General features: G+C 33.2%; 36 protein-coding genes and 10 long non-coding RNA genes across 121 annotated transcripts; 26 read left to right on the forward strand and 20 right to left on the reverse strand.

Moving 5' to 3' along the window:
- Positions 1-28,213: 28,213 nt before the first annotated feature.
- On the reverse strand, positions 28,214-95,539 carry LOC149030854 (uncharacterized). Of its 2 annotated transcripts, XR_016178259.1 has the most exons (4): positions 94,822-95,539; positions 94,464-94,537; positions 82,491-82,716; positions 81,339-81,468 (listed from the first exon to the last, which is right to left on the reverse strand). It is a non-coding gene; the product is annotated as an uncharacterized LOC149030854 (long non-coding RNA). The 2 variants fall into 2 exon arrangements; XR_016178258.1 differs by lacking the exons at positions 81,339-81,468; positions 94,464-94,537; positions 94,822-95,539 and adding exons at positions 28,214-28,626; positions 64,712-64,894 and having other exon boundaries at positions 82,491-82,683.
- Positions 67,832-83,707, forward strand: LOC149030855 (uncharacterized). The gene is made up of 3 exons (XR_016178260.1): positions 67,832-68,197; positions 69,763-82,743; positions 82,812-83,707. It is a non-coding gene; the product is annotated as an uncharacterized LOC149030855 (long non-coding RNA).
- A 1,395-nt stretch (positions 95,540-96,934) lies between the features above and the next one.
- Positions 96,935-107,590, forward strand: Kr (krueppel). Its single transcript, XM_015331437.2, has 3 exons — positions 96,935-97,584; positions 100,104-100,815; positions 100,905-107,590. Exons 1-3 carry the CDS (start codon positions 97,545-97,547, stop codon positions 101,890-101,892), a joined length of 1,740 nt encoding a protein of 579 aa, XP_015186923.1. The 5' UTR covers positions 96,935-97,544; the 3' UTR covers positions 101,893-107,590.
- Positions 107,591-128,863: 21,273 nt separating this feature from the next.
- On the reverse strand, positions 128,864-133,027 carry CysRS (cysteine--tRNA ligase, cytoplasmic). The gene is given in 11 exon segments (XM_015331431.2): positions 128,864-129,280; positions 129,358-129,732; positions 129,810-130,018; positions 130,128-130,272; positions 130,361-130,479; positions 130,482-130,835; positions 131,408-131,618; positions 131,698-131,838; positions 131,915-132,257; positions 132,337-132,534; positions 132,663-133,027. Coding segments are annotated over 10 exon segments (2,208 nt in total). The 5' UTR covers positions 132,516-132,534; positions 132,663-133,027; the 3' UTR covers positions 128,864-129,148.
- Positions 133,028-134,820: 1,793 nt separating this feature from the next.
- eIF3m (eukaryotic translation initiation factor 3 subunit M) lies at positions 134,821-137,478 on the forward strand. Its single transcript, XM_015331440.2, has 8 exons — positions 134,821-134,944; positions 135,155-135,334; positions 135,414-135,508; positions 135,587-135,805; positions 135,882-136,150; positions 136,260-136,403; positions 136,688-136,889; positions 137,347-137,478. Exons 1-8 carry the CDS (start codon positions 134,900-134,902, stop codon positions 137,363-137,365), a joined length of 1,173 nt encoding a protein of 390 aa, XP_015186926.1. The 5' UTR covers positions 134,821-134,899; the 3' UTR covers positions 137,366-137,478.
- Positions 137,479-139,248: 1,770 nt separating this feature from the next.
- Positions 139,249-143,925, reverse strand: PRAS40 (Proline-rich Akt substrate 40 kDa). Of its 2 annotated transcripts, none has more exons than XM_015331438.2 (8): positions 142,587-143,925; positions 141,924-142,097; positions 141,338-141,461; positions 141,073-141,253; positions 140,782-140,989; positions 140,553-140,694; positions 140,295-140,449; positions 139,249-140,205 (listed from the first exon to the last, which is right to left on the reverse strand). In XM_015331438.2, the coding sequence occupies exons 1-8, from the start codon at positions 142,707-142,709 to the stop codon at positions 140,083-140,085; spliced, it is 1,230 nt and encodes a 409-aa protein (XP_015186924.1). In that variant the 5' UTR covers positions 142,710-143,925; the 3' UTR covers positions 139,249-140,082. The 2 variants fall into 2 exon arrangements, with proteins under 2 accessions (XP_015186924.1, XP_015186925.1); XM_015331439.2 differs by having other exon boundaries at positions 140,295-140,434; positions 142,587-143,908.
- Positions 143,926-144,247: 322 nt separating this feature from the next.
- Positions 144,248-147,149, reverse strand: eas (ethanolamine kinase 1). Of its 4 annotated transcripts, none has more exons than XM_089177924.1 (8): positions 146,886-147,149; positions 146,407-146,462; positions 146,039-146,179; positions 145,713-145,850; positions 145,387-145,652; positions 145,066-145,292; positions 144,760-144,982; positions 144,248-144,586 (listed from the first exon to the last, which is right to left on the reverse strand). In XM_089177924.1, the coding sequence occupies exons 3-8, from the start codon at positions 146,171-146,173 to the stop codon at positions 144,526-144,528; spliced, it is 1,050 nt and encodes a 349-aa protein (XP_089034050.1). In that variant the 5' UTR covers positions 146,174-146,179; positions 146,407-146,462; positions 146,886-147,149; the 3' UTR covers positions 144,248-144,525. The 4 variants fall into 4 exon arrangements, with proteins under 4 accessions (XP_089034050.1, XP_015186903.1, XP_089034049.1 ...); XM_015331417.2 differs by having other exon boundaries at positions 146,407-146,520; XM_089177923.1 differs by having other exon boundaries at positions 146,407-147,149.
- A 19-nt stretch (positions 147,150-147,168) lies between these two features.
- Positions 147,169-154,778, forward strand: Blm (Bloom syndrome helicase). Its single transcript, XM_089177926.1, is given in 19 exon segments — positions 147,169-147,370; positions 147,506-147,588; positions 147,658-147,870; positions 147,969-147,982; positions 147,985-148,106; positions 148,187-148,849; positions 148,944-149,472; positions 149,505-149,801; positions 149,868-149,978; positions 150,057-150,226; positions 150,340-150,561; positions 150,658-151,019; positions 151,117-151,375; positions 152,111-152,494; positions 152,581-152,731; positions 152,809-152,996; positions 153,058-153,382; positions 154,112-154,301; positions 154,408-154,778. Coding segments are annotated over 17 exon segments (4,179 nt in total). The 5' UTR covers positions 147,169-147,370; positions 147,506-147,588; positions 147,658-147,775; the 3' UTR covers positions 154,505-154,778.
- A 4,177-nt stretch (positions 154,779-158,955) lies between these two features.
- Positions 158,956-160,116, reverse strand: LOC149030856 (uncharacterized). Its single transcript, XM_089177609.1, has one exon. It carries the CDS (start codon positions 160,114-160,116, stop codon positions 158,956-158,958), a length of 1,161 nt encoding a protein of 386 aa, XP_089033735.1.
- Positions 160,117-164,538: 4,422 nt separating this feature from the next.
- On the forward strand, positions 164,539-171,109 carry LOC107071938 (RAB11-binding protein RELCH homolog). Of its 4 annotated transcripts, XM_015331409.2 has the most exons (17): positions 165,522-165,905; positions 166,175-166,375; positions 166,574-166,735; positions 166,830-167,176; positions 167,481-167,591; positions 167,672-167,916; positions 168,007-168,101; positions 168,210-168,317; positions 168,407-168,693; positions 168,758-169,085; positions 169,170-169,326; positions 169,407-169,530; positions 169,623-169,893; positions 169,968-170,103; positions 170,162-170,361; positions 170,512-170,773; positions 170,847-171,109. In XM_015331409.2, exons 1-17 carry the CDS (start codon positions 165,857-165,859, stop codon positions 170,992-170,994), a joined length of 3,231 nt encoding a protein of 1,076 aa, XP_015186895.1. In that variant the 5' UTR covers positions 165,522-165,856; the 3' UTR covers positions 170,995-171,109. The 4 variants fall into 4 exon arrangements, with proteins under 4 accessions (XP_089033910.1, XP_089033909.1, XP_015186895.1 ...); XM_089177784.1 differs by lacking the exon at positions 165,522-165,905 and adding an exon at positions 164,539-164,970 and having other exon boundaries at positions 168,007-168,317; XM_089177783.1 differs by lacking the exon at positions 165,522-165,905 and adding an exon at positions 165,264-165,402 and having other exon boundaries at positions 168,007-168,317.
- Positions 171,110-171,966: 857 nt separating this feature from the next.
- On the reverse strand, positions 171,967-191,155 carry LPCAT (lysophosphatidylcholine acyltransferase). 2 transcript variants are annotated; one of them, XM_015331398.2, is made up of 12 exons: positions 190,633-191,155; positions 190,522-190,566; positions 180,246-180,391; positions 177,238-177,455; positions 174,968-175,080; positions 174,734-174,888; positions 174,473-174,610; positions 174,240-174,365; positions 173,991-174,138; positions 173,799-173,897; positions 173,460-173,604; positions 171,967-173,309 (listed from the first exon to the last, which is right to left on the reverse strand). In XM_015331398.2, exons 1-12 carry the CDS (start codon positions 190,756-190,758, stop codon positions 173,221-173,223), a joined length of 1,548 nt encoding a protein of 515 aa, XP_015186884.1. In that variant the 5' UTR covers positions 190,759-191,155; the 3' UTR covers positions 171,967-173,220. The 2 variants fall into 2 exon arrangements, with proteins under 2 accessions (XP_015186884.1, XP_015186885.1); XM_015331399.2 differs by lacking the exon at positions 190,522-190,566 and having other exon boundaries at positions 190,633-191,150.
- A 281-nt stretch (positions 191,156-191,436) lies between these two features.
- LOC107071935 (uncharacterized) lies at positions 191,437-194,261 on the forward strand. Of its 4 annotated transcripts, XM_089177789.1 has the most exons (7): positions 191,437-191,574; positions 192,898-193,025; positions 193,133-193,333; positions 193,458-193,593; positions 193,707-193,864; positions 194,012-194,124; positions 194,199-194,261. In XM_089177789.1, exons 3-7 carry the CDS (start codon positions 193,188-193,190, stop codon positions 194,240-194,242), a joined length of 597 nt encoding a protein of 198 aa, XP_089033915.1. In that variant the 5' UTR covers positions 191,437-191,574; positions 192,898-193,025; positions 193,133-193,187; the 3' UTR covers positions 194,243-194,261. The 4 variants fall into 4 exon arrangements, with proteins under 4 accessions (XP_089033915.1, XP_089033912.1, XP_089033914.1 ...); XM_089177786.1 differs by having other exon boundaries at positions 194,012-194,261; XM_089177787.1 differs by lacking the exon at positions 191,437-191,574 and having other exon boundaries at positions 192,400-193,025; positions 194,012-194,261.
- Positions 194,262-194,777: 516 nt separating this feature from the next.
- LOC107071934 (sodium-dependent neutral amino acid transporter B(0)AT3) lies at positions 194,778-205,351 on the forward strand. 4 transcript variants are annotated; one of them, XM_015331394.2, is made up of 15 exons: positions 194,798-194,935; positions 195,130-195,286; positions 197,037-197,342; positions 197,474-197,669; positions 197,978-198,093; positions 198,204-198,311; positions 198,380-198,463; positions 198,572-198,733; positions 198,941-199,051; positions 199,127-199,328; positions 199,391-199,593; positions 200,258-200,459; positions 200,566-200,725; positions 200,798-201,061; positions 201,366-205,351. In XM_015331394.2, exons 3-15 carry the CDS (start codon positions 197,157-197,159, stop codon positions 201,559-201,561), a joined length of 2,190 nt encoding a protein of 729 aa, XP_015186880.1. In that variant the 5' UTR covers positions 194,798-194,935; positions 195,130-195,286; positions 197,037-197,156; the 3' UTR covers positions 201,562-205,351. The 4 variants fall into 4 exon arrangements, with proteins under 4 accessions (XP_015186881.1, XP_015186880.1, XP_089033911.1 ...); XM_089177785.1 differs by having other exon boundaries at positions 194,805-194,935; positions 195,089-195,286; XM_015331395.2 differs by lacking the exon at positions 195,130-195,286 and having other exon boundaries at positions 194,778-194,935.
- Positions 205,352-205,622: 271 nt separating this feature from the next.
- Positions 205,623-208,981, forward strand: Art7 (arginine methyltransferase 7). The gene is given in 10 exon segments (XM_015331420.2): positions 205,623-206,171; positions 206,244-206,281; positions 206,283-206,391; positions 206,700-206,921; positions 207,000-207,238; positions 207,315-207,444; positions 207,500-207,726; positions 207,804-208,356; positions 208,421-208,581; positions 208,659-208,981. Coding segments are annotated over 10 exon segments (2,118 nt in total). The 5' UTR covers positions 205,623-206,000; the 3' UTR covers positions 208,927-208,981.
- Positions 208,923-210,785, reverse strand: Dtwd2 (DTW domain containing 2). The gene is made up of 5 exons (XM_015331423.2): positions 210,175-210,785; positions 209,792-209,953; positions 209,553-209,733; positions 209,275-209,477; positions 208,923-209,172 (listed from the first exon to the last, which is right to left on the reverse strand). The coding sequence occupies exons 1-5, from the start codon at positions 210,258-210,260 to the stop codon at positions 209,046-209,048; spliced, it is 759 nt and encodes a 252-aa protein (XP_015186909.1). The 5' UTR covers positions 210,261-210,785; the 3' UTR covers positions 208,923-209,045.
- A 23,118-nt stretch (positions 210,786-233,903) lies between these two features.
- MESR6 (misexpression suppressor of ras 6) lies at positions 233,904-670,808 on the reverse strand. 12 transcript variants are annotated; one of them, XM_089177493.1, is made up of 9 exons: positions 670,374-670,808; positions 669,425-669,718; positions 630,917-631,280; positions 415,675-415,801; positions 380,883-381,080; positions 316,716-316,831; positions 238,907-239,125; positions 234,611-237,462; positions 234,040-234,478 (listed from the first exon to the last, which is right to left on the reverse strand). In XM_089177493.1, the coding sequence occupies exons 3-8, from the start codon at positions 630,955-630,957 to the stop codon at positions 237,336-237,338; spliced, it is 828 nt and encodes a 275-aa protein (XP_089033619.1). In that variant the 5' UTR covers positions 630,958-631,280; positions 669,425-669,718; positions 670,374-670,808; the 3' UTR covers positions 234,040-234,478; positions 234,611-237,335. The 12 variants fall into 12 exon arrangements, with proteins under 12 accessions (XP_089033611.1, XP_089033619.1, XP_089033618.1 ...); XM_089177492.1 differs by having other exon boundaries at positions 670,345-670,808; XM_089177491.1 differs by having other exon boundaries at positions 669,836-670,808.
- On the forward strand, positions 254,697-378,764 carry LOC149030857 (uncharacterized). Of its 11 annotated transcripts, none has more exons than XR_016178277.1 (5): positions 257,333-257,347; positions 257,429-270,394; positions 320,027-320,083; positions 349,087-349,138; positions 349,243-357,882. XR_016178277.1 is itself a non-coding variant. In XM_089177506.1 (4 exons), the coding sequence occupies exons 1-4, from the start codon at positions 343,888-343,890 to the stop codon at positions 378,436-378,438; spliced, it is 192 nt and encodes a 63-aa protein (XP_089033632.1). In that variant the 5' UTR covers positions 342,144-343,887; the 3' UTR covers positions 378,439-378,764. The 11 variants fall into 11 exon arrangements, 2 of the variants coding, with proteins under 2 accessions (XP_089033632.1, XP_089033631.1); XR_016178278.1 differs by having other exon boundaries at positions 257,429-269,282; positions 269,384-270,394; positions 349,087-357,882; XR_016178280.1 differs by having other exon boundaries at positions 257,429-269,282; positions 270,325-270,394; positions 349,087-357,882.
- Positions 437,908-442,330, forward strand: LOC149030858 (uncharacterized). Of its 2 annotated transcripts, XR_016178316.1 has the most exons (3): positions 437,908-441,296; positions 441,390-441,690; positions 441,830-442,330. It is a non-coding gene; the product is annotated as an uncharacterized LOC149030858 (long non-coding RNA). The 2 variants fall into 2 exon arrangements; XR_016178315.1 differs by having other exon boundaries at positions 437,908-441,690.
- LOC149030859 (uncharacterized) lies at positions 448,604-471,041 on the forward strand. Its single transcript, XR_016178283.1, has 9 exons — positions 448,604-448,884; positions 461,309-461,365; positions 461,885-462,133; positions 466,853-467,069; positions 467,235-467,510; positions 467,568-467,921; positions 468,015-468,151; positions 468,215-468,321; positions 468,455-471,041. It is a non-coding gene; the product is annotated as an uncharacterized LOC149030859 (long non-coding RNA).
- Positions 544,555-556,289, reverse strand: LOC149030860 (uncharacterized). 3 transcript variants are annotated; one of them, XM_089177500.1, is made up of 2 exons: positions 547,924-556,289; positions 544,555-546,683 (listed from the first exon to the last, which is right to left on the reverse strand). In XM_089177500.1, the coding sequence occupies exon 2, from the start codon at positions 546,016-546,018 to the stop codon at positions 545,173-545,175; it is 846 nt and encodes a 281-aa protein (XP_089033626.1). In that variant the 5' UTR covers positions 546,019-546,683; positions 547,924-556,289; the 3' UTR covers positions 544,555-545,172. The 3 variants fall into 3 exon arrangements, with proteins under 3 accessions (XP_089033626.1, XP_089033625.1, XP_089033624.1); XM_089177499.1 differs by having other exon boundaries at positions 547,534-556,289; XM_089177498.1 differs by having other exon boundaries at positions 544,555-546,447; positions 546,591-556,289.
- LOC149030861 (uncharacterized) lies at positions 553,997-570,041 on the forward strand. Its single transcript, XR_016178285.1, has 3 exons — positions 553,997-554,137; positions 554,236-554,372; positions 563,503-570,041. It is a non-coding gene; the product is annotated as an uncharacterized LOC149030861 (long non-coding RNA).
- On the reverse strand, positions 572,514-790,057 carry LOC107072771 (misexpression suppressor of ras 6). Of its 7 annotated transcripts, XR_016178273.1 has the most exons (5): positions 789,918-790,057; positions 789,232-789,377; positions 785,505-785,654; positions 594,874-595,500; positions 572,514-575,803 (listed from the first exon to the last, which is right to left on the reverse strand). XR_016178273.1 is itself a non-coding variant. In XM_089177503.1 (4 exons), exons 1-4 carry the CDS (start codon positions 789,975-789,977, stop codon positions 575,800-575,802), a joined length of 360 nt encoding a protein of 119 aa, XP_089033629.1. In that variant the 5' UTR covers positions 789,978-790,057; the 3' UTR covers positions 572,514-575,799. The 7 variants fall into 7 exon arrangements, 6 of the variants coding, with proteins under 6 accessions (XP_089033629.1, XP_015188451.1, XP_089033630.1 ...); XM_089177503.1 differs by lacking the exon at positions 594,874-595,500; XM_015332965.2 differs by lacking the exons at positions 572,514-575,803; positions 594,874-595,500 and adding an exon at positions 701,029-701,052.
- LOC149030862 (uncharacterized) lies at positions 634,558-658,583 on the forward strand. The gene is made up of 2 exons (XR_016178286.1): positions 634,558-644,027; positions 653,379-658,583. It is a non-coding gene; the product is annotated as an uncharacterized LOC149030862 (long non-coding RNA).
- LOC149030863 (uncharacterized) lies at positions 789,754-790,468 on the forward strand. The gene is made up of 2 exons (XR_016178284.1): positions 789,754-789,946; positions 790,013-790,468. It is a non-coding gene; the product is annotated as an uncharacterized LOC149030863 (long non-coding RNA).
- Positions 790,469-790,480: 12 nt separating this feature from the next.
- LOC107072760 (uncharacterized) lies at positions 790,481-797,689 on the reverse strand. 6 transcript variants are annotated; one of them, XM_089177482.1, is made up of 6 exons: positions 797,321-797,689; positions 794,722-794,912; positions 794,413-794,586; positions 794,146-794,347; positions 793,874-794,069; positions 790,481-793,761 (listed from the first exon to the last, which is right to left on the reverse strand). In XM_089177482.1, the coding sequence occupies exons 2-6, from the start codon at positions 794,906-794,908 to the stop codon at positions 790,930-790,932; spliced, it is 3,591 nt and encodes a 1,196-aa protein (XP_089033608.1). In that variant the 5' UTR covers positions 794,909-794,912; positions 797,321-797,689; the 3' UTR covers positions 790,481-790,929. The 6 variants fall into 6 exon arrangements, with proteins under 6 accessions (XP_089033608.1, XP_089033607.1, XP_089033606.1 ...); XM_089177481.1 differs by lacking the exon at positions 797,321-797,689 and adding an exon at positions 796,602-796,737; XM_089177480.1 differs by lacking the exon at positions 797,321-797,689 and adding an exon at positions 795,157-795,929.
- On the forward strand, positions 796,996-800,961 carry LOC107072778 (uncharacterized). 2 transcript variants are annotated; one of them, XM_089177484.1, is made up of 7 exons: positions 796,996-797,126; positions 798,580-798,705; positions 798,780-798,877; positions 799,005-799,176; positions 799,251-799,504; positions 799,572-800,112; positions 800,211-800,961. In XM_089177484.1, exons 2-7 carry the CDS (start codon positions 798,684-798,686, stop codon positions 800,651-800,653), a joined length of 1,530 nt encoding a protein of 509 aa, XP_089033610.1. In that variant the 5' UTR covers positions 796,996-797,126; positions 798,580-798,683; the 3' UTR covers positions 800,654-800,961. The 2 variants fall into 2 exon arrangements, with proteins under 2 accessions (XP_089033610.1, XP_015188461.1); XM_015332975.2 differs by lacking the exon at positions 796,996-797,126 and adding an exon at positions 798,066-798,488.
- Positions 800,962-801,829: 868 nt separating this feature from the next.
- Positions 801,830-805,637, forward strand: LOC107072772 (inactive double-stranded RNA-specific editase B2). Of its 3 annotated transcripts, none has more exons than XM_015332966.2 (6): positions 801,830-802,061; positions 802,551-802,600; positions 803,420-803,975; positions 804,244-804,413; positions 804,519-805,077; positions 805,184-805,637. In XM_015332966.2, the coding sequence occupies exons 1-6, from the start codon at positions 802,022-802,024 to the stop codon at positions 805,300-805,302; spliced, it is 1,494 nt and encodes a 497-aa protein (XP_015188452.1). In that variant the 5' UTR covers positions 801,830-802,021; the 3' UTR covers positions 805,303-805,637. The 3 variants fall into 3 exon arrangements, with proteins under 3 accessions (XP_015188452.1, XP_089033755.1, XP_015188453.1); XM_089177629.1 differs by having other exon boundaries at positions 803,585-803,975; XM_015332967.2 differs by having other exon boundaries at positions 801,831-802,061; positions 802,851-803,975.
- A 391-nt stretch (positions 805,638-806,028) lies between these two features.
- LOC107072774 (intraflagellar transport protein 22 homolog) lies at positions 806,029-807,062 on the forward strand. Its single transcript, XM_015332968.2, has 4 exons — positions 806,029-806,233; positions 806,375-806,544; positions 806,621-806,820; positions 806,893-807,062. The coding sequence occupies exons 1-4, from the start codon at positions 806,195-806,197 to the stop codon at positions 807,060-807,062; spliced, it is 579 nt and encodes a 192-aa protein (XP_015188454.1). The 5' UTR covers positions 806,029-806,194.
- Positions 807,063-807,209: 147 nt separating this feature from the next.
- Ppat-Dpck (Bifunctional Phosphopantetheine adenylyltransferase - Dephospho-CoA kinase) lies at positions 807,210-809,181 on the reverse strand. Its single transcript, XM_015332973.2, has 5 exons — positions 808,583-809,181; positions 808,159-808,502; positions 807,839-808,093; positions 807,571-807,753; positions 807,210-807,466 (listed from the first exon to the last, which is right to left on the reverse strand). Exons 1-5 carry the CDS (start codon positions 809,166-809,168, stop codon positions 807,263-807,265), a joined length of 1,572 nt encoding a protein of 523 aa, XP_015188459.1. The 5' UTR covers positions 809,169-809,181; the 3' UTR covers positions 807,210-807,262.
- Positions 809,182-809,188: 7 nt separating this feature from the next.
- LOC107072775 (uncharacterized) lies at positions 809,189-814,588 on the forward strand. Of its 4 annotated transcripts, none has more exons than XM_015332969.2 (6): positions 809,189-809,550; positions 811,797-812,275; positions 812,367-812,727; positions 812,809-813,056; positions 813,143-813,311; positions 813,420-814,588. In XM_015332969.2, exons 1-6 carry the CDS (start codon positions 809,450-809,452, stop codon positions 813,670-813,672), a joined length of 1,611 nt encoding a protein of 536 aa, XP_015188455.2. In that variant the 5' UTR covers positions 809,189-809,449; the 3' UTR covers positions 813,673-814,588. The 4 variants fall into 4 exon arrangements, with proteins under 4 accessions (XP_015188455.2, XP_015188457.2, XP_015188458.2 ...); XM_015332971.2 differs by having other exon boundaries at positions 811,797-812,265; positions 812,381-812,727; XM_015332972.2 differs by lacking the exon at positions 809,189-809,550 and adding an exon at positions 811,463-811,602.
- On the reverse strand, positions 809,610-811,550 carry LOC107072777 (uncharacterized). 3 transcript variants are annotated; one of them, XM_015332974.2, is made up of 5 exons: positions 810,712-810,857; positions 810,482-810,627; positions 810,235-810,391; positions 810,006-810,125; positions 809,614-809,894 (listed from the first exon to the last, which is right to left on the reverse strand). In XM_015332974.2, exons 1-5 carry the CDS (start codon positions 810,788-810,790, stop codon positions 809,755-809,757), a joined length of 642 nt encoding a protein of 213 aa, XP_015188460.2. In that variant the 5' UTR covers positions 810,791-810,857; the 3' UTR covers positions 809,614-809,754. The 3 variants fall into 3 exon arrangements, with proteins under 3 accessions (XP_089033758.1, XP_015188460.2, XP_089033759.1); XM_089177633.1 differs by lacking the exon at positions 810,712-810,857 and adding an exon at positions 811,439-811,550 and having other exon boundaries at positions 809,701-809,894; XM_089177632.1 differs by lacking the exon at positions 810,006-810,125 and having other exon boundaries at positions 809,610-809,894; positions 810,712-810,861.
- Positions 814,589-814,871: 283 nt separating the features above from the next.
- Positions 814,872-868,956, forward strand: LOC107072763 (uncharacterized). Of its 10 annotated transcripts, none has more exons than XM_015332945.2 (7): positions 815,292-815,433; positions 854,689-854,749; positions 856,346-856,417; positions 859,181-859,320; positions 860,728-860,795; positions 861,020-861,171; positions 865,008-868,956. In XM_015332945.2, exons 2-7 carry the CDS (start codon positions 854,693-854,695, stop codon positions 865,077-865,079), a joined length of 561 nt encoding a protein of 186 aa, XP_015188431.1. In that variant the 5' UTR covers positions 815,292-815,433; positions 854,689-854,692; the 3' UTR covers positions 865,080-868,956. The 10 variants fall into 10 exon arrangements, with proteins under 10 accessions (XP_015188428.1, XP_015188431.1, XP_015188436.1 ...); XM_089177635.1 differs by having other exon boundaries at positions 815,346-815,433; positions 854,689-854,777; XM_089177634.1 differs by lacking the exon at positions 815,292-815,433 and adding an exon at positions 843,173-843,310.
- Positions 815,452-821,310, forward strand: LOC149030864 (uncharacterized). The gene is made up of 2 exons (XR_016178332.1): positions 815,452-819,556; positions 819,654-821,310. It is a non-coding gene; the product is annotated as an uncharacterized LOC149030864 (long non-coding RNA).
- On the reverse strand, positions 820,821-827,879 carry LOC107072762 (neprilysin-21). Its single transcript, XM_015332940.2, has 18 exons — positions 827,745-827,879; positions 826,908-827,140; positions 826,661-826,822; positions 826,454-826,537; positions 826,086-826,300; positions 825,590-825,982; positions 825,392-825,490; positions 825,170-825,311; positions 824,853-824,979; positions 824,643-824,733; positions 824,387-824,563; positions 824,202-824,302; positions 824,074-824,138; positions 823,947-823,998; positions 823,809-823,876; positions 823,576-823,721; positions 823,316-823,486; positions 820,821-821,606 (listed from the first exon to the last, which is right to left on the reverse strand). The coding sequence occupies exons 1-18, from the start codon at positions 827,765-827,767 to the stop codon at positions 821,430-821,432; spliced, it is 2,526 nt and encodes an 841-aa protein (XP_015188426.2). The 5' UTR covers positions 827,768-827,879; the 3' UTR covers positions 820,821-821,429.
- LOC149030865 (uncharacterized) lies at positions 861,193-864,962 on the reverse strand. The gene is made up of 2 exons (XM_089177639.1): positions 863,437-864,962; positions 861,193-863,084 (listed from the first exon to the last, which is right to left on the reverse strand). Exon 1 carries the CDS (start codon positions 863,809-863,811, stop codon positions 863,443-863,445), a length of 369 nt encoding a protein of 122 aa, XP_089033765.1. The 5' UTR covers positions 863,812-864,962; the 3' UTR covers positions 861,193-863,084; positions 863,437-863,442.
- Positions 868,957-869,970: 1,014 nt separating the features above from the next.
- qm (geranylgeranyl pyrophosphate synthase quemao) lies at positions 869,971-872,818 on the reverse strand. The gene is given in 8 exon segments (XM_089177631.1): positions 869,971-870,601; positions 870,860-870,962; positions 871,061-871,200; positions 871,285-871,405; positions 871,501-871,645; positions 871,853-871,961; positions 871,964-872,006; positions 872,280-872,818. Coding segments are annotated over 8 exon segments (927 nt in total). The 5' UTR covers positions 872,340-872,818; the 3' UTR covers positions 869,971-870,395.
- Positions 872,819-873,092: 274 nt separating this feature from the next.
- LOC107072769 (uncharacterized) lies at positions 873,093-874,627 on the forward strand. Its single transcript, XR_001476646.2, has 5 exons — positions 873,093-873,107; positions 873,425-873,572; positions 873,701-873,808; positions 873,923-874,440; positions 874,520-874,627. It is a non-coding gene; the product is annotated as an uncharacterized LOC107072769 (long non-coding RNA).
- Positions 874,628-876,058: 1,431 nt separating this feature from the next.
- LOC107072767 (putative RNA polymerase II subunit B1 CTD phosphatase RPAP2) lies at positions 876,059-880,145 on the forward strand. The gene is made up of 6 exons (XM_089177641.1): positions 876,059-877,617; positions 877,780-877,894; positions 877,976-879,205; positions 879,288-879,457; positions 879,542-879,724; positions 879,820-880,145. The coding sequence occupies exons 1-6, from the start codon at positions 877,589-877,591 to the stop codon at positions 879,977-879,979; spliced, it is 1,887 nt and encodes a 628-aa protein (XP_089033767.1). The 5' UTR covers positions 876,059-877,588; the 3' UTR covers positions 879,980-880,145.
- LOC107072766 (negative elongation factor B) lies at positions 880,144-882,879 on the reverse strand. The gene is made up of 8 exons (XM_015332958.2): positions 882,634-882,879; positions 881,969-882,451; positions 881,722-881,889; positions 881,526-881,651; positions 881,172-881,441; positions 880,793-881,077; positions 880,519-880,719; positions 880,144-880,452 (listed from the first exon to the last, which is right to left on the reverse strand). Exons 1-8 carry the CDS (start codon positions 882,760-882,762, stop codon positions 880,291-880,293), a joined length of 1,824 nt encoding a protein of 607 aa, XP_015188444.2. The 5' UTR covers positions 882,763-882,879; the 3' UTR covers positions 880,144-880,290.
- Positions 882,880-883,683: 804 nt separating this feature from the next.
- Positions 883,684-887,592, forward strand: LOC107072768 (uncharacterized). Its single transcript, XR_016178331.1, has 3 exons — positions 883,684-883,766; positions 884,300-884,438; positions 884,613-887,592. It is a non-coding gene; the product is annotated as an uncharacterized LOC107072768 (long non-coding RNA).
- LOC149030866 (uncharacterized) lies at positions 887,589-889,434 on the reverse strand. 7 transcript variants are annotated; one of them, XM_089177640.1, is made up of 3 exons: positions 888,366-888,530; positions 887,957-888,022; positions 887,589-887,853 (listed from the first exon to the last, which is right to left on the reverse strand). In XM_089177640.1, exons 1-3 carry the CDS (start codon positions 888,378-888,380, stop codon positions 887,713-887,715), a joined length of 222 nt encoding a protein of 73 aa, XP_089033766.1. In that variant the 5' UTR covers positions 888,381-888,530; the 3' UTR covers positions 887,589-887,712. The 7 variants fall into 7 exon arrangements, 1 of the variants encoding a protein (XP_089033766.1); XR_016178330.1 differs by having other exon boundaries at positions 887,822-887,853; positions 888,366-889,434; XR_016178326.1 differs by having other exon boundaries at positions 887,822-887,853; positions 888,278-889,434.
- A 1,915-nt stretch (positions 889,435-891,349) lies between these two features.
- Positions 891,350-892,485, forward strand: LOC149030867 (uncharacterized). The gene is made up of 2 exons (XM_089177630.1): positions 891,350-892,133; positions 892,203-892,485. The coding sequence occupies exons 1-2, from the start codon at positions 891,352-891,354 to the stop codon at positions 892,480-892,482; spliced, it is 1,062 nt and encodes a 353-aa protein (XP_089033756.1). The 5' UTR covers positions 891,350-891,351; the 3' UTR covers positions 892,483-892,485.
- A 323-nt stretch (positions 892,486-892,808) lies between these two features.
- Positions 892,809-894,137, forward strand: LOC149030868 (uncharacterized). Its single transcript, XM_089177610.1, has one exon. It carries the CDS (start codon positions 892,809-892,811, stop codon positions 894,135-894,137), a length of 1,329 nt encoding a protein of 442 aa, XP_089033736.1.
- A 4,459-nt stretch (positions 894,138-898,596) lies between these two features.
- LOC107072770 (uncharacterized) lies at positions 898,597-902,317 on the reverse strand. The gene is made up of 2 exons (XM_015332962.2): positions 901,851-902,317; positions 898,597-901,781 (listed from the first exon to the last, which is right to left on the reverse strand). Exon 2 carries the CDS (start codon positions 901,173-901,175, stop codon positions 899,847-899,849), a length of 1,329 nt encoding a protein of 442 aa, XP_015188448.2. The 5' UTR covers positions 901,176-901,781; positions 901,851-902,317; the 3' UTR covers positions 898,597-899,846.
- LOC107072761 (uncharacterized) lies at positions 901,847-903,387 on the reverse strand. The gene is made up of 3 exons (XM_089177611.1): positions 903,304-903,387; positions 902,378-903,169; positions 901,847-902,269 (listed from the first exon to the last, which is right to left on the reverse strand). Exons 1-3 carry the CDS (start codon positions 903,385-903,387, stop codon positions 901,847-901,849), a joined length of 1,299 nt encoding a protein of 432 aa, XP_089033737.1.
- Positions 903,388-1,113,971: 210,584 nt separating this feature from the next.
- LOC107073777 (uncharacterized) lies at positions 1,113,972-1,118,216 on the forward strand. Of its 3 annotated transcripts, XM_089177549.1 has the most exons (3): positions 1,113,972-1,114,173; positions 1,114,515-1,115,349; positions 1,115,676-1,115,814. In XM_089177549.1, the coding sequence occupies exons 1-2, from the start codon at positions 1,114,155-1,114,157 to the stop codon at positions 1,115,345-1,115,347; spliced, it is 852 nt and encodes a 283-aa protein (XP_089033675.1). In that variant the 5' UTR covers positions 1,113,972-1,114,154; the 3' UTR covers positions 1,115,348-1,115,349; positions 1,115,676-1,115,814. The 3 variants fall into 3 exon arrangements, 2 of the variants coding, with proteins under 2 accessions (XP_089033675.1, XP_089033674.1); XR_016178303.1 differs by lacking the exon at positions 1,115,676-1,115,814 and having other exon boundaries at positions 1,113,972-1,114,419; positions 1,114,515-1,114,567; XM_089177548.1 differs by lacking the exon at positions 1,113,972-1,114,173 and having other exon boundaries at positions 1,115,035-1,115,349; positions 1,115,676-1,118,216.
- The last annotated feature ends 35,217 nt before the right edge of the window (positions 1,118,217-1,153,433 follow it).

Here is a 1,153,433-nt window from a genome sequence, read left to right on the forward strand (position 1 = left end):
CGTTAAAAAATAGTAAGCCACAAAGTCGGAAAAAATTTTTGATTTTCTGACAAAACCCCGGGTCTATTACATCATTTGATTATGAACGGCGTTTGTTTCATACAATTTAAATACCTATTCTAATTGATTATTCCGCAACGCCGTGCAAAGATCATGCAACAAGGGAGAAAAATCCAGGGTTAAAATCCACCTTTTTCCACGGGTCTGGGGGATGATCTGATACTACATAAAATTAATTTATTTTGAAAGTATTTTATGCATAGATAACATTTTTCCACATGCCGTAAATTTTTTTTGGTCCAAGGGTCTGTAGGAGGAAAAAAACTACAGAAAAATCCATGTAAAAAAATGTACTTTTGGGTGATATTTAGTAAGACATATTTTTGTACGGCACTTAGATAGCTTATTTTTATTTATAGCAATTTTCTATAAAAAATCAATTCCGTACAAATATAATAGTTCATATTCATAAAAAAGTAATAAAAATAATAAATATATATAATTTTCATTTTATGTTGTTTGCTTCGTAAAATAAACTCTCCTTAAAAATTCATATTAATCAAATAATAAATATTATTTATTAAATGAATGTTTTATTTATTAAAATACTTGTATATTTTTTAATTTACATTTTTAATACGTACATATAGTGTTCAGGAGGGTGGTACGAACGCGAAGTATACATACAATATAATATATACGCATATTGTATATGTATGTGTATGTGTATATTAGATAAACATATTACAAAAGCAAGCAATAAAAATTTTGTTGGTAGTGAAAGTGTATTAAATGCTGGACATGTGATTAAGTGTGGGCAAGTACCAAGTCGTGATTGTAATATTATAAGTATTTTAGCTTTTTGTTTACAAACTTCATATATTAAAGGAAATCCACATGAAATAACTGGTGGAATATTAAAAAATGGGCGAATAATTGGAATGAGTTGTTCATACAAGGCTGGTTTAAGTGGTATTTGTAAATATGTTGTTGCAGTATTGCAATATCATTAACTGTCACTAATTTAATTAATCCTCTACGTATTCTTTTTTTCGAGAATCTATTTGATCTACAGGACAAGCACATTCTTTGGATGATCCTAAAGGAAGATTTTGACTAGGAATACTTGTATTTTTTAAATAAGTTCGAGGTGAATCAATAGCTATAACAATACACAAAAACAATATAGGCATGAGTAAATTTATTGATTTAACAATTTATAATAACCAGAAAAAATAATTGTTGAAAATACTTACGTGAAGGTAAAAAACCTAATTTTTTCATCACAACAAGCTATGTTTGTACAACCAAATACACAGCAATAGACTTTACTTTTATTTTTTCTTGCTGGGAATTCCGTAACAAAAAAAAATTCTTTATAACAACTTTTTAGTTTAACAATACTAGTTATTTTCAATTGTACTTTCAATATTAAATAAGCAAGTCATAAAATTAAAAATATATATATTTCCACATAAATATTGTGTAGTTTAAGTCAACTATCAGCAATTTTATTGTTTACTCATAAAACATATGTGAAATTATTTAATACAATTGTAGTACTTTTTATTTTTTATTAATATTTCCTATATAAACAAATTATAACAATATTTGAAGTATATTTCATCAAAAATTATTGAAAAATGTTAATACTGAGTTTGATAGTTTTTATTTTTTAAATCTAATATTGACACACTGTTTTACTTTCAATAAAAGGCATAATGATTTTTACATATTATCAATTGTTTCCTTCAAAAATATGTTAATACCGTACAGTATTCTATGACGATAAAGTACCCCCTAAAACGGTAGTGTTATTTTTATTTGCCAAAAAATATGGTCTGCATTAAAATGAACGGCATGATTTTTTCCTAATTCATTGACCCTTATACTATTTAAAACCACAATAACATTTAGGAAATTGCTTTATGTTATTAATGTACGACAACTTAAACTTTTACAAAAATTGAAAAAATTTCATTTTTTGTTTTCTCTATAATTTTTTTAGAACAGTTTTTTTTTTATCGGCAATAATACAAAACAATTTTACTTACCAATATCATGTTAAAAAAAAGTTGCCGTACAGAGTCAAATGATTTTACAGCTGTAAAAATCAAATATACGATTAAATTAAGTTAATTATTGATATACATTCAAAAAACAACAATTTTTAGACGGCATTATTTTAATTAGTACTTCTGAGTGCTACAAAATAAACTGAAACTGATGCCGTTGTTTTTCAGATCATCCCCCAGACCCGTGGAAAAAGGTGGATTTTAACCCTGGATTTTTCTCCCTTGTTGCATGATTTTTGCACGGCGTTGCGGAATAATCAATTAGAATAGGTATTTAAATTGTATGAAACAAACGCCGTTCATAATCAAATGATGTAATAGACCCGGGGTTTTGTCAGAAAATCAAAAATTTTTTCCGACTTTGTGGCTTACTATTTTTTAACGGCACTACGTGTTTTCTCATTATTTTCGATGGATTTATAGGTGGTAAGAATGCCGTAAAAAATCATTTGATAAAAAAGCACCCGGTTATTTTGTGCTTTTTAATTCTCACCTGCACTCAGTTGGACAGCTTACAAGTCACGGCATAGTGTTAAAAATTATTATTTTGTGCCCTTTTATCGTCCAATACACGTTTCCTGCGGGATCATATGACCCATCGATATTTTAGGTCGGGCCTGTAGTCTATTTCTTTGTATATTTTAGAGTTTGCTATTAAGGAATATTAGGAGCATTGAAATCTCGTATTACTGATGGTCTAAAAAGCACGAAGTTCAATCTTACCATTCGTCTTAGAAGAAATCTGCATATTCCGTTGATAAGAAAAGATGCTACTATTACCGCATGTTGGTAAATCAGAAAATTTCGTTAATATCTGTTATATCTCCTCATGTTATAATAACATATTTTTTGTGTGGTATGTATTGTATGTTTAGTATAAAAAAATAAATATATTTATAAGGTTTATACTTATATAAACGATCTTTATAACGTAGAATTTTATAAATTAATGAGTCCGGTATTTAAATTTTTATATATTTTTTCCGTAATGGACACGTCACCAATTACAGCACACGTTGTAATAACTTAAGTAACTGTTAGATGGGGTTGAATATATAATATTGTTTATGATTATTTCATATTAAGAAATAATGGCGGTTTTTTTGTTGAAAGGATTATGATATATTTTAATTATTTTATTTAAATTCGAATTAAATATTTAATGAAATTCACTTACATAGAACCATTTCTGATTTGTATATTGAATATACTCTTAAAATTAGTCATATGCATAAGCAACGACTTTCTTTTTAAGAATTGTTTATTTCTATGTCGTTTCTGAATATCTATTACGGTTTATCAAAATGATTTTTTGCCATTTTGCGCCTTCCCCTTCTGTACCATGAAACCGTTTAAACGTAAGAATCTTAAGTTTTATTCGGGTGAGGGTTGCGGACGCGAAGGCAGTCGATATATTCTTATTTCCGTACAAAGCCTTTCAATTTCCCTGCAGAGTCTTTGATATTTTGCAAGGCGAGGGTTGCTTGCCCCGTACCTCTTGTATCGCCTTTTGACCAAGTCTCTCTACGATTTCGATCTCCTTTCCTTCTTCACTCTTTTATCATACCTTTTTTACTGTTACCAATCCGCCCTTTCTTTCGAACACAACGAATTTATGTAAGAAAAAACTTTAAGTTATGTAAGAAAATGTTATATAATTTAACAAGAAATAAATGTAGAATTTAAATTGTTTAACATCTAATATATTTACTATTTTATAAATTATTTATTGATAATAACAATTTTAATGATGATATCAAGGTTTATTATTTTTATTAATATAAAATTAAAATACATCTCTCTTCATTAAAAACACTTACAATAGAGTGTATTTTTCGAATGCAACTACTGTAAGTGCATATGATGCACATGCTCTAGTGAAAACAGATATAGTCAATGGACTCTGTTCGAGTCTTCTATGCAGTCACCTCTTACTTTCACAAGCATAAGCGGAAACGATAAATCGTCAATGGACACTTTAGTATGGGGACGCACGGATGCTCTAAGCCAAAATGAAAAAAATACAAAATAATATATATATATGTGAATTATAATAGTAGAAATCGATGAATTTCGTGTATAAATCGATGCACAAGAAAGCTGAGAAATGTTACGTCAACAAATTTGTCCTAATAACCCAGAATTAACAAAAGAATTTTCTTCAATGATAAACTATTAAGAGAGAAGTAAAGAAATGTCACTTTTCAAAAAGTAAGTGATTTTACGTAAAAGGAGAAAAATCATTTAGTATACTTCTTGAACATTTTGATGTTTAGTTGCGGATACTTTGCAATGATGCATCGTTGCTTCTATGAAGAGATCATTTTTAGAAAAGCATTATGTTTCCTACAATAAAATCACGAAACGTACGAAGATGACATTAGTTACGCATTAAACAATTTGTTCCGTTTAAACGAGCACGTTTTCTATTTGTAATCGTTCAAACCCTTTTTGATGTTCACCGCCAAATGGAGGCAGTTGCTCTTTTGAATTGAGCAACTACCAATGTAAGACTGGTCAAAATTCCAACATTTCTAATTGAATTAATTGAGTTAGTTACACATTATTATTTTATTGATTCAATAATAAATTATAATACTAAATCTTATAATCAAATTGATTTGATTAAATGTTTTTTTATATGTATGTATTTAATAACGTATGTAATTTTATTATATAAATATATAATCAGAAAAAATTTATAAAAAAAGAGAAATTTAAAAAAAAATTCATTTAAATTTATGAAACAAATCGATGTAGGTATAATACTTTAGAACCTAAAAACTTTTTCAAATAAATAAGAAAGTTGTATAAAAGTATAAAAGAACTCGGTAAATGTGGAAAACAGCGTGATATTTGGATAAAGGCTCTTACTTTACCGGTATCTTCAAAATTCTAAACACCCTTCACAATATCATCCTCTCGAGCTTTCATCGATCTCCGTATTATCCAAAATGTGATGACCAAAGTGAAAGGAGAAAGGAGACAGTCTGCGAATCATTTTCAACGGTAAGATGATTAATCGTAAAAGATGCAAATGATGAGTTAGCGTGCTAACGCCGTTGTTGGAAACGTAGATCTTTTTCTAGATGGTTTTAAAAGATGCCTTTTGACCGAAAAAATACTCGAAGAAAGGAAAAATATTGAAAAAGTGAAAAAGGAAACGGAGTTACATCGGATCAGAAAAAGTAGGCTGGAGTGACATTCGAGATAAATGTCCTTCTGGTGTTACACGAAGAGAAGGTCTTTAACAATCTATTTTTTTCTCTCAATGCCTTTTCTTCAAATCTACTCTAAGCCTTTAGGAGGCCTATGCGAATAGTGAATACGTTTTCACGCAAATTTTCCAGGGTGGTCTATAAAAAAGAAAAAGTAACATCTTTTTTATCATAAAATTTCTTTTCGTAGTTGTCATATTTTATTCCATTTTTATATGTTAGAGTTAAAGAGTTAATGAATAAGAATTGGCACCAACCAAATATAAAACATTAATTATGTCAGTGAAATACGTGTGTGGGTTGAAAAGTTTGAACCAGAACATAGAAATACTCTTTCTATTGCTCAAATTTACTTTCATTTAAAAAAACAAAACAAAAATTTTTGTTATTGAGCCCCATAACTTTTCAATCCATCTTTGTAAATGAAATAATTTAAAGATTAATGTTAATTCAAAGAATCTTTATTTTTCTAAAAAGTTGATCAGATATTTATGTACTTTGTATTAACATTAAGATTGTAAACAATTTTCTCTTCTTTATTAGCCGATACGGTTAGATGATATCGGTTTTAACTTAGAGAGAAATCGAGGATCATTAGATAAACGGTCGGTCAACCCCAAAAAGGGAATGCATCCTTGCAACTGTCCAGTTAACCCAAATCTTTGAAAACTAAAAATCTGACGGACCGAACGAAATTTTTAACAGATGGGACCGTTACATTATGAAACATAAATTTTCCTTTCTTGCCTGTAGAACCTTTTGTTGTAGAACTAGTTTCCTTTTAGATATTCTATTCATTTTGAAAAAAGAGTAGATTCATAGGGTAGACAAAGAATGTTCTGAGTTTAAGCCAGTGGGAATAATAAAGGCGAATAGATACATTCAATAATCTTATTTGTTTACCTGCTCAATATTACCTACCTAATATTACCTATTCGTTAGATTTTTTTATATTTTTTGCTTAAAAAAGCAAATATAAATAAATAATATATTGTACATCATTTAGTTAATATTATACATTATTTTTTTATTTATTTATAATTATAAAAGGTGTTTCATCTAAATGGGATCACATAAACATATCTTTTATTTACACTTATATGGAACAAATTTTAAAGAAAAAGTTATACTATTATAGGGGTAAATGTAATGGTAACAAGAATTTTTTCTCAAGATGATTTTTATTACGAAATTTCGAGTTATTGATGTTTTTTTAAAGGGTAACACCACTCTAGAGTCTTAAAAAAGCCTTTTTTTGGGAATTTTTTTTTGCGAACACCATATGAGGAATAGGATTTTTTTTTGAGAGTTGATTAATCATATATTGAACTGTGTAAACAAATATTTTTATTGATATTAGATACAAAATGGCGTCGATATTCGTGGCTGAATAAAACAAAAATGTAAATAAATGTATCCTGTTTAAGAGAGGATATCCTTATGGTTAACAATCATTTTTTAAATAGCATTAATTATAATCAATATTTATTAAAGATCGATAATTATTATTATTTTTCATGTTTTGAAAGAAAAAAAAGTAAACAAAAAATATTTCTATTTTTTTTCTTCAGACAATGTTCTACTTTTACCCTTTTACTATTTTTTAGGGTGCCAAGAGCAATATAAATTCTTTAGGTAACTGAGGAAACCTCAACCTATTATGAGTTTATGATAGGACACTTTTCGACCCGACTTATAGGTTTTTCTATATTTTGACGGCTGGTCGTGTGACAAAAGAAAAAAAGGACACGTCAAAAAGTAACGGTTATGAGACTAGTCAAAAGAAACAAGATTTTGTATACTTGGAATCAACCCAACGTATATTTGTAGAAACTTTGGACGATCGTCTAAAACGAAGGAAAATTTTAAACTATACCCATTTTAATGAGAATAAAAGTTGTGAATTTGTGATGTCATTCGATAAATTTGATGACATGATGCGTAAAGTACAACAAAGAGAAATAACATATAAATATCCGGTGGATAATTCCATTGACATTTGCCGCCAATGGATTAAACGACAAATTCATTTATTTGTATAAAAGTAAAATAGAGAGAGAAGAGATAGAAGGAAAAATTGGAGGTGCCTTCGAGACTTAGAAAAGGAGTTGTGGAGGATTTACACGAAGGTTAGAATGAACTTGAAGGCAAATGGATATAACTGAAGTTGGATGAACGTACGCTTCGACGAATCTTGTCTCCTTCTTTAGTACCAATGTTTGGACATACGGGAGGAAAAGGCTTGGACTTTCTTCCCTTTTTTGAAACGTATATAAACAGTCGTTTATCTTGTTCGACGAGCAATGTATTCAACCAACCGTTAGTTCTTTTCTTTTGCCTTGTGATTCCGCACAACATGCGTTTCCTTTGCGTTCTTTCCTTATTGAACTAAGCCAACCGATGCACAAAGCGTACAGGTATATTTAAACATGACTATTTCTTTTTCTATTTCTTATATACACTATCTTACCTACGAATCTGCAAACTCATGTAAGAGAAATCGAAACGACCTTAGCGTTGAATTTATTTCCTATATATTATAAAATTTGGATTTTAAGCTAACGCGTTAGAGATTTAATTCGTATCTATGATTTACACTTCGTGGAATACGTTTTAAAGCGTGTGCTTATTTGATGGACACGCGCGAACAATCTGTAGCACGCTTCTAAGCACGTCCGCCATATGTCCATAGATAACTCCGTTGTCATAATAGTTTGCGAAACCACTTTTCGTAATGATCGACCTAATCTTCTCCACGGCAAAGTTAAACGAGATCTCGATGACTCCTTGCGGAAATCGACGATTCCGGTATTCTTGAAATAGAAGATGTCTAAAGTTCTTAAAATATTTTTCTTAGTAAAGATTTTAAGTTTGGCAAATTAGAAGTTGATATTTTTTTAATATCTATATCTACTTATTAAACAAGAAGAAAAAAAGGATACATTTTATTATTGCTTCGAATGGGATGATTAAAAAAAGAAGGGAGAAGAAAACAAAAATACAAAGGAACGTTTGCGGAAGCTGTAGCTGTCATAAACGATCAACGTTAAGAACGAAGTACAATATTGGAGATTTTTCTTTCTCTCCAGTAGATGGCAGACTCGATTTTGATTGAATTCAAAAAAAGGTGGGAAAAAACTGAAGAGCGAAGGGCGCGGTACCTACTGATCAGGTTCAAATTGGTTTGCGTTCATTTCTACTTTTCCTCTTTCTCTCGGTGTGGTTCGCACGCGGTAACGTTACCGCTCTTTTGGTATCATGTTACTCGACGAATTTTTAAGTAGTTTGCGTAAGATCTGCAAAACTTTTGGTCGAGTTTCGACTGTCCGAGTGATCCTTTTTTTGTAAGGAAGAAACGCAGAAGAAGAAGACGAAGAAGAATAAAAGGTGAAGGAGGAGAAAAATCTCTCTTCTTTTCTTTAAGGAATAACAAAAATTCCTTGGAAACTTGGAAATAAAATTTGCTTTCTTCGATGCGTATCTTTTTTCTCTCCTTTTCTCTCTCTTTCTCTCCGTCTTTCTCTTTCTCTCTCTTCCCCTTTTCCTTTCCCTGTTTTTCTATATTCCAGGTGCACTATTTGAAAGATTTTTTTTGGTCGAATAAATGGAGAACCGAGAGAAGTAGCCGTAAAGGAGGAAAGATCGCGGGCCCCTTCTCGTCTTACTTTTTGGCGTCAATCGACGGCCATTCGCTTTCCTACAATCCTGACGTAACAATGGCGACTGCTCCTTTTGGAAAGTCGAGGAAACTCCTTCCGCCTACCCACTCCGTACACGGTTCTTTTATCTCCAACGGACATCTCTAATCTTCTATTCTCATTTTCGTTTTCTTATTCTTCATCTTCTTCTTCATATCTACATCTTTTTTTTTTTACTTCTTCTTTTTCTTCTCCTTTTTCTCTTCAGAGACGTTAAGATAAAATGCTTAAAAAAAAAAATAATAGGAGAGAATTTTACGTTGTTAGACGTTGTTACGTTATTTCTTGTAACTTATAAATGACAGTAGAGATCTCGTCATTTCCATAATTATCGTATAAAATAGAAAGAGGTGAAGGACTTTGAGGTACCTGAAAATTCTAGGTTCGTTGTAACAATTTTTTACGTTAATAATAGATCATTCGCAACTTGGTTTGCACGCATCGGATCGTCTACCCTATTCGAGCATAGCCTTTGTGAGAACAAAATTGCGTGATGATACCAACTGTCCAGGGTGACACGCATTATCGTAGCTCCCATGATGGTGAATTTACGATTTATAGTTGGTAAGGATTACATGCGTAAATAAAAAATGCTAGTGAGTCAGCATTATTTTAATTACCTTTTCTAACTTAATTTTAATGTAGAATTTAATAAAATAATAAAAATAAAAAGACAACTTTTTGTTCAAAAATTTAATAATTATCCTTAATATTTTCATGTCTTGATAAACAAACATCAAAAGCCGTTTTCATTTTCTACATTAGCAAAGACATTGATAATATGGAAAAAGAAATACCGTCGGCTTGGAGCAGGTCATTTGGCTTCTTCTTTGCATTTGTTACGAAAAACTGGACAATAGCGGCCTTACGATCTATTTGCTACAAACAGCTCTATTTCTTTGAGATTAAAGGATTAGGTGTAAGAAATACACGCGTAGGTAGCTGACAATAATGGAAGAACAATAGTGAGAGGTCTATAATCGGTGCACAGTATGCACTCTAAGAATGCTTAGTCTCCTAAACACGGATTGGAAAGAAAACCTTAGGCGACAACATCATACCCCCTCTTTTCTCTTTTCCTTTTCTGATATTGTGTCAATTTGCACGACCATGCTCTAGTAGACGAGCAGAAGAAGGGATTGTCGCTAGAAGCTTAATACCTTTTGCCCTCACCATAATACCCATCTAATAGCAGTAGCAGTAACAGTAGCAAGGATACCACCGACGCACACACAATATCTTTAGAGGCATTCTCTGCGGTCTAATTTGCGGCTGACTACGACTTAAAAGTTTTTGTAGTTTCGATACTGAAGTGTAAAATAGGATTTCACAAAGTCTTTCTCTATACACTCTTTGCAACTTTTTCGAATAGGTAAATATCTACGTATATGTATCCGTGCATCTGTGTAAATCCATTATTAAATATATATTGTATGTTATATTTTTTACAAAATTGTATTAACTAAAGAGTCATATTGGTTAAACATTATAATAAAATTGTAAAATAACAGGAAATTTAAAAGCAGTTTAGGCTTGGGTAAATACTTCGCTCTCGAAAATTTCGGGGTTGTGGAACTCGTGAACGGATGTCCGGTGATCGAAGGATCAAGTGGTCAATATCAAGAGGCGGCCCTAAAGAACAACATATCCAGAGATTCTCCTAAGAAGGTTTTCCCACATTCGTCTATCGTTTCGAGACTATTTTACGCTTCAGATCTTCCGTATGTTCTATGGGAAAATAATAATCTTCTACGTTTACATTTTTATTTACTACACTTTCATTAATCGAATAACCATTAAATAAATGAAGCAATAACGGGAGAACCGATAATGTTTCTCATTAGAGATAACGATCAATATGCATTACTCTTCGTGATGAAATCCATTATTGGTCTATCGTAATGACTTTCTTTCAACAAACTTTGACAAGTATTAGTGAAATTAATTCCAAATACATTTAAATTGTTACTGTGATAATTCACCATTAGCGAAAATCATTCGATCACTTAATGAATTAATGTACGAAAAATATAGAAAATAATATTAAAGATTTTAAATATACATTAGTAATTCTTTTATTAAAACAAAATCTGGTTAAATATTTTTTTTTGTTTTCTTTCAACGTTGCTTTGATTTTTCGAAGTTCATGTGTGTTTCCGACACGTGTAACGGATCCTCGTTTTTGTTGAAAAGCATAGACAGGAGCTTTTGAAGGGTCTACTCAGGGTGAACATTTCTTTAGTATAGAATACATAAAGGATAAAAAAGTGATGGTTAAAAATATATACATAAGTAAAAGACGTTCACGCACGAGACAGACAAGGGGACGAAGGGACCGTCCAGTTTTAGGGCGTTTTAACCGATGACGCGACGCGTGGATGTCGTGAAGGAAACAATGATGCTATATAACAGCCGTCTTCTTCCGTGTTTTATCCTTCGCTCGTTGACACATCGTTCCTTTCAAGGAAGCACTTTTTTCCCTATGGAAAACGAAGAGATCGGTGAAAGCAAAGACGAGGGTGTAAGCTAGCAGAGAAGTCAGGAGTAATTATCGATGCTAATTGCGTCTCAACGTCGAAAAGGGAAATTTTTTTGTTAAACAGACGTGTTTCAATGATTATACTAATTTATCTTTTATTCTATTGACACATATTATTTATTTTAAATATGTAGATATTATTATATAATATGATTATGATAAATTATGATTATTCTATAATATATGTAAATGAAACAATATATGCTTATATTAGTATTTTGAATAAAATACAGTAAATATACGTAGAGAGTATACGTAATATGTATATGCAAGCATAAATCTAACAGAACGATGATCAGAATGGCGCTCGTCGGCCATCGTGTACACGATATAATCCAGCGTACGTTACCCTTCGTGTAACTCATCCTCGTGGCGTGTTCATGCAGAGGGTTGCAGTTCGACCCCTCAACACCACACCCCCCAACAGACCTTGACCGGTCAGCGCCGCACGAGAGGTAAAGCTTTTTTCTTTTGCAGCTGTTAAACCCTTGACCTTAACAATTACACACTCCTAAAATTCACAATGCATTCGTTCTGTAACAACAAAGAATTACAAAAGATGACCATCATGCCTGTAAGATGAAAGAGAAAAAATTCTTATGTACGTTCTATCTTAGAATTATAAAAGTAACGTAGCTAAAAAAATTTATTATCTAAATCGTAGGACTTTAAAAAAAACACATGAATAACATAACATCGTTAATTGTTAATATTATCCTAATAATTTTATTAATACATTTCAATTAATTTCTTGAAAGGGTAAGACAATATAATTTTTTTCTAATCGATCGAGACAAACAAGTAAAGTTAATTAGTACACAGAGTTTCGTAGTTTTGTTATTCTCAACTTTAATGCCACACATCTACGGAAAAGTTAATTCCAGAGGGTGCGTCGAAAACGCGAATAAGATAACCAAACTCAAGTAGGAGATCTTCGTTCGCGTGGGCGTGTCTATGTTTACCCCTGTAACCGTCTGTTATAATTATCTCTGTTGTTTTTTCATTAAATTTCTATCAAACTTGTCCCAAGTGTTCCCTTTTTAATGGTAAAAGCGTTTTTATGCGTAACCAAAAGATAAAACACTCTCCTCCTATATCCTCCTTCCGCAAAAAGCCTTCAATTTATTTTTCATTTATACGATCTTATGTTAATCTAAACTTTTTATTTATTTTAACCAATGCCACAATATCTCTTTAGTTATAGATAAAATAGAATTTTGTATTTGTGACAAATTATTGATGTCACTTTTTATAACGTTGATCATCTATTAAAACCATTATAAATTAATGATTTGTAATTGTAAAATATTTATAATTTTTAATCGAATTATACATTAGAATATTTTTCTTAAGATCCTCTTTGCTTAAAACGATCAGAAGTTTAAATTATCGAAGAAACCTTAAAAGAGTATGGAATCTTATAGCAGTTATTTAGATCGTTATCTAAGTCGATGTTAGATGATACTGGAAGCACATTGTGTAAGTAGGTCACTGGCTTCTAGATTAATTTTACTAAATTTAGGAAAATGGCACGTGTCTTCCACGAATCGCAGAGATGGTGAACCTTACAGTATTTAGCACTTTTTTAATGTAAAAATTAAATATTATTTCAATTAATATAAAATAGAAATTATAGACTTAAAGGCAATTACCAAAAAAAAACGAAACAGAGCAATGTATGTGCATATAATGATTATCATTTCAGTTTTCTAACATAATGAGATGTCGCACGATACTGATAACGTTAAAAGTTGTAGTATTCGACGAGAAGTAAACGGGTAAGTAAACGATGGAAGAAGATTTGAGTTCGTATCCAGGGCAACCAGACCCCATTTTCGTCCTTCTTCTAACGTACTGAGAACGTTTCTGGATGTCTTCTTAAGTTGCTGGAACAAACTTCGACTCGGTAAAACAACGTGTAATACCCAGAGGGAAGTAAAAGCTTAGTGGAAAAAAGCAGATGAGAAAGAGAGAAGGAAAGAGAGAGTAATTTACTTATTATTTACTATATTAAATTTCCTATGTTAAAGAATTATTGTTAAACTGTTTGATCGGTTATACGATATTTTGATTTCATCGTTGTTTCGGTATCCTATAAGTTTCATCCCTTACCCTTTCAATACATTTATTTTTCTTTCTACACAAAATGACAATGAGAACAGAAAAAAAGAAGATAGAAAGAGAGATTTTAAGAAAATATAAATAAAGAAATGCACGTCGGTTTAAGAGCAAGTTCGTAAGTTTAATATCTTTGAAATTGGTTTCGGTAGAAAGTAAAGCGAAAAACATAATCGTGGGAGCAGCGAAGTTTTCTTCGACCAATAACGATTTGCGGCTGGACGATCTCCCACGCGTCACGACGAGATGAAAGACGAACGAAGGAGAGAATTCTTGAACATTCGGTGAGATACTTTTTCCAGAAGAACTTTTTTTCTCCTTTTATTTCTTTTTCCTCATCGTTTTAGTAATGGTGAGTTGTGTATACCCATACGCTAGGCTCGCGTAATGTTGCCGCAATTTTGTATAAGGCTTCAAAGGATCAAGATGGTAGGGTCCGCTTTTAGTATTACAATGAGCGATCGTTATGCGTATTCAAACTGCCCTACCTGGGTGTAGGGTGCAGTCAGACTCTATTGTTCACCTTCCGCTTTCGAGGAAAACGTCACCGATTGTGCAACGTCTAGCCTATGTTGTGTTCAAACTAGGATGAAATAGATGCCAATAAAAATGCGGAGGTGTTTCCTTCTTTCATCCCGGTAGATCCCCACTTTTTCTTTTTTTTCAAGACAATTTTCTTTGGATGAAACAATTAATGAAATAAGAAAATAGAAAAACCTATCTAGGTGAAAAAAAGAGAGAGGAAAAGAGGAATTGGATCGGACATGTGTGATCAAAGTCAAGACTTTCTCTTCCTATCTAATACTAAATGGATCTTCTCTACTTATTCTTTGACGAGATATGGTATACGGCTACGTGCTAGCATCGAGCACACACGACAAAACCGATGACTGATGGTGCTAACACCCTCCTCCTGACGAAAACTTTTGTTTATTCGCATCTCAGTCTCCATCGATCAATGGTCCTGGCCTTTCCGAAGACGTAAGCCATACCAGAAGAAGGGGAACGTCATGATGTCTCTACGATTCACCATCTTCCAACCTTTGATATCCAGTTACCGCCTTTTTTTTGCGTCGCTAGGATACCATATCTCGTTTCTTTCAACTCTAATAATTTTCTATGGTAAAACAAAAAGAAAAATTGACCATGTCATTTAATAAATTATTACGATTTTGATATTTATTTTCCTGATTTTCGTCAAGATACCAAGTACGCTTTTATCATCTATTTTAATTTTTTGGTTGAAGCATTGCGCACCTAGCTCTCGTATTTTGCTTGATAATGTAGACTTTAATAGTAAAGAAAGTAAGGGAAAAAAGCCATAGAAATACGGCACCGTGTCCGGTCTCCATCTCCTTTTCTTGCGATAATGGTGAACCGGAAAGGTGGTTCTTTCTCTTTCTTTCACTTTCCCTCGTAGATCGTAGGGCACCTAAACGCACGTTAGCTCGGTCGCTGTAAAGAACGATTTATTGATTAGTACGAGTTAGCCAATGGGGCATTGGTCAGTTGCACGAATGCTCCCCAGATACAACGACGTAAAGGTCCGGCGCAAAGAGTCGAAGGGGGTTGAGTTTGGAGAGTGGGTTGTAACTCCCATGGCATCGTCCGAGGGTCCCAAAGAGATGTACCTTATCTCATTCTCAGAAATTATGGTGGAACGAAGAAGGGCGAGTGTACTCTTTTTACGTGTTTTGCCGTCCATCGTTCTTTCTTTCTTTTCAGATCACAGCAAAGAATCTAATATTCTTTTTGATCTAACGAAGTAAATGATCTTTTCCACGCATTTGAAGTGCCCTTTCATCTGTTTGATTTTAGGATAAAAAAAATAAATCTTAAATTTCATTCAAAAATAAAGCTTCAAGATCCTCTGCTTCTTTTATTTTTAACATTAGATTTACGGGATCCATCAATTGGATGGATTCCGACCTCATGTGCAAAATGACAAAAATCATTAATATTATTTTACAACGATTTTTGTTGACTTTTATTAATTGAATGATACAATTATATATCCAAAACCATTTCTGTTTCAACTCTCTCATTTTTAAATTTTATCTCAAAATATATATACTTTTTTCCTTGGATATCCTCGTAGAAAATGGTATAAAAGAAGGTCCGTAAATCTATGATTAAATATTAATTAGATCCAGTTAATTTATTTTCCATATTTTCCAAGTACTTCTGAGCGTACATCAACTCAGTTTTCTCTTTATTCGCTAGATAAAAACCAGAAGAAAAGTTCGAAAGGAAGTTCTAAGAAAAAGCTGCGCAAATTACTGCTGTGAAACATAAAACTACGCCTGTAAGCGTTTTTAATTATTCAGAAGAAAGTAACACGAACCTTTTTAGGTGACTCCTTCTATGCGAGAATCAACGATCCCTCTTTGCACTTTGTTTCAAGAAAATTATTTTTACTGTGCAATTTTCGATTCATCTCTTTTCTTAAGACCAAAAATAAAAGAAAGAGAGAAAGAGAGAGAGAGACAGAGACAAAGTTGTAATATAGTTAGGTCGACATTAAGTATTTATTCTTTCATTAGCTTACCGTGGATGGGGAAAAAATAACTTGGAATACCGTTGATGAAGCTGTGTCATCGAGGTGTATAGCTCGATTTTCTAAAAACTTTGCACATTCGAGGGTGGCAGCAACCTCAATTAATATTATAAACATCGTAAAAAATAAAAAAACTTTCTAATAATATCTCTTATGCATCTATGTATTCGTCGTATGAGAAGTTTATACTGATCTAATTAACATTTTAATCTAATATCCAAATTTAAAAAGCTAATAGTATATTGTACATCAGTTTCCGTCTATATATTATACTTGCAATGTAATGATATTTAAAGCATAACATAAATCATAATATACATAAATCAAATTAATTATGTAAAAAAGGGCAGTCCTACCGGTGACAGATAATTAAAAAGCTTTTGAAAAGTCATGTTCTTTCGGCTCGTAAAAAGTCTTCCTTCTAACTAACTGATTTATATTGAGTCCTAGTGGGTGGCCCGATTAAGGTTTTCAGTTGCAGAAAGGAAAACTTTTTAATAGTCTCACTCATATATACGAATATTTAAGAAATCTTCAAAAGAACACTGATTGTGAGATTCTAAAGAATCTCGTGTCTGTCTCAAAGTCGTTAACATTTTTAATTACCGTGGTAAATCCTGCTATATATTTTTTCCTATTAAAAAAGACAAGCATATAAAAAATGGAGTAAAGAAGAAACAACTTTAGTGTTATAGTTCGTACATTTGTATGACTTTGTTATGGACTATTTGTATTTATTAAGAAAAAAATAATATTAATTAAATCAATTATTAGAAATAAAACGTAAAATGATTTTCTTTCCAAAACGACTTACCTAAAACAAAACACGTAGGTTTCTTCGTTGTTATCCTTTTTTTTCCTTCTCATCCTACTAGCTGTAACTTTGCAGCAGCAACAGGCTACGTGAGTTTTGTTTTCCTTTCTTTCTTCGCTCGAATTATCGAACATACTTTCTCATATAAAGGATATCTAAAAGAAAATCAATTGTGATTCAAAACATTACTAATAAAACTACATATAAGAATCAGATAAAAAAAAAATAAAAAGGAAATCGAATGAATCGAGAGACGTATTGTGAAATTTTCTACGACTGTACGAGGTTTTAGGTTAGATCGAATAAATCGAACGCCTGTAAGCCTGGGGCATATGTGCAACCCTCTTTTCTTCCTCCTCTCTACCTTCGTTGAATCTCGGTCCATCCTACGTTCTATCGTATTATGCAGAAAATGTCATTGTTGGATCTCAATGGTGCGAAGAGGTTAACGTCCAGAATCTAGATATATATAGTACATATAGTACATATAGTATATATATATAGTACATATATATATATTTTACATAACTTCCCCACCATGTGTTATGGATAGAAATAAGTTGTAAGGTACTTTGAGAGTTTCTGCCATTGAGATAAAGTATTAAACTTACAATTAGTTATGGAATTGCTATTAGAAATTCATTGCTTCGCTTTTTGATTTCATAAGGAAGGAAAGATTTGAGATAAGAAAACAAAGAAAAGGAAAGAAAGTAAATAGGACGGGCAGCACGTTTATTGAGATCTCGAGGATAGTATATATAGAATATAAGGCTAATACGTCACGATACTATTATTTTGTTTGTCTTAATATCCGTCTGATTTCGACAGTCCATGGTCTATCGTTTCTCGTTCACAATCTTCACGGAATAAGGATAGTGATCTAAAGTGAAAGAAGGACGGAGAAAATCTTTCTCGAGGCAAATACGAGGGATGATCGAGTGGTTCAAGAAGGATGCATCGAAAAAGACGAGGAGGACGTTCGTACGAAGAAACTTTTCACGGATGAGAACTCGTGTTTTTCCACCTTCATCCCCTTATTCATGTTCCACCCTCTCTTTTCTTTTTCTCTCTTTTTCTCTTCTTCTCTGTCTTTTAATGTGAAAATCCTGTAACGTGTTTACCAACGGGGTCCATAATACAAATATGACGAGAAGGTATGACGAAGAAACGTAAGTTAGATTATTTTACCGTGGGACGAATAATAATAATTAATTTTTTTGACGAAAGATGATGATGATCTATTAACACCTATGCGTTACAATTAAATACAGTTTCATATAAAGTGTATTTATATTTTATTAATTCAAATGTTTATCTAATATCTTTATTATTTCGCGCAAATCGGCTTTCTACAAAAAGGAAAACGGATTTCTTTGTCGGATATTTAGAAAGGATATTATTGTTAACGATATCGTAATAGTTGTGTGGAGAAAGAGAGTCGTTTGTAGTTTAAATATCAAATATCTTTTATGATTCGTTCAAATTTCTATCAATACCAAATCCGAAAACGATCGATCTTGGTACCGGATATTAAGGTATTTGGTGATAAAAGAAAGGATTTACCATTCTAAAGGTTACCTTTAAAATATTATTTTTTGATGGAGAATTCAAGTCAAGGATCGGAACGTTCCCTTTCAGAATGTAGATCGTTTTCTTTTACCCTTTGCCGTTATATGTAGGTACATCCTGTCCGAAATTTTCGATTCTGGAGCAAAGAGAGTAAATGTTATTGATCAAAGAACTCTCGTGAAAAACGAACGCAATGCAAGAGAAGCAGATATGTGAAGACAAGGATAAATGTATGCTAGACCGGAAGAGGGGGACAATAACGTTTTGACGATGTCGGAGCTTTGTCGCGAAGAACTAGAATGGAGAGGCGTTAACACGATACTTGGTCACTAAATGTTGTCGGACTGCTTTTGCTAAATTCTTGTCACATTCTTGGTACTTTATAGTTTTTTACATCTAGATGCGTGTCCTATGAAATATTAAAAACTTTTTTTTCCAACCACCCTTGAAATAATCCTTTTTTATAATCCCTATATCTTCTATGAAATTTGTCTGTCAATCTAATTTAAACTAAACGTAAAATTGTGTAAGGAAAGACAAATTGTTGCTATTAAAAGTAATATAATCATAATTATGATTTACACAGGCAATTAAAATGATACATGATCCATTACGTAAGTAGATTAAAATATATATTTTGGGTTATATAGTCAATTAAGAAACTTTATTAATACCTTAGTAAGTCCCTGTGAGATTTGTTTTTAATCTTGTTAAACAATTTCTTACCCGCATGAAGCTACTCTTTTCACTCTTTTGAAGACGAAGATTTTTCATGATGATGTCAATATCTGTCAAATAAAAAATTAAATTTATAAGTATGAAAATAATAAAATAAAATTGCTTTCCTCGATTAATTTCGAAAAAGTAATGTTAAATTCAAGGAAACGTGTATTATGATCAGTATGATTGTATATACATCGTGATCTGTATTCGATGATAATATATCGTATCTTCTGTGGTTATATAAAACTCAAAGCCGAGTGAATCTTTCGATTCCCACGCTTTTTATATAATATCTATGCATATATTACAGTCTTAGAATACGATTTAGGATATCGATCGATTTGAAAAGGTGCTTAGGTTACGTGTCCTTTTCCTATCTTTCGTCAACTATTTCCACCCTTTATCCTTCTCTTTTCGACATATTGTGAGAGTTGCTCTGGTTTACATAATTTTCCCAGAATCACGCTTTTCGAATATTCGAAAATCGCAATACTTGCCTAACCTATGTGTATGAAGGGTAGATAGAAAGTAAGAAAAAGAACTAAAGAAAGAGAAAGAGAATGAACGTGGACCCTTGTCGTTCCGTCCTTTAAAGGTTGAGCCGGTGAAATCGTATGGCTTTGTATGGAAATAAGAATAGCACCCTTGCACCAAAGCTCACACCGACACATAGCTTTTTCCTCCAGTATATCCGTATTCGGTCGCATCAAGGAACACGTTGGAAATTCGTATGTGAAGTTCAAAAGAGAGGTATGGAATAAGAAAGAAGTACAGAAGAGAGAATGGTTGAGAGAAGGCGAGTAAATGTGTAAGATAGGAGTATGTAAGAGACGAGAAAAGGAAGGGAAAGAAAGTGATTTCATAGATACAATTCGAATAGATATATTGCAAAAATATTTTTTCAACCAGAATTAAACGTATTATAGAGAAATCCTTCACAAAGGAAAAGAATTTGATACACTAATAATGATAATGTTTTATTTCAATGAATATGGACTAGAGATTTATAAACTGTAGTTTTTTCTTTTATTTTCTTTAAAATAAATAACTTGTTTTCACGTGAATTGCAAAGGTCACATTAATACGACAATTTTTCATTCGTGTATGATGGCGATGTCGGCCATGAAAAAAGAATACGAAGTAGGGTCAGAATTCATCCTACTCCTTTCTGAGATCCAATCTCATTAACCCTTCACTACCCAGAATTCAGAAAGAGGGTCGGTGTATCTAACGCCATCTCTGTAGCCATAGTAACCAACCCTTCTTTCATTCATTTTGCTCCCAGGTCCAATAGTCGCGACCCTACCTGCCGCATTGGATATCACGATGCAAGGTGTATAATACTTCGCCATTGCGGCAACATCATTTTCAGGAAGATCGAGCGGAATTTGATATAATCAAGGAGTAATTCGGTTATTTTTTATTATCACTGAATTTACCACAAAATACTTTCTATATGATAATGAATAATTCTGAAGACATTCATAAGTCTGTTGACTTCCTGAAAATTTGAAAAATTGATTTACACCAGTTGAGGATCCTAAGCTTATGAATATAAAAAAGGCTTTAAAAGTTTCCATGAGTTTAGATACATCAATTGTACAAAGGATCGTATAGTGAATGCATTAGTTGGACAATGCTTACAAGGAAACATTGAATCGATTTAAATAAATAAACTGCGATCTGATATGATGAGCGACAAATTTGGTCTGTCACAACAATCGTAGTGTGTCATCCTTCAAAAAGGGATTCAGACTTGATAGGTGATTCAAGTTTTGGAAATATTTAAGTGGATTGCTGATATTTTGAGAGATAGCATAAGCATCGCCATTCGTTTACCAGATTTGTACGTCGATGTACTTCTATTTATGAAAAGGGTTTCTTGTTAATCTATCTAAAGAAAAGAGCAAAAGGCTCGAATGTCGTTGGCAGGTACCCCGAAAAATGAAACCGAACACTAAAGAAATATGTAGCTAGTGGCACATGTATCAAGACATATTCATTTTAATGACAAAGTATTTTGGAAATCAAACAAAATAAATAGAAAACGTATCGATGACCTTAGGAAAAGTATTTTTTAAACTAAGAATAAAATCAACAATGAAAAAATTTAAATCTTAGCTGATAAAACCACATAAAAATCGAATAAATTCGCTTTAATTGAATTTGCTATTAGTCAGTGAATCACAAACGTAATTAGGGAAATTTCATCCTCTAATTATTGTTTACTTTTCTAACCTTTTACAAATTCAATGCTCTTTCCTGGGATCTAAGCACTTACAAATTTTCCTTTTGATTTACGTTTTCATAGACAAATTTCCTACGTATCTTTATTATCATAAATGTTTACTTCTTTTTCGAAAACAGAACAAATATTACATTTCTAAGAGTTAGTAATAACGAGAAATATCTATAAGGAGTTCCATACCGTTTCAAGGGTTTCAAGAAAATGATAAGAAGAAGATAATTGGACCGAGAGTTTCCCGGTGGAAGTGGCATTGACGTAAAGAAAGGGCAGAATCCCTTTCTCTCCCTAGCTTCTTGCTGCTGGCGAAAGAATCCAGACGAAGAACGCAACGATCGAGGAGAAAGTTTTATCCTTATTCCGACGCATTTTTGAAATCGAATTCATGCTCGAATCAACGTCTAGGATGGTCCAATTGGATGCCAATTAAAGTCGAAGGTAAAAGGAGGGTAGATTAAACGGCAAATAGAAGATGGGAAAAAAATAGTGGAAGGAAGAGAGGAAGAAAGAAAAAGAGAGATAGACATGAGACGAGAATAAAGAAGTAAAAAAAAAAGAAGAAGAAAAAAAGGGAAAAAAACGGACTCTCATTGGCATTCGCTGGAGAGCCGTATAAAAAATAGCCTCACCCCCAGCAAAGAACGTAACTTGGATTTCTCACGATCGGGTGAAACGAAAGATGGCGTGAAGGAGAAGGAGAAGATTGTGGAGAAAGAAGGAAGAAAAAAAAGGAAGAAGGAAGTGAAAGCCGCAAAAGAAAGGGGGAAGAAGGAAAGAAGACGGAAAGAAAGTCCAACTCCAGGAGCCCTTGGAAGAAGATAGAGCCCAGGCCGAGCTTTCGGGGCGAGCTCTTGGGCCGCTAGAGGGATGATGAATATAAAGGCAAGGCAAGCAGTTAGGGTGGATTCAACCCTCTCGGTTCGCGAGAGGTTCACGGAGAGCCCAAGGAAGAACTTCAGATCAATACTTTTTATGCGAGAACTACGGGGGAAAAAAGGTAGTGCGGGGGTTTGCGCGAGAGACTCGGGAGGGGTGGTTAGTTCAGACGAGTACGGTTCTCGCACGGAAAGGTGGAGACGTAACCAGAAGCCCAGCTCTTCTCTTTCTTTCTCTTTATCTTTCTTTTTCTTTATCTTTCTTTCTCTCTATCTTTCTTTCTCTCTCTTTTTTTCCTTACCCTTGTCCCTTCACCATTCAACCCTCTTTTTCTCTTTCCACGTGCCGCCGTAATCAGGAATATCATTAAACTCTCGCCTTCTTCCTTCGCGAGAGTATCCTACCCTCTCTCCTCACTCCATTCCGGCTTGTACTTTCCTCCTCTCTTACTACTTTTACTCTTCTTGTCTTCCTCCTACTCCTTCTGCTCATGTTTTTTCTTCTTCTTCTTCTCCTTCGAGTTCCTCTCCCTTAGTACCCTCTCCTCTCAGGGCAACACCGACACTCTGACAAGCCCCTCGTTACTCTCCCGCTAGCACAAAAATAAAAGGATGAGAGAAGAAGCTGAGAACACAATCTTAACGATTCGTCGAAGGCCGCTTTTGCTTCTACTTCTTCTTCTACTTCTACTTTTACTTATTTTTCTTATTTTTTTTTATTGTCGCATGTAAAAGTATGCCTGATACGAAAGAGTCCTACTTAAACGAAGAGAACACGCATTATATATGTTTTAATATTTACATGAGCACTTGATATTTATTTTGTTCGATGTACTAAGTAAACGAAAAGTCGAAGAATGTATTCTAGAACTTGACTCTTGACGGAATGACATTCGATTTTATCCGTTTTACAATACGACCTATTTCGTTTTTACAATTCTTAAATAATGAACATATGAATTGTTGCCCATTTTTTAGTCCGAAAAATATTAGCAATGGGTGGTAAAAAATGTTTAACAAAAATTTTTGTGTGGATATCCTTGTTTAAAAACGAAACTAAAACAATATTATGATTTTTAAGTTTTTTAAGTGTATAAAAAAGTAACTTTTGTTATTTTCTGTGAGATATTCACAATACAATTCTATTCGGAAATTTATCCAGATAAAAATAATCTTAAGGATTTTTATGATATCAGCTTTGTCGTAAATATTAAAAATTAGATAAAAATGCAACAATTATTTCAATAATTTTATGGAATACAGATGTCGAAAAGAATCACAGTCTATTCACGAATGATCAAAGGGGATAATTGACTTTATGTAATAATATTTAATAATTTAACAGCTCTGAAATATCTCTTTTTTTCTTTGAGTTAAATATTTGCCCTTGACTTTTTATTTCTATTTTAATTTTAAATTATATTATAAATAATTAATAATAATAATTAAAAATAAGACAGAATTATTATTAGAAAATTCTTAATTATTATTTTAAGATACCGTGCAAGTACGAAACTTGCACACAAACAATAAATATGAACAGTTTCCACTTAATTATATTTATCATTTTTAAATATATTTTTATTTTTTAATAAAAATTTTATATAAAATGTTTCACTTTAAGACATAAATTGTAATATTTACGACTAACAATAAACGTGAAATCTAACGTAATGCTGCACTCCCATTCCTTCCTCATCGGCAACGATTTATTCCGGTGAAAACAGGTAGATATGTGGAAACCCACATGGAAGATCGAAAACGAGCTCGCCACCCCCGAGCAACATTAGTGTTCAGTGTGATACCCACACGTATACCCGAAGTAGACCATAGAAATTCTGCAATATGTTATTGTTCAGCTTGAACGAGTATCTTAGAGAGCTACCCTACCCCTCAGCTATTGTCGTGGCTCTTACATATATTGACAACCCACAGTAGAAATTGGCGGGATATCTGAAATCTCGGATCTTTCCGGGACATGCATCTGCTCACGAGAGTCGTTTTTCCCTCCTTGAGCAAAAGCTGGAGTGGCTGAGCGTAAGGGATTAAATTCGTTTCCCGTTTCGATCATCAAGATGGACAATCGATATAATAACTATGCTCTATCGATTACGTTAATTAATCGTCTAACAATAAAAAAACCACTATTATACAATTTTCCTGTCTAATTAATTCTAATTGGTACGTTGAATGTGAACTTACAAATTTTATGAAACTTCATTTCTTGAATAATCGATTTTTGTGCTCGCGCCCATTCGAAGGTTCTATTAAAATTTCACGGACGTTAACGAGAAACGAACTCAGCACAATAGCATTTACGATAGACGGCAATCGTGGTCAGTCTCTTTGTTCTTTTATTTCTCTTTGGTGTACCAAGGAGCAAGTTAGCGTTTTAAAAATATGCTTTATTCGACTTCTTTGACTCCTTCCATGCACGTTGAATCTGAGACGAAGAAAGACAATGGTCGTTGAGTCGAAAGGAAAGAAATGGAAAGAGAAGAAAACTACTTCCTCCTGAATAAAGAAGAGGAATTCATACAAGCTTAAAATCGAAGTAAAAGAGAAGAGAAATATGATGAAGGTGGAATGAGAAGAGATTAAAAAGAAAAAAAGAAATTTTTCCAAGTATAATCTAACCGATAATACATAGATTGGCTTCCAAACTATTGGCTACCTGCCATCGAATATAACTGACTGTTTGACTGACTGGTTGATCAACAAGTCTCTTCTAGTCATTTGACAAGAAGAAGAATCAGTCATTATCCTTTGCTTCGAGTACAAATTTGCCGCAAGGGTTTCAGACTTTCAAGCTACGGAAGGATAATATGATTATCGTGTTAAAAACCATCTCAACTGTTTAACCTTCACTACTCCTTCTTTTCTCTTTGACCTTTTATTTTTGTCTCTATTACTATTGTCAGTTTCTGACATATCTCTTATTAGTATATTTTCTGCTACTTCGTATCTTTATTTTCTTTGAATAGGTACTACTGAGAACCTGTTATGAATACGATTTCTTTCTTCAAACTTTACCAAAAACTATTTCTATTTACTCTTATGACCAGGAAGTAACAAAAAAGTTAGCGCTTATAGGAGAAAAGATGAAGATACTTTGAATCTTGCAAAATTGTTCCGCACACTTTCGTGTGTCTATTTTATCTAGAAATATTCGAATACTAACGATAATACTTTTGAAATTAAATAGAAAATTAAATAAGATTAAAAAAGTCTCGGTGTTTTTTATACCTATTATTTAAGTTTTTTAATGAAAAATTGTTTGTATTGAAAATATTATTTGTAACTCTTCACGAGAAATGAAATTTATCGAGAGTCATAAAATATGTCCTAACACGTGGATAAAAGATCCTACGACACACGCTCTTATTTATTTCATCTTGTCACGCACGTCATTCCGATCTGCATTCACCCGCACGAACTTTAATCGCAGCTGCATCCACGAGCTTTGTTCGAATTTTTGAAAAAAGGCTCGCGCGTCACGATTTCTTCTTGTCTTGATAGTGAGATCCTTAGAAAAGAGATACGCATGCGAAGTACGTACGTCTTTTTATTCCGATGACGAATCGAGGTTCAAATCTATAGATCCATAGTCGACTTACTTTTCGTTTTAAACCGAATTGACAAGTCATTAATCGCTTTTTAATTTCGAGTACCTTACGAAATTTTATTGAAAAAAATCGACATCGTATAAATACAACAGCATATTAAATTAATAACAGCTGAACTTCAAATTTTAAATAATATAGCCCAACAGAATTTCTACTTTTCAATACAAGATGACTCAAAGAAAATAGAATTTCATCGATCTTCTATTCATTGTTTGATGCGAAACGCATTGGAATATGATGACTTTTTGGTAAATCACTTATCTTTTGACCATTGGAACCAATTATTCTATGCATTTAATCTCGTGGACTAGCACGCGCCATATGCCATAGGAAAAGTTGGAATAGTCAGTCAGTCAGTTAGTCGGCTTCCGTTTGGACTTGCCGCAAATGACTTAACATTTCATCGACCAGAAAAAATCGCGAAACCACCTTATAATAACGCCTTAGTTATGGTATATAGTATAGAAACAACATTCATCATTTATGGAATAATATTGAACTACTACCAATGACCAGGATTCGTGGATGGAAGGTATACTGCAAAAGGATCGTAATAGAAAGAAAGGGAGAGTATATAAGGGTGGTAGTTCCTTTTTTCTTTCTGCCTAATACACTCATACATACACACAAATACACATATCTTTTTTCGTCCCTTTTTCTATCTCGCTTAACGATGCGTTTTATGCCGGCGTTAAAACGCTTTCCGCAAAAACTACCTCTGTTTCATCTAAAGCCAAACGTCGGAAGAAATAGAAAGAGGTGGAGGAAGAGGAGGAGGAGGAGATCAAGGGGAAGGAGAACGAGAATGAGAAATAAAAAAAAGAAACAAAATATAGAAAGAGAGAAAGAGAAAGAAAAGAGGCGTAATGATGTTAGGCGAAATGATTTACAATCTTGCTCTGGTCGGTCTCCTTTCTTATTCTTTTTTCCAAGAGGTGAGAACCTTTGGCTAGTCACGTGGCAATATTTCCGCCTATTGTCTCTATCATTTTACCGCAGTCCCTCCGACGTGGTACGTTTGAGATAGAGACTGTTTCACCGAAATCCGGATGACCATGAAAAAAAAGAAATAAAGAAAAAAATACGAAGTTAGATTGAACGATCTACGATGTAAGAAAAAGAATTTGTAGTTGTTTGAAGGAAAGTTCTTTTTTTCGTTCTTTAAATCATCAATTTTAATCGATTATTTTATTTCAGTATATTAATATTTATAAAAATTGTTTTTCTATCATTGTATAACAGATAAAAGATTAATTACAATATAATTTGATTAAAATTGAAATAGTAATAAAATAGTAATAAAATAGTACAATAGTAATAAAATGCTACAAAATCGTTGTTTAATTGTTCTATATTTTATACAATTATTTTACATTTACCTGTATACATTTCCAGTCGATCTAACAACAAAATCAAAGATCTTCCTTAAGAATCTAAAGAGGCAGGTGAAGATATCCTCCAGCAATCTCGCGACTTCATATCCTTCGGTGCACATATAAAAGGATGTGCCGGCTGTTGCGCAAAGCCGTGTTCCAGGAAGGTACAAAAGTCCCATATATTAAGTGCAGTCCTTTCGTCCTCACGCGTAAAACGAAGAAGGAGTCGACGTATGCTAGAAATCTCGAGGGGGTGGCCGCTTAACAATGAAGACCCCTCTCGATGCGCATCAATATCTTTACGTCGAACGGCACATATTTTTTCACGATACAAATGACACCTTCTCTCTGTAACCGATACCTGTGAATCTTCTTCTCTTCTATCGAAATGATTCTTTTTTCTAAAAACGACTTTTTCACCCACTCGAAATACTGCGATTTACAAGAAGAAAGCAAGATTATTTCTTTTTTCATGACGATAAAAAATGTGACTTAGAGTGATGAATTTGTTATAAAATGTATACGTTAGAATATATTTCAAAGCTCTTCTTTGTGTGAAGGGTTCTAGAATAAACATTGATTTTTTACTTGTTGTATTAAATAAATCTTTTTTTACTTTTATTTTATTTCTTTTTTCCAACAACAAGGATTAAAAGTGTAAGAAAATTTTCTTTATTATATTATAAAAATTAATGATAATAATTCCAAACACGTTTGCAGGTGGTGACAACATTGTATTTTTTAGGTCAACATCTTGGTGCATTTCTTGGGGACCATAAAAGTGTTACGAGTGTGATTGTCAGCGGCGTCATAATCGAAGATTAATCGCTGCTGGAGACGGTAGGTACGGTGGGTGGAGATAGGGTGTTAGAGCTTATCGCTAAAGTAAAAAAATGCAGTGAAAAGAAAGGAAAAAGATGGTATGCCGGGTATGGGCAGCTCATTGGAGTCTTCGTCGCTCCGTTTTCCCTTTTATGCTGGGACAATTACTCAAAGATTAGAGCGAGAATTTGCGAGGTGAAGGCAAAAGACATAGGAGAAGAGAAGGAGGGTAGAGCAAAGAACGGGGACAATCTCACTCACTTGATCTTTACATTTACGATGGGGCCACCTCTCCCCTCCTTCTATTCACCGGTCATGATGAAATATCGTCGTCTTAGCTCGAAAAATCGTAAGGTAAGCCTGCTTCTTCCCTAGAAGAAGAAAGAAAGAGAGAAATACGAGGAAAAAGAAGAAACGTGGATGGTCTTGAGAGAAGACATCGCGCTAGGTCTCTATGAGATTGCAGTGTCTGGAAAAAGAGATTTCAAACCTGCGAGAAAATTAATACCTGCATCTAAAAAAGAAAAACAGCAAATAAGAGAAATAAAACTTTAAATTCATTTATAGTAAGTGTAATTAATTTAAAAAAAAATTAATCTGATAAATCTTATGAGTAATCTTCATCAATGTTTATCTGATCTTTGATCTTACTGCAATCTTAATATGAATGAATATTCTATTCCATATTTTGCTACTAAGTTAATTTTTTTTTAACTAATCAAATTTGAAGAAAAATTATTTCCTGAGACGGTTAGAATGAAAGGAAGTTTTCAATGGAGTGTAACTCTTCATGCCTACCGGATGTTCGCATGCTCGTAAGCTGAGACAGGTCTAATTTCTTTGACGACAGTCTTCGAAGTAAGCTAAAGAAAGAGAAGAAAAAAGCATGAGAAAGGAGAAGAGGAACGAAATAAGAGTGGGAAAGTACAGTGAATGGTCGAAACGCGAGAAAAGAGAGAAAAATGTCAAGGGTGTAAGCTTAAAAACTTGACCAAAAGAAAAATAAGATAGAGACCGATTTGGAAGGAGACAACGAGACAGGAAATGGAAGTCGGAAAGCGAAACCTTTCAGGGATGTTTCGCTATATGGATAAAAACTATACTTTTAATCTCAGCATAACTTTATAATACTTAAGAAGCATAGAAATGCAAACTATTCGCTTAAATATAAAAAGTACAAAATCATTTTATAATAAATAGTAATAGCAAAAGCAAGTCAAAATTTCTCTCTTTTTCGTACAAACACTGCTTCTCTTCCTCACATGTGTTAAGAAATAAATTTTACTTTTTGTTGACTGAAATTTGAAATTTAGAAAGTGTATCTTTGTATGAAGCCGAAATCCTTAAAAACGATGCAACATTATTCAAATAAAAATATATAGTAATGTATTTCTCTTTTTTGCACTTAAATCAAATTATCTATTTTATTATGAATAGTTTTTGTACATACAAAAATAAACACAGATCAGATTAAATAAATTGTGTACACGATTCAACTAATTTATCGGCTATGCTTCTGAATATATCGTAACATACATATGAACTTTTTTAAATCATAAAATCTATATATATGTCAAAATTCAGTGTCACATTGTATGAGCGTCTTTAGGCGCTCAACTATAGACGCTTCCCCTGAGTGAACAGCGCTAAAAGATGCTCTGCCAGAGTCGCTCGCCTTGAACATTTGTTTTGCATTTTGTTATAAACAACTTTACAATAATGGTCATTTAAGATTATTAAAGATCATTAAAAATGACTAAAATTGTTCTTATTAATATTACGGTTTGTGTTTATTATTATTTTGCCGTCCGCACGTACAAACTTCTATTATCGCGCTGGCTGTCGAGAGAGCAATTAACTTTTGAGCGCTGAGTAGAAAAAGGGTTAATGAGATTATTTTTATTTTGTGTGATTTTTATTGCTTATTTTTTATTTTTTATTGCTATTTTAAGGATTTATTGTTCAGAGATTTTCAAGGTCTTTAGGTTTTGTAAGTATTCAATAGATGGCGCTGTATTTCAATTCAATTATTTCAATTTATTTTACGTCACACATTTTTTTCAGATTTAAATATGATATAAATAACCTTGCTTTTTATATTTTTTCGTGTATTATTATTTATGTATTCTATTCTAATTGTGGTATTATTTTGTATGTTGTTATAATTTACTACAAAACTAGGTGCCCCTGGTCACGCGTTGCTGTGGCTTTGTTATAAAACGTTGATTTAATATAATTCTAAACTACTTAATGCAGTCAAATTAACACATTCGCGACCGGCATATTTTTTCTTTTTTTAATACTGTGTACCGGCAAAAATTATGAATTATTTAAATTTATATTTAAATAATAAAATATAATAATATAATAAAATATAATTATTTAAATATTATAAAAATTTATTTATATTAAATTTTTAAAAATTAAAAATGACGTGAATTTCACGTCAGCGATAATTAGGAATGGAACTTGAAAAGACGTGAATGTGTTAATATTCACTATTAATTTCGGAAAGTTAAAATTAGGTACAATATAACATAAAATTTTTAATTTTACATTTTATTCATTTTAGATTTGAGTATATGTAGTTACACAAAATTAAATATTAGAAATATTTAACACGTTAAGCGCCACGCCGAATTTCGATGCCTTTCTGTTCAAGCCACACTCGCCGCTTGCCGTTAGGCGAGCCAGAGTATAGACAGATGTCGGATAATGTAATTCGGGTTGAGGACCTTGGCTTGTTTTCGAATGTTTAAATCTCCACTTGCAGATAATTGCACTTAAAAGAATGACATTTTCTAATCGAAATATAAATATTGTTCATATATTTTATTTATATCCTTATATAGTCCCTTATATAGGAACAAAAGAAAGGTAGAGCGTAAAAAATTAGAAGATACTGCACCGAATGCTATAATTAGAATGTACGAATAATAGGACCAAAGACAGCTAAAACGTAACAACCTTTTGTAACCAATGTACACAAAAACCTCACCTTTGCTTATCTTGTTTTAATAAATAACACATTAATGTTTTTAAGTATTATATTCTTTTCCTTGAAGCATTGACCAGAAAAAACCGATATCGCATAATTTAAATGTTCAGTCTCACAAGTACGCAAGGACCGACACACGCGCCGCGATAGAAGAACGAAAAGTTTGCCGTCGGTCCCTGGGGACCGACGTGGCGCTTAGCGTGTTAATTAAATGGAAATAAAAATTGAACATAAATAATAAAAAATCAGACTAAGCCAAAATATGTATATATACCTGTATGGGATGCAACGTTGTGTCGAAATTTTAAAACAATTGATAAAGTATTTTTGAAGATTAGCTGTTAAATTATAATTTAATTTGAGATGTATAAAATATACAATTAAAAATTTTATGTTGTTTTGTGCCTAATTTAAAATCTCTGAAATTATTAGTAAATATTAATGTGACTGTATTGAACAGTTTAGTATTACATTAAATCAACGATTTATAACAAAGTCACAGCAACGCGTGGCTGAGACACCCTAATATACATATATATATATATATATAAAAGAAGAAAGACTTTTAAAAAAAAAAAAAGAAAAGATTCTATGATTTATAAATGAGAAAATAACAGTTCTTAAAAACCTTGACCTTACATCCATTTACAGGAAGGGAGAAAGTCGTATCTTTTCTCGCAGCGATAGCACTATTATCGCGTTGCCAAGACACGAGACACTGCAAAGGGGGTTCACCTATTCGAAGTCGGTAAAAATAAGCCTTTATTCCTGAGTACCATCCATTATGATCTCAGGTGACACCATTAGATGTTCTCACGTCTTCATACAAGATCTATTCTTTGTTAAGGTGTCTTGCATCAGACTCACATTCATGAGTCACTACCTACAAATTTTCCACAAACCCTCTTTAACCTCTCATCTCAATAAAAGATCTCCGATTGAATGTTGGTATTGAAGTCGAGACTGAATGAAAAGACTAAAATCGACTTGATTATTCTTTCACTTAGCTATTATTTAATGATCGTTTCTATTTCAATTATATCTTTCACGGCTTTCTTATTTTTTTCTTTCCTATTATAGTATTTGAATCATCGAAGCAGTACTTTAAAGGAAAAACTAAAAGTTGTCAGTCTGGGTAAATGGAATATACATACTTGGGAATTAAGCGTCACACAATTTCTCTATATTTAGTTATATTGTATTATATAACACTCTAAGCATATAACTAGGCATATAAATTAGTTATATACTAAGTATATAATATAAGATACACATAACTAGGTATATATAACACTAGATATATTGTATACTTGAGATAAAATAATATATCCAAATCCTAAATTTTCTTTGTCGACAGAAGTTTCCTTAAATAACTCTTCCTAATCAATTATTCATAGAATTAATTATCTTGTTGTGTCTTACACATAGTGTGTTTTTCAAATGAGGATAAGTAATGGAAGGTTGGAAAAGCGGGAAACTAAAAAAAAAAAAAAACAGTTGGTTATCGGGGTAAGCATTTAAAAGTATTTCCTAATCGTCTAATCGATGGTCAGTCTGAACGGTCAGGAGATGGTTGTCGTATCCCGAACATTAACGCGACAGTTGCGTAAGTACGTGGTGGTTCCGTCGGTCTGTCAATGGCTACTGGCAGCAGATGTTGCGATGCTGGGCATTCCTAGTTCAGTATATACACGCCAACGGCATTGACCTATGTTCGACCAAGCTTGTATTTCACGTCCACGCGTACACTATTTCCTCGGAGAACCCTCTTAAAATTCGAAATTTCTAACTCACCGGAAAGAGCGTGCCCACTTTTTCTCTCCTTTCCCTATTTTTTCCCTTTTTCCATCCTTTTTTTCATACTTTCTTTTTTATCTACTTCTACCTTTTTCTTTATATTATTAGCATCAGCGATTATACGAAACTACGAATTAATACTTTCTACATATCATATTTAGTAAAAATATTTTATAATGTAATATAAACAAATTAATCCAATATATAAATTTGTTATTTAAATAAAATCGATTTGTCTCATTTTTATTGTTCATTAAAACTCATTAGTTTGGCCGTCTACGAAAAAAAATTGTAAAGATCCCAATCGATTTACAATTTATTATTCGAATGACAAAGAAAAATAGCAATATTCCTGTAACCTGCCGAGTTAGAAATGATTTTCTTTTTTCAAATTGAATTCATTGGAAATTCGTTACAGAATGTTCAAAACCAATACGATAATGGCTTACACAAATGGAAATAAATATCGCTATAGTGGCATTTTTATACTGTAGGTATAAAATTGAAATGGTCCGTTCTAACCTTACAATGTATATCAAATGACAGATCTAGGAGTAAGGGTTACAAAGCTTCGAAGACTTGGTAAGAAACGATTGCCAATAAATCAAGGTACCATTTTAAATATCGCACGACCAGTGATAAAGTAGCTACCGTTCAGGATTATTTTCTTTTGAGTTTCTACAATGCCTAAACTTCTTCTTGGCTTCTACAAAGCCAAAGCCAAAGCCAAAGCCAAAGCCGTTCATCATTCGTCATTTATTGTAACCTACGTAGTTAACCCTTTTAATATGAGTGTCAAAAAATATTTGTATTCCGCTTATGATCAACTATAAACGTTCCGAAGCATGACGAGGACAAGAGCATACCAAAAATACGCACGTATCGTAATAAATTATCAAATAATTCTTTACCTACTTTTTTTACCTATTACTGTTTATAATTTAAAATAATCATTTTTTAATTTATTGTTTTATATTATTACTTGAAAAAATACTATGAAAATTTTTCATAAACCAAAAATCGATATTATTTTATTTATAAATATCTGCTTTTTTGCTACTAAATTCTCGCATTGTCAGATTTCAATTTGATTGGCTTTATCTCCATTATCACTTACGCGTAAATTTCTGAAGACTTCGACGCTCAGGGAGTTAATAAAAAGAAAAAGATAGTTTAATGCATCAATCTTACGTGATTCCATTGCAGCTAGTCATGGTCCTAATGTGATGTACATGATCGAAAAACATAAGTAAGTTGATCATGTGAAATATCAAATTATTATATGGAAAATAAATAAAATCTTTTATATGAATTTATGAAAAAGTATGTTAAAAGATATTTGTGAAAAAGAAATAATTGAACCGATGGTGTTGAAATAATTGCAACGTGAGCGGAAAGAGAGATGTATATATTTGTTTGATGTTGTAGTCGTTCGATGATGGTTCTGTCCACTCGACGTAGGCGGATTAAATGGGTGCGAGAAAAAGAGAAACGAGAAAGAGTCGGGGGACACCGCAGGGATGAAATCCTGATCGCATTTCACGAGCTGCCACCTTCGAATGTCGCGGCAGGTTCCATTAGCGCTACCTACGTTGGCTCTTCTCAAAAGAAAAACTTTCTTCCTCACAGCAACATTATAGAACCCTGCCAAAACACGATTCTTTCTCGGTTACTCGATCCTAGAAGCTGAGGCCACGAAGAACGCGCACGGATCAAAGGGGTTTCAGGAAGGTTTTCCAATGCGATTACGTCATAAAAGACACCCGAGATTTGAAGTCTACAACGAACATACACATACTTGTCGAACCACATCCTATCAAGAAAGAAGACCATCCGTTCGTTCTCGCTCGCTTGCTCGCCCAGCCACCTTTCAAGAAAGAATTCTTTTCTCTTTCTCATTTTTATCCTTCCTTCTATGTTTGAAAGGGTTTTCTAAAGATACGAGCATATCGTCTTGGAAGAAGTTTTCGACGATACTCGAAAGAAATTATCAAGAGGTTTTAGGTGTTTTGTTGCTGTTTATCAACTTACGATAAAACGCAAACAGAAATTAAATCATGCATGTGTTTAATAAAAGAAAATGTATAATGTGTTTAAAAAAAAATAGTCAAATAATTGAAACACAAAAAATATTAATATGTATATGTCTGTAATACGTAGTTTTGAAATATTGTAATAATTCCTCTTTAAATTATCATTGCAGTTAACAATTAAAAACCAATTCGAATTTGATTGAGAAAAATATCGATTATTGAAACTATTTCAAAAGAGTCTCAAAAATGGAATTCGTTCGAAGATCAGCTGCCAACCATAAATATCTTACATTAGCCCTTTCAATGTTGGGAACTATACTGACCATATAGGTCACTCTGAATTATTGCATCCCAAAGCTAAACTCTTTAAAGTACAGCTATCCTGTTGGCTTCATGGATGTTACTACCTCTTGAAAGATTTTCTAAAAGTTTTGTTGTCTGACATAAGTTATGAGGCCCGGTGCAACAGCTAGAATTGAACAACGGACTTCTAGCAAGTTGGACTATAGAATCTCAAATACAAAACCACAAGATCGGATGATCTGGCATTGCAATTCTCATTGGATTAATTTTAATATTCTGAATTTATACTCAATTCAATTTAATTAGAATTTGTATTAAAATAGAAGTATTTTTGAAAATGTGTCATTATTTTATTAAATCGAATATATTCATTAATTTATAGAAAAGAAATAGTATTGTTAGTTATTCTTGATATTATTAGAAAACCTTTGAAATAAGCATTTACCTTATACAGGGCGTCCCATATAATACTTTTCACTATTTTTCAAGTACTTGCGATAACTAGATAAAAAAATTGTTTACACAAAAGTTGATCTGTTTTTGATTGACTATACATTGTAATAAAAAAAAGCTTGAAAAAAAATTTTTTCTTTTTAATTTTTTTAAGGATTTTTAAGGCTTTATTTTTTTTAAATAGCACTCTATATTTTTGACCTTACAATATTATAGGTCGTATTAATACGAATTCAACGAACTAAACTTCAACGAACTTAACAAAAAAATTTTGATGGAACGTACGAACTGCAAAGTGTTAATAGCAATTGTTTCTTTGTTGTGAATGGTCAGCTGTTCGTAATAAAGTTTCTATTTATACAACATTTAAATGGAATCAGCTAGGTACACCAACTTTACGTCGATTTCCAAATAGCGTACGATTCAGTAAAACGGGAAAGAATGCTCGAAATTTTAATACGACAGGGGATACCAAGAAAACTGGTCAATCTGATTCAAGTTTGTCTAAAGGAAACTGGGGGTAAAATAAGAATAGGTAATCAAATGTCGGAAGCGTTTAGTATGCTTAGTGGGTTAAAACAGAGGGATGCATTGTCACCTCTTTTGTTCAATTTAGTACTGGAATTTGTTGTCAAAAAACTTCAAAAAAAATAAAGATGGTCTGCAGTTGAACGGGACAACGTAACTGTTGACATACGTGGACGATATTGCTTTGCTAGGGGACAATAAAGAGTCGTTAATTAATAACACGAAAATATTAGTAGATAGTACAACAGATCTGAGGTTAAAAATAAGCGCCAAAAAAAACCAAATATATGGTTACCGAGAGATTTCAAAATCTTCCTAATACTGGAATTTTTGTCGTCCGGGATAAACTTTTTGATCGGGTCAGCAACTTTAGATATTTAGGATCAATCATAAACCAGACGAACGATATTAACAAAGAACTTAAGAAAAAAATTAATTAAGGCAATGCATGCTTTTATTCGGTCAATAAATTACTCACTTCGCGATTGTTGTCTAGGCGCTTAAAAATCAGGATATATAGAACAATCATCCTACCGGTAGTACTTTATGGTAGCGAAACGTGGTCGCTTACGTTATGGGACGAAAAGAAATTTAGGCTTTTCGAAAACAGAGTTCTTCGTAAAATCTTCAGTGCAAAACGCAATGTGGAAACGGGCGAATGAAGAAAACTCCATAGCGTAGAAGAACATCGATTATACAACTAACTGAACATTATTAACGTCGTAAAATCATGCCGATTAAGATGGGCTGGTTACGTGGCGCTCATGGAGGAGGATCGAACGGAGAATAAAATACTGGTCGGTATACCGAATGAGAAAAGACTACTAGGTAGACCGAGACGTAGATGGCAGGACAATATTAGAAAGGATCTTAAAGAAATAGGCTATGAGAACCTGGAATGGAGGGGTTGTGCTCAAGGATGGAAACACTGGCAGGATTTGGTATTTGCGGCAATGAACTTTCGAGTTTCTAATGTCAATTAATAATAATAAGTAATAAACCATTAGCCCTTTGCGGTCCTATGTCGAGTGTGACTCGACATCGCTTTGTTTTCTGACGCGTAGTGTATCAAATTTCACTCGATTATCATAATCTTAATCTAAATAAGATAAAATAAGAGCTACATTGTTACAAGTCTGAAATTTTCCATGAATCTTGAATTTAAGGGCTTAGTTTTTAATTTTTTTCAAATCTACCGTAGCGTACAGTTGAAAGTCCTAGCACAACTAGAAAGCGTTTTCAAATCCTACATTTGTATAAAATAATTTTTTTTGTAAAAAAAATGGCTAAACGACAGAGTCAGCGTACGACAGTGCGTAATAATGAATTTAAAAGTAATGATAATAATTCTTTGAGCGACATAGAACAATTTTAAAGAATTAAATGGTATCATACAATGGTTAATTATAAGCTGTAAACAATAAAAAATAATACTTAAACAATTTTACAATTTTATTTTTTTTTATATATCTATTAATTCATAAGTACGTTACGTTAATAAGGTCTTGAATGTTTTCCAAAGTAAACGCTACCAAACGGATAAGCAACTGGCGGAATCTACGCGGACTTGCTGGAACGCACTTGCGTATTCCGCGCGGACCTACTAAAACGAAACGGTGAAGAGCGCTGGGACCGTAAAGGGTTAGTCAATGTTCCTGAATTGAACGTCATTTCGAGTATTTTAATAATAAATATTATCGCTCATTTCTATTCATTTCTTTGTTTTCAAGGCCATACAAAGGTTATGGTATGCTAGTTCGTTGAATTTGTATTAATACGGGCTATAATACTGTAAGATCAAAAATATAGGGTATCATTTAAAAAAATAAATGTAGCCTTAAAAACAATAAGAAAAAATCTTAAAAACATTTTTTTATTGCCGTTTATAGTCAATCAACAACAGATCAACTTTTATTTAAACTATTTTTTTGTCAGATTATAGGAGATACTTGAAAAATCGTGAATACAGTTATATGGTACTCTGTATATGTATATTACATGTATATATTTACAATGAGTAGTCAATGGATAGAAAAAGGTAAAGAAAGATTTCTTTAGAGAATATCGTTATGAAAAAAAAGCTCTAATCAACTTATTTACTCACGTCGTACTTATCGGATAGATATTATATTTGCATTGATAAGGACCACCAAAATCGAATCAGATGGAAATTTTCAAAGCGAACGCAACTTCTAATCTTCAAAAAGATAAAAAAAGAATTTTCCGAATTTATTTACTTAGGAAATAACTTTGTACCGACTCCCCCTCCATTAATATGTTGACTGCAGTGCAACGTCCGATAGTAGCAATATATTATTAAAGTAAATATTGATATACTGATAATTTTTTAATTAAGACTACTATTTTTGTAAGGGGTTGAAGAATATAATGATATACTTGCTTGTATTTACTTGATAAAAAGCAATCTTTATCATCAGAAAATTTTACTAAATAAATAGCTAACTTTATCCTAAAATAAGGAATTACAATATTTGCCGAGTTACTTCCCTAGTAGCACAAAATATTGAAAAATATTGAATACATATGTATTTAATATTAAAAAGACATTAAATCTCGTTGTTTCTATAATACCATTTAATTTACAGCACAAGTATTCAATAAAAACTCTATTGCCAATTTCCAGTAACATTTTATAAATAGTTTTTTGCAGTGATGAATTATAATCCGTTATTTGATCTGAAAAATAAACTACAAATTTCCAAAAGTTCTAATCTAATATTATTTTCGGACAGTTTAAAACAATTGATAATCACAAAAATGATCTATAGCGCCTCGGGGGATACCGGTGACTTTATCACAAATAATGCATTAAACACAATTATACAACTCTTTTTATAATCTGTAAAAAAAGTTTTAACAAAATACGCATCCTATAATACAAAATTCATGTTAGCGTGACAAGTAAATCATGTGAAAGTGCGTTGCAGTCAACTGATTTAAACTGATTATAAGAAAAATATTCTCATTGAAATATCTAATAATCATGTCAATATTATTAGTATTTTTTAATCTTTTTAATAGAAAGAATTATTTTTCTCGAAAAAATATACTACTGTAAAATGAATTTGTAGTAGATATATGAATCGAAAGAAATGTAATATTAGTATACGACACAATACGAAATTCTTGTCGTGGGTCGAAAATCCTTTTATTCACCTTCTCAGTAGAGATTTTTATCTTTGGTAAAAGCTGAACTCGTGTGGAATTACTATTGCGTTCTCCTTCCTCCTTCTCCTGCCCTATCGCGATGCCATGTCTTGAGAGTAGCTAGGAAAAAAATTTATCTCTATCTGTGAAAGCATTAAGCGTTGAAAGATGAAGTAAAAAGACAAAAAAAGAAAAAAAGAAAATTATTCAAAAAAATAAAAAATTACTTAAAAATTGACTATTTTTTTATTTTATCGATAAAAAAGAACAAATTTAGTAAATATCACCCGGTCGAATGCGTAGCTATTACATTGTCGATCGACAAATTCGAGCTCTAATTCTAATACCTTTCGAATTCTCAACACGACACACCCTATCAATGTACCATACAATTATCTATCCATCGGTTCTTAAGAACTTGTGAATGGCAAGGACGTTAATACAAGCTACAAATGAGACTCGTTGCCTTTGGACTATGATCATACGATTGAATGATTTTGAAAGCGAGAGATGATAGCGTACAGCGAGTTAACAAAACCCTCTCGCGTATTTTTTGAAATCGAAGAAGCAAAGGATTGAACAGATGGAGTGTGAGAAAGCAACGAAGCATGCTTGTCTCGTTTCAATCGGGGGGGAGAAAAAAAGATTAGAATCTTTCAAGACACTTCTATATCAACTTCAATCGTTTCTTTCTTATTGAAGCACCGTTGAATGGCGATAAAGATCTTTTTTCCAAATGGAATCTAATACAACAAAAAACAAACTCTGATTTCTGAAATTTTTTTACAGAAATAAGAAACCAGCATACAGCAAGAGCTAATAGCAAAAAATGTTCCTTTCCTGTATCGCACTTATTGTTCTCTAATCTTAACCTTTCGTCTAAAAAAGGGTATAGATGAACAGGTAAAGTAAGAAAGGGACAAATTCCAATATTATCTAAAATATGACCATGAAACTATGAGATAATAAAAGAACATAAAATATGCACAACCTAAACTATCTCGTCTTTAAGTGTTATTTCTTATCTTTTTTTCCTTAAGCGTAGAATCCCCAGACAATGTCATTTTTAAATAACCTTTTTTATATCTTCGTAAACGGAAATAGAAAACATTTTATGACAGAATGAAAACATTATTTATACTAGTTAATATAATAATTGTTCTATTATTTATTATATTATTCTACTAATTCTTCTTGATTGAGGTCATAATCTTCATTTAAAGATATCAAAAGTAAATTCTAAAAGCAGTAACCTACACTCGTCCCGATTTTAAAATTGAAAAATACATAAATAGGGCAATTAAAACGCACCCTTGCCACTACCAGGACTCTTTGATAAAGAGCAACCTCGAAAAACGAGAGGATAGAAAATAATTACTTTGACGTAATATTAGATAAAGCTACGGTCGTTTTAATTTTCCACCTATGGTTACGTCTAATGTTACCGCATCGTCAGCATAAAATTATAGCTTTATGGTACTTGTTATGTGTCGAGCGAGGAGTGCTTTACGACCATCGATTATTTCCTTTTAAAGGAAACTTTCGATAAAAGAAGAGACGGATTGTAACTGTATAATAAAAAACGAAGGATAGATGATTGATCGGTCGATATAGAATATGATTAATGACCCTTTAAATGTATTTTCATTTTGATAGGTAAATACCAGATCGTTCAGCAGTTTTATGGGTTAAGAATATATTTTAAAGGATCATAAACATAACGCAATTAGATTAAGTAGTTAATAATTTTTGTTTTAATGTTAGTAAAATAGCTTTTTTTATCATCGTGTTACAATAAATACGTGAATAAATTTTCTATCATGATATGAATCCACGTTCACAATTTTATATGAAAAATATTACAAAAATAATACTTTCGTTAATACAAATACGCAGAGTAATATCATTTTAAAGTATCTACTTTGCTTAAGTGATGCATTTTAAATACTTTATTTTTTTTTTTATTAACCAAAAAATATACAATTAATTTTCAGTGAGAATTATAAGTAACTTTTGCTGACGTGATACATAAACATAAATTTCAAATATGACATTACAATGATAAGTGTAAGCACACATCACTCTATTAACATAACAAAATTATTAATTATCCAAATCTTGTTTCTAAATCAGAAGGGTAGATTTTAACTATGCACTAAATTATCATTTCCCAGCAAATTTTTTGCTCTCTCTCCCTCTCTTTCTCTAGAGGGTTTAGATGTTTAGTTAAACAGAAGTTTTAGCGATCGCTGAAATTTGCAATCCCTTTTTTTATTGTAGGAATTCTTAAATCTTTATGAATTCTTTCATTAGTTACATACCAGAGTCTTGTACGAGCAGCTAAACCAATAGGACGTATTTGCTTATCTTCGGTCTCGAGTGTCGCTATGTATACACTAAGTTCAACATAAGTTCCTCTTACTGAACAGTAAGATCGTCAAAATAGGAAGTCCTATCTCTACTTTGACTTTTTTTCGGACACTGACTAAATTATTTATTCCATTTACATTGTGAATTTAGTATATAAAATGTATAAAGCAGAAAGGTGACTTACGACTTGCGAGCGTTACGACTGACTAGACCATCTAATAACGCCATGAATCCTATTTAACTTATAAAAAATATCGCTAACGGCAATAAATAAAGGGTGTTCCAAAATTAACATGAGATTTGAATTTGCCGCCATTTTTGCAGAAAATTGTTGGCAACCCTGAAAAAAGAACAAATTGACAGCTGAGTTTTCAACATTTTTACGTTTTTCAAGAAATAAAAATAGTATTGTTGAAAATGGTGAAAAAATGTGCTATAAAAATAATAATAATATAATATAATCTTATCAAACAATTAAAAAATGTTGTCTTAACTGTTGTTGGGACTAAAACTATTAGATTTGATACAATGAATGAAATTATTGATAAAGTCGCTAAAGAAAAAGCACTGCCTTTTGTAGGCTGCAAGAAACACCAATCAAAATTGATGAAAAAAATATTAAATTATTTTATTACTATCCGGAGTCACTTTCTTGCTAACCATATAAATAAAAAAAAAATAACAAAAAAAAATTAAAAACAAAAAATTACGTAAAATATCCAAACTTGTATAGTTCATGTCTATGTTATTTTCCAAACATATAAACTATTGTCAAGTATTTATAATTTATACAAATATATTCACTGTTTTGTTATAACAAAATTTTATGTACAGGTTATTTAATTATTTACTATTGGAGTTGTTATTCATTTTATACTTTTCTTAAATTTCCGTAAATTAATAAAATGGCAACAAGTATTGCAAAGTTGATTGACGAATAAAGTTTAATAATTTTTATTGATAACACATTATTTTATAATAGTGTTACGTCCCAGTGACGACTAACTTCGAACTTTGCTACGCTAATTATGCGAATATCCTACTTATAGTTCATTTATTAATTACTACTTTAGCTGTATTCGTATTTTGTAATATTTTATACATTGTGGTTTTCCTTACATATAAGTATATTTGTATTCTTAATTCTATTTTATAAACACCTTCATAAACGACCATCGATATTGGCATTCGTTAGTATATTGTAAATAGAATAGCAAGGATCAATTGTCGTTCATGATCGTAAATAAGTAAGTGATACTAAACTTTTGCAATCCTACAGTACCCACTTTCCTGCTGACTATTATTGAGATCACGCTTCAAAGATAGAACGCGCGTGTTTCGGGTTATTTGATTTTGATTATAGTGTTCAGCAGGGTGTTAATATTATATATGCTCTTGTTATTTTCCTGTGGACCTAGTTCGATGAAAAATAGTGGTAGCGGCTGTTTGGTATCGTACCTTGTTATATTGTTTATCGATCTTACTTTATGATCAAGTTTATTTTATTCTTTTATTATTTTGTCTGTGTTTGATTTTGGATGAAGTCCTCTAATAACGATTTTGTAACTCTTCTCACTTTTCTGTTGATACGTATGATATCCAGCGTCTTTGCTTTTTAATGCATTTATTACCTTTCTGAATGTTTCTGGCGTGGTAGTTTGAACTTTAACTTGATTGTCCTTGAGTTGTTTAATTATGTAATTATCCTGTCCAGCGGATTCATCTAATAACTCGAGCAGAGGGTCAATGATTTTCGCGTTTATGTATATACGTGGTGGTTTTACAACTGTTTCTTCTTTTATTTGTCTGCAATATTTTGTGGTTCTGTTAAATCGTCAAGTATATTATATTAATTTCTTATAGGTATGTCTTGCAACCATTTTTGTTGTAGTAGGAGCGGAAGAGTTGTTGTATGTTGTTCATTTATCTTTCGTTTTTTTGAGCTTTTGATTTTAGATGATTTGGCAGTCATCCATTCTTGTGAAGCTTCTGAGTCTGTTTTCATTTCGCTTTCTAAAGTTGGGTTTCTGTTATCAAAATTTATTAACCTCTTTTGTGTATGAAAATTAGAGTGATTTTGAATTGGTTCTATTGATGGTTGTTTAGTTTCGAGTTCAGCTATTTTTTTATTGTGTAGTTGTTGTCTTTATTTATGATTTTAAAGGTACATATTATTTTTCTTCATGGTCAATCCTTATTTACATGGGCTTGCACATGCGGTTGTCCGCGAAAGTGCACGGTATTACTGAAATAAAACGCGGCATGAGGCGCCCACCTTTTGAGATTATGTAGCTGCTTATGTTACGCACGAGAACACGACTCGCACGTACCACTCACGACAGAAGCCCGATCCCGACTGTGAAATTAAACGCTGCATCAACGAAATTCAGCCACAATTATGCAGAAAGGACATGAAAAATTTCGACAAAAGAGTGCGTATGTGCCAGCAAAACCATGGAGGCCATTTGCCCGATGTTTTATTCTATAAATAGCCTTATCCTATGTATTATATGATTCAATAAAGAAATAACAATTTAAAGATTAAAACCTGGGTTTTCTATTTAATTCAAATCTTGCGTTAATTTTGGGACACTATATACATATTTAAAAATAAGATAACCACAGCCAAAAGACCACAAACAAACGATTCAATAAATGTATAGAAGTTACAACGAATAAGGAAAAAAAATAACCCTACCTGTAGGCAACTCAGAGAAGTAGTATTGGCTGCAGAAAATACAGTTTTCTAACTCTTTCAATTCACTGGAAGAGGTAACAAAAATGAAAATTACAGGAGTAGAAAAGCCTTAAATTAGTAAACCACTACCAATCTACGTTATTAGCCAGTATAATAGAACCTTTTATCGAGCTTCTGAATTACACAGTAGATACCGAAAACTAGTATTTAAAACAAACAAAAATAAATCAAATCAAAATAAAAACCAATACCCTCAAGACATTTAAGAAAACAATACAAGCTCTAAGGTCAAAAAATGCAGCCCACCATAGATACCAATTAAAAACCGAAAAAAGCTACACAGCAGTTATAGAAAGAACTTTCAAAGCTAGGACACACACAAGGCAAGAACAGTAAAAAACACGATTAAATATGACACGACACAACCATTGCCGCTATTTATGGTAAAACTTGAATCTAAAAGTATAACAACAAATAATTTAATATTAAAAAATTCTAAATATTAGGTTGTCCTATAAGTTTATTTCCTTTTTCTAATACAAAATTAATGCACAATATTTACCGTTTAAGATATTATTTATTTTACTATATAAGAATCTTTCAGCTCTATTACCTTCTACCATCTAAAGAAGCCTTATTATGCCTGCGGTCTTCATTTTCCAGATTAAAATTCCCCCTATAAATAGTTATAGAGAATCATTCCCGTACACGGTACAAATTTTGTCGATAGTATTCTTTACACTATCATCTTTTTGGAAACAATTAGCATAACATGCAATAAATGTTGCCTTTCACTACCCATGTATAAGGCTGCACATGAAAATTTTAAAAGAGACTGTAGAGCAAACAAAACGTATTGTACAATAGCCCTGGGACGACTGAAACCAATGACATAGACAGCTAATAGATAAGGCCGTATGTTTGCACAAGCATACTAAGATAATGCAATTCACAGAGAAAAAACATTTCTATCTAAACATTTCATAGGAAAAAACTTTTGGAACAAACCAATATTAAAATAAATGTTGAATCATCACGCCATAAAAGAAAAATACCACAGTGCATAGGATATCAACAATACAGACATACTAAAAATTATTGCAATAGAACACCTTGGTGCGTAAAATGTGCATAATATCACTTATTAAACTAGCTGTCATGTTTAAAGTAAAACAGAATCAGTAAAATGCTATAATTGCAAACGAAACCACCCAGCAAGTTACAAAGGCTATGAGAAAAGAAAGCAGCTCTAAAGAAAACTTTTTTCATTTTTTCAAAGGAGAGTGTATCTGCAGAAAAATACACAACAAAAAATAAAAATTTCTAACTAAGGAAATGATACACGTACACTGTTCCAAACAATACGTGGAAAATTATAAATTTCACTGACTCGAGAAGCTACTCGTAGACAGCTGAAAATAAATACATACCTCCAAATACTATACGGAAAAAAAAGCTTTTAAAGTTCTGCTTCCTTTTTTATCCATATTATATTTTTTTAAATGTAAGTAATTATTAAGTGGCGCGTTAGCATAAGTAGTAACGTTCTCATGTCGGTGATTAGTTTTCGATCCTTTCTGCAGGAAATTTTTTTTTTATAAGTTTTCTCTATCCATAATTTAAAAAAAGTTTTTTTCAAAATATATAAAATTTCAACAGTAACAAAAAACAATCATATATAATCTAATCATTAACAATTTTTATATGTATAATATTAACCCTTAGCGGTCCTATGTCGAGTGTGACTCGACATCGCTTTGTTTTCTGACGCGTAGTGTATCAAATTTCACTCGATTATCATAATCTTAATCTAAATAAGATAAAATAAGAGCTACATTGTTACAAGTCTGAAATTTTCCATGAATCTTGAATTTAAGGGCTTAGTTTTTAATTTTTTTCAAATCTACCGTAGCGTACAGTTGAAAGTCCTAGCACAACTAGAAAGCGTTTTCAAATCCTACATTTGTATAAAATAATTTTTTTTGTAAAAAAAATGGCTAAACGACAGAGTCAGCGTACGACAGTGCGTAATAATGAATTTAAAAGTAATGATAATAATTCTTTGAGCGACATAGAACAATTTTAAAGAATTAAATGGTATCATACAATGGTTAATTATAAGCTGTAAACAATAAAAAATAATACTTAAACAATTTTACAATTTTATTTTTTTTTATATATCTATTAATTCATAAGTACGTTACGTTAATAAGGTCTTGAATATTTTCCAAAGTAAACGCTACCAATCGGATACGTGCTTTTAATCTAAGCCAGGGGTCGGTAACCTGCGGCTCTTTTGATGTGAAGTTGCTCTTAGTTCCATACACAAATATTATTTATTTTATCAAAAAAAAAAAAAAAAACATTTAAAAATCGTTCTGAATCGATTAACGAGGATTAGGCACCGATGAATAAATAGATAATTTTTTTTTTTATCAAAAAACTTTATTTATGTGAGTTCTATTTATTGTTAGCAAGAAAAAATTTTGTGGCTCTTTAATAACTTTGAAATTTTGTAAATTGTAATTTTTGACTCTTTCGACTTAAAAGGTTGCCGACCCCTGATCTAAGCTAATAAATTTATGCAGACTTGCTGGAATGCACTCGCGTATTCCGTGCAGACCAGCTTGAACGAAATGGTGAAGAGCGCTCGTACCGCAAAAGGGTTAAATATCATGGTTTCTAACAGATCAAATTTGCTTCCTTCGTTAACAAGAGTTTCACTATAGCAACGATGATAATAAAACCTTGACAAAAGCAAAAAACATGAGTTATTTATGGACATTGAAATTTTATATATTTTTATATACCTGTTAAAAAGTAAAATTGATAACTGTAATTCAAATAATCAATCTTCCTTTATTATTTGAGCAAGGTGTTAAAAAATTTATTGCTTCTAATTTTTTTGTAATAATTTTTATTCTATTTCTTGCATATAATTAAAAATTAAGAAATATGACAAAAAAATTTTTAAACGTGCAGATAGAAAAAACTTTATGGTTCAAAGATCGAACATCTATCATCGCGCCTAATCACCGGCGCGAGAAGCGAGAACGCTACTATTTACGCTAGCACACCACTTAATAAATAATTACATTAAAAAAAAATATAACATGGATATAAGAACAAGCAAAACAAAACTTTTTTCTCAAAATTGGCTGGCCAATGGATAAATATTTATCCATTATAATATATTTATAAATATTTTATCATGATAATATAATACTATCAAGATATACTACTGATATACCAAAGCTCATTAAGATCCGTTGATGCTTCAGTGTAATGTTTTTTTGTCAGTGAACAAACAGGTGCAGTTTTAGACGTTATGAATTTTTCTGATGACATATTTGTTATAATATTGATATTCATATAAAGTATTTAATTTAATTGCTAATATTATCATGCTGTTTTGAAAAGAGAAAACAATTTTTAATATTTTATTATTTTTTAATAAAAAATTTTAATATAGTGAACGTACATGTTAATGAAGTCGAGACTCATCAAAGTAAGATCCTTACCTTATGATCAAGCATGCAGAGAAGAGATTAAGTTAAGTTTTCTGCTCTCTACGATCGATCAAAGTGATCGTTAAACAATGAATTTAATTAGTTGTTTCCTTTCGTTATTGTACCTAAGTAAATAGATATTCTTCTTATTCATCTTGAAATAAGATATTTTTTTCCTCGTTGACCATTTTATTCTTATTTCTTCAAAAATATAAAAGCAACATTAATAACAAAAATAAAACTAGTCTAAATTTTTTAATTAAAAGGTATAATCATTAAACTAATTAAGATTCATGTTAAAAAGAATCACGTTAAATTTTAAGTATCATTTTTAATTGTTTTGTGTATCTATTATTCCATGTTAATTTTTATAATTTCTTCCATGTATTTCTCATGATGATAGGTTACATTACTATATGATATCATTCAACGACACGTGTTATCGAAATGGCTCATTTGCTCGCGGAAGTAAACACTGCCACGCCTCCAATTCGAGTGTACGCACATGTATGACGTCATATAGGGAGATGAAAATTAAATTAATACCATGATCTATCCCAAGAAATTATACGTGTCTTAGTTTGAATTCCATGGTGTAGATATGTGTATACATAATCATTAGTTCTTTATAATTGAATGTTTTTGTGAAATTTTAAGTATTTTATATTTTTTTATTGATAAAGAAAGAAAGAAAATAGAGAGATAAAGAATGAAAAAGACAGCAGAAATTCAAAATAAAAGTTGATGCAAAAACGACGGAATGGTTTACAATGCGGTCACAACAGGTTGCATAAAGTAAACACTAGGTTTGCCTATAGCAAAGAGCGGCTTGTCCTTTTCTTGCCGGTATAAACATTGGGATATCTTTCTAAAATTCTTAAAAGGATCCTAGTGATTTAGTCATAAAAATACTGAAAGGTCTACCAGCCAAAAGAAAAGGTTAGTCATAATAAAGCAATAAAAACATAAAAGAGATAATAATCATGTTCACAACTTTTGCTTATTCAGAACCTCTTGTTGACATTTAAATCTATTTAACAAGAATATCAAATAAAAATAAATTTTGTTAAAAAAAAATACATTATAAATAAAAAAAATGTATTCAAGTAATTTTTATCAAGTGTCAAAATGCCAACGAAATTTTTAGGTTCAAAAAGTGCAGACACGCATGGCGGATACAACCAAGAACTTACTGAATTGATCCAGAGCTTTTCCGTATTACGATCTCCCGAGAATATTTTGAAATGTATCCTTTTCCTGAGAAAATACGCAGTTAGACACGTCCGGAGATTGAAAATGACCGGATGGACGCAAGAGAGGATAAAAGCAGGTCCAGTGCCACATGACACTCAGAATTACACTCGCCATATGAAACTTTACTGTAGGTACGTTTGCGGTCAATTTTTCGAAATCTATTTTTAAAATACTTCGTTACATATATATATACAGGGTGATTCTTGTAACGGGGACCGGTAATAATTTTTTTTTAAGTAACAATAGAGAAAAATGATAAAGGAAAAAGTTATATGGCACACCAAATGTCAACTTTCTTTGATTTTACTTTTTTTTGAAAATGCATCGATGCACCCGCTAGAGGCAGTTACACTTTTTTTTTAAATGGAACTTTATATTTTTTTTTTACATTATTCGATTCCTTTTTTTATTCTGCGTTAAGAAGTATTAAGTGAAGGTCATCGAAATATCAATTGTTTGCGAGATATTTGATGTTTTATATCAGCAATGTATTTTATTACAATAAGTGTTCGAATGTTCCTCCATTGCATTCTAAACATTTTCTAATGCGCTTTTTTACATTTTTCATTACATTTTTTAATTGATATTGGAACAATACATTGTTATACGCTCCTTTAGACCATGTATGTTCATTGCGTCTATTGAATATTCCATTATTCGTAAAAGTGCATTCATCTGTTCATAAAATTCTTTCTGCAAAATTTTTCCTTCGTTTGTACTTGTCTAAGAAAAAATTGATAAAAACGCATTCTTTTAATATTATCTCCCACATATAAAGTGTGTCCTTTCGAATAACGATATGGATGTGTATTCACGTCCTTTTATAACAGTCGATGATTTAAAGGAGCGTATAACAATCTATTATTCCAATATCAATTCAAATCAATGTAATAAAATACATTACTGATATAAAACTTCAAATATTTCGTAAACTATTGACATTTCCATGGCCTTCACTTAATACTTTTTAACGCAGAATAAAAAAAGGAATCGAATAGTGTAAAAAAAATCTAGAATTCTATTTAAAAAAAAGTGTAACTGCCTCTAGCGGGTGCATCGATGCATTTTCAAAAAAAGTAAGGTCAAAGAAAGTTGACATTTGTTGTGCCATATAACTTTTTCCTTTATCATTTTTCTCTATTGTTACTTAAAAACAAGTTATTACTCGTCCCCGTTACAAGAATCACCCTGTATATATAACAAAGCTGCAGCAACACGTGGCTTGAGCACCTTGTTTTGTAATAAATTAGGATGGAATTCGTAAAATAATAATACACGAAAAAATAGAGAAAGTAAGTTTATGTTATAAATAAATCTGAAAAGAACGTGTGACTTGAAAAAAAATTGAAATAATTCCAAATAATAATTAAAATAATATTAGAATAATAATTAAACAAAGTTGACTAATAAATCTCGAAAATGACTCAACCTAGCAACAAAATACTGATGTCAAATTGTAGTCCTGAATTTTTCATGCATTTTTTCTCATCCACTTTTCTGCTATTATCACACTTTCTGAGCTATTTAGGTGGCAAGAGCTGGTGAATCACCCTGTATATGTGTAGATTATTTTATCTTCAAATTATTTACCGAACGAAAAAATTATTTTCCAAGAAACGTCTTTTTATAACAATATCTTTCATAAAGTTTCTTTATTTTTCTCTTTTATTTCTCCTTTAAATAGAACGAATTCGAGAGAAAACATAGTTTCTGCTCGCTTTAATATCTCATATTATAATACCCTTTGTCTAGAAAATATTAATTTCAAATCTTAAATGGCCTGAAGCGAACGCTAGCTATACAATCTAGAATAAAAGTAAACGAGATCTTTAATATCTACTTAATTGCAGTCTGTTCTCATTACATTCGATGAAAGCTTCTTCGTTTAAAATACACGTGCAATATCGTTCTTATACAGGACTTCGAACCTTCTCTTTTGCAAACCGATGTTGGAAATATCATATCTTTGCTTTGGAGAGTAGCCGTTCCGTATTTACACTTGCTACTCAATCTTGATTCTGAAGAAGGATCCTTCCTTCACAATATTCTTATCGCACTTGTGTATTTACGGATGTTTTATCGGAACATAGTGTGTATCAAGTTTTTATGGAATAACCTTCTCGTCGTGAAACAACCATTTCTATGTAAAAAAAAATAAACATTTATATTTATTATCGCTTCTGTTATTTTCTTATAGGTAAAAAAATCTTCAAAAATGATTAATATAGTAAATATTAACAAGATATGTAATCTTAAAAATAAAAAAAAAACAAGATTGTAAAAAATTATAAAAGTAAATACAAAAAATATTACAAGACAGAAAAGAACTTATTTACAAAAACATATATTTTCTGTGTAAAATTCGTTCGAAAATCTATAGCGAAGGATAGAAAAAATGTCATCTTTATTCCCACAGTCGAATAATACATCTCATGCGTCATCTTTCGATTTACCTGGAATAGACGCAGGTGAATGACAATACTATTGCGAAAATCGTGAGTCAAAATTACGAAGCATTACCGGAACGATAACCCCATACGAAACTCCCACGGTTGATTCCTATTCAAATAGGACCGAATGATCGAAAACGAAGAAACATCGAGGGATCATTGGAAGTGAGTTTGGAAAGGAGTGAGAGAAACTTTCGTCTATCCCACGCTTCGCGCTTACGGATGAAAAAATCCATCTAACGTTCAACAACCTATGCTATCCTTTCTCCTGAAAACTGCGCTTTTTCAAAGGATCCTGACCACTCCCTACCATTGGATAGGGGAATGCAGGTATACCACAGAATACCTATTCTAGTATATCGACGTTTACATAAGAGGGCGAACTTATTTAATGCTACGAGAAACGAAAAAAATATTACCTTCGAAAGAGTTGCGTTAAACCTTCGTTTCTTGTTGCAATAGAACGAGTTAAATCCGAGGAGAATACATAAATGGATCCGAGCACAATGTTTACTTAACATTTCTATCCAAATGGTCACTTAAACGTGAGAAATATTATGAAAAGTTCTTTCATAGAAAATACTTGTTTTCTTTATCAAGGCCAAGTAAATAAAAATTTTATTATTTTTATTATATACTTATATAATTAATCATTAAAAATTTAATCGAATTTCTGGCATAATCTACATATGTTCCAATAGTTATGAAAGTTAACAAATTGTAAGTCAAAAACTAACAAAAAATTTCATTAACAATTTATATTATAAAATAAATAATTTTGTTTTTTTATTACAAATAGAGGAATATATATATATATATATACAATCAATTCTCAGCCGAGAATTATAAGTAATAAAATAAATAAGTGAATAAATTTTTTACAAATTTGTTGACTTATTGCTAGTCTGCTTCTAAAAATTATCTATATAAATAACAATATCGTTATAGACAATTTTTTCAGATTATCCTCTTGACGTCCTGAAAAAAGAAAATATGATATGAACCGCACGAGTGGTGGCCAAAAGTTTGGGGATGTACGACAGACTGCATGCATCGTACCGGATGTGAATACGGTCCGCACGCAAGAATTTCCCCGAAAATAACGTGTCCATGTAACATCGCTTATAGCTCCTCTATGTTTTGCAACTCTAAGCGTGGGAAGATAGTCCACCCTACGCCGTTCTATATATTTCCACCCGTACCCCCACTTCTTTTTACCTGTTTAAGGGACTCGTCGAAGATGAAATAGTATCTAGACACCGGGGGGATGAAATTAGACGGCTTAGCATTCAGAATGGATGAGGGGCCTTTCGGACTGCTTTCGATAATTTTCTAAACTTAATTCCCTTTCGCTACTGACCCTTCGAGAAACTCCCTTCGTAAAGGGTGTATGATCATATTGTACGCTTTTCGATGCGCGCTAGTAATAGGATTTCTCTCTAATCTACGATATATCCTCTATCGATATTGCTAAATCGATATATATATATATATATATATATATATATATATATATATATATATATATATATATCCTTCGAAGGAATGTCCCTTAAAATGCTTCCTTACTCTCGATTTTCCGCTTCTACGATTCACCACTGTGCAAGAGAATTTACTATCGAGAAATAGGTATTACGAAAAATAAAAATAGATCAAGAAAGAGAGAGAGAAAGAGAGAGAGAAAGAGAAAGAGACAAAGAAAGAGAAAGAGAAAGAGAAAGAGAAAGAGAAAGAGAAAGAGAAAGAGAAAGAGAAAGAGAAAGAGAAAGAGAAAGAGAAAGAGAAAGAGAAAGAGAAAGAGAAAGAGAAAGAGGAAGAGGAAGAGAAAGAGAAAGGAAGAGAAAGAGAAAGAAAGAAAGAGAAAGAGAGAGAAAGAGAAAGAGAGAGAGAGATAGTTCTGTTATTAATAAAATTCTTGACGTTACTTCGATAAGCGATGAATAGTCGACAAACGTTTCGATGGTGACATCTATGATACATTCAAACTGTAACATCTCTATTCTAATCTCTTGTCCATATCTGTCAGCACGTTTTTCGATGATTCCAAGCGGAAAATCGACACCTACAAGAAGAAAGTGTACACCTACTAAAAAAGAGGGCGCTCCATTTTTAGAAATATCCCTAGAAAATATTCCATATTAAACCATTTCTTCTTCGCGAACAAATATGACGTTATCTCGAATCTCGGAACATCGCTAGCCTTGTTAGAAAAACGACTGGTTCATCTGGAACTTTCCGTTGAGTATTTGAAAAAGGACGACTTCCCACGACATCTACGTACAGGTAGAATTTTCTGGGTTCCTATAGGATTGTGTTTCACAATTAACAAATATAATATTACTCAACCTACGTCCGGCCGATGCTTGACCAATCTCACCCTCCTCTTCCTCATTTGATAAAGGAAGAGCGAGTAAAGTTTTTTATTTTTCAAGAATTCATCGGTCGCTTCTAGAAGGACGGAAGGGCATCGATTGCGCAAATACAAGAGATCTGTTCCTTTTTCGTTCTTATGAAAGGAAGCTCTTCGGTATCGAATTACTTGCCTGTGCAACGAATCTCGAGTCGTTTCTTACATACAAAAAAATTTCAATAATATTTTCTCTATAATTGCCCATAAATATAAAAATGGTCTAAGAAAAAATTAAAAAAAAAAATGAGTTTATCAGTTAGTTACATCACATTATTTTAAATTAAATTAATTCAATACAATTTTTACAATATTGTCAACAATGAATAGTTAGATAGTGATTGTTATTTCAATATTATATAAAATTCATTTAGTAATCAAATGTAATCCTAAATATCTCAAAATAAAACATACATGACTTTAGATACTTTCATATTTTTTGGCATACATGATTGTAGAAAAAAATTTAACGAAATATTATATTTGCAATATACACTAAGAGAAAATTAAATGAAAAATGAATGTGGGACGAACGCCTCCATGCCAAACTTGATAAGCATTCGTGAAAGGGAGCTGGTCGGTGAGCCCTGGATAGCTCAATTGGTTAAAAGAGCAGTCGCCCGGAAAGCGAAAGATCCGTGGCTCGAGTCCCGGTCCAGTCAGTCCAGCGGTCCAGTTTTTTTTCACGAATCTTACATGAATTATAAAAGGAATACGTTTAAATTCACTTCTGTAAATACGCGATTTCAATTAACGTGATTATTTGTTTGACAAGAAGAGGTAAAGTAAAAATTGAAAAATTAAATAGCATTAATAAAAAACCGTAAGATTGCGGTAAATCGACGAAATATTTATGTTCAGAATGTAGTAGGTCAATAAAAACTAGTAATATGAAAAATTTAATTGACTTTGCATATATTTACTTTACGTAGGATTATTAAATGCACTTAGTTTAAACTAATCTTCGAACACTTTAATAATAATCTATCTATTTTAAAATAACCAATATAACATAAGTTATGATAATGGAAACTATCTTTAATAATTTATTTTTTTATTTTTTTACTCATATTACAAGTAATTTTAATAAAAAATATTTCAATAAAAAAAATATTAACAATAATAATTTTTTTAATTTTAATAAAAAAAATTTTAATAATAATTTTTTTAATTTTAATAAAAATGATTTTAATACAAAAAAATGTTAATTAGAATATTTTTGCCAATTTTAATAACAAAAATGTTGTATTTATAATCTGATATAATTGTTTACTTAACCAAATATTTAAAGAAAATTATTTTGATATGAGAGTTCATATATCCTATATGAGAGTTGAAAAGTAAAATAAGAAAAGAAGTCAAAAAAATTCTATTTTGTTACAATGAGAAATATATCTAGCAAGTCAAGTACCTCCCGTGGAGCGAGAACAATAGTGGCTACTATGATTATATCATGTAACGAGTTAGTCTTATAAAAAAGCCACTACTCATGCGAATCTTTTAAACTTCACACCTTTTTCTTTTACAAGGTAATTTTCCTCGGTTTATTCACCTTCTATTTAAACTCCGAATGTTCTTTACGTTAGCACAAAGGCACTAATACCGTTTCACTTATTCTTTCGTTATTCTTTCAAGCCCTTTTCTTAAACCTTTTCAAGACTATTTTGAAAATTGATTTGTTATTTACCAATCCCTCTTTTCATTCAACTCTGTGTCGTCTATTGATTGGTCGAAAATGTAAAATGAAGGAATTATAAAAAAAAATCATCATATATATCTATTCAAAATAAATATTTTTTAAATAAAAATTAATTTAAATATGGATTTATTTATTTATTCGTAAGGATTTACGTAAGCAAATTAACAAATTTGGAGCCTAACATACACCTTTTTTCTATCAAACTCACTTTTATTTAAAAATTAAAGAAACAAAAATGAAGTTTTAAATATATGCATTATTCTGACAAAAATTTATAAAAACAAAATAATACTTGAAAATAAATTATCTACAATACAAAAATAAACTTATCGTTCAATATAATAGATAGATGTCTCTACATATTCTAAAACTAAATTGAAAAAATATCTCTTTTTGCCCAAGCCAATTAACAATATCTTAATGATTCATTTGAATAATGTTATTATTTCTATATATTTTACATTATTTTAAATTTTTTACAGAATTACAAAATATACTACGACGCCCTTTCAACTATCTTAACAAAACCGGAGCACACCAGGGCGCCGCAACGCAAAGCTTAGGAATCGTTGGGTTAGGTAGCTCGATGACTAGGATGCATCGTTTAACGATCCTTTTCTCAGATATTGCTCCAACAGTGAATTCTTTTTCCCATATCCAAAATAACCGCTAATCTTTAAACATTTTTCATGTCATGTCTTGGTTTTGTTCGACATCTCATGGGGCCTGACTTTACCTCGTGAGAGAGGCTTAAAGAGTTAGAAACTCTTAGTCGATCAAGCCGCACCCAAAATGCATTAGATCCTTTAATGGTTTTTTTTTCTTATTTTGATATCCTTTTGAATCTAGGGAAATCAACATTTCTATTGTTATTTTCTTTTTTATAGAAATTTCAATCAATCTTTACAAATTAGCTATAGATAAAATATACAGTGAGTAATTTTAATATTTCAACATTATAAAATATTTATTTTGTAGTATTATAATTTTTTCCTTTTATAAAATTTATACATAATTTAAAATATTTGATATATTTTATAAATCAACAATAATGTTTGATTTTAATATTCGAATACTTAAAAATGTAGCAATTTATCGTTAAGTTAATTTTATTTAATTGTATAATTATAAAATTATAGACAAAGAAATTTTATTATATTACAAAAAAAAAGTAAAAAAAAAATTATCATATGCTTTTCGAGCTTGTTTCATTGGTTGAAATTTAAAAAATCAATTGAGTAATACCTATACAAAAGAATTAAAAAAGTATTAATTGAGATAAATTTAATTAAGGAGCATTTTTGCAGGTTTTCATTACTTTCCTACTTTTAATTTGATATGAGTACTTTATTCATATGTTTTGTTTCTAGCTAAATACAATTTTTACGAATTTTTTTGAAAATTTAATTTTTTAACATTCGAAAAGATATTTCTAAACAGACAATCTCTGAAACTAATAACAATTATTTCAGACTGATGATTTCTTACGAAGGTTAAACCTTGGACCGTTTTTTTTTATTAGGGTCAATTGAAAAAAAATCCGCTCGATATTTAGAGTCAAAGAAGCTTTTATGTTGTCGTAAGACATATTTTTAAAATACAATAGCATAAAAAAATCGTAAAAGTCAAGTCTAATTTGAGCGTGACCTGAGCATTGTATAAAAAAAAAATTAAATAAACGCTACACGAGTTTTTTGAAACTTAAAAATGTATCGAAGTAAATTAGAAAGCGTCTAAAAAAGAACGATAGTGTTCGAGTTTTCTACATAGGTAAGTAAAAGAAAGTTCCAAGAAAAAGAACTGTCTTCGAAAAAGATAAAAAGGAAAGAAAGAAAAGAGAAACGACGTTTCAGTCCGATCGAGATAGAAAAGGAGATCTTTAAAAACGAACGTTTTTCTTTTCCTGCACTCATCGTTATCTCCTCGATAACTTTGAGAGAAGACTAGGGAACTGGTTATTTGCGGATTTTCGAAAAGAGTCCATCTCCGTCATGTAGGTGTAGAATAGAAGTAGGAAAAGTGACGAGAGCAAACAGGCAAATATTGTGCAGCCGTTGTCGCAATATTATCGTTCCGAAAGGCATGTGTGAGTCCACGCAGCAACCAGTCGAAGCGATACGCTTCTTTGTGTCTCTTCCTATTTGAGCTCGTCCTTTCCATTCTCATCTTCGTCCTCGTCCTCTTCCTCATTCTTTCCCCCTCTTTTTCTTCATCCTTTTCCTCTTCATTTCATCCGTCTTCTTTGGCGTTATGAGCCGTAGGCTTGCAAACAGATAACGCGAGAACCGAGTGGTTTAGCGTCTAGGTTTGTTTGATTTTGAGCTTACGTAGATATACCACGTGTGTAGCTCGTATTATAGAAACGCACGCTGCTTGTATAGGATCATGAAAAAAACTCAAGAAAAAGCGGAAAAAAAGAAGAAAACTTATCACACCTTCACATTTCTCGTTATAATTTTCTTTTACCAAATCGTCAATCAATTCGTAAACCGTATCTCTTCCAATGGTATATTTTTTCTTTTCTTCTTTTCTTCTTATCTTTTATGTCGGTATCCTTAAAAAAAAAAACTGAACCTTTGGATCTCGTTCGAGCGTGGAAAGTTTTAGCAATGCGACTTGATGTTATGTCATAGTAACTTTCTTCTTTTTGTTTTCTTTAACATGCGTAAAAATCTAGATCAAATGCGCCCAACATTTATTACTTAAGGAATGGTCCTCCGAATGATTTATGAGTTTTTGTACTATGTACGGTCAAAAACGTTCTTGACCACCCGTTGAATCAATGTTTGTCTGTGAATTAATACGTGAAAAATGCTGCAAGGTCAAAATATAGGTAGACGATTTTTAAAAACATAATACCGCTACTTTCTTCTTTACGTTTTCGGAAAGATTGAACTTTCTTTACTCCTATGTAGGATTTAAAAATATTTATGTAACTAAAAAATATTACTAATAAGACGTTCAATGATGAATAGATATTTTTTCCAAAATTACTTTGCGATTAACTTTCCACTAGAATATGACAGAAATCGTCGTTCTCATAAAACTGAGTAATATGGATTATATCGAAAGCAAATGTAATATCGTGTTACGATAGAAATATCTGAGAAGATGAGATTGACACGTGCGGTCTTTGAAAGGGTAGAAAACTCGTTGCAACTTACTTTGTAATATCTTCTTCATAACGATGTTGATAATCGGAAGAAAATATCATCAAGGGTAGAACACGAAATTTCATGACAAAAAAATTAATTACGCTTAACATTACAGTTAGGTCAGTTTTATCGAATCTGTGTTCTTAAATACTATAGAAATACAAAATAAAAGAAAACGTTATAGAAAACTAATAAAAAAACATCTTGACGTTTCGACGGTTTCGCTAGTCTGCCCTAAAGTAACCAAAAACAAAACTAAAGTAACAGAGCATCTAAATTCTGCGATTCTATCGAGAGACGATAGTCCTTTAGAAAAAATATAGAATTTAAATAATAAATAGGGCCTCCGACTGGAATAAAAGTTAACTTCTAACGGTACAGGTTCACATACAAATGGTTTCAACATATCTTTCTCTTGAAAACAAGAAAGAGCAAGAAAAGAATTTCTTTTCTTCTTACAATCTTAGACAAAAAATTTTTAAGAAGACAAGAAAACCGGAGAAAGTACCTATATGAAGTGTCTGGAAAATATAACAATAACTTTGAACGAAATCTAATAACATGAAGTAAAAATTGTTTATCATCGTATTATTAGATATTAAGTAAGTAAATTCACTATTGTTTTTATTATTTTATAATTAACTCTATATAAATATTATATTTATATCTTATCTTTTTATTATTCTCTTTACGCGTTTAAGTCACTTTTCCACTAACACCTTCACACACTTATTCGATATTATCGAAAAGGTCACATTTTTTACTGCGTCTGTGGAGTCAGCAGCACACGGAGTTTTTACCTTTTGTTTCTCTGGATGGGACCACTCATTCATATTACTAGCTGTGTCCACGTTATTTGACTTTAGTGATCGAACAAGAAGTAATAATCCAACAAAGCTAAGTCGTTTACTGTGTGTATTATATTTATATAAAATATAAGTAGTAAAATATAAATTTATCGAGAGAATACGAAACAAGAAAAATATCGAAAAGAATTCTGACATAATATAATATTATTCGCTGTAATATCATATTCGTACCTTTATAAAACTGGAAAAAAAGAATAAATTCCGTTCAAGTACTATACTCTTCATCGGGAATATGAACGTCATCGTCATAGAAAATCTCTTTACTCTTTTGAAAAATAATGGCTTATTCCCTTTACTAAGAGCTTCAATGATACTGTATATTATAGCATCGTTACATCACTATCCTGTATATCAAAAATGTTTTATGTGTTGGCGATCAATAGGAGTAAGAGAGAAGAAAAAAGTAAAGAAAAGAAATAGAAAAAAGCGAGACAAAAGAAAACGCGTATGGTTCTTGCTTTTTCTCCGCGACATTATGCGGTTTATGATCGACATATAGACGAAACAGTAGCCGTTATAAAGTGAGACATGATCCTTGTTACGACCTCGTAAAGAAACCTTTTAACGTGTCCACCTCGTACTTCGATTCGAAACGCAGCACAACTCGAACCATCGAAAACGCATAATACGCGTACTTGTTAGCCAATAGAAAGCTTTCAAAAACTGTAGAAAGATCTTCATTTTTGTTCGTAATTTAATCCATTTCTATTAATTTCCAATTATGCATTCTTTAATAATAAACGATACTATAAAAATTTTAAATCAAAGTTTCATATAAGATTATCTTAATTTAATGAAAATTGTTTAATTCTTAGATCTTATTTCAATTTGTACTAATTTATTTTATATTATTATAATCAATATCAGTTTATGATCTTTAAAAAAATGAAGCTTTAAAATGTTTGAATATAATTTTTGTTTAATACGGTATAATATATTGAATATGAAGCAGTGACAAAAATATGATTTTTCTGTTCATTCTTTCGTCTTCCTTTCTGGTCCTACACTTTGACGCGCTTGTCAAAATAATATTTGTCTACCTTCAGGAGGCTTCGACGAGGGCTTTGTCGCTTATACGTACCAATACTTAACCCACATAGCTTATGAGAGTTATGGATATTATGATTGTCATATTTTGTCAACTACTTTTTTCTGTAACAAAAGGGCTGCCACCGTGGAAGGTTGACAGAACCTAACGTTACATCGAGCATCCCTTTCTTATAATATCGGACTAGGATCAAACATAATATACTAGCACGTAGATGGAGTACAACAGTTGAAGCCGGAAGTTTTGATGGTTCTAAATTCGATATGTCATTCCACTATATGACATTGCAGTTTGTCAACCATCAAAATTTTTATCTTCTCACGAAGACCTTTTTTTCCATTTTCGATATGCTATTTGCAGCATTCGTTTTTGATTTTTGATTTCGCTGGGATTTTACGTTTTCAAAAGCGTCAAAAATCATGATTACAGTATCAACTAATATTAATGAGTTGAAAAATTTCGAGGGCTTGTAAGTAGACACGATAAATAAATAAAGTAAATATTCTGACAAAAATATATTTTCCAATCTATATATTTTTAATCGTAGTCCTATTTTCACGTGATCACGCACGCAGCAAGGATCATAAACTCCATCGCATGTTTCTTCGTTTATATCAAACATCGTAATGAACTGCAGCATTGAATCACATGAAAATAAAACAATAATTTATCGAACCCTACTGAAATTAGGCACATCGATTGCATGAGGGTGCAACCGACAATGATTACAACCCATACGATGGACGATTCAAAGTATTCTAGATCAAAAAGAAGAAATCTACTACTACTACTACTACTACTAATACTAAAATACATGATTTCTAATTGTTCATGAGTGTACATTATACCACTCAAAGAAAAGAAAAGAAAAGATGCGAAAAAAGACTGCTCAAAATAGGTGAATTGTATAGATAGAAACTATTGTGATGTTTGATAATATTGATTTGTTTAATGAGCTTCGAATACCTGCTGTAATTAAGAAAAAAATATCTATTCACTTTGATAACACAAGAAACAAACATAAAATGTTATACCTGTTACAAAATAAACCAAAAGATAAAAATAAAAAGGTAGATAAGAGAAAGTAAATTTTTGACTCAGCAGAAGAATCATATTCGTCCAGGTGGCAGGTGTGAATTAAGCGAAATATCTCTAAATATACATGAATCCACAAAGCAAAAGGCAAGCATTTCCGCGGAGGGCCAGACGCGTTGCAAGTCAAGCTGCTCGTGAGCAGCCAAGAATCCCCTTTTTTCACGCCCTCCGCCTCTCACGCGCCGATGAAAAATGTCTCGAATCATTATTTTTCTGGCCTTCGAAACCACCAGGATGGTCGTCGAGCAGCTAGCCGTTCATTCCTCTGTCTGTCCGTCCTTTCGTAAATACATTCGTTCGTCGTTTCGCCCTTTTCTCATCTCCCTTTTTCCAGCATCCAGACGAATCGACGGTGGTTGGTGTTGCGTTCGAGATGAAGGGAAAAACCGAAACCATCCCGACTAATAATTATTATCGACGGCAGGCGAGTGCGAGTGCGTGACTATGATAAATCTACTATGGCTACTCGGAATTTATTACGCGGCTGGCGCGAATGCGATTTCGCTCCCGCAGTAGTTATTCCTAGAAGTTCGAAAAGGAAAGTGCTTTTTGGAAGGGTGCCTATCGAGTACGATACGATGGGAGTCATCGGGGGTGGCCGTGGTATTCGACCAATCGAGTTCACCACACGGTAATAAAAATATTGGGGAAAAACATTGGCATGGCCGTCGGACTCTTTATGGCTGGTATACACATATGCGAGAGGATTTTCGACCATTTTCCGAAATCCACAAATGAAATCATGTTTTGATTCTTCTGTAGTTTGTTTTTCCAAAATAAAATACTTTAATTTAAAAAAAAGAAACATTATTTCGTAGACTTTATAACAAGATCATTTTCATCGTGTAATAAATGAGATATACTTGCTCAACTTTATCCTCGATAACAAGAATAATGGACTATATCTTTTTCTACCTCTTTTTTCTGTTTCCGTTCATGAAAGCTTTTAAGCAGTGACACTAAAGGAAAAATAACTACCGAACCAAAACACCGGACTTAGTCCAAGGATCTCACTTTGCAACGTGTCCACTAGAATGGCCCTCCTTAATCTTTTTCCCTCTTGGCATGTTACATTTTTGTCCAAGCTCCTTCTATTTAAAAAAAAAACCTGACTTTAGGAACCTACACATGATAGCATATATTATCCCCCTATGACTTTTTTTTTTGTTCATTGACACCCCCAGTTTTTTTCTTTCTTTTTTTCCTTGATCTTTCCCCTCCATTCCTTTCTCTATCTATACGAGAAGACCCCCTCCCTTGAAAAGCTTCAAAGATCGTGATTGCCTTGTCTTTACATTGGCATCAGACGCGTGCTCAACACGAGCTATAAGCTTGCCTTTTTTATATCATCCTTTTCCTATTTTTCTTCCGTTAAGCTTAGGAAAGGGGGTAAGAAAGAAAAAAAGAGAAAAATAGACAAAATATCCCGTTCTTCATTTTATCTAAATTATTTTCTTCTCATCCTCATCGCGTTCAGGATCTCAACAAGCGATCGTCAGGGGGCGAATTATACAAGAGAAGAAAGAAAGAAAAAAAAGAATTCACAATGAGACCCTATTATTACCGAGGTGGCTGGCTCAGGTAGATAAGTTCTCTTTTTAGACTTTAAAGATAAGAGTACTGTCTTAACATCGAACAAAAACTATACTACCTTCATCTTTTCATTTTGACTCAATTCTTAATGAAATGTTGTATAAAAATAGTTTTATTAAATACATTTGTTTTTTTATTTATAAAAAAAAAATATCCACTAATAAGAACGATGAAAGAAAACGAATTCTCGACTGTAATTGTCTTTAATGCCCCTAAGGATAAACGTCACTGGTGAAAGAGACGTTATTCTCGCATTACGAACCATGTTTTCGTGAATGAGTAATTTAATCCTATTTTCTAAGGTAGACAACAAAGAACCACCACCAGCATCACCACTAGCGTTGGCGTGCGCGGGTGTGCCCCGCGCAAAAGAGAAAGTATTAGCTACCAAAAGCCAGATGCTTCGGCGGCATTAAAAAACAGAAAGAAAAAAAAGAGACAGATTGAAAAAAATAATAGGAGGAAAGAAGGAGGAGAGAGAAGCGCGTGCCAGGATCGAACAACTAAAAATACTAGAACGCCCCTCGTGAAGAACAACCACGCCCGCTATAAATGTCTGGTCGAACACACCTTCCCAACTGAAAATATCTTAAATACCTTCGCTTCTCTAAGGACCCTCTTGTCTTTCGATTTACGCAATAAATAAGTGTCCTTGATTCCACTAATTAGTAAGGAACCGATTCATCGGTGCGGATCAGTGAACATAAGTCAAATATTTGTAGACGACTAAAAGAAGCTCTTTGCAATCTCTAATTAATGAAGAAAAATCGGATAAAGTTTGCCAGTATCTATGCAACTATAGATCGAAAAAATGAAAATAATTAATGGATTACTAATAATAAGATTTTGTCATATTATAATGTCCTATAATATCCCTATCTCTTATAAGAGAACCGTTAATAATCATTCTAAGTCAACTAATTTGTAAATGATTTAATAACCTTGTTTAATCGAATTTAAGTTATTTTTCAAAAAATCTATTAAAATGAAGAAGAAAAACAAAAAAATTTTATGAAAGAGTATACCTACGGAAAAGATCCTTCCGTTGATTTTATTTTTCACGTCATCGATTTCTCAGGTTAATCTTGATGAAGAAGAAACTCGTTCAAGCTATCGTTGGTCCAGTAATGGATTGAAGGGTAGCGTTCTTCCTCGTTATAAAGCCAGGAATGAATCCCCGCCTTCTGTCTTCTAGGCTCGTGCGATCGTCACCTATAAAAAAACATCCTCGATTCTCGTCGTCGACAGGAGGGCCAAAGAAGAAGAAGAAAAAGAAGAGATATACAAGAAGAGCACGTGCCGATGACACATTGTCTCCCTATTTTTCCCCTTCTTCTCCACATGTTACCTATCCCGTCGATGTCGGTTTACATATTTTTAACCATCTTTTTTTCTCGACCATCACCCCTTGGGCACGCTTTCAGCGCGAGTTCTCTACTTTTTATCGAGATCTTTCCGATGTGAATATATATATATATATATATATATATATATATATATATATATATATATATATATATATATATATATATATATATATATCTTTCTTTCTTTCCTTCGTGTTATCGTGTATCCTCTCTCTTTTTCTATGCTCCGCACCCCGAAAAGTGGATATTTTTGTACGAGCCAAACTGACGAAAAAAGCGCGGATTCGTTACACGAATCGCATCGAGGGTGCAAAACGACTGAAATTTAAACGCGAGAAGGTTACGAGAACGGGAGGGATAGAGAAGTGTGTCCGTGTATGTATATATGTGGAGAAAGAGAGAAAGAAAGAGTGAGAAAGAGGGAGAGAGAATGAATAGAAAGAAAATCCGGACTAAAACATGAAGAGTCGCGAAGGGAGAACGAAAACCGCGCATCTGCGTATGCCCATAGTAGAAAGAAAGAAAGAGAAAGAAAAAAAAATGAAAAAAGGAGGGGGCAAGAATGGGAAGGGGCAAGAGAGGGAGAGATTGCAGAAGACTCGATGAAAAAGGGGGAAACGAGTTACGTCGTCTTTCTCTCAAAAAAGTGGAAATTTGGCGAAAGCAGAACGAGAGAATGTAGAATGGGATTCGATATGTACCCTTATTATGCTTTCCACACATGCTAGTGAAAAAGAGAAAAAAAGAGGAAAAGATAAAATCAATATCTTGAATCCTTTTATCGAAAACATGTCATGCGAAGATCATAATTTATCTCTTCACGCTATAATTTGAATCGTCATAAACGAATCTCTTTTATCCTTTATTTTTTTATTGAAAAATTATATATTGCGAAGCTGAAAAGTATACATACGCATTATAAAAAAAAATAGTAATAAGTATTTTTATTATCGACAGACACTTCGTAAAGATAAGAAGAATATATTCTTAAGGTGTGGAAGATACATACTCTATTATAAAATTCTAGTAAAGGTTTCAACGTGAAAAATCGTTAATCCATGAACTATTATACTAACGCGTAGTACGTTATCCAGCAGCCAATCAAGTATCTGAGCAAGTCTCGAACTAAGTTTATGTGCCATAAAATAGGAATTGCTGCCAAGTCATAAGGGATAGTATCCTTCTGATATACATGTATATATGAAAGAGGGGAATAAGTTTGCTATAAGTGTTTCTAATGTTTCTCTGTGTGCCAAAATCAAGTCGCAATTGATTTGCGATCGAACTACGAAAGTGCAACAATACGAATCTAATGTCATTCGAGAGTGAAAATTTTTTTTAACAAGGAATCTTTTTTTTTAATTTACTATAGAATTGAATAAACAATTATCCTTTGTCTCTATTCAATCAATTAAATTCCACGTAGTGTCAACCCCTTTCTAAAATGTAATTCTGATTTCAGCCAATGACGATATAGCGGGATTGATGCTCGAATGGCAGTGTTGTGACAGGAGCAAGAATTGACCCCTCTTTCAATGAACGAAAGGGTGAATGAACGAGGTCAGACGTGAGTTCTTCGAGGGACTGTGTTGTGTAAGGGTTGAGATTGAACGATGGCGGTGTCGATTACAAAATGGCGGTAGATATAGCTTATCCAATTGAAGCTGAAATTTCTCTCTCTTTCTCTCTCTGTCTCTATCTTTCTCTAATTGTAAGCTATACCTTTTACAGTAGGAAGGATCGTATTTAATAATCGATTGAAGAAAAGGAAATAAATTGTCGGTGAAAGGAGATAACATTTTGTAATGCGTTTTATATTCCTCATAAGATTCTTTCTGTTTCCTGTCTTCTTCCGTTGTAGCGACACCCTCGCTTGATCTTAAAAGCAAGAAAAACAAAAAGAAAGATAAAAAAAGGGACAAGAGGAGGCTCTCTTTATTTTGCGACATGAATATTCTTAGAGGACTCGTAACTTGTTTCCTGTCATTTGAGAATCTATACGCTGGTCCGTTGGTGGCATAGCGCATAAATTTTCATAAAAACGAAAGGAACTAAGATGCAGTCTACCGCACATAATTCAGCGGAAACGTCCAACGGTGTGAGATAGGTGCGAACCAGGACCGTCTAATGAGACCCACCGGACTGTTTAGAATTCTCGATCTCGTCTCTTCCTAGGAAAATCGTACGACGCGATCTTTAGCAGCGTTCAGCGACTTTTAACTCCGTCAGATATCCGTTATAACGGCATTTTCTTGATTCTGAGAGACGCTTGTAAATTAACGCACGTACTATGAATCTAATGAAAATAACAAATTTGATTTTTCATCAAAAAAAGTCGATGTATCCCCTCAAACTAAAAACTATTATTACAAAAATGATTACAACAAAAGGAAAGAATAATAAAAAAATATATTAATCGGATTGCAAGATCGAGTAATTACGTTATAAAATTTGATGTTTATAAAGATAGAAAAATAAAGAAACTAATTCTCACCTCAGTCATGATTGGAGAAGGCATACGATAAGAAATAAATGTTAGTGAGTAGGATCAAGAAAGGGACACGTAGAAACGTTAAAGATAGGTTTTTCTGTTGCGGAGCAGAGAACGGTGTTGCACGCACGATCTCTCTCCCACAGACCTTTCCGAAATCATTACCAACAATGGCGATGGACAGACGGCCATTGAGCTTGGACAATGAGTAACGTTCGCAGCGGTAACGTCAGCCAACCCCAAACTTTCCACTCGCTCTCTTTCTCTCCTTCGTTTTCTCAGTGTCCTTATCCATCTATCTGTCTCCGTCCCTTAGTTCGTCCTCTCTCGGTTCGTCTCTTCCCGAAAGAAGAGGAGAGGGTGTGGAAGAAGGGACGATCGTGTGCAGATTGCACAACCGTCCGTCGCCAGCTGGCCAACCCCTTGACCCCGACACAAGGTGGACGATCTAGTCGATCGTAAAGAGTCGTACTATGCGTAACATGGCTCTACTCTTACCTCTTATATTAGTCGTGGACATCGAAGAGGGTTAAAGAAGAAAAGGCCAGCCGTTACCTTTTCGTCTCTCTGCTGACCGACTGGACTACCTTCGAATTGAGACTGGAACGTGGGTAAAAAGTTGAAGCACGAACCGGTGCGTGAAACTCCGATGGGCAGGTATATATAAATAGCTTTATTTTTAATTCACGTAGTTAATGCTTATGAAAAGGAAAGGTGATACAAAAAAAAATTAATACATCAGAGATAGATACGAGTCAAAAAGGAAATTTATATTTAAACTTACATAAGGTGACAAGGTTAAAAAGAACGTTAGTAAGATGAAAAAGAAACAGGGATTGGGACCTAAGTCGATTGTTCGGTAATATTTTTTATTAGAAAGAATACAAAATTCTATCAAATGTACAAATTTATATAACTGAAACCTGTAAATATATAAAAAAATATGAGTAACCTTATTAGAATTTTATGTTCCTCTTAGAGTGTTTTTTAATAGAATAAAATACGTTAAAAACCAGGCTCAAGGCAAATGTACATATCTTCAGGTGCATAAAGGTACTCTAGAGGAAGAAACGGATGGTACACAATCCGTGATAATGGTGGGCGGTCGACGAGTGCCTAGTAGCGGAAGTGGAGCAGCTGTACTCTGCTACACTTTTCCACAACTAAAGTTCCAGCAGTAGATATCCTCGACGTTCTACCGTTCTCTTATCGTCTTTCTCTCTCTCTCTCTCTCTGTCCTTTTTTACTTCTTTATAAGAAGCTTCTTATCAGGCTACCTCGAAAAAAAAGTTTCCACGCCGCGAGGAAGGAAGTAACATTGTGTTCCTTTTAAATTCATATAAATCCGAAATACATATTAAATAATGTACAATATCTAAGGAAGAATTTTATTTGAATATTTGTGTGTAAGTATGTATCTAGTCTTTTCGCTTAAATAGAAATCTAATCAATATATAAACACAATAGAACCCTGACGAACTCTTCTTTCTTCTTCTATTCAATAACATTCGTAGAATAAAATTCTATTTGATTTTTATTTTAAATTGCTATTTAACTAATCATCCGATCAAACGTTTGTTTAAGAAATTACAATACCTTGGCATTCGGAAAAAGTAGCTTAAAAAAAAATTTTTATTTGACGAAACTTTCAAGTTAAGCGTGTATACGCTTATATTGTGGAAAAAGCGTATGAGTTAAAAAGAAATAAATGAAGTATTTAGTCGTAAGAAGCCTATGATACTTTTCAGATAATAGTATAAAGAAGGTATGATGTAAATTTTATTAAAATCGGTTGAATTGTTCTCGAGATATAGTCTCTGCAAATTCGAAAAAAAAAACGTTCCACGAACGGCCTATATCTCTGCCATTTCTTATTATATTTAAATAATTTTTATATGAATATGTTCTTCAATGTATTTAGCGATAATAAAATAAAATTTATATACTTGAAAGTGGCGTCAAACAAAAATGTTTTTTTCCATGCTAGTTTTTCCGAGCGCCAAGGTGATGTAACCCCTTAAGAATCTTTTCTGTAGAATTTCGAGCCTTGTCGATAGCTTTACTGCTTTCACATTGCTCGCTATAATTCTTCCTTTCTTCTCTTTCTTTCGACAGAAGTTTTTTACCGGCTCCTATAAGAGACCTTTTTCCGGTGATACCTGAGCGCGTGCTAGGCGCGCTTCGGGTCTTCCAATCTCTCAAGTTTTTTCTTTTATTTTTAGGATTCTCGCTACTACCTGGGATCGTCGGAGAAACGAATTAATATATCGTGTAATGGATTAAACCAGGACCTACCCTACGACAATCGAACAACGTGTGGCACAACCCTCTCTTTTTCTATCGGCATCAAACCGATGTGTTTATACCTGCTTCCTTTCTCTCCGCGGGTGCACGAAGCACTTGGGTATAATCGACATGTAACCACCGTACACGAGTCAGAATGTTTAGGTCAAATATCTATCGTCGTACTATTGTACGAGAGGATCGATAGGGTTGTACCCCCTAAGAATTTATCCCCTTCAGATTTTTTTTCCGAAAGGATAATTTGAAAGCGATATGTCTTTCCACTCGATGAAAATTTATGTGTATTTTATAACTCCTGACCATAAATACTCCCTAAATAAAAGAGTCTATAACAAAGTGGAGTTTGATCCATATCACCAATAACTTATTTAACAAATATAAATATATGATACAATATTCAATCATTTTGATGTTATTCAACCCATTGTTGAGTGTTGATTACTCTCAGTGGAAGTAATTCGTGTGGATGTTTTGCGCTTGTCAATTACCATCGTTGAGAATGAAATACTTTTTTGCTAATGTAAACTTTTATATTATGTTAATTAAATAAAAAAAAAAGAATCTTAAGCACTAGGGAAGTCGAAACAATTGATAAACAAATATATACCTCCTAGTACACATAGGTAGCTTTCACTGAACGCAAATATATATATATAAAATATATTTTCAAATGTATAAATTAATTAAGAATATTATAAAATAAAAATAATTGATATTATACCTAATATTTAAATTACATATCTATTCTATTAAATGATCTGTAAACAAATGAATAATAAATATGACCTAACTATAATATAAATGCATTTAAAAGATCAGAGCGGAAATCAAACACCTGTACTATTTTCCGGCATTTTATTTATGCGTATACGAATAATACATTTTTATAACGTATATGCAATTATCTTATTAAACGTTGAGAAATAATAGAAAAAATGGAAAGAAAAGATCACGCCCAGCACAGTTGGACGCTCAACATTTATACGCTTTGTGGTAGGTAGTACAATCCCACGAAGAAGACTCAGGTCAGATCCACCTGCAAGAGTAGGGTCACAACCCTTCTGCCGTAGATCATAGGTCTTTCCTTTTTCTGTCTTTCAAAAATATATATATGTATGTTTGTGTGTATATACACGATGCACCTGATGCACATAGTTACACGCGTTTCTACTGATCTGAGGGTCGAACTCTTTTGAGAGGGTTAAAAAGGGTGAGAGACCCAAAATGATTGGTTCTAGGTAACCCTTCTTTCACATTTCATGTCCGTGTAAATTCGCAGGTATAACTCAAACACGTACAAACGTACATAGACACGCACATATACAAGAATGCAGACCGAGCCCTCGTACGTGCAAGCGCCATCGGCAAACAACCCTTTCGAGGTAGAGGCATTATGTCGTTAAAAGTTCGACACCGAACAAGGGAAAAAAGCGGTTCTTCGCATAACAGGTTGGGATCCGTGTTCTTTACAATTCCTTTCACGAGACTGCACAACACCACAATATAATTCTTTTTTCTTTTTTATTTATCTCCATCCTTTCTCGCATCAAGAATTTTTAAGACTGCCATATAATGTCTTTTTCAAACAATATGTAATTTAAACAAAAACCGCGCTTATTGTAACTTTTCGAACTGTTTATATCAATTTATAGATCGTTAAGAAATTCTAACATTTGTTAAAAAAAAATAGTGAATTTAGTAATAGCAGGTCTGTTCTTAAAATCAAAGCCAACCAGACTGAAAAATCGAAATTTGCTAAAAGCCAATAATTATCGATGCGCATTATGATGATCGTCGTCGGTTCTCTTGTAACCGGAAGTAGGATGGCGTTTTCGTCGGCGCCATGAGCAAAAGGGATGAAAGACTATGGGATACATGGACTCGATAATTAGCCGGTACGGAGTAATGAGAGGTCGCTTCTCGTTTCATTTTTCTGTAGTCTCGAGACGAGCAACCGTTGAGGAAAGAGAAAGAGAAAGAGAAAGAGAAAGAGAAAGAGAAAGAGAAAGAGAAAGAGAAAGAGAAAGAGAAAGAGAAAGAGAAAGAAAAAGAGAAAAGGAAAGGTTAGTAGTATAGATATATAGAAATAGAAAAAGATGGAAGAATGAAGGTACCATAAGCCCTTCAGAAAAGAAGGGAAAGGGAGAAAACATCCAACAGCTGAATAAGATTCTTGGAAAGCATTCTCCGAATAAGTTTTACCATCACGGTGGTCTCGAATCGATTTTTTCGATAAAACCGGCATTCCGCGCGAATGCATAGTCTTAAAGATTGTTACTTTTGATGGAAGATGCACCTGTGTTTGATCATCGATAGGTGATCTTTCGATGAAGTAATTTTTAGCGTGTAAATATTAAATGTGTTTATAGCTTCTTTCTGTAGAGAAAAACGTTCATGTTTAAGAAGCCTTACCAAAGGTCCTCTATACCAAAGGGCAACACAAGATTTATAGCCAAAGGTTTATGTGCCGAAAAGAACAAAATTAATACCAAAAGACATTTTCAAACGAAAGCTAATCTTATCTGTCTTTCTATTTTGTAATGAGCTCTATAATAGTTAATTAAATAGATACTTAAAGCTAGTTAATTAAAAACACATCAAAAGACTAATCTGTAAAAACATCGAAGACCATCATCGATATTGTAGACTTGGAATTGTAGGAAGAAGAACGTAGGCTATAGAAGGTGGTAGAAAAAGAAAAGGCAAGTGGGTGGGTGTAAAAGTTGAGAAAAGAGGGTGGAAAAAACCACACAAGTGTCGGAAAGTTCTTTCCCGGGCGCGTAATCTCGTTCGGGAAGCTTTCTAACTTCAAAGTCCGACGCGTAAGCCTTCTCCGAGTATGGAACGATCTCTTGCAAATAAAACTATCGAGAAAGAAACGCGAACCTCCTTCGATACTACGACTTCCTTGTTTTCACCTCGAGGGGCCGATTGATTTATAAAGAATTTCTTCTTTCCAAACTACTAACTTGTTTCCTTAGGTCAATAAACAAATTGCGTTAAGATTAGAAAAAGATACCATTTAAAAATTGGTTAACCATTAGTTAACATCAATCAATCTGACTAATATCATTCACGATCGTTGCGAAATGTAAGTAATATTAGAAAACTCGTTAGAAATTCATAAAAACTAGAAATTTTGATGAAAGCTATCATTAAGATAGTCTTACTAACGAGAAGAAGAGTTCAAACGATTTCACTGATAAAAAGTCAAAATAACGATGTCGTATAGAAGTCGAAAGCAATTAACCTTTCGTGAGACTTCTTTGAGCATTTGCGAAGAAAAGTAAGGAACATTGCTTAAATGACTTTAAAAAAGGAACGTATCAAACGAGAACTAATTAATCTTTTGGTTTCTTAGAATCACGTAGAAAGCACCGCCGTAAAATTAGCTAACACCAAGCGGTATATCCTGTTCGATCTTTTTAAATGAATAGGATGATGCTGCAACTATGATCTGCCACCTCGAAAGATTATAAAGAAATGTTAGTTCTCAGTGGGATCTCGAGTTTCATGAGTTCCGTGTTTTTCTTCAAGATTTCATATGCGGATTCATACGTGATCTACTCTTTGGTTTATACCGAAGATCCTAGTCTATTTAAAAATTTCTTTTATTTCATTTCGATGATAAAAACATTAGTATTGAATATATGACAATTTTTATTCATAAATTTATACATATATTTTTCGTAATAATGATGTAAAAATAAATAAAGGATGATTTACTTGAAGGGTAAAATGTTAATTTAATGTATACTTCACCTTTATGAAACAAAGCGAATAATTCTAAAATTACTTTAACAAAGTAATGAAAAGTCGGACCAAAGAAAAAGTATTATATATTTTTTCGAACAGTTACTTCTGTCGATCGCAAGAAAGTGACGACAGAAGCTGTAATTCTGAAAGATGAATTTCCTCATGGATGGAGCACAGTAGAGATTAACTCTTCCATCGCACGATGGGAACAAAGGAATCGTAGAAAGGTCTTAGGATGATGAAGGAAGATGAAAGGAAAGATGGGAAAACATAGCTCTCTTTCCCTCTTGATATCTATCTTTCTCATTCTATCTCTAATACCCAGCATACTCCAGGGATACCTACTTTATCCGTTTCTTCTGGAGAAGCAAAAGTTCGTACCCAGTTGCCGGAGATGCTTCGGCTATCGATCTTTCTCGCCCATCCGCGGTGAAGTCCCTCGCGAGGAATAATATGGATGTGTATCCCGCTTGATCCTCACGATATCCACCGGTCACGATCCTTGCTAAGAAAACTTTTATATCGAACGTTTTTCGTCGAAGGGGAAAAGAAAACGAGGAACTTTTTCGGCGCGCGAAACTTCAAAGAAACTTCTTCTACTTCAAATAATGTCGACGAGTTCATCGTTGAGATGGCAACATCAAATATTCTATGAATTCGGAGTCGGCTTTGTGTCAGAGTAAAGGCTCCTAGAAGAAAAACTCTCACTGCAGATAAATTTTTGATTTCAAATGTTTCCGCATGTATCGCCATATCCATTCTTTTCCGTTTGACCTTAATGGTTTTTATTCTTTCATCGAATTATCCCAGACACGTTTGACCGCTGACCTTAGGGTATTATGGTTATCGTGATTTTGGAGACACTTTATAACAATAAAAAAATCAGAAAGAAAAACCAATATATCTTTATCGATGAAGGATATATAAATAATAGTAAACGATAAATCAAAATTTAAACTTCCTTCTTCACATCTACTGATCCATCGATTAGATAATCATTCGATATCAAAAGTTATAAGAAAGAAGCTGAACAATAAAATAATCATTTTTACTAAAGATACAATATTACAATCGATATATTATTGGATAATGTGCTCGTGGAAGTAACTGGAGCAATAATTTCGGAAAATGAGGTATATTTGGTCTATCTTGCTCATAGGGCGTCTCTCAAGGCTTACGAATAACCCCCTTCTACGATCACCCCATCGTTCGAACGACCAACCCTACCTCTCTTCCCTCATGTTACGTCGTACGGGGTGTGCACTGCACAACTGACCAATAAGCTACCCCTCGCTTATGTCCACGCAGAGAGACTATACGATCGATAGTTACAATGTATCTCGTGCGCAACTTTCAGCGTAGTTGTTCTCCCTCTGCTACGGACACGTTATGCAGTTCGCTTTGCACGAAGTGTATGGAAAATAATACGTTTTTAAAAGTTCTACCTTGGACTCGCTTCGTACGGCGAAAAAACTTCAGAGAGAACAGAGAAAAAGAGAGAAAATATCCCATCAATCGTAACGCAAGTCTGTCGTCCGTTACTCGTAATATTTCCGATGTCCGACGTCCAACTAAATAATAAACAAACCGACATCGATATTCCGAGAACAGAAATTTACTTAACTTTTTTTCTTCGTCCAGATGTTTCGAAAATATTCTATAACAAACTTAAACACTTAATATATTGCTTTTAAAAATTAAACCTTCTTTCATTTTCTCTCTTCGAGAATCAATTTGATATGGTTACAAGTTACATTAAAAATAATTTAACGATTCCTCAAATATAAATGTACTTGTCTTTTTTAATATTCCAAAGATAAAAATAATATTAATGACTAACTTAATTACAAGTATTTCGAAAATATCTTTTCGTAAAATAGATTATCGTAGAATACTTTTTAATTGCCCATTATAATTGATCATGACTCGAAATAGAAGTGACCAAAGATAGTCGATAAGATTCTCAGAGATAATTAATATCCGTAGTGTATGAATATAACGCGCGAGTAACGATGAAACGCGACGAAGGAAGATCATTGTAAGGGAAAAGAAAAGTTTATCCATATTAAAGAGAGAGAGATTTTCAAAGAAAAACTCCATGGATATACATCCTCTTCTTTAACCTAACATTCTTTTTCTAGTCAGGAATTTTTTAATAGAACATTTTCAAATTATGCGAAAAATGCCAAATTAGAAGAGTGTCTTTATCGTCTCGAAAGAAAGATGAAAGAAGAAAGAATAAAAAAAAAGAGAAAAGAACAAATCTCTCTATCACTCACTCTCTCTCTCAAAAAAGAATCTCAATTAAGAATCGTCACTAGCTGGATAGACCGTTAATCAGGGACAAGGAGCAACTGATTCAGGAATTTTTAATGGCCGATCTCCGTCGATGTTGCTCTGAAAGCAGAAACGAAGCGGGTGGACGTAGATGAGGATGAGATACGAAAAGAAGAGAAGAAGAAGCAGCTCGTCGTCGATTAATTTTGGAAGGACGACGTTTTGCAAAAAAAGAAGCTCCTCCTTCCTCTGAAGACAATGCCTTGAGAAGTCGGAAGTTACAAAAGGGAGAAGCGGACAAAGGGTGCGAGAACGTTTCGAACAAAGAGCAAATAACGGAAGGTAGCAAAAACAGTGCGTTGTTAGCTGATGAAGGGCGCAACCGTTCAGCCAAGCACAAATGGACGTCTTTCTTACGCGAGAAAAATTAGCCTTAACTGTGCATCTCGAAATACGATTTCTTTAACGGTGATATTTAAGTTCTTGCGGTGTTGAAATGATCGATAAAGATAGAACTTTTTGCACACCCGATTAAATCACAACTTAAAAACTTTTCCTTTTTATTATCACGCAGAAACATCAAGAGAAGCTTTGATTATCCTAGTTTCGAAGATAAAAAAAGATTAAGTTTATAAATGATAGTCCATTTGAAAGAAACAATCAAGCGAGTAAAAAGAAAGAATACAATTGTTCGCACTTTAGAAACGGAAACTTCCCAAAAACGAAGAAGGCAAGAGAAAAATAATAAAGATAAAAAGAAAGTTAGAAAAACCAAGGACGATGGAGAATGGAGGGCACTTGCAGGCATATTTTTAGGGCGAGAATCCCTTTTTTTTCTTGAGCGATACTGGCGAAGACTGACGCCGTAATGAAAACATGAATACTTGAAGGTTCACCCACCTCCCATAATTATATCTTCACCCTGGGGTTAGGCTCAGAACACGATCGCGAAACTCTGGAAGAGAAAGTGGACGGAGATGGAGAGAAAGACAGTAGTAGAGGAAGGGAGAAAAGGGAAGAGTGGGAGCTGGAAAGAATCGAGAAGGTGGATAGGGGTGCCATTTCTGTCCCCTAAATAATTAATTCCGGCATCGCCGTCGGCTTAAATGCGACGAAGCTAGCTAGGGAGAAAAACTTCAATGTGCCAGGGATGTGTCTGGAGATTCGCTTTCGATTCTCTCGAGGCTCTCTAAGAAATCGATTGCTTCGACTTTCTCAAAACGTTTTCGAAAATCGCCTTATTTATATTCTTTTCCTCGTATGTCACCATCATCATCATCATCATCATCATCATCATCATCATCATCATCATCATCAAGGGAAAAAATTGAGATAAATGTTTAATAACGATTTGAACAGCCTTAGGTTATAAATATCTAATTTAACATCGCTTCTCAAGAGTATTCAATTGTACACCGATGTTTAGTAACGAATTTTACCAAGCAAAAACGACGACGACAACGACGACAACGACGACACTCTTCCTTAGTAAAACAGCAACGAAGCGTAACCTCGAAATTAAATCCCTAATCTCGTTTTCCCTTTTTCGCGCTTGCGCAGACTCAACGAATCTCGCTAAACTCGCTACCTCTAGTCTCGCCCGCGCCAAAGATAAGACGGAGGATTAATGGACGAGGCATTAAGGTGCAATTTTATGGGGATTATTTTAAAGGCTTTCTTGAATCCACTGGCTCAGTTGCGATTATCTAGACATCATTAATCAAGCGCCCGCTTTAAACTTCGTCCTCCACGAGTCCTATGCAAGTACCAAAAACTTTCAAACCACCATTTACTCGATCCAACTGACTTTGAAGATTTAAAACTATGTTCCTCCTTTGTGACATCATCATAGGAAGATGATATTAATTACAGGAAAGTAAAAAATAAGGACGTTAAGGATTTTTTTAGATGTAGAAATTAATTCAATGCCTTGAATAAATGTTACATTTGTTTTTAAAAGGCACTGAATTAATTTCTACAGCTAATAAATATCATCAAATTGAAAAGACTAATCTTTTCAATCAAATACATAATTACAAAAGCGCGTTGAAAAATTGATTAGCATCGAAACAACAGCTAAACGTAGTGAGCTTGGAAGAAAGGGTAAAACGTACACGCCCCTTTCTCATTTCTAAACCAATGAAGAAACGAGGGCTTGTCCAGTATGCATAATTACATAAGAAGAGAAATCGACAGGTGCTTGCAAAGGGTTGGTAGAAAGTCGAGAAGATGGGATGGGCGCAACAAGAAGGGTTAAATGAATCACGGCGCTTTGATTGGTCGACGCTTCGGAAGGGTGATGAGCGAGAAAGAAAGAGAAAAATAATGAGAAAAAGAGAGGGAAAATGTACGAAGAAAGGGTTCGTACTGAAATAATGCAATCCGCCGGCGGCCATCTTGCAAACACTGTCTATTCCTCCTTTTCAACGTAACCGGATTAAAATTTGCGTCGATCATTAATCCTTTATTTTTTTTTTCCATCTTCTTTCATAATTCCGTTCACGTTAAGAACGCGTCTTTCCCCTACTTCCCGTTTTCTTTCTTCCTTCGAAAGGAAACTTTATAAGGAAGCTAAAGATATATTAAAGACTTTCGTTAATGGAAAATATTAACAAAAGTAAGAAAAGCTTTTTCCTACCTAAGCAATTGAAAAACGCCCGCTGCACTTTAATCCATAAAACCTCTCTCTTGCCGCAAAAAAGTCACCTAATAAAGGACCCTTGAAATCCGCGCTAAAATCTAGAGAAAGAAAAAAGACAAAAAATATATCCGAGTGGCCGTGCACGCGTGTTGCATAAACATTATTAAGTTTGACCATCGAACCATGGCAGCATCTGTCCAATAGGGGATCGAAGAGAAGGAGACGATTTTTAAAATCCTTCAAGCCGATATAAGTTTGACAGTCTAGGGAATGTGCTTTATTGTACGATTTTTGTATTATTCTCTATGGCGCAAACCATACGCGTGCCGTCGAGATAAATTCCTATTATATTTGACGAACGCGATTCATCGAATTTTTTCGTCGTTTTTTTACAATCCGGACCAAGATTTCTCGACGATGGTAATAACTTCGAATTTATAGGTATTCGATAGTACGTATACCTAACAGTATTTTTCGTTTCTTCAAAATTGATAATTAATACTCTTTCTCTCTCGCTCTTTCTCTCTCTCTCTCTTTTTCTCTTTCTCTTTCTCTTTCTCTTTCTCTTTCTCTTTCTCTTTCTATCTGGATAGAAATTATTTTGTTTCTTCTACATCAGAATCGGATGTAGTCGAAAGGAATAAAAAAAAAATTATTTCTCGATCTCTAAATCCAGTTGTTACGCCACGATGAAACGTCACGTTACACAAAAGATCGTACAAGCTGTTACGAGCATCGAAGAAAATTATGCCAAGCTCTCATTGCGATGCAAAGACACGAAGATCTCTGAGATCGAAGATTCAGAACGCGTGGGCGATTTTAAATCCGGTACAATGATAGCTTTATTTCTAACACCTGCTTTACACTCATTGTCAAACAACAAAACAAATTGCGATATCTCTATCGACGATTTCGTTGATGTAATGTTTCTGACGAGAATTAAATAAAAAGAAGAAAAAAGGAACAGAAAAAATAAATTTTACGTATGAATCTTTCGAGCTTTTCACTAAGTTAGAAATCCGCTAAACCGTTTACATTATGGTATCCTGGTTGTTATCATTTACAATCAAGCTAGCAGTCGTCTCTTAGCTGGTGAACAACAAAAGTGAAAAACCGCAAACCACTGGAATCTCATCTCCTTATTCGCGCTGGAGACTCGCGAGAGAAGAAGAGAGCTCCTCATCCAACGAGAAAAGCAAGTTACTTGAGTGTCCTCTCAAAAGCGGCACATTTTCTTCTACTCTTTTTTTCTCCTTGTTATTCGGTTTTTATCTTTTTCTTGTCATTTAGCTCCGACTATGGAATAAGAAGTGTTAGTGAGAAAAAGAAGAGAGGATCGATCGAGAAGTTTCTGTTTTAGTCTCTTAAATATTTTTCGTGAGTAAATCGTCGACATGATCCATGTGGCCACTTGACTCTTTCAAAAAAATATTTAGTCCTGGTTTTTCGAAAAGTAGTGAAGAGTGGTCCGGCACGTTTGAAGTTTTTCGCGTCTAGACGTCGCGTCGTGTCTTCTTTTGGCGGATCTTAGTAATAGGAACTATATATATGTAAGTATACTACATTTGAGGAAGGACTGTATGTTGAGAGAACGAAGAAAAGTCGGGGGAAGATGCAATAACCGTTTCTAGTGTGTGCGACTCGTCCAGAGAACCGCTTAGGTTTCTGCTTCCGGGAGCACGGACGCAATAAAATGATCCATTGGCACGAACAACGGTTGCCGTCGTGTCTTGGGACGGCCGGGAGAAAGGAAAGAAGGAGCAGCCTGTTGCTGGTCGCGTGGATCCTTCGCATGTGTGAAGCTTGTGTGCACCCCCGTCAGAGGAGGAGTCAGAGAAGCGGCAGAAGATGGGGGAAGATGGAGGAACCTTAAAGCAGGACGAGTCGAAACGAAAGCGTAAGGCACATCGGAGAATGTTACCAAACGTGAATGTCGATCTTTTTGAATGGAAACAAAAAACTTTTTCTACTAACACACCCTCTCTTTTCCCTTATCACTTTTCTATAATATAATTCCTTTCCTCGTTAAGAACACTTCCGAACGGTATTCATTGCCAATAATGACACGTATAAACCTGACGTATCAGTGCTAAGCTCAATGCGAAATGTTAAACAAGCAATTGTCTGTGAATTCTTGTTAAACAAAGGAAAAAGAAACTTTACGCGTGGGTTGAATGAAGGTAAACGTTGATGTATACCAACATTAGATCTTTGCTTCCACTCCATGCGAATGTTAATCGTATCGTGTTAAAATAGTATTTTCTCGTAGTCCATAGAACGAAGTAGGAAGTCGTGTATTCGTGAGAATGCAAGGTGAACGCACCTCCTCCGAATGAATTATCCAGTTACCGATACTCGGCTTTGAATTACAAAAGCATAGAAGCGTGGAGCCTCCTTGTAGAATTCTTCGAGACCATTTGTCAGTGTCCATTAGAGACATGCCAGAAGGACGTTTAACGCGACACAATGTTAAAGAGTTGTGTATTTGCAAAGTTAAATGAACCTTACGCCGTGGGCGACGATTGTGCAGCTGCGCGAGTATCCCGACTCTCTTCAGCTCTTTCTTTCCCTTTCTACCTCTTTCTATTATATACATTTTTCTCTCTCTTTCCTCTTCGTTCTCTGGCTGTCGCGAGAAGAGGCACCACTTGAGGTGCGTCCATGCGAAAAACTATAAGAACGGAGGCACGACGTGGATGGAGAGAGGCGGTCTGACAAGGTATCCTTCTTTTCGAATATAAATAAAAGTTACTTTTGCGTCATGCATGAGTTAACTCACGTTACCTGACCACCTACGCGCTTCTGCCGTGAACTGAGCAGTGTCGTCGTAGTCGTCGTCATCTTGTAAAATGGAATGTATAACGATCTCTGTAATTTCATTGTCGCGAATCAAATACAACGAATTAATCATATTTTATCGTTTCCAGTTTGCAACAAAAGTACGTTTCTCCTGTAACATAAAATAAAATAAAATAAAATGAAATAAAGAAAAATAATATATGATCAATATCTTTCATTCTTTTAAATAATAAAAGAAATAAGCGATGAACGGACTTGTCACATAATTCAATGCCTTACAAATAACAATTGCAAGGGCTTAAGAAAAGAAAAAAAATCCCGAAGAAAAATCGAAAACCATAGAGCCTTCCAGCAGTCGTACGAGTCACGTAAAGCCACTCGAAAATCTAAATCGGCGAGAAATTAAATCAACCGTGTCGCTTTCGTCCGACGATTCGCATTTTTCCGATGGAACTGTGACAATGAAATCGCGAGGTCCGACTGGAGGGTTGAAAAAAGAAAATAAAAAAAAAGGAGGAAGGGTCGAAGAAGTGGATAAAAAGGAAGAAGAAGAGGAGAAGAGGGAGGAGAAGGGGAGAAGGAGGAGAAAACGAAAGAAATAAAGATTTGAGGGTGGACCACACAAGCACATAGTTTGTGAACCAGAGGCTACGATATTCATCATAGTTTGCCGATCGATTGAGCCATAAAATCCACGGCAAAACAATTACACCTTATTCGAAAACGTGTTATCGAGAACTAGACCGAAAGGTGTTATTAATTCCAACAGGTATGCATTCGAGAAAAGCATGCACACCTGTCTTATAGTAACGATATATAAATCTAACCGAGTGTGCCCAGACTAATCATCATGGAGTCTTAATTTATAACGTTGATTCTGCTATGTTAAAAATTAAAAAAATAAAAAAAAGTAGTTAATCTTTTATCATTTTTAACTCTAATAGCTAGATATACCATATCCAATACGATAAAGTACAAAAAGCACACATAAAGAATTGTTCTTATTGCGATATAAAAAGATCGATGGAAAAGAAATAAAGAAATGAAAGGGAAAAAGAGAGAGGGAGAGAGAAAGAGAGAAAGAGAGAGAAAGAAAAAAAATTCACAGACCGCTCATAGCCATTCGAAGGGATATCGATATATAGTCGAACGAGTTCAAGCTCTACGGAATACCTTCAATTATTTTTTCATTTTGATCGGAAAGCCGTCGATGCGAAAGAAGAAGTCGCATGGTGGTCGGTGGTAAAAAGTGACGAGATCGAAAGTCGTTTCTCGGAGGATGTGCGACGTCCATTATCGTCGATGTCGTATCGAACTCGTCCGCTTTACCAGGCTCACATTTTTTTAAACCGCTCGTCACTGTCATGACCCATCGAGCTCTGCGTTCTTTCCCAAATCGCTAGAGAACAAAAAAAGAAGAATACACGTAAGTATATATCGTACGTTGTATATGTATATGTATATATATATAAACGTATGTATCTATGTATTTAGATAGGTACGTAGGAAAATTTGAACGAGTCAATGACAAGCTGGGAACAAGAAAGGGACATTAGTGAAACGAGTCCGAACATACCTTTGGCCCTCGACCAAGGATCTCTTGCGTTAATAAAAAAAATGAAATGAAATCAATGTCTGTTATTTTGACACACGCTCTCAGAAATGAGAATGCATACGAAGACTCGACATTAATCTGACTTATGCTTAAGAATAGAATCGTAAAATATCTTACTGGACGTTTTTGGATCGGCAAAAAGTAAAAGGGAGAAACAGTCAAAGTTAAAGTTTTTTTCATGAACTGTCAAATGTATATACGTTGTCTTGTTTTTTATGTCTTCTTTTTTCTTATAACAAAGTTGATTTAACGATCGTGTCGCATCTCCAAAACTTCATTCTTACTCATTCCTATCTCTTTCAAAATTTGTCAATATATCAAATTCGAATTTCGTAGAATTTCTGACAGTCATCATATATTTCAAATTTATTCTATATACATACATATATATATATATATATATATATATATATATAAGTTGTATAACGCATAAGTGCTATTCAATGCAATTCTCTCTAAATGCAAGTACATACGTCTAATAATACTTCAAGCCATAAGATAATCAGAGGAATAATACGAAACGGAAAGAATTTGTCCATCATCGTTAGGAAGCTCGACGTGACATTAAAGTGTGGATAAGGCACGAGGTCATTGACGCGTATCGCTGTGGAATGTGATTTGTGAATATTTGTAATATCTTTCTAAATGGTTATATTCTTATCGAAGTAAGACAAATGACAATAACGTTAATATACAATTATAATTATTTCGAAAACAAAGGAGAAGGTTAAATTCTTCAAAATAAAATGATTCACTTTAAAGCCATATTTAGAAACATATACCTATTACAAAAAAGAACATTTGAACGAATCTTTAAATTTAGATTTTAACGGAATTTTCCTTCTTTGTTCTGCGGCAACTCTTTTCACTTTATTTCGCAACCCCTCTCGTTTGAACGTATCGACGCCATTGCAGCTGCGCTGCAACGTCGCGCCTCTGACGAATTAGTCGCTCTGCTCTTATTCTCTTTTACCTCACCCTTCGGAAATATTGGTCAAACCTGCCCTACATGGAGGGAGAGATTGCGCGCTACGGGGGTGGAGGAGAGTGGTGAAGGGTGTACGAGATTCGAAAGGGCAAGCCTATCGTATGAGTCTAAAGTACGAGCCCAGAGTACGAGCCCAGCGTACAAGACCGCCTCGAATTACTCACCAACCTCCCCCCCCTTTTACCATCCCGTTTTACCCGAAAATCCAAAAACGAGGGGATTTGTTCGTGTGTGCGGAAGGACAGCCGCGGATCGCGAGGGGTCTACCAACTCTCTCTCTCTCTCTCTTTCTATCTATCTCTCTTTCACCTACTCTCTCTTCATCCTTCCACTCTTTCCTCCTCCCCTTTCCCTATTTCTCCCTTACGTTCTCTCTCATCGCTTCGATAAACCCCCTTCGAAAGCGAATTTCTCTTCTATATCGTCTACTTTCTACCTCATTTCTAGTCGCTCTTATTTTCGAAAATGAAAATATTAGAGAAAATAAATGAAACGATATTCTTTCGCAGGTATATACACTTGCAGGCACTTATTTATTGCAAATGATTTGTACGAAAATGTTTGTGAAATCTTTGTACAAATCTACGATTGTATATATATTGTTTATTGATCTTTATATAGATTGTATATTGATCTTTACAATTAATGTATTATTATATTGCATGTTTCATATACGTTAGATAGAATACATATGAAAGTCTCATCGCAAAAGAAAGAAGAACGTTGAAGGAACTAAGAGATATGTATACTCGGTCAGTTTTCCGGTTCCTTAAAGCCCTTCTTCGCAAGGACGGGACGGGCAGGGAATCACACGTCAAACGCAGAGATAGACGTTTTTGTAGGGCAAAAAATATCGTGCGAATGTCGGTCCGCCACCACCATCGCTACTACCGCCACTGCCAACAATGTTCTCGATAGGGTGTAAAAGTACGCGGTACTTCGATGAAAGGGGGGCGAAGGGTGGTTCCGGGAATGTAGGGTGGTTTTCGGTCCGCCATTCAATTTATCGACGGATTGACAGCTCTGTTAGGCCCTTGCTACGCTTAGAGCACGTTACCTTTGAAAAAAAAGACGAAGAAGCACGGTAAGATGAAGAGAGACAGAATATCTAATCATGATCTTTTCTCTCGCGCATACATTTTTCTTTCAAGATTTTATTTTCAATGAATACGATTAAAGTACAAATTTCAAGTCCACGAATGCACATTTGAACAAAAATATGGAATTGGAAATTTGATTTTGCAAGAAGAAAATATATTTGATATTTATTGATAACATAGTATTGACTGATCACGAGTAACCCCAAATTTTTATGTGTAAGAAACTTACGTAATTATTAAAATATAAAATTGTACAAATTATCATAATAATAATATTTAATAAATATCATTGTATTTACTTTAAATGTGATATCAATTTCTGAATTATTTATTATTCTAATTAAATTATTTATTAATTAAATATAATCATTATAAAACACATAAGGTTTTAGCATATTGACAATATTTTAACAAATGTATATATATATATATATATATATATATATATATATATATATATATATATATATATCACCTAATATGAAATTTAATTAAAACCAACTTTCATCTTACATCTCACTATTTTTTATCACAAAATACATTTACAAAAATTAATCTTTTGACATTAAGGCGTATCCTAAGAACACAACTCGATTAGCAAACACGGTTTAAAATAGACGCAACTAGAATGAATGTCGTAAACACGAGACGAACGTTAATCGGACAGTGATACATCGCGAGTGATTCTTGTCTCCTCGAAGATGTCATTCTTTCTTTATCCGCGATCGATCGATCGCGGATCCTCGACAAATAATCCTGAAAAACCGAAACGACGACGTGTCTTGCGCGTCCCTTGGGGATCGATTCTGCTTCGTTATTTATTAAAGGAGGTGACTGACCATCGGTCGATGCAAAAGCAGTCCCCTTGTAAGCCAGGAGTTCGGTCTCGATGAAATCCACCACGAATCATGTGCGATCTTTCCACGACCAGATGCGTTGACCGGCCACATAAGCGTCAAAGCATTTTTCCTACTTGCAATCGTATTTCTTAACCCTCCTCTCTTCTTTCTTCTTTTTCGTCTCGATACCAACTTAAAGGTTCCTCCGTTTAATCGGAAATGGAAAACGAAAAGATTTTTCTCGCTCTAACGGACAGCGAAAGAAGTAAGAGTGCCGTCTATCCTTTTAAAGCATAACACATTACGTAAACTAGCAAAAAAGTTTTTCTATTCTTGATACTTCACAAAAGAGTGCCTAAAAGAGTCAAAAATTCGTACTAATTGTAATATATCGAATCTGTTAATTATTTATGGGAGAATTAAATTATACTTTTATTTAATTCCACACAATGATCTTTATTACATATATTTCGTAAAAGGGAAACACATCTTTATTCTATAATGAACTATAAAAAAATGACTAGAAAAGTAAGAGAAGCTTATCTCGTCATCGTTCGACTATGCCCTTATGCATAGAGGAAAAAAGAAATAAACAAAGATTAGATATCGGGTCCTTCAAATATTTATTCTAGGAATATTCTGTATACACTTTCTCTAGAAATATCGATTGTTTTTTTTTAACACCATTCTACTTTACTATTTGTCCGCAGATATTTGGTAAATTATTATATAAGTGAAAAAATATAGCACGTGGACGGTTTCTCCAGTAAGATAACATCGCTGTTATTTATTTCGTTTAGATTTAATTTTTGCTAGGTCTCCTGGGTGGATTTTTTTGAGTCTTCTAAAGAAGTGTTGGTTGTAATTATCATTGGCTAGCGGATTTATGTGCGTATCAATTCTTCCTTTATATTTGTTGATTATCTTGGTTATTTCTTCTTTCATCGTGAGAATAGAAATATCGATTGGATTTTGAATACAGAATAAATCAATAAAACAGCGATAAATAAATATCGCTTATTTCCAACAGAATCAATAAAATCGATATATTTTTCATAGAAAGATCGAAACAAAATTGCCTTTTTTATTTATAACTGTATTATCATTTCAGATGATAAATTAATAGTTTAATTAAGGGTTCATTCTGGTTTATCATTTTGAGAAAATCAATTTTTTTTTTTTGCATTTTTCGAAAGTAGACATATATAGAATTATCATACAAAAATTTTAGAACGATCCGAGCAGTCTAAATATATTATTTTGCGACCCAAACACATAGAGATATTACAGATAGAGGAGACAAACCATCTGCGATGGTGTAAATGGAAATGTCTCTGCATGAATATAGCAGCAAAAAACAAAAGGTTGATATTGACCTGACAAAAACAGAATTACTTGAAAGATGTTTAGGTAGCCACACATTTAAAATAATAATGAGGGCTTCAACAAATGCGTTTGGGCTATGGTGCCTAAACACCTATTTAATGGTAAAAAAATTGTTGAAATAGCTTTTAAATTGGCAGCTTGTATATTCAACGAAGGTTTTGATCCAATACTGAAAATAATGCACGTTTTGGAGATAAACTTGGACCTATCGCAGTCAATTACGCTAGTAACCGCGGCAACACGCGCGTGCGCTCAGCCAATTGTTTGAGCGGAGAAGCTTTGATAGAGGCCAGGACACAACGAAAAATGGCTAGAATGGAAGAAAATGAGTATTTTGAAGAAGCAGAAGGCATACTATATGGTGCAGGCATCGCAGAATAAGGTAAAGTCAGACTTTCTAAAAATTTGTTAAAAGAAACTTTAAACGCGTTTTTCTCGAAACAACGTTTTTTCGGTTGTCGAGCATGATATCTCCGAAACTACTCAACCAATCCTTCTAAAATTTAAACCACATACTCTACACATGAATGGCTATCTCGCATGCTACAACCAAGTCAAAATATTAATTTTTACTATTTTCTTGTTACAAAAAACTGCGAAAAAAATCAACGATTTTTTTCTTTTTCGAAAAATGGCCGTCATTTTGTTTTGTTTTCATAAAAATTGATAGTTTTAGCATACCCGATAGCCATTGTCATACTGAATTTAAAACCGTTTAATTTTTTTCTTTTAGATCACCCGTTCTCAAATTTCGATGCCCGCCAACAGCATACCTACTTTTGACGGGTTCACGTTTGTCAGCCATTTTGGATGTCAAAAAACGTTAAAAACAATAAAAAAAAATTTTTTCTTGTACTTCTAGAGTGTATTTATCATACCCAACAACTTTCATATGTATATGTATCCTACAAAGCTTAAAAAAAAATCGTGAAAATAGCCTTTTTTTCGGCGTATAAACCAGAATGAACCCTTAAATTAATACAAGTTAAGCAAAAAATGAAATTCTATAATCCAATAAAATTAGATTGTTCTAAAAGTTTCTTTCTTATCGCACTATGAATTTTCTTATCTTGCTCTGTTTGTGCAGACATGCAGACTTTCTATTAGCTGTCTATCTCATCAGTTTCAGTCGTCCCATAGCTCTTTTATAGTACGTTTTGTTTGTGTCATAGTCTCTTATAAAATTTCAATTTCCAGCGTTAAATATGGGTAGCGAAATGCGACATTTACGGCATGTTATGCTTCATTGTTTCAAAAAAGGTGATAGTGGTTGGAATATTATCGACAAAATTTGTACCGTGTACGGGGATGGTACTATAACTATTTAGAGGGGGGAAATTTTAATCTAGAAGATGAAGACCGCAGCGGCAACCTAAAAACGGCCTTATCAAGGCCATGCTTGATAAAAATCCTTGATACATGTGCGTGAGATAGTAAATGACACTAGGATTCCCAAAACAGTGCATTATCACCTAACCAAGATGAGATATGTTAATCGCTGCGAAGTTTAGGTTCCGCACTTACTAAAGAACTTACCAACGCAAGACCACATATTACATTAGCTATAAAAGAAAATCTATTACAGTTCAATACGTTCGTCGCCATGTCACCATATATAGTGACGGGTATGCTTCCGCGGGGGCCCCGTCACCGTATATGGTAACGCTCTTCTTGTTGAAGTTATAGGATTTTTAATTGGATTTTTAAAATGAATTTAATGGATTAGCACTAACATGTAAATATGGGACGTACAACATAAAAATACTAAAAATATACACATTATACTATACTTTTTATTACTAAAAATATACATATAATATATGATTCTTCAGTATCGGAATTTGAACTCGATGAAATTTTATTTACAACTTTTCTTTTGAAACTCACTACTTCGTCATCACTATTCTTCTCACTTTCAATTATACTTTACGCTTTCTAATGAACATTTTGAGGATAAAAAAGTAACTGGTCTATCTCAAGAAAAGTATGCTTCTCGACTAAATAAAAAATCTGGAAAAACTGCAGTGAGATCCCAGGTAGTCCCCTTTAGCCGAAAAACTTATCACATTCCCCATTTCGAAACAAAATTATTTGCGATAAATAGAAGATAATTTTATACTTTATTATTTTCGGTAGATAAAAGATAATTTTATATTTTATTATTTTTGATAAATAAAAGATAATAATATCATAATATAACCATAATACTAGGGTCGCATTTTTGATATTCCTGCTCATCGCTTGTTTACGTTACAGCGCGCCGACAATCGGATTTGAGCCTGGCGAGAAACTCAACCGAACGTGTTAATTGGAATGCTTTCTAGTTGTACTAGGACTTTGAACTGTACGCTACGGTGGATTTGAAAAAAAAAACTAAAAACCAAGCCTTTAAATTCAAGATTCATGGAAAATTTCAGACTTGTAACAATGTAGCTCTTATCTTATCTTATTTAGATTAAGATTATGATAATCGAGTGAAACTTGATACACTACGCGCCAGAAAACAAAGCGATGTCGAGTCACACTCGACATAAGACCGCTAAGGGTTAATATTATATATATATATTTATATATATTTATATATATATATAAATTGTTAATGATTAGGTTATATATGATTGTTTTTTGTTACTGTTGACATTTTATATGTTTTGAAAAAAACTTTTTTTAATTTATGGATAGAGAAAACTTATAAAAAAAAAATTTCCTCCAGAAAGGATCGAAAACTAATCACCGACATGAGAACGTTACTACTTATGCTAACGCGCCACTTAATAATTACTTACATTTAAAAAAATATAATATGGATAAAAAAGGAAGCAGAACTTTAAAAGCTTTTTTCCCAAAATTGGCTAGCCAATGGTTGAAAATATATTACTACGATAATACCTTAAAGGTATACTACTAAAATACCAAAGCTCATTAAAATCCGTTGGTGTCTCAGTGTAATGTCTCCTTATCAGTAAAATTTGTATTTTTCCGTATAGTATTTGGAGGTATGTATTTATTTTCTGCCGTCTACAAGTAGCTTCTCGAGTCAGTAAAATTTATATTTTTCCACATATTATTTTTTCCAAACAATGTACACTTACAGTGTACATGTATCATTTCCTAAGTTAGAAATTTTTATTTTTTGTTGTGTATTTTTCTGCAGATGCACTCTCCTTTGAAAAGATGAAAAAAGTTTTCTTTAGAGTTTCTTTCTTTTTTCACAACCTTTGTAACTTGCTGGGTGGTTTCCTTTGCAATTATAGCATTTTACTGATTCTGTTTTACTTTAAACAGTTAGTTTAATAAGTGATATTGTGCACATTTTACGCACGCAGGTATCATATTGCAATAATTTTTAGTATGTCCGTATTGTTGATATCCTATGCACTGTGGTATTTTTCTTTTATGGCGTAATGATTCTACATTTATTATAATATTAGGTTTTTCCAAAAGTTTTTTCCTATGAAATGTTTAGATAGAAAGTTTTGTTCTCTGTGAATTACATTATCTTGGTATGCTTATGCAAACATGTAGTGTTTGCGTACAGTGTAGGTATGCTAACGCGAATCCGTTTCAAATTTTCTAGTCAATAAAGAATTTATTAATTAAGTCTTGGCGACTATATTACAATTGTTTGAACGCTTGGTGTGGACTGTATGAATGAATGCTGTCTGACAGATTCTATAACAGACGCTTTTTTACTTTATTTCACATATTTATCCAAAATGGGCTACACCCCTTTGAAGAGAGAAAGGAAATATGTGAATCTTATTGGCCTCCAGTATCACTGGAGGTGGGGCTGAAAATCGGAAAAAGTCTAACCCTTTTCGGAAGCGGCAGTCTTTGATCGTCGGCATCGCCTTGTCTTGAATGTTATCATTACGTTTTCTCTTAAATAAACGATACCTTTATACCTACTGCCTATCGTATATGTACTATGATATTTTATTTCATATGTTTATGGAAGGGTTTTATTTAACTAAGATCGAAAGCGTATTCAAACAGAAATTGAATATAAAGAAATATAACTAAATATAAAACTTATCATCTACAAATGTATTTGATACTGAACATGCAGCCTTATCTATTAGCTATCTATCTGATCAGTTTCAATAATATCTTAAACAGTAAATATTGTGTATTATTTCGTATTAGAAAAAGGAAAGAAACTTATGGGACACTCTAATACAATTAGCGTACGATTATCGATCGAAATTATCGAATTCGAAATTAACTGTCCTTTTTTTAACGAATAAAAACTAACAAAATAGGGTTAGAAGAAAAGGGTGAAAGAAAAAGAAAGGTTCTTCCTCTTTTTACAGCAGCTGGTGTGTCGGCCGCGTTTCAACTCTATTCGCACACCACATGTTCGACAGTGGGCGAACATCGAATTAATGCAGAAAAGGCAGGCTCTTTTGGTCCGGTGTATTATCTGTCTAGGCAATTAGCCCCCATTGATGTTCAATAATTAAACAGTTATAACAAGCTTGCATGGCGCGAACGCAAGCTAGATTTTAATAATTTTAAGAAAAAGAAATGAAACTAAAATGTAAGTACAACAATTATTATATTAATTACCATGTTTATAAAACGTTTTTAAATATAAAGACTTGAAGAAAGTAATTATCTTACTTGTAAACATTACGGATAGAGTTATGGAAAATAAATATGGAATATAACCATTAAATCATAAAAGATAATCTAAATACGCACATTGATTTTTGCACATTGATCTTTGCTTTATTAACAATACCAATTTGAAACAATTTATCACAATATGCAAATTTACATATATTGTGTTATCATGATTTATCTTAGGTTTAGTATAGAGATAATTTGTTTGTAAGAATAATATGAAATAAATTCAAAAAAGAATTTGCCTATCTTTTCTTACAAAAATTCGATTTGTAAGATTTTTTGATCATTCACAGCGGCTACTGATCTTACAAATCGAAAGAACGTATGCAACGAATCTTTTGAAGAACCAGCTGTCGATTTGCTTCTATGAATCTTCTGTGAATTCGTGAAATCTTCAATGAGAAGTATAAGAAAATTCATTTAGATCTGAAAAAATTCTGCGTTTGGATCGCTATCTCTGAACAAACTGTCGATTGTACGACATAACGAAATCTCCTCTTCTCTATTTTATTTGTTTGGAGTCTTTCTTATGAAAAAACAGGAGCAACCGTTATACCACCAAGAACGAATCAAGATATAGACTTAATCTCTGAAACGGTGCACCCTATGTAAAATGTTTTCGATTCCGAGTGGTCAGATTTTGGGGTAGATTTGGCCATCTTTGCGTACGTTATGCACGGACCTTGAAGAAATTCCGTTACATTCATCGCCTTTTTATTTCTTTTTTTTTTTTTTTAACAACGGTATATATATACCAACTCTTATATAATATTAAATGTAAAATAAATAAAGAGTGAAATAAAAATAATCTTTTTAAACGTTTCCGTTTACAAATCTAATCACCTTGATAAAACCTAAACTCTACTTTCACATGAAACATTGGATTAACAAGATTATCGGCAGCTGTCTTATTTATTTTTCCCTCCAACAAGCAAGAAGATATTTTCGGAAAACGTCGAAACACTTCGAGTCTACACTTCTTTGTGACGAGTTGCTAGAATTGCCTGAGATTAGATGATGAAGAAGTCACTGCCTTAAATCGCTCCCATACTCATTTGTAGCTTTGATAGAAATAGAAGATTCTTTGAAAATATTTATCAGAAATTAAACTGAATCTTTTGTTTTATTAAGAACTTAATTTATAAAATTTTTTATAGATCTCACAATACACTTTAAAAAAGATGTTTCTTTTAAAAAAAGAAAGAACGTGCTCGATATAGAAAAATAAGTAGAAGAAATGATACTGTATAGCTGTAGTACTGTAATAAAATGTCGAAAAAAGAAGATTTAGTACCATTTTTAAACATCTGTAAAGCTACCACCCGAAGATCTTTTTTATGCTGTAACCTTGAAATGCTACACATTTGCTCTCGTTCTTAAACTGTTACCTTTTTACTTTCTTTCCTTGGACATTTCGTTTTACTATTACGTAACATCTCTTCCTGTAGAGAACTATATTTTAAAAAACAATCGAAAGTTTCATTGTAAACTACCTTAACTAATTTATCGTCAATAAAAGATCGACTTTTTAGGAATTTTAAAACACTTCATTGTTTGATGAAGACCCGTTTCGAAAAAGCTAAAAAGATTTCCAGACAATAAAGAAAGTATCTCAAACTGTTCAAAATGTATAACACGTAAAAAAAGGTGACCCAAAAAGATACTATTCTTCCTACTGCAAAATAGATCGTAAAAAACATTTTTCCTATTCGTAACTTTCCAATGAGAGAGAATTTACGAGAAAAGTATAAAAAAGTATTTATGCTTCACACTGCTTCACACTACAATAGCCACCAGAAAAGTAAAAACAAATAAAATAACAAAAAATAAAAATTAAACTTTTTGTGTTGTAACTTTTAATGACCTTGCAAAGTCAAAGATATCAATTATTCATTAATAAAAACAATTTATTTCTTCTCGTCATCTCATCTTCAATATTCGTTTGGCAGATAAAAATTCAAATAACGTCTTGAAAATTACATTTTTTTATTTGATGATTGTAAATATTTAAAATTAACACGATCAATCAAGTGAATAATTGAAGATGACAAATTAAAAGTAATAAACGTTATTGCAAATAAAATGCACATGTATATATATTTGCATACGCATTTAAAATATTGCAACGTTATTTATCAATGATCTTAGTTTTGTCTCTGCAATATATAACAAATACCAAACTTTACTCTAAGTTTACGGACTGAGCCAACTTGACTCATTTCAAATTGTTTTGCTACGTATATACAATATTTAAATATTATTTTTAAAAAATATATGTTGATTTTTAATGCCGTAATGAAATATGCATAAATGTTAATTCCTCACCTCTACCCACTTCTTCATTCAAACAATGTTTGTAAGTTTTCAAAAATAATGAACAAAACATCCGTAAATCTATAATGTTTACAAATAAACAATATTTTACATTTTAAAACATTTAGTTTCTTGAAGTTTATTTTATTGACGATTTTACTTAAACATCTCAATTGTTGTACAATGTCGCAATTCCCAAACATTACAAAAAAAAACAGAGCAAGAGTGAGAGAGAAAGAGAAAAAAAGAGAGAAGAAAATAAAAAGATTTACTTACAGATAATCACAATGGAAGTCCAAGATCATTCTATCAATCGAGCAAAATGTAATGACCCCAATGATTCTGCACATCTGTAAAAATAAATACCAACATTAGAATTTTCTAAACGTATCGAAACTTCTGATTTCTTACAAAACGATTTCATTCACCATCAACCAAATGCGGTGTAATCTAAATTACCTATATAGTAAAAAAAAAATTATTAAAAAAAATATATGAAAGCTCGGTAAAATCGAAGAGGATCCTCCAAGATCTCATTTGTCGATTTAGACCTACTGAATACTGCTGGCTATCTCTGTTTTTTCTCTACTCCCTATGTTTCTCTCTCTTTTCTTCTCATATCCTATCTGCTCACCAATCTACTCATCTTTATCCGTGGAGCGACGACAGGCGGCTGACAGGACGCGGAGAGCGTTTTGGAGCCATTCCCCCTGCCTCTTTCACCCTCTTTTATCGTTGAGCTTACACACACATATGAATTTATCTCTCTCTCTTTCTTTCTTTAAAGCCTAACGCGTGCGTAAGCGCGAACTCCTCACCGTCATCCCAAATTGCGCGCACGTGTGCGTGTCGATCGGAACTGAGGCGAAAAGCATTCTTTTGCTTCCTATTTTCTTTTCTCTCTTTCTCTCTCTTTTTCTCTCTCTCTTTCTCCTTCTCTCTTTCGCTCTCTATATTTTTTTGATACACAGTAACGCGTATGTAGTGGTAGGAAAAGTTTTTTAGCTGAAGGCACGCGCTGCGCACGCTCGACTTCGAGCAGGTGAGGAACAGAGAAAGAGAAAAATGAAAGTATGTTTACACGTGTGCACGTATATACGAGAGTACCGCACGTACTTTTCAACCCCCATGAAAAAATGTTACCGACGTTTTACTGTAGCATGGAGAGGGTAAAAGGAGAGCTGGCCCACAAGCTTTGAAGGTTGTCCGATTCGAAAAACAGTGAATACTCTATGGAAAATAAAGGAGGATCATTGTAGGAGGCGTTATCTTTGTGGAAAATTGTCAGCTTCCACCTCCACTAAATTACGACCCTACCACCTACTGGTAGAAAATGCTCGGTTTCCGGAATGATGTCCAGTTCAAAAGTCGTCTCCAACATTTTCGTTAGTTTTACTAAAGCAGTCGAGTGATAGACAGGTGTATTGACTCTGTGTTCCTCGGATCATTCTTCCTTTTGGAATAATATTGATCGTAATTTAAATTTGTCTTTGCTTCATTTGTTTTTTCCTTTTTTTACTTGAACTAATTTTCTTTTTTTATAAATATAATTACGTGAATAAGTGTCGACTGTGTGGAATGCAAATAACTTCTTAGTATTATAGAAAAACTTTGTTTTATTCTATGTGATTAGTAAGAAAAAAACTGTGTATTTGGTGCCGCTTGTGAAAAATCATAAAAGTGTTAAATGATTTTTATTTAATACGGACTTTCCTAATTATTTCTAATATATCGGTTATAAAGGTTAAATTCAAGTAAAGTTGCTTGATAATGATTAGGGTGATAATCAGTTAGTGAATGCAGGCTTAATCTTTGTTATTTGAATGCTATATTAAATAACAATTATCGTTGTTCACATAATCTCTGTCTGTTTAATGCACGCATGATTCATCGCCTGAACTTTGATTTTGTTTGTACATGAAAAGTTTACTAACTAACAATAAGACATAAAGGCTCGTTATCAGTGATATCATAACAATTGAAAATCATTTTATTTATAAATTAATTTTCAAATTACGTATTTTAGTATACGTGTTAGAGAGTTTTATTTACTTAATCAATCATAATTTAAATCGTGCACCGTATTTGTGTAAGTATGTACTAGTTATTTTTTTTATTTGAAATAATATAATGTAAAACGTTTCCTTCTTAGATTTAGCATCCCTTAAATAGGAATAAAACATGAGTCCAGTTCAGAATTACTAGGAAACAAGCATAGTGCTTTTACCTTACGTATACATATAAATACATATATACAAGTTTTATCTTTCTCTTCCCTTCGCAGGTTTCCCCGGTCACCTAAAATAGGCGTCTTTTTCTATTCAGTTAGTGTAAGAAAGAGGAGGAAACTTCTTGTGCTCTTCTTTCCGACCTCCACCCCCCACTCCTAAAAGATCACGGTCGCAGGTTCACTTCTCCATTCGCCTTTAGTTTCGCCTAGTCACTTTCTCTCTCACTCGCACATGGTTTTTCCCTCCCTTGCGATAGAAACTACCATCCCTCTTCATTTCACTCTCTCTTTCTCTATTACGTAGAATCAGGCTATATCCAGCTCACTCAAAAAACATACTCCAGTCTTCGAAAGAGTCGCGCGCGCGCCGCTTGCGCAGCCTGAATTCTTGTTCCTGAGAGGGTGAAGAGAAAACGTATAGAAAAGTGGGGGTAACCAAAAGTAGATCTAGTGGGGGAAATCAACCTAAACGGGTGGGGATGTTTGAGTACTGCGAACGCAACTCGACTGTCACTTAGTATTGGGTTAGGTCAGCCCGTGGTAACATCATTGTTAGTAGTTATTTCCTTCTAGTTAAACATCCGCCCGTTTGTTGTTTATAATAGGAAAGCACTAACAATAAACCTCGGCTTCTTTCAGTTGTTTATTTTTTTTTTTATTTTTCGTTTACTCGGTTTAAGTTTTACAATTAACGCGATGGATATGTAAAATGAAATAAACCAAGAGAAAACGGATTATCTCATCTCTAGTTATTCTGCTCAAGATTTACGAAGATATAAAACATGCATATCTAATCGTATCTACTGCAGAAATGAGGAAAAACCCACGAGGATATCGTACGAGACAACTGTGATTTCCCGCGCATTAGTACTTTTCCTGTTTGAAGTTCTATAAGGAAAGAGATCGCCCAGAGAAAAAATATAAAGTAAACATTTATCGTTAATGCTCGCGAGATATTTAAATTTCTTTCTTTTTCTTTCTTTCTTTCGTCTTCAATCGATCTCTTTCTCTCTTTTCGTTGGTGCAGTGCCATATATCTATTTTCGATCTTCTTCGTCGAAAGTGATAACATTGTGCGGGGGAGTGGATGGAGTGTCAAAGTGAATTCAAGCATTACGGATCGTAGAATGGCACTGTCTTATCTACAGGAGGCACAGATTAATGCAGGTACGTCTCTTCGACGAAACCAAGCATTCAAGAAATTTACCTACGTGGTACCTCTTTCCTGTGGAAATCACCTTTTACGATTGAATTATATGAATTGGGCAAGCATAAACAAAAGACTGTTATTTTAATACTTGATAAATATTATAAAATGGTAAATTTCTTGGAAACATAAAATAACAAGAAACAATACATAAACATTAAGATTTCATTGGTGCATAAAAAGAAGAATCCGAAAGTTTTGTTCAATGTAAAAATGGCAAATATTACATTTTGTATAAATATCAAATAAGAAAATGAACAAAGAGACCAAAAAATATCAAATGTTTAAACACACACACACATAATACATACAACATATATACATTTCACATAAGCTTGTAAACAAAGTACGAAGAAGACAAAAGATGGTTGGCACGCGTTACGAGCTTCGTCGTTAGTTAGAGATCCGAGAATCGATTATTTTGGTCTCGCTGATGTTTGTGAAGAAAAACAGAGGTAATTCGTAGCTGAGGCGCATTTTGATAAGATTTTCAGACGCATGAACGGGACAGCTGCGACTCTTTTGTTTTTTGTTTTATCCGTAAAAATGAATATCGGAGCATATCCATTTTCATTTTCATGAATGATTGTATCTTCGTTGGATGAGTGATAAACACAAGGTGGGGGAAGGAAGTGTATTCGTTAAAAAGAAGGTGGGAAGAGGGAAAAGAAGAAGGTTTCCGAGTTTCTAACGACCCCGCTAGCAGTGTTACTGGCAAGGCGCCAAAGTCTAAAAGCGCTCGCGGCGACACGACGGTGTTATGACACATTGTAAACATCGATAAGCCAACGCGAAGTGAAATTACTTTTCGAGGGGGGGGGAGTAAACGAAGAATAAATATGAGAAAAACGTAAAACGAATTTCGCGCTCGTAACGTAAATTTCCAAAAATAATCTCGGCAATTGTCAGGGGAGGTTGGGCAAGTTTCGAGTCGTGTCGTTAGTCCCAAATGCGCTTACTCATTCGTTCTTTTCTACTCTACGTATGTATTGTAATGTAGATAGATAAATTTTTTTCAAATCTTTTCTAAACGCGTTTTTAACGACATCGTTTCATATCTCACTCACTCATATTATTTTCATATATCTAGAAGGAAGAGTAATGAACTCCTGGATTTCTATTATGACAGAAAAGAAAAAAGAAAGATATTAAAAAAAAGAAAGAAAATATATAATACTTTGAGGAAGCTTCAGGAAGAGGAAAAATTCAAAGTGGAAATATCATTGGAGTTGTGACCAATTAGGGAATGGATGCAGGCGGGGGGCGGGTACTCATCGTGTTGCCGGGAAACGGTGATTGTAGGCCGTAAGAATACTGGTAGACATTAAGGGAGTTTTAGGGGTGGAGTGTTAGAAAGAGATAGAAAACGAAAGAGGAAAGAGGGAAAAGGAAACCTCTACGCACCCTTATTGATTCAACGGAGCTCATTACAACCCTCCCCTAAACGGTCCATTAATTAGCAAACGCCGACCAAGTGCGACCGTTTCGTGTCTTCCTTCTATTTTTTATTTTTATTTTCTTTTTCTTTCCCTTTTTTCTTTTTATTAAATATTAATTAAATCGATCTTATTTCGACGATTATTATCCGCTTTGACGAGGATCAAATCGAAATACAATTTGGATATAACACGTGTAAATAATTAAAACTTTTCGTAAATGTACTAGCGTTAAATATAGAGTATCCTTTAAGTAACTTTGTTTGACGTCATTGCCAATACGGATATGGTGATAATTATATTGTGATGTTTAGTTAATAAATATAGGATTATTTTTATCATAGGAGTAACGAAATACATTCGAAAATATTTTACAAAATAATGATACGCGACATCGATAACATTTAAATATAGCGAGATAACGAAAGATGTTACATAAAATGTATTTATGAAAAAAGTATGCGTGAATAAAATATAATCGTAGGTTTCAGGATAACGATTATCGAAATTATGTACATATTTGTTCTGCCCTTTAAAAATAATACGAAACAAGTCGATAAAAATTATCGACGTTTACTTAAATGGGAAGACTTGAGAAAATCCGTTTTTAAAGTTTTGCGACGAACAACGTAGTTGATGCTTCGATACGCGCGATAAAACTTAGATGTTCTTGAAGTCGTTGGCCTCTGTGAATAGTCGAAGAGGTGGTACGCGTCCTACTCACGTGGGTGGGTGTAGTCGTGTTTTATGAATGAACTCTGCGTCGCGTACGAGAGTGCGCAAGTGAATGGAGAACTTGCTTGCGTACACGAGACACGCATGTGGGAGAAGAAAGATTGTTGCGTTTATTTTAGCGCGGAAAATATGCTTCATTATTTATTAGAGAAAAGGAAAAACATAAAGAGAGAGAGAGAGAGAGAGAGAAAGAAAGAAAGAGAAAGAAAGAAAATGTTTACAGGACGTTAGAATTAGAAAATAAATTAATTCTAATGTATTTTATTATTTATAATAATTTGAAAAAATTATTCAATTTATAATTCTAGGACTTCTATCAGGGGAGCATTTTGACATGAAACAAGACACGGAAAATCAGTCTCGCTCGCCTTCTTTGCGCAGTAACAATAACGCGGCGGCGACGATGTTCTCGGGGGTAGGCGCAGCAGCGGCAGCAGCAGCAGCAGCGGCCGGACTATCGATGTTGACTCCTGAGCAATTAATGGCCGCAAGTCGAACGGCATCTCTCATGGCAGCAGGCTTACCTGTTTCGCTGCAGGCAACATTAGCTGCAAATCCGTCCTTGTTTCATCAAAATTTCTTTAGAGGATGGATACCACCCTCAGCGTCCTCGCCTCCTTTGTCTCTTAATCACTCACCTGTTCCAATTACAACGACTGTTACCACGGTGAAATCCTCTTCGCGCCGTTCTACTACTAGTAACGCGAATAATAATAATAACAACAATAACAATATCGTGACCAGTAGCGCGGAAAGAATGAACAATAAAAAGAATCAAGTAACGAAGAGGAAATCAACAAGAACAGCAAAAACTGAAAGCAGTGTGCCAAATTTGACGGATAATCCGGCGCCACTTAGCCCGGTTTCGTCAATCAGCCCAGAAGCGGGAAAAGATGGCAGGGACAAAGTTTTCACTTGTGGCGTGTGTTCGAGATCTTTTGGTTACAAACACGTATTACAAAATCATGAACGCACGCACACGGGTGAGAAACCGTTTGAGTGTCCAGAGTGCCATAAAAGGTGAGGAAAATATAGAATACGGACATTTATAAACTAGGTAAAAATAAAAAAATAGGGTATTTATTTTAAACGTTCTCATTTTATTACAGATTCACTCGGGACCATCATTTGAAGACTCACATGAGATTGCATACTGGTGAGAAACCGTATCATTGCACCCATTGTGATCGTCAGTTCGTCCAAGTAGCTAATCTTCGTCGTCATTTACGTGTACATACGGGTGAACGTCCGTATGTGTGCGAACTCTGTTCGGCAAAGTTCAGCGATTCGAATCAACTTAAAGCACATGCTTTGATTCATAGAGGTGAAAAGCCATTTATGTGTGACCAATGTCAAATGCGCTTTCGCAGAAGGCATCATCTAATGCATCACAAGTGCGGTATTAACGGAACGGCACCACTTCCAGTACAAGAATCGAGGTCACAAACTTTATCGCCGTCCCTAATTAACGAAGATCTCGAAGACGACGTCGATGTTGATGTAAACGTAGATATTAATGAGGACGAAATGGAATTAACAACGACGACGACGACGACGACAACAACGACGACGACGACGACAATGACTACTACAACGACGTTAACTACGACGACGACAACGACGACGACTGCGTCAACAGCAGCAACAAGTGCAACTACGGCGACAGCAATGGCAACAATGACAACTGCAACACCGTTGCTTCAAATGAAGATTTTGACCACGCCTATCGCTAAAAAATCGACACGTCGACAACATCAACAATCATTACAAAATTCTGTAATTAATCCGGCAATTTCTATGCCGATCAATCTATCTGGTATAATACCAATTAATTTACCAGAACAAACCGAACCGGAAGACCTATCCATGTCAACAGGGATGCAGAGACCTCCCACGCACTCCCATAGTAGTGGAGGTTCTCCGGTAAGTGGTAGTCCAAGCAGTGACATTACTCAAGAAGAAGAAGAAGAGGAAGAAGACGAAGAACTAAAAACTCTATCTGAGGCCAGTCCAAGCAGTCTTTTGCTACCACGACATCGTAGCAAGTATAACAATAAGGTAGGAAGTGGCTCTGCAGAACTCACTCATACCTCCTAGTCGAGCCTTCGTTTGGTACGTAAAAAACAAAGGTAGAATAATGAAAGACGTAATAATCTAAACAAAATGTCATGAACACGTGCTCGCATTCGATACGTACGATTCTTCCACCTCTCTCTTTAAAAGAGACCTCCTCCAACAAGGAGTTCGGAGTTTCAAGTTCCGGAGTGTGGTTAAAAATCGTTGAACGTGCTCGAGCGTGCGATTAAAATTAAGAAGAGAATATATGAACCGGTCTTCAAGAAAGTTCATCTTGTATATATAGTGTCGTTTATACGTACTTTCCTTTTTTTCTTTTATTTTATAAATTTTGTTAGTTATTGTTATGAAATGATTTGAACTATTATACTTTAATATGTATCTAAGAAAAATAGTCGATACAAATCGCTATTTCTTTTTCTTACCGTATATACTCGAGTCACCCACATTTGAGTACATAATTTGGTAACTCGCGCTCTGCTATTTTGTTTATCAACATTAGATTTTTAATCTATAACAGTTATATAGCAGTTGATGTATTACGTTTAGAAAAACATAATGATTATTAGATAAATACGTTAATTAAATACAGTGTGAATGATTGACTTAGTACGAATGACATAGTCCGTATGAACTTACGAAAAATCGTGCAGGTATCAAGAAAAGAAGCAGTTAAACGATGGAATGAATGTACTGGTATACAAGTTCCTCTGACAGTAAAAGTAGCGAGATAGAACGACATCGTTCTGTCGGTCCTCTATCACTTTAACGTTTTATCGACATAAAACAGTATCTTTGTTTCTCTCTTTAAAGTCACGTTATTTGCTATAATATTATTATTATATATATTACGTTAATTTTAAGTTAAACAAGATTATTTATTTTATATATTTCTCGCTGTAGTTTTCGCATCCCATTGTTAATCCCTTCCAAAAACAATATTTTGTTACATATATGCGTAAATTTACAAAAAAGTACATATAATACAAATTTACGAATATCAAGCATTCCAGACTGATTCTATTACCGTAAGAACGACCGTATAAATATATAATATTTAATCATTAAGAAGGAATTGAATTTCTTTGTTTACGGGCAAGATATTGTCGTGACGAAAAACTTCGATTGTTTTTCTTTTATTACTAAAGTTAATAAGAAAAGCAACTCGTAAAATATTTAACAGAGCGTATTAATTGAAAATATATCGATCGATTAATATTTTTGATATTATTTCGTTGGAAGTAATCTTTCAACCAGCGTTCGTGCTCGTATCTTTTGAGAGTTCTCCGATTTCCATCCTCTATTTCTTCGATTCACAGCCGGCTGGGATACGATTTCTTTGGAAGCTTTTGTCCTACAAATCTGCCTACGGCACGGTCTTTCGCGCGAACCAGTTTTCGCAACGATTTCGACTCCTGCGTGCCGAAAATTCGTAGCCAGTAGTTCGACCTACCCTGATTTTAACTCTGCCGACGAATACATCTTCTCGTTTTTTTCTTAGTTCCTTTTTTGGTTTCTCAATGCTCCTCTGATTTATGCCCTTTCCATGGCATACAAATTTACCTTCTTGTAGGTCGTCTACGTCCACTTGAAATCATTCTTAAGTTAGATAGGTACAAATGGACCACTGTTACTAACCTACTTCCGGGTCTGCTTATCCATGCTATTATCCTTGCTTTATTCTTTTATTTTCATCGAAGAAATAGAAACACTCTCCGAAATTTAAAACGAACGGTAACTTCTACAGTCGGGAAGTTACAATGAAAAACGTAGAAAGAAGAAAAAGAAAAAGAGGAGGAGAAAGAAAGAGTTTAAAAAAGGGAAAAAAGAGAATGAGAGCAAAATGTTATTCTTTTTTACATTTTCTGTAAATTTCAGAAAGAAAAAATAAGAGAAAGGGAAAATCACCCTCGTTTCTCTTCCGTTCGTATTACGTCGTCCTTTGCTGGAGTTAAGAAGAGGAGAAAGAAAGGGGAGAAGGAAAGCCTTTCCTCCCTTTCCTTCGTGTTTCCTTTTTTCCGAAGAATCTTACGATTTCTTTTCTTACCGATGACGAAAAAGAAGAAATATTGTGTGTTCTAGTTGCGTATCGCTTCGGCGCACAATATGAATCGAAACGAGGTCTTTTTTCTCTCTCTCTCTTTCTTTCTTTTTTTTTTCTTTCGTAAAAACATCACCCTCGCGCATCATCGAATACGATCGAGATTTCTGTTCTTTTTCTTTACGACTTCGTCAACGTAGTCGTCGTCTTCGTCTTCGTCTTCGTCTTCGTCTTCTTTCTCGTCTTTTCCCTACTCCTTTCTCATTGAACCCTCCGACTCGTGCCACGGCATTCAAAGACGGATTAGGTGTTTCGTGAGAATACGGGAACCGTCGTCAAGAGGATCGATAATACGCGAGTATTATTATACAGACGGGAATTCAACGATAATACTTAATCGATATTTAGATTACATTAATTTACATTTCGAAATCGGTATGCTTTGTACTTTAAAAAGCTATCCTACGTACATCAGTATATTATTTTGTGATAAATATATTACTGTCATTTTAAACATTAATATAAAAAAAACGTTTGTGAAACGAAAGATACCGAAACATCACCTTCTATATTTTCATAAAATCTAAAGCAGATTCCAATTCATCTAATTTCAAAAAAGGCGCATTCTATTGTAGTCCATTTCATCCCTCGACTGTTACACTTTCACCTAATAGTGTAGGTTTTACAAATGCCTTAGGTTATTCGTAGTCTCGTCTTGTTATTCACGTTGGATGTTTCGATAGAATCGTTTTCTTTGTTCATTTTCTTCTATTCCTCGTGATCACATAAACGTGGTTTCATCCTATCTCGCGAGATCAGCCTTAACAGAAAATTGACGATTATGCAGAAATCGTTACTCTATATACTTTACTCGAAGAGAAAATAGTTCTTTTAATTCTATCTTATTATAATCTTATTTTATGATAGTATTAAAAAGAAACAAAACATCATAATTTGAATCGTCCATATAAAGAGGAATATGAGGAATAGCGAAAGAAATCGACGAGTTTCGACTTTGTAACGTGACAAAGTTCAAGCACAACCCTGAGTTTCACAGAGTTCATTGTATGTAAAGTATACATACGTATATATATAAGTATATACACACACATATATACAGATATATATAGTATATACTGAAAACACACTCTAAGACCCTCATCGACAAGATTTGATATAGAAACGAATTTACAAACGAGAAAACTGCGTACATACCTAATTTCTTTTTTTTTCCTCTATTGGCACGAAGGATAAATGTATCGTCACGCCGCGTTAACATAAAAGAAAGAAGGTGACTTAACGAATTTGCTTTTTATAATCATGCTTCACGATGTTTTTACACACTCTCTTGGTTACGAGAAGAAGAGAGAAAACCGGTCCTTTTTTCTACGATTCGACCACATAATTGAGCGAACTAGCTATAAAGAAGGAATGTAGTAGTAGAATAGTGCAAGTATGAAGCTTGTTGAAAATTACGTTATAAGATCATGTTCGGTTTGGACGACGATACTTGCTCGTATACATCAAAGAAATATTCAGAACAATGTGAACGTTAACGTGAATGTATTATAACGGTATATACTGTAGAATTTTAGTACAAGTAAATTTATGTTATCTTAAACAAGAAAGAAGCCTAATATTTTATGCTTTTTTTATATTTTTAATTTATTAATTATCAATTAAAATATTCATTTTAGTTTAACTGTTTTCTAAGATATGCAAGTTTTTCTATAAATTTCTCCAAAAAAATATTGTACGCGAGATAATTTTAGTAAAGTAATCGTTTCTGGAAGTGTTTGATATTTGAAGTGAAAAATAAAACTTTGTTTTTTATTTTCAAGAGAGCAACAATATTCTTGATATATTGAAACATTGGGAAGTTTAATAAGAGATAGAGAAAGATAGATATGTTTTCTTCGCAGTGTGCTAATTCCGTTCCTATTTACCGAAACTAAAACTCTACTTCATAGCTGAGTTTATCGGTACATTAAGAAATAAATTCCTAATTAATGGTCGTTAGTTCCATAACAGAACAAATAATGAAATACTGAAAAATTACGTTCCTGTTGAGACGGTCAGAAAAAAGCCGTGTCAATTGTTTTATATTTTTTCTTTATGTAAAAAAAAACCAGAGAAAACAGATAAAATTTAAAGGGAAATTAAAATGACATTACAATCACACGGAAGAATATATATATATATATATATATATATATATATATATATATATATTCTATATATACACACACGTACAGCGCACATTGTATTTACAAACAGAGAGAAAGAAAGAGAGAAAAAAATACCGTTGCTTGTGTCCAACAAACATCATAATAATTAATTATTATAGTTATTGTCAGTTTAGCTCTCTTTTAAATGAGAACAACGCAAAAACTAAATATAAATATTAGTATCTATTTGTGTCAAATAGCTTATAATATTATACCGTTAACAATATATGTGTTAGGATTGGGATTGTAGCGAGCAAATTAAATTGTATTATCGATTACATCTATCGACAAAAATTTTAAAAATATCTTTTCGTGCGATAAAAATAAACGAAATAAATAATTAACGATTTCGTATTACAATCCCAGTTATTCTTAAATATTTGATTACATACTTACGATGTAAACTTTATTGTATCTATATATATATATATACACATATATATATATACATAGTTATAATTTTGTACAGCTAATCCAAAGGATAATCGTATGCACGACGATATTACGTGTACTGCATTACATTCGAACATTTGAGAGAACATTGAAAATCAATGATTTTCTAACGCCAACATCAAAATTATATTTAATTTCGCTTATGTTCGCGTAACTCGCATATGTTCGAATCTTTGTAACGCATGTCGACGCACGGTACAAATTCAAACCTTATGCCTCTAATTAAAATAATAATATCACACCGTAAAATACTCGAAGACATTCTCGCTATTCAAAAGATGCGTAGAATGCTACTCGAAAGAATTTTTGTTGTTTCATAAACATAATAAAGTTTATGGAAACATTTTAGATTTTTCATTAACGCGTTGAATAAGATTGATTCATTATTCGTCTGTCACGATTTTTCTATGTATAAAGTAAAACAATCTAAAAAAATTATTCTAGATCACTGTAGTACGTCAACTAAATATGAAAGAAAAAAATGAAAAGATGTACAAAAAATACGAATAAGAAATCGAGTGGCACTGAATGTATACTACGAAACTGACACTACCTCACCAGACACCTAATATATCTCAATCACAAGACTGATTTTGAATAGTATTCCTATAAAATAAGAGATAAAGAAATAATAAAAAGAAAAAAAAAGAAAGGAAACATAAAAAAAGAGATAAGTAAAATTATAAAGAGAATTTTATTCGTACAAATACGATATAGACAGTTTTTCTAAATAATTTAAATATCAAAGGGTATCAATTATATACTATTAAATATTGTCATTGCGTCGCTGCCAAAAAACAAATATAAAACAAATAACCCATTCCTATAAACTGTTCAAAATAAAGAAATAGATTAACATCCTTTGTATTATATAAATTGTTTATTCGTGATTTAACACTCTGATTTAACATATGTAATTCGTTTAGTGAATGTTTCATCAGGTTGATAATAGGTCTGTCGAACTATTTTTATTATTAAAGCTCACTGTTTAATCGTTTTAGAAGTCTTCTTTATTTACAATCCCTTTACTTTAAATGATCTTTTATTTTTATTATTAAAAATTATATTTACTATGTGAATGGATACATATATATATCAGTAGACTAGTGAATAGTATATATATATATATATATATACTATTATATCCATGGATATACATACTTTGTTAAAAAAGTAACAGCAACATTCGATCGATGAACAGATTTTGTCCAAAAATTATTAATAAAACCATTGTTAGTCTATTATTCCCTGAAGGACCAAAGGGAAGAAGAATAACGAATAAAATCTAGTAGATGACAAAAAAATTTTCAACATTTTCACAACTCATCCCAGGTTGCATCTTGCGTTGTTACGGTGGCGCAGGAAAACGAGAAAAGAGACTATCAAAGAATATAAGAGGGGTGGATAGAAAGAGAGAGAGAGAGAGAATAAGAGAAACAGAGGAAAGACCAGCAGCATCGTTGAATGTTGAAAAACCATCCAATTTCTCCCTAGTTTCTCTCTCATGTGAGACTGGCATACGACTTACATTCAGCCGTACCATTCAATTCATCGAATTTCCAAAATCTAGGATTTCTACGGGCACGCTCGTGCTCGTATAGGTGAAGAGGTTGCTGCAGGCATCACTAAATCGTTGAAAAGTAAAGGGAAAGAGAGAAAAAAAAGAGTGAGTGAACTGACACAGTGACACATTATGCCGTAATGTGGGGGCACGTGGCAGATGCTAGTCGAGCCAAGCTGGATGCATCGATGTCTCTCAAAGTGCCAATATAAAACCGGTTCTTTCTTTAGAATAATTTCATTGCATAAATTTTCATTTTTTTGTAATATCGAAAAAGATGCTAAATTATCCTAAAAACGTTTTTTAAAATAATATTGGTAATCGTTGAAAAAATCTGTTGCAATGTATTCAAAAGTAGTGAGTACCATTAAATTTCACATAACTGCTTCAAAAATGTGATATTATTTTCTTGGAAAGTGATTTATCGTGATTATCTATATTTTGCGATAAAATATAATTTTAACGGAAGGGAAAAAAAGTTAGGCGGATTCTGGATACGGACGGTATAGGTAAGTCGAAGGGATCCACCACTTTTTGTTTGTTGCATAGCAGTGCAGGCGTATAAGTTTACTCCCACCGCATTGTTTCCTTTGTTAAGAACTGTGCCAACATGTCAAGAATGTCTAGCTGCACGCAGCCAAGGGGACACAATCGTAAATTTTTCTTTTGGGTGCATGCACAGCAAGAACCGTTTTTGGGGTCAGAAACCGTAAAACTTGGGGGTTTCTAGATCACGCACGCAACTACCTGAAGAAGCAGAGACGAAAGTGGGCAAATATTTACACATTCGATTGTGATTAAATTTTAATTTGTATATGTCTTTGGATGATCTTAGCTACACAGCATGTCAATAATAATCAGTAGACTTTAACGGTTGTTCGTCCAAATAAATATTTTGAAAACTAGATAATGACGAATTTGAAAATTATCGGTATAACTGTGTAGTTAAATTTAAATTATAATTTCTTATAAGCATTAAGAAATATTTTAGAAAGTTTATTATCAAAACTTTGAAAGGTTTTACATTATTTTTACGATAGCAAATAACAATTTAATTCGAAAAAGAGTGTCTCTTCAAGTATTTAAACAGATATATATATATAAGTAGTCTCTAGAGATTGAAAGAAGGTCTTTAAGTGGTTATAACGATAAAGAGAATGAAGAACGGTTTCCACAATGTTAACGAATTTTGGAAAATTCACCGCAATGAGTCCCCCGTAAATTTCTTTCCTCACGGTCTCCAAAGAGAAGAAAAATAATGGCGACGTGTGCACGCCACGCGTCTCTAAAAGCAAAAGGAGAAGAAAGAAAGGAGAAGGAGTACCGAGAGGGGTGTAAACTTCCCCTTTTCCGCTTGCGCTTTGGCGTTCCTTGTTTTTTGTCTTTTCAGTAAAAAAACTCCTTTATAGAGAGCAAAGAGCGCGTGCTGCCCCGAAGGAAAAAGGATGAAAGGGATCCTGACTGGCACCCTTGATCCTTAGGTGGCCTACCATTGACAATGCGCCAATTCAACGTCGCAAGAAATGCGATACCATTTATGGGTGAAACCCAAAATTACGTGAAATCCTGAAACGTACGACGCGTTTTTATCCACGGGGGTTTCTTGTACACCCAACGAAAGTATATTTTTCTACAAATCTGGTCTCCTTAAGAATCGATCGAACAATCGATCAAACCGTATATATATATATATATACTTATATGTGTCGTAATTAAATTTCACAATGATCATTTTGGTTAACTTATTTGTATTCGAAAGATCATGAAAATACATATATCAAATATTACAAATTATCCAACTAATTAATCGCTCGAACAAAGATATAAAATTCAAGGATTGATAATTTGTATTTGTAGAGATAGGGTTGTGTTATGAAATGGAGACGTTAAACTTAATGCATTTTAAAGTGCTTTGATACTAAGTGAAAAAACATTAAAATACCTGTAGAGGCAACGTAAATTTTCCTTTACCGGCAGCACGTCGTACGAAACGACCGATTCCATTATCGCTCGGCGCTACTTTGGTCGGCTTTCTTTTCTACGTCTCTAATTTCCGAAAAGGACTATATTTAAATGACTTCCCGTTTTACGGAAGTCAGCTATTCTCGACATATGGTTAGGGGACAAAAAAAAAATCGTCGACGCCCCCTCGAATCAAGCGTGAACGAATTCAGTTTTTCTTAAAAAAAAAAAAAAAAAAAAAATATATCTCAATGCTATCGAATTTCATAGAAATAGATTAGTTTAGTACCAAGTGGTTGAAATTTTTTCTCCCTAATCTACAATAAAACTAGTGCCGTTTTTTCCTTCAACCTTGTTTCTAAATTTATTTTAAAGCTTACGAAACTTTTTTTTTTGAATAAAACATATCGATATTTTATAGAGTGATAGAAATTGAAAGACATTTGTGAAAAAGAGACTAAATTTTGACCGATCACAAATCCACCACACATAATATGTTTTCAAAACTCGTTTTTCAACTAGAAGCTAAGAAAGAAAAAAGCCTACTAAGGGCCTTCGGTAAGGCCAACTTCAGAGTCCTAATTATACAGCACACGCCAAATAAATGGGCATCGTTCCTCGAAGCAACGTTGCCTCTCGGAAATCGACGCACGATTTTGGTGCCGAGAGGACCAACCAAAGGACCATATGGCGAATTCTTTTGCCGCTAGTAAAAATTATCTATGGACGAACTTTCCGCTGTCTTTCAAAAATTCTTATTATTTTAACGACAGGTGGTTTTTGGAAACTGAATTTATCTAATGAACATTTAATCAAAATGCGACTGATCGAGAAAGTAAATTGGTATAATTAGATTTAAATAATAATAAATTTTCATCGGCTGCTTATCTCAATGTAGGTATTGTTACTTATCAACGAAATGTAAGATAAATGTAAGATATAACCATGCATTGTTAAACATTAGATATGAAAGGAAACAAGACTAACACGTAACAGAACAGAAACATCATTGATATTATCAGGTGAAAGAGCTCGTGCCTTCACACGGATCCTACTTTTCACCTGCTTTTTTTCTATCCACATACGAGCTAGCCCGCGAGAACTAAGATATATCGACGAAGATCTTAACCGCATTTTCAGCTAATGCTCACGAAAAGTCCACCTTTCCGAGTGACAGGTGCCGCGTGCTAGTTAGTATATCCTTTCAAGATCCGCCGAAATAGAACTGCCGAGCGTTAAATTGATTTATCTTCGAAGTATACCGTATGGGCGACTTCCGTTGCACGACTGCATTCTGATGGGCACGAATTTGTTCATGCCAAAGGAACAATGAAAGCAGATGCGAGACCAAACGACGACGACAAAGACGAAGGTAAGATGAAAACGGCTGAAGGTTAATCTTTCTTATGAAAAGATGTGATATATCTCTTGGTGCATTAAAACGTAATCTAATGGTAAGTAATAACGCAATAATATTTTTATAATTCAAAGATCACACGATAAAAACAAGTTTCGTTGCGACTCCTTTTTTAGCTTAGCGTGCCTAACTACTGATTACTAAATTTGTAAAAAAGATAACGAAAGTAAAAAGATTCAACTACTCAGCGTAGGTATATCAGGACTTTGAACCGTAACGATGTAATCTACTTTTAACGAGTACGTTTCATTCATCCTCTGTTAAACACATTCTTTCGTGTTATCCGTAGAGATCCATCGATTAAACTACAGAGCGTCTTGGAGACGAAGATTTTTGCAACTATAGAAATAAAAGAAAGGTCACACGTAGTTCGTAGGCCTTGCCTTAGAGTGTATTACACAAGCGACGACGTAGTTTCGGTAAGCAGTCACGTATCTGCGGAAAGTGCCGTGGGCTTCCGCGGGTCTTGGCGTAAAAGTAAGCCGAGGGCTCGTAAAAAGGAGGATTCGAACACGGAACGAGCCAAGGGGTTCGGTGCTTAGGTGACACCATTGAACCAAGGGCTTGTCAAACCCCTCGAGGACCACCCCCGTAAAAAAGGCAAGAACTAACTCCTGCACGTTTGCAACACCGCGCGCATCGATATTCCTAAGCCGACTTTTCTCCAAATATCGTCTTTGTTTCTTTCCTTTTTTTCTTAATTCTCTCTCTTTCTATTCCTTTTCTTTCAGTCCTAAAAATCGTATTGGATTAAACGACATACATATAGAATCGTATATAGAAATCATTTCTTTCTAATTGCTATTTTCTATAAGACGAATATGTGTCTATAAATAATTTTTAGACTAAAAGAAAAATCGATCGATTGGTTTCTAGATTAAATACATTTTTAATCAAGGTAATAATTTTATCTTCAAGATAAAAAGATTTCTCCTCATATGAAATTCTATATGTCTATACAAAAAAAAATGATTAGAATAATAAATTTATCTATTGTGTAAATAAATGCGATCGATTTTTGTAATCTAATTTTCTAAATATTATAATTTATAACCTAACTCTTACGAAGGATTCTACAATACTCGTAGATTTGGCACTTTATTCTTCTTGAATGAGATTCTTTGGACCATGAATCTGCAAGCTCGCAGTCTCTTTTATCGGTGAGGGGCCGATATGACGAGCATTAAATAGATTCCAGAGTACAAAGAGTCGTAAAAAGGGTGTTATTAGGCTGGAAGAAACTGGTCAAAAAGAATGCAAAAGAACTATGAGGACAAAGCAGCCGTAGTCCAAAATGTATTTTGAAATAAAGCGTAGTTCGGTTTAAAATATGCAACGACGCGTTGCTCGAAAGATATTCTACAGAAACCGATCACTTTCGCAAGGATATATGTAAGTAGTATCGGAGCTTCATATTTCCTAATTTGGGTTGAACGTAACTCGATATTATATCAGCTCCACTTTATCGAAATGGAGTATATATACGCGAATGTCTATGTGTGCAAGAAAAATACGTTTCTTTTACAATAGATTATTTTCAATCGACATATAATATCTATTATAATTGGTAAAATATTTTTCTCCAACATTTTTATGAATACATATAAATAATCTTATTTCGTCTGGGGTAAGGTATATACTAATATATACTAATTGTAAGATATTTAATTCCTCTTGCTTTTAGACGTTATCCTGGAAGAATTGTAAAGAATTGGAATGACGAGATGGAACCTTGGAAGAAAGGATTCGGACCAGCGGACGGACCAAAGCAAGAACGAACTTACGAACGAACGAACTCACGGGTAAAACGGACGGGGTAGAGAGTTGCTATAGAAACACTAATTCCGTCTCTGTCGTACTCGCGCTGCGGCGCGGCGATCCCTGCAACTGGGGGAAGAAAAAATAGCGAGGGTGAAAAACCTGGGGGTGACTCAAATAAAAAAACGGATCAATATTAACTCTTTTTTCAGGGGCGGATGGCCCACTGAGTGGGGATGCCTCGACCACCCCTCCGCAACCCGCCGTCGTGTTCGTCTTCCTAAACTTTCACGCTACTATTTTTCTCTTTTCTTCTCTCTCTCTCTCTTTTTCTTTCTTTCCTTTCTTCTGTCTTTCTTTTTTTCGTTTACGGTCCTGTTTAGGGATTCTTTCTTTTTCACCCTTCTCTCGCTCTTCCATCTACCCTCGTTCACCTCTTTACTCTTTTTGAATTTGTGAGCGACGTGCTCCTAGAACGAATATGAAATTATCTTCAAAGTAAGAAAACGTTCTTTTATTTTTCATACGTGAAGGATTACTTTCATTCTTGATTTGAACACCTGTTGGCGAAAATCGGAGAAACAGTATTTGTTCTCCCTCTCTTCCTCTTTCTAACTAAAGTATCTCTCTTTCTAAAATATCATAGTGAATCGTCTTGGCCTGATTCCAAATGATACGAAATAAAATATTTCCACAAATATATTTCTCATTATTTTTTATATTTAAGTATAAGAAAGAGATAACACAAAGTGCATATAGAAAATTAGTCCAATTGAAAGATTTGAATCGATTGGATGTTTCTTCCCATGCATTTCAAATTACAAAACATAGAATTATCGATGATCGTCGTTGGCCGAGTTTCTCGAAGTCAGCGAGTGCGTCCTTGACTTCCGGCCCTTTTACAACCCTTCTTTGCATTCAGTGGCCTCGAAAGCCTACTCTTTTAACCCTCCGCGTCCTCGCTTCTGTGACCAAAGGAACCCCAAACAAACGCATTTCCATGGTTACGCGCAATTACTAGGGTTGACCATCGACTAACTAACTACCCGCCTTTGAGTTTCCACCTTGATCACCGAGGCAATGCAAGAGCGAGAAGATTCCGAAGGGTCTTCAAATCGAACAAGAAAAAAAACACGAGAGTGTAAAACGTAAACTCAGCCTTTTCTTTTGATGAGAATAAGAGAACATGAGAGACGAGGCAATATGCAGTAAATTCACACGATGTTTGGATTTTGATCTACATTCAATCCCGCATTCAAGAAAAGTGTCCTTTTTATAGTTTATATTTATGGAGATGCTAGGATGACACTTGTTACTCATAATCGCTCCCAATATCGCAAGAAATCATGAATTTTTTTCCTCTTTGTATTAGCAGACTGAAATTATTCAGTGTGCAATAATAACAAAGTGATTATCAAAAAAAGTGTTCGTATTATTCATACTCAATATTTAAATCAAATTTATTCTCTTATGAATATATATATACAACTACTCGAAAATAAGTAATTTTATACGATTTCGAGATAAAAATTTATACGAGCGAAGATCAAATTAAAGGCAACATATACACATGTTTTATTATCCATATATAATATAATACATATTTTAGACATAATAAATATGAAATATTAAGATTATATGCAGACATACACATCTCATTTAACAGCTAACAATGGGGGTTTGGAAAAAAAAATCAATGATATCGATTCTATTGGTACTCAAAGCATTTAAAGGCCGAACTATACAAGTTCAAGGTCGATCATCGCGTTGAATTCAATGGCAGCACCGTTGTTTGGACCATATGTGCCTTCCGAAAGTACATTCCACTCGTGTTATTTTTTTCAATCTTCACTTTTTTTCTAATTAATTAAAATTTGTATAATTTATTTAACAGTACGAGGTGAATTATAAATTTATTTAAAAAATATAATAAAAATAAAAATCAATATTGTATTAGAGGCGTAGGAAAATAAGATCTTACGATAAAATTTCAAATATCTTTCGACATCAAAGTAATCTGATCATCTCAAAGTAACATTCTCAACGTCAATTTATACTTTACTACCTACGAAAGTCTTGAAAACTCGCCTCGTCCAATTAACGTTACCTATCTGACAAAGTTCGGAAAGCTTGTTACCGATCTCCTTACTCAAATTTGATTGCATACGATCACGAGCAGAAGCATTTCCTTAGGATTCTCAGTTGAGCATTGCCGATATTATTTGCAAAAGATCGCTATGACAGGACACACCCTACCCTTGCCTTGCTATGCCTTGCCCCTTTTACGAGGTTTCAAGCTTGGGACTCGGGACTCGAGACGCGAGAGCAACTCGCACAATGGAGGAAGGCCTGTACAGAAGATATTTTATCGTTCATGGGTGGAGTACCATGGCGTACCGCACAACCGATTTGCATAATAGTAGCGAATACACTTTGATGATATACCGACTTGTATGATCGTATAAGTGTACATATATGTGACGTTGCACGCACGAGCACTCGGAGTGATTTATGCAAGGACTCGCATAGCCATCTCATAGAATCGCAGACAAGACAGCGCAAACGAACTTCGGTGCGGCAACACTTCGTTTAGTTGTCTCTCCTTATCTCCTTTATACAATTAAGAGAGTGTTACTTTCGAAAGTGGCCGCAGTTCGAGCATTAGAAATACGATTAATCAAGGATAAGGAAAAGAACCGACGAATCGATCATTCCGGTATAATTAACTATATGCAAACAAGTTAAATGAATCGCTGAAGTAACTCATTCTCGGCAACAATGTTGGTACTACATAATTGAATTCGTTCGCTTGGAAGCTTTACAATTAAATCAAAAACTGTGATCACGAACGTGTTAAAATATTACATGAAACCCTTTCATTCAATTATATATATTAACTTTATATGAACTCTTAATACCTTTTATCAAAATTTAATGACTGTGTTAGTATCAACGAAGTATCTTATTATCTCGAGCATCTAATACTTAATTCTTTTGAACAAACACTTAAGCATCCCCAAAACTCATTCCTTTCTTCTTTTACTACCTTTCGGGAGCCTCTAGAGCGAAGATAATGGAAAAAGTACGCGAATACGTGTATCTCGCTACTGTAATTGCCGTTCCTGAATTAAATAAAAAAATACAAAAAGCTGATTGTGAGTTGGAGATGGACAAAAGAGAAAGAAGGAGAAGGACAAAAAATAAGAAAGAAGAAGAAGAAGAAGAGGAGCGAAGGCCGATGAAAGGAGCGATTCCAACGAGACTGCCTCTAGTTCTCTTCTTTTTCCCTTACGGAGGGCATGACGGAGGGTCGAAGTCGTTTCTGCGACGACCACCCGGCATATCATTACCCTCGGTCCCCTCCCACCCAGCCTCTTACCCTTCCACTCGGTACTTCTCCCTCCGTCTTTGGTTCGGTGGCCTCCTTCTCTTACACTTTCACCCTTCCATCTTCTCCGGTAGCGACCCTCCGCGCTTCGATTCGCGCTGGCTATATCCTCCCTCGTCGACGTCCACCCCGTTTCTTACCCCCTTCTCATCCTGCTTCTTCACCCTTATCACCACCCCCAGTAAGAATGCCCGAACATGGGGGCAATATGGCCGCCACCTTGCAGGCTGGATACATTACGATCACGTTACTTAATTACGCAAGATACTTCCAAGGGGATGATACCAACCTCCCCGTCCATAAGTACGGTGAATCGCGAACTTTCTTCCCTGCGGATTGCGATAAAGGACACGTGGAAACTCCCAAGGAAGATCTAACCTTCATCCTTTCCGAAAGAAATCCTTTCTTCTTCTTCTTCTTTTTTTTTCTTTTCTTCTATTTCTTTTTCTTCTTTTTCTTCTATTTCTTTTTCTTCTTTTTTTCTTCTTCTTCTTCTTCTTCTTTTTCTTCTATTTTTTTTTCTTCTTCTTTTTTTTCTTCTTCTTCTTCTTTTTCTTCTTCTTCTTCTTCTTCTTCTTCTTCTTCTTCTTCTTCTTCTTCTTCTTTTGACTTTCTTCTTTCTTTCTATCTTTTATTTTTCCTCGTTATTGTATTTTTGTTAAAATAATTATGCAATCTACTTCACGCTTCGATTGTTACACGAACTGAATAAAAGAAAACCTCAAAGAGCGTGCCGAAAAGGAAGGACTTTCAAATAAATTTGTTAATGGTCAACAAAGTTACAAGATGTGTCGTTCAATGGAGGAGCATGATCATTCGCGTACCCTGGTATAATCATTTTTCATTTCCTTCGTTTTATCAATAAAGATTAATCGTACTTTATTAAGTATATAAGCCTATTTATTTCTTATCATTTTGAAAATATTTTGATGAAATTTGTCGATATCTATTGTTTCCATATGTTTCCAAAACGAAATAAGGTCAATCTAATTGTATTATAATATTCCTAAGTATACTTATTCATCATTAGTAAGCTTTTATGACGTGAATAATCAATCAACCCTTTAACAAAAACTATCGTTATAACGCCAGACTTTCGTCTATTTCTCTCTCTTTCTCTCTCTCACCCTTTCTCTTTTTCTACTCCCTTTTTCGTACCTAGTATCACTCCGACTCAGCAATATAATGTATCTATATTTTTATAGACCAAGTATCCCACGTTGCCAAGTTCGCGCATACGACCTGCATTAATCAGCCGCCCACCTAAAAACAAAATCCATATCTCATCAACTATTTAAGGCATCCTTCTCTTCCATCGCCATCAAGCGCCACTGTTCTTCGAGAGAAAAAATTAAAAATTAAAATCACAATTTCCCGTCCGTTAGCTAGCTACTCCTCCATTTCTCTCCTCTCTACCTTTCCCTTTCTTTCTCTTGCTTTCTTTTTTCTCTCTTTTCCTCTCTCTCTCTCTCTCTCTTTCTCTCTCTCTCTCTCTCTGTCTCTCTCTCTGTCTCTCTCTCTGTCTCTCTCTCTCTCTCTCTCTTATATTGCGATCCAAAGAAAAATATCACAGTGGAAAATGTAAGATAGGGGAAAAGAAAACAAGACGGAAAGAATGGTAAAATAGAAAAAAAAGAGCTGGTCGATGACAAGTTAGGACAAAGGGATACAAAAGAAAGGTAAAAAGAAAAGTAGGGTGATATAAATAAAGATGTTCAAAGTTGAACATAAAAATTATTCCACACATGAAAAAAAAAATTGATATTTTTCGAATAGGAATGGATATAAAACTAAGAAAACAGAGCAAAGGCGCATTCTATAAAAAACGATAGAAAATAAGGCAAAAGTAGAGAAATATATAATAACATGAAAAAGGTCCAAGTAAAATATCTCAGCAGGCGATAAAAAACATTATCTATTGGTATTGGTGACATTTTATTTCAATTATGTGTGAACGTTGTCTCTTTGTCAAAAGCTTTGTCATATCTTCAAATTACGTAAGACCCACTACTGTGCGTCAAGGTTATTCGAGCATTCAACGTGAAACATCTTATAAACCATCTACTTTATTTTACGTTAAAACGAACAAAAGAATTTAACAAAAGAAAGTAGGTAACAAAAATTTGTATGTGCAACCTTGAAAAAATTAGGTTACGTAAAAAAAGATCGTTTTTTTGTCATTCCATCTACGTAAAGTTAACATTTGTTCGAGTTACCCTGCAACCCTCAACTTATTTACGTTGGAATGCAGCGTGATGCGGTTTAACCTACATACGCCTCTCTAACGAGATTCTTCCAGCGTCATGCACTTTGCCCTGGACATGAGCAGAAACGAGGCATGCAGGAGCGTGCGATCGGTGGAAAAGAAAGAATTTCAAATTCGGGTCGATGAACCCTTTTCGGTGAAGGCTTCAAAGTAGAAGGAGCTAGGAACGTAGGGCGAAAGGATTCGTCCCTTCTATCCGCGCGAACCCACACGGATCTGTGCCACGGAGGGGTTGAAAAAAAATGTATTGAGTGATCGTGGGTGAGTCACTACTATCGGTTGGGGTGATAACGCCTGGGGTGAGGCAAGCGAACTTTTTATCTACAGGGATTTGCAGCGAGCCTAGGTCCGGTTGCACCCTTATACCTAACTCTGCCAGCAGTACGATCGACCCAGGAAAAAGGTATAAGAGACAGATAGAGAAAAGGAGAACGAGGGAGAGAAAAAGAGAAAAAAAAGAATAGAAATTATTCATGAGATGCGCGCAACTTCTGTTCATAGGCCTTTGCTACTTGTACCACGATCACCACTGTCGCTACCACTACCATCTATTCAGGAAGGGTTGTTCGAGAGATTTGTTACGGGGATTTCTAAGGTTCATCGATAATTCTACTAGCGTACCGGAATCTGCTTGTAAAGGAAGTATCTGTAACGATTCTGAAGAAGAAAGAAAGAGAAAAATAAAATATATCAGTATGCACGATACCAAGAAGAAAAATCTTCATATCGTAAGAGAAAGAAAATTGCTATTTGCGAGATGGAAAAAAAACAGTGAGATAATATTAAACACTCGCGATTATGACAAAAAATAAATTTTTAAAAGGATTGAAATAAGTTTCTAGAAGAAAATAAGGGGATGTAAAAAATGAAAGATGAAAAAAAAGAAGAAAAAGTGAAGGAAATTTCTGCTGATTCTTTGCGTGCCGGCTTTTTTTCTATGGGGGCCAATTGCCAGAACGAATAAAATTTGGATGAGTAATGAGGCCGACGATGCCATTTAACATTTTGTAATCAGAGATTCAACGCGGAGGGTGTTCGTGCAACGAAGGGCTTGCTGTACGTTCCTCAGGATTGTACTCTCAGCATAAAAAGTGCACCCCCCACAGTATTTCATTCGTTACCTACCACTACTACTACCGCTGTTCTTGTGCCGTTGACGTCGTCTGAAGCAGCCGGTGTACGGGAATACGCGCGCGCATGAATTCGGTTCGTGTTAGTAGTAGCAGCGCCAAGTAATTTCGCTTAAAAACGTAATTAGTGTGCCTTGAGATGGGGTTGAGGAAAAAAATCGTTAGGGGTAGCCAAGTTTTTTTCATCGCGTGGGGTGCGGATCGAGGTATGGCGATGGGCAGGCAAGTAAGGGTGCCTTAGACCGAAGACTAGGGTCCCACCCTTTGCCTCGCGCGTCGCTTCGCCCGCGTATCTTTCTTTCCTGATCAAATCTTTGGGGTGGACTTCTCGAGTGCGCCAGAGCAACTCGCCCGTAGGATATCGAGCCGTACGTCTTCGATACTGTAAGGAACTTGAAAGGGTAGAGAAAAAAGAGTAAGGGAAAGAATGCAGAGGAAAAGAAGAAGGAAAGTGGATAGGAAAGGAAAGATAGTAGGGTATGGAGGGTAGGAAGAGAGTCACATGACTAGATTGATAGGCAGAAAAGAAAGGGGAAAAACTTATACGGAGGAAGAAAGGTTCGCACTCGTATTCTTATTCTTAGTCATATCCTATCCTTTTATATTCTTCTCAATTTACGTATCTTGATACATAGCATATTCAATAAAATTTTACTCATAATAATAACTATATTTAATATTTAATCTATTTATAGCATAATCTAATTGTCAATATCTAAATTTTGTGGTTTAAAGAAAAAATTAAAAATTAAATTATATTGCAAGATAAAATAAATAAGTCGAATAGTAAAACAAGTTATTAAAATTTCGTTTCTTAAACTATAGAGCCGTTAATTGATATAATTTACACAATACGCATATGACGCCGTTCTAACGAAATCTATGAATGAAAAGTGACACCCCTCAATATATCAGTCGTGCGACGCCCAAAGCGTTATGCATCACCTTTGTAACGCCCTCACTCGATCGAGTGCAGATCGATTTGACAGAAAAAAAAGCACGATATCTTGTAAAAGCCCCCATATACTTTTTTAAAGATCTACACCACTGACCCTTGCGTCATTTTTATATCATTTTGTTTCCGCAACGCGTGTCATCGCTATTAATCGTCAACACTTTGTACAATTTCAATAAGCCTTTTTCCTTTCGAGTAGGCAACTCAATGATCAAAAGAAACGAATCGATTCGATGAAATCAAATTGGACAGCAAAACGAAACTTCAGTTAGATTTTTAAATTCACTAAAAAGAAGAAAACAAAAAAAACAAAACCAAAAAAAAAGTAATAAAAATAAAAGTACTATCGTATCATTTTCTCGCTGCTATCTATCTCCCATTTTCTCTTCTTTCTCTTTTCTTTCATACAAAGAGAAAGAACGTAAAGAAAAATAAATGTTAGTAAAAGGAAAGTGCCAGAGGCTGCGGCATAAACACCCTGTCGAGTATACGGCACCTGAGGCCACGAATTATAGGTTCATACTCTTGCAGTGGATTTACGCAGGTACGAGTTTGTGTTACCACCCTCACGCCTTTTCCTTTAGTATTAATATCGACGAAAAAATGTACTTCAGTTTGTTCATTAAAATTTTATATTAACGATAATCAGGAAATCTTAACATTAAATACCAATCCAGTATTTATTTAAAAAGTACACTTATATCTATGAAATATATATGTAAGAAAATGATAATATCTAAATACAGGAAATTATTTTCACGTCTAATTAAGTTTTATATTACTTTTTTAAATTATCCAGAATATAAAGTTTATCAGCACTTTTAAAAAGCATTAAAAAAAAATAAAAAAAAATGGCGAACAATAAAAATTTCAATTGTAACGAAATGATTCACCATTAGATAGAGATAAGTGCGTATGTAAGTATTCTCTTTTTTTCCTTTGACACTTTGATTCACAAAAGAAAGTCAGCAAAGGAAGATGAAAGAACGAAGGAAACGAAACGCTCTTTTGTTAACAGATGTGGATAGGCAAAAAGAAAGAAACAAAAAGAAAAGAAGGAAGAAAAAGAAGAAGACGAGGAAGAAAAGGAAGATAAAGAGCGAAAAAAATAAGAGCAACACGGTGTGAAAGTCTAATTACAAATTTATGAAGAAATAGATCTTAGAACGTTGTGGTCTTCTTCGCAAAGGATCGGACCTTTAAATTCACCTTCGACTTCCAACCTTCGTCACGAAAAATACCCATCTTGGAAAGGGCGCGAGTTAGGTGAAAAGGAAGGGAGAAAGTGATGGCAAGGAAAAGAAAAGTGGGGGAGAGGTGGGGAAATGATAGGAAAAAAGTAGAGAGCAAGTTTACTTCTGGACTCATTGGTAAAGCAAGGACTGATGGAGAAAGGGTCGGTGGTAGAAGGACAAGGGAAGGGCCAATTGAAGCAGACGGGATGTTTAATTCAAAGAAACTGGAGACACGCCCCGCTAACTACGGAACGAGCTTGAAGACGTTGATCTTCGGAAGAGAAAAATTCGTAGAATATACAGTAGCGATTCCCTTTGCCTTCGCAAATCTTGGGTTCGGCTCAGTAATTGGTTTCTCTTTTTCTTTATCTTTTAAAAGCAATGTACTCATTGAAAGAGAAAAAAGAAAGTATCTATCATTGTACTCTTCTTACTGAAAAAAAATTATTTCAATTAATTCCGATCGTGTTTTTTTATAGTCTTTTTTTATTTTTTATGAGAACAAAATTCTTCGTCAATAAGCAAATCACGCGTAATGCATCTTAAGGTGTTACTAAAATATAAAAATTGTTATTGAGATAAGATTATGTTTATACAAGCAGATTTCACTTAAAATGGTATAACCATTTTATATATATATATAATAATATATAATAAATTATATTATATATATATAATGGTATAACCATGGAATATCGCCATCGCAAAATGTCTACCATTTTGTCTCGGGTGCAGCAATTACCGAGGTTGCATTGCATGGTTCGCATTCAGTGCGCATGCTTCGCGAATGAAAGGGTTAAAAGGTTTCCCACCCCTCTGACCAAGGCGAGGCTTAGAGTCGTGCAACTTCCATTTCACACGCCTCTTCATCAGTTTCATTGTTAATACTTATGTCTATTAAGTGCTTAAGAAAAACTAATTTTGTCAGAAAATAAATTAAATTACTTTGTCTAATTTAGCTCAAAATCCTTAACAATTTATATTTCATATTTTATTTGAATTACGTATGGTTAAGATTTTCTTTGTGTTAGTTAAATATCGTTACAACACATACTTCCTTTTATATTTACATATAATTAATTAGATCGCATTAAAACATAAAAAAAAAAATCTTGAATAACATTCATAAAAAGCGGAACACGCATTAGACCGATTTGTGACCTCAATCTGAAGACTCTCATTTTCGATTATTACAGAAAGTTTTTTCTTTTCTTTTTTGTTGTACCTTCGAAACCCTTCCAACCCAGGTCACAAGCTCGTATACACGCGCGTCCACGTGGCAACCCTTTTTTTCAAGCGCAGTTTAGAAGGTAAAAAATAGCCCGGTACGAAACTTTAAGGCACGTGGATCGAAACGCGTCATTTAGTTTAGTGCGCTACGATCGAAACACTTTGGAGAAAAAAAAGTAGTGGAAAAAAAATTCGTCGAGACAATAGATCCTGGGCAGCTGGTTAAACGTGGAAGGGTTGCGTATTAGCATAAAAGGGCACGATTACACGATTACGCGACTCAGACGTATGGGTGCCAAAGGGTTTTTTTTATCGACTGCCACTCCGCATCAGACAAAAAAACATGCATGATTCAAAGCCCGTTGCGATTGCGGTTTTTTATACGTTTATATACAAACTCTAACTCCCACTTCGGTAATGGTACACTGCTTATTTGTATAAAATATCTTGACTGCTTTCTCTTTCTGAATTTGCATACGAAGAAAAGGCTTGTGGCGGCTAATAATAATCAAGATTACAATGAAAACATATTCGAATATTTAGAATACGATATAGTCATGGTAAAATATATTTTCTTAAATATTTATTTTTATTCTGAAAACGACAAATATTTGCAAAACCTTTTCATAGATATTCTATTTTTTGTTACTAATAAATAGTTAACGCTCATAAAAATATTACAAGTTAGAAAAGTTCCTTTTTCACGGCAAAAAGATAAATCATCAGAGGAAGCGTAGCAGAAAGCACGACATAAATCGAAAAACCGAAAGAGGGTAACCAAAAATCGTCGATAGAGTTATAAAGGTGGGCTTTACCGCCTCCCTGCTGGCCACCCCTCGTACATACATACGCACGTATGTATCCAATGTCGCAAAACAGACCTAGGGATGAGCACCCTTGAATCGAAAACAACAATACATTATTTATGTCTTACCCGTTACCATTGGGCCTGCCACGCGAATTCTTTTGTGATCGATACGAATTATTGTATTTTTATCCGATCAATTTGTAATCACTTCATTCTGTGGGCTAACTTTATGATATTTTTATTAAATTCGATTATATCTTTGTATATGGATTTCTATATATTTTTTGAACGTTAAAAATATATTTACCATTTAAAAATATTTCGTGATCGATTTGTTTAAATTATAGTTTTAAAAAAGGCTCTCTCTTTCTCTCTCTCTCTCTCTCTCTCTCTCTCTCTCTCTCTCTCTCTCTCTCTCTCTCTCTCTCTCTCTCTCTGTGTGTGTGTGTGTGTGTGTGTCTGTCTGTCTGTGTGTGTGTGTGTGTGTGTGTGTGTGTGTGTCTGTGTGTGTGTGTGTCTGTGTGTGTGTGTGTGTCTGTGTGTGTGTGTGTGTGTCTCTCTCTCTCTCTCTCTCTCTCTCTCTGTGTGTGTGTGTGTGTGTGTGTGTGTGTGTGTGTGTGTGTGTGTGTGTGTGTGTGTGTGTGTGTGTGTGTGTGTGTGTGTGTGTGTGTGTGTGTGTGTGTGTGTGTGTGTCGATTCAACGAATTTTTCACACGAGTACGACTAATGTCTGATTCTTTAACACCCTAAATTTTTCGAAAGTAGAAAATAAAAGTTGACAAAGTAAAAAGAAATATAAGGTCCACGAAATTACAGACTCCAGGCTACTATTCTAATTTTTTAACGGTTATGTTGTACCGTTAGCATTCATGTAGGAAGCGATTCGATGATTTCGTTACTAGTTTACTTTCTTTTGCATCATTTCTTTTTCATATCATTTTTTTTTTTATTCGTTTCATATGGCATCCTACTTGAACCTTCGAAAAGGTTCTTGATCGACCTGACATAAAACGAAGGTGAGAAGTAAAGTGCATAAAATTGGAAACGAAAAAAACAATGTAAAAAAAAAGTAAAGAAAAGGTACGATTCTCATGTTCACGCGCATTCTTGATTTCGCGGTAAAGCAAGAAAGAAATACGCTCGTTAAATTACAACAGTTATCGAACATGGAGTCTCCTGAATAAAAGCGGGGCAGTAGAGCGAGCAAAGATTCGATGGAAAGAGGGTGAACTTTATATGCATACGAGAGAACATTCAAACGTCAATCAAGTATCGACGCGTTTCGAGAGTTTTGCCTCCTGGAATCGAACGTTTTTCTCGAAAAAATTTACGTACTCATTCACACCACTCCTCGCTGGACGCGCGACGTTAACATCGAATATAGTTGAAAAGTAGTAGAGGGAGAGAAAACGCGGGTAGGAAGTCTGTTTGCTTTTTCATCTCTCTTGAATTTATATTCAAGAGTATACATTTTTTGTACCAACCGTCACACATTGTTAACGTCAACTTACAAATTTTTTTTTCTTCCTTAGTAACGTGCACTCGTTTTCTCGTCAGTAATGACGAAAAAAATGAAGCAGAGAAAAAAAAGAATGAGAAACATTGACTGCTCGAGTTTTTCAACTTTTTTCGTAAAATGATAAAACAAGAATATCACTTAAAATTAAAAAATGAGTTGAATATACCGACGCTCGCTATTATACATTTATTTCTATGTGCATTTAAAAAAATAATCTAAGAACCATCATTGTTATTTACACAAATCTAATCAATTTAATATATCATATAGATTAAAAAATGGAAAAATCCAATATCATAATTGGATAATTTAAACTTTCAAAAATTTCATTGTTAATTACTTAATTTTTTATATTTCTAACATTCTTTTTTTTGTCCCTATATTCTTCATATAATCGCAAAAAACTTTTGTGTAAAACGAATCTCATACGATACTTTACCAATAAAAATTTTTAATGACGGTAACAATGATATCTCATTTTCGTATACGCTTTTATCTATAAAATATAATTTATCTAATAAAGAATTATTTATTCCCGTGATTAATTAAACAGAATTTCCTTATTTCAATTCACATACACGATTATTTCCTCGAGTATTAAAAACATAATAAAAAAGTCTTTTAGACTAGGTATCAAAGAGGACATATCATTATGATAGTTATTTGACTTTGTGATGACCTTGGAAAACTTTGTAAATGTCGTGTCAGAATTCACAGCTTTGATTATATTAATTCAATACAGTTTGAATAATTTATATGGTCAATAATTTACATGACGCGAAAAAGTATCAAATGTTACACTTTGTCAGCAGTAAAATATACGTTTGGTCTGTGTGATAACGTATGCGGTCGGTCCGTAATGAAGTGTATACTTGCATTTTAACCATCTATATTGCAATAGAATACTGACTGATGTAGCGAAAGGATTAAATTTGAAAAAAATTATAAAATAAGAAGATAAAATGATTGATAGAAAATCAATATACACCCAATTCATTTTTTACGCAGTATTTCAAGGAAACGTATCTAACGTGTATAAAAAAAAAATGGATGAACTTGTGATATAATTCATAGCGAGATCACGAAATCAAACAAGTTATTTCGTAATTTTTAAAATAAGTATATAAAAATACACAATAAAATTATCATTAACACGTTAAGCGCCAAATTGGTCCCCGGGGGACTGGCGGTAGACTTTTCGTTCTTCTATCGCGGCGCGTGTGTCGGTCCTTGCGTACTTGTGAGACTGAACATTTAAATTATGCGATATCGGTTTTTTCTGGTCAATGCTTCAAGGAAAAGAATATAATACTTAAAAACATTAATGTGTTATTTATTAAAACAAGATAAGCAAAGGTGATGTTTTTGTGTACATTGGTTACAAAAGGTTGTTACTTTTTGCGTTACATTTTTAGCTGTCTTTGGTCCTAATATTCGTACATTCTGATTATAGCATTCGGTGCAGTATCTTCTAATTTTTTACGCTCTACCTTTTTTTTCCTATATAAGGGACTATATAAGGATATAAATAAAGTATATAATCAATATTTATTTCGATTGGAAAATGTCATTCTCTCGAGTGCAATTATCTGCAAACATACGAAGACAAGCCAAGGTCTTCAACCCGAGTTACGTTACCCGACATCTGTCTATACTCTGACTCGCCTAACGGCGAGCGGTCCGACAGGGCCCGCCAGACGGCTTACTGTGGCTTGAACGGAAAAGCATCGAAATTCGGCGTGGCGCTTAACGTGTAAAGTATATATTCTCCCGAAATATGGCTATTTTTTCCTTCCTATTTAGTTATCTTCGTTGCAATTGAAATATATTACATATATTAAATTAAAATTGTTCTCAATTCTCGAGCAAGAATCTTCTTCTAACGATCGGCGTACAAAAGAGAAATATAAAAATGTATATTTTCTCTCTTAACACACATATTACGTCATCGGAAGTTAAAAATTTATTTAGTAAATTAATTTAGTAGTATATTTATAAAAATAACACATTGTTCATTTCATTCATTTATATATAAATGATGAAATGATATATATTCCTAATTCATTAAAAAAAACTTATTAAATTATATGCATCTAAATACCTATATATATGGGTATATTTTACTAAATTATAATTTATAACCCATAAATTTGTTGAAAGGTTTGACGTACTGTTGACTTTCCATCTTATAGTAAAAACTCTATAGTGAATGCCATATGCAATTTCAGATTATTCCGAGGAGTTTTTGGGAGCGAACGCATTATTATCACGCCGCAGACATTTTACAGAAAGTTAGAAAAGCGATGGTTATGGGTTGAGCTGTGCTCGTCCGTTTCACAATTCTAGTCGTTGAATGGAAGAAAACATATATCAGGTCTACCTCGCCATGAGTCTGGCATTATATCACTTTTGCATTTATAAGGCTGTCACTGTCGACTCGTACCCGACCATTTGTGAAAGGGGTATTATGTTCTAATAATGGGCGACACGCCATGTCAAATTCATCCGGTAAAATGGAAACAGGTTGACGTTTATTTTGTTCAGGAAGGCTTATGCATGATTGGGATTCAGTAAAAGATAAAGCTCATGATCGTGGATTAATCGACTTCGATGATATACAGTGGTTAGTGTGTAGTTTTTTGAATGTTTTCGATAAAGCATATATTTAAATTTATTTTTTTAAATTTATTATCCAAATATCAATAGTTTCACATTATTATTTAAAATATTCGTGAATTCATATCCAATGAGTTTTATAAAATATTACTTAATAATTAATTATGTAACTGTATCAAAATGCACATTATCAAATCTGGTCGAGATTTATTTAAAACTCTTATAGAAAACTGTAAAAATTAAATAATTACACTTTATTTGTTATTGTTAAAATAAATTAAATTGAATATTAATATAAATGCAACTCACACAGTATTACCATATAAATGCAAATTATTAAAATGATCTAATACATATGTTTTTTTACTTAAATGAAAGATGTTACAATATAAATAAATAAAGTTTTTTTCTCTTAGAGAAATAAAATTAATAAATATGAATGTTTGAAACTTAATGCTGTATTTTAACTTTCGTGTTTTCTAGTAGAAATAGCTCTTATAACAAAGCTTAATATATTTGATTGCATATCAATACCATATGCCATACATATATTAATGCTGAAAAATTATTTAGAAAAACCAATACTCTTGTTAAAAACTAGTATACTCATAATTAAAGTAAAAAATCTATCTTTCGTACTTTTTAATGGTCTTTTCGTATTAATAATTTTATCCAAAAAAAAGCATGCAAATACATTAATCGCAACAAGGTTACTTAATACAATTTTGCTGAGACATTAAGTAATCGTTGTATTTTTTTTCTTGAGCTTGCTGTAATTTTTGTAACTTTTTCAATTGTCCTTTACTGATTTCTTTACCACATGCATCGTGAGTCGGTAATCCCTAAATTGAAATAATATTATATTATTGATTAAATAAACGAATGTGTAATTAAAAACAGCTGCATTTTATTAATATACTTTTTCATCAAATTGAGAATACTTGTCCTTCTCTAATTTAAACATTTCCATTGGTGGTATTCTCCTTTGCGCTTCTTTCGCAGCAGCTGCAGCAGCTGCTTCACTTTTTCTTATTTCCTTTTCTAAAATTTTCTCCAATTCTGCTTTTCTTTTAGCTTCTCTCTCTTTTAAAAGTTCACCTTTGTTTACTAATTTTACTTGGCAACCATCTTCGCTATCATCTTCTAAACGAACTCCGATAGTTGGCAAAATATCATCTCTCAACTTATCACATTCACGAAGAATATTGTCTGCTTTTATAAGTTTTGCATGATCTCTTACTTTTTGTCGAAAATCAGAAAGAATTTCAAGATACGGCATAACAATTTCTTCCACCTATATAATATCATAAATATAATAGATAGTTTTTTGTAAACGATTATAATCATAAATATATATTCACTTTAACATACATTTGTTTTTGTTGTCTCATTATCAATTGGAAAACCAATTCCATCATGAGATGAATTTATAGCACCAAAAATAGTGAATATTTTTGTAATGTAAACTGCAATATCTCTGAGTAATAGAGTATTTGGATTTTTATTTTGCTTCATATAAATATTGCAATGTGCTACAATATCTCTGATTGCATCCAAAGCACTTTTTGTATCAATATTGTCTATAAACAAACAAGTATGTATAATAAATACATAACATGTAACATAATATATATAAAGATACTTTAGTAATTTATTTAACAATTTTTTTAAACTATATATAAGATTTACCACATAATGAATTATGAACAAAATCCTTCGAAGCAGAAAATTTTGAGTTAAGATTTATTTCAGCGTCAGTCCATTTACTAAAAATATTTATATTACCTGCATTACTTGAGCACCTAATTCTGCATTTTACATTTAAAAAGAATTCCTACAATAAATACAATTACATAATTATGTTTCTTAAAATAACATCTTATGAGATAGTATATAAACTATATTAAATAAATAATTCTTACGTTAAGGAACTTCTCATATTGAATAGCCATATTCATAGTATTTTCACTATAATCTAGAGTATCCTTCCACGAGTGAAGAAGAAATGCAAGTCTTAACTGTCTCGCTGAATGCTTTTTAATGCATCTTGTATAGTAATAAAATTCTTTAATGATTTAGACATTTTACAACCAGCAATTGTTAAGTGACCAGAATGAAGAAAATATCTAACCCAATTCGAGTTATTAAAGTGTGCTTCAGCTTGAGCAAGTTCATTGTCATGATGAGGAAATTTAAGATCTACACCTCCAGTATGAATATCTAAACTATCACCACAAATTGCTGATGCCATTACGGAACACTCTATATGCCAACCTGGTCTACCTTTACCCCAAGGACTACACCACCAAGGTTCACCTGCCTTTGACCGCTTCCAAAGAGCAAAATCTGTTACCGATCTCTTTTCTGACAATGTTTCAACCGATGTGCTTAAATCACCTATTCAAAATATAATTAATAATTATATTACATGACTGTTTCAAAACAAAAGAACTAGGATTGCAAATAAGTATGGAAAAAACTAAATATATGGTCACCGTTAGAATTCAGAATTTGCATAATATTGGAACCTTGGTCATCTGGTATAAAATTTTTGAACGGGTTAGCAACTTCAGGTATTAAGGATCGATCATAAACCTGACGAACGAAATTAACGAAGAACTCAAGAAAAGAATCAATTTAGGCAATGCATGCTTTTATTCGGTCAATAAACTACTTAGTTTGCGGGTGCTGTCTAGGTGCTTAAAAATCAAAATAGGTATATCTAACGGGAAAAGTCCACTGGGTAGGTCAAGATATGGGAGAACAATATTAGGAGGGATCTTAAGGAAATAGGGTATGAGAACTGCGAATGGAGAAGTCACGCTTAGGGACGGGAACACTGGCGAAATTTAGTATTTGCGGCAATGAACTTTCGAATTTCTAACACCAGTTAACAATAATAATAATAATTACATGACTGTTTAATAAATTTATCAAATCATTATTGTATAACTATGAAATATTAATACCTTCTCCTTCTTCTAAACTTGATGTATCACCATATGCTTCAGGAACCAATTTCGCATAATAATGCTTATCTTTTTTATCAAATTTTCCTACATCAAAATAAACAGATCCATTGCTTTCATAAGCAAAACCATTATCGATAATTTTTAGAATAAATTCAATAATCTCCGGGACATATTCACTAACTCTTGTCAAGACATTAGGCCTCAATACCTATTTATATGGAAATAAAAATATTTAAATACTTATTTACATATAAATGTAATATTATACATTATCGATGGTATCTTACATTTAAAGCATCCATATCTTTGTGAAATTCCGATTCCCAATGTTGCGATAATTTGGTAAATATTGAATGTTCCTCAACGGTATCTCCTTTTTGATCATCTAACCAATTAGCTAAAGGATCTCGTGCTTCCTCCAATAATATCTATAAAAATACATGTTTCAATTGTTTATAAATATCAAAGTTAAATAAGGTAAAAAAATAATTTTACACCACATACCTCTTGGCATTTTATAATTTCATTTTCATCTTTACTTCTGACTGCTTCTTCCAAATTTTCTATAGCTTTTTCTACTCGACTCAACATCTTTTCCATCATACATTTTTTATCAGGATCAGTTGTTATTTTTACTATGTTTTCAAAATTGGACATTACTATTTTAGTATGATCTAATATTTTATCTAAGCTATAATTTTCTTTAACATAATTTTGAAATAAATAATTTTGTCTAGCTCGTTTGATAATTTTGTCATCTATGTCAGTTATATTCATTACGTACAAGACATCGTATCCAAAATAATTTGACAATACTCTCCGTAAGATATCAAAGGATATATATGATCTATAAAAATAATACAAATACAATTAATAAGTACATCATAATAATATTACTTTGATTAATTTATTCATTATATTAATACCTGGCATGACCCATGTGTGAGGCATCGTAAACTGTTGGGCCACAACTATACCACAGAATTCTATTTCCAAATTGAGGAATAAATTCTTCCTTTTCTCGAGTTAAGCTATTATATAGATATAGTTTAGTAGGTGCCTTCCTTTCTGGAAGACTCCAAGGTGGTTGAATTCTTTTCGCCATTAATTCACAATTGTTTTTTCTTTGTATATAAACACAAATAAATAGAATGTAATCACTCAAGATATCACAATATAATTTATCCACAATCTCATAAATATTTGTATGCTTAAGTAAAATAAAAATACTTGTATTAGTATTTTTACTAACCTTTATGCAAAAATGCAATAATGTACAAATAAAATTCAAAATTAGACCAACTTTTCTACTACTTTTCTACTCTATCTTTTAGACTAGTGTCAACGCACTGAACACGTGTCGTAACTTCACTAACGGATGACGTTATTTAATTCTAACTATGCATCATTTTACACCTAAAATAATCATGAAATAATATTTATCCTAATAGCAAATTTTTAGTGATTTATTTGTATAGTAGTATTCACTAAGAATTTCTTTTTTAATTCAAAAATAATCAAATACATTTTCAAATGAAATTAACAAATTCAAATTAAATGTGAACGGATATAAATAGAATGAATTTCTATTTAATATAATGCATTTGGATTATAGATATGTCTACTATTATTTTTGCATATAAATAAACATAATTATATTTATACTCATGATTACAAATCTCATATAAATTACATTTAGATACATTACATAGAATTTAATGAACCTAATTTAAGTATATTATCATATTTATGTTAGAATTTAATAAAAACTAAAAATAAAAATATACTTTTTTTAAATCTGATGTATGCTGCTAAAATCTATGTATCAAAATTTTCTATTAATTTATATTGCATCATTGGCAATTATTCACAAAACTAGTTACTAATACTAGGAAAAATGAATAGCCCTATAAAAAACCAGAAAAATATCTAGTAGTAGGAATTATTCAACCGTAATCTGAACAAAATTGCTCACACTCTCCGTTTTCCAATTACAGAGCATAATGCGACTCAGTGTCGCACAATGCCGCATTGTGCTAATGCATAATTGGAACATGAATTAGTTTTCAAGTGCACCAGCAGAGTGCGCTAAGTTCAGTGTTGAAACAAAAAATATTCATAGACTTAGCAACCTCATTAATGTATAAATAAAGTGGTAAACAATAATAATTGGTCGAAAACTATTTACGGTTATTTTAAGTAATTTGGATTTTGATTATTTCATTAACATTTTTTAAATAAATTTATTTATAGTTTATTTTATTTTTTTTCATAAATTTATTTATAGTTTTGTATTTTAAAATGAAATTATATTCACATTTTATGTGTAAATTATAAAAAAAAAATAGTCAATGTGTATACCTTCATCCATACTTATATTTATTTTTTAACAGTCTGAATTAACTTTTTATTATTTCCAGAAAACTACGACGAGAAGAAAGCTTTAAGAATTTTTTCAATAATAAACAATATTACTAACGATAATATACATACAATTTCGATCAATGCCAACTTAAAGAAAAAACACTTGGTTATTTTCTGCTACTGAGTTGGTATCGATTGCAAGCATCACGCGAAAGCAACACTTTTTACAGTACTCGATTGTGCGATGCGATGCTCTAGTTGAAACATTCAACGTTGAACATTATGCCGCATAATGCGCTTTAGTGCTGTAATTGGTAGGGATCCTATAGGAGGGATGCGCCATGTACATTGCTGGGGGACCGGAACTCGATTTTGCGAGCGAATGATTCAAACATTGAAATAATTATGAAATAATGAATTGCATCAAATACAGAAAAAAAATGAACTATATTTAATGATAATTAAAAATTTATATTAAAATAGAATAGGTTACACGAAAAAATTATTATAAATTCAAGCGGTCCCCCAAAATTTTCAGCCAATGGCACATGAGCTGAATATGAATGGCGCATCCCTCCTACAGGATCCCTAGTAATTGGAAAACGGGGACTGTTAAAAAGTCTGGTTCGATTCGATTACTTCGATTAATCTCGATAACTGACAAATCGCTAGTTCTATAGCATACAGTGATCCCATTCGTACGATAATTTGAGGCCCTGTACGATCCAAAATTCGTGGCGTACGATCCATTTGGAATTTCGAAAACTTGATGACCTTTTTTTTTTTTTTTAGTCAACAAATTTTGGAAAGGTGCACCCCCACCACTACCACCACCACCACCTCCCATAGTACCACCACCACCACGATCTCCCAGCGGACGACCGTTTTTATCGTTTTCATGATAGGATTTTGAACTTGATGACTAAAAAAAAAAAGGTCATCAACTTTGAAAAAGTTGGAACATTTTGAAAATTTTGTCCGAGAAATTATCCGATTTCAAATTTTCCCGGGGCGTACGATAATTTTCTGCCGCATACGATAATTTTACGCCCCTGTGTCGATCAGACGAACTAAAGTCTCTGGGATCACTGATAGCATAAGTTGTTTAGCATTGAAACTATTAAGATGCAGATTCCACCGATTTTTATGGAACTACCTTTAGATGATCAGGTAAATATGTAATATAAATGAAAATAGATCATTTATTTATATGATACATGTTAAGTTTGTTACAATTGGACATACGAAAGATCTTTAATATTGTTTGTAAAATTAGAGGTTATAAAGCTTTAAGTTAATATATTTTGGTATAAAATAATAAGATATTGTAATAACAATATAAATTCATATGTTATATTTCATTGTTATTTGCATTATTAGGCACAAGAGTTGCGAGCATATTTTAAAAGTCTTGGAGCTGAAATCAGCGAAGAGAAATCTCCCAAAGGGATTGAAGATGATTTACATAAAATCATTGGCGTTTGTGAAGCTTGTTTCAAAGAAGGAAATGAAAATGAAATTGAAACTGTTTTAAATGATATTGTTTCCATCATGATTTTAGTAAGTATTATTACAATTTTTGAAAATATGATATTTATAACAATTAATAACTTGTATTAGTTACATTACATATTTGTAGATACCTACTGAAAGAGCTGAAAATTTAATATTAGCATTTTGTGAAAAGCTTACTAAAGCACCCGGTTACAAATTAGGCTTGGTGTGTTTAAAAGCGTAAGATATTATAGTATATTTGTTTAATTGTCTAACAAAGTAAATGTTCAAACTAAACTAATTTTATATATTTTATAGCTTATGGCTATTGTTTCAATCTCTTTCTGATGATTCGCCAATGAGATATCATGTCTATTATCATCTAGTCCAAATAGCTCGTAATGTAGATCAAGTAAAAGCTGTTTACGGAGGAATAGATCAATTGAAACAACAATTTGCATCATTTCCTCCGTCCAATGAACAAATGCAAAAATTATTACGTTTGCTACATGAAGTACTTCTAAGTTGCAAACAAGGGTAAAACAAGTAAATATAAAAATATTATATATTTATTTATCATATTTACTTTATCTTTTATTTGAAAATTACACAGAGAGCAAGCAGCCGCTGTAATGGTAGAACTTCTTGGAACATACACAGCGGAAAATGCTTCCGCAGCAAGAGAAGATGCCCAACGTTGTATTTTAGCTGCTCTTGCGGATCCAAATACATTTTTACTTGATCCATTATTAGCTTTAAAGCCTGTGCGGTTTTTAGAAGGAGAACTTATTCATGACTTATTGCTTGTATTTGTACAAGAAAAATTACCAGCATATCTACACTTTTATCAAAATCATAAGGAATTTGTTGAGCATCAACTTGGTATGTTTATATATATATATATATATATATATATATTTTTTTTTTTTTTTATTAATATGTGTTTATATTAACAAACTATATTTAAAAATGAAATGTTAATATTATGTAGGATTAAATCATGAACAAAATATGAAAAAAATGAGGTTATTAACATTCATGCAATTGGCTGAGACAAATCCAGAAATGTCATTTGATACTATTCAAGAAGAATTACAAATCAATACAGATGAAGTAGAAAATTTTATTATTGACGGTAATCACTATTTTTAATAAATCATTATTATTTATTTTTTGGTAATTAATTTCCCTGTACGAATATAAAAATTTTCATTTGTATTTAATGAAATGGATTTTAAACACGCAGGGAATATTAAAAGGATTAGTACTGGCTTAATAATAATTTATTTTTATTAAGTTATCGAAATATTCGACATTTTTATATTTAAAATATTTCTTCTAATGTATTTTATAAAAAGTCTTATATATTCAAAAAAAAGTATATTAATTTATATAATGAAATTGTACTTCATATTTTAGTGTTGAAAACAAAACTTGTAAGAGCACGTATGGATCAAGCTGGTCGTAAAGTACTTATTTCAAGTACAATGCATAGAACCTTTGGAAGGCCACAATGGATGCAATTACGAGACTTGCTTGTTGCATGGAAATCGAATTTGTCTTCTGTTCAAGATTCCATGAAATCTGTAGCTGATGCGCAAATGGAACTTGCAACGAAAAAGTAAAGTTTCTATTAATTTTTTAATAATAATATTAATACTAGAAGTATTATTTTTAATAGTACAACTGCCATTGTCTGTAGTTAATTATATTTAAATTTAGGAAATTATATGATAAATACTATATGAGTTACTATGAAGTATTACTAAAGAAATTATTATGGTTTTTAGTAAATGTGCACTACACTTTTAATCATCATTTTACATTATTCATAATTCATATGGATTTAACATTATATATTTACATTCATAAATTTCATGTACAATCATAACTATGGAATAGTACAACAATTAATAAGTTTTCATTAAATTAACCGGGTATGGAGTATATTTTCTTTTTTTAATTGAATCATAAAACGTATTTTTGTTTATTTTATGGCAATTTTATATTTTATTTTTATTTGTTTTTACCATGTTTTGTTATAATTCTAATTAAAAACAGTATTATTAATTTTTTAGGAAAGACAGCGATGTATAAGTATACATGGTCTTCACAATGGTAGTACCTACTATCCTATACACACATTTTTTACAATAATTATAAATTGCTACTTACCTTCTACAAAATAAATGACAATAATATTTGATTCAGATATGTATTATTATTTTCAATTATAATTTATCATTAATTTCGGATTATATATTAAAATTGATTTTGTTTTTATATAAGTAGAAAATTACAAAGTATATACACTATATTCATGTAGCAATTGAATAAAATAATTTTTAAAAAATATTTTTTTGTAATACATAAATATTATACATGTAATTCAGAATAAATAATATGATTTTTTTGGTGAATATTCGTACTTTTTATTATCACATGGTAATGATACAAAATATCATTTGTACAATTGTATATGCAGAAGATATAATACTTTATTAAAAATTTATAACAGAAAACCTCAACATATGTAAACTAAATTAATAAAACAAAAGATAGCACACTTCTTTTAACGAAAAACAAATAATTATTTAACTTATCTAATGTGTGTCATTGCGTATTTCAATATGTTAATAATAAATGTTTATTTTATGTCTCTCTGTAACTGTTTAACTGTTATCAATATAAAAGTATTATCTTAACAAAGATGAAATATTGTTTTTTGAAGGCACTACAGGAGTTATTTCGTGTGTAATTATTTACCGTTATTAATGCCTTGATATAAATTAAGATCAATATAAATGAATACAATTACAATTCGTCATTGGAGCGACTTACATATGCTTATTCATAATATAGTTAACTATAAAACATTGCATATAATTCTTATTAAATGTTATGTAACACGTTCGAAAAATGATTAAAGTAGTCCGAAAAAATAGTTTAAATATTTTAGAGAATTTAATCTACATAAACTATATCAATAGTACTAATATTACTATGAGAATGACACATTGCATCAACTTAAATATAAACATTTGATAATAATAATAATAATAATAATAATAATAATAATAATAATAATAATAATAATGAATATAAAGTAAGTGTACACAGACCAAAATTTTTATACTTTGTATGTACTGCTTGGAAACTATTTTTCGGATTAAAGTTTTATTCCTATCTTAAATTTTTTTTCATTTAATAATAATATTAATACAAAATATCCTTGCATTTGGTATAAATCATACGTTAAATATAAATAAACTATTTATTTAAAGAGGGCACTATGAGTGCACATTCCATTTAATATTTTCATTGATTCATAAAGTACGTTTATAAAATTTAATGAAAGACATTACGTTGTGAAATACTTCATAAGTTATAAGCTTAGAAGACTTCATGAGAAATAAAGCTTTCTTATTCAGGTGAATGTTTCATATACTATATTATAATAATAACAGATTAAAATTATTAATCAAAAAAGTATAATTTTGTAAATAATAATAATAGGCTATAATTTTTAATAATCATACATATATTGATTATCAGTTACAGTTTCAGCAAAATGAAATCCTATTAGAATTCTTTTTTATATTAAAAAAAACATCTTTAATAATTTTTTAACCAATTACTAAACTTCAAATTATAATAAAATTAGTACAAAAATATTGTTTATAAGAACAGTCTGTATGTATATATGAAATATAAGCCTATAAGCAGTATTAATTTTTTTTAAGAAAAATTTTATATAGTTCATTATATATGTAAAAAAATCTGCACTATGTTTTTACAAAATTTCAGTCAAAATTTATATATTAATTTACTCACATGTAGTATTTAGAATTACTTATTACAATATAGCAATTTCAGTAAAATAATTTGTAATCATTTTTTTATCTTACACAAGCAATTATTAATATTAACATTTATCTATCATTTTATTGAAACTTTCTATTCAAATAATTTATATTAGATTATTTAATGTATACCGATATCAGCTTTTGTTATTTTCTTATTTGTTTTTATAATATAATATAATGCAAGAAATGCTTTATTTAATTTCTTATTCTAATATCTTTGTTTAATTAGTAAAATAAATTTTTATAATATCGTTATACGAAACATACAGAATGTTTTTGTTAAAAAAAATCTCCTTCCTGGATCAAATATTGCAAATAGAAATTATTTAACATTTCATCAATTGGAGATAGACAACTTTGACCATATACTCTTTCTTTTTTTAAACTACTGTAAAAAAAATATGTTGTATTAAAAAAAAATGTCTACTTTCACCAACATAATCATAACACTCAATAATGTAATTATAATTCGAAGATCTTTAACTTTTCCATATATTATTCTATTAATATTTGTAATATTTACTTTAATGTAGTATTATTAAATTTCGATCCACTTTAATCCACATTTTTAATTTCAATTATTCAGCAATAATAATATATGTTTCAAATGATCTAACATATTCTGAAATCCATGTTATCGATTTTTTTGTCTTTCTTTTTTTATAATACATATTCAAAGTATGTTATCTTGAATATTTAATATACACATTTTATGTATAAGGTTCACTAAAAAAAAGCAAAGATTAAGTGGATATCGTATAATGTAATTATAAATCATATATGAGTTTTTTTTGTTTTATTTTATGTGACAACTTAATACCACTTTTTTTTTTGTTTTTTTTTTCTTTACTTTTTCTTCAGTTTTCTTTTCTTTTTTTAATTTCTTTTTTCTTTTCTCTCTTTTTTCCTTTTTTTCTTTTTTTTTCTTTTTTCTTAATTCTATTTAAATCAGATTTGAGTAGAAAATCGTGGACGTGGTAAATCTCCAAATACTGTATCACCATGGACACTCTTAGCTAGTGCTTTAATAGAAGCTCGAATATTATGTGGATCAAGAGGATCTCTTGACATCTGCAAATGCATTTATTATATAATATATATAATGTAAGACAATTAATTATTTAATATCCAAATTTAAATATAAGATGTATATTTCATACCTGACCATCATCATCATCCGGAATTGTTTTTCGAATAAACGCAGAAAAAGTTGGTACACTAACAGGCAAAGATTTAGCTAATGTAGGATGCCCACCTCTTTGACCTCTATGCATATGAATACCTTCGTCTTGGCCAGAATCTGTTAATCGTTTTACTTATATAATAATATAAATAAAAGTTATTAAATAAAATATTTATAATCATTTTTTAATATACATAAGGAAAACAAAAAGAAGTAGATTATTTAAAATAGTTACCATCGGTGTCTGATTCTTCATCCGAAGATCGAAGGTGGTCAAGAGTTGATGTATCTTCCACTCCTTCAAGTGGGAACAAAGCTTCCGTGTCAAAACTGCTTTGCTTTTTTGCATAGATAGTTCTTTTTTCTATATTATTATTCTACAAAGAATCATGCAAACTATTTAGTAATTTTATATAAATATGTGGATTACAGTATGCGTCAAAAATACATAAATAATTTCTTACAATAGGTATAGTAGAAGACTTAACAGTTGGTTCACGTTTAATATTAGTTTGAATAACATGTGCTACATCTTCCGTTGTTCTATGTGATTTTATATTTTGTTCACTATTTATTGAAGTTGTTATATTCCCTTTAGTATTATCAGAAGTCTTTTGTGGAATTTCTGTATTATTAGTTAGCCTTTTTAATACTTCACCTTGTAGTAATAAACTTAAAATATTGAAATAATGGTAAAATGTAATATTAACAACTCTATGTTTATATAATTGAAAGATTTAATGTTAATATTTTACCTTGTCAGTAGTCGATATTCATTATGTGCCTTTTCACGGAACTGTTCTAACAATTGGTACTGTTCTGCAGTAAAATTACGTATTTTTTCTTCAATATCTACAGCTTGTCTTTGTATTGCCTCCTCGAGTTGTTGATGAAGACAACCCAATGCTACTTGAGTAGAACTTAATAATTGTGACACTGAATAAACGAAATAAAAATAATTATTAGTTTCAAAAATATATATCATTATATACGCATTGAAATGCACATTTCCAAACTTACCAGAAAATTTATTAGGTGGTTGTAAATAATCAAGATCATCTAAATTACTTCGATCAATTATTATTCTAAAAACATCACTATAATCAATATGAGATCTCAATCGTTCTATTTCTTCCGGTGAAGTCTGTAAAAATATAATAAATCACATGTATAATAATATTTTAAAGAAATAAAAATTACGTAAAATAAATAAAACTAATAGATTTATAAAATATAGATTCTTATGTAAATTTTAATTAAATTATTTTTTTGGTTATATTTAATTAGATAAATTCTATTTTTTAAAATATATAAATGATTATATAATATTATAGATAACTTAGGCTAGAGATAATCTCTCTTGATATAATTGTCCCATTTACTTATCAGATATTGCACCTTTAACAATATTAAAGCATCATAAAATAATATGATAAAAGACAAAAAAAAACCATCTATCTATACATCTTGATAATTTATAGTTTCAGTGAACTTAAGGTCAAAAGAAGTAAATCGTGTTAACAACCTGTCCTATTGTAATCAAGAAAAACAAAGTGACTTACGATTAGAAATATAAAAACATTTTATGAATAATAAATTTACTTACAATCATATTAGTATTAATGAGAACTAAGGCAGCACCATATTCCTTGTGTAGAGCATGAGTGTATATTGAACAGTTAAGACATCGATGGATGATCCAAGTTCCAACATTTGTTATTTCAACTAAACCTTGATGTTCTTTAGTGATAACCTCCAAATCATTAATAGTAGCAAGTTCCTAAAATAAAGAAGTATTTTTTTATAAATGTATATGATTAAATATACAATGCAAAAATCAATAATTTTCCAACGATATTAAAAGATTGTACACAATAATATATATATATATATATATATATATATATATATATATAAATAAAATTTTGTGGTCTACGTGCTTATATAAAAATAATATTAAAATTTCTTTATTTATTATTTATTTATAATTTTTTTTCATAATAAATTTAACGTCAAGTTAATAATTAATATTGGCAAAGAAGGGAAAAGAAATAAGAATAAATATATAATTAATAGTATAATATAAACAAAATTAAAAAGTATAAAGTAAATATTAAAATAAGAAGAATAATGTATAGTGTATAATAAAAAAGTTACACTTAATTAAAATTTTACAATAAACAGTATATAATTGAATGACATAAATCAATAATATAATTAATTTTAACAATAACATAATATTAGAGAAAATAAGAAAAATTAATCTCACCTCTTTAAAGAAAGCGTCGGCCACTTTGTGATCAGCCAGCTCCAAAACATCGATTGGAAGTTTTTTTAATTCATTGCCTTTAGATTTAATCGAAACATTCAAGCACTTACAAGTGGCGTGCATTTTATAAAGAAATAAGTATCCGTTTTAAACGGTTGACTTTTCCTTAGTGAATTAATTCGTAAATTCGAATTAATTCCGTTTAGATGTGTCCTCCCGTTGAGTCTCAGTACGATGATCAGGGCTAACAAAGAAAATTCTTTACCAAATAAAATATCTACTTTTGGAATATAGCTCGTTACGATTTATCTTTGCTTTTCTAAAACAATCTAGGCACAAAATCATTCAACGAACGAATCCTCTTATTTCTATTGATATTCCGATATATGATTATTGAAAAATTGCCAGTAGTTTACATAGCAGAGAAAGATATATGCGTATTCGAACAGCGAAACAGTAGGTCAACGCACAGTGTGCAAGTTGCCGGAGCAATGCAAAGCTTTTCCCACACGTGCGAGAATACACGACATTTACTTCCCCCTCTTTACCCCGTACCACCCCGGTATTCCTAACTTATATTCACGTATACCAAACCGATGTAAACACGCGTATATAATGAGTATCTTCTTTCATGCGTGTGTTTTCTTAACATTTTTCTATACGAGTATACAGTAAACGAGCAACCAGGAGAGGGAGAGAAGGAGAGGAAAAGAAAAAAAAGAACGAATATAAATGCAATCGAGATAGAAAATAAAAATGAAAGATAAGCTAATTCTATTTCAACAAAATATTACAAGATTAATATAATTTCAATTTCGTTTTTTTGCAGGCATAACTCTTTTTTTTATTATTTGCTTTATTTACCTGTCATATATTTTTATGGTATTTATCTAAGGATTTATTTTAAGCGATATATGCCGACAAGTGTATCATAAAGATTGGGTTTTATCAAAAGTAAAGTGTTTATCTATCTTTGTTTTTAAAGTAACTCTAGTTTGCTTTCATATAAATATCTAATAGATCTGTTGTCTTAAGTGTAAATAGATCTAATAAATATCTAAGATATTATTAGAATAAAGGATTGGAGAATAATAAGAATCATAATATAAAATATCATATATATTTATGGATCTTTGAAAGAAACACCAAAATATTTACTAAAAATATATACTGATTTATGAATGTGTGCATACATACATACAACATATGTACGTATTTGCATGCATGCAAATCGTTTGATTAACCAAACATACTTGCTAGTCAAATGACCAATTGTAATAGATAACCAAATTTATACATAACCAATGTGTTATTGAGATTTTATTATTTCTCTTTAAATATATTATGTAATATATTGAAATAATGTATTATACGTATGGAAATTTATATATATATATATATATATATATATATATATATATATATATGTATTTAAACAATTGATATCAAATGTGCCACATGTCTTTCACGTAAAATTATGAAAATTTATTCACAAAATGATTAGCGTCATAGCCCGCGATTTGAAACATCATTTAAATTTCGCTAACGCGCTTCATTTAAATACATTTATCAAAATCTGTTAAATAGTTATACATATTCACAAATTACGAATTGCATCACGTATAAGATTTGTATTTATAAAAGGAAAGTACGCGCGCATATATTTTAAAACAACTTTTATTTATACAACAAGATACACTTTATAATATATTATTGTGTGTGTGTGTGTGATATTTTTATATATTATATATTTTATATACACTGTACTGTAACATAACACGTGCAAGATAACATTTATAACATCCTAGTTCAAACAATTTAATGCTCATTATAATATTATACTTATATACAAAATAGTAAATTATTGCACTCGCATAAAATATACAAATCATATGGAATGTTTATATAAATGACATTGATTCAAATGGTTTTTTTCTCATCAGAAATTAAAAATTAATGTCTTTATTCTAAAATATTCATCAAATCTTATTGCTGCATATCTGAAAATAAGATATGATCAAATATAAAGATTTTTTGAGCAAAAATAAATTTGTTTGTACTTTTAATAACAAATCTTGCCTTATCTTGACGTGACGTAATTTTAAGAAAATTTTCATTTGTAATAAACGAATAAACAATAAAAATAGAAGATATTTACTAAAAGGACACTTACTGTAAAAAATCAAAATCAATATTTGAATGTTGACTTTGTATGAGAGCCCAACACCCCCAAAAGAAATGTGTTAAAAGAACAAATTTATTAACTTGACTATATAATTGATTAATTTCACCTTCGGGTACATCATTAGTGTTATAATATGTTTTTAAATATATTTTTAGCCATGCTTTCTGTAAACATTCCTCAGGATATAAGGAATAATCAGGAAAATCGACACCTAAAAATATATTTAAATGAAATATATTGATATTTTGAGATGAACGTAAAAAAAGAGTACCATATAAAATATGCTTGAATTACCTGCAAACTCTGCAAAATGATTGGCTATGTCAAATGCTTGGTAGTTATATGCAGTATATTCGTAATCAATAAAAGTTACACTATTTTGTTTTTCATTATAAATTACATTTGCCAATAAAAGATCGTTGTGTGCATATACTACAGAATTGTTTAAATTTGATAATTGTTTTTTCAAAAATTGATATTCTTTTTCCAACACAGCATACGGTTTTATTAATTTAATAAATCTAAATAATTATTTTAATTATTTAGCCATTATTCTATGTATATTGGAAAAATATATAATTGTATAATATACGTGACACTATAATATTCAATTACTTTAATTGTTTGGGAAGATCAGAAAATTCTTTGGGCATAAGCTCCATAAATTGTTCAGTTTTATTCCAAATAATTGGTTCTTTGGATATATCACAATGATCAGGTTGAAGTATGTGCATCTCTGCCATTCGTTTAGCTACTAAACTATAAATTTCTGGCTGTCTAACAGTTTCAGTGGTAAGTATATCACCTTCAAGAAATTGATAGGCAAGACCATTATTAAATGTTGCATAAATTGAATGTGTATAACCAGCTTTATGTAATATCTGAAATATACAATTGATAGAAGATATTTCATAAATTATAATTTTATATTTTTTATTTACCCGAATATTTCTTGTTTCATCTTTACGATTAATAAGTAAATCTGTCTTATGTCCATAAATCCTAATTAATACCATATCATTATAATGTCCTGGATACCACACTCCAACAAGTTTATTTGTTATTCCATTAGTAAATAACTGAAAAATATCAAATCAAATTTATTAAAATTATACATTAATTTCTACGGCATAATAATTATTAATAAACATACTAACATCAATAAGCTAATTAATAATATAATTAATTTAATTGTAAAGATATAAAATCTATAATTTAAGTTAACGAAATGATAACATATATTATCTTTCAACTTTCCTAATATTACCTTGTACTGTAATTGATCCAAAGGCCAAAACGGTCTTATTTGCTTTATAATTTCTATGGCTCCCTTTTCGATTTCATTTTCATTAACGGTAACATTAAGATGCGGCTCTTTGCAATTTTCTTCCATGATCGACATAAGTTTCTAAGAGTTCAAAGTCCAGTTACGTAAAATGATCAGATAAAAGAATAATATTGTCTTATATAAAATATAAAAAATGTAATAATTACAATATAAATGTTTATTATATTTCTAATTATATATAAATAAATTTAAATAACTTAATATAAATGAAGCATATAGAGGTTTCTTTCTATAGTAAATGCTGTATAAGACTACAAGTATATTCTCTACACATATAATATACTTACTGATAATGATAACTGACAACATATTCAGTAAGGGAGGGCCATACCAATATAAGAGCCTTGAATTCATTGACAATCTCATTTGTTAATCATTCGATTAAAAAAAACATTAGTGTTCTAAATAATAGATATCAAATATTGAAATATTATTAATAATTCCTTATTTTAAATTATATATAACTCATTTTATTTCATTTCAATTATGCATTATCAATATATTCAATTGTTTTTAATGAAGATAAAAGTAACAATTAATAAATATGTATATACGTTAATGGTAAACAGTGGAATGATAATGCCCTGAGATCAAATATTATTTTAAATATTATATGTTTTTTAAAAGTCTTTAGGGCCTTGACTTCTATCACCGACTACATAAATATTATGTAGAAAAATAAAACTGTTTAAACGTCAATTCTAACTTATTAAACCTTCACAGTAACATCTTCTACTTAAACCTTTCAATTTGTTCTTATTCTTACATTTATAACATGTATTATTGGAGAAGTCGTGACATACGTTACATTTATTACATTTGAATAGATTCGACTGAGAAAAGATATTATTTCGCAAGAAAATCGAATAACGTATCCTTAGATTAATTTCGTTGTGTGAATAAAGTTATTTATTTTTTATGTATAACAATTCATCATTTTATATAATCTTTCAAGGTTAATTAAAATTTAGATAAAATATAACATGTCATTTGATAAAGTAGTATATTATAGTTATATATGATGGCATAGTAAATACCATGGACAAACAAAGTTGTAAATCAATGATCAGAATAAAGAGATAACCTGAACTAAGGTATGACAAAATTAACAGATCTCGAAATCGAAATCTAAAATCGAAACTTTTATATATCGATATTAACTGCAATTCCCTTCTAACTTCATAGTCAATGTTTCAAGTTTTGAATAAAGTACAGAAGCAACTTGTTAATTTATTAAGTTACTTATGTTAGGTAAGTCTTTCTTTTCAGTGAAATGAAATTGATTGCATATTTTTATATTTGAAGAATTTCTATGCTGTGAATTGTATAAGGAATATAATTACCGAATCTAAACTTTTATAAATGGTTTGACTATTAACGTTACAGTGACATACACATGGTTTTTCATTATCTTGTTCCCGCCTAAACTAAAAATTTAGTTAATTACATATATGAACGGTTTATAAAAGGTACGTTTTATGTATAATTACAGATTTAAAGATGATTAATTCTTAAGTAATTTTTATCTAATATTATAGTTTTCTAATAATGGAGTCATGAAACAAATTATTTGGAAAAATAATTTTTTGTACACTGTTTTCTAAACAATATTTTGTTAGTGAATTGTATTTGTATGTAGAACAATAAATTATCAAAATGTTAAGAAAGCTCGCATTAAAAGAAACTTCAGGAGTTCCAAAATTGACAACATTTTTTAAGCGATTGGAGAACAAAGATAATATAACCTCTAGGTATTCATATTCGTTTTCTTTTAAAATATTTTATCTTAAAATATTTAAAAAAGAATATATCTTATATGTAAATAATCTTGATAAAATTTTGTTTCTAGTACACCAACTGAAAAAAAGTTTCAAAAAGTTTGGACGAAAAGCATGAAAGTTTTATTGATTTGGATGATGATAGCAGTGATTTTATTACTGAGAATATGAAAAAGGAATTTAAAGTGACAGATAGTATTATAAGCATTGTAAGAATTCATTTGTTATTGTGATTTTATTTTTAATGTTATATAATACAATTTTGATATAATTTTGTTTTGACGTATAGGATAGTTCAAATGATTTACAAGATCAAAATACATGTGAAGCAAAATCCCAAGAAAGTAGTTCTTCAAATGTATGTTATGTGGAAGATTCTGTTGAAGCAAAAGAAAAATTGAAAAATATTCAAAACGCAGTGTCTCCTGATGAAAAAACTACATGTAGAAAAAACATTTTCTTTGATCGATTTTCAGATAGTGAGGACGAATCTATAAAATTTAAAACATGTTTACGATTAAATAATGGGCTCAAGAAAATAGAAGATAAAGGAAATAGCCCAAAAATGTCCAAAGTGATTTTGAATCCCAGTGATTTCACTGCTTCACCATTTGCTGTTCATAACAAGTCTTCTGTAATATCACCTGAAATGACTAAACAAAATTCATTTGGTAATTATATTAGTCCTGGCGAAACTAACCTTAATACTAGTAGGAATTTAATAATGATAAACATTGTAAACAAAGACATTAAAGGCCATAATAACAAAAATATCATCATATCTGATTCCGACAATGAGAATTCTGATTCCAAAGATACTGTTGAAAAATCTCCAAAAAAGAAATGGATAGGTCCTGACTATAAATTAAATCTGAAGCCTTTAGGTATGGATAAACAATTAATTTCTTGGATTCAATCAGTAAAAGAACAACCAGTTATGTCAGCTTCGCTTGTAAGTAATTATCAAAGATATATAATATTATAATTATTTTGTTAATGTCATGTAAACATTGTGAATCAATAAATAATATTCATTTCAATTTTAGAGAACCGAAGATGATTTAGAAGATAAACATCAAACTTTACAGGACCTTCAAATAATTATTCTAGAAAAATTTTTTCTAGCTATGGATCAAATTCCAATGCCTATATTAGAAAAATTTCCTAAATTTAATGTAGACGCATTTCAAAAACTAAAAGCTTTAAATCAGCATGTTAAAGCTAAATTACGTTTGGTGAAAAAAAGACTAGAGAATAAGCAGAAGATAGAGAAAGAATTAAAATCCACAATTGAAAATGAACCCTTACAAGAATTAGAAAGTCATAGTCCTGTTTTTAAAAAATATAATATATACAGAAGTAGTCCAATAAATTCAAAAAATTCAAAGGATAGTTTTAATCTCAGTTTTAACTCTTCTAGCAAAGAATTAGTAAGTCCTAATGAAACTTCAGATGCATCATTATCAAACATTACGAAACCTATAAATTCATGGCAAAAAGGTGATAATGAAAAACTGAGTATGGCAACCACTGTCAACGCTAACTCACCTATAGTAAGTACAAGTGCAAATGCAAGCGTAAGTGCAAGTGTAAGTACAAGTACAGCTCCGATAAAAAAAGTACTTTTCAATTAAAAAGACCTGTCAGAGCTACAGTGTGTACAGAAGTTACTAAAAAGATAGGCGAATTATGGGAAAAAGAGCAACAACAAACAAGACTGTTACAAATGACATCAGATACGAAATACGATGCAAGTAATAATAGCTTTAAGTCAGAACAAAATGAACTTGCATGTCAAAATAAACATTTTGATTATGATAATTCTAAACAAAAAGAATTTGAAAGGAATATACAACCTATGTTTAATCAGAAGGATGATTGGATCAATAATAGCAAAAATTTTGGTAAGATATTGCATTGTTTAATTAACAATAGTTATTATTAATTTGTGTGTGTGGACATCGTTGCAGATGATGATTTAATAATACATGAAAAAAGGAATACCATTGAAACATTTAAACAAGAACATAAGATCTCTAAAAATGATAGTTCTAATTTAGAATTAAGTTTACATATAAATGGTAAATATTGTAATTTATTTTAATATTGTTTGAAACATTTATAGTTTATATAAATGTGAACAATTTATATTACAACAGATTCAGGAATAATTGGTCAAGAAGAAAAGGATATTACTACGAATAATAAAGTGAATATAACTTTAAATACATCTGTTTCTGATGGAATTTTTACTGGAAATTATAAAAATGATGGTATTAGTGGAGAATTTGATGGTTTGAATTACCCTCATTCTCGTGAAATGTTAAAAGTATGTAATCGTATTTTAGATTAACTTATAAATTATATTTTTATTATTTTAGAAATATTTTTAATTAAAGAGATAAATATATCATTGGTTGATACAGACAATTATCGTTTCAGATTTTTAGGCAAAAATTTGGTTTATATTCTTTTAGACCAAATCAATTGCAAGCAATTAATGCAGCAGTTCTTGGATTTGATTGTTTTGTTTTGATGCCTACAGGCGGTGGGAAATCACTTTGTTATCAAATGCCAGCTCTTCTTCTACCGGGAATTACAATAGTTATTTCTCCATTAAAAAGTCTTATTCTTGATCAAGTTCAGAAACTGACTTCGCTTGATGTTAGATATATTATTTTACTAAAATTTTATTCGTTGTAATAAATTTTATCTAAATAGGTTAAATGTGTCAGTAATAATGTATTATTTAATAATTAGATTCCTGCGGCACATATGTCTGGCAATATAACTGAAAGTCAAGCATCCGGAATATACAGAGAACTGTCTAAGAAAGATCCAGGATTAAAATTATTATATGTAACACCTGAGAAAATATCTGCTTCTCAAAAATTGAACAGTATTTTAACAACTCTTTATCAAAGAAATTTATTGGCACGATTTGTTATTGATGAAGCACATTGTGTAAGTCAGTGGGGTCATGATTTTCGACCAGATTATAAAAGATTAAAATGTCTGAGAGATAATTATCCCACAGTATCAACGATTGCTTTAACAGCTACTGCAACTCCAAGAGTTAGAACTGACATACTGTATCAATTGGGTATGACAAAACCAAAATGGTATGATCAATGATATATGTAGATTATTTATATTATTATTGATTATCATAATGATGTATACATACTAATTGTAAGATATAAATTATTATATTTTCAGGTTTATGTCAAGCTTCAATAGACCGAATTTGCGTTATAGTATAATTGCAAAGAAAGGCAAAAATTGTTCTGATGAAGTTATTGCTATGATAAAAACCAAATGTAAAAATCAATGCGGTATTGTTTATTGCTTATCACGTAAAGATTGTGACGATTACGCCTTACAAATGAGGAAAAATAATATTAAAGCTCAAAGTTATCATGCTGGATTGACAGATAATCAAAGAAGTGATGTTCAAGGACGTTGGATTTCAGAAGAAGTAATACAGCATATATATAGAGTGATTCACTAGCTCTTGTTACCTAATAGCCTAAGTAGCAGAAAAGTGGATCAGGAAAAAGCTGCATGAAAAATTCAGGATTACAATTTGACATTAGTATTTTTTTACTAGATGGTGTCATTTTCGAGATTTATGGTCAACTTTGTTTTTTTAAATACAATATTATATTTTAATACTTATTTTCGGATAGCGGTTGCTAAGACAAATCCAATAATGTGCAACATTAATATTTTTGAAAGTCAACGGAAGTCAAAACTGCCGAACAAGCCGGCCACAATACAACTCTTCGCGTCATGGTCGCATCAGGGTTGTGTCATGGTCGCGTCAGGGTTGCGTCATCTTTTAGTTGTTCAGACAACGGACGGAACAGATATTTTCCAAATAGTTTTTATTGGTCATTGTCAGGTTTTATATTTAATGTTGCACATCATTGGATTCGTCTTGTCAGCTGCTATCCAAAAATAAGTATTAAAATATAATATTGTATTTAAAATAACAAATTTGACCAATAAATCTTGAAAAGGACTCCACCTAGTAAGAAAATACTAATGTCAAATTGTAATCCTGAATTTTTCATGCTATTTTTTCTTTATCCAATTCTTTGCTACTATCATACTTTCAGAGCTATTTAGGTGGCAAGAGCTGGTGAATCACCCTGTATAATTAATTAGCCATAGCTAATTTATTTATTTATATCTAATAATATTGTTTTAGATTAGGGTTGTTTGTGCAACTATAGCATTTGGTATGGGTATTGATAAACCTAATGTACGTTTCGTAATACATGCTGCTTTACCAAAGTCTATAGAAGGATATTATCAGGAAAGTGGACGCGCAGGTCGTGACGGAGATAATGCCGAATGTATATTATTTTATAATTATGCCGATATGCATAGAATTAGAAAAATGATTGAAATGGATAATTCAAGTCCAGATGTTATAAAAACTCATATGGATAATTTATATAAGATGGTATCCTTTTGTGAAAATAAAACCGATTGTCGCAGAGCATTACAACTTAACTATTTTGGTGAAATATTTAATCGAGAACTATGTATTGCAAATAAATCAACTGCTTGTGATAATTGCAGGTGTAAGGTACGAGACTGCACATATTATAATTATAATCGCATATAAAATTAAAATTTCTAATTTAAATTATTTTACATTTATGCATCTTTTAGTCAGAGTTTACTATGTTGGATGCAACAGATAGTGCACGAGAAATTATGAAAGCAGTACGAGAAATTAATCAGAAAAGGAATTCCAAATTAACTTTGGTATTTTTAACAGATATTTTTAAGGGAAGCGATCTTAAAAAAATTCGAGAATCAGGTGAAAATAATCAAAAATAAAAAATTTGTAGAATCCGTATTTAATAAATACAACATGTACTATCGATTATTCCTTAGGTCTAACGAGTCATCCATTATATGGCCAAGGTAAATCATGGAATAGAGGTGATATAGAACGTCTTTTACATGAAATGGTACTTAAAGAATATTTACGGGAAGAAATGTATATAAATAACGAAATCGCTTGTGCTTATTTAAAACTTGGTCATAAAGCGGCAGAATTAATGACCAACAAATCAACGAAGGTATTAAATTATTTAGATCGAATTTTTAAAAATGAAATATAAATATTACCATGCATTTTAGGTGGTTATTCCAGTACGTGCTGCAAAGAGTAGCTCGAATGCAGTAGCAGTTGTTTCTACGGTTACAACTAAAGCTAATAAAGCTCTACAAGAATTGCAAGAACGTTGCTATACAGAATTAATAGGAATTATTAGAGGAATAGCGGGTGCACTAGATGTATCTGCATCGTCTATCATGAATATGATTGCTATCAGAGCAATGAGCCAGCAGTTACCTGATAATGAAGAAGCCATGTTACAAATTCCCCATGTCACAAAAGCAAATTTTGACAAGTATGGCAAAGCTTTATTAGATATTACACAAAAATATGCAGCTGAAAAATATGGTAATTGCAAATTAAACGATGAACTATAAGTATATATGGGGCATTCCACGTCAAAATTCCACGTCAATTTTTTTTTTAAGCTTTGTTTATTGAGATTATAAATTGAGCATATAATCTTGTAAAATTGTTTAATTGCATAATTTTATTATATAAACAAAGTTTAAAAAAATAAAATTAAAAATTTTGAAAATTAAAAAATGTTTTTTCAATGAAATAAAAAAAATAGAAAACTATATATAACTCGGCCCACTCTGGGATTGGCGGGGATAATCGCAGAATTAGTCAAAGTTCTTTTTTAGAAAATAAAAAAAAATGAAAAATGGCGAACTTCGAGAAATAACGGTTTTACTCAAAAAATGCGAAAATTTCAGGGAGCTTATCATCTTAAAATTTTTTTGTATTTTTTTCTCGAAAGTGCATTTAAAAACAAAAATTAAAAAAAAAAACATCCCAATAGGTTGAATTTTAAAGAAGTTATAGCTATTTAAATAAAAAAAAGTAATTTTTTCAAAAATTAATAATTTTTTTGGATTTGATAAAAAAGTTTGAAAAAATTCTGAAAACTGTTTTTCATAGGGTAGAATAGGATGAAAAACTTTCAGCAAAATCGAAAGGGGTCAGGGTCAAAAGTGGTCGATTTTACGTGGAATGCCCCATATATATATTTTATTATATATATAAATGATTACGAAACTAACTAAAACTTTATAATTTGTGTTAAATAATTAGTTTTATTGAATGAAACTGATGAGAATTCAACTGATGGTAATGATGAGGATGCAAATTCATGGAACACTGGTGAAGGTTCTTCTTACTCTAATAGTACAAGAGATAGATATGCAAATGCGCAAGGAAGAAAGCGTAAAGGCAAAACAAGTTATCGTTCTAGTTCCAAGAAAGCTAGATATACAAGTTCAAGGTGATCTATTTATATAATTGTTATAAAAAATACTTATTTCATAATATAAAAATAATAATGTAGGATATTTATTACATTTAATATTGGAAAATATTCCTTAATGTAGTTCTACCACACAAAGAGGAAAAGCGGCTCCGAAACGTAAAGCTGCAGCAACGAAGACTGTAGGACTTGTAAGTTTATCTAATAGCAAGAAGAAATAATCTCTTATTATCAAAAACAACAGTAACAGTATTATTTTTATAAATCATGTATTTAATTATCTATATATAAACCTTTGTATTTGTAAGATATCGAATGACTATTTTGTATAAATATTATGATACAATGTATCAGCATTTTTGAAATTGGCGTTTTAGTCATAATTATTATAATAGCAATTCTTTAATTATGTAAATACTCAATAAAAATTGTTAACATACTGATTATTTGATATTGCAAATTTGTTTTGCAATAAAAATCTATACAATCATAGTATTTATTGGTAATACAATGTTATAGTTATTTTAATTTACTGCGAAAAATGACGAAGTCGTGACAAAAAATTTCATTGGCAACTAACTTTATCCGCGATATGGAAGTTATTATTTTAAATTTACTTAATTATTATTAATCTTTGTGATGTGTACGTATTATATTAACCCTTTGCACTCCGAACGACTTTCGACGCTGGGTAGCAGCAACTCCGCCCGACTTCGCGGCAGAAACGGCACTTTTACAGACCCTCGTATTATTTAGTATAACTTTGGAACCAAATAACGGATTCTAATGATATTGGACTTATATTAATCTGTAGACATTAAGGAACATATTTACCTAAAGAACTTTTACCAAAAGAACTTATTTACCAAGAGAATGTATATGTGTAATAGCGTTGCATTTGAAAAAAAGCGAGCGAGTTCCAATGTATTTGAAATGTGGTACTATTTGATAATATTTCTTTGTACATTATAAATCTCACTATAAAATGCGAGATATGCTCCTATAAAAACATTTCTTTTACAAATTCTTCTTATCGCTCTTTTCAAGTTTCGCCAAAAAATTCTCGGACTGTCATGAGCACGCGTCTCGCATTCTCTTAGAACACAAAACCCGCTGACATTTTTTTTATATATCTTTGTTATTTTCCTATATTTTGATTCGATGTCTTGTGCTATTTTAAGAAAAAACATCAGGGAAACATGCATGTCTCAAAAAGTTGTGTTGAAATAACTTAATTCCCCGTAATCACTAATAAACTTTAATGTCTCATACGTTGAGATATCGGAGTGATAGGCTAGAATCACGATGTCTCATACGGTGAGACAGCAGAGTGCAAAGGGTTCATACAAAGTAACGCACGTGGGCTGACTGAGATTTCCTTAAGAATTCGCGTGGCATTTAACATGTTAATGATATACAGTAAAACCCTAAACGAAACAGCGTTAAACCCTAACACGTACATATGTAAATATGTAATGGGGATCAGTCAAAAAGAACAGAGAATAAGAAAATTTATGTTCCTTTTTTTGTTTTATATATTTTGTAACATTTGTTGTTAAATACTTTTTAATACATTGAGTATAGACTTATTTATTGCTAATATAGATTTTAAACATAAAACATTTATGAAGATAAAAAAAATTTTGAATAAGGATCTCATGTTTATAACGAGGAAGGTTCTTCTCCATTTGATATTCTTTGTTTTTTTGTGACGAAGTCATCCAAAGTCGTCTGTCTTTTCCTGTTTCGCTCAGCAAGCAGTTGTCAATAACAAGATACCGCATCAATGACACTTTGTCTTGCCTTTGAACTTCTACCAAAATTTAAATCATTTTGTACAAATTGATCCATAATTTCCGTTATAGTGACTAAACTTTTTTTTAGAAAATCCAATGAGAGTCCCCTTTGCTCCTCATCTTCAGAAACGCTAACTTCGTCGTCTTCGTGCACTTGTTGTTCTACGAATTCTTTAAGATCGTCGTTGGAAAGACTTTCACCAGTTATAACTTGCAGTAATTCTTCAATATCCTGTGCATTTATATTATCCAACCCTGTTTCATTAGCTTGATAATTTCGCCGACATCAACAATGGATTCTCTTGTGTCAACATCTTTGCTTAGCTCCGGCCATACATTCTTTCATACTCCTTTCAAACATTTTCGGTCACCTCATTCCAGAAGAGATTGATGTTGTCTACAGCATCCATGATATTGTAGTTTTTCTAAACATCTCTACTAGATTGTTTACCTTTTCCATCGGTTTTATCGATCAGTTGTCGAAATGTCCATCGGAGATAAGAAGCTTTAAAATTTGATACTACGCCTTGATCCATTGGTTGGATCAACGAAGTTGTATTTGGTGGCAGAAAAACCATTTCTACTGGAATGCATGTTGTTAAGTTGGACAAATGCGTTAGATGACTTGGAGCATTATCAATTAAAAGTAAAGCTTTCGGTTCTAGGTTTTTAAATTCGCAGTAACGTTTAACAGACGGGCAAAAATGTTCGGTAAACCAATTCTGGAAAATGTTCATAGTGATCCAAGATTTTTTTATTGGACTCCCAAATTACTGGTAAAGTTGATTTTGAAATTCCCTTCATTGCTCTTGGGGTTTCGGAATGATAGATAAGCAGCGGTTTTAATTTAAAGTCTCCATTAGCGTTACCACCCAATAGAAGTATTAAACGATCTTTTGCAGCTTTAAATCCTGGTGCTCGCTTTTCTTCACGGGACAAAAATGTACGTTTTGGCATTCTCTTCCAAAAAAGGCCCGTTTCATCAAAATTGAAAACTAATTCAGGAGGATAATTCTCTCGTTCAATGATTGCTTTTAATATTACTGGAAATACATCAGGTGCTTTTGTATCTTCACTTGCCGCTTCTCCAGTAATCTGTATGCTATGAAGATTGTTTCTATTTTTAAATCGATGAAACCACCCTCGACTAGTAACAAAATTTTTATTGGTGTCGCCTTTTTCATTTTGAATAAAGTTAAAAATTGTTCTCGCTTTTCCACTATAATTGCTTGACTTAATGGTATATTGCGTTCAACTTCATCGTCAATCCAGATGGAAAGTCGTTTTTCCATTTCTTCAATCACATTGTTTCTAGAACGGGTAATTTTTGTTGCAGAAGTCGTTGTGGTTGTAGTTGCTGATGACAAGATTTTTTCTTTATTTTTTAAAATTGTCCGTATTGTTGAAGTCGACAAATTTAATTCAATGCCGATATAAGATTGCCGTTTTTCTTGTCGCTTTACTTTCCTTTTTTTGTTATCACCCATCGTAAGAACTAAAAATTGCCGAATTTATCACAATAAAATAAAATATTATGTTTATATCTTTATACACCTAGTATCGTTGATGACAGCTAATAAATCAACTGTGACGCAGGAAAGATGCGTTCGTACTGTGACTGCGACTTCGGGGAATACAGTTGGAACCTTTATTCTGGACAGACTAACAAAAGAGCGTTGAAAAAGATACATAGTACACACCGTCGCTATATAGTGCACTGCTTTTGGTTGGTGCATGGCCGTTTCATTTGCACACATATATAACAAGTATCAATACAGTGTGCGATTTAGGGGAACCCCAATACTACCGCGTAATACTGAAACACCGTTAAGCGGAGCAGCGTTAAGCGGGGTCTTACTGTATATATGGACCGTTTATTTTAAAAGTGGTGTAAGTCAATTTTTAACAAAATGAGATATCACGTAATTTATGCTTTATTTAATGTAAACTTTTTATGGATAACTGGTTAATATTTAATTGCTTAAAAAGTGCCCATGTTTTGTACAATTTAAAATTGATCGGTAAAAGAAATTGAGTAATCATTGATATGAAAACCTTTAATTTTCTCGAAACAAGAGAAAGTGGACTTACACTAGTTTCTAGTTCCTAGTCTCTTTTCAAACCTTCTAATTATTATTATGTTCATGTTTATGTTTATGTTATTAAATTTAAATTAAAGAGAATATATTTTCTTTACATATATATATATATATATATATATTGTATGATACAACTTTATAATATAAAACAATCTTTTTATTTATTTCGAAAAAAATATTAAAATAAAATAAAAAATAAATAATATCAAAAATATATATTAACGTTAGTAAAGACCCGCTCAGCAAAAGTTATCTTAAACAGCTCTGAAAGATAACATTCTTTTCATCCGACATCCGTAAAAGCTGGACAGAAAGATAACATAAAGTTAACTTTTGTGAGTCATCTTAAAGATTTCTTTACACAGAGATCCAATTGTTACCATTAATAAGATGGAATTTGGATGTTATTCAATAATTTTTTTTTTATTGAATAAAGTAAAATATTTAATATTTTAATAATTTTATTTTGTGTGTTTATAGTTAATACATTAATACAGTAACGTTTTTTTTTTCCTTGAGGTTTGTTTACCCGGACGCTAAGTCTCTGGACCATTGTGCCCGGGCCCCTTGCGGGGAAAAACCTATGACCGTAGCGGTCCCGCGGGCAGCCCCGACTCCCTTGCAAAGCGCAGCAATCTGGCCGCCCCTGAGCCCACTAGGTCGAAGTTGTTGGCGGTGGTCCCAAGGACATCATTTCTGACGTCCGTGAGCCCAACGCACTGAGTTATGAGATAGAGGGGGTATCCTCCCTTCGCCGCACCTGCCGCAGACCGAGTCTTATGCAAGACCCAGTCGCGTAAGGTGCTTTCCAAAATGCCAGTGCCCGGTGACCAATCCTACAACCAGCCTCAATTGGGCTCGGTTTAGGTTGATCAACTCGGTACCTAGCTTCTCCGAGGGCCCTGAGAACAGAGCCTTCGTGTGCCTCATGCCAGGGCCTTGCACCCAGAGATCCCTGAAGCGGTCCGTGGCCCACTTCTTAGTCCTCCTCCGCATAAGCCCCCCTGACACGCTGATGTGGCACCGGTTTGCCGGATCGTGCCGTGAAGCTTCAAGTCTGGCAAGGTCGTGCGCCTTTTCGTTACCCTGAACGCCACTGTGACCCGGCACCCAGAGCAACTTTACTCTGTTGACACTGCTTAGCCGTGTCAACAAGTCGACACAGTTCTTCACCAGCCCTGACTTGACCACGGTGCTGTGTACAAGTCTGAGCGCAGTGTGGCTGTCACTACAGATGTAGATATGTTTGCCATAGTACCCCCTTTCCAGGATACTGTGGGCACAGGCCCGAATGGCAAACAGCTTCGTCTGGAAAACAGAGGCGGTACCGGTTAGGGTGTAGGACAGCTCAGTCCTAGGCCCTCCAGACCAGACCCCTGCTCCCGCGTTGGAACCCGCTTTAGCCCCATCTATACACCAGACGGGCCCCACGGGTGCCAATAAATGATTTGTGTCCGCTGCCCATGACTGTCTGTCTGGAAAGAGGACCTCATAGTTGTGCTGGAAATGGTACTCCTTTGGGCACCAGTCACCCCCAAGGCGGTTGACTTCCTCGAAGTCTCCCGTTCTTGACAGGATCGATGCGTGCCTGCCTCCAGCTCGCACTGACCAGTAGCCTGAAGGCTGCGCTTCTGGCTCTCTCCTCCGCTGCAATGTGCGGAGGTAAGATGTTGAGCAGGGTCCCAACCAGGCCCAGAATGTATTAATAGCCTTCCTGGCCTGGTTGTCGATGTGGCTTTTCCAACTGAGCTTGCTATCAAGCGTCACCCTTAGGTAGCGAACTTCCCGGGAGAACGTCAGCTCAGTTCCAAATATTGAGGGAGACCTTATGTTGAAATGCCTCTTCCTCGTAAAGAGCACCATCTCAGTCTTATTCGGGTTCACCCTCAAAGACATCGACGTGCACCAATCCTGAACGATGCCGAGCGCTCTTTGCATCTTGGGCAATCTTGGGTGATTTCCGGTGACCGCTATGCAGACGTCATCTGCAAACCCAACCGTTTAAACCGCCAGCTCCCCGAGCCTATTCAGGAGCTCGTCGACAACCATGAGCCACATCAGTGGGGAGGTAACTTCACCCTGAGGGCACCCTCTGCCGACGTGCGCCCTGATGTCTGTCCCGCTGAGGCTAGCAGTGATGATACGTGAGCGGAGCATGAAGTCCAACCACTGGACGATAGTGTCGTCGATGTGGAAGTCCCTCGCTGCTCCGCATACAGCGTCAAAAGAGGTGTTATCGAACGCCCCTTCGACGTTTAGAAACACACATAAAGTGACTTCTTTCCTGTCGAGGGCACCTTCGATCTCGCGAACGAGGCCATGAAGAGCCGTCTCGACAGACTTGCCCGCTTGGTAAGCATGTTGCGATGGCTGCACCGGTATCCTCGCCAGCGCTCCATCTCTTATAAACCTGTCAACGAGTCTCTCCAACGTTTTCAGCAGGAAAGACGTCAAGCTGATGGGCCTAAAAGCCTTAGCTTGGTCATATCTGTCTTTTCCCGTTTTTGGGATAAAGACTATTTTGACCTCCCGCCATGGCTTAGATACATATCTCAAGGCGAGACACGCTCTAAAGATACGGATAAGATGCTTGACTAGCCCATCCCCTCCATTCTGAAGAAGGGCGGGGAAGAGCCCGTCAATCCCGGGGCTCTTGTACCCGTCGAACGAGTCCAGAGCCCATAATACAGTAACTTACATTGAAATAATAATTATTATAAATTAATATAAAAATATAATGAAAATATATATATAATATATAAATAAATAAAATAAAATAAATATAATATAAAAATATAATGAAAATAAAAAAGTTCTATTAACTTATAAAATGCATAAATAAATTTTAATTTTTTGACTTTGATTAGATGCTGTCATCAGTATGTTGGAACCACGATTTTATAACTGCTTCAATATAAGCTTTATCAATCCCATTCTATCGTTGCAGCGTAACTTCTATAAAAAAAAAGTTTCATATACTTTATAAATACATAAGCAAGCTATAAAGTTTAAAGATTTAGTAATTTACCTATTACTATATTGACATAGTTTTTATTTTTTACCATTATAGTATTTTTCGCCCCAGTCCACGACATTCTCTACACTAAAATGCCAGAAAAAGTTAAGCTAAATGCTCTACGCATATGTTTGTCAAATGATTCACCTTCAACTTATTTATTTATACGTTTCTTTAGGATAGAAAGAAGAGGAAAGAAGAAAAAAGAAGAAAAAATTAAGAAACAACATCTAAAAATTGTAGTACATAAAGATACCAAAATGCGCATATAATTGAAATAATTTAAATGATAAAAAAAACTTCAGTATTGAGTAACCGCTAATGAATTTTTAAGTTTCTTTTCAAAGTCATCCCAAAATATGGATCCATACTTTTAAGCAAATTTGATGATTTACTCTTTTCTTATGTAACATAATTTTTCGGCGGCATTGACATCTTCTTTTGAAGTAATGAAATTAAAAATACATGAGGATTATTTTTAGTTATTTAACAATTTCATTTATTTAACAATTTCATCATACCGTTGTTTTCAGATGATGAACTTGAAGAAGAATCACATTTTCTTTTTTTTTGAAATGCTGTAAAAAAAAAATCAGAAAAAATTTCATGACAAAATGATAAAAGCTTACTTTTTCTTTTCAATTGATTATCTCATGAAGTAGTTCAATATTTTTTCGATCTATGACAAGTTCGTTTTTAAATTTCCATTTTTTAGGTTTTTTGGATCCATAAAAGAAGCAAATCATTCTTTATTGTTCATTGAAATACGTGTGTCGAAAGTGTCTAAGTGTCAAAGCTTCAAGCCTCATCATATTTTTCTACAAAATTGAATTGATACAGATCAATGAAATCATTCTTTTTAATACATTAAATATTTTTGCGTCTTACCACGGGTCCCAAAAACTCTGGTATAATTGAAAGTATACCAATTATCGTGAGGCTTTTTCAGCTTTGAATACCTACGCTATAGGATTTTTCGATCTATACCATCGAAAAGTACGAGACGAATAATTAATCCACGTCTCGTGGACAGCAGCCAATGTATCGTCCCACCGTACGACATAAAACATTTAGTGAGTTATGTTTTCACCTTCCAAAAAAATTAAATAAAATATAAAAAAGTTAACTACTTTTTACAAAATATATAAAATAATATATTAAATACAAATTGAAAAGTATTTTAACCAAACATTTCGAGATTTCATTTTACAATTATATAAAACAATTAAAATAATAACAAAATTGTTACACTTACTTAACCCATTGCCAACTGTCAAATTTTTTTTTTTAATTTTTGGTCGGATAAGTTATATATATGCACAAAAATTAATGTAACAGTATAATTTTATTCGAATTATGTTTTGTTTTGAAAATATTTTATATTTTTGAAAAAATCCCAAATGGGGATTGTGGCTGGTTGCATGAAATAAACAACTAATAGGAAACTCATTCTTTTATTATATGCGTTCTCTCATACATACAAGAACAGCTGTTATTTATGCCATTCTTTTATACAGTCCACATGTAACCCGACGTTACATTTGCCACATTGTTTTCTTACATTTGTTTTACACACATTTAACACATTAATTACATACATTATTTAGTCCGTCCGTACACTTTCGGGAAACGTTTTGACGCTAGCTTTTGTAGAGAAGGTCTACCATGATTTTTAGGATTAGAAGGAGATTCTCGCTGCAAATATGCTAGGACGATATTTTGTCGAAATTCCTATAATTGCATGGCTGTGTTAATATTGCAATATACAATATATAACAAAACAATCAGGCGTACAAAATATATTTTTGTCGCCGAGTGGTGTACGTAAAATTGAAAAATCCCCTAATGGGGATCGTGGCAACTAATGCATTAATGAATATATTATTTAAAATTTCGAAATATTTTCACTGTCAAATGAAAATAAATAAGTTTAAACTTCAAATAACAATAAGCGGACGTTTTTTCGTAAATTTCGCGGGAATTTAGTCAAATGCAAAGCGTTGCCTAGCAACATAAATACCACAGAACATCTATCATAGTTATCACGGAGCCTAGATAACAGGAGGGCGATCGCAATGGATTACAAATGTTCGAAAATGAGGGGACAGATCTTTTGCCATTAGAGCGCGTTAGTGTGGCTAATGTTAGGTTTTTAAAACCTTGTTTATTGTCACGGAAATGTAGCAATTGTACTCACGCGTTAGTCAAAATAAATTAACCAAATCTTATAATTAACGTTAAAAATAGCAATAAGAAAAAATTTTTTATTATTTTACAATTATTCCTAAGATATTATCGTCAACTTGTTGTGTAAATCTATTCAATTTCATCTAACCTAGTCGCAGTTGAATAAAGGATAAAAAACTAAATTAAAAAAGTCCAATTAAAAGTAAATTGTAATTTATTATCGTAAATTGCACTTTTTACAAGACTAGAAATTTCTATAGCATAACTAGAGTTAAAAAACATTTGCATCATTGCATTTTTTTATATTAATAATTAATAACTATCAATTAAGGTTATATTACCTAAGGTACAGTGAATAAAGACGTATTTCTCTGATTTAATTAAGTATTCTTATTACGATCCTTGACTCGTCTACTTGTACACCCATGAACAATACATTTATTTACCATTTTTAAATAAATATTTCTTTTTATAAATTAAAAAAATATTAATATAATTGCTAATGATGCAGTATTGTCAACAATTGTCAATGAAAAATATGACGTTATAAACCTGACATTAGCGAACATAACGAAACCTAGCGGCGTATTTCCGAAAATGATCTTTTCCTTTTTTTCCAGTCACGTTTACTAGATATTTTCCTATATCAATCGCCCTCCTAGTATCTAGGCTCCGTGATAGTTATCTAAGGATAGTGTTTGGATCTCAATAATCTGACTTTAGAAAAAAGTCATCTAAATGTTATCTTTTAGTTGACAATCAGCTTTAAAAGATATCGCTATAATGTTAACATTAAATATCAATAACATATCGCTATAATATTAACATAAAATATCTTTCTGATCTTGATGCTAAGCGAGGATAGTTGTTGAGATAAAAAAAAATTAAAATAGCATATATATATATATATATATATAAATTAAGTTTATAAGTGGGAATAATTTTTTATATTGCATATCCTTGTAGTATATCATGTACTATAAACTATTTGATGTAATTGATTTATTTAAATAAAAACGTATATTTTTGTAATACAGGTAGCCCCGCTACAACACGGCATCTTATAACACGGTTTCTTTTCAAAAAACCTTTGTACAACACTGTACTTGGAGAGTAAAGGTAAGGAGAATCATCTCATATGGGAGAAAATTTGAAAAAGTGTCCAGCTGTAGCTATAAATAAAAGTTCAAAAACCTTCCAGAATGGCGCTGGTGTAGACAAAGGGTATGGTATGAATGTAGCAATTGTAAACGAATTGAAGTATGCCGAGTTAAAAAATTTAATATTATTGGCGACTAAAGTAGTTAATTATTGAAAATTTCAACTACTTGCGTAGTACTAAATAATGTAGTGAATATAACCTTAAAGAATTATTATGAGAAAACGTGTAGCTAGAGTGATTTTAGTAGTGTGAATAGTGAATAGTACGTTTATTGATTTTTTATTATTTAATTTTATAAAAAAGTATGTGAATAACAAAACAGTTATGGATAAAATTTGTGTTGTGAAAAGTTGTCCAAGTGGGCGTAAATCCAAAAACAGAAAAAATGATTCGCCTCAGCCTCTTTCGTATTTCCAACCAACATTATGTAAATCAATTTTTTATGAAAAATTTACTTTATAAACCATTGCTAATTTTTATAATTTTCTTTCCTTGTTTATTTTTCAATTCTACTCTAATAATATTTGGCGCTTCCTTTAAAATTTACCCTGATGCTAATGTGGCGCCACCCTAATTTAATGCATTTCGACGGACACTTTTTCATATTAAAGATGATTCTCTTTACCTCTACCCTCTACAGGCTTGCCGTCTTAAAGATACAATGTTGCGGAAAGTATTTCTTTTTATCTCCATGGCCTGAAAACAAAAGTTTTTGGCTCACAGCTGTGGGTCTCATACAACACGGTTTCACACAACACGGTTTCACACAACACGGTTTCACACAACACGGTTTCACACAACACGGCATTTTCTACAAACCTATCTACCGTGTTATAGGAAGGTTACCTGAAATCTAATTGTAAGCATGTAGAAGTACGTCTATATATATTATGTAGAGACCTTCTAGGGACAAATTCTAGAGAGCAAGACAACAGCACTCACCGAAAAGAACTAAACAGGAAACGGATTTGCTTCGTTTTCTTCCGAGTCACTATCGAAATTACGCATATATATTTTCTGTTATTTGTTAAGAAATAGAATTCGATCTCCTAAATACTGGTTTTATTTTCTTATCTCTTACAAATATCTTTACACCTAAATATCACAGTTTCATTAGGCTATAATATGTGAAAATATATGAGTGACATTACGTAATTGTCACAGATGTGAAGTAACTTTATGTATTACGAATAAAATAATTCTATGTACTCGGCCTAGTATTAATAAGAAAAACATAATAGTATATAGATGCTATCGACAAGTAATAAAAAACATGCCACTTTACTTTAAAGTGTAAATTAAATATTGAAGCAATGGCTGGTTCTATAGAAGAGGTTAGAAATCCTTTGTCTACAAACAAAGGTAATTTTAATCATTTTATTAAATTACTTTTTAACGATTTTAATGCGATATTTTGACAACAGATTTTAGTTGCGACGTTCCAGATATGCTATATAATTAATTTATAATAGTTTTTTTAATAAGTATGTATGTATTTCTCTCCGTATACATAAAACTTCACATTTGTATACGTCATCTATACATGCTGTTAAATATTATTTTTTTCATCACTTTTTATTATTTATTATTTGTTAAAATCATGTTAAACAATAATAAAAATTCACTTTTAGGATTTTCTGCTGTAAGGTCGACGGTATCTTACGAAGAAATTGCTACAAAACTTATAAATGAAAAATTTTTACTAACAGCTTTGGAATTACATGCGGAATTATGTGAAGCTGGAAGAGAATTGCTAATTCTTAAAGAATATTTTTCTAATCCAAATAATTTCGAAAATCAAAATATCAAACCAGAGCCTGATACACCTATGCGTAAGTATAGTTTTCAGGTTAATTACGATGCCCATTCTTCATAAATATTTTTTACTAATTAAAAATACATTTCTAATAATAAATTTGAGTTTAATATTATATTATTATATATAATATAAAAAATTATAACAAAAATTTTTATTTTATATATGTATGCATACATATAATAGCACATATATGTGTTTGTCAAAATACTAGCTAGATCATCTAGTCAAGCAACTTTGGATTCCCTTGATAATATGACAAGGTACTCTGAAGATGGTACTGGAGTTGATGAAAGAGTTGCGATTTTGGAATTTGAACTTAGAAATGCAAGAGAAAGTATTTCTGCCCTTCGTGCAAATCTCACTGTTGTTACGGGTTTGTTCTCTTTATTCTTTTTCTTTTATATTTTTTAACGTTTCTTTACATTTTTATGATATAAATAATTTTTTTTACTTGAATAATATTTCAGAATTTGATGGCGTAACACCCGATAAACGTTCGGAAAAGAAAGTTAATAATGATAATCCTATAAAGCCTCATGAACAAAGAGCTTTAAATTTTCTTGTTCATGAATATTTGCTTACACATTTTTATAAATTGACATCAGTAACATTTAGTGATGAAAATGAAGATCAAGACCTCGAAGATTGGCAGGATGTTGGTTTGAACATTTCAAAACCTTCTGGATTATTACAACTTTATAGGGAATACATGAGAGCTAACGGTCATGACAAGCCACCTTCTGTAAATGTTTCTGTTCAAACTGAATTCGGAGATAATGAAGTAGAAAGAAAAGAGAACGAGTTGAAAGAAATGGTTTGTGTTTTTTATGTGCAGCTTATATTAGGTTGTCCGAGAAGTTCATGTCGATTTTGACAAGAGATTGAAACGTAACGAAAATTAAATTTTGGTATATATTTATTAAATTATATAAGTACAATTCTGTTCCACATTCTTTTCTTCATCTTTTAGGTAACTTGAAAATTCCGTCCTTCCAAAACTTCTCAGGTTTTTTTCACCGAAAACTTTTCTATGTAATTTTTTATTTCGACCAAAATCGGCACAAACTTTCCGGACAACCCAATAATTTTTCAATTTTTTAATTACTATTTTATTACAGGAAGAGCAAATAGAGCAATTAAAACAACAAACTGTATCATTAGAAAAAGAGAAGATGGATCTTCAGCATTATATCGATACTACCAATGAAAATTTGATACAAGATAATAAGGTAAAATGAAATGTTATTATTTATTAGTGTTGTTTTTTAAAAATTGAATTTTTATAAACCTATACATAATTTTCATTTAGCAACACAGTAATGATACAATTCAATCTATAAATTCGAATTCTACAACGCCAGATAAATTTGAAATTCTTGAGTCTCCTCCGCGCGATGTTTCAAATGCAACTCAAGATCCAGAAGAAGATGATACTGTTTCTGTAGTAGTAAGTTTAGGTGAAACTGATCCAGGAGATAAAGAATGGACAAGGATACAGTTACCTAGAGCTGATGTTACAGAAGGTTCAACTATTTTATCAAATGCACCGTCCAGGTATATAGATTTATAAATTAATGTACAATTAATTTTAAGATATGTTTAAAATAATATTTTCATATATGTGTATATTTATATATATTTCAGACTTATGGCATTATCATTTAAATTAGAAGTTCTTAATCTTTGTTTGGTGGATACTGTAAGTGATATGATAGCAGTAGCAGAAGAACCATTTAAAGGTGAAGTTTCTCTCGATACATTTGTTAAAATTTTGGCACAAACATTACCTCGAATAATACCTAATATTATATTAAACAAACGAGAAGAAGTTATACCTTTAATAATAGGCACAGTTGGTTTACATTCCGACTCGGGGGAGAGAGAAAAATTATTAAAACTTCTCTTTAATTTAAAAAAAAGGCCGCAAGAAGAGGAACGACAAATGATCATAGCTGGTTTGCATTTATTTTTATATCAAATAATCTAGTTAGAATAAGATTTATATACTTATATAAGTATTTATATACGTATACTTATTTCATAGGTTTAGTGGCAATGGCCAATCTTGAAAATGAACCTATCGGAGGAGAAGAAGTTTTAACTTTGTGTTGGGAACAAATCCAACACAAGTATCCAGAAAGAAGATTATTAGCTGTTGAGTGTTGTTCTGCATTAGCTACATTTACGATAGTTTCTGTCAGAAATTCCCTAACGTTTTCTATGCTACAACAAATGCTTTTAGATGATAAAGATCCTTCAGTTAGAGCTAGTGTAGTAAAATGTTTAGCTCTACTTGTAACACTCATGGATATACCAGATAAATATTTTCAGGTAATATTTTATATCGTTTTTAGATGCGATATATACCTATTAATATCCTGTTATATGTTTGTAGTGTGAAGAACTTGCTTTTACAGCCTTGAATGATTCTTCTTCTATAGTAGTCAATACGACAACTTCTATATTTTTACCAGTCCTAGCACAGTGGGCATTGTCTTTAAAAAGATTTAGGTCGCATCTTTTACCACGTTTAATTTTAAAAGTAAAAAATCGTATAAAACCTATAAATTCTCAAAATTCGCCTGTTAAAGATAATATAGACGAAGAGAGAATAGAATCGTTGATTGGTGCATTACAATATTTACTTCCTCATACCATTGTGTGCGTTGCTGATACTGATATAGTTAAAAGTTTTATAGAACCTTCAATTTCGATAGAATTACGTAAGTAAATTATAAAAAAAATACAGATTTAAAAACATTATAATAAAATATTTTATGTTAATAATAATAAATTTGTTATTTTAGCTGCTGAGTTTTTGAGTATATGCAAGTGTAATATAATTAATCCAAAATTATTTTATGATAACGAAAGGCATTACGTAGGTTCACTTTTAAATACATTTTTTTTATATACCTGGGAGAATGATTTATGGCCAGAATTAGAATGGTTTACTAATAAATTGTAAGTATTATAAATTTTATACTTTTCTAGTAATTTAGAGTATACCATTTTATAAAAAATTATAATGCACCTTCTTTCAGAATTATAGATATTCTTGAAATAGTAAAATCTACGGAAATAGTACAAGAAAGTGTTATAAATTCACTACTCACATATATACAATCGTTGTGCATTGGTTTTGGAAAATATATTACTCAGACAAGGGTAATTCCTACAGTATATAATGCTATATGATAGCACTTGAATATTACAGCAGTATTATCAATTTTATTTATAGAATTTTTCTTACGTTACAGATTCAACCAATATTTTTATCGGAAATAACAGAGTTAGAAAAACAATTATCAACATTATCAATGGATAATAAAAATCTCAGTTTAACATTAATTCCGGCTTACTTAATTATACTAAGCACTTTAAATGGTATCGAAGTTTCAAAATCTATCAAACAATTTTTAGTTGTTTTGTCTATGAGTGGGATCAGTATTACAAGTCTTCAAATTGCGATTGTAAAATTATGTGCTAAAGAAGAAATGCAAGAACATGTACTAACAGGCTTATGGGATGGTAATTTTGATTATCTTATTACTATTGACTGTAATGTTGGTTTTTAAACTATTTATTATGACTATATATTACAGGTGTGGTGCATCAGAGATCTAGTGTAAGATGTGCAGTTGCAACATTATTTGGTTCTGTCATAGCTCACACTTCAGATCGATTGATAAGTGGAAGAATAGTTCCAGCTATTGTAACCTTGGCCAGTGATCAAGATATGTAAGTGACATTTTTATTTATAAAAGATAGATGAAGCTTCATTAAAATTTTTTTTCAGAGCTGTAAAAGCATCAGTTATACCTCCCTTAGGTCGTCTTATTACAGAATGTAAATTAAGAGAAGCACGTGATAAGGCACGGTTAACTTTAGAAACTATTGCTAGAGAATCACAAAATGTTTTGTCTGTATTAGCTACTCCTCTTGTTTCAACTTTAGCTTATATTGCTCCGAGTTGTCCGCAAAGCTATATAGAGGATGGTAAGATTTTTAAAGCTACAATTTAAGCGTGCTTAATGCAAATTTCTTTAATCATTCTATTTGTGATAATAAAATTTTATATTAATTTAATTATATTGAAACAAGTTGCTAACAATATTACTGCTAATTAATTTTTATTTTTATTTACAGTAATTGCAACACAATTAACTGGAATAACAACAACAGCGATTCGACGAAATCGTAAAGTAGATCTTTGCAATGCTTTGGTCGAAGCCTACTCAGTTTTAGTTTATTGTCCACTGAGTAATCAATGCATTTCTGGAGTTGTATTACCTGGTTTAAGGCATTTAGAAACCTTGGTTAATCAAAGTTTGCCACAACAAAAAGAAACTGTTAAATCTTTATTAAGAGAAGCAGAATCTCATCAAGATATTGTTAAACCCATCGAAAGGTAATGAAATTATATTTGCATTATATTTTTGTATATTAATAGAATTATTTCTGTCATTCTTCTACGATTTTAGATCAAGCTCAATGAGTTCTGGACTTTCCTTATCAATGGCGACAGTTAATGTAGGGCAAGGTGTAGAGGACATGCGACAAAGAATGAGCAAGATTTTTCAACAGAGACCTAGTTCTTCAACAGTGACGAGTATTTTCAAGAAAAAGTAGTTATATTATTTATAATATTTTTATATTCTTCGCTTTATGTATATAATTTCGTTTTTCTTTTTCTCCATGAATCTCATTAAATTTTTTGTTGATTTTATCCGGGATTTTCTTTTTATTTTTAGTCAATGTTATAGAATAAATAGTACGTATAAATACATTCATAATTTTGTGCTCATACAAGTTGATAAAATTAAAAATTTAAAGAAATTATAAAATAAAATATTACTTTTAATAAGAGCTTACGCGTTTATTGTAATGTTTTCATAAATATTATTTAAATTGTAGTATGCCTTTTAACATGAGAACAAATAGAAAATAATATATGAAAAATAGATTTTCCTATGCAGATTTTTAAATAATAATACTTCGTGTGATGTAATTGATATTTTTTTGTTTGCTTTTATAATTATAACAAATTCAGATTTTTTTTTCCAATATGTAATGGTTATGTTTGGATATAATTTTTACGTCTTTCTTTTTCTATGGTTGTGGAAAAGGATATGTTGAGCCTGTACATATTGATTAAGGATTAAGAGATAACAGTATTAATACAGTGTGTCCATTGCATAAAACAGTTGTGATTATCACTACGTATACTGTTCAAGAAGTCAATAATTAAGATTTATCATTAATAATCACTATTGTTTCTGATACATGATAATACGTAATCTCAGTATTAAGTTTTCAATGTTATTATAGTTAATATTTATTTAAATAATATTTAAAATTATATATATTAGTACTAACAGAAATATTGGTGATCTTTTAAGAAATTAGTTGTGATAATCAAGTTATATCAATAACTCTAAGAGTCTCTTAATAACATATATATAAATCTATTATATTCTTTATATATATATATATATATATATATATATATATATATATATATATTCAGTCTTGTTTCGTACTTAAAATAAGTTCATAATGTAAATAAATCATTTTTGCCAATCTATAGGCAGAGACAAAATATAATATTCTAGATTACTTATCAAGATAATTCATACCTTGTAAGAATATTTTATTGTATCTATATTTACAAGTATATATTTTGTATATATACATTACACACATCGCGCACGTGCACACACACTCGTGTCTCCGTATATATATGCGTATATACAATGAGTAACATTTTATTGTATCTCACGACCAATGTATCGTTATTATATATGTGTATATTAAATATTAAATATTGTAGCATGTATTGTTATCGAGCAAAGAATAAATTTTATAACATATTTATTCTATAAATGCATACTCAAATTCTAATTTCTAGTTACTCATAATTAGTGTATTTCAATTTACTAGAAACTCGATCAAGTGACCAAGTGGAACTTTGTGATTTAATTGTTGTAAACATAATATAATTGAACATTCATTCAATAATTTTAGCATTTTACAAACCCTGAGCATTCTAAAGCGATTATAAGATTAAATAATGTTTCCTATGGACGATACGTCCGACGTTATCTTCCAGTTTCACAGCAAGGATTCTGCATGCCTCTATTTAACGAAAGTTTTCATCTGTAACGCATACTCAATTTTGATTCCGAGTGTGAAACCTCATAAAGACGAAGAATTCATCGTAATACCTATAACTAATACAATAAGGCCTATTCTAAATAATACCTACTTTCAATTATTGAAATAATTGTCAGACGAACGAAAGAATACTTTGAGATAGTACAGAGGCTACATACAGTAATTATTAAATTATATCATTATGTGTTAAAAGACTCAAGTTATTTTCTTAGTGAGTAGCCGCTGTCTGATTTTATATATTATAACGGCATTTTGACTAAAATGAAACGATTATTTAAACTGTTAATAAATTAATATTGAACTGCTTTAATATTGTTCAAATTCGAACATTATTATATGTATATTTTCATTTCATATGACTTCAAAAAAAGTTTCCGCACATTTGTCAAAACAATAATCATAATTAATCCGATTAAATTAGTAGTACTAGCATGCTTACTATGCAGGCTCAGTCTATCAATCATCATAGAATTTCTCGAATACTTAACTATTTTATCGAAGATATAGATGTTATTTAAAAAATCTGCTAAGCATATATGCAGAGAATAAATAATCTTAATGATCGTATGAGAAATTATCTAATTATACAGGGCTAGAACAAATTTGGCTGAGAAGCGGCCTATTGGAGTCACGTTGCTCCCTAAATCTTCGAGGAATACGAGTTGCAGTCAAGAGACACTCTCAAATGGTCTTCTTTTTTTTTGTTTCAGAATTTCCAGTGAACAGATGTGAAAATTCTGCTCGTGTAGCCAGTACTCCAAGTGCGGCCTCTGTACAAAATAATGATTATATAATTATATATAATTATATATAATTACATTATTATTACAATATAACTAAATTAATATCAACACAGTTAAGTATCTATGGTAAAGCTGACGAATTTCTACTGTTACCAAATTAAATAAATTATAATTTACCATAAGTCACAACGTTGTCACCGGGTTTGTTGCAAGCTTGTTGAAAGATTTTATCAACATCCTCTGGTTGTACATGTAATGACAACCTTAAAGCTTTTCTAAGTTCTGTTAGATTAACACACTTTAATGTTTTAGAACCGCAAACCTAGATGAAACATGAATAAACATTTTTATGTGTTATAATTTAGTGTTTCTTAAAGAAATAAGTATTTTGATATTTTTCTTAGACTGCTACTTATAGAATTATGAAAAATCATTATTTTCTTTTTTCCTTTTAGAACTGTTATTATATATACATGTGTATATAAATACATTTACATTTATATAATATATGCTTACATCTAATGAGATTTCAACCATATCCAATTCACAATTAGCATTTGTCGTTGCCAATATCGTGAATATATACTCTTCAAGATCTATTGTACCCTTGCCATTCTGAAAATGAAAATACATGTAGTGAATTTGCGTTATTGCGAAAAAAATAAAACTAAGGCAATAGGATCAGTTAATATTTTACAATGAACATACTCTGTCGTGAATTCGAAAGAGCTGTTGAGTAGTCGATTCCTTTTCATCCAGTCTAAGAATTCGTGCAAATTCTTGCAAATTTACCTCTTCGCCGAATTTTTCTACTTTTTTTTCTAGAAGCTCTTCTTCCATTTTCGATGCTGTTAAACTACGAACAAACAATATTTAATTTATAAAAATTTTTTTCAATTAAAGATTTATTTTTTTAGAAGTTTTATGAGACTACACGATTAATATTAAAAAACAAACCCAAGTTTATTTCGAAGTTTGTGAGCTTCTATTATAGTTGAAGCATGTGGTATATGTAACTGATGAGCTTTGCTGATGATTCGACAATCATCATAAGTATAATCAGAGACAGGTATTTTGAGTGCTCTGAAACCCAAAGAAAGATTGTTCCAAACCAATATCGCCAAAGAACGAATTTTTAACATACATGTTTTGATTTAACAATGATTATTTCCATCACAGATGTTACTTACTCTGCCATAATACGACGGACGTTATTCGCGTAAAGTTTGGGATCTGTTTTTTCCGCTTCACTTGGTTTATAGACAGGAAGGAATTCAATTTCGCAACTACTATTTAACTGAGTCAGCGTGAGCCATAATAATTTTAAACTAAAAATAATTGACCAAGGTAACAATTCGAATTATTAAGCTGATTTTTTATAGAATGAAAAAAATTATATTTATCAGTGATAAAAAATATTTTTTTGATAAATTCATTAATGTTGTACTTACGCTCCAGGACCTTCCCATGTCCATGTGACTGTGTCTAATTTATTAGGATACCTGATACACACTGGTTGCACAGGCACACCTGGGTAGAAAGCACCTGACTTAAAAGTTATCAGGCACGAACGATTCGTGCAGGTACCTTCTGGGAAAATCATTACCTAACAACAAAATGGTTTGATATATTTTCATGGATTTCAGTCAAATCTATATTTAATGACTCAACCATAATCGTTTTACCTGTGGCCAATCCTCCTTCGAAGTAGCACGTTCGATTATTTCCTTAATCGTATTTTGTCGTGAGTTAGGATCTTCTCTCCATACATAAACCGGTTGCGTGTAGTTAATGAGCTCTGTATGCGAAAGAAAAACACATTAGATCAAAGAGCTCAAATTATTTGCTATGATTCTTTGCGAGAAATTATGATCGTGTATCATTCGAGATTTGTTCGATTTTTATCCGAATGAGATTACTTTCATGTTGTTGTACGAAAATGCACAAGTTTACATGAGCATTTACGTAAATGTGTAATTGACGTAATTGTGATCTAAATTATTAAATAAAGGTGAATTTGAGATCGTTTTCTTTTCTAACATATGGCGAATGGGACATGGACACGAACATTTTTGGATTACAATTATAGTTAAAGTTCGAAGATAGAAAATATAATAATTAATCTATAGATTATAATAGATCTTTCATTTAATTAGAAAAACGTCGATCACTTGATTTCTTATAGTTTTTGTTTTTGGAGAATTTTGAAATATATTCAGCGTTCACATACTTCCGGTAAACGGATTCAATCCTGATTCTCGTCTTACGATGATTGACGGAAATCCGGTTACGTAGACGATACCACCATCGATGAATGTTGAATGTGGTGCAACTACCAGAATTGGTGCCTCGATTCTTGAAGCCTGCCTGCCGCGTACGACGATTCTCATTCCTCCTGCCTGGTATGTCAGTCGTCCCAGAAAGCACAACCAGGGAACTATTTTGCTGTAGATTTTAATCCACACAATGCTGTACTTATTTCAATTTAACACGATAAAGCTGATCGTTGAGGACTCGATTCGGGTTTAATCAATAATTAAATACTTCAACAAAGATTCTATTTTGTTTGTTTAATGTAAGATCTAATTATATTTTCTCGTCATTGAAATTCCTTTATCTTTTTCAATCATTTTTGTGAATTTTAAGGAAAAAAAAGTTAATCTCTTGAGCGTTTGGTATGCAAAAAATAAGTCGATGAAGTCATCTGTAGAGTTCAATGATCTTGCTTATAGGAAGATCGTTGTAACTTTCCTCTTTTTGTTTATTTCGTAATATGAAACAGGAAAGTGAAAGAGGAGATAAAGCCAAAAGTCCTTAATGACAAGATATATAAATAGTCAAAAACCCGTTAGCTAATCTAGATTAAATTCACATGGTGTCAGTCCATAAGCTATTGCGCGTACTTATTTAATGTTATTTCCTTGCACAATATTACTTATTTTCTACCCACGGCACAATCCAATGAAACTGTTAATAAGTATATTAATTTTATTGTTAGAACACGGAAATGATCCCAGATATGTAATCCCATCCACCATACGTATGTACACGTGTGCATAAATTTATACAGGGTGTTAAAAAAAAACCATTTAATATTTATATGGTATATAGGATATATTGTACTGAGTAAAAAAGCTTTAGTAAACATAGGTCAACAGTTTCTGAGATATAAACATTTTTATTTGTTATTATCATAATTGACTTACTACTGAATTTTCTATGTTTACACATGATTTTTGCCATGTCTACCTTCCATTTCTACACACGCTTGGAATCTTCTTTTTACAGAGTCGCGAACTCTCTTGAAAATTCCACATTTCTGTCTAACATTTTCATGATATTTTGTAACTGTGTAATATCTACAATCGCCGATCCACAAATGACTGATTCTCAATGAAATCTACTTTTGGCACTTGAATAAGAACATTTAGAACGCGGTTTAAAAACATTATAGTTAACATCGCATGCTACGGAAGCAAGTAAGTAAATCATGATATTAGCAAACAAAAATGCTTATATCTCATGGTCAAAAACGGTTGACTTTCGAACCTGTATTTATTAAAGCTTTTTTATTAGTACAGTATATCCGATGTACCATATAAATATTGAATGTTTTTTTAGAACATCCTGATATAAAGGCATTATATCTATGCATAACTAATCATTTCAATGAAATTATATTGTTATGGAAACATAGTATTCCATAACAATAGTTATTATATTTTGCACAAATATAAAATAAATGTAAGTATAGATAATTTGTTGTTGAATTCTATAAACGAATTAGTGTTAATATTTATTTATTTATGGGAAATAATGTGTCAATGTTTTTCTTATACATTGCATGGAATGATTCGAACAGATACTCGGTCAATGTACGCTCAACATCGTTTTCTCGGCTGGCGAATAAAAAGAAAAAAGAAATAACGATGAGATGATGATAATTGAGACCTACTTCCGAAGAAAGGAATGCGGCTCGTCTCTCCTTTGGCGACTATGCTTGGTCCACCAAGGTAAACGACCGGAAGTGCATCGAAGAAGCTTGAGTGTGGTGCAAGGGCTAGCACCGGGGCATCCTTTGTTTCCGCTTGTCGACCTTTCACCTTCAGTTGATGAAATCCACCACAGATGAATAATACTCGCATCATCCAGCAGATCACGATGCGCATGTCTCTGTTTCGTCACATGTTTTATATATATGATAATAATTTCTTTTCCAGTTACGGAAATATACTTGAGTTTTTTTTATGATTTTCAACGAAAGAGAAAGGGAGGCAAACAAATTGAATGCATTTAGGTATTTACTTTCGTTTCTATGTAAAATTGGCAAATTCGCATGCAAACATTACTTCTTTAAACTATGCGTTTTCTATTTTGTTGTGTGAATGAATATCGTTGTATTTGAATTTAATTGCATACGATTTTTGAAAAATCGTCAATTTTCATCACATCATGTAAAGTGTATAGTTAAGAGATTCGATAATTAGAATCATGACAAGTTTAAATGTAATGATCCATTAACTATCGATTATTACAATATTAACATATAATCAATTGAAGGAAATGTTTCAGTCACTGGCTTTGTCAATCTATTGCTACGGAATTAGCTTGAACTTCCATTTTTTGGTTGAGGCTTCTATAGACAGTATAGATTCTTTTATTATTTCAAAAGAAGTTCTCGTCAGAATTCATTATCACCACTAACATATCCTCTAATAAAAATTTTATAGAGCGAACTTCGAACAATAAGAAGGTCAAGGATTTTTATAATACAAACCAACTGCGTTAATACTTTTTTTTCTTTTATTATCGATGATTAAATTAAAATCAATTGAAATCAATTAATTGAACGGGGATATTATTTTTTTGATAAAATTGAAGATTTTTTTCGATTGAAACAATGGACTTTTTACGAAATATCCTACATTTTTTTATTTTCTAGATAATAATAAAATTTAAACAGAGGTCTCGAGTGTGTACTTTCGATGTCATTTATAAAACGCGCGGTCGTAGCAGGTGTATGAAGGTGAAAGCTATTCGATATGAGATAGAAACTCAGTATCTCTAGTGGTTATTTATATATTATTGTGCGATACCCAATTTGTACATTTCATGCAAGTTTGTTTAAATCTTATATTATTATTATTTTACAAGTTTAGTAATTGTTTTAAAAATGATCAAATATAATACGTAGTTTATTAATTGCTGCAAAAAATTATTTGTTAAATTAAGCATGTGATCCCTTAAATGGTTAATTATTTATGATATATAATGAGAAATTCATCTAAAAGTGTACGCAATAGCAATTCTCTCTATGGCCGAAAAAATTTTAGTTGATATATCAACGATCTATTTAATCCTTTCATTACGGGTGTTAACTATAGTCGTTCGTGAGACGGACTGTGTGTACGTACTCGTAACCAAAGAATTATTTATAAAAATAGTAAAATTTGTAAATATATAAATAATTGAATACTCATAAAATATACTCATTTTCGTGTTTTTCATATAATACGACGAAACAGTTGTTACGTAGCTTTTAAAAAAGTGTATGTACAAAAGAACCCCAAAATGGAGTTGAAAGTTGTAAATGCGAGCTTCGAAGACTATTGACGTGCAATGTGAACATTTCCAGGAGCGGTGCTCCGTTCAGTGGCGTCACTCCAGCGGAGCAGACTGCCGTAACGAAAGGGTTAAAATATTATAAATGTGTCGAAATAATACTCTAATAATATTATTAGATGCTATTAATTTTAGTATTTTAACATACTAAAAGTCAATTCAATATTTTAACACAATATACGTTCAATTATTATTAATTTTTATCTTTTACATCATATTTTTCGAGTTTTTCTAACTCCGCGGGACATTTTTTCTTTTGTAAAAATTTCAGATGCCAAAGAAGGATAAATAATAAAAAAGTCCATTTTCTTTTATTTTAATTATAAATTTAGTTTGGCATGAATGTTTATTTAAATTTTTATTTAAAAAATATTAATTTATTTCGCGGGTCGTCAGTTGGACAGCATTTCTTTATATTAATCTAGGCATAACAAATTACAAATTCAAAATAATTGAATGCATCCAAATATTGATGGCGATATTATCATTAATTTTACACCGTTCTAGTTCTAAGCCTTAAACATAAAATAAGGGTTAATCATAAAAATATTGTGTCAGTTTATTTAATTAAACTAATTAATATTTAGTTAAAATTAATTTATTCGTTACTGTTGACTTCTGTAACGTTAGTCATTTCGCAACGACAGCATTATCTGCAAATATGGTGTTACTATACAGGCAATAAAAACGGGAGTGTGCACTTCAACGCGAACCGATTGTATACTTTATCACGGACCGAACATATATCTACTTTATTGCTGACATGGTACAATATTTAATTCTTTGTCGCGTCACGTAAGTTATTGCTTTCTTATAATTTTGTCATATGGAGCTAATATAATCGAAGTTGTAGATTAATACAGAATTTTAAATATATTATTAAAGTCATCGGTAATATGAAGCGAACGTGTGCTGTAATTATAGTCATGGTTGGCAATGAAAGGGTTAACAAGCAAGAGGTAAATGGTTATATGTTGTGCAGGGTTAGTCGAGAGAGAAGGTATTATTCACTAAAGTTAACGTAGTGCTGCTACCTTTCGAGCATAAAATAATCACTCGGACTTTTTTTGGGTCAACAAGAAAGAAATTTTTTTTATCAAGCTCTATGATGTTAATTAAGCTTATCCTAATAAAAATTATTTAAATATTTATTCCCAACATTCGTCGTTAGAGTTTAACATTATCAATGCTTCTATCGATTTTCAATATAATCAAGAATCTACTCTTTGTTTATATATGAATAAAACATAACGTAATACTAATCCTACATGGTAATTATATTTTAGTAAAGAAGTTGATTTGCGAAAAAAATAAAATGTTCTATATTTTATTACAACTTACCGTCTCCATCCTTTAAGAGGCGCTCGACGTAAATCTTCCTCAGAAAGTCCATAGAGACCTAAACAAGCCAAAAGCCAGGCCATTATCACCAAAGCGGTAATCGCGGCTAGCCTTAATGGTAGCAGGGCTACTGTCAAAAATGCCGTCTGTAACATGAAATATTCATAAAATTAAATTCATATATTTATACGTATGCATATTCGTATATATATCATAGATTATATTATTCATTTAAATAAGTAGCAAATATATTTTCTTAACCCATTGGAGACCACTCGCACACCATGTGTACAAAACTTTTTTTTCAAAAAGACCAGTAGCACACCGTGTGTGCATTAATAAAAATGAGCTATTATAAGTTATTTTCAATAAAGTATTTATCGAGATAAGACTTTTTATGTACGAATATTATCTTTAAAGTATAGAGAAATAAAATGCATTGATTTTCATGCATCCTTAAAAAAAAGAAAATTTTATTAGAATTATCGAAATCTACATTATTACAAAATATCAATGCAATTTTACTTTACAATCAATGTATTATTTTCTAAAAATCTATTTACAAATTATATTTTCTTTTTCATTACTCAGTTGCATTACATTATTAACTTTAGACATTTTTCTAAAATTTTATTTCTCGATTATATTACTTGTCTTATTATTAAACTTATTTTTTTGACTTTTTACTATTTCTTAAAAATTTTCTTTTCATTATATTCAGTTTTTTATTATTAAAGGCAAAACAACCATTTTATATTATCTAACTATTTTTAAAATAAATTTTTATCAATTTTAATGACGTATTTTTATTTTACCTCACATTGTACACATGGTGTTCAATCCGCTTCTGGCAATAAAAATTTGTTGAGGAACGAGCAGCTCACACCGTGTGCAATCAACTTATTTATGCGAATTCACTTACGTGTGCGAAAAAGTCGTGGTCTCGAATGGGTTAAGAAGTTATTCTTCAACGATTTTCGTTTTGTCGATCTAACCTATTTAATTTTTTTCACAAGAAAATAGATCGTTTATCCTGCAGACAAATGTTTTACCAAGAAGAAGAAAAAGAAAAAGGAGAAGAATAAGATGAAGAAGAAGAAGAAGAAGATGATGATGAAGAAGAAGAAGAAGAAGAAGATAAATATAAGAAGAAAATAAAGAAGAAAAGAAAGAAGAAAAGAAAGAAGAAAAGAAAGAAGAAAAGAAAGAGAAAGATCATAGAAGGAAAACGAGTACCGTTTGCTCGTTCCGTTAGTTAGCTTACGCTGTAACTTATCGTTCCACGTGTACTTCTCTTACTCGATCTTTCAAGATCGAGGTTACGGCCGAAAGATTATTTTCGATGCAACGACGATGCGTTTGTGGATTCAACGGTACAAGGTTGCGTGTATCGCTGTCCTTATTCTTTTGCCGGTTCCTTGGCCTCTTTTGAAGTCACGAAAAATGTATTTGAGAAAGTAGCACATTTTTCCTCGGAATATTATATAAATCGAGATCGTTATTTCGTGTGGTACTTTCATGTACCAAAACGACCCATCAAGTTCCAAATGTATTACTATTTAAGATATTCACTTTGGTCATTAACCACATGAGTCTTAATATTTGAAATATTTTATTCGCGTGATACAAAAAATTCTAACAGTACTTCGTAAGAAACTTTAACAATAAAAAGTCTTTAGAATTTATGTTAGAATTTTATTCTACTTTTTAAATTTTAATGATGTGTTTTTTTCTTTTTTCGTAAATTGTTCATTAAAGATATCTACCTTGAAAAAATATTAACATGATTAAAATTTTTTCAAGTATTTGGATTTTATTCAACCTTAAACAGCTATCTTATGTTAGTTAAATCGTTGAAAGTACTCGAAGAAAATAGGTATATAAGACATGTAGTGGAGAATCTAGTTTTGAAATGTCATTCCTAGCGATGACTTTCGTTCGAATTCTAACAAGCTATAATTTTTGATAAAAAATTTCACCATTTACGTGCAATCGTAGAGCAATCACGTATAATATCGTATATATATATAGTAGAAGTTTAATGAATTTTATTATGTTCCTGTTTTAATGAGATTAAGTTTATGTATAATTTTTATATTTATTTTTTAATATTTTAATAAAAATTTAATGAAAAAAAACTCACTTATTTAACGCCGCATTTAATTGTTCGACTGTCGTTTTTTTTAGCAAGGTAATCATAATTAATATATTACTATAATAAATGAGGAAGAAATCGGTATGGAGTTTTCTATTGGAGAGAGATAAGAATATCAGCTAATGATGATTCAATAATAATACAAAATCATTTTAACCTTCTACATTACATTAAGGTTACTATTTAACATTAGTATTCACCGTGCAAAACACTATGCAAGCGAGTTTTCTACTATAAATTTTTAACGAGCTTCTTAATATCATTTATCTATTTGTTCAAGGACTCATTAAACATGTTAATCTTCCTATTGTATCGCGTAAAAATAATAAAAAGTAGACAAACAAATTACAAAAGTAATATTATGTCGGATATTATTCTTTTTTTAATTTTTTTAATATAAGCAGAAGGTTTTCTCATATTTATTCAGATGTTAAGTTTTAAGATCAACCTTACACGTGCTATGGCCATGACCAAGAATTGTGTCAAGTTCTTCCAAAAGGATGAAAAGACTATTCTCTAACTGAACGAATTGAAGTTATAAAATTTTAATAAAGAAGTATTATTATAAGCCATTTTTTTATATCGAAAAAGAGATAAAGAAACAAATTACGTATAGATAATATCTATCAAAGAAATTTAGGCAAAAAATAAAAATAAAAATTATAGTTCTTGGTATAGTCTTTGGTAAATATTATTTTATGATATTCAAATGTTATATTTTACGAGTTTCCTTATAATTTCATTGGAGGATTTCAAGGTGTATATTACATAGAATAAGAATATCTTGCAAGAATAAATAAGCAAAGGGTGTGAATAACGTAGGCGAAGGCTCAACAATTATGTTATTCGTTCCTTTTCTTTTCTTTTCTTCTTTGCTTTTCACGCGGAATACATTTCGCCGAAGAAGACCCTCGTATTTTGTGACCTACATCTGACAAGGCATAGTTAGAAACGTAAGGGAGGCTAATTTTTGCTTTTTTCCGTTTTTCTATCCCTTTTATTCTAGGGAACAACAACAGAACCATATAGATTTTTATTATTATATTTCTTGTACTCTATTTATTATCCAATTTTTGTAAATAAATTTATTTCACGTGTTTTTATTGTATAACTTCATTAAATACATTTTTGAAGTGAAAACTTCTTTAGAATGGGAGTGATCTGAAAAGTAAATAAACGGTAACGTAGCTATGAAACGAAGCTATGTAATAAAGCTGTGTAACAAAGCTGTGTAACGAAGCTATGTAACAAAGCTATGTAACGAAGCTATGAAACAGCTGCTATACTAAATAATGAGAGAAGAAGAGACAAACATATAGGATTTAGCTTGCGAGAGAATGAGACGGAATATAGCTATACAGTTTTTCCTATTCTCGGTCTCGTCTTTATGCTATGCTTCGCTCCAGGTTTTATATGTGTGTGTTTGTGCGCGACTGCATACTACAAAGCGTGGACACGTATTCTTTCGATACTCGAAATGTTTGTAGGTACGAGCGATAGAAAGGTAAAAGAATAAACAGAGATAAGCACGTAGGTATGCGACAAAAGTATAAGGTCCAAACGAACCGACGGTCGAAATAAAGAAAGAAGGTGCGTGGTCTGTTTTTATTTTACCAAATGTGGTATTTCTTTTCTATTTAAAAACGTTTCTATTTTATTGAAAAATTAATATTAAATTATTTATTTCGCAAATATTATAATTAACAATTATGAAATATATAGAATATAATAATTGTATTGTCTGCAATATTTTACAAAAAAATGAAATGATTATCAGATACATCAGAGAAAAAAATTAAACAACATTGTAGAATATTTTTCTTATAAATATCCAAAGACATGTTTTTAAAAAAATGTTTAATATTATAAAATAAAACAACGAAAATAGAAATAGATTTTAAAATCATTGTAATTCAAAACCCGATGAAACGAAAAAAATACGACCAGAATTGTTCCCTTCTTTTACAGCACCTTCAGGTATTAGTTGCAACACAAAAAGAAATACTTGTGTGTGTTAACCCATAATAAAGATATCTCACATTCACAGAAAGTGTGAAAAGTTTAAAAGAAAAAAAATTCATCTACCAGAGTTTCAAAAAAAAAATATATTATATTTACTTAGGTTAAGATAGGATATCTTTCCACCGACAAACATTCTACCATTTTTGTTTATATCTATAGCTATCGCATTTAGTATTCCATTTTTATTGCTTGAATTGGAAAAAGTGTACTTTTTATCAGCTATTCCACCCGGAGACTATACCGGTGCCGTTTGTTATTTTTATTATTTTAATTATAATATTTCCGTATTTAAAAATTTTTTACATATTTTCAATAACGTAGATACATTTTTAAACTGAAGAAACTGGAAACGTGACATAAACAAATAAACCTTTGCTATTATATTTCCATTAAAAATACAATAATACAACTTATTTTTAAAATATGGAAAAAAATTTTGTTTATATTAAAAAAATTAATAAAAAAATTTATAAAATAAAATGACAACACTTGTTTCCTTCTTTTTCAAGCATCTAAAGCTATTATTTACAACAACTAAAAATACTTATATGTGATAACTCATGATAAAGATATCTCCAATTCAAAGAAAGAATATCGTCTACCTGAGTTTCAAAAAAGGATATACTATATTTATTTAGGTTTGGTCGATGTATTTTCCATTGACAAACATTCTACAATTTTTTGTTGTTGCGATTTATAGCTAGCGCATTCGATATTCAATCTTTTTTTACATCGTGTCATATCTTTTCTATTTAAAAATGTTTCTATTTTATTGAAAAATTAATATTAAATTCTTTATTTCGCAAATATTATAATAAATAATTATGAAGTACATAGAATATATAATAATTGTATTGTCTGAAATATTAAAAAAAAAGGATTACCAGATACATCAGAGAAAAAGAATTAGAGAATACTGTGGAATAAATGAGGAGCAGCTGACAAATATCATTCAAAAGCAAGTAAATTACTGTCACATTTTTATATTTTGCTTCTTTATAAAATATATTTGATATCTTAAGATAGAATATGTCTATTAAATTTGATTTTTATATGAAAAATATCCAAAGAGATGTACTGACCCATGCATATATGAAAATTATATTACAAATTGTGATATTTGCGTATTTAAGAAACTTTTACTAATTTTTCAATAAAATAAAAACATTTTTAAGATGTTGAACGCCCAGCGTGAATCGGTGGAGCTTACCACGAAGCTGAAATTTGAGACTCGTAGTGTACACAGTTCGATAAGCTGAGAGAGCGATACGATTCAATGCATTTTTTAGATTTTTCGTTGTTCATATCTTTATTTAGATGAGAGTATTTAGAAAGATAAGTTTGTGGTTACAGAATAAAGACAAGACACGTTATAAATAATAAAGGGACTCGAAGTGTGATAGGCTACATAGTTGAAAAAACATTTCTAGAGAATATCTTTATTAGATCTTTCATTGCATTTTACCAGAACCTTCGTTCAGTCCAGCAGTATTTTCCATATGTTTTTCGTTACGTGTTTATTTCATCTATCCTAAAATGTTTTCCCTAAAACGGGAAATAGAAAACCATACTAACAAAAAAAATTTTATACCTAAGTTTCCAAAAAAGGATTATTTATTTTTACCTAATTTTTGACGAATTATATTTCCTTTGATAAACATCCTACCATTTTTGTGACTATTTATAACTATCGCATTCAGCATTCCGTTTTTATTGCTTGAATTGTGAAAAGTGCACTTTGTATCAGTTATTTCACCCAGAGACCATACCGGTGACCTTTATTATATATAGTAATAATATTATAATAAATAAATCCTACAATTATCTTACTCTTAAAACTGTGCATTCGTCTCATTCTCACGAAACTCAGACTTTTGAAGGTTTCACTTCTAACACGTGTGATCTGCACACATGATTTTTTTTCAATGTGTGTGTGTAATATAAAATAATATAAAAATATATAAATTATACAGGATTTTCAAAAAAAAACATTTAATATTTATATGGTATATAGGATATATTGTACTGAGTAAAAAAGCTTTAGTAAACATAGGTCAACAGTTTCTGAGATATAAACATTTTTATTTGTTATTATCATAATTGACTTACTACTGAATTTTCTATGTTTACACATGATTTTTGCCATGTCTACCTTCCATTTCTACACACGCTTGGAATCTTCTTTTTACAGAGTCGCGAACTCTCTTGAAAATTCCACATTTCTGTCTAACATTTTCATGATATTTTGTAACTGTGTAATATCTACAATCGCCGATCCACAAATGACTGATTCTCAATGAAATCTACTTTTGGCACTTGAATAAGAACATTTAGAACGCGGTTTAAAAACATTATAGTTAACATCGCATGCTACGGAAGCAAATAAGTAAATCATGATATTAACAAGCAAAAATGTTTATATCTCAGAAATGGTTGACTTTCGAACCTATACTTATTAAAGATTTTTATCCAGTACAGTATATCCCATATACCATATAAATATTAAATAGGTTTTTTTAAACACCCTGTATATTATACAATGTGATATAATATAAAAATATATATTATTATATCCTAGATATTAAAATATTTATGCTACTTATTGCTACATTATTGTTGTTCTGATAAAAATAAATAATCATAGCGATTAAAAAATAATAAATAAATGATTGAAGAATTTCATCTTCAAATCGTTTTCTTGTGCATGTGATGTATATTAATAACGGAAAAATACATGATTTTGTCGCATATTTTTAAAAGGGTTGTCTGCAATAGAGACAAGAAGAATAAAAGAACAAATTGCACTACATAAGGTTTATATCGAATGTCGGGATGTTTGTGGAGAGAGTCGGAAAGTGTCGAAGAATAAAGATGAAAGGCGTCAACGGTCTACCTTTATAACTTTTCTTACTTTACGAGTTTAACTTTCCGATTCGTTTATGGTAACTTTTTTTATGTGACTATGATCTTTCGAAAATACAAAACACCGTTAGAATAAATTTATTTACAAACAATAAAGTCGATGCTCAAATATAATTTCTTTTGTAAAGTAAGACAAAATGTACACAGATATAGAAATTTAAGTAGGTAAATACATAAAAATTATATGTATGCATTAGTTTTAAAGGACGTTGGGAAAACACGAAATTAATTTTCTCTAACATAAATTGAACTTTATTCGATGTGACCTACTTTTTTCTCTGGCTTTCAAATGAAGATGTTTGGTCCCTTTTTGAACGCTCGAAACATCAACGAGATTTTATACTTATATTCTTCTTGGTATTTGATTTAATCAATTTTATATATTTGAACGTAAATATTTTTGTTTGATACATAAAAAATACAATAGATGTTCACTTTTATTTAAAAACAAGCAAGGCATAAAAGTTTTGGTTCATAAAGGTTAAAAACTTTTCAACCCACCTTCGTATATAAAAATATTTTAAATATTTATTTATTTGATTGTTTCGTCTTACAATATGTGTATGCATGTTTGCAACATGCATTTAACGTATTTCGAAAGTAGGACATTCGTTTAATAGTTCTCTTAGATTTGCAAATATTCCTAACGAATAATAATTATTCTCCGTTCATCGGCTTTCGCTCGATGAACATTTATATTCGAGACTTGTATTGAAAATCGCTTTCACTGATTAGCGACATAAAATTGAGAAGCATTATCCGGCGCGAGGCAGTTTGAAATTTTAATTTTCTAGTTGAGAAATATACCATGTTCAATTATGTTTTGTAAAACGCGGTGCTTCTTTTTCCTATCGTTCCTATCTCAAATTTAAATATAGTACAAATCTAAATATATACTGTATTTTGAAATGTTTATTAAGAAGGGATCAAATGTAAAAAAAGTTACTAGATACACAGAAAGAATTGTAGTTAGAATTTAAATCTTGCAACAATTTGATTATAGCAAAAGACAATATAAACTATTTATTTTAATACAACTATACTTTTCCTAACGCTTACGTCAATCTACATATATATCTATGTATATCATGTAATACTTTGATTGTTAAAAATAACGCGAGCATATTATAGTTATAGATAAGTGTTCGAACAATAGTTTTGTGCATAAGAAAGTTAGACAAATTTGTAAATTAGTATAAATTTTTATTAATAAAATGAAGCAAGAGTGAATAAAATAGTTCAATTTAATAATAAGCTTATACATAAATAATCTATTAATGAGTAATCAACAAAATGTTCTGAAATTATTTCATAATATGGCTAAGCAATTAAATTGTGAATAAAACTTATAATTAAGTTGCATATAAATAAAATGATAAAGATAATATTCATTTAAACATATCGCACGCGTCAATTCGTCATGCACTAATTTTTATATGAAAAAATATCTACGAACATAACTGTAAAAACAAATGTCACATCACGTACGATGGTATACATGTATGAAAACTTTCTCTTTCTCTCTTTCTTTCTTTCTTTCTTCATTGTGCAAGCTGGCATATGTAATTGCTAAAGAGATTTCTTACTCCAAACAGGTTAGATTTTGCTAGGCTTCAAATATCAATATTATACGTGGGTATTTTTGCACATTTCCTTTTCTCATTTGAATCTTCTCAACTTATCGAATCTTAACAAAATTATTATGAAAAATGTTAATGATAAATATTACTTCGGTATAAGATTCCAATACTAGTTATTAATAGAAATCAAATAGTTCGAGAAATGATCTGGAATGATTTGTTTTATATTGATACAAAAATCATTAATTATTCAAATTTTAACTTGAGAAGGTTTATTTATTTCCAATTAAGGTAGGCATGACAATATATCGGTTTACAAACAATAGTGTTGAACTTTTAAAAGGTCTTCTTTTCATCGAGCATATGTTATAATGTTAATAATTTATTATCATTGTAATCATTTTTTTTCTTTATCCGCTTAAATCATTATTTTTCATAAAAATAAAGTTACGCTCTTTTTTATATTTTTTTTAATTTAAAATATTGCTATTTCCTGTAACTTTAAGAAAAAATTTGCATGTAAATTTAAGAAGTGCTTGTCATTTATTTAACAATAAAGCATAAAAATCTATCAGTAAGACGCAGTATTTTTTTCGTAACGTTCAAAACGATAAGAGCAGGTATTCAGGTCATACATAATTACCTCTTCATTTTGATGACAAAATGTAAATCTTGTAATAAGTTTGAAAATAATGTAAACAAGGAACACAGATAACTAAAAGAAAATATAATTTGTATTGTACAAGTACACCTATGCACTGTATAGAAATAATAATGTTGGAAAGACTTTCTACGATCGAAAAGGTGCAAAGTTTGTACGAGTGAAAGTAGAGATCTGAAAAGAGGAAATTAACTTGTCTTTATATCGCTTTTGTGTTGAGTTTCATACCAAGTTTTGAGTCATAAGAAAAAATTGATAATAGATCGAGTGATAGAATTAGGTCAATCACGCCAAAGATACCTATTTATTTCTTTTTTCTCATTAAAACAGTGATTTTTCTTATCCTTTTTTTCTTCACTGTACAACCTATATATTAAATCTTTTAATGTCATAGGCACTCTACTTCTTTCTATATAACCACCTGTACACACTTAAGAATGTTAATTTGGTGTTGAAATATTAAAATGAATATAATTGAATGTTTTCATGAAGACGATTTTTCAAATATCCTTAGTTCAACAAACTTTAGGAGAAAGTAACGACTAACAACGTCATTGGGTACACATTAATTATGTTTTAGCACTAATTCAAATAATGGATAGCTGATGTCCTTTTTACCAAAGTAAACATTATTTCGTACGTAAAACAATTGATTAAAGTATTGAATTTAACTACGATGTATAATTGCTACAAATGATGAAATAAATTGATCCTATTTAATAGCTACATATACTATATTTACATAATATATTTAAATTTAATAATATATACAATTGGAATTGAAAAAGTAATGAAGCAAACGAAAATCCGTGCATTAAGAAAAATGGTAATTATTAAACTTAACAGATGATTACTTACGAAAAGATATATTGTATACACATTTTAGAAAAGGGAGAGATTAAGACCTGTTTCTTACGCTCACCCCTTATGACTTACCCGATTCTGAACAGATGCGCGAGAATCGATCCCAAGGGAGGATTTCTGCGTGTCAAAGGAGTGTGCTCATTGTTAAACTAACGAAAGAAAGAAAGAGAAAAAAATACTGACCTTGAGTTTATCATAGGTCGTGTCAAGCTCAAGCCGATGAACGAAAGGATTGAGGAGATCAGCACTGAGGGATGCAGCGTCCACCTCTTCGTGTCTTTTCCCTATCCTCCCATTAATTTCCTCCATTTTCTTTTTCCTCGTGAATTTTACTTATACTGAATATTAAGCTAAAACGTTCTCAACGGTTCGTTTATTCGTCTTCCACCGGTCCTCGATAATTTCTGACACGATCAAGGGAAATAACGACGCGTCACTCTTCGTCACCGACGATTATTCTTCTTAACAGAGAAACAGACTGACAATGAGAAGTAACGCTTGTTTCTCGTAGGGAAGTGGGGGAAGGTCAAAAAAAGATATAAATGGATAAAGAGGGATAAAGATAGAAAGAAAGAAAAAGAGAGGAACAAAGAGAAGGGAAGAAATATAGATATACAGAAAAGAGAGAACGAAAAGTCGATGGTCAGTTACGAAGTAACACCGTCACACGCGTGTAGGGGTTGTCAGTTCACGACGTACTGTGCCTCGCCGCCCGTTTAATATCGTAAAAACGAATGACCAATCGCCGTGCACGTTTCCTTGTCCGACCACCACCGAGCTCTGACGAGTATTCTCGAATCATTAAATATGCGCGCGCATATCGGTCTAGAGAAATGCTTTCGCCCGTTTTCGGTAGCTATCCCTTTGGAACGCGAAAATACACGAGCGATCTTCGGAACGCTATTTTTTTTCTTTTTTAACAATGAGGGTGAATTTACGCTATTTCCCGTCTGCGTTGTGCAACGGAAATATGAATAAGGCTTTGATGCTATTAGTCCGTGCAATTTCTTCTTTTTTTCGACGATTGTTTTACTTTGATATATATAGAGACAACATTTCTATTTTATTTTTCATTTATATATATATATATATATATTTTTTTTTTTAATGAAAATATAAAATTCGGTAAGTGAAGATCCCAATTATAATTAATTTTCTCAATGATCTCTCTTTGAATGATCCTTTATTGATATATATGAAGAAGTAAAAATAATTCATTTTTGATACCAATCGTTGTAAAATGGTGATGTATCTAATAGAATTTACGTTCGCATATATCTATGCACGTTAAAGATCAATAGTGCTTTCAAAGAGGAATCGTGCGCATCGTTCTTCTGAATTTATCCTTGTTATGTTGGTTTCGTGAATCAAAAATTACTAATTGAAATTACAAACGTGAAAATAGAATAAAATAAAAATTAACTCCTCCACTATAGTTATGAAATAGCACGAGATTATTTTTTTCAAATATTTAGATGAAATGTTGATAGTTTAAACGAATTTAAAGGAATTGAACTTTTCATGTAAATTGCTTAATTAAATACTATGTATCTCAACTACAATTATTTTGGATAATGTTAGTTATTTAGTATCATATCAGTTGTGTTATCAATTTTTACCGCATTTAAAAATGCTTACATGTAAAAGTTTATCTATAGAGATTTTGAATATACTTTTTTATTTTCTACTATTTTTTCATTTATAATTTAATGATATTGATTATTGGAATTTATTGTTGTTAGATTATTTTGATAAATAATTATGTAGAATAAAAGAACTTGTCTTCACGTTATTTTAATAAAATGTATATTTTATTATCTTAACATATATATGCACGGGAATATATATGATCGTTTAAATACCGTTACGTATTAAAATTTTGTCCTTGTCGAAAATGAATGTGAAATGTGTAGTTATTTTGTTTGTTTCGAATGAAAGAAATCGCATTAAATCATATTATTTAGCTTACCTAATTGAACATTTAAAATTGTCTCGATAATTTCGATATTACAATTTTTTATGAAAAATTTGGAATAATCGGAGTATGTCTATTATCGACATAAAGATTTATCCGTGATTAATAATATTCATGTTAAATTCGTTAGATTGCGATTACTCAATATGTTCCAACAATTGGAAATGATGTAATCTGTGAATTTTCGTACGTTAGCTGGCTCGTTAAAAACGTCTTAATTATTACGACTTAGAACTAGTATGCACTATACACTTTAATGATACATTGTTCGAAGATGATGCGCTTTCTGTATTTAATACTAAATATAATTGCATATAATGAAATCATTCATTTAATCCTTACGATAATTATATCTTTCAAAAAGAATCAAACAAAAAATCATCATATTTAATATAGATAAATAAAGAAATTCTTTTTTAAGAATACAATTGCACATATACCGTTTCGTCTGTAGTTTCTTGTCTCATTCGCAGATGGTATAGTCAGTGATTACTCAACTAACAATCGATATATGTATGCAGTGTATAATTTTGTTCATTTAACATTAAAAAAAAAAATAAAATTTCATATCGAATAAATCAAAGTTTTTTATAAATAAAATGTAAGTTGCGTAAGATGTTCTATTTTTATTTGTACAAAATATGAATATAAATGATAAAAGTAAATTTCCCACAAGCATCCTATACAAGAAATCAATTTGAACTACAGGCTCCATCAGTATTGAGCGGTTAGTGAAGTAGTCGACTTAACCTATAAAAACATTATGGCGAAAGAATTGCATATGAGTCTAATAAATTACTTTTTGCATCTGAAAGAATTAGACGAAAAATGGCTGGAATTATTCAAAACTGCGGAACGACCGTTGCAAGCTTTAAAAAATCAATGCGAACAATTACGCCTTGTTTCGAGGTAAATTTTCATCATTTATTCTTTCACATTATCAGATTTAGGAAAATATTTGACGATAATTCTCAAGTAAAAATTCACATGGAGTTAATTGAATAATATCTTTAAAGATGTCGCTTTTTTACAGCAAAGATGTCGATAATGAAGGAATTTGTATGATCGATTACGCGCGAGAGAAACTTATTTATAAAATTTTCATGGGTATAGAAAATGAGATTTCACTTTTATTAGATTTATTGAAGTCTTTTAAAAATACTTTTCAGGTAGTCATTTCAAAAATTTGGTAAACATTCTTTAAAATAGATTAATTTATCGACGAACAATCGAATGTTGCGAATTATTTGATAAATATGCAATATATTTCGTATTATTTCAGGATTTAAAAAATCGATTAAACAATTTGGAAAAATTTCGGAGTAATGTTTCGTTAAGTGATGAAGATATGAAAGATATCGTAAATGGAACACCTAATCGGCCAAAATTAAATTTACTTTTAGAATGGGCTATCGATGGTTTTCAATATTATCACGAATTGTATCCTTTAAAATAATATTATTAAAATGATTTTATTTTCAGAGTTATAGTTTAGAGTAATTTATATCATATAAACAATACTTCATAAGTAATGATTTTTATTTTATACTAATCATCTTATTATAATTTCTTATCTACGAAGTATAGATTTCAACGTGTTGAGAATAGTATAAAAAATATGGATTATAGAATTGAAGAATCAGTTAATATATTTGCCAATTCCTTTGTAGAAAATCGATATAAACGAAATAAATTCAATAGTAAGATTTTCTATATAATTTCATCTAATAATCTAACGTATTATATTATAAGACTTATCTATGGATTGTTTCAGGGATACTAGCATTTACTCAATTCTTAATTATAGAAAAGGTTTAATAAAATCTTTTAAACAGTTTGTACTTTTTTATTATATTCATTTTTCATTCCTATTTATATATATCCTATAAAGATTTTAGGAGATAATCGAAATTACCAAAAATGGCGCCATGAATTTGGTAAATGTTCAAATTATTTCCCAAATTCGTCTTTAAGATCGATTGTCCTAACGAACTATAATTTTCAAATAAAATTTATGTTAAAGTATAAATTAGATTTTTAACACATTTGTTACTGGTGTTATTGATTTTAATTTTAACTAAAAATAATGAATAGATTTTATGTGTCTATATTATAGTACTTAAAATATTTAATATACCAATGTACTCAAATATACGTCATAATGACTTTAACGACTTAAAAAAGACAAGCCGTTTTGTGATCTTTTAAAGTATTAAATTCAGTTTCTATGTTTTCGAGTTGCAGAATATCATCATTTTTTAGAACTGTGACAATAAGACTAAAAAAGGGTGTTGAGCTTTCTAATGATCAACCAATCAGCTTACGGTTACGAAATACACATATTTTAGATCGGAGTGTTTTGCGAAAGCGTCGGGGCGCCGGCGCCTGCTATTGATTCCGGTTTATATCGTGATTTCAAAAGTTACCATCGTGGTAGAGGGTGCCACAGTAGCCAACTCTTCCTCGTACTCAAAGGAGACCCTCGCGCTTTTCTTCGTTTCACCCTTACAGGTCAGTGGTGAACTTGCGACGATAGTTTTCGTCGGAATACCAATTCATTTTTTTTTTATATTAATCATTTGTGTTTGCAACATGAGAGTATGTTATTATATCAAATATTTTAATTAATATTTTAATCGTTATAATGGAAACACTATTTTATAGAGGCATTCGCGAACAAATATATAATTTTTTTAAATGGGTAGCATTGTAGATATTACAAATGATAAAAATTCATTGAATACCGAAACTATATGGTCATTTTTGAGAAATTTGCTTATTGTCTCCAATGTAAATGACGTCAGTGGTGTACTGATAAAAGCTTGTATCACCTGTAAAGGATTGGCGCCTCGGAAATTATAGGTATACTATCGATAATTTATTGTTTCTAAAACATATCACATAAATACCTGTTCGTGATAAGAATAATAATTGTACAACCTAGTTTTCCTACTAGATAAATAATTATTTGCAATCTTTCAAATTTTAAGTAAAAAATTTGCCTTTTTCTCAGACGATTTTCTACATATGGTGCGAAATATCTACATATGTTATTTATAAGAAGATAATAATTTTTATAAATGTTTCTATTAATTAAACGTTTTTCTTCTAATCTTTCTTTCTAATCTTCTGATTAATTTTTATGATTTTTTGTGATATTTTATATATACATATACACCTATCCCTCGATTTACACGGAAGATCAATTCCTCAAAATACCGTGTTAATTGAAATCGGTTTTTTTTTATATATAAATCGTGTACATCGAAAATACACTAAAATATGCATTATTTTTTAAATTAAAAATTTGATCTTTGAATCATTAATGTCTTTTTTCTATTTTCAACTTCAATATCTCTTATGTATGAAGCTGTGCTTATGTTCGTACAAGTTCCAGCTGCTACACTTTTCCTAACAAAGTATTAATTATTTCTTACAGTTTTTATTGTGGCTTCATTAATAAAATATAATTTAGTAACTTTTATTACTTTTTTCGTTATGTTTACGTAGACTTAAAATTTGAATTTTGGTTTCTAAATATATTACTTTTCTTTTCACTTGTTTTTTTTTTGTAATTTCTCTCGATGTGATATAGTCTATAAAATTTCAAATTAATTATAGAAATGCTACAAAAACTATAATTGTTTATCACTAACTGATAAATATACACAATTAAAAAATTCAGTAAGAAAAAGCATATCGATATATATCTTTCTTCTGCTAAAGATCTACTGAGAGATTTATTGTGCAAATTTATATGAATAGTTTTCGTGTGTATACAAAAAAGAGAAATTTCTTTTTTTAGAATTAATGCCAATATTATTAATTAAATGGATTTAAGAATAGACTGTGAAAATATGTGTACAATAAAAATGTTTATTTTTAACAATGTTATTTTTTAAATTCGTTATTTTAAAAATAGTATGAATAAGGTATCGTGTAAATAGAGTTATAGGTTTATATACATATGTAAAAATTTTATAATTTAATAGAGCTACAATTTAATCGTAAAATATTATTTCGATTTTTTTCTAGTGAACAATGTAATAATTTTTCTTTGAGACTATTATATAAAAGAATCTGTCAATAATTTTTTTGTGAGTAAGATATATAAGTATATAATATGTAACATATGAATATATAAGGATCTATATGATTCATGTATTTTCTTTGCTTGGTTATAATACATATACATATATATTTAACCATGTGGGATATATGTTATTAATCTTTCGTGTTTGTCGCATGACACTTCGTTCTATAATGTATATGTTACGAATAAAATTAATGACGTAATTTCGCATTTTATATCATTTTTAATATTCAAATTAATGTAGAGTCGCATATAATTATCTGCTAAACATATCCAAATTGCCGACGATCAAAGGGAAAGTTTATGAGAAAGATATCCAATTTTATTAGTACATTAATAAAAAGCTTGTGTAATTTGTAAAAATTTAATTAAAATTTCCGCGTAAAAAACCTTAGCGATGTGATCGTAAACTTTCAATGTATAGTTGTACAGTCTAAGAAATAATAAAGAATAATAGAGTAAAACTTTTATATAGTTTTCAATGGATCGAGATATATAAATTAAATTTTTTCATGGTAGGATGGAGTCCGTAGGTACGTGTGGAATATTAGTTCGATCCTCGTAATATAATAACGATCAAAGGATAACTGGACCTGGCAAAAAAAAATAAAAAAGACTGAAAAGAAAAAACGAAATAAAATGGCAAACACGGCACATCTAGTTCGTCGTCAAAGTTCTCGGGATTTAAAACCACAAAAGAATGTCGATAAACTGGAAATGAAAGAGATGAGAGGTAGATTAGTTGTGGACAATCGTAAAAATATTACCAGTGTCAATTACGGAGCTACGAACGCAGCCTTTGATGATTCCAGTCCAAATAAAAAAGTATATTGTACTTTTATTATATTCTTCTTTTAAAAACCTTTTTATTGTATTTAATTAATTTTGTAGTGTATATGTTTTGCTTTTTTTAAGGTCACTTTATTTATGTTCATTAATTCCTATATTTATTGCAGAGTAAGCCGGTGAACGAAGGTGGGGGTAGTAAATTAGGCAGTAACGAGGGTAAAGGAATTTTTCGACCAGAAGCTGGCGAGGATGAACGTGAAAATTGGGATAGCAAGCTCACGTTTCTTTTGGCTACTGTCGGTTATGCCGTTGGTCTCGGAAATGTATGGAGATTTCCTTATTTGGCACAAAAAAATGGCGGTGGTACGTTTACTAAATTATACATAATTTTATATTATTATTATTAAACTATATTAGTTCAAACGGAAGATGTAAATATTATATATAGGCGTAAGTTTATAACTATATCATTTACATCTATCTCTTTTATTTCGGAGAATATCTTATACAACGAGGACAAGTGTTTCAATTAACGATGATGTAGGTAATATCGAGAGGCATAGATATATATTTTGTATGAATATTTATTACAAAAAATTGAACTGTAGTTAATGGTATATTAAATGTTCGATGATTATAATATGTACATTAATCGGTCTATTTTATTACAGGAGCATTTCTGATACCCTACTTCGTTATGCTAGCTATCGAGGGTATTCCAATATTTTACCTTGAATTGGCTATTGGCCAAAGATTAAGAAAAGGAGCCATCGGTGTTTGGAATCAGGTGATTTTAAAACATAATATTGAAATATTTACACGGTCAGTCAACAGGTGTCAAAACAAATTCGACTTATATGGTAATAATTTATATGTAATTCTGTTGTTGTTATATAGGTTTCACCATATATGGCTGGCATCGGAGTTAGTAGTGCTGTCGTTTCTTTTAATGTAGCCCTTTATTACAATACTATTATCGCTTGGTGCCTCTTTTATTTTGTCCAGGTGAGCCATGAAGTTATTTAGCATTTTGCGTGGACTTTTAAATCAATACAAGATCGTCTTTTTTTAAGAGTTTTCAATCTCAACTACCTTGGGCCGAATGTCCGAATAAATATTTTCAAAATGGATCTTATGCGCCGGAGCCAGAGTGCTTGGTAAGTATCATTTGTCTTTATCGGAGAAATCACAGGTTTCGTAGAAATCTGTGGATGTTATTTTTATAAGAATGTGAAAAATAGATTTTAATTTATGTCAATCTATAGCAAAGTAGCCCAACTCAATATTTTTGGTATCGGACGACTCTGATGATATCTAAAGATATTAATACACCGGAAGTATTTAATTGGAAGATTGCATTGGCTCTAATTATCGCTTGGATATTGGTTTACATGTGTATGATCAAGGGAATTGCATCTTCAGGCAAGGTATTTGATTTTAATTTTATAATTTGAGGGCGATAATGGCCACAGGCGCATTTGGGGGGAGGGCTCTTTTTTTGTTACTAAAAAAAAGAAGGAAAGCCAATATTTTTTCTGGAAAGGGGGCGATAGGATAAAAAAGTTTAAGAATTACTGATTTATATAAATTATAAGATAAAATTGTATTATTTCTATATTTATTACTTTTAACAGGTCGTTTACGTTACCGCTACCTTTCCATATATCGTATTAATTATCTTCTTCTTTCGAGGAGTCACTTTACCGGGAATGTCAGATGGATTACGGCATCTCTTTACACCGAAGGTACATTTAACGATTATTTGAATAATATCGACAATTTTCAAGATAATAAATTGAAATTTGATCTGCCATTGCCAGTGGTGGACTCTTACAGACCCAGTAGTATGGTTGGAAGCTGGTACTCAAATATTCTTTTCTCTTGGCTTGGCATTTGGAGGTTTAATAGCCTTTTCCTCCTACAATCCAGTTAACAATAATTGTTATCGCGATGCGATAATGGTCAGCTTTACAAATTGCTTTACCTCTATGTTTGCTGGGATAGTTGTTTTCTCCATTATAGGTAAACATTCAAGAAAACATGATGAATAATCAATAGATATTTTAAAACTATTATAATAACAGGATTTAAGGCCACTATGGTTTACGAAGAATGTTTGGCAGAACGAAATTTGATGTTAATAAATATTTTCGGTGCCGACGACAAAATACCTGATTTTATTCCTGATGCAAATACTTTACTTAATATCACGTCTGGCAATGGTTCTTTGGACAATTTAGTAATGCCAAAATTACCCGTATGCGATTTAGAAAAAGAATTAGATAATGTGAGTATTATATTTATCTAATTCATATTTTTTATTTATTGTGTATGCATCTACAGATTAGGGCAATAATTCTGTCCACCTTGAATATCTACTTGTTAACAATCGAATTAAAAATTTTCAGAGTGCAAAAGTTATACTAATGCGAGGTGGTGGGGGGTGGGGATCTAATAGTTGAAAGAATTTTTTCTCACGGTCATTTTTTTACGAGATTTCAAATGGTTTTTAAATGGATTTTAGTGGATTTTAAATGAAACTATATATATTTTTGTGATATTTTTATAGAGTGTGAAAAAACGATTAAAAATTATCTGCATGACCATATTTTTTAGATCATTTATTCTAGAGATATTTACATTTTAATATTACTCTATTCACCTTGAATATCTCTGTTATTTGTAATAATATGAAAAAATATATGATATAGAATTTGCATAGCATAGAGGGGGCTAAAATAATAGGTTATCTCATTTAAAAAAATGATAATGACTTTGAAATCTTCTTTACACCTCTATCTACGTAAAAGAAATAGGCATCATAATATATCCCCCCTCTATTTCATACAAGTTCTGTACTAAATATTTTTTTATATTATTACAAATAACAGAGATTTTCAAAGTGAACTGAGTTATTATCGCATCCTGTATATGTTATATTTATTTCACAGTCTGCATCAGGTACTGGTTTAGCATTCATCATTTTCACTGAGGCGATTAATCAATTTCCTGGTGCTCAATTTTGGTCTATCTTATTTTTTTTGATGTTATTTACGTTGGGTATCGATTCCCAGTTTGGTACTCTCGAAGGCGTTGTCACAAGCATTGTTGACATGAAGCTTTTTCCCAATTTACGGAAAGAAATTTTAACAGGTTTGTTATATGATTAAAAATAAAATAAAATAAAATAAGAGGGAAGATATTATTTTTTATTGAATACTATTATTAAGTAATTAAATCTTTTCATTTTTTGTATTAGGTGGAATTTGTTTGGTATGTTGTGTCATTTCAATGGCTTTCGCTCATGGTGCTGGCAGTTACGTCTTTGTGCTTTTTGACAATTTCAGTGGAAATTTTCCATTATTGATTATCGCATTTTTCGAATGTATTGGAGTATCTTATGTATATGGATTGAAGAGGTATATTAATCAGCTATTTTTTATTCAGTTGTTTGTTATAATAATGATAATAGTAAAGATGATTCGTCATAGGTTTGCCGATGATATAGAATTAATGACGGGTAATCGTCCAGGACTTTATTGGTTGATTTGTTGGAAATATCTTAGTCCTTTGGCGATGTTAAGTATTTTGATTGCTTCATTCATTGAAATTATTGTGGAAGGAAGCGGATATCCTGCATGGGTTTCAAACTTGGGTACAACGGAGAGACACGAATGGCCAGTATGGGCTCTCATCCTTATTGGTATTCTTATTCTTGCATCTGTTCTTTGGATACCTGTAGTTGCCATTTGCAGGTACTGTTTAATATCTATGATATAAGGTATCCCAAAAGTCGTTTTATCGAAAGAAAAAATATAACACAAATAATTATTAATAAAATTTATAAATAAAAATCTTTCGTTGTTCTTTTTAAGATATTAATCTTCAGTTACAATGTTGTTAACAAAGTATAAAATGCTATTCCAAATATCAGTAAAAAAATAATTTATAATTTTTTAGTACATTTAAACGACTTTTAGAACGCCTCGTAAATCTCATTATCAGTTAATTATTTTATAAAACTTTATTGATTATTATTTTATTTTATTTGTATGTTAGATATTTTGGTATTTTCATCATTGATGACAATGAAAAAGCCTGGTTCCCTGCAGCAGATCTAAAAGAATTTCACGGAATCGTACCCCATGAAGTTACTGCCGCTGAAACACTATTGTTCTGCATAAGAAGTGATGGTACAGAAGGATTATGTTGTCCGACAGGTGGTCCTAGCGATGATGACGAGGATCTCACCTAGGAAAGGTCTTACTTATTTATTTCATATTAAATACGTGTTTGATTGCTTTTTAACTCGAGAAACAGTTGCTTCTGCTAACAAAAATAATTAATGTTATTAATATTTTTGTTTAATCGATTTCATTACGATTTCAAAGTATTTTTTAATTACTATCATTACTAATTATATTTAATTGTCAAATTTATCGAGTCAATTAATCTGAAAATAATAGGAGGTATTGCATTTCGTGAGTAATAATACTATACGAATGCTTTTATGAAATTTTATTATTATTGTTTCTCATAATTTTAAACAACATTATTAAAGTCCTCAAGTGTGTCAATATTAGTCAAGAGAGAAAAAAAGGAAACCCGTTCAAAGTTTTGGAAATTTACAAAAATTAGATATTAGGTAAGGAAACATACATTACTAATATTATTAGTAGCAAAAAATGGGTATGAATCGTTATTTTGCTTTATCCGTTAAACAAATATGTTTAATAATAAATGAATATTATATAATGGATTAATAATAACGGATAAATGAAAGGAAATTCGAATTTCATGAGAGAATATTATCGCGACTTTATTTTTCGTACGTCGAATGTATTGCTATTATGCTTAGCATTGTCTTCGACGTGTAAATTTCTATTTACATATTATGAAAGGAACGTATTATATCGAAATGCGATGCAATTTACAAGTTTTTAAAATATCTTACTATCTTTTTCTCGTGCGTATTATTATTATTTATACCAGATAATATTTGTCAATGATATACGATTTTATATTCTAAATTATTGATAAAAAATTATTATTGTAATATTTTTGTGTATTCTATCTATAAAAAAAATTGAAAAATATAAATTGAAAGCTTTTAAATACTACTATTGCTTTACATTAAAGTAAACGTATTAAAATTAAAAAGCATCGTATTCCGAAAACGGATATTTGAGATTGATCGTAAATACAAATGCTAGTGGAAAGATCATAAACATATTAGCATGTAATAATGGTATGTCGTTTATAGAGAACCTGTTATATATTTAGATATATTCACAAAAGTTATTCCGGAAATTTGTGGTATATTGACAATAAATATCAGCAATTGCAATTAATGTGAGATTTAAGATTAGAGTAGGAGCCGTCCATTTAATAAGTTAGTAAGAGACGTCTCCCAACTTTTCATTCTTCATTTTGATGTTTTCCTAAAACTTTAAACAATGCTACTTATAATTTTAGCCGATTCTTTATTCTGCCTATCCTGACTATTTCTAATAAATTTTTATACAAGGTTCTATCGATAATATTTAACGTTATATTAAAACAAATCTGATTTTAATAGATATATAAAAGAAGTTTTATGATAGAAAATTACGTTCTTTTATTATAGTAAATATTTGTTTTACTTGAAGAAGCGGAAATCAAAAGGTACAAATTACTGTCGTTTACTTTTCAAACGATGGCTAGAAATATCTACGTTCTTTAATGATCAAGGTATGTGTTTCATCTGTTTAATTTACAATATGACTCAAACGATAAGACAAAGTTTCATTAATAATATGTCTGGATGGCAGGAAGAATTGATCGGCAGAATTGGTAGCTTTATCACATTGAAAGTATGTCAATAGTGATAGAAATGAAAATGGAAACAACTGGCATATCGTAATGGCACATTTACTATGTGTCCAATGTACCTATAATCAAATTTATTCATGATTTTAATGTAATTCGTCAGTCGTAATTCTAAGACTTAAAGACAATACAAAATGATATAATGCCTCGATGAGGGATTTATGATGACAATAACAAAATTTAATCGTAATTATTGATGGAGATGTGACGACAATGTATTAACGTATCATGATATTTACGTCAAAATAATTTAGAGGGTAGTTTCGTTAGATATGTTGTAATATTATTTTTAATACAATATTAGAAATGTTGAAATATGAAGACTGTTCCGATTGAGATTATATTTAGAAAAAATTAAAAGAAACAAATATAGGAATTGTTTTTTTTCTTAATCAAAATAACTTATTGAGATAATTTACTTTAGAATGTTTTTATTTATTACAAATAGAAGAGAAAGCTACAGAAGAAACCTAGTAAAGTAATTAGTTAACAAATACACGTACAATATTTTCCAGACAATAGAAGAAAATGAGTAGAGATTGTAATCACTCGACATAGGCTCATAACTAATAATTAATTTAGGTTAATTATATTTATTTTGTTCTTCGTAGAATGTTTTTTCACATAGCTCATATTTACTTTATTAATACTAAGGTGCTAAACTATAATATAAGGACGATTAAATTAAAAATCGATAACGACAATTCTATGTATACACATACAGTAACGTTTACTTGTTAAGAAATCTATAAGAAGCTGTCGATTGCTTTGACAATAATTCCGTTGCCTTGAATGGTATAGCGATTTACAAATACTTATGCTGGGTTTATTCTTGTTAATATAATGTATATAATTATTGATATTGTCTATAAGAATTTTATCGACGATAAGGTATCTGTATACTGACACACGAATGCGTTTAACAAAAAAAGAATTAATTCCCTGAGATTCGAATCATGACAAACCTATATATTTATATTGGATTATTTCGTAATAATTCGTTAAAAGATTTATTCGATAAATTCATTAGATTTGAGGAAATAATAGCAATGATATATTTATATTAAACGTACAAATATTATAGACAATAATATTTTAGATCTCATATCGTTTGAATTTCTCATATCAGTAATAGTAGGAAATAAAAGTTATGGAGAAATCGGCATTAATAAATAAAAATGAATACGTATCATGAAATCATATCATGTTTTACGAATGAAAAATATAAACAAGAATTTGATTAAATTTACTTAAATTAAATTTAATTTAATTTAATTGAGGTAATTAATTTAATAAATTACAATATATTAATTTTTTTTTAAATATATATATATATATATATATATATATATATATATATATATATATGTATATATATACAGTGACTCAAACAATTGATCAAATGTTCTCACAGTTTTTAAATTGTTACATAGCTTTCGTAATTCACATAGTACAGAAATAATTTAAATATGTTACACATTATACATAACTTTTGTTATTTATATAGTACAGAAATAATAATTTAAATATGTTGCATATTTTAAGCAAAATTAAAGAAAATTAACAAATTCGGGATTTGATTAATTTTTTGTGTCTGGGAAAAACAAAATTTTAGTACTTTGTATACCCTCTTTTAGCTTTTAATACGGCTTTTATGCGTCTTGGCATGCTATATACTAAATTTTTGTATTCTTCAGGCTTAATTTTTTTCAAAGCGACTTTTACTTTTGACCACAATTCAATAATACAGCTCGAATTATGATCGAAATTGACAACTGCTCTTTTCAGTAAACCTCATAGGTGTTCTAGTGGGTTCAGATCGGGAGACAATGGGGGAAGTTTAATATATATATATGCTTTCAATTATTGATTTACAACTATATTTTGAAAAAAGCAACATATTTCAATAATGTATCCGCGCGTGTATCTATAAAATTTCAATTAAACGTGAAATTAAGCATAATATAAAGTGACTCTAATTAGTTTATTATGCTACGAAGCATTTATATCATAATAATTAATATCGTGTAATTGAAGTTTTATTATTGATATATTATACGAGATACGATTAAGATGTAGTTTGTGCAATAATTAATAGAATATAAAAGCGAATAGTAGTTATTGTTATGATTATATCATATAAATATAATAAATAAATAAAATAATATATACCTATATACACTGATGTATGTATGTATGTATATAGATATATATACATATTAACATATAAAATAATATTGGATATACGTAAAATTGTACATATATATTGTTGTCAGTTGAATGTTGAAATAAATGCCGTGCCGATAAGATAACTCTCTATCTTTTCAAATTATCAATAATGAATTAGAAAACTTCCTTATCAACTGATGGTTAGGTTTAGGGTTAATTCACAATATTGGTCGTTTAATTTCTCTTCTAGTTATTCTTAATCTTCTATGGATTAAATGAGTGAAAGCATCGTGTGAATAGTGTGGTTGGGGTTTTCTTAAGAGTTGTTTATATTTTTTGTGAACATTTAGAATTTAATATTATTTTATGAATTATTTATGTGTTAACTATTTAAAATTTCTATTATATTTTCAAACAAGCATGTATTCATACGATAAATATAATATACATTAATATTTCTTTCTCTGATTTTTAAAAATAAAATAGTATATTAAGTAATTTAAGTATACATTTTAAAGAAATACTTTTTTAATCTGATATTAAATAATTCACATTGGTTAAATTGTTTTTCTTTGTTTTTTAGTAATTGATCACATTTGTATTTATTTAATCAATAGTATTAAAAATTGTATAAATTAGTGATAGTCTGAAGATCATATGCTTAAATTATTCATACGTCGTTTATCTGCTGGTAAAATGACTTTATTCACTCAATGTTTAAATCCTATTACGGGTACTGCGACTTGGGAAGAAAAGGACCAAGATTATGACTATCACCAGGAAGTAGCTAGATCAGCATTTGCTGATATGTTGCACGATCATGAAAGAGTTAGTATTTTTAATATAAATAATACAATTTTTGTATAAGAAAATAAAAAAGTGATGTTTTTGATTATGTAGAATTATAAATATAATGTAGCACTTGAGGCTGCTATTAAAAAAACATCAAGCTGGAGAAGAAGCTAATGTACTTGATATTGGTACTGGTACTGGCTTATTATCTATGATGGCAGCAAAATGTGGAGCAGATAGTATAACAGCATGCGAGGTATTTTATTATGCTATATATAATATATATATATATATATGTATTTTAGTAGTCAGTTGTTTGGATACTTTCAAATTTTTTTTATTTTTGCATGTTTTTCATATAACTACTATTATAAAAATTCATCAGAACCCTCTAATTATAAATAATAAACTTTTGTAGCAATCAGTATTTTTTATAATATTGTATTATAGTACTTTAGAGAGGTGTTCAATTTTGTTTTTGATGTAATGTCTCAGTAAATTATTTACCTCTGCTACAGTTAAATATAAATGATACCGACCAAACTTTTATTTTTTTATTTTTAGGCTTTCAGTCCCATGGCTATGTGCGCTGTAACAATTATAAAAGAAAATGGTTTCGCAAACAAAATAAAATTGATACATAAACGTTCTACAGAAATGACAGTGGGTGAAGGTGGTGATATGGCTAAAAAAGCAAATATTTTGGTGACTGAAGTATTTGACACTGAACTTATCGGAGAAGGAGCATTATCTACATTTCGTCATGCTCATGAAACATTACTCGAAGTACTATTAACAATTTATTTTTAAACTGATAGATATTTGAATTACTTACATATATTTACAAATATTTTTTTTTATTAGAAAGGTAGTATAATAATACCAAATAGTGGTACTATGTGGGCACAAGTTGTTGAAAGCAAATCCGTTTCTGCATGGAATAGAATAGAATCAATCAGTGATACTAGGACTCAAAACACTTTAATAAATGCTCCATTATGCATAAAATCATGCTCCGGGGCAGCAGCTGTACATGACATTCAATTATCGCGTCTTCCTCGTGATGAATTCAAACCTTTAATATCACCACAACCTATTTTTAGGTGAGGATATATATACACATATATACTAGTATTATAAGATGTTTAAAAAAAAATATTTAAATTATTTATGTTTTAGATTTGATTGGTCTGGGACTACACCTCTGCAGTTTAATGAAAAAGTGTGTTTAAATATTTTACCAATTGATAGTGGTATTGCTCATGCTATATTTTTATGGTGGGATTTAGACATGGACACAGAAGGAAAGGTAATAATTAATGCTACCAAAGTAATATACATTTTTGATAATAGATATTTAATAGGTTATATTAAGCTGTGCACCTGTATGGGAACATCCTGAGACCAAAAATTCGAAACATAATAACATAAATCTTAATGAACTAGCTGATAATATTCCATGGAGAGATCACTGGATGCAGTCTATTTATTACCTTCCATCTGAAGTACAAATAAATGTTAATAATAAGTTTAATCTTGTTGGCTATCACGATGAATATTGTTTTTGGTTTGATATAAAAAATGATCCAATGTATGTTTTATTTTTTTATTGCATTGATTTCATTGTTTTGTTATATATCTAACATTTGAACTTTGTTTTAATTTTAGATTAGATATACCGAATTGCGATAGACCAGTATGTACTTGCATCACGCACATTGCTTACTGTAGAACACGCATAGGGCAATTGAATGATAAGGAACGGAATATTAAATACATAAAAGCATTATCTAAAAAGATTCATCCAAATTCTGTTTGTCTCTGTTTATCAGATGGATGCTTATTAGGCCTAGCTGCTGCACAACTAGGTGCTAAAAAAATATATGTATTAGAAACAAATATATTGTCTCGAAGAACTATTGAAATGTTTATAAAGACAAATAATCTTGAAGAAAAAGTAGAAATTGTAACAAAAGATGATTTGCCGCCAGTTATTAAAGTAGATTTAATTTTTGGTGAGCCATACTTTATTAGCTCCATCGTACCATGGGAAAATCTTCGATTTTGGTATCTTGCTTCACAATACTCAAGTATTCAAAGAATACCTATTGCAGCTACAATAAAAGCAGTTGCTGTGGAGTTTAGAGATTTATATAAAATTCGAGCACCTCTTGGAGTGTGCGAAGGTTTTGATTTATCTAGTTTTGACAAACTTGTTCAGGTAAGGCACTCTATATATGTAGAAGTTTAAAATATCTTATTCTTTTTTGTACAATTTTATATAGGAATCAAGTGATAAAAGTGATAGTCCTATAGATGCACAACCTCTGTGGGAATATCCAGCACGAGCTTTGACATTACCTTTTACTATAAATACATTTGACTTGTCTTCAAATGTTCATAATCATAAAAGTATTCAAATATCGGATAACGTTCCTATTTTGCAGTAAGACTTCTTTTAATTGATGCATATTTAAAATTATATTATTTCGGATGAATTTACGAATTATTTGTCGTATTTAGAAATGGATCATGCAATGGGGTTGCATTGTGGGTTGAGTGGCAATTAGATCCCGAGATAAGCATATCTTGTGGGCCCACTGAAGAAATAGTACCCGGTGAGAGAATATCATGGGATAGATTTACAAGACAAGGTGTGCATATCTTTCGAAATATTAAAGATGTTTCATGTACAGATAAACTGTCATGGTCCTTTAGTTTTGTACCGAAAAACGGAAGTATAGAGTTCAAATTTAAGGTAAATACACCAAAAAAAAATAAGAATGGTTAACACTGATAATGATTATCTTAATTGAAAATATTAAATAAAAATAAATATTATTTTATGCCATTTGCATACTTATTCGTTGTAGAAACTTATTTTACTAATTTACTTTATGCCTTACTTTACTAAGATTCTTCAGGTAACATACGTAATTGTTTAGCTAGACGTCTGCTTATAAGTTTAGGGTAAGTTTTCTGTTTCATTAAAAATTCTTTACTCTGATGAGTTACTGCTCCATTTTCGAGTTGAAATCTAAAATGCATATTCTGTAATCTTTTTGTAATACATTATAGTAAAGTACAATATATAATATAAAGGATATAGAGACTAATTAAACAAAGAAGTATTACTAACTTGCAGAGGTAATGTAAAGGCCCAAGCATAATATTTTTTAACTGTTGATTTCCTTCTAAAATTGAAAGTGCATATGCTCCTGTTTCAAGAGTCGATAAGCATCCTTCAGTTGGTTGTGTTCGTATCACATATTCGCTCACTGGTACGCCTACTAGTTTGTAGGCTCGAAGTAAATATAATGCAGGGCTTGCATGATATATAGCCTATGGTGTAAATTCTTTTTTGCATATTTGTCTTATTAACAATTTTACGCACATATTGTTAACTAATATTTATACCTTTGCCTGAGGCCAAGTACCATCCAATAAAATTAAATTATATGGTTTTTGACCATTTGTGCCTACGGGATCCAATTCATTCAAAGCTACAGCTCCAGGTGATGGATACAATAAAATTGTATTTTTGTCATTTAAAATTTCTGTTAAGCCTTCATGTTTCGGTGATGGGAATTTCTTTCCTCTGTAAATTGAAATATCAGTTTCTATTTGTGTTTTTAACTTTACAATTGTTACCTTACCGAAAAGTTAAGCACTTTCCATCCTCTAAACCAAGCGATAGCATAGGAGCTGTACGTAAACAACGTTTCACTTCTGCTGGATGCTGTAAAATGATGATCCTAGATTCAGGACACAGTCGCTGTTTTGGAAGACCAGGACACCAACATACTACTACCGGTCTTCTGTAGCAAGGAACATAATGGCACACTGAATTTCTTAACAACTTGCTAATTAGCTAAAGGATTTTTTTCTCAATGTCATGGTTGACAAATTTCAACATACATTAAATAATATACACATAACCTAAGAAAAAGATAATGTAATTAACTTTACAAATGCATAATGATAAAAAATGAAACAACCAAGATACAGACATAACCTAAAAGTAAACAAAATGACATACTTGCATTGTACACATTTATCTCTTGCTTTAGGAGGATCTGCGGATATTTTTGATAACTCCTCCCACGTTGTATCTTCGTTTGTCATGACAAAAATTTGTAAATTTTAACAGACAAGCTATTAATTGACAACTGCCTACGCATAATAATACGCATTAGACGAATACGAACTAGAGTGGTTACTGGAAGCTACTATTGCTAAGGATAGATATATCTCGAGATAACTTCGATATATTTATCGTTTCGGAAATATTTAAAAAGAAATCATTAGTTGGGTATTTTAATTATAAGTACAATTTTTCTAAATATCTATGAAAATGCAGTTTCAATAAAAATTACGAAGTGATCTTTTTTATAAAAGTTTTTTATTTTTAAATAAATGAACAAATGTTATTTTCTAGTTAAAGATGAATGAATTATCGATCACTGTGAATCATCATTACGAACAATGGATCTAATATTTCAGAAGGAGTATTATTTTTTTTTTCACTCGTGATAGGGGTAAAGATCGAGATGAAGAGAAGACGAAGGTGATAGCAAATAAATAAAGAAAAAACAAAGTAAAGTAAAGCAAGACAATCGGATAGTGAGGTGAAGAGGTATCGGAAAAAGAGCTACAGTGGCTACGTAGGAAAAAGAATACCAGTATTTTTAATGGGAAGCTGAAAGCGAGTTGAATAGAACGAGCTTTTGGGGTGGGTACCGACACTCAGTTTCTTTGATCAATAATGAAACTTTTCTCTGTCTCTCTCTTTCTCTCATTCTTTCCTATCTACCACCCTTTTGCCATCCACCCTCTTCTCTTATAGCCCTGCTTTTCTTTTCTCTTTCTATCTATCTGTTTTCTTTCTATTTTTCTTTCTTTCTTTCTTTGCTTCCATCGTTCTCTATCTTATCTTATACATTTTTAACCCTTATTTCAATCCCTCACGAGGACATGGTGAGGCTCTACGAGGGTTCAAAGCGAGAGCCAAGTTCTAACAAGCCTCAGGCTTCGTACCTCATGGCCCCTGGATGTCTCTTTTAAATAATCCATCGGACGATCCATTCGTACGAAAGTACCGTTTTTCTACGGAAGGTTTAATAGTCTTCAAACTACTAAAGTTGGCAGTCTCCTAGAGTGGTCTCAAAGAATTTCGAATCTTCGACTGCAAATATTCCGAAGTTCTATCAAAATTCTCATCTTTCATGAATTTTATTTTTTTTTGTATAAGATATGGTAAGACAACCAAAAGTAAGATACCTTAAATAATATACATTATCAAGATTTTTAAAGAATATAGTACTTTATGAAACTTACTTTGAATAATTTAAAATTATTCTTTTAAGATTGTTCAACCAGCATGAAAAATTCTGCTGATATTCGCTTCAGTTATTGAGATAATAGCTTTAGAAAAAGTTACGTCGACGATTCTCAAAAAATTTGTCCCTCGTTTTTAAAAGAAAAGTCCAGGTAATTTATAATTTATCTAGAATAATCTTTGAAATGGCAGATTTGTCATTATTCTTGCGTGGACACACTTTCTTGTGTCTGTTAAATATTCTGATATTTTAATGTTGAATTTCTTTACTTTATTTTTGTTCTTTCGTCTATTCAAGGAAGAAAAGTAAAAAAAGGAAGGGTTAAGAAAGAATTTAACATTTTTTTAATTTTTAGTGATCTGATCTACTATTGTCATAATACTCGTCTAACCAGAGACAAAATCCTTGCATAGATTTCTTATTCTTTCTCGTAGAGTTCTTCTTTCGTGTCTTTCGCTTCTTGACAAAGAAAGCGAAGTCGTTCTCTTTACTTGGGGATCGTAAAGTCAAGGAGATTCGAGAGTATAGGATATGGTGAGGAACGAGGGAATACGATTTATGAGAAAAAGAATAGAAAAAGAGATAGGGAACAAAAAGAGGGAGGAAAAAGAGGTTGGACCGCACAATAAAAAGCGCAGGCGGGAGGTCGAGGTGTACACGGAGAGAAATAGAGAGGAAGAGAAAGAGAGAGAGAGAAAGAGAGAGAGAGAGAGAGAGAGAGAGAGGTGCGGAATAATGCTTAACAAGCCGACATGAAAGGACGGCCGCCATGTTGAGTCAATACTTGAAAGTCTTTGCTCATTAAGAATATTTTACATCTGGCTCCTCCGGCAGCACTGTCGAGTCTCTAATTCCTCTTTCCTTTCTACCATTCGGTTCGTACCGAAGCTGAGCTCGCTTCGCTCATCTTCGAAGAGAGAAGCTTTCTTTTGCTTCCTCTTACTCTGTCCCCTTCGCCCTCACTCCCGCCTTCACGTTCGAGGTCTGTCCTCCTGGTGCCTGGTTGCATACCGGGGGTGGTTGGACCCTCGAAGATGGAAGTTATTTACGCGCTACTCGGAACACCCTCTACCATCGTGAACTCTCTCTCTCTCCCTTTGTGCCTACTTCTCTTTCTTCCTTACCCTTCGCACAATCCCTCTCATCGGTTGCCACCCCCTCTGTTGCCACTACCGCCGGCGGCCTTGGCTGGCCATCACGTCCGCCATTGCTTTCCTTTTCTGACCCCTTAAGAACGACGGAAAGAATTCCTTCGACTTCATCCACGAATCAACCCTCCGTCCGCACTTTGCAGTCTCTCTCTCTCTTTTTCTTTTTTCTTTTTCTCCTTTCCCTTTTTCTTCCTCCTATCGTTCTCCTACCATTGCGTAATCATCATTCCATTTCGTGGCGTTTTTCCTAATTCCTACCCAATTCCGCTTTTAGCATTTCAATTTATACCCGTGGACCGATCCGTCGGACGTGCCTATCCTCCGGTAACGATGGATTATTATCGAAGACGTACCGCTTCGAATGGAAATTTTCGTTGAAAGCGGGAAGAGGGGTGAAATTGTTCTTTTAGGCGTTCGACAGAAAAATCGGCATCGACCTCTTTTGTTGTTCTTTTAACTTTCTTTTTATGGATAATTATTTATTCGATCTCAAGATAGAAACATAATTGAATTTACTTACTTACATATAAACACATAAATGGTCAACAGACTTATTGAAGAATTTTGATATTCTTGTTTTTGTTATAATTTTGTTCGTTAGTCATAAACCGTTAGATCAATTCACAAAACGATAAATCCGTTGCTACCCCTTGTCGCGAACTGGGGTTTGGCTATAAAAATAAATCACATGTACACATCGGTATTACGTTTCTCGCGTTTCTCAATTGTATCAACTTTAACCCTTTCATTGTTTCGCTTTTTTTCGTATCGATTCTTTCTTAGTATTTCACCAGCTTCGTTCGCGGACCCTTTCTCGCGCGTTTCGTGTTAGGAACGGGCGAGGAGATTCGAAGTTTGTCCGTGCGAACAATCGCTTGCACGAATGGCATGTTAGCGTACATAATAAGCTGTACAGAAAGCGAGCAAACGAGAATGAGAGAGAGAGAGAGAGAGAGAGACAGAATGAAACAAAAACTGGTCTCGTGAGGTAAAACAATAGGGGGTTCCTTCGGAAGGGCAGACAGAGAGAAAGAGAGAGAGGAACACCGTACAATCCCGTAGAGTCGCAGAGCCATGGCACGACGTGTGTGAAATTCAAGAACCTGTAGCGCGAAGAAGAACAAAACGTTGCTGCCAGCTGCGCGGTGCATACATTATTAGTGTGTCGTTTTGTCCTTTTTTATCGACATTCTTACTGGAAAAAGAAAGAGAAAGAGTGAGAAAGAAAGTAAGAGAAAGAGAGAGGGCCAAAGATCATAATTCCAACGAGACGGTGCAACGCGTTAATATACCGATTCTCTTCCTTCTTCTCGGCAGTCTCTTTAGCCTACATTTTCTTTGGTACTTTTTATTTCCTATCCTTTCTCATTCTTCTCTCTCTTCTTCCCCATCGACCGAGAAACAGGTTCCTCTTTATTCGGCCCGCTTATTATGCAACTTATTGTTTTCGCCGAGACACAAGGGTCTCCGAGTGGTCCTGAATCAGGCGAAAAAAAACGAGTCTTTGAGTGACTCGTTCCACGGCTCTGGGTTCTCATACTTTCATCTTACATACTAAATTATCATAGTGTTAGATTTTTGTCACTTTGACGGACCGCTTTTTTTTAACCGGTAGATGACATTGTAATATTTGGATTAGAAAGGATCCTTTACAGAGAATGTATATATATAGAATAGTTGGTAAAAGGTTCTGTATTGTATAGACTAGAAGATCATATTCCATGCAGGATGTCTTCTTTGATATTTTTTATTTTTTTTGAATACTTCTTCGACGATATTCCCATAGACCGATTAAAATAACAATTGTGACATTTTTTTTCCTAATTTCTTTATAAACGATTAATAATCATGTAATATGGTTCTTGGTACATTGCTAAAACTATGCAGCACCAATAAGCGGCAGATGTCCAGAAGCAAACGAAAAAGATTTTCTTTTCATTTTTACTTTTTCTTTTTTTTTTAGTAAGAACTCCCGTGGACCCGTCCAGGTGTCCATTGTGGGTCCGAGTTACGATTCTCAACCCTTAATCCTTAACCCTTTGGCTGCACGCATCCGTTTGCAGACGCCCATTTACCGATTCTGAAACAATACCGACCGGACCGCACCCCGGATGCGCACGTTTATTAAGTAATGTCCCCCTTTGCTTTTCATTTCGCAGCTGGCCGAGCAAAAAAAGCACTGTTGCTTTTGTCTATCGTTTCTCGCAGTCCAACGATGCTTTCCTAACGACTTCTAGCGATCATTATGTCATAAGATCGAATGTCCGCTATGCTTAACGTTGAGATGTCCTTTTCAAGATCCGACCGATTATTATATTTTTTACACACGACCATTAAATCGCATTAATTTATTTGTTTCTTGTAACCTTAAATTGCAATTCAATTTTTTATTTAAAAAATTTTATATCCTTTCTTGTTATAATTTTGATTGCTCATCATATTGTTACCTTGGATCAGTTCACAAGATTATGATTTTAAACGTTAAATTGTAATAATATACTATGAAGTCTATATAGCTAACAATAAGATAAACTTTAGAACATAGTAATTGTAAATCTTTTTTCTTCTTTTGATTTTTCTTTTTACAATCCCTCTCATCGAGTTTTTTTATTATTTATTTTTTATCTTTTATTCTTTATTAATTTAAAAATTCATAAAAACAAAATGAGTTTAATAATAATGCATACGTTAATTAATTAAATACGAACGTTATACCAAGCAGTTATATCTAAGAATGGAAAGTTCATAATAATGATCACAATAATCATTCTTGCAAGTATATTTCCATTGATTTGGAATAAATGATCTTTTTTTCTTCATAGTCATCTTTTGTATTTTCATTTATATCTCAAGTATAATGCATCATGTTCTGAAATTCTTGTGTAAAATCGATTTCTTGAACTGTTGATAGTATTCAAATAACGTACTTCGTACTATTCAAAGACGAGTAGTAAGGGGTTAAGCGAAACCTGACCAGATCTGTGGCTCACCCCACTACGTGGCCGGCAAAAGGGTGGCCCTTGGCACTAGAACCCGTCCTTCGTTCATGCAAAATGCAAGAGGCCAGTTTCTAAACGGCCGGCCATCAAATATCCACGCCGTTACTATTTCCAAATAAAAATTCTTTCGCGAGCTGTTCGAATAATTTTTGTTTTCTTGTCACGTTAGATTTGATTTAACGTATTTTTTATACTTGAAGTGACGATACGCTAAAAATATTGAACGTGATCGATGTGATAGAATCACGAACGATGTTTTTATATTTAGATCGAAACATTTTACAAACCAATTGTAATCGAAAGTGTCGTTTAAATCGAAAAGACAGACGATGGTGCTGCCAAATTGATTTACTATCAAAATGTTATGCTTTTTAGAGTGACGATTCGGATATGATTTTAGAGTTGTATAATTTTACAATTAGATTATTATTATAGGAATAGTATATCTTAACAGTAATTTTACGGAAAAGAGAGAATAAAAATCAATATTAGTTTATTAATAAAATTATATTATTTTGGTTATCATTTTAAGATATGAATCTTCAGTTATTGTGTTATTACAAAAGTATAGGATCATGATGCAGCGACTCTACAAAACAATATCTATAAACAAAATATTTAAATTTTTTTAGTTCGGTGAAGTGAATTTTAGGATACTATGCATACGCAATATTTTTTTGTTTATTATTTTTTATAAATTGTTTTGAAAATATATAGTGAAAGCAAAGCTAAGAAAAATATTATTATAAAATCTAACATCAAAAATAATGTTATAGACGGTAGAATAAATAAATGTTTATTGTTAGAAATTAATTTTGAAGATTACAATTTAGTAAGGATTTACTCATTTTTTATCATTCTGATTTAATTCCATTACCAACAGATTTTTCTCAATGCACCGTCTTGAAAGGTTGACCTTAATCTCAGGAGGATCAATTAGTCTCTGATTAATCTTCGCGTAGCATTCTCTCATCCGTTTTCTCTTCAATTGTCTGTGAAATTATCGTAAGTAATTTAGTTCTCGTAATGGTCTGGACGGCTTTCCACTCCGTCAACTTTTATAAAGTTGCCGACTTTACTCGTTTGTGTGTAATTACTATTAATTAAGTAAAGATACAATTAAAATCTTTTCAACTCAATTTGTATGATAGAACGAAGATGCATTATTATAATTATTAGATATTATTATTATTATTATTATTATTATTATTATTATTATTTCTTCTTTCTGGTCGAGTTAACTCAGGGAAACTTTTTCTCATGTAAGATAATTAATAATTATATAATAATCAAAATAAATATATGATTAGATGCACCAAAAATTATGTAAAAAATTTTGAAAATATGTAATAAAAATATGTAATAGAGGTGGGAGGGGATGAAATGAATAAAGAGGGTGTGGTTGCTTAAAATGTCGGACCTTAGAGTATGTACGACCATATTCCGCTTGCCTGCTCCCTTCGTAAGCTTGACAGTGGAGGAGGTAAACCCCACCCACCCCTTTGTATGTAGAAGGTACGGAGCCATTGATTTTGAATATGTAATCGGAGGCATTTTATTATTCCATCGTACTTTGATCGGGGTAGGGGTTTGCTGTTTCTCCGCATCGGAAGGGGGTGGTTCGATCACCATACCACCGCCATCGACTTTCGTTTCTCGTCCGTGAAAGGAGAGTGGGATGAGCAAGCGAGTAAGCAAGCGGGAAATAGAAAGAGTACGAAAAAGAGAGAAAGAAAGAGAAAAAGAGAGAGAACGGAGTTGATTCTCCTCGGCAACTACCATCGTCAGAACCGACGCAAGCACCACCACCACTACCATACCACTACCACCCTCCAGTTCTTGACGCGTGATTGAATATTTTTTCGCTGTGCGCGATTGGTTCGTCGTAGTCGTGGCAGGCAGAACGAACGAGTCTAGAGGGGTAGTACGGCATGACGGAGGAGAAGGAGGACGAGGAGGAAGAGGAAGTGGAGGTGGAGGTGGGTGGGGTGGGGTTTGGAGCCACCTGTCAAGCAAAAGAATCGCCATGGTAACCAGGAAACCAGGCACCGTCGCCATCGGCTGAAGGGGCTGCTTGTTCGACGGGGGTTGTCGACCGGATCTTTCAGAGATACTCATGGAGCTTACATTGAATTTTAAGAAAGTTTCTACCATCGGAATAAGATCTTTATTATCTGGTGTCCAAGAGAGCCTAGACCCCATTCAAAAAGAGGATTTGCTAAGATGTCGAACGAGACTTCTTTCGAGAAAACTCTATGTAAACTATTTCGTTAAATGATGGATAAATTGGATTTCGAGCAATGTTTACGAAACGTATATTGAATTTCAATGTTTCTGAAGAGTTGTTTATGTTTGCTTATTATTTCCATAATAAGATGTTTTGTTTGTAAACTTTACTATGTTTTTTATGAATTTCAATCAGTCTTAATTTATCTATCGCAATGAGAAAATTTATTGAATTAGCGTCGGTATCTTTACGATATATTTGTAATAATTCGCAGAGTTTGAATACTTCCTTTTTTGTAATATTTCTGTTTATTAGAAACTGATTCCTTTTTTTGCAGAAGTATCTTTCTTTATTCCAATGTCATCATTTTTTTTTGTTCATAAAGGTTGTCATATAGTTTATAAGTTTCGTTTCACCGACACACTGTTCTCCGAAGATATATAGGAGGGTCAATTAAAGATTACGTGCTGCGTTCAATAATGTTGCTTCCGAGAAAAGGGTTAGATTTCCTTTTTCTTACATTCCCAAAGGAGAAGAGATACTCAAAGGAAGCATCTTTGAAGTCGTCCATTTTAATTTTGATGAAATTTTACAAGTTGATAGAACGAAAGAAAATCGATGGCATTTATATACATTTTCTTATACACGATAATTCGATTAGAATAGAAGCACATCATTCTCAAAGTTAGAATATTTTTTAGTTATAACCTAATTAAACATATCACTATCGGTTTTGAATTTAGAATCAAAACTCTGCATTCAATGTTATTGCTTTCTTTTCTTTTATTTTAAGGTAATTATAATTATAAATATTTTGCTATTATTATTTAATAATTACCTGTACTAAAGTGTCTATTATGTGAATTGAAGTGTACAAAATATGAATTGTAATAAAAACCAGTTATTGGATCGGTTACGGTGTAAATAAGAATGAATACATTGTCGATAGGTTGAATATTAATATGATATACTGTTTTTTCCTATGTAGAGATGAAAATTATATTGAAAATGAATCGTCAATATTTGATACGTCACTGAAAACGATTTCAACGGAATTAATTCGAGAAAGATCTTGAAGGCGACATATCAAGGAGCTTCTATGACTGGAGTTCGCAATCTTCCTTGTAAAAGTAGCGCGTGGAAAGAATCTGCACCCTCAAGGGGTTCTGAAAACGCAGGAAAGCGGAAAGGAAAGGAGAGGAAAGGAAAGAAAGGTTGGGAGGCCACGGGTGGAGGAGGGTGAATGAAGGTCCCTGTAATGATCTTACGGCCGTGGTAACTTTTTTAATCAGCGCCCGGTTTAATTATACGGTCGATGAGGAAGGTGCTCACTCCCTTCTCTCTTCTCTGGAACTCCTCCAGGCTCGTGCTCGAATCCCTCCCGGTCGGCTGGTCGGTCGGCTAGCCATCCAGCCAGCCAGCCGCCCTCTTCGTTCTGCCACAGCCTCCATCTTCGAGCTTTCCTCATCAACCCCTCTCAGGGTAGACCCGGCCAGTCGTTCTTAACTAGGTACCGACTCGCAAACAAGATTTGACTTATTGCGCTCGAGCGATTTCTCCTTCGTTCTGTGCTTATTCCTCAGGAAATCCCAGGGAATCTACCTCGGGAAATTTTCAAATGTTTTTAATTGAACGCCGTGGTATCAACGTCGAGAAATCGCGATTATTGCGGCTCCCACATGAGCTCTTACATACTGACGCAGTAATTGCCAATTTTATGGTAAATTGTTGTTGATTATTGATGCGAGTATTAAAAAGTATTTTATTTATAAATCATATCGTTCGATATTATCTTTTATTTTTCATGCAAGTATTTGTTTAATACGCATCTCAAGTTTTATTGTTCGTAAATTTTATTATTCAAAGATTTGTTTATTTATAATGCAGTGAGTAAACGTATATTTTTTATTGTTATACACGTGTGTTTATTTCATACGTTATAAAATATTTAATGAATTATTGCGAATATAAAGAATCGTTTTTTGGCCGTCGAGCAATGGAGCTTACACGTATAACTTGGCGCACATTGAGAAGGGGTGGTTAGAGTGGGGGATTAGAGGGTGGGCTCTCCTCTAGCGTTACAATTCGAGCTTCCCTTTTGAATAATGGCGTCTGCTATATATTTAAGGATCTTCTACTTTTTTTTATATTAGTACAGATATCGAAGAAATATAATTAATATATTGGTTTACTTTTCTATTTTAATCGGATATAAATTAATTATAAAAGGCAAACCAAAGTTTTTTATTAATTTTTTATAATTCAGTCTATATCTTAAAAAATCTAGATATATATCTATCAAATCTTAGAGACGGCATTGAAATGACTTCAATTCAAGTGGCTCGTGACCTGTAAAATTTTCTTAAAAGGGTGTATTCAATACCAAATAAAAATCAATCCCTACGTGCTCGAATTTGACCTGAACCCGTGCTTGGTACCTGCTATGTGAGATACAGAATCGAAATCGATTCTATTAAGCATAAAATCGATGGTGTGAAAGTAATAGAGGGTATTCGTACCTGTTGCATGGCAGCCCGATCTGTTACCTGGCACGATGCACCCTTTTCCGTAGTGACAGGTAATTCGATTCATTGCATCGGATCATTGAATATATAAATCGTTATCACGAGCGATAATCTGATCGTTTTAATAATAATCGATTACATTTGATCTTTCTTGCATTATTTTTTCAAAGAATATAAAGTCTATCAAGAAATGAAGCCGACAATTTTCATAAAGGACTGTATTTAACGTTTTAATTAAGTTTCGAATTATCTACATAAAATGTATAGATGATTTATATTATTTGTTAATTTGTCATTATATCATAAATAAATATATGTATGCTAATAATTATGGCAATAAATCAAGTCAAAAAATAGGAAAAATGAATTTTATGGTTTATTTTATATTACAATTATCGATTTTATTAATTTGTTGACTTAGTTCATTGTCACAATTATCGGTACATATGTAATTATAAAATTTAAACAAAAATATTAGGAATTCTAATGGTAAGTTTGAATTATTATATCTAAAATAGGACGATCATACATCATTAAAGTCTCTTTTTGCGCATTGACAACATTATCGAGATAGCCGTTTCAAATGGCTTTAAAAAGAAGTTTTAATGACGTCGAGTTCGTATTTCTTGTAGTATTTCTTTTTCACGATTGTCGATAGGCGCCATTGTAAAGTTTTATTCTACGTCGATAGCGATAGGAAGTTAGGAAGGATTTTCGTGGTAAACGGTACAAAATTGCTTCGTCGACTTTCTACAGTTTCCCCTCGCTCGGTGACAACGACGAGAGTTAATTACGGCATAATTAACGTGTAAGGTAATCCGCGGCTTATGTTTCGCCCGAACAAGAGAGACAGAGAGGAACAGAGAGTGATGGGAGGGAGAGTTGAAGGGATCGCAATTAGTGCGCCGTCTTGGAAGATCGATCTTCTTTAGGGGAAGCTTGTTCGTTCTAACAGGACATTCTCGAAGAATTTTGAAAGGCTTGATGCACTTTATTACCAGATATATTATTCCTTTGATTGAACTTTCGGCAATTTTCAAGATAGTAAGCGTTTTAAATATGCATAAATTGCACTCTTAAAAATATTTTTGTGATAACATTAAAATATTGTGTTAAATTTCGTTATTCTTTATAAAAAGAATAAAAAGAATAATTTCAGTCAATAGTCTACTCACGTTGGATTACGAATTTCCATCAAATCATTGAAGTCAAGAGTAACGTGTGAGCATGATTAGTAAAATGGATAGGTGATCCATTTGGAAAAACAAAAACTGTGTGCTATTGACTCTTCTAAAGAGGTGGGTAAAAAGATTGCTACTTCTTTGGTAGTATTGAATAATTTAGGAAGGTTTAGTAGAGAAGTGGCGCTCAAGTTTGTAAAAATAGAAGTAAAAAGACAATAATAATATTTTCGTCCTATTAATTTTAATCATTAACAAAATGTTGTAAGATTTGCCAATTAATCAAGTAATTCTTTCATCGTAAATTTTTACCTTTTGTTAACTTCATGAAATGTTTTTTGTTTTTAAAATTTGTTTATCTTTTTATTTTCAAGTCTATCAAAAAATAAAAATATTATTTAATGATTTTTATAAATCGTATTATATTTAAGATAAGTAAACTTAAAGATATTCGTGTTATTTTGATCTCATATTTATTTGATATATATTAAATGAATTATTTGTACAATAAACATTGTTTTTTTTTTCATATAATTGTTTCATATTTTATATAAAAATTTTTTAATATGATACTTTATTGTGTTTATATATAATTATTAAACACCCTAGAAAAAATTATCAACTGTGCACGAGAAAATGTTTGAACTGTTAGTGAATAGATGTCTGTGTATTCTTTCGGCCGTACTGGGCTCTGTAATTCACTAGACTACATTGTTAACATAGCACTCTACGTTATCGACGATACAAGGATGAAGTAGTAGATCCCTGTTCCACCCTTTTCAGTGGCTCTCAGTTATCCCACTTTTAATTTTAACGTTTGGAAATAGTTCACGTATTTGAGAGGAAGCATTAATTCGCTTCGAAGCGATTTATGCGTGTTATAAAGCAGACTTTCTCGCACTAATAATAGTCAATAGTGATTAAATTGCTTCTGTAAATATAAATTAAAGATCTAGCAGGTTTAATTGCATTCTTGGGTAGTATTTTAAATAAATATTCTAGGAAGTTACACTCTTTCTTTTTCTCTTTCTCTCTTTCTCTCTCTCTCTCTCTCTCTCTCAATTACACACCATTACGATTTACGTTTAAAACGAATAATTTTTAAAAGCAATGTATAATAAAATTAAAACTGAGTATTCAGAATTCAAATATTTTCTATTTCTTGAACACAGATTAAAGATTAGGAAAATTTCTTAATAAGTACAATCAAACAATATTTTTAATAAAATTGAATATAAAGTCATGCATACAATCGAATATATTAAAATGTCTTACTCGAAGTAGGATCATGTCTCTAAAGAGTCGCTTTTGCTACGGCTACATATTCTCTGGCTGTAAAAACAGTTATTATTTTTCCGACGATTGTTCGTCACAAGCAGATGTCTACCAAAATACTTTCCTCTTTTTCTAACCTATACTTTCTCATTCTCTTTCTTTCTTTCTCTCTCGATCCTTCAAATTTGCATATACAGGAACGAATCGCAGCATCCGGAGTGACGGCAGGTAGCGATGGTACGTACGATGGTGTGCGTACGGTGAAAATGAAGTGGCCCAAGGCATTAATAACTGTACAAAAGGGCCTTAAGACCGGGGTGGGAAACGTGGACCATGTTGCATAAATTAAATCAAAACGAGTTTCGCGAGGCAACGGCTTTAGAGGGTAGTTCGAATCACTGTTCTCGTTTTATGTAGTACTTTAAGAAGACTAAAATGGCACGACTGTTTCCAATGAACTAGTGATTTATTTCTTTATCTTATTTGTATAAATTTAATTTTATCGAAACAGTACGGCGAATATTTGTAATTTTTAAATTTAAAAAAAAATAGGGATATAAAGAAACTTGCGGAGAAGTTTGTGGACGACTTTGTGGTTTCTTAATGTCGTTATCTTCGTTAAAAAGATATCAGATAGAGATTAAAACGAAGAACTTGCACCGGCGGAACGATGAAAGTGTAAAAAACCTATCTACCAATACCAAGGGATGTAAAGACGTTAGAATCTTTTTTCTCATCTCTCTTTTCTCGGTCTTATGTCTGTCTTAAACGAGATAGAAATGTCTCATCCCCTTAGACCGATAATCCTTATAAATTGGTGCGATAAATCCTCATCAAGTTTATTAAATTAATGCGAGCTCTTATTAAAGACACAGCGATTTCTTAAACATCAAGGCAAACCCTGTATCATCGATCGAATCTTACTATTTTCCAGAACGTTTGAGCATATCTCTCTCTTCTTCAATGAATTTTCTTTCTATTTCTTTTCTTCTAACGATATTATCTATCAAGATAAAGATAGATAAATAGAAAAAATCTTTCGGAACACTATTATTATAAAAAAAAAAACCAATTACTTCCGATCGATAAAAAAAATACGAAGATAAAGAGAAATAGTTTTAATGTTACAGAATTGAATAAGTTCATTGTCAAGTCGTTGATATGATATTTTCTTAATTTGCTCGTTTCACGACAGAGTCTGTCGAAAGTTTTCGTAATGGTTGATATTATTGAATTAAAGGAAACGAGGTCTCTTTAGAAAATAAATTCTATATAGAGTAAAACAAATAAAACAATTCTATCGGGATCCTGGAGTCGTTGCAGTAACTCATCTTGCAACTTTCACCCTATTTGCCTCGGCCAGAGCTGGTAGATAGTTTTGTTTCTTTTTCCTGGATGGAAAGCAATTGTTTCGACCTGGCAGTTTAAAGAGAGAAAGAATAAAGGCTGGAGAGTCGTTGAGAGCTAGAGTGTGGGGAGACAGAAAGAGAGAAAAAGAAAGAGAAAGGGAGTAGAGAGAAGGGAGAGAGAAATTATAAATGCGCGACTGGCAGCGACACCCCATTACTCGGTTGGGTCCTCCGCTTTTCGGCGCCATTGCATCGAAAATGCTCGCACGACCGAAAACAAAAGAAGAACGCGGCAGACTCCCTTTTACGAGTTTCTCTTTCTTTTCAGCTAACATTAATGCACGAAGCAAATATAGGAAAGCTAGAGAATCACGAAATCTACCCGGACTTTTGTATCTGCCGGGTTTTGTGCTGTTCTTTCTTTATTATTTTTTTATTTTTTTTTTATTTTTTACGAGATAAAATTCAGTAGAAAATAATCAATGTTATTAATAATTAATTTTGTATTAATTCTTATAGTAGCAAGTATAAAATAAGTATATATATTTTTTGTAAGAACCATACTTATTTTTCTTTTTGAAAGAAAGGAAGAATTTCCCTCCTTCTATTTTTCTTTCTCTCTTTTTCTCTTTCCATCTTCCATTGCATCTCTTTTTTCTCGTCCAGTTCTGCTTTATAAATTCGCGTCCATGTTGGTCCGGGGTTGAGCGCGCACTCCGACGCGCATCGATCCGAGGCCTTGCGAAGCCTGCCGGTCTTTTTGGATTCTAGGCATATGTTTCCCTTCAAACCTGCCGACGAAAGTCATATTCGACCTCCTGTTACCTTTCATCCTTATCTTTGGAACAAGGAAACAACTTTGTGTATGAACCTAGCCTATATACTAAAACTTTCTTATGCACGTTATATAGGCACCTATATTTAAAGCTTAAGAAATAACTTCGGAAAGCTTATTACTCTCTCCGTCAATTATCATTCTATAAGCTAGTTGATTATGGTTTTAAAGTTTCTTAATATTTACCGAATTATATTTATTACTAATAATAATTTTAATGATGTATTATGTACACAAATTCATTGATTTACTTTTATGTCTTATATTAGATTTTTAAAAATCATATTCTAGAGTTTATCAAAGGTGATCGTTTCATAAAACTTTTTTGAGGTGAAACAAACTTCTTAAGCGGCAGTAATGATAAAATTTTATGAAACGACATGAAAAAAGAGGGAGCATAGAGAAAGGAAAAGAGAGAGAAAGTAAGATCGATACAGTTGATCGACAGTTGAACAAAATTTTGAAAGGTCTAATGCTAGTGTGTGTGTGTGTGTGTGTGTGTGTGTGTGTGTGTGTGTATTTATGTGCTTGATATGTACATATACATGTATGGTAGGTCGATCGATAGTTATTGTAAGATGTGTTTGTTTATGAAAGGATGAATGGGGATGTAATGTACCTTGAGAGTGTTCGATATACTTCAAATAATTATTAATTAATCGAAGGACATGTATATTGTAATTTAAAAACGCAAAGTATAAGTTTGATGAACCATCCTCTTCGAAATCCAACAGTAGATTGTTTCATAGTCATCTATAAAAGTAATTTAAATATTTTTATTAATTTTTGTTTATATGATTTTACGAAAATTAATATGTATAACGAAAATAATAATTGTAATAAATAGAATTTCTACCTTCGGAAAGTCATATGAACAAGTATCAATAAAAGAAATTTGATTGACTTTCATACAGGACTTCGAACCAGTTTAACGGTGGATTTCGAACAGGACGGTGCATCGTAGTTATATTCCGTGCTTCTAGATTATAATACACATTAATTTTTAATTATTTGAGGTATATCAAACACTCTAATGTACTCTACTAATATTTTAGGTTGTTTAAACTGAAATACATCTGTTTTAACTTTCCTTGCTAATGATAACTTTATTGAAGATTTTCATTTAATAAAATATTAAATCGAAATATTATTTAATATGTATATTAATAAATATGTAATTTTTAAACAAATTTACTTAGGTTTATTTTTACTTTAATAAGTATTAAATTGATTTTGGTACTAAAAAACTTTTAAATAACAGTAAAAACAAAGGATGACCAACCAATTGCTAAACATGAAGAAACCGAATATGCCCCCATATTATACCAACACACACATGTAGAGTTTTAAGGTACAAGCATTTTCTGTACATTTTTTCGTATCTGTTTAATTCATTGGTTATTAATAAAGCTTTCAAGTTAAATTCATTAAATATGTAATTAATGGATACTAACGTATTTATTTCTAAATTTTTTTTATTCTAACTACTCTATGTCAACAATTTTCAAGAAAAAATCTACTAAGGACAACGGTGTACGATTTTAAGAGACAGTTACTGTATATATGAATCAATTGATTATTTTCCATATGATAATATGAGTTTTTCTTCTACCATGCGTGGAGGTTACGTAAATTATTTTCTTTATTTATTTATTATTGTACATTAATAGATTTTATTAATGTTCGGAAACGATCTCGTAAATTTCAATATTTAATTTTACCGTCGAAGTTATCGACGATACGTGTCTTGATAAAACGTAGGTGGAGAAGAAATCCCCCATTCTATGGGACTGGTTTCTCGTATTTCCTGCCTCTTTCTTGCATCCACCCGCGATCAATAGCGTGTATTCTTGACGCGCACACATTGTATCCAGAGTGAGAGAGCGAGGGTGAGAGAGTGTGGAGGGGATGGAGACACAGGGAAAGAGAGAGAAAGATATGGAGAGAAAAGGAGAGAGAAAAAGAAGAGGGAAAAGGAAAGATACAAGTACGCGCGCGCACACTTATACGCGTACACATACAGGGGCATTCACACACGTTCTTGAGCACGTTCACCGATAAAGCGAAGGAGTCGACGGAAGTACGGAATATGCGAACAGCGCGACGACTCGCATAAGCTTCAATCTTCGTCTTCCATCGCGAAATAGGAAAAAAGAGGAGGGCAAGGAAGAGAGAGAGAGAGAGAGTGGGAGAGAAGAGAAGAAGAAAGGGATGGAAGGTCGGAGAGAGTGGCTCAGAGAGAAAAAGAGAAAAGATCGTTGGGGTGGATCCATAGAACAACTTTTATCCGACTGGCATGGAATTGAAAAGCTTTTTCCAGCTTTCGAACTTTTACACGCTAGCTCTTTTTCTTTCTTTCTTTCTTTCTTTCTCTCTCTCTCTCTCTCTCTCTCTCTCTTTACCTGCGAGAAAATAATCGTATACGGCTTGAAGACGAATACTTTACTTTAGTTTTTCCATCAACGAATATATATAAGATTAAGATTGAATTTGTATTATCTGCTCGAGCGTAGTAAAAGTTCATTTAACGGAAGGATCATTTTTGTTTAACCGTTAGACCATTTAGAGAAATGTTAACGTTATCCATGACGGGACAATCTTCCCTCGGTGGATTTCCACAAGTCATTATTTCGTAAGGAAAAGTAATTCGTTCGCCAATCAGACTGTCTCTTACATTATCCGCCGGCATAACGATCTCGATTCGCCTATATTCTTATTTTTCTCTTTCTCTCTTCCTTTCTATGCAACTTCTTCATCTTATTCTTCTCCTTCTCCTAACTCTTCTTTTACAAGCAACTTTTTGCGTCCTCCTTACCCGTCCTCGGATGTCAGTGATGAATGGGTCCTGGCAAACCTCCAGGAGAAGAGGAGGAAAAAAGATAGGTATTCCAGTCCGTGCAAGAATTACTCCAAGACGAAGACGTCCTCCTGCGCTATATGGGGGTGTGAAAGAAGAAACGACAGCACGAACGCCGCGAAGTCTGAGACAGACGCCGAGCGATAAAACTGGGAAGCCTGTCCTTGACGTTGTCTTTTCCATGATTGATCGAACCTAACCGTAGTTCGGGCAAATGATCGTTAATGATATCCATCGAGTGAGAAACCAATGTATTATTAACAATGTTGTATTTTTTCGAAGTTGTTATTAAGTTGATATTTTTAATTATTATATATGTTATTAAACAAGGATTATTTTATATATCAGAATGAAATGAATGTAGAACATAATTATCAGACATATTTCAAGCTTAAAATGTCAAATTCGTCACGCATAAATTCGTTCCTGATTTTACAGTCGAGACATCCGTAAGACTAGGTAATCGACTAAAAATATTTTGTGTTTGCTTTAAACGTGGGAAAAAGTCAGCCCTTTCTTTCCTTTCTCCCTTCTCTCTTCCTTTCGCACCTTTCCTTCCGAGTCGAAGATCCTATAAATCTGCATATGCATGCATGTTTGCATTCATCGCCGATAGAAAAAGATTTCGACGCTATTACATTCCAAAGATGAAGGGTTGTTTTTATTCTGGTGGAGAAGTTTTTAGGATCTATCGGAAAGACAAAGGGAAGGGTAAAAGAGGGTACGAAAGATAGGCGAAGACAGGAAAAGAGCAAGGGAGAACTCGCTATTTGAATTTTCCATTTCCAAGAGGATGAATCCTTTAGAAATACTGCAGTACCTACTTGTGAATCGAAATAACATAAATAATATTTGTACGAAAAAATTCATACATATATTTATTAGTAAAAAATAATCGTCGTTAATATTTTCAAAATTTATATTATTTGTTATAATTAACAGATCATAGATATTTTTCGTAGATGATAGTTTATTTTATAGCACGTGTCATCTAAAAGCAATAAATCAAAATCGAGTGCATCTTTCTACGACAAAAGATCCCAGGGAATTTTACCCTCGTTCTTGGGAGACTCGTGGTTTTCAATGGCGGTACAGTACAATGGCTTCGTGGTACAAATATACCTTAAAAGGCAATTAATCAAAGTCACGGATGAAGGTTGGAGGTCGAGAGTCATTTGACAGTTCGATATACGATTGCGAAATATTATCATCTAACTTTCAAAAGAAAGTCTTTATGGTTTGTCAAAACGTAGCTTTTATTAATGCATAGACATTCATCTAGCCCGTACCCATGTTTACATTAGCATTTTGGTAGACGATCAAATGGATCTACACAAACAATTAGAAAATTTCGGGCAATCTCAATTAAAGTTCATCGTTCCATCTCTTTATTTTTTTCGCATCATTTCACTTTCTTTTACCTTCTCTCTCTTTCTCTTTCTCTCTCTTTAAATCTCTCAATTAAGTACATCGGCGGTCGTGCGCCAATGCGCTCGTTTAACCTTCCATTTTTCCAACACCTCGCCCTCTATTTATTTTCTTAGTAAATTATTTGAGGACGGTCCGGGACATGACGAAGGGGTGGTTGGCAGGGTGAATTGTCAACGTGGAGTAAGAGAGAGAGAGAGAGGGAGAGAGAGAGAGAGAGAGAGAGAAATGAGAGAAAGACGAAAAGAGGCGATAGCGGCAAGACAGAGAGGAAGAGAGTTTAAAGACGCCTACACCCACCTGTTGAGACGCTCTCATAATTAATTCCATTTCACACCGCCACGCGCTGGCTTTCCTGGATTCAGAATAGACAAAGAGAGAGAGAGAGAGAGAGAGAGAGAGAGAGAGAGAGATAGAGAGAGAGAGGAAGAGAGAGAGAAAGAAAACAAAAGAATGAAAAATGCAGTCTTTTTCTTGGATCATAGAATGAAAAATACCTTTAACGAAATGGTGGTTGTTCGGTTTCTTTGTTTATTAATATAGCTGGGCTGATGTTCATTTAAAAGATATTCATAAGCTTATATAAATAACATCGAAATGTGTTTATTCCTTAAGAAATTTTAGTTAAAAAAATTTTGGGAAATCTGTTTTGAGGAGGATCGAAGAAACGAATAGAATTCACTTCGATAAAACTTCATTTCGCATCTATACCTTAGCGCGTTTCAATCTTTCTTCAAGTTTGGAAAGCCGCGGGGCCGTCTGTTACTTCGGGTAGTTCCATTTCAATTTCATTCCGTCCTTCCTCCACCACTCTCGGCGCCATCGTTCAAGCTCGAAGCTCGCAAAAGAACCAAGGAGTATCTACATTATGCTGATACGAATGAACCATTCCTTCTACCACCAGCTTCTCCACCTCTATAGTACACCCTGCTATTCCTCTCGCCATACTTACCCTTCTGACTTCTCTTATCCATCCTCCCAACCCTCTATATTGAGAATATCCCATTTACCTTTTCTTTTTTTCTCACCTCTAATGTAAGATCTGTCAGTAGACTTTCTTGTTCTTTAAAACAAAGAGACGATATTAATTTTATAAATTTTGTGTACACGTATATGTTTTTAATATCTTTATATATGCAAAATTGACAAAATGTTTATTTAAAAAAGCGTCTAGAAAAGAAGCTTAACATTACACTCATGTTTTCTCGTTCCTTCAAGAAATACAAATATTATCCATAATCAAACCCGTGGGACGTTGAGACATAATATGTCGAAGTCGAGAGTCAACCAAGCTGACGCGCGAAATAGGAATAGCGAAAAAGGGAAAAAAGAGGAAATAAATAAAGAAAATCTAAGAGAGAGAGGAAGAGAGAAAGAAAGAGAGAAAGAAAGAGAGAGAGGGAGAAAATAGACATAGAGGGTGAGAAAGAAGAGAGGAAAAGCGTATTCCGCGAAGGGTTTCTCTCCAACGTTGCTTCCACCTTCCACCACTTTTTTTCCGGGAGAATTCACGCGAAATATCGATTCGCCATGGCAGCGTGGAGCATATAAATAAGAAGAGTTTTCCTGCGTGCACACGCGTCACTGGCCACGCCACATTCTGGCAGCCCCTCCAGTTGCCTCCTCGTTTCTATCTATCTCTTTTTCTCTGTTTTTATATATATATCTCTTTCTCTTTTTCTCTCTTTCTTTCCCTCTCGACATTTGCGTCACGCTGGGAATGAGAGAAAGAAAGATAAAGAAAGAAGGAGAGAGTTGTCGCTGGGTGCGGGTGGCTTGGGGGATGAACGGGACGTGCGATGGAGAATGCGAAAGAGACGGGCCAGAAGGACGGAGATTATCCTGCGGAACTTTTCGACCGCCGGGGGGAGAATCTACTGCCTGCGAACGAAACATCTCCCTCAAAAAGCACCCTCCTCCTCGAGTTCCTATTCCTTCTCCTCCTCCTATACTCTTTCTCCACCTCTTACTCTTTCTCCACTCTCCTCGTGTCCACCGTCCTACCCCGCACGTTCACCTCTCTCGTATCGATTCATCCGCGATCTCGGCACCGCCGCCGGATATACCTCCACGCGCGTTGGGGGACAAAAAGGAGAATTATGACGCTGCCGGAGGAAGAGTGGAGGGATAACCGAACAGAGGAGTTCGAGAGACACGAAAGATATTTCGCTTTTTCTTCCTAAAGTTTGTTCCTCTATGTGTCTCGGTAGTAATAATTTTGTAAAATATTCTTTTTTATACCCCGATTAAAACTCGAGTAAGGTGTTTTATATCTTTAGGGTAGTATCTAGTAGGAAAGTATTATATATTGCATGGAATCGTTCGTTTGATAATTTTTCGTTAACACAAATTGGATGGAAGTTTACGGTACACAAAGTAGTGTCCTTAATGAATTCTTAAACTCAAATTAAAAGTTCGAGATTGTCCGCGAATGCAGTCGATGAATGCGACACTTGATTCCGTAACAATACAAACTTTAGCTCCTTCTATACTCTCTTTCTCTTTTTCCTTCTCTCCCACTTATTCGTTTCCAATTTTACTATTTTTTTTTCTATTTGAGTGAGCAAAGGAGAAGGTAAAAAAAACATGAAACGAGTTATTGGATGTTTCCCTTACGATAGAGGACTCGTAGAGTTTTCGTGTATTGTTCTTGTTGTTGGAAGAAACTTATTTTTCTTTATAAACATCAAGATGTTCTTTTAACGAGAAAGAGGTTTCTTCGATTCTAGTTCGATTTATATGCTTTGTTAATTACGAACTATCTTTTTTCTTCTTCTTCGAAGAAACAACAATGTTCGGTTCTTTAAAGGCATATAAACTCTTGTTTATTTTCTCGCAAGATTAGTGTATCGTGAGGTATAACAAAGTATATGTATATTTTCATAAATGTATACAATCGCCGGCATTTTATCATCAGATAAATGATGCTCGTTTACTTACTTAATTAGGATGGTTGTAAAAGGAGAGAGAAGGCATTTCACGGAAATTTTTGTCCTTAGGAAACGGCTAAGTACTAAAATCGTTCGAAGAAATCTTCAGAAATATAAAGTTACACATTTTTTACTACAAACTCCTTCCGTTTATCGAAAGGATAATACTTTTATGCGAACGATGAAGGAAAATTTTTGTTCCTACCTTATAAGTTTTTTTTCTTTATTTATTTCTATCTTATAATAATTGATTGCGATCCAGAATTTCGTTCGTAACAAATGAGATAAAGATAGGCACAAGTTGAAGGAGAGAGAGGATTTAAAAAAGAGAAAAGAAAAAGCTCGAAAATGGACTCTCAATATTTTTTTTTATCGAAATAAGGGAAAGAAAAAATAAGATAAAAAAAAAAGAAAAGATAGGAAAGAAAAGAAAAGAAAAGAAATGAAAAGAAAAGAAAAGAAAAGAAAAGAAAAGAAAAGAAAAGAAATGAAAAGAAAAGAAAAGAAAAGAAAAGAAAAGAAAAGAAAAGAAAAGAAAAGAAAAGAAAAGAAAAGAAAAGAAAAGAAAAGAAAAGAAAAGAAAAGAAAAGAAAAGGAAAACAAGAATAAAAAGGAAAAAGGGAAAAAAATAAGAGGAAAAAGAAAAGAGAAAGAACGCTTTTACCCTGATTCCGTGGCAAAGTTCGTAGGTAATTTTCCACGGGAAATCTAGCGGGCTACATCATTACCTACTATATGCAGCTTTTGGGTTCGCGTTTACGTGAGAGGGGAAGAAAAAAGAGTGTGTGAGAGAGAGTAAAAGAGAAATAGAGGAGCGATGGAAGAAGAGAAGAGGAGAGGATAGGAGAGGAGAAAGAGGAATAGGGGATTACTACCCCCTCTTTCTCTCCCACCTTTTTCTCTTCTTCCTCCTCCTTTTTTCCCCGTTTCGTTCCATGCAAAAAGCGAAAGAACTTCGTTAGTTCGCGCACTTCGTGTAGGGTTGCCTTCGAGCTTTCTCTCACTCTCTTGTCCCCTCTCCTTCCCTCTTCTGAGCCGAGCACCCCTCCATAGACGCCGCAAAAGCTAAAGGGTAGGGGGTGGTTGGCGGTGGGCGTTGGTTACCGAGGGCTTCTCGTCGACCTCTACTCTATCTTTTTCTTTCTACCTCTCTATTTCTCCCTTCCTTCCTTTCTTTCTATTTTTCTCTTCCCCTTCTTTTTCCATCCACCCGAAGCCATCCCTCCTACCACCCTCGAACACGCGTTGGGAGGGGTGCGAGGATTGTATATTCGAGATAAACCATCCTCCCCTTCGCCGGCAATGTCACGCGTGCACCGACCATTTTCCTGAAATATAATGTAACTAGCAACGATGATAAAATATGGCGCGGCTGTACGAATTACACGTATCCCTGCATCTAATAAGGACACGGACCTTTTCATCACTTTCCTTCCCCTTGTGTTCTTTTATCTTCATTCTTATCACCATACTATTTTCAACGTGCATCAAGAGCGAAAATTTATTTTTTATGGATTTTATTTTATTTATTTATTATTATTTTTTTATTTTTTTAGTTAACAACTTCTTTTTCGAGAGGGAACATGGCGACGAAGAATGTGAAATCTAAAAAAAGTAATAGTCGAGATTGATGGAAAGAATTTTGTTAAAATTTTACGAGAATAAACGTTAATTTATTTTTCAATAGTTTTTATATTTTATTAAAATTCACTTTTTTATCACATTATCATATTAAAATGATCACACACAGGTTTTTAGATACAAAGTTATTATACGTACTAAGTTTTATAATATATTCGTACGCTATACGAAATTACAGTATTTGTAAAATATTCGAAATTCACAACGTTCCAATTTAATTTCACATGCTTTTCCCGATTTTAATTAAATGATCACAGAACATTATCGGGTTCACTTAATTTTCGAAATACCGAAATAAAATCACTTTTCGCTCACTCGTATTTTAATAGAGTAACTGAAAGTAAATTACTTTCAGTTATGAGTTACTTCGAGGATATCTCGTTTCGGTAGGAAATCAGAAGTAATCAGAAATTCGGGAAGCGTGTCAGTCGAATTTCATGTTGGAAGATCGACGGGATGTGCGGAACCAATGTACCGAGCGGTCAGTCGTTTTGCGAGCTACTGACCACTTGCAGTTGCATCCAATGCATGAGGTGCATTCACACACGCGCGCGTGCACGATCGTTGGTCCGTCGGGGTGGGGCCAAATCGCACGCGAACACCTTTCTGGAATTGGATTTTATATATGTCCAAACGTGTCTCTTCAAGCTGATTGATCATTCTTTCACAACGTGAACATTAACAAAATAAAAAGGACAAATAATATTTAAAATTAAAGATGTTTTTGTTTCTACGTACTCGAATATTTAATTCCATTCTTTTTGTATTAAACATTCCCTGCTATTTTGACAAACACGCATTTCTTTTTTTTTGATGATCGAAGCTCCATGACAGTTTCCTAACAACTAATGGACCTCACCCCTTTAGCTAGCAAAGTAATTCTTCCCTCTCCCTCTTTACTTGCTCTTTTTCTTTCTCTTTCTTTTTCTCTCTCTCTCTTTCTCTCATCTACAGCCCCGCTTTCCGAGCCATCCGGACAAAGGCTTCGAATAAATACAAATAGCGCTTTCGAACAATGGCTATCAAGGTCTCCGCCTATAACGTTGTTTATCTCGTTGGGTCCTCGATCTCGTTCTTTTCGTGTTACTTTTTTACTCGATATCGATTTTCTTTGGGAGACGGGACTATATCGAGGTAGGCCTATGAACCAAAAAGGAATACCTGCCGCGAATCGGTCTTCGCGCTATAATTGGCTTTGCTAACGACGTATCACGGCATCGACTATCCGTTTCTATCTGATTAGCATAGTCGATTCAAGATCTTTTTTGTCACGCGCATAATCCTTAAGTTCGCGCTTCGAAAAGGTTCGTAGTAAAGCTTTATATATATATAACTTTTGTGATGTGTCCTTTACAAACTGAATATCAATTTCTTCTACAATTTCCTCAAGGTTAATGCGATCACGAGCGTGACCATTTCTCTCTCTCTTTCTCTTACTATTGTTTTTCTTTGGAGCGAGAGTTTTTTTTATTTTTCTCTTTTATGCAAATCGGATACGGGTATGGGATTACGGTAGCAGGGTAGCAGGCTGTGCTTTTGCCAGTCAGCCCTGGTTTTGAATAATTCTTTTGCGACCCATTCGAACGGTGTTAGTTGGGTGAGTGAAATTCGAACGGTCGTATAAGGGCGATGAAAACGAAGAAGAGTAAGGTCGATGAAAAGCGATATTTACTTTCGTTTGTGGTCACAGTGTTGTTAGCCGTGCTACCATGCTATCTTAACAATTAATTTTTTGTACCTAGGTTTCATTTCATAAATAGACATCTTGTTAGCAGTTGAAACATTTTATCGTTGAAAGTGAATGTATATGAGGAGTACTTTCTTTGCTAAGAGAAAAAGAGATTGTGTAGAAATAAAAAGAAAATGACCGAGATTTTATAAGGAATCGTTAAGATTTGATTCATAATTTCTTACATAAATTTCATGACTGTTGTGGTTTGTCGGTATCAAAGTCGAAGGGTTTTAATACGAGGTCAATAGTACTTGATGAAAGACTCGAAACTCGAACGAACGATGGGTCTGTTGACCTCCAAGATTTTTTTTTACTGGAGGAACTGAAATCGGAACACCCTGTCATTAGCATACAAAAGATTCGCTCTCGGTGGAGTGCGCCTTGCGGTGGTTAACGACAGTCATTACCAGAGACTGCCAGCTCGTAAACTTTTCTCCTGGTCCTTCAAAATTCGTCCCTTCTTCTTGCAAGCGTACTTCCGCATTCACCTTACTCGTTTAAACATTTATTTGTATTCGCTATTGCCTCGTTCCTTAAGGGCGTGTTAGAGCGAACAGCCCTAAATGTGTAAGTAATTGTACACATGTCGCAGAGCTGCATACAACTGCGATGTATGTTTCGTTTAAGAACGAAATCTTTTTCGAGAATACGAGCTAAATTATGAGCCCTTAATAACGAATACAAAATTCGTAACACATGCACTTCACTATTCTTCCTCTCAAATCGTTTTTCTTTACAAACGAACTAGAGTTACGATCGAATAATATTGAAAGGGACTTCATAGATCTTGATAGATCTACGACTACAGATCGTAACATATGATGATTGTCCAGTCCTTCAAAAGTCGAGTTTCAAAGAGAACGAGTTTTTTTCCTTGTGAACTTGAAAATGTTATAGCAATCCAATAGAACGATGAGGGGGCTCTCTTTCATATCCGCTTCCGTTCTCACAGAACGGCCAACGCAAAAAAAGGAGAAGAAATAAAAAAAAGAAGACAAAGATATATCCGTCAGTGTTTTCGAGCTTCGTACGGTCCCGTCGACAATGAACGTGCTAAGCAAGACGAGGTGGTACGGCTGTCTTGAGAAAAGTCTCGCCAGGAAATGCTATCGGCTTGATGAAGAAGGAAACGTCTCTCCTTTTTTTGCGTCTCGCGTTCCTTTTTGTCGTCGACGGGTGAAAGGGTAACTAGACGACGAAAACGTAGGGAGAGAGAGAGAGAGAGAGAGAGAGAGAGAGAGAGAGAAAGCGAAAGAGAATGGGAGCAAAGAACGTGGCAAAGAAAAAGAAGGAGAGGATGAAGGTCGTCGACGACGTGTGGGAAACTGGCCCACGGTATGCAAATCCAAGGAGTTGTGAAGCAAGCGAAAGGCTAGGGGCAAAGAGAAAGAGAGAAAGACTCAATGCAAAAAAACACCAATATTCACATTCGTATTGTGCTCGGCTCCCATAATGGGACAGTGGTACCGATCTTATGTAAATCGAGCCAGAGATCAAAGACTCCTTCCTTACGAAAGCTTGTTCTGCAGATGCACACTATCTTCCGTAATTTCCAATTCCGACCTTTCTTCTTCGTTTACTCGAATTGTTCACATGCATGCTCAAGCACATTGGTCATATCTCTTTTTCTTTTTTTATATTTGTTATAGGAAAATTTTATTCTTTATTTGTCATTAATATTATAAAGTAATGTTTATAATATATAATGTGGTATAATATAATAGTTTACCATTAATTACTTTTTTCATAATCTTCTTGAATATCTACGGAAGATTTTATGCGTTGAATAAGTTGATTTAGAACTGACATTTGAATTATATCGATGTCTTCCATTGGGCAATAGTCGTCCTCGACAGATCTGTAAATAAAAAAACACCTTCGTTAGTTTTGATTAAGATTTTTAACCTTTTCGCTTCGAACGCTGGATATATCAGGCGTTTTCGCGTGCTTTTGAGCGAGCTTTCGTACATAACGACACTTCGGCGGACTGGACTGCCGAAGCGAAAGGATTAAAATGAACGATATTAGATATGTGAAGTTTTCAAGTCAAAAACATTAAGTTCATTTTATTATTTTTGCAGAAAATAATTCTTCTTTAGTATTACTAGGATGAAATGAATTTGTGAATAAGAATTAAAATCGCCCCTTGTACCAATAATCATAATACAACTCGTTAAAATAAACCACTCATGTTTTTACGTCGTTTTCACTTTCACTTTTTGTCTCTCGTCTGGTTTAATCGGTCCTTGGCAAAACTGTGAAAGAAACTCAGAGCTGTCCAGAGGCGACATCCGGCGGCGTTTCCGTGTCTCTCCCGGAAGCTTGGAGTGTTAAAGGGCGAGGGATTGGAAGTGGGCCGAGTGGGTGAATCGATTTTTTTTTCATACCATCTCTGAAAATGAGGGTGATATTTCTCTAATTTCGACGCGAGATGGCATCCAAGTATCCATTTACGAGAATATTCTCTAACATAATTATGTTTATTGATTAATTTTAATTTTTTGTTAACACTATTATTTTGTTCCGACTTTAATTTTATATTCGATTGATAACAAAAATTAACGTAACCGATTCTTCTTCGTCATCTATGCATAGAAAAGAAATAAAAAAAAGTTAAAATAAATGTATAGACATCACAGAATATGATTTGTTTTACCAATTAGATATATGCTTTTAATTTATTATTTATGGTAGAATAAATAAAAATTCGCGATAATTGATAAATACAAAGATGAGTATTGCATATTAATATGGAATATAGTTATGCATATCATTGCATCTTGTTCTAACTGTTCGGATCATATAAAAGTGTTCCTTTTAGAAAGGCCATAATTAGCGCCTAAAAAAGCGATTTAAAGAAGAGAGACATCTGTCGACCAATTCCAAAAGGTTCAAGGTCTGATTTTGTGCACCCCTATAAAGCCCTCATCCTACTTTCGGAGAAGGTGGAGCTTGATGGTAGTCTAACGTCTATGTACCCACCCTTCGGACGGCCCTTCTATACCCACCACTTGTGTAACCTCCCTTTTTTCTCTTTCTAACCCTCCCAGATTTTTTTTCCGTACCATCTGCAACGTCGAAATCTATGTAGAAACAATGGTGGGACGAATTCAATTTGGCACTCTTTAAAAATATTCGATAGCCGAACTTTTCAACCACTTTTTTTTTTAAATTACGAATAATCGAGATCAAGAATAAATTCTTGCATTGGCATAAAAGAATAAAATCTTTTATTTTTATCCTTATCACAAATTGAAGATCGATATTATATTTGATTATTTTGAATGAATTTGTTTTCTTACCTCGAAATAGTAACGATGGTCGGCTCTCCTGGTAAAGCCTCTAAGAAGTTTGCAAATGTTATGTTTATCAGACGTTGGAGATCGTGTGGCGAAGTAACATGATGTGGTAGTTCGGTGTCATCTATAGTGCAACCAGCATCGTGTATTAAATTCCAATTGATTTCTGTATCTTTGTATGCTTTGATTACTTGCTCGTAAATGAGATTTACAGCTTCATATCTGCAATGAAAAATAACAAAATATAATGTAATTAAATAGAAGTGAATAAGCTTTATTTAAATAAATGTATTTAAGAGTAAATCTGTACTTTGTTATAGTATAGTAATGTTTTACATTTCCAGTTGTAAACGTCATTAGGTTGTTATTAATATAATATCTTATAAAATATAAAGAGGGAAATAAGGAAATAGAGAGAGAGAGAGAGAGAGAGAGAGAGGGAGAGAGAGCGAGAGAGAGAGAGAGAGAGAGAGGAAATAACGATATAAAGTTTAAATGTATAAACGATAATATGGGACTGCGAAAGTCATGTGAAGCATTTCCTGAAAGCACGCGAACAAAGTTAACACAAACATGAGACCGGTTCCGGGTGCTTGTAATTTGTATCGTTCCTCTTCCTCCCTCTCTATTCTATCACTTTTTTTCTCTCTTTCGAGACTCTCTTACGTACTTATACCACCCTCCGCTTTTATCTTTATCTGATCACAACTTTTACATGTTCTCTCTGCAGCTGTGGGTACTTCCGTGCATTTATATTGCCCCACTAATAACAAAAATATTCAACGTAATGATCGAGTTATGTTTTTCGTTGGCTGTATACAAGTTATTAAGAGTCATTAAGTATGATTAGTTTTTAAAATAAATCGGATCGAATTTAGAAGACGATGGAGAAACGGATTTTGATCAATTAAAAAAGAAGAAAAAAAGAAGCAGAAGAAGAAGAAGAAAAGAAGAAAAAAAGAAATTTTTTTGATGATTCCGTGATGTTTATTATCGACATCCTTCGAAATAATTGAACTTGGAATACTCGAAATATCGAATTAAGTAGAAGAAGAAGAACCAGGTGCCATCGTGGAAGCACAGCGGTCTTGGCTCGCTAACGCGTTAACTGTTTAAAAGAGGAGACCATCCTCCCCTTTTTGCCCTCTTTTCCTTCGGTGAATATTAATTATTCTCTTGGAAGAGAGCACCTGCCTTCGTCTTCGAGCTGGACGTAATACTTACGAATATGTCTACGTGCATATTGTATATGGATCACGATTCTCACCACAGATTATTCTAACAGTTGTGCAAGGAACTTAGTAACGATCGCTCTCAGGGATAGGAAACCGGTCTCGCTGCTTATTCGACCTGTTATTTTTGAGATGTTTCGTGCCGCTTGTGCTACCGATGCACCTTGTCGCAGAAAATAACTACTCATTTTTGAAGATCCTTCTTAGGAAATCGGAACCATCTATATAGACTCGTTAAGGGGATCTAGTTATACCTGCGACCTAACGATACCTACTTGGAAATTCCTTATTTAACGAAACAGTCAAGACTAACTCAGATTATCGGTAGTAACAAGATTTGTGTGAACATCATTTTGAAAAGCATGTTTCTCATCGTGCACGTGTTTTAATCCTAATTAAATATGGCCCTGAAGAAGATAGAAAGATATCAAACGGTTAACATTTTTTGCACTTATCCTAAAAGGCAGATGTCAGGATGAAATTTTTTTCATTCTTTTGCCTTAACAAATCTCGACATCGTAATTCATAATTTTCCTATTGTAACCGGTTCTGTCGTTCTCTTTCAACCTTTTTTTCTGATACGCTAACAACGAATACGGAGTAGAAAAATGTATAAGTTCTATAGACTCATGCATATGTTACTTACACATTCGTAAGGAAGAAAGAGAAATAGAGAGAGACAAAGAGAGAAAGAAAATTAGGAAAAGAGAGAAAGAGAGATGAAGTTGGTCCATGTCGCTCGGCGAATGAATTACGAACAACGGGCAACGTTAAAAAAATAAAGGAAAGAGAACGACAGGAAAGAGGAGGGGGCCCTCATTAGGAAGTGCGCCCCCTGTGTATTTGTCGATAAGGGGACCTATATGCAAATGGCGTCCCTCGTTGAGAGGCGGAAGAAAAAGTTTCTCTCCCTTTCCTTTCCTCCGACAATCCATCTCTTTCTCTCTCTCTCTTTCTTTCTCTATCTACCTATCTATCTTTCTTTGTCTCTCGCTCTCTTTCTTTCTCTCTTTCTCTTGGTGCAGGAATAATACTCTACGATGGCATGGCAACGTAGAAAAAAGAGGGTATAATGTATCGTAATCAGATGATCAATTATTGAGAGCGCGGCAAAAAAACAACGAGGGTTGACATACGACTGACAGGATAGGAACGTATCCGGATATGCTAGGGGAGCTCTTTCCATTTCTCTCACGATTTGCTTAAGGGGGTTCTCTTTGCTTTGAACTCTCGTTGTAATCTAACTTTGAGAAATTTTTGTCTCCATCAAATGATAAATTCATAATCGATCGATGTATTTTATTACGAGTACTTTTTGTTGTTATTTTTATGAACTCTCTTTTAAATCTAATTTTGAGAAATGTTGTTTTTTGATAAAACGATAAATTTATTATCATTGGAAAAATTGTATTACGAATAATTTTTTTCTCCAAACAGTAAGCGAATGTTTTTGTAAAAGGAAACATAAGAGTCTAGAATTGAAATCATTTATTATATTGAGGACTTTAAAAAGGATAGGTAATAACATCTTGCGGTTTGTTAGCTCTTCGGCTCTCACAGCGGAGTCATTTAAACCGATGAGAAGTCGTGTCGACGAAAAAGTAAACACCCGTTGTATGAAGAGGTTCGAGCGAAGCATTAACAAGATATCCTGCATTGAAAACGTATCGTTTTTTTTCATTCTTCATATTATTCCTTCTTTTATACCGTAACTATGCATACTTCTTGATGTATACATGCTGACAGTGCAAGGACAATGCACCGATATCGAGTTACTAATTTGAGTAAAGGGTGCTCATTGGAACGAGACGACGGACACAATGGGAGTTAGACTTTTGAAATTTTACCAATACCACATTTCGTTATCATACATAATTTATATGAGCATAACGAGAATGTTTCTTATATCTCATGAGACCATAATATAAACTTTTGTAACGATGAAAGATTACATTTTGAAAATTTCGTTTGTATCATTATAATTGTTTAACTTTTAAAAATTCTCCATAACAATCAAATGAAAACGTTAATAATAGGAATTCAGAAAAAGTCTGCTCATAGCAATTTACGAAAGCAAATAGTCAGTTAATAGATCAAAGTATCTGTCTAACGATCTAAGTATCTTTTTCTCTAATTTTCTGTCATTATGTTCATTTAGAACACAGTTTTTCAAACATGCGAGCAGGTAATTAGAATCGTTTGAATTGGCAATGGCTAATAGTAGGTAGGTATATCTTGTTAATCAACAAAATATGACTAGTAAAAGATTATATATTTTTCAAGAGGGATGTCAAATGCATCGATCAATTGGTATCGAGAATCGAAAAATAGAAAGAACATTGTGTTAGGTTGGGTATCGGTCGATGTACCTGTTCCTAGGCACGTGGCGTCGAAAACACGACGATTTGCCACGTACAAGTTGCAGGTAGTCCGGATGTGCTTAGGGTTGCAGCAGGTATGGTATATGGTCGCGATACACTGAAGGGAGGCCAAAGCCAATCAATAGATATTCATCCCTCATCGAACGTGCGATAGCATTTCAACCCGAAAAATGCAGGTTGCACTGTTGTCATTGATATACTGTACCAAACTAGAAAGAGTAATTTTTATTAATAAATTATCACTAATGGGAATATTTCCTTTTCCATATTTTATTGTTGAATATTTTAATTATTTTAGTTAGTTATAATTGTAAAGAAATGAGCAAATAGGAAAAATAGTCAAGTACCTAGATAATTAATTCTATTTGTATGTAATGACTGATATCAAGTATTTAATTAATTAACAGTCGAGCCATGAAAATGAGCATGTTCGGGTTAGAGAAGTCGTCGTGTATGAAAACAAATCGTCGGTTGAGATAGCGAAAGGAGAGAGGGAAAAATGCGCGCTATGGGGTTACCTATGCACGTCCCACTGAGCGAAAATTTGCATGCACGTTCCGGACTTAATTAGGTTACACGCGAAACGGGTTGAAGTTCACACGCTTCATTAGACATTCCGAAGGGTTGGCACGTTTTGATGTACGCTTTTACCTTGTCTGCCCTTTCTCCCTTTCTTTTTCTTTATTTTGCATTTCGCTGCGTCCTACATACCCTCTCACGGTCCACTTTTGCTATTCTTTGCCTTAGATGATCTTTTCGGAGGAAACAATCATTTTTTAATGTAACGTTTTATTTTCTCACAAGTATCTCTCAAGTTTGCCTAAGTTCGATTATTGATTTTTATGTCTAGATATGTTATTACGTTGCCTTATTTATTCATACAATCTCATTTATCATTTTTTAATAATAACGTTATATCGGATATAAACCGCCAATCTTTTCATAACTTGTGACTTTTGGTAAAGTTTCATTGGTAGTATTTTAATATGTCAAGTAGACCTCTCGTTTTGTTAACAATTTGTAATTCTGAACGATTGATCGCTTATTTTTTCTGTCATTGCGATAAGGTCTGTTCCCTTTTTTTTCATTCTTTTCTTCCTCAATTTCGTCGATAAGTTGACCGCAGAAACTGTTAATAATGTATTATGCTTTTAAGCCGTCGACTCTCGAACTCTTCGATCGTTGAGGTAAAAGGAGGCAAAAAAATTCAGATGATGGTCGTTTTGTTCGTTTTAGAATTTCCTTAAGTGTCGTGGTAGAAAGCTGATTGGGGAAAAAAATAAAAAGAAGGAAAACGTAGAACGTCCATTAAAAAGGTAATTAGCGAAATAAATCTGGAAATTCTGTGGCGTACGGAGAATAAATTAATGTAATTATCACTTGAGGATCGATGGATACTCGTGAAACGAAACGAATAATTAGAATTCTCGTTCAACAAATTTTCTTTTCATTGGATAAAAAAAACTGAAGATTTCAAATGACATTCCTATTTCGTTTCTCACGCGTCACGTTGAGAAGTGTACTCGATAATAATTGTTAAAAAAAATTTCCTATACGAGCGGATCGGCAACGTACATCTTTTTAACATTCCAATTAACTTACCTTCTTCTCCCCGTATTCCTAAACTCGTTTTCTAAACGAACGGTACTAATCTCTGCGGGTGGTGTGCTTTAATATGCTAAACACTTTGTTAGTTTACCCTTAAGATACGCACATATAAATGTGAACTTGTAAACGATGCTTCTCACGAATAATTATTATAGATTAACTCGAAATATTTCAATAAAATAGTTTAAATAAATATCTGTAGCATACTAACAATGTCGGAATAAACTATTGTGAATGTATACGAACAAGAGAATTGATGAGCGTGTGTGTAAGAATGAATTATGTATTGATGTATGATTGGTTTGCATAAGATCTCACTATATAATTGACAATTTAGAAAAAACGACAAAAGACGTTGGACGCTAGACGATAACGTTGAAAGCTATAATGCAGTAGATAATATTTGTTGGAGGAGTACTGTAGACGTTGGTAATTAAACGAATACAGTTAAATTTTAACAATAGAAATAAATGTTAGACGAAAATAGACGAATCTAGAAGAGTGTAGACAAATAGATGTTAGACGAATAGACGTATAGACGGAATACACGTTAGATGAATAAATGGCAACAGAGTAGAAGAACGAAGAAGTAAAGAAAGAAGAATTTTTTATTAGTATAATTTTAGATATGATTATTTAAATCCTTTGCAAAGAGACGTGTTGCACGGAGTATAAAATAAAAAAGAGTAACCGTTGTCACTATTTTGTTCTATTGTGTTACATTTTTTTTAAATATTCAAATCCCGCCTTTGGTACATTCGAATGTGGAATTGGAACGTTCTTCTTTCGTAGATCATCTGATGGCAACGTGATCTCGCAAGAATTAACGAGCTCTCGTACGAATAGAGATGGGCGCGCTTGTATAAGTGTATACGTGAGACAAGATAGAGTAAAGAAAAGAAAGGACAAGAGAGAGAGAGAAGAATTCGTTCGAAGGCTCTCGTCTTTCGTTCTTCTTTCGAAGATGTAGTATTCCGTTTAGATTCTCAAGCATGGGCGTGAGTAAATATGCAAATGAAATAACGAGGGAGCTCGGGGACGCGGTTAAATCATACTTGTGTCTTGCCAACTTGCTTTTCGACTATTATAAATCAAATACAAGCAAACGAATGCAAAGTAATTTTGTTAGGTTGATATTAAACAATTATTAGATGATGGATTTATTTTTATATAATAATATACGTTCCTCTCTTACATTATCTTTCTAAATAATTTCTTGTTATAGGTATATGTTTTCGAAATAAATCTTTATAGTTAAATAATCTATAAGAAAAACAATTGAAAGGATCAAGGATGGGTGAAGTATACCTTTCGGGGGTACAGCACTGGTAAAGGTGAGTTCTTGAAAGGATCCATTACGCGTGAGTCGAACCCGAAAGGAGAAAAAACGACACATTGTGATGGTATATATGCGTATGGGGTCGTACCACGTACCGTGGGACTAGAACAAAGGGTCGTGATAAAAACTGGGCATGAATCCAGGCCTCGGTAGTCGACAACGAGAAGGAGAAGGAACAGGAGGGAGAAGTGGGTCAGCGGGGGCCTTGTGCTCTTACAAACCTGCTTCTACAGTTTCAGTCAACAACGTGCATATTCGCTACACGTTTGCTTGTTCGTTTCTCCGTTCACTTTTATCTACCATCAAATGTGAAGTCAAAAAATTACTTAAACGATGTCAGAAGGTTTAGCACGTTTTTTCCTGGGATATTCGGCAACTATTTTACTTAACCAGTTTTCAGTTCTTGTGTTATCGTGAAAATAATCATCAAGAAATATTTTTTATGTAAAATACTTCGATCATCTGTCGACGGTTAGAAAACAGAAAAGGTCTAAAAAGAGGCTTTGTTCCAGACTTTGTTCCGAAACGTGGTCCATTTCCGTGCTTGAGCTTGAATTCGACCTATTTTTTTTGCTCTCTTGAAAGTACAAAGCTAAATGAGACAATCGAAGAGTGTATATGTTGAATGGTATAAAAGAAATTTTTTGCGCGCCTTTTGCATGCACGGACACAGTTCAAGGGTTCAAGCCATTTCGAAAGGAGAAGCAGAGAGTGTCGAATATTAAGAACCGGAATTATCCCACCCCTCCGCACTCTTCGTATATTTATGAGCGTTTCGACCTATCAGCCTTCTACCTTGCTTTCGGAGCAAGCAGTTTTTAAACGAGCGCCGGTCGACTCACTCCTTTTACGTGTGGACGAAGCTTCGAGCAAAATCGATCCTTGCATTTAAAGAAGACCACGGTGTTATCCTTCAAGTTACGAACTTGGCTGGATTTAGCTGGAAAGCCACGAAGAAATTTCGACTTTTTTCGGCTTTGGTAACGAGCCTGGGATCGAACCGATATTGAGGACAATTTTATTGGCGAGGGTGTTTTAAAGATGGCCGTTTCTATAGCAATGGCCGGTGATATCGTGTGTATGTGGAGCATTGGGGCATAGACAAACAATACCTTCTCTCATATGCAGTTGGCATAGGGGTTCTTGTATGGCCGCTTAAAATGGAGAAAATGATGATTACTTTAGATTTTTTTAACGAGTGAACCTCGCATCTTCATAACTATAGATTAACAATCGTGCTACGAACTTTGATATCATAGATGTGGAAACAAAGAAGACAAAAATATGCCTATTGCGCCATTGAGTTTCAAACCACAGGGTGCTTTGAAAACGATGAAAAAGCTTCTTGCGTCGTTGTCAGACTTCGCCGGTTTCATCCCTTCACTCTCCTCCTCTAAGATCCTATGCTTCTTACTCTACCGAAGAACCTGCACCCTCGCCCTATCCATCTTAATTTTATTATTTCATTCCGCGAGGCTGTTTTTCAAGGCCTCCTTCCTCTCTTCCACCTATAACATTGGCCTTTTTCCTCTTTCGACCTAATCGTGCGAACTTTCCTTCCCTTTAGCACTGAGAATCATCTTTTGTCCTTTTCTTTTTCTCATCACCCACGTACATCTCCTCTTCCTCTTCTGTCACTGGCACCCTCTACTTCCAACAGCACCATCACTTACGGATCAATAGGGTATAGAAGATAAACGCACCTAGATGGATCTCGGAGGGGATGTGACCGAGCAGAGTGAAAAAAAAGAGAAGAAAAAGAGAGATAAAACAAGGAGGAAACGAGCAAGAGAAAAAAAATGTCAGAATGGTAGCCACATCATATTTTCGCAGGATTTTTCTTCCTATTTATATTCGTTCAAATTTCATGTCTATCTTTATAGTGTTCGTAGATTTCTATGTTCAAATAATGATACGCATGAAGAAAATATATATTTAAAGCATATTTTTCGTCACTATCCAAAGTGTCTCGTACAGAAACGAAGGGGAAGACGGAGGGACATTCACCGTCGCTTCTTTTATCGAAGGATGAGATGGAAGGCGGGCTTACTTTTTTTCTTTCTTCCTTTTATTTCCTCTCTCTTTCTCTTTCTTTCTTTCTCTTTTCTTTCTTTCTTCCTTGGTTCTCTCACTCTCTCTTGGAAGGGGGAAATCGTTAGGAAAGCGACATGCAAATTCGTTTGAAAGTTTCGTGCACCTTTTCCCACTTCCACTACCCTCTGGGCACGAAAAGCGGGGCAAGGGTAGGCAGTGAATTTTCATAAGAGATAGAGAAGTAGAGAAAAAGAAAGAAAAAAAAAAGAAAGAAAAAAGGGAAGAAGAGGGAACGGAAGAAGAAAAAAAGAAGAACAACAAAGGTCATCGCAAATATTTCCCGCTCTTGTTTTTTTATTTTTTATTTGTTCGAAATTGTAATATATTTAAAAAATAACAAATTATCGAAGAAAACAACGAAAATTGGAGAATGATTTTAGGTAAGACAAGAATAGTAAGACTTTATACAAGAGATGAAATGTTACGAACAATGCGGTTTCTTAATCTCCAGGGAAATTTCGAATTAACTATTCGAATTCTTTCTTACATTAGTGAAGATAAAAGAAAAACAATGTTATCTGAATTTTCAATGATATTATACAATCATTGAGTAAAATACTCGGATGAAATAATTTTGTTTGTGTTAAAAAAGTCCGAGCTCAGCGCGTTCGAAAAGACGCGCGTTTTTTGAAAAAGACATTTTTTATATTAGACTTTTATTCGTCGCTTCGACAATGACAGTGAAATAATTATACAAAATTTAGAGATCATGTCTGCCTGAACGAGTAAAATACTTTTATCCTCATTTAGAAGGATTATCGCGTTCGCGTCGTATTCATTAATATTTGGAGAAAGAATTCAGAAAATTCGATGAAAAGGTTTTCACCGTGCTCTAGATACGTGAAATTTCTATATGTTCATAAATTTCAATTGAATATTTTCGTGATTGTGTAATATGTTTAAAAGGAGGATTTGTAGTAACTTTGCCGAAAATAGTAGGTAAAATGAAAAAAAAATGAAAGCATAGGAGAGTGAAAAAAATGTCGATTTGGTTGGTTTCGGATCACTGCAATCGCTTCCCTTTTAGCTCTTCTTTCCTTTTTTTTTATAGTCCGCGTGCCGTCGATGTAGGGGCGAATAGCAATATACGAACAGAGCGAAGCCAAGCCCGTTTAATATCGCAGATCGAGGCACAAATGAATATTCATTAAACACATTTTTCCGATTTTAATTACATCCCCTAAGCGGATCTGGCCTGGGCTTACGCAGCGTTTCCCCCACTATTTTTTCCTTCTTCCTGCGTTTTCCTCCTTGCTCTCGCACATAACCCTCCTCCTTCTCTTCCTCATCGGAGGAGATTTCTTTTTCTCCTTTCTACTTTCTCTTTCTTCATATCCTCGTCGTCCGCATTCTGCGTGCTCTTTAATGAAATCCCCGCGGACGCCATTATTAATATCACCAGTCTTATCTTTGAACGTAATAAAGAATTACTTTGTTATTAATTCCAATGTCTGTCTCTCCTTTTTCCTATCATCGAATAAAATTGGAATGCCGGAGGATCGGATCGGATCGAAAGACCTGTCTCGATTTGATGAGATACTTCTTGGCTAAGCCTACGGTATCCGTCTCAATTGAATTTAAAGACTACCAACAGGATGTTTGTGGCGGGAGCGTGTCACTTCGATGACGGATACAAATTTTATATAGTCTTTTAATAGACTGGAGGAAGCAATTATTTTAGTTAACAACTATCTCTCTCGCTCTCTCTTTTTCTTTCTCATTTACTCGTATAATTTGGCATGGAATATAAAAATATAGATAAATTATTTTAATGCATCTAGGCTGTTTTGCATTTGAACATTTTTCGATGAACTCTTTTAATTTTCCTCTACCCCTCTTTACTCTCTTTTTCTTTCCTCTTTTTACAAGCCGCACCTCTCTCCCGCATATCCCCAAATTTTTCTTTGTATCGCGTCTGGCCTGCTTGGCCTCACCCTTACGCACACACATGACGTGATGGCGAATGGCGAATCGTGCACGCATGCGCTCGATATGATATTTCCTTTCTCGCGACGCACGTCTCACCCCCTCGACACCAGCAGCCCCCACCCACCTGGTTCTGGAAGACGATGGGTGGTTTGGCGATGGTGGTAGAGTAGCGGGCACGGCTCGACAAAGTAAGGGTGTTGCCAAGGGCAACGCTAACGAGCTCCATGAGCGACGTCAGACAGGGCAACACACTCCCATAGCACTATCGCCTCTTCTCTCCCTTCCTCCTACTGAGCGTCAGAACAAACCCTCCTTTTCTCTTTTTCTCTTTCTCTTTCCTCTTAATTCTCCACCTCCTACAAACTTGCTTATGTATAAATACATCCCCTTACGCCTTTAGCAACCTCGATATGCGATGTCGCGATGTCGAGAAGTTCTCGGCCTACCCTTACGAAGAAAGGCCCTTTAGACATAGAAAGCTGGAAATATAATGTCCTTATCCATCTCTCGTCCTTATCCACGTGATTCTATATATCCTTTCGATTCCAACTCACCTTTCATCTTCCTTCATTTATTTTCATCTACCATCTAATCCATCACGTTCTATCCATCCTGTTATATACTTTCAAAAAAATATCTCTACATTAAAGCGTATGGATTTGATATATTATAAATTAATATTATTTATATTAATAAATTAAGAAATTTTTTTTATGTTAGAAGACGTTTAAAAAGTTTTGTCTTTTTAGAAAGATTTGTACAATACGGTAAGAGATCGTTCGGTGTGGAGGGTGAATCACCGGGAGTTTATTGGCCACGACATTCTGTGGCGGAGGACTCGTCGGGGCGGGAAAGCAATTACGTAATCAAGTAATTAGTCCCTGACCTCGGGTAACAGGTTCCGCCTTGCTATTCAACCAACCTGACTTCCTTTCGAGACTCTTTCGATTTTTTTCTACATTGGTATGGATCTTTTGAAGGGAAACTCGGAATGATGGTCTTATATTTGTTTAATCACCATTAATAATTAAGATAATAGATTTCTTTTGTTTTATCTTATATCTTGACTAATTTGACCTTTTGAAAAATTATATTCGACCAATTTTAATTCTTTTTCTTCTTCTTATTATTATTCATTTTTCTTTTTCAAATTCATACTTGATAAAAAAGAAAATAAGAAATAGGAAACATGTATTATACAATATATGCGCCGTTCGTCGAATCTTTATTAGAAAGTTCTTTTAACGTATCTGTGTGTAATTTATCCAACCTGCAGATGACATCACGAGGATTTTATTTTTGCCCTCGGAAAACTGAGAGTACGCGGGTATAAGGGTGGAATTACGACTGGGGTTTGGAGCATGAAGCAAAGTAGGAAAGAGAGTGGAGGGTAGGTATGGCGGAGAGTAGATATGGGTGAACCTTACTTATTGTCATATTTTAATATAACGACGGTGTAACAACGCTTCCACGTCTCGCAACATTTATTTCAATGCCAGACGTTTCTTTTTCATTTTCTTTTCTTTTTTCACTTTCCTCTTTTTTATTTCTAAAAAATCATCAAAATACAATGTAATCTATGTTAGACAGTGTGACATGATATTTTAAAAGTTGTAATAATTTATAAATTGATCTCATGCATGAAAAAAAAAATGTTTTTCATGCGTGATGCAAATAAAATAAATTCTAATATAGAGATTTTTTTTGTATAAATAAATTTTTCCTTAATATAGAGTCTAAATATTTTTCTTCAATTTCTATTAGAACATTGATCAAATGTCCTTGTATTAATTATCAATTCTTGCTTGAAAAATTGGAATATATTTAATATTATTTAAAATGGTCAATTACTTGTTAGTTTGTATTTAGTATTTGTTGTTTTCAAGTAATATAATTTTTGTTTCCAATTACATAAAATATTGAGGCCATAAAAGAGTTAAACGTAGATTGTAAAATTGTAATGTTTTTCTATATATTTATTCAAATGTCAAAATTTAATGAATATTATATATATATATATATATGCAACTATACAACAATGTAAATCCAATGTAATTTTTGGTACGACGGGAATAAGAAGGAAAATGATTGGATATTAAAAGAAAATGAGGTACGGCTTCTGTTTCTGATAGTTATTGTTGAGAATAAATTATCCGCCGGCTTTTCGATGCTTTTTGAAGAACGTGCAGCAGCCACCGACGACTTGCACCTGGAAGAAATGAGAAGGATTGAAAGAACGGAGATACCCTCGCAGTCAAGGAGGAATGATCAACGAGGAAGACGAATCACCAGGCGGTGGACTATTCTTTCTCGATCATTGTAGTAGATGGCACAAAGACTCATCCTCTTTTTCTTTTTTTTTTTCCTTTTACCTTCTCCGACTCTCTTGCTCACTCTCACTCTCTCTCTCTCTCTTTTTCTGTCTCTCTCTGTCTCTCTTTTTTGTCTCTCTCTGTCTCTCTTTTTCTGTTTCTCTCTGTCTCTCTTTTTTATTCAGCTATTTTCTGTTTCATTCTCTTTTGTATCAGTTTTCCCTCTCGCCAATTCCACCGTGCTGGATAATGCCGGCCTCGAAATAATAATGCCTCCGCGCAAAGCACAATGCGACATTTTCTCTTGTTAAATTATCTCTATGTCGCGCTTTTTTAAGTCTCTTCTTCGTTCCGGCCGATTCATCATTCTCGTCTTATCCAGTCTTCATCTTTTCTCTGTATTTTCTTTATCATTCTACTCCATCGTTATTCAATGTGATTTCTTGTATTTGATATGTCGATCATAATTGTTTTTATTTTTGTTAAATCCTTTGTCGTAAATATATATATGGGTATCTAATATAAAAATATCATGTGTGCAGATCACACATGGTAGAAGTGAAACCTTCAAAAAACCAAGCTTCGAGAGAATGAGACGAATGCACAGTATCAGAAGTAAGCTAATTGTAGGGTTTATTTATTTATTATAATACTGTTACCATATATACAAAAGGAAACCGGTATGATCTTGGAGTGGGGATACCTGACAAAAACTACCATTTTCAAAATTCTAGCAATCAAGATGGAATGCAGAATGCGATAGCCATAGATAGACACAAAAATCATAGAATGTTTGTCGATGGAAAGATATCCTGTCGTAAACTAAGTAAATATAATTTATCCTTGGTTTGAAACATAGATATATGTGAACCTTTCTGTGAATTTGAGATATGTTTATCACTTGTCAACACAACCAATTATTTTCCATTGCAATTAATTCCTTTAGATGTTTCGACATAGATCGGAAACAATTTGGTCGTATTTTTTCGTTTCATCAAGTTTTGAATCACAATGATTCTAACGAAATTTTCTCTCCAAAAATCGTTGAAAAACAAACACGTTATTATTCAATATTATTAATTATTAATAACAGGCGAGGATAGTAACAGGCGTGCTTAACAACGGTTTGAAGAGTGAAGAGTCGGGATAACAACACTTAGATATTCTCTAAATTATATATGAGAAAATAAATGAAACTCATTCTCAAAAATAATGAACTCATATTATACAAAATTCATAGTAAATAAAAATAACAGGAAGTATAATGCTTCAAAAATATTATTGTTCTACGGAGTAAGCATAGTAGTTTTAAAATTCAATTCCTGTAAAGCGGAAAGAAGAGCTTACTTCCATTGAGACTACTGGTAGTAATACTAACACCCACAAGTTCATACTCCTAGTTTCTCTTGTCTAACCGATTGTTAAGGGATGGTACAGACTATACCACAAACGCGTCCAAATAAACCCAGATTGCCAAGTACGACGGATATTATTCCGAAAAATTAATCGTTTCAGGCACGCTAAAAAATTAATTTTTGTTATTCATATATATATAATATATAAATATTATTTAATTTATAATTATTAAAATTATTATATTCTAGTACTTGCATAATAATGTTGATTTCTTATTAAAATTAATAATGTTAGCAAAAAAAAATTCACTCGCCCTATAATACAAATGAACCATTTTTTTAAATATATTCCTTATAAAATTAATATAAAATGCTCTAGAAAAAAAGAAAGAAAAGAAAATTTATTAAGTTTATTTCACTGAGATATGGTATAGATTTCACTTGATTCACTTTATTCACTTGAGATATGGTATAGATACTGGCGACATCAGGGACACAGAGAGCGCCGCTAACAATAAATTACTACACTACTACAGCTAACGAAATAAGAATCTATGTGATATGTTTATAACCGTTTTTTCGCAAACAGCTGAATATATAAGCCATGTTTAAAATCACGACGGATTACTACATTACTATAAGTGTGCAAAATTTGAAAAAAATCAGAGGGGGTCGATCTGACCGTCCCCTTGTGAGAGATTTAAGAAGTCTCACAATTTGAGGTATGTATTTGAAAAAGAACTTCCACCCTTCGTCAATTCCAATCAAAATTTTTTCCCTCAATTGTGAAAAATTGAAGGTCTACGCCAACGATGTACTTGGATTCTATAAATATTTAATTTAAAATTTGTTTATATATCTCATAATATATTTTCTAATATATTGAATTTAATTTAGAAAAAAATCAATATAGGTAAAATATATGATAGGCAATGCCAATGCTCGAGGAAAACTATTATCTTAGCAGAAAAAGTGAACGATATCATGGAAATGAATGCATAAAAAAAAAGAAAGTAGAAAAACGTACAATAGAAAAAGAAAGAAACGTTAAAACGAATTGCAATCATTATAGAGTCTTCGATATTTTTACAAAGAAAGGTTTAAATTTGTGTGAGAAAACACGTACTACGGTTTGTCGTAAAATAATCCCCTATACCGACTTATTGATCAGATCACAAGTCGTTGGAGCACACAAACCCTCCCCTTTAGTCCACCCCTCTTTTCCGCCGTTGCCGCCGCCTCCTTGCCACAGGGAACAGGGCATTTTTATTCGTGCAGTTTCACCCCCGTCATTCCTTCCACTTTGGCCTTCCCTATACCTCTCCTGTCTCTCGCTTGGCGACACGGGGGTGGTAAAGTCGTGGGAGCGCCATTTTTTATTTTACCTACGTCGAGCTACAGTCGCATGGAGATTCATTAATAACAAGCTGCCGCGGTTCCTACGAGGATTAGAGACAGACTGAGGAAAGAGGAGTGACGGAGTGATAGAAAGAGAAAAATGTCTGTTCAAATCAATTTTCCGACGAATATCGGAGGAAAAATAGAAGGAAATCGCACGGTACAGCGTCGACTGCGTAAAATATCAAAACGTTTTTTCCTGCCTGTACAAATAATGATAGGAACGCAAAAGTTATACGAGAAACTTATTCTTCTTACGAGAGAATATATATGAGAGACGCGCGACTTTATAAGCACATAAATTATAATCTAAGTCTTATATATGTAATATCTAGACGTTATTATCTATAACTTCAAAATGGCGACCAACAAGTGCGAATCGTAGAATATGATTTAAAAAAATTTAGTAGTGTAGGAGCTTTTATTATGCGCCAACATATTACTCTCTTCCTTCTTCCTCTTTTCATCTTTTTCGCTCAACCTTCTCCGCCGGCACTTTTATTCGGGCGGTCCTCAAGGTTGGTCCTCGTTCAGTGATGCCTAGAGGGTGGGTTTCTACTCCTACGATGAAGAAAGAGAAGTTTCGGTCTTCCATCGGAGACGAGAAAAACGAGAGCCCGAGGAGGATGAAGCATAGCTGGTGGGGGGGGGTCGGTTAAATAAGGAACAGAAATAAATAGGAAGGTAAGAAAAGAGCTCGTTAGAGGGTCTCCGCGAGTTTCTGAGTACTCAACTACCCTCCGACCAAACTCTCTTCTCTCTTCCTCCCTTTCTCGCTCTCTCTTTCTCTCTCTCTCTTTCTTTCTGTTTTTTTTTCTCTTCTTCTCTTCCTTCCTCGCGTCATCTCTTCATCCTCTTTTCTAACCTCGCTCTCTTTTCATCATTCCACGATCTCGACACTCTCTCGCGCCCCGATTTCAAGCAATATTTTCGTCGTTCCTTTTTATACCTTCCTTTTCGCTTTTTTCCGCGACCGAATTTCTGAAAAACAAATTCATTCCGAAGTACGCAATAGAATAGTCTCTCTCTTTCTCTCTTTCTTTCTTTTTTCCTTTCTGTAGGAACTAAAGATATATATAAAACAATTATACAATGATTTGTGCTTACTAATTTCATATAATGTATTTTAATTAATGTACCAATAACGTCGAGAACGAGTTGTTCGTTATTCTATATTCCTATTAAAATCAAAAACTGCTTGTAACAACAAGTCCTGTTAAGTAACGACAACTTGGCACGGTTAATAAGAAGCTTATCAATTTAAATAGTATATTAAAGATGTTGTTTTTAAAATAAAAACGATACCAGCAATAAATCGCGTATTTGGTAGAAAAAGTTTTTAAAAATGGGCTATTAATCGTTTCCAAATGCTTCCTATTTTAACAAGTTAATTTCTCCCTAGTATATTCACCCACGCTCTTGTAGGAGGACAGAAATTAACCCTTTTATCAAGTAAGAAAGGGTGGGAAGAAGGAAGGAATGAAGGAAGGAAGGAAGGAAGGAAGGAAGGAAGATGGTCGTCGTTACGAAGGGTCGGTCAGATTTAGCGAAGGAGTTTTCGTTGGTGAGTTTAACAGGCTTTTGCTGGTCGACGTGTATCGAGGGGTTAGGGAGGGGGTGGGGTAACGGAAGGAGCTGGTTTAGCGAGTTACGAGCAATTGCCCACCTCTATTCTGCACCATTGCTTCCTTCTTTAATCGACCAGTCACCTTCTCTCGTCGAGAGGCAAACCACCTCTTAGTTTTGAGGGGGCTACGAGGGTTGCGGTTGATAGAAACTGATGAAAATTGCGTGATTAACCGAGACCATCTCCCCGACTCATCAACACGCTCCCGCGACCACAAGGATCGGAATGCCTTCGGGTTATTTAGTGACGGACAATCCCAAAGGACCATGGAAGCGTTCTCTCCTATTCTCTTCCTTCCACTCAATACTCAAGAGAAAGAGAAAGAGAAAGAGAAAGAGAGAGTACAAGATTTTTCTTGAAAAGCAGTTCTATATCCCAATTGGTTTCAATGGATCAAATGACCTGTTTACTGTTTTATCTTCGACAATGTTTACTACCAGACCAACAAGTATATTGAAAGATCGCGTTTGCCAAAGGTTCGGAGATTTGTTGAAACAAGAACAATAAGAACTATTATGTTTCTTCTTTCGTTTATTTCATTTATTTTTTTCTTCGATTTATAATAATATTCATAAATGTTTATTGCTCTATTAATAAAGAATATATTACATATTATGTAAAATCTAAGTAAAGAAAGTTTATCTTGTATTTATCTAAATTTGTATATTATTTATCTCTATTGATTAAAATGTTATGAACTTTCTTTGTTATCTAATATAATTTTCTTTTTATATTCAATATACTGTTAAAAGTTTTGGTATTTTGTAGTTGGTAAGACATCTTGAAGAGTCGCAGCCGATATCGAGTAGACGTTGGTAAGGGTACATTAATAGTCTCCGTTGGCCTGAACTACAGGTTTTCTTCGTCTTTTTATCCCCTTTATTCCACTAAAATCTCCAGTGAATCGAATTATCCGACAGTCGCAAAATTACGCTAGCAGAATCAGTTCGAGAAGAGAAACCGAGCGAAAAGCTTAATACGGATAATACGCGGTCGATTGGTTCAATTAAACGAGTCCGAAAAAATTCGCACGTTTAGTCTTCTATAATTTTTGAAAGAATTTTGATATCGAAAATAGACAAAGAAAGAATACTCATAAAAAATGTTATGAATTACATTTTATGTAATTTTTCTGTTGGTAATATTTTAATGAAGTTTTATATATGTAGGTACGTTGCGTACTCGCAGGACAAAATCGTTAGTATCTCGGAGTTTTTTTCATATTTCTCAGTCACCTTTTCTTCTTCAAGATACGGCGTAATAGTCCCGTTGCTATCTGGAATTGTAATCGGAGGGTGGCACCATAGCTTCCTGCCGGTGTTCCAGAAAATTCACGTGGCATCGATATTTGATGATGCGATGGGTGGAGGGTACGTACATTCGACGAAGGTTAAGAAAGGGGAAAAATAACGATTATTTTTATTTTCTTCTTATTTGTTTTTATTATCAATGTAAAAGAACTTCAAGCTTATGATTCTCTTTAAAAAGTTACTATTCAATAATCAATGCGTTTTCATCAAGAACAAAAATATTTTACTCATAAATAATATGAAAATGTTTTAAACTGTATATTCTCTGAACGATTATAACATCATGGAAGTGGTAGAAATAAATGTTATGGATATCAAATTTGAAATCGCAGAGTAAACTTAGTATATACATATAGCTTTTAACTAAGCGTTACGAGAAGCTTTTCAGTTAACCACGAAACACGTGGCGCCTCGGCCTTGAAGTTTCAGCCCTTCTCGTTCTCGGTAATGGTGGGGTAATGTAATCGGAGTCGCCTAAGTACATTAACTGAGAGCCACGACGGGATATCCCGTTCCTTCGTGGACCACTCTAATTGTCCCTTGCGAGTAACTATAACCATGCCATGGCCCTTCAACTTTTTTTTCTCTCGCTTTTTATGTACACAACATTAATTTACGATCCGTCATTCAGCTAGTAAAAGCAAATATCGTGATACATATCATATTACCTTGAAAACAATCAATTGACGCCACATTTCGTATTCTTGTAAATGAAATTGTTCATGTAAATCTTAAGACAAATTTTCAAACAAAAATATGTATACCATGAAAGATATTATTTTCGGCATACGGAAGATACAAACGCATTTACCGAATAAAAGAATATTTTAAGCTTTCTACCAGTATTTAACTTGAGCGAATGGTCAAAGGAGTCAATGATGTGGTTAGACGATGACGCGACAAGGTGACCGTTCATTGAAATATAAAGGAAAGCATCATGGATAGAGGGAGACTATTCTGACGTGAGCCGAACCATGAATCGGGTTCAATATTCCGGAATTTAGAAGAATGGCCTCACGGTTTCTGGATTAGCTTGAGAGCAGTCCATCTGGAAGATCGTCTTCCTAAAGGACCGGTCACCCTTACTTTGCGTTCTTTGCTAATATGTCTAAAACTATGATGGTGTAAATGTCCAGAACGGACTTTACGAAGCGTAAGAAGATCGTTCGGTTCTTAGGTCGTAGATAAATAATATCAATTAAACTTATGGCCACAATTACCAATGATATTCATCAAAGAAACATGGAATTTTCCAATTTGATTAATAAGAGTGAAGAAGAATACAGAGAGTATCGATGATTCGGAATGTATATATCTTGATAACGATCGAGCTTGAGAATCGTGTAATCATTGTCGAAAAAAAAGAATCTCGATGAAGGTAGAAAAAAAAGGTATGTTCGAAGAGGCGATTGGTTAAGAGGAAGCCCGGTGTCGGTTGCGCGATTTCGCCTGCGGGCGACATGTGGAGTGAACAGCAGGTGATCTCGATAATGTACAAGTATGCCTGGACTGTGCTTGTATGCGGTACTGCATACAGAGTAACGCGTACTACGACCATTCTCGTATACCGAAAAGCAGCACCCACGTGGAACTGCCCCATCGTAGATTCGAAATTCAGAGAATAACGAGAAAGGAAGAGGAAGATCGATTAGTTACCCTATCGATTTCGTGTCTCACCAAGCTGGACGTTGCCGGACAGGGATGGTATCAAGACGACTCAACATTGTTTACGAAGCGTCGCTTCAACGACGATGAGCTAATGGTTTCAAAACATTAACTTAATTGTTCGTTGCGTCATACCTGTGTACTTGCGTTTCCTTTTACGACCAACTCGGTTTTCTTCCTTTTCTTTCTTTTTTTTTTAATTTCCTATCATATCATAATAAGAGCAGCATTTTAAAGGAAAACAATGATTCTGTATTTTCTTCTTTAGGATTTTTTTTATATTTATTTATTTTTATTATCTTTGGAATATTTGCGTTTTTTACTTTTCCTTTTTGTGGGTTTGAGTTACCTTTCTATTAACACCTTCTCACATTTATTTAAACTACTAGAGAAGTCGAACTTTCCGAATATGTGTAAACCTTTCATTTAAAAAATAACAACAACAACAAATATATATATATATATATATATGTTTGTAAGAACATACAAATATGTATCGATCTATGATACAGTGTTAAGTCGATTTTTTCTTGAAGAGCTGTCGGGTGTAAAAGAAATAAAGAGAGAATCCTCGAGTTCATGGAAATAGGAGTGCTATCGAGAAGAGAAAAGCAGCAAGAGGAAGAGGAAGAGAAAGAGAAAGAGAGAGAGAGAAAAGAGAGAGAGAGAGAAGTAGTAGGATGGAGAAAGAGGACCGAAGAGGGCTCTTTGCTTTCGCGAGTATTATCTTGTCAGCGCAGATAACGACACCTTGGCGTCGTTCTATAGCTCTCATCAATTATAAATCCCAGTCAGCTCTTACCGTTGATCACGATATCCCAATCCTACTCCGCAATCGCGGATGGAGATGTCTCGTTATCCCGCCTGTTCACCATTACAACGAGTAGCTACAATAAAAAATTTTCTTGTGGAAATGATACGAAGATAGGAAGGAAAGACATCTTCTTTTCTTTGAACCATATTTGTACTATCATATTAATGGACAATATTAGAATATAGTATTTTGTGAAATATTTTGAACTCATTTTTACATTTGACTGTTGATTATATTGAAAACTTTGAATTTGTAATTATAATTATGCCATTGATGTAGAAGACGTATCAGTTATGTCAATGCAGTCATGTTGTATGCCGGGATACCTACGTTATGGCGTAAGCATTATGTAAATCCAGGAGCTGTCAACCCTTCTCCAGTTCTATGAGCCCGACTTTCGCTCGAGTATATTTCGTTGCCTGACTTCAGGCGCTAATGAAAATTCAACGCCTATTTTCGTTTCACCATAAGAATCTTTATCTTCTTTAAAATCATTACAACAATAAGATATTTTATTTGTGTTTTCTTGTTTACTCCACATTAGAAGCTAGTTTTAAGAAAAGTTTAAATCAGATTAGTTTTTTAAACTAATTTATAATGTACCTAATGATAAATACATTTTAGTTTTGGATATATCTTTACAAATATTATAAAAAATAATTATATATAATTATATTTTTCTAGCAACTATAGAATCTCTTGTTCAAAAAAGAATACTTGCAGTCAGGAAAAGTGGATTTCAGAAGGGTAAGTTTTATCTAAGGTTACGAACAATCGCCGCTAGGATCGCCATAATCGAAAAAAGTTACCCTTCAGAAAAGTATTCTACTACATCGATGCAATCAAGTTTCTAGGGGTTGATCTGTTTTATCGACCTTGCGGTGTTCTCATAATGGTGAGAGGTATCCTTTATGATCTCACCACCAGGTCGATCTGGCGTGTCGTGGAACAAAAAATAACAACCTACTCTTTCATAATGAAAACATTCGTATGAAAACTCTGCGAAGAAAAAGTATTCTGATAGAAAAAAGAAAATCACGATTTATATTTGTCTATTTTTCTTTTAAGGGAGAGAGAGAAAAAGAGGGGTACTGAATTAAATTTTAATTACTTTGGAAAAAATTCGGTCTTCAGGTACGCTCCACTTTTCCCTTCAGTTTTTCCCTCCGCCTTGATTAAACTTTATGAGACGTTATTAACTTCTTCCACGCCTTCTCTTGACTTTTCCTTTTACATTCATACCAATGTAAAGGAACTATAGCTATTTAATATTGACAATATGAGGTTTCGATTTTTTCTTCGAGTTTTTACGAGGAATATCATTTATATTTTAACCCTTTGCCCTGAAGGCCTTTTTCGTTCCAGTAACTCGAGACGATTTTGGCTATACTAGGAAAGCATTTTACAAGTATTTTAAAATTATTTTTTCCTATGAAAAATAATGTCACCAATCTGATCATTTTTATATAAAATACAAAAGAATCTGTTAAATACTATACTCTATAAATACTTTTTGTATGATATTTTTGAAGAGAAAATTTTTTTAGAATGGAGGTGATTTGAAAAAATGAAACGCGGCGATAAAACGGCCACTATACTAAGTAGGAAGAGAAAAAGAGACAAACATATAGGATTGAGCCTGCGAGAGAATGAGACAGAATATAGCTATACAGTTTTTCCTATTCTCAGTCTCTGCTTCGTAGTCCCCACTCCTGACTACTAAGCTTTGTATATGTGTGTGTTTGTGTGCGACTGCATACTATGAAGCGTGGACTCATATCATCTCGATACTAAACCTGTATGTATGTAGGAGCGATATAAGGGTAGAAGAATAAACAGAGATAAGCGTGTAGGCGATAAAAGAATAAGGTACAAACGAACCGACGGTCGAAATAAAGAAAGAAGGTGTGTGGTTTGTCTATGTAAGTTGTGTAAGATGTGTGAGTCTGGAATGTTCTCGACGATACCGATGCTTTGTTTATTGCATCAGACCGGACGTTTTGGAAAATTCGAGATGTGCGGATAGATATAGATGAGCGAGTATTGAGTCGTCATGAGTAGTCCCCAGTCGCCAATCACCAGTCGTCATCAGTCGTTGTTCGTCGTCATTCATTTGAAAAGTTCAGTTGCGTATATCGGTTGTTATCAGAAGATTGTGAAGCCATTTCTTGTATCTTTTCTAATATCTATTTTAAATATATTTTATCAGTAGGATAAAACTGGGTGTACATTAACCTCGCGCCTGTACACTAAACACAATCCTACATATATATCTTATCTCTATAAAATTCCCTTGTCACAGTGTTTGTTATTCTTATTCTCCGAAACGACTTGACCGATTTATATGAAATTTTTTGTGTATATTCGGTAGGTATGAGAATAGTTTTTCGTATATTTCTTATACCCCTGAGTGATAAGGGTGACCCACCATAATTATTTTTCCTTTAAAAGGATATTAAGAAAAAAGAGAAAAAAAGACAAATGTTATGTGCCTATATTCAGACAATGTAAAATTATACGATGCGAAGTAAGTGGTGATCTTATGTTACCGCTCATGCGCAGTTGGTTCGATATTAAGAAAAAAGAGAAAAAGAAGACAAATGTTATGTGCGTAGATTCAGATCTATCTATATATTTATTAGCCAGAGCAACGCGTGGCCGGGGCACCCCTAGTATATATATATATATATTTGTTTCTATTCATGGCTATCACATTCGGCATGCTATCTTAATTGATATAATTTGAAAAATGGTAGTTTTTGTTAGCTACTCCAATCCCAAGATCATACCGGTGCCCTTTGATATATATGGTAACAATATTATAATAATTAAATCCTACAATTATCTTACTCTTGATACTCTGCATTCGTCTCATTCTTTTGAAACTTAGTTTTTTGAAGGTTTCACTTCTAACACGTGTGATTTGTTTCATTATTAATTTCTTAAGTATGGCTGAATGTTGCGAGGGGCTGTTTCTCTGTACGGCAGGGTTCAACGAGAATTATGTGTAAACGATAAAACTACGATGTGTGACAAATAATGTTGAGAAGAAATGGCTGTTCTTTATGCGAGTACATTTTAATGAAGTTTTTCATGATTAAATTGTAATTTTTCTCAAAGAAATGATACACATATACTTTAACTTAGACAATTTGCTTTAATAATTAATAATAAAATTAAGTATAATATATTATAAAAGATGTTATCTGCGAAAGTCACTATAGTGGCACGTTGTACTGGAAGATGGTATCCACGAAAGCCATTATAGTGGTGCATAATGCCTAAAAGGTGAAAATTCGAATTTTGCACTTTGAGTGAACGCCTCCCGGGCGCCGCAGCAGCGCTGCTCGAGTGGTAGCATCCAAATAGCAGGGCTCAAGGGTAAAGGGTTAATTTTTAACAATAAATTCTATTATTTTATTCGATATATCTTACCAATGAGTTTAGATTACTTATTTTAATTTTGATCAGAGCAAACATAACAGCATATTTTTAATGAAAATTGTACGTATAAGATGATTTTGAAAATCCAATCTTGCGCACGCGTAAGCGCAAGCGCAAATTTAAAGATATTTTTTTGACATATGTAAGTAACGTAACGTAAACTCCTTCTTACTGTGACGAAAACGATATATAAAGGCGGGAGAGTCGAAATATCTCAAGCGTATAATAAAGTACCGAGAAAAATGTCGAAACTTGAAACCGAGACGAAGCTGCGAGGTATATAATGTACGAGTATCATACGTCACAATCAACTGCACGCGGCGCCAAACGCTTATTTCTCCGATAGCGCCGGCGCCCTCTGAAATTACAGCAACGTTGACTTACTACGCTTGCGAAAGGACAATCTGACGCAGCTTAAACTCGGTTTCAGCCGGGTCGCCACGTTGTACATAGATTATTTTTTCGCGTGTGTACACGCTCCAAATGTTATACTCACGGATGTCAGGTAAATTTTAATAGATGAAATTTATTTACCTCGTAGCATCTCGCCAAATTTCTTGCAAATTGATTTTCTTGAACACGCTTGAGAGCTCTATGGTAAATTAATTTCTTTGAATTAGTTTTTCCTCGAACATAGGTAGACCGTCTTTCGTTATTCCCTAACATAAATGGGATTAAAATATGTAAAGGGAAAATGTTGGTCCAGCGAGCTCATTCTAACGTACAATATAATGCAAACTATGGTATTATCTTGGTAAACTATCGAATATATCAAATACCATATGCTAATAATTCACGCATGGGTCGGTATAAAAAATGGAAACAGGGTTTCGGTTAGGATAAACGTATCCTATCCTGCGCATTATCCTCGCAAGGACGAATAAGGGCAGGATCGTATTATGCTATGCGTTTCTTTTCTCTTATACATATTATTCTGAACATTTAAGAGAGAAAGAGGGAATGAGAGAGGATAAGAAAGGGGGAACACGTCAGGTAGATATTTTAAGCGGCTCTGAGAAAAATGAGAGCTAGAGGAGATAGGGTTGCGTTACGATGCCTTTCCACACGTATTGCGAGTTGAGAAGCATCTCCGCGATATTATGGCTGTCCGATCGAATCGATCGTCGGCTCGTTTAACTGGATTTTCGATATACAAAAGCAAACTTGCGGTAGGAATGGGGTTAAATAAACGTTATCGTGTGTATGTGTGATGCTAGATCGCAAATTGTAATTTTCTTTTTTCCCTAACGAAGACATCGTAATCTAACTCATAAAAGGTATTACGATTTTTCAATAATTTTGTATAAAATAATAATTATTTATTTGTATTTCTTTGATGATTACAAATTAAAAGTTTATATTGTACTATTTATTATGTCAAAATATAACAAAGAATTTCATGCAAAACTTTCGACTGTTATTGTCCACTCGAATAAGTTTGCATATTTGTAGGATGTTTCAAAGATTAAAGCGTATCGAAAGACACGAAACGAAATTTGGACAGAGTATCGTCCTGTGTCGACATACGCATGGGATTAAAAATCCAATTTGCTTTTGAAAAAGGAAAAAGCAACGAACGAGGTCAGTGGTGTAGGAATGGCCATTGGCTTTGAACGACGCCGTTCGTTGATTGATCCAGGCCCAACTCGAAACCCATCAATTGGTCGAATTCATCCCCCTTGAATAGGCGGGGTGGGCGCATTTCAGCTTCCACCCTCCGCGTGCGAGGGTGCGTTTGTCATCAAACGGCTCGGCCATGCTTGAAATTTTGGCTGATACAGCCATGGAATATCGATATTTCCTCCTGGCGTTCCTGGATTCTTTAAGGGTAATATCAAAGAACAGACTATTGCTAAAAATTGTATCACTTAATGTTTCTTCTATTCATGACGAAAATACGGATAATATTTTTATCTTTTTCAATAAGATATCGCTTTGTAAAAACATTTTAAATGTTATTTTCATTTCAAAATCTATATACCGTTGTTGAAATATTCAAATGTAATTGATCGATCGGGGACATTTTTCTTAGTGTTACTATTCCGTTCTATATATTCTGTATATATTATATAACCTTTCGTTTGCTTTACGATCAGTAAGAGGGAGGTTCCCGTGAAATTGGGCTTGTGCGGTGTCGAAGGAAGAAAATAATGTGGGACCACAATGAAGTCTACCGAAAGAATCGAGTCTTAAGTACGTTGCTCGCACTGATACGCTCTGCTACGAAACGAGGTGAGACTTGAGCTTGACGCTACGCGGCTTAGAGCTTTGCTAACTTACCATTCCATTCGAGAAATAAATCTTCGGCCTGGAGCTCTACATCACCGCGCTTGGCAAGCAATTTGGGCACCGGCGATAATTCATACGTTCATCGATAGTCTCTCGTCTCATACATACATATATCTTATCGCAACTGAAAGGGAAAGTTATACAAGCGATTAAAGAAGACTACGTAAATTGAATTTCGAGAATGTCTATAATTGAATAGGGGATCGATAAACAAGCGCACTGTTTGTACTATATATAAATAAAAATGTGACGACTTGAGGGTAAAAAATAAAATAGTGTTCTGCAGTGACGGTATTAGGTAGTTTCATTTTGCGATTAGCTCGGATCTATTTCGCTTTCAGAGGAGAATTACGTGCTTATACCGGAAAAGGAATCGTACGTTACGTAAGCATATCCTTCTTCCTTACATAAGAGACCGATGGTACATCGTAGTCGTACGTCTTTGCATATAATTAGAATACCATTGAATCGACCCCCATTGGAGGCCTTTTCATCGTGAAAAAGCAGGATGAAACCAGTGGGGTAGGATTGCTAGCATCCGAGAGGGAGGGAAGTTTCCTTTTCCTCTTCTATCTTTCTTTCTCTCTTTCTTTTTCTCTTTCTTGTTTTTTTCCTGATGCACACATAAAAAGAGGTCTCTCCTTCTCTAAGGGAAAGGGTTGAGGGCTCCTTCCTGGTCTCACAGGTACACGTCAGTGACATGTAGGATCCTGTGCGAAAGGATCCAGGGCTGTATCATTGAACTTTTTATTCCTTTTGCTGTGGATTATTATAGCTAGAAAAAATACTTTCATCTTGTTCAATACTGAATCTTTCGATTACAGTGCAACTTGTTAGAGATTTTGTCCGCAAGTTCATCTCATGATTTAATAAACGCATATCGATGAAATTAATTTTTTATCATTTTATTCCGTTTACGTATTAGAAGGGTAAAAAAGGAAAAATAAGAGAATCGATATACGTTCCTACGGAAGCAACCCTTTTCTTTTTGGGCCCTTCCTTCCTTCTTTCTTTCTTTCTTTCTTTCTTTCTTTCTTTCTTGAAAATCCGAATAAATTATGCATGCAGGTAGTCCGGTATTGTACGATCATTCACCTCAGCGGGGCCCGATGATAAATTATTGCACATTGAGAAATTCGAGGACTAACGAGGGTTCCAAATTTGAATATCCTTCCTCGCGCTTTTCATTCTCACGACTCGCTCCTTTTTCCTCTCAATCATTTTCATCTACCCTCATTCTCTTTCCCTTTCTCTATCTCTCTCTCTCTCTTTCTTCGATGCAATTTTGACAATCTTGTGGTATACCTGAGAAGGCCGCGAGTGTACAATGACTCTCTGATTTGATTTATCGAACGATTTCTCTCGCATGTTACCGCTTACATACGTTATTACGAATCACTGACTCGAGAAACGACGAAGTCAGAGCAAAACCTAAATTATCGCATTCTTATTAATCGTAATGTGTCTTTTTTACTTTATAAAAGGAATGATTTATTCTTCATAATTGTTATTATCGTTAAAACATATTACAATAAAAACAACTTTTACATAATACAGGAAAAAGGCAATGAAATTTGCTCTTTTTTAAATTGTTTATATAAATATAAAAAAAAACATGACCTAGCATATATCGTCGTGCTCGATAATTCGTATAAAAGTACGACGTGTTTCTGGGTCACCGATATGAACCCACCTATCGTAATATAAAGCGTGCTCTCGCATAAACAATTCAAGACCAGTTTGGTGGTCAATGCTTGTGGTCGTAAAAAGAGTAGTTGTAGTAGTAGTAGTAGTGGTAACTGTGAGGGAAGTTACGATGGCTGCCGTTTACCAACGGAATACCCCTATCACGATAGAAAAAGCTAATGAGCTTCCTCGTTCATCCCCACTATCGAAGTCTCTTTCTTTTCTTTCCACTCAATGTTAGCGAAGAGAAAGGGAAAAAGGAAAAGGAGAGAAAGGGAATACCCCACGCGAGTGATTTGCATATACGACCAGCCGGCTGCACGACGTGACTCAGTTTCATCGGCGAGGGGTTAAGTCGAGTCGTCCCTCTGCTTTAATGAACTATCGTTCAAGATGTGTCGTTTTCTGTGCTTTTTATTCCTCTCTCTTTCTTCTTTGTTTCTCTCTCTCTCTCTCTTTCTCTTTTTTCTCTTATTTTCTCTTTTATCTCTTTCTTTTTCGCTATTGTAAAAGAAGGAATGGTATGAGTCGTATAATACAGGCCAACTGAATAAAAAACAGATCTAAAGGTTTTCTCAGAGGACGTACTTGGAATACTTTCTATTTATGTTGTGGTCTCCTTCTTTTTCCTAAAAGAGTATAAGCAGTGAATTATCTTAATTTGACGAATGTCATTTTTTGTGTATAATGTTTTCAATAATAAGAGGAAAATAATTTAAAATAAACATATGATCATATTCAATGTGGTTTTAGACTCGAAGAGAGGAATATCGAATATTTTGAAAGAAATGTGCTATTTGGGAACGGTTGATTCGACAATATATAATAATTACGGTACGTATTATTGGGATGTTAAACAAATTCAGATTTTTTGTTAATAACTGTTTCGATCATGGAAATAAAATTCGAAAGACGTCATTAAAGTTCACGAAATTCTACGAGAAATATTTTTTTTGAAAAAGAATTATTTGAAATCTACATAAACAAAATATCAAAGATGATCTTATTTTTTATTCATTAACTAATATTTTATTTTATAAGAAACACTTCACAGCGATGTAAATTACGCAGATGATAATCGCATTGTTTTAAAAGATACACTCGTTTCCTCTCGTGTCGATATTAACATGTCACAAAAAATATATTCTGTTTTCTTCAATCGAATTTTTACTTTCACGCGACATATCCGAGCAAGGAGCACTTGGTGGCGTTTTATTAATTACTGATAGAAGTTAAACGAAGGAGAGACTCGTTTAGGCGGATGGAGTCGACGTGTCGCAGCCATGTTGACGCCTGCGTGCCAGCCATTCAAGGCAGGAGTTGCCTCGAGGGCGTCGCGTCCTACGCGGGGGTTGGAAAAGGGTGAGTTTCAGCGCGCAGGACACGTTTCTCAGAAAAAGTATTGACGAGAAACTCGGAAAAATACAAATTCGAAATTTTCCTTAGTCGACGTATTTCTTTATATTTGTCTTTTTATCTATCTTAGATATAATAAATAATCCGTTTATTACACCTATTTATTTTTCATTTAACAACGTATACTTGTTTATAAGGATTGTAAATAAGTTTGGAAAATTATCTAAAAGATTATCGACAAATAAATTTGATTTAATATTTTATTTTCCTTTTATCGAATTATGTTGCATCGATCGGAAATATATTTTTCTACGTGTTTCTTTGCTAAGAATTACAACATTACTCATATAACGTACGTACGTTTTGAATTTCGACAGACTCGCGCGTGTATGATAAAGGAGTGAAATATAGCGCAACTACGAGACGTGGAAGAATTGAAAGTATTTGACGAAATATACTGTCTAACCGAAGACGGATTGAATCTAGCGGAGGATATTCACGCATACACGGATAACATATTAAACAAGCTTGTGTATATATGTAAGCGCATAGATACATATATCTATATATATAATATGTGTACATATATACATGCATATATATATATATATATACATATACATCTGCATATATGTACATAGGCAGATAGGACGCAGACGCTGGCGTCGCGACGTTCGACGGTACAGTTCCCGTTGGACGGTCCTTCGAGATGGCAGGATTCGTTTCTAGATTCTCTCTCAGTCCTTCCTACGCCCTCGTCCTGGCACCAACGTTCTTTCCCTTATCTATTTTCGGGAAGACCAAGTTTCAAAAGAATGAACTTTCGCGCTAAGTTGATTTTTGCATTAGACTCGTGATGTCTATCAAATAGTCGTGAAAAGAAACATTAAGGAATATTATTTTTTATTATGATGTCACAATTTTTCATTTTTTTTTTCTTTTTTCTTTTTTGACGTGTGTATCCCGTATAGTGACAATTCTTCAAATTACACTTATATTTTACAATTTCTTTCTTTTTATGAATTATGTATTTTTCTCTTTTTTTTCTTTTTAAATTAGATTGCTTAAAGTTTTACAATGAATTTTATATTAGATCTCTTTAAAAATTTTCTTTGATAATAATAAGAAAATTATTGTATGTAAAAAAGTGTTTTTTTTTTCTTCTTTACAAGCAAAAGAGCTAGCGCGCCAAATATCTCCGAAGAGAGTCAACAGCTGATTGTTTCCCTTCCGTGGCGCTGCGTCGTGTCTTCGTTTTGAGTTAATTACGTCACTAGATACCACCCCATCATGCTCGACCTTCCCCGTACTCTTAATAACTCGTTCTCCCACTATCTGCTCTTCTTACCCGTTTCATTTTCACTTTCTTTTCATTGCTCTTTCTGTTTCTGAGCTTTTACTCAAGTTTCGTTTGTCTTTCTCTCTCTCCCTCCCTCTCTCTTTCTCTCTCCGTTTCTATTTTTTTCCGTTATCATCTCCTTTTTTTCACGTTATCCTTTGATTGTTCTCTCATATAGTTTACATTTACTTCATGTATTTAATATATTTTAACGAATGATTCTTTCGTGTTCGATCATCTCAGCGTATTACGAAGAAAACTCGACGATTTTTCAAGATCTTCAGAAGATATCATAAAACGATACGTTATCTGAGTAAGTACTTTTTCAAGTTTTATAATTTAATTATATTTGTTTAAATTTTCTTGTTTTAATGATGAAAAGATCTCATTGTATAAATCATGTATTCCCATAAAGCTACATTGAATTTTATAAAGAATTTATTGGAGAAATTTTGTCAATGCTTGATTCTGACAAATGTACGTTACATTAAAGAGGACAAATCGAAATATTATATTTGTAGAGGAATAATGAATAGAATTTTCTTTGGGGGCAGAGCGAAGGAGAGAGTACCAGAAACTTGATAAACGAATTATGGTTTACTTCGGACGGAAACGGAACGCTTAATTTAAAAAAACCGAGAGAAAATCTAAAGAAAAATCCGATGTGCCGTAAATCACAGTGCATTCTTCGTTTTTGATTTCTAAAAAAAAATAAATAGTCGCGATTAGTGTGATTATTTTCAAAAGGATACTAAATATAATACCTCGTTGAGATTTGGCTGAAATAAATGACAAAAATAAAATTGAAATAAAACAAATAATAATAATTAAATATAATTCGTCAAATACACAATTAAAAATCACAAATAGAAAACAACGTTTGAAGAATGGATCAAGACATACGTTGTTTTTTTTATATCATTTTAAAATTTTTCACCAATGTTATATTAACTATTTAGTTATTGTCACGAAATGTTTGTCACAGAAACGTCAGTCTTCAACGAGATATCGTAGTAAACTGACAGAACGATTTAGGTAACGGAAAGTCGCGAGGTCGTTTTGCCGTCTGTCCGAAGCGAAAGGTGGGGAGGAAGACACCGGTTGCACTCATCAACCCTTCCCTCTCTTACTCTCTCTCTTTCTCACTTACTTACTCTCTTTCTCCCTTCTTCTTCTCATTCTCTTTTTGCTCGGTCTACATCAACTCCCCACTCTTTCGAGAAAAACTCGGCATAATTTGCACTGGTAATTGAACTTCTAACAAAGTTCAATTAGAAAAAATGCGATTAATTACCTGGTAATATATAATGTATATATTAATGTATATACTTTGTGAAATCCGTTAATTCGCGAAATAAATAGTAAAACCCTGAAATAACTATACTGATCTATTTAAAATATAAAAGAAGGCAAAATTACATACTTTAAACAATTATAAGTAATATATGTATTTACGTGAGAGATGAGTAGATAAAGTAAGAGATTAAAACTCGATACAAAAATAAGAAAAATATTCTTCGATTTCGTTTCAAAATCTGGCTATACTGCATTGTTATTAATTCGGAGAGAGAAAATATGTGGCTCTTCGTTTTTAGAACTTCCAACGTAAGGTTATCTAATTTCTAGATTGAGTTTTTTCACTGACTTAAGAGATTAAATTTCATTTCCTTTGAAAGTTTGATATACATATATGATATGTATAGTCTCGTTATTTTCTAAAATTATTAGTTATAGTATATAATAAAATTCTTTTTATATGAGCTTTACTACAAAAGTATATGTTAGTTATTTCGGATAAAACCTAGGGTTACCATAATGTAACTAAAATATACAATTTAACACTGACATATACACGTATAACAAAAATGAATACAAATAACATAATTGTTATGAAATATTTTTGAGAGTTTCTTTCATGTAAAATAATAAAGAAAGAATAAAAAACCTTCAAGTTGTTTCTTCGAAGATCTCACGCTTACTTTTGAAGAGAAGGGTTAAGATGAAATATAGTCTCTCTACAGAGAAAATTTTCCCGATCCTTAGTCTGTTCGGATATCTCTCGAAGGTTCCCTTCTCCGTTTGCTCTAACCTTTTGGTCGGGCTACGGTATGGCGAGCGGGCGGGATTCACCCTACGAGGCACCCCGTTGTCGTTCTCTTTGTATATCCGCTCGAATAATGAATTATATTTTTCTCTTCCAGCGAAGCATAGATTATAATATTTTTTAGTATCTATAAAAACCGTGTGGAAGAGCCGTTGGTATGCCCTGATGTTTTTCTGTCCCTTTTTCTTTTCGTAGATCAGACAGGAAGGTATGAAAGAAAGAAAGAGAGAAAGAAAGAGAGAGAGAGAGAGAGAGAGAAATAGACGATAAAAGAAGGGGCTGGAAAAAAGGGTGTCTAACGCGAGATCCTCACATAAATAATCAGGGCGAGTCTCTACCTGGCTGGCGCGGCTTTGCATACACGCTAACTAACTCCAGCTTTGAGAGACATACAGGGACACGACATATGCAGTGGGTTGACCCTATCTGTGTTTAATGACCCGCCAATAGGTCGTACTTTCCACGGACTTCCTTTCTCCTTTCTCTTTATCTTTTATTTTTACTTTTTTTTTTATTTTTTCCCCACTTTCCGCAAGGCGCGCGTTCCCGGGACTAAAGAGTTATCGTCGAGTTCCACGATACAAAGATATGGTATAATATATCCTATGTAGATTTTATCGAAAAAAAGTCAAATAAAAGATTAGGATATCATTCAGTAACGAAGATACCAAAATCGAACGTCCATCGAATGGTTGGAACTAATACATATGATGGCGAATAAACTTGAGTCTAGAGAATATCGAATGAAGAAGGCTTTTTTCGTAAGTAAGCGTTTTACTTGGCAGCCCGTTCCACACATGGTGCCACGAAGAACCCCTTTCGCCGGTATTTTCGTTCTCCGTCTGTGCCAGGTTAAAGCAATGTTTTAGATCTTATCCCTGAAATTATACGTCTATCTGCTTGTCTGCTCCTACTCCAGGACCCTCAGGACGTTGGCACGCAGTATCAAACGCTAATCGCATGCCACGTCCTTTTCTTTTCCCTTATTCTCTTCCGTTCTGCCTTGCTTTACGTTTTTCTTCTTTTTTTTTCATTCTTTTTCTCATCCTGTGGGATAATTCCAAGGACACGTCTATCTTCACGTCTCATTCAAGATGACAAGTATCTAGAGATTAGGTTTAAGGAAATGTTTCTTTTTCTCTTTTTTTTCTTAATACCTTATATGTCAATTTTTAACGTTTAAATGTCAGGTAACGAGATAAAAGTTAAATTTGGAACTAATATAAACAAAGTTGTTCCAAAGATCTACTTTCATAATCCGAGTCATGTCGATTAGTGGCCGTAACTTAGGTGAAACGTTTGAGATTAATAGTGACACTCGAGGCGCAAGCGCAACGATCACGCGGGACTAAGTTGGTCCTATCTTTTGCTTCAGCGTTATTATGCAACAAGTTGCTTTAGCCGCCCTCTTCACTCGCTTTTAGCCATCGGTTACCCGCGGTTATTAAGGATGTCGTTTTCATTGGGCTAGTATGTATATAATACTATCCACATTTGTTGAGTATTTTATCTCGTTTTTAAAGACGATAGTTGATTACAAATTTCTCTTAACGTTTTTGCATTAAAATCGTACTTTCGCTTGGATGATAATTTGTAAGTATAATACTAGAACTTAAATTTACTAAATATAATCAGAATTATTAAAACAAGATAAATATTGAGACACTTTATGAAGTTTAAAAATAAAAATGTTAACATATTTGTTAGGACATGTGGATTCCGAGATTTTTAAATCTTTTTATTCTATAGATATCTAAACTTTCATAAAATAGAATTCTTAAATCGTCCGTAAAAAATAGATATTGGCATACATAAGAGAAAAGTTGTACGGTCGATTAAGAACGCTACAAAGAGGAGGGTAGATTTTTGATTTATATTTCCAATTCAACCCTTTCTTGCGTTAGCATATTGAATATGCTCTCAACGTGATCGTATGCATTTTACGGGATTTTTCATATTCCAGCTGGGTGAAGCGTTATTTTAACACGTTCGAAACGCGTGACGCGCGTGCTTAGGGCCTCTAATAAATTTCTACGATCAACATGGAATCGCTCTTATGCTCCGACATGCATATTTGGGAAGGGGTCAAATCGAGCGAAAGGTGGATCTTCGAAAGGTTCGAAACCTTACAAAGAGCTTAACTGTCCGTTAGGGAAGAGAGAAGCTAGTTGCGACTACCTGATGGCTGAAGTGGTGCAAATATTTAACGCGATAAGTGCGGCCCCTTTTTCTCTAACGTACAATGCGGTATAACAAGCGTTTGTTTGTTTAACTACGATGATACGACTACTTTCGAGTGTTTGATAAAGGATAAAAACCAACTGGCGGATCAGAAAATAAACTTATGCTAAAAAGACACAACGAACCCTTTAAGAAAAAATTCGTCTAATTTTATAACGTATTTAAAAATTAAATTAGTTATTTTTAAAAACGAAAATCACACTTACATATACATATAGTTATCTATTATTTATAATTGAGAGAAAAATGGAATAATATTATAGTTGTATAGATTATTGATATATACCATATATATAAGAGCAAAAGAAAATATAATATTGAATTTGTACGGTGTATTCTATCAATACTAATCTAATGCCTAACGATCTCACGAGAAATCTTTCCATACCGTATACAAGTCTGCCTATTTCCTTTTTAAGGACGAAATGAGTAGGATTCGTAGATACTACAGATTATTATTGATATATACCTACATATTCGTATGTGTATATATTCATATATTCATATACTCAATAACATGTATTGGTAGGAATATGTAAAAGTCGCACACTCGTGTGCACATAAAAGCCAAAGTTCTCACATGTGCGCATCACTCTTGCGAATATATGTATTACGTACGTTGTTCAATTTCACGACGTCTAGCTTCAATTCAGTTGGCGGATTTTCCACCATTACTCGAGCATGTTTCCTCCTCTCTCTCTCTTTCTCCTTTTTCTTCTTTTTTATCTCTCTTTCTCTCTTTCTTTCTTTCTTCCTCCGTTCGTTCACTTGCTTCTGCTCCTTGCCGGTTTCAGTGACGGTGCAACACTTTCTGCAGGAAGACAAATTGGAAATATCTCCTCGTGAAATACAGTAGTAGTGCAGGCTTCGACTCACTGAAATATATCTATGTATCTACATACATAAATATATATGTATATATGTATATATGAGAACGACAAGGGTATATCCATTCGTACCAACTCGTTATTAAATATCCATCCACTATGTACATAGAAAGCTAAAAACGACCATCTACGAAAGTCGAGTTGAACTCGTGAACTCGAACTGAATGTATTAACTTAGTATTAACAATTTTTGTATTTTTTCATTTTATTTATTTTTTCAACTAAATCGGCTTATTTTTTTTTAGATTAATAATCATCATTTTAGAATATAGGGATTATACGGCGATCGTTTTTGAAAATTTTTTTTTTGCGCATAACAAAGATCGATAATAAAAAGCATCATTAGTATATAAAAGGAGGTTAGGATTAGAGCCTGGCGAGGTAAAGATTTGCCGGATTGGAAGAGAGAGAGTATGGTTTATGTTGCAAGGGTGGAACAAAGCATTTGAGACAGCACCATTAATAATCAGAAAGTAATATAATGGTGCATTAAGGGACAGTGTAGCTTTCGAAACCCATGTAAAAGATCCCGAGAGATACCCCATGGAATCGCTGTGAAAATGATTATACCAGTGGTAACGGCAGGTAGTCGGGTCGTAGGTCAATGTGCCTTTCTTTTTTTCTAGAAAGAGATTTTCTATGGTTTTCTAAATGTTGTTTTCATTATTTAAGATGGTTTTCGAAAACTTATTTTGTGAAATCTACGAATTGTGTAAGACCTGTTAAACGAAATAATGTCCATTTTATTATTGTATATCGTGTCCGTTATATTGATGCGATTAGAGGACAGGTTCACAAGAGAGTTCGGGTCCGTTTTCAAAGCGACCTCGAAACAAGACGTGGTTATCTCCAGCTCCAGTACGCTCAGGTAGCAAAATCTGAAGCATCGTTCCTGGGTAAAACCCCCTCTTCGAATGGAGCAAACACAATAGCGCATGGAAAAGAGGATGAGAAAGAGAGTGAGAGAGAGGGAGAGAGAAAGAGAGATAGAATGAGACAGAGAATGCACGCTACCTACTGAAATGTAGGTAGGTACAATGACACCAAATAGGCGGTTGATTGCACAATACTTGGATGTTTATCGACCCATCATCGATACGTACCTCTTCCTTGCTCGTCCTTTAGATGCATTCGTATATACATACATATGCAAGCATGTGCGCATAGAGTCAACAACTGAATGTTACACCCAATTTAAGGCAGCGAATGTGCAGAACCATTTCGATGCGCATTAGAAGGTGAAAGCTAACGGAGGATCTCATTTTCGACAATTTTATTCGAACGTCAATGAGCACGTATCTGATTCGACATTTTCTTTCTTTCTTTCACAGTAAATATCACGGAACAAAAATTCGATCGACCAGAAATATTCATAAATTTATTCTGCATATAAGAGGAAAATGATATTATAGTACATATTTTCACGTCGTTAAAATGGAGACATTTTTTTGGTAGATTTTAATTATGTTATTAAATCCTCGTTGCTAAACATTGTCCGACAAAGATAGGGATAAGTTATATTATCAAGCTTCTCTAGATAGCTGTGAATATTGAACGACTTAAGCTGCTTGACGGACATAGTTATTACAGGATTTTATTGCGCGGAGGTCGATACCATGAAAAAAAGAATTATAAAGAACCTTGAGTTTGAAATTTATCGGACTCTTTGTACCGATATATCTTTAGCAGACATTACATAAGAGAGAAATAAAAAGAGTTTACATACTATTAATAACCAGAACTATATGTAGATAAAAGCATTTATCTATAATATTTAACTTCGTACATCCATCGTATTAAGAAAACGATAGTCAAGAAACATTATCGAATTAATATCGCCGATAAGAGTTATCGAAAAACAAATCAACGTTCGTGTTGTAGTAAGCCGAAAAAACGAAAAAATTGGTGGAAGAGGGAGAAAGAGGTAAGAAAGAGAGAGTGTTCGGAAAGGATAGAAAAAGAGGGAAGGGAATAGAAGAAAAGAGAAGCAGCAGGGGGTGGGGAATTCGCGCAGGGTTTTGGGGTTGGTCGAGGGTGGTGTGAGTATGTGGGGGTTGAAAGGCGTTGCCTAGCAACCACCCCCGGCTCTTCGTAATGGCCGCCACACACGTCACACACATACTCCCCCCCCCTTCTCTTCCACCACTTTTTCTTTTTCTTCCTAGGAAATGCGCCCCTCCCCGCATAATACATATCCTGCACCCTACTACACGCTAGCCGTGCGCGCGGGAGGCCGGGGTAAATTCTTAAATTTTGCCCGAATTGAAAATTTCCATATCTTATTCCCGTGGCGCACAGAGCTCCTTGCAGTCGTCGTCATCGTCGTAGTCGTCGTCTTCTTCTTCTTCTTCCTCCACTTCTTCTCTGTCGTCTTTTACGTTGAGGATGACGACACGCGACAGCTGCAATCGAATCGAAAAATTTCTCCAAGTATTCTATTTCTTTCTCTCTCTCTCTTCTTTCTCTTTTTATTTCTTTCTTTTCCTTTTATCCAATTTCAAGTACATACATCTTTCTATCTATTTTTTTATTCTTTCAATATAAAAATGAAAATGACATTTTCTTATATTATTTTGAGTCCATTTATTTATTTTAATTTCTCTCTCTCTCTCTCTCTCTCTTCTGCTAATCTTAGAAAAGTTCATACGAAAAATAAGAAATGGAAGAGAGGAAAAATCGTAATGGCCGAAAGTGATCGGAAAGTTGATCGAATTCTTGGATAACGTACAATATCCGGAAGTAGAAAGCACAAGTCCTTTAATCGGACGCTGAGGCACGTGTTCGCGGTGGCAAACGCTCGCAGCTGCCAGGACACTTATGCAAATCAAGCCTCGAGCCGGCTGAGCTTTCGGCTTTATGTACTCCGTTTTAGTTTGCGAATTTGCATCGGTTGAATCGAATCTCTCTTTCTTTCTCTTTCCCTTTTTCTCTCTCTCTCTCTCTTCCTGTCTATTTTTTTTTCTATTTCTCTCTCACACTCGTTAGCTATTTTTCTCTTCTTGTGCCCTACGTTTATTTCTTTTTCTCTCTTTCTCGGTATACCCTTTCTTCCTTTTACCCTTTTACTCTCGCGATATATACCTGCGAGTACGCGAGCGCAATCGTTGCCGTACTCGTATATATATATATGTGTGTGCGTGTATGTATGCGTGTACCTATATCGGCGGTGCTACGTAACGCACGACAATATCGGCCAATTTGCATACGGACCTGGCTTCTACAGATCTTTTCAAAAGCTCGCGACACGTCATCGGATCGCAAGGTTCGATAGAAGGGACTGACAGAAGGATAGATGGGGATAACGAACAAACTAAACGAACCCTTTATTACCAACTAGTCAACGTATATTTTGTGTTCCATCGGAGTACTAGATAAAATCATTTTTTTTTTTTAAGTATCCTATTTCATCAAACTTTTCTGTATTCCCTTATTTTTTTCTTTTTATTTTAAATAACATGTATACCCAAATGTATATTAAAAGAATGTTGGAAAAACTAAAAGATTCGAAGGATATTGTTTGGATCATGCTGTAGTATAGAACTTAGGGAAAAAGAGTAACCAATCCGCGTATGCCCAGAGTGGAATAATATTGTCATGCAAATATATCTCGCGATGTGTACGCGTACACGTAGTACACGTAGAGAGACAAACAGACGTGTACGCATACACACACGGAGAAAGATATACGTGTGCGTGTAAGAGAAAGAGACACGTTGATCCACGTTCCTATGTATGGACACGCTTGCCATGATTTCCATATACTCTGTATGAGGACGGAACAAACGAGCGAGCGAGTAGGAAGGAGATATATAGATAGATTGATAGAAAAGAGGATGGAAGAAGAATGGTTTTGCTACACCTACCTGATTATTCGTTCGAGACCCGAAGGGTCGGTAGATGGCAGGAGTAGAAAACACGTGAGAGGGATGCTGCTGACTCGACGGAGGTTTGTACGAAAGAGAGAAAAAGGGATTGCTAGGGATACGCACATATTTGCAAATATATTTAGCCTCGTTCGACAAGATCGAAAAGTTAAAAGGGCAAACCCCATGCAGCAAGGCACGATACTCGCATCGAGTTCGTTCATCCGCATTCAATTTAATGATTTCGTATTCCACTTATCATGATGATTTCTTTTTATTTCTGAACGATTATGATATCGTTAAAACATGAATAAGGTGGACTTGTTTTAATCGATATCTTTGTGTAAGATTCATAATGATAAGTAATAGAAATGTGAGAGAGTATGAAGAATATTTTTAAATTCGATTAATAGAAATTAGTATTGATATCATTTTTATAGTAATTTAGTAGTAACTCGCTTTACGGTATTAATCGTGATTCTCCTCAAGTGAAAAGCTTTTGAATTTTGATGCAGCCAATCGAGAGTTGTTTATCGTTCAGGTATGAACTCGAAGGAAGGGGTTGAATGATCCTACGGCTTCGGGAACTCGGTATAGAAATCAAAAGGTTTAGTTGCTTGTACGACAGAATGAGGTACAGACGTGGGAATAACTAAAAGCATTAATATAGTACAACACAGTTTATACAATTACCGTATCGAGTATAGTTAAGGACATCAAAATAGGAAGAGGATTAGATAATGACAATAATAAAATTTACATTATTATGTGATCATTGTTCTGCTAATAACGATGTAAAACTTATCACAGAGTAATATGGTAGACGTGTTTAATTTTTTGAACCGATGTGAAGAAATCAGGAAGAAAATAAGAAAGATAGGAGAGGGAAAATGTTAAGGCGACTTCGAAAATCCAATTCGTCGGCTTGGATGCAAAATGTAACGAGTGAGATGTTTCACGGAGACTCGCGATCGAAGGGTGGCATCAGAATCCATGGAATTTTCACGTACACGTCGTCGCGGGAGGAGGATTTTTGAATCCGCAGGCAGTACCGAGGCACGTAGTAACCAGCTCCGCAACTTCTGACAGATACAAATCCTCCCGACGTTATTTGCAGTGCCACACCGTTAAGCCCGGCCCCGTGTGCACTCGACGAATCTCGATATGGAAAATCCACGAAACGTATAAATGTAGCTGTCAGTCGCAGCCTGCACCCCTAACACCTTTATCTAACGGAAGGGGTGGGTGGGTGGAAGGGAGGCCGATGTTGACGACAGTACATAGGAGGGTAGTTTTCAGTGTCGATGTCGTTTACGTTTTCTGTGCGAAAATCTTAAGTGTACGTGTACCTTAGAAGGAAACGAAGAAAAAGAAGAAGAAGTATAATCGAGGATTTCGAAGACTTTCGTGTAAATTTACGTTCAATGACATCTGGATATTCTTGAATGTTCATACTGGACGTGACCTACAGTTTAGCAGTTTTGATTTTTATCAATTCTTCGAACACTTTGGCGTAGCCACGATTTTTCGCTACATTTAACGCGATAAGCTCTCCCTTTCCTTTCTATGATTCAAACTGTGCCAGATTTGCCACGTTTTCTTTTCTACTTTTCTTCGCTCTATTTGCATGCTCGCCTCTTTCGAGTGATTTCTTTTTTCTCGAATAAATAATATAATTAATGTAAAAAGTACAAAGATTAAATAAACATTTCTATTGGATCTAACAAATTCGATATGCACTACTCGATCTTTTCTACAGTGTCGCATCTACGAAAAAATTTTCAAGGAATAGCTTGCGACTTTCTGAGAGTGGCATCGAGATATGAAAATTCTTGGCATCCTATATTCGGGTCTTGGTTGGTCGGTCGTACTCTTCTTTTCCCGCGAGCCCCCTTGGGGCTGCCACTGTGATAGGGTTGCCACTGCTTTTTCCATATCCGCGTACACACTCTCGCGAGACTCGACAACATCTACGAACACGGCACACAGATATTACAGCCACTCTTATCACATATTTTTGCATATCATACCGGTCTTCTTAGAAGCACACCTTTTCTCGCGAAAGAGGGTAAGAAAGGAAAGGACTGTGAGGAGATGGTGACTCTTGAAGATTCGAATATTTTCTTCCCTCCCTTCTTTTTATAATATCATACTCTTGTAATAAAAAAAAAGAATATATGTATAAATATATATATACTTTCATATATATGAAATACAATATATACAATATTATATACAATATATATATACAATATTATACATTATCAAACTTTCATGTATACTGATTTTTATCTCTGAATATCTTTTGAACGCTTAATTTAATCGCCAAAACATAAGACACTATTTTTATAGAGCAGTTAATTTCCTACAAAAATTTGTATTGTGCACTTTTTAATAGTTATTTATTGTCGAGTTATAAAATTCATAAACAAAAATGAAATTTGTCTAAAAGTCATCAAATTTAAATCTTCAATATCATCCAAATGGTGAGGTTTACGGAAAAAATATATAAGATACCTTTTTTGTAGAGCATTAAATTTCCTACAAAATTCTTCCAGAACATTTTTCTGTACAATCAATAAATAATGAGATATGAATTTTAATCTATTAGACTAAAAAAAAAATAAAAAACTGCGATGCGGAGGATCTTCCTATTAAAATTAAGAGCTCATATTTGGTGAGAATTGTTTTAAGGTGTTTAGCAACCCATTTTTCCGTGGCACTTGAAAAAAAAAAAAAGTCATTTTTTTGACCCACCCTAATATATATATATATATATATATATATATATATATATATATATATATATTGTATATATGTATATACATCGGTAACATATATTCACTCACATTACTCGTTACAGCTTCGTTAACGAAAGAAGTAAGGGTTTTTTCCCGAAAGTTTCGTGATAATGATGGAGACGAGATTCTTATCGAAAATCGATAAATTTCTATTTATATAGAGGGATTAGGAAAGCTACGATCCGTAGCGACATGGATATCGATACATTTCTTAAAACGTCGCCTATATGGCAGCTATGTGAACATACACCTATCTACATATACTTGGATACATTAGCGTATTTGGTAGCGATACTCTCCTTCTACGCCTAGTGAGCTATTCACTTCGAAGCCTTTCCGCGACGACGACTACGACGACGACGACGACGACGACGACGATGACGAAGAGCACCATTTCCTCTTTTCGCGTTTGAGCTAGAAGCGTGAGAGAAGATGGAAAGGAAAAGAAAGAGAGAGAAAGAAAGAGAAAGAAAAAGAGGGAAAAATAGAGAGAGAGAAAGAGAGAGAGAGAGAGGAGACTGCTTTCCAGAATCCAAAAGCAGCTCTGGGGTGGGGGGTGATTTTATCCCTTTCGTTTCTTCTCACAAAATGGAAGGGCCGTAGAGTACAGGAGAGTCTTATACACGGCTCTACAGCGGTCTCTTCTTATATGAAATACTTATACCCGAGGATATTCAGCAAGCTATATTCGACTCGCATGCAAATCTCCTCCATACTTGATTTCTCCTGGATGCGGCACTCTGAAATATAACTCGCTTGTTCTCCACCCTGCACGGTATCCTGCGCTATTCTTTCTTTCTCTTTACTTTCTTTTTTCCCCTTTTCTCTCTTTCTCTGGAGTCTTACCCTCGCTTACAATCTTTTCGACACGTTTTCTCTTTTCTCTCTTTAAACTATCCGTTTAAGAAGAAATATTTTCATTGTTTTTTTAATTGAATTTATTTTCAAGATTCTCTTTTTTATTCCGTAGAATATCAAAAAGTAAGTTAGATTTTTATCTATTTGGAATTTAAAATAAAACGAGGCAACATTGAAATCGTTATAATTTCAGTCTAGAAAATATGGCGACTTCCCCTCGACCGCAGGAATAGTAATAATAATATAGCTATTTTACTCGAGCTACTGTACGCGTTTCGCGAATAGGGAAGGGATAGAAGGAGAATACGAGGCAAGAAGTTTCGTAGATGGAGGGCAAAGGGTAGAGAACGGTGGATCTTCCTCTGTAACTCACTACAACTCGACGGTTGTACAGGGCCAAGGATGTTACTAGAAATTTACTCTGCGAAAGAGAGAAAGAAAGAAAGAGGATGAGAGGATAAGAGAGAAAGAGAAAGAGATAAAGAGAGAGAGGAAGAGAGAGAAAGAAAAAGAGAAGAAAAGAAAAAGAGAGAAAGAGCCTAGCTTAAAGCGCCAAGACACACTGTCTAGCTGCGAAATTGTTTGGCGAAATATGCCGAGACTTTGTCACTTCTTTCAGGGTACATTTTTATCCGAAGGTGTAGGCGAGGAGAGTAGAGGTATCTCTATTTCGTTCGTATACTTGTCTTGGCATAACTTTTCTTCGTGAAACGAGGCTTCGATGCACTTTAAACTAAAACCTCTTCTTCTTTCACATAACAGATTTCTATTGATCATTTTGTTATAACGTGTCTTTATATTTATCGCTATTTTACAAAATATTTTGACATTTCGTAAATAACTTTATAATAGCTGTTTTTTTTTGTCAAATTCATTCTCATAGAAAACGAAATTTGTTTTTTATTAGACAGACGTATTATTGTGATCGGTTTTATTTGAGGAAAATCGATGACACAGACCATTGTATAGATTCTTTTACGTACTCCTTCCATGTATGTGTATAAAAGCACATGGATGATGGAATGATGGGGAAAGAAGATCCCAAGGAAAACGCTTCGAAAGATAAGCAATATGGTGTCTGCGAAATATGTATGCTTTAGAGATCTCAGTTCGATCATGTGTAAGCCAAAGACGCAACACGAAGTTGATTCGTTTTTCTGAATTTTTGGTAACCTGATATATTTTTACAAATAGTCTTTCGTAATAAGAATTTCGTTAGTAAGTTTTCATTTTGATTTTTTTCTTTTAATCATTTTACACGAATATAATCGAATTTTAGTTTAAGTATTACAACAAACATTGCAATTACAAGGATACTTCATTGGATTGAACAATTTTACGAAAAGTTATGTAAAGATAATCAATTTATAAAAACCATGAACACAGACATTAGTTCTTCTTTGATCGTGTTAGTCAAAGTTTCAAGGATCTCAGAGACGATAAATTAACATAATCCTCCCTTTCAGTCTCATTCGTAGGCGTTCTTTTCTCCTTCCATCTTCCCTTACCCATTACCACTCGACGTCCCTCTAAAATAACATCGTACCGCGAGAAAAGTCCTGACCCACCTTAAGAACTTTCCGCAAAGTACTTCGCAGTAACTTTCACTCTCGTAGAATGAACTTGCTCGGAGTTAACGTCCGAAGTAACAAAGAACACTTTTCTTTTTTCTTTCTTACCTGTCTACGATGGTGTTATATACATCTACAAACACATACAAAAAAATAGAATATATGTATATATATATAAAAAAAATGAGAATTAGATATTTTGATATTCTATCTATCACTGTTACTCTTACTTCTTATCTTATTTTATTGAGATTTGGATGCATTATTTTCGAATATATGATGTCTACTTAGATTCTATAGACGACCAATTGTAAAATTCGATTTGATCGTCCTTCACGTGGAACGCAATATTCGTCGTACTAACGGGACGCGTTATGTTCGATGTTCGAACGATAGATGGTCGTAAAAAATGCGCGAAAAGAAGTATAATACGGGAGGTAGGAAAAGGATCGAAGGAGCCTCCCGTATCGCGACTATCGATTTTGCGTTTCCAGTAATTTTACGTTTCCAAGGAGAGGCGAGGCAAGAGAAGATGGGAGAGAGCACGTACATATATAGATACATATGTATGTATACACATATAGTTTAATATATATATTTGAATGTACGAATACATATATGAGAGGGGACACAGATATATTCCGTATACACGACTCCGTATGTCCCCCGTACAAACGCGTGCGTCGTATGGGGGCAAAAAGGGGGTGACGTCTCGACGCCATGATAGATGCGTCGTATACTCGTCGAAGAAAAAAAGATGGAGTTACTCGTTGGATTTGTTGTCGTTTCTACTCTATTTCCTGTCTGTTATGAAGAATATTTTTTCACGTCCTTCTAGAAACTTTGCAGAAATATTTTTCGGCCTAGATAAAGAAGAAGAAAAAAGAAACAAATGAAAACTTTTTTTAAAGTAATCGTAAGGGAATAATAGTCGACTGTAATTTCGAAATGTATTAATTCCGATGTATGCGTAAATCCGACAGTCGTTTTTCCTGAGAACGTTTGCGTCGCATAATGGTAGATAATTCGGTAGGAGGTAGACGACAGGGTCTTTCGGTTGGTACTTAAGAAAGCTCGTACAAGATATATGTATATAAGGGATGAGCGATGATGCTTGATATTAGGTAGGCACGCCAAAGAACACGCCATCTTACGAAACTTGGAAATGATGCGGGGTGGTAAGAAGGGGCAGGCGAAGAAGAGAAGAGCTAGAAGATACGGAGTGGAGAAGTAGATAGTGGGAGGTTGGTTGGCAGGGATATAAGATAAGGATATACGTGTGCATCGCATCCAGGAACCTTGATCCTTTATCCCAAGAGAGCCCCGTGCTGGAGATGGAGCTTTTCGAGTCCTCCTTTCAGTCGAGAATACGTACATATACCGGTCGTTTCAACCTAGAAGATGCGAGTATAGGCTTACGATCATCATTTCTTATTATCTGTTCGACTCTCCAAAAGGCTAAATAAAAGAGAACAAAAAAGTTGCTAAGAAAAATCTTTCAAACATCTTATTCTACTTTTGTTGTCCTTTCTATATCAACGGAATCAGTGAAAATGAAGAACAGATAAGTACATTGAGAGAGATGTCGTAGAACGTCTGTCTTCTTTTATTTCTAATTAAATATTATATCTATTTTCTTTTTGAAAAACTAATCGGATAGAATTATTAAGCTGACATTTTTTCCGAAAGATTTCTGAATCGACCTGTAGAGGCAGCAATGCAAGCTCGCGCGGCAGCGTGATGCGAGATAGACCGTAAAAGATTACTACGACATACAGTGTGCTTCTCTTCTGCCTCGAATACCCACCTCCACCCTCTCTACCTTCACCCCTACCCATCAGCCCTTCTCAGGCATCGCGGTATCGCACGGTGTACCGTCGTCTTTCCCCCATCCACTTTACCCACACTCTCGACTCTCTTCCATCCCTGCCGCATCCCGATCTCCCATATCATATTACTCCGAGCGAATCCCTTTTTACGTTCGCTTCCCTCCGCGGCCTTCTTTTTGATATCAAGCGCCGGTTATTATGCACTTATTATTGGCACTTTATGGACGTCGATGTCAATGAAAACGCTGGAATTTTGCGGATACACGAATCCCCGAATGGCGGCCGAGTATTAACGACACGTCTTACCAGCTTCTTAGATATTCCAATTTATGGATGCACATTCTACAAGAACAAAATTGGAAAACGGGGATTTCAATGCGACACCTAACTTCGTCACCATTGCACGTTGTCATTTGATGGATATTATTACTTATTAAATGTATTTACATATAAGGATTTTTACTTTCACGACAAAATACAAAGAATTTAATGAATATTTGACGGGAGAAAAGAAATAAGATAAAATGACTAATTACGAAAGTTTTACTTTGTTAGTGAATAGAAATCAATGAAGTGTATCGAATACAAAAATTCGATATTATAAGAATAGATTGTTTTTGTAAATCAATCGATTTTCCTTTAAAGGAAAATATCTAAAAGGAAACAGATTAGAGAGAAATAAAAGAAGTCCACGAAGAAATCTTTATCCGCAAAATCTTACATAATATGTGAGTAGAGTAAAAGGAAGGGTCGGTAAATGACATACTTATAAAGAACGCAGATATGCCAGTTTTTATATACTTAACTGTGTGTATACGTCTTGTGAGGTAAGGGTTTCACTTTAGAGAAAAGGGTCAAACTCGTTGAAAATTGAGGAATACAAGGACGAATTTGGCCAATTTAAAAGGAGTTGCTTGTCGGGAGAGCATAAAAGCCGATAAAAGATACTACCCTAGAAAATGTAGTTTTTTATATTACGTTTCAAAAAAGAAAGAAATGATCTTACAATTAGTCAAAATTGTCGAGTTATCGAAGACGAAGTTTCTTGGGGCGATGAAATATGTTCGTAAATTAATGTTTGCCAGATCCGAGAATTTACGTAGTTGTAGAAAGGTCATTGGATTTTAATTGGCATGAATAATGAATTTCAACGTGGTGCTTTTAGCGTCGAAGTTCGAGTTACGTAGAATGTGACTGGCCGGGAGTAGTCCGGAGATTGTGAAGGTAGAGGGTGAGAAGCGCAACAGGTTCCACTTAATTATTGAACACTATAACCGTCTGGATCAGCAGCCGCCCCCGTTTTTGCACCCTTCACGGCGAACCGTAATCAACCACCTGTCCGCGATTAGGAGGAAGTTAGGGTCGATCGTTGAGCGAAAAATTCGCTCATATTTTCATCTTTTTATCTCCTTTTAAATATTTTGAGAAGGTAATTAAGAATTCTCTTAGATCGATTGTTAAAGTAATTAATGTATTTATAGATGATCAAATTTATTTCATTTATCGCCCAGGTAAACCTTTAACGATCGTTAGTGGTTTGATTGACGTTTTAGATGTTACGAAAGTTCTATTTGAGGTGAAATACCGTAAGTCGAGTACAAGATCCTTCGAGACTTTTATCCGACGGAAAATATATTTCGTTTGGGCGAATATCTTTTTACGTTGGCAGACCTGTATGCAGCAGTACGGGAGCAAATGGGTTCAGAGACGCTGAGACGGTATTGATTTTCTATCCGACGTATGAGAGATGCGTGTTTCGGATAGACTCCTTGCTCTTTGTTTTCTCCTTTCTCGTCTACTTAGCGTCGGAGTCTTCCCTGCGTGCTGGTAAATACATTTCAAAAAGAAAAATTATTACGTTCCATTCTTTCTGAGAGATAAAATCCAACGGCAAGAACTTTTTGGCGTCTTAACAAAAAGCTCGACGTTCTTACTCTTGTTAGCATTTCCTGTTCTCCTATTTGAGAATTTTGATCTTGTTGAAACACAAACTCATCTCTTCGTGGATTCTTATGAAAGGAACATTAGTTTCGTATATTATTGGCTTTCTAGTTCCGACATTTCAACGAATAAATTATAGTTCGGCAGTCGGTTTGAATAAGACTAGAGAGAAGAGAAAATGGGCAAAGAGGGAGATGGCGTCGCGTGAAGAATGGATTTCTTTTTTCTTACGAAGCTTTTTACCGAGATGAGGAAAATAGAAAGAGAGAAAAAGAAAAGAAAGAGAGAGTGAGAGGGGGACGAAAGAGGGTAGGCGAAGAAAAGCTCCCGCGAAAGCGGCTGACGTTGACGAAACGCTATTTAGAAACAACAACTATCGAGAAACTCGCGATATGAGTAAATACAGTAGCTGCTGCAGGCAACGTTTCGAGTTCCATATAGACGACGCGTAACCCACTTGCACATGCGAATCGTATCTTGCACGTGTGTGAGCGCGTGCGCCCTCGTTCTCCCGTAGACGCTTCCGGCTTCAAGCGGGAGGACGAAAGAAAATGCAATTCAGCCCTCGGCTGAACTTGACAGATTCGAGAAAACTTGGGAGAATACGTCGGTTGCTCGGGAATCGTTTCGGTAATGGAGGATCGTCGAAGAAAAAGGAACATTTTCAAAAAATACCTGTCTTTATAAAATGCGTGTTCGTTTCTTTTAAATTTGTATAGAATCGAGTTATCCAAATCGAACACAAGAAATAAACATCTTTCAAATAATACGATATATTATTTTTTCAATTAACATCTGGAAATAATTTAAAAAAATACTAATTTAACACTTACTACATTGCCATATCGTTCTCGTAAAATATTTTACAAGTTTCAAGATGTTATAGTTTCGAGAGACTTTTATCGCGTTCAAGGATCAATAGAAGAACGAAGAGACGAAGATTCGAGTTACCTTTCTCGAAAGCTAGAGGAATTAGCGAGATTTACACGCGACATAAACGCCTTGAGAGTGTCGTAAAAGTTCTCCAATGCACTTTTTCTACTCGCCATTTGACTATTCGAGCATTCTACTTTGCGTATATGTTAGGACGCGAGATTTGGCTATCGCGTTTGCGCGAACTACGCTTCGATGTCCGTACGCGTATGCCTTTTTCTTTCCACCACCAAAACCATTCCAGCGTATTGCTATCATTGCAAGTGTTCGTAACGACCCTATAAAAATTCCAAATCGTGGTGGCGGCCAAACTTTCGATGTTTCTTACGAGCTTGCGAGATAGGGACCTCTCGATGGCACCATCTTCGTAATTCTTTCTTTACGAATTTTTATTAATCTCTTTTATTTTCTCTATTATTCTCTTTATTATATATATAATTAAGCGTTCAAAAGATATTCATCATCAAACTTTCATGTGTACTGATTTTTGTCTCTGAATATCTTTTGAACGCTTAATTTAATCGCCAAAACATAAGACACTATTTTTATACAGCAGTTAATTTCCTACAAAATTCTTCCAGAACATTTTTCTGTACAATCAATTAATAATGAGGTATGAATTTTAATCTATTAGACTAAAAAAAAAATAAAAAACTGCGATGCGGAGGATCTTCCTATTAAAATTAAGAGCTCATATTTGGTGAGAATTGTTTTAAGGTGACTAGCAACCCATTTTTCCGTGGCGCTTGAAAAAAAAAATAAGTCATTTTTTTGATCCACCCTAATATATATATATATTAAATCTATTTTACGTTATAGGTACCGAAAAGTAATCAAAATTTTGTTTGCTGTAGAAAAACATTTATTTATTAAAGAAATTTTAAATGCTAATCAACAAATAATTTTTCCATCTTTTTCTAACACTTTTTGCCTTACGTAAAGGAAATTGTTCAATTCCTTTTTTAAAAAGTCCTTCGATTTTTTATTGGCATAAGCTAACTGTGAATGAACTCATCGAAGAAATTTTGATTACTTTTCGGTCCCTCTAATATTTTCCTATTCATCGTCTGATCATATACGTGCTCGTTAATACTAGTACGAAAAAAGATTTGTTCAAGTAACTAGTAAATATCATCGAAGTAGCATTTTCATAGACATTCTTTGCCATCTTAATGGTGGCTTATCTCTTGTTGAGCAGGTCGAATTTAAAGTTCGGTTTGCAGTAAGAACACCATGGAAAGATCGGAAATGATGGTGGGAGAGCAGTCAACCATCTATAGATTCTGTATAGAGGAAGGAAAAAGGGAAGATGAAGGGTATAAGTTCTTCTCCGTGCTACAAAGATTATCAATATTCAGACTCCTATCTTTTTTCGGGGTGAGTTTACACGCGTGTATACATGCTTCGGATATACATACTAAAGAGGTTGTTATCTATAGTAGTGTAAACGTTTCTTCAAGGCATAAACCTTCCTGTAGATTATGAAGAGCCCATTTGATTAAAGTTTTGAAATCGAAAAGCATCCTGTTGCTTTTTTTCTTAATGTAATATAATTTAAAGAATAATTGACAAACTAATTGTTTGTATAAAGTAAATCATCTTTTAAAAGGTTAACGTTACTTAAATTTTCTGCGGTTAGAGGTTAAGAGAAAAGCTTTACCATCGCACATTGCGAAGGAGATAAGAAGGCCGAGGAACGTCGAAGGAGAAAAGGTAAGGGTGAGTATGGCATCGGGGTAAGATAGAGGACGAAGGGGTGGTGGCGTAGTGGTGGGGCACTGGCTGCGGATGCGAGATGGTCGCTCGAAGACAGCCACTGATAATAAATCATACGATGATACATTCTATCGTTCCATCGGCGAACGAACGTGCTCGTTCCACCGTTCCTTCGTTCCTCTTCAAAACCAGATCCCAGAGAGAAAGCTCGAGCTTTCTCGAGAGAGATCACCTCTGCCGTTGGAGGAGAGCTTGCCTCGTCCTTGCGAGGAGGCAATCTATCACCCTTGGAACACGCCATCTCCATCCTCTTATTCCTTGCCGCAACACCCCTTTCGTTCTCGTTTCTCATCTCTCCTGTTCGGTTTCTCTTTTTTTCTTTTTCTCTCCCTCTCTCTCTCTCTCTCTTTCTGTCTATCTCTGTCTATTTCTTTTTTTCTTTATCTTCTTTTCAAGATAGCACCGATCTCACGATAAACTATAGTTTTCCAAGAAATTTTTCTCTCGACACCGAACTCCTTTGTATGAGTTTTCTTACATTTAGTATTCGTATACATTAAAGTTTACTGATACTTTAATATCTACATATTTTATTATTATTCGACTATTTGTTAATATTTTTATTGTTCATCGTACGAGAAGTATTGGTAATAGATTGAAAATATACAACTTATCGAAGAAAAATTTATATATTATTGTATATTAAAATTCTCCAGATCGAAGCTCTCAGAAAAAACATTATTACTTCGTATCGATATTATATGTATATACATATTTACGCTTTACCTCGTAAATCCGTATAATTGGGTCTTAAGATATTTTTTATTTGGTGAGAAGCAATGTTTGTAAACACGTACTAATTCAATCCATGTATGAGTATCTAGCGTATATACATACGATAGATATCTTGTCTCTTTTTGCACTACTTTTTTTATGATTAAGTTTGTATGAAATAGCTCGACAAATAAATACTTCGCTTGGAGAGATAATTATGGCAACAAATTTGAATGAAATTAGAAAAAAGAGAGAGAAAGAGAGAGAGAGAAACGTACAATATTTCTCAAATGATATATTTTTTATTTTGAAAAATAACGAACTAAAAAAGATATCGTTTTTATTCTTTACTGTAGCCATAAAAAAGATTCAAAAGTAAAAATGAAAAAAGAATTAGGACGAACAAAAGTTGGGATTGCTAATTATATTCGTTCGAGCGCGATCCCTTTCGCAGTTAGCGGCACCGAAATGGAACGCATTTTTCGGAGAATTATGGTCTTCCAGTCGGGTGAATTCAATATTTTTAACCGAGGCCAAAGCCAAGAAACCGTGTTCTTTCTTCCCCATTCCCATTTTTCGCGGGCGTAAGCGGAAAGTGGCAGTGTTTCATATCGTCGATTTTCCGAAAGGTTGAACGTTCATGGCCTTGCCCGAGTGTTAGAAGTTTCCGTATTCATGGTAATTTCATAAGAAGCAAAGACTCTGACGTTTAGAAAGGATAATTTGGAAAATGATGATTTCTCAAGGAGAAGAGAGAAAGAAAGAGAACAACGGCGGTGCGATTATCGTCCTTGGTATCTTTAGTCGTCGAAATCGTTGAAAATTTTGTTGGTGGTGCTAAGGTAATGTAAACGAAGCGAGGGTTAGCAAGAGAACACGTCGAGGGCTTGGATTTTATTTTGAGGGTGGCTGTTGCCCTTTGCCTTCCTACCAATCCCCTTTCAAAAATGGTTCCTTCCTTTTGCTGTGTCTTTTAGCGGACATTTTTCTTTTTTTCCTTTTTTTTTTTATATTAAATAGTAACATACGTGAATATATGTATATACGCGTACGTCGTAGTTTCCTTGACTTATTGTTAGACGATTGCTTTTTTGTCTTGAAAAAATACGCGTACGCATACTATTATCTACCGTCGTCTATTTCGAAATATTTCATGGCAACGTAAACACGGATAAAATAATAGAAAAGGATAGAGGTCGAGGAAAGCCCTACGTAGTAGCAAGAAGAGATCACCGAGTTCCACAGCGATGGTTTCTCGTCCCACGCATGTTAGGAATAATAGAATTTTGATCGAATACAAACAATCGGGTGAGTGACGGAACAGGAAAAAGTCGCTCATGGGAATATGGAAGAGGTCCCCCACCGCCCACCCAATCATCGTGTCGTTCTGTCCGTATATTTTCCACCCCTTTTGATCATTCACCTCTTTTCTCCACCCTTCTTCTTGACTAGTCCATCTCCTTTCTCTGTCATTCTTACGAAATATTTTTTCCCATAGGATTCGCATCGTCTCCACTTACCATGAATAAGTATAGCGAGGAACAATGTTCTCTCTGACATTTCCTTTTATAAAATATATCTTTCCTCCTTGCTATGTGACTTTGATATTTATTTCTAAAATATGATTTTGCAGTGTAAATTTAATAAATAGGAACATATCTCTATTACTATAAAGCAGACAGGTATATATAATTTTGAGATTTATTGTATACATATATATACACGCACGTAAAAACGCACACATACAGATACACAATTGACGTTACTCTTATTTGATCATTGATTATCATGCTAAACCCTGCACACCTTATTGATTGCTCTTCCTATCCTTTTTCAATCTTCTTTCTCTCTTAAACACGTATGTCCTTGGAAACGCTTCGTTTCGATGAATACAATTCTTTTTTTTTTATCTTTTTTTCTCTTGTACCTCCAACAATGTGTGCACTCGTTGTGATCGTGAAACCGAAGGAAGAGGGATGAGAAGAATGCCAGGACAAATTTAGGAACCGTTCGAATGGAGATACCGTGTCGATGTTACTCGCATTTGCATTCCGACTTTCAATACAAACCCCTTTGTCCCAGACTCTACGACTTCTGTTCCTTCTCTTTCTTCTTCCACCATTATTTCTTCTTCTTTCCTATTCTTTCTCTTCTCATCCATGAGATACCTCATTCCCTATTACTATCTCTTACTGTCCCTTTTCATACACCGTGAAGCTTTTCCGTCTAGCAACATTTTTCGATCATCATACTCAAATGTATTATTTCGTAAAATCAAGATATATCGTGATGAATATACGATATTGTGTTTTTCAAAATAAATGAAAATAATTAAGGATATTGTGTCGAAAGAAAGGAATTGTTATTTGAAAAGATACTAGTCAGGTCAGACGTATTTAGCGTGGATACTTGAATTGGCGGAAATTTCGGGTACTTAAGATTTTTAGAGAAGAATAAAAAATATACAGAGGAAGGAAAGAGAAAGAAAGAGAGAAAAAGAGAGAAAGAGAGAGAAAATAAAAAAAAGTAGGAACAAACGGGGGAGAAGGAACGTAAAGGAAAGACATTGGGCTCTTCTCGAGATGGCGAAGCCAGAGTGATATGTACGAGCGAAGCAACGCGTTGTGAATATTTCAAGAGGAAAATTCAGTTAGGAGCGAAGATTCGCAAGACACGTAGAGAGCCCGGCCGTAGCAGCGAAGCATTTCGGATTATTTCAGACTTAGTTAGAAGGTTTACCTTCCTCTTTAACGTCCGAAGTCTCTCGCTAAGTTCTACAATGTGCGCACTGCGACTACTATTTTTTTTCTACTTCGAAAGAATATACATACATGCATGTATATATATTGATTCCTTTAGTTCTAGAAGCAGATTAAAGGATGCAAAGGATCGGAAATGGGGAGGTAGGGAAAAATTTATAGAACGGTCTTATCCTCGGATAGGCGTCATCGTAGAATCGAAATCGTCGCGTCGCACGCAGCGAGAAAAAAGTCCAATGGGAGTTTGGGGGATGGAAATAGAAGGTGGGGAAGGCAAGGGAGCTGAGTCGACGTCTTTTAGTCGAGTATAAGCATGAAGCTGTGAAAGAGCGAAAGAGATAGAGAAATAGAGGGTAGGATAGAACGAGTTAGCACGCTAGAGGGAGATGTTGCGAGAGAAAAAGGAAAAGAGAAAGAAAGAAAGAAAAAGAGAGAGAGAGAAAGAATACGACGAGAGACGATACGAGATTTCAAACGTCTGCCTGTCCGTCGGCCCGAACCCGAGGGCACATCAGCAGCCGCCAAGCTCGGAAGAAGAGAGGAAAAAGGCGAATACGTAGGAGGAGCAGGGAATGGCATAGGATAGTAAGAATAGTAGGATAGGGTAGGTAGCGTAATAGAAAGGGGGGTAAGAAGGAAGGGAGGGAGAGAGGAGGGCCTTGAGCCGACGTTATTGGCAGAAGGCTGTCGAGTCGGTTGCGAGGGTTTTAAAGTCGAATTTAGAAAATCCAAGACCTTCGTGGTACCTATCAACGAGGTAGATGACACATGTAGATATTTTGATTGTCTTGAAGTAGAAAATTCGATAGCTACCAATGGAATTTTAACAATGATTTCTAGTTTCTTGAAATGATTCATGAGTCAATGACCGGAAGAAAGGAGAAATAGAGACGGTATAGTTCGATGGGATTTATTTAAAAAGAAATGAACTTTTCCATTCGTTCCCATTAGCCAAACGATAGGAACGACGGCGTTCTGTGTTTTATTTATACTTTAGATGCCGAATACAGGTTGGTAGGGGAGTTACACATACGTGCTCCGTATAGAAAGCGATTTGGGCGTAGGTAGTAAGAGGAAGAGCAGGAGATGGAAGGAGAAGAGCGTACGAGTTTTGCTTCAGCGGCGCACCCTCAGACTCCATCCTATTCCACGATTCTACTCACTCATTCCACTCGGCTCACCCCCTGGGAGCGAGTGGGACTTGTATTCCTTCCTTCGCATCCCGACACTGACGTCCCGACATCCACGGGCCTCCTCTTCCTCCTTCTCCTTTTCCTCTTACTCTTTCTGCCATCTCCACCTCCTTCACCTCTTCTTCTTCTCTCTACAACCACCCTTAACCACCCAACCTTCGGTTCCTCTCCAGGTCGTCGCAGCGATCCCCTCGATTCCTCCATCCTCTTTCCTTTCATCCCTCTATACTCTCTACTTCTCCCGGTATATACCCTTCTCTTCCTACATCCAATATCGTAGATATGTCCCGGCCTCGTCTCGAGACCGTGCACGCAAACCTTTATCGGCCACGCGCTCCTACCCATAAGAGTGTTTGTCTGTTTGTGCGATTCTGTGTGCAGAGGTGTACACACCGACAGGTGAGCGCGTTTCTCGGTATCGCTCCAGCGATGAGACGTACGTTGAGAGAGAATGAAATTTTGTCGTGAATTCTGGACAAAATAAGGATCTACACCGAAATTTGTTTTTCCTTTTTTCTCTCATTTTTCTATTATATTCTGAATATCCTTTCATTTTATATTTTAGATACAATATATAAACTATAAAACTTTCATTCTTTCTGTAGTTTATTAATTTATTCTTTTTTATTTTATTTTTTAAATTACGTTAAATTTTTTAAACGCGAGTTCGATTTGAAATGTTTTTCTATATCTGCTCTACATTTGTAATTCTTATTTAAGGAGTCAAGGTCGCGTTAAACTCGAACGAACAAAGAACTGTGATACATTTACAGTCGAGGAAAGATAAAGAAAGAGAAAGTTATTTTCAAGAGGAAGATGAGAAAGAAAGAACGAAAGAGAGAGAGAGAGAAAAAAAATGGAACGTACAGATTCCCCTTTATAATTAATGTGTAAGGGTAGGTCGTGGTAAGCGCATCTCTGCTTCCCTTCTGAGGGAATTAAATTACGTCAGCTGCTTCGAGAGAAAGAACGATAAAGCTTGAAAGGAGGAAGAATGAGACGGTGGTACAAGGGAGATTCTAATCTCGACTTAAAGGCCTCACCTTGTTACCACTTGTTTCCACTACTTTTCTTTCTCTCTTTGTTCGCTCATCGTTTGTACAACCACTAGTTAAACAAACTGATTGGTATTTTTAATTTTTTTTATTTGTGTTCATTTTGATCGATCCTAATAGTCTTTTAAATCATATGTTATTTATAGTATATTTATATTTTATATTTTAATGATAATTCATAATAAAATGTTGATCAAATTGATTTTTCTTTTTCATCTATTTTTGTCGATTATTATCACGCAAAACGGAATGGTAACTTAATCTACAAACTAATCGAGCGCAATCCGTGAGAAGCTTCGGCTCGATCGTCTCATAAATTCTCTTCTTTTATGTATATCGGGAAAATGCGCGACGTCATATATCATTTTGCGATCAAGAGGATCCTCTCTTAGCGCAACGTTCGCCTCGCTACTAGCAGAGGATTGCTGGAGGAGAGCGATGGGAGGGATGCACGTTGGTAACAATGTCGAGTAAGGAATAAAGCTCGAGAGGGTAGAAGAGTAAGAGAGAGAAAGAGAAAGACTTTGGATGACAGGAGGGTGTGGTACGACGAGGGATGTACGGAAAATAGAAAGAATTCAGATCACGGGATGTGGCGAGGGGTGGGAGGATTGGAAGCGAACGACGGGGTTGGTTCCATTCGGAAGAGCAACAGAGACGGAAAAGACGAAAGAAAGGTGGTGTGGAAGCAGGGAGGCTAGAAGAACAGGAGTAAGAGAGAGAGAAAGTGAGAGAGTGGGGGAGAAGGAGCGGAATGCGAAGGGGGAGTAGAAGTCCCCAGAACGAGAATGGAATCAATACGTGAAGGCGAGTGTGTGCTCCTGGCCTCACATGCGTGTACCGTATCTAGGGAGTCCAAACACACGAGTTTCCAAGGGGGTGGATAAAGGCGGGCTTCTAGGGCCTTCTTTCTGGTCCCACCCACGGAAAAAAACATGCGTCTTCTTTTTCCGCGTTCTTCTTGCTACTTTGTACACATACATGTTCTGCCTGATATGTATACGTACGCATGTATGTATATATGTATATGTGAAATGACACCGTTTGCCCGTCGACGAGTAAGATTCTCTCAACCCTCCGAATTTAGTTTATTAAGTACACCGTCGAGGATAAGGTCGCACTAGGAACTTCCATAAAGCGAGATCGAATCGTAGCTTGAGGTAAAAAATCCTCGTGCGAATTTTCTCCGTAAATCCATATGGGGCATTTGCAGCAAGGGGCCCGGGGGGAGGACGGGAGGTTATTTGAGATTTCACTAGAAGTAAAACTTGATATCTCTGTTACTTCGGGGATAACTGAGAAGCTGTAAAAAGTGTCGAGCCTTAGCTTGAAAAGCTAGACCCTACTCCTTCTTGTAATTTTCCTTTGACTTTGATTTCGTAGATAAAGAAACAAATGCCTAGCCAATTGCTTAAACCCTAATCTCGACGATAGATATGAGTTTTATTACGCGCTCATATACATATGTATAGAAAAAGAGAATTAATTGGAATTCGGAAGCTATGCATAAACAAGCGAATCGATCCTGTTTGAAAAGAACGATGATCAGTTTTTTATAGATCACGATAGAGCTTTTTCGTAGGGCGATATAAGAAAGTTGATTCCCCTTCAATGACACGCGGCTAAAACAATTTTTTTCTAGACAGAAGAGAGTTTGTTCGGTTGTCTTCGTCCTTACGTAATGACAAGTACTTGAGATCATCCACCCCTCTCTTTCGTTTCTTTTTTTTTTATTCTCTTCTATCTTATTTTGTGTACAGTCAGTGCGGAAAATTTTCGAGAACCCGAGGGCTGTCTTCGTCCTGCCAATAAGAATAAAACTCCTATCACGTATGATCGATTCTCGTCCGTCTTGGTGGGGTCGTACTGCCATCCTATTCTTTTCTCCTACGTTTCTCGAGTATACTACAGGGCGCGTAGAGACGAATGTATATAAGCGCGACCATGCGAGATGAAATTTTTAGCCGGTATGGCGTTTAGCCATTTTCTTTGAAGATGGTCCTTTCTATATAAATTATATAATATACCTAAGCTACGTTATCTTCCTGTAATAATATATCCTGTTTAAAAATAAAAAGAAATACTAATATTGTCGAAGATTATTTCAAATTTCATCTTGTCTTATGTTTGTTTCCAGTAAATAAGTAGAAAGAAACAAAAAATGAAGAATATATCAAAACTAACATATCATTTAATTCTATTTGCTTGTTTTCATAGTTGCATAATATTTATTTAATGTTAGCATTGTAATTTAATAATTGAATTTATTATTTTCCTTTTTTATCTACACGTGGTAAGTACAAATATTCTTGTATTTGAAATAATGTGTCCGCTAATATAATACCACAAAAAAGAAAGAAAAAAACATCGGTTTAAAGTATAGAGTAAACAAATTTATAATAAATATATAATAGAATAAATTCCCCTTTTGAGAGTAGGCAATATATATATATTGATGTATTATAAATATAGCTTGAAATAAAATGTCATTTTATTTATCATTTTCATTTCGTTTGTAATAATCGAGTATTTATATTTAATACTTCATGACCTACTTTTACTAAAAATCCATGTATTCTGTTTTATCAATAATACAAGTTATCGTTGACATAGAATCGAAAACGAAAAGAAGCGTGCATAGATATTATTTTGTTACTTCAAGAAAAATAAAAAGAAAAAAAAGAACAAGATAAAGAAAGAAAGAAAAGAAAGGGAAGGGAACAAGTAGGCGACATTCGTTGTGATGTGACCATCCCTGGAGGCACGGGGTTGTCATAGCGACCATACCAAATTCCATAGATACACACACTTTTCATCGCGTAGGGAGCGTGGTGCACACGGTCTACGTTCCTGATTGGGTGCTATTTTTTCCGATAAACGTGCACGTGCTTACTACGAAGGTTCCTTCACGAGTATGCGTGCTCCTCTTGAATTTCGAGTGTGAAAATCTCCTTCGATGTCACGTGCTCCTACAGTTCGATTATAGTCTTTCGTCGCGCATGCAGTTATTCTTCTAGTTCTAGTTCACGTCGTGAACTATAGATTTAAATGTATCGTTTTACTTTTCGGATACATTGACGCAATACTTATAACTTCCGTTCTATATTTTATTTATCAGTGGAATTCAATATCTATAAGAATAATCGTTTGTAGAAGATGTATTTTATTTAAAAGGGTGAGTATTTGTCACGTAATTTTTACGAATCGTATCGTTAGTCTTTCTATGGTTGAGCTTAAACGAGGAGACCAAAAGGAAGTATAACACATCGATTGGCTTATGCTAATTTTTGGATTTGCGCGGATAAAGTTATTAACTTTTGTGTCAATTGAAGGGTTCCTCAAAGGTTGCGTCTTATATAAACTCAACTATAAGTGTTTCCTAAGGGTTTGATTCGGTTTGAAAACAACTTAATCCTAGGTATTAAATTAATCTTACTTTGAAAATAAAGTCTTCGATTGTATTGTTGAGGAATTCGTCTTTTGAAAGAATAAAATATCAAAACCATACCAAAAATGATTTTACGACGTCCTTGAACTCTGACGAGAATGGTCGCTGAATTCGGTCCATTTCGCATCCTGTCACTCGAGCATTCCTTGGATACCGAAGGCGAGCTCGCGGCTCGTGTTTATTTGGCCGGAAGTCCGTTCATAAATCTGGCTGTTTTCAAGTCTCTCCAGTGAAATATGATAATAGATGTGAAAGCTGTGAAGGGCTGCTTGAAAGAGAAGCTAAATCTTTACCGTCAAAGTAAGAAAGAAGACGTCGAAGAAAGTAACGGAATAAGATGAAGAAGAAGGAGAAGAAAGTGGAAGAAGAAGAAAAAGAATAAGAAGAACAACAATAACAACAACAACAACAAGAACAACGACAACAACAACAATAAGAAGAAGAAAAAGAAAAAGAAGAAAAAGAAGAAAAAGAAGAAAAAGAAGAAGAAGAAGAAGAAGAAGTAAAAGAGAGGCAATATGAACGGTTCAACCCTCAGGTTGAATACTTTTACCCCTTTTCCTCTCCCATAGAAGAGGGGCTAAAAGTAACCACCGGTTTCTCCAGTAGTTCCCTCTCTCTCACTCTATCTTTCCTTTTATCCGTCTCTCTTTTCCCAACCTCTTTTACTCCACTCTCGGTAGATACTCGAGCGCAAGTTTTCCTAAGAAAGTTTGCAGATTACTCATGCGAATGCCGCGCTGCATCGTGTCGGATAGTGAACTTACTGAATAAATATGTTTCGTGGTTTCTACCACTGCCACTTTACCCGTTTCCTTTTCCTCCCTTTGACTTAGGTGTCGTCTTACATTTCTTTCTTGCCGATCATCGATACTAACAATAGCTTGTTTATTATTTTCATTTTTTATGATGATTTTTTTTGAAGTGAAAACTTCTTTAGAATGGGAGTGATCTGATAAATAAATTAACGAGGTCGGTCAGGAAACGGAGTTATGAAACGGAGCTATGAAACGGCTGCTATACTAAATAATGAGAGAAAAAGAGACAAACATATAGGATTGAGCCTGCGAGAGAATGAGACGGAATATAGCTATACAGTTTTTCCTATTTTCGGTCTCCTCTTTATGCTATGCTTCGTAGTTATCGCTCCTGGTTGTTATGTGTGTGTTTGTGTGCGATTGCATACTACGAAGCGTGGACACATATAATTTCGATACTCGAAATATTTGTAAGAAGGAGCGATAGAAGGATAGAAGAATAAACAGAGATAAGCACGTAGGTATGCGACAAAAGTATAAGGTCCAAACGAACCGACGGTCGAAATAAAGAAAGAAGGTGTGTGGTCTGTTTTTTTTTACTAAACGTGTCATTTCTTTTCTATTAAAAATGTTTCTATTTTATTGAAAAATTAATATTAAATTATTTATTTCGCAAATATTAAAATTAACAATTATGAAATATATAGAATATAATAATTATATTGTCTGCAATATTTTACAAACAAAAGAAATGATTATTAGATACATCAGAGAAAAAGAATTAGAGAACACTGTAGAATACATTAGGAGCAGCTGACAAATTCCATTCAAAATCAAGTAAATTACTGGCAGATTTTAAGTCGCATATAAGAAAATTATATTATTAATTGTAATATTTGCGTATTTAAGAAACTTATACTAATGTTTCAATAAAATAAAAACATTTTTAAGATGTTAAACGCCCAGCGTGAATCGATGGAGCTTACCACGAAGCTGAAATTTGAGACTCGTAGTGTACACAGTTCGATAAGCTGAAAGAGCGATACGATTCAATGCATTTTTTAGATTTTTCGTTCAGATTTTTATTTAGACGAGAGTCTTTAGAAAGATAAGTTTTTGGTTAAAGAATAAAGACGAAACACGTTATAAATAATAAAGGGTCTCGAAGTGTGGTAGGCTATTGAGATGGAAAAGCATTTCTTGAAAAGATCTCTATTATTAAATCTCTCATTACATCTGTACCAGATCCTTTGTTCAGTCCAGCAGTATTTTCCATATGTTTTTCGTAACATTTTTATTTCGTCATTCCTAAAATGTTAGTTAGACAGCGCAAAAATATAGATAAAAACGAGAAATTGAAAACCATCCTAACAAATAAAATTTTATATCTGAGTTTCACAAAAAGGATATTCTATATTTACTTAGTTTACGACGCATTATATTTTCCTCGATAAACATACTATGATTTTGGTGTCTATCTACGACTATCGTATTTAACATTCCATTTTTATTGCTGTAATTGGGAAAAGTGTACTCTTTATCAGCTATTCCTCCCAGAGACCATACCGGTGACCTTTATTATATATGGTAATAACATTATAATAAATAAATCCTACAATTATCTTACTCTTGAAACTGTGCATTCGTCTCATTCTCTCGAAACTTAGATTTTTGAAGGTTTCACTTCTAACACGTATGATCTGCACAGATGTTTTTTTTTTAAATCATTGTTAATTATTCAAATATTCACATAAAGTATGTTTTATAAGTATTTGTAAATTAATCATACACATCAATAAATGTTTCTTCAATCTTATAATTTGCGTTTAAAAGGGTGTCAATACTCAAGGCTCGAATAAAGTTAGGGTAGGTCGTACCTTCTTCTCCTCTTTTTAGGCTACCACCAAGACGATTTCCATACTTAGTCTTTTTTCTTTTTTCTTATTCACCAAGCTATGGATATTCTATGATGATTCTTCTTCTTTCTCACGTTCTTCCTCCAACCACCGTATAACCCGTAATCTCTTTAAGACTTCGACGGGCTGAATAATCGGTAGATGGAGTGGAATATTAATAAAAGCTTTGGTATCGTATTTTATGCTGTTTCCTACGAGTAACTTCGACAGTAATGTGGTAAACGTTTAACCACGTGTATTATTTTCTTTCTTTATACATTAGATTTTCTGTACTGTTAAACATTCTTCAAAATTATTCTTATTATGTATAAATAAGAATAAAATAAAAAAAATGTTTAAAAATTATCGAGAAAAATAAGGTAAGATGATTTTTATTAAATTTAAAAAATAAATTATCGAAAATGATAAAGATTTTCACATTTTAGACAACACATTGATTTTAAATCAGCATTGAATTTGTAGTAAAAATCTTGGGAGAAAGTTGAAACAAGTAAAAGAAAATTACTTTGATAGTGAGTAGGACATAACTCAAGTGCTGTAAGAGGAAGAGAAAGTTCTGACCAGAAGTAAGGGATGAAATTACTCGTGAATGACGCTGGTAGATGGAAGGAACAAAACGAGGAATATAGTATGAGGAAGGAAGAGGAGAAGAGTGGATAGATGAAGAGAGCTGCTTTCGAGGGCTGCATAAAGTAGGTAATGGAATTTCGAGAGCGAGAGTCGAGGACAAAATGGCTGGCACGCTCGGTGCTTCCAAAGTAAGCGGGTGAGAGAGTAACAGAGAGAGAGAGAGAGAGAGAGAGAGACAGAAAGATGGAAGAGAAAAGAGAGAGAGAGAGAGAGAGAAGGAAGTGAAATAGCTCGTCGTGGAAAGGTTAATTAATTCCGGGACATGAACCCACCCCTCTTCGTCGAGTATACTACTACGAGCTGTCGTATTGCATAGAGAACGCTGCGTCGCTTCATATACTATTACTAAGATCAAGGTCGCCTGTAAACTGTGCCACCTTGTGCAATTTAAAGGGACCGAACCAAGAGAGAATTTCAGTCAACGCTTAATAAGGATGCTACGAGTTGAGTGTGAAAATGGAAGAGAGAGAGAGAGAGAGAGAGAGAGAGAAAGAGAAAAAGAGAGAGAGAGTAAGACGAAGAAATATTCTAACAAGTAGGATGCTGCAAAGTAAACGAGAAACATTTATTATTTTGTAAATTCTGTTGAAATGTTTACATAAATTTCTCTTTACATTTTGGTACTTCTATTTTTTATCTTGTAAGTTAATAAAATTTTATCATAGTAGTACCTTATCTAAATGTATTCAGAATCTACAGTTAATATTTCAAAATTGTTGAAGTATATGTTAAATATTTGATAGGAGATTTATAGTATACGTAGAAAGAGTTTTAAGAGTTTTATTTTTTTTATCAACGATAGGGTCACTCGAGGAAAAGGAATTTTACTTTTATTTTTTTCGGTTAGAAAATTTCATTTGCTATTTTAATAATTTTATATTCAAAAGTCGAAGGAAGGCTGTATCTCCCCTTTTAAGGAGTCGTTCGAGGAAAAGAAGGCATTTGCCATGTAAATGTATAGGTGTATTCATCAGAGGCCATTGTAAGAGACGCGGCTGGTGCACCTTGCCGAAGCTCTACGCATTCCACTAAGGTATTTTCTTCTTCCCTTCATCGCGTACGTTATCCATACATTACTTATCGCCAAATGGTCGTTAAAGTCTATGGGAAGGGGCACCACGTACGAAAACCGCGACTCGGTTGCGCGTTCCTCCGTGATTGAATGCGTAATCTGCGACAGTCTGAAGAACTTCTTACAAGATTCTTTTAGCTCTTTTCTTTTATATGAGAAATTTGACGATACTTAAGCGCTATCTCTTTTTTTAAGTATGTATAGAAGTATATTAATACTTAACGCTATATTTATCTAATTTCATATCAGTTTAACGACGTTTCTAATTCTAACTTTCTAATCTTTATTTATAAGATTACCAACCTACGCTTACAAAAATTTCATTTTAAAATAAAACGTATATTTCGGGATGTTCTAGAGATGTATTCCCTTTGAAATTACAATGTCCGTTACTTGAGAAAGAAAGAGTAGGTACATACATCGTTTCAGAACCGTTACTCAAACTTGTTATAATGGTTAAATTTGCATAGGGGACCTTCGTTCATTATTCAAATCGAATTATGTGGACCGATTGACACGTCCTCAGGTGGTGGCTTTTCAAATTCTCGACGTGACCTGTGGGGGTTCGCGAGGCGCTAAGTGTCGCACGTATTAGTATGTTTTTCTTTCTCACTCTTTCTTCTTATTCACTTTGCGTTTATATGCGTGTGCGTGAGAATGAAAGAAAGAAATAAAGAAAGAAAGGAAGAAAAAGGGCATTTGCATATGGAATTTGGGTCTTCCATTTTACTAATACACTATTTCGAACTTGTAGGGTTGGAAAAATTAAAGGGACTAAAAGTAATAATTTAATTCTGTGAGAACCATTTTTCAAAATACTTTTAAACCGTAAAATGTATTTTTTCTTTTGAAATCGTTAAAATTCATTAATGTAACTTAAAGAGATAGAAATAAATCTTCGTAGGAAATATTTTTTAATACTATTAAAATACACTCTAAGGATTGCTTACATAAAATTAATTAATTCCGTTAATTCGTATCTCTTTTTTTATTTTCGTTCACGTATTATATATAGCTAAATACTTGAAATTTTAAATACGAATGTAAGAGCATTGCCAGAGCACGTTCTTGAAACGATCTTGTGTGTAGATACGAGATCGTAATGATAAAAAGGGCTACGACTATTAACTTTCAAGTACTTTATCGGATCGTGAAAGATAACGCGTAACATTTATTTCATAATGATAATAATAATCCCAGAGTTATGTTATTATTTTATTTTTTATGTGTTGTAAACAGTCGGTTATGCAACTTATTAATTTTTATGATAGTCTCTATTATAATAACTATTATTAAATATATAAATATATATTAGTGAATAGAAAAATTTTTTAAACATACGATTTGAATGGATGTTATATTGCAATGGTTCGTAGAATAAACACTATAACATAGCTATTTATTGTCTCTTTCGTAATGTATCTTAGCGAAGATACAAGAGAAAGAGAGATTATATGTCTCGTTTGGTAATACCAGGTAAAATTTATTCGTCGAGGAGGGTGGAGAAATCCTTAAATTTATAGCCTCGATCGCGCTTGTCCTTACAAAATCCTTCTCGTAAACGAAATTCGATGAGACCGCGTAGCAACGAGATCGATAGAGTTTTCCTCCGCCTTTCGGATTGAGCGTGGACTAGTCGCCTGCCAGTATGCAACTGGATATACTCTCTTGTATAAAGATCCTCGGGCTATGTCTATACTCTTAACCCTTAAACGAGCTTATCCTCTCATACGGATACGTACTTGAGGTGCTGTGTTTCAGGCGTTTATATATACACTAATCTTGTAGTAACAACAAAACAGAAAAAATATATACTAAGTATAAGATTTATAAAAAAAAAAAAATACGAATGTCGTAAAATTCAATTTTTCTATGATTACGCAATGATTGTATCTTACGCAAATATAAAAGAATTTATCCGCCTTGCTTCGATAAAATTACTTTAAACTTGTTTTCCGAGTGAATTCAGCCGGTTAAGTTCGTTATACACGGACAATTCAAATTACTCATTTCGTCCGTACGATCAGTGGTTTCGTTCGAAGAATAAAAAATGAAGTAGATCCTTAATATTCCGAGAAAGCAAGCAAGGTGAATCTGATCGGATTGCGAGTTGTTGCATACGCAAGACCGAAGCGTACGCAAAAAATTCAGTTAGCCTCGAGTTACGAGGAATTCGACCTTTCTCACTCTCTCTCTCTCTCTCTCTCTCTCTCTCTTTCTCTTTCTTTCTTCTCTCTTTTTTATCCTATTCTCTCGTTCTCTAACTCTTCGCTGCTGGCTGTAGGCAACGCGAAAGGTGGATGAATGCCCGTAGGTCGAAGGAGATGTTAAATCGTGTGGTAAATTTGCTTGCATTTCACTCTCCACCAGAGGAGTCTCGAGTAATACGTCGTCTTCGTCGTCTTTTTTCTCATCCTCCTCTTTCCAATTGTGGAGGGCGTAAGAGGAACTAGAAGGTATTGGAACCGGGTCGAGTTGACTATATCGGCGGAGTAGAAGGAAAGTGGAGAGAGATGAAGGTTGAAAGTCTGATCAGTTTATAAGCGCACATTGAGTTATTGGTAGCTTATCTGCTCCGTCTATATCCGACTGGATAGCTTCTTTTCGTACTCTACAATAGGTTCTTTTCTATCATTTAAAACGGCCAAGAAATTTTTCCAAATCGCTCACCAGAGCGAATGAATCTCTAAACATTATGATACGCAATGAATTAACCGATAAGGATAGTCGAATCTTTTTAAACTTATCTCATTGTTTTTCTTTGACATCAGATCAGTGAATCAAATATATATTTAAATAAAAAAAAATAAAGATGGTTGACGAATTAATTTGAAATGAATTTTTGTTATCGAACGAGTAACTCGGGAAGATAATATGAGAAAGGTTGAGAAAAAGAATGCGTTTCATTTGCAGCATGCATATGCATGGTATTAATACGCCATTTAGCTGGACAAGTATACGGATCACCGGTTTTATGAAGTGGGCGGATTTTATCTCCGGATACCGATGTTGCTACGAATTTTAACAGATTAAACGACTTGTTTGAAATATTGAAGTTGCGTGCGTATAGACTTCTAACGATAGAACATAACACGTTACTTTGTTATCTTTTACGATATATGATATGATCTAGACGTTATACTAAAAGGCATCTAATTCAATAGATTTTGTTCTACTGTTTCTATCGCAAATTTGATAAAGCGTAAATGATAAAAAAAAAATAACAAAAAATTTTGGATTAAAAACGAAAAGGAAAGAAAGAAAAAAGAAAATATTTTCCTTCGAAAACCAGTCGGTATCATTACATTTGTCTATTTATAAAAGCTATTAATCAACGATTTTGCTGATATTACATTTGTATTCCATAAGCAAATCGGAAAATACGAGGTGAAATAACGAGTTAGAGCACATATGTAGCTTTGATGTGTGTAATTTTTGTAATGAATGTATAACCACCCGGATTTAATTAAAGAGCGAACGGCGAATGGCGAAGGAAGCCGATGAAGTGCTTTAACCGATATATTTTTAAAACCGGTTTTGCGAAAGGAACGTCAATGAATAAATATCAGGCAAGACATAAATAACTTTTGTAAAATATTTAAACAGATCTTTGAAGAAAAAAGAAAAAAAAACAAAAAAATGAAATCTTTATAATAAAAGATCGTGTGAAAATGATCTTGAAAGTAAATCATAGATATGTTTGCCCATACAATACATTTTTGAAAAAATTATTCAAAAAAAAGGTGCAAACTTCGTGGCGATGGGTTTTTACGAATCCTATGGATATAAGTTCCTATTAGGGCGGATTGAAAGAGAAGGAAAAACAGATGAAGCAGAAGGAGAAGGAGAAAGAGAGATCGAAGTAAAAAGGGTGGTGGGATATCCCGTGTGCCAAAGGAGAATCGCGCATTAGGAGATTGTGTTCGACAGTTGTTTACGACACTCTTTCCTAACCACCTTCGTCTCCTCTTTCTTCTCCTTCTTCTTTACCACCTTCTCACCCTTTACTCTATCTTTTATATCTTAACTGGTATACATACGTACACGATACGTATAAAAACAGTGTTTTTCTATAGCTTACCATCTACATTCTGTTTCCTTTCTTTTTTTTTCTTCTTCTATTTCTTCCTACTTTTCTTTTTTCTTCTTTTTTCTTTCTTCTAACCCCCATATCTCATTTTCTTTTTACGTCCTTTCTTGTCGAACTTGCATCGCAAAGTAAAGGAAGGCAAAGGCGCGTATTTACGTCGTTGCACTCACATAAATCCGACCGACAAATTGGCAAGCCTTTCTTTTTACTACGTATTCTCTCGCTCTCTCGCTTTCTGACAATCTCAGTTGAAACACTTCGCAGATTCCCTTTTTCTTTCCCATCTCTCTTTCTCTCTCTTTTTTATCCTTAACACAGTCCTTTACCGTTTTCTTTATACGTCGTAAGACGAGTTAAATACGTCAATGTCTCCATGCAACGGAAATTATTTTATACGTTATACCATCCGTACGGTTCAATCCATTTCTCTCTCTTTAAAACAAACATCCGGTCTTTTTTTGATGTCTGCCACGGTGATATCTAACGTAAGATATAAGAGAAACTCGACTGTTGTTTCTTTCGAAGAAGAAATATTTTCTTTTATTCCTTACTCAAGATTTCGAGGATATAGAAAAACATGAAGATAGATAATATAAATTCCATAATTTAATGACTTAGGAATAAAGTTTTTATTGAAAGAATCGATTACTCGGATGTGTCGTTAGTACTCTTCGAAGAAGGTATAATGAGAAGATGGTACTGTGACATATCGACAAGAAACAGTAAAAAGACGTGTCTATGCAAGTTTACCAGTTCAAATATTAATGGGTTTACCGTTTAAATGAATGATAGATATTATCAGAGGGAATAGAAAAAGAAGAGAGTAATAGAATGAGAAAGAGAGAGAGAAATATGTATATTTTACTGCTTGTTAGTTGAAAAGTGCTTAAACTCATTTACAATGGTAAATAAAACTAGAGGATCTTATGATATATGACGAAGTGGAAACGAAATTAGCGAAAACGTAGGAAAAAGCGATTAGTTATTGGAAACAGCAAAAAAAGAAAGAAAGAAGATTAAATGTAGTATGATGTGAAAAAATATTGGATTTTGACGTATAACGAATGATACGTGTACCAAGATATGATTAATTATTATTACATTGGTAATATTTGTGGGATTGGGAAAAAGTTATAAATGAAGATACGAATACATGAAAAGACACGAGAAGCGGTTGAAATAAAAATATTCAAGAACGAGTATTCTTAGATATGTAAGCCTTTTTTTCTTTCTAATTAGATTGAAGTAGCTATTTCTAGGATAGGATAAATACGTTTTCCTCTTAACAAACGAAAATAGATGTTTCTAGAAAAGGTAAAAACAACATTCTTAGAAGTATAAGTAGGTATTTTTAGTACAAGTGAAGATGTTTTTCTGTTAGGTAAAAATATAAGAAATGTCATCTCCTGTTATTGTGATATGAAGAAATGAGAATATGTATGTATATGCGTACTTGTGGCGTATATGATCTTAAACATGCCGGTCATGAAATCCGTTGTTACCCGCGATGGTGAGAAGTGAGAATTTCTACAGAAAGGGTAATTTAAGGTAAAGTACGCCGGAAGAAAAGGGACGATAGATGACAAGAGGAAATAGTATCTATAAATACGCAACGAAAAAACAAAGCGAGGAGTTAAGAATATAGTTAAGAAAGAAGTAAAAGCAATACGTTATGTTACGTGAAAAAGTTATGTTACGAAGTGATGCTAAATAGTCAAGAAAATAAGTTATGTTCGGTTGTTAAACTAAGGAATTACGCTAAGAACATACGTAAAGAATGTTGTTATTAATTTAGAAGCTAAGCAACAAAACGATTGTAAATTAATTACAGACACTTACCATATATATATATTGTCTTGTAAATATATTTACTATCATCTTTACTGTACCTTATACGAAAAGTCAATAAATACTAATTAAATAAACTTTCAAAGATTGATTAAAATTTAAAAAATCTTTCATATCTTACATAGGTCCATACATTATCTTGTCGATAAAAGAGTCATTTTTAAATGTCTAAACCCAAATCATGATGGGTAAAGTTCAAGGTCCCACGAGTTTTCAGTTGCATCTGCCTAACGAGCATTGTAATGCTCCTGCGTAATTTTAATCGAATGATTACATAGGAACCGTTCAGATAAAGAGCCCAGCTATTACAGGATCAAATGAAATTGCCAACGTGTTTCGTCTGACGCGTAACCTGCACTTATGCTATTTTCATGTATTAGCGATAATCGAGTCTTATCGTAATGGTTAGTGTACTCGAACGATATTTCGACTACTTTTGGCGTACGTGGGCGTACCGAGTTTATATTTCTACAGTATACACCTGCTGTTGTTCCATTTTATTTACGATCAAACGAAAAATTTATTATTTTAAAATGTCCAACGAACGCAACTCAAATTATTAAATTGTTTGATATTTAACGATCACAAAGAGAGCAGATAATTAAACCACGATGATTACGAAAAAAATCGTTTCTTTTATCGAAAATTTACTAAGTATTTAATTACAAAATTACAAATTGTATTATTCAGATAGATCTAATATTACACTTAACACTTATGATAAGAATTACTCAAGAGCGATTATTTTATAAGAGAGGTTATTAAAATGGAACAAAAATTCACACCACAAATATTTCTAGAATATTCAAGGATACTTTTCATACACTTATTACAGTAATAGTATATTTTACATTCCTAATATATCAAAGTAAAGTACAAACTATCCACAAATAGTATAGTATTCAAAACCGGTGTTTCTACCCTATATAAAGGAAGATGAGAATGCTCAGCATGCGTTCCTCATCTAGACTAGAAACGGATAAGTCAACTCTTTCGTGAACTGGTGGTTATGTAAAGATTGGTTAGAAGGATTATGCGTCATACATGCTAACTGACTGTGCATGCTAACGCAATCCCTCCTCATTAGAAACTCGTAAAACTCCCTTTATATTTCTCTTTTTTACTCGTTCGTTCGTTCGCCCACTGGAACATACCACTTGCGGCAGAGGGCTCGAAGAGATAAAAAGAAAAAAAGATAACACGAAAGAAAGAAGTAAAGAAAGAAAGAAGGATGGAGAGAGAGAGAGAGAGAGCGAGAGAGAGAGAGAGAAAGAGAGAAAGAGAGAGAGAGAGAGGGAAGAGTAGATGATTCCTTAAGAGGAAAGAAGAGGAGAAATGGAAAGGAGAGGAAGAAAAAGGTGGAGGAGAAAAAGAAGAAGGAGATGAAGGTGGAGGACGTGGAAACCAGTTCCTTGGGCGTTGCTTTGCGCTAGAAGGAACGCTTTCTTTCCCACGTGGAAACGCCAACCGTACTGTTATGTACACCTGCAACTCACGACCCTTTCACACCAAACGAGTCGAGCACTGTCCGAGGAATGTCTGCTCACCGATATTTCTATTTCAAGGGCGCGTGAATGGTGATTAATATCCAGTTTAGTTCCGACCGTTCAAGGATTCAGAAGACAATCCTTCGAAATCCATTCACTTCCTTCAACATTTTTTGACGTTCTTTTTATCGTTCTGTTTATAAATGGGACATGGTCTAAGGGGCAAGAAAAGGAAAGCAAACAAAAAGAAATAAATGAAGAAAATGTGTAAAAGAGAATGTCTTGTCTTTGAAAGATTTTTCTTTCTTACACAATTTAGCTGTAGAATACGACATCGGATCCTTTTTCCAAGAAGAGACGGGAGAGCCAAGAACCGACGCGAGTTGCGTTAGGAATCCGTTCGATGGATTTGAGATTCGTGTTGCGACGAAGGGAAGTTGCGTCACGTAGAAAGCCAACGAGGACGGGTTCGCTCGTTTAGCTACGCACATTGTTACGTTAGTAGATCGTACGATCGTAAAAGACTTTGTTGGTATTTCTCTGAAAGAAGTAGAACAAGAGGTGGCGTTTCGTAGTTCGATGCTTCGTTCACCTTAGACGGCAATTCGATATCCACGGCCGCTCCTTTTCGACGTTTTGCATCGTAAAAGAAACTCTAGTAGGGGGAGGAGACATAGAAAAAGAGAGAAAGAGAAAAAAAAGAAAGAGAGAGGTAGAAGGAGTATAGCGCCAGGTTCGTTAACCCATCGTATAGACGTCGTTGTAGAAATGCAATTCGCCAGCTGACGATGCGCTTAACTGCAGTGAACCGAGCACGCCTCGAGAGGATAAAAAAAAGAAGAAAGGGAGACAAGAACGAACAAGGTAGAGATAGATAGGCTTTGCTATGGTGTAGAAAGAGATGGAGAAAGAGATAGAGAAAGAAAGAGAAAGAGAAAGAGAGATGAATGGCGATGGTATTGCCTTCCGATTTTTAATTTCTAATTACCGCGTAATGACCCCACACTCTCTGGCCCGAAGTGCCGAGCGTGCAGCAGACCTTATGTCCCGATAGAGAGCATGGCCGAGCCTTTAGTTATGGGTTGCGATAATTGCCAATTTTCATGGGCTCTCCTATCTAGCCTTCGATAGATCTAAGTCTTCGTTCTAACTTTCTCTAGGCTACATTTACAAAACCGATCGTTCTCGATCGATTTTATGAAGGGTCAATAAGAATTAGCGTTATTTAGCTACTTACACCTGTGTCAATACGATACATCATAGATCGATGATAGAGAAAAGGTATAAGTGTATATATGTATATGTATAGATATGCTTGAAAAACGGTAGTATTTTTCTTAAATATTTCTCTCTCTCTCTCTTTCTTTCTGTCTTGCATTCCTTTGTCGTCTAAAATAAACGTGAGGAAATATATAATACGTATACGTTATTCGAAAGTTTTTCTTTTATCATCACCGTTGAATACTACGCAACGGACCATAACGTTCCATGGAAAGTCAGGTAGTCTAGGTAGAAACGGTTTTGGGATCGTGTCGAGCTTAAGATCAGGTTCGATTCGTAGAGAATAAAAGAAAGAAAGATGAAGAGGTGGGGTTAGAGCAACGAGAATCGAGGCCGTACTTCTTGAGATCGATCGTCGATCACAAAGAGATTCCTTTTCGAGAGAGATCACCTGCCCCATATGCACTGTCATTCTCGACGACAGGTATCGCACCTGTAATACACCTGCACGCTTCGACTACCGATTTAGAAAGAAATTTACTAGCACGCCCGACGATTATCGGATATTCATCTGTACTTTATCGCACAGCTGAACTTCGTTATGCGGGTATACAGTGTATAGGAAAGAGGAGGAAAAGAAGATGCCAGGGCCTTTTTTCAAAAAGCTTCGTGTAAGATCGTTTTCAAGAAGGCATATATTATCACGTATTTCGTGTTACCGCTGCGATCTCAAGAACCGATAGAGTGATATCCGATAGTCGATTAATCGATCGATTATGCTATAATTATACCGTTGAATATAAAGCGATTATTATGCAACGTCATACATATATACACATGTATAAATCGTGACAAGATCGGTAGCGATATGGAAGAGATGTTCAGAAAAGTAAAACGAAGGTAAACTCAAGATCTTTTTATTTATTTTCCTCAAACCCTTCTCTTTGTTTTTTCCCTCGTCTTTTTCTGTATTTTAAGTAAATTTTGTTGAATTTATTCCTCTCTCGGAAGGCCGAAGGGCAACAAGATCGAACGAGGAACATAGGAGCGCTTTAAATATTATTCTCGATCGTTTCAATATGGTATATCTTAACGCGTGTTAGTCGGTATCTGGACAAGGATCGGAAAGGTAGCGAGAAGAAATAAGAAAGGAAGAGCAAGTGGCCGTTTATATCAGTATGGAATATCGTTTGGAGTCGTTTATTCGATCGCTCGTGCTCGCGCACACGCATTCTCTTGAATATCTACGAGGATGTTTAACGCGGCTGGACACGAGCTAGCCGTATCGAGAATACACGTTTAAACGTTCGCTTCATCTAGGAGGGAACTTGCTTCGAAGGGAGAAGTTACTTAGCTGCAAAAAGCCGTCCTTAGAAGCCGACGGCCGTCGCTAATTATCGATCATTATTTGCACCACGAGCGAGTAATTGGGATTTATGCTTAGCGTAATAAAAACGAATGGCCAAAGAAGGAGAAGGAAAAGGAGAAAGAGAATAGGTGAATGTTAAGAGGTAGTCAAACAGGACTTTTATAAACCACACTATAGTCTCTACTTAATTATTATTTACGTCAAACTATCACGCAAATCCTTCGAAGTCGTAGAGAGTTAGTTAGAAAAAAAAAGAGAAAGTAGAATAGAAAAAAGCAAAAAAAAAAAAGGTTAGGATCGTCTGCGATGTCCGTTCGACTGATTTACAGGACCAATTTGTGACAATTATCATTGCTAGAAATTTAACTATCGCGAGGGTAGAAGCGTAAAAGTTAACGTTGATACTAAATCACTTTTAGAAGGTTTGACGTAAAGACGGTAAAATAGCGCGAAGTCGCGCGTTCGCACCTTGCGCATTTTTACTTCGTCGCATCGAAGGACGGAATGCCGGAAGTTTCGAATAGTCGTATTCAACGACATAAAAGCCGGAGGGGCACTACTCGAGCGATCCGTCGAGCAATAAAATCGGCGACAAGCCGTGAATTCGTGACACGACGCTCATAAAGGGATTTATGCGCGCGTTCGAGAGGAATGAGTGACGACGAACTTGCGAACTATGCGTACCTATATGTTAATACCTTTCTACTATATATACATACATATATACATAGGTAAATACATATATATGTACATATATCTATGTAGGATATGTTTCTACACGCGATAATCTACCAACGACCGCTCGCAAAACCGCGGGATCGTTGAATGGCCAATAGTCGTGTCGCTATGCGTAAAACCGTACCTATTCCTGTTAAATAATTTCTATCCAACATTTTCTATCACTCAAGCTACGAGAGATAGGATAACATTATTATATATAAATATAAATATTGTGATAAAATATACTATCTAAAATATAATATAACATTATACAATAGGTCACAAAAGTATTCATATCCAATTACATCGTAAATTTTAATCAATTGATATTTGCTGGTAAAAAATGCAAAATTTCTAAATTCTTATATAGAGAAATCTATTGTAGGATTATTACATTTAATTTTACTAAATACTAAATGATAATAGATTATTTTCTTGTATTTTCATATATATATATATATATTATTATACTTTTCAAAACTTAATGTTACTTTTCAAAACTATATGTTATTATACTTATTCAAAACTAACTTTTTTTTCGTGCTGACCTCTGTTACGTTGTGTCTTAGGCCACGCAATTTATTTCTTCTTCGTTTAGTTTGTTTCTATTAATCGAATTGTGAAAAACAGCTGAATATTATACACGACAATTTCTAAATCATTACCATGAGGGCAGAAATGTAATTTAGAAAAGATTAACTGAATGCAGTTGCTTTCATGATTACTATAAAACTGATGAGAGCAAAAGGATTTTAAATGTAGAATTTTTAAATACAATTTTCTCTAACATGATACCATAAACAATGTTACTCCTTTCATTCGACTTACTTTTACAAATAACATAAACTTCTACCTCCTATATGTAAATATATTATATATTAGATATATTATATATTATAAAGGATTTATCCTATTTCAAACTTTTTCATCTTTCTTTTATCTCGCGCGCGAAACGAATCTTTTCCGAGCCGATTTCTTCGTCGGATTTTCGCTTTTTGGAAGGTTCCTTGAACGATCTCGTTCTTTGAAAAATACGAAAAGATCGGAAGGAAAAAAAAAGGACGTGCAAATAGAATGTGTATGTGTGTGTATATGTGTGTGCAAGAGTGAAAGAGAAAAAGAAACAGGAAGGAAACGCAAAGAGTATCGGCACAAAGCAAAACCTTTAAAGGAAAATGCATCGCGATAGAAAATCTCCGATCGTCGAATGCAACCGCCTAATCAGTCTCCAATCGACAGGATTGACTCGGCTCCTTGAAACTCGCTTCCCGATTTCTTCGTTTTCTTTGCTATTCCTATCTTTCTTAGCATAGAAATCTCAAAAGAGATAGGAGTTCACGCGAATTCGATGCTTGAAGCTACGATTTTCTCATGGCACATAGATAAGTAAGTATATAAGAGAAACAACGTATGAGTGTATCACAAAGATAATCGTGTTTTCCTCGTCGATGGAGTATACGAATAAGAATAATAAAAGTCTATCAATGGAAACGTAAGGTTTTATTTAAGAAGCACGTAAAAGAACGTATCTTTTAATCATTTTAACTTACCTTCCTGTCTTCTCTCCGTCGTAGTCCTTAAGATTACGATGATTTTGGAGATGGTTAAAAAGCTTTTCCAACTCATCGAGTTGTTCGCTCCTTGCCTGGGTAATTTCTTTCAAAATCTGTAAAAGAAAGAGAAAAAAGTATAAATAGAAATAGGTAAAAGGGACGAATATCACTGATATATTGTTATTGTTAATATCCTGTCATTAGATTTGCTATATTCATTATTAGAGTAGTTCTATCTTAGACAAGTTTTCAACACCTTTTGTTCAAACAACTTGAACATTCGCATTTTGATTATCGATAAAGCAATATCGTAAATCTAATTTATTAGAATACCTATGCGAGGAATTTAAACAGTTAGGTATGTTCTTTATCGTGAACAAAAAATCCGTTGAAATGCCGTTACCTTTGGAAATCGAGCTGGCCTATCGTAAAATCTCACTTCTCGGGAGAGATTTTTGCATTCGCGGGAAAAAGCAAGCCGCGAAAAGAAGTTAAAGGAAACAAGCGGGACGTCGTTAGAACTACGGCCCGAAACAAATCTAGCACGTAATGTTTCCGCCGTAATGGCATTCCTAGAAACGATTCGAACGTAACCTCTCACCTCCATACGTCACGTTCACGAAGGGTTCTCTTTTGAAGGTGCGAGCAGACGAGGGAGCAGTCGTTTGCGCGTCGCCGGAACAACGAGGAGGTATTTTCTTTCTTCCACACGCGAGACTCTCATCCTCCGAAAAATCTTTCTTCCATTCATTGTTACTTATTTCCATGGACGTTCGCGTTTTTCTCTTAACTTTTACCTATCCTCGAATTTGTTTCTCTTACCAAGCAGTTTGATTCCCTTAGCTTTATCATGACTAAAATTTCATCCTAATAGAATTTTCTTTTCTTTTACTTAAATCGTTTTCATCTAATAATAATAGATATTTTTTATCGAATTTGTTTTCCATTACTGATTTGTAAAATAAATAATAAGCAAGTGAAATTTCATTCATAATAGCGTTAACGCGTAATATTTTATTTTTTTTAAATAACGTTTTCAAATTTGTTTCCTGGGAACTTAAAGGAGCGAAAAAAATAACTTGTAGTTATCCTGAAAAAGTATTCGTTAATATAGATTGAGGTGAGATGTTTACAGACTACTATTTATTTCGACGTTACTGTAGTTTGAAACGTTAGTAATTTATTTAGTAAATCGTCGAGTTTTTATAAACAAATCTTTTTCACTTTCTCAATTTCTGAAATAATCCAACTGCTGAACGTTAGAGAGTTCCTCGAACTCTATCAACAACATCATTGACGATAAAGATCGTATCAAGATCGTAACTAGGGAAACGTGTGAAAATGTGACCGGCTTTCGATTTTCGGCTTTTCGTTCGATTTATTTGGGCTTTCGCACAGTTTTCGCATTGGATAGCAAATCGATGCCGATAAATTTACGTATCAAGTTTCAATCGTGACCGTGTACCGAGAGAATCGAGAGAAAGAGGAAGAGAGGTAGTGTGCCAAAGGGGAAAAAAACGGGTAAAATAGAGAATAGGAGAAAAAAAATCCGTCCTGGCCTCGAAAATAAAATCGGTTTTCCGATAACTCGTTATTTGCTCGCACAAGTGGCTCGCTGACTGGGCGAACACGTCGGAAACGGTTTTCGCGTGTAATATTATCGAGTTATCGGGAGGATAGAGAAGGCCATTGATCGTTGCTGCCGTTGCTGGAGCCAAACAAATGGAGCTGAGAAGGGGTTGAAAGCGAAGGACGAAAGCGCGCATTACTTGAGTACAATATATCCGCGTGATTACAATATGTCGGAGCTCGAGAGACCAATATCAACTTGAAGTCGGCTCAGCCAATGCTAATAATCTCCATTGTTGGTGCCTCACTCGAATACCTCACGATCGGATACATCTTGTTTCGAAATTTCGAATTGCCTCGCTTGTGTTCGTCGTCGGTATTTCTCGTCTTATCCTCTCGTTTTGCTTCACCGCAAAAAAGAAAAGTTTTATTTTCTAAGCTGGCACAATCGAAATTATACTTTAGAACGAAAAATAATTGCATGAATATAGGAACTATGATAAAAAAAAGTCTTAAGCTTCTTTTAAGAAATACGTGCTTGCATTCGTCGTTGACGTATAACTGTTGAAAAGGATGACGGTAAAATGAATTAAGATTGAATTAGTCGTTTTAAAGTAGTCAATTTGTATCTTTGAGAATGTCATTATCTAGGTAGCAACAAAACCGTTCGATTATTATTTTTCGAATATCGTTGTCCTATCTCAGTAGGTGTTGCCGGATGTTTAAATAAAGAGTTGGAAGAGCGCGGATTGTTCTACCTACAATGAAAGAATTAAAATCTGTTTACGTTGCTATTTTTGTTGCTTGCTATAGCAATCTGAAGTAGCTGCTTGAAGCAGCAGCCTGAAGCAGTAACATCAGCATGAGCAGGTAGGCACTCATGGAGAGTCGCCTTTCACACATCTCACACGAAAGAGACGACGAAGCTTGATTCTCTTTCAAAACAATTACGCGTTCTTTGGCATTTGTTCTCTCACGTCAGTTTTATCCTTGTCGTCATCGTTGTCGTCGTTGTCGTCTTCGTTATTATTGTCATCGATCTCGACTTTCCATGATACATGCCTAGACGTACATGCCTACACTTTTTTCGTTAACGTAAAAGAAAAGTAGGGCAAAAATGAACTCTAACGTCTACTTTCTTTTTCTTTTGGTCATACGTCTCTTTTTTTTTATTACTTTCACAAAGTACAGTTATTGTTGATTATGTCGTCAGGAAATTTCGTAGGTAATTTAATACATAGTCTAGCGGAAGTTGTAATCATATAATCAATTTTGATTTTTCATAAAAAGGACGAATAAAACATATATATGAATTATTTTATGTTACCTCTTCCAACTAATACAATGTCAGAGATAATACCTACTTCCGCGATAACATTAATTATAGGGAGGAGAAATGTTCGTACTTATAATTACAGTACTAAAAGTACATTGTGTAGAATCAAGAGAATACTACACATGACAGTCGATCTGAGTATCGACTGAACAACCGATGACATTAAAAAAGGGATTTCATCAATCCTTATACAAATTGCAAATAATCATGTTGATATTTTATTCATAGTTTGATATGCACGATTGAAATTAAACCTATACGAATAAAACTCGCGAAGAATTTTGTAAATATTATACAAAATTACAAGAAAAAAAGAAATTTATTCGTATGTAGGTATTAAATGCATACTTATAAACTACACGATATTATTAATATTAAATGAATTTTTCTTATCTTGTTTCAGGTAGGTATCGAGATTGAGAGGTCGATGTGGCGCCGAGTTCTCTCTTCGCACGCACGAGTAAGTGTTGCAACGTAATACGTTTCTCATAGGGGTTTCGAGATACCTCGATAGATTTGGAATTTGTTTGCCAGGACGAGTGTATGTAAGCATCGACTACCGAGAAGTTTCGCAATCGTTTCTTGCGAATCGAAAAACTCTCACGACGATTTCCTATTCAACATTTTTTTCATGCGAGAAACGAACGAACGAACGAACGAACGTACTAACGTATATGTGTATACGTACATAGGTACATTCGTAGAAATGATCGTACCGTTAAAGGTCGGAGATCGTTTCTGGCATGACCTACCCTTGCTTGCTTGCCCCCGTTGCTATTGTCATTTCTCATTCATTTGTAAGTAGCCATATCGCGATTTACGATCCCTCTGTTGGTGACTTTTGCACGTTGTTCGATTCCGTAAGAGGAGAAGAAGGAGAAGGAGGAGTAGAAGGAAGAGAAGAAGGAGGAGGAGGAGAGGAAACACTTTGGCATGTGAAAGAGGTTTCAAAGAAGCGTGCTTTGGAAACCCTATAAATCTTTGTCATATGTCATATACGTCTATAAACCAAAACGAAAAAATATTGTATATAGACGCCATCTATAAATTTATTATCATCATATTTCTAATAGAAAACGTCGACGTTGCTTGGACTTCGGTACTCGAACGATGCGGTGTTTAAATTTGACGTTTAATAGATTTCAACTCGTTAAAAATAAAAAAGAATGGTTACTTTAATATTATCGAATAAGAATTTAAACGTTCTAATACTTTTATGTCGACGCTATTTCATCACACGCTTGATGCTTAGATATTTGCATATTTCGAGATTTGAGTTTAACGGATACCAAAATGAAGAAGAATAAGAGATCTGGAAAAAAGATCTTCACTAGTTACAACGACGTAAATCTGTAGAGAACGTACAATGAATTAACGCAACGCGTTGCATGTGTCCAATCATTTAATAATAAGAGGATGACACGCGGTAGAAAGACAAGATACTACTCGAAGAAAATGGTCGAGGTATTGTATGAAGCACGAGGTTGCATGCTTTTCAAAGGTGTTCTTGACTTATGAGATTTATCAGATAAACGATTCGTAGATTCTTTGCACTCGATGAGATAGCTTACACCTTACTTTCTCTTTTCCTTTTCTGTCAACCCTCTTTCTCCTCCCTTCGTCCTTTCTTTTTCTCTCTCTTTCTCTCTCAGTTGATGTTTCAAAGAAAAAGATAAAGAAATAGAAGATAAGAAGGAACAAGAGGAAAAGAAAAGAGAATTATAAGTAGACGACTTATATTCGAGTAACCGTGGGTAGACTTAGTATATCGTTCACTTAAATCAGTCATCACTAATTTTCATTGCATGAAGATAAAGGCACGTGCCGGAACAAGACGTTGCAGGTCATTCAAGATCGGATCGCGTTTCATGCAGGGAGAGAGAGAGTCTCTTAAATGGGAAATAGATTTTCCTTTATAGTTAATAATAAATACGTTGAGAGAAAAGTGGATTGGTCAGCGGACCAAAACCATAGGCGGTTATTCGTATTTCATAAGATATACAAGTCTTGGTCGCGATTATCGCGTTGTCGCGAGGTATCGATAAACCGCACTGTTTTACGATGCAAAAAGATCGCATGGAACGAGCACATTTCAGTCGGTCGTTCAATTTCAACGTTGCAATGAGTTTTGCGGACTTTGGTCTAGCTCATCAGAAAGAAAAAAGAGAGGGAGAGAAAGAGTATCGCTTTAGGTACGTAACTCAGTCGCATACTTATACTACAAGTTACTCATAAATCACTATGGAATTACTAGTTGTGCTAATATGGAAGATAACTAATTAAGAGCAAGAGATACCGCGAGCAGTAGAGATTCTAATTTAATGATCAAACGCCGACCGAATATAACGGATACGGTGATTCTGCGAGATCGTAAATTACGACGATCCCAGAAGATTAAATCAATCAGGCGTCAAGCCCTCTCCTCGACAAAGATAAATAAAAAACAGTTTATTTATATTTTTCTACATATAATATCATAACATACATATAAAATTGAATAAAAAATTCTTAGATGTAATTATGTTACATTATTCATCTATATATTATGTATAAAATTTACATAAAAATGTAGTATTTCTTGGAATTTTTAATATTGATTCGATTTGTGTATTTATGATTAAAATATATAAAGCTTTATTTAATTAAATTATAGACAATTTTTAAATTTGTGAAATTACGAATAATATAACATACATTTTAGTCTTTCCTTTTAAATGAAAAATGTATCGTAACATCCAAGTGATTTTAGTTACATGGACCACCCCATGTTATCTCTCTTAACAGTTTTAGTCGGCGAGTAGCCGATAGCGAACGAAAGGTACAACGCTTATCGATGAAATAAACGACTAGATAAGAGAGTGCACTGTCTCGTTAATCGATTCTCGAAAGGAATTATCCACGCCGTGTAGTGTGTTTAATTAGCCGTATAAAACGAAGTGCTTGAAGAAGAATAGAAAATCGTATTAATTAAGTACATCAATGTGATCTCAGAGATATTTCAAAATTACAATATATATCGAGTTTCGATGTTTTTCAATTATTTTCACTGTACGAATGCGTAAAGAAGAATTTTTCTATTGAAAAATGAATAGAAAATAAGACGATAACAGATTAGGCGACGAAGATAAGAAAATAAGATATCGATAATTGACTCGTTTCAATATTAGCGAAAGGTCTATCCTTTCTATAGCTCCCTTTCCTTCTTTCGTCCTTCATCTTGTCTCTCTTTCCCTTCACTCTCCTTTTTTCAACTAGCTTGTAGGATGGAATTGGGTCGTGGCATATTCGTAGTATGGCACCTTCGTTTATCCTACTCGCGATCGGCCTACACACGGCCAGAATGCACCGGCATAATGTGATTATGCTAATGGGGAAGACCCCACTCTATTCGCTTATCTTCAAGTCACGTGATCAGAAATAATTATTGAAAATGACCCATCGATCTTGGCGGGCTCTAAAGTGTGTCACGTTGTACTTAACTGGCATTGTCGCTACTCTAATACCCTTATTATCCATCTATCTATATTTTACTCTTTTAAAGTTGCACGAAGGGCAACGAAGAAAACGGAAATAACACGATTAGAGAGAAGCTCTTCTTGTTGATGAAAAAGCAGGATTAAATAAGAGAAAAAAATAATCTTAAAATCCAAGGGATTTACCGATACTTTTGTTAAGTTTGAATTATCTTGGTATTTGTTCAATTATTTTTAATGTCATGGTAATTAGATATCATTCACTATAATAGTGTAGAGATTAGATTAGTTTTAAAACTTGACGTGTACTTTAAATATTACAGAACAACTCGGTTTTGTAATCTGAATCCTTCGAGGGATACCGTCTGCTTAAAAGATAGAAAAAAAAGTTATTCAAGGAGGGTTGCCGCTTTCGCTCGTTAATCGTGCGTCAACGTTTTAAGCTCGTACTAATTCGCTCGGCAATCCTATGAAATTAATGATTACAACGAACTAACCAACCATGATAAGTTAAACTTTCCTTAATAAATTTAAAGCGAACGAAAGGCTATTGATATAGGTACGCAAGTTTAAATGTTTTCTCTTGTTTTTCTTTGAATCTTTTTCTAATCGATTTAAAAATTGAACAGCAAGGAACAAACTTTCGAATGTTAAATAAACTTTGTCTAAACGCGATTAGAAAAACATTCTTGTAGGTAGTAGCATTGAAAGGATCTCACGACGAGGATCGAAATTGAAAACGATTAAAATTAATTTCTTATTAATTAGAGAAACAGTGCGTGTTATATACGTCGGCTTAAATCTTCGATCAATGGAAAATATCGTCGTTTAAAGGATATATAAAGATTCGCCGTTTATACTTCTCAGTAATTAGGCGAACTCTCGACGCTTAGACGGAGAAAGTCGACGTTCAACAAGGGCTTTGAAAATTGCGAGTGTATAAAGGTTAACTACACCGAGCAAAAGGGAGAAAGAATAAAATAGAGAAAGGCTCGTAACAGCTCATTAGCCTTATCGTTTTGTCGATCGTTTAACCTCACACCTCGAGAGAGAGAGACTCCTCTCTCCTTGGGGAACATCGATTTGAAGGTATATCGCGGCTTAATCGTGTCCTAAAGTATCCACTTAAACATATTGGAATTTCCAAGACTTATAATTACACGAATACGAAGATGATAATAAATGCGTAATAATCATAAACGTTTTGCATTATTCGAAAACCATGTTTAATTCAACCAAAAAAAGAAAAAATGATTTCTTATTGATTTTATCGATTCTCGTTTGTCGAATTATTTCAATATATCCACGAATACGTTTTCAGAATTGCAACTGTAGGAATGAATCGTTATAAAAATTGAAGAAAAATTTACCCTCTTCTTCTTAAGTCAAAGAAAACAATTATTGTTTTTTTTTAAATTTTTTTTTGTATCTGATAAATTAAAGATCGAGAAGAAATGAGAATCGATACTGCGAACAGAAAAAGGATCGATCTTGCGTCTAATAAACATAGTTTCCCGCGACGTAAGACAATAAATTCTGCAAACGAATGCCTTGCTCGAGCAAAAGGTCGCTGTGAGGAACGACCATCGCTATTCCTTTACTTGATTTATATACCTAGGAAAGATCGTGAAGATCGTTCGGAACGAGAGTCAAGAGACAAGTAGAATAAATGCCAGGATCGGCAGAGGATCATCCGTGGAAATTTGTATCGACGTTCGTCTTGAGACTTACTTACTTTTCCTTCTTTTTCTTTTTCTTCTTTTACTCATTCTCTTTTTCCTACTCTTCGTCAATTCGAGAGTCTTACAATCGTCCACACTTACGTTTATAGTTTTTCCTATATACACGAGTACTTGTCGCACGTATCAAATACTTTGACGCAATTGTTCTTCCCAGAAATGAGGCAATTTTAATTACGACAAAAAAATAGTTCAAAGCCAAGTTTCTACGATTCATATTTATATATTTATATTTTATATATTTATATTTATATATTTATATGTGTGGGACGAGCGCCTCTATGCTAAACTTATCGGACATCCGTGAGAAGGATTGGTCGGTGGGCCCTGGATAGCTCAATTGGTTAAAGAGCAGTCGCCCGGAAAGCGAAAGATCCGTGGTTCGAATCCCGGTCCAGTTAGTCCCAGCGGTCCAATTGTTTTCACGAATGCCACATATGGATGATATTCTAATCATAACATAACATTGTGTAATTAACTTCTTCGGACTTCCACGAACTATATGCTATTTATCAATTGGCCAGAAACAGGAAATGATTCAACGAAAGTACTCAGTGGATCATATTAAAATAGATAAAAAAAATAATACGATCTACCCACGCGTTTGATTGAGGTGACAATCGGTAATTATTAAAAAAAAATTTTTTAAATAAAATAAAAATATAAAGAGAGAGAAAAAAACGAAAACATCGGGCAGTTCAACGTGTTGGCCCGCAAACCATTGGCCTAGCTATAACAAGATATCAAGTTGAAATATGATCAAGGTCGAAGTCGATTCGGCGTAACGTTTTTTTTGTTCATCGAGATGCATGCATCGTGTAGGTTCAACTGTGTTACATATGTACAGCAACATATTTAACCATATATATATAAATGTACACACGCACACGCACATAAATACTCATACATAGAGAATTAGAGCGTGAATCGTTGATTCCGCGCTACAAGTCAACTCGCGATGTAATTAGAACCTGTCGACGAGTGCGAGATACACGCTAAGTATCGATTTTTTTATTAGCCGATAGGCAGCTTATAACCGCTTTTAATTACATTCTTACAGTTCATTTAGAACGGAAATAAAGATAGGAAAAGAGAAGAAGGAGAAAGAGAGAATGGAAAAGAACGCAAGGTTCTCGGAGGGAGGGAGTTATGTTTTCATATCGAAATCTAATGCAAATCGAACGTGTTGCGCGAAATGAGACTCTCTACTTATGACCGTTTTAACAAGGAAAATCAATCTTCTCGTATATTTATGAGTAGAGCGAGTAAGTCGCAAAGTTTCTCATTCGATAAATCGATCAACGTAATTTCTTGCAATTTCAATTGCAAATGTACCATCTCACTTTCTTTCTCTTTCTCTTTCTCTCTTTCTTTCTTTCTTCGTTTTTATTTTTGTTTCGATACAAACAATTTAGTGTAACATTATTAATTTTCATTATTGTGCTGCAACAACATCGTGACACGCTGTTTAAGATACGTGTAGCTACAAAAGAGAATAATATGCAAAATGAAATACGACTGTTTTTTCTTTGATTTCAATTTGTCAGAAAGGTTAGACGTTTCATCCCCGCAATTAATACTTTATAAATCAATCCAGGCAGACGAGAAGAAGAGAGAAAATCGAGACTAACTCTCGTCGATTGGTTGTCGTTGTCGTAGGTCTGGCGATTATTCTTGTAAGTTACAAAGCGCAAGTAGGCTCTCCTCTTAACGAACACTCGGTTTTAAGAAGGCGGGCGCACCTAATAATACCCTTTGCGGAACCGGTCGTAATTGCTATCCTCTGCGTGGAAATGGCCATTCTCGTTCGAGATAATCGATCACAGTCGCACGATTAATAAACGATAAAGTCGCCGAGCATTGCTCGTGAGCCGCCTACCTCTCTTTCTCTTTCTCTTTCTCTTTCTCTTTCCTTTTTTTTTCTTTTTTTCTCCACTCTTTTCTCTTCTTCTTTTTCTTTCAATTTTTTGTGTGTTTAAATGTTTATTAAAATCTCTTTGTATTTATGTATTCATTTTTATTTTTACACAAGAATCACAGTTGCATATTAAAGATTGATTATTAAAAACAATTGAACATGAAAATGTAACTAATGAATTTATCTTAATATATGCTAATTATACAATCATATATTGCAAATAATTCGAGATTAATAATGACAGTGTAATTATTATTAAAAATATTAACCTCTGGAGGATTATCATTACGAAACGAGTAAGAACTCAGCCTTTCCACGAATATAATCGATCACCGTCGTAGCGTTAATAAGCTTTAATGTCGCGACGTTTTCTGCTTAACATATATAGATACACGGTTAAACGGATTCGCGATATCAGATAGCGAGTACAAATCTACCTGCTCGCGTTCTCCATGAGCGGACGAACAATTTTGATAAATATTAAATTAAGTCGAGTTCACCGGGAGGTTTCTTAGGTGATTTACCATGAGCTCAAGTTAAATCGAATCGTTCGTGAGAGCTTGAATCGTATTGCATGTAACGGAAAATATTTCTGATTAATTTATTAAAATAGAAACAGTAGCAGAGAAAAACCACATTTTTCCAATATGTTATTCCATATAATGTTGAAGAAAAATATTTACGAAAAGATGAGTAGACAATAAAACATATTTAGAAAAAAAATCAAACTAGTTAACGAAATATTAAGTTAAGTAAGTAAAAATATAAGAAATTATAAATAAAAATTATTAAAATAAATGATTGAAAATAGAGATCGAAGAAAAAGAAAAAGATAGATTAAAAGTCAAAGAAGTAGACGAGAAAAGTGAAAGAATTTTTCGAAAAGGGTAAGGTAAAGGAAGAAGTGAGAAACACAGATAAAGAAAAGTAAAGGACAAAGTTGTGGCTAGAAAGTATAACGAGTATAAAAGAATGGGAGGGTTAGAGAGAGGAGGAGAAGGGGAGAAAGAGAAAAAGAGAGAGAGTCGTTTATATGCATTCGTGTAACACTTTAACGATGAAGCGGTTGCACAAGTGGGAAGGCGACCCCCATAAAGCACCGTCGACCTCGCTCGTTTCCATGGTGAGAGGAGAGGGCTCCTTATTACTGGTCGGCTCTTAACTTGCTAAGAAAAGCAAGAAGCTACGAGCACGTCGACATCGGCGTGCCAACGTAATCGAAAGATTGATAAATCTTAAAAAGAAGTCGCCGTGGAACGAGACGACCGACGAGCTGATCGTGCGCCACTCCTGAGGAGGGACGATAAATAAGAGCTCGTTCTCTATGAGGGTGTGTCGAATATCTCGCATAGCGATACTAGACTTTGTGCGAGTTCGCATAGCCGAATACATATCGAGTGAACTAATCTTACACACATATCTTTGTGAAAATGCGTACGATTTCGTATGTATTATGTTGAAAACTTTAGATTCAAATTACTACGTTTTTCGATAGTTATTGAAATATATTAAAAATATAATTTAAAGTAGATTAAAATAATATAATTTTTTAAAATTATAAAGTAATTTTTAATATATATATAATATTTTAATGTTTGCCTAATAAATCAAAGGAATCGTTGTAAAGTGTCATCGAAAAAATATATACCAGTGTAATATTCATCGATAATCTCGAGAGAAAAAGAAGGAGGGTAGGAGAAACGGTAAGAAGGTACAACATGTACATAACGTACAGGACTGAAAAGATAAATGTACCCATTGTTCCTAATGCAAATACTTTTTTACCCTTTTCTTCTTACGCGTAGTCTATTGCTTTTCATTCGTAGCATGATACAACGTCTATGATCCTGTATATTAACTCAACGAGTTAAATTACGCGACGACGATTCTATTAAAACACGATTTGTCGGTTTGACGTGGCGTACGGAATCGTTAAGTACTTTACGAGACTCGATTATTATAATGACCGCTGGTAAGAAACGTATTTCAATCTTAGAGAAAGAAATAGAGAAAAAGAAAGAGAGAGAGATTTAAGGTTCGCTTAGGTATAATAGAAATGTCCAAACTACATCTCGATTTACCACGTAATTCTATTTCGAAATGACGAGATCGTTCACGAAGAATATTTGCAAAAGACGTAGAACTTCCAAATGGTACTTGCAAATGACTGGAAAGTAATCGTATCTGAAAGTCTATTTAACGTGCTCATTACTTGTACCGACCGTATAAAAGTTAGTGTACGTGTCATGGAACTATTATAGCGAAATGGAAGGGAAAATCCTGTTAATTTCTTCCCCGAGATCGATTGGTTAAGAAGGTGAGACTCATTTGCAATAGTACTAAGCGATATAATAATTACTTATTTCTTTTTATTACGAAATAGTGCAATTAGCAATCGAACTTATCTCCATTTCAATCGACCTCGACATCCTGCTAGAATCAACGAACAGCTCAGCTTGACAAATTGTTAACTTCTCGGTTCATTACTTCTTACGATCTTCATTGAACAGTTCCATGGTTAACTTTTTAATAACTTTTCTCGTGATCTTTTCTTCTTCTACTTCTTTCTCTTCCTTTTCTTTTACTTTCAGTAATTATTTATAATGTTTATTATCAGAAGGATACAAAATTCATGCATTAGCTATATTAGTAATAAAGGTGGTATAAGTTACAAGGATAGAGAGAGATCTTATCAAGAAAAAACCTATCAATCTAACGTTTAATCTATAAATTAACATATGCATAATATATTCTAGTTTAACCGATGACAATTTTCTAAGATATGACATCGTTCATATTATATATAGAGTATAAATACTAACCGGGTGTAATAATGTTTGAACTATTATATTTGATATGACAATTTCAATTTTCTAGTACGTTATGCATTAAACTAGTTTATCATTATGAATCCCCGAAGCTATAATTTGTGCTGAGGTATGAATTATTCTTACATTCTACTACCGATATAGGTAAGATAATTAAAGTTATTTGATGACGAAAGACGAGCTATGAATAAAAAGAAATAAAATTCATCTTCATGACGATGTTATATAGGATGATTTCATGTTAATTTAGCAGTAATTTTTTTTCGATATACTTTTCATGTTATTAAGTTGTTTGATATGTAGTTATAGAATACATTGCATTTCGTATGCGGTTAATTCTTTTACTTATTAATATCAGTTGCTGTATCACGCTAGCCATTTTACACAGAAACAGATGGAGATATTTAAATAAATGTCAATACCTTGTGGATATGCCGTCGGCTTCTTTACGATCGGTCGTTAGAACCGATGTAACGTATGTACATCCGGCGTTTACATTTTACGACTTCTTCTTCATCCTCGTCGTCCTCTTCGTCGTCCCTATCATCTTCCTCTTCTTCTTTTTATTCTTTTCGAACTACCAGTCCTTCACTTCTATCGGCACAACTAGCTGTGTCTTTCATTTTTCAACGTCTTCAAGATAAATACCGGATTTCGTAGAAAAAAATAATGATTAGATATTACGAGATGCACATTTTCCCCTTTTTTCCTCTCTTTTTTCTTTTCCATTTCTATTTGCTTTATTTTATATTTTCTTTTATCAAGTAAGATTATATTTCACGTTAAATATATTTATTTCTCATAGTGTCATTTATTCTTGCAAGAATCTATACGAAACGAAAGTGAGAGAAAGAAAGAGAAAATATTTGATAGCAAAGCCTAAGCTTGTTCATTGCATCGTACACAAGGTTTTTCTCGAACCACCGTGTACTTAATGCGGAACATTTCCAGTAGCAGCAAAGTTCAGATCCGTGACGAGAGAGGTTAGCAAGAGGGTTGTATAAGTCCGTACAGCAGGATATCGACGACAAAGACACCAAGTAGTTCTTCCACTCGTTTTTATGTTCCTGAATAGACGACTCCTTTTCCTTCAAGCAGATACTCGCTTAATTGCTTTCTTCGGTAACACCCTTTGGTCAGCTTCAGATCTCTTCGTTGTTCAAGAAAGCGTTCGAGTAATCATCACTTTTAACACTAGTTTTAAAATTTGTTTCAAAGAAAAGAAAGAAATCATAATATATCACAATTTTTTAAAAATAGAATTTAAATATAAACGAATTGCTCGTTAAACTCGTCTTACGTCAGGTTCAGAAAATATTCGAATAATTTGTTAAAGAGGCAATGCTCGTGAATATCGATCAAATAAATTATATCATAGAAATAATGGGTGATATTAGTATGTACAAGATATACCTTTTAACGAGGATAAGTATCATTTAAAAGGATACATTCTTTTGAATCGAGCCATCTTCCCGAAGGCAACCCATTATGAAGTTTATCGACATCGAGAGAGCAAAAGAGAGAGTGAAAGAGAAATGGTGGGCTTCGTAGAAAGGCGAAATTGTGCAAAAGAATGCCTTTATTACTCATTACTGCGAACGTTACTCATTAACGCTCTGCTACGTATTATCGCTCGTGGCTTCTACTACTTCGTTGGCCGCCCATTGCATAACTCACTAACGTCAGGATGTATACTTTTCTGTGGTAAGCTAGAAACAACCGTTCTCGTGGTTTTACCAGTAAAAAAAGGAAAAAGAATGATTCACGGTATATCGATGTAATATACTAAACTCATTTACATTTTTTCCATCTCTAATTTTCCTCTTTACTATTTGTTATAATCTTATAATTTGATATTAGGTATATTTTCTTCCTCATAAATGTTATACGTATGTTCTTATTACAGAAACTTTATGTTTCTTTTTTCCAATTCAAAGTACGAAAGTACAATCGATGCTTACACATTATTACCGAGTTAATTATATCACCCAATCATGGTAATTAGGAAAAAGAGTATCAAGAAAAAAGTGAATATCCTTATTCGTTAATTATTCACTTCGTTTTCTTATACGTTAATGAATATCGATAAACATAGATTTACGGTTTAATGGATTCATCAACGCGAATCTATTTCTGACATATGTCGTAATCATGTTAATCATGAATCACTATGGGCCAAATAAAAGGGCCATTCTAACGTTCGGTTGAAAAGAAACGTAAACGTTGGCTTGATTTTCTTGCAGTTTAATTTACGACGTCGAAACATTTGCTCGGCCGGCGTCGTTGGCTTCGACGCCGCCACATCCGCTTCCGCACTCGTCACGAGTTGCTCTTTTTTTGCTATCCCTGGAACTTGCAACATCCCCCCTTATCTCCCTCTCTTCCTTCTCTCGTCTTCTTTCCACTTTCGCTTTCGTAACCTGCAATGTTTCTGCTATAGAGTAGAGGAGAGATGTAATGGAATTCGTTAGGAATTTAATTTCGCGCCGCAACCTTTCTCCCGACATCGTCGACGGCGTAATCGTCCGGACACAGCGAGAGGGAAAAATTGTCAGGATGTACAAAAGCTGTGCTGTGGTATCGTATGAGATCATATATATATATATAGATATATACCACACACGACAAAACAGCTGCCAACCTCGCTGGTACTTTCTCTTTATTTTTTCTTCTCTTCTCTTCCAGACTTCTCTTTTCTCTCCTTCTGTTTCTCTATTTGTTTTTTTTCTTCTTCCTCTCTAGTCTTTTTATCTCTATCCCTCTCTCTCTTTTTTTCTTCCTCTTTCTCATACCGTTATCCACCTGTGTAATGTGGCTAGGACAACGTGTTGGCACAATTAAAAGATAACCAGACCGAGAGGATCGCTACGTAAACGTACATTGACGAGGGGTTCCTTTTCTTCTCTTCTCTTCTCATCGTCGTTTTTGCCTTGATCGTTTTTTCAAACGAGTTTTTCCACCACGTTGAGTTTTTTGAGTAAGACTAGATCAAACCAAACCAGACCTGTACCCAAGAAAGGTTTCGTCCAACACATGTGCCAACCGTGAAGTAAACATAACAAAATCGACGAACCTTTCAAAGTTTTTTTAAGGTCTTTATTAGTTAGTTCTATTATTTTCTTCCTTTTTTTATTTTATCTTAAAAAACGTGTTAGTCAATATAAATGATAAACATTAATTTAGAAAAAGACGAAAATATTTTAACAGATGAATCGATATAAGCGAATTGAAGAAAGAAATAAGAGGAAGAAAGAATAGAGATAGGAAACTCAGCATCTCTCTTTCGTTCTGGATGATCCGTTAGACCACGAGCATCCAAGTATTATAGGCGTTATCCACCTGCCAGCCTCGGAGCAGAAACGCTACGCCTTCGATATCTTATATCTACAACCCTCTCTCTCTCTCTTTCTCTTTTTCTCTCTTTCTCTCTGGGAAGAAGAAACATTCTCCAATTTCGGGGTCCGGCCCTTAGAAAAAAAGGGGCCCACTATAAAACGAAGTTTATGCATTCAACTCGACTACAACTTGCCTACGTCTCCCGATAGAAGGCTGAAAAAAGCCTCTTAAATCTTAGACCACATCAGTCTACCATCTTCATTCGTCGCTGACCGTGATCTTATTTCCGTACCTGAAGATCCCTCAAAACTATGTGACTTCTTTTCCAACGTATTACGAAAGAATTTTTTCTTCTTCGAAGTGGAACTGAAACGACTATTCGAAGAAATAGGGAAAAGAAAATGATGATTCAGAGCTGAAATATTTTCCTAAGAACTGACGTAAAAGGAGTTTACATGATCAATGGAGCAAACGTTAACAAAAGAAAAATAAATAATTACGATTAGGGGAGAGAAGACAAAAATGGATATACTTAGAAGCCTAATTATCTTGTTTAAAGTTGTCCTCCATCGGCCAGAAATTTATAGATTTTTAAGATAACTTTATCCAACAAATTCATAAGAATTCGATGAGAAAGAGTAAAATTGTGATATAGCTCATAGCCAATAAAGTGTCGAATCGTTTTCCAGTCGTTGAAGGGCTCTTCCGTCTCTTAAAATCGTCGATTGTCTGCCAAGCATAGTTGTTAACTGGACTTTTACGATCTTAGTAGTTAAGTGGAGAGAAAGCGAGCATGAGGTAGAGAGAAAGAGAGAACACTGATAAAAGAGAAGAGAAAAAGAGAAGGAAGCAGAATCATACGTAAGGGGACATTTCCGTGGTACGTTGTTTGTATGCCGTTCGTGATAGCGACTCGTATACGGTAACGACCCTTTCGTGTTTCCGGTATGCGCCATCTTTCCTCCTTTCGCCTATCCTTCCTCAATCCTTCGATACGTTTGATGCTTCTTTCGATTCTTCCAACATAATAACGAGTTGGAAGGTAGAAAATAGGAAGGTAGGTAGATATATATATGTAAATATATACAAAGGAGCTATCTTTCTAGCACGAGAAATATCAACGAATATCTACCTTCACTTCTCGTATACTTTTTTAACAAACATTAAAATGCATTAAAATATATAATTAGAGAATAAAGATAAATTTTTGGAGGGCCGGTTTTGTTGCCCTTCTCATCGTTGAGTCAAAAAAAATTTTTTTCCTTTGAGTTGCGTGGGTACTTAGAGGGAAAGATAGAGCGAGTTTGAGAAGGATGGGTAGAGAAGAAGGAGGGGGAGGGGGAATAGAGAGGAAAAAACCATAGGAAAGGAAGGCAGCGAGCATTGGGGTACAGGTCAGTTTTGTGCCAGCTGCCTTGCACGCGCTTTAGTAGTACAGCACACGTGACACACGTGCTGCAAACGTTTTGTATTCTTTCTCTCTATTTGTGTTTTTTTACTGTTTTTTCTCATTTTCTTGTTCATTCGACGCAACGCCTAGATGGTTCCAAGCTCCAGCCTCGGCTCTACGCGTGGACCGATCGTAAAACGTAACGGAGCCCGCCGAAGAAATCTTCCAACGAGAATGGTACGTACCGTTAGCGAACGATCGTAAATATCATAGATAAAGCAAAAGACGCCTGAGAATGTTCGGTGGATTTAGTGGCCGTTGTATTAAAAACTCGTTGTCGTACTCGTCTACGTCATCCTCGTCGATACATAAATGACGATGTCGCGATAAAATTGATTGCTTCATTTAACGCGCACAACGGACTATGGACTTTCTTAATAAGAAACTCTTTTTTGCAACGTGCTAAAAAATTATTTTCTTTGTCTCCCTCCTTCCCTCTTTATCTCTCTTTTAGCCTTTCTGTTCTTTTATTTTTTCGTAGATGTACATTGATGACTCTTTAATACAAAGCGCGAGTACAATTAAATTCTCTGCCAGAGCGTAACTCGCTTCTTCTTGAACGATGTAATGCCCTCATCGAGGTAATCATCGCTATTATTGAACGATAAAGCATGTAATTAGAGAGGCTGCAACTTGATAGAATACAAACGGATCATTTACGGTAGAAAATTGTGCCAGGTATATATACACATGTTTTCCATACTTTTGACATTTGCTAATGTTACGAGTAACTTTTCTTTAGGCGATGGAGTGAGATCATCGTCTTTTAAGAGTACCTACGTAAGTTTGAGAAAAATTTTTCCAATCGAGTGGTATAAATCGACTTCTTGATGCCGAGAAAAGCCCAAAATCTCTAGACCCAATATTCTCAGGTAGTAGAAAGTAAACCCAGGTATACGTAAATCTGAAAAGTGTGGGAACCCTAAGTAAAGCTATGTAATCAAGACCATGAAAAGTTTGTGTTTGATGAGGGATAGAAAAGAGGGTGGAGACTGCAGCAGCAGGTAGGGAAGAGAAAAAATGCTGATAATCCTATAATAACGCGGGAAAGATCGGTCATTTCAAAAAAGAAACTTTGTGGCGTAATCATCCCATTTCAGTCGGTTGACTCGACGATTTGAAACCCTCCTAAAATTCGCTTTCTGAAGGCGTTGGCTCGACTAGACTACACTAAAAAAATTCACTGATTTTCTTGAGAGGAATTATTCGTTTCAGTCCGGGAGCTAGCAACGCCGGGAAAATAATAATTGGGGATAAGCTAATTTTTTGATATGTCGTTCTTCTTGATCTTTCGGTTAAAACCTGCACTTCTTGGCTGACCAAAGGTCTTGAGTTTACTAGTACGCATCCTATCTGTACAGGTAATAATCCTAAATTTTAAAAGAATGTTGAAAAGCCTAATTTTCTATTTATTGACTTTAGATAGATTTATCAAACATAAATTTTTTATTGCCATGTACTTTTCTCATTGCTAAATATCTGCCATATGCGATTTTTTTTTTTTTTTAATAAAAAATTAAAAGTATCTTGATATTCATGTAATTTTAATATTATGTTATATAAGTATACAGAAATCTAAAATTAATTTGCCAAGTGTTTATTCGCTTGTTAAACCTAGAATAAGAACGACAAACTTATGAAAATTATTGCAGTATGATGCTGTAGTTCAGAGTGCAAGAGAGATAGACAGCCACGGTGGCGCAACTGGCAAGTTTACAAGATGATGTTCAGTCCCCAAATCTTTTGTAGACGATAAACTTTATATTTGTTATTTTTTATTGTGGGGTTGTGGTGTGGTGGTGGTTGGCGTGGTTTCAGACAGACAGAGAAATATATATATGTAAGATTTTATTGAATCGAAATAAAAGAAATGTTTATTATAATATAACAAAGACTTAAGTATTAAGGTTTAAGATAAAGAACGAAAAGAAAAAAAGTAAGTAACCAGAGTTAGAAACAGTAACCACACTCGTATAACACTCACTCGTCACACCGAATCAAAAAGGGCCGAGGACCGCCTTCTTTACCGCGCTTATATATGCATTCATCCCACCAATGGTCTCGATCACTTCCGTTAATCATTCTAGAAATCTCCAGACTATTCCCAATCGATCAAACAAAAGACTTCTTCCCGATTTCCGGTTCGAGAACATTCGAGAGATTTCGGGTCAGCTATCTAATATATAAATTTCTCGCTTCACAGTGTAGGTAGCCAAACTTCTCTGAAGCGAGTTGACCGATTTTTATGAAATTTTGTGTGTATATTCTGTAGGTCTGAGAATAGGACGTAAACTGCTTTTCATACCTCTAAGTGATAAGGATGGTCCACCCCAGAAATTTAATTTTTTTATTTTTTAGACAAAATTTTTTATTTTTATTTTTTTTATGATTAAGCATTAAAAAATACATACAACCGTAAATTTTTACCTTTCTAAAACTAACCCCCATTTTTTAATAATGATATTAGTACTTTAATAATTTTCAACCCTTGGTGATCGATAACTGATGTCCAGTACCAAATCCTTTGTAGACGATAAACTTATATTTGTTAGTTTTCATAATATTCAATTTTTGTGAAACAGATCCTGCGATAAGCCTATAAAATAAAATATCATAAAATACGAAAGGCAGCAAATATAAGGTATTGTTTACCTAAATATTAGGAAATTCCAAAGAGCCATAAATTCCCAAACAACCTCAATGATCAAAGGAACATAACAACTACAGCATCATACTGCAATACTTTTCATAAGTTTGTCATTCTTATTCTAGGTTTAACAAGCGAATAAACACTTGGCAAATTAATTTTAGATTTCTGTATACTTATATAACATAATATTAAAATTACATGAATATCAAGATACTTTTAATTTTTTATAAAAAAAAATCGCATATGGCAGATATTTAGCAATGAGAAAAGTGCATGGCAATAAAAAATTTATGCTTGATAAATCTATCTAAAATCAATAAATACAAAATTAGGCTTCTCAACATTCTTTTAAAATCTAGGATTATTACCTGTACAGGTAGGATGCGCACTAGTAAACTCAAGACCTTTGGCCAGCCAAGAAGTGCAGGTTTTAACCGAAAGATCAAGAAGAACGACATATCAAAAAATTAGCTTATCCCCAATTTCCTCTCGAAAACGTTGCTAGCTCCCGGACTATTTGTTTTTATACATTTGAAGAGAAAAAAATAAAAATCTTGAACTTTTCTAAAAGTGGTGAATCGAGTAGACAAGTGTATCAAAGTTATCGGTTATCTATTTCGGATTTCACTCAGGCTATTATCGTATATTCACAACATCTTCGGCGTAGACGAGGCGCCGGTGAAAATCGATGCGTTTAGCTATTTAAACGAAATCAATTACGGCTACCGACAGGACTACCGGCGCGTAATCCAACGGCTCTTACGCTTGACTATGCGAGAACGCTTCAACGGGGTACCGCGTGGCTCTCGTCCAATGCCCTTACAGATATTGCGAAACGCCGTTGGCATCCAATCGGGACGACGGATCGGACTTGTAAGCCTGTGTCATTAGATTGAATTAGTCGTTCCTGGAATATATATATATATACGCTAACGGTCCTCAGCATCGTCTCTCCCTTTCGTAATTCAAGCTCCGATAAACGATCTTCTATCGTTGTCCATTATATTTACATATCTGTGTATGATCCATCTAATGATTTTTCTACTTAATCATTCATCATTAATCTTAGCGATTAATATAAATATTATCGTATATATTAGAAAGACGTATTTAAGGGAAAAGAAGATGACTTCTTATCTTTCCGATCGCTGTGCATTCTCGTAAAATGGCAATTCTTAGAAACTCGCCTTTTCGCTCGGTTGTTTCTTCTTCTTCTATTTTTCTCTTGTTTATTTTTAACGGCCAAGGAGATCTATGACAGTGTGACGTTCCCTCTTGTCTTGTCCCGTTCTTTTCCATTGCCGGAAGCGTAAACGTGCCCTGTTTTCTCTCAACGGTAATGACCGCAGCAATCCCACACGCGTAATTGTTAGCAACGAAGGAAAAGATCTCTATCGGCTGCGGCGTCATAATTATCATCGTGCCGGTGGTCACTTGTGCGTTATGCCGCTTTACACCGCAGCCTCGATGCTCGTTGTATTTTTCCTTCTCTTTCCTTCTGTCTGTATCTCTATCTCTCTCTCAATCTGTCTTTCTCCCTGTCTATGTCTCTCTATGTTTCTCTATCTCTCTTGCGGAATGCTAAGCGATCTTCTGGCAGCACGCAAACAAGGCGTGTCTTTAATGAACTCGAACTCGCGCGGCTGGAATTATATTTCTTATTTGCGAATAAGTTTACGGAAGCAGAAATATCGGAGGGATGATCGTAAGCGGCATCGTCTTGCCTATCTGCACGAATAACCAACTTGATGTTTTAAAGACTCGCTTGTTAAAGTTACGCGAAGCATAATTAAAACCACGAAGTACTTTACTATTTTTTAGAAAGTGATGAGAATTAACATTAATGAGTTTACAGACTTCAGAAAGAAAAATATATTCCTTATTTCACATAATGTTTGGTTTAATTAAAACTTTTTCTTTTTTAAATACTAGAAAAATTAGAAATAATTCAGATATTGTGAAGTTTTGGAAATCTACCGCCATACAAAGGATTTTATTGGAACTCACCCCTAACAGATATCTTTCTTATCGACATACTTAAAAAAGCAACTATATTTATAATATTTTTCTTGTTATGTCGAAGAAATAATTTTTATTCGCATTTAACCGAAAACGAAAACTACTTAAATTGGATTACAAAAAGAATCACTTAATTGTCACTGTACTATTCTATTTTTAGGACACTGCAATTTTTCGAGAAAACTACCTACCGATAGATGTCACTAGCACGCGGTCCTTCTCAGACTTTAAATGCTTTGTCGGTAAGCATAAAATTGCAGGTAACGCTCTTATCAACGAGTTTCATCCCCAATTCTGTCGCGTATCAGATATCGGTACGGGAACTTCTTACGAAAATGCAATTTATTAAAGGATAATGCATATCATTCCTGCATACTAATCCTCAATTATTACTAACGTACATTAACGTACTTTTTATATAAAATAAATCAGTTTTCCAAACACTCCTATAATTTTTAGAATTTATAATCATGAAATAATTTTTTAAGAAGTGCAAAAATATAAGTAAAGCGTTTATAATTTTTAAATAAAAGAATAAAGTAATAAATGCAAATTAATTATTAATTACAGAGATAAAAATTCAATTATATATTCAAGAAGAAATATAATGTTGGATTCAACGAAATAGTGTGTATTGGGTTAGCAACTACCGACAGATGGCGATTAATATAGCCGGTGGCGCCAGCTGGTGCGACACTCGTCTATCTTTCTTTCGTGTTAACGACAACGCTCGACAGAAAATCTATGAAAAAAAATAGTAGTCTACTGAGTAAGATAGAAAAGTGGGGGAGATTCATCGAATGGGGGCGGAGTTACGGCGCGCGGCGTGTTTGCATCGCGAAAGAAGTGGGAAAAAGAGCGAGTGGCTCGCGCCTGCTCGGCTTTTTCCGCGTGATCTTTCTTCCCTTCCGCCAATTACCCCTCATCTATCCCCTACACTATTCGTAAGTCTCCTTTTACCACCCCCTCTCTATATCATTCTCTGTCTCTCTCTCTCTCTTTCTCTTTCTCTCTTATAGAGTTCTGTCGAACTACTAGGCGGGGTTCGAAAAACGGTTTCGCGCCTCTCGCAGAGGGGTAATACAAGGTGGAGCTAGTGACGCGCGGAATTCCGGAATTCCGCGGAAGGCGAGAAATGGCGGGAGGGTAGGGTGAGTGTATCGCATCGATGGTGGTAGGAAGGAAGATGAGAATGCTCCCGTACAAAGTGTCGAAGGGGAGAACGGCGAGCGGTTCGGAGAGACCGATCGCAACTTCGCCAGTTCAACGCGTGTCAACCCTCTCTCGAGATACGCTCCTCCTCATTTTGTACAAATTGCTAGTATCTTTGATTTATTTCTTTTTTCTTATCTTATTTTCTTATACAAACATTCTTTCTTCAATTTGAATAATGTGCAGTGTTCTTAGAGGAAATTTTATCGGAAGCGTATCGTAACGAGTGTTCGATATACGTGTATTTCCTTTACGGCTCGTATACACACATCGAAGTTCTTATAATTCTGCGTGGGAGTACGAGATTAATTTCGTGTCCGAGTATCGTTCGTTTCCATGCTTTTGCACGATGTATAGTCGTCGTTGTCGTTTATTGGTCATTCTTCTTCCACGTTTGCCGCACATTTGTTCATTCGATGAATTGTTCAGTGTTTGGCTTGAAAAACAAATCCTCCACAAGAGCGATCAATCGAGAAGAGAAGGAAAACGAAAGAAAGAAAGTCAGAGTTCGAAGACAAATCGTGTGTTTACGATATCGAAGAGTTCTTATTTTCGCAAAAGGAACTCTCGTTCCTTTTAAAGGGAATGAAACGATAAGGGATACCTTTAAACGAACAGTCTCGTGCTCATCGTCGAGTGACTGTTCGGAGTCTGTCAATATTTTTCTTTTTCTTTCTTTTTCCTTTACTTACTCTCTCTCTCTCTTCTCCCTCTCTTTCTTTTTCTCCTTCTCGCTCTCTCTTTCTGTATGTTGCACTCTCTTAATCTTTTTCTCTCTCTCTTTTTCTATTTGTCTTTTTGTTTCTCCCTAACCTACCACGAAACCGATCGATTTCACAAGGTAGGAACGATATTCTGTGCCGGTCGTAGGACGCTATCTCGTCGCGCCTTTCAGCTTGGCACCTTTCGAGACGATAGCAACGTTATCATTTACAAGTACGGCGCATGGCAAACATTTGGCGCGAACGATAAGATGAAACAGTTTCGAAGCGCGTCAAGTAACCGCGAGAGGTTCTCTCGATCCTCTTTCCAACAAACATGTTTTATGTTACTCAATGATAAAACTTTCGAAAAAAAGTATAAGATCAAATCGATCATCTACATCACTTAATGTATTTTATTTATTGCTTTTAATGAGATTTCGTCAATGTACTATAACTAACTTACTTTATCTCTTACTCTCTCTCTCTCTCGCTTTTTCTGTTTTCTTTTATAAGAACTAGCTCGTGAAAAGTTATTAAATGAGTTTTAAGAAAAATCCTTTTCTTATTCTATCTTTTTAAACAAAATTGCGAATTTGTTACGCGGAAAGTGCAGCGCACGCGACACCGAGATCGCGCGACGCGTGCTGAGAAACGCATATCGAGCCTTAACCATTCCCCACCAGGACTTTTGGTGGGAAGCTGCTGAATACTCCCCACCAGAAAAGCTTTCTACTCCCCGCCAGTTTGTGCCGGAGGAGAAAAAACGAGGATAGAACGATCGACGAGTATACGCAAGATCGAGTAAAACGAGAAACCCCTACTTTGTTTTTGGTGGTCGATGGAGGGGTGAGTGAGGGGAAGGGACAAGAGAGAGAAAGCGAGAAACAGATAAAAAGAACGAAAAGGACGAAACGAGAAAGAGGAATAGAAAGACTGAGAGAGAAAAGGAATAAAGGGAGGGTGCGAGCAAAAGAGGGGAAAGATCGACTCACCCTCTCGTTTACCACTCCCCTTTTACCAACCAGTGGAGCGCACTCGTCTCCCACGTAGCGGCGCCAACCGACGAGATCTTTGTTGGCGTCGGGCTCGAGAGACTCCGTTTTCAACGCCGCCAAGTGGCGAGTGTGCGTACTATTCGTAAAAAAATGTAGTGGGGATATGGTTGAATAGTGGGGATAAGCGAAGAGCGAGTAGTGTACGAGAACGAGGCACTCTGCTCTTGGGACGTGCAGAACATCGGAGTTGCTCGCGAAGGACGGCTGCCTCTTTACCCCTCTCAATTTTTCTCCTTCTCTCTCTCTCTCTTCTTTCTTTTTCTCGCACGCTGTATCTCTCCTTCCCTACCCTTCTGCCCTCACCTTTCTCTCTCACTCTTTCTTTTCTTTTCACTCACTAACACACTCTTTTTTTTACTATCCTTCTCTTACTCCCTTTCTTTCGAATCGTATTTCTTTCTGTTTCTCTCTCTTTTTGTCTCTCTCGCGCGCGTTCTTAGTCGTTTTCTCGTACCGTCTATCTCTCTCATTCTCGCGCACTTTTTTACTCCTCGAACGGAACGCGAGTTAGAGGAAGAGAGGCGCACAGGATGGCGGGGCAAGAGTCGGCTTACTACGCGGCGAAACGCCTGGACGGCGTTCAGTCGTCAGCGATCAGACTGCCGGGCAGTGCGGACCCACTCTTCCGAATAGTCACTCACTACTCTCCTCTCTTTATCTCCATGTACATTATACCCTGCGACTCCTACATAACTGTCTAACTCATATTCCCAATTCATACTGTACATCCATCGAAAGGATTTCTCAACTATACTGGAATATTTATTTCTACGATCTTCGAATGATTTTCGAAGTATCATCAAACGCTTACTATTTCTTCAATCCTTCTTTCCCTTTAATTCATTTTTTCGAATTCCTTTAATTTAAAAATTGCTGTCCGCGATATACTCGGTCCCCGAAGAGAATTTATTTAAAATACGTGCTTCGGTCTTAGCAAGAGAAAAATAAATATATATATATATAAAGAGAGAGAGAGAGAGAAAGAGAGAGAACGAGAAAAAGAGAAAAAGAAAGGGAGAGAGAAGTTGAAAATTGAACACGTCTTTGTAAGATCGTGGACAACAGACGAATTCGAATGAAGGATGGACAGAGTTTCCCTTTTGGCCGATTTATTTGGGAAAAGAGAAAGTGAACTCGTCTTCGAACGAAGAAACGGAAAAATATCATCGAGTCAAAAACTTTGGAATCATCGTACAACCTCAGAAGATCTGCAAACGACAAAGGAAAATAGAGTGTATGAAAATTCTATGCAACGAAAGTTATTCAATTCATTTTTTTATCTTCTGGTTTAATTTTTCATTCAATTACATTTATTCATCTTTTACTTGATTCTCTTGATTCTGTTGTAACGAAGAGTTGAGGAAGATACAAAATCGCGGATTACGGAAAACCACGGGTGTTACACAGATTCAAGTGGGATTGTAACGATTCCGAAAGAAGTTTGTGCGATTTTACGAGTCGGAGCACGTGGTATTCGAATTTAACGGAGACTGCTTTCTCTTCGATAAAAGAACGATGAGTTTTTTGATCGTAAGGAAATCAAATGTAAATTGAAAAAAAGGAAAAGATTAAGAATAAAAAAAGAAAAGAGAACAATTTCATGAGAGATGAGAAAAGGGTGTTGAATCCGAGTTAGTTTGCACAACTTGTTTTCGTGTGGGAATGATGAAAAACCAGTGTGCTAAGGAAGAAGTAAAACAATATATATAATGTGCGGTAGTAATATCGTAATGTAAATGTGTGGGAGGAAGCTGCACATCTATATTTTTTCGAAGAAAAAAGTATTCACGACCGCGCGTATTATTTTTTCTTCTTGATCCAGGAAATGGAAATTATCTGGACGGGTATCTGCCGACGGACGACCGCTTCGACGAACGAGAATGCGACTTGCGAGGTAAGGAAAATATTTTTTTGATTAAAATGAATAAATAAACAAAAAAGAATTGTGCGAAGATTTCTTCTAAATATAATTGTGATCATTTTCCCCATTCCGATTTTACGATCCTCGAATTGTAATCGATTCTGTTTCCGAGGATCAACTTAAGATTTTATTTTTTTAAATCCGAAGAAAGTGTATTGATTTAAAAGAAATAGTTGTGTCAGAACATAGTGGCGCCAATGGACGAGCATGTTTCCACCTGTAGAATATCCGAATTTCGAGCTTTTTTTCTACCAAGCGTAAAATCGTTCAACTTTTTCGAAAAGATCAAAAGGCACGTGCCTTCTTATTCGAATCTTCTCTTGTACACCGCATCGCTCGTTCTTTCGTTCGTTCGTTCGTTTGTATGTTCGATTGTTCAGGTAGAGAGTTTCACCCTTGGAGAAAAGGTATTGTGTTGAAAGGGAAAAGCACCGTTGGCTTCCTGAATCATCTAACAAACGTATAGTCTGCTGTACCTAATCCTGTATTTTGTTGACGTGTGGAGTTAAATGGTGCATTGGACATTTTTGACATAGTAAGGTGATATTAGTCGGAGTTATTTTGAAAAAGGGCACGAGTCCTTACAGGTGCTTACATTTTTTTTGTAGTCTCAAGAGACATTATCAGCAGTGAAATAGAACGAGTTGAAATAGTTGTTTCGGTTCATTAGCTAACGATTGATCTATCAAATCGATCTTCTCGTAGAGGAAGCAAATAAATAAAGAAACATAAGAACGTTAAAAGATCGAAGAAAGGAAAAAAAAGAGCTCGTATCTAACGAGCTATCGAGGAGAATGTTAATCACACGCGATCGAGTCGTTAGAGACGGATATCGCGATAATATTTTATATTCGAGTCTTTCAAGGAATATCGTGCGCTCCTCGTAATTCGCTTCAAAATCCCACGAAACGATCACGAAGTCGTTCTTTCGTTAAACGTGGACATTAAAGTGCCTTTGCCGAGTCATAAATACGCGATCCCTTTTTCTGCTTCGTTGATAAAAGAAAGAAATGAAAAAAAAAGAAAGGAACAGATAGATTTCTCGTTTAAAAAGAACGAAATGTGATTCGTTCGTGCAAGTCAAATATACGTCGCGGAGCGTTTGATGATCGAGTCCGTCGCTCAGCACTCTCGTAAATCGTGCCACGTCATCGATCGATCGTCGAGAAACGATTTACTGACGCATATGTCGCTGGATATATATAAATATTTCTTTTCTTTTTTTTATAACAAAAAATGATTATGCCTTCGAGTAAAGTTTTTTAAGTAAGATAATCAAATAATTTACTACTAATAAATCGAATTGAATCAAAGATCTTTGATTTAATCGCGAGCAAAGAGTAAGTGGATCCCGAAAGATCTCGCGTTCGAAGAATTTTTTATTCGTCTTTCGCAGCTCGAAAATAGTAAAGGGCTGAAAGGTATCGTCGAAGAGGATCGCTCTGCCGGAAGGTTCCCGTGGAAGTTGCACCGTAGTATATATCCCCGAGGTTCTACTTCCTCGGGGCCATATAGGGGCCATTATCCGATCGTGGAATTTGAGCTCTGGCCTTTTCAGCCGCGCGTCAAATTATCCTCGAGCACAATGCGCCCGTTGATTGATATCTTCAGTCGTTGCTGCTGCAACGTGCCTTGCCTGCGCCTTCTTCTTCCTTATCCTTTTTCTTTCGACCCCTTTCGTCTCTCCCGTCCTCCCATTTTCTCTCTCTTTCTCTCTTTTATTCTCTTCTCTGTTCGACCAGGCTACTTGCCTTTTTTCCTCTTCGTAGAGCATCACCGTGCTCAGCGGTCTCGTACAAAGCCGAGGACCGAATATTTTCACTCGCTGGCCCACACAGGCCTTCCGCTTGATTTATCCCAAAGCACCGCTCTCCTTCTATCTCTCTCTCTCTCTCTCTCTCTCTTTCTCTCTCTTTCTCTCTCTTTCTTTATCTTTCGTTTCCACTTAGTACCTTCGAAACTCGTTTCTACCTTTGGAGGAAAAAAATGATTCCATCGAGTCGTGGATCACTTTGCAGAATTTTCGACCATGAGCGTCGGACTTTAAAAATTTTTTAGCGTATTACTTGCAATAACACACTTTCTCTTTGAGCATATACTTTTTCTCCACCAATTTACTAAAATACTCTATTTAACCATCACCGAGGGAAGAAGAGAGAAGGAGGAAAAATATCTGCGTAATACATAAGTACTTACGTATCACTCGCAGCTGTTGGTAAAACGTGTCGTGGCTGCGTCGAAAGCGACACTTTAATCGTCGGTAATTGCGCATGCCAGAATTAGGTAATTACCCTACACGAACTAAGAAGAAGGAGAAGAAGCAAAGGAGAGAAGGGACAGTTAGTAACTTAACTGAGTCCGTTTACACTGTTACTCATTAGCTCGCTTTGGCACGAGTTAGCATAATTTGCACGAGACAGGAAGTTTGTCTGATCGTAAGTGGTGGTGATAGTCGTCGTGGTATGGTGATATGGTGTAGGAACTTGTTCTTTCTCTCTCTCTTTCTTTTTCTTTTGTTTGCCTTCGATATTTACTTTTATTTATTTTGGAAGGCTCTTCGTCCAGATAAAACGATAGTTAATTTTGCAAATTTTCGAGCATCTCACCAAAGAAAAAAAAGACTCGATTAGTCAATGTTGACGAACTAAGCCAAGTCTTCTCGTTGATTCGTTTCGCTTTTTTTCTACGAACAAAATTTGTTCAGTCACATCCTCTTTTTTCTCTTTCGATATACAGGAAAATAGCATATTTTCTCGAGTGCACGAGAGCATCAAGATTGGCATGCCTTGACAAATTTCAACGGCAGACCAGCCGAGCCCTTTTTCCATCGCATTTCAAACAGTCGAACGGATACCGAAGAGACTTAAAGTGAAACTCCAGCGACCGGAAGAGAGTTTTCCGCGTCGCCGCTGCGCTCTTCCACTGAATTTTACTTGCTTTTTTCCATCGGTCCTTGCCGTAACGAAATTAGGTCTTCGAATATTTGCTCTTCGTTTTTCGCGACGAAAGAGCTATGTCTTTTATCGACTCAACTTTTTCTCTCGTCATCCTCCATTTTATCTCTGTCTCTATTTTTTCAATTCGTCTACTGTATTTGTAATTTATTTTTTTTTCTTTTTTCTTTTCTATGAAAATTCGAGTTTCGCATAAAACGAAACAATGATAAGATACTGTTTTTCTTTCGAATAAATCTTCTCCTCCATCCTTTCACCAGTTACAACTCAAAGTGCATGATAACTCGTGCTCGTGCTTGGTGAAAGAAGTAAAAAGAACTTTCGTAGTTGGTAGCATTTTCCGTCCCCGTTATGTCTAACGGACTTCCAATGCAATGGACGTTCACTTTGTATGTTTAACGTTGTACCTTTAAAGAGAGAGAGAGAAAGAGAGAAAGAGAGAAAGAGAGAAAGAAAGAGAAAGAGAGAGAAAGAGAGAGAAAGAGAGAGAAAGAGAGAAAAAGAAAGAAGGAGAGAGAGATAAGTACATGCATAAGTAATCGCATTGACAGATCGACGTTCGAACGAAACAGTAAAGGTAGGAACATAAAAGATATTGCATGATCCACAGGTGTGTCGCATAGCGCACACTTTCCCCCCTATCTATTTCCTTTTTTTTTATTCCTTCTACGCCATATCTAGAGGTCTGTTCGTAGTATACGTATAACCCATGGGCACGTTCACATACACGAGGTTAAATTTTAACGCGATTCCGTTTCGGCTTCAAGTCATGCGTAGCGTATAAATATTGTATATAAATAAGGACGACCCGTACGCTCTTATTTATGGGAATTTTATGAAAATCTCATAGGGTAGAAAAAAGAAATATACATGGAAAGGGGAGGGATATGTCGACCTCTAGCGATCTTCGAACCGTAAGGTCTATAATTCTTCATTCGAGTCGTAATTATACGAGCGTTGAAAGCTACCGATTTTAATTTCTAAAGCATTACTACCTCGATCTCCTTAAAATAATCTTTTAAAGGTGCTAACATTTTTTATTTGTATATTAGAGAATTTTTTTTCTCGTAACAATATTCTTTTCTTATTGCAATCGACCTTATATTTTCATGTTTTCTTTATTTTGTTGTTTCTTTTTTTTTTGTACGGATAAGGTTTCTTTTGAAAAGTAAAAGTTCGAAGATAACGGTAAAGGGCTCCAAAGGATTCGTGAGAATTCGCAGTATCGTCACCTTATGCTAATGAACGAAAGAAAATCCCTTTGGAAGGTCTTTCTCACGGGGTTCCGCGGTCTACGGAATATTAATAGGCTTCCGACCCATCGTTTTTCTTCGCTTGTAGAGAGCCACTAACAGAAGGAATTTTCGGTGGTAAAAGGGTTGGACCAAAGAACGCATCGAACCATCTGCGCGACAAGCAAAACTTCTCTGACTACGGTATGGGTACCTTCAAAGACGAGACTCATTAATAAGTGCCTTGATGTTATTATAATACGATACACCTCGTATCGGTTTTTTAGAGAAGGTTTATTACTATTTAAAATAACAAAAGCTTCAAAGCTTTGATTCTAGTCATATTGGGTCTTGGGAAATGCGGTCGGTAATTTCGTAAGACCGATCGAAGTATATTCGAAGATACAAGAAAAAGAAAAAGAAAAAAAATCGGATGCAGCGAAGTAAAATTTTCGACAGGGTCGACGTACCCCGGGGAGGAATTACATGGAATAATTTGTGGCCAGTGGCCCTTTCTCCTTTGCTCCTCCTATTCCCTCTCGTTTTCCTCTCTGCGTCTTCTTGATGCGATTATAATGAACGCTTGGCTTATGCCGGAGCTCGATAACCTAACCTTAAGGACGGTGGACCGGGGATTAAAAATAAAAAGCTCGGTGCAATAATAATAAGAGGAGGCGGAGCAGGAGGTGGAATACGTAATGCGTTAAGGACCGCGAGATGCTGCGCTTGCACGAGGACGAAGCATGAAATTGAGTTTCGCTCGGAAATCGATTTTTGACGAAAATGAAACAACATAAAAAAAAGGAAAGATAAAAAAATTCACATGATCCCCCCCCCCCTTATATTACATTAAGATACGACACTCTTATACAATGTTGAAAATAATGCTCTTGAAAATAATATGTTTATGAAAATATTTAGTGGATCATCGATGATCCTCTTCTACAAGTATATTTTTCTTTTTTGTTTCAGATGCAGCTTTATACTCGCGGAAGAAATATGTTTGTTTCTTCGTGTGCGGACGGTAAGAATAGTTTGATCGTTAAATTTCAAACATGGGATGTTGAATAGCTTTCATCGCTTTTATAATAACAATAAAACTACGGCCCAATGTGAGTTTGATCGTAGGATGAGGGTCGAATAATCATCAAAAGTCGAATAATCGTAGAAGAGGATAAGAAAGATAGAAAATGAGAGAGAAATAGAGTATAGAAGCCGAACGATACGGCCCTGGTCTCTCGGTGGTTGATAGGGTATAATCATGCCGAGTCTCATATCATGAAGGGGCCAAGGGAAGATGGTCCAACATCTGCCGCTGCAGGGAATCTCTGCCCACATGCTGGCCAGCATACGGACGCACACGTACGCGCTCGCGTACAAGCGCAAAAAGTGACGTAGGTATACGGTGGGACGTCATGTAAATTCATTCGAAACACATGGCAGGATCCAAGAGCGCGCGGCGTTTCTCTTCTCTGCAAAAGGCTTTCGAGAAAAGGAATCTCAAAGACGGCAGAAAAAGAGACCATAACTTTGACTTCGATTTTGGTACTCCGACTATTTCAGGCCGTGTCACGGATCAAATAAATCCTTTTTCTAGTACGTTTCTTTGCTTCAGTTTTGAGTCTTTCTAGTGGACCGGTTGAAATTATTTAAATAATTTATCAAATGGAAAAATATCGTCCAATGAAATAAAAAAGAAAAAGTTTAATTTTCATTTTTAACTTCTCTCTATTTTCTTTTCTTTCTTTCTTTTTTTTTTAACATTGTAAGTATCTATCAATTTTTATATTCGATATAAAAACTAATAGCAAGTTTGATAGCAACGCACGATATTTCGCCATTGAAATGTTAATGACGCCACAGGGACGTTGAAAAATGAGGCTCAGGGCGAAGTGGAGAAGCGGATGGGGGGGGGAGGACGACAGCGGAGGCTAAGGGGGTGGACGGGCTCGACCGAGAAAAGAGATACGCTCGCAGAACGCGCGGAATTGCAGAACTGCCTTTAATTAAAGTCATCAAGCTAGTTGAACAATTATCATTAATTATGGACGTCGTTTGGCCACTCACACGAGTCATCGCTGCCGCGAGAGTTGCATGTATTATATACGTACGTATGTCGGAAATGTTTGATTTTCCTTGCGTGCTTGCTTCGTTCTTATGTTAAAGAAAGAACAAAATGTAAGGAGAGGAGAAAGATGGAGAGAGAAAGACAGAAAAAGAGAAAGATAAACTGAAACAGAAGGAGAAGAACCGCAATGGCAAGTCGTAAAATGCAAGAATTCGACGGATTTGAAAATAACTCGTTTCCTCGAATCTTGTCGTTCTCCTTCCAATTTAAAATTAAATTTTAAAAATTATTTTCTTTTTTTCTCTGTTTCACCCCTCCCATCCATATGTATAGAATCCTTTCGAAATAGCTTTAAAAATAGTTAGGACCGTCAACTCTTTGATATTCGTTAAAAATTAAACGACGTACCATGGTTCCCATACTTTTTTTCTCTTCTCTTATTTTACTTCTTTACTGAAGATCGAAGAAGAGGGAGGAGGAGGAGAAGAAGAAGAAGAAGAAGAAGATAGTTAGCTCAGTTTGGTCCGCGATAAAAACCAAGCGGCAAAAAAGAAAAAAAACGGGTTGCTTCTTTCGGAATGACGTCGATTTTGAAATCCAGACATAGTGAATAAGAGAGAGAGAGAGAGAAAGAAAGAGAGGATCGTGTGGCACAATAAAGATAACGATTTACGTTCGACTTTATCGCTGGGTAGCTGGGGCCAATGACTCGACAAATGCGGGGAGAGCTCATGTCTTGATTCCGTGATTTAAGTTCCGTTGTTGCCGCCGATTCGAGTCAATTGCTTCGTTTTTACTGATTTGGACGCAGTAAGTCGTTGGAAGTGCGAGAGGAGTTTTCAAAGAAGCGATAACAAAGTTTTAATAAATTCGAAGCATTGACTGCATTGTTTTTTCAAATTATAACGTTTTTATATCATATGTTGTTTCTATTTTCTTCGAACAACGGAAAGACCATAAGGATTACAATATTTTTTTCTTTTTTTCCTAATGTCCGTTTTATTTGAAATTTCCGATAATCATATATATTCCCATAAGTTGGAATAACTTTATGGTAACTTCACGAACTATCCTAAAAGCTATGTTCTATCTTTTGCATCTTTCTTGGTTCCTTCCATTTGACTTGTTTCTTCTCTTTCTCTTCCTTCATTTTTTTCTAACTAGACAATGACGTTAATAACGGTAATGATCCTGTTAAGAGTTCTTAGGGGGCTCATTCTTATTAAAAAAAAATTTAAGACCGGGACGAGTTTGCGACTACGAATACCGGTAGAACGAGCCGTATTTCTTCGCAAAATTTAACGAACCTTCGCGCAATGGGACACCATTAAAAAATTCCAGAGCGTCATGTAGCACGGCGCACGCAATGGCGATAAAAGCTGAGGGAAAGAGATAGGAAGGGTAGGAAGAAAGAGAAGGAGTAAGAGGAAATAAGAGGGAGTTGGATGAGAGAAGACAGCAGATTATGGAAGGCAGAGATGAGACTGACGAGAAGTTTAACATCACGCGAACTTTAGTAAAAACATTATCGATCGGTAAACGTGATGCGCTCGCGCTGCGTTAAAGTTTGTATCGTAAATGGCCGATCGTAAAAGATCGAACGCCACGAAATATAATTATTTCTTATTTCCGTACAATGGAAATACCTTATAACAAAGGAATATTTTGATTCTCGATAATTTCTTATATGGCGTGATTATTATCGAAGACTTTACGACACTATAAATTATATTTTTCGAGAAAATAGTCGAATTTTTTTTCCTTTTCCTCCCAAGTATATTTATTAAAAATGACAATAAATTTTAATTGTACTTATCTCTGTGGCTTTTTCAACGAAGAATATAAATTTTCAAAATGTTATGTTCGATGAAAACAATAATTCACAACGTCATATTATGAATTCAAACAAACTTTTTCAAATTATATTATATTATCTCATAGTCTTGAATAGAAATTGATATTACGAATGATTATTAAACTTCATTAATTATTAACTTTGAGTTTGTAGAAATTGAAATAATTATTCGTAGAATTGTATATTTTGATGAAATATATTCCTGGTTAAAGTGTTTATTACTTTACGAAGAAATATTTGCGGATATCTATTAAAAAATTCAATCAAAAAATAAAAAATAAAAATAAAAATCAACAAGCAAAGAGAAACGAGCAAAATCGTGGTAGGAATTTATAAAGAAATAAAGAAAGAGAGAAAATAATGTGGTTCTCAGGGATATCGCCTCAGCGTTACGAATAGCAATAGACGGCGGTGACTCGTGGTTCGTCAATTAGCGTGTCTCGCTCGTTATCGTGGAAAATAATTAGGTTGAACGTACCACAGAACGGTTCGTTAGCTCGTCTTCTTTCAAGTATATATAAGCTCTCTCTCTCGACGAACGTGAAAATCGTGAAAGATGGGGGTTTCGGGGGGGGGGGAGAAGGATAGGCTTATAAGCGACAAGACATCTCAACGATAGATATATACGCTTAGATGAATATCTCTATATAAGCGAGCGATGCTTCTCGTGGAAGTATCAAACTAGAGAAGCACGGGAATTCCGTCATTAAAATCGAGGTAATCAAGCTAATCTTTTTTAGAACAAGGTGTTACCGATTATTTTTTCCAGTTCGTGTATTCTTACTGTTTACATCGTTAAAGCAAATAAGATATTTTTTTTCACAATAAAGAGCATATAAAAGCTAAAAGTAGGTAAGACAAGAGTAGAAGAAGAAATTATTTGTGTGAAGTTTCCATTTTACAATATTATCGTCCCATTACTTGCAGGTATAATAATCGAATGAAAACAAAGTGGCCGCGTTTGATATCGGATAACGTATAAAACGAATGATATCTACGGTATGGTTTACGTCTTCTTCATCTCTTATGAAGTGGGAGGAGAAGGAGAGGAGAAGTAGGAGTTAACGAACGCGGCGAAAAGAGGGAAAACGGTAGGAGTTGTTGGAGCGCTCGAACGACTCGCTTATAAGCACGCTATATTATATCAGCACGCATACGTTTCCATAGAACAAATAACTTGAGATACGTTGCACGCAAAATGCAATGAGTTATGGCGCGGCAACAGAGCGGGCAATAAATTATCCTTAACGACGTGGCGCGGTTAACGCAAGAGGAAGAGGGAAAGAGTGAGGGTGAGGAGGGAGGGAGAGGGAGAGGGCTGGTGAGAGAGGAAGTCCGAGATGGTTCGTTATCGTCGATGGTTCGTATCACGATGATTATTCCAAGAGAATTATCTCATTATCTTATAATACTAATTTATTTGTGTATCATGGTGTCAAGAAATCATCGATATCGCAGATATCGCCAGTTTTCTACTACGTGTTATAACTTTTTTAATCCCTAGGCTTGATCAGTATGTCTCTCCCTCTTACTCTCTCTTTTTGTTTCTGTCAGTTAGACATTTATGAAGATATTTTGAATTTCGATGGGTAAATGCACGATCGTTAACGATCCGCTTGAATGGAACGATGCATCGCGAAAGGCATGCGGCATCTTACGAACAAAAAAGAGATTTACGAGTAAGAAAGAGTAAGAAAGTGTATCGTTAATTCAAAGATAGAATATCTTAGATAATGAGATTTTGGAATACGTAATGTTATTTGTTGAAAATTAACGAATCGTTTATTCATTTTTGCATAGCATAAGATAAAAGATAGAAAGGTAAAATTGTAAGAGTTGTAAAAGCACTGCAGGAACATGGGGAAGGAAATTCGGGCCTGATCGGATGGATGGCCCTCGGATGAATTTGCATGCGGCCTTTAGCTCCAGGTGTCCCGAAATTTGCATACGAAAGGGGTGGCTTTCGCGGATTCCTCCCCTTTTTTCTCGTAACTCTTTCACTCTTAGTCTTTCTCTTTCTTTCTTTCTTTCTATTTACCTCTCTTCAACCCTAGCGTGCGCGCGCATCGGTGTATTCTCGTTTATGGGTTACCAGCTCAGCGTGTCGCGTCGTTAACTCGATGTTAAACTTTCGTTAACATTGGTCTTTAACAATCGCCTTTCCCCGTCTGATTCGCCTTTTACAGATCGAATTTGCAATCTACGAGATAATCTCGATAACACCGAAGCGAACGATTATCAATAATGTAGTGAAAAAAGTCACAATGATCGATAACGTCGACACTGTTTGCTGTGAAATGTCGAATACAGATAGAGTATGAGAGAGAGAAATATAGAAAAAGAAAAGAGAAAAAATTAAATACATAGAAAAAAGACATATCGGTCTGCCTTAGAAGCAGCAGCAGTAGTAGCAAAAGCAATAATAATACCAATACGGCCTTTTATTCCGAGCGTTGAAATGTCGAAATGCCATTTTCTCCTTGATTTATTCTTTGTGAAAAGTAAAAAAGAAAGAGAAACGTATTTATTGCGCGTGAACGAGATTATCTTTTCTATCGTTCGATACGAAATCCAACAACGCTCCGCCGCTAATCATTAATATCAAGTAGATAAATCCTATCTATAGACCTATCTATATGGGTATCTATATACCTATACTTATTACGGATTGCGCAAACATCGTTAAAACAACAAACAACGTTATTTCCAGTTAACGTGCGCGATTGCGAGCGCACGCGCGAGCCATCGATTGTGGGCACAGGTGAAAATGAGCGATCGGAGTAGGAGAGAACAAAGTGTAGAAACCGAAAGAGGATAATGATAGCTGCCTACGGCTGTCGTTTATTTTTGGAACTTATTTTTATCGAGAACGCTTTATCGTCTTGAAATTCGCGCGCGTTTGTTTTGCACTATTTTCCTTTTTTTTTATTTTAAATATTATTTGGTTGGCACGAAAGAAGCGACACAAGCATCGTTCGTTGGCTTATAGATTATTATTAAACGAGCGTTCATCCTCTTGGGCACTTTTTCCGCCTTCGTTCACCCCTGACCATATCAACCTTTCTTTCTTTATTTCTTTCTCTCTTCCTTCCCCTACCTAATTATTTAATCTGGCCTGTAACTTCTTCGATGTCATTGCGCTTGACGCGTTTGCGCGCGCGGGCGCACCTTGCGTGATGAAAGGGAGGGCTGCGGCCATCTTGTCTGACGTCATCTCACGCCGAGCACGCAACCGCGAAACGCCGACTTCCTCGTTGCGATAACACCTTATTTTTTTATCGCTCCCACTCCCTCCTTCTTTTTCTTTTTCTTCTCTATCTGCCTAACTATCTATCTATTTATTTATCCATCTATTTTTCTTTCTTTTTTTTTTCTTTCCTCTTTTTCTATCTCATTTTCTTTCTCACGTATAAGTACTCATCGTGAGTTAGTAATTTACACTGTATACACATATCTTCGCATACATCTCTCTTTTTCTTTTTTTTCTGATTCTTTTCTTTCTCCCCCGTTTTTTTTTCTTACCACGCTACGCTCTTACACACTTCCATATATACACACACTTACATACGCACATACGCCATGTATAGACGAGCACGTACGCCTTCAGTTTCGGTTGCGACGAAGCGAGACACCCCTCCCGCTGTATAGAAAATGGCGGAATTTAATGGACAAGCGCTCGACCACTATTCGTTGCTCTCTATGAAATTTAAGGTAGGCGGTGATTCGATTTTATCGACATCGTTTCACCACCTACTTAGTTCCTTTCCTTCGAATATTTTACTATCCCTTTATCTCTTTTTATCCCTTCCTTTCTATTTCTTATGCCTTCTCCTATGGCGTTCTTCTCTCGTATACAAGCTATAAAAATACAAAGTAGTAGATAGAAGAAAAGAGATACGAAAATACAGAACTATCTTTACCGATCGATACAACGTCGTAGTACAATCGTAAAAGAAATTCTTTTATTTGGTATCTCTGTGCTGCAGGACTAACAACGAGTCTGTCGTAAAGGAAACGTCCAGTGATTAAACATTTTTTTGGCGGTAAAGAGATAAAAGAGATAACGACGCGACAACGAATCAAAAACTTCGAGAAGTCGGTTTATTTAAGAAAAATCAGTGAAACTCGTTAGAAATTTTTCCTTTTAGAGTGGAATTTCTTCATAGTTTAGATCATTGGCTCGAGGTTCTTCTCATCTGCCTTCTTTCTCTTATTTTCTTTGAAAATTAAGAGAAAAAGAGAGACGAAAAAACATTGAGAGAGAGAGAGACTCGCGGTTAACTGCGGTCGTTGACGGTGTCACGCGATACGAGCGGAGTCGTCGGCAATTTAAATTCGCGGAAGGCTGTAATCACCGGTGCGTTTTGCGTTTTGCGTTATCAACAGACGTAAAGGGGTACCAAAGTGTACGAGAGTGGCCTCGGGTAAGCGCTTTCGCGATACATGTTTACGACTAGTATTAAAACAGACTTCGTTTACTGTCCCAATAAAATGCAAGGAGTTCGATGATGCCTTGATATCGTTGCGCCTCCAACTTGGAACCAGTTCGAGGCGTCTTTGAGAATATTGAGAAATGAGAGAAGGCCAGTGTTCACCTTAGAGCGAGTGATCGACCCAACGAAGAGGACTATTGGAAGAACGTCTCTCATTATAATACCGGTTTTTCCGCAAAAACGAAAGACTTTATAGCTTCTGGCGCCTTGTGCCCGCGACTAGTCATCAATAGGCTTCAACTTGACTTGAGAAGTACTGTGACTCTGTCGTTCGTGTTTGATAAAAAGAAACACTTGAAACGAGATCGATAGCCGTTCGATCTCATTCAAGTCGATAAGCCGAACGTTTTCCGATACTTTCCATCAGAATTTGACGGAAAGTTTATTTGTAAAGACGCAAGCGGTATCTTTTTCTCCCTTGACGATTTTTCTCTTTTTATTAAACATTTGATCAAAGTATAGTGAATGATATATAAAATTCAATGAGTTTGAGAAATACGATCGGATGAGACTTGTTGGTCGTAGCGACATCTTAAACGTGGCGATGGTACACGAAGTTTCCTTGGTCGAACTTACCGAGTAACGTCCACGGCACAAATTAACAATTTGTATGTCGCGCAAGTGGAGTTATGATTATCGCCGTGTCGTATCCTGCGAGCAAGATTACCCGTGGTGACTGTTACTTGTCTAGTTTACTGCCTACTATGTCAGTTTTCTCTCTTTCTCTCTATTCCACTCTCGCTTTTACACGTATACTCTCTTACTATAATATGCTAATAGGGGAATGCTAACTTCCCTGTGTAACGAAGGATCGTCGGATCGTGTTTACGAGGTGAGCCGACCCCAGGGTTCCCCTTCGTACCCTCGGCATTTGCGAGAACGAGCGTGTTAAAAGAGATAGAGATAGAAAGAGAAAAAAAGAGAGAGGAGAGTGATGGTGTCTCGTTGCATCCTCGTAATTAACCATCACTTTGAAACAGTGAATCGGGAGCGAATGAAACAATGGACGATTTCGCGTTTCATTGAGGCGTGTCTCTAAACTCGTGTGGAAAGCGTCGGGACGCCGGTAATTAAATCGAATCGCGACGATTGACAACTTTTTTTCCACCGGTACAGCTAGTCGAGTGATACATGTTGGCGGAGATGGTGTTGACGATTGTCGCGCGTTGTACAGCATTTTCATTCAAGCACTTTGCTAGGTATAGCCTATAGTGCTTACGGCTAAAGAAGAGATAAACACATACACAATTAAAACAATATTTATTGTGCTGAGCTTTGAATATGTAAAATAGTAATTAAAATAAAATGCAAATTTAGAAAATAACGATGATAAACGTAATAATTTAACGAAATGTAAGAAGCATCGTTTGACGAGTAAGAATTTATAGGAAAGTAATTATTGAAAATAAAATTTTCTAAGCCATCTGGTTAGAGAAAATGAGGAATGAAAAAAAAATTCAAAAGAGTCGCTTGTTTGCACGCATCGAGACTAAACGGTACGAATCGAATGATCAAGCGAATTGTCGGATGGAAGTTGGACCGTACGAGAGGGTGTATGTATGTGTGCGAGCAAGCGAGCTAGTGAGAAAACGGGCGAGCGAACGGGTGAAAGAGGATGGGAGAGGCTGGCTACGGGCGTGGTGCGCTTACGATAAAAATGGCGTTTCGTACTACAACGAGGGTGGTCCCTTTTACTTTCCAGCATTAAATGCCGCGTGTGCGATGTACTTCCAACAGACCGCCTTGCTTTGCCTACTTGAAAAGAGTGCCCTTTCCTATCCCCACCCTTATACGCACCTACACCTACATGAACCCTCGATTAAGTTTCCAATAACTTATTTTCAACGAACAAAATGTAGATGGGTAAATTTTTCGGAGTTTTCGATATATCGAATTATTTTCCAAGTTCTTTTTTGTTTTTTTTTTTTTCTAAAGGGAAAAAAGACAACGTTATAATATTAATCTAATTTCTATTTACAAGGCTTATTATTTTCAAATTTAGATGTTCCCAAATGAGAATTTTCTCATCGTTGCGTCGTCGACGCACCGACACGAACGCGAAGAGTGGAATGACGCGTGCTAAAGTTCGATCGATAATTAAATAAACGAGGAAGGTCATCCCGAAGCCCGGCAGCTCGTAGACGAGCTCACAGCTCGATGGTCCGGACTTTATGGGGTTTCGACGTTTTCTCGCGTACTCGTCTACTAAAACTTTCCCCTTTTTATAATTTTATTTCTCCTTACTTTATCTTCTTTCCTTTTCTTCTCCTTTCTTTTTTGACTTTTACTTTCTATGTTCGTTGTTGCGACGTAGACGCACTTGGCTTTGACTCGACGAAATCTGATTAAAAATTCGCTTGGGTGCATTTCCTTCAACCCTTCAACTTCGATAAGAGTAAATTTTCGAGGAAAGAATTATCGGATAAGAGCCCTTTTAAATCCTTCAGTAGCACGTGGTGTTAACGAGTTTGATAACGAGAAACACGGCGGATATCGATATACAACAAACGATACGTTTTAAAAATGTCGGAAATCGAAAGAGGGAAACTAAAATTACGGGGGAAAAAAGAAGAATCAAATAGCGGATAAAAACCGCATGCGTTCGGGAGCGAGCGAGATTCTGCGACGTTTTAATCGACGTGGCAACGTATTTACTTTCCAACGCGGGGCATATACTGGCTCGTACATGTGTGTATTCGGCAATGGAGGAGAGAAGGGAAATAAAACAAAAAGGGAAAAAATGGAAAAAAAAGAATAGAAAAATCGGGAAAACAGATAGGAAAAAGAGAGGGAGGATAAGCGGGAAAGTGAGATAGAGTAAAAAATAGGACAACACAGAGACAGCGGTGAGGTTTTGGTAGGTGGATGAAAGAGCGCGCAACTCTGGTACAATTCCATTTCCGGATGGAGTAAAACCGAGCCGGACGATCGTCCGAAAAGGCGGTCGAGCGATAAACCGATTCGGACGAACACGTTTCGAAAAGCCGCGTGAGCGGGTTAACGCGGATTCAAAATCGAAGTCGCACGAAACAGCCGATCATTTTACGCGTCCGTTCGTTTCGAGGTAAATTCGACGTTACTCTTATCGCGATCGAGTATCTATCTTCTACGTGAACGTTTCAAAATGATTGCCGAACAGTACAAAAAAGGTTTTTCGTTTATCAAATCAACAACAATACGAGTCACATCCAATAGATAGTAAAATAGAATAAGCTATGAAAAATATTAAGGAAGTAACTTCGTTTGATCATCGCTTTCCTTCTTTCTTACTTTCTTTCGAATCACCAAGGTCATTGATTATCATCGTTATACAATATTCATGCCGTCGCGTCAACTGTCTCGTAATAACTTAAATGTTTCACGATTATTGTGACTCAAATATTTGTACGTAGAATATTAATGCGAAAAAAGGAACGCGCGATGCAATATGTAGAAAAAGGATTGTGCATCACGTAAAACCTCGATGGAACGCGCGCGAGTGCCCTGAGAATAGAAGATGTATTACATACATAGGTATAGTACACATAGCTACGAGACCAATATAAACATCTATCGAGGAACTTCTTTGTTTGTTAGAATACATCAAGTTCTATTCGATGTGATATATATATATATATATATATATATATATATATATATATATATATATATATATAGAGAGAGAGAGAGAGAGAGAGAGAGAGAGAGAGAAAAAGAGTTATCGAGACTAGAATTTGCTGGACCTTTAAACGAGGTGACGTTAATCGATACTCTTATTCTCTTCAAATTTACCGACACAGATGTTAGATCGATTGTTAGCGATCGCCATGATCATCTGTCCTACGTTCTCGCTCGTAATTTCCCATTTATAAAAGTTTACACTCAGTTCGGAGAGGATTCAAGTTATAACTACATTTCGTTTCGTTTGCTTCTAAGCGTCCCAACGCTCACGGCAAGCTTTTTTTCGTAGTCATAACTTTCTTTTTCGTGGATTTAGATTTCGCTCGATGATTCACGCTCGCTCTCGATAAAAACGTGTTGCGAGAAATGAGCCACGTTTTTTGCAGAAATAAAAAAATATTTTTTTTTCTTGTTCTCGTAAACTCTCGTTCTCGTACTTCCCTCCTATCCCTTAATGAAAGACTAAAAGAGAGTTTTCTCCATTTTGGGAAAGCTTTGGATCGACCCAATCGGATCCAATCGTTAGGCTTCGAACGTCAGAGGATGCAGGGTGGAGGGGCAGCACGTGGCTTAATTGATTCGATTTCGAGGGGTTTTCATCCCACTTTCACTGTGAGCATCTCCCATCCTCTTCTCTACCGCATGGATGTACACGCGAGTACGCTGCCCTCTGCAACAAGGCATTAACGTAGAGGGGTTCCCCGCCCTCCATGAGCTTCTCTCTATATCTCTCTTTCTCTTTCTTTATATATCTATATATCTTTCTCTCTCCTCTCTTTTTCCCCTTCTCTCTCTTTCTTTTTCTCTTTCTATCTCTTTCACCCTTTTCCATCCATGATATTTTTTCGAAAGGTCGTTGGGGCTTTCGCAAACAGGCGTATATACACGTATAGGCGAAAAGGGGACACGCGTGTCTGCTGCGTACTCTGACTGAATCGCGATTCCCGATTGCATTGACACGAGGAACTTTTGCGCGCACCATTGCACTCCATATTGTACTTGTTTTTTTGTCTCTTATTGAACTTCCTCCGTAATCTAGTCGAATAAAATTCTGAATCTTTTACGAGCTACTTTTTTTTTTATTTATTTATCAAGCTTTCGTCTTTCTGATTATAAAATAAATTGGATAAAAAATTGAAATAGAATGTTGGTAAATCAAGCGAGAAAATAGAAAAAAAATTTATATTATATATATTTCCCTAAATATCCTCATTTCTGTTTTATAATTTGGCATATCTTAGGGAAAAAATAGGATTTTATATATTTTTATTTCATAAAAGGGGAGAGTAAAATCTAAGCACCATGGTCGATCACGTTAACCATGGTACTCCATAGGGTAATTTTCGATATCCACCTTGTTAGCTTGGAATAATATCTCGTTGTAGGAGCTTTAGTATTTTCCCTAAGATTACCTCTGACTACTTTCTTGTAGTCCTGACTTCCGTTGGTGTTGACGATGCTAGTGTTAGTGGATTCAATACCTCCGGTACTGTGAATGAAATTTTATCCATATTTCGTGCCAAGAGGCAGAAGAAGAGGGACGAAAAAAGAGACAGGGAAAGTGAAGATCTAGCATATTCTTGAAGTTAAAGAGAAGGGCCAAAGGGCCGTGTTGGTCCTTTCCTCCTTCCTTCCTTCTTTTATTTTGTATCCTTCCCCTCGACGAGGAAACAAGCACCTATAACATCCATGTAGGCGTTTTTACGTGCGTATCCTTGCGTCGGATTTTTAAAGAAGAAGAAGAAGAAGAAGAGTGCCAAGCGAGTATTAAAATTTCGCTTTACGTGTCGTAACGGCGAGAAGGAAGTCCCTTCTCCCTTCTCTCGCTCTTTTTCTCACTTCCTCTCATTCAACATCTTTCTACTAGTCGGATTTTTTTTTGGCAGCCGAGTAATGGCTAAGGCTTCCAGCGAGTTTCATAATTTCGCAGGAGATGTGCCAACGCTTGAAAAAACCCCTCTACCCACTTTTCCTCTCTCTCTCTTTCACTTTCTCTCTTTCTCTTTCTCTCTTTCTCTTTCTCTCTCTTTTTCTCTTGCTCCCTTTATCCATCCCTATCTCGACTTCTCGACAAGTTTGATTGCCGTGGCACCCCGAACTGTCGTCGCGGATGTCAGTACTCAGTTCTCGTCTCTACGGAGACGAATGATTCTACGTGAAAATCGATTTGTTTTCCGGGCGTCTTCTTCGCGAGAAGGTAGGACGTCTGAATAGGAGAGAAACCGGTCGTGAGTTCTTCTTCGGTATTCCTGTCACGGATCGAGCGTCCAGCGCGATGGTAAGTGATAGGAAGTCCAAATACATTAGAACTCCATTTATCCGAACTCTATTTATTCCAAGTGCTGATAGTAGATATGTACGTAACTCGTCGCTTTCTTAGAAGCTTCACTTCGTTTCTTATCTCATTTTACAGGAAGATGAGGGAAATAGATGAATATAAAACATTTACTTCTACCATTTTCCACGTTGATTTTAATGTCTTCTAAACGTAAAGTATCTCCGGCGTTCACCTTGAAACCGGTCCAACCGTTTTCCTCCTATTTCTTTCTCAATTTGATCCAATCGAATCTTTATACCGAATCTCTCTTTCTTCTTCTTTCTTTCTTTCTTTAGTTTACCTCGCAAACTAGTTCCATCGATAGCAATGGAATGATTCGCGAATGGTTTTGTTTATTCGCCGAGTCATCTTTGAAATTGCAACGCAGTTACGTCCGAACGAACCGCAATCAGAGATCGATATCAAGCAGAAAGAGAATTATTATTGCGGACTATGATTTCTTTTTTGGAATATTCTAAGAGAAAGAGAGAGAAGGAAAGACACCAACATAAGTTTTTCTTTTCTGTCGTAGGACTTGGTTCGATATTTTTCACGCGTCGCGTATGCCAACTCATCGATGACAAGTTTTCGTTCTTCTTTAAAAAGAAGATATTCCTTAAGAAGTAGAATCGGTATTCTCTTCGCGAAGCGTATCTTGAATAATTCATTCGACAGAAACGAACGTATTCCTACGCGAGTTGAGAAATAAATATATCGCTACTTCCTCCGTTCGCGTCAAGAAACTTTCCAAGTGTTGGTGTGAGTAAAATTAGAAAAGGCAACTCTCGCACCACGTCCAAGCCGAGGTAGAAGCGAATGAGTGAGCAAAGAAATTCGACGAGTTTTAGTGCATTTTAGATAATATATGGTAGAAGTATAATATAAGGAAAGGAACGATGCGGAAAAAAGAAGAAGATCAATTGCACGTCGTTTGCGTTGACAAGAGCGGAGGATTACGATTAAAGTGTTCAAACGGGAGTAGAAGAAATTGATCTCGTCGTCGTCGGTCCGATCCACGAGAAAGCCACAAATCAGAAGATGGAGTCTTAGTAGGTTTCTTGAAATGAGTCAGACAAGTCCTAACGAAAGATTTTTCTTTTACTTTTCGAGTCTTTTCTTGGCACGACGACGACGACAACGACGACGAACCAGAAGAAACGATCATCCTCGGTCCAGCGAATGGCAGTGAGTGAGGAACTTCTGAGCGAGTGAGTAAGATAGTAAAAGAGAGAAAGAGAGAGAAAGACATCACTCGGCAATGATATATAATGCCGCTGGCATGACGAGGCGAGAGCAATTAGATGTCGCCGGATGCAGCTGCAGGCTATTGCGTCATCAGAGTTACTTTGCAACCTTGATCTCCCGGAGGGCTCTCTTTCTCTCTCTTTCTCTCACTCATGTCAGTTACTCACTCGTTTTCTATCTTATTTTCGGTCTTTATCTTCGTTTTTCACTTCTTCTTTATCATTCTTCCATACTGCGTCTGATATACCAAAGAAGTCTCTTTTCCCTTATAAATCTAAGATCTTTCGACTATTTCTCTGATATAACACCTTCGAACACGATCGTCCAGTTCGTTCTCATAACGTTAAGAAGAAAAAAATATAATCGAGTTAAAACGACGGAAGAAAAACACCAACGATAGAAAAAAAATCGACAAAGCGATGAAAGGATAACTAGTTTTTGTCTCAGCTCTCCTTGCGATCTCTCTCAAGGATCGTGCAAATGTTTAGAACCTTGACTAACGTTAATTACGTACCACACTGACTACTGTCGTCATACCTCCCATCAGGAACCACTTCTTATCTCATTTTTTCTTATATCCTGCTATTAAAGTTAAACTTGACATTTCTAATCTTTTTTCTAGAAACTCAGAATCGAATTTATTGTTTTCTATAGTGGTCTGATAAATTTAAGGACAAATAGGTAAAAAGGGGATTTCTTATAAAAAGAATCAAAAGAGGGAGTTTATAAAATTTTCAATGTTAACTTGGCTTGAATTGAAGAAAAAAAAGGGATTCAGAAAAAAAAGAAAGAGAGACTGAAAATCGGGGTCAAACGTGGACCATCGAGGTCGAGTTGATGCGGGCGTGCAGGTCCTCGCCTTCGGAGAAAAAACTTTCCCACGCATGGAGGGAATCCAAAGAAGATGGAATAAGAGGGCATCGACACGAGTAGCAACGTTGCCACTTTACGAGTCGGTTCTCTCGTCGTAAAACGATTCTTCCTCTTCCTTCCTTTTACCAAATTAGGTATCATTCGTCGTTTTCTAGAATCTCTTTTACCTTCTCATCTTGGCAAACGCGAAGAAGTGCGAAATTAATCGAAAACTCATTGAGAACTTGTTTAGAAGCAACCTAATGTAAATAACAATCTGAACGATAATGATATCGTGTTTGTGAGTCATTCTTCGTGTGGTGCAAGTTGTCGCGCGTTGACCAAGCTAATGCGTTTAACTACGAGCGAAGAGCGATCGATAGTATTAATCAGCCGATAATCGAATCATTTAATTGACTCGACTTTCCTCCTGAACGCGAGATCATCGTTGATTTAGTTCGTATTTTCTCCTCTTCCTAGTTCTCCTCCTACTCCTCTTCCCTTTCTATCGTATCTAATAACTACCGTGGGTGGATCCTACTAAACGAAAACGATATAATTTTCTCGTCGATAATCAAAGTACATATAAAGATTACACAATGATTTACTAAATATTTTTTTGTATTCGTTCAAATTTCTCCTAAATAAGAAAGAAGAGAAAGGGTAAATTAGAACGGAAAAAAAGTATGAAAGAAGTCATATTTACTTTAGAACTCTTATTTTCTCATGATCAAACGCGCTCTAGATAGTATGAAAATAAGAATAAGAAGAAGAAGAAAAAGATGAAGATGAAGATGAAGAGGAAAGCAAAAGCAGAAGAGTCTGTAATAGCGTCTGGATCATGTCGTCCTGTCTTTCCTCTCATCGTTCTTTCTCTCAACTTTTTCTTTAATTCTTCTCTCTCTTTCTTTTTTCTTCTTCTTCTTCTTCTTTCACTTATTCTTATTCTTGGGCCTCCTGTGCAACATCGTTGTAGTCGTAGTCATGTCATTCTTCACCGGCAGAGGCGTCACTGTCGCTGCCAGACTTGGAAGAAGTAGGGGAAATCACAGGGCTGTGTGTGTCTTTGGCGTGCATGCTTCTACCCCGATGGCCACGGAGAGACTACACATCAGTTCTTCGCGGGCCTTCGAACGAGTAGGTTTTATTAAACGACTACTGCTACTTAACGTGGTCTTCTCGACTCTATAGTAAAATTATTTCGATCTAATGAAAATAAGTTGTATTCAAGGATGGCTCGTAAATGTTACCATTCCAGAATTCTCTCATCGTCTTGAAGATATCGGAGTGGGGGTGAAGGTTGGGACTTATCATAATTAAGCTGACGGAACTAATGGATGAAGGAATACAGAAGAGAGAAGAAATATCGAGAATATCAGGGCCCAAAGAATATGGTAAAGATCCAGCAGCGAGGTATAGAGTTCCTACGTAGTGTTCAGAAAGTAGGAACTTCATACCGTGCTTTTGGACTTGCCGAAAGATCTTCAGAATCGCGACTTTTTCGTCTTGTTAAACGCACGATTACTTATGTGCGATAAGAAGAAAAACAGAAGAGAGAGAGAGAAATAGATCCATGAAAAATGATGAGCTATTATAATTCCTTCTTTTTTGTGTATTTTCTTTCTTCGTTAAAATTTCTCTTCAGGAAGAATATGACAAAATGCCAAAATAAGGCCGATAAAATGCTACGTCAGAAAACGAACACGATGAAAAAATTTAGAATGAGAGAGAATATCTTTTAAGAGAAGAATCACAATTATCAACAATTTTTGAGTCTTCCTCTTCTCATCGTGGATACGTCAATTCTTCAAATTTTTGGTAAGTAGCGAAATTAAGTAATTGATAGATTCAAACCTTTATCATTTTGATTCCAAAAACTATTGAAAATGCACTCTTCTTTTTATTTATAACGTATGCTCTGCACTCTTCTTGTAAGCACGTGTGGATACTTCAATTTTTTGTTCATATAGATTTCTCGATAGAAAAAGGAATCAGAGTAAGGTAGATATTTTTTTGAAAAATCGTTAAAGATAAAAAAAAATATCATACCGAAAATATTCCGTCGTCGAAGTAACGACAACTTATGAGCTTAATAATTGAAGTCGTTTTGAATTTATGTATAACTTGGATGGATTTAGTTGTGAACGATATAACGACTAAAGCTTATTTTCCGTCGGAGAAATTGTCGTCCGAAGATAAGATAGTCGTTATCCGGAGGCTACATTTTTTTACTCTCGAGTCGCGTCAAGAAAGGGAAAGAATACGAGAGAGAGAGAGAAAAAAGCGAACACGAACACAAGATAGAGCGCGCGTGCTCGTTCGTTTAATTGCCATTGGAAAAATATATTATCATCGCGACTTTAATTCTTTCTCTCTCTTTCTTCTTTCTTCTTTCTCCTCTTTTTTTCCTTACTATTCTTCTCTTTTGCTCTGTTGCCGATGAGAGCTCCTACGAGCTCGCGACGATGACGATGACGACGACGACGATGACGGCGACGACGTGAAGAATGGTTAGATTTTGCACGTAATTGCATCGACCGCAAAATGGCAGCCAGGAAACGACTATTTTATACGATGACACTCTGTCTGCATTATTAGCTCTTACCGCGACCGTCCCTTTAAATCAGCGGTCTATTCTTGTTGCAAATTTGGTTTGACCCGATACCGAGAGTATAGAGTATGAGAGAGAGAGAGAGAGAGAGAGAGAGAGAGAGAGAGAAATAATCATATGAAATTAATTAATCATATCCTCTATCTCCTTTCGAAAAACAACGTTATTCAAGTAGTTACATGCTACGAGATAACTATTCTTCTTCATTTTCATCACTTTCTAGATATTCGAAATAATTTCGTGATAAAAGATCAGACGCTCGTTATAAGTTGAATATGTTGATGTAACTTCGTTACTAAGAGGAAATTTCATCGATTAGTTCCGACACGAGTATCGAGATTTATCCTCCTTTCATTCTCATAATAAATTTTCGTTGTCAGGTCAGAGGGTGGGGTAAAATAGGTTTTTTCTTTTTTCCTTTCTTTCTTTCTTTCTTTCTTTCTTTCTTTCTTTCTCTCTTTCTCTCTCAGTGTATAGTTAACAACAGAAAGGACCGACCGATATTGGTCCCGATCAATGTTTGCATGTGGTGACAGGATTATGTTTGAGTCACCGAATCGGTGCCACGGCCATTTGTCACCTCAAGATTAAATAGAGAGCCAACTGCCTTCGAAAACAAGGGGGTGACACTACCCGGGAACTGGGTCCATTTCCGAACGAAGGAAGAACCCTCCAAGAACGATGACAGAAAAAGAGATAAGACGAGCATAACGTCAAAGAACCTACTTTCGAAAACACTGATTAGATATGTATTGCACTTGACAAGCGGTGGGAAAATAAAACTTTCAAATCTGTATGTTTTTATCATAAACATAGAATTTTCTTAACATTCGAAACGTAGAATTAAGCTTTTTTATATGTATAAATCATAGTACTTTGTAAAATTTATCTTTTGTATAATTTATCATACGATCGATTAAGTGAAAAGATTTATAATAGTTATTCATAATTGACAAAATCAATACTACTACTACCTAAGTTTCCCTGTTCAAAAATTAGCAAGTTTAACTGATAACTGACCCGTATCAGCGTTTAAATGCTCACATAAAAACCAATATTTCTTATGAGGAATATTCCGCGCTCGGTCATGGCAGATAGATGAAGTTTGCGGAATATTCTGCGCTTAGATTGAAATCGGTTAAACATGAAAAAAACTGAAAATATATCGATCAAAAAATTGGTTGAAGCTTAACGCGGACACTCTATTTCTCTCTCTCTCTCTCTATCTCTCTCTATCACTCTTTTTCATGAGTTAGTATTTTCTTCGTCACGTAATACACATGCGTGTTTGCCGTAGAAATTGATTGATCTTTCATTCCATTCTTTAGATAACTTGTCGACTCTTGTTCGGTCTTAGTTTATCTTAGAGAGGAGATAAGGGACTGGTTCGATCCTTTCCTTTATTTTATTACTCCTCCTTTATTTTTTCGTATAACTTTTTTTTATAAATAAAATCTTTTCATAGATTATTTGACTCATTATAACATATGCATTCGAACGAGTTTTAAATCAGCGAGAAAATAAAGAATTAATTAAATATTATTTAAATAAGAAACTAAGCTAACACGTTTTATCTCAATGTGTCATCTTTTTTCTTTTTAATATTTGATAATAAACATTATTTTCTTAATTTCAAAATCGGTCACGAATAACGTGTCTCAAAAGTTCAAAGTTTGTTTATCATAGGCATGTTATAGTATTTATCTTTTTTAGAAAATCGGTAAGATAGGGTTTATCTAAGTAGCATCGTCTTGTGAACTTAGAACCTTTCGTGCTTGATTTTATAATAGATCATTTGAATTTAAGAAATATCAAGAATTTTAACAACTAAAAGTCATTTATCTTGTCAATTTTAAAATAAAAAAAATTAGTTGAGCGATAATGAACGTTAGATTTGTTTGGTAATTTTGAACTCTTGAAGATTCTTGAAATTTAATCATTAAAATGATTTTTTAAGTAGGAAAATTTTAAGATGCTTAGCTATAGACAAAAAAAGGGTTTAAATTTCCGAGCTCAAAGGTTCCTACGTGTTTCCAAAAAAAAAGCTTTAAGCGCGTTTCCAACAGGAGATTTGAAGATATATATATATATATATATATATAAAGTTTCAAGAATATCAATCAAAGAAACAATCTTTTTATAATCATAAGTTGTTTTGGACACGCGACAGGACATCATGACAATGATATTAAAAGTCTTGCCATTTAAAAGGTCCAGAATTTGTAGGTCATTCTTTGATGCTTTAGCGTGCAGCATCTGGCCGCTTTTCCAGAACGAGTTTTCGTATGGGGTTCGAACGAAAATCACGCGGCCGAACGAAGAAGGGGTGCATAAATTATGTTTGTACGCCATGTTTGTCTCGTGATGTGCCGATTGGGTGAAGGAAAAAAATTTATCCTCCCTCGAGCATGTCTAACGTTATCCTAAATGGACGTGGCTTTCTATCTATTTCTTTTCGTTCACCCTTACACCATTTCCTTTCCGCTATCTATTCTTTTCGAAATTATTATAGATTACGCCTTATGTATTTTCTTTTTTCTTTTCTATGTTACGCGAATCGATTGTTACAAAGTTCTTCTTATTCTTTTTCTCTGTTTTTTAAAGAATACCTTACGGGGACAGAAGATGTACACCTGGCGCAAATTGAATATTACGTTGCATTGTGCTTTATGTCCAGGTACTGTATAACAGCGGTACATGCAGCCACAAGTTTGGTCATTGAACTGTACTAGACATGTGGCACGAGTTTCGGTACATACGGTGAGCAGAAATTGTGGTACGCGCGTGGCACACGTGGAATGTAAAGTGTACCCTTGGAAAACCGTACATTCATCGTACTCGAGACCAAAGTTCAATATACCGCAGGCTTTGAGTTCGGTTATTCTTACGATTCCAAAAGTTCTTCGCCCTTTCTCATTTATTCTACATACAGGGTCTGGTTGAATAACACGTACATGCGACCACAAGATCAAGATGATTTTTTATGGAAACAAAAATGAAGAAAAAAATAGAATATAATATTTTCGTCCGAGACTTGAATTGATGAAAGATTAATTTAAACGGAACAGTTTTGTATATTCTGCAAAACGAAATCTCGATCGCAAACATTTGATTCAATTTATTTTTGTCTTATATTTTCGTAAAAAATCATTTTGTGCCCGCTTGCATATGTCATTCGGCTGAACCCCGTATAGTATAAAAATCTATTTTCTTAAACGCTATATCGATGATTTGAGTTCAAAATATGAAACTTTTATATTTCCTTGTCTAGAACATAAATATATACCGTATAAACATACGAAGCATAAGATCGAGCCCACGAATACGTGGGAAGTAGATTCGTCAATTTCGAGTAAACGATCGTTCGAGGCAACCGGGCATACGAAAGATCTAACAGTAATTTAAAGAGAAACAATAATAGAATTTTTGTCTTTTTTATACCAAAATAACTTGACTTTTACGATTCATTTTGAAAACTGCACGAAGTCGCTTCTATTTCATGATGGTCCGAGCACGTTTCATGCCAGACTCGCTCGTGCGCTCACCATAGTGAAGAAGAAGCTGCTAGAGCAACGAGCTGGAGCGTGTAAAAACTAAAAGAACGAGAAGGAAAGAGATAAAGAAAGAGAGAAAGAGAGAGAGAGAGAGAAAGAAAAAGGAAAGATCTTCTCAATACTGTCTATAATTTAACACTGCGAAAAAAAAATAATAGTAAGATAAATTTTAGTAAGAATAAGTATAGGATAAGTTGGTTAGTAAGTACAGTAAGATTAGTAAATTACAAAGTAATTGTAAAAAATCAAAGATTTAGTAAATAAGTATATTTGAATGTGTGAGTGCAATTTAGTTTCTGTAAATTTAGTTTTTAGATATATTATCAGTATTGTAGTTATTTTTAAAAAAGAAATTGTAAAAATGTATTATCCAACAACAATATTATTAGCCATCTTTATACTACTCTTTTAGATCAGAACAAAAAATGTAAACGCGAACAAAGATGTTATTCGCGGTTTACTTTTTATTTACTTCTTATTTTCTTCTTATTTAATTCTATTTTTTCGACAATAAAATAGGTTTAGTTCTTTTTATTGATATCGTAAAAATACAGTAGTATTTATTTTATAATAATTTCTTCATCCTATCTCACATATACATGTATATAACTACCAAAACAATATAAGAATAAAATTATAGGAACTTAGGGTAAAGTAAAAATGTTTATCTCGTTCTACTTGTCCATTTCGCGCACAGATACTTGTGAGGAAGATAGATCAATCGTAAATCATGAATCAGTGGTCTTTCAGAGTGTTTCTGTCTGTGTAGAAGTATCGTATCGATAATATAACGCATTAAAGTTTTATCATGTACGAATGTCATTCTTATGTAGCTGCAGAAGCAAACTTATTGTCCAATGAACGATCTATCATGCAATGATAATGAAAATCTTTTGGAAAGTAGCCAAATTGTACTAACTCGTTCTCTCTTTTTTTGTGTCTGATCTTAATCAATAATGTGACATTTATCATTTACACTCGACGTCCTATTTATCGTTAAATCCTTCTTACGAAAATATTCTATATCGAATATTTTCTCAAATTCTTTTAATTGGGACTTATTCGTTAACTCGGCCAACTTTTTCAATTCTCACAGTCCAATATTCGATAAACTGATCGCCATTGACATTCTCCAGCCGACTACTTCCCGCTGTGATTTGAATACTAAAACCTCAACCTCGAAAACGATTCTTCGTAGAAATGATAGAATCCAGAGTCCATTAATTTTTTTGGGAACAAGGACGTCTTTGTCTCAGACTTGTAACATTTTTTAAAAACATATCGTGCAGTTCGTTGGTGTAGAGACCTCTCATCGTCAATCTCTATCTTTCTCTTTCTCTTCCTCTCACTCTCTCTCTCTCTGGCTCTGACCCTCTCAAGGTAAGCAGCCACCCGCGATTACGCGATCAGCCGATGCAGGTGCAGGTAGCCTTACTTCGAGAAGGCTCTCGAAGATGGAAAGGATCGAAAGCAAGCGGAACAGGCAGCGTCCCCACGATTCAGCGATCCGTGAAGCCTCCAGACGCGAGAGGCGTTGTAAATCTCTGTCATGCTCCATAAATCCCACCCCCGATATCGTTCTTGCCTTCGTTCATAGCTTTAAACATACGCGTATACCGATCTACGTTCTTCTTTCGACGTTACCACCACTTAAACGGCGTTTTAAAGGAATAAAAAGAAAGGAAAAAGGAGTTAAAAGAGAAAAAGAAACAGAACAAGAAGGAAACATCGAAAGGAACGATAAGAAGGACCTGCACGGACAGACATGGTGTTGGGATTTTCGATCCTCTGACACGCTCCATAAATCCCTTTTACTCTTGCGAGGACGAGCTCCTTTTCGTTCTCGTCTTTCAACGTATTTATATATACGATTGATACACTAGAGATCCCATTGGATTCTCTTATCTCGCTCGTTTCGCCTCGGGATTAAGACGTTTTAAGTACGATACGAAGATAGGAAAATGTTTCGCGATTACCGGACTTTTTCTTTCTCTTTCTCTCTTCTTTGAAATCCTTGTGTGTGGAACGGATGATATTCGAGATTTCCTTCGAAGATAGATGACTCTATCGTTTGAATACTCTCTCTGATATCAATGGCAAGTTTTCGACTATTTATTAAAATTCTTTTAGGATCCTTGAAAATTTATGAAATTATATTTAAGTTTATTTCTTTGTAATTTTGTTTCTTTTTTCTTTTTTGATAAAAAAATACAGCAAATTTAAATCTTTCTTTTTTATAGGTATATAATACAATAATTTCTATGCATTTTGTTAACATTACTCTAATGAGGAGAAATGAGTTTTATTGTAGCAAAAGATGATAGAAATGAAATAAATTGTAAAGCTGGAATATGTCTGTGTATTTATCTAAAAATTGTTAGCAAGTAGCGAATGGTACAGTCCAAGGATACGATACGTTAGTTCTTTATTATCAGAAAGAAAAAGAGAGAAGAAATAGTAGTAAAAAGGAGTGGAAGAGGAATTCGAGAATTATGAAGAAACAGGATAAGCCGATGCAAGTTGCGGCAAGTTGAATTTCCGGTTTACTGCGAGAATCCGTTCCTTCCTGCGGTTTAACGCGTTCGTCCATTCGTGATTCCTTAAAGCTTCCTCGGGAATGAGAAAGGACATCCGGTTTTTCTATATGTTGAGAAAAATCGTGCGATAAATATCTATTAGATCTTGAGCATTTCTCAAAATAATTAACTTTACCTTCGATTAAATATTTTCGAAGTAATGAGACCCCTTATATCTTTTCTCACTTACAATTCCACCTTTTTCGTGTTGGTTTATTTAGAAAAAAATCTCTTTACTATCATTTATCTTACTATCGATAATTCTTCTTCGATGTTTCCTAATTTACGAGTGGAATAAATTAGACCGACGGTAAATGTTATCCTCTTAACAGTACAATGGCGAAATAATGAAAAGAACAGAATTAAAAATAATAAAGCATACCTAATTAAAATTCGAATCCGAAAGGACTTGATTTAAAAGTAGAATTAATTAAAAAATGATATCGTTATTTTGATACAATTGAATACAACGAAGAAGGAAATAGAAACAACGTTTTTATTAATGGCTTGTCGATACATGAAATTCTAATTATATTCGTCTACATATAACCCTCTAGACAATTAAATTTTCATTATTAATTGAGAATATTATACGTAACGTATGGTGGACATACGTTGAAGATCGTATTGTTACGGATTGTATTATAATAATTCATTTGTATATTCAAACTTTCTGGATTATAATAATATCGTAGATAAATCGAACATATTGAATCATTATAATTATCTTAAGCTATATACTAATTTATTATTCTATTTTAAGATTATAGTGTTTTTTAATAACGATCATTTTTCTTATCACTAATACTTCTTTTTGTCTTTGGTAATAAAATAAGTTCTCTCTTTATTTTTCTGTTGCTTTGCCTGTGGTTATTAATTAAAACTCAATAACACGCTTTTTAATATACGAATGAGTTAAAGATAAAGATCTTTTTTATCATATATCTTTGTTATTATTTGTAATGGAGAAATCGTTCCAAGGACCAGTTAGCTAAGACAACTAATGTTTTGAGCACAGGTCTAAATGACTCTCCATTTTTTTTATAACCGATTAAAATTGAAAATTATATTGGACTATTGCGGTACAACACCTGCACGAATATGCATACTGGATCGACAAGTATGCTATCAAACCCGCCTTTCTGGTTATATCACTCCCACGCATTAATTCTAATCTAGATTAATCGTGAATTTAATATCTATCGTGGATCAATACATATGATCAATGGTCATAAACATGTTATTCCAGATAAAAAGTTATAATTTGAATTTTGATTAAACATGTCATTTCTAAACACACATTCCAATGAAATTTTTCTATAAGGGTCGCCTACTTTTGCTAATAAAAATTACAAAAAATTACAAACAGAAATGTAAAACCGGGGAGTTCGATTTCATCAAATGAAAAAAACATCTTAAGATTCTCTTAGTGTTTGACGCCGACGAGTGTAATTGCAAAAGAAGAAAGAAAAAGGGTGATGTAAAAGAAAAGTAAGATAAATCGAGCATTGGTTCGCGTCAACAATCGAAACTATATGGCGAACGGTATAGAGAAGAGGACATTTTCTAACCGCTAGCGATACGAAGTTTCATTCGATAACTATATGTGAGTGAGTGAGTGAGTGAGTGAGTGAGTGAGTGAATGTGTGTGTGTGTGTATATATATATGTATGTAGGAGTGAATGTGTATGTACAAGGACCGGTCATCGACCGCATTTACCAATGCGGAAAATCCGGTGATGCGCGCGTACCGTGTTTTCGTTCGGAAGGTGTAACGAGTTCAATGTCCTAACTCTCTCCCGTTTCTCTCTTTCTCTTTCTCTTTCTCTTTCTCTACACAATGCCACCTGTAGGAGGTCATGCGCTTATGCGTCGAGGAGCATGTCGCGGAACCATGTGCTCTTGAAAATTGACGGTATTTTCGCGAAAGTAGCAATTAGGCAACGAGTATACGTAACTTAACAACGAGGGGAGGAGGCGTGGGATGGACGAAAGCTGAGTACCCGTTCATCGAAATCAACCCGTTTGAAAACGAACGACATACGGTCGGCTTGGTGTCATTGACATCGGAAATCCTCCTAACATATTCGTTTCCTCGTACATACGTCACGATTTTGTGCAAAGTAATCTTTAACGATTGTAAATTTCAATAATTTTTATCAAATAATTTGCCGTTAGTAACTATTCTCGCGTTAACAATCATGCTATAGTATCTCCTATATGCTATTACTGATTCCACGAATTAAAAAAATTGTCTATAAACAAATACATCGTATCACCTAGGCTTCCATAGTTCAAGTTCGTTTATATATGTAAACTTTTTTTCATGTTCTAAGTTAACGCACGTGTTTTCCGTAATCCACTATAATAAGCAATTATCTACGGCAAATACTCAACGTATGATAATCTCATTCATTTCGAAACTTTACATTAGTCTGTGCAACATCTGTTATTGATAATGATCGCATCTTAAATTTAACTATCCGTAATTAACGAAGAATTGCCATTATGGCGTCATAGCAACTGAGATTCCAGCGATTTATCCCGCAATTAAGAATCTTTTATCGAGTAGTCATCGGTCTTTCAATCAACAAACAGAATGATCTTCTATTCCTATCTATGACGTTGGTTATAAGTCATTACCGATCACTTAATGATACGCTATTCATGAGATGTTTTTGCAATTCATTTTTTTTTCGATTTTCCATAAAATCATTAAATTTCTTTGTCACATTTGTCGTATCATTAAATGCAACTTAAAAAATGCTCTCAATGGTTTAAAGGTTTCGAATAAATATTAGTTTAATACATGTAGGTATATAGATTTAACGGACATGGAAGAGTTTTCTAACTTTGCAAGTTGCAGTAGCCGGGCTAAGTTACGACTATAAATCTACTTTTGTCGATCGCTGATTGAAAAACGCCACAACTTCGAAGTATTTAACATAGTCTTTACTTACTATGAAAGTACATAACTTTTATCCGTAATAACAACTTAGCTGCCGTTTAAATGTTATTTCACTAGTACGACACGAGTTGTAGTATTTTAAATTTCATGTTGGAAAAAAGTTTAAATTTATCATCAAATCGCTTATAAATAATTGTGCAACATAAACTACATTTATGATACTTTCCGTATTTGATATAGAAGTAATATTCTATTTTTTTAATTTAATTTTTTTCTCTTTCGGTGTATCTTTATTTCTCTACTTTTTTTTTAATTATTTCTTTTATTTCTTGAATTCGCGGTTTTGCTGTACTCGCGAAGAAGGGAGTAGTCCTAACAGGAGGGAAACCCGTTGCATTGTTCGTAAAACACGTAATGCGGTGTAACGTTAACTTTACTTGACATGTGTAAATCCCTCGATGATTGCTCAAAAATTTTCGAGCGAGCGTGCGCGCGAGTGGCGCGTGCAAGGAAACGGGAAAAAAGAATTGAGCGTGACGTTTCCGTTGACATTTCGTTTCGGTTTTGCGCGAAAAAGCGCGAACATGTCACGACGCCGTATGACTATCGTTTCTTTCTCTTTCTCATTCCCTCTCTCAATAAATGCTTACCCTTCTGTTCGGAAATTACTGCTTTCCGAACAGGTCAACCACCTCTTTCGACAACTTTCCCAATAAGAAGAGAAAAAAATGAGATACAACCCTGTTGGATTGTTTACGCCATTCGAACTATTTTTTGCTGTTCTAATGAAGCATAATTTTTTCCCGACTTAGTTCTATTACTTGTCACAGCAACGATTGTTATATATTATCATTAAGTTTATTTTCTTAATTTACATAATCGTTACATTATTTAACTTTTATGTATTAAACACGATTGTCACATTAACTATATTTTAATATTAGAAAGCTCATGATTAAATGAGTCTTACTCGAAAATTTTTATCAAAATTTAAAAAAAAACTTTTTGTTACTGCAGATAAACTGTGTGCAAGAATTTATTACATTTGGTTCAACCTATTTGTTGCAATTTGTAATAAATTATACTATTGTAACAAATTATATATATATGTATATACATACATTTAGAAAACATCCCGATTCGTGCGGAACTCAAAAAACGAATTGAAAAATTCAACTCCTATCAAAAAGGTCATAGCGTGTGCGAACGATTTTCGCGATGGTGATTACATAAAACAATACTGGCAGTCAGTTGGAAAAGTAATAGCCACGTGTACGCTAGCACATAATAGTACTGAAAACGAGAAATGGTTGTTCACCATTTTTCCTAGTTTTTCGTTCGTTCGTTACAACCTCGTAAAATAAAAATGCCGTTAAAAGTTGGAACGATCGAGATTGAAATAGTAGTAATGAAAAAACTTTGGTCAAACTACTTCGATATTTATTTAGCCTCGGAACTTCGATCTCTGTTTCATCCTTTTCTTGTTTTTTTTTCTTTTCTTGTTATAAGTCAAGGTCGATCTCATAGTCCTAAAGAGGGTTCTATTTGATTAAGGAGTAATAGCGCGCACCCCTAAAATCGACCCCGCCCGCTTCTACTTGGCCACCCCTTCGGGAACTTGCGCGTGACCGTTTAACGATCCGCGGCCATCTTGGACGCATGGCGTCGGCCAGCGTCGGCGCCGACGCCAACGCGTCGCTCGTCACGTCACCCCAACAGCCTGCGGCTTATCCGGAAACTGCAAACGGAGTTTCGTTCTTATCAGTCACAACAGATGGCGATGTTGGTTCTTATCCGGTTTACCAAAGATTTGCGTGCTTTGAGCTCGTTGATTAAGCTCGTCTCCTGATGTTATCAGGATTTTTGAAAAATTCTTTAAATCCGTTTCATCGTGTTTGTAACTGTCGGAAGTCTATGTAGAATTATTGAATAAATACTAAAATTCTTAAGGACATTCTAGATAAACCCAGTAATAAAGTTCGTTATTTAGTGAAGATTACCAAAATAGATAGACGTTGAAGAACTTGAAAAAGGAAATAAATTTTAGAATCATTCGCATTGCCAAGAGTCAAAATATGGAATTATTAAGAAGATTTTATCTGATTTTAACTGCCTTCGATAAAACGGTAATTTCGACGATTCGTTAATATTTTTCAGAAAGAATAGTAGAGAAAAGGAAGAGTAAGGCGGTGGGTCATGTGGAAGGAGAACTTCTTGTGTTTACCGACCTAATTTTCTGTGAGGTTTAATTGCTCGAGAATGTGGCATGACCGTGAACGAGCAAGAGGCAAGTTCGAGAGGCTTGAAAGTTCCGTGAGAGAAGGCAATTAGAAGGCAGTGACCTACCTCAAGGAGAGATTCGGATGGCCTTGATGGACCAGCTTTTTGTCGATGAGGAAATTCTGTGGTCGAGATTCGGATCATGCGGCCAAAAAAACATGGTTAGAAAGAGAAATAAAGAAAGAGAGGAAGAGAGAGAGAGAGAGAGAGAGAGAGAGAGAGAGAAAGAAAGAGAAAGAAACAGATAAATATAAAAAGAGAATGAGAAACGTTGCTAGAACGGTAGAGGACATTTGGTTACTTCCGGTTCACCTATTCGCCTCACCATCCGGCACGAGGTGCATTCTCACGCTCATCTGCATAGCCGGGTACACATCAATATTCAGGCAGGCCGGAAAACGAGGACCGTTTTGCATACTGGATGGACCCCCCGCTCGTGCCGTTTCTCCTTCAACAGGGATCACAGTGGGGCATCGTGAGCCAGATCCTGAGAAAAGAATCATGGCTGATGCAGTATAGAAATAGAATCTAGTCGTATCTATTAACGAATCCTAAAAAAAACATTACAATTAACATCTTCTTTATGAACTTAGTTAGTTGATAATCTTCATGTGCATCTTTTTCATTAAATATTCAGGGGATTCTTTTTTTTCTTATTTACTGTTAAACTTTTTAAATAAATCTTTGCAAAATTCAGCAGCACGAAAACCGAATACGTACGAGTCTGATCGTAACGTCGGGAAAATAACTTACGTAATTTAAATAATTCGAAAATGACTCCGACCCTGGTTGGACTATAAACTGATTCCAAGCTGGCTGATTTCAATTACAGTGGACCGTCGAATTTATAAGGTAAGACAGGTAGCACGTCGTCGAGATTTTATTAAATAGTAGACATGATTTCATGTAACAATTTTTGTTTAGCATCGATATCAATTCTTTCCATTTTATATTGTACGAAATACCGAAAAATTGATGTTAAGATTAATTTTTATTTGTATTGTAATTAATCAACCGTAGACACCAGATTTAACAATGATTAATATATCTGATAAAAAGAAATTCTATTAAATTTTAACAACTTACGATTTATTTAAATATTATGACGAAGAATTGAAAAAATTTCCAATCGATACATGAAAAACAAATAAAAAAAACAAACGTTCCTTTTCTTCTTCATTATGCAAGTACAAGTACAAATGCAATTATCTCGATTATAAAATTTCATTCTAAATGCATACGTATAAAAATACATACGTATTTCGTGGCGTATAATGAATCGCGGTGGACACATAACGCTCTTACCAATGCGAATTCATGCAAATTGTATGGGCATTACTTAACTAATAATTCAATCGTCAATTCGGGCGAAGCTTTCGATCACTTTCGAAAAAGCGAACGCGAATGGAGGAGTTGGAGGGTGGGATGCAGATGAGCTGACATAGTCGACCCCCAAAGCGGATGTTGGCAGTCTGCAGTTATGTAGACAATGGTCCCGTGCCATTATGTCCGTCGAATCCTAAAACCCTATAGAGTCGTCCTTCTCTGTCTATTATCCGACTGGTGGCAGGCCACATTGTGTATCCGGCCTGCCACGAGACCTCGACCATTGTCGGGCCACGTAATTATTCGCAAATCTTCCGCTCGTTGCTGGTCCTCTCTCTTCCCTCTCCCTCTTCCTCATCTTTCTAATTCTCTCTCTCTCCCTCTCTCTCTCTCCCTCCTTCTCTCTCGCTTTACCCCGTGAAAGTTTAACGCTTTTAGCTATCTCTTATCCTCCAACAATTGACCGTATTAGAAATTATTAAACGATTCGGGCCTAAAATAGAATTTTTTTTAGATTTCATTATTTCTTATTAATTAAGATTATTATTATTATATTAAATGTTCCCACATATCGTAATAAACTTATTAAAATATTTATTAGTAAGATACATTCTATTTAGACTTTGCATTTAACAAACAACGCAGGAAGCTTCAATAATGATTAAAAAAGTAAGTCGTATACATTAAGCGTGTTGCATATAAAGTAGGAAGAATGGAGTCGTTGTACGGTAGAGGTGTAAAGAAAAAGTATTTAAATATTCGTACGAATATACATATATACGTCTAGCTATAATATAAAGTGTCTTTTAAATGAAATACGAGTAGGAATAATTAGTGAAATATAGTATGAGTCTTATAAAACGTAAAAAATATAAATGATAATGAATCGTTCGATTGGACGAGCATTACGTGAAAAATATTTATGAGTCAAGCGATTGCTAAAGTAAGTATAATGTAGACGTTGTATGTACAAAGCTCATTTGTAAGTTAAAATTAACGATGATGATTCTTTTAATGACTTACCAAGGGATCATCTGTGTAGGTTTTTTCAAAATAGTAGATATCTCCAAGTTTCTCATAAAGATTTTTAACCAGTGGGTAGATTTCCTTGAACGGGTTCTTAGTACTGAAGAAATCAAGATCGATATCTAGAATATACGGTGTGCCCCTCTCCTGTAAATACTTTCGCAGAACAGAACTGATCGCATCAATGTCGTCGGCCTAAAAAGAAAAATAAATAAAAATGATATATATTCATACATCTACAGGTTATTAAAAAAATTTAATAATAAAGTAATAAAGTTATACTATGTGGGATTGGAGAAAATTTATAAGTAAAAGTATGAATAAGTGAAAAGACGAGAAACGGTTAAAATAGAAATATTCAAGAACGAGCATTGTCGAATATGTACGCTAATGTTTTTTTTCATTTTTTCGGTATTTCTAGGATAGGCAAAGACGTTTTCTTATAAGCTTAAAAATCTACTTCTAGAATAAGCGGAAATGTTTTTCGGTTAGATAAAAATATAAGAAATGTCGTTTCCTATTATTATGGTACGAAGAAAAGAGAGATTGTGTGTGTATGTATGTGCGTACTCGTAGCGCAAATGAATCCGTTGCTACTCTTAATGGTGCGAAGTGGGGATTTTTACCGAAAGAGTAGTTTAAGATGAAGTACGCTCAAAGGAAAGGAACGATAAACAGTAAGATGAAATAGTATCAAAATATAGGTAACGAAAAGGCAATACGATGTGTTAAGAAGAAGTTACGTTACGTTAGAAAGAAGTTAAGAGGACATGTGATGTTAAGAGGTCAATAAACGAAGTTATATTATGTTATTAGGCTAAGAAGTTACGTTAAGAAGTTAAGCTAAGAAGATACGTAGAAAAGTTAGTTAGTAATTTAGAAGCTAGGCAACAAAACGATTGTAAGTTAATTATAGACATTACATTCTATCCCACTAATTAATTAAATATATATGTTATCCTGTATATATATTTACTATCATGTTTTCTATACTTTCTAAGGAAAGTTAATAAACACTTATCAAATAAACTATTAAAGATTGATTAAAAATTAAAAAATATCCTACAACTATGAGACATCGTCATTTAACAAAAAGATTGTTCATTTTATTTTCGAACATCCCGTATAAATACTACATAGTCGTTCTTTAAATAAATAAAATTAGAAACCGGTTTATTGAAAATCGTTTCATTTCTCAATGTCACGGTTCTATTCGACGCTAAATTACATACAATTGCATTTTACGCACGATCATCTCGCCGTAAAAGAGTTTCTACCGTAAATATAGAAAAGAAATAAAAAGAAAAATTATTTCTATCATAGCGCGTTTCTCATTCTCGCCACGAGTTTCGTCATAGATATATAGGTTACGATCTTCTCGAATTTTATCGGTGGGATGAAGTGTAAAAAAAAAAGAAAAAAAGAAGAGTGCCAATAAAAGAGAAGAGAAAAAAAATAGGAAAAAAATAAAAAAAAAGAGGGAGAGAAAAAAATCGACAGCGTACCTCTCGACGAGCATCCCTTCGCCTCCCTTTCAGCCCAATTTACGAACTGAGTTTTACGCGAGGGATGCCGACGCGTGCGATAGAGAGAACATTGTTCGAGGCAGACCAGAACCGCGATACAGACACGTATACCTATGTATATAGGCTGGACTTTTTGGTACGCGCAAAAAACAATGACTGCACTCGAATTAATCCTGTTAGAATTGATACTCGGTATGTGGAACAGGATCGCAATTTGCATGCGTTCCAACAATGAAATACACAAGGGCGAATTTTAGAGGTGATCGAGCGGGGAGGAAAGTAGGAAAGAGAGAGTACGAACCTGGTTCAGAACTCGAAGGGATCGGAGGGGGATGAAAAAGTCAACGATCACCGTAGACAGTGGTTCTCAATGACATTTTACAAAATCGTTTTCCTCTTTCTAATATAATGCATAAAGATATATGTGTGTCACCGATAAATATTTTGCTAATAAATAATTTATTAATAATGTTTAATCGTTTCCAATTATTATTGATGAAAGAAAAGAGAAAATATATTTTGGAATATTTTTAAAGGTAGAATATAGCATTTCAAAAAATGATCTTACGTCAATGGTGTTCATTTGCATTTACCTAACCTCAGCCTTGTCCCCTTTTTTCTATCGTAACCAAAAGAAAAAGACGACTGGAGCGAAGAGAAAGAGGATGGAGAAAAAGATGAAGAGAGGGAGGACGTAAGGGAACGAGGACGACGAAAGAGGTGCGTTAATTTTTGTTCTTTTTTCTTTGCCGCGACAATGTCCTTCCCGTCCCTTTGCTACGAAGCAAAGCTCTTTCTGACCAAAACCCGTTTTCCGTTTATGCGAACGAGCCGAGTAGGGTGATCCCAACTGGATGTATGGAAGGATAAAAAGAGTTCGCGAAATTCCCAGCTCAAGTTCTTACCAGAAGAGATCCCTTGTTTCGCTTTATAAAGAAAAATTTTAAGATCGAGAAGATTCAATAGGTCTTTTTCACTATCCTCACTTTTGAGAAAGTTTTCTTATTTTATATCGAGATTTCGAAAAAAAGGAAAAATTCTAATTTAACGAAATAGAAAATAATAATAAATAGGAAATAGAAAGAAATATTTAGAGAAAGTAATGAAGCAATACGACTGCATTGAATTTAATGAAATACCATGGATTTGACTTCTAACAATCGATCGTACGAGTTTCATGGAAAAACAAGAGCTGCTTTTTGGAGAAAAAATTATCGTAAAGGATGAAAGAGACCAGTTGTAATTGTGTGCACGAAGGTGGAAACGGCGAAACGAATTTCTTTTGAATTCGACCCTCTATATCCGATACGAATTTGTTGATGGTTCTTTTACGGCTTTGGGATATAGCATTAGGATTTTAAGTTTATCAGAGAACCGAAAGAAAGAATATATGTATATTTAAAGAGTTTAACCAGAAACTAATCATTATTTTTAAAGTTCAAGATCAAAGGTTTTTACTAAATACGATAAGTTAGACGATAAACGATGATAGACAAGTTTGTAAAGCGATACGTCATAAACAACGAACAAAGGAAAATAAGTCGAACGGAACAATGATCACCTTGGACAGCCACGTGACTTATAAATCGCGCAATTGCATCCTTATCTCCAAAGTGGCAAGTTATGACGGTACATTGTGAGTTGCATTTAAATACGCAGTAGTAGTCTCTAATGACTCATAGGAAAATTGAGTAATCCTCTTTCCAGAGTATGTCGCAAATTGTGTCGGACGGAAACAAAGGAAAAGTTTAATCGCCTACGAGTGTCTGCGTTTAAAACATAATATAAAAATCCGACGAATATTCTTTGACTTTGCATACCTCTAGCACCTTCATTTTGTTTTGTATAAAACTAAAGACGATTATATTTTTACCAATTTTTACTAAAATTAAAAAAATATTGATATTAGCCATGATATTCCGTGACACAAATACATGAATTTCAAACGATTTACAAGTGGCTAACGGAAAAATTAGTCGATCGCATCACCGGTCTGTTGTCGATTAAAGCATATATGGCCATATGCAAATAGATTGTATTGTCTTGACTTGATGTGCAGTCGATTATTGTGCTTTACCGAACAACTGAGAAGCGAAGCGAACCGAGTTATTCTCGTCGATAATCATCATCATCTTTGATACGTTTAATGATGAAATTAATGCGCCGATTTGTGGGTAGATGGAAGCGTTAAAATTGCGAACGGCGTTAAACGACAATGATAACGTAGACGGTGACGACGACAGATGCATGCACGATAGAAAAACGAAGAAAAACGGTATTGTGCACTGCCGCGCTCAAACGTATGTCGAATTAGTTTGCTGAATGGAACAAGAGAGAACAGTGGACGCTTTAATTAAAACAATACCCTGTGGTGTGACCAGTTGCCACGAGAGAATTCGAATTTGGCGCGTGCACATGTTGAACTTTTGCCTCCTTCCTCATCCCTCCTCCCACTAATCTACCCCTCATTCTTTCTTTTTCGCGCGTAAATAGAAAGGTCCTACGGCGACAATGGTTCTCGGCGACCTCGGTGAGCTTTGGAGAAACGTTCGTGCGTGCTTTCAATCGGGATTTGTCCCTGGGCTCGGAAATTAGAGACGCGACAGCGGACCCGTATAGTACGTCCGCTCGTAAACGTAAAAGCTATTCGATCCCTACATATCAAGCGAAATCGTTCAAAGGTGTCTACTTTTTTTCTTTTTCTTTTTCCCTTTAGACTCGAGATTTAATTCTTGATTAAACAAATAATCGTTTTTTCTATTAAATTAGCACTGTTGTCTACCTTCGTTTATGAATATGCATATTCTTTTTTAGTTTTTTCCTTTTTTTGGACAATTCGACAGTAATATATTGATTTCTTTTATTATTTCTATATTCATTAATTGCTTATATCTTCCTTCATATAATTTCGATAAATAATATTCGTTCAATGATGAAAATAATAATAATTATCGGACACGTGAATAATTCGTTTTCATTCAAAAGAAAGGGCCTAAGAGGATGGTCAAAGGGAAGGGCCAGGACGTTCAACCGCGTTTGCGAGCCAGCACGTTTTTTAGAAAGGGCCGCCCCGCTCAGTATGCAAGCTCGGTATGAGTACATCCGGTGCACGAACGCGCAAGCTCGGAAACTCACGTTGCATTATGTATCCTGCTGTCGATACGAGGCACTACACGTTACTGCTGATGATAAGAATAGAATAATAGAATTTTCTATAAGCCTCGGTGCGATGAAGAAGAAGAAGAAGAAGAAGAAGAAGAAGAAGAAGAAGAAGAAGAAGAAGAAGAAGAAGAAGAAGAAGAAGAAGAAGAAGAAGAAGAAGAAGAAGAAGAAGAAGAAGAAGAAGAAGAAGAAGAAGAAGAAGAAGAAGAAGAAGAAGAAGAAGAAGAAGAAGAAGAAGAAGAAGAAGAAGAAGAAGAAGAAGAAGAAGAAGAAGAAGAAGAAGAAGAAGAAGAAGAAGAAGAAGAAGAAGAAGAAGAAGAAGAAGAAGAAGAAGAAGAAGAAGAAGAAGAAGAAGAAGAAGAAGAAGAAGAAGAAGAAGAAGAAGAAGAAGAAGAAGAAGAAGAAGAAGAAGAAGAAGAAGAAGAAGAAGAAGAAGAAGAAGAAGAAGAAGAAGAAGAAGAAGAAGAAGAAGAAGAAGAAGAAGAAGAAGAAGAAGAAGAAGAAGAAGAAGAAGAAGAAGAAGAAGAAGAAGAAGAAGAAGAAGAAGAAGAAGAAGAAGAAGAAGAAGAAGAAGAAGAAGAAGAAGAAGAAGAAGAAGAAGAAGAAGAAGAAGAAGAAGAAGAAGAAGAAGAAGAAGAAGAAGAAGAAGAAGAAGAAGAAGAAGAAGAAGAAGAAGAAGAAGAAGAAGAAGAAGAAGAAGAAGAAGAAGAAGAAGAAGAAGAAGAAGAAGAAGAAGAAGAAGAAGAAGAAGAAGAAGAAGAAGAAGAAGAAGAAGAAGAAGAAGAAGAAGAAGAAGAAGAAGAAGAAGAAGAAGAAGAAGAAGAAGAAGAAGAAGAAGAAGAAGAAGAAGAAGAAGAAGAAGAAGAAGAAGAAGAAGAAGAAGAAGAAGAAGAAGAAGAAGAAGAAGAAGAAGAAGAAGAAGAAGAAGAAGAAGAAGAAGAAGAAGAAGAAGAAGAAGAAGAAGAAGAAGAAGAAGAAGAAGAAGAAGAAGAAGAAGAAGAAGAAGAAGAAGAAGAAGAAGAAGAAGAAGAAGAAGAAGAAGAAGAAGAAGAAGAAGAAGAAGAAGAAGAAGAAGAAGAAGAAGAAGAAGAAGAAGAAGAAGAAGAAGAAGAAGAAGAGTTTGTAAAATGAAGAAAATGATAGGGACCCCTCTTCCGGTCTGTTCGATCGACAATTCGAGTCGAGCGTCTTTGACTTTCTTATGGGTTCGCGTATATCTCATCCAAGAATCTCTCTGGCATGGCCGGTGTTGCGATTTAAGATGGCGCCGCTTCGAGATTTCTGCGAGGAGATGGAACTAAATAAGAAGAAGTCGAAAGAGAAACTGCGTCTGTCGTTCGATCTTTTTCAACGAACTCTCCTCGTGTCGTCTGTGCTGTAGTATGAATGGTTGAATGAGGAGGTGGAGTGGGAAAAACGATATATATATATATATATATATATATATGTATATATCAGGAAACGAGCAGAGAAAAAAAGAGACACTACTATTCATCGTGTAAACAAAATCTCTTGATCATTACATCATTACACGTTCTTTTTTTCTTTCTCTTGTTCTTATAACTTGCGAGAAAGAAAGTTCATTATATTCTGTTTTACTCCATCGTTTATAAATCATAGAGGGAAGAAAAAAGAAAGAAGGAGGTAAAGAGAGAAGAAGAGAGAGAGAGAAAGAGAGAGAGAGAGAGAGAGAGAGAGAGAGAAACGTTTTGCGGTTTGGCAAGAACGATACGAGCAGATATAATGGCTCGCATTTATTATCGCGGAGACGAAAGAAACTTTGTTGCCAACTGATTTCTTTTCGCCTTCTTACTTTACAAGAAATCATTGGAATGTAAATGGACTGATAATCGTCATCATTTTTCATTTGTATTGAAAGTGTATAACAAACAGATGTACACATATCACATATCTATTTCCATATTTATGTAGAAGTATAATGTTAGACCGAACGACGGAAGGCAAATTCTCGATTGAACGATCGAGCCACTCGTCGTGGCATCGATTACGTCCGTTGTGACCTTTGATTCTTTAATCGATGACTCGGCGCGCCGAGTGCGAGTCGGGACATCGTGCAATGAGCCATCGACGTAATACTTTTACGGACACCTGTAGCGCTTCTGCTCGAGCGAATCGTCGACTATCTGTTATTAGCAGACCATGAGCACGCGACAGACTGTACTACGAACGACATTGTCTCGCTTCGTGGCATAATTAACGCTCGTGGTATTAATTAGTACCTTTTCGCCTAGACGTTTATCTCTTTTCCTTGCAGCTCAACTTGGTTGTAGTTTGTAATCAAAATGAATATCACATGATTATTAACGGATAATATATATTTTTTTAAATAAATAAAACACATATATGTAGGACGAACGCCTTCATGCCAAACTTGTTAAGGATTCGTGGAGGGGAACTGTTCGGTGGGCCCTGGATAGCTCAATTGGTTAAAGAGCAGTCGCCCGGAAAGCGAAGGATCCGTGGTTCGAGTCCCGGTTCAGTCGGTCCAGCGGTCCAGTTTTTTTTCACGAATCTTACATATATATATATATATACATGGAAAAATCCACAAGTTAATTGTAAAGTAAGAATATGGTTGCTATTGGTTGTGCTTGAGGAATCCGCTTGTATGTAAGTACGTTCCTTTAGCAAGGCACGAAGCACTGACCACTGAGTACATACCAGCAGTCGGCAAAACACGGAATGAGTAAAAGAGAGAGGATGAGGAGAGAGAAAAAGAGAGAGAGAGAGAGAGAGAGAGAGAATGGGAGACGATGGTGGAAGGGGAGGAGAAGAAAAGAGAGCTCGTTCGCGGTTGCAGATGCTGGCGATAACGCGTATAAAAGGTGTATCTACATTTAGTTCGGACAGGCAGCACTTTATTCGCTCGGCGAGCGCTAACAAGTGTTTTCCATCGGTTTAAGCGGCGCTACGGTGCTTTTAGAGACCCGCCGTGGTGCAACCGGCCTGCCGCGAAGTCGCTTTCTGCACGAGAGTTAGGTGCGAGTATTGGGTGCCGCCTTGGAAACGGTCCCACGGCCGGTTTTCGTACGTATGCGCGTAGGTTGCCAGATAGATGGGTGGGTACTGCAGTGCGTAATTGGGATGTCGGTTTTACTCAAAGAGAAAAACAATGAGTGAGGGAGAACCAATATGTGCCTCTTTCTTTCTTTTTTTTCTGTGTAAGAGTACATATGTCTTAAAATCGATTTCTTCACCGTTATTATTTATGGAAGACAAGTCAAAAACAAATGCAAACATTTGAATGTTTATTTCGAAAATCTAAAAGCAACTATTAATCGCAAGAAATATTGAATTACAAAATTATTTTATATTTTTCAAAGATGTGTATTTATCTGACGTTTTTGCGTGAAAAAAGAAAATCCGAAGGAAAAAAAATAACTTTTCCCACGAGGCAATAAAGTAAACGATGGACAGAAAGTATAGAAGAGAAAATATGATAAAGGAAGAAAGGATAGAACGAAGAACGTAACGTTCGACATAACATAAGAAATAAACACAGACACACATATATCTAGTCGTTGAATCGAAAAGAGACCGGGGAGAAGATTCACGGTTGTGTCCATGGTGTTTAGTTTCTACTTGCGTTGGAGCGCCGTAGATGTTCGCGGGATTCATGTCACTCGTCATAACGCAGAAGCTTGAGCTTGCTATCTGATTCGCATTCGTTATTGCTTTCACTGTCTTTTTATTCTTCTTCTTTTTCGTCTTCGTCTTTAATGCTCGAAATGTTCAAAAAAAAGAAGAGAAGTTTGATACTTTACAATCAGCGGCTCGCGTGCAGGAAGCGATCGAACTCACAAAGTCGAAGAGGTAGAAAACGAAAGAGAGTAAAAGAGAGAGAGAGAGAGAGAGAGAGAGAGAGAAGAAAGAGGCTCCTAAGTTTGATGGGGGAATGCGACATCGTCTTTGGTCTCGAGAGGATCACGATTCGGTGACATGTAGCCGGTCCCTTGCAAGGTAACGTCGTGTATGACCGCATATAAACGTAAACTTCATCGTCATGGCTTACAGCCTGGTTTGTGGCTTAACGCGAATGGAAATGACGAATAGTCGCGCCTTGATAAATACCATTCGCAGTAGTCTTACCAGTTTTGGATCGGATGAAGCTTTTCCAATATTTATCTTATTAACCTAATGTTCTAATATATTAAAAAATAATAATAGTATTATAAGAAACACATATGTAGATTTTTGAAAATATAGTAATGTATGATTTAAAGTATAGTGATTTTGTAATAATTTTGTAAAGTACAGATAAAACAGTTGTTTGCTTTAGAAAAAGGAAAGTTGTATAATTCGATAATCAAAGATTTGAAGGAAAAGGCCACATACAGTTACACCTTGAACCATTATTAAACGACGAATAATAAATCAATAAATCTTATCAATGAACATTTATAAGAAATTGAACCACACACATTGACGCATTCTAACAAGCTAATAATCTATAAATCGAAATATGTATAGGTAGATATGTCAGATGTAAAGTTTAGCGCTAAGCTGACTAGGAAGGAATCGATTATACGAGAAATTATACGGTACAGTTTCCTGTTAAACGGTTTTATAGTAGCTTTAAACGGTAGCTTTCTTTCTCACTCGATCCAGACATAAGATCTCTGTGGGAACGTAAAGAAAAAAGGATCGAAGAACAACCCTTCTCCTCGTAAACAACCCCGATCGAGCAGCAGAATCTGACTCGTTCGATCTATACGAGCTCGAGGTTCGATGGCGCTCGAGCGAATCGAGAGCACGTTTGGCTCCTGCCCTCGAATATCCTGAATCGTGTTAGGAACGATCGTGACTCGGGCTGTAGCACGTACAACAAGACGAACTGTGACGCTGGACGTACGCTTCCTCTTATCTTACAATTTGATCTCTTTATTTTCTCTCGCTAAATTTTCATAAGCATTTTTCTTTTTCTCTCTTTCACCACCAAGAAAAGTTAAAGATAATAAATTCCATCAAAGATCGATAAAAAATAGAGATAGAAAATAAGATAGGTTTGTTTGATTGAAGAAAATATGATCAAGAGTCTGTAGTCTTCTCTTGACATTTTTAACGAAATACAAATTAACATAATTTACTTGATGATCGTAATTTAGTAGTAATAAAACGTTTAACGACGCGACCTGTTTTAGATCGATTTGGAGTCTTCTCAGTGTCAATGGACATGAGAAGTATCCATTAGTATATTTCTTTCTCTTCTCTCTCTCCTCTCTTTCTTTCTCTCTCTTTTTATATTTCTGTTTTCTTCTATCATTCTCTATCTCTGTCTTTCTTTCTTCTCGATAACGAGTAGCAACTTTAAGGTCTTTACGGTGTCATACAGGCTTAATGCCTCGCGCACGGTCGCGAGACGTGAGCACAGATAGCGAAGGCGCTATTTAATTAACGATAATAGCTCGACCTAACAAGAACTCCGCTCTCTTTTTCTTTTCATTGTCTCTTCGTGATGCCGCTCGATGTACGTTCGCAGAAGACTCTCCTCTAACACCACTCCCCCTAACCTTCCCACTCTGACCCTCCTTCAGCCACCCGTTCTTACGTTTCTCAATTCTCCTCTTCTCTCTTCTTCGAACAACAGTATTCGAAGCTTGGTGCTCTTAATCCTCATCTTATCTCGATATCCTACTACTGTAACTAACGTGACCAATACTAATGTAAGACACGTCTTGGTGAAAGAAGACTTTTAAAAAATTGTACATACCGTCACGAAGAATCCTTCTTTTTAACTCTTATAGTGCCGAATAAAAATATATTTGGTAACTACATTTGTGAAAAATGCTGACAACAATACACATCGTTGTCCATGCAATATTCGTAATACAAATGTTATTTATTTTTTATATTAAGTCAAACTTTAATTAAATTACAGTATTTTTATGTAAATACTGTTTTTAAAAAAGGTAAGTAAATTTTAGACCTTTTAAGAATTATTAAAATTTATTTGTTATTATTATATCCTTTCTTTTTTTCTTTCTATATTCTTTTTTGAATTTGGTAACTATTATTTTTGATAACATTTTTCTTACGTTTCTATTTAAGCTTTATTAAACTATAGCTTTTTAAATTAATACTAAAAAAAGTTAAAAGTTTTTACCTCTTCCTTCGATAGATACAATATTACATCAAATGTTTGTACATATTTTTCTACTTGCCAAATTAAATATCAAGAAATAATGAGATCAAAGCGTTTGGTGAAGAAATTCCTCTCTCTCTTTTTAAGACAATAGTGTCCTTGACGAAGAATACTCGAAGAGAAGTCTTCCGAGATTTCTACATTTAAAAGGTAGAAATGGTTAGCTGCGGCTGCGGCTGCGTCATGCTCTTTGTCGCCTCGTACCGACGCCGACCGCAATGAAACATAAATTGCAATTAGCACCGGCCTATCTTCCACGGAGACATACCCTTTCGTGTACACATACGTTCACTCCCTTCATTCTCCTTCGTAACCGCACCTTATCGAGACGTGGTCCCGTTATCTTAGTTCGTTTGCCGACGTTCGATGAAGGGCTTCACCCTTCGTCAAAGCGATTTCTATCTAACTAAGAGATATCTGAACTAGAGCTTCTTCTTCTCTAAACGTTCTAAAATCGTTAAGATCGATATCTCATTGGATCTTTTATAACAATAGATTTGATCTAAACTCTATAAATATAAATATCTGTACTTAATATTTTTACAATTCGGAAGTAGTAAATAAAGTAATATTTATGATAGATTTGTTCTACGTTTAATTTTTTTTTGTAATCATTTTAACTATTTATTTTTTTTTATCTAATCTTTACAATATGTTCGACTATGGACATTTGGTAAATTAGTTTAACAATTTGGTGATTACAACAGGTGGGTGCTTATCCTATTAAAAAAATGTCGAAGAAACTGCTTAATTGTAAGTGCAATTGTTTTTACGTTATATGTGTAAAGTGAACGAATTAATATAGTCAGCATAGAAGATAAATCGAGTGTTTTCTACGTAATCTTCTAAGTTAGTTGAATAAGTATATTTTGATGTAAATGATATCTTTCTACATTTAAAATTCTATTTATCAACGATAATTTTCTCTAATTATAGAAAATATATTATGTATAATAAGATTGCCATTACATCAAATGCTCTGATATAATTAAGATTTAATGTTAACTCTAATAGATTCGTTATATAAAATGAGTGGAAAAATAACGAGACAAGATAAACTGATAATATTATTACATGTCGAGGGAACAAACAAACGTTCCTGGAAACTAACGTAATATAGAATTTTTAGATTTCTACATAGGATAAAAATAATCATGAAAAATAATATAATCGACTTGCAAGCAGTAATGTTTCAGTATATGTATGTAACGTGCTACATAGTACAACCGCTACCCTCTCCCTTTAGAAGTTACCTTTCGCTCGGTGTGCACTAGTCGTCGACTCACAGCACCGACTTGTACCGCCTTCGCTTTTCGCAACCGTTCTAAATCGTGATTTCCTAAAGGTGTAAAGAACCCGGACAATAAGAGTAAACCTCGCCGTGGCTCGAACCAACGCTTTAGGCTTCGTTTGTACCGTGAAATGGCGTAATTTCAACACGATATATGACAGTTAGTCCTTCTTCATCTATTATTCTCTCTTTATTTTTTTATCTCTATCCTATTCATCTGCAATTACATGTTCAATTTTTTACATTTTCTTTGGGTTAATTATTATAGATTTTAAATCCAAATCTAGCATTTGATTTGCATCGATGAAACTTTCTGAAAACTTTTATATATTCTACTATTAAAAAGTACAGATCATAAGGAAACAAATTATTTTATTTGTTTATTATTGAAGATTAAAGTAATGTGGTATTGAATTAAGAAACATTGTTTAGATATTCTCATTTGGAGGCAAGCAGATTACCATAAACAATATGAACAGACATTATAGATGGTATAGAAGATGTAAAGATACTTTGGCATACATAATATGGTAATACATCTGTTAGAAAACGACTTGGTTTGCTTTCATTTGTTGGATGATATGCGCTTGATCTCTTAAGAAATCATGAATGGAATGTATAATTTTTTGACCGGCTTGTTCGGTCCAATAGGCGGTAAGATTAAAGAGCGTAGGTGCGAAACACAAGGATATTTGCCAATGCAAAAGGGATAAACACGTTCTCTCGCGATCGGCTTAATCCGTTCGACCTGATTTCTCGAAGGATCGTGGGCGTCTTGCTCACGCGCACCTCCTTGTTCTTACGTTGTCATTGACGCGACTCTAAATGAATTATCCTTCATCTTTTTATTTCGTATTCACCGGTTAGGCGCGTCTAGTTAACAAGAGAAAAGAAATGAAAAAATGAAACATAAAAGGGGAACATATTTGAAAATGTTCTAAGCTACTTAGGTACTTGATTAAAATCGTTTTATTAATTCGGTAAAAGTGATAAACGACGAAGAGGAAGAAAAAGAAGAAGAATAACAGAAAGAAAGAAAAAAGAAAAAAATCTAGAAAAAAAAAATTAAATGGCTCGGCGCCTTTTAATTTTATCGATAAATAAAGTACTGAGTGGCAATATAAATCCGATCGACTAGTCGTTATTAAATTCATGGCGAATTGAATTTCACTGTTAGTCGTCGCGCGCTCTTTCCTTAAACGAGGAGATGCTTCTCAACTTTACATTAAAGTTCTTTTTCGTACAACATCCTCGTACCTTTACTTCTTTTTTTATTTCTCTGAAAATTTTAAAGTTTTTTAGAATTTTTTCTTTAGCTCTTTTTTGACCAAAGTTTACGATAAGATAATTATACGCAGGCGTATCTTTCTCAACTATAAAAAATTATTTGAACGAAAGATAATATTAGGATATAGATAATATTTTTTATTTGTTTTATCATTTTCATCATATTATTTTCAAATAAATTAACAAATATTTGTCATTCTTCATTTTTAGGATATTTTCTAGGATCGTCCTAAGAGAACGTCGAGACGCATTTAAAAGAACAAGCCATAAAGTGAAATACATACATTAATCACGCTTAGCTCATATTCTTATGCGAAGCTCGTCATAATATAAGCAACTAGAATCTTGAGGAGAGGTGAAGGAAAGAAAAAGCAAGGCAAGGCAAAGTGAGTCGAAGCAAGACGATTTGATTGGTTGAAAAAAAACGCACGCATACGACATGCGAGGAGTATTCTCGGTGCAGCTGCTTCGTGCACGATGTTGTGCCGTACATGGAGCATATTTATGAATTAGCATACAATGCTAGTATTTATTAGAGATTCCTCGAAGGTTTCCACCTCAATCGTCACTTTTGCGTTCGCCGAAACCACTATATTCTTCTCTCTCATGAGCTTTTTGCGTGACAAGAGCTCGCATTAGATCTGATACTTATCGAAAAAGCAGATTCTTAGTTTCTCATTAAAAATTCAAGATCGTTGATATGTTTCCATGAAATTTATAAAGTTTTGACGAACGAACGTAAGAAAAAAAAATATCTAGAAAATATGTTCGGAATATGGATGAAGCGATTACGTTAAGGAAAAAAGATTGTATATTATTGTGTGTATCATCTAACTCGAGAATTTCTTCGAATCCATACTTAACTAGAAACGGGAGAGAGAAGTAAGGTCGTAAGTGGGGGCATCGCGTGAAGTGCCCGAAGATTCCGAGTCAAAGAAGAAAGGTGGCTTCCTCGGAAGCGGCTAGTCGCAAGAAGGAACCGTACGGTATTCCAAGACGAGATATCCCGAAGAAAAGGGGACCCATTGGGGCCGGCCAGTCGTCTCTTCGACGCTCCTTATGGTATAGGAAGGCTCATTCGCATGCGAGTTCGACGTTGGCGGTCTTACTTGGAAGAAAATACGCAACGCAATGAACGACTGCGTACGAGTAACCGGTATAATAAAAGGTTCGACTCTTTAAAAGTAGAGAAACCACCATAGAAATTCTCTAGATCTACGTGGTCCATCAGAAGCCGATCAGTTTTTCGAGTTAACAAACATATCGATAGTCTTCATAACCTTTCTTCTTGACTATAGCGATTAGACTTTCTTCCTAGTTATGGTCCACGCCTCTTTCTCACGACATTAAGGTCGGCCCCGAGAAAGCAAGAGAACTACAACGTCTCGATAGTGGGACGTTGATAGATAGTTCTTCTTAGACGATGTTTCTCCGCGTTTGTTAGCTATTGGTTAGTTGCTTTATGCACTTGAATCTTCTTTGACCAAAAAGTTTTCTATACAAATATTTAAGATCTCGCTTACATGAAGTAAAGATGCTTGAACGAATCCTGAGAATTGTTCGACATTAACGTTCCGATCGGGAATAAGTACATATGAAAGAGGACGTTCGACAATTTTTCTCGATATCCTCTTTTCTACGATGATTTTGACTATTCATTAATCTTCCTTGATGTTTCTTACTCCGTGTAAAGTTGTTCCGAAAGTAAGAAATGAACGTAGAGTTCACGATCGGTAGAGCAGCAACGTGAATCCGGGCTCGTTTAACGGCTGCTAGGTACCTTGTTTATCCTTTGAAATGATGCACGATCAAACAACGTATTACGTTAGACGAGAAATACTCAGCACGATATTTGACGTATATAAGCTTCGTTTTATGAATCGTAAATACGTCGACTCGCGTTAAGTGTTCGCTCGTAAGTACTGCTCGCAAAGAATGTTACACCAATGATACGGCCTCGTGTTTAACGATCTTTTTACTATTAATAACATCTATTTCTATTCTACAATCGGTCACAACTTCAAGAAAGACAAATAAAATATATTGTGCATCCTTCGATTAGATATTTTATAATTAAGTAGGTAGAAGTATAGTTATGACGATAATCACGTGCCCGTAGGCGGACAATCGCAGGACATCGAGGACGAGGTGGTCGTCGCTTTGCGTTCTAGAGAAGGTGGGTGTATAACGGCTGTTCTAAATGCCAGTTATGCTAAACGAACGAAATCACGTAGGAGATTTTTTTTCCAGCATTGAGAACGATAGTCTCGTAAACGATTTTAAGGTCATCTGTGTAATTATGTCGCCTGCGATCTCAAACACCCTATCGTTAGTTAAAAGTAAAGGTCACCGCTTAGAAAATCTTATTAACAAGAGCATTCCATCGTAATAGATCCAATTATACAATGTGCAATGATTATTTCTTACCTTTTGTTACCTCACACAAGAACCGTCACGTTTAAATGTGTCTGATATTTTTTCGATCCTTTTTAAGAAAGGTATGTTTGATCATTTATCGAAAGTATAAAAGTTAGAAAAATATATACGTCTCAAACATTTATTTATAATAGAACAATGATAATTTTCTGTAATTTCAAGTTTTCTACTTTGATTGATAGTCAAATACAAAATGTGGATAATATTATAATTACTGAACATATTTAACTATTTTAAAAGAGCTCGAATATAAGAGCGTGAAAATTCATATTCGTATCACCCGTGTATTTCGGTAGCGTAAAAGGCATTTGTCGATTTACGTGATGGGAACTCTGGGAAGATACTCCGAGAAGTCGCCAATATTGATATTGCTCTTGGAGAACACGCAGTTAGGGCTCGTGTCCTCTCACTGTCCCGAAGGATCTTCCGACGTACGAGTTGAATGAAGGGACACGGTGACACGACGTCGACAACAAGCAGAGAAGAAAAAAGGGAAGAGGAAGTAAAAGAAACGAAGAAAGAAAAAGAGAAAGAAGTCTCTCTTATTTTCTTTGAACGAGTTGGCCCGAAGGAGGAATCGTAGAAGCTTCGTTAAAGTGCAGAATAAACAGAAGAGAACGAGGGGTGAATTCTTGAAGGACATTGCGAGAGGACACGCGACGATGTATATCCCTTTGAAATTGAGTGTGCATGCCACTGTAAATTTTCTTTCTTTTTCTCTTTTTCTTGTTCCTTTGAAAATGTGAGATCGACCTGCCGATGACACAGTGGGCTACGTCAATTTACACTTTGACCTTTTAATCTCAATTGGAAATTTATCTCACTAGACGATATTTTCTTCGATTATGATAGGGCTGAATAATTAAATGAATAGAATGTTTTTCTTCTTGGTAAGAGTTAAAACACTTATTGGAAAAACCCATTTTTTTAAATTTATAAAACTATCAAAGTACTTAAATACTTTATATATACGTCCATATTTAATATATATTAGATTACTATTATCTTAGTAGATTATACAATTTTTATTTTCTATCTAGTTAGAGCCAAATTCCAATCTGGTTTTTTGGCGTCATCGATGGATTACTCAGGGCTTACCCGTATTCCTTTTCAAAAGCTTCGTTCTATAATCGCATTACACCTATCCTCTTACGTTTACGATATCGAGGCATCTATTAGACTCGTTAGCTCACCATCTTGCGACGTTCTCCATTTTGTAATATTCATTTTTATCCCTATCAAAAATAGATATTTTTCAAAAGTTAAATAGAATCATGTAATTCCAAATTGTTTTTTTTTTTAATTTTAACTTTTCTTAAACTACGTATAGAATAATAGTTTTTCTTCATTATCCCTAGTTCTAATAACATAATTCAATTTTATAAATTGTCTGACGATTATTTCAGTTACTGTGGGGCGAGAAAATTCAAACCGATTCGAAAAGCGATTCCAATGAAATTCAAGAGTTATTGCCAATCGGAATTTTATAGCAAGACTTCGAGCTCGTAAAATCGGTGCCAGCTCGACAAGATTAGCGCAGAAAGTTCGCGAAGCACGTAGAGCGGAGGGCCGAGCGTTCAGAAATTTCTCTTCGCGTCGTTGCCCATTATCGTATCGGGTATCGACCGCACGCCGCAATTTCTGCCCACCGGGTCACGTCCAGCCGCGAAATCGGTATGCGGAAGAGAAAATATCGATGATTATCGCGATGCGGACGGTCGTCGTTTGTGCCACGATGCGAAACTAAGCCTTAAACGTACAACATATTATAATGGTGTTTACAGAGAGTAGCCGTCCCTTATCTCTTTATTTTTTTTCTATATACTTTCATCTTTTATCGTCAAACGATCGAGTCCAAGATCGATCGATTCGATGGATGCCATATCGCGTGTGCACTTCGATGTCTGACTTATCCTCGTTACATACTACTTCATCTAGAAATTTTCTTTAAAACGACTAATGTTTATAAAAAAAATCTTCAAATAGCGAGAAAATTCTTTTAATGTTATTGTTTAATTTTCTTTATTTTTCGATCGTTATCAAAGAGAAGTGTAACTATAACCACCGAGAAATATGTCAGCGAGCGTTAAAAGCGTGTGACATCCGGCAAGCAACTGTGGAGAAACATCGAGAGTGTTTGCTGATTTTCTTTGCGGATATCAATTCAAGCTTCAAAGTCGTCTCAATTACGGGAGCCCTGACAGTAGTAAGATGAGGGCCGAAATGTTGAAAGGTTTTTTCGGAGCTGGATAAACTGTACCCGTCGAGATATGATAGAGAAGAGAAAAAGAGTGAGAGAGAAAATGAGAAAGAGAAAATGAAAGAGAGAAAGAGTAAGAGAGAAAATGAGAAAGAGAAAATGAAAGAGAGAAGAAAGTGCAGAGTGGTTTGAAACCGGACAAACGGTGCACAAAACACAAGAGAAAGAGAAAGTGAGAGAGAGAGAGGGAGAGAGAGGGAGAGATGATGATGATGAACGAACAGAGGATGAGAAAGTGGGAGAGAAAATGGGAGGAGAGTGAGTGAAAGAAGAGGTCACCGACTTGGTACGGAAATAGGATCGAAACTCTAGGTAAACGCAACTTTTCCTCCGGTCCCTCGGTTCGGCTTGTTCGGCGCATTTGGAAATCCGCCAAAGAAATCCAGAAACCCTGTGACGATTTTCCTTACTCGAGGTGGTTCATGCTCGGCGTTTCTCGATCCATTAACGTGAATCGATGCAGTATCGAGTCTTTCTGGTTAATTGAACGACTTCAAAAGATAATAGTATGCGATATGTATCACGAAGATATAATCGAACATTGGCTCATCTTTGATTATCTTCGTTTATGCTTTATATTTTTGCCATTAAAATTTTCTTGATAGACCGTTCATATCGAATAAGCTTAATAGATATCTCGGATTTACAGATTAAAAGGCTATTAAATACCAATTTTAGTCTTTGGTTAAGTTTCTTTTTTTTTGTTTTAAACAAAATAACGTTCTAATTGATAACAATCGCGAGATAAGTGACGATAGTCGATTGGTGGTAATGTCGTAGAATGGAATATACGATTAAAATTACACGTTGAAACACAGCAGCAACTACTTTAACACACTCGAGAGATCAAAGGCAGCATTATTACTTTCTTCTCTAGGTAGTAACATAAAAGGGATGCACCACCATTGAGAAAGGTAGTAGGTATTAAGATATATCGTGGAATATATCTGTTTTCGACGTTGAACCAGCGCTCGTACGGGAACGTATGTATTTCACAGAGGGAAGAAATTCACGAGGATTAAACCGAGTCGTTTCTATCCCGGATATCATGACACGTTTCGCCTTGTCCGATCATAAACGAGCGTTAGAGGTTCGTTCATGCAAATGGTTCTTTCTCTTTCTTTCTTTTTCTGTCTATCTCTTTCTTTTCCTTGGAATAAAAGAGAAAGAGAGGCAGAAGGATATGTACTCGTGTAGAATCCGAATAGAAAAGTAAAGAGAGAGAGAGAGAAAGAGAAAGAGAAAGAGAGAAACGTAACGTATGGACTTCGTTACTGGCGGTAAATGCGGTTTATCTACGATGCTAAGGACTCTTCCTGAATAACGTCGAGCAAGAGCGTTCTTCGACTTCTATATTACACGAAGAACTCATGGAATCCTGCACGAGGACATGTTGGCGAAGAAGCCAGCCGCCATGCCGGGTCATCGAACGAACGGAGAGACTTTAAACTTCTGTTGTATATACACGAGATAGAAGCTGGCCTAGCACCGATCTCTTCCTGGATGATGTAGATTACCCGAAGAGCATCTCTTTTTACAACAGATACCAGTTACGTGATAAGCTACTATCGTATGACCTCTAAGGTCACTTTCTTCTGGTTCCTACAAGAGACTCTCGTATTTCGGTACGATTAACAAAAAGTTTCCTTTTTATAGGATAAAATGTTCCTTTCTTTTAAATAATAGTCTGTAAATACAGATATATGAAATTTATTGTTAGAATTATCAATTGTGTACGAAGAATTCTATGTATCACAATCTATGATTTATTTTACTATTCATGAATATACAATACAATGCCATTTAAAGATCGTTTATTAATGTACTTATTGAGAAAAATAAAATAGGAAAAATGTTATTTGGAAAATAAGTGTTTGCAAAAATGGAAAATATGAAAGGATTTAATCGCGAAGAATTCGAGACTCGTTAAGACTGGCAGTCAGGGAACCGATTTTCGAGTTGGACGATGCTCGGCCTATTCGAGTCGTTTCGTTCACGTTCGAAACGATCGTGAATTTCGCACGGCCTGGCGTGGATACTTTAATGGAGTCGTTAGTTAAGTTTAACTGCCGCACTCGGCACCAACGACGCTTTGAATTCGATAAGAGCAAGCAAGACAACGACGATCTAATGTCCTAAAAGCAACGACCGGACGTTTTCGCGCCGACTGAACACTTTTTACGGCTTTGAAAAATGTAACAAGTAAGTACGAGCGAAGCATTAAGAAGGCGAGATCGAAAGTATTAACTCTTGCTCTCCTAAACAGTCAATTTTTTCATTGGAGAACACAACTCTTAAAGTACCTAAATGTCGTTTCATGATTTTTAAATAAACTCTACCTTTAAAAAAGTACATTTAAATTGATCATCGACATTACCAGCGTAGATAAAAAGCAAACAAAATTAATGATGTTTTAAAATCATAACTCGCAGAAAGTGAAACTGATCAATTACACTTCAAACAGAGAGAGAGAGAGAGAGAGAGAGAGAGAGAGAGAGAGAGAAGAGAGAGAGAGAGAGCGAGAGAGAGAGAAATTTAAATATGGAGGTTCACTGATCGGTATTTAATGCGTGATCTTTTCAATTTCGTTCAATCCAAGTCTACATTCTGGGATGTTACTTTTACAGCTAATCAATTGGCGAAGAAGATTGTAGGTATTTATCAAGAGTATCGTAATGACGCGTCAACGTCACTTTTAAAATTATGATGGCGACGTCGTCGACATTACGACCTTTGCGCCTTTTATGAAGGAGAGGAAGCCGCTAATGGAGGACCGGGCGGCGACCTTTTGAAAACAATCGATCGCCATGCCGATCTCGGTCTTTCTCTCTCTCCCCCCTCTCCTTCTCTCTCGTTCTCTTCGTCTTATAGGAACGTGCCTTCCGAGTGAAAGTCCCCGTAGCATTGGTAGCATTCCGTCGTTTCTTCACCGATATATACAACACCAAGCAAAAGTGGGTCAGCTGCAGACATTGCACCACCTTCCTTGCAGTCTATCCAGCTTCGTTTCGTAGTATCCCTTTCGTGGTTCTATGTCCTGTTGGTTGTTAAATCTTCGATCACGTCTTGTAGCCTGTAGCTTATCCATTATTTCAACGAGAAAAACGAAATCTTGAAGATTTTTTTACGAAAAGAAATAATTTCATTAAAATTGATTAATCAATATATTCATGAGAATTTATAAGCAATAATGCTAGCTATAATCGTCAAAATTTGCTAGGAAATAAAACAGATCAGTTTTCTATTTGAAATTTTTGACCGATCAATTGGCTACGATGAGCCACAAGGAAGGACCAAGGAAAAAAGCTCTTTGACGAAGTTGCTTTGAGAACAAATTTTTATATAATTTTGTAGAAAAGATAAAAAGATAAGAGGAGGAAGAGGAAGTTGCCGAGCGAAGAGTTACCACGTACAGATAGGTAGGTACCTATATCAGCGAAATTGTTCCGATGCAATCTCCTTTGTAGGGAATAGTAGAACCTAACGATGGCCTTTTGATACAGATGAGGTAAATGCAAAAACGCGCTTGGTCCATTATAAGGTGCAATGTAAAATTATCGAATCATTTGCGTTTCACGAAATATACGTTCCTAACAATTCTACAATGCTCCTACCTATTCGACAAATTTGTAAGCTAACCTAGTAACTGTGAACAAATTCGTCTGGTTTCTTTCTTTTTCCTTTTATTTTCTTTTTACGACAAAATCATTTCGACTTTGAAAAAAAAAGAAAAGAAAAAAAAATTATGTACGAATGTCACGTTGATCACGAAAAGTCATGAATTTTGTTCACGCAAAGCGATAAAGTACCAACGCGTTAAACTCTAAATCCAAAGTTACGAGTTAGAAAAGAAAGAAAGGTAAACCGAGAACGATTCGATATTCTCGAAGGAAAATTATACGAGCGTATTCGATGTGAGGGAATCAGAAGAGACGGGCCCAATCTCTATCCATCTATCTGTCTCTCTCTTTACATCTTTTATCTCTTTTTTTCTTTCTGTCTTCGCTTATAGTCGTTGTATATGTCGCGGCGTGACTTAGAAAGTGCTTGTGCTATCTTGAAGTCCTTGAAGTAACTGTAATAGCATCACACCTATCGTTGGAAAAATAAAGAGAAGGAAATAAATCGAAGTGGATTTCAAGAGCTCGACAGGTACCCTTCGTTAACGTTCGACGCGTAGGAAGAAATGTCTTGAATTTATTATCTTCGTGGCGCATAGACAAATGTAAATATTCTGATAGCAAAAAGGAGAAGGAGAAAGAGAAAAAAGAAATAGTTATTAATAGACGCGATAACTCGTTTATGCGATTAGTTAAACATTTATTTTGTTGTATTTTACACAAAAAGATTAAATGACTTTATTTTACATTATAGAAATTATCATTGATAAGTATTTCTTCGTATATTATCTTTGTTCTCATTCGTAAAATTATACATTTTGAACCTCGTCGTTATGTATTGTTACTTAACGACAAAGGCATAATAAATTAGAACGAACGACGAACATATCGTTCTTAAAGATATGTTAAAACTTGATCGGTGCTAAGAAAATCAATTCAATAAGTATGTACAATCCTAGTGAAAATTGATATACTCGATGATTCTATGTGGGTGATACTTAAAAAACTATTTAACGGTCTGTTTTAGTCGTCGATTGATCTAAACTAATACATTAAGTATCAAAAGAGAAAAAAAGCAATAAGAGAAACAAATTAATAAAACGAAAGAGAGAGAGAGAGAGAGAGAGAGAGAGAGAGAGAGAGAGATAAAGAAAAATTAGTAAAATCGTTAATCACTAAAGGAAGGAACAACGAAACATAATTGCCCTATTTTATACATGGTGTATATTAGCATGTAAGGACGACAGATTTCTTCTCTTCGCAAAGCTTCAAGCACGCTTGAATTTATTCATAGAAAATTATCTTAAAATGTAGAGACCAAGTGACAGTGTATCAACCACCATGAACGAAGGAACGAACGAACGAACGAATGAACGTTGTGGGCGCTCGTATTCACGAAGATAACCGTACATAACAGGAACCGGTTGTTGTTTACCAGAATGCGCTGTTATTCGCGGTTCGTTCTCGCGCCTTAGCTATTCGCATTCGATCTCTAAGTCTCGTGAAGAAAATTCCAAGACATTTAGAGATCCTTCTGAAGTTGGAAATTTGGATATCGTTTTATCTCGAAACGTCGATCATCTAACGGAATCGTCTGAAAGATATTTTTAGTCGGTAAATGTGAACACGAAAGGAAAGGCAGAGTGAAAGGTTCCTGATAAAATCCTGTTTGAAATAAAATCACGACATATGTATGTTTTAAAATTGATTTCCTATTTTGTGATTTCAATATAGTTTTCAAATTGTTTCCATGCCATTCGTACGCAAACCGACGAATTTATTTCATAAGCCAACCGGTATTGGCGATAAAAACACATAAACTAATTGCGAACTGATGCTGAGCTTTGCATTTTTTGTTCGATTAAATTACGAACTGATAATTATGTGTGTCGCTCAACAAACTTAAATCGATACGCATGAGAAATAAAAGGTTCAGCGATTACTATCACAATTTAGCAATAAGTGAAAAAGATGAAGGTAATAGGTAGATATAAAAATAAATGATAGATCGATAGATAGATAGATAGATGGATGGATAGATGGATAGATGGATAGATGGATAGATGGATAGATGGATAGATGGATAAATGGATAAATGGATAGATGGATAGATGGATAGATGGATAGATGGATAGATGGATAGATGGATAGATGGATAGATGGATAGATGGATAGATGGATAGATGGATAGATGGATAGATGGATAGATGGATAGATGGATAGATGGATAGATAGATAGAAAGAGAGAGAGAGAAAGAGAGAGAAAGAGAGAGAGAGAGAAAATATTAAATGAAAAATTAACATTACAAGCTCTAACACGAACGATCATTGATATTATCGCGTACTATCGACTTTCGAGATTTTAACGCGAACGCGGTAAAATTTTATAAGCAACTTTATACATCAGTACTCGATGTCGAATCAGGTAACATGAGAAATCAAACGACCTAGGCCAATAAATCTATGGACTTGAATGAAATGTATTAATCCTACCTCGATTTTAAATTTTATGAAATAAATACGACCTATCAATGTAATTTCACGTTAAAACAGCACAAATCTAAAATTAACTTTCAAACCAGCAAATCATGTATATTTTTAACTTTATTCTTTGATAATAAATTATCATAAAATGATAGAGGCATATCATAAAAGTTTTTAGCGATACTTTTCGAAAAGATTGAACACAGAGAAAAAGATCTTTTATCGAGAGAAATAAAATGGCTCTAGGAGAAGATTTCTTGAAGAAACAGGCCGAGGCCGAGGCTGAGGACGAGGAAAAGAACGAAGAGTATGAGGATGACTAGGACGATTAGGACAACGATATCTTCGTAAGCGTAAATTCGAGCAAAACGCCGCTTGTTTGTTCGGGTTGGAACGGATAGGAGCTACTTTATATTAACTACAGGGTCTGCTATGTCGGTAGCGCGATTTTGATTTACGGCTAATTGCTTCCTATTTTTCCAGATTTCCTAACGCGTTTTGCATTTCACGCGACATGACGTCGACGAAGACTATAGTATATAACTACCGGCCGTTCAATTTGCGAAACAAGCAGATGGAAAACCAGCTTCGACGTAAAGAAAAAGATAAGTGGGAGATTCCAAAAAAGTTATAAGGATATCTTCTCAGAACGTTAATTTACAGTTTTTTTTCTTTCTTCTTTTTCTTTCCGACGTCGAAAGAGAAATTTTTTCATATTAAAGTGCCGAAAGCCAATGATTTTCTCTATCTCTTTTCTCCAGAAGACTGGAAAATGATGGCTATGATGTCTACTGTAATTTATAGTTAACTCTTTTAACGAACGAGCCGTAGGTAAGACGATGAACGAGTTTTAGCTAAGGAAAAAGGAATGAAACTCGATTTTCCGAAGCCTTCGTGTTCGGAGAAAGAAAAAAAAACTTATTGGTTCGTTATTACGTCTGCATAGGATACTAATAAGGATAAGGATTTTGTGTGAAATAATTATTTGAATTTGTGTAATTTACTTCCTAGGATTTATTATGTCGTAACGATTTCTGTTGCAACTGATGCAACAACTTATTGTGGATCGCGATCAATCACGTGCTCCGTGCAAGTTAATCGGGTTAAATGGTAACACGCATCCGTTTATGCTTGCGAAATTTTTCGATAATCCTGACGAAAGGACTTCAAAAAGAATCTCGTTCGGTCGTCTACGAAAATTATTTAATCTTTTAGTAATTCGATTTTGAACAACCAGATAATTTTGATGTTTATTATACAACTAAACAGCTTTTTACCTTTTCAAGCCTTTTGTTGGTTTTTTTCTTTCCCACGTTCCATTTTTTTCAAATTTTAGGAAGAATTCATAAAGTAAGAGAAGGAAGAAAAAGAAAAAGAAGAAGAAGAGTAATAAAACACAAAGATAAAATACTTTGTCATTACCGTTCTATTGTTATCTTCTTATGGCGAGAAGTGGACAATGAAAAGAGAAAAATAAGAAAGGTAAAGATACACCCGTTGGTTTGCATGTCGCGACAAAGTCTTGTAGGATCCCTTTGTCAAGACATTGCTCTCGCGTCTATGTTAGTGCCATATGTTGTCGTTTATAGCCCTTTAAGTCGGCTGAAGGGTAATAACGATAAAGGATCGAACGTATCCGACGGATCTTAGTCCTTCTGCTCTTCGTTTCCTTTCATTTATTTTTAAACGAAATGATGAAGAATATCCGCTACAAAAAAAGGGTAGAGAAATGAAGGGCAGAAGGGAACGGTGAGAAAAAAAAATTAAAATAAAACCAGGATCACAGTCGACACGCGGCCTTGCTTCACAGCATGGGAATTGAATAATTTCATTTTCGTAGCATTTCTTCAAATAAGAAATGCGAGAGTACCTTAATAAACTATGTAGATATTTTCAATCTATTATATGGACCACGGTTAAAGAAAATTGATTTGTTTAAAACAAATATAATCCAAAGATTTTCATTATTTCATCGAAGTTTTCTTCATAAAGATAGATATATAAAGTTATAAAATTGATTTTTCCAATAGTTTCCGTAGTCGCTTCGAGTTGCAACAATTGGATAATCGAAAAATAAAGGAAATACAAAAAATACAAAATAAGAAGAAAATTTACAGTAAACAAATAGATGGAAAAGAGAATAAGAGAAAAAGAAAAAGCGTGTAGCGTACGTTCGGTGTTCTTCGTAGCGACGATTTATCGACGTCGTAGTTGTTATCTCGTCCGGTTGAATTTGAACTCTGACCTTTGGTCGGAGTACGGTCAGCACGAAATCGTGAAACGCCTTCCGTAAGCCAACGAGTCTTGTCGGTCCACTAACGTCACTTTTCATCCTTTTCTTTCTCTCTTTTTTATTCCATACAATTTTTTATCTATTTCACGAATTGAAAACTTTTATAACATGACACGCATACGTGATCACACAACTCTCGACATATCAAAAAAGATAATCAACGTATGTAACGTTCATAGCGATGAATAAAATCCTTTATAAAGCGGAATTGCGAGCTAGATTCGAAATATTCTTTTTTCTGGCTACTTCCGATATAAATCCTTAAAGTTAGAGTACGTTAAAATAAAATATTCTTTAATAAATAACCATCTTAATCCGTAAAAAAGACCGACTACATAATTCAGAATCGAAGTCTTTCTTAAGTCGATATGAACGCGACTTGGGATTTCTTCATATAAAATCAATGACGTTTAAATCGTAAACTTTTTGATTACTGATCAACGGACTTGGTCATTTAGAAATAAGTAGGTACTTCTTAGTAAGGACAGATTATTAGAATAAATAATAAATAGTAAAGAGATTAGGTAGGAAAAACGTGTCGCAATAAATGAGATATCTTTGAATTCTATTCGCCGAGAGGATAATCGCCTCGTAATTTCGATTCAGAGGGTAAAATACTGAACGAGAAAGCTACTGGCTAATGCGCTCTCCTCGTGGTGTCTAGTTTCTCCGATTCACTCGATTACATTTTGAAAGAATGCAAAAGTTTATCTTAAGAACCAGGAAGGATCTCGTTCTTGCGAGAAAATCCTTTACTCTACGAGAGTCCTTTCTCTTTCTCTCCTTCTCCCTCTTTTTTTTTTCTTTCTATTCTTCCGGATAAAAGCGTTAAGGTAAGTGCAGCAAATGCGATACGTTCCTTTTCCCTTCGTCGAGATATCGAACGAACGAATTTTAATCGGTGGAAGGGTGAAACCTTAAACGAACCGCGAGAAAGGAACGAACTCTTCGTCTTACGACATAAATATCACCTTTCTTATCGTCTTCGTTAATCTTTGCTATCAAGAGCGGTACGGATATTCGATACGAATAAGGAAAATTAATAACCACGATGGAAATGGTGCGACGTGGCATTACACGAATCGGGATTCCAATGCTGATAAAATGTTTACCTCCTGGTTCGCAAATGGCGCGAAAAGTACAATTATCAATGTATGACGAACCCATACAACTTTCTTTTTTTTATCTAATTACATTACATACTAATATAACTTGTGAAATAATTTATAATTTCAACAACACTTTTCTAGGATATTTGTAATATCTTTTAATTTTCGATAATAAGTATAAAAATGACAAAAATTATCAATAAATATGATTGAGATAATTAATCCGTGTCTTTCGTTCTGTTAAATACTATCGGAATAAGATACCCATTTGAAAAGAGATAAACGTACCAACAACAAAAAAAGAGATAAATATAGCAACAATTTTAATTTCAATTTGAAAAATAACAAGTGTGTCTAAAAATAGATAGTTTTGAATTGTTTTGATATTATGGAATCAGTATGCTAAGTGACTTGATTTTCCGGCTCTCTGATCACACATATACACTTTTTTATCGATATATATTAAATCGAGATACGAATAGTTATGAAATGCGTCGATGGCATTGGTACAAGCTTAAGACAGAGAGCACTTTCTGCAATAAACTCAACGACAGAATTTTAATATCCAATTTAAGAACTGGTATTCCTCTTTATGCATACTTACAATAATCGTCGACTATCGATGTAAATTTAGATGTATAATTCTCCTTTAGCTACGCGGTAAAGTGCAAAATGTTTCCGCTCTAAAAGAAAATATCTATTTTCATCGTTATTTAGAAAATACGAGTTAAATATTTCAAAGTATTATTACCGCAAATATGATCTCCGTGACCAATTGATGCTGTACCTTGTTATAAGGTAACTTATCGATTAAATGCAAAACTTATTTCAAAGAAACGAACGTTAATGTAAAAGAAAAGATCATTATCGTAGGTTAAATTGTTAAATTGTTATCGAATGAAATCTACAGATCGAACAAAAATATATACGTAGCTACTTCTACCATAAGCCATAACAATATCGAATTCTCTGGAATAATACCAGATAATTTATTTCCTACGAATACGAATTATTTTAAAAATAAATACGGATCGGGCACTCGGTATAAAATGCACGAGCACATTCCTACATTCGGAAGTAAGTTACTCTCTCGATCGCTAAGTAAATGGCTCTCTCGTGCTTCCGTTCTGCTACTTCTTCCACTTACCTTACGAATTGCTATTCGCGAGTCCGCAGGTGGACGTGAACAGGAGATATCGTAATTGGAGAGTATTCCTCTTGCGATAGCCTGCCTAGACGAGACATATTTTTCTCTTGGTATTTATGTTACAGATAGAGCCCGAGCTTCGTGGGAGATACAAGCCAAACGTATGTTTGCTTATATACGCTATAATCTTTTATCTGAAAACACGTACGCTTTCATTTGTATTTTGTGCAAAGTCCGCGATAGCATCCTATCGCGAGTTAATATCGTTATTTGTGATATTAAAATGACGAAATACGATTATTTCAAGCTTTAAAAAATAAATAGACTAACAGAAGTGATAACATAAACAACAAAAAAAAGAAAATAAATAAACGCTGTTCTTATAATCTCTTGTGAAAATGTAATTATTTCTTCGCGGTCAGTTGTAATTTGATAATTATTATTAAGATAAAAGATTTAATAATTAAAAAAACAAATCTTTTTCTTTTTCTTATTTTGTTACTTGTTTTGAATTAAAATCGACTTTTTTGATCTTTATTATACTCTGATAACCGCTTATATTCCTATCATTAAAATAAGTTTACATATTTGACAAGGTAAACTCATAAAATAAATTATTCTAGTAAGTAGAAGCCGTTGGATCGGACCGACAATAAATTATACAGAATCATTATGCAACACATGTCTGCTAATCAAATGATATTTAGGTGTTCGTTACTTGTAACGTAACGATACAAGCAAGATCTGATATGCTAAAGTATTCTAGTGTAAAGTTCCATTAGATGAACCATATGTGGATATAGGTATATAGTAAGTAGATATACCGTCTCTTTACTATTCGTTTATGCTAACTTATGACATCAATTACTGTCGTGTTACATCCAAATCGATACAGCATCATTAAGTTTGCGATAAACGTATAAACAGGAATCGCAGCTAACGTTAGGATTCAGTGGGAAAACGTTCTTTGAGAAGACGGCGTCTTTGTGTAAGTGCATATGTTTGTATCTTTTAATTTCTCTTTCTCTTTCTTTCTTTCTCGGGACTATCCGGATGAGAAACTAACGAGAGTGCCTGAGGCTAATTTTTACTTTTACCTAAGGAGAAGAGATATCAAAGACGACGAAGATGCGTATCTTTAGATACCTTGCATCATCGTCGATAAGACCCAACCCGAACCACTCCTCTCTTTGAATAAACTTTTGAGTCGAAGGAAGGAAGAAGTAGACGCTCCTTAATTTTCTCATGTTTCTTTATTTAACGCGCTGACCGTTGAGAAAATTATGCATAAATGGTTATTTCTATATTTACTTATCTATATTTATGTACTTCATGATTTTAAGTATAAGGATACAGATACATTTTATGTAATGTATTCGTTTTCAATACATTAAAAAATTGAATTACTCTTATCACGGATAATTGCTATATTATAAGCGAAGTAAAATCAACAAACGTCGTTGATCAAATGTACTATAACAAATAGTTTCGTATTGTAAGATGAAATGAAGAAGACGTATCATGATTAGAAAGAGTCATTTAAAGCGGAAGGCTACTGCAGCGATTCGCATCGAAGACGTATCCGGGCTCGTCTAAAGGCTTCTTCGTTGGAAGATGATTCAGCAAGAGAGACACACAGAGACGATAGTAACTCGGTGTAAAATCGCTGACAGTGGTGCTGACCTATGCTCTCGAAGGCCATAGTAACCGAATACCTGTCTAACAGCCGGTTCATTCATGCTTATTATCCCGACACTTAATTTTAGTCTCGCTTCGAAGTCGCATGATTCCTGTCCCCGGTTCTTAAGTACGACAGTCACGACGCGTACGGAGAACCGACGAAGAAAGAGAGGAAGAAGAACAAAAAACGATAAAGAAGAAAAAGAAGAGATAAGAGAAGACAAGGAGGAAGAGTATTAGTAGTAGGAGGAGGAGGAGGAGAAGGAGGAGGAAGAGACGGAATAGAAGAAGAGAAAGAAAGATATAACGACAGGTTGTCTTTTCCGCTCTTTGCCCGTGTCTACAACGAGGAAGTAAGTATGTGTGCACGGACGAGCCGGTCCGAGAGACTACCTCTTAGGCTATCTACATGACGGATGAGAAGTCTGTGCGCATTAAGATCACAACTCTAAGCGGTGCGGCATCTCGTAACGGTGGACGCTCGACGAGTATGACACGCTTGTTCTTCATCGTTACCGGCTGCTAATCGACGAAGGAACGAGTTTCTATCGTTAATACAGTGTTCTTATTTTTCATTAATAGAAATTGATATCAATATCTGGAGTGCATGTGTGTGTCAAGAAACTTTTCATGTTTTCAACATTCGATCTAATATAATGTTGTTCTTATCTATTTATGTATAATATATTTACTAACGTATCAGGTAATAATATATAAAGGTGGTAGTTTCTGAGGCAAAAGACAAGTATATAGGATTATCGTCCCTTTTGGATTCCTTTTGTGATCTTTTCCTATTCTTATGAAGAGGAAAGAGACTGGGTATGTGCAGATATACGACTGCTGGCTGAGGTCAATACGTTTGGACAAGGTCTTGAGCCGTTAAGCTTCTTCTTTCTTTGCCCGGTTTTCTGTTCGTCCAAACATGTCTCGATGTGAGTGTTGACCCCATGGTTACCGGGAAACCATCGAGAGTTGAGAGCGGGACGATGTCGCACTCAACGCTCTATCTATGGCCACCGGCGAGCATCTCCCGACCGTTAACTTTTTAGAATCGCTAAGAATTTGCCTCCAGAATCTAGCTTGGGAAAGTTGAGTCTCCTTGTATATTCGTCATTTTGTCATACCGACTTTGGGAATAGAGGGAAAGAAAGAGGCTAATGTTACTCACGCGAGGAACGCGTCTCTCCTGTCATCTGGGAATACACATCACAAGCTAGAAACTTTTCTTGCTATATATCTCTCTAAATTCCATTGCAGTAAGCGAGTTGCACCTACCCCTTTTGCTTGTTTACTTTTACTCGACTGACTAAAACATTTAGAGAAAATTCTTATTTATAAGTATATACGAAACGCTAATGTATACAAAATTAAATGTCAAGATAATATGAATTTATCAATGATGGTATCTGCGTGCCAGAAGAAAGAAAGAATGAGACAATATGAGAAGAGTAAAGAAAAGAGGGAAAAGAGAAGCTTCGGTAATTTAATGCTTAAGGAACGTTAGGTGATTCGATGAACGATGGAAAACTCTTCACGCGAAAATGGTTTTGCGCAACTTTCCTGCGGCCGGTATACGCATAACCACCAATGTTAATAAGGTGTTAGAGCTTGGTCTGGCGCATAATCGTAGAACGGAGAGCATAGTGGGATACGACGTTGCAACAAAGCAACGGTGACAGGTACAGACGAGCCATATCCGGGACGTTGGCCAATAAAATTAATCGCTTTTGCTATGTCGTCTGAATAATTTATGCTCGCTGCCGTGTCTAGGAATTGTCCGATCATCACAGTCGCCATCACCATGACTACTATTCGAGTCTGCTCGTGATAGCCTTGGAACGACAATCTTATGGTAACATAGTCGTTGTTTCTTCTGACAACGTCCTTCGATTGCTTCAAGCTTCTGACAATTTGTCATGGTGATTAAGACTACTCGAGTATTAAAACAGTAATGACATTGTCTCTTTTTTATCAAACGTTTTTGCACTCTTTGAAGAGACATTGTCGTAATTGTTAACAAAAAGTCTTTTCCTATCGACTTGACAGTAGAGCATGAAAGATGTCTTTTCAATTTCCAATAGTCTATTTAACCATGATCTTTGGAAAATTTTACATTTAAAACGAAACGGTAGCTATTAGAAACCAAATCAGTAGTTAACATTCATGAGTTAGCATTTAGTTGGTAACTTATAAATCACCTAGGAACGACAAGTAATTAAAACTAACCAAGACTATTAATGTATAAATAAAGTAACAAGGTATCTCTCAGCCAAGTAATAAAGCATGAGAAGCGAACCAGTTTTTCGACTAGTTAATGGAAAACAGTGTAAACATTGGGAAAATAAGGTATTATTGAAAAATAAAAGACATCTTGTCGATCAAATGATGAGTCTTAGAGCTTCATGGAACACCTAGGTGTACATTTAAACCGCGAGTCATTAATTGGATTTTTATCTATCTCTTCGACTAAGCCGTCCAAAAGGAAACCTTTGAATTTTCACGATCACTCTCAAGGAATTTAAGCTATGTTTCGAATTTCATTCTGCAAAAATCGAACGAAATAGAAACAAAAAGAAAAGGAGAGAGAAAAAGAGGAAGAGAAAAACAATAAAAGAGTTAAAAGTGGCCATAGAAAAAAGGGTAAGGAACCAAAAATACAGGGAACCTCTTAGAAGTCCCCATAACCTCTTATCAGTTATCTAATTAACTGTTGCATTTAATTAGTGAGCCGAGAAGAGAACCGATCCTAGCACCGTTTGAGATGCTATTGCTGCACTACCGTAGCTTTTACATATGGTGGTCATGTTGGTGGTGATTAAATGGCTACCACACACTCGTAGTCGTACGTAATTTTAATCGATGTCCATGTAAGATAAGAAAGGTCGACGAATGAACCAACAGCGAACTGGCAATGCAATTAGCCGTCTTTTTATTTATTCCGTTATCGACCTCTTTTACTGTGCGCCGCTTGTATAAAGTTGTAAGCGTTGGAGAACGTTGGCGAATGCTGATGGAGAAACGAGAGGACCCTCTTTTAAACACAAGGACTTCCTTGATCGGCCAATTAGAAATCCTGTTTACACGCATTAACGAATAAGTTTCGGTTCATTCTGTATTTTGAAGTGAAACATTAATGCATTTACCCGTGGTTATCATCGGGTGCTATGTTATCAGGATGATCGTTTGATTACTACAAGACATAAAAAAGAAGCCGACGTCGAGAACAATTTTAACATGAAACAAACACAAAATATATTTGATCGACGTACGAGTCCGTGTGTTATTTCTATTCCAATAGTAGAAGGTACCTGTCAAAGATTCAATTCGTCTGGCCAATGTTATATGGATGGTACATTTTCTTCGGGCAAACGTTATTATTATTCCTGGCGTCGTTTGATTTTGTAATGCTCATAACTGAATGGTGGAATACACAAGGAAATATACTACATGTATATACATATACAGGGTGGGCAAATAATTCTGTCCAGTTAGAATATTGTCATTGTTTATAACAATATGAAAAATTTTATATACGCAACTTACACGGCATGATGAGGGGCATTTTTTGGCTTGAACGTTTTTTGCGTGGGTGGAAGCATAGAGGAGATTTCCAGGTCACCTGCATTTTTTTAAATGGAACCTTATATTTTTTTTACACTATTCGATTCCTTTTTTTTCTGCGTTAAAAAGTATTAAATGAAGGTCATCGAAATGTCAATAGTTTACGAGATATTTTAAGTTTTATATCAGTAATGTATTTTATTATAATAAATGTTCGAATGTTTCTCCATTTCATTCTAAACAATTAGATGCGCACATTCTATTGCGCTTTTTTACATTTTTCATTACATTTTTTAATTGATTTAAATTGATATTGGAACAATACATTGTTATATTCTCCTTATATAACTTCAAATATCTCGTAAACTATTGACATTTCGATGAACTTCACTAAATACTTTTTAACACAGAATTAAAAAAGTAATCGAATAGTGTAAAAAAATATAAGGTTCCATTTAAAAAATGCAGGTGACTTTGAAATCTCCTCTATGCCTCCACCCACGCAAAAAACGTTCAAGCCAAAAATGCCCCTCACCATGCCGTCTAAGTTGCGTATATAAAATTTTTCATATTGTTATAAAAAACAACAATATTCTAACTGAACAGAGTTATTGGCCCACCCTGTATATATACCTATACACAGACATAGACTAGATAGGTGGACAACATTTTACACAAGGAGAAACGATTTCACTTGAGAAAGCTCGTTCAAGCGTAAAAAGAAAATGTTTACATAACGGTAGGTCGAAGATGACATTATAACCACTCACCTTCCCAGGATCTTCGATGAAAGAACCAATCGTTATCGTGTGTAGAGTGACCTCGCGAGTATCCTCAAGATCTTCGAAAGGAGCATATAGGCACTCGCTGAGGAAATAAGATTCGCTGCACGTAAGCCTGTAACAAATGAGAATTGTGAGCAGATTAGACGTTAAGAACTGAAGCAGCGATCCTTATATTTCTACCATCGTATATATCTTCCACCCCCTTCTCCTATAATATCAAGTAAGCTCCTTCATAATTATGCTATTCAAGGTGATGCGAAGTAGAAGCGAATTTTTATGTTAGGTACCGTAAATCTTTCTTTATTTCTATCTTTCTCTTTGATTCGAACTATTAAACGCAACTAATGCATTGCGACTACCGTGCGATAATCTTTAAAGAAGATTCTCTTATTCTCTCGGATATTTATCTATCAGGCATATAAGAGGATATCGTGTTAAGATAATAATATTATATCTCGATGTCAGGTGATTTATTCAATTCTTAGAAGATCGTAATGGGAAAGGATTCGAAGGGATGCATTATCGAATCCACATTTTTTTTCTCTTCTCGAGATATAAGGGAACTTGAGAGGGTTAATACGGGTCACATCGTGATTGGCGATAAATCGAAAGGTTTCTTTCCTTTCTCATACTCTCTCTCTTTCTCTTTCTCTCTCTCTCCCTCTTTCTTCTCTATTTCTCTTTCTGTTTCGTTTCTCTCTTCGGTGATATGTGCGACGTCGACACGCTTGTCGCTTTTACGACGTCGATACTTGTCATTTCGCATTTTTTTCGTGCCCCTTTTCTTACCTGTCACTCACTTTGATGCCATCTATTCGCGTGCACTCGTACGATACGATACACAGTGTTATCTGCCGTAGCGATCAAAGATCCAAGACCAAAAAGATCGATTCTCAGTGTTCATCGAATCGCTTTTCTTTATTAGTTACACGTCGAGATAGCGATGGTCGATAGATATATGATTATAAAAAGAAATCTAAACTGAATGAAGACAAAATGAAATGTTTTAATAATTACAACAAATAAATGAACATATTATTAACTCATCAGTTACATCGATGTAACTATCATATAAACTATAATAAAAAATTGACAAAAGTCAATAGATAGAGTTGATCGATTTTTTAACTATTACAAATTGTGTATTTCTATCGTATGAAAATTGCTCGATGATGAGGAATAGCAAGCGGGCAAGAAAAAAAGAATAAAATAAGAAATAAAAGAAGAAAAGAAAGAACAGAGATATATTGTAGAATGTAAGTTAGGAGAAGGCGATAAATATCGAGCAGCTCCAGCACGTAAAGCATTACACCACCGAAGTCGAAGTAAGATCGCGTGGTCGAGCAACATCAATTTCGAGAGCGATTCCCAATGTTGTCGGAAGAGTCTTGAAAATTTCGAATGCCCGCGTAATCGAGGAGCCTCCTCGCGAGAAGAATGTAGAGAAAAGGAGGCGGAAGGGTACGTAGGAACATGCATCAGAGCCACCATGGCTTTCTCCTCCTCCTCCTCCTCCTCCTCATTCTTCTTGTTCACTCCACTCTCCATCTTCTGTTCCTCCTTTTCTTCATCTTCCGCGATAATGATACCTACACGCTCTCGCTCGGTAATAATATTAATGGTCTCGTGTACCGGAGGGTCCGTTTCTTAGGCCCCCAACAAAAAGGAGTAGAGAACGCCTTTTACGCGTAAGAGCATCCCGTAAGAAGAAGGAGAGAAATGATCGAGAAAAAGAAAAAAGAAGAAAGAGAAGAAGATGCAGGAAAGTTGGGATTTCTCTTAAAAATCCTTCACACGAGCATAGCTTTTGAGATTCTCGAAAATTTAGTCAACTTCGATAGCGTCACTAGGAATATGGAAATTTAAACGATTTAATAATAAATCGTTGACCGCATCTAAAAAATGGCAAAGCTGCTTTCTTGTCGAAGTAATTTGAAAACCTACAATTATCTTTATCTTCTTGTTTGAAAGAGCTGCCACTCTTACGTGCCTCTTGAATGAGGAAATATGTACGCGATGTTAAGATATTCTCTGCTATCGATGTAATAAATTGTTCTTCGAGCAATATAAGTAAAGAACTCTCTGACGAGTGATTGGGTGAAAGAATAAAGCTACATCATCGAGACGATGTGTAAGATAAAGATAAAAAGAGAGGGATAACTCCGCCCCTTACGCTTTCATATCGGCTATCGAACTTCGCGATCGAGCATCGTGGTCTTTTGAAAATTAAAATTTACTGATAACCTACCATCTTTACTTCTTGTAACTTATTCGACGTAGGTAATTAAGTTTGAGGTTTCCGATAGCTTTGCTACCATCGCGTGGAATACAATTATCACGTTTCCGAGTAATTAACGATCCATTCTGCGAATAAAATAATACCAAAGAGTTGGTTACTTTATGTTTCTTTTCTCATTATTAATTTGATGCTTCAATGATTCATAGAAAATTATTTGTTCGTTTGTTCGACGCGATATGTTCCTTTCTTTTCTTTCGTATCATTAAAACTTTTAGCCGCGTAAATAAATCGATTAGTGATGCAGATCGAATTGATTCTTTCGGCTTTACATCGGTAGTGTTTGCGCGTGCTAGTAATATCGTCCGAGAAAATATCATACCTTCGACCGCCCACGTAACGAACGATTCCACCGTGAAACGATCATTAATTACTACGTCGAGTTTCTATGAATCACTTTCATAGAACTTCCTCTCGTCTCGTTCGAGCTACTTAGTGAATCGAAGAGAGAGATAAAAATCGTCAAACGCCTACGATATCTTCGAGTAGTAGAGTCACTTTTGCGCCTTCGGGCCCCCTTCTTTTATGCTTCGCAAATTTTGAAAGTAATCGTCGAGAAACGCGATAGAAAAAGAATTATGCAATCTTTCGCACCGGCGAATAATAAAACGCCGGATGGATCAAATGGCGATCGTAAAAGCGAAAGGTTTCAAAATCTAATCGTGCGCCTTGCGTGCTAATGCATTTCTGGCGAATATACGATTAACATTTCGATCACTAATCAAACTTTATGATCCTAATATAATTTGAGTAATTTTTTATTACACGTGTATGTTTTTTCTTTATTTTTTCTTTATTTTTTCTTTATTTTTAAATTGAAAAATACCATTCCTTGAGAAATATAATACAAAGTTTTGTTCGCCAGTTGATTCGTGTTTGTAATATCTTTGCCAACTCGGTAGGAAAAGTGTATTTCTGAAACGTCTGACCGAGTCGTTTGTTCAATAATTATACAGTCTGGTATCGGTGATAAAAATTTCGAAGGCTCTAATGTGCGCTTTTTCACGCGAGCTCCAGACACCTTACGGAGAAAATAGGTATCTGTTATAAAGAAAGAAACGTTATTTTTACTAATGTTCATTTTTTTAAAAATAAGAGAGAGAAAGGAAAAATAAAGAAAAAGAAGAAGGAATAAAAAGATCTTGTTGTTTAGAATGACGACAAAGCGATGATTCGTATTAAGGTAGTTCTAACACAAATCAAAAGTTATGCCAATGTAATGAATTTTTGTGAGATACTAAAGAAAGTATTGAAGAATACTCCTGCAAAATTTGAGACCGTTTCAGCAAACCGTTTTCAAGATATCGTTTATCAAAAATTGCGAATTTTGCATACGAGCAATGGCTTATACACTACGAAATGAGCATTTTTCAGATATTCAGTCACCAAAATGTGCGAAGGAGTAATGAGAAATTCTTGAAATTTGGCACAGAAGTAGTTTCGTATATGAAGAATAACATATATTTTACTGCAAATTTTCCACCATATAGTAAAAAAGTATAGACTCTTGAGAAAATATTGTTTCGAGGCTAGAAGAACGTGTTAGTGAGCACGACAACGTCGCTTTCTCACAGCTGACAATACACATTTGAACAATGTGTACTGCTCACTGATAACCATAACTTTAGGCACGCATACACGCAGATAATGAATCATACGGATATACGAGTAGAGCAACGTTGTCACGTTTTAATTTTTGACTGGGACTACGCGAAACAAATTTTTATTAAATTTATTTATTTAGATTGTTTTTACGTTCCAGATTTTTATATGGTCTGGAATATTCCTTTAAGCCGATAACATTATTTTTACTTGCTTTAACTTATAACAAATAACTTCTTTTCTTAGAATTTTTGTTTCTGTTTTCTTTTGACTTATGCAGTCGTGTTAGAACTACCTTAATGTTGACGATCAATTATTTCGCATCGTTTTCACTCTCAATAATTATCTTATGTTTTTTTCCGTCGATGTTACATGTATTTCGCTGACTAAGCGTTACAAATAAGAATTATCTTCGGTCTAACACATCGTTCTTTTGGTAATTTCTTTTTATTGTAATAACTACAATAATTATGTAGGAGAACGGCAGAGAAAAAAATTGCTCCGTACTTTTGGTAAAGAATTTTCGACTTCGTCGTAAACTTACGAAATAAACTTTCGATAGGTAACTCTATGCTCGAGAGAAGTCGCGTTTCTGCAAAAAGCAGCTCTCAGAAATCGAATTAATTCGCTTGAGTTAAAGGCTGCGCACGTATAGTGGATATTTTTAATTAAAAGCTCTTTTACGGAAGACTTGTACTTTTTTTTCACATATACCTACGTAAATACGAATACACACTCAGATCGTATACATATATTCATACACATACAAGCGCGTGAGCGCACATATGATACACGTATTTGAAGTCGATGGAATCGCGAAGAGGTAGGACGATCGTGGAGAGACTTCGTTAATCGCCACTTAATTACCACATCGATCGATTTAATCGGCTCACACACGCTGCCTGCGTCGAAGGCAGCTGCGAATCGGTCGCCAAGTAAAATACACTTCCCTCTCACATCAGCTAATTATGAAATCCTTTCGCGTACACATCTTTATCGTTCGCCCACGAGAATCTTTCTTTCTCTTTCAGGTATAGTAAATATACATATACACGTACATATATATATATATATATATATATATGTATGTATATATATACATATAGGTATATTGGAAGACTCTTCGTGTCGTTTCAAAGATCACGCAAATAAAATATTTCTTTTAACGTAAACGATTTTCGCCCTATTCTCATTTATCTTCTTTCATTTTTTGTATTTTTCTTTTCTCTCTCTCTCTCTCTCTTTCTCTCTTCCTTTCTCTCTGTTCTTACGTTCGTTTTGACGAGGGTGGTCTTCCGCAAAATTTATCCGATGCCGGACAGGCCATGCGTGCACCGGTAACCCGACGTTTAAAGCATTAGCAACATGCTCGTATATTCGTTCAGGTTGCGTTATGGAATCAATTTGCTAAATGGATAGGAAAGAAGATAGGGTGTAAGAGAGAGAAACAGGGAAAGAGTGATAGAAGTCGTGACGCGAGAAAACGACAGAAAAGAAAGGATAAGAAGTGGAATAGAACAGATGGACGGGCGGAGAGACAACGCGTGGCCACTCCTTGATTTCACGCATGCGATGAGTCGCGTACTAGATGGAAAGTCTCGCTACAACACGCGACCACGTCGCGTGCTTCGAGTCTGATTCATACTCATCGTATAGTTCTGTAGTTTTTTTAATTAGCGACATTTTAAAGGTGAGCCGTTCTTCTTTTACCTATGGATGACCTACCCGTGCTACATGTTTTTCAATTTTGGAAATTTCAAAAATGTCGTTTCTCGATAATATATTATATATAAAATATTTGATATCTATATTCAGATTACAAATAGCACGATTGAGTGTCCGCAAATAGATTTCTGCTTATTGTAAGTATCTAACAAACGGAAGATATAAGTGATATTATAGATATAAGTGATAAGTATCATTACCGTTGAAATATATTAATATTTTTAATTTATCCCTCGAAAACTGAACAGTTTAATACATTATACTACATGTGGATACACGCACATTCTCCTTTTACCACCTACGTATATATAAAACAATTCCATTTATCTCCACGATCTTATCTATAAGTTTCCATTAAGAAAAAAAAACGATCTATTTATTATTAATGCTTGAGCTAGATCGAATTTATTTATTTGCCATCATCTAACTAAACTATGACCAACATCACTGTCACCCGATTTGATAATTTTAATATCGATTATCGCGGCCAAGTGAGAGAAGTGGAAAAAGAGAAACCTGAAATAAAACTAGAATTTAAAGGTTTTCTGCGAAATTTTGTTCAGAGAATTTTCGACAATCGATATTTATTTCAACAGATATAATTATTGGCGTTTAAGTTGTTGAGTTTCTAAAAAAAACAATTTACTTAAAAACCATAATTTATTCCAAGTAAAAAACCACAACGATGTGACAGCGTGACAACGTTTCTTCGTAAAAAATTTTTGAATGAAACAACAGTTCGAAGGGCATAAATGGTGGGGGTGCGAGCGATAGGGATTAGAGAGGTGAGGTTAGTGCTTCGATAGTCGCTTGTGGTCGTTCGATACTCGTAACGAGTATCGATCTAGAATCTTATATTAACCGATAGAATCGAACGCGCGCATTTTGATACAGCTAGTTACCGTACGATCATTTCGGATCGTACAGTCCGAGTTAGCGTCACATGGGGATAGCTCGTTGTCTATAGGCCTTCTCCTTCTTCTCTTCCTTCTTACCCTATTTCTAGCTCTCAGGCCGACATAAACTGCCGTTATTTGCTTACTCCCACCGGTCGTCTCACTTTCTCAACGCCCTTTGCTTCTTTGCAAGAGAAAATTTATAGACTATTTTTCTTAAAGAGAATGAAAAAATTTCTAATCTAAATACGGAACGACTGAAACGTACCCATAATTAAAAAAAAAAAAAGAAGTTACTGAGACAAATTCCTCGTTTAATCAGATATAATTAAAATTATTAATTAAACGGTATTAAAGATTACATTTACAAAAAGAAGTATATATATATACCTCACAGGTGAACACTACCAGAGAGAAGAAAAAGAAGAAGAAGAAGAAAAAAGTGAGATTCGAAGTTACCCCCCTAGAAGCTACGAGGACAGCTCTTGGTTGGTAGATGCACCGTTGCGAATTAACGTTAGCCCCATAACACCCCCGCGAGCATTATCGTCTTGTTGGCCCTCGCAGTCTTATTTATGGGCACTCGCCGTGTGCCGCGAATGCCTTTCCTCTACTTTCTCTCTTTCTCCGCGTACCTAATGGGCATCCTATTAGCCGCGGCTGAACTCGCCGTACTCTGGTACTTTTCTACGAACGGCTCTCTAATGTACCTTCGCTCTAATAGAATAATTCCTTGGCGCATTAGTCAGGTCTTGGCTCTAATCACGATTGCAGAATTTATGCCGCACGCTGGAGAGAGGGTGAGCGGAGGAAAAAAGGGTGAAGTGAAAGAGAGACAGATAGAAAGAGAGAGAGAGAGTGAGTTAGTCCTGAGCGAACGGCTACCATAATAATTGAATTAAGTGAATGTCGCTTAATGACACTCTTTACGTTACCTTACCGATCGTAGTCGAGTCGCAAGAAATCGCGAATGCAATCGCGATGTCACGAGCACCCGTGTGAGTAGAACGAAGGAACATAAGAAGGAACGAAGGAACGAACAAACGAAAGAAGGAACGAAGGAACGAACGAATAAACAAACGAACGAATCTCCTCCATCGTAGCCGAGGTTGCTGCTGATGAAATACGATTTCGTCGTACTCGACGAGAGGATAATTGAAAATTATAAGCAGGGAGTGAAATCGTGACGCGGCACTAACGGAAATGCTCCGTGAACGTCTTAGCGCGTAGCAAGCTTAAGAAGAAGAAGAATCGAAAGAAGGACAGGATCGAGATGTGAGTCTTAACGAGAATCCTTTCGAATTACACGCTTCTCTCTTTCATTTTCTTTTTCTTTCTTAGTCTTTCTCTTTCTCTTTTTCTCGCGTACGGACTTGTCATTTAATTTGCCTCTAGGGATTTATGGCTTCCACGAGTCGCATGGCTAATGGACAAAGCGTTTTCCAGCGGTAGAAACAAAGCGGCCTCGAAGACGACGCGTAATTCAAAAGAAGAAGAAAAAGAAATATAAAAAAAATGTCGAAAGATTTTACAAAGGATCTAGGAAAGGCAAGAGAAAGAGAGAACACATACGAACGTGGTTCTCTTATGGGGAATCGACTAGGGAACGAAGTGACTAGTGGCTCTACCGGAGTAATTACAAAAAGATACTTCTTGGTACGGCTTCCATTTGTATGGCTCGGTGTTATCCATCAATTCAGATTCCGCTTAATCGACTCTCTTCGAGGAACTCGTTGCACGCTGGAGACTCGGAGGCTTTGACCGTAGGACTAAAGCAGCAGCATTTACCCCAGAGACGGGCGCATATTGCTCGTTGCGTTTCGTAAAACCGGTAATAAGATAGGAAATTGAGCTTGAATCGAGGGAGCGACGAAGATAGAAAGATGGATTCCTCGGATGATTCGATTCCAGTGGATCGCAGCCCGCATCGACGTGGCATGGTCTTTCTTCGCGACGAATCTTCACGGGAAAAAGAAGGAATAGGATATAGAAGAGGAAAGGAATATCGGGTGGTGTAGAGTGGAAGAAAGATGAAAGAAGAGGAGCGTACGTGGAACTAATTTCTCCCAACGGATCCGGGCAAGACGGGAAGAAAAAATAGTAGTAGTAGTAGTAGTAGGTGTAGTGGTAGTAGTAGTACTATTAGTAGTAGTAGGTGTAGTAGTAGTAGTAATACTATTAGTAGTAGTAGTAGGTGCAACTTGACGTAGCGCCGAGGAAATTACGGTAATCACGAACGGAGGATGTGCGAGAGGATACCTGGAAGAAAAAGTGACGGCAGCGGGAGGCCGCGAGTAAGAAGAGGAAATATTCTGGTAGTATCGAGACGTAACTAAAAGAAGGAGTTGGAGGGACATGCGATACTATTCCACGTTAGCTTCAAGGCTAGGTCTAGAAGGTAGTTCAAAGGAAAGAAAACTTTAGCCTTGAGCATCGAGAGTACGTGTACACGTATACATAAGTAAACGCGAACAAGAAGGAAAGTGGGCGGAACATGCGCGTGCCTTAGCTTTGAAAGAAGGAGAACGAGAGAGACAGGAAGAAAAGGATATAGAAGAAGATGGTAAAAGAGATAGCGAGACAAGGTGAGGGGAAAGAAATCATAGGGATTAGTGTGTTGTTGCCATGCGAACGGATAATCCCGCGCTAATAGCGAACATTTCCTCCGTTGGTAAGTGATGTCGTTGGTATCGTAAACGTAAACAGAGCAGCAGCCATTCGTAACTCTCCTGCCGGCTCGTTAGTCGATAGGAGCGTCATGCTACGAACGTTCCGCGCATTTAAATGCCGTTAATAACCTTTTACTTCTGAAAGACGTTCCTAGCTACTACTTTTGCCAACGCTAATACTTTCGTCTTTCATCGCACCTAGCGTCTGATTCAAGAATCTTAAATACGTTTGGTAAAATTGGTAGGCTGACTGTCTCTTTATTTAGCCCTTCACTATACATCGTTTACTGTTGTCGTCAAGACAAGCAGCGAAATTGCTAAGTCGTTTCCGGGATTGGGGAACGGAGAAACAACAATGGAAGAATTCTTGGATAGCTGCGGAAAGCAAAGCACGCGACAAAACTAAGAAACGTAGCTAAGTTCATAGGTATTAATGTATGCATGCATACAAGCATGTACAGCAGACATAAACGTTCATAGTTGTAGCTGTTCGTTCCTGCAGTTGTCGGTGATTCCGCGATGAAGCTGCAAACGGTGCAAGTGGCACATGAATCACGGGACATTTGTACCCGCTAGTGAATTACGTTTCCCAAGAGTCACTCTCCACGGCACGGGTATGGCGACATCGCGAGAATCTAGGAATGTAGATTCCCCGTTGAAAGATACTAACGCTTTGTACCCACGTATTGTTAACCACGCCGACGTACGATCCATCATTAAGCAGCCTACGTATATCTCTGTAGATTTCTTCGCTAACGATAAACAGCATTCAAAATTGGGACTCCTATCGAGCCGGAAGTGGAAGCTATTGTAAATTCACAAACGATCGTAATACACAAAGTACTTGAGATGGTGTTAAAGAATAAACGATTTACTTGATCGTGAAGATAGGTGAATTTGTTATTAGATGTAATTTTTTTCTCCTTTTTGAAATTATTCAATATAATATAAACATAAGGAAAAGCTCAATGATGTTTCTTACGTCGACGCGATTTCTCTCGTCTCAAACGAGAAAGGATCTGGCGAGACGTCTGAAGAGACCGGAAGATTTATCGTAGAGAACTTGGTCGATTCGAAGCGTTACCATCTAATAGAGCCGATAGAACGAAATTAGTCACGGTCGATCGATGATTGCGGGAATGGTATGGGACGTTGTGAGAATGGTAAAAGTACCATAATTTCCTTGCTCTCGCGCAGGATGCGCGCATGGCGTTGTCGCAAAATACAGTGATTTATTGACGAACCGAGAGTGGACGTAGGAAGAATCGCGTCAAAGCCGTATCGTTCTTTGTACCGTTACCTATATACATACGTGCAACTTAACATCCCTTGTAAAAAGAAAATTCGACGTCGTGTTTTATATCGTCCTTTCATATTGTCCTTCACGATTGCAACTTATTCGATAGTAACTTCGAATATATCGCATCGCAAACCGATTTCCACGATATTACGCCATTAAAAGTCGCTGCCGGTGTATGAGAATTTGCTTCGTCTCTACGACATTTACTAGATCGAAAGTCTATCGAGTAGTCTTGTCTGAAAAGATTAATCTACCCATTGCCAATGAGTAATAACCCATTATTAGTTATGTACGATGTGTCTACTTATAAGTCGACGAGAGCCTTCTAATAATAAGAATCCTAATGGTACACCCTACCGCGATCAATTCTTAAGAGTGCTTTTTGCGAAATCAACTCAATCAAAAAATTTTTCTTTTTATTTTATTTTATTTTATTTTATTTTATTTTAATTCTTTTTTCTTCATAGACATCTTCCCGATGGGCTACTCGAGATGACGAGCGAGCTAACAGCTAAACAGTTATATTTTTATACTTAATAAGTATAATTACCTATCAAGCACTACGAACGGCTAATATTTAAAAAGAACATTATTGTACTTTTATTTATTGAATTAATATTTCAAACATTCGCATTATGTTAGATCATGTTAAACGCTTTATGACACAAAATGTAATATAAATTATTCTTTTGGTTGAATTAGATTATCAATCGTTTAAGAAAATGCAAAAATATGCTTTATCCATTTAAGCATATCTCTTTATCCATTTCTTTTCTAATCCATTTCAATCTAATTTTTCTAAATTTTTTGTGTGTTCCTTTTCTTCTATTTACTTTTCGAAACTTAATATTTCCGCATTCATTAATAATCTTATGTATATGTTACTTTCCGTCGTAATGTAAAAAACAAGTAATATTTGGATCTAACTTGATATAGAAAACATTGCCAGAAAATTACAAATTCATAAGATAAATCTTTCATATTAAATAATTAGAAAAAAATAAGAGAGAGAGAGAAAAAGAGAAGAAATCCAAATACTACTAGAGATTTTATCATCTAGCCGACAAAGTTTAGAGTGACGTGACAAAATGCAGGACTTCGTGAGTCAGCTCCTAGAAACGAGCTTGAATCTTGTTGAACACGACGATGGAAGAAAGAGAAGAAATAGAAAGATCAAGGATGAATTTATAATGATTCCAATTGTACAGAGGATGCAGCTTCCTAGAGAAGGCAATGCGGCTTGTTGGATGCGTGCGTAGGTGCGGTTTTATGAGGATATATCGTGATGATCCCTTCCTTTACTCTATCCTTCTGATCCATCTTAACTTTTCTTCCTTCTGTTCTTAGGTCGATCAGATCCATACAAATACAATCACGAAGTTACAGTGAGATGAGAACACGGTAGGCCGCGTTGTATATCTATAGGTTCTCTTGGCAGCCATCCTTCGTTGATTCCGATGATCGTTTCTCTCAAGGAGTCTTTGCAACGAAGAGACGTCGTCATTCGATCTCACATTAATATCATCTCTAACAACTTTTTGTCATCACTTCGCGACGAACGAAGTAATATGTCCTTCATTCACATCACATTCATGTGATTTATTCGAAATACAATCTCTATAAAATAGATACATCAGCAAGAGGAATCGTGAAGAAGCATAAAAGTAATGATAATCGTTAAAAATCGTAGCAATTTTAAAGCTTACTCAAGAAGGATATAAAAAAAGAAAGAGAAAAAGAAAGAGAAAGAGAAAGGGAGAGAAAAAAATAATTCAGGTATTATAGTTATCGACATATGGCTATTATCCGTCTGTCTTCCTATTTCGTTTTCCTTTTTCCTTCTTTTCAGTACACATGCAATATGTACTGTATATTCATGCGTGACAGTGTGCTATATGGTACATATCACGTATTCGATATATTGCAACGCGACGTGCTCTTTAAAGAGCACGATTTGATTGCGCCTTATTTGTTTGATTTAACCGACCTTAATAAGGTAATAAATAATTCAACCGATTTATTTTTCCAAGCTGCGACATGGAATTTATAACGTATATACCTACCTATCTACTTATTGCGAGCCGATTGGTTTGAGGAAGGAGTGAAAAAAAGAAAAAAAGACAATACAAAAAAGTCAAGAAAAGCAATCGAAGAAGCTGGCAACGAGCCTTTTTATAAACGCGATAATTCTCTGCCAAGAAAATACGAACATCAAAAGGTTTTAACTCGTGCATCATGAGTTATCTCGAGATGAGCTCGCATATGGCCGCTATAGAGATATGGTAGGTGCAAAAATTAATAATTGCGCTTTGGATGGAACATACAAGTATTTAATGAACCGAGTCTACAGCTCTTTGCTTCGATGTTTTCATTACAAATGCTGGAGGTTGTTAAAAGAATAAAAATTAAGCTTTCTCACCTACTTGTCGTTTTCCTAAAATATGTCGGAACATTAAATGAGAATTTAATGGACGACGAACGAGAAAAAGAAAGAAAGTTTGAGAAGAGGGGGAAGAAGGATGAACATTTTCTATCTTTTAACGAGTACTTCATAAGGATTTATCTATCCGTAAAAATAACGCGAGACTTAAAACTGCTTCCAATAAATCTAATTGAGGAATTGAACTATTATACGTGATTTTCTTCAAATGCGAATATTATATTCGATGAGTGATAAATGATTAACGATAGAATTATCGTAATATCTTCTTCGTTTCTTCGGGAAACATACTATACTGATTATTTATCATAGCGATTAACGATGGAAAAAAAGGAATAGAGAAAAAGAGAGAGAGAAAGAGAGAGAGAAAGAGAGAGAAAGTAGTTCTCCTCAATTGGAGACGAAACGTTTGGTAAAAGGTCGATTCTCAGAACCGTCCGCAGATCGATTATCTTTACTTGACTACAGATGCGTTGATTTTAAATCAATTACAACTTTCCTTCTTTCTATGTTCGTCTTCTTTTACCTGTCCACCTGTCCAAGTAAGTAGAAGTACACATAGATAGTACATACTAAAGCAGAGAGAAAGAAAGAACAATAGGTGGCAACGAGAAATAAAATGCAAAGAAAACTATTAATACTATTACTCCTTATGCAAGCAGAGAGGGAGAGAGAGAGAGAGAGAGAGAGAGAGAGAGAGAGAGAAAGCGAACTAACGTAATTCGGACTCTTCTCACGCTGCGGTTAAAAGCTTTTCTGACTCGGTCTTTAAAATACTTCTCGTAGATGCGTAATAAGTGCGAAGGAAAAGAGTGGAGTTCTCGCTCAAGCGTGCGAGAACCTCCTCCGTAGTACGAAACTATGCAACGACCGTTGCTTCTGCAGCCCAAAGAGTCGACTAATGAACACAAAACATGTCAACAGCCGTGGGAAGTCGGTGGAGCCAACGCAGGAGTTTCTCATTCGGCCAGTGTTTGCACTCTGTCGAGGAAGCCAGAAAAGCGGACTACTTAACGGGAACGTTGCGTCGTGCCATGCCGTTAAACTCTCTCACTAGTCTTTTACTTCCCTCCGATCTTTTATCTCTACTTATTTATTTTCTCCTCCTCTCTCTTTTTGAAGTGAAAACTTCTTTAGAATGGGAGTGATCTGAAAAGTAAATAGACAGAAACGCAGCTATGTAACGAAGCTATGAAACTCTATACTAAATAATGAGAGAAAAAGAGACAAACATATAGGATTTAGCTTGCGAGAGAATGAGACGGAATATAGCTATACAGTTTTTCCTATTCTCGGTCTCCTCTTTATGCTATGCTTCGTAGTTATCGCTCCTGGTTGTATATGTGTGCGTTTGTGTGCAACTGCATACTAAAAAGCGTGGACACGTATTCTTTCGATACTCGAAGTGTTTGTAGGTAAGAGCGATAGAAGGGTAGAAGGAATAAACAGACATAAGCACGTACGTATGCGACAAAAGTATAAGGTCCAAACGAACCGACGGTCGAAATAAAGAAAGAGGGTGCGTGGTCTGTTTTTATTTTACCAAACGTGTCATTTATTTTCTATTTAAAAATGTTTCTATTGTATTAAAAAATTAATATTAAATTATTAATGTAGCAAATATTATAATAAATAATTATGAAGTACATAGAATATATAATAATTGTATTGTCTGAAATATTAAAAAAAAAAAAAGGATTACCATATACATCAGAGAAAAAGAATTAGAGAAAACTGTGGAATAAATTAGGAGCAGCTGACAAATTCCATTCAAAAGCAAGTAAATTACTGTCACATTTTTATTTTGCTTCTTTATAAAATATATTTGATGCATAATGACAAAATATGTCTATTAAATTTGTTTTTTATATGTTTTTATGAAAAATATCCAAAGAGATGTAATGACCCATGCATATATGAAAATTATATTATAAATTGTGATATTTGCGTATTTAAGAAACTTATACTAATTTTTTAATAAAATAAAAACATTTTTAAGATGTTTAACGCATAGCGTGTATTGGTGGAGCTTACCACGGGGCCTAAATTTGAGACTCGTAGTGTACACAGTTCGATAAGCTGAGAGAGCGATACGATTCAATGCATTTTTTAGATTTTTCGTTGTTCAGATCTTTATTTAAACGAGAGTATTTAGAAAGATAAGTTTGTGGTCCAAAGAATAAGGACGAGATATGTTATTAATAATAAGGGTCTCGAAGTGTGATAGGCTACATAGTTGAAAAAACATTTCTAGAGAATATCTTTATTAGATCTTTCATTGCATTTTACCAGAACCTTCGTTCAGTCCAGCAGTATTTTCCATATGTTTTTCGTTACGTGTTTATTTCATCTATCCTAAAATGTTTTCCCTAAAACGGGAAATAGAAAACCATACTAACAAAAAAAATTTTATACCTAAGTTTCCAAAAAAGGATTATTTATTTTTACCTAATTTTTGACGAATTATATTTCCTTTGATAAACATCCTACCATTTTTGTGACTATTTATAACTATCGCATTCAGCATTCCGTTTTTATTGCTTGAATTGTGAAAAGTGCACTTTGTATCAGTTATTTCACCCAGAGACCATACCGGTGACCTTTATTATATATAGTAATAATATTATAATAAATAAATCCTACAATTGTCTTACTCCTAAAACTGTTCATTTCTCTGATTCTCTGGAAACTTAGATTTTTGAAGGTTTCACTTCTAAAACGTGTGATCTGCACACATAATTTTTTTTTCTTTCTTTAAATAATTATATTTACTTTTTTATTTTTCTTTATTTTTATTCTACTACGACAATTACTTTTTTCATTGTTCAACTTATTATTGTTTGAACAAATATAAGAATTAGAAGTGATTTTTCTTTAATATTCAATAGAAAAGTAGCATTGCCGTGTGATTAACCCTCTTTATGATTGAATTATTGATTTCTGCAATGTAAAGAAAATAAAATATTTTTTTTTACAACATTTGATATTTTCTAGTTAGATAATTCAGTAATAATTAAATGTTAAGCATATGTTATAGAAAATTTGACGATTGTAAAATGTTTATAAATTATTTGAAGTAAGGGCGATAAAATAATAATAATAAAAATAGAAAAAAATATAGATTAATTGATAAAAATCTATGCATCGGGCAAAGTAAAATAATGTGTAAAGAACGACACAAAGAAATACTCGCGAGTGGCTCTTGGAGAATACAAGTTGGAGAGGAGATAGGTGGGGTAACGGGAACATAATGAGCGTTCGGTGGACGTACGTCACCGTCCACTCGCGAGAGGGAGAACAATGCTATTCGGTTTCTTCTCTCACGCAGAAACACGGTCGGGTAAGAGGCAGCGACCAAGCAGCAATCCGTGCTTCCGCATCCTCCTTCGGCAAGCTTTGCCGATTGAAACGACTGAGGTCGTCGTACTTGAATCTTTGTTAATAAAATTTGCTCTTTGATGTCAACTTTTTCATCGATAATTTTTAATTTATAATTATTCCAATTTTATAATCCATCATATGATCGGTTGAAAGTCATTTTATATTCGAGGATTATTTTTCAAATAGGTTACAAACGGAAATCGTTTTCAAAATGGATAATAATATAAAAATATTAAAAAACCAACACGTTGGTTAAGGCAAAGGACTCTTCTTCTTGTTTATTTTTTTCTTTTTCTTCTTACTTGTGTGCCACCGGTAGAAATAATCGTTCCGCCAGGCGTATTTCTCTGCGGCTCGTAAATATCATCGAAAGTATGATACCGCTTCCGCTTCTACAATCCGGCCTGTAAAACCTGATTGTGGCTAACGATAGCCAAGAACATGCTATTCAATAATCCTTGGCCTTTACCGTTTCTAAAACGAGGAAGGTACCTTTCGTGATTTCATCAATGTCTCGAACAAAGCTCACGATCGCGTGGATTTTACGTCTCTATGAAACGCCGATAAATACGTCCGAGAGAACGAATGTCATCGTTGATCGATCGAGATGTACGAGATTCGACTTTCTTAAAAGCCGAACTGATTGACTTTACGAAGGAAAAGTAAAATAATTAATTGACATTTAGAAAAAATCAAGTCAACTTAATACAATTCTTAGAGGATCATTTATCAATGTTGTTATAAGTATTAATAAGGTATAAAAAGAAAACAACGTTATAAAGTATCATTTTATCGAACGAAGAAAAGCAGATGTTTTGCAATAAGCATGAATAGTATATTCACACTACCACCGCTTGTGTTATCTTCTAAAGTAGTTTAAAGTGCGCATAAAAGCACATTCAATGAGCTTGTAAACACGTTGGGAATTTCTCCTGAATTCCTGGCGGATAGTGGCTTATTCATACCCGTTGAATCACGCACGAGTTTTCGTTTTTCCTTCGATGACAATTCGAGGCGATTTCAAAGCCAAAGAATTTTTTGTTATTTCTATCTTTCCCTTTTAAGCTATTTTACACGATATAAATTTGGCGCATGCATCTTCTATCACCTTGAATATATTGAATTTCATTAAGATTATCCGTGAATATACCTAATATATAAAACAATAGAGAATCTAATACGGAAAAATAAAGAAAGAAAAAACAAAGAAAATACATCTCGTAATTAAGAAAGAGAAAACATTACAAGAGCCCAGTCGTAATCGAATCTAAATTGCCGCAATTTCGTGAAGCATGTAATTGCAAATTTCCATTAACACTATTAATTTATACTAGTAAAATAATTTAAATAACTTATATATATAGTCAAGACATGTAGCGTTTGATAAAATAACACATAACGAGAACGAATCTCAAATTTAACTTCAGACACTTATCGCGACATTACTAGCTATCCTAATGTAATCAATTGTTGTTAGAAAAAGAAGAGATGCTACGATTATTTATTCGGATAATTTAAAGCTTGATCAGCACAACGTGTAACGAATAACACACACACAATACTTCCCATCAACTGCAATAAGTGCAAACCTTAAAGATCGATTACTCTTTATTCTCTTTACTGTAAGAAATTATAAGATTGTATACATTCATAGTATTTATGTATGTACATACATATGTATGTGTATTAGCGATAAAAGTACAAGAGAATATTACTAGTTGAACGGCCGTGATGATATCTAGCCTGATAAGGTAAAGGATACACAAACAGTACAGGATAATTTTTCCTTATTCTAGCGAGTTTTGTCTGATTAGGGATACAGATCGACCATTCTCGAATTATGCGTAAGAATGGGAGATTATAATAACGCTAATTGTAAGAAAGAAAGGATGCGAGTTGGTAAAAGAAAAATAAAGAATGAAGAGTATAATAGTAAAATGCAAACGAATAAACACGCATTTGTAGAACCCGTCTGAAAATCAATCATTTTAAATTGGCACAAGTGAATTAAATTGTTTACAGAAACATCATATATGAATGCAAAAAGAAGATATAAAAAACCGAAAGAACCATGCATCCACTTATATAAGATGCATGGGAGAATGCAACTATAAGTAGATAGTTAATTATTATAATAAAATATGTAAAATATATACTAATGCATAAAACAAAATCCTTCGATTGTATAATAATAAAAAAATGATCTTTTTTGAGATTCGTCATATGATAAGAAATACGCTTTACGAAAGTCAAATTTCTCTTAACAAGTCAAATGATGTTGCAAGTATTTGTGGGAGAAGCAATGAATAATCTTTGGTAAGTGATTAAATTGATTTGACGTTATTAGTTAGCAAGGGAAAAGTGCTATTGGAATGTTCTTTTCCGTGAAAGTTCTCGTACGCGGTCTGCCATTTACCGATACCGATCTTCACTACCATAGATGTATATATATATATATATAATACATTTTTATTTCAAATATCTTGATCTTTCTTCATTAGAGCATCGGTGCCGACAGAGTCTCGTTAGAAAACGCTTAATAAATAAACGAAATGCGATGAATCCATTTCGAACGTTTGAATTCCATATCACGGACTACCTACGGTCGAACGTATTCGATTAATATTCTAATCTATCAGATAAATTTTATTTTATAGCTATAGTGAAGATAAGGAATATGAGGGAAATTCAGTCTTAATATTTTTTTCCTTCCATTAATTTTTTGTCTCCCTCTTTCTCCATTTTCCTATCTTTTTCTCTTTCTCTTTTCTTTTTCCTTTCATTCCCACTCGATCCAAGCTGTAGTTGCAACTAGCGATTCGAAAGAATGCATTGAGAGAAGAGTACAGGATCGTATCTCATATGTTCTTCTCTTCTTTCCTTCGGTTCTCCTCTCGGCAGATATCACTCTCATACATTTTCATTCGACTTTAGCGCTCACAAGAGGAAGAAAAAGAGATGGATGCAAGGAAGAAGAGTAGAGAGAAAGAGAGAAAGAGAGAAAGAGGGAAGAGAGAAAGAGAAACGAAGGAACGCTACAGCCGCATCTCTTACGAGTATCTCCTAATAAGGAGCTTTCTTTCTACTAACACCCCTTTATCGTCCGTATACGAATCGCAACGGCCTTACTAGGACACGCGATAGACTCACGGAATTCTAAGTCTTCCTGTCTTCTTATTTTATTTAATTTTATTTTGTTTTATTTTATTTCTATTTACGTATAAGATACATATATACACATGTCATTATTTCAATTGATTAACACAATGAACAAGCGATCAAATGTTCTTTATCAATTTTGAATAACCATATGAAAATGAAAATATTTACGGGTTAAAGGGATGGAAAACGTTTGTCTAACAGTTAAAAGTATATTTCACATTATGACTACGTTCATACGCTCGTTATAACTGATTTATGTTTAATATAATTGCGGCAGCATTCTCGGAACTTGTCGTTCGTACCAAAAAGTACTGGATGATGAATGATGGTCGATGGTAACCGCGTGTCCGGTCTTGAAGAAGGAGAGAAGATGATGATGGGAGAGAAAAGCGGATGCGAATGAAGAACCGGTGGGATGAGGTTGATCCGTTAAAACGGAACGGAGCTCGAGCTTATCGCTAGGAATTTGGTTGGCCCATCATTTCTGCGAACTTTGAGAAAGTTTTCTTAGGATAGAGCCAAAGTTTCAGCCCCTCTCTCTTTCTCTCTTTCTCTTGCTCTCCCTCTCTCACTTCCTCCCATTTTATCTATCTTCGAAGAACATTCTTTTTTCTTCCAGCACGTAATCATAATTAATCACGTGACAGGATCAACGGCGATCTTTTGCTACAAATATTCTTATCGAGTCACATGAACGTTCTACAGACGAGGCGCCAGTGATCGAGCTACGGAACTTTTTGTCAGAGCTTTACCCTTCTTTTTTTCTTTATCGTTAAAGCTTGACTTTAGCTCGACCAGCTTGAGCAGCTCACCTCGAACGAGCGAATACGAAGAACTGCCGCTGTCGGGATGATGAATTACTCGGCTCGTCTTCTATTTTCGTCAAAGTGCACGGTCGCACTATGCATAAGCGACGTCACGTTGACGCGTAACACAAAGGGTTCCTCTCCTCGTCTTGTCTGCCAAAGCTCGTGTCTGGGTCTAGGAATTTTCTCAGTTTCGAAACTTCCTTAAGACGTTATTCGCCTAGTCGGGTTGTATGTATCTATGTTATGTATTTATGTGTATGCATATATCTACGTATCTATGGATGTAGAAATGTGCTAACGCAGATGTAGCTGAACATCCGTGCTCTAAACGAGTCGATGACATCAGAGGTCACTCGAGTACTTAACCTCCCTATTTTCCATACTTCGCTCAATTAGCACAAAACCAAGTGGCAACGTTGTACAGAGTTAAACTTTCTCGTTTTTCTGCCGACCGACGTTCTTTACACGAAAACAACACGTGTATTCGTGTAGATGACTGTTAATTATTAATACGCTGCTTGACACCAGGTTGCGTCATGACTTCCGCAATATAGATTGGAAAGAAGGAATTGATATTCCAGAAGTGACATTTTGCCAAAGTCCTCGAGAATTGTTTGAAAACTCTTTTTATCTTGAATAATAAGTAACTGTCCTCGAGGCAAATGTTAACATCGGCCATTTAAAAGTAATCAATCGTGACTAAACTGACCTTTTATTACTTTCATCCTTCCCACCCTTTTTCTTCCCTCTTCTCCCTGGAAATATCAGTTTTGTCAACCTTGAACTTACGTTTTAACGTTCACCAGAGAAACGTTTGACCGTCACCTATTTCTTATTCAACACATATGTAGAAAGACAGTTAGATACTTATTGTTAGAAAAATATCTTGATATTCGTCCATTTGTCTATACCTACTGTTATGGCCTAGGTGTATTACTAGGTGTATACTAGGTGTTATACCTATGTATATGCCTATGGCCTTCTCGATTAGGAGTCCTCTGGCAATTAGTTGCTAGGGATGAGGAAAGAAGGATTAGAATAAAATTAATCAAACACGTGGTTGAGCCAAAATAAAGATGCAATGCTTTATTAGCTCGTCAGGGAAAAGCCTTGCGGCATAAAAACCCTGGATGATATTAGATTATAACAATGAGAATCCACCACGGCGTTACCACGCGGGAAATTACCGTCAACGTGAAATGAATATAATGGAAAGATCTCACCTCTCGTTCGCTTCGCTTACGTTCCCTCTCACCTTTCGTAACGACTTAAACTCCCTCGACTTAACTACCTCAACTTAATTCCTTCGACTTAGCTCTTTGCTCTCTCGCTTCTACTTAGACGTATATTCACAGGCGTCCAGCCAAAAAAAGGAATGAGTATTCCTTTGAGTTGGCCCAACAGGGGGCGTATGGTGGGGAGGTGAGAGGTGGGGATACGAGAGGTGGTGGTGGCTATCTTGGAGTTATTCGATATTCATAACGAATATCAATCTAGAATCTTAATCGATAGAATCGGACGCGCGCGATTTGAATACAGCTAGTTACCGTACGATCATTTCGGATCGTACACCTACTATAAATCATATTATATATATTATAATCTAATCACATGTGTAATATTCATTAACCGTTTGAGTGCCAAGCGGCGCGATCGCGCTTCTTCTGTCCTGTCTTGAAAACTGCAGCGCTCTGAGCTGCGAAGCCCATAATTACAGCAGGCGCGAAATATTACAATAACAAAAAAATAATATAAAAAATAATAAAAATATAATATAACAAGCGCAATCGCGCCGCTTGGCAAATTTCGACGCGGAATATAACAAGCGCTATCGCGCCGCTTGGCAAATTTCGATACGGAATATAACAAGCGCTATCGCGCCGCTTGGCAAGTTTCGATCAGAAATGAGAAAAGCCCGTGGCACTCAAACGGTTAATACCCTTCTAATTAAAAAAATAGACAAATAAGAAGGAAAACAAGACACCAAGAAAAGATTGGTCATAAGAGATACAAGATAAGTCGTTAATGGCAATCTTTATGTAAAACACAAGACATTCTACTAACGGAAACCTGTACCAGGCGAGCTTATCGAAAGTTATTTACGTCGCGGTTTGGTGGCTGTACCTGGACGACTCGACTGCTACCCAAAATTCACGCCCACGCGGTGTAACGGGAGCACCTGGTGCATTTCGGACTAACAAGAGCGAAAGCAAGGAGCTGACAAAATAAGATTCTGATAAGCCTACGCACACGCAACACGGATTCCAAATGGTCGTTCATTGCACCTTCATCGTACGTTCAGATAGGCTGCTATTCATCTAAAGAACTATCTATTTTTTCTCTAGTTTTTTTAATTATACTTATCTTTTTCTTTGTATATTCTTGCTTTCAATTTGTTTTCACATATCTAGCTCGATGACAGAGCATAGAAAAAATATCTGGAGAAAAAAATAATAGTTTAAAGTGATATTTAAAGGGCAATTAATTTTTCTCAAAAAATCTTAAAACATTGATTCTTATCAAGATTAGATTTATAAATACTTTCTTTATTGCATCGATCATCTTCTTTCGATGACCCAAGTAGTAGATACGCTTGAAAAACGAATTCGAATAAGAAGAACTCGATATTTAGCAACGGAAATCTCGAGCATCTAGCCGCACCCACTACTAAATTATAAGACATTACTACCATTGTGCTCACAATCAGTCGTAATATCCAGCGTCAGAGCGTGTAGTAATCCTACCGGCAGGACTTATGGTGATCGACCGAGCTCTACCTTGTCCCCACTCTATCTGTTTGTTTGTCCATGTTTCTTTCTCTCGCTCTCTTTACCTCTTTATTTCCCTTTTTTTTTAAGTATTTCAGAATTGAGTACGTGTAGTAAAGTAAATATTTTAAGTGTCGCTTTAGAGAGTTTGAAATACCATGCGATTTCTCGCGTATCCATTGCGGATTATCATTTTCCATAGTACCAGACTCCAAACGCAAGAACTCAACATATACATAGATCGAGAATGACTTCAAGAAGTCGAACGGATATTAGTATGCGTTCTCTTTGAATCCTGAAAGTACATATGAACAAATCTTTATACGGGAATGTGTCGTCGTATGCTCGTTCTCTTTCCTTGTACACGATGAGAACGTGACGGGCGTGATGATGATAACGCGTAAACAGATAAACGAGTATATGTTCGTTTCACGTGACCGCCCACCAACCAAGAATCGAGTGATTCGCTCGATCCATGAGCGTGCTTCATTCGCAAAACGATTGAAAAGAACGTCCTACGTTAAAACGCATTAATATTTTATTTAAAGATACCAACAGGCCGAGTTAAACGATTCCACGTTCAGCTTATCTACAATCTTCTTTTACATTATATTTTCACGAACTTTACATTCCCTTCTTTATGACCTTTTTTTTCAACTATTTTTTTCTTTATTCTAACTGGTTGTAGGTATCAATGAAATGTTCAAATTTTACTAACGTACTAAACTTAGTTATTATTTACAATAAAAGCGAGCAAATAAAAATCACTGTGATTATTTTCTTTTAAGTATTAACAAGTTCTTTTTACAATACAATATTATAGGCGATAAATTCTATATCAATTTTCTTTTCTCTACATTTATTTCCTGTCTGTAATCCGCTTTTGATCTTATGTTAGCTAAACAAAACCCTATGATAAATGTATAAAACAAAATATCTTAATATATAATAGGTAGATATAAGGTATTGTTTACTTATAAGAAACCGCTAGACGATAACATTCGTCACAAGATGATGCTGACGACAAAAAACTGCTACTTCCTGCAAGAGTTTAATCTTTTCCTATTCTATTGAAGGCACCCACCTTCAGTGATACTGGAGGCCAATAAGATTTATCTATTTCCTTTCCCTCTCTAAAAGGGCGTAGTTCGCGTTTTAGGTATAAATATATAAAAAATAAGTAAGTAGGAGAGATTATAATTCCTCTGTATTCTCCATCGGTCATCTGCACCCACGTTATATTTCTGTAGTTTTTAATAAATATCGTTTGACTTACATACAATGAAATATATGTCAATATACATTATATATCATATATATATAATTTAATATATAGAATATATTATATTCTATATATTCTGTGTCTGTGTCCGTTTCTCTATGCACTCGCAATATGTGTATAAACTATAACTTGATACCGAGGAAAAACTGTCAAATTTTCCGACTTTTTATTCCAACATATTTATTTCAACCGTTAATTAAAACATATTTATCTCTACTTTATTCTAACATCCTTAGTTCTACCGCTTATTACAATATATTTTTCTACACTAAAAAGATAGTGTTGATATAAGAATATCGATCTTGTGGACGATAAAACTAGTATTTGGTTCTTTTCTTTATATCTTATCTTCTGTTTAAATACGCTATTGATTTTAGTGAAAGAAAACTCCATTCAGAAATAAAAAGGAATACTTTAAGAGGGCCATAAAATCATAAACAAATTTAAGAATTATCGAGATATATTGTTGCGATGAAAACCTTTGTGCAGTGTCCGGCTCTTTGAGAGGTTTCGGATTTCTATGTAGACACATGCAATACCATAAATATAAATGATGTTCCGATATTCTAGACGAAGTTCCTTTATGCATAGTTTCCACTACCAAAAACCATAGGCTGTACCCATCGGTGGACTATGGGGTGAATCTTTCTGCTTTTGGTCAGTAAGATTCATAATTTCCTTCCCTCTCCAAAGGGTTGTAGCTCATTTCTGATATAAATATGTGAAAAGAAATAAGAGAGCTTCCTTAGTCTGTCTGTCTGTATATCCGTCAGTCTGTCTGTATCAGTCCTTAGTCTGTCTGTATATATCCGTCTGTATCTGTCTGTTATCCGTCTGTGTATTATCTGTGATATCAGTCATTCTGCAAATCATTCAGTCAGTCGGTCTTATACTGGTAATTCTTTTGTATTCTGTATTTTTGCAACCACGCCACTTTTGTAAACATTTATAAATACCGCTCGACATCATAATTAAATATATATATCATATCATTTTCATTTATTTTCTTTGTCTGAACCCCAAAATCTTTCTGACATCACGCGTGCCCTAGAGCACACACACACAAAACTCACTTATTAGAACTACTCTTACTTCTTCAGACACATACTTTTATAATCTTCATAGCAACAGAAGAAAATATTTCTTATACTTCTACCTAAACAAAAAAACATTTTCGCTTATTCTAGAACAGTGGTTCCCAAAGTGGGCGATGAAGCGATCCAGGGGGGCGATTGGTACACCACAGGAGAAAACTGGAACTTTAATAGATGAGAAACGTATTTATCCTACTCTCAAATTGGCGTACATATCTAAAGTACGTACATATAACGCAATAAATTTATTGCGATTTAAAATTTTTAAATTTATAGAGGCTTGCCGTCTTCAAGATACAGTGTTGCGGAAAGTATTTATTTTCATCTCCATGGCCTGAAAAAAAGTGTCTCACGCTGTTGTGAACTAAAAACATCAACGTTAAATGCGCATTGGAAGAAGATATGGCTCTCTTCAATTAAAATAGAAAACGTGCGTTAATCGCCACAAAATGAAATTGGTAGCATATTAGAACTTGCTAAATCAATCGGAGGCGAAGGTTTTGTGGATATGGCTATTGTGGACGTTCAAGGTTTATTAGAGGAAGAAGAAGTTGACGAAGCGGATTTGATGAAAATGGTATCCGAAACTGTAAATCAAATTGATCCTTAGGACACTAGCACTGATAAAGATTGTGCAGTTAATAAGTTAACATTAAAAAAATTACAAGAAGGCCTAAGCTTAGCTGAAAATCTCAAGTCATTTTTCTTGAATACAGATCCTTCCAAAGAAAGGAGCCAAAAATCCATACCGAGAAATTTACAATGACCTGGTAATAAACAACAAGCAAAGTAAAATTACACATTTTTTAAAGAAGGAAGAAAATGCAAGAACTTTAAATGAAGAAAAACGTTTTGAAAGTGAACAATCTATCGATCTATTCGTATTATTCCACCGAAAAAACGTTCTCGGTTGATTAAATTGAGCAGTGACGACGAAGAAATAAATTAAATTAAAGTTGCTTTAAATTAAGACAATATTTTTTGTTTTGTATTGTTCATACATTTATATTTTTAATAAAAGTTAAGTTGTTTATTTAAAAAAAAAAATATTTGTTTTGAAAAAGTTTTCGGAACGTAACCCCCCTTTTTGCATTGGCTCTGGGTCTCAAACAACATGGTTTCAAATAACACGGCATTTTCTAGGAACCTATCTACCGTGTTGTAGACCAAGAGCTAGCAACCGATTTTGAAAAATTGTTTACAGAGTGAATTTTTTCCATGAAAAAGTTTGGAACGGTGTCGGCAAAAGTGTTGCCCGATCGTCAGACAGCGGTCATTAAGATTAAAGGAAGAGCCGGGCCCTCAAAATTGTTAATTTTGGTAATAAAATAAATGACTAGACATATGGCTGAAAATTTACATAGATATCCAAAAACATGAGAGAAAGCACGGAAAAAATATCAGACATGAAGGTTGATGACAAAGGGGTGTCAGAACCTGGAAAAGTTGCGAAAAATTTTTGAAAATTTATGTATGAAGGGAAATATCTGACAACTTGCATATGTCTTGTTTATATATAGAGAAAACTATGTGCAAAATGTCAGATGAAAACGTGGAGGCATTCGTGAGAAATTGTGGAGAAGTCGTGGAGAAACATAACTCCCAGTATGAAAGTCTGTTCACTCCATTTTATTAAAGATGATTTTTTAGCTTCACGTGAGTATTTTCAACAATTATTCTTTCTGGTTATTATAAATTGTTAAATCAACATATTTTCTCATGCTTATATTGTTTTCGTGTATTGTTATAGCTATTGATTCAACTTGAACTTATTTTAAAAAAACAAGTATTCCTAGTCAAAATCTTCCTTTAGGATCATCCAAAGAATGTGCTTGTCTTGTAGATCAAATAGATTCTCGAGAAGAAATAATACGTAGAAGATCAATTGAATTAGTGACAGTTAATGATATTGCAATACCGCCACAAGATGTTTACAAATACCACTTAAACCAGCCTTCCATGAATTCTAATTATTCGACCTGCCAGAGATCCCAATAGTACATACGTATAAGATACTTTCATTTCGGAGCAAACGATGAAAAATATAAAAATAAATAGGCAGCAAACGAAGGATCAGATGTTTGGAAGAGCACAAAAATACTGTGTAAGCAATTGAGGTACCTACAATATACGACAGTGCGTTAGCAGCGCGGCGCGCTCGGTATACCTTAAACTCAGGTAAACGTCTAAACGAAATTTGTACATCTCTACTTTTCTTATACAAAATTTCTTATTCAAATATTTATTTTAATAAATTCATATTTTCTTACACTTCAAAAGCATAAGAAAATAATTAAGGCAGGATTCTACTTTGTCATTTTTTTTTTTAAATTTTTTTTTTCAAATTTTTTTTTTCAAATTTTTGTTTTCGATTATTCGTAAGTACATATATTTAAGAATACTCTCTGAAAATTTCAAAACGATCAGAGCATCCTAACTGTACTTTTTCGTCCCTCGGATCTACCCATGCGTGGGTAAAAAAAGTATTTAAAAAAAACTTTAAATGCGTTTTTCTCGGAATCACATTTTTAAACCGCGTGTTGTAAAAGTCTCCAAAACTAGCTATTCGATTCGTCTGAAATTTTTACCACATAATCTATACACATATATCAACCGGTGGTAGCAGATTTATAAAAAAATTTTCATTTTAACTATTTTTTTTGGCAAGAAATGAGAAAAAAAAATGAGATTTTTTTGATAATTTTTTTTCAACTGACGCCATTTTGTTATTTTTGCTTGTAAATGAAAAAAATCTGCTACCACCGGTTGCTGTAGTCTTTGTGAACATAAAACTATTCGAGTTTTTCATTTCAGATAATCTGATGTCAAGATTTTTACAACACCGCAAAGGCTAGACTATTTTTAGGCGTTCAGTTCAAGGGCCTTTCCAATGTATATAAAGCATATAAAATAAATACAAAAAATTTTTTAATGTTCTTTAAAAGTATATCTATTAAGCACAACAAACCCTACATCAGTATCTTTCTTAATTTTCTAATAAAAAATTGACAAAAATACCTATTTTTTCGAGCGACTAAAGTAGAATCCTGCCTTAATATGATTAATAATTTTTGCAAAATTTTGTCACAGTTCAAAAAAGTAGTTAAGTAAAAGTATGAATTCTTCTCAACTGACTTCTGACATTATAATAATACGTTCTTTGTATCTCTTTAAACATTCATGTAAATCATCAGAAGTAGTTGAGTCATGTACGAGGTAAAAACTGGAGCAGCCCCTTGCCGGGACGCCGCAACGCGTTTCGCGTTCTCATAATTTGCACCCTAATTTCTCACGAATGCCTCCACGTTTTCATCTGACATTTTGCACATAGTTTTCTCTATATATAAACAAGACATATGCAAGTTGTCAGATATTTCCCTTCATACATAAATTTTCAAAAATTTTTCGCAACTTTTCCAGGTTCTGACACCCCTTTGTCATCAACCTTCATGTCTGATATTTTTTCCGTGCTTTCTCTCATGTTTTTGGATATCTATGTAAATTTTCAGCCATATGTCTAGTCATTTATTTTATTACCAAAATTAACAATTTTGAGGGCCCGGCTCTTCCTTTAATCTTAATGACCGCTGTCTGACGATCGGGCAACACTTTTGCCGACACCGTTCCAAACTTTTTCATGGAAAAAATTCACTCTGTAAACAATTTTTCAAAATCGGTTGCTAGCTCTTGATCTATTGTTGCTGTAGTTATTTTGAGAATAGGATAAAAATTTTTTTTTACATATTTTGAGAAAATATTATACGTGGTTCTAAAAAAGGTAAAATGACCTTCCTATAAGTGTAAATAAATATTCTAGGATAAGCGAAGATGTTTTTCTGTTTAGGTAAAAATATAAGAAATATTATTTTCTGTTGCTATGAAGAATGTAAAAGTATTTATCTTATGAAGGAAGAGAGTATATGAGTTTTGTGTGTGTTTGCCTTAGGATATGTATGATTTTAGAAAGATCGATGTAAGATAATGTAGGAAAGTATATTGTAATTAACGGAAGGAACTAAGGATGTTAGAATAAAGTGTAGATAAATATGTTGGAATGAACGGTTGAAAGAAAGATACTAGAATAAAAGGTCGGAAAATTTAACAAATAATAATAATTTAAGAATTGCTTTAAATAAAAAAAAAAACCTAGCTTAAACCTGAGTTGCAAAAAATGTCGTTACTTTTAATCGCATTTAAATATATTATCCTTATAATTAGTTTTTCGAGTGTTTGTAATTGAATATTTTGTTTATAATTTTTATAAAATTTGCAGAAATATATACTAGTAAGAAAGTTCATTTCGAGACTGAGAATAGAAATTACACAAGAATAACCTAATTAAACTTGTTAATATTTGATATAATAATGACAGATCATTTAAAAATTTGTATAGAAATTGGCAAGTGATATCAGACTTTTCATCGGTGATGTATATATAACAAAATATTTTATTTAGAATCTATTGTGCATAGAGCATTAAGCCTAATATCTTATTCAGCGTTAACATCTATTGTATTGAATTGTAGTGTAGGACATCATAATGAAATGCGTTAAATGAAAGTGATCAGGATATAAAGAGATTCGAGTCGGAGAAGGAAAAGTTTAGTATCGCAGAGTCATCGCGAGAAAGGTGCGAGAAGGTGGTAGTGACCGATTGCACGAAACGACTGTCCTTTCCTCCTACGAGGGCAGAACCGTGTAGAACGATAACATTGTCGGGGAAGCCGCGTCGTCGACCAAGCTCGGAGACCACCAAACAATTTCGTATTCCCAGCTGGCAAAAGAGAAAGAAACAAAAAAGAGAGAGAAAGAGAAAGAGTCTTGTCTTCCTCGACTTTACAAAATACACGAGCGAGCTTTTTATCATTTCGTCTAATCAAAACGTGTCTTCGTCGTTTAATAAAAAATATCTTTTGCCTAAGATATAAATGGTAAGAATTTATTGTCATTCCCTTTGTTTTCATATCCTTTTCAAAAGAAAACGTAGCAAGAGTAATACGGATCAAAGAGAAGGAGATCTTTTTTATTTGAAGAAAACGAGTTAATCAAGGATGCAGATATTGATCTCAAAATGACGTAAAATTAATTTCCTACAATTTCGCGATTTCTTCGTTCGCAATTGCAAACTCGACCGATTATTATCGTACAGTTTCGACTCACGAGCCAGCTTCGAAAGTAGAACTTAGATATAAGGAGAAATATTCACTCGTTGAAGGTAATAATGTTTATCCTGATTCCGTCGATTTATGGGTACGACTTAAGATTCGAAATAATTGATACAAGGGAACCTCAATGAAACGAATTCGAATGGAATATCGAACGTTGTCTGATCGCTCGAAGTAAACGTAATGACGTTTGAAGCTTTGAAGAAGAGGAGTGGGAGAATAAGGGGAAAGGTTCGATTAGTTCCCGCCTTGCTCAATACCTTGGGACCGTCTGATTTATGGCCCAAAATGTCGGCCTATTCGAGAAAAGAAAAAAGGGAGTAAGAATAAGAGTGGGGAGAGAAAAAGATCGAAGGCTTTACTTCTCCCGTAAGGATACATCATGGAAGGAAAGAGAAAGAGAGAAGAGAGAAAGAAAGAAACAGATTGAGAATCTAGTTAAACGAGTTTAAACAAAAGATAATTGTTGGGCTAGACTCACGATTACGATCGTCAACATTTTCCACGTATTCGTGCAGCTTCCGTTTGTCGGTTCCAGAACGAACAGTCAGTTTCTCTCCCTCTCTTTTCTTTCACTTTTTCTCTTTCTCTTTCTCTCCTTCTCTTTTCTTGTTCTTTTGGTACCGGTTTCTTACGTATCGTCGATTTCCTGCTGCCACTCTGGACTCTCCGACCAGTCGCCTGTCGCCTGTCGCATTGCCGCATTTTTTTGCTCCTTTTCAAACGAACGAACCAGCTTCCTTCATCCACCCTCCTCCTCTTCTTTCTTTCTTCCCCTTCCTATTTTCCTATAGCTCTGCCCGATAACCATTTCTTCGCTAAAAAAGTCGCGCGATCTCTTTGCGAAACTCTTTCCTTACTGGATTCTACGGGTTCGGAACAAAAGGGGAGAAAGAGAGAAAGAAAGAGTGTGTGTGTGTGTGTGTGTGTGTGTGTGTGTGAGCAAACTAATGTAACTCACAGTCAGATAGATCAAACGTGCGTATAATCTTGATCGAAATCGACTAAGCCAAAAGATGTCTTTGCTTCGTTTATGACTACATAAATCGGCATTTAGCGTGTCTTAAAAGATCTACCAAAACTTTCTCATCTATCTTTATCTTTCTCTTTCTCACGAACGAGCAATCAACTTGGTAGCTACGATTACAATTAGACAAAATCTGATGTTTTGTTTTTCGCGTAGAAACTTCTACCATAGGACAACATTTTAAGGCGAAATAAATTCATCTTTACGAAGGAAGTAATTTGCACTAGAAACTTTACCCTTTCTTGGCATAATACTCGATCCATCATGAAAAAGTGCATCATCCTATCGACATATCATCAACCATAATTCAATTTTGATTTATTTTTTCGAAATGATTCCACTTTCATATCTCATTCCCTCTGTTTCTTTTCGTCTGTATTATCAAAGGAGAGAAGCCAACCTCGTTTTTCCCTCCTTGTAACGATCTTAACTCGTTGCAATTTCTTACGTAATAACGAATAAAAGAAAAAGGTATCGATCGAACGAATTCACATAGAATCATCGGCACGTAATGCCGGTTTCCAGGTCTGCCGCGTAACAGGCCGCTCCTTAGATAGAATCCGCCGTTTTCTTCCCTCTTTCTCTTTCTTGAATCTTCGTGCGTGCGAGACCTCTAGCACCTCTTTCTCCTCCTCCTCTTCATCCTCATCTTCCATCTTCTCATTCGTTTCTACCAACGCTGTTCCTTCCTCGCGTATCGCATCAAAAAGTCGAAGATGTACAAGATAGAATAAAAGAAAGAGAGAAAAAGAGAGAAACATATGGAGATTGCGTGCGGTTTCACCGTGGATCGCCGACTACTGATCGACGCGCGAAGAGAGACCGCAAAAATGAAGCCATGATCGATCGGCAAGCTCGTATCGTCTGATTCCGGACCGCAGTTATTTCATGCGCGTCCAACTCGAAAGATCCTGCGTTAAAATCGATCGATCAAGTTTTACGGTTATGGCCGTTCGTAGAAATTATCGATACGAATGATTTACTATTGCTTTAGAAATTACTATTCTATTATCTTATTTATTCGAAATAACTCGCAGATATCCGGTGTATTTCTCAAAGAATTTTACGACCGAAATCATTCCCTCCCTCTCTCTTTCTCTCTATCCCTCCCTTTATCTCACTATCTCTACCTATTTATCTTTCTAAAGAAATAAATGTAAAATCTTTTTAGGATTGAACGATGATAAAAAGGTATTGCTGACGCGTTGTTGACCAAAGCTACTTGTCATGTCCAGACGATCGATATCACGGGTCGCGCGTGTTTGTCTCTTTCTACGGGCGACGATGTGAACGTACCCTTATCTCCCCTTCGGAGGCGGCAGCAGTAGTAGCGGAGGCAACAGTGACGACGATAGTCTTCAAGTTTGCAGCCTGGTAAATCAAGGTCGGCATTTACAGGAACGCGAAGCCACGAGAGAGGCACAACGCGATTACTTTCGAATCGGGACGTTTGAAACGGCGCTCATATTACCTGTTTAAAACATTGATTGGAAAAATGTCAGAGGTTTCAAATAAATCGTGCAAAAAGTTTACGGCTTGTTGCTCGCTTTACGCGCGCGCGTCCTTTCCCTTCGACAAAGTAAGCAAGACTTTTTATACAATACAATATTGTAGAAAAAAAAGTTAAGCCTTTGACATTTCTATGTATACGACGATTATTTTCAAGTGGCCTCCTAAACGATACGGACGCACGTATTCTACCTACGTTCATACGTATGTAATATATATATATATATATGCATTTATGTATGCATATATCTATCTCTACCTACTTCCATTTCAATTTCATAATCTGATCTATTACGATTATGAAACTTTCCGTAATAGTAGAAACCATTGAATTCACAGTTCTCTGCATCGTAAGATCGGTAAGTAATAAAAAATTCTACCAACGACGGACCTCTTCGAATCAACACGTACCTATCTACCTTAAATGAAAAAATCATGAAAAAGTGTCTCTCTTTATCTGTGTTTTTCTCTTTTTCTTCCTCTCTTTCTCCCATTAATCAACGCAGTCACGCAGTGTCTACCACAATCTTTTTCGATTTCTTAATAGCTCTGCGGACAGTGATGGTTCCTTCTTAGGGTAAAAAAAAAATTCGTCCGTGTATTTTTCCACGTAGAAAAGTAAGTCTATGTTGTGGAAGTTCGTAAGACACGGATAAAAACTAGACGAAGCCTGATAAAGCTACTCTCTGATCTTTCCTCTCCTGACCAAAAGAGACGAAGTTGATTCTTTCCATCTAATTTGTCTGTTTTTATTGACTTATCGAGGAGAAGTCCTCTCCTCGAGTAACATTTGCTTTCAAAAGGCTTTCTATCTTTTTTTGACGATAGATCGCTACGATAAAATCAATAAAATGTACAAAAAAAGGGGACAAAAAAGAATCCAAATTATAGGGTTCAGGGGGACGGTGAAACATCTACTAAAATAAGTGTGTAACCTGCGCTATCATTCGAATATGTTGCAGGCATACGCTTGCTACTAACTTTTGTCCGTTAAATGCTATCGCAAGTTGTACGATTAATCCGCGATCGGATCGTTAATAAGAAGATAAAAGTATGCACTTTGGCGTGCTACTTATTCGCTGTCGGGTACCTTTTTACTGACGTATGTCACGCAACGAAATCGCTCGTGGCTTTCTTCTTTTCCTTCTTTCTTCATTTTACAGTCTAACTTTGTCGTCGTCGTCGTCGTCGTCGTCGTCGTCGTCGTCGTCGTCGTCGTCGTCGTCGTTCGCAGTATTGTTACTCTCTATGGCATTTCAGCAAATTGCTATGATCGGGGTACAATACGCCTCACCAATATAGTCATTTACTTATCCTTCAATCTATCCGTGTTCGTCTATCGTTCGTGCCTACTCAGAGAACTCGACGTGCTCGTAAAGCCGGAACGCGAGTCCCTCCACTTTTCCCTGCACACTTCGCTAAAAGTATCTATACGTATATATTTATCGTGATTTACTCCTACGAAGATATATTCTTCTTTGTTCCATTACGAACAATCGACGAGGTTTATTCGATCAATCGATCGATTCTTCCTCGCTACTTTTATCACGAATTTTGATTTTCTGTTTTATCCGCATCTACCATCCAACTATTTGATACGATAACGAGCTTCGATTTTCGTTCAATAGGATCGCACTTGTTGTTTTACTCCGCAAACGAGTAATGAGATGACAAGAAAGAGGCGTGTCGTTTTCAAACTAAAAAAAATCGCACTCGATTCGTCGTCAATCGCGAACATAGCTAATACAAGCTTACCAAGTTTTACGTCACGACGCAAGCCTGCGTATCGTCGTCAGCTTTGAGAGAAAAAAATGTGGGCGTCATCCTCGAAGGATTATATTTTGCGTTTTTCATGTTAAAAATACATAACAAGTAACAAGTAAAGATAAAAAATATAATCGACAACAAGGCGAAAACGTCGAATCGCGATTATCGATAATGAAGTGACACTAATCACCGGTTGTCTTTATGATTTATATTTCTACTCGTTATACAAGGATTAGAAAATCAGTTCTTGTTGCTGCAGTTTTCGAAATATTTAATAGAGCAAGTGTAACACCGACTAGATCTCCTCTCCTCTATCACTGTACAAATTATTTTTAAATAAACATTATTATTAGTTCATTCTTTTTTTACGCGAATCTACTCATTTATTTATCACAAATCAATTTATTCAAAATAAAAAATAAAAAAAAACATATTATTTGAATAATCATTTCTGCAGCAAAAAATTTCATGAAAAAAAAAAATCATTTTCTGTGCACACAAAAAAGAAATATGTAAGAATAGAAAATAAAAAATAAAAATAATTGCATGCCTGGTAACAAGAGTTTAATTAGTAAATCTTTGTTCGTTGTCCTTCGAATAACAAAACAAACACACGAAGAAACGTTTTCTCATCTTACAAAGCACACACACAAACAAAAAATAAAGAGAATCGAAAAAAGAAACGCGATGGGCGAGCCGTATATGCGCGTGTGAGAGAGCGTTGCTTCTCGTGCATCGTGTTAATATCTCGTTGTCAGCGGTGACTCCTGGTGGGGCTAGACTGATATACTGCCGACACACCCGTCACATTACGATACGAGAGATATGGCCTCGCAAAGTCCCCGCCACGCGTATCGTTCGCTCGTCTGTAAGCAAAGAACTTTGTGAGTGTACGCCTGTACTTTTTATATAACATAGTTATATGATATATATTTACATGTGAATATTATATATAAAATTGTTGAATGAAGTAAACCGCATATGTAACTTCAAATCATACGAAGATTAATTTACGTTCGAACTAACCGACCATTACATTACGAATGTTAAATTATTAATTTTTCCTTTTTTTTTCATTTTATGGAAAGATAATAAGAATCTTTTTTATTCTTTTTTTATGGTTATTCCTTTATTATTAAAATTTTCTTTAAATTTGTGTAAAAGATTATATATTAAATAAATTCATTATAAATTCATATATTAATAAAATTCATCTGGTAATATTTTTATTTAAACGGTTTGCTCTTGTAGAAAGCATGAAACTTCCTGCGAGAGAATGAAGTATACCTACATATATAAGCGGTGCACTATGTGCGTAAGCAAGAAACGTGCAAGCGCTACACAACGTGCTACTGGAAATAGATACATCGATGTAACGCGCGTGCCTCGTAGGTATGCGCGTGTGCGCGAACGCGTGTCTCCGTTCGCCACACAGAGAAAACGTGTGGACGCACCTACCACAATCGTTCCATCGATCGGACGTGTCGATATCAAGCTATACGTTACTTCATAACAATCGATTCTTTGCTTTTTGTCTCTTTTTAATTGATTTTGAAACGAGAAGTATCATGTTATTCGCTGTTTGCTATTAAAATGACATATAGAAATGCTTCATTATTCCGATCAAAATATTTAACAAGAAAAATAATAAGGATCGATTAAATCTGTTAATAATAGAAAATCAAATGATTATTAATATAATTTATCCTTTATTTTTATCAGAATCGGTAATTAATATACAATTATAATTATAATTTAATTTTCCATTCCAAGTGCATACATCAACAATTATTTTAAATGATTGCGTAAACGTTAAAAAATATCATATACCGTACAAGGAGAGCGTTCAATCATGAAAGCGTTTTAATTATAAAGATAATCAAGCTGGATCGTTGTAAAGAGACTCGACGTCGCACGAAAAAAGGAAAGAGCGAATGACGTGATCAATCATTTTGGAGAATTACGGTCTTGCAAAGAGAAAGAAAGAGAAAGAAGATGTACCCGTCTATAGGCAACGTCTACGTACAAGATCGTACCACTAGACCATTAAGAAATTTTCGATGATGAAACGTTCTCGCACGAGAGGGAACGGATTGAAGCGGGCATTTAGATAATTCGTGGAGATTAGCGGATACGTGTATGGGTTAGTAAAAATCTCGAAGAGAACGTTGTAACGCTGACAAAACTGGAACGTTGCACGAAGATCAAGATAATCGCAGCGCAAGTAACACGCTACTGGATGAAACGAGTAAGAAGAAGCACGTTCTTAAACGTTCAATCGTTTCTATTACATAATTTTTCACTTTTTAAGATGGATCTCGAACAACTTATACTTTCAATAATATCCTTCGTAAAAATATACCCAGTGAACACAAGACCTTAAAATGATGTCATACAGTGATCTTCCCATCATTAATTTTATGCGTATATATATATATATATATTATATATATTAGAGTTGGTCAAAAAAAATGACTTTTTGAAGTTCAAACTTCTTTAGAATAGGAGTGATCTGAAAAGTAAATAAACGGTAACGCAGCTATGTAACGAAGCTGTGTAACGAAGCTATGTAACGAAGCTATGAAACTCTATACTAAATAAAGAGAGAAAAAAGAGACAAACATAAAGGATTTAGCCTGCGAGAGAATGAGACGGAATATAGCTATACAGTTTTTCCTATTCTCGGTCTCCTCTTTATGCTATGCTTCGTAGTTATCGCTCCTGGTTGTATATGTGTGCGTTTGTGTGCGACTGCATACTAAAAAGCGTGGACATGTATTCTTTCGATACTCGAAGTGTTTGTAGGTAAGAGCGATAGAAGGGTAGAAGGAATAAACAGACGTAAGCACGTAGGTATGCGACAAAAGTATAAGGTCCAAACGAACCGACGGTCGAAATAAAGAAAGAGGCTGCGTGGTCTGTTTTTATTTTACCAAACGTGTCATTTCTTTTCTATTTAAAAATGTTTCTATTTTATTGAAAAATTAATATTAAATTATTTATGTAGCAAATATTATAATTACAATTATGAAATATATAGAATATAATAATTGTATTGTCTGCAATATTTTAAAAGAAAAAATGAAATGATTATCAGATACATCAGAGAAAAAAAATTAAACAACATTGTAGAATATTTTTCTTATAAATATCCAAAGACATGTTTTTTAATTATAATGTCTGCGTATTAAGGAAATTTATACTAATTTTTCAATAAAATAGAAAAGTTTTTAAATCAAAGAAACTAGACACGTGACAAAAATAAATAAACCTTATTTGCTTTATATTTCCAATAAGAATAAAATAATATAACTTATTTTACAAATGTAGAAAAAAAAAATAGAAAATATATGTATTTTTTAAATATTTAATATTATAAAATAAAACAACGAAAATAAAAATAGATTTTAAAATCGTTGTAATTCAAAACCCGATGAAACAAAAAAAATACGACCACAATTGCTCTCTTCTTTAACAGCATCTATAGTTATTAGTTGCAACACAAAAAGAAATACTTGTGTATGTTAACCCATGATAAAGATATCTGACATTCACAGAAAGTGTGAAAAGTGTAAGAGAAAAAAAAATTCATCTACCTGAGTTTCAAAAAAATATATATTATATTAACTTGGATTAGGACGGCGTATCTTTCTGTCGACAAATATTCTACAATTATCGTCTCTATCTATGGCTATCGCATTCAGTATTCCATCTTGATGGATAGAATTTTGAAAATATTAGTTTTTTCAGCTACCTACACCCCAAGGTCGGTTCCATATCATGAGAAAAGAATTATAAAAAACAGGGAAGGTCTGATAATATTCGATCTACATTTATTATCTTTATTATCGATGCGATAATATTCCTGCCTATAGTTTTTTTTTACAACGTGTCATATCTTTTCTATTTAAAAATGTTTCTATCCTATTAAAAAATTAATATTAAATTATTTATTTCGCAAATATTATAATTAACAATTATGAAATATATAGAATATAATAATTGTATTGTCTGCAATATTTAAAAAAAATGATTACCAGATACATCAGAGAAAAAGAATTAGAGAATACTGTGGAACAAATGAGGAGCAGCTAACAAATTCCATTCAAAAGCAAGTAAATTACTGTCACATTTTTATTTTGCTTCTTTATAAAATATATTTGATGCATAATGACAAAATATGTCTATTAAATTTGTTTTTTATATGTTTTTATGAAAAATATCCAAAGAGATGTACTGACCCATGCATATATGAAAATTATATTATAAAGTGTGATATTTGCGTAGTTAAGAAACTTATACTAATTTTTCAATAAAATAAAAACATTTTTAAAATGTTGAACGCCCAGCGTGAATCGGTCTTTATTTCTTCTATCCTAAAATGCTTGTTATATAGCGCAAGAATGTAGATGAAAACGGGAAATAGAAAACCATACTAACAAAAAAAATTTTATACCTGAGCTTCAAAAAAAGGACTATGTATATTTATTTAATTTCTGACGAATTATATTTCCTTTGATAAACATCCTACCATTTTTGTGACTATTTATAACTATCGCATTCAGCATTCCGTTTTTATTGCTTGAATTGTGAAAAGTGCACTTTTTATCAGATATTCCACCCAGAGACAATACCGGTGACCTTTATTATATTTAGTAATAATATTATAATAAGTAAATCCTACAATTATCTTACTCTTAAAACTGTGCATTTGTCTCATCCTCTGGAAACTTAGATTTTTGAAGGTTTCACTTCTAACACGTGTGATCTGCACACATGGTATTTTTTTTTTTCAAGTGCCACGGAAAAATGAGTTTCTAGACACCTTAAACAAATTCTCACCAAATATGAGCTCTTAATCTTAATAGGATGATCCTCCGCATCGCAGTTTTTTATTTTTTTCTCAGACCAATAGAATAAAATTCATACCTCATTATTTATTGATTGTACAGAAAAATGTTTTAGAGGCATTTTGTAGGAAATTTAATGCTCTACAAAAAAGGTATCTTATATTTTTTTCCGTAAACCTCACCATTTGAATGATATTGAAGATTTAAGTTTAATTGTTTTAAGACAAATTTCATTTTTGTTTATGAATTTTATAACTCGACAATAAATGACTATTATAAAATGTGCAATACAAATTTTTGTAGAAAATTAACTGCTGTATAAAAATGGTATGTTATGTTCTGGCGATTAAATTAAGCGTTCAAAAGATATTCATCATAACACTTTCATGTGTACTGATTTTTGTCTCTGAATATCTTTTGAATGCTTAATTTAATCGCCAAAACATAAGACACCATTTTTATAGAGCAGTTAATTTTCTACAAAATTCGTCTAAAACATTTTTCTGTACAATCAATTAATGATGATGATGTATGAATTTTATTCTATTTGACTGAAAAAAAAAAAAATAAAAAACTGCGATGCGGAGGATCTTCTTATTAAAATTAAGAGCTCATATTCGGTGAGAATTGTTTTAAGGTGTCTTGCAACCCATTTTTCCGTGGCACTTGAAAAAAAAGTCATTTTTTTTTACCCACTCTAATATATATGTATTAAAAAAAAACGGTGACGATAAGTCACCTTATAAGTATATATTTTCAGTGCATTAAATAAATATGTCTAATGGTTATTGTACCACCGGTGGTACACGTGGCATGGAACGTGTTAATTATAATTTTTATTATCAATGTATGTTATATTTTATTATTTAATATTATTTATTCATTATAATTAATAATATATTAATTATATATGTATTAGTAATATAATGTAAATTAATACAAGTTCGCATGATTAAGTGAGGCAAATCACCATCCTGTAATATACATCTAGTAATCGTAGGTTCCCGAGTTCAAATCCCGGGGGGTGAAAAAAAAATTATACGTCTTATACTAGTAAGAAATTCGGCAACAACTAGACATATGTATGACATCATTGCTTTTTTGTTTTTTTGTTTCGTCAGGTCAGCTTAACGTCATATTTATTACGTAAAAGTCTTACGTCAATAAGTGTGAAATAATGATTTACATGTGACTCATATCTGACTTATATCTTACGTAAATCCTGACATAGCGCAATATCATTTTAATGTCATTTTGACGTAATTGTGTTCACTGGGTAGGGTACTTTGGGGAGGGGGAGTTAAGAAAAAGTACGCTATGATAGATACACTTTTCATATGTAACAAATTTGCGAAAATGCGAGCTATCCTTTTTTGCTATGGTATTTTGCCAAAACGCAAAGTCGTTACGTAGAAGGAGGTCACTTGGTGCGCAATCGTTGATTTAAGATTTGACACCTTATACGCTCGGCAAGTTAAACGAGAAAAAGTTAGTCAGTTCTTTGAAAAGAGGGAATTCTTAGTCCGTAAAAGTAACGATTTTACAATTCAAGGAAACTGGATATCGTAATGTTTTATTATTTTTACCGACCTGAGACAAAATTTGGGAAAGAATATTCAATTTTGTTGCTGTAAGGATATAATCGTAACGACAGACTTCTTACTATTTTAGCCTAATTCCATCATACGCCTAATTCCTGTTTTGAAACTTCAAATCATTATTGTTTGATATTTGTTTAGTTTACAAATATGCCATCGTCCTTTTATTTTTCTTATCTTTTAGACGATAAAGTTCCCAAATCCATAGAAATAAGGAAAGAAATAGAAAAGGATAGGAAAAAAACATGTGTGCAGATCACACGTGTTAGAAGTGAAACCTTCAAAAATCTAAGTTTCGAGAGAATAAGACGAATTCACAGTTTTAGGAGTAAGATAATTGTAGGATTTATTTATTATAATATTATTACCATATATAATAAAAATCACCGGTATGGTCTCTGGGGAGAATAGCTGATAAAAAGTGCACTTTTCACAATTCAAGCAATAAAAATGGAATGCTAAATGATAACTATAGATAGAAACAAAAATTTTTTTTTTTTTTTATATGAGAGTTTATTTGCAATCTATTACATAGAAACAATAAGCAAATTTGTTGGTAAAAATAGAATAGTACAAGAATAACATGCAGGTATTTCGCTCAATAGCTAATACCTTCTTAATAGTAATATCACATGTATGATGTATATCTTAATGTAACAAAAATATAATATTGTATATTTAACCTTAACTCAGACTACTTGAAATATACTTAAAATCTAGTTATATTGTCTATCGGTTTGAATCTTTTTAAGCAGCGTAAATCATGAACTTCATTAAGCAGTTCATTAGCTAAGGTATTAGGGTGGAATTGGAGTTTTTCAGAGTACTTAGTAGTAGAGTTTTTAATAACTGACTTGACAGAGGGTATTTCAAGATCCTTAGAAATGTTTTTCTTACTGACATACCATGGAGAGTTTGTTATAATGCGAAGTGTCTTTGATTGGAATCTTTCAAAGATTTCAATATTAGAGTTGGCAGATGAGCCCCTAGAGAGTGTTTCCTAAGTTGTAAGCCAAGTTGCTTCCTCTTTTGCCAGATGTGGTGTTTCCAGTTTAATTTACTGTCTAAATGCATTCCTAGATACTTCACTGAATCTGATTGGGGAATTTGAATGCTATTAATTGATACTGGAGCACATGTTTGTTTTCTGAGTGTGAAAGTAATGTGCACCGATTTCGTTTCATTAATACGAATTCTCCATTTTTTTAGCCATAATTGTATACCGAACAAATTTTCTTGAACTAGGTTTGAAGCTAGTGTTAGGTTGGAGTGAGAAGCCATGATTGCAGAAACAAAAATGGTAGAATGTTTGTCGGTGGAAAGATATCCTATCTTAACCTAAGTAAATATAATATTTTTTTTTTTTGAAACTCAGGTAGATAAATTCTTTTTCTCTTATACTTTTCACACTTTCTGTGAATTTGATATATCTTTATCATAGGTTAGCATAAACAATTATTTCTTTTTGTGTTGCAACTAATAACTGTAGATGCTGTTAAAGAAGGGTACAATTGTGGTCGTATTTTTTTCTTTTCATCGGATTTTGAATTACAACGATCTTAATATCTATTTATCATTTCCCTTGTTTTATTTTATAATATTAAAAATTTTTAAAATATATATATTTTCTATATTTTTTTTTCTACATTTGTAAAATAAGTTATATTATTTTATTCTTATTGGAAATATAAAGCAAATAAGGTTTATTTATTTTTGTCACGTGTCTAGTTTCTTTGATTTAAAAACTTTTCTATTTTATTGAAAAATTAGTATAAATTTCCTTAATACGCAGACATTATAATTAAAAAACATGTCTTTGGATATTTATAAGAAAAATATTCTACAATGTTGTTTAATTTTTTTCTCTGATGTATCTGATAATCATCTCTTTTTTTTGTAAATATTGCAAACAATACAATTTTTATATTCTTTATAGTTCATAATTCTTAATTATATTATTTGCTACATTAATAATTTAATATTAATTTTTCAATAAAATAGAAACATTTTTAAATAGAAAAGAAATGACACGTTTGGTAAAATAAAAACAGACCACGCACCCTCTTTCTTTATTTCGACCGTCGGTTCGTTTGGACCTTATACTTTTGTCGCATGTCCACGCTTTTTAGTATGCAGTCTCACACAAACGCACACATATACCACCAGGAGCGATAACTACGAAGCATAGCATAAAGAGGAGACCGAGAATAGGAAAAACTGTATAGCTATATTCCGTCTCATTCTCTCGCAGGCTAAATCCTATATGTTTGTCTCTTTTTCTCTCGTTATTTAGTACATCAGCCATTTCACAGCTCCGTTCCATAACTTCGTTTCTTAGCTCCGTTTCCTAACCGACCGCATTTATTTACTTTTCAGATCACTCCCATTCTAAAGGAGTTTTCACTTCAAAAAGGAAATAACAAAAAGAATGAAAAGAAGAAACAAATTCGATGGAAGTGGAAGCTGCCGAGAAACGTTTCTTCCCACGGAGTAGTGTTACCCGGACATTTGGTCCAATAATAATACTAATTTCGTCTACCAAGGAAACCTATTGTCCGGTCGATGCGTCTACAGCGGATACAGCTCTTTTATTATATGCAACACACTAGGATACACGCGTGTACCTACACGCAAGAGTATACGCGATACTGCATTCAAGAAAAATGACTTGAGATTTTCAGCTAAGCTTAGGCCTTCTTGTAATTTTTTTAATGTTAACTTATTAACTGCACAATCTTTATCAGTGCTAGTGTCCTAAGGATCAATTTGATTTACAGTTTCGGATACCATTTTCATCAAATCCGCTTCGTCAACTTCTTCTTCCTCTAATAAACCTTGAACGTCCACAATAGCCATATCCACAAAACCTTCGCCTCCGATTGATTTAGCAAGTTCTAATATGCTACCAATTTCATTTTGTGGCGATTAACGCACGTTTTCTATTTTAATTGAAGAGAGCCATATCTTCTTCCAATGCGCATTTAACGTTGATGTTTTTAGTTCACAACAGCGTGAGACACTTTTTTTCAGGCCATGGAGATGAAAATAAATACTTTCCGCAACACTGTATCTTGAAGACGGCAAGCCTCGCCGCGGCAGTAGAAGTACAGTGTTGTACGTATCCCTTTTTACGTTTCGAATTTGAACGCGAGAATATCTTTTATCGTCTTCTTCGTTGTTGACGTCCTGTGATGACTACGTAAGCGTCCATTTACCGTTAATTCAATTAGTATATCGGCGTAACACGGTGCGTTAGTCGACGCATTCAGAAGCCTTGTCGCGAGCTTGCCACCAAAAGGCACGCGTTTCTCGCGAGGTTGACGACCCCCTTTCTACGTAGTCATTGCTATTGGCAGTTCCACCCTTGTTTCATCTCTCTTTACTCATTCTCGTTAATTCCCAAGAGCCTCGTATCAGTCGCGACTACTCTTGATCTCATTAGGATAAAACACGCGAGTACTCTACGCTTCGCCTGTTAACTGGATTACTATCAGAGAGAGAGGGAGAGAGAGAGAGAGAAGAGAGAGAGAGAAAGAAAGTGACTAATTCGCGTCGATGATACGTTGCATCACATTCGGTTATTGCTACGTCTAAATTTATGTGCTAACTCTATGGTAGAAGCACAGATTTAATAAAATTCCAAACAGTTTAATATTTTAATAGTATTTTTACATTATTTGTAAAAAAAAAAAAAAAAAAAACTCCAATTCCACCCTAATACCTTAGCTAATGAACTGCTTAACGAAGTTCACGATTTACGCCGCTTAAAAAGATTCAAACCGATAGACAATATAGCTAGATTTTAAGTATATTTCAAGTAGTCTGAGTTAAGGTTAAATATATAATATTATATTTTTGTTACATTAAGATATACGTCATACATGGATATTAATATTAAGAAGGTATTAGCTATTGAGCGAAATACCTGCATGTTATTCTTGTACTATTCTATTTTTACCAACAAATTTGCTTATTGTTACTTTGTAATAGATTGCAAATAAACTCTCATATAAAAAAAAAAAAAAAAAAAAAAAAAAATAAAAACAAATGGTTGCTGATTTATTCAGTTAGATAAAATATATACATATATATATATATATGTATGTAATTGACTAAGTCTTCATTTCATGTAATATATGCATAATTAAGGGTTCTGAATATCATAGATATTGAAGCAATAATGATTAAAGATAAGTAACGTATAAAAATAAATAATCAAATAAGTAAACTCAATTTTACACACGAAATATGTTAATATTAAAGTCATTTACCTTTGCAGATATTAACGCATTAATTAATGAAGATAAGCAAAGTAGAAAATTTTACCTACGATCGAGTAAGTAAACTCAAAGTTGTATATGCTTGGATAAAACTTATCTTAAATTTATACCTTTCGGTATAAACCAATATGCATGCATGAGTATTAAAATAATATATAACAGATATAACATACCTAACTTATCATTATTATTAGATTTGCTTTTCTATTAAAAAATTATCAAATTATCTTGATCAAAAAGCATACGAATAAATTATAGATAAGGAATAAGTAAAAATTCAGAAAACATGTTCGCAAGGCGTTATATGGCATCGGATACAAAATATTATTAATAATACCTACTGTCAAGTTGTTTATTATGAATCATATCCAAGATATAAAGAAGGATCCCCGTACCCAAGAGGGAGACGGTTGTCCCACCTCCTCTTATGTATTTTCTATCTTTTATCTTTTTATCTATTTATTTTTTGTCAATTTTTGTTTGCATTCTTTTTCAAAGACTCTCTATCCTATGGCATATCGCGCTATCTTCATGCGAATGCGTTACGATAATGTAAATTTTCTGTAACTCGACAGTTATGGCGTATCCTAAGCGTTCTGGCCGTCCGTAATTCCCTGCCGTAGAAGTAAGCGTATCCGATACTGATTATTATTTACTATACTACCTATGCTCGCGGCGAAGGCGCATTAGCGACTCGTTCTTTCGAATACTCGTAATTTAAAACCTTTTTTTAGGAGATACCGAAATATGGAAATTGGACGGCCATCGTCTGGAATATACTAGTCAAAGATATTTTGCGTCTCCAGGAATGATGAACAAAAAGTGTATGTAATTATACCTTTCAATCTATTGCTTATTTAAGTGTGTCAACGTTATTATCTTTTTCAATAATACTTTTGTGAATAGAAAGAATGAGTCAATGTAATATTAAATAAATACAAAAGAACTCATGAGGTGATCATTTTTAATGAAACATAATAAGTAATGTGATAGGAGTAACGTGTTCGATTTTCAAAATTGATTGATAATTCATCGAAGGATATGTAAAAGTGAGACGAACGCCTCCATGCCAAACTTGTTAAGCATTCGTGGAAGGGAACTGCTCGGTGGACCCTGTTATAGCTCAATTGGTTAAAGAGCAGTCGCCCGGAAAGCGAAAGATCCGTGGTTCGATTCCAGGTCTAGAGTCAGTCCAGCGGTCCAGTTTTTTTTTACGCATCTTACATAAATATATTGTACTTTAGAAGAACGAAGTATAAGTTCGACACATCGTCCTCTTCAAAATACTCCGTAAGACTGGCTCATTGTTCTTTATGAAAATCACTTTAAATTTTTTTGAAGTGAAAACTTCTTTAGAATGGAAGTGATCTGAAAAGTAAATAAACGGAAACGCAGCTATGTAACGGCTGCTATACTAAATAACGAGAGAAAGAGAGACAAACATATAGGATTTAGCCTGCGAGAGAATGAGACGGAATATAGCTATACAGTTTTTCCTATTCTCGGTCTCCTCTTTATGCTATGCTTCGTAGTTATCGCTCCTGGTTGTATATGTGTGCGTTTGTGTGCAACTGCATACTAAAAAGCGTGGACATGTATTCTTTCGATACTCGAAGTGTTTGTAGGTAAGAGCGATAGAAGGGTAGAAGGAATAAACAGACATAAGCACGTAGGTATGCGACAAAAGTATAAGGTCCAAACGAACCGACGGTCGAAATAAAGAAAGAGGGTGCGTGGTCTGTTTTTATTTTACCAAACGTGTCATTTCTTTTCTATTTAAAAATGTTTCTATTTTATTGAAAAATTAATATTAAATTATTTATGTAGCAAATATTATAATTACAATTATGAAATATATAGAATATAATAATTGTATTGTCTGCAATATTTTAAAAGAAAAAATGAAATGATTATCAGATACATCAGAGAAAAAAAATTAAACAACATTGTAGAATATTTTTCTTATAAATATCCAAAGACATGTTTTTTAATTATAATGTCTGCGTATTAAGGAAATTTATACTAATTTTTCAATAAAATAGAAAAGTTTTTAAATCAAAGAAACTAGACACGTGACAAAAATAAATAAACCTTATTTGCTTTATATTTCCAATAAGAATAAAATAATATAACTTATTTTACAAATGTAGAAAAAAAAAATAGAAAATATATGTATTTTTTAAATATTTAATATTATAAAATAAAACAACGAAAATAAAAATAGATTTTAAAATCGTTGTAATTCAAAACCCGATGAAACGAAAAAAATACGACCACAATTGCTCTCTTCTTTAACAGCATCTATAGTTATTAGTTGCAACACAAAAAGAAATACTTGTGTATGTTAACCCATGATAAAGATATCTGACATTCACAGAAAGTGTGAAAAGTGTAAGAGAAAAAAAAATTCATCTACCTGAGTTTCAAAAAAATATATATTATATTAACTTGGATTAGGACGGCGTATCTTTCTGTCGACAAATATTCTACAATTATCGTCTCTATCTATGGCTATCGCATTCAGTATTCCATCTTGATGGATAGAATTTTGAAAATATTAGTTTTTTCAGCTACCTACACCCCAAGGTCGGTTCCATATCATGAGAAAAGAATTATAAAAAACAGGGAAGGTCTGATAATATTCGATCTACATTTATTATCTTTATTATCGATGCGATAATATTCCTGCCTATAGTTTTTTTTTACAACGTGTCATATCTTTTCTATTTAAAAATGTTTCTATCCTATTAAAAAATTAATATTAAATTATTTATTTCGCAAATATTATAATTAACAATTATGAAATATATAGAATATAATAATTGTATTGTCTGCAATATTTAAAAAAAAATGATTACCAGATACATCAGAGAAAAAGAATTAGAGAATACTGTGGAACAAATGAGGAGCAGCTAACAAATTCCATTCAAAAGCAAGTAAATTACTGTCACATTTTTATTTTGCTTCTTTATAAAATATATTTGATGCATAATGACAAAATATGTCTATTAAATTTGTTTTTTATATGTTTTTATGAAAAATATCCAAAGAGATGTACTGACCCATGCATATATGAAAATTATATTATAAAGTGTGATATTTGCGTAGTTAAGAAACTTATACTAATTTTTCAATAAAATAAAAACATTTTTAAAATGTTGAACGCCCAGCGTGAATCGGTCTTTATTTCTTCTATCCTAAAATGCTTGTTATATAGCGCAAGAATGTAGATGAAAACGGGAAATAGAAAACCATACTAACAAAAAAAATTTTATACCTGAGCTTCAAAAAAAGGACTATGTATATTTATTTAATTTCTGACGAATTATATTTCCTTTGATAAACATCCTATGATTTTGGTGTCTATTTATAACTATTGCATTCAGCATTCCATTTTTATTGCCTAAATTTGGAAAAGTGTACTTCTTATCAGCTATTCCACCCAGAGACCATACCGTTAACCTTAATTATATATAGTATTAATATCATAATAAATAAATCCTACATTTATCTTACTCTTAACACTGTGCATTCGTCTCATTCTCTCGAAACGTAGATTTTTGAAGGTTTCACTTCTAACACGTGTGATCTGCACACACGATTTTTTTTTATTTATTCCTTTTCATATGACTTTCTGTAGGATTATTGGGTTCTTATAAATGAAAATTAACACAAAATATAATTTTAACCAAAAAACTTTTATATTTAAGTGCAGAAGGAATGGCACGTCTTTACCAAAGGGCTAAGAGTAGTAGTTCTAATAGTTCTAATAGACTAAGAGATGGGAACAAAGGTCCACACATATTAGGCATACGACTCGCTCTCTATATCGGTGACATCTATGACGTCTGCCGATATCCACAGCAAGCAAGTTTATACGTGTTAAAATAAACTATGGTTTTCTAGATAAGAAAGAAGAGAACCAAGGAGATTGATTTTCGTTCTTGAATCTGAGTTATATATTCCAACACTTTCAAAAAAATAAATTCTATATATTAGGAATATTATTTTCCATATACATATGCAACTTTTAGAAAGTTATATAAACAACAGTCAATAGAAGAATTTAAATTGATATTGATAGAGGACAATGAACGTGGATTTCGAAAAGGCTCATACGTCGGACTTATAATCTTTACTTTCAACTACAATATGTATTTTCTTTGATAAATTTACAATCATTTAAAATATGTCGAACAATTTCAAGATATGTCACACCCTAATCATTCTTCTATAAATAAACACATCTCGCAATAATTATCGTATCTCATACAGCACACATACAAACGCAACACATCTTATACTAGAACCTTCCATAATTTCGTTTAATTGTCAATCAACTGTGAGTTCTATATCACTTTCTCTGTCTATATCTCTTCTCTCTCTATTTATTACTTCTCTTCTTACATCATTTAATAAAATTTTATCGTTACCTAAAAAATCCTCACTTAAGAAATTTCACTTCAAAATATCTTTAGAAACTTTCAATAATGTAACATTCTAATCTAATTAACAAAACAACGTTCCATGAGATTATATTCAAAACGAGGTTCAGTTTTCCCTTTTATCAACGGGGAATACGTTTATCGAGGATCATGACTGAGACGAATTAAATTTACCGATCAGCACCGCGCGCGCGAGTCGTCGAGCCTATCAGTTGGTTGGAAATATTGGCTATGTCGGAGACACCGGAAGACGCCAAGTAGGGAAAACCGAGCGCATCGGCCGAATATTATGCGAAGAATATCTCACAGTTATGGTAATGCAACGTAAATACATACCTACGTGCTTGGATTTCGACATAAAATATACACGATTTAAACTAACTATAAAGGTCCTGATTTCTTATTTTCATTTTTATTAACATTATGCATATTCGAGAAGATATTGAACGTGAGTATCGGTCTATTAAGTTTTGATCAGCTTTATCTATGGTATAAGTAACGTGTCATAAATAGGTCCGTATAGGGAAGCGATAGGCAAATTAACGTCAATTAATAAATTTATCGGCAAGACACCAAACGTGTAATGTTTCCACCTGTTTTTATTACTTTGGTATATATAAATTGTATACGAATATGTACGAATGAGATAATACAAGAAAATTAATGATATATTAAAAATGTAAATTTTAATTAAAAAAAACGAAATCTCTCTTTCTATCCTTCAATTCAATTAAAATTTTTTATACAATATATTAGAACATATCTAGATTGACTTACAATTTGAAAGATTCCCGCCAACGCAAACGTTAGATTGAGACTCTGGTTACCACATGAGCTTAACATACTCGACATCTGGAATCACTCCTTAGGGATTAAGGACATCACGTACTTACTCTAATTCATAATGCTTCGTAATGCTAATAGCATATTCTGCTTTTCCTTAGTAATATTTTTTTAATAATGTTTTGCCGCTCCGTATCTACGTAATCTATTCGTTGGTCCTAATATTTTGACTTAATGCGATTATTTAATATACCTCTAAAGTTAGTACTTTTATTTTTAGAGCATTGTATTAATTTAATTATGCTTCTAAAATAGGAAGAGATTTCCTGAGCAAATCTAAAATTAGAAAATGGATTGTCGCCAATTCGAACGATTGAAGCAATGAAAAAAAAAGTTCGAGACGAGTGACGATTACAGCCAGTTGTACAGCTTTAACGTAGCCCAAAGACACAGCGTATTTATTCTAATCTATGCCGATCTATAGACAAGCTAATGATATTCCAGCCCACACCTTGACGCACGCTAATTATAGGTAAGCTTGCAACGTGCACCTACAATACAATGCACAAATTGGTCGACTATCAGCGATGATAACTTACATAGAACATAACTTGACTAGCTCTATCGACATTCAATGAAATACTGTACTGTTATTTTTAAGATAATCGACGGATATAGAATTCTTTCTACACTCCAGGTATCTCGAAGAAAAATCTATCGTGTTCATGTTAGCAGATGCTATAAAGAAAATCATAGATACGAGAATACAGATATATACATATGTGCCTAACCAATAGACCATAGGCAATTGCCAATTCTGAATTATTGATGGCTTCATTCGAAAATTCTCTCTAGTACCAGGTGGCCAGGTTCTGGATCGTTTCCAAAGAAAGGTAGCTCGCCGATCGTGATCCTAGACGATCTTGCAGGAGAAACACCGGTCTAATAGAATCGAAAAAAAGAAGAGAGAAAGGTATATAGCTTTGGTTTTGACGGCGTGCCGATGTTTGACTAATGCCAACCAATTTAGACTTTTGTTACTGGCCTCAGCACTCCCGCTGAGAAAGAAAGAGAGAGAATGAGACAAGGGGTTCTTTCGGTTAACCGACCTTACTACCCTCAAGGAAGGAGTTTCGCTTTTTGATTCTATCGAAATCACGGGGAACGTTGGATCACCCGCTGGGATCTTGTCATTTTCGGAAGAGTTTCGATGTGTAAGGTTTGTTTAAATCTCCATATGCACTTTTACTTAAAACCTGTTGATAAGAATAGAGCTAGAAGGAGAATTATTGTGCTCGTATGAAAGAGAAGATATGCAAGAAAGATACTGGGGGGATGATAAGATATTCAACTTGAAGGAAATATTTACGACATTTAACTGAAGGTAAATTTAAATGATTTAAATAATATCTAAAATATTTTAATAACGTGTATAATTTCAACGATACGATATAAAGCTCATATTCAACTATTACAGATCCGATAGAAAATGTTAAGGATTTCTTTTGGAAAGTGTTCGAGAAAGGAGGGAGGATCAAACGATAACAGAAGTTTCCGGTTTGAAAAAGTTTATTTTTTATGTAGAAAAAAAAGGGTATATACGCGAACCACTTGGTATGTCTTAGAACGGTGAATTACGGTATGCAGAAAATTTTCACTCCAACTTTATCGGTCTAGGTCTGAGCCAAGCAGTAATGCACGGTTGTAACGTCGAGCGGCGAGTTTTACAGGCCGTGTCACCATGGAACTATCGCGATATTATCGTCGTAATTACACCGTACATGGTAACGGTACTCCGTAAAATACTATAGAACGTTATAGCAGCAAATACTCCTTACAACGCGCCATTGCGCCTACATTTTTCGTTCCATCGATAGAACCAGGCAAAATTTAATATCGTTCTTGCTCGATTTTCAGGGATGCTCTTGGCCTTCATTCCGGTTTTACTTGAAGAAATGTCGTTAATGATAAAATTACCAGTAATTATCGACAATTTACCAAGATTATCGATATTGTTACTTATTAAAGGGATTAACTCGAGAAAAATAATCGATCTTAGCCACTAATACTAATATGTGGTACAAAAGAATAAAAGAATAAGTGAAAAAGAGCAACAACAAAAAAGAAGTAGAAAAAAAAAAAGAGAAAAAGACACTACTTGGACAATCGCCGGATGCCAGAGTCGCGCACAAATGTGAATGCAGGTGTGCACGTCTATGTATGGTGTACACTCGACGACAACGACATTAATGTGCCACCATCTAGATATCGTTATAATATGCAAATGTCTAGCGAACACGGATTTCAATGAGTACCGCCGACTTTAGAAACGATGTACATTTATTTTCATTGAAAAAGATCTCTGAAGCTTAAGAATTTTTAACGATGATTTTTGTCAAAATTTGAGTATCGTATAAAACATATATTAAATCAGGCAATTTAAAAAAAAAAATTTTTTTTACTCTAGTCACAAAAGATATTCGAGAATGGATCGCTAATGAAAAAAAAAAATATAAATAAATAAAAACATTACGACTGACTAATTATTCACGGAAGATTTTCAAATGCGAGGTTATACGATAATACGCGAAGCTAAGCCAAGCAAGGCAAGGCAAGACAAGGCGAGACGAGATGAGGTGAGGTGAAAAGAGGTGAGAGAGGTGAGGTGAGGTGAAAAGAGGTGAGGGAGGTGAGGTGAGGGGTGAAGTGAGGTGATGCGGAACGTGAACCCGCCTGAATTACATGGTGTATTATTAACATAGAAATTTTGCTCGTATCGCCAGCCGTTCGCTTTTCTCCTCGTAATAATACCGACACAGTGCTTTGCACGTGAAGAAGAAGCGGCTGGTGAGAGAGTGCTTTCGAGACGACGCCTCTGTGTTAATTAGTACCACCAATTAGCGTGCGTCGCTTTACCTTCTCCTCTCTCTCTCTCTCTCTTTCTCTCTCTCTCTCTTTCTCTATCTCTCTTACTTCCATCCTTTCACTCGGATTTATCGATTTAGTCACTCGTAGCTACGCATGTATATAACATACAATAACCATATTTTCTTTTTTACTTCTGCGTCATTTCGTTGCACTATAAAATATCTATTAATTCTATCTGCATCTCCAAATTAAAAACAAAATATAAAAGATATAAAAGCATCGGTTAAAGTTGCTCAAATCAATTTCAAACAAATATTTGTCATGTTAGTTTTTCAAACTTGGTTACGTAAAGGTAAAAAAAGGTAATTGATATATGCACAAATTTTTAACCCTCTCTCGATCAACCCCTATATGAGATCTTCTCTCTTTTATTAGCATTTATTTTCTCGAAGCCGACAGCGAAGTAAGAGACAACTTTGGCAGAAATCTTTGCGTTGCGATTATAGAACGAACGTAAATCATTGGACAATGGTGTAGTAGGTAGCGTTGATTCTCGCTCTTGCTTTCTCCCTTTTTTCTCTCTTTCTCTCTCCCTCCCTCCTTCTACTTCTTCTCTGTCTCCTCTCTGTCCCTTTATACTGTCATTTCATGTATACGAAAGACCAAGAGCATAAATCCGTGATATAAATCAACGCTGGGATATTATGGGACACCGCTGCGAATGGAGATACACATTGGGGGGCTAGACAATTTTTTTCCTATTTTTCTTCTGCCGCGTGATCGAGTAGCGCCTCTACGAATGAAGAACGAATTGAAAAAAGTCATCTTGCAAACCATGAAACACGAAGCCAACGTAAATAAGTACACACATATAGATACAATATATGTGCGTAAGTATAATGTTGAAAGTTCTGAATATAATTCGTGTTAATTCCGTATAGAACATCATGCTAATTTGGCAAAATCTATGGCATTTATTTCGTTTACCTTTACAAATGACTCTCATCTTTCGACACTATAGTATCGTTCCAATCATTAGTCTTAATGATTCTATGTGTCTTAATATTCGGCAAAATTGTTAAGGTTGTCTTAATAAGGTGTACTTTATAAAGGAGAAAGTGACAGAGACGAAAATGGTATTTTATATGTGTATGTATGCGTGCATGTAATTCATCTCTTTTTCTCTCTCTCTCTCTCTCTTTTTCTCTTACTCTTTTCAACTCGATGATGGATTGCAAAGGATGCACCGTGGATGCGAGTCACGGTTCGTTACAATTTCTTACTGTAGGCGCCTTCCACTGATGGAAAGAGGAAGAGGAATAATAATAATGATAATAATCGACGATGAGAAAGGTGAAAATAAAGAAAATTAAGAGAGTTAACGAGGATGGTATGATAGAAGGGAAAAGGCGTGTCCAGGACATTAGAATAATCAATTAATCGAAGACTGATCTTCAAAGGATCTATGAAGATCATCGTATGTCTTAACGATTCAACTTCTCGTATCTTACAGTTGAGTCTTATTACCGTTGTCATGTGGGATGTCACGATGTTAGACGTTGAGGAATGAACGAACAGACGGCGGACGAAGAACGACTCCATTGTTCGGTACTTTCTCAGTACAAATTCAACGATAGCTCAATAATAAAGCCAAACATTGAGATATAATTTAATCGAGACTCTTATTTGTTTCCATTCATTTTCATCTTCATTTTCTTCTACTACTTGTCTTTCTTTTGAACACCAATACTTCAAGTAAGTAAGTAAATATCTATACAAAGTGATAGATAAATCGATAAATATCTTTAGCATCGGTGCATTGAAAATTCTCATCGATTGTTCTACCAAAAAAAAGGTAAGTGGAGTAAACTGAAAAATAATTTACACCATGGTGGTATCTCGAAGAACGAGATGAAGACGGCGAATCTCGAGAGAACGCTTACAACGATAAGAAGGTACGAATGGTGTACTGTACTACTCCCCTCTCTTTCTTCTTACTCGTTCACTCCTTCCTTTATTCCTTATCTGATACCTTGTAACATACCGTATTCCCTTACTCGAGATAACCCTTCGCGAACGTGAACTCGTATACGCAACGTGCCTATTGTTTATTTCTCTAAGGAAAGAACGATCTATAACGCTAAGTAATAAAGATCTCGGGTACCTTTATCTGATGGCTTTTCGTTGTGGAGAGTCGCGATATTACGACGAGGACGTGTCTCTTTGTTCGCTTTTTCGCACGAAACCGCGTGAGCTTCGATAAACTTCAGACAAGGAAGAGAAAAAAAGAAAGAGAGAGGGAACTCTCTTTAGGAAAGGAATAAAATAAAAAAAATAAAAAGAAGTCTGACTGGAAAGGCTGCCTATCGAATGCTCGCGTTTGAACACTGAAAGGTCCGAGAACAAATCGCCAATGAGATCTCCGACAATCGGTTGACTTTACGCGCAGCAATTCATTTTCGTCTTATCTGATATCTCCGTGAGCAATATGGAGAAGTACTAGAATACTAGACAGCCGTTTGCTACGCGCATTTTGTGCGAATAATCGCGTCGACTGTGATTTCTGACTACGATAGATATCTTCTTTTCTCTCTCTCCCTCTTTCTTTGTTTCTTTCTTTTTTCTTTTCTTCCAGCTGCCAATGAATTTAATAGATCCGTCATCGATACGAACGCATAACGTAATTTGATTTTTTTCATTACCTCTTTCGTACGATAGAATGAAAGATAGGAATGAAACGAACGTTAAGAGAAGACTAATTATTGCTTTTCTCTAGCTTGTCGCCAAGGGCTCTTGTTAATATTTACCTATGAGACTACTACTAACATAATTTATCTCTCAACGATAAACTATGATTTTCTTTTACAATTTGTTAATTTAGAATAAATTCAATGTTTCGAGAATGAAAGATCGTTACTTTCACTCTCACTTGTTATCTTGACTTCTTTATTAATAAGCTAGATTTCAAGTAAAACTTCCCAATGTTAGGATATAATATTACGTAATGACATTAGTAAAGGAAGAAGAGTAATCGCGCATCCTAACAAACTGATCAACATTCGCGAAATTGTGTTATAAAATTATTCTATCAACACAATACAATGATAAATTTATATTTTAATAAATAAAATACTAGCTCACATAAAATACAATAAAAACAGTTGGTAATCTAATAAACTAATCCAAATATAATATGATATAGAAAAGAAAAAAAATATATGCATACATATACAAGGTGATTCATTAACTCTTGCCAACTAAATAGCTCTAAAAGTATGACAGTAGCTGAAAAGTTGCATAAAAATTCAGGACCATAATATGAACTTAGTTTTTTTTGTTAGGTAGAACCGCTTTCAAGATTTAGTGGTCAAATGTGTTTTTTTAAATAGAATACTATATTTTAATACTTATTTTTTAATTACGATTATTGAGACGAATCCAATGATGTGCAATATTAAATACGAAACCTGACAATTATCAATAAAAACTATTTGGAAAATTTTTGTTTCGTCCTTTGTCGAAACAATTAAAGGATGACGCAAACCTGACATAATTATGACGCGGAGGAGCTATATTGTGACTAGCTTGTTCGGCAGACTTGACCTTCGTTGATCTTGAAAACCATTAATGTTGCATATCATTGGATTCATCTTGACTTATAAATTTTGAAAGAGACTTAACATAACAAGAAAAATTAACCTCATATTATAGTCCTGAATTTTTCATACAACTTTTCTTCGGAACTTTTTAGATGGCAATAGTTAGTGAACCACCCTATAATATATATACATAAAAATTTTATCTCAATCTATTACAATCTAACGTTCGCCAAGAAAGACAACGGAAAGAGGTGAACGTAGGGTAAAGGAGAAAGAAAGAGAAGGAGCTAATTTACCGACCAGGATGTTTCCTGTCTCTCTACCACATCCGGCTATCGTTTCTGGATAGAAATTAAATGACGAAGCTAAAACTAACGTCGATCGGCATAAAACACGTCATACTAATTAACGATTAGCTATAATCACGATTTCTTACTACCGTTACTATCGACAACTAGTAGTACCATTCGTAGTAGCATTCTATTTAACGTCCCACCAATTCTAGTCTTGGTAAATCGCGAAATTTGTATATTTTTGTTTTCGAAAATAATCTCGATGCGCTTCGTCGAGATTTTATTACTACTCCTCGGGCGCCCGTTCGTTCAAGTTGCCTTGCTCCAAGGGCTGTAATCTAGGCACAACTTTAAAAGAATACCGCTTATGAATTACGATGAGCGTACGAGGAGTTACAGTGAGCCGTAATTATTAACGAATTCTACACTCTTAGTAGATAGTTTCTCTGCACTTGAAAGTTCCAACGTTCTTTCACGTAAATTAGAAGCAAGATCCCTTTTGCACATCTTACGTTCGTGTGTAAGTGTCAAGCTTTATAGGTAAAAAGGGTATCATACTTTAATCTATCTATAAGATCGATTAATCGATTGATCGGTTTGGAGTAAGTTATTTAAAGAAAATAAAAGAATTTTATTTTATTTCGAGATATGCATACTCACGGTATGCTAAAAAAACACATTGAACTAAAAATATAAAAAAATTTTAAAAAGAAAAAGAAATTCTAGTCGATATATCGATGTTGGTATAAAACTCATCTATACCTGTAATACGATAGTAAAAAAACATTAAAAATAGATAAAGCAACGATAAATATAGCTCGCACGTGGCGATCACGATTTCCATAATTAGAAAATCGCGATGAAAACGATGTTTGCGTGAGATCGCTTCTTCTTCCTCCATTCACGCACGATTGCGCGTAATCGCTTAAAAAACTTCAGTCGTTATCGATCTAATCGCAACTGATCGCGAGCGTGCTATGAATAAGATTAGAAAAAACGTTAGATCACGAGAAACGACTCGATTTACTATGTACTTTCAATTGAAATATATAAAAAAAAAAGAAAGAAACATAGATTTATTAACTGAACTCGATAAGAAATGGATATAAATTGCAATTTAATGAAAATAATATTAAGAAAATAATTATTAAAATTCACTTCGATTACAGACTATGTTCCAAAATAAATAATAAACGCACGCCTTAATTTGTAAATAAGAAATGAAGAAAAAGAAGAAGAAAAAAATAATGTCTGCAGATCACACGTGTTAGAAGTGAAACCTTCAAAAATCTACGTTTCGAGAGAATGAGACGAATGCACAGTTTTAAGAGTAAGATAATTGTAGGATTTATTTATTATGATATTAATACTATATATAATTAAGGTTAACGGTATGGTCTCTGGGTGGAATAGCTGATAAGAAGTACACTTTTCCAAATTTAGGCAATAAAAATGGAATGCTGAATGCAATAGTTATAAATAGACACCAAAATCATAGGATGTTTATCAAAGGAAATATAATTCGTCAGAAATTAAATAAATATACATAATCCTTTTTTTGAAGCTCAGGTATAAAATTTTTTTTGTTAGTATGGTTTTCTATTTCCCGTTTTCATCTACATTCTTGCGCTATATAACAAGCATTTTAGGATAGAAGAAATAAAGACCGATTCACGCTGGGCGTTCAACATTTTAAAAATGTTTTTATTTTATTGAAAAATTAGTATAAGTTTCTTAACTACGCAAATATCACACTTTATAATATAATTTTCATATATGCATGGGTCAGTACATCTCTTTGGATATTTTTCATAAAAACATATAAAAAACAAATTTAATAGACATATTTTGTCATTATGCATCAAATATATTTTATAAAGAAGCAAAATAAAAATGTGACAGTAATTTACTTGCTTTTGAATGGAATTTGTTAGCTGCTCCTCATTTGTTCCACAGTATTCTCTAATTCTTTTTCTCTGATGTATCTGGTAATCATTTTTTTTTAAATATTGCAGACAATACAATTATTATATTCTATATATTTCATAATTGTTAATTATAATATTTGCGAAATAAATAATTTAATATTAATTTTTTAATAGGATAGAAACATTTTTAAATAGAAAAGATATGACACGTTGTAAAAAAAAACTATAGGCAGGAATATTATCGCATCGATAATAAAGATAATAAATGTAGATCGAATATTATCAGACCTTCCCTGTTTTTTATAATTCTTTTCTCATGATATGGAACCGACCTTGGGGTGTAGGTAGCTGAAAAAACTAATATTTTCAAAATTCTATCCATCGAGATGGAATACTGAATGCGATAGCCATAGATAGAGACGATAATTGTAGAATATTTGTCGACAGAAAGATACGCCGTCCTAATCCAAGTTAATATAATATATATTTTTTTGAAACTCAGGTAGATGAATTTTTTTTTCTCTTACACTTTTCACACTTTCTGTGAATGTCAGATATCTTTATCATGGGTTAACATACACAAGTATTTCTTTTTGTGTTGCAACTAATAACTATAGATGCTGTTAAAGAAGAGAGCAATTGTGGTCGTATTTTTTTCGTTTCATCGGGTTTTGAATTACAACGATTTTAAAATCTATTTTTATTTTCGTTGTTTTATTTTATAATATTAAATATTTAAAAAATACATATATTTTCTATTTTTTTTTTCTACATTTGTAAAATAAGTTATATTATTTTATTCTTATTGGAAATATAAAGCAAATAAGGTTTATTTATTTTTGTCACGTGTCTAGTTTCTTTGATTTAAAAACTTTTCTATTTTATTGAAAAATTAGTATAAATTTCCTTAATACGCAGACATTATAATTAAAAAACATGTCTTTGGATATTTATAAGAAAAATATTCTACAATGTTGTTTAATTTTTTTCTCTGATGTATCTGATAATCATTTCATTTTTTCTTTTAAAATATTGCAGACAATACAATTATTATATTCTATATATTTCATAATTGTAATTATAATATTTGCTACATAAATAATTTAATATTAATTTTTCAATAAAATAGAAACATTTTTAAATAGAAAAGAAATGACACGTTTGGTAAAATAAAAACAGACCACGCACCCTCTTTCTTTATTTCGACCGTCGGTTCGTTTGGACCTTATACTTTTGTCGCATACCTACGTGCTTATGTCTGTTTATTCCTTCTACCCTTCTATCGCTCTTACCTACAAACACTTCGAGTATCGAAAGAATACATGTCCACGCTTTTTAGTATGCAGTTGCACACAAACGCACACATATACAACCAGGAGCGATAACTACGAAGCATAGCATAAAGAGGAGACAGAGAATAGGAAAAACTGTATAGCCTTATTCCTTCTCATTCTCTCGCAGGCTAAATCCTATATGTTTGTCTCTCTTTCTCTCGTTATTTAGTATAGCAGCCGTTACATAGCTGCGTTTCCGTTTATTTACTTTTCAGATCACTTCCATTCTAAAGAAGTTTTCACTTCAGAAAAAGAAAAAATTTGATCATTAAAATTAATTATTCTGCATTTGATCGATCATCAATTGACTTTTTACTTCTATGAAAATGATAATATAGATAAACCCGTTGATCGAGTGGGAAATGATAGATCGATCGAAATCTCAACTATACATATTTATACGTATAAAATTGTAGATATTTTAGCGAAGGAATCGATTAAGATGCAGTAGCATTCAGACCATTATCGATTCATAAAATGACGACATATTCCGAGTCATTTGCCTTAATAACGCTTTAAGGATCCATCAAAGAGTAAAATTGAAGTATAGGAAGACGATAAATTACAATAATTATATAAGCTTATATAAGCGTAAGAGAATATTCTCTTATCGATTAGATCGCATGGATTGATGACATCGATACTAACATATCCTTTATATCTTTTTCTTTACCAAACAAAATTAAAAAAAGAAAGAAGATTTTGAACGATATACTAACGGAAAACGATGCTACATAGATACATAGATACATAGATACATATGCAATATAACTCAGGCCCATACTTGATCTCGATGCGGCTGAAAGAACGAACGATGTAACGTGCACGCGCATGATCATGCAATCTCTCGAAGATCCAAACGATCGAGCGACACTTTTCAAAACCCGATAAAATTGGCCGTAATTGCACGAAAGGGAGCAGGTGATACGCAGAAAAGGGGGACACGGCGCGTCCAATTTGTGCTTGCATCTGCCTAACGACAGCCGGCGTTGACGAAATGTAAATTGAGCGGCTTTGAGAGAAAAGAAAAGAAGAAAGGGAAAGAAAGAAGTAGAGAACGAAAGAGTTCTCACTCTTCTTCGTTTTCGTTCTAGCTTACCTTGAACGATTCTTATTTTCGTCGAAAAGGATTAACCATCATCGATCGTTGTAGGCGTATTACGTATTACTAATAATATAATTTTTTTTTTCTAAATTTATTAGAATTTATAGAACTCGTTATGATACTTGTTTTATTCGTTTATTTTTTTATGAAGTTAAGTGAAAAATATCTAGCGGATTCGTATGATGATTGTATTAAATCTAAATACTTGAAAATATGATATCCTTTTCTGAAACATGATATCATGTATTACTTGTTTGCGATAGGAAAAGATTCGGTGTCGAATAACGACCGTGACACGTCGAAAAGATCACTTAGAAAAAGAATCGTGTATCAATTTGTCAGAACTAGCGAGATTTCTTTTTTACGACTATTCTTTTTAAGTACACGGGCAACCCTAAGGTTCTTTCTCATGGTAGCAAATAGAACGAAAAAAGAAAGAAGATAAAAATGGTAAAATAAAAGAGAACAAAAATACTAAAAAAGAGAGAAATGGAACAGTGATAAGTTTTAAAGTAATCACGTGTGCAACCACGACGGCTGACTTGACGAACTGAGAATATATTTGCCGATTATGTATCGACCATTTATTGAATCGTTATAATTAAAGGTTATTGAATTTCATGAGGAGGCTGCTCCGATCAGCAACATCGATCGGAGAATCAAGGTCGACTTTGATCAAAGATCTAACCATCAGCACTACGCAGAACTTTGATATCGGTACACGATAACTGATTTAATAATACCTACGTGTATATATGGTTAAAGTGTATTCGCGTTAATTGCTCGTCTTATAACATTGCAGAACATTAATTCGTCGGAACGTCAATTATTTATTCTATTTTTTGTAAAGATAATAGCTTGTAATGTATATTTTAAGCAATACGATCTACTATAGATAGCTGATGTGTGTCTAATGTATTTTTATGTACTTGTATAAATAAGTTAACGATAGGGATCGTATCGATATAAAATCAATTGTTTAAAAGTTCATCTTGCGGATCGTATGCGAAAGTTTGAAAGACTTGCAAAAACATTTTTCAATTTCTTTTATTCTCAAGCGGTCAAATTTTTGGAACAATGCCAGAAGAATCAATTTGATAGCGGAATATATTCAAAGTGTCCGATGAAGGATCGTTGCGGTAAAAAGATTAATATACATATCGTGATCCACGTTTTCTCGTGATTCTCGAGGACGTTGCTTTCAATAGTTTTCCTTCGGGCTGCAACTAAGTAATATTCGCGATAATATTTTGTAGCATGACTCTCGTTGTCTGCTGTTCATTAAACGCCAGCTGCTCATTCGTCCCGATCTCGGAAACTACGTTGCGTTTACACGTGTTATACACCAAACCACACCCAGGGTTTCTAAACGCCCGTAAATATCCCTCCTCCCAGAGAAACTATCTCTTCTTAGAAATTCGAAAGAAGCTCGACACTTTATCGTTTGTTCATATATACGTTCCTCGTGAAAGTGTTACTACGATACACAAAGGACTTACTTGGATCACAAACGTGTGAAAAAATCTAATCGCTATTTGGATTTATACGATTGTAAGACGGGTCTGTCTGATATGGTAAAATCAACGCGGTATAAGTCACTTTCTAATCTCGAATTATTTCATTTTATCTTTCTATTTTCTTTCTCTTGGTTTATCCTCTTCTCTTATGAATTGTATATGTACCTACACGTACCTATGTAAAGCGATATCAAACAGTCATATGTATTATGAAAGGTCACAGAAAGAACGTTTCTACATAAATTATCGAGTGTAAGCAAGGAACGTCATTCTAGCGTGCCAATAAGCTGTCACCTTCATTTCGAAGAACATCAGTCCTTTCTCTTTCTTCGTACAACATCGTAGATACCAAGCAACGTTCGAAGAAGGTGCACTCTGAACGCCTCCTGTTCGGCTTGGTCGTTCACCGTCGCGCAAAAACCCAGACCATCCATCTCTGAGACCGGACAGCGCCCTTACAAATTCCAAAGACGTACGTGCCGTATAATTAGAACGTAAAAATTTACATTGCCGACGATCCACAGCATGGACCGGTCTTCTTCCAGCAGACCTTCTTTAAAAAATGGCTTCTCTTCTTCTCGAGGAGAACTTCAAGAAGAAAAGAATCGAAGAAGAAAATGATGAGAATAGAGTTCGAAAGAAAGTTTTTTCTGAAGTTACTTTCGTCAATGTATCACACGTCGTCGACACGCTTTTTCAAGTTTTCGATCCATGATAGACGTAGTTCGCTATTTACCAAGTCGTGGTCCAGACTCTGTGAGTTGACTGCACCTGCTGGTTTCTAGCCGTCGGTTAATAATTTTCAAGACCAACTCATTACCAAGTTGCCGGTAAGAACTTACGGGACAACGAGATAACTTTCTCGAAGCGCTTATTATGATGATACAACGGTTGTCGATGCGTTTACAAACCACATTTAACTTTTCTTTTTCTCCTTTTTTCTTTAGAAAATCATAATCACTTTGATATCTTCTCGAGAAAGGATATTTAAAAGTTGAAAAGTCTACCTAACTTTTTTAAAATCATAGAAAATGTATAATAGGTAGAATAGATCCAACTAACTAAATATATATCCAAACATACCTGTTGCAAGTTTAAAATATACGAAAGAAGAATAAATCATTGTTTAAAAATCGACTGGAATTATTCAATGAAAATTGGATTATTTATTTTTACAATTAGATTTCTTTTCGGAGGATTTTCGATGAATCAACAAATTCGGAAGCTATCGGTTGGGTTCAACGTTCTTTTACAGGAAAAGAGAAAAAAAACAGAATAAAAAGAATAAAGAAGCGGAAATGTTCTAGCAAGATACCTAACTAACTCAAGTCGCCCGAAAGATCTGCATTAAACGATCGCTCAAAGTTAATTACTACCGAGCGTGATCTCGCCCCATAATTATGTACGTCCGGCCGATCGCGCGCTCAAAGTATTTACGACTTATAGTACAATTTTTTCACGGTGAAAAACGCGTTTACTTGCCTGAAGGGACGCTCGTAAATAATGGCATGCTCTAAGCTCTAATCCTCGAGTCGTGCGATACTCATCAAAGAGATGGTACACGCCGTTCAAATTCTCTTCTTTCTCTCTCTTTCTCTCTCTCTCTTTGTTTTCAAATGCTATTACTTCCAATATTATGTTAATGAAGCTTTACAATACTGATAGCGTTAATTTGTACTTTAATTTAAAAGAAAAGGAATTTATTTTGTATAATATCAACTCATAAAAACTAATCGCTTAATCTAATCAAAGTCATAGAAAAGAAAATACTTGAATAATAGGTATAACCGTAAAAATATAACACGATCATATTTAAAGCGGTAAAGTTTCTATTACGCACAAATTATAAGTTTGGAAATCATCGAAAGCTAATGTAAATGCGAATTGAAAAGTTGAAAGTAGGGAGGAGTCGAAGGGTAAATGCAGAGAATAAATGAAGGAAAGAAAGAAAAAAAGTATACTTGACGAAAGAAGGAGCACCTTTATAGAATCGTGTTTTACGAAGTACACGATAAATTGCGATCCGTCAAAAAGGGTTCTACCAAGCGTGTTCCATGCGTTCGTCGCGTCGTAACGCAACGGCTTAGCCGCAGGTGCAGTTACGATCGCTTGCTCGAGCTCATAATTTCCTTCGTTTACTTATTCTCTGTCATTTAACGCGACGACGTTTTCATTCGATAATGTTTCAACTCTCTCTTTTATTCATCTTCCTTTTTGAAATAAAAACTTTTGAAGTAAAAACTTCTTTAGAATGGAAGTGATCTGAAAAGTAAATAAACGGAAACGCAGCTATGTAACGGCTGCTATACTAAATAACGAGAGAAAGAGAGACAAACATATAGGATTTAGCCTGCGAGAGAATGAGAAGGAATAAGGCTATACAGTTTTTCCTATTCTCTGTCTCCTCTTTATGCTATGCTTCGTAGTTATCGCTCCTGGTTGTATATGTGTGCGTTTGTGTGCAACTGCATACTAAAAAGCGTGGACATGTATTCTTTCGATACTCGAAGTGTTTGTAGGTAAGAGCGATAGAAGGGTAGAAGGAATAAACAGACATAAGCACGTACGTATGCGACAAAAGTATAAGGTCCAAACGAACCGACGGTCGAAATAAAGAAAGAGGGTGCGTGGTCTGTTTTTATTTTACCAAACGTGTCATTTCTTTTCTATTTAAAAATGTTTCTATTTTATTGAAAAATTAATATTAAATTATTTATGTAGCAAATATTATAATTACAATTATGAAATATATAGAATATAATAATTGTATTGTCTGCAATATTTTAAAAGAAAAAATGAAATGATTATCAGATACATCAGAGAAAAAAATTAAACAACATTGTAGAATATTTTTCTTATAAATATCCAAAGACATGTTTTTTAATTATAATGTCTGCGTATTAAGGAAATTTATACTAATTTTTCAATAAAATAGAAAAGTTTTTAAATCAAAGAAACTAGACACGTGACAAAAATAAATAAACCTTATTTGCTTTATATTTCCAATAAGAATAAAATAATATAACTTATTTTACAAATGTAGAAAAAAAAAAATAGAAAATATATGTATTTTTTAAATATTTAATATTATAAAATAAAACAACGAAAATAAAAATAGATTTTAAAATCGTTGTAATTCAAAACCCGATGAAACGAAAAAAATACGACCACAATTGCTCTCTTCTTTAACAGCATCTATAGTTATTAGTTGCAACACAAAAAGAAATACTTGTGTATGTTAACCCATGATAAAGATATCTGACATTCACAGAAAGTGTGAAAAGTGTAAGAGAAAAAAAAATTCATCTACCTGAGTTTCAAAAAAATATATATTATATTAACTTGGATTAGGACGGCGTATCTTTCTGTCGACAAATATTCTACAATTATCGTCTCTATCTATGGCTATCGCATTCAGTATTCCATCTCGATGGATAGAATTTTGAAAATATTAGTTTTTTCAGCTACCTACACCCCAAGGTCGGTTCCATATCATGAGAAAAGAATTATAAAAAACAGGGAAGGTCTGATAATATTCGATCTACATTTATTATCTTTATTATCGATGCGATAATATTCCTGCCTATAGTTTTTTTTTACAACGTGTCATATCTTTTCTATTTAAAAATGTTTCTATCCTATTAAAAAATTAATATTAAATTATTTATTTCGCAAATATTATAATTAACAATTATGAAATATATAGAATATAATAATTGTATTGTCTGCAATATTTAAAAAAAAATGATTACCAGATACATCAGAGAAAAAGAATTAGAGAATACTGTGGAACAAATGAGGAGCAGCTAACAAATTCCATTCAAAAGCAAGTAAATTACTGTCACATTTTTATTTTGCTTCTTTATAAAATATATTTGATGCATAATGACAAAATATGTCTATTAAATTTGTTTTTTATATGTTTTTATGAAAAATATCCAAAGAGATGTACTGACCCATGCATATATGAAAATTATATTATAAAGTGTGATATTTGCGTAGTTAAGAAACTTATACTAATTTTTCAATAAAATAAAAACATTTTTAAAATGTTGAACGCCCAGCGTGAATCGGTCTTTATTTCTTCTATCCTAAAATGCTTGTTATATAGCGCAAGAATGTAGATGAAAACGGGAAATAGAAAACCATACTAACAAAAAAAATTTTATACCTGAGCTTCAAAAAAAGGATTATGTATATTTATTTAATTTCTGACGAATTATATTTCCTTTGATAAACATCCTATGATTTTGGTGTCTATTTATAACTATTGCATTCAGCATTCCATTTTTATTGCCTAAATTTGGAAAAGTGTACTTCTTATCAGCTATTCCACCCAGAGACCATACCGTTAACCTTAATTATATATAGTATTAATATCATAATAAATAAATCCTACAATTATCTTACTCTTAAAACTGTGCATTCGTCTCATTCTCTCGAAACGTAGATTTTTGAAGGTTTCACTTCTAACACGTGTGATCTGCACACATTATTTTTTTTTTAATACTATCAGGTTCTCTAATGAATGTTGTCTTCTTTTATAAAATATAGATATCTTCGTACTAAGATAAATGTAATATTTTATTTTTATAAAGGGAAGATAAAAAATGTAGTTTATCTTCCGTCCACGTACCCCATTGTTTAAATGGGTGGTATTTTTCGTGACAATACGACAAGGAAAAAGGAACATTGGCATCGATACGTCGATCTTGTTACTTTACTGGACCGTAATTTGGTCGAAATGGCGAATGATGGGTTTGCTCGTTCCGCAGAAGCGAAACTCGAAGACAGGAGCACGCGAAGGTCGTCTTTAATGTTCTCGATCGTTAAGGAAATCTCGAGTTTCAGCGTGGGATTGCTGGTAATCATGTCGATGACGTTGCATTCCGTTTAGTCGCACGAGTCAAAAGTTCGTCTTGGTCGTTCATTAAAAACACATCACTTCCTCATCGTGTCGATCGAGGTTATTCTTCTTCACGCGAAAAAAAAAGTCAGAAAAAAAAGAAAGAAAAGAAAAAGAAGAAGAAATAAGGGTGAAGAAAATCGAAAGAGGTCGAGTTTGTTTCTCCTGTGAGTAGTTACGCCTGTCGGATATCTTTCAGCGTGGTGAATCTATTATTACGGTCGTCTTCGAAGCTATTAATTAGGGTAGAGGTTGGAAAAAGGAATCGTGATGACAAAGGGAGAGAGAAAGAAAGAAAGGGAGAGAGAGCAAGCTCGTTTAATTCCTCGGTATTCGTGATATTTTTCTTCTTTCTTTCCCTTAGCTATTTCCCCACTCGAGCGACATTTCTGAGAATCGAGATAATCGTATAAATAAATTCTTCGGTTAATTAGTCGAGGACGATACCTCTTTATTTCTTTAGGCTCACTCGCGGACATCGTCTTCTTGGTGTATTTCTGTTAGACGGTAGATTAATCCGTGGTTCGTGCTATTCCCTAATTAAAATTCTTCTATGCGATTAATAATGAGAACTAACGAAAATAGTTCTTGGGTCATGATCAGCAACGAATTTACATAGATAAAGCCTTCGGGTTAATTATTCGAAACGAGTTTGTTACCATTACTTTTTCTAACAAGCATATATAGTTTTATCGAAAGAGCATCGCATTACGTGAAAACTTAACCGAACGAATCCATAAATTGAACGTTTTTGAACGCATTACGAAGGAAAAGATAAAATGTTTGGAAATTTCGGTGATTCACAAAGGCGAACCTGTTTTGTGTTAAACCAACTGTAAGGATAACATCAGTGGATACAGCTTAAGGTGTTCGCCACTTCAAAGACGCCCGCAATTTCCACAGCCTCCTTCAATTAATTGCTGTTCCTTCAAGCAGAGAGAAATAGAGAAAAGGAGAGAAAAATAAAGAGATAGAAATGGTTTGCTATACATATTTCAAAGCAACGACGATGGTATCGATATTCATGTAATATGACAACGATATTAACTTACGATTTCCAAATAATATAGGTACAGATGAATGAGAAAGCACTTCCTTTCAATTAATTACCGTTTTCCGACGACGTTAATAACGGAGATTGCCGTAAGCAATAAGTAAGCTTGATACAGTCGCCATCTGAAACTCTATGATCCTTTAAACGATGAACATAATTGATTTCCAAGTTAATTGGCACCTGAACGCGATGACTTCGAGTTTCTCGATCCAGAACGATCAAAACCGACAGACCATTTAAATTACTTCACACGATCTACGCCACGGATTGCTAAGCTTACACTGGTAGTAGAATACGATCGGCATCCAGACGTAGAATCTATTCATTGGTAATTGCACGTAAAATAATAACGGGCTGTTTAAAGATAAGCGCGTTTAAATGTGCCGACGTGTCGAGGATAATGAAGCTTCGTATTCGTACTTGAGAGTATCGATTAAAAAGAATCATAAAAAGAGAATAAAAAAGAAAATACACGAAGTATTCAGAAAGGGTGAAGAATGAGACGAGAAAGAAGAGAAGAAAGACGACAACGACGATGACGAAGAAAAAGATAAGGTAAAAGAGATAGCAAAAGATCCTGAAGAAGAGTGTCTTTGAGTGCCTTCTAAAGATTAGTCTTGTTCGTTTTTAAAAAGCGTAGAACACGTTGTTTTCCTTTGGTAGATGTGTGCGGGAGCGCGCGTATAGAGCAGAGCGGAACGGAACGGAACGAAACGGTGCAGCGCGGCGCGTGCAACAATGGAGGATTCCAAGTGGTCTTTGAAGCGGTTCTAATAATTTATATGCTTAAAGGGGCCTGCCTTGGCATGTTCTACGTGAAACGTAGACGCTATGGAGACAAGGGGTCTACGGAAGCGTAGTAGAAGAAGAACAACAACAAGAAAAAGAAGGAGAAGAATTAAAAGATGTAAGAGAAGGAGAAGAGAAGAAGGGAGCCGTGCTCAAGGGTGCCTTACCTCCCAAGATCCGTAGACGAGGACCCTTCAGGAGAGAAGAATTGCTGCCGCGCTGTCGTTGCTGCCTGGGGTCCTGTCGTCCGTCCTCGACGTCGACGTCGACGTCGAAGCTGTCTGTTGTCGACGCAATTCGTTTTTCTCTTCTTTTTTTCTCTCTCTCCCGCTCATCTCTCTTCTATGCTCCTTCAAAAGTAGAAATTCTTTCAAACGGAATTGTGAAATTGTTTTTAATCGAATTGCTGATGATACTCGAATTCTCCGAATAATCGAGAAGCGATCGTGCATGCAAAGCGGAGATGAAAGTATAGTGATTTGAAAAAAACAAAGCACCCGGGTTGCACAGAAGCTAGTGAAAACCTATTAATGCGTATACTTTTCGAATTGGTTATGACATATCTAACCGTGACAAACAGACTGAAAATAAGTTAATATAAACACGAACTAGAAGAGCGGAAGTTTTATGAGGAATACATAAATGTATTAGGTAGGTACACAAATGTATTATAATAGGTTAAACCTATTTCGTTTGATAACTACTAACTACGTTTATTTTAAAATGAATATTTGTATTTGTTGTCTAGTTCATTGTTATTAGAACCTAAGTAAAAGATTGTTTTTCTTTCCGTCGATCATCTTCGTTTCGTTTAAGCAGAAAATAACAATCTGGAGAATAGCAAGTTGAGATCCACTGGTACCGCGAGCGACGACCCACTCTGACGAACACGATGAAAACATCGGGTTTCCAGCGAGTGGATTAATAAACGGATAGCGTTGCTCCGTTCGAAATATTGCTGGCACCCTTCCTTCCTTCCTTCCTTCTTTTTCCGTGCGACCCTACGACTCATTTTTTTATCGCGCTACAGATCGTTTATCTTAATATAGTTTTTCGCGTTTCACGTATCCAGCCGGTGAAAATCGTTTTTCTACGTGTAGTAATAGTTCGTAAAAAAACAAGATCCTTCGCGAAGGCTTCGCTCGACAAAAAAAAATATTATTTCTCCTTTTTCTCTTTCTCTCTTCATTTTTTTTTTTTTTTTTTTTTATTGACACGAAAGAAACAAATCTATGTACGATCCAAAAATGAACCTATCGTTTGGGTCCCTTCGCTAAATATTTTATCTTCTGGCAGACAAAGTTGAAGGTCGTTATTGGAATCTTCCGAATTCCATTCTCATGATTCATCTCAAATCCTTTCTGCGTAAGCGCTTCAGCGTTTTCAGTTACGCCGTTAAGAAAAAAGAAACGATCGAAGTTAAGAAGGAAAGGACCTCGCAAAATCGGCATTAGCATCTAATTATAATATTCTTGTAAAAATAAAAAATAAAAAATAAAAAATGAATGAAAAAGAAGACGATTCGTGGAATTCCTAAACGGTCAAACTCAAAATTAAGCATATGATTATTTAAAGAAGAAGAAAAAGAAGAAGAGTTAGATTATTTACTTCTGACGATTCTTATATTCCTTGTATCTTACACATTATAACGACAAAATGAATATACTTATGACAATTAAATGTATATAGATATATATAATAACTATCATTAGCCGAAGATAAAAATGTATTGCGAGATAATAACAAATAATGACTTAAATTACAAACTTAATATATAAAAATTAGTTAAATTGTTTTATAGTTTGAACAATTATTAGAAACTAAATGAAATGAAAGAAATATGTAGAATGCATAACTTAAAAGAGAGAGTAGGAAGGAAAGAAGAAACGAACGAACAAACGAATGAACGAACGAACGAACGAATAACGAATGAACGAATGAACGAATGAACGAACGAAGGGAATTTAATTCGAGGCATGGTCCGTGGGTTATATAAGTAAACAGACAATGGTTGTTATTGTTTGAACGGGATGAAAAGGACAGAACGGGATGGCTGAGACAGCTGTGAACGTGGATATACACGGCTTGCCCGTGACTGACTGCAGGGTCCGTATTTCTGGAGCAAAAAACTCGATGTGTCGGGACCGCTGCTCTCGAAGGAGAGATGCCTTGCGCACCTACTCTATCCAAAGCACGTACACACATATATACATATATAAATACACATATTTGCACACATATGTGAATACATACGTATGGGAATAGTGTAAGAAAATACACGCAGGCACGCACGCGCACGAGAAAGAGAGAGAGAGAGAGAGAGACAAAGCTCCAAGACCCGTATAGGCCGCGAGATGAGGCAGCACAATGACAGCTTTCACGAACCTTGACGTCTGCCGATCCGAAAGAAGCGACAGAATGCAGACGAAGTGAAGGCTCTGTCTTCTCCTGGTACGCGCGAGCGCGGCCAGTTCGAGATCGAGTTGGCCGGTCAGTCATTCGTTTTTTCGTTCGACGATGTTCTCCTTTTTTCCTGTGTCTGTTTCTTCGATTCTCGAGTAAGAAACAACTGCATTTTTCTTTCTACCTTTCGTAATGCAGTCTCGAGATAAACAGGATATAATCAAGATTTGATAATTTCAAATAAAATTCATTCAAATCATTACGTATGTATATGCATTTAATATATATATATAATTGCCTTCGTAAATTATTTCCTTTTTTATGAAATAAGTATAGATATATATTTATATTTCATCTATATCCAGTTAAACGATAATACTACACTTTTGGCTCAAAATGATTTATGTAGCTTATATTGCTTAAAATGTTATAAGCAAACTAGAGTAAGTATAGGAGAAAGCATTAACGCAAAGTAAACTTTTCCTGAACCTTATTTTTCACATTAGAAAATTTGAATGACGAGCAATAACTTAAATTTGCATAAATGTTGGTTAGTAGCTTCTGGCTAAAGATAAACGATTTGTTTCTACTTATAATTATCATTTTATGTTAATAAATTGGTTATATAAATCTATAAAAAATAAAAAGTAAAATAAAATACTAATCGTTAGTAGTTTCTTTCACGTCGTTTGACTCGATAATCGTAAATATATTTGGCCAATAATAGTAGACATCAAGCAAAGCTACGTAACCTGTAGGATACTTAAAACTAATGAAGAAAAAAGAAGAGAATAGAAGAGATGAGATGGAGAAAAACCCGAAGGATATTTTAATATGACGTTATCGAATATCCAGTTTGTGGACGACGACCTTGGCGTTGGTAATAATGACTAATGAAACGTCCAATGTCCGTAGGTATATTATTATAACTCGTGAAAAGGTACCCGTCAAGGAAAATGATTTCTCCTATGAGAAAGATCGAGATTTACAATGCGATATTCCGTAGTCGGAAAAGAAAAAAAAAGGTTAAAGGGACGAAAGGAAAAGAGAAAGGAGGGTGAAAAAAAAGTAAAATGAGAAAGGAGGAGGAAGTGAGAGACGAAGAACGGGAGACGTAAAAAACGATTCATCGTAAAATCTGCATATCACGGGAGCGAGCACGTCGAATTAACTGCGGCACAATTTTTTGCGAAGCCTTTTTTTTCATTTATTTTATTTTTTGCCGCTCTCTTATTATTTTCAATACGTCCGAGTTATCGGCGAAGGGTTAGCCCTTTTTCGTGGGAAGACGAACGAGAGAGGGAGGAGAGCGTGGAATCGCGACCAGGGACACACCCTTTCCCTTCTGTCCTCGGCAACCCTTCTTCTTCTGGAGCAGAGTTGAGAAAAAAAAGGAAAAAAGCAAGAAAAAAAAACGTGAAAAGGTCTATCCATGTTGTCCGCATGCAAACTGACGATGGAAGAAGAACCGTCCGCGTAAATTTTTGTTTCTCCCTATACGACCCCTGTGAATATTTTTGTCTCCCTTTCTCCTCCTCTCTCTCTCTCTCTCTCTCTCTCTCTCTCTCTCTCATTCTTTTGTTTTTTTCTTTTAGTTTTAAAGTCTTCCTTGATTTCATCTCGCGAACGCGCTTCGGAGAAGAGATCGTCGACATGGCGGGTGCATTGTTCCTCGTCTCGTGTCATGTATTACTCTGTCCCAACATGTGGCGAATGAAGGGAACCAAAAGGCGAAAGCAACAGTCGTATCGATTTTGCGGCCTTTCGACCCTTCATCTTCATATTGTGTTTAGTTTTATTGTCGATTATAAGTACCTATTTTTTTTCTCTCTCTCTTTTTTTCTCTCTTTCTATGAATAATAAATCAAATAATAATGAAAGGGTTTTTAACGCACAGACACTTCATTTCAATCTGATTAAATCTGGTTCTTATCTACATTTGAAATAATTTGAAAGATTTCCACTTAATTATGTGTGTTATAGTTTTTTAATTAATTTTTTTTTCTTGTAAAGTAGAAGAAAAAATAAATTCGATATCAAACCGAAAATAGTAGAATCATTTATTCGCGTGAAATTGTCTGAAACAAAGCGCGTTTTATGTATCCGGCGTCGTCGAGAGAGTAATAATCCATCATTTATATTAATTGTGCCCTGCGGTACGTCGCATCCTTGAATAAACGATAACATTGTGTTTATACAGGCGCGACGTCAACCATGTTTGCGAGCTAGCGGCTCGTGCTCTTCATAAATTCTAATTAAGTTCGCACAATCGACTCTCAGAATTGTACAAGCCACCTATCTTTCTTTCTTTCTTTCTGTTTATTTCTCTTCCTTACTTTGAAATCTCTGCTTTTGTTCCGTGACAATCATTCGCATGTCTCGTTTTCTGAGAAAAATTGGAATAATTAGTGTCACAGTGTCGTACTTATGTTAGTAATAACAACGATTTTAATTTTGGCTATGATGATCGGTCTAATAAGAGTATGTATATCCTTTTATTTTTGTTTTTCATCAGGCTTTTTATTTCTTATCATCCTTTTATTTTTCTCTCATCTAAGATAATCTTAAATAGAACAAGCGATTTTTTTAAACAAATAAGAAAATGTTATCGTAAAAAAACATAAAATGAGGAGGACGTGAAAGTGCATACGCACTGGAAGTACGCAATTTAGTCGTTATGATGGACGATACCTTATAGTATGATACACAGCTTCCCTCCTTTCCATCTACGGCTGAGTTCCGCTTGCTCGAGATAATCCTCAATAGCAATCGAGATTGCCTTATCGGCTAAATTGCGATTACTTCGAATATAAAGCTATTTTCAAATGAAGCTGAAGAAAATTATGGAAGTAGAAGATCATGAATAAAAAAATGTCGTATATAAGTCTTTCCTGTAATGTTATTTAAAAGATTCAGAGAAAAGTAATAAGTGTGAGTACATCGTTGTCGTGACGACGAAGGAACTCCTAAGCAATTAGTGATAATGGTTGAATCGTTTCTGAATAACAAAGCGGTCAGTGAACGACAGAAGCAAAAGGTACCATTAACGTGGGTACGAGATCAGCCCAACTTTGTCGAGTGTTATGCTAAAAAGTCGAGCAATATTTTTTTTTTTTAATAATCCTGATATGCCAAGATCTACTTTGAAATCAATCCGTCGATACGCAGTCTGTTTCTTCCTCGTTTTACAACTTTAGCATTTGTGTGTGCTTGCATATGTGGCCCCGCGTGTTTCCTTCTAAGTTAAGAGATCGTTTATTACTATATGACTTAATATCTAATTTTAATCTCTTTTATAATTATAGCCATATTTACCTCCGTATAGAGGGTACTAAAACGAAGAGAAATCTTTAAAATTTTTTTTTTTTCCAAGCATAAAATTGTAGTTAATATCAGTACCATCAGTTAGTTCTTGGATGAGAATCACTATAGTCCATGAGCGAAGACTTATAGGGCGGCGAGAAAAATAAGTATAAGAAAAAGTGTCGTGCGAGCGAGTGGTTATTCCCACGGGGACAACTTTGTCAGAAGGTCCAAAGAAGCGTCTAAATACCGAAACGAATCTCTAATTCTATGCCATTTGTAATTTCGTCGTAGATACGTGATCTCAACAAAACGTTCAAAACGAATTTTTGGAAATTGATCATTTTTGTAAACTACTGATTTTCCCTTATAACAAATAATTCATACTTTTTACTTAGAATAATTTTTATGATTTAAGACCGAAAAATAAAAATTTTCTTTTTCTTCGTTCAATGTAAGGACTTATCTTTCTGTTATTAATAACAATCTATCATTTAAGAATAAAGAAGCATTGAGAACGGAGAACCACTGGGCTCGCGCTAGAAGGCAACGAGAGAGTCTACGCCAGGTTGTTTACTACGAAGAAGGCGAGGCGTGTCGTTGAACCTGGCTGTGGAGAGTAGCGAGTAGAAGGCGGGCCAGGCATGCCTCTCCGTTCGTCTCTCACTCTCTCTCTCTCTTTCTCTCTTTCTGTTTTCTCCTTCTCTCAACTCTTCTCGTTCTTCTCCACTTTCTTGCTTCTGCAGCCTCCAGAAACACTCATACCACTCTTTCGTTAGCGAAGCTTCTGCCACCGTATCGGATCCTTGCTTTCTACCGATTGATCGATAAAGTCGATCAGAATCGTTCTTTCCGGTTCTTTCTTTTCTATTTCCAGTAATACTTCAAATCGTCGTTTATTTTTAGTTTATTATAGATGACTAAAATCTCTATTTTTCTTAATGAAACGATCTCGCTCTCTCTTTCTTTCTCTTTCTTATATAATATGAATGTTACAAATGCTTTAATATAAGTAAGTAAGTAAGTAAGTAAGTAAGTAAGTAAGTAAGTAAGTAAGTAAGTAAGTAAGTAAGGAGAAGAAGACGAAAAAGAAGAGGAGAAGGAAGACTAAAGGATAGACGAGGAAGAAATGATCTCAAATAAAACGTACAAAATCGCAGCACGAAGGCGCGACATAATTTAATAGCGATGGTTTGGACCAACATAGATATAATATGTCTACGTTTCGTAATCTATCCGAACCGTTATTTCGGTACTTCGAAGAGATTTTGAAAGGCTTTAAAACGGTAGCAAGAAATCATTGAAGTCAGTGAGTAAGACAAACGAATCCTGCTCGGGAATTATATCGAAGAGAGACACTTACGTTTGCCTGTAGAAAAATGTTGCATACTATCAACGTTTACATATCCATGTAACGTATAAAAATATATGTAATTGTACGTATTTACGAGAAGGTCTAGCAAAAACGAGTTCCTGGACGTAGATCCTTATTTTATTTCTGGAACGCTTAGCGCCTCCTTTATCTCAAGCATTTCTCTCCTCAATCAAGTAGTTTTCGTTTGCGCGAGAAAGAGCACACAGAGACATGGAATTCGACGTGCTTGTATCCAAAATTCCAAGCGTAGATACAAGAGAAAAGATCCGGTGAGTCTGAGAGAGGCATAGGGTTAGGTAGAGAGAGAAGAAGAATCGAAGATACGACATGGATTATTTGGACGGGTACCCGGAATCGTAATATTTTTCGATGTCGACCTCGCAATAAATGTAACATTGTACAGATGGACCGGCTGGCAAGCATCCAGGCCGTTTTCGTCCAACGACCGTGATATCGTGATCCGTAATGTGGAACCAAGACTACATTTCCTTTCCTTTCCTTTCCTTTCCTTTCCTTTCCTTTCCTTTCCTTTCCTTTCCTTTCCTTTCCTTTCCTTTCCTTTCCTTTCCTTTCCTTTCCTTTCCTTTCCTTTCCTTTCCTTTCCTTTCCTTTCCTTTCCTTTCCTTTCCTTTCCTTTCCTTTCCTTTCCTTTCCTTTCCTTTCCTTTCCTTTCCTTTCCTTTCCTTTCCTTTCCTTTCCTTTCCTTTCCTTTCCTTTCCTTTCCTTTCCTTTCCTTTCCTTTCCTTTCCTTTCCTTTCCTTTCCTTTCCTTTCCTTTCCTTTCCTTTCCTTTCCTTTCCTTTCCTTTCCTTTCCTTTCCTTTCCTTTCCTTTCCTTTCCTTTCCTTTCCTTTCCTTTCCTTTCCTTTCCTTTCCTTTCCTTTCCTTTCCTTTCCTTTCCTTTCCTTTCCTTTCCTTTCCTTTCCTTTCCTTTCCTTTCCTTTCCTTTCCTTTCCTTTCCTTTCCTTTCCTTTCCTTTCCTTTCCTTTCCTTTCCTTTCCTTTCCTTTCCTTTCCTTTCCTTTCCTTTCCTTTCCTTTCCTTTCCTTTCCTTTCCTTTCCTTTCCTTTCCTTTCCTTTCCTTTCCTTTCCTTTCCTTTCCTTTCCTTTCCTTTCCTTTCCTTTCCTTTCCTTTCCTTTCCTTTCCTTTCCTTTCCTTTCCTTTCCTTTCCTTTCCTTTCCTTTCCTTTCCTTTCCTTTCCTTTCCTTTCCTTTCCTTTCCTTTCCTTTCCTTTCCTTTCCTTTCCTTTCCTTTCCTTTCCTTTCCTTTCCTTTCCTTTCCTTTCCTTTCCTTTCCTTTCCTTTCCTTTCCTTTCCTTTCCTTTCCTTTCCTTTCCTTTCCTTTCCTTTCCTTTCCTTTCCTTTCCTTTCCTTTCCTTTCCTTTCCTTTCCTTTCCTTTCCTTTCCTTTCCTTTCCTTTCCTTTCCTTTCCTTTCCTTTCCTTTCCTTTCCTTTCCTTTCCTTTCCTTTCCTTTCCTTTCCTTTCCTTTCCTTTCCTTTCCTTTCCTTTCCTTTCCTTTCCTTTCCTTTCCTTTCCTTTCCTTTCCTTTCCTTTCCTTTCCTTTCCTTTCCTTTCCTTTCCTTTCCTTTCCTTTCCTTTCCTTTCCTTTCCTTTCCTTTCCTTTCCTTTCCTTTCCTTTCCTTTCCTTTCCTTTCCTTTCCTTTCCTTTCCTTTCCTTTCCTTTCCTTTCCTTTCCTTTCCTTTCCTTTCCTTTCCTTTCCTTTCCTTTCCTTTCCTTTCCTTTCCTTTCCTTTCCTTTCCTTTCCTTTCCTTTCCTTTCCTTTCCTTTCCTTTCCTTTCCTTTCCTTTCCTTTCCTTTCCTTTCCTTTCCTTTCCTTTCCTTTCCTTTCCTTTCCTTTCCTTTCCTTTCCTTTCCTTTCCTTTCCTTTCCTTTCCTTTCCTTTCCTTTCCTTTCCTTTCCTTTCCTTTCCTTTCCTTTCCTTTCCTTTCCTTTCCTTTCCTTTCCTTTCCTTTCCTTTCCTTTCCTTTCCTTTCCTTTCCTTTCCTTTCCTTTCCTTTCCTTTCCTTTCCTTTCCTTTCCTTTCCTTTCCTTTCCTTTCCTTTCCTTTCCTTTCCTTTCCTTTCCTTTCCTTTCCTTTCCTTTCCTTTCCTTTCCTTTCCTTTCCTTTCCTTTCCTTTCCTTTCCTTTCCTTTCCTTTCCTTTCCTTTCCTTTCCTTTCCTTTCCTTTCCTTTCCTTTCCTTTCCTTTCCTTTCCTTTCCTTTCCTTTCCTTTCCTTTCCTTTCCTTTCCTTTCCTTTCCTTTCCTTTCCTTTCCTTTCCTTTCCTTTCCTTTCCTTTCCTTTCCTTTCCTTTCCTTTCCTTTCCTTTCCTTTCCTTTCCTTTCCTTTCCTTTCCTTTCCTTTCCTTTCCTTTCCTTTCCTTTCCTTTCCTTTCCTTTCCTTTCCTTTCCTTTCCTTTCCTTTCCTTTCCTTTCCTTTCCTTTCCTTTCCTTTCCTTTCCTTTCCTTTCCTTTCCTTTCCTTTCCTTTCCTTTCCTTTCCTTTCCTTTCCTTTCCTTTCCTTTCCTTTCCTTTCCTTTCCTTTCCTTTCCTTTCCTTTCCTTTCCTTTCCTTTCCTTTCCTTTCCTTTCCTTTCCTTTCCTTTCCTTTCCTTTCCTTTCCTTTCCTTTCCTTTCCTTTCCTTTCCTTTCCTTTCCTTTCCTTTCCTTTCCTTTCCTTTCCTTTCCTTTCCTTTCCTTTCCTTTCCTTTCCTTTCCTTTCCTTTCCTTTCCTTTCCTTTCCTTTCCTTTCCTTTCCTTTCCTTTCCTTTCCTTTCCTTTCCTTTCCTTTCCTTTCCTTTCCTTTCCTTTCCTTTCCTTTCCTTTCCTTTCCTTTCCTTTCCTTTCCTTTCCTTTCCTTTCCTTTCCTTTCCTTTCCTTTCCTTTCCTTTCCTTTCCTTTCCTTTCCTTTCCTTTCCTTTCCTTTCCTTTCCTTTCCTTTCCTTTTGCTTTTGCTTTTGCTTTTGCTTTTGCTTTTGCTTTTTCGATAATAAGGAAAATTATAATGCTGTGTGATACATATTATTTTTCGCGCAAACAGATTTTAAAGTATAAAAATTACTCATACCAATGTAATCCTTGAAATTAAACTTAATAAAAATTTTGTGTAAAACATTATTTCGAAATGACGTAGTTCCGATCAAAGTAACGTTGCAAAAGAATGTACAAGATGAATCTGTTCGACGGTAATATTGAACGGACGATTTATGCGAGGACCCATTTTTATGTCGTTAACGATTTTTTTCTGCAATTCGTCCTAGCGATTTACAGATAAGTTTTGAGATAATAGCGTAGAAGTTAGTTCGATGTTAAATCAAGTCGCGTTCGTATCTGTTAAGGGGGTATTCTGGTCGAATTTTAGGTACTTTTTCAAGTGCAATAACAAAAAGACGAATAATATTTTCACTATCCATAATTTTACAAGATATTTATTAGTATTTCAAGAATACATGAAAAAAAAAAAAAATACAGAAAAAATTCAAAATTGAAAAAGATATAGGTTAATGAAGTGGGGTGTCCCAAAAAAAATGGCGCGCGACGGTTGTCACGGTTGCAGCTCCCCACATAACATAGAAACTTTCTAAAAATTTTCTAAAACATTTCTTGGAAAGCTTAAAGTCTTTCAACACGATTTCTGAAAAATATTTCTACAAGGTGGAAAAGTCCGCGTTTAGAAACTTGCTAAGGATTTCTAAAAGGTTTTAGAAAGATTTTTTAAAATCTTATCACCATGTTTTGCGAAAGGTTCCTAGAAAACATTTTTGAAATTTTTTTCAAAAAAGACAATTGAGAGCTTTTCCGGCCAGGGCTCACCGATTTTTTGACTTTTTTGTTTTTTTCTTTATTCAACTAAAAGATACATGTTTTATGAAAACGCTCCAACCCTTTTTTTTTATTCCAAATTGCTGTAACTGAAGCTAAAAATCACGCTGATTGATGCCTTTCGCCGCGAGGGCCTTAGGAGATTGGTTACTACAGCGGCCATTTTGAAAAAAAAAATTTAAAAAAAATCGGATTCTTATATTTTTATATGTAATGAATAAACATGCTGAGTTTCAAAACGATTCATTTATTTCTTCCATTTTAAATAAGTCTCTGAAAAACGGTCAAAATTTAGACGTTTACATGTATCGCCGGCCTTAAAGGTTTCTATAAATATGTTTGAAATGTTTTTGACATATTTTTCATAAAATTTTTACAAACTTTTGTGAAATATTGTGTGAAATCTTTGCAAAAGGTTTCTGCAAGGTTTTATTGTACTTTCTTTTCATCAAGATTTTGCGAAAAATTATATTTTTTTGAAAAATTTTGGAAATATTTTCAGAACATATCGCAAAAGATTTCAAGAAAGTTTTCAAAAATGTTTTGAGAAATATTTTTTTAAAGGTTGCTACAAGATTTATAAAACGTTTTGAAAAAATGAATACTAGAAAAACTTTAACAACCTTTCTGCAACATTTAATGAAATATTTTTAATAATATTTTTACAAACTTTCTTGCAATATTTTATGAAATCTTTTAGCATGATTTTTGCTAGGTTTCGTGGAAATAGTTTTAAACATTTTAATTACTCTTTCATTAAAATATTTTTAAAATATTCTTGAAATATTTTTGTAAAATCTTTTATGAATCCTTTTTACAATATTTTAGAATGATACCTGCAAGGTTTCTGAAAGATTTTTTGGGAATATTTTACAAAAATTTTCGCTGAAAGATTCCAAAATTTTTCGTGTTATGTTGGTCTCCTAGTAATCTGAAATAAAAAATAAAAAAGGTTATTAATTTTGAATAATGCCGCTATCGTACTAACAAAAAAAAGTTAAAAAAAGTTCTTTTTCGCTAAGTTACGGCTGTCTGAAAAAATGATACATTTCTTTTCCATTTTTTTTACAATTCCGAATTTATTAAAAATAGTAAAAATTAAAAATTGTTGTTAGAGTTTCGTTAGTACGATAGAAAAATGCATAGAGAAGACTGTCACCAAATTTCAAGTAAATCGGCTTAGTAGAACTTGAGAAATCATGGCAAACATGAAAAAAACAGTTTTGAGGAAAACGCGTTCAAAGTTTCGCGTAATAAAGGTAGGATATAGGATGCCGCGTCACTAAAACAGCTATATCTTCGAAAATAATTTGAAGTTTAAAAAATCCTTTTAAGGACATATTCTTAGAAGGTTAAGCTTTAAAAATATGAAAAAAACTCGATTTTTTCAAATTTCTAAACCACAATACAACCTTAGGCACATCATTTTGTACCATTTTCAAAGATATAAATATTTTAAAGATGTGCCAAGTAATTGATAAAGCAATAATTACGGTTGTGTCGTTATTAAACAGAAAAAAAAATCATGTGTGCAGATCACACGTGTTAGAAGTGAAACCTTCAAAAATCTACGTTTCGAGAGAATGAGACGAATGCACAGTTTTAAGAGTAAGATAATTGTAGGATTTATTTATTATGATATTAATACTATATATAATTAAGGTTAACGGTATGGTCTCTGGGTGGAATAGCTGATAAGAAGTACACTTTTCCAAATTTAGGCAATAAAAATGGAATGCTGAATGCAATAGTTATAAATAGACACCAAAATCATAGGATGTTTATCAAAGGAAATATAATTCGTCAGAAATTAAATAAATATACATAATCCTTTTTTTGAAGCTCAGGTATAAAATTTTTTTTGTTAGTATGGTTTTCTATTTCCCGTTTTCATCTACATTCTTGCGCTATATAACAAGCATTTTAGGATAGAAGAAATAAAGACCGATTCACGCTGGGCGTTCAACATTTTAAAAATGTTTTTATTTTATTGAAAAATTAGTATAAGTTTCTTAACTACGCAAATATCACACTTTATAATATAATTTTCATATATGCATGGGTCAGTACATCTCTTTGGATATTTTTCATAAAAACATATAAAAAACAAATTTAATAGACATATTTTGTCATTATGCATCAAATATATTTTATAAAGAAGCAAAATAAAAATGTGACAGTAATTTACTTGCTTTTGAATGGAATTTGTTAGCTGCTCCTCATTTGTTCCACAGTATTCTCTAATTCTTTTTCTCTGATGTATCTGGTAATCATTTTTTTTTTAATATTGCAGACAATACAATTATTATATTCTATATATTTCATAATTGTAATTATAATATTTGCTACATAAATAATTTAATATTAATTTTTCAATAAAATAGAAACATTTTTAAATAGAAAAGAAATGACACGTTTGGTAAAATAAAAACAGACCACGCACCCTCTTTCTTTATTTCGACCGTCGGTTCGTTTGGACCTTATAGTCCAGTCAAAATAGCCCTGAAATCGGGTTTTTGAGCTATACGGCTGAAAAAATATGGAAATTATCAGAAAAATGCGTACAATACTGTGGGCAAAGTAAAAAAGTTCTCAACCACCGGGAAAGGGGTGAAAAAAATTAAAAACTACTCCAAAATACGATTTTTGGATTATATGTTGAAAATATCAAAAAAAGTTTCAAATAAAAGTTGTAGAGCATAAAATTTTAGGCCTATCTATAGCAAACCATTTTTCCCCTAAAACGCACCCTTTCACCCCTACGACTGTTCAAAGTACTCAAAAAATGAAAATTCAATAAAAAATATAAAAATTGGACTTTTTAAAATTTTTTTTTTTTAATTATCTTTAAAAAACTACAAAGAACAATCGTAGGGAAACAAAAAATTTTTTTTTTCATCCCTTCTATTAAAAATCAAGGGGTGAAAACGGTTTTTGCTCGATATTTCGCTTAAAACGGGTTATTTAAAAAAATTTTCTTTTTCATATGAATTTTTAATTTATTTTTTAAATTTTGGTGTTGAATTTATATTTATAAATATTTACCTGTAGGAAATATCCCAATTTAAAGACAGGTAATTACTCCCTTAGTCCTACGCCTTTGTAGAAAGAAACAGAAAATGAAGCTATCCTGCTCTTACTCATTGTGACGTAGTTCGCCATGGCACGCATGAGCAAACTCCTAACTTCCATGCGTGCAAGAGAGATAGACAACCAATTGTTAGCTTCGTCTAAATGTAAACAGTATAACGCGATGAAACCCTTTTTCTTAAATATATTCTCTTTTTCTTCTATATTCTCTATAGCTCGAGAGTCTCGCGCGCATCTGTGACACCATGATAGATTTTTGAAAATATCTCAAAAAGTAAGCGAGATAAAGCGATTTTTTATTAATTATGTTTTGTAGACAATTTTATTTGCTACAAAAAAGGTTCAGTACTAAAATATATTATCTTCCTCACTTTTCGAGATATATTAAAAAAATTAAAAAACTATTCCCACCTTTTCTTACATTTTTGAAAATATCTCAAAAAGTAAGCGAGATAAAGCGATTTTGTATTAATTATGTTTTGTAGACAATTTTATTTGCTAAAAAAAAGGTTCAGTACTAAAATATATTATCTTCCTCACTTTTCGAGATATATTAAAAAAATTAAAAAACTATTCCCACCTTTTCTTACATTTTTGAAAATATCTCAAAAAGTAAGCGAGGGAAAGCGATTTTGTATTAATTATGTTTTGTAGACAATTTTATTTGCTAAAAAAAAGGTTCAGTACTAAAATATTTTATCTTCCTCACTTTTCGAGATATATTAAAAAAATATGATTACTCTCTTACCTGATACTTTTTATTAAGTTTCACCACTGACAAGGACAGCGCAAGGTTTTGCCCTCTCGGATTTTGTTCAAATTTTGCAGGATGATAGATTTTGCTTACCTTTTTACGAATATATAGTGTTATAGGATCCACTACTCAATAATTTTTGAGATATTTGCCATTAAAAATGCTTATGAGGCTATCTAGTGTTTAAATTTACTTCTGAAGTAAGCAATGGTATATAATAGGTTTAGGATAATGACAACGATTCGGCGATTCGTTCCAATATTGGGCCGAGTCTTTTAGGGTTCGAATCTTGGGAGGTAAATTTTTTTTTTTCTATTTTTATATGTAAAGATACATAATAGAGTTTAAATAAGTTGAAAATGAAATGTCTTAAATGACTAGAAACCTTATAAGAGTTTTTTTTTGTTTTTTTTTTCTGTTTAATAACGACACAACCGTAATTATTGCTTTATCAATTACTTGGCACATCTTTAAAATATTTATATCTTTGAAAATGGTACAAAATGATGTGCCTAAGGTTGTATTGTGGTTTAGAAATTTGAAAAAATCGAGTTTTTTTCATATTTTTAAAGCTTAACCTTCTAAGAATATGTCCTTAAAAGGATTTTTTAAACTTCAAATTATTTTCGAAGATATAGCTGTTTTAGTGACGCGGCATCCTATATCCTACCTTTATTACGCGAAACTTTGAACGCGTTTTTCTCAAAACTGTTTTTTTCATGTTTGCCATGATTTCTCAAGTTCTACTAAGCCGATTTACTTGAAATTTGGTGACAGTCTTCTCTATGCATTTTTCTATCGTACTAACGAAACTCTAACAACAATTTTTAATTTTTACTATTTTTAATAAATTCGGAATTGTAAAAAAAATGGAAAAGAAATGTATCATTTTTTCAGACAGCCGTAACTTAGCGAAAAAGAACTTTTTTTAACTTTTTTTGTTAGTACGATAGCGGCATTATTCAAAATTAATAACCTTTTTTATTTTTTATTTCAGATTACTAGGAGACCAACATAACACGAAAAATTTTGGAATCTTTCAGCGAAAATTTTTGTAAAATATTCCCAAAAAATCTTTCAGAAACCTTGCAGGTATCATTCTAAAATATTGTAAAAAGGATTCATAAAAGATTTTACAAAAATATTTCAAGAATATTTTAAAAATATTTTAATGAAAGAGTAATTAAAATGTTTAAAACTATTTCCACGAAACCTAGCAAAAATCATGCTAAAAGATTTCATAAAATATTGCAAGAAAGTTTGTAAAAATATTATTAAAAATATTTCATTAAATGTTGCAGAAAGGTTGTTAAAGTTTTTCTAGTATTCATTTTTTCAAAACGTTTTATAAATCTTGTAGCAACCTTTAAAAAATATTTCTCAAAACATTTTTGAAAACTTTCTTGAAATCTTTTGCGATATGTTCTGAAAATATTTCCAAAATTTTTCAAAAAAATATAATTTTTCGCAAAATCTTGATGAAAAGAAAGTACAATAAAACCTTGCAGAAACCTTTTGCAAAGATTTCACACAATATTTCACAAAAGTTTGTAAAAATTTTATGAAAAATATGTCAAAAACATTTCAAACATATTTATAGAAACCTTTAAGGCCGGCGATACATGTAAACGTCTAAATTTTGACCGTTTTTCAGAGACTTATTTAAAATGGAAGAAATAAATGAATCGTTTTGAAACTCAGCATGTTTATTCATTACATATAAAAATATAAGAATCCGATTTTTTTTAAATTTTTTTTTTCAAAATGGCCGCTGTAGTAACCAATCTCCTAAGGCCCTCGCGGCGAAAGGCATCAATCAGCGTGATTTTTAGCTTCAGTTACAGCAATTTGGAATAAAAAAAAAGGGTTGGAGCGTTTTCATAAAACATGTATCTTTTAGTTGAATAAAGAAAAAAACAAAAAAGTCAAAAAATCGGTGAGCCCTGGCCGGAAAAGCTCTCAATTGTCTTTTTTGAAAAAATTTCAAAAATGTTTTCTAGGAACCTTTCGCAAAACATGGTGATAAGATTTTAAAAAATCTTTCTAAAACCTTTTTAGAAATCCTTAGCAAGTTTCTAAACGCGGACTTTTCCACCTTGTAGAAATATTTTTCAGAAATCGTGTTGAAAGACTTTAAGCTTTCCAAGAAATGTTTTAGAAAATTTTTAGAAAGTTTCTATGTTATGTGGGGAGCTGCAACCGTGACAACCGTCGCGCGCCATTTTTTTTGGGACACCCCACTTCATTAACCTATATCTTTTTCAATTTTGAATTTTTTCTGTATTTTTTTTTTTTCATGTATTCTTGAAATACTAATAAATATCTTGTAAAATTATGGATAGTGAAAATATTATTCGTCTTTTTGTTATTGCACTTGAAAAAGTACCTAAAATTCGACCAGAATACCCCCTTAACAGATACGAACGCGACTTGATTTAACATCGAACTAACTTCTACGCTATTATCTCAAAACTTATCTGTAAATCGCTAGGACGAATTGCAGAAAAAAATCGTTAACGACATAAAAATGGGTCCTCGCATAAATCGTCCGTTCAATATTACCGTCGAACAGATTCATCTTGTACATTCTTTTGCAACGTTACTTTGATCGGAACTACGTCATTTCGAAATAATGTTTTACACAAAATTTTTATTAAGTTTAATTTACGATATATCTTTCTTTCTTTGTTTTTTTTTTTTTTTTTTTCAATTTTTATGTAACTAGTAACCACGATTTATCCATTGATTAATAATTAATGAATTAGGAACGGATATGCAATCTCGCTTTCTAAATTGATTAAGCGAATAAGCGAACCTATACGACCGTACCGTCTAGTAAATTACATTAATTGGACGCCCATGTTGATTAATCTGACACGACATTGGAACGTTCGAAAGTCGATTCATCGATTTAATATTATGCGAGTCCTCTCGAGTAATAAAATAGTTAAACTACAGGAAGAGAAATCGAAATTTATTTCTTTTTGCTAGATTTTATTGATTTTTAGATAATTTTAAATGATAAAGAATAAGAATAATGTTTGAAGGATTTCGTAAGTTTTGAGTCTATTTTAGGTGAACCTTTTGTGTTAGGCCCGACTATGCGCGACTAATCGGTCGCGCCTAGACGCGCAGTCCTTATTCGCATGAGTGGTGGTGCGCTTGTATTACGAGCGAGCAAGTTCGAGCGAGCGTGTAACTGCAGGAAGCAAGAATGGACGTGCTAAACGACTACTCTTGCTTCGTAAATAATGCTATGTTTCCGCTTACAACCTGCAGCTTTGCCTTTGAACTCTATCGTACCTTCAACGAATTGTGTTTTTCTAGTTATACATCAGATAAGAAACGAACAATGAAAAACGATTATTGTTTCCTCGATTTCTCATTTAGAATAATTTTTTATTCGTATCAGACAACAGTGTCTTTATGAAGCAGCTATACGTGGTGTGGTTTAAAAGTTTTGAACCTAACACAGAAACAATTTATAGTTCTGTCAAATATGCTTTTATTTTTCGATTTAAATTCTAAACTTTTCAACCAACCCTCGTATTTATCCTTACCATATGATTTTGAAATACAAAAATACTAAACTCGCATATACGCGATGCAACCGTTAATTTACATTAGAATTGCTAATATTAATCAAAATGATTGATTGAAATAAAACGAGTCTTCGTTATTGTTTCTTTTTTTACATATAAATATGTATAATATTCTACATATATATATTTAAAAAATTTATTGTTTACTATCCTTTGACGTTGAAATTAAAAAGAATGCAAATAAAATGACATTTCTCTTAAATATATAACGTGTCTTATTAATAACATGTCATTTTGACTGGTGTAGTAGAGGTACACGTTAACCATCGGTAATTCCAGTGTCAAAGAATGTTGACCATCAGGAAAAATATGGTCCTGAAGGCTAAATTGCACAAACACAATGCATAAAAAAAAAAAGGAAAAAGAATTTGTAATAAATGAAAGGAATATTCTTGAAGTATACTTCCCCAACCGGAAATTGAAGATTTTAAAATGAGACTTTCATGGAATGCAAATAAATAATTAGAATCCATTTAAAAATTTGATGTAACGAGAGTTTTGCATGCAGCCTGATGATTTTGGAGAATCGAATATCGTAGCAGATCCAACGTTTATGGACCAGGACGAAATCGTTGATCAAGGCGACCGAGTCGACCGGATTCCGGGACGTGCTTTGACCGTTGCCGTAATAAAGGGCAATCATTGATGATTACAGCGCATGGAGGTGTGCGTGGTGCTCTCTCTCTCTCTCTCTCTCTCTCTTTCCAACTCGTGTAGAGGAACACGCGGGCACGTCGATCCTGTCACCGAATCTCGTTCCGCGAGCTCTTTCGAGACCGTCCTTCGATTTTCGGTGTGCTCCGGTTGCTTTTGCCTCTATATTCTCTGGCTCTCCGACCGATATTAAATATTTGCAAGCAATTTCGTTGTAATCGCTAGCTTGGTTCTACCGTTCCACGGTTATTGCGCCATCGAGCAATCTGCCATCGATTCGGCGAACGCGAGAGAGAAAGAGAAAAGAAAAATAAAGAAAAAGATCAAGATAAAGAGAAAGAGAGAAAGAGAGAGAGAGAAGGGAAGTGATGTTATTCTGTTATTCTTTTTATCATTTTTAATTCTTGTAGTATCGTCGACTCTACACGTAGAAGGAAGAATGCACCAATATGACGTTACTTCTTCTTTGAAAATCAGCGCAGTACGATCTTCTGGATGACAGCAACTCATACTTTATGCGCTATCGTTGAAAGTGCTATGAAAGTCTTGAGGAATCTAGCGAGTCTAGACCGGTCGCTTAGTATACTCCGTCGATCGTAGCTACGAAAGAAGAAAATCGCCATTGACGGAAAAGGAACGACTATCGTTCCTTGGAATTATCTAGAGACAGAGAACTATCTACGTCTAACAAGTCGTAAATATCGTTGGAAAAATCAAAGTTACTTAAAATAGATAAAGGAAGAAGGAAAAGGAACAAATATATTCGATTAGAATACTTTAGTAGATCGTTTATCCTTGATCCCTCATTTTTTCTTATTTCTATCGCGAATCGATCTTTATCGAAAGACTATCCCCAAAATATTTAAAAGCAAATTTGGAATACGCAAAGCTTGGCCGTTGTAGAGAAGTTTTCTCGCGAAATGTTCTCCTTCTTAGAAGCAACCGGGACTTCAGCATATATAAATATACACATCGGTGCGGTGCATATAAATATACGCTGCGGCATCATTTTAAGCGTGAGAGATAAACGCACCGAGGAAAAGTCGTCTAACGGCATAAAACCCGTGTCTTCTACGTACTTACTTAGTGTACGTAGGTAGAAATAGTAGTAGGTAGAGATAATATAATTAAGCTTGAACTAACACAGTGCGTTCGAAACAAATTTCATTCTAACATAAAATTTTTAATTTATTGCGAAATTGATCATAGTTAAGAAAAAACAAAGAAAATAAAATGATCAGAGTTAAAAAGCGAGGACGTTTGAGAACGTCAAAGGTCGACGTAATTCCACCCACGTGTCGAGTAAAATACGTCCAGAGAAGTTCCTTTCACTCCTTCAACGTGTCTATCTTAGCGAAAAGAGAAAAATTTTTCGAGGTAAGTTTCCTTGAAGAGCATCATCGATCGTTTGAGTCGAAGAGTAGGTAGTAGGTATCCCCGATACCTCTCGGATATACTCCTGGAGATTTGAGAAAAAGGTATCGTGGCTTTCCACGAAGCCGATCTTCCTCGAATAGATACGAACGACATACATAGAGAGGTATATACGTATTTTCTTTGGATCCGTAGTTCCATCGATGAAGGAGATGGAGTGTGCGTTTGCGCGCGTGCGTGACGTCGCGTACGTCCGATGTATCTTGTATGAGATGTCTCGACCAGACTCGTCTCCTATTCGCTCTCCTAGTAAAGAAAGAGTGAGAGAGAAAGAGAGAGAGAGGAAAAAAAGAAAAGAGATAGATATAGCTAGTCTCTCTCTCTTTTTCTCTCTTTCTTTCTCTCTCTCACACCTTTCTACTCTTGGCGTCGGCGCGTCGACCGATGTAGCATACTACGGAGGCTGCGTCGCTTTGTGTTCTTCTAAAGCAATTAATTATTGATAATGCGTTATGAGTCGGCGTGGGAAAGGGGCTCTGGACAGTTCTGGACGCTGACTCGCTCCTGCCAAGAATAATTCATGCCTTTGCATCGCGTCACCTTGCATCACTTCTCTCTGTCTCTCTTTCTTTCTTTCTTTCTTTCTTTCTTTCTTTTATTCTTTCTTTCTTTCTTTTATTCTTTCTTTCATTCTTTCTTTCATTCTTACCTCTTTTCGAAGAGTTATTTTCTTTTTTTTGTTCTTCTCACTTTCCGCTTTTCTGTTCGACACTCTACTCTATTTCTCTTCAGAGAAAGAAAATTGAAAGGACATCAAAAACGATAAGAAATCCTAAAAAACGAATAAAAAGCTGTCCAGTTATTTGAAAACACTCTTGCAAAGAAAGAAATAGAGAAAGAGAGAGACACAGAAAGAAAGAAAAGAAGTAGGTAATGCAGTCGTACCCTTCGCTGTCTCGCGAAGCGATTTAATTAAAAGAACGTTAATTAATTAATGCGAGATGACGAACAAGTGCGGAGTTTGCCGAGTTCCGACTTCTCAAGGATTGTTAGAAGTGAAAAAGCGGAGATCGGGAACTTCTTGTGTTTCCGTTTATTACACATATTGTCTCGACGATTATAAGAGGGTACATGAACGATAATAATCTATGCTAATAATAATAATAATAAAAGGATAAGAAGAATATTAAAAAAAGATCGTTAATAACAGTGTATTGTAATGTTCAATTTGATATCACATTTTTCTTGAACACTCAACTTTCTCTAAAGATTTTTCTCAGGTATCTACGATATAAAGAGATATGTTAGGTCTCGTTAAAATGCGTTAACCCGTAAGATAAGTAAGCAGAAAGTGCCAGAGCGTCAGTGTAAAAAGAAAGAATTATACTAAAACGTCGGAAGTTCGTTATAGGTACGCACACTCCGTTTACAATTAGACAAATTAATTTCAATGGTTGTAATCCTCCTTCATAAAGTAGCTCGCGATTAATTCTCAAGAGGCAGACCAAGCTACGCCGCTTTTGTGCCTTTTTTTTTTAGACTTTTTGTGTCTGCGGAAAAATAACACGGCTACTATATATATATATATATATAGAAACTATATTCGTTGTTACTGGTCTTTAAGGTAGTCTTTTCGTCGTGCGTCTATATAAAGAACACGAAGCAGAATGAAATCTCTAAAAATATTTTCTTGTAGGTACCTACATATATGTGTATCTAGATGCCATTGTATACCGATCTAAAATCTATTGTATGTTAAATATGATATATTTTCTCCCAACGAATATAGTGTTATGTAGTATAGATTATTATCTGGATCCGCGTACCAGTTTCGCAAATTCTTAGTTTATTTCTCTCAACGAAAAGAACGAATTTACGCGATCGAGAAATAAATACGAAGATCGAGGAACGAAACAAATATATATACGCATATGTTGCACATACTTATATTATACCTATGTATCTAGGTTTGTATTCATATAGAGTGGCGGAGAGTCGTTAAAAATTGTCGCTTTTATGTCACGCAAGAAACGTATGGGATCGTTAAATTTACGCGCGCATTGTCGAAAGAGATACGGTTAAGATCTTATTTCGCTCTTGTATTATGTCCGATTTGACCGAACTCCGTTCCTACTGGTTTTGTTCTCTCACATGACGAGCTTTCGTACTTTTCATCTATTGTATGTTAATAATACGTTTCGATCATTCGTAGCGTTACAGGCTCACTAATGTAATATCTTCCTGTTTTTGTTACCTTCTGCTCGATTCCGCGAAGAAATCGTTTCTAGGTGCCGCAATTGCAATTTCAAAGTTTCCCTCGCTACTTCAATACCATTATCAATTACTAGTATTATCATTAAGGATCGTTACCGGTTCGTTACAAACTTCTTGCCAGCTTCGGCGAACGTTTACCCTTGGTAATTTTCCTCCTATCCTTCGGCACTTCTTTGAAACTCCTTTCAGTACTCCAATCAACAACGTAGCAAGATGTTTTTATCCAAGAACAAATACGAAATTTATACTTATAGTTAAAACGTTAGTAAACTCTCGGAATATTACAAGATAGTACTTTCTTAACCGGTCGAATTCTCATAAGCTAATAAATATTATAAACGTACGAAAGAATAAACCTTTCTTTCAGTGAAGTACAATTCCATTTTGTATCTTATTATAAATCGATTTAAAATCTTTATATTTCAAACGTGATCAATGGAACGACCAAATCCGATTCTTTAATTTCTCTCAATCACGTTGTTCTTTACCGACAAAAAAGAAAATGATTTCGACGTCGAAGAATACTTCTATCTTCCCTCGTTATCTTCCTACAAAGTTATAACCACGAGCACACTAGGCATCGTGCCCGTTTAATAAGCAGGATAACGGTAAATCTCGTTCCCAACCCATCCTCCTGTCCTTGTATCGTCTCTCGCAGCAACATTCTTACCAATACTTTTCAATTCCGTGGCACTGAAATCGAACGTAAAAAAGTAAAAATGATATTTGAAACTTAGTATACTCGTACACAACCACGTGTATTTCTTTAGATCTAATTCATAGTCAAAGCGAGGAAAGAAGACGGCAGGAATTATTAATCACCTATAGCAAAAAAAAATCGAGAGAGAGAGAGAGAGAGAGAGAGATAGAAAAAAGAGAAAATGAATAGTGTGTAAATTTAACGATTTATTAACATACTAGACGTTTAACATCGATAAACTGACTGAATCATGTAAGTGATCATTCAAGTATCTAAATAAGACCAGCTACTTGTATGAATAAGCCTACATTGTTCATAGAACTATTTTATGTTAGAAGCTACACAAAAAGTGGCAAACTGATGACTTCTTGCGTGAAAACGACTATGATGCCTCGGGAGTAAAAGAAAGAAGAAAGTGTATGTATATGTAGTAGGAGATACAACAGTCGTTTCACTGATCCCGTTCGCCGACCGTTGAAAATTGTACATCTTTCTTAAGTAATAACCAACTCGAAGCGACCAAATACTTGCATTAAAATCATGCAATTAACGTGCATAAAGTATAAGAAGGTAAAAGTGGAGAGGGAAGGGGTACAGAAGAAAGTTTATGGTAAAAAAGACCGATGTTAGTGATTTGAGGGAGAAAGGAAGGCATTTTCCTATGATTACCATTCGCACGAGCATTAGCTTCAGCTAGAACGAAAATAGGAGGGTTGGAAAGAAAAAGATATTTTATAGGTGTATGCGTATGAATACATACGCATAAATATATATATATGGAGGAAAGAGAAAGATAGAGAGAATGATAGGCAAGAAGGGAAGCGAGGGAGGGCAACGATGCTGGAACGTAAGAAGCGGAATGATGAATTGCAAGGCGCGGTAATGAATCAGTGGCCAGCGACAGGCGGTACACCTACCAACAATACGGGGCCCCCGTTCTTAGAGGCCCACCAAGGCTGACAACAAACACCTTTCCCTGCGCCCTCGCTCTTAAAAAGCCCAGTCTCCCGTCCCCTCTAAACAATCGTCCAAGCTATTTTCTTTCGTTATTCTTTTATCTTAGCGGCACTGTTCAAGAAACACGGGCTATCTTCCTTTTCGTCTTCGTCGTTGTCGTCGGTGAAAAGAAGACAGGGAAAAAGATAAAGAGATAAAGAAAACTAGAGAGAGAGAAAAAGAGAGGAATTCTCGAGGCAGCCATAAGTTCTATGTTCGCTTCCTGAAGGCGACTCTTCTCGCTAGGGAGGCCCAACATGCGCGCGAATCGAATTGACATAGAGACGACAAGACCGATCGAACCGTCCGTGAAAAATTTCAAATTAACGTCCACGCTTTAGCGAGTTCCATCCTTTGACTCTTTTATTCTTTCTCTCTTTCTTTCTTTTTCTCTTTCCATCCCAATATTCGACGATCTTTTTCTTTGTTATATCGTAAAGTAAGTACAGTTTCTCAAAAGGAGCCCCACGGTTAAACAAGTGTATACGTAAGTATGTAGTGAATGCACAAGCAATCTTCAATGCTCGTCCTATGACCTCAAAAAAAGAGATGAGAGAGAAAATAAAAATCGAGTCGTGTGTGGTCTTTCCTACTTTTTTTCCATTTTCTTATGTTATATCGAAACGACTATTTCTAAGAGTAACATTATCTTTTTGTAAAGATGTGAAAGATATTTCGAAATGTTTCGGTAGGTATATTATCTTGTCGAATGATTCATAAGATAACCTGAGTATCTTTCTACTATCTCGGACACGTTGTTTTCAAAAAGGAGAGAAGAAAAAAAAAGAATCTTAAGAAAAATCTCGATTCGTCGCTGCGAACTTTTCATTTTTTACATTGGAATTCCTCGCGTTACGAAGCCTTATAATCATCGCTGTTATCCTTAACCGTTGAAGACTGTCAACATGATGATGCAGTCGTTTAAAAATGCGACCTTCGCGGGCTCTAACTGCGTCGTATGGAATTGCCGAGCGCATGCGTACTAACGTACAAAGTCTAAAATCTAACGGATATAATTACGATTCTGACTTTTATTTCCTAAATGTGAAATATGTATAAGGAAACGATAAGTATGATTACGTATTTTAAATGTCGAGGCTTTAATCGAGTATTCGAAAACTTCTTAAGAATCTTAATGTTTCCTTAAGCGGTGAATCAATGATATTATATATTCCAATTATTAAATTAAAATTGAACAAGAAAACGGTCATTAAAATCGGACAACGAAGAAAGTGTACATACATTGAGAACAAGTATCGGAAGTTAAGGCTCACTTTGATCCTGAGTTTTAATTTCAAATTTTTACGAGCGAGCAAAGATGACTTTTAAGATTCGGTCCAATGAATGTGGGATTGTAAACGAAAAGACGAAGAAGAGGTTGGGTAAAAAGAAGAGAGAAATAAAATGAAGAAGAAAAAATAAAAATAGAAAAAAATAAAAAAAGAAAGGAGGTGGGTTGGCACATTGCCACGGCTGGAACGTAAACTGATCGCGCAATCCGACGATACGCACAGCGAGTCAACTCAGGCCACGAAGAATTTCAATCAGCAATAATACTGGCGTGCCATTTTCCTCTTTTTTTCTCTCTCTTTTTTCTTCTCCTGGATGTTCCTACTTGTTTCGTAGCTCCTTTTTAGATGCTTCTCGCACCGGTTACAAATGGCGTCATTATTCCTTAATAATTCGAGATACCATCGAGGGATAATGTATTGTCCGATAAGAAGAGATTAAGGAGGATAGCGCGATGGGCCGATACTTGTTGGGCCGGCCGAACTGCTTCAACTTCGAATCTATCGACGCGTATTTATCGTAGCAAAAGAGAGAAAGAGAGAGAAAGCAAAGGAGTGAGAGGATCGAGAAGCAGCAAGCAATCGCCAGAGATACTCGCCACATTAGCCGTTCCAGGGAGGATGAACGATTTACGTTACGGTTATAGTCCTCGGAGATATCATCTTATAACGGCTCCCGTGTTCGTTTGAGCTAATCGAGCTATGAAGTTTTTGATTGAGCTTCAGGACTCGTTGGTTTTCTTTACAGGAAAACAAAAAAAAAACACAAAAAACAAAGCTCTTTGCAAACTAATTTTCATGAATGTAAATATTTTTAAGCATAATAAGAAATTAACTATAAATCGTAGAAATATTCAAGGTCTTATGAATTCCATTACCTTCTGGTAAAGTTTTACATATTCATCGAGTCGTATGTTTCAAATCGCAACGTTGCAGACAAAAGCAGGAAAATTGCCACAGTTGATTCATGTGAGAAAGAAAGAAAGAAAGAAAGAAAGAGGGACAGGGAAAGAAATAGGAAAAAAAGAGAAGCGTGGGCGTTTCGGAGCAACGACGAGGACAAGATCAACTGGCTTTCGCCTTTACCACGGATACGCACGCAGCTGTTATGGCACCTGCCGTATCCGCCTTTTTCGCAGCGATTAACGCCACCTACGTGACGTAGCGCCATCACTGAGACGTCATTATCCTGACTACGTTAATTACTGACCTCCGTTGTGCAGTTATCCTGTGATAGGTGACGACAAATTATAGGTAAACGTAATAACGAGCTTGCAAGTGTGAATACCTTGAGTAGCAATGTCAAGATAAAATTGAAAGAAAAAGGGAGAAAAGGTAAAGGAATCTATCTTTGCTCTAGCTATCAAGGAAACGAAAATGTTAAATTTTTTCTCTAATAGATGCGGGCAAGAAGAAAGTAGTTAAGGTTAACGACTTACTGTCTTGCTGATGATAAGAGTAAAGAAGAGACATTGACATAAGATAATATGTTTTAAGATATAAGATAAAAAATAAATGACTACGGTGAAAACGACGATAGATATAAATCTAGGTTCTTATAACTTTTTCGAATGACGTTTACGGTCGTGATCCAAATGAGTCCTATTGGTTTATCGATGAATTAGTAATACGATTTTCTTTCGTTTTTCACTTAAACGGTGGTGTTAATTCCGTTCATTTTCCTTGATCTCTACCATATGACTATAATTCTTTCTATTAAACGGTTATAAAATTCAATTATTTGCAACAATACTATCTGCTTATTCCTCATAAAGTTATCAGTAAATTTCTTCGAAAAATTCAGCTCCATAAAAATCTTTATATTACGATAATTTGTTTCCATCCACGTTTATGGATTTTACCTATTTCAGTTAAGTATCATCATAATCGATAGTGTTAAAATATTCCAAATAAAGTCGTTAATAACAATGTCAGTGTCATGATAAGAATTTATTAATTAATCGAACGTAATAATCGAAGTAATAAGCTCATGAAGAAAGAAATTGCACGAAAAGAAAAAATATTAATTTAAATATTAACTTAACATTATAGCGATTTGTTTACGTCGTGTTTATATCGTTTTATGTTCGAAACAGATATTATCTTAATCGATAGCGTTAAAACATCGCGAATAAAGTCATTAATGACAATGTCAGGATTATATACTAAAGATTTATTAATTAATCGAATATAATGAGTGACGAGATAAGCTTCGCGGAAGAGATAGCACGAAGAGAGAAGATCGATGTTACGTTGAAACGAGTTATGGCGTTAAACCAAGCATCTTCCAATGAACCTTGTGAAGGTTGGTATTTCTATCTGCAAACATCTCGCATTACCTTCGCCGTTCAAGTTCGTCGCAAAACTTTAAAGAAGAAGACGTCCTGCCGCTCGCACGGAAAACGGTTTTCATGATGATAAATATCCTTGCGTTCCATTTCCTCCCTGTAACAAGCTTTTCTCTCTCCCCTCTTTCTCTCTCTCTCTCTCTTTCTATCTCTATCTTTTTCTTTTTCTTCCTCACTCGCTCTTTCGTACACTCGTACACTCGTACGTTCATTTACTCTCATAAAGATTTCATCTTAGCAAGAACTACTTCGAAGAAGGCGCGTTAAACTCTCACGAGAAAGGCATCGTGCCTTCTCGTCTAGGAAACAGGTGGCAATCAGCCATGGAGATCGATAGACCGAAGGACGATCTCCGAAGACTCCAGCGATAAACGAAAGCGAAGTTAATTAGTTTGCACGTTGCATCAAATTGCACCATTGAATAGAGGATGCTCTTTTAAGGGTGGCAAGGTCCAGCATAAGAGAAATAGAGAGTGAGACGAGTCGTAGATTAGTAACAGCTCAACCCTTTTTCTCTCTCTCTTTCTCGCCAAAATAATGAAAAAATAAAACAAAAAACAAAGAACGAAAAGAGGAAGTAGTGAATTTAAGAAGGGTTTATTTACGAACAACCTTCTAGGTCCGAGCCGACAGAGTATAGGACAGGTGGCAAACAAGAGAACCTATGAAGATAGAAGCTAGTTCGCTTGGAAGTTGATCCTTGCTCGAAGAGCTTCTTCTATTAACCCTTCTTTAATTTGCTAAGAGTAACCCCAAAGATCGCCGATATCAACGAGAAACGAATCAAGCGAGGATTTCTTAGTTGGTTGGTTCCCGCGCTCGAAACTATCTTTTCGTTCTTCGACATTATTTCGAACTAGATGCAATATTTTAAAATGAAGAAGCATAGAAAATATATAAATTTCCCTTTTTCTTTTTCTTTTTCTTATTCTTTTTCTCTTTTAAAGGTTTATTTCTCTCACAGCTAAATTTTCAACGAGATTTCATGGATGTAAATCATTAATTCTGGCTAAAGTTGTAGCGTGTAGCTTGCACGTACTATCCACGATTACGATTTTTTCTCCGTTAATCCTGATTTCTTTCTTTCTCTCTCTCTCTCTCTCTCTCCCTATTTCTTTCTTATTTCTGTAAGGGATGGTCTTGCGAAAAGGAACACACCCACGACGACGACAACAACGACGACGATTCGCGTTCCCACACACGAGGTGAGAATCGTCGTCGGTTATGTGCACCTCAATGTGCCTCTTATCTCCTTATGCTATCCGACCACTCAACGTCCACGAGAGATACATAGGGGACCTTGTAATGTCGATACTATCGATACAGGAAACCGCCTTGCGATGCTTTCCGATCGCGAGAGATCCGCCCTCTTCGAACGTTCGAGCCAACCTCGGCCCCTCCTTTACTTTTCCACTTGCACGCACGGTGAAAGTTCGAATAAAAGATCGTTGTATCGATTATAGATATACCAACGACTCATAGTTATGTATTTTTAACGACATGAACGACGAGAAACTATTCGAACATTCCGACCTACGAATTCTCGTGTTTTCAGTTCGGCTAGCAGGAGAATGTGCACCAAGAGATTTCATCTTTTTCACTCTCTTGCTCCCTCTCTCTCTCTATGTTTCTCTTTCTTTTTTTCTGTTTGAACATCTCGATTTTTTGTATTCCAAGCACGTTAGAAATCTCTTCCCCCTGTTCACGTTATAATGTGTGTATGAACGCTAAGCGAGTTTATTTGCTAAACTAGCCGACAACAAATAACTCTAGGCTCAGCAGAATTAAATGACCATGTAAACTAGTTTTTATCGCGTAAAATAATGGCTACTTGCTCGAAAATATTGTCCGCTGGAATTTTCCACGAAGAACCTAAAATACGATTTCGCGATTATTCGATATCTTCACGGTGACGTGAATTACACGTTTATTATATTTGAATTTACTATACATCTTTCTTCATTCTACTATACATCTTATTACATCTTCCTACTATATATCGTTTATATTCAGTCAAAAGTAGCAAAGTACACTTTTGGAACAAAAAAACTTATATAATTTACATTGTCTATAACTGGTATTACTTTTTTGAATTTATTAGTCATTATTCCATAAAAGACATCAATAATAATATGCGAAAGCATTAACAAAAAGCATACTTATCTTGAACTTGATTTTTCTCGTTGAGAATTTGTTAAACGAACAATAACTAAAATCAATATAGATGTGAGAGTGAGAGAAAGACGAAGAGTGAGAGTGTATGGTGTGCGTGAAAACAATTGATAAATGTGAAAGATGTGTAAGAGTATGCAGCGATATCGGTATAAGTGTGAGTGCGCGCAGCGGTACGAATATGAGTGTGTCTAGTAAGAAAGAAAAGCGAGCGTGCACCCCGAAGTCTCTCGAATATTCCCGAACCGGAAATCGGGAAAAGGTCTTTTGTTTAATCGGTCGGGAATAGTCTGGAGATTTTGAGAATGATTGACGGAAGTGATTGGGACCATTGGTGGGGTGAATGAGTATATAAGCGCGGCGAAGAATGCGATCTTCGCCTTCTTGATTCGGTGCGACTATTTGTGAGTGAAAGAGTGTAATACGAGTGTGCTTAAGATTTCTAACTATTGTTACTTACTTTCCTTTTCTATCTCTTTATATTAAACCTTAATAATTAAACATTTGTTCTATTATAATAAATACTTATATTTTAAATTTAAATAAATCTTACATAGATGTTAATTAGTAATTTTTAGTTGAACATCCACGATTTATTTTTGCATGCGACTCGTACACTATCTTATTGTTTGATACATATGAACGTATATATACACTCGGAATAACTTGAAACGAGCGATTACAAAGTACATATATATACACATATATGTATATATGTAACTGTGGAGCAAGGATATCGCACTGTCGGATCTTCGAGATATCTCAAGAAAAAAGGAAAAAGAAGAAGAAGGAAACGTGGAAGAAGAGAAAGAAGAATGAAGAGGAAAAGGTCCAATGAGAAAGATTAGCCAGGTGGTCCGGAAAGGTCGGTGATAAACTGAACCAACTCGCGGCTTGAAGACGAAAACAAGAACAATCTTCGTTAAAATTATCGCGTTACATCATCACATCGAGACGTTTACATCAAACCGTTCAATCTATCGGCGATCGATTCTATGTTGGCTGGCCCAGTTCTCCTTTTCGGATCTTTTGCCATTGCATCTTTTATATTTTTCTCACTTTATCCGTCTTATTCAATTCCTAAGGGAATCAGTCCGATCCTTTTATCTTTCTTTTTTAACTGTCTTAACGAAATGAAACGTCAGTAATCACTTTTTACTTGTTAACTACGAGAGATTTAATGAAGGGTTTTATCATGAAGGAGACAGTCGTCAATTATTATTTATAATAACTTGTTCTTATTAAAATGCGATCGGAAACGAAAAAATCATAATATCGAAGACTGAAACGAGACGCCTTCTTTCTTTTTTATTTCATAACTCTGATGTGTACATATATATCTGTGTGTATGTATATATATAATATATTTGAAAGATATAATTTAAATAACTTGGAATCAGGCTCACTGATAAAACAAGATTTTGATAAATCGAAATGTTAAAACATCAACCTCGACATTAGCGAAGAATTCTGGAGTAAAAATTTGTTCATTCTCTCCTTTTCTTCCTGCTACAAAGAAAGAAAAAATTAAGGAGAGCGAAGGAAAGAGAGAGAGAGAGAGAGAGAGAGAGAGAAAGAAAGAAACGGAGAGAAAGAGTAGAAGAGACATGAGCATTAATAACCGAACAAAAAGGCATATGGAAAACATTTGTGTGCACTTCTTGTCGTTACTGAATAGCCTTGTTTGTTCGATAAACAGGGTTACCAGTTCTAAAGCGTTCGATCAACGCCCAAGCGGCCTATTAATTAAAAGCGCCGAGTTTCACTTTGTTAGAATCTTCTAGCGCGTCGTAAAGACTCAGTTCGAAAAAAAACGTACGTCTGGTATAGAAAGTGATCCACGATGTAAATAGCTACTTAAATCGTTAAACAGACGAACGATCATTCTAAATATAATTAATCTTTGTTCTTCGTTTCGATCGTTAATAAAGTATTTATAATAAGGAAGAAATAATGTTTTGTTGTTTAAAAAGAAAATCGTAAAGTTGCTAAAGGAAAGTCCGATCGATCTAAGCAATCACGGTTATAACAACAACAGGGAAATTTAAACTCCCTTTACGCATACCTACATATAGTGTTATATTCGAGACACGATACGTGCGTATATGAATATATTTACGTACAAGGTAGGCACATAACGACGAATGCATTACCGTTCATTCTCCCTTCTTGTCGTCTTCGTCTTCCTCTTCTTTATCCTCTTCCGCCTCCTCTTTCTTAACTTACTCCTCAGCCGGTACGATATGGTCGAAGCGAGGTGTGTTACCTTTAATGATAAAGCCGTTGTTGTACGTGCTCGGAGCGCAAGCGCTGCATATTTTAAGCAACGGCACATTATCATATCCGCTGAGCGAGCAGACCTCGATGATGCGATGAACGCGACTTAAGGGTGTATGCGAGCACATCAAGAGAAGAACTTACAAAGCTTATAATCGAGAAAGTGTAAAACGTTTATAGTGACGAAAAATCAGAGAAAAAAAATTGATTAAGGTATCGAACATTTCCGGTGAGTATCCAATCAACTCGAAGCATAAATTCTTATTAACTCCATACGTCGTCATTAAAGTCGTTTGAATAGATGTAGCATTAATTAGAGATTCAGGAACGATGTTCGACTTCCGTCACGCTTAGATATGTACCTGTTGCTTGTGCTCATAAGCCTCACCCTAGGAATTAAGTTGAATGTTATAGTAGTATTATAGAGGTGTCGCAGATACGTGCACGATTATATTTCTGCGTGTCCTGACAACGATTTCCTGATACCTCCCTGGAATGCAAATACACATGTATACTTATGCGAGTAGGTATATACACATTGGCTTAAGCTTAAGCAAGACAAATTAATATTAACGAGGAGATCGTTTTAACGCCTTTAAGAGGCGCGACCGACCGATCGAGAAACGATCTCCGCTATTTAACTCCAGCGAAGTGCACACCGCTACTTTAACCTTTCTTGTTTGAAAAATCGATCGGGCTTCGATCATAGCACGTTGCAATTTAGTCGGTATCATGTCCAAAGGAGTCCTTCGAATAAATTAACACCACCTTTCGCAATCTTTGTATTGTGTATCAATAATCTGTAACTGTTTCGTAAAATGTTCGATAGGCACAAGTACTATAATAATACTATAATAAATCTGTGTGTATGCTTGTATTTATTGATGCATAAACGAGCCTCTCATTGATTTTCAAAGATCGGTGCTGTTATTGCTTTGTCGCGTGACGATACATTAAATGTCAGCAAAGAAATTAACGTCGAAGCGAATATGCTCTCTTAAGTATGTTATTTCTAATTAACGTTTCAGAAAGTAATATCAAACGAAACGATCAGGTCTTAATTTTATAGATGAATAATGCATGATTAATTACACAAAATCGTATTATGCTACTGTTTTCTGCGATTTTTTCGCGATTACGAAAACAACAGTTCGATATTTACTGGGCTTCTATCTTCTTTTTTTATGGATTATAAAAAAAAGAAACAGTTAGAAAAGAGATAAATAACATTTATTTTTAATCCATCTAGAGATCTATCTTATGTGTATTATAATTACGTACTAGCAGAGACGAACTATAACTTAAAAATGAAACATTTCTTTCCGTCTTTCTCTAATTTTCAGTTTATAGAGACAATCTTAGACTCATAGATAATAAGGAAGACACAAATTAGCGACAAAGTTTTTAACGAATAGTCTCATGGTGAATTACACCAGGTGATGGTCCGACATTGGCATAAAGCCCAGGATGTACTTGAAAAAATGATGCTTGAATCGTGCCAAAAGAACGTCACAATTTCTTGGAGTGTCTCTTGGCTTTTACAAGGGACGGCAATTACCGAGAAAAGTAAAATAATGGAACGACCAGTTGAGGCCTTGCTTATTGAACAATTTAATGCTTAAATCTTCCGATGTCCATGTAAACTGAAAAAGATGAGAGATAAAAAGAGAGCATTTTTCCCTCGCGTAAACCTACCGTATAAAACTTGGAATTTTGATTTATGATCAAACGCTTATAACCGCTTCCGCTCGGCAACGACCAGATAATATTTATCGAATCGTAAAATTTCCCCACGTAACATTTAATTTGCACGTTTGTCTAGTAGGTCTTCTCGACCAATACTTTCCCCTTCTCTATTTTTTTCAAGCGTTAAAGAAATAATCTTTGTAGCTACCGCACGTTATCTGCCACGATTAGATGTTTTACGATTATTCGTGAGATCGTATTCAATATTTAATCGTCCATGCTAAAAGCAAACTTCGAATACATTTATTACCTATATCCTTGAAGGTATCAAGAGGCCTTTAAGGGTTTTCGTAAATTCGCTTCTTTCTCGATAAGCAAAAACACTTGAAAGTCTTTGCTATTTAATTTGCAACGTTATTGGCAAGCTGATAGGGACACTAGCTATTATAAATTCGAAAAGTATGTGTATGTATCAGGCATATATCGTTGACGATATTCTTAGATTTATTTTACGCGTTTCGATAAAAAGAGGCTGTTTTACGAGCGAATCGTCGTTTCATCGTCAAAGCTTACCAAGGATATCTATTCTTGATCGGCAGCTAGAAAAAGAGACCTGAAGGATGACAAAAAAGAAAAAGAGAAAGAGGAAAGTGGAATCGGATGATCCAACAGAATTCTCATAAACGGAATCAAAAAAGAGAAGGACACTCTTAGAGAATAGGGGAAAGGGAAGAAGAGAAGAACTTTTATTTTGGCGAACGAGCGAATTTTACAACCCTTGGTTTTCTTTCCTGAATTTCTGACATTCCACGTGAGTGTGCACGTTGCAAGATAGAAAATAGGATATTTATCAAGTCAGCTGACTAGAGATTATCGATACTGGGATCTTTAAACTAGGAAATTCTCGACTTTATTTTTATCAGGAACATTAATAAATTACTGATTGGATTCGGATTTGAGACACCGAAGCGAGTAGACGTGTCACGCGCGAGTTAGAACGCGAGTGTAAACAAATCGTGATTATAGTGAATGGTTCAGGGTATAAATTTAAAGTTCCACTGTAAAATTTAACTGCTATCTTGTAAGTGATTAAACAACGCATTCAAACTGCTTTTGCAGTTTGAAATGCAAGAACAATCCAACAACATGGCTTCTGACAACAGGGGTCAATTATATAAAACTGCACTACAAAAAAATACAGCATCATACGCCAATGTTACCTCTCAATACACCAGTCCAAAGAAAGAACAAGCAATAATACTTGACTCAATCGAAGGTTTTTCTAATGATGATTATATTGATGGTTTAGAGAATATTATAAATCCTCTAGAAATACGCTACATTTCTAAAATATCTGGCGCTCGTGTATGTATATTTCTATCCAGTGAAGCTTTAGTTGATACTCTTATAAATAAAACTGTGCAAGTTAAAAACATGAAATTAAAAGTAAGACCGTTAATTGAAAAAAATAAAAGAGTAGTAATATCTAACGTTAATCCAGTCATTCCGAATTCAGTGTTACTTGAAGAACTTAAACATGCAGGCATCAATCCAGTATCAAACATACATAGCTTAAGAGCAGGATTAATAAAACCAGGCAGGGCACACATTCTTTCCTTTAGACGACAATGTTACATAAGAGAAGAAGAAGAAAGTTTATTACCAGAGTCGCTTCAAATCAGCTTTGACAACGTTACGTATTGGATTTTCTTAAGCACAGATACAACACATTGTTTTCTTTGTAAACAAAGCGGCCATATAGCTAAGACGTGTAATAAATACACTGAAGACGTAAGTTTGAATACGAATAACAACAACGATACGTTAACAGCAGATAACTTAACGGACGCTTTGAAACCAAATAAACTTGTAAACACATTGAAAAGGCCACCTTCTTCTACTGTATCAGAAGTAACTACAGAAAATCAAGTATTGTATGAAACAGCTAAAAAACTCTTAGAGAAACCATCTGAGGAATGGTGCTTACCTAAGCCTAAGTCCAAAAAAACAAAAATAGTTCATGATAATTCGAATGACTCTCAGTCAGATATTTCAGATGTGGAAAGTAATATAAATCATCAAGAGGCACTTTTACCAGCAAAATTAGCACTGGAAAATTCAAAAGAAAAATGTATTATTCCCTTTACAGAATTTGAAGAATTTTTCGCTGCTTCATATGGCGTTCATGACGTTATAAACTTAGCTAAAAAGTACACTGAAAACTCAAGACGCTTAGCTGATATGATTGATAAAATTTATCCTCACGTTATACATCGAAGTGCTAAATCAAGGCTTAGTAGAATTAAAAAAAACTCTTAAGAATGTAAGTGCTGCCTTATACAATTTTAATACTTATTAAAATGGCTAAGTTGTGTGATAAAAATTTAAAAATACTATACTGGAACTGTCACTCTATGTCTGAAAAAGAAGAAGAAGTACGTCACTTGCTAACTGACTTAGACATTCTAATATGTGTCGAAACATGGCTCACCAAAAACATCGAATTTCCTGGATTTAGAACATTCCAAAAAAATAGGCTACATTCAAGAGGAGGAGGTATTCTAATTTTAGTACGCAAAAACCTGATATGCTATGAAATTAAAAATTTAAGAGTGCCGGACATAAGTGTTGAATTAATGGGAATAAGTATTCAAAATGTTAAACCTGCCATTGATATATTTGCGTGTTATAGAGCCCCAGGTGGAATCTTATCTGAGTCACAGTGGGATACGGTTATTAATAATATAGATAATACTAAATTTACTCTCTTCGCAGGAGATTTTAATTCCCACCATACAATCTGGAATTGTCCAAAAAATGATTCTAATGGTGAAAATTTACTAGAAAGTATTAATAAATCTAATCTTTTATTACACAATACGGATACTATAACATACATTCGCGAACCAATTAACTATACATCCAATTTAGACCTCATTTTTTCTAGTATTAATCTAGCTGATAAATTACATGTACAGATCAAAGATGAAACTTGTGGCTCCGATCACTTTCCTGTTAATATAGACGTAAATATTCAAAAATCGGTTTATAATAAAAAAAGTTTCAGACTTAAATCTATGAAAACTAATTGGACCCTATTTCTAGAAGTATTGGAATTAAATTATGTAAAGTTATTTACTGTAGAGTATGAAAGCTCTAATGCAAGCTCAAAATATTCAATTCTCACTGATTTAATAGTTAATGCACTTCAAAAAAGCACTCCAGAGAAAAAACTTGTCAATAATAATATACACAGAAATCCTGTTTCTTGGTGGGATCCAGAGTGTGAAAAAGCCTTAAGACTCAGAAAAGCTTCTTTTAAAAAATGGCGGTTTTCCAAAAGTATGAATGATCTTATAGATTATAAAAAGAACTGTGCTATTGTAAGACGTTTATTCAAAACAAAACGTAGAGAAAATTATAAAAAATTTGCAGAAAAAATCAATATACATACTAGTCAAAGCTACGTTTGGAATACTTGTAAAATAATGAAAAATAAATACACAAGAATAAGGCCTTGTCACACAACAGAAAACCATCAAACCGATGATTGTTTATTAGGCACAGCCTTAAATAAAATTAGTCCATCTTGGTGCCATACTGATCCTAATTTTTTACCAAATTGTGAAAAGAATGAAATGCTTAGTAAATCATTTAATTTCTCAGAATTTAATATTGCCTTAGATAGTAGAAACATACATTCTAGTCCGGGTATGGATGGAATAGACTACGAAGTGCTAAAAAAACTACCTGTTAAATATAAACTTATCCTATTAGACATATTCAATGAAATGTATAGTACTAATAACTACCCTGTTTCTTGGACAGACGTATATGTACATTTTGTCAAAAAACCAGATGGTACGAGCATGAGACCAATAAGTCTAACGCAGTGTCTATGTAAACTCTTTGAAACGTTAATAAAAAATCGTTTGCAATGGTGGGTTGAGAAAAAAAATTCTTCCAAAAAGCCAAATCGGATTTAGAAAAGGGCAATCAACATCAGATAATCTATTAAGTCTAGCCCTTCAGGTAGAAGAATCATTTATTAACAAAAAAGACATTTTAGCTGCTTTTCTTGATGTCAGTGGAGCATTTGACAATGTCAACATTGAAATTCTATTACTTAAAATCACACAAATAGGCTGTCCACAAGAATTGACTAAATTTATAAAATTTATTACATTCAAAAGATCAATATACACTGATAAAACAGGTAATGAAGCTAGAAAAGTTTATAAAGGAGTGCCTCAAGGTGGTGTGCTTAGTCCCCTACTATACTGTATATATGTTTCTAACGTTATTGATAGGATTCCAAAAAGTGTAAAGATATCACAATTTGCAGATGACATTGCACTTTACTGCAATAGAGGTTCTTTTGAAACAAGTAAAAGACTGCTTGAAAAAGCGTTAAAACAAATGTTCGAAAATCTTTGTGAACTGGGGCTCTCTTTAAACGAGTCAAAAACAATTTTTATACATTTTAACAATCGCAACATTAAGCCTGGCGAAACTAAAATAAATATTAACAATACGATCATAAAATCTAGTAACCACGCACGATTTCTTGGAGTTTTATTTGACTATAAATTAACATTTAAAGAACATGTAAATAAAGTATTGAACAAATGTACAAAAGCAATAAATATCATTAAATTCTTGCGAGGTACTAAATGGGGTGCAGATCCTGAAACTCTAATTATTATGTATAAAAGTTTTGTACGATCAATCATTGATTACGCTAGCTTTGTCTACTTTCCCATACAAAAAACTCAAATAGAAAAACTAGAAAAATTACAATATATGGCTATAAGACTAGCCTTAGGATACAGAATCAGCACCCCAACTAATATTCTTATCTCCGAATCAAAACTAACCTTTATACAAGAACGTACTATATATTTATGCAATAGTTACTTGTACAAGATTGCCTCAAATACTAGTTTAAACATATATGAAAATGTTTTTGATTTTAAAAAACAGATAGAATGTAAGGAACATTTGTTTGTAAATAATAAACGTATTTTTGTGAATTGCATAAAAAATATCAATCAAGTAGACTCTCTTATATTCAAAAGCGATTACTATACCTGTTACAAGCATGCATATGATATAATAATAGATGATATAAATATCGATTTCGAATTTGGTAAAAAATTAAAAAGTTCTAATGATCCTAACTTGCTGGTGGACGAACTTACTAAAGATAGAAATACGTATGCAATATATACTGATGGAAGTAAATCAGAAAATTCTAACTCTGTTGGTAGCGCTTGCATCTGTCCGAAATTAAATATAAGTATTCTGACTAGCTCCAACAAACATGCTTCAATATTTACTGCTGAATGCATAGCACTTTAGTTTCATTAAAAAATTGTAAAAATAGTGTACATACAAACCCTTATATATACGAAATCAAAAAGAAAATCCTTACATCAAACAAAAAGCGCAATGAAAATTGTAAAATTAAGCTTGTCTGGGTACCGTCCCATATAGGTATCAAAGGTAATGAAGAAGCTGATGCTAAAGCTAAATTAGTATCTGGAAAACCCTTCTCAACTCATGTTAAAATTCCGTATACTGACTTCAAAGAACTAGCAAAAAAAAAAGCTTTTACGGCCACTAATAACATAATTATTGAAGAAGGACGTACAAAAGGTTTTGAATTTTTCCAAAAGTATCATAACACTAAAGCTAAACTTTGGTTCAAAAATAAAAAATTACCACGTAAATTTATAGCTACAATTAACAGATGTAGATCTGGCCATTATAGTTTAAATGCATCGTTAATAAAAATCAATGTCACTAATGATCCGTCTTGTAATTGTGGTTACCAACAACAAACTCTTGACCACATACTTTGGCAGTGTCCTCTGTATGAGGAACAACGAAAAAAGTTTAAAAAGAGGCTTCACAAAGTTAAACTAGCCCAACCTCTAGCATCTTTTGTTTTGCTCCATTCTCCTACAAGGTATATTTGTAATAGTTTCTGTAATTACCTCGAAGACTGTAATCTTAACTTGTAGGCATGCGATTATAAAGTAATGTATTTGTATATCTTCTTTTTTCAATAAACTACACAAAATAATCTCTCTTTAGAGATTAAAATTGTTTATATAAAAAAAAAAAAAAAAAAAAAAAAATTACTGATTGATTTTTTCTCGATTGGCGTGACGTGAAACGCCAGATTAAACGAGCAATAATAAACGAATGTATGAAAAGTCTAAGTTTTTCAAAAAATTAAATCATCCAAATAAAAATCAGTGTGTGCAGGTAGTACACAGTTTGAAATGTTTCGGTCATTTTTCCAATTTTAGTTTCTTTTTGTGTTAATAGACTATATGTATTTTTTTATATTTTATTTTAACTATTTTTATAACAGTTTCTCGTTTTGTTTCTACGGAACTTCTCTCTTACTGTATAAAAATTTACACCTAAAAACGAGTTAAAATTATATCTTCTTCCTTCTCAGTATCCCTGTCTTTCTCTCTCTTTGTATGTCTCAAAAATACTGTATTTCAGTCATCATAGTATTTCCAATTAGCATACAATCATTGAAAAGTAAATAATGGTAGAAAATATCTTACAAAAATAAGAAAAAACGCGTTCGAGAATTCGAGATAAGCGCGAGGCATCATTCTACGCATGAATTATCTATTTTTTTCTGTTTCTCTCTTTCTTTCTCTCTCTCCTTCTTTGGTAGCTGGGCAATTATCAGACCATTATTCCTTATTCGAAACGCGACTAAAAGAGAAATATTAGCGAAAACGAAAAGGGGAAGAAGAAGACGCGTATGTACACACACGTAGATATGTATATAAGTGTATATGTGGGTAGGTGCTTGCACTCTGCCCTCTTCGAATGGCTACCGTATGCGACTTTGCCGATGGGGTTTTCAATTAGCAGCCAGTAAAGCAGCCACGTTTACGGCGTATTTTCAATTAGCGTCTGTCGGAGAAAGGCTCGAAGGAAGGCCCGAAGGAGGGCCTAAAGGTAGGAAAATGACGACAAGTCGATGCTACCTAAGGCTTATTTACTTTTCGCTCGATATACATGTGGTATGCATCTCTCATTTTTTCCTCCTTACTTGAATTCTTTTAATCAGAAGAAAAATATTACTTACTCGTCGAAAAGGCGCTATCGAATTAACGCGTCCTAGCTGCTTCTCCTTTATTTCTATTGCAGTTCAAGGTCAGGATCTTTAACGATAGACCGTTGAAAAAATGTTTAACGTTTTTGTATTCATCTTATATTAGTTATACAAACAACGCTATTTAGAATTCTCTTTACCGATGAAATTCTTTCAAGGTTCTTGTCGAGATATCTCGAGATTTTTCTCTTTTCTATCTTCTCTTCTTTTTCATCTATTTTTTCGCGTGGCATACGCTAAGATACCACGATTCGTGGGAAGAACATTTTTCACTTTGCGTTCTTGAAAATTAGATTTTCGTGGTCCTGCCTGCCTGCTTGCTTGCTTGCCTGCCTTTGCTGGAGATGCTCGGAATGACTAACGTCCGCCAGACACCTTAATCAAGATACGATCCTTCTAGTCCTCCTGGGTTGCTCGCTAACGTGCGCGTGCGCACTCTTCGAGAGAGAACTCCATTAACATATTTCACTCTTTAATTCGCGCGGGAGCGGCGTGCCACGGGTTTCATGGAACATTAGCGATGGAATGAACGTAGCGAGTTTGTCGGGAATGTGTTCAAGAAAATACTTTCCTCTCGCGTTAACTCGGCTCTCGTAATTTTGTTAAAAACATGATCGATCGGGAGAAGACCCGATCTGAGAGACACTGTAAGTTAATTATATGAAACTCTCAAATTTGTTTGAAGAAGAAAAACCTTAGTTTACCTAATCGTTTTAATAATAATTAAATCTATAAATATACGTAGTATATTATTTCCGAAATAATATTATTTACAATCAAAATAGCTGGTTACATTATCTGACTCAATATAACATAATACCTCTTGGAAAGAAACGGCAAAGATAAGAAGACAAAAAAGAGGCGAGCGTCAAAGGTCGGTATCGAGACGTCGCTTCGTTTAGATCGTCGACGCGAGAATCGTAAGCGAATGACTTTTGAAGGAAGAGTTGTCGAGGGTAGAGAGGCGCGAATTATCGAATTACTTTCTTCGCTCTCCAATCGCGATAACCGCGCGAGAAACTTTTATGAAGTTGCTCGAGCGCATGAAAATTTCGGATATCACGCAGGTTGACGCACCCTTCGTCTCGAGTATCCTCTTTGGTAGAACGAAGGAACGAACGAACGAATGAACGAAGAGTATGTGGAAAAAGAAGTTCGAAAAGGAGGACACGCAAAGAAGAAAAAGTAGATCCGTCCAGCGTGAAACGACAGGGTAGGCTGGTATACATCGGCGAGTTACCCAAAGTAACCCTGTGAACGCTTGCCAAGTCGCCACTCTTGATAGAGTTACGAGGTCGTCAGAGCTCTTCCTGGGTCTCTCATTTCACGTGTAGAAAGGCCCGTATAACGTAAACCAGACGTTAGTACACTGTACTTTAGTGCCGCTGGTTATACTGCCGCGAAAAATACGACTATGTGTTGGGGAAAAAAAATAGAAAGAAGCAACAGAAGAAGAAGAAGAAGGAAAAGGAAGAGGAGAAGAAGGAAGAAGAGGATGTTGCCTCGATGACGGCGGTGTAAGCGTTTGGGTATGTAGAAATGTAGAAAGTCTGTTCACTTGAGAGAAATAACATCCTTCCACTCTTCTCGTGGCTACCGTATTATTTTGTCTTTGACAATAAGATGATAATATATAATGAAATTGAACGAATAGAATTATATGTATTTGGCAAAGCAAGATGACAACCAAAGAAGAAATGAGAAAATTAGAAGAGAAGTAATTGTTAGCTTCAAAGAATTAACGTTTAATATGAGAACGACGTTTAAGACAAGAAAAAACACGTGTTACAAGTGAAACCTTCAAAAAACTAAGTTTCGAGAAAATGAGACGAATGCAGAATATCAGTTGTAGGATAATTGTAAGGTTTATTTGTTACAATATTATTATTATTATAATATTATTATTATTATACTATTGTTACCACATTCAAAAATTATTTTACGTTATATTAACATATAATACATAACATATTACACAGTAAGCAAGTTCTCAAATTGAAGAAATGAGACGAGTTGCTTATGGTAACTAAAACATGTATCGAAACTAAACTCCTCTTTGCGTGCACGAAATGCACGAACGCGTTCCGTCGAACTCTTTGAAACTTCGCTAATATTTTCTTTCTGCAGATTTTCACGACATTGTTCAACGTTAATTTTCGGTCAAGAGACACTTGAATTACAATTCACAATATCCAATTGCGAATCATCTGAATAGAAAATAAAAAATAATGTTGCAAAAGTGATCTATTGAGATTATGCTTGTCTAGTATGAGTAGAAAGGATTAAGAAAGAAATATATTGATTGAAAGCTATTTAATGACTTACTATGATCGTTTTCACTATTTCTAACAGTGGACGCATTATTACCCGCATTAGAGATATTATTCTGCACATTTAATAACGCCTTGTGGCGTGAACGAAATGCACGAACTCGTTCCGTTATAAACATTGAAATCTTCCTTATCATGTTTTTTTGCTTAATTTCACACTTTTTTCTCTAGTTGAAGGCATTTTTTATATTTTTAAACAGATATATAAAAAATAAAGTCTTCTGGCCTAAACGAAAAGCTATGATTAGGGGAAAATGAGAGAAATTAAAATGAGAGAAATTAAAATGAGAAATAAAACATGTGATCGAACCTAATAGATGGTATAATAAAACATTATTTGTTCGTTAAAAATAAGCTTCCCTTCCTAAAAAAAACCCTAGTTTATACATTAAAAATATAATATCGTCCAAACAAAAATAGGACATGTAGCTTACCTTACTTTGACTTCGTCTCTATGCAAATTCAACGACGAAGTCTTATTTATAATAAATAGAAATGATAGTGTGGAACTTAACCTTCTTTGTCGAATTTCGTCAACTGTTAGTCGCTTGTAATGTTATTTCTTCACAGATTGTTCAAGATGTATCGTCGTAGACGTCTAGTGGAGAAATAGGAAGATTTTTTATTGTAATGGACAAAGTACGGTTGGTTGGTTATGAAAAACCTTTAATGGTTACCATAGCAACTCTCTGATGTAGCAATATTACGCCATGCGCAGAGCTTGCTTTTGTTTTGACACAACACACACACACACACACACACACACACACACACAAAGCTTAGTAGCCAGGAGTGGGGACCTCAAATCTAAGACCGAGAATAGGAAACACTGAATAGCTATATTCTGTCTCATTTTCTCGCAGGCTTAATCCTTTATGTTTGTCTCTCTTTCTCCTCTTATTTAGTATCGCGGCCGTTTCATAGCCGCCTATCTCTTCGTAACATTTTTTCAAATCACACCCATTCTAGTTTTCGAAGTTTTCACTTCAAAAGAAGACCTGAAAGAAAGGGTTTAGATGCTTTGGGAATGATCTAGGCAGGAAGATAAGGAAAGAAGAAGAAGAAGAGGAAGAAGAAGAGGAAGAAGAAGAGGAAGAAGAAGAGGAAGAAGAAGAAGAGGAAGAAGAAGAGGAAGAAGAGGAAGAAGAAGAAGAAGAAGAAGAAGAGGTAATAACAGCTGGCAGACGACTTTGAATAGACGCTACAAAGAAGCTGAGAAACTAACCGATTGCTATACATTTTACGTACCTGAGCCCTAAAACGAAACGTCGTCAGCTCATCTCGAAACGCAAGATCGACGGAGCGTTTCGTTGCTCTTTCGTTTGATGACGAAAATGTCGACGAACAAGAGGACGTCCTATGATACATTCCCCCTTCCTCCATCCTTTATCTTTTTCTTCTCTTTCCCCTTGAATGTGTTTACGTTGACGAGCACAACGTTGCGATTAAAATTCCGCCTTCGAAGACAAACGCCCAACGCCCAAAAACGACGTCAACAACGAAGACGATGACAAAATATGAATGATAATGACCGTAACGACAATGTACTGAAACCTGTTGGAAAATATCCAAAAATTTGTAACCAATTTTCTTCCATTATTACTCTATTATCTATTTTTTGTCCTGCTTTCCTATCTTTCCTTCGTTCGGTCGTGGTTGCATACCGCAAAACCGATCGTCTGGAATAACGCCAACAGTTGTTTCATGATCCGTGGAAAAAAAGGAATCACCTTTTCAGACTAGGTGAGAACTTTTATCCTACATTTTAATTTTATTATTATTATTATTATTATTATTACTATTACTATTTTCTTTACGAATGTTAAGGGGAAATTCTGAAACTTTTGAAAAAGGCTGTTTTCTATCTATCGTGTTCTACCTCTCCGGTTAGTTTCTCTTTCTTTCTTCATAAAAAAGAAAAAAATAATCAGAATAATAAAACAGTCAGGAAGTAGCAAAATAGAAAAGTTACTAAGAATATGAAAGAAAAAATGAAAAACAGAGAAAGAGAAAGAGAAAGAGAGAGAGAGAGAGAGAATGAAAAGAGGTGCAAAGTCCTAACTCGTAACTCGTCGCTGAGCGCTAATTGAGGGGAAATTACGAGCCGGCTTATTATGAACATACTATTTGACGCGCTCGAGCGCGAACCATTTCGTTCAGTCTGTCAAATTTAATAATTCTCATAGCAGGACGTCCCCGCGTATATCTACCTTCGCGAAGATTCAATTTTTCGAACGAGACATCGTCGTTCTGCTTCGAATTTTTTAATAATCGAAAAAAAAACAAAAAAAGAAATAAAAGAATAGGAAAAATATTAAAAAACAACTTAAATTGAATGTAAAAAAGCTTGGATTTTCAAGTCGTGCGAATTACTCGTACGGCTAGTTTTCTCATTATTCCCGCATTAGTTCTGTAAACGTTCGTATTGAATGGAGGCGGTGACGATGGCAAGGCGGCAAATACATCGGTACGCTCGCGAACAAAGAATCGTTTGTACGTTTTCAATCAGCCACGTGATCCGAATTTTTGCGTGGCAATTCGTTCTACGGTCGAAAGCTGGTCGACTGCCAAGCTAGGACGAACGAACGAACGAATGAATGAGAAAGAGAGAAAGAAAGAAAGAGTGAAAAAGAGGAATAACATAGAGAATGAAAGGAAGAAAGAGAAAGAACAGAGTCGCTATTGGTACGAGGTCAACAGCCCGACCAATCCGCCTGATTTGCCCTCGTTTACGGCGGAGGCACAAAAATTCCGGTAAATTGGCAGTAATTTAGTGCACAATGAGACTAGTCGTGGCAACAGCCCGTACACATTCACACACACACACACACACACACACACACACACACACACACATGCAGCTATCTCACTCGCTCGTTCAATCGCATCTTGAATTCTTTTTAACCAACTTCATCCATGCATCTCCTTCTTTACACGGCGCACGACCACTTTCTCCTTTATTGCCGACGAGATATATCGTGTAAAAGTACCGCGATACGACCTTGGAACGAACGACTCCTCGTCGTCGTCACAGTTTATCGCAAAGCTTGAATCGTTGCTTGCACCTGTCGACTGATAAAACTTATTTTGTTCGTGATTCTTTGATAAGGTATCACCTTCTTTTTGATACTCTCACATACAGTATTTCTTTTTTTCTAAAAAAAAAAGTATTTAAAAACACGTAACACGATATATGCGAGTTTTGTGACTTTCTTGATGTTCTTATTAAAATAATGTTATAAAATTACGATATGAACAAACAGTATAATAAATTATAGGGAGGAACACGGATGTCGTAACGTCTCGGTTATTTCAGGTGAATAAGATCGAAAAAATAATTCCCCGAGGAAAGAGTCACGCGCAACATAGGACGAGGAAAGGAAGAGACGACGGTTCGATGTCGAGGCGGAAGAGTCATGGGTGTTATTAATTAAGAAATTAATAAGCGAGTCGGCCCGAGAAACCCCACGAAGAAAAGAATGCTCAAAGCTGAAGGCGTCCCCTGCGGTCAACTCTCCTTCCTTCTCTCTCTTTCTCTCTCTCTCTTCCTCTTTCTCTATCTATCTATGTATCTATCTATCTATCTCTTTCCTTCTTTTCTTTTTGTTTTTCTCTCTCTTTCTCTATCTTTCTCTTTTCTCTACTCTCGAGACGTCCGAGCAGCGTGTCTAATGTGAATTAAGTGCACGCATTTGTTTGGTTCACCCTTACGCTATCCTTTTCCTAGCTAAGAATTCTTCTCTCTCAGTCTTTTTCTTTCTACCCGAATAAATCGTCTTCCACGAAAGCCCTGCTGCGACCGATTCCTTTATCACTAGAGTCTATGAATTTCTTTCTAAGTAAATTGAATATTAAATTCGTTTGGATGAAAGAAGATAAGGATTTTTCTAATTCTAATCATTTTACCAGGTATATAGACTACTTTAAAGAATAGAGGATGATCTATCATCGTTATTAGAATAATTCTAAACAAATGTATGTAGTAGAATTCATATGAGAAATCTTTGAAAATGAAAACAGCGACATCGACGACGTTAATGTTTCAGTAACGACAAATTGCGAACATGTGTAAGCTGAGATCATCATAAATAGACGACACGTGTTATACCTATTTCGTACTTCAACTACGAATGGTGTAGGAAGCTAGTGGTGACAGTCTCGAGAGTTTTGTTAATCGACTCAGATCAAACATCACGGCCTGGCCAAAATAATAAGTGCATCCCAACGTGGCATCATTCGCCACTAGAGAAGGAAAAACTAGCTACAACTCAGCTTCCACAAACAGGCACCACCATCTCTGGTATCACGAACATTAATTGAAGCCAAGCTAATTTCGCCTTTCGAAGTAACGAGGGTATAAGGACTATGCCTTCTACTACTACTTTTAGTATCCTCTTTTAGAATCTCTGATATAGTAACGATATACGCCAATGTTCTATCTTGCGATCAACGATACTTTCCAATGGATTCTACAAGATTTTCAACATCCGACGAAAGTTTCTTCTCCATACTTTCTCATCAAAGCGAGCGTTTGCTCTAAGAACTTAAAGAAAATTAGCCTTTGCAATTTAGCACATAATAATGAATAAAGGAACGAACGGTATGAAGATTCTATCGTTTCCAATTAAATTTTTTAACTACTTTATTTAATCTTCTCAATTAATTATCGATAAAAGTTATTTAGGATGAGGAATATAAAAATATCATCGAAAGGTTTATGTCCCATTAAATGTCGCAAGGTGCTACATAGAATAGTCCATATTATTGCTCGTCAAGATATTTACCAACAGCGAAAGATTTTTTATCAAGTTACAAAAGCTATAATGCCGCGTCCGTTGCTCTCTCTCTCTCTCTCTCTCTCTTTCTCTCTCTTTTTCTCTGAGAGGAAGGATAATTTTTAATATTGTTTTTAGCCCGAAGCATCGCGTGATTCGCTGTCATAAAGGACGTGCACCACATCAAGGCTTACGTTCGTGATTTCTCCATAGTTACATATGCCACCATTAAGCCGCATCTGTAACGTGCGAAGAAGATGACCGATCGTCTGGAAAGTATGTATCTCGTAATCATTGTATCTGGAGGTTCTAGAAGTCACCTTACAGTATATAGTATATCTATGAGAGCCAGTAGAAAGTCACGAGACTCGTTTATCGATTTCGCACGGGATCGGAGAAACGAAAGGATCATAGCCACGTAGTTACTCTTTCTAAAATAATTCTAGATCAAAACGCAAACACGTATGAGAAAGGTTTCAACAATTATTTCCCATAACGATAAATGTATTATAATTAATCGATAAAATAAGAATCTATCAAATCAGTTATAATAAAGTTATCGTAAAAATAAAGAATAATCAAAGTAAAAAAGCAGATAAGTATTTATCTCGAGTAGGTATATTTTTTTTTCCTATTCAACTGGAAGGAAATAATTGACGGGAGGTAAGGTCCGGCTAAAATCTAGGAATAAAACATTGTAACGTCTAGCGTCGTTAGAGAAAATTGAAGGAGTGTCCCGTGGTCGAGTAGGCACTCCAGTACCGCCCACTAAAAATTGCTCTCTCCAAACTGCCGTCAGAATTTTGTCTGGAGCGAGATAATACTGGCGCCAAGAGGACCGTCTTTGTCCTTCTTTTTAACGTTCCATCTTTCACTTTCTCTTTCTCTTTCTCTTTCTCTTTCTCCCTCGGTCCACGAAGCAAACCTTTTCTCGTCTCGTCGACCGTGCCGACCTTCCTCTGAGACGTTGAAGAAGCCCCACGCGCTTTCGTCTTCTTCTTCGTCGTCGCTATGTCACAACGACACGCATTCGTCGCATATAATTGTCTGCGCCGTGCATTGTCTCGTTCTATCCTATCTCTCTTTTCTTTTGAGGAGTGTCGTTCCTTTTTTTCCTCTCTCTTTCACTCTCTCATTCTTTCGCTCTCTCACTCTATCTCTCTTTTTCTCTCTTTTCTCAATTTCTCTTTACTCTACCTCGCCCATTTCTCTGCATCAAACGTTCTCGCACTCGGAGGTGGTATACTCTCGTGATATTTTCGGTCCAGCTATTTATACCGAAAGACTCCCCTTCTTCTTCTTCTTTTTCTTCTTCTTCTTCTTCTTTCGTAGTGTTCATAGATGCCGGTGTAGTATTCGGGTCAAAGAACACAACTCAAAAAATGTCGAGAAGAAAAAGGTTTCGACCGTTATCTATTCTGCCCTTATATCTACTTCACAAATTCTATACAATCGTATAACACTTTTCTATGGGTAATTGTAAGAAAATAAATCTCATTCTACCGTATTTTTATCGATCGTTTTTCTTCTTCTTCTTCTTCTTCTTATTTCTATTTGAATTGGCAATAAGATTTAGTAAACTGGATACAACTAAACGTAGATGCTCGTAAAACGATCGAAAGAAATATAAATCAAGCTCCTCAAAATAACGAGTAATTCGTTGTCTTTGATAATTCTAGATATTCATTTCCTAACTTAAAATGATTACGATATTTTAGAAGACTCCTTATATATAACGAGACTCCAACGATAATATATTCTACAAGGTAAGAAAAGAATCACGAAGAAAGTTCTCGCTAGTGAGATCCTGGCTACGCTAGCTGACTATAAATAATCGGCAAATTGTCGAGAGTTTGTTAAACCGTGAAGCAACGAGCCGAATACGCTCACGTTGGACGTTAAGAGATCGCTCAGAAGAGAACTGTTTACAACCCTATCGTAGCGAGTTTTCCGAGAAATATAGTTCCGCTCGAGGTAGTCGCGTTAATGACTATTACACTAAATTTACGATCATGGAGAAAAGCACATTGGAGAACGTCGGAACGGCGTTAGAGACTCAAAGTCGTTTCGTTAAAGACGCTTATTGCTTTTTTCAATGCAATACAATATCTAACAATAGAAGTAATGCTGATTAAATAGCACATTAATCTGTTGAATAATCTCGATATTTTATGCTTTGTAATTATCACCTAATCCGTTTATTATGATGAAATAGTAGAAAAAAAAAATGTTAAAGAGAAAGAAAAAGAAAAAGAGAAAAAAGGATAAGAGAAAAGATCAAGTCCTGTATTCTTGTCATTAGGCTGTGACTAATTCACAGTATTAAGCCACGACGAAAGTCGTTTCGAGTTCGAGTTTAAATCGTGCCAGAAGCTCAGAAAACTTTAAAGTAGGATTTCGATTCGGTATATGCCTTTTCTGACGTAAACTCTAATCTCTTGAGTAGACAAAAAAAGAGAGAGAGATAGAGAGAGAGATAGATAGAAAGAGAGAGAGAGAGAGAGAGAGAGAGAGAGAGAGGCAAAGATATGAAAGAAAAATGAAAGATTCGAGCGTGGGATGACGATTCGAAAGTTTCAAAACTTAAAGATACGACAAATTCCAATTCTTAGACCTTGGAATACAAACAGGAAAATCTTGCTCGATCTTACGATAGCTCCTTTTTTATATTTTCTTTCTTCTATTTCAACATCCTCGTATATACAAAACGTAATAAAGATTTATGAATACATGAATTTCAATCGATTTACGCAATAAAAATCTTTTCTTTTTCGTTTTATTGGTCAAACATTTAGTGTGAATAATAATCGATAGATATAATGAAAAGATAAACAATTTGCCTCATTTATTGTAAGTTCGGAATAGAGGTGTCGTTTTCTATTTTATCTCTTTCCTTTTTTTTCTATTTAACGGAGTCGTTCTCGAAAGAGAAAGATAGACAGAGAATCGAGAGCTTGATTTATCGTTTGGAAATGCAAGCAAGAGCCCTGAGAGTGGCCTCGAGCTGCACGAGTGACAGGAATCACCTTTCCAAGCGCATAGAATCATTACCTAATACTCGGGTTCGATTGTGGGCGTAATCATTTGTTCTCCGTACCTTTGTTTGTTGTAGATAGCAAGACACGAAGCTAATGAATAATTAAGACGATACTCGTGCACACCTATCTAGCGGTTTACATACTCATGAAGACATACAAAGAAATAATAGGGATTAGAGTTAGCGTGCGATGGAAAATTCACATGTAAAGATGGTAGATGTTGGTGGACGCACGCATGCAGACGCGCATGCATAACGCGCGTTGTACACGCATGTGTGGGTATGCGGGTGCGAATGCATATACGTAGTCTCTCGATAATGGTACCGGGAGCTTTGCAACGTTCTATGAATTCGTGCTATGCGCTTCCACGAAGACGAAGGCGACAGAGAGTAAAAGATGAAGAGGCTAGCTGCCAGCTGGTATAACGAACGGATATTTACGTTCCACGACTGAACTGGTTTAGCGTGCCTCAGGAAGATGAAGAGTAGCACGAAGAAGAAAACGAAAGACCTAACTGTGAGATGAAGACGAAGACGTAGGAAGCGAATACGGGCTAGTTTAACGAGAAACGTTTATAAAGTATTTCCTCGAATCAACCTCATAGATCCTTCTCTTTCTCTTTCTATCTGTCTGTCTGTCTGTCTGTCTGTCTGTCTGTCTCTCTCTCTCTCTCTCTCTTTGTAAGCGGCTTTTCCGAAGACATCACTGTTTTTCACGATAATGATCATACTATCGTCTTTACTTTTCGAAACAGACCAAGTAATATGTTCACAGTCGCATCATCTCTAAAAAGATAGTCCTAAATCCGAAAGTGAGGCCTTGAGAAAATTTTTTAATCGTTCGTTAAAGAAAAAAAAAGGAGCAGCGACTGATCCATATAAAGCGCAGCTCAAATGGCACGGCAATGTTTCGAGTTTATCATCGAGGCGACGTGGAACGCAGAAGAGTAAGAAAGGATGAAGAAAAGGAGGAGAAAGTGGAGGAGTAAGAGGAGAAGGTGAAGGAGGAAAAGGTGAAGGAGGAGAAGGAGGAGGAGGAGGAGGAAGAGTTTCATTCGATGCCTTCTGTTCTCGATCAACGCTGAACGACTTGCGAAACATTCGTCGTCGCTATGCGTTTTCAGGGTCACGGCGTGACAAAAAAATTGATTTGTCGGATCGTTTACGTCTCTCTTCTCTTTCTTTCTTTCTTTCTTTCTTTCTTGCTTACTTGCTTGCTCTTACACTGGCAGCAAGAAGACAGTGTAACTCATTGGGAGAGAAAGAAAGCAGCCATCGAAAGATGACGATCCGCACGATCGGCTGTTTATTATCTTATTATCGTTCACCAGAATGGTTTGCTGTTGTTAGTGCTGCAGCTTGTAAAGCTAATTGCAAACTACTTGTCCAGGCTAAGAAGAATGCGAGGAGGGGGCAACGGGTAAATCGCTCGTTGAGTGGCAGGGCGATAAAAGGGAAGTACGAAGATCGATGACTCGAACTCGTCCAATCAACCGAATCAAAGACGCATCGACTTCGTTGGGACGCGCACATGAAAAGACGACGTCAAAAATGACCGATGCAAATTCATATTTCCTGTTTGCGACTCGTCCAATCAACCGATGACTTTAAAAGACGAGCTCGTCTCGTACGACTCGCTCGCTTAGAGAGAACGTTCCTTCCAACGTGGCATTCAATTTGAAATTTTGATTTTGAAATTAGAGATAACTTAGACTCGAGAACTCGAACACTATTTGTATCCCGAACGACTATATTTTTGAGCGCTTTGTTGCACCACGTTACGTTAAGAAAATTATGCTCCGCTCGATTTATGCTGCTGGAATCGCACAATTGTGCGATTAAGCGTACACGCAACGGTGTATCATTGAATGCTCGATGTAAATTTAAGTAAATTAACATCCTGGAAATGGAAGATATATATAACTAAATATCTACTTAGTAAAGAAAGTAAGGAGAAAGTAATTATAAGATTGAGTTACACGCTCGCATCGACATTAAGGTACAAATTACGGTAGAACAATATCAATGAACAGATCAATGAAAATTACGGTAGACTCGAGTACGATCTCCATCGACTGTTTTTTTGACTGAATCTCAAGTTCTCGGTCCAGATATCTAACTAACCGATTAACGTCTTACGCTTTATATTTAGGAAGTATTTGAATACGTTTATTAAATGGTTTGTTAAGGTTTCTAATGGGCGACACGTTCTACGGCGGCTCGATGTTCGAATATCTCGCATATAAATCGAATTTACATCACAGCTAGCGGGCATTGGCTGAGCTCCAGTATCGAATACCTTGATTAATATGATGGTAATTAGTTACCGTTGCAACCGCGAGTTACAGATATTATTATGCTAATTACGTCGGCGACGTTGAGTAATCGGTTGCACGTGAAACACGGACGAGAGGAGAGAAAGGAAAGAGAGAACGGCCCACGTTTCTGCCATTTGTAGGATCCGTTTCTTCCTTCTCTCAAAGCTTGCAAAATGAAAGACGACCTTCGACAATGTCGAGAAGCAACGGAACGAAAATCTTCTCGTTTCCTTCCTATTATGTGCTCTTCTCTTGGCAACTCGCCGTGTCGACGAACACCAAGACGTACCGCTTTTGCATAAATAATCACGCTTCGTTACCGAAACAAGCCTGTACGAGTCGAATCGTCTGATCTTATGTGAACTAATCAATTGCTTTTCTTACACCTTTCGGCGATAAATGTTTACCAAACTGTCTAAATTTCTTTCTTTCTCTCTCTCTCTCTCTCTCTCTCTTACGTTATCTCATTATTTTTTAAACCTATTATATGAACCATTCATTTATTAAATTGATTACTTAAAAACAATAACAACAACCAAAAATTGATAAAATCACTTAATATTCATTCACATTTTTATCATGTAATGACTTTAAATCAGACTATTAAGAAAATTATTTTCGATATATAAAATTAAAATTAAATCGAATGCTTTCGTATTAATATATAACAAAATTTTAAAGTGAAGCTAATCACTTTGGTCTATAAACAGCTTATTATAACATATTGTTATTTTCTTTATTTACGATTGCAGTAATTTACAATACATCTGCAATGCATGTTTATTCGTATGAAGTTGTGCTCCCATTAAGAAATTCTGCTCTTTCTCTTTCTGTATAATTGCAAGAGTTCGAGAAATCTTTCGAAAAAAAGAGATGTTCGAGACGAGGTACACGTGCCCGATCGACTCCACTTAGGCTGACGAACCGAACGATGGTTGGCTGAAAAAGAGATCTCGGTAAGCTGGATCAGCAAAAATGATCCGGATCGGAGAGAGCATCGACTCGATATTTCTTACTCGAATTCCTCGTAAATATTTACAATCCACCTTGAACTCGGATGAGCGCACGCGCGACCGAAAAGCGGTTGCGAATCTTCTCTTCCTTGAACTTCCCTTAAAATCTTGTTTTTAACCGCGAGATCGAATTCCAGTCCGAAGATTTCTCGTGAATTTCGCGCTCTTTCTCGACCGCAAACCAATTCTCATCTTTTTTCCATTCGACCATTTTACGATCGAATTTCAAGCTTGTTAGAAACTTCGCACGAGTATAGGTACCACCATTCGATAATAAAGAGTCAAAAGGTAATCGGAATAAATCGAACAGTCGTTCAATTATAAATAATTTTCTTAAATTTTTAACACATCGATATCTGAAAAATATTTACAACATATAGCCGTAAATAGTATTAAGTAATTTTAATTTAAATTTATTATTATTGCTATTACAGTAATATTAAATAAAATTTTTTTCACCAATTCGGAGTAAAAAACGAAAGCAAAATCTCGTTAATCTTTTACTTTTATATATATTATTATATTAAACGAAATTGTTGATCAAACTCAACACCCTCTATACCAAGCAATTAACAAGATTGTTCAGCGAGTGATGCCACGAAGAAGAGGTTGTAAAGTCAGAGAACCCGAGCGCACAGGGTCTGGCAAACGTTGTTCGTGTTCCATTTGGTGCCTTTTTCTCGGAGGCGATCGGACGAAGGCACGTAAGACAGTATACGTGCAAGTTTTGCGTGATCTCGCGGATGCGCAAGAAGAGCCGAGGGCGTTATCTCGCCTCGGTGATCGAGCTGAACGTGCTGGCACGTACGTCGACATTTTTATGTTCGCTCGCGCCTTTGTATCCATCTGCTTGCATTCACTGTATCGAGTCTTTTCTCTCGACACAGCTTAAAATCATACATCGAAGATCGACTGGATTACGTCTCTTCTCGTCTTTGTCGGGAATCTTTCGAATCATTAAAAATAAACAATTATAAATAAATATTAAAATATTGTAATCGAGTATGCAATTGCGATAATATGTCGACGATAATTACAAGAAATTATGTTTCTTATTGCCATTATCGCAAATCGATAAACGAAGTAATAAAAAGTACAAGAACAAAAATTATAATCGAGTATACAATTGCGATATCTCGACGATGACTGAAAGAAAGTCGATTGTCTTTGTATAACCATTCAAATTGTTTACGATCGAAAATCTTTCTCAGTGAATAATCTAATAAAATCTAACGTTAAAGAGTAATATATCAATTTTATATCCGATACGATTGTTCGCTTTCGTCGTCTCACATAGAAATACTCTATAGGTTGGATCGATCGATCGATTATGATTCGATAAAAAATTATAAAGTGTCGAACTTGCAGATACTTGCAATAAAATCGATCTTGCCAAACTCTTATGATAGTAATTGGCTTTTAATCGATTCCTGTAAAATCTTATGAGAATTTGTTCCACAAGCATGAAGCAATAAAATGGGCTGATACTTAGCCGAAATCTACGTCTTCATCATTACCTTCGTTTTAAACATCACCGTCGTCGTCGTCGTCGTCGTCATCATAATTGTCATTACCCAGTGAACACAAGACTTTAAAATGATGTCATACGTTTGTCATAAAGTCATCTTCAAATTTTTGAAGTAAAAAGTGACTTTATTTATGACCTCAATATTAAGTCATATGTTTTGACCTAAAAATGACGTAATAATTCCATCATATTCTTACAGCAAAAAACGAAAGGTTGAATTTTTTTTTGAAAAACTTTGTATTTTGAGACTATAAATTAAGCATATAATATTGTAAAATTGTTTAATTGCAATAATTTAATTTAAAAAAAAATAGAAAATTAACTCAGCTTACTCTGGGACTGGCGGGGATCATCGCAGATTTAGACAAAGTTTTTTTCTAAAAAATAAAAAAAAAATGAAAAATGGCGAACTTCGAGAAAATAACGGTTTTTCTCAAAAAATACGAAAATTTCATGGATTTTATAATTTTGAAGTTTTTTTGTATTATTTTCTGAAAAGTACATTTAAAAACAAATATTTAAAAAAAGCGTTCCAATAGGTTGCATTTTAAAGAAGTTATAGCCATTTCAAAGAAAAGAGCCATTTTTCCGAAAATTAATAATTTTTTTTGGGTTTGGTAAAAAAATTTGAAAAAAATTCTGAAAATGGTTTTTCATAGGGTAGCATAAGATAAAAAACTTTCAGCTAAATCGAAAGGGGTCGGGGTCAAAAGTGACCGATTTAACGTGGAATGCCCCGTATATATATATATATATATATATTTTTTTTTCTCAGTCCAATAGAATAAAATTCATACCTCATCATTAATTGATTGTACAGAAAAATGTTCTAGACGAATTTTGTAGGAAATTTAATGCTCTATAAAAAAGGTTTCATATATTTTTTCCGTAAACCTCACCATTTGAATGATATTGAAGATTTAATTTCAATTATTTTAAGACAAATTTCATTTTTGTTTATGAATTTTATAACTCGACAATAAATGACTATTATAAAATGCGCTATACAAATTCTTGTAGGAAATTAACTGCTGTATAAAAATGGTGTCTTATGTTTTGGCGATTAAATTAAGCGTTCAAAAGATATTCAGAGACACAAATCATTACATATGAAAGTTTGATGATGAATTTGTCTTAAAATAGTCAAACTTAAATCTTTAATATCATTCAAATGGTGAGGTTTACGGAAAAAATATAAGATACCTTTTTTGTAGAGCATTAAATTTCCTACAAAATTCTTCCAGAACATTTTTCTGTACAATCAATTAATCATGAGGTATGAATTTTATTTTATTGGACTGAGAAAAAAATAAAAAATTTCGATGCGGAGGATTTTCCTATTAAAATTAAGAGCTCATATTCGGTGAGAATTTTTTTAAGGTGTCTAGCAACCCATTTTTTCGTAGCACTTGTAAAAAAAAATAATTGATTATTTTGACCCGCCCTAATATATATATGTATTAAAAAAAACGGTGACGGTAAGTCACCTTATAAGTATATATTTTTAGTGCATTAAATAAATATGTCTAATGGTTATTGTACCATCGGTGGTACACGTGGCACGGAACGTGTTAATTATAATGTATATTATTAATTTATGTTATATTTTATTATTTAATATTATTTATTAATTATGATTAATAATATTGTTAATTATATATGGATTAGCAATATAATGGAAATTAGCACAAGTTCGCATGGCTTAGTGAGGCAAATCACTATCCAGCAGTAATGTTCATCCAATCATCGTATGTTCCCGAGTTTAATATCCCGGGGGTGAAAAAAAAATTATACGTCATATACTAGTAAGAAATTCGGCAACAACTAGACATATGTATGACAATCATTGCTTTTTTGTTCTTTTGTTTCGTCAGGTCAGCTTAACGTCATATTTATTACGTAAAAGTTTTATGTCAATAAGTGTGAAATAATGAGTCACATGTGACTCATATCTGACTTATATCTTACGTAAATCCTGACATAGCGCAAAATCATTTTGACGTCATTTTGATGTAATTGTGTTCACTGGGTACGATCATCGATGCGATTCTCCACACTTTGGATACCAATAGTTTTCGCAGTAGTACTTTTTTTTCTTGACTAAACTACATCTGGATTATTATCATCAATCCTCTTTCATCGTTACCTTAAGGAGTTTGGGTAGTCGAAATTTTCAAAAAATTTAATTTTTTGTCGCATTTTCTCGTAGTATAATGTTTAGAAAATATTTCCTTAAAATTTCAAATTAGTTGAATGAATAATTTACATGATATCTGATAACACTGGTCTGCAAAAAAAAAATTTTTTTTCTCCTCATTGTTTTCATGCATGATAACATCATATTTGGTGCTCTTAACATGGAATTTAACGTGCAAATAAATACAGTACATAGATTTTAAATGCAATGTCCATTTAATTAAAAATTATCAAAGAAACAACAATTACAAAAAAGTGAAAAAGGGTCTAAGTTTTACAGCGAAAAATGCTAATTTTACAGTCACAAGTTATAGAAATATCAGTATATTTATCTCATTATGGTGATATAATTAAAGTTATTTTGTAGTTCTTTTCCATTTCATCATTTCCATCGAAGTTTCTCGGCGAATCGACCAACTAAATCAGCAAGCATTGCTGCTGACCATTTTCCATTGTAGCGTCTTTCAATATGCATAATATCCTGATGAAACCTTTCTCAATACTCATCTGATACGGCACCGAGATTTTCCGGAAAGAAATCTACATGCGAGTCCAAAAAATGAATTTTGAGTGACATATTGCATCCTAAAGCTTTATAAGCAGAAAGAAGCTCTTGAATGATTTGTCGGTAGTTGTCAGCTTTTGTATTACCAAGAAAATTATGACACACTTTTACAAAAGCCACCCAAGCTTTTTTTCAGTTTTGTTCAACTTCGAATTGAAAACTTTATCCGTCATAAGCTCTCGTATTTGCGGACCTACAAAAATCACTTCTTATAATTACGCGTCACTGATTCGAGGAAATTTTGTTTTGAGATATTGAAAGCCTGCACCATCCTTGTTCATAGCTTTCACTAAGTTTTTCATGAATCCCAACTTTATATGAAGTGGTGGCAGAAAAATTTTGTCACTTGGCACTAGAGGTTCTTGAGATACATTTTTAAGTCCAGGTGTCAAGCTTTTTCTTTGCGGCCAAGTTTTCACTTTGTAATGTTTGTCTCTCGCGCAACTGTCCCACTCACATAAAAAAAAACAGCAAAACTTGGTGTATCCTCCTTGCAATCCAGTAAGTATAGCGACAACTTTTAAGTCAGCACAAATATTCCATAGGTATTGAGAATATTTTATTTTTTCAAGTAATACCTCCAGATTTGCATAATTATCTTTCATGTTTGTTGCATGTGCTAGAGGCACTGATGGGTATTTATTTCCATTGTGAAGTAAAACGGCTTTCAGACTAATCTTCGACGCATCAATAAAAAGTCTCCATTCATCAAAATTTTCTGGAAAACTCAGTTCTTCAAGAAGCCCTGCAGCATCATTACAATATACTAAATCATTTTCTTTGAAAAAGTAACTCGTAAAATCTTCTTGTCTTGTGCGAAAATATGAGACTCTCGTACTTTTATTCAACAAATTCCACTGTTTCAATCTTGATCCAAGTAATTGAGCCTTAGATTTTGGTATCCCCAAGTCTCTAACGAGATCATTTAAATCAGGTTGTTTAAGAAAATAAGGTTCTTTTGATGGACTTGAAGATCCAGATAAAGTGTATGATGGTGAAGATTTACACGTAGAAATGAAACTCGATTGAGGCTGTAGACCAGAAGTATTTTTATTTTCCATCTTCTCGCTATTTTTTGGAGGTACTGGAGGTAAACTGCCTTCACTACGAGGAAGTGGTCTCTTTGCAGATGCGATGTTTGAATATACAATCTTGTTTTTATTTTTTTTTCGAAAATCCTCGTGTTGATGTCATGCAGAAATAACAGTCATTTTCATGATTCTGAGGTTTACTCCAAAGCATTGGCATTGTAAACGGCATAGATTTGTGACTTCTTTCAAGCCAATCTCTCAACGTTCTTGAACAACTGTTACAGCAAATTTTTTGTAACCAACTTTTATCCCTCTCATCGATAGAGAATCCAAAATAAAACTGATAAGCTTTTTTAACAAGATCTGTTATCGCATTTCGCTGTGTTTTTAGAGTAAATTCACCACAAATGTAGCAAGAACAGTCTGTACAATTCTTACAAGTGCGCTGCATTTTATAACCTAAAATTGAATGGAATTCATTTTAAAAACATTTTTTAAATTCTATTCTATATTTATTATCTCTGTTCATAAAAAAATGGATAACATACACATAAAATACTTTAAAAATATATATAATAATATGAATTTTGTGCAAAACTTACTAAAGTATTTGATATAGAACGTAAACAATTAAAAGACAAGTTTTCAACTAACTGTTGTAAAGTCACAGTGAATACTGCGCAGGCGCAAATATACTACAATAGAAATCACTTTCAGCACTTTCCTTCTTTCTCTTACGACTAGCAAAAACCTATTTCGTATGCATATACATTGTTTATAGTGTTAACGCATAAAACGAATTTAAAAAAACCTAAATTTATGATATTTGGAAAAAAATTCATATCGAAAAATCTAGACGTGATAGAAAAAATCAGCCATCGGGCACAGATTCAGAGTATCAAAATCTTCATATTTATGATATAATTTTTTGAAGGAGGATTTTGTTGCAGACCAATGTAATTAGTGAGGGGAACTAAAGCAATACTGTGCCAAGGCGTAAACTAAACTCGTTTTTCTCGAAATTATGTTTTCGAAGACAATAACCACTGTAATTCAAGAACCACTCAATGGATTTGAATGAAATTTACATAGTTTCTTGACAGGATAAAAAACTAGTACTTGATTGAAGCATTTTTGTTTTTATTAAAAACTTCAATTTTTTTTAACAGTAAGCTATTGATCTTTTCTTCGAAAATTCAAGGAAAACTTATAGAAGCCGCTATTTTATTAATTTTCAAAAAAAAAACTTCGATTAAGTACTATGTTTGCTTTTAAACTAAAGAATTTTCTTTGAATGACTGATTTTTAATGAACCAATACAAAGTTATGATAGGGTCACCGCAAAGCATTACTTATGAGAGGAGGTCCAAAAACAATGGCAATAACATCATCTAAACTTTTTTTTTTTTAAATCTAGTGGAGTCAAGTTGAAGCATTATATTATATAAAAACAATATATTATTAGCTTTATAAAATAAATTAAATTACAATCTGAAAAAAATTATTAAAAATACTCATTTTGTCATGCTTTTAACTACACCTCACCACTTGATTCTTTATTATTCCTTAAAAGAAACTTTTGCATTCTCCAAACTTTTGTAATCAGTGACACAATTACATTATACAACACCTATATATTCCTTTACATATACACACATATATCTATTTATAATAATTAATTTAAACGTATCTCCACACATAATATAAGACAACCTGTAATAGGGAGATTTAAAAAAGGATGAATGAAAATAAGCGTAGAGTGTATCTCGTAAGAATTGAATTCCGCATTGGAAAGATCAATTTAGAAGTTGAACGGAGCCACAGGATCGGGGAGTGGGATACGGTGATAGCGAAGGATCGTACTGAATCGGCTTGGTCGTGCGTCCAGGAGCGAGAAAGACAAGGATATACTGAGTTCTCCGAACAATCAAAAACCTGTTTTCAGAGTGGTTGGTACCTCCTCGACCGGAGGAGCTCCTCTCGACTCGCCCTCTCTTACCCTCGAGTTCCCTTTCTCTCGAGAGTCGAGGTTAGATGAGGATCGCCGCACGTTCATCAATCATCCATTGAAACGTAACCCGTGGCGTTTCATAATTAACGACTCGACCACGAACCACGAACAAGTCCCATGCCCAAATGAAAGCTGGACCGGTGAACGTGCCTACGTTGAGATACCGGATTGACGATGAACCGGGACCAAGAGCCTCGCGGCCTCCGACTTCAACTTCAAATCGATTAAATTTTATACGATTTTATTCGATACGATTCGATTCGCGACTCATCATCATCATTATCATCATTATCATTATCATCATCATAATCATCATCTAATCTTTAATGTTTTACTTCCGGAAACATTAAACGTCTCTCTCTGTTCTTTCTTCGTCGTATAAATTATATTTACTTCGATAAGATCGGTTATATTTATACGATCATACATCAGTAAATTGTATGAAATCATAAAAGGCATTGATTCGTTGACGAATTTATATTTTTCCAATAATAACCGTTAGTTCGAAATAATGAAGAAAAGAAAAATATCGAGGTAGTTAAAATCACAGTTACTCCCAGGATGATCTTTCCCGATGGTGAAGTTTCTTAATTAAACAGTGGTCGGTTCGATTCGTTTCTTCAACTTCCATGAATCCAGCTATTCTCTCTTTTTCCTCTCTCTCTCTCTCTCTCTCTCTCTCTCTCTCTCCCATCGTATGCACGTAGACGAGAAGAATTTTAATTGAGCTCACCGCACGAAATGAACCGCGTTTGAATTACTAAATCGGTGAACGTAGTGCCGGGGGAGCTTTAAATGATTAACGATCGCCTTCGAAAATCCGGACTTTTAGTCGAACTCGAAGCCGGCACTAATTGGAAAAGTGACTTAACGAACCGGCCAAAATAACATTGAATTTGACTGTCGATGCATATATATGTGTGCGTGCATTATATATATGTATTTCCGTTCAGTGGAAAGAAGCGATTTGATTTTCATCTTTTTTTTATCCTTATTTATCTTCGTAACATAATTTCTTTTCCTCATTCCACTAATCATTATTATCGTGTACGGAAGTCTGAAGATAGGGGCGGCATATAATACGAAACCGGTAACCGATTAATGTCACGAAGACTTGCAGAACTGGTTAAAGAACCGGACCCCTTGAACATCCTGAATTAATCTGCCGCAAAATCTGACTGCTAAACTTACTATTTTCCGTAAACAAGACTTCGTCGATCATAAATAAAATGAACATTGTCAATGGTTGGTATTGCGAATGTTTGATTTTTTTTCTTACAACATGAAAATAACATAAAGAAAGGAAGAAACATCGAAAAAAGATTAAATTTCCTTTTTACAAGCGCCAAGATAATTTCGTCAAATTTTACGGGAAGGAGATGCGCACGAGTGAAAGTGCACCAAAGTGATCGGTGCGATTTTACATAAAAATACCTTTCTCTGTTCTTAAAAAAAAGGGTTGCAATTATACGAGAGTTACAACCCGATCAGATATGAGCACGCTCGTACATATAAGTACCTACGTCTTTGTGAAAAAGCTCGCGTGATGGAATCCTTGTGCGTGCATAACGAAAATGTGCCATACAATTCTCATTCCGCGCATGTTCGAGGTACGTACGTAGATATAATACATGACACATACTTAAGTACGCATACGTCAGTTAGAAAATGACATAATTTCACAACAAACCATGCAATTTCTGAACAATCTTATTATTAAATAAAATTGCGGCTTGTTCAAGGTTAGGAATATTATTATTCTACAAAATACAAAGTACAAGAGAAAATATAACTGTGAAAAATACTCGGATATCAATTTTATTGAAATTCATATATGTAATCACCTGCAGACGTAGTTATGTATATTTATCGAACTCTCCTAGAAGATCAGAATAATCCTGTCGAATCGCTGAAAGCTACGAAAGTAGGCTTTTCGAGAGAAAGAGTAGCTAGCATAGTCGTCATCGTCGTGTTGGATACAAAGAGGTCGAGAAAAGCGAACTCGTCGAATAAACGAGAGCTCCTCATTGTGTTTGGCATTGTGCTCAGACCCCAAGAACTGACCGATATTTAACCAAAGTTACTCTAATAGGGAGGATTAGGATATTCGATAGGATGAATCGAGAAGGGCTTACTTGTTCATAGAACCAGCCAATGACTAGATTACAGATGATTTCACAGAGAAAGGGAAAAAGCTCTTTTCGAAGGACGAGCAAAAGGAAAGGGGTGCTCCCATCCTTTCCAAGAAATGAAAGATCCAAAGAGATCCTCGAGAGAATTCACTTTCTCTCTTCCATCTCTAACTACTGCACTCAGTTTCAATGTGTCCACATCGTTCAAATGTACACGGTGATCAAATATTTTCTCTTACTTCCATGAGATCAATTAGATTTTCCAAGACTTTTCAAATTTACCTATATAATAGTAAGAAAACAATTTTTTATCAACATTTCCACAATGTATATTATTATTATTCTCATCATCATCGTTAAAACAATGTAACGAATACATAAATAAAAATGAACTAAACATAAGAGCTGTCTCATAACGATTGAACACCCTGTGTGCAAAAGAAGGGGAAAGAAACATCGAAAAAGCCAAAGCCCGGTGGTATTACATCGCAAATCGGCCCTAAGATGTTTGAAGAAACGATTGTTTTGGATCGATCCTTCCACGGAGGTTTGGAATGTTGAAAAGAAACTCTGGATATCTGATCGACTTCGGCAAGAAGCACCGCATCTTCGGCCTTTTCAAGCCGCTCAACAATAGTATAATAGAGTCCATCAACATTGAAAAGACTCTTGACTATTCTTTAAATCTCGTCCAACTTGACTCTGAATACTTTAGATCTGCTTTCTCTTTTCTCGATAAACCGTAACACCATTGTTTCCATCGTTCGTTTAACGATAAAAGACAAGTTTTAACTTGAGTTTTATGTAATTTTAACAAAGATCTAACAATGCTAATATATATTCTCTTCATAATTTGTCAAGATTCAAGAGTTAGTTACTTGAACGTTTTCGAAATCAAAATAGATCTATTTGATTTTCGACATTACATCTATATTACGGCTATCGTGTTTGCAGGTCAACAAACATCCCTCATTTTTCGGCTCGAACATGATACAAGCATGTAGGTAGATATATAAAAGAGATAGAAAGAGAGAGAGAGACACACACACACACACAGACACACAAAGTGAATACGAGAGAAGAATGTAAGCCACGTTACGACGACCCTTCCCGATCGATTAATATCAATGCAATAAACGTCAATGCGTATCGAAGAGGAGGGTCGACCCTCGATGATGACTGGTACTCGTACATAGAGAGAAAAATACACACCTCTCCATTCCGCAAAACACGCAATAGCCCCCCTGACTCCGTTGCACTCAATCGTTCTCTATGCTCACCATGCTTTTCCTCGAAGAGGGGAAAAGACTTTCGAGGCGGCTACGTTTCGCTCCATCGACCTTCCGCGCGATGCCTCTAACACCGCTCGACATTGATTTATATTCGTTTATATTCATGAATGAACCCTTTATGTAAAAGACGAAAGAGAATAAATATATTGTCCTCCATAATTTTTTTTCTCTTTTTTCCCGTTGTTTCGTGTTTTGTTTTTTAACCGATGACTCTATATCTATTTTTCATTATGGTAAGCATTCTCTACAAATTATATTCTAATTTCAAATTTCTCAGGATACTTGTTCGTAAGAATAATGATAATTACACGTAAAAAACGAAAAAGCATACATATATTGTTTTCCATTATTTTCTTTTGTAACGGATTATATTATTATATATCTACACTACTGATCTATGTATTGCACAAATTTCTCCAACTCCAATTTATCCAATATATTATCTTTTTCCAATTAAATTATAATAGCGATGATCAACTACGGCGCAGTACGTAGTTGAATTCTTGTTCGCGTTCAAGGAATACAATGGAAGGATCTCACCCAATTAATGCGTTCCTAGTTCTTTCTATAGTCCTTAGGTGTTGAAAATGTATCGTCGTAGTCGTCCAGAGATAAAATAGGACGAGAGTCCCTTTGAATAGGTCCAGGAGGGCGTATGTGGTGGGGACGCGAGAGGTGGGGATGCGAGATGTGGGGATGCGAGAGGTGGGGGTGGCTATCGGTAGCGCTTCGATACTCGCTTATAGCGTAACGAGTATCGACCTAGAATCATAATCGATAGAATCGTTGGCGCGCATTCCGAATACAGCTAGTTGCCTACGATCGTTTCGGATCATACAGTCTGATTTTCACAAATATCAAATATATCGATAAATTTGAAAATAATCTATTGTTTCTCGGAATATCCAGTTGCTCGGAATGAACTCTCCTATTGTAATATCTTTGACAACTTCTACAAGAATAGTATGGAAAAATATTCAATTAGAAACACTTGAAAAATCTAATTGACAGCATACTCAAAATATGTCGAACTATTATGAAAACAGAGAACGATTGTTTTCGATGAAAGGACAATTTGAAAAAAAAATATTCATTTTCTTGATAATGTAGGAAAAAGAACTAGTATTCAGTTCTTTTCTTTATATTTTATTTTCTGGAAAAGGAAAAACTCTATTCAGAGACTAAAAAAAAAGATTAGGAGGGCCATAAAACCATAAAAAAACCTAAGAATTATCGAGAAATATTGGTGCGATGAAAACCCTTTGTGCAGTGTCGGGACCCTTTGAGGAGTTTCAGATTCCTATCTAAGCACGTACCATAAAAATCAATAACATTCCCATATTCTAGATCAAGTTTCTTTATGCATAGTTTCCATTACCAAAAACCATAGGCTGTACCCATCGGTGGACTATGAGGTGGATCCTTATACTATTGGTCAATAAGATTCATAATCTCCTTCCCTCTCCAAAGGGGTGTAGCTCATTTCTGATATAAATATGTGGAAAGAAGTAAGAAAGTGTGCTTTGTGCTCAGTCTGTATCTGTCCTTAGTTATTTTTTAGTCTGTATCAGTCCTTAGTCAGTCCTTAGTCTTCAGTTTTGAGTTAGTCTGTCTGCATCTGTCTGTGTGTCATCTGTTATTCTGAAAATCATTCAGTCGGTCTTATATTTGTAACTCTTTTGTATTCTGTATTTTTGTAACCACGTCATTTTTTGTAAACTTATGCAAATACCACTCGACATCACATCATCATAATTTAATAAACTGCATTTCATCATCTTCAGTTTTATATTTTTCTCAGTCTTAGCCCCACAATAACAATAAATAATACAAAATATAAAGCATATTATTTATAAGTAATTTTTTTTAAACAAATAATTTTATTTCGGCTACTATAAAGATGTTCATTTTATTTACATAAATATCCTGTTACTCTGAATATACCAAGTAAGTCCAAACTTTCCGATCAATAATATATGTTTCATTTTATATCCCAAGTTAAAACTGTCTCACCTTTCCTTTGTTAAGGATAATAATAATTATCGAATCACTAAACCTACCACATATTTATAAGCTTAGCCCTCGACTTCTATTACAGTATAGTAGGGTAGGCACGCGTAGAAATGGATCTATAGATTCCCGTATATGGAGGTAAGTACCCTAGGAGCTATCGGTGGTGTATCGATGGGTCTCTATTGTAGTCCTGCTCTCGAACATCAACCCGACAGGGGATGAATTCCTTGTTGTGTAGTCGAAACAGTGCAGGAAGAAGAGAGAGGGAGAGAGAAAGAAAGAGAGAAAGAGAGAAAGAGAAAAAAAGAAAGAAGGAAAAAAAGGGAGATAGAGAGGATCAGGTAACATGTCGCAGAGGAACGATTGTGTCTCGACAGCGATTGATACGATTCAAGTCGAAATCTCGCGGTCCATTGTCGGTTTCGTTTTTGCCGCCTCTCCTACAAGAGAATATGCGCGCGCACTTTTCGATTGTACGCCACTGTCGGCATTCACGGTCTCGTCCTACGAGAGAGCAACGGTGATTTCTCATCTACAAGCTAACGGTGTAATGACGTACAATACAGCCGGCGAAATAATAAAGGTCGCCGTACCGCGATAGGAAGGAGACGGTGAAAAAAGAAAACTGCGACTAACATAAATTTATGAATGCTTTTCCGTTTTTCTCTACGTGCTTCTCTCTTCTATATATTTCAAGATACGTGGGTATCCATATTCGTGTAAACATTTATACAGAAAGTATATATATATATATATGTATATGTAGTATAACAATAATGGGTGTCTTCCATTTTTTAAGTGAAAACTTCTTTAGAATGGGGGTGATTTGAAAAAATGAAACACGGCGATGTGTAACGCGGCGATGTAGTGGGGCGATGCAGTGCTGCGATGTAGCGAAGCGATGCAGCGCGGCGATGAAACGTCCACGATACTAATGTAAGTAAGAAGAGAAAAAGAGACAAACATATAAGATTGAGCCTGCAAGAGAATGAGACAGAATATAGCTATATGTTTTACCTATTCTCGGTCTCTGCTTCATAGCCCCCACTCCTGACTACTAAGCTTTGTATATGTGTGTGTTTGTGTGCGACTGCATACTACGAAGCGTGGACTCATATCATCTCGATACTAAACCTTTATGTATGTAGGAGCGATGTAAGGGTAGAAGAATAAACAGAGTTAAACGTGTAGGCGACAAAAGAATAAGGTACAAACGAACCGACGGTTGAATTAAAGAAAGAAGGTGTGTGGTTTGCCTTTGTAAGTTGTGTAAGTCTGGTGAGTCTGGAAGGTTGTCGAACGATATTGATGCTTTGTTTATTGCATCATACCGGACGTTTTAGAAAATTCGAGGATCGCAATAGATATAAAGGAGCGTGCATTGAGCATAGAGATATTACAGATAGAGGAAACAAACCATAGGCGGTTGTGTAAGTGGAAATGTCTCTGCATGAATATAGCAGCCAAAACGAAAGGTTGATGTTGTCTCTATCTAACTCATGCGGTACACATATATATATATATATATATAACGCAAGAAAGAAGAAAAGACTCGCAAGTTAGAGAGAGACAACATCAACCTCCCATGTTCTATCTCTTTTTATTTCGCCGACAGGTTTTGTGCTGGCTTGTTTGCTCTATGTGTAGTATTGAGTCGTCACGAATAGTCGTCAGTAGCCAGTCGTCATCAGTCGTTGTTCGTCGTCATTCAGTTGCGTGTTTCGAATGTTATCATAAGATTGTGAAGCCTTCATTGTATCTTTTCTAATACCTATTTTAAATATATTTTATCAGTAGGATTAAACTGGATGTACATTAACCTCGCACCTGTACACTAAACCCAATGCTACATGTATATATATATATTTGTTTCTATTCATGGCTATCACATTCGGCATGCTATCTTAATTGATACAATTTGGAAAGTGATAGTTTTTGTTAGCTACCCCCATCCTAAGATCATACCACACACACACAGTGCCCTTTGATATATTATATAGTAACAATATTCTAATAAATAAATCCTACAATTATCTTACTCTTGATACTCTGCATTTGTCTCATTCTCTCGAAACTTAGTTTTTTGAAGGTTTCACTTCTAACACCTGTGATCTGCATACATATTGTTTTTTTTTTTACTAATTATTTCTTCGTTCTTATATAATAGCAAGTATCGTAGCATTGAGTAAAATAGTATGTATCAGGAATATAATTTCTAAATATTAACATATCTACGAACGCGGACAGATGCAATATAATTATGGTAAATCTAAGTGACTGCAAAGTGTCATCAATACATCTAAATATTTATTATTTTTAAATGTCTTACATTTTTATTAATAATTATTGAAATAAAAAAGAAAAGATATTATTATTCATTATACGTATAAATTATTTATTATTATTTTATTTTATATTTGACCTTTTTTGTAGAATTTCTGTACTAATGGATTTATCTCGTAACGAAATAAATAAATATAAAATTGCATCATGCATGGTATCATACAACCAACACATTTTTACATTTATTATCTTTTTTATTTCTTTATTTGAAGAGAGTAATTCACGTCGATCAATTAATAGATACAACAAACATGAAAATTAACTTGGTTGGTTCATCAATTTTTAGCCTTAAAATTGTATCATCATCAATATAATGTTTATTCAGTAAATACAGATTTTCCAATTAGGGAGAACACCTTGCATTCGTTAATTTTTCCATTGATTACTCGCCGCATAATTCTTTTACGAGAGTTAAACCGTTATCACGCAATACATCTATCTTTCTCTTGTAATAAAATTGTATCACATCCTTCCAACGTTTTTGCAACTAAATCAATAAAATGAAATATTCAATATAATAATAATAAAAAAATAATAATAATAATAATAATAATAATAATAATAATAATAATAATAATAATAATAATAATAATAATAATAATAATAATAATAATAATAATAATAATAATAATAATAATAATAATAATAATAATAATAATAATAATAATAATAATAATAATAATAATAATAATAATAATAATAATAATAATAATAATAATAATAATAATAATAATAATAATAATAATAATAATAATAATAATAATAATAATAATAATAATAATAATAATAATAATAATAATAATAATAATAATAATAATAATAATAATAATAATAATAATAATAATAATAATAATAATAATAATAATAATAATAATAATAATAATAATAATAATAATAATAATAATAATAATAATAATAATAATAATAATAATAATAATAATAATAATAATAATAATAATAATAATAATAATAATAATAATAATAATAATAATAATAATAATAATAATAATAATAATAATAATAATAATAATAATAATAATAATAATAATAATAATAATAATAATAATAATAATAATAATAATAATAATAATAATAATAATAATAATAATAATAATAATAATAATAATAATAATAATAATAATAATAATAATAATAATAATAATAATAATAATAATAATAATAATAATAATAATAATAATAATAATAATAAATAAAAAAAATAATAATAATAATAATAATAATAATAATAATAATAATAATAATAATAATAATAATAATAATAATAATAATAATATTAATAATAATAATAAATGATTAAAGAGTTATTTTTCCTTGTATCAACATTTTTTCTCTCTTTTAATAAAAACATAATGAACGGCATGTTGCTTGCTAGAAGAGTCGACGGAAGAAGTTCTAAGCTTCTTCGACGAATGCTAAGTAGCGTTTATAAATACATAATCACAGTGATTAAAATGGGAAGGTGCACGGCTGCCGAGGGCACGTTTCAATTAACAACCAGGTGTCAATGGTTATTATTATCGCCTCTACTTTGTCGAGTCGCACTCACGCTTAGCTTCCCACTTCCTAAGTCCCCCTTTTATTCATCCCTTTTCTCTCAACTTCAATCAACCTTATTGCCGAATCCATTGAATCCTCCAATAGGTACAGCTATAAAATAAAAGACAATTCCATTCTCCTTCGTTTTATATTATTTTTCTAATTCGTTCGCGATTCTCGGGCACGAAAGGCTTTGAAAAGTTATCGGACCGGTTAGTAGAAGCAATCAAACAGAATTAATCGCTACACAGATGACTTTATGATTTGAAATTACTATTCGTTGAAAGTCCTTGTTTGTTCGTACGGTAGACATCTTTTATAACGTCCTACAATATTTTATACAACGGCAATGCACAATTATGTTAGATATCTCGACTAACTGGGTCACAAGTTTACCGATAAAAATCTTTCTTACGCGAATACGACGTTATACCGATCTGGTTTAACGGTGGCTTGCTGAAAGTCACCGCAGTTACGGCATGTGTGTACTCGACTGTGAAACATTCGATTTTAATCATCGAAGGAAACGTTATAAGTAAATAAGTAAGTTAATAGGCATATACTTAAGAATCTTCTTATTTTATTTCGAGATCGGTAAGTTACAAGTTACAAGAAAGAATATTGAAAATATAAATTGATGACTAAACGATTATATAGACGTTTCTTTAGTAAGAGACTTATCGAAAGTAGAAGAAAAGGAAGAGATTTTTCGTTCTTTATGTTTCTTTCTTTTTCTTAGAGGAAGTTTCTTTCTCCTTTCGGCCAAACAATATCGGTGGCGTCCCGTAAAAGAAGATGGATCGGTAGAAAATCGCGAGAAGGCACGTACCGAGCGCGTGTGGTCCATCAATCATGTCGTTGCCGGCGACAGGTGGACACCAGGGTCTCCATCGACCCCACATAATTGGGAGAATAGTGCCGGTTTACTGGTCGACCGGACATACGGTCATTTATCTTGTCGCGATCGAGCGCCCATCGATGGTTCGGCTCGATTCGAGTTAACGCCCGTGAAATCGCGCGTCGCCCGTTTCGGAAAATCAACCTTGTCCTAACACGAGAGAGATCGTTCACCGTTCAGAATAATCTGTAACATTTCAGCATTTTCACGTGCTATCGAATTTTGTTCTTTCTTCGATCGATGTTTACCATGAATCTTTCCAAATAATCCTATTTTTGTATCTATTATTTTCTGTTTCTATTTTCTGTTTATTATTTTTCTAAATAATTAGATTGAAGAGAAAAGAATCGAGTGTTTTCATGGAGTGGATTTAAAATGTGTGTTTTTTAAAACAACAGGTCAAGATAGTCTGTACGAGTAACCTAACACCGAAGGATTCGGCCCTTCCTTTTAATTCATCGAACGTTGTCCTTTCTTTTTGTCACGCTCCGCTTTGTCTTACGTTTGCCCGCTTGTAGTCCAAATCTTCTTTTACGGTTGTCGTTGTCAACGGTGATGGTGGCAATGGTAGTGATGGCCGTGGCCTCCCCTAGTCGGCATCTAATGTCACCGACCAAAAAGAACCGGCCCCACGCTGAGAAGCCCATACCCAAATGAACTTTCCTTAGTCTTAAAAATAGTTTAGTTTAGGTTTACTTTATTCTCTTGGTAGAAACGAGATAAACGATCCTATTAAAGGATAAAAACAGTTACAAAAAGGTATTTTTCTTTAATTACTATTTGTTTTGTAATCGTTAAAAATATTCCTTATAATTAATCCTCGTGTTCACCTAAGTCGAACGTATGAACGATATGTTATAATGTTATTTTTAACCTGGAGCTATAATTTCCAATCTCATAACGTCGAAATGTAGTTTTCAAATCCTTTTTTTGATTTTTAAGATACGTATAACGATATCTACTTTATAAGAATCAGTATATTTAACGTGCAGGAGAATAAAATAAAGTAAAGAGTAAAACTCAAACGACATCTCAATATTATACATACCTTTCGGCATCGAGCATCGAACTATGTTATTCCAAGTGTACAGAGTAAGAGAATAAATAGAAGGATGAGAACGACATAGACTAGAGGAGACGTTAAACTTTAATTGACCGGACTAAGGTTCGGTATTACCGTCAAAGGCGTAATCAAGCCGACTGACAGACTGATACGATCGTACAACGAGCAATGTTATCCTCACTCGAATCTCGAATCGCTTCGACCTATCGGAATCGTGAAAGAAAGAACATTGGAAAGCGAGGAGCCGCCGGGCACTCTAAGGGCCACAACATCCAAGCAAACGTGTCACGACAAATACTGCTCCTGTTGTTGCTGCTGCTGTTGCTTCTGCTGCAGTTGCTGCTGCAGTTGCTGCTGCAGTTGCCGTTGCTGTTACTGGTGCCATAGCTGTTTCTACGAATCTCTAACCACCGGAATCTTCTATCCTTATCGACCTAGCAAACTTCTCTTTTCAACTTTTTAATCTCAGTTTATTCTGGCGAGAAACTACGCTCGATCGCGAGGAATCGAAGGATCACCGAGTGATTTCAAAAGATTTTATCTGATATTGAATCTTCTTAAGAAAGAGAAAGAGAAAGAGAGAGCATTTCTCTAATGTACTTCGCGAACCTTTACAGTTTGAATTTGGCCTGAAAAGATAACTGAGTATTTATGTGTTCCTCGTATCCCTGTCATTATTTCATTCCAGAAACAACACAAGTAAGTTACATTTTTCCTTTTCGCGTTTATACAGTTCGCTATTTAAATTGTCCTCTTTTTCTTTCTAGACTAAATCTCATTAAAAAAACCGATATTTATATTATTAGAAAAAATAATGGATCAACTAAAAATGTAAATCTACGGTCCAGTCACAATCAGTCTATCGTCGTAACTTTTGCATCGAAATTCATAACGACCGCTTATCGATTCCGATACACGAGGGGCCTAAAGCGTAACGAATCGATCGACCTCAAGGCTCCATTAGCAATTATATTTACAGACTCGCATCTGTATGCGTGCTCACGTCGTTGAAACGAGAAGAACGAATCTCTGAAATCAATTCTACGCCGCTGATCTCAAGAGCGTAAACTGCCAAGGCGGTTACGTGTTTCGAGAATTGACCCGGAGGCGATCGAGAAGTCGTGTCCACTCGACTTCGAAGTTAAAGGAAGCGGTCCATCGCGGAATCGTGAATCAGTTGGATGAGAGTACTCTGAAAGAGTCTCTGATACCAACGAACAACCCTATCATTTACATATTCATACCGTATCTTTGGATCTCGATCAGTGTCTTCGATAAAACAGTTTAAGTGCTAATGCCACTTGTCTCTCTTTCTCTCTCTCTCTCTATCTTCATTCACTGTCTGCACGATTCGATCAAAAAGATAACCTTCGTTGGACAAGTTTTTTAATTGACCTCGAAACATAGTTTCCTGGAACTGCAAGCGACACGACACGGATTACCCGAACAAGAAAAATTATGCAGTAACATTTTCGTGTGTTATGAAACATTATACGCGTATAATAGTATAACCATTATTGGTTATTATTTGTCATTTCTACATCGACAAACGTTTACGAAATTTTGTGGAAAATAAGTTACGAATTTGAAGACACGTCATTTTCAATGGTATCCTTGAAATCGTCATAGTTGATGAATTGAAATTAAGATTGCTTGTTAAATCGAGAACTTTTGGAGCGTTGTCTTATCTATGTAAAAGCTGAAACGAGGACCGCATCGACCACATCACGGAACGAACGTCGTTGCCTTTCAAAGAGAGGGTGGACTCGATGTTTTGCCGAAGAAGGCTTTCCTTTCTCCATCCATTTCAAAGGACAATGGTCCGGCAATGTCTTTGTAAGAATCGCGATGGAGTGCTCGGATTGTCGTTGATTACCAGCGAGAAGTGCGTCGTGGATGAAGAGCGGTGATAGAAATGAAAGAGAAGAGAAATACGAAAGGGGGAGAGTGTACAATCAACGGATGACTATCGATCACTAGGACATCTAAAACTGCTTCTTCGATTTACCGTTGCTCGTCCTTGCAGTTTTGAATCAAATACATAGTCTTAAACTATAACCTCGAAATGATGATGATCAATATACAATAACTCGTTAAGAAAAGTAAATAACATTTCTAATAAACTAAAGATTTTTATGTTATAATCTATTATTTTACTTATAACACTTTCGCAATCGGTGTATTGTAGTCTTATATAATTTTAAAATCTTTACTATTATAAAAAGTATTCATTAATTTTATTTTTAACTAGCATTTGCGATCATTTAATTTTTGCATACAAATTAATTGTTAGATAAAAGAATATTTTATATATTCTTTCCGATTTTTTAACTAATAAAATCCTGCGGGGGTTAACTGTAAACTTTAAGAAAATTAATTTTTTAACTAGCTTAAAAAATTAGTCGGGATCTTAGAATCTTCATCGTCGCGTTAAAATTCCATCGTACAATCATATGGTTCTCACGATCGTTCTTACGGAAAGAATTCTCGAGAAGACGTAAAGTCCATCGTGGTAACTAGGAATCTTTTTATATGCCTTGCTCTAACTTTCTTGAAATCCTATCGACGTTTAAGATGCCAGGAATCTAATACGAGCTCCTAGATTTTCAGGAGGATGCGACAAGGTTCGTATTCGCAGCACGTGTTTCCGAATATTATTTTACCTTGATGCAGGTTGGGGCGAATTAAATGTCCGGAGTGACCGCTGTACATATGGTTTCCGATTACGGATGGACCTATACTTAAACATGTTCAAATCAAATTAAACAATTTTACTACTTTCTATTATCTATCTCTTATTTTTTTTAACGACAATATTATTAACAATATTAATTTACGTATATCAAAGAAAAATATGGAAAATCTAATAGAAAATATCTTGTTACGAAGAGTGTACTAGAGTGGCAAATGTTTGTTTGAAAGAGAAACCGAATCACGGAATACCTTACTTGTATTATCTCGAGTACGGTATGCACATCTGAGGAGATTACATCGAAGATCATTAAAAGTACTCTATATGTATATATGTATATGTATATATATATATATATATATATATATATATATATATATATATATACATATTCATATACATACATAGATAGATAGCGAAGGAAAACGCGCGAAATTGATAATAAGAAGAAATAAGATACAAAGAGCACGATGGGATCTGAAACGATTTATACTGGATGCACTAGCGGTAGCTTGCTTGGCCGATCGAAAATCTACGACTGATCACGAGCGCTTCGTGACCGAGATTTAAAACAATTGAGTAGTAGAGTGGAATAATTGAATCGCGAATAATCCTCTCGACTTTCAACTGTAAAGTCAAACGTAAATAAGTATTATAACATATATCGAGGACTCGTGAGATGTGTGTATAAACACGTGTACCTTCGTTGTTTTCTCTTATAAAAGGACAGCCAAAATAACTTTACTTTCTCCATTTTCACCGTTTTCGTGGTTATTCTTATCGGTCAATTTAAACGATGGTTCACATTGGTGCCGCAAAGTCCACTTAGCGGTTTTGCACAAACAGGCCTCGAAAAGAGGCTGAGGGAATACCGTCCACACTCTTTAAACTCCATTCTCTCTCTCACGCTATTATTCGTTCGGTTTCCACACATCATCTCCTCTTAACAATGAACGTTTCCATCCTATTCGACTTGCAAGATAAGACATTTTCTTCTCTGGTCACTTCTTGCCCCAATAAAATAATTTTTTTTCTATTCTTATTTTAATGATTGACAAACTAAAAGATGAAAATAGCTTTATGAAGGAAATAGTCGAAAAAGAAGAGAAAGAAAAAAATAAGCTGTAAACAGTGTAAACGTGAATGACTTTCCTATGAGGAGAAAAAAACGAACATTTCACTAAGAATAAAGAAACCATTTTTCGCGTCGATTAAACCGTGTGTACTCAACTTCAAAGAGAGTAGTATATACGTTTGAAGGGACGCGATGACAGCCTTCCCTCGTTTCTTTTGTTTTGTCTTTTTCTTCTTTCTTCTTTCTTCTTTTGTTTTATCTTAAAATGTTTTAAATAATATAAAACCTTCTAATATTATCTAAGAACTTGAATAAAGTGTGAATATGGAGAACTCTTTTTTCTCGTCTCAATGCTTACTACTTTCTCACGAAATTTTATTTCGATTAGATACCCTTGCTTGTATCGTATAGAACGTTGATCTTGTCTTAATTGTTTAGAACGTAGACAGCCTGCCGTGGAGCTTACCTTCGTGCATTCTACCTTTCCCTGACGGTATACGATTTCTCGAGGATGCGCGTTTTGGGGCCCTAGAATTAACGTGGAAAAAGAGAATACGAGGAGAGTCGAGCGGCAAAGGGCCAAGAAAGATTGTAGGGTGCAAACCCGAGGAATGCCGTTGTAAGAAACGAAAACGAACCCGAAGAAGAAAGAAGAGAAGAAGAAGAAAGACCGCGAGATGGCAAGTGTGGGAAAGATGAGGTTGGCCCACATGACGCGAGAAAAGTGGAACTAACGGACTGGCATGCCTATACGTGGCCGCAACGAGAAAAAAGGGCCGGCCCTTTTGACACATATCCGCTGTTAAAGGTAAATACCTTTTATTCTTTCCTTGCAACTGCGCAACTATTGCCCGACATCGTCCAAACGCAATTGCGTTTAACCGAAGATACGTATAAATACATGCATACACATAAAAATTATTATCGGGGAGACAGAAGACGTGAGAATATTGGATAACTAACTAACACTAGTACTAGTTTGCAATAACTGATCTAGTGTTATGTACTACGATGCTTTCCCCAAGGTTTTCTTAAAGTTTACGCACAACGAATGTTCTATTCAAAAGATTCACCTTCTCCTGTAGTTTTTTCAGCCGCAAGCCTATTCAAAAAACGTTACTTGCAATGATAAATTTGTAGCAAAAATATGAAAACCAGGATAAAGAATATAATAGCTATAAATGTTCTTTCCTTCGAGTCAAAATCACTAAGAGATAAGAGAGAAGTATAAACGTGTGCTCTTTGACACGTTTCTTGTTCAACTAATTATATAAAGAAACACCGTAATCCGTTCTCTAAAGTGAAACCTATAAACCAACTTGTAATGGCTAGGATGTTTATTTACATTCCCTCACCATTCGATAAGATACTTCTTCTCTTTCCTTTCTTTTGTATATATATATAAATACTAGTCGTTTGACCTATAATGTCATCATTTCTAAATATAATTTTTATATATATTGCATGTATTAACAACATTATTCTAACGAAACGTGCTTATTGTGCAATATTTTGTAGGAGGAAAATGAAAATTTTTATTTTAAATACTACATACACCAATAGAATATAAACATCTGTATAGGAGCATCATTTAATGCCAAAGAGGATACTTTCTCGATCCACGTGCATCTATGCGACAAAGAAAAAGACACTCGAAGAATTCTCACGGTGTCTACTGGTAAAAAACGCATCGCAAATGTTAAGCGAAACTCGCGCGACTTCCGTGCCAGAAATTTCAATCGTCCTGCAAAAAAATATTAAAAAAGAGAGAGGGAAAGGAAAGACAGTAAAAAAAAAATAAAACAAAGTTACAGAAAAGGTAGACTGTTTGCGAGTATAGCACGCTCATTCTTTCTTTCGCACGTCGCCTCCTCTCGTCCCATTCGAAGGACTAAACTAATTCACAAAAGATCGAAGAAAGACTTACGAAACCAGCAGTCGATTCTCACGCACGCACGCAACAAACTACTACGAATTAATTTAAGTTTCGGAAAAAAAGGATAAAAAAACAGGAATTGCGCTTATTTCTTTAGGAAACATAAAAATGATAAAAATGGAAAGAGAGAGGAAAAAAGAGACGACAGGATGAACATTTATGATAATCATTGTAACGTGTTTTTAATCTAAATTATGGTGTGTTTCAGTATACAATATCGCATCATAAAACACGTTTATTGAGACAGTATTAGACTGATGGATCGAAAAGACAACGTGATGCGCGACAATACATTAATAATAACTGCATTTATGTTACATGATATAATTCAAATACTAAGATTCTAAACCGTTAAACATGTTGAGACCAATATCAAAAATGATAAATTTAAAGTAAAATCAGCAATAGTTGATGATCGACATGGTTGGCCACCGGTTGACGGATGATTTGAAATCACAAAAATATAAGTTTCCTTGGTCCTGGTAGGATAGATCGATATTGGATCGATAAATTCCATTATTAGTGTGAGTGCTGCAAGAAGTTGATAAATTGCCGAGCGTGGATACGCGTCTAGGAGCGTCGATCTTACCAGTCCAACAAAACGTATCTCCCAGTAGCCTAGAGGCCACTCAAAACGATTTATTTGCCCAGCCTGTTCCTACTTGCCGAAACTATAATTTACCACGACATTCGCGCTCGCGCAAACGATTACGCCTTCCAATTTTGTCCGGAAATTGCTAAGTGCGCCCGAAGATAGACGCTGACGAAGATAGTCGATTCATCCATCGCCTATCTTTTTTTCTCTCTTTCTCTCTTGAAAATACAAAATCGATATCGACGAAAACTACGGATAATAAAACTCGAATAGGTCTCTTTATTGTCTCTCCATATGGAGAAAGAAAAATAAAAAAAAAATTTTTTAAATTAAGAAAAAGTATGCCCAAGGCAAATTTTGTCTTATGCGACAGGAGGCACCTATCGCGATAAAGAATCGCAATGAGAAACGTATATCTCCGATCGACGATGCACCGTCATTGTTGGCGTGGTAGGTGTACCTTTTTTAACGGCGATGTTATTTCATGGCGCAAGTCGAAGCTGCAGCCGGCTGCAGGTGTAACGCTCTTACTCGATCTGGAGATGTTTCGATGTGCATTGTGATCGAATGATATAATAAAGGCTGAAGTCCGTGAGAAACGAAAAACGGGACCACCTGACGCACTGTCGGCAAAGCACAGGATATGTGCCTTTATATATATACTTTTTTTTGACCCACCCTAATATATATATATATATATATATATATACGAATTTAATACATTCATTATTTTTCCATTATTCTTTTCTTTTATTTGGTTTCAAATCGGGGTGCAGAAAATACGTGTACGTAATACGTGCATATGTAAAAAAAATATTAGATATATGTAGCCCAAGAGAAAATCCTTTCGAAAGTTACGGCAAAAGTGTTTGGCCGCTTGTACACTTCGAGTAAAACTTTGTTTTCCAAAGAGTCGTTCGCGTACCTTCTGCTATTCGCGTCGTTGCTGGCACTGTTCCAAACAGCTCTGTAGAATGTTAAGATTGCATCCTTCGTTTATTTACGAATATTTTCTATCTGGCACGCATACCTCGTGCTTTCGAGTTATCGCGACGAAAGACGTTTATTCGGACGTTATTGCGGAAGACTAACCTCTTCTGGCACAAAGATACGCAATATGCATACACGTCATTTCTTCATCTTTTTCTATCTATCGTCGTGAGAGAGATCGTTGAGAAACGGTGTGGTTCGTTGATGTACGCGTACATTTTTACGTGCTTCTCGAATAGACTTACAAATATATACATACACATATATATATTTTTATATATATGTTATTTTTTTTTCAAATATAATTATTTTTCAGATTTTCAAAGATATTCAGAGACAAAAATCACTACACATGAGTGTTTGATGATGAATATCTTTTGAATGCTTAATTTAATCGCCAAAACATAAGACACCATTTTTATAGAGCAGTTGATTTCCTACAAAAATTTGTATTGTGCACTTTTTAATAGTCATTTATTGTCGAGTTATAAAATTCATAAGCAAAAATGAGATTAGTCTAAAAATCTTTAAATTTAAATCTTCAATATCATTCAAATGGTGAGGTTTACGGAAAAAGTATAAGATACCTTTTTTGTAGAGCATTAAATTTCCTACAACATTTGTCTAAAACATTTTTCTGTACAATCAATAAATAATGAGGTATGAATTTTAATCTATTGGACTGAAAAAAAAATAAAAAACTGCGATGCGGAGGATCTTCCTATTAAAATTAAGAGCTCATATTGGGTGAGAATTCTTTTAAGGTGTCTAGGAACCCATTTTTGCGTGGCACTTGAAAAAAAAAAAAAAGTCATTTTTTTGACCCACCCTAATATATATATATATATGCATGTTATTGTAGACGAAAAACTAGTATTCAGTTCTTTTCTTTATATTTTATTTTCTGGAAAAGGAAAAACTCTATTCAGAGACTAAAAGAAAAGATTAGGAGTGCCATAAAACCATAAACAAACCTAAGAATTATCGAGATACATTAGTGGGATGAAAACCCTTTGTGCAGTGTCGGGACCCTTTGAGGAGTTTCAGATTCCTATCTAAGCACGTACCATAAAAATCAATAACATTCCGATATTCTAGACCAAGTTTCTTTATGCATAGTTTCCACTACCAAAAACCATAGGCTGTACCCATCGGTGAACTATGAGGTGGATCCTTATACTATTGGTCAATAAGATTCATAATCTCCTTCCCTCTCCAAAGGGGTGTAGCTCATTTCGGATATAAATATGTGGAAAGAAGTAAGAAAGTGTCCTTAGTTAGTCAGTCCTTAGTCAGTCTTTAGTGCTCAGTCTGTATCTGTCTGTGTGTTATATTTGTAACTCTTTTGCATTCTGTATTTTGTAACCACGCCACTTTGTGTAAACTTAGGTAAATACCGCTTGACATCATAATTAATTAAATAAACTATCAAACACATATATTTCATCATCAGTTCAGTTTATTATATTGCTCTCTGTCTGAACCCCACATTATATATATTTATTTATAACGAACGCTTATTATATCGTGATCCAACTTTAATAATTGTATTTTTCAACCCTAACAAATGTGACGTTTCGAAATATGATAAAAAACAAATGCACCGGCATTAGTTACCAGATGACAGAGTAACAGCTTCGATACCGACAATTAGTGAGATATCATTAACTAAGAAACGTTTCCATACGGTCGTAGAAAAATGAAAATGAAAAAAAAGAAAAGAGATAAAATAGAGGAAAACCTTTTTAACGGGAACGTTGGAATATTACAGCGTGCAAACTAAAAATTACGAACCCTTTTTTATTCTCTTTCAATTGAATACGTCGCCCTTCCGAGCTTATAAACTTAAAATATAGTATGATTGTAGTCGTACAGAAATAAAAAAGACGACAATAGAAGGAAAAAAGAAATAAAGGTGGATGGATTGATCAATGACGAAAATATGTTCGGGTGAGAAGAATGAAAGATACGGGAAAAGGAAAAAAATAATGAAAAGGTGGAAACGATAAAAATAAATACAAAAACGAACGGAAATCTTTTGTAAAGCTATTAATCTACTTCTGAATTCTAATTAAATCTAATCGAAACGATTTTAAAAGTGGAAGAAATCATCAAAAGAATGACATCTTCCGCCACCTACGTAGATGGAATCGCACGATCGACGTACGCCCTCGCAATACTGTAATCGACGACGTTGAAAACTGTACGAGTTATACGAATTGTCGGTTCTCAACGGGATATCAGAGTGGCATCCTGCAGGGCACTGCGTGGTGCCTTGGCGCTATCATTTCGAGCTTTCATCAAAGTCATCGTCATCGTCATCTGGCAGTTCCTATGAGGGACACGCATTATGAAGGAAGATTGACCTTAATTGAGCGATTCGTCGTAACACGCCTTCTAGCATCAATATCGAAGAAATAATCGGTATTCTTGTAAATAAGCCTTTTTGTTATATTTTTGTTAAAAAGTAATCTCCGAGAGACGGCAAAAAATCATTAAAATTCATACGAATTATAATTAAAATAATATTTAAATAATAAAAAAAACGTTCAATAAGTTGCATTAATCAAAATGCAGACTTTTGCACATTCGTCGAAAAAAAATGAAAAGCCTTTTATAGCGATATTTTATATACTTTTTATTATAAATCGCTAGGTAAAAAGTTTTTCATAAAATTATTCACCTCTTTATTGAGGATTACTTTTTAGTTTTAAAAGCATGAATGAAAAGATTCATTGGTAAGCGTGCTCACATGACTATATCGGAATTCAATCTCCATTCGATCGAACAAAACCCCCAGCTAATTCTCAACGTATTTACACTTCGTGCGACGACACGAATCAATTAATTACACTACTATATACTATACTTAATATTAGTCGCGATCATCATCGTATATTATTAACATTCATATAATTAACATTCATCATTATAATTTGCTAATGGCCAACGGGATTGGTATTCACGAAATACTACCATTCGACTTTTGCTATCAATCCCTACTGGCGCCCATGCAAAAGATTGCGCAGCATTCGTACGTTTTCAATTAATTGAAAGCGAGCTCCCGTTGATTCGCCGATTCAAAACGCCGGAAAATGGATTAAACGTACGTACTGACTTTGAATCGAGCATCGTTAGACGAATATTTCGATTGACGATTCGAACGAAATTACACAATCAACTAACGCGACCATCCAATTTTTCACAAAAAGTCAGAAATATGTATACGACGATATTTGAAATCTCGATGAACAAGGAAAAGAAGAAAATGTTCCAAACCCTCGGGCATTTTACATTCGTCTCAACGCAATTCTAGAAGAGAAGTTTCGGCGAGTTTGCTACAGGAAAGAGCACAATACTTTTCGTGGACGACATTGCCGGGGAGGATGAAAGTTTCAGTATGAAACTGAAAAAAAGCTACAAGAATAGAAGGAGAGAAAGAGAGAGAGAGAGAGAGAGAATAAAAAAAAGAAAACAACAAGAAATATAGAATGAGGGTTGAATTTGGGAGACTCAAGGGTAGAATTTTACGTGAACGAAAGGACAAAGAAAAAAAGCAGCTATATATTATATATCTATCGCGATATTATAAATTAAAATAATATTTTTTGTATGCCTGCAGCAATGTCCAAGTTTTTTGTAATTGATATTCCTGAAGGAATGAAAGAAAACTAGAGATAGCAAATAAATGTCTTTCGTATATCTCTCGTTTCAACTATCCTATACGTGTGTAGATATCATAGAATATACTTTCCATAAGAAATCATCTTCGATTACACTCGTATTATATTTTCTATTTCCATTTTCCCGAAAGAACCTGGTGTTATCTCGTATTCTCTTACAGTCAGAGCTAGTATAATATTTCGTGGAAGAGCGAAACCTTCTCGAGTCCTGTCAACCTTCCGAAAGGTCACACGAAATCCACTGGCATCGTCGTGACAGGCAAGGGAAGGGTGGAAAGAGGAATTGGAGAAGCGCGGAAGCGTATACGTGACCCATGAGTCCCCGAAGGGGCTCGTAGATGTTGCCTTTCGATGAGGGAGAGGAGTGAAGAGGAAGCAAGGGAAGGAGGATTTGCCTTCGAGGAAGAAACAGCAGCGTCGTCGTCGTTGTCGTCGCCGTTGTTGTTGTAGTCGTAGCCGTCTACTCGCTGAAGAGAAAAAAGCTCCGCTTCTCTAAGCCACCATGATTCCAGGAGATAAACCCCCATATTATGTCGCGCGAGATAATACGAAAAATCCACAGCGAGACATTGTGCTCGGCCGACACAGCTTCCACGCTAAGAGAGAAAAAGATAAAGATAGAAAGTATACTCATAGAAGGATTTCACGGCTGGCACGTTAGGATATTGGAGCTTTCATCACTATCATCACCACTACTACAATCACCATCACCATTGGTCTATCCTTTCCAACGATAAGACGACGAAAGAGTACGAAATGAAAAATGAAAGCTTTCTTTTACTTCCTTGAATACCTACAACAACACAACATATACATATGTACTCTCTCATTCTCATCCGGACGAGCCATTTTTATTTCGCACTAAGAGTTTAAATTTTTACAAAAAATACATTGTGAATCCTTTCTACATCCTCTTCGTTCTTTTCTCGACGGATTACATTAACTACGGTTCTACAAATGTGATATGCATATATATATGCGCATGTATACGCATATATACGTATAATAAAACACGTTTCATTTTTTTTTCTGCACGCTGTGGAAACCTTCCGAGTTAGCTGCAGAATGTAGAACGAAAGAGGAAGATTAAATCTAAGCTTATCCGTTTGTACACGTTAGAAAAATTCCGGGCGACCCTCGAATTCTTTGATCGGTGAAATAAAGAGAAAGAAAAGAAAAGTAAGAAGTACCGTTTTTGCGATTATTAGTGTCGTAAGGAAGAAAAATACAACGTGGTCATTATCAAAGTAACTAAACGGATATACCGTTGCAAAGGAGTATACATATGTATACATGTATCGGTGGCCGGTACTGCGACTCTCCAACATCGTTTATTGGCGCAAAAGGAATGTTCGGTGTGGCATAAAAAATTCACGTTGTGGTCAGCAGGCTCGTATTAAGGTAAACTTTAAATAAGAACGCAGAGTTCTCGTGGGATTGGATTCTTCGTTGTCTGGTGGACTTGCGCGTTTAATTAAGCAGTAAATCGAGATAGTCTGGACGTTTACTTTTATTGCGGTCCTAAACTATATCTACCGGGAGATCGTGCACGACTGAGAGAGAAAAAAGAACAAATAAGGATAGAAAGAGGTAAGAAAAAGAAAGAGAAAGACAAAGATAGGAACTTGCAGGCAAACCCAAAACAAGTTGAAATTTTCGCTGGTACGTTGTCGTCGTTGTCGTCGATAAGGTTAGTCACAGTCAATCCTTTCCTTTTTCCTGTATTACCTTTCTCTTATTTTTTGTTTGTTTGTTCCTTCGCTTTTTTCTTTTTAACGAGCGATAAAAAAGTCACACGCAAGTTGAAATGCGTCGTAAAGTATGTGAATTCAGGGTGGGCTCAGAAATGACACCTTCCTTACTATTTTCTCCTTGCCATCAATTATTCCCTTCGCGTATCGAAGCATGTAGGCTTGAAAAGCTACGAAATTAATTTAATCGTATTTTCACGCTAAAGAATTGCCGATGCCGTTTCGATATCAAATGTGTTACTGTCCTCGCAAAACTGAACGTAAACTTTGTTTTGTCCGTTGAAAGGTTCGGGTTAATGATACGTCGTCGAGTCGGGTGTGACCGCCGAGATTAAAGTTACAAATTAAAACTGGTAATTCGAGAGTCAAAATGTTAAAGGCAGGACGGCAATTTCTTACCGCGTTTATGGAGTAGTTGTACAGTGCTGATGCGTAAATGAAAGAAGAGTTAAAAGAAAAAAAAGACGAAATAATAAAAGAAGACAAATAAAAAATATGCGAAAGACGTCTTTTTATTGCCATCATAATATTATCGACGTATAACAAATAACGATTCTTTCGAAAAAAAAATATTCTTCTAGAAAATACTACAATATCGTCAGAGAGATAAAAGGAAAAAAAAGAAAAAGAAAGAAAAGTAGTAGACAGGCAGATTGGTTCGTGTTCGACTAGAGAAAAAACTATCGTTGAGTTAGTTTAGAAGAAAAGCTAGAAAATAGAGGAGCGAAAAGGAAGAAAGAAATGCAGGTCGCATCCGGCGCAGCTCGTCGCCTTCCACTCCCATTTGAATAAAAGCAAAAATAAGCACATCCTTAGAGTCGCTCGCAGTTCTGAATTGTTTCCGCTTCTTAAACCCCCGACAAATTTATTATAATAACTATCCTTAGCCGGCGGATCTCGCTGCTCGTTCCCTCTTCTGTCTTTCTTTCACTCCCCTTTCCTCTTGACAATCCCCCCTCTTATCCTCTCCCTTCTACCTTTCCGATCCTCTTTACCTCCCTACCACCCTCCCACCCGCGTCCACTCGAAACCCTACTCTCGCCACATTGACGCTCGCTTCTGCGCCTTTCCTAGAGCCGCCTATGCTTCTTTTTCTCCCTCTCTTTCTTTTCGTATATGTATAGATACATACATCTTTTTTTCCCTCTCGACATTTTCCTTCGCGGTATCGTTTTTCTCTCTTTTCTTCTAAAGCGAGAACTCCCTGTTCTTCGTGTGGCTGCGAAGCGAAAAGGAGGAACGCTGCCACGTATAATGCGCTTCTTCTTTCTTTCTTCTACCTTCACGCGGCAAAGAAACTTGGGGATAAGGGAAAACGAGAGGCATCGGTTGCAATATCCGAGAGAAGCGACGAGTTTCGTCTTTCCACGTGCAAATATTCCAAGCGCTGCCTCGCCTCTTTCTTCTTCTTCTTTTTCGCTTTATATCTACATACCTCTACTGCGCTCTCGCTTATCACGAAGAACTTTTTATTAAGCCAGCTAAGACGACGATATAGATGCATATACTATCCAATTTATTATATATCTATATACATACATATATATGTATAAACCAATGACTGAAATATGAAAATTGCTAATAATACAAGGAAAAACTAAAGAATTTTTAACTGTTATTTTATTGTTAGAATAAGCGTTAGAGAAAATATATATCTATATATTGTATTGTGTTTCTTTTAATAAACCAACGGTATCTCTTCGATTTAAATACTTGTGAAAGAAAGAACAATGAGAGAATAAGAAAAGAAGAAATTAACTCAACAAGCCGAGCGTTTGCTTGCGGCTTTATAAAACTATTAAATCGCTCCGAGGGATGAAACATCAGCAATAAAGAATAAGAAGAAAAAGAAAAAGAAGAAGAAGAAGAAGAAGAAAAAGAAGAGCAAAGAAAAAAATAAAGAAACAAAACGCGAGTCACTTCCGTCTCCCTATTTCTTTATAAGGGGAGGGAACTTTCTCTCGTACACATTGTCAACTGGAAATAATTCCAGCTTTGTACATTTTAATAATATCTACAGCGTTCACCCGGAAATGACACGAATGAAATCAAAATTGCAGACGAAAAAAAGCAAAAGAACAAAACGAGAACAACTAAAACGTTCTTCTAGGACTTGCCAATAGGTCGGAGTTATTTTTTTCATGGAAACATTTTAATGCGTAGTTACTATGAGTCCAAGGTGGTGTCCCTTTTCGTGCCGACTAAATAACATCTCAAACGACGTTTCGTAAATGCGAAAAAGGATACGCGCTGGTTGCGTTTCATTGCGAGTCTATTTAATTTCCTTTTATCATAGTAATATGACCTAAATTCTAAAGTTTCTTTTCTCAGTTTTCCATATCTTTTTTCATTTGTTCTCTAAAATTCCGCTTAATGTGAAAAAATATGGATTGATTCGAAAAAAGACACTGACAGCAAACAATCGAAGGGCTATCTTCAAAATCTTATGTTAAATCAATGATAAATTCGATGGAAATAACGTGTACCTTCCACATGAGCGAGCCAAGAAATATGGAAACGAAAAAAAGGAGTAAGTAAGTGAGTGGGAATAAGGTGGTGGGTATTAGGGGGAGAAAAAAATAAAGAAAAGGAAAGGAGAAGAAACGAAGGCAAGTTGAAAAGGCGAAGATGGTAGATGCTCTTGCGAGGAGGGCTTCGGCTCGAGGTGGTATTTACGACGTCATTTCCTTGCTGACTGTCAATAATTTCCCTGGGGGACATGGAAGACACCACCTTTCGTGTAACAGGCCCCTTTTTTTCCTTTCTCGTACTCGACCATCCCTTCTGCTGCTTCACCACGCGTTTTCTTTCTTTCCTCTAGTATCATCCCCCTCACCCGCTCCGTCCAACTCCTTACTTCCAACTTTCCTCTCGCTTTTTCTCTTTGTTTTTTTTCCTCTCTATTTTCTTCTTCATCATTTCTTTCTCTTTTTACTTTATAGCATTCATCTTCCCACTCTTGTTCCATGCCCCATCACGTGTCCTACACGTTTTCTTCCTACCAGTGCAGCTACTTCTTCATTTCTCTGCAAATTGAAAAGTGAGCGTGGAGCGACGTTGAAACGTCATCGCTGGCGAGCTCGAGTCCCGAGGCGACTAACAAGAAATGGCGAAATGGGATAGGATTTCGTCGGTTTCTCTTAAGATAAATACATTTTTTATAATTACGATCCGTGATTGACGAATTTCCCTTATTGCATGTTAAATTATTAATATTTTTCTTTATCTTAACTATTATGAATATTTATTAGAAGTAAACAATCTTAACTAAATATAAAACTCTATTAACAATAGGAAAGCGAAATGTCAGGGTGCAAACAGCTGCTTCTAATGAAGCATCTCCTTTAACTAATTGACAATCAGCGCCCTCTGTGCATCGGTTGGACTGATCCGACCGAGTGGCGGAAGAGCTAAAGAGGTGGGAGAGAGAGAAACAGAGAGTGAGAGAGAGAGAGAGGGAACAAGTACCCAAGTTCTCCGTACATTCTCTCTCCCTCAAGCCTGTCGTTGCCATGACCTAGAACTCTTTAATATCCATCATCGATACCATTTCATCCCCTTTAACTCATTAGACTCGATCAATTATACGAAAATGCTTTCGTATTCTCTTCTTCCTATCCATCCTTTAAATATTCCCCATTAACCATTCCTTCGTTTATGATTCAATCAAGTCTACGAATGGTAACTGGTATCTCCAGATTTTATTGTCCAATAACGTAAACTATTTTACGTTTTGTTATTTATGATGTGTCGAGGTCATCAACCATGTATTCGAATCTCTTACCTGTAACAAAAAAGTAATCGATAATTAATTAAAAATTCATATTAATAATTCAAATTATTTTGTTGTTTTATTAATATATAAAGAGCGATAACATTATCTTATATTTTTATATATTTATAAATAATATCTTTTAAAAGAAGAAAAAATAAAATAAATAAAAAATTTCGAGTCTCTATAATATGCGCCATCTATATAGGGGTTTATTCTAGATAAATAAATAGATTTTTTTACCACTTCCTATCTCTATCGCTCACGAAGCTCTTGATATTTTTTAACTTCGCAAGCAATTTGTTCCTCGTCAATCTTACGTATACACAAGTCGAGTCATGTGGGACAAGTGTGCGCAGCGGGTAAGTGTGCGCCAGGTTTATTTTTTATAAAACCGTTGACAGTAAAGTACTGGAACTGACTGCCTTCAATAGTCACTACGACGTTGGACAAAAGACTAGAGTCTTGTCTGACAAGGTTATGTAGTTTCAGTAATATTGCTAAGTAAAATTTTTGGTTATAATTCTTACGATTTTTCTTAATTTTTAATTCAAATACTTTTATATTCATGTTGCGGAAATTAGCATTGATTGTATCCAAGTATGCTCAATTATGTATCTAGTTTTATTAATTATATATTGAAACTTGGTAAAATGACGCAACAATCCTTAATTTTAAACTAATTCTGTACAGGCAATTTACTCATGTGGGTTAAGTGTGCGCATAAGGTTGTGGGGTAAGAGTACGCATATTTCAATGCGTAATTTTACCCCGATAGTGGCAGTTCTTTGTGTATTGACAATTCTTTTTATTTGTTTCAGTTTATTTTTATCAAGTTATATATTATCTAAAAAAACAACAATGTCTCGAAATAATAAGCGAAAGGTTCCACACAGATCCGTTGTTTCAAGTGATCAATTTGATGCTGCTAAGAGATTGATTACTGAAGGTTTGAGTAAAAGAAAAGCAGCTGAACAAATAAATAATAAAATAATAATAATAATAATAATAATATATAATAATTTTCTCGATATAAATTGAGATATATAGTATTTGTGAAAGTATATATTTAATATATAAATATTAAAAATAAAATAAATAATGGTAAATGTTGATAAAAAATGATATTTATATCATTAAATATAGTTTAACTATATTTAACAAGCTACCCTTTAAGTTATTATAAGTGCGTACCCGCAGTGCTGCGCACATATACCCCGATATTGTGGTAAGTGTACGCATTCTGACTAAGTTTCATTTTAATTTCTTTCTAAAATCACCATTAAGTAAACTTTATTTCAAGTTATGATATTGATAAATTAATAAAGTCTTGAAATAAATAAATTTTTTTCAATTTATTTCATACAAATATTATCATTTTATGATAATTAAAAAAAAAAATGCGCACGCTTGCCCCACATGACTCTATATACTTACAAAGTACTACCATATAACACAATGTTGGAAGTTTTCATGCTCGAAAAAAGAAAAAAGACTGAGTATAATTCGCGTGCCGCAGAGCGTCCTTTGCGAGGACGACGGTCGTTAAATAATTGCAGCCGTTCGTAATTAATAGTGAACGCTTTGTTATCGCACCGAGCGTGAAATAACGTATACTATACAAGCTCGGTGAACCGATGAGGGCGGCAAGCGAACCAAGACGATACTATATTTATTTCGTTAAGCTTCTACCCCACGTGTGCCCTTTTTACAACAATGTTTTACCCTCTCTAAAGCTATTGCGCAAGGTAGAACAAAAACGAACGGATCTCAAAACACTCGCTAATATAAAAATGCTTTTCGACGTGTTTTCTGTTTTTTTTTTTTTTTGGTACAAAAATAATAGCTTGTAAATTTCTCGAAGAATACTCGAGAGTAAGACAAGAGTAAACAAACAAACAAAAATATACGAAGGTGGAAAAAACGAAAACGAAAGACGTTGTTTAAATAAACATGTTAGAATGTAAAGTACTAGAAACGTCGTTCGAGAACTCCAAGAGAACTACTGTAAGAAAAGAATAAATAAAAAAAAATCATGTGTGCAGATCACACGTGTTAGAAGTGAAACCTTCAAAAAACTAAATTTCGAGAGAATGAGACGAATGCACAATTTCAAGAGTAAGATAATTGTAAGATTTATTTATTATAATATTATTATCATATATAACAAAGGGCACCGGTATGGTCTCTGGGTGGAATAGCTGATAAATAGTACACTTTTCCCAATTCAAGCAATAAAAATGGAATGCTGAATGCGATAGTCATAGATAAACACCAAAATCGTAGGATGTTTATTGAGGGTGTTATGGCCGAAATTCCTTAACTAAGAGTCCTCTGGCAATTTGTTTATGCTCTCACACTCCGCAAATATAGCGATTACAACCTTAAGGGTTGTGATGTTGAATGGGCTCACTTTCACGAGTCTTGAAGATTAGGATATTCTCTTCGTTGTCCTTTGTGAATTCTTAAAGCCTCTATAATCCCTCAAGATGTGTAGTCGTAGGTGAAGAACAGAAAGAATGCCCCTTTGTACTGTCCCAGCAGGACGTACGTACTAGGGCTATGAGAAGTGGGGATGCGAGAGGCGGGGGTAGCTAGAGAAGCGCTTCGATAGTTACTGGTGGTTGATCGATGCTCACAGTAAGTATCGATCTAGAATCCTAATCGATGGAAGCGGATGCGCGCGAGTTTCGAATACCGCTAATCACCGTACGATCCTTTCGGATCGTACATACTCCCCCCGTTGAGAGTGTAACGATCAATGACATTCATAATACATGGTTTGTGTTGTGCGCTTATTACAATCAATTTTACAATATTTGTGAAACGAGTCACAATTTATATATCGCTATATTATATATCGCTTGCAGCACGAGCTGCTTACCTTATTCCGTGAATCGCTGGCCAGTCGATCTATTTGTTTTGTACGTACGAGAAAATTAATCATAAGAGATACAACGCACGAACGCTAATTATAAAAGATACAATGCAAGAAAATTAATGATGGTTTAACAATGGACAAATAGTTATCGCATTTCGCTTGACCACTCCGTGAACCGTCTTCACGGTGAATACTCGCATTGATAGTGGACAAATAGTTGTCACACTTTTCTTGACGACTCCGTGAATAGTTTTCACGGCTATCTCACGTATAGTTGATTTGTCGATGAGAATGACGGTGGTGTTTCTTTGATTTTATGCTGGGGTTGGGTCCATTTCTAGCGCTTTTTTTTGGAATGTGTTTCCATAAAGACAATCGATTAGCTGGAGTCTTAATATAATTTTCCTTCGACAATGTCGTAAACGTTCCTTTAATCTAAAAGAAATGTGCAGGCGTTAGTATGGTTGCATCATTTAAATCTGACGAAATGAGGCTTAACGGGCGTAAACTTAAAATAGCTTCGATTTCGATAACGAATGTGGTCTACTTCTTCGTATGCGAAAAGCAGTTCGCTCACGTTTCGTCTAAAATGATGTTTGAAAGATTTGACTGCAATTTCCCCCAGACCTCTGAAATAAGGTAACAGGGGATGATTGAAAGGTCATGAGATTTTACAATCTACAGCGAAATCATGGATCTTCGCCTTACACTCGTCCGACTCAAGCAAGGCATACAGTTTCTTTAACTGGTTATTAGCCCTGACGAAGTTGGTTCCGTTATCAGAATAAACGTGAGTTGGAATAGTTTTCGACTTACAAACCGCCGAAAAGCGGCCAAAAAGGCATCTGTAGTCAGATCGCTAACTGATTCGATGTGTACAGTCTGGATAGTCATGCAGAGGAAGATGCACCCGTATATTTTAACGCGACCTTTATTACGGTGCTTCTTTTCTTTCGCGTAAATTGGGCCGAAGAAATCTACTCCGACATGAGAGAATGCAGTGGCTTCCTGCACTCGCGAGCTTGGTAAATCTCCCATTTTATACTGGATGCCGGACGCACGGAATCGGATGCAATGTACGTAATGACGTACGATTCTTCGCACCTGATTCTTGCCGTCGAGGAGCTAAAAACGTTGTCGAAGGGCATAGAGGGTAGTCTGTATACCAGCGTGAAAGTTTTGTTCATGGAGCTTTCGGATAATGAGATCGGTGACGTGGTAATGTGAGGGCAATAATATCGGACATTTCTCGTGGAAACTTAAATTTGCGTTCCGTACTCGACCCCCCACTCAAATTAAACCTTCTTCGTCAAGAATCGGATTGAACGCGGCGAGCCTTGCGCTCTTGACTCCCCCCGCTGTTTTCAACTTTTCTCTTTCGGCGTGACATTGTAAGTCTTGCACGATTTTAAAAACGCGTCGTTTCGTTTCTGTTATTTCTGCGGTAGACAATTCTCCCTTATATGAGTTAGTTTTAAGCCATCGTCAGCATCGAGTTACAATTTTTAATAATCGCGTGTAACTAGAGAATCGCTGAAATATGCTTCTTGATTCAATTCACGTCGTTAATACCGATAATCTCTTTACGTCCGGCAATTAGAGAAATTCCCTTTCTACGCATTGTTCTTTTAGGAAATCGCGCGGAAGCATTCTCCTCGATAAAGCGTCCGCTGGGTTGTCTTCGGATCGCACATGTCGCCATGTGATACCTACACAGATTTCTTGTATTTCGCGCCCGTGATTTGCCGAGTATATTTTTAACGTACTGGAGTCTCTTTTTAGCTAACCTAGTACAATCATCGAATCGGACCAAAAGGTTATCTTGTCGGGTTTCAATCCGCCGGCAGTTCGGACTTCTCTATATAATCGCGCGAGTGTTAATGCTCCGCATAACTCTAAACGTAATATAGTGGTATCCTTAAGAGGAGCCACGCGACTTTTAGCGCAAAGTAGACGCACGCGTGTATTACCGAATTTATCTCGCGATCTTACCTATAAGTAGCCGCCGTAACCAGATTGACTCGCGTCGCAGAAACCGTGTAATTGTACGTCGATCGGGTCATCGAGTGTAACGCGTCTCTCGATCGGTAAATTATCGATTAATTTCAATTGTTCCGCGAATGTTATTCACGAGGTATGTAATGCGCTGGGCACAGATTCGTCCCAGTCAACGTGTGTTTTCCAGCAGTCTTCGATGAAGACCTTAGCTGTTAGAATGACGGGTCCTAACAGTCCGAGTGGATCGAAGATCCTTGCTACTTCGGATAGAATTCGTCGTTTGGTAATTCTTTCGCGAGTGTCTACGGGCGCGACGGAATAGATTAGATAATCGCGGTGGGCGTTCCATGAAATACCGAGTGTCTTTAAAACATGACTTTCCCCCGAGCAGAGTTCGACGTCGACGTTCACTATATCTAAATTTTCGAGCACCGGTCGGAAGTTAGACGCCCACTTTCGTATGTTAAACCCGCCTCGTTTCAATATTTCGATGGTTTGATCGCGTATCCTTCCGATGGTTTCGATGTTATCCGCTCCAGTAATGAGGTCATCAACGTATAGATCCCGGTTTAATATTTCGGCTCCGAGCGGATGATTTGCGCCTTTATCCTTCGCGAGTTGTTCTATGGTTCGTATGGCAAGAAAAGGTGTTAAGGTTATTTCGAGTGTCACCGTGTTAAGTTCGACCTCGCGAATCCGTTCGTTATGTCACTAAAATATCTGTTGATATTGGCGACCGTCTGGATGAATTCATGTATGACGATAAATTTTCTCGATATCCGCGTTCAATACGTACTGATACGTTTGGAATCATAACAAGAGTTTTATTACAGTATCTCGAATGATAGGTTCTACTAACAAAGTGTTGTTGAGAAATACATCTGATCATTTGTTCGCGGAAGTGTCGAATACGACCCATACCTTTGTTGTCATGCTGACTGATTTAATGACCGCGTGCTGGGGAGGATAACAACCTCCCGTAAGTTCGTCTTTAACATTCGACATATGTCTTAAATCGATATATTCCCGTATAATCCGTTCATATTCCTTCCGGAGTTCGGTATTCGCGTGTAACTTCTTCGAGAGATTGTGGAATCGGCGTGAGGCTATACTACGTAGGTGACTTTGATCATGTCCTTCCTCGCGAGGATATACGCACCATGTATTTTCCCGATTCGCATCGTCTCGCATCTTAGACGTAATGAATTTCGCCTTCTATTTGTTTACTGAATTCGATCGCGTTATCTTGGGGACGATGAGTAGCGAAAAGTCCTTCCTATATTTATTGTTTAACGATTAAATGATTAGCTCGATGACGATCATCGATCAAGTTCTGGTATCGTTGATAGCGTGAGTGGAAACCTACTATGGTATAATCTGTTAGCGTAACTCTCTCGTGACATTTTCGGCAATGAAGTGAGCGGTGACGCACGTATCTAAGAATGCCCGAAATTGTTCAAAGGTCCCGTTTCGTTTTTTCTAACACGGTACTTGGCGCTTATAAGGAATTGACTCGATGCGCCGCGCGCGTTACTATTAAAGATTGGTGTTAGTCATACGGGGGTAGGTTTGGTTTGAGATGTTGACTCGATCTCCTCCTTCACGGGGGTTATTGTCTTCTGTTGATAATTGTTCATGTGTAATGACGTGTGATGGGTCTGGTTGCAGATTTGACAACGTGAACTCTTACATGGATCTCCGTGCTTCCGTAAGCAATTTTGACATAATCCGCAACGTTTAACTATCGCCAGTCTGTCTTGTCTCGTCAGGTCATGGTATCGGGAACATTGGTATAAAAGATGTTTGTCTCGTTTGCAAAGAATACACTTCTTTGAGGTCTGAGTAAGAAACGTGCGCTTCATATGCGTCTCCTGTCGGTTTCGTGGCCGTAAAGTCATCGTATCAGTATGTCTACGTTTTGCGGGAGGCTCGTTTCCCGATGTCGATAGAATATTCGACGACGCGACGCTACGGAGTGTGTACTCGTTTACAAAGTCGCAAAGCTGATTCATGGTTGGATAATTATCCGCATCTAACTGTTTGTCCCATTCTTGTCTAAGGTCGCGGGGTAGAATGCGTTCGCCAAGGCGTACCATCAGTGCGTGTGGTACATTGAAAGAAGTAATAGTATCCGAATGGGCCCGCAAGTCACCCGCAAGCCGTGTCATCTCTTCTATTGACATGCTTTTGCCGTGGAGTGTCTATGAAGGCGTCAATGGCCCGTGCTAGAAGTATGCGTTGCCGATCGAAAGTTTTCAATAACATTTCCCACGCATTCTTATAATTCTGCCCGGTCGATGAATATGTCGCGATCGTCTGAAGCGCTCTACCGGTAAGAGACTCTTGGAGGTATATATGTTTTTCTAAATCCGACATGTCGGTACGCGCGTCCACCAATGTCATGAAACTCCCCTTGAATTGGATCCACTTTCCGATGTCTCCGTCGAATTTCGGGATCTCGATTCGGCGTAATCGTATTTGCTGATCGCGGGTATTTGTAGCACTGTCGTCTCCATGCGAACCATTCGCGTTACTAACCGCGGTCGTATCGCCCGAGTCAATTTTGTCTCCGATCGCGTGGTATCTTTCTATGAGTTGGTCTAGATCATCGACTCCGGTCTCTCCGGCGCTGTTATTACAACACTATTCATGCAATGACTCATACTCATCTATTTGTTTGGTAAGACGTTCGTAACGTTTTCTTAGTTCGACTACACTTAAACTTCTTTCTTCAATTAAATTTTCGAAATACGTTAATCGCGATCCTAAATTCTGCCGCTTTTGTTCGAGCCGTTTTTGTGATGTCATTATGGATCGGTATCGTCTATTCTATTCCGCGAAAACTACTCAAATCAATTTATGGTAAATATAAAAATTCCCTTTATATGAATGAATGACCGCGCGTTGGGTTCTCGATTATGTGGTACGGTCCTGAGGCTAGATCGTTGGAGGGGGTATCCTATGTATAGTATAAGAGGCCGTTGGAGGGGGTATACGTATGTATAGTATAAGAGGCCGATGGAGGGGGTATACGATTGTCGCTAGCTATATGCCGATAGATGGGATGTCCGGCGATGACGTCACGGCGTCTTCGTTCTAGTCGACTGTTCAAGTAAAGGAAGGTGGCGTGGCAGTGAAGCCGCCGAAAATCTTATCGTTCTTTGTACGAGAATAAAGCGTTTTCCGAGATGGAGAATAACATTCGATTATATATAATGTATCCGTTCAAATTTAGAAATTAAGTTCTATAAGTCTTTTCGATATTGAGATGTGAATTTTACAGAAACAATGAGCGTAATGCATAGATATATAAGAAATTGCGAACTTCTACGGGGTTCGAAGACGCAATTTCCCTTGAGATATATATTAGTAAATGAGGGTGTGTACGCATAGGCGTACGCACGGGTAATTAAAAACTACTTATCTCGCTTCTAGATCTTTCGTGATGCTGCCTCCGCTGAACGGTGTAGTTGTTCACAAGATGGCGGACTCCCTCGACTTCGTTGTTCTCTAATCGGTTTGCCCGGTGTGGTGATAGTCTACTCGCTGCTTCGTAAATCAGAAGTCGGGAATTCGAACCTCACAGGAGGCACCAAAATGTTATGGCCGAAATTCCTCAACTAAGAGTCCTCTGGCAATTTGTTTATGCTCTCACACTCCGCAAATATAGCGATTACAACCTTCAGGGTTGTGATGTTGAATGGGCTCACTTTCACGAGTCTTGAAGATCAGGATATTCTCTTCGTTGTCCTTTGTGAATTCTTAAAGCCTCTATAATCCCTCAAGATGTGTAGTCGTAGGCGTCCGGTGAAGAACAGAAAGAATGCCCCTTTGTACTGTCCCAGCAGGACGTACGTACTAGGGCTATGAGAAGTGGGGATGCGAGAGGCGGGGGTAGCTAGAGAAGCGCTTCGATAGTTACTGGTGGTTGATCGATGCTCACAGTAAGTATCGATCTAGAATCCTAATCGATGAAAGCGGATGCGCGCGAGTTTCGAATACCGCTAATCACCGTACGATCCTTTCGGATCGTACAGAGGGAAATATAATTTGTCGTAGACAAAGTAAATATAAAATATCCTTTTTATGAATCTCAAGTATACAATTTTATTGGTTACGATGATTTTCGAATTCTCACTTTCATCTACATTTTGGGGATGTCTAAAAAACATTTTAGGAATGACGAAATAAAGACGTTACAAAAAACATATGGAAGATACTACTGGTCTGAACGAAGGTTCTGGTATAAATACAAGGAGAGAACTAATAGAGATTTTTTCGAGAAATACTTTTTTAACTCCATAGCCTGCCACACTTCGAGACCCTTATTATTTATAGTCCAGTCAAAATAGCTCTGAAATCAAAATGTGCACCAACTGCGTCTGGATGGATGCAGTTTTGATATTTTATGTTTTTTGGCCCGAGGAATCGATTTCTGAAATCCGTTTTAAGCTAGGTGTTTGGGAAGTACGAAAATTGCGTTTTTTGCAAATATCTCGGAAACTGCTAGTCGAAATAAAAAAATAACTATACCAGCGTGTAGAGCGTAAAATTTTACATAAAGTTTACTAGTTTGTTAATATTTTTCACCTTTGCAGTGTATTATTAAATTAAGATTACTTTCAAATGCTGCTAGTGTGTAGATCTATATACATCATGGCGCCACATTAGGTATACCACGCGCTGGCGTCCACGGCGCGCCTGCGCGTCAAAATCGAGATTTGAGTGTGACATTCTTTCAAGTGTTCGAAATTCGTACTTAAGGAGAGTGCAAGGTCTTGCCCTCTCGGATTTTGTTCAAATTTTGCAGGATGATAGATTTTGCTTCCCTGTTTACGAATATTTATGGTTATAGGGGCCACTACTCAATAATTTTTGAGATATTTGCAATTAAAAATGCTCATGATACCATCTACTGCTTAAATTTAATTCTGAAGAGAGCAATAGCATCTAATAGGTTTAGTGTAACGACAACGGTTCGGCGTTCCGTGCCGTTAGAAGCCCAGTCTTTAGGGTTCGAATTTTGTCAGCTGCTCCTAATGTATTCTACAGTGTTATTTAATTTTTTTTCTGATTTATTTTGTAATCATTCTCTTTTGTAAAATATTTCAGACAATATAATTATTATATATTCGATGTATTTCATAATTATTAATTATAATATTAAAAAATTAGTATAAATTTCCTAAATATGTAAATATTATAATTAAAATAAACAAAGCATCGGTATCGTTCGGGAACCCTTCAAATCTCACACAGCTTACACAACTTACACAACTTACAAAGATAGACCACCCTTTTTCTTTCTTTATTTCAACCGTCGGTTCATTTGTACCTTATTTCTTTGTCGCCTAGACACTTATCTCTGTTTATTCTTTTATCCTTATATCGCTACTACATACATAAAGGTTTAGTATCAAAATTATATGAGTGCATGCTTCGTAGTATGCAGTCGCACACAAACACACACATATACAAAGCTTAGTAGCCAGGAGTGGGGTCTGCAAAGCAAAGACCGAGAATAGGAAAAACTGTATAGCTATATTCCGTCTCATTCTCTCGCAGGCTCAATCCTATATGTTTTGTCTCTTTTTCTCTTCTTACTTGTATTAAGGCCGTTTCTTCCCCCACTACAGCGTCCGTTTCTTTTCCCCACTACATCACGGTTTCGTTCTACCACTACATTACCGCGTTTCATTTTTTCAAATCACACCCATTCTAAAGAAGTTTTCACTTCAATAAGAGGACTGGTACTTGATCGAACATATAAGAACCAGAGAGTAATAGTTAAAGAAGAGAGAAATAAAGAAATAAAAAAAAAAATAGAAAAGAAAGATTCATAGAAGGAAACACGAGTGGCAGGTACAAGATGCAAGGCATACTCGTTGATATTATACAGGAGGCAAAGTGATGAGCGAGGAAGAAGAATAGAAGGAGAAAGAAAAAGAAAGAGAGCAAAAGAGAGGAAGAGGAAAAAAGAGAAGGAGAAGGCATGAAATGGTGTACGGCGACCGTAGGCTCCGCGCACGAGGGTAGAATATGCTTAACGTTAATTTGTACGATAAAGGAATTATTGATTTTTACTTAGGCGGCTCGCTCAAGGGTGAGAGAGAATGCGGGAGCTTCGTAGAAGGTTGCTTTAAAGCGGTAGTACTAATGGGACGCCTTTAACCCGTCGACGTCGTCCTGCTACATTGACCTTCCTTCTTAATCTCTTTAACACTCGCTAACTCGAAAACAACATTACGTCCTACTTGTTTCCTCGTCTGTGTTTTCTTCTTTTCTATGACGTCTTTTTTGTTTATCTTGTCTACTTTATAACCTCATTTAACTACGAAACAGTGATCAATTTCCAATTCTAATAATTGTCTTTTTTAATCATCATAAATTTACCACGTTGATTTAACCATCAAGCCGCATGTACCATCTTTGGCCCACGTTATTGCATTCATCGTAATTCCTTCACTACAAATGAGTAAAGATATTTATAAAACCATTCAACGTGTTAACGCGAACGTCTCGCTCGAAACGTCGTCCAAAGAAATTTTCCTCGCTTACGTTATGACATAGGTATCCATTAATCTCTTTCATAGACGTACACTTTAACTTACCCTCATGCATACATGCATATATACTTTCATACATATCTACATGTATGGATATAGAAGAATATATATGTAAAAAGAGCAGCCGTATAGATTATATGTATGCAAAATACACGGTCGTGGTAGCACTGGCTTTGCCGCGGCTAGAAATTCGAAGTAATAGGAAAACTCTTGGGCGGAAAAGAAGTTCAATCTAACCAAGAGAGTGAGAAAAGCTTGGGAAAGCTCTTTTGACTCCTTTGATTCCGAGTCCAAGCCCCTACTACTCCTTCTCCTTCCGCTAGCACTATTACTGCGACTCCTTTACCTTCTAAATCCTTCTTTTCCGTCGACCTCTTGCGATACCACCACTTCGTATCGTTTTCCAGAATGCCAAGAGACCACCAAACTTGCTTCGTAAGCCTACCCTACGGCCGGTACGCTTGGCCAATTTTGAAAGATCTTACTTTTACCTTCTTCATTGGAGTTCTCTTATACCTCTCTTGCTATTTTGTTCTGAGCACGATCGTACTTTTACACTTCAAAGGGTTAAAGAATACGATAGAAAATAGAGAAAACATTTGTATATCCTTATAGTAGGTAACTTCTACCTAAAATAGAGGTACTCAACCTTATTCCTTTGTGGACCACAAACGTTCATTTCTAATATAAAGAAGGCTCCACATTGGAGCAGATTAAAAATTAATTACTAGAAAAGGTAAATTCATAATTGGGCGTGTCGGGTAGTATTAAAGGCTTAACGGGCCGCGGATTTTGTATGGTTGACCTAAGATACCACATTTGGTAAGAATAAAAGATGTTGTATAAAAAAAAAAATTGAAAAATAAAAATAAAGAAAGAAATATCTATAAGTAAAAGGACGAGCTTCGTCTTCTCGTTGGGCGTCGGCTTCTTGCTCCTCTGACGATGGCGGATGCAAAAGTGGAGGCGGAGCGGCAGTGGCGTCTTCGGTGGTGCGGGTAAAGAAATAATGAAACTCCGTGCCAGGAAAGTGCTCACTTTATTGACAAGAGAACCTCCGAGAGAGGCTCGGAGGTGCGACGAAGGAAAATATAGTGCTTCCATATCCGCGCGCGGCTGTCTATCGATTCTCGACGAGTATAAAGTACTGCGATTCCGCCGGTCGGCGGCGTCGCCGACTCGACGGAATAAATTTGCGATCGCCCGGGTAAAACGAGTTCGGTTGAGCTAGAAAGAGTGATAGACAGAATCAGAGAGATAGAGAGAAAGAGAAAGAGAGAACGAGAAAGCAAGGAGAACGACGGTGGTGTAGGGCGAAGAAGCAGAAGGAAAAAAAATGAACGGCAGGAGGAAATGGAAGAGGCACACGAGAAGAAAAGTATGAGTGAGAAGTAGAGAGAAATAGAGCGAAAGAGACACATACTTTCCAATAGCCTTTTCGAAACTACCTGTCTCATTTTCTCTCCACCTTCTTTTTCCCAACTATGTCAACTCTCGTCTTATTCACCTATATTATATATACATACATGTATAGGTAGACCATTTCTTCTTAAATACGAACGAACAAACATAAAGAGGAATAATTTCAACTTGTCCTCAAATCGAAGAAGAAAAGTCAGGTAAGTCTTCACTTTTACTACATTCGTCTCCTTTAGCGGATATTTCTATGCAATGAAAGAAGGATCTCTTTGACGGTAGAGAAGATCGTTACAGCGGCTGATTGGCGAGAATCTTGTTAAAGGTTTCGTTTGAATAATCGCAGCTCGATTCGCCGATTTTCATGACTCGATCCTTGCGTAATGACGCGTGGAAAGCCACCCCATCCCTCTCCCTCTCTCTCTCTTATTCTCCGCCCACTCTGTTCTTATTCCCATTCTACGAACAATAATTTTCTCGAAGCAATAACCGTAGTAGAGTCGTTGTAAGCAAAGCACTTCTGCCATACCCTGACTTCTTTACCATACCACCCTTCGTTATATCCAAATTCAATTTTATGTTAAATAATCCTGAACGCGATTCACCGACGCCACCGAACTCAATTTATGATCCTTACCGACTAGCAGCTCGCGAAAGCCTATCCATTAACTTTTCCTGCGTCTCATTACTCTTTTTATTCGGTGTTCTAAGAACACAGGAGAAACCTTCTACCTAACCTTCAATTTAGACCAAACCAGGTAGGAAATTAAAATATTGCGAGAAGATTTATGCAACGAAAATTTTACAATATCTCCGGATAAAAACATAGAAAGAAATAATACAATTAAAATAACGTCATTAAAAAAAAATATTGTTCATAGGAAAACAAAACATTCGTTCATACCTTGTAGATCCTTCAAAAATTGTAAGTAAGAAACATATAAAAATAAAAAATGTACAAATGATTCGTCGAATGTCGAAAATAAGAAAACTTTCAATGTCTACGAGGACCGAGTAAGACACGATAAAAATCGTCGTTCACGTGCGTAGGGATAAGTGGTTTTTTTTTTAAAAAAGCACCCGTTATAAATATATTTGCGTTAGGTTCGAATCCGCAGGTGCGTCGGTTTACACGATTATCCAAGCGTCCTTTTTGCAAAAAAGGCAGTATCCTATCTCTTCTAAGGAAAAAGACGAAGCGAGAAAAAAAAGCAGGTTGAGAAATAAGAAGAAGAAGAAGAAGGGATGGGAAAAAAAAGAAGGATGAGAATGTGGATGAGGATGAGGATGAGGATGAGGATGAGGATGAGGATGAGGATGAGGATAAGGATGAGGATGAGGATGAGGATGAGGAAAAAGAGGGGGAGCGAGGCAGGAGGAGAAGAGAGGGAAAAAGAAAGGATGGGAAGAAATGATTGCGGGTGAAGGAACGAATAAAACGCGTATCGGAGGTACGCGCACGGCAGATCAATCTTCCGTTCTCTCCCTTGCTAAAGCTTGCTCAAGCTCGCACAAGCTTGCTCAAGCTAGCTCGAGCTCGGCCGAGCTCACCTTCACTTTACATCTCTTCTCGTCTCTCCCTCACGATTCCTCTCTTTGTTTCTCTTCTTTTCTCTTCTTTTCTCGCCGAATCCCACCCTCACAAACGCACCTCCACCTTTCTCGCATCCAACCATCCAGCTTCTTTTCCAACGTAGATGCGACCCCCTCGCACGTCCCCTTTTTCCTATCGTCCCTCCTTCCTAACCGAAGCGCGCACACGTACATAATACGCACGCGTGCGACGCGAGAGAAAAGTACGTCCTTAAGGTCCCTCCTACCCGCCGCCAAACGGAGATAAAAAGGAAAGACCTTCTCTTCTTTTTCTTTTCTATTCTATTCTATTCTATTCTATTTTATTTCATTCTATTCTATTCTTTTCTATTCTATTTTATTCCATTCTATTTTATTCTATTCTATTCTATTCTATTCTATTTTATTTTATTCTATTCTATTCTATTCTATTCTACTCATCGAATTTATCGAGCGTGGGATATGCTATTATTTCAAAGATTACTTTTCGCGACAAGACCATCCAACTCGTACTTTGTGAATCAATTGAAGAAAGAAGAGAAGGTAAATTAGTATTATGTACGATAAGTGCAGACACTTTTGATCCGCGTTAACGAACCTGATCGATCCTACATAATAAAATATAACCCGAATAAAGCAATGGAAAAAAGGATGTGGAGTTTGCAGATCGTCTCGAGGGATGTGAAATTTCGATGCGAAGCAGAATCCTAATCGGCTTTACCTCCGAATACCTCTTTCTCTTCTCTCCCCTTCGTCTCTCTCTTTCTCGCTCTTTCTCTCTCTCTTTCTCTCTTTCGCACTTTCTCTTCATTGCTCGTTCTGTAAAGCGAGTCACGCGGCAACCCTCCTCGATCATTGCCCTCCGTAACGCGAGCATACGAAATTGAACGAGGAACCTTAACGAGCAGCGTGGTTCTACTCGATAAGGATGTTTGAGCAGCGAAATCACAAAGCTCATTTTCCTCAGCAAGCATTAAATTTAACAATTATTAGCGGTAACGTCAAATACCGAAGTTACTCTTTTATCTGCTCTACAAAAATTCTTATCTAAATTTTATACTAATATTTTTTCTTTGAACAAAACGTTTTTAAATTTACAACATTAATCATATTACAACATAGAAAAAGTTCCATTTTTTTTCTTCTATTACAAAACAAATGATTTATATTGTATATTACGTCGCTAAAGCCATAGAATGCTTCCTTATCTATTCTTTTTTTCTATATTTGTATATTTGTATCGTCCTAGTAAAAAGTAACTTTATATTCCACGAATAAGGAAAACACGAAAGAGTATCTGAGCCTGAGAAACGTCGGTTGAACGGCAGCAGGCGTGGTCGTGAACGTTTCTTTCGATATTTCTGCTTTCTGTAGGTGGAAGAAAAAGGAACCGATGGAAGGAGGATGCGATCGAGTCGAAAGCGAGGTGGAAGAGGGTTGGAACGTAGGAGGGTTATATGGTGGACGAGGGGAAAGTTCCAGGGGCAAAAGTGGCACGGCGTCCTAATGCAATTCCGATATCGGTCCGGACATCTCGCGAAGCCGACTGCACCCTCTTCGTCCTGCCTTTTCCATCGTGCCTCCCTCTACTCACCCCTACTCTTTTTTCCTCTTTTAATTTTCTAGGAGTCGACTCGAGATTGGGCTACATCCACCCTCGCCAGGACGAACACGGTCGACTCGAGCTCTACGATCGACGTCCTTTCGGCTCGAAGAGAACGAGAAACGCTAGAAGGGTGAAAAAGAGAGAGAACAAGTGTTGGCGGAGAGGGTGTGGACCGAGAAAGCACAGGGGGCTCCCCTAAGGGCGGGCTGCCACTCGTAGAATGGGCCGATATGTATGCCGTGGGCGCACCACCAACGAGCCGCCATCTTGGAATCGATGTCGATCAAGCGGAAGGAAGGAACTTCTGCGCAGCTCGAGGGGGGGGGGGGGCTACGGGCACCCTTCCTCTCGAATACATGTGCGAGTCCTTGCGTTTCTCTCCCTTTCTCCGTACTCAACTACTGATCCTCCTTGTATAGAAAGATGGCGAAAGAAGTGTAAGGAGAGAAAGAGTGTTATCATGAAGAACTTTACGATGCTCGCTTGGGTAAAGGAAAATTTACAAAAGAATACTTAAGAAAAAAAATGATTTATTCAAAACTAATGAATAGGAAGGAGGATAACCGTAAAGTATAATATAAGGTCGTCGTTCTCGAAGACGAACCAGAAAGAATCAAATGAAAGTACAAAAGTAGTAGAAAAAGATGGAATAAAGGAGAATTCTTGATTTATGGGATTGCAGGTTGTTGTTGGTATAAGCGAAAATAGCGTTTCTGCAAATCGATTGTATATGATGTTGACAATGTGGAGACGGAGAGGAAAGAAGAGTACAATAGGGCATCGTCTCGTTCGTTAACTCGAAGGGAATAAATATATAAAAATAAATAAAAAAGAAAAAAAGAAGAAACAGGCGAGAGAGACATCGCGAACAAGGTAGAAAAGAGGAAGGGGGTGGATAAAGTCTCGTACTCGACTCGAAGGAGAGAAGAGAGAAATAGCGCAACTCGAAAGGAAAGAAAGGATGATAAAAGAAGAGAGAAAAAGGAGGATGCTCTACTATCCTCGGTAGTATTCCGTAAAGGATCGAGGCATCTGATGATTTATGGAACATGACGTTCGAGCACATGAACATTCGAGAACCACATTGAAAGAAAAAAGAAAATAGCGATACAGAAAGTAAGAAACTTTTCATTCTTGTTTAGCATTAAAGTTGAATAAGAAACGGATGATCGAAATGGCGAATCAAGTGGACCCTCTTCGCGTAATCTTCTGGCAATAGCAAGAGGGTTAGATACGAGTGACCCTCTTAGAGTAAGAGTCTTCTTCGTCCAAAGAACCGTGCCAAAGGAAAGTAAACCTTCGGCTTTTTTCGATAAGAGGCTAAAATCGATATCGTAATTGTATCGGGAAACTTCTTTAACCCGATAAAACGACGCGATCGGATTTGAATTTTTATTTAATCGTTAGGATACCCCCATCGAAGTTCAATGTTTCGTTGAAAGAAGAAAAGTACCTACTCTTCATCGACTCCTAAAAACAGAGCTTAAGGGTAAACTCGGTCAGTGTGTCCCGTTGGCGGAGGAATACGAAGAGTTGAATGGCTCGTGACCTTGGCCCCGAGGCTGCTAGCCTGGGGTTGCAAGGTAATTAAATGCCATAAAGGGAGTTGGTTGCTATAACCGGCAGGATAGAACGAAGGGTATCCGGGAAGGGATGGGGCTAATTGCCGATGCAAGGAAAACCATCCCTCTCGTGCCACAAGAGGATCCTTCAAGGTGCTCATCCTTGAGTTTAAGTTTATGTCGCCACTTTCCTCAATTCTTCGTTGGATTATTTGAAATCAAATCTTTTAAATGCTATCTTTTCCAGCAATAAATTAATAGGAAAAAAAGTAAATAATGAAAAACAAGAAATGAATACAAATATTAAGCATATTTAAAAATAGAACAAACATGTTCAAGTAAAATATATTGATTATTGTATCATTGGAAAAAAATCGTGTTTAAATGATAACTGCTTACAGCATTGACAAAAAATCTTGCTTTCTTATTTTTTAATCGAGTAAGAAATATAAAAATATTCCAAGATACTTAAAGAAAATCTATTAAGACGAAGTAAAAAAGCTGGAATAAAATTCAATGCGAAGGGGAACCACTGTTCCGGAAGTAGCCCAGTTACAAATTAGCATCCAAGGATTGCCCTTGGCGTTGGTCGCGTCTCTCTTTCTCGCAGTCTATGTCTCAGTCTCTCTTCGAGCGTCCTTTTCTCACTGCTTAGTCTGACGTCTTCGTTCTCTCTCCTTCTTTGTAGGTTATTAAAGGAAGCCGCCTTTGGGGTCGGGTCGAGTTAGGTCAGGGCGGCAAGGAATAATGAGCGGAGAAAAGTTAAACGAGAGTATTTTTTACCGGGAGGAAAATCACGCTGGCCTTCTCTAGTCGTAGTAATCGTGGAAAAAGGAGATAGTAGGAGGAGTAAGAGGAGGAGGAGGAGGAAGAAAAGTAAGGCAGAAGAAGGTCGTAGCGAGGATAAAAAGAGAGAGTAGAAGTGAACGAGAAATCCAGAGGTTAGAGGTCTTTGGGTGGTGCAAAGGGGTGTCTTCCATTCATTACCGCCAGTTACCCCTTAATGGAATCTTCGTGTCCTCATCTTTCCACTGTCCTTTCTCACCGTCACGCCACGGTAATTTCTGTTTTGCCGAGCAACAAGAAGTCGTTTGTACCCTCTCCAAACCGCGTGCCATTCAAAAACAACGTCGTCGTTCCTTGTACACGGATTATTATCAGCTTGCTTTTTTCTTCATTTTTTTTCTTTCTTCTTTTCGCGATACTTTCCTTTTTTTATTTTTTATACTACTGAACAAAATATCCCGCGATAGTATTTACTTACTTAAGGTATCTATATATGAGTTGTTTCAAAAGTGTACGATCCGAAAGGATCGTACGGTGATTAGCGGTATTCGAAATTCGCGCGCGTCCGCTTCCACCGATTAGGATTCTAGATCGATACTCATTGCGAGCATCGATCAACTATTAGTGACTATCGAAGCGTTTCTCTAGCTACCCCCACCTCTCGCATCCCCACTTCTCATAGCCCTAGTACTTACGTCCTGCTGGGCCAGTACAAAAGGTGCATTCTTCCTATTTCTTCACCGGACGCCTACGACTACACCTCTTGAGGGATTATAGAGGCTTTAAGAATTCACAAAGGACAACGAAGAGAATATCCTGATCTTCAAGACTCGTGAAAGTGAGCCCATTCAACATCACAATCCTTAAAGTTGTGATCGCTATACTTGAGGAGTGCGAGAGGTGAGATCTTTCCAATATATATATATTTCACATCAACGGTATTTTCCCACGTGGTGCATTCTTATTATATAATCAAGTATTATCCAGGGTTTTTATGCCGCAAGGCTTTTCCCTGACGAGCCAATAAAAAAGGCATTGTTTCTTTGGTTGGCTCAATCACGTGTTTTATTTTACACCTTAACCTAACCCTTTATTCTCCACTTCATAGCATAAACAAATTGCCAGAGGACTCTTAGTTGAGGAATTTCGGCCATAACATTTTGGTGCAATCCTGTAAGGTGCGAATTCCCGACTTCTGATTTACGAAGCAGCGAGTAGACTATCAGCACACCGAGCAAACCGATTAGAGAACAACGAAGTCGAGGGAGTCCGCCATCTTGCGAACATCTACACCGTTCAGCGGAGGCAGCATCACGAAAGATCTAGAAACGAGATAAGTAGTTTCAATTATTCGTGTGTGCGCTTATGCGTACACACCTTTATTCATTAACATATATTTCAAGTGAAACTGCGCCTTCAAATGCAGTAGAAGTTTGCAATTTCCAATATCATTATTCGTTTATTCACCATTTGTAAGAAATTTCATATCAAGCTTTGAATCGATATATGAATAACTTAATTATTAATATCAACGGTAGAAACATATAGATTCAATAAATAGTTATTTCTTAATCACGCGGAAATCGCTTTATCCTTGTACAAATAACGATAACATTTTCGGCGGTCCCACCGTCACGCCGCATTCTTTTATTTGAACGGTCGACTAGAAATCGAAGACGCTGTGACGTGTAGAGGGTTTCTCCATAGTAAAAATAAAACTAGACTAAATTTTCTTTGCGACTTGCCTTTCTTTATTGAACATTTATCAACGGCTACGTACAGACTAGTAACTACTTCCTGTTAGCGTGATTCCCTAGCCTTCTAGTAACTTTAGAGAGCGCGATCTTCGGTCGTACCGCCACAGTCGTGTAGCGGTACGACCGAAGGTCGCGCCCTCTAAAGTTACTAGAAGGCTAGGGAACCACGCTAACAAGTAGTGGTCACCAGACTAGCACAGTCTGTGCGTAGCCGTTGAGAAGTGTACAACTAAGAAAAGCAAGTCGCATCCGTTAAATAAAAATCATAAAATAAAATTCAGTCTAATATTATCTTTACTATAGAGAAACCCTCTACAGTAAATTGGTGCCGAAACCCGGGAACGTCAGCGTAAAAAAATAAAAAAATAATACAACAACTAAAATAGAAAAAATAATAAGTAGAAGAACAATGGCGCAACCAACCAGCGAAGCCGACGTGACCCGTGCCGACACAAAGGAAGTCAACGCCAGTGAGTTTAGAAATGTAACGCTTCCAGCTTTTTGGAAAGAGGAACCAAATTTATGGTTCGTAATGTTGGGAAAGGAATTCACGGCGTACAACGTTAAATCGGATGCCGTAAAGTTTTCAGCGGTGATAAGGAATTTGGATACCACGCTGATAAGAGAGGTACACGACATCTTAGCATCCCCCCCCCCGAGCAATGTACGTATACACATTTAAAGGAAGCCTTAATACACAGACTAACTAAATCCGACGAACAACGGCTAAGGCGATTGTTAATGGGAGTTGAATTAGGAGACAAAAAACCGTCTGAACTTTGGAGAGAAATGAAACGCTTAGCAGGAGATAGTGTTAGCGAGAAAATGCTCCTAACATTATGGATGCAAAGGATGCCAACCAGGGCACAAGAGATCCTGGCCATTGCAGACGAAAATACGTCACCCGCAAGGTTAGCGGAAATGGGTGACAAGATCCTCGAGAGAGAGCGTCTGCCGGAAACGGCCGCCATTTCGGAAGTAGCGCCAGTAGGAAAGGCCGCTCAAGCAACAACCAATCGCGAGGTACCAGAATACATGCGGGAAATCACGCAACTAACAAAGGAGATAAAAAACCTAATGCGCGGCAGAAGAAAGTACCGAAGTTTTCGCGGAAGATCCCGAAGTCGAAGCCGATCGTCAAGCACTCACCGAAACAATGACGGCCTATGTTACTACCACTGGAAATTCGCGGAACAATCGTGGAAGTGCAGATCCCCGTGCAAGTGGACAGGCCCTGATAAAAGAAAGCCTTCGGAAAACTAGTGCAAGCGTCTCAAATAGAGGCGGTTGACGACGCGACGAAAAACCTGCGCCTCATGGTAAATGATAGGAAAACAGGAACATGTTTTCTAATAGACACTGGTGCAGACGTCTCAGTGATTTCACGTACTTCGATAAATGAAACCAAAGACAATACGTGTAAGTTATATGCGGCAAATGGTGCAGAAATAGACACATTCGGAAAAAAAACTTTTAAACTTAAATCTTGGACTTCGTCGAGATTTTTCATGGAGATTTATTATAGCGAATGTTTCTAAAGCAATAATAGGCGCCGATTTCTTACATTTTTATAATTTACTACCAGATTTAAGAAACAAAAAATTGTTGGACGGCAATACATTGCTTTCTAGGAAAGCAGAATTAGTAAATATTGACGTTCCAACCATTTTGACTATTAATTGTAATAGTCCGTATTTAGAACTTTTTAGGGAGTACGCAGATTTAACTAAACCAACTTCAAGGAAACCCATCAGCCACACGGTAAAACATATTACCACAAAAGGTCCTCCAATAGCAGAGAGAGCAAGAAGACTAAATCCGGAAAAACTGCGAATCGCATAAGCCGAATTTCAGCAACTAGTCAACGAAGGAATTTGTCGCCCGTCCAAGAGTCAATGGGCGAGCCCTCTGCATATGGTACCAAAGAAAAATGGCGAATGGAGGCCATGTGGAGATTATAGGCGATTGAATAGCGTTACGATACCAGACAGGTACCCTATTCCACATGTACACGACGTCACGCAACAATTCCGTGACTGTAATATATTTTCCACAATAGATTTGTCTAGAGCATATTACCAAATTCCGTTGGCTGAGGAAGATATAGAAAAAACAGCGGTAATTACACCTTTTGGTTTGTTCGAATACACAGTGATGCCTTTCGGTTTATGTAACGCGGCGCAAACATTCCAAAGGTTTATGAATATAGTATTAAGCAAATTAGATTTCTGTGCCTGTTACATAGATGATATAATTGTAGCGTCTAAAAATAAGGAATCCCATGAAAAACATCTGCGTGCAATATTTGATAGACTTAGGCAATATGGACTAACAATAAATATTTCAAAGTGCAATTTATTTCAAAATAGCGTAAACTACTTAGGTTATAAGATAGATAATAAGGGTATAGCGCCGTTGGATGAGCGAGTCCACGCTATACAAAACTATACCAAACCAAAGACTGTTTCCGATATGCGACGTTTCCTTGGGGTAGTGAATTTTTATAGAAGGTTCTTACCAAAGGCTGCAGAATGGCTTGACCCACTTAACAAGTATATGATAGGTGCCAAAAAGCACGACAAAAGACTAATAGAATGGAATCAAGCAGCGGAAGAAGCTTTCAAAAAAGCCAAAGAAGCAATTGCCACAGCAACGTTATTGGCATACCCAAAAGAGAAAGCAGTATTAAAATTAAAGACTGATGCTTCCGATAACGCAATTGGAGCAGTGTTAGAACAATTCTGCGATAACAAATGGGAACCACTAGGATATTTCTCAAGGAAACTAGAAAAAGCGCAAATTAGATATAGTGTGTATGATAGGGAATTATTAGCTATCTATAAAAGCTTAAAGTTTTTCAGATATTTTGTCGAAGGAAGAGAATTAATAATAGAGACTGACCATAAACCACTGTCATACGCTTTTAAGCAAAATATGGACAAAGCAAGCCCAAGACAAGCCAGACAGTTGGATTACGTAGGACAGTTTACTTCCAAAATTGTTTACGTTGCTGGAAAAGACAATGTGGCAGCTGACGCTATGTCAAGACTGGAAACCATAGACATGCCAGTCCTAGTATCAACAGAAGAGCTAATGGCAAAGCAACAAGAGGATGACGAACTAAAGAATATTTTGGCAGAAGGAAAATGGGACCTGCAAAAGATTTTCCTCAATAGCTCTGATAAGTACATATATGGCGACATAGTAGGAAAAAGCATAAGACCATACGTTCCAGTCTCTTTACGGAGGCAGATTTTTAAGAACGTACACAATTTGTCACATCCCAGCGGCAGAGTAACAAAACACCTGATAGGAAAAAGCTTCATGTGGCCAAAAATGAACAAAGATATTGCAGAATGGTCAAGTACATGTTTAGCATGCCAAAAGTGCAAAATAAGCCGTCATAACAAACAGGTACCTTCGAAAATAGAAGTACCACAAGAACGTTTCGAACATGTACACATAGATATAATAGGTCCATTACCAACGATTAAAAATATGAGATACTGCCTAACTATGATCGATAGGTTTACTCGATGGCCAGAAGCAATTCCAATACCGGATACCTCAGCAGATACGGTGGCAACAACATTCTATTCGCAGTGGATTTCAAGATTTGGTTCTCCTATTACAATTACAACTGATCAAGGAACACAATTTGAAAGTCAACTATTTGAAGCATTAACCAAATTAGTCGGAGCGAAAAGAATTAGAACAACAGCATATCACCCTGCATCAAATGGAATGATAGAAAGATGGCATAGATCACTTAAAGCAGCAATAATGTGCCATGAAGAAAAAGACTGGGTAGGAATACTACCAACAGTGCTCCTTGGTCTACGCACAAGCCTAAAGGAAGATATAAAAGCTTCAGCTGCGGAATTGGTATATGGTGAAAACATCAGACTACCAGGAGAATTTTTCCTCAGCGAAGAACTATTACAAGATCCACACATATTCTTAGAAAAATTAAGACAACATATTATGCAAATCAGACCGATACCCACAGCGCACCATATCAAAAAGAAACATTTTATTCAGGATAGGTTATATACATGTACGCACATATTTTTAAGGGTCGACGCTGTAAAAAAACCATTAGAAGCGCCTTACGAAGGTCCATACGAAATTATACAAAGAATTACAGATAATATTTTCAAAATTAACTATAAAGGAAAACATATAAATGTATCTATAGAAAGATTAAAACCAGCGTTCGTCGAAAAAGATTGCAATACCGATTCGTATGTACCAATTAAAACTTATTAAGTTAAGATAGAGATAGTTCAATATTTTTATATATCTTTATATATTTTTATATACTTGTAAACATCTATAATCTTAAGTTTCGCATTTTATGTAATAAGAAAAATGCTCCGAAGGGAGTAATGTAGCGGTGCGACCGAAGGTCGCGCCCTCTAAAGTTACTAGAAGGCTAGGGAACCACGCTAACAAGTAGTGGTCACCAGACTAGCACAGTCTGTGCGTAGCCGCTGAGAAGTGTACAACTAAGAAAAGCAAGTCGCATCCGTTAAATAAAAATCATAAAATAAAATTCAGTCTAATATTATCTTTACTATAGAGAAACCCTCTACAGTCGTGTAGCGGTACGACCGATGGTCGCGCCATCTAAGTTACTAGAAGGCTAGGGAACCACGCTAGCAAGTGTGGTCACCAGACGAGTACAGTCTGTGCGTAGCCGTTGAGAAGTGTACAACAAAGAAAAGCAAATCGCATCCTAACAATAAAGATCATAAAACAAATTCAGTCTAATATTATCTTTACTATAGAGAAACCCTCTACAGTAAATTGGTGCCGAAACCCGGGAACGTCCGCGTAAAAAAATAAAAAAAATAATACAAAAACTAAAATAAAAAAAATAATAAAAAGAAGAACAATGGCACAATCAACCAGCGAAGCCAACGTGGCCCGTGCCGATACCGACACAAAGGAAGTCAACGCCAGTGAGTTTAGAAATATAACGCTTCCAGCTTTTTGGAAAGAGGAACCAAATTTATGGTTCGTGATGTTGGAAAAGGAATTCGCGGCGTACAACGTTAAATCGGATGCCGTAAAAGTGTCAGCGGTGGTAAGAAGTTTGGATACCACGCTGATAAGAGAGGTATACGACATCCTAGCAGCCCCCTCCGAGCAATGTACGTACACACATCTAAAAGAAGCCTTAGTACAGAGACTAACTAAATCCGACGAACAACGGCTAAGGCGATTGTTAATGGGAGTGGAATTAGGAGACAAAAAACCCTCCGAACTTTGGAGAGAAATGAAACGCTTAGCAGGAGATAGTGTTAGCGAGAAAATGCTCCTAACATTATGGATGCAAAGGTTGCCAACCAGGGCACAAGAGATCCTGGCCATTGCAGACGAAAATACGTCACCCGCAAGGTTAGCGGAAATGGGTGACAAGATCCTCGAGAGAGAGCGTCTGCCGGAAACGGCTGCCATTACTGAAGCAGCGCCAATAAGAAGTACCGCTCAAACAACAACCAATCGCGAGGTAGCAAAAATCAATCGGAGAATCGATCAACTAACAGAGAAGATGGAAAAATTGATGCGCGGCAGAAGAAGGTACCGAAGTTTCCGCGGAAGATCCCGAAGTAGAAGCCGATCATCAAGCAAACACCGAAACAATGACGGCCTATGTTATTACCACTGGAAATTCGCGGAACAATCGTGGAAGTGCAGACCCCCGTGCAAGTGGACAGGCCCGGATAAAAGAAAGCCTTCGGAAAACTAATGCAAGCGTCTCAAATAGAGGCAGTTGACGACGCGATGAGAAACCTGCGCCTCATGGTAAATGATAGGAAAACAGGAGCATGTTTTCTGATAGACACTGGTGCAGACGTCTCAGTGATTCCACGTACTTCGATAAGTGAAACCAAAGACAATACGTGTAAGTTGTACGCGGCAAATGGTGCAGAAATAGACACATACGGAAAAAAACTTTTAAACTTAAATCTTGGACTCCGTCGAGATTTTTCATGGAGATTCATTATAGCGAATGTTTCTAAAGCAATAATAGGCGCCGATTTCTTGCATTTTTATAATTTATTACCTGATTTAAGAAACAAAAAATTGTTGGACGGCAATACATTGCTTTCTAGGAAAGCAGAATTAGTAAACATTGACGTTCCAACCATTTTGACCATTAATTGCAATAGTCCGTATTTAGAACTTTTTAGGGAGTACGCAGATTTAACGAAACCAACTTCAAGGAAACCCATCAGTCACACGGTGAAACATCATATAAGCACAAAAGGTCCTCCAATAGCAGAGAGAGCAAGAAGGCTAAATCCGGAAAAACGGCGAATCGCACAAGCCGAATTTCAGCAACTAGTCAACGAAGGAATCTGTCGCCCGTCCAAGAGTCAATGGGCGAGCCCTCTGCATATGGTACCAAAGAAAAACGGCGAATGGAGGCCATGTGGAGATTATAGGCGACTAAATAGCGTTACGGTACCAGACAGGTACCCCATTCCACATGTACACGACGTCACGCAACAATTTCGTGACTGTAACATATTTTCAACAATAGACTTGTCTAGAGCATATCACCAAATTCCGTTGGCTGAGGAAGATATAGAAAAAACAGCGGTAATCACACCTTTTGGTCTGTACGAATACACAGTGATGCCTTTCGGTTTATGTAACGCGGCGCAAACGTTCCAAAGGTTTATGAACATAGTATTAAGCAAATTAGATTTCTGTGCCTGTTACATAGATGACATAATTGTAGCGTCTAAAAATAAGGAATCCCATGAAAAACATCTGCGTGCAATATTCGATAGACTTAGGCAATATGGACTAACAATAAACATTTCAAAGTGCAATTTTTTTCAAAATAGCGTAAACTACTTAGGTTATAAGATAGATAATAAGGGTATAGCGCCGTTGGATGAGCGAGTCCACGCTATACAAAACTATACAAAACCAAAGACTGTTTCAGATATGCGACGTTTCCTTGGGGTAGTGAATTTTTATAGGAGGTTCTTACCAAAGGCTGCAGAATGGCTTGATCCACTTAACAAATATATGGTAGGTGCCAAGAAGCACGACAAAAGACTGATAGAATGGAATCAAGCAGCGGAAGAAGCGTTCAAAAAAGCTAAAGAAGCAATTGCCACAGCAACGTTATTGGCATACCCAAAAGAAAAAGCGATATTAAAATTGAAGACTGATGCTTCCGATAGCGCAATTGGAGCAGTTTTAGAACAATTCTGTGATAACAAATGGGAACCACTAGGATATTTCTCAAGGAAACTAGAAAAAGCGCAAATTAGATATAGTGTGTATGATAGGGAATTATTAGCAATTTATAAATGTTTAAAGTTTTTTAGGTATTTTGTCGAAGGAAGAGAATTAATAATAGAGACTGACCATAAACCACTGTCATACGCTTTTAAGCAAAATACTGACAAAGCAAGCCCAAGACAAGCCAGACAGTTGGATTACGTAGGACAGTTTACTTCCAAAATTGTTTACGTTGCTGGAAAGGACAATGTGGCAGCTGACGCTATGTCAAGACTGGAAACCATAGACATGCCAGTCCTAGTATCAACAGAAGAGCTAATGGCAAAGCAACAAGAGGATGACGAACTAAAGAATATTTTAGCAGAAGAAAAATGGAACCTGCAAAAGATTTTCCTCGATAGCTCTGATAAATACATATATGGCGACATAGTAGGAAAAAGCATAAGACCATACGTTCCGGTCTCTTTACGGAGGCAGATTTTTAAGAACGTACACAATTTGTCACATCCCAGCGGCAGAGTAACAAAACACCTTATAGGAAAAAGCTTCATGTGGCCAAAGATGAACAAAGATATTGCAGAATGGTCAAGTACATGTTTAGCATGCCAAAAGTGCAAAATAAGCCGTCATAACAAACAGGTACCTTCGAAAATAGAAGTACCACAAGGACGTTTCGAACATGTGCACATAGACATAATAGGTCCACTACCAACGATTAAAAATATGAGATACTGCCTAACTATGATCGATAGGTTTACTCGATGGCCAGAAGCAATTCCAATGCCAGATACCTCAGCAGATACAGTGGCAACAACATTCTATTCGCAGTGGATTTCGAGATTTGGTTCTCCTATTACAATTACAACTGATCAAGGAACACAATTTGAAAGTCAACTATTTGAAGCATTAACCAAATTAGTCGGAGCGAAAAGAATTAGAACAACAGCATATCACCCTGCATCAAATGGAATGATAGAAAGATGGCATAGATCACTTAAAGCAGCAATAATGTGCCACGAAGAAAAAGACTGGGTAGGAATATTACCAACAGTGCTCCTTGGTCTACGCACAAGTCTAAAAGAAGATATAAAAGCTTCAGCTGCGGAATTGGTATATGGTGAAAACATCAGACTACCAGGAGAATTTTTCCTCAGCGAAGAGCTATTACAAGATCCACACATATTCCTAGAAAAATTAAGACAACATATAAGGCAAATCAGACCGATACCCACAGCACACCATACCAAAAAGAAACATTTTATTCAGGATAGGTTATATACATGTACGCACATATTTTTAAGGGTCGACGCTGTAAAAAAACCATTAGAAGCGCCTTACGAAGGTCCATACGAAATTATACAAAGACTTACAGATAATATTTTCAAAATTAACTATAAAGGAAAACATATAAATGTATCTATAGAAAGACTAAAACCAGCGTTTGTCGAAAAAGATTGCAATACCGATTCGTATGTACCAATTAAAACTTATTAGGTTAGGATAGAGATAATGCAATATTTTTATATATCTTTATATATTTTTATATTTTTATACACTTGTAAACATCTATAATTTTAAGTTTCGCATTTTATGTAATAAGAAAAATGCTCCGAAGGGAGTAATGTAGCGGTACGACCGATGGTCGCGCCATCTAAGTTACTAGAAGGCTAGGGAACCACGCTAGCAAGTGTGGTCACCAGACGAGTACAGTCTGTGCGTAGCCGTTGAGAAGTGTACAACAAAGAAAAGCAAATCGCATCCTAACAATAAAGATCATAAAACAAATTCAGTCTAATATTATCTTTACTATAGAGAAACCCTCTACAGTCGTCTCGCCGGTCACTCCATCTATCGGCATACAGCTAGCGACGATCGTATACCCCCTCCATCGGGCTACCATAACAATAAACGGATACCCCCTTCAACGATTTACGGCATCAGGACCGTACTCGCGTGATCAAGAACCCAACGCACGGCCATACACTCGTACAAGGGAGATTTTTATATTTACCATAAATTGATTTGAGTAGTTTTCGCGGAATAGAATAGACGATACCGATCCATAATGACATCACAAAAACGGCTCGAACAAAAGCGGCAGAATTTAGGATCGCGATTAACGTATTTCGAAAATTTAATTGAAGAAGTAAGTTTAAGTGTAGATGAACTAAGAAGACGTTACGAACGTCTTACCAAACAAGTAGATGATTATGAATCATTGCATGAACAGTGTTGTAATAACAGCGCCGGAGAGACAGGAGTCGACGATCTAGACCAACTCATAGAAAGATACCACGTGATCGGAGACAAAATTGACTCGGGCGATACGGCCGCGGTTAGTAACGCGAATGGTTCGCATGGAGACGACAGTGCTACAAATACCCGCGATCAGCAAATACGATTACGCCGAATCGAGATCCCGAAATTCGACGGAGACATCGGAAAGTGGATCCAATTCAAGGGGAGTTTCATGACATTGGTGGACGCGCGTACCGACATGTCGGATTTAGAAAAACATATATACCTCCAAGAGTCTCTTACCGGTAGAGCGCTTCAGACGATCGCGACATATTCACTGACCGGGCAGAATTATAAGAATGCGTGGGAAATGTTACTGAAAACTTTCGACCGGCAACGCATACTCCTAGCACGGGCCATTGACGCCTTCATAGACACTCCACGGCCGAAAAACATGTCAATAGAAGAGATGACACGGCTTGCGGGTGACTTGCGGGCCCATGCAGATATTATTACTTCTTTCAATATACCCCACGCACTGATGGTCCGCCTTGGCGAACGCATTCTACCCCGCGACCTTAGACAAGAATGGGACAAACAGTTAGATGCGGATAATTATCCGACCATGAGTCAGCTTTGCGACTTTGTGAACGAGTATACACTCCGTAGCGTCGCGTCGTCAAATATTCTATCGACATCGAGAAACGAGCCTCACGCAAAACGTAGATATACTGAGACGATGACTTTACGGCCACGAAAACGACAGGAGACGCATATAACGCGCACGTTTCTTACTCAGACCTCAAATAAGTGTATTCTTTGCAAACGAGACAAACATCTTTTATACCAATGTTCCCGATACCATGACCTGACGAGACAAGACAGACTGGCGATAGTCAAACGTTACGGATTATGTCAAAATTGCTTACGGAAGCACCGAGATCCATGTAAGAGTTCACATTGTCAAATCTGCAACCAGACCCATCACACGTCCTTACACATGAACAATTATCAACAGAAGACAATAACCCCCGCGAAGGAGGAGATCGAGTCAACATCTCAAACCAAACCTACCCCCGTATGACTAACACCAATCTTTAACCCTTTCGCTACGGGGCGGATCTCCGCCGTGGTACTCCCTCAGTACGGCGTGCTACACCGAAACAGTGCACGGTGCACGCAACCGATCGCAGCAGTCGCATCAATGCCTTATTGTAACCTGCGTTCTTGGCTGGTACTTTCGACGAAAAAACTTGTTTTAAAACTGAGTATTTATAATTTATTAACATGCGCACTTTTATTTACTGAGATCAAATGATATTACACAATATAATAATATTATACAACATGATATAAGCGTATGATTAGAATTGATTTTAATAATGATACTGCGTGTGGTATTTTTCAAAACACGGTGTTGCACATAGGCCAACATCACAAATCTTACATTGATATCGCGATTTCCTCCTCTTATCATTTTTAGTACAGACTACACACTTTTGCAACGGGTTCTTACGATTTGTAAGCACTAACGTAATCCGCACAGACCGTTCGAGCCGGTGTCGTAAGACTGATGATTGAGGCATTTGGTTTATTATTGAACCCGTAAAAAACAAATGATGCAAAACGAAAGACTCACGCGGCATGTCTAGAGTAAGATACTCTATGCATAGCAACTGCAGGCGCTTATCATATATACAATTACGCGACATCTTTAGCGGAAGCGACTATAGCCACTCGTAGTATCTCAGCGGCATCACATGGAAAGCGACTATAGTCGCCCGTAATACCTGTGTGGCATCACATGGAGAGCGACTATAGTCGCTCGTAGTAGCGAAAGGGTTAATAGTAACGCGCGCGGCGCATCGAGTCAACTTCTTATGAGCGCTATGTGTCGTGTCCGACGGGGAGACGGGAACTTCAGAGAATGTCGGGCGTTATTAGATACATGTGCCGCCGCACACTTCATTACCGAAAAAGTCGCGAGAGAATTACGCTTGCCGATTAAACCATATTCAATTCCCGCTATTCCATTCTCGCTATCAACGATACCGTAACTCGAACGACAGGTGTTACTGAGATAACCATTCAATCGCTAGACAATAAATATCGTTGAAGCCTTTCGCTCTTCATCGTCCCTAAGATAGCGGATCAGGTACCCGGAGAAGTCTTCCCGCGAGAATTCGTTAAAATTCCGTTCGGTCGAAAACTGGCAGATCCCCAGTTCCATTTACCACGACCGGTCGACATCTTGATAGGTTTCGGAGCAACGCTCGCACTCATGTCAATAGGGCAATTTTCTTTGTCACAAGGACGCGGTGATTTGATACTACAGAAAACGCGATTAGGTTGGGTGGTCGCCGGTGAATTGAATCTGACAGCCACACAGGAAACCATGCGTTCTTAGCGACAACCGAGTTAAGAGAACAGCTAGAAAAATTTTGGTCATTAGAAGATGCGAATGTAACGCGATCGAAATCGGTACACGAAATTGCATGCAAAAATCATTATATCCAAAATACCAAACGCGACGAATCGGGACGATATATTATGCGTCTACCCTTCCGCGAAGAGGGACACGATTACAGTCACTTACGCAGTATAGCCCTACGTCGGTTCCATATACTCTGGAAGAAATTACACGCGAACACCGAACTCCGCAAGGAATATGAACGGATTATGCAGGAATACATCGATTTAGGACACATGTCGATCGTAGAAGAGGAACCCATAGGAGGTTGCTATCTTCCCCACCACGCGGTTATCAAATCAGCTAGCACGACAACAAAGGTAAGGGTCGTATTCGACGCCTCCGCGAAAAACGATAAGAGACTTTTTCTCAACGACACCTTATTAGTCGGACCCACAATCCAAGACACGTTAGTAGAGCACTTGTTACGATTCCGAACGTATCGATACGTATTGACGGCGGATATCGAGAAAATGTATCGACAAATATGGATTCATCCGGACGATCGCCAGTATCAACGGATATTTTGGTTACATAACGAACAAATCCGCACCTTCGAACTCAATACGGTGACATTCGGAATAGCCTCAGCACCTTTTCTTGCCATACGAACCATAAAACAACTCGCGAAGGATGAAGGCGCAAATCATCCGCTCGGAGCCGAAATATTAAACCGGGATCTATACGTTGATGATCTCATTACTGGAGCGGATAACATCGAAACCATCGGAAGGATACGCGATCAAACCATCGAAATATTGAAACGAGGCGGGTTTAACATACGACAGTGGGCGTCTAACTTCCGACTGGTGCTCGAAAATTTAGATATAAAGAACGTCGACGTCGAACTCTGCTCGGTGGAAAGTCATGTTTTAAAGACACTCGGTATTTCATGGAACGCCCACCGCGATTATCTAATCTATTCCGTCGCGCCCGTAGACACTCGCGAAAAAATTACCAAACGACGAATTCTATCCGAAGTAGCAAGGATCTTCGATCCACTCGGACTGTTAGGACCCGTCATTCTAACAGCTAAGGTCTTCATCGAAGACTGCTGGAAAACACACGTTGACTGGGACGAATCTGTGCCCAGCGCATTACATACCTCGTGAATAACATTCGCGGAACAATTGAAATTAATCGATAATTTACCGATCGAGAGACGCGTTACACTCGATGACCCGATCGACGTACAATTACACGGTTTCTGCGACGCGAGTCAATCTGGTTACGGCGGCTACTTATAGGTAAGATCGCGAGATAAATTCGGTAATACACGCGTGCGTCTACTTTGCGCTAAAAGTCGCGTGGCTCCTCTTAAGGATACCACTATATTACGTTTAGAGTTATGCGGAGCATTAACACTCGCGCGATTATATAGAGAAGTCCGAACTGCCGGCGGATTGAAACCCGACAAGATAACCTTTTGGTCCGATTCGATGATTGTACTAGGTTAGCTAAAAAGAGACTCCAGTACGTTAAAAATATACTCGGCAAATCACGGGCGCGAAATACAAGAAATCTGTGTAGGTATCACATGGCGACATGTGCGATCCGAAGACAACCCAGCGGACGCTTTATCGAGGAGAATGCTTCCGCGCGATTTCCTAAAAGAACAATGCGTAGAAAGGGAATTTCTCTAATTGCCGGACGTAAAGAGATTATCGGTATTAACGACGTGAATTGAATCAAGAAGCATATTTCAGCGATTCTCTAGTTACACGCGATTATTAAAAATTGTAACTCGATGCTGACGATGGCTTAAAACTAACTCATATAAGGGAGAATTGTCTACCGCAGAAATAACAGAAACGAAACGACGCGTTTTTAAAATCGTGCAAGACTTACAATGTCACGCCGAAAGAGAAAAGTTGAAAACAGCGGGGGGAGTCAAGAGCGCAAGGCTCGCCGCGTTCAATCCGATTCTTGACGAAGAAGGTTTAATTTGAGTGGGGGGTCGAGTACGGAACGCAAATTTAAGTTTCCACGAGAAATGTCCGATATTATTGCCCTCACATTACCACGTCACCGATCTCATTATCCGAAAGCTCCATGAACAAAACTTTCACGCTGGTATACAGACTACCCTCTATGCCCTTCGACAACGTTTTTAGCTCCTCGACGGCAAGAATCAGGTGCGAAGAATCGTACGTCATTGCGTACATTGCATCCGATTCCGTGCGTCCGGCATCCAGTATAAAATGGGAGATTTACCAAGCTCGCGAGTGCAGGAAGCCACTGCATTCTCTCATGTCGGAGTAGATTTCTTCGGCCCAATTTACGCGAAAGAAAAGAAGCACCGTAATAAAGGTCGCGTTAAAACATACGGGTGTATCTTCATTTGTATGACTATAAAGGCGGTACACATTGAATTAGTCAGCGATCTGACTACGGATGCTTTCTTGGCCGCGTTCAAGCGATTTGTGGGTCGAAGAGCTGTTGCAACTCACGTTTATTCTGATAACGGAACCAACTTCGTCGGGGCTAATAACCAGTTAAGGGAATTATACGACTTGATTGAGTCGGACGAATATAACACAAAGGTCCATAATTTCGCAGTAGATCATAGAATATCATGGCATTTTAATCCTCCTTTATCACCTCATTTCGGAGGTTTGTGGGAAGCGGCCGTCAAATCTTTCAAACACCATTTTAAACGGGTTGTCGGCGAACTTTTCTTCACATACGAAGAATTAACTACATTCGCGTTCGAAATCAAAGTAATTTTAAATTCACGCCCGTTATGTCCTATCTCATCAGATCCGAATGACGTGACAGCTCTAACACCTGCACATTGTTTAGTTGGAAGACCCATTACGACATTGCCAGAGAAAGATTATGCTAAGACACCAGCCAATCGATTGTCTTCGTGGAAACACATCACGAAGGTGCGACAAGATTTCTGGCGACGATGGCAGATTGAATATCTACGAGAATTGCAGAAACGTCATAAATGGATACAACCCCAGCAAAAGATTGAAAAGAACACCATCGTTATTCTCATCGACAAGAATCAACCTTGCATGAGATGGCCGTTAGGCCGGATCGTGAACATACACCCAGGACAAGATGATATAGTACGAGTGGTCACCGTGAAGACGGTTCACGGTGATGTCTAGCGAAATGCGACAACTATTTGTCTATTGTTAAACAATCATTGATTTTCTTGCGTTGTATCTTTTATAATTAACGTTCGTGCGTTGTATCTCTTATGATTAATTTTCTCGTACGTACAAAACAGGTAGATCGACTGGCCAGCGATTCACTGAATAAGGTAAGCAGCTCGTGCTGCGAAGGATATATTGAAAAGGTTAAACAGCTCGTGCGGCAAGCAATACATAATATAGCGATATAAATTGTGACTCGTGTCACAAATATTGTAAAATTGATTGTAATAAGCGCACAACACAAACCATGTATTATGAATGTCATTGATCGTTACACTCTCAACGGGGGAGTATGTACGATCCGAAAGGATCGTACGGTGATTAGCGGTATTCGAAATTCGCGCGCGTCCGCTTCCATCGATTAGGATTCTAGATCGATACTCATTGCGAGCATCGATCAACTATTAGTGACTATCGAAGCGTTTCTCTAGCTACCCCCACCTCTCGCATCCCCACTTCTCATAGCCCTAGTACGTACGTCCTGCTGGGCCAGTACAAAAGGTGCATTCTTCCTATTTCTTCACCGGACGCCTACGACTACACCTCTTGAGGGATTATAGAGGCTTTAAGAATTCACAAAGGACAACGAAGAGAATATCCTGATCTTCAAGACTCGTGAAAGTGAGCCTGTTTTGACCAAAAGATTCTTCAATGAAAATTCCTCTGATCATTACTTATATGCTATGAAGTGGAGAATGAAGGATTAGATTAAGGTGTAAAATAAAACACGTGGTTGAGCCAAACAAAGAAACAATGCCTTTTTTATTGGCTCGTCAGGGAAAAGCCTTGCGGCATAAAAACCCTGGATGTTGTTTAATTATAAAAATGAGAGTCCACCACGTGGTATTACCACGCGGGAAAATATCGTCGATATAAAATGTATACAATGGAAAGATCTCACCTCTCGCTCGCTTCGCTTACGCTCCTTAACTAACTTAACTTAACTCCTTTGATTTCGATATGTATTCACAGGCCTTCTATAATGGACTGAAAGAATGTCCTTTTGTACTGGCCCCGCAGGGCGTACGGACTGGGTGTAGGAAGTGGGGAGGCGAGAGGTGGGGGTGACTAGAGGGGCGCTTCGGTAGTTACTAGTAGTTGATCGATGCTCACCATGAGTATCGATCGAGACCTTTAATCGATGGAGGTGGATGCGCGCGAATTTTGAATACTGCTAATTACCGTATGATCCTTTTGGATCGTACATACTCCCCCGTTGAGAGTGTAACGATCAATGATATTCTTAATACATGTGTTGTGTTGTGCGCTTATTATCATCGATTTACAATGCTTTCGACCTAGGTCATTCAATCAGTTAAGTATATCGCTAGTTGTATAAGTTATCGAACATGTTCATTTGATTGTGTATGATATAACGCTAGACGTATTCGCTGAATCGCTCAGCGTATTTTTGCTGACTTAGTCAGCATTCTCGAATTATCGCTGGCCAGGCGACTTTCTTGTACGTACAAGGGAACCGTTGGGTCTTAAAGACAATGATTTAACAATGAACAAATAGTTGTTACATTGTGCTTGACAATTCCGTGGACCGTCTTCACGGTGACCACTCGTACTACATCGTCTTCTCCTGGATGTATGTTCACGATCCGGCCTAACGGCCATCTCATGCAAGGTTGATTCTTGTCGATGAGAACGACGACGGTATCCTTTTCGATTTTCTGCTTGGGTTGTATCCACCTTTGTCGTTTCTGTAGTTCTCGTAGATACTCAATATGCCAGCGTCGCCAGAAATCTTGTCGCACTTTCGTGATATGTTTCCAGGAGGACAGTCGATTGGCTGGAGTTTGAACATAATCTTCCTCCGGTAATGTCGTAATAGGTCTTCCAACTAAAAAATGTGCGGGTGTTAGTGCTGTCACGTCATTCGGATCTGACGAGATGGGGCATAATGGGCGTGAATTTAAAATAGCTTCGATTTCGATCGCGAAGGTAGTTAGTTCTTCATACGTGAAGAGAAGTTCACCGACGACCCGTTTAATGTGATGTTAGAAAGATTTGACCGCTGCTTCCCATAAACCGCCAAAGTGAGGTGAGAGGGGTGGATTGAAATGCCACGATATGCTATGATCTATCGCGAAATCACGGACCTTAGTTTTATATTCGTTCGATTCCATCAGGGCGTATAGCTCCCTTAACTGGTTATTAGCCCCGACGAAGTTGGTTCCGTTATCAGAATAAACGTGAGTTGGAACAGCTCTTCGACCCACAAATCGCTTGAACGCGGCCAAGAAAGCATCCGTAGTCAGATCGCTGACTAATTCAATGTGTACCGCCTTTATAGTCATACAAATGAAGATACACCCGTATATTTTAACGCAACCCTTATTACGGTATTTCTTTTCCTTCGCGTAGATCGGCCCGAAAAAATCTACTCCGACCTGGGAGAATGCAGTGGTTTCCTGCACTCGCGAGCCTGGTAAATCCCCCATTTTATATCGGATGCCGGATGCACGGAATCGAATGCAACGTACGCAATGACGTACGATTCTTCGCACTTGATTCTTGCCGTCGAGAAGCCAAAACCGTTGTCGAAGAGTATAGAGGGTAGTCTGTATGCCAGCGTGAAAATTTTGTTCGTGGAATTTTCGGATAAGGAGATCAGTGACGTGATGATGTGAGGGCAATAATATCGGACATCTCTCATAGAAACTTAAATTCGCGTTTCGAAGTCGGCCCCCCCACTCGAATTAAGCCTTCTTCGTCGAGGATCGGATCTAACGCGGCTAGTCTTGTGCTCTTGACTCCCCCCGCTGTTTCTACTCTTTCCCTTTCGGCGTGAAATTGTTCGCCTTGTACGATCTTTAAAAAACGCGTCGTTCCGTTTCTGTTATTTCCGCCGTCGACAATTCTCCCTTATACGAGTTAGTTTTAAGCCATCGTCGGCATCAAGCTACAATTTTCAATAATCGCGCGTAATCGGAGAATCGCTGAAATACATTTCCGGATTCGATTCGCGTCGTTAAAACCGACAATCTCTTTACGTCCGGTAATTCGAGAATTTCCCCTTCCGTCGGGTTGGGCCACTCAGTCTCTGGTCGCGCGAGCCGGGGTGGTCCATGGAACCATGCCTCGTTCCTCAAAAAATCGCGCGGAAGTTGTCCCCTAGATAAAGCGTCCGCTGGGTTGTCCTCGGATCGCACATGTCGCCATGTGATATTTTCACAGATATCATGTATTTCGCGCACGCGATTCGCCGTGTATAATTTTAACGTATTGGAGTCTCTTTTCAGCCAACCCAGTACAATCATCGAATCGGACCAAAAGATTATCTTGTCGGGTTTCAATCCGCCGGCAGTTCGGACTTCTCTATATAATCGCGCGAGTGCTAATGCTCCGCATAGCTCTAAACGTGGTATAGTGGTATCCTTAAGGGGAGCGACACGACCTTTCGCGCAAAGTAGACGTACATATGTGTTACCGAATTCATCTCGCGATCTTACATATAAGCAGCCGCCGTAACCAGATTGACTCGCGTCGCAAAAACCATGCACCTGCACGTCAATCGGGTCGTCGAGTGTGATGCGTCTTTCTATCGTTAAACTGTCAATTAATGTCAATTGTTCTGCGAACTCTATCCACGAGGTGTGTAACGTATTGGGTACCGATTCATCCCAGTCGACGTGTGTTTTCCAGCAGTCTTGGATGAAGATTTTGGCTGTTAGAATGACGGGTCCTAGAAGTCCGAGTGGATCAAAGATCTTAGCGACTTCGGATAAAATTCGTCGCTTGGTAATTCTTTCGCGAATATGTACTGGCGCGACGGAGTAAATTAAACAATCATGATGTGCGTTCCATGAAATACCGAGTGTCTTTAAAATAGGATTTTCCCCAGAGCAGAGCTCGACATCGATGTTTTTTATCTCTAAATTTTCGAGTACCGGTCGGAAGTTAGACGCCCACTGTCATATATTAAGACCGCCTCGTTTTAACATTTCAATAGTCTGATCGCGTATCCTTCCGAGGGTTTCGACATTATCAGTTCCCGTAATGAGGTCGTCTACGTATAGATCGCGGTTAAGTATTTCGGCTCCGAGTGGATAATTAGCACCTTTATCCTTCGCGAGTTGTTTGATGGTTCGTATGGCAAGAAACGGTGCTGACGCTATTCCGAATGTTACCGTATTAAGTTCGAACGTGCGAATCTGTTCGTTATGTCACCAAAATATCCGTTGATATTGGCGATCGTCTGGATGAATCCATATTTGCCGATACATTTTCTCAATATCCGCTGTTAATACGTACCGATATGTCCGGAATCGTAACAAGTGCTCTACTAACGTGTCTTGGATTGTGGGTCCGACTAATAAGGTGTCGTTGAGAGAAAGTCTCTTATCATTTTTCGCGGAGGCGTCGAATACGACCCGTACCTTTGTTGTCGTGCTAGCTGATTTGATAACCGCGTGGTGGGGAAGATAGCAACTTCCTATAGGTTCGTTTTTGACGATCGACATATATCCTAAATCGATGTATTTATGTGTAATCTGTTCATACTCCTTCCGGAGTTCGATATTCGCGTGTAATTTCTTCCGGAGATTACGGAACTGACTATACCGCGTAGGTGACTGTAATCGTGGCTTTCTTCGCCGAAGGGAACACGCACGATATATCTTTACGATTCATAGTGTTTCGCAACTTAGACATAATGACTTTGCCTTCTATTTTGTTTACTGAATTCGATCGCGTTATCTTAGGAACGATGAGTAGCGAAAAGTTCCGCCTATATTTATCGTCTAATGATCGAATGGTTATCTCGATAACGTCTTTCGATCGAGTTCTGGTATAGTTGATAGCGTGCATGGAACTCGAATATGATTTGATCAGTAAGCGTGACTCTTTCGCGAAATTCTCAGTAATGAAGTGTGCGGTGGCACGTGTATCTAATACCGCCCGACGTTGTCTGAGAGTTCCGTCTCCCTTTCTTACACGATACATGATACTCAGGAGAAATTGATTCAGTACACCGTGCGAATTGACATGAGACTCGGTGTTAGTCGCATAGGGGTGGGTTCATTTACGATGTCGACGCGGTCTCCTTCTTCGCGAAAAGGTAAACGCACAATATATCGCCCTGATTCATCGCGCTTGGTGTTTTAGACGTAATGATTTTCGCAGTCTATTTCGTTTTCCGACTCCGATCGCGTTATATTCGCTTCCTCCAATAACCAAAATTTTTCTAATTGTTCCTTCAATTCGGTTGTCGTAAAAAACGTTTGATTTCTCTTATGATCGTTAGATTCGATTCCCCCGGCGACTACCCAACCTAATCGTGTTTTCTGGAGTATCAGATCGCCACGTCCTGGTGATAAAGAAACTTGTCCTATTGTCATGAGCGCTAGTGTTACTCCAGAACCTATCAAGACATCGACCGGTCGCGGTAAATGGAACTGGGGATCTGCAAGTTTTCGATCGGACGAGATTTTGATGAGTTCTCGCGGAAAGATTTCGCTGGGTACCTGATCGGCTATCTTTGGAACGATGAGTAGTGAAAGGTTTCGACTATATTCGTTATCTAGTGATCGAATGTTTATCTCGATAACGCCCGTCGTTTGAGTTGTGGTGTCGTTGATAGCGTGAATAGGGATCGAATATGGTTTGATCGGCAAACGTAGGTCTCTCGCGACTTTCTCGGTGATGAAGTGTGCGGCGGCACACGTATCTAATAGCGCCCGACATAGTCTGAAAGTTCCGCCTTTCCTTCTTACGCGGCACATCGCGCTCATTTTGGAGTTGATTCGGTACACCGCGCGCGTTGCTATTAAAGATCGGAGTGAGTCACGTGAGGGTGGGTTCAGTTTGGGATGTTGACGCGGTCTCCTGCTTCGCGGAGGTCGTGGTCTTCTGTATCGCGGCCTTCCGTTGGCTAGTATTCCTATGTCGTGATGTATGATGGGGTCGTTTACAGATTTGGCAATGGGAAGCGTTCCATGGACCTCGATGCGTCCGTAAGCAATTCTGACATAATCTATGACGTTTGACCACTGTCATTCTATTTTGTTTCGTCATATTATTGTATCGAGGGCAGCAATATAAAGGGTGGTCAGCTCGTCTACAAAGAATACACTTCATCATGGTACGAGTAAAAAATGTGCGTGTCGGACGTGTGTCCTGTCGTTTTCGTGGTCGTAAATTCATCTTCTCGGGATATCCACGTTTCGCGTGGGGCTCGAGGTTCGCGGATGTTGATGACGTCTCCAGCGGAGCACACGCGCGCGCATATCGGGTTAAAAAATTAAAGAATTGCTCGATAGTCGGATATTCGTCGGAATCTATCTGTTTATTCCATTCTTGTAGCATTTCGGGGGGTAACGCGCGTTCAGCGAGGCGTACTGGCCAGACCACCGAACTTACATTAAATGTCTCGAGTGTGGAGATGTGAGAACGCAGTTCGTTCAAGAATGCAGTTACGTCCTTTGCTGATCCGGCCTTCGGTCGGGGTATGTCGATTAACGCGTCGATTACCCGAGCTAATAGTATCCGTGGTACATCGAACACCTTCAGTAAAGCTCCCCACGCGTCCTTATATTTTTCCCCAGTTAATTGATAATGTTCGATCGTTTAAAGGGCTTCGCCGCGAAGGGAGTCGCGAAGGTATACGTGTTTTTCTAAATCCGATATATCACTACGACGCGTGTCTACGAGGGTTAAAAAGCTAGATTTAAATGGGATCAATTTCCCTATATTCCCGTCGAATTGCGGGATCTCAATACGCCGTAATGGTATTTGTTGATCGCGGGTTTTCGTGATATCGTTGCTTTCGTCAGCGTTATTCGGGTTGTTAACTGTGGCGGTATCGTTTGAATGAAGTTTGTCTCCGATCGCGAAATATCTCTCTATGATTGGGGTTAAACTATCGACTCCTCCTGCTTCGTTGATAGCAGTAACGCACTTTTCATACAAGGTTTCGTATTTCTCTACTGGCTGAGCAAGTCGTTCGTAACGCCTTCTTATTTCCTGCTTACTTAGATTTCCTTCATGGATTAGATTTTCGACGTGTGTTAAACCCAATTCTAAAACTAGCCGTTTTTGTTCGAGCTGTCCGAGCTGTTTTTGCGATGCCATCACGAACCGTTATTAACTATTCTACTCTTCGAAATCTACTCAAATGAATTTATGATATTATAAAAAATTTCCTTTGCACGAGTATATGGCCGTGCGTTGGGTTCTTGATCACGCGAGTACGGTCCTGCTGCCGTAAATCGTTAGAGGGGATGTCCGTTTATTGTCAGTGGTAGCCCAATGGAGGGGGTATGCGATCGTCGCTAGCTGTATGCCGATAGATGGAGTGACCGGCGAGACGACTGTAGCGGTACGACCGATGGTCGCGCCATCTAAGTTACTAGAAGGCTAGGGAACCACGCTAGCAAGTGTGGTCACCAGACGAGTACAGTCTGTGCGTAGCCGTCGAGAAGTGTACAACAAAGGAAAGCAAGTCGCATCCTAACAATAAAGAACATAAAACAAATTCAGTCTAATATTATCTTTACTATAGAGAAACCCTCTACAGTAAATTGGTGCCGAAACCCGGGAACGTCCGCGTAAAAAAATAAAAAAAATAATACAAAAACTAAAATAAAAAAAATAATAAAAAGAAGAACAATGGCACAATCAACCAGCGAAGCCAACGTGGCCCGTGCCGATACCGACACAAAGGAAGTCAACGCCAGTGAGTTTAGAAATGTAAATCTTCCATCCTTTTGGAAAGAGGAACCAAATTTATGGTTCGTGATGTTGGAAAAGGAATTCGCGGCGTACAACGTTAAATCGGATGCCGTAAAAGTGTCAGCGGTGGTAAGAAGTTTGGATACCACGCTGATAAGAGAGGTATACGACATCCTAGCAGCCCCCTCCGAGCAATGTACGTACACACATCTAAAAGAAGCCTTAGTACAGAGACTAACTAAATCCGACGAACAACGGCTAAGGCGATTGTTAATGGGAGTGGAATTAGGAGACAAAAAACCCTCCGATCTTTGGAGAGAAATGAAACGCTTAGCAGGAGATAGTGTTAGCGAGAAAATGCTCCTAACATTATGGATGCAAAGGATGCCAACCAGGGCACAAGAGATCCTGGCCATTGCAGACGAAAATACGTCACCCGCAAGGTTAGCGGAAATGGGTGACAAGATCCTCGAGAGAGAGCGTCTGCCGGAAACGGCCGCCATTACTGAAGCAGCGCCAATAAGAAGTACCGCTCAAACAACAACCAATCGCGACGTAGCAGAAATCAATCGGAGAATCGATCAACTAACAGAGAAGATGGAAAAATTGATGCGCGGCAGAAGAAGGTACCGAAGTTTCCGCGGAAGATCCCGAAGTAGAAGCCGATCATCAAGCAAACACCGAAACAATGACGGCCTATGTTATTACCACTGGAAATTCGCGGAACAATCGTGGAAGTGCAGACCCCCGTGCAAGTGGACAGGCCCGGATAAAAGAAAGCCTTCGGAAAACTAATGCAAGCGTCTCAAATAGAGGCAGTTGACGACGCGACGAGAAACCTGCGCCTCATGGTAAATGATAGGAGAACAGGAGCATGTTTTCTGATAGACACTGGTGCAGACGTCTCAGTGATTCCACGTACTTCGATAAGTGAAACCAAAGACAATACGTGTAAGTTATACGCGGCAAATGGTGCAGAAATAGACACATTCGGAAAAAAACTTTTAAACTTAAATCTTGGATTCCGTCGAGATTTTTCATGGAGATTCATTATAGCGAATGTTTCTAAAGCAATAATAGGCGCCGATTTCTTGCATTTTTATAATTTATTACCTGATTTAAGAAACAAAAAATTGTTGGACGGCAATACATTGCTTTCTAGGAAAGCAGAATTAGTAAATATTGACGTTCCAACCATTTTGACCATTAACTGTAATAGTCCGTATTTAGAACTTTTTAGGGAGTACGCAGATTTAACGAAACCAACTTCAAGGAAACCCATCAGCCACACGGTGAAACATCATATAATCACAAAAGGTCCTCCAATAGCAGAGAGAGCAAGAAGGCTAAATCCGGAAAAACTGCGAATCGCACAAGCCGAATTTCAGCAACTAGTCAACGAAGGAATCTGTCGCCCGTCCAAGAGTCAATGGGCGAGCCCTCTGCATATGGTACCAAAGAAAAACGGCGAATGGAGACCATGTGGAGATTATAGGCGACTAAATAGCGTTACGGTACCAGACAGGTACCCCATTCCACATGTACACGACGTCACGCAACAATTTCGTGACTGTAACATATTTTCTACAATAGACTTGTCTAGAGCATATCACCAAATTCCGTTGGCTGAGGAAGACATAGAAAAAACAGCGGTAATCACACCTTTTGGTCTGTACGAATACACAGTGATGCCTTTCGGTTTATGTAACGCGGCGCAAACGTTCCAAAGGTTTATGAACATAGTATTAAGCAAATTAGATTTTTGTGCCTGTTACATAGATGACATAATTGTAGCGTCTAAAAATAAGGAATCCCATGAAAAACATCTGCGTGCAATATTCAATAGACTTAGGCAATATGGACTAACAATAAACATTTCAAAGTGCAATTTTTTTCAAAATAGCGTAAACTACTTAGGTTATAAGATAGATAATAAGGGTATAGCGCCGTTGGATGAGCGAGTCCACGCTATACAAAACTATACAAAACCAAAGACTGTTTCAGATATGCGACGTTTCCTTGGGGTAGTGAATTTTTATAGGAGGTTCTTACCAAAGGCTGCAGAATGGCTTGATCCACTTAACAAATATATGGTAGGTGCCAAGAAGCACGACAAAAGACTGATAGAATGGAATCAAGCAGCGGAAGAAGCGTTCAAAAAAGCCAAAGAAGCAATTGCCACAGCAACATTATTGGCATACCCAAAAGAAAAAGCGATATTAAAATTAAAGACTGATGCTTCCGATAACGCAATAGGAGCAGTGTTAGAACAATTCTGTGATAACAAATGGGAACCACTAGGATATTTCTCAAGGAAACTAGAAAAAGCGCAAATTAGATATAGTGTGTATGATAGGGAATTGTTAGCTATTTATAAAAGTTTAAAGTTTTTTAGGTATTTTGTCGAAGGAAGAGAATTAATAATAGAGACTGACCATAAACCACTGTCATACGCTTTTAAGCAAAATACTGACAAAGCAAGCCCAAGACAAGCCAGACAGTTGGATTACGTAGGACAATTTACTTCCAAAATTGTTTACGTTGCTGGAAAGGACAATGTGGCAGCTGACGCTATGTCAAGACTGGAAACCATAGACATGCCAGTCCTAGTATCAACAGAAGAGCTAATGGCAAAGCAACAAGAGGATGACGAACTAAAGAATATTTTAGCAGAAGAAAAATGGAACCTGCAAAAGATTTTCCTCGATAGCTCTGATAAATACATATATGGCGACATAGTAGGAAAAAGCATAAGACCATACGTTCCGGTCTCTTTACGGAGGCAGATTTTTAAGAACGTACACAATTTGTCACATCCCAGCGGCAGAGTAACAAAACACCTTATAGGAAAAAGCTTCATGTGGCCAAAGATGAACAAAGATATTGCAGAATGGTCAAGTACATGTTTAGCATGCCAAAAGTGCAAAATAAGCCGTCATAACAAACAGGTACCTTCGAAAATAGAAGTACCACAAGGACGTTTCGAACATGTGCACATAGACATAATAGGTCCATTACCAACGATTAAAAATATGAGATACTGCCTAACTATGATCGATAGGTTTACTCGATGGCCAGAAGCAATTCCAATGCCAGATACCTCAGCAGATACAGTGGCAACAACATTCTATTCGCAGTGGATTTCGAGATTTGGTTCTGCTATTACAATTACAACTGATCAAGGAACACAATTTGAAAGTCAACTATTTGAAGCATTAACCAAATTAGTCGGAGCGAAAAGAATTAGAACAACAGCATATCACCCTGCATCAAATGGAATGATAGAAAGATGGCATAGATCACTTAAAGCAGCAATAATGTGCCACGAAGAAAAAGACTGGGTAGGAATATTACCAACAGTGCTCCTTGGTCTACGCACAAGTCTAAAAGAAGATATAAAAGCTTCAGCTGCGGAATTGGTATATGGTGAAAACATCAGACTACCAGGAGAATTTTTCCTCAGCGAAGAGCTATTACAAGATCCACACATATTCCTAGAAAAATTAAGACAACATATAAGGCAAATCAGACCGATACCCACAGCACACCATACCAAAAAGAAACATTTTATTCAGGATAGGTTATATACATGTACGCACATATTTTTAAGGGTCGACGCTGTAAAAAAACCATTAGAAGCGCCTTACGAAGGTCCATACGAAATTATACAAAGACTTACAGATAATATTTTCAAAATTAACTATAAAGGAAAACATATAAATGTATCTATAGAAAGACTAAAACCAGCGTTTGTCGAAAAAGATTGCAATACCGATTCGTATGTACCAATTAAAACTTATTAGGTTAGGATAGAGATAATGCAATATTTTTATATATCTTTATATATTTTTATATATTTGTAAATATCTATAATTTTAAGTTTCGCATTTTATGTAATAAGAAAAATGCTCCGAAGGGAGTAATGTAGCGGTACGACCGATGGTCGCGCCATCTAAGTTACTAGAAGGCTAGGGAACCACGCTAGCAAGTGTGGTCACCAGACGAGTACAGTCTGTGCGTAGCCGTCGAGAAGTGTACAACAAAGGAAAGCAAGTCGCATCCTAACAATAAAGAACATAAAACAAATTCAGTCTAATATTATCTTTACTATAGAGAAACCCTCTACACGACTATGGCGGTACGACCGAAGATCGCGCCCTCTAAAGTTACTAGAAGACTAGGGAATCACGCTAACAGGAAGTAGTTACTAGTCTGTACGTAGCCGTTGATAAATGTTCAATAAAGAAAGGCAAGTCGCAAAGAAAATTTAGTCTAGTTTTATTTTTACTATGGAGAAACCCTCTACACGTCACGGCGTCTTCGATTTATAGTCGACCGTTCAGATAAAGGAATGCGGCGTGACGGTGGGGCCGCCGAAATGTTATCGTTATTTGTACAAGGATAAAGCGATTTCCGCGTGATTACGAAATAACTATTTCATGAATCTATACGTTTCTACCGTTGATATTAATAATTAAGTTATTCATATATCGATTCAAAGCTTAATATGAAATTTCTTACAAATGATGAATAAATGAATAATGATATTAGAAATTGCAAACTTCTACTGGATTCGAAGGCGCAGTTTCACTTGAAATATATGTTAATGAACAAAGGTGTGTACGCATAAGCGCACACACGGATAATTGAAACTACTTATCTCGTTTCTAGATCTTTCGTGATGATGGTTGAGCTGGGCGACGAAGATGTTCGCAAGATGGCGGACTTTCTCGACTTCGTTGTTCTCTAATCGGTTTGCTCGGCGTGGTGATAGTCTATTCACTGCTTCGTAAATAAGAAGTCGGGAACTCGCACCTCACAGGAGGCACCAAAATGTTTTGACCAAAAGATTCTTCAATGAAAATTCCTCTGATCATTACTTATATGCTATGAAGTGGAGAATGAAGGATTAGATTAAGGTGTAAAATAAAACACGTGGTTGAGCCAAACAAAGAAACAATGCCTTTTTTATTGGCTCGTCAGGGAAAAGCCTTGCGGCATAAAAACCCTGGATGTTGTTTAATTATAAAAATGAGAGTCCACCACGTGGTATTACCACGCGGGAAAATATCGTCGATATAAAATGTATACAATGGAAAGATCTCACCTCTCGCTCGCTTCGCTTACGTTCCTTAACTAACTTAACTTAACTCCTTTGATTTCGATATGTATTCACAGGCCTTCTATAATGGACTAAAAGAATGTCCTTTTATACTGCTCCCGCAGAGCGTACGGACTGGGTGTAGGAAGTGGGGTGGCGAGAGGTGGGGGTGACTAGAGGGGCGCTTCGGTAGTTACTAGTAGTTGATCGATGCTCACCATGAGTATCGATCGAGACCTTTAATCGATGGAGGTGGATGCGCGCGAATTTTGAATACTGCTAATTACCGTATGATCCTTTTGGATCGTACAGAGCCCATTCAACATCACAATCCTTAAAGTTGTGATCGCTATACTTGAGGAGTGCGAGAGGTGAGATCTTTCCAATATATATATATTTCACATCAACGGTATTTTCCCACGTGGTAACACCACGTGGTGCATTCTTATTGTATAATCAAGTATCATTCAGGGTTTTTATGCCGCAAGGCTTTTCCCTGACGAGCCAATAAAAAAGGCATTGTTTCTTTGGTTGGCTCAATCACGTGTTTTATTTTACACCTTAACCTAACCCTTCATTCTCCACTTCATAGCATAAACAAATTGTCAGAGGACTCTTAGTTGAGGAATTTCGGCCGTAACAATAAGTCTACAAATTAACTCGAGTCTTATAATATTTTTTCAATTTTAATACAAAAGCGTTCGATTGATATTTAACTTTTTATACTGAATTACCAATAAATAAGATAATTTGTTATGAATTTTTAAATAATACGACACTGTATATAACTTGAATAATTTTTTTCTCTTATGTTTTGTGGAATTAATCGATATGGTGAATAAACGGCTCGTATGTATTGTTTTATAAATACTTATTATCCATATTACGTTACAACTGATCGTACGATCGAATTGAGACTTAATTTTTAAGTTAAAGTACCTTAAGTCGAAAGTCTTACTTTCGATTTTTGTTGACATTGTGTACGAGAAAAGTAGCTGCCTTTGATTTTAATGTAAGCAGGAACATATCGAATTACTCCATTCGAAGGATGACGCAGGTCGATACCCTTAAAACTGACTAAAGGAAATAATGGCGTAATACGAAGGAAGTAAATAGCTTGTCGTATCGTGCAGCCGGCTGTTGGAATAAGAAAGGAGTGGAAACGAAAGAAGAAAGCAAAAAGGGTTGAAGAACCAGGTAGAACCATTATCTACGGTGTGTCCATGTACACAACAGACAGGGTGTTTATAAATGTTTCTGAGAGTTTCGATTCTTGTGCTGATAATTTATTCGAAAAGTCGTTCGTCCAATCGGTCGCCACTTGAGTAACGTGAGAACACCAACGATGCATCTGCATGCAGATGTCGCGCTTAGTTAGTACGCGTATGGATCGATCCTACATTTGTCTTCCATTTTTTTCCTTCCTTCGTTACCTCTCCAAATGTTAATCGACCCTTTTTTTCTTACTATATTCGATACGGTTCTCTGTTATACTTAATTACTCTTTGCCCCTTGGAAATATTTTACGAATCTCAGGTAGAGATACAGGTCGATGAACATTTTTCGAACAACGTGCTATGGAGATCATACGTGAAATTTCTGTAGAATAAATTTAATTATTCTTTTTTTGTTAAATAACATATAAACATGATGTAATAATTATAACAAGCCAACTCTTCAAAATCTTCCAAAATTAATTATCAATATACAGTTAGTATTTCTTAAACTCATACACCGTTAGGCTTACTTGAGTTTTACTTATTGATATAGTATATTTATGATGAAGAAAATGTACATATTAGTACATTAATATATGATAATTAGATATTTAATCAGTTTAACTTGAAAGTATTATTTATAAAAAATGAATTAGCTATTACGAAAATAATGTATAAAAAATACCCTTATTTAAAATTGTAAATGTTGGTATAATACAGGGAACCCGATTTTTTCATGTTTAACAATAGGTTGATCATCCTTGTTTTTACTGTTATTTAATAGCTTTATTAGTATCAAAATCAATCCAATACCCATTAAAGTTAAAATAATAAAAAATACATTTGCTTAAAAATTACATATCTATTAATATACTTCAAATATTAAACAATTTCGATATAATATTTTATTAGATGAAAATTATCAATTCAATATCACCATTGAATAGGGACATTAAAATAAATGTATATTAGTTTAACCAGTCGTAAATATTATTAAAGTATAATAAATTAGTATATGTCATATACTTTAAATGATTGTTAATTAATTAAATAAAATATATATTGTAGTCTAAAAGCACAGAATGTAAGTTGGACGTATTATCGTCTTCGAAATCCGCCATTAGACTGTCTCGTTGTCTTCTATAAAAGTCATTTAAAATTCTTTTTTTGACTGTTGTTTGTATAATTTTTCGGGGACATACATCTACATAAAGATAATTATATTTATAATAAATAGAATTTATTTTTCTGAAATTCATATAAATAAGAATTATGATTGATTTTCATAAAAAATAATGTCTAAAATAGTCTAACGGTGGATTTTAAAGAAGACAGTACATTGAATTTATATTCCGTGGTTTTAGACTGCAATATACATTTCCTTTAATTAATTAACTATCATTTAAGGTATATGAAATACTTTAATGTACTTTACTAATATTTACGATTGTTTAAACTAAAATGCATTTATTGTAACGTCCCAACTCAATGGTGATTCCGAATTGAAAATTTTTATCTAATAAAATATCAGATTGAAATTTTTTAATATTCGAAGTATATTAATAGATATGTAATTTTTATGTACAATTATAAGAAAAAATACGATGTACAATTTTAAGGGAAACTTACTGCAGATATGTATATATTTACTTAAGAGAAAAATCCTTCAGAATTTGAATATATATTAAATACCTAAGGCTCTCGTGGAATTTTCGTTCTCGACGCTGAAGAGATTAGATTTCTTCGGATGGATAGCTCGGCTGGTATCTGCGAGATAGGGACATGGGAAAGCACTCTTCCTTTTCGTATGTAGATTTTATGGAATGCTCAAGGGACGCGAGGGATCCTTCGAGTACCGAAGGGAGAACGAAAGGGTTGAATAAGAGAAAAAAAAAGAAACCGAGCGTACGAACGTATGCTCGGTTTAGGATAAGGGTTAAGATATACGCGTGGGAAGACTATCGTCTCGAATTCTCTAGTCATGCCACGTGTTCGTCTTCTTTGAATATTGAGATTAATCCGAAACGATCCCTTTCTTTTTCCTTCATTCCTTCGACTTCCGCTGGCACGAACGTTGTTCTAATTATAACTAGAATTTTTCGATCGAAAAAATCTATTTTTTATACTTACAAATTATAATCAAATAAACTAACTTCGAGGAGAAAAATTACAAATGAATGAAAAATCGATTACCAATCTCGTTTTTTATTTATAGCTAGCAACGAGCCAACGCTAAAATTAGTTACTTTACTTTCATTATAGATAATAAGTACTCACATAAGCGTATGATTATACTTTCGAGAGTAAAGAAGAGTTTCGTGCCGCGTCGTGGCGAGGCTGTTTGTCGTTGGTGTTTGCCGAAGGTCCGTTTACACGTGAAGCAACGTCGTTAGAAAACGTGACAAGATATACACGAGCTGGATGCCAGCCCTTTTTCTACTAGAACAAATTTACCGGGACACTTAAAACTCGAGGCTCAAGCGTGTAATAAAATTTGAAACACGCATAGGAAAAGATCTGACATCGAGGTAATCTTCGCTTTTTTTTCTTTTTCTTTCTCTTTCATTACGCGTTTACATAGTATGCGTATACAAACTCCTTCGAAGGTAGAAACCGATATTACTGTTTCTTTTAGTCTACTACCTAACTAACTAATAAATATATTTGTTAGCGTTAAATTATATATTTCAGTTAATTTGTAGAAATGTAAAATTTGTAAAAATCCGAGAGGGCAAGACCTTGCGCTGTCCTTGTCAGTGGTGAAACTTAATAAAAAGTATCAGGTAAGAGAGTAATCATATTTTTTAAATATATCTCGAAAAGTAAGGGAGATAAAATATTTTAGTACTGGACCTTTTTTGTAGCAAATAAAATTGTTTACAAAACATAATTAATAAAAAATCGCTTTATCTCGCTTACTTTTTGAGATATTTTCAAAAATCTATCATGCTGTCACAGATGCGCGCGAGACTCTCGTGCTATAGAGAATATAGAAGAAAAAGAGAATAGGTATATTTAAGAAAAAGGGTTTCATCGCGTTATACTGTTTACATTTAGACGAAGCTAACAATAGGTTGTCTATCTCTCTTGCACGCATAGAAGTTAGGAGTTTGCGCATGCGTGCCATGGCGAACTACGTCACAATGAGTAAGAGCAGGATAGCTTCATTTTCTGTTTCTTTCTACAAAGGCGTAGGACTAAGGGAGTAATTACCTGTCTTTAAATTGGGATATTTCCTACAGGTAAATATTTATAAATATAAATTCAACACCAAAATTTAAAAAATAAATTAAAAATTCATATGAAAAAGAAATTTTTTTTAAATAACCCGTTTTAAGCGAAATATCGAGCAAAAACCGTTTTCACCCCTTGATTTTTAATAGAAGGGATGAAAAAAAAAATTTTTGTTTCCCTACGATTGTTCTTTGTAGTTTTTTAAAGATAATTAAAAAAAAAAATTTTTTAAAAGTCCAATTTTTATATTTTTTATTGAATTTTCATTTTTTGAGTACTTTGAACCGTCGTAGGGGTGAAAGGGTGCGTTTTAGGGGAAAAATTGTCTGATATAAATAGGCCTAAAATTTTATGCTCTACAACTTATATTTGAAACTTTTTTTGATATTTTCAACATATAATCCGAAAATCGTATTTTGGGGTAGTTTTTAATTTTTTTCACCCCTTTCCCGGTGGTTGAGAACTTTTTTACTTTGCCCACAGTATTGTACACATTTTTCTGATAATTTCTATATTTTTTCAGCCGTATAGCTCAAAAACCCGATTTCAGGGCTATTTTGACTGGACTATATACTAGTGGTTCCCAAAATAGGCGATATCGCCTCCTGATGGGCGATGAAGCGGTCCAGGGGGGCGATGAAAACCACAGGTGAACTTTGGGGGTGGGGGAAATAAACTACTAAAAAAAAAAGGCCAGCGGAGACCGACCCGCGTTGCTATACTACACTATACAACAATGCCGATATATCGATACTATGTCAATAGTAATAAAATATTAGAAAGAAATTCTCTTATTTAGGCTTTTTTGTTTCTTATCTTCGCGCCTGGTGGGCCTGGGATGGGCGATGAAGCGGTCCAGGAAGGCGATGACACGACCACAGGTGAAACAGGTGAAAACTGGAACTTTAAGTGTGCGGGTGTGCAATAAAAAAAACTAAAACTAATAATTTTAAGAAATAACGAAATATATATGAATTTCCAAGAGGCGAATAGTTTAAGAGTAGGTATATGCAAAGCTGATAGAACAGCACGATTAACAAAAAATCTGTTTTTAAAGAATAAAAGAATAAAAGAGATAAGAACGGTTTTATGAAAACTTATTGTATTATTCATATATATGTAAGAGAGTTTTAAGTGTAGCAGAGGTAGACAAAAACTAGTATTCAGTCCTTTCTGTGGATCTTATTTTATTGAAAAGGAAAACTCTATTCAGACTAAAAGAAAAGATCAGGTAGGCCATAAAACAATAAACGAACCTTAAGGATTATTAGGATATTGGTGTAATAAAAACCATGTGTGCAGTGTCGGGACCTTTTGAAGAATTTCAGATACCTGTGTAAACATATGCGATGCCATAAAAAGGGTAACATTCCGATGTGCTAGATTAAGTTTCTGTATGCATAGTTCCCACTACCGAAAACCATAGGCTGTACCTGTCGGTGGACTATGGGGTGGATCCTTATGCTATTGGTCAGTAAGATTTGTAAGCTTCTTCCCTCTCAAAGAGGGGTGTAGGTGATTTCTGATATAAAAGATATTGAAAGAAATAAGAAAGCAGCAGTCTTGGTGGTAGAAGGAAAGTAGTCTCAGTCGTAGAAGTAGAACAGTAGCAGTCGTAGCCGTAGTTAGATATCAGTTGTAACAGTCGTAAGAATTCAGTCGCTCATCTAAGTTGTAACCGTAAGATTGTGAACCTAATATTGTACTTTTTCTAATACCTGTTTTAAATAAATCTTATTAGTAGGATTAAACTGGGTGTATGTTCACCTTGCACCTCTCACCCTAAATAAATTATCCCTACATTTATATATATATTTTTTTTTTATAGTTTCCGAAGGAAATGTAATGTAATCCCATAAATCAATGGCGAAACTCTATCTAGAGATTAGATAACCTTCAGTTGGAAGGCCTTAAACGAAAAAACACATATCTTATATCTCCAAATTTACACCGGTACAATGTAAGTAGATATTGAAATGAAAGCGAAGAATATTTTTCTTATTCTTACAATTAGCATCAAATTTCAATCTCATACCTCAATTACCCATATGTTGTAAATTCATATATTACTTATTGTTAGTTAAAGTATGTAATTCTGATTTCTTTTATATTCAAACAGATCAGTATAATAATTTCAGGAGTAAGCTAGTCAGTTCATGAATTAACAGATTTCACAAAGTAATGTTAACATATACACACATATCATGAAACGAATATTACGAATTTTCTTTTTACAAAAAAGAAAAAACAAATATTACATTTCTTTGAAGTACCAAAATCAATTCTATTGAATAAAACGATTTCACAAACTTGTCGATATTTCGTTTGCAAACCGCGTACTATTACTTTTTTATTGGTGTGAAAAACCCGCAGTAGGAAAAAAAGTGCATCGGTAAACGAAAAAGAGAGTGAAAAAGAAAAGGGAAACAAAAAATACTCGAAATCAGGGTCGTCCTTTCGAATAGTCACGTGTGCTGTAAACGCTTCGCGGCTCGTTCGAGGGTTTGCAAATTCAATCGACACGATATGATCATTGGATTTCCTATGGTGAGTAGTTTTCCATAGCTACCGGTACTTCCTGATATTATAGTAGTTTACGGCTTACCATTTCGCGTATAACATAGGCAAGAGGCAAGCAGGCACCATGTCAAGGCTCAAACTGGCGAACAAATTGGTCGGAGTAGTGAGAAGGTATTTCGAGCAAGTATTGTCGACAATTACCGGATTTATGGTCAGCTTTCAACAATCTGCACACTCGAAAGTACTCGAAGTAATCGACGCATCGGAAACGCACAATGGGGAAAGCTCGAATATGTTGTCTGCCGTCCGATTGCAAATCATAATATAGAAACGTGCACGGGTGTGCGAATAAGCGCCATGGATATGCATGAACACGCGTGTGCGTACAAACAAGAATCGATCGGTGAACAGCTTTGGAAGAGCCACTTTGACGTTCAAATTCAACCTTCCTGGAAATATTTTTCAAATAAGCGATCTCTCCCCATCGTTGTTTATCCATTTTTCCTTTTATTTTTTTTATTTTTATATTTATTGTACGTATATCGATTTTATTTGTTCGACCATTTTCGAAAGGTTTGATAACGAACAAAAAAAAAGAATAAATAGTTTGATAGATTGGAATAATCAAAAAAATAAAAAAGTGAAAGAGAGAGAGGAAAAGAAAAAAGTAAAAAAAGTAAAAAAAAGAAAGAAAAAGGACGAAAGGCGTATATAAATTAGTTTAAACTCCCTTTGCGTCCTAATTTATCTCATCCTTGTTGAAGAGGATCTATCGTCGGGACGAGCCATTATCTCGAAACGAACTCGCGCTCCTGACCTCGGCTCGGTTCACGTTCGATAAATCGCCGTTGGTGTAACGTAATAGCGAGGGATTAGTGAACGCCCTCTCATCCTTACTCAGCATCTCGTAGGTCGACCTTTAATAATCGCCACTTCTTCCGAACCTCGTTCACTTGACCCTACCGCATCAGAGTTATTGGAATCTACGGTTCAACGAGACTACGGCAAATTCTTATTGAGAGACTCCACTTAAGCTACTCGAGATAACCGAATTGCGAAGAAAGGTAAGTAGACGAAAGAAGAAAGAGGAAGGGAGTAACGAAAAAAATGCCACTTAATCTTCACGATCGATTTAAGAAGATTTTCTTCGATTCTATCCGATGATACTACAAAAAGTAACGAGTAAACTACTCCTCCAACTTTGCTAACACTTCCTGTAATTACGTTCTAGATTCTCGTTAAAACTAATAAAGTCTTATCGTATTTTTCTACATACTAATTAGTTTTGATACGATAAATATTTTTTGTGCAACGTTAATTCAACTTCCGTGCTTTTTAAAGCATGAAAGGTCAACAACGGAAGACCTTGTATTAGCACTTTACGAGCATCGAACCTCTCCTTCCTTCATTTCACATACGCACTTTCAACTAATCCTTCTACTAACATATTTCTATTAACTATCGATCTAAAAGTAAAAGCGAAAAAAAGAAACAAAAATTTTCGAATCGTTAAGCTATTACGAAAGATTCGGGGCAACGACTTTTGCGTTCGTTCATACAGCCGATTTCGTTTATATTAAAGAAAGATAAACCCCTAAAGTAACTCTTATTACGATATTGAAGATCTTCGAAGTCAGAGAGTATCTTAGTAGTCGAAAAAATCAGTAATAATAAAATCTCATTACATTGAGAGTTACAAAGATATCAACAACGAAAAATACAAGTAAAAAATATAAAAAGAAGATTGAAAGAGCAAAAGGGTTCGTAAGGGTATGGTCTACCCATTTTTGTGCGATATTTGCAAGTAAAAGAGAAAACCGAAATACGAAAGCAGAGGGAAAGAAAAAGTGAAGGAGGCAAGAGAAAGAAGGATAAAAGAGAGACGCCCTTGAGAAAATTCTCGGGGTCGTTTCTGTGTGCAGGCCAAGCGTGAAGAAAGAAAAAAGTAGCGCGTTGAGAAAAGAGGGTATATGATGAAAAGAGCGATAGAAAATCGGAAAGAGGTGGCCGGCAGACTGGCTGACTGTCTGACTGGTTGACTGGCTGGCTGACTAGCTGGGACGGTGGTGACGTAGTCGGTGCTGTTGCCAGTTCTCTACTGTTGGTTCGGAGCCGATGTTACTGGTCTTGGTACAACTACTCTCTTCGATGATACACGCTACCGAGGAAGCTGTGATAGTAAAAGTTCTAAGGTAAAAAGACCAGCAGAAGTAAAGAGAAGGTATGGAATAAAGAAGAGACGAGAGTGAGTTGCGAAGGTAGAGGGAAAAGAGGTATAGATATGGCGGAGGTGGAGATTCTACTAAGAAAAGTCGACACACGGGGTGGCTGAGAGCAGTGCAGATCAATGCCAGCCAGCCAGCCATCCAGCCATCCAGCCATCCAGCCAGCCAGCCAGCCATCCAGCCAGCCAGCCAGCCAGCCAGCCAGCCAGCCAGCCAGCCAGCCAGCCAGCCAGCCAGCCAGTCGACCCAACCCTTCCAAGTTTACCGCTCTTCGATTCTCTAACCCTTTACCCCCTTTTTTTCACCCCAACTTCGGCGGACTCAGTCGAAGATAAAACACGAACGACTCTACGGACTCCTACCCACTCTACTTCCTCTTCCTCCTTCTTCTTCTCCAACTTCTCTTCCTATCTTTTCTTTTCTTCTTTTTTCTTTCCTCTCCATTCTCTACCATTCTTCCTTCATATCTTTCTCTTACAATCTTCCTTCTTCCATCCCATACTACTATCCTCGTTCGACGTTCCATCTCCCGATCCATCTTTTTCGCTTTACTCGTCGTTTCGAAGCTACCTCGACCTTTCTTTTTCTCTCCGTTATCCTACACCGTAGTCACCAACACGATGAAAAATAATAGCCGTACCGATAGGAAAGGAGAAAAGGGAGATGCACCGTAAACGCGCTCCAGACGGAATTGCTCCGTACCTCCTACCTTTTCCCTTTGATGCTTCCAACGCCGTGCATTTCAACGAGTTCGCCGTTCCTCCCGATTTATTCTGGAAGAATGATTTTTCTCAAGGTATCCGACAATGTGCTGTTCGTTTTATCTATACTTCTCTATCGAACGAAGAAAGAATAAAATATATCGATCGACGAATATATCGATTTCTCGTTGATTCATCTCGTAGTTTTGATTCAAAAAATAAAAAAAATATTAATAAATATACCATAAAAGAAAGAAAAAATAAAAGACAAGACGGAAATTCATTTTGAGATCGTAAAATCTTTGATGCGAGAAAATCGATAAGTATGACGAAATTACGGTTAAATCCGAAAGATATATTTTTTTGAAGAAAAAAGAACCGATAACGGTGAGAAGCAGAGGACGAAACGTCTTTTGCAATCTGTCAGGAGTTCCTTTCATGTTGCTAGAGAGTGGTGGTGGCGCGGTCGCATATAAAACAAATTAATCTCGTTAGGGGGAGGCAGGCAACGTCTACCTCGAACCTTTACCTTTCAGAGAAACTTCTCTTCCCTTTACTCCGCTACTGCATTCGACGGTCGTGGCTACACTTTCTCAACTACTTGCTGGCGAAAGTACCGCCACCGACTTTGCGCCTCTTTTATCTTAATTCGTCGTCTAAATGAGAACGAAGTCACGGTTATCGCGGTTCCGAAAAAGAGGAAAGAAAATATCCAGGAATCGTAGACAGCACTTTATAAATTTTCCACGACCATCCCTTTCGTTACTTTCCTCTTTTGACTCTCTCTGTAACTAGATGTATTTTCCTCGTTTAAAAAAAACCTTCATCATACAAATATCTTATTTTTATCTTTTTATGGAAAAAAAATATATATTTGAAATATTAGATAAACGACAAATCCAATCTCAAATTTGACCGATCGTAAAGATTTAAAAAAAAAAAAAAGAAGAAAAAAACAAGAAAACAAAAAACATAACATATAAAAAAATTATGGAATTGCAAGTAAAATAAAAAAAAATAAAACAAAAATAAAAATGAAATAAAAGAATAAGGACTAGGACCGAAGCAAAGATAAAAAAAAATAAAAAAAAAAAATTTCAGAGACCAAGACGATCTCCTTCCTATCCCCTTTTCTTCCCTTTCCCTCTCTTTCTTTCTCATTCATCTCTTGAACCACCGATGCACAAGGAAGTTTCATGAAAATGAAAAATAGCGGGCGAAATGAAAAACTTGGAAATTCCAGGAAAACCGTCGTATGCTGGAAGAGAAGAGAAGAGAATAGAAGAGAAAACCATGGTCGCGAAGAGTACGATACAGTCGCGCGTGCACTAGAGAACGATGTCGTGTATGTGTAAATAAGTGTGTCTGCCGCGCGTGTCTCGTAAGGGTGCCGAAGAAGACACAAGCGCATGCGCGCACGTGGGCGTCAATACGGACCTCCACACGCGCTACCCTTTCTATGTCCTTTGTCACACATATACAAGTTCGTCTACACATATACATACATTTATACATACTCATATATTTACTTCGGATGGAAGGAAAGTATCTCCACCACGGACGGAAGGGATGCTTTTTTATGCTCGGCTGAACTCGAAGTATGGAAAAATATCTCGGAGAGATATAAGTCCCTGCGTTTTTACAACGAACCTCCTCAATTCTGTTTTAATAACGTCGTATCTTTCGATACGAATACTTACTTGTATAAGAGACGAAATCCGTTTGAGACCCGTTCACCGAACTTTTGTTTTGTTTATTTTGTCCTTTCCTTGATTTTACGATAAAGTACATAATAGATATTTTAAAATGTATATCGACTCACAGATTTGTCTACAAATAAGATATCCTTTTTATAAATAGAACAAATATATACAGTACTTCGATTCGACGTTCGTCTCGTCAAAACCAAAAGAAGGTAACGAAACATGCAAGTATATTTTTTAAACGTTTGGTAAAATATTTTTATCTTATCTGTTCATATCATTTCATTCTTTTTTAAAGTTAAAAGGAGGAATGTACATACATATATTTTCTAGGTTCAGATAAAAGTTACTAACTACTTTTTCATCTTTTTTGATGAATGGTAATCAACTACTATTCTATTACTATTACAACTATATTTTTGGAATTTACTAGCCATTATTACTCCATAAGAAGCATTAATAACAGCTTATGAAAATATTATTAATGAAAAGCATATTTTTCCCAAATCTGATTTTTCCTATTAAAAATTTGTTTCACGAACAATGACTCAAATTACCATAAATATTAGTTGGAGACATTTGGCTGAATATATATGATATAGTATAGGAGAAGATTTTACAATCATCAATACTTCTTTTCTTTGATATAAAAGAAATCATTTTTTATCCTCTATCGTGCAAAGAATTATAACTAAATCTTCTTCGTCTTTTATTTCTCATCCCCTTATCCTTTTTGTTACAATAAGAGATGTAGAAAAGATAAGATTCTTTTTTGACTTTCTTTCCTAATACATTAATATGAGACAAGAGTACGTGAGGTACAAATATATTAATGCCATAACCATCCAATCTAGCAAACCTACCTAGCTTCGCCTTAAATATAAATGATCGTGGTGCGAGCGAAGAGACCGGTATACTTTAGTATTCATGCGAAAGTTTGTTGGTCGCCTCATTAACTTTACATGGGTTTCGCCGTGGAAATAGACAGAAAAAGAATGTAAATTACGATGTGAACTACGAGCATCAACAAGTTCAAAATAAAAAAAAAGTAGATAAATGCCTAATAGTTAATATACAGGGTGTCGTGAAGGTCGCTTTAATAAACTGAAAAATAAGAAATTATGTTTGACTATTATTTAATGCAGCGACATCTGTGAACCGATAATTTTAGAAAAGCATTTTAACTGAAGATTTGAAATGAAAAACAAATTATTGTAATTTTATTAATTATCCAATATTGCTTTTTTACTATGCTATTATAATTTTATTATTGCTATTTTTTCCCAACAATAAGTTATTGCAACAACCTGTATACATTAATGTTCTTAGATTTCAAACCTACAATAATTACAAATATTATTTGTAACTTGATACATTTTTGTAGCGAACATTCGAATCACAAATAAGTTCTTGTTTTATTTTTTAAATACAATTTTAATGTAACATTCGAATAGAATTCGTATGGTACTTTAGCAATGTCAAATAGACATATTTCTTGTCTTGTTTGTTCCTCCATGATGAAGGGCACATCGTATTTGCAAATACAGTACTGGTACAACGTTTGCCTATATGGACACGGTCAAAATGTAGCTAATATCGAGAGAGACTAATGCTAGGAGGGAAACATATATCTATGTTTATACGTTTAGCATAATCTGAAGCATTGTGCTCTATGAACTAGTTAGAGATACTTGCGACGAAGTTATCCTTTGATCCGAACTATAATAAAGCCAACACAGTTAAAAATACATTAACACAAAACAGGTTAAAACGTTACAGTGCACATTTCGAAAATTACAAAAATTATGTATGCATGTGTGCACACATGTACATATGATTTAGAATAAATATGTATATATGGATGTATGTATGTATGTTGTGGGTTGCTATTTATTCGCAATGCGTCTGGCTGTAGCAACGAGCCCTCCGAAAGTGAATATTTTAAATGAACCACGACCCTCCGATAATTTGCCAACGAGAGTAAACGGCCAAAGAGCTATCAACATCGCTAACTACCGGGTGTTTGATGAATCGGAACCTTACAGTATCCGCGTGACATATGCTCAGTGAGCGTGAAAATAGTTGTATATGTGCACGCATGACCGCACTGATTTCATCAGTCCCCTTTTGGACGGATAACCAATAAAAAGATGGTTCAAAGGAAAATAGAAAAGAAGAAAGTAAAAGGAGAAAAATAGAAAGAGGAAGAGAAAGAGAGAGAGAAAAAGTAAGAAAAAACGCGACGATTCAAGTTAGAACTTTTTAAGCACATTAATCAATATCAATGGGGACGGAAGTTTACGCGGGCTTCGTGGAAAGAAAAAAGGAAGAAGAGAATTAAAAAAAAAAAGAAAATAAAAAAGACGAGCAACAGAAAGTAGCATCCAGGCAGCTCTCGCTAATTTCTTTAAAGTAGTTTGGCAATTTATTATTTTCCAATTTTCCGCGAACTTCTGCCGAGCGGTGCATGTACAGCCGTTTTCAAGCTTCCACGTTATTCTATCTTTTCTCCTCTCTTCTTCTCTCAATAAAAAGAGAGGAAAAATATCATGCCAAAGGAAACCAGATTCGCAAAAAGCAATCAAGATCCGTCCGGCATTGCACTGTCTTCTTTGTATCTAACATATTTTCATTCGTAAACGAACTCATACATTTTCGGATTTGAAAAATAAGAAGAAAAAATTGAGAAATTCAATGCGAACGACGAGAATGGCCGAAGTTAAGTTGAAATAAGCTTGACCGATAGCTAAATAGGAGTCTTATGCATTAACAGGTTTACTTTATCCCAATTCTATTGACGGTATATTGAGTTCACGAAAAGTCGAAACAAATTTCATTACGGCTTGGCTCAACTTAAAACCACGACTCATCGAGTCGATTGTTTCTCTCTTTTCCTCATTTTCTCTTACTCTCATACTCTCATCGTTCAGAAGAGGCAACGTATCGCGTACACTCAACCACTTTTCCAGCAAATTTTTCCTCCGCTAACGACCCGCCGATATTTGAGCGGGGTAAAAGCCAACATGATCGCGCAGACGAGGCAAGTTTGGGCTAACAAGGGCCTCCTCTCTTGAATAGAAAGAAAAAACCAAATGAGAACGCGAGAGAAAAAGAAGAGGGAAAGAGAGAGAAAGAGAGAAAGAGAGAGAGAGAAAGACTCGGATACACGGGTAGGTATGTAAATCTCGTTCGAAGCGGAGCGAGGAGAGGCGAGGTGAAGCAAGCACGGTGGTGGTGCCCTCCGAGCGAACTCCTCTCTCCTCCGACCCTCTCCTGAGTCAGGTTCTTTCGCGGGCCGCCGGGCGGAAGGGGAGCCGGGTTTTAACCCTTTTTCCAGCTATCGATTTTCAGCTCGAGACGGATGAGAGAGGACTCGCCCATGTGCCTTCGGCCACTCTGGCTCTACATTCGACTCCGCTTGACTACTTTCAACGACCTGCCCTCTTCCCTCTTTCTCTTCTCTCACCTTCCATCCGCACCGACTCAACATCCTCATCCTCATCTTCATCCTCATCCTCATCCTCATCCTCATCCTCATCCTCATCCTCATCCTCATCCTCATCCTCATCCTCATCCTCATCCTCATCCTCATCCTCATCCTCATCCTCATCCTCATCCTCATCCTCATCCTCATCCTCATCCTCATCCTTATTTTTCTTTTCCCTACCTTCCTCCATCCTTTTTTTCACGGCATCTTTTTCAAGTGAAACCTTAAACAATACCCAACCCAGCTCAATCGCTCTTTTTCTTCCATTTTTCCTCGATCGATAATAATTCATCATTTTTACGAAAGACGTTGACAAAGAAAGCTCGCGAACAAAGAAGTTAACACGAACAGGCGAGAAGAAAGCTGCTATGAATATTATCCTTTAAACATTATCGATATCATGAACACGCAAGATGATATTGCAACCTACCATCTAACTACCTACCTACCTACAAAGCTACCTCTTTAACATTGTCCACCGTACTACGACTAAGTGCCAAAATTGTACATCTACTAGGAACGATATAGAATCGTGTCGTTCAGCTCACGATACACGATTTATTTTCCTGCGATAAAACGCCACTCTTTCGATGGTCTTCGTTCGTTTTGCGTATATCGAGTAGATACGCTGTAGAGGAAAAAAGAAAAAGAAAGGGAAAAAAAGTCAAGGCGAAGGGTGAGGGAATTTTGATTGATTGCCAGGGTGGAGTCTAACACACGAGAACGCTTGACTTGCGCAGATAGAGCACGTGCGTTTTACACACGCATGCGGAACATACGACGAAAAGAAACGAAGGAGGTCGCTTCTTTTCCTGCCTTTGGAACGTATGCGCGTTGCGGGGGAGGTTTCTTCTCTAAGATGGTAGCCAACGATTCCCAACATCCCTCTCCGTTACTTTCTTTTTCTCCCTCTCTCTCTTTCTCTCTCTTTTTCGTTAGAAAGGAACGTGTAAGCGCGCGCGTTGGCATGCAAAGCCGTATATCTTGTAAAAGTCATACGAAGGAAACTGGTGCGTTTAAATGTGCGTGTGGGTGCCCGTAGTAGTAGCAACAGTAGCTATAGCAGCGGCAGTTATATTAGTATTAGTAATGGTGGTAGTAGTGGTAGTAGTCTAGCTACAGACATGTCGAGCACACACATTGAGAAGGGGGTGAGCGAGGGGGGGGGCAGAGACCAATCGGAAGCAAGCATTCTTTACCCAACGACGTATCTTGAACGCATGCCTCACGTACGAGGCGTGGTTTGGGGCCACCCCAACCTCCAAAGCTAGACGCTTTTTTTTCACGAGCGTTGCATTTTGTGCCCCCGCGGAGAAACGAACTACCTCCCCATACTAATGTCTCGACTCTGCGCTATCCTTCTAACTTCGTAGAGATAGAGACGAAAGGATCGAGAAATGCGTTTTAAAATGTTCACGATAAAGTATTGATTGTTATGAACTATATCACAAAAGACGGCAATCGATCATTCTTATTTATATACAAATCATGGTTTTATTAATATAAAACTATTATTTTTTCTTTTTTGAAACACAGAAACTCGATTAAATAAGGAAAATAAATTGAAACGTTCCACGACTTCTTTCTTTAAGCTTTTCTTAACTTCATATAAAAGAAGAAGATAGAGAAAAAAAAGTGGAAACTGTAGATTGTTCCGTAGCCTAAGGGTAGCATCGAGCAATTTGAAAATATCCATGAACTTCTCGACAGTAGCCCGGTCGCGAACTCGGTACGACGTCGACGTACGATAATACACGCTCGTATGCTGATAGACACGTGGGTGGAGTGATAAAGACAGAAAGAGAGAGAGAGAAAGAGAGAGAGAAAGAGAGAGAGAAAAAGAGAGAAAGGGAGACGCCTCGGACCCGGTGCACGTCGGGAGAGATCTCTCATTATGCATTCCTTTCAAGCGGCCGTCATTATTTTACATATTGCAGGAGGAGGCGTACTGGCACGGTACTGACTGCCTTTGCCAATTTTTTCAGCACGGCAAAAAGGAACAGCCGGCAATTTGGTACCACGTCGGAGTTCCACGTATGCATGTATACGCGTAAAGGGCTCTGGCTTCGTAGATAGGTACGTAGAAGAAATATGTACCTACGTAGTACGTAGGTACAGTTTGCGTTTCTGTGTAGACAACACCACCGGCTACCACCGTCTAACGATATCGTTGGAATTTAATGTGTTTCATTCGAAAGAAGTCCCGCGGCTTCGAAGATAGGGACTAGTACAAAAGGAAGGACGATCGCGTTATGGAAGATACCCTTAAAAGGTAATATTAATTTACACCAGATGATATCGTTTTGTGGTCGACGTGTTCGTTGATGCAGTGATCGATGATAAAGTACTATGTAGAGTGACAAACAGGAAGGAGGAAAGAGAGAGAAAGAGAGAGAAAAGTGACGTGGAGGGAGGATAACGTCCGTCGTTGAAATGACCAAGAGGTGAAGATATAAATTCTAAATTATGAGAACGAGAAGGTATCTCGCTTAACCGTTTCGTTCTATAATCGAATTCGCTACTAGACAAATTAATCCTTCGAGACTACAAACGAATTTCCGTTAGCAATGCATATTGTTAAGATACGATGGTAAAGAGTTCCTATCGACTGAATGGAAATGAACGATTCGAAAATTTTTTATCTGTAAAATTAACGTCGACTTGAGTAACATGTTGCTCAGGAGGATAATAGAATACTCACTAAGATTATAATATTCTAATCTATAAGTCAATCGTAATGCGTGTCTATCAGGGACGAGTTGACGCGACTCGCGTAGGAGTAAGACAATTATTTGTGTTTCACTAGTGGACTAACTTGCTTGGCAACGAAATAAAAGAAAATAAATGAAAGGCAATCAAAGTGTTTAGAAAGCGCATACATCCTAAGATATCGAAGGATCTTTGAAGAATGCTTCCTTGTGTCTAGAATTACGCTAGTCTACGAGTCATTCCTATATAAATCAAATTACACACATGTACAACGATCAACGGAAAATTAAATGAACTATATGAAATCATTTGAATAATAAATTGTGGTAGAATCGCAAATTTATCGCGAAAGAAAAAGAAAGTAGGAGATGGAGGAAGAAAAAGATAGAAATTAAAAATTTAAAACGACTAAAGCTTTACTTGCTCGTTATAATTTCGAATTTCAGACTCTGTCCTTCAAAATAATTCTTACTTGATTCGTAGAAATTATTCGACTCGTTTATTATATCCAGTATCAACCAATTAAAATATAAAACAAACTAATCTTATCCTAATAACTTACTTTAACGAATCACGTTACGCTATTTATTTTGAAAATATCATTGTAAATCAAATAAAATGATCTAAAAGTGATTTAAACAGATTGATGAAACATTATCTTGGAATGTAATTTCATTAGTGTGATTTCAATAATAGAAAATCAAATAAACCCCTTATAGTACCATATGCATTAAACGTTTTTTTTTCTTAATTGAAAGTTCAAATACTTGCAATGATAAACACAATCGTATTTGCTACAAATACATCTATTTCAACAATGTTGTTAATAAATCTACAATAAAATACAAAATAAAATTCATTCGTTGAAAAAATAATGTTCAATGAGAAATATGACGTTGAAGAAAGAATGCAAAAAAAAAGGATAAAAAAAACAAGAAAGAGTAATCCTTGTTCGGATCGACGTACAGCGAAGAAAAGGGGTCGATGGACTATAGAAATCTCGATGGAAAAAGTCGCTCAAGATTCGATGAATCGAGTTTGGCTGGGCATTACGGGGGAAGATCTTTTTCGAGGGAAGAATCGAAACGGTCTGTTTATCGGGGAGAACGAGGACCGTGGCTCGCGTTGCAAGTGGCTAAGCCACCTGTGCACGAAGACCGATAAATCTCAGCGGCGAATCTCGAAGAAGGAAGGAAGAAGAAGAAGGTTGTAACAGGCCGGCCTATATGTATGGTAATATCGACAGGGAGGTCCTGCGAGCCAATACCTTGCTCTCGTATACGTATTATACGGTGGTAGCAAAAAAGAATGAGAATAAGAAGAAAGAAGATGGATGAAAGATGGAGAAGGAAGGAAGATACGGAGGATGAAGAAGGAGAAGGAGAAAAAGAAAGAGAAGAAGAAGAAGAAGAGAAGAAAGAGGAAGAGGAGACCGAGTTTGAGATTGCGGGAGAGAAGTCGAAGAAAGAGAGAAAGAAAGCAAGAGACAATCGAGAATGCGCAGGTCCTGTAGCAAGCCGCTTCTTTCTGGGTTTCCTTTTCTTCTTTCTCTCTCTCTCTCTCGTCGTCGTCGTCGTCGTCGTCGTTAGACTACGAGCGAGAAGTTATGGCACGAAAGAGCTCCGCGTGGAAAAGAACGAACAAGATAGAAAGGTTTGAGGGAAGAGAGGGAAAAAAAATCGCGAGGATAGTAGAAGGGAAAAAGAAGGGAGTAAAACATGAGGAGGAGGAAAAGGAGAGGAACCGCTAGCGCTCTTCTGGTAAGCATAGAGGAACGAACGTTACGAGGGAGTATAAGAGAAAGACAGAGAAAAAGAAAGAAAGAAAGAAAGAAGGAGGAAGAGAAAGAGAGAGAGGGAGAGAGAGAGCGACGTCGCCCAGGCAACGGCTCTGCCACCTTATTGGATATGTTGAGCAATTTATTTTATTTTTCCCCGTTCCCCCCTCTATAGCAAAGAGGAAGAGGACCACCTTCCACCTACCTACACTATCCTCTGCACACATCGACGCCATTTTCCAATATCGCGTCAAGCGGCCGCTATGCTCTCTTTCCACTTTTACCATCCCACCTTTACACTTTTCTCTCCTACCTCTTTACCCCCTTTCCGTCCTCCCACCCTTTCACCCATCTCGGAAGGAAAGAAGAAAAGGGGATAGGCAAAGAAGATCGAGAGGGGTTAGGTGGTCCTAGGAAAAAGAGAAAAAAGGGGGGAGGTGGTTTCGAGAAAGAAGACTGGGGTGGTTAAAGAAAGAGGAGATAGCTCAGATAGAGTGGTTGCGGGTGGAAACGAGGGGCGATGCCAATGTCGGAGTCCCGGAGGCTGGGGGTTTGGATATATAACTACAACTCCGGCAACAAGAACGAAGTTAGGTGAGAACCGTACGTTCCTTTACCCGTAAATTGGCAATATTCATGCCTAAGCTACGTAGACGGGGTGATAAAGTCTGTAGTATTCGTATGAGTTACACCGATCGATCCTACAATCGAGAATGTTTCAACAATTTCTACGAAATATTTTCGCAAAAGCGCTCAAATAAATAATTCCTGGCTGTTCAATACTTTTATGCTACTCTGAGAACAGGAATGGAATTATAACCATGTGAATAATTTTACTCAAAATTCGTTATTTCAAAAGCAATAATTTTTCTTTGATAGAAACAAATTAAATTATTTTAAGTCAACGTAAGCACGGTTAGTAAGATGGATGGGTGATCATTTAAGAAAAATAAAAAACCATTTGCTGTTCTTGACCTGAGAGAGACAGTAAAAAAACGTAACCTCTTTGGTAATATTTGATGGGAGTAAGAAGATGTTCATAGAGAAGTGACACGAGCTTATAAAAGGGAAAGTAAAATGACATATATAATTGAACTATTTTGTTTACTGGTTGACAACACAAACTCAATTTGTATGATCGGAAAGAAAATTACGAAATTTTAGATCGAAGAATTATTCTTTCCTTTTTTGTATTTCATGCACTTTTTATTTCTTTTATTATTTTTGTTATTATTGTTTCGCTGTATATATTTAAATATTCTCAGTATGGTACGATCTCCGCGTGCGGTAAACTTTGTTGTCGTTTATTGTCAGTTATTACTGAAGTTCTTTTAAAAGGAACGTAAAACCCACGATAACCTTGCCCGACTTTCGCAGGTGTTTCCTATAGAAGTTATTCTGAATTAGTGCTTGTATTCGTGAATAGCAAGCTCCTATTTATCTTCAACGAGTTGCGTGATGCGAATGGTAATGCACGGGTAATTACTTAATGCTCGGTTGCGTACAAATATCGTGTGGAGATTTGTAAAAGAAATTATATAGGTATCACGTGATTTAGAATCTGTTAAAGGAGAAAGAAATTATTCGAGAAAGTGGTGACTCTTAAAATCGATTCGTTGAAATATTCGTCGTATTTTTAAACGTATTTACCAAAGCGCAAAGATCAATTGACCGATTGGCAATAACATTTGCGATAACAAAGAAAAGCATCGAGAAAAAATGGAAGCTGCTTCACAGGCCTCCGTAAGCTCTCAATTAATGTAAACTTTTTGCGAGTAAAAATCGCTTTAAAATTACTTGGCCCCTCTTTCACCAAGCATCTATCTCAGTTTTCGTTCTGCGTACTCGTCGTCGTCACCACCCTCTTTTTCCTGTTCTCTTTCTCTTTCTCTTTCTCTTTCTCTTTCTCTTTCTCTTTCTCTTTCTCTTTCTCTTTTTCACTCTCTATCCTCTTTTTCTCCCTTTGCGCCGACTTTCAAGGAGCGAAGAAGCCGTGTTGGGGAAGGTGGCTTTAGAAGTTCGAACGATATTCAAACTTTTAAAATATGTCAAATTATTTTCCTTTCAGAGGAGCTGTCGTCTAAATACATTTCCATCTCTCACGATGTATTTAAATACACAAGATTATAACGTAGGGCACTGCCGCCATTCCATGAATACTATAAATCTTTCTGTAACGTCCTCTATTTCTCTCTCTTTTTCTTTCAACTCGCTATGAATACTTACTCTTCTTCGAGAATTCAAAGACGAATATCCGCGAAAGATGGTATTCCGAAAGTTTATCGAAACTCTCTCGTATTTCGATTACGAGCAACAAAGTGAGTAATTGATTTTACTTAAAAATAGATGCTAGCCGATGAAAAAAATCCAAATATCGTTCGAAATATGAACTTATCTGTTCACCATTTCTGTATTTTGATTTTGCCTCCTTCGACTTATCGAAGGAATATAAGTACAGCAAAAGTACCCTATATGTACTTATTTTTTATAGTAATTGATGTTATGATTCACTGGTACAGAGAACAAAAATTTTCTTTTATTTGGAGTAACTTGATTTTCTTTCTCTTTCTCGTACGTCATATTACCAATCGAGAACGAAAAAACGAGAAAGAGGTTGAATGCAGTGCGACTTTCTCACAGTTAGTGCAAATAAGTAAAGTGAGGAATACCTAAGATTGGTAGGTAGGTAGGTAGGTAGATAGTTAGTTAGGTAGGTAGGTAGATAGGTAGGTTGGTAGGTAGATAGGTAGATAGGTAGATAGATAGGTAGATAGATACGTAGGTAGGTAGATAGGTAGGTAGGTAGGTAGATAGGTAGATGGGCAGATAGATAGGTAGGTAGAGATAGATAGGTACGTAGCTATCCACGCAATTACATTAGACTCACAGCATATAGGCGACAACTCTTTGTGCGCCGACTGGATATCAAAGCTCGGCATGTACACTGCTCGTTCCAATTGTGTCTTACCCCCTGCCTCTCGCCACATTGGTCCCTTTCTTTTCTTCGTCTTCCTCTCTCTTTTTCTCTCTCTTTTACATTCCCTATCTAACTTTATTTTTCTCTATAGCAAAGCGATAGAGTTCTTGTCTTTCCTCCACTCTATATCCTGCACTTTACTTCGTAACGCGGTTCTTCCGCCAAGTGAAAGTAGCCTCCTTCTTTCTTTCGTATTTCCCTCTTTCTCTTCTTCCTTTTTTCTCTTCTTTTTCCTATGCTCGCAAACTCGTGTTGCCTCGCCTTCGTCTTCTCCTTTCGTAACCACTCCTCCGTTTGTTTCCCTCGAAGAAGATAATTTCTTCCAACGTTCTTTTTCATTTTCTTTGTTCGATTTCTCCTTTAACGTTCGTACAAGAGAAGATAGATGAGAAGAGGCGAAAAGCTTTTGTCAAATAAGAAAGAAAGATACTGAATTGTAGGAAGAGTACGATGATTTACGTCATGCCTCGTTGAATAGGAACGTTGTCGCGTGCGTTAAAACGGCTGATCGAGCGCTAGCTGTTATTCGATAGAAACGTATTTCTTCCAAGATCTTTGCAAAAGGAAGAATTAAAGAAAGGGAGAATATAGTTGAGGAAAGAGGAGCGACAAATTGTCATAGTGGGTGGATCCCACGCGTACGAGAAGCAGTTAACTTTATTGCAGGAGCCCGGGAGTTTTTAATATCGCTTTGGCGCGGACGCGTCTTGCCAACTGACAAAAGGAAAAAAAAGAAGGTGTTAATGGAGAACGTTTTTGCTCTAACGACCGTAGAGAAGAGTTGGTGGGTGGAGAAAGCCGAAAGGGCCAAGATTATAGGAGAGACACCGAGAAGGAGGACCGTCGCGTTTCTGGCGCCTATAAACATCTCTCTTTCTCTTTATCTTTCTCTTCCCTCACACTCTTCTTGGTCACGCTCGACGAATTCTATGCTTTTTAGGAAAGATATGCTGCAAAATAAGAATACCGTAGATTTCTTTTCTTGGTGGAATTTTAATGCTCCTCTTGCGTTAATGTAGAACGATACCGAGTGATTACTTGTAAAGCGATGATAACTTCACGTGTGTGTGTGTGTGTGTGTGTGTGTGTGTGTGTGTGTGTGTGTGTGTGTGTGTGTGTGTGTGTGTGTGTGTTCATTTACTATTCGGATAAGAAATAGAAAATATCCGTTTAACTCATGACTATATTTATGTATCGTTCAATATTTTCGTTTTCTTCTTCCGTTAAAATACTCTTCTTACTACAGAAACAAATAACTCTCGAAAAGATAGAAAATAAAAGATAAATGGAGATCGGAGGTTAGTGCCAACGAGTCGACCTTTTAAATCCGATCACTTCTTGTGGAGCGTGAGGATTCGTAGAGTTTAGAACGTTTGTATTACGGTCGAGAATATTAGATTCTTACGTTGCTTTGTAAAAATGTTTCTTTGGATGACAATAAGGATGATAATCATAATAATAATATATATTTACTATTATTTTTCTATTACGAGAGCAACGCTCGAAAGTATGGCACTTGAAAGTTGAGTAATTTCATTAGTCTTGAAAGATTCTCGCGAATTAATTAAAAGTATTCAGTGCACTATAAATAGAATGCCTATCGACAATTAGCCAGAGCGCTAATTCTTTCTATGTAGTTACTTTAACGATAGTAAAAAGTTGAGGAGAAGTACGCAAGATCGTAGTAGAAAGGAAAGAAAATAAGTCGAAGCTCGCATGTCTGCGGCTTTTTAGTAAGATACCAATGATATCTTGGGCAATAAAATGTTTGCTTTTTATGGCTATTCTCTCCAAACGAACTATATAAAAGTCCTCTTAAATTATTCTTTTAAACGCGCCGAGCTGTCGTGAACGTTCGTCTTGTAATTTCGTCAATCCCCACTCCTTTTCTTTTCTACCCACCCAGTCAAATTTACCTCATAATATACCCTATATCTCAGTTTTCGTTTATATCTTATTATACATGCTCGAAAATATTTATCTACTTCCTTTTCCACTTAGGTTAGTGTTTTCTCTTTCTCTCGGAAATTCTCATTGGTAAGTTCATACCGGTGCGTACATTTAACTGCGGAAAGCCTCTTCTTGCCCTTCTTCTATCCAGAAGTACCCGTCTACCTTCATTACAGTTATCTACGAAGAGACCACAAAGCTTCAAATGAAATTTTCACCTCCCCGTTGTGTGCCACGGCACGAAGCGTACTTACCTACCTACCTACCAACCTACCTATCTATCTTCTACCTACCCGGCAAAGTGCTTAAAGAAAATACAAATTTGTTACTTTCTACTAGCAAAATTACATTCAACTTCTCACACTAAAGCGATTACAATACTTTTATCTTTTGATATGTACTACTCACACTAAATCCATCAGCAAAACGGTCGAGCGAGAAATTCACTTGGTAAGATTACTCTCACCATACTTCAGAGGCATATTGAATGTATATACGAACGAACGATCATATTCATACTATATTGAAGCAACCGACGACTGAAAGATAAAAAGAAAATTTATATCCTAACCATTTGTTATCACACACACACACACGCTCGATTTATATTACCCTATAATCATACGGATCAATATAAAGCATTTTGCTAGACAGTAAAACTCCTCCTTCTTGCCCTTCGATTCTTCAACTAGTTGTTGGCACGCTTGGAGAGAAACACAGGTGTACTATATAAATTCGGACGCTAGTAAATACAATGGAATTATATATGAGCTGTAGTGACTAACGATAATATCGGAGAACGATTTTTCATAGATATCGAAGGCTGCTTAAGATTTATTTGTGTTAAAGAACAAGCACCACGTATATAAGCATGTGTTATGCATATGTATATATCCACGTACATATATATATACGTATACTTATACTTGTATACATGCGTGCATGGTAAAGGCGACGATCTTTGGGTACGTTACCGGATGTAATTCTAGTAGTTGACGAGCGATCATTACCAGAAGCCAACCGGTCGCGGGGGCGTGTGGAAACAAAGGAGAGAAGGGAAAGCTTCGACCGCACGAAGAGTTACGCAACTCTTTGCGTTTCGAGGAGTACAGTCTGTCGGTCATTACAATTTCAACATCGCCATTAATGAAGATAATTAGGCGCGATCATATTCTTTCCTTTCTCAGGCAGCATAATTCGTAAAGAAGAAAATACTGGCTGGGTTATTCAATGGATAGTACAAAGGATAAGAGAGAGAAGAGAAAAGCATAGTATAATGCACCGGCACGTAAGTTCCGTTAAAAACACAAAGACCACCGAGGGAAGATTATGGAACAAAATAGTCTGTAGACCTTCTTTATAGCCATCTATCGCGACGAGAAATCTCTAAGTATAGATGCAAAAAGTGGCGCGATGCGCACCTAAGATTGCCATGTTTGGTCTGCGTGCTAATCGGATACGGTGTATTATGTAAATACAATAGCGAAATAAAGAATATCTTTAAACTCATATTTTTCGCGATCAAATATGAAAATCTGTGTAATACAAAAAGTTGGATTACATTGATGAAACCTAATTATAGATATCTGTGAATGAAAATACATATGTCTAGTCGCAAAAAAGAGGAAAGCAATAATACCAGGATTTCCTAAATATCAAAGGACTTGTATTATACGTCGGTGAGACAAGAAGTTTGAACGAGTACTCGAACGAAAGTAAAACGATTTTACCGTGTCCTCTCGAACCGAAGAAAACACTTCTGATGCGAGTAAAGAAAAAGCGTACAAGATCCAGTGGATACGTACATACTTACATACGTATTTTATCCTGAAGAGTCAGAAGAAGAGAGAAAGAAAGAGAGAGTTTCTCATGACGCACGTCAAAGGAAGAAAAACGGAAGAAATAAAGAAAGACAGAAAGAAGGAAGAGGAGCCATTTGTATTCATGTGAAAATATTATCTTACCGCGCATCCTGCCTCTTCAGGATCGCTATTGGGTTTGCATAGATACTTATGCATGAAGGCAACATCGACCGGCATTGTTATGCAACTCGCTGTAGATCCTCAATATAGATCCACGCAAAGATTCATTCGGATTTGAAGAGCTCTGTGCTGGTTCCTCCAAGAGGATCCTCTCTCTATTCTTCTCTCTATCTATCCATCCATCCCTCTCTTTCTTTTTCTCTTTCTCTTTCTCTTTCTCTTTTTCTTTCTCTTTCTCTTTCTCTTTCTCTTTCTCTTTCTCTTTCTCTTTCTCTTTTTCTTTCTCTTTCTCTTTCTCTTTCTCTTTCTCTTTCTCTTTCTCTTTCTCTTTCTCTTTCTCTTTCTCTTTCTCTTTCTTTTTCTCTTTCTCTTTCTCTTTCTATCTCATTTTTCCCTCATCTTGTACGATAAAAAGAACGTTAAAATTCTCTCCTCTGCTTCGAATGTTCACCACCGAGGTACGATCGAATTTCTTCATTAACAAAACAACTTAGATTATATCTTACGTCGATTTCATTCTACGAGTTTTTACAAAAGATTCTACTAACAAATTAAAACGAATCGCTATTTACGAGCGCGAATTGCAATTATAATACAAAATTTCAACATAAATTTTTATAATATAATAATTATTAATCTTTCAAAAAATCAGCTGAAGCCACTAAAGTAGAAAGGGACTGAAAAAGGCGAAATTAGTTATCAATTATCATCCCTGGATGATTATAACATAAGCCGGATTAGCCCTTGAATGAACAAACAAACTGTTAGGATCACTGGTAATTGGGTGGAAATTATTACGTACCTTTTGCTCCCTCTCACTCGGTTTCGTGCACCACGACAACGGCTAAGGGGACATAATTTTCTTTTAGGAAGTAAATTTTATTAATATTATGGGTTGAAACGACTGAAAGATCTGAATTAACGATAAAACTACCAAAACGCAACCGTAGTCGATCCATCGATAAAAACTGGAAGCCATCACAAGCGAATAACCTCTACTGTTTTCTCTTTCTTTCTATACATCTATCCCTCTTTCTCGTACATAGTTCTTATCGTAAAGAGGTCCAGGATAATCAATGAGTATCCTGTTAGCGTTCACATCGAATTGATTACGCAACACTCGTACCTTGATATTCCAACGAGGGTATATTTCATGAAAGAGAAAGAGAGAAGGAGGGTGAACGGGAGAGAGAGGAAAAGTGGAACAGGAGCAAACTGATAGAGTGAGAGCGAGAGAGAGAGAGAGAGAGAGAGAACTTCGACAGACGGCTGCCGCAACATTTATTGGACCCTCGCATGCCGGTGTCCAATCAATAATTACGCAGAGTTGGATTAACGTACAGGCTGCGTTGAAAGCACTTGCCGGCTGCAATGACCAACATCGACAAACATTTTCCGTTTGGATCTGTTTACGAAGAAGGATAATTAGCAGACCGTCAAAGCTATCGGTATGAAGGAAGAGAATCATGCATGAAATACTAGTATGTAGTAAGTATACACAAAAAATAGGGAAATTAAATAAATTTCGATGGAAACCATCTGACGTCTTGGATGTAAAATAATTCTAAGTTTTATTCGAACCCTTTAAATAAGAACTAAGCCAACTTATCGAAGATAAACTATTACATTGTCTACCTTGTTTGGGCAAGTTAATTCAACCCCACGAAAACGTATAGGATTCCAAGTGGACCGCTTGATGATGATCAAAACAGAGTGAAACTTGCTCCGTGAATAGGTACAATAGCCTTTTAAAAGTACCTATAGGATACTCGTGTTTCAAAGGAGTGCGGTCCATCTTGACCTTCCGCGAAACAGCCACCCACGGTGCAACCACTATGGGGTTCCATGGCGACCCCCAATCAAGGTTAATCCGGAAAACAGCGACGTCGTGCCTCCCAGCTATGGTCTGTCTTGAATGACCACTTTCAGAGACTATCTATTACAGGTTCATAGCTAACATCATTATTATCTCGTTATCATCGTTAGACAGAGCTGGAATTTCTTGCCGTACATCAGCTCTTCCTTTCTATCGTCATCATGTCGATTATCCTTGACGTTATTATCCATCAGTCTATACCTTAGCTATAAATAAAATCAAACGTACGATCGTTCTGATAAAAAGTAGCGGAGCAAGAGTCCTCTTTATTACACTTGTCTCATTACTGAAGTACAAAAACAAGCTGCATAGGACTATATCAAGGTATAGATCGTTATCCCGTTTTGGATTTCCTCTTTGATAAAAAAAAGTTACAATCGAATCTTCAATGAAAAGATACGTGCGAACCACCATTACCAATTTCAGCATGGTATCGATCAAGAATACGTCGAAAATATTTGTGACAGAATACGAGGTTATTCTTATGATAGAAAGAAGAGAGAAAAAGAAGGGATGAAAAGCGAAAGGATAGATAGGTTTAGTGAATACCCATGTACGTGGAAGAGTAAGAAAGATAGAGACAGAGATAGAAAGAAAGAAAGAGAACGTGAGGCGACTCGACTAACGTATGAGATTATATTACACCCATGTGGTCTGCGAAAGAAATTCAAGAGGTCAATTTCGATTAAATTTAATCTTGTGCAGGCTTCTAATCGGCGCCATAACGAATCTGGAGGACGCCTCGTATAAATCATTTACGTAGTCCCCTAATTTCTACAAAATCTTCATTACCTTCCTAGAAAAAAGTCTGTGATTTCGATGGAAATGGATTTGCTTCTATCATATTTTTTTTAAACGTTTATTATCGTAAATTTAAATGAAAAAACAAGAATTTTAAAAAATGAAGAAAAAAGAGGAAAATGTTTAGTAAATACATATATCGAATAACAAATCGATATGTGGGAGGAGAAAAAGACTGGAATCCGTTTGAAGTCATACGATCGCTATTCGTTAGTCATCTGTACTGTAACAAATTTGTAATGGCAGAATAAACTGCATGTTTGCAAGTGATTACGCCAATTATGGGTAATACCGTCGTGCACATCCACGGCTGTTTATATTTGACGCAATCGTACGTGCCTTTACTCATATGCTTTCAGATACGAGTACAGCGTGGTCTGCACCCAACCCATACGAACGAGCCCGTACCTAAATCAACAACCACGGCCTACGCGTTCGAACCAATCCTGCGGTACACCGCATGAAAAAAAAGAAAGGCCAATGACAACGTCGTCGTAGTGCGCGCCATGTTTTTACTCTTCAGTCGTTAAACCGAAAATATGCACAAAACTACTGACAATTAGGTTTAACTTTAACTTTCGAAAAATGTCTATCTTATTTTTATCATTAGCAATATAAATTTAAGTATATTAATAATCAATTTAATTTGAATGACATCACATTTTACGTTTAAATGATTTTTTTTTCCCGTTGAAAAAACAAATGCTTGTAGAAAACCGAATAAAATTTGACAGATAGCATGGGGAAAAACGAGAGTTACATCTGTTAGGCTGGAATTATCGTTTCATAGCTTCACGCTCGAGCTATGTCGTAGGTCCAATTATAATATTGTAATTATACTTCGAACCGTGGCATTATTAAGGTTACTCGCGCAATACGATACAAGACCAATGCTTCTCTTAGAAGGCGTGGCATCGGTTCAAATTATATCTAGCCTCCTCTTCCTGGTCGAGAAAATGAATAAACCTGTTTCTATTCTCCCCTTTTAAGGACTATAACATAACTATCTATGAATGTGCGTGTATGTTTCCCATTATTTGCGGATAATGACAAATGAACACAGACCTTTTCATAAAGCTTGTTACAAACAGTTTTTCGAAATAACATTTCAATACGAATTAAGCCGATGATTTTTATCATTTTTCGAAAGATCATCAATATTCTACTTTTTTGGTTTTGTTTTTTGATAAATTTGCAAATTAAAAAAGGGTTTACGTTGTTCTCTGCAAATCCACAAGATCCTTTAACTTCCTTCCGTCCTTTTTGCAAAAGGTAAAGAGAAAGAGAGACAAAGATTTTCTTAAGCGAAGGAAGAGGACGCGCCTTTATCGTCTTTTAATGGAAAGGTAAATAGCGTTCAGGAAATTTGCGCTTTCAAGGCGTCTCCACAAGATACAAAAGCATGCAGGAAATTCTAAGCAAAATAGCCGGTGTAGGATCTGCTAATTCAATAGAAACTATTTACAGTACCATTACCCGCGAACATCGTCTCAATGGCGATGCCATTGGCTCTATACACATCGAAGTATATACGAGAAAGGCGTATTCTATCTTCGTTTGGTACTTAGGCAATGACTTATACAGTTGCGTCTGATAAAAATTGCATGTTACTCTTACAACGAATATTTCTTAACAATCATTAATAGTTAATAAATGAAAATAGAAAAACTTCTATCGGAGATCGAAACATTTCTTCGACAGAATAAGTTTCGGCGCGTATAGGAAAATTTGTCAATTCGTAAATATGTTCAGATATTTCACCGGTTTTATTTTTATATATAAATATATTTATACAAAGTATCAACAAAAATGTGCATTTGTTACAATATAATTTTAAAGTAAATCATCAAATTGAAATAGATTCGCAAGTTGAATAATAGCACGAATTGTTTGTTCCTCGATTGAAAGCAGTCGAAGAAGAAAATAATAATACAGCAGCAAAATCACGATCGTTTTAGAAAACTTGCCCGGAAGGCAACGTACTTATAAAGAGAAGAAAAGAAAAGACGAGCGAGCAATTCGTTCATACAAATATACACCGAGTGGTACCGTGCAACGACGCATACATACATACATACATACATACATACATACATACATACATACATACATACATACATACATACATATCCATATATACAGGTATATACGGATATACATACATCCGTCCAATTACTTAAAGCTTCGGCAAGATTCTTTCTCTGACTGTTTGCAGACAACTTTCTTGCCCTTTTCTCTTCTTCGCCTACATCGCATCCTGCAACTTCTTCCCTTCTGATGCTCGATCTTACGTTCTTTCTTTGACTGCATCTTCTTCTTCCATCTTAGTGAAAGGGCGGTATAGGAAGGAAAGCATTTAATTGCACGATATCGAATTCCTCGTAAGAATGGTGAACGTGAAGCGAAGGAATCTGCATCGAACTTATAATAGAAGAACGAAGAGGACGAAAACGAGTACGCTTTCGAAAGAAGCGGAAATCAAGAACTTGCTCCCATCGAGTAAGCGATACGTGCATACTGATCAGAGTACCCAATAAATGCTTCTTCGTTCCTCGTATCTCAGTAGGATGAATAAAATTTCCTCTAAAGTCATGAGAGAGAGAGAGAGAGAGAGAGAAGAGAGAGAAAGGTAAAGAGAAAGAAGTATATAGAACATAATATTTTAAGTAATCGTATGATCCAATGTCCGGTTACTAAGATACTAAAAAGGATAAATAAAATCTAATAAATCACCAAAGGAATATTTATTACATCCGTAGGAAAATCTCAAGACGCTGGTCCATCCAATTTCCGTTTTCCTCCTTCTATCCCTAAATTGCTATCCCTATAAAGATGACGACAACCATGCGTTTGCGTATACGCGCATATCGTACTACCGCTCTTTCTTTCTCTCTCTCTTTCTTTCTTACTTTCTTTCTCTCTCCCCCATTGTCTCTATCTACCTCACTCGTCTCATCCATGGATATCATCCTCCCCTAGTCGCGCATCGAGAGGCACAATTTCCGCTACACTTCCGACAATGCTTCCATTGTCCGATATAATCAGAAGATAATAATATCGTGGCCAAAATATATCTCTGGATGTGTTAGCAGAGTTCGCACACTGTTCATTCTCTCGATGACCACAGAAAATGGCGTAGGTATATACTAGGCTCGTAACGATGCGTCGCGACGCATGCACGAAGACGAGCTTCGTTTGTTCTACGATTCCAATCATCCAATCCGCACACGTATGCGTATCCTACATAATACCTACATCATCGTGGAATAGTATGGGAGCATTCGTACGATGCTCTAGCGTGAATTCATGCAGGACGGTTTGATGTATACGCGAGAGCGTATTCGTATCGTGCGTAAATTAGTACGGGAATTAGTGCGCTATAGATATTTGTACGTATATATTATATACATATACACATATACCACTACATAATATATATATATATATATATATATATATATATATATATATCTTGACGTGATATATGTACAGATATATATATCGTCTACAGACGTCTACCAGATCGTTGCATAATATTGACCCCGCGTGTCGTGACTTGTAAATACGGTGTAACGACTGACGCGTATATACGCACTAATGGAGCCGTAGTGTCGATTTAGTAGAAACGTAATAACGAATGAACGAAAGAGATAGAAAGGAAAAGAAAGAAAGAAAGAGAGAGAAAGTCGATTGTAGATAGGGTAATGAATTAACGAAGATAAGACAGGTATATACGCGAGCCTTTACGCTTGTCAGATGTTATACACGCGGACGAATATTCTACCATTCGTGTAAGTAACGCAGCACTACTCTCGAACATTCAACGATTCTCGATATTTACATGATTGCACGTAATGCCTTGAATTTTAATCAGATCGATGCTGTACAGAGAGAAAACGCATGTGCATCAGAGAGGCTCTCGAAGTGCAGACGGTTCGGTACTCGCGATTACTCCTAACTCTGACGCGATCACGTACGACATGGGGATATGTACACATCAATATGTACTAGCTATGTACGTATTGTAGGTATACAGGCAAGCATATGTACTTGACTACATATGTGGATCTCCCGAAGGTGGATTGTAATTTGACCAAGCGTACCTAATCGTCTTCTCTATACATGATTCTAAGTCATACATAAATTATAATATACCAACATATACATATAATACATAAACGTATAATAAGTTCTAGTGTGCAGCAAATTCGGTCTAATTTTTGAAAAACATCACTAAACTAGTAATATCGATCGAATTAATGATATTTCTTGCAACATCGGAGCAAAGGTCCAGCGGCATATACGATTCGCACAATATATATAACTCTTATTCGTTATAGTGAAAAAAAAGATGAAGAAAAAGATCATAAGCGAATACGAGGATTCACGTGGCCAAGAACAATTCGACGGATATATTAGAAATTTTACGAGCGTCCATCTCTCAAATCGAATTACGGATAAAAGATATTAGCGATGGCGTGCATCGGGCAAAGTAAAAATGCGCGTGCGCACACGCACAAAACTACACATATATCGCTCAGTATACTCGCAATCGCATATGCGGCCATACCTCTACGTGTCATGCATAAATGATATATGCATGCCATGAATAACTCTGTTCACCGCACAATGTCCGACCGAAGAAAGACGCGATCTCTCCGTCCCTCCACCCATCCTTACCCTCTTGCTCTTTCTCTCTCTATCGCTCTTTTACTTTCACTTCCACAGGTATCAAATTAATAATTTTTCAGACGGAACAATTTTCGGTCAGCAAAGAGACTCCACTATTCTTGCGCTAATTGCGAATAAGCGAGGCGCGGAAATCTTCGATCGGAAACCATTCGTAAATCAAACTGAGAAAGACAGAGAGAGAAAGAAAAAAAGAGAAGTAAAGTAAATTCAGGTAAGTTTATCCTACTATTGTTTCTCGAGGTTCAATCTCCTGTAGCTACTATGAAATATATAAATGAAAATGAAATGAAAAAGTAAAAATAAACAAAAAGAAAAGAATAAAAATGATTATAAAAAGAACCGACGTTACAATGTAATTGTAAAATACAAGATGTCTTTACTGATATTACATCAAAGAAAAATAAGGATTCGCGTATATATATGATAAAACGTCCAGCTTAGAAGAATACATTTGCACAGTCTTATACGTGTATACACAGGTAGGCACGGAAGCGGACGAATAGCACAGAGCGTTGTATGCATAGATCTAGTAATGTAAAGTTAGACTCGGGAGTTAGACGAAGAGCATTGCTAAGAGTCGGGAGTATGTAATGCGTTTGCAGGTAAGCAAAGGCGCAATTATACGTAGATACATAGAATTAGGCACACAAGGAGACCGACGACGAGTCATGGTCTCGCACCTGCTGCCCCGACCGAATGGCAGACTCATCCTTCTATTAATCGACGTTGCACCGGATAGCGTGCGGACAAGTAACGCATGGATGGATGGATGGATGGATGGATGGATAGATGGATGGATGGATGGATGGATGGATGGATGGATGGATGGATGGATGGATGGATGGATGGATGGATGGATGGATGGATGGATGGATGGATGGATGGATGGATGGATGGATGGATGGATGGATGGATGGATGGATGGATGGATGGATGGATGGATGGATGGATGGATGGATGGATGGATGGATGGATGGATGGATGGATGGATGGATGGATGGATGGATGGATGGATGGATGGATGGATGGATGGATGGATGGATGGATGGATGGATGGATGGATGGATGGATGGATGGATGGATGGATGGATGGATGGATGGATGGATGGATGGATGGATGGATGGATGGATGGATGGATGGATGGATGGATGGATGGATGGATGGATGGATGGATGGATGGATGGATGGATGGATGGATGGATGGATGGATGGATGGATGGATGGATGGATGGATGGATGGATGGATGGATGGATGGATGGATGGATGGATGGATGGATGGATGGATGGATGGATGGATGGATGGATGGATGGATGGATGGATGGATGGATGGATGGATGGATGGATGGATGGATGGATGGATGGATGGATGGATGGATGGATGGATGGATGGATGGATGGATGGATGGATGGATGGATGGATGGATGGATGGATGGATGGATGGATGGATGGATGGATGGATGGATGGATGGATGGATGGATGGATGGATGGATGGATGGATGGATGGATGGATGGATGGATGGATGGATGGATGGATGGATGGATGGATGGATGGATGGATGGATGGATGGATGGATGGATGGATGGATGGATGGATGGATGGATGGATGGATGGATGGATGGATGGATGGATGGATGGATGGATGGATGGATGGATGGATGGATGGATGGATGGATGGATGGATGGATGGATGGATGGATGGATGGATGGATGGATGGATGGATGGATGGATGGATGGATGGATGGATGGATGGATGGATGGATGGATGGATGGATGGATGGATGGATGGATGGATGGATGGATGGATGGATGGATGGATGGATGGATGGATGGATGGATGGATGGATGGATGGATGGATGGATGGATGGATGGATGGATGGATGGATGGATGGATGGATGGATGGATGGATGGATGGATGGATGGATGGATGGATGGATGGATGGATGGATGGATGGATGGATGGATGGATGGATGGATGGATGGATGGATGGATGGATGGATGGATGGATGGATGGATGGATGGATGGATGGATGGATGGATGGATGGATGGATGGATGGATGGATGGATGGATGGATGGATGGATGGATGGATGGATGGATGGATGGATGGATGGATGGATGGATGGATGGATGGATGGATGGATGGATGGATGGATGGATGGATGGATGGATGGATGGATGGATGGATGGATGGATGGATGGATGGTGAAGCAAACGTCGTCCTATCAGCTTCGTTAGCACTCGATAGCAATCCAAAGGTGTTTATGAGAGTTACGCTGATAAATTCGCGAATAACGCGAAAAAAATGGCGGATAGTGAAGTTCTTGTAATTTTTATAGAATAAACTGAACAAAGAAGATAAGAGATTACTTAATCTCCTTTGAAAATGGAGGATTTGTCATTATTTAAGACGTCAACTACATACGATCGATCGTTCAGTGTGTTAATTAAATTCCAAGGGCATATAGAGCTGAACGTAAATAAGTAATTAAGTAGAACATATAAAAACGTAAAATTTATTTCTACCAGATTATATATTGTCCTATCAACATATAACTCAAAACATCAGATTATAATAGTTTAATAAAGGTCAGAAAATAGACTAAGACTAATTTAAAAGGAACACAAAATAAAATAAAAACAAATCGAACTACAGTATCGAAAGTCGTAATTGACCACGATAAAACGTCGCTAAGTATGAAATGCCACGTGAATACGATGCAAATACGAAATTTGCACACGTTATGCCTCAGCGTGATTTTCCTTTTTTACGGTATTACAAATTATACATTATATCCCAGCGATTTATTGCCAGTGTTACACCATCAAATATTCTCTGGTATAATTTCGCCGAGCAGTTCCGCAGGTCGTTATTATCGCGAAGCTTTTCTCCAGCGCGCGCGTCGCCGCATAAAACCACCGAGATTTGAGGCAAGGCGTGTTGAGAGTAAAGACCTACAAAGAGGAAGAAAGAGATGTGAAGGAGGAAGAGGAGGAAAAAGAAAAAGAAGGAGAAAAAAAGTAAGAAATAAAGAAGAAGAAAGGAAAAAGCGAGAGAAAAAGAAAGACAGAAGAACGCACGGATTTAAGTAGGCTCGCAAAAAGAAACTCGACTATTCGAACAGAATATATAAAGTCCAATAACCGCTTAAAAGAGTGGGGGTAACTCTGGTAGTATTGGCAAGCGCGCGATTAACCGTTTTGAAAACGAGTTTTTATCGGGCGCCAAAGAAGGCGCATAAATACGCCGACGTTATTGGTGAATTGGCCGTGACAGTTAATTACAATCCTGTTTGAGTTAGGAAGGTGGTCTCTATCTCTCTCTCGATCTTGCCTCTCTTCCGTCCTCATGGCTCCGAAAAAAATCGTCTCCTTTTATGAAAGAATTTCGGTCCTGGATTTACTACGTCTCTTCCTCTCTTTCCACTCTTTATCTTCAACCAAATAGCTCTTCTCTTATCTCTCTTACATCGCACTCTCTTGGAAAAGGATGCAAGAGAACGCGTGCTGTTTCTTATTTAGATTATTACGAAGAAAAAGAGATGAGAGAAACAGATGATAAATCTTGTCGATGGTACTCGGCAAATCGAAATGGAAAGAACAAAAATTTGACGATGTAATTATCGTTTCGGACGTTGATTAGTCGATCTATCATCAAATGTATAAAAAATAATATCTTATAATTAATTTATAATAAGGTTTGTTATAGATCGTACTAACAAGGCGCAATGAGACAAGATATTCCTGTGGAACTCATAAAATATAGTACAACATCAAAGCCTAAAATTCTACTCAATGTTCGTTTAATAGAAACCACGAATTTCGGCTTCCCCTAATTAATATCGAAGGAAGCCTACATGAGAACGTATTTTCAATGGACAATAATACGTTAGCGTTCCAAGTTTTAGTGGGTGCTTCATGTAAACGTCGTCCGTATGAGAAACAGCCTGGATTCCCGTCTTTTCATCATTAAACCACGGCGATGGTGTGTCTACCACGGAGCAATAAATATAGATGAATAGTACTGGAGATTATGCGTGCATCTATGTCCAGCAATTTGGTCGTAATGGAGAAGCTTTTGATCTATTCTCGGTACCGGAGCATCAACCTGTACGATCCGAAAGGATCGTACGGTAATTAGCGGTATTCGAAATTCGCGCGCGTCCGCTTCCATCGATTAGGATTCTAGATCGATACTCATTGCGAGCATCGATCAACTAACAGTAACTATCGAAGCGCTTCTCTAGCTACCCCCACCTCTCGCATCCCCACTTCTCACTCCTAGTGCGTACGCCCTGCTGGGCCAGTACAAAAGGGACATTCTTTCATTCCATTACTGGACGCTTGTGAATATATATCTAAATCAAAGGAGTTAAGTTAAATTAGTTAAGGAACGTAAGCGAAGCTAACGAAAGGTGAGATCTTTCCACTATATACGTTTCACATCGACGGGATTTTTTCGCGTGGCAACACCACGTGGGGGACCATCATTGTTATAATTAAATATCATCCAGGGTTTTTATGCCGCAAGGCTTTCCCCTGACGAGCCAATAAAAAAGGCATTGTTTCTTTGTTTGGCTCAACCACGTGTTTGATTAATTTTATTCTAATCCCTTCTTCCTCATCCCCAGAAACTAATTACCAGAGGACTCTTAATTGAGGAATTTGGTCATAACAAACCACACGAAGATTCTTGCTCCGATCCACTTGCAGAGTTTACAAAACCACCAAGGATCCTTCCGATGATAGATTTGACTCGCTCGTAAACCATCCAGCGTCTTCTCTTGGATTTACAATGTTTTTCATTTCCTTTTCCTTTTCCTTTATCTACCCAATAAACATGAGAATTAAATTTTGACGAATTTTCTAAATCTTTCGTAAATTACAACGATTCTTCGATTGTTCCTTGCGTAGAAAGAAATTAAACGAAACGCGATATGGAATTTCTGACGAAGTTACATGCGAACTCGTGAGAAACTCACTACATGAAAATTAAGAACAAACATTCTCGCTCGTTGCACGATTTCACAACGATCGTCAAATGATAAAGCCTGTCAATGAGACAAGGAGTATATTTTATTTTTGCGGAAAAACTTGAAGATAAGGCGAAAAGTTTTCGGCCCAAAGGAAAGGCACGACAGGTGAAGTGGCTATGCACGCGACAGAAAAAAAAAGAATAGAAAAAAAGAGAGAAAGAGAGAAAGTTTATCGCTCGGTGCGAGTCAAGTGGACGAAAACAAATGAACACCCTCCTAGTGCACTAACAACCGTATTTGTTAAGTCTTATCTCACTAGAGCTCTTTTTTAATTTCATGTAACAATAAATTTTCGGTGAAGGAGCGTTACCGAGAAAAAGACGAAGTTACCGCTTGTTGTTTGGTTCTTTCACCGATTTGTACGAGATAAGTCAGCGCGTTTCTCGATTTACGGCTCAAAATTTGCGTGTTTCTCGTTGCAAATATGCAAAAATATAATATAACGGATCGTGTTCAAGAAAACGATCCACTAGTTCGACAAAACTTTTTCCACATTTTTAAGACGATTTTTTTCTTTATATATATATATATAAACAAAACGATATTTGACTTATCAAAATGGATAATCGATTGAGTACAATAGAACGGAAACTAGTATCAATAAATGTTAGACTAAGAATTTTCATCACGTTCTTATATCCGTGATGATTGAATATCTAAGAATCCTAGGAAAATACCGGATATAGCCGGTATTTTGTTGAACGGAAGGAAACTTTAATATTAGATAGTTATCGGATTTTATTGCTACTTAAAGAAACATCTAAGCGTAGTAAAAGCACATTTCGAATGATCGTTACGTGGTTTAACGCTAAACGTATTACGAATTGTCAAGCGATCAATTTATAATTTTCTGTTAAAAATTATTTGATTTTATGAATATTTATAATTATAAGAATTATTTTATTATTTACTTAAGTCATTGCCAAGTTTACTATTATTTGTTTTTGATTGCAAAAGATATAATTTGATCGGCCACGATAAAATAAGTAAATATAAAGTATCGTTATGTTTTGTGTTAACTAACGATAATTTTATAAACAAGAGAATGAATAGTATATCCATGTAGACTTCATGTACGATCCGAAATGATCGTACGATAACTAGCTGTATCAAAATGCGCGCGTTCAATTCTATCGATTAATATAAGATTTAATTATTAGATTAATATAAGATTAATATAAGATCGATACTCTTTACGAGTATCGAACGATCACAAGCAACTATCGAAGCACTAACCTCACCTCTCTAATCCCTACCTCTCGCACCCCTGCCATATATGCACCCTGCTGGGCCAATTCAAAGGACCATTCTTTCTATTCCACCACCGGACGCCTACAACGATACATCTTCAGCATCTAAGGAACACAGAAGCCACAAGGAACAAGGGACTTAAGGATTCACAAGGAACCACAAAGGGAACATCCCAACCTTTCCGATTGTGAACGTAAGCCTATTCAGCCCACAACCTTTAAGGTTGTGATTGATATATGTGAGAAGTGCGAGAGCATATCCGAAATTGCCAGAGGACTCTTAATTGAGGAATTTAGGCCCCAACACTTCCATTCTTTTCAAATACTATTCTTAATCTCGATCCTATGATAGAATCTTAACCATACGTTAAAGATTCCTAAGTAAGTCATGGAAAATTTGTTACCATACCGATTAGTCCTTGGTCTTTAATAATAGTCTTAAACCTCGCTTTAAAATATTTTGCTTGGCCAAAAAGACAAAATGAAGAAACGAACGGTTGTTTGGCTGGTTCCTCAAGTACATTTCGAAATTGCACGAAGAAAGGAGCGAAGAGAAGAGAAAAGAAGAGAAGAGAAGAGAAGAGAAGAGTGTAGCCCTAAAAGGCACCATAAAAGAATCGATCGACAAATTATTGCAAGTGAATACACCTGCCCTATCATCCTCACATACTAACGTTCATGTACTCACGTCTGTTCACGCGACTTTCCTTCTTCTGTATTTAGACGGCCTGCTAACGATACGCACAAACGAGGAGTAAGAGAGCATACTGCCAGTTGACGATTAATGATGAAAACACAACTTTATTACAGTAAGGAACGAAACGTGGTTTCCATACGACGTGGTGGCCCGTCGTTGAGAGGTGTCCACGAACTACTAATTAATATCTGGGTCAGAGTACCAGGAACGGCTTTAATTACCCACAGCTACCGGAGGCTAATGATAAATATGAGTTTTGCACCACGTGCCAGAAGGCTTGCGTGTCTCTCTTTTTTCCTCTCGCCTTTCCTTATATCTTCTCGAAGGCTACCGTCCAAGATAACTTCTACGAAACTTAACACGATATATATCGAAAATATGAGGTACATACAGAGAAAATAAAAAAAACGTGGATATTACGTAGAATAGCGTTTTTACACGATCAAGAACCATATCTCAACACGCTCAACGCGCGTAGAAAAACCCATGCATTTCCTTCGGCGTGATACTAATTTACACTCGAAACTGTAATCGATCTCTTTCATAAAATTGTTGATAAAGCAAGCATAAAGTACCGACACGATCGACTAGCTGCTATTTTTTCACAAAGATATTTTTGTACGGAATGAATATAGGTGGAATAAAGTATGATAAAAGCATGAGTCCGAACAATCGTACGGTAAGCATGCGATACGCGATGCACATAAGTATTACATATCTCAATAGGTATGTATTTTATTAAACGTTAAATAGCCTTCTCTTTCTATTCTCCAATTCATTTGCATTGATTCCTTATGTTGATGTTTATCGACTATTAGACATTTCTACCCAGACGAGAGTAGGTTGCTACAACACGTTAACATAACTCTTGTATTTTTTTTTCACAATATTGCTAAAATAAGAAATAACAATAGAGCAAGAAAGAGAGAGAGAAAGAGAAAGAGAGAGCTGTTATTACAATTTCGACTTTTAATATCCCACATGTGCTTGCTAAAACCGACACATATTCGAATTTCCATTTTTGGCGATGGAATAGGGAGTATATTCGAATGCTCGAGGAACTTACCAAGAGCAAATCGCGAATAACCAAACTAAACTTAAAATACAGCCGCCTTTTTGTTAACGTAGGACTATAAACTTTAATGTACTTACCCAACGAAATTAATTCTTTTGAAGTACAACGTATTTTCGATACGAATTTACAGTAAGTATGTGTTTACGCTTGTCGTCCAACATGTGAAAACGACACACAGCAAAAAGAGAAATGAAATAAAAGATTTCCTTGGGAGCTCTCTCGTTGTTATTCGAATCTTGTCTACAAAAATAAGATGAGAGAAATAAGATACAAGAAAACGATCAAAAACGAACTAGATAAAGATTCGAAAAATCAGACGAACATTTCGAGGAAGGGAAAAAGGAACAAACATAAAGAAAAAGAAAAAGAGAGAGAGAGAACATTTTTGTAAGGACGAGAAAAAGCATGAGCTTGAAAATCGAGAGATTTTAAGTTGATGGATGTAGGTGTGGCACGAAAGGTGGCACGCTAAAATCGTATCCGCACTCTAAGAATCCATCCATTTTTGTATACTATCTTTTCCCTCAGACGAGGAAAAACTTTCAACCAACCCCTGAAAAGAACTAGAGTGAATCTCGAATAGGGCTTTTTGAACATGCGTGCCACGCACAAGACGTACAGAGGCAACGATGATTTTCTAAGGGAATGTAATCGACTGAAGTCAAAAAGGTGAAAGAAAACGGAGTTAAAGAAACAAAGTAAAAGGAAAAGTATCTGGGAATGCTGACAAAAATGGTGCGAACGTTTTTCTCAAGTCGACGTTTCACTCGTGACTTTCGAATTTTGCGAATAGCTAAACGTTTTAAATCATCTTGAAACGTTGAATACCTTAACGATGGAAATATCTTCACAATCTAGAATTGTTTTACATTCTACCACTCCGATAGCATATTTTCCCGTGTAAAATAACGCGTAGGTAGTGAATAAATAGATATACTCGCTCGAGAGAGAATAAAGAGACCGACAAGCGAAAAGATTATTGTAGAATAAACATAAACTCTCTCTATATCTTATGAGCGAAAAGCGTGAGCTGATTTAGTCCACAGACAAGAACGATAATGGCACTGATTCTAGGAAATATTTCAATCAGCAACGGTCCGTTACTTACGAAACACGTTCTTCGGAAGACATCAAAAAATAGAGAGGAAAAGAGACTGATGGAGAGGGACAGAGAAAGAAGGACTGAAAGAGAAAGAGAGAAACGTAGTCAGTTTTAAATTCGACAGCATCGTTAAGAGAAATAATTAAGACAAAACCATAGCAGTGTGTCCATCAAGGTGATTCCTACAACTGAGGAGAGATTAACGGCGTCGATTTGTGGATAGGAGATTAGACTTCTGAGACATCCTGTAGGGGCGTGCTCGTGTTGCACGTTCTCTCTCTCTTTCTCTTTCTTTCTCTTTCTCTCTCGTTCTCATCTTCGTAGCGGCAAGAAGAAGAAAACTTTGGAAATAAGACGACGTCGGGAGGCCCCAGACGCAACTCCGACCGAGTAAATCGAGGCGTACACTAAAATGGAACCGTACAAAGTATCATTTCATAAATCTTGCTTGGAAAAGCGTACGGCATACGAGAGGGAAAGAGGAAGTAAGGCCTGAGGAGGGAAAAGAAAACTGTTGATAGATGAGAAACTCCATGGAAGAAAAGGACCAAAGCAAAGAGAAAGAAGAGAAAAGAGGAGAGATGGAGTCAGTGGGGTTGCTGGAGGAACATTATTTCGGTGAGAGCATATCATATTATAAACCGCGCCTTCCTCGATAGTGTGAGTACAATGGCAAAGTGCCTTGCGTTACGCTCACGCGCACCAATGCCTTGGGAAGGTGCGTGGGTGAAAGCGGAAGATAAAATTCGAGGGTACGGGTACTTGGATGGGATGAGAGGGAGAATAGAGCTATATTTCCTTTCAAATGGATCTTGTTCTTTCTTGTAATTTAGCGCTATTATATATCACGATAGAATGTCGATTATCTTCTAAAACTAATATCGGTTTAAAATTGGACATTTTTTTTATTTAGATGCATACTCTATTTCGAAACAAGAAAGGATCTTGTCTAAATTGATGCGAACATGTATTTTTCGCACAAGGTAAAGAAAAGAAAATAGAAGAAAGCTGAAGGAAAGACAATGTGTCATCAGCGAGGGTTTGGTTAAGAATTCGTAGCCTACTTCTTCGAAGGAAGTGCTAGGCTTCTTTTCTCTCGTTTCCTTTCTTTACCCAAAAGCCAAGAAAAATCCCAAGTAATCCGCCTGCAAGGATTACTCGTCCCCCTTCGAAATTCCACCCTTGTTTCATATAGCCTGTGAGATAACGCGACCCGCGTGTCACGTAGGGATAACTCAACTCAGCAAGGAAGAATCTTTTGTCCTGCGATTTTTTGATCGCTAACCAGATTATCAAAAACAATTTTCGACGATCGATTTTAACAATAATTTGTTAAACTCGTTCGTAACAATAAGAATACATATGCACTATCGATTGTTGATAACGTTTCGTGTTCTTACCCATAAAAATTAAATTCATTAGCGACAAATTGTCTGAGATATTTCGTAGTCACGAAAAGTCGACGAGGAAACACCTGCGTCTTTCCCTTCACCTGAACGCATACGACAGTTCGGTTTACGAAAGAGAGAAAGGGATAAGAGGAGAAACGAAATCGCTAAGAAAAGAGGAGGGCTTCGAATGGATTTATGTCGTGGAAGGTAAACGCCTCGCGTTAAAGTACAATAAATTTATTCGACCGACGTTAATGAATAGCGTGGTAGTTAAAGGCCGTGGACGCGTCGTGCTAACGATGCATCGTAGTAATAACAAAGTATAACGATTCCGTAACGACGATCGAAGATTATTATTAAGCTTCCGCTCTGACGAAAAGCGAACGGTTTTACACGCTCTTCCGACTTTTTAAATTATAACACTTACAACAATCGGTCTCTCGTTTGAAGATACGAAAAAGCAAAGACGCCGACTTCAACGGCGACGTTATCCGTCATAATAAATGTAGAAAAAGCAATAAAATCCAAGAGCCTGAGGGAGAACAAAGAGTTCTCTAGTTGCAAAGCCGTAACACGAAATTTACGACTTCTTTAGTATGAATTGCCTCTTATTCAGTTTTCAATAAAACTTTAATGAAATTTAATCAATGATTAAAGAGATATCTGAAATGTACATATTAAAGATATTCATAAGGAAGATCCTTCCAATTTTATTCTAAATGCATCTAGTACGTGAGGTTAATGAAGCCGTTCCAGACTATTGTTTTCGTAAAGAAACGAGGAACGCGTTGACCCGCTTAAGGTGATCGTTTAGGGCGAGGGCCACCCTCGTGTTCCTCATACCCGATTCTCGTGCCGACACTCCCTTTATCGATCCCACTCTGGAGGCTCTCTTTTTCTATCTCTCTCTCTCTCTCTCTCTCTCTCTCTCTCTCTCTCCCCTCCCCGCCACACTCTCTTTTTTCATCCATTGAACTTCTCCCATCTACGTTCCTTCTTCTCTTCGCCTTTTTCTTTCTCTCGCTTTCGTCCGAGCTCCCTTTCTTTCTCTATTTCTTTCTTTCTCTTTCCTTCTCACTTTCCCTCTTCCTCCCTCCACCAACATCTCTCGACGATATCCAGCTACCCCGGGGAAAAGCTAGAACCGGTTCCTACCTCCGTCGACCCTCTTCCCTCGCTGCCACCACCCGCATCCATCGACTCGACCAACCAGGAAGCACGTATCTGCCCTTTCGAATTAACCGGCTGGCTTGCCGCCCTTTGTTAGACGCGGAATTTCGTTTAATTAAAATGAGACTGCGAGAAGGACATCTCGAAGCGAGCATCAGCTCGATCCTCGTGACTCGTTTTCACGAAAGCGACAACACCGTGACGTTTTCTTCCGATTCTCCTTCTCCTTCGCGAGTTCTCAGCGATTCCCGCACTAACGAATCGGCAACGTAAACAACTCTAAAAACACAAAGGTATTTAAAAAAGAACAAATAACACGTGTTATATATTTTCCATTTATCAACACAGTCGTATGGAAATTACGTGTGATTCCAATCTCGATAAACGTTAACTTACAAAATGGCGGTGCAATGCAAAAAGAGAAAGAAGAAAAATAGGTTGAGCACAGGGCAGAACCAGCTCTTAAAAAAGAGAAATCGTGATTATCGTGATTTTGCGACGAGAAGAAATCTACTAATTATTCTGTTAATCTTAATCGTTCGCTCGTTTCGTCGCTAATACTCATGGAAGTTCCTCTTTTAATCACTAAATTTATCGGTCGACATATTTTAACTACGTACTGTCGATATCGGAAATAATCCGGATTAAAAAAAGTCGAAGAGGAAAATACAAAATTGAAAAATTGTATTTCTCGGAAAAAGAAGCGATACTTCAACAAAGATTCTGTAAAGCAAACTTGACAATTTATAAACAAATCATTTCAAAAAAAAAAAAAAATTCAACATTGAGACGTGATCATCCTTAATTTTATATTTCACAAAATAACGGAAAAAAGAAAACCTATCGATAAAAATCCCTTATAAACACGCTCGACACCGGCCTTCATTAAAATCATCCATACTAACACTCAAAAAGAACGCTCTAATACTCTCACTGTCACCGTCGAAATCCAAAGTATCAATCCAATAAACAACAAGCCCTTCGTTCACAAAACATCGCGTAACGCGTGTAATGTCAATTTTTAATCGGTGTGAGTGAACATATGCCTTCTTAAAAAATAAAACAACCGACGTATGAGTTCTATCTCTCAAGAGTAGTAAATCAACGAAGGTCGATCGTGAAACTCATTAGAAAAAAATCAACGACGCGGTAGAAGAAATAATATACAATACGTAATAATCGTAGATAATAACATGTATGACTCGAAATGGATTTCGAGAAATAAGAATGAGAACGATCGAGCTAGCGGAAGAGAGAGAGAAAGTGGGATTGCATGGCGTCGCGGCGCTGGTCGACACTAGACTTGGCGTCGGTTCGTTCGTTAGCTGGACCCTCTTGCCCGCCCGTATTAATTTGCTTCCTCCTCCCCTTCACGGTTCTCGCTTTCTCATTCTCTCTCTCTCTCTCTCTTTGTCCCTAGCAGTGGCGTCCTCTTTCTCGAGCTTTCCCCCTCAAAAGGAAAAGGGGGGTTCGAGACGTCCCCGGTCTTAGTTGGCGCTGCTCTACTGCCGCCACTGTTGCGCTGCTCTTGGTTATTAGTTGCTGCTGGTGCTGCCGACTGCTGCTGCTGCTGCTGCTGCTGCTGTTACTGCTGCTATTGCCGCTAGCTGTTCGTCGCTGGCTCCTGGCTGCTGCTGCTGCTACTTCTGCTGCCACCGTAAAACGCCAGGAACGGCGCATGCGGATTTCGTTGATCGTCCCCGTTTCACCCTTCCTTCTTCCACTCTATATCCCTTCTTTCCTCTCCTTCCTACTCGCTCTTCTCCAAACCTTCGTCATTGAGCAGGAAAGCGGACCGATAAAGGTGAACTAGCAGAAAATTAACCGGCGGAACTACTCGCTTTGAATCTCGTGCTTTCTCACTTTCTCCTCCTCCTCCTCTTCCTCCTTCTCTCTATCCCCCACTCTTTGTCTTCTTTTACGACATTTCTTCGAAAAAGGGGAGAACGTTGTCGCAAAAAGATGAAAGAAAGAGTCTAATGATCGATATTTCGATGATAATGTCAAGATCGAAGAATCGAACGTTTTGATTACTTGACATACCAGGTATAATAATGTCGTTTAAATGCAACCGACGAAACGACTCTTCTGCTTTGTTTCTTTAAATATATAGACATAGCAGTTAGGAAGTCGAGGGTTTGTAACAAGGTGAGATTGCCAAAGAGTGGTCCATGGGGGTGAAAGAGGTTGAAAGGTAGCAGAAGAAAAGAAGACTTCAGTTGCTGAAGGGAAGGTATAGTAAACGAGTTATTGGAAAATCGTGTGAGGGGTGCACGGAGCTAAGCGGCTACCAACGGAAGTGGTAGACGAAAAGAGAAAAAAGGGAAGGTGGAAGAAAAATGAAATGAAGGAATAAGGAGTAGAAGGAAGAAGGAACGGGGATGGAGGTCAGTAATTTTTCGGCTCATTGCACGTAAAAAGCAGGGAGTTTTATCGTTCGTTTGAAGCAGCCACGCAATGCGAGATGATGATGATGATGACGATGACAACTACAATGGACTCGCGACATCCAGATACCGACTTTGAAAGTAACTGATAGCATTAGTACTAACTCGTCGAGGGCAGATAACTATAAAGAACTATAAAGAACTATCAAGTATCATATTTTTACAAATTCTATTTCTTAAGAAGAACATTGTAGCTCGACTTCGTACTCTTTATTTCTCGTTCACCCTTTTTCCTCCATTTTTGTAGCTGGCATCGATCTCTTCAATGCATCGACTTACGCGGACTCGAAGATATCGAATATTATCTGCTTCTTCTTCTTCTTCTATATTACCAATCTCTTTTTTTCCTGTTTTCGAGGCAAGAAGTCAATGCCGTCGCTATAACGATTTTTTCTTATATTTTGCGAACCTTCTTCTATCCTTTTCCAATAAACGTTTTGATGATAGATCAATAAAAGAAGAACTATAATTATGAGAATATCATCGCCGCCTCATAATTATTGAAGTCAGTACAAATGCATTACCCGACAATAAAATATGAATTTTTGTTCGGTTTTACTATATATAAGCTCCTCAGATCGAGGAAGCTCGATGAAAATGAGAAGAAGGAAAACGATAAGGGTGAACTCCGTTGTGATTCGGGTTCAAAGGGCTCCAAAAAGCAAGGGGTGCTACATAATCGTGAGCATAAAACATTGAAACGCTTAGCATAGTAACATCGTGTGGAGAGGCCGTCATTACCGTATTGATCGCAGAGGTAGTTCGACTTACTACAACCCTCTATATCCCTCTCGTTGTTGTCCCTTTTGCGCTCTTCTCCTCTCCTCTCTACTCTTTTATATCTCTTTCTTTTTTTGTTCTCTTTCTCTTGGTAAGAACGGCTAAGATTATGAGTAAAGAGACTTGCCTAGTGAAACTTCTGACCCTAAAGAGAGGGTTGAAAGTAGAGCAACGAACTTCGTTAAAGAGTTCGAGATCACAGGGCCACTTTTACAATACGCTTCTACGATTTAATACACTTTCTCGTGTTATATGATATCTTCTTTTAATTAATAATATAATTAAAGTCACACTTTAACTACATGTAACTAGACTTAAGGGATTAAAAAATTCGATGTAAATACTTCTCTCTTATAGATATTAGAAAAGATTTTTCTCTTAGTATTTCTCAGCAAGAATATTGGACCCATCGGAAGACCGGTTTGGTAAGAGTCAACCGATCGTTCAGGTAAGAAACAACTGAATCATCGTATCCTCTATTCTTCGAAGGCAAAATCGGTACGAGCATCACTACGTCAGCATACTAAAATTTCAGAAGCTTGATCGTTGAAAGTGCCGCCGAAAAACATGACGACGAAAACGAATTTCTAAAGATTCGATTAAACGATCTTTTAATATAAAAAGATAACTTTAACCTGATAAATTCTTTAAATAAAGAGGTACCTATAAAAAAAAAGAGGTAGTTAGGTAGGTAGGTAGGTATGTAGATAGGTATAACGGACGCAATAAAAAAAAACTCAGTTTCGTTTTTACGCGTCCGTCCTGTTTTTCAACTATAACACGAGTAAAGCACAATGGACACGAAGATGCGGGACCTCTACCAAACAGGTTGTGAGGGAATGGATTACGTGAATCACGCTGGTATCGCATGTAATGCAACGGGAGCACCTGTACGCATACGTTTATACGAAGTATCTACATACGAAGACTGAAAGGAAACAGAGAGTCACGTAGAAGAAATTAAAATTACATGGACTTTCACATCTCCTTCGTTGAGACATCGTCTGCTTTTAATCAACCCTTGATTATATACGATAAATGAAAGACAAACATAGTCGCGAGGAGCGATTCAATGAATAATGAGATAGATACACACTTCGAGCTGAAGTTTCGAGAGCTTGGCAATTTCAAGCATCGTTGCGTGTCGAGTAACCATAACGCTTATATCAACGCGATTAGTATTATTCGAAGGATTAGCAGAAATAGATTCCGATATCCATATAGGTGCTCGAATTAGCTCAGAGTCATATCTATTTTCGATTTCTCGGCTCATCCCCACCTACCTAACTAAAGTTCAACAACTCGAATAGTTCGATGAAGTTCGCAAGAGAATTCTCGGTGTCGGAGATAAATATCGAATTTGTGGTAGACGAAACGGGTAACGACGGATACGGAAAAGCGAGCGTTCAGTGCACACAGACGTCTCAAGTGGTAAGTATACCCACGGGATATAAGTGAGACTATGGGAAAATGCCGATAAGCCGTGCTGCCAGAGCGAACGTCTACTTTGGAAGATTGCTTCGATACGCGTACACTTAGATTTGGGTATCCATTCAGGTACCTGTAGAGAATTCTAACCGGTTTTGAGAGCTGCTGGTAGCCGACATTCACCCCTTTACGATTGCGATCCCTACGGTCAAATCGAGAGAGAGAGAGGGAGAGAGAGAGTAAATTATTCCTCATCATTAATCCCTCTGCGATCAATCTCGCATGCTGTTTACGCAATACATTATAACGATGACACGTATGCCTTCAAATGTGAAATTAAGAAAACACTCGTCGTTATCTTTCAATTGAAAATTTGGTTAATACTAAACCGAACGTTTTGTATTAAGTTTAAAATCAATTTCATTATTATACATAACATACCATGCGAAATAAGGAAAAGCAAAATGTTTCATAAAAGAAATATTGATGATCACCATCTAGCAAAAAACAAAGGATCGTTATCATTATAATAGATCGTTGCAGTGCTAGTTAATAATAAGAATTTCAATTTATCGCGATCGGAATATTTCAGTAGCGGAACTCGCATTATTAATCATTTATAACAGTTATTGAATGATCCTACAAAAGAATCTCATCCATCAACGATACTTTATCAGCTAAATATTGTACTGTAAATATTCTTGCATTTTTCTTAAATAAGATACAGCTAAATAGATAGTAAAATTTGTCAATATTTAGAGAGAAACATCGTAGCCATGAAATAAATTAAAATTCAAACAAGAAAATGATCAGAAACATTGCAATTAGAAGTATCGAGTCATGGAGTATGGAGATATCGAGTCTTCTAATCACATACATACGTCGTGTATAGCGCGTTTGAAATAAAATCCTTAAGGCATACCTACACGCGTATCTCGCGCTTGACTCGCTTAACGAATACAAGGGAGTTTCTTGTTAGCTGATGTGAGAATACTCTAGCAAGTCAAGTCTCTCCCACCCTTACTCTCTGTTTCTTCGTAGACTACAGTAAAAGACGACGATTTAATCGACTTAAGAAACGAATCAGCATGCAGACTTGGGCCAAGTAAATACTATGAATCACATAAATCGAGGTCTCTCATCGTATATTCAAAGCTTGGAGCGTCGAGTTACGCTGATCGTTTCTAGCTGGAGGAAATAGTTAGAGGTGGGGAAGTATGTAAGTGTATACATGCGCTGTGTAGTAGCTAGCAAGAGGATAAGCAAAAGACAAGTAGTAGGCGGTCCTAGAAGCCGTACGTTTTCTCTTACATTGTACTGACAATGAGTTTTGCAACGACTCGAGAGAATACGATCACACCGTACCACTCAATATGGCGTCCCGTTCCTTCTTCCTTTCCCCCTCCCCTTTAATCACCACCTCCGCCACTTTTTTCCTTCCCGCTGTCTATACGCTCGCATCGATCATGCACTTATTACGCGATAAACCTCTATGCCTTGTTTATACTCACTCCTTCCTTCTCTCTTTCTATCTATGTATCTCTGTCTTTCTTTCTTTTTCTTTTTTCTTGCAATTTCTCTTTACTTCGAAGACTACAACTTTGTTGTACGTATTCTTTTCTTTCTCCTCTCCCTCCTACCTCTTCTTATTCTCCTTCTTTCGTTTTCTTCTTTTTCATCCTTTTCCCCTCCAGTTTCCGCTTCTATTATTCGCCACGACTCTCGACTGGTCTTTCTACAATCTTCATAATTTATACGTTCTCGTTCTAATGGAAATTTAATTTCGACTGGTTAACAGGATCCGCTCGCACGCTTGTTCGCTTTGTCTCTTTCCTCTTTTCCTCCTACTCCGTTCGCACGCACTCTTGACATCTTCTCTTCGTTTGTCCTCCTGCTTTTCATCATTTTCTTCTTTTATTTCGTTCATCCACCTTAACCACTTATTTCTGGTTAAGAACTCAATCTCGAGCGGTTAAGCTTTCCCAAAGGCAATGATTCAGTATTAGTATTTGTTTCACTGCTTGTTAATGCGAATCAACGAGTAGCTATTTTATACCGATCGTGTATATACCTATATAATGATATGGATGAATCTAAAAGTAAGTAAGTCGTTGGATAAATCACTCAACTTTCTGCTGAAACAGTAAATACATATGCTAACAGAGCTAAAGAAAAGCCTACGAGACATATTGGTTAGAGTCACCGCCGGAAACTGACAAGAAACTGATCAAGTACTCGATCCTCTCTCCTAGCACGTTATTCCACCTGGGGAACCTGAGAAGGGGGTTGGATGCTTTGCCCGCCTTTGGGTCAAATGAGAGACCCTTGCGAACAACGCTCTAGTGGGACCTGCAACCCCTCCCCCTTTTATATAGTTTAAGTGACATCGTTTTCCATTCAAAGGGTTAGGGGATGCAGGGGAAAAGGGGAGAGTGAAGAGAGAAAGGAAGGTAAAAAGACAAGGATAGAGACTCAAATTCTCGATCGATGATCTATGAATCCCCACTCGAGTTCTTTCTTTCTCTCTTATTCGTGTAATCGTATATTTTATTGGCAGGTCAAAGAGAGAGAAAGAGAAATAAAGGTTTCAAGACTCGATTGTCGAAGAAGCATTGTATAAATGGTGGCGTTTGGTAGCTCTAAAAGTAGAAGAGAAAGAGGTAAAATGGAAAAATGAAGGGTAAAAAAGAGAGGCTTTAAAAGTTAACAACGTCCTCTCTCTTCTGTGGATGCACAGGTACGTACGTACGTACCTGAATCGATTTGTGAGAGCAAAACTATTTTTTTCTTCTTATTGTGCTGATCGAGCGTACTAGCCGTGCGTGTTGACTTCTCGCACGCCTTCATACAAGGTGGATCTCAAGAATGAAATTTATGGGCGTATTGGACTCGCGGTAAAGGGGGTGCTGATCTAATAATAGATGATCAATGATCGGGATATTGAAGGATCTTTTGTACACTATTGGAGAGCACGCGTGTTCGCTATATTACACTGTTTTTGAGCTATCGCTTTTATTCAAGCTAAATGACAGGACGGAAATCGAAGATTTTTCGTTCGATCTTGTCGTGTTTTTTCTCAAAAAATTTTTTACTTTTTCCTTTTTTGCAATTACAAAGTGTAATCAACTAAAAAGCGTATGATTTTCTTTTTTTTTTCATACTTTTCGCATTTGTTGCTCTTTTTCTCCCTTATACATACTCTCTGGGAAATTCATGTAAAAAGATAGTCAAAAAAGGGTGTAGAGCACGCATCAAGGATACATGCATATGTACCGTGTCCTACAGAGATTTCATTCGGCATGCAAATCAGATCGACGGCTGCTGCCGTGAGAGAATTTTTCGGGCCTTAGGGCCCTACGAATCGTAGACACGGGACAGAGAGAAACATACGGTAGTTCTTAGTTAGAAAAAAACGCTGCCACATAGGTAACCCTCGAGCGGGATCTAACTTAACCGTTTTCTCTTTTCTTTTTACGTCATTGAATGTGTTACGGTGGTACATAAAAACTGCTGCTAATTATGCGAGAACATATACCTGGGGCCTAAAAGATATAAATGCTAAACGCGCGGCATTATGCGCGTGACAGCACGGTAGTGTATCAGCGTCTAGAAGGGGTAGCGAAAACGAGAAGGAGAAAGAAAAATAGAAAAGTAAGATAAAGATAGAAAGAAAGTTAGAGAGGAAGAAAGAGAAAGAGAAAATAAGGAAAAGAGCTGGAGTCACGCTCTCACTCCGAAGTGCAAAAACCGTCAACAATGAACAATGCCGAATGCGTTAGGTACACGCTGAGTGAAAAAATAAAAAGGAAAAAATTTAGTTTCCGCCTGTCACGGCATCGACCGTCGTCACGCTTCGTTAGCTGCCGCGTTTATATCAATCACCGTAATGCTGCGGGTAAACGTTTGACCACCACTGTCCACTTTGCCCTCTCCTTTTTATCCCCCTACTCTCTCTTTCTCTCTCTCTCCCTCTCTCTCTCTCTCTGTGTGTTTCTTTCTCTTTCACTCTTTCTGCCCCCCCCTTATCTTTGTGCATTATACGTAACCGTAAATATATTACACGCTCCCCCATTTCCCCGCTTATTTGCAAATTCATTTTTCCAAGCTTGAACTCGTTATTTTTATTCTCGCGGAAAGAACGATAATTACCACGTAAATTATCCGTATGCTCTTTGATTTAATGAAATTCCGCAAGAACGATTATACTTTCATTGTGTAGGTAAACCACGTATTATTCCGTAAATATAAAGAAACGACGACGTCTGCCTTTCGTTTTCATTCTTCCATCTCTTGTTCTAGATTGAAAATTGTCAAGGAACAGAGGAATAAACTCTTATATAGTTTTTTCAGGACAAAATAATATCTATCCAGTCAACGAAGTTACAATGATATTCTTAAACTCGAATGATTCATCGATGGCAAAAGAAAATTCTTTCTTAACAAGGACCTTCCTCCTTTTCATACGCTAATTGTCCTCGTTGACGGCTCGAATTAAGTTACCGAAGGATAACCATTCAGATTGTAATCAAGACTGAGAGCGGTAACAATTCTCTCTACGGTGCCGCTAATTTACATTACACTGGAATAAACATTAACCTGAATGATCGGTGGCTTCAAAATCCGAGACCAACATGGATAGTTACTTACAAAGGTGTATCTATTGTGATTATAAATACATACTAACATATTATTATCTAAAAAATCAATCGAAATTTAATTTTATTAAAATGAATTGAAATTTAATTTAATATAGTCCGTTGACTGTTAATAACAGCTATTTAACAAAGAGATCGAAACATTTGTTTAAGAGAGAAAAAGAGACAGAGAAAAAGAGAGAAAAAAACAACCCGCGGCCCTTTATTTTATGCAATATAAATTCAAACGTAAAAAGTTGATTCATTGCGCTCTCAGATTACCAGTGCATATATCTGTTCATATATGTATGCATGTATATTCATCGAGCTATGGGCTATGATACGCAGTCGTAACGGTAATTAGAGGCGGGTTCCAATTAACAAACCGATATGCCCGTTTGATATTTTGCTGCATCATTATTTACCACCGGCTACACCATTACGTCAGCAATTTTGCCACTTCTCTCTTTTTTTCTTTCCTCTTTTTCCTCCGTACACAATTTCTTTCACCGAATGAATTTAATTACATTATGTGACTCTGAGTATGCTTACATTGTAATCACTTTTCACGCGTGCGACAAAGGTATTAGGGTTTTAGCGTTCGACTAACTATAAAAGCAAGCAACCAAGTGAAAACACCTGCACGAACTTGCTAACGATGCACCCCGAAAAGTTACGAATAATTCGACACGATTTACACTTTATTCGATGGAACTCGTGGGATTTTCATTTTAACAAAGTAACAACGATGAAAGTATAACAATTCCGGAAGTTCAATTAAAGGATAACAAAATTGATCATAAAACGTAGTATAGAACGGATAGAATAAATTCTCCATCATATCCTAATTGATAGCTGATACTCTGTTACATCTTATTTACCACGAAGATATTAATCACATCATTACAATACTTAATACATAAATAAAATAATTGTTACAGATAATATTATACCTATTATAATATATATATATTAGGATGGGTCAAAAAAATGACTTATTTTTTTTTCAAGAGCCACGAAAAAATGGGTTGCTAGACACCTTCAAACAATTCTCACCAAATATGAGCTCTTAATTTTAATAAGAAGATCCTCTGCATCGCAGTTTTTTATTTTTTTTTCAGTCTAATAGATTAAAATTCATACCTCATTATTTATTGATTGTATAGAAAAATGTTCTAGACGAATTTTTTAGGAAATTTAATGCTCTACAAAAAGGTATCTTATATTTTTTCCGTAAACCTCACCATTTGAATGATATTAAAGATTTAAATTTGATGATATTCAGGGACAAAAATCAGTACACATGAAAGTTTGATAATGAATATCTTTTAAACGCTTAATTTAATTGCCAAAACACAGGACACCATTTTTATAGAGCAGTTAATTTCCTAAAAAAATTTGTATTGTGCACTTTTTAATAGTCATTTATTGTCGAGTTATAAAATTCATAAACAAAAATGAAATTTGTCTAAAAATCATCAAATTTGAATCTTTAATATCATTCAAATGGTGAGGTTTACGGAAAAAATATAAGATACTTTTTTTGTAAAGCATTAAATTTCCTACAAAATTCTTCCAGAACATTTTTTCTGTACAATCAATAAATAATGAGGTATGAATTTTATTCTATTGGACTGAGAAAAAAATAAAAAACTGCGATGCGGAGGATTTTCCTATTAAAATTAAGAGCTCATATTTGGTGAGAATTTTTTAAGGTGTCTTGCAACCCATTTTTTCGTGGCTCTTGAAAAAAAAAAAAATAAGTCATTTTTTTGACCCACCCTAATATATATACATGTAATATACAAGAGAAAAATGTTATTTAATAAAAGAGTCGAACTTTTTCGTGCACTCTTAAGACAGGCAAATGAATTTAGTCGATAGTAAAAATATAAGATGAAAAAACGGTAGAAAAGGAGAAAGAGGAGAGGGAAGAGATGAAGGAAAAAAGGAAGAAGGAAGGAAGAAAGGAAAGAGGATGGTAGAAAAGGTTGATGGTAAAGGGAAAAGAGAAGGCAAGCGAAAAGAAGCATCGCCGTGAGCAGTGGTGGACTAAATTACCCGGACGTGCTCGCGCAGATAAGGCTCCTTGTGTACGCGCATAATGTGCCACGTAATGTGCAATCCACAGGCAAGCGCAGCATCCACCACCGCCACCTCCGAGTTTCTCGGCCTACGGCTAACTGGAGGTGGAACCTATGTATGTACGTATGCAGCCTGTATGCTGAGAGACTGGGCACATATTGACTGATACGTACCGCCGGTAGCAAGATAAACAGTCCTCTCTTTCTCTCTCTTTCTCTCTCTCCCTCTCTCTCTCTCTCTCTCTTCCTTGTATTCTGTCTCGCGCACGAGCGAACACGATTTCCCTCCCCCGAAACTTCCGTACCATCGCAACACGCTTTTTCTACCTTTTTTCGAATAAGGAACCTCGTAGTTTCTCGCTCTCCGTTTTGTACGGAAAATTTATAGCGACGCATTTTGCCACGATCTTCGAGCTCGAAAAATCCCTCTTAGACGTTGCACTATTGCAATACGATAATACGATCTACGAAAAAGACTAGGATGAAAAGAGAGAGTAAAAAAATAAGAAAGAGAGAGAGAGAAAGAGAGAGAGAAAGGAAAGGAGTAGGAGAGAGAAAAAAGAGGAATTACAAGAGATTCGTCAAGAGGTGATTCAAATTAAGTACTTACTTACTTTCCTGTATGTAGAAAGGAAAGGAAAAAAAAATAAAAAAGACATGACGATAGCAAAAGAATCGAAAGGGGGAAAGGAAGGTTGGTTGTCCAGGACTAAAAGCAAATTACATCGTCGAGTGCCATTAACGGTTACGTGATAGCCATGATGGCGAGCGCATTGCGAGGCCTGCACTCGTGCACACTTACGCACCCGTCCAACGGATACCAAATGTTGCACCGTGAAGACTAGAACAAAAAGCGAAGCTAAAAAGAAAAAGAGAGAAGGAAGGAGGGAGGGAGAGGGAGTGAGAGAGAGAGAGAAAAAAAAAGCAGCAAGTAGAGCGAACAAGCCCGGGCTCTCCTATTCATTGTAACCAATAATTACCCCGTCTACGTGCTCCATACGCCGAGCGTATTGTAATTAAACAAAGGAGAGAGGCCGCGCGCGCATACGCTAGCAACCGTTAACGCACAACCTTTCTAAAAGCCCTTTCACACCGGGCTTTGCGCGTTTCCTCGCAGAGGGCCATGCAGAGGACCCGCGTAGGACGTCTTTGAAGGACCGTCAAAAGGTTTCCACCGTTCAGTGTCACCACGACCAGCCACTTCTACGTTAACAAACCCTTTCTACTAACCCCCTTTTCATTTCTTCTCCACTCCTCCCGTGCCTATTTCTCTCTTTCTCTATCTCTGTCGCCCTTCGTAGACTTATGCTTATATATTTGCTTAATTTTTTTTGCATTTGTAAATCTATATACTATACTATCTTCATCAAAAATTATTTATTGTGACTGACGATACGCATATCGATTATTTCAATTATAACTCATAATAGTATTAACGTAACGTTATCATAGAGTAAGATCGTTTAATCTCGTGCTAAAGGGATTTTCGTGACACGTCTTGACGTCTGAATTAGAAAACTCTTATCAGCGCTTGATCCTGATGGAAAAGAAGATCCCTGTTAGGATATTTTTCGAATGAGCAATGAAAAAGAAATAAGAAATATATATCGAAAAAGTTTAAATAGGAAATGTTGCGATTTGATTTTTCATTTAGTGTCTAATCAACTTGAAAAGGATCTTTTATTGTTTTTTATCTTTATTTTTCAATAGTTCGATGTCTCCGGAAACTCGACACAGGATGTTTCAAGAAGTTCACACAGGACGAACGGAAGGTACGAAATTTCGCCGCAGAGGGAACCACTTGCTAAGCCGTAGTAGTTGAAGTCAGCGCCAAATAAGAAGGAAGGGAAATGGTGAAAGCTTTAACCCCTTCCCTCCACCTCTCCGAGGATAAAGTAGTCCCTAGGAGAGTAGATCCAAGAAGAGGAAGAAGGTCGTCTATCGTCGAAAGATACAACGAACTTCAATTTCACATAATTTCATATAATTTAATGCGATTTCACAGATAAGAGAAATCAGATAAGAGTTTATGATTCGAGCGGCTTGTAATTACGCTTACATTCGATATCGAGCATTAATTAGATCATAACATATAATTATCAATTGAATTATCTCTTATCTACGGTAGAGAAAATAAAATAGTGAATAAACGAAAACAACGCCATCCGTGTATCTATGTAAAAAAAAAATATTCACCTACGTTTAAAAACTGAAGTTTGAAAAAAGGATGAGAGATAAGGTAAGAGAAAATAGGTGATAAGAGGCATCAAGAAAGGGAGGGTCATGTTTTCTCGTCTAACAATAAGACGACACTCGGGTCGATATCTAATAGCACAAATAGCATATCTCTGCTGGTGACTAGTTACATCTCTGTTAAAAAAAAATCGACGAAATACGCAATACACATACAATTAGCGTAATGAACTAAACACTGACATTCGTCATAGCTCGATGTCATTTGTGGAACTTTCAAACTATATGCACGATAGGGAAGTCATTCGAGACCAGTCGAACCCCGTCGAAACCAGTCGAGACCAGTTGAACCTTTTACCCTCATCTCTTTCGATTTCCGGCTAAGCTATATTGTATTCTATCTGACAACTAACTGACTAAACCTCTGTTCATAAACTTGATAAGATCGTACGTTGAAAAGGAACTTCGAAGATGGATTCTAGCTTTACGACTTCCTTACCAAATCTTTCTTCATTGCTTTCGTCCTTTTCTATTTTTCATATAACAGCTGATTAGGGAGAGTCATTCGAAACAGTCAAATGAAGTATCATATCTTATAATAAAAAAATAAAAACGAAACGAATCAGTGTACCTAGTCATGGTATCATGCGAAAAAACTTATCGTCTATTTTAATGTTAAATTATCTACGAGTAAAATAAAAGAAAGGTATGATCAAACAGTTTTGAAATACATTATTTTCTGGAAATATTACCAATTTTATTTATCTCTCGGTCGTTATTCACTCGTTACTCTATACACCTTGTCTCACTTCCTCTTACCTCTATTTTAATGATTCCTCTTTCAATTGCATAATTTCAACGCAAGGTCGAGCTGAGTAATAAAAAACGCGAAGAATAAAGAAGATAAGGCCTTTTCTTCTCTCTTATTTATCGAACGAAAGATACTAGCTCCGCAGCAGCAGCAGTGAAAATGCAACAAAGTCTACGATTAAGTAGCTAAGTTGTCGCGATGAAAATATGAGAGGAAGGTGTTAAGGATGATGGAAGAAGGTTTTAACGCGATAATCCGCCTCGGTCAAAGATGTCGTCGTCTAAGTCATAACCTACGAATAAAAAGAAATAATCGTTTTGTCCGAAGAGTCTGTCTACGATTATTCACACATCCTATTAGATTACTTCTTTTCTATCTCTTATTTTGAATCTAAATCTTTCAACGTGATTATTCACGTGAAATTATTCAACACAAAATCATATAATGTAACTTAGAAAATAAACATAAATATCATATAACGAGAAACACATGATGGCCACATATTTTATTTATTTTTTGTAACAAAATGTAATTATGATTTGAGTATCGCGATGAAATTCGCTTGGAAACGAGCATTATTATAGCTCGCAACGAGCAGAAACTGATCCAAGCAGGAGAATTCTACATCTCTGAGTCGACTTTTATAGTCGGTTTCTCGATTTCGCAGCGAATGCAAAATGCGTATGGAAATTCGTTAAGAATAAACAACAAGCACGGTGCGTAGAGCAAAGCTTCATAAACGTTACGGAAAAAATGAACTAACGAAAAAGACGGATAGATGGACAAAAAGAGAGATTGAGAAAGACAGAGAGAGAGAGAATGAAGAACTCGTACTTCGTGATAATAAAGGAGAATACTATATATGAAAAAGTAAGTGAAAACCGAGAGGGCGTGACAAGACTAAACAATGATTTCAGCTCGGTAAAGTTGCTTTACGAGCACGGAGCAATCAAAAGGAGAACGTGGCACAGCTGCGGCACTTGTCTCGACTCATTTACATATTTTTACATATGCTTTCAGAACCGCGCCCGTACCACTCTCGAACGGTAATTTCTCGTAAAACCGACGTCGTCCTCGTTAACGGTAACGGCGTTGATAATGACGTCACGAGTATAGATATGTACATTATCGCGTTATTTATTCGTTGACCATGAACGTGCTCGAACGTGAGAGGAAACGTCGTCCATGTCAGTTTATTATATAGTTCTTTGGAAGGAAATAGTCGGGAATTAATTTCTAGTTAAAAGAGAAAAATAAAGGAAAAGAGAGAGAAAAGAGAGAGGGAGAGAGCGAGATAAAAACATCCTTTCAAGATCATTCCAATCGCATGTAATTTTCTTTCCCGTTGAAAATTTCGAAGTTTCTTTCATTCGATGTTAGCCCTTTTGAAACTTACTCCCCAGTTCGTGAGTAATTCCCTTTGCACAGAGAGAAGCGCAGAGTATTGGAACTTCTCTTGAGCTTTTCCACGTTTCACGAAATTCCCATCGTTTCTCTTCGATAGGTAGGTAGGTAGGTAGGTAGGCAGGCAGGAAGGTAGGCAGGTACGCGGTTGGTAGGACGCCTCGATGTAGCATTCCAAACGTACTACTGGCACTTAGCTAACTCGCGGTAATTGTAATCAAGCTAATGCGCCGCGTTGAATCGCAATGCTCGGCATTGATGCCTGGAGCCACCTAAACCCGGAACGGCTGTATTTTCCATAATACTCAACGATGAGACACCTTCGACATTACGAAGCGCGATAATAGGCACGTAATGAATACGAATATGGATGATAGCGAAGCGACTATTGTAATGGCTCTTCGTTATATAGAGACAAAGAAAGAGAAAGAAAGAAAGAAATAGAAGCTGCTGCTGCCCATTCTCGTTAATGCTCGAAAGGGCAACATCGGAGAGAAACCTCAATCGGAAAAAAGATGAATTTTCGACTGAACGGAGACGTCGAGGATTTATGAATTTAATACAAGATACAAAAGGCTTGCCCTGAAGAAAAGATCAAAGATCACAAAGAAAGTCGACTGAAGAGGTTTGACGTTAAATACCAACCTTTTCTCTCTCTTTCTCTCTCTTTATTTCTTTTCATTCCTTTCTCTTTCTCATTCTCTCTATTCCTCTTTTCCGAGTTAAGAATCAAAGTTGAAAGAAAAAGAAGAATAAGTTTCGTAAGCGTATCCATCGAAAGGAACTTCATTACGCATTCCTTCAAAGGTTTCTAATCATACAGCTCGGAAGGATCGATCTATCGGTTTTCTTTCTCCTTTCAGCAATCTTTTCGTCGAGCAACAATAAGCGCCGGATGTATGCGACTATCAACAGCACGAGTGTAACGAGGAAGCATGGTTAACATTGGAATAATAGCAAAGAGTCTCGAATTGAGCAAGGTGTTATTCTCGTGCTCGTCATCGTTCGTCCTCATCGTTATTCTCATTATCATTGTCTCTGTCGATGGGTGTCTTGGGAGAAAGGGATAGAACGAGTTATGAAGAATGTGAAATATAAGTAAAAAGAAAGAAAGAGAGAGAGAGAGGGATAAAAGTGTATAAGTACGTATACTCAGATATAATGTAACTGTGTGTCTTTCTATTTCTTTTTCCTTTTTTTCGTATGTATTTGTGCATAAGAAAGAAAGAAAGAACGAGAAGAAGAAAAGTCGAGGCTACTGCGCGATGGGTTGGCGCGAATAAAGTCATCTTCGCTAATGCATCGATGCTTATCCCAGCAGCACCTTAAGCTCGTCTCAACCCATTTACGACATACCGTTTGGCGCACCCACACGAGAAGAACGTAGCGTGAGGAGATGGTTGAAGAAAGGGAACGCGCCAAGGAAGGAGACTAAAAGAGCGAAAAAGACAGAGATAAAAAAATAAAAAAAAAGATAGAGAAAGGAAGAGAGAGAGTAAACGAGCACAAAGCGGAGACCTATATGGTGCATTGTTGCCGACGAGTTCGCACTCTCAAGGCCCCACTTACAAAATGGCGTAATATGTCGTGCCATTATTCCAGCTCGTCCAAGGATCCCTCTTCGCATTGCTTCCTTGCATATCATCCTCAAAGTATCTCTACGGCGACTCTAGAGATGACTACACTAGGAAAAATGACGACGAAAAATTAAACCTACGAAAATTTTCAAACAAAAGGAATCGTTTCATAGAAAATATACTACTTTATAGAGCAACATTAGTGAATCTCTTAAAAATCTACTAAATTGAGATCGTTTGTGACTTCGTTCTTTCGAATATTACATCGCAATTTTATTGTACTAACATATTCAGATATCTTAAAACGTCAACTTCAAAAAAGAATCTTCGACTTGCTTGGTACTGTAAATTAATAAAAATTTGTAAAGTCAGTGTTATGTATTCGCTGTAAAGAATGATCGATTGCATATGAAAGAACCGTATGCTAAATGGCTGAGCTAAATTCGAGAAAGGAAAGAAGTAGGAAGAGAAAGGCAAAAATAGCAAGGATTCGAAGAATAAACACCCACGCGCTCGGCGCCTATGAGCGTGGATCCTTCATGAATTATTTCGTCCTGCGCCGTGTGGGAGGACGCCCGAGGCATTTATTAAATACGCCTTTAAAGTAATTTTAATCTTCACGTCGGAACTGCTCGATCGTCATCATTATTTTTCTACGTATTTACTTAGACGAATGCTTACAATATCTCGATCGACTTGTTAAATAATTGAAATAGAAATAAAGCAAAAATTTCTAACAGCTCATAATACGAAATATATGACGCGACTGCGTCGTATTCTCACCATCATCTCGCTCTAAATAAAAAAATATCAACAGAAACGGAAATTTGTACTTTTAGGAAGATTACTAGTTTCTTTCTTTTTTTTCCTTTATCAATCAAACTTTATTCCCTTTCCCTATATTTTTATATTTCTTCTTCGACTCTTTCTTTTCCAAATCCAACTAGTTATGGATACTGGCGTATAATAGTGGTTTTAACTGCATTCACAAAGTGGTGTAATTTATTGCGTCATTATGCTCGGCTAAGGAACCACTCGTTGGAGAACGACAACGACGGTGATGACGATGGTGACGACGACGACGACGGGATCCGGCGAGTCGCGTGCATGTAGACGTGATTTAAGTTAAAAGAGGATGACTACTGTGTCGCTATTACGCCGTTCCCTCCAACGACCAAAGAGGGAGTCAAAGTTGACATTGCAAGTACTAAAAATGTCTCGTTACTTTCTTTCGATCTTAGAAAAATAAAATGATTCCTTTCAGAATACTGTTGAATAACATCGACGATGTCGATATCAAGAAAAATCTTCACTGATGATTAATTCGAACTATCCTAATACATCTACGAGTCGTTTTACGATTTAAGTTTCTTACACGGTAGAAATAAATCGTAGGTTTCGTTTAAACGTCACGGAGTGTTACGTATGTATTTCCAGTAAGGAAAGATATCTTGAGAAATTATTGTAACCGGAGACCGTTCGTTCGGCCAGGACGACGGTGCTTTTCGCGTTTATATTTTAAAAAACGCATAACATAGCTGATTGCGCTTAAAACAGCTATAGACGTTACATCTATCTATCTCTTTCTCTAATATACGAGACATGCATACACAGACATAAGTAACGCACTAAGAAGTAATCGGAGAAGGGAGCGTGGGATTCGAGAAAACGCGTTTCCTTCGCGCATTCCTTTTGCGTAAGCTCGTAAACTTGTACGATCGAACGGCCATGGTAACGCTTATTAACTTGATAGTAGAGCGTATTCGCAGGTAATGATCCCCCAACGAGCATAAAATAAATTGGAAGTGCGATACGCGTGCCAGAAACAAGTGTTACACCCTCTCCTCTCTCTCTCTCCCTCTCTCTATTTCTTTTTTCTTTCTCTTTTTCGTTACTTCTTTTTTCCTTCACTCTCTTATTCTTCTTTTTTTCTTTTCTTTTTTAATTTTTCTCATGTTACATCGCTTCTTTAGAAGGTTACGAGCTCGCACATCGTTTAGATCCCTCGAACGATATCTACGCATATTTCGTAACTTATGAAATGATTCACGAAACGATCTAAGAAATGAACAAGGCGTTCGAATATTTAAGCGATATTTTTGGGCAAAAGAGAATCACGAGTATAATCGCGTGCAAAGAACACGTTGCGAGACAACGATCTCCCTGGCAATCGTAATGCCACAACACGCACATTCTGGACAAGAAGAGACAAAGACTAGCTACGGTTTAGCGATTGTTAGATGCGCATAGATCACATAATTAGGTCATTCATTCTCGTCTTGTCCTAAATTTATAATTCCCATTTACTCTTAAAAACAAACAGAAAGAAATAGATAGACCGAAATGAAGAAAACAGAAGTCTTCCGCTATCTCGACTGTAAAGAATTACGGTTTCGCTCGTAAAAGGAACGAACGCGCTTTGAAAAATGAGAAAAGCGAGGAAGTTATTAATCCGAGCAAGGAGCGTTACAATAAATACGCCGCTTAGGAAATCCCGTTTATATTCAGCTCGGGGCGCTATGAAACGACCAGGCAAGATCGCTCTTTCGCGATATCGTTCGAACGCCATGCTCTTTTAACACCCACGCTGGCCGACCTTTCCCTAACGACGATTAAGATCTAGGCCGGTCGTTCGTCGTTGAAAGAGTTCGCGATCGTGATTCTTCCTTCTTTGGCAAAAGCGAGAAAACTAGGTGAACACTTTCAGTCTAATATTTCAGTGTCCTCGGTAATAACGTGAAGTCGTATGTGGTCTTAAACTATGTCTTTATTATTTTTCTACATACAATTCTCACAATAATTCATAACTAAGGTTTATCTGAATGTTTAACTAATTAATAATACACAATTCGTAATTTATAACTAACTTGAACTGCTTAATTCATAAATTATTATTCTCCTGGAGATTCTCCCCTGTGATGATATGAACCTATTTGGGATCGCCTACGACCTAATGATGGGGGCAATAAAAGGTTTTCTCAAAAATGGGCGAATTTTGCTAGAGAAACTATGTTTTCCTAGTACCGTTTTTTTGTCATTTATCTGGCTGTCGATATCTTTATCGTTAATGTACCTATAATAAACCAGTAACCTATCGTAAATGCATTAGATGCTACTATTCTTTATAATAAAGGGAATAAAGGAAGGTCGAGGATTACAACTATAATAATAAATGAAATAGCAAATTAACTCCTTATCTCAAACTTATATCGAGAATCGTATAATCTAGTACAATTTTTATTCAAATTCCTAGATTACATAAGGATTATTACAAAGACATGCATAAGGATATTTAATTGTATTATTAAAAATATAATACTCTACATTGATTATTATTTTGCTAATGCGATAAAAATGAAGAAGAAATAATAAGTTCGATGTCCCTAATAAAAAGTGAAGAAATTAGATAATACGCAGAAAAAAGTCACAGAATAATATGAGTGAGTTTCCATAATCAGCGAAAAGCTTGTTTCGCGAATTTATTTGTAAGGTGTACGCCTTCGTACAATCGAGCAAAGAAAAACTTGCTTACGACCTATCATTAAAGGGCTGCTCCGCTGAATCGCCATTATGATCCTCGAGAACGATAAAGATCCGTAAGCTTGAGTGAAGCTGAAGCAATAAAGGTGCTGTGAGAAAATGATCTTCGACCGTTTCGCTTTTGCCTTACGCTACGAGCAATCATTTTGAAAGACCGACCATTTAGAGATACGCGAAAACATCATAAAGTGCGGGCATATTCGTCTATATTACAATACTTACGTGAACTAAACCGAATACTGGATCATTTTAAAATAGATCCATGTACTCTGGCATAAGAAAGATAAAAAGAACAGTTTTTAAATTATTTAAAAATAGGTCCATACATACATTCTGTCTTGAGAAAGACAGAAATAGTTTCTGAAATAAGTATATGATTAATTATTCTGTTAGATAACTTTTTGGTATCAATTTAAATCAATTTGATTTAATCCATTTGCTACCGAAAGCGTAATAATCTATACAGAATGTGGAGCTATTAGTAAATCACCAACGAATTAATCATTTTGTAAAATATATTTTGTTGTTTGTAACGGTTGGATAGTAATACTAATAAAAATTAAAATAAAATTTATTTTATAGCTCCAAGTATATGATGCACGATGATACCAGCCGAGCGTCAACTAAGCATATAAGATTTATAAGATTAGTAGGTTGGGATTTAATTTTAAACTAGAAAAAGGAAAGACAAAAATATGCTTGATGAAAATATTAGATAATTTTAAAACTAATTCAACGACTTGATTAGCAACCACTGGTGTCTCGTGCAACGACGTCGTACCGTCGGGTATTCGCTGCTCGATTATCCAAGGAAGAAGATTCATATGAGCCTTAACATCTGACAAAAAGAGCAACTGAAGAAATGGCCATAAATGTCTTAGACATTCTTCTCTGTAACGAGAATCGCAATCAGAGCAGGCAGCATAATCGGGCAATTAACACGAGTGCTTCTGCTCGAGTATTTCCCGATGGTGTATAGTTTATCACGACGCTAGTACCTGGTATCGGTAATCAAGGACTCAACCGCGCGTAGAAATGGATTTAAAACCAGTCGTGAGTAGAGAAAAATATCTACTAACAGAGGGAGAGACCAGAACACAATTGAAGAAAATGACTAACGTTTAACCTGCACAATGCTTTCGATCTTGTATCCAAGAAGCACTCTCATTTGCACGAACAAATCTTTGTACAGGCGTCAAACACTCACATGATATGATCCTTTCAAAGTTGTATCCATCATAGATCGTACGCAATGATCTCAAAGAAATAAAGAAATTTTCTTATCTCTATAATAGATAGGTGGATATAGTTTATCTTTCTTATGATTAACAAATCGTTCGAATTATCGGGTCAAAAAAAATATCGCAACTTTGTTGTTATTAGAAAAAAAAATATAAATTAGAATAAAAATATAACCACGATTACAATTTTTTGAAATGGAAGAGATCAAGGTCGAATTCATTCAAGTCGATTTTTAGACGAAAACTCCAGCAACACACCCTGCATGTATGTAATAAATATAGCTATTAAAATAATAGATTCGATCGTTTCCTGATGATTAATATCAACGATACCTCTCTATTTTGCATAATATCTACAAACATTCCGAAGCGGAGTTACCGATCTCGATACAAATCACGAGCATATCCTCGAGTCGATTGCTTCAATATGAATACATGAAGAAAGGTTCTTCATGTTTCTTTTTTGTTTCGTCGCAGAAATGAATGCTTTTCCATTTCATCGCGATGGATATGCATACTGATTTTCAATCATTTCTTTGCTATAAATATGTTTTACACTCCGATGCATTTAAATATCGTTTATAATTTTCTGACTCTTCGGTATTTACTTTTTACGATGTCTAAATAATTCAATCAAGAGATAATTTTTTTTAACGATCTCTTAACACCTAAAAATATTGAAAATGATCTCGTTGAGATTTTGTTCGATAGTATAAAGAACCAGGTGCGAGCAAAATTTAGATGCGCTCTTTGACTCGATATATTTGTTCTTTTTTTTGAAAAACCGTGGCTTTCCTCCTCGCCGTTCAACAGGGTTCTGGGACAACAAAGCTAGCAAGCATCATCATTATCATCTCTCGTTGTTTTTCGAAATAACGCGCTCGCGCGTTCCACTCACGATGCACACGTGTGTGTTTGTTGCGTCTTAATCTACGATCAGGGATCTCGTAGTAAACTGAGTCGCTAAACGTGGTTTGCTCGATCGCAATTTTTGATGGTGTCGTTTATAACTTTGCACGCATCCTACTGTTGCGTCTTTTTATAACGACAAAGCGCATCTGCGTATACCTACTGTCTCGATTCAATTTATGATTGACCTCAAATTTTTAATTAAAAAACTTCCTAACAGTTAAATAGAAAGCTATACGTATTTTCCACGAAAAAAAATGGAAACTTTTGAAAGCTAACGCAAAGTGAACAAAATTCTTAACAACAACGACGAGATTCAGTGAAAGTGGATACCCGACGTAATTAAACGACTCCAATCTCATTTTACTCGGATGAATATATCGCGACTAATTAAAGTGCAAGTACTCGAAATTATCATAAATTAAGGCCTCGCGAAATAAGCTAGCTTCTTGATGAGCTTTGGGGACGACGCTAACTATACGATCCTTCCCTACTCTTTCTCGATTACGCAAACATCGATATTGGCGCGTGAAAATCAAATAATAAATAAGAGATAAGAAAGAAGGAACTCGTTAGGGAACTCTTCATCGTTTCAGCACGACAAATTGCAAATCATTTTCATGATCAATTTTGTCGAGCAAGTTGGACTAATGTATCGGCAACACGTTTTCCGTTTGATTACTTTCGACAAAGTTTTCATTGCGAAATAAATCGTACAATATAAGGGGAGAAATTAAAATACACCTTATTCGAGATGATCTCTATTAATTAGGGCGTTTTCGTTTAGTCAGCGATCATCGAGAAAATAAGATTAATCGTTAAGCTTGTAAAACGGTAAGTTGTTATAGATTTTATATTATAAGTTCGTGAATCGACCATTAAACAGCAAAAGAAAAAGAAATAAGGAAAGAGGGCAGGAGAGCGGGTGATGCAGGACACCCGTAATCCCATATCGAGGCACGCACCTGTACCGATCCATCAAGAAGAGCGATCACCGTGCGATAGGAAACGCTTGGGACATCGGGTGCCAAGCTGCCTGCGGGCACACCAGAATTTGTTGCTTTAATTACGTCGATCCGACGATCCATATCATTTCGATTCTCTTGACGAGAAACGGATCTATATTCCTTATCTTCTTTCTCATTCTTATTATATTTTTTTCTTTTTTGCCTTACTACTTTTTTCTTACAAGACTAAAAAAGAAAACCTTCGACCTGCAGTTTCTTCCATTATACTATTAACGTATAAGTTATTTTATCAATACAATATGAGCGGAGATATTAAAGGAATATAAAAAAAATTTTTCATGTTTTCTAATTTATATTTGCTGGTTTTATTTCTCGTAGAAAAAATACATCGACTCGCAAGTATATCAACGATCAACTTTAAATTTACTTGATTACTTACCGAGTGTATCTCTGCCATCTTAAATTGCCACCATCGTATTTGTGCCGCTAGAGAATTAATAAAGCGCTTAAGGCATACCAAATGTATCTGGTTTCTTTACTCGATACCAGTTCGTCGAACATTAATACAGGAATTGCACCTGGAGGATGGAGAAACGTTCCCAATGCACGTGACACGATATGTATTAACATACGATATTAGTGGACGGTAGTCGGACTCATTTCTTTCTTTCTCTTTCTTTCTTTCTCTTTCTTTCTTTCTTTCTTTTTCTTTCCTTCCGTTCTCTATCTTTCTACCTTCGAAAACGACATTCTCACATTTGATTTTGTTGACGCGCGAAAAAGGACTGCTCTCCTTTGAAAAAAGGTATATCCCTTATACCCTCGTTAAGGACTACCGCAGCTGCCAAGCGATCCATGCATTCCGTAACTTTATATGATAGCACATCTTATCTCAACTTTGGAAAAGGTCCACATCGTGAGTGTATCCTAGTCGATTCATTTTCATCTCAAATACCTAACGAACAATCCCATTTATCTGAACATTGATCAATCTTAAATGTTAATATTAATTTTTATAATTTAATGCTTATTTTTACAATATAAAGTGTCTGAGGAATTACTGTCTACCTAAGAATGGCGTCAGAATTTTTTATTGAAACCAAAATATTTTCGCAAAAAATGTTTGTCCAGTTATGTAGCTATCAGAAAGAAATGATTTCTATACAGAAACACTTTTAGTATCCATAAATTGTAATTTGCCAAAAACTCACCTCTATAAACTGGACCATAACATATACTCAGGCATCTCATTTAACAATTGAACCGTTTCCAAAAGCGGTTATGTCCAAAACAAATAAAAATTGAGATTCTTCTGTGATCCGTTAAATGGGGTGATACTACATACTTTCATAGTGTTAAAAAAAGCAAACAAAATTATTTATTATAAAAGAGAACAACTGAAAAAGGTCGAACACAAATTTCTATTGGGAAAAAAAAACTTTTTTTGTGAAATGGCTTTTTATACAACGCTGGACGTTCAACATGTTAAAAATGTTTTTATTTTATTGAAAAATTAGTATAAGTTTCTTAAATACACAAATATTATAATTAATAATATAATTTTCTTATATGCATGAGTCAGTACATGTCTTTGGATATTTTTTATAAAAATATATAAAAATAAAATTCAATAGACATATTCTGATCTTTATGAATCAAATATATTTGATGAAGAAGCACAATAAAAATCTGCCAGTAATTTACTTGCTTTTGAATGGAGTTGGTCAGCTGCTTCTAATGTATTCTACAGTGTTGTATAATTCTTTTTTTTTTATGTATCTTCTAATCCTTTTTTTTTGTAAAATATTGCAGACAATACAATTATTATATTTTATGTATTTCATAATTATTAATTATAATATTTGCAAAGTAAAGAATTTAATACTAATTTTTCAATAAAATAGAAACATTTTTAAATAGAAAAGATATGACACGTTTTGTAAAAAAAAATAAACTATACTTACTATTATATTTTCAATAAAAATAATAAAATTTACTGTAGAAAAATAGAAAAAATAAAAAATAAAAATAAGAAGTCAACCCGATGAGACTCGGACCAGCGATCTATCGGATACGAGTTTAGGTCGATACGCGTTACGCTACAACTGCAGTTGATATAAGATTTAAAGAAATAGTATATAGGAATAATAGTAAATCCTTTAACCCTAATTTTATGAATTAATTTAGAATAATTATATATATAGAAAAACGACTGTACCTAGGAAGCTAATTACTATACACTGTATGTACTGTCTGTAATCCTAACGAACACATATAAATTTATAAAGTTTCATAAACGTCTTAAAAATACAAGTTCTAGGTTCTCTGTGAAATAATATGAGTCTACGCTTCGTATTATGCAGTCGCACACAACACACACAAATACAGCGCTTAATTGCCAGGAGCGGAGACTACGAAGCAGCGCATAAAGAGGAGACCGAGAATAGGAAAAACTGTATAGCTATATTCTGTCTCATTCTCTCGCAGGCTCAATCCTAGATGTTTGTCTCTTTTCCTCTTCTTACTTAGTATCGTGGCTGTTTAGTCGCCGCGCTTCATCGCCGCATAACATCGCCGCGCTACATTATTTTCTGTCTCATTCTCTCGCAGGCTCAATCCTATAAGTTTGTCTCTTTTCTTCTTTTTATTTTGTATCGTGACCGTTTCATCGCCGCGTTATGCCGCGTTATGCCGCGCCACGTTACATTTTTTCAAATCACCCTCATTCTAAAGAAGTTTTCACTTCAGAAATAAAATTAAATTTTGATATATAAAATGGACTTTTGAAATGGCAATCACGATTAATTGCTATATTTCTACATAGAATAGTATTCAACGGTAAATAATTAAAAGAATAATTATCTGTAGGAAAAAAATTATGACGACGGGTCTGTAACAGTTACTCTCTCTCTCTCTCTCTCTCTCTCTCCCTTTCTTTCTCTCTCTCTCTCGTTCACTCACATACTCTTACTGTCTTTAATTAAAGATCAGTACAAGTTGATAAAGCTGAAGATTGCACAGCAAAGGAACACTTCGTAAACGGACCAGCATTCCAAATCTTCTACATCCTAATAATATTCGTGCAAATAGGAAAAAATCAAATTCAAAGGTAACGTCTTTACAACAACCAATCATCATCGATAATGTCGTCGAATGAAATTAAGGTTTACGAATAAATATCGATTAATGCGTTCACTGTCTTCCTTATAAGTATATATTTGAAGTTACCAAAGGAGTACAATTGTGAACACTAATTTAATGAATTTATGTCTACAGTTTCTAGAAAGTACGCGTTGAATTCCTGAGTCATCCAGCCTGTTTCAATAGCACTTTGTCTTGTTGAATATTACAAGACATGCGGAAGACTAGATCGTCATAACTTTATGACAGTTTTTAATAATAAAACCTTGCGGTCGACAAACAAGTTAAGATGACAGAGGCGTTAGTTAAAGAGAATTTTATCTACGAGTCGATCCTGGAAGACAAAAGGGGCAACACGTGGTTCAATGAGTGAATTAATCGCGATCGTTAAGTTCTTTTCTCCCATCAGATTCGTCAGCTGAACTTTTTAAATCTTATAACTATTATAATTGATACTGATAATATCTAGAAACAAGCGCCTATTGCGATAAGAACGACCACTTAAAATCATTTTTATGCATTTGCAAGGGTTTACAACGTGAATTCTCACGATCACAATGTTTTCTCCAATTTTAATGACCAAGGAGTAAATAATTTATTATTTTTATAAGATATTATTTTCTTAGTATAAATCATATTTAATTAGATAATCATATTCAAAGAAATAATCAATTTTCAATATTAACCTTATACTATTAAATCGATACTACGAAACGCCTGCGGTGTGATTTAAATTTAAGTACATTCTTAACATATTTAATTCTACTCATTAGAACTTGCGATTCCAATGGATTACGTGACATGGTCGCCGGGACATGGTTGCCAAGTGCATCAGTCATTGCATCTGACAAAACAATCGTGGTGTTTATTCCTTATAATATGTGTTTTTACTTGTATTGAGATACAAACTAGCGACAAATGAATCATACGAATAATTGCTACATATGTGTGACAAACTGGTAGAGACTTCTCAATGTGATGATTCAATCGTTCGCTACTAGAGGAGCGGCTAAGTCACCACGTGTGATTTGAGCCTTAATGATCGCGAATCATCGTCGACAGTAACATAACCAGCTCGTGTAAAAAATCTATCTTTAATGAACTGATGATTATCGAAAACAGAAATAAAATGGTGAACATAAAAACTGATCGCATAAACTTTAACAAAGAACTTCCACTTCTTGGGCCAAACTTATCTTAGCAATACTTCATTGCAATTTAAATCACGCGTATCTTATTACCAAAGTTACAATGGAAAAAAGTGTTTGTTCAATCTATCAAGAAAAATAAAAATCAAAAAGTTAACATTCTTGTCTTGAAGCAAAGCACGCAACGAGTTCCCGCGATAACAACCCTTGGATATTTTTGCGACTTACAAAGTATAAACATTTAAACTAAAATATACTCAATAAATCTGCGATAAGTAAAAAATCAAAAGAGATAACGAACGATCGGAGGGATGTAATTTACGACTATTCTTTATTGGTATTTATCTTTTCTCTCTTTCTCTCGGCTCTCTACACCATCGATAAACTCAGCACGCACTAAATATCCATTTGAGATCTTTCGGTACGTTCGTCACTCGTAATTATCTCCTCGGCAAGCCGCGTCTTCTTACGTTCTTACGATTTATATCGTAAAGAAATCATCTAATTGTAAAAAAGAAAAAAATACTGTTTATATCATTCAAGAAACGTTATGTTTCTGTTTATATGGGGAAATAAATGATCAGTCCATCAGACCGTTCGAATGATTTCGGTAGCATAGGTGCTCCTCTTCCTTTCTCAATGACAGCATTTCGTACATTTTCCTTTCTCCTGGTCTCGTCCATTCGCTGTTGCTACCGCGGCACGATAATTACGTGCAATTAGCGAGGCGGCACAGTTACCCGCGGAGATACGTTTCACGTGTAGTCATTACAACTTGCACGCTCCTATGCGTATGACTATATTTCTTGCCTACTGACAGCACGAGGACTGCCCACTGTAGCTACGACCCTGCCGCCTTTCATACGACCCCCTGACTGTTCATGCACGAAGAGTCAAGATTCCTACCAGTAAGAGTATAACTATCTATCTATCTATGTGAGCATACACAAGTACACTCTGCTATACTGCCTAGCACCATGGATTCCTCCGAAAAGATCTTCCTTCTTCGAAACGAAATTATTTCTAGACCTTGGCGCACGATCAACGACACGAATATGTTCTCAATCACGAGGAAACTCGATGAACGACTTAATACGATCTCGTGTACTGTAACAAGAAAAACGTATACGATACTTCCTATCATTCTAAGAACAATCTAATGTTTATGTATATATCATATTACACGACTATTTTCTAATTACCTTCAATTCATGATCAACCGAATCTCGAACATACATGTATAAGTACTTATTATATATCAAGGACCACCATCGTAATTAATTGTAAATGTCTCTTTAGCAAAATATTATCCACAGAACGAGAACGATCGCGTGTGTTACTATATACATGGACTTCGCGCAATCCGGTAAGCTGCTAGTCTTTACTACTTCCCTTTAGAATGAAGAGATCGCTATTTTAAGAAGAGCAAGAGAAAAATTACTCGTTACGCTTAGTTTATCGGGTAACAATGTGGATCTTTCGTATTTCGTATCTCTTCATTTCCATCTATCTCTATCTCTCACAATATCTTTAATTATTTTCTTTCCTTATCCTTTCGTCTTTATAAATAAAACGCTTGATTCCTCAAAATGATGGAAATAGTTGTAGAAATAAAATAAAATTCGATGGAAAGTCCATTCATTTGAATAGCCAAGTGATTCAATATAAATTTTAGCATATCTCCTGGAAGGATTTAGTAGACACCCTTGAACTATCAACAGAGAATCTCGATCTCGGTCTAACAGCGATAAGTGCCGCATTCTTCAGTGCCTCGGTACGCAACTATGAATATTTCTTTACTAAGGATATTATTTATTACGTACCATCGACTACGTATGTATTCGCCAAGCTGCGATCTATAATACGAAATCTCACTGTCTTTATCTTTCCAGCTGCTTGTAATGACCATCGAGCAGCACCAAACAAGTTTTATCCATATCTCGAAAATGGACACTCTTGCAAAGATATTTAACACTTTCTTACTTTGCTTATAACTGTCGAACTAATGCAAAATCCAAATTTCTAACGAATGATAACAAACCGGAAGTATTCAAACCTGCTATATTATCTTTTTCTACGAAGAAAAATCGTAATGAAAGAAAAAATAAAAAAAAATAAAAGAAAATAAAATCTAAAGGAAAAAGACGTAAATATCTTTGAGCAGCACCTTAAACATCTACCAGTCGTGATTGATAGCCATCGTTAAACAGTGTAACGTCGCGAGAGACCTGCTCGTAGTGTCTTCCACTGATTTATTCGTCGTATTACGACGACAAAGTATTTCCTGTCGAGTGGATCTAACCTTAGTAATGGCAGGAAAATCGTTCTACGTAGGAGTTCATTTGACGAAACGTACATGTAAAGGTTCATGAGATAGAAAAAGAGAAGAAAAGGAAAAAGAAGAAGAATAAGAGATTTTTCTGTCTTGTAGAAAGGAATCAAAATTGTACTAACGTTGTTATTATTGTCATTAACTGAAATTCCAGCAAACCTAATTTGGAGAAAGGAGAAGAAGGTTTGTCATGGTTTGATGGTAGAGCGAATAACGAACCGTACCTTTTTAATCTCGTATTCGTGACGCGCTCTTTGTATCGTTGTCTCTCTTTCTCTCTCTCTCTCTCTCTCTCTTTCTCTCTTTTTGTCCCAGTCGTTGAACGGATTCCAGGGAGTGTAAACTCAGGTTAAAGGCGCCGTCTCCGGTTGTTCCGCGGCTTGTAACAGTACGCTGGAATGTGCAGTCAGTTCCACCGATACGGATCGTGTTCTTATCTTTCCCAAAGATCATCTCTTTTCCACCCTCGCGTATGACTCTTTGTAAACGCGATGAAGATGTTTTCGCAAAAGGAGAGAAAGAGAGAGAGAGGAAATATTCAGCTAAATAAAGAAATATAAATATTTCCAAGTAAGTTGAACGAAATAAAATCTAAACAAATTATAAAATCAGCATTCTATAGAAAAAAAAGAAAGATAAAATAATATATCGATATATTAAATTGAGATAATTTTCAACTAAATTCTTACAAGATAGGTTATTCACATGCATAAAAACACGATAAAAATGTTTTCATTTAAGGGGGTCATCCCATGTGACGGCCTGTTTTTTAGGGATTTTTTAGGATTTTTTTTCTACGACCAGTAAATAGATAGAGCTTTAAGTTTATTATCATTTATTAATATATATTTCGACAGTATAAATATAAATTTTAAGCTAAAAATATTGTGTAGAACTTGAGTTACAACGTTCTGAACACCCCCGCCTCGAAAAAATGAGCTCGCACTTCCTCCACGATTCCGGTTGATTGGCTTATCTGAAACGAAAAAAAAAACGGCGTTCTAATCTGTAAGCCTAAATGCACGGAATGGACTATTATCAAATGAATATACGAAAAATTGGACTTTTGGTAGACATTTGAAATAAAAGTTGCGAATTTTGCGTTTTTTTTTGTTTTTTGCTATAAAAAAATCGAAATTTTTGAAATTTTCGATTGATAATAGTTCATTCCATGCGTTTACATGTGTTGAGTGTGCCCTATAAATTTCAAGTCATTCGGTCAAGCCGTTTTTGAGATACGATGGAGGAAAGTTTGAAAAACACAGTTTGAGAAAAACGCGTTTAAAGTTTCAAGTCCATTTAAAACTATGAAAATCTCAACTTACCCTCAATCGGCGATGCCTGGTCCATAGAGTATTCCTTCCTCTTCCTCTTGAAACTCTTTTAAAGCAGATTGTTCAGCTCTTAAGTCAATCCTGGCTTGTTTAACGACATCACTTACGCGTCGCTCAGAACGTGAGATTCGCTTTTCATCATGTTTCTTAACATACGTATGGGCTTTGCGGCCAATGGGGCATCCCATAACCGACATTACTTTTAAAACACCTTCAAAACCTTCATTAAAGATGATAACTGATAAGGAGCTAGCAATTTCAACAATCTTGAGGCCAGAATGAAGATGCTTAGGAGCAAAAGTCCAAATCAACGAATTCAAAGATTCGTTATTGTTTTGTGTCTCTGCTCCTAAACAACGAATTAATAATTCGTCTTTCGATAAATCTTCGAAAACCGGTTTGATAGCAACTTATACTTCTGGTATTAGAGGTTGTTTATCGTGATGAAATTGGTCGAGCTCATTCTTAGCTTCTGCCTTACGCCATTTACACCAACTGTCTTCGCCTTCTGGACAAAATTGATGTTGAGGGTTTTCATCTGAAGAACATTTGTGATAATACGTTGCCCAAACTTCCTTTTTCATATCTTCAAGCGAATATGGATGACATCGAATAGCTAATCCGTAGAATTTCGTTGTTTCTTGAATAACTTTATAACTATAGAAATTTCTGTTTAAGCCTGTAGAAACTTGTCTAAACTTGTATAAATGTATATATGTATAAAAGGGGGGCCAGGTATAAAGTCGAAGGTACACAATAGGCCCGGACCCCAACTGCCAACTCAGCGCTCCGAACAGCTCTTTCTTCTACCTGCTGTATCTTTAAAACGACTTCGAATTTTCAAAAATCACTTTACTACCGTATTCTAGACATGTTAAGAAAGCAATTTATAAAAAAAAAAAAATCGATTTTTTGAGCCCATCACATGGGATGACTCCCTTAAAAGATATAGAAATAATTCAAATAAAGAAATAGAATAATATGAATCACTACAAAGAAATCTGGATAAACTAAACAAAATACAATCTCAACAAATTATAATATCTACATTCTGCAGGGAAAAAAATAAAGGGAAGCTAATTTTTTGTTGATATATCGAACAACCAGAGATGTATCGCCTTTCACAAATAATATTTTTATAATAGAAGTTATTTGCGTACGCAGACACATGAACATATAAAGGAGAATCATCGGATCGTGCGTGTTCGCAAGTCGTTCCTCTCTGTATCGTCTTTAGAGTATAACCGATTACGAAAGGGCGTTCACTCCTCGACAAATTTCTTAAGGAGATTTATGAACTCAACGCGACGCAAGTATCGTTAAGAAATTCGCTACGATGACCATAGCAGTGTTTTATGATCGTTGATTGTCGAAATTTTATGATCGTGAACTGAATCGTTAAGATTGCATCACGAAGGACTATTAGATCAGTTCGTCTCGAAGAAAATTCAAGACAGTTAAAAAATGTTAGCAACAGCAAATGAAAAAGAAATAGATAAATATAATTTTATATTTTTTGAAATATTGATTTACGAGACTTAGAATAACGATAAAACGTCTTTAATGAAACATAACGCTCGCAACTGACTAATAAACGGAGTAATTCAATGCATGTAAGTAAGTACATCGACTATGCTTATACGTATTTCTATCTTCATTTTTTTATTATCCTTTAACATACGTTAAGTAAATTAATGACGGTCTTAAACTCGCCGCATGACCTTTCATACGTGACAAATCGCGAAACGTTTTTCACAAGCGCATAGCACAAAAATCTTTTTCTAAATTTGTTTCGCGTTAGCAAGTAAACGCGTTTCTTGAGTTTACTTTTAATAAATTCATTTAACGTGGAAGTTCCCGTTCTCTACGAAAGATACGGTTACAACGAGGACGAGTTAAATTGCGTTGGGAACAAGACGACGCGACGATGTAAAACATCTCGTTGCCCGTATGTATATGCTTATATATATATATGTGTATTGAATACATACGACATACGTGCTAACTGCAATTCTTCTAAGAAGTCCAGCCACCGTGGAAGGTCCTCTACCTACATCGAGAAATAGATTTCCTGCGGTAAAGATGAAATGACGATGCGTTCACGCGTAAATTAATCACGATCTGATAATTAATTAATTTCCTTGTCCACACGGTATATTAGCCGTGGCGGAGAAGAGATTGTAAGAGAGACAAAAATCATTAGAAAAAAAAACCACACACAACATCCTAGTCGGAACATAAGTTAACGTAGGATAACAGATAACTGCCTCCGTAACGTTAACCTCCCGTAGTTACAGATGTATGAATGGTATGTATGGATGTATGGAGGTTTTAAATCGAAAGCTAAAATAGCACAAGTAAATCGTAAGTGGCCTTCTACGATATCGACTCGAAAATTAGTACACGAGTTTTTTCTATAGTTTTTTCTTCTTACATCGTTGCGTTACATACGAACATACCAATTTTTCTATCTTCCTCTTTTTTCTTTTTTTTCTCTTTAAATTAATATTATGAAACAGCTACTTAATAATGAGAAGCGCATAAGCATACAGATTATAATAATAAGAGTGTTTATCGACTAATGTATCAGCATAACAAATGTGACATTATCCTTTGCAGATATCTGTGGAATTTTCATATTTATTTAACATTAACTGATATTAGTAACATTCAAATGCCATACCAAGTCTCATTATTCATTTTCGGATCGGCTTTTTTAATAAGCCCCGCTTCGCCAGCGGACACTGAATGTATATTACGATAAACCGGAGCAATTTCTGATCGTAAAAGTAAAATATAAACGTTAACGCTACTTTTTACGATCGAGCGTGACTCGAAATCGAATAACGTTCGGCAATAATGAATCGAACTTAACGCTCAGATTTCAAATATACGTATACACATAAGTATATCTAAGACAGTTACATATTTACGCAATCAATAGTCGAATGACGTAAGTAATTTTATTCATTGCTGTAAAATTTTTTATTTTCATTATCTTATTCTTATTTCGACGAATGTGATCCAGTTTGACTTTTGGTTGATATATTCAACGATGTCAAACTTTGTTAATGCATTCTATGATCGCATTACCTCAACGTTCATCGTCGTGCAACGCAACACGCTCTTTAAATTTACTGTCTCCGCTTTAGGCATCGTAAAACTCTAATTGTACGACGAAATTAGATCTCTTAGGTTGCCGCAGCTATTAATTATCCTTTTGAATGTGTTACGTTCTAACGGAAAAAGCTAACACTGTGTTTTTCACACGGAAACGTCGTTAAGTTACGTTAAAAGTATGTTTAGTGGACAAAGTAAAGAACGATTGAATGGAATAAGTTTTAAAGAGAGAATTACACAGATAAAATTTAACCATACCTCTTATTAGACAAAAGTGCAAAGAATATGATCATTTTGCGCTGACTTTTAATGAACGATGATCGGCTAAAAAGAACACCGGACTCTACACTCAATGCTTTTCATTTTACGCCCATCATATTTCACGAGATAATTATCATGTGCTACTACAAATCCTGCATCATCATAATAATGGGAACGGATTTATTGCAACGGCGAACCTATAAAAGATAAACTTTATAGCAGAATATTACATCTTAAAGCGAAATAAATAATAAAACAAGCTACCGTCTTAGCATACAAATTTCACCTTCAATGCACCACCTACAACTACGTGCCCACTATATCAGTTTAAAACGTACGAAAAGCACGAGATACAAGTTACACGACAATTCTCAAATTTATTGTCGTTGAGATTTCTAAACAAAAAAATATATTCAATATATTCAAAAATAAATTTTGCCAACAAGATATTGTTCTTTATGGTTTTTGAAAGGAAGAGTAGTATCGATGTCCGGAGACGGTTGATGAATTCTGTGTCGCTTGCTCTAAACTATTATACATTTCGAAAAGACGTCGAAGCAAATATTAATAAACTAATCTCAAAGTAGCATCGTTTCATTTTTGCTTTCCTCAATCTATGTATCTCTTTTTTACTTTTTCTTCATCTTCCTCTTCTTCTTCTACTTCCCTTAAATCTATCGTCAACTGAAAATACGCGTAACGTGAAACACGACTCAGACATACCGCAGAATGCTCGTAAATTCGTGCACAAGAATTTACTGTAGGTTCGTTTTTCTTTTTATCCTTCTCTACCGGTGAGCGACGAGAAATCGCGAAGTCGTTCGTAAGTTGCCCACGTGAAATTCCAAGCCGGGACCACTGCAATGGCGGTCGCGGTGTGCGGTGGCAAGAGTAACAAAGAAAGATTACGTTTTATAAATTCAAGACGTTTTAACCAGTCGTCTAGATATTGCTAAATAATAAAATTATGCGAATTTCTAAGCTTTGTTATGTACATAACATTGTATGTAACGTATATGTTCTGTCACCGATGTCATCTTTCGTTTCTTTCTATTTTTCTTTCAATTTTCAATCTTTCTCTCGTTCTTTCTATTCTTTCTTTAAGCGTTCATTTTCGCCGAATTATTAAGAGATTCAAAAAATACCACAGAAATTTACTGAAACAAACAATGATCACAATTCCATTGCATCATTACTGAGATTCTACTTTTTATTCATCACATTGAGAAAAAGAAGACTTATAATGTACCATAAATCCAAGCACGAATTCGCAAGCATATTTTCAATTTTTAGTTTACTACTTATGAGTTATGTGTCATACATTTCGATAATTCGATTATAGAGGGGTATATGAGAAGGGACGAAGAGAAGAGTATTAAACAAGTAAACATTTCTCAAATATATCAACTTAAAATTATCTCAAACAGACGTAACATTTGCTTCCGCGTTTCTCTACAAAAAGCAAAAAGAAAAATAAAAGGGAAGAGAAGAAAAAGAAAATGAAAAAGAATGACGATTTATACCTACGTTGTCCTTATAGTTGGAGCATCTCTTACGAGGAAATAAAAGGAACGCTTTAACGTTGAACGCCTACGGCTTCGTTATTTTTGTTGGTCTTTATTTATACAGCCTTCCCTGCGCTGTAAATGTCGGTTGCACAATAGTGAATTGATAATGTTAAATGTAATAGAAGAAAAAGAAAAAGGGAGAGGGGGAAGGGGAGTGAAAAGAAAGGAGAAAGGAGAAAGAGAAAGAGAGAAAGAGTTATAAGTAATATTACCATACGTTATATCATGGTTCAATAAATTATCGTCGAGTTGGCAATATTATCGCCACTTCTGACAATATTAGTTACCGCAGCGTCTATAATCATTGCCAATCCGGACGATAATTCTTGCTAGAGTAACAATTAATTATACATGGCTGATGCAATATTTTATTGCACGGGTACGTACAATTATTTTTCTCCATTAATACGAAATGTTTGAGGTGCGATTTATTCTAACGAATAAAGAACGAACTAAACGAATACAACCTGCGAACCGGAAGCATTAATTATTATACCCCCACGAAAATCATTTTATTACGAATGAGTAAACCTTTTTAAATGACATAGATTAAACACTTTTATATGATTCACGAGCGTATCGATTTTCATGTTAAATGGGATGAGAAAATTATAATGTTTGTAACGCTTTAGCCGGAGCGACTCTATTACGATTCTCGGAGAGATTAACAACGCGATAATAACAATAATGGGGAAAGCATTCGCGACGAGAAATTTCGAAAATATTCAAATAATACATAAATAGTTGAATATCCTGTCTCGCTAATCGTTTATATTTTAACGTGTGTTTGTGTGTGGGTCTATAGATGCGTGTATAGATATGACAAAAACTCTCTTTAAAAACGCGATATCTCTCCTATTTATTAAAGAAAAATCATGATTACCCAAACGATTTGAGTTTCCACTAGCACGTAAAAAAAATTATGAGACGGCCTACACCTCCTCCGTGTTCATTTCTTCTCATCGAAGATGATAATCGATAACAGAAGAGAAATAACAAAGTCCGACCAAACTTCAACGTTTCTCAACTACGAGAGCGGAACATCGTAGAATAAAACCTCCTTCGCTATTTTTTATTCTCTTTACCTAAGTGCATATGTTTCTTTCTTTTTATCTCTATCTATCTCTCGTTCTCTTTCTTTCTCTGTGTCTTTCTTTTTCTTACTCTTTAATAAGAATAACAGTTATGTAAGAGACAGCCATATACGAACGTCCAGTAATATAATTGAAAATCGAGATAGACAGTTTCATGTGCGTGGTTAAGTCTTAATTGCCCGGCTCGACATGAATTATCCGGTGAAGACCCTGCTAAAAGGCTTCTATTGTCGAGCAAAGGAAACGAAATGTGTTTGGCTATCTCGAGCGGAGAAACACCGACTGGAAAAGCGACCGCTCTCGCATGGGAAAGTCTTTATCCCTTAGAAAGGTGCAGGTCGTCCCTCCCTTCTTCCTCGCTTACCCCGTCCATCATCGCCTTGCATACGAACGAATACGTTTCTTTCGCGTTGCATCCTGCACGAACAATAGTTTGTGTATGTGTGTGTGTCTCTCTGTTTCTCTTTCTCTCTTTCTTTCTCTATTTCTTTCTTTCTTTCTTTCTTTCACTACTTTCATGTTTTTTTCTTTCGCTCTCTTAGCTGCTGCCTCAGAAATACCTTCCTTTCGAAACACACTCTCCTCTTCGCATCTCGTTACCTTAAATTAGATTTTATCCGTTCTTGCACTCTCCGCATAGATTACTTATCGTTAGTTTCACTTGTCGATCGTTACAGTATAACTGAAAATAATTTTCCAAAGATATGACTCATCTCCGAGAAGAATGAGAAAAAACAAATTTATCTACATATTAATAAGATGACTCGCAGAAAAAAGTTTTTAATTTAGGATATTTTTTCGAAGGTCATTGTCGGAGGATTAAACGGTAAGTTCATTTATTTAGGATAATTGAAGGCAGGCTTGTAGATTGATCATCCATATCTGTAAATCATACTCCCTGCATTATTTATTATCTACGCAAATAAATGAAGGATCTGATTTATCAAAGAAAAATTAAAACAAGTGAAGCACTAATCAAGAGTACTTTGCATATCGCATGTCGCATATGGAAACCATAACAAACTCTTTGGAAATGTGCAACAATATCTTTGCAAATATAACTTTGATGTCAAGAATATTAAATATGTTTATCTGTGAAGATATTAAGTATAAATTACAATATAATAATAAAAGCTTAACTATTTTTTATACAATCCAACAGCCACATTCCTATGAACTAACTTTATGTTTTAGAATAATTGTAAGAAATCATATTTTAAATTTATGATATTTCTTCGTGAATAATCCTGTATACAAGAAAATCGTATATACAACTTGAGTCGAGTATATGTATTGAATACATATATTGATCCCACATCGAACTAAAAACGAAATAAACACGATTTATATGCTCAAAGATAGTAGTAGTGGCAACTTCTACGAAATCTCGGTATCTAATAACCGGCATGCTCCGTCACACGTAACGACCGAGCCGTTCATCTTCTCGACAGTATAGAGGAAAAACAGCGATGATCGGGTTGCATACAGCAGAACAGTAGCGACAGTGAGAGAAACACTAGGATAGAAAGGGCCCTAGCAGTTGCGATGTTTCGGTTATTAATTTTTATGACGTCTATGAAACGGCCGGCCGAACGGAAAGAAGCACTCGCTTTGATCGCTCGCGTTTCGCTACTACAATTCGCTTCTCTTTTCTTACTTTCTATGGCAGTGAATTATTTTAATTCGATGAATAATAAAAAGAAGGAACGATGGATGGGCAATAAGCAATCTCGGTCCTTCTTGTTAATAAAGATAAACTTTATTTATTCCCTACTATTTCATTCCTCGATTCTCTCTCAAAGACCTTTATAAATACTTACTTTCTTCTTTTTTCTTTATCTTTCTTTATATTTCTTTCATCGAAAAATCAACCGTGCACCACGATGGAATTTTATTCACGCGAACGAGCATCAACTACTACCAAAATATGCGTTCGCGTCCTATAAAGTCGTTAAGAATTTATTGCAAGGTACAAGATGCACCTGCTTGATCAAACCATATCTCTTAAAAAAGAAACAGAAAGAAAAAGAGAAAAAAAGAAAGAAATCCAAAAGTCGAATACTGACTTTACAAATGCAACATATAAAATAATTTTATTTATATTTATTTTTGGAAATAAAATAATGCGATCACTGTACGAGAGATCATAATTAGGCTTGATTTTAAAAACAATTATATGATGGAAGCAAGAAACAATTATAATCAAGAATGAAATACCACAAGAGGCAAGAACGACAATGAAGATCTCCGTATAAGAGATCCAATCAAATGGAACGAATCGAAGAAGGTTCTTCATCGAGCACCATCTCGAACTCGTGACTAACCTATATCATACCTTTGTTAACTATGATACTAATTATCTATGACATGCGAATCTTAACGTGACTAATCGTTTAATAACACATTACAATCGAATCAATTTAATGAAACTGTCATTCAAACTTCAATCAACAGAATAATCTTTCCATTGGAATTGATTGAACAAGAAATGAAAAAAAGGGAGAAAAAAGAAAAAAAAGAAAAGGAATTTCAATGATAGTTACCACAAGCATCATAGTACGAACTACCTGTTCTAAGAGCGATTTAGCGAGCAACCTGTGCACAGCATGCTATCGGAATTCCTTAAGTTGCTTATAACGTACAGCAACGCCTCGATTGCAGTTTATCGAGAAGCAAGCTGCCAATCGAAAAGCCGTTAACTTTGCACACGGGTAACGCAATGCTCTTCCTCTTTCTTGCTCGTGATTATGTCCACCGTTATCGTTATCGAACACAAAACATAATAAGAAAGAAAGAGATTAATGATCTTATAATGTTTCATGTTTCCTCATCGGAGAATTAACTTCTTATCTAACCGCGACTACGATCTTTCGTAAACTTTGAAATCCTTCAAATCATCTGCATTTATTTTCTTTCGTTTACGTTACGTACGTACGTCTTCTAACTCGCATATATCTCCGTGATTAACAAGCGAAATAAACAAATAAAAATAAAAATTCTGTCGACAAAGCAACAAAACGATCGATAGTTATACTATTTCTTCGGAGAAGAAATACGTTTTGTTTTTCTTTTTTTCACATTATCAGGATCTCACATGGAACTTCAACGTACAGTAAGATCCACCAAGAAGATCTATGAGCCATCCATTAGCGAATGAAAGTACACCGTTCACGAATGACACGTTGGTTTTATATCGCTCGACAGATGACCCCTACATAGGTCGTGAGGATTTATCGGCGTCACGCTTGGATGTCGAATAAATTTATTACAATAAAACGCATATTGAGGATTACACACTCTGACACACTTCTGGAGAGTGTTGATTTTTCCGAAAGTCCAATTAGAGGAAAACCAGGAAAATTTATAAGCATGAGCCACGACTTTACCCGCATTTTCGATAAACGCCCGTATTTAACTGTACATAAATATATAAATACCTACAACATCGTAAATAATATGCAGGTATTTATATTTTAAAAGTTTTTTCAAATCTCTTTCTTTCAAACGAGAAAGATACTCCTGAATGCATTTGTCGATTTTATCGTACATATTTATATAGGTACTGTTCGTTCTCCGATCGGCGATACATGTGCACATATCGAGCGGAAGTCCTTGAAGATTCAGGTCGTCTATCTCATAACCCATCGACTCGCTCGCGATTTCGTCGACTATAAGGCGGCTTTGTCGATTGATCGACGACGCACTTATCAGATCGACTATCTCTCGATCACTCCCACACCTGGCGATCCATAATAGCGATCTCTGTTCGTTCATAAAAGACAAGTCAGATTAAAGCGACTCATTCGTTAAGACTATCACTCGTAAAAAAACGTTCAATCGCATGAAAGTTATATTTGACTTACAGGTGTCTTCTTCTTGCCTTTTAAGCCCTTATGGAAAAGGCAAAAAAGCCGAATTTAAAGCGTTAAGTAAGTGGAAAATCGATGGAGCGAAAGTAATTAAAAACTACATGCTTTAAAAATGTTTTATTTCCTTTCTTGTATATCAGTAAACAGTTAAAACTTTGCAGAGGAACATGCACTTCAAACATAATCTTCACTATACCGTATATTTACAAACGCGATTGCGAATTCCATCAAGATTGACTTCGAAGAAGTGAAAATTATTTTGATTCAACTGTACTTTGTGAAACGAATCACACACACGCGAGCGTGCGTACTTCACGGTAAATACTGACAGATAAATATTTATCTTCTTTTTTGATCATCCAATCGTGTTTATAATTTCACATAAATTTGAAGTACTTATTTCCCACACGACGTATCATTATAAAAATCGATGAGAAAACGAACGTTCCTTAACTAATAATTTGGAAAAGACATATCATTGATACACAGGGAAATGTATTATCGTTAGCTTAAAAGATACAACAAATGTTTCTCCTAAGTCGTAAAGTTGGACGGTAAAAACCGTTCTATGCAATGTCTTGCTAAGAAGCAATAGAAAAGCATAGAAACAGGAAGTTTTCGAAGAGCTCGGTGTAGGTAGTGTAGTTACGACGAATATTTAGCGGGCTAGTACTGGTCTGACGACATATCGATTCATCAAAGCCATTTCACTAATTTTTTTCTTACGTACCAAACGGAAACGTGTTTCTCAGCATAAAGCTATCGATGGTACGTCGAGCTGTAAGATTTCCAAGAATCCACTAGGATATGCGGTGCGTTTGAGAGTGGACAGGAACTTATGCTCTTTTTAACAAAGGAATATACCTCGTCGATAAGGATTTTAGATATGGTGGAACCAAGACGTGAGCACTTCCTCTCTTCCTTTCTTTCATTCTCTCTCTCTCTCTCTCTGTCTCTTTCTTTCTTTGGTTCTTTCACTCGCGAGGAGGGATGAAAGGCTTTCTTAGCTCGTCGACTTTTCCATCGACGATATAAACCGCCATTAGCTTTTTGCCCGGACATCACTATCGCAGAGACAATCGCCGAGGCTACACATCCCCCTTGCACCTTACGAAACAATAAATAATGGACGCGTGAGCTTCCTGCTTGTCGGTTGGCTCGTGGCCGCTAACACGCTCGCTCGAAAGATCCAACCAAGATCCGATACGATAAACGGGAAAATTTCAAGAGAACGGGACTCGATGAAGAAAAGTAAAAGCTTGGATGATTATCTAAGATCTCTCTAACTACGTAGATATATCTGCCGACTCGATGACGTAGCTATTTAATTACTTAATCCTTTGTGGCCCGAATAATATCATAAAGTAAGTTTAAGAGTAATCAGGATATGAAAGAAATATAATAAATATAGAAATAAATTATTAGTAATGAAAGTTATTATTGAGTATTTTCAATTAAAAGTCGGTGAAGTAAATAGGTATATACTTAAATTAATATACAAACTGCATACATACATACATACATACATACATACATACATACATACATACATACATACATACATACATACATACATACATACATACATACATACATACATACATACATACATACATACATACATACATACATACATACATACATACATACATACATACATACATACATACATACATACATACATACATACATACATACATACATACATACATACATACATACATACATACATACATACATACATACATACATACATACATACATACATACATACATACATACATACATACATACATACATACATACATACATACATACATACATACATACATACATACATACAATATACTATTTAAAATGCATATATTGTTTCCGATCGAATGTCTTGAAAAGGAAAAGAGACAATAAACGGAAAAGATCGGTGTTATCTCGTTGGAAGCGTTAACGAGCTATAAGATTTCTTAATAGGTACACCGATATCGTCTTTGGTAACATTTTTCAAGCAGAAAGATCCAGCCTCCTCCGCTCATTGCATCCTCAACGAACCGAAGCATTATCCTTCACCGTTCTCTTGGAATTTAGCTTTTGCCGCACGGATACTTGCGCGGCTAGTCGCGTAGATACTCGCACAGTACGTGTTCCTTTTCTCTCGCTATTTGTGCATACACCGTCAAGAAGAAAAAGAAAAAATAAAAAAAAAGGAACGTGTCCACGCGTGTCCTACCTACCGGAGAGAATACTTATGTTAGATATACCTATCTATACATGCATGTAAATACGTATAGTAGGTACGAAAGGTAAGATGTATGATCGCAAAACTGGAGGCGTTCAACGCGTTCGCGCGCCAATCGTAATTAAGCAGCAACAGAGCGGGTGTAGGACGGTAGTAACTCAGGTAGATTAATCTTCTCTCGAAATTAACAGCGATTGCTGGGATCATCTCTATCACACACGAGCCAGTTCGCTCGTAATTCTCTCCTCTTACCAGACCACCGTCTCCCACTCTGTTTCGCTTCACCTTCTTCTTCTCTTTCTCTATCTTTTTTTTTTTGTTCTTATACTTCTTATACTTCTTCAGCTTCGGCGAACGTCTTTCTTCCAGCTGGATCTTTCGAAAAGGCTAACTTTGTTGATTTTATTCATGGAACCGAATAACTGAACCTCGGAAGCATAACTTTCATGAGAGTACTTATAACCATTCGCACGTACGCTCCTTCTTTATTTTCTATTTCTTTTTTTTCCTTTTTTCTTTCTCTTCCTCTTCTTCTTATTCTTCAATAGAATGCTACAGAAAAAAATGGAAGAGAGGAAGAGAATTATATATCTTCGGAATGCAAACTGCACTCCGTTATAAACTGCTACGAATACGAGAGTACAAATGAGAACTTAATTAATTAGCAATACGCCATACAAAGTTGTTGATATTATTTTGCTATATAAATATTTCGTTCAATGGCTTTCGGGATATCTTTAATTGGCCTCGATCGTACGGTGTATCGTATTTTATGGAGTAGTCAAGCACAACGATATTAGATTTTAAACGAGAATATATGAACGTTCTGCGCTAATCCCTCCGATTAGTACCAGTCCATGGAAAACCTGATTCTAAAGAAAATTCGACAACTTACGAGTCATGCGTAACGAAGGTAATGAAATAACATCGTAGTCCAATTTACTTTTGTCCCTCTTAACTATCTTAACGAATAAAGAAGTAAATTTTTACAATATAAATCACATTTTTTATAATACTTCTCCATTAAAGTCGATATCTGCTTGTTTTTTACTTTCCTACCTTGATACTATTTTAAAACCGTTCAAACGGCCGTTTGATCAGTCGAAGGTAAGTAGGCACTTACTTATGTTTATAAATCAAAGGAGCTAGAATACTCGTTGTTTCTCTATTCTCGTTGAATGAGGCCAAGAAAATAAAGGGGTGACAAGGCGATATTTGTTGCATAAGTCAGAGAATCGAGGCATAAGTCACCCTACACATTTATGGTGTTCTTTACAGCAAGAAAATGTCAAACGCTAGCGACGGACGGTAAATTTCTGTGGTTGACAAAAAATTTCAATGATTTTTCTCAAAATTTATGCGCCGCCTTTACGACGTTTGTCACCGTTACCATCGTGTGAGGTAGAACCATGCTTCTCTCGCTACGATTTCTCCTCCCAACGATGATCTCTCTTCTGAATTCTACGAGAACGAATAGACGTTTCCTTTATAGTCATAGGTTTTACAATAAATCAAGGTAAACTAAAAACGAACGGTGAACGATTGTAGACACGTGGCGTAGACCTTTCGATTCTTGCTCTGCATGATCCTGAGAAACTATCGTTAAAGCTTTTCTTTTTCGGGTGTAAATATTTAAAAGCTTATTTGATTTATCGACTACTTTAGAGTCAATCGTCGATTAGGAAATGGGTTTCGGATATTCGCCAAAATCGATATGGATTATTTCTGATTCATATAATTCACGAGAAGTTTTTCTATTGAGTTGATCAATTGCCTCTATACTTTCTCTTTTTGCTTTCAAATATTTCGTTAATATAGTACACATCTTAAATATCATATTTTATAATTATTTTTAAATAAAATTGATTCGTTCCAATACATTAACAAATTCATCTTGAAAAAATTCAATCTTCATCCTTCGGTAGAATTTTAACTCGACTAATATTTACAAACTTCTCGAGAAATAAGATGAACGAAGAAGTCAGACATACTCGGGAGTAAAACTTCCGCGAATAAAAAGTGGAATCCGAGTGAACGTAGAGATCAGGAGGAATTGGTAAGAGTAGATACTTTGCCAAAGGGAAAAGAAGATTATGATCATCGACGTCTACCGTAAATGGAAATCGTGACTCTGGCATTATTGCTGAGAGTTTTGTACAAACCACGAACGGCAGCAATGCCTTCGTATCTATCGTAGTTCCCTCCATCGTTCTTGGTACCGATGATCGGTAACGTGATGAAAAACATTCAACTTTTGCATTGACGTGAATCCATGGATCGGTTCTTTACTATGACACGCCGCGTCACGATTTTCTCTTCGCAATAGGTATCTATCACGGAAATCTCCTGTAAAAGATATAAGTCAACAAGATTTTTTGATTTTTAACCTACATAATACTTATGTATCGTATATTTCAATGTAAATATGTATTTATATAGATATACGACCAATAAACCTGAACAAATTTATTTCTCCGATTTACCAAGATTTCCAAGTATGTAAGTGTATGTATATACCAATAACATACATATACATATATGAATTTATATCGAATATCATATATAATTATAATATCAAATGATTACGCGTCATAATCAAAACTTTCAAAGAGTAAAATGATTCTGGGACGATCGTTGAATGAAATACGGCAAATACTTTTATAGCTACGAACGTTTTAATAAAACGAAGATGATTACTGTTGATAATGACGGCACCTAACAGCCAGAAATATTATCGACATTTCCTTTAATTCAATTAGATGGAAAATGCAAGAACTCGATTGGTCGTCATCTACGTTTAATTAAAGGTTATCCACATCTGGTTGCTTTTACAAACGATCAAGTCGACGGAATCGTCGTAACGCGTATCGTATTATCTATAATCGGACATAAACATGGACTATATAAGTTGACCGTGACTTTTAATACATGTTATTCGAAATAATTGAAATACACAGTATTATTTAAAAAAAAAAAAGAGAAACGAGATAAATAATGATCGTGTTAAAATTTACCTTATGGAAAGATATTTATTAAAATACGATCATTTCAAGTTACCTCAACTTTCTATTATTTTTTTTTATCATATACTAATTCATAACTTAGTGAAATATCTGTTAAATTTTTATTGCTTAGAAGTATGTTTACTCGTTGGGAAAATTCTTCTTAACACGGTAATGCAGAAGCTGCGTAAAAGTTTATTGGCAATAGAAAATCGATCTATCGAAAATAAATCCTCTCGAATATATCGAAAAGAATCCTCTCTCTTTCATATAGGTAAACACACATTCTTTGAACGTATTAATGCGATTCCTCGCGAATTAGATTTCTTATTCCCGGGCGATCCTACTATAAAGTGGTTTTTTTTTCTGCAAGGAACTCGAGGTACCGTGACAAGAAGTTGAGAAAGAGAGAATGGCGGTGGTACGCGAGCACAAATGCGAAACGAACGAGAATTCGAGTCGGAAGAAACCGTTTGCCAAGTACGAGTGGCAGCCGTGCAATACGTGCTCTGCTTATTCATTGTCCGTCCTTCCGTCCGTTCGTCCGTCCATCCGTCCGTCCGTAAATATATTCGTTCGTTCGTTCATTCGTTCGTCCTCGCGTATTCTTTCACGTGATTATTTTTGCCGGTTTGCGTGCACAATGAGCGATTTTCTAGCGGTCCCATTGTTCCCATTCGAAGCCCGTTTATGTTTTGTAAGCCCGATTGCCCGGGTCCTAGCGCCCACTCGCGACGGATAAGTTACCAAGAATTTATTTCCCCCATGACTAAGCCAAAGGCCCATTCAAAAACTGGCCTCGCCGACGTTCCTTATAATTTTATTCCCTATAAAAGGCGACTTTATGTATTATATTTCGACATGCGACTTTTTGTATTATATTTTTCTTTAACCAGAAATTTTTATAAGAATTTCACGGAATTCAAAATGAAAAGGTTCGATAAAATGAATTTACATTCATCAATCACTGAGTAAAATGAATATTTCTTATTCTTTTCTTTTTTTGTTTTGTTCTTTCCACTATATCTACATCGTTCACAGATGGTATTTGAGAAGGAAGTAAAAAAATCTCGTATTAAACTCGTAAAGTCGATTAAAACTCTTTCGTTTGAGTATGCTGAAAGATTTTAGAATTCACCCCTATTCAACCTTGACACGCTTTGTTCGAATGGAGGCTTAAAATTTTTGTCTTCGTGGTCACGATGTCTATGGTTTCGAATTGGTAGAAGGAAAATAGAGAATCGGTGAGTAACAAATACAATAGCAATAGAACAACTTTGTTATCGGCATATATAAAATAGGAAGAAACAACTTTTATTACACAATAAAGTCGTCCCCCGGCTGTTCTCATAAAAGGTAAGATTAAAAAGGCACTGTCACCGTCAACGATGAAACGCAAGATGGAAACGTAGTTGGGATTACAGCAAAGGAACTCTATTTTAATATTCGCCAAAGCCCGAAGCAGTGTCGGAGCTGTGGCAAGCCGCTAAACCGCAACATTGAACTTTACGAGACGCGTCCAGTATCTGAGTCTTTCTATACCTCGCAATATAAAACCTAACAAGCTAAAATATTCTCACTATAATGTCAACGAACGTTGGATAGTAATTATAAGAATGTTATTAAATAATCGTGGCTAATAAGATGTCCATTAAAAACGAGGCGACTTTTTTACGACCAACAAGATCATATGTAGTTAGGTTAAAATGGTATGGCAACGTTTTTTTTTTTCGAAACAAAATTGAATAAATAAAATAGAATAACGCGAGTTACGTTTATTATAAGAGTAAGAGTATTTCTCACTTCGCCCCATACTTATCCGTCTATCCTTTCCCTAAATATTATTTTTTTGGACGCACATCTAACGCGTAAACAAGAATAAAACAAAAATTGAAATAATTTCACATTGATTCGCGTGCCGTTCCGATAGCCCTGATTGTGAATTAAAGATTCTTATCGAAGCTACGAAGCTTGTTTATACTGGTTCAAAGATCTATTTAACATTTCCCTGTACGATTTAACGACGCTCCCTACCGTTCAAGAATATCGTAAGAATAATCATCTATTCGTAGTAATTTAATATAGTACCATGATCACACACAGAGAAAAGACAAGAAAGAAAAGATCAAAAGAAGAGAGAAAAACAAGTCGCAAGAACAAAACGTACGAATCAAAAAAAAGAATAAGAAGTCGGCCGCATGCAGGAAAACCATCACCGTCCTAAATTTATCGATCATAATAATTATATTTATCGCAAGGTCCATCTTGTAATACATTGCTGGAATGATCTCATCGGAACTACGAAACGAGATTTCTCGATCATTTCTTCTCTCGCTTGTTAATCCTATATGGGTGCATTAATTTTTAATTGAGAGCCAATTAAAGATAATTTTTATGGAGATACTTTCTCTCTCTATCTCTCTTTTTCGTTCTTATTCTCCAACTCGCTATCTGCCGATCAATAAAACCTATAAATTTACTCGCCTATATGTTATATTTACGATCACATATTGTAAGATATCTTACGGCGTAGCTATCTTTTCCTTAACTGCAAATTCCAACGATGGCGAACAAGATTATACCTCTGACAATCGAAATAATAATAACACGTCGAATAATAAAACGTCGATAAAATTAATGAACTTGTACTATTACCTAGCGATCATTTTGAAGATTTGAACGAAGAAAGTACGTAAATTTTCTTCGAGACTAAAAGAAAGATAATGAGCTTACGGAAATTTGTTGAAAATGTATCATTTCCAATGTATCATTAACAAGATACAGAACACTTTTAATGTAGTTCAATTAAATTGAATTTTCTTAAAATACTTTATAAAGATTGTTATTAAAGAGTTATTGCCATAACTCTTGTGAATAAAAAAAAAGAAAACAGGGGAGGGTCGTAAAATTATAAAATCTATTCATCATTCGCAATTTCTTCGACTTACGTCGCGAGAATCAAGCGATCGTAGAAGGCACGTATGTAAAATGAATTTTCTAATTTTTAATGGAATCCAATTAGCGTTGGACTTTCTGCGAAACACTAAAAAAAAATCTACGGTAATATCGAAATAGTTTATGTTTTACGCTCGAAAGAACGCCTCTATGGAATCGATCGATTTGCAGAGAGATATTTTTTTACGTTCTATCGTTAATTATATTTGTTATATTATATAATCCGGTTTGACGACAAATCTCAGCGATATAATTATACAAAGATAAATAAAGCTTGCATTGAAAAACTCGATTATAATTGTGGTTATAAAGTAACAATTAAAATAATTAAACAACTACGAATTTAATGAAGTAATCATTCCCACCGAAGTGAGCACTTTAATTCTTTCTATTTTCTTCAATAAACTTATCTGTACTACGAAAATATAAAACAAAAAATACATATATATAAAAGAAAGTAAAAAAAGAAATAAAAAGAAAATAATGATATTTGATTAAAGAAACGTATGGAATGAATAACGTCGCGCAATCATTTTTTTACTAATTTCATTTATATATATATATATATATATATATATATATATATATATATATATATTGTATATATATGTCCTCTATCTACGTAAAGAAAAGTAAAAAATATATATAATAATAATTTTTGTAGAAGCAGGATGCAATAGGTTTCACCAGCACGGTACGGCACAACGTATTATACATATATATATATAAACGTGTCTTTCGATCGCACTAGAGAGTCGGGTAAATCTCACGGAACGATCACGATGCGAAGAGGACAAGAGAAAGGGAAGCACTTTGAATTTTTTCTACGGTAGACCAATTGCGACAGCGTTCAAAGCAAGGACAATGATCGGCAAACAATAGTACCTCGTTACGGACATGAATCCAAAGTAAGGGGAAAAGAGGGTGATAGGAAGGAATGGAGGGGTGGGAGGGAGACAGGGCGAACGTTTTATATAAGGGATATTATAGAATCGACGGACATCGGGCATGCTTAAAATTTAGACCCGATCTCGAGATTAATTATGATAATAGCGATGAAAAAAAGTCAATGTCGATTTTAGTTCCTCCAATTAAATTTTATTCAAAATCTATTTGACGGGACATTCTATGGCATTTCTATTCTCGTTTGTACCAAATCGAAACCCAGTTTCTAATTCCTTTTGAAAGTGAATCGACGCGGATAACCTTCCATCATAATTCGTATATACTTACTGTATAACAAAGAGAGAAGAAGCAAAATAGTTTACAAAATGGAGCGCGATCGATGAAACAACGAGATTGAATCGTAGGTACGAAAAATTTTGTTTAATATTTCTAAACGCATTCCCTATAACGATCTTACGAAAGTATAGCAAAACGAATTTATGAGCATAGTCTATAGGTATAAGCGTGATTTATGATGAAATCGTTACCGATCAAATAGACCGTTATTAAGGAGTCGTATAAACAGCTTACAACTCGTTTTTCTTTGCACAAGGGTAATCGAAATCGCAATTAATAAGATATAGAAGGTAATTCTTAAGAAATAAGAAAAAGAATTTAGGAAGACATTGAGAGGTTTAAAAGTAAAAAAATCGCTTCCATCTTTAAACATACCTTGAAGGAAAAGGAAGATGAGATAAATCTGAAAATACGAAGTCGTTCGGAGTTGAAACGTGCAAAGAGATATCGAGAGATCGTAACTTTCAATCGTTAATCGATCTAGAAGCTTTGGCAGGAAAAGTTTGGAAAACACAGCCGATGTCGCGCGACTTCTGGGATTGTACGTCATGTCGCACGTGTGGTATGTGTTTACTCATATAAGCAAGAAAGAGATGAAAGAGAAGGAAAAAGGGGTGGAGGAGAAGGAGGAAGAAGTGTAAAAAAAGAGAGGAAAAGATCGACGCGCCTAGTGCGCAATTAGGGAGAAAATGGACGATCGTCGTGGCGAAAGCAGTTAAATCAGCGCGGACATTTACGAGCGGCGATTACGCTGCAACCAGAAAATTCCTGACTCGGTCACTGGCGGCCAAAACAGTTGCCTACGAACTAAAATTGCAGTCGTACGTTGCTGAAGAGACGATCCATGCATCGAAGAAACTCTCTCTCTCTCTCTCTCTCTCACTCTCTCTCTCTATTCTTTCACTTTTATGCAAAAAATTGTGATCTCGGATCGTAGATTTTAAAAAGTACTTACATTTATATATATATATATAGTATACCTATTACGAATTTCAAATAATTCTCATAAATCGATATGGTTTTGTAAAAAGAGAAAAAAAAAAGAAAAAAGTAACATTATCGTCGATAATGCAAACAGGCAGATAGTTCCGTGGAATAGTTCACTATGAGAACACATAAAATGATTTCCGCATATAACTGAGATATAAAGGCGACGATCGTAAAGATGCCGCGAAGAACGGGTTGAGTTTGCAGCCAATAGTACTTTTCTCTGTCAATGCGGAATAATATCGTAAACGGTCGTAGTCTTTTCGCGTTTTACGATAATTCTTGAGGTAGAATCCGACGTTGCGGCGTTCGGGCGCCATTCCGTTGCACGAGCTAGTTACAGGCTGCTTCTGCACTCACTAATACGAAGGCAAACTTGCGATTTGCTCTCTAACGGTGCGTTCTACGATTTCTCTCGCTTAAGCGCAAAGTGAAATCTCACGTATGTTTCTCGAAAGATTTTTACGCTTTAAACAGTATATACTTAACTACTTGGGTTGAATGTTAATCGGATATCATTTAGAGAGTATCGAGAATAACAGTGAAGAAGCGAGTGATATGTCGTATATCAAGTCGCAGATGTACCGCGCGTAAATACAAACCGGCATACCATTTTAATTAACTCTTCGAAAGTTATTTTCATGGGAACTGAAGCTGGATTATTCCCGAGATTTTCAACTTAACGGAATAGAAACGTTCGATGTAATAGCGCGAGTGAAATACCGATTAAAAGGATCCACGTTAATTAATCTCTCCTGCACTTTACCCAATCGTCATCTTCCTTTTTCTCATCTACGTTCTCGAACATATTTAGTTATCGCGAAGTGCATCGACTTATATACGAGAAGCTGCCGTCGATCTTACCTACTTCGAATAAACAAGAATATAAAGTTTTCCTTTAAACCGCGTACCTATACGAGATCTCGCATTATAAATTGACTATTTTATTTGACGGCTGATCCGCGCGGTCGCAACTTAAACGATGTGTACCTTCCACGTCGTAATCGAAGAGGAGATATTAGTTATTCTTCTTCTATGAACAGGTAGTAGGAAATACCAAGTTCGTAGCTAGGTATATAACGAGCGACGAAATCGCAGATCATGTTTTATCAAGTAACGTACAACGTTATTTCCTCTAGGCAGATTTAACCAGTGACATCTCCTCCGCGACTTTTTCTTGCTAGAAATTAATAAGCTTTCTTCCTTTCTCTCTTTCTTCCTTTCTTTCTTTCTTTCCTTCTTTCTTCCTTTCTTTCCTTCTTTCTTCCTTTCTTTCCTTCTTTCTTCCTTTCTTTCCTTCTTTCTTCCTTTCTTTCCTTCTTCTTCTTCTTCTTCTTCTTCTTCTTCTTCTTCTTCTTCTTCTTCAAGCAATCGCAGTAAAGATGCATAGAAAGTAAAACATTTGCCCGTCTTTCGACGCTTTCCTAAACAATTTACTGCTAATTATTTCTATGGGCGATCGTTTCGTGACGTAAGATCGAATGGCATGATTTACGACGATAATTCGTCATGAATCCGCCGATCGGAAAACGTAATTGAAGGAATAACCGAATGAAGACGTCACACCGACTAATTAATAATATCACAAACTAATGCTATATCGGGATCTTGTAACAAATTAGCCATACGCAACCCTCTGACCTTACCTCGTGGTAACCATCAAGATTTCATCTAACAAAATACCAACATTTTAAATTTGGATAAACTCGACAATGCAACAACATCGACTTTCACAGTTTTATTTAACTTTCTTTTATAAAAAATACAAAAGAAATTAAAATATAAAAGACAATTACATAAAAAAATTATTAAATTATTCCTGATTAAATTCGGTTACATGATTCGAGTATTTTTAATACTTATTTCGTTTCGACATTCCAAGTAAAAAATTATTTCGTTAGCAAGTTGGCGTTACGTAACGCCTATCGGACATCTCCGTTCGCGAGGTAAACAACAACACCATTTACAGTTTACTCTCAAGTTTACTTATGCATGATTGATTTTTTTTTCTTACCAATCAACGGACTCTCGTAAATAAAATACCTCGAGACTCGCGTTTACGCGAGCAACGTAACGTGTGTACGATACCTCTCACGCTCCTCATCGAACTTTATATCTCGATAAGCATTGTAATTTAACACTCTACACTCCCACTCATTTCTGTTATTTTTCTATCTCATATCCGATAATCGCCTTGACTGAATTAATGACCGTCTGAAATTTCAAAACGTGAGAAAATCCTTCACGTAACACTCGTGTTATTTATTGCTAACCAACTCAACGTTGGTGATTAAAATAAGAAGTATAAGAAGTCGCGCGTAGACTTACATTACTCGTTTTTTATCCTAATTGCAAATTTTTCACATTCGAAAAATCAACGGTCTTAAGGTCAAGCAAACGGGAGCGTTTTATCGCAATACTCTTTTTACAAAGTTTCCTTCATGAAACGCAGCTGCGATTTAATTACACTCTATAAATCTAATGACAAGAGTGCTGGGCTATGGGGCACCGTAGCGTGGGAATGTCTTCCTTATGTTAGTGTGCATTAACAAGAATATAATAGCCGTAAATTCGACGTTTACATGCCTTCTTCCGTTTTCCTTCGCTTCCTGGATAGTTTATAGCATCGTTAAGCCAATCGTTTGAACGAAAGAGAAGAGACTATGTGTAAGACGAATAAAAATATCATTTTTAAAAGAGAAAAAAATATCTTCTATTTTAATAGTAAGACACACTTTGCAAATCCCCAATGACGATTATACTATACCATTTTATGAGATATAAATTAATGAAGTAAACTTCGTATCCAATCGAAAGATTAATTACTCATTGAGAAGATAAAATCTTAAAGATCGTAGGTGAATAATACAACGATTCTTCTTTATCGTCGTAACGCGAGAATAAAATCGAATGTTTCATTAGCCGATTGTCAAAAAACAAAATACAAAATTCCGTGAAGACTCGTGAAACATACTCTTCGTGACATCGACAAATATGCGTTTATAGGTGTCCACCTTAATTAGAGGTTTGCTGTAGAAACTTTATCCATTACTGAATTGCACGTTCTTCTTGTGTGCAAGCTTTCTGCTTGACACAATCAAAAATGAAGGATTTAAACAAAATAATATGATAAAAAATTAAAAAGGTTTGGAAGAGGTATGTATTTCTAATGACAAGTAAGAAAGTTATAACCATTAGGGTCAAGGTCTATCTTATGGTTATTATTATTATTATTATTATTATTATTATTATTATTATTATTATTATTATTATTATTATTATTATTATTATTAACAAAGAAGAGCAAAGAATGAAATAAAAAGTAAAAATGCATGCAACATTAAACCCTTTGTCTTCTTTGCTCTGACAGCACAAATAGACATATCAATACCGCTGAAAAGAAAAAAAATGCACACACTATAAAAAAAGGAATACTTGAATGAGAAGATATTTGAAATTATATGAGATAAAATGCTAATTGATTGCAAATCGAATGAGGATGCAAATGATTTATCGTGAACAAAACAACCCATTACTACTTCGATAAAAGCAAAACTCCTACGACGAAATATGAATATTACTTACGATCTAATATACTGCCTATCAACTTGTTTATATAAACAGTGTGTCATAGATAGATCAAGAAATTAAAACAAAAAATGTCTCTAATTTTTTTAATTGCTTATCCCGGCAATCTTAACATTAAATAACGAGCGACGTTTCATTACCGATTGTAGAAGGATAATTGCTAACTAGTCGCATTCTCATTTGTCAGAAATTGTCCTTCAAAGTGATCGCTATTCGATCATCGAGGAATAAACAGTCTCAACGATTTGTTCTCGTGCGACGTTAAATTAATGCAAGAGTGATTGAAAAGATTTGGCTGTAATAACTCAAAGATGTGATTAATGTTGGACAAAAAGAAGGTCAAAATCGAGTGATCAAAATCGATCGAAAGAAAATATTTCTTCAATTCATTTTTACGTTCAACGTCCATTAGTTAATATGCAGTGAGAAAGACGAGAGGTGTATTGTTTGACACCGATACGAACGCACGTACTCAAGAAACTGCAATGGGTATCGATTTACATTTTAATTTAACAAACGAAGAAAAATGATTTATATCTACTGGCGACTCCGCTGGCTCTCATTTGTTATAAGAACGCTATTTCCTGTCGCGAAGGTAGAATGATGTATCTGCGAACGAAAATCAATTGAAATGAACGATGCAACAGTACAAACCGGTCCTCTGAATACGAAAGGACGATCGATGAGAGAAGATCATATAGCGCCTAATTACTTTCTCCGTTAGCTATACTTAAAATAGTCTCTATAGTCTTTTATAAAGTTAATTCTCATCGTTCTCCTCGTCGTTCTTCTCGTCGTTCTTTTCGTCGTTCTTCTCGTCGTTCTTCTCGTCGTTCTGAACAAATTCGAAACAAGAAGAAATAGAAGCACTGAGAATAATAATGTTAACCGATTTTTTAATCTATCTCTAATTGGACTCGTAAGTTCACGCAGAAAATTAAGGACGATCAGTCCGGAAGTCGTGTGTTAAAGATAATTGCGTTGTACGAGTTCTCAAAAGAGGGGACTATCGTGATTCGTCGAATAAAAGATACCGAGAGATTCGGATCTTTGCGACAACAATTATCCCGATCCGACCCCCGTGATCTCTGACGATGAATTTTATTTACTTCTTTTTTTATCTTTTCTTTTTTAACAAACTTTGCTCCTCGAAATAGGTTTACTTATCTACATCCCTATGATCGTTACCACAATATTTTAACTCGTTAATTAATTATTATCTAAATTCAAACCGGAAATAAAGACGTGAAAGGAAGTTGTTCATCGTCGCTGTTGTCTTTAATTATCCAAATCTTATTTTTTGAGTTACATCCAAAACTGCAACCAATACACTTGACTTACCTGAAACACAAAATACAATATATGTTAAGTTTCTATTTCTTTTTTAAAATAAGACGAGCGATAAAAATAAGAAACAAAATTTTTTGTAGTGATCGAGTTCAAACAAATCCAATCCCTTATTATGATATCCGATCTTAGTCTCAAGCTAATCATTTCCTGATTCTCTTTATCTCAATAAAAAGAAGAGTTATCCGAGAAATATTTCACACATGCAACAATTTACAAGAGGATACATGTTTCCGTTAACGTTATTCTCATCATCGGAAATAACTTTGTCGTTCTACTCAACCTTTTGATCCTCCTAATAACAACTTTCTAGATGCCTCTGCAACTTTTTATCTTTTTTTTTCTATCGAATATTACAAGGATAATAACGAGCCTATCTTACCGCGATTTCGTAAAGTTATACGACGTTATTTACAAGCGAATAGAAGTAGATAGAATCTCACGAAGTTCCATTTGGATCTCGTCGGCTCGATTACTTGAGCTCCCTCGACGTTAATTAAAATTTAATTTACGCCAGGCTGCACGTCGATTTCGAGCGATGAGTCGTTCTCTCTATCCTTCTTTCTCTCTCTCTCTCTCTCTTTTCTCTTCTTTCCTCTCTCACTCTATTTTTCTCTCGGTACTCGAAACGCGCGCTCGCGCTAAAGTCTGCTTTACGTTCGTATAGATGTGTACAAAAATATTAAATGCGCGTACGTACGTACGTACAAAGAAAAAGAACGAAAGGGAGAGAGAGAGAGAGGAGAGAGAGAGATAAAGAGAGAAAAAAAGAGATAGAGGGAAGGAGGAATCCAAAAGCTAAAAAAGGGTCTGCCTCTCTACGCATGAAAGAAGAAAGCGCGTAGGTGAAAGGGGAACGGGCAAAGGGTGCATTAATTAATTACGAATTCGTTAATTGCAACGAAAATGGCCGACTGGGCGTGGCCAATCGATAGAGTACCACCTCGAAAAGTTCTGTTACGGTGCCGGTCCGACAGTCAGATTTAACGGGAAGGGCTGGTTCTATGTTTCGTAGAAAGTCGTACGAAAGGCGGGCTGAAATGGCGAGGGTAGGGGAGGATAAGGGATATTCTTCAAATAAATATTAACGCCATCGTATCCGTTATTTTCCTTACCGCAAATCGTGATGCTTGTTAAATGAAAACTTTCAAAGAGAGTTTTAATGAAATTTCGAAGCACATTAGCCGTTTCGTAATTTCGATTAAATTTGTTTCTAACTAGCGATGCATTGAATTGGAAAATTCAACTCGCACCTTGTTGATTCTATTTTATATAGATACGATCTACAACGTCGATCTTCTTACTTTTACGCTTAATATATATATCTTTCTCTCGTACGAAAGATCTTCTATCATGTACATAAATAACAAAATCACCTAGCATGTCGTTCGGTGAGATCTCGAGACAAGAACACGGAGAGGTAAAAGAAAACGTGACAAACAATAAAAAGCAATTTGACTTTTTCAAAATAATAACGCGAGCAGTGTAATATAACGTCATTTAAATATTCTTTATTTTTTTTTAATGACTTCTCAATCCTTAACTGCAATACATTGATTTGCCAGGTACGTAGATAGTAGATAGGTAGATCCAGAGAACGTTTACACGCACTACCTTTCCATGAAGAAAGAAAAAGAAAGAGAAAGAAAAAGATCGTAATAATTATTTTCTTGATAGACACGGCTCTCTCTCGTTAATCCAAGCAATGTTCATTCATCGACCGAGCCTTACAAGATAAAATAATTTTTCCTGCACATCGTTCCTTCGCCATGCTCTTCTCGCTTGTACAAAAAATTGCGTGCACGCAAAAGCTGACGTGTCTGTACCGTTAATCCGTTCCGCTGTTCTCTTTCACGGGCATTACTTACGCGCAAGTATAAATATTTATTTACGCGATTCTCGAAAAAGCGCAATTACTAGTTGAAGGTAAGAATAATCGTGTCTCTCGACCACCATCATAGCGCACAGACCGCAACTGAAAATCATACATAAAAGGGTAGTAAAAACATACGATAAAACGTTCCCTTTTCATCGTATTTGGCACCGATACTTAAGCGAGCTATAAGTCATCGTTAGAAGGTCCTTCGTACGAGTAATCCATAGGAATTGCAGTAATTCACAATTTCATAACAAGCGTTTATGCTTAAGTATAGATGGAAGGAGTATAGAATCAAATCGTTGTAGGTGGTAGCGAGCAATAGTCATGCATGATCGATCAATCGAACCGATCGTTATTTAATTGCTCGCAAGTGGGGATCACTCGTAACCGGTCCGATTAGAATCAGTAGTTATTAATCTTTAATTTTTTTCAATGATAGAATATTTTACCTCATTCGCCGATATAAGAAAAAAAGAAAAGATTATAAGATCAGCTGTGATTTATAAAAATAAAAGGAAAAAAAAAAGAGTAGGTAACCTTAACGCGCCAACTGGTATAAGAAAGAAACGCGTTAACGACTATGTAGCCCATTTAAGCAAGAAGAAGATAGCGTATCGTCTACTTCCCTTCAGAAGCAAAAACGTGTCTTTGCGAATACTAAAGGAAGAAGAAAGAAGAAAGAAGAAGAAAGAGAAGAGAGAGAAGCAGTAACTGCACTATCAGCAGTGCCAATAGTAACAGCAACAACAGCAGCGACGAGTTCGAGGAAGGAAAGAAGATAGAGAAGGACAAGTAAAAGCAAACCGTAAGTGAGCTCACGCTGCAAGAAACGATCAGATGCACGCTAATGCACTTACACGAAAGCATTATCGTTTAAACCTACTAAACGACTGTATCGAACGAAAGCTTCTTCGTAGAGAGCAAAGAAGATCCGAGAGCACACATAGTCTCGCTCGGACACGTACTCGCCTACTTGAGCGTGTATGAAGGCAACATTGTCATCGATCATCCAACGTCACGGTAGGGTGGCTTCAGTGTAAGTATATCAACGGGGAATCGACTCTTTCTTCCTCATTTTCTGCCGGTCGAGTGCTCCTCTCCCCTCTCCTCAAATAAGAGAGGGCCTCCTTTCCCTTCTGGCATTTCTACTCGTTAGGGCTTCCGGTTAGCGGCTACTTCCGGTTGGCGGTTCGAGCGCACCGCCTCGCGGATTCTCGCTTCCGGCCTCTGTCGAGGGTGGAAGGAGGTCGTCATGGATACCGAGCTCGTGGCAACACCCCCTGGTCACACCCTCGCCAACATGGCCGCCTCTCCCCTTCACTACCCTTCTCTTTTATTCCCTTTTTCCTCCCTGTTCTCTTCTTCTTCCTTCTCCTCCGTCCTCTTTCTCGCTCGCTTTTCGCAAACTCGCGTCGAGGATTACGCTCGAGGAGAGAGGGCGGAGGCGAGAAAGCTTGGCCATGGATGGAAATTGTCGATAGCAACCCCATGGGGCATGGCTCGCCGTTCGAAGGACCCTCGACCCTACGAGTGCCACTCGTCTCTTTCAACGTGCACCACACGAAGAAATGCTCGCTCCTCCGCGCTCGACCCCTCACTCCTGCTGCCCCTCCTCCTCCTCCTCCTCCTCCTCTTCCTTCTCATCATTTCCTTTTCCCTCTATCCACTTTTCTCTTTTCTCTTTATTACACTAGTATGCCGCTATGAGCGGACACATACACGCTCGTTATACAGAATTTTTCGCGTTTGAGAGACTTCGAGTGATTTCCAATTATAGCTGTAGACCGTGAATAGTAGCGGTTCTCTGGCCTTTGATCGTGAATAGAATCGATCGAAATAGAAAGAACGGATTTTATAAATCTTCCTTCAAATTTTCATTCATATTGGACATTTTTGTCTTTTATCTTTTTTCCCCCTAAACTACCTTAGAACTTACATACTTTTATGAGAGAAAAAATCGTTTTTCTTTATTTGTACTCGATAAGTATTTCGAACGTTGCTGGAAATATCTATGGAAAATATAAAAAGCAGAAAAGAGAGAAGATAAAGAGCAGGTTAAAAAGGGCAAATTTACTCTCTCGAATCAATATGCACAGAGGACCACGGAAAGGTTATATTGATCCATCCAAATCCCTATAGAAATTAACTCGAAAACGTTCACCTATCCCTTTCGTTGCGCCATCATTCCAGACATGAGCACTCGTTAGAACGTTTATTAATTAGTCGAACCAGGATGACTTAACCGATGCGTAACAGAAATTCGTTGATGCCTCAGAGATTTCTCTGTTCTAATAAAAAAATAAAAAGAGATATTAAAACCATTGTCTCTCTCACTTTCTGGCAGACTTTTCACTCTGGTGCAGTTCCTTCTAAGGAGGGGAACCAAATGCACTCGAAATATTTCAGTTCGATGGGCCGTAAATTTCAACGATCGTATTTTCGAATCTTGACTCATGGCTCCGAGAAAAAGAGAAAAAAAAAAGAATGTAATTAATTTTTCTAACATATCATTGATAATTGAACCACGGTGCAAACTTATCATTATAATCATCATCATCATAATCATCATCATCATTATCATTATCATCATCATCATAATCATCATCATCATTATCATTATCATCATTATCATCATCATCATTATCATCATCATCATAATCATCATCATCATCATAATCATCATCATCATCATCATCATCATCATCATCATAATCATCATCATCATCATAATTATTATTAGACACGGTAGCTCGAATTATTCCTCGATTTAACGGGTGAACGAAAATAAAAAGACATGGGTAAAGTAGTTGGTAGTAGTTCGATTCATTGAATAAGAGGAGAATGAAATTCGAGATTTCAAAGAGCATCCGTGGTACTCGCAAAAGAAAGAATGGTGGTGCCATTCGAAGATCAGCGTGTTTCAGGAACGATTCAACAGCACTCGTCGGGGGTTGCTTTTACGAACGCCTCGGCATTCGTCGCGGTAGTCGGCGTAAAGCCATCCAAGCGATAAGAATCGTCGATTCTCGAGGAGACGCGAGTCCAGGCGTCGCGACGCCAACGACGACGAACGACGACAACGAAAAGAAAGAGGAGAAAGAAGAAGAACGGCGAGGAGCCGCAGTAAGCCACGACGCGACAAAAGAGAGGCGAAAAAGCGGCGACAAAAGGTCGTCGCCGGGTGCACTCGAGAAATCTCCTCTCGTGGAAAGGAAAAAAAATTTGGGCGTCGCGTCGTTCTCGAGTGGGCGCCGCGGCCCCGAGAAAAATCCATACTAGAGTACAGAAGAGGCGGGGTGAGAGCCAACGTCGACGTCGAGTCGACGATGTCGAGGGTGCTGCCAACCGCTTTGTGTTATAGACTGACTCCCCACTCTCCTTTCCCCTTTCTTTCTCTTTCTCTTTCTCCTTCTCCCTCTCGCTCTCTCCCTTTCACCATTTTTCGGGTGCACGCTAACGAAAATGATAATTCGTCGGCATGGCAACGGCCGACCTACCGCATCGAATCTTGTTCGCTAGCTAGAACCCACCCCTTTTCCCTCTCTTTCTCTCCGTCTATCTCGCCCAGACGAGCTCTGAAGCACCAGCCTACTTCGTCCCTCGCTTTCGGTACCGAACGAATGGCGTTCGTGAAATCGCGTTTTCTTCCTTTCGAAGATCTCTAACCGGGCTGGCGCACTTGCCTCTCGCTCTTTCGATCGAAAGAGACCGTGGAGTGTGAGGTGGGAGGAACGACAAGAGGAGAAAAAGAGGGTGGAAAGACATTAGAGAGAACCCAGACTCGGTTGGTATAGCAACAAGCCCCAGGAGTACTCTCCTCTTACCCTACATACCCGCCGCTCCTCGCTTTGCGAGGACGACACTCGCTGTATCTTCGAAAAGGGTGGTAAAGAGACATCTGGATAACCTTGAAAAGCACCTTCTTTAAGAACACTGAGCTGCCAACGCCGCATCAAGGGGTAAGCGACGAAAGGGAGTTTTCGTCGAGAGCTCGAATATCGACGTGCGGATGCACTCGGCCAGGCACTCCTTCCATTGCACCGTAAGCATATACCTTCGACGTACCACCGACACCTCCACCACCTTCTTTTTTACCATCACCGCAGTTTCCGTCGCAGTACCAGTGAATACAGCAACGACCTCTACTCTTGTTGCTATGCGCAAGAATTGCCCTCCGAACTACCCAACACTTGGCTCCGATAAATGTCTTTTTTCTTTATTTTCCCTTACCGGAAAATAAAAGCACGGGTAACGAGAAAAAAGAAAAAACAGAAAACAAAAGAAAAATAAAAATGGTTCAAGAAAGAGTCCTTTCTCCTTCGAACGACATACTGTTGTAAAGTATAACGAGCCGTTCCCTGTAATAATAAGGGAGATGACTTCAATAATATGGATCGTAAGAGATTGTGAAAGCCATGATGCACGTCGATAACCAATTTGTCGTGATCGTAAGCGACGATTAAAATTCACATGTTTTTTTCTGTCGGCGAACGTTCATACGCTTATGTATACCTATAGACCTTATATATACCATGCAATATTATATCTACTTATATAGAGATACGTAGATATTACCCGAGAATTTGCGTATAACGCGGCGATAATTACACCTTAAAGAAAGATGCTTCTCTCCTTCTTGTCGCATCGTCGCTTATCACCCATCGAAAGTAGACATGGCAAATTCGACGTTCCGCCTCCCGTAATAAAACACATCTGATATTCTTTTTTTTATTTTTATATACCTCCGATTAGTCGCCTCGATGCAACAAACAAGAAATTTCTCTTTTTGATAAAACAAAATAACGCTTCAACCTGGGATGCTTGGAAACGGGACTTTAAATGGAATTAATTATATAATACATATGCAACATAGTTCGATGATCTTTCCAAGTTCGGAAATGATCATCTTTAATCGGTCTTGTACGTAACATTATCGGTTTTTATTTACTAATGAAATAAAGATACGTAATAACATTTTTTACTAATTAATCAAGAAAATAACTAAAGCAAGTGAAAAATACGACCGTATTGACAACTCGTGATCCCTCTACCGACATCATCGCGAAAAAAAAATTATCGCGTTACCCCTACGATACCTAGGCATATCATTAAACTCATAATTAACCAACAAGGCGGTTTAAGACTTCATTGACAAATAAGATAAAGCATAAGTGTACTATCTCTCTCTTTCACTCCTCTTTTACACCTGTCTATCCTGTCTCTATCCTCGTTTTTTCTCAATAAAGATATTACTATCTCCGTTTTATTCATGAAGTTCTTTCCAATAAAAGCTAATAATAATTCGAAAGCAACCTCAATATTTCGTAAGCGAATTCATTAACTAACGATCTAAACGTAGATCTTCCGCAATAATAAAACTTAGCTACATACACGTACGTAAGTATTACATTTGCGTATATATATATATATATTAGGGTGGGTCAAAAAAATGACTTATTTTTTTTTTAAGTGCCACGCAAAAATGAGTTCCTAGACACCTTAAAGAATTCTCACCCATTATGAGCTCTTAATTTTAATAGGAAGATCCTCCGCATCGCAGTTTTTTATTTTTTTTCAGTCCAATAGATTAAAATTCATTCCTCATTATTTATTGATTGTACAGAAAAATGTTTTAGACGAATTTTGTAGGAAATTTAATGCTCTACAAAAAAGGTATTTTATACTTTTTCCGTAAACCTCACCATTTGAATGATATTGAAGATTTAAATTTGATGATTTTTAGACAAATTTCATTTTTGTTTATGAATTTTATAACTCGACAATAAATGACTATTATAAGATCCGCAATCCAAATTTTTGAAGGAAATTACCTGCTCTATAAAAATGGTGTCTTATGTTTTAACGATTAAATTAAGCGTTCAAAAGATATTCAAAGATACAAATCACTACACATGAAAGTTTGATGATGAATATCTTTTGAACGCTTAATTTAATCGTTAAAACATAAGACACCATTTTTATAGAGCAGTTAATTTCCTACAAAAATTTGTATTGTGCACTTTTTAATAGTCATTTATTGTCGAGTTATAAAATTCATAAGCAAAAATGAGATTTGTCTAAAAATCATCAAATTTAAATCTTTAATATAATTCAAATGGTGAGGTTTACAGAAAAAGTATAAAATACCTTTTTTGTAGAGCATTAAATTTCCTACAAAATTCGTCTAAAACATTTTTCTGTACAATCAATAAATAATGAGGTATGAATTTTAATCTATTGGACTGAAAAAAAAATAAAAAACTGTGATGCGGAGGATCTTCCTATTAAAATTAAGAGCTCATATTGGGTGAGAATTCTTTTAAGGTGTCTAGGAACCCATTTTTGCGTGGCACTTGAAAAAAAAAATAAGTCATTTTTTTGACCCACCCTAAATATATATATATATATATATATATATATATATATACGCGTAGTTCGCTATTCGAAACAGGTTTTAATGGAATCCCGCAAAAATGAAGATCAAGAAGATCTTCAAGTTTTTACGCGTTTCGTTTTACCCTATCATTATAATACGCGTATTTCTATAAACGACGAGTAGTTAAGAAAAAAGACTCGCTGCAATTTTCGTAGATTGTAACGTTGGTAAAGTGTAGCGAACCAAATATTTTTTGTGTTGTAGCAGGCATCGTCGAAGGGAGGTAAAAAGACGCGCGAATCATCAGTTAATTAGCGTGTTGGGACTTTCATAGGGCGATAAATCATATGAGAGGTAAAACGTTCTCTTTCGACGGCACGAGCTAACTTCAGGACTCGTGGACTATGCAGTAGCAAAGATGTATGACCTGATTTATAGCACGATCTACGTATATACGTAACCTCGAAATTACTTCTTGACACGCGATAATTTTTTTGCATTTGTTACTTTTATTAGATAAAGAAAAAAATTAGGATATGGATAAGAAATTCCAAAACTATTTCATCCGAAATATTCGACGCGGACGAAACAACGGTATCTTACAATTAAATAATATCTTACTAAGCGTTGCTTTCATTTAAAATAAATAATCTTAACAAAAAAATGTTTCAAAGAATAAAATGAAGCGAAAAAAATATCAAGTAACGATATGAATCGGAAGTATAACATAAGATACAAAAAAGGAGCGAAAGCGACCTGACATATGAAAATGATATAGCATTATGATATACATACCTAAGAGAGTTCCACGGACTCGACTTGTATAATGAGGAGTTCCGAAACGATTGCGATCTTGTTGCATTAACGAATTAACGAGGAACGTAAACTCATCTCATTTTTTACCTTCTGATGAAACGATTTCGTCGAGTCAATTTAATAGTTTTTTTTCCAATGTTGATTATAGTGAAGAAATGAAAAGTAGACTGTTACACTGGATTGTTTTGACAAACATGCGATCTAACGTATAATGCATAGAAATGACATTCTTATAATACAACGATTTATAGAAATGATTTCAATAACGATTTTCCAAAGGATAATCATCTTTTCGAGTGCAACAAGACGAGCGAGATCAAATAGGTTGTCCGAGCCACTCCCAATAGATTACGTGAGCGATTCAAGCACAGGCGGTTTACGGCGCTGATGTATTACGTGTACCTGTACGTACACACCTACACACGAGTGAGCCTGAACCAGTCAAGCCGGTCTTTCGCTCTGTTCCTGGTTCCTGGTTCCCGGTTCCTGTACCCCCGCATGCAAAACTTTCAAGGCAATCTTCTTCCGAACAGCATACTCTGCTACAGCCTACTCGACACGATTTTGAACGACGATGCGATTCAACGATTGGAATTCGTGCTAACGAAACATATTTTACAAGATTCTTATCGGTTGATATCGTACATTTCTCTTAATATTATCTGTCAAACATACATACACTATCTATTTTTCTAATAGCAAAGTATTGCTCTCGTCCATCTTAGAAACGAGAATAGCGATTAGTTTAGATTAAGTTAACTTTCGATCGAAATGACGGCTCTGCTTTAATAAATATGATTTTATTTACGGATATTACTCCTCAAGGTGAAAGGAGCCGGTGTACCTACCGATGGATATAGGGAATTAAAAAGACGACAACATTGCAATAGATGGGATATCGTTACAAAGCGGAAATTAGTCGATTTGAAAATAGTTGGATCAATCAGAAAACGGTTTACGCGATTTTAAAGCAAACATTCCTTCGATATCCCGCCGGTTGTTTTCCATTCGCAAATTACAGCCGATTATGCAACCATAATGTGATTCGGTTTTCGATTCGCAGAATAATTCAATCCGTAATAACTATCCGGAATTATTGAGCTTACCATGTAATTTGCCGAATCGTTAAAATATTTTATTAAATGCCATGATTGTCTCACAAGAATAATAACGTGTGTTGGTTGTTGTTTTTTGTTTGTTTATAATACACGTGATTATTTTATAAAAGATTGAAAATAATTTACTACTATTATTTTTTTTTGTCCAGTTTAACGTGGAAATAATTCGAAATAGAAGAAGAAAGAAAAAAAACAGAAGAAGAAAAAGGGATTGTACTAACGCACAGTTCGTGTACCATTGAAAAAAGATGTAAAACGACCATTGAAGACAAACGCCGTTCTACGTCTCCGTCTCGACGATGAATCGAGTTTCGCGAGTCTCGAACGGAAAAACAGACGAAGACCGGTCTCTTCGTATTCACGCCCGTCGTTGGGTCTAAAAGCTTCGCCAGCTAGCCCACCTACGGTTCTCGCAATGTTATCGGCAACTAAGCCTTTTCTATGTACCTACCTCGTGAGCACCTAAAAAGTAAAGATACTCGAAAAATACGGAACGTATGCGTAGGAGAGTGGCTCATAAGAGCCAGCTCCTGATCTCATTCATCATGATGGATCGGTTCTTTCCTCTCAGCAAATAACAGCAAAACAACGATGTGCTTCTGCTGGCCCACCTACCGTTCGACATAATGATATCGACGACGGCTCCCTAGGTACACGTACCTGAACGAACTCGAATCATGCTAACGATACATACGTGCCTTGCAAAAACCAACGATGTCTACAGAAAATTAACGATTCTACAGGTCTCCGACCGAACGTCGTTACTTATATGAATGATGATCAAATTTCAGCGTCTTTTGAAGGACGAAACAAAAAATCTCAACTATGTCACGCTCGATTTCTGCATTTAAATCTCGGATATTAATTACTCCTCGTAAACTTTAAAATAGTGAAAATGAAAGTACTCGATTTTTAATGTACGAACAAAATTGATGAATGATTTATTAATAAACGATAGGTATCGATACATACCAATACGTATCTATCTGAATGTCAATGTCTCATGTAAAATCATAAGAGCAATGTTGAAAGTGAAAATTCAAATAGGAATATGAAAGTGAGTATTATACTCTTGTTACCGACGGCGGTGTATTTTAGGCCTAGAACGTTGCCGATGTCTGGATTATTAATGAACATTCACAATTATCGGATATTAATTATCGCAACGTGGCACAATTACGAGCGACTTATGGGTGATATAATTAATCTTCAAAAATACTTACAATTAGTTGCATATGTTCAAGTTAAAAAATCAAAGAGTTTTTTCTTTCATTTTTCACTATGAAAAATCAATCAAGTTGGCTAGCTCTTATTGTATTTTAAATTTGAAATCTGTTAAAAAAGTGGAAATGAGCCGTTTGGTGATTTATATCGATAAAAAATTTGTCTAGCACGAAATATTACGAGCTATCTATCCTCTCGCAAAACTTGGGGCGGCGCCGTGCAATGCATGATAAATGCATATACTTTCGAGGAGAATACTTATAAGGAGATGCAAAAGAAGCCGAGGTAACTAATGTAAGCAAGCGGTCGATGTTTGTCAAACTGCAATATTTATATTCGTATGTCAGCCGGTTAAACGATCGCACTTGGGTAACTAACTACCGACACTCGACATAAAGGTAATGTTGTAAGACAAGGCATCCGTATGCAAATAATTCGAAAAAGCTAGCACCTAAATAACCATTTTTCGCACCTTTCTTAGGAAATTTATCCAACGATCCAAGAAAGAAAGTAGGTATACGTAAGTAAGAAAGAAGAAGGAGAGAATAAGAGTGGAAAAGAGAAAAAAATATGAATAACGGCTCCTGATATTATCATTGATCTTAGAATCATGTACAATCGCGCGCGAATTATTGCCAAGATTCATAGAAACCTAACAGCGAACTAATTGCACATAAATTTACATAAAGGAAAACATTTTATAAGGCACCACCAATTGCGTGTCTTCCGACGGAAAACTCGCTAAGTTGGAGACAGATAGGGTCGTTCATGTTCGGCGGTAGTCATGTTGTTAAAAACGATAAGTTCAGGCCTTGTTTTCAAGATAAACGAGACGATAGTAATAAACAGTATACGCGCATTCACGTTGTTTTAAAGGGGAGAACTTTTAAATTATTGCAACGTATCTCGCCTTATCATTTTACATCGCGTCATGTATTAGACTATTGTAAAAGCTGCGTGTAGCCCAACTGGCAAGTCCTTCGCTTAAATCAGCCTATTATCTAATACGGAAAATTATTATACCAAACGTCGCGCGCCCCCTCTGCTCATCGTAACGATACCAATTCACAAACTTACCAAAAATGCACAAAATCTGTCGGGGATGAAAAGCCGAAAGTCCATTGCATACTTTTATAGCAATTCGTTTGACTTTTTCATTTCCTGTTCGTGTATAATTGGTCAGACATTATATCTAATGAAAATCATAAGAAAAAAACGCGATGAAGATTCGACTGATCTATTGGTAGCACGTTGTTTCGTAAGACCATAAGCAATATCAAAGATTAGTTGAAGAGAAAAAATAAATGAATCGCTACGTGGCAAGTGCTTCGAGAATTGGCCATATATTATTATATAGACCGTATTGGTCTAATAACAAAGTGCAATTAATTAGGGCAGTACATCCTTAAATTATACGTTCCTTATTCGATGATGCTGGCACATCTCTATATTTCAGAACTAACCGTCGATGTAACCGTGTAAAGTGCGCCCTCTCATTATAAGGTAGTCTTACTTATCTCGATGATGCAGCTCTCTTTTTTAATCGGCCACTAACCGATCAATCGGTTCGAACAAATCGAACCGACACACCTTGTGTTTAAATAGGTATCCCTAAGACGGCTCGTGCTAAGAGCAACTTCTTTACTCGCTACAAGTCACGTTTACTCATACGGATGATTTGGAAAATTCTAAAAACCCAATAAAATTCATGATATCGTTGTTCGTAACATGAAAACCGTGTTTCGTAACCGCTGATACTACATCTCTCTCTCTCTAGATAAGTTGGTAACAGACGCACAGTTAACTAGTATAATTATGAGTTTAATTCAGTCACAATTACCCGGCAATTTTCTTAAATCAGAAAATTATGTTGTACACGGTAAACAGACGGAACTATAAAAGATTCATATATTTTTCCTATTTCCACTCTTCTCTATCTATCAGCCTTTCTCCACGACGACAATGATGACGACGACGACGACAACAACGATGCAGTGACAACGACAAGATCTTATTCCTCACACGTCTCGACTATCGTCATATCTCCGAAAGTCTAATACCTATAAAGTAACATGTGCTCGAGCATCGCTCGCGAATTTTAGTACCTTCCTACCTATAAAATTCCTTTCTTACTTCGCTGACTTTTTTCGTGTCCCCGTCGCCGATACGATCAGGATCACGTCCTGATTTCTCCGGAGACCAAAAGAATATATCTGTCGGAGAAAAAGAGAGTGAAGGAGCTCAAGGATTCGCCAAAGAAGCCGAAGATAAAAACAGAGAGCTAATAAAATGCAACACAGTTGCACCATATGGTTTGTACGTGTCGGTAGATCGGTAATCTAAAGAACGAAAGTTACTTCGGTTAAATTCTTCCAACTCTTGTCCAGGATAAGGTAGCTCATCATTGTAAATCGCACGAATCTGTTGTTAGTACACGCGATGAACCCGTTGAATATGATCGCGTTGGTGGTTGGTATTGCGCGATTCAAGAAAATTAAGCAGCCATTTGCATTTATGTTGAGAAATTAATGAAGTAACAGCGCACAAAGCTCATTAAGATGATACCTACAGCAGGCAACGCGTAACGCGTCGTTATGGGCGTTGATTGCGAATGTGTAACCTACTTTCTCGACCCTATAAGAAGTAGACTTAATTGTAAATGAAGCGAGTGCAATTTACTGGGTTTAATTGAAAACACGCACCACAAACAGCGCTGATTGCTTTCCTACGAAGATTTAAACGATAACTACGTAAATAGCTATGTATACTTTCCCAATCGGCCGAGAAGAGGGTTACAAAAGATGACTCTATACAAGAAAAAGGTAGGGTCTCTCAATCACTCATAATTTCTAAGAATAATATATGATAAAGTAGAAATTATGACAGAAAAATTAAAGAATATCAGATATTATAAAAATAAAGAAGAGAGAATAATATAAAGAAAGAAGAAAAAGAAACTATATAAAGAAAGAAAGAAGTAAACGATCGAGCTGTCTTCTCGAGGTTAATTTTTCTTTCCCCCTCGCAAAGAGATACATACTTTGGAAGGAACAATAATTGGAAGGGAAGGAGGAGAGAGTGGAGGATCAGTACCATCTGGTCGAGAAGCGACTCAAACTGGGCAAGAGGAAACAGGTTTGCGGTACGGATACGATTAGCGATCCGCCGATCGACGGGTGCGAACGTTTTCTCGCATTTCTTTCGACTGGCAAAGAGAAAACTCGTAACAGGCATGCCGGTGGTACACGTGTAGACACGCGCACGTTACAAGACGAGAAGACACGCCGATGTTACAAGCCGACAACGGTGCAAGCCGACAGTGCACGCCTATGCAACAAGCGTTCTCTTCACTCCAGGCAAACGCTTCTTTTGTCAAGCCGCGAATGGCGCGAATCGCCAAGACCTGAGAGCAAAGAAATACGGTTAATAGCGAAATTGTCGAGAGAAACGCACAAGAGGGCCGGCCGAGAAATCCTGTTAAGGATGGAATCAGTCAACGTCGATTAAGTTCAACGAGTGCGATGATCTTGATCTAGTGAGAAAAAAGGGAAGTTGTCTTTTCTCCTTTGCTCGCACTCCTTCGACGAATTCGATTTTTCAATATTATTCGAGACTCCCAATTGGAAAGGACAACTTTTTCTATCACGGATTTCCAAGATCTGAGAAACGTTCAAATGGTTCACATCACGGGAGCTTCGTTTCTGTAGATCTCAAAGAGAAACGTATCGTAAGAAGATCATAGAAAATTTCTTTAAATTAGAATCTATCTAATAGAAAAATAATCAGAAGATAGATCTATCGGAAGATATTACGATTTGTCTAATTTCGAATAATCATTTGACTTCTTTTAGAAATCTTCGAGTACATACTATTAGTATGTTGCGATCATGATCGTTCTCAGCGATCTCGATGAGGAAAATAAGTCCAGAAAGAAGAAGGTACGATAACGCCGGTTCAAAAGAAGGGATGAGAAATTGTTGAACGACGATAAAAATGATTATTTCTCGAGTAGAGAAAAGAAAAACGGAGAAATCATGGAGGTGCGCGCGCGTTGCGTATTCCACAAATGGTAAATGGGAACCTTGTTAAATTTTATTGGCATTGCTGAACAGGTACATTCGAAACAAGAAGAATCAGATTCCATTAGGGGGACCGTAGTGCTCTTTTCCTCTGTTTTGGTCTCGACGAATGAGACGAAGAAATAGCAGGAATCAGAAGAAGTACGGAAGGAGCTTCCCTGGAAGGGGTGCACTCCCTAATTGTCCCGATCCAATTATTCTGAAACTCCGACGTGATCTTCTCGTATTTCTACCAAGAATACCGCGCGCGCAAAGGCTAAGACAAAGCAAAGAAAGGACGAAGCGAGAGGCACAAGAGAAAACGTTGCCCTGTAATACGGTGCGTGATTTACTTGTACACGTATAATAATATAAACTCGTTTCTACTCCTTTATCGGAACGCAGCCGTTTACTTATTCATCTTATCCAATCAAGCGAATCTTAAAGCCTTTGAGACATGGACTCGAGTTCAACATTGCGTTCGTCTTCTACGTAGAAAGACGACAAACGATTCGATCGGACGATCAAGATTATCTCCGTTTGGAAGTTCTATACTATAGCAATAATCGAACGAACTTGTCATTTAAGAACAATCGGAAACTTTCCTTTTCTCGTATCTCCTATCAGAAATAACATTATATGATTATGATATATTATGTTTAAGATACTATGTAGTAATAAATACTATTTAAGATACTATGTTGTAATAACATTCTAAGAAAAGAAGAACTTTATGGAGAATAAAATTATATTTCTAGCGTTCTCTCTATTATATATGCTAAAGTGTATGTACGTTTTTCTATGATAATAACAAACAAAGAAGTTACAAATAATGAAGTGCAGTACTCGAAAAAGGTATAACGAAAGATAAGAAACATCCAACAGAATTTTGTTATTAATAAAATGAACTTAAAACGAATTAAAGATCCGAAAGTGTATTAAAGGAAACTCGAGTCGATGCATGTTCAGCGAGCAAAACGAATGTAAACTTTGTACACACTTCTATTCAGAGTGACGGAATGTATGCGAAAAATGTAAATTTACAAAGAAGAAACCAGTCGCACTAACCGCGCGTGCCTCGTATTCCAAATTTACATCGCCAGCAAGCGTATACGTGCTCGTTCGAAGAGAATATATGAGACAGAGAGAAAAAGAGGGAGGGTGGAAAGGAAAGGAAAGAGAAAAAGAATGAAGAAAAACATACCCTATGAAAGTGGCAACCGAGCTTTCTGTTTCTCCCTTAGCAACGACATTCATCCTACCTCGTTCATTAATTTCCGCGGTAAGCGAAAAGCTCTGCTAATTGGATGCTTTAATGACGTTTTCTCTAATTACGCGCTGTCAATGAAAACATGTGAAAAACAGTGCATCCTACTTATACGTTGAAAAACAATATGTGGGTATAGTGGTGGTTTCAGACAGAGAGGGATATATATATATAGTTTATTAAATTACCATGATGTGATGTCGAGCGGTATTTACATAAGTTTATACAAAGTGGCGTGGTTACAGAAATACAGAATGCAAAAAGAGTTACAGATATAACACACAGACAGATACTGAAGACTAAAGACAGACTAACTAAGGACAGATACAGACGGACTAACTGAGAACTGAAGACTAAGGACACTTTCTTACTTCTTTCCACATATTTATATCAGAAATGAGCTACACCCCATGAAGAGGGAAGGAGATTATAAATCTTACTGACCAATAGCATAAGGATTCACCCCATAGTCCACCGACAGGTAGAGCCTACGGTATTCGGTAGTGGGAACTATGCATACAGAAACTTAATCTAGCACATCGGAATGTTACCCTTTTTATGGCATCGCATATGTTTACACAGGTATCTGAAATTCTTCAAAGGGTCCCGACAATGCACACATGGTTTTTATTGCACCAATATCCTAATAATCCTTAAGGTTCGTTTATGGTTTTATGGCTTACCTGATCTTTTCTTTTAGTCTGAATAGAATTTTCCTTTTAAAAAGAAATAAGATATAACAAAAAGAACGTAATACTAGTTTTTTTCCTACAAATATGAGAGAAAGAGATAGGCAAAAAGATAAAAAGAAAAAAGAAAACAAGATGGAAGAAGAAAAAATCAACATACGTAGTACTCACAGGTGGAAGACTATCTTTTTCTCTTTCTCTTATGTCAGCTCTTCTTCTTCTTCTTCTTCTTCTTCTTCTTCTTCTTCTTCTTCTTCTTCTTCTTCTTCTTCTTCTTCTTCTTCTTCTTCTTCTTCTTCTTCTTCTTCTTCTTCTTCTTCTTCTTCTTCTTCTTCTTCTTCTTCTTCTTCTTCTTCTTCTTCTTCTTCTTCTTCTTCTTCTTCTTCTTCTTCTTCTTCTTCTTCTTCTTCTTCTTCTTCTTCTTCTTCTTCTTCTTCTTCTTCTTCTTCTTCTTCTTCTTCTTCTTCTTCTTCTTCTTCTTCTTCTTCTTCTTCTTCTTCTTCTTCTTCTTCTTCTTCTTCTTCTTCTTCTTCTTCTTCTTCTTCTTCTTCTTCTTCTTCTTCTTCTTCTTCTTCTTCTTCTTCTTCTTCTTCTTCTTCTTCTTCTTCTTCTTCTTCTTCTTCTTCTTCTTCTTCTTCTTCTTCTTCTTCTTCTTCTTCTTCTTCTTCTTCTTCTTCTTCTTCTTCTTCTTCTTCTTCTTCTTCTTCTTCTTCTTCTTCTTCTTCTTCTTCTTCTTCTTCTTCTTCTTCTTCTTCTTCTTCTTCTTCTTCTTCTTCTTCTTCTTCTTCTTCTTCTTCTTCTTCTTCTTCTTCTTCTTCTTCTTCTTCTTCTTCTTCTTCTTCTTCTTCTTCTTCTTCTTCTTCTTCTTCTTCTTCTTCTTCTTCTTCTTCTTCTTCTTCTTCTTCTTCTTCTTCTTCTTCTTCTTCTTCTTCTTCTTCTTCTTCTTCTTCTTCTTCTTCTTCTTCTTCTTCTTCTTCTTCTTCTTCTTCTTCTTCTTCTTCTTCTTCTTCTTCTTCTTCTTCTTCTTCTTCTTCTTCTTCTTCTTCTTCTTCTTCTTCTTCTTCTTCTTCTTCTTCTTCTTCTTCTTCTTCTTCTTCTTCTTCTTCTTCTTCTTCTTCTTCTTCTTCTTCTTCTTCTTCTTCTTCTTCTTCTTCTTCTTCTTCTTCTTCTTCTTCTTCTTCTTCTTCTTCTTCTTCTTCTTCTTCTTCTTCTTCTTCTTCTTCTTCTTCTTCTTCTTCTTCTTCTTCTTCTTCTTCTTCTTCTTCTTCTTCTTCTTCTTCTTCTTCTTCTTCTTCTTCTTCTTCTTCTTCTTCTTCTTCTTCTTCTTCTTCTTCTTCTTCTTCTTCTTCTTCTTCTTCTTCTTCTTCTTCTTCTTCTTCTTCTTCTTCTTCTTCTTCTTCTTCTTCTTCTTCTTCTTCTTCTTCTTCTTCTTCTTCTTCTTCTTCTTCTTCTTCTTCTTCTTCTTCTTCTTCTTCTTCTTCTTCTTCTTCTTCTTCTTCTTCTTCTTCTTCTTCTTCTTCTTCTTCTTCTTCTTCTTCTTCTTCTTCTTCTTCTTCTTCTTCTTCTTCTTCTTCTTCTTCTTCTTCTTCTTCTTCTTCTTCTTCTTCTTCTTCTTCTTCTTCTTCTTCTTCTTCGTCTTTCTCTTTCTATCTTTCATTCTTTCGTCGCGTTGCCCATTATCGTTATTAATGTTAACGCGAACGTTTAACGACCGTACATTGCTTTTTTGAAGACAGAGGATATACGCCGTGGTTTTAATGTCGGGAAAGCAGGAAGGGAAAATAACAAGTAGAAGAGAGGTGAGTAAAGTGTGTAGTATAGAAAACCGAGTCGGAACGCGCCGTGTTTCGTTTCTAAAAGTCATAGAGAGAAGGGTAAAGGAAATGAGAGCGAGAGAGCGAAAGAGTGAGAGAACGACTATTGCGAAGCTTTGAGTTGCTCTGCTAAAAAAGCGCTAAAAGCCTGGGCATTCTTTCGATAAACGTCTCCGACGGTGGTACCGGCATTTTCTACTCGGCTTTTTCTGTTTATCCTTTTCCCTCTTTCTTTCGTGTCTAATGCACCATGTCGTAGTCGTACCTGAAAGTGTCTTTGGGACAAAGAACAAAGATGGTGGCCCTACTTACAGTGCAACAATAAGCGAACGCCTCTCCTCGGATCTCTTCTTTACAAGATTTTATAACTTTTTTTTTTATTTTTTTTTTTTGCGCTTTTCTAAATCTTCGTCCCAGTTCTAATCTTTTTCCATAACAAACTTTTATATTCAAAATCGAGGCATACTCGCAGTGATATAAGTATACATGTACGTAGTATATATACCTACGTACTCGGTCGGACAATATTTTACAGGAAAATTATAACTCGTAAAAGGTAAGAGGCGAGAGAGGAGAGGAACTACCTCTCAGCATCATCCTTTCTCTCCGCAGGGCGTACTCGCACACGCAGACCGTTAAGGAAGGTTAGTTATATCCATTGTCGGTGTGAATTGAAGAACAAACGAGGACCGGTTCCATCAAACCGATCTGCCCGGGACGAAAAACCTACCGAGTTACGTCTTGTCACGATAAGCTACAAACTTCGGAAAGAAATTATTTCAGGAACGTCGTAAACGTAATCGTCAGGTTGTAGAAAACACAAGAATTTCAAGACGGACAAGAACGTAAAATGCGAATTTTTCTTTGTATCTTATTACCCCTGTTGTAGATCGTAGCCTAATTTTTCAACCTACCAATTATCACTGGAGAAACATTTTTAACTGTTTGTCGTATAATCGTTGAATAATCGTTAGGATTATCGTCGTGGAAGAGCAGAGAAGGCAGTAGCAAGAGTCACTAATGGCGGTGTACCAACACTGAATCTGGTCCAAAGACCGGCACGACCCACGTCGGTTTCTTGGCGAGCTCGTAAATTCAATTAGTCGGCGAATATCTGCCGGACCATGGTGAGCACCAACCTTCCCTTTTTTCGTCTTCGTCTTCGTCTTCGTTTTCTCCCTCCTCCTCTTTTTCTTCTTCTTTTTTCTCTTTCTACTCCCCCTACCATCCCCCTCCTAACTGACCCGTCTTACTTCGCCGCTTCTCCCTGTGCTTCATCCAACTTACAGTCCTCCTTCTCTTTATCTCAACCGAGAGGGAATTCGCCCACTTTTGTTCTTTGTTCAACGGCACTTCCTTTTGTTTACACTGCCCTCTAGGCTTCCTCCTTTATTCCTATATCCGTCGCGTCTACTTCTCATTCTTGGTGGTACCTATTTTTCGTCAGTACCACATTCGTCGGTCCTTACTAACGTCAAAAAATTTCTTATCGAGTACTTACTACGAGAGGATGTTCCAACCTAAGTTCCAACCAGTTGCTATATATCACAATAAAACGCATACGAACGATCGATAGTTAGCATCCTGAAGCCTGATGATGAATACGACAACGTGCGTCTGCCAATACTCAAGCAACTTCTACCACGATGAAAATCCCGTGCACACATAAATGCATGACACGTGGTCGTACAAGAGCATGAACAATGCAGCTCGGCATGCTACATTGCGTAGGTGAGTTATCGGTCATCGCTCTTGCATAAGATGAGCAGACGAGGAACGATATTCGAACGGGACGATTCATCGATCGTGTATCGAGATGTGCCTATTACGCTTTTGACTCAAACAGAAGCAAGCCCGTACATAGAATCGATTCAAGTCGCATCGAAACGTAAATTTTTGAGGTGAAAACTTCTTTAGAATGGTAGTGATCTGAAAAGTAAATAAACGGAAACGGAGCTATGTAACGAAGCTATGAAACGGCTGCTATACTAAATAATGAGAGAAAAAGAGACAAACATATAGGATTTAGCCTGCGAGAGAATGAGACGAAATATAGCTATACAGTTTTTCCTATTCTCGGTCTCCTCTTTATACTATGCTTCGTAGTTATTGCTCCTGGTTGTATATGTGTATGTTTGTGTGCGACTGCATACTACAAAGCGTGGACACGTATTCTTTCGATACTCGAAATGTTTGTAGGTAGGAGCGATAGAAGGGTAGAAGGAATAAACAGAGATAAGCACGTAGGTATGCGAGAATAGTATATTACTCACCTAGGGAGCAAAGTATGGCATTCCGACCCGCGTAATATTGTCACCCCGTAATATTCTCCCGTGGTGAGTATACATTTTTTTCTCACACCGGTATCGAAAGTTCGCTTGTAATTAAATAATAATATACTAATTTTCTTCCCGGGCGAAAAGTGCCTACTTTTCTCCCGCTGCACCTGTAAGAAACGAAGTTGCCGCTTTCCGCCTTCCTCTCTTCCCGCTGTGTAAAAGGAAGTTGCCGCTTTCTTACTATACTGTCCTAGGTATGTAATATACTATTTTATTTGTTGTCAATTAATACATTTTGCGAAGATTATGCAAATGTAACAACAAGCAAGGGGTCCAGGGGTGAAACCCCTGGTGGGGGTTGAGGGGGCGGAGCCCCCCACTTCAAAAAAAATTTAAATATAAAAATAAAATAAAATATAAAAAAATTTAAAAACAAATTTAAATATAAAAATAAATAAAATATAAAATTAGATTCTATTAAAAATATAAATTGTTGTTTAAGTTTAAAAAATATTTTTTTAAATAAAATTTAATTAATTAAATAGGGAGTTTATAAATTATTATTATTGTGGGGAGTGTTGAAAATCGAAGAGGTTGTGTGTGTAAGTCTGTGTGAGTAAAAAAAAAAAGCATTTAAATTAAAATCAAATCAAGAACAAAGTGATTGATTCTTTTACCTTCAATACACCTTTTGTCACTTTCAAGAATTGTGTGTTTTAACAGATTATAATAAATAATAACAAATACAACTCTCATAATCAAGAAAATAATTAAATTTATACGTAGTAACCTATTTATGTTTGTAATATTTAACTAAACAAATATCTTTAGAACTTGTAAAAATAAATAAAATATAAAATTTATGAGACAACACATGTTATCATTAAAATCATTAATTATATATCATAATATATAATATATATAAGCATGAGCAGTAATTTATTAAAACATTTTTAAGGTTAAGAAACTAGTACGCATGCGCTAAAAAATTGAAGCATGCGCACTAATTTGTTACTACATTCAAGCGGGAGGGAATGTGGCACTTTTCTTCCTGAAACAGTTCAAGCGGGCGGGAATGTGGCACTTTGCTCCCTGAAAACAGGGAGCAAAAACGAACTTTCGATCCAGGTGTAAGAAAAACCTTATTTGCTTTATATTTTCAATAAGAATAAAATAATATAACTTATTTTACAAATGTAGAAAAAAAATATAGAAAATATATATATTTTTTAAATTTTTAATAATATAAAATAAAACAACGAAAATAAAAATAGATTTTAAAATCGTTGTAATTCAAAACCCGATGAAACGAAAAAAATACGACCACAATTGCTCCCTTCTTTAACAGCATCTACAGTTATTAGTTGCAACACAGCGATACGAGAGCGATACGATTCAATGCATTTTTTAGATTTTTCATTGTTCAGATCTTTATTTAGACGAGAGTATTTAGAGAGATAAGTTTGTGGTCCAAAGAATAAGGACGAGATATGTTATAAATAATAAGGGTCTCGAAGTGTGGTAGGCTACAGAGTTAAAAAAACATTTCTAGAGAATATCTTTATTAGATCTTTCATTGCATTTTACCAGAACCTTCGTTCAGTTCAGCAGTATTTTCCATGTTTTCCGTAACGTCTTTATTTCATGTATCCTAAAATGTTTGTTATATAGCGCAAGAATGTAGATGAAAACGGGAAATAGAAAACCATACTAACAAAAAAATTTTATACCTGAGTTTCAAAAAAAGGATTATTTATTTTTACCTAATTTCTGACGAATTATATTTCCTTTGATAAACATCCTACCATTTTGGTGACTATTTATAACTATTGCATTCAGCATTCCATTTTTATTGCCTAAATTTGGAAAAGTGTACTTCTTATCAGCTATTCCACCCAGAGACCATACCGTTAACCTTAATTATATATAGTATTAATATCATAATAAATAAATCCTACAATTATCTTACTCTTAAAACTGTCCATTCGTCTCATTCTCTCGAAACTTAGATTTTTGAAGGTTTCACTTTTAACACGTGTGATCTGCACACATGATTTTTTTTTTCTACTTGTCTTTTAGTATCGATTTTTTTCTACTCTTTATTCTATACAAAATTGTAACTCGTCTGTATATCCGTGAAAGTTTCAATTTCAATCCACATGAGAAACTTGAAAATTTCACTACAATATGTTAGCTGAGCGAGTGAAATTATTTTCGTAATTATATCTTTACTACTCATCGTTTAAGAAAAAAAGGAAAGAAAGAAAGAAATAGGCGAACATAATGACTTCTACACGAATGTATGGATAAAATAAAGTACCTCACATGAAAGCAAGATAAGCCATTCCCAACCAGACTATCTCAACAATAAAATAAGCATGGTGTTTATCTACCTACGCGAGAAAATTTCATAACTCACAGCCGCAATACAAAAGAAAAAGAAAAAGAGAGATAGAGAGAGAAAGAAAGACGTTTAATACGACTTCCTGTTGTTTCCACCGTCGTTACATTCCCATTTACAGCCTTCCTTACCGCGCGAGTAGTATCGCATCGTCGACCGTCAATGAAGATCCCGGACTACCGACAAACGAAGCTGGGAATTAACGCGTCAGAATTTAAAGCAACCTCGTGTTTGGCTGTCAATCGTAGGTATGTAAATGGAATTACCTAATAAGAGAATCCGTGACACGCGAAAATATTATATTTTACAATTCTAAAATACTCTGTCCAATCGTAAATAAATAGAAGTTAAAAAAAAAAACCAAACAACAAAAAAAAGAAAGAAGAAAAGCAAAAACTAACGTATTCATAGTCGAGTCGATCGTTTCGCCCACGTAATCAGTGTTACAAAATCTCTTCTCTGTAGATTGACGTTAAAGCTGGAAAATAAGTCTCGTGGGCGAATAGGTCGGAGACGACGCGTTATTTCGTTCACGGCTTTGTTAACGTAATACTCGCTGGCATAGCTAACTGACGAAACACAAAGCTGCAGTGTTGTAAGATAGACACGCAAAAGAAGAAGCCGTACTTATTTGGCTTATTCGTGTTACCATTTCTTTACAAGTTCGTATTTATCTCCTACCAATCGTAACACCAATTACGAGTTTATTTATCTATCTATACACACATGTATGTATGTATTTATACAGATACACATGCACTTTCTAAATAAATTAGTCTTATGAAATCTAAGAAACCTCATTTATTTCTTTTTATCTCTCTTTTTCTCCCTCTTTATCCCTCTTATACAAATTAAAACGATAACGATCGTAAGTTAGACGTCTATCGTTAATAGACCGTATTAACGATGGTATCGGTGATAAAAGAAGCACTATGTCAAGGACACCAGGGTAATCGTGCTATTCCTGTCTAGGAGACGGGAGAGATAGGAATCGTTTTCCTTTCACGTGCTTGGTAAACGCTATCGTGATAGATCTTTTTTCTCGCATATTCATTTTCATATTTTCCTGAACACCCTAAAAATATAAAATACTTTTCGGTGATTTTAGTATAATAACGTGAAACGCTTTAATATATATATATGTAAAGAAAGTGTACTTTCTTCCTTTGTGATTACGCGCGCTTTCATAAGTAGGAAGGTAGTAGGAAAGGCGTTATGTGTATAAACCTAATTGGATACACAAACAAAAGAGACAAAGCAAAGATGTAACGTATATGGATCAGATGGGATATATAAATAAGAGAGAAAAGACGTTACGTATACAAATCAGATTAGATATTTAAAAAAGATAGATAGATTTAACAGACTAAGAAAGTGAGTGATAAAAGTGAAGAATAGACATAATTGTCGTTTTTCGTTTCAGGTAATATTATATTGTTCATTTTGTAAATATTGTATATAGGAAATAAGGTTGACATAGAAATAAATTCGTTTCAGAACAACACTTTGTGCTATTCTTGACCGTTTTGTTTGAACCACTCCTATTCTGGTCTTATATATATATATATAGTATATACGTATATAGTATATACATATATAGTATATACTACATATATGTATATATGTACGTTTTTCTACATAGAAAAGACTATGCAGCAAAGCAAAGAAGCAAGTTTACTCCGAAAAGACTTTAGCTCGAAGGCGAAGGTGCGTCGTATACGAAGTGAAACAGAAAACCGGTCGAGCGCAATAAAGTTCGCGTTTTAATTTCGCGGCGCTCGGCGCGGTGTAAGTGAATTTAAAAGACGCGCCTTATACCTGCATTTACTGCGCAGTAAAACAGCGCGCCGAGTCTCTAATAGTGCGCATCCGCCGACTAAAGTTCCCGAGCGCCAACGTTTGTACCATAGGGCACTTGGAGGAACGCTAGCAACCGTGAAAGTACCTCAATCAGCCAATAGGATATCTATTAAGGTATATTAGAGCCACCGGTTCTTTCGATAAATTACTACTTTCCTTCGGTTCCTCTTCTATCATTCTCTTCTTATTCATCGTCGATCTTTCCGCGCAACGACTACGATAAATTTTTTATCGATCGTTTATTCTTACTTAAAATTATTAATAGTTCATTATTTATTCTACTATGACATTAATATTTTATCAAAAGCCTTCTCTCTTTCAATTACTTGAAAACTTATACACAAATGCATATATATATGTGTGTTATATATAAATTTGAAGATATATGAAACATATACGTGTCCTATGGATAAGAAACACGAACGTAAAAGCTAAAATAAAGATAAAAAAAGATAAAAAGAAGGAATTGAAAGCAGTGTGGGTAATGATAAAATTAAGGTCTATTCCCCTGGCGTGGCGCCGTTCAGAGTAGTCGTCAAAATTTTATGTCCCAAAACATAAAAAGGACACCCAACCTTACTCCATAAACTCAACACCAAAGCCAATACTTTTAACAGGTCGCATGCCACGACTGACGCGTTGTCAGCCTTAATTAGGATGCCTCTGTGATGGTTAACTCTCTGTAAATGCTAACTGTTAAAATATGCCGTATTAAACAGTTCATTTTCACTTAACATTAAATTGTGATCATATACGATTAAACGAACTATTACGATCGATTCTTCGTATCGATTCCATAAATGATACGAGTTAGTCTGACCGATGTTGCGAAGACAGTTTTTTTTAATAGTATCTTTCCGTGCGCAATAAATTTGATCTCGAACGATTTTCTAGATCGTCCAGTGAATAGACAATGCCGAGAATCACGGGAAAACGGAATTCCGTGCAGGTGCACGATGCAAAGGACGATCGTTCGAAAGGAGGAAAGATCTTGTAGTAGTGAATCGAAGTCGAAGTGAAGTTCATCGAACCATAACAACGTGGCGATAGTTCCCATTGTATATGTATAAGTACGTGTTTACAACGACATCGGTTACACTAATACGTAGAAAGATATTTAGTAGACGATGAATAGAACGAGAAAAAGGGTGTCCGCTGTTTCGAGTCGGCGAAGTGCAAAAAAAAGTATCACGGCAATTAATCTCGTATTTTATACGCAGTAATGAATCCAGATATTCATCGTCTACGTAGGACCTTCGAGATTCGGTTGCCCGACTCGGAGAACAACCGCAGTGCGATCAAGAACGTAATTCGTGCTACTGCGATCTAAGGATAGATCGAAATCATTTACTTCGGTTACGCTTCGTTTAAAGGAAAATGCCAGAACATAAATACACTTTGTATTTTCTACTTTAATCAAAGCCTGAATAATTCATCCCCTGTCCGAAGGATTATGCGTGTTTCGCGACAATAGAATAGATGAAAATAAAAATAAAATATGTTCATTGCAATGGTATCTAACGTCGTATAAGAACAAATGAGACTCGTGAGAGAAAGCCATTATAGCGTCAATGGTTCGTATTCACGCTTTGCCTAGCGTGTTCCACGAAACGAAAAGAATGTAAGCCTTACGATCGAGCAGAAATTCATCTCAACTTCTTTGCCTCTTATATCGGATCCAGACTACTTCCGGCCCAAGGTTTCCAAGTTGCTTATCATTTAATTAGGGTCTAAACCGCTTTGGTCGATACCATTAAGATCTTTGTTTTCGTTTTAACCGACTGACCACGTTCTATCTTGTTTTCTTTCATGGGTTGGATGATCTCTCGGTCGATCACGATGATGGCTCGAATTCTCTAAAAATATCACTCCTTTTTCAAAGAGGAACAGATTTCTGCAGGATAGATAGAATAAATCGAAAAATGATGGTGCAGAGGCGAGAAAGATTTTTGGTCACGGCTGTTGATTTTTTGCCTAATTGGATATGTTCCTTATGTAAAGGAGACAACCAACGAAATGTGACTTTCGAGATATCTTTTACGAGACTAAGCACGGAAGTGGAAGGAGCGTTTAAGCAAAAAGAGCAAAAATACGTGGCAACTTCGACGACGGCTAAAATGAATTAACGATAGTGTCTCTAATTAAGGCGGGACTTCAGTCAAACACGATAAGGAAAAAAGATGACAAAAAAAAAGAAAAGAAAGGGGGAGCTAACAAGGAGACTAACGTTCACACTTTAAAACTCGATTTTAGCGAGCCCACAAGCAAGTGATAATTGTATGTGGGATAAATTTCTTCGATGGGTTTAATTCATCAAGTAAATATCACGAAGCGATCCACCCACATTTGATTGTCAGCTTTGCTACCTACCACTTAAATGTTAAATGTCACGCGGCAGCTGTCGCTTGCACGATGCACGATCGTCCGTTGTTATGTTCTTAGCGGCGACTCGCGCCTACGTTCTTATTATAATATATTCCGCTTTGACTTCCATGAGCGAGCGACTCGACAAATCACGTTTAGCTTTGACTAATACATTCGGCGATGGTAAAATACGCGATGCCAGCGCATACGTAATCGAAGTTGAGCGAAGTTCGTTTAAAAATGATCCAACGAAGATAAGTTGAACGAAGTATGGCCCAACTTCTTAGGAATAATTAATCTTAATTGATCAATCGTACAGTTACTATATCCATGTTTATATATTCATATAAGCACCTACCGATCTTACACACTATCTATCTATATCGAAGAAAAATAATATACTAAATATATTCGTTAATTGGATAGACGTTTCCGTCACGTAAAAACGGGACTTCCATGATGTCTGATTAAATACATATGACGTTCCGAGAAGGAATAACAGGAATTGCGATGATAATGTTTTATTATCGAACTACATGACCCAGTTGTGTCAGAAGGGTCGAAGGACGGGTCTTTACCTCCCCGAGAGAAATTGCAAGAATAATTGTCGAACGAAAATGTCCAATTAAGACACCTTAATTATAAGAGGAAGGGAAGTCGAAGGATCTTATGGTAGTTCGTCCGTCTTATTTCTTTTCTTTTTGACACGACCGGACCTTTTCTTCATTTCTACACCAGTCAGCGACGGTCTTCGTTCTTAATTACTTTCTCAGTCGGTTAATTGCGATTAAAGAACACGCTCACCGGTAGCCGGATTCTTAAAAACGGGCCAGTTGAAACATTCCCTTTCTTACTGTTAATTGTGACTACCTTTAATTAATTTGCGGCAACTAATGGTCGTAAGTAACGCGACCGTAGTTTACTTTTGCACGTATTATTCTTTCCGCTCAAGAATTCGCGTTGTCGACTCACTTGCAACAAGTTTTCTGGTGATTTACGATCTAACAGAATTCTATGAAATTGTTCGTGGTAAATTGACAGGAAACAATTTATTCAACGATTTAAAGTTACAACTTCGTTGCACTGTCGAATATGTAATCGAAGTGGTATTAAATCGTTTTCATTTTTTTCACTACTTTAACTTCGTGTTTCATGAACTCCTTAAAAAGTATACGACAAATGTCATTCGTTTGGCATCCATAAGAATCCATCCTAAATCTGTACACGAGTCTCGAAGGCCGTGTAAAAGCCGTTGCGCGAAACAAGTCTCGGCTTAATAGATTATGCATCGCTCGCCCTTCTGACATTAAGCCGAGTTCGGGCATTGTCTTCGATGACCATTGGAAGCGCGTACTTACAACCATTGTCGACCAACCGACGTAACCTTTGTTTCCGATAATAAATGGCTGTCTCGTATTGGTAACCATTGCTGATTCGATCCAACTACCGAAATCAGAAAAATGTCACACGAATTTAAATAATACATGTAATAATATGTCATCAAAACCTAGAATATCAGTGATTAAAGCAAACAGAGAAAAATATTCGACTAACTCAACAGTAAACAACAATTTTTTTAACCTAAAGTCACATATAGATAACTTATTAATTCATTTGAAATATTTCATTATTGTACATAGATATGTATGCATATATATATTAGGGTGGGTCAAAAAAATCAATTATTTTTTTTTTTTACAAGTGCCACGGAAAAATGGGTTGCTAGACACCTTAAAAGAATTCTCACCAAATATGAGCTCTTAATTTTAATAGGAAGATCCTCCGCATCGCAGTTTTTTATTTTTTTCTCAGTCCAATAGAATAAAATTCATACCTCATTATTTATTGATTGTACAGAAAAATGTTCTGAAAGAATTTTGTAGGAAATTTAATGCTCTACAAAAAAGGTATCTTATATTTTTTCCGTAAACCTCACCATTTGATTGAAGATTTAATTTAACCAATTGAAGATTTAAATTTGATGATTTTTAGACAAATTTCATTTGTGTTTATGAATTTTATAAGTCGACAATAAATGACTATTATAAAATGCGCAATACAAATTTTTGTAGGAAATTAACTGCTCTATAAAAATGGTGTCTTATGTTTTGGCGATTAAATTAAGCGTTTAAAAGATATTTCCAATTTTCGGACATTCCAGGATTGTAATACTGCAAAAATAAGTAAAAATGTCTATCTTAGCAAATTTGATGACCTTTTTTTTTAGGTCTTTGGCAGGTTTTTTCGTCCTTTTTTCCTGAGTAAGTGACTATTGTATGGCTATTAACGTGGTTAAGAAATGCTAAGAAATGACTGTAGCCAATCAAAAGATTGAAATATCGCTTTTTCAAACTTTTCGAAACATAAATAACTGAGTGCACTAGAGTGCGCTGCAACCAAATCGCGTAACAAAAACAAAATCAAGACATATCGAAAATTGTATTTAAATATCGACTATTCGTAAATTATCGTACAAGTTGGATTTTGGATCGTACAAGGCTTCAAATTATGTGACGCATACGATAATTATCGTACGAATGGAATCACTGTGTGCGACTGCCTTACGTCTCCCTCGTATTTTTACGTCTAAACGCGATTGCAAGGGGGATGTCGGCATACGAACGAACGAACGAATGAACGACAACGAGCCGACAACCTTAGGCGGCAACGAGCTCGAAACGAGTTCGCATTTGTTTTACAAATGGACTGGAATACAACCGAGAGAGCAAAACGCGCGGGTTAATAAATGCCAACATGATTTTATGACACGTTCAAATGATTTTTCGTAGCCTCCGTATATGAAGACAAAGGGCAAAGAGAAAAAGAAAGAGTGAGATGGAGAATGAAACTTGATGACTCTTTTCCATATACTTTTGCATATTATAGTACATAAGTACTCTTCATTAATACCAAAACAGTTATCATCCAGTGACAGGTGCAAATTTCAACGATACCGTTAGTCATTTATTTCTGCATTAATAACTGATTTTATTATAAAGATGTCATTAACAACTATCCAAGGCAGATTAAAGTTCAAATCATGGAGGATCTTAAATGAGATCTTACATAATATCGCACAGGTGTGACCCGCTTTGTTGTATCGATATCCCGTACCGATAACGATCGATGCAAACATTACTCTCGTTTCAATTCGATATCCCAGTTGATACTTCAGACATCTAATTGCATCTAATTAGCATCATCTGCCTCACGTCGAGTAGTGTCATACGGGTATTATACTGTAGACTGCATAATATATAACTGTAATCGTTTAAAGACATCTTCATAAGATACGTATGATATAGCCATTAGAGTTTAAATAATTTTTTCACTAATTTACATATCTATCGTTTGCCATCGATCTTTTTCTCAGCCAACGGAGTGTAGGTACTTAAATTGTTTAACTTGCATTTTTGTTACATTAAATGCCTTACTTGGAGGAAAGAAAGAAACCAGGATGATTCACTTCGATCGTATCTGTTTCAACACGAAGTACGTCTCGAAATCGTTAAGGGGTTGATGGTTTAAGTCCGGCCGTTAGCATTGGAACGAAGTCAAACCTATAAAACGAAAAACCGTCGGAATTTCCGTGCAAGATTGATGCAGATTTTTTGCCTGTCTCGAATGAAACCGGTAAAAAATATATTGAACTTCCAGGTTCCTACGATATCGCGCGAGCTCGGTTCCTTTCTTTAAAAGAAGAAGGACACGTTCACTTCTGACTGTCCGTGGAAGGTAGTGGTGCTATAAGACTATATATGCGCTTGCCCGTTCACTTCAGCATCGGACGATTGATAGCAAAGGGAGCACGCCGCATTTTATTCCACCTCTAATGATTCCTCAAAACAAGCTTCATGTCCAAGACGGCTACTCCATATTTGGCGCGGTGCTTTTATCGAAATGTTTTCTTCTTGCCCGAAACGCGTATCGCACGACTACTACGTCCGACAGGTGGAAAGTATAGCTCTCAAACTTACCCGAGCTTAAGAAAAAAAAGAAACAAAATGATAGAGAACCGTTATAATTTCAAGACTCACCATAAATGTTTTTTATTTTCATGCGATTCGATAAAAACTACATATATATATATATACTTTTTATAAAATAAATAAGATATCTACAAATATATTTATGTAAAAATAGATCCTTCGATAAAATAAATCTTTAATCTTCGTTCAGCTTCGGAGAACTTTAAATGCGATGTGTTTCGAGAGAAAGTTTCACAGCTAAGAATTATCCGGAGGCAATGTAAAACATATTAGAACCTTGAATAAGTTCTCGCTGTTTCATCAAAGATGGCAATAGCAGTACTCCGTGCTTGAAATTTCGAATGGTAACGCACTCGCAAGGAAGTACTGTATCTAACTTGAATAGTTATACTAGATAGTTCACTTTAGTGTAATTATTCAAAAGAAATCGGCAGCTGAAGCACATAGAATTCTTGTTGAGACTTATAGTGACAATGCTCTGTCGGATACGACATGCAGAGACTGGTTTCGACGCTTCAAAAATAATGATTTTGAACTTGAAGACCGATCTCAGACGCTAGCAGAACTTGGAAAAACATTACAAGTTGATGAGTCAACTGTTTCAAAACGTTTAAAAATGTTAGGAATGATCCAGAGGCAAGGACATTGGGTGCCATATGAATTAAAGCCAAGAGACATCGTACGGCGTTTTGTTACGTGTGAACTACTGCTTCAACAGCAGAAAAGAAAAGGTTTTTTGCACCGTATCGTGACTGGCGATGAAAAATTTGATACACTATGATAATCCAAAGATTATCCATAGAAAATCATGGGGTAAGCCTGGCCATGCATCAACATCGTCCGCAAAATCAAATATCCACGGTTCGAAGCTTCTTCTCTGTATTTGGTGGAATCAGCAGGGTGTAATTTATTATGAGCTGCTCAAACCAAATGAGACTATCACAGGAAATCGCTATCGACTTCAATTGATGCGTTTGAATCGAGTCCTAAAAGAAAAACGGCCGCTATACGAGAAGAGACACGACAAAGTGATTTTGTTACATGACAACGCCTGGCCTCATGTTGCAAAACCAGTGAAAACCTACCTGGAAACGCTTCGATGGAAAGTTCTACCCCACCCGCCGTATTTACCTGACATAGCCCCTTCCGATTTTCACTTATTCCGTTCGATGGCACATAGCTTAGCTGACCAGCGTTTTCATTCTTACGAAGAAGCTAAAAAATGGGTCAATTCTTGGATAACCTCAAAAGACATGTCGTTTTTCCAACGCGGAATTCATATACTGCCAGAAAGATGGGAGAAAATGATCTCTAGTGATGGGCAATACTTTCAATAAAACGTTTTTGTTCCTTATATTTTAAATAAAGTTTTTATTTTGTTAAAAACAGCGAGAACTTATTCAAGGTCCTAATAAATCACGAATACGTTCAATTAACGCGATTTTTCATTAATTAATCGTCCAGTTGTTTTGTCGCGCTCTTTCGCGTGCTACGATAAATACTTAACAAGTGCTCTGCAAAAGGCGAGAGTCGATTCGTCAAGTTCGCGTTCGAAAGCACGACAACCTCTGGCGGTCTGTTAAATCGCTTGCCATTCGATTTCGCTCGCTCGGAAAAAGTACAGTTCCGATTCTCGCGGAAAAGGCTAATGCGAGAAAGAAACGGGAAGAACTCGTTCTGTAAAGTGTGCATTTATATGGCTCGACAGCCAGGACTCTCCATTCGAGTAAAAACGTGCGCCCTTTGCGAGAGATAAAAAAAAAATTAATGACGATCTTAGAGGAACGTAATACGTCGACGGATATATACGTACGAGTTTTTCGTTAAGGTGTATCCAGAACATGGTGAGTAGAAAAGTATTTGCGAACGATATTATGAGTAGTACCCGCATACAGGTCGAAGCGGATTGAGCTCTGACAACTTGACTCGAACGAACTGGACGCACCTTTAGCGCGAACATTTCTCTTTCATCTCCCCTGTTGTCCCCGATCTCCCTCGCCTATCAATCTCCCTTTCTTTCTCCCTTCGTTATTTTACTCCTTTTGAACATCCGTAAAAGTCGAAAGTTAGAGAAATGCTTGGAAAAACGAGATCACGACCGTAGAAGGTTTCTAAGACTGAAAACTAATTACAGAAAAAGAGCGTAGCCTGTCTTTTCGAGCGAGCACAGCCTCGCATGAACCAATTAATTCCGTTTAACCATCGACCGACCGGGCTTAACCTCTCTTCGATAAACGAACCAATCAGTGTCATCTTTCTACTCTTCCATATGCCGATTCGCGATGAGCGCGAATATTAAGGAATAAATAATTACGTTCGTAATGCCACGACGCAAGATACTTGGGTTTTCGAGCTCCGCTTTGAACCCTCGTCAGAGTCAAAGCGTTGTAATTTATTAATCTTGAGTACGTGTCATGCATAGAATCCGAAGGCAACGTGCTTTGCCCAGCTTCGCAAGCACTCAAGTTGGCCTGTTACCTCTCATAGAAAATTTTCATTCGAGTGACTCCTCGATGATCCTAGAGACGACAGTACAATGAACTATGACTCTTAAGTAACTATTTAGACACAACTACTTTCGAAATATCACCGAAAGATATTTTCGAAAATAAAACGAGTCATCACATTCGATCGAATAGCTACGAAGTTTATACTTGTTCGTCCACGCGTCATTAGACACAGCGAGCAAAGGAACAAAAGAAAACAAAAGGACGCAGACGCATGCTAGTGATTTTGGTCCGTTGTACTGTCGGGTGATAGTATAACCGACAGTGACAAATTCACCATATACATCGTATTGTCCTTGCGCGTTTCTCTCTACTTAAGAATGGTCAGGGAAAAAATAAGAGGAACCGAAAAAGTGAGGAATAATTTATCCTCGAACGAAGAAAGTTCAAAAGGTTAATCGAACAGCCATGTCCGTCGGAGCGATTTAGCACTATGCTGCTAACCAAAGCAGCATCGCACACCGATGTCCTTTTATACGGCAGATCGAAGAATTTGAGTACTTACGAGTTAGAACCAATTCGTGATTTCCCTATCCGTCTAATTCCAACTCTTTACATATGTGGAAAAAGTGACATATAGAAACAGTTTCTGTATTTTGTTTATTTTCAAAGAATATTGAACGTTTTCTTAAATGAGCAAAGGTAATACTAGAATGTACTTTGTTACAATTTACACCTTGATGTAATATTGAAAAAGTAATTTAAATATATATAGTAGTTTTTCAGCATCCTCTTTTAATAAATACTCAGAAAATAAAAATCATTACCTCACATATATTAATACTCTTGTATTTAAAATAATAAAAAATAATTGAATAATATTCCTGGTTTCTATTACCTATAAACTATTATTGCATCAAATACTATATTGAAACAACAGAATTGACAGAAGGAAGTTATCTAACAATAAAACTACTCTACGCCATTGGCATCCTTTCTTCGATTTGGTCCGATCCACCAGTATAGTCCAGTCAAAATAGCCCTGAAATCGGGTTTTTGAGCTATACGGCTGAAAAAATATGGAAATTATCAGAAAAATGCGTACAATACTGTGGGCAAAGTAAAAAAGTTCTCAACCACCGGGAAAGGGGTGAAAAAAATTAAAAACTACCCCAAAATACGATTTTTGGATTATAAGTTGAAAATATCAAAAAAAGTTTCAAATAAAAGTTGTAGAGCATAAAATTTTAGGCCTATCTATATCAAACCATTTTTCCCCTAAAACGCACCCTTTCACCCCTACGACGGTTCAAAGTACTCAAAAAATGAAAATTCAATAAAAAATATAAAAATTGGACTTTTTTAATTTTTTTTTTTTAATTATATTTAAAAAACTACAAAGAACAATCGTAGGGAAACAAAAAATTTTTTTTTTCATCCCTTCTATTAAAAATCAAGGGGTAAAAACGGTTTTTGCTCGATATTTCGCTTAAAACGGGTTATTTAAAAAAATTTTCTTTTTCATATGAATTTTAAATTTATTTTTTAAATTTTGGTGTTGAATTTATATTTATAAATATTTACCTGTAGGAAATATCCCAATTTAAAGACAGGTAATTACTTCCTTAGTCCTACGCCTTTGTAGAAAGAAACAGAAAATGAAGCTATCCTGCTCTTACTCATTGTGACGTAGGTCGCCATGGCACGCATGCGCAAACTCCTAACTTCCATGCGTGCAAGAGAGATAGACAACCTATTGTTAGCTTCGTCTAAATGTAAACAGTATAACGCGATGAAACCCTTTTTCTTAAATATATTCTCTTTTTCTTCTATATTCTCTATAGCTCGAGAGTCTCGCGCGCATCTGTGACAGCATGATAGATTTTTGAAAATATCTCAAAAAGTAAGCGAGATAAAGCGATTTTTTATTAATTATGTTTTGTAGACAATTTTATTTGCTACAAAAAAGGTCCAGTACTAAAATATTTTATCTCCCTTACTTTTCGAGATATATTAAAAAAATTAAAAAACTATTCCCACCTTTTTTTACATTTTTGAAAATATCTCAAAAAGTAAGCGAGATAAAGCGATTTTGTAATAATTATGTTTTGTAGACAATTTTATTTGCTACAAAAAAGGTCCAGTACTAAAATATTTTATCCCCCTTACTTTTCGAGATATATTAAAAAAATTAAAAAACTATTCCCACCTTTTCTTACATTTTTGAAAATATCTCAAAAAGTAAGCGAGATAAAGCGATTTTTTATTAATTATGTTTTGTAGACAATTTTATTTGCTACAAAAAAGGTTCAGTACTAAAATATTTTATCTTCCTCACTTTTCGAGATATATTAAAAAAACTAAAAAACTATTCCCACCTTTTTTTACATTTTTGAAAATATCTCAAAAAGTAAGCGAGATAAAGCGATTTTGTAATAATTATGTTTTGTAGACAATTTTATTTGCTACAAAAAAGGTCCAGTACTAAAATATTTTATCTCCCTTACTTTTCGAGATATATTAAAAAAATTAAAAAACTATTCCCACCTTTTTTTACATTTTTGAAAATATCTCAAAAAGTAAGCGAGATAAAGCGATTTTTTATTTAGTATGTTTTTTAGACAATTTTATTTGCTACAAAAAAGGTCCAGTACTAAAATATTTTATCTCCCTTACTTTTCGAGATATATTTAAAAAAATATGATTACTCTCTTACCTGATACTTTTGATTAAGTTTCACCACTGACAAGGACAGCGCAAGGTCTTGCCCTCTCGGATTTTGTTCAAATTTTGCAGGATGATAGATTTTGCTTACCTTTTTACGAATATATATGGTTAGAGGAGCCACTACTCAATAATTTTTAAGATATTTACAATTAAAAATGCTTATGATGCTATCTAGTGTTTAAATTTACTTCTGAAGTAAGCAATGGTATGTAATAGGTTTAGGATAATGACAACGATTCGGCGATTCGTTCCAATAGTGGCCGAGTCTTTTTAGGGTTCGAATCTTGGGAGGTAAATTTTTTTTTTTCTTTTTTTATATGTAAAGATACATAATAGAGTTTAAATAAGTTGAAAATGAAATGTCTTAAATGACAAGAAACTTTATAAGAGTTTTTTTTTTTATTAGCATTTGTATATGTTCTCAATTCTCACTATTTTCAAAATAAATATCAATGATTAGACTGCTAAAATTTCTCAAAAAATCACGAAAATATATCAAGACTTTTCTTATTTTTGTTAATTATTAATCTTAATCAGTAATTAAGACTTTCCTACGCTTGTTATAATAAAAAAAAAATATGCAAAGTGTTTTAAAATACATTAATAGAGAGAAATAAATGATAAAATTTATTAAAATGTAATAAAAAATTTTTTTTAATTTTTAATACTCGAAAAAAGATAGTAGTTATTGAAGGCCCACGGCCTAAAACGTAAAATTAGTAGGTTTGCTTTAAAAATTATGAAGAAAATCTAAATATGCACTCACTTTAAAAAATGCCATTTAAAGTTTAAAAATCGAAAATTACGTATTAAGACACTTTAAATAATTTTTTTGAATTTTTTTTCGAAAAGTACATTGAAAAACAAAACTTTTATGTAGAATGGTAATTTTCATTTGGATGAGTTTTAAAAAAGGTACAGGCTAAAAACCACAGAAAGAGCTGCTTTTTGAAAATTCGATATCTTTGGAACGGCAGATCAAAAAATGCCACAATTTAGGAGGAAGGGTTTTTCAGTTGGTACTAAAAGATACCAAAAAATGGCGGAAATCAAAAATAAAAATTTTTAAAACCGTCCGATTTGGCGTGGAATGCCCCATATGTACAGAATAATATTTATTACAAAACAATAAAAGCATTTCCCAAGTGAGAATAGAGAGTAAACAGTGATTCAGACCTACGTGAGAATCTGAATGTACCCTGCAATAAACATATCGATGCCAAAGAACACATACTTCTGATTCCGAAAAAAAATTAATTTGTCTCGATATTTTAGTATTTTTTCAAAATCATTGATATTTATTTTGAAAATAGTGAGAATTGAGAACATATACAAATTCTAATAAAAAAAAAACTCTTATAAGGTTTCTAGTCATTTAAGACATTTCATTTTCAACATATTTAAACTCTATTATGTATCTTTACATATAAAAATAGAAAAAAAAAAAAATTTACCTCCCAAGATTCGAACCCTAAAAGACTCGGCCCACTCCTGGAACGAATCGCCGAATCGTTGTCATTATCCTAACCCTATTATATACCATTGCTTACTTCAGAAGTAAATTTAAACACTAGATAGCATCATAAGCATTTTTAATAGCAAATATCTCAAAAAATATTGAGTAGTGGCTCCTATAACACTATATATTCGTAAAAAGGTAAGCAAAATCTATCATCCTGCAAAATTTGAACAAAATCCGAGAGGGCAAGACCTTGCGCTGTCCTTGTCAGTGGTGAAACTTAATAAAAAGTATCAGGTAAGAGAGTAATCATATTTTTTTAATATATCTCGAAAAGTGAGGAAGATAAAATATTTTAGTACTGGACCTTTTTTGTAGCAAATAAAATTGTCTACAAAACATAATTAATAAAAAATCGCTTTATCTCGCTTACTTTTTGAGATATTTTCAAAAATGTAAGAAAAGGTGGGAATAGTTTTTTAATTTTTTTAATATATCTCGAAAAGTGAGGAAGATAAAATATTTTAGTACTGAACCTTTTTTGTAGCAAATAAAATTGTCTACAAAACATAATTAATAAAAAATCGCTTTATCTCGCTTACTTTTTGAGATATTTTCAAAAATCTATCATGCTGTCACAGATGCGGGCGAGACTCTCGAGCTATAGAGAATATAGAAGAAAAAGAGAATATATTTAAGAAAAAGTTTTCTATCGTGTTACACTGTTTACATTTGGACGAAGCTAACAATAGGTTGTCTATCTCTCTTGCACGCATGGAAGTTAAGAGTCTGCGCATGCGTGCCATGGCGACCTACGTCACAATGAGTAAGAGCAGGATAGCTTCATTTTCTGTTTCTTTCTACAAAGGCGTAGGACTAAGGGAGTAATTACCTGTCTTTAAATTGGGATATTTCCTACAGGTAAATATTTATAAATATAAATTCAACACCAAAATTTAAAAAATAAATTAAAAATTCATATGAAAAAGAAATTTTTTTTAAATAACCCGTTTTAAGCGAAATATCGAGCAAAAACCGTTTTCACCCCTTGATTTTTAATAGAAGGGATGAAAAAGAAAATTTTTTGTTTCCCTACGATTATTCTTTGTAGTTTTTTAAAGATAATTAAAAAAAAAAATTTAAAAAAGTCCAATTTTTATATTTTTTATTGAATTTTCATTTTTTGAGTACTTTGAACCGTCGTAGGGGTGAAAGGGTGCGTTTTAGGGGAAAAATGGTCTGATATAGATAGGCCTAAAATTTTATGCTCTACAACTTTTATTTGAAACTTTTTTTGATATTTTCAACATATAATCCAAAAATCGTATTTTGGGGTAGTTTTTAATTTTTTTCACCCCTTTCCCGGTGGTTGAGAACTTTTTTACTTTGCCCACAGTATTGTACGCATTTTTCTGATAATTTCCATATTTTTTCAGCCGTATAGCTCAAAAACCCGATTTCAGGGCTATTTTGACTGGACTAAGTAGCTCGTTTCGCAAGGATCACGTTGATTCGCGTGATAAAATGGATTGTTTTCTGAGCAACCATCGATCCACTTCTTTGTTGGCAGTCTCAACGCCCACGAGAATGCTCGCATATGTATATATATTACACAAATACATACATATACATACCTCGAGATTTTCTCTATAAACCTTTGCTGCCACGTTTGCTCTTTGCAGAAAAAGAAGAAGAAGAAAAAAAGGAACAGTAAAAAGAAAGAATAATAAACCGAGATCGTTTCTCGAGCTATACCGATTACACGCGTACTTGCTCGTTCTCTTCTTACTCACGTGTCGTTCGACGAACATTGCATATATACGATTTTTAACGTGATAGCTAAAGTTTTTAAATGTTCAACGAGAGATGCCACGATTATTAAACCAAGAGTTCGAGCAACGATTGAACGTTATTTCGAGTGCAGAACTAACATAAACCGGAATCGTTTTCGATTTCTTAAAGAGATACGAGAGTTCTGGTCGTACAAAGACTTGAAAAAATAATCGAAGAGAGATTCCTGGAAGATAGATGGAGTACCATCCAATTTCAAATCACGTGACTAACGTAGATTCATGTTGAACTATCAGGAAGACCGTCTCCTTTATCCGTTAGAAGAATCTTCAATGCGTCGTCAATTAATTACTAAGGACTGTCAACTAGTGCCGACATCGAGGTGGGTCACCCTGAAATCGTCTTCCTCGTATATTCCAGTATTATCGTATGAGAAATTAAAAAAGGAAAAAAAGAATAAAAATTATTCCTACGTGTTTTGAGATTTTAATCATTATCATCTCGAAGCTTTAAGCCAGCAGCTTGTACGAAGTCAAAAAAGAACTTGGAAGCAGATAGCTTAATTGATAATTAATAATAATTACAAAAGTATGAAGCATACAGTGATCTATTAATAAACGAGACATGGTTTAAAATACTACGCATTTGATTCATTAGCAATAATACTTCATGATTTTATGAGAGAAATATTCTACTCGTATTAATCGGAGCCACGGTGACTATCAATAATCGGTGGTTAATTACTAAACATTACAGCAATGGTAGAACACGAACGATCGATCGAAATTTTTGAAAAATTTTATATGAACTTGGTCTACGTTTAATTAAATAGATACAACACACACGTTCACCTGCCGATTATTTTTTGTGGAATGAACGCGATTGAATATTTGATCGGGTTAATTTACGAGGTAATTAAATATCAATCGGATCGTGCACAAACATTTTAACGGTATCATTCGAACACGAGTTCTTGCGATTATTAACGTCGATAAATTCGCGACGGGAAAAGTTAAAATCAAAGAACGTAGCAATAATGTAACAATTTTTTAGGTTCATTAACCGATTAGTAAATCACAACGATGACGCATGCAGATTTTAGAATAATTTATGTGAACGACGACAAGCTGGGTTCGCAATAAAATGCAAGAGACCATAGGCATTCATAAATAATCACATAAGCCAGTGAATGCAAAAAGAGCGTATGCCAGAGATAAATTTCGTTGCAAGAGAACAGCAGAGACACATGGTGTCATCTTCGTTGTTCTAAACGTAGACTCGCGTCGCAGTGAACGCATATAACTAGCAGTCAACGGAACCTGTCAAACGTTAATAACTGCATCGCGTATTTTACACAACGGACACCATAATCGTGAATTAAAACTAGTGCAAAAAAGTTTAATGGATTCCACGAGTGTGGAATCAATTATAACTCCTCTATTTTCAATTCCTCTTCGATGGTAAACGATTAAATAAAAGGTACTTTATTTTGTAGCTACTTCCTGTAGTGCTACTTGATTCAACGTCAACTCATTGAGAGATACTCTCGAAGTATTTGGTTAAATTTCAAAAAAGCGTATCACGAAACAAGACTCTTGAAAAGGATTCAAAAATCCTGTCCATCCAACTAACATCCTCATGAATCTCGTGCTTTTGAGGACGATCTTGCGACTCGTAATGTCATGGAAAATTATGCGCTTCTGATATTACGAAATTGTTGAGGAACGAAGGGTACCAAATAAGCTGGCGATCCATCATCTCTCTCTCTTTCTCTCGGTTTCAGCAAACGTTTGGAATGGGTGCGAGTTATGTTTGCGTACAAGGAAAAAAAAAAGAGAGTATCTCCATCATATATTTCGCATAAAGAAAACCTCTCGCTCGTCTCTCATTTTCTTGCGCAGAAAGAGTCTCAACACGTCGTGATTTTCGTTTCGTCCTACCGACCGGTATGTTACGGCAGCCGAACCATACCAGAAGGAATTTGAGATTTACAACGCAGCCTAATACACTCGCAACGAGAGGACGATCGTAAATCATTTTGGTCCATTTGGAATTTATTAGTAGAGTGCTAGAGCGGTAGTTGTAAGCCTGAATTGCGTGCGTGAGTTGCGCGCGTCTGAAAGTTCTGCGTTCTTACAGAAAAGATCTTCGTTATAACTCCTTGTGTATCGATTTAAAAGATCACGACCAAGACGATCTTCTTCGTACCGATAATAAGTAAGTAGTATATAATATTTTAATTTATTTATTTTTAATCTTCTTCTTTTAAAAGAAACTAATCTAACCGATTAAAGCCAGGTTGTCAACGAATCAACAACCGACATCACCTGTTTTACGAACGAGGATTGATTCGCCTTAGAGACAAATCGACTTGTAGCAGTTAAGAAGGAGCGAAAGGCCAATCAGCAAGCTTCGCTTCCAGTCTCGGTTTTACAGTGCCTTCCGGGCGCACTTTATAATCTATCGTTGCGCAGTAAAACTAGATAATAAATAAACTCGTTGGAGTATTCTCCAAGCATTCGCAAGTTGACTCTTACGACACGTCGATGAATTTTTGGTAACCTCGAGATCGTCGTATACTACATGTAGGAAGAGAAGAAGAGAAAGAAAAAAAAAGGAAAGAGAAAAGAGAAAAATAAGATTCCCAGCTTCGATCTTATCCGTTTTCCAAAGAAACATCGACTACCTACGCGTGAGCCGTCGTCTTTCTTGTTTCTTCTTTAACGGTCGTTTGAATGTGCGCTCACACGCGGTTGCACTTGACGCAGGACTTCCTAACGTCAATTATGCGCATGGCCGATCACGTAGGAGGGGATAAAAAAAAATCATGAAAACTCTCGCACGAGAGAAGATCGAAACTTTCAAGGTAGACTATCTTCTCGCTTCACTCATGGAAAAGACTCAAGCGACTATTTGTCAGAGCTTGAAAGACAACTGCAGATCTGACTTGCTAGAGTTCTTCCTCTTCTTTCTCTCTTTCTCACTATTTATCTCTATTTCTTTCTCTCTCTGTTTCTTCGGACGAGCGAACGGGAAAGGAAAAAGGATTGAGAAAGGAAAAGAAAGAGAAACAGAAAAAGAGAGAGAGAGAAAGTTAGACTCTTGTCTCGACAGGACAAGGCACGTTCTCCTTACGTGGATCGTGGGTACAAATCGTCGCGGTGAGATCAAAAACCGTACTTGCGTTCGCTTTCAGGGATGTGCCGACGTCTCTCACGAACAGATAATCCGCCATATAATTCTGTGATGGAGGATCGTTTGCCGTCTGTGAAAACTTTCACGGTTCTCCATAGTCGACTTCGTGATATAGATATAGTACGATAAGAAAACTCGGTAGGCGAGTGAGCCCGAGCTTAAACACACGCCTAAGTATATAAATATATATATATATATATAAATATGTATGTATGTATGTATGTATGTATGTATGTATGTATGTATGTATGTATGTATGTATGTATGTATGTATGTATGTATGTATGTATGTATGTATGTATGTATGTATGTATGTATGTATGTATGTATGTATGTATGTATGTATGTATGTATGTATGTATGTATGTATGTATGTATGTATGTATGTATGTATGTATGTATGTATGTATGTATGTATGTATGTATGTATGTATGTATGTATGTATGTATGTATGTATGTATGTATGTATGTATGTATGTATGTATGTATGTATGTATGTATGTATGTATGTATGTATGTATGTATGTATGTATGTATGTATGTATGTATGTATGTATGTATGTATGTATGTATGTATGTATGTATGTTTTTTTTTTTTTTTTTTTTTTTTTTTTTTTTTTTCCCTTAGGGGGGGGAATCCTTTTTACGGATTCTAGGCATAGCTGTTTGGCCTGGATATGTGGAGACTCGGCGCAGCGTCAAACTAAACTCGACGCTGACGTCCCTACCCACTAAACCCTAAACCCCTTTCTCTTCTATCCTCTGATCCCCCACGGTGCGCCGTAAGGCATTTCTACGCGGGGGGAGGAATTAGATGTCGCTCTTCCTTCTGGTGGCTAAGATGTTATTTCTTCCTTCTAGCTTCTGTCTTTTGCTCTTTTTCTCTCGATGGAACGCAGCTCTGTAAGCACTTTTGTGGCAAAAGTGTTCGTTGCATTCCAGGCAGCTTCTGAAAACAGCATTGCTTCTACGATTGACTCTGGTTGAATTGTCTTCTTCAGGATCTTCTCCAGCTCATCACGTTGTTGATTGAAACGCGAGCACTCGAAAAAAACGTGCTCTGCATCTTCATTGGTTCCGGGGCAGGACGGGCACTCCGGAGAATCGTCATGCCTTAAGCGGTGAAGGTAAGCCCGAAAGCAGCCATGTCCTGACAACATCTGCGTTAGATAGTAGTTGACCTCACCGTGGTTCCGGTTCAGCCAAATGTCGATCTTTGGTATGAGACGATGCGTCCATCTACCCTTCTCTGCGGCATCCCACTGAGATTGCCATCGTGCGATGCTGTGCTGTCTTTGTTCCAATCTGAGTTCTTCTGCGCTTAGTGTTGTTGACCTCCTTCGTTGGTAAAGGTTCCGTCTTTCTTCAGCTAGGACTCTGAGAGGTAGAGTTCCAGAAATGACGCACACTGCTTCTTCAGATATTGTGCGGAAGGCGCAAGCTACTCTTAGGGCACTCAGACGATATACTGGTCCAGCCTTTCTCCATGCTTCTTGTAATTCTAGCGCATCGGTCCAAATGGGTATTCCGTACGTAAGCACTGATGTGACTACAGTTGCCAACAGTAGTCTCCTGCTCTGCTTTGGGCCTCCGACGTTAGGCATCAATCGTGCGAGACTTGCCCTCACTACTGATGCTTTGGCACTGACGTGTTCCACTTGCTGTTTAAAGTTGAGACGGGCATCAAGCATCACTCCCAAATATCGGATATAAGGTTGTGATGTGATTTCTTGTTCGCCGACTTTAAGCTTGATGGTCTCTAACACTTTTCTGCTGGTAATAAGCACTGCCTCAGTCTTATGTTTCGCCAGTTGAAGATTCATTGTGTCCATCCACTGGTTAACTTGCTGGAATGCTAGATCAAACATGTGGTGAATCTCGTCCAGGTGTTTAGCGACAATCACTACGGCCACGTCGTCCGCATACGCTACAAGTTTAACATTCCTCGGGATCTTTAGCCTTAGAAGCCCGTCATACATGATATTCCACAGCAGTGGGCCAAGAACAGAGCCCTGCGGAACACCTCCGGTAATTTCGTACTCTTTCGGACCGTCCTTTGTGTCATATCTCAGGACTCTATCCGTGAAGTAGCTAGCTACTATTTTACGTAGATATCCTGGCACGTTCTTCTCTTGGAGAGCTTGCATAATGCAGTCCCAGTTAGCAGAGTTGAAGGCGTTTCTGATGTCTAACGTCGCCACCAGGCAGTACTTCTTCGTACCACCCTTCCATCTGGTTCCTGCAATTGCCTCCTGGGCCGTAGTAACAACCAGATTGATCGCGTCCAGGGTTGATCGTCCTTTTCGGAATCCATACTGGTTGTTCGCCAGGAGTGGATCCACAACTGCTTCTATTCTTTGATGAATAATGCGTTCGAATATCTTACCGACTGTATCCAGCATGCAAAGTGGGCGGTAGGATGACGGCTCTTCTGGTGGCTTCTTTCCTTTAGGGAGTAGAACCAGTCGTTGTTGTTTCCATTTCCGAGGAAATGTCCCTTCCTTGAGGCACGTGTTGTAAACTTTCAGGAATAACGTTGGTGCTGCCTTTATGGCTGTTTTCAAGGCAATATTAGGGATTCCGTCTAGTCCCGGCGCTTTGTTATTCCCGACGCGGTTACTAGCCTCCATTAGTTCTTCTTCCGTGACAGTTGGAATGTTTTCAGGATTTAGCTGCCTTAACTGGCCGGTGAATACCGGTTGTTGAGGAAACAGTGCAGTAACAATCCTCTCTAGGAGCCGCGGACATGTAGGCGACGGCATTGGCTGGTATTTCAGGTGAGCCGTGACCACCTTGTACGGTTTGCCCCATGGGTCCTTTTCCACTTCTTCGACGAGTTCTTTCCAACAGCGTCTTTTACTATCCTTGATGGCTTTGTTCAGTTCCCGACGGGCCTTTTTATACTCTGCCACCAATTCCGCAAAGTTAGGTCGACGGAAGCCACGCTGTGATATCCTTCTTTTCCTGAGACATTCTCTACGAAGATCGCTGATGTGATCGTTCCACCAGTGCACTGCGGGTCTTCTATTTATGCCTCGTTTTCGTGGCATACTGGCGTCACAGGCTTCGGTCACTCTTTCCATAAGTTCTTTAGTCTGATCTTCTACGCATCCAGCGGTGATCGGGCCATTATCCAAGGCAGTCGTCAGTGTACTCGCGTCGAAAGATTTTACTCTCCACCGAATGTGGTTAGGTAACTTATTAGTTCCTCTAGTATCCCGGTCATTTGAAATTTCCCAGACAATCGCATTGTGGTCACTGGCAGTGTAGATATCCAGCACCTTCCAGTTGAGGTTACTTCTCGCGAGGCTGTTACTGACGAACGTGAGGTCTACTATGGAACTTGCGTCTCCTTTGGTGTAGGTTGGTGTGTCACCACTGTTGAGTAAGACTACGTCTAATGCAGTAAAAGCCTCAAGTAGCGCTTTACCTCGTGCGTTAGTAAGCTTGCTACCCCAGTCTACTGCCCAGGAGTTAAAGTCGCCGGCTATCGCGACTGGATGATACTGCTTTGCGTCCTCTGTCAGTCGATCCAGAAAATCAGTGAAGTCAACAATAGAGAGGCTAGGTGGTGCGTAGCAGCTATAGAAGCGAACTCCATCTACTGATACTGCTACGAAGCCGGCATTCCAATTGTTAGCTACGCTCTGAAATGGGAGCTTGCCACAAGACCAAATGGCGGCCCTGGTGGTCGTGTCCGTTTCCCATAGTTGGCCTTTAAGGCATTTATATGGCTCGGCTATTAGCACCAGGTCAAGCCCTAGTTCACGCACTGTCTGCAGAAGCAAGTCATGTGCAGCCTCACAGTGGTTAATGTTAAGCTGTAATATCTTCATGTTCGTTTATTCGTTGTCTTCTGAAGTGCTTCTTGGAAAACCGGGCATTTACTAGAACCAGCCCGGTGGGCAGTATCTGTTGAGCCGGATTTTTCAGCACATAACATACACTTTGCTTCATTAGGACATTTAGCTACTAGATGATCAGTTTGTCCGCACTTAATACAGAGCTTTGATCGATCTATTCCGCTTCTACACTGGGCAGCAACGTGTCCATAGTGCCAGCACTTGAAGCATGCTTGTGGTTTTTTCACTACTCTAACCCGGCAGTTCGACCAGCCGATCTTGATCCTGCCTCTCTCTCCGAGTATTGTCTGCGCTGTTGTTATCGGTAGTGTCACTAGCGCTGTTTGGGTACCTCTGTAGGCTGGTCTGATTTTGATAGCTCCTTCCGGTATCTCAAAGCTATCTCCAGCTACTTCCTGTAACGTCTCCCGGATGTCATCATTAGTTGTTGTGTCATCGATGTCCCGGATTTCTAATTGCTCCTGTGGGCCCTTACTGATGACTTTGGCCTCCTCTTTCAGGATACTCTGGATCGTCTTTTGCAGAGCTTGTCCTTTGTCAGTGCTCTTTCTAGATAGCTCGATGAGCATGTCTCCGTCTCTGGTCTTGCGGATCTTATCAACCGTATCGCAGACTTGCTCATTGGGGACTTCTTTCTTTATTCGGCGCAGTATATCAGCATAGTTCGCCTTTTCAACAGGCCGAATTATTAATGCGTCCGCTCTGGTGAATTTTCGTTGTTTTTTTCGCTTAGGCTCAGGTGGTGGATTATCACGCAACTGCTTCAGGAGTTGCTCTTTCCTTTCCTTCTTCTGTTCCCTCCTAGACTGTACTCTTTTCCAAGCAAGCGCCTTTGGTTGTTCGCTGGTTTGCACTGCCGCTCCTTGTGGAGGGCTTTTCTTCATATCTTTTTTCTTCACTACTTGGTTGATTGTTGGGTCAGGAGAAGGTCGATCTTTTCTCTTACCTGACTTGTTGCTAGGTTCACTTTTGTCTTCCGCGATTGATTCACCATCACCTTCAGTTCCGGTGTCTATTGCTTCGTCAGTCACGACGCCAGCCTGACAGGCTTTCTCCTGTGTAGCAAGTGGAATGCGCTGCGATGATGAGCGCCACTCCTCGTCCAGCTTCTCAAACCTTTGAAGGGCGTTAGCTATACCAGTCATCTTAGATTTTATCTCTTTGTGAATGTTGACCTTTGGTTGGACGAAATCATTCAGCTCACTGATCAGCTTTCCAAGGCGTTTGAGCGCTTGCGAGCGCTTCATTTCAGCGCTTGCGTCAATCGCTGCTTGTTGGGCGCGTAGCCCGTTTCCACTCTTGTTTGTTTCCTGTGGGTTACTCATACTTTTGATTTACCAGCGCATCGTACGGAGTGGAGCGGGTTGTCATAACTAGGAACGGGTGTACCCTCGGAGATAATACTCCTACCCCAGTTCCCTGAGGCCTAGCCGACACTTAGCCAGTCCCGGAATACACGGACGGACTAGACTCGCTCGGGGCGGTGAAGATTCCGAACTCTAACACTCACTGCGTACTTCCTGATCAAGGCCCGAAGTGGCTGGCTCCTGATCCACTGCTGCAACTTACACCTTGGCAGAGCAAGCTCACATCAGCCGTGGCCTGCATCGTCGGAAACTACGATACAGGTTCCGGACACTCCCAGTGAGTTACAGCAGGGACCGATCGTCTTGCTAGGTCAGTTAGAGTGACCAACCCATAAAGGGGGAGTTTCGTCCACGGGAGCTTATTTTGTTTGGTTATTTTGCTTGGCTCCTACCCGCTGTACCTGCTGTACTTCATCAACTAAGAGATTAAGTGTCAACCAGGGACAGCGAGCGTTCTCCCATCCGCTCGGGGAGACGCGCCTGGTAGCAGTTTCTCTTCTGCCGCAGGTGTATGTATGTATGTATGTATGTATGTATGTATGTATGTATGTATGTACGCATATATATATGCATTCATTTAGTTCTTATTGACGAGGCGTGTCCTTATATATGTCATAATGCTGTCTATATAACAAGATACAAATGTAAACACGAGAAAATATAACGGGAGCCTTATAAAAATAGAAAGTTTCGTAAGGGTAACTATTGCAATGAGACTTGACTTGTTTGAGCGTTAAAATCGAAGTTAATGCGACATCAACGAAATATTTTTTTTATCGAATTAACTATTATAAAAGATGAAAAGGAAAGATAACAAAGAGCAATAATCGATGGAGTATTGCGAATAAACGGGATTCGAATGTGTTCTGACCAAAAGATTCTTTAATGAAAATTCCTCTGATCATTACTTATATGCTATGAAGTGGAGAATAAAGGATTAGATTAAGGTGTAAAATAAAACACTTGATTGAGCCAAACAAAGAAACAATGCCTTTTTTATTGGCTCGTCAGGGAAAAGCCTTGCGGCATAAAAACCCTGGATATATTTTAATTATAACAAGAAAAGTCTACCACGTGGTGTAACCACGTGGGAAAAATACCGTCGATAGAAATTATAATAATGGAAAGATCTCACCTCTCGCTCTCCTGAATTATAGCAATCACGACCTTAAGGGTTGTGATGTCGAATAGGCTTGCCTTCACAAGACTTAAAGATTAAGGTGATCTTTCGTTGTCCTTTGTGAATTCTTAAGGCCTCTTGTCCACTGTGGCCTCTATAATCCGTGAAGATGTGTATTCGTAAGCGTCCGGTAAAGAAATAGGAAGAATGTCCCTTTGTACCGTCCCAGCAGGGCGTACGGACTAGCGGATGGAGAAGTGGGGAGGCAAGAGGTGGGGGTAGCTAGAGGGGCGCTTCGGTAGTTACTGGTGGTTGATCGATGCTCACGATGAGTATCGATCTAGAATTTTGATGGAGGTGGACGCGCGCGAATTTTGAATACTACCAATTACCGTACGATCCTTTTGGATCGTACAGAATGCTAACAACGAGAAAGAAAACAAAAATAGGATTGTTCACCCCTTTTGAGCGATACATGTCACCGAATACCACGCATTCTCTATTCCACCATGCTCTCCCTCGTCCCAGTAAGAAGGGATTTTTCTGCGGTGAACTAAAATTGCCGTTTTCCACGCGTGGACATACATCGAACCGGTATCAGCCTTGCAAGGCTACTTGTGACAAAGCGAGCTCGCTGTTAAAGTCAGGTAGTAAACTCGTTGCGGCGTGACGCTCTCAAATGTGCACTCAACGAATAGCCCTAACGTCCAGGTAGGCCTCTGCACATTATACTTTAATTTTTATTCAAACATAACGACGTATCGCGAGAACATACCCCATACGATTCGCCAACATGCTTTAGCTATCGTTTCGCATAACATGCGATAAGAGAGAAAGAAAACGACGATTCTTCGAATGCAGCAGCAATAAATCTACCACTTTCGTCGACTTCCATGTGGAATTAACAAAGGAACTAATAAAGATAATCGGGAAAGTGTGAGGAGAGCAAATAAATGCGAAATTTTTATGCGTGAGTTCTCTGTTTATTATTAAATGATCGTTTTTTGTGAAGAAAAAAAGATTAAACAAGCTCAGTATTTTTCATCATTGGCGACTCAACAACTCATAGGTTGCTCGTATTGTTCATGTCGAGCTTAACCTAATGACGTAGAAAAATTGGTTTAAGAAGGTACATGAGCAATGAAATTTATCGACATCTGCTTCGAGTTCCAAAGATCATCGCGTGATTCTTTGCAGAGCTCATGTACGCGTGTTAGCCCACAATTTCGTATAATTACTTCTGCAGTTACAAATGCTGCTTTTCGATCGCTTCCTGTGTCCCCGAGCGTGGTCAATTCGATGAAGATAATGATAATATTTTTTCCATATACGGTTTAATCGCAAAGTCAAGGAATACGCATCGAATTTAGATTATAAGTATATATAAATATGTACACATGTCTCGTATATATAACATCGAAAATGTATTAATGAAATTATTCAATTTATCTTCGAGTGATTCTTATCTTGCGCGTCGCATCGAACGTTGTTCCATAACGTGCCGACTCACTTTCGGCGAGTCCGTTCGTATTACGTTTATTATATAACCGGATATGACATTATGCAAAAGTAAACGAGCGTTTTACGACAGTCCACTAAGCCTCAACAGACTTTCAACATTTAAAAGCACGTATTTTTCTAAAGTCTGTCGAGCGTGCATACGAGTTGTCAGAATACATAGTAGATATCTACCTATATACGTATAAATATTCAAATACAAACAGGAGAAATACTTGAATAAAATCATTGACAACTTATATAAAAACATAACGTTGAAAAATACAAATTTCTTTACTTCAATTTGCCTGATTCAATCGGCAAATTCGTGCGAGAGGCACGCGAGTAATTAATTCGCGAACGTATTCACGATAACAAGGGAAAGTTGCATAACTCATCGATACCGCATTCGACGGACACTCCCCCATTATGAAATTCCAGCCTAATAGGCTTCCGGCTGAGCGTGCATGCCTGATCGGACCCAACGGCCTAAATTCCAGCCTATGCTGCTCTAATTATTATTCCAGTGGTCGCGCTTTACTTTTTCTCTATCGAATTTTTCTCATCGACGATCCGATTGAGAACGTACTCAAAATACGCGCCTGCCACAAACAATTCCGTAAGAGTTGACGTTTACTAAATGATATTGACAGCTACTCTAGTAGTTCAAGACGGTGCATTTCGCCCACGAGATGATTATAACGAGCGACATCGACATAAATCAACTTTTTCATGTATTTCCTCATACTTTCCGCGGTTACTACTATGCTGATGTACGTAACAAATAAAGAAACAAAAGAACGTTGAGGAAAATTTCTAACTCAAGACCTTTCTTTCCCTTCAATGTCCGAAACCGCTATTCGTTATCCCTTATTTACGTATCGCTGAATTTAAAATAATTAAGCAATAAAATGATCCGTAAAACAAGAGAGTTTTCGTCGTTCACGACACATAACGGAAGTACTCTTCACGGCAATAATTAATTCGATAAAGACTCGACTTCGATGGCCAAGGCGTTGCAGTGATACATAACTAACAGTCAATTAGGGGCAACCGCAACGAATCAATTGACAGTAGAAGGTAGAGGTGCTGGGTAAAAGAGAAGTAAGAGAATCGAGACTTAAAACTCGATATTCGTAGGGTCAATACAAATTCCTCAGGTCGATGTCGTGCCCGTACTAGCATTTACCCATTGGTCCATACCAGTGGCGGCTCCTTTTGTTCTTTTCACCCAAGAACCGACGATATATGTGGAGCAGTCTGGCGACGATCGTGATATGCCAACCGGTACCCACGCTCCTGGGCGACTTTAAACGCGTTGTGCCACCTTTGCCGCTAAACTTTCTGTCCCTGACCTGCCTCGATCTCTCTCCTACCATTTTCTAAAGCTACGCCCTCTTATATTTTCCACTTTACCGTCCTCCACCACGCTTCCCATCATAACTCTATAATCTATTATACATCGTATGAACTCTATATACTTCTTGGAAAATTCATTCTTCATTAGCACGCGATCACGAATTTGTACATTGAGCACACGTAACTCGAAATAAAGATAATATAGTCTAAATAAAGGAGAAGCATCGCTTTGGTCCTTAACGATCAGCTTGTCGGACATGTAACGAAATGTTAGTATAAAAATACGTATATATATATATATATATATATATGGAGAGACCTGCCCATATCGCGCATTAAGCCTGAACTCCCACGCTTGAAAAGATCGCTAAGCATCGATTCGACGAATAGCGTTTCATTCATAGTAAGGCCCACCTCCGCTTTCAGTGACGACAGTCGTAGTACCTTGTAACAGGCAAGAAAAGAAGGCCCGATGGCTGACGATTGCATTCACCATCCACTGCAATCTCTCTCCCACTACGATTAAACTGTCCTCCTACTCTAATGCCGTTTCTTGGGCCACCTCTTTCCGGGAAGAAACATCTTCGACGATCATTGGATGCTACGAAAATCGAGTTATTGGCCAACGGCCGATTGTATTTCGTTTAGAAATCTTGTAACTTTACGTGAATAACGCAAGATCTCATCTTACGCGATACGTCCCGTATGCAGATTGACTCGGAATCAATTGTAGATTTATAAAATGGTAAATGTTATCCTTATAGTATAAAAAACACAGGTGTTACGTAAGCCATGTAAATTTCTTTTCTTCATTTGAATGTAATTGGATGATTTGATGGCATATTACTAGAGATTATAACTTGTACGAATGTACGATTAAAATTTTTCAATTCTGAAATATACGTCATGTTAAATTGTTTGGATTTAAAATCAAAGACAGGGGTATATAATTATGTCATGTTGATAGACCGTTGAAATTTATAATATCTACGAGTAGATGGAACTTTAATGGGGTCTTTTCGTGTTCGTTGAACATTAGTTCTTGTCAATTAAACTAACGTTAGATAAAGCAATTGACCCCAACAATCGAAGGGCTTACGAGAATACTATAATCAACGTTGCAAACCATTTGTCTATTCTAATAAACGCAGAAGTAACCTTTTGTTTGATCGTTATTACGATATATTTAGTAAAATCGAAAGGAGGTAAGATATCTGTATGCGTGCGAACACGGAGCATGCACAAAGGTGTTGCTTTTCATTGCGGTTAAGCTAGAGTTATTCGAGATACGAGGAAGTATTGAAGTCGAAGTCGACAAGCAGGGAGATCGATAGGAACGAACAGGATTGATGAGGAGAAAGGTGGTGAGCCGTTAAGCCAAGAACAGCGTGCCGGTGAACGAGGAACGTCCACGAAAAAGAACAGAAATAGGAATGTTGGTTAATTTGTAACCACGTTTATTTAGCACGATACCGGTGTGTACATTTTTCTTTCTTGCACTCCATAAGCAATCGCACGTAAGTAAGTACGTAAGTAAGTAAGTAAATTTCCAGACACGCGTGTGAAAGAAAAAGAGAGAGAAAACGATTACGCCCGAAACGGCTTCGATCATGAGTAGGTGCCAACGTGAAAAGCTACACGTAATATCATCAACAATATTTTTCTAATCGCGAAGCGTTTGTCGTGAAAATAAAATTATTAAAGATAATAGTTATTTGCATGTCTAGAACGGAAAGCAATATTTTACTATACAAGACGTCAAAATTATTGACAGAAGTATCATCCGAGGCTTAAAAAAAACAGAGAGCACAACAATAGTTGTATTAATTTACAGTTGCTATACATAAAGTATTTTTTGTGTAATCTATTATAAATATCGTAAATATAATTACTCGTATTTCATTGCTCATATCAATCAAAAATTCTTTGAAAGAAGGGCACTTTCTTACAATCAAAAAATGAAAAAAAATTCTTTCCTGCAAATACAGAAAAGTAGGAAGTATACGAAAACAGAATACAATACGATGTTTCTCAAGACTCAATCGATATTTGTAGAAACGATAAAATATTTTCTATCAATCTTATTCCTAAAAACCAATGAGAAATCGGTTAAACCGGATTCTTCTGACCTATACGAAATAGCACTTTTTTTCGATAGCAACGATACTTCTAGTTCTTATTGGAGTAGGAGCTTAAGACAGATTGTACCGGTCGCCGTCTCTGGCGCCAATACCATACGATTTCTCCCTTAAAAAGAACTTTTTCGTCGAACTGCTTACGTTGGCGCACCACTCTCGTGTACGACGGATAAACGTTGGATAGGGTTTATGCGATCGCAACACTAGCGAAAGCTAGCAACAAGCTTCTACTATACTGGTATTCAAAATACCGGTATATACAACTTCTGTCTCAGCCTGACAGGTATTTACTACTAAGCACGGAAATACGTTGCGCTCGTTCGCTTACTCCACACGTATCGGAGTTGTTTTTCCAGAAATCTAAAGAATGCATAAAATCTCCGGTATGAAATTAGCCGTAAGAATAGAGAAGGTTTATTATATAAGAACGCCTTCCTGTAATCACATTCCATGCATTCTAAAAAGTATCATTATTGGATATCTTAAATAAAATCTCCTACGTAAAAATATTTATCTTTAATCCCTTGACATATAAATTAAGTGGAACTTGATACGACTGAAAAGTACTATTTAATTTCACTCAACTGAACAGTTAGTGAAAGCTGAGAAAGAGTACATTTTATTTTGAAATTTTGATTTTTATTAATTAGATTAATGTTAACAATAAACAATGTTTAAATGATTATTGTTAATTATTGATAATTAATGTCTAAATAACATTAAAAAATAATAATTTAATAGTTCTTTACTGTATGAAATATGGGACATCTCGAACGTTATAAACAAACAAGAATCGACACATGAGTGAAGCAACTATGTAATCTAATTGTAAACTGCACGGCATACGCCGAAAAAAGCATTTGACAAGTCAAACTCGTCAAAGTCTACAGTGGCCCATGAAACGAATGACTAGTCTGACTAGTCATTGTATGTCAAAGGGTTCAAGATGGTTTGATACCTTTTAAGAATAACGACGATTAGTGTAAAATCAGGAAGTATAAAGAATAACAAATATTGAATTTCAGTAAGGTCTATATTTTATAAATGATTAACTTCGTATCTTCCTGGAATCTGTCGATGAATAAAAAAGACACTGAACATCTAAAAAAGGATAGCCAAGTCAGCAGTACCCACTTGAAACGATCCAAGTTTCAAGTACTTTGGAATTTACTAAAGTAGATACAGTAGCAATGTGTTCCAGAAAAGGAAGTAAAGTAGATAGGAATTGTATACTACGAGATCAAGAAGACACCCAACTGAACACCTTCACATAAGGAGACGATTCTAGATCTTACAGTTTTCTAGGACCACGAAACGCAAAACGAAGAAGGATAAGAATGGGGTGTGGAGGGAAAAAAGATGCGTAAGAAAGCAAATTTACGAGATGATTGTCCGAATGCCCTATTCATTCGGTACGGAATCTCCAAGAGGATCTCTATTGTAGATTATTGCGCCATTGTCCATTGTAACCCTAAAATTTTTCTTCTAACTTACTGGCTTCTATCTTTCTTCGACGGCAAAATAAAAAAAGCTCCCAAGGACAAAGAGAAACCGTAATAGCAGCTCAATTAAATGAAAATTCTCATTTTCATTTCCATATGATCATTTTTATTTCCATATGATTTCGCGACACGTGAAATTTGTTTAATACAGGAAACCACTTTATATATATACTTAAACACAATTCCCCAAGTACTTTCGGCACTATTAAATTTCAAATTACGAACCATTCGAACATTAGCTTTACACCTGACATTTCTTTCATGTATCATGGAAAATTATGATCAAACATCAAGATGACTACATTTTCCAAGAAATATGTCAAAGAGAAACTCCGTGCACTAAGTGCCAAATAAGAACCCGGTTTAGACAAAGAAAATTACAGCGAGTCAAATGTCTGAATTGTTTATATAAGCTGAGAAATGTGTCAGAATAAAGTGACAAGCTGTGATTATGCTGCCGAATATTAATTTTCATGATATAAATATGTAGAATGTACTTATAAGTATAGAAATATTATATATTAGTATTAAGACATATAATTTTCGAATTATTTAATAAAGCTTCTCACATATTACAAGTATCAAGAGAAACTTTGTTAAAGAATTCGAAATGTAGCCGAAATGTCTTCCGGTGAAAAAGATGAATAGCTGTTAGTGAGCAGTATAATCCTGTGTACCTCGTTCTCTGTACACGGACATATATCTATAGTTATTCGAGAAACATAATTCAAGACTCAGTAGAGAAGTGCATCATGACCACCGGCGTACCAAGTCGGCTTCTCTTTGCTACTTTAGTTATCCGTACCCCATTCTCTTTACATTCGTTGCGCGCGAAGACCATCCTCTTCTTCACTTCCTTCACTAAAGAAAATTTAACCAAGTATGATACACATATTTTTACAGCTGAGCATGTATTATTTTCGAAGTGTGCAAGCAATTCAATAAAAATAAGAGCAAAATATGATTATTGGATCAAAAATCCAATAAAATGTAAGGAAATTTAAGTATTTTTTACGAAGGAAGTCAATATACTCATGTTGTTAGGGGTAACATATAATATTTAATTTTTATGTTACGACAAGTTCATAAGATACAACGACTAGTGCAAGAGGTAAAACCACATAACGATGATTTTATCATGCTTATCTCACCAAGGAAGAACAAGTGTTACGTTTTGTTATACCTAATTTAATAACATGTGGTAGTATCTACCCACGTGTGTTGATTCTTGTGCTTCTTTAACCAAGAATTTTACAAATTAAAAATAATTATAGAAAACAAAATATCCTAACAAATGCTTTACGATTACTTAAATAACGTCTCAGCACCCTTACTATCTATACGACGCATAAATGCAAATGAGAAAGGACTGTATAAACTTATTTTCAAATAAGATGCTTTAATTAACAAGATTGGTTTCTAAAATAATTTTTACACGGACAGTATATTGTTCTAAAATAAAATAATTTCTTAAATTATTCTGTAAATTATTTAAGCGACCAAGGAAATCTAAATAAAATGTTAATTATATTTACTTGAAAAATTGACGAATGGTTCATTGCAATCTTTTTGTAATCATAATTTTCGATAGCATATAATTAAACTAAGGTTTTTAAATAGATTTAAAAATATTTATAATATTTATTTAGGTTTATTTTAATATGAAAACAATATTCAATTGCGAAAAAATAAAAAGAAAATTTTTAAATTAGAAAAAAGAATAGAAAGAATTGTCGGCCCATGTGAAGAAGGCATGCATTGAGTTCAGAATGAATCAAAGTTTAAAAGAAAAAATTAATTAAAAATATAAAAAATACAAAAATTTGAAAAATACAAAATTTTATCCAAAAAAATGAAATTTCTTAAAGAATTTAATTTAAAATATTTTTTTTCAAAAAGTACACTTAAAAACAAAAAATTAGGGAAAAAACGTCCCGATAAGTTAATTTTTGACAAAACTACGGCTATTGGAACAAAAAAAAAGCCATTTTTTTTTTAAATTCATAACTTTTTTGGGTTGGGTAAAAAAAATTTTTAAATTCCTAAAGCAGTTTTTAAAGTTGAAAATGATTAAAAAGTTTCAGCAAAATCGAAAGGGATCGGGGTCAAAAGTGGTCGATTTAACATGGAATGTCCCATATATATGTGCACGCGTGCACGTGCGGATACGTATATATACATAAAAAAAGAAAAATATAAGATAATTGAATAAACAAAAAGAAACATACCTTATAGTACCAGTGTTTTTATGTTTACCGATGAAAAATTCCAATACTCCATCAGGTAACTGCTTTGCCCATGGTGGTTTTACCCAGATCAAATATCTGAAGTGACCAGCATACACTGCTGGCATAATCCAGTTTTCGATACTAATATCCCTGTGATGATAATACATAAAAATGTATTTTTATTATATATATATATTATATTTTTTATTATATTATATTATCCCAGTGAACACAATTACATCAAAATGACGTCAAAATGATTTTGCGCTATGTCAGAATTTACGTAAGATATAAGTCAGATATGAGTCACATGTAACCCATTATTTCACACTTATTGACGTAAGACTTTTTCGTAATAAATATGACGTTAAGCTGACCTGACGAAACAAAAGAACAAAAAAGCAATGATGTCATAAAGATATCTAGTTATTGCCGAATTTCTTAACTAGTATATGACGTATAATTTGTTTTTCACCCCTCGGGATTTGAATTCGGGAACATACGATTACTGGATGGACATTACTAACTGGATGGTGATTTGCCTCACTGAGCCATGCGAACTTGTCCTAATATCCATTATATTACTAATCCATATATAATTAAAAATATTATTAATTATAATTAATAAATAATATTAAATAATGAATTATAACATAAATTAATAATATAAATTATTGTACGATCCGAAAGGATCATACGGTAATTAGCGGTATTCAAAAATCGCGCGCGTCCACCTCCATCGATTAGGATTCTAGATCGATACTCATTGTGAGCATCGATCAACTACCAGTAACTATCGAAGCGCTCCTCTAGTTACCCCCACCTCTCGCCTCACCAGTTCTCAATCCCCTAGTGCATACGCCTTGCTGGGCCAGTACAAAGGGACATTCATCCTAGTTCTTTACCGGACGCTTACGACTACACATCTTCAAAGATTATAGAGGCTATAGTGGACAAAGGCTTTAAGAATTCACAAAGGACAACGGAAAGATCACCTTAATCTTTAAGTCTTGTGAAGGCAAGCCTATTCGACATCACAACCCTTAAGGTTGTGATTGCTATACTTCAGGAGGGCGAGAGCATACAACTAATGATCAGAGGACTTTTCATTGAAGAATCTTTTGGTCATAACAATTATAATTAACACGTTCTGTGCCACGTGTACAACCGGTGCTACAATAACCATTAGACATATTTATTTAATGCACTGAAAATATATACTTATAAGGTGACTTGCCGTCACCGTTTTTTTTTTAATATATATATATATTAAAATTAAAATATTTTTTAATATATATATATATATATATATATATATATATATATATATATGTATATATATATATATATTAGGGCGGGTTAAAAAAATCAATTATATTTTTTTTACAAGTGCTACGGAAAAATGGGTTGCTAGACACCTTAAAAAAATTCTCACCAAATATGAGCTTTTAATTTTAATAAGAAAATCCTCCGCATCGCAGTTTTTAATTTTTTCTCAGTCCAATAGAATAAAATTCATACCTCATCATTAATTGATTGTACAGAAAAATGTTCTGGAAGAATTTTGTAGGAAATTTAATGCTCTACAAAAAAGATATCTTATATTTTTTTCCGTAAACCTCACCATTTGAATGATATTGAAGATTTAAGTTTGATTGTTTTTCATTTTTTTTTATTTTCTAGAAAAAAAACTGTGTCTAAATCTGCGATTATCCCCGCCAGTCCCAGAGTAAGCTGAGTTAGTTTCCTATTTTTTTTATTTAATTAAAAAAAATTTTTAATTAATTTTTAAATTAAACAATTTTACAATATTATATACTTAATTTATAGTCTCAAAATACAAAGTTTTTCAAAAAAAAAAGTCAACCTTTCGTTTTTTGCTGTAAGAATATGATGAAATTATTACGTCATTTTTAAGTCAGAACATATGACTTAATATTGAGGTCATAAATAAAGTCACCATTCCGTCATATGTACGAAAAAATTTGAAGATGACTTTATGACATACGTATGACATCATTTTAAGGTCTTGTGTTCACTGGGATATTATTATATTTTATATTTTATATTTTTATATTTTTTATATTTTAATGATTATAATAAATAATAAAATGAATCTTTATAATTTCAATTACTGTAATATTGAATTTATATAGTAATAATTTTAATATATATGTATATAAATAATTATTATATTAATTTAAATATTTTCTTTTCAGCTTTGAACTAATACAAAATAACTATGTAACATTCCCTTAATATGTACGATTGCAAATATTAAAATTTGCTGATTTTAGTTAATGTTACGACAACAACTATAAGGGCTACTTTTTAAAAATTATTTACATTTTTTAATTCTTTGATTAGTACTTGTAACACGTAGTGAAAAGCTTTCAATTTAACATAGAAATAAAATTTTCAGTGAAACTCCCATCTACATCTCAGTCTACCCAGTGGTCTTTTCCCGATCGGTATATCGACCAGTATTTTATGGTCCGTTCGATCCTCCCCCATGCGCGCCACGTGATCTGCCCATATAAATTGGCGTGATTTTACGACGTTAATGATGTCCGGTTTGTTGTACAATCGATATACTTCTACATTATGAAGTTTTCTCCATTCGCCCGTTTCCTCATCGCGTTTTGCACCGAAGATTTTACGAAGAACTTTATTTTCGGAAACCCTAAATTTCTTTTCACCCCGTAAAATAAGTGACTACGTTTCGCTACCATAGAGGACTTTCGGTAGGACCCACATAACACGATAATTTTTGAAATCTTTCAGCGAAAGTTTCGTAAAATATTTCCAAAAAATCTTTTAAAAACCTTGCAGGCATCATTCTAAAATATTTTGAAAAAGATTCATAAAAGATTTTACAAAAATATTTTTAAAACATTTCTAAAATATTTTACTGATAGAGTAATCTTTTGCAAGTCTCTGAACGCGGACATTTTCAACTTGTAGAAAGATTTTTTAGAAACCTTTTTGAAAGGTTTAAAGCTTTTCAAGAAATGTTTTAGAAAGTTTTTAGAAAGTTTTTATGTTATGTGGGGATGATCGTCCTGCATATTCTAATTTTTAAGCGCTTAGACAGCAGACGCGAGCTGAGTAATTTATTGACCGAATAAAAGCATGCATTGCCTAAATTGATCGATATTAACACTTAGCCGACCACTCGGGGAGATTTCCCCGTTTCAATGTAGATCGGTGCCCAACCGATCGGGGAGATCTCCCCGTTTCAATGTATATCGGTGCCCGACCGATCGGGGAGATCTCCCATATTGACCTTAGCAACGCGTTTTTTTTCGTTTATTTATCTATATAGTGTACGAAAAAAAACTAGTATTCAGTTCTTTTCGTTACATTTTATATTCTGGAAAGGAAAACTCTATTCAGAAACTAAAGGGAAAGTTTAGGAGGGCCATAAAACCGTAAACAAACCTAAGAATTATCGGGATATATTGGTATTTTGTATAAACAATATGTGAAATCGTTAAATAAAATTGTTACCCCAAGATATAATTGACACTTAAATAATTTTCAAACTACTTTGATTTCAAATACCGCATATCAGTACGCGTCACTTGCGAAAAATGCGTGGTGGACAGCGTAGTTTTGGTTGCTCGAGCGTGGTGGAAACCGTACAGTTCGCTGCGGCGCGCGTGGTCGGCTAAGTGTTATTTAATAAAAACTAAAATCTAAGCATCATGGATATAAGTATACATACGCAAATAGCTTTTCCTTGTCCCACACATTTTCAGCTGGCATATACTTTGATATAAGCATGTCTGGATGAGAATCAAGGTGGATAAAAATATTTCCATTAAACGGAAGGTGTCTAGATCCTATGCACCGATAAATGAATGGTAAAACCTAATAAAAGAATAATTAAAAGTTATTTAATTACATTAACTATTAAAGAATATGTCAGATTAATATATTACTCACAGTAATTTCTATACACATATATTTACGTTCCACTTAACATATTATTTAATGGATATATAATATTATAATTATATTATATGCACACACACACATTTAAAATAAATAAGATGTAAAATGTATATTATATAAACTAATAAAATTAATCATTCATATTATTTCATATAAAACTTAAAAGTGATTATAAATATATATATATATATATATATATATATATATATATATAAAAGAACTGTAACTTATAAAAATAAAAATTATATTATGGAAATAATATCGAATTTGGATAGTTTGATAAATGAGCATGCGCAAGCTTGTAAGTAGCTCGCGCTCAAAGCGCCACTTGCGAGAGAAAGGAAAAACAAAACGGTTGAGAGTAACGAATCAAAACGTAAACAAAACAGAAGAGGCGGATCAGTCAGAACGAATAGAGACGACTACGTCGACAGCATTTTTAGAAGTCATACATACCTCATCATGATTTTCTACAATGTGGATCGGTACACTCGAAAAGTATCTAAGATGAGACATATTGAAGAATATTAGTAGATACTAATAATTTTCAGCTAACGACCAAAATTACCCGTACGTGAGAAAGAACTCAATACGACGTTTTCCAATTGATGCAACACAACATACTCGCGAATACGATTACATAGCTCCCTCACGCGAAAACACGTGGTCAACGACTGAAGTTGTACTAGGCGGGAACCTCAAACGATTATTTCGCGAATAAAGGAGGCACGCAACGGGTTCTTACCCTGAATTCTCTCACGAGACGAGTTTCGTAAGGTGGTGCCTTTTTTTCCATTTCTCTTCCCCCATCTCACTCTTCCTCCTACCTCCCTTTAGATTCTCCCCACGTCGAAAAGATGCCTCAGAAACCTGATCTGCTTAAACTCACAGCTGGCATACTTAAATGTACAAATATGTGTAACAATTTTGTTAAATCCATTATTTGACATATGTGCATTAAAAATATGTTGTTAAAATATATTAAATATAATGAATATTATTATATATATATTAAACCATTTTTTAATCATTATTAAAAGGTAGTTTTTATTGAAGGAAATATTATGAAATTCTTATATTATATATGTTCTTAACTGTAAACGTAATATTCTTCCTTATTCTAAGACCCTATAATATGCATCTTTTACATTAATCTTTTAACTTAATAAAAACATATACGATTTGTAATTCTACAAAATTCAATTGAGAAAGACCAATTGAATTACGTAAGATCAGATAGTACGGAATCGATGATAAAAGATTACATATGGCACACAGTACATGCATCTCATAAATACATACCACATGGCCTTTTACTGTCAACCATTTCGCATATCATTGTATATTACCAATTGATTATAGTCAATCATAGGAAATCATGACCAAAAATAAGATAAAATAAGATAGCATTTAGTTTATAAATACGTCTATTTATATTTATATGTATAAGTCCATCATTTGATTATCGCTATTCATCTTCAGTATACTTCCCTAACATCTGAGATTGATAAATTTGCAAATGTAAATTATTAGTTTTGCTTCTAATAGATTTAAAAAATTCTTCAATATGTATTTCTTTTTTATAATTAGAATTAGCAGAATTATTTAACGCATTTTGGTTAATTCTTGATTTGTGATAATTAGTACTTGGAAAAATTTGTTTCTGATATCCATCATAAATTAAATTATAAGAAAAATTATTATCTACATAATAGTTATTAAAATAATAAGATTGAATATAAGGATCTATATTATGTTTGTAACCATAACTATTCGACTTATTTACATTACAATAAGAATAAACTTCATCAGAATTTGTATCAACATCGCATTGTTTTCTATGGTTAATTGGTACCGTAGTTTCTATATTAATATTAGAATTTTGTTTTATATTTACAAATGTTTTAGAAATTGAGTTTTCAAAAGTATGTACCATTTTTTTATGACTACTATTGGTTTCTACATCTACTTGTCCACTGCATGGTTCTACCAATGGGACAAAAGCAGTTTGAGTAAAATTTAAGTTTTTTCCTGAATTCGTAGATTTTTTTGCTGAGTATTTCTTCTGTCTATAATTACATTTTGTTTTCTTATATACAATTGGAGTTGGTGCATTACAAACATTCAACGATGATCTATCTAGAAAATCAGTTTCATTACTTTCATTCGTTGCTTGTTGATTAGTACTACATTTTTTATCACTTGTAATTGAATGGACTACTATACTAGAATTTATATTCAAGTTATTAAATAGACTCATAGCATTTATTTGTTCATCAAGTTTCTTTATAGTTTCTCTTTTTTCGTGAATTGGATTTAATATAGAATCGTTTGTATGATTATGATTTATTAATTGAATACAACTATTTTCATGTATTGCGGGATACGAAGAATCTTCATTTAATTTAACTCCTTTTCTTTGATTTGTATTCTCTTGTCTTATTAAAACAAATAGTTCATCAAAAGATATTTTATTTTGTTCTTTTACTTTTGTAATAAAATTATTATATTCACATCTATCAAAGACAGTAACGTGTTTTACCCACTCCATAATTCTTACTGTAATATCTGGTTCTTTTTGTATATATTCTAATGCATTACGATAATTATCAATTTCTTGATCTGATATCATTAAATTTGGCATAAAAGTATGTTCTTTTATCGGATAGGGAAAGTAAGCTTCAAATTTTTGTCCAGATTTTCTATAACGACTTTTAAAATCTTCTATTTCTTTATACATGCCTAGTAAGTCTAGATTTATATTTAATGAATATAAATAAGTATCATCGATTTCCTTATCAGTACGAAGTTCAGGATAAATACAAAGAAAAGCTTTTCTCTGTACTTGAAAGAAAGTTTTTAAAACAGAACAGTATTTTTTTTCTGTAATAGTATAAACAGATTCTGACATTTTTTCCATTATTTTGTCCAATAAATAAATTTCAAAGATAAGTTCTTTATTCCATTCTGAGGCTATATTTAATATAGGATCATTATCATCACCACCGTTATGCACTATATCAAGTTTATTTTGTTTTTGTAAGCCTTTTGCATGTATTTGCAAATAGTTCAATAATTCTTTAATAAAAGGAACATTAATGTCTTCTGTATTTTCTGGTAATAATAACTTGGTACATAAAGTATTTTTCTTTTCTGTGAAATAGACTTGTTTTTTCTCATTTTCAAATAAATTATTGTCACTAATATTAATTTCAGTATTAATTTTATCGTTTATCTGAGTATTCATACTTGTAATATATTTCTTATTAAGTGTAAATTTCAAATATTCCATTATTTTATTATTACCATTATTTAATAGTTCATCTTGCTCAACATTAGATAAATCAACTTTAAACTCAAAATCTTCGTTAAGTTTCTGTAATTCAGATAGATTATTGACATTATTTATTAATTTAAATTTGTATACATTTTTTGGTGATGTTTTAATACACGAAGTATCAATATAAAGTAATTCATTTTCTATTTTATCCTTCAAAGAATATTCATGTTCATTCTTTTCTTTTATCTGTTGTACAAGTACCGAGTCAGTTAATGTATTGTCTTCTGATTTTGGTGTAGATATATGTTCAATAGATTTATTATTTTCACTTACTGAACTATTAATTACAACCTCATTTGACATGTTGCTTTCATTGAAAGATAACTTCATGTTATTTGAACCATTGCTCCTATTCTGCAAAAATACTTTGTTACTCTGAGATTTTTCATTACGTGTAAACATCAAACCATTGTCTGAATCAAGTATACTATTGTCAATTTTTTCTTCATCTGTATCATGGGCAGAAATTTTATCGAATAATGCATAATCACAATTCCAAATATCATATGGATATTTTACAGGAAGTTTAGCAATGGAAAAATTATTTCCTCCAATATTTCTTAGTATATTCTTCAAAGACTGTAATTCATTGTCTGAAATAATTGTTATAGAAACTCCATGAGATCCATAACGACCACTTCTTCCAATTCTATGTAAATATGTAGCTGCGTCTCCAGGTATATCAAGATTGACAACTAAATTTACATTTTCAACATCAATTCCTCTAGCAGTTAAATCGGTTGTTATCATTATCCTACACATAAATGTTTTTAATTTTTTAATAGCCTGTTGTCGTTTAATCATATCTTGATTTCCTCCTATGTAAGTAGCAGTAAAACCCAGTGAATTAATATTATTACAGACAGATTGTGCTCTTGATTGATAATTTGAGAATACTAAACATTGTTTAAATGGAATGTTATTAAAAATCTTAACCAACTCTTTTACCTTTATCTGAACCTGAATAAACAAAAAAATTTTTAGAATCTTTCATAAACAAAAAAAATTACTAAATAATTATATAACAGTAGTGTAGACAAATATTAAAGTAGAAATAATGATTTATAGTCACCTGTTTCATAGCATTTGGATGTGAAGAAACGACAGAAACAAATTGTTTTAAACCAAAAAGAATTAGTCCATCATTATCTGGAGATGTTAAGAGTGGTGAAGACATATACATTTGAAGAAAAGATTCTAAATCTCCTAAATAAGTTGCACTTGATGCTATAACTTGTTTACTAGATGGTAATTTAGAAAATATGTAACTGAAATTATAAAATTCATAAGAATGAAAACTATGTTCAACATATACAATAAAGGAACTTTCCACTTTCTACCTACTTAATGTCCCTTTGAAAACTATTTTCCATTAATTTATCTGCTTCATCAAGAACAAACAATCTGACATAGTCAGTTTTAAGTAATCCTTTCTCTATCAGATGTTTAACTCTACCTGGAGCACCAACAGCTATGTGACATTCCCGAAGTTTTTGTTTATCTCCATCTAGAATCATTCCTCCAATAAAAGATTCAACTTTTAATGCTGAAAAAATTTTTAATTTCATTTAAAATTGAATCCAAATAAAATAAATAAACAAAGATATTAACCTTGTAATTCAGAACCTATAGATGACAAGACTTCAGAAATTTGGATAGCTATTTCCCGCGTAGGTGCTAATATTAAAACTTGAATAAAAGGTATTTCAACATTTACCATTTCAAGAGCCACAGTACTGAATACTAATGTTTTTCCAGTTCCAGATTTTGCTTTCATTATTAAATCTACAAAAATAATATAAAATTTATATTAACTTTAAATATGACGATTAATATATTATTATTATTATTATTATTATTATTATTATTATTATTATTATTATTATTATTATTATTATTATTATTATTATACAAATATACCAAAACCACAACGTCCCAATGGTATTGCTTTGAGTTGTATGGGTGATGGGCTTTGAAAACCACAATTAGATAAACCATTCAAAATATTTGGAGAAAGACCCATTTGAGAGAAAGTTACGTCTTCCAATATTTTTACATCCTTAGTGCGTGACTTCTTTGTTACATCATGAGCAATAGCATGCAACATATTTCTTTAATAACATAAAAAATATATACACAATGAAATACTAATAAATGATATATAAAACATTAATTTAAGATATGAGGTTAGATATCAATTTTATATGGCTATTTAATAAAAATTACATTGATATTTGAAAAAAAAATTAATATTAACCGATAATATATAAGAATAAAAATTATAATTATATCACTTTCTTCAAAAATTCATAAATAGTTCATTCGTTTATAAATAACAGATTTCAATATTGTAACCTGTGTGTGTGTATGTGTGTGTGTCACAAGCCGCCAGTGACCAGTGATCCCAGAGACTTTAGTTCGTCTGATCGACACAGGGGCGTAAAATTATCGTACGCCCCGGGAAAATTTGAAATCCGACAATTTCTCGGACGAGATTTTCAAAATGTGGAAAAAGAGTGCAAGTTCCAACTTTTTAAAAGTTGATGACCTTTTTTCTTCAGAGATCGTACACGGATCATGGTAGGGGTGGTGCTGAACTTTTCCAAAATTTGTTGACTAAAAAAAAAGGTCATCAAGTTTTCGAAATTCCAAATGGATCGTACGCCACGATTTTTGGATCGTACAGGACCTCAAATTATCGTACCGTATAGTATTGTGGCGTCCCGCACCTGCTCGGTGCTGACACCCCATGGTTGACTATCCGTAGCTCCGATGTCTTGCACCAGGACGGTGCCGACATCTCGTGGCTGCCAGCGCCAAGCTCGGCAGACGTACCCAAAAACTACTAGAGGTGCGCGTGTCTAGCAACGACACTTTCTACCTCGGCTTTGTAACCAGACCATGATGTAGAGGCGGCCGATTGGTCAGAACTGGCGGCGTAATTGCGCCTGGGAATCTGATTGGTCGGGCCTAGTGACGTACATCCCGGATCATCTCCTCGCTTCTCGGAGATCATCGATCCAACCAGCGATCCCATTCGTACGATAATTATCGTACGCGTACGATAATTTGAGGTCCTGTACGATCCAAAATTCGTGGCGTACGATCCATTTGGAATTTCGAAAACTTGATGACCTTTTTTTTTTTAATCAACAAATTTTCCAAAGGTGCACCCCCACCCCAACCCTCACTCCCACCACCACTTTCACCACCACTCCCACCACCACTCCCAGCACGATCTCCCGTTCGACGATCGTTTTCATCATTTTCATGAAGGTTTCATAGGGTTTGGGAACTTGATGAGTAAAAAAAAAAAAAAATAAAAAAAAAGAAAAGGTCACCAACTTGAAAAAGTTGGAACTTGGACACTTTTTTGGACTTTTTCAAAATTCTGTCCGAGAAATTGTCAGATTTCAAATTTTCCCGGGGCGTACGATAATTTTGCGCCCCTGTGTCCATCAAATGAACTAAAGTCTCTGGGATCACTGGATCCAACGGATTTCTCGACAGGAGTTCGATATCAATCGCCGAGCTTATCAGTCGACTGCGCTTGCTCTCTCTTCTATACCAATTTATCATTCTGTATCTCATTGTGCGTGTGTGTATAAATTCTGTATCGTGTTGAATAAAATCTGTTCTGAGAGATCACAAATAAAAAGGTGAAATCCCTTGTCGTGTCCGACTTTCTCATTGGTCGTTACGGTGGTCATTTGATTTAATTATTTAATTGTATATTAATCGTCTAAATAATTATAAAATTAACTGAATTATATTTATACATATATAAATAGAGTACATACATAAGGTTATATATCTGATGAACACAATTACGTCAAGTTGAAAATATAAAACAATCAAATTGAAAATTCTCTGTGCGCCAATGAATGCATCTGTGGCGTCTCACACCTAGGGATCCTGTAGGAGGGCACGCCACAGGATACGACCCTGCAGGAGTTGCGCAGGTTCGGTAGGGGCATTGTCTGCCCTGGCCACGCGGCTTGACCACCGTAACGCTGTGCTGTCAGATCGTGGGTAAATCTTACCCTCTCCCTGTGCCACTGGGATTGCACACAATGAAAGTTTTCCATGTCCGTGTGTTTGGGATGTCGAAAGAAGCCGAATGTAACCGAAGTTGGCGGTTGGCCACGAAGTGGCACATTATGAAAGCGACTCGTGTCCATGTGTTCGGACGACACGAGTCGCTTTCATAGTGTGTCACTCCGGCGTGCCCGCCAACTTCGGTTACACTCGGCTTTCCTCGACATCCCAAACACACGGACATGGAAAACTTTCATTGTGTGCAATCCCAGTGGCACAGGGAGAGGGTAAGATTTACCCACGATCTGACAGCACTGCCGGGACTTGCTTATTGTCTGCGCATCCGGCTAGTAGCTCACTATTGTACTCCGCATCAACATCCTTTGTATTTCTGCACACCACATGTAGTACACCACCGACTGTGAATAAAGGCTCGTCCCTAGAGATCGTAATTAAAAAGGAGATTTATTTCTCACATTACCTCGTGCTCCCATTGGTCAGTTCCTCGCTCACGGAATGATTCTCTAGTTAAGGGAAACACACCTTAACAGTTCCAATCGTTGCTTTCCAATTATACCAAAAAGCGACACTGTGTAACGCACCCCGTTTTCCAATTACAGAGCATAATGCGACTCAGTGTCGCACAATGCCGCATTGTGCTAATGCTTAATTGGAACATGAATTAGTTTTCAAGTGCACCAGCAGAGTGCGCTAAGTACAGTGTTGAAACAAAAAATATTCATAGACTTAGCAACCTCATTAATGTATAAATAAAGTGGTAAACAATAATAATTGGGCGAAAACTATTTACGGTTATTTTAAGTAATTTGGATTTTGATTATTTCATTAACATTTTTTTAATAAATTTATTTATAGTTTATTTTATTTTTTTTTTCATAAATTTATTTATAGTTTTGTATTTTAAAATAAAATTGTATTCACATTTTATGTGTAGAATATAAAAAAAAATAGTTACTGTTTATACCTTGATCCATACTTATATTTATTTTTTAACAGTCTGAATTAACTTTTTATTATTTCCAAAAAACTACGACGAGAAGAAAGCTTTAAGAATTTTTTCAATAATAAACAATATTACTAACGATAATATACATGCAATTTCGATCAATGCCAACTTAAAGAAAAAACACTTGGTTATTTTCTGCTACTGAGTTGGTATCGATTGCAAGCATCACGTAAAAGCAACACTTTTTACAGTGCTCGATTGTGCGATGCGATGCTCTAGTTGAAACATTCAACGTTGAACATTATGTCGCATAATGCGCTTTAGTGCTGTAATTGGAAAACGGGGAATGTCTCCTGCAAATGAATGCATTAATCCAAAATCTTCCAATCATAAATCAATATACAACTTATCGGTATGGATGAAAACGTAGCCTTATGAATCGAACAGTCATTTGTAAATGTACCATTTTCTTTTGAACCTATATTCAAAAGTGATGGTATAATGGCGACATGTTGATTGAACAAAACATAAATAATTACGTTTTTTTTACAATTAAGTTGACTTAAAATTAAAAAAGCATATATATTTCATTATTTCTATTTGTTAAATATCATTAAAATGGGTCGCCGTTCAATTAATACCACGAAAAGTGGTAAATACATGAATCCCACTGATCAAGCACGTTAGTATTATTCATAACTAACTGTGTAATAAATACATTTTTTATTGTAAATCAAAGAAAATTGATGATTCTGTATATTTGTATATTTTAGGTAAGGAAGCTCGTAAGAAAGAATTGAAGAAAAATAAAAAACAAAGACAATTGGTGCGAGCTGCTGTTTTAAAAGGCAAAGATCCTACTCAAATAATTGAAGAAATGGAAAAAATAGATCAAATGGGTTAGTTTAAGCAATATTTAGCAATAATAAACTTTCTAAAATAGTAATAATATGAATATTTATTATCATTTTAGAATATAATGTTATGCAGCCACCACCTTTAAATGAAAAAGTTTTAAAAGACAAACGAAAAAAACTTAAGGAAACCTTAGACCGTGTTTTAAAAATGTATGTAAGTATAAAAGTATTATATATATTTTATAGTGTAAATTGGTAAGTTAAAAATATGCAATTTTAAATGGCTGTAGAAATTCATTTTTAATTATTATATCTCTTTATAGTACATTTACTTTTTATAGGCAAAAGATGATCAAGAAAAGTGGGCGGAATTAAAAGAACAATTAATACAATATGAGCGAAGAAGAATAGATTTAGTGTCATATTTTGAAGCAGTAAGACATGCGCAGCAAGTACAGGTTGATGAAATTCCATTACCATCTGCAGCTAGTGATATATCTCGAATTTATCCAGGTTAGAAACAAATTGTATTTTATTTTTTATTTCACATTATAGAAATTTTCTTAACGTTACAAACATTATTTCAGGCTCGTTAACATCACAAATTCCATTACCAGACATGCCACAACCTCCTCCACATATGTATCCACCACATCCACATTATATACCACAACATCATCCACTCATGAATATACCAATACCGCCAAGTATTTTAAAGAAAACTAGTGCATATGCCACAGCTCCAACAATACCTACAATGGCGCCAAATAAAGAACCACCAGGTGTTCCACCTTTTCCACCCCCTGATCTTTCAAGCGATGATGAAGATGTTACAGAAAAGGTAATCCTATATATTTATTATTACAATAAGTTAATATTTTTAACAATTTTATATATACAACTTATAGAATAAAGATGCACCAGCAAAATCAAGAACAATACGTTTTGCGGATGATAGAGATGATAACAAGCAAGATTCTGATAAAGAAAAAGATGTAGAGAAAGATAAAGATAAAGACAGAGAAATAACAAAGGTTAAACCAACTTCCTTGCAACAAAAAATGTTGGCCATGGCAGGTCAAGATATCGATCAATTTATGCGTGAAATGGAAGTTGTTCATAAAAAGCGTGAAACTGAACGTGCTCAAGATTTAAATGCTCGTTTATCATTACTTGAGGCAGAAAATGAACCTAATTCTAATTCTAAATCCAATAATAAATCTAACAACAAAGCGGAAGATGAAGAACTCGAACCTCCGGGAGCATCTGAGCATTCTTCAGGACATAATCAACATACACCTCATTCTCATACACAACACACACAGCAACATAATTTATCTCATATGAATCTTCCACCACCTCCACTTCTATACAGGCCACCACCTCCACCATTACATCTTCGAATGCCTCCACCACCACCACCTCGTATTGGACTTCGTCTTCCACCTGGTAATATATACATAATTATTATATTATAATATGTTCAATTTAATTACAATCATAATTTCATTACTGATAAATTAATTATATACAAAATATTTTTACAGGCCCTCCACCTGGATTGCCTAGAATGTTAAGACCTGGTCCACCGAGTATGCCTAGAATGCCACCACCACAGATGCAAATGCCTAGTTTATCTAATATTTCAAATATAGGAAACGCTCAGATGCAATCACAATCAGGAACAGGATCACAACCTAAGACTCCTAATGTATTATCTGCTGCTCCTCAATTAATTAACAGAAAGGATAAAGATGGGAAGAATACAACTACAATTGAAGCGAAGCCACAAATTCGAAATTTAGCTGCAGATGTTACACGATTTTTGCCAACATCCTTGCGAGTAAAACGAGATGACAAAAGAAAACCAAGCAACATATCTAGACTTTCAGAAAGATTACCAGAAACTCAACCACTTCGGACAACACAACCTAAAACAAAAGATGATGCATATATGCAATTTATGCAAGAAATGGAGGGTTTACTATAAGTAAAAGAAAATTAATATTAGTACTATGATTAAGATAATACATAGAGAATTTTTGTATTATATAAAATCATTACGTAGCCATTATATAAATTCTGTAATTATGAATTGCATTTTGCACTATATGTATGGAACTTTTATTGTATAAATGTATAAGTTTTACTTTAGGAATACCATACGTTGTGATATTTTTAAAATGCAGATATTTAAATTATTTTTCAATTGATTTATAATATTTTGTCCTAACATTCTACAGCTAGAAAAACAATTTTATGCCGTATAAATTGTAAAATAAAAATATTAATGCAACCTTTTATTAACAAAAGATACTTTAAATATTGAAAGATTGTATAATTATTTACCCAATATCTTAGGCGACGTATTAACAAAAAAAGTGAATTAAGAGTTATAGTTAAATTTATTGTGTCCCTTGCATCATCAACACGCGTAAATTGAAAATACCTAAAACATCAAATTAATACGTAAATTATTTCATAAGAAAAATAAAATACGATGCATGACACTTTTCATATTTAACTGACATTTCTTCTTACACTTTTGCAAGATTTAAATGATCGAAAGCTCATTTGAAAAATAAAAGTTATTTACACGAATTGATAACTTTGACTAACTAATATTTAAAAAACAAAATATTACATTATATACATAAAATTGATATTTTAAAAAAATTATGCCTAAAAAACATATTTTTAAAAGTTATTTTCATGAAATTATTAGGTGTAGCAATTTATTTGGTGCTTTGATATTAAACTCATTGCCCCAAATCACCATTTTTTTTCTTCACTGAATTCGATAATTATCTGAAGGATAGACCAAAGTTATTGAAAATAACTATTTTGAAGAATAAGAGATGTATGATTATTTTATAAATAAATATTACATTTTTTAAAAGGCACTGAATTAATTGCTACATCTAATAAACAATTTTAATGAAAAAAAAATGTCAAATAATCATCATGTATAAAAAAATCTTTATTTATTTTCTTAATTAACAAAATCGAACGAATATTACGATCGAGAAAATTCACGCAAATGCCTACATATTAAAATGTTTAAATATCAAAATGCTTAAATATTTTAATATTTAATTTCGTATTACGCACATGCGCATTCTTCAAAATTCATATTTCCTATTGTCAAGAGAGGTAGGGGTGACTTCATAGCGTCATTTCCTTCTTCATGATTAAGTAGCATGTGTGCTGGATATTACTGTTACATTTAACGAAAAAATTACATTGTTTTATATATATTTAAATAGTACTAAGTGATATATCGTAATTATTGGAGTATTAAAAGTTTAATAATTAATAACATTTAAGACAATTCTACTATTTTATTAAGAAGATAAAAATGTTTACAAGAAATAGACTAAGTCAGGGCTATCCCAACGGTAAGAACAGGAAAAAAATTATTTGTGTATTTAAGATATATAAAAACGTTAATAACAAATAAATTCGTATATATACATATGATTATTTATAAACGGAAACAAATATTTGTTAATACGTATTGAAATCCATTATAATAAAATGATCAACATTATTGATTATTTTCTTTTTTTTTAATATTATTTGTATATTTCTCTTTTTCTTATTTTTTTCTGTTTTTATTTTTCTTCTCTTTTATTCGTAAAATTTAATTATGTTTACCTAGAATGACCTGTTAGCTTACATAAAGATCTCATATTTATTTATTAAATATTATTGCTGAAAAACAAAATATTTTCCAAATATTTTTCAAAATATTATTTACTATTTTAGATGACACAATAATTTGATTATACGATTTATTTTGATTTAAATAACATAAATTTTATTATTTCTACTATATAATGTTTCTTATAAAACACAATAAAAATATATTTATACATATGTTACAGCAAGAACACAAAATCCTAATAATCAGGCTCCTTTCCAGAACCAAAATTCTGTAAGTTTCCTCTTATTTATTAATATACACTTTTATATTACATTATTTATAGGCATAAAAGTTTTATTAATACCAAATCTTTTACTATATAAAATTAAATAGAATATCCCAAATATAACACAAGATATGCAATATATTTAAATTTTCACATATATAGATGTATTAAAATGTTCCATTTGTTGTTTCCAAAGTTGTATCCATTTGCATGTACTAATTAGTGGTCCCTACTTTCCCCTCCCCTGCAACGCAGGTACTAGTAGCTATACAACAATACCGAGGAAGTGCGGTCGGCCAGGGGCTAGATCGTCTGTTACCCACATAGCATAGCCTGCCATAGGCCATAGGCCGTTGTCTTAATAACTTGTACTGAACTCATGTCTAAGCAAATTGAATTGTTTTAACATCATTAAATCATCGATAATGAGTTATGATATATTTTATATATTTTTTATTTAAACAGTAATCATTAAACTCTTAATGTAGATTTTCTTCTTTTTTGTATTTTTTTTGTATCACATATCATACATAAAACATATTCTGAAGGATAGTTATAATTTATCACATACATTACTTACAATTATACATTACTATATTTTTAAAAATATAACTTTTTAAATTACTTTATAATAATTAATATATTTTAACTTAGCTGAGTCATGAGTAAAGAAACATTGGCTATGGTCAAAGGTAACTTGGTAGGTAAGAGCTATGGGGGTAGCATTAGATTGCTTTTAAGTACATATGCGATGCTAGACCTTGGTGGGATAGCACAACCGTAGAGGTTCCTTGTGTAGCGGCGACCCACCCTATATTTTACAGTTTAGTCAGCAAGGGAATTATCAGTTTCCACAACCAATTGGAAATCAACAAGATATTTACAAACAAGGAAATATGCAAACTTCACAACCGTTTAAATCCCAGCAACAAGTACAGATACAACAAACTAGTATGACAAGACAACAATTGAAATCTCAATTAATGCAGCACCAACAGCAACATATCCAGCAACAGCAGCAGCAACACATGCAACAGCAGCAGCAGCAACAGCAGCAGCAGCAGCAGCAGCAGCAGCATGTACAGCAACAGCAGCATATGCAGCAGCAGCAGCAGCAACCACCTCCACAACTACCATCATCTAATACCCAAACACCACAGCGCCTAAAACCGATACTTAAACAGGGCTCGAGTACTAGTCTTATTGTACACAACATATCTGGCACTTCTCAACAACCTGCTTCTACATCTAAAAGTGTGTCATCATTGATTATCTCAGATACAGTTGGCAATAATACCATTGATACAAATGTTGACGTCAAAGCTGAAAATGCGGATTCTGATCCATTAGAACCAAGATGGAGACGTAAAGTACCTGGATGTAAGTATTATGTGTGTGCGTGTATATATATATATATATATATATATATATATATTATTTCCTGTAAAATGTATATTTTATTATCAATATGATGACAAACGCTGCGCAAATTTGAAGATGTTTAGCTTTTGCTCGGTCTTACTCCTTGAGCTAAGCCACTCGAACAATCAATGTGAATCAGTGTACTGACAAAGTTAAATACTATATACTGCTAATTAATATTATATTTTATACTCTTCTCAATTTACTAATAAAATTGTATTTGTAGTTAAGGTAAACAAAAAATTGAAACGTCTTCGATTAAATCAACGTTTAAGGAAAACTCTTCAGCCAAAAAATGCTATTATGGTTCTAAATGAAATGAAAGCTGGAGTGCAATTTACATTTCCTGAAACGCAAGGAACTTTGCCAAATGCTCTTTATCTTGTTCATGCAGAGGTAAAAATCATAAATTGTTCATAATGAATATATTTATATTCATAAATAATTAATAAATAATTCTATATATTTATTCTGAATAAATATTATGTATATAATTGGTAGCTTGATGGAAAAACATATGTTGGTCAAGGATTATCTAAACCACTTGCACGTCAAAATGCTGCTGAAAATGCTTTGAAAGCATTGTTACTTGAAAAAATGACAGCAGCTAGTATGAAAGCACGTATGGATGCTGAAACAGATGGACAAGCCAGTCAATCTTTAGAACATGCATTGTCTACAAAAGATGAGAATACAGAAGATGTACAAATGGCAGTTGATGCTAATGTTGATGAAAGCGAAGAAGTTCCATGGAGTTCATTAGCAAGTTTTGCACTTTATAAACTTTTTTTGGAATGGCACAACCAAGGAACATCGGTACCAGTACCAAGACCAGGATTGCCTTCTCCGCTAAAAGGATCAAAGAAAACAGTTGCTAATGCAAATAAAGTTACTGTCCAAAAAGAACTTCCACCAAATGCAGCCACTATACACCCTGTTATGTTATTAAATCAAATGAAACCAGGATTAACATATGTAGAAGTAAGCCGTCTTGGAAATCCACCTACTATAATGTTTACATTAGCTGTAGAAATTGATGGTATCAGCTATTCTGGTTCAGGTATGAAAAAATAATAAATTTAATAAATACAAAGTCATCGATTTTGTATGTCATATCAAATTTATTTATAAATATGCTGTTAGAATATATATTTCTTCCATTGCAGCAAGAAATAAGAAGGATGCTAAAAAAATAGCAGCAAAAGCAGCATTGTTATCTTTATATGGATTAAACTATCCAGAAGAAATTAAAGTTGATCGTTCAGATGATGTTAAGAATGCGTGAAGTAATGTTTAGACATTAATTACAACACATTTCTTCAATATATGTATCACAATTACTCTTCTTTTATTTTCTTTGTCCAAATAAATGTTTACAATATGCTACAAATTATAATTATTAGATTATTATACAGAAATCATGAAAATAATCATGTGTAAAGTTAAATTATTTATATTTATGAATGTATAGATTCAGAAATATTTTGTAATAATTTATAAGCTATATGAAAAACAAAAAACATATTTTAAAAGGTAATATTCTATCTAATTATGTATAATATAACACAAATTGTAAAAGAAATGAAACAGTTTTAGATAAATATACTGTATTTGCACTTATGACTTATCGAACATTCGAAATATCTTTTAAAATAAAAAACACTATTCAAACAATTTTCGACATTTTGTCGGTATTTTATTAGTATAACGACTCTGTAATTGCACATTAAGAAAAAAACATACATTTTGTTTATATTTTTATTCATAAGATTTGTGAATTTAGTTTGTAATTACATGTATCAGTTTTATATGACTTAAAATTTATTTTTATTAAATACTTTATAATATAAATATATTATAAAACCACACTTTATTTATAAATAAATTAATAACAAGTATCAAACATTATTACGATACTAACCTGTAATAAATTATAATATTATATTTATATATGTATACATAATATGGTTATAAAGTATTATTTCTAATTAAAATAATTAAGATTTTATATAAATATGCTTATTCATTTTGTTATATAATAAGCATACATTCTAATTTCGACATTGTGAATGGTTACCGTAGAAACCGAGATGTACACAAAAATTGTCATCAGGGATATGATATAGCAATATGGAAAGATTAAAAACTGTGCTATGTGGTAGAAAATATAAATAATTATGCAAGCTTTAAAGTTAGTTGTAATTGGACCATTAGAGGTAAGATTTAACTAATTAATAATATAAATAAATAATCTTACTTAAATAAATCCTTTTAATTTAATAATTTTAAATAGAAAAATATAGCATACATGTAAATATAAATCGTTCTTTAATTATTCTTTAAAAAATATTTTTTAGAGTGGTAAAACCACAATATCAAATTTTCTTGCTGATGCTTCAGAAATTCCTAACTATTATCATCCAACATATGGTGTAAGAATACTGGAAGCAGAAGCACAAGGAATTATAGTAAATAATAAAACTATTTCAAAAGATATTGAAATATGGGATTGTAGTGGTGATTATAAGTATGCAAGTTAGATATTTAGTATATTTTAAATGTATTATTAGATTATGCATTCTTTTTATTTATTCATATTACAGATTTAAAACTTGTTGGCCCGCTATAAAGAAAGATTTACATGGTGTGATGTTAATATATAGTGGAAGAAAACAAAATTGTTTAAAAGAAATGCAAGACTTTTATGATTATTTTGTTACGCAGACTAAATTAGGTCCTGACATGTGTGTAATATTTTGTTACGATCCAGATAAAACTCAATCAGAATTATCAAAATCAATTTGTAAGTGAAAAAATAAGACAAATTAATGACTAATTGTAATTTAAAAAACATATAATTTATTTACTTATATAGCATCCGCATTTCCCAAAGTATCACATGTTAGATGTGACATAGAAGAAAGTGGTAATAAATTACAGGCCGACTTTCGTTCATTTTTAAGCTCACTCGTGACTAAAATGCAAAACTATGTAGATCAAGAAGAAAAAACAATATTAACAAATAACATTTTATTTATTAAATAATTTTTATATTAATTTAGTAAAATATAATATACGTAAATATATCATACAAAAATCTATAATGTAGTTAAATTTTATTTCCAGCATGTGAAAAATTTGTGTATAAGAAAAAAAATAAGTGTTAAAAAGAAAAGAACTGAATTTAGAAACTAAAGTTAAACATATATATTATTCCCCTTTTTATTTTTAAAAACATCGCTATATTAATAGTTTACATATGGTGATATATAATCTGTTAATTCATTCCATGCATTTTGCACTTGTTCCTTTGTAAAATCATAATCCCACAATGTACAGAAAACAACGTTAGCTTCTTTAACTAGATCTACGTTACTTGGTTGCATTTTTATTCTTTTTTCTGCTTCATCCTCTGATAAATCATTCCTTTTTACAATTCTTTTAATGGCCTATACATTTAATATATGTATTATTTCTCAATAAGATATATATGTATATTATTAATAATACGAAATATATATAAACATATAATATCAAATAATATTAAACAAACCTCTTCTGGTGGAATAATGCAAGTCCAAATTTCATGACATTCATTTTGCCAATTAGCTTGTATCAAAACTGCTGCTTCCATTAAAATAATGTTATATCCTTCACTATATAAATTTTGTATCTTCTCTTTAGCCTTTTCCAAGATTATAGGCCATATTGATTTATTTAGTTTATCTAATTCTTTCTAAATGTTTAACAGAAAATTATCAAATAATTTAAAAAGTAATAGGAATAAGCTTATATCGCATAAATTATATACATAAATTTACCTTATCGTTAAATACAATATTTCCAAGCACTTTTCTATTAATAAGGCCATCTGCATCAACTATTTTTTTACCAAATTGTGAAACTACTATTTCAAAACCTTTGGTTTTAGGAAGATACAATTCATGTGCAATTTTATCACAATTCACAAATCCAGCACCAAACTTTACTAATTCCTCAGCAATTGATGATTTACCACTTGCTATACCACCAACTAATCCAATAATATAAGGTTTAAGTGTTTTATTTTTGTTTATCTGAAAAATTATTAATAATATTAATAAAAACAAATAAATAAGTTTAGTATCAAGTAAATACATACAACATTTCCTAATCTTGTACCAAGTAATCTCATTCTTTGATTACTAGAACTAATTTTACTTTCTTCGCGTTCTTTGCGATTTTCATCAAATAATAATTTTACTTCATGAATAACCAATTCATTTAAATTTTTCTGTAACCGCAAAGAATTAACTTTATCTCCACCACGTTTAGTTTCTTCACTGACTACTAACATTTCCATGGTAGGGTCCTCTTTAGTTGGACCATACATATCATTAATGGGAACAATATCATACGAAACTAATGGATCTACATCTTCTAAAAACTCTTTTACTTTTGATATTCTTTTAGAACATGGTTCTATTAACTCCCATAGCAATTTTCCTAAAAATATTGTTAGTTGGTTGTTAGTCATGACTAAATATAACAACTAAAAACATTACTTTAATAGTGAAATTTCTAACCGGTTAACATTTTTGTGTCTGTTACACCAACTGTAAGTTTTTCTTTAGAATACAAAACGGCTTCGCTTAAAAAGATTTTATGTCCATTATGTAAACGATCAAATGTACCACCCAAAACAACACTTTTATACATTTTCTGTATACTTGTACATTGATCAATGTTGCTATATACTTCATCTTCCTTTTTAGCAGCAAATGTTAGATAATTGCATTCACGTGATACATTAACAATGCAGTTTTGTATAAAAATATCAATGGTCTTAGAGTTAATAATTTTATCAAAAATGACTATTTCCACCGGATTTTTTGTATTTATAACAGCAAAAGTAGGATCTTTTAAATGCGCTAATAAGATTCGTATGTCTAGTCTATAACACATTTGAGAAGCTACTTTATAAATATTGGCAACAGTTTCAGCATAATAAGGTAATTTATGTAATTTAGGAGTACAACTTTCTGATGGAAATAAATGTTGTTCTGGCAAGTATTGAATATATAATGTCTTCAAAATATGTTTGTTAACAAATGTTAATAACAGTGAAATCCTATTAGGATTAGTTAAAATTAACAGACCAGTATTTAACATATTTAAATACAAATCTAACCTTTCTTCAATAGAATTACACAAGAAAAAGATTATATTTAAAATAATGCTTGCTTAGTTGAATATAGCAATATTCTATATATGCTAAAAATTGAACTAGTTAAAAGGAATGTATTGTATTAGGATTCAAAAGTTATTCTTGGGTTATAATTAAATAAATGAAACAATCGACTCAGATTGTTCGATTGATGATAAGATATATACATATGTATATACTATGACTGTACTTATATAAACAATCATAGAAAGAGGTTAGTTTTTATATGACTTGTATAAATACTAATGTACATTTTTATTATATCTACTTATTGTTAGTGGACTTTGTCACTTCATCATTAAATAATAGATTACATATAACATTTATGTAAGTAATTTATTCTAAATTAAAAATTATGAATTAATTGAGTTTAGGACAAATAATTGTGAAGTTATTGTATTACATATTATTTGACTAAGTGGAAGAATAAAACATCAAATAATAAAACCAAATTAATAATTCATTGTGTAGATTATTAAATTATATATTTCATTTAATTGATTGTTACTGTAAATTACAGTATATGAAATTTTATAGATTTGAATAACTTCTTGAAATTTTCATTGTTCTACTATTCAATAAAATCCATTTTGCTAAAAGTTTGTTATGATTATTTAAGGCTGCATTCATAAAAATATCATAGTGTATATTTGACATATCTAAATAACAACCTGTGAAAAAAAAGAACAATAAAAGTAATTAGATTTAATTTATAATAAGGTATATAAAACTGTAGTTGCACATAAATAGTAAATATGAATTATTTACAATATTCTACAAACCTATTTCACAAAGAATATTTAAGCAAGTAAAATCATTATTGTTAGGATTATTAAGGAAAAAGTGTAATGCCATACAAATAGCATTTTCACCGGTATAAGTTGTAAGAAAAGGATTAGCACCTATGTATAATATAAATTTTTCATTAATTCTTGATGTTAAATATAATTACCAAATACCTATTTTTATAATATATATCTATTATATCTATATAAATATTATAAAATTTACCTTTCGCAAGCATATATTCAATCAGACAAGTATTTCCATGAAAGCACACTTTGTGAAATGGTGTATATCCCTTAGGTCCATGTGGAATATTAATTAAATGCGGACAATAACTGATTAAATAAATGCACCTAAGTGCATATGCTTTCATATAGCATTTCTAAATTTAACATTAATATAAATCTATTATTAGTATTAGAAAGTAATAAAAAATTTTAAATAATTCTTAAATTCTTTAAATAAAACTTACATCGGCTGCTTCGTGTAATTGTAACAATATTTTTTTATGACTCATTGAATCAACAATTGTTTGATTCAATGTATATTTATTAAAGAAGTGTTTCTTTTCGGACTTTTCAGATGGTGTAATAACAGGTTTCGTTATATAATATTTCCCTACAGAATAATTTAAAATATAGTTTTAAAAATAAAACGATAAAAAATTAAGACTTTTCATTTAAATCTTTATGGAATGCATACTTTTAATGCATTTATGCATATAAAAACTGATAACAATAATAAGAAAAACTATTGCTATTTGTATTTTATTTATATCCATAATTATAATTTAATATTATTAGTTTTTATAAGTTTTTATTGAAAAAATATATTTTAATGCATTAAATTATTATTATATTATTATTTGATACTTCTTTAGTACATATTTTTTTAAATCTTTTTAAATCTTCAAGTTCTGTTATTTAATTGGGCATGCTTTAAAATTTAATCTATTTGTAACAAAGCTTGTCATTGGTTAAGACTCGATAATCAATAACAATTAAGTAATTACAATAATTATCTTAATAAGACTTTTTATTATGTATTAAACAGAATATATATATATATATATATATATATATATATATATATATATGTGAAATATGTAGAATTTATTAAATATAAATATGATTTAGGAAAAACTTAATATTAAATGTTATAATTAATCATATCATTTATTTTTTTTCTAAATATTAACCAATCAGCGTTAACTGTTATATATATTCGACCAATCGTGATTGATGTATTTCAATCATATGTGCATTTTATTGCGCGTAAAATTTTGAAATAATGATTATGAAAGCTCCAATAAGAGATTGATTGCATTATAGTAGAATTATACAAGATTTATAATATTTTAAAGACATGTATCATTTAATTAAGAAATCGAGAATACTATGGTGTCATTGAAATGTTTTAAATTACCTACCTGGCCATTAGTAAAATAATCGATAGCAACAGTGATTCTTATACAAGTTTCGTGATTACACCTTTCTCAAGGACTTTCTATTATAATTTCTATAATAATTTTTAATGATTTGTGTCATAATTTGGGAAGCATGAAATGCATAAAAAGATAATTAAACGGAATGTGTACGTTTTTATTAATTGTATTTTAGATTTAAAGAATTTTAATTAGTATAAATCAAATTTTTTGATATAATAATAATTTCAGAAATTAATTTTACAACTTATAATACATAATTTTAATATAATTAATATTTATCTGTTAAAATTGCTTTCAATTGATTTAAAAAAAACTAAAAGAATATATTTTTTATTTGTAGGTTTGGTTCGACATCGCAGAAGATAAAAGCACCTCAACATTTATTAAGACTACGAGACGATGAATCTTATGAACATGAGTTACGTGAAACACCATTACCAGACTTACAAAGAAAAGAATTTTCTAAGAGAATTACTAGTCCAACAAGTTGGGATCGAGTTAGTATCTCAACGTCTATGTCATGGCCTGAGGAGATGGAAAATGTTGCAACTGAGAAATTACTTCAACAATGGGATGCAATTGAAAGGGTTCTTTATAATGAAATTGATAACTTGTCCAATAATGAAATTCTTGAAGAATGTATGCAATGGAAAATGCAAATACCACATCTGAGAGTTATTGGAAAAGGATTATTTGATGAAAATATTAGTAAATCTGCAGATTATAGCACAAATAATAGAGAAGTACAAAAACCGTTCGATGATAGTGATACTCTAAAACTATCTATTGAATGTGATCAGGCAACAAAGGTATATATATGTATGTTTATATTTTTAACAATAATATATTTAGAATCTCATATTTCTTCTTAAATTAAAGCATTATTCTAAATGAAAACTTTATTTTGAAGACAATTGTTTACAGGATATAAATGAATCTTCAAAAAATCAGCAATATAAAAAATTAAAAGAAGAAATATTTAATATTATCTCGGAATACATAAATTTTCAATTATTTCCAAATAAAAATGATAATACGGACACATTAGATAGTAAACTAGATAAAGTATTAAAAATTACTCCTGCATCTATGTGTAGGACTAGAACATTTACAAAAAGTTCTAAATCTACTAAATCGAGTGATCAAATTTTGTATCATGAAGATTTTGAAGATGATTCTTCGGATTTCAATAATGTAAAACAACATGAACAGAGTAGTTTGGACAAATCAAAACCTGAAACTATTACAAGGAATAAACGTTTTCCTCAAAGGTATATTTAAATAAATACAAATATTTATGACACAATTTATATGTTTATATGTATTGTATTTAAATAAATTTATATTAACAGGAGAACAAAACATTCTATTTCTGCGAGTAAAATAAAAGGCTTACAAAAAGTGGAAAGTGATGTAAATAATGAAAGGGAAAGATTATATACTCCACAACAAAATAGAAATAAACTCGGTACTGTTTTCAATGAAAAGATTGTTGTTAGCCCTGTGCCTTTTGCTGTATCAACTAGAGAAAGTTTTTCTACTTTAAAAACTATTCCTATTAGATTCATGGAACAAGCTTTAGAAATCTCAACTTCTCAAGGTGAAAATAAATGATTTTAATGTAAAGATATTATAAAATATTAGATATTAGTAGATTATAAAATATACGATAATATCTTGTTATAGGATCTACTAGAAATTCATTTTCTAACGTCAAACCATTATGGAAATCAAACAGTATTAGAATACCGAATAATCATTCTGTTTGGCAAACCCCTGTATCTTCAGCTGTGTGGCCGAAAAATCTTAGACTTGCCCCTATAGATACCTCAAGGCTTCCCAGCAGCAAAAATAGGTATATTAATGAAATGCATCGCATAATACAAAATAATAATAATAATAATAATAATAATAATAATAATAATAATAATAACAATAATATTATTATTTTTATTGATTATAGATCATTGTTGTTGGCTGCATCACCAGCTGTGTTACAGCGCAGTATAAAACCTTTAAGTCCAATTTCACATTCAATAATGCCATCTACTACAAAAATTATACGCGATAAAAATAATGATATTCTAGAAATTCAAGGTAAGCATATTACTACAGGACAGGCTCCAAAATCAGCTTTATTTACAAGTAATTGGGATTGTAGTCCTAGAAACATTTTAAGTAGGAAAAAGAAAGTTTCACTCAAAAATGAAAAATAATATTTAATATACGGTTAACAGTATATTGCTTATAATTTGAATTGTAAAATATGCTTCTATTATTTCAAAATGTTTAGTTATATATATATATATATATATATATATATATATATATATATATATATATATATATATAATAAGACTCGTAAGATATTATATATATGTAGTTTTGTCATTATCTGAAGAGTTTAACTATGGGACCATAAAATCGAAAAAGATTTATTAAAATTCTATTTAAATGATTAAATTTAAATAGTTAATTGGATATTCACAATGCAAAAATATGAATATTTTATTATATAATATAATGCGTATTATGTACCCTTATAAGAATCAGGAAGTCTTTTTAATATGACTTTATTTTGTTAATATTAAAATTATTTTATAAAATTATTATATTATACAAGGTGTGCACACATTTTATTTTGTCTGGAATACAATATAAAGTATAATATAATAGTAAAAATAGAACTATTTATAATATTTAAAGTTTTTAACATTATAGTATAATAATATTTTTTTTATATTATATATCTAGTAGATGTGTATTTTAAATACTGTTGTTTATTAATTAACTGTATCGTAACAATGTCTACCTCACTCGATATCTATTAGTTTTATAGATATGTAATATACATGTTTTCGTGAGTAATTAAATATATTTTTATAATTGCACATTGTTGTACGTAAAAATACATATATTGTAAATAGATAAAGTATGTTAATGTATAATTATTGCTTAATTTGTGGTACATGTGTAATTTCCTTGGAATATGTTATTTATGATATATATATATATACATTGTTATATAAAATGTCTTTCGAAAAATAAATAGGCAACTGATAATTATAATAGTATCATTCCGATTCATTAAAAAATATGAAATCTATGATCAAATAAATTATAATAACAAGCAATTAAATTTTATACGAATAATTATTTTCTTGAGTATCATCAAAACCGTATGAAATATATATAATGTTATAAAACTACAAACATTAATTATCATTAAATTAATATTGGTAAATTTATTTTTAATTAATTGAAAATTGCATTATCAATTTAACACAATCTCTACGCAGATACAAATAAAATCATGTACGTAGAGATGGAGTAAAAATGAATATCAAGTGCGCAAGTGTGGATTTCGGCATGGGGATGCTGTAACAATCTTGCTGTATGGGCTTACTCTCTCAGTTGTACGCGACCTTCCGAATAGAGAAGGTGTTTCGTCATTTTAAACGTTTATATTTCGCGCCGCTACACCACGCCGTTTACATTGGACGATTATTTCCATGCGTCTTCCGGTCTCGTTTTAGAAGTCAAATAATATACAGTATTTGATTATATAAATAATTGTTATTGTTTACGTGTATATTATTGTTATATAATTTATTAATTATTATCATTTATGATTTTTTGTAGACATCACATTAAGCCTTTTTATTTATTAAAAGTTTCATTTTTCAGTGCTTGAGTTCGGTCTTAGTGATTCCTAACCTTTTGATTCGAATCACGTAGTAACCGATCGACGGTACGTGATGCAATTACGAAAAAATACAAGTTCCAATTTTTGAAGAACTAAGCTCTTTTTCGGATATTACAACTATACTGTTTAATCACGTTGTCTTTTTTTATGGTGACACGTGTGAACCATACAAGCGAAAATAACCGTGAAGACGGTATGTCGACTTACGTTAGATTAACCGACACGCATTTGGGAACATTAACAAGGATTGTGGGTGTCTGTACAGCAATCGGTAACGTTACAAATTTAATTTAAATTATATATGTATATTTTTTGTTATTATTCAAAGTAAGGTAACCTTTTATATTATTTGTATACATATGGTATATAGCTATTATCGAATTTGTTTATGCATTTACAGAACTCTTAATTTTTCGCCGTCATTTTATAGTCATTAAATTACGTAATAGGGAAGAATAAAAATATTAATTTTTGAAAGTAATAAAACTATTTCGTTTTATATAATCCAAAGTATTATAACTGGTTCGATAGTGTTCTTATTATTGCCAAATTTTTACGTGAGTCGAGCTTTAAATGAAAAAAGTTCTTTTTAAAAGAAAGTAACTATTCTTTTTTCGTTATGACCCATTAATATTAAATAGATGTTGGGGAACGATTCGTCAACAAGCGTGAAACATCTTTTCTATGTGAATGAATAGAGGATGTGTGCATAGAGTTATTCTTCCTATCCGAGGTGAGATCGTAGAAAGCATATTTACTTAGAGTCAGTAAACGTTCTAAGATTTCGACGAGTTTAACGACCTTACAGAAGCAAAGGGTTAAAGGGGTTTTACGAGAGATTAAATTTTTTTTCTACATTTGTTAAATCAAAAAGAACTTTAAATTTTATCTTAAAAAGAATGTGGCGTTCTTTGTATTATAAATAGCGAATTATAACAACGTGGAATTCGATGAAATAACAATATTACCTTTTGAATCACGAATGACTTTTTTTCTCTCGTGTATAAACGAAATAAGTTATTAGTTAAAAAAGTTAAATAAAAGATTACGAGTAATGTTTCTTTGATGTAGCAATGAAAGAGAAAAGGAAACAGTCTGGTCCTCTTTCTTTTTCAAAATTGTTACAATCTTTTCTCTTAGCCATGAGATTTATTTTCTCTGAGCTAACTAAATGCTACAAGATATAATTAATGGGTTGACGAGGAATATTTTGACTTTTTCGAGGATTTTGGAATTCCTTGCAATTGTGATTTCATATAGAGATACTAATTTAAAATGCAATGGCTCTCAATGCGCAACGTGTTGATCATGAAATGTAATATTAGATCTTTTCAGGTGAATATAAAAACACGTTTAAGTAAGAAAGATTGAAAACGAGACTAATCAACTTATAACTTTATTAATAATATTATAAAGTTTATTTATCGATAAAGATTTGTTTTATTACATATTTACATGTATGTGTGTGTTGTATCTTTTAAACAAAAATTCCAAATAATTTCATGACATTTTATCGATTATTACAATTTATTATGGTGCATTAAAAATTGGCAAATTGTTGGTGATACGCAGAGATATAAAAACGGACAGTAATTACTCAGTAGGTGATTATTTATTCAGTGAACTGAGTCGTATTTACCATTCACATTAAAGCGTAAACCACTACTAATTTAGCTGCGCTCGATGTAATTATGTTACTGAGAATTAGTTCTTGATACGAATTACACTACCCTACGTTTTCAGCAAAATCTGCTGCCAATTGTACAATTACCGTACCACCGCACGATCTATGGCGATTCGATAAACGTAGCCAGATTAACCGCCTCAGTAGGATCGTCAACTTTAGCCAATTATTTTTATATTTACTTATTTAATTTCTTTTAGAAAAGTTTCTAAGTTTCTATAGATTATTTGTTTTTATTTATAAAAAAATCAAAAAAGATTAGCAATAATTTATTAATAAACACATATAATCGTTGATATTTCTTAAACGATCGATTTATCAAAAATATTTAATATTCAATTAAAAATAATCGTGGTAATCGAGTGAAACTCAAACGCGATTGTTATAATTCGATCAAAATAATCCATAAACTCATTCATGCGTAGAATAAAATAAATTATAGGCCCAATTAATTCGAGCGTAATGGTAATCGAAACGGAAGTTTTATAAATACGATAACAGTTTTTAGTAACTGTAAAAAAAGAAAGTAAAATAATTTTAATCGAATAAATGTACTTTCGAAGATTATTTATTATTGATTTTTATGATTCGGCATATATAAAAGTCGTTAAAAACATTCTTGTTTGTATCCTCGTTAGAATTCAATGTTAATTTTCTTTCGATTGTGAGATAATTTGTCAGTTAATCGAAATGGTTGAATACAATGAGGAACTTGAGAAATCCTAATTGAAGAGATAAAAGAAGTAAGCGACAACTTCTTAGGTATATACATTTAACTCGCTCTAGCATGAAATAATTAATCGATGCTCTCATTATTCTCTGATTTTTAAATTAAGAAGAAAATCAGTTTCTCTGCAAGGAACTATTTGATTTAAAATATCGGACATTAAAATATCGCAATCGAAGTAAGTACTTCTGAAGAGAGAGAAAGGGAGAGTAAATGGTGAGAGATGAGACCGTTTTATCTCCCGATTCTTACTTCTTTTTCCAATATAACTAGTAGAACTAATCCTCTGTTACCGTCTAGTAGTTGTAAACGATTTTGAGTGGATAGTATAAGTTAAGAAAAGAATTTACCAATAATAGCTTTGTGCGCGCGCGCGCGAGTTTGGACAAATGATTTGAAAAAATAAGATAGAAGAATAGTATATTGTGCAACTAGTGCGAAGTTGTCGATTGAGTGCGCTCAATTTCGTTCTCGTGGGCAATCGACAACTTCGCACTAGTTGCACATACTATTTTTTATTACGAATGCGGGGACATATTTAGTATATAATTGGGGTCCAAGGGCAGAGCCCCGGCGGGGGTGGCCCCCCCCTCTCCACAAAACAATACTGAAAAAGTTAAAAAATTTTAAGTTAATTTATTTGCATAACGGAACTTTGTTTTTTTTTAAACAACGGAATATCGTTTCCCTCAATTTCCGAGTGGAGTTTCCTTTCACCAAGATCGATAGCGTATTCAAACAGGAAATAAAATAAATGAAGAACTAAATATTAATCTTATCGTCTACAATATTGACACTTTGATTGTCTTTTTTTATCGTCAATTTGCGTGTGGTAAGTATAATTTAGGTGCGACAAATAAACTTATCGCATTCAAATTGTAATAGACGGAGAGCTGGCTACATAAAAATTGTCCTATTTGGTACACGATTCATTTCTATTGAAAAAGGTACCTTTGGTATAGCTGAACATAAATCTGCAAGTCTGCCATCGCAAAACTGGGGCCTAAAGCGGGGGGGGGGGTACGATTGAAAACGTGAAATTTAGGTGTGAAAAAGATCATAATCAAGAAAATATTTTACTGATAAAGTAATCTTTTGCAAGTCTCTTAACGCGGACATTTTCATCTTGTAGAAAGATTTTTTAGAAACCTTTTTGAAAGGTTTAAAGCTTTTCAAAAAATGTTTTAGAAAGTTTCTAGCAAGTTTTTATGTTATGTGGGCTATTATAGCGCGCTTTTTCAAGCCGTCTGCCAAGGCTTTAGCCCCAAAATTTTTGTCTGCCATTTAGTAAATTGTTTTCTTAATGTTTAAATAATAAAATAAAACAGTTTTTGTCCATGTACCTTGTGGTTTTTTTAAAATTAATTTTTACACCCCTTTGGCGCGCTCTGGCGGCACTTTAACCCCGAGCAAACTGTCTGCCAATATTTTTTCGCGATTCCTTAATATAAATACAAGCTTTTTCCATAATTAGAATTCGTGTACCTTATGATCTTTTTCACACCTAAATTTCACGTTTTCAATCGTACCCCCCCCCCCGCTTTAGGCCCCAGTTTTGCGATGGCAGACTTGCAGATTTATGTTCAGCTATACCAAAGGTACCTTTTTCAATAGAAATGAATCGTGTACCAAATAGGTCAATTTTTATGTAGCCAGCTCTTAGACTATAAAGTAGGCAAACAGCGTCTTTTCGACCCCAATAGCGACCGCAAATATAATACTTTTCCCGCATGAGTAATAAAAAAAAATACATTAAATTTGAATACACGAATCTCTCTTTTTGTATTTTTCTTCTTTTTCCAGCGAAATTAAAAATTTTATTATTTTTAAGAGAAATTAGGCAGAAAGTAAATCTTTACTTGAATGCACATGAACATGCACATGCATACGTGTACTGATTCAAGCTGAAGTACTTCCTTGGAAAAGACATTGCTTTATTTGCACTTTAGGTTAGGTGTCTTACCAAGGAGAATGACAATGCAAGTAGGAAATTCAGTTTTTTTGAACTAGTTAAGAGAAGAGTAGAAAACGACATAGTGTAGTAGTATATAGATATATATATATATAATATCTACCACAGGTGGTACATAGGTAAGGATAAGGCATGATAAAGACCTCCCGCAATAAGGAGGGTAGGACAGTGTGAAAGTGTATATCAAGATACTAAAATTACAGCCAGATAAGATGAAATTCAGGGGATAATCATCATCCCTTGTGCACGATCAACGGATTCAACGGTTGCAAAAGAAGTAAGATGTGATTTAAAATTTGCACACTAGGTAATATTATAAAATTTACAAGCTAAGAGATACATCTTTCTTAAGAATAAAATTTAAATGTTTTTCTTTTAATTAAAATTGTAAGTAGTTTTGAAAGAAATTCAATTATATCTTTCAATTAGAGAAAACTTTTATCTTTTAACCCTTTCACTGCTAGCTACTCTAAGTCGAAGTGCTTAGCGTTTGCGGCGTGCGGCCAACAGTAGCGGTCGCTGGGGACTAAATACTTTTTCGGGCAATATGGATCTTGTGAGCGGCGTATTAATACTATATATTGTAATATAATTTATAATCCAATTACTATTACTTTGTTCACTGCAAAACGGATCAAATAATTTTTTTTTATTTTTAACATATATTGTATATTTACCAATGGTAAAGTTTTAGGACACCATATTTTGATAGTTATAAATTATAACTATACATTTTTTTTTATAACTTATATAATGTAAATATTTGGATATTAGAAATTCAAAAGTTGAACAAATAACAAGTAACATAAGTACTGTAAATCTAAACAAAATGAAACGAATTTAAGACAGAGAATGACTGACCAAATAAACGAAATTTCATTTTTTTCGTTGCTAATCAACGAGGTTTTAGATTTCTGCGAGTGTATTGGACATGTAAAAGAGAAACCATTTCCGAGCATACATATAAGACAACAGTAAACAGCCAAAAATTCACCAAGCGCGCATTTGCGTCCATAGTCTATATCAATGGCTTGCGTCGGACGCATACTTGAGCCCATAGACCACACCAATAGTTTTCGCTGGACGCACATTTGCGCCCGTAACAGTCAAAGGGTTAAAAGGTTTCAAACAGATATATATATATATATATATATAGAAAGATATTAATAAAATGCAGTAAATTATAATTGCACTGATTGTACGAAACTCATTAAAATCTTCCATCGAAGAAATGTAAGTTCTTAAGATAAATAAAAATACTGTGAGTCGAAGATGTTTCTTTTGACCTTAACATTTTTATTTCTTTTTTTTCAATTGATAACATTTTTGTGTTAACAAGGATCGCGTGATGTAAAAATTAAATCTATGTTTTCTTTCAGTAAATAGAAATATGTTAATTCCTTATCGACTCATAGATAAATATTCATGTATAATACATACGTTCTATATTTAACTGTAAGTGCATCGAAAAGTGTAAAATACTTTAAAAGCAAGTTTCTCTGTATATGATTACGATATGAAGGTACAAGATAATCAAGAGATACTTTCTATGTCCTTTATACAAAAGTACTTTGGTTTTATCATGAAGGGATCAAAGCGTGTAACTAAAAGCTGTTATTAATTACGCACGATCTACGTAGTTACATGCAGTAATTCATAGAATAATTTACTTTCGTCTAATTACTTCTCCGAAGATGAGATTACACAAAACTCGATTATCTTCATAGACGCTCAAATATAGCGACGTAATATGATTAATGTGAAATTATTATTTATTTATTTATTTCTTTTCTTTTTCACGGAACTCATAATTTTAAGACTTAATCAAATAAAATAGATCAGGGGTGTAAGATAGTTACAGAAAATATCTTCTTCCGTTTTTAGTTACTTCCAAATGTTACACTTTTTTTCCGGATTCATTGGGCTTCCAATCGGGCAATTGAAAGACTTGGCAAAACTCTCTGAATTTGAGATAGGCCCGAGTACTCGTAATTGTCCTGTACTATGTACATCATCTTTATATTCCTTTAGCCTCTCTGGACTAACTACTTCGCAGAAGGTCTGAAAAGGTATACAAAAATATATGTAAATCTATTTTCTTTCTCATTGCATAGATAGAAATAAAAGAAACCAATTTTTTCTTTTGATTGATTAGATTTCTAAAATCTAATAATATATACACTAGGGTGGGTCAAAAAATCAATTATTTTTTTTTTTACAAGTGCCACGGAAAAATGGGTTGCTAGACACTTTAAAAAAATTCTCACCAAATATGAGCACTTAATTTTAATAGGAAAATCCTCCGCATCGCAGTTTTTTATTTTTTTCTGAGTCCAATAGAATAAAATTCATACCTCATCATTAATTGATTGTATAGAAAAATGTTCTAGAAGAATTTTGTAGGAAATTTAATGCTCTACAAAAAAGGTATCTTATATTTTTTCCGTAAACCTCACGATTTGAATGATATTAAAGATTTAAGTTTGATTATTTTAAGACAAATTTCATTTTTGTTTATGAATTTTATAACTCGACAATAAATGACTATTATAAAATGCGTAATACAAATTTTTGTAAGAAATTAACTGCTGTATAAAAATGGTGTCTTATGTTTTGGCGATTAAATTAAGCGTTCAAAAGATATTCATCATCAAACTTTCATGTGTACTGATTTCTGTTTCTGAATATTTATCATTTTTCCATGGTACATACTTGTAACACTCCTTGTACTTCAATTGTAACTTCAATTTCATCAAATTGAAAGAGATTAAGTCCAATTTCTGTCTCAATTTTGTATCTTGTTGTAAATTGTCGAACCACCTAGATACATGAACGTATTGTGCCTTCTCTTGGTGACTTCATTCACTCATTATTTTATATAAGGTGTAATAAAGTGTAACATCTGCGATAGTTTGCTTCGTACCACTTAAATAAGTTTGATCGCTCAATACCATATTTAATTCCTTGTACGGAAGGAATTATGTATTGTTACAAGTATATATGTAAAACTCCACTTGTAAAAAAAAAATAATTGATTTTTTTGACCCACCCTAATATACACATATGTATATGTTTTGCTTGTTTGAATGTTATTCATACTCTTAGGTTATAAATAGAACGCATTAAGACTTGTCTGTTCGTTCTTTGTACATTTCTCTCTTTTTGTACATCCTAATACAGTTTACGATAGTAGAAAGTGAAGAAATTGGAGAAGTAATTGTCGCGATATTATAGTCAGCCACGTATTATGGGTAGAGAAGAGGATAAAGAAAGAACGTGCACTATCTCTGGCAAGTCCAATTTAATACACGTAAAATAAATCTCTGCATTTGTCATTAGTTGACTTTTTTTATCGTTTATTTTATATTCTTTTATATTTCTCACTTGATATAGTTTTATCCTTTCCCACGATGTATATACGCGGTTATTTCAACGAATATATGTTCGTCGTAAATTACATTTATTTGTTCATACGTAATATAATTTCGTTGGTAACTCGAAGATATGTTATTATAAAAGTTCAACTGATTCAAATGTTATTTCACACGTTATCATATATTAAAAACAGTTGCACAAATATGATATATTTAACGCTATGAGGTTCGATAAATGTAACTGAAATTTTTTCTGTTACTGAAGTCGGCATTCGTTCGATGAATTTTGAACGCTATACTAATGTGGTGTCAACGGATGGCATAGTGTTAAGATAAATTATCACAATTTGAATATCACTATTGGAATATATGTATATGGAATGCTTTTATACTTACATTAGCATAAGATAAAAAGTAAAGTTGTTCGGTGGTTAAATGTTCCAAGCCTGGTAAAACTTCTTCCGATTTACTTTTCTTTTCTTTCTCATATATACGATATGCACCCAAGGATGCTTCGAGACCCATTGTATCGGCTATATTTTCGTTTCTTGTTCTATTACCGTAACTCTGTGAATAAGAAGAATGTAGTAGCAGTAGTTAAGCTATTGACGTAAACGTCGTCAAGAGAAAGCAAAATTTTTCCATTTACTACTTACCGGTATATCTTTTTCACTTTTTCTAAGTTCTTCATCCTTTACTAAACTATTATATTGATCGACAAAACATTCAACTCGTTTATTATAAGCTGAAGCCATTGTACCTAGCCATTGAATTTCTTTGCCATTTTTATTATAAAGTCGCCCTTTGAATATGGAATTTTTATATTATTATATACATACTACCATTGTAGATTTACTTAAAATAGAAACTATCATCGTTTTTGATTTACCAGAATCGTCAAATCCATGATTAATTTCATGACCCATGATAGCGCCAATAATTCCATAGTTTACTATGCTGTAATATATAAGAATCTATCTGTGTGAAATAATTTATTCTATTTGCATAATGTCAGATAAAAACTTACGGTGGTCTTGAAATCGCAAAAAATGGATTTTGAAAGTCTGCAGCTGTTACAACTAATTTATAAAAAAAATAGATATTGAGAAAATTACTAACATTTCAACGTGTTTAGTTTAATTTGCAAAACTTACACATCTTATTTTCAAATGGTGCATATAAGGCGTTCAATAAAAGAGGCGTAATATAGTCTTCTTCTCTGTAATGAATGAAAGTTCGTAAAAAAATCTATGTATTAATACGTATATATATATATACTAACGATACAGATGTTGGATCCATCTTTAATAAACGGAAATTTTTCCACATTTTGTATCTGGCAAAGCTCATTCTATTTTCAAAGTAGGAAGGACCAATTACGAGCTTAAAAAAGTTATTAATTCTTAAAATTATTATAAAATTCAAAAAAATCAAATATTCTTAATAGGATTAAACGATCTAACATACTCCCTTATAAAAATTTTTCATTATTGTAGTATTAGAATACCAGGATGGATATCCAACAAATTTTTTCATATTTTGAACTTTCTCTGTAGCAAATTCGCGAATATTATCATCCAACCATTTTGATTCCAAAATCTCACGTTCGACTTCCTTTTGTACATATGAGATCATTTCTTCTGCCTTGTGAAATATTAAAATAATGTTACGTTAACATTTAAAAATTTAAATGATTGGTTTAATGCAGATATAAAATCCTTACCGTTTTTTTTATTTTATCAGGAAAATATTTTTTAACAAAGGCGTATGCTGTAATATCAATTAATCCTACTTCTCCTACGCATTTCTCCATCCTGAAATTTTGATCTAACTTATGCAGCAATTTCCATTTTTTTTCATTTTTATGAATTTATAACATACTAATATTATAGCTAAGCGAGAAATGATAATACCGTAAAAAAAAGCTACGAACCGGTTTTTTTTTGATGAAGTTGTTTTGTCAAGTTTTTTATCTGTCTGCAAAACATGGTGTAAAACTTCCATCTTCTCGGTTGTAGCATCTATCAAGTGACTAATATAAAACCAATGAATGTAATTGACTGTAAAAATATAATCTTATAAAATTAAGTATACATATGTGTATATAATATATCAAATTATATTAAATTGTTCAAACATAAAAATCGGTTTCGATGAAAAAATCGGAAGTTTTCTTTTTATTTTTATCAATTTACATATTGCTAAATACATCTACTTTCTAATGAAGAATATATCTCGTATCAGACTTACTAATAACACGATCCGGTGTTTCATCGAGTAAAGAATTAAGAGCTAAAAAGAATCTTGCCGATTGTACGAGGATTTCTAAATTTTGATCGGCCTTAACATTTGCGACCTTGATCAAATATAGTATTTTATCGACAAAATTAATCTATAAAATTGATAAATTAATATATTATTTTATATTTAAAAATAAATAATTTATTAGAGATAGATCGAAGGAAATATTACTTTTGCAGTTTTTGTTGAAACACTTGCATTATCATATACCTCTTGAAATTCTTTAAGTGTAAATTGTTCTTCACCACACATGTAAGTATTATCACCGATCTGGAATCAAATTTATTTGTATAGTATGTAATGCAAATCCAAACGGATAATTAATAATATATAAATTAAAATATAAATCAATAATTTTATAGCAAACACCTCTATTAATGTTTGTTGAAACTGTACGATATCATTAACATCTGCCGCGATACGGTTTTCAGAAACTTGGAATCCTCGAGTTTCGGCTATAGCCATTGCAATCTCAATCATCGTATTAATATATTCTTGTGTCATATTATGATTTTCTTCAGAGATTACTTCTTCAGAATCTATATCCTTGCTATCTTTTTCTTGGCTATCCTGTTGTTGGCTATCATCGTCATTGTCATTTAAAGTCTCTTTTTCTTCTTTACCTTCGTTGCTGCTAAAATCTTTGTCGACATTACTTTCCTCTTCGCTTTCATCTTTACTGTCTTCACCGCAAGAGTATTTTGATTCCTTATTATTCACTCGTAATTTTTTCGAACCTGTAGGCACTTCCGGTAATGTCACCTATATCGACAATAACAAATCATTTTTTAAAGAATAATTTTAACGATATAAAAAGTTAATTTAATCACTTATCAGATTATTGCAAAGATTTATTTGTACACACCGCTGTAAGAGTTTCGTTTGTAAAGGATGAAATATGAGTAAAAACACGAAGATTATAAAATGTATTATATCCCGTTAGAGCAGCATAATAATCATCAACTTCTTGCCAGGTATGATCGGTTTCGTCCCATTCTTCGGGTTCCATTATTAACGGCCAACCACCAATTCTTGCCATAGTTGTGACTAAGGGCTCAAGACCCTTTCGCTCTCTATCCTCTGAAATTTGCAAGGTATTCATTAAATCACACTGCTCTATATCGCATATTTTAAAAGGTTCATGAAAGAGATCTCCATCAAAAGCAAAGGAATTTGTAAGTACGTAGTAGTTCTATCTAATGTAAAATGTAGATAAGATTTTTTTCAACTTACTGAGATCCATACAAGTACGGAAATATCTTTTTCCTAATTTAATTGTCAGCAAATCGTCCGAATTCGGTTCCGATTCTAGAATTTCTTTAAAAGTCCAATACTTTTAACTTAATATAATATCCATAATTTATTGTATAATAATCAATAAGTGAACGATTAACAAATAAATATTTAACCCATTGAATATATATAAATTCGAAAACTTACCTTCCATTTGACGATTAAGATTTCTACTCATTATTTGAATGAAACTCCAACTATCTTCGCCAGGTGGAATTGGATTATTTTCTGCAAACTTACCACATGCATATTGATAAAAATCATCGCAAGGATCAACCGATTTATTGATATTATCTTTTATTATCCGAGCTGTATCAGAGAAAAAAAATATAAATATAGACAGAGTAATTAGAATATGAAAATACGATGTTGAATAAATTTATTTTTTATGTACCAATTAATTTACATTCTTCGCTTTGGCAAACAGTTTTTTCTTCTTGTTTCTTGCCTTCAAAGAGCTTTTTTAATTCAGGAGGATAATGACGACCGCGTGAAGAATGGCTTCTGTGTAAGGAATGATGATGTTTCGTATGATAATGGTACTTGAGTGAAGAAGGAATATCTTCATGTTCAGGTAAGGCGTCACGATGTGCAACAATTATTGTTGAAATAATTGCCCAGCAAAGACTGAAAAAAAATTTTAATTTTATTATTATATACGTATATAATGATTTATTATTGCCCTTTCGGCATTGCATAAGGAGTCCATATGTAACAGATTTGCATGAGAAAAAAATGTAAAAGAAACAGCAGGGAAAAAAGAAACGATAAAATAAAGGATTAAAAATATAATAAATAAATTAGGTAAATTCAATAATTGAAAAAATGAAAAATCAATGGATGAAATAATGAATAAATAAATAAAAGAAAAAATATACTGATTAAAAAGTAAAATAACAAATAAAATCAGGTTTCTAGTTTTGTTCTATATTCTTGTTTCTTCCTTCTCGTTTATTTTATTTTTTATTTTTAAGAACACTATTATTCTTTTCATTACTTCTTTCAACTATAAGTATCCTTCTCCGGATTCACACAAAAATTTTTATTTCATTATTTTTCAAATAAAAATATGTAAATTACATTTACGAATTATTGACAAAATGCATATAAACATGACCGTATATTATTTGTATTACAAGCTAGAATTTTATTTTTATTAATTTATTTAAAAAAGATATTACTTCATGATAATTACACACACGGATGAAAAAATAGATAGTAATTTACTTACATTATAAACCAAAATTTAAACATTTTATAACTAAGTTATAGACAAGAACATTTATGTTATACGACAAATCGATCTGAAATGAAAAGAAGAAGTTCGTTACATTATAGCACACTGTCAATATATAGATTTATGAATGCGGAAGAACCTTGATCTCGAGGAATTACTTCCTAATGATACATATACACACACATTATCAGTTCATACACTACACATCAATTCGTGATATAATACGAAGGTTGATGGTTTCATTGATTTTATTTATGAATAAATGTAATTTACTTTATATAATAATTTTCATGATCACCTAAAAAGAAATTTACATTTGAAAAATCTAAGTCTTTATGAGACCCTTGAGCATTTTTTCATTTCTTGCAACCGTCTTCTTTTTGAGATCCCATTCGTCTTGCTTCTACACTTTCATTATATTTGGTCCGACTTTGTTTCTTCTTTGTCCTTTCGCACTTATGTTAAATATTCTATTCTTTTCTCTCGTGAAATATGGTACTTCTTGTAACCTTTTCTAACCTCTTATTGTTTATAACTGTATACTATAATGTCTTTTATAGACATTTTATTATTAATATTATTATTTTTTTATTTTTATTAATATTATTAATTACTGGCGTTAGGAACTCGAAATTTCATTGCCGCAAATACCAAATCCCGCTAATGTACCGTCCCTGAGCGCGATATTTTTTTTTATTCAAATCTTTGTAAAATTTCAATATTTGAGTTTCCAACAGTTCTCCATTGTTGAATTCTGTATGTCTATATGGGCTTCAGAATAGCTTTGTACATAGCAAGATTGTTCTTCAAACTTAACTTAGATGCTCTGCCATTGAACCGATATATCTTTTTTATTCTTTCCTTTAGGTAGTTTGTTTTGGATTAGATAAGTTGTCTCCATTTCAGTCTTTTATCCAGTACCATATCTAAGTATTTGACCAAGTCTTTGGGTGGAATAACTGCTCCATTTATGGTCACAGAAGAACATGTGCGTTTACGTAGCGTGAAGATTATGTGGGCCGATTTATTTTTATTAATATTAATATGTTGGATGTTTAATATTAATATCCTTCTACTGGAATGATGCGTGCAGCATAACTTGTAACCATAGATTTTAAAACAAGTTTTAACGGTAAAGCTGGTCTCAGAGATCGGCATTATTTGTATGTGTGTGAATATCCTAGTTTTTTAAAAAAGATTCCAACTTAACTTTTTGTTGCATTAGACCATTGGCATTCCAAAGAGTAATACGCAAAATTTTCAATATTTGCCGATGGATGACGTATTTAAATTTAAAATCGAAAATCTATTAGAGGTTGACATTACTCCTACTGATCGTGGATGTCCATTATTACATGGATCGTCTTTTCTCGATCTTTTTTTTGCGTATGTTTGCAGTTACACGTCTGGAAGAAGTAATTATTACCCATGGCGGAAACAAATATGATATTGGCATATCTTGGTCAAGGATATGCGAAAAGCTTATTTCCATTTACCTGACCGTTTTGAAAGATATTAACTATAATGGCTTCCAATCAAGTTTATCCTCAATATTTACAATGTATGCGAAAGTTATTAAAATCATTTTATATTCTATTCTTTTTTATTATTATATATAAGTTATATATAATAATAAAAAAAGAATAGAATATAAAATGATATATATATATATATATATATATAATATTTACGTATATTTATGTATAATCTATTCAAGCGGATGCAAAAAAATCCTTTGCAGAGAATAACTGATATGCATATCAAAAGTGTGAATTGGAGGGATACGTATGAGTTATTCATGGTACTATAAGTACTTGTATTTTTTTGAAAGCGGAAGAACCCTGGAAAAGATAAACAATTACCTACGCATTTCCGCGTTTATGATATCGTCTAATTGATAATTTAATATTAATTACAGTTGTAATGTAATTTCAGAGACATTTAAATACATATATATGATTTATGTATCTAAAAGCAATAAAACATTAGAAATGTATCAATAATCATTCGAAACACTAGATGTTGAAAGAGAAAAATTTTTCCGAACGAATTCGTACAATTCATCTAGAAAAAAAGAATAAATCGGAGTTCTATTTTGTCTGTACTTATAGTATTTTGCAACGACATTTACAGAATTCAACCAACTGCAATAAAAGGCAAAAGAATGGACCCATGTTTTTTAAAGGAAATGCATTCGCTGATGAGAGAATACTTGAAGCTTGAGTTTAGCAGAGTCGGTTACAGAAGCTTTCATCACTTCTGCAAAAAGCTTGTATCTAGTCTCATACCTATACTACAGCTGGAAATGCTATATTACTATTCAAAAATGCACGTTGGACCATTTTAATCAAGAACAAAAGTTTTCGTTTGAAAAGATACAAAAGCATTCATCTTTACGTTTTTAATGCAAAAATCAGAGTCAACATGACGTTTATCAATTTACCATAATAATTTTTCTAGGTTTCTATATTTTATAATAAAGCATTTATATATAGTAGTCATTGAAAAATACAAGCTATGGAGGTCAATATTGTACCAATTAAATCAATTCCTACACCAACAATTAGTATTTTACTTCTGTGTGACCTCGAAATGAATTGAATCGTCACGTTGAACAGATTTTTTTAAATTCAATTTCTATGAATACGTAAAAGGAAAACGTGCGACTACAATTGACGCATACGGTTTGTGAAGGAGGCACATCTGTCTTTGAAAAGTAAGATGATTCTTACTTATTCCTACAAAACCATTGTAAAGGAAATAAATAAGAAATAATCAATAAGATTTTTTCATAATTTAATTATTAAAGCACGATTCCTTATAACATATTTATATATAATATATTTTATCTTCTCAATTGACAAATTGAATAGAAAATTCGATAGGATTCAAATTAAAGCGTTTGTTAACGAGAGCGATTTGTTTTCGTCGCCATTATCAAGTGAGTCTCTTCGTTAAAACATTTAGCTTAATTTAACGTGGAATTATCGCGTCTATTAGACTCTCGAACTAGTCGAACGTTTCCAACGTTTCAATTGTCCGACGAAGTTTTTATTGAAGTGAAAACTTCTTTAGAATAGGGAGTGATTTGAAAAAAATGAAACGTTGGTTCAGGCAACGAAGCGGTAGATGGTGAGGCAACGGAGCCTGTATACAGATAAGCAACGTAGTTCAGTCAAAATAGCCCTGAAATCGGGTTTTTGAGTTATACGGCTGAAAAATATAGAAATTATCAGAAAAATACGCACAAAACTGTGGGCAAAGTAAAAAAGTTCTCAACCACCGGGAAAGGGGTGAAAAAAATTAAAAACTACCCCAAAATACGATTTTTGGATTATATGTTGAAAATATCAAAAAAAGTTTCAAATAAAAGTTGTAGAGCATAAAATTTTAGGACTATCTCTCTCAGACTATTTTTCCCCTCAAACGCACCCTTTCACCCCTAAGACGGTTCAAAGTACTAAAAAAATGAAAATTCAATAAAAAATATAAAAATTGGACTTTTAAAATTTTTTTTTTTAATTATCTTTAAAAAACTACAAAGAACAATCGTAGGGGAAAAAAATTTTTTTTTTTCATCCCTTCTATTAAAAATCAAGGGGTGAAAACGGTTTTTGCTCGATATTTCGCTTAAAACGGGTTATTTAAAAAAAATTTCTTTTTCATATGAATTTTTAATTTATTTTTTAAATTTTGGTGTTGGATTTATATTTATAGATATTTACTTGTAGGAAATATCCCAATTTAAAGACAGGTAATTAGTCCCGTAGTCCTACGCCTTTGTAGAAAGAAACAGAAAATGAAGCTATCTTGCTCTTACTCATTGTGACATAGGTCGCCATGGCACGCATGCGCAAACTCTTAGCTTACATGCCTGCAAGAGAGATAGACAATCTATTCTTGGCTTCGTCTCAATGAAAACAGTATAACGCGATAAAACACTTTTTCTTAAATATATTCTCTTTTTCTTCTATATTCTCTATAGCTCGAGAGTCTCGCGCGCATCTGTGACACCATGATAGATTTTTGAAAATATCTCAAAAAGTAAGCGAGATAAAGCGATTTTTTATTAATTATGTTTTGTAGACAATTTTATTTGCTACAAAAAAGGTCTAGTACTAAAATATTTTATCTCCCTTACTTTTCGAGATATATTAAAAAAATTAAAAAACTATTCCCACCTTTTCTTACATTTTTGAAAATATCTCAAAAAGTAAGCGAGATAAAGCGATTTTTTATTAATTATGTTTTGTAATTATGTTATTTAGTCTATGCGATTCGTGAAATACGATTTGGATCGTTCGTTACTTTTATGGAAATTTTTAGTTTTTGCATCAACGAAATGAAAGGAGATATCATATCTATCCATTTCAAATGAGAAAAAGAAATGGAAAAGTTTTCTCTGTCCATTATTTTTATGTACAATTTTTTTTTTAATAAATGAGATTTAACGAAAAAAAAATATCATGTGTGCAGATCACACCTGTTAGAAGCGAAACCTTCAAAAAACTAAGTTTCGAGAGAATAAGACGAATGCACAATTTCAAGAGTAAGATAATTGTAGGGTTTATTTATTATAATATTATTAACATATATAATAAAGATCACCGGTATGGTCTCCGGGTGAAATAGCTGATAAATAGTACACTTTTCCCAATTCAAGCAATAAAAATGGAATGATGAATGCGATAGTCATAGATAGACACCAAAATTTTAGAATGTTTATTGAGGGAAATATAATTCGTCGTAAACTAAGTAAATATAAAATATCCTTTTTGTGAAACTCAGGCATAAAATTTAATTGGTTACGATGTTATTCGAATTCTCATTTTCATCTAAATTTTTGCGCTGTTGAACAAACATTTTAGGAATGACGAAATAAAGACGTTACGAAAAACATATGGAAAATACTGCTGGACAGAGACCCTGACGCGACCCTGACACAACCCCTCCCTCGCAATACACACACATGCACGAAATTCACGCGCACACGCATGAAATTAATATTAATATTAATATTAATATTTATATTTAATATTTAATATTAATATTTAATATCTAATATAAAATGAAAGTGAAAAATGTTTGTCTCTTTTTCTCTTCTAACTTCCGTTTGCCACCGCTCGCCATAACGTAACGCCGTGCTGTGTTTCATTTCTTTCAAATCACTCCCATTCTAAAGAAGTTTTCACTTCAAAAAACAATTCTGATCACTAACGAAAGAGTTAAAGCTTCGGTTTTCAAGAACTCAGATATTGCGATGACGATGACGACGACGATGACGGTAGCGACGACGGCTGTGGCTAATTATACGAAGAAGTAGCACGACGTCTTAATTATAACGTGCTTTCAGTCCTTTTAAGGGATACTCTTAACGCAAGTGGTGTCCGTGGTTAATTGCATCACAGAGATGCATCCGAGGGTAGCGTTGTGTCTCTAATTGAAACCGTGCGACGTTTTATAATTTCCTTTTTCCACAGCGTGACGTATAGTCGCGATAATCTGAGAAATTTGTTTCATTTGAAAACTAACGCGTTTTATTTCACGAAAATAAAGAAAAAGATACTCGAAGATCGAATCTTGCTGAGAAAAAATGAGAAAATATGTCTAGAAGAGGAAAGAAGAGAAAATAATAGAAAGAGAGATAGAGAGAGAAAGAGAGAAGAAAACGAAGAAAGAAATGAAAAAAAAGTGGAACAAGAAAAACTAAGGAAAGATGAAAAACGATGAAAAGTAAAGTTCAGCGAAGAGAAAGTAAAAGCTTCGAAATGTTGGTTTAAAACGAGAGAAGGAAGATGAAAGTTCATCGTACCGGCTTGTCTTCGTCTTCGTCTTCGTCTTCGTCTTCGTCTTCGTCTTCGTCTTCGTCTTCGCCTTCGCCTTTGTCTTACCGATGGAAAAATAAATTAACGAGTAAAAACGAATATCGTGTTTTGCGTCCTTCTAAGAAAAGGAAAAGAGCTGGAAAAAAATGATTTGAAGAATTTTTCTACTTTCTTTATATTTCCTATCTTTTATTTTTGTACTTTGTGCTTTCTCTCTCTCTCTCTCGCTCTATATATATATGTAGGAGAGTTTTAAGTGTAGCAGAGGTAGACAAAAACTAGTATTCAGTCCTTTCTGTGGATCTTATTTTATTGAAAAGGAAAACTCTATTCAGACTAAAAGAAAAGATCAGGTAGGCCATAAAACCATAAACGAACCTTAAGGATTATTAGGATATTGGTGTAATAAAAACCGTGTGTGCAGTGTCGGGACCTTTTGAAGAATTTCAGATAGCTGTGTAAACATATGCGATGCCATAAAAAGGGTAACATTCCGATGTGCTAGATTAAGTTTCTGTATGCATAGTTCCCACTACCGAAAACCATAGGCTGTACCTGTCGGTGGACTATGGGGTGGATCCTTATGCTATTGGTCAGTAAGATTTGTAAGCTTCTTCCCTCTCAAAAAGGGGTGTAGGTGATTTTTGATATAAAAGACATGGAAAGAAATAAGAAAGTAGCAGTCTCGGTGGTAGAAGTAAAGCAGTCTCAGTCGTAGAAGTAAAGCAGTCTCAGTCGTAGAAGTAGTTAAATATCAGTTGTAACAGTCGCAGTTGTATCAGTTGTAACAGTCGTAAGAATTCAGTCGCTCATCTAAGTTGTAACCGTAAGATTGTGAAACTAATATTGTACCTTTTCTAATACCTGTTTTAAATAAATCTTATTAGTAGGATTAAACTGGGTGTATGTTCACCTCGCACCTCTCACCCTAAATAAATTATCCCTATATATATATGTGGGACGAGCGCCTCCATGCCAAACTTATTGGGCATTCGTGGGAAGGATTGGTCGGTGGGCCCTGGATAGCTCAATTAGTTAAAGAGCAGTCGCCCGGAAAGCGAAAGACCGTGGTTCGAATCCCAGTCCAGTCAGTTTCAGCGGTCCAATTTTTTTCACGAATCCCACACATGGGGGCTCGTCCGGGATGGAGGGTCTGCTTCGTTAACACGTTCCACAGTTTTAATCTTAGTGAGAAAAAAAATTAAAAGAATTTTAGTGAGAAAAAATTAAAGAATCTTAGTGAGAAAAAAAATTAAAGACGAAGTTAAGACGAAGAAAGACGAAAGTTGAAAGTTGGTGGCGAAGGACGCCACAAAAAGAGGAGATAAAGTTGGGTGGTATAACATTCGGGGTCGAATGTTGTTAAAAGGGGAGGGGGTGGAATGTGGGACGAGCGCCTCCATGCCAAACTTATTGGGCATTCGTGGGAAGGATTGGTCGGTGGGCCCTGGATAGCTCAATTGGTTAAAGAGCAGTCGCCAATTTTTTTCACGAATCCCACATATATATATATAATCTCTTTCTCTCTCTCTCTCTCTATATATATATATATATATATATATATATATTTATAGAAACATATATGTATACTTCTTTTTTTGTCACTTTCTTTTATTTACAGAAATTATTGCGTTATTAATTCTGCATGAAATTTCTACGGATCGACGTTACTAAATATTTATTTATTTTTTTCACCTTATGAATAAAACTAAAAATTTTTCTGCTTCGGCAACCAATTTATTTACTTGACCTTTTTACTTCTTTTTTTTCGTTTTCCTTTTCTTTTCCTATTATTACTTTCCCATCATCCTATATTTCTTTTTTGATCTTTCTATATTATAAATTTAATAAATTGTTCAATTTCTTCAAATATCTTATTTATTATCCTCCTTAGTATTACAATCTTATTATTAAAATCATAGAAGTAGAGAAATAAATCATCGAAATCCTAAGTTTTATTCGAAATAACTAAGCGTTTTGGAAAAGCATATAAAAAGAATTTTGTTCCATATTAAGATTAATACTTTTAGGAATTAATAAAATTATATATGAATTGACAAAAGGTGAGTAGTTAAAGTACGAGATTGAAATTTGATTCGTCTTTAAAGTCTTCTTGTACTTTGAAAACCAATGTTCTCTTATTGTTATGCTGTTTTATCGGATCTAATCTACCAATCAAATTTTAATTTTGTATCTTAACTACTCGCCTCTTATAAATTCACATATGACCTAATTGAAATATGTAATTTTGTCTTCTTTCATATTTAATTAGATCAGTATAGTTATTTCAGTGTTTAACTATTTATTTCACGAATTAACAAATTTTAAAAAGTAATTTCAACAATTATATCTCCATTGTTTTAACAACCTTTAGACCGACAGGAAGTATGTAAATATACAGTATAGTTAAGGTATTGCGATGGCAAGATAATTCAAGCTTTAATAATTCATAGTTAGGAACTCACAATGGAACATTTACTCGAAATTTTTATATAAAATATTTTCATTGTTTAAGAAGATTAATTATATGAACATTTGTAAAGAAAAATATTAAAAATTTGCAATAAAGATTATTCACAATATTTTCATCGTTTTAAAACTTATATTACTTATTCTAAGAGGAAATATTTATTCATTGGATGAAATGAGTGTTACATCTGATCTATATTTTTCATTTTTTGCAAAACTTATTTAATTCATTTCATCATACGATAAAATATCTATCTCTAATCGCATCGAGAAGTTGATCGCTTCTATGAAAAAAAGTCTTTGTCAGCACGCGTCTGTGACACCAACAATCTCTATTCGAGTACCATTCGATCGAGCGCGCTCCACTCAAGCGCCACTTCAATCGTATTTTCCAATTCGTATTTTATAATCGCATTGCACTGCATCGTGCTTATTTCCTATCGCATGGATGATACGATGATAATAGAACGTCAAACTTTTCTACCCGTATCACGCTACCCTCTTGAAAGGGTAAATTGTTGATTGCAATCAGCATTGTACTGTCACTGGTGAGGTACCACTTTATCGTGATCCATTTTCCTTTACTAAAAATATATCGTTGCTAAGTCCGATTGATTAAATTATTATTATTATATCATTTTCCTCTCAGACTTCGGTCTGGCCTTTTATAGAGAAACTCGCGGACTTTTCAGTCAAGCGTGTTCTCTTTATCCCTTTATATTATTGTGTGTTAACATTGTTTGACGGAGAAATACTACACTGGACCGTTTTTTTTTACTTTTACCTAAAAATTACAGTAGCGTGCACAGTACAGAAATGAGAACCAGCCCATGACCGTAGAACCGCACAAAATCTATAACGCTTTTCTGGCCCTTTTGCAGTTGCGTATATCGCTTTAATATTTAAATATATTTTTTATATAGATTTGTTTCAATATACAGGCAATATATTTTTATGCGGAGGATAGGGACCGCATGAAAGAAATCATACAAAAAATATTCGGAAATTTTATAAATACTTACATATAATCAACAACTTTGTACGATGTATTAACTAAAATTTTTTTTATGCGGCGGACAGGGACTGCATAAAAAAAGTCGCACTTAGAAAATACATCAATTATTTACGAAATAAATCAGAAAATGATTTTAAACAAATTAAATAAATAAATTAGGCCTGGAAAAATTTTAAAAACATTTAATTTTTCATTGTATATATGGAGAAATTTTCAAAATGTACATTAAATAATTCACTGCTACTCGTAATCCAAAACGCGCATCTTCATGTGACGAATTGGTTCAATATCGTTTTCGTCGCTTGAAGATACGATTTCAATTGATTTTGACACCATAAAGTCAGTGATCAGTTTTTGTGACGTCGGTCGATTGGTCAGTTACTTGTACACGTCATAATAGCAAGACATGTATGATCTTAGCTCTTTTTGGAATTTCAAGCTTCTTTCGGAATTAGTATATATTTTAAGAAAATGCGTTTCTAATTTTTTAGAAATCTGAACCCTGCATATATTTTATCGGCTGTAATAGATTCCGGTTCTTCTTGTCTGTCTTCATAATCTATTAAATTATTGATAATGTTACTATCATTGGCAGTTTCGTCCTCAATCACTTCATCTAGACTATTTTCGCCGAAAGTATCCAAGCCCTCTCCGCTGATATTATGTGCGAGCGCAGTAATTTCAGATAATAATGTGGACGCATTTTTGGTTACATTTCGATTAATTACACATTCAAGCCAGATCGTTTTCCAGCACGAATTTAATGTGTGTTGTTTTATTGGACCAATTGCTGTAGTAATATGGTTTATGCAGTCTAAAATTGAGAATTTTTTTAAACTTTAGTCAGGTCTAATTCATCGTTCTCTAGTTTTTTCAGAATGTAGCTAAAAGTTAATTTGACCCAATGTTTCTTAAAATTTGCGACTATGCCCTGATCCAGTGGTTGTATAAGACTCCATTATCGTCAAAGAGTCCACGTAGTCAGGGTTTGTCCACACATGTATACCCACATAACACGAAATGTTTTGAAATCTTTCAGCGAAAGTTTCGTAAAATATTTCCAAAAAATCTTTCAAAAACCTTGCAGACATCATTCTAAAATATTTTGAAAAAAATTCATAAAAGATTTTAGAAAAATATTTTAAAAACATTTCTAAAATATTTCACTGATAGAGTAATCTTTTGCAAGTCTCTGAACGCGGATATTTTCACCTTGTAGAAAGATTTTTTAGAATCCATTTTGAAAGGTTTAAAACTTTTAAGAAATGTTTTAGAAAGTTTTTATGTTATGTGGGTATGTACACTGATAGGAGAAATTAAACTGAGATTCATATACCGCATAAAAAAAATCGCACAAAACAAATCGCATAAAAAAGGATCGCAAAAATAGGATCGCATAAAAAAGGACCGCACAAAAACAGGTTTTACTGTACATGCCTTAATATCATATTGAACGATTTACATTAATAAATTTCGTACGATTTAATATTTCAACGATTAATAATTTATAAATATATTTAATCTAAATTAATGTCATTCTCCTTTATCGGCTACTTTCAAAATTACGATAAATTTTCATTAATTCTACATAAACGCAATAAAAATGAAATTTCAATAGCTCTTGAAATGGAAATCATCGTCGTACGGTCGAAGACGATCTGAGATGGTCGTTGCGCTATTTGAAATCCGCGCTGTAACATTAAGGGGTTATATACAGTTAGACGGCCGAAAAAAAGTGAATTTTCCAGAATTTTTTCTGAGAAACCTTTTAAATTTATTGATCCAAAAATTTATACACATATTATGGTATCTTTTAACTGTATTTTAAGACTTAGTACTAGTAAAAATATTTATTTGAAAAAGAGCTACAGCTGATCTCCAGGAGCTCCTCTCAAAAAAGACGTTTTGCGGTGACCACTATATCTCGGAACTGGATCATCTGAAATTAAAAAACCAAACAGATTTCGTTAAAATAATGTTAAATCTAGTAATTAATCGAAGGAATAAGCAAAATAAAATGTTTTGACAAAATGGCGGTTTCTCAAAAAAAAAAATCGATTCTTCACCGAAATTTCGGCCTTAAATTGTTTATAAAAAAAAAATATCTATCGGAGAGAAAAAATCTTCGATTAATTACTAAAAAATATATTTAAGAAGGTCGTGTTAAAATTTGAGACTAATCGGTTTAGCCGTTTTCGAGTAATGTTGGTCACCGACTTTGATAACACCATTTTGAGAAAAACGCGTTTAAAGTTTGTACCTTGTACTTCCAAGCACTCTGAAACGCCTTTTCAAATTAGCTTGTAACTTTGAAAATATTCACCGGAACGATATGAAATTTTCTGTGTGTATTCTTAAATATATGTACATTAAGAAAATAAAATTAAAAAAAAATCGATTTTTTGAAAATTCTAACTGTATATAACCCCTTAAGACATCACACTTCTTCCGAAAACAACGAACTAGGGGGTGGGATGCGCGCGTACCCTCCCTCCACTAAAATCTTTGTTAGGCTCGCCTGGTTGGAAGCTTACCGAAGAGAAATCGTTCTCTTCTTCCTCGGAACGTTGATGACTACACATGTGGAGCGAAAAAACTACGAACGCATTAATTGGTGAGATCCTTCCATTGTATTCCTCGAACGCGTACTGCGCCGTAGTTGATCAATGCTATTATAATTCAATAACATCCAGGGTTTTTATGCCGCAAGGCTTTTCCCTGACGAGCCAATAAAACAACATAGTGTGTATTAGCTCAACCACGTGTTAATTCATTTTCGTTATAACCCTTCTTTCCTCATTCTTAGCCACTAATTATCGGAGGACTTCATGTGTGAGAAATCTGTGTAGACAATCGTTTAAACTGCAAATTCATTTTTATTATATGAACATAAGCTAGATATAAACTATTCGTTATAGAAACTACTTTGCTAGTTTGATAAACGATTGTTAATATATACAATTTGCAAGATAATTTAATGTTATAGCTTTTGCAGGTGATTTTACAGCATATAATTTGCGAAGATGCCAAATAAAATTGTCGAAAAATTAATTAATTGTTCTTGAGATTTGTTTGAGTTTGCGGGAGCGAAGAATTGTTAGAAATGCTCAACATTAACAATTCGAACCTCGGATCTTACTAAGGAAATTAGATAAAGAATTTCGAATGAATAAACTCTTTTTTTCTCACTTCGGTATGCATAGCAGTTTATTTTCTTGATTTGGTAAAGAATAGTTTACTTTGTCATAAATTAAATTAGGGATGCGTTTTGTTGAACATTGCAATGTACAGTGAATTACATTTAGTAATTTAAATTTTAAACAATTGATATTTACTTGTGTGACGTTCCGCCACGATTCGCCTACCCAAATTTTTCGCAGTAATATAAATCCAGTTGCGCGAGACATCATTCCAGTAATTCGCATGAATAACAATAGAAACAATTACATAAGTAGTACACATAAGAGATTAACCATTACTTGCATTACTCGATATTTCATCCTTTATATTGAAATGAACTATTGGAAGGATTATCCCTTGCAAGGCACACATCGGAACCATAAATTATCTCCTGGAGAGCCTATTTCCTAGAACAAAGAATACTATTCCTCCTCCAGTGTCGTACGTACCTGCTTGACTCCGAGGCCACGTATAGAATCCGACACTGCACTAAGATTGTCCGTTGCACCAATATCCATTGCCCCAAGAACATTTCCTGTTGAATAGAGCTCTTTCTTTTAACCAGCGTGGAAAAGTAACTAACGAATAAACAAATATTGAGGAAAGGAATTGAATATAAGACTCGTCATCTGTAAGACTAAAAGGTTTCAATAGCCACCAACGTTCTCCAATTCCCTTACATGGACCCATTGGCTATCTCATAAATTTCACTGATGCATAAGCGTAAAGGCACAACCAATTAAATAAAAACCTCTCCGAAAATTTCCTTCGCATTCATAGTATCGAGAACCCCCGCCTATGTTTCGACACATGAAGCCTAACGCTAGAACAACAACTACAACGCAGGAGAGCAACCCTTACCGAAATCCTAGAGAATAACCATACCTCCTTGCAATAGAATATTATAAACAATTCTCTCGAACCATCCCTCGTTCTCTCCTTTCCCACGACTGAGTGTCGCCAAGCTAGGACACGCTTATCAAAGTCACGTAGGACTAACGGTAATCTATTCCTGGAATATTCCAGAACGAAAGAATAATTATTAATAACTATCGCCCTAAACCAAGGAAACTCGCGAAACTATGTGTACGACCAAACACACGATTAAGTATGTAAATCTTAGATATGATCGAAAGTATTGAATATGTTGTCTTACTACAGAATTGTATTAAAATACAGGGTGGGGCAATAACTATTAGCACCACAGATATCTTCGAAACTATAAGGTTCACAGAAATATTTGCTGAAATAAAATTGCACAGTACGAAGGGGGCCATCCGATAGCGATAATAGTTTTTTTGCAGGTGGAGGTACTTTGGACATTTGAAGGTCACCTCCATTTTTTCAAATGGATCGGTATGTTTTTGTTTCTGCATCATGATAGAGGAGCTTAAAACGAGTTCAACGACCTATCACATAAGGTCATTGAAGGTCATAGAAAGTACATAAAAGTGATAATTATTTTATCAATGGAAATTTGAATGGCAACATCTACGCTAATTTTATCAAGGATACATTGGGTCTTCTGCTAGAGGAGTTACCTTTACTTACACGACAAACCATGTGGTATCAACATAATGGATGTCCAACACATTATTCATTGATTGTACGAAGAGAACTCGATAAAAAATTTCGAAATCGTTGGCGATAATACTTACAGTTTTGGCAGTAAATAAAATTATACGTTTAGTAGGTGTTCGAAATGATGACCATCAGTATCAATGCAACATTGGATTCTTTTTACAATTGATTGACTTGCAAGTCTTACAGTGTCAGAACTTATTGATGTACAGGCTGCAATAATTCTTTGTTGCATGTCGTAAAGTGTAGTTGGTACTTCTTTGTACACTTTATCTTTCAGTGTTCCCCATAGAAAGAAATCTAGAGGTGTTAAGTCTGGGGAACGAGCTAGCCACGATATTGGACCGCTGCGTCCAATCCAACGATTTCGAAATTTTTCATCGAGTTCTCTTCGTGCAATCAATAAATAATGTGCTGGACATCCATTATGTTGATACCACATGGTTTGTCGTGTAAGTAAAGGTAACTCCTCTAGCAGAAGACCCAATGTATCCTTGATAAAATTAGCGTAGATGTTGCCATTCAAATTTCCATTGATAAAATAATTATCACTTTTATGTACTTTCTATGACCTTCAATGACCTTATGTGATAGGTCGTTGAACTCGTTTTAAGCTCCTCTATCATGATACAGAAACAAAAACATACCGATCCATTTGAAAAAATGGAGGTGACCTTCAAATGTCCAAAGTACCTCCACCTGCAAAAAAACTATTATCGCTATCGAATGGCCCCCTTCGTACTGTGCAATTTTATTTCAGCAAATATTTCTGTGAACCTTATAGTTTCGAAGATATCTGTGGTGCTAATAGTTATTGCCCCACCCTGTATAATTGATCTAAAGATGATAAAATGTTATTGATTAGAAATTGACGAAATGTTATCGATTAAGAAATGACAAGGTGTAATTGACTTGGAAATGCCGAATATATGATAAATATTAGAAAGATAGAAATTCATAAATGATAATCTAAAATATATAAGAATATTATGTGCTTGTATTAGTAGTCCACAAGGACATAAGAACCTTCTAGAACAGAGACGCATAGCAAGCTTGGGCCAGCTAAAGTCAAAGAGTGGGGGTACCAAAGCTACCCCCTTCCACGAAGGACTTTTGGGGGATATAAAAACCAGAGGACATCGCCCCCGCAGTCACTTATAATTTTTCACTTCTCTTTTAGTTTTTCAGTTCACTTATATTTTTTCCTCACTTATAGTTTTCACTGCACTTTTTATCAAGTTATTAATTTTCACAGTTCGGTTCACTAATAACTTATTAACTGTCTCACACACTACTAGCGTTTCTTCTATTCGTTGTTTGAGTATTTTTTGAACTATTTATTCAAATCAATTCAATTCTATTAATCAGTTAAACGATATATAATTATATCTGCCTCTCGAGTTATTGTGTTTGTTCAACCTTCCACTGGAACGAAGCAGTCCAAGCCTCCTGTGCATCTCGAGATAAAAACCACTACTGTACTACAAGCTGTAAGTCATAAACATTTTATATTAAATAAAAAATTATCATTATTAATAAAATTATAATCAATATAAACTGGGATCTGAATTCCAATCCAAAGGGAATTCAGCAAGACATTGCTCGATTCTTAGTGATAAGCAAAGTTTCTTGAAAGAAATTGAAAATAAAATGTTTTCTCTCTCTATTCCTTTTTATTTTATGAATCTTAGAATGTATTTATTTTCTAATCAGTGACGATTCTATTGTACCTCTTAAGTCTTTGGAAAGGAGAATTGATATTTTTAATTCAGATAGACATAAACAAGATTTTGAGTGACTTCTTGTCCGTGCTTCGTTAGTCTTGTACTTTAATTTCTTATTAAAGCTTATTTTATTATTTATTAAATTTTTTTCTGCTTCTATAAAGCACAGTTTTTAATAAAATCTGTTAAGTAAGTTCATCAATTTTATCGAAGCAGCTGTGTTTCGTCATTTTTCTATTTCTAACCATATATATAAGTATTCTTTATTTTAGAAAATCTAATTTAATCCCTTAGATAAATAATGAATACTATGGATGAACCTTCGTTTGGAAGGTCATAAAACTAAAGAAAATATATATCTTTTTATCTTCGAATTTACGATTTGTTTATAGTTTACAGTTCTGACTATGTAAGTATTGTTGGGAATATTCCAAACCGACAGTATTCGTTCAGTTCCTTCATCCAATGAAAATTTTTGTTTTCGTATACAGAAAGTTTGCAATTTGTTTTGTATATAATTTACAACATTGTTAATCTACAATAATTTGTCTGACTTATCGCGCATTAAATCATTATTACAAAAATGTCATATTTGCTATATTTATTTAAATCGGTTATTTATCTGTTATTTATGTTATTAATGTTTTACATTCACCATAAAAATAATTATTATACTTTTCATTTCATATTTTGTATAAATTACATGCAATACAGTATGGTTACTACCAAATGTGTTGTATATTTTATAATTATTTTTTTTATATGTTCTTTATCAATTAATAAATATTAATTTGTGTTACTGGCAAAAAATGCGTAGTGGACAGCTTACGATCTAGCGTGACGTGTTCGATTGGCTAAGTATTAAGATAATTTAAAAAGGTCATGGTTTTATTCATAAATGGTGATAACGTATAAGTTTCATTCTTAAGTCAAAATGGATCTTAAACTGAAATAAAAAAAGCGTGAATTTTTTCAAATGATCTATTATAACTGCAAATTTATCAAGTCAATGATAAGCTGACTCTTTTGTTCAAGCTTCTTAATTAGAACATGCTTAAATGTCACTCTTATAGTAGTAATTAGAGAAAGGGTACGTTTGGTATACGTTGTGAATTCAGTGCCAAAATATTCAAGGGTTTCAATTGGAAAGATAGATATATACCTATTATTACATTTCTAGGTATATGTGAGCAGTATGTAAGTTGTAAATCAGAAAGCCTATGTATATATGGTCTGTTTATTTTGAAAGTGGTCCATCTCCATTTTCCAAAAAAATCGAATTAGCTACTGTAATAGTTACATTTTTACATGATCTTTTCATTCTAAAGCAATTTGTTACAAATATATTTAAAATCATGAAGATATTGTAACACAAAAATTTACCGATCAACAGAATGATGAAAAGTTTATTTTGAAAGTGGCTTATCTCTATTCGTCATTTATTACTTTCCGGTTTCACCTAGTTAGTGTACAACTCTATGTTATGTATCAATAAAGCATTTGATTTTGCATATATTCTGAGTAAATACGATAATACTTTATTGTAAATAAAATGAGACAAAAAGATTTTGTAGTAACAATATTATTAGAAGACGCTATTTTGAGAAAGGTAAAAAATTTTGATAAAGAATCTGAAGAACTGGTTAAACATATGTTGGATGCGTTTTGTCAGAAATAAACCGTGTAAAATTTTCTATAAGACATCTGTTGCGTATTGCGCAATGTGTGATGTGAATTGTGTGGTGTTGTTCGGCGCGATCAAATTTTTGAACAGGACCCACAGAAGCGGGACCTACCGGCGCCGGTTCTTTCGGCGCATGCGCTAGCACAAGTGGACACAACGCTACTTCTTTAAGATAAGGCTTTCCCACGCAGCTTGATTTCCCTCTACAACCCTATGCTCGTCGGCGGACCATGGAGAGTGACCCGACGGTCATTGGTCAATCAATTTGGGGAAGGGAGGACACAAGACTACCCGCTCCCTATAAAGGGCCACGGAAAATCGTCACTGCATTCATTCAGTCAGCAACGCTTCTCGATTCACATACAACCAACGCATCAAGAGCAAGGAAAACTCATCGGCACCCGACAAAGCAGCCTAGCCACATCTCATCGAGTCAAAAGCAACGCAATCATCAGGCAGCTCAGCATCGGGGCGATAGTTTACAAACAACAACGCAACAGCGTACTATATAACAAACAATAAAGAAACAATTCAATTCACATTAATTCACATTCCTCCACAATCCCTTAAAACCTTTTCCTTTTACGATAAATAAAGAACATCGTACTGATCAAGGCACCTGTACTCAACATAAAATTTTGGTCCTTCGAGCCGGATTCCTGATCCATCTACTTCAGTCGGCGCCTGTGGAACAGCAGTTCTCTTCAAGTGGACGAGAAAGAGGCAGGGAAGACTTAGACTACGCATCAACGAAGCAGCGAGACTCAACTCAAGGCGCACACTCACTCAACACAGGAGAATCAACGCAGCACATAATCATCCTGGAGGCTGGAGTGTAGCATCGCGGGACAACAATACGAAAACGTGAGTCTTGCAATACTTTTTAACGAGTCATCAACCTGAAGTCGTATTCCCCCCTCTTATCTCTTCCCATTTCGTGCCTTTTTATCGTAAAATGTCGCGATCAACGAGAGAGTGTACCGAGGCGCAACTTATACGGAGGCGCGCGCCTTTAAAAAGTAAATTTACAGTTTTCAAAAAGTTCGTAACTGACCTAGAGAATCCTAATGATAACGATATAGCAAAATTAAAATCAAAATTAAAACAAATCGAGTCGGACATGATAACTTTCGAGAATGTTCAGACCGATTTAATAGCGGTTGCCTCCGAGGAGACGTGGGAAATCTACGTAAGGGAAGGTGACGAAATTCGCGAGTCAATCGAAGACGCGTTAATAAAAGCAGAAAGTATAGTAAAAAAATTCGATCATGCCACGACATCAAGTGCTGACCCGGCAATTAATGAACCTGTAATATTGTCATCTGCGAGCACATCTATTGGTGTACACAATCCCCCACGAAGCGATAAACTTGTACAATTGCCACCGGTGAATTTACCGCACTTCGACGGACGCTACGAAGAGTGGCCGAGTTTTGCTGATGGTTTTCAATCGATCGTTGGAAAAAATTCGGAATTACGAGATATACAAAAATTTGCGTATTTAAAGTCATGCGTGTCGAGCGAGGCAGAAGAGAAAATACGGGATTTGGTAATTACCGAGAGCAATTATCAGATAGCATGGGAATTACTAGAGTCATATTACGACAATCCTATTTTATTAATTAACCGACACATAAGGGCAATTCAAGAGTGCCCCAAGATGAGTAGACAATCTCCGGAATCGTTAATTCAGGCCGCGAACACTCTCGTTACAAACTATAAAGCGTTATTATCCACAAAAAAGAATTTTGCTGAGGCATTCCCTATATACATGATCGTTTCCCGAATGGACGAACAGACGCGGTATGAATGGGAAAAGCAGCGCCCCAAACTAGAGTTACCGACCATAGACGAGCTTTCAAGTTTCTTATTTAATGCTGGACGCGCACTTCTTACGTCGCAACCTTCAAAAGGTTCAAGAGATACGGGAAGGAATAGCATGAACAATCCACCTAGACCGCTTACACGGTACGGCAATCCGCGAAGCGCAGCACAGTTCAATACACACTATACAAATTTGCAAAGACCGTCACAGAATGATGCACGCCAAAATCCAGTACAGGCTTATGCGTCGCAATTTCAAAATCAATGCTATGTATGTTCGGGTAGTCATCTAGTATTTGCATGTGATCAATTAATAGGTGCTAACGCCGAGGAGCGAAATAGGATCGTCAAAGAAGCAGGATTATGTATAAATTGTTTGCGACCTGGTCATAGGGCTGAGGATTGCCGTTCTAGTTATTGTAGAAAATGTGGGAACAAGCACAACACGTTATTACATATAGACGAACTAATTTCAACGGTGCAATGCTCATACGTTAAAATCAATCATGCACCTCTACCTACATTATTGTTAACCGCTGTGGTTTCATTATTAGATCGCGACGGTATTCCACACAAGTGCCGCGTACTCCTAGATTCAGGCGCCGAGGCTAATTTCTTAACTTTCGAGTTTGCCAGCAAGCTACGAATTGCACAACAAAGCGTGAACATACCAATAGCCGGGATAAATAAAATTGAAACTAATGCCACCAAGGCCCTAGTAACGACCATGCAATCGCAGACGGAAAACTACGCAGTTGAACTAAAGTTCTTACTTCTACCCAGTATAACAAATATTTCACCATTGCAACCGATACCCCCGGAAGAATTAGCAATACCTGCAAACATCCGTTTGGCTGATACCGGCTTCGATAAACCTTCGAGAATAGACGCGATTCTCGGCATGCCTATTTTCTGTGCTTTATGGCACGCCGGACAGATTGTTCAAATCAATGAATCAATATCTTTGCAAAATTCACGATTAGGTTGGATCGCAGTAACGACCGCAAATATGCATTTGCCACGAAACGTAAAATGCCATACCGCTCTTATAGGATTGCAAGAACAATTAGAAAATTTTTGGCGCATTGAGCAAACGCCAGAAAGGAAAATCAGATCTCAGGAGGAGGAGTATTGCGAAGCGCACTATGCAACTAATACGCGCCGTGATCCATCGGGTAGATATATAGTAAGACTACCACTCAGGGAAAACGCAAATCAATTAGGGGATTCATACGTTAATGCACTAAAAAGATTTCATGTGTTCGAGCGGTCGTTAGTGCGTAAACCGGGGGTACACGAAGAGTATGCGAAATTTTTATCCGAATACGAGGATTTGGGGCATGTGGAAAGGGTCGAAGAGCCTTCCCGTACAGAAGGCTATTATTTGCCACATCATGCCGTAACTAAACAATCGAGTATTACAACCAAGCTGGGTGGTTTTCGATGCATCCGCGAAATCGAGTAGCGGTCTGTCATTAAATGATATCTTAATGGTCGGCCCAACGATTCTTGAGGACTCATTCACCATTCTCTTGAAATTTCGGTCACATGCATTCGCGCTTACTGCAGACATAGCCAAGATGTATCGACAAGTAACAATGGATCCGCGTGATCGTATTTATCAGAAAAGTCTTTGGCGTCGAGGATTAAATAAACCGGTCCGAACGTAAAACAGTAACATATGGCACCGCAACCGCGTCTTGTTTAGCGACTCGCACGCTACATCAACTTGCTAACGACGAATCAAGACAACACCCAAGGGCATCCATTATTTTAAAGGAAGAGTTCTATGTCGATGATCTATTAACGGGAGCCCATACGATAGACGAGGCTAGACAAATTCGCGACGAGCTCATAGCGGTGACAAATAAGGCGGGCATGCAACTAAGATAATGGGCTTCAAACAGCACCGAAGTATTAAAGGGTTTAGATAATAAAAAGGATAACACGTTTATAAGCTTAGACGTATCCGCTACGATAAAAACATTAGGAGTACAGTGGAATGCCATGCAGGATATTATAGGGTATTCAGTAAAACATTATAACAATCCCACTAAAATCACCAAGCGCAGTATATTGTCAGAGATTGCACAAATATTCGACCCATTGGGGCTATTGGGGCCCGTTATAATTAAAGCAAAAATGATGATGCAGGAACTATGGCAGCTAAAATCGTCATGGGATCAAGAAGTTCCTGACGATATAGGTAGGATTTGGAAATCATTTCGTCAAAGCTTGCATGAATTGGAGCAAGTAAGATTCGCACGTAGAGTGTTAGGCAACAATACGGAACTGGAAATACACGGATTTTGCGACGCGAGCGAAAAGGCGTACGGGGCATGCATATACATCAAAACAATAGGCAAAAAACCAACGGTTGAATTGGTGTGCGCAAAATCAAAGGTGGCACCTCTCAAGACACAATCGCTTCCGCGTTTGGAACTGTGTGGCGCGGTCTTACTGGCGCGCCTATACGAGAGCCACTAAGAACGCGCTGCGAAGAATCAAATTTCGTCGTTCAGTATTTTGGTCGGATTCAACAATAGTTTTGCATTGGCTCAATACACCACCACATTTACTAAAAACGTTTGTAGCACATCGAGTAACAGAGATTTTGGAAAATACCGCTCCAGAGCAATGGCGGCACGTAGCATCTGAATATAACCCGGCTGATTTGATATCGCGCGGCGTAACGCCGACTGAGTTCATTAAGGGGGTATTCTGGTCTAGAAATTGGAAAAAATCGATTTTTTTTTTTTCATATTTTTAAAGCTTAACCTTTTAAGAATATGTCCTTAAGAAGATTTTTCAAAATTCAAATTATTTTCGGAGATATAGCTGTTTTAGTGACGCGGCTTCCTATATCCTACCCTTATTATGCGAAACTTTGAACGCGTTTTTCTCGAAACTTTTTTTTTTGTCACGGTTGCAATGATATCTCAAGTTCTACTTAACCGATTTATTTGAAATTTGGTGAGAGTCTTCTCTATGCATTTCTCTATCGTACTAATCAAACCTCTTACAACAATTTTCAATTTCTACTATTTTGAAAAAATTCGGAACAGTAAAAAAAGTGGTAAAAATAATGTATCTTTTTTTCAGACAGCCGTAATTTAGTGAAAAAAAAAATTTTTTCAATTCTTTTAGTTCGAACGATAGCGGCATTATTCTTAATTAATAATCTTTTTTATTTTTTTATTTCGGATTATTAGAAGAGCTGCAATCGTGACAACCGTCGAGCACCAATTTTTTGAGACCCCCCACTTCATCAGCCTATATCTTTTTCAATTTTGAATTTTTTCACTATTTTTTTTTTTATGTATTCTTGAAATATTAATAAATATCTTGTAACATTATAGATAGTGAAAATATTATTCGTCTTTTTGTTATTACACTTGAAAAAGTACCTAAAATCCATGCTTCTAGACCAGAATACCCCTTTAAAAACGAAATGTGGAAGGCAGGACCTTCGTGGCTAATTTAACCAGAATCATACTGGCCACAGCACATAGTAGAAAAAGTAGAAATACCCGATATGAGAAAATTCGTGGCGGTCGCGACGTCCGACGAGCCGTTCGATCTATATAGGCGATATTCCTCATTCCGAAAATTAAAGCGCATAGTAGCCTACTGCATCAGATTCGCACAGAATGCAAGAGAGTCTAACGTAAACAGGGTTGGCGGTGAATTAGCAGTAAGCGAATTAAAAAACGCAGAAACAATCATAGTCAAATCCGTGCAGAGAGAAGCATTTTTTGAAATCATCAAGCAAATCCAATCTGGAAAGGATATTCGCAATTCGATAGTAGCCCTCAGCCCATTCATTGATAATCAAGGAATTCTAAGAGTTGGCGGGAGATTGAGCAAGAGTAATCTTCCATATGATCAAAGACATGCGGCATTATTACCAAAGATACATATTATTACTGAACTTATAATACGTGAAAGGCATGAGAAAATCTATCATGGCGGAACACAGGCCACACTTAATGCCGTTCGCGAAAGTTTTTGGCCTATCAACGGTCGAACAGAAGTAAAGCGTGTAATAAGCAAATGTACCGTTTGTCGGCATTTGAGACCCATCATGCTCAATTACAAAATGAGCGATTTACCAGCAAGTCGGTTACAACCAAATCGGCCATTCCTCCACACCGAGGTCGACTTTTGTTGACCAATATTCATAAAGGAAAGGCAGCATCGGAATTGCGGACGAATCAAGGTATACGTAGCAATTTACGTCTGTTTTACCACAAAGGCGGTGCATTTAGAGATAGTAAGCGATTTGACGACAGATTCATTTTTAGCTTCATTAAGAAGGTTTATGGCTCGCAGGGGGAAATATTCTGATATTTATTCAGACAATGCAACAAATTTTTTGGGCGCGGCAAATAAAATATAGTCACGCGTTTCTCGACAATTGTCCAACGACGATATTAGGTGGCATTTTATTTCTCCTAGATCACCTCATTTCGGAGGTCTCTGGGAGGCTGCAGTAAAATCCTTTAAGCATCATTTAACTCGAGTGATTGGGGAGACATTACTCACCTACGAAGCATTGCTAACGTATGTTTTAGAAATAGAGGCCATCCTCAATTCTCGCCCTCTTACCCCTTTTATCCAATGATACAAATGACCTACGCGCTCTCACTCCTGGACACTTCTTGATAGGTGACTCGTTGATAAGTTTGCCAGATCACGATTTCAGGGATATACCATGCGGCCGGTTGTCGCAATGGCAACATATACAACAAATGTGACAGCACTTCTGGACACGATGGAGCAAAGAGTATTTGAATGAGCAAACGGTGCGTAAAAAATGGCACAAGGACGTGACGGATAACATAAGGATTGGCACACTAGTTATTCTGAGGGAAGACAATGCTCCTCCTCTTAGGTGGCCATTGGGTCGAGTGACGGAGCTACATACTGGTCCTGACGGCATAACGCGTGTGGTAACACTAAAAACGGCTAATGGAAAATTAAAGCGAAGTGTCAAACAAGTAGCACCGTTACTTAATGACGTCGAAACTCTTAATTAATGACTTTTGAACGGTATCCGTTCAAGGGGGCGGTATGTTGCGTATTGCGCAATGTGTGATGTGAATTGTGTGAGGTGTTGTTCGGCGCGATCAAATTTTTGAACAGGACCCACAGAAGCGGGACCTACCGGCGCCGGTTCTTTCGGCGCATGCGCTAGCACAAGTGGACACAACGCTACTTCTTTAAGACAAGGCTTTCCCACGCAGCTTGATTTCCCTCTACAACCCTATGCTCGTCGGCGGACCATGGAGAGTGACCCGACGGTCATTGGTCAATCAATTTGGGGAAGGGAGGACACAAGACTACCCGCTCCCTATAAAGGGCCACGGAAAATCGTCACTGCATTCATTCAGTCAGCAACGCTTCTCGATTCACATACAACCAACGCATCAAGAGCAAGGAAAACTCATCGGCACCCGACAAAGCAGCCTAGCCACATCTCATCGAGTCAAAAGCAACGCAATCATCAGGCAGCTCAGCATCGGGGCGATAGTTTACAAACAACAACGCAACAGCGTACTATATAACAAACAATAAAGGAACAATTCAATTCACATTAATTCACATTCCTCCACAATCCCTTAAAACCTTTTCCTTTTACGATAAATAAAGAACATCGTACTGATCAAGGCACCTGTAATCAACAACATCAAAGAATGAGAATGAAAATTTAAATGTCCTGAATTTATTACCACGTCAAGGTAGACCAAAAAAGTTTGAAAATATTGTATTGACACCACTATATAAAATATCAGACAAATTACAACAGCAAAATTCAAAGACATAATTGACCTATTACGATATATACCACCGGAACATCATGATTTCTTCAAATCCCTTTTACACTCACAAAATGTAGATGAGTAGTAAACTGTTTTGTAGGTTAGTTTGTCATTTTGTACATTATGTAGTTAAAAAATGTTTTCAATCGCATAATTTATGTTTCTGAAGTGTTTTAAAGATATGTAAAATAAATTGAATATAGTTTTTTTCAATTTGAAGCATCTTAAATTATGTTGAATGGAGTTGTGTCCCTTCGAAATTTTATAACAAATCAGATTGTTAATTTTGAAAGTGGCCTATTTCCCCCCACTCGTGGTTAGAAAACGCATATTATTCATTTAAGGGGACACGTCAACAAAAAAATCGATTTTTTTTTTCGATTTTCTGAAAGAATATTATTTCAAAAATATGTCTTCAAATTTTGGTAAAGATCCTCGCATTATTTACGAAACTGTAGTAGTTTAAACGGAGCACGCCGTAGCGCTCCAAGTAAGTTACCAATAGGGATCCTATAGGAGGGATGCGCCATGTACATTGTTGGGGGACCGGAACTCGATTTTGTGCGCAAATGATTCAAACATTGAAATAATTATGAAATAATGAATTGCATCAAATACAGAAAAAAAATGAACTATATTTAATGATAATTAAAAATTTATATTAAAATAGAATAGGTTACACGAAAAAATTATTATAAATTCAAGCGGTCCCCCAAAATTTCAGCCAATGGCACATGAGCTGAATATGAATGGCGCATCCCTCCTACAGGATCCCTAGTTACCAATACTTTAAACGTTAATTTCTCCTATTCGCGTTTTTAAAACGGTTGCCCTCGCTGCGTCAAGACCATTTATCCGATCCTTACCAAATTTTGTACAGTAATACTAGATACACGTATCTAGGGAATGAACGAAAGGATTTTTCAAAAAAATGTTAATTTTTTTTTTTCTCAAAAACTCGGCGATTTCTCTGCAAAAATGTTAATTTTTTTTTTCTCAAAAACTCGGCGATTTCTCTGCAAAAATGTCAATTTTTTCGCAAAAAGTCGACTTTTTGAGAAAAATTAAAAAATCAAAATTTCCTTTCGTTCATTCCCTGCGCCAACATCTCTACTAAAGGATAACACTCAGTTTTTTTGTTTCTGATGAACCAATTTTTGTCAATAAGGGCAACCGAAAATCACCTTTTTTTGGACTTTTAGAAAAGTGGCCACAGATAACACAATTTACAATATTTTTACACAAAAAAATTGTGAATATAGTTCAGATATATAACTTACATATACTAAAGTTTTGTATTGATATTAATAAAACTGGCTGCAAAAAAAATTCACAAAAAAACCGCTTTTTTTTACACTCGAAGGTGACGTGTCCCCTTAATTATTGCCACTATTTTAATAGAAAATATAAATTTAAAGCCTTTAGATACACTTAAGCAGTATAACTTGTTAGTACCTTGTACGTATATTTTTCATTGCATTGAAACGCAAACTCTTCAATATCTCGATTCGAAAATAAATGGAGATGGGCCACTTTCAAAATAAGCGGCCCATATGTTCTTCGGCGGCGTCTGCCAATAAAAAATATAGTTACTGTCCCAAGTGGAATTTAAACCTTAATGCTGCCAAAAAAGGTATTTTATGTTTCTATATCGCTGTATGTATTCATAAAGCTTTTTCAACTTTACCAGAAAATGGTACAACGTTTAAGATTATATTTTATTTTATCTTATGTATAACTATATGAAACGTTATAAATCTTATATCTATACTTTATATAATTTTTTATTGGTTATTTTGTTCTTTTTATTTCAGTTGTATGCGGAGTTGGAGTGGATGTGGCGTACCGTCGACACAATATGGGGCTTTACGTTACGTGAGGATAATTCAACATGCGTATTACCGTAATTCAATTCACGCATTATCCAGATTCAGAGAAAAAAAATATTAAAAAGCTAGACTAGGAACTTGATTCGATGATTCAATTTATGTCTGTATATTTATTGTTCATTTTTAAATCTGTTTTCTTATCTACGTAACGAGAGAGAAAAATAATGGTAAACAAGTAGACAATAGAAATAAAACGTAACGTAACTATGATTTCCATCGGTGACCAGAGAAAACGTAATTTTATCTTTCTGTAAGTAATATAATTTCAGAGAAAATTTAATTATTACCAGAAGGAAACGGAGAACGAATGAAATTACCATTTTGATAATGTTTAGTCGATTTGAAAAATGACTAAATAAGATAAATTTTCTATTCCTATAAATACTGCTTATGATAAATTTGCAATAACTATATACCTTCAATATCATTCAATATCGAAAAGAAATACCTTTAAGCTTTTATTTGTATTGTACCGTACCGTATCGTATGAGTAGAAATACAAAATATTTTTACAAACGTTAGATAAGATTTTATTTTGCGCAGGAAAATAACTTTAACGTTCATATTAATTTATTATTTTTTTATGCATTATACCTCCTAGTCTGATATGAGTACAAAAATAAAAGAATTGAGAATAATTTTTGATCTCTTCTACGATGTAACGTGAGTTTGTGCAGTAATAAATATATACTTTTATTTTTGATGGTATGAAAATGAAGATTACTCTATTTTTAGGTTCGTGGTATTACAGTACAGAAATAGAAGGAAAAATATTTTATTTCGAAATTATTTTTTGTTTTATACAAAAAACGACTGTTTTATGTAATTGTAAGGCAATTAACAAAGAACACCAATCATTTAGTTTTAATAATTATTTATTTTTGTTCAAAATATCGTTCATTTATCTGCAGCAATTCTGAATTGTCGCGATCGCGCTGCTTATTCGCAAAATTCGGAATTGAGCGCGTTGCGAATTCACGATCAAACGTTAACGTGACCAAACATCACGACATTTTTCATCACAATACGCGAATAGCGCGATCGTGCTGCGTGACGCTAAAATGGTTAATAGAAAAGCTATTATGTTATCCACATGCACGTGTTTTCACGTTAAAAATCTTATTGTTTGACTTAATGAAGTTAGTTATAAATTTAAAATATATATTAATAAAAAAAATGTATCTAAATTTTTCATTTTTAAATAATTTTGTACTAGTTACTATTTTGTATATTTATTTATTTCTATTGATTTCCGTTTCATAATTAGATTCGTTATCATATTCCCTATTAGTCAATTTTTTTACTAATTATATGTTCTTTTTTTACTATATCTTCATACAGCTTTATTTCCTTATGTGTAAATTCATTACTTGACAATAAAAGAAGATATTTTGTTAATTGCTGTCTTTTTCTTTGAATACATCATTTTATTTAAGTTTACGTGTCGTTCATTAACAAAAATTTTTTTCTTTTAATGCTATTTACCTATAAACGAAATACACATAATATTTGTATCTATGCTGCTATTTAGTTTATGAAAATAAACGAAATTACAATGATTTCATTTCTAATTCTATTTCAGAATCTCATCTATGATGATCTTTTTTCTCGAGATAACTTGGGCCGTCACTTTATTCGTACAAATTTGTGTCAGGTAGGTTCGTTATGTAAAATAAATTGTCTATTATTTCTCTTGCTTGCATGCTAATGAACATTAAAGGTACAAGAAAAAGTAAATCACTCACGTATAGTTCGTTGAATTTTCTTTTGCATTTAAATGTTCGGATCATATTAAGATTCGTGATTTTCTTATTAAACAAATCAAGGTTCTTATGAATAATTTTTCAACAAAGAATGTCTTTTTTTATTTAATGTATCGAAATATTAATCATACTGTGATGACCAGTTGTCACATTATCCTTTAAGAATAAGTGACGAATTTGAAGTATCATTTAGGATTTGCAATTTAAGATCCTAGTAACATGAAAAACCAGTTTATTGAGAAATACAAATTTTCGATACGAGTGAGAAGATAATAATAAGAATCCAAAAAAAGAGAATAGCGGAAGAAGTACTTTCACAGGCTTCAAGATGAAGTAAGGAAGGACAAAAAAACGGATTTTAAGTTCAATGTGACTTTTTCGATATTTCAATCGTTTCTAAATGTACTAAGTCTTACTTATTTTAGAATAATTATACAAAAAACTATATTTTTTTTTATCACATACGATGGCATAAGATAAAAAAAGATTAGGATACAGCAATAAGACAACATAATTCATCAAATAGAAAAATCAAGCATTATTGTCTAATATACAAAAATAGAAAAAAAGTAAAACAATAAAAAAGTATAAAAAACCGTTAAGTTTATTTTCACACAATTCAAAAATGTAAGAGAGCTTAGGGGTTAGCTCGTCCTTTTTTCTCATTTAAAATTGTGCGTCCTCATAATTAGGTGTATAGGAATTAGAAGTAGATTCACAGAAAATTATGTGGCACTCGAGGCTCCGGGGAAAAACACGCAATTCACATTAATTAATATTATTGTGAATAACCTTGAAGATAGCTGCCCTCGGACTAAGATGGTCGAAGGTTGAAAAGTAGATTAGAGAGATTCATTAAAGCATAATTTAGTTTTTCTGTAGAGAAAGTGTCAGTAAAGTAAGCTAACAATTACTAAGTCGAAAAGTTTAGCCCAGTTTTCGTTGTATTACTAATGCAAGTTCGGATATATGAAAAAAGAGAAGAAAAGAGTACTCAATGATAGAACGATGCTAATTTGGAGTTCGAAAGTTTGCCAAGTTCATTTCATTATCAGCCAAAAAAAAAATTCGAGTGGTATATAAACGTGCGTACGCCCAAGAACACGTTTTACGGATCGACTTTAGTTAACGTTTATATGTGTGTCTGGTATTAAAAGAAAAAGTTGAAAGGGAAACAAAGGTGGCTTTATCTTGATCCGACAAGTCGTATTTCGGAAATTTACGCCCTTGTCGTAGCCATTTAAAACGCTTGGGTATGATCACTTGATATCCCATTTAGAACTAAAGTAGTTATAAGTAATAGGAAAAACATGTTAATTAACATAAAAAACGTAATAAATCTGTATCCTTAGTATTTATAATTGTAAGGAAATCAATTGTTCTGTATCCGGTTAGGGATATCTAATTTCCTCTTGTTTCCGACACCATTTAAGATATAAAAAGATATATTCTTTATTCAACAATTCACAATTATTTACAATTAATTGTCAATTCACAATCTCTCAAGCTCACTTTGACCTTACAAATACTCACACTAACTCACGAAATACACAAAATCCGCAAATACCCGTAAAGCTCACAATTAATTCCGCAACTCGCTATCAAACCGAAAACTCGCTATACTTACAACTCGTACTCGCTATTCCCGTTAAACTCGCAATTGAACCCGAAGATTTGCTATACTCGCTCGTCATACCCGCTTGAAACATCCTCGCACGCGTACTCGCCATATTTTTATATGTTCGCGCCCCCACCCTGCATCCCTGGTAGATAAACAATTTTCAGCACCGTTCTCATTGTTAGTGAATGTCTTGCCACGCACCAGTATAGTCTTGAGCAAGTGGATGCTTTTTGCCACGCGCCAACATAGTCTTGTGCAAGCGGAAACTTTTTGCTACGTGCTGGGTTCTCGTTTCTTATTTTTTTTAAACGTTTTGTCACACATACACACGCATACAAGCATACTATTCCGGATACTTCCATCCCACATAATCTTTATATTTTTTAGCTTTTTAGTTTTATCTTCTTTTTTATCACTTCGCAAGGAAACAATACGATTTTCTTGTATTTTTCTTGCTTAGTTTTTTGCACAATAATCGTAAGTCAAATAGAATACATGTTCGTTTAATTGGTTAGAAAATTAAAAAGATTTTCGTCAACAAAAATTTTTACTAGACATGACTTTTTTTAGTTTTATACCCATTTTATATATACCGAATCGATAAAAGAGGATAGAAGAAAGGAAAAAAGAAAATGGGATTCCATTGCTCTCATCTGGTTCTTGTCTAACATAACTGCAATTTGTAGAATTACTCTCTAGTAGAAGTCCATCGTATATGTGGTTTAATTCAAGTACGATGGATCGAGCAAAGTGATTCTTTTTTTACGTTAAAACTACTGAAACATAATCTGAGTAATAGAATGGCCCCACTCGACAAAAAACACATATTTTCAACATAATTCACTTACCAAAATTAATATTTATTTTTCGTTTTTATTATTTTCTTTTTTTTTTAGTAAATATTTACCAAAATAAGATTTTCATTGTTGCTCTATCAGTTCGTCAAAAAAAAGGAAGAAAGGTTAAAAAGTTGGAGAGCACATTAAATAAAGAGGTAAGCATAAGAGATAAAATTGCAACTTTTCCTTTCTAGAAGCGAGGAGGCTCTTTGTTCGTATTGCTGGTCGCGCGTACTTGCGATAACGAGGGGTTGGCGAAGAACATTATTTTATCTACCACTGTCTTGCATTTTGGCATGGAAACCGCACAAACTCGGGCTCTCTTATGTCGCGGGTAAGTTAACAAACAGAATGTTTAAATGCGGCACGCGTGCAAGTTTATGAGATCTCTTTTTCGGCATTCCCTTAATAAATAATGATGCACGAATGCCGTGAATAAATATCAAGATTAAGCGCAAACCTTACCAACTGAATCTTTTCGTTGCTTTACGAAAAACTAGCAACCCTTTGTAACAGAAAATATTAGTTATTTATTCAACATTAATGATTAAAAGCACGAAAAAAGAATAAAATACAAAATGAAGTCCGCACTCTGTCGACGTCTTGAAGTTTCTATAAAAAAAAAATTCATAATCTAATTGAAAAGTTTTCGAGAATACGAGCCGCGATAAAAATCTAATTGTAAGTTTTTGCATCTTTGTTGCCTCTCGCTTCGGACTGAATTTCTTTTTTCATTTGATTCGAATGAAAAATAAATATACAAGAAAATAGCAAGAAAGAAAAAATGTAATCAAAAAATGAATAAGAAAGTTTTACGAATTTTCAATATATATATATATATGTAAGGGTGAAAGAAAGACGAAGAGTGCGAGTGTATGGTGTGCGTGAAAACAATTGATGAATGTGAAAGATGTGTAAGAGTATGCAGCGATATGGGTATGAGTGTGAGTGCACGCAGCGATATGGGTATAAGTGTGAGTGCACGCAGCGATATGGGTATAGTGATTAGAGAAGGTTCAGATTCATCATCAAACTTTTATGTGTACTGATTTCTGTCTCTGAATATCTTTTGAACGCTTAATTTAATCGCCAAAACATAAGACACCATTTTTATAGAGCAGTTAATTTCCTACAAAAATTTGTATTGCACATTTTATAATAGTCATTTATTGTCGAGTTATAAAATTCATAAACAAAAATGAAATTTGTCTTAAAATAATCAAACTTAAATCTTCAATATCATTCAAATGGTGAGGTTTACGGAAAAAATATAAGATACCTTTTTTGTAGAGCATTAAATTTCCTACAAAATTCTTCCAGAACATTTTTTTATACAATCAATTAATGATGAGGTATGAATTTTATTCTATTGGACTGAGAAAAAAATAAAAAACTGCAATGCGGAGGATCTTCCTATTAAAATTAAGAGCTCATATTTGGTAAGAATTTTTTTAAGGTGTCTAGCAATCCATTTTTCCATGGCACTTGTAAAAGAAAAAATAATTGATTTTTTTGACCCACCCTAATATATATATACTTATGTAATATAATCCATATACATATATACTACATATATATACGTATATATCGACCGAACATTGATTAATTAAACATTTAAATTTCCTTTATAAATGACACGATTTAACGAACAATGTATAAAATATAATGAGGTCTTATTGGTGATATCACGAAGAATGAACGAACCATTTCTCCGAATAAACTGTATGTTTCGACTTTTTAGAGAGAGAGAGAGGGAGAACACAGAAACTATCATATTTAAGATCTTCATTAACGATTCATTTTATAAATGTGAGTTGACCATATTCTAGTTAGTGCTTTATACGTTCACATAAAAATGAATATGAAAATGACAATAGAAAGTTTGAGAAATGATATTTATTCAAATTTATTCGAGATAAAAATTATTCGTTTAAATATATTCGTAGATTATCTCCGAACGTTAAACATTATACTGCTTTACTAAATAATTATGAATATTGTTGCTCAAACTAATTATTTCTTTTTATTTTCAGCTGGCTTGTTAGCAGTTTTATCCTTTTTACATATTGCTTCAAGCGTTTTAGACAGGCGTCTAGCTTCTCAATCAAACTCTGGTACAGATTCTGTTGGTGAAAGTCTTTTAAACGCAAGGGCCGAAAATTATGATCGCTTCGAAGAAGTTTTGGTAAGCTTGACAAATAAAAAAATAAGAAAGGAAACAAAATTAAAGGAAATTAAATAAGGGTGTAGTAATGATAACAAAACAGGGCGAGGGTCGAATAAAATTTGTATTTATTGTTAACATTATATAAATATACATGTTACTGTTAAAATGTATAATTCCGTTAAATCATGAAATAAGTGGAGAAATAAAAAAATATTATTATACACTAAAACTAGTAGTTTTAAAAAATAACAAGGTTATATATGAATTCACAAGAGTTGAATTAATATACATATATAAAGTATGAAATCTAAATTTAATTAATCTTTATAGCCTTCTACATCTTTCTACAAAAATGATCGTAGTTATCCATTCTTATTTTTACTTTACTTTGAAAACAAATGTTTTATTACTCAAGGTGTTCTATCAGAGATTTAATCTACTAATAAAATAATAATTTTCTGTTGGTTATATTGTGGGGTTCAGAAAAGGAATAAAAGTATATACAGTAAGGAGCATAACTGAACCAATAACCACTCTAGCTTTGTATAAATCATTATTCATTACTAAGAATGTAAAAGAATATTAAAAAATGAACATTATAGTAAGTTTTATCACAGTTAGAAGTAACATCAGAAATTTTTTCAATAATTAATGTCTCCTCGTTTAGCACTGACAAACAAAATGGATTGACTCGGTTTTGCACCGCTTCCAATATTTGACAATATTTAATATATTATTTATTTTTAATATTTCGGTCACAACCCTTTTGCTTTCAAAACTGCACTAATTCGCTTCGGCATACTTTCTATTAATTTTTTGCAATAATCTGGAAATATTTTTCCCACTATTCTTGAATTCTATCGTACAAATCTGTGATTGCAGTTAATTGGGAGTCATATGAATCCCGAAGTAGTTTTTTTTGTAAACCCCATAGATTCTCTATGGAGTTGAGATCAGGGTTTTGTACAGACCAATCCAGAACAGCAAAATTTTTTTACTGAGCCAATTTTTTACACTTTTAGCAGTGTTTTTAGGGTCTCGATCATGCATGAAAATTACATTGTCTTCTTCAAAAGGCATATTTTCAACGACATCATGAGATAATCTTGTAAAATATCCTTGTACATGTACTGATTCATGATGCTATTAATTCATGATCCAACACCAAATGCTGTTAGGCAGCCCCATAACATTGGGTATCCGCCTCCATGTTTTACCGTTTGCTTTACATGTCGTGGTTTAAGCCTTTCATTTTTACGAATCCAGAACCATTACATGCCATCTTAACAAATTCTAATTATTTTGGTCTCGTCTGACCAAATAACTCGTTCTCATTCAGTAGTTGTCCAGTTTTGATATTTTTTGAAAAATTCCAAACGGAGTTTTCTATTTTTCTTCGATAACATCGGCTTCTTTTTTTCCTAATGCTTCTAAACTCAGCTCCTTTGAGGGTTCTTTGTACTGTCTACTTGCTTATTTGTATATCCGTATCTTCTTTTAATAATTTTGCTGCTATGATGGCAGTTGAAGCTTCACCAGATGTGACAAAACGTATAATTCTTCGTTCATCTTGCTGTTGTATTTTTTGGGGTTTTTCTCCAACATTTAATAACATATTTTTACAGTATTTTTTTCTTATTCTCTGCACTGTCGACTGACTAACGCTACAATTTTTAGCTGTCTTACGTGTTAAGGGGACCTTCTACTCTGAGCACCTAAAAAAAAGGCTATTTTCGCGAATTTTTTCCAAGAAAACTATAAAAGATATCGATATAAAAGTTGTTGGGTTTGTTAAATTGAGTCTTAAACTATATAAATGAATTTTTATTTTTTCATTTTAATTAATTTTTTATTGCAAAAACAGTAGTATAAGAAAACACCTTAAAACTATAGTGCTTTGGTAGCTCCATCAGAACTTGAGAATGGCTTACCTGAAACATAAAAGTAAAATGGTTTTATATTCTGTATGACTTCAGCTACAAAGTGACAGTTTTATATAAAAATTTTATCAATAAATAAAAAAATGGTGGACAAATTACAAAAAAAACGTAAATTTGACCTTTTTTTTCATTGTTTTTGACTAAAAATAAATAGTAAAAATTAAAATATAAGAAAAAACTCTCCGTCACTTTGTTACAGCTCATGTGTAGAATATGTGGATTAAATTTTATAAGAATCGGTTTACTGGTTCGTGAGATACGATGGAGCTAGTATTTCAAAACATAGTTTCGAGATAAACGCGTTTAAAGTTTTTTTCTACTCAAAATCGTTAAAAATTCTTACCTAAACTTAATCTGCGATGCCTGGACCGTACAATAGACCTTCTTCTTGTTCATATTCTTCAATTTCTTCCAGTCTTGCCTTCTTCCACTTTGATCTGGCATCTTTTGAGCACTCAGAGCTTCGACGGTTCGCAGATTCGATACGTCGGTCGTCGCGTCTTTTAGCAAAGTCGATCGCTCCTGGCCCAATTTTCAAGCCCATCGTTTCCTTTATCTTCATAACTGTTCGGAATCCTTCGTTGAAGATACATGCCGAAACTTTGCACGCAATTTCAACAATTTTTTTGCCGTTAAACATGTGTTTAGGTGTCATGTGCCTTAGATTTGAGGTACTTTCACCAGTCGATGGAACACTTAGAATGCTTCGGCTTGGCATCAGTCGAAATTTTGTGGTAGTATCCTGCCCAAATCTCGTTACGCATATCCTATGAAGAATTCAAATTTCTTCTGACTGCTAAACCGTAGATCTCTGAGAGTTCTTTCATCAATTTGATTGTAAATTTTTAGTTTTTACTTCAGGAACTTTTTTCACAACAGTCGTTTTTCTCTTCACTACTGTTTTTGCTACGGTTCTTATTTTTTTTTGGCGGTTAGGCGTTTTTCTTTTAAATTTTCTTCTTTTGTATGAGAGCTTTTCTTGCCTTATTAACGCGCTTAAAAATACGTTTTGCCACATGCAAAATACACTTCAACTTTTTAACAATGAAATCTTTACCGTATGGATGATAATAAAGCAGCATTTTAAAAGTCTTGGAGTCTCCGTAGCCGATATAAGAACCGTGCGCGCCGAACGCTCAGGAGAGCGGTCCGAGATAGTAACGTTCAGGCAGCAAAAAAATGTAGTTAGAGACATCGGATCTTTTTGAAATTTTAACACAATATTTCTACATATATATACATTCGAAAAATGTAAAAAAAAAAAAAAAAATTTTTTTAAAACTGCAGAGTAGAAGGTCCCCTTAATAAGCCGTCAGTTCTTTGGAGAGGGAAGAAAATTATGAATCTTATTGACCAATAATAGAAGGATCTACCCCCATAGTCCACCGATGGGTACAGCTTATGTTTTTGGGAAAGATCGTAGTAGAAGTTATGCATAAAAAAACTTTATCTAAAATAAAGGAATATCATTTCTCCTTATGATATCGCATGCGTTTACATAGGAATCCGAGACCACTCAAAGGGCCCGACAATGAACAAAGTTTGTCATCGCACCAATATGTCTCGATAATTCTTAAGTTTATTTGGGATTTTATGGCCCTCCCAGTTTTTTTCTTTCACTAAGATCGATAGCGTATTCAAAATAAAATATAAAGAAAGAACTAAATACTTGTCTTATCGTCTATAATATAACTATTTATAAATAGTTATATTTATTAATTAAATAGTTTTATAATTATTCTTCTCTTCGTGAATTCAAATATTACTTAGTTAAGTATGCAATTCTGCCTTGTTTCGTGCTTTAATCGGCTAATACAATTATTTCATGAATTAACGGATTTCACGTTTTACTGGTAACAAATATATATAATAATTTAGTAGAAACTATTTACTAAAAGAATTTTTCTGATATAGATATCAGAGGTATTGGATGACGGTGTATCTGGGCCAACAGTACGAATTGGTGACAGCGACGGGGAAATATGACAGGAGCATCAAAACTCTTGGGTCAGTGACTCCGATGAGGATAGTGAACCTGAACCAAAGACGTGTCAAATAGCTACAGTGTCTTAACTATAAAGTTATGACATAAACAAAATAAAAATCTAATTAAAAAATAAATTTCTTGACATATTTCTAAATGAAGTAAAAGAGATAAAGAAATTAGATAGTCTACGTTTTAAAATGAAACTTTTCGGGACGTTTTTCAAGAATTATTTTAACAGATCGAAGTCAATAATTGTTTGTTCTAAAAAAAAAATTTTTATATAATGAAAAATAATATAGTTAAAAAATGATATATTAGGACAGACTGAGTTACTATGGGTTATAAAATTTTATAAACCTTTATAACAACAATCAAATTTGACACACTAATTAGAAAACAGGAAACGAGCATTATCATCTTTTTATAATTATAATTTTCAATAGTATATAATTAAACTAAGGTCATTAAATAGACTGAAAAATATTTATATATATATTTATTTAGGCTTATGTTAGTATTAAAAAACAAAATTAAATTGCGAAAAAATAAAATTGAAATAGATATATGCAGATCACAATACCTTAAAAGTGAAACCTTCAAAAAACCAAGCTTCGAGAGAATGAGACGAATCCAGAATATCAAAAGTAGGCTAATTGTAGGATTTATTTGTTATAATATTGTTATCCTATATAAAAATGGGCACCGGATGATCTTGGAGTGGAGGTAGTAGACAAAAACTACCACTTTCCAAATACTAATAATCAAAATGGAATGCCGAATGCGATAGCCATAGATAGATACCAAAATCATACCCAGTGAAAACAATTACATCAAAATGACGTCAAAATGATTTTGCCCTATGTCAGGATTTACGTAAGATATAAGTCAGATATGAGTCACATGTGACTCATTATTTCACACTTATTGACGTAAGACTTTTACGTAATAAATATGACGTTAAGCTGACCTGACGAAACAAAAGAACAAAAAAGCAATGTTGTCATAAAGATATCTAGTTGTTGCCGAATTTCTTACTAGTATATGACGTATAATTTGTTTTTCACCCCCGGGATTTGAATTCGGGAACATACGATTACTGGATGGACATTACTACTGGATGGTGATTTGCCTCACTGAGCCATGCGAACTTGTGCTAATTTCCATTATATTACTAATCCATATATAATTAACAATATTATTAATTACAATTAATAAATAATATTAAATAATAAAATATAACATTAATTAATAATATAAATTATAATTAACACGTTCCGTGCCACGTGTACCTCCGATGGTACAATAACCATTAGACATATTCATTTAATCCACTGAAAATATATACTTATAAGGTGACTTACCGTCACCGTTTTTTTAAATATATATATATATAATTAAACTTAAATCTTCAATATCATTCAAATGGTGAGGTTTACGGAAAAAATATAAGATACCTTTTTTATAGAGCATTAAATTTCCTACAAAATTCCCGAACATTTTTCTGTACAATCAATTAATGACGAAGTATGAATTTTATTCTATTGGACTGAGAAAAAAATAAAAAACTGCGATGCGGAGGATTTTCCAATTAAAATTAAGTGCTCATATTTGGTAAGAAATTTTTTTAAGGTGTCTAGCAACACATTTTTCTGTGGCACTTGTAAAAAAAAAATAATTGATTTTTTTGACCTACCCTAATATATATATGTGGGATTCGTGAAAAAAATTGGACCACTGAAATTGACTGACCGGGATTCGAACCACGGATCTTTCGCTTTCCGGGCAACTGCTCTTTAACCAATTGAGCTATCCAGGGTCCACCGACCAATCCTGCCCACGAATGTCCAATAAGTTTGGCATGGAGGCGCTCGTCCCACATTCCACCCCCCCCTTTTAACAACATTCGACCCCGAATGTTATATGCCACCCAACTTTATCTCCTTCTTTTTGTGGTGTCCTTCGCCACCAACTTCAACTTTCGTCTTTCTTCGTCTTAACTTCGTCTTTAATTTTTTTCTCACTAAGATTCTTTAATTTGTTCTCACTAAGATTCTTTTAATTTTGTTTTCTCACTAAGATTAAAACTGTGGAACGTGTTACGAAGCAGACCCTCCATCCCGGACGAGCCCCCATGTGTGGGATTCGTGAAAAAAATTGGACCGCTGAAACTGACTGGACCGGGATTCGAACCACGGATCTTTCACTTTCCGAGCGACTGCTCTTTAACTAATTGAGCTATCCAGAGCCCACCGACCAATTCTTCCCACGAATGCCCAATAAGTTTGGCATGGAGGCGCTCGTCCCACATATATATATGGGGCATTCCACGTTAAATCGGTCACTTTTGACCCCGACCCCTTTCGATTTGGCTGAAAGTTTTTTATCTTATGCTACCCTATGAAAAACAATTTTCAGAATTATTTCAAATTTTTGTACCAAACCCAAAAAAAATTTTTAATTTTTGAAAAAATGGCTCTTTTCTTTGAAATGGCTATAACTTCTTTAAAATTCAACCTATTGGAACGTTTTTTTTTAAATATTTGTTTTTAAATATACTTTTCAGAAAAAAATACAAAAAAATTTCAAAATTATAAAATCCATGAAATTTTCGTATTTTTTGAGAAAAACCGTTAGTTTCTAGAAGTTAGCCATTTTTCATTTTTTTTTATTTTATAGAAAAAAACTTTGTCTAAATCTGCGATTATCCCCGCCAGTCCCAGAGTAAGTTGAGTTAGTTTCCTATTTTTTTTTATTTAATTGAAAAAAAAATGTTTAATTAATTTTTTTTTAAATTAAAGTAATGCAATTAAACAATTTTACAATATTATATACTTAATTTATAGTCTCAAAATACAAAGTTTTTCAAAAAAAAAAGTCAACCTTTCGTTTTTTGCTGTAAGAATATGATGGAATTATTATGTCATTTTTAAGTCAGTACATATGACTTAATATTGAGGTCATAAATAAAGTCACCATTCCGTCATGTGTACGAAAAAATTTGAAGATGACTTTATGACATACGTATGACATCATTTTAAGGTCTTGTGTTCACTGGGGATAGTCTCTTTTTGGTTTTTTTTTCGTGCAACCAGCCACAATCCCCATTTAAGACTTTTTAAAAAATATAAATATTTCTGAAACAAAAAATAATTTGGCAGTTAATGGGTTAAGAACTTTCAAAGACTTATTACAGATATGGTCCTATAGATCGAAATTTTAAATTTTTCTGGTGCTCGAATCTTATGTAGAGACTATAATACAGTTTTGCTTGTGAGAGACGGCAAATAGTAAGTACCATCTATGTCCAGTCCAAGAACTAACTTATGTTTTTAAGTATGTGTTTGAGATAATATGAATCTACGCTTTGTAATATGCAGTCGCACACAAGCATACACATGACAACACTTAATAGCCAGGAGAGTGGACTATGAAACACCTCATAAAGAGAAGACCAAGATAATAGGGAAAACTGTATCCTATATTCTATCTCATTCTCTCTGACTAAGTCCTATAGATGTATATATGTTTATCTGTTTTTTTCTTTTTAGTGACGTAACGTTTTGTCGCTTTGCCTACATTGCTTGCGTTTCATCCGTTTTCAAATCAGCCCGATTCTAAAGAAGTTTTCATTTCAAACAAATTTTTAAATTAGGGAAGAAAATAGAAAGAAACGTCAGTCCATCAGGTGAAGCTCGGAATTGAGTTTAAAATAAACCAAAGTTTAAACAGAAAAAATAAAAAAAAATAAAAAATACCGGAATTTGAAAAATTTGTGGTTTTTCAAAAAACAAAATTTCTTGAAGAATTTGATTTTAAAAAATATTTTTTTTATAACTTATACCAAAAAATGCATTAAAAAAAAAAAAAAAAAAAATTTTAAACAAGAAACGTCCCGATAAGTAAATTTTTGACAAAGTTACGGCTATTTGGGGTAGAAAATGATAAAAAGGTTTCAGCCAAATCAAAAGGGATCGGGGTCCAAAGTTGTCGATTTTATGTGGAATGCCCCATATATAGAATAAATTTTAAGTCATATTTAAAAAAGATTTGTTTAACATGATATGTGGATCATAAGTTAAATTAATCGTTAGTAAAAAAGAAACTATAAATTATAGCATACAAAGGATAAAGCTGAAATATTGAGTAATAAGTTTTTTTTGTTTGTTGATATAGAAGTTTATTTTGGAATTATGAAGCCTTTTTTACACAATTTTATAATATAATAAATTTATTTATAATGAATATAAAAATGCAATATATTATTACATAATGTACAAAAAATATATTAACATAGGTACTGATTTATGAACGTTATGTATTATACAATATATTATTAAATACTCATATATTGGGTGTAATAAAAAGTACTCGGCATAATTTTAGGAATGATTCTTTAATCATAAAAAGGAAATAAGTTATATCGAATACATGATATAATCTAAAAAATTATTATATATTTGAACCTGATACTAGTATCTTATATTTAATTTCAGTCAATATAATAAACATAATTGTTATACACCAAGATCGTACTTGAAAATTATAATTCAGAAATGATGTATCTCCACAAACTCATATTAATATAATAATGCTTCTTTATATATATGAAGAATCTATTTCTGAAGTTTCGCTGCGTATTTTAAGGCTAATTAACGTAAGGCTTCGTGACACAGTCCTGTATTTATTACCATAGCATTGATAATAAAACTTGAAAATATATAATTAGTTGTCAACTTATTAAAGACGCGGTAATAATAGTATAACTGTTATATCGTATATTTTATACATGTGTAAAAGTAATACAAATATAGAAAATCATTCAATATATTGAGAATATTTTTATAATATTATATAAACTTAATTTATACGATAAAAAATCAAAACAATCAATAAGTATAAGATAAAAATGTACTTTATTTTTACATAGATGAATTGGTAAGTTCTACAACAGATCTCCACATACATATTTCTTTTAATATATAAATAATTAATATTAATTTTAATGCATAAAATATTATCGATTTTTTTAATACTGTTATATAATATAATATTGGATGTACTACAATATTATTATTCATTCCTAAATTTTACATATAATTAAATCAATTGTAGCACACAAAATTTAAATTTAATCATGTCTTATTAATGTCATATTTTTTAAAATATTTAATAATTTCACTATTGATATAAAAATCCACAAGTTACAGTTACATTATTATAAGCCAGATATACATAATAAAAATTAAAATATAGTAACTTTTATATAATTGAAACTAAAATATAATTTTATAGAATAATGTAATTACATAGTGTAATTAAGTTTCTTGAGGACACCAATTTTTAATTTCATCTAAAATTGTGATCAATAGTGGATTTCCTCCTAGTCGTTCTATTTCATCTCTAGCTTTTTTATCTAGAGTTTCGAGAACATGCCTCGTATAAGCAAATGATCCAAATTTCTCTAATAAATTTACACAATAACGTTTAACTTCAATGTTTTTAGTCCGTTGCCTTAAAATATCTATATTAAAAAACATTAAGGAATAATAACTTGTAAAAAGAAAAAAAAATTAAATTATTGTAGAATTCGTGAAAAAATTAAGTCCCTGGATTGACTGAACTGAAAATTCGAACTCGGATCATCCACTTTTCGGATGACTGCTCTATCCATTGAGTTATTCAAGACTTCCGGTCAACTTTTTCACGAATACCTATTTTATTTGAGATAGAGCTACTCGATTTCACATTACTTAATTATATATCAATTTTTAAAGGATACTCATTATTTGATTATCTTCAGGATGATGTCTTATTGCATGAATAACCGGAAAACTGAATTTTCCTTCAGATAAATCTTCGCAATAACTTTTATTTTCTATATACTAACAAAAAAACATTGTTTAAATTTATATTTAAAAATATTTATATACATTTAAAACATAAATCTAATGCAAAATATTAACTTCTATTGCAAACTTACTTCTTGACTACACAAATTACAGTAGTCATCTCGTATTTGAAAGTAAAGGCCTATAATTCCTGCTAATTGTGAAAAATTCTCATTGCATGTAGAAAATAATTGCATCAATCTCACCGCCATATTGAAGAGTCCGCCTGTTTCTATTATTTATTTAAAAATAGATTGGGTGACATTGAAAGAAAAAAATATGGCTGTATATATATACTTTTTTTAAACTATCTCACTTTTAATAGTCATATGCCTGTATTCATCTTCAGTTGGACAAATATAATTATCCCTCCAATATATTTCCATTCCCTGACCTCTATGAAGCTCTAAAATTTGTTCCGTGAATATTTGCGTTGCCTAATAAAATAATTGATATTCGTTAGTATAATATCAAATTTATTATCCAAGTAAGTAAAAAACACATTAAAAAATTTATTAATACTAAGACTTACTTCTGGATGATTTAAGGCAAGAATCTTCTCTAAAGAAATAAATAAGACGTAATTTGCAGCATTTATGGTACTAGGCACACCAAAAATAGAATGTGCTACTGGAATTCCCCTTCTTAAAATAGAATCATCTTGAATATCATCTAGTCTATAATGAGTAATATTAAATAGTTTAACATCATAGAGAGATACTCTCTGTAAATAATTATATATATACGTATATACAATTTAAAAAAATATAATTATGATGCATATAATTATTTAAAATTTATATATAATATATATAAACAAATTACATAAAATTATAAAAATAAAATAGTACAAATATAAAAAGATAGAATTTTTATCAACTTACAAGAGACTAGAATTATGAAGCATTTGTGTAATATTTCCAACAGCTTGGAGTTTATTATCAGGTATTTTTAGCCAATAATTAAAAGCATGTGCTAATTTAGTTCGTATTTTTTTCCAGGAATTTGAAGAATATAATTAAATGGCTGCAGCAATATCTATAAAAAGAAATATATTATTAAATATAATATTTTTTATAATGAATCTTTATCTATGTATTATTTAAAATAAATAAATATTATAGTTTTTTATATATTGCAATTATTACAGTTATGATCATTTCAATCAAAAGTGAAAAATATAATGCGCGTTTAGCTTCTACTTTAATATAACAATTTTAAAAACACTCAAGATAAATTATTATATTAAATACATTATTTAAAAATATTTTACTTTATAAATAAACACAAAAATTTATAACAAGTACTCACTTCATCTTCTTTCTTATCACCTTTTAACGAATAAGGAGTACCATTGGTATCAACTTCCATGATTTTTATAATTTCAATGCGTAAATCAAAGGAGATTCTTTTACCTGTTATTAAAAATTAAAAAGAGAATTTTTAATTAACATTATTAAATTTAAAATTCAACAAGTAATTCTTCCGAAAAGATACTTTTATACTTTATTGATCTCTCTCCTTTTGTTTACTATTGTCGCTGTCAAGAACCAAAAACGACTAACTCTGGTTTCCTTACTACTGCTGAATAAATTTAATATTTTTATTAGGCCCTCTAGTTCCTTATATAGTCTTGCATGAATTAATTTTTAGACAGAGTTGACACTAAATAGTACAATTGTCATTAATACTATCTATTGGTTAAAACGACACATTACATTACTTGGAAATAAGAAACCAGAAATATTAGTCCAATACAAAACATTAAAATATTCCTATATTTTCTATGTATATGCATAACACGGAGCCTAGCCCCGTTTTCCAATTACAGCACTAAAGCGCATTATGCGGCATAATGCTCAACGTTGAATGTTTCAACTAGAGCATCGCATCGCACAATCGAGCACTGTAAAAAGTGTTGCTATCGCGTGATGCTTGCAATCGATACCAACTCAGTAGCAGAAAATAACCAAGTGTTTTTTCTTTAAGTTGGCATTGATCGAAATTGCATGTATATTATCGTTAGTAATATTGTTTATTATTGAAAAAATTCTTAAAGCTTTCTTCTCGTCGTAGTTTTTTGGAAATAATAAAAAGTTAATTCAGACTGTTAAAAAATAAATATAAGTATGGATGAAGGTATAAACATTGACTATTTTTTTTATATTCTACACATAAAATATGAATACAATTTCATTTTAAAATACAAAACTATAAATAAATTTATGAAAAAAAAATAAAATAAACTATAAATAAATTTATTAAATAATGTTAATGAAATAATCAAAATCCAAATTACTTAAAATAACCGTAAATAGTTTTCGACCAATTATTATTGTTTACCACTTTATTTATACATTAATGAGGTTGCTAAGTCTATGAATATTTTTTGTTTCAACACTGAACTTAGCGCACTCTGCTGGTGCACTTGAAAACTAATTCATGTTCCAATTAAGCATTAGCACGATGCCGCATTGTGCGACACTGAGTCCCATTATGCTCTGTAATTGGAAAACGGGGTAGATAACAGGAGGGCGATCGCAATAGACACGGAGGATAGATACCAGGAGTCCGAACAATATAGGATTTTTCACATTTTTTATGGTAATCATTTCTTGATCCAGATCATAGTTTTCTTTTTTGCCACTGGCTGCGCAAGTATTCAGAGCGTACCCATACTATTATTATTATTACACGTAAATTAAATATAAAATATTAATTTATCTTTTTAGAATTATTTTGATTAAAAAATGGGAAAGTATTGTGCCGTTTATGGTTGCCTTAGTGACCGAAAGGCAAGTGAGAATTTAGGAAAAGTGGCTTTATTCAAAGTATCAAAAGTGAGTAACCTCAAAATAATATTAAAAATTTCATGTTAACAAATAATTGATTATTACATTTGTGTAGTTTTTAAATAATATTAATTCCATGTTTCTTAAAATATTTTTTTTCAGAGCTGTCAATAGCAACAAGACTTCCCGCGTAAGTATTTAAACGAGTACTCTGTGAAAAGCAGCGTGCCCTACCAGCAAAATATCTTGTCCCCTAAATTGATACCATTCTTTGAACATTACGTCCGGACTCCTGGTATCTATCCTCCGTGGTCGCGGGAATGTAACATTTGTACTCACGCGTTAGTCAAAAAAAATCATGTGTGCAGATCACACGTGTTAGAAGTGAAACTTTCATAAATCTAAGTTTCGAGAGAATGAGACGAATGGACAGTTTCAAGAGTAAGATAATTGTAGGATTTATGTATTGTAATATGATTACTATATATAATCAAGGTCACCGTTATGGTCTCTGTGTGGAATAGTTGATAAAAAGTGCACTTTTCCAAATTCATGCAATAAAAATGGAATGCTGAATGCGATAGTTATAAATAGACACCAAAATGGTAGGATGTTTATCAAAGGAAATATAATTCGTCAGAAATTAAGTAAAAATAAATAATCCTTTTTTTGAAACTCAGGTATAAAATTTTTTTTGTTAGTATGGTTTTCTATTTCCCGTTTTCATCTACATTCTTGCGCTGCTAACAAACATTTTAGGATAGATGAAATAAAGACGTTACGAGAAACATATGGAAAATACTGCTGGACTGAACGAAGGTTCTAGTAAAATGCAATGAAAAATCTAATAAAAATATTCTCTAGAAATGTTTTTTCAACTCTATAACCTACCACACTTCGAGACCCTTATTATTTATAACATATCTCGTCCTCATTCTTTGGACCACAAACTAATCTGTCTAAATAAAGATTTGAACAACGGAAATCTAAAAAATGCTTTGAATCGTATCGCTCTCTCAGCTTATCGAACTGTGTACACTACGAGTCTCAAATTTCAGCTCCGTGGTAAGCTCTACCGATTCACGCTGGGCGTTCAACATCTTAAGAATGTTTTTATTTTATTGAAAAATTACTATAAGTTTCTTAAATTCGCCAATATCACAATTTATAATATAATTTTCATATATGCATGGGTCACTACTTCTCTTTGGATATTTTTCATAAAAACATATAAAAATCAAATTTAATAGACATATTTTGTCTTATGCATCAAATATATTTTATAAAGAAGCAAAATAAAAATATAACAGTATTTTACTTGCCTTTGAATGGAATTTGTTTGCTGCTCCTCATTTATTCCACAGTATTCTCTAATTCTTTTTCTCTGATGTATCTGGTAATCCTTTTTTTTTTTTTAAATATTTCAGACAATACAATTATTATATATTCTATGTACTTCATAATTATTTATTATAATATTTGCTAAATAAATAATTTAAAAATAATTTTTCAATAAAATAGAAACATTTTTAAATAGAAAAGATATGACACGTTGAAAAAAAAAAACTATAGGCATGAATATTATCGCATCCATAATAAAGACAATAAATGTAGATCGAATTTCAACAGACCTTCTCTGTTTTTTATAATTCTTTTCTTATGATATGGAACCGACCTTGGAGTGTAGGTAGCTGACAAAAACTAATATTTTCAAAATTCTAGCCATCAAGATGGAATGCTGAATGCGATAGCCAAAGATAGAGACGAAAATTGTAGAATATTTGTCGATAGAAAGATACGCCATCCTAATCCAAGTAAATATAATATATATTTTTTTGAAACTCAGGTAGATGAATTTTTTTTTCTCTTACACTTTTCACACTTTCTGTGAATGTGAGATATCTTTATCATGGGTTAGCATACACAAGTATTTCTTTTTGTGTTGCAACTAATAACTGTGGATGCTGTTAAAGAAGGGAACAATTGTGGTCGTATTTTTTTCGTTTCATCGGATTTTGAATTACAACGATCTTAATATCTATTTATCATTTCCGTTGTTTTATTTTATAATATTAAACCTTTTTTATAAAAAATTTATTTTCTATAATTTTTTGCTACATTGGTAAAATAAGTTATATTATTGTATTTTTATTGGAAATATAAAGTAAATAAGGTTTTATGTTTTTGTCACGTGTCTAGTTTCTTCTATTTAAAAATTTTTCTATTTTATTGGAAAATTAGTATAAATTTTCTAAATACGCAAACATTATAATTAAAAAAATGTCTTTGGATATTTATAAGAAAAGTATTCTACAATGTTGTTTAATTTTTTTTCTCTGATTTATCGATAATCATTTCATTTTTTTGTAAAATATTGCAGACAATACAATTATTATATTCTATATATTTCATAATTGTTAATTATAATATTTGCGAAATAAATAATTTAAAAATAATTTTTCAATAAAATAGAAACTTTTTTTAAATAAAAAAGAAATGACACGTTTGGTAAAATATAAACAGACCACGCATCTTCTTTCTTTATTTCGACCTTCAGTTCGTTTGGAGCTTATACTTTTGTCGCATACCTACGTGCTTATCTCTGTTTTTTCTTCTACCCTTCTATCGCTCGTACCTACAAACATTTCGAGTATCGAAAGAATACGTGTCCACGCTTTGTAGTGTGCAGTCGCACACAAACACACACATATCCAACCAGGAACGATAACTACGAAGCATAGCATAAAGAAGAGATCTAAAATAGAAAAAATTGTATAGCTATATTCCGTCTCATTGTCTCGCAGGCTCAATCCTATATGTTTGTCTCTTTTTCTCTCATTATTTAGTATAGCAGCCGTTTCATAGCTCTGTTTCCGTTTATTTACTTTTCAGATCACTCCAATACTAAAGAAGTTTTCACTTCAATAAATTAACTAAATCTTATAATTAACGTTAAAAATAGCAATAAGAAAAAATTTTTTATTATTTTACAATTATTCCCAAGATATTATCGTCAACTTGTGTAAATCTATTCAATTTTATCTTACCTAGTCGCAGTTGAGTAAAGGATGGAAAACTAAATTAAAAAAGTCCAATGGAAAGTAAATTGTAATTTATTATCGTAAATTGCACTTTTTACAGGATTAGACTTTTTACCATTTGCATCATTGCATTTTATTATATTAGTAATTAATAATTATCAATTAAGGTTATATTACCTGTGGTACAGTGAATAAAGACGTATTTCTCTGATTTAATTTAGTATTCTTATTACGATCCTTGACTCGTCTACTTGTACACCCATGAACAATACATTTATTTACCATTTTTAAACAAATATTACTTTTTATAAATTAAAAAAACATTAATACAATTGCTAATGATGCAGTATTGTCAACAATTGTCAATGAAAAATATGACGTTATAAACTTGACATTAGCGAACATAACGAAACCTAGCGGCGTATTTCCGAAAATGATCTTTCCTTTTCTTTCCAGTCGCGTTTGCTAGTTATTTTCGTATGTCGATCGCCCTCCTAGTATCTAGCTTCCGTGCTTGTAACTTACTAATTGCAAGTGGTAAAAGAAGTATTCACGAATAAAACAACGACTTAGTGACAATAAACTGTGACATACGTGATAATTGATTTACTTTACTCCAATAATGGTTAATTGCTAAATTTGATATTACGTTAATAATCGATAAAATCAATACATTGAATACATATAGAATATATGTAGATAATAAAGTATCTAATTTTTGTGTTTTAATGTAGAAAATTTTAATTATTCTTCATCAATTTCTAATACCTTAAAATAGCATATAAAAATGCCAATTAAGAAATGGAGGAAGTTAAGGTATGTTTATTATATTAATGATATGTTAATTATATTTTCTTATAAAAAAGTAATTTTTATTTCAATATGATATACAATTTAATATAATATATAATTTTAATTTTTAAATTGTATTATGTTTTAATTGTATTATAATATAATAAAATATTTGATTTGTTTAAGTAAAGCACAAGTGAAGTTAGCAATTATTAAAAAGAAACAGTTAGAAGTTATAGCCTTTAAAATTGTTGAACAACTTCTGGAACCCATTGTTGAACCACAATGGCTCCTTCAAAATGTAAGTATTTGTATTTATTTGTATAATATTTTTGTTTAAATGTTCTTATATATATAGTTTTAAATGTTTTATATATTATAGTTGCAACATATCAACAGAAGTCATATGGAAGATGTAATCGAAGAAAGAGCAATAGAAAAACTATGTGGTTATGTTCTTTGTAAAAATCCTATAACGGTATTAATTACTCAACAATTTCATATATCTACAAAAAGGAATAAAGTTTATGATGTTACAAAGAGAAAGAATTTTTGTAGTTCACATTGTTATGCAGCATGTAATTATCTTCTCCAACAAATGCTCACAAGTCCTCTTTGGTTTAGAGACAAAGAAAAAATACCAGTGTTTCATTTATTATCCTCAAAAGAAGATATGCTTGGAGATGAAGTTCTCATAAAGGATTCAGATATTCCAAAAAAAAATGATAATGAATATATAGAATCTACTGAAAAAAATGAAGAAAATAATATATTAGACACAGTAACAAATGCTTGCAATCAATTACCAAAAAGTAATGACAAGGTATCAAGTATTAAATCAAGTGAATGTACAGTTCTGGAAAATAAATCTTCAAAACACTGTGTACCTAAAGATATACAAACAGAGGATTCTGAAGTGCCTAATAATAAAAGTAATATAAATTTAGAAAATCATCAAAATACAATGACAAATAAAAAAGCTCGAAATTTACTTAAAAATAATAACTGCTGTGATGAAAACTTCAATGAACAGGCAGAAATTATTCAAAAATGCTATGAAATACCTGTTTTGGGAGAAAGTCTTAAAATATTTTCAGATAATGAGGAAAACACACACATACACACACGTGACAAAATAGTAGCAAGTATGCCTAGTATACAAATAGTCGAAAGAGATTATAAAAACAATATGAAAACTAATGAAATTGTAATAAAAAGTGAAAATATCTTTGAAGACAAAAAATTATATCCTATTGAAAATGAAAAAAATAAATATGAAAATTTACAAAATATAAACGATAATAATGTAAAGAAAAAAGAAACATCTAACAACTTAGAACAGTTGTCGACTAAATTTTATACGTTAACAATGCATGTTGAGAAGAATATTAAAGAATGGATTACAGAAAATACTCTTTCCTTTTTACAAGGAAATGCAGATACGAGATCTGAATTAATGAAACATTTTACCCAACAAGAAAAATATTTACAGTTATGTACAAAATTAAATAAATTAGAACTAATAGATAAAAAGGAAAATCGTACAGACTTATCTAATTATACATTAAAACCTCTACCTGATTTTTCTACATTAGAGAAAGAAGCAAAAAAATGAATCTAAGGGTATGTCATATTTTTAAAATAACAATCATTTGATGTGCGTTCGTCTATATAGATAAAATATATAAGTATATATTTATTCGAAGGTACATGCGTTTTACAATGGACGTATGATAATAGATCCTCATGAAAAAATTGCAGAAAATAAAGAACCAAGTGAACCGTCTTATCTATTACCTTTAGTAGATTCAGTTGCACCTAAAGCATTACGTCGTAAGATCTTTTTGGACAAACTTCATAAAATGTAATTTTTACTTTATTCGTCTGTTAAAATTGTTTCATATTTTAAATTGATTTTAATTTTTATACTTTATTGTTTTTATTACAGATTATCAGATTTGTTGAATATGTTAGCTGAAAGTACCAAATGTAATTCAATAATGGAATATATTTATGATAGTAGCCATTATGTCTCTGTAAAAGGTTTAGTAAATACCTTTTCATTATCTGCTACAAACATAGTTTTCAAAACTGCTGAATGGATTCTTGTAGGACTTATAATTATAAAAATGTACGCAATTTTTTCTAATAATAGATCCTATTGATTTTAAAAAGTAATATATACATTTTAATAACGCATAATTTAAATTTGAAAATTATTTTCAGGTTAAGTATAATAAATCCACAATTGAAAGCTTTATTAGCAACGAAACAAGCATCAATGTATATTTCAATGATACTAATGTCGTATAAATTAGATTCATATTATTTAGATAGGTTTATAATTGAATTAACAAATAATTTAGAAATATTTAAAATTAAATAAATATAAGTTTGAGAGAACAAGAGAAGAGAGAGAGAGAGAGAGAGAGAGAGAGAGAGATAAGGTAGATGAATTCATCTTTTCAGACAAATTAGTTGTACGAATGATTAGGTGTAATAAAGCCTTCATATTGTCTATAAATTAAATAATAAAGCTACACATATATGTAGTTTGTCTTTATTATTTTATTTTTTAATAAAAGTGCTTAGAATGTACATCATTATCAATTGATAAGAAATACAAGTAATGTGATGTTCCATGATCAAATGTATATAAAAGACAATCATTCATCATTATTTCATAAACTTTAAAAATTAAAGTGAATTTGTTAATGTAGTAGGAACTCCCATGATAGGCGAAGAAGGACAATCTAATCCTAAAGTATCCATTTGAGATGATGATGGTAATGCTTCTTGCATGGATCGATTGCCTATTTTATCTCTTAAGGATTCATATAAAGCTACGGTCTCACTATGCTGAAACGATTATAATATTAGAAAAACAATATATACACATATTCATTTTGTAAGAAACAATAATACCTGACTAGTTGGTTGTAAAGCTTTCAGTAAAGAATGTAATCTAGCGGGTGGTAATTTTGGATGAATATACCAAAGTAATTTTAATAAATGACGCGTAACATTATCTCTGCTTAAACCTGCCAGGAAAAATTCATCAAATATTACAGTACAAAATGATTCATTAGAGAACTCATCAGCCATATTCAGTATTAATAGTGAAACCTAAAAAAATAAATACAATCACATGATTCTTTCAAATGATTTCTTATATAACTCAAGTTATTCCTTTACTTACCAGAGTGTGTAAAAAAGGATCTTCAAATGCACGTTGTGCTTGACAATTTGTTAAAGTAGCTAATACTCTCATTAAACCTCTTGCGTCTCCTCTTCCTTTTCCTATACTACCTCCACCTCCTATTTGTAATGTGTAATACATTGATAAAACTGCAGCCACTCCAGATAATTGTGCATATGCCTGACATGCATCAGGAGGTGGGCCGGAATGTTCTATAATAGCAATTGCACTTTCTCTTTCATCAGGGGGTAGTCTACAGTTCAATTGTCTGATTTGATCATCTACCTACACAATATTTCAAATAAAAATATGGAAAACAAAATTATAATGCATGTAAAATTAAAATACATTACATACTTAATATATTTATAATATTTACCATAAGGGACATTAATGCTGGTACAAATTTTGTAACAACTTGACTATCAAGTTTTGGTTCTTTAAACTCTTGTGAATCAATCATTTGCCAAGCAGATAAACCTAGAGCAAGCATCCTTAATAACAGTACAAGAACAGCATTATCTCGTGGTAATGCTTCACTATTAATTAAGTGAAGAGATATTTTTATTGCACTACTAGCAAGAAAGTTTACTGCGTATGGATCACATAATGTCATGCTTAAATCTCCTAATACTTGTTCATGACCTCTCTATGTCAAATTAATATTTATATATTTACTTTTTTTATTATGTAATATAAAATTGTATCATAAGTATTACTATGTTTAACAAACCTTGATACTATCTAAAAATCCTTGTAATTCACGAGACCTTTTAACATCTACATTTTTCTCTCTAATACATGCATCTAAACACCAAGTGAACTTATGACAAGGATCAACCGAAATGATATCTTGTACCTATAAAGACATGTTAATTTTGAATTTGAAGTGATACATTAACCGAAAATTTACTTTACCATTGTCTTACCTCTAAATCATGCAAGGCCATTAATAACTCAGCTCTGAGAGTACAATAGTGTATGTTTTTTGTACGTAAAAATAAGGTACGTAAAAATTGCAATACCATATCATACAATTTTACACTATGTCCAATCATATGAGCTAATTTTTGAACAACTTCTCCTTGTCTTCGTACCTATGGATACAAATTTATTTTGAATTAATTGTTTTACATAATGAAATAGTTAGAATTATATAATCACTATATAAATTACTTTGGGAGATGGACTAAAGAAAAGACTATTCAAGTTATTATGATCGAAAAGAATTTTCTCTTTTTCCATTATATATTTACTGAATAATGGAGATACTTCATCCCCAAAAAGACTTTGATTGTCTTTCCAAATTTGTCTTTTTACTTCTGTATCAGCATCGTTATATAATTCCTTTTCTTTAACTAATATGCGTAAATATTTGTCTTCGATATATGGTGTATTTCTTAATATACACATAACAACTGGCCTTAATGCTGCAACTCTTACAGCAGTAAAGCTTTTAGAAAGTAATTCCTTTAATCTTTTATCACCAACACTAGATACTTTATCAGCTCTTTCAGCACCTATTTCATTTATTCGCTTTACCAGTTTCTCCCTTAATTCCTCTAATACGGAAGCATGAAAATCTAGTCGTCTAACTCCATGCAAATCGAGTAAAGGTAGCATAGGTCGCAATGAAGGTAAAAGGATACCATTTTCTACCTGTATTACAAAAATAAATATATACATAAATATATATTAAGAGTAGCAATTAATTAGATACTTCAATATTAAAAGAATTGGATTAAAATCGTAATTTTTGTTTCGTTAAGGAATAATATATATATGTATATAATAATAAAATTTAAAGTAAATTGCACAAAATAGTTTTTAATTTAACATACTTGAAATTGTTCTATAGCTTTCAAGGGATCTGTACAGCTTGTTAAGGCATCTCTTAAAAAGACTTGCCCAGGTACATTAAGATCCTCCAATCTATTTCCAGTTTCACCATTACTTTTTCCAGTACTCATTTTGCTTTTAATATTGTAAAGCGTTTAATTCTATAAATAATATTAATTAAAAATATCTAATCGTATACCACCTAAACTTATATTGTATGACTAGAAACATAAACATTTACCAACTTAACGGTAAATGTAGAACACGGAGCATGGAGGATAGATACCAGGAGTCCGAACGATATAGGATTTTTTAGGGATCCTATAGGAGGGATGCGCCATACATATTCAGCTCATGTGCCATTGGCTGAAAATTTTGGGGGACTGCTTCCGATCCCACGCGCAGCCATGTTTATCTTTAGTATGTATTAACGACTGTGGTTAGTTTAAGTTTGGAATACTTATAGTTTTTATTGTGATATTTATGTTTAATTATTTTTTTTTTTTTAGTAGTTAGTTTTTAGTAGTAGATTTTTCACATTTTTTGTGGTAGTCATTTCTTGACCCAGATCATAGTTTTCTTTTTTGCCACTGGCTGCGCAAGTATTCAGAGCGTACCCATACTATTATTATTATTACACGTAAATTAAATATAAAATATTAATTTATCTTTTTAGAATTATTTTGATTAAAAAATGGGAAAGTATTGTGCCGTTTATGGTTGCCTTAGTGGCCGAAAGGCAAGTGAGAATTTAGGAAAAGTGGCTTTATTCAAAGTATCAAAAGTGAGTAACCTCAAAATAATATTAAAAATTTCATGTTAACAAATAATTGATTATTACATTTGTGTAGTTTTTAAATAATATTAATTCCATGTTTCTTAAAATATTTTTTTTCAGAGCTGTCAATAGCAACAAGACTTCCCGCGTAAGTATTTAAACGAGTACTCTGTGAAAAGCAGCGCGCCCTACCAGCAAAATATCTTGTCCCCTAAATTGATACCATTCTTTGAACATTACGTTCGGACTCTTGGTATCTATCCTCCGTGACTATAGATATAGGTATTCTCATCCGCCATTTTCGTTCCTCGAGTGAGCGGACAGTTTTAAAAAAACATATGTAGTGAGCGTTAGTCTGTGAGTTTTATCGTTATTTTTTTTGCAATTTTTTTAATTATTTGTGAATGAATGAAGAAGAAATTTTTATTGAAATCGTGTAATAGTCGTAGACAATTATTGATATCTGTCTGAAAACATATTGAAAAATACATTTTCAATAAAAATTTCTAAGCCCGTTACAAAGATTTTTGGGCTCTTTTCTAGCAAAAATTGAAGTTATGTTTATTCTTTTTGTATATAAATAGAACGATCATAATTTTGTAAAGTTTACAATTTCTTATTTTAACGCTTGCTTGTAATCATTTCTAAAATCATATTTTACACAACAGAATTAATTATTTTACTTATTACTATCATAACCTATAAAACTATAAAATATTTTTATTGACTTGCATTATTCACAAAAGTTACATATTATTTGTATTATTACTTAAAATGTATACAGCAATAATATTATCTTTTAAAAATATCTTTCACTTACATTTAAATTATATACATGTAGGTAAAAAAGTATATAAAAAATGTTTTGTTTCATAGACTTCAATTTTCAGTGCTTCAAAAAGAGAAGATGCCATGCTGTGCTGCAATTAATTGTAGCAACAGATCAGAAAAAGGCTTTCGGCTGTTTACTTTCCCGGCAAATAGTAAACGACAGTCGATATGGATCCAAAATATGCGAAGAAACAATTGGTAACCAAGTTCTTCTTCTCGCTTATGTGAAGTAATATGTAGTTTTATTTTTGAAACATTAATTGTCCATTGTTATTGATTTATTAGTTATATATCAAAACATACTAACTTTTTAGCATGATTTAATTTATTTTTCCAACGAGAGGTGTTTTTAAAATTGTTTATTTCTTATAGGTACACTTTGAAAATTCTCAATTTGAAAGTAAACGTGCTGATGGTTGGAAAAAATTGAAGCCCAATGCTGTTCCTACATTGTTTAATGTACCAAATCCACCTCCAAGGATTGAACCACTTCCACGGAGGTCAGCATATAAAATAATAATAGTGATTCTACTCCAAAGGATGTGCAACTAGTCAAGATGATACCTTTTCAACCCCAAACTATGGTTGAATAAGCATCAATTCCTACAATATCAAATAATGTGGATATGATAGAAAGTGATCCAAAGAGTATATTTAAGAAGAAGGATACAAATATATTAATAGAAGAGCAAATTGACTAACTTCAGAAAGAAAATGAAGATTTGCGTAATCAGTTATAACAAGCAAAAACAGCATGTTATGCTGCTGTACAGCAAGAAAATGAAGAACTTCGTTTTAAAAGAGAGACTTTGGCTGCATTCTTAAATAATGATCAGATTAAAGTATTACAAAAAGGTCGCTTGAATCAATGGTCATTTGATCATTGATAATTGGTATTGATAATTTCAAATGAAAGTATTATTAACCCTTTCGCTACTACGAGCGACTATAGTCGCTCTCCATGTGATGCCACTCAGGTACTACGGGCGACTATAGTCGCTTTCCATGTGATGCCGCTCAGGTACTACGGGCGACTATAGTCGCTCCCGCTAAAGATGTCGCGTAATTGTATATATGATAAGCGCCTGCAGTTGCTATGCACAGAGTATCTCACTCTAAACATGCCGCATGAGTCTTTCGTTTTGCATCATTTGTTTTTTACGGGCTTCAATAATAAACCAAATGCCTCGATCATAAGTCTTACGACACCGGCTCGAACGTTGCGTGCACCGTGCACTGTTTCGGTGTAGCGCGCCGTACTGCGGGAGTACCTCGGCGGAGATCCGTCCCGTAGCGAAAGGGTTAAAGATCTCAAATTTAAATTAGCTCTTTCAGTTCATGGTCTTAATTTTTTGAGGAATAGTGGTTATCCACTGCCATCGTATAGCACAATAATGAGAAAAATTCATGACATGAAATTGAATTCTGGAATATTTGAAAATGTTTTACAGTTATTACATTTCAAAGTCGAAACTATGGATACAACTGATAAATTTTGTGTACTATCTTATGATGAGATGTGCATTAGCGAACAGCTTGATTATGACAAAATTTCAGGGAAATTTTCTGGTCATGCTACACTGGGAGCCAATAAATCTCTATTGGGACAAAAAATATTTGTGGTGGTTATTAGAGGTATAAAATATAAATGGAAACAAGTGATTGCTTGCCACGTTACTCGTAAAGAATCCGTAGATCCAGTTCAAGTAAAAAATTTTATTCTAGATTGTATTTCCAATGTAGAAAAATGTGGACTTTGCGTTCTTTCACTTTCCTCAGATTTGGACGGCAGAAACAGATCTTTTTGGACATATTTGAAAATAACTGCAACGAAAAATGGCAAGATAGTTAATTCATTTAATTACAGTGAGCATGCAATTTATGTATCGCCAGATGCTTGCCATCTATTAAAAAATTAAAAATCAGCTGTTTTAAGACAGCTAGTGTATCTGCCAGCTGAATTTGTTGAAATGGAAAGCTTATCAACAAATGTAGTTGATGGTTCGCACATAGTTAATTTATGGAATTATGAAGTATCAAATGTTGGAGCAAGACGATTATTACACCATCTTAAAAGAGAGGACATTGAGCCATCATATTTTGATAAAATGAATGTAGGTGCAGCGGTTCGTTTTTTTTTTGCTTAAAACTGCGAATGCACTACAAACTGCAGTAGAGATGAAAATTCTACCCGAAGAAGCCGTAACAACAGCAAAATTTATTTTAATAATAGAAAAGTGGTTTGGCATTACAGCATCTAAAGTACGAAAAGCTTCTATCACTGCAAGAAACTGTGATAAAAAATATATATTTCTACACTCAGTGATAGATCTTTTCCAAAATACTGTTTTTCAAGAAGGATGGAAGCCAGTGAATTACGGTTTTGTTCTTGCCACTTTGTCATTTTGTGATATTGCTGAATATTTATTTGCAAATGGATATGACTTTATATTGGGAAATCGTTTCACTCAAGATGGAACAGAAAATATTTTTTCACAGATTAGGAAAAAAGAAGGTAAAATGTCCTCTGCTTTAAAATGTATACGAGCTATAAAAGGAATCACTGTTTCACAGTTTGTATCTGATTGCAAACGAACCAGTTATATGAATGATTCAGATCAATTTTTACTTGATTATTGTGCAAGGAAAAGGAAAGCTGATAACCATCCAGTATTGGCTGCAAATAAGACTGTTGAACCTTCAGCAAAAAAGCTACAAACAAGTGATACTCAGTTTTGTGTGCAAACATTTTTAATTGATGAGTTTAGCAATTGGATTTCTCGTTGTGATGCAAATAGCATCTTTTATTTAGCTGGCAGTACAACCAATGCTGTAGCCAAACGTGTTTGTGGAAATTGTGTGCAATTTTTGACATCTTCAAATTTGCCAGACATAGATTTTATAAAAAAAGCAAAGTATTACGCCAAAGGGTTAAACAAAGGTGGTTTAAAGGAACCATGTATGGAAGCTTATAGTTTAATTTTACATTGTGAACATTATTTCACTTTGTACCAAGATGTGATAATAAGAGATAGTAACTGTGATTTATTAAAAGTATTATTTGAGAAAATCAACATTGATTTTCCAAATTGTTGCTGTGTTAAGTACAAAATAATTAAACATTTTTTCAATGTTCGTTCGTATTGCGTGAAAAATTATTATGAGAACTGCAAACGTCATACCAAAGTGTATGGATCTGCGACTATGAAATAAAGAGTTTTAAACATTTAATTTATGCATTTACTGCACATATATTGTGCATTGTTAATAATGATGTTAATTTTATTATTTATAATTTTATATTTTTACAACGAAACAAATGAATAAATAAATATAGATATATTAATATAAATGATACAAATTTATTTTATTTCAAATGTACAATTCTAACTACTCACTTATGCTATGTGCAGTTCATTACTTTTTTTTTTAATATATACAATTTTTACCATGTTTAATTTTAAGTTCATGATTATGAAACATTGTATTTGCTTAAATATTCTGAAGCTGCTGAATACGATTTATATTCTCTTAAAATTGCATTCATTCTCTCTATTTGAGCAAGCAAAGACATAATGGTCTCTTCGTCAACAGATTTTATTCCACTTTCATACTTTTAAAAAAGATACAATTATTATTTTTAAATTTATAATTAATTTACATATTTATAAAATATAAACATAAATAATTCATGTTTCAAAATAAGAATATAATACCATTTTGCTTTTAGCAGCGACTAATCTTTTGTTGTTGTCTTCCTTTTTTACTGGCATACTTTTCATCTGTTTTAAAATAAAAATAAGAGTTATTAAGCTTTTATTTGTAATATGTTATTCAATATATATTTAATATATATTACTAAACAAATCCAGTATTTTTATAATTTAAACAAATTATCTATTTTTCAGAGTAATATTAAATCATTACTGAAACGTTCCAAATAGAGAGGTTATCCGTGTTTATAAATCAATCACTGAATAGTATTTTGTAGTTTAATCTATCTTTTAATGTTAAAAATAGAAAAATTAAGTACTAACATCAACTATCAAATAATTTTTTTAATGAAATTTAATACAATTATCAATAAATAATTCAATTTCGCTTGATGTCAACAAACGTATTTACCAATACCAAAACCATATACTCAAAAGAATACTCATCTTCAGTGCTGTCAGATCATGGGTAAATCTTACCCTCTCCCTGTGCCACTGGGATTGCACACAATGAAAGTTTTCCATGTCCGTGTGTTTGGGATGTCGAAAGAAGTCGAGTGTAACCGAAGTTGGCGGGCACGCCGGAGTGACACACTATGAAAGCGACTCGTGTCGTCCGAACACATGGACACGAGTCGCTTTCATAGTGTGCCACTTCGTGGCCAACCGCCAACTTCGGTTACACTCGGCTTCTTTCGACATCCCAAACACACGGACATGGAAAACTTTCATTGTGTGCAATCCCAGTGGCACAGGGAGAGGGTAAGATTTACCCACGATCTGACAGCACTGTCTGACAGCACTGGTAGTGCCGTATCGCTCGCGTTAGTGTGACGTGTGAGCCGCCCCCTCTCTCACTCTAGAGTAGGGGGGATATAGCCATCTCTCTCGCGAGAACGTGTCGTCTCACTCGCTTCGCGCGACCCGCGAACAGTTCCCCCTCTCTCACCCCTGTGTAGCGTGGGGTATTGTCATCTCGTTCGCGGTGTTTACCAAACAGTGCAGTTATCTTTCGCGACATTGTCTTCTCATTGGCACTACTTATTAACAGTGACTCTCATTTGTGATCTTATCAATCAGTGGCACTCAATACAGACATCTCGATTAATCATCACGATGGTGCTTGTGCGTGAAGAAGATCAAAAAGCCAAGGCATCAGGCAGTCATGATGACCAAGAACCGCTCAGCCAGCTCAACCTACCAGCTTGGCGGTACCATCCACGTCTGCTCATGGCCAAGGTCCCCGGACCAGGAGCCAATCTCCGGTACCACTCAGTAGTGAACTGACACTGCGCGTGCAGGCTCAGAATGAGCTTATTGTAACTATGGAGGATATACTCAGTCAGATCGGTGAGCCCTCCGAGGGGATCACCTTGACAGAAGTGAACATGATGCTCGAGCAGCTTGAGGAGCTGCATAAGACCTTTCGACTCGAGCACGCTTAGCTTGTTTGCAATTGGCCTCCCAGCCAAATGGGACATCCATACCTCACTGAGATGGTCAGCATCACCGAGTCGAAGCTGATGCTGAAAACAAAAAGATTGCTTGGTCGACTCAGAGAACAACTCACGCAGACAGCTCAACCAGCTCCTCCACCTGAGGCTGGTGCTCGTACTCGCTCCCGGCTTCCTTAACTAACAGTGCGTACGTTCAGTGGCGAATGCCGGAAATGGCCTGACTTCAAGGCCATGTTCAGCTCAGTCATCGGAGACCGCTCAGACCTCAGTGATCTGGAGAAATTCCAGTATCTTAAGTCAGCGATGCAAGGTGAGGCTTACGAGCTCATCGCGAACATCACTCCAGACGACTCCTCATATGAATCGGCGTGGACACTGCTCATCTCACGGTTTGAGAACAAACGTCTCATAATAAAATCCCATGTAGAAAGGCTACTCAACCTCAAACCGATGCAGAAGCGCCAAGCCACCTCGCTGACAAAAATGGTTAACATCATTAATGAGACCACTCGTGGCACTCAGAACACTCACAGTGGAGAGCAATAACGATTGCCTCATGGTCACTCTCCTCACTGGACTGCTCGATCGAGACACTCGCGAGAGGTGGGAGACATCTCTTGCCTCTACCGATGAATTTCCGACACTCAGCCAGCTCACTGAATTTCTGGTCGCTCGTGCTCGCACATTGGAGACCATGGAAGCCTCATCCACGCCAGCTCAATCCAATGTGCAGAAAGGGGCTATGACTACTCGGGCAAGCTCGCATCAGGCATCTCAGCAGCCTCCAGCCAGCTCAACAAGGTCGGTCACTCACCAGACGTCTCATCCAGCTCAGTCCCGGACAGGATATCCGTGTGACTGTTGTGGGCAAGATCACTACATCGCGATCTGCCCAAGAATGCGAGGCTACTCGGTCAGCCAAAGGGTGAGGTTGATCAAAGAGAGGAGCCTATGCTGCAATTGCCTAGGCAGGCACAGTCTGAGGAAGTGCAACAGCCGACGGCATTGCAAGACGTGCAACGACTTTCATCATACCTTGTTGCATAGTGCTGACCTCTCAACCATCTTCGGTCCACCAAGAGATGGGGCTCAGACCGCTCTTGAGGTGCCGGATGCACCCGCTCCCTCAGAAAAGTCTTCTCAAGCATGAAGCTCAGGGCAGCTCGTTGAGAGTTGCGATCACCCTATGTCTAGCTCAGACCATCTCAGTCATCTCACATTGCTGGCCACAGCGACAGCGATAGTCGTCTCAGCAACAACATCAGTTCAAGTTCGTTTGCTCATTGACCCTGGATCAGAAATCTCGTTCGTCTCAGAAAGGCTCACCCAGCAGCTCAAGCTTGAACGAAGGCACTCAAGGCTGGACGTTTATGGTGTCGGCGGAAAACGGACTTCTCAAACAAGAGGAATAAGATACAACAGGAACCCGAATGGCCTCACCTGACGGGTCTGAATCTCGCTGATCCAGAGTTTCTCGTTCCAAGGGCAGTAGAGGTTATAGTCGGAGCAGACTTCTACGGCCAATTCATCAGGCCTAACATTATTAGGCACTCAGAAAGATCTCCCATTGCTCAGTTGTCCATCTTTGGGTGGCTGGTAATTGGCCCAATTCAGGCACCGGTCACACTTGCAAGGACGACTCATCATGGCAGCTCTCAGGCATCAAACTCATCCTTGCAAGAGTTGTTGACACGGTTTTGGGTCCAAGAAGAACCTCCATCATCGGACAACTCACCGCTCACTCCTGAGGAGCAGGAGTGTGAGCTCCACTTCAAGACCACTCATTCAAGGGACTCGACAGGGCGCTACATCGTCAGGATACCGCTCAAGTCGCCCCCAACAGTCCTGGGAGATTCTTATCAGACAGCTCATCGATCGCTCCAACGAATTCTCAGACGACTTGGCAGAGACACTCAGTACGACCAACTGTATACTCAGTTCATGCGAGAGTATGAACAAGCTCAACACATGCTCAAGCTCGATGACAGCTCAGTTGGTAGAAGGCCACACTATTATTTGCCTCATCATGGGGTGCTCAAGCCAGACAGCTCAACCACGAAGCTCAGAGTTGTTTTCAACGGTTCAAGCGCCAGCTCCACTGGTCACTCGCTCAATGACATCATGCACGCTGGTCCTAATTTGATGCTCAACATCTTCGACTTGCTCATTTGGATACGCCAACTCAAGTATCTGTTTGCGACTGACATCACAAAGATGTACCGGCAAATCAAGATACACCCAGATGACCAGGATCTTCAACGCATCGTGTGGGTGAACGAACAGCATGTAGAATCTCATTTTCAGCTCACCACAGTAACCTATGGAACTAAGTCAGCACCGTTCCTAGCTGTAAGAACGCTGCTTCAGCTCGCTGAAAATGAAGACTCCCATTATCCTCTTGCTGTGAAACCGATCACTCACGGGCGTTACGTTGATGACATCTTCGGAGGATCCGATACAGTGGAACAGCTCGTGGAGACTGCTCACCAACTCATACGGCTCTGCCATGCGGGCGGATTCCCGCTGGCCAAGTGGCACTCTACTTCTCAGCAACTGTTGAGAGAGGTCTCGTCTGAGCTTGGCGAGACCTCAGGCATCTCATTCGATGACTGTGATACCAAAATCCTTGGTATTCGATGGTCACCTCAACAGGATGTGTTCGACTTCTCAACAATCTCGTCTTCTCCCTCCAAACGATTCTCAAACGTCTCGTCCTCTCAGAAGTAGCACAAATATTTGATCCATTAGGCTTCGCCTCTCCAGTCATAATAAAAGCTAAGATCTTTCTTCAGGCTCTCTGGTTGCACAATCTCGACTAGGACGACTCACTCTCGGAACAGCTCATTTCCCAATGGCTCAGCATCAGACAAGATCTCATTAGTCTGGCCAGACTCTCCATCCCACGTTGGTTTAACACGCTCTCTAATTCAGCTGTTGAACTACATGGCTTCTCTGATGCATCGCAATTCGCAATCGCAGCTGTTGTGTATCTCGTTGTCAACTCGCCGTCCACTGGCGCCAAGGTCTCTCTCATTTGCTCAAGGACAAAGGTCTCCCCGCTCAAGCGGCTAACCATCCCGAAGTTAGAACTCTCAGCAGCGCTGCTACTCTCCGCGCTCATGAATCATGTTTGCGCTACTCTAAACATGAACATAACTAAGACAAATTTGTGGACGGACTCTCAAGTAACACTCATATGGATCAAGGCTCATCCATCAAGATGGAAGGATTACGTACGCAACCGCGTAATCAAAATTCAAGAACTCTCAAGGAACGCTCATTGGAGGTATGTGCCAGGCACATCAAACCCAGCTGACTGTGCATCGCGTGGGATATCCACAGATCAGCTGGAAAAGCACACTCTATGGTGGACGGGACCACCATAGATCACTCAATCAATGGCATCATGGCCGGCTCAGGTCGATACAGCTCCTGATGACTCATGTGCACAAGAAGCTCGTGCTCGTGTCGCACATCACGCGGTACGATCTTCTCCGAGTTATCATTGGGATTTCATTCATCGGTTCTCGACGCTCAATAGGTTGCTCCGAGTTACAGCTCTCTGCAGTAGATTTATTAAGAGGCTCTCAGGAGAGCTTGACTCGATACCAGCAGCCTATATCTCAGTCCAAGGAATGGAAGACTCACGACTCTTTTGGGTCAAGGCTACTCAATCAGCGTACTATTCAGAAGAAATCTCAGTGCTCTCAAGACAATCTCAACTGCCAAGCTCGCACCCACTCTCTAGGCTTACCGCATTCATTGATGCCGGCGGTGTGCTCAGGGTGGGCGGTCGTCTTTTAAGGTCCAAACTCATGTACGAGGCTAAACATCTAGCGATTCTCCCTCGTAACTCCAGGTTCTCAGAACTCGTCATCGCCCATGCTCATAAGAAAACGATACATGGAGGCACTCAGTCGACTCTGGCACTCATCAGACAACTCTACTGGATCATCGGAGGAAGAGCTCCAGTGAAGTCATATGTTCTCAGGTGTGTGTTGTGTGCTCGTTATAGGGGGATCCGTGCTCAGCAACTGATGGGCCAACTACCTCTGGCGCGAGTCACTTCATCACGCCCGTTCTCTCACACAGGCATTGACTACGCTGGACCGCTCAGGCTCAAGACGTGGAAAGGACGTGGCTCCAAGACTCACAAGGGTTGGATCTGTGTATTTGTCTGTCTATCAACTTCGGCAGCTCATCTCGATGTCGTTTCAGACTACTCAGCCGAGGGCTTCATTGCAACTTACAGACGCTTCACCTCAAGGCGGGGTGTCCCGTCAGACCTCTACGCTGATTGTGGCACCAACTTCTTGGGCGCTGAAGTTAAGCTCATGCAATGTTTCTCAGAAAGCTCTTCAGGACGTCGAGAAATCTCTTCTGTGCTAGCTCAGGACAAAACACAGTGGCATTTCAACCCGCCTGCAGCCCCCCACATGGGTGGGAAATGGGAAGCAGTAGTCAAGTCTCTGAAGGTTCATCTCAGAAGATCTGTCGGAGACACACTGCTCACGTATGAGGAGACTTCCACACTCCTCGCTCAAATTGAAGCCATTCTCAATTCCAGACCACTCGAACCGCTCAGCGATGATCCAGAAGATACCTCAGTGCTCACACCAGGGCACTTTCTCATTGGAACGGTACTCAACGCTGTTCCTGAAGGCTCAATATTAGACATCTCAGCAAGTCGGCTCTCCAGATGGCAGTTCATCCAGCAACGAGTTTAACAGTTCTGGCGCATGTGGTCAACTTAGTATTTACAACAGTTACAAGCCATCTCAAAGTGGCATCACGCTCACAACCAGATTCAGGTAGGTTCACTCGTTCTCCTTACTGATGAGCGTTTGCCTCCAGGAAAATGGCCCATGGCTAGGGTGCTCAAGTTGCTGCCAGGGGAGGATGGACTCACCAGGGTGGTATCACTGAAGACGGCTACCACAACACTCACCAGGCCGATCACCAAGCTCGCAGTCCTCCCAGTAGCCCCTCAGAAGACAGCATAACTCATCATCAACTTCGTTGCTGATGGCGGGCGGAAATGTTTGGGATTTCTAATGCCCAATCAGAACTCGCGATAGTTGTCGCTCAATGCAGACTCGCCATAACTCATTACGGCGGTTGAAGAATCATCTTGACGCCGGCTTGTCAGTCAGTCATCTCTTTGCCATCACATATACAAGTCGTGTCTTCTCATTACATTCTAAAATGTCATCATTAGTTCTCTACATCTCGTTCCAACTACACGTGTCACAGAAAAATATAAAAAACTACGATGCGAAGGATTTTCCTATTAAAATTAAGAGCTCATATTTGGTGAGAATTTTTTTTAGGTGTCTAGCAATCCATTTTTCCGTAGATCTTGTAAAGAAAAAATAATTAATTTTTTTGATCCGCTCTAATATATATATATATATATATATATATAAAAACGGTGACGGTAAGTCACCTTATAAGTATATATTTTCAGTGCATTGAATAAATATGTCTAATGGTTATTGTACCACCGGTGGTACACGTGGCACGGAACGTGTTAATTATAATTTATATTAATAATTTATGTTATAATTCATTATTTAATATTATTTATTAATTATAATTAATAATATTTAATAATTATAATTAATAATATTGTTAATTATATATGGATTAGTAATATAATGGAAATTAGCACAAGTTCGCATGGCTCAGTGAGGCAAATTACCATCCAGTAGCAATGTTCATCCAATAATCGTATGTTCCTAAATTCAAATCCCGGAGAGTAAAAAAAATTAAACGTCATATACTAGTAAGAAATTCGGCAACAACTAGGCATCTTTATGACATTTTCATTTTGATGTAATTGTGTTCACTGGGTAATAGCAAATTGTGATATAGTAAATAAGCGAAATTGTTTTTGAATTTTGCATCTAGTTTTAGTAAACCTTAAAACTTGTCTATTATGCGATCAAGCTATCAATAAAAGTCTTTTATATGCAAAAATTGCACTTATTTTCCAACATATTGTTTTTAATTTTACCGATTTTAAATCACAGGAACATTTTTGTAGTAAAGATACGAGAATTCACTAACATATAAGTATCAGTATTCTGTAGACCCACAAGTTTCTCTATTATGCAGTAAAGCTTCAAAGAAGCTTTGGATAGCTAAAAAAAGTACCAATTTTTTTTACTTTTTTGCTTGTGATTTTATCGATTTTAAGTCATAGGAATTTTTGTATAGTAGAGAAACGAGAATTTTCCAAATTATTAGAATTAGAGTTCTGTAGACCCTCAGAACTAACAACTATGCAGTAAAGCTACAAAGAATCTTTGGATAGCTGAGAAAAGTAAAAATTTTGTTTAACATTTAAGGTGTTTTTGAAGTGAAAACTTCTTTAGTATTGGAGTGATCTGAAAAGTAAATAAACGGAAACAGAGCTATGAAACGGCTGCTATACTAAATAATGAGAGAAAAAGAGACAAACATATAGGATTAAGCCTGCGAGACAATGAGACGGAATATAGCTATACAATTTTTTCTATTTTAGATCTCTTCTTTATGCTATGCTTCATAGTTATCGCTCCTGGTTGTATATGTGTGTGTTTGTGTGCGACTGCACACTACAAAGCGTGGACACGTATTCTTTCGATACTCGAAATGTTTGTAGGTACGAGCGATAGAAGGGTAGAAGAAAAAACAGAGATAAGCACGTAGGTATGCGACAAAAGTATAAGCTCCAAACGAACTGAAGGTCGAAATAAAGAAAGAAGATGCGTGGTCTGTTTATATTTTACCAAACGTGTCATTTCTTTTTTATTTAAAAAAAGTTTCTATTTTATTGAAAAATTATTTTTAAATTATTTATTTCGCAAATATTATAATTAACAATTATGAAATATATAGAATATAATAATTGTATTGTCTGCAATATTTTACAAAAAAATGAAATGATTATCGATAAATCAGAGAAAAAAAATTAAACAACATTGTAGAATACTTTTCTTATAAATATCCAAAGACATTTTTTTAATTATAATGTTTGCGTATTTAGAAAATTTATACTAATTTTCCAATAAAATAGAAAAATTTTTAAATAGAAGAAACTAGACACGTGACAAAAACATAAAACCTTATTTACTTTATATTTCCAATAAAAATACAATAATATAACTTATTTTACCAATGTAGCAAAAAATTATAGAAAATAAATTTTTTATAAAAAAGGTTTAATATTATAAAATAAAACAACGGAAATGATAAATAGATATTAAGATCGTTGTAATTCAAAATCCGATGAAACGAAAAAAATACGACCACAATTGTTCCCTTCTTTAACAGCATCCACAGTTATTAGTTGCAACACAAAAAGAAATACTTGTGTATGCTAACCCATGATAAAGATATCTCACATTCACAGAAAGTGTGAAAAGTGTAAGAGAAAAAAAATTCATCTACCTGAGTTTCAAAAAAATATATATTATATTTACTTGGATTAGGATGGCGTATCTTTCTATCGACAAATATTCTACAATTTTCGTCTCTATCTTTGGCTATCGCATTCAGCATTCCATCTTGATGGCTAGAATTTTGAAAATATTAGTTTTTGTCAGCTACCTACACTCCAAGGTCGGTTCCATATCATAAGAAAAGAATTATAAAAAACAGAGAAGGTCTGTTGAAATTCGATCTACATTTATTGTCTTTATTATGGATGCGATAATATTCATGCCTATAGTTTTTTTTTTCAACGTGTCATATCTTTTCTATTTAAAAATGTTTCTATTTTATTGAAAAATTATTTTTAAATTATTTATTTAGCAAATATTATAATAAATAATTATGAAGTACATAGAATATATAATAATTGTATTGTCTGAAATATTTAAAAAAAAAAAAAAGGATTACCAGATACATCAGAGAAAAAGAATTAGAGAATACTGTGGAATAAATGAGGAGCAGCAAACAAATTCCATTCAAAGGCAAGTAAAATACTGTTATATTTTTATTTTGCTTCTTTATAAAATATATTTGATGCATAAGACAAAATATGTCTATTAAATTTGATTTTTATATGTTTTTATGAAAAATATCCAAAGAGAAGTAGTGACCCATGCATATATGAAAATTATATTATAAATTGTGATATTGGCGAATTTAAGAAACTTATAGTAATTTTTCAATAAAATAAAAACATTCTTAAGATGTTGAACGCCCAGCGTGAATCGGTAGAGCTTACCACGGAGCTGAAATTTGAGACTCGTAGTGTACACAGTTCGATAAGCTGAGAGAGCGATACGATTCAAAGCATTTTTTAGATTTCTGTTGTTCAAATCTTTATTTAGACAGATTAGTTTGTGGTCCAAAGAATGAGGACGAGATATGTTATAAATAATAAGGGTCTCGAAGTGTGGTAGGTTATAGAGTTGAAAAAACACATCTTCTTTCTTTATTTCGACCTTCAGTTCGTTTGGAGCTTATACTTTTGTCGCATACCTACGTGCTTATCTCTGTTTTTTCTTCTACCCTTCTATCGCTCGTACCTACAAACATTTCGAGTATCGAAAGAATACGTGTCCACGCTTTGTAGTGTGCAGTCGCACACAAACACACACATATACAACCAGGAGCGATAACTATGAAGCATAGCATAAAGAAGAGATCTAAAATAGAAAAAATTGTATAGCTATATTCCGTCTCATTGTCTCGCAGGCTTAATCCTATATGTTTGTCTCTTTTTCTCTCATTATTTAGTATAGCAGCCGTTTCATAGCTCTGTTTCCGTTTATTTACTTTTCAGATCACTCCAATACTAAAGAAGTTTTCACTTCAAAAACACCTTAAATGTTAAACAAAATTTTTACTTTTCTCAGCTATCCAAAGATTCTTTGTAGCTTTACTGCATAGTTGTTAGTTCTGAGGGTCTACAGAACTCTAATTCTAATAATTTGGAAAATTCTCGTTTCTCTACTATACAAAAATTCCTATGACTTAAAATCGATAAAATCACAAGCAAAAAAGTAAAAAAAATTGGTACTTTTTTTAGCTATCCAAAGCTTCTTTGAAGCTTTACTGCATAATAGAGAAACTTGTGGGTCTACAGAATACTGATACTTATATGTTAGTGAATTCTCGTATCTTTACTACAAAAATGTTCCTGTGATTTAAAATCGGTAAAATTAAAAACAATATGTTGGAAAATAAGTGCAATTTTTGCATATAAAAGACTTTTATTGATAGCTTGATCGCATAATAGACAAGTTTTAAGGTTTACTAAAACTAGATGCAAAATTCAAAAACAATTTCGCTTATTTACTATATCACAATTTGCTATTACCCAGTGAACACAATTACATCAAAATGAAAATGTCATAAAGATGCCTAGTTGTTGCCGAATTTCTTACTAGTATATGACGTTTAATTTTTTTTTACTCTCCGGGATTTGAATTTAGGAACATACGATTATTGGATGAACATTGCTACTGGATGGTAATTTGCCTCACTGAGCCATGCGAACTTGTGCTAATTTCCATTATATTACTAATCCATATATAATTAACAATATTATTAATTATAATTATTAAATATTATTAATTATAATTAATAAATAATATTAAATAATGAATTATAACATAAATTATTAATATAAATTATAATTAACACGTTCCGTGCCACGTGTACCACCGGTGGTACAATAACCATTAGACATATTTATTCAATGCACTGAAAATATATACTTATAAGGTGACTTACCGTCACCGTTTTTATATATATATATATATATATATATTAGAGCGGATCAAAAAAATTAATTATTTTTTCTTTACAAGATCTACGGAAAAATGGATTGCTAGACACCTAAAAAAATTCTCACCAAATATGAGCTCTTAATTTTAATAGGAAAATCCTTCGCATCGTAGTTTTTTATATTTTTCTGTGACACGTGTAGTTGGAACGAGATGTAGAGAACTAATGATGACATTTTAGAATGTAATGAGAAGACACGACTTGTATATGTGATGGCAAAGAGATGACTGACTGACAAGCCGGCGTCAAGATGATTCTTCAACCGCCGTAATGAGTTATGGCGAGTCTGCATTGAGCGACAACTATCGCGAGTTCTGATTGGGCATTAGAAATCCCAAACATTTCCGCCCGCCATCAGCAACGAAGTTGATGATGAGTTATGCTGTCTTCTGAGGGGCTACTGGGAGGACTGCGAGCTTGGTGATCGGCCTGGTGAGTGTTGTGGTAGCCGTCTTCAGTGATACCACCCTGGTGAGTCCATCCTCCCCTGGCAGCAACTTGAGCACCCTAGCCATGGGCCATTTTCCTGGAGGCAAACGCTCATCAGTAAGGAGAACGAGTGAACCTACCTGAATCTGGTTGTGAGCGTGATGCCACTTTGAGATGGCTTGTAACTGTTGTAAATACTAAGTTGACCACATGCGCCAGAACTGTTAAACTCGTTGCTGGATGAACTGCCATCTGGAGAGCCGACTTGCTGAGATGTCTAATATTGAGCCTTCAGGAACAGCGTTGAGTACCGTTCCAATGAGAAAGTGCCCTGGTGTGAGCACTGAGGTATCTTCTGGATCATCGCTGAGCGGTTCGAGTGGTCTGGAATTGAGAATGGCTTCAATTTGAGCGAGGAGTGTGGAAGTCTCCTCATACGTGAGCAGTGTGTCTCCGACAGATCTTCTGAGATGAACCTTCAGAGACTTGACTACTGCTTCCCATTTCCCACCCATGTGGGGGGCTGCAGGCGGGTTGAAATGCCACTGTGTTTTGTCCTGAGCTAGCACAGAAGAGATTTCTCGACGTCCTGAAGAGCTTTCTGAGAAACATTGCATGAGCTTAACTTCAGCGCCCAAGAAGTTGGTGCCACAATCAGCGTAGAGGTCTGACGGGACACCCCGCCTTGAGGTGAAGCGTCTGTAAGTTGCAATGAAGCCCTCGGCTGAGTAGTCTGAAACGACATCGAGATGAGCTGCCGAAGTTGATAGACAGACAAATACACAGATCCAACCCTTGTGAGTCTTGGAGCCACGTCCTTTCCACGTCTTGAGCCTGAGCGGTCCAGCGTAGTCAATGCCTGTGTGAGAGAACGGGCGTGATGAAGTGACTCGCGCCAGAGGTAGTTGGCCCATCAGTTGCTGAGCACGGATCCCCCTATAACGAGCACACAACACACACCTGAGAACATATGACTTCACTGGAGCTCTTCCTCCGATGATCCAGTAGAGTTGTCTGATGAGTGCCAGAGTCGACTGAGTGCCTCCATGTATCGTTTTCTTATGAGCATGGGCGATGACGAGTTCTGAGAACCTGGAGTTACGAGGGAGAATCGCTAGATGTTTAGCCTCGTACATGAGTTTGGACCTTAAAAGACGACCGCCCACCCTGAGCACACCGCCGGCATCAATGAATGCGGTAAGCCTAGAGAGTGGGTGCGAGCTTGGCAGTTGAGATTGTCTTGAGAGCACTGAGATTTCTTCTGAATAGTACGCTGATTGAGTAGCCTTGACCCAAAAGAGTCGTGAGTCTTCCATTCCTTGGACTGAGATATAGGCTGCTGGTATCGAGTCAAGCTCTCCTGAGAGCCTCTTAATAAATCTACTGCAGAGAGCTGTAACTCGGAGCAACCTATTGAGCGTCGAGAACCGATGAATGAAATCCCAATGATAACTCGGAGAAGATCGTACCGCGTGATGTGCGACACGAGCACGAGCTTCTTGTGCACATGAGTCATCAGGAGCTGTATCGACCTGAGCCGGCCATGATGCCATTGATTGAGTGATCTATGGTGGTCCCGTCCACCATAGAGTGTGCTTTTCCAGCTGATCTGTGGATATCCCACGCGATGCACAGTCAGCTGGGTTTGATGTGCCTGGCACATACCTCCAATGAGCGTTCCTTGAGAGTTCTTGAATTTTGATTACGCGGTTGCGTACGTAATCCTTCCATCTTGATGGATGAGCCTTGATCCATATGAGTGTTACTTGAGAGTCCGTCCACAAATTTGTCTTAGTTATGTTCATGTTTAGAGTAGCGCAAACATGATTCATGAGCGCGGAGAGTAGCAGCGCTGCTGAGAGTTCTAACTTCGGGATGGTTAGCCGCTTGAGCGGGGAGACCTTTGTCCTTGAGCAAATGAGAGAGACCTTGGCGCCAGTGGACGGCGAGTTGACAACGAGATACACAACAGCTGCGATTGCGAATTGCGATGCATCAGAGAAGCCATGTAGTTCAACAGCTGAATTAGAGAGCGTGTTAAACCAACGTGGGATGGAGAGTCTGGCCAGACTAATGAGATCTTGTCTGATGCTGAGCCATTGGGAAATGAGCTGTTCCGAGAGTGAGTCGTCCTAGTCGAGATTGTGCAACCAGAGAGCCTGAAGAAAGATCTTAGCTTTTATTATGACTGGAGAGGCGAAGCCTAATGGATCAAATATTTGTGCTACTTCTGAGAGGACGAGACGTTTGAGAATCGTTTGGAGGGAGAAGACGAGATTGTTGAGAAGTCGAACACATCCTGTTGAGGTGACCATCGAATACCAAGGATTTTGGTATCACAGTCATCGAATGAGATGCCTGAGGTCTCGCCAAGCTCAGACGAGACCTCTCTCAACAGTTGCTGAGAAGTAGAGTGCCACTTGGCCAGCGGGAATCCGCCCGCATGGCAGAGCCGTATGAGTTGGTGAGCAGTCTCCACGAGCTGTTCCACTGTATCGGATCCTCCGAAGATGTCATCAACGTAACGCCCGTGAGTGATCGGTTTCACAGCAAGAGGATAATGGGAGTCTTCATTTTCAGCGAGCTGAAGCAGCGTTCTTACAGCTAGGAACGGTGCTGACTTAGTTCCATAGGTTACTGTGGTGAGCTGAAAATGAGATTCTACATGCTGTTCGTTCACCCACACGATGCGTTGAAGATCCTAGTCATCTGGGTGTATCTTGATTTGCCGGTACATCTTTGTGATGTCAGTCGCAAACAGATACTTGAGTTGGCGTATCCAAATGAGCAAGTCGAAGATGTTGAGCATCAAATTAGGACCAGCGTGCATGATGTCATTGAGCGAGTGACCAGTGGAGCTGGCGCTTGAACCGTTGAAAACAACTCTGAGCTTCGTGGTTGAGCTGTCTGGCTTGAGCACCCCATGATGAGGCAAATAATAGTGTGGCCTTCTACCAACTGAGCTGTCATCGAGCTTGAGCATGTGTTGAGCTTGTTCATACTCTCGCATGAACTGAGTATACAGTTGGTCGTACTGAGTGTCTCTGCCAAGTCGTCTGAGAATTCGTTGGAGCGATCGATGAGCTGTCTGATAAGAATCTCCCAGGACTGTTGGGGGCGACTTGAGCGGTATCCTGACGATGTAGCGCCCTGTCGAGTCCCTTGAATGAGTGGTCTTGAAGTGGAGCTCACACTCCTGCTCCTCAGGAGTGAGCGGTGAGTTGTCCGATGATGGAGGTTCTTCTTGGACCCAAAACCGTGTCAACAACTCTTGCAAGGATGAGTTTGATGCCTGAGAGCTGCCATGATGAGTCGTCCTTGCAAGTGTGACCGGTGCCTGAATTGGGCCAATTACCAGCCACCCAAAGATGGACAACTGAGCAATGGGAGATCTTTCTGAGTGCCTAATAATGTTAGGCCTGATGAATTGGCCGTAGAAGTCTGCTCCGACTATAACCTCTACTGCCCTTGGAACGAGAAACTCTGGATCAGCGAGATTCAGACCCGTCAGGTGAGGCCATTCGGGTTCCTGTTGTATCTTATTCCTCTTGTTTGAGAAGTCCGTTTTCCGCCGACACCATAAACGTCCAGCCTTGAGTGCCTTCGTTCAAGCTTGAGCTGCTGGGTGAGCCTTTCTGAGACGAACGAGATTTCTGATCCAGGGTCAATGAGCAAACGAACTTGAACTGATGTTGTTGCTGAGACGACTATCGCTGTCGCTGTGGCCAGCAATGTGAGATGACTGAGATGGTCTGAGCTAGACATAGGGTGATCGCAACTCTCAACGAGCTGCCCTGAGCTTCATGCTTGAGAAGACTTTTCTGAGGGAGCGGGTGCATCCGGCACCTCAAGAGCGGTCTGAGCCCCATCTCTTGGTGGACCGAAGATGGTTGAGAGGTCAGCACTATGCAACAAGGTATGATGAAAGTCGTTGCACGTCTTGCAATGCCGTCGGCTGTTGCACTTCCTCAGACTGTGCCTGCCTAGGCAATTGCAGCATAGGCTCCTCTCTTTGATCAACCTCACCCTTTGGCTGACCGAGTAGCCTCGCATTCTTGGGCAGATCGCGATGTAGTGATCTTGCCCACAACAGTCACACGGATATCCTGTCCGGGACTGAGCTGGATGAGACGTCTGGTGAGTGACCGACCTTGTTGAGCTGGCTGGAGGCTGCTGAGATGCCTGATGCGAGCTTGCCCGAGTAGTCATAGCCCCTTTCTGCACATTGGATTGAGCTGGCGTGGATGAGGCTTCCATGGTCTCCAATGTGCGAGCACGAGCGACCAGAAATTCAGTGAGCTGGCTGAGTGTCGGAAATTCATCGGTAGAGGCAAGAGATGTCTCCCACCTCTCGCGAGTGTCTCGATCGAGCAGTCCAGTGAGGAGAGTGACCATGAGGCAATCGTTATTGCTCTCCACTGTGAGTGTTCTGAGTGCCACGAGTGGTCTCATTAATGATGTTAACCATTTTTGTCAGCGAGGTGGCTTGGCGCTTCTGCATCGGTTTGAGGTTGAGTAGCCTTTCTACATGGGATTTTATTATGAGACGTTTGTTCTCAAACCGTGAGATGAGCAGTGTCCACGCCGATTCATATGAGGAGTCGTCTGGAGTGATGTTCGCGATGAGCTCGTAAGCCTCACCTTGCATCGCTGACTTAAGATACTGGAATTTCTCCAGATCACTGAGGTCTGAGCGGTCTCCGATGACTGAGCTGAACATGGCCTTGAAGTCAGGCCATTTCCGGCATTCGCCACTGAACGTACGCACTGTTAGTTAAGGAAGCCGGGAGCGAGTACGAGCACCAGCCTCAGGTGGAGGAGCTGGTTGAGCTGTCTGCGTGAGTTGTTCTCTGAGTCGACCAAGCAATCTTTTTGTTTTCAGCATCAGCTTCGACTCGGTGATGCTGACCATCTCAGTGAGGTATGGATGTCCCATTTGGCTGGGAGGCCAATTGCAAACAAGCTAAGCGTGCTCGAGTCGAAAGGTCTTATGCAGCTCCTCAAGCTGCTCGAGCATCATGTTCACTTCTGTCAAGGTGATCCCCTCGGAGGGCTCACCGATCTGACTGAGTATATCCTCCATAGTTACAATAAGCTCATTCTGAGCCTGCACGCGCAGTGTCAGTTCACTACTGAGTGGTACCGGAGATTGGCTCCTGGTCCGGGGACCTTGGCCATGAGCAGACGTGGATGGTACCGCCAAGCTGGTAGGTTGAGCTGGCTGAGCGGTTCTTGGTCATCATGACTGCCTGATGCCTTGGCTTTTTGATCTTCTTCACGCACAAGCACCATCGTGATGATTAATCGAGATGTCTGTATTGAGTGCCACTGATTGATAAGATCACAAATGAGAGTCACTGTTAATAAGTAGTGCCAATGAGAAGACAATGTCGCGAAAGATAACTGCACTGTTTGGTAAACACCGCGAACGAGATGACAATACCCCACGCTACACAGGGGTGAGAGAGGGGGAACTGTTCGCGGGTCGCGCGAAGCGAGTGAGACGACACGTTCTCGCGAGAGAGATGGCTATATCCCCCCTACTCTAGAGTGAGAGAGGGGGGCGGCTCACACGTCACACTAACGCGAGCGATACGGCACTACCAGTGCTGTCAGACAGTGCTGTCAGATCGTGGGTAAATCTTACCCTCTCCCTGTGCCACTGGGATTGCACACAATGAAAGTTTTCCATGTCCGTGTGTTTGGGATGTCGAAAGAAGCCGAGTGTAACCGAAGTTGGCGGTTGGCCACGAAGTGGCACACTATGAAAGCGACTCGTGTCCATGTGTTCGGACGACACGAGTCGCTTTCATAGTGTGTCACTCCGGCGTGCTCGCCAACTTCGGTTACACTCGGCTTCTTTCGACATCCCAAACACACGGACATGGAAAACTTTCATTGTGTGCAATCCCAGTGGCACAGGGAGAGGGTAAGATTTACCCACGATCTGACAGCACTGCTGTCAGACAGTGCTGTCAGATCGTGGGTAAATCTTACCCTCTCCCTGTGCCACTGGGATTGCACTCAATGAAAGTAATAAGAGAAGGCGTGACACGGCACTACGTCACGCGTAAGAACACTACTTGAGCTGGCACTATTTTCACAAGACAAAGAAACTGAGATGACGAAATGAACCGCACACAATGAACTTCACTAATTTTTATAAATCTGCACTGCAAATGCTCGATCTGGCTCGAAGGACCAAATGTTGAGGAATTGAGTAGGCTTATTGAGAAGAACGTCGAGCATTTGCTGTGAGTGGTCACATTTATTAAAATTCGTACGTGTACACCGCGTGTCGGTTGAGATTCAAATGAGAAGCCGTTGAGCGAACCACGTTCCGAGCTTTACAGAGAAAATATAACAATGAGCAGACTAGAGACGGCCTGATTATATTAATCAGATAAGATCCGAACGATGAAGATTATATTAATCCCACCGAACTTGTACTTTTTGAGAAGACGTATAGCAAAGTTGAGAAGACACGTGTAGTGGGAACGAGATGTAGAGAACTAATGATGACATTTTAGAATTTAATGAGAAGACACGACTTGTATATGTGATGGCAAAGAGATGACTGACCAGTGATCCCAGAAACTTTTGCCTGTCTGATCGACACAGTGCCGTAATATTATCGTACGCGCAGGAAAATTATCGTACGCACAGAAGAATCAGCTCCAATTTTCAGAAATTCAGATTGTAGGATTGATTTTAGGAGATTTTAGGATTTTGAACATTCAAAAAACAGAAAAAATGTATATCTTAGCAAACTTGATGACCTTTTTTTTTAGGTCTTCGGTTCGTTGTAATCCGGCTTTTTTCGTACTTTTGTCTTTTTGTCTTCTTTTTGTCCTTTTTTCCTGACTATCTCACTATTGTAGGGCTATCTATGTGGCTAAGAAATGACTGTAGCCAAGCAAAAAAAATCAGCATCGCTTTTTCTAACTTTTCGAAACATAAATAACTGAGTGCGCTAGGGTGCGCTGCAACCGAATCGCGTAACAAAAACAAAATCAAGATACAGTAAAACCTCTTTTTGTGCGGTCTTTTTTTATGCGATTTTATTTTTGTGCGGTTTGTTTTGTGCGATTTTATTTTTGTCCGATTTTTTTCGTGCGGTTTTTTTTATTTGGTATATGAATCTCAGCGATGTTGGCGCCAGTTTAATGTTTCCTATCAGTGTACATATACATGTTGTGGACGAACCCTGACTACGGGGACTTCTTGACGACAATGCAGATAAAATATATGCAGGGATCCAGATTTCTAAAAAATTAGAAACGCATTTTCTTAAAATAGACACTAATGCCGAAAGAAGCTTGAAATTCCAAAAAGAGCTAAGATCATTCATGTCTCGCTATCGTGATGCTTACAAGCAACTGACCAATCGACCGTTGTCACAAAAACTGATAACTGACTTTATGGTGTCGAAAAATAAATCAATTGAAATCGTATCTTCAAGCGACGAAAGCGATTTTGAACCAATTCATCGCAAGAAGATGCGCGTTTTGGATTACGACGAGTAGCAGTGAATTATTTAATGTGCATTTTGAAAGCTTCTCCATGTATATGTACGATGAAAAATTAAAATTTATAAAATATTTCCAGGTCTAATTTAATTATTTAATTGGTTTGAAAGCATTTTTTTATCTATTTCGTAAATAATTGATGTATTTTCTAAGTGCGACTTTTTTTATGCGGTCCCTGTCCGCCGCATAAAAAAAATTTTAGATGATATATCGTACAAAGTTGTTTATTACATGTAAATATTTATAAAAATTCCGAATATTTTTTTGTACGATTTCTTTTATGCGGTCCCTATCCACCGCACAAAAAGAGGTTTTACTGTATATCGAAAATTATATTTAAATATCGAATAATCGTAAATTATCGTACAAGTTGAATTTTGGATCGTACAAGGCTTTAAATTATGTGACGCGTACGATAATTATCGTACGAATGGGATCACTGTGACTGACTGACAAGCCGGCGTCAAGATGATTCTTCAACCGCCGTAATGAGTTATGGCGAGTCTGCATTGAGCGACAACTGTTGCGAGTTCTGATTGGGCATTAGAAATCCCAAACAGATAAATTTTTTTTACTATTTTCTATTTTGTGTTGAGTATATAATACGTCTGTACGAACATTAGCTTTTATATCAATTATAAATCGGTTATTTCGTTCACGTTAATGTACTTTGATTTTTGTGTATATATACTCTAATATTTTGTACGATGTAATTTTTCTTTCCTTTCATTATTATTATTATTGTCGTGAAAATAATACTGTGTTTCCTATGAACGACCATCGATATTTGCATTTATTAGAGTGGCTAATATAGAGCATTAGGAGTTTATTGTCGTTCATGAAGGGATCTGTATTACTGACAGTGTCGGCCATTAGCCAGGTTAGTCGATAAGTAAGCGGCGGTAATATCGACATTGTGTTCTTCCAGTACTAACTTATCGGTCGACGTTATAGTGGAATGATTGAATCAAATTTATTATTTTAACGTGCATTACATATTCACACGTTACTTTACTTTATATCATATTTCTTACCCATAGTCTGTATAAAATATCTGCACGTGCATTTTTGCTGACAGTGCGGTTCCCAGGATTCGCACTTGATAACATTCCAATGTAAATGAAACTTATTTCTTTTCGGAGAATTCGCGCTTGATAGTAATTAATATTTATTCAGTTCCGAGAATTGTGATTGTCAGCGAATTCTTCTCCTTGACTTGGGTCTCACGGTTTAGAAGTCAGTAGTGGGGGAAACGTTTTTGCGTAAGTGGGAGGTACTCCCACTCTTCCGAGGCGGACGCTTCTTGGGATGCTGCGTTCATCCATGCAGTCAGTCTACCATATATGAGCATTGAGTACGTGTCAGAACTTGTATAAGTTCCTCCGAAATAGTCTACCTTGTGTTATCATTAACCCTTTCGCTACTACGAGCGACTATAGTCGCTTTCCATGTGATGCCGCTGAGATACTACGAGCGGCTATAGTCGCTCCCGCTAAAGATGTCGCGTAATTGTATATATGATAAGCGCCTGCAGTTGCTATGCACAGAGTATCTCACTCTAGACATGCCGCGTGAGTCTTTCGTTTTGCATCATTTGTTTTTTACGGGCTTCAATAATAAACCAAATGCCTCGATCATAAGTCTTACGACACCGGCTCGAACGTTGCGTGCACCGTGCACTGTTTCGGTGTAGCGCGCCGTACTGCGGGAGTACCGCGGCGGAGATCCGCCCCGTAGCTAAAGGGTTAAGTACGCGCCTAAAATAGTCTGGAATTGCTTAAGTTCCTCCGAAATAGTCTACATCGCATTATCATTAAGTACGTGTCTGAACTTGTATAGTCTACCTTATATTGTCAAATAGTCTACATTGAATAATCATTAAGTACGCGTCTAAAATTGTTTAAGTTCGTAATATATTGCATTAATTTGTCTAAGTGTGTCTAAGTTTTTCGAGTATAATCTAAATTCTGGTATGATAATCTACCACATATTCTCTAAATAATTTTTCCTAAATATCACATCATATTATTTTTCGTATCAATTGTGTTCAACGATTTGCTTATATTTTCAATTTTTATCAATTGCGTTTTTGTGAAACGATATCTTTGTATTTTAAATTTTTATCAATTGTGTTTTGTGAAACGATTTGTTATTGTGTAATCTGTTGAAAGTCTAAATTTATTTTTAAAATATACTTTATTGTGTTCAACTTAGTGGTTGTGATTTTAACCTGTTTTAACCGTTTGCGTACCAGAGGGTTTTGAAAAAACACGATCGACAAACGCCAAGGAGCGCGATCGCGCTCCTTCTATTATGTGTCGAAAAAAGCCGAAGAGCGCGATAGCGCTTGTCACAATGCGGTAAATAATCGGGCCACGCTTCTCGTGTTTGTTTTTTCTATTTCTATACCATCATTCTTTATGCAAGCGGCAGAAAGAACGGAGTGTTATAAAAGAGTAGTGTTATAAAAGTGCGATCATCATAACCGTGTCTTTGTAGAAATTATTAGACGAAATAAAGCAGAAGGTAAGTGTGGTGTTAGCTGAGGTTCATTGAGTAATTTTTAAAATTAATTTATTTTAACCCTAAGGAGCTATAATGAGCCGGAAAACTAAAATTACAAGCATACACGAAAATCCAAGTTACCCATGTGACACCGATGATTCTGACATCATTCCTGTTAGGAAGAGCAAGAAACGTATATTCAGTAGCTCGGGGAGTGATAACGATTTTTCGACACACGATAATTCATCTGCAGAGGACTTGCTCAGAAAACCCGAAGAAAATATCGACAATTTTGAAGCTGAATGCAATTTTCCTGATTGGAGCAAACCGATTCATTATTTTGACCTCTTTTTTGATTCAGAACTATTGTCACTAATGGTTATCGAGACTAATAATTACGCGGAATATTCGAGGAGTCTTTTTGAACCATCAGATTTGTCTAAACTACCGAAATGGACACCAGTTACTGAATTGGAGTTGAAAGCATTCATAGCAATGATTCTAGAAATGGGCATCACAAGAAGACCCAGTATAACTTCATATTGGAGCAAAAATTCACGGCAGATACCATGGTTCAAGAAAATGTTTTCAAGAAATAGGTTTCAAGAAATTTTAAAGTATTTTCATTTGGTAGATAGTTCTTTGTGTTTTTCACCTAGTCATCCTAATTACGATCCCTGTGTGAGATTTGAACCCCTTGTTAAACACGCTAACAGAGTTTTTAAATTATATTATACGCCTCACAAGGAATTATCAATCGACGAATCCTTAGTTGGGACGTTATGTCATTCGAGTATAACTCAATATTTGCCAAACAAAAAACATCATCGCTGGGGCATAAAATTTTGGATGTTATGCGATGCCATTTCGAAATATTGTTTAACATTTTATTGTTACAAGGGCGCAAAATCAAGAAATAATAGTGACAATAATACGTTTGGACTAGGATATAATGTCGTGATTAATTTATTAAATGAAAGTAATTGTCTACATCAAGGATATCACGTTTTTGTTGACAACTTTTTTAGTAGTATTGAATTAGCAAGATATTTATATTCCAACAATACTTATTTAACCGGAACTATCAGACGAAATAAAAAATGTATTCCCGATCATTTAAAAACAGTTAATGTAAATGAACCGAAATATTTCAAAGATAATAATGTGCTCCTTTGTGCGTATCGTGAAAAGAAAAGCGTAAAGAAACCAGTAATACTGATTTCAACTAAATGTGAAGAAAAAAATTTGACGATAACAAAGAAAAAACACGGTAGAGAATGGCATTCAACAAAACCTGCTATCATTCACTCGTATAATACCTTCATGGGGGGTGTAGACGAATCTGATAAAATGTTATACGCATATCTTGATGAACGTAGAACTGTAAAATATTGGAAAAAAGTTGCTTTCAATATCATGAATCGCATGGTTTTGAATGCTTATATTATTTATAAAAAAAATGCGAATAATAGAGCAATGACCCGGTTAGATTTTATTTCGCGAATTATTTTTGATATTGGGCGTGAATGGATGAAAGAGAAGAGGGTACGAGTTTTTCAACGTGATTTTTTAGACGAAAATAGGCCACGTTTAGTGAAGTTGCCACAACGCAACTTACGGAATTGCGTAGTGTGTAGCACTAAAAATAAGAGAAAAAGATCGCATCTGATTTGTGTACAATGTGAAAAGGGAGTTCATCCAACCTGTTATCATAAACATCAATGTTTTACATAGTAAAAATTATTTCCAATAAAATATTATTTTTTTTTCAATTTTTTCATATTTTTAATTTATAACATATTTTACAAAAAATATACTATGTACATATATATATACTATTAATTTAGAATAGGTAACAACCAAAGACAAATTGGTTACTGGCAGCGATGCGACGCGCGACGTATTTTAAGCGTCTGAAAAACTGAGCGCGTTTCTACAAAAATCGGGTGGACCGTCAATTGTCGGTTTCGGCCAAATGCCCTGGCTTTTCTCGACACAAAATCTGAAGAGCGCGAAAGTGGCTCGTGGTACGCAAACGGTTAAACCTTTCCAACGTCAAGAGTGGTGGATGAAAAGGGATTGCGGTATTGATCTGTCAACTCTTGAATCAAGGTAAGTGATTAAGATTTGTGGACATCTAATTTGTGGATTAATAACATCTGACGTCCGACGCCCCGGTATCTGGTATCCGAGAGCCTATCCTGGGTAAAGTTCCGATTTACTGGGCTGACCCGAAAAAGGCATAAATTTATCTTATTTCCTCTTTACCGTGTAAACTTCTGCAACGTCGTGACCGGTTGGGGGCTTTCAAAATTTGTTTTTACTCCTCGAGTTTCCTCATTCACGGAACGAGTAAAGACTGGTGACAGCGGCCTCTTGTGACGGACCACTAGTGGACGTAACAGGAAACTAAAAACTGGTGACAGCGGTGGGATAGCCTGGCGATACAGGTGGATTGTCGGACTTTGTGATACAAATTAGATTCTTTTAATTAAAATGGCATCAGAGCGTGCTCGTGTTGCTGCGGAATCTTCTGTTAGTAGCGAAGATAGGGAATTGGCAATTAGACAGAAAATGGAAGGGATTATGTTAATTCAGGAACAATTAGGAAAAGTACAGATTGATATATTTAAGAGACAGGAAGAATTAGACAAAAGAGAGTCAGAAATTGAGGCGCAAAGGCGGGAATTAGCACGGAGAGAACGTAGGTTAGAAATTAGGGGAGACGAAATTCGTAAATCAGTAGATGATGATTTTGGCGATTTCCGGGGGTTTGAAAGAACGCGTATCGCAGATAATAAAAGTTTGTATGTTTTTTTACTGCATTAGAGAAACATTCTAGGATTACAAAAATGAGATGCTTATATATTAGGAGATTCTTATATCTTTAGTGAAAAGAATTTTTGTCATTTAAATCCATTGAATTACGAGGAAAATGTCAGATTAACATTGTGTGGGAGTAGGAGCGTTTGTTGTATGTGTGTGTGCGTGGGCACGTGAAGAAGCTTCAAGGGTACGTTGCCTGGTAGCGTAAACAAGTTCGTGGCGTTTTGAGTCGTAGCCATGGGTGAGCGTTCCCTGGCAGCGCAAACTGAAACAAACTTGTTGCCTGGCGAGATGTTGCTACGGGAGTATCGCCTAGCAGCTAAAACAAGGGGGCTTTAATATATAAAGGGGGAACAAGAGAACAAGAGAGGGAGTAAGAAAGAACTATAAGTGCGAACGAAGGTGAAATCGTGTGATTACCTAATAAACTGGCGATTTGCGAGATAGTATGAGCGAGAGTGTTTTCGGGAAAGTAGTTAAGTGCGTTTCTTTACTTTTAGTGTGTTTATTCTTGTTAACGTTTTGTTTCGTGTTCATTAAAGTGTTTTTCCTTAAACTTCTGTGTGGTACCGGTTTTCACGGGGAATTCACATATCCTTAGCTGGATACAAAATAAGTATTTTCCCTACAATTGTATATTATTTAGCTATCTAAAGATGTTTGTAGATTTACTAAATCATAGGAAAATTTGTTAGTCTACAAAAATCCGATATTATTATCTTCGATATATGTTATTTTTGTAATATACATATATTTCCTATAATACAAAATCGAATATATTACAGTAATTATGTTGAAAAATTAATCTAATTTTCGCAGATAATAAATGTTTGTATGTTTCCTTACTGCATTAGAGAAAAATTATAGGATTACAAAAATGAGATGCTAATATATTAGGAGATACATATACCTTTAATAAAAAGAATTTTTGTCATTTAAATCGATTTAATTGCGAGGAAAATGTTGGAATTACATTGTATATTATTAAGCAATCTAAAGATGTTTGTAGATTAACTGCATTATAGAAAAATTTTTAAGTCTACAAAATCTGATGTAATAATATCGGAAATATTTCGTTTTTTTAGATATACATATATTTTCTATGATACAGAATCGATTATATTACAGTTATTATGTTGAAAAATGTATGTTATTTTCTCATACAAACAAAATTTGTATGTTTCTTTAATGCGTTAGAGAAAAACTATAGGATTTCAAAAATGATATGCTAATGCATTAGAGGATTTTTATATCTTTAATAAAAAGAAATTTTGTCATTTAAAATCGATAGAATTACAAGGAAAATGTTGGAATTACATTGTATATTATTCAGCTATCTAATAATGTTTGCAGATTAACTGCATTATAGAAAAATTTTTCAGTATACAAAAATCCGAGGTAATAAAATTTTAAATATTTCGTTATTTTAGATATAAATGTATTTCCTATGATACGAAATCGAATATATTACGGTTAATACGTTGAAAAATGTATGTTATTTTCGCATACAATAAAACATTTTCCTATTAATTCTATCGATTTCAAATGACTAAATTGTTTTTCATTAAAGATATAAGAATTATCTAATGTATTAACATATCATTTTGTAATCCTATAGTTTTTCTCTAACGCATTAAAGAAATATACAAACTTTTTTTGTATGCGAAAATTACATACATTTTTCAACATAATAACTGTAATATTATCGATTTTGTATCTTTGGAAATACATGTATATATCTAAAATTACGAAATACCTCCGATTTTATTACATCGGATTTTTGTAGACTGAATAAGTTTTCTATAATGCAGTTAATCTGCAAAAATCATTAGATTGCTGAATAATATGCAATGTAATTCCAACATTTTCCTTGTAATTCTATCGATTTTAAATGACAAAATTGTTTTTTATTAAAGATATAAGAATCATCTAATGTATTAGCATATAATTTTCTTAATCCTATAGTTTTCCTCTAACGCACTTAAGAAACATACAAACTGTTATTGTATGCGAAAATAACATACATTTTTCAACGTAATAACTGTAATATAATCGATTTTGTAAAATAGGAAATATATGTGTAAAGAAAGTGTACTTTCTTCCTTTGTGATTACGCGCGCTTTTATCAGTAGGAAGGTAGTAGGAAAGGCGTTATGTGTATAAACCTAATTGGATACACAAACAAAAGAGACAAAGCAAGGATGTAACGTATATGGATCAGATGGGATATATAAATAAGAGAGAAAAGACGTTACGTATACAAATCAGATTAGATATTTAAAAAGGATAGATAGATTTAACAGACTAAGAAAGTGAGTGATAAAAGTAAAGAATAGACATAATTGTCGTTTTTCGTTTCAGGTAATATTATATTGTTCATTTTGTAAATATTGTATATAGGAAATAAGGTTGACATAGAAATAAATTTGTTTCAGAACAACACTTTGTGCTATTCTTGACCGTTTTGTTTGGACCACTCCTATTCTGGTCTTATAAAACGACAATTTCTATAGAACAAAAAGAAAATGGAAAAACTACAGTTTGAATTTCAGGTGATACCTTCTCCAACAGAATCAAAAACAAACATTATGATTATAACTACAATTAAGACAGAAAATGGGGAAATATATGTCCTACCTGAGGAATATCAGAATGTAAGTCAGCATACCGAATTAAGGAAAACAAGCGTGTTTGCAAGTTTGAAAGAATCGGCCAAGAGACACGAGAAGAAAAAATTATGGATAGGTTTGTCAGAAGAATTAAAAAAGATTTATATGGATGAGTATGGAAATATAAAATTTAAAAACTACTTTTTGGATACAATAGAGGAGAAAAAAAGAAAACACAGGAAAGAAAGATCTAAAAACACTAATAGAACAAATAACAATAGCTAATGGAAAAAAAGATGGAGAAAAAGATTTAAAAAATATTTCAGAAAAATTTATATTAGAAAAATTCATTAGTAAGAATACAAATACAAAACAGTGGATAGAGACGTTTGAGAAAGAATGCAGAAGATTTGACATCACAGAGGATAACATGAAGATCGGAATACTAAGACTATTCCTAGACAAATCAGGCCAGGATTGGTATCTTTCAACTAACGCAGATCTTGGAGAAAGAGATTGGGAAGGATGGAGAGATAAATTTATACAAACCTTTGAAGATCAAGGTTGGAACAGATGGGCATACGCTGTAGCATACAGATACAGAGAAGGATCATTATTGGAATATGCAATACGGAAAGAAAAGTTATTGTTAGATGCAGATAGGGAAATCGACATGAAAACAAAAACCGCATTAATAGCGGTAGGAATGCCTGAAGATATAAGAGAAGGGATAGAGAAAGATAAAATAACAGACAGAATTTCTCTTTTTAAAGAAATACGAAAATTAGAAAGCATGGTAATGAGGACAAATGCAGGAACAAGGGAAAATAAAAGAAACTGGATAAAGGAAAAAAAGGAAAAGAAACCATGCAATATATGCGAGAAAATGAATAAAGGCATCAGATATCATCCCGAAGACAAATGTTGGTACAAAATAAATGAAGGTGAAAAAGAAAAGGGTAAGTATCCAAAGGTAAAAAACAACTCAATAATAGAAGTAAATTTAAACACAGAACAAAAAAACTGATAATCACATCATTGATTAAACAAAAAATGTTTATAGAAAATACTTTAGAAATAGAAGGGACTTACGATCCTGGATCACAAGTCTCTTTAATAAATTCAAAATGGATAAAAATAAGAAATAAAGGGAAAGATATGAATAAAACATTTCTAAAAACAGTCAATGGTGTGACACAAACGAAAGGTTTAATAACAATGAAGATAAAAATTTTTGAATTGGAAAAAGAAATAGATGTATTCATAATAGAAAAAGATAATTTTGAAGATTTTATCATAGGACTAGATATGATAAAAATATTTAGACTCTCTCAGGATGAAAACCTAAAAATATCACAAAAAACAAATTTAAAAGAAAGAGAAATAAATGAAAAGATAGATAGAGTCCTAGATATAGGATATAAGACTGAGAATAATAAAGAAGCCAAAGTAAATTTCAACGAACATGTCATACAAGGGGAATGCGATATAAAATTAGAACACCTGAAGAAAAACCAAAGAAATAAGATAGAAGAAGTAATACAGAAGTATAATACGGTGTTCGCAAAAGATAAGTATGACATTGGGACAGTTAAAGATTATGAGGCAAGAATAGATTTGATAGAAGAAAAATATTGTAGTAAAAGACCATACAGATGTACAATAGAAGATAAAAAAGAAATAGAGCAGCAAATAGCAAAATTACTGGGAAAGAAACTAATAGAGGAATCATATAGCCCTTTTGCAGCACCTGTCACTCTAGCATTTAAAAAAGAAGAAAATAAAAAATCAAGACTGTGCATAGACTTTAGAGACTTAAATAAACTAATTGTACCACAAGCACAACCTTTTCCAATAATTGAAGATTTAATAGTAAAAACAAGGGACTGCAAATTTTTCTCCACACTAGACATAAATTCTACCTTTTGGTCAATTCCCCTTAGAATAGAAGATAGAACAAAAACCGGTTTTGTAACACAAGATGGACATTACCAATGGACCTGCCTCCCATTCGGCTTAAAAACAGCACCAGCGATATTCCAAAGGATACTAAGCAATATCTTAAGAAAAAATAATTTAAAAGATTTTTCGGAAAATTACATAAATGATATACTTATTTTTTCACCAACCTTTGAAAAGCACATAGAACACTTAGAACAAGTGTTAAGTGCGATACTAAAAGAAGGATTTCGATTGAAATTTAAAAAATGTACATTCGCTTCTAACTCTGCTAAATACCTGGGACACATAATAGAAAATAATGCAGTCCGGCCAATCAAAGACAACCTAAAATCAATAGAAAATTTTCCACAACCAACAACTCAAAAGAACATAAGACAATTTTTAGGCAAAATAAATTTTTACCATGAATATATTCCGAAAAGTGCCATAATACTAGATCCACTCCACAAATTATTGAGAAAAAATGAAAAGTTTATATGGACAGAAGATTGTGAAAAATCATTCCAGGAAATAAAAAAGCTACTATGCAAAAAACCAATATTAGAAATATTCGATCCAAAATTAGAAATAAAACTATACACAGATGCATCAATAGAAGGTATAGCAGCAATACTTAAACAAACACAACCTAATGGAAAAGATAAGCCAATAGCTTATTTTTCAAAGAAATTAACAGAAACTCAAAAGAAGAGAAAGGCTATATACTTGGAATGTCTGGCGATAAAGGAAGCGGTGAAATACTGGCAACAATGGCTTATTGGGAAAAGATTCACAGTGTTTTCAGACCACAAACCACTGGAAAATTTGAATATTAAAGCAAGAACAGACGAAGAACTAGACGATTTAGCGTACTACTTATCATAGTATGATTTTGTAATAAAATATATTCCAGGAAAGGACAACATAGAAGCGGATTGTCTAAGTCGAAACCCAGTATTAGAACCAAGAGAAGATACAGAAGAAGCGCTAAGAACTGTAAATCTAATAGAGATAAACGAAATTCAAAGGGACCAAGCTGAAAACAAAAATATTCAACAAAATATAAGGAAACTTATAGAAAAAAATAAGATATTTTATAAGCACACAAGAAAGGGGGATAAAATAATTTTATCAGAGAAATTAAGCAAAAAATTAATAGAAAAAATTCACAAGGAATGGTGCCATATTGGTATACGCCAAATGACAGCAAGAATGAGTAAGAGATACACAGCAAAAAATATGACAAAAAATATAATAAAAATATGTAAAAATTGCAGGATATGTTTGGAGAATAAAACAAGAGGGCAAAGGAAATATGGACTAATGTCACACTTGGGCTCAGCGACAAAGCCTTTTCAAATTATGTCACTAGATACAATAAGGGGTTTTGGAGGAAATAGATCAACAAAGAGATATCTACACTTACTAGTTGACCATTTTACAAGGTACGCTTTCATAATAACATCACGGACACAAAACGCAAATGATTTCATAAAATTAATAAAAAAAGTAATAGAAATAAATCAGATAGAAATGATTTTAGCAGACCAATATCCAGGCATTAATTCAAGAGAATTTAAAGAATTTTTAAAAGAAAAAAGAATAAAAATAATATTTACAGCCGTAGATTCGCCATTTTCGAATGGTTTAAATGAAAGATTAAATCAAACTATAGTAAATAAAATTAGATGCAAAATTAATGAAAAGGAAAATAAAAAAGCATGGACAGCAATAGCTCATGAATGTATAAAAAAATACAATGAGACAGAACACTCAACAAATAGATTTGCCCCAAGATATTTATTAGATGGATCAGACGTTAGTATTGTACCAGAAGAATTAAAAGAAGTTGAAGAAAAAGATGTTTGGCTTAAAAACAAAAAAACAGCAATAGAAAATACGATTAAATCTCATAACTATAATAAAACGCTATTCGATAAAAATAGAAAAGAACACAAATTTAACATAGGAGATTTAGTATATATAGAGAATGGAAATAAATTAAATAAGACGAAATTGGATAAATTGAGAACTGGACCATATGAGATAATAGGTCAGATATCAGAATCAATATATAACATAAAAACAGGAAAAAAAGAAATACAGATTTATTCCATATAACAAAGCTCATACTAATCACCGATGAAACAGAAGACACAGATAAAGAATGATAAATATCACAAATAGAATACAAATTATGAAGTATTTTCACCCGGAGGGGGGAGATGTAAAGAAAGTGTACTTTCTTCCTTTGTGATTACGCGCGCTTTTATCAGTAGGAAGGTAGTAGGAAAGGCATTATGTGTATAAACCTAATTGGATACACAAACAAAAGAGACAAAGCAAGGATGTAACGTATATGGATCAGATGGGATATATAAATAAGAGAGAAAAGACGTTACGTATACAAATCAGATTAGATATTTAAAAAGGATAGATAGATTTAACAGACTAAGAAAGTGAGTGATAAAAGTAAAGAATAGACATAATTGTCGTTTTTCGTTTCAGGTAATATTATATTGTTCATTTTGTAAATATTGTATATAGGAAATAAGGTTGACATAGAAATAAATTCGTTTCAGAACAACACTTTGTGCTATTCTTGACCGTTTTGTTTGAACCACTCCAATTCTGGTCTTATAAATGTATATCTAAAAAACGAAATATTTCCGATATAATTACATCGGATTTTTGTAGACTTAAAAATTTTTCTATAATGCAGTTAATCTACAAACATCTTTAGATTGCTGAATAATATACAATGTAATTCGAACATTTTCCTTGTAATTCTATCGATTTTAAATGACAAAATTGTTTTTTATTAAAGATATAAGAATCATGTAATGCATTTGCATATCATTTTTGAAATCCTATAGTTTTTCTCTAACGCATTAAAGAAACATACAAACTTTTATTGTATGCGAAAATAACATACATTTTTCAACATAATAACTGTAATATAATCGATTCTGTATCATAGGAAATATATGTATATCTAAAAAAACGAAATATTTCCGATATTATTACATCAGATTTTGTAGACTTAAAAATTTTTCTATAATGCAGTTGATCTACAAACATCTTTTGATTGCTGAATAATATACAATGTAATTCCAACATTTTTTTTGTAATTCTATCAATTTTAAATTACAAAATTTCTTTTTATTAAAGATATAAGATTCATCTAATGTATTAGCATATCATTTCGTAATCCTATAATATTTATGTAACGCATTAAAGAAACATACAAACATTTATTGGCTGCTAAAATAACATACATTTTTCCACATAATAATTGTAATATAATCGATTTTGTATCATCGGAAATACATGTATATTTAAAAAAACGAAATATTTCCGATATTATTACATCGGATTTTTGTAGACTGAAAAATTTTTCTATGAGACAGTTAATCTGCAAACATAATTAGATTGCTGAATAATATACAATGTAATTCCAACATTTTCCTTGTAATTCTATCCATTTTAAATGACAAAATTGTTTTTTATTAAAGATATAAGAATCATCTAATGTATTAGCATATCATTTCATAATCCTATAATATTTCTTTAACGCATTAAAGAAACATACAAACATTTATTGGCTGCTAAAATAACATACATTTTTCCAAATAATAACTGTAATATAATCGATTTTGTATCATCGGAAATACATGTATATTTAAAAAAACGACATATTTTCAATATTATTACATCGGATTTTTTTAGATGTACGATCCAAAAGGATCATACGGTAATTAGCAGTATTCAAAATTCGCGCGCGTCCACCTCTATCAAGATTCTAGATCGATACTAATCGTGAGCATCGATCAACGACCAGTAACTACCGAAGCGCCCTTCTAGCTACCCACACCTCTCGCCTCCCCACTTCTCCAACCTCTAGTGCCTACGCCCTGCTGGGCCAGTACAAAGGGACACCTATTCTAGTTCTTTACCAGACGCTTACAAATAGACATCTTCAAGGATTATAGAGGCAACAGTGGACAAAAGGCTTTAAGAATTCACGAAGGACAACAAAAAGATCACCTTAATCTTTAAGTCTTGTGAAGGCAAGCCTATTCGACATCACAACCCTAAAGGTTGTGATTGCTATAATTCAGCAGAGCAAGAGGTGAGATCTTTCCATTATTATAATTTATATCGACGGTAATTTCCCACGTTGTTACACAACGTGGTGGACTTTTCTTGTTATAATTAAAATTCATCAAGGGTTTTTATGCCGCAAGGCTTTTTCCCTGACGAGCCAATAAAAAAACGCATTGTTTCTTTGTTTGGCTCAATTACGTGTTTTATTTTCCACCTTAACCTAATCCCTCATTCTCCACTTCATAGCATACAATCAATGATGAGAGGAATTTTCATTGAAGAATCTTTTGGTCATAACAACACATAAAAAAAAACGAAATATTTTCGATTTTATTACATCGGATTTTTGTAGACTGACAAATTTTTCTATGATGCAGTTAATCTGCAAACATAATTAGATTGCTGAATAATGTACAATGTAATTTCAACACTGTCCGTGTAACTCTATCAATTTTAAATGACAAAATTGTTTGTTATTAAAGATATAAGAATCATCTAATGTATAAGCATATTATTTTTGTAATCTTATAGATTTTCTATAACGAAGTAAAAAAACATACAAACTTTTATTGTATGCGAAAATACCATACATTTTTCAACATAATAACTGTAATATAATTGATTTTGTATTATAGTAAATACGTGTATATCTAAAAAAACGAAAAATTTCCGATATTATTACATCGGATTTTTGTAAACTGAAGAATTTTTCTATATTGCAGTTGATCTAAGAACACCTTTAGATTGCTGAATAATATACAATGTAATTTCAACATTTTACTTGTAATTCTATCTATTTTAAATGACAAAATTGTTTTTTATTAAAGATATAAGAATAATCTAATGCATTAGCATATCATTTTTGTAAACCTATAGTTTTCCTTTAACGCATTAAAGAAACATAAGAACTTTTATTGCATGCGAAAATACCATACATTTTTCAACATAATAACTGTAATATAATCGATTTTGTATCATAGTAAATACGTGTATATCTAAAAAAACGATAAAATTCCGATATTATTACATCGGATTCTTGTAGACTGTAAAATTTTTTTATAATGCAGTTAATCTGCAAACATCATTAGATTGCTAAATAATATACAATGTAATTTCAACATTTTTCTTGTAATTCTATCGATTTTAAATGACAAAATTTCTTTTCATTAAAGATATAAGAATCATCTAATGTTTGTGAGAGTGAGAGAAAGACGAAGAGTGCGAGTGTATGGTGTGCGTGAAAACAGTTGATGAATGGAAAGATGTGTAAGAGTATGCAGCGATATCGGTATATTTGTGAGTGCACGCAGCAATATCGGTATAAGTGTGAGTGCGCGCAGCGATATGGACATGAGTGTTAGTGCGCGCAGCGATATGGGTATAAGTGTGAGTGCATGCAGCAGTATGAATATGAGTGTGTCCAGTAAGAAAGAAAAGCGGGCGTGCACCCCGAAGTCTCTCGAATATTCCTGAACCGGAAATCAGGAAAAGGTCTTTTGTTTAATCGGTCGGGAATAGTCTGGAGATTTCGAGAATGATTGACGGAAGTGATTGGGACCATTGGTGGGGTGAATGTGTATATAAGCGCGGCGAAGAATGCGGTCTTCGCCTTCTTGATTCGGTGCGATTATTTGTGAGTGAAAGAATGTAATACGAGTGTACTTAAGATTTCTAACTATTGTTACTTACTTTCCTTTTCTATCTCTTTATTATTATATTAAACCTTAATAATTAGGCATTTGTTCTATTTTAATAAATACTTATATTCTAAATTTAAATAAATCTTACATGTATTAGCATATCATTTTGTAATCCTATAGTTTTTTTCTAACGCAATAAAGAAACATACAAACTTTTATTGTAAGCGAAAATAACATACATTTTTCGACATAATAACTGTAATATATACGATTTTGTATCATAGGAAATACATGTATATCTAAAAAAACGAAATATTTCCGATTTTATTACATCGGATTTTTGTAGACTGAAAAATTTTTCTATAAAGCAGTTAATCTGCAAACATCATTTGATTGTTGAATAATGTACAATGTAATACTAACATTTTCCTTGTAATTCTATCGATTTTAAATGACAAAATTCGTTTTTATTAAGGTTATAAGAATCATCTAATGTATTAGTATATTGCACGATCCGAAAGGATCATACGGTAATTAGCAGTATTCAAAATTCGCGCGCATCCACCTCCAGCGATTAAAACTCTAGATCGATACTCATTGTGAGCATCCATCAACTACTAGTAACTACCGAAGCGCCCCTCTAGTTACCCCCACCTCTCGCCACCCCAATTCTTACTCCCAGTCCGTACACCCTGCTGGGCCAGTACAAAAGGACATTCTTACAGTCCATTATCGGAAGCCTGTGAATACATATCGAAATCAAGGGAGTTAAGTTAAATTAGTTGAGGAGCGTAAGCGAAGCGACCGAGAGGTGAGATCTTTCCATTATATACATTTTATATTGACGGTATTTTCCCGCGTGGTAATACCACGTGGTGGACTCTCTTTAATTTTAATACCGCTTTCTCTTTTGGGTATGCCAATAACGTTGCTGTGGCAATTGCTTCTTTGGCTTTTTTGAAAGCTTCTTCCGCTGCTTGATTCCATTCTATCAGTCTTTTGTCGTGCTTCTTGGCACCTATCATATATTTGTTAAGTGGGTCAAGCCATTCTGCAGCCTTTGGTAAGAACCTCCTATAAAAATTCACTACCCCAAGGAAACGTCGCATATCTGAAACAGTCTTTGGTTTGGTATAGTTTTGTATAGCGTGGACTCGCTCATCCAACGGCGCTATACCCTTATTATCTATTTTATAACCTAAGTAGTTTACGCTATTTGGGAAAAAATTGCACTTTGAAATGTTTATTGTTAGTCCATATTGCCTAAGTCTATCGAATATTGCACGCAGGTGTTTTTCATGGGATTCCTTATTTTTAGACGCTACAATTATATCATCTATGTAACAGGCACAGAAATCTAATTTGCTTAATACTATATTCATAAACCTTTGGAATGTTTGCGCCGCGTTACATAAACCGAAAGGCATTACTGTGTATTCGAACAAACCAAAAGGTGTAATTACCGCTGTTTTTTCTATATCTTCCTCAGCCAACGGAATTTGGTGATATGCTCTAGACAAATCTATTGTGGAAAATATATTACAGTCACGAAATTGTTGCGTTACGTCGTGTACATGTGGAATGGGGTACCTGTCTGGTACCGTAACGCTATTCAATCGCCTATAATCTCCACATGGCCTCCATTCGCCGTTTTTCTTTGGTACCATATGCAGAGGGCTCGTTCATTGACTCTTGGACGGGCGACAGATTCCTTCGTTGACTAGTTGCTGAAATTCGGCTTGTGCGATTCGCAGTTTCTCCGGATTTAGCCTTCTTGCTCTCTCTGCTATTGGAGGACCTTTTGTGATAATATAATGTTTCACCGTGTGGCTGATGGGTTTCCTTGAAGTTGGTTTAGTTAAATCTGCGTACTCCCTAAAAAGTTCTAAATACGGACTATTACAATTAATGGTCAAAATGGTTGGAACGTCAATATTTACTAATTCTGCTTTCCTAGAAAGCAATGTATTGCCGTCCAACAATTTTTTGTTTCTTAAATCTGGTAGAAAATTATAAAAATGTAAGAAATCGGCGCCTATTATTGCTTTAGAAACATTCGCTATAATGAATCTCCATGAAAAATCTCGACGAAGTCCAAGATTTAAGTTTAAAAGTTTTTTTCCGAATGTGTCTATTTCTGCACCATTTGCCGCATATAACTTACACGTATTGTCTTTGGTTTCTTTTATCGAAGTACGTGGAATCACTGAGACGTCTGCACCAGTGTCTATTAGAAAACATGTTCGTGTTTTCCTATCATTTACCATGAGGCGCAGGTTTTTCGTCGCGTCGTCAACCGCCTCTATTAGAGACGCTTGCACTAGTTTTCCGAAGGCTTTCTTTTATCCGGGCCTGTCCACTTGCACGGGGATCTGCACTTCCACGATCGTTCCGCGAATTTCCAGTGGTAGTAACATAGGCCGTCATTGTTTCGGTGAGTGCTTGACGATCGGCTTCGACTTCGGGGTCTTCCGCGGAAACTTCGGTATTTTCTTCTGCCGCGCATCAATTTTTTTATCTCCTCTGTTTGTTGCGCGATTTCCCGCCTGAACTCTGCTACCTCGCGATTGGTTGTTGTTTGAGCGACACTTCCTATTGGCGCTTCTTCTGTAATAGCGGCCGTTTCCGGCAGACGCTCTCTCTCGAGGATCTTGTCACCCATTTCCGCTAACTTTGCGGGTGACGTATTTTCGTCTGCAATGGCCAGGATCTCTTGTGCCCTGGTTGGCATCCTTTGCATCCATAAAGTTAGGATCATTTTTTCGCTAACACTATCACCTGCTAAGCGTTTCATTTCTCTCCAAAGTTCGGACGGTTTTTTGTCTCCTTATTCAATTCCCATTAATAATCGCCTTAGCCGTTGTTCGTCGGATTTAGTTAGTCTGTGTATTAAGGCTTCCTTTAAATGTGTGTACGTACATTGCTCGGGGGGGTGGATGCTAGGATGTCGTATACCTCTCTTATTAGCGTGGTATCCAAATTTCTTACCACCGCTGAAACTTTTACGGCATCCGATTTAACGTTGTACGCCGCGAATTCCTTTTCCAACATTACGAACCATAAATTTGGTTCCTCTTTCCAAAAAGCTGGAAGCGCTACATTTCTAAACTCACTGGCGTTGACTTCCTTTGTATCGGCACGGGTCACGTCGGCTTCGCTGGTTGGTTGCGCCATTATTCTTCTTTTTATTATTTTTTTATTTTAGTTGTTGTATTATATTTTTATTTCTTTTTTTTTACGCGGATGTTCCCGGGTTTCGGCACCAATTTACTGTAGAGGGTTTCTCTAGAGTAAAGATAATATTAGACTGAATTTTATTTTATGATTTTTATTGTTAGGATGCGACTTGCTTTTCTTTCTTGTACACTTCTCAACGGCTACGCACAGACTGCTCTAGTCTAGTGACCACTTCTTGTTAGCGTGGTTCCCTAGCCTTCTAGAGACTTTAGAGGGCGCGACCTTCGGTCGTACCGCTACAGTCGTGTGGCGATACGTGCCTAGTGTATCGACGCGGCACACTGGCGCCCTTCCTCCCTATGCGGGTACTAGACTAACTAACCCCAAGTTGAACGTAACGGTCGAAATGTAAGTTAGTCCGATACATGGCGTCCACGAGTTTAGTTGTATCTTGTTAATAAATTTATATATTTTTGTTACTTAAATTAACGACTATCGCGTAAATTTCCAGATCAACCTTTTCCGTTGACCTTGTTCCTCACATAAATAATTGGTGCCGAAACCCGGGAATATCAAAAAAAAAAAAAAGAAAAAAAATGGGAATTCAGGGAACAAAGACCGGTACAGCAAAAAATGGCGCAGATAGTCGAACAGAGAACATAGGACCAGAGATACAGGCAAGCGAATTTCGTAGCGTTAAATTAGCTCCTTTCATGAGAGACGAACCAACGCTATGGTTCATGATGCTAGAGCGTGAATTCGCAGCTTATAATGTACGCTCTGATGCCGTAAAAAGCGCAGCAGTTGTCCGACATTTGGATGTTGCGACCTTGAAAATTGTAGCGGACATAATTGCCACCACGTCTAACGATTCATATACTGAAATAAAGGAGGCACTGATCACACGCTTAACAGCGTCGGAAGAATCAAAATTTCGACAACTCCTTACAGGCTTGGAACTAAAGAACAAAAAACCTTCAGTTCTGCTAAGAGAAATGAAATTATTAGCAGGAGACAATGTAAGTACCCAAGTCCTACAAACCCTATGGTTACAGAGATTGCCAACCAGAATACAGGAAGTACTAGCAGTCGTAGAAGACGTTGGTTTCGAACGTCTAGCAACCCTAGCCGATAAAACAATAGAAAGAACAGGGCATTATGAGCTAGCAACCATAGTTGACAAAAGCTCGGAAGACGAAACACCAAATAGAAAACTACATGACGAAATGGCACAGCTCACAGAAAAAATGGCCCACCTGGAAACCGTAGTAAGAGGTAAATATCATGGCAGACAATATAATCGACCAGTTTATCATTCCAGGAATAGATCAAGATCTAGGAGTCGTAATAGGAATAGACCATGCTATTTCCATGCAAAATTTGGCGAAAAGTCATGGAGATGTCGTAAACCTTGTAACTGGACCGGCCCAGATCAGCGAAAACAGGGAAACTAGATACACCATCTAATATTGAGGCGATTGGAGATGGTGCACAGAGACAAAGCCGCCTCATAATTCCAGACAGAATATCCGGAATAAGATTTTTGATAGACACAGGCGCTGATATATCTGTTATCCCAAAAACATCTGGTGACAGGAGAACATTAGACAGCGAATATAACCTATATGCTGCAAACGGTTCAACCATTCATACGTATGGTAAAAAAGTACTTTCCATAAACCTAGGCTTACGTAGACAATTTATATGGAAGTTCACAGTTTCAAAAACAACAAGAGCAATTTTGGGAGTAGATTTCCTAGGATATTATAATTTACTGGTGGACATAAAAAATAAAAAATTGATTGATGGCAAAACGCAACTTTCTAGCAGAGGTGAAATTAGCAATTCCAGTCACCCCACAATTACTACGATCAATAGCAGTAGTGGATGTCACGAGCTGCTAAGGAAATTCGTGGCGATCACCAAGCCAAACTTCACCAATAGTACAAAGCATCGAGTTCAACATTACATAGTAACTAAAGGCCCTTCAATTACAGAAAAAGCGAGACGTCTTCCACCCGAAAAACTTAAAGCTGCAAAAACAGAATTCGAATTAATGCTAAAACAAGGTATTTGTCAACCGTCAAAAAGTCAATGGGCTAGTCCTTTACATATGGTAAGGAAGAAAACTGGAGAATGGAGACCATGCGCTGACTACCGTAGGCTCAATAGTATAACTCAACCAGATAGGTATCCTCTTCCTCATATACACGACTTTACACATCAGTTAGAAGGCTCAAAAATATACTCAGTTTTAGATCTCGCTCGTGCTTATCATCAAATTCCCATAGCTCCTGAAGAGAGAGAAAAAACAGCATTAATCACACCATTCGGTTTATTCGAATATCTGGTAATGCCTTTTGGTTTATGCAATGCAGCACAATCTTTCCAGAGATTTATGGACACGGTATTACGTAACCTTCACTACTGTTATTGCTATATAGATGACATATTAATAGCTTCTAAATCAGTAGAAGAACATTACCAACATCTACAAACAGTATTTAAAAGATTAGAAGAGTACGGTTTATCTATAAATATAGACAAATGCATATTGGCAAAAGAAAAAGTCAGGTATTTAGGTTTTGAAATAAGCTCTGCTGGTATGGCACCGTTGACAGAACGAGTTCAGGCAATTCAGGATTACCCCAAACCTAAAACGATAACAGACCTAAGACGTTTTCTAGGTATACTAAATTTCTATAGGAGATTTATACCTAAAGCAGCAGAAACTCATATATTGCTAAACTCCTTACTAACTGGAACAAAAAAAAGAGACAAACGTCCGATAAAATGGACTCCACTCGCAGAAGAAGCATTTGAGTTATGTAAAAAACAAATATCAGATACATCACTGCTACACTATCCTAAGGAAAACGCAAAACTACGATTATCAACTGATGCTTCAGACAAAGCGATTGGAGCTGACTTGGAACAATTGGAAAATGACGAATGGAAACCTCTCGGATTTTTCTCTAGAAAACTCGAAAAAGCTCAACTCAAATATAGCACTTATGATCGAGAACTTTTAGCCATCTACAAAAGTATAAAATTTTTCAAACATCTTCTAGAAGGCCAAGACATAACTATACAAACCGACCATAAACCGTTGACTCAAGCTTTTCACCAGAAATCCGACAAAGCCACTCCAAGACAATTAAGACACCTAGATTATATCGGCCAATTTACAACAAAAATAGTACATATAACAGGCCAAAATAACCAAATAGCAGACACGCTATCAAGAATCGAGCAAATTGACATGCCAACCATAATCTCCACTGAAGAACTCATCAGAGAACAAACTACAGATGAAGAACTTCAACAGATTTTAAAGGGAAGCATGCCTATGTGGAAGCTGTACAAAATTAGAATAAACGATTCAAACTCCTACCTGTATTGTGACATAGAGAAAGATGATATACGTCCATACGTACCGAACAGTCTACGTAAAAGAATTTTCAATGCCACCCATAACTTATCGCATCCCAGTGGTAGAAACACCAAGAGAATCATCGCGAAAAGTTTCGTATGGCCAAAAATGAACGCAGACATCAGAGAATGGAGTAGAACATGCATTAAGTGCCAGAAAAGCAAAATACAACGCCATAATAAAATCACTCCGAAAAAAATAGAGGTACCCAAGGGACGATTCGAACACATACATATAGATATCGTAGGACCATTACCACCATCAAAAGGATATACATATTGTGAGAGTGAGAGAAAGACGAAGAGTGCGAGTGTATGGTATGCGTGAAAACAATTGATGAATGTGAAAGATGTGTGAGAGTATGCAGCGATATCGGTATGAGTGTGTGTGCGCGCAGCGATATGGATATGAGTGTGAGTGCGCGCAGCGATATGGGTATAAGTGTGAGTGCATGCAGCAGTATGAATATGAGTGTGTCCAGTAAGAAAGAAAAGCGAGCGTGCACCCCGAAGTCTCTCGAATATTCCCGAACCGGAAATCGGGAAAAGGTCTTTTGTTTAATCGGTCGGGAATAGTCTGGAGATTTCGAGAATGATTGACGGAAGTGATTGGGACCATTGGTGGGGTGAATGTGTATATAAGCGCGGCGAAGAATGCGGTCTTCGCCTTCTTGATTCGGTGCTACTATCTGTGAGTGAAAGAAGTGTAATTCGAGTGTGTCAACTATTATTACTTGCTTCTCTTATCTTTTCTATCTCTTTATTATTATATTAAACATTTGTTCTATTATAATAAATACTTATATTTTTAAATTTAAATAAATCTTACATTTTTGGGGGCTCAGCCGGGATAGAATCGATTTCACGAGCGTGTAAGTAATTATTAGTTGGAAGTGTTAAAGTGTCTAGTGCATCATGGAATCAAGGGGGACATCACAAGAAGATGTATCTAATACGACTGTTGTGGCAGCAGAGCCAGACGTCGATCAGATGAAGTACCTGGAGCTGAAAGCCAGCTTGAAGAGAATGGGCTTAAGCTCAAAGGGTAGAAAGAAGGAGTTAGCGGAACGCTTACGAGCAGCTAACAATAAAAAACAAGATGACGATGATGATGAAGAGGATTCAGAGGATGATGATACCGAAGACGAGGAATCTATCATCGACGAAAAAGAAACTTCTGCAAGGGCAATGCAGATGTTGTCTTTTAAAGACGTTGAAGAGTCGGTCAACACATTTAGTGGAGACGGAACAACTAGCGTTAAATGCTGGTTAAGAGAGTTTGAAGAGATGGCTGAAATATGCCAGTGGGGTAATTTGCAAAAAATTATCTATTGTAAGCGATTATTACGAGGACCGGCGAAATCTTTCGTGCGGTATGAAAAGTGTTGTAAGTCGTGGAAACAACTGAAGAGGGCATTAGTAGAGGAATTCATGGAAGTAACAAACACATATAAGGTACATGAGACACTTAGAAGACGACAAAAAAAAGCAGATGAAACCTATCAAGAGTACATTTACGAGATGTGTGAAATTGCCGCTCAAGCAGGTATCGATAAAACATCTACGATACAATATATCATCGACGGCATTCAAGACGAAGAAATAAATAAAACAATTCTGTACAGAGCTACAACGATCAAAGAATTAAAGAAGAAAATTGCATTATATGAAGTGATGAAAGATAAAATGAAGGCGAAGACGAAGACGACAAAGACACAAGGGACACATGTTACCAACGAGAAGGGGAAGCAGTCACGCAGACCACCGTCGGAGACTAGCGGCGAACGCTGCTTTAGTTGCGGAGGGTTGAACCATCAGAGACGGAGTTGTCCATTTAAGAAAAAAGGATCAAAGTGTTTTAAGTGCGGCGAATTCGGACATATTTCAACAGCTTGTCAAAAGAACGAGAAGCAACGGGACGCGTCGGAGAAAGTGTGTGGTGTAAGTATGGAAACCAAACGGAAGTGTGTAAAAGAGGTGCAAATGGGAAACGATATAATTACAGCGCTAATAGACACGGGTAGTGACATAAGTTTAATAACGACAGAACAATATTTTAAGGTAGGCACACCGAAATTAAATAAAGAGATTTTGCGTTTTCGGGGTGTGGGCTCTGACCTAATTAAAACATATGGCGTGATAGAAACAAGTATCATTATCGATAAGAAAATGTATCCAATCAAAGTTCACGTAGTTTCCGATGCTCTTTTAGATCATAGTTTACTAATAAGCAATGATTTTTTGCGGAAGATGAGTGTAACGATAGACGCCGGTAAAGTTTCCATTAGTGACGCGAACGAGGTTGCGAAGACAGATGACGAGGTACACGAAATCTTTAAAATCAATGCATTGAATGACTGTAGCGAAATAGATCTGTCACATATTGTAAGCGCGGAAAAAAGAGAGAAAATAGAATCAATTATTGAAAATTATCGACCAGAGAAAGTCCGTGAAGTAAACTTAGAAATGAATATCATTTTAAAAGACGATGAGCCGGTATATGCACGCCCAAGACGGTTATCGCCGAAAGAGAAAAACGAGGTAGACGCCGAGATAAGAAAGTGGCTGGACGACGGTTTAATACAACCATCGTTTTCTGATTACGCTAGCCCGGTTGTATTAGTAAGAAAGAAAGACGGGTCGGGAAGATTGTGTGTCGATTATCGTAAACTAAACGATAAGATTGTAAAGGATCGATATCCCTTACCGCTGATCGAGGATCAGTTGGACGCTTTACAAAACGCACGCGTGTTCACCACAATAGATTTGAAGAATGGTTTTTTCCATGTGTCAGTAAATAAGGGCAGCCGAAAGTACACAGCGTTTGTGGTGCCGAATGGTCATTATGAATTTTTAAAGGTTCCGTTTGGATTATGCAATTCACCTTCTGTTTTTCAAAAGTTCATTAATCTGGTATTTGGGGAATTGATAGCTTCAAAAAAGGTATTAACTTATTTAGATGATATAATTATACCCTCCGACGACATCGAAGACGGAATAACTAACTTAGAATTGGTTTTAAAGACGGCGAGCGAGTTCGGACTGATAATTAATTGGAAAAAATGCGGGTTTTTGAAGAGACGCGTGGGATATCTAGGACACATAATTGAGGACGGTCGGATACAACCTTCTGTTGTTAAGACGGCCGCGGTCGCGAGATTCCCTAGACCGACTAATTTTAAGGGGGTACAAAGCTTTCTCGGTTTAACGGGGTATTTTCGGAAGTTTGTACCGCAATATTCGATAATTGCAAGACCGTTGTCTAACCTATTGCGGAAAGAAGTAGAATTTAAGTTCGGAAGCCAAGAAGAGGAATCCTTCAAAAAATTAAAAGAGATATTGTGTAGTAAACCGGTTTTGCGCCTATATAGGGTGAACGCCGAAACCGAGTTGCATACAGATGCGTCCGCTAAGGGATACGGTTCTACTTTGATACAGCGAGATAACGCTGATAATATGTTCCATCCGATATATTACGCGAGTGGAAAGACCACACCTGTCGAAGAGAAGTATCCTAGTTATGAACTAGAGGTGCTCGCGATTATCAAGTCGTTGCGAAAGTTTAGAGTGTATCTACTAGGGATAGAATTTAAGATAGTTACAGATTGCCGTGCTTTTACACTCACTATGCGAAAAAAGGATTTGTGCGTTCGCGTTGCGAGGTGGGCTTTACTTCTCGAAGAATTTCGGTATACGATTGAACATCGAGCGAGCAGGCAGATGATGCATGCGGATGCGTTGAGCCGCAATCCTTTGCCGACGCTAATGTTTGTTCGCGAGGACGAAAGTGGACTCATAGCTAGCTTCAAGCGAGCGCAGCACGAAGACGAAGGTCTGCGCGGCATAGTTAACGGTGTGAAGGAAAATAAACTGAGTGGTTATATTATAAGAAACGAAATATTGTATAAAGATGTAAACGGTGATATGCTGGTGGTAGTACCTAGGGCATTACAGGCGCAAGTTGTTCGTCGAGCGCATGAACAGGGACATTTTGCGGTAGATAAGACTGTAATGCTAGTAAAGAAAGACTATTGGTTCGAAGGAATAGGCAACGTCGCGGAGAAAGTAGTGCGAAATTGTGTTAAGTGTATTTTGGCCGAAAGAAAGAGCGGAAGAGCGGAGGGTTGGCTGCATCCAATCGACAAGGGAGAGGTTCCCCTCCACACTTTCCACGTCGACCACCTTGGACCTATCCCCTCCACCAGGAAGAACTATAGGTACATATTCGTAGTGGTAGATGGATTCTCGAAGTTTGTATGGTTGTATGCAACTAAATCTACGGACTCAGCTGAGGTGTTACGTCATCTACAAAAACAGGCGAGTGTGTTCGGAAATCCGAAACGAATTATCTCGGACAGAGGAACCGCTTTCACATCAAATGATTTCGAGAAGTATTGCGAGGAGGAGAACATTGAGCATATAAAGATCGCAACCGGAATGCCGAGGGGTAATGGGCAGGTGGAAAGGGTTAATCGCACGCTTATACCCCTATTAACGAAAATGTCTTCTCCAAAACCGGAAGATTGGTATCGCTACCTTGACTTGGCTCAGCGATATCTGAATGCTACGCCTAACAAGAGTATAAAAACAACCCCATTTAAATTGCTGTTTGGTACGGATATGAAGATGAAGGAGGATCCATCTATACGTGAAATGATAGAAGACGAATGGAGACAGATGTTTGAAGAACAACGGGAGGAGTGTCGCAGACGTGCGAAAGAAGCCATCCTTAGGGCACAAATGGAAAATCGTAGATCATTTAATAAAAAAAGAACTGTCGCAACGCGATATAAAGAAGGAGATCTGGTTGCGATACGACGAACACAATTTGGACCGGGATTGAAATTACACCCAAAATATTTGGGACCATACGAGGTAATCACAGTATTAAGGGGCGATCGCTATATGGTGCGAAAAGTGGGAGAACACGAAGGTCCATACACAACATCGACTGCGGCCGATTCGATGAAGCCATGGGCTCAAGAGGAAGAAGAAATATTTATCGAAGATAGTTAAAGCCGATCGTATATCTGAGGACAGATATGTTTGTCAGAACGGCCGAGTGTGAGAGTGAGAGAAAGACGAAGAGTGCGAGTGTATGGTATGCGTGAAAACAATTGATGAATGTGAAAGATGTGTGAGAGTATGCAGCGATATCGGTATGAGTGTGTGTGCGCGCAGCGATATGGATATGAGTGTGAGTGCGCGCAGCGATATGGGTATAAGTGTGAGTGCATGCAGCAGTATGAATATGAGTGTGTCCAGTAAGAAAGAAAAGCGAGCGTGCACCCCGAAGTCTCTCGAATATTCCCGAACCGGAAATCGGGAAAAGGTCTTTTGTTTAATCGGTCGGGAATAGTCTGGAGATTTCGAGAATGATTGACGGAAGTGATTGGGACCATTGGTGGGGTGAATGTGTATATAAGCGCGGCGAAGAATGCGGTCTTCGCCTTCTTGATTCGGTGCTACTATCTGTGAGTGAAAGAAGTGTAATTCGAGTGTGTCAACTATTATTACTTGCTTCTCTTATCTTTTCTATCTCTTTATTATTATATTAAACATTTGTTCTATTATAATAAATACTTATATTTTTAAATTTAAATAAATCTTACAATATTGTCTTACAATGATAGATCGTTTTACAAGATGGCCTGAAGCCACTCCAATAAAAGATATAACAGCTGACACAGTAGCAACCGCATTATATAGCACATGGATCGCTAGATTTGGAGCTCCGGTTACGATTACTACAGACCAAGGTACACAATTCGAATCTCAATTATTTAATGCACTGACTAAACTTTTAGGTTGCACGAGAACTCGCACAACAGCTTATCATCCAGCTTCAAATGGAATAATAGAGCGATGGCATCGATCTCTCAAAACAGCTATAATTTGTAGCGGTTTAACAGAATGGGTTGATATTTTACCAACAGTTTTATTAGGTTTACGTACTAGCTATAAGGAAGATTTAAAAGCAAGCGCAGCAGGAATGCTATATGGAGTAACGCTAAGACTTCCCGGAGAATTTTTTCTAAATGAAGAGCTACCAGATAATCCACAGATGTATATAGAAAAATTCAGAGAACATATGAGAAGAATACGTCCTGTACCAACAGCACATCATATAAAAGGCAAACCTTTCGTACACAAAACCTTGTACAGCTGCACCCATGTTTTTGTAAAAGTAGACGCAATGAAAAAGTCATTAGACGCACCATACGAAGGACCATTTCCAATAATAGAAAGACTGACAGATCATGTTTTTAAAATAGATTACAAAGGAATAGCAACAAATATGTCTACAGAACGTTTAAAACCAGTATTTTTTGAAAACCTACAAGAAAAGAAAACTGCAATTTAAAACTTATTAGGTACCAAAGATTATTTACCTCAAAGACTGTACATACTGTTGAGAATAAGATAGGTTAAATGTTAGGGAGGGAGTGGTTGTGGCGATACGTGCCTAGTGTATCGACGCGGCACACTGGCGCCCTTCCTCCCTATGCGGGTACTAGACTAACTAAACCCAAGTTGAACGTAACGGTCGAAATGTAAGTTAGTCCGATACATGGTGTCCACGAGTTTAGTTGTATCTTGTTAATAAATTTATATATTTTTGTTACTTAAATTGACGACTATCGCGTAAATTTCCAGATCAACCTTTTCCGTTGACCTTGTTCCCCACAGTCGCCTCGCCGGTCACTCCATCTATCGGCATACAGCTAGTGACGATCGTATACCCCCTCCATCGGGCTACCACTAACAATAAACGGACGCCCCCTCCAACGATTTACGGCAGCAGGACCGTACTCGCGTGATCAAGAACCCAACGCACAGCTATACACTCGTGCAAAGGACATTTTTTATAGTATCATAAATCAATTTGAGTGGATTTCAAAGAGTAGAATAAATAATAACGGTTCGTGATGGCATTGCAAAAACAGCTCGAACAGCTCGAACAAAAACGGCTAGTTTTAGAATCGGGTTTAACACACGTCGAAAATCTAATCCAAGAAGGAAATCTAAGTAAGCAGGAAATAAGAAGGCGTTACGAACGACTTGCTCAGCTAGTAGAGAAATACGAAACCTTGTATGAAAAGTGCGCTACTGCTATCAACGAAGCAGGAGGAGTCGATAGTTTAAATCCAATCATAGAGAGATATTTCGCGATCGGAGACAAACTTCATTCAAACGATACCGCCACAGTTAACAACCCGAATAACGCTGACGAAAACAACGATATCACGAAAACCCGCGATCAACAAATACCATTACGGCGTCTTGAGATCCCGCAATTCGACGGGAATATAAGGAAATGGATCCCATTTAAATCTAGCTTTTTAACCCTCGTAGACACGGGTAATGATATATCGGACTTAGAAAAACACGCATACCTTCGCGACTCCCTTCGCGGCGAGGCCCTTTAAACGATCGAACATTATCAATTAACTGGGGAAACATTAAAGGACGCGTAGGGAGCCTTACTGAAGGCGTTCGATGTACCACGTATACTATTAGCTCGGGTAATCGACGCGTTAATCGACATACCCCGACCGAAGGCCGGATCAGCGAAGGACGTAACTGCATTCTTGAACGAACTGCGTTCTCACATCTCCACACTTGAGACATTTAATGTAAGTTCGGTGGCCTGGCCAGTACGCCTCGCTGAACGCGCGTTACCCCCCGAAATGCTACAAGAATGGAATAAACAGATAGATTCCGACGAATATCCGACTATCGAGCAATTCTTTAATTTTTTAACCCGATATGCGCGTGCGTGTACTCCGCTGAAAACATCATCAACGTCCGCGAACCTCGAGTCCCGCGCAAAACGTGGATATCCCGAGACGATGACTTTACGACCGCGAAAACGACAGGATACCTATACAACGCGTACGTTTCATACTCAGACTCTGGCTAATTGTGTTCTTTGCAAAAGAGATGAACATTTTGTATACCGTTGCCCCCGATATTACGACATGACGATACAAGACAGACTGACAACGATTCAATAGTACGAATTATGTCAGAATTGCTTACGGAAGCACCGGGAACCATGTAGAGCCTCGCGTTGTCGGATATGTCACCAGGCCCATCACACGTCATTACATATAGATAATGACGAGCATGAGATCACGAAACAGGAGAGCCACACCCTCGCGAAGAAGGAGACCGCGTCGACATCGCAAATGAACCCACCCTCACGCGACTAACACCGAGTCTCATGTCAATTCGCACGGTGTACCGAATCAATTTCTCCTGAGCATCATGCATCGTGTAAGAAAGGGAGACGGAACTCTCAGACAATGTCGGGCGGTATTAGATACGCGTGCCGCCGCACACTTCATTACTAAGAATTTCGCGAAAGAGTCACACTTACTGATCAAATCATATTCGAGTTCCATGCACGCTATCAACTATACCAGAACTCAATCGACAGACGTTATCGAGATAACCATTCGATCATTAGACGATAAATATAGGCGGAACTTTTCGCTACTCATCGTTCCTAAGATAACGCGATCGAATTCAGTAAACAAAATAGAAGGCAAAGTCATTATGTCTAAGTTGCGAAACACTATGAATCGTGAAGATATATCGTGCGTGTTCCCTTCGGCGAAGAAAGACACGATTACAGTCACCTACGCGGTATAGTCAGTTCCATAATCTCCGGAAGAAATTACACGCGAATATCGAACTCCGGAAGAAATATGAACAGATTACACATAAATACATCGATTTAGGACATATGTCGATCGTTAAAAACGAACCTATAGGAATTTGCTATCTTCCCCACCATGCAGTCATTAAATCAGCCAGCACGACAACAAAGGTACGTGTCGTATTCAACGCCTCCGCGAAAATGATAAGAGACTTCCTCTCAACAGCACCTTATTAATCGGACATATAATACAAGACACGTTAGTAGAACACTTGTTACAATTCCGGACGTATCGGTACGTATTAACAGCGGATATCGAGAAAATGTATCGGCAAATATGGATTCATCCAGACGATCGCCAGTATTAACGGATATTTTAGTTACATAACGAATAGATTCACACTTTCGAACTCAATACGATGACATTCGGAATAGCCTCAGCACCGTTTCTCGCCATACGAACCATAAAACAACTCGCGAAAGACGAAAGCGCTAATTATCTACGCGGAGCCAAAATATCGAACCACGATCTATGTATAGAACTCTGCTCCAGGGAAACTCCTATTTTAAAACTAACACCAGGGGGGGGGGGGCAGTCAGTAACACAAACTCGTCGCGTTAAACCCGATCCTTGTCAAAGAAGGCTTATACTGAGTAGGAGGTCGATATCGAACGCGAATTAAAACATTCCAGGAGAAATATACAAAATTATTACTCTCACAACCACCACATGACTGATCTCCTTATCCTAAAATTCCACAAACGATACTTTCACGCCGGTATACAAACTACCCTCTATGCCCTTAAAACAACGATTTTGGCTCCTCGATGGCAAGAATCAAGTGCGAAAAATCGTACGTCATTGCGTACGTTGCATTCGATTCCGTACATCCGGCATCCGGTATAAAATAGTGGATTTACCAAGCTCTCGGGTGCAGGAAGCCACTGCATTCTCTCATGTCGGAATAGATTTCTTCGAGCTGATCTACGCGAAGGAAAAGAAGTACTGTAATAAGGCTCACGTTAAAGTATACGGACGCATCTTCGTCTATATGACTATAAATGCTGTACACATCGAATTAGTCAGTGATCTAACTATGGATGCCTTTTTTGGTCGTTTTCTAGCGATTTGTGAGTCGAAAAGCTTTTCCAACTCACGCTTATTCTTATAACGGAACTAACTTCGTCAAGACTAATAACCAGTTAAGGAAGTTATACGCCATGATTGAGTCGGACGAATATACGACAAAGGTCCATGATTTCGCGGTAGATCATAGAATATCATGACATTTTAATCCACCTCTCTCACCTCATTTTGTAAGTTCGTGGGAGGTTGCAGTCAAATCTTTCAAATATCATTTTAGGCGAAACGTGGGCGAACTTCTCTTCGCATACGAAGAGTAAACCACATTCGCGATAAAAACAAGACTATTTTCAATTTTACACCCGCTACGTCCCATTTCGTGAGACCTAATGACTCCACAGCACTAACGCTTGCACATTTCTTTTAGATTAAAGGAACGTTTACGACATTGACGGAGGAAAATTATTACATTAAGACTCCCGCCAATCGATTGTCTTCAAGGAAACATCAAGAATGGATCCCACTCCAGCATAAAATCAAAGGAATACCACCGTCATGCTCATTGACAAAATTCAACTACACACGAGATGACCGTAAAGACGGTTCATAGAATTGTCAAGCACAACGCGACAACTATTTGTCCATTGTTAAACTATTCTAATTTTTTTATATTGTCTTTAAGACACAACTATTCCCTTGTACGTACGAGAAGATCGCCTGGTCAGCGATTATCCGAGAATGCTGACCAAGTCAGAAGAGATACGCTGAGTGATTCAGCGAATACGTCCAGCGTTATATCATAAACAATCAAATGAACATGTTCAATAACTTATACAACTAGCAGTATACTTAAATGATTCAATGACCTAGGTCGAAAGTATTGTAAAATTGATTGTAACAAGCGCACAACGCTATGTTGTCCTATGTATTAGGAATATCATTGATCGTTACACTCTAAACGGGGGGAGTATGTACGATCCGAAAGGATCATACGGTAATTAGCAGTATTCAAAATTCGCGCGCATCCACCTCCAGCGATTAAAACTCTAGATCGATACTCATTGTGAGCATCGATCAACTACTAGTAACTACCGAAGCGCCCCTCTAGTTACCCCCACCTCTCGCCAACCACTTCTCACTCCCAGTCCGTACGCCCTGCTGGGCCAGTACAAAAGAACATTCTTACAGTCCATTATCGGAAGCCTGTGAATACATATCGAAATCAAGGGAGTTAAGTTAAATTAGTTAAAGAACGTAAGCGAAGCGACCGAGAGGTGAGATCTTTCCATTATATACATTTTATATTGACGGTATTTTCCCACGTGGTAATACCACGTGGTAGACTCTCATTTTTATAATTAAATATCATCCAGGGTTTTTATGCCGCAAGGCTTTTTCCTGACTAGCCAATAAAAAAAGGCATTGTTTCTGTTGCGTACAGGTGCCTTGATCAGTACGATGTTCTTTATTTATCGTAAAATGAAAAGGTTCTAAGGGATGGTGGAGGAATGTGAATCGAATTGTTCCTTTATTGCTTGTTATATAATACGCTGTTGCGTTGTTGTATGTAAACTATCGCCCCGATGCTTAGCTGAATGATGATTGCGTGATGAGATGTGGTTAGGCTGTCTTGTCGGGTGCCGATGAGTTTTCCTTGCTCTTGATGCGTTGGTTGTATGTGAATCGAGTGTTGCTGACTGAATGGGATGCATTGACAATTTTCCGTGGCCTTTTGTAGGGAACGGGTAGTCCTGTGCACCCCCTTCTCCAAATTGATTGGCCAATGACCGTCGGGTCACTCTCCATGGTCCGCCGACTAGCATAGGGTTGTAGAGGGAAATCAAGCTGCGCAGGAAAGCCTTGTCTTAAAGAAGCAGCGTTGTGTCCACTTGTGCTAGCGCATGCGCCGAAAGAACCGGCGCTGGTAGGTCCCGCTTCTGTGTGTCTTGTTCAAAACTTTGATCGCGTCAAAAAACATCTCACACAATCCACATCACATATTGCGCAATACGCAACAGTTTCTTTGTTTGGCTCAATCACGTGTTTTATTTTACACCTTAACCTAATCCTTTATTCTCCACTTCATAGCATACAATTAATGATCAGAGGAATTTTCATTGAGAATCTTTTTTTCTCTAACGCATTAAAGAAACATACAAACTTTTATTTTATGCGAAAATAACATACATTTTTCAACATAATAACTGTAATATAATCGATTTTGTATCATCGGAAATACATGTATATCTAAAAATACGAAATATTTCCGATTGTATTACATCGGATTTTTGTAGACTGAAAAAGTTTTCTATATTGCAGTTGATCTACAAATATCTTCAGATTGCTGAATAATATACAATATAATTCCAACATTTTTCTTGTAATTCTATCGATTTTAAATGACAACATTTCTTTTTAATAAAGATATAAGAATCATCTAATGTATTATCATATAATTTCGTAATCCTATAATATTTATGTAACGCATTAGATAAACACACAAACATTTACTGGCTGCTAAAATAAAATACATTTTTCAACATAATAACTGTAATTTAATCGATTTTGTATCATCGGAAATACATGTATATTTAAAAAAACGAAATATTTCCGATATTATTACATCGGATTTTTGTAGACTGAAAAATTTTTCTATAATGCAGTTAATCTGCAAAATTCAATAGATTGCTGAATAATATACAATGTATTTCTAACATTTACCTTGTAATTCTATCGATTTTAAATGATTAAATTTCTTTTTATTAATGATATATGAATCATCTAATGTGTTTGCATATCATTTTTGTAATCCTATAGTTTTTCTCTAACGCACCAAAGAAACATACAAACTTTTATTGTATGTGAAAATAACATACATTTTTCAACCTAATAACTGTAATATAATCGATTTTGTATCTTCGGAAATACATGTATGTAGGGGAGTTTTAAGTTTAGCAGAGGTAGACAAAAACTAGTATTCAGTCCTTTCTGTAGATCTTGTTTTATTAAAATGGAAAAATCTATTCAGATTAAAAAAAAAGATTAGGTGGGCCATAAAATTATAAACGAACCTTGAGGGTTATTAGGATATTGGTGTAATAAAAAACCATGTGTGCAGTGTAGGGACCCTTTAAAGAATTTCCGATACCTGTGTAAACATATGCGATGCCATAGAAAGGGGTAACATTCCGATGTGCTAGAATAAGTCAAAATTTCTTTTTATTAAAGATATAAGAATCATCTAATGTATTAGCATATCATTTTGTAATCGTATAGTTTTTCTCTAACGCATTAAAGAAACATACAAACTTTTATTGTATGCATAAAAAACATACATTTTTCCAAATAATAACTGTAATATAATCGATTTTGTATCATCGGAAATACATGTATATCTAAATAATCGAAATATTCTCGATATTATTACATCGGATTTTTGTAGACCTAAAAATTTTTCTATAATGCAGTTAATCTGCAAACATCATTAGATTGCTGAATAATATACAATGTAAATCGAACATTTTCCTTGTAGTTCTATTAAATTTATATGACAAAATTGTTTTTTATTAAAGATATAAGAATCATCTAATGTTCCCCCAAAAACATATTTCCACCAATTTTTAAATTTTTTAAAATATCTCAAAAAGTAAGCAAGATAGAGCAATTTTTTACATATTACGTTCTGTAGACAATTTTATTGCCTACAAAAAAGGTTATTTACAAAGATATTGTATTACTCTTACTTTTTAAGATACATTAAACAAATTAAAAACAAATTCCTACCTTTTCTACATTTTGATAAATATTTCAAGTAGTAAACAGGATAAAGCGATTTTACATATATTATGTTTTGTAGACAATTTTATTTCCTACAAAAAAGGGTATTTACAAAGAAATTGTATTTCTCTTACTTTTCGAGATATATTAAAAAAAAAAAAAAAAACTCCCACTTATTTTTACATTTTTTAAAATATCTCAAAAAGAAAGCAAGATATAGCAATAATTTATATATTATGTTCTGTACACAATTTTATTGCCTACAAAAAAGGTTATTTAGAAAGATACTGTATTTTCCTTTCTTTTCGAGATACATTAAAAAAATAAAAAACAAATTCCCACCTTATTCTACATTTTTTTAAATATCTTAAAAATTAAACAGGATAGAGCGATTTTACATATATTAGGTTTGTAGACAATTTTATTTCCTACAAAAGGGTATTTACAAACTTATTGTGTTCCCCTTACTTTTCGAGATATATTAAAAAAATAAAAAACAAATTTACACTTTTTTTTACATTTTTTAAAATATCTCAAAAAGAAAGCAAGATAGAGCAATTTACATATATTATGTTTTGGGGACAATTTTATTTCCCTCTAAAAAGTTTATTTACATAGATATTGTATTACCCTTACTTTTCGAGATATATTAACAAAATAAAAAAAAACTCCTACCTATTTTTACATTTTTTTAAATATCTCAAAAAGTAAGCAAGATAGAGCAATATTTTATATATTATGTTCTGTAGACAATTTTATTGCCAAAAAAAAAGGTTATTTAGAAAGATACTGTATTTTCCTTTCTTTTTGAGATACATTAAAAAAATGAAAAACAGATTACCACCTTTTTCTACATTTCTTTAAATATCTCAAAAAGTAAACAAAATAGAGCGATTTTCAGATATTATGTTTTGTAAACAATTCTATTTCCTACAAAAGGGTATTTACAGATTTATTGTGTTCCCCTACTTTTCGAGATATATTAAAAAAATAAAAAACAAATTCACACCTTTTTTTACATTTATTAAAATATCTGAAAAAGAAGGCAAGAGAGAGCGATTTTTGTCAATTATGTTATGTAGAGAATTTTATTACCTACTAAAGAGGTTATTAAGAAAGATACTGTATTTTCCTTTCTTTTTAAAATAAATTAAAAAATTAAAAAACAAATTCCCACCTATTTTTCATTTTTTTAAATATCTCAAAATGTAAGCAGGATAGAGTGATTATTGTCAATTATGTTTTGTTGACAATTTTATTTCCTACAAAAAAGTTTATTTACATAGATATTGTATTTCCCTTACTTTTCGAGATATATTAACAAAATAAAAAACAAATTCACACTATTTTTTACATTTTTTAAAATATCTCAAAAAGAAGGCAAGAGAGAGCGATTTTTGTCAATTATGTTTTGTGGACAATTTTATTTCTTACAAAAAATTTATTTACATAGATATTGTATTCATTATACTTTTCGAGATATATTAAAAAAATAAAAAACAAATTCACACCTTTTTTTACATTTTTTAAAATATCTCAAAAAGAAGGCAAGAGAGAGCGATTTTTGTCAATTATGTTATGTAGAGAATTTTATTACCTACTAAAGAGGTTATTAAGAAAGATACTGTATTTTCCTTTCTTTTTAAAATAAATTAAAAAATTAAAAAACAAATTCCCACCTATTTTTCATTTTTTTAAATATCTCAAAATGTAAGCAGGATAGAGTGATTATTGTCAATTATGTTTTGTTGACAATTTTATTTCCCTCTAAAAAGTTTATTTACATAGATATTGTATTACCCTTACTTTTCGAGATATATTAACAAAATAAAAAAAAACTCCTACCTATTTTTACATTTTTTTAAATATCTCAAAAAGTAAGCAAGATAGAGCAATATTTTATATATTATGTTCTGTAGACAATTTTATTGCCAAAAAAAAAGGTTATTTAGAAAGATACTGTATTTTCCTTTCTTTTTGAGATACATTAAAAAAATGAAAAACAGATTACCACCTTTTTCTACATTTCTTTAAATATCTCAAAAAGTAAACAAAATAGAGCGATTTTCAGATATTATGTTTTGTAAACAATTCTATTTCCTACAAAAGGGTATTTACAGATTTATTGTGTTCCCCTACTTTTCGAGATATATTAACAAAATAAAAAACAAATTTACACTTTTTTTTACATTTTTTAAAATATCTCAAAAAGAAGGCAAGAGAGAGCGATTTTTGTCAATTATTTTTTGTAGAGAATTTTACTGCCTACTAAAGAGGTTATTAAGAAAGATACTGCATTTTCGTTTCTTTTCAAAACACATTACTAAAATAAAAAACAAATTCACACCTTTTTCTACATTTTTTTAAATATCTCAAAAAGAAAGCAAGAGAGAGCGATTTTACATTTATTATGTTTTGTGGACAATTTTATTTCCTACAAAAAGGTATTTACAAACTTATTGTTTTTCTCTTACTTTTCTAGATATATTAAAAAAATAAAAAACATATTCCCACCTATTTTTACATTTTTTAAAATATCTCAAAAAGTAAGCAAGATAGAGCAATATTGTATATTTTATGTTCTGTAGACAATTTTATTGCCTACAAAAAAGGTTATTTAAAAAGATACTGTATTTTCCTTTCTTTTCGAGATACATTAGAAAAATAAAAAACTAATTCCCACCTTTTTCTACATTTTTTTAAATATTTTAATAAGTAAGCAAGATAGAGCGATTTTTGTCAATACCGTTTTGTAGACAATTTTATTTCCTTCAAAAAAGTTTATTTACATAGATATTGTATTTCCCTTACTTTTCGAGATATACTAACAAAATAGAAAACAAATTAACACCGTTTTTTACATATTTTAAAATATCTCAAAAAGAAATCAAGATAAAGCGATTTTACATATATTATGCTTTGTGGACCATTTTATTTCCTTCAAAAAAGTTTATTTATATAAATTTTGTATTTTCCTTACTTTTCGAGATATATTAAAAAAATAAAATAAAACTCCTACTTTTTTTACAATTTTTAAAATATCTGAGAAATTTAGCAAGAAAGAGCGATTTTTGTCAATTATTTTTTGTGGACAATTTTTTTCCTACAAAAAAGTTTATTTTCAAAGATATTGTATTTCCATTACTTTTAGAGATATAATAAAAAAATAAAAAAAAACTCTTTCTTTTATTACAATTTTTGAAATATCTGAGAAAGTGAGCAAGAAAGAGCGATTCTTGTCAATTATTTTTTGTGGACAATTTTATATCCTACAAAAAAGTTTATTTACATAGATGTTGTATTTTCCTTACTTTTCGAGATATATTACCAAAATAAAAAAAAATTCACACCTTTTTTTACATTTTTTTAAATATCTCAAAAAGTAAACAGGATAGAGCGATTTTACATATATTATATTTTGTAGACAATTTTATTTCCTACAAAAGGGTATTTATAAAATTATTATGTTCTTCTTACTTTTCAAGATGTATTAAAAAAATAAAAACAAATTCACACCTTTTTTTACATTTTTTAAACTTTCTCAAAAATAAAGCAATATAAAGGGATTTTACATATATTATGTTTTGTGGACAATATTATTTCCTTCAAAAAAGTTTATTTATATAGATTTTTTATTTTCCTTACTTTTCGAGATATATTGAAGGAATAAATAAAAAATGCAACCTATTTTTAAATTGTTTTAAATATCTCAAAAAGTAAGCAACATAGAGCGATTTTTGTTAATTATGTTTCGTGGACAATTTTATTTCCTACAAAAAAGTTTATTTACATAAGTATTGTATTTCCCTTATTTTCGAGATATTTTAACAAAATTAAAAACATATTTCCACTTTTTTTTCCATTTTTTAAAATATCTCAAAAAGAAAGCAAGATAGAGCGATTATTGTCAATTATGTTTTGTGGACAATTTTATTTCCTTCAAAAAAGTTTATTTATATAGATTTTGTATTTTCCTTACTTTTCGAGATATATTAAAAGAATAAATAAAAAATGCCACCTATTTTTAAATTGTTTTAAATATCTCAAAAAGTAAGCAAGATAGAGCGATTTTTGTTAATTATGTTTCGTGGACAATTTTATTTCCTACAAAAAAGTTTATTTACATAGATATTGTATTTCCCTTACATTTCGAGATATATTAACAAAATAAAAAACAAATTCACACCTTTGTTTACATTTTCTAAAATATCTCAAAAATAAAGCAAGAGAGAGCGATTTTTTATATATTATGTTTTGTGGACAATTTTATTTCCTACAAAAAGGTATTTACAAACTTATTGTGTTTCCCTTACTTTTCGAGATATATTAAAAGAATAAAAAAAAACTCCCAACTATTTTAACATTTTTTTAAATATCTCAAAAAGTAAGCAAGATAGAGCGTTTATTGTCAATTATGTTTTGTGGACAATTTTATTTCCTACAAAAAAGTTTATTTATATATATTTTGTATTTTCCTTACTTTTCGAAATATAATAAAAGAATAGAAAAAAACTGCCACCTATTTTTACATTTTTTTAAATATCTCAAAAAGTAAGCAAGATAGAGCGATTTTACATATATTATGTTTTATTGACAATTTTATTTCCTACAAAAAAGTTTATTTACATAGATATTGTATTTCCCCTACATTTCGAGATATATTAACAAAATAAAAAACAAATTTACACCTTTTTTTACATTTTTTAAAATATCTCAAAAAGAAAGCAAGAGAGAGAGCTATTTTACATATATTATGTTTTGTGGACAATTTTATTTCTTTCAAAAAAGTTTATTTATATAGATTTTGTATTTTCCTTACTTTTCGAGATACATTAGAAAAATAGAAAACATATTCCCACTTTTTTTACATTTTTTAAAATATCTCAAAAAGAAAACAAGAGAGAGCGATTTTACATATATTATGTTTTGTGGACAATTTTATTTCCTACAAAAAGGAATTTACAAACTTATTGTGTTTCCCTGACTTTTCGAGATATATTAAAAGAATAAAAAAAAACTCCCAACTATTTTTACATTTTTTTAAATATCTTAAAAAGTAAGCAAGATAGAGCGATTTTACATCTATTATGTTTTGTGGACAATTTTATTTTCTACAAAAAAGTTTATTTACATAGATATTGTATTTCTCTTACATTTCGAGATACATTAGAAAAATAGAAAACATATTCCCACTTTTTTTTACATTTTTTAAAATATCTCAAAAAGAAAGCAAGAGAGAGCAATTTTACATATATTATGTTTTGTGGACAATTTTATTTCCTACAAAAAAGTTTATTTACATAGATATTGTATTTCCCTTACATTTCGAGATACATTAGAAAAATAGAAAACATATTCCTACTTTTTTTTACATTTTTTAAAATATCTCAAAAAGAAAGCAAGAGAGAGCAATTTTACATATATCATGTTTTGTGGAAAATTTTATTTCTTTCAAAAAAGTTTATTCACATAGATATTGTATTTCCCTTACTTTTCGAGATATATTAAAAGAATAAAAAAAAACTTCCACCTATTTTTACTTTTTTTTTAAATATATCAAAAAGTAACCAAGATAGAGCGATTTTACATATATTATGTTTTGTGGACAATTTTATTTCCTACAAAAAAGGATTTACAAACTTATTGTGTTTCTCTTACTTTTCTAGATATATAAAAATATAAAAAACAAATTCACACCTTTTTTTACATTTTCTAAAATATCTCAAAAAGAAAGCAGGAGAGAGCGATTTATCACATATTATGTTTTGTGGACAATTTTATTTCCTACAAAAAGGTATTTAAAAACTTATTGTGTTTCCCTTACTTTTCAAAATATATTAAAAGAATAAAAAAAATCTCCCAACTATTTTTACATTTTTTTAAATATCTCAAAAAGTAAGCAAGATAGAGCGATTATTGTCAATTATGTTTTGTGGACAATTTTATTTCCTACAAAAAAAGTTTATTTATATATATTTTGTATTTTCCTTACTTTTCGAAATATAATAAAAGAATAGAAAAAAACTGCCACCTATTTTTACATTTTTTTAAATATCTCAAAAAGTAAGCAAGATAGAGCGATTTTACATATATTATGTTTTGTGGACAATTTTATTTCCTACAAAAAAGTTTATTTACATAGATATTGTATTTCCCTTACATTTCGAGATATATTAACAAAATAAAAAACAAATTTACACCTATTTTTACATTTTTTAAAATATCTCAAAAAGAAAGCAAGAGAGAGAGCTATTTTACATATATTATGTTTTGTGGACAATTTTATTTCCTTCAAAAAAGTTTATTTATATAGATTTTGTATTTTCCTTACTTTTCGAGATATATTAAAAGAATAAAATAAAACTCCCACCTATTTTTACTTTTTTTTTAAATATATCAAAAAGTAACACAGATAGAGCGATTTTACATATATTATGTTTTGTGGAAAATTTTATTTCCTACAAAAAGGTATTTACAAACTTATGGTGTTTCTCTTACTTTTCTAGATATATTAAAAAAAAAAAAAAAACAAATTCAAACCTTTTTTTACATTTTCTAAAATATCTCAAAAATAAAGCAAGAGAGAGCGATTTTTCATATATTATGTTTTGTGGACAATTTTATTTCCTACAAAAAGGTATTTACAAACTTATTGTGTTTCCCTTATTTTTCGAGATATATTAAAAGAATAAAAAAACACTCCGAACTATTTTTACATTTTTTTAAATATCTCAAAAAGTAAGCAAGATAGAGCGAATATTGTCAATTATGTTTTGTGGACAATTTTATTTCCTACAAAAAAGTTTATTTATATATATTTTGTATTTTCCATACTTTTCGAAATATAATAAAAGAATAGAAAAAAACTGCCACCTTTTTTTACTTTTTTTTAAATATCTCAAAAAGTAAGCACGATAGAGCAATTTTACATATATTATGTTTTGTGGACAATTTTATTTCCTACATAAAAGTTTATTTACATAGATATTGTATTTCCCTTACATTTCGAGATATATTAACAAAATAAAAAAAAACTCCCAACTATTTTTACATTTTTTTAAATATCTCAAAAAGTAAGCAAGATAGAGCGATTATTGTCAATTATGTTTTGTGGACAATTTTATTTCCTACAAAAAAGTTTATTTACATAGATTTTGTAATTTCCTTACTTTTCGAGATATATTAAAAGAATAAAAAAAAAACACCTACCTATTTTTACATTTTTTTAAATATCTCAAAAAGTAAGCAATATAGAGCGATTTTACATATTTTATGTTTCGTGGACAATTTTATTTCCTACAAAAAGGTATTTACAAACTTATTGTGTTTCCCTTACTTTTCAAAATATATTAAAAAAATAAAAAACAAATTCACACCTTTTTTTACATTTTTAAAAATATCTCAAAAAGAAAGCAAGATATAGCGATTTTACATATATTATGTTTTGTAGACAATTTTATTTCCTACAAAAGGGTATTTACAAACTTATTGTGTTCCCCTTACTTTTCAAGATATATTAAAAAAATAAAAATAAATTTCACACCTTTTTTTCCATTTTTTAAAATATCTCAAAAAGAAAGCAGGATAGAGCGATTTTACATATATTATGTTTTGTAGACAATTTTATTTCCTACAAAAGGGTATTTACAAAATTATTGTGTTACCCTTACTTTTCCAGATACATTAAAAAAATAAAAAACAAATTCCCACCTTTTTTTACAATTATTGAAATATCTCAAAAAGTAAGCAGGATAGAGCAATTTTACATATGTTATGTATTGTAGACTATTTTATTTCCTAAAAAAATGTATTTAAAAATTTATTGTGTTTCCCTTACTTTTCGAGATATATTAAAAAAATAAAAAACAAATTCACACCTTTCTTTACATTTTTAAAAATATCTTAAGAAGAAAGCACGATAGAGCGATTTTACATATATTATGTTTTATGGAAAATTTTATTTCTTTCAAAAAAGGTTATTTACAAAGATATTGTATTTTCTTTTCTTTTTTTAAATTCATTAAAAAAATAAAAAACAAATTCCAACCTTTTTCTACATTTTTTAAATTATCTCAAAAAGTAGACAGGATAGAGCGATTTTACATATATTATGTTTTGTAGACAATTTTATTTCCTACAAAAGGGTATTTACAAACTTATTGTGTTCCCCTTACTTTTCAAGATATATTAACAAAATAAAAAACAAATTACTACCTTTTTTTACATTTTTTAAAATACCTTAAAAAGAAAGCAAGAGAGAGCGATTTTACATATATTATGTTTTGTGGACAATTTTATTTCCTTCAAAAAAGTTTATTTATATAGATTTTGTATTTTCCTTACTTTTCGAGATATATTTAAAGAATAAAAAAAAATTCCACCTATTTTTACATTGTTTTAAACATCTCAAAAAGTAAGCAAGATAGAGCGATATTTGTTAATTATGTTTCGTGGACAATTTTATTTCCTACAAAAAATTTTATTTCCATAGATATTGTATTTCCCTTACTTTTCGAGATATATTAACAAAATAAAAAACAAATTCACACCCTTTTTTACAATTTTTAAAATATCTCAAAAAGAAAGCAGGATAGAGCGATTTTACATATATTATGTTTTGTCGACAATTTTATTTCCTACAAAAGGGTATTTACAAACTTATTGTGTTCCCCTTACTTTTCAAGATATATTAACAAAATAAAAAACAAATTACCACCTTTTTTTACATTTTTTTAAATATCTTAAAAAGAAAGCAAGAGAGAGCGATTTTACATATATTATGTTTTGTGGACAATTTTATTTCCTTCAGAAAAGTTTATTTATATAGATTTTGTATTTTCCTTACTTTTCGAGATATACTAAAAGAATAAAAAAAAATTCCACCTATTTTTACATTGTTTTAAACATCTCAAAAAGTAAGCAAGATAGAGCGATATTTGTTAATTATGTTTCGTGGACAATTTTATTTCCTACAAAAAAGTTTATTTACATAGATATTGTATTTCCCTTACTTTTCGAAATATATTAAAAGAATAAAAAAAATCTCCCACCTATTTTTACATTTTTTTAAATATCTCAAATAGAAAACAGGATAGAGCGATTTTACATATATTATGTTTTGTAGACAATTTTATTTCCTAAAGAAAGGTATTTAAAAACTTATTGTGTTTCCCTTACTTTTCGAGATATATTAAAAAAATAAAAAACAAATTCACACCTTTTTTTACATTTTTAAAAATATCTTAAGAAGAAAGCAATATAGAGCGATTTTACAGATATTATGTTTTATGGAAAATTTTATTTCTTTAAAAAAAATTTATTTACATAGATATTGTATTTCCCTTATTTTTCGAGATATATTAAAAGAATAAAAAAAAACTTCCAACTATTTTTACATTTTTTTAAATATCTCAAAAAGTAAGCAAGATAGAGCGAATATTGTCAATTATGTTTTGTGGACAATTTTATTTCCTACGAAAAAGTTTATTTATATATATTTTGTATTTTCCTTACTTTTCGAAATATAATAAAAGAATAGAAAAAAACTGCCACCTATTTTTACATTTTTTTAAATATCTCAAAAAGTAAGCACGATAGATCGATTATTGTCAATTATGTTTTGTGGACAATTTTATTTCCTATAAAAAGGTATTTACAAACTTATTGTGTTTTTCTTACATTTCGAGATATATTTAAAAAAGAAAAAACAAATTCACACCTTCTTTTTACATTTTTTAAAATTTCTCAAAAAGAAAGCAGGATAGAGCGATTTTACATATAATATGATTTGTCGACAATTTTATTTCCTACAAAAGGGTATTTACAAACTTATTGTGTTCCCCTTACTTTTCAAGATATATGAAAAAAATAAAAAGAAAATTCACACCTTTTTTTACATTTTTTAAAATATCTCAAAAAGAAAGCAGGATAGAGCGATTTTACATATATTATGTTTTGTAGACAATTTTATTTCCTACAAAAGGGTATTTACAGAATTATTGTGTTACCCTTACTTTTCGAGATACATTAAAAAAATTAAAAACAAATTCCCACCTTTTTTTACAATTATTGAAATATCTCAAAAAGTAAGCAGGATAGAGCAATTTTACATATTTTATGTTTTGTAGACTATTTTATTTCCTAAAAAAAGGTATTTAAAAACATATTGTGTTTCCCTTACTTTTCGAGATATATAAAAAAAATAAAAAACCTATTCCCACTTTTTTTTACATTTTTTAAAATATCTCAAAAAAGAAAACAAGAGAGAGCGATTTTACATATATTATGTTTTGTGGAAAATTTTATTTCCTACATAAAAGTTTATTTACATAGATATTGTATTTCCCTTACATTTCGAGATATATTAAAAAAATAAAAAAAAACTCCCAACTATTTTTACATTTTTTTAAATATCTCAAAAAGTAAGCAAGATAGAGCGATTATTGTCAATTATGTTTTGTGGACAATTTTATTTCCTACTAAAAAGTTTATTTACATAGATATTGTATTTCCCTTACATTTCGAGATATATTAACAAAATAAAAAACAAATTTGCACCTTTTTTTACATTTTTTAAAATATCTCAAAAGGAAAGCAAGAGAGAGAGCTATTTTACATATATTATGTTTTGTGGACAATTTTATTTCCTTCAAAAAAGTTTATTTATATAGATTTTGTATTTTCCTTACTTTTCGAGATACATTAGAAAAATAGAAAACATATTCCCACTTTTTTTTACATTTTTTAAAATATCTCAAAAAGAAAACAAGAGAGAGCGATTTTACATATATTATGTTTTGTGGACAATTTTATTTCCTACAAAAAGGTATTTACAAACTTATGGTGTTTCTCTTACATTTCTAGATATATTAAAAAAAAAAAAACAAATTCAAACCTTTTCTTACATTTTCTAAAATATCTCAAAAATAAAGCAAGAGAGAGCGATTTTTCATATATTATGTTTTGTGGACAATTTTATTTCCTACAAAAAGGTATTTACAAACTTATTGTGTTTCCCTTATTTTTCGAGATATATTAAAAGAATAAAAAAAAACTCCTAACTATTTTTACATTTTTTTAAATATATCAAAAAGTAAGCAAGATAGAGCGAATATAAAAATATTATGTTTGGTAGACAATTATATTTTTTCTACAAATAGTTATTTACAAACTTATTGCGTTTCCCTTACTTTTCGAGATACATTAAAAAAATAAAAAACATATTCCCACTTTTTTTAAAATTTTTTTAAATATCTCAAAAAGAAAGCAAGAGAGAGCGATTTTACATATATTATGTTTTGTGGACAATTTTATTTCCTACAAAAAGGGATTTACAAACTTATGGTGTTTCTCTTACTTTTCAAGATATATTAAAATAATAAAAAACAAATTCACACCTTTTTTTACATTTTCTAAAATATCTCAAAAAGAAAGCAGGAGAGAGCGATTTATCACATATTATGTTTTGTGGACAATTTTATTTCCTACAAAAAGGTATTTAAAAACTTATTGTGTTTCCCTTACTTTTCAACATATATTAAAAGAATAAAAAAAACTCCCAACTATTTTTACATTTTTTTAAATATCTCAAAAAGTAAGCAAGATAGAGCGATTATTGTCAATTATGTTTTGTGGACAATTTTATTTCCTACAAAAAAGTTTATTTATATATATTTTGTATTTTCCTTACTTTTCGAAATATAATAAAAGAATAGAAAAAAACTGTCACCTATTTTTACATTTTTTTAAATATCTCAAAAAGTAAGCAAGATAGAGCGATCTTACATATATTATGTTTTGTGGACAATTTTATTTCCTACAAAAAAATTTATTTACATAGATATTGTATTTCTCTTACATTTCGAGATATATTAACAAAATAAAAACAAATTTACACCTTTTTTTACATTTTTTAAAATATCTCAAAAGGAAAGCAAGAGAGAGAGCTATTTTACATATATTATGTTTTGTGGACAATTTTATTTCCTTCAAAAAAGTTTATTTATATAGATTTTGTATTTTCCTTACTTTTCGAGATACATTAGAAAAATAGAAAACATATTCCCACTTTTTTTTACATTTTTTAAAATATCTCAAAAAGAAAACAAGAGAGAGCGATTTTACATATATTATGTTTTGTGGAAAATTTTATTTCCTACAAAAAGGTATTTACAAACTTATGGTGTTTCTCTTACTTTTCTAGATATATTAAAAAAAAAAAGAAACAAATTCAAACCTTTTTTTACATTTTCTAAAATATCTCAAAAATAAAGCAAGAGAGAGCAATTTTTCATATATTATGTTTTGTGGACAAATTTATTTCCTACAAAAAGGTATTTACAAACTTATTGTGTTTCCCTTATTTTTCGAGATATATTAAAAGAATAAAAATAAACTCCCAACTATTTTTACATTTTTTTAAATATCTCAAAAATAAGCAAGATAGAGCGATTATTGTCAATTATGTTTTGTGGACAATTTTATTTCCTATAAAAAGGTTTATTTACATAGATATTGTATTTCCCTTACTTTTCGAGGTATATTAAAAAAATAAAAAAAAACTTCCACTAGTTTTTACATTTTTAAAAATATCTCAAAAAGAAAGCAAGATATAGCGATTTTACATATATTATGTTTTGTGGACAATATTATTTCCCACAAAACAGTTTATTTACAAAGATATTGTATTTCCTTTACTTTTCGAGATATATTAACAAGATAAAAAACAAATTCAAACCTTTTTTTTCATTTTTTAAAGTATTTAAAAAAGAAAGCAAGAGAGAGCGATTTTACATGTAATATGTTTTGTGAACAATTTTAATTCCTACAAAAATGTATTTACAAGTTTATTGTGTTTCCCTTACTTTTCGAGATAAATAAAAAAAAAAAAAAACTAATTCACACCTTTTTTTACATTTTTTAAAATATCTCAAAAAGAAAGCAAGATAGAGCGATTTTACATATATTATGTTTTGTGGACAATTTTATTTCCTTCAAAAAAGTTTATTTATTTAAATCTTGTATTTTCCTTACTTTTTGAGCTATTTTAAAAGAATAAAAAAAAACTCCCATCCATTTATACATTTTTTTGAATATCTTAAAAAGTAAGCAAGATAGAGCAATATTTTATATATTATGTTCTGTAGACAATTTTATTGCCAACAAAAAAGAGTATTTAGAAAGATACTGTATTTTCCTTTCTTTTCGAGATACTTTAAATGTTAGAAAACAAATTTGCACCTTTTTCTACATTTTTTTAAATATCTCAAAAAGTAAACTAGATAGAGCGATTTTACATATATTATGTTTTGTAGACAATTTTATTTCCTACAAAAGGGTATTTACAAACTTATTGTGTTCCCCTTACTTTTCAAGATATATTAAAAAAATTAAAAACAAATTAACACCTTTTTTTACATTTTTTAAAATATCTCAAAAAGTAAGAAAGATAGAGCGATTTTTGTCGTTTATGTTTTGTAGAGAATTTTATTTCCTAAAAAAAGTTTATTTTCAAAGATATTGTATTTTGATCTCTTTTCGAGATATATTAACAAAAAAAAAAACAAATTCACACCCTTTTTTACATTTTTTAAAATATCTCAAAATGAAAGCAAGATAGAGCTATTTTACATATTTTATGTTTCGTGGACAATTTTATTTCCTACAAAGAGGTATTTACAAACTTATTGTGTTTTTCTTACTTTTCGAGATATATTTAAAAAAGAAAAAACAAATTCACACCTTCTTTTTACATTTTTTAAAATATCTCAAAAAGAAAGCAGGATAGAGCGATTTTACATATATCATGTTTTGTGGAAAATTTTATTTAGTACAAAAAGGTATTTACAAACTTATTGTGTTTCTCTTACTTTTCTAGATATATTAAAAAAATAAAAAACAAATTCACACCTTTTTTTACATTTTCTAAAATATCTCAAAAATAAAGCAAGAGAGAGCGATTTTACATATATTATGTTTTGTGGAAAATTTTATTTCCTAGAAAATGGTATTTACAAACTTATTGTGTTTCTCTTACTTTTCTAGATATATTAAAAGAATAAAAACAAGTTCACACCTTTTTTTACATTTTTTAAAATATCTCAAAAAGAAAGCGAGAGAGAGCGATTTCACCTATATTATATTTTGTGGACAATTTTATTACCTTCAAAAAAGTTTATTTATATAGATTTGGTATTTTCCTTACTATTCTAGATATATTAACAAAATAAAAAACATATTTCTACCTATTTTTACATTTTTTAAAATATCTTAAAAAGTAAGCAAGTTAGAGCAATATTTTATATATTATGTTCTGTAGACAATTTTATTGCATACAAAAAAGGTGATTTAGAAAGATACTGTTTTTTCCTTTCTTTTCGAGATTCATTAAAAAAATAAAAAATAAATTCCCTCCTTTTTCTACATTTTTTTAAATATCTCAAAAAGTAAGCACGATAGAGCGATTTTTTTCAATTATGTTTCGTTGACAATTTTATTTCCTACAAAAAAGTTTATTTACATAGATATTGTATTTCCCTTACTTTTCGAGATATATTAAAAAAAAAAAATAATTCACACCTTTTTTTACATATTTTAAAATATCTCAAAAAGAAAGCATGAGAGAGCGATTTTATATATAATATGATTTGTGGACAATTTTATTTCCTACAAAAAGGTATTTACAAACCTATTGTGTTTCTCTTACTGTTGGAGATATATTAAAAGAATAAAAAACAAATTCATACTTTTTCTTACATTTTTTAAAATATCTCAAAAAGAAAGCAAGATAGAGCGATTTTACATATATTATGTTTTGTAGAGAATTTTATTTCCTACAAAAAAGTTTATTTACATAGATATTGTATTTCCCTTACTTTTCGAGATATATTAACAAAATAAAAAAAAAATTCAAACCTTTTTTTACATTTTTTAAAATATCTAAAAAGAAAGCAAGATAGAGCGATTTTACATATATTATGTTTTGTGGACAATTTTATTTCCTTCAAAAAAGTTTATTTATATAGATTTGGTATTTTTCTTACTTTTCGAGATATATTAAAAGAATAAAAAAATTTTCCCACCTATTTTTACATTGTTTGAAATCTCTTAAAAAGTAAGAAAGATAGAGCGATTTTTGTCTTTTATGTTTTGTTGAGAATTTTATTTCCTACAAAAAAGTTTATTTACATAGATATTGTATTTCCCTTACTTTTCGAGATATATTAACAAAATAAAAAAAAAATTCAAACCTTTTTTTACATTATTTAAAATATCTAAAAAGGAAGCAAGAGAGAGCGATTTTTCATATATTATGTTTTGTGGACAATTTTATTACCTACAAAAAGCTATTTACTAACTTATTGTGTTTTTCTTACTTTTCGAGATATATTAAAAAAAGAAAAAACAGATTCACACCTTTTTTTACATTTTTTAAAATATCTTAAAATAAAAGCAAGATAGAGCGATTTTACATATATTATGTTTTGTGGACAATTTTATTTCCTACAAAAAATTTTATTTCCATAGATATTGTATTTCCCTTACTTTTCGAGATATATTAACAAAATAAAAAACATATTCTCACCTATTTTTACATTTTTTAAAATATCTCAAAAGGTAAGCAATATAGAGAAATATTTTATATACTATGTTCTGTAGACAATTTTATTGCCTACGAAAAAGGTTATTTAGAAAGATACTGTATTTTTCTTTCTTTTCGAGATACATTAAAAAAATATAAAAAAAATTTCCACCTTTTTCTACATTTTTTTAAATATCTCAAAAAGTAAGCAAGATAGAGCGATTTTTTTCAATTATGTTTTGTGGACAATTTTATTTCCTACAAAAAATTTTATTTACAATGATATTGTATTTCCCTTACTTTTCGAGATATATTAACAAAAAAAAAAATAATTTACACCTTTTTTTACATTTTTTAAAATATCTCAAAAAGAAAGCATGAGAGAGCGATTTTACATATAATATGATTTGTGGACAATTTTATTTCCTACAAAAAGGTATTTACAAACTTATTGTGTTTCCCTTACTTTTGGAGATATATTAAAAGAATAAAAAACAAATTCATACTTTTTTTTTACATTTTTTAAAATATCTCAAAAAGAAAGCAAGATAGAGCGATTTTACATATATTATGTATTGTGGACAATTTTATTTTCTTCAAAACGTATATTTATATAGATTTGGTATTTTTCTTACTTTTTGAGATATATTAAAAGAATAAAAAAATTTTTCCACCTATTTTTACATTGTTTGATATATCTCAAAAAGTAGGAAAGATAGAGCGATTTTTGTTAATTATGTTTGGTGGACAATTTTATTACCTACAAAAAGCTATTTACTATCTTATTGTGTTTCCCTTACTTTTGGAGATATATTAAAAAAATAAAAAACAAATTCACACCTTTTTTTACATTTTTTAAAATATCTCAAAAAGAAAGCAAGAAAGAGCGATTTTTGTCAATTATGTTTTGTGGACAATTTTATTTCCCACAAAAAAGTTTATTTACATAGATATTGTATTTCCCTTACTTTTCGAGATATATTAACAAATAAAAAACAAATTCACACTTTTTTTTACATTTTTTAAAATATCTCAAGAAGAAAGCAAGAGAGAGCGATTTTACATATATTATTTTTTGTAGACAATTTTATTTCCTACAAAAGGGTATTTACAAACTTATTGTATTCCCCTTACTTTTCAAGATACATTAAAAAAATAAAAAACTAGTTCACACTTTTTTTTACATTTTTTAAAATATCTCAAAAAGAAAGCAGGATAGAGCGATTTTATTTTCTTGTGGCGGTGCGCGCTCAGCAGCGCCGCGGTCGTCCGAGACGGGCACCGCGCCGGAGGCCCGATCCACCCGGGCCGAGTTTAGCCGAACGACGATCAGTTCGAATTCGACTGAGATAGCGACTAGAGAATATAAATCAACTTACTGTACAGAGACTCAATAAAGACTGAAATTTCGACCTGGCATACCTAACGGCTTACTCTTGATTACCGACACTGACCTACGCTCTATTGGAGACCTCACTCTCTCCAAAGCGGTGACCCCGACGTGATTTTTTGTGATTTACGTGATAAACTTAGTTAGTGTCGTCTTTGTGTTTGCTGTTAGTGCTAGGTGTCTTTGTGCCGTCCGTCGTTAACGTCCAGTTCCGCGCTGAACCCGCCACGGGTACCGGACTCAGCGAGACACCGCTGACCAGCCAAAAAAAAAAAAAAAAAAAAAAACCGCGGGACTTTCGGCCTCCAGCCTCCAGCAGAATCCCTGGAGTCGGGAGAAAAGAGCGCCAGGATTTCCTTTGTTCATTTCCTTTGTTCTCTTTGTTTTTCCTCGCTTTGTTTGTTCCGGCACCTCTTACCTCTCCTCACCTCCCTACAGCCACGTCTTCTTTCAAACCAGGGACGTTACTTCCTCTTTGTCTTTGTCCGCCTGACGCTCACCGCGCGTGCGCCGCGACGCCGAGCCGAACCGACGTCCCGACAGCCGCCGGAACGGACCGAATACTCTCTCTCTCTCGGTAACCGATTCGGCCCGAAGCGTGCCGACTACCACAGCGGCCCCATGCAACGCGCGTCGCCGTATCTCACCCCCACTCCGATCGACGCCGAGGCAGGTGCGCCTCCGAGAGATTTGACACACGACGCAGAGACCAGGCTCGCGCCAGGTGCGCGAGGCGTTTCGAGCCCACCGCAGACACTCGATATGGTGGGACCCGTCGAGCGTTGCGTGCTCCCCGCCTACTGGAGTATCAACCCGAGGCTCTGGTTCGCGCAGGTCGAGGCCACGTTCGAATCCTACGGGATTCTCTCAGATCGCAGCCGGTACAATCTGCTGACAGCAAGCCTACCGCCGGAGGTCGCTCATTGGGTCTCGGACATCATCCAGCGCCCGCCAGAGTCCAACCGCTACATGGCGCTCAAAGAGGCGGTTCTGAAACGGCTAGCAGTTTCAGAGGACGGGCAGCTACAAGCAAGCATAAGACAGCTCCTTTCAGCTATTCAGCGTCTGACCGCCGCCCTAGAGGACCGCGGCCCCAGACGCGCCAAGGCCCGGAAGCGAACTACGCCCCCGCCCCCGCAAGCAGCGGCGGTCGGCGTTACTCCCGGAAAGCGCTTGCACGTCATCGACCGGACGTCGAAACTCCGTTTCCTCATCGACACGGGCTCAGCGGTCTCTCTGCTACCACGCGCCTTCTTCAAGCGGGACCTTCGGCGAGGAACTCTCACCCTCAGCGCAGCCAACGCCTCCACCATCAGCACCTACAGCACTCACGTGATGGCTTTGGACCTCAACCTCCCGAAGCCTTTCTCCTGGAGATTCATCGTCGCCGAGGTACACGACCCCATCTTGGGAGCGGACTTCCTCGCCCACTTCGGCCTGGCAGTAGACCTGCAGAACATCTAGTTTAATTCTGAGCATACGTCGAGCAAATTGCTCGCTCAGCTGTGCCTCAGGCTATAGCCTATTACACGTGATGTTGAATGCGTAAAACCATTGCGAAGAGAACAATGACCGTAGGTGTTATGATCATTGGGCTTGGAAAAACCCCTCTTCACCATTTCTGGATCATCAGAGAGGTAGACCGTCCCAAAGCTGGGAAGTGACCCACTTAGCCGTTTTGCAGGCAAATCATTAAGATTTACCAGCAAAACGTTGTCCAGCGAGGGCCACGAGGAGGCGGGGTCACCAGCAATTGCTCGGTCTCATGCAGGCTAGCATCGGATGTTATTGCTAGTATTTGGGTAATTTTGCAACCCAGCTGTATCGGTACACCAAATGGTGCCTGCGAATACGTCTACAGCTTCTTTTACAGGGATAAGGATTGCTTACATTCTTATGCGTATGTCCTTGTTCTTTAATACTGTAACTGAAAATGCATTAAAAATGCCAAAAATTTCTTTGGATACTAAGCACTTGTAATCACATGGCCAAATATGGTATTTATCTAGTATAGCCTGTTTTAGACTAACTCTTGAGTCGTTTAGGAGCACACAGTCAAAGATGATATGTCGGACTGATTCGACTTCACCACAGCTGCAAATATCAGTGTCTGCTAATCTAAGACTCTTTAGTTTCTGCTTAATATTACCGTGTCCTGTGAGGAGTTGAACTATGAAATGGTTATGTCTTAACCATTTTGCATTTAGCCTGTTTTCTATATTTTCATAGAACTGGAATGTAAGCCTTCCTTTCAGGCTATCATTCCAGTTCTGTTGCCATATACTTATTGTTTCTTTTTTAATCTCAAGGAGTCTTATTTTAGTTTCACTTCTATTTACAGTTTCGAGTGCTTCGAATCTTTTTGAGAAGTGCTGAAAAGACAAGTTTTTCCGTTGATAATAAAGGCTGACCTTTTCAGTTAGTAGAAGTCCTATGGGAGTTGCTCCTGCTATTACACAAAGAGCATCCGTTGATACTGTTCTATATGCTTTAGTAACTCCAATTAAAGCATATCGTTGTGCCTGATTTAGTTTCCTGTGATGATGTGTATTAAGTTTGTCAGCCCAGCCAGCTGCAGCATAGGAGATAATGGGTATAAAAACTCCCTTATACAACGAATTCATGATAGAGTTGTTTAAACCCCATGTACTTTTCGCAACTCTGGCAAATTGGCTGAAAATGGTCTTACTCTTGTTATAAATGTAGTTAACATGTGGGGTTATATTCATCCTTGTTCCATATGTTACTCCTAAATATCTTGATTCTGAAACCATTCTCAGTGATCTACTTCCAAGTTTAACGGTTGGTGGTCTTCTTATGTCTAAGAAACCTTTAAGAAGTATCATATGAGATTTTGTCACTGATAGTACTAGTTTCTGTCTTGTGCACCAGCTATTCAAGATTAAAGTAACCTCATTTGCCTTGAGCTCAAGAGCTTTTCTGCTATTACCTTTCACTATTATAGCAATGTCATCAGCATATGCAATTACTTCATTTCCCGTATTAGAGATTTCTTCTAGAACATCATCGAGGATGATGTTCCACATTAATGGTCCTAATACAGATCCCTGTGGGCAGCCTTTGCTTACAACTTTAGATATCTGGGTGGTATTAGTTGTAATTCTTGCTATTCTATTTGAAAGATAGCTCGAAATAAGGTTATATACGTTTCTGGGGCAATCTCTACGTTTGAGATTGCTGAGTACACTAGGCCACCATACACCATCAAATGCACCAGAAATGTCGAACATGAGGCCGATAGCATACTTGTCGCTAGTTTGATGCACAATGTCTCTTAATTTTACAATTGCATCTTCTGTTGATCTGCCTGGCCTGAAACCGTACTGTCTAGTCGATGCCAAAGGGTGTGAATGTGATATTGTCTGGAGTCTTCCAGCAATAAGTTTTTCCAGGATTTTCCCAAGTATTGGAAGTAAGGAAATAGGTCTGTAAGACTTTAAGTCAGTTGCTGGCTTGTCTATGCTTTTTCTCAATATCCTGATTTCCGCTATTTTCCATTGATTTGGGAAAATCCCCTGAGTTAGGCATTCGTTAAACAGATCTCGTAATTTATTAGACAGTACAGGCATAGCTTTCTTTATCATTTCTGATTCAATTAGATCGTGTCCAGGAGCCTTCCTGTTGCCTAATTTCTTGACAGCATTTTCTACTTCAGAAACATTGAATAGCGGTGCGTCCTGTGTGCTTGGTGCTAGAAGTGTGTCACTTCTAGTAGTAATGTGCCACTCTGTTTCATTGTGCACATTATCATCAGGAATCATGTTATTGAGTAGTGTTTCAATTGTGTGATTAAAGTTTGACGTTTGTATGCCACTTTGATTAATTGTTTCAATGACATTTTCAACACGAATTTTGTTTCTTTGAATTTTATACACAATACTCCATGGTTCCTGATTACCAATATCAGTGACAAACTTCTCCCAACTTTCTTGTTTTGCTTTTGCAATGGTCTTTATATATTGGTTTCTTAGTCTTTTATATTCCGTTTTATGTATTGTTTTTAGTCTACTGTTTATTGTTTTATTATATTTTCGTCGAGCTCTTTTGACTAATTGTCGTAGACTAGTTAGATCACTGTTCCACCATGGGGCAGACTTGGAAAAGCGTTTCTTTTTCGGAATACAAGTTTGTGCAGCTCGTAATAATGCATGTTCAATTTCATTTGCTGCATCTGTTGCACTAATAGTATCTTCATTGTTCATTGTATCCATGATGTTAGATAAATTTCTAATATACTTTTCCCAGTCTGCTTTTTTGGTGTTAAATCTATCACCTTTGATACTTATGACCTTATCTGAGGCTGATGTCATTTTAAATGTGATAAGGTTATGGTCACTTGTTGTTTCGCCGTTGTGTACCTTCCAATTAGATATATGGTTAATACAACTATTGCCAGCGATTGTGACGTCGATATTATCTTGTCCTCGTGTATTGTCAAAGGTGAAGGTTTCAGATTTTTTGTTGGCAATGTGTAGTTGGAATTGCGATAATAATTCCTCAAGTGCTTCTCCTTTTTCATCTGTACATTTACTAAACCAAGTTGTTGACTTAGCATTTGAGTCTATACAAAATATAATGTTCTTTCTGTCCAGCACCGTTAGGATATTTTCCAAATGAAGTATATATGGGTTAATATCCTCACAGTGTTGGAAATATGCACTAACTAAGTAAAACTTTAAATTGTTAATTTTAATTTCTACGCAAATTATGTGTGTGTTGCTTAATTGTTCGATTTTAATAACATCAATTCTGTTGTTAAAAATTACTATTGCTGCTTTAATATTATTAGATGCTATAACATTCGAGAATGTTTTAGTATCTACTATCACTTTAGTGCATATTCCCATGCCTGCCACCTTATTATGAAACGAATAAGGCTCTTGGACAGCAAGTATGTCTATCTTGTGCTCAAATGCTAATTGCCTTAGTTCATCTGATACAGACTTGGAATTTTGTGCATTTATTTGCCCTATATACAAAGTACTTCTATGACAGCAATTGGTGGTGTAATTACTTGCCATAGTCTATTTTTGAGACGTAATTTGCCATAGCAATTTTGTAGGCTGGACAATCCGAGGAACGTGAGGAGTGGTCACAAGCTTTACCTGCTCTCTTGCAGTTAATGCATACTGGACTCTTGTTTTTAGCTTTGCAATCTTTAAAACTGTGACCGTCACCTCCGCAATGACCACATGTATCGCTTTTTGATTTGCAGTGCTTCGACACGTGTCCACAAGATTGGCATTTGTAGCATCTGCTTATGACTACAAAGTCTCGAATCCAGTGTGAAGTCCAGCCAATGTATACCATATCATTTTTCAATAATATATTTCTTACGTTAGGTGTAACTTCAATGATTATGTTGACTGAATCCTGATTTTTGCCGTTGGACCTGTGAGAGATTACTACTTCCTCAGCACATTTGGTTTTGGGAAATTCGTCCATGTTTTGCTGTCTTAATGCTTCTAAGAATTCTTTATCGCTCATCTCTTTTTGGACATTGAAAATAATGAGCTTCGGTTTTTTCTTTGTTGGAATTCCAGTCCGTAGACCTATTTCCTGCCATTTTTGGGACTTGAGTACACGCTCCATGTCGTCTTTTGTTTTAGTTTCCACTAAAATACCGTTGTTTGCAATTTTCTTTACATTGCAGATTTTGAGTTTTTCTTTTGAAGGGGCTACACTACTCATGACGACCAGTTTAGTTTCGTCACTTGACTTAATGTTGTTATCAGCACTTGGATATATGGCGATAACATGCTTCTCCGATTTTGCTTCTACGCTAGCTTCTTTAGCCACGACAGGGATCTTCAATCTCTCTGCATAGCTTAGCTTTTTATTTATCACCTTAGTTGACTCGTTCTTAATATGTTTAATGCTGCATGTAGCATCATGGATCGCCTTCTCGAGCTTTTGTAGCTTATCGTCTAACGAGTCTTTTCCTGGCTGTCCCTTTTTTAGCTCATTATTCTCCTCTTTAAGGAGCGTAATGGTTTTGAACATCATAGATACTTTGTTTTTTATCTCCTCGAAATCTTCTTCTTCTAGGTCGTCCATTGTCATGTGCTTTATGTTTCTTTCAAATTTTTTAAATGACTTGATTTCTTTGTCAAGCTCATTTTGTGCTGATTCTGGAGCAGATGTTTTCTTCATTAGCTTCTTTGTAACTGTTTCTTCAGTTAATGGTTCTTCGTCGCTTCGCTCTTTTCTCTTTTTGGGTTTATCCTTGCCCGAAGTGAGGTTATCGCATATTTCCATATCTTCAGCTGCTATGTTCCTAAGCACAGGAAAATCCACAGCTTTGAATGGTTGACTCATGACTGATTCCGCACAGTGATTGGTGCGTAACAAGGCTTCGTCCAATCACAGTTGTTTATTGCTGCGGCGCACGGCGGCGCACCACGCGCGCGGAAAAAACTTATACACTACCGCACGAACACTTTTCCAATATGGCTGCTTTCTAGTCAAGAACACGAAAGAAAGTTTTCGTTTAATGTTTCTTATTTACAGCTGTCACCAATATAAATTTATATGTAGGTTTGTTCAGAATTTTTAGCACTATTCACTAATCACAAATTTATAATTAGCGAAAGCACTTTTGTACACGTTACCACTGATAAAACACAGAGCGACGTGGAGACGTCCTGCACACTTTTATCCAGGGGGCGCTAGTCAGACCTGCAGAACAGGAGGCTCCTCGACGCGGACCTCATCCACCAGTCGGCCGGCACAATCCTCCCGGCCCAGATTCATTCGGTCGCGGTCATTATCCCGCCAACCGTCGCCGAAGGGACTTTCGCGGACCTCCTTCGGGAGTTCCAGGACCTGGCCACTCCGGGGAGTACGACCGTGGCCCTGCCAAATTTGGACGTCTGCCACCACATCACCACCTCAGGGCCTCCAGCAGCGGCACGTCCCCGCCGCCTCCACGGCGAGCGCCTTCAAGCAGCCCGCGCAGAATTCCGGGCCCTCCTCGACATGGGCATCGTACGGGAATCCAAGAGCTCCTGGGCTAGCCCGCTCCTGTTGGTGGCAAAACCGGACGGCTCCTTCCGCATCACCGGGGACTACCGTCAGCTCAACGACCGCACCGTGCCCGACAAATACCCGCTGCCCATCATAGGCTGGAACTCCAGGGAGACACCTTCTCGGTCATCGACCTAAAGAAGGCCTTCTACCAGCTCCCGATCGCCCCGGAGGACGCGCACAAGACTGCGATCACGACGCCTTTCGGCCTTTTCGAATTCACGAGGTCTTCGCTCGGCCTGCGCAACGCCGCCCAGTCGCTCCAGAGAGCCATGGACCACCTACTCCGAGACCTTCCTTTCGCGCGAGCGTACCTGGACGTCATCATCGTCGCCTCCCACGGCGAGGACCAACACCTGGACCACCTCAGGACGCTCCTCTCCACGCTGCGGTCGGCCCAGATCAGGATCAACCCGGACAAGTGTGTGCTGGCCAAGAAGGAGGACTAGCGCCCCCTGGATTATACTGTGCAGGACGTCTCCACGTCGCTCCGTATTTTAACAGTGGTAACTTGTGCATAAGTGCTTTATCTAATTATAAAATCGTGATTAGCGTAAAGCGTGAAAAAATCTGAACAAACTAGTATATTAATTTATATTGGTTTAAATACTTAAAGAGAAACATTTGCGAAAAACTTTTTTCGTGTTTTCTGAATATTGTGCGGCCATCTTGGATAAACTTTCCGGTCGGAAGTTTATCCCACGCGAGTGGTGCGCCGCCTAGCGGCTTAGTGAGAAACTGTCCGTTTTGGACAAATCGATGTTGAGCAGCCTATCAGAGCGCTCAATAGAGAAGACCGAGCTTAAAAATAAGCCAATAATAAAAATGGATTTCCCGCCTCTAAAAAATTGTTCAGCGGAAGCTATGGAAATCGTCGAGGAACCATCCGTCTGGAAAATAAAGGCAAAAAAACGCAAAGATATAAGCGATGAAGAGCTCAATGGCGATGACGTTCCAAAAAAGTCAATGAAAAAAGAGCCTGACAATGAATTGGAGAAAAAAATCAAAAGCTATAGACGTTTTGAGAGAAATCTCAAACACATAGAAGTCGATGAAATTGTGATCGACGATCTCTTAGAAATTAAAAATAACGTCTCTGCTATGCTCCAAACCATTTTGGAACTAAAAGAGGACAATGAAAGTAAAAAGAAAATGCAGCCAAAAGAAGGATCTATCGATGATAAGCTGCAAAAACTTGAACAGGCCATACTCACAGCAACATCAAGTATTAATGAGTTAAAGAAAAGCCATACCACGCAGACAAAACCAGCCAGCTACGCAGACCGTCTCAAAATTCCGGCTGTTGCAAGGGAAACAACCAAGACAACCAGCACAACGAGACACGTAGTCGCTATCTATCCGACTACGGGAAGTAAAATCACTAATAGTGAAGAGACGAAAAAAACGGTCATGGCCAATATGGCACCCACCAAAGAAAAGCTAAAAATATGTAACGTCAAGAAAATCTCGAATAATGGAATCCTTGTCGAGACCAAGACAAAGGAAGATCTAGATCGAGTCATAAATGCAGAAAAATGGCAGCAGGTAGGCCTACGAACCGGTGTACCAGCGAAAAAGAGGCCAATGCTCATGGTGCAAAACGTACCAAAAGAAATGTCTAACAAGGAATTTCTAGAAGCACTGCGGCAACAAAATCTAGAGGAATATTCGAAAAGCAAATTTGCAGAAGAGATCACAATCTCCCACAGAACAGATTGCAAAAACAAAGAAAATGTAAATATAATCTTAGAGGTAGCACCAAATGCGAGGAACATCCTCCTGAAGAATGAAAAAATCTACATTGGATGGCTGTCCTTGTGGATTAGAGACCACACCGTCGTCAGCCGTTGCTACAAGTGCCAATCCTTTGGTCACGTATCAAAACACTGCAAAGCCAAGACCGATACATGTGGACATTGCGGATGTGATGGACACACCTTTAAGGAGTGCAAGGTTAAAGACAAAAACCCAGTGTGCATTAACTGCAAGAGAGCAGGAAAACCCTGCAATCACTCATCGCGCTCAGCAGAATGCCCTGCGTATAAGATTGCACTTGCCAGCTACATCCAAAAAGTAGATTATGGTAAGTAATTCTACAACTTATATTACTAGGGAAACTGTAACGATAGGACAAATAAATGCACAAAATTCCAAGTCTGTATCAGATGAACTAAGGCAATTAGCATTTGAGCACAAGATAGACGTACTTGCTGTCCAAGAGCCTTATTCGTTTCATAATAAGGTGGCAGGCATGGGAATATGCACTAAAGTGATAGTAGATACTAAAACATTCTCGAATGTTATAGCATCTAATAATATTAAAGCAGCAATAGTAATTTTTAACAACAGAATTGATGTTATTAAAATCGAACAATTAAGCAACACACACATAATTTGCGTAGAAATTAAAATTAACAATTTAAAGTTTTACTTAGTTAGTGCATATTTCCAACACTGTGAGGATATTAACCCATATATACTTCATTTGGAAAATATCCTAACGGTGCTGGACAGAAAGAACATTATATTTTGTATAGACTCAAATGCTAAGTCAACAACTTGGTTTAGTAAATGTACAGATGAAAAAGGAGAAGCACTTGAGGAATTATTATCGCAATTCCAACTACACATTGCCAACAAAAAATCTGAAACCTTCACCTTTGACAATACACGAGGACAAGATAATATCGACGTCACAATCGCTGGCAATAGTTGTATTAACCATATATCTAATTGGAAGGTACACAACGGCGAAACAACAAGTGACCATAACCTTATCACATTTAAAATGACATCAGCCTCAGATAAGGTCATAAGTATCAAAGGTGATAGATTTAACACCAAAAAAGCAGACTGGGAAAAGTATATTAGAAATTTATCTAACATCATGGATACAATGAACAATGAAGATACTATTAGTGCAACAGATGCAGCAAATGAAATTGAACATGCATTATTACGAGCTGCACAAACTTGTATTCCGAAAAAGAAACGCTTTTCCAAGTCTGCCCCATGGTGGAACAGTGATCTAACTAGTCTACGACAATTAGTCAAAAGAGCTCGACGAAAATATAATAAAACAATAAACAGTAGACTAAAAACAATACATAAAACGGAATATAAAAGACTAAGAAACCAATATATAAAGACCATTGCAAAAGCAAAACAAGAAAGTTGGGAGAAGTTTGTCACTGATATTGGTAATCAGGAACCATGGAGTATTGTGTATAAAATTCAAAGAAACAAAATTCGTGTTGAAAATGTCATTGAAACAATTAATCAAAGTGGCATACAAACGTCAAACTTTAATCACACAATTGAAACACTACTCAATAACATGATTCCTGATGATAATGTGCACAATGAAACAGAGTGGCACATTACTACTAGAAGTGACACACTTCTAGCACCAAGCACACAGGACGCACCGCTATTCAATGTTTCTGAAGTAGAAAATGCTGTCAAGAAATTAGGCAACAGGAAGGCTCCTGGACACGATCTAATTGAATCAGAAATGATAAAGAAAGCTATGCCTGTACTGTCTAATAAATTACGAGATCTGTTTAACGAATGCCTAACTCAGGGGATTTTCCCAAATCAATGGAAAATAGCGGAAATCAGGATATTGAGAAAAAGCATAGACAAGCCAGCAACTGACTTAAAGTCTTACAGACCTATTTCCTTACTTCCAATACTTGGGAAAATCCTGGAAAAACTTATTGCTGGAAGACTCCAGACAATATCACATTCACACCCTTTGGCATCGACTAGACAGTACGGTTTCAGGCCAGGCAGATCAACAGAAGATGCAATTGTAAAATTAAGAGACATTGTGCATCAAACTAGCGACAAGTATGCTATCGGCCTCATGTTCGACATTTCTGGTGCATTTGATGGTGTATGGTGGCCTAGTGTACTCAGCAATCTCAAACGTAGAGATTGCCCCAGAAACGTATATAACCTTATTTCGAGCTATCTTTCAAATAGAATAGCAAGAATTACAACTAATACCACCCAGATATCTAAAGTTGTAAGCAAAGGCTGCCCACAGGGATCTGTATTAGGACCATTAATGTGGAACATCATCCTCGATGATGTTCTAGAAGAAATCTCTAATACGGGAAATGAAGTAATTGCATATGCTGATGACATTGCTATAATAGTGAAAGGTAATAGCAGAAAAGCTCTTGAGCTCAAGGCAAATGAGGTTACTTTAATCTTGAATAGCTGGTGCACAAGACAGAAACTAGTACTATCAGTGACAAAATCTCATATGATACTTCTTAAAGGTTTCTTAGACATAAGAAGACCACCAACCGTTAAACTTGGAAGTAGATCACTGAGAATGGTTTCAGAATCAAGATATTTAGGAGTAACATATGGAACAAGGATGAATATAACCCCACATGTTAACTACATTTATAACAAGAGTAAGACCATTTTCAGCCAATTTGCCAGAGTTGCGAAAAGTACATGGGGTTTAAACAACTCTATCATGAATTCGTTGTATAAGGGAGTTTTTATACCCATTATCTCCTATGCTGCAGCTGGCTGGGCTGACAAACTTAATACACATCATCACAGGAAACTAAATCAGGCACAACGATATGCTTTAATTGGAGTTACTAAAGCATATAGAACAGTATCAACGGATGCTCTTTGTGTAATAGCAGGAGCAACTCCCATAGGACTTCTACTAACTGAAAAGGTCAGCCTTTATTATCAACGGAAAAACTTGTCTTTTCAGCACTTCTCAAAAAGATTCGAAGCACTCGAAACTGTAAATAGAAGTGAAACTAAAATAAGACTCCTTGAGATTAAAAAAGAAACAATAAGTATATGGCAACAGAACTGGAATGATAGCCTGAAAGGAAGGCTTACATTCCAGTTCTATGAAAATATAGAAAACAGGCTAAATGCAAAATGGTTAAGACATAACCATTTCATAGTTCAACTCCTCACAGGACACGGTAATATTAAGCAGAAACTAAAGAGTCTTAGATTAGCAGACACTGATATTTGCAGCTGTGGTGAAGTCGAATCAGTCCGACATATCATCTTTGACTGTGTGCTCCTAAACGACTCAAGAGTTAGTCTAAAACAGGCTATACTAGATAAATACCATATTTGGCCATGTGATTACAAGTGCTTAGTATCCAAAGAAATTTTTGGCATTTTTAATGCATTTTCAGTTACAGTATTAAAGAACAAGGACATACGCATAAGAATGTAAGCAATCCTTATCCCTGTAAAAGAAGCTGTAGACGTATTCGCAGGCACCATTTGGTGTACCGATACAGCTGGGTTGCAAAATTACCCAAATACTAGCAATAACATCCGATGCTAGCCTGCATGAGACCGAGCAATTGCTGGTGACCCCGCCTCCTCGTGGCCCTCGCTGGACAACGTTTTGCTGGTAAATCTTAATGATTTGCCTGCAAAACGGCTAAGTGGGTCACTTCCCAGCTTTGGGACGGTCTACCTCTCTGATGATCCAGAAATGGTGAAGAGGGGGTTTTTCCAAGCCCAATGATCATAACACCTACGGTCATTGTTCTCTTCGCAATGGTTTTACGCATTCAACATCACGTGTAATAGGCAATAGCCTGAGGCACAGCTGGGCGAGCACTTGCTCGACGTATGCTCAGAATGAAACTAGATGGCCAAGAAGGAGGTCATCTACCTCGGCTACGTCGTCTCAGCCGAGGGCTGCCGCCCTCCCGCCAGCAAGATCGAGGCCATTAGGGCATTCCCTCGACCTACTGACTCACGGCAGCTCCGCCGCTTCCTGGGGCTAATCAATTACTACAGGCACTGCATCCCTGGAGCTGCGCGCCTCCTGGCCCCGCTCAACGACCTCCTTAAGGACCTGCCGCAGTTGAAGAAGCCAGTCCCCCTCACCTGGTCGAGCCTCGCGCAGAGCTCTTTCGACGCATGCAAGCAGGCGCTGGCAGAGGCCACGGCAACATCATTCCTGCGTCGCGACGCCCGCCTCCGTCTACTCACCGACGCATCCGACGTGGCTATCGGAGCCGCCCTGGAGCAATCCGACCCGGACGGGCGTTGGAAGCCCCTCGGATTCTTTTCCCGGAAGCTCTCGGACACCGAACGGCGATACAGCACCTACGATCGGGAACTGTTAGCAGCGTACGCAGCGGTCAAACACTTCGCCGGCATCCTCGAGGGGAACCCTTGCACGCTGCTCACCGACCACAAACCTCTCTCCCTCGCAGCCCACCAGCCTTCGGAGAAAGCCTCCCCTCGCCAAGCCAGGCAGCTCAACTACCTGCTGCAGTTCCCAATCACGCTGGCCTACATCAAGGGCCTGGATAACACCGCAGCAGATGCTCTCTCCAGGGTCGAGGCAATCAAGATGCCTTCCGCCGTAGACGCGGCCTCCCTCGCCCGGGAGCAGACCAAGGACCCGGACCTCCCGCACCTCCTCGACAACGCCTCTCTCGCGCTGCAGCCGCTGGACTTCGACGGGACCTCTCTCCTCTGCGCGCGCAATGGCAGTTCCATCCGCCCGTACGTCCCGCGCACCCTGAGGAGACAAGTCTTCGAGGCTCTGCACGGCCTCTCGCACCCCAGCGTCCGCACAACTACGCGGCTTGTTGCCCAGAGGTACGTTTGGCCCGGAATGAACAAGGACGTCAGCCGTTGGACCAGATCCTGCGTGCCGTGCCAGCGCTCCAAGGTGCACCGTCACAACCAGGCAGCCCTAGGCAATTTTGCAGCCCCAGATGCTCGCTTCGACCATCTCCACCTGGACCTCATCAGGCTGCCCCTGCACGCGGGCTTTCAATACTGCCTCACGGTAGTCGACCGGTTCTCCAGGTGGCCGATCGCAGTTCCCCTGCCCGACCAGCAGGCAGATACCGTCGCCAGGGCCTTCTACGAGCACTGGGTCAGCTCTTTCGGCACGCCGCTGACCATCACGACCGACCAGGGGCCGCAGTTCGAGGCAAAGCTCTTCGCAGCCCTAGCCAACATCATCGGCGCGGAGAGAATCCACACCACGCCTTATCATCCTCAGGCGAACGGTATGGTGGAGAGGATGCATCGCTCCCTCAAGGCGGCCTTGATGTGCTGCTCTCCCACGCCTTGGCCGCAGGCCCTGCCTACAGTCCTTCTGGGTCTGAGGACAACCGTCAAGGAAGACCTGCAGGCGTCCCCTGCAGAGATGCTTTTCGGCGCCTCCCTCCGCGTTCCCGGAGATCTCCTCGCCGCAGAGAGCCGCACGGACACCGACGCTCCCTCTTTCGTTTCGGGACTCCGCAAGCTGATGAGGAAGCTGCAAGCCGTCCCCGGTTCAAGGCACGTTCCTCCGCACACGCCATTCTTCCACGAGGAGCTACGGTCCTGTCCCTTTGTCTTCAGGAAGGTAGAGAGGGTCCGATCGACCTTAAACCAGCCCTATACGGGCCCCCACCGAGTCCTTCGTCGCCTCAGCGAGCAGGCGTACCTCGTCGAGGTTGACGGAGTGCCTAGGACCCACTCGACCGCCTCACTGAAACCGGCCTACCTGGAGTCCGCCGACCAGCCTCAAGACGGCACCCCTTCAGCATCATCCGCGGGAGCTCCGCGCCCTTCAAGCTCTCCAGCGCAACACCCCGCGCAAGGACCACCCCGGTCAATCTTGAAGTCGGCCAATCCTCCCACCCCCCCTACCGTCAAACTCAACAAAAAAAGTAACGTTCCACACGCCAGTGGAGTCCAGCACTGGTGGGGGAGTAGCTGTGGCGGTGCGCGCTCAGCAGCGCCGCGGTCGTCCGAGACGGGCACCGCGCCGGAGGCCCGATCCCCCCGGGCCGAGTTTAGCCGAACGACGATCAGTTCGAATTCGACTGAGACAGCGACTAGAGAATATAAATCAACTTACTGTACAGAGACTCAATAAAGACTGAAATTTCGACCTGGCATACCTAACGGCTTACTCTTGATTACCGACACTGACCTACGCTCTATTGGAGACCTCACTCTCTCCAAATATTATGTTTTGTGGACAATTTTATTTCCTTCAAAAAAGTTTATTTATATAGATTTTGTATTTTCCTTACTTTTCGAGATATATTGATAGAATAAATAAAAAATGCCACCTATTTTTACATGGTTTTAAATATCTCAGAAAGTAAGCAAGATAGAGCGATTTTTGTCGTTTATGTTTTGTAAAGAATTTAATTTCCTACAAAAAAGTTTATTTACAAAGATATTGTTTTTCCATTACTTTTCAAGATATATTAACAAAATAAGAAACAAATTCAAACCTTTTTTTACATTTTTTAAAATATCTCAAAAAGAAAGAAGGATAGAGCGATTTTACATTTATTATGTTTTGTAGACAATTTTATTTCCTACAAAGGGGTATTTACAAACTTATTGTGTTCCCCTTACTTTTTAAGATATATTAAAAAAATAAAAAACAAATTCACAACTTTTTTTACATTTTTTAAAATATCTCAAAAAGAAAGCAGGATAGAGCGATTTTACATATATTATGTTTTGTGGACAATTTTATTTCACTCAAAAAAGTTTATTTATATAGATTTTGTATTTTCCTGATGTTTTTTTAAATATCTCCAAAAGTAAGCAAGATAGAGCAATATTTTATATATTATTTCCTTTAGACAATTTTATTGCCTACAAAAAAGGTTATTTGGAAAAATACTGTATTTTTCTTACTTTTCGAGATATATTAAAAAAATAAAAAACAAATTCACTTCTTTTTTTACATTTTTAAAAATATCTCAAAAAGAAAGCAATATATAGCGATTTTACATATATTATGTTTTGTGGACAATTTTATTTCCTTCAAAAAAGTTTATTTATATAGATTTTGTATTTTCCTTACTTTTCGAGATATATTAAAAGAATAAAAAAAAACTTCAACCTATTTTTACATTGTTTTAAATATCTCAAAAAGTAAGCAAGATAGAGCGATTTTTGTCGTTTATGTTTTGTAAAGAATTTAATTTCCTACAAAAAAGTTTATTGACAAAGATATTGTTTTTGCATTACTTTTCGAGATATATTAAAAAAATAAAAAAAAACTCCTACTTTTTTTACAATTTTTAAAATATCTGAGAAAGACTGCAAGAAAGAGCGATTTTTGTAAATTATGTTTTGTGGACAATTTTATTTCCTACAAAAAAGTTTATTTACATAGATATTGTATTTCCCTTACTTTTCGAGATATATTAACAAAATAAAAAACAAATTAACACCTTTTCTTACATTTTTAAAAATATCTCAAAAAGAAAGCAAGAGAGAGTGATTTTACATATATTGTGTTTTGTGGACAATTTTATTTCCTACATAAAGGTATTTACAAACTTATTGTGTTTCTCTTACTTTTCTAGGTATATTAAAAAAATAAAAAACAAATTCACACCTTTTTTACAATTTTTAAAATATCTAAAAAGAAAGCAAGAGAGAGCGATTTTACATATATTATGTTTTGTGAACAATTTTATTTGCTACAAAAAGGTATTTACAAACTTGTTGTGTTTCTCTTACTTTTCTAGATATATTAAAAAAAATAGAAACCAAATTGCAACCTTTTTCTACATTTTTTAAAATATCTGAAAAAGAAAGCAGGATAGAGCAATTTTACATATATTATGTTTTGTAGACAATTTTATTTCCTACAAAAGGGTATTTACAAACTTATTGTGTTCCCTTACTTTTAAAGATATATTAAAAAAATAAAAAACAAATTCACACCTTTTTTTACATTTTTTCAAATATCTCAAAAAGAAAGCAAGAGAGAGCGATTTTACATATATTATGTTTTGTGGACAATTTTATTTCCCTCAAAAAAGTTTATTTCTATAGATTTTGTATTTTCCTTACTTTTCGAGATATATTGAAAGAATAAATAAAAAATGCCACCTATTTTTACATGGTTTTAAATATCTCAAAAAGTAAGCAAGATAGAGCGATTTCACAAATATTATGATTTGTGGACAATTTTGTTTCCTATAAAAAGATATTTACAAACTTATTGTTTTTCTCTTACTTTTGGAGATATATTAAAAAAATAAAAAACAAATTCACACCTTTTTTTATATTTTTTAAAATATCTCAAATAGAAAGCAAGATAGAGCGATTTTACATATATTATGTTTTGTAGACAATTTTATTTCCTACAAAAAGGTATTTACAAACTTATGGTTTTTCTCTTACTTTTCTAGATATATTAAAAAAATAAAAAACAAATTCACACCTTTCTTTACATTTTCTAATATATCTCAAAAAGAAAGCAAGAGAGAGCGATTTTACATATATTATGTTTTGTAGACAATTTTATTTCCTACAAAAAGGTATTTACAAACCTATTGTTTTTCTCTTACTTTTCTAGATATATTAAAAAAATAAAAAACAAATTCACACCTATTTGTACATTTTCTAATTTATCTCAAAAAGAAAGCAAAAGAGAGCGATTTTTCATATATTATGTTTTTTGGACAATTTTATTTCCTACAAAAAGTTATTTACAAACTTATTGTGTTTCCATTACTTTTCGAGATATATTAAAAGAATAAAAAAAAACTCCCAACTATTTTTACATTTTTTCAAATATCTCAAAAAGTAAGCAAGATAGAGCGATTTTACATATATTATGTTTTGTGGACAATTTTATTTCCTACAAAAAGGTATTTACAAACTTATTGTGTTTCCCTTACTTTTCGAGATATATTAAAAGAAAAAAAAAAACTCCCACCTATTTTTACATTTTTTTAAATATCTTAAAAAGTAAACAAGATAGAGCGATTATTGCCAATTTTTTTTGTCGACAATTTTATTTCCTACAAAAGGTTTATTTACATAGACATTGTATTTACCTTACTTTTCGAGATATATTAAAAAAACAAAAAAAAACTCCCACTTATTTTTACATTTTTTAAAATACCTCAAAAAGAAAGCAAGATAGAGCGATTTTACATATATTATGTTTTGTTGACAAATTTATTTCCATTAAAAAAGTTTTTTTATATAGATTTTGTATTTTCCTTACTTTTCAAAATATATTAAAAGAAAAAAAGAACTCTAACCTATTTTCACATTTTTTTAAATATCTCAAAAAGTAAGCAAGATAGAGTGATTATTGTCAATTATGTTTTGTGGACAATTTTATTTCCTACAAAAAATTTTATTTACACAGATATTGTATTTCCCTTACTTTTCGAGATATATCAACAAAATAAAAAACAAATTCACACCTTTTTTTACATTTTTTAAAATATCTCAAAAAGAAAGCAGGATAGAGCGATTTTACATATATTATGTTTTGTAGACAATTTTATTTCCTACAAAAGGGTATTTACAAACTTATTGTGTTCCCTTTACTTTTCAAGATATATTAAAAAAATTAAAAACAAATTCACACCTTTTTTTTCATTTTTTAAAATATCTAAAAAGAAAGCAAGAGAGAGCGATTTTACATATATTATGTTTTGTGAACAATTTTATTTCCTACAAAAAGGTACTTACAAACTTATTGTGTTCCCTTTACTTTTCAAGATATATTAAAAAAATAAAAAACAAATTCACACTTTTTTTTACATTTTTTAAAATATCTCAAAAAGAAAGCAAGATAGAGCGATTTTACATATATTTTGTTTTGTGGACAATTTTATATCCTCAAAAAAGTTATTTACAATCTTATTGTGTTTCTCTTACTTTTCTAGGTATATTAAAAAAATAAAAAATCAATTCACACCTTTTTTTACATTTTTTAAATTATCTCAAAAAGAAAGGAAGATAGAGCGATTTTACATATATTATGATTTGTGGACAATTTTATTTCCTTGAAAAAAGTTTATTTATATAGATTTTGTATTTTCCTTACTTTTCGAGATATAATAAAAGAATAAAAAAAAAACTCCAACCTATTTTTACATTGTTTTAAATATCTCAAAAAGTAAGCAAGAAAGAGCGATTTTTGTCGTTTATGTTTTGTAAAGAATTTAATTTCCTACAAAAAAGTTTATTTACAAAGATAATGTTTTTCCATTACTTTTCGAGATATATTAACAAAATAAAAAAAAAATTTACACCTTTTTTAAAATTTTTTAAAATATCTCAAAAAGAATGCAGGATAGAGCGATTTTACATATATTATGTTTTGTAGACAATTTTAATTCCTACATAAGGGTATTTACAAACTTATTGTGTTCCCCTTACTTTTCAAGATATATTAAAAAAATAAAAAACAAATTCACACCTTTTTTTACATTTTTTAAAATATCTAAAAAAGAAAGCAAGATAGAGCGATTTTACATATATTATGTTTTGTGGACAATTTTATTTCCTTCAAAAAAGTTTATTTATATAGATTTTGTATTTTCCTTACTTTTCGAGATATATTGAAAGAATAAATAAAAAATGCCACCTATTTTTACATTGTTTTAAATATCTCAAAAAGTAAGCAAGATAGAGCGATTTTTGTAAATTATGTTTTGTGGACAATTTTATTTCCTACAAAAAAGTTTATTTACATAGATATTATATTTCCCTTACTTTTCAAATATATTAACAAAATAAAAAACAAATTCAAACCTTTTTTTACATTTTTTAAAATATCTCAAAAAGAAAGCAAGAGAGAGCGATTTCACATATATTATGTTTTGTGGACAATTTTATTTCATACAAAAAGATATTTACTAACTTATTGTGTTTCCCTTACTTTTGAAGATATATTAAAAAAATAAAAAAGAAATTTACACCTTTTTTTACATTTTTTGAAATATCTCAAAAAGAAAGAAAGATAGAGCGATTTTACATTTATTATGTTTTGTAGACAATTTTATTTCCTAAAAAGGGGTATTTACAAACTTATTGTGTTCCCCTTACTTTTTAAGATATATTAAAAAAATAAAAAACAAATTCACACCTTTTTTTACTTTTTTTAAAATATCTCAAAAAGAAAGCAGGATAGAGCGATTTTACATATATTATGTTTTGTGGACAATTTTATTTCACTCAAAAAAGTTTATTTATATAGATTTTGTATTTTCCTGATGTTTTTTTAAATATCTCCAAAAGTAAGCAAGATAGAGCAATATTTTATATATCATTTCCTTTAGACAATTTTATTGCCTACCAAAAAGGTTATTTGGAAAAATACTGTATTTTTCTTACTTTTCGAGATATATTAAAAAAATAAAAAACAAATTCACTTCTTTTTTTACATTTTTAAAAATATCTCAAAAAGAAAGCAATATATAGCGATTTTACATATATTATGTTTTGTGGACAATTTTATTTCCTTCAAAAAAGTTTATTTATATAGATTTTGTATTTTCCTTACTTTTCGAGATATATTAAAAGAATAAAAAAAAAAACTTTAACCTATTTTTACATTGTTTTAAATATCTCAAAAAGTAAGCAAGATAGAGCAATTTTTGTCGTTTATGTTTTGTAAAGAATTTAATTTCCTACAAAAAAGTTTTTTACAAAGATATTGTTTTTGCATTACTTTTCGAGATATATTAAAAAAATAAAAAAAAACTCCTACTTTTTTTACAATTTTTAAAATATCTGAGAAAGTCTGCAAGAAAGAGAGATTTTTGTAAATTATGTTTTGTGGACAATTTTATTTCCTACAAAAAAGTTTATTTACATAGATATTGTATTTCCCTTACTTTTCGAGATATATTAACAAAATAACAAACGAATTAACACCTTTTCTTACATTTTTAAAAATATCTCAAAAAGAAAGCAATATATAGCGATTTTACATATATTATGTTTTGTGGACAATGTTATTTCCTTCAAAAAAGTTTATTTATATAGATTTTGTATTTTCCTTACTTTTCGAGATATATTAAAAGAATAAAAAAAAACTTCAACCTATTTTTACATTGTTTTAAATATCTCAAAAAGTAAGCAAGAGAGAGCGATTTTACATATATTATGTTTTGTGGACAATTTTTTTTCCTACAAAAAGGTATTTACAAACTTATTATGTTTCCCTTACTTTTCTAGATATATTAAAAAAATAAAAAACAAATTCACACCTTTTTTTACATTTTCTAAAATATCTCAAAAAGAAAGCAAGAGAGAGCGATTTTACATATATTATGTTTTGTGGACAATTTTATTTCCTACAAAAAGGTATTTAAAAACTTATTGTGTTCCCCTTACTTTTCGAGATATATTAAAAAAATAACAAACAAATTCACACCTTTTTTTACATTTTTAAAAATATCTCAAAAAAAAAAAGCAAGATAGAGCGGTTTTACATATATTATGTTTTGTGGACAATATTATTTCCTTCAAAAAAGTTTATTTATATAGATTTTGTATTTTCCTTACTTTTCGAGATATATTAAAAGAATAAAAAAAAACTCCCACCTGTTTTTACATTTTTTTAACACTAGAACTACCGGAAAAAATACAATGCTACTTCTACCAAGACCAGTCAAAATGACTGGTCATTTATAATCGTAAAAGCAGAAGAATTTTTTTATTTTTTTGTTTTATATTATCATATAGAATGAATATAAGGGTATGGAAATACATCTACATGATGACAATTTTTAAAAATATAATATTTTAATTATAATAACAACATTTTTAATGATACTAACAAGTATTAATAGAACTTTTAGAAACAAAAAGAAGAAAATAAACATACAATAAAGTAAATATAAGAAGTATTTTATTATTAAAAATGTAATAGAGTCTGAAATAGAAAAAAAATTATTATTAATTATTTTCAATATAAAATATTAAAATGATTACCTGATTATGATTCGTCACATTTCTTACAAAAGTAATTTATCTTTGTAGTGCATTGTTTGCAAACATATTTTTTACATAAATTACAAATGACAGTAGTCTTATTATTATTGCAGAACCCTATTTGACACCATTTACGTGAAGAAGGTGAACTCGTTGATGTACTTGGAGCAGTAGTTTCTTGTTGCTTGATTTTTGATTGTACATATTTAATGGCAAGTTCATTTGCTAGTTGAAACAAGAAGTCTTGTCTAGATATTTTCTCACCTGTGGTTTCCTTATATAAGATCCAGGCATTTATGCCAGCTAAATCTAAAATGTTATAAAATACTTGGAGCTGCCATCTTCTAGATCCGGATTTTACGCTATATTTTTTTGTTATTTGGTCTGTAATGTCCACTCCAAATTTAGTTTTATTATAAAATTCAACCGTCTCGGGTAACTTTTTATTACTTTTACCAATTTTGATACATTTATGTTTAGAACTCAATATAAAAACTTTCTTTTTCGGTTTACTTTTGTAAATTGTAAGGGTAATATTATTTGATTTATAGAGTAGTGATGAAAAACGAGTCATAGTATCCTTCTTTATTTTACAAATTTTTGGCAATTCTCTTTTGTTGCCACGTATAGTGCCAACAAGCGTGGTTTTTTTTGAAAGCAATTTGGATGCTAGCGGTAAGCTTGTAAAAAAATTATCGGTTGTTATACATCTTCCTTTCATAGTATATGGTTCGATAAGTTTTAGTACGACATATTCACTAAGAGATTGCGATTTTGCTCGTGTTTCATCTTTCCCTAAATAAGGAAACCCATTTAGAATATATTTTGTTTTTACATCAGATGTCAGCCAAAATTTTATTCCAAATTTGTCAGGTTTAGACGGCAAATATTGCGTAAATCGGCATCTGGATTTTGTTGCAAAGAGTTGTTCGTCAACTGTGATATTTTCTCCTGGCTTGTAGCAATTTTGACTATTTTGAATGAACCTATCCCATACTGTTGATATCAAAGCAAATTTGTCATTTTTCAAACGTTGGCTTCTTTCACTTTTTTTATCAAAGCGAATAAATTTCAAAATTTCACTGAAATTATTTCGACTCATAGTCTTGGAAACGAAAATCGGTCCACATTCTTTGTCCCATAAATATGACACATTCAAATTATTTGCTTTGTATGCTCCCCGAGCATATAAAATTGCAATAAAAGCTTTAATTTTTGTTTCACTTAGAGTCCATTTTTTACCCAAAACTCGAAAAGCTTCTAATTCCGTGCAAGATATTATATAATCAAGAATATTCCTGTCAATCAGTAATAAAAATGCGCTATTTACTTCACCTTTGATAATATTTCTTTTAGCATATCCTGTGGGGCCGGATATATCTTTGAAAATATTATGAAGGGGTAATCTTCCAGTTGTAGATCCTTCTTGTATTTTTTCCCAATTGGTTCCGTCTGCAGCAATTTCATTTTTTTTATTTATATTTTCTTTTTCCTCTTCAGAACTTGAAACTATACGAGCACGTCTTTTTTTCCGTAAATTCAAAATATTTTCTAATTCACTGTCCGAGGACTCTCGAACTTCTTCATGATCTTCAAACTCATCAAACTCATCATTATTACCACTATAAACTGTTTCAATATCTTCTTGGTCACTTTCTTCATCCTCGATATCAGAAGCTTCAATTGAAATATTGTTTATTTTTCGCAGCAAATCAGAGGTTTTCATACGTTTTGCCATTTTTTATGGATTACAAAAAATCGCTATATAACTAAAAAATAGATGCTATTCCCACGACTATGGAATAAAGAATGATCGCGTAAAACTACATCGAATTTATTATTTCGATACACTACGGCAACGATTATATCACTATGTATTTTCGCCAGATAAGCAGTAACATGAGAGAAAATATTACAACAAAGAATAATACATTCGTCTAAATATCTTATCGACGGTGTTGATTTCAAAAAACAGATATTTTCAGATTTATGTCGAATTTAAGAAGTACCAGTCAAAATGACTGGTATTGGTAGAAGTAGCAAATGCCAAAATTTAATCGAATTCTGTTTAGGTTATAAAAAAATAAAAATTATTTTTACAAACCATTTCTTATATCTAGAAAAGTAATCATATAATTTTGAGAAAAAATGTAACGTGAGGTAAGAATTAAATAATGAAGTTGCGCGACCAGTCATTTTGACTGGTCTGGTAGTTCTAGTGTTAAATATCTGAGAAAGTCAGCAATAAAGAGCGATTATTGTACAATTATGTTTTGTGGACAATTTTATTTCCTACAAAAAATTTTATTTACATAGGTATTGTATTTCCCTTACTTTTCAAAATATATTAACAAAATAAAAAACATATTCCAACCTATTTTTACATTTTTAAAAATATCTCAAAAAGAAAGCAAAAGAGAGCGATTTTACATATATTAAGTTTTGTGGACAATTTTATTTCCTACAAAAAGGTATTTACATACTTATTGTGTTTCCCCTACTTTTCGAAATATATTAAAAAAATAATAAACAAATTCAAACCTTTTTTTACATTTTTTAAAATATCTCAAAAAGAAAGCAAGATAGAGCAGTTTACATATATTATGTTTTGTGGAAAATTTTATTTCCTTCTAAAAAGTTTATTTATATAGATTTTGTATTTCCTTTACTTTTCGAGATATATTAACAAAATAAAAAAAAAAATTAACACCTTTTTTTACATTTTTTAAAATATCTCAAAAAGAAAGCAAGATAGAGCGATATTTGTCAATTATGTTTTGTAGACAATTTTATTGCCTACAAAAGAGGTTATTTAGAAAGATACTGTATTTTTCTTTCTTTTCAAAATACATTAAAAAAATAAAAAACAAATTCCCACCTTTTTCTACATTTTTTTAAATTTCTTAAAAAGTATACAGGATAGAGCGATTTTACATATATTATGTTTTGTAGACAATTTTATTTCCTACAAAAAGGTATTTACAAACTTATTGTGTTCCCCTTACTTTTCGAGATATATTAAAAAAATAAAAAACAAATTCACACCTTTTTTTACATTTTTTAAAATATCTAAAAAGAAAGCAAGAGAGAGCGATTTTACATATATTATGTTTTGTAGGCAATTTTACTTCCTACAAAAGGGTATTTACAAACTTATTGTGTTTCCCTTACTTTTCGAGATATATTAAAAAAACAAAAAACAAATTCACATCTTTTGTTACATTTTTAAAAATATCTCAAAAAGAAAGCAAAAGAGAGCGATTTTACATATATTAAGTTTTGTGGACAATTTTATTTCCTACAAAAAGGTATTTACATACTTATTGTGTTTCCCCTACTTTTCGAGATATATAAAAAAAATAAAAAACAAATTCACACCTTTTTTTACATTTTTTAAAATATCTCAAAAAGAAAGCAAGATAGAGCGATTTTACATATATTTTGTTTTTTAGAAAATTTTATTTCTTTTAAAAAAGTTTATTTATATAGATTTTGTATTTTCCTTACTTTTCGAGAAATATTAACAAAATAAAAAACATATTCCCACTTATTTTTACATTTTTAAAAATATCTCAAAAAGTAAGCAAGTTAGGGCAATATTTTATATAATATGTTCTGTAGAAAATTTTATTGCCTACAAAAAAGGTTATTTAGAGGATACTGTATTTTTTTTTCTTTTCAAAATACATAAAAAAAATAAAAAACAAATTCCCACCTTTTTCTACATTTTTTTAAATATCTCAAAAAGTAAGCAAGATAGAGCGATTATTGTCAATTAAGTTTTGTGGACAATTTCATTTCCTTTAAAAAAGTTTATTTATATAGATTTTGTATTTTCCATACTTTTCAAAATATATTAAAAGAAAAAAAAAACTCCCACCTATTTTCACATTATTTGAAATATCTCAAAAAGTAAGCAAGATAGAGTGATTATTGTCAATTATGTTTTGTGGACAATTTTATTTCCTACAAAAAATGTTATTTACATAGATGTTGTACTTCCCTTACTTTTCGAGAAATATTAACAAAATAAAAAACATATTCCCACCTATTTTTACATTTTTAAAAATATCTCAAAAAGTAAGCAAGATAGAGCAGTATTTTATATATTATGTTCTGTAGAAAATTTTATTGCCTACAAAAAAGGTTATTTAGAAGATACTGTATTTTCCTTTCTTTTCGAGATACATTAAAAAAATAAAAATCAATTTTCCACCTTTTCTTACATTTTTTAAAATATCTCAAAAGGAAAGCAAAAGAGAGCGATTTTACATATATTATGTTTTGTGGACAATTTTATTTCCTACAAAAAGGTATTTACAAACTTATTGTGTTTCCCTTACTTTTGGAGATATATTAAAAAAATAAAAAACAAACTCACTCCTTTTTCTACATTTTTTTAAATATCTTAGAAATTAAACAGCATAGAGCGATTTTACATATATTATGTTTTGTAGACAATTTTATTTCCAACAAAAGGGTATTTACAAACCTATTGTGTTCCTCTTACTTTTCGAGATATATTAAAAAAATAAAAAACAAATTCCCACCTTTTCTACATTTTTTTAATTATCTCAAAAAGTAAACAGGATAGAGCGATTTTACATATATTATGTTTTGTAGACAGTTTTATTTCCTACAAAAAGGTATTTACAAACTTATTGTGTTCCCCTTACTTTTCGAGATATATTAAAAAACAAAACACAAATTCACACCTTTTTTTACATTTTTTAAAATATCTCAAAAAGAAAGCAAGAGAGAGCGATTTTACATATATTATGTTTTTTGGACAATTTTATTTCCTACAAAAAGTTATTTACAAACTTATTGTGTTCCCCTTACTTTTCGAGATATATTAAAAAAATAAAAAACAAGTTCACACCTTTTTTTACATTTTATAAATTATCTAAAAAGAAAGCAAGAGAGAGCGATCTTACATATATTATGTTTTGTGGACAATTTCATTTCCTACAAAAAGTTATTTACAAACCTATTGTGTTCCCCTTACTTTTCGAGATATATTAAAAAAATAAAAAACAAATTCACACCTTTTTTTATATTTTTTAAAATATCTAAAAAGAAAGCAAGAGAGAGCGATTTTACATATATTATGTTTTGTAGACAATTTTATTTCTTACAAAAGGGTATTTACAAACTTATTGTGTTCCCCTTACTTTTCGATATATATTAAAAAAACAAAAAACAAATTCACAACTTTTTTTACATTTTTAGAAATATCTCAAAAAGAAAGCAAAAGAGAGCGATTTTACATATATTAAGTTTTGTAGACAATTTTATTTCCTACAAAAAGGTATTTACATACATATTGTGTTTCCCTTACTTTTCGAGATATATTAAAAAAATAAAAAACAAATTCACACCTTTTTTTTACATTTTTTAAAATATCTTAAAAGAAAGCAAGAGAGAGCGATTTTACATATATTATGTTTTGTGGACAATTTTATTTCCTACAAAAAGGTATTTACAAACTTATTGTGTATCCCTTACTTTTGGAGATATATTAAAAAATAAAAAACAAATTCACACCTTTTTTTACATTTTATAAAATATATCAAAAAGAAAGCAAGATAGAGCGATTTTACATATATTATGTTTTGTGGACAATTTTATTTCCTTCAAAAAAGTTTATTTATATAGATTTTGTATTTTCCTTACTTTTAGAGATATATAAAAAAAATAAAAAAAAACTTCTACCTATTTTTACATTTTTTTAAATATCTCAAAGAGTAAGCAAGTTAGAGCGATTTTTGTCAATTATGTTTCGTGGACAATTTTATTTCCTACAAAAAAGTGCATTTACATAGATATTGTATTTCCCTTACATTGTAAGATATATTAACAAAATAAAAAACAAGTTCACACCTTTTTTTACATTTTTTAAAATATCTCAAAAAGAAAGCGAGAGAGAGCGATTTCACCTATATTATATTTTGTGGACAATTTTATTTCCTTCAAAAAAGTTTATTTATATAGATTTGGTATTTTCCTTACTATTCCAGATATATTAACAAAATAAAAAACATATTTCTACCTATTTTTACATTTTTTAAAATATCTTAAAAAGTAAGCAACATAGAGCAATATTTTATATATTATGTTCTGTAGACAATTTTATTGCCTACAAAAAAGGGTATTTAGAAAGATACTTTATTTTCCTTTCTTTTCGAGATACTTTAAAAAAAAAAAAAAAACAAATTCCCACCTTTTTCTACATTTTTTTAAATATCTCAAAAAGTAAGCAAGTAGAGCGATTTTTGTCAATTACGTTTTGTAGACACTTTTATTTCCTACAAAAAAGTTTATTTACATAGATATTGTATTTCCCTTACTTTTCGAGATATATTAACAAAATAAAAAACAAATTAACACCTTTTATTACATTTTTTAAAATATCTCAAAAAGAAAGCAAGATAGAGCGATTTTTGTCAATTATGTCTCGTGGACAGTTTTATTTCCTACAAAAAAATAAATTTACATAGATATTGTTTTTCCTTTACTTTTTCAGATATATTAAAAAAATTATAAAAAACTCCTACTTTTTTAACAATACTTAAAATATCTGAGAATGTTATCAAGAAAGAGCGATTTTTGTCAATTATGTTTTGTGGACAATTTTATTTCCTACAAAAAAGTTTATTTTCAAAGAAATTGTATTTCCATTACTTTTCAAAATATAATAAAAAAATAAAAAAAAACTCCTACTTTTTTTACAATTTTAAAAATATCTTAAAAAGAAAGCAAAATAGAGCGATTTGACATATATTATGATTTGCGGACCATTTTATTTCCTTCAAAAGTTTATTTATATAAATTTTGTATTTTCCTTACTTTTCGAGCTATATTAAAAAAATAAAAAAAAACTCCCACCTATTTTTACATTTTTTAAAAATATCTCAAAAAGTAAGCAAAATAGAGCGATTTTTGTCTATTATTTTTTGTAGTCAATTTTATTTCCTACAAAAAATATTATTTACATACATATTGTGTTTCCCCTACTTTTCGAGATATATTAAAAAAATAAAAAACAAATTCAAACCTTTTTTTACATTTTTTAAAATATCTCAAAAAGAAAGCAAGATAGAGCGATTTTACATATATTTTGTTTTTTAGAAAATTTTATTTCTTTTAAAAAAGTTTATTTATATAGATTTTGTATTTTCCTTACTTTTCAATATATATTAAAAGAAAAAAAAAACTCCCACCTATTTTCACATTTTTTTAAATATCTCAAAAAGTAAGCAAGATAGAGTGATTATTGTCAATTATATTTGTGGACAATTTTATTTCCTACAAAAAATATTATTTACATAGATATTGTATTTCTCTTACTTTTCGAGAAATATTAACAAAATAAAAAACATATTCCCATCTATTTTTACATTTTTAAAAATATCTCAAAAAGTAAGCAAGATAGAGCAACATTTTATATATTATGTTCTGTAGAAAATTTTATTGCCTACAAAAAAGGTTATTTAGAAGATTCTGTATTTTTTTTCTTTTCAAAATACATAAAAAAAATAAAAAACAAATTCCCACCTTTTTCTACATTTTTTTAAATATCTCAAAAAGTAAGCAAGATAGAGCGATTATTGTCAATTAAGTTTTGTGGACAATTTCATTTCCTTTAAAAAAGTTTATTTATATAGATTTTGTATTTTCCATACTTTTCAAAATATATTAAAAGAAAAAAAAAACTCCCACCTATTTTCACATTATTTGAAATATCTCAAAAAGTAAGCAAGATAGAGTGATTATTGTCAATTATGTTTTGTGGACAATTTTATTTCCTACAAAAAATGTTATTTACATAGATGTTGTACTTCCCTTACTTTTCGAGAAATATTAACAAAATAAAAAACATATTCCCACCTATTTTTACATTTTTAAAAATATCTCAAAAAGTAAGCAAGATAGAGCAGTATTTTATATATTATGTTCTGTAGAAAATTTTATTGCCTACAAAAAAGGTTATTTAGAAGATACTGTATTTTCCTTTCTTTTCGAGATACATTAAAAAAATAAAAATCAATTTTCCACCTTTTCTTACATTTTTTAAAATATCTCAAAAGGAAAGCAAAAGAGAGCGATTTTACATATATTATGTTTTGTGGACAATTTTATTTCCTACAAAAAGGTATTTACAAACTTATTGTGTTTCCCTTACTTTTGGAGATATATTAAAAAAATAAAAAACAAACTCACTCCTTTTTCTACATTTTTTTAAATATCTTAGAAATTAAACAGCATAGAGCGATTTTACATATATTATGTTTTGTAGACAATTTTATTTCCAACAAAAGGGTATTTACAAACCTATTGTGTTCCTCTTACTTTTCGAGATATATTAAAAAAATAAAAAACAAGTTCACACCTTTTTTTACATTTTTTAAAATATCTCAAAAAGTAAACAGGATAGAGCGATTTTACATATATTATGTTTTGTAGACAATTTTATTTCGTACAAAAAGGTATTTACAAACTTATTGTGTTTCCCTTACTTTTCGAGATATATTAAAAAAATAAAATACAAATTCACACCTTTTTTTACATTTTTTAAAATATCTAAAAAGAAAGCAAGAGAGAGCGATTTTACATATATTATGTTTTGTAGACAATTTTATTTCCTTTAAAAAAGTTTATTTATATAGGTTTTGTATTTTCCTTACTTTTCAAGATATATTAAAAAAATAAAAAACAAATTCCCACCTTTTTTTACATTTTTAAAAATATCTCAAAAAGAAAGCAAGAGAGAGCGATCTTACATATATTATGTTTTGTGGACAATTTCATTTCCTACAAAAAGTTATTTACAAACCTATTGTGTTCCCCTTACTTTTCGAGATATATTAAAAAAATAAAAAACAAATTCACACCTTTTTTTATATTTTTTAAAATATCTAAAAAGAAAGCAAGAGAGAGCGATTTTACATATATTATGTTTTGTAGACAATTTTATTTCTTACAAAAGGGTATTTACAAACTTATTGTGTTCCCCTTACTTTTCGATATATATTAAAAAAACAAAAAACAAATTCACAACTTTTTTTTACATTTTTAGAAATATCTCAAAAAAAAAGCAAAAGAGAGCGATTTTACATATATTAAGTTTTGTAGACAATTTTATTTCCTACAAAAAGGTATTTACATACATATTGTGTTTCCCTTACTTTTCGAGATATATTAAAAAAATAAAAAACAAATTCACACCTTTTTTTACATTTTTTAAAATATCTTAAAAGAAAGCAAGAGAGAGCGATTTTACATATATTATGTTTTGTGGACAATTTTATTTCCTACAAAAAGGTATTTACAAACTTATTGTGTATCCCTTACTTTTGGAGATATATTAAAAAATAAAAAACAAATTCACACCTTTTTTTACATTTTATAAAATATATCAAAAAGAAAGCAAGATAGAGCGATTTTACATATATTATGTTTTGTGGACAATTTTATTTCCTTCAAAAAAGTCTATTTATATAGATTTTGTATTTTCCTTACTTTTAGAGATATATAAAAAAATAAAAAAAAACTTCTACCTATTTTTACATTTTTTTAAATATCTCAAAGAGTAAGCAAGTTAGAGCGATTTTTGTCAATTATGTTTCGTGGACAATTTTATTTCCTACAAAAAAGTGCATTTACATAGATATTGTATTTCCCTTACATTGTAAGATATATTAACAAAATAAAAAACAAGTTCACACCTTTTTTTACATTTTTTAAAATATCTCAAAAAGAAAGCGAGAGAGAGCGATTTCACCTATATTATATTTTGTGGACAATTTTATTTCCTTCAAAAAAGTTTATTTATATAGATTTGGTATTTTCCTTACTATTCCAGATATATTAACAAAATAAAAAACATATTTCTACCTATTTTTACATTTTTTAAAATATCTTAAAAAGTAAGCAACATAGAGCAATATTTTATATATTATGTTCTGTAGACAATTTTATTGCCTACAAAAAAGGGTATTTAGAAAGATACTTTATTTTCCTTTCTTTTCGAGATACTTTAAAAAAAAAAAAAACAAATTCCCACCTTTTTCTACATTTTTTTAAATATCTCAAAAAGTAAGCAAGTAGAGCGATTTTTGTCAATTACGTTTTGTAGACACTTTTATTTCCTACAAAAAAGTTTATTTACATAGATATTGTATTTCCCTTACTTTTCGAGATATATTAACAAAATAAAAAACAAATTACCACCTTTTATTACATTTTTTAAAATATCTCAAAAAGAAAGCAAGATAGAGCGATTTTTGTCAATTATGTCTCGTGGACAGTTTTATTTCCTACAAAAAATAAATTTACATAGATATTGTTTTTCCTTTACTTTTTCAGATATATTAAAAAAATTATAAAAAACTCCTACTTTTTTAACAATACTTAAAATATCTGAGAATGTTATCAAGAAAGAGCGATTTTTGTCAATTATGTTTTGTGGACAATTTTATTTCCTACAAAAAAGTTTATTTTCAAAGAAATTGTATTTCCATTACTTTTCGAGATATAATAAAAAAATAAAAAAAAACTCCTACTTTTTTTACAATTTTAAAAATATCTTAAAAAAGAAAGCAAAATAGAGCGATTTGACATATATTATGATTTGTGGACCATTTTATTTCCTTCAAAAGTTTATTTATATAAATTTTGTATTTTCCTTACTTTTCGAGCTATATTAAAAAAATAAAAAAAAACTCCCACCTATTTTTACATTTTTAAAAATATCTCAAAAAGTAAGCAAAATAGAGCGATTTTTGTCTATTATTTTTTGTAGTCAATTTTATTTCCTACAAAAAATATTATTTACATACATATTGTGTTTCCCCTACTTTTCGAGATATATTAAAAAAATAAAAAACAAATTCAAACCTTTTTTTACATTTTTTAAAATATCTCAAAAAGAAAGCAAGAGAGAGCGATCTTACATATATTATGTTTTGTGGACAATTTCATTTCCTACAAAAAGTTATTTACAAACCTATTGTGTTCCCCTTACTTTTCGAGATATATTAAAAAAATAAAAAACAAATTCACACCTTTTTTTATATTTTTTAAAATATCTAAAAAGAAAGCAAGAGAGAGCGATTTTACATATATTATGTTTTGTAGACAATTTTATTTCTTACAAAAGGGTATTTACAAACTTATTGTGTTCCCCTTACTTTTCGATATATATTAAAAAAACAAAAAACAAATTCACAACTTTTTTTACATTTTTAGAAATATCTCAAAAAAAAAGCAAAAGAGAGCGATTTTACATATATTAAGTTTTGTAGACAATTTTATTTCCTACAAAAAGGTATTTACATACATATTGTGTTTCCCTTACTTTTCGAGATATATTAAAAAAATAAAAAACAAATTCACACCTTTTTTTACATTTTTTAAAATATCTTAAAAGAAAGCAAGAGAGAGCGATTTTACATATATTATGTTTTGTGGACAATTTTATTTCCTACAAAAAGGTATTTACAAACTTATTGTGTATCCCTTACTTTTGGAGATATATTAAAAAATAAAAAACAAATTCACACCTTTTTTTACATTTTATAAAATATATCAAAAAGAAAGCAAGATAGAGCGATTTTACATATATTATGTTTTGTGGACAATTTTATTTCCTTCAAAAAAGTCTATTTATATAGATTTTGTATTTTCCTTACTTTTAGAGATATATAAAAAAAATAAAAAAAAACTTCTACCTATTTTTACATTTTTTTAAATATCTCAAAAAGTAAGCAAGTTAGAGCGATTTTTGTCAATTATGTTTCGTGGACAATTTTATTTCCTACAAAAAAGTGCATTTACATAGATATTGTATTTCCCTTACATTGTAAGATATATTAACAAAATAAAAAACAAGTTCACACCTTTTTTTACATTTTTTAAAATATCTCAAAAAGAAAGCGAGAGAGAGCGATTTCACCTATATTATATTTTGTGGACAATTTTATTTCCTTCAAAAAAGTTTATTTATATAGATTTGGTATTTTCCTTACTATTCCAGATATATTAACAAAATAAAAAACATATTTCTACCTATTTTTACATTTTTTAAAATATCTTAAAAAGTAAGCAACATAGAGCAATATTTTATATATTATGTTCTGTAGACAATTTTATTGCCTACAAAAAAGGGTATTTAGAAAGATACTTTATTTTCCTTTCTTTTCGAGATACTTTAAAAAAAAAAAAACAAATTCCCACCTTTTTCTACATTTTTTTAAATATCTCAAAAAGTAAGCAAGTAGAGCGATTTTTGTCAATTACGTTTTGTAGACACTTTTATTTCCTACAAAAAAGTTTATTTACATAGATATTGTATTTCCCTTACTTTTCGAGATATATTAACAAAATAAAAAACAAATTACCACCTTTTATTACATTTTTTAAAATATCTCAAAAAGAAAGCAAGATAGAGCGATTTTTGTCAATTATGTCTCGTGGACAGTTTTATTTCCTACAAAAAATAAATTTACATAGATATTGTTTTTCCTTTACTTTTTCAGATATATTAAAAAAATTATAAAAAACTCCTACTTTTTTAACAATACTTAAAATATCTGAGAATGTTATCAAGAAAGAGCGATTTTTGTCAATTATGTTTTGTGGACAATTTTATTTCCTACAAAAAAGTTTATTTTCAAAGAAATTGTATTTCCATTACTTTTCGAGATATAATAAAAAAATAAAAAAAAACTCCTACTTTTTTTACAATTTTAAAAATATCTTAAAAAGAAAGCAAAATAGAGCGATTTGACATATATTATGATTTGTGGACCATTTTATTTCCTTCAAAAGTTTATTTATATAAATTTTGTATTTTCCTTACTTTTCGAGCTATATTAAAAAAATAAAAAAAAACTCCCACCTATTTTTACATTTTTAAAAATATCTCAAAAAGTAAGCAAAATAGAGCGATTTTTGTCTATTATTTTTTGTAGTCAATTTTATTTCCTACAAAAAATATTATTTACATACATATTGTGTTTCCCCTACTTTTCGAGATATATTAAAAAAATAAAAAACAAATTCAAACCTTTTTTTACATTTTTTAAAATATCTCAAAAAGAAAGCAAGATAGAGCGATTTTACATATATTTTGTTTTTTAGAAAATTTTATTTCTTTTAAAAAAGTTTATTTATATAGATTTTGTATTTTCCTTACTTTTCAATATATATTAAAAGAAAAAAAAAACTCCCACCTATTTTCACATTTTTTTAAATATCTCAAAAAGTAAGCAAGATAGAGTGATTATTGTCAATTATATTTGTGGACAATTTTATTTCCTACAAAAAATATTATTTACATAGATATTGTATTTCTCTTACTTTTCGAGAAATATTAACAAAATAAAAAACATATTCCTATCTATTTTTACATTTTTAAAAATATCTCAAAAAGTAAGCAAGTTATAGCAATATTTTATGTATTATGTTCTGTAGAAAATTTTATTGCCTACAAAAAAGGTTATTTAGAAGATACTGTATTTTCCTCTCTTTTCGAGATACATTAAAAAAATGAAAAACAAATTCCCACCTTTTTCTACATTTCTCTAATTATCTCAAAAAGTAAACAAAATAGAGCGATTTTACATATATTATGTTTTGTAGACAATTTTATTTCCTACAAAAGGGTATTTACAAACCTATTGTGTCCCCATTACTTTTAGAGATATATTAAAAAAACAAAAACAAGTTCACACCTTTTTTTACATTTTTAAAAATATCTCAAAAAGAAAGCAAAAGAGAGCGATTTTACATATATTAAGTTTTGTAGACAGTTTTATTTCCTACAAAAAGGAATTTACAAACTTATTGTGTTCCCCTTACTTTTCGAGATATATTAAAAAAATAAAAAACAAATTCAAACCTTTTTTTACATTTTTTAAAATATCTCAAAAAGAAAGCAGGATAGAGCGATTTTACATATATTATGTTTTTTAGAAAATTTTATTTCTTTTAAAAAAGTTTATTTATATAGATTTTGTATTTTCCTTACTTTTCAAAATATGTTAAAAGAAAAAAAAACTCCCACCTATTTTCACATTTTTTTAAATATCTCAAAAAGTAAGCAAGTAGAGCGATTTTTGTCAATTACGTTTTGTAGACACTTTTATTTCCTACAAAAAAGTTTATTTACATAGATATTGTATTTCCCTTACTTTTCGAGATATATTAACAAAATAAAAAACAAATTAACACCTTTTATTACATTTTTTAAAATATCTCAAAAAGAAAGCAAGATAGAGCGATTTTTGTCAATTATGTTTCGTGGACAGTTTTATTTCCTACAAAAAATATATTAACATAGATATTGTTTTTCCTTTACTTTTGGAGATATATTAAAAAAATTATAAAAAACTCCTACTTTTTTAACAATACTTAAAATATCTGAGAATGTTATCAAGAAAGAGCGATTTTTGTCAATTATGTTTTGTGGACAATTTTATTTCCTACAAAAAAGTTTATTTTCAAAGAAATTGTATTTCCATTACTTTTCGAGATATAATAAAAAAATAAAAAAAAACTCCTACTTTTTTTACAATTTTTAAAATATCTTAAAAAGAAAGCAAAATAGAGCGATTTGACATATATTATGATTTGTGGACCATTTTATTTCCTTCAAAAGTTTATTTATATAAATTTTGTATTTTTCTTACTATTCGAGCTATATTAAAAAAATAAAAAAAAACTCCCACCTATTTTTACATTTTTAAAAATATCTCAAAAAGTAAGCAAAATAGAGCGATTTTTGTCTATTATTTTTTGTAGTCAATTTTATTTCCTACAAAAAATATTATTTACATACATATTGTGTTTCCCCTACTTTTCGAGATATATTAAAAAAATAAAAAACAAATTCACACCTTTTTTTACATTTTTTAAAATATCTCAAAAAGAAAGCAAGATAGAGCGATTTTACATATATTTTGTTTTTTAGAAAATTTTATTTCTTTTAAAAAAGTTTATTTATATAGATTTTGTATTTTCCTTACTTTTCAATATATATTAAAAGAAAAAAAAACTCCCACCTATTTTCACATTTTTTTAAATATCTCAAAAAGTAAGCAAGATAGAGTGATTATTGTCAATTATATTTGTGGACAATTTTATTTCCTACAAAAAATATTATTTACATAGATATTGTATTTCTCTTACTTTTCGAGAAATATTAACAAAATAAAAAACATATTCCCATCAATTTTTACATTTTTAAAAATATCTCAAAAAGTAAGCAAGTTATAGCAATATTTTATGTATTATGTTCTGTAGAAAATTTTATTGCCTACAAAAAAGGTTATTTAGAAGATACTGTATTTTCCTCTCTTTTCGAGATACATTAAAAAAATGAAAAACAAATTCCCACCTTTTTCTACATTTCTCTAATTATCTCAAAAAGTAAACAAAATAGAGCGATTTTACATATATTATGTTTTGTAGACAATTTTATTTCCTACAAAAGGGTATTTACAAACCTATTGTGTCCCCATTACTTTTAGAGATATATTAAAAAACAAAAAACAAATTCACACCTTTTTTTACATTTTTAAAAATATCTCAAAAAGAAAGCAAAAGAGAGCGATTTTACATATATTAAGTTTTGTGGACAATTTTATTTCCTACAAAAAGGTATTTACATACTTATTGTGTTTGCCTTACTTTTCGAGATATATTGAAAAAATAAAAAACAAATTCCCACTTATTTTTACATTTTTAAAAATATCTAAAAAAGTAAGAAAGTTAGGGCAATATTTTATATAATATGTTCTGTAGAAAATTTTATTGCCTACAAAAAAGGTTATTTAGAGGATACTGTATTTTCCTTTCTTTCCGAGATATATTAAAAAAATAAAAAACATATTTCTACCTATTTTTACATTTTTTAAAATATCTTAAAAAGTAAGCAACATAGAGCAATATTTTATATATTATGTTCTGTAGACAATTTTATTGCCTACAAAAAAGGGTATTTAGAAAGATACTTTATTTTCCTTTCTTTTCGAGATACTTTAAAAAAATAAAAAATAAATTCCCACCTTTTTCTACATTTTTTTAAATATCTCAAAAAGTAAGCAAGTAGAGCGATTTTTGTCAATTACGTTTTGTAGACACTTTTATTTCCTACAAAAAAGTTTATTTACATAGATATTGTATTTCCCTTACTTTTCGAGATATATTAACAAAATAAAAAACAAATTAACACCTTTTATTACATTTTTTAAAATATGTCAAAAAGAAAGCAAGATAGAGCGATTTTTGTCAATTATGTTTCGTGGACAGTTTTATTTCCTACAAAAAATATATTTACATAGATATTGTTTTTCCTTTACTTTTGGAGATATAATAAAAAAATTATAAAAAACTCCTACTTTTTTAACAATACTTAAAATATCTGAGAATGTTATCAAGAAAGAGCGATTTTTGTCAATTATGTTTTGTGGACAATTTTATTTCCTACAAAAAGGTATTTACATACATATTGTGTTTCCCTTACTTTTCGAGATATATTAAAAAAATAAAAAACAAATTCACACCTTTTTCTACATTTTTTTAAATATCTAAAAAAGTAAGCAAGTAGAGCGATTTTTGTCAATTACGTTTTGTAGACACTTTTATTTCCTACAAAAAAGTTTATTTACATAGATATTGTATTTCCCTTACTTTTCGAGATATATTAACAAAATAAAAAACAAATTAACACCTTTTATTACATTTTTTAAAATATCTCAAAAAGAAAGCAAGATAGAGCGATTTTTGTCAATTATGTTTCGTGGACAGTTTGATTTCCTACAAAAAATATATTTACATAGATATTGTTTTTCCTTTACTTTTGGAGATATATAAAAAAATTATAAAAAACTTCTACTTTTTTAACAATACTTAAAATATCTGAGAATGTTATCAAGAAAGAGCGATTTTTGTCAATTATGTTTTGTGGACAATTTTATTTCCTACAAAAAAGTTTATTTTCAAAGAAATTGTATTTCCATTACTTTTCGAGATATAATAAAAAAATAAAAAAAAACTTCTACTTTTTTTACAATTTTTAAAATATCTGAGAAAGTTATAAAGAAAGAGCGATTTTTGTCAATTATGTTTTGTAGAGAATTTTATTTCTTACAAAAAAGATTATTTTTGAAGATATTGTATTTCCATTACTTTTAGAGATATATTAAAAAAATAAAAAAAAACTCCTATTTTTTTTACAATTTTTAAAATATCTTAAAAAGAAAGCAAAATAGAGCGATTTGACATATATTATGATTTGTGGACCATTTTATTTCCTTCAAAAGTTTATTTATATAAATTTTGTATTTTCCTTACTTTTCGAGCTATATTAAAAAAAAAAAAAAAACTCCCACCTATTTTTACATTTTTAAAAATATCTCAAAAGTATGCAAAATAGAGCGATTTTTGTCTATTATTTTTTGTAGTCAGTTTTATTTCCTACAAAAAAGTTTGTTTTCAAAGATATTGTATTTCCATTACTTTTCAAGATATATTAAAAAAATAAAAAACAAATTCACACCTTTTTCTACATTTTTTTAAATATCTAAAAAAGTAAGCAAGTAGAGCGATTTTTGTCAATTACGTTTTGTAGACACTTTTATTTCCTACAAAAAAGTTTATTTACATAGATATTGTATTTCCCTTACTTTTCGAGATATATTAACAAAATAAAAAACAAATTAACACCTTTTATTACATTTTTTAAAATATCTCAAAAAGAAAGCAAGATAGAGCGATTTTTGTCAATTATGTTTCGTGGACAGTTTGATTTCCTACAAAAAATATATTTACATAGATATTGTTTTTCCTTTACTTTTGGAGATATATAAAAAAATTATAAAAAACTTCTACTTTTTTAACAATACTTAAAATATCTGAGAATGTTATCAAGAAAGAGCGATTTTTGTCAATTATGTTTTGTGGACAATTTTATTTCCTACAAAAAAGTTTATTTTCAAAGAAATTGTATTTCCATTACTTTTAGAGATATATTAAAAAAATAAAAAAAAACTCCTACTTTTTTTACAATTTTTAAAATATCTTAAAAAGAAAGCAAAATAGAGCGATTTGACATATATTATGATTTGTGGACCATTTTATTTCCTTCAAAATTTTATTTATATAAATTTTGTATTTTCCTTACTTTTTGAGCTATATTAAAAAAATAAAAAAAAACTCCCACCTATTTTTACATTTTTAAAAATATCTCAAAAAGTAAGCAAAATAGAGCGATTTTTGTCTATTATTTTTTGTAGTCAATTTTATTTCCTACAAAAAAGTTTGTTTTCAAAGATATTGTATTTCCATTACTTTTCGAGATATATTAAAAAAATAAAAAAAAATTCCTACTTTTTTTACAATTTTTAAAATATTTGAGAAAGTTAGCAAGAAAGAGCGATTTTTGTCAATTATGTTTTGTGGAATATTTTATTTCCTACAAGAAAGTTTATTTTCATAGATATTTTATTTCCATTAAATTTCGAGATATAATAAAAAAATAAAAAAAAACTCCTACTTTTTTTACAATTTTTAAAATATCTGAGAAAGTTAGCAAGAAAGAGCGATTTTTGTCAATTATGTTTCGTGGACAATTTTATTTCCTACAAAAAAGTGCATTTACATAGATATTGTATTTCCCTTACATTGTAAGATATATTAACAAAATAAAAAACAAGTTCACACCTTTTTTTACATTTTTTAAAATATCTCAAAAAGAAAGCGAGAGAGAGCGATTTCACCTATATTATATTTTGTGGACAATTTTATTACCTTCAAAAAAGTTTATTTATATAGATTTGGTATTTTCCTTACTATTCCAGATATATTAACAAAATAAAAAACATATTTCTACCTATTTTTACATTTTTTAAAATATCTTAAAAAGTAAGCAACATAGAGCAATATTTTATATATTATTTTCCGTAGACAATTTTATTGCCTACAAAAAAGGGTATTTAGAAAGATACTTTATTTTCCTTTCTTTTCGAGATACTTTAAAAAAATAAAAAACAAATTCCCACCTTTTTCTACATTTTTTTAAATATCTCAAAAAGTAAGCAAGTAGAGCGATTTTTGTCAATTACGTTTTGTAGACACTTTTATTTCCTACAAAAAAGTTTATTTACATAGATATTGTATTTCCCTTACTTTTCGAGATATATTAACAAAATAAAAAACAAATTAACACCTTTTATTACATTTTTTAAAATATCTCAAAAAGAAAGCAAGATAGAGCGATTTTTGTCAATTATGTTTCGTGGACAGTTTTATTTCCTACAAAAAATATATTTACATAGATATTGTTTTTCCTTTACTTTTGGAGATATATTAAAAAAATTATAAAAAACTCCTACTTTTTTAACAATACTTAAAATATCTGAGAATGTTATCAAGAAAGAGCGATTTTTGTCAATTATGTTTTGTGGACAATTTTATTTCCTACAAAAAGGTATTTACATACATATTGTGTTTCCCTTACTTTTCGAGATATATTAAAAAAATAAAAAACAAATTCACACCTTTTTCTACATTTTTTAAAATATCTCAAGAAGAAGGCAAGATAGAGCGATTTTACATATATTATGTTTTGTGGACAATTTTATTTCCTTCAAAAAATTTTATTTATATAGATTTTGTATTTTCCTAACTTTTCGAGGTATATTGAAAGAATAAATAAAAAATGCCACCTATTTTTACATTAAAAAATATCTCAAATAAATATCTCAAAAAGTAAGAAATATAGAGCGATTCTCGATAATTATGTTTCGTGGACAATTTTATTTCTACAAAAAAGTTTATTCACATAGATATTGTATTTCCCTTACTTTTCGAGATATATTAACAAAATAAAAAACAAATAACACTTTTTTTACATTTATAAATATATCTCAAAAAGAAAGATAGAGAGAGCGATTTTACATATATTATGTTTTGTGGACAATTTCATTTCCTTTAAAAAAGTTTATTTATATAAATTTTGTATTTTCCTTACTTTTCAAAATATATTAAAAGAAAAAAAAAAACTCCAACCTAATTTCACATTTTTTTAAATATCTAAAAATGTAAGCAAGATACAGTGATTATTGTCAATTATGTTTTGTAGACAATTTTATTTCCTACAAAAAATTTTATTTAAATAGATATTGTATTTTCCTTACTTTACGAGATATATTAACAAAATAAGAAACATATTCCCACCTATTTTTACATTTTTTAAAATATCTCAAAAAGAAAGCAAGAGAGAGCGATTTTACATATATTATGTTTTGTGGACAATTTTATTTCCTACAAAAAATATTATTTACATAGATATTGTATTTCCCTTACTTTTCGAGAAATATTAACAAAATAAAAAACATATTCCAATCTATTTTTACATTTTTAAAAATATCTCAAAAAGTAAGCAAGTTAGAGCAATATTTTATGTATTATGTTCTGTAGAAAATTTTATTGCTTACAAAAAAGGTTATTTAGAAGATACTGTATTTTCCTTTCTTCCCGAGATATATTAAAAAAATAAAAAACAAGTTCACACCTTTTTTTACATTTTTTAAAATATCTCAAAAAGTAAACAGGATAGAGCGATTTTACATATATTATGTTTTGTAGACAATTTTATTTCGTACAAAAGGGTATTTACAAACTTATTGTGATCCCCTTACTTTTCGAGATATATTAAAAAAATAAAAAACAAATTCACACCTTTTTTTACATTTTTTAAAATATCTCAAAAAGAAAGCAAGATAGAGCGATTTTACATATATTATGTTTTTTAGAAAATTTTATTTCTTTTAAAAAAGTTTATTTATATAGATTTTGTATTTTCCTTACTTTTCAAAATATATTAAAAGAAAAAAAAAACTCCCACCTATTTTCACATTTTTTTAAATATCTCAAAAAGTAAGCAAGATAGAGTGATTATTGTCAATTATATTTGTGGACAATTTTATCTCCTACAAAAAATATTATTTACATAGATATTGTATTTCCCTTACTTTTCGAGAAATATTAACAAAATAAAAAACATATTCCCATCTATTTTTACATTTTTAAAAATATCTCAAAAAGTAAGCAAGATAGAGCAACATTTTATATATTATGTTCTGTAGAAAATTTTATTGCCTACAAAAAAGGTTATTTAGAAGATTCTGTATTTTTTTTTCTTTTCAAAATACATAAAAAAAATAAAAAACAAATTCCCACCTTTTTCTACATTTTTTTAAATATCTCAAAAAGTAAGCAAGATAGAGCGATTATTGTCAATTAAGTTTTGTGGACAATTTCATTTCCTTTAAAAAAGTTTATTTATATAGATTTTGTATTTTCCATACTTTTCAAAATATATTAAAAGAAAAAAAAAACTCCCACCTATTTTCACATTATTTGAAATATCTCAAAAAGTAAGCAAGATAGAGTGATTATTGTCAATTATGTTTTGTGGACAATTTTATTTCCTACAAAAAATGTTATTTACATAGATGTTGTACTTCCCTTACTTTTCGAGAAATATTAACAAAATAAAAAACATATTCCCACCTATTTTTACATTTTTAAAAATATCTCAAAAAGTAAGCAAGATAGAGCAGTATTTTATATATTATGTTCTGTAGAAAATTTTATTGCCTACAAAAAAGGTTATTTAGAAGATACTGTATTTTCCTTTCTTTTCGAGATACATTAAAAAAATAAAAATCAATTTTCCACCTTTTCTTACATTTTTTAAAATATCTCAAAAGGAAAGCAAAAGAGAGCGATTTTACATATATTATGTTTTGTGGACAATTTTATTTCCTACAAAAAGGTATTTACAAACTTATTGTGTTTCCCTTACTTTTGGAGATATATTAAAAAAATAAAAAACAAACTCACTCCTTTTTCTACATTTTTTTAAATATCTTAGAAATTAAACAGCATAGAGCGATTTTACATATATTATGTTTTGTAGACAATTTTATTTCCAACAAAAGGGTATTTACAAACCTATTGTGTTCCTCTTACTTTTCGAGATATATTAAAAAAATAAAAAACAAATTCCCACCTTTTCTACATTTTTTTAATTATCTCAAAAAGTAAACAGGATAGAGCGATTTTACATATATTATGTTTTGTAGACAGTTTTATTTCCTACAAAAAGGTATTTACAAACTTATTGTGTTCCCCTTACTTTTCGAGATATATTAAAAAACAAAACACAAATTCACACCTTTTTTTACATTTTTTAAAATATCTCAAAAAGAAAGCAAGAGAGAGCGATTTTACATATATTATGTTTTTTGGACAATTTTATTTCCTACAAAAAGTTATTTACAAACTTATTGTGTTCCCCTTACTTTTCGAGATATATTAAAAAAATAAAAAACAAGTTCACACCTTTTTTTACATTTTATAAATTATCTAAAAAGAAAGCAAGAGAGAGCGATCTTACATATATTATGTTTTGTGGACAATTTCATTTCCTACAAAAAGTTATTTACAAACCTATTGTGTTCCCCTTACTTTTCGAGATATATTAAAAAAATAAAAAACAAATTCACACCTTTTTTTATATTTTTTAAAATATCTAAAAAGAAAGCAAGAGAGAGCGATTTTACATATATTATGTTTTGTAGACAATTTTATTTCTTACAAAAGGGTATTTACAAACTTATTGTGTTCCCCTTACTTTTCGATATATATTAAAAAAACAAAAAACAAATTCACAACTTTTTTTACATTTTTAGAAATATCTCAAAAAGAAAGCAAAAGAGAGCGATTTTACATATATTAAGTTTTGTAGACAATTTTATTTCCTACAAAAAGGTATTTACATACATATTGTGTTTCCCTTACTTTTCGAGATATATTAAAAAAATAAAAAACAAATTCACACCTTTTTTTACATTTTTTAAAATATCTTAAAAGAAAGCAAGAGAGAGCGATTTTACATATATTATGTTTTGTGGACAATTTTATTTCCTACAAAAAGGTATTTACAAACTTATTGTGTATCCCTTACTTTTGGAGATATATTAAAAAATAAAAAACAAATTCACACCTTTTTTTACATTTTATAAAATATATCAAAAAGAAAGCAAGATAGAGCGATTTTACATATATTATGTTTTGTGGACAATTTTATTTCCTTCAAAAAAGTTTATTTATATAGATTTTGTATTTTCCTTACTTTTAGAGATATATAAAAAAAATAAAAAAAAACTTCTACCTATTTTTACATTTTTTTAAATATCTCAAAGAGTAAGCAAGTTAGAGCGATTTTTGTCAATTATGTTTCGTGGACAATTTTATTTCCTACAAAAAAGTGCATTTACATAGATATTGTATTTCCCTTACATTGTAAGATATATTAACAAAATAAAAAACAAGTTCACACCTTTTTTTACATTTTTTAAAATATCTCAAAAAGAAAGCGAGAGAGAGCGATTTCACCTATATTATATTTTGTGGACAATTTTATTTCCTTCAAAAAAGTTTATTTATATAGATTTGGTATTTTCCTTACTATTCCAGATATATTAACAAAATAAAAAACATATTTCTACCTATTTTTACATTTTTTAAAATATCTTAAAAAGTAAGCAACATAGAGCAATATTTTATATATTATGTTCTGTAGACAATTTTATTGCCTACAAAAAAGGGTATTTAGAAAGATACTTTATTTTCCTTTCTTTTCGAGATACTTTAAAAAAAAAAAAAAAACAAATTCCCACCTTTTTCTACATTTTTTTAAATATCTCAAAAAGTAAGCAAGTAGAGCGATTTTTGTCAATTACGTTTTGTAGACACTTTTATTTCCTACAAAAAAGTTTATTTACATAGATATTGTATTTCCCTTACTTTTCGAGATATATTAACAAAATAAAAAACAAATTAACACCTTTTATTACATTTTTTAAAATATCTCAAAAAGAAAGCAAGATAGAGCGATTTTTGTCAATTATGTCTCGTGGACAGTTTTATTTCCTACAAAAAATAAATTTACATAGATATTGTTTTTCCTTTACTTTTTCAGATATATTAAAAAAATTATAAAAAACTCCTACTTTTTTAACAATACTTAAAATATCTGAGAATGTTATCAAGAAAGAGCGATTTTTGTCAATTATGTTTTGTGGACAATTTTATTTCCTACAAAAAAGTTTATTTTCAAAGAAATTGTATTTCCATTACTTTTCAAAATATAATAAAAAAATAAAAAAAAACTCCTACTTTTTTTACAATTTTAAAAATATCTTAAAAAGAAAGCAAAATAGAGCGATTTGACATATATTATGATTTGCGGACCATTTTATTTCCTTCAAAAGTTTATTTATATAAATTTTGTATTTTCCTTACTTTTCGAGCTATATTAAAAAAATAAAAAAAAACTCCCACCTATTTTTACATTTTTAAAAATATCTCAAAAAGTAAGCAAAATAGAGCGATTTTTGTCTATTATTTTTTGTAGTCAATTTTATTTCCTACAAAAAATATTATTTACATACATATTGTGTTTCCCCTACTTTTCGAGATATATTAAAAAAATAAAAAACAAATTCAAACCTTTTTTTACATTTTTTAAAATATCTCAAAAAAGAAAGCAAGATAGAGCGATTTTACATATATTTTGTTTTTTAGAAAATTTTATTTCTTTTAAAAAAGTTTATTTATATAGATTTTGTATTTTCCTTACTTTTCAATATATATTAAAAGAAAAAAAAAACTCCCACCTATTTTCACATTTTTTTAAATATCTCAAAAAGTAAGCAAGATAGAGTGATTATTGTCAATTATATTTGTGGACAATTTTATTTCCTACAAAAAATATTATTTACATAGATATTGTATTTCTCTTACTTTTCGAGAAATATTAACAAAATAAAAAACATATTCCCATCTATTTTTACATTTTTAAAAATATCTCAAAAAGTAAGCAAGATAGAGCAACATTTTATATATTATGTTCTGTAGAAAATTTTATTGCCTACAAAAAAGGTTATTTAGAAGATTCTGTATTTTTTTTTCTTTTCAAAATACATAAAAAAAATAAAAAACAAATTCCCACCTTTTTCTACATTTTTTTAAATATCTCAAAAAGTAAGCAAGATAGAGCGATTATTGTCAATTAAGTTTTGTGGACAATTTCATTTCCTTTAAAAAAGTTTATTTATATAGATTTTGTATTTTCCATACTTTTCAAAATATATTAAAAGAAAAAAAAAACTCCCACCTATTTTCACATTATTTGAAATATCTCAAAAAGTAAGCAAGATAGAGTGATTATTGTCAATTATGTTTTGTGGACAATTTTATTTCCTACAAAAAATGTTATTTACATAGATGTTGTACTTCCCTTACTTTTCGAGAAATATTAACAAAATAAAAAACATATTCCCACCTATTTTTACATTTTTAAAAATATCTCAAAAAGTAAGCAAGATAGAGCAGTATTTTATATATTATGTTCTGTAGAAAATTTTATTGCCTACAAAAAAGGTTATTTAGAAGATACTGTATTTTCCTTTCTTTTCGAGATACATTAAAAAAATAAAAATCAATTTTCCACCTTTTCTTACATTTTTTAAAATATCTCAAAAGGAAAGCAAAAGAGAGCGATTTTACATATATTATGTTTTGTGGACAATTTTATTTCCTACAAAAAGGTATTTACAAACTTATTGTGTTTCCCTTACTTTTGGAGATATATTAAAAAAATAAAAAACAAACTCACTCCTTTTTCTACATTTTTTTAAATATCTTAGAAATTAAACAGCATAGAGCGATTTTACATATATTATGTTTTGTAGACAATTTTATTTCCAACAAAAGGGTATTTACAAACCTATTGTGTTCCTCTTACTTTTCGAGATATATTAAAAAAATAAAAAACAAGTTCACACCTTTTTTTACATTTTTTAAAATATCTCAAAAAGTAAACAGGATAGAGCGATTTTACATATATTATGTTTTGTAGACAATTTTATTTCGTACAAAAAGGTATTTACAAACTTATTGTGTTTCCCTTACTTTTCGAGATATATTAAAAAAATAAAATACAAATTCACACCTTTTTTTACATTTTTTAAAATATCTAAAAAGAAAGCAAGAGAGAGCGATTTTACATATATTATGTTTTGTAGACAATTTTATTTCCTTTAAAAAAGTTTATTTATATAGGTTTTGTATTTTCCTTACTTTTCAAGATATATTAAAAAAATAAAAAACAAATTCCCACCTTTTTTTACATTTTTAAAAATATCTCAAAAAGAAAGCAAGAGAGAGCGATCTTACATATATTATGTTTTGTGGACAATTTCATTTCCTACAAAAAGTTATTTACAAACCTATTGTGTTCCCCTTACTTTTCGAGATATATTAAAAAAATAAAAAACAAATTCACACCTTTTTTTATATTTTTTAAAATATCTAAAAAGAAAGCAAGAGAGAGCGATTTTACATATATTATGTTTTGTAGACAATTTTATTTCTTACAAAAGGGTATTTACAAACTTATTGTGTTCCCCTTACTTTTCGATATATATTAAAAAAACAAAAAACAAATTCACAACTTTTTTTACATTTTTAGAAATATCTCAAAAAAAAAGCAAAAGAGAGCGATTTTACATATATTAAGTTTTGTAGACAATTTTATTTCCTACAAAAAGGTATTTACATACATATTGTGTTTCCCTTACTTTTCGAGATATATTAAAAAAATAAAAAACAAATTCACACCTTTTTTTACATTTTTTAAAATATCTTAAAAGAAAGCAAGAGAGAGCGATTTTACATATATTATGTTTTGTGGACAATTTTATTTCCTACAAAAAGGTATTTACAAACTTATTGTGTATCCCTTACTTTTGGAGATATATTAAAAAATAAAAAACAAATTCACACCTTTTTTTACATTTTATAAAATATATCAAAAAGAAAGCAAGATAGAGCGATTTTACATATATTATGTTTTGTGGACAATTTTATTTCCTTCAAAAAAGTCTATTTATATAGATTTTGTATTTTCCTTACTTTTAGAGATATATAAAAAAAATAAAAAAAAACTTCTACCTATTTTTACATTTTTTTAAATATCTCAAAGAGTAAGCAAGTTAGAGCGATTTTTGTCAATTATGTTTCGTGGACAATTTTATTTCCTACAAAAAAGTGCATTTACATAGATATTGTATTTCCCTTACATTGTAAGATATATTAACAAAATAAAAAACAAGTTCACACCTTTTTTTACATTTTTTAAAATATCTCAAAAAGAAAGCGAGAGAGAGCGATTTCACCTATATTATATTTTGTGGACAATTTTATTTCCTTCAAAAAAGTTTATTTATATAGATTTGGTATTTTCCTTACTATTCCAGATATATTAACAAAATAAAAAACATATTTCTACCTATTTTTACATTTTTTAAAATATCTTAAAAAGTAAGCAACATAGAGCAATATTTTATATATTATGTTCTGTAGACAATTTTATTGCCTACAAAAAAGGGTATTTAGAAAGATACTTTATTTTCCTTTCTTTTCGAGATACTTTAAAAAAAAAAAAAACAAATTCCCACCTTTTTCTACATTTTTTTAAATATCTCAAAAAGTAAGCAAGTAGAGCGATTTTTGTCAATTACGTTTTGTAGACACTTTTATTTCCTACAAAAAAGTTTATTTACATAGATATTGTATTTCCCTTACTTTTCGAGATATATTAACAAAATAAAAAACAAATTACCACCTTTTATTACATTTTTTAAAATATCTCAAAAAGAAAGCAAGATAGAGCGATTTTTGTCAATTATGTCTCGTGGACAGTTTTATTTCCTACAAAAAATAAATTTACATAGATATTGTTTTTCCTTTACTTTTTCAGATATATTAAAAAAATTATAAAAAACTCCTACTTTTTTAACAATACTTAAAATATCTGAGAATGTTATCAAGAAAGAGCGATTTTTGTCAATTATGTTTTGTGGACAATTTTATTTCCTACAAAAAAGTTTATTTTCAAAGAAATTGTATTTCCATTACTTTTCGAGATATAATAAAAAAATAAAAAAAAACTCCTACTTTTTTTACAATTTTAAAAATATCTTAAAAAGAAAGCAAAATAGAGCGATTTGACATATATTATGATTTGTGGACCATTTTATTTCCTTCAAAAGTTTATTTATATAAATTTTGTATTTTCCTTACTTTTCGAGCTATATTAAAAAAATAAAAAAAAACTCCCACCTATTTTTACATTTTTAAAAATATCTCAAAAAGTAAGCAAAATAGAGCGATTTTTGTCTATTATTTTTTGTAGTCAATTTTATTTCCTACAAAAAATATTATTTACATACATATTGTGTTTCCCCTACTTTTCGAGATATATTAAAAAAATAAAAAACAAATTCAAACCTTTTTTTACATTTTTTAAAATATCTCAAAAAGAAAGCAAGATAGAGCGATTTTACATATATTTTGTTTTTTAGAAAATTTTATTTCTTTTAAAAAAGTTTATTTATATAGATTTTGTATTTTCCTTACTTTTCAATATATATTAAAAGAAAAAAAAAACTCCCACCTATTTTCACATTTTTTTAAATATCTCAAAAAGTAAGCAAGATAGAGTGATTATTGTCAATTATATTTGTGGACAATTTTATTTCCTACAAAAAATATTATTTACATAGATATTGTATTTCTCTTACTTTTCGAGAAATATTAACAAAATAAAAAACATATTCCTATCTATTTTTACATTTTTAAAAATATCTCAAAAAGTAAGCAAGTTATAGCAATATTTTATGTATTATGTTCTGTAGAAAATTTTATTGCCTACAAAAAAGGTTATTTAGAAGATACTGTATTTTCCTCTCTTTTCGAGATACATTAAAAAAATGAAAAACAAATTCCCACCTTTTTCTACATTTCTCTAATTATCTCAAAAAGTAAACAAAATAGAGCGATTTTACATATATTATGTTTTGTAGACAATTTTATTTCCTACAAAAGGGTATTTACAAACCTATTGTGTCCCCATTACTTTTAGAGATATATTAAAAAAACAAAAACAAGTTCACACCTTTTTTTACATTTTTAAAAATATCTCAAAAAGAAAGCAAAAGAGAGCGATTTTACATATATTAAGTTTTGTGGACAATTTTATTTCCTACAAAAAGGTATTTACATACTTATTGTGTTTGCCTTACTTTTCGAGATATATTGAAAAAATAAAAAACAAATTCCCACTTATTTTTACATTTTTAAAAATATCTAAAAAAGTAAGAAAGTTAGGGCAATATTTTATATAATATGTTCTGTAGAAAATTTTATTGCCTACAAAAAAGGTTATTTAAAGGATACTGTATTATCGTTTCTTTCCGAGATATATTAAAAAAATAAAAAACAAATTCCCACCTTTTCTACATTTTTTTAAATATCTCAAAAAAGTAAACAGGATAGAGCGATTTTACATATATTATGTTTTGTAGACAGTTTTATTTCCTACAAAAAGGAATTTACAAACTTATTGTGTTCCCCTTACTTTTCGAGATATATTAAAAAAATAAAAAACAAATTCAAACCTTTTTTTACATTTTTTAAAATATCTCAAAAAGAAAGCAGGATAGAGCGATTTTACATATATTATGTTTTTTAGAAAATTTTATTTCTTTTAAAAAAGTTTATTTATATAGATTTTGTATTTTCCTTACTTTTCAAAATATGTTAAAAGAAAAAAAAACTCCCACCTATTTTCACATTTTTTTAAATATCTCAAAAAGTAAGCAAGTAGAGCGATTTTTGTCAATTACGTTTTGTAGACACTTTTATTTCCTACAAAAAAGTTTATTTACATAGATATTGTATTTCCCTTACTTTTCGAGATATATTAACAAAATAAAAAACAAATTAACACCTTTTATTACATTTTTTAAAATATCTCAAAAAGAAAGCAAGATAGAGCGATTTTTGTCAATTATGTTTCGTGGACAGTTTTATTTCCTACAAAAAATATATTAACATAGATATTGTTTTTCCTTTACTTTTGGAGATATATTAAAAAAATTATAAAAAACTCCTACTTTTTTAACAATACTTAAAATATCTGAGAATGTTATCAAGAAAGAGCGATTTTTGTCAATTATGTTTTGTGGACAATTTTATTTCCTACAAAAAAGTTTATTTTCAAAGAAATTGTATTTCCATTACTTTTCGAGATATAATAAAAAAATAAAAAAAAACTCCTACTTTTTTTACAATTTTTAAAATATCTTAAAAAAGAAAGCAAAATAGAGCGATTTGACATATATTATGATTTGTGGACCATTTTATTTCCTTCAAAAGTTTATTTATATAAATTTTGTATTTTTCTTACTATTCGAGCTATATTAAAAAAATAAAAAAAAACTCCCACCTATTTTTACATTTTTAAAAATATCTCAAAAAGTAAGCAAAATAGAGCGATTTTTGTCTATTATTTTTTGTAGTCAATTTTATTTCCTACAAAAAATATTATTTACATACATATTGTGTTTCCCCTACTTTTCGAGATATATTAAAAAAATAAAAAACAAATTCACACCTTTTTTTACATTTTTTAAAATATCTCAAAAAGAAAGCAAGATAGAGCGATTTTACATATATTTTGTTTTTTAGAAAATTTTATTTCTTTTAAAAAAGTTTATTTATATAGATTTTGTATTTTCCTTACTTTTCAATATATATTAAAAGAAAAAAAAAACTCCCACCTATTTTCACATTTTTTTAAATATCTCAAAAAGTAAGCAAGATAGAGTGATTATTGTCAATTATATTTGTGGACAATTTTATTTCCTACAAAAAATATTATTTACATAGATATTGTATTTCTCTTACTTTTCGAGAAATATTAACAAAATAAAAAACATATTCCCATCTATTTTTACATTTTTAAAAATATCTCAAAAAGTAAGCAAGTTATAGCAATATTTTATGTATTATGTTCTGTAGAAAATTTTATTGCCTACAAAAAAGGTTATTTAGAAGATACTGTATTTTCCTCTCTTTTCGAGATACATTAAAAAAATGAAAAACAAATTCCCACCTTTTTCTACATTTCTCTAATTATCTCAAAAAGTAAACAAAATAGAGCGATTTTACATATATTATGTTTTGTAGACAATTTTATTTCCTACAAAAGGGTATTTACAAACCTATTGTGTCCCCATTACTTTTAGAGATATATTAAAAAACAAAAAACAAATTCACACCTTTTTTTACATTTTTAAAAATATCTCAAAAAGAAAGCAAAAGAGAGCGATTTTACATATATTAAGTTTTGTGGACAATTTTATTTCCTACAAAAAGGTATTTACATACTTATTGTGTTTGCCTTACTTTTCGAGATATATTGAAAAAATAAAAAACAAATTCCCACTTATTTTTACATTTTTAAAAATATCTAAAAAAGTAAGAAAGTTAGGGCAATATTTTATATAATATGTTCTGTAGAAAATTTTATTGCCTACAAAAAAGGTTATTTAGAGGATACTGTATTTTCCTTTCTTTCCGAGATATATTAAAAAAATAAAAAACATATTTCTACCTATTTTTACATTTTTTAAAATATCTTAAAAAGTAAGCAACATAGAGCAATATTTTATATATTATGTTCTGTAGACAATTTTATTGCCTACAAAAAAGGGTATTTAGAAAGATACTTTATTTTCCTTTCTTTTCGAGATACTTTAAAAAAATAAAAAATAAATTCCCACCTTTTTCTACATTTTTTTAAATATCTCAAAAAAGTAAGCAAGTAGAGCGATTTTTGTCAATTACGTTTTGTAGACACTTTTATTTCCTACAAAAAAGTTTATTTACATAGATATTGTATTTCCCTTACTTTTCGAGATATATTAACAAAATAAAAAACAAATTAACACCTTTTATTACATTTTTTAAAATATGTCAAAAAGAAAGCAAGATAGAGCGATTTTTGTCAATTATGTTTCGTGGACAGTTTTATTTCCTACAAAAAATATATTTACATAGATATTGTTTTTCCTTTACTTTTAGAGATATAATAAAAAAATTATAAAAAACTCCTACTTTTTTAACAATACTTAAAATATCTGAGAATGTTATCAAGAAAGAGCGATTTTTGTCAATTATGTTTTGTGGACAATTTTATTTCCTACAAAAAGGTATTTACATACATATTGTGTTTCCCTTACTTTTCGAGATATATTAAAAAAATAAAAAACAAATTCACACCTTTTTCTACATTTTTTTAAATATCTAAAAAAGTAAGCAAGTAGAGCGATTTTTGTCAATTACGTTTTGTAGACACTTTTATTTCCTACAAAAAAGTTTATTTACATAGATATTGTATTTCCCTTACTTTTCGAGATATATTAACAAAATAAAAAACAAATTAACACCTTTTATTACATTTTTTAAAATATCTCAAAAAGAAAGCAAGATAGAGCGATTTTTGTCAATTATGTTTCGTGGACAGTTTGATTTCCTACAAAAAATATATTTACATAGATATTGTTTTTCCTTTACTTTTGGAGATATATAAAAAAATTATAAAAAACTTCTACTTTTTTAACAATACTTAAAATATCTGAGAATGTTATCAAGAAAGAGCGATTTTTGTCAATTATGTTTTGTGGACAATTTTATTTCCTACAAAAAAGTTTATTTTCAAAGAAATTGTATTTCCATTACTTTTCGAGATATAATAAAAAAATAAAAAAAAACTTCTACTTTTTTTACAATTTTTAAAATATCTGAGAAAGTTATAAAGAAAGAGCGATTTTTGTCAATTATGTTTTGTAGAGAATTTTATTTCTTACAAAAAAGATTATTTTTGAAGATATTGTATTTCCATTACTTTTAGAGATATATTAAAAAAATAAAAAAAAACTCCTATTTTTTTTACAATTTTTAAAATATCTTAAAAAGAAAGCAAAAATAGAGCGATTTGACATATATTATGATTTGTGGACCATTTTATTTCCTTCAAAAGTTTATTTATATAAATTTTGTATTTTCCTTACTTTTCGAGCTATATTAAAAAAAAAAAAAAAACTCCCACCTATTTTTACATTTTTAAAAATATCTCAAAAGTATGCAAAATAGAGCGATTTTTGTCTATTATTTTTTGTAGTCAGTTTTATTTCCTACAAAAAAGTTTGTTTTCAAAGATATTGTATTTCCATTACTTTTCAAGATATATTAAAAAAATAAAAAACAAATTCACACCTTTTTCTACATTTTTTTAAATATCTAAAAAAGTAAGCAAGTAGAGCGATTTTTGTCAATTACGTTTTGTAGACACTTTTATTTCCTACAAAAAAGTTTATTTACATAGATATTGTATTTCCCTTACTTTTCGAGATATATTAACAAAATAAAAAACAAATTAACACCTTTTATTACATTTTTTAAAATATCTCAAAAAGAAAGCAAGATAGAGCGATTTTTGTCAATTATGTTTCGTGGACAGTTTGATTTCCTACAAAAAATATATTTACATAGATATTGTTTTTCCTTTACTTTTGGAGATATATAAAAAAATTATAAAAAACTTCTACTTTTTTAACAATACTTAAAATATCTGAGAATGTTATCAAGAAAGAGCGATTTTTGTCAATTATGTTTTGTGGACAATTTTATTTCCTACAAAAAAGTTTATTTTCAAAGAAATTGTATTTCCATTACTTTTAGAGATATATTAAAAAAATAAAAAAAAACTCCTACTTTTTTTACAATTTTTAAAATATCTTAAAAAGAAAGCAAAATAGAGCGATTTGACATATATTATGATTTGTGGACCATTTTATTTCCTTCAAAATTTTATTTATATAAATTTTGTATTTTCCTTACTTTTTGAGCTATATTAAAAAAATAAAAAAAAACTCCCACCTATTTTTACATTTTTAAAAATATCTCAAAAAGTAAGCAAAATAGAGCGATTTTTGTCTATTATTTTTTGTAGTCAATTTTATTTCCTACAAAAAAGTTTGTTTTCAAAGATATTGTATTTCCATTACTTTTCGAGATATATTAAAAAAATAAAAAAAAATTCCTACTTTTTTTACAATTTTTAAAATATTTGAGAAAGTTAGCAAGAAAAGAGCGATTTTTGTCAATTATGTTTTGTGGAATATTTTATTTCCTACAAGAAAGTTTATTTTCATAGATATTTTATTTCCATTAAATTTCGAGATATAATAAAAAAATAAAAAAAAACTCCTACTTTTTTTACAATTTTTAAAATATCTGAGAAAGTTAGCAAGAAAGAGCGATTTTTGTCAATTATGTTTCGTGGACAATTTTATTTCCTACAAAAAAGTGCATTTACATAGATATTGTATTTCCCTTACATTGTAAGATATATTAACAAAATAAAAAACAAGTTCACACCTTTTTTTACATTTTTTAAAATATCTCAAAAAGAAAGCGAGAGAGAGCGATTTCACCTATATTATATTTTGTGGACAATTTTATTACCTTCAAAAAAGTTTATTTATATAGATTTGGTATTTTCCTTACTATTCCAGATATATTAACAAAATAAAAAACATATTTCTACCTATTTTTACATTTTTTAAAATATCTTAAAAAGTAAGCAACATAGAGCAATATTTTATATATTATTTTCCGTAGACAATTTTATTGCCTACAAAAAAGGGTATTTAGAAAGATACTTTATTTTCCTTTCTTTTCGAGATACTTTAAAAAAATAAAAAACAAATTCCCACCTTTTTCTACATTTTTTTAAATATCTCAAAAAAGTAAGCAAGTAGAGCGATTTTTGTCAATTACGTTTTGTAGACACTTTTATTTCCTACAAAAAAGTTTATTTACATAGATATTGTATTTCCCTTACTTTTCGAGATATATTAACAAAATAAAAAACAAATTAACACCTTTTATTACATTTTTTAAAATATCTCAAAAAGAAAGCAAGATAGAGCGATTTTTGTCAATTATGTTTCGTGGACAGTTTTATTTCCTACAAAAAATATATTTACATAGATATTGTTTTTCCTTTACTTTTGGAGATATATTAAAAAAATTATAAAAAACTCCTACTTTTTTAACAATACTTAAAATATCTGAGAATGTTATCAAGAAAGAGCGATTTTTGTCAATTATGTTTTGTGGACAATTTTATTTCCTACAAAAAGGTATTTACATACATATTGTGTTTCCCTTACTTTTCGAGATATATTAAAAAAATAAAAAAAAATTCACACCTTTTTCTACATTTTTTAAAATATCTCAAGAAGAAGGCAAGATAGAGCGATTTTACATATATTATGTTTTGTGGACAATTTTATTTCCTTCAAAAAATTTTATTTATATAGATTTTGTATTTTCCTAACTTTTCGAGGTATATTGAAAGAATAAATAAAAAATGCCACCTATTTTTACATTAAAAAATATCTCAAATAAATATCTCAAAAAGTAAGAAATATAGAGCGATTCTCGATAATTATGTTTCGTGGACAATTTTATTTCTACAAAAAAGTTTATTCACATAGATATTGTATTTCCCTTATTTTTCGAGATATATTAACAAAATAAAAAACAAATAACACTTTTTTTACATTTATAAATATATCTCAAAAAGAAAGATAGAGAGAGCGATTTTACATATATTATGTTTTGTGGACAATTTCATTTCCTTTAAAAAAGTTTATTTATATAAATTTTGTATTTTCCTTACTTTTCAAAATATATTAAAAGAAAAAAAAAAACTCCAACCTAATTTCACATTTTTTTAAATATCTAAAAATGTAAGCAAGATACAGTGATTATTGTCAATTATGTTTTGTAGACAATTTTATTTCCTACAAAAAATTTTATTTAAATAGATATTGTATTTTCCTTACTTTACGAGATATATTAACAAAATAAAAAACATATTCCCACCTATTTTTACATTTTTTAAAATATCTCAAAAAGAAAGCAAGAGAGAGCGATTTTACATATATTATGTTTTGTGGACAATTTTATTTCCTACAAAAAGGTATTTACAAACTTATTGTGTTTCCCTTACTTTTCGAGATATATTAACACAATAAAAAAAAAACTCTCACCTATTTTTACATTTTTTTAAATATCTCAAAAAAGTAAGCAAGATACAGCGATTTTTGTCAATTATGTTTTGTGGACAATTTTATTTCCTACAAAAAAGTTTTTTTACATAGATATTTTAGTTTCTTACTTTTCGAGATATATTACCAAAATAAAATACAAATTTAAACCTTTTTTTACATTTTTTAAAATATCTCAAATGGAAAGCAAGAGAGAGCGATTTTACATATATTATGTTTTGTGGACAATTTTATTACCTTCAAAAAAGTTTATTTATATAGATTTGGTATTTTCCTTACTATTCCAGATATATTAACAAAATAAAAAACATATTTCTACCTATTTTTACATTTTTTAAAATATCTTAAAAAGTAAGCAACATAGAGCAATATTTTATATATTATGTTCTGTAGACAATTTTATTGCCTACAAAAAAGGGTATTTAGAAAGATACTTTATTTTCCTTTCTTTTCGAGATACTTTAAAAAAATAAAAAATAAATTCCCACCTTTTTCTACATTTTTTTAAATATCTCAAAAAAGTAAGCAAGTAGAGCGATTTTTGTCAATTACGTTTTGTAGACACTTTTATTTCCTACAAAAAAGTTTATTTACATAGATATTGTATTTCCCTTACTTTTCGAGATATATTAACAAAATAAAAAACAAATTAACACCTTTTATTACATTTTTTAAAATATGTCAAAAAGAAAGCAAGATAGAGCGATTTTTGTCAATTATGTTTCGTGGACAGTTTTATTTCCTACAAAAAATATATTTACATAGATATTGTTTTTCCTTTACTTTTGGAGATATAATAAAAAAATTATAAAAAACTCCTACTTTTTTAACAATACTTAAAATATCTGAGAATGTTATCAAGAAAGAGCGATTTTTGTCAATTATGTTTTGTGGACAATTTTATTTCCTACAAAAAGGTATTTACATACATATTGTGTTTCCCTTACTTTTCGAGATATATTAAAAAAATAAAAAACAAATTCACACCTTTTTCTACATTTTTTTAAATATCTAAAAAAGTAAGCAAGTAGAGCGATTTTTGTCAATTACGTTTTGTAGACACTTTTATTTCCTACAAAAAAGTTTATTTACATAGATATTGTATTTCCCTTACTTTTCGAGATATATTAACAAAATAAAAAACAAATTAACACCTTTTATTACATTTTTTAAAATATCTCAAAAAGAAAGCAAGATAGAGCGATTTTTGTCAATTATGTTTCGTGGACAGTTTGATTTCCTACAAAAAATATATTTACATAGATATTGTTTTTCCTTTACTTTTGGAGATATATAAAAAAATTATAAAAAACTTCTACTTTTTTAACAATACTTAAAATATCTGAGAATGTTATCAAGAAAGAGCGATTTTTGTCAATTATGTTTTGTGGACAATTTTATTTCCTACAAAAAAGTTTATTTTCAAAGAAATTGTATTTCCATTACTTTTCGAGATATAATAAAAAAATAAAAAAAAACTTCTACTTTTTTTACAATTTTTAAAATATCTGAGAAAGTTATAAAGAAAGAGCGATTTTTGTCAATTATGTTTTGTAGAGAATTTTATTTCTTACAAAAAAGATTATTTTTGAAGATATTGTATTTCCATTACTTTTAGAGATATATTAAAAAAATAAAAAAAAACTCCTATTTTTTTTACAATTTTTAAAATATCTTAAAAAGAAAGCAAAATAGAGCGATTTGACATATATTATGATTTGTGGACCATTTTATTTCCTTCAAAAGTTTATTTATATAAATTTTGTATTTTCCTTACTTTTCGAGCTATATTAAAAAAAAAAAAAAAAACTCCCACCTATTTTTACATTTTTAAAAATATCTCAAAAGTATGCAAAATAGAGCGATTTTTGTCTATTATTTTTTGTAGTCAGTTTTATTTCCTACAAAAAAGTTTGTTTTCAAAGATATTGTATTTCCATTACTTTTCAAGATATATTAAAAAAATAAAAAACAAATTCACACCTTTTTCTACATTTTTTTAAATATCTAAAAAAGTAAGCAAGTAGAGCGATTTTTGTCAATTACGTTTTGTAGACACTTTTATTTCCTACAAAAAAGTTTATTTACATAGATATTGTATTTCCCTTACTTTTCGAGATATATTAACAAAATAAAAAACAAATTAACACCTTTTATTACATTTTTTAAAATATCTCAAAAAGAAAGCAAGATAGAGCGATTTTTGTCAATTATGTTTCGTGGACAGTTTGATTTCCTACAAAAAATATATTTACATAGATATTGTTTTTCCTTTACTTTTGGAGATATATAAAAAAATTATAAAAAACTTCTACTTTTTTAACAATACTTAAAATATCTGAGAATGTTATCAAGAAAGAGCGATTTTTGTCAATTATGTTTTGTGGACAATTTTATTTCCTACAAAAAAGTTTATTTTCAAAAAAATTGTATTTCCATTACTTTTAGAGATATATTAAAAAAATAAAAAAAAACTCCTACTTTTTTTACAATTTTTAAAATATCTTAAAAAAGAAAGCAAAATAGAGCGATTTGACATATATTATGATTTGTGGACCATTTTATTTCCTTCAAAATTTTATTTATATAAATTTTGTATTTTCCCTACTTTTTGAGCTATATTAAAAAAATAAAAAAAAACTGCCACCTATTTTTACATTTTTAAAAATATCTCAAAAAGTAAGCAAAATAGAGCGATTTTTGTCTATTATTTTTTGTAGTCAATTTTATTTCCTACAAAAAAGTTTGTTTTCAAAGATATTGTATTTCCATTACTTTTCGAGATATATTAAGAAAATAAAAAAAAATTCCTACTTTTTTTACAATTTTTAAAATATTTGAGAAAGTTAGCAAGAAAGAGCGATTTTTGTCAATTATGTTTTGTGGAATATTTTATTTCCTACAAGAAAGTTTATTTTCATAGATATTTTATTTCCATTAAATTTCGAGATATAATAAAAAAATAAAAAAAAACTCCTACTTTTTTTACAATTTTTAAAATATCTGAGAAAGTTAGCAAGAAAGAGCGATTTTTGTCAATTATGTTTCGTGGACAATTTTATTTCCTACAAAAAAGTGCATTTACATAGATATTGTATTTCCCTTACATTGTAAGATATATTAACAAAATAAAAAACAAGTTCACACCTTTTTTTACATTTTTTAAAATATCTCAAAAAGAAAGCGAGAGAGAGCGATTTCACCTATATTATATTTTGTGGACAATTTTATTACCTTCAAAAAAGTTTATTTATATAGATTTGGTATTTTCCTTACTATTCCAGATATATTAACAAAATAAAAAACATATTTCTACCTATTTTTACATTTTTTAAAATATCTTAAAAAGTAAGCAACATAGAGCAATATTTTATATATTATTTTCCGTAGACAATTTTATTGCCTACAAAAAAGGGTATTTAGAAAGATACTTTATTTTCCTTTCTTTTCGAGATACTTTAAAAAAATAAAAAACAAATTCCCACCTTTTTCTACATTTTTTTAAATATCTCAAAAAGTAAGCAAGTAGAGCGATTTTTGTCAATTACGTTTTGTAGACACTTTTATTTCCTACAAAAAAGTTTATTTACATAGATATTGTATTTCCCTTACTTTTCGAGATATATTAACAAAATAAAAAACAAATTAACACCTTTTATTACATTTTTTAAAATATCTCAAAAAGAAAGCAAGATAGAGCGATTTTTGTCAATTATGTTTCGTGGACAGTTTTATTTCCTACAAAAAATATATTTACATAGATATTGTTTTTCCTTTACTTTTGGAGATATATTAAAAAAATTATAAAAAACTCCTACTTTTTTAACAATACTTAAAATATCTGAGAATGTTATCAAGAAAGAGCGATTTTTGTCAATTATGTTTTGTGGACAATTTTATTTCCTACAAAAAGGTATTTACATACATATTGTGTTTCCCTTACTTTTCGAGATATATTAAAAAAATAAAAAACAAATTCACACCTTTTTTTACATTTTTTAAAATATCTAAAAAAGTAAGCAAGTAGAGCGATTTTTGTCAATTACGTTTTGTAGACACTTTTATTTCCTACAAAAAAGTTTATTTACATAGATATTGTATTTCCCTTACTTTTCGAGATATATTAACAAAATAAAAAACAAATTAACACCTTTTATTACATTTTTTAAAATATCTCAAAAAGAAAGCAAGATAGAGCGATTTTTGTCAATTATGTTTCGTGGACAGTTTGATTTCCTACAAAAAATATATTTACATAGATATTGTTTTTCCTTTACTTTTGGAGATATATAAAAAAATTATAAAAAACTTCTACTTTTTTAACAATACTTAAAATATCTGAGAATGTTATCAAGAAAGAGCGATTTTTGTCAATTATGTTTTGTGGACAATTTTATTTCCTACAAAAAAGTTTATTTTCAAAGAAATTGTATTTCCATTACTTTTCGAGATATAATAAAAAAATAAAAAAAAACTTCTACTTTTTTTACAATTTTTAAAATATCTGAGAAAGTTATAAAGAAAGAGCGATTTTTGTCAATTATGTTTTGTAGAGAATTTTATTTCTTACAAAAAAGATTATTTTTGAAGATATTGTATTTCCATTACTTTTAGAGATATATTAAAAAAATAAAAAAAAACTCCTATTTTTTTTACAATTTTTAAAATATCTTAAAAAGAAAGCAAAATAGAGCGATTTGACATATATTATGATTTGTGGACCATTTTATTTCCTTCAAAAGTTTATTTATATAAATTTGGTATTTTCCTTACTTTTCGAGCTATATTAAAAAAAAAAAAAAAACTCCCACCTATTTTTACATTTTTAAAAATATCTCAAAAGTATGCAAAATAGAGCGATTTTTGTCTATTATTTTTTGTAGTCAGTTTTATTTCCTACAAAAAAGTTTGTTTTCAAAGATATTGTATTTCCATTACTTTTCAAGATATATTAAAAAAATAAAAAACAAATTCACACCTTTTTCTACATTTTTTTAAATATCTAAAAAAGTAAGCAAGTAGAGCGATTTTTGTCAATTACGTTTTGTAGACACTTTTATTTCCTACAAAAAAGTTTATTTACATAGATATTGTATTTCCCTTACTTTTCGAGATATATTAACAAAATAAAAAACAAATTAACACCTTTTATTACATTTTTTAAAATATCTCAAAAAGAAAGCAAGATAGAGCGATTTTTGTCAATTATGTTTCGTGGACAGTTTGATTTCCTACAAAAAATATATTTACATAGATATTGTTTTTCCTTTACTTTTGGAGATATATAAAAAAATTATAAAAAACTTCTACTTTTTTAACAATACTTAAAATATCTGAGAATGTTATCAAGAAAGAGCGATTTTTGTCAATTATGTTTTGTGGACAATTTTATTTCCTACAAAAAAGTTTATTTTCAAAGAAATTGTATTTCCATTACTTTTAGAGATATATTAAAAAAATAAAAAAAAACTCCTACTTTTTTTACAATTTTTAAAATATCTTAAAAAGAAAGCAAAATAGAGCGATTTGACATATATTATGATTTGTGGACCATTTTATTTCCTTCAAAATTTTATTTATATAAATTTTGTATTTTCCTTACTTTTTGAGCTATATTAAAAAAATAAAAAAAAACTCCCACCTATTTTTACATTTTTAAAAATATCTCAAAAAGTAAGCAAAATAGAGCGATTTTTGTCTATTATTTTTTGTAGTCAATTTTATTTCCTACAAAAAAGTTTGTTTTCAAAGATATTGTATTTCCATTACTTTTCGAGATATATTAAAAAAATAAAAAAAAATTCCTACTTTTTTTACAATTTTTAAAATATTTGAGAAAGTTAGCAAGAAAGAGCGATTTTTGTCAATTATGTTTTGTGGAATATTTTATTTCCTACAAGAAAGTTTATTTTCATAGATATTTTATTTCCATTAAATTTCGAGATATAATAAAAAAATAAAAAAAAACTCCTACTTTTTTTACAATTTTTAAAATATCTGAGAAAGTTAGCAAGAAAGAGCGATTTTTGTCAATTATGTTTCGTGGACAATTTTATTTCCTACAAAAAAGTGCATTTACATAGATATTGTATTTCCCTTACATTGTAAGATATATTAACAAAATAAAAAACAAGTTCACACCTTTTTTTACATTTTTTAAAATATCTCAAAAAGAAAGCGAGAGAGAGCGATTTCACCTATATTATATTTTGTGGACAATTTTATTACCTTCAAAAAAGTTTATTTATATAGATTTGGTATTTTCCTTACTATTCCAGATATATTAACAAAATAAAAAACATATTTCTACCTATTTTTACATTTTTTAAAATATCTTAAAAAGTAAGCAACATAGAGCAATATTTTATATATTATTTTCCGTAGACAATTTTATTGCCTACAAAAAAGGGTATTTAGAAAGATACTTTATTTTCCTTTCTTTTCGAGATACTTTAAAAAAATAAAAAACAAATTCCCACCTTTTTCTACATTTTTTTAAATATCTCAAAAAGTAAGCAAGTAGAGCGATTTTTGTCAATTACGTTTTGTAGACACTTTTATTTCCTACAAAAAAGTTTATTTACATAGATATTGTATTTCCCTTACTTTTCGAGATATATTAACAAAATAAAAAACAAATTAACACCTTTTATTACATTTTTTAAAATATCTCAAAAAGAAAGCAAGATAGAGCGATTTTTGTCAATTATGTTTCGTGGACAGTTTTATTTCCTACAAAAAATATATTTACATAGATATTGTTTTTCCTTTACTTTTGGAGATATATTAAAAAAATTATAAAAAACTCCTACTTTTTTAACAATACTTAAAATATCTGAGAATGTTATCAAGAAAGAGCGATTTTTGTCAATTATGTTTTGTGGACAATTTTATTTCCTACAAAAAGGTATTTACATACATATTGTGTTTCCCTTACTTTTCGAGATATATTAAAAAAATAAAAAACAAATTCACACCTTTTTTTACATTTTTTAAAATATCTCAAGAAGAAGGCAAGATAGAGCGATTTTACATATATTATGTTTTGTGGACAATTTTATTTCCTTCAAAAAATTTTATTTATATAGATTTTGTATTTTCCTAACTTTTCGAGGTATATTGAAAGAATAAATAAAAAATGCCACCTATTTTTACATTATAAAATATCTCAAATAAATATCTCAAAAAGTAAGAAATATAGAGCGATTCTCGATAATTATGTTTCGTGGACAATTTTATTTCTACAAAAAAGTTTATTCACATAGATATTGTATTTCCCTTACTTTTCGAGATATATTAACAAAATAAAAAACAAATAACACTTTTTTTACATTTATAAATATATCTCAAAAAGAAAGATAGAGAGAGCGATTTTACATATATTATGTTTTGTGGACAATTTCATTTCCTTTAAAAAAGTTTATTTATATAAATTTTGTATTTTCCTTACTTTTCAAAATATATTAAAAGAAAAAAAAAAACTCCAACCTAATTTCACATTTTTTTAAATATCTAAAAAAGTAAGCAAGATACAGTGATTATTGTCAATTATGTTTTGTAGACAATTTTATTTCCTACAAAAAATTTTATTTAAATAGATATTGTATTTTCCTTACTTTACGAGATATATTAACAAAATAAAAAACATATTCCCACCTATTTTTACATTTTTTAAAATATCTCAAAAAGAAAGCAAGAGAGAGCGATTTTACATATATTATGTTTTGTGGACAATTTTATTTCCTACAAAAAGGTATTTACAAACTTATTGTGTTTCCCTTACTTTTCGAGATATATTAACACAATAAAAAAAAAAACTCTCACCTATTTTTACATTTTTTTAAATATCTCAAAAAGTAAGCAAGATACAGCGATTTTTGTCAATTATGTTTTGTGGACAATTTTATTTCCTACAAAAAAGTTTTTTTACATAGATATTTTATTTTCTTACTTTTCGTGATATATTACCAAAATAAAATACAAATTTAAACCTTTTTTTACATTTTTTAAAATATCTCAAATGGAAAGCAAGAGAGAGCGATTTTACATATATTATGTTTTGTGGACAATATTATTTCCTTCAAAAAAGTTTATTTATTTAGATTTTGTATTCTTCTTCCTTTTTAAGATATATTAAAAGAATAAAAAAAAACTCCCACCTATTTTTACATTTTTTTAAATATCTCAGAAAGTCAGCAAGAAAGAGCGATTTTTGTCAATTATGTTTGGTGGACAATTTTATTTCTTAAAAAAATTTTATTTACATAGATATTGTATGTCCCTTTCTTTTAGGATATATTAACAAAATAAAAAACATATTCCCGCCTATTTTTAAATTTTTTGAAATATTTCAAAAAGTAAGCAAGATAGAGCAATATTTTATATATTATGTTCTGTAGAAAATTTTATTTCCTACAAAAAAGGTTATTTAGAAAGATACTGTATTTTCCTTTCTTTTTAAGATAAATTAAAAAAATAAAAACAAATTCCCACCTTTTTCTACATTTTTTTAAATATCTTAAAAATTAATCAGGATATAGCGATATTACATATATTCTGTTTTGTACCCAATTTTATTTCCTACAAAAAATTTTATTTAAATAGATATTGTATTTTCCTTACTTTACGAGATATATTAACAAAATAAAAAACATATTCCCACCTATTTTTACATTTTTTAAAATATCTCAAAAAGAAAGCAAGAGAGAGCGATTTTACATATATTATGTTTTGTGGACAATTTTATTTCCTACAAAAAGGTATTTACAAACTTATTGTGTTTCCCTTACTTTTCGAGATATATTAACACAATAAAAAAAAAACTCTCACCTATTTTTACATTTTTTTAAATATCTCAAAAAGTAAGCAAGATACAGCGATTTTTGTCAATTATGTTTTGTGGACAATTTTATTTCCTACAAAAAAGTTTTTTTACATAGATATTTTATTTTCTTACTTTTCGTGATATATTACCAAAATAAAATACAAATTTAAACCTTTTTTTACATTTTTTAAAATATCTCAAATGGAAAGCAAGAGAGAGCGATTTTACATATATTATGTTTTGTGGACAATATTATTTCCTTCAAAAAAGTTTATTTATTTAGATTTTGTATTCTTCTTCCTTTTTAAGATATATTAAAAGAATAAAAAAAAACTCCCACCTATTTTTACATTTTTTTAAATATCTCAGAAAGTCAGCAAGAAAGAGCGATTTTTGTCAATTATGTTTGGTGGACAATTTTATTTCTTAAAAAAAATTTTATTTACATAGATATTGTATGTCCCTTTCTTTTAGGATATATTAACAAAATAAAAAACATATTCCCGCCTATTTTTAAATTTTTTGAAATATTTCAAAAAGTAAGCAAGATAGAGCAATATTTTATATATTATGTTCTGTAGAAAATTTTATTTCCTACAAAAAAGGTTATTTAGAAAGATACTGTATTTTCCTTTCTTTTTAAGATAAATTAAAAAAATAAAAACAAATTCCCACCTTTTTCTACATTTTTTTAAATATCTTAAAAATTAATCAGGATATAGCGATATTACATATATTCTGTTTTGTACCCAATTTTATTTCCTACAAAAAATTTTATTTAAATAGATATTGTATTTTCCTTACTTTACGAGATATATTAACAAAATAAAAAACATATTCCCACCTATTTTTACATTTTTTAAAATATCTCAAAAAGAAAGCAAGAGAGAGCGATTTTACATATATTATGTTTTGTGGACAATTTTATTTCCTACAAAAAGGTATTTACAAACTTATTGTGTTTCCCTTACTTTTCGAGATATATTAACACAATAAAAAAAAAACTCTCACCTATTTTTACATTTTTTTAAATATCTCAAAAAGTAAGCAAGATACAGCGATTTTTGTCAATTATGTTTTGTGGACAATTTTATTTCCTACAAAAAAGTTTTTTTACATAGATATTTTATTTTCTTACTTTTCGAGATATATTACCAAAATAAAATACAAATTTAAACCTTTTTTTACATTTTTTAAAATATCTCAAATGGAAAGCAAGAGAGAGCGATTTTACATATATTATGTTTTGTGGACAATATTATTTCCTTCAAAAAAGTTTATTTATTTAGATTTTGTATTCTTCTTCCTTTTTAAGATATATTAAAAGAATAAAAAAAAAACTCCCACCTATTTTTACATTTTTTTAAATATCTCAGAAAGTCAGCAAGAAAGAGCGATTTTTGTCAATTATGTTTGGTGGACAATTTTATTTCTTAAAAAAAATTTTATTTACATAGATATTGTATGTCCCTTTCTTTTAGGATATATTAACAAAATAAAAAACATATTCCCGCCTATTTTTAAATTTTTTGAAATATTTCAAAAAGTAAGCAAGATAGAGCAATATTTTATATATTATGTTCTGTAGAAAATTTTATTTCCTACAAAAAAGGTTATTTAGAAAGATACTGTATTTTCCTTTCTTTTTAAGATAAATTATAAAAATAAAAACAAATTCCCACCTTTTTCTACATTTTTTTAAATATCTTAAAAATTAATCAGGATATAGCGATATTACATATATTCTGTTTTGTACCCAATTTTATTTCCTACAACAGAGTATTTACAAACTTATTGTGTTCCCCTTACTTTTCGAGATATATTAAAAAAATAAAAAACAAATTCCCACCATTTTCTACATTTTTTTAAATATCTCAAAAAAGTAAGCAAGATGCAGCGATTTTTGTCAATTATGTTTTGTGGACAATTTTATTTCCTTTAAAAAAGTTTATTTATATAGATTTTGTATTTCCATTACTTTTCGAGAAATATTACCAAAATAAAAAACATATTCCCACCTATTTTTACATTTTTAAAAATATCTCAAAAAGTAAGCAAGATAGAGCAGTATTTTATATATTATGTTCTGTAGAAAAATTTATTGCCTACAAAAAAGGTTATTTAGAAGATACTGTATTTTTCTTTCTTTTCGAGATACATTTAAAAAATAAAAATCAATTCTCCACCTTTTCTTACATTTTTTAAAATATCTCAAAAAGAAAGCAAGAGAGAGCGATTTTACATATATTATGTTTTGTGGACAATTTTATTTCCTTTAAAAAAGTTTTTTATATAGATTTTGTATTCCCCTTACTTTTCGAGATATTTTAACAAAATAAAAAACAAATTAACACCTTTTTTTACATTTTTTTAAATATCTCAAAAAGTAAGCAAGATAGAGCGATTTTTGTCAATTATGTTTCGTGGACAATTTTATTTTTTACAAAAAAGTTTATTTACATAGATATTGTATTTCCCTTACTTTTCGAGACATATTAACAAAATAAAAAACATATTCCCACCTATTTTTACATTTTTAAAAATATCTCAAAAAGTAAGCACGATAGAGCAATATTTTATATATTATGTTCTGTAGAAAATTTTATTGCCTACAAAAAAGGTTATTTAGAAGATACTGTATTTTCCTTTCTTTTCGAGATACATTAAAAAAATAAAAAACAAATTCCCACATTTTTCTACATTTTTTTAAATATCTTAGAAATTAAACAGCATAGAGCGATTTTACATATATTATGTTTTGTAGACAGTTTTATTTCCTACAAAAAGGTATTTACAAACTTATTGTGTTCCCCTTACTTTTCGAGATATATTAAAAAAACAAAAAAAAAATTCAACCTTCTTTTACATTTTTTAAAATATCTCAAAAAGTAAACAGGATAGAGCGATTTTACATATATTATGTTTTGTAGACAATTTTATTTCGTACAAAAGGGTATCTACAAACTTATTGTGTTCCCCTTACTTTTCAAGATATATTAAAAAAATAAAAAACAAATTCACACCTTTTTTTACATTTTTTAAAATATCTCAAGAAGAAGGCAAGATAAAGCGATTTTACATATATTATGTTTTGTGGACAATTTTATTTCCTTCAAAAAATTTTATTTATATAGATTTTGTATTTTCCTAACTTTTCGAGGTATATTGAAAGAATAAATAAAAAATGCCACCTATTTTTACATTGTTTTAAATATCTCAAAAAGTAAGAAATATAGAGCGATTCTCGATAATTATGTTTCGTGGACAATTTTATTTCTACAAAAAAGTTTATTCACATAGATATTGTATTTCCCTTACTTTTCGAAATATATTAACAAAATAAAAAACAAATAAAACTTTTTTTACATTTATAATTATATCTCAAAAAGAAAGATAGAGAGAGCGATTTTACATATATTATGTTTTGTGGACAATTTCATTTCCTTTAAAAAAGTTTATTTATATAAATTTTGTATTTTCCTTACTTTTCAAAATATATTAAAAGAAAACAAAAAACTCCAACCTAATTTCACATTTTTTTAAATATCTCAAAAAGTAAGCAAGATACAGTGATTATTGTCAATTATGTTTTGTAGACAATTTTATTTCCTACAAAACATTTTATTTAAATAGATATTGTATTTTCCTTACTTTACGAGATATATTAACAAAATAAAAAACATATTCCCACCTATTTTTACATTTTTAAAAATATCTCAAAAAGTAAGCAAGATAGAGCAACATTTTATATATTATGTTCTGTAGAAAATTTTATTGCCTACAAAAAAGGTTATTTAGAAGATACTGTATTTTTTTTTTTTCAAAATACATTAAAAAAATAAAAAACAAATTCCCACCTTTTTCTACATTTTTTTAAATATCTCAAAAAGTAAGCAAGATAGAGCGATTATTGTCAATTATGTTTTGTCGACAATTTTATTTCCTACAAAAAATTTATTTACATAGATGTTGTACTTCCCTTACTTTTCGAGAAATATTAACAAAATAAAAAACATATTCACACCTTTTTTTACATTTTTTAAAATATCTCAAAAAGAAAGCAAGAGAGAGCGATTTTACATATATTATGTTTATGGACAATTTTATTTCCTACAAAAAGGTATTTACAAGCTTATTGTGTTTCCCTTACTTTTCGAGATATATTACCACAATAAAAAAAAAACTCCCACCTATTTTTACATTTTTTAAAATATCTCAAAAAGAAAGCAAGAGAGAGCGATTTTTGTCAATAATGTTTTTTAGAGAATTTTATTGCCTACAAAAGAGGTTATTTAGAAAGATACTGTTTTTTCCTTTCTTTTCAAAATACATTAAAAAAATGAAAAACAAATTCCCACCTTTTTCTACATTTTTTTAAATATCTCAAAAAGTAAGCAAGATACAGCGATTTTTGTCAATTGTGTTTTGTGGACAATTTTATTTCCTACAAAAAAGTTTTTTTACATAGATATTTTATTTTCTTACTTTTCGAGATATATTACCAAAATAAAATACAAATTCACACCTTTTTTTACATTTTTTAAAATATCTAAAAAGAAAGCAAGATAGAGCAATTTAACATGAATTATGTATTTTGGAAAATTTTATTTCCTTTAAAAAAGTTTATTTATATAGATTTTGTATTTTCCATACTTTTCCAAATATATTAAAAGAAAAAAAAAACTCCCTCCTATATTCACATTTTTTGAAATATCTCAAAAAGTAAGCAAGATAGAGTGATTATTGTCAATTATGTTTTGTGGACAATTTTATTTCCTACAAAAAATGTTATTTACATAGATGTTGTACTTCCCTTACTTTTCGAGAAATATTAACAAAATAAACAACATATTCACACCTTTTTTTACATTTTTTAAAATATCTCAAAAAGAAAGCAAGAGAGAGCGATTTTACATATATTAAGTTTTGTGGACAATTTTATTTCCTACAAAAAGGTATTTACATACTTATTGTGTTTGCCTTATTTTTCGAGATATATTACCAAAATAAAATACAAATTCACACCTTTTTTTACATTTTTTAAAATATCTAAAAAGAAAGCAAGATAGAGCAATTTAACATGAATTATGTATTTTGGAAAATTTTATTTCCTTTAAAAAAGTTTATTTATATAGATTTTGTATTTTCCATACTTTTCCAAATATATTAAAAGAAAAAAAAAACTCCCTCCTATATTCACATTTTTTGAAATATCTCAAAAAGTAAGCAAGATAGAGTGATTATTGTCAATTATGTTTTGTGGACAATTTTATTTCCTACAAAAAATGTTATTTACATAGATGTTGTACTTCCCTTACTTTTCGAGAAATATTACCAAAATAAAAAACATATTCACACCTTTTTTTACATTTTTTAAAATATCTCAAAAAGAAAGCAAGAGAGAGCGATTTTACATATATTATGTTTTGTGGACAATTTTATTTCCTACAAAAAGGTATTTACATACTTATTGTGTTTGCCTTATTTTTCGAGATATATTAAAAAAATAAAAAACAAATTCCCACTTATTTTTACATTTTTAAAAATATCTCAAAAAGTAAGCAAGTTAGGGCAATATTTTATATAATATGTTCTGTAGAAAATTTTATTGCCTACAAAAAAGGTTATTTAGAGGATACTGTATATTCCTTTCTTTACGAGATATATTAAAAAAATAAAAAACAAATTCCCACTTTTTCTACATTTTTTTAAATATCTCAAAAAGTAAACAGGATAGAACGATTTTACATATATTATGTTTTGTAGACAGTTTTATTTTCTACAAAAAGGTATTTACAAACTTATTGTGTTCCCCTTTCTTTTCGAGATATATTAAAAAAATAAAAAACAAATTTACACCTTTTTTTACATTTTTTAAAATATCTAAAAAGAAAGCAAGAGAGAGCGATTTTACATATATTATGTTTTGTAGGTAATTTTACTTCCTACAATAGGGTATTTACAAACTTATTGTATTTCTCTTACTTTACGAGATATATAAACAAAATAAAAAACATATTCCCACCTATTTTTACATTTTTAAAAATATCTCAAAAAGTAAGCAAGATAGAGCAATATTTTATATATTATGTTCTGTAGAAAATTTTATTGCCTAAAAAAAGGTTATTTAGAAGATACTGTATTTTTTTCTTTTTTGAGATATATTAAAAAAACAAAAAACAAATTCACACCTTTTTTTACATTTTAAAAAATATCTCAAAAAGAAAGCAAAAGAGAGCGATTTTACATATATTAAGTTTTGTGGACAATTTTATTTCCTACAAAAAGGTATTTACATACTTATTGTGTTTCCCTTACTTTTCGAGATATATTAAAAAAATAAAAAACAAATTCACACCTTTTTTTACATTTTTTAAAATATCTCAAAAAGAAAGCAAGAGAGAGCGATTTTACATATATTATGTTTTGTGGACAATTTTATTTCCTACAAAAAGTTATTTACAAACCTATTGTTTTCCCCTTACTTTTCGAGATATATTAAAAAAATAAAAAACAAATTCACACCTTTTTTTATATTTTTTAAGATATCTAAAAAGAAAGCAAGAGAGAGCGATTTTACATATATTATGTTTTGTAGAAAATTTTATTTCTTACAAAGGGGTATTTACAAACTTATTGTGTTCCCCTTACTTTTCGAGATATATTAAAAAAACAAAAAACAAATTCACAACTTTTTTTAAATTTTTAGAAATATCTCAAAAAGAAAGCAAAAGAGAGCGATTTGACATATATTAAGTTTTGTGGACAATTTTATTTCCTACAAAAAGGTATTTACAAACCTATTGTGTTCCCCTTACTTTTCGAGATATATTAAAAAAATAAAAAACAAATTCACACCTTTTTTTACATTTTTTAAAATATCTTAAAAGAAAGCAAGAGGGAGCGATTTTACATATATTATGTTTTGTGGACAATTTTATTTCCTACAAAAAGATATTTACAAACTTATTGTGTTTCCCTTACTTTTGAAGATATATTAAAAAAATAAAAAACAAATTCACACCTTTTTCTACATTTTTTTAAATATCTTAAAAATTAATTAGGATAGAGCGATTTTACATATATTATGTTTTGTAGACAATTTTATTTAATACAAAAAGATATCTACTAACTTATTGTGTTTCCCTTACTGTTGGAGATATATTAGAAAAACAAAAAACAAATTCACACCTTTTTTTACATTCTTTTAAATATCTTAAAAATTAAATAGGATAGAGCGATTTTACATATAATATGTTTTGTAGACAATTTTATTTAATACAAAAAGATATCTACTAACTTATTGTGTTCCCCTTACTTTTCGAGATATATTAAAAAAATAAAAAACAGATTTACACTTTTTTTTACATTTCTTTAAATATCTCAAAAAGTAAGCAAGAGAGAGCGATTTCACCTATATTATGTTTTGTGGACATTTTTATTTCCTACAAAAAAGGTATTTACAAACTTATTGTGTTTCCCTTACTTTTCGAGATATATTAAAAAAATAACAAACAAATTGACTCCTTTTTTTACATTTTTTTAAATATCTCAAAAAGAAAGCAAGATAGAGCGATTTTACATATATTATGTTTTGTGGACAATTTTATTTTCTTCAAAAAAGTTTATTTACATAGATATTGTATTTCCCTTACTTTTTGATATATATTAACAAAAAAAAACAAAAACAAATTCACACCTTTTTTTACATTTTTTAAAATATCTCAAAAAGAAAGCAAGATAGAGCGATTTTACATATATTATGTTTTGTGGACAATTTTATTTCCTACAAAAAGGTATTTACATACTTACTGTGTTTCCCTTACTTTTCGAGATATATTAAAAAAATAAAAAACAAATTCACACCTTTTTTTCATTTTTTAAAATATCTTAAAAGAAAGCAAGAGAGAGCGATTTTACATATATTATGTTTTGTGGACAATTTTATTTCCTACAAAAAGATATTTACAAACTTATTGTGTTTCCCTTACTGTTGGAGATATATTAGAAAAACAAAAAACAAATTCAAACCTTTTTTTACATTTTTTAAAAAATCTCAAAAAGAAAGCAAGAGAGAGCGATTTTACATATATTATTTTTTGTGGACAATTTTTTTTCCTACAAAAAAGTATATTTACATAGATATTATATTTCCCTTACTTTTCGAGATATATTAACAAAATAAAAAACAAATTCACACTTTTTTTTACATTTTTTAAAATATCTCAAAAAGAAAGCAAGAGAGAGCGATTTTTGTCAATTATGTTTTGTAGAGAATTTTATTGCCTACAAAAGAGGTTATTAAGAAAGATACTGTATTTTCCTTTCTTTTCAAAATACATTAAAAATATAAAAAACAAATTCCCACCTTTTTCTACATTATTTTAAATATCTCAAAAAGTAAGCAAGATACAGCGATTTTTGTCAATTATGTTTTATGGACAATTTTATTTCCTACAAAAAAGTTTTTTTACATAGATATTTTATTTTCTTACTTTTCGAGATATATTACCAAAATAAAATACAAATTCACACCTTTTTTTACATTTTTTAAAATATCTCAAAGGGAAAGCAAGAGAGAGCGATTTTACATATATTATGTTTTGTGGACAATTTTATTTCCTACAAAAAGGTATTTACAAACTTATTGTGTTTCCCTTACTTTTCGAGATATATTAAAAAAATAACAAACAAATTCACACCTTTTTTTACATTTCTTTAAATATCTCAAAAAGAAAGCAAGAGAGAGCGATTTTGCATATATTATGTTTTGTGGACAATTTTATTTCCATTCAAAAAGTTTATTTATATAGATTTTGTATTATCTTTACTTTTTAAAATATATTAAAAGAATAAAAAAAAAACTCCCACCTATTTTTACATTTTTTTTAATATCTCCAAAAGTAAACAGGATAGAGCGATATTACATATATTATGTTTTGTAGACAGTTTTATTTCCTACAAAAAGGTATTTACAAACTTATTGTGTTCCCCTTACTTTTCGAGATATATTAAAAAAATAAAAAACAAATTCACAACTTTTTTTTACATTTTTTAAAATATCTCAAAAAGAAAGCAAGAGAGAGCGATTTTACCTATATTATGTTTTGTGGACAATTTTATTTCCTACAAAAAGGTATTTACAAACTTATTGTGTTTCCCTTACTTTTCGAGATATATTAAAAAAATAACAAACAAATTGACACCTTTTTTTACATTTTTTTAAATATCTCAAAAAGAAAGCAAGAGAGAGCGATTTTGCATATATTATGTTTTGTGGACAATATTATTTCCTACAAAAAGGTATTTACAAACTTATTGTGTATCCCTTACTTTTGGAGATATATTAAAAAATAAAAAGCAAATTCACACCTTTTTTTACATTTTATAAAATATATCCAAAAGAAAGCAAGATAGAGCGATTTTACATATATTATGTTATGTGGACAATTTTATTTCCTTCAAAAAAGTTTAGTTATATAGATTTTGTATTTTCCTTACTTTTAGTGATATATAAAAAGAATAAAAAAAAACTCTTACCTTTTTTTACATTTTTTTAAATATCTCAAAGAGTAAGCAAGTTAGAGCGATTTATGTCAATTATGTTTCGTGGACAATTTTATTTCCTACAAAAAATTTATTTACATAGATATTGTATTTCCCTTACTTTTCGATATATATTGACAAAAAAAAACAAAAACAAATTCACACCTTTTTTTACATTTTTTAAAATATCTCAAAAAGAAAGCAAGATAGAGCGATTTTACATATATAATGTTTTGTGGATAATTTTATTTGCTACAAAAAGATATTTACAAACTTATTTTGTTTCCTTCACTTTTGGAGATATATTAAAAAAATAAAAAACAAATTTACACTTTTTTTTACATTTTTTAAAATATCTCAAAAAGAAAGCAAGATAGAGCGATTTTTGTCAATTATGTTTCGTGGACAATTTTATTTCCTACAAAAAAGTTTATTTACATAGATACTGTATTTCCCTTACTTTTCGAGACATATTAACAAAATAAAAAAAAAAATTCACACCTTTTGTTACATTTTTTAAAATATCTCAAAAAGAAAGCAACAGAGAGCGATTTTACATATATTAAGTTTTGTGGACAATTTTATTTCCTACATAAAGGTATTTACAAACCTATTGTGTTTCCCTTACTTTTCGAGATATATTAAAGAAATAAAAAAAATCTCCCACCTAATTTTACATTTTTTTAAATATCTCAAAAAGAAAGCAAGATAGAGCGATTTTACATATATTATGTTTTGTGGACAATTTTATTTCCTACAAAAAGTTATTTACAAACCTATTGTGTTCCCCTTACTTTTCGAGATATATTAAAAAAATAAAAAACAAATTCACACCTTTTTTTATATTTTTTAAGATATCTAAAAAGAAAGCAAGAGAGAGCGATTTTACATATATTATGTTTTGTAGACAATTTTATTTCTTACAAAAGGGTATTTACAAACTTATTGTGTTCCCCTTACTTTTCGAGATATATTAAAAAAACAAAAAACAAATTCCCACCTTTTTTTACATTTTTTAAAATATCTCAAAAAGAAAGCAAGATAGAGCGATTCTACATATATTATGTTTTGTGGACAATTTTATTTCCTACAAAAAGATATTTACAAACTTATTGTGTTTCCCTTACTTTTTGAGATATATTAAAAAAATAAAAAACAAATTCACACCTTTTTCTACATTTTTTGAATATCTTAAAAATTAAATAGGATAGAGCGATTTTACATATATTATGTTTTGTAGACAATTTTATTTAATACAAAAAGATATCTACTAACTTATTGTGTTTCCCTTACTGTTGGAGATATATTAGAAAAACAAAAAACAAATTCACACCTTTTTTTACATTTTTTAAAAAATCTCAAAAAGGAAGCAAGAGAGAGCGATTTTACATATATTATTTTTTGTGGACAATTTTTTTTCCTACAAAAAAGTATATTTACATAGATATTATATTTCCCTTACTTTTCGAGATATATTAACAAAATAAAAAACAAATTCACACTTTTTTTTACATTTTTTAAAATATCTCAAAAAGAAAGCAAGAGAGAGCGATTTTTGTCAATTATGTTTTGTAGAGAATTTTATTGCCTACAAAAGAGGTTATTAAGAAAGATACTGTTTTTTCCTTTCTTTTCCAAATACATTAAAAATATAAAAAACAAATTCCCACCTTTTTCTACATTATTTTAAATATCTCAAAAAGTAAGCAAGATACAGCGATTTTTGTCAATTATGTTTTATGGACAATTTTATTTCCAACAAAAAAGTTTTTTTACATAGATATTTTATTTTCTTACTTTTCGAGATATATTACCAAAATAAAATACAAATTCACACCTTTTTTTACATTTTTTAAAATATCTCAAAGGGAAAGCAAGAGAGAGCGATTTTACATATATTATGTTTTGTGGACAATTTTATTTCCTACAAAAAGGTATTTACAAACTTATTGTGTTTCCCTTACTTTTCGAGATATATTAAAAAAATAACAAACAAATTCACACCTTTTTTTACATTTCTTTAAATATCTCAAAAAGAAAGCAAGAGAGAGCGATTTTGCATATATTATGTTTTGTGGACAATTTTATTTCCATTCAAAAAGTTTATTTATATAGATTTTGTATTATCTTTACTTTTTAAAATATATTAAAAGAATAAAAAAAAAACTCCCACCTATTTTTACATTTTTTTTAATATCTCCAAAAGTAAACAGGATAGAGCGATATTACATATATTATGTTTTGTAGACAGTTTTATTTCCTACAAAAAGGTATTTACAAACTTATTGTGTTCCCCTTACTTTTCGAGATATATTAAAAAAATAAAAAACAAATTCACAACTTTTTTTTACATTTTTTAAAATATCTCAAAAAGAAAGCAAGAGAGAGCGATTTTACCTATATTATGTTTTGTGGACAATTTTATTTCCTACAAAAAGGTATTTACAAACTTATTGTGTTTCCCTTACTTTTCGAGATATATTAAAAAAATAACAAACAAATTGACACCTTTTTTTACATTTTTTTAAATATCTCAAAAAAGAAAGCAAGAGAGAGCGATTTTGCATATATTATGTTTTGTGGACAATATTATTTCCTACAAAAAGGTATTTACAAACTTATTGTGTATCCCTTACTTTTGGAGATATATTAAAAAATAAAAAGCAAATTCACACCTTTTTTTACATTTTTATAAAATATATCCAAAAAGAAAGCAAAGATAGAGCGATTTTACATATATTATGTTTTGTGGACAATTTTATTTCCTTCAAAAAAGTTTATTTATATAGATTTTGTATTTTCCTTACTTTTAGTGATATATAAAAAGAATAAAAAAAAAACTCTTACCTTTTTTTACATTTTTTTAAATATCTCAAAGAGTAAGCAAGTTAGAGCGATTTATGTCAATTATGTTTCGTGGACAATTTTATTTCCTACAAAAAATTTATTTACATAGATATTGTATTTCCCTTACTTTTCGATATATATTAACAAAAAAAAACAAAAACAAATTCACACCTTTTTTTACATTTTTTAAAATATCTCAAAAAGAAAGCAAGATAGAGCGATTTTAAATATATAATGTTTTGTGGATAATTTTATTTGCTACAAAAAGATATTTACAAACTTATTTTGTTTCCTTTACTTTTAGAGATATATTAAAAAAATAAAAAACAAATTTACACTTTTTTTTACATTTTTTAAAATATCTAAAAAAGAAAGCAAGATAGAGCGATTTTACATATATTATGTTTTGTGGACAATTTTATTTTCTTCAAAAAAAGTTTATTTATATAGATTTGGAATTTTCCTTACTTTTCGAGCTATATTAAAAAAATAAAAAAAAAACTCCCACCTATTTTTACATTTTTTAAAATATCTCAAAAGAAAGCAAGAGAGAGCGATTTTACATATATTATGTTTTGTGGACAATTTTATTTCCTACAAAAAGTTATTTACAAACCTATTGTGTTCCCCTTACTTTTCGAGATATATTAAAAAAATAAAAAACAAATTCACACCTTTTTTTATATTTTTTAAGATATCTAAAAAGAAAGCAACAGAAAGCGATTTTACATATATTAAGTTTTGTGGACAATTTTATTTCCTACATAAAGGTATTTACAAACCTATTGTGTTTCCCTTACTTTTCGAGATATATTAAAGAAATAAAAAAAATCTCCCACCTAATTTTACATTTTTTTAAATATCTCAAAAAGAAAGCAAGATAGAGCGATTTTACATATATTATGTTTTGTGGACAATTTTATTTCCTTCAAAAAAGTTTATTTATATAGATTTTGTATTTTCCTTACTTTTAGAGATATATAAAAAGAATAAAAAAAAACTCGTACCTATTTTTACATTTTTTTAAATATCTCAAAGAGTAGCAAGTTAGAGCAATTTTAGTCAATTATGTTTCGTGGACAATTTTATTTCCTACAAAAAAGTTTATTTACATAGATATTGTATTTCCCTTACATTGTAAGATATATTAAAAAAATAAAAAACAAGTTCACACCTTTTTTTACATTTTTTAAAATATCTCAAAAAGAAAGCGAGAGATAGCGATTTCACCTATATTATATTTTGTGGACAATATTATTTCCTTCAAAAAAGTTTATTTATATAGATTTGGTATTTTCCTTACTATTCCAGATATATTAACAAAATAAAAAAAATATTTCTACCTATTTTTACATTTTTTAAAATATCTTAAAAAGTAAGCAACATAGAGCAATATTTTATATATTATGTTCTGTAGACAATTTTATTGCCTACAAAAAAGGGTATTTAGAAAGATACTTTATTTTCCTTTCTTTTCGAGATATATTGAAAAAATATAAAACAAATTCCCACCTTTTTCTACATTTTTTTAATATCTCAAGAAGTAAGCAAGATAGAGTGATTTTTTTCAATTATGTTTCGTGGACAATTTTATTCCCTACAAAAAAGTTTATTTACATAGATATTGTATTTCCCTTACTTTTCGAGATATATTAACAAAATAAAAAACAAATTAACACCTTTTATTACATTTTTTAAAATATCTCAAAAAGAAAGCATGATAGTGCGATTTTTGTCAATTATGTTTTGTGGACAGTTTTGTTTCCTACAAAAAATATATTTACATAGATATTGTTTTTCCTTTACTTTTGGAGATATATTAAAAAAATTATAAAAAACTCCTACTTTTTTAACAATACTTAAAATATCTGAGAATGTTATCAAGAAAGAGCGATTTTTGTCAATTATGTTTTGTGGACAATTTTATTTCCTACAAAAAAGTTTATTTTTAAAGAAATTGTATTTCCATTACTTTTCGAGATATATTAAAAAAATAAAAAAAAACTCCCACCTAATTTTACATTTTTTTAAATATCTCAAAAAGAAAGCAAGATAGAGCGATTTTACATATATTATGTTTTGTGGACAATTTTATTTTCTTCAAAAAAGTTTATTTATATAGATTTTGTATTTTTTCTTACTTTTCGAGATATATTAACACAATAAAAAAAAAACTCCCACCTATTTTTACATTTTTTTAAATATCTCAAAAAGTAAACAGGATATAGCGATATTACATATATTATGTTTTGTAGACAGTTTTATTTCCTACAAAAAGGTATTTACAAACTTATTGTGTTCCCCTTACTTTTCGAGATATATTAAAAAAATAAAAAACAAATTCACACCATTTTTTACATTTTTTAAAATATCTCAAAAAGAAAGCAAGATAGAGCGATTTTACATATATTATGTTTTGTGGACAATTTTATTTCCTACAAAAAAGTGTATTTACATATATATTGTATTTCCCTTACATTTTGAGATATATTAACAAAATAAAAAACAAATTCATTCCTTTTTTTACATTTTTTAAAATATCTCGAAAAGAAAGCAAAAGAAAGCGATTTTACATATATTATGTTTTGTGGACAATTTTATTTCCTACAAAAAGGTATTTACAAACTTATTGTGTATCCCTTACTTTTGGAGATATATTAAAAAATAAAAAACAAATTCACACCTTTTTTTACATTTTATAAAATATATCAAAAAGAAAGCAAGATAGAGCGATTTTACATATATTATGTTTTGTGGACAATTTTATTTCCTACAAAAAGGTATTTACAAACTTATTGTGTTCCCCTTACTTTTCGAGATATATTAAAAAAATAACAAACAAATTCACAACCTTTTTTTACATTTTTTAAAATATCTCATAAAAAAAGCAAGATACAGGGATTTTTCATATATTATGTTTTGTGGACAATATTATTTCCTTCAAAAAAGTTTATTTATATAGATTTTGTATTTTTCTTACTTTTCGAGATATAATAACACAATAAAAAAAAAACTCCCACCTATTTTTACATTTTTTTAAATATCTCAAAAAGTAAACAGGATATAGCGATTTTACATATATTATGTTTTGTGGACATTTTTATTTCCTTCAAAAAGTTTATTTATATAGATTTTGTATTTTTCTTACTTTTCGAGATATAATAACACAATAAAAAAAAACTCCCACCTATTTTTACATTTTTTAAAATATCTTAAAAAGTAAGCAACATAGAGCAATATTTTATATATTATGTTCTGTAGACAATTTTATTGCCTACAAAAAAGGGTATTTAGAAAGATACTTTATTTTCCTTTCTTTTCGAGATATATTAACACAATAAAAAAAAAACTCCCACCTATTTTTACATTTTTTTAAATATCTCAAAAAGTAAACAGGATATAGCGATATTACATATATTATGTTTTGTAGACAGTTTTATTTCCTACAAAAAGGTATTTACAAACTTATTGTGTTCCCCTTACTTTTCAAGATATATTAAAAAAATAAAAAACAAATTCACACCATTTTTTACATTTTTTAAAATATCTCAAATAGAAAACGAGATAGAGCGATTTTACATATATTATGTTTCGTGGACAATTTTATTTCCTACAAAAAAGTGTATTTACATAGATATTGTATTTCCCTTACATTTTGAGATATATTAACAAAATAAAAAACAAATTCACACGTATTTCTACATTTTTTTAAATATCTCAAAAAGAAAGCAAGTGAGAGCGATTTTACCAATATTATTTTTTGTGGACAATTTTCTTTCCTACTAAAAGAAATTTACAAATTTATTTTCTTTTCCTTACTTTCCGAGATATATTAAAAAAATAAAAAAAAACTCCTACTTTTTTTACAATTTTTAAAATTTTTGAGAAAGTTAGCAAGAAAGAGCGATTTTTGTCAATTATGTTTTGTAGAGAATTATATTTTCTACAAAAAAGTTTATTTTCAAAGATATTGTATTTTTTCTTACTTTTCGAGATATAATAACACATTAAAAAAAAAACTCCCACCTATTTTTACATTTTTTTAAATATCTCAAAAAGTAAACAGGATATAGCGATTTTACATATATTTTGTTTTGTGGACATTTTTATTTCAAACAAAAAAGTTTATTTACATAGATATTGTATTTCCTTTACTTTTGGAGATATATTAACAAAATAAAAAAAAAATTAACACCTTTTTTTACATTTTTAAAAATATCTCAAAAAGAAAGCAAGAAAGAGCTATTTTTCATGTATTAGGTTTCTTGAACAATTTTATTTCCTACAAAAATGTATTTACAAACTTATTGTGTTTCCCTTACTTTTCGAGATATATAAAAAAAAAAAAAAAAAAAACTCACACCCTTTTTTTACATTTTTTAAAATATCTCAAAAATAAACCAAGATAGAGCGATTTTACATATATTATGTTTTGTGGACCATTTTATTTCCTACAAAAAGGTATTTACAAATTTATTTTGTTTCCCTTACTTTTCGAGATATATTAATAAAATAAAAAACAAATTCGCACCTTTTTCTACATTTTTTTATATATCTCAAAAAGTAAGCAAGATAGAGCGATTTTTGTCAATTATGTTTTGTGGACAATTTTATTTCCTACAAAAAAAGATTATTTTCAAAGATATTGTATTTCCATTACTTTTCTAGATATAATAAAAAAATAAAAAAAAACTACTTTTTTTACAATTTTTTAAATATCTGAGAAAGTTAGCAAGAAAGAGCGATTTTTGTCAATTTTGTTTTGTGGACAATTTTATTTCCTACAAAAAAGTTTATTTACATAGATATTGTATTTCCTTTACTTTTCGAGATATATAAACAAAATAAAAAACAAATTCACACGTATTTCTACATTTTTTTAAATATCTCAAAAAGAAAGCAAGTGAGAGCGATTTTACCAATATTATTTTTTGTGGACAATTTTCTTTCCTACTAAAAAGAAATTTACAAATTTATTTTCTTTTCCTTACTTTCCGAGATATATTAAAAAAATAAAAAAAAACTCCTACTTTTTTTTACAATTTTTAAAATTTTTGAGAAAGTTAGCAAGAAAGAGCGATTTTTGTCAATTATGTTTTGTAGAGAATTATATTTTCTACAAAAAAGTTTATTTTCAAAGATATTGTATTTCCATTACTTTTCGAGATATATTAAAAAATTAAAAAAAAACTTCAGCTTTTTTTTACAATTTTTAAAATATCTGAGAAAGTTAGCAAGAAAGAGCGATTTTTGTCAGTTATTTTTTGTGGACAATTTTATTTCCTACAAAAAAGTTTATTTTTCAAAGATATTGTATTTCCATTACTTTTCGAGATATATTAAAAAAATAAAAAACAAATTCACACCTTTTTTCAAATTTTTAAAAATATTTCAAAAAGAATGCAAGATATAGCGATTTTACATATATTATGTTTTGTGGACAATTTTATTTCCCACAAAAAAGTTTATTTACATAGATATTGTATTTCCTTTACTTTTCGAGATATATTAACAAAATAAAAAACAAATTCACACCTTTATTTACATTTTTAAAAATATTTCAAAAAGTAAGCAAAATAGAGCGATTTTTGTCTATTATTTTTTGTAGAGAATTTTATTTCCTACAAAAAAGTTTATTTTCAAAGATATTGTATTTCCATTACTTTTCGAGATATATTAAAAAAATAAATAAAACTCCTACTTTTTTTACAATTTTTAATATATCTGAGAAAGTTATAAAGTAAGAGCGATTTTTGTCAATTATGTTTTGTAGAGAATTTTATTTCCTACAAAAAAGTTTATTTTCAAAGATATTGTATTTCTATTACTTTTCGAGATATATTAAAAAAATAAAAAATAACTCCTACTTTTTTTACAATTTTTAAAATATCTGAGAAAGTTTGCAAGAAAGAGCGATTTTTTGTCAATTATTTTTTGTGGACAAATTTATTTCCTACAAAAAAGTTTATTTACATAAATTTTGTATTTTCCTTACTTTTCGAGATATATTACCAAAATAAAAAAAAAAATTCACACCTTTTTTTACATTTTTAAAAATATCTCAAAAAGAAAGCAAGATATAGCGATTTTACATATATTATGTTTTGTGGACAATTTTATTTCCCACAAAAAAGTTTATTTTTATAGATATTGTATTTCCTTTACTTTTCGAGATATCTAAAAAAAAAAAACAAATTCACACCTTATTTTACATTTTTAAAAATATCTCAAAAAGAAAGCAAGATAGAGCGATTTTACATATATTATGTTTTGTGGACAATTTTATTTCCTACAATAAGGTATTTACAAACTTATTGTGTTTCCCTTACTTTTCGAAAAAATTAATAAAATTATAAAAATCTCCTACTTTTTTAACAATTCTTAAAATATCTGAGAATGTTATCAAGAAAGAGCGATTTTCGTCAATTATGTTTTGTAGAGAATTTTATTTCCTACAAAAAAGTTTATTTTCAAAGATATTGTATTTCTATTACTTTTCGAGATATATTAAAAAAATAAAAAATAACTCCTACATTTTTTAAAATTTTTTAAAATATCTGAGAAAGTTTGCAAGAAAAGAGCGATTTTTGTCAATTATTTTTTGTGGACAATTTTATTTCCTACAAAAAAGTTTATTTACATAAATTTTTTATTTTCCTCACTTTTCAAAATATATTACCAAAATAAAAAAAAAATTCACACCTTTTTTACTTTTTTAAAAATATCTCAAAAAGAAAGCAAGATATAGCGATTTTACATATATTATGTTTTGTGGACAATTTTATTTCACACAAAAAATTTTATTTTTATAGATATTGTATTTCCTTTACTTTTCAAAATATCTAAAAAAAAAAACAAATTCACACCTTTTATTACATTTTTAAAAATATCTCAAAAAGAAAGCAAGATAGAGCGATTTTACATATATTATGTTTTGTGGACAATTTTATTTCCTTCAAAAAAGTTTTTTTTTACATATTGTATTTTCTTTACTTTTCCAGCAATATTAAAAGAATAAAAAAAAACTCCTACCCATTTAAACATTTTTTTAAATATCCTAAAAAGTAAGCAAGATAGAGCGATTTTTGTCAATTATGTTTCGTGGACAATTTTATTTCCTACAAAAATGATTATTTACATAGAAATTGTATTTCCCTTACTTTTCGAGATATATTAAAAAAATAAAAAACAAATTAACACCTTCTTTTACATTTTTTAAAATATCTCAAAAAGTAAGCAAGAAAAAGCGATTTTTGTCAATTATGTTTTGTGGACAATTTTATTTCCTACAAAGAATATATTTATATAGATATTGTTTTTCCCTTACTTTTCGAGATATATTAAAAAAATTATAAAAAACTCCTACTTTTTTAACACTTTTTAAAATTTCTGAGGAAGTTATCAAGAAAGAGCGATTTTCGTCAATTATTTTTTGTAGAGAATTTTATTTCCTACAAAAAAGTTTTTTTCTAAGATATTGTATTTCCATTACTCTTCGAGATATATAAAAAAAATAAAAAAAAACTCCTACTTTTTTTACAATATTTAAAATATCTGAGAAAGTTAGCAAGAAAGAGCGATTTTTGTCTATAATTTTTTGTGAACAATTTCATTTCCTACAAAAAAGTTCATTTACATAGATTTTGTATTTTCCTTACTTCTCGAGATATATTACCAAAATAAAAAAAAAATTCACACCTTTTTTTAAATTTTTTTTAAAAATATCTCAAAAAAGAAAGCATGAGAGAGCGATTTTACATATATTATGTTTTGTGGACAATTTTATTTCCCACAAAAAAGTTTATTTTTATAGATATTGTATTTCCTTTACTTTTCGAGATATCTAAAAAAAAAAAAAAACATTCACACCTTATTTTACATTTTTAAAAATATCTCAAAAAGAAAGCAAGATAGAGCGATTTTACATATATTATGTTTTGTGGACAATTTTATTTCCTACAAAAAAGTTTATTTACATAGATGTGTTTTTTTCCCTATTTTCGAGATATAATACCAAAATAAAAAACAAATTCAAACCTTTTTTTACATTTTTTAAAATATCTCAAAAAGAAAGCAAGAGAGAGCGATTTTACATATATTATGTTTTGTGGACAATTTTATTTCCTACAATAAGGTATTTACAAACTTATTGTGTTTCCCTTACTTTTCGAAAAAATTAATAAAATTATAAAAATCTCCTACTTTTTTAACAATTCTTAAAATATCTGAGAATGTTATCAAGAAAGAGCGATTTTCGTCAATTATGTTTGTAGAGAATTTTATTTCCTACAAAAAAGTTTATTTTCAAAGATATTGTATTTCTATTACTTTTCGAGATATATTAAAAAAATAAAAAATAACTCCTACATTTTTTACAATTTTTAAAATATCTGAGAAAGTTTGCAAGAAAGAGCGATTTTTGTCAATTATTTTTTGTGGACAATTTTATTTCCTACAAAAAAGTTTATTTACATAAATTTTTTATTTTCCTTACTTTTCAAAATATATTACCAAAATAAAAAAAAAATTCACACCTTTTTTTACTTTTTTAAAAATATCTCAAAAAGAAAGCAAGATATAGCGATTTTACATATATTATGTTTTGTGGACAATTTTATTTCACACAAAAAAATTTTATTTTTATAGATATTGTATTTCCTTTACTTTTCGAGATATCTAAAAAAAAAAACAAATTCACACCTTTTTTTACATTTTTAAAAATATCTCAAAAAGAAAGCAAGATAGAGCGATTTTACATATATTATGTTTTGTGGACAATTTTATTTCCTTCAAAAAAGTTTATTTTTTTACATATTGTATTTTCTTTACTTTTCCAGCAATATTAAAAGAATAAAAAAAAACTCCTACCCATTTAAACATTTTTTTAAATATCCTAAAAAGTAAGCAAGATAGAGCGATTTTTGTCAATTATGTTTCGTGGACAATTTTATTTCCTACAAAAATGATTATTTACATAGAAATTGTATTTCCCTTACTTTTCGAGATATATTAAAAAAATAAAAAACAAATTAACACCTTCTTTTACATTTTTTAAAATATCTCAAAAAGTAAGCAAGAAAAAGCGATTTTTGTCAATTATGTTTTGTGGACAATTTTATTTCCTACAAAGAATATATTTATATAGATATTGTTTTTCCCTTACTTTTCGAGATATATTAAAAAAATTATAAAAAACTCCTACTTTTTTAACACTTTTTAAAATTTCTGAGGAAGTTATCAAGAAAGAGCGATTTTCGTCAATTATTTTTTGTAGAGAATTTTATTTCCTACAAAAAAGTTTTTTTTCTAAGATATTGTATTTCCATTACTCTCCGAGATATATAAAAAAAATAAAAAAAAACTCCTACTTTTTTTACAATATTTAAAATATCTGAGAAAGTTAGCAAGAAAGAGCGATTTTTGTCTATAATTTTTTGTGAACAATTTCATTTCCTACAAAAAAGTTCATTTACATAGATTTTGTATTTTCCTTACTTCTCGAGATATATTACCAAAATAAAAAAAAAATTCACACCTTTTTTTAAATTTTTTAAAATATCTCAAAAAAGAAAGCATGAGAGAGCGATTTTACATATATTATGTTTTGTGGACAATTTTATTTCCCACAAAAAAGTTTATTTTTATAGATATTGTATTTCCTTTACTTTTCGAGATATCTAAAAAAAAAAAACGAATTCACACCTTTTTTTACATTTTTAAAAATATCTCGAAAGAAAGCAAGATAGAGCGATTTTACATATATTATGTTTTGTGGACAATTTTATTTCCTACAAAAAAGTTTATTTACATAGATGTGTTTTTTTCCCTATTTTCGAGATATAATACCAAAATAAAAAACAAATTCAAACCTTTTTTTACATTTTTTAAAATATCTCAAAAAGACAGCAAGAGAGAGCGATTTTACATATATTATGTTTTGTGGTCAATTTTTTTCCTACAAAAAGGTATTTACAAATTTATTTTGTTTCCCTTACTTTTCGAGATATATTAAAAAAATTAAAAACAAATTCACACCTTTTTTAAATTTTTAAAAATATTTCAAAAAGAAAGCAAGATATAGCGATTTTACATATATTATGTTTTGTGGACAATTTTATTTCCCACAAAAAAGTTTATTTACATAGATATTGTATTTCCTTTACTTTTGAGGATATATTAACAAAATAAATAACATACTCCCACCTACTTTTACATTTTTAAAAATATCTCAAAAAGTAAGCAAGAGAGAGCGATTTTACATATATTATGTTTTGTGGACAATTTTATTTCCTACAAAAAGGTATTTACAAACTTATTGTGTTTCCGTTACTTTTCGAAAAAAATTAAAAAAATTATAAAAATATCCTACTTATTTAACAATTCTTAAAATATCTGAGAATGTTATCAAGAAAGAGCGATTTTCGTCAATTATGTTTTGTAGAGAATTTTATTTCCTACAAAAAAGTTTATTTTCAAAGAAATTGTATTTCCATTACTTTTCGAGATATATTAAAAAAATAAATAAAACTCCTACTTTTTTTACAATTTTTAATATATCTGAGAATGTTATAAAGTAAGAGCGATTTTCTTCAATTATGTTTTGTAGAAAATTTTATTTCCTACAAAAAAGTTTATTTTCAAAGATATTGTATTTCTATTACTTTTCGAGATATATTAAAAAAATAAAAAATAACTCCTACTTTTTTTACAATTTTTAAAATATCTGAGAAAGTTTGCAAGAAAGAGCGATTTTTGTCAATTATTTTTTGTGGACAATTTTATTTCCTACAAAAAAGTTTATTTACATAAATTTTGTATTTTCCTTACTTTTCGAGATATATTACCAAAATAAAAAAAAAATTCACACCTTTTTTTACATTTCTTAAAATATCTCAAAAAAGAAAGCATGAAAGCGATTTTACATATATTATGTTTTGTGGACAATTTTATTTCCCACAAAAAGGTATTTACAAACTTATTGTTTTTCCCTTACTTTTCGAGACATATTAAAAAAATAAAAAAATAATTCACACCTTTTTTTACATTTTTAAAAGTATCTCAAAAAAGCAAGATATAGCGATTTTACATATATTATGTTTTGTGGACAATTTTATTTCCCACAAAAAAGATTATTTACATTGTTATGTATTTCTTTTACTTTTCGAGATATATTAAAAAAATAAAAAACAAATTTAAACCTTTTTTTACATTTTTAAAAATATCTCAAAAAGTAAGCAAAATAAAGCGATTTTTGTCTATTATTTTTTGTAGTCAATTTTATTTCCTACAAAAAAGTTTTATTTTTAAAGATATTTCCATTACTTTTCGAGGTATATTAAAAAAATAAAAAATAACTCCTACTTTTTTTACAATTTTTTGAAATATCTGAGAATGTTATCAAGAAAGAGCGATTTTTGTTAATTATGTTTTGTAGAAAATTTTATTTCCTACAAAAAAGTTGTTTTTCAAAGATATTGTATTTCCATTAATTTTCGAGATATATTTAAAAAATAAAAAAAAACTCCTACTTTTTTTACAATTTTTAAAATATCTGAGAAAGTTATAAAGAAAGAGCGATTTTTGCCAATTGTTTTTTGTGGACAATTTTATTTCCTACAATAAAGTTTATTTACATAGATGTTGTATTTTCCTTACTTTTCGAGATATATTACCAAAATAAAAAAAAAAAATTCAGACCTTTTTTTAAATTTTTTAAAATATCTCAAAAAGAAAGCAAGATAGAGCAATTTTACATATATTATGATTTGTGGACCATTTTATTTCCTTCAAAAAAGTTTATTTATATAAATTTTTTTATTTTCCTTACTTTTCGAGCTATATTAAAAAAATTTAAAACAAATTCACACCTTTTTTTAAATTTTTTAAAATATCTCAAAAAAGAAAGCAAAATATAGCGATTTTACATATATTATGTTTTGTGGACAATTTTATTTCCCACAAAAAAGTTTATTTACATAGATATTGTATTTCCTTTACTTTTCAAGATAAATTAACAAAATAAAAAACAAATTAACACCTTTTTTTACATTTTTTAAAATATCTCAAAAAGAAAGCAAGAGAGAGCGATTTTACATGCATTATGTTTTTTGGACAAATTTATTTCCTTCAAAAAAGTTTATTTTCGATGATATTGTATTTCCATTACTTTTCGAGATATATTAAAAAAATAAATAAAACTCCTACTTTTTTTACAATTTTTAAAATATCTGAGAAAGTTGTAAAGTAAGAGCGATTTTTGTCAATTATGTTTTGTAGAGAATTTTATTTCCTACAATAAAGTTTATTTTCAAAGATATTTTATTTCCATTACTTTTCGAGATATAATAAAAAAATAAAAAAAAACTCCTACTTTTTTTACAATTTTTAAAATATCTGAGAAAGTTAGCAAGAAAGAGTGATTTTTGTCAATTATTTTTTCTGGACAATTTTATTTCCTACAAAAAAGTTTATTTACATAGATGTGTTTTTTTCCTTACTTTCGAGATATAATACCAAAATAAAAAACAAATTCACACCTTTTTTTACATTTCTTAAAATATCTCAAAAAGAAAGCAAGAGAGAGCGATTTTACATATATTATGTTTTGTGGTCAATTTTTTCCTACAAAAAGGTATTACCAAATTTATTTTGTTTCCCTTACTTTTCGAGATATATTAAAAAAATAAAAAACAAATTCACACCTTTATTTACATTTTTAAAAATATCTCAAAAAGAAAGCAAGATAGAGCGATTTTACATATATTATGTTTTGTGGACAATTTTATTTCCTACAAAAAGGTATTTACAAACTTATTGTGTTTCCCTTACTTTTTGAGACAGATTAAAAAAATAAGAAAATAATTTACACCTTTTTTTACATTCTTTAAAATATCTCAAATAGAAAGCAATAGAGTGCGATTTTACATGTATTATGTTTTGTTGACATTTTTATTTCCTACAAAAATGTATTTACAAACTTTTTGTGTTTCCCTTATTTTTCGAGATATATAAAAAAAAAAAACAAATTCACACCTTTTTTACATTTTTTTAAATATCTCAAAAAGAAAGCAAGATAGAGCGATTTTACATGTATTATGTTTTGTGGACAATTTTATTTCCTACAAAAATGTATTTAAAAACTTATTATGTTTCCCTTACTTTTTAAAATATCTAAAACAAAAAAACAAATTCACACCTTTTTTTACATTTTTAAAAATATCTCAAAAAGAAAGCAAGATAGAGCGATTTTACATATGTTATGTTTTGTGGACAATTTTATTTCCTTAAAAAAGTTTATTTATTTAAATATTGTATTTTCTTTACTTTTCAAGCTATATTAAAAGAATGAAAAAAAACTCCCACCCATTTAAACATTTTTTTAAATATCCTAAAAAGTAAGCAAAATAGAGCGATTTTTGTCAATTATTTTTTGTAGAGATTTTTATTTCCTACAAAAAAGTTTTTTTCTAAGATATTGTATTTCCATTACTCTTCGAGATATATAAAAAAAATAAAAAAAAACTCCTACTTTTTTTACAATTTTTAAAATATCCGAGAAAGTTAGCAAGAAAGAGCGATTTTTGTCAATAATTTTTTGTGGACAATTTTATTTCCTACAAAAAATATATTTACATAGATATTGTTTTTCCCTTACTTTTCGAGATATATTAAAAAAATTATAAAAAACTCCTTCTTTTTTAACAATTTTTAAAATATCTGAGAAAGTTAGCAAGAAAGAGCGATTTTTGTCAATAATTTTTTGTGGACAATTTTATTTCTTACAAAAAAGTTCATTTACATAGACTTTGTATTTTCCTTACTTCTCGAGATATATTACTAATATAAAAAAAAAATTCACCCCTTTTTTTACATTTCTTTAAAGATCTCAAAAAAGAAAGCATGAGAAAGCGATTTTACATATATTATGTTTTGTGGACAATTTTATTTCCTACAAAAAGGTATTTACAAACTTATTGTGTTTTCCTTACTTTTTGAGACATATTAAAAAAATCAGAAAATAATTCACACCTTTTTTTACATTCTTTAAAATATCTCAAATAGAAAGCAATAGAGTGCGATTTTACATGTATTATGTTTTGTGGACATTTTTATTTCCTACAAAAATGTATTTACAAACTTATTGTGTTTCCCTTATTTTTCGAGATATATATAAAAAAAAAAAAAACAAATTCACACCTTTTTTACATTTTTTTAAATATCTCAAAAAGAAAGCAAGATAGAGCGATTTTACATGTATTATGTTTTGTGGACAATTTTAATTCCTACAAAAATATATTTAAAAATTTATTATGTTTCCCTTACTTTTTAAAATATCTAAAACAAAAAAACAAATTCACACCTTTTTTTACATTTTTTAAAAATATCTCAAAAAGAAAGCAAGATATAGCGATTTTACATATATTATGTTTTGTGGATAATTTTATTTCTCACAAAAAAGATTATTTACATAGTTATGTATTTCCTTCACTTTTCGAGATATATTAACAAAATAAAAAACATATTCAAACCTTTTTTTACATTCTATAAAATATCTCAAATAGAAAGCAATAGAGTGCGAATTTACATGTATTATGTTTTGTGGACATTTTTATTTCCTACAAAAATGTATTTACAAACTTATTGTGTTTCCCTTATTTTTCGAGATATATAAAAAAAAAAAAACAAATTCACACCTTTTTTACATTTTTTTAAATATCTCAAAAGAAAGCAAGATAGAGCGATTTTACATGTATTATGTTTTGTGGACAATTTTATTTCCTTCAAAAAAGTTTATTTATTTAAATATTGTATTTTCTTTACTTTTCGAGCTATATTAAAAGAATAAAAAAAAACTCCCACCCATTTAAACATTTTTTTAAATATCCTAAAAAGTAAGCAAGATATAGCTATTTTTGTCAATAATTTTTTGTGGACAATTTTATTTCTTACAAAAATGATTATTTACATAGAAATTGTATTTCCCTTACTTTTCGAGATATATTAACAAAATAAAAAACAAATTAACACCTTTTTTTACATTTTTTAAAATATCTCAAAAAGTAAGCAAGAAAAAGCGATTTTTGTCAATTATGTTTTGTGGACAATTTTATTTCCTACAAAAAATATATTTACATATATATTGTTTTTCCCTTACTTTTCGAGATATATTAAAAAAATTATAAAAAACTCCTACTTTTTTAACAATTTTTAAAATATCTGAGAAAGTTAGCAAGAAAGAGCGATTTTTGTCAATAATTTTTTGTGGACAATTTTATTTCTTACAAAAAAGTTCATTTACATAGACTTTGTATTTTCCTTACTTCTCGAGATATATTACTAATATAAAAAAAAAATTCACCCCTTTTTTTACATTTCTTTAAAGATCTCAAAAAGAAAGCATGAGAAAGCGATTTTACATATATTATGTTTTGTGGACAATTTTATTTCCTACAAAAAGGTATTTACAAACTTATTGTGTTTTCCTTACTTTTTGAGACATATTAAAAAAATCAGAAAATAATTCACACCTTTTTTTACATTCTTTAAAATATCTCAAATAGAAAGCAATAGAGTGCGATTTTACATGTATTATGTTTTGTGGACATTTTTATTTCCTACAAAAATGTATTTACAAACTTATTGTGTTTCCCTTATTTTTCGAGATATATATAAAAAAAAAAAAAACAAATTCACACCTTTTTTACATTTTTTTAAATATCTCAAAAAGAAAGCAAGATAGATCGATTTTACATGTATTATGTTTTGTGGACAATTTTAATTCCTACAAAAATATATTTAAAAACTTATTATGTTTCCCTTACTTTTTAAAATATCTAAAACAAAAAAACAAATTCACACCTTTTTTTACATTTTTAAAAATATCTCACAAAGAAAGCAAGATATAGCGATTTTACATATATTATGTTTTGTGGACAATTTTATTTCTCACAAAAAAGATTATTTACATAGTTATGTATTTCCTTCACTTTTCGAGATATATTAACAAAATAAAAAACATATTCAAACCTTTTTTTACATTCTATAAAATATCTCAAATAGAAAGCAATAGAGTGCGAATTTACATGTATTATGTTTTGTGGACATTTTTATTTCCTACAAAAATGTATTTACAAACTTATTGTGTTTCCCTTATTTTTCGAGATATATAAAAAAAAAAAACAAATTCACACCTTTTTTACATTTTTTTAAATATCTCAAAAAGAAAGCAAGATAGAGCGATTTTACATGTATTATGTTTTGTGGACAATTTTATTTCCTTCAAAAAAGTTTATTTATTTAAATATTGTATTTTCTTTACTTTTCGAGCTATATTAAAAGAATAAAAAAAAACTCCCACCCATTTAAACATTTTTTTAAATATCCTAAAAAGTAAGCAAGATATAGCTATTTTTGTCAATAATTTTTTGTGGACAATTTTATTTCTTACAAAAATGATTATTTACATAGAAATTGTATTTCCCTTACTTTTCGAGATATATTAACAAAATAAAAAACAAATTAACACCTTTTTTTACATTTTTTAAAATATCTCAAAAAGTAAGCAAGAAAAAGCTATTTTTGTCAATTATGTTTTGTGGACAATTTTATTTCCTACAAAAAATATATTTACATATATATTGTTTTTCCCTTACTTTTCGAGATATATTAAAAAAATTATAAAAAAACTCCTACTTTTTTAACAATTTTTAAAATATCTGAGAAAGTTAGCAAGAAAGAGCGATTTTTGTCAATAATTTTTTGTGGACAATTTTATTTCTTACAAAAAAGTTCATTTACATAGATTTTGTATTTTCCTTACTTCTCGAGATATATTACCAATATAAAAAAAAAATTCACACCTTTTTTTACATTTCTTTAAATATCTCAAAAAGAAAGCATGAGAAAGCGATTTTACATATATTATGTTTTGTGGACAATTTTATTTCCTACAAAAAGGTATTTACAAACTTATTGTGTTTCCCTTACTTTTTGAGACATATTAAAAAAATCAGAAAATAATTCACACCTTTTTTTACATTCTTTAAAATATCTCAAATAGAAAGCAATAGAGTGCGATTTTACATGTATTATGTTTTGTGGACATTTTTATTTCCTACAAAAATGTATTTACAAACTTATTGTGTTTCCCTTACTTTTCGAGATATATATAAAAAAAAAAAAACAAATTCACACCTTTTTTACATTTTTTTAAATATCTCAAAAAGAAAGCAAGATAGAGCGATTTTACATGTATTAGGTTTTGTGGACAATTTTATTTCCTACAAAAATGTATTTAAAAACTTATTATGTTTCCCTTACTTTTTAAAATATCTAAAACAAAAAAACAAATTCACACCTTTATTTACATTTTTAAAAATATCTCATAAAGAAAGCAAGATAGAGCGATTTTACACATATTATGTTTTGTGGACAATTTTATTTCCTTAAAAAAGTTTATTTATTTAAATATTGTATTTTCTTTACTTTTCGAGCTATATTAAAAGAATGAAAAAAAACTCCCACCTATTTAAACATTTTTTTAAATATCCTAAAAAGTAAGCAAGATAGAGCGATTTTAGTCAATTAAGTTTCGTGGACAATTTTATTTCCTACAAAAATGATTATTTACATAGAAATTGTATTTCCCTTACTTTTCTAGATATATTAACAAAATAAAAAACAAATTCACACCTTTTTTTACATTTTTTAAAATATCTCAAAAAAAAAAAACATGAGAGAGCGATTTTACATATATTATGTTTTGTGGACAATTTTATTTCTCACAAAAAAGATTATTTACATAGTTATGTATTTCCTTTACTTTTCGAGATATATTAACAAAATAAAAAACAAATGCAAACCTTTTTTTTACATTCTTTAAAATATCTCAAATAGAAAGCAATAGAGTGCGATTTTACATGTATTATGTTTTGTGGACATTTTTATTTCCTACAAAAATGTATTTAAAAACTTATTGTGTTTCCCTTATTTTTCGAGATATATAAAAAAAAAAAAAAACAAATTCACACCTTTTTTACATTTTTTTAAATATCTCAAAAAGAAAGCAAGATAGAGCGAATTTACATGTATTATGTTTTGTGGAAAATTTTATTTCCTACAAAAATGTATTTAAAAACTTATTGTGTTTCCCTTACTTTTTAAAATATCTAAAAAAAAAAAAAACAAATTCACACCTTTTTTTACATTTTTAAATATATCTCTAAAAGAAAGCAAGATAGAGCGATTTTACATATATTTTGTTTTGTGGACAATTTTATTTCCTTTAAAAAAGTTTATTTATTTTCTAATGATAGATAGTTACTGCGTCCCCGAAGGGTTGCACTCCATTAACAATTATCTCCTTAACCTAACCTAACACTACCCTCTCCCTCACTTCCTCTTCTTTCCCTCCCCCTTCACCCGTTCCAGACCTCCACTTCTTCCTCCCTTCTTCCCCTCCTTGCCTCTCCTTCTTCTCTCTCATGCTCCTAATCCTCTTCATCCACTCCTCCCCCATTCCACTCTCATCCAAAATTTCCTTGATCCTCTCTTCCACTCCTCTCCCGTCCTCCTCCCTGACCGCTCTACTGCAGCCCTCCAACACGTGCTCCCATGTCTCTCTCTTCCAACCACACACCCTACATTTTTTCTTCTCCTCCTCTTCCCAGTATCTCCCTTTCCTCATCTCATTCCCCAATCTAAATCTCGCCACTCTTCTTTTTCTCTCTTCACTCCACTTTCCTACCCAATATCCTGGCAAACCTTCCGCAACCACCGTCTTGTACCACCTGTTGTATCTCGACTCCAATATCTTCTCCCATCTCTCCACCTCCTGTCGCCTTCTTTCCTCCCTCTCAATCTCATCCCACCTTTCCACCACCTCCACCCCGTCCTGCGCTATCCTCTCTTTTAACTTCATCCTCTCTACTTCCCACTTTGATTTCCGTACTTCTATCTCCCTTTCTCTCTCCTGCGCCTCCTTCCAACACTCTCTCGCCAGCTCACTTCCCTCTCCTCTCCTTAACTTCTCCTCATATTTCCACGCTCTCTTCGCCGCCTTTATTTTCAATTTGTCTCTCTTCACTTCCTCCCTTACCATATACCCTGGTGTTCTCCAATCCACCCCCATAGTCCACCTCAAAAATCTTTCCTGCACCCCCTCGATCTCCATCCTCTCCTCCCACCCCCATATTTCCGCTCCATAACTCAAAACCGTCCACACTAGCTTGTCAAACAGCCACAGCCTCCTCACCCAATCCTTGCCGAACATCCTCTTCCCCAATCCCCAAATCTGCCTCATAGCCGCCCCCGCCTTCTTCACCCTCTCCTTCACATGCGCCTCTTGACCTCCATTCTTCTTGAAAACATAGCCCAGGTATCTAAACTCCTTCACCTCCTCTATTCTCTTCCCCTTCCAGTTCCAATCAATCTCTCTATTTCTTCCCCCTCCTCTCCTAAATCTCACTATCTTTGTTTTCTCCACACTGACCTCCAATTTTTTCCTATCACAATATCCCTCCATTCTCCTCAGCATGCTCTCCATCTCCTCCTCCCTTTCCGCCAACAACACCACATCGTCTGCATACGCTAGTGAACAAATCCTCCTCCCTCTCACCTTAACCCCTCCCCATCTTCCTTTCAACAGCTCCTCCTCCAAGTCCGCAGTCAGGAGGTTAAAGAGCAAAAGTTTATTTATTTAAATATTGTATTTTCTTTACTTTTCGAGCTATATTAAAAAGAATAAAAAAAAACTCCCACCCATTTAAACATTTTTTTAAATATCCTAAAAAGTAAGCAAGATAGAGCGATTTTTGTCAATTATGTTTCGTAGACAATTTTATTTCCTACAAAAATGATTATTAACATAGAAATTGTATTTCCCTTACTTTTCGAGATATATTAACAAAATAAAAAAAAAATTAACACCTTTTTTTACATTTCTTAAAATATCTCAAAAAGTAAGCAAGAAAAAGCGATTTTTGTCAATTATGTTTTGTGGACAATTTTATTTCCTACAAAAAATATATTTACATAGATATTGTTTTTCCCTTACTTTTCGAGATATATTAAAAAAATTATAAAAAACTCCTACTTTTTTAACACTTTTGAAAATTTCTGAGGAAGTTATCAAGAAAGAGCGATTTTCGTCTATTATTTTTTGTAGACAATTTTATTTCCTACAAAAAAGTTTTTTTTCTAAGATATTGTAATTCCATTACTCTTCGAGATATAATAAAAAAATAAAAAAAAACTCCTACTTTTTTTACAATTTTTAAAATATCTGAGAAAGTTAGCAAGAAAGAGCGATTTTTGTCAATAATTTTTTGTGGACAATTTTATTTCCTACAAAAAAGTTCATTTACATAGATTTTATATTTTCCTTACTTCTCGAGATATATTACCAAAATAAAAGAAAAATTCACACCTTTTTTTACATTTTTTAAAATATCTCAAAAAAAAAAAACATGAGAGAGCGATTTTACATATATTATGTTTTGTGGACAATTTTATTTCTCACAAAAAAGATTATTTACATAGTTATGTATTTCCTTTACTTTTCGAGATATATTAACAAAATAAAAAACAAATTCAAACCTTTTTTTACATTCTTTAAAATATCTCAAATAGAAAGCAATAGAGTGCGATTTTACATGTATTATGTTTTGTGGACAATTTTATTTCCTTTAAAAAAGTTTATTTATTTAAATATTGTATTTTCTTTACTTTTCGAGCTATATTAAAAGAATAAAAAAAAACTCCCACCCATTTAAACATTTTTTTAAATATCCTAAAAAGTAAGCAAGATAGAGCGATTTTTGTCAATTATGTTTCGTGGACAATTTTATTTCCTACAAAAATGATTATTAACATAGAAATTGTATTTCCCTTACTTTTCGAGATATATTAACAAAATAAAAAAAAAATTAACACCTTTTTTTACATTTCTTAAAATATCTCAAAAAGTAAGCAAGACAAAGCGATTTTTGTCAATTATGTTTTGTGGACAATTTTATTTCCTACAAAAAATATATTTACATAGATATTGTTTTTGTCTTACTTTTCGAGATATATAAAAAAATTATAAAAAACTTCTACTTTTTTAACACATTTTAAAATTTTTGAGGAAGTTATCAAGAAAGAGCGATTTTCGTCTATTATTTTTTGTAGAGAATTTTATTTCCTACAAAAAAGTTCATTTACATAGATTTTGTATTTTCCTTACTTCTCAAGATATATTACCAAAATAAAAAAAAAATTAACACCTTTTTTTACATTTTTTTAAAATATCTCAAAAAAGAAAGCATGAGAGAGCGATTTTACATATATTATGTTTTGTGGACAATTTTATTTCCTACAAAAAGGTATTTACAAACTTATAGTGTTTCCCTTACTTTTCGAGACATATTAAAAAAATAAAAAAATAATTCACACCTTTTTTTACATTTTTAAAAATATCTCAAAAAGAAAGCAAGATATAGCGATTTTACATATATTATGTTTTGTGGACAATTTTATTTCCTACAAAAAAGTTTATTTACATAGTTATGTATTTCCTTTACTTTTCGAGATATATTAACAAAATAAAAAACAAATTCAAACCTTTTTTTACATTCTTTAAAATATCTCAAATAGAAAGCAATAGAGTGCGATTTTACATGTATTATGTTTTGTGGACATTTTTATTTCCTACAAAAATGTATTTACAAACTTATTGTGTTTCCCTTATTTTTCGAGATATATAAAAAAAAAAAAAAAAATTCACACCTTTTTTACATTTTTTTAAATATCTCCAAAAGAAAGCAAGATAGAGCGATTTTACATGTATTAGGTTTTGTGGACAATTTTATTTCCATAAAAAAGTTTATTTATTTAAATATTGTATTTTCTTTACTTTTCGAGCTATATTAAAAGAATGAAAAAAAACTCCCACCCATTTAAACATTTTTTTAAATATCCTAAAAAGTAAGCAAGATAGAGCGATTTTTGTCAATTATGTTTCGTGGACAATTTTATTTCCTACAAAAATGATTATTTACATAGAAATTGTATTTCCCTTACTTTTCGAGATATATTAACAAAATAAAAAACAAATTAACACCTTTTTTTACATTTTTTAAAATATCTCAAAAAGTAAGCAAGAAAAAGCGATTTTTTGTCAGTTATGTTTTGTGGACAATTTTATTTCCTACAAAAAATATATTTACATAGATATTGTTTTTCCCTTACTTTTCGAGATATATTAAAAAAATTATAAAAAACTCCTACTTTTTTTAACACTTTTTAAAATTTCTAAGGAAGTTATCAAGAAAGAGCGATTTTCGTCTATTATTTTTTGTAGAGAATTTTATTTCCTCCAAAAAAGTTTTTTTTCTAAGATATTGTATTTCCATTACTCTTCGAGATATATAAAAAAAAATAAAAAAAAAACTCCTACTTTTTTTACAATTTTTAAAATATCCTAGAAAGTTAGCAAGAAAGAGCGATTTTTGTCAATAATTTTTTGTGGACTATTTTATTTCCTACAAAAAAGTTCATTTACATAGATTTTGTATTTTCCTTACTTCTTGAGATATATTACCAAAATAAAAAAAAAATTCACACCTTTTTTTATATTTTTTAAAATATCTCAAAAAGAAAGCATGAGAGAGCGATTTTACATATATTATGTTTTGTGGACAATTTTATTTGCTTCGAAAAAGTTTATTTATATAGATTTTTGTATTTTCCTTACTTTTTGAGATATATTAACAGAATAAAAAAAAACTCTCACCTAATTTTACACTTTTTTATATATCTCAAAAAGTAAGCAAGATAGAGCGATATTACATATATTATGTTTTGTGGACAATTTTATTTGCTTCAAAAAAGTTTATTTATATAGATTTTGTATTTTCCTTACTTTTCGAGATATATTAAAAAAATAAAAAAAAACTGCTACCTATTTTTACATTTTTTTAAATATCTCAAAAATTAAGCAAAGTAGAGCGATTTTTGTCAACTATGTTTTGAAGAGAATTTAATTTCCTACAAACAAGTTTATTTACAAAGATATTTTTTTACCATTACTTTTCGAGATATATTAAAAAAAATAAAACGAAACTGCTACTTTTTTTACAAATTTTAAAATATCTGAGAAAGTTTGCAAGAAATAGCGATTTTACATATATTATGTTTTGTGGACAATATTATTTCCTTCAAAAAAGTTTATTTAGAAAGATACTGTATTTTTCTTTCTTTTCGAGATATATTAAAAAATAAGAAACAAATTCAAACCTTTTTGCACATTTTTTAAAATATCTCAAAAAGAAAGCAAGATAGAGCGATTTTTGTCAATTATGTTTCGTTGACAATTTTATTTCCTACAAAAAAGTTTAATTACATAGATATTGTATTTCCCTTACTTTTCGAGATACATTAACATAATTACAAACAAATTCGCACCTTTTTTTACATTTATTAAAATATCTCAAAAAGAAAGCAAGAGAGAGCTATTTTACATATATTATGTTTTGTGGACAATTTTATTTCTTACAAAAAGGTATTTACTAACTTATTGTGTTTCCCTTACTTTTCGAGATATATTAAAAAAATAAAATACAAATTCACACCTTTTGTTACATTTTTTAAAATATCACAAAAAGAAAGAAAGATAGAGCGATTTTACATATATTATGTTTTGTGGACAATATTATTTCCTTCAAAAAAGTATATTTATATAGATTTTGTATTTTCCTTACTTTTCGAGATATATTAAAAGAATAAAAAAAAACTTCCACCTATTTTTACATTTTTTTAAATATCTGAGAAAGTCAGCAAGAAAGAGCGATTTTTGGTCAATTATGTTTTGTGGACAATTTTATTGCCAACAAAAGGGTATTTACAAACTTATTGTGTTCCCCTTACTTTTCGAGATACATTAAAAAAATAAAAATCAAATTCACACCTTTTTTTACATTTTTTAAAATATCTCAAAAGAAAGCAAGATAGAGCGATTTTACATATATTATGTTTTGTGGACAATTTTATTTCCTACAAAAAAGGTATTTACAAACTTATTGTGTTTCCCTAACTTTTCGAGATATATTAAAAAAATAAAAAACAGATTTAAACCTTTTGTACATTTTTTAAAATATTTCAAAAAGAAAGCAATATAGAGCGATTTTACATAAATAATGTTTTGTGGACAATATTATTTCCTTTAAAAAAGATTATTTATATAGAATTTTTATTTACCTTACTTATCGAGACATATTAAAAAAATAAAAAACAAATCCAAACCTTTTTTTACATTTTTTAAAATATCTCAAAAAGAAAGCAAGATAGAGCGATTTTTGTCAATTATGTTTTGTGGAAAATTTTATTGCCTACAATAAAAGTTATTTAAAAAGATAATGTATTTTCCTTTCTTTTCGAGATACATTAAAAAAATAAAGAACAAATTCCCACTTTTTTTTCATTTTTTTAAATATCTCAAAAATTAAACAGAATAGAGCGATCTTACATATATTATGTTTTGTAGACAATTTTATTTCCTACAAAAGGGTGTTTACAAACTTATTGTGTTCCCCTTACTTTTCGAGATACATTAACAAAATTACAAACAAATTCACACCTTTTTTTACATTTATTAAAATATCTCAAAAAGAAAGCAAGAAAGAGCGATTTTTCATGTATTATTTTTTTTGGACAATTTTATTTCCTTCAAAAAAGTTTATTTATATATATTTTGTATTTTCCTTACTTTTCGAGATATTTTAAAAGAATAAAAAAAACTCTTTCTATTTTTACATTGTTTTAAATATCTCAAAAAGTAAGCAAGATAGAGCGATTTTTGTCAATAATGTTTTGTGACAATTTTATTTCCTACAAAAAAGTTTATTTACATAGATATGTTATTTCCCTTACTTTTCGAGATATATTAACAAAATAAAAAACAAATTCACACCTTTTTTAACATTTTTTAAAATTTCTCAAAAAGAAAGCAAGATAGAGCGATTTTACATTTATTATATTTTGTGGACAAATTTATATGCTTCAAAAAAGTTTATTTATATAGAATTTGTATTTTCCTTACTTTTTGAGATATATTGAAAGAATAAAAAAAAAATTCTACCTATTTTTACATTGTTTTAAATATCTCAAAAAGTAAGCAAGATAGAGCGATATTTGTTAATTAAGTTTCGTGGACAATTTTATTTCCTACAAAAAAGTTTATTTTCATATATATATTATTTCCCTTACTTTTCGAGATATATTAACAAAATAAAAAACAAATTCACACCTTTTTTTTTACATTTTTTTAAATATCTCAAAAAGAAAGCAAGAGAGAGCAATTTTACATATATTATGTTTTGTGGACAATTTTATTTCCTTCAAAAAAGTTTATTTATATAGATTTTGTATTTTCCTTACTTTTCGAGATATATTAAAAGAATAAAAAAAATCTGTAACCTATTTTTACATTTTTTTAAATATCTTAAAAATTAAGCAAAGTAGAGCGATTTTTGTCAACTATGTTTTGAAGAGAATTTAATTTCCTACAAACAAGTTTATTTACAAAGATATTTTTTTACCATTACTTTTCGAGATATATTAAAAAAATAAAACGAAACTGCTACTTTTTTTACAAATTTTGAAATATCTGAGAAAGTTTGCAAGAAATAGCGATTTTACATATATTATGTTTTGTGGACAATTTTATTTGCTTCAAAAAAGTTTATTTATATAGATTTTGTATTTTCCTTACTTTTTGAGATATATTAAAAGAATAAAAAAAACTTCACCTAATTTTACACTTTTTTATATATCTCAAAAAGTAAGCAATATTGAGCGATTTTACATATATTATGTTTTGTGGACAATTTTATTTGCTTCGAAAAAGTTTATTTATATAGATTTTGTATTTTCCTTACTTTTTGAGATATATTAACAGAATAAAAAAAAACTCTCACCTAATTTTACACTTTTTTATATATCTCAAAAAGTAAGCAAGATAGAGCGATATTACATATATTATGTTTTGTGGACAATTTTATTTGCTTCAAAAAAGTTTATTTATATAGATTTTGTATTTTCCTTACTTTTCGAGATATATTAAAAAAATAAAAAAAAACTGCTACCTATTTTTACATTTTTTTAAATATCTCAAAAATTAAGCAAAGTAGAGCGATTTTTGTCAACTATGTTTTGAAGAGAATTTAATTTCCTACAAACAAGTTTATTTACAAAGATATTTTTTTACCATTACTTTTCGAGATATATTAAAAAAATAAAACGAAACTGCTACTTTTTTTACAAATTTTAAAATATCTGAGAAAGTTTGCAAGAAATAGCGATTTTACATATATTATGTTTTGTGGACAATATTATTTCCTTCAAAAAAGTTTATTTAGAAAGATACTGTATTTTTCTTTCTTTTCGAGATATATTAAAAAAATAAGAAACAAATTCAAACCTTTTTGCACATTTTTTAAAATATCTCAAAAAGAAAGCAAGATAGAGCGATTTTTGTCAATTATGTTTCGTTGACAATTTTATTTCCTACAAAAAAGTTTAATTACATAGATATTGTATTTCCCTTACTTTTCGAGATACATTAACATAATTACAAACAAATTCGCACCTTTTTTTACATTTATTAAAATATCTCAAAAAGAAAGCAAGATAGAGCGATTTTACATATATTATGTTTTGTGGACAATTTTATTTCCTACAAAAAGGTATTTACAAACTTATTGTGTTTCCCTAACTTTTCGAGATATATTAAAAGAATAAAAAAAAACTTCCACCTATTTTTACATTTTTTTAAATATCTAAGAAAGTCAGCAAGAAAGAGCGATTTTTGTCAATTATGTTTTGTGGATAATTTTATTGCCTACAATAAAAGTTATTTAAAAAGATAATGTATTTTCCTTTCTTTTCGAGATACATTAAAAAAATAAAGAACGAATTCCCACTTTTTTTTTCATTTTTTTAAATATCTCAAAAATTAAACAGAATAGAGCGATCTTACATATATTATGTTTTGTAGACAATTTTATTTCCTACAAAAGGGTGTTTACAAACTTATTGTGTTCCCCTTACTTTTCGAGATACATTAACAAAATTACAAACAAATTCACACCTTTTTTTACATTTATTAAAATATCTCAAAAAGAAAGCAAGATAGAGCGATTTTACATATATTATGTTTTGTGGACAATTTTATTTCCTACAAAAAGGTATTTACAAACTTATTGTGTTTCCCTAACTTTTCGAGATATTTTAAAAAAATAAAAAACAAATTCATACCTTTTTTTACAATTTTTAAAATATCACAAAAAGAAAGCAAGAAAGAGCAATTTTACATATATTATGTGTTGTGGACAATATCATTTCCTTCAAAAAAGTTTATTTATATAGATTTTTTATTTTCCTTACTTTTCAAAATATATTTAATAAATAAAAAACAAATCCAAACCTTTTTTTCACATTTTTTAAAATATCTCAAAAAGAAAGCAAGATAGAGCGATTTTTGTCCTTTATGTTTTGTAGAGAATTTTATTTCCTACAAAAAAGTTTATTTACAAAGATATTGTATTTTCCTTACTTTTCGAGATATATTAAAAAAATAAAAATCAAATTCAAACCTTTTTTTATATTTTTTAAAATATCTCAAAAGAAAGCAAGATAGAGCGATTTTTGTCAATTATGTTTCGTGGACAATTTTATTTCCTACAAAAAAGTTTAATTACATAGATATTGTATTTACCTTACTTTTCGAGATACATTAAAAAAATAAAAGCAAATTCCCACCTTTTTTCTACATTTTTTTAAATATCTCAAAAAGTAAGCAAAATAGAGCGATTTTTGTCAATTATGTTTTGTAGACAATTTTATTTCCTACAAAAGGGTATTTACAAACTTATTGTGTTTCCCTTACTTTTCGAGATATACTAAAAAAATTAAAATCAAATTCACACCTTTTTTTACATTTTTTAAGATATCTCAAGAAGAAAGCAAGATAGAGCGATTTTACATATATTATGTGGTGTGGACAATTTTATTTCCTACAAAAAGGTATTTACAAATTTATTTTGTTTCCCTTACTTTTCGAGATATAATAATAAAATAAAAAAACAAATTCGCACCTTTTTCTACATTTTTAAAAATATCTCAAAAAGTAAGCAAGAAAAAGCGATTTTTGTCAATTATGTTTTGTGGACAATTTTAATTCCTACCAAAAATATATTTACATAGATATTGTTTTTCCCTTACTTTTCGAGATATATTAAAAAAAATAAAAAAAAACTTCTACTTTTTTAACAATTCTTAAAATATCTGAGAAAGTTATAAAGAAAGAGCGATTTTTGTCAATTATGAATTGTAGAGAATTTTATTTCCTACAAAAAAGTTGATTTTTATAGATATTGTATTTCCATTACTTTTCGAGATATATTTAAAAATAAATAAAACTCCTACTTTTTTTACAATTTTTAAAATATCTGTGAAATTTTGCAAGAAAGAGCGATTTTTGTCAATTATGTTTTGTGGACAATTTTATTTCTTACAAAAAAGTTTATTTTAAAAGAAATTGTATTTCCATTACTTTTCGAGATATAATAAAAAAAAAAAAAAAAACTCCTACTTTTTTTACAATTTTTAAAATACCTGAGAAAGTTAGCAAGAAAGAGCGATTTTGTCAATTATGTTTTGTGGACAATTTTATTTCCTACAAAAAGGTATTTACAAATTTATTTTGTTTCCCTTACTTTTCGAGATATTTTAAAAAAATAAAAAACAAATTTACTCCTTTTTTTAAATTTTTAAAAATATCTCAAAAAGAAAGCAAGATATAGCGATTTTACATATATTATGTTTTGTGGACACTTTTATTTCCCACAAAAAAGTTTATTTACATAGATATTGTATTTCCCTTACTTTTCAAGATATATTAACAAAATAAAAAAAAATTAACACCTTTTTTTACATTTTTAAAAATATTTTAAAAAGAAAGCAAGAGAGAGCGAATTTACATATATTATGTTTTGTGGACAATTTTGTTTCCTTCAAAAAAGTTTATTTATATATATTTTGTATTTTCCTTACTTTTCAAAATATATTAAAAGAACAAAAAAAAAACTGCCACCTATTTTTACATTTCTTTAAATATCTCAAAAGGTAAGCAAGATAGAGCGATTTTTGTAAATTATGTTTTGTGGACAATTTTATTTCCCACAAAAAATATATTTACATAGATATTGTTTTTCCCTTACTTTTCGAGATATATTAAAAAAAAATTATAAAAAACTCCTACTTTTTTAACAATTCTTAAAATATCTGAGAATGTTATCAAGAATGAGCGATTTTCGTCAATTATGTTTTGTAGAGAATTTTATTTCCTACAAAAAAGTTTTTTTTCAAAGATATTGTATTTCCATTACTTTTCGAGATATATTAAAAAAATAAAAAAAAACTCCTACTTTTTTTACAATTTTTAAAATATCTGAGAAAGTTAGCAAGAAAGAGCGATTTTTGTCAATTATGTATTGTGGACAATTTTATTTCTTACAAAAAAGTTTATTTTCAAAGAAATTGTATTTCCATTACTTTTCGGGATGTAATAAAAAATTAAAAAAAAACTCCTACTTTCTTTACAATTTTTAAAATATCTGAGAAAGTTATAAAGAAAGAGCGATTTTTGTCAATTATGTTTTGTAGAGAATTTTATTTCCTACAAAAAAGTTTTTTTTCAAAGATATTGAATTTCCATTACTTTTCGAGATATATTAAAAAAATAAAAAAAAACTTTTACTTTTTTTACAATTTTTAAAATATCTGAGAAAGTTAGCAAGAAAGAGCGATTTTTCATGTATTATTTTTTTTGGACAATGTTATTTCCTTCAAAAAAGTTTATTTATATATATTTTGTATTTTCCTTACTTTTCGAGATATTTTAAAAGAATAAAAAAAAAACTCTTTCTATTTTTACATTGTTTTAAATATCTCAAAAAGTAAGCAAGATAGAGCGATTTTTGTCAATAATGTTTTGTGACAATTTTATTTCCTACAAAAAAAGTTTATTTACATAGATATGTTATTTCCCTTACTATTCGAGATATATTAACAAAATAAAAAACAAATTCACACCTTTTTTTACATTTTTTAAAATTTCTCAAAAAGAAAGCAAGATAAAGCGATTTTACATTTATTATATTTTGTGGACAAATTTATATGCTTCAAAAAAGTTTATTTATATAGATTATGTATTTTCCTTACTTTTCGAGATATATTAACAAAATAAAAAACAAATTCACACCTTTTTTTACATTTTTTTAAATATCTCAAAAAGAAAGCAAGAGAGAGCAATTTTACATATATTATGTTTTGTGGACAATTTTATTTCCTTCAAAAAAGTTTATTTATATAGATTTTGTATTTTCCTTACTTTTCGAGATATATTAAAAGAATAAAAAAAATCTGTAACCTATTTTTACATTTTTTTAAATATCTCAAAAATTAAGCAAAGTAGAGCGATTTTTGTCAACTATGTTTTGAAGAGAATTTAATTTCCTACAAACAAGTTTATTTACAAAGATATTTTTTTACCATTACTTTTCGAGATATATTAAAAAAATAAAACGAAACTGCTACTTTTTTTTACAAATTTTAAAATATCTGAGAAAGTTTGCAAGAAATAGCGATTTTACATGTATTATGTTTTGTGGACAATATTATTTCCTTCAAAAAATTTATTTAGAAAGATACTGTATTTTTCTTTCTTTTCGAGATATATTAAAAAAATAAGAAACAAATTCAAACCTTTTTGCACATTTTTTAAAATATCTCAAAAAGAAAGCAAGATAGAGCGATTTTTGTCAATTATGTTTCGTTGACAATTTTATTTCCTACAAAAAAGTTTATTTTCATATATATATTATTTCCCTTACTTTTCGAGATATATTAACAAAATAAAAAACAAATTCACACCTTTTTTTACATTTTTTTAAATATCTCAAAAAGAAAGCAAGAGAGAGCAATTTTACATATATTATGTTTTGTGGACAATTTTATTTCCTTCAAAAAAGTTTATTTATATAGATTTTGTATTTTCCTTACTTTTCGAGATATATTAAAAGAATAAAAAAAATCTGTAACCTATTTTTACATTTTTTTAAATATCTCAAAAATTAAGCAAAGTAGAGCGATTTTTGTCAACTATGTTTTGAAGAGAATTTAATTTCCTACAAACAAATTTATTTACAAAGATATTTTTTTACCATTACTTTTCGAGATATATTAAAAAAATAAAACGAAACTGCTACTTTTTTTACAAATTTTAAAATATCTGAGAAAGTTTGCAAGAAATAGCGATTTTACATATATTATGTTATGTGGACAATTTTATTTGCTTCAAAAAAGTTTATTTATATAGATTTTGTATTTTCCTTACTTTTTGAGATATATTAACAAAATAAAAAAAAACTCTCACCTAATTTTACACTTTTTTATATATCTCAAAAAGTAAGCAAGATAGAGCGATATTACATATATTATGTTTTGTGGACAATTTTATTTGCTTCAAAAAAGTTTATTTATATAGATTTTGTATTTTCCTTACTTTTCGAGATATATTAAAAAAATAAAAAAAAAACTGCTACCTATTTTTACATTTTTTTAAATATCTCAAAAATTAAGCAAAGTAGAGCGATTTTTGTCAACTATGTTTTGAAGAGAATTTAATTTCCTACAAACAAGTTTATTTACAAAGATATTTTTTTACCATTACTTTTCGAGATATATTAAAAAAATAAAACGAAACTGCTACTTTTTTTACAAATTTTAAAATATCTGAGAAAGTTTGCAAGAAATAGCGATTTTACATATATTATGTTTTGTGGACAATATTATTTCCTTCAAAAAAGTTTATTTAGAAAGATACTGTATTTTTCTTTCTTTTCGAGATATATTAAAAAAATAAGAAACAAATTCAAACCTTTTTGCACATTTTTTAAAATATCTCAAAAAGAAAGCAAGATAGAGCGATTTTTGTCAATTATGTTTCGTTGACAATTTTATTTCCTACAAAAAAGTTTATTTTCATATATATATTATTTCCCTTACTTTTCGAGATATATTAACAAAAAAAAAAACAAATTCACACCTTTTTTTACATTTTTTTAAATATCTCAAAAAGAAAGCAAGAGAGAGCAATTTTACATATATTATGTTTTGTGGACAATTTTATTTCCTTCAAAAAAGTTTATTTATATAGATTTTGTATTTTCCTTACTTTTCGAGATATATTAAAAGAATAAAAAAAATCTGTAACCTATTTTTACATTTTTTTAAATATCTCAAAAATTAAGCAAAGTAGAGCGATTTTTGTCAACTATGTTTTAAAGAGAATTTAATTTCCTACAAACAAGTTTATTTACAAAGATATTTTTTTACCATTACTTTTCGAGATATATTAAAATAATAAAACGAAACTGCTACTTTTTTTACAAATTTTAAAATATCTGAGAAAGTTTGCAAGAAATAGCGATTTTACATATATTATGTTTTGTGGACAATATTATTTCCTTCAAAAAAGTTTATTTAGAAAGATACTGTATTTTTCTTTCTTTTCGAGATATATTAAAAAAATAAGAAACAAATTCAAACCTTTTTTGCACATTTTTTAAAATATCTCAAAAAGAAAGCAAGATAGAGCGATTTTTGTCAATTATGTTTCGTTGACAATTTTATTTCCTACAAAAAAGTTTAATTACATAGATATTGTATTTCCCTTACTTTTCGAGATACATTAACATAATTACAAACAAATTCGTACCTTTTTTTACATTTATTAAAATATCTCAAAAAAGAAAGCAAGAGAGAGCTATTTGACATATATTATGTTTTGTGGACAATTTTATTTCTTACAAAAAGGTATTTACTAACTTATTGTGTTTCCCTTACTTTTCGAGATATATTAAAAAAATAAAATACAAATTCACACCTTTTGTTACATTTTTTAAAATATCACAAAAAGAAAGAAAGATAGAGCGATTTTACATATATTATGTTTTGTGGACAATATTATTTTCTTCAAAAAAGTATATTTATATAGATTTTGTATTTTCCTTACTTTTCGAGATATATTAAAAGAATAAAAAAAAACTTCCACCTATTTTTACATTTTTTTAAATATCTGAGAAAATCAGCAAGAAAGTGCGATTTTTGTCAATTATGTTTTGTAGACAATTTTATTTCCTACAAACGAATGTTTACAAACTTATTGTGTTCCCCTTACATTTCGAGATATATTAAAAAAATAAAAATCAAATTCACACTTTTTTTTGCATTTTTTAAAATATCTCAAAAAAGAAAGCAAGATAGAGCGATTTTTGTCAATTATGTTTCGTTGACAATTTTATTTCCTACAAAAAAGTTTATTTTCATATATATATTATTTCCCTTACTTTTCGAGATATATTAACAAAATAAAAAACAAATTCAAACCTTTTGTTACATTTTTTTAAATATCTCAAAAAGAAAGCAAGAGAGAGCAATTTTACATATATTATGTTTTGTAGACAATTTTATTTCCTTCAAAAAAGTTTATTTATATAGATTTTGTATTTTCCTTACTTTTCGAGATATATTAAAAGAATAAAAAAAATCTGTAACCTATTTTTACATTTTTTTAAATATCTCAAAAATTAAGCAAAGTAGAGCGATTTTTGTCAACTATGTTTTGAAGAGAATTTAATTTCCTACAAACAAGTTTATTTACAAAGATATTTTTTTACCATTACTTTTCGAGATATATTAAAAAAATAAAACGAAACTGCTACTTTTTTTACAAATTTTAAAATATCTGAGAAAGTTTGCAAGAAATAGCGATTTTACATATATTATGTTATGTGGACAATTTTATTTGCTTCAAAAAAGTTTATTTATATAGATTTTGTATTTTCCTTACTTTTTGAGATATATTAAAAGAATAAAAAAAACATCACCTAATTTTACACTTTTTTATATATCTCAAAAAGTAAGCAATATTGAGCGATTTTACATATAGTATGTTTTGTGGACAATTTTATTTGCTTCGAAAAAGTTTATTTATATAGATTTTGTATTTTCCTTACTTTTTGAGATATATTAACAGAATAAAAAAAAACTCTCACCTAATTTTACACTTTTTTATATATCTCAAAAAGTAAGCAAGATAGAGCGATATTACATATTTTATGTTTTGTGGACAATTTTATTTGCTTCAAAAAAGTTTATTTATATAGATTTTGTATTTTCCTTACTTTTCGAGATATATTAAAAAAATAAAAAAAAACTGCTACCTATTTTTACATTTTTTTAAATATCTCAAAAATTAAGCAAAGTAGAGCGATTTTTGTCAACTATGTTTTGAAGAGAATTTAATTTCCTACAAACAAGTTTATTTACAAAGATATTTTTTTACCATTACTTTTCGAGATATATTAAAAAAATAAAACGAAACTGCTACTTTTTTTACAAATTTTAAAATATCTGAGAAAGTTTGCAAGAAATAGCGATTTTACATATATTATGTTTTGTGGACAATATTATTTCCTTCAAAAAAGTTTATTTAGAAAGATACTGTATTTTTCTTTCTTTTCGAGATATATTAAAAAAATAAGAAACAAATTCAAACCTTTTTGCACATTTTTTAAAATATCTCAAAAAGAAAGCAAGATAGAGCGATTTTTGTCAATTATGTTTCGTTGACAATTTTATTTCCTACAAAAAAGTTTAATTACATAGATATTGTATTTCCCTTACTTTTCGAGATACATTAACATAATTACAAACAAATTCGCACCTTTTTTTACATTTATTAAAATATCTCAAAAAGAAAGCAAGAGAGAGCTATTTTACATATATTATGTTTTGTGGACAATTTTATTTCTTACAAAAAGGTATTTACTAACTTATTGTGTTTCCCTTACTTTTCGAGATATATTAAAAAAAATAAAATACAAATTCACACCTTTTGTTACATTTTTTAAAATATCACAAAAAGAAAGAAAGATAGAGCGATTTTACATATATTATGTTTTGTGGACAATATTATTTTCTTCAAAAAAGTATATTTATATAGATTTTGTATTTTCCTTACTTTTCGAGATATATTAAAAGAATAAAAAAAAACTTCCACCTATTTTTACATTTTTTTAAATATCTGAGAAAATCAGCAAGAAAGTGCGATTTTTGTCAATTATGTTTTGTGGACAATTTTATTACCTACAAAAGGGTATTTACAAACTTATTGTGTTCCCCTTACTTTTCGAGATATATTAAAAAAATAAAAATCAAATTCAAACCTTTTTTTAAATTTTTTAAAATATCTCAAAAAGAAAGCAAGATAGAGCGATTCTTGTCAAATATGTTTCGTGGACAATTTTATTTCCTACAAAAAAGTTTAATTACATAGATATTGTATTTCCCTAACTTTTCGAGATATATTAAAAAAATAAAAAACAGATTTAAACCTTTTTTACATTTTTTAAAATATTTCAAAAAGAAAGCAATATAGAGCGATTTTACATAAATAATTTTTTGTGGACAATATTATTTCCTTTAAAAAAGTTTATTTATATAGAATTTTTATTTTCCTTACTTATCGAGACATATTAAAAAATTAAAAAACAAATTCAAACCTTTTTTCACATTTTTTAAAATATCTCAAAAAGAAAGCAAGATAGAGCGATTTTTGTCAATTATGTTTTGTGGACAATTTTATTGCCTACAATAAAAGTTATTTAAAAAGATAATGTATTTTCCTTTCTTTTCGAGATACATTAAAAAAATAAAGAACAAATTCCCACTTTTTTTTTCATTTTTTTAAATATCTCAAAAATTAAACAGAATAGAGCGATCTTACATTTATTATGTTTTGTAGACAATTTTATTTCCTACAAAAGGGTGTTTACAAACTTATTGTGTTCCCCTTACTTTTCGAGATACATTAACAAAATTACAAACAAATTCACACCTTTTTTTACATTTATTAAAATATCTCAAAAAGAAAGCAGGATAGAGCGATTTTACATATATTACATTTTGTGGACAATTTTATTTGCTTCAAATAAGTTTATATATATAGATTTTTTATTTTCCTTACTTTTCGAGATATATTAAAAAAATAAAAAACAAATTCACACCTTTTTTTACATTTTTTAAAATATCTCAAAAAGAAAGCAAGATAGAGCGATTCTTGTCAATTATGTTTCGTGGACAATTTTATTTCCTACAAAAAAGTTTAATTACATAGATATTGTATTTCCCTTACTTTTCGAGATATATTAAAAAAATAAAAATCAAGTTTACACCTTTTTTTAAATTTTTTAAAATATCTCAAAAAGAAAGCAAGAGAGAGCGATTTTACATATATTATGTTTTGTGGAAAATTTTATTTCCTACAAAAAGGTATTTACAAACTTATTGTGTTTCCCTAACTTTTCAAGATATATTAAAAAAATAAAAAACAAATTAACACCTTTTTTTACAATTTTTAAAATATCACAAAAAAGAAAGACGGATAGAGCGATTCTACATATATTATGTGTTGTGGACAATTTTATTTCCTTCAAAAAAGTTTATTTATATAGATTAATTATTCTCCTTACTTTTCGAGATATATTAAAAAAATAAAAAACAAATCCAAACCTTTTTTTCACATTTTTTAAAATATCTCAAAAAGAAAGCAAGATAGAGCGATTTTTGTCCTTTATGTTTTGTAGAGAATTTTATTTCCTACAAAAAAGTTTATCTACAAAGATATTGTATTTTCATTACTTTTCGAGATATATTAAAAAAATAAAAATCAAATTCACACCTTTTTTTAAATTTTTTAAAATATCTCAAAAAGAAAGAGAGAGAGCGATCTTACATATATTATGTTTTGTAGACAATTTTATTTCCTACAAAAGCGTGTTAACAAACTTATTGTGTTCCCCTTACTTTTCGAGATACATTAACAAAATTACAAAAAAATTCACACCTTTTTTTACATTTGTTAAAATATCTAAAAAAGAGAGCAGGATAGAGCGATTTTACATGTATTATGTTTTGTGGACAATTATATTTCCTTCAAAAAATTTATTTATATAGATTTTTTCTTTTTCTTACTTTTCGAGATATATTAAAAAAATTAAAATCAAATTCACACCTTTTTTTACATTTATTAAAATATCTAAAAAAGAGAGCAGGATAGAGCGATTTTACATGTATTATGTTTTGTGGACAATTATATTTCCTTCAAAAAATTTAATTATATAGATTTTTTTTTTTCTTACTTTTCGAGACATATTAAAAAAATTAAAATCAAATTCACACCTTTTTTTACATTTATTAAAATATCTCAAAAAGAAAGCAGGATAGAGCGATTTTACATATATTACATTTTGTGGACAATTTCATTTGCTTCAAATAAGTTTATATATATACATTTTTTATTTTCCTTACTTTTCGAGATATATTAAAAAAATAAAAAACATATTCAAACCTTTTTGCACATTTTTTAAAATATCTCAAAAAGAAAGCAAGATAGAGCGATTTTACATATATTATGTTTTGTGGTCAATTTTATTTCCTACAAAAAGGAATTTACTAACTTATTGTGTTTCCCTAACTTTTCGAGATATATTAAAAAAATAAAAAACAAATTCATACCTTTTTTTACAATTTTTAAAATATCACAAAAAGAAAGCAAGAAAGAGCAATTTTACATATATTATGTGTTGTGGACAATATTATTTTCTTCAAAAAAGTTTATTTATATAGATTTTTTATTTTCCTTACTTTTCAAAATATATTTAAAAAATAAAAAACAAATTCAAACCTTTTTTTATATTTTTTAAAATATCTCAAAAAGAAAGCAAGATAGAGCGATTTTTGTCAATTATGTTTCGTGGACAATTTTATTTCCTACAAAAAAGTTTAATTACATAGATATTGTATTTACCTTACTTTTCGAGATACATTAAAAAAATAAAAGCAAATTCCCACCTTTTTCTACATTTTTTTAAATATCTCAAAAAGTAAGCAAAATAGAGCGATTTTTGTCAATTATGTTTTGTAGACAATTTTATTTCCTACAAAAGGGTATTTACAAACTTATTGTGTTTCCCTTACTTTTCGAGATATACTAAAAAAATTAAAATCAAATTCACACCTTTTTTTACATTTTTTAAGATATCTCAAGAAGAAAGCAAGATAGAGCGATTTTACATATATTATGTGTTGTGGACAATATCATTTCCTTCAAAAAAGTTTATTTATATAGATTTTTTATTTTCCTTACTTTTTAAAATATATTTAAAAAATAAAAAACAAATCCAAACCTTTTTTTCAAATTTTTTAAAATATCTCAAAAAGAAAGCAAGATAGAGCGATTTTTGTCGTTTATGTTTTGTAGAGAATTTTATATCCTACAAAAAAGTTTATTTAAAAAAGATATTGTATTTTCCTTACTTTTCGAGATATAATAAAAAAATAAAAATCAAATTCACACCTTTTTTTATATCTTTTAAAATATCTCAAAAAGAAAGCAAGATAGAGCGATTTTTGTCAATTATGTTTCGTGGACAATTTTATTTCCTACAAAAAGGTATTTACAAACTTATTGTGTTTGCCTAACTTTTCGAGATACATTAACAAAATTACAAACAAATTCCCACTGTTTTTTTATTTTTTTAAATATCTCAAAAATTAAACAGGATAGAGCGATCTTACATATATTATGTTTTGTAGACAATTTTATTTCCTACAAAAGGGTGTTTACAAACTTATTGTGTTCCCCTTACTTTTCGAGATATATTAAAAAAATAAAAATCAAATTCACACCTTTTTTTACATTTTTTAAAATATCTCAAAAAGAAAGCAAGATAGAGCGATTCTTGTCAATTATGTTTCGTGGACAATTTTATTTCCTACAAAAAAGTTTAATTACATAGATATTGTATTTCCCTTACTTTTCGAGATATATTAAAAAAATAAAAATCAAATTCACACCTTTTTTTAAATTTTTTAAAATATCTCAAAAAGAAAGCAAGAGAGAGCGATTTTACATATATTATGTTTTGTGGACAATTTTATTTCCTACAAAAAGGTATTTACAAACTTATTGTGTTTCCCTAACTTTTCGAGATATATTAAAAAAATAAAAAACAAATTAACACCTTTTTTTACAATTTTTAAAATATCACAAAAAGAAAGACGGATAGAGCGATTTAACATATATTATGTGTTGTGGACAATTTTATTTCCTTCAAAAAAGTTTATTTATATAGATTTATTATTCTCCTTACTTTTCGAGATATATTAAAAAAATAAAAAACAAATCCAAACCTTTTTTTCACATTTTTTAAAATATCTCAAAAAGAAAGCAAGATAGAGAGATTTTTGTCAAATATGTTTCGTGGACAATTTTATTTCCTACAAAAAAGTTTAATTACATAGATATTGTATTTCCCTAACTTTTCGAGATATATTAAAAAAATAAAAAACAGATTTAAACCTTTTTTACATTTTTTAAAATATTTCAAAAAGAAAGCAATATAGAGCGATTTTACATAAATAATTTTTTGTGGACAATATTATTTCCTTTAAAAAAGTTTATTTATATAGAATTTTTATTTTCCTTACTTATCGAGACATATTAAAAAATTAAAAAACAAATTCAAACCTTTTTTCACATTTTTTAAAATATCTCAAAAAGAAAGCAAGATAGAGCGATTTTTGTCAATTATGTTTTGTGGACAATTTTATTGCCTACAATAAAAGTTATTTAAAAAGATAATGTATTTTCCTTTCTTTTCGAGATACATTAAAAAAATAAAGAACAAATTCCCACTTTTTTTTTTCATTTTTTTAAATATCTCAAAAATTAAACAGAATAGAGCGATCTTACATTTATTATGTTTTGTAGACAATTTTATTTCCTACAAAAGGGTGTTTACAAACTTATTGTGTTCCCCTTACTTTTCGAGATACATTAACAAAATTACAAACAAATTCACACCTTTTTTTACATTTATTAAAATATCTCAAAAAGAAAGCAGGATAGAGCGATTTTACATATATTACATTTTGTGGACAATTTTATTTGCTTCAAATAAGTTTATATATATAGATTTTTTTATTTTCCTTACTTTTCGAGATATATTAAAAAAATAAAAAACAAATTCACACCTTTTTTTACATTTTTTAAAATATCTCAAAAAGAAAGCAAGATAGAGCGATTCTTGTCAATTATGTTTCGTGGACAATTTTATTTCCTACAAAAAAGTTTAATTACATAGATATTGTATTTCCCTTACTTTTCGAGATATATTAAAAAAATAAAAATCAAGTTTACACCTTTTTTTAAATTTTTTAAAATATCTCAAAAAGAAAGCAAGAGAGAGCGATTTTACATATATTATGTTTTGTGGAAAATTTTATTTCCTACAAAAAGGTATTTACAAACTTATTGTGTTTCCCTAACTTTTCAAGATATATTAAAAAAATAAAAAACAAATTAACACCTTTTTTTACAATTTTTAAAATATCACAAAAAGAAAGACGGATAGAGCGATTCTACATATATTATGTGTTGTGGACAATTTTATTTCCTTCAAAAAAGTTTATTTATATAGATTTATTATTCTCCTTACTTTTCGAGATATATTAAAAAAATAAAAAACAAATCCAAACCTTTTTTTCACATTTTTTAAAATATCTCAAAAAGAAAGCAAGATAGAGAGATTTTTGTCAAATATGTTTCGTGGACAATTTTATTTCCTACAAAAAAGTTTAATTACATAGATATTGTATTTCCCTAACTTTTCGAGATATATTAAAAAAATAAAAAACAGATTTAAACCTTTTTTACATTTTTTAAAATATTTCAAAAAGAAAGCAATATAGAGCGATTTTACATAAATAATTTTTTGTGGACAATATTATTTCCTTTAAAAAAGTTTATTTATATAGAATTTTTATTTTCCTTACTTATCGAGACATATTAAAAAATTAAAAAACAAATTCAAACCTTTTTTCACATTTTTTAAAATATCTCAAAAAGAAAGCAAGATAGAGCGATTTTTGTCAATTATGTTTTGTGGACAATTTTATTGCCTACAATAAAAGTTATTTAAAAAGATAATGTATTTTCCTTTCTTTTCGAGATACATTAAAAAAATAAAGAACAAATTCCCACTTTTTTTTTCATTTTTTTAAATATCTCAAAAATTAAACAGAATAGAGCGATCTTACATTTATTATGTTTTGTAGACAATTTTATTTCCTACAAAAGGGTGTTTACAAACTTATTGTGTTCCCCTTACTTTTCGAGATACATTAACAAAATTACAAACAAATTCACACCTTTTTTTACATTTATTAAAATATCTCAAAAAGAAAGCAGGATAGAGCGATTTTACATATATTACATTTTGTGGACAATTTTATTTGCTTCAAATAAGTTTATATATATAGATTTTTTATTTTCCTTACTTTTCGAGATATATTAAAAAAATAAAAAACAAATTCACACCTTTTTTTACATTTTTTAAAATATCTCAAAAAGAAAGCAAGATAGAGCGATTCTTGTCAATTATGTTTCGTGGACAATTTTATTTCCTACAAAAAAGTTTAATTACATAGATATTGTATTTCCCTTACTTTTCGAGATATATTAAAAAAATAAAAATCAAGTTTACACCTTTTTTTAAATTTTTTAAAATATCTCAAAAAAGAAAGCAAGAGAGAGCGATTTTACATATATTATGTTTTGTGGAAAATTTTATTTCCTACAAAAAGGTATTTACAAACTTATTGTGTTTCCCTAACTTTTCAAGATATATTAAAAAAATAAAAAACAAATTAACACCTTTTTTTACAATTTTTAAAATATCACAAAAAGAAAGACGGATAGAGCGATTCTACATATATTATGTGTTGTGGACAATTTTATTTCCTTCAAAAAAGTTTATTTATATAGATTAATTATTCTCCTTACTTTTCGAGATATATTAAAAAAATAAAAAACAAATCCAAACCTTTTTTTCACATTTTTTAAAATATCTCAAAAAAGAAAGCAAGATAGAGCGATTTTTGTCCTTTATGTTTTGTAGAGAATTTTATTTCCTACAAAAAAGTTTATCTACAAAGATATTGTATTTTCATTACTTTTCGAGATATATTAAAAAAATAAAAATCAAATTCACACCTTTTTTTAAATTTTTTAAAATATCTCAAAAAGAAAGAGAGAGAGCGATCTTACATATATTATGTTTTGTAGACAATTTTATTTCCTACAAAAGCGTGTTAACAAACTTATTGTGTTCCCCTTACTTTTCGAGATACATTAACAAAATTACAAAAAAATTCACACCTTTTTTACATTTGTTAAAATATCTAAAAAAGAGAGCAGGATAGAGCGATTTTACATGTATTATGTTTTGTGGACAATTATATTTCCTTCAAAAAATTTATTTATATAGATTTTTTTCTTTTTCTTACTTTTCGAGATATATTAAAAAAATTAAAATCAAATTCACACCTTTTTTTACATTTATTAAAATATCTAAAAAAGAGAGCAGGATAGAGCGATTTTACATGTATTATGTTTTGTGGACAATTATATTTCCTTCAAAAAATTTAATTATATAGATTTTTTTTTTTCTTACTTTTCGAGACATATTAAAAAAATTAAAATCAAATTCACACCTTTTTTTACATTTATTAAAATATCTCAAAAAGAAAGCAGGATAGAGCGATTTTACATATATTACATTTTGTGGACAATTTTATTTGCTTCAAATAAGTTTATATATATACATTTTTTATTTTCCTTACTTTTCGAGATATATTAAAAAAATAAGAAACAAATTCAAACCTTTTTGCACATTTTTTAAAATATCTCAAAAAGAAAGCAAGATAGAGCGATTTTTGTCAATTATGTTTCGTTGACAATTTTATTTCCTACAAAAAAGTTTAATTACATAGATATTGTATTTCCCTTACTTTTCGAGATACATTAACATAATTACAAACAAATTCGCACCTTTTTTTACATTTATTAAAATATCTCAAAAAGAAAGCAAGAGAGAGCTATTTTACATATATTATGTTTTGTGGACAATTTTATTTCTTACAAAAAGGTATTTACTAACTTATTGTGTTTCCCTTACTTTTCGAGATATATTAAAAAAATAAAATACAAATTCACACCTTTTGTTACATTTTTTAAAATATCACAAAAAGAAAGAAAGATAGAGCGATTTTACATATATTATGTTTTGTGGACAATATTATTTTCTTCAAAAAAGTATATTTATATAGATTTTGTATTTTCCTTACTTTTCGAGATATATTAAAAGAATAAAAAAAAACTTCCACCTATTTTTACATTTTTTTAAATATCTGAGAAAATCAGCAAGAAAGTGCGATTTTTGTCAATTATGTTTTGTGGACAATTTTATTACCTACAAAAGGGTATTTACAAACTTATTGTGTTCCCCTTACTTTTCGAGATATATTAAAAAAATAAAAATCAAATTCAAACCTTTTTTTAAATTTTTTAAAATATCTCAAAAAGAAAGCAAGATAGAGCGATTTTTGTCAATTATGTTTCGTGGACAATTTTATTTCCTACAAAAAGGTATCTACAAACTTATTGTGTTTGCCTAACTTTTCGAGATACATTAACAAAATTACAAACAAATTCCCACTTTTTTTTCATTTTTTTAAATATCTCAAAAATTAAACAGGATAGAGCGATCTTACATATATTATGTTTTGTAGACAATTTTATTTCCTACAAACGAATGTTTACAAACATATTGTGTTCCCCTTACATTTCGAGATATATTAAAAAAAAATAAAAATCAAATTCACACCTTTTTTTGCATTTTTTAAAATATCTCAAAAAGAAAGCAAGATAGAGCGATTCTTGTCAAATATGTTTCGTGGACAATTTTATTTCCTACAAAAAAGTTTAATTACATAGATATTGTATTTCCCTAACTTTTCGAGATATATTAAAAAAATAAAAAACAGATTTAAACCTTTTTTACATTTTTTAAAATATTTCAAAAAGAAAGCAATATAGAGCGATTTTACATAAATAATTTTTTGTGGACAATATTATTTCCTTTAAAAAAGTTTATTTATATAGAATTTTTATTTTCCTTACTTATCGAGACATATTAAAAAATTAAAAAACAAATTCAAACCTTTTTTCACATTTTTTAAAATATCTCAAAAAGAAAGCAAGATAGAGCGATTTTTGTCAATTATGTTTTGTGGACAATTTTATTGCCTACAATAAAAGTTATTTAAAAAGATAATGTATTTTCCTTTCTTTTCGAGATACATTAAAAAAATAAAGAACAAATTCCCACTTTTTTTTTCATTTTTTTAAATATCTCAAAAATTAAACAGAATAGAGCGATCTTACATTTATTATGTTTTGTAGACAATTTTATTTCCTACAAAAGGGTGTTTACAAACTTATTGTGTTCCCCTTACTTTTCGAGATACATTAACAAAATTACAAACAAATTCACACCTTTTTTTACATTTATTAAAATATCTCAAAAAAGAAAGCAGGATAGAGCGATTTTACATATATTACATTTTGTGGACAATTTTATTTGCTTCAAATAAGTTTATATATATAGATTTTTTATTTTCCTTACTTTTCGAGATATATTAAAAAAATAAAAAACAAATTCACACCTTTTTTTACATTTTTTAAAATATCTCAAAAAGAAAGCAAGATAGAGCGATTCTTGTCAATTATGTTTCGTGGACAATTTTATTTCCTACAAAAAAGTTTAATTACATAGATATTGTATTTCCCTTACTTTTCGAGATATATTAAAAAAATAAAAATCAAGTTTACACCTTTTTTTAAATTTTTTAAAATATCTCAAAAAAGAAAGCAAGAGAGAGCGATTTTACATATATTATGTTTTGTGGAAAATTTTATTTCCTACAAAAAGGTATTTACAAACTTATTGTGTTTCCCTAACTTTTCAAGATATATTAAAAAAATAAAAAACAAATTAACACCTTTTTTTACAATTTTTAAAATATCACAAAAAGAAAGACGGATAGAGCGATTCTACATATATTATGTGTTGTGGACAATTTTATTTCCTTCAAAAAAGTTTATTTATATAGATTAATTATTCTCCTTACTTTTCGAGATATATTAAAAAAATAAAAAACAAATCCAAACCTTTTTTTCACATTTTTTAAAATATCTCAAAAAGAAAGCAAGATAGAGCGATTTTTGTCCTTTATGTTTTGTAGAGAATTTTATTTCCTACAAAAAAGTTTATCTACAAAGATATTGTATTTTCATTACTTTTCGAGATATATTAAAAAAATAAAAATCAAATTCACACCTTTTTTTAAATTTTTTAAAATATCTCAAAAAGAAAGAGAGAGAGCGATCTTACATATATTATGTTTTGTAGACAATTTTATTTCCTACAAAAGCGTGTTAACAAACTTATTGTGTTCCCCTTACTTTTCGAGATACATTAACAAAATTACAAAAAAATTCACACCTTTTTTTACATTTGTTAAAATATCTAAAAAAGAGAGCAGGATAGAGCGATTTTACATGTATTATGTTTTGTGGACAATTATATTTCCTTCAAAAAATTTATTTATATAGATTTTTTCTTTTTCTTACTTTTCGAGATATATTAAAAAAAATTAAAATCAAATTCACACCTTTTTTTACATTTATTAAAATATCTAAAAAAGAGAGCAGGATAGAGCGATTTTACATGTATTATGTTTTGTGGACAATTATATTTCCTTCAAAAAATTTAATTATATAGATTTTTTTTTCTTACTTTTCGAGACATATTAAAAAAATTAAAATCAAATTCACACCTTTTTTTACATTTATTAAAATATCTCAAAAAGAAAGCAGGATAGAGCGATTTTACATATATTACATTTTGTGGACAATTTTATTTGCTTCAAATAAGTTTATATATATACATTTTTTATTTTCCTTACTTTTCGAGATATATTAAAAAAATAAAAAACATATTCAAACCTTTTTGCACATTTTTTAAAATATCTCAAAAAGAAAGCAAGATAGAGCGATTTTACATATATTATGTTTTGTGGTCAATTTTATTTCCTACAAAAAGGAATTTACTAACTTATTGTGTTTCCCTAACTTTTCGAGATATATTAAAAAAATAAAAAACAAATTCATACCTTTTTTTACAATTTTTAAAATATCACAAAAAGAAAGCAAGAAAGAGCAATTTTACATATATTATGTGTTGTGGACAATATTATTTTCTTCAAAAAAGTTTATTTATATAGATTTTTTATTTTCCTTACTTTTCAAAATATATTTAAAAAATAAAAAACAAATTCAAACCTTTTTTTATATTTTTTAAAATATCTCAAAAAAGAAAGCAAGATAGAGCGATTTTTGTCAATTATGTTTCGTGGACAATTTTATTTCCTACAAAAAAGTTTAATTACATAGATATTGTATTTACCTTACTTTTCGAGATACATTAAAAAAATAAAAGCAAATTCCCACCTTTTTCTACATTTTTTTAAATATCTCAAAAAGTAAGCAAAATAGAGCGATTTTTGTCAATTATGTTTTGTAGTCAATTTTATTTCCTACAAAAGGGTATTTACAAACTTATTGTGTTTCCCTTACTTTTCGAGATATACTAAAAAAATTAAAATCAAATTCACACCTTTTTTTACATTTTTTAAGATATCTCAAGAAGAAAGCAAGATAGAGCGATTTTACATATATTATGTGTTGTGGACAATATCATTTCCTTCAAAAAAGTTTATTTATATAGATTTTTTATTTTCCTTACTTTTCAAAATATATTTAAAAAATAAAAAACAAATCCAAACCTTTTTTTCAAATTTTTTAAAATATCTCAAAAAGAAAGCAAGATAGAGCGATTTTTGTCGTTTATGTTTTGTAGAGAATTTTATATCCTACAAAAAAGTTTATTTAAAAAAGATATTGTATTTTCCTTACTTTTCGAGATATAATAAAAAAATAAAAATCAAATTCACACCTTTTTTTATATCTTTTAAAATATCTCAAAAAGAAAGCAAGATAGAGCGATTTTTGTCAATTATGTTTCGTGGACAATTTTATTTCCTACAAAAAGGTATTTACAAACTTATTGTGTTTGCCTAACTTTTCGAGATACATTAACAAAATTACAAACAAATTCCCACTGTTTTTTTATTTTTTTAAATATCTCAAAAATTAAACAGGATAGAGCGATCTTACATATATTATGTTTTGTAGACAATTTTATTTCCTACAAAAGGGTGTTTACAAACTTATTGTGTTCCCCTTACTTTTCGAGATATATTAAAAAAATAAAAATCAAATTCACACCTTTTTTTACATTTTTTAAAATATCTCAAAAAGAAAGCAAGATAGAGCGATTCTTGTCAATTATGTTTCGTGGACAATTTTATTTCCTACAAAAAAGTTTAATTACATAGATATTGTATTTCCCTTACTTTTCGAGATATATTAAAAAAATAAAAATCAAATTCACACCTTTTTTTAAATTTTTTAAAATATCTCAAAAAGAAAGCAAGAGAGAGCGATTTTACATATATTATGTTTTGTGGACAATTTTATTTCCTACAAAAAGGTATTTACAAACTTATTGTGTTTCCCTAACTTTTCGAGATATATTAAAAAAATAAAAAACAAATTAACACCTTTTTTTACAATTTTTAAAATATCACAAAAAGAAAGACGGATAGAGCGATTTAACATATATTATGTGTTGTGGACAATTTTATTTCCTTCAAAAAAGATTATTTATATAGATTTATTATTCTCCTTACTTTTCGAGATATATTAAAAAAATAAAAAACAAATCCAAACCTTTTTTTCACATTTTTTAAAATATCTCAAAAAGAAAGCAAGATAGAGAGATTTTTGTCAAATATGTTTCGTGGACAATTTTATTTCCTACAAAAAAGTTTAATTACATAGATATTGTATTTCCCTAACTTTTCGAGATATATTAAAAAAATAAAAAACAGATTTAAACCTTTTTTACATTTTTTAAAATATTTCAAAAAGAAAGCAATATAGAGCGATTTTACATAAATAATTTTTTGTGGACAATATTATTTCCTTTAAAAAAGTTTATTTATATAGAATTTTTATTTTCCTTACTTATCGAGACATATTAAAAAATTAAAAAACAAATTCAAACCTTTTTTCACATTTTTTAAAATATCTCAAAAAGAAAGCAAGATAGAGCGATTTTTGTCAATTATGTTTTGTGGACAATTTTATTGCCTACAATAAAAGTTATTTAAAAAGATAATGTATTTTCCTTTCTTTTCGAGATACATTAAAAAAATAAAGAACAAATTCCCACTTTTTTTTTCATTTTTTTAAATATCTCAAAAATTAAACAGAATAGAGCGATCTTACATTTATTATGTTTTGTAGACAATTTTATTTCCTACAAAAGGGTGTTTACAAACTTATTGTGTTCCCCTTACTTTTCGAGATACATTAACAAAATTACAAACAAATTCACACCTTTTTTTACATTTATTAAAATATCTCAAAAAGAAAGCAGGATAGAGCGATTTTACATATATTACATTTTGTGGACAATTTTATTTGCTTCAAATAAGTTTATATATATAGATTTTTTATTTTCCTTACTTTTCGAGATATATTAAAAAAATAAAAAACAAATTCACACCTTTTTTTACATTTTTTAAAATATCTCAAAAAGAAAGCAAGATAGAGCGATTCTTGTCAATTATGTTTCGTGGACAATTTTATTTCCTACAAAAAAGTTTAATTACATAGATATTGTATTTCCCTTACTTTTCGAGATATATTAAAAAAATAAAAATCAAGTTTACACCTTTTTTTAAATTTTTTAAAATATCTCAAAAAGAAAGCAAGAGAGAGCGATTTTACATATATTATGTTTTGTGGAAAATTTTATTTCCTACAAAAAGGTATTTACAAACTTATTGTGTTTCCCTAACTTTTCAAGATATATTAAAAAAATAAAAAACAAATTAACACCTTTTTTTACAATTTTTAAAATATCACAAAAAGAAAGACGGATAGAGCGATTCTACATATATTATGTGTTGTGGACAATTTTATTTCCTTCAAAAAAAGTTTATTTATATAGATTAATTATTCTCCTTACTTTTCGAGATATATTAAAAAAATAAAAAACAAATCCAAACCTTTTTTTCACATTTTTTAAAATATCTCAAAAAGAAAGCAAGATAGAGCGATTTTTGTCCTTTATGTTTTGTAGAGAATTTTATTTCCTACAAAAAAGTTTATCTACAAAGATATTGTATTTTCATTACTTTTCGAGATATATTAAAAAAATAAAAATCAAATTCACACCTTTTTTTAAATTTTTTAAAATATCTCAAAAAGAAAGAGAGAGAGCGATCTTACATATATTATGTTTTGTAGACAATTTTATTTCCTACAAAAGCGTGTTAACAAACTTATTGTGTTCCCCTTACTTTTCGAGATACATTAACAAAATTACAAAAAAATTCACACCTTTTTTTACATTTGTTAAAATATCTAAAAAAGAGAGCAGGATAGAGCGATTTTACATGTATTATGTTTTGTGGACAATTATATTTCCTTCAAAAAATTTATTTATATAGATTTTTTCTTTTTCTTACTTTTCGAGATATATTAAAAAAATTAAAATCAAATTCACACCTTTTTTTACATTTATTAAAATATCTAAAAAAGAGAGCAGGATAGAGCGATTTTACATGTATTATGTTTTGTGGACAATTATATTTCCTTCAAAAAATTTAATTATATAGATTTTTTTTTTCTTACTTTTCGAGACATATTAAAAAAATTAAAATCAAATTCACACCTTTTTTTACATTTATTAAAATATCTCAAAAAAGAAAGCAGGATAGAGCGATTTTACATATATTACATTTTGTGGACAATTTTATTTGCTTCAAATAAGTTTATATATATACATTTTTTATTTTCCTTACTTTTCGAGATATATTAAAAAAATAAAAAACATATTCAAACCTTTTTGCACATTTTTTAAAATATCTCAAAAAGAAAGCAAGATAGAGCGATTCTTGTCAATTATGTTTCGTGGACAATTTTATTTCCTACAAAAAAGTTTAATTACATAGATATTGTATTTCCCTTACTTTTCGAGATATATTAAAAAAATAAAAATCAAGTTTACACCTTTTTTTAAATTTTTTAAAATATCTCAAAAAGAAAGCAAGAGAGAGCGATTTTACATATATTATGTTTTGTGGAAAATTTTATTTCCTACAAAAAGGTATTTACAAACTTATTGTGTTTCCCTAACTTTTCAAGATATATTAAAAAAATAAAAAACAAATTAACACCTTTTTTTACAATTTTTAAAATATCACAAAAAGAAAGACGGATAGAGCGATTCTACATATATTATGTGTTGTGGACAATTTTATTTCCTTCAAAAAAGTTTATTTATATAGATTAATTATTCTCCTTACTTTTCGAGATATATTAAAAAAATAAAAAACAAATCCAAACCTTTTTTTCACATTTTTTAAAATATCTCAAAAAGAAAGCAAGATAGAGCGATTTTTGTCCTTTATGTTTTGTAGAGAATTTTATTTCCTACAAAAAAGTTTATCTACAAAGATATTGTATTTTCATTACTTTTCGAGATATATTAAAAAAATAAAAATCAAATTCACACCTTTTTTTAAATTTTTTAAAATATCTCAAAAAGAAAGAGAGAGAGCGATCTTACATATATTATGTTTTGTAGACAATTTTATTTCCTACAAAAGCGTGTTAACAAACTTATTGTGTTCCCCTTACTTTTCGAGATACATTAACAAAATTACAAAAAAATTCACACCTTTTTTTACATTTGTTAAAATATCTAAAAAAAGAGAGCAGGATAGAGCGATTTTACATGTATTATGTTTTGTGGACAATTATATTTCCTTCAAAAAATTTATTTATATAGATTTTTTCTTTTTCTTACTTTTCGAGATATATTAAAAAAATTAAAATCAAATTCACACCTTTTTTTACATTTATTAAAATATCTAAAAAAGAGAGCAGGATAGAGCGATTTTACATGTATTATGTTTTGTGGACAATTATATTTCCTTCAAAAAATTTAATTATATAGATTTTTTTTTTCTTACTTTTCGAGACATATTAAAAAAATTAAAATCAAATTCACACCTTTTTTTACATTTATTAAAATATCTCAAAAAGAAAGCAGGATAGAGCGATTTTACATATATTACATTTTGTGGACAATTTTATTTGCTTCAAATAAGTTTATATATATACATTTTTTATTTTCCTTACTTTTCGAGATATATTAAAAAAATAAAAAACATATTCAAACCTTTTTGCACATTTTTTAAAATATCTCAAAAAGAAAGCAAGATAGAGCGATTTTACATATATTATGTTTTGTGGTCAATTTTATTTCCTACAAAAAGGAATTTACTAACTTATTGTGTTTCCCTAACTTTTCGAGATATATTAAAAAAATAAAAAACAAATTCATACCTTTTTTTACAATTTTTAAAATATCACAAAAAGAAAGCAAGAAAGAGCAATTTTACATATATTATGTGTTGTGGACAATATTATTTTCTTCAAAAAAGTTTATTTATATAGATTTTTTATTTTCCTTACTTTTCAAAATATATTTAAAAAATAAAAAACAAATTCAAACCTTTTTTTATATTTTTTAAAATATCTCAAAAAGAAAGCAAGATAGAGCGATTTTTGTCAATTATGTTTCGTGGACAATTTTATTTCCTACAAAAAAGTTTAATTACATAGATATTGTATTTACCTTACTTTTCGAGATACATTAAAAAAATAAAAGCAAATTCCCACCTTTTTCTACATTTTTTTAAATATCTCAAAAAGTAAGCAAAATAGAGCGATTTTTGTCAATTATGTTTTGTAGACAATTTTATTTCCTACAAAAGGGTATTTCCAAACTTATTGTGTTTCCCTTACTTTTCGAGATATACTAAAAAAATTAAAATCAAATTCACACCTTTTTTTACATTTTTTAAGATATCTCAAGAAGAAAGCAAGATAGAGCGATTTTACATATATTATGTGTTGTGGACAATATCATTTCCTTCAAAAAAGTTTATTTATATAGATTTTTTATTTTCCTTACTTTTCAAAATATATTTAAAAAATAAAAAACAAATCCAAACCTTTTTTTCAAATTTTTTAAAATATCTCAAAAAGAAAGCAAGATAGAGCGATTTTTGTCGTTTATGTTTTGTAGAGAATTTTATATCCTACAAAAAAGTTTATTTAAAAAAGATATTGTATTTTCCTTACTTTTCGAGATATAATAAAAAAATAAAAATCAAATTCACACCTTTTTTTATATCTTTTAAAATATCTCAAAAAGAAAGCAAGATAGAGCGATTTTTGTCAATTATGTTTCGTGGACAATTTTATTTCCTACAAAAAGGTATTTACAAACTTATTGTGTTTGCCTAACTTTTCGAGATACATTAACAAAATTACAAACAAATTCCCACTGTTTTTTTATTTTTTTAAATATCTCAAAAATTAAACAGGATAGAGCGATCTTACATATATTATGTTTTGTAGACAATTTTATTTCCTACAAAAGGGTGTTTACAAACTTATTGTGTTCCCCTTACTTTTCGAGATATATTAAAAAAATAAAAATCAAATTCACACCTTTTTTACATTTTTTAAAATATCTCAAAAAGAAAGCAAGATAGAGCGATTCTTGTCAATTATGTTTCGTGGACAATTTTATTTCCTACAAAAAAGTTTAATTACATAGATATTGTATTTCCCTTACTTTTCGAGATATATTAAAAAAATAAAAATCAAATTCACACCTTTTTTTAAATTTTTTAAAATATCTCAAAAAGAAAGCAAGAGAGAGCGATTTTACATATATTATGTTTTGTGGACAATTTTATTTCCTACAAAAAGGTATTTACAAACTTATTGTGTTTCCCTAACTTTTCGAGATATATTAAAAAAATAAAAAACAAATTAACACCTTTTTTTACAATTTTTAAAATATCACAAAAAGAAAGACGGATAAAGCGATTTAACATATATTATGTGTTGTGGACAATTTTATTTCTTTCAAAAAAGTTTATTTATATAGATTTATTATTCTCCTTACTTTTCGAGATATATTAAAAAAATAAAAAACAAATCCAAACCTTTTTTTCACATTTTTTAAAATATCTCAAAAAGAAAGCAAGATAGAGAGATTTTTGTCCTTTATGTTTTGTAGAGAATTTTATTTTCTACAAAAAAGTTTATTTACAAAGATATTGTATTTTCATTACTTTTCGAGATATATTAAAAAAATAAAAATCAAATTCACACCTTTTTTTAAATTTTTTTAAATATCTCAAAAAGTAAGCAAAATAGAGCGATTTTTGTCAATTATGTTTTGTAGACAATTTTATTTCCTACAAAAGGGTATTTACAAACTTATTGTGTTTCCCTTACTTTTCGAGATATACTAAAAAAATTAAAATCAAATTCACACCTTTTTTTACATTTTTTAAGATATCTCAAGAAGAAAGCAAGATAGAGCGATTTTACATATATTATGTGTTGTGGACAATATCATTTCCTTCAAAAAAGTTTATTTATATAGATTTTTTATTTTCCTTACTTTTCAAAATATATTTAAAAAATAAAAAACAAATCCAAACCTTTTTTTCACATTTTTTAAAATATCTCAAAAAGAAAGCAAGATAGAGCGATTTTTGTCGTTTATGTTTTGTAGAGAATTTTATATCCTACAAAAAAGTTTATTTAAAAAAGATATTGTATTTTCCTTACTTTTCGAGATATAATAAAAAAATAAAAATCAAATTCACACCTTTTTTTATATTTTTTAAAATATCTCAAAAAGAAAGCAAGATAGAGCGATTTTTGTCAATTATGTTTCGTGGACAATTTTATTTCCTACAAAAAAGTTTAATTACATAGATATTGTATTTACCTTACTTTTCGAGATACATTAAAAAAATAAAAGCAAATTCCCACCTTTTTCTACATTTTTTTAAATATCTCAAAATGTAAGCAAAATAGAGCGATTTTTGTCAATTATTTTTTGTAGACAATTTTATTTCCTACAAAAGGGTATTTACAAACTTATTGTGTTTCCCTTACTTTTCTAGATATACTAAAAAAAATTAAAATCAAATTCACACCTTTTTTTACATTTTTTAAGATATCTCAAGAAGAAAGCAAGATAGAGCGATTTTACATATATTATGTGTTGTGGACAATATCATTTCCTTCAAAAAAGTTTATTTATATAGATTTTTTATTTTCCTTACTTTTCAAAATATATTTAAAAAATAAAAAACAAATCGAAACCTTTTTTTCACATTTTTTAAAATATCTCAAAAAGAAAGCAAGATAGAGCGATTTTTGTCGTTTATGTTTTGTAGAGAATTTTAAATCCTACAAAAAAGTTTATTTAAAAAAGATATTGAATTTTCCTTACTTTTCGAGATATAATAAAAAAATAAAAATCAAATTCACACCTTTTTTTACATTTTTTAAAATATCTCAAAAAGAAAGCAAGATAGAGCGATTTTTGTCAATTATGTTTCGTGGACAATTTTATTTCCTACAAAAAGGTATTTACAAACTTATTGTGTTTGCCTAACTTTTCGAGATACATTAACAAAATTACAAACAAATTCCCACTTTTTTTTCATTTTTTTAAATATCTCAAAAATTAAACAGGATAGAGCGATCTTACATATATTATGTTTTGTAGACAATTTTATTTCCTACAAAAGGGTGTTTACAAACTTATTGTGTTCCCCTTACTTTTTGAGATATATTAAAAAAATAAAAAACAAATTCAAACCTTTTTGCACATTTTTTAAAATATCTCAAAAAGAAAGCAAGATAGAGCGATTCTTGTCAATTATGTTTCGTGGACAATTTTATTTCCTACAAAAAAGTTTAATTACATAGATATTGTATTTCCCTTACTTTTCGAGATATATTAAAAAAATAAAAATCAAATTCACACCTTTTCTTAAATTTTTTAAAATATCTCAAAAAGAAAGCAAGAGAGAGCGATTTTACATATATTATGTTTTGTGGACAATTTTATTTCCTACAAAAAGGTATTTACAAACTTATTGTGTTTCCCTAACTTTTCGAGATATATTAAAAAAATAAAAAAAAAATTAACACCTTTTTTTACAATTTTTAAAATATCACAAAAAGAAAGACGGATAGAGCGATTTTACATATATTATGTGTTGTGGACAATTTTATTTCCTTCAAAAAAGTTTATTTATATAGATTTATTATTCTCCTTACTTTTCGAGATATATTAAAAAAATAAAAAACAAATCCAAACCTTTTTTTTCACATTTTTTAAAATATCTCAAAAAGCAAGCAAGATAGAGCGATTTTTGTCCTTTATGTTTTGTAGAGAATTTTATTTCCTACAAAAAAGTTTATTTACAAAGATATTGTATTTTCATTACTTTTCGAGATATATTAAAAAAATAAAAATCAAATTCACACCTTTTTTTAATTTTTTTAAATATCTCAAAAAGTAAGCAAAATAGAGCGATTTTTGTCAATTATGTTTTGTAGACAATTTTATTTCCTACAAAAGGGTATTTACAAACTTATTGTGTTTCCGTTACTTTTCGAGATATACTAAAAAAATTAAAATCAAATTCACACCTTTTTTTACATTTTTTAGGATATCTCAAGAAGAAAGCAAGATAGAGCGATTTTACATATATTATGTGTTGTGGACAATATCATTTCCTTCAAAAAAGTTTATTTATATAGATTTTTTATTTTCCTTACTTTTCAAAATATATTTAAAAAATAAAAAACAAATCCAAACCTTTTTTTCACATTTTTTAAAATATCTCAAAAAGAAAGCAAGATAGAGCGATTTTTGTCGTTTATGTTTTGTAGAGAATTTTATATCCTACAAAAAAGTTTATTTAAAAAAAGATATTGTATTTTCCTTACTTTTCGAGTATAATAAAAAAATAAAAATCAAATTCACACCTTTTTTTATATTTTTTAAAATATCTCAAAAAGAAAGCAAGATAGAGCGATTTTTGTCAATTATGTTTCGTGGACAATTTTATTTCCTACAAAAAGGTATTTACAAACTTATTGTGTTTGTCTAACTTTTCGAGATACATTAACAAAATTACAAACAAATTCCCACTTTTTTTTGTATTTTTTTAAATATCTCAAAAATTAAACAGGATAGAGCGATCTTACATATATTATGTTTTGTAGACAATTTTATTTCCTACAAAAGGGTGTTTACAAACTTATTGTGTTCCCCTTACTTTTCGAGATATATTAAAAAAATAAAAATCAAATTCACACCTTTTTTTACATTTTTTAAAATATCTCAAAAAGAAAGCAAGATAGAGCGATTCTTGTCAATTATGTTTCGTGGACAATTTTATATTCTACAAAAAAGTTTAATTACATAGATATTGTATTTCCCTTACTTTTCGAGATATATTAAAAAAATAAAAATCAAATTTACACCTTTTTTTAAATTTTTTAAAATATCTCAAAAAGAAAGCAAGAGAGAGCGATTTTACATATATTATGTTTTGTGGACAATTTTATTTCCTACAAAAAGGTATTTACAAACTTATTGTGTTTCCCTAACTTTTCGAGATATATTAAAAAAATAAAAAACAAATTAACACCTTTTTTTACAATTTTTAAAATATCACAAAAAGAAAGACGGATAGAGCGATTTTACATATATTATGTGTTGTGGACAATTTTATTTCCTTCAAAAAAGTTTATTTATATAGATTTATTATTCTCCTTACTTTTCAAGATATATTAAAAAAATAAAAAACAAATCCAAACCTTTTTTTCACATTTTTTAAAATATCTCAAAAAGAAAGCAAGATGGAGCGATTTTTGTCCTTTATGTTTTGTAGAGAATTTTATTTCCTACAAAAAAGTTTATTTACAAAGATATTGTATTTTCATTACTTTTCGAGATATATTAAAAAAATAAAAATCAAATTCACACCTTTTTTTAAATTTTTTAAAATATCTCAAAAAGAAAGAGAGAGAGCGATCTTACATATATTATGTTTTGTAGACAATTTTATTTCCTACAAAAGCGTGTTAACAAACTTATTGTGTTCCCCTTACTTTTCGAGATACATTAACAAAATTACAAAAAAATTCACACCTTTTTTTACATGTATTAAAATATCTAAAAAAGAGAGCAGGATAGAGCGATTTTACATGTATTATGTTTTGTGGACAATTATATTTCCTTCAAAAAATTTATTTATATAGATTTTTTATTTCTCTTACTTTTCGAGATATATTAAAAAAATTAAAATCAAATTCACACCTTTTTTTACATTTTTTTAAATATCTTAAAAAGAAAGCAAGATAGAGCGATTTAACATATATTATGTTTTGTGGACAATATTATTTTCTTCAAAAAAGTTTATTTATATAGATTTTTTATTTTCCTTACTTTTCGAGATATATTAAAAAAATAAAAAACAAATCCAAACCTTTTTTCACAATTATTAAAATATCTCAAAAAGAAAGCAAGATAGAGCGATATTACATATATTATGTTTTGTGGGCAATTTTATTTCCTACAAAAAGGTATTTACAAACTTATTGTGTTTCCCTAACTTTTTGAGATATATTAAAAAAATAAAAAACAAATTTACACCTTTTTTTACAATTTTTAAAATATCACAAAAAAGAAAGCAAGATAGAGCGATTTTACATATATTATGTTTTGTAGACAATATTATTTCCTTCAAAATAGTTTATTTATATAGATTTTTTATTTTCCTTACTTTTCGAGATATATTAAAAATAAAAAACCAATCCAAACCTTTTTTAACATTTTTTAAAATATCTCAAAAAGAAAGCAAGATAGAGCGATTTTTGTCCTTTATGTTTTGTAGAAAATTTTATTTTCTACAAAAAATTTTATTTACATAGATATTGTATTTCCCTTATTTTTCCAAATACATTAACAAAATAAAAAACAAATCCAAACCGTTTTTTCACATTTTTTAAAATATCTCAAAAAGAAAGACAGATAGAGCGACTTTTGTCCTTTATGTTTTGTAGAGAATTTTATTTCCTACAAAAAAGTTTATTTTCAAAGATATTGTATTTTCCTTACTTTTCCAAATACATTAACAAAATAGAAATCAAATTCACACCTTTTTTTACATTTTTTAAAATATCTCAAAAAGAAAGCAAGATAGAGCGATTCTTGTCAATTATGTTTCGTGGACAATTTTATTTCCTACAAAAAAGTTTAATTACATAGATATTGTATTTCCCTTACTTTTCGAGATATATTAAAAAAATAAAAATCAAATTCACACCTTTTTTTAAATTTTTTAAAATATCACAAAAAGAAAGACGGATAGAGCGATTTTACATATATTATGTGTTGTGGACAATATCATTTCCTTCAAAAAAGTTTTTTTATATAGATTATTATTCTCCTTACTTTTCGAGATATATTAAAAAAATAAAAATCAAATTCACACCTTTTTTTACATTTTTTAAAATATCTCAAAAAGAAAGCAAAATAGAGCGATTTTTGTCAATTATGTTTCGTGGACAATTTTATATCCTACAAAAAGGTATTTACAATCTTATTGTGTTTCCCTAACTTTTCGAGATATATTAAAAAAATAAAAAAAAAATTAACACCTTTTTTTACAATTTTTAAAATATCACAAAAAGAAAGACGGATAGAGCGATTTTACATATATTATGTGTTGTGGACAATTTTATTTCCTTCAAAAAAGTTTATTTATATAGATTTATTATTCTCCTTACTTTTCAAGATATATTAAAAAAATAAAAAACAAATCCAAACCTTTTTTTCACATTTTTTAAAATATCTCAAAAAGAAAGCAAGATGGAGCGATTTTTGTCCTTTATGTTTTGTAGAGAATTTTATTTCCTACAAAAAAGTTTATTTACAAAGATATTGTATTTTCATTACTTTTCGAGATATATTAAAAAAATAAAAATCAAATTCACACCTTTTTTTAAATTTTTTAAAATATCTCAAAAAGAAAGAGAGAGAGCGATCTTACATATATTATGTTTTGTAGACAATTTTATTTCCTACAAAAGCGTGTTAACAAACTTATTGTGTTCCCCTTACTTTTCGAGATACATTAACAAAATTACAAAAAAATTCACACCTTTTTTTACATGTATTAAAATATCTAAAAAAGAGAGCAGGATAGAGCGATTTTACATGTATTATGTTTTGTGGACAATTATATTTCCTTCAAAAAATTTATTTATATAGATTTTTTATTTCTCTTACTTTTCGAGATATATTAAAAAAATTAAAATCAAATTCACACCTTTTTTTACATTTTTTTAAATATCTTAAAAAGAAAGCAAGATAGAGCGATTTAACATATATTATGTTTTGTGGACAATATTATTTTCTTCAAAAAAGTTTATTTATATAGATTTTTTATTTTCCTTACTTTTCGAGATATATTAAAAAAATAAAAAACAAATCCAAACCTTTTTTCACAATTATTAAAATATCTCAAAAAGAAAGCAAGATAGAGCGATATTACATATATTATGTTTTGTGGGCAATTTTATTTCCTACAAAAAGGTATTTACAAACTTATTGTGTTTCCCTAACTTTTTGAGATATATTAAAAAAATAAAAAACAAATTTACACCTTTTTTTACAATTTTTAAAATATCACAAAAAGAAAGCAAGATAGAGCGATTTTACATATATTATGTTTTGTAGACAATATTATTTCCTTCAAAATAGTTTATTTATATAGATTTTTTATTTTCCTTACTTTTCGAGATATATTAAAAATAAAAAACCAATCCAAACCTTTTTTAACATTTTTTAAAATATCTCAAAAAAGAAAGCAAGATAGAGCGATTTTTGTCCTTTATGTTTTGTAGAAAATTTTATTTTCTACAAAAAATTTTATTTACATAGATATTGTATTTCCCTTATTTTTCCAAATACATTAACAAAATAAAAAACAAATCCAAACCGTTTTTTCACATTTTTTAAAATATCTCAAAAAGAAAGACAGATAGAGCGACTTTTGTCCTTTATGTTTTGTAGAGAATTTTATTTCCTACAAAAAAGTTTATTTTCAAAGATATTGTATTTTCCTTACTTTTCCAAATACATTAACAAAATAGAAATCAAATTCACACCTTTTTTTACATTTTTTAAAATATCTCAAAAAGAAAGCAAGATAGAGCGATTCTTGTCAATTATGTTTCGTGGACAATTTTATTTCCTACAAAAAAGTTTAATTACATAGATATTGTATTTCCCTTACTTTTCGAGATATATTAAAAAAATAAAAATCAAATTCACACCTTTTTTTAAATTTTTTAAAATATCACAAAAAGAAAGACGGATAGAGCGATTTTACATATATTATGTGTTGTGGACAATATCATTTCCTTCAAAAAAAGTTTTTTTATATAGATTATTATTCTCCTTACTTTTCGAGATATATTAAAAAAATAAAAATCAAATTCACACCTTTTTTTACATTTTTTAAAATATCTCAAAAAGAAAGCAAAATAGAGCGATTTTTGTCAATTATGTTTCGTGGACAATTTTATATCCTACAAAAAGGTATTTACAATCTTATTGTGTTTCCCTAACTTTTCGAGATATATTAAAAAAATAAAAAAAAAAAATTAACACCTTTTTTTACAATTTTTAAAATATCACAAAAAGAAAGACGGATAGAGCGATTTTACATATATTATGTGTTGTGGACAATTTTATTTCCTTCAAAAAAGTTTATTTATATAGATTTATTATTCTCCTTACTTTTCGAGATATATTAAAAAAATAAAAAACAAATCCAAACCTTTTTTTCACATTTTTTAAAATATCTCAAAAAGAAAGCAAGATAGAGCGATTTTTGTCCTTTATGTTTTGTAGAGAATTTTATTTCCTACAAAAAAGTTTATTTACAAAGATATTGTATTTTCATTACTTTTCGAGATATATTAAAAAAATAAAAATAAAATTCACACCTTTTTTTTAATTTTTTTAAATATCTCAAAAAGTAAGCAAAATAGAGCGATTTTTGTCAATTATGTTTTGTAGACAATTTTATTTCCTACAAAAGGGTATTTACAAACTTATTGTGTTTCCGTTACTTTTCGAGATATACTAAAAAAATTAAAATCAAATTCACACCTTTTTTTACATTTTTTAGGATATCTCAAGAAGAAAGCAAGATAGAGCGATTTTACATATATTATGTGTTGTGGACAATATCATTTCCTTCAAAAAAGTTTATTTATATAGATTTTTTATTTTCCTTACTTTTCAAAATATATTTAAAAAATAAAAAACAAATCCAAACCTTTTTTTCACATTTTTTAAAATATCTCAAAAAGAAAGCAAGATAGAGCGATTTTTGTCGTTTATGTTTTGTAGAGAATTTTATATCCTACAAAAAAGTTTATTTAAAAAAAAGATATTGTATTTTCCTTACTTTTCGAGTATAATAAAAAAATAAAAATCAAATTCACACCTTTTTTTATATTTTTTAAAATATCTCAAAAAGAAAGCAAGATAGAGCGATTTTTGTCAATTATGTTTCGTGGACAATTTTATTTCCTACAAAAAGGTATTTACAAACTTATTGTGTTTGTCTAACTTTTCGAGATACATTAACAAAATTACAAACAAATTCCCACTTTTTTTTGTATTTTTTTAAATATCTCAAAAATTAAACAGGATAGAGCGATCTTACATATATTATGTTTTGTAGACAATTTTATTTCCTACAAAAGGGTGTTTACAAACTTATTGTGTTCCCCTTACTTTTCGAGATATATTAAAAAAATAAAAATCAAATTTACACCTTTTTTTAAATTTTTTAAAATATCTCAAAAAGAAAGCAAGATAGAGCGATTTTACATATATTTTGTTTTTTAGAAAATTTTATTTCTTTTAAAAAAGTTTATTTATATAGATTTTGTATTTTCCTTACTTTTCAATATATATTAAAAGAAAAAAAAACTCCCACCTATTTTCACATTTTTTTAAATATATCAAAAAGTAAGCAAGATAGAGCGAATATAAAAATATTATGTTTGGTAGACAATTATATTTTTTCTACAAATAGTTATTTACAAACTTATTGCGTTTCCCTTACTTTTCGAGATACATTAAAAAAATAAAAAACATATTCCCACTTTTTTTAAAATTTTTTTAAATATCTCAAAAAGAAAGCAAGAGAGAGCGATTTTACATATATTATGTTTTGTGGACAATTTTATTTCCTACAAAAAAGGATTTACAAACTTATGGTGTTTCTCTTACTTTTCAAGATATATTAAAATAATAAAAAACAAATTCACACCTTTTTTTACATTTTCTAAAATATCTCAAAAAGAAAGCAGGAGAGAGCGATTTATCACATATTATGTTTTGTGGACAATTTTATTTCCTACAAAAAGGTATTTACAAACTTATTGTGTTTCCCTAACTTTTCGAGATATATTAAAAAAATAAAAAACAAATTAACACCTTTTTTTACAATTTTTAAAATATCACAAAAAGAAAGACGGATAGAGCGATTTTACATATATTATGTGTTGTGGACAATTTTATTTCCTTCAAAAAAAGTTTATTTATATAGATTTATTATTCTCCTTACTTTTCAAGATATATTAAAAAAATAAAAAACAAATCCAAACCTTTTTTTCACATTTTTTAAAATATCTCAAAAAGAAAGCAAGATGGAGCGATTTTTGTCCTTTATGTTTTGTAGAGAATTTTATTTCCTACAAAAAAGTTTATTTACAAAGATATTGTATTTTCATTACTTTTCGAGATATATTAAAAAAATAAAAATCAAATTCACACCTTTTTTTAAATTTTTTAAAATATCTCAAAAAGAAAGAGAGAGAGCGATCTTACATATATTATGTTTTGTAGACAATTTTATTTCCTACAAAAGCGTGTTAACAAACTTATTGTGTTCCCCTTACTTTTCGAGATACATTAACAAAATTACAAAAAAATTCACACCTTTTTTTACATGTATTAAAATATCTAAAAAAGAGAGCAGGATAGAGCGATTTTACATGTATTATGTTTTGTGGACAATTATATTTCCTTCAAAAAATTTATTTATATAGATTTTTTATTTCTCTTACTTTTCGAGATATATTAAAAAAATTAAAATCAAATTCACACCTTTTTTTACATTTTTTTAAATATCTTAAAAGAAAGCAAGATAGAGCGATTTAACATATATTATGTTTTGTGGACAATATTATTTTCTTCAAAAAAGTTTATTTATATAGATTTTTTATTTTCCTTACTTTTCGAGATATATTAAAAAAATAAAAAACAAATCCAAACCTTTTTTCACAATTATTAAAATATCTCAAAAAGAAAGCAAGATAAAGCGATATTACATATATTATGTTTTGTGGGCAATTTTATTTCCTACAAAAAGGTATTTACAAACTTATTGTGTTTCCCTAACTTTTTGAGATATATTAAAAAAATAAAAAACAAATTTACACCTTTTTTTACAATTTTTAAAATATCACAAAAAGAAAGCAAGATAGAGCGATTTTACATATATTATGTTTTGTAGACAATATTATTTCCTTCAAAATAGTTTATTTATATAGATTTTTTATTTTCCTTACTTTTCGAGATATATTAAAAATAAAAAACCAATCCAAACCTTTTTTAACATTTTTTAAAATATCTCAAAAAGAAAGCAAGATAGAGCGATTTTTGTCGTTTATGTTTTGTAGAGAATTTTATATCCTACAAAAAAGTTTATTTAAAAAAGATATTGTATTTTCCTTACTTTTCGAGTATAATAAAAAAATAAAAATCAAATTCACACCTTTTTTTATATTTTTTAAAATATCTCAAAAAGAAAGCAAGATAGAGCGATTTTTGTCAATTATGTTTCGTGGACAATTTTATTTCCTACAAAAAGGTATTTACAAACTTATTGTGTTTGTCTAACTTTTCGAGATACATTAACAAAATTACAAACAAATTCCCACTTTTTTTTGTATTTTTTTAAATATCTCAAAAATTAAACAGGATAGAGCGATCTTACATATATTATGTTTTGTAGACAATTTTATTTCCTACAAAAGGGTGTTTACAAACTTATTGTGTTCCCCTTACTTTTCGAGATATATTAAAAAAATAAAAATCAAATTTACACCTTTTTTTAAATTTTTTAAAATATCTCAAAAAGAAAGCAAGATAGAGCGATTTTACATATATTTTGTTTTTTAGAAAATTTTATTTCTTTTAAAAAAGTTTATTTATATAGATTTTGTATTTTCCTTACTTTTCAATATATATTAAAAGAAAAAAAAAACTCCCACCTATTTTCACATTTTTTTAAATATATCAAAAAGTAAGCAAGATAGAGCGAATATAAAAATATTATGTTTGGTAGACAATTATATTTTTTCTACAAATAGTTATTTACAAACTTATTGCGTTTCCCTTACTTTTCGAGATACATTAAAAAAATAAAAAACATATTCCCACTTTTTTTAAAATTTTTTTAAATATCTCAAAAAGAAAGCAAGAGAGAGCGATTTTACATATATTATGTTTTGTGGACAATTTTATTTCCTACAAAAAGGGATTTACAAACTTATGGTGTTTCTCTTACTTTTCAAGATATATTAAAATAATAAAAAACAAATTCACACCTTTTTTTACATTTTCTAAAATATCTCAAAAAGAAAGCAGGAGAGAGCGATTTATCACATATTATGTTTTGTGGACAATTTTATTTCCTACAAAAAGGTATTTACAAACTTATTGTGTTTCCCTAACTTTTCGAGATATATTAAAAAAATAAAAAACAAATTAACACCTTTTTTTACAATTTTTAAAATATCACAAAAAGAAAGACGGATAGAGCGATTTTACATATATTATGTGTTGTGGACAATTTTATTTCCTTCAAAAAAGTTTATTTATATAGATTTATTATTCTCCTTACTTTTCAAGATATATTAAAAAAATAAAAAACAAATCCAAACCTTTTTTTCACATTTTTTAAAATATCTCAAAAAGAAAGCAAGATGGAGCGATTTTTGTCCTTTATGTTTTGTAGAGAATTTTATTTCCTACAAAAAAGTTTATTTACAAAGATATTGTATTTTCATTACTTTTCGAGATATATTAAAAAAATAAAAATCAAATTCACACCTTTTTTTAAATTTTTTAAAATATCTCAAAAAGAAAGAGAGAGAGCGATCTTACATATATTATGTTTTGTAGACAATTTTATTTCCTACAAAAGCGTGTTAACAAACTTATTGTGTTCCCCTTACTTTTCGAGATACATTAACAAAATTACAAAAAAATTCACACCTTTTTTTACATGTATTAAAATATCTAAAAAAAGAGAGCAGGATAGAGCGATTTTACATGTATTATGTTTTGTGGACAATTATATTTCCTTCAAAAAATTTATTTATATAGATTTTTTATTTCTCTTACTTTTCGAGATATATTAAAAAAATTAAAATCAAATTCACACCTTTTTTTACATTTTTTTAAATATCTTAAAAAGAAAGCAAGATAGAGCGATTTAACATATATTATGTTTTGTGGACAATATTATTTTCTTCAAAAAAGTTTATTTATATAGATTTTTTATTTTCCTTACTTTTCGAGATATATTAAAAAAATAAAAAACAAATCCAAACCTTTTTTCACAATTATTAAAATATCTCAAAAAGAAAGCAAGATAAAGCGATATTACATATATTATGTTTTGTGGGCAATTTTATTTCCTACAAAAAGGTATTTACAAACTTATTGTGTTTCCCTAACTTTTTGAGATATATTAAAAAAATAAAAAACAAATTTACACCTTTTTTTACAATTTTTAAAATATCACAAAAAGAAAGCAAGATAGAGCGATTTTACATATATTATGTTTTGTAGACAATATTATTTCCTTCAAAATAGTTTATTTATATAGATTTTTTATTTTCCTTACTTTTCGAGATATATTAAAAATAAAAAACCAATCCAAACCTTTTTTAACATTTTTTAAAATATCTCAAAAAGAAAGCAAGATAGAGCGATTTTTGTCCTTTATGTTTTGTAGAAAATTTTATTTTCTACAAAAAATTTTATTTACATAGATATTGTATTTCCCTTATTTTTCCAAATACATTAACAAAATAAAAAACAAATCCAAACCGTTTTTTCACATTTTTTAAAATATCTCAAAAAGAAAGACAGATAGAGCGACTTTTGTCCTTTATGTTTTGTAGAGAATTTTATTTCCTACAAAAAAGTTTATTTTCAAAGATATTGTATTTTCCTTACTTTTCCAAATACATTAACAAAATAGAAATCAAATTCACACCTTTTTTTACATTTTTTAAAATATCTCAAAAAGAAAGCAAGATAGAGCGATTCTTGTCAATTATGTTTCGTGGACAATTTTATTTCCTACAAAAAAGTTTAATTACATAGATATTGTATTTCCCTTACTTTTCGAGATATATTAAAAAAATAAAAATCAAATTCACACCTTTTTTTAAATTTTTTAAAATATCTCAAAAAGAAAGCAAGAGAGAGCGATTTTACATATATTATGTTTTGTGGACAATTTTATTTCCTACAAAAAGGTATTTACAAACTTATTGTGTTTCCCTAACTTTTCGAGATATATTAAAAAAATAAAAAACAAATTAACACCTTTTTTTACAATTTTTAAAATATCACAAAAAGAAAGACGGATAGAGCGATTTTACATATATTATGTGTTGTGGACAATATCATTTCCTTCAAAAAAGTTTATTTATATAGATTATTATTCTCCTTACTTTTCGAGATATATTAAAAAAATAAAAATCAAATTCACACCTTTTTTTACATTTTTTAAAATATCTCAAAAAGAAAGCAAAATAGAGCGATTTTTGTCAATTATGTTTCGTGGACAATTTTATATCCTACAAAAAAGTTTAATTACATAGATATTGTATTTACATTACTTTTGGAGATACATTAAAAAAATAAAAGCAAATTCTCTCCTTTTTCTACATTTTTTTAAATATCGCAAAAAGTAAGCAAAATAGAGCGATTTTTGTCAATTATGTTTTGTGGACAATTTTATTTCCTACAAAAAGGTATTTACAATCTTATTGTGTTTCCCTAACTTTTTGATATATTAAAAAAATAAAAAACAAATTCACACCTTTTTTTACAATTTTTAAAATATCACAAAAAGAAAGCAAGATAGAGCGATTTTACATATATTATGTTTTGTGGACAATATTATTTCCTTCAAAATAGTTTATTTATATAGATTTTTTATTTTCCTTACTTTTCGAGATATATTAAAAAATAAAAAACCAATCCAAACCTTTTTTCACATTTTGTAAAATATCTCAAAAAGAAAGCAAGATAGAGCGATTTTTGTCCTTTATGTTTTGTAGAAAATTTTATTTTCTACCAAAAAGTTTATTTACAAAGATATTGTATTTTCCTTACTTTTCGAGATATAATAAAAAAATAAAAATCAAATTCACACCTTTTTTTACATTTTTTAAAATATCTCAAAAAGAAAGCAAGAGAGAGCGATTTTACATATATTATGTTTTGTGGACAATTTTATTTCCTTCAAAAAAGTTTATTTATATATATTTTGTAATTTCCTTACTTTTCAAGATATATTATAAGAATAGAAAAAAACTGCGACCTATATTTACATTTTTTCAAATATCTCAAAAAGTAAGGAAGAGAGAGCGATTTTACATATATTATGTTTTGTGGACAATTATATTTCCTTCAAAAAAGTTTATTTATATAGATTTTGTATTTTCCTTACTTTTTAAGATATATTAACAAAATAAAAAACAAATTCACACCTTTTTTTACATTTTTTAAAATACCTCAAAAAGCAAGCAAGATAGAGCAATATTTTATATATTATGTTTTGTAGACAATTCTATTTCCTACAAAAGGGTATTTACAAACTTATTGTGTTCTTCTTACTTTTCGAGATATATTAAAAAAATTAAAAACAAATTTACACCTTTTTTTACATTTTTTAAAATATCTCAAAAAGAAAGCAAGATAGAGCGATTTTACATATATTATGTTTTGTGGACAAATTTATATGCTTCAAAAAAGTTTATTTATATAGATTATGTATTTACCTTACTTTTCGAGATATATGGAAAGAATAAAAAAAAAATTCCACCTATTTTTACATTGTTTTAAATATCTCAAAAAGAAAGCAAGATAGAGCGATATTTGTTAATTATGTTTCGTGGACAATTTTATTTCCTACAAAAAAGTTTATTTACATAGATATATTATTTCCCTTACTTTTCGAGATATATTAACAAAATAAAAAACAAATTCACACCTTTTTTTACATTTTTTCAAATATCTCAAAAAGTAAGGAAGAGAGAGCGATTTTACATATATTATGTTTTGTGGACAATTATATTTCCTTCAAAAAAGTTTATTTATATAGATTTTGTATTTTCCTTACTTTTCAAGATATATTAACAAAATAAAAAACAAATTCACACCTTTTCTAACATTTTTTAAAATACCTCAAAAAGCAAGCAAGATAGAGCAATATTTTATATATTTTGTTTTGTAGCCAATTTTATTTCCTACAAAAGGGTATTTACAAACTTATTGTGTTCTTCTTACTTTTCGAGATATATTAAAAAAATTAAAAACAAATTCACACCTTTTTTTACATTTTTTAAAATATCTCAAAAAGAAAGCAAGATAGAGCGATTTTACATATATTATGTTTTGTGGACAAATTTATATCCTTCAAAAAAGTTTATTTATATAGATTATGTATTTTCCTTACTTTTCGAGATATATTAAAAAATAAAAAACCAATCCAAACCTTTTTTCACATTTTTTAAAATATCTCAAAAAGAAAGCAAGATAGAGCGATTTTTGTCCTTTATGTTTTGTAGAAAATTTTATTTTCTACCAAAAAGTTTATTTACAAAGATATTGTATTTTCATTACTTTTCGAGATATATTAAAAAAATAAAAATCAAATTCACACCTTTTTTTAAATTTTTTAAAATATCTCAAAAAGAAAGAGAGAGAGCGATCTTACATATATTATGTTTTGTAGACAATTTTATTTCCTACAAAAGCGTGTTAACAAACTTATTGTGTTCCCCTTACTTTTCGAGATACATTAACAAAATTACAAAAAAATTCACACCTTTTTTTACATTTATTAAAATATCTAAAAAAGAGAGCAGGATAGAGCGATTTTACATGTATTATGTTTTGTGGACAATTATATTTCCTTCAAAAAATTTATTTATATAGATTTTTTATTTCTCTTACTTTTCGAGATATATTAAAAAAATTAAAATCAAATTCACACCTTTTTTTACATTTTTTTAAATATCTTAAAAAGAAAGCAAGATAGAGCGATTTTACATATATTATGTTTTGTGGACAATATTATTTTCTTCAAAAAAGTTTATTTATATAGATTTTTTATTTTCCTTACTTTTCGAGATATATTAAAAAAATAAAAAACAAATCCAAACCTTTTTTCACATTTATTAAAATATCTCAAAAAGAAAGCAAGATAGAGCGATATTACATATATTATGTTTTGTGGGCAATTTTATTTCCTACAAAAAGGTATTTACAAACTTATTGTGTTTCCCTAACTTTTTGAGATATATTAAAAAAATAAAAAACAAATTTACACCTTTTTTTACAATTTTTAAAATATCACAAAAAGAAAGCAAGATAGAGCGATTTTACATATATTATGTTTTGTAGACAATATTATTTCCTTCAAAATAGTTTATTTATATAGATTTTTTATTTTCCTTACTTTTCGAGATATATTAAAAAATAAAAAACCAATCCAAACCTTTTTTAACATTTTTTAAAATATCTCAAAAAGAAAGCAAGATAGAGCGATTTTTGTCCTTTATGTTTTGTAGAAAATTTTATTTTCTACAAAAAATTTTATTTACATAGATATTGTATTTCCCTTATTTTTCCAAATACATTAACAAAATAAAAAACAAATCCAAACCGTTTTTTCACATTTTTTAAAATATCTCAAAAAGAAAGACAGATAGAGCGACTTTTGTCCTTTATGTTTTGTGGACAATTTTATTTCCTACAAAAAGGTATTTACAAACTTATTGTGTTTCCCTAACTTTTCGAGATATATTAAAAAAATAAAAAACAAATTAACACCTTTTTTTACAATTTTTAAAATATCACAAAAAGAAAGACGGATAGAGCGATTTTACATATATTATGTGTTGTGGGCAATATCATTTCCTTCAAAAAAAGTTTTTTTATATAGATTATTATTCTCCTTACTTTTCGAGATATATTAAAAAAATAAAAATCAAATTCACACCTTTTTTTACATTTTTTAAAATATCTCAAAAAGAAAGCAAAATAGAGCGATTTTTGTCAATTATGTTTCGTGGACAATTTTATATCCTACAAAAAAGTTTAATTACATAGATATTGTATTTACCTTACTTTTTGAGATACATTAAAAAAATAAAAGCAAATTCTCTCCTTTTTCTACATTTTTTTAATTATCGCAAAAAGTAAGCAAAATAGAGCGATTTTTGTCAATTATGTTTTGTGGACAATTTTATTTCCTACAAAAAGGTATTTACAATCTTATTGTGTTTCCTTAACTTTTTGAGATATATTAAAAAAATAAAAAACAAATTCACACCTTTTTTTACATTTTTTAAAATATCTCAAAAAGAAAGCAAGATAGAGCGATTCTTGTCAATTATGTTTCGTGGACAATTTTATTTCCTACAAAAAAGTTTATTTTCAAAGATATTGTATTTTCCTTACTTTTCGAGATATATTAAAAAAATAGAAATCAAATTCACACCTTTTTTTACATTTTTTAAAATATCTCAAAAAGAAAGCAAGATAGAGCGATTCTTGTCAATTATGTTTCGTGGACAATTTTATTTCCTACAAAAAAGTTTAATTACATAGATATTGTATTTCCCTTACTTTTCGAGATATATTAAAAAAATAAAAATCAAATTCACACCTTTTTTTAAATTTTTTAAAATATCTCAAAAAGAAAGCAAGAGAGAGCGATTTTACATATATTATGTTTTGTGGACAATATTATTTCCTTCAAAATAGTTTATTTATATAGATTTTTTATTTTCCTTACTTTTCGAGATATATTAAAAAATAAAAAACCAATCCAAACCTTTTTTCACATTTTGTAAAATATCTCAAAAAGAAAGCAAGATAGAGCGATTTTTGTCCTTTATGTTTTGTAGAAAATTTTATTTTCTACCAAAAAGTTTATTTACATAGATATTGTATTTCCCTTACTTTTCAAAATACATTAACAAAATAAAAAACAAATCCAAACCTTTTTTTCACATTTTTTAAAATATCTCAAAAAGAAAGACAGATAGAGCGATTTTTGTCCTTTATGTTTTGTAGAGAATTTTATTTCCTACAAAAAAGTTTATTTACAAAGATATTGTATTTTCCTTACTTTTCGAGATATAATAAAAAAATAAAAATCAAATTCACACCTTTTTTTACATTTTTTAAAATAACTCAAAAAGAAAGCAAGAGAGAGCGATTTTACATATATTATGTTTTGTGGACAATTTTATTTCCTTCAAAATAGTTTATTTATATATATTTTGTAATTTCCTTACTTTTCAAGATATATTATAAGAATAGAAAAAAACTGCGACCTATATTTACATTTTTTCAAATATCTCAAAAAGTAAGGAAGAGAGAGCGATTTTACATATATTATGTTTTGTGGACAATTATATTTCCTTCAAAAAAGTTTATTTATATAGATTTTGTATTTTCCTTACTTTTTAAGATATATTAACAAAATAAAAAACAAATTCACACCTTTTTTTACATTTTTTAAAATACCTCAAAAAGCAAGCAAGATAGAGCAATATTTTATATATTATGTTTTGTAGACAATTCTATTTCCTACAAAAGGGTATTTACAAACTTATTGTGTTCTTCTTAAGTTTCGAGATATATTAAAAAAATTAAAAACAAATTTACACCTTTTTTTACATTTTTTAAAATATCTCAAAAAGAAAGCAAGATAGAGCGATGTTACATATATTATGTTTTGTGGACAAATTTATATGCTTCAAAAAAGTTTATTTATATAGATTATGTATTTACCTTACTTTTCGAGATATATGGAAAGAATAAAAAAAAAATTCCACCTATTTTTACATTGTTTTAAATATCTCAAAAAGAAAGCAAGATAGAGCGATATTTGTTAATTATGTTTCGTGGACAATTTTATTTCCTACAAAAAAGTTTATTTACATAGATATATTATTTCCCTTACTTTTCGAGATATATTAACAAAATAAAAAACAAATTCACACCTTTTTTTACATTTTTTCAAATATCTCAAAAAGTAAGGAAGAGAGAGCGATTTTACATATATTATGTTTTGTGGACAATTATATTTCCTTCAAAAAAGTTTATTTATATAGATTATGTATTTTCCTTACTTTTCGAGATATATTAAAAAATAAAAAACCAATCCAAACCTTTTTTAACATTTTTTAAAATATCTCAAAAAGAAAGCAAGATAGAGCGATTTTTGTCCTTTATGTTTTGTAGAAAATTTTATTTTCTACCAAAAAGTTTATTTACATAGATATTGTATTTCCCTGCCTTTTCAAAATACATTAACAAAATAAAAAACAAATCCAAACCTTTTTTTCACATTTTTTAAAATATCTCAAAAAGAAAGCAAGAGAGAGCAATTTTACATATATTATGTTTTGTGGACAATTTTATTTCCTTCAAAAAAGTTTATTTATATATATTTTGTAATTTCCTTACTTTTACAGATATATTATAAGAATAGAAAAAAACTGCGACCTATATTTACATTTTTTAGAATATCTCAAAAAGTAAGGAAGAGAGAGCGATTTTACATATATTATGTTTTGTGGACAATTATATTTCCTTCAAAAAAGTTTATTTATATAGATTTTGTATTTTCCTTACTTTTCAGGATATATTAACAAAATAAAAAACAAATTCACACCTTTTTTTACATTTTTTAAAATACCTCAAAAAGCAAGCAAGATAGAGCAATATTTTATATATTATGTTTTGTAGACAATTTTATTTCCTACAAAAGGGTATTTACAAACTTATTGTGTTCTTCTTACTTTTCGAGATATATTAAAAAAATTAAAAACAAATTCACACCTTTTTTTACATTTTTTAAAATATCTCAAAAAGAAAGCAAGATAGAGCGATTTTACATATATTATGTGTTGTGGACAATATCATTTCCTTCAAAAAAGTTTATTTATATAGATTATTATTCTCCTTACTTTTCGAGATATATTAAAAAAATAAAAATCAAATTCACACCTTTTTTTACATTTTTTAAAATATCTTAAATAGAAAGCAAAATAGAGCGATTTTTGTCAATTATGTTTCGTGGACAATTTTATATCCTACAAAAAGGTATTTACAATCTTATTGTGTTTCCCTAACTTTTTGAGATATATTAAAAAAAAAAAAAACAAATTCACACCTTTTTTTACAATTTTTAAAATATCACAAAAAGAAAGCAAGATAGAGCGATTTTACATATATTATGTTTTGTGGACAATATTATTTCCTTCAAAATAGTTTATTTATATATATTTTGTAATTTCCTTACTTTTCAAGATATATTATAAGAATAGAAAAAAACTGCGACCTATATTTACATGTTTTCAAATATCTCAAAAAGTAAGGAAGAGAGAGCGATTTTACATATATTATGTTTTGTGGACCATTATATTTCCTTCAAAAAAGTTTATTTATATAGATTTTGTATTTTCCTTACTTTTCAAGATATATTAACAAAATAAAAAACAAATTCACACCTTTTTTTACATTTTTTAAAATACCTCAAAAAGCAAGCAAGATAGAGCAATATTTTATATATTATGTTTTGTAGACAATTTTATTTCCTACAAAAGGGTATTTACAAACTTATTGTGTTCTTCTTACTTTTCAAGATATATTAAAAAAATTAAAAACAAATTCACACCTTTTTTTACATTTTTTAAAATATCTCAAAAAGAAAGCAAGATAGAGCGATTTTACATATATTATGTTTTGTGGACAAATTTATATGCTTCAAAAAAGTTTATTTATATAGATTATCTATTTACCTTACTTTTCGAGATATATGGAAAGAATAAAAAAAAAATTCCACCTATTTTTACATTGTTTTAAATATCTCAAAAAGAAAGCAAGATAGAGCGATATTTGTTAATTATACTTCATGCTCGTTCTCAAGATTACATGTAGTATCGCCTCTGGGCGCTAGATGTCACAACTTTAGCGTATGAAAATTTCCCTTCGTATGTCCCTTCTATATGATACTTCATTAATGTTTTTTGTGTGTTAGAAGTAACAACGAACAGCGTATAAAATTAAAAAATTATTGAGTGTTAATTGTCGCGAACCACAAGATGAGTAGAAAATCGCGAAAACGGAATCGCGAGGATCGCGAGGACGATGAAAGTCGAAGGAAAAAGAAGAGTTCAGAGAAGAAATCGAGGAAAAGAGAAGCGACGACAGAATCTGACGACCAACATGGCGGATCGGACAAAAAGCGTCGAAGATTTCGCGCCCGTTCGAGATCGAGAGAAAAACGTTCTCGTAGCCGCTCACACGAGCGACACCGCGCAGAACGTAGGCGTGAGCGCTCCAGGTCGAGATCGAGAAGTCGCAGACGGGGTGAGCGTGCGAGTTGCGATCGCAGGTCTGTATCGACAGTGACGTCAAGGGGGCATACATACACCCCGCCCCCGTGCAACGAGAAGGTGCCTGTCGTTTCGGCCGTGCCTCCAGCGTTTGTTGCAGCGCCACTGGTGGAAAACGAAGACAGCAACGAGTTCAGAAACAATGAATTGTTGATGGAAGATATAATTCAAGGTAAAAAAAAAAAAAAAAAAAAAAAAAAAAAAAAAAAAAAAAAAAAAATCACTGGTGAGCCTGCACGAGAGGCAGGACAGACCAGAAGAAGGTGTGGTGAGCTTGAACTCGAGTCAAGTCAGACCATAACCTAAAAGTGTCAATTGTGACAGTCGGAAATGTACTATAAAAAAAAAAAAAAAAAAAATAAATAAAAAACAAAATCACTGGTGAGCCTGCACGAGAGGCAGGACAGGCCAGAAGAAGGTGTGGTGAGCTTGAACTCGAGTCAAGTCAGACCATAACCTAAAAGTGTCAATTGTGACAGTCGGAAATGTACATTTTCTGTTGATTTTTTGTAGGCGACAAGGAAAACACGGTCCCTAAAACGGGTGACGACGCGAAAGAAGAGAGAGAGATCGTGGACGAAGAAATTTTACAAGTGTTCGGTGACGACCCAACCCAATCCAACAAGGTGGATGCAAAGATTCACCCGTCATTCAAGCCTCACTGGGATTATTGGCTGTCGTCGGGCCTCAAAAAAGAGGACACGGAAAAGTTGTTGGAGAAATATAATCAAGACGAATCCTTCAGTGCTCCAACGCTGAACCCCGAAGTTCGAGCAACGCTTTCAGAGAGTGCCATTAAAAAAGATGGACATTTTGAGGAAAACCAAAAAATGATAGCTAGCGCGATGATCGCGTTGGGCTCAGCAATTTCCATGATTATCAACGAGCCGCAGGAACCACCGGACAGAGCGGTGATGATTGAAAGGATGTTTGAGGCTGGAAAACTGATGGCTGGACTTTTCCATAAACAAACCACGGCGAGGAAAGCGTTCATCGAACCGGGACTTACCAAACAAGTCAAGGACGTCCTGAGTAACACCAAGACAGACAAGTTTCTGTATGGGCCGGGGCTCGGAGCAAAAATCAAAGAGGCAAGGACGATCACCGGAGTGGGAAACACTATGAAGACTCAGCCACAGCCAGCTGTCAAGAAGACACCGTTCACGACAAAAAACTGGGTCAATGCCCAGGCACGTCGGCCGTTCACCTGGGCCAAAAAGAGCTTCAATACATACGGACAGGCGAGACAGCAGTTTTCCAGGTCCGAAAAGACACCCTTCGCCCACAGGCAGTTTCAGAACCAGACTCAACGAAAGAATCAGAGGACGGGGACGAAACCGAAATAGAGGTACATCAGACAGGAGGTCGACTGCGCTGGTTCAAAAATCAATGGCTCAAGTTAACCAAGGACAAATTTATCCTTGAGTGTGTAGAGGGATACAAGATCAAGTTTGCAAGGCAGGTCGTGCAAACTTGCCCTCCAGTAGAGCCATTGTTTTCTGAACAAGACTCATGTAAGGTTAAAGAAGCGATCTTAAAGTTAATCAACAAACAAGCAATTAAACAATGTGACCCTATTAAGGGGCACTTTTTGTCTTCCTATTTTACGGTTCCAAAACCCGATGGTTCACACCGATTCATACTCAACTTGAAAAAACTTAATTTTTTTTATAGATACAACGCACTTCAAATTGGAAGATATGAGGACTGTCAGTAAGATCATCTGCCCGGGTGACTTTATGTGTAATTTGGATTTACAAGATGCATATTTATGCATCCCCGTTCACGAAGACAGTCGAAAATTTTTACGCTTTTCATTCGAAGGAAAAATTTACGAGTTTGTTGTCCTCCCTTTCGGCTTATCGACAAGTCCCTTTGTATTTACTAAAGTAATGAAACCGGTTGTGAATTATCTTAGGTCAAAAGGTTTAAAGTCGGTTGTTTATTTAGATGATTTCTTGTGCATAGGAAAAGATAAAGCTAGTTGTCGAGAGAATACGATTCAAACGATCGCGTTACTTAAAAGTCTTGGTTTCCTTATAAACTACGAGAAAAGTAATTTGAGCCCGAATCAGACTTGTAAATTTTTAGGTTTAGAAGTCGACACAGAAAAATTTTGCATAAGACCGACAAGCGATAAACGAGTCAAGGTTTTTGAGTTATGTAACAAGTTCTTGTTTAAAGAAACGTGTACTATTCGTGAATTCGCGCAGTTTATTGGAATTTTAATCAGCTTATGCCCCGCGGCTGAGTATGGTTTTGCAAACACGAAACTTTTAGAGAGAGAAAAATGTTTTGCGCTCATTTTCAATAATGGTAATTATGAAGCAAAGATGATCGTGTCAGAATGGGCCCGCAAAGATATTTGTTGGTGGCAAGCGAACATTTTCAAAACAGAGAGTAAAATTAAAACTTTCAAGTTTAAAGCCGAAATTTTTACAGACTCGTCGACTTCGGGCTGGGGGGCTGTAAGGGGTAGTAAAATAATACACGGGACTTGGAACAAAAGAGAAAAAAAGCTTCATATCAATCATTTAGAATTACTCGCGGTGTACAAAGCGCTTAAGGTTTTAGGCGAGGGTCTGCATGACTGCGAGGTATTATTGAGAATCGACAACACGACGGCCTTGTCTTATGTAAACCGAATGGGAGGCATAAAGTATAGTAATTTCAATTGTTTAGCAAAGAAAATTTGGCAGTGGGCCGAAAACAATGGGATTTGGTTGTACGCATCGTATATCAAATCGAAAGATAATAAAGTAGCAGACGCCTTATCAAGGATCAGTAATGTAGACACCGAATGGGAATTGTCGAACCGCGCATTCAAAGAAATTGTTAAAAAGTTTGGTCAACCTTCAGTTGATCTTTTCGCGTCTAGGTTAAATGCAAAATGCAACCGTTTTTTCTCGTGGCATCAGGACTCTCAGGCAGAAAATATAGATGCGTTTACGGTAGATTGGGCCAGTTGCGGTTTTTTCTATGCTTTTCCACCTTTTTCATTAATTTTAAAAGTGTTACACAAAGTTAAAAGAGACAAAGCGGAAGGAATAATAGTAGTCCCAGAGTGGAAAGCCCAACCGTGGTACCCTGTGTTATTAGAGCTAGTGACAAGCGAATTAGTTATTTTTAAACCTAATAAAGATTTGTTATTATCACCTTTCAGGACGACGCACCCTTTGAAGCGACACCTTTCATTAGTGGCCGCGAGAGTTTCAGGCAAAGCCTGTTGAGAAAAGGAGCACCGATAGAAGCATTAGACATTATGATCGCATCCTTATCAGACGCGTCGATAAAACAGTACAGTTCAGGAATAAAGCAATGGTGGGAGTTTTGTGCCAAGAAACAATTAGATCCTTTCGATACTCAAGTAGATCAGGTTTTAAAGTTTTTAACAGAAAAGTTTCGCAGTGGTGCTTCTTATGGTACGCTCAATACGATTAGATCAGCGATCTCGCTCATATCGAACAAGAGTTTAGGCGACAACTCGTTAGTAAAACGGTTTTTTGAAGGAGTGCATAAGCTTCGACCATCACGAACAAAGTACAATGTTACATGGGATGTTAATATTGTACTGGACTACCTGGAGCCATTATTTCCGTTAGAATCTTTAACGTTAACACAAGCTAGTTACAAAACCTTGATGTTACTTGCTCTTGCTACGGCGCACCGAGCGCAAACCTTTGCAAAAATCAAAATTGAAAACATTCGAAAAACGCATTCTTCGATAGAAATTTTGATTACAGATTTGATTAAAACCTCGGCCCCAGGTAGAAATCAACCAGTCCTTATATTACCATTCTTTGAAGAGAAACTTAGTTTATGTGTAGCTTCCAATATTTTAAATTATATTCAGAAGACGAGTGAAGTGAGAAACGGCGAGAAGAATTTGTTTTTGAGTTTAAAGAAACCCCATAAAGAGATAGGATCACAAACCGTAAGCAGGTGGTTGAAAACCACACTAAAAGAGAGCGGAATAGATACTGAGATTTTTACGGGGCACTCTACCCGGCACGCGTCAACTTCGGCGGCCTTGTCACGAGGTGTAGATGTAAGTGTTATTCGTAAAACGGCGGGATGGTCGAGAAACTCGTTAGTTTTTGCAAAATATTATCATCGCGAGATAAGCGAAAATACGGAATTTGCAAGGTCAATTATAAGATAAAAATCAAAACAATATGTGATTGTTCGACCAAAGATTAGATTGATAGAATATAAGTTTGTTAATTTTTTAAATTTATCCTAGTCCTTGTCCCTCCTAAAATAAAATTGCGACTCTAAACAACTACATGTAATCTTGAGAACGAGCATGAAGTATAATTGACGATTAAACGAACTTACCTGTAAGTGAAGTTCGATCGTAATTATACGAAGTGCTCGTTCGAAAAGATTACATCCCTCCCATAATGCTTACTCAGCATCATCCCCTCCCATATAAAAAAAAAAAAAAAAAAGAGCAATTTTATTTACACACAGTCTCTAAATTAATGAAGTATCATATAGAAGGGACATACGAAGGGAAATTTTCATACGCTAAAGTTGTGACATCTAGCGCCCAGAGGCGATACTACATGTAATCTTTTCGAACGAGCACTTCGTATAATTACGATCGAACTTCACTTACAGGTAAGTTCGTTTAATCGTCAATTATGTTTCGTGGACAATTTTATTTCCTACAAAAAAGTTTATTTACATAGATATATTATTTCCCTTACTTTTCGAGATATATTAACAAAATAAAAAACAAATTCACACCTTTTTTTACATTTTTTAAAATATCTCAAAAATAAATCAAGAGAGAGCAATTTTACATATATTATGTTTTTTGGACAATTTTATTTGCTTCAAAAAAGTTTATTTATATAGATTTTGTATTTTTCTTACTTCTCGAGATATATTACAAAAATAAAGACATATTTCCACCTATTTTTACATTTTTTAAAATACCTCAAAAAGCAAGCAAGATAGAGCAATATTTTATATATTATGTTTTGTAGACAATTTTATTTTCTACAAAAGGGTATCTACAAACTTATTGTATTCTTCTTACTTTTCGAGATATATTAAAAAAATTAAAAACAAATTCACACCTTTTTTTACATTTTTTAAAATATCTCAAAAAGAAAGCAAGATAGAGCGATTTTACATATATTATGTTTTGTGGACAAATTTATATCCTTCAAAAAAGTTTATTTATATAGATTATGTATTTTCCTTACTTTTCGAGATATATTAAAAAATAAAAAACCAATCCAAACCTTTTTTAACATTTTTTAAAATATCTCAAAAAGAAAGCAAGATAGAGCGATTTTTGTCCTTTATGTTTTGTAGAAAATTTTATTTTCTACCAAAAAGTTTATTTACATAGATATTGTATTTCCCTGCCTTTTCAAAATACATTAACAAAATAAAAAACAAATCCAAACCTTTTTTTCACATTTTTTAAAATATCTCAAAAAGAAAGACAGATAGAGCGATTTTTGTCCTTTATGTTTTGTAGAGAACTTTATTTCCTACAAAAAAGTTTATTTACAAAGATATTGTATTTTCCTTACTTTTCGAGATATATTAAAAAAATAAAAATCAAATTCACACCTTTTTTTACATTTTTTAAAATATCTCAAAAAGAAAGCAAGAGAGAGCGATTTTACATATATTATGTTTTGTGGACAATTTTATTTCCTTCAAAAAAAGTTTATTTATATATATTTTGTAATTTCCTTACTTTTCAAGATATATTATAAGAATAGAAAAAAACTGCGACCTATATTTACATTTTTTCAAATATCTCAAAAAGTAAGGAAGAGAGAGCGATTTTACATATATTATGTTTTGTGGACAATTATATTTCCTTCAAAAAAGTTTATTTATATAGATTTTGTATTTTCCTTACTTTTCAAGATATATTAACAAAATAAAAAACAAATTCACACCTTTTTTTACATTTTTTAAAATACCTCAAAAAGCAAGCAAGATAGAGCAATATTTTATATATTATGTTTTGTAGACAATTTTATTTCCTACAAAAGGGTATTTACAAACTTATTGTGTTCTTCTTACTTTTCGAGATATATTAAAAAAATTAAAAACAAATTCACACCTTTTTTTACATTTTTTTAAATATCTCAAAAAGAAAGCAAGATAGAGCGATTTTACATATATTATGTTTTGTGGACAAATTTATAAGCTTCAAAAAAGTTTATTTATATAGATTATGTATTTACCTTACCTTTCGAGATATATTGAAAGAATAAAAAAAAAATTCCACCTATTTTTACATTGTTTTAAATATCTCAAAAAGAAAGCAAGATAGAGCGATTTTACATATATTGTGTTTCGTGGACAATTTTATTTCCTACAAAAAAGTTTATTTACATAGATATATTATTTCCCTTACTTTTCGAGATATATTAACAAAATAAAAAACAAATTCACACCTTTTTTTACATTTTTTAAAATATCTCAAAAAGAAATCAAGAGAGAGCAATTTTACATATATTATGTTTTGTGGACAATTTTATTTGCTTCAAAAAAGTTTATTTATATAGATTTTTGTATTTTTCTTACTTCTCGAGATATATTACAAAAATAAAGACATATTTCCACCTATTTTTACATTTTTTAAAATACCTCAAAAAGCAAGCAAGATAGAGCAATATTTTATATATTATGTTTTGTAGACAATTTTATTTTCTACAAAAGGATATTTACAAACTTATTGTATTCTTCTTACTTTTTGAGATATATTAAAAAAATTAAAAACAAATTCACACCTTTTTTTACATTTTTTAAAATATCTCAAAAAGAAAGCAAGATAGAGCGATTTTACATATATTATGTTTTGTGGACAAATTTATATCGTTCAAAAAAGTTTATTTATATAGAATATGTATTTTCCTTACTTTTCGAGATATATTAAAAGAATAAAAAAAAATTCCACCTATTTTTACATTTTTTTAAATATTTCAAAAAGTAAGCAAGATAGAGCGATATTTGTTAATTATGTTTTGTAGAGAATCTAATTTCCTACAAACTAGTTTATTTACAAAGATATTATTTTACCATTACTTTTCGAGATATATTAAAAAATAAAAAACAAATTCACACCTTTTTTTACATTTTTTAAAATATCTCAAAAAGAAAGCAAGAGAGAGCAATTTTACATATATTATGTTTTTCGGACACTTTTATTTCCTTCAAAAAAGTTGATTTATATAGATTTTGTATTTTCCTTACTTTTCGTGATATATTAAAAGAATAAAAAAAAACTCTCACCTAATTTTACACTTTTTTATATATCTCAAAAAGTAAGCAAGATAGAGCGATTTAACATATATTATGTTTTGTGGACAATTTTATTTGCTTCAAAAAAAGTTTATTTATATAGATTTTGTATTTTTCTTACTTCTCGAGATATATTAACAAAATAAAAAACATATTTCCACCTATTTTTACATTTTTTTAAATACCCTAAAAAGCAAGCAAGATAGAGCAATATTTTATATATTATGTTTTGTAGACAATTTAATTTCCTACAAAAGGGTATTTACAAACATATTTTGTTCCCCTTCCTTTTCGAGATATATTAAAAAAATTAAAAACAAATTCACACCTTTTTTTACATTTTTTTAAATATCTCAAAAAGTAAGCAAGATAGAGCGATTTTACATATGTTATGTTATGTTGACAATTTTATTTTCTTCAAAATAGTTTATTTATATAGATTTTGTATTTTCCTTACTTTTCAAGATATATTAACAAAATAAAAAACAAATTCACACCTTTTTTTACATTTTTTAAAATATCTCAAAATGAGAGCAAGATAGAGCAATATTTTATATATTATGTTCTGTAGACAATTTTATTGCATACAAAAAAGGTTATTTAGTAAGATACTGTCTTTTCCTTTTTTTTCGAGATTCATTAAAAAAGTAAAAAAAAATTCCCACCTTTTTCTACATTTTTTTAAATATCTCAAAAAGTAAACAGGATAGAGCGAATTTACATATAATATGTTTTGTAGACAATTTTATTTCCTACAAAAGGGTATTTACAAAAATATTGTGTTCCCCTTACTTATCAAGATATATTAAAAAAATTAAAAACAAATTCACACCTTTTTTTACATTTTTTAAAATATCACAAAAAGAATGCAAGAGAGAGCGATTTTAAATATATTATGTTTTGTGGACAATTTTATTTCCTTCAAAAAAGTTAATTTATATAGATTTTGTATTTTCCTTACTTTTTGAGATATATTAACAGAATAAAAAAAAACTCTCACCAAATTTTACACTTTTTTATATATCTCAAAAAGTAAGCAAGATAGAGCAATTTAACATATATTATGTTTTGTGGACAATTTTATTTGCTTCAAAAAAGTTTATTTATATAGATTTTGTATTTTTTTTACGTCTCGAGATATATTAACAAAATAAAAAACATATTTCCACCTATTTTTACATTTTTTAAAATACCTCAAAAAGCACGCAAGTTAGCTTAATATTTTATATATTATGTTTTGTAGACAATTTTATTTCCTACAAAAGGGTATTTACAAACTTATTGTGTTTCCCTTACTTTTCGAGATATATTAAAAAAATTAAAAACAAATTCATGGCTTTTTTTTACATTTTTTAAAATATCTTAAAAAGTAAGCAAGATAGAGCGATTTTACATATATTATGTTTTGTGGACAAATTTATTTCCTTCAAAAAAGTTTATGTATATTGATTTTGTATTTTCCTTACTTTTCGAGATATATTAGAAGAATAAAAAAAAACTCTCACCTATTTTTACATTGTTTTAAATATCTCAAAAAGTAAAGAAGATAATTAGATTTTTGTCGTTTATGTTTTGTAGAGAATTTTATTTCCTACAAAAAAGTTTATTTTTAAAGATATTGTTTTGCCATTACTTTTCGAGATAGATTAAAAAAATAAAAAGAAACTCCTACTTTTTTTACATTTTTTCAAATATCTTAGAAAGTCTGCAAGGAAGAGCGATTTTTGTCAATTATTTTTTGTGGACAATTTTATTTCCTACAAATAGATATTTACTAACTTATTGTGTTTCCCTTACTTTTGGAGATATATGAAAAAAATAAAAAACCAATTCACACCTTTTTTTACATTTTTTAAACTATCTTAAAAAGAAAGCAAGATAGAGCGATTTTACATATATTTGTTACGTCTTGATAAGAGATTTCACGAGTGGCCGCTTTCACCAGTTCTTACTTGAAGAGTAAGAACGAATTTAGAGATTTCTCAACCGGTCACGACCCAGCAGTCGTTTACTTGTATTTTGTAGAAATGGATTAATTAGAGTATTGAGAATCCATTGTCGTTCATAGAGAGAATTGTACCACCGACAGTGTCGGTCGGTAACTAGTTTAGTCGATAAGTAAATGTCGGTAATACCGACATTGCGTTCTTCCAGTACTGACTAATCGGTCGACGTTGTATTGGAATGGTTGCTTTTAAATTATTATTTCAATGTGCATAAAATATACATACTTTATTATATTATATTCGTTACTCATATTTTGTCTGCACGTGCATTTTTGCTGACGGCGCAGTCCCAGGAGCCCTCGCGCTTGATAACATTCCAATGTAGCTGACACTCTACCTTTCTTCGGAGAATTCGCGCTTGATAAAATTCCAATGTAAGTAATACTTGTTTCTCTTCGAAGAATTCGCGCTTGATAAAATTCCAAATGTGGGTAATACCTATTTCTCTTCGAAGAATTCGCGCTTGATAGTAATTAATATTTTTGTCAGCGAATTCTTCTCCTTGACTTGGGTCTCACGGTGTGGAAGTCAGTAGTGGAGGAAGCATTTTTGCGTAAGTGGGAGGTACTTCCACTCTTCCGAAACGGACGCTTCTTGCGATGCTACGTTCGTCCATGAAGCCAGTCCACCATATACAGTGCACTGAGTACGTGTCTAAGACTTTAGTCTAAGAGTTTTCTAGTTTTGTTATAGTTTTCTAAGTCCATTTATAAGTCCATCTTATATAATCATTTGGTACTTGTCAAAAATTTGTCTTAAGTTTTGTTCTAGTACTCCAAGTGTACTTATAAAGTCCACCTTATATAATTATTGAGTACGTTTCTTAAATTTGTCTGATGTTCGTTTAGTTTTGATTTTAAGTATTATTATATTATTCTACTACTGCGTACGTCTAAATCGTGTGTTCGTGAGTTGAACGGCATTTGCCTGGTGTGATTCGATTCGATTATCGACAATTTAGTGAATATTGAACTTGGCATTTTTGACTTAGGTTGATTTACAATCAGTTTATTTAAATTTTGTTACTAAGTTCTCTCTCTTGTTTAATAGAACTTGGTCATTAACTTTGAACATTTTATTCTTAGTTATTATTGTTATCATAAATCTTTGTATGCTTCAAGTCCTTTATTTGTTACCAAATAAATATTCTGTGAACATTGTTCATTAATAATTGTGTGTGTGCAACAAGGTGTTTATTGTGTAACAATTTAAATCTAAATTTAAATTTTAAAATATACTATATTGTTATTCTACATTGTGATTGTGATTTAACAACTGCACCCTTCCTTGGAACGCCAATTTCTGTCGGCATATTTGGATTGCATCTCCCAATGAACAGCACCGGAAACCAGGTAAGAATTAAAGATTTGGTTAACATCCAGGGTTTAGTTTTCTTTGACGTATTGACGTCCGACGCTCCGGTATCCGCGAGTAAAGCCTATCCCGGGTAAAGTACTGGATAAGCAGGCTGACCCAAAAACAGGCATTGACTTTCTTTCTCCTATCCGAGTAAACGACTGTAAGGTCGTGACCGGTTGAGAAATTTCCAAATTCGTTCTTACTCTTCAAGTAAGAACTGGTGACAGCGGCCACTCGTGAAATTTCTTATCGAGACGTAACAAGTAACATAAAAATTGGTGATAGCGGTGGGACAGCCCAACAATACGGTTTGTGTCACCTCGCGATACTCGTAGTTTGTCGGATATTTTCTACGGTTTGCTTACTTGGACTTTCGGATTGTTTCGTTTGGGTTTTGTTTTTGTTTTGTTTTGATTGTTTAAACCATATTTTTACAATTTAAAATGGCATCGGAACGTGCACGCGCTGGAGCAGAATCTCCAATTGGAACTAGTAGGGAATTTTTGGATAAGGAAAGCGAAATCAGACGAAAGATGGAAGATATAATGCTGATTCAAGAGCAGTTAGGCAAAGTTCAGATAGAAATATTTAAAAGACAGGAGGAACTAGACAAGAGGGAATCAGAAATCGAAGCACAAAGGCGGGAACTAGCGCGAAGAGAGCGCAGATTAGAGATTGGGGGAGGAGAGAATCAAAGATCAGATGATGAATATTCGGGCGACTTCCGAGGATTTGAGAGGACGCGTACTCCGGTGGATTCATTTATCACAGTATCCCGGACGCCCGGTGTCTCCCGAGGCGGGTCACCTCGCCCAGTTCCCGCGCGAAGACGTTCGATAACGCCCGTCGACGATATGGATAAGTATAATTTAGAAATGAATCGCCTTAGGCGAGAGAACGAGTTATTAAGGAGTACATTGGCCTCTTTGCGACCGTTAACCCCACAACCGCGGAGCGATTGCCCGTCGATCAAAATTCGTGAAATTACGGAGGGGGTTCCGAAGTTTGACGGTCACAATATTTCCGTAAACCAGTTCGCGAGAGCATGTAAGAGGGCTCTCGATTCGTTGCCCGAAAAATTATTCTGACGAATTAGAAAACTCGTTGAGTGGATCGTTGATTTCGAAGTTAAGTGGGCATGCTTACGTCGTTATTGAGCATATAGAAATAACACGAGTGGAACAGGTAATTGAACGTTTGAAAGACGCGTTCTTACCATCGTACGGCGCAAATTACTATCGCAGGACAATTGGCAACCGAATTTAAGAAACCAGGAGAACACGTCCTTGATTAATTTAGTAGAATCCGTGATTTGACGCAGTCGATCATTGACGAAGAATCGAAGCAGTTGGGTAGATTGGAACGCTCCGTAGAACGAAAAATAGAGGAGGGAGGGTTTGGACGCCTTTATAAGAGGCCTTTCTCCTGAGTATCGCACATCATTGCGTTTTGAAAAATATCACGACTTTAGCTCAGCGTTGGTTTGTCTTTTAAAAATCGATAAACAGATACAGGCTGATGCGGCTTGGAACAAGTTGTCGGTCGTTAAAGACAGTAACCCAAAAGTAAGGGTGATTAGACGGGTTGTGGTATGCAACTTTTGTGGAAAGTGCGGACATAGTGAAAACTATTGTTGGAAAAAGAATAGGTAAAGGGAAAGATCGCAGTGAACCGAGCGGAAGTAGAAGTAATTCTCCTCGAAACGTTAAGGGTTTATTTCGGAAACGATGTAATTATTGCAAAAATTTTGGTCATTTTAAAGCCGACTGTAGGAAGTTAAAATACATCGAAAATAAACGCGTGGCGGGAAACGGGGAGGGGAAGCCGGTAACGGACGCGCGTCGGGTTCCCCCTCCGGGTCCGCGTCCACCAAGTCCGACGGCAAAAGCAGGGCTGTCGACATCAGAAAAATAATGTATGAACCAACAGTCTCCGCTCCGCTTGTCACGTGTACCTCAAAACAGCTGGCGGGTACCGTGACGTTGTTAATTGACACTGGCGCACAAGTTAGTTTGATTAAGATTAATAAATTACAAATGGACATTAAAATAAATAAGTCTGAAATTTTACATTTAGTAGGAATTTCCCCTGGTGGTCATTTGACCCCTTGGATCTACTAATATTTGCATGTTCGGGGGAGTATGTAAAATTTCATTTGGTTAAGAATGATTTTCCTGTCGAGACGGACGGTATTTTGGGAAATGAATTCTTCAGGTCAAGGTCAGCTCTAGTTGACTATGAGAATAGATGCCTCAGATTTCGGAAACAAGGTAATCTCATTTATAGAAGAGGAGAGAATTAATATTCCGTCTCGTACGTCAAAAATTTGTTGTATTCATATTAATAATGTCAAAACTACAGAGGGATATCTCCCTCGTTTGAATCTTCAGCCCGGAGTTTTTGCAGGAGAGGCTTTAGTTAGGAACGTAAACGGAAAGGCGTACATTAAAGTAACGAATACGACTTTTGAATCCGTTGATTTGACAATTCCTAAAGTAGAGTTATTGGATTATAGTATTGGTACTCTTCCGAATTCAGCATCCAATACCTCTGATCCATCCGGTTTCCTACGCAATATTCATACAATATTTGCCTCCAACTCTGCTGATCCAATTCCAAAATCAGTTGTTTCGAATTCCGAGTCACCTTCCTCACCCTCCAGGGTCGAATCCGTTAAATCCCTCTTACGCCTTGATCATCTGAATACGGAAGAGGCAAAATCTGTTTCAAAATTAATTGAGTTAAACGCCGATATCTTCCATTTCGGCAGGTGAACCATTGGGGAGCACCAATGTTTTGGAACATAAAATAACAACAGCTGATAACGTTCCCGTGCATACTAAACAATATAGATTTCCCCCGGTTCACAAGGAAGAAATTAGGAAACAGACTTCAGAAATGTTAGTCGACGGGATAATTAAGCCGTCCATCTCTCCATATAATTCTCCCATATGGATTGTTCCTAAAAAGGCGGATTCAAAAGGTAATAAACAATGGCGCATGGTGATCGATTACCGGAATCTTAATGAAAAAAACAGTAGGTGATGCATATCCTTTGCCCAACATCACCGAAATTTTGGATCAACTCGGCGCGGCTAAATATTTTTCTACTTTCGATTTGAAATCCGGATTTCACTAAATTAGAATGCATCCGGATGACCGCGAAAAGACAGCGTTCTCGACCCCTTATGGTCATTTCGAATTTTGTAGAATGCCTTTTTGGCTTGAGAAACGCACCAGCAACCTTTCAACGGTTGATGGATCATGTCTTGACCGGTTTACAAGGCGAAGAAATGTTTGTTTACTTGGACGATGTCGTTCTTTATGCAAGTTCACTTAACGAGCATGAGATAAAATTTGGTAAGCTCGCTCGCAGACTTCGTCAAGCAAATTTAAAATTACAGCCCGACAAATGCGAATTTCTGAGACGGGAGGTAATTTATTTAGGACACATTATTGAGGAAGACGGTGTAAAGCCGGACCCAAAGAAATTAGGAGGCAGTCCGTGAATTTCCGCGTCCGAGGAACGCAAAATCAGTTCGTCAGTTTTTGGGACTCGCCGGTTATTATAGAAGGTTTATTCCTGCCTTCTCTAAAGTCGCCAAACCGCTAACGGATTTGTTGAAAAAGGATGTTTTGTTTTGCTGGGAGAATGCCCAGGAAAACGCTTTTTGCTCGTTACGTGATTCTTTGTGTAAAGAACCAATCTTGCAGTATCCAAATTTTGAATTGCCTTTTAACGTAACGACAGACGCATCCGGCTATGCAATCGGTGCCGTGTTGAGCCAAGGTCCTGTTGGAAAGGATCTGCCTATTTTCTACTGTTTGCGAATTTTGAATCAGGCTGAAAGAAATTACTCCACAATTGAAAGGGAGCTTTTGGTAATAGTTTACGCGACAAGTTATTTTAGGCCATATTTGTACGGTAGAGAGTTTGTTCTTGTAACCGATCACAGGCCGTTAGTATGGTTGAAATCAGTAAAGGATCCTACATCTAGGCTTGTTACAGTGGGGTCTTAAATTGGCAGAATATACATTTAAAATCGTATACAAATCTGGAACTGCAAATTCGAACGCAGATGCGTTGTCGCGAAATCCGGTGGAGAGTAAAAACATTCTCCCAATAAATATGTTCGATTCGGACGACAGTCTTACTAAATTTGACATTAGACAAACTGCGGACGACGACGGGGACTGTGACGTCAACGAGACAGCTGACAGAGTGACTGGTCTTACTTCATCGTCATCTGATACAGCCGATCCAGTTACAGGGACAGTAACGGACGATGAAGGCTCTGACGTCGACGATACGGATGACTCATCCGCGTATGACAGACTTTACTCCCCGCAGACTGAGACCGAACATAACACGCATTTAAGAATGCTAACAGACAATGTAGGAGTCACAAGAGATTCGCTAAATTTAAGACACGATAATTTAGTTATTTTTACAGATCTAGTCGGAACTCCGTGTGACGAAGGGGCAAAGACTTTAAGTAAAATACATAAGCTTCCGAAATTTGAAGAACTGGTGCTGGGACGCGCTAAAGTGGTAGAATTCGGCAAATATAAGCTAATCGCGATCCCCATTAAAGAACGGGCAATAAATGCCACTAAATTTGAAACGCTGGTTGAAGCTATTGAGTCTTTGCTATCCGTCACACGCGAGCTTGGGTTAACATCAGTCAGCATCTCGAGGACCCAAGGTTTGGACGGAATTTCATGGTTACGAATCTTGAGAGAAAATTATTAATACATTCGAAAATGAAAACTGTAAAATAATTGTTTGTAATAATGAAGTATCTATTCCAGAGACGGAAAAGAGGGAGGACATTATAGCGGAATGCCACTCCTCGCCTATCGGTGGTCACAAAGGTGTGACAAAAACGTATAATCGTATTCGACAAAAATATCATTGGCCAAATATGAAAAAAAAGATATTCAAGAATTTATAAATATTTGTGAAAGTTGTCAAATTAAGAAATTAGTTAGAATTAAATCCAAAGAGCCAATGATATTAACCGATACGCCAGGAGCGGCATTCGACAAGATTGCCATGGACATCGTGGGCCCGTTACAGGAGACAAAGATGGGTAATAAATATGTACTCACTATTCAGGATGCACTAACAAAATATTTCATTGCAGTACCTCTAAAATCAATTACGTCCGTCGACATCGCAGAAGGTCTAGTTCATAACTTTTGTAATATTTTCGGGGCTCCACGATCAATTTTGGCAGACCAGGGCACAAATTTTACAAGTTCTTTACTAAGGGCAATATCAAAACAATATAATTGTAAGCAGATTAAAACCACTGCATTTCATCCGCAATCGAACGGATCTTTGGAACGTTCTCATATTGTCCTTATTGAATATTTAAAACATTATATTAATAAAAGAGGCGAGTGGGATAAGTGGCTCACCCATGCAATGTTCGCTTATAATACTAGCACGCATGAGGGAACAAGATTCACCCCTCATGAATTGGTTTTTGGTAAACAGGCAAATGTGCCATCAGTAGATGTTATAACTGGAATCAATTTAGAAGATACCTACTTAGAATATTATTTGGATTTAGTTAATAAAATAAGAACCGCACAAAAAGGCGGCAAGACAGAACTTGGTGGGAGCTAAAATTAAATCTAAATATTATTATGATAGAAATGCTAGAGGTCAAAAAGCTTAAAGTTGGTCAGGATGTCTATCTTTTGAAACAGCCAACGTCTAAATTGGGAAACCAATATACTGGTCCCCACCAGGTCCTAGAAGTGCTACCCAAAAATAACATCAAAATTAGTTATAAAGGTAAAAGTAAGATTGTTCATAAAGATAAGCTAAAATTGTCGAAATCTAAAAGGTAGTCTTCTTTCGTAAATATTTGTATATTAAAATATTTTGCTAACATATTTGTTTTGCCACTGACTGTACATTATCACCAGGAAGGATGAATTCCAAGGTTTGCTACGTCATCCTTTGTTGCGTCACGACGGCCTTCGCTCTCTTGGGTTACGACTGTGGTGGAAATTCTGCTAACATCAGCACGGTATCATTGCTGGAGACCGGGGAGTGTAATCTACCCGTGTCATCGCCCAACAAGTCGGTGACGTACGTGCAGCTGTTACAGCTGACAGACTATGATAATGTGCGCGTATATCAGTGCAGAGTGGAAATAGACAGAACAATTTATTACTGTGGAATGAGTTCGCATATCTCGGCGGTTCATAACGGTCGCCGCATTTATTTACTTGAAGTGTCTTCGAACGTTTGTAAGAGTATGATAAATACCGGTACACTTTCGTTGAACTCATTCACACAGATTAGTGGACTACGTGTTAACTCGACAGACTTTCGAAGTGTTACGTTAGCAGGTTCCATTACCACCGACGGTAGGTGTCAAGGCACCCAATATTCGGATACCGACGGTACGTGGGACAGTGTGGTTGTTCAAAGTGTAGTGCGCACAGACATTAGAATATACACGGGAATAGTGAAAAGTGGTGAGAACTTGATTTCCCTTAGGGGACATATATCGTGCACTTTTTCAGAGGGAACGTGTTTCACGGACGAAAACGGTTGTGCATTTTGGACAGTTGTTCCCGGTTCGTCGTGTAATTTTGAACGGTATACAGCACTGTATGAGGGGTCCGCCACCAAAGTGACGTCATCAATCGCAATCTCACATATTACAACAATGTACTCGGTGACGGAGGGAGACACTGCCTTCGCGTTGATGGGTAAAAACGAGCTCAACATTTGCGGGTATACTCTGGTCACTACTGAACATCCCAAACTTTTTATCTTGGAAACAACAAGTGGTCATACGTTTACGTCAAAGGCAAAAATAACACCCCAAAACATGGATTTGTTTGCCTATATAAATTCAAAGTTCGTATACGTTGAGAAGCACCACCGTGACCAGCTGGAGTCTCTCTATATAAACATCTTACAACAGAAGTGTAACCTAGAACAACAGGTTATTCGAAACGCGTTGGCATTTGCGAACATTCTCCCAGATGTTTTTGCGTACACGGTCATGAAGAGGCCGGGGTACATGGCGGTTGTGGCCGGTGAAGTCGCGCATATTGTCAAGTGCACCCCTATTCCAGTGAAAATAAGACATTCGGAATTATGTTATAGAGAACTTCCCGTGATATATCAAAATTTAAGTGTTTATTTAAAACCAAAGTCGAGAATTTTAGTTAGAAAAGGTACTGAAGTACCGTGCAGCGCACTACTGCCACAGGAATATTTGATCGAGGGAACCTGGTATCAGCTGCTACCAAAGCCAACATACGTAAAGGATCCCTGCAAATTCTACTGCCAGACACGGATGTGGTCTGGAGATACATCGATGCGGGATCGCTCGCGACTAGTGGGATTTATACACAGGCGGATTTGGACGATCTCCGGGACCATGTAATGTTCCCTGTTGAGCAACCGTCTATTTTGAACACTATCGCAAGAGGAGCAGCTGGACATAAAGTGAAAGTTGACACGTTAAATCTTGTGGATTTTGTGGGTGAAAAAGGTGTTAGTGAATTAGCAGAAAGTGTGACCTCTAAACTTTGGAACGGTCTATTGAAATTCGGAACGGTCAGTTCTGCTTATTCTTGGAATTGTGCTTATTTTTAAAGTAGTGAAATTGATCATAGACTCTGTTCTTCGAGGGTACGCCCTGCACACAGTTTATGGTTGGAGTTTACATATGTTGGGTGCAGTTTGGGGCTCAATCACGAGCCTACTCCTCCATTTGGGGCGCGGGAAAGATGCTCGGCCCACTCAAAATTCGGACAATGGAATTGAACTTCAGTTGGTGCGCACGGAGACACCAGAATCTTCAAGCGGTGACTCCGGGGCCACTCAACCTACCTTGGATTCGAGAGGCTGCCAGACAGAAAATACACCTGGTAAGCGGGTTCAATTTCATATGGATGACGAAATCACTCAGAAGTTTCGTTCGTTGCGAAGACCACGGGAGTAAATCCAATGGTTCTTCTTCTTAAGGGGGGAGGTGTCACGTCCAGTGACGTCTAAATTCGAATTTCGTGCACTACACCCAAAAGTTTTAAGTTTGGTAAACTCTGTCGTATTTGAATATTATTAGTCTGTCTAATTTTTGCGTAAAAGTAATTTTTTAAACTTTAGGTTGTATAATTTTGCGTGAAAATAGTTCTATAAGTACTATGTAAACCCTGCGAGAAAAATTTTTCTTTTTCATATATATACATATATCTCCTACTGTTTGTTTTAGTATATAAATTCGATACTTTGTATGTACATTAGTTATTAGATCAATTATAATAGATCATTTTCGTTCGCGCTAATGTACCTTATTTTCACGCTATATATATACTTAAATATTTGGTAATTATGCTTTTCTTTTCCATATTGTTATTATTCTTTGTAAGGATAATTCTGGATTTCCTATGAACGACCATCGATAAATTGTATTTTGTAGAATGGATAAATTGGAGTATTGAGAATCCATTGTCGTTCATAGAGAAATCTGCATTACCGACAGTGTTGGTCGGTAACTAGTTTAGTCGATAAGTAAATGTCGGTAATACCGACATTGCGTTCTTCCAGTACTGACTTATCGGTCGACGTTATATTGGAATGATTGCTTTTAAATTATTATTTCAATGTGCATAAAATATTCATACTTTATTATATTATATTCGTTACTCATAATCTGTCTGCACGTGCATTTCTGCTGACGGCGCAGTCTCAGGAGCTCGCGCTTGATAACATTCCAATGTAACTGACACTTATCTTTCTTCGGAGAATTCGCGCTTGATAAAATTCCAATGTAAGTAATACTTATTTCTCTTCGAAGAATTCGCGCTTGATAAAATTCCAATGTAAGTAATACCTATTTCTCTTCGAAGAATTCGCGCTTGATAGTAACTAATATTTTTGTCAGCGAATTCTTCTCCTTGACTTGGGTCTCACGGTGTGGAAGTCAGTAGTGGAGGAAGCATTTTGCGTAAGTGGGAGGTACTCCCACTCTTCCGAAACGGACGCTTCTTGCGATGCTACGTTCGTCCATGAAGTCAGTCCACCATATACAGTAATTGAGTACGTGTCTAAACTGTGTCTAAGATTTGTCTAAGAGTAGTCTAGTTTTGTAATATTTTTCTAAGTCCATTTATAAGTCCATCTCATATAATCATTTGGTACTTGTCAAAAATTTGTCTTAAGTTTTGTTCTAGTACTCCAAGTGTACTTATCAAGTCCACCTTATATAATTATTGAGTACTTTTCTTAAATTTGTCTGATGTTCGTTTAGTTTTGATTTAAGTAAATATTATATTAATCTACTACTGCGTATATCTAAATCTTGTGTTTGTTAAATATCGTGTGTGATCTGGTTCTATTATCAACGGTTTATGAATATTAACTTGGTATTTTGACTTAGCCTGATTTACAATCGGTTCATTTAAATTTTGTTACTAAGTTCTCTCTCTCTTGTTTAATAGAACTTAGTCATTTTACTTCGAACATTTTATTCTTAGTTATTATTGCTATCATAAATCTTTGCAAAGGGGGAAGAGGGGAGAAAGAAGAGAGGGGGAAGGAGGGGGGGAGAAGAGGGGGGAAGGGGAGGAGGAGGGGGGAAAAAAGGAGGGGGGGGAGAGGAGAGAGGGAAGGGAAGAAGAAAAAAGGGGAAAAAAGAACGAGGGAGAAAGGAGGAAAAAAAAAAAGAGAAGAAGAAGAAGAGAAGGAAAAGAAAGAAAGAAAAGAGAAAAAGAAAGAAGAAAAAAGGAAGGAAAGAAAAAGAAAGAAAGAGAGGGAAGGAAAAAAAAAAAAAGAGGAGGGAAAGAGAAAAAAGGAGAAAAAAAGAAAAAAAAAAAGAGGAAAAGAGAAGAAGAAAAAGGAAAGAGAAGGAAGAAAGGGAGGAAAGGAGAGAGGAAAAAAAAAGAGGAGAAGAGGGAAGAAAGGAAGGAAAAAAGAAGAGAAAAAAAAAAAAAGGAAAAAGAGAAAAAAAAAAGGAAGAGAAAAAGAAAAAAAAGAGAAGGAGAAAGAAGAAAAGAGAAGGAAGAGAGGAAAGAAGGAAAGAAAGAAGAAGAGGAAGGAAAAAAAGGAAAAAAAAAAAAAGATGCAGCTAAGTCCTTTATTTGTTACCAAGTTAATATTCCGTTAACATTGTTCATTAATAATTGTGTGTGTGTGCAACAAGGTGTTTATTGTGTAACAATTTAAATCTGTTTAAATTTTAAAATATACTATATTGTTATTCTACATTAAAGAGAAAGAAAAAAGAAAAGGAAAAAGAGAAAAGGAAGAAAAAAAAAGGAAAGGGGAAAAAGAAAAAAGAAAAGAAGAGAAGAAAAAAGGAAAAGGGGAAGAAAGAAAAAAGAGAGAAAAAAGAAAGGAAGAGGGAGGGAAAGGGGGGGTGATTGTGATTTAACAACTGCACCCTTCCGGGTTCAAACGCGGCCAATTTCAGTCAGAAAAAGGAGGGAGGTATACTGGATTGCATCGCAATGTCGGCATCACCGGAAACCAGTTACTTATTCGATTAAACTAGTTACAGACCAGACAGGGGGGGGGGCTGTCGGTAATGCAGATTTCTCTATGAACGACTATTGATTCTCAACGCTCCAAGGTATCCTTTCGAGTAAATCCAATATGGGTATCCCGGGTAGTTATAGGAAGTACTGGATTAGCTTTACAAAGGCGGGGGGGGGGGGGGGGGGGGGGGGGGGTGATAACAATATGGAACGGGGGGGGGGGCGGGAGAAAAGCATAATTACCAATTATTTATGTATATATCAGCGTGAAACTAAAGTACATTAGCGTGAATGGGAAAATCGCTCTATGTATAATTGTTCTAATAACTATGTACATTCAAGTAAGAACTGGTGACTAAAGCGGCCAGGGGGGGTGGGGCTCGGGATGAAATCTCTTCTTGAGACGTAACAATACAAAAATTGCTCTCTCCATTGTTTACTTTTTTTTGAGATATTATATATGGAAAATAATTAGGAAGAAAAAAGAAAAGGAAAGAAAAAAAAAAAGGAGGGAAAAGAAAAGAAAGGAAAAAGAAAAAGGAAAAAAAAAAAAAAAAAAAGAAAAGAAGAGAGAAAAAAGAAAGGGGGAAAAGGAGGAAAAAAAAAAAGAAAAGAGAAAAAAAAAAAAAAAGAAAAGAGAAGGAAAAAGAAAAAGGAGGAAAAGAGAAGGAAAAAAAAGAAAAAAAAGAGGAAAAAAAAAAAAAAAAAAAAAAAGAGGGAGAAAAGAAAGGGAAAAAACAAAGCAGAAGAAAATACGAATAAAGGTTAAAGTACTGTTTTGTGGAATTAAAATTTTTACAAAACTTTATTTTTGTTAAACCTTTTTGTTTTTTTTTGTTTTTTTTTATAATTTTTTAAAGGTGGTAGTTTTTTTTTTTTTTTTATTGTATTTAAAAAAGTAAGGGTTATACATCGTTTAAAATTTTCGTAATATCTTTGTTAATAACTTTTTGGAAGGAATGAAAAGGAAACCTTTGTTTTTTGGGTTTTAAAAAATTGGAAAGGGTGTAATTTTTTTTTTTTTTTTTTTTTGTAGTAAGAAAAATACATTTGTAAATAAACTTTTTTGTAGGAAATAAAATTGTTTACAAAACATAACATATGTAAAATCGCAATATCTTGCTTACTTTTTAAGATATTTAAAAAAATGTAAAAATAGGTAGGAGTTTTTTTTATTCTTCTAGTAATATTTTGAAAAGTAAGGAAATTACAATATCTTTGTAAATAACCGTCTTTGTAGCAAATAAAATTCTCTACAAAACATAAAAGACAAAAATCGCTCTATCTTGCTTTCTTTTTGAGATATTTTAAAAAATGTTTTAGAAGGTTCGAATTTGTTTTTTATTTTTTTAATATATCTCGAGTAGTAAGAAAAATACACTAAGTTTTCAAAGAACTTTTTGTAGGAAATAAAATTGTCTACAAAACATAATATATGTAAAATCGCTCTATCTTGCTTACTTTTTAAGATATTTAAAAAAATGTAAAAAAAAGGTAGGAGTTTGTTTTTTATTCTTTTAGTATATCTTAAAAAGTAAAGGAAAATTACAATATCTTTGTAAATAACCGTCTTTGTAGAAAATAAAATTCTCTACAAAACATAAAAGACAAAAATCGCTCTATCTTGCTTTCTTTTTGAGATATTTTAAAAAATGTTTTAAAAGGTTTGAATTTGTTTTTTATTTTTTTTAAATATCTCGAGTAGTAAGAAAAATACACTAAGGTTTCGAATAACTTTTTGTAGGAAATAAAATTGTCTTCAAAACATAATATATGTAAAATCGCTCTATCCTGTTTACTTTTTGAGATATTTAAAAAAATGTAAAAATAGGTAGGAGTTTTTTTTATTCTTTTAATAAATCTCGAAAAGTAAGGAAAATACAATATCTTTGAAAATAAACTTTCTTGTAGGAAATAAAATTCTCTACAAAACATAAAAGACAAAAATCGCTCTATCTTGCTTTCTTTTTGAGATATTTTAAAAAATGTTTTAGAAAAAGGTACGAATTTGTTTTTTATTTTTTTAATGTATTTCGAGTAGTAAGTAAAAATACAATAAGTTTTCTAAAGAACTTTTTTTAGGAAGTAAAATTGTTTAAAAAACATAACATATGTAAAATCGCTCTATCTTGCTTACTTTTTAAGATATTTAAAAAAATGTAAAAAAATGGTGAGAGTTTGTTTTTTATTCTTCTAGTATATTTTGAAAAGTAAAGGAATTACAATATCTTTGTAAATAACCGTCTTTGTAGCAAATAAAATTCTCTACAAAACATAAAAGACAAAAATCGCTCTATCTTGCTTTCTTTTTGAGATATTTTAAAAAATGTTTTAGAAGGTTTGAATTTGTTTTTTATTTTTTTTAAATATCTCGAGTAGTAAGAAAAATACACTAAGGTTTCGAAAGTAACTTTTTGTAGGAAATAAAATTGTCTTACAAAACATAATATATGTAAAATCGCTCTATCCTGTTTACTTTTTAAGATATTTAAAAAAATGTAAAAATAGGTAGGAGTTTTTTTTTATTCTTTTAATAAATCTCGAAAAGTAAGAAAAATACAATATCTTTGAAAATAAACTTTTTTGTAGGAAATAAAATTCTCTACAAAACATAAAAGACAAAAATCGCTTCATCTGGCTTTCTTTTTAAAATATTTTAAAAAATGTTTTAAAAGGTGCGAATTTGTTTTTTATTTTTTTTAAATATCTCGAGTAGTAAGAAAAATACACTAAGGTTTCTAGTAACTTTTTGTAGGAATAAAATTGTCTTCAAAACATAATATATGTAAAATCGCTCTATCCTGTTTACTTTTTGAGATATTTAAAAAAATGTAAAAATAGGTAAGAGTTTTTTTTATTCTTTTAATAAATCTCGAAAAGTAAGGAAAATACAATATCTTTGAAAATAAACTTTTTTGTAGGAAATAAAATTCTCAACAAAACATAAAAGACAAAAATCGCTCTATCTTGCTTTCTTTTTGAGATATTTTAGAAAATGTTTTAAAAGGTGCGAATTTGTTTTTTATTTTTTTAATATATCTCAAGTAGTAAGAAAAATACAGTAAGTTTTCAAAGAACTTTTTGTAGGAAATAAAATTGTCTACAAAACATAATATATGTAAAATCGCTCTATCCTGTTTACTTTTTTGAGATATTAAAAATAATTTAGAAAAAGGTAGGAGTTTGTTTTTTATTTTTTTATTGTATTTTGAAAAGTATGAGTTATACATCGTTTAAAAATTTCGTAATATCTTTGTAAATAACCTTTTTTGTAGGAAATAAAATTGTTTAAAAAACATAACATATGTAAAATCGCTCTATCTTGCTTACTTTTTAAGATATTTAAAAAAATGTAAAAAAAAGGTAGGAGTTTGTTTTTTATTCTTTTAATATATCTTGAAAAGTAACGGAATTACAATATCTTTGTAAATAACCGTCTTTGTAACAAATAAAATTGTCTACAAAACATAAAAGACAAAAATCGCTCTATCTTGCATTCTTTTTGAGATATTTTAAAAAATGTTTTTAGAAGGTGTGAATTTGTTTTTTATTTTTTTAATATATCTCGAGTAGTCAGAAAAATACAATAATGTTTGTCTAAATAACTTTTTGTAGAAAATAAAATTGTCTACAAAACATAATATATGTAAAATCGCTCTATCCTGTTTACTAATTGAAATTAAAAAAAAAGGATTTTTTTTCAAATTAATTTTAAAATTTAAATTTTTTGAGATATTTAAAAAAATGTAAATAAAAAAGGTAGAAGTTTGTTTTTTATTCTTCTAATATATCTTGAAAAGTAAAGGAATTACAATATCTTTGAAAATAAACTTTCTTGTAGAAAATAAAATTCTCTACAAAACATAAAAGACAAAAATCGCTTTATCTGGCTTTCTTTTTGAGATATTTTAAAAAATGTTTTAAAAGGTGCGAATTTGTTTTTTATTTTTTTAATATATCTCGAGTAGTAAGAAAAATACAATAAGTTTTCAAAGAACTTTTTGTAGGAAGTAAAATTGTTTAAAAAAAAATAACATATGTAAAATCGCTCTATCTTGCTTACTTTTTAAGATATTTAAAAAAATGTAAAAAAATGGTAAGAGTTTGTTTTTTATTCTTCTACTATATTTTGAAAAGTAAAGGAATTACAATATCTTTGTAAATAACCGTCTTTGTAGCAAATAAAATACTCTACAAAACATAAAAGACAAAAATCGCTCTATCTTGCTTTCTTTTTGAGATATTTTAAAAAATGTTTTAGAAGGTTTGAATTTGTTTTTTATTTTTTTTAAACATCTCGAGTAGTAAGAAAAATACACTAAGGTTTCGAGTAAATTTTTGTAGGAATAAAATTGTCTTCAAAACATAATATATGTAAAATCGCTCTATCCTGTTTACTTTTTGAGATATTTAAAAAAATGTAAAAATAGGTAGGAGTTTTTTTATTCTTTTAATAAATCTCGAAAAGTAAGGAAAATACAATATCTTTGAAAATAAACTTTTTTGTAGGAAAAAAAATTCTCTACAAAACATTAAAGACAAAAATCGCTTCATCTGGCTTTCTTTTTAAAATATTTTAAAAAATGTTTTAAAAGGTGCGAATTTGTTTTTTATTTTTTTTAAATATCTCGAGTAGTAAGAAAAATACACTAAGGTTTCTAGTAACTTTTTGTAGGAATAAAATTGTCTTCAAAACATAATATATGTAAAATCGCTCTATCCTGTTTACTTTTTGAGATATTTAAAAAAATGTAAAAATAGGTAAGAGTTTTTTTTATTCTTTTAATAAATCTCGAAAAGTAAGGAAAATACAATATCTTTGAAAATAAACTTTTTTGTAGGAAATAAAATTCTCAACAACACATAAAAGACAAAAATCGCTCTATCTTGCTTTCTTTTTGAGATATTTTAGAAAATGTTTTAAAAGGTGCGAATTTGTTTTTTATTTTTTAATATATCTCAAGTAGTAAGAAAAATACAGTAAGTTTTCAAAGAACTTTTTGTAGGAAATAAAATTGTCTACAAAACATAATATATGTAAAATCGCTCTATCCTGTTTACTTTTTGTGATATTAAAAATAATTTAGAAAAAAGGTAGGAGTTTGTTTTTTATTTTTTTACTGTATTTTGAAAAGTATGGGTTATACATCGTTTAAAAATTTCGTAATATCTTTGTAAATAACCTTTTTTGTAGGAAATAAAATTGTTTAAAAAACATAACATATGTAAAATTGCTCTATCCTGTTTATTTTTGAGATATTTAAAAAAATGTAAAGAAAGGTGTGAATTTGTTTTTTATATTTTTAATATATCGCGAGTAGTAAGAAAAATACAATAAGTTTGCAAATAACTTTTTGTAGGAAATAAAATTGTCTACAAAACATAATATATGTAAAATCGCTCTATCCTGTTTACTTTTTGAGATATTTAAAAAAATGTAAAAATAGGTAGGAGTTTTTTTTATTCTTTTAATAATTCTCGAAAAGTAAGGAAAATACAATATCTTTGAAAATAAACTTTCTTGTAGGAAATTAAATTCTCTACAAAACATAAAAGACAAAAATCGCTTCATCTGGCTGTTATTTTAAAATATTTTAAAAAATGTTTTAAAAGGGGCGAATTTGTTTTTTATTTTTTTAATATATCTCGAGTAGTAAGAAAAATACAATAAGTTTTCTAAGAACTTTTTGTAGGAAGTAAAATTTTTTAAAAAACATAACATATGTAAAATCGCTCTATCTTGCTTACTTTTTAAGATATTTAAAAAAATGTAAAAAAATGGTGAGTGTTTGTTTTTTATTCTTCTAGTATATTTTAAAAAGTAAAGGAATTACAATATCTTTGTAAATAACCGTCTTTGTAGCAAATAAAATTCTCTACAAAACATAAAAGACAAAAATCGCTCTATCTTGCTTTCTTTTTGAGATATTTTAAAAAATGTTTGAAAAGGTTTGAATTTGTTTTATATTTTTTTAAAATATCTCGAGTAGTAAAAAAAATACACTAAGGTTTTGAATAACTTTTTGTAGGAATAAAATTGTCTTCAAAACATAATATATGTAAAATCGCTCTATCCTGTTTACTTTTTGAGATATTTAAAAAAATGTAAAAATAGGTAGGAGTTTTCTTTATTCTTTTAATATTTCTCGAAAAGTAAGGAAAATACAATTTTTTTGAAAATAAACTTTCTTGTAGGAAATAAAATTCTCTACAACACATAAAAGACAAAAATCGCTCTATCTTGCTTACTTTTTAAGATATTTAAAGGGGGGGGGGGGGGGGGAAAAAATGTAAAAATAAGGTAGGAGTTTGTTTTTTATTCTTTTAATATATCTTGAAAAGTAAAGGAAAAAATACAATATCTTTGTAAATAACCTTTTTTGTAGGAAATAAAATTCTCTACAAAACATAACAAAGACAAAAATCGCCCTATCTTGCATTCTTTTTGAGATATTTTAAAAAATGTTTTTAGAGGTGTGAATTTGTTTTTTATTTTTTTAATATATCTCGAGTAGTCAGAAAAATATAATATGTTTGCTAATAACTTTTTGTAGAAAATAAAATTGTCTACAAAACATAATATATGTAAAATCGCTCTATCCTGTTTACTAATTGAGATATTTAAAAAAATGTAAAAAAAGGTAGGAATTTTTTTATTCTTCTAATAATTCTCGAAATGTAAAGGTAAATACAATTTTTTTGAAAAATAAACTTTCTTGTAGGAAATAAAATTCTCTACAACACATAAAAGACAAAAATCGCTCTATCTTGAGTTACTTTTTAAGATATTTAGAAAAATGTAAATAAAAAGGTAGAAGTTTGTTTTTTATTCTTCTAATATATCTTGAAAAGTAAAGGAATTACAATATCTTTGAAAATAAACTTTCTTGTAGAAAATAAAATTCTCTACAAAACATAAAAGACAAAAATCGCTTTATCTGGCTTTCTTTTTGAGATATTTTAAAAAATGTTTTAAAAGGTGCGAATTTGTTTTTTATTTTTTTAATATATCTCGAGTAGTAAGAAAAATACAATAAGTTTTCAAAGAACTTTTTGTAGGAAGTAAAATTGTTTAAAAAAAATAACATATGTAAAATCGCTCTATCTTGCTTACTTTTTAAGATATTTAAAAAAATGTAAAAAAATGGTAGGAGTTTGTTTTTTATTCTTCTACTATATTTTGAAAAGTAACGGAATTACAATATCTTTGTAAATAACCGTCTTTGTAGCAAATAAAATAGTCTACAAAACATAAAAGACAAAAATCGCTCTATCTTGCTTTCTTTTTGTGATATTTTAAAAAATGTTTTTAGAAGGTTTGAATTTGTTTTTTATTTTTTTTAAACATCTCGAGTAGTAAGAAAAATACACTAAGGTTTCGAGTAACTTTTTGTAGGAATAAAATTGTCTTCCAAACATAATATATGTAAAATCGCTCTATCCTGTTTACTTTTTGAGATATTTAAAATAATGTAAAAATAGGTAGGAGTTTTTTTATTCTTTTAATAAATCTCGAAAAGTAAGGAAAATACAATATCTTTGAAAATAAACTTTTTTGTAGGAAATAAAATTCTCTACAAAACATTAAAGACAAAAATCGCTTCATCTGGCTTTCTTTTTTAAAATATTTTAAAAAATGTTTTAAAAGGTGCGAATTTGTTTTTTATTTTTTTAAATATCTCGAGTAGTAAGAAAAATACACTAAGGTTTCTAGTAACTTTTTGTAGGAATAAAATTGTCTTCAAAACATAATATATGTAAAATCGCTCTATCCTGTTTACTTTTTGAGATATTTGAAAAAATGTAAAAATAGGTAGGAGTTTTTTTTATTCTTTTAATAAATCTCGAAAAGTAAGGAAAATACAATATCTTTGAAAATAAACTTTCTTGTAGGAAATAAAATTCTCTACAAAACATAAACGAAAAAAATCGCTCTATCTTGCTTTCTTTTTGAGATATTTTAAAAAATGTTTTAGAAGGTTTGAATTTGTTTTTTATTTTTTTAAATATCTCGAGTAGTAAAAAAAATACACTAAGGTTTTGAATAACTTTTTGTAGGAATAAAATTGTCTTCAAAACATAATATATGTAAAATCGCTCTATCCTGTTTACTTTTTGAGATATTTAAAAAAATGTAAAAATAGGTAGGAGTTTTTTTTATTCTTTTAACTAAATCTCGAAAAGTAAGGAAAATACAATATCTTTGAAAATAAACTTTCTTGTAGGAAATAAAATTCTCTACAAAAACATAAAAGACAAAAATCGCTTTATCTGGCTTTCTTTTTTTTGAGATATTTTAAAAAATGTTTTAAAAGGTGCGAATTTGTTTTTTTATTTTTTTAATATATCTCGAGTAGTAAGAAAAATACACTAAGGTTTCGAGTAACTTTTTGTAGGAAATAAAATTGTCTTCAAAACATAATATATGTAAAATCGCTCTATCCTGTTTACTTTTTGAGATATTTAAAAAAATGTAAAAATAGGAAGGAGTTTTTTTTATTCTTTTAATAAATCTCGAAAAGTAAGGAAAATACAATATCTTTGAAAATAAACTTTTTTTGTAGGAAATAAAATTCTCTACAAAACATAAAAGACAAAAATCGCTCTATCTTGCTTTCTTTTTGAGATATTTTAAAAAATGTTTTAAGAGGTGCGAATTTGTTTTTAATTTTTTTAATATATCTCAAGTAGTAAGAAAAATACTATAAGTTTTCAAAGAACTTTTTGTAGGAAATAAAATTGGCTACAAAACATAATATATTAAATATCGCTCTATCCTGTTTACTTTTTGAGATATTTAAAATAATTTAGAAAAAGTAAGGAGTTTGTTTTTTATTTTTTTATTGTATTTTGAAAAGTAAGGGTTATACATCGTTTAAAAATTTAGTAATATCTTTGTAAATAAACTTTTTTGTAGGAAATAAAATTGTTTAAAAAACATAACATATGTAAAATCGCTATATCTTGCTTACTTTTTGAGATATTTAAAAAAATGTAAAAAGAAGGTGGAAGTTTGTTTTTTATTCTTCTAATATATCTTGAAAAGTAAAGGAATTACAATATATTTGTAAATAACCGTCTTTGTAACAAATAAAATTGTCTACAAAACATAAAAGACAAAAATCGCTCTATCTTGCTTTCTTTTTGAGATATTTTAAAAAATGTTTTAGAAGGTTTGAATTTGTTTTTAATTTTTTTAAATATCTCGAGTAGTAAGATAAATACACTAAGGTTTCGAATAACTTTTTGTGGGAATAAAATTGTCTTCAAAACATAATATATGTAAAATCGCACTATCCTGTTTCCTTTTTGAGATATTTAAAAAAATGTAAAAATAGGTAAGAGTTTTTTTTATTCTTTTAATAAATCTCGAAAAGTAAGGAAAATACAATATCTTTGAAAATAAACTTTTTTGTAGGAAATAAAATTCTCTACAACACATAAAAGACAAAAATCGCTCTATCTTGCTTTTTTTTTGAGATATTTTAGAAAATGTTTTAAAAGGTGCGAATTTGTTTTTTATTTTTTTAATATATCTTAAGTAGTAAGAAAAAATACAGTAAGTTTTTAAAGAACTTTTTGTAGAAAATAAAATTGTCTACAAAACATAATATATGTAAAATCGCTCTATCCTGTTTACTTTTTAAGATATTTAAAAAAATGTAAAAAAATGGTGAGTGTTTGTTTTTTATTCTTCTAGTATATTTTGAAAAGTAAAGGAATTACAATATCTTTGTAAATAACCGTCTTTGTAGCAAATAAAATTCTCTACAAAACATAAAAGACAAAAATCGCTCTATCTTGCTTTCTTTTTGAGATATTTTTAAAAAATGTTTTTAAAGGTGTGAATTTGTTTTTTATTTTTTTAAATATATCTCGAGTAGTCAGAAAAATACAATAAGTTTGCTAGTAACTTTTTGTAGGAAATAAAATTGTCTACAAAACATAATATATATAAAACCGCTCTATCCTGTTTACTAATTGAGATATTTAAAAAAATGTAAAAATAGGTAGGAGTTCTTTTTATTCTTTTAATAATTCTCGAAAAGTAAGGAAAATACAATTTTTTTGAAAATAAACTTTCTTGTAGGAAATAAAATTCTCTACAACACATAAAAGACAAAAATCGCTCTATCTTGCTTACTTTTTAAGATATTTAAAAAAATATAAAAAAAATGGTGAGTGTTTGTTTTTTATTCTTCTAGTATATTTTGAAAATTAAAGGAATTACAATATCTTTGTAAATAACCGTCTTTGTAGCAAATAAAATTCTCTACGAAACGTAAAAGACAAAAATCGTTCTATCTTGCTTTCTTTTTGAGATATATTAAAAAATGTTTTAGAAGGTTTGAATTTGTTTTTTATTTTTTTTTAAATATCTCGAGTAGTAAGAAAAATACACTAAGGTTTCGAATAACTTTTTGTAGGAATAAAATTGTCTTCAAAACATAATATATGTAAAATCGCTCTATCCTGTTTACTTTTTTAGATATTTAAAAAAATGTAAAAATAGGTAGGAGTTTGTTTTTTATTCTTTTAATAATTCTCGAAAAGTAAGGAAAATACAATTTTTTTAAAATAAACTTTCTTGTAGGAAATAAAATTCTCCACAACACATAAACGACAAAAATCGCTCTATCTTGCTTACTTTTTAAGATATTTAAAAAATGTTTTAGAAGGTTTGAATTTGTTTTTTATTTTTTTGAAATATCTCGAGTAGTCAGAAAAATAAACTAAGGTTTCGAATAACTTTTTGTAGGAATAAAATTGTCTTCAAAACATAATATATGTAAAATCGCTCTATCCTGTTTACTTTTTTAGATATTTAAAAAAATGTAAAAATAGGTAGGAGTTTTTTTTTATTCTTTTAATAATTCTTGAAAAGTAAGGAAAATACAAATTTTTTAAAATAAACTTTTTGTAGGAAATAAAATTCTCTACAACACATAAAAAACAAAAATCGCTCTATCTTGCTTTCTTTTTGAGATATTTTAAAAAATGTTTAAGAAGGTTGGAATTTGTTTTTTATTTTTTTTAAATATCTCGAGTAGTAAGATAAATACACTAAGGTTTCGAATAACTTTTTGTAGGAATAAAATTGTCTTCAAAACATAATATATGTAAAATCGCTCTATCCTGTTTACTTTTTGAGATATTTAAAAAAATGTAAAAATAATTAGGAGTTTTTTTTTATTCTTTTAATAAATCTCGAAAAGTAAGAAAAATACAATATCTTTGAAAATAACCTTTCTTGTAGGAAATAAAATTCTCTACAAAACATAAACGACAAAAATCGCTCTATCTTGCTTTCTTTTTGAGATATATTAAAAAATGTTTTAGAAGGTTTGAATTTGTTTTTTATTTTTTTGAAATATCTCGAGTAGTCAGAAAAATAAACTAAGGTTTCGAATAACTTTTTGTAGGAATAAAATTGTCTTCAAAACATAATATATGTAAAATCGCTCTATCCTGTTTACTTTTTTAGATATTTAAAAAAATGTAAAAATAGGTAGGAGTTTTTTTTTTATTCTTTTAATAATTCTTGAAAAGTAAGGAAAAATACAAATTTTTTTAAAATAAACTTTCTTGTAGGAAATAAAATTTTCTACAACACATAAAAGACAAAAATCGCTCTATCTTGCTTACTTTTTAAGATATTTAAAAAAATGTAAAAAGAAGGTGGAAGTTTGTTTTTTATTCTTCTAATATATCTTGAAAAGTAAAGGAATTACAATATATTTGTAAATAACCGTCTTTGTAACAAATAAAATTGTCTACAAAACATAAAAGACAAAAATCGCTCTATCTTGCTTTCTTTTTGAGATATTTTAAAAAATGTTTTAGAAGGTTTGAATTTGTTTTTAATTTTTTTAAATATCTCGAGTAGTAAGATAAATACACTAAGGTTTCGAATAACTTTTTGTGGGAATAAAATTGTCTTCAAAACATAATATATGTAAAATCGCACTATCCTGTTTCCTTTTTGAGATATTTAAAAAAATGTAAAAATAGGTAAGAGTTTTTTTTTATTCTTTTAATAAATCTCGAAAAGTAAGGAAAATACAATATCTTTGAAAATAAACTTTTTTGTAGGAAATAAAATTCTCTACAACACATAAAAGACAAAAATCGCTCTATCTTGCTTTCTTTTTGAGATATTTTAGAAAATGTTTTAAAAGGTGCGAATTTGTTTTTATTTTTTTAATATATCTTAAGTAGTAAGAAAAATACAGTAAGTTTTTAAAGAACTTTTTGTAGAAAATAAAATTGTCTACAAAACATAATATATGTAAAATCGCTCTATCCTGTTTACTTTTTAAGATATTTAAAAAAATGTAAAAAAATGGTGAGTGTTTGTTTTTTATTCTTCTAGTATATGTTTGAAAAGTAAAGGAATTACAATATCTTTGTAAATAACCGTCTTTGTAGCAAATAAAATTCTCTACAAAACATAAAAGACAAAAATCGCTCTATCTTGCTTTCTTTTTTGAGATATTTTAAAAAATGTTTTTAAAGGTGTGAATTTGTTTTTTATTTTTTAAATATATCTCGAGTAGTCAGTAAAATACAATAAGTTTGCTAGTAACTTTTTGTAGGAAATAAAATTGTCTACAAAACATAATATATATAAAACCGCTCTATCCTGTTTACTAATTGAGATATTTAAAAAAATGTAAAAATAGGTAGGAGTTCTTTTTATTCTTTAATAATTCTCGAAAAGTAAGGAAAATACAATTTTTTTGAAAATAAACTTTCTTGTAGGAAATAAAATTCTCTACAACACATAAAAGTACAAAAATCGCTCTATCTTTAACTTACTTTTTAAGATATTTAAAAAAATAAAAAAAATGGTGAGTGTTTGTTTTTTATTCTTCTAGTATATTTTGAAAATTAAAGGAATTACAATATCTTTGTAAATAACCGTCTTTGTAGCAAATAAAATTCTCTACGAAACGTAAAAGACAAAAATCGCTCTATCTTGCTTTCTTTTTGAGATATATTAAAAAATGTTTTAGAAGGTTTGAATTTGTTTTTTATTTTTTTTAAATATCTCGAGTAGTAAGAAAAATACACTAAGGTTTCGAATAACTTTTTGTAGGAATAAAATTGTCTTCAAAACATAATATATGTAAAATCGCTCTATCCTGTTTACTTTTTTAGATATTTAAAAAAATGTAAAAATAGGTAGGAGTTTTTTTTATTCTTTTAATAATTCTCGAAGCGTAAGGAAAAATACAATTTTTTTTAAAATAAAAACTTTCTTGTAGGAAATAAAATTCTCCACAACACATAAACGACAAAAATCGCTCTATCTTGCTTACTTTTTAAGATATTTAAAAAATGTTTTAGAAGGTTTGAATTTGTTTTTTATTTTTTTGAAATATCTCGAGTAGTCAGAAAAATAAACTAAGGTTTCGAATAACTTTTTTGTAGGAATAAAATTGTCTTCAAAACATAATATATGTAAAATCGCTCTATCCTGTTTACTTTTTTAGATATTTAAAAAAATGTAAAAATAGGTAGGAGTTTTTTTTATTCTTTTAATAATTCTTGAAAAGTACAAGGAAAATACAAATTTTTTTAAAATAAACTTTCTTGTAGGAAATAAAATTCTCTACAACACATAAAAAACAAAAATCGCTCTATCTTGCTTTCTTTTTGAGATATTTTAAAAAATGTTTAAGAACAGGTTGGAATTTGTTTTTTATTTTTTTAAATATCTCGAGTAGTAAGATAAATACACTAAGGTTTCGAATAACTTTTGTGTAGGAATAAAATTGTCTTCAAAACATAATATATGTACAAAAATCGCTCTATCCTGTTTACTTTTTGAGATATTTCAAAAAATGTAAAAATAATTAGGAGTTTTTTTTACTTCTTTTAATAAATCTCGAAAAGGTAAGAAAAATACAATATCTTTGAAAATAACCTTTCTTGTAGGAAATAAAATTCTCATACAAAAACATAAACGACAAAAATCGCTCTATCTTGCTTTCTTTTTTTGAGATATATTAAAAAATGTTTTAGAAGGTTTGAATTTGTTTTTTATTTTTTTGAAATATCTCGAGTAGTCAGAAAAAAATAAACTAAGGTTTCGAATAACTTTTTGTAGGAATAAAATTGTCTTCAAAACATAATATATGTAAAATCGCTCTATCCTGTTTACTTTTTTAGATATTTAAAAAAATGTAAAAATAGGTAGGAGTTTTTTTTTATTCTTTTAATAATTCTTGAAAAGTAAGGAAAATACAAATTTTTTTAAAATAAACTTTCTTGTAGGAAATAAAATTCTCTACAACACATAAAAGACAAAAATCGCTCTATCTTGCTTACTTTTTAAGATATTTAAAAAAATGTAAAAAAATGGTGAGTAGTTTGTTTTTTATTCTTCTAGTATATTTTGAAAAGTAAAGGAATTACAATATCTTTGTAAATAACCGTCTTTGTAGCAAATAAAAATTCTCTACAAAACATAAAAGACAAAAATCGCTCTATCTTGCTTTCTTTTTGAGATATTTTAAAAAATGTTTTAGAAGGTTTGAATTTGTTTTTTATTTTTTTTAAATATCTCGAGTAGTCAGAAAAATACACTAAGGTTTGCTAATAACTTTTTGTAGGAAATAAAATTGTCTACAAAACATAATATATGTAAAATCGCTCTATCCTGTTTACTTTTTGAGATATTTAAAAAAATGTAAAAATAATTAGGAGTTTTTTTTTATTCTTTTAATAAATCTCGAAAAGTAAGAAAAATACAATATCTTTGAAAATAAACTTTTTTTGTAGGAAATAAAATTCTCTACAAAACATAAACGACAAAAATCGCTCTATCTTGCTTTCTTTTTGAGATATTTTAAAAAATGTTTTAGAAGGTTTGAATTTGTTTTTTACTTTTTTAAATATTTTGAGTAGTAAGAAAAATACACTAAGGTTTCGAGTAACTTTTTGTAGGAATAAAATTGTCTTCAAAACATAATATATGTAAAATCGCTCTATCCTGTTTACTTTTTGAGATATTTAAAAAAATGTAAAAATAGTTGGGATGTTTTTTGTATTCTTTTAATAAATCTCGAATAGTAAGGAAAATACAATATGTTTGAAAATAACCTTTTTTGTAGGAAATAAACATTGTTTAAAAAACATAAACATATGTAAAATCGCTATATCTTTGCTTACTTTTTAAGATATTTAAAAAAATGTAAAAAGAAGGTAGGAGTTTGTTTGTTATTCTTCTAATATATCTTGAAAAGTAAAGGAATTACAATATCTTTGTAAATAACTGTCTTTGTAACAAATAAAATTCTCTACAAAACATAAAAGACAAAAATCGCTTTATCTGGCTTTCTTTTTTGAGATATTTTAAAAAATGTTTTAAAAGGTGCGAATTTGTTTTTTATTTTTTTAATATATCTCGAGTAGTAAGAAAAATAAAAAAAATTTTCAAAGAACTTTTTGTAGGAAGTAAAATTATTTAAAAAACATAACATATGTAAAATCGCTCTATCTTGCTTACTTTTTAAGATATTTAAAAAAATTAAAAAAAAGGTAGGAGTTTGTTTTTTTATTCTTCTAATATATCTTAAAAAGTAAAGGAATTACAATATCTTTGTAAATAACCGTCTTTGTAATTAATAAAATTCTCTACAAAACATAAAAGACAAAAATCGCTCTATCTTGCATTCTTTTTGAGATATTTTAAAAAATGTATTAAAAGGTGTGAATTTGTTTTTTATTTTTTTAATATATCTCGAGTAGTCAGAAAAATACAATAAGTTTGCTAATAACTTTTTGTAGGAAATAAAATTACTACAAAACATAATATATGTAAAATCGCTCTATCCTGTTTACTAATTGAGATATTTAAAAAAATGTAAAAATAGGTAGTAGTTTTTTTATTCTTTTAATAAATCTCGAAAAGTAAAGGAAAATACAATATCTTTGAAAATAAACTTTCTTGTAGGAAATAAAATTCTCTACAAAACATAAAAGACAAAAATCGCTCTATCTTGCATTCTTTTTGAGATATTTTCAAAAAATGTTTTTAAAGGGTGTGAATTTGTTTTTTATTTTTTTTAATATATCTCGAGTAGTCAGAAAAATACAATAAGTTTGCTAATAACTTTTTGTAGGAAATAAAATTGTCTACAAAACATAATATATGTAAAATCGCTATATCCTGTTTACTAATTGAGATATTTAAAAAAATGTAAAAATAGGTAGGAGTTTTTTTTATTCTTTTAATAATTCTCGAAAAGTAAGGAAAATACAATTTTTTGAAAATAAACTTTCTTGTAGGAAATAAAATTCGCTACAAAACATAAAAGACAAAAAATCGCTCTATCTTGCATTCTTTTTGAGATATTTTAAAAAATGTTTTTGAAGGTGTGAATTTGTTTTTTTTTTTTTTAATATATCTCGAGTAGTCATGAAAAATACAATAAGTTTGCTAATAACTTTTTGTAGGAAATAAAATTGTCTACAAAACATAATATATGTAAAATCGCTCTATCCTGTTTACTAATTGAGATATTTAAAAAAATGTAAAAATAGGTAGTAGTTTTTTTTATTCTTTTAATAAATCTCGAAAAGTAAGGAAAATAAAATATCTTTGAAAATAAACTTTCTTGTAGGAAATAAAATTCTCTACAAAACATAAAAGACAAAAATCGCTCTATCTGGCTTTCTTTTTGAGATATTTTAAAAAATGTTTTAAAAGGTGCGAATTTGTTTTTTATTTTTTTAATATATCTCGAGTAGTAAGAAAAATAAAAAAAATTTTCAAAGAACTTTTTTGTAGGAAGTAAAATTGTTTAAAAAACATAACATATGTAAAATCGCTCTATCTTGCTTACTTTTAAGATATTTAAAAAAATGTAAAAAAAAGGTAGGAGTTTGTTTTTTATTCTTTTAATAATATCTTGAAAAGTAAAGGAAATTACAATATCTTTGTAAATAACCGTCTTTGTAACAAATAAAATTCTCTACAAAACATAAAAGACAAAAATCGCTCTATCTTGCATTCTTTTTGAGATATTTTTAAAAATGTTTTTAAAGGTGTGAATTTGTTTTTTATTTTTTTAATATATCTCGAGTAGTCAGAAAAATACAATAAGTTTGCTAATAACTTTTTGTAGGAAATAAAATTATCTACAAAACATAATATATGTAAAATCGCTCTATCCTGTTTACTAATTGAGATATTTAAAAAAATGTAAAAATAGGTAGGAGTTTTTTTTATTCTTTTAATAATTCTCGAAAAGTAAGGAAAATACAATTTTTTTGAAAATAAACTTTCTTGTAGGAAATAAAATTCTCTACAAAACATAAAAGACAAAAATCGCTCTATCTTGTTTTCTTTTTGAGATATTTTAAAAAATGTTTATAAAGGTGTGAATTTGTTTTTTATTTTTTAATATATCTCGAGTAGTCAGAAAAATACAATAAGTTTTCTAATAACTTTTTGTAGGAAATAAAATTGTCTACAAAACATAATATATGTAAAATCGCTATATCCTTGTTTATTATTTGAGATATTTAAAAAAATGTAAAAATAGGTAGGAGTTTGTTTTTTATTCTTTTAATAATTCTCGAAAAAGTAAGAAAAAATACAATTTTTTTGAAAATAAACTTTCTTGTAGGAAATAAAATTCGCTACAAAAAACATAAAAAAAGACAAAAATCGCTCTATCTTGCATTCTTTTTGAGATATTTTAAAAAATGTTTTTAAAGGTGTGAATTTGTTTTTTATTTTTTTAATATATCTTCGAGTAGTCAGAAAAATACAATAAGTTTGCTAATAACTTTTTGTAGGAAATAAAATTGTCTACAAAACATAATATATGTAAAATCGCTCTATCCTGTTTACTAATTGAGATATTTAAAAAAATGTAAAAATAGGTAGTAGTTTTTTTTATTCTTTTAATAAATCTCGAAAAGTAAGGAAAATAAAATATCTTTGAAAATAAACTTTCTTGTAGGAAATAAAATTCTCTACAAAACATAAAAGACAAAAATCGCTTTATCTGGATTTCTTTTTGAGATATTTTAAAAAATGTTTTAAAAGGTGCGAATTTGTTTTTTATTTTTTTAATATATCTCGAGTAGTAAGAAAAATAAAATAAATTTTCAAAGAACTTTTTGTAGGAAGTAAAATTGTTTAAAAAAACATAACATATGTAAAATCGCTCTATCTTGCTTACTTTTTAAGATATTTAAAAAAATGTAAAAAAAAGGTAGGAGTTTGTTTTTTATTCTTCTAATATATCTTAAA

The sequence above is a fragment of the Polistes dominula genome, unplaced genomic scaffold, assembly GCF_049000335.1.
Source record: "Polistes dominula isolate Pdom_NZ unplaced genomic scaffold, Pdom_raw_medaka contig_24, whole genome shotgun sequence".
NCBI lineage: Eukaryota > Metazoa > Arthropoda > Insecta > Hymenoptera > Vespidae > Polistes > Polistes dominula.

Bases quoted from the DNA above. Each gene is read 5' to 3' on its own strand.
- LOC149030857 (XM_089177505.1), top strand. From the start codon at position 343,833: ATGGAAATTATCTGGACGGGTATCTGCCGACGGACGACCGCTTCGACG. The intron at 343,902-349,086 runs GTAAGGAAAATA...TTTTTGTTTCAG, and splicing joins ACGAGAATGCGACTTGCGAG to ATGCAGCTTTATACTCGCGG. The intron at 349,139-378,410 runs GTAAGAATAGTT...AATATTTTTCAG, and splicing joins TGTTTCTTCGTGTGCGGACG to AAAGAATAGTAGAGAAAAGG.
- LOC107072770 (XM_015332962.2), bottom strand. From the start codon at position 901,175: ATGGCATCATGGCCGGCTCAGGTCGATACAGCTCCTGATGACTCATGT.
- LOC107072771 (XM_089177502.1), bottom strand. From the start codon at position 789,977: ATGTCTCATCTTAGATACTTTTCGAGTGTACCGATCCACATTGTAGAA. The intron at 789,378-789,917 runs GTATGTATGACT...TTCTTTTATTAG, and splicing joins TTGTAGAAAATCATGATGAG to GTTTTACCATTCATTTATCG. The intron at 785,655-789,231 runs GTATGTATACTT...TTATCATCACAG, and splicing joins GACAAGGAAAAGCTATTTGC to GGATATTAGTATCGAAAACT.
- LOC107072760 (XM_089177482.1), bottom strand. From the start codon at position 794,908: ATGTTGCATGCTATTGCTCATGATGTAACAAAGAAGTCACGCACTAAG. The intron at 794,348-794,412 runs GTTAATATCTTT...AAATTTTTTCAG, and splicing joins TATAGGTTCTGAATTACAAG to CATTAAAAGTTGAATCTTTT. The intron at 793,762-793,873 runs GTGACTATAAAT...TTGTTTATTCAG, and splicing joins ATCCAAATGCTATGAAACAG to GTTCAGATAAAGGTAAAAGA.
- Ppat-Dpck (XM_015332973.2), bottom strand. From the start codon at position 809,168: ATGTTAAATACTGGTCTGTTAATTTTAACTAATCCTAATAGGATTTCA. The intron at 807,754-807,838 runs GTAAATTTATGT...TTAAACATTTAG, and splicing joins ATATTGTATTTAACGATAAG to AAAGAATTAGATAAACTAAA. The intron at 807,467-807,570 runs GTTTGTTTAATA...TTAAATGTATAG, and splicing joins GCATTATTCCACCAGAAGAG to GCCATTAAAAGAATTGTAAA.
- LOC107072767 (XM_089177641.1), top strand. From the start codon at position 877,589: ATGCCAATTAAGAAATGGAGGAAGTTAAG. The intron at 877,618-877,779 runs GTATGTTTATTA...GATTTGTTTAAG, and splicing joins AAGAAATGGAGGAAGTTAAG to TAAAGCACAAGTGAAGTTAG. The intron at 879,206-879,287 runs TGAATCTAAGGG...ATATAAGTATAT, and splicing joins TAGAGAAAGAAGCAAAAAAA to ATTTATTCGAAGGTACATGC.
- LOC107072777 (XM_015332974.2), bottom strand. From the start codon at position 810,790: ATGGATATAAATAAAATACAAATAGCAATAGTTTTTCTTATTATTGTT. The intron at 810,628-810,711 runs GTATGCATTCCA...ATTATTCTGTAG, and splicing joins TATGCATAAATGCATTAAAA to GGAAATATTATATAACGAAA. The intron at 809,895-810,005 runs GTTTGTAGAATA...TTTTTTTCACAG, and splicing joins AAATATTCTTTGTGAAATAG to GTTGTTATTTAGATATGTCA.
- eIF3m (XM_015331440.2), top strand. From the start codon at position 134,900: ATGCAGATTCCACCGATTTTTATGGAACTACCTTTAGATGATCAG. The intron at 134,945-135,154 runs GTAAATATGTAA...TTGCATTATTAG, and splicing joins AACTACCTTTAGATGATCAG to GCACAAGAGTTGCGAGCATA. The intron at 135,335-135,413 runs GTAAGTATTATT...ACATATTTGTAG, and splicing joins TTGTTTCCATCATGATTTTA to ATACCTACTGAAAGAGCTGA.
- LOC107072762 (XM_015332940.2), bottom strand. From the start codon at position 827,767: ATGTTTAAATTTTGGTTTATAAT. The intron at 826,538-826,660 runs GTAAGTTTTCGA...GGACTTTTAAAG, and splicing joins TCTTAATCGTCAAATGGAAG to AAATTCTAGAATCGGAACCG. The intron at 826,301-826,453 runs GTAAGTTGAAAA...TGCAAATTTCAG, and splicing joins CCGTACTTGTATGGATCTCA to AGGATAGAGAGCGAAAGGGT.
- Kr (XM_015331437.2), top strand. From the start codon at position 97,545: ATGGCACTGTCTTATCTACAGGAGGCACAGATTAATGCAG. The intron at 97,585-100,103 runs GTACGTCTCTTC...TTATAATTCTAG, and splicing joins GGAGGCACAGATTAATGCAG to GACTTCTATCAGGGGAGCAT. The intron at 100,816-100,904 runs GTGAGGAAAATA...ATTTTATTACAG, and splicing joins TGTCCAGAGTGCCATAAAAG to ATTCACTCGGGACCATCATT.
- LOC149030860 (XM_089177500.1), bottom strand. From the start codon at position 546,018: ATGGAAAATAAAAATACTTCTGGTCTACAGCCTCAATCGAGTTTCATT.
- LOC107072761 (XM_089177611.1), bottom strand. From the start codon at position 903,387: ATGTCTAGCTCAGACCATCTCAGTCATCTCACATTGCTGGCCACAGCG. The intron at 903,170-903,303 runs GTTCGTTTGCTC...TTCTCAAACAAG, and splicing joins CAGCAACAACATCAGTTCAA to AGGAATAAGATACAACAGGA. The intron at 902,270-902,377 runs GCGACTGACATC...TCTCATTTTCAG, and splicing joins GCCAACTCAAGTATCTGTTT to CTCACCACAGTAACCTATGG.
- LOC149030856 (XM_089177609.1), bottom strand. From the start codon at position 160,116: ATGCAAAGAGCGCTCGGCATCGTTCAGGATTGGTGCACGTCGATGTCT.
- LOC107072772 (XM_015332966.2), top strand. From the start codon at position 802,022: ATGTTTACAAGAAATAGACTAAGTCAGGGCTATCCCAACG. The intron at 802,601-803,419 runs GTAAGTTTCCTC...TATATTTTACAG, and splicing joins CTTTCCAGAACCAAAATTCT to TTTAGTCAGCAAGGGAATTA. The intron at 805,078-805,183 runs GTATGAAAAAAT...CTTCCATTGCAG, and splicing joins TATCAGCTATTCTGGTTCAG to CAAGAAATAAGAAGGATGCT.
- LOC107072778 (XM_015332975.2), top strand. From the start codon at position 798,425: ATGGGTCGCCGTTCAATTAATACCACGAAAAGTGGTAAATACATGAAT. The intron at 798,489-798,579 runs GTTAGTATTATT...TGTATATTTTAG, and splicing joins GAATCCCACTGATCAAGCAC to GTAAGGAAGCTCGTAAGAAA. The intron at 798,878-799,004 runs GTAAGTATAAAA...TACTTTTTATAG, and splicing joins ACCGTGTTTTAAAAATGTAT to GCAAAAGATGATCAAGAAAA.
- LOC149030868 (XM_089177610.1), top strand. From the start codon at position 892,809: ATGGCATCATGGCCGGCTCAGGTCGATACAGCTCCTGATGACTCATGT.
- LOC107072775 (XM_015332969.2), top strand. From the start codon at position 809,450: ATGACTTGTATAAATACTAATGTACATTTTTATTATATCTACTTATTG. The intron at 812,728-812,808 runs GTATATTTAAAT...TTATATTAACAG, and splicing joins AATAAACGTTTTCCTCAAAG to GAGAACAAAACATTCTATTT. The intron at 813,057-813,142 runs GTGAAAATAAAT...ATCTTGTTATAG, and splicing joins AGAAATCTCAACTTCTCAAG to GATCTACTAGAAATTCATTT.
- LOC107072766 (XM_015332958.2), bottom strand. From the start codon at position 882,762: ATGAGTACTGGAAAAAGTAATGGTGAAACTGGAAATAGATTGGAGGAT. The intron at 882,452-882,633 runs GTATGTTAAATT...TTTGTAATACAG, and splicing joins AAGCTATAGAACAATTTCAA to GTAGAAAATGGTATCCTTTT. The intron at 880,720-880,792 runs GTAAGTAAAGGA...TTATTTTTTTAG, and splicing joins ATCCTTTTTTACACACTCTG to GTTTCACTATTAATACTGAA.
- Dtwd2 (XM_015331423.2), bottom strand. From the start codon at position 210,260: ATGACAAACGAAGATACAACGTGGGAGGAGTTATCAAAAATATCCGCA. The intron at 209,478-209,552 runs GTATAAATATTA...TTTACACCATAG, and splicing joins GTACTTGGCCTCAGGCAAAG to GCTATATATCATGCAAGCCC. The intron at 209,173-209,274 runs GTTAGTAATACT...TATGCATTTTAG, and splicing joins CCTTTACATTACCTCTGCAA to ATTTCAACTCGAAAATGGAG.
- eas (XM_089177924.1), bottom strand. From the start codon at position 146,173: ATGTCGATCATGGAAGAAAATTGCAAAGAGCCGCATCTTAATGTTACC. The intron at 145,293-145,386 runs GTAATTGAATAT...ATAATTATTTAG, and splicing joins GATCTTCCCAAACAATTAAA to ATTTATTAAATTAATAAAAC. The intron at 144,587-144,759 runs GTAAGTGTCCTT...TCTTATTTTCAG, and splicing joins ATTGATTTTGATTTTTTACA to ATATGCAGCAATAAGATTTG.
- LOC149030866 (XM_089177640.1), bottom strand. The intron at 887,854-887,956 runs GTATTATATTCT...CTTTTTTAAAAG, and splicing joins TCGCTGCTAAAAGCAAAATG to TATGAAAGTGGAATAAAATC.
- LOC107071934 (XM_015331395.2), top strand. From the start codon at position 197,157: ATGGCAAACACGGCACATCTAGTTCGTCGTCAAAGTTCTCGGGATTTA. The intron at 198,734-198,940 runs GTATTTGATTTT...TACTTTTAACAG, and splicing joins GAATTGCATCTTCAGGCAAG to GTCGTTTACGTTACCGCTAC. The intron at 199,329-199,390 runs GTAAACATTCAA...TTATAATAACAG, and splicing joins AGTTGTTTTCTCCATTATAG to GATTTAAGGCCACTATGGTT.
- LOC107071938 (XM_015331407.2), top strand. From the start codon at position 165,857: ATGGCTGGTTCTATAGAAGAGGTTAGAAATCCTTTGTCTACAAACAAA. The intron at 168,694-168,757 runs GTAATATTTTAT...ATATGTTTGTAG, and splicing joins TACCAGATAAATATTTTCAG to TGTGAAGAACTTGCTTTTAC. The intron at 169,894-169,967 runs GTAATTTTGATT...TATATATTACAG, and splicing joins ACTAACAGGCTTATGGGATG to GTGTGGTGCATCAGAGATCT.
- LOC107073777 (XM_089177548.1), top strand. From the start codon at position 1,115,184: ATGCCCAGGCACGTCGGCCGTTCACCTGGGCCAAAAAGAGCTTCAATA. The intron at 1,115,350-1,115,675 runs GTACATCAGACA...TTTTTTTTATAG, and splicing joins GGGACGAAACCGAAATAGAG to ATACAACGCACTTCAAATTG.
- PRAS40 (XM_015331438.2), bottom strand. From the start codon at position 142,709: ATGCACGCCACTTGTAAGTGCTTGAATGTTTCGATTAAATCTAAAGGC. The intron at 140,990-141,072 runs GTAAAATATTAA...CAATATTTTAAG, and splicing joins GAATATCGACTACTGACAAG to TTTATTACTACAAGGTGAAG. The intron at 140,206-140,294 runs GTATGAAATATA...ATGCATTTGCAG, and splicing joins CGGATGATGATGATGGTCAG to ATGTCAAGAGATCCTCTTGA.
- LOC107072774 (XM_015332968.2), top strand. From the start codon at position 806,195: ATGCAAGCTTTAAAGTTAGTTGTAATTGGACCATTAGAG. The intron at 806,545-806,620 runs GTATGCAAGTTA...TTCATATTACAG, and splicing joins GATTGTAGTGGTGATTATAA to ATTTAAAACTTGTTGGCCCG. The intron at 806,821-806,892 runs GTAAGTGAAAAA...TTACTTATATAG, and splicing joins AGAATTATCAAAATCAATTT to CATCCGCATTTCCCAAAGTA.
- LOC107072763 (XM_015332942.2), top strand. From the start codon at position 815,310: ATGGTGACACGTGTGAACCATACAAGCGAAAATAACCGTGAAGACGGT. The intron at 856,418-859,180 runs GTAGGTTCGTTA...TTTCCTTTCTAG, and splicing joins TTCGTACAAATTTGTGTCAG to AAGCGAGGAGGCTCTTTGTT. The intron at 859,321-861,019 runs GTAAGTTAACAA...TTTTATTTTCAG, and splicing joins CGGGCTCTCTTATGTCGCGG to CTGGCTTGTTAGCAGTTTTA.
- LOC149030865 (XM_089177639.1), bottom strand. From the start codon at position 863,811: ATGCCAAGCCGAAGCATTCTAAGTGTTCCATCGACTGGTGAAAGTACC.
- MESR6 (XM_089177485.1), bottom strand. From the start codon at position 518,423: ATGATAATGTGCCGTTGCTTAAAATATGCAGCGCTTGCGCTCCGAGCA. The intron at 381,081-415,674 runs GTGAGTGGTTAT...TTTTCTTTTTAG, and splicing joins TCATCGAAGATCCTGGGAAG to GCCGACGACATTGATGCGAT. The intron at 316,832-380,882 runs GTAAGTCATTAA...TTTCTTTTACAG, and splicing joins CCTACACAGATGATCCCTTG to ATTTTGAAAGAAATTACCCA.
- LOC107071935 (XM_089177786.1), top strand. From the start codon at position 193,188: ATGGCGAAAGAATTGCATATGAGTCTAATAAATTACTTTTTGCATCTG. The intron at 193,334-193,457 runs GTAAATTTTCAT...GCTTTTTTACAG, and splicing joins CAATTACGCCTTGTTTCGAG to CAAAGATGTCGATAATGAAG. The intron at 193,865-194,011 runs GTATCCTTTAAA...TACGAAGTATAG, and splicing joins TTTCAATATTATCACGAATT to ATTTCAACGTGTTGAGAATA.
- LOC149030867 (XM_089177630.1), top strand. From the start codon at position 891,352: ATGCGAGAGTATGAACAAGCTCAACACATGCTCAAGCTCGATGACAGC. The intron at 892,134-892,202 runs GTAGCACAAATA...ATCTTTCTTCAG, and splicing joins AACGTCTCGTCCTCTCAGAA to GCTCTCTGGTTGCACAATCT.
- LPCAT (XM_015331398.2), bottom strand. From the start codon at position 190,758: ATGGAGGAAATTAATGGGAGGATAGGGAAAAGACACGAAGAGGTGGAC. The intron at 174,889-174,967 runs GTAAAACGATTA...TTTTGTTGTTAG, and splicing joins CGAAGGAGGATTGGCCACAG to GTAATGATTTTCCCAGAAGG. The intron at 173,898-173,990 runs GTATGTTCATTG...TTTCATTTTCAG, and splicing joins TCTTTCGAATTCACGACAGA to AATGGCAAGGGTACAATAGA.